Raw genomic sequence first — 1,144,838 nt, 5'->3', positions numbered from 1 at the left:
CACTGCACTTTTGAAGGAGCTGCACGCTGATAAAGGAATCGCCTCCCTGATCAGCTGGCTGTGTCGGGGCCTGCATGTTGCTATAGACGTTCCAAGCACTTGCTGTTCCAATGCCCTTTATCATGCTTCAGCAACAATAAGCAAAAGGATTATCTTTACTGGGAGAAGTAGAAACTTGACTCTGTGTTCTCATGTGGGCTGATAATATGGGAAAAGCCCCGAGGTAATGCAGAGCCTCATGGCCCCCTTCAAGAGGGAAATGCGACGTGCGTGCCCTTGTCAGCGTAAGCCTGGAAGACTAGCTGGGGTCATTTGGTACGGGTCTCTGCTCTTGCAGTATTTTAATTTTTTTTTTTTTTTTCAGGCCTTCATCTGCATGATGTTCTGGCCACAGGCCCCTTTGTGGCATCACCACATAACAGAGAAGCTAAATCTTTGGTCTTTCTGTCAAGTGGTTTTGGTTTGATCTGTGGGGTCTACTCACCTTGACATAAGGGTTCTGTTTTTAGCTGTGATAGCTTCCTTCCACCGCCTAGTACGTCACCCCTGCTGGTGCCTGGTGCACCAGAGCAAGCCGTAGGCATCGCCGACTAAGGCTGGAAAACCTTGGTGAAGTCAAACGAACGACTGTGGAAACCAAGTTGCCAGGTCTTGGTGCTCAGTCCAGCTGCCGAGTTCAAATTGCTCAGGATGGAGATAAAGAAAAAAGCAGGGGAGGTGAGCGTGTGGAAAGGGGCAGCAGGGGACGACTACAGAAAATGGGCAGTTTTAAAAGGATTACCTAAACTTTCCTGGGAGGATCCACATGATAGATTTGCTTTGAGAAACCAGATCTTTGAAGCTGCTGCAGTTCCAGCGAAAGTTGCCTGTTGCCGTTTGCTTTGGGCTGAGCGCTGAACAATTTGGCAACGCTGCCACGAGATGGCAGCAGCATCCCAAATTCACTGGGGGTGTGATGCTGCTGGGTGTGAACAAGGCTTCTGAAAGGCAGGTTGGCTCTCCGGCCCTGTCAGATATCCCGCAGACCAAATGTGAGTTCCCTTTCCCCCAGTGCTAGCGAGTACAGAGCATGGCCTTCCCTCCTGGTGCGAAGATCTCTCCCGTCTCTTGGAGTCCTACGTGGAGCAGCAGGCCAACAGGATGAGCTCCTTATGTCTAGGATCATAGCCCCTGCCTTGCACCTATAAAAGAGATGGGTTGACTTCCTGATAGCCTGAGTGCAATAGGCTGTGGAAAGACTCCCATGGACTTCAAAGGTGTTTGGAAGTGTTCAGGGCATAGCTGCTATCAGTCCTTTCTTTCCTACAAATTCAGTAATTTTGAGTTGCTGATATTTTGACTGTATTGTGGGACTCAAACGCTAAGCCTTTGTGTATCTGGAAAACTAGGTCAAAAGTGGTGGGGTTCATTGCCCCACAGCTCGCATGCAGAGGTCTGGACGTTGGGGTGGTACCAGGGGAATTGCAATTCTGGTGCCCCATGTCCCTGTCCTTTCCTCCGCTCCCTAGCGTTTGCTGAGGAGCTCTGGTCCCATAGAAGAGAAAACCAGGCATGGTGATTACAACTTGATCGTGGGCGTCTACTACAGACCACCTAGCCAGGGAGACGAGCTGGACCGGGAATTCTCAAGTCAGCTCATGGAGGCTGTAAAGTCAAGGGATGTGGTTGCCACGGGTGACCTAAACTACCGTCGGCCTGGTCCAACCGCTCACGTAGGTTCCTGGCCGGGATACAGGATCTCCACCTAACCCAGGAGGTGCATAGTCCCACCAGGAGAAATTACTTGCTGGACTTGGTCCTTGCCACAGGCGACGACCTGGTGAGGGCTCTGCGGGTACTCGACCACCTGGGTGACGGTGATTATCGCCTGCTGGAATTTACTATCCAGCGCAGGGTGGTGAAAGCAAGCAGCAAGGCAGAGGTCCTCGACTTCAGGAGGCCCGACGTCTGTAAGCTAATAAGGTTAGTAGGAGAGGCATTGGGGTCTCGGAGCTTCAGCGAGATGGGAGTCCAAGACAGGTGGTTGTTCCTCAAGGAGACCATCCTCCGAGCTCAAAGGGAGTCGGTCCCAATGCACACAAAAAGGGGCAGGAGGGCTAAGAAGCCCCCATGGCTCAGCAAAGGCATCCAGGGATGCCTGAGGACTAAAAAGGAGGCGTACAAACAGTGGAAGCAAGGGGCTATCACCAAGGAGGTTTACACCTCCATTGCTCGGGACTGCAGGGAGGCTGTTAGGAAGACCAAGGCAGAGATGGAGCTAGGGCTAGCGACCAGAATTAAGGATAATAAAAAGTTCTTTTTCAAATACATAGGAAGTAAGAAGGTGGCACCGGGTAACATGGGCCCCTACAGGATAGGCTTGGCAATCTGGTGAGTGTGGCAAATGAAAAAGCTGACCTCTTTAACGAATTCTTTGCTTCCATATTCCTGAATGGGGACTGGGACGTCTCCCCTGCTAGAATTGCAGATGGACAAAGGGGCGGCACCGCTGTGCCTAGGGTCAGGGACGACCTAGTTGGGGAACTTTTGGAGGGGCTGGACGTGTTTAAATCAGTAGGTCCGGATGCTGTTCACTCGAGGGTGCTGAGGGAATTGGCGGGGGTCATAGCGGGGTCCCTGGCATGGCTCTGGGACTCTGGCCAGGTACCAGAGGATTGGAAAAGGGCCCATGTGGTCCCCATTTACAAGAAGGGGAGAAAGGAGGACCCCAGCAATTATAGGCCTGTCAGTCTTACCTCGGTCCTTTGAGAAATGTATCAAGGAGCACACCTGCAAGGGCCCGGCAGGGGAGGTAATGCTCAGGGGCAACCAACCTGGGTTCATTGAGGGCAGGTCCTGCCTGACTCGCATGGTTTCTTTTTATGATCAGGTCATAAAGTCCCTTGACGAGGGTGTTGGGGGGGAGGTTGTCTTCCTGGACTTTAAGAAGGCCTTCGACATAGTTTCCTACCACGTTCTCTTAAAAAACTAGGTGACTGCGGCATTGATGCCTACGCAGTCAGATGGGTGGCAAACTGGCTAGATGGTCGTACCCAGAGAGTGGTGGTGGACAGGTCATTTTCAACCTGGCGGGATGTGGGCAGTGGAGTCCCCCGGGGCTTGGTCCTGGGGCCTGTATTGTTCAACATCTTTATCAGCGATCTGGATGTGGGTGTGGAAAGCACGCTGTCCAAATTCGCTGACGACACCAAGTTGTGGGGCAAGGTGGGCACGCTGTGGGGAGGGACAGAATCCAGCTAGATCTAGACGGGTTACAGAGGTGGGCAGATGAGAATAGGATGCAATTCAATGCAGACAGGTACAAGGTGCTGCACCTAGGGAGAAGGAACCAGCAACACACCTATAGGCTGGGGAACTCCCTTCTTGTCAACACGGCGGCAGAAAGAAATCTTGGAGTCATTGTTGACTCCAGGATGAACATGAGTTGCCAGTGCGAGGAAGCGGTCGGTAAGGCTAACCGCACCTTGTCGCGCATCTACAGATGCATCATGAGCAGGTCCAAGGAGGTGATCCTTCCCCTCTATGTGACACTGGTCAGGCCGCAGTTGGAGTACTGCGTCCAGTTCTGGGTGCCGCGCTTCAAGAGGCCAGCACTGAGAGGGTCCAGAGGAGGGCCACTCGCAGGGTCAGGGGGCAGCAGGGCCGGCTGTATGAAGAGAGGCTGAAGGGCCCGAACCTATTCGGCATCCACAAGAGAAGGCTGAGAGGGGATCTGGTGGCCATTTACAAACTCACCAGTGGGGACCAGTGGGAATTGGGGGAGGCTCTGTTCCCCCAGACAGCACCTGGGGTTACTAGGGATAACGTCCACAAATCGTTAGAGAGACGGTTCAGGCTGGACATCCGGAGACATTACTTTACAGTTAGGGCTGCCAGGCTCTGGAATGGGCTCCCAAGGGAGGTGGTGCCCTCTCCTACCTTGGGGGTCTTCAAGAGGAGGCTGGACAGATATGTGGCTGGGGTGATATGACCCCGGCACCCATTCCTGCCCAGGACAGGGTGTAGGACCTGATGATCTGTTTAGGTCCCTTCTGACCCTAAGCACTATGATACTGTGATACTCCCTTGAAACATGATGGAAATAGTTTTAAGTCAGAAACATTTTTTTTTTCTTCAGACAGTTGTTCTGTTTTTCAGGTCTTTTTCTGTTATAAACAAATTGTAGCAAAAACAGACACTTCCTGGAAAGCTGCCTTGTTACAAAACTTAGTTCTGATGGAAACCTTTTCATGCTGCCCTAGTTAACACTCCTGTCGTTTCTCACGTGAGCTGTTTTGCAAGCTGCGATGAGCAGAGGTGGGTGGGCAGAGTTTTGTCTGCCATCCAGAAGCTGTGCTAGTGATCCAGTGCTCCTCCCGAGAGAAAGGAGAACCCGTGGTGTAGCCAGCACCACTCTCTGCAGTATTCTGCCTTCGCTCTGCTCAGCTTGTTGGAGCTGGTGGGTCCTTAATGCAAGCGCTCAGGCCTGTTGAAGAGAAAAAATCACATAAAAGAGTGCCCACAAGGGAAGACAGGCTGCCTTGCATGCTGTCTTGTGGGATTTACCCCATCTTGTCTTGACTTAGTTTATGGGGGTAGTGGAACAATGTGGGCTTAAGCCTGAAAGCATAACTGTTTGGAGGGGGCTAGGTATCAACTACTACTACTCTCGTGTCTGGTCCCTTTTTAGCTTTATGGAGAGCTGTTGTTCCATAATGTGCTAGCTGCCACCGGTGGGGACATGAGTTTGGTTTGGAAAGAGTTCCTAACAGGTGAGTCTCTGGATGCCATGTCTGCTGTGAGGCCCTTGCAGTAAAGGGAAACCTGGGTTAGAGTATAGGGCCCTTCTACACGTGCAGGTGAAGGCAAGATGGGATCTCGTGCGTGACCCACACAATCGCACCTCCTGCCGCGCTGCACATGCTATAAAGTTAGACCCATCCCGTCTTATTGCTGGTGCAGGGGGAGTCCAATCTCAGGCTCCCCCTGCACCAGCAACAAGTAAGCTCCTGCAACTGGGAGCCACCTCAGTTGAGGAGCTCCCAGCTGTGGAGGTGCTCCCCACACCTGCACCTAGGGGATCATGGCAGCTATGATCTCACAGGCTTGGGGGTTGCTGCTGCGAACCAGAGCCTACAGCTGCTTGCCTCGGTTGTGGGGCTCCCAACCCCAGCTGGGCATGGTGCACCTCTGCTACATGTGCAAATTAAAGCTCAATAGGAACTAGCTATAAAGTTAGTACACATTTTCCATCTCTAACTTTATAGCTGATTGGAGCTTGTTATGGCGTGATAGCTACTCTGCACATGTAGCTGGTGTTAAGGTAATTGCCCAAGTAACCGGGTAACTATGTGATACCTGTAACATAGAGGGGGACACAGTCTTGGTGTGGCAGAGCTGTTTTATGCTCCAAGAAAACGCCAACCGATCCATGCAGTACAAACCCTTTGCCTAGTCAGAACTGAGCCACGTGCTGTGGGGACCAGTCTTGAGTTTTGCAAAGTGTCCTTGGATAAGGAACGAGGGCGGCTATTTCATGGTTCTTGAGCGTGTGAGGTTATGGTCGTAGAGGGCTCCTTCCAATACCTGAAGTGTTGTCTCTGAACAAGCCTGTGTTCCTCCAGCAGCCAGCTTGAGAACTACTTGATGTGCTGAAGGAGGAGGAGGCTTTGAAACGAGGGCTGCACGCACAAATGGTGTAGATTCGTAGGCTTTGAGGGCAACTCGGGGGTCGGGCGTGTAGTCCAGCCCCTCCAGGGGTACAGAATTAGCTCTTCCTAAAATGTCCTCAGCTCGTGCTCATCCGGTCTGTGACTGAAAAGCTCCGGTGAGGGAGAATCTACAGCCCCCCTGGGCAGCTGGTCCCATTGCTCTTCCAGTTGGGAAGTTACCGACCTACCAGATTTAGTAGGACCATGAATTGTCCTTTAGCGGGCAGTAGGTGATGAGCAGCAGCAGCAGCATTCCTGAGTGTGCTGTGGGCACGGTGGGACCTCTTCCAAATGTCTCCTTCCATGGCTGGATATTGGTCCAGACCACCTCCCCCTCCCCACTGCCCTGTCTATAGCCAGGCACCAGCAGTGCGTTTGGCCAAGACCAGCTCCCCACCCTTCACTAATGATTACCTGCTTTGCTTCATTGCATCTCACAGTGATTCCTCCAGGATCAGCTTTTTTTCTCTGGAGAGTAAAAGTCTGTGTCGTCTTCCTCTGCCCCTACAAAGAGATGATTAAACCAGAGGTCGTGCACTTGGTGGCATTGTTTCTGGGCTCCAGTGGAAAGGGAGAGGAGCAGTCGAGTGTATTAGGTGGCATGAAAGAGAATAGGAGCTCTCATCGGAGTCCCCGTGTAAATGTTTGACCGGGTTTGCTGTCTCCTACCAGGGCTGGAACATGGGAACACCACCTGCACAGTGACCTCTGCCGAGGCTGGAGCTCTCCCGTCACACTTTCCCAGCAGGTCAGGTGGCTTCATCTCCACTCCTGCGCTGGCCCTTCATTCTGCAGATGGCAAAAGGTGCCTCTCTCCTTGGGGAGGTCCCATCATGAGATTCACAATCTGTGTTGTATGCTGGTCAAACTAACAGTTGTGCCTGAACAGGACTTCCCACATTGAAGGCTCTGAGGCACTCTAGAAAAGGTTGGTTGTAACCCTGATGTAAGAGGGGGAAGTGGTGGGGGGGAGGAAATCGCCCACGCAAACACATTCAAAAGGGTTTGTTAATGCTGGTGCGCTTGGCTCTGAAAAGCAAAGGCCTCTGAAGCTGCTGCTTTGCTGTAACACCCCAGGGACTTGGGCCTCCAAAACTGGCTGCTGTAGCAAGCGGGGAGGCACCCCCACCAAACATCTAGTGTGTCCCTCTTCCTCAAGTGCTGTTTCTGAGGCTGCTGCAGGAACATGGAGCAGTTTGAAATGGGCCTTCCTCCTTTCTCAAAGGATGATTTATTATATGCATCCCTTCGTGCATGAGAGGAGCAGGTTCCTATCTGCCCCCAGGCCCCCGTCTTCAGCTGAGATGCTGATCGTTCACATCTTCCCCCATATCTCGGGACCTCACAAGCTGTTTGAAGCACCTCTTGTCTTCTGAGGCCATCAAGGCAGACCATTCACAACCCAGTCTTATACCATAAAAGTGAGCAAGGGTTTGGCTTCTTCCTTTGCTAGTTGGCTAATAATTGCTCTGAGCTCCCAGCTGAATGGGTGCCCTCCCCGGGGCACAGCATGGCTGAGTAGCTCCTGGCCGGGCAAGTGGTATGAGGGCAGAGGAGAGCTGCTTGTGACTTCAGTGACATCCCCAAGGCCTGCAAGGGTCCCTGTCAGCACAGCTGCACAGCCCTCAGCTCTGACCTGCTCAGGCAGGTGGGCCGGGCCAGTCCTGGTCCCAGGAATAGTCCGAAAGGGAAGGCGGCTGCTATGGGACCTGTTATGAGAGGAGCTGCTGAGAAGTCTGGGGTACCAGGCTGAACCAGAGGCTTCCTCTACGGCCAGTCACTCTTGAACCGGCTCACAGCAAAGGCTCAGGTTGCTGCTGTCACGTGCCATGCAGAGCTCTGACTTCAAGATTAGCACCAAAGCTCCTCTTCTACTCAGAAGGGGCTGTGGCTCCTTTCCTTTAGTGGCAGGACAGGCTAGGATGCCCATGAAGGCTCTTCGCACACACCACTTGGCCTGTGGTCACCTAGCATATCTAGTTAGCAATAGCCAAGAATTGCCTCTGCCTTTCTTTCTTCTTTTTTTTTCCCTGGACCGAGGTTGGGGCTGGGAGAAGTAAATGTGCATGAACTGGTGGCAACATCCCTTGTGAAAGACTTTTCACTCTTCCCATTGCAAAACCTCTCAGGTGATTGTAGGGAGGGAATCCTGCATTTCATTCACATTGCAGCTAGCAGATGTCTGTAGGCACACGGTGTCTCCCAGAGACCAGGACTGTCTGCCTCATATCATACCCCCAAGAGCTGATCGTGCCTCCTTACTGACTTTTGGAGAAGTGAGGAGAGAATTCAGGCCTAATGCACCAGTAAGACCTGGCTCTGTAGCATCTTGAACTCTTCCAGATAAATCCTTTTATCAGTTAATGCCAGCTAATAAGGACACATGCAGCTCCTTTGTGGGCGGCTGCTTGGCCCAATGATCTGTGCTGCCGAGGCAGGAGAATAGGGTTGTGAGGCTTGTTTCTTGCTGCTGTTCCTCTGGGTCAGTCCCGTCCATGCAAGTCCCATCCCATCCCGTCCCCCCCACAACTATAGAGCAGTGCTTCTGCAGGTCCCTCGGAGGTTCGTTTCCCAGCCCCGGTCACTTTGTCATAGGGCGTTTCTGTCTGCAGGGAGGTGCTGAAGGGGCTGATCCGTGGCTCAGTGGTTTGTCTGGCTGAGGTTAGAAAGGCAGAGAAGAGTTTCCTACCGACACCGCATCAGCTGCACCCAGCGTTTGGCACTGCAAAAGCAGTTTTGCGGTGAGGGTCCTGCTGTCTCTCCCCCTTTTCCCCCCTCCCTTCTTCGCCCCTCACCCCTCATAACTGGGAGCAAAATGGAGAAGTGTAGCTGCGCTGACAGGCTTCAAAGTCAACAGAAAATCCTGTGTTTCCCTCGATAATCTGTTTTACAAAAGATGCCCATGCTGTGCCTGCCAGGGCATGCTGAAAGGGCTGATTTGCCTTCACACTGACCACGTGGGAGGCTGGCGGGGCTCATGCCAGGCTTTCCCGTGTGAGCTGGCGTCTGCTACCATCTGACTGGAGCTGCTCCTACCGCATCTTCCCATGGGCCCCAGGAGCCAGTTCAGTCAGAAACCCAGAGGTTAAAAGGAGCCGGTGCCTGAGATTAATGCCAGACAAGAGAGAGGAAAGAGCTACTTTTCACATTTCGAGGTTATGACGCTGCTTAATCATTCATCTGAGGCTCTCCAAGGGGTTTACGGGTCTAAATTAGTCCTACAACACACCTTGCGTGTGAAGAAACTGAGGCACACCAAGGTAAAGGAGGCAGGCTGAAGCCTTGTCCCCCCCCCCCCTTTTTTTTAGGAAGCACACGCGCAGCAAGGTCAGAGCCGTGCATGGCTCCTGAGAGGAGCCGGGGACAGGGGTGTTGAGCAGCAGTCTGCAAAGCAGAAGCAGTAGCCTCTGAGCTGAGGAATCGCCTTAATGTCAAAGCTTGCTCTGCCGAATGCCCCCTCCCAGATCCCCAGTCCATAGAGCAAAGTCCAGGTGCCTCCTGACTGGTTTGATATTCTTCACAGCAGGGGAGGAAACTGTTTCTTCTTCTGCTCCTAAAGCCAACGCCTTCCCTGCTGCCATAGGACTGAATTCAAGGGAAGTTCGGTTCCCATCTTTCTTGCCTACCCCCTCCAGGCCCCCTCGGGCAGCAGCCACTGAGCAATGCTGTGCAGCCCCCAGACTTGGGAGCAAGCCTGCAAGGAGCAATTTAAAAGGCACAAGTAGCAATTCAAAATCCATTATCCCCTGATCCTGCTTGCAGCGCCCACAAAGCCTCCCAAGGCCCATTATCCTGTGGGTCACCTAAGGGAAGCTGAGACTAGCTGGTGATCCTAGCACCCTGCTTGAAAGGCCTTGCAGAGAGGCACTGCCACAAGAGCCGTTACCACCTGAAAAGGTGAGTGTGTCTGTTTGTGGCCTGGTGTTTAAGCTGGCCGTGCTGAAGACCAGGAACCTGCCAGAGTAGCCTATGTTTCTCAGGGAATATTTGCAGATCGGGATTCAGGAACGCTGAAGCGCTGAGCAGAGCAGAGCAGGACTGGGACGTATTGGCGGGCCGCAGCTCTGAATGGAAAAGCTGGGGCTGGCTGTCACTTGCTGTCATACACAGTAAGGGCTTATCTACCGGGGGAAACCTACTGGCATGATTGCAGCATCATGCTGCTTGATGCTGGACTAGCTGTCTGTGTGGACGCTCCTCTTCTGGAATAACAGGGCCTCCTTAAAATGACAAGTTAAACCTGTGACAGGTCCCCCGTACTGCAGAACAGGACCGAATGAGTATAGTTATGGCTGTTTCCCCATGTCGACAAGTTCCAAACTCCCCCCTGTTTCTGTGCTGGCTGCAGAGAGGAGAAGGGAGGAAATGGTTAAAAAGAGCCCGTCCCAAGAGCAATCTGTGTATTCACCACCACCCTCCCATCCGCTTATTAACAGCCCAGTGACTCCTTTACACACTCATCCACGGGTGACAAGTTAAAAAAAGAAGCTTGAGAAAGGAAAGCGAGAGAAAGACAGAGACGGAGACTCCCTCTCCTCCAGGAATCCCTTTCCAGGGGTGATGGATTGCCATGGAAACCCCTCCCAGCTCATGGTTTCCCCCCTCATTGCTTTTCGGACAGGGCCGTGACAGTTGCTTTTTGCCCCGCTCGCCCTATTTGGGGACAGTGATGTGTGGATAAAACTGACCCGGCACAGACATGCACAAACTGAACAGCATTCCCCAGGCCCCCCCGGCTGCATTCACTTTGGCTTAGAGGCGCTGCCCTTTCAGGCCCTCGGGTGTGTCTGTGGGATGGGGTGGGTGGGAGAAGGGGGCTGGGGCACTTGGGGCGGGCGTCTCCGGTCAGCTCCTGCGTGTGGGTTGGTGGCTCTCGTCTCGCAGAACAATGGGGGATGTTTCCAGCTGGTCTGAGGTTCAATTCCTTCCCCTGCTCCCCGCTTGCCCAGTGGCAACCAGAGCGAACATCTTCCAGCAGTGGAGGTAAGGTAGACCAGACCCCGGTGGGTGCTGGGATCCCACCAGGTAGGGGAAGGCAGGCATTTGTTTGTTTCTAGGGATTTATTTTTTTTAAGGATATTCTTAAAATTCAAGAGGAAAAATTGTTCTCACCCCAGCATGACAAAAAGAAAGGGGGCATGAAGGAGCTGAAAAAGGAAGTCGGAGAGGTTGGTGGGAATGTGTCCTCTCTCTGCTGCCGTGGAAAAGTGGGCTCTGGTTTTAAATGATAGACGGTCTCTCTGGCGTCTCATGCCAGCAGTGGGAGCAGAATAAAAGGGAGAGGAGCACCTTGCATGCTCTCAGAGGTCCTTTTGCTTCTTTGATGAGCAGCAGCACTGACAGGCTCTGAAAGATGGTCTGTCCATGGGCCCAGGACATGGCAGCTGAGAGTAATGTGGGAGGGATGGGAGGGACCCTTGACAGCCTGGTTGTAGGGGCTTTGAGGAGCCTAGGAAAGGGGTCAAATGTTGCAGTGGCTTCCCCGCCAGGCCTCTTCTCACTGAGCGCAAGACCCGTGCTGTCGTGTCACATGCAACTCCAGTTGCAAGACCCGTCTCAGTTACGGTTCCTGTTGACCCACTCGGTCCTGGCCAAAGACCGTCTGGTCGAATCGTGCCCGCCAGAATCGTGCAGACAAAGTCACAGAGCGCTGGCTACTTATTCCTGCCACGAGGAAATCAGGGGTGTGGGGGAGTGGGACGCTCGGTTTGACCCCCCTCCTGGGTGGGTTGGAGCGTGCAGTTCTGCAGCTGAGGTCGGTAGAGTCGAGCGCCCTCGGAGCATAGCGGTGTCCTGGGGCCTTCAGGTGCTGGGGAAGGTTTTCATAGTCTCGGCTATGCTACGTCTTACTCGCTGCTGTCCTGTGACTATTACCAGTCACCAAACTGGAAGACGCCTTCCAGTCCCCTGCAGAACAGAATTGGAGAAAAAGGGGGTACCGAGAGTCCTGCTTCCTTTGAATGGGGACGTTGACGGACTCCAGTGCCTGCGCTCCCGTTTCCATAGCAGCCTGGACTGCCTGTGAAGCAGCTCGGTGAAGTAGGTCATTATAAAGGGCTCCCTCTTCCCCGGAGCCGGCCCAAGACTTGCACAGCAACACAAGGGCCCCAAAGACTTGCGTGCGTTTCCAACCGCATTTGCTTTCGGTGATTAGGCCTCGTTTGTGCTAGTTTCCCACGCATGTTCCAGCGAGCGCCTCGGCCAGCCAAAACGGCGACGGAAACGGGGTCTTTGAAGAGAATGCCGCGGAGTAGGGATGGGGTGGGATATAAATAAGTATTCATAGACGTTCGTTCCCTCCCCGTTGCCCCTACCGAAGACTATTTGTGTCGCGAGCCCACCTGAGTATCAAAGATGCGAACAACGCACACCGACCGCTCCTCACGGGAAGGGCCGAGTGATGCCCATTGTGCCCGCGTGCAACTTCTTTTTAAAAAAAAGAAATTGGATAAATTCACCCAACTTCTTTCTTTTTTAACAAAGCTCACCTGCTCTACAGTGCGTGTCCGAGGCAAGACCGGCCGTGCTAGATTTCCTCCAACACCACCGATCTCGGTCCTGAACACCGCCTCACCAAGAGGGAGGAAGACCTGTTCCAGGTACAGCGGGACACCGTTTGCTGGGTACAGTGGTGTCCCAATGGCAGGCATTGCTACACGCTTGTGGGGGTGGGGGTCTCTCCCATGCCCCCTAACATTCATGTGCACCACGGGACTGTCCAGAAAAGTACACGTTAGTTATGAAAAAAAATGCTTTCTGTCTGCAGAGCCGGTTTGAGTAAACAGGATGTCCTGCAGTTGAGAGATGGGCCCCGATGAAAGCTGTACAGCCAGCTCCAGGCATGAGTGTCTTAAAGCAGCAGGTTTATGGCTGCGTGTAGACCAAAACTTAGCAACATGTGTAAAACTGAAAACGGTGGAGGTGTGTGTGTGTGTATACACGTGCAAATGAAGCTGCCTTTGTGGTGCAAAGGTGTCTGCATGCGTGTGAGAAGAAGGGTTTTATTTCATCTTTCCCCTGCATTGGTCCTAAGGCCTGGCCCCCTTCCTTCAGGCCAACCATCCTCCGCTGGCTCAGACAGACAGCCACACGCACACCTGAAGTAGGTACATGATGTGCCAGTCCCGGTGTTAGTAGGAGCTGCTGTATCCCAGTCCCTGAAGTCCTCACTGCTCAGCTTGCCACTTGGTACCAAGTTAAACCAAAGGCTTTTGCATGTCTCATCCTCTTTTTTTTTCAGGAGAAGATTGCAGTGTGTGCACCAAACTCTGGAAATCAGCCCACGGGCTGGCATAGCCCCACACTGTCATATGGGATTACTTAGCTCTGGCGTCTAGAGCTACAGTCTCTTCCTTTCCTTGGGCTTCGGCTACAGACTCCTGCACAACTCCACAGCCCCTTTGCCAATGCCGTGGTGCTGCAGGTAACTCGAACCGTGGCCATGACTGCTTGCTCCTTAATAAGGCAGTGGTGTGCTCTCCTTTGGCATCATATGAGCTCAAAGCGCACATCTCAACTTGGAGTCCTTCAGCTGGGCCCACTGATGTGCATATAGAAATCACACTGGCAGGACACAGACTATGTTAGAGCCACCGTTAAATCAGCTAGTTCACACTCCCCTGCATGATTGCTTAGATGTACAGATAGCGCTATGTTGTTGAGCTGGCAGTGGAGGCTTTGCAGTATGTACCACTGTGCTGGTAAGGGAGGAAGCTGAGCTCTTGACTTGCAGTAGCCAGAAGTTTCGCAACTTCTAGCCCACCCTACCCCCATCCTGGCAACCCCCCCGCCTCCCAATTGCTCATCAGCAATGAAATGCATGGGCTTTGTTATCTGGCAGGTGCCCCAACCACCATGTTGAACCAGCAAGGCGCTGCCAACCACAGCACTTCCAGCTGAGGGGGTGGCTTTCAGCAAGCTACCGCATTTCCATTGCCCAACGTTTGCCAAAAGAGGCTAGACAGACACCCTACCTCCCACCCCCCTCTCCAGCCATTGCTCACAGCAGTATGAGCACTCGGGATCTGTGCGGCCCATGGAGCTGACAGCACACTTCCTGCAGCACCTGGGTCCTGCAGACTGCTGAGGGAAGGACTTGGTGCCCCAGTGTTTGTGCGCAATGCCTCTGATTCATGGGTGCGTGGAGGCTGTTTCACTTCACTTGACCTTTTTTGCTCCCTGTGTGGGTAGCATCTTGCCTGAATGCCGTTGCTGCTGGGTAGTGACTCATTGCTCAGCAGGGAGGGTGCCGGGAAGTGCGATAGCAGAGGATCAGGCACAGGAAAGACACCCCCAATTCACACCCAGTACCAGAAGCCACAGTGTGGCATGGCTTTGACACATTCTCACTTCCTGTTGGGCTTTGCTATACTAAAAATACACCCACGGTAGTGGTGACATTCAAGTGAAATGCTCAAGTGTGCTGTTTAGGGGGAAGAGCACATTATGGTGTCAGCAGGAAAGGCTCAGACTTGTGGCACAGGCAACGGTGGGCTTTGAGTTGGAGCAACAGTGGCATAAGGGGAAACGCTTTTGTGTGCCCTCTCTCACGCAGAGACGGATGCTGTCAGCTGGGCTGAGTGTTTCAGTCTGTGTGCAGTGTAAATTTGCTTGTGGGCAATCTCTCTTTTCCTACTCTGACTTGCTGGGGACTTTATTGCAAGCTAAGGCCTGTGGCTTACAAAGCTTCAATGCCAAGCAGGGTCCCATCCAGCTCGCCTACCGGTGAGCCACTCTTCTGCCACTCCCCAACTTTCCCACGCCTGCTGTTGGACAGTAGCTGCCTCAGGCAGCGGCAACACTCCCTCGCTTGGCTGACAGGCTGCAAACCTGCTCTCCCCAGCTTCCTGCTTCCCTTTGCCAGGCAGCAGAAGATGGGATGAGCTGCAGACCAGCTTTGTTCAGTTCCCTGTCCTCTGGCACCTGCCCCAGCCCTCCAGAAGTAAAGCAGATAACAGGGCTTGGCATGTCTATCTGTTTACCCTTCCCTACCCTGAAAGATAAGATACAGACACCCCCCCCCCCCCTTCTTCTCTCACACACACCCCACCCTTGTCCTGCACACACATGCATGCGTGCAACCCCCACCCCCTTGTCCTTCACTGTAGCGAGCGCATGATGCATTGCTTGCAAAACAATACCCCCAGAGATGGCACCGCAGGCCTATGCCCTTCTCAGAGGCACTGAGCACTAGGTCTGTTTTGAGCAAGTTGCAGAAAATACTCATGTAAAAAAAATTTGCACCAAAGCTGTTTGCTGTGGGGATGTGTTGCAAAACCCTTGTGCAGACTTCCTCCAGCCTGTTAGAAGAGAAGCTGGCATGCATACATCTTTGCACAGGTGGCACTCCAGCTACCCAGGATGTCGTTCAAACCAGAGACCACGACCATGTGACAGTGATTAGCAAATAAGCTGCTTTATTGAAAGCACTAGGTGATGGCTGCCCAAGTGGCTCTGTGGCAGCTATCGGGTTTAATTCCCTGAGAACACTTTGTCCTTGTTATTACTTTCTTTTTTATTCCCCAACCTCTATTTAGTTCAACAACTAGTTCATAAGAAGCACAGAGCGAGGTCCCAGATACTGGGACATATAAATTAAAGGTCAGGGACAGTTACAAGACAGGTCCATTTAATTTTTTAAACAGAGCATCAGACGTTTTCATTTTTTTTTTTTTTCCGATCCACAGAAAATGTATAAAAAAAATTTCTCTTTATATCTACATCATTCTCCATGTTCAAGAAGGCGCAGTAACAAAAGTACTGGCACAATACGGTATATACAGACACGCCCAGTATGGGCCAATTTCACTCAGCTTGTTTTGGAACTGTTCAGCTCAGCCTCCGCCCGCTCGTCCGATGAGGACGGTCCAACCTTGGGCACCAGAAGAGGGCTGTTCAGGCAGGTCCATGTCAATGCAGAAGCGGCCAAAAGCTTCCCAGGCCACGAGCAGCTCCCCATGGGAGCAGAAGATGCAGCAAGGTCCGCTGGATGACTGTCAGACCTCCTGGTGAAAGCTCGTCTTCCTTAAGCTTGTTCCTGCCTTGGGCAGGCGAGGCGTAAGAGGATCACCCTCCCTTAGGTGCTGACAGTGCCATCCTAGCGCACAGCTTTTTGAAAGGTTGAATGGCACCCCAGGGACCTGCAGCCAAGCTCCAGTGTCCAACCTAGGAGGACATCCACTACTAGACCAGCCTAGGAGGCACATGGGAGGAAAAGGGTGTTTCTGGACAGCTCCTGCTGCTACTTCCTCCCCACACTCGGTAGTGAATGGGACCAAAGCCAGGGAAGAGACATTTCAGGTCTCAACCATGAAAGCATGGACCACCGCACCACCCCTCTGGGGTCCTTCGTTTATGCTCTGTCAGCCTGGCCGCGCATTCTCTCTCCGTGGGACCTGGAGCATTCGTTGCTACAAGCCTTGCGCACTCCCCATACATTAGCGTAAGCAGATCTGGCTGATAGACGCTTGAACTGGGACATTTTCTCCTCTCAGAAAATGCCCCAACGAAAAGGCAAGTAAGAGGGAAGAGACTTTGCACTGAAGGGAGACGCACCTTCCCCATAGAAATACAGCATGCCTACACACAGCATCCATGCTCCTCTTGGTAGAAAACCCCACCCCTCTATAAAACGTCTTTTAAATTATTCTCTATAAATACTGCATAGCTTTATGTCTACTGAAAATATTTCAGCAAGACCTGGGAACTCCAGTGAACAGAGTTTACATCGATTCTGGGCTTCCGCCCCCACAACCCCTTTTCTCCCGTCTCCCTTCAGCGCGACCGCATTGGAGTTCCAAGAGGCCAGCTCTACACCTGACAACTCATAAAGGTACACAGTCCTCCCGGGTGTTTCCTGGATTCAGCCCAAAGACAGCTGGGCTCTGGAACCAGCAAAACTTCCCTTCTTTCTCCCTGCCCAGGTACAGATGGGGTTGTCAAGAAACAGGGGAAAGCATTTAGAACAAGCAAGCAAATGACTTCTCAAGTGAACCTTCATCTGAAAAAAGGAGCCTGAGCCTTGGGGTTAAGCTAGGGTAAGGGTGGGAAGGCAACACCACAGCCTGGGTTAGCGGGAGAAGGAAGAGAGGGTTAGCGAAAAGAAAGAGAAAGCTCCGAAGCTGCACAAGGTGAATGCTAGCCGCGGCCGCCAAGAGCCACCCCTGCGCACACGGTTATTCCACATGCATCCTGCGAGAATTGCAAACACTGCAAAGCAACACGTAGACCCTCCCAGGCTGCAGACCGGGATAGCCCGTTTAAGTGCTTGGGACCTAGCCTTTCCCACCTGCCCTGTCCTGGCAGCAGCAGAGGCAAGGAGCACCACTGATCCTGCTCGCTCGACCTGAAGGCTGGGGTGGGGGGGAGAAGGGGCCGCACAGCAGCCTATTAAAACACACACACTGTGCATGACAGCAACAATAACCATTCGCCTCACAGCAAGGGAAAAAAAAAAAACAAAAAACGCACACATGCACACACACACAGGTCCCACAAACCCTTTGGATACCAGGGAGATTTGGGACGAGGTTAAAGGGGACACGTGTCTCCTAGTAAACGACATTCACTGGGCACCACGGGGTGTCTGGGTACAGCAAGCAGTGAATGGAGCGGAACCTGCAAGAGAAGGGAGAGAGCAGAGCTCAGCACCCAGGGCTGCCTTCACAGCAGTCCCAGCGCTTTCCAGGAGCAGCACCAGGTTAGGGGCTTAGCAGGAGAAGGAAGGCCCTCCCACCCCCCATGCACCCTAAGGCAGAGGAGAGATGTGCTGCTCACCTCGATGGATCCTCCTCTACAGAGAAAGCACCCTTCATGTGGATGGAATTCCTCTTGTTTTCAAACATGCCGTAGCTCAGTGTCACCTGGGGAGCACAATGTTGAACAGGTTGGCAGGGCAGCAGGCTGGAAATCAGGACAGAGGCCCGAGACCCGGGGCTCAAATACCTGCGCTGCTTGCTTGACCTTGCCATGAGAGCCCAACTGCTCCCTATGACATTGCAATGCCTTGAGATGGAGATGCCTTGCTCCAGGAAGGGGATATGCTAACCAACAGCATTACATGGGACTTGGACACTTGGAGAACCCCCGACAGGTGTGTGACTGAACTCCTGCTCTGCCTCAGAGCTCACGGCTGTCCCTCATCTTAGGATCCAGAGTGCACAGATGGGGGATGGATGCCTGGCTGACAGCAGCACCTGCCCAGGAAGTTAGAGACCTGGATTCTGGGTCCTACTCAAAGAGAGATTTGAACCCACATGTGACACTCTCAGGGCAAAGGTTTTAGCCATCAGGCCACAGAACAGGGCAGTCAAGGGCCTAAGTCACACAGCCAGGAGACCAAGCAGGACCTGGCTGCAGAGTCTACAGGTTGTAGTCCTGTGCTGGGAGACAGGAGCCCTCTCCCCTAGGGTGAGCCCTCCATCTGTCCTGGACTGTGCCCGGCATATATGCCATCAAGATGCCCTGGGCTGCTGCCTCTGAAAGAACAGGTGGGAACACAGTAGCTCCATGTTGCTGTTCTTCTTGCAACCAGCGACTGCTAGGCTCTGCATGCAGGACATCTGTACTGAAGTGGTATTTGCCCCATCTTGGCTCTACTCTAATGGGAAAATCAGGGAATGCATGTCTACCAGGTTTACCTGCTTGTGAATCTCTGTCTTGGGCACCTGGTGGAGGTTCTCCAGATGGGAGTGGAAGAGGTTGCTCCGGATGAGTTTCACGCCTAGCACAGACTCAATGATGTAGCCAATGGTGCAATCATCCGGCAGACGGATCTTCTCTGCTGTGTTCATGAAGTGCCCCCCACTGCAGGTGATAGTACAAGAGAGGTTCAGTACAGCACTTCTGCTAGGAGACCACCTCAGCCCTGCCGTGGAGGCACCCCTGCCTCCCCCACTCCTGCGGAGAAAGGCTGGGCTCGGCTGCTCTGCTTTTAGCCCAGACCTAGTGCACTGTCAACCCTGCCTTAAAGACAGATTGGTTTAAGGCTGGAGGAGTTCAGAGTCCTTCACAGCTAGTTTCTGGGCCACGTCAAAACAGTCAGGTGGACCAAGGTGCACTTCCAGCCACAAGATGCTGGGATGGAGCCCATGAAGTCCACAAAAGAATCAGACCTCCTTGAACAGGCACTCCCCAGAGACCTCTGGTCTACTGCATTCCCCCATCCCAGTCCACAAACAGGGGATCCAGGACCTCGCAGAGCTGTGTGGGTCCCAAGTACCAACCCCTTTACCTGGCCCACGGGCTCATCTTCAAGGCCAGCCCACGGCTGATGCAGAAGCCTGCTCCTCCCGTGGCAAACCAGAAATGAACAGGGTGCTGCAAAGAAGAGAGAAACAAAACCACGCTGTTTCAACCTGTTCCTGCTCCAACCATTATCTCATAGATTTCATAGACATTTGGGCTGGAAGGGACCCCGGAGGTTCAGAGTCCAGCCCCCTGCCCCAGGGGCAGGAAGTCAGCAGGGATCATAAGATCCCAGCAAGATAGCTTGTTACCAACACGGGCCTCACGGAAAAACCCTTCAGCTTGCCTCCCAGCACAGGGAACATTACAGCTCTGTTAAACACCCTCTACATCCTACAAACTAGGGCATTTTCCAGAATAATGCAAGCCTAATGGAAATGGGACTGCTCATACTGCCACAACCGCTTGTCTGAGTTCACCCAGCCATGGACGTCTATCCCCAGCTGGCACTAGCAAGCCCACTGTCCTGTTTGCTTACCATCTTGTTCTCGCTGATCCTCTCTGTGGCTTGAATGGGCCGGTCCAGGCTGGGTTTGCCAATGTAGATGTCCTGCGTGTGGGGATAGCTGGACAGCAGTTTCACCAGCATTTGGACGTTTACGTAGTTGTCATCATCCACGTGGCAAAACCACCTGGAGCCAGGAAGGGAGCCAAAGTTAGCTCCTTCCCATTCCCTCAGTTCCTGCCACATAAGCAGGACCAGGCCTCCCCGCACCCCACACACTGCACTGACCAATAGCCCTGATGTGTTCGGGAATACCCATGAAGGCCGAAAGCCTCACGCCCCCCACAATGCAGCTGGCCTGCAGAAGGTTATAGAGCTCAAGCCCTTGGCTTTCACGCAATGCATATGTCCTGTCATGCACATGAGCATGCAAACATGCCTCTTCCATACATGCTGGAGATGCAGCCTCTCCTCCTCCCACACCTCACAGGGTATTTATTCCCTCCTTACTTTCTTCCCGACTCGATGAACTTGTCATACTCCACAGCCATCTTGCAAGACAATGCCTGGCGGCTGTGGGCAGCTGAGCAGTTGGTGTTAATAACATTTCCTGCAGCAAAAAAAGGGTGGGGAGAGAAGCCATGTTGAGTCTAGGGTGCCCCATCCTCTAGACCCACTTCACGGGAAGGAGCAGGACCCACCCCTTGCTGCCCCAGATGTGCATGCAGAACAGAGGGGTGGGAAGGGCATTCCCATCTGTGCAGGAAATGGGTGTTCTTCCACACCCATGCACAGCTGCCTGTGGCCCAGGGCTGCGCTACTGGGTGCGGTGTTCACTGCAGCAGGGAAAACTCATCTTTTACACATCTAAATGAATGGGAGAGGAGGAGGGAAGACAGACAGCAGCAATCCAGCATCCCTCCAGCAAGACCCAGCCCCACTCCCAGGACGTGATATACCCAGGGCAATGCACATTCCCCAAGCCCAGTGAACAGGTGCTCATGTTCTACAGCACTAGTCCAAGACTGCAGTGCTCGACTATGGGATAACTCAGGGATCAGACTATGGGGCAAAGGGCAGAGTCCCCAGGGACTTTGCATTCAAGAGCGATGTGAGATAAGGTGCATTTAAAGAGTTCCTGTGGCAGGTGCAGCTGAGTCATGGGAGAAGCATGGATTTGCCATATCCCAGTGCTATCGATCTGCGCTAAGCTTCCAGCTAAGGAGTCACCTTGCCCCTGGGTAGCTGTGCTCAGCCTCCCCGAGAGGGGGAGGGGAGCCTGTGAACTGGCTGCTCTGCTGGGGAGTGTTAGCCAGAATCCTGCCCTATTCATGCTGCATTTTCCCAGCACCAGCCACCTGTTATTTGCTGGGCCCTCTCAAAGGGAATTGATTCAGGGCCTGAAAGGGACTCATTTGCATTAGAAGAATAGAGGGGCCTGACCCAGGGCCAGGGGAAGGGGCTGCTGAATAAACACTGCCTGAGTAGGGCCCTCCTTCCCCTCCCCCAGAGAAGAAACTCCTACTCTTGTTCCAGTTAATTACAGCTCGGCAAGGGGAAAAATCCCTGGGAAGGCAGCTTGTTAATCAGCGCCCTGCTGAGCTGCCTTGGAAGGCAGACAGAGATAGCTGCCTGGAGCACTTTACCAACAGCAGGTATTGGGGGGGGGGGGGGGGAATGCAGCTTTCAGTCCATCTCATCTCAACAGGGATCTTAGCTGGGGCTCCTTCCCACAGGTCACTGCTGAAACAAGCTGCCCCTCCTTGCATCAGGGCTCCACCTGCCCCGAAAGCCACCTGAGCGTGCCGCCGCCACGTGCACTTGCTGCCCTCCTCAGAGAGCCACCCCAGCTTGTAGCTTAGGCGGCTGCAAACCAAAGAGCTTGTGTGCGCTCAGTTCCCCTGGGTAAAGCCAGAAGCCATTCAAGGAGTCCTGGAGCACTGCATTAGTGCAATTAGGGGCCTGACTTCCAAGTGTGCTCTGGACCCAGGGCAGAGATGAGTTTTCAGCACAGAGCAGCACCCAGCAGGGCGGGCTGGCTCTTCAGCAAGCCTGGCCACTTGTCTTGCCCTTTTGAACTGCTGATATGGGGTGTGGGTGCTTCTAAACCTAAGGGCCAGATTTGGATCTGTAACTGTTCATGTGCTTTTGCACGATCTGCCCAATGCAAAGAGAGCCAGGAAGAAGCCACCTGCGTGTTGGTGGAGGGTCAGGGTGGCGGATTAGAAGTGTAGTAAAACCCGAGAGGCAAGACCGTGCACCTGGCTGTCGCCTCTGGATTCAGAGGCACTAGAGAGACCTGCACTTCCACCTTGTTCATCTGAGCCGTAAATGAGAGGGGGACAAGACTGGGTAACTCACCTGTTCGCTTCTTCAGTTCCTCATCCTCCCCATCGGTGAAGATGAACGTCTGCAAGTGAAGACAAAACAGTGTTAGAACGGGATGGGAACGAGATCCCACTGTGGGGGGAGGCGCCTGCCTCCTCACTGTTGACAATGGTGTCCCTGCCAAGAAGAAGTCTCAGCATCTCAGCAGGACGGCAGTCAGGACCTGGTGGAATGGGCATTGCTTCATTTGCTCTAGCAGCAAAATCATTTAAATCTCAGGCAGGCAGGCCCAGGTGTCTGGCTGTCCATGCAGTGCTCCTTGTTAGGCCATGGGGGTACCCATACCCTACACTCCTGAACCCAGGGACAGTGTGAATCCAGCACTGAGCTCTGTGGCTTGGGCTTAGCTTTGCTCCTCTTTAAAGAAGGGATTGGGTTAAGTGCAGCATATCAAATCCACTGGTCACAGCCCACACAGAGCTGTGGTGGGGCAGACCTGTTGGGAGCTGGGAAAGCACAAATGAAAGCTGTTTTAGGGAACAGGAGGACATCAAGGATCTCACGGAAATGCTCACCACAAGCTCTGGAGAAGAGGGGCGGCTGCCTCAGGTTTGGCAGTGCCCATCAGGCTGGCAAAGCTAAAGTAGTCGAGCTGAGAATTCACTTCCAGAATGGAGCAAGCAAGAGGAGGACTAGGGTGAGATTTCCACCCTCCCCTTTAGTTCTTCCCTGTGCAAAGAGGAAAAGAGGCTTCATCCCACATCCCCATCTCTTCCCAGAGCTCATAAAAATGAACAGGAAGGGTAAGAGAGGACCAACAGGTTATAGATGCCCTGCCTGCAAGAGGGAGAAGATGGAAACAGCTACTCTTACTAGCTGCTCCTCCTGGCCTCCTCCCTAGCTAGCCCTGTGTCTGCCCTGTTTGAGTTGCAGGAAGAGCGATTAGGATTTCTCTCTGCAGCTGCCAGAGGGTAACACAGGCCTGGACCATAAAACCATGGAGCCAGGGACAGAGTCAAAGGCAGCCTGGGGGGTTGAGGCTTGCAGAGAGGGGAGTCATTTTGTCATCAGCATCAAGGGTTCTGGGCACTGGCTTTAAAAGCTGACGCACGTGCTGTGAATTAGGAACTGGGGCAGGCTCGGGGTGGGGAGGGAAGGTCACTGACCCCAGAGGTATGCATTTTGGGGGCAAAGCTGAGGGATGCATGTCCTATGGCATGAGATGCAGCTGCAGTAACCCAGAGAGCCAGCGTTGCTCTCAGGCTCTGGCCTGCAGGCAGAAGCTACTGCTTCATGCTGCTGAACAGCACCCAGGGCTCACCTAACCACCCCGTGCCTCCACGTCCGTGAGGACCTGAGCAGGTGTGTTTGCACTGCTGGCCGTTAGGATGCCCCGTGTGCGACGAGCATGTCCGGCTGCAGCTGCCCCACACTTATGTCAACAGCGCACAGAGCCAGCGCCCGGTGAGCCGCGTTCCTCGCTGGCACCCAGCGCCAGCACAGCCCTCTCGCCTGCCTCCCTGCCCTTGTGTTTACTTAGCTGGAGGTCAGGCGGCAGCTGCTTATCTCTGGCACGAGCCCGGCCTTGCCCAGCCTGCTGCAGCCAGGAGATCAGCACCGCTCCCTGCACCTGTCGGAGGGCACGTGTGCGTGCCCCAGCCCCGCCAGCTCCCCAGGTAACCGAACCACCTTCAACTGCTGCCTGGCCTGGGGCCCAGCAGCGAATGCCACCCACCCCTGCACCTGAGCCACCTGCCTGGCAACACTCCCTTATTTACACAGCTAATTCCCAGCATATGTCCGCTGGCGCTGGGGGGCGCGTGGGGGGCGGGGAGCTCGTCCTGCTGTTCTCAATGGGTTTGGCTGGGGCAGGGCTGGGTAGCGGAGCAGGAGGGGGAGAATTGGGGGGGTGGGAAAGAAATCTTAATCAATCAGCGCACAGCAAACAAAGCCGGCAAGAGGAGAAACCGCAACCAGCTGCCAAGGACTATAAAAACCAGACGCGCACAAAAGGGCAAAGGGAGAAAGACAAAGGGAATTTAGGGGAGGTGGGGGGGTAGAAAGAGAGTCCTTGAAACAAGGAATTACAAGTGAACTGGAAATTCGTTGCCACCCATCATTCACCCCAGTCCCAGCAGTGAGCTTTTTGTTCTGGGAAGCGTTGGGGCTGGTAACAAAAGCACAGATTCTTCTGGCTGACTTTACTCAGCGCAGGAGAGTTAAGCAAGCAGCAATGTGTTTGCCCGGCCATTAGCATACAGCTGGGCTGGTTAACTGGGAGAGGAGGGCAGCCACGCCAAATTTGTTTGCTTAGGTCCCTGGGGTAAGGAGAGCCGGGAGGGGAGGCAAGCTGGGCTGCAGGAGGCCAGTGGCCTGTGGGGTTGAAGGAAAGGAAAGGTGGGTTCAAGGTACAAGAAGTGGATCCGTCCCCAAGTGCGTCGCACAGGGCCTGTTCCAGCAGGTGCCAGGGAAGGTGTCTGTGCTGGAGACAGCTCCCTCCAAGAAAAAGGCGATCCTGCCAGGGGTCAAATGCTGCAGAGACCGGATCAAAGGGCTGAGTAGCACAGCCACCCCGAAGAAGATTTGGTGAGGCTGGGGAGCTACCTAGGCTTGTGTCTCGTGGGGGTTAGCCGATCAGCTGTGAGGGCCAAGAAAGAGTTTTCTTCCTGACCAACATGCTGGGACTTGGCGTAAGTTTTGGGGTGGGGAAGAGACATCAGTACGAGGTCCCTCTCCAAAGCAGGATGCAGGATGGTATGGGCTAGCTCTCCAGCAGGATAAGGCCAATGTTGCCTTTGGAGGAACAGGGCAGTACGGCTTGCTCTTGCCTTGCTCCAAGGGAGACTGCCCCAATCTGGACGCCGCCCAAGGCTCGGCTTGCTCCTGGGCTCCACCAGGCCCTTCCCTGCCTTTACAAGCTTTAGGGCAGAATGACCCCGACTCCCCTGACCAGGTTCAGACCCTGCCATACCACCGCTGCCCATGCCAGGAGCTGAGGCAGCATCCACCCACCTGGCTTGGGAGAGAAGCAAGAAGAGGAGGGTCAAGAAGAAGTGTGAGGCTCACAAAGCTCAGATGGGGGGCGTTGCTTCTGACTGGGATAGTCCCCAAAGCCCTTTGAGGAGAGGTGAGGCTATGAAAGCAAGCCCAGAAGAACCTGGCTGGTCTCGATGCCTTTGGAAAGCATTGGCAGGGGACAGCAGGCTAGAGAGGAATAGGCTGGAGCAGGATCCCCACTGGGGATGCAATCAAAAGGAAAACGCTTGCTTGATTAGCTCAGCAACGCCGTCCAGCAACTGCGCCTCTGCCCACTCCGAAAATAACCCCGCAACTCATCCTCCAGCGCGGCCGCTATAAATAGACCAAAGGGGACAGTTGTTTATGCCTCGCCTGCATTGAAAGTCTTTGTCCTGAAGATGCCCCCATCCCTTCCCCAGACAATGAAACTATCTCCTGGACTGTGCGAAGCTCTCCATGCCCCTCCCCGCAGGAAGGGACCACGAGACCCCTTGGAAAGAAGCTCCGGAAAGTTGCAGCCTGCCCGCCTGTCTCCCTGGCAGGAAGGGTACAGCCCGGGCAGGAAGGGTACAGCCTGCGCGCAGCCCCCGCGTCACCTCGCGGGGGCTATCGCAGCACCACAGGTTTGCTGCCTCCCCCCCCCTTCCTGCCTCACTGCTCTGGGCGGCAGGAACCCAGCCAGGAAATTCAATTAAGGCCAAAACAATTGCAGCCTCTCTCTCTCTCTTTGCAATTCATTTGTCCGCACAGCTTATAGATGAGATCTCCCCCCTGCCCCGTGCTCCCAGCCCTGGGCTGGCATCCAGGCTCTGCTGCGGATGCCGGGAGCAGAGGGCTCCAAAGGCTGCTCAGCTGGGAGAAGAGAGGGGGGATAAGAAGAACGGGAGGGGCAGGGGTAGGAAATAAGCCAGAAAAGCAGAAAAGGGATGGAAAAAAAACAAAACAAAAAGTCACTGTGGGTGTGTGAGCTATACCACATTACAACGAAGCCCAGCTCATCCTCAAGGCAGGCGGCCTCCCCAGCTGTAACCGAATCCTAATGCTAGGCTCCCTGGATACCCAGTGCACGCAGCTTCCCCCCGTAATACACCCACTCTTCAGTTGCAGCTCCACTCTCCCTTGTGGCACAATTTCCGTTCCCGCCCCCCATCCAGCTTTCTGCCGAGGCCAGCAAGGACAGGGTCAAAGCGATAAGCAGCGATTCTCTTTTGCCTTTGCAAGTACCGGCTGCCTTGCTCTCTGGTTGTGCTTGGGGGGGGAACAAGGGGCGGGGGGCTGGGAAGTGCCCATGCTCAGCTGAATTTCCCTTGCTCAAGCTGCACAAGAGTGCGCAGGCCAGAGACACTCGCTGGCTTTCGCAAGCTTGCAAGAGCGAGGCAGAACCAAGAGGCTCCAAGTCAGGCCAGCGCCTCTATATGTGGGCTTGGCACCTGTCAAAAGTCAACCGTTTGGTTCAGGTCTCGAACAGCTTGCTTGGGTTTCCTAGCAAAGGCCAGGCAGCACGTTGTGTCAAAACCACAATGGCCCAGTAACTGGAGACCTCGCTCGTGCATCTGTTACACAATCATTGCTGATGAGCAGGGGAGGCCACGCAGGCAAAGGTGTGAGGATGAGCAGGCCGGATGGTTAGTGCTGGTTCATGCATACTATGCCTATGGGAGTCTGCAGGCCTGGCTCTCTGCTCGGCTTAAACCGCTGCCATCAATGCAGGAAGCCGGCCTCAAATCATTCCTGATTTCCAAGCCATACCTATGTCAGCTGGTTGCACCCATCTAGATTTCCAGCTCGCCTCCATGCATGTGGGGTCTCCAAGCTGAAAGGCAGTCTCAGGCAAAACCAAGCACTGCACCCCCGTCCCCAAGCTGTCAGCTGGCACACAGTGGCCTGAACTAGGTTTCTTGTGCCTTGGCTTCTCCTCATTTCTCCCCCTTCTCATTCACTCAGATGCCTCCTCTGCACAGTGGTCAGAGCTGCTCATGCTTTAAAGGTTTTGGAGTGATTGGGATTCCTCCCTGAATCAAACTCTCTTAAATTGGTGAAAGAGAAGTCCTTTTCTTTGCTTGCTCTATGGCTGCATTGTCTGACCTGGGACCCCGTCTTGAGACACACAGGAAACCTCATTGTTCTCAACACTGCAATTTAAAGAAACACAGGATGCCAAAGCCTCCTCAAACAATAGTGGCCATGAAAGAATAAGGCCAAGACCATGAAAATTACCTCGCCAGGTTCCTTAAACCACTGTATAATGGGGCCTGGAGAGAGCCTGCTGCAGCAGTGGGGCACACCGTGGTCTGGAGCACAGGGGCTGCTAAAGGCAATTCCAGCAGGCCAAGCCCAACACAGCATGGGCAAGCTGTCCAGTCTGCCACCCTGCACCAATCTGCCACCATGCACCGCACCCAGCCGTCACGTGGAGAGAGGTTTTTCCCTTCATTTCTCCTTTCTTGGGTGACTCACTTCCCCTTCTTTGTCATGAAACCCTGGCTGCTCAGAGCTCCCTTGCTATCTTACTGGGGGACGTGCAATGGCAGGGATATTCTAAAGCTCCCAGTCCACTCACCCAGCAAGGAGACTGGCCTTGACCTTGCCTCGTCTGCCATGCGAGTCCCAATTTGGGGCCCTTTTCCATCAATCCAGAAGTCCCTTCAGGGATGACACAGTATGAGGAGACAAACAGCCCCGCATCCAACCCCAACCCTACGCACTCCTACGCTTCACTGAAAACAGGAACCATCACGGCACGCACTTGTCAGAACCTCCTGTTGCATAAGTCTCATCTTTCCCCTTCCTCTGTGCTAGAGGTCGCCTTCCCTCCTCCCGTTGTGTGCAAGGCCGGGTCTGCACTCATCAGGCTGGGTCTGAGCTCACCGAACCCAAGGAAAGTACCGGGTGCTCACAGATCCTGAGGAGTGGGACCATTGCTTTGCGGCAGGGGCCTGCCCATTCATTGCACACTGCTGCATGGCTCCCTCTCACGGGCAAAAAAGAAAGCAGCATCTAACTTGGGGCAGCCTCTTAGACAATGGCATGGCTGAGGCAGAGCCCAGCACTGGCTCTTCTCCCAAGTTGCGGCCGCACATCATCATTTTGAAGTTCCCGCTGGGACAGCAGCAGCAGCAGGTCGGACTGGCGGGTTCCAGTCCGTATCTGTCCTCCAGCTGGAAAAGTCACCACTCCAGGGAGGAAGGAGGCGAGAGTGAGCAGCTGCAGCAGGTTCCTGCCTGGCTGGTGTCCCCTCCAGCACAGATGTTTACTGCAAACATGCACAGTCCTGACCCTGATGGGCCAAAGAGGGAAAGTCACCATCTCACTTGAATAGGTCTCCTGTGCCCTGGCCTTCCCCGGCTGCTGGGGCTGGAGCAGGATCCTTTTTGCAACAGGCCCAAGTGAGACCTGGGGTTACCAGGGGCTCATACAAGGCCCGGAGTGCTCCCTCCCCCTCCCCTTCTCAGTCCGAGGAAGAATCCTCCACTCTGTAATTTTAAGTGCTATTATTTTTAATAATCCCCTTGCAAACAATGAACTCCTTGTGCAATTAGGGCCTTCAACTCCTCCCACCTCACGCTCTCCACATGCCTCTCAGACTTATATTTCACAAGCTTTTATGGAGGCCTGAACAGAACAGCATCATGGCTTCAAGCCTACAATTAACAGCCTTACACCCCCACAACAGCTCCTGGGGGCTGAGACCAAACCCTGCCACTCACTCACCCCCGAGCAAAGAGCGTCAACCAGGCACTACACCCCTGCCTTGGATTAGCTTGGCCTGATCCTGCAGACTGGGTGGGTAAGCGCCTGCAGCTCTAGTTGCAAGGCCAAAGTCCCTTCCAGGATTGTACTAAGCCAGGCAATATTTGAAAGCTCAGCAATCCAGATATCCAGCCCTCCCTCTCCGGGCTCGGGCTGCAGCAGAGTGGCCAGAACTGGTTTGGTGTGGCTCTAGCAGCCCAGTCCCACCTGTCGGGGTGGACCGAGCCCCCACCCGTGTTTGGAGTGTAAACAGGACCAGAGCTATGTGTGCAGCTCCCTCTGCCCCCTCGGAGCGAGTCAGCACACAGCGCAGGCGGCAGGCCCTTACCCCCAAGGACAGGGACTCTGGCCAAGGTGCTGGGGAAGTTTGGGAGCTGCCGCTGCTTAGGAATGAGCTCTCTGGAAGGCAAATGCATTCCTCCCGAATAAAGCAGCAGGGGAAGGTATGGGGCCTGCGGTTATCCAGCAGGCTTCCGGAAACGAGACTTGCAGCTCCCGACGGGGTTAATCTCAGGGCTCTCCCGTGCCTTGGAGCAGCCAGCCCAGCCTTCCCCTCGTGTCGCTTGGCGAGCATTCGCTCCGTGCCCCACGCCACTGAAACAGGGCAACACTTGTGCAATCCTGTCTCTGCAAATCCTCCGACTCAGCAGGAATGCTGGGGGCTGCCTTAACCGGCAGCAGCGGGATTTTTTTTGTCTTTTTTACTGTGCAAATTCTCCCTCCACTGCTCTTCAGTATCGTAAGCATTTAAGGGCCGGGCAACCGCAGCTGGAACCTCAGCCCTTGCTTGGGCTGCTGCCTGTGAAGTTAAGTTTGGAGGGAAAGGGAGCAAAGGTCTGTCCTTTCTGTTCAGATAAAAGGAGGAAGAGGGGATAGGGGGATTTGTCCCATCACATCATATCATCTCATCTGAGCATCTTGGAAGGCAGGAAGTTGGGACTATTGTCTGCAGAACAAAGGGCATCTCCAAGGGAACACAATAGCTGTTCCCCCACCTCCCACCCCTCCAGGCTGCGGCCACCTGATAGAGCCAACTCCCTCTTGCCCGCACCCTTCACTTTTCCCTTGGAGAGCAGAGAAAGGGTGGAGAGCAACACCTGTGGGTGGACCAGGGGCAGGTGCTGGCCCAGGAGGGGAAAGTGGCAGCACTGGGGAGCTGGAAGGGGAAGAGGGGGGCGCTCCCTTTCTCGGCAGAGATACACGTGTTCATTTGCCCACGGGGACTCTGGGCCAGTCACAGGGGATCTCCCCGGGTGCCCTGCAGCCATAGCGCACAGCAGCACCGATGCAGAAAAGCTGTTGGCAAAACAGAAGTGAGAGAGTAAGAGCAAGAGAGCAGGACGGGACCTGGGGAAAGGAGGCCCTGACTCAGACTGAGAGTCACCGTTTTAGCTCAGGCAACTCCACCGCCTAAAAGCTCCTGTGCGAACCGCATGGTGCACTTGCACGGAGAAACTTTGAGGAACAGCTCTCAGCCTCCTTGCAGAGCTGTACGCCCATGCCTGCAGGGGGCACAGCCCAACCCGCGCAGCTCAGAGACCCCTCAAGTGAAAGCAAAAGGGAAGACCGCAGGGAGTCGCCATCCCCAGGGCCTGCCAAGGGAGATCAGCAGCCCCCTGGGCAGCAGCAATGCAAGCTGTCGGGCCCCTTTGAGCCCAGAGGTCAGACGGCCAGGCTGGCAGGGAAAGGCACTCCCACCGCCTGCTCGCCAGCTCCCGCTCTCTTCAGCCTGATCCGCAGTTTTCAGCGACTTCAACTCCCTCGAACGCTTGTCCCTCAAGTGCCGTACAAGAGCTGTCACTCAGCAGTTGTCAGCCGGGCACCTCTCCCGGCTGCAGCCCCCCTGGCTTCATGGCCCTCATCTCTAGGCAACCTGACCTGGACACCGCTAGCTCCAGCTCCCCGGTTCCCATGGAAAGCACCACACAAGAGGCTGCGGAGCCTTTTCTCTGCGCTGGGAGAAAAGGGGCTTTGTTAGCTTGCCCAGGGGGACCGCGTGAGAGCCGAGGCTCGGGGCTCTGGGAATCCAAACGGACAAACGAAACAGAACAAAACCCCAGAAGAAAGCGGAGCCCTGGAGAAAGAGGGAACAGCCTTTCCCAGGATCATCTGTAGGTGCTCGGGGTATTTATCCACCCCCCCCCCCCAACTCTCCCGCTCCGTGACTGCAACACATAAAAGAGCAGCTAAGAGTTTCTGCTAAATAACCATGGCAGGGAGAACGGCAAAACTGCTGCCAAGCCTGGGAGATCTTCAGAGCAAGTGAAAGGGGCCCGAAGCATCACCCCACCCCTCCTTCCCATGAAGTCCGCAGGGCTCAGGGTTACCTCGCAGTACTGCCAGCACCAGGGAAGAGAACGAGTCAAACTAGTCAGATCCCCCAGCTATTGCCAAGCTCTTCTCTTTGCTACCGAGGTCTTTTAAATATAAATAAATATATAAATAGATATATCTGAGAATGGGAGGAAATGGGTAAAGAGGGAAGGACTGGTGGAGAGGAAAAGCAAGATGTTCTTAGAGCAGGCAGAAACTGCTTGTTTCATGATATCGAGCTTCCTGACCAAGGCACCCGAAGGGGAAGGGGGTGTTTCCAAAGGAAACGGGTATTTGTCTTGTTCTAAAGAGAGGACTAGAACAGGGAGCCAAGGGACTGCTGGAGAGTCTGGGAGCATCAGGGATGATGATGAGGGTTTATGAAGCAAGCTGGAGGGGAGTTTCTCAGCAAAGATGTGCTAAAAGCCATGCCGCAAGGTAGGAGAAATCCCCAAGCATTGCTGCCTTCCCAAATGCCCCCCACCCTTGCTGCCCCGTCAAGATATCCAATACCTCTCTCAACCCCCAGTAACCTGGAGTCCCACGTGCACACTGGCCACCACTGCAGTGTCTGCCCCCAGGACTCTGCCTGGTGCCCTGCGGACATGCCCTCACTGACAGGTGGGCTCAGGCACAGCCTACCCATGATAGAAATATCACTTGAGGCATCAGAACAACATCCGGAGTACAGGGGGATGGGCTTTGTTCCTGCCTCTGCTACTGCAACTCCCTGCCTCAGTTTCCCCACTGAAAGATAAGGCTAGTGCTGACCACGCTGGTGAAGCACTACCTGGAAAGGGGCTTGATTATTGTTCCTTAGCCTCCATCAGGGTCTGGCCAGGCCCTGTCTGAGCCCTCTACCCACTACACAGGCCTTCAGTGGAGGTGGCCCCGAGACATCCTAGACACCCTGGGCTCTAATCACGGCTGCCGGGGGAAGAGAGAAGAGGGCTCGACAGCTGCAGGATCCCTCCCTGTGTGCCCCCCCAACAGCCCTGACAACTGGCTCTCCCCGGCCAGGCTGCAGAGCCCAGCTTCCCCTCCCACAAGCCCAGTCCGGCCACTCCAACTGCGTATCTTGCTCCTTACTCCCCATCTCTCCAGGAGCATAGGGCAGGGGAAGAGCAGGGCATCAACCAGCCCTAAGGGTGACACAGGGGCGCACACAACTGACGGGGGCATAGCGTGGGACGGCCCAGCTGCACGGTGGGTGGGGGCACTTAGTACTGGCGGGGTGGAGGTGGGGAGGAGAGCCAGCACAAGGGAGCACTTAGCGCAGGAGAGCCCAGCTGCAGCAGGGGCGGCACTAGCATAGGACTGCCCGGCTGCAGGGCAAGGGAAGCTGGGAGAGCTGGGCTGGGGGCCACTTAGCACAGGTTAGGCTGCAGTGCAGGGGCCCTTGGCATGGGACAGCCCAAATGGGGACACACCTGGCGGCACAGGGGCACCCTTGGCATGGGACAGCCCAGGGGGGCCACTGGCCTGGGACAGCCGGGCTGCAGACACACCCAGCAGCATGGGGGGGCCCTTGGCACAGGACAGCCCACCTGGGGACACACCCAGCAGCTAGGGAGGCCCCTTGGCATGGGCTAGCCCAGCTGAGGACACACCCGGCAGCAGGAGGGCCTTGGCAGGGATAGCCCAGGGGGCCCCTTGGCACAGGACAGCCCACCTGGGGGCACACCCAGTAGCATGGGGGGGCCCTTGGCACGGGACAGGCCAGCGGAGCACACACCCGGGGCGCGGGCTGGGGAGCGGGCACGCACCATGCCGGGGTGGCGGGAAATCCAGGTGTCGAGCAGCAGCTGCAGCCGCGCGCGGTGGAACTTGCGGGTGGTTTTCACGGCGATGAAGACGTCCCGGGCCGACAGCTCCTCGGCGGGCGGCGGCGTGACCCCGACCCCGGCCCCGGCCTCGGCCCGCGGCCCCGCGCCTCCCGGCGCCTCCCGGCGCGCCCGGCTCAGGCGGCTGAAGTAGGCGCTGAAGCTGCGCACCTCCGCGCCCGCGCCCCGCTCCGCGCCCGGCTCCGCCACCAGCACCAGCAGGCAGGTGAACATGGAGCCCGCCAGCGACAGCACCAGGCGCCGCCCGCAGCCCGGCAGCATCGTCCCGCCCGCCCGGCCCGGCCCGGCACAGCTGTCCCGCTCCGCTCGCCGCCGCGCGGCGCCTTAAGAGCCTCCCCGCCGCACAGGGCGGGCCACGCCCCATGCGGGGGCGGGGCGCGAGGAGGCCACGCCTCCTACCCTCAAAGGGGCGGTGAAGCCACGCCCCTCCCTCAAAGGGGCGGGGCTTCGAGGCCTGCCTGGGGAGGTGTCTCCCTGGGGTGGCAGGTTCGCCCACCTGGCATCACCGGGCAGTGGGGCGGCAGGGATCTCGTGCAGCTCCCGCCTTCCCAATCCGTGGTACGGGCACCGCCAGTCTAGCGTGGTAGATTAACAGGTTTATTATAATTGCTTTATATGACAAAACATAATGGTGGCACTTAAGGTCGAACTTAAAACTGCGCTGGTGGTACGTAAGGCTGTATCGTTTTGAATTGTTGGGGCGCGACCTGTCCGGGTTTGGGAACCGCCGCTCTAAGCCCTGTCCGAGACCACGACGAGCCTGCGGGGCGCAGAGCGGGCGCCCCACCTGCCGCAAGCAAAGCAGGGGAGCCAGGCAGCCGTGCAGATCCTGCCTTCAGGCCTCCCCCTGCCCAGACCTGCGCTCTCAACCATGGGCCGACTGAGGAGTTTGAAAAGGGGGCATAGATGGGCCCAGACACCAGGGTGATCGGGGCTTGCAAAGGGCAGCTGAAGGAGCTGGGGATGTTCAGCTCGTGGAAAAGGTGTTGGACGTGGGGCATGAGAGCCGTCTGCAATCACCTGAAGGGCTGCTGTAGGGAGGAAGGAAAGCAACTTTTCTCTTTTGCGGCAGAGAGGAAGATGCGGACCGTCGGCTTGAAGTTGCAGTAAAGTACATGTAGATTGGATATCCAGAAAAACTCCCTGTTGGAGCAGCGAGGCAGTGGAGCAGACTGCCTAGGGGAGTCGTGCACTCTCCACCACTGGCGGTGTCCAGGAAGAGGCTGGACAGCCACGGCTCGGGGATGACCCAGGCGTGGTGATGCCTACGTTCCACCATGGGGATCGCCCAGGCTTCTGGGTGTTGCTGCTGCCCCCTGCCCACCTTTCTGCTACATATGTCAGGGTGTTTTTAAGCTTCCCTCAGAGGCACTGGGTGTTGGCTACATCCAAGACTGGGGACTTTGACTGAGGTGTGCCGATGCTCCTGCTGGGACCAAAGCTAGAGGTTCCTGGTGAGAGGGTCCTGCCTCTCCACCCAGGGTGAGACCGATGCTGTATTCGGGGTCAGGAAGGAATTTTACCCCCTGGTCATATTGGTGCGGACTGTGCGGGGTTTGCCTTTCTTTGTAACAGCATATATTGACAACATTTCATAGAAGCAGGACGTTGGCTGCTGTGGTTCCCTGGCTTCACCTGTGGCTGGTTGGGGCGCTAGGTCTGCATTATGTCAGGGTTGAGGGCAGTCTCGCATAGAGTTTAGATGTTAGGTTGTATAGGGCGGTTTGGATAAGGATGATCCTGCCTCAGGCAGGGGTTGGACTAGATGATTTCTGGAGGTCCCTTCCAGCCCTGCCTCTTTATGATCCTGTGATGGTGTGATGCATCATCACATATAAAATAACACCCTTTTTCCTCCAGGGAAAAATCAGCTAGAAATTTTGCTAATACTCTAGGGGCCTAGGGCTGTATTATTCAATTTAAGATTGAAACCAAAACAAATGTCACTGATGCTGCTGTCTGTTCGCTGCAATGCAGAGACAGGCATGGGCTAAACCTGCTGGTTTGACTGCCTCAAATTCTGGAGTCATTCAACATGTCAATCCGGAGCCAGAGCTGCATTGTGTAAATAGCTATGCAAATTTGCAATGAGCCAAACTGATCTCCCAAGGCTAGTGCTTTGGAAGGGGAGAGCATCTGCAGGCCTTTGCTTCTCAAGCCCAGCTCTAAGCGTTAGGCATTTGAGGAAAGAAGGTGTGAACGTCGCTGGCAGACCCCGCTGTATGGCCCTGTCTGCTCACTTCAGCCGCGGCTCAGCTGAGAAGCATTGTACAAATGCTGTAAGGGGCACTGCTCTGCCTTCCTAGGGACATTACCCAGTGGAGGCGTGCAGGGAGACACTGCTGATCTGCTTTGCATAAGATACAATACCATCGGTTTCCGAACTGCCTTTCCAATGCCCCCTGTGAGCCTTCCCCACCTTGTCTCAAATACAGGCTGACCTTTCCCAATGGTGCTTTCTTCCTAGCATTGCTTGTGGGGCTGCTGAATAGTGCCTTTCCATCCTGACTTTTCAATCTCAACCCCCAACTCACCACCTAACACCCCTTTCCACTTCACCCTGTCCACCCTGTTCCCAGATTCAGGGAGCAGGAGCCGGGAGCATAGCCTGCTTTGGCATCTGTCCAGCTACTGCTGGATCCAGAGCCTGAGACACTAAATCTGTGTGTTGAGCTGGGACTTTGACATGGCAGCGCAGTGTGACCAAGCCAAACAGCGAACAACCTTATTATAAATTGAATTACTTCATTGGCCTCTATGCCACTCCCCACCCCCCTCACTCCCATCAATTCCAGCCTGATTTATTATGGCAGGCAGAACAGTCAATGCATAGGGACGCTGATTTGCAAAGACCATGGCAGGAGCGGGCACAGCACTGAGCTTTTCTCACAGCAGTATCCAAGAGGTTACCATGAAGCAGACCACCCTCTGCACATACTCACGACAGACGGGAAAGTTTCCCATCGGCCTCTTCTGAGACTGGTAATGCAAATACAAAGTAAAAAAAAAGCCACTAACATTCATATTGCTCAGGCTTCATTCTAGTGGGGAGAGCCAGGAATGGGGATTCGTTCCCATTCCTGTCTATGGGAAAATCAGGGGTTCGCCTCCAGGGTTCTGTCCACTCTGGGCTATTTGCTAAAAATGACTACTTTTCCAGCCTCGCTGCTGGTGGCAATGGTGGGTGAGGTTGTGTAGATGCCTCCCTCTGGCATTTTGATTGTTGTGACCTGTTATCCTACTCTGAGCAAGGTTAGAGGAACTGGTACTTAAAATGGGACCTGCCACCCTGAGGATCTGGCTATCAAGGGTAGCTGCAATAGTGGAAAATGTCAGAGGCATAATCCAGTGCAGACACAAGCTTGCAGTCTCCCCACCCACCCGGTGGGGCTGGTGACCTTTGTAAGTGTGCTGCATTGCTACAAGTGCTCTTTTATCATTTCACTTGGTGGAATAAGGTCGGCTGCTTTGCAGTGAGGCAGAGCGGGTGCTAGTCTGGGGTGTAGGAGACATGAGTACTGTTCTCGGCTTTGATGCTGACCTGCTATTGCACCATGAGGGAAGTTTTGTGCCTCAGTTTCCCCTTCTGCCCTTTGTCAACCTTGACTTATAAAACTGCATGGGTGGGGATTGGCTCTCACTGTATATTTCCACTGTGTCCACTGCAACAAGCCTGATCTTTGTTGGGGGCTGCCGACAGCGCTGTCCCACAGCCCTTCAGGGAAGGGACCTTGTCCAATTTGCATTTTTCCTTCTGTCAGATGCCACATTCATCTCTGGTGCTGTATATACAATGTTAATATAATCCCAGCAGGGGTGAAGGCAGGGGGAATATTTTTCTAAGAAAGCCAGATTGTTTATGCTTTCCCATTTTTACAATACACATTGCCCTGATCCACTCTTTAATCATGGCCCTGGAGTAGGAAGGCATAAAAAAAGCTCTCTCTGCGGGCCTGTTTTGCATGGCGTTGTTAGGGTCTGGGCGGGGAAAGACGGGGGCTTCACAAAGCCCGAAGAAGTCTGAAAAATCAAGCCAAGCAAACAGTAACCCAACCCCAAACTCATGGCTAAACAGTTTCTGCAGCCTGGGGTTTTGATGATTTCTCTTCCTGGTCTCTGAGTTGATTGCACAGAAACTTCCCCTCAAGAGGCGGCTGGAAAGCCATCCAGGCAAGATCCCAATGAAAAGAAGAGCCTCTTTCTATGGGTGCCAACAGAGAGGAAACTCATTTTCCCCTCAGCCAGCTGCTCTCCCGTCTCGAGGTCTTGGAAGCGCCTGGGGATCAGGGCTGCAGACAGATGTTCAGGTCCCAGCCAGCCCAGCTGCTGCACTGCTGCCAGCTTACACCCCCTCCCTATGCCAGCGAGTGCAGCACAATGACAGCAACAATAAGGGGTCTGTCTGCAGCAGGGCTCTCAGCAACGTGTCAGGAGCCTGTGGATCTCAACACCAACAGTGGCAGGACAAGGCTCCCAGTCTTCAGGGCTCCCTGTAAACTGATTACTGAAGCCCCTGGCCCTGTTTGCTGCAGGCCATTGAGTTGCTGGCAGTCTCAGCTGTATGCAGAACGGGACCCGGAGCCCAGGGGTCAACGGGCCGGTGCCAACTGCACTCCATCCAGCTTGGCAGAGGGGATGCCTTTCTTTCTCTTCCATTGTTTCTTTGGAGTACAGCTCCCCAGGGAATATGCTGAACTCCAGCCACATGTCCACAGACTTCCTCTTCAGGCGTCTCTGCTCCTGGCTTCAAGGGAGAGGCTCTGGCACTGTCCTCACCCACAGCAGACAAGCATCCTGCAGGGGACCTGTTTCCATCCCTCAGCTCAGGGAAATCCTGCCAGTCTCTTCCTCCCCCCGCTCTTCCCTCCTTGCTGGCTTTGGTGGGAGGCTCTCCACAGTCTTCCCTGGGGAAACCTCACCCTGATCATTTCTGTGCAGTGCCACAGAGCTTGGCACTCAATGCATAAAAGCTGAACCTGTCTTCCCCCACCCTGTCTTGTGCCTGGGATAGCCAGAGGCAGCCTTGCTAGGACTTGGAGGAGGAAGGAGCACTCCTCACCTTGCCCCACTATCTAAAGCACCCTTTGCTGCTGACCTGCCCCAAAAGAAACATGGCAAAGAGCCCTGGAAATGGATGCCCTCTCAAGAGCCTCAAAACAGGTCGGGTAGCTATAGCCCACTATAATGTCCTGGTCTGGGCCCAAGAGAGACCCCCCTCTCAGCTGAGCAGGGAGTTGGGTCTTCATGCTTTGTGTCACAGTATTTGCATATTTTCCCTTTGAGTCGTTACAGATGTGATGCCACTGATACCCTTGGTCTGCTGTCAAGAAAGGGGAGGGCAGCCTGAATAGCAGAGTCCCGCTCTGCTTGCCGTCTCTGCCTGCATCCTCGTGCTGGAACAGCCCCCAAGCCTCCTGGCTCCTCTTGCCCAATAACTGCAGGGCTAAGACAGCACAGATCAGCTCCGGCTTTATGCTCGAGGTGGCTCTGACCCAAACCCCTGTCTCCAAATCCAGCCCCTTCCTCGGGTTGCATCTGAATCCAGATTTGTGGCCAACCCTTACAATGAGCCAGAGCCGCTGGCTCTGAATCCTCTTCTATTTTGGGGATGGGAAGCCCTGGCTCTAATATTTTGTGGCTCAGGCCAACTTTGCTCTTTTGTTGCCGATGGGCCCAAACGATGACCTGATTCTGTCTCTCACGGGCAGGTACAGGTTGCCTGCCGTCTGTCCCACAAAGCGTGAGAAGCCCTGTCCGACCTGACTGGAGCCTCCCACGTCCTGTCTGCTCGCAAAGGCCGAGCTGCAGCCCTGCAGCAGTATTAAAAATGGCGAGCAAACCCCTTGTAATAAAAGGGAACAGCTCATCAGAGAGAAAAGCTGAGCGTGGCTTATGGTATCAATGCATTTGTATACTTGGAACAATTTAGGTGCTTTACTTGTCATCGCTTAAAAGGCATCTCTCAAGGTCACGGTCCTCTGCATTTCTACTCCTTATTCACTGAAACTAGGTACTAACACAGATGGTCCCTGCCCTGAAGAGTTTAAATCACCTGAGTGTAAGATGGTGCAGTCAACCACCAGATCCGCACGGGTCGACATTGAGATGCAATCTCAGAGGTAGCCCTTTGAGGATCTTGGGATGCTCTGCTAGCACCAGGGACCTTGCAGCACCGAACTGGCAGGACAGCTGCCGCACTGTCAGCAGGCTCCTTTGCTTTCCACCTGCAATTTTAATTAGCTGCTTTGGGGTAGTTAGCTGGCTAATCTGAAGTCAGGCAGAAAGCAAGGTAAAGGTGCCCCGTATAGGGCGAAGAAACAGGGATCAGGACTCCTGGCTTCTACTCCCAGCTCTGCCATTGATATGATGCATGACCTCGGGAAGTCTCACTGGACTCAACCAGGCCTTGCTGCCTCAGTTTCCCCTTCCCTTCTAGCGGGGATGGCAATCCCCACCCCGCCGGGGTGGGACGTACGTAGTTATAGTTGCGATCCCAGGCGGGAAGCTGCTATAGAAATGCAAAGTGTGGTTATGCCATCGGGTTAACAGAAGCAGCCTGAGAAAGGTTGAGTAAGAAAGAGGCAGCAAGAGGAGGAACAGCGGGGGACTGAGCGGCTGAAAGGGAATCGGGGAAAAAAGCGGGAGAAGAGCCTCATTGTGTGTTGGGCAGAGGGGGGTCACGAGCAAGTTAAACTGGTTAATGTATTGGAGCGGCTTCCTCCGCGCCGCTGCAAGAGAGCGGGGCAGCGCGACAATGGGCCGAGGGAGCATTCTTGTGGTGAAAGTGGGCTCTCTTTAAAAGGATTTGATTTCTTTTCTGTCAGTTGAATGGAATTTAGTGGTGACTCCTTCAGGTCTACGAATTTTTTTTCTCTGGTGGTGGTGGTGACGGGCGGGGGCGATTTCCCCCTCCTCTTCCTCCTCCCCACATTCTTCTCTCGGCGGAGACATTTCCAACCCCCTTGCCCCGAGATTATAGCCCTCATTGTTGCGGAGGGAGATTGGCTGCGGCAACACAAATGGCGTTGCAAAAGCGCTGATCCTGAAAGAAAGCGAGGGGCACTGGGCCGTCCCTGCTTGGCCTGGTTTCTCATGCTCGCTATTCAGTCCTGCTTTGGCAGGGGAGGGAAGTTAAATAGGGAGAAAAGGGAAGAAAAGGGGTGTTGGAACATCTCGAGCTGATTTAAGGCCGCTCTCTCTGAGGCGAGGCCAAGCTTGCTTGTCGGGGCCTTTGCCAGCCCCGTTGTGTGAGCGGAAGTTTCCTTCCCTGTTTTTGCAAAACTCATTTTTATTCTTGTTTAAATATGTGATTTAAAGGAAGCTCCTGTTGGGACTCGAGCCACCATCCTTGTACCACCTCGCCACTCCTGGGAGAGAAAAAGTGTCGGGGCCCCCAGGAGCTGTCTCACATCCAGCGTTCGGTCCCCGCCGCAACTCCTGCAGAGAGAGATGGACTGCAGTAGTCATGAGACCGCCGAAGACACCAGTGATTTCATTGCATCTCAGCAATCAGGACTCGTAGTAGAGATGATCTCTTTTAGTAGACCGATGAGATTTTTGCAAGTCTTTAATTGCAAGCTTTCGGGCACAAACACCCTTCCTCAGGCACTGGAGAAAAGCTTGTAAAAGTTCTCCTGGGCAGAAATGACAGTTCATATTTCATAGGATTTCACAGAGGAGTCAATAGATGGAAAACTCCTCCGGGCAGTCAGTTCGTAGCTGGTCTGGAGGCTCTCACCTCTTGTGAGGGTCTGTGATAATGCAAGTTCCCATGGGCAACTGGTGCCTGCGAGTCTGGGGGGGCACCCGATCGCCAATGGGGGGGGTCCCCAGTGGCTGATCGCCAACCGGGTAGGGGGTCCTCCAGCGCCTGATTGCTGAGCCAGTGGCGAAACCTGAAGTACACTTCCAGTTTCATGGTGGTGCTTCCAGGGGGTGCACGGCCAATCTCAAGAGGTGCACGTGCACCCGTGTGCACCCGCTACACGTCACCAGTGCAAATGACCTTGCTTCCATTGTATCTCAGCAGCACGTGCACTGATCGTGGATAAGGGAAGCTAAAGATCCCTTGGGAGTGGAGTGCTCCGGGCCACAGCATCCCGATGACATGCAGTGACAATAAAGGCAGCACAGTTAGATAGAATAACAGAAAAACCGGTCCTTGCACAAAGCTTAATTGGCCTGGGGGAATCAGTGCCACGGGATGTTAGCAAGGCAAAGATCTTTTGCGGATCAGGAGTGGGGGGTTTAGACATCAGAGCTGGGATCTTCAAAGGAGAGTTAGGCACTGACACCCCCTGAAACATCAGAGGGATTTGGACACGTCACATCCAAGAACATCTGTGGTTACATTAGGAAGGAGGAAAAAATGATAAGGGATTGAAAGATGTGTACTAATAAGTAACTGCAGATGGTAAGGAAATAACCATTTCTACCTCAGGCATCTATCTTAGCACGTTCTCATCCACTGCAGGGGTTCCTCTGAACCTTCTGGCATTAGCCAGTGTCCGACAGGACACAGGACTGGCTGGCCCATTGATGTGACCCTTTCTGATTCCCCTGCAGCTGCTGTGGTCCTGGGAGTGCCGGGGATTGCCAGGGGTAGAGCACAGGACTCCAAGGCAGGCATGTCCGGCTCTTCCACCCGCCGTGCGCAGCTCACACCACCAGCCTGTGCCTCGGTTCACTGACCTCCCCGTCACATCCAAACTCCACTCCTCCTGGAGGGGTTATGGGGCTTGAAGGGGTAAGGGAAGCACTATGACTCTGAGTAGACTCCCCTCCTTCCAGAGTTGACCAGCTGTGCCCACACTGCCTGCTGCTCCCTGCTACGTGGAGGCCTCCACCTGCCCATGGCATCCTAAGGATGCCCTGGGCTAACATGGGCTTGTGGCCTTGGTGAGCGACAGCACCCAAACACTCCAGTATCTTCCCAGGAGATGCGGCTGCTGGGCTGGATTGTGCCCTCTGCACCATGCACACAGCTGAGGGCCATGCTGGGCATGCACGGTGCAGGCTCCATCTGCGGGCGCTTGGTCCCTTCCCCGCGTGCAGTTACTGAGCACAGCTACGGGCTGTGGTTATTTAATAGCTCGGTCACTGGAGATGCTTGCTGGGTACAGTCACTGCCGCTTGTGCGATTTATGGGCAGGGCTCCTGCGTGTGGTTTCCAACTGCAGCTCCCAGCGTCTCCCTCCTCCATCACTTTCGCTGGCTCCGGCTCTGGATCCGGTTCAAAATCGCCCAGCTGCTTTCCAGCGCTCTCCCCCAGCCTGCGCGCCTCTCTCTTTCTCTGCCGGCTGTCAGCCTAGAACCCCTGATTCCTTAAATGCCCTCTTGAAACCCCCAAGGGAAAAGATTGGCTTCATTGTGCCCTCACCCTGGATTTCTCCAGTTTGCATTTTGGTTGCTGGTGAGAAATCCTGGTAATAGCCTCTGGTAAATAGCCCTGGGCCAGAGCTATTCATCTTGTGAGGCTGGAGAGCCAGGCTGAAACTGCGGGCTTTTCAATCATAAATCTGTAGACTTAGAATCACAGAATCATTTTTTATGATTTTATGATTCTAAATCCACAGATTTATAATTGAAAAGCCCTGCAGTTTCAGCCTGGCTCTCCAGTCCCCCAAGATGAATAGCTCCAGCCGGGGGAGATATGCACCCAGAAACGCCGAGTCCAGGGGACATTCTGGGGCAGGACAGACGCAGCGGATGGGAGAGAGTTATGGGGAGAGGTGCAACCAGGGGGGATTGGGTAGTCCTCAGGTACCAGACACCAGCTCTGCTAATGCCACTGGTATTCTCTCTGTCTCCTTTGCCATCACTCCGGTGCATCCCCAGGCCCAGAGAGGTGGGGCAGAAGGGACAGCTGCCTTCATCTGTGCCCTGGCAGCTCCCAAGGGAGGGTGACACAGGTTGTGCTACTCCTCAGTTGGTCCCTGTGCCAGGCCTTGTGCTAGTATTTGGCTGAAGGAGTGATGGGCCCCCCCCCACCCTTCCTTCCCCTATACAGCGTGCAGCACTGCCATTCTTCTTGGCACTATCCCCCTGGGCCCTATACCCCAGCCTGATTTTGAGGCATAGTACAAGTGTCTCCTGCTGGAGCCAAGGGAAGCACAGGCTCCCACTGGAAGGGCCTCTCCTCCAGGTGGGCCAAGAGTTTCTTTTTTCCTAGCTTAAAATCCCCACTGTATGCCCTGAGGCCACACCAGGAAGGCAGGGAACACCACCAAAGTGCTAGCTCTGGAGCTGTGAATGCCATTTGAACATGGACTCTTTGGCCAAAGGGGATCTGATTTGTGTCACTAGGTCTTTGCTATCTTCTTGTCCAGGCTACTTCTAAATGCTGGTTTCCATCTGAGGTTTCAAGAGTAGTTGGCTTCTCTCTGCGCCCCCACAAGTTCTTGGCTTATTCCAGACCCCTCAGCCGAGTTGTTTCCAACTTGCATGTCCAAGGGCTGAAAACAGAGTCTCCATGCTAGATGGAGGCCTCAAAGGCCTTCCCGCCTTGACTCTATGGTCCAAGGGAGACCCTTCTCCATAGGGAGTTGTGGAATTCATGTTCCCCTTCCCTGCTATCCCTGAAAGCTTGTAACACTTCATTTTTCATGTGATGTTCGTTTTAAATGGGCATCTAACTGCTCGGACTGTGTATGATTCCCAGGAGGGCTTCCCTAGAGGAGAGCGGTTGATTATGGCTTTGCAAAGTGGGAAGAAAGCAGGGGTTAGAGGTGGGGGGCTGAAGACGGGATTAAAACATCTCATTAGAATTTCTGTTTTTGGAAAGCTCACAAAAATGTTGACATGTAGCATGACTAACACAGTGCAAATGTCAGCCCTGCTCCACGATTAGGGGCCCTCACACTGCTAGGACCATGCCAGCCCCCTTTTAAGGCAAAAATATACAGTGATGAGGGACACAAAGCTGGAATTCCAAAGGGGAATGCTAATCGCTCCTCGTTCACTTCTGTTAATGGCTCAGTTGAAATTATTCAGCACAGAAGGCTGGATCCCGCATGACTTTAAAACTTAACTGGAAAAGAAAAGCGAAGGCCAGAAAATCGAATGAATGAAGGGAACTAGCAACTGAGGATCGGGCGAGGTCACCTAAGCTGTGAGAAACAGAGTGCGCCGGCCTCCTGGGGTGGTCTACAGGAGACTCTGAGGCAGGTGGATGGATGGGAGACAGCTCCCGCTCACATGAGAAGTGTCAGGAGTATGGACACGTCTCACCAGGGTGGGAGAGAGCAGAGGGGCAGGGACTGCCCTTATGCCCTGGAGGACAGACAGAAGAGTCAAGGTTAAAAGGAGGAATTCTCCCTCTAACAAGAAACAGTTGGGGGAGACTGGACGTCTTCTTCCAGCTGTTCTGGTCATCACTGAAGGACTAATGCACACAATGGAAACCTGTTTAACTCTTTACCGTCTTCTATAATTAGCATGTTCTGTCATCGTGCAGACGGCTTGGACAAGGGCTCCATCACCCCTGGAAATGGTAACAATGAAGCTGCAGGAAGTACTGTGCATCTGCTCTCTATTGTGTTTTACCTTCTGGGGGAACGGGAAGTTTAACTGCATTCTTCCTCCGTCAGGTATTTGTGTACAGCAGCCCCATTCTGTTTGAATGCACATGGACGCTCTGAGCTTCCCTTCATTGGTTTGCATTGCATTGTGGTGTGTATGTGTGTTTCTTTATAAATGAGGTCTAGGTGAGAAAGAGGAATTGGAGAGAGTCTCAGGTCCCCAGCATTTCCTCAAAGCACTCCTAGGCCATCTAAATCACCAACTGCTTCCCTGGGAGACTCATGCCTGGGCCTGTGCACACGAGGGCAGTTCCAGTGACTTCAAGGCCAGTTTATATCCATGGAGCATTTGACACGTTAGGCTCCTCGAAGGTCAAGGCTTTTCATTGCCTTCAGTAGGGTCAGAACTTGGACCCCTGAAGCCCCAACCCAGAGGGAGAAGGCAGTTTGCAAGAGCAGAGATCTCAGCTGACCAGGAAGGGATGGAGTTAATAGCATATCTCCACCAAAGGACTGTGGTTTTCCTATAAGGACCACTGGAACTCTGTGGCCTTCAAACCCCTGTGAGATGCCCCTGCCTACATTTGCACTCCTGCTCTCGTAGTCAAAGCATAGGATAGGATCTTCTTGTGAGCTTCAGGGAAAGCTACTCATCTCCTCCATGATGAACAGGTGCAAAAGCAAAGTTTAATATTACTGCCACTCTCTCCTCTCCATCCTCCCTCCAAAACATCTTTGCCTTCCCTTGGTAAGCCTGAACCTAAGCTGTGCAGTGATCTAGCTCAGAAAGATCACCTAGTATATCCCAGTCACCTTGCCTGGCACTAAAGGGCAGCCTCCTCTGGAGTGAAACTCAGTAGCTGTTTCACACCATGTAGAAACACTGTGCACCTGGAAAGAGGATGGCTCCTGTCCTCAAGGATTGCTTCCATGCAGTTCACCCAGTACAACTCCCTAGGTCTGGTGTAAATGGCAAGAAGCTGTCTTTGCTACCTATGCCAGAGAAATGTAATATAACCTGCCACATGTCCACACACTCGGGTTCCCACTCATTTGGATCCAATTTGCCCTGATCTGGATTCACCACTGATGCTCACAATTGCTCTTGTCCTAGAAAGCCTTGATCATTTCATATTCAGGGACTAAGATCAGTCACGACACATCGATCGGACTGTATAAGTCAGGCCACTTAAAGAACCTGCTGTATGTCCAGACACTCGGCCAATTCTGATCTAGGCAATGTGTACAACCTACTGACCACCAAAGTGCAGATTCAAACGAAGACTCTCACAGAGGGCAACTCTACCCGATGGAAAACTTCCTGCTTGCTGAAGTGGTAGGAACTCAGCTAAACATTGCTGTCTTGGCAGCTGATATTGCAGTCAGCAGAGAGACACAAAGGCAGGACATGAGCAGACCCAGATCACACATGTTAGTGATATGAACACCAATGGCTACAGTAGATAAGGGTAACTTCAGCTCCTCTTGGAAATCCAGACTAAATATTATCATTATTTTTTGCTGTTTGCCACTGAAAAATGAAGGTAGAGTCTTTACCCCATTTGCTAATTCAACATGGATGATCAAGTTATAAGGGATGGAAAAATGGAAACTTTTGCCAAGCCCACCCACCTCTTAAGGAGAAATATACTGCAAAATATGCTTTTCTAATTTATAAAGGAATTTATTCAACAGAAAGGCTCTAGGGAGAAAAAGTACAGCTACCTTTTTTTTTTTAATTGCTTCTTCATAAATGCAAATAGAATAGCTTGCATGTCAGCATTTTCTCCTTTGATATTGGCATGCGCCAGAATAGTTTCCTAACATGAATCAGTTTTTAGCATAGCTGCTCATGGATCTTTCTGTTTCAGCCATCCTCAGATCCAATTCTTGGATGCTAAAAATTTAAAAATGTGTTTTTTTAAAGCCTTTGGGGAGTTAAGTCTTTTATGACAAGTCCTTCTAGCTGTTCAAATCCAGCTGAGCTGTGGAATGCCGTCAGGGTAGCTAACCAAGAACAGATGATCCCTTTGGGAAGAGGATATTTTAGCCCCTTCAGTGTAGTATAGGAATCAGAATAAATCCACACAACAATAAAATGAACTTTCAGAAAATTCCTCTTGAGAAAGTCTGCTGTGGCAGAGTAACCCAGTGAGCTTCCTCAACATTGTAATTAAGGGCACAAATCGTTACCTTGAGATCACCCTGAGGTTAGCATGCTATCAATTACTGCAGCCTCCAGAGTGCCCAGCTGAGACCAGGGGCTCCATCGTGAGAGGCACTGCCCTGAACAGTCCCTACCCCAAACACTTTATGCTAACAAGTATAACACAGGAAGCAAACTCATTGGCTAGGGCAGGTAGAAGTAAGACCCCAACATCCCTTCAGGCAGACACTGTGATTCTTGGCTGCCAGGATGGCTGCCACCTCTCTGTGGCCCTGAAAGCAGAAGGGGCAGAGTCCAGTGTTAACCCTGGCACAGCCTGAGCACTTTGAGCTGGCCGAGGGTGAGTGACCTGCTGCATGCGGTCTGTAGTATCCCGATGAGCCTTGTGGTGGGGAAACAACATTTAAATATCTACAGGAAGTTTAAGAACTGTTTATTGTAAAGACGTAACAGTTGGACTGCTGCCCGTGCAAGGGTTGGGAGCCTAGCCCTTGTTGCTGTCCTGCCACCCCAGGGTGTTCCTGCTGCGTCACCCAGACTGCGTCCTGAGTCGCCACACTTCCTGGACACTCTGCGGGTGCCTATACATGTGCTCTGACATGGTCTAATAAGAACACATCAGAGCAGACTTAATTGAGTCTGCTGAATGAAAACACTCCAGCGTGCTGTAGCGTCTCATATATTCAGCATCCCACACCTCATAATGGCAGCAGGGGCACTTTAACTAAAATTCACTGAATGAGCTTTAGTTAAAGCATCCCCATGGACATTTCAAAACACGGGCTGCTGAATACACATGACACGGAGGCATTTGAATTAGAGTGGCTTTCCAGGAGCTGCTCTAATCAAAACGCACGCGTATAGACACTCTGTGTTTTCAGGAGGACTTTATGCCGCACAGTTGGCCATGACCAGAAAAATCTTTTTTAACCCCTACATTCTGCCTCCCAAAAACATGCTGCGTGTTTTATTTATGGGTGTGTGGTATGCGAGAAAAGATAGTACCCTGTGATAACAAGGCAACCGAAGAGTGGGAGAAAGTGGTATCACATAAACAGTAGCAGCAGCATTTCACGGATGAGAGACTGAGCATAGAGATATTAATGTCTTGCTCCATGTCACAAAGGGAGTCTGAAGCAGAGCACAGTCAGTATCTGGGCCTTAACCATAAGGTGTCCCAACCTGGGACAACCCCCAAATCCATGGCCAAAGTTGAAAGCGTTGGCCATAAAATGGGAGAGAGGTTGTCCTTCTATTCCAGACCCATTGATTAGAGCTACATGGGCCCAAAAGGGATGAAGACAATGGATTTAATGGATGGACAGCTCTTGTCTGTTAAATCTTTCCTCTTTATCCACTGAGTCTGCTGTACCTTTTTTGCCCTGGGACATCGGCTGCATTGCCCTTCTCCCCACTGCTGGCTTGAATGCTGCCCCAGAGAGACCTCCCCTCCTCCCCTCCGGGACTACACAGGGAACGTACATGAGTTATTCAAAACTAGTTTGCTGCATGCTCTTACACTGTCCTGAGTCATTGCATAGCAGATTATTCCAGAATAAAGCAATTTTAATTCCAGAGTAGTCTGCCCCCACACAGGAACAATAGCTATCTTGGGAGATTTCCTCAGGCACTCAAGACTTCGGTCCCAGACGTCTCTTCTGACACAACAGGCAGGGTGCTTAGCTCAGGGAGATGACCCAGGCACCTGCCCACTAGATATAGGGCAGAGGCCAGCCAACTCCTTTCATACATGCCACTGAAGAGAAGAACAGCCTTTTTTCCGCTTTTGACCTGGGCTGGATTCAAACCAGCAGCCAAGTGGAAAGAGGAAACCATATTATACCATTATCCTTCACCTTGCTTCCCTTCTATAACAGCACTAGGCCATTTGCAGAGCAGAAAAACACACCAGCACTTCACAACATGCTGCCGGCTCTGATCAGGTCTGGACACGTGCCAGAGAAAGTGGCTATTTACCCCGCGAGACTGACCCCCGGAGAGAGGCCAACAGTTTCCATGAAACACACACTGTAGCACAGACAAAGTGAAAAACTGCAGGGAAAAGCGGGGCCTATCAGTTTTCCCATTCACTCCGTTCCCTAGCTATGCCCCAGAGGAAGTCGAGCTATGGAAGAGGTAGAGAACCACTGGTTTATATCTGTACCATAATGCTGGCCGATCTCCAGCTGGCAGAGTAGACTGGACAAGCAACTCTGGTTGCCTTCTGGGCACCCTGGAGTATCATCTACCCGCTCCCAGAAGAACATATCACATACTCACAAACTAACAACAGGAACAAATAAGAAATGCAAAGGCATGGAGACCGGGAGCCTTGCCAAGGCGGCTGCTGTGGTGCTGTGCTCTTGTGTGGCATGCTCATCCCTTCCCTTTTGGTTACAGATTTTGATGTCTCAGCTCCTTCTGGCCTCAGCAGAATGCATGTCTGTCAGCTCCGGTCAGCCTGATCCACGCATGCGGTTCCTGTGCAATCTCTTAAGGACAACAGAGGGTGTTTCTCTTCTTTTCCCTTGAAGGAAACTCATGAACTGGTTTCACATTTGTTTTTCTTTTAAACTTGAGGCTTTGCAGATATTAAAATATAATCCAGGAAGAATTTGCTTTGTGCGGGAACAGTGTGGGATTATTTTGGGGAAAGAAAGGTCGCTTTGGGGTCTAGTAGAGGTGGGGAGGGGGAGAGCTTTTCATTTCCCCTCTGGGCTCCTTTGGGATCCATGTCAATACTTCCTGAGAAACAAGAGCAGCTGGTATGAGAACAAAGTTGTAGACTTCCAAATATTCGAGGCTTCGCACTGTCTTGCTTAAAGCCAACCATGCCATGTCGGGGGCTCAGAAAGACGACAAAAAGGGACTTCTAAGGAAGATGGGAAGCTGGCAGAAGCAAAACAGGCCCATCTAATCTTCCTTATAAACTGAGTGAATGCTTCTGTTCAACCTACACCCCTGCTTCTATAGCAGTGGTTTTAACCTGTAGTCCACAGATGCCTGGGGGTCTGCAGACTATGTCTAAGGGATTTGATGACTATGATGAATCAAAAGTATGTGAATACCCACACTGACAATTCAGAGGGGTCCATACCGCCATTCAAATTTTTTTAGGGGTCCACAAATGAAAAAAAGGTTGAAAACCATCCAGAGAGAATGGGTATTAAAATGATGCTTCTGATATTGGGTTGTTGATTCTGGTTAAAAAATAAGCTAATAATTTGTATTCTAGGTGAACAGCAGAACTAAGCATTGAGAACAGGAAGTCCAGGGCCCCAGCGCAATCCAGTCGCATTTGGGAGAGAAACAAGAATTCTAGAAATGTAAAGAGAGGCTTAAGGTGATTACTTCATGCATGAGGAAACAGCGGGCAAGAGCCAGATATCAGTGACTGAGGAAGCAGAAAAGGGGCAGAGTGACACAAGCAGTGAGGTCACCCCAGCAAAAATAGCATCTGAAGTCTTCCTGAATGTAGTGAGAAGATGGTGCTAAGCTTACGTGCAGCTCTAGTGAAGGCCATCTGCTTTCTGGGGGATATACAAGTGGTAAAGGTTCTCTTAGCTCAGTATCTACCTCTGAACATGAATGCAGAGACAAATTCATTCTTGGTGTAGCGACTGTGAAAACAAAAGAGTCCTGCTAGGCAGGACCCCTTGTCTTAAAAGCCTATTGGACATCACTATCTATTGGGTGGAAATAGCAAGCCTTTGACTTCATTAATATTAAGATATAGGTATATAGATTAATATAGGTCCTTATATGCTGCCCCTTTGGAAATGGAGACCAGGGCCTCAGACAACTGAAGTCAGCGTAGCTCTGCCAGTGGAGCAATACTGTTTTACATCAGCTGCGGATCTGACCAGAAAGCCTTAGGAATGTGCTGCTGATCCCACTCAAACAGCCGTGTTTTTTAAAGACTATCATCACCGGACAGAGACCACTGTCAGAATGAATTTGAGAAAGTCAAGATGCCCTCTTGGCTCTGGATTTAACCATGACTTACACCGTCATGTATATATGAGAGGTCATATCTTCTGCTGTGCTAACAATCATCGAGGACTGCAAAGCACACTAATAGGATGGTACCCAATCTGCTCAAATGCCAGATAAATGCTGGCAAGATGGTTTGTTTGGGTTCCTGATACTCCAGAAAATTAGTCTTATGATTTATTTTGAGTCCATTTCAGGCTGAAGGTTATGATAGATGCTGCCTTTCCTGGCCACTCAGCACTTGTATGACTCTTGCTGCTACGTGTGGCATCTATACACCTCTGTGCATCACGGCCTCCTGGCCCACGTGAGCCTTCCCCGCTGCTAGCAAGCACAGACATCTCCAGTCGAAGTTCCAGGAGAGGGACAGAGGAGATCTCCTGGTCTTGTGACACAAGTTCAGATTTTCTGTGTGGTTGTTACTGAAATGTTTTGGCAACCACTGAAGTTCCTTTTTAGGTTGTCTTCTCTTTGCAGGAAGTCTTCCCTCAGCTGTAGCAACATAGGAGCCCCAGCTTGGCTCAGAAAGGCTGTTTCATCACTTTGTTCTGCAGTGCCCATTTGATCTTTCTCTGGTTAACCCAAACGGCTTGCTGTTGCTGTCCGCTCCCCCCACAAGAGTCGTCCATCATGTTCACCTTCTGACAACGTGCCATGCAATGCTACCTCCGCTACTCCATGAGCAGCCAGCTTTGCTACCCTATGGAGTGCCACTGGGCAGCTCCCTCCTAAATGCATTTGACCTTCTTTCAGAAGTCCCCATGCCTCTACCAGCTAATGGAAGTGAGAACAGCTATGTTTGCCTGTTCCTTGAAAGTATGTTAGGCCCAGCAACCCTCATGAGCTGGATCCTGGGCCATTTAGCTTGTTTTCCTTTGAAATATGTTCTTTTTCTTAGTTTTAAAAAGAGGTCTAGAGGGGAGGAGACCCCACATTATGACCTCCGATGCTGAGTGCAGCTTGATCAGATTTGTTCCTCTATCTCATTTACCCTTTGCTGCCCCACTTCCTAGCATGCCACGGGAATGCCCACCACTACTTTTTCCCGTGGTTCCTTGAAGTCCTTCTCCAAAGCCAAATAAAACAATGAAAAACTTCTGTTGGCATCAGTGAGTTTTGTATCAGGCTGTATGCTAGTAGGAAATCCTTGATCCTTGCCTCCATTGAGTACAGGCTTGCCTTTCTCTTTCAGACAGCATTTCCCAGGACCATGTTGGATCCATGGCACGGAGCAGCTTTCCTTTGCTACACTCAGACCGCGGGGAAGGCAGTGAGGAGGGAGAGACTTTCTGAGGCTGTCGGAAGAGGATGCACAGCTGACAGTGACTGCACACTTGACAGTGTTTATTTGGATTTCCAGAAAGCCTTTGATAAAGTTCCACATGGCAGACTCCTGACTGAACTGTACAAGCTCCAGGGATCATGGGAACATAGAAAGTGCTGTCTACCCATCTGTGAGAGGACACCAAAGGCTGAGAGAGACTGCAACCAGCCAAAGGTCCAAGTGGCACATGCAGCAAGTGAAAGATTCTCCCCTCCCTGCAGGGAGGGAGGCACAGACCGGGGAGAAGTGCAAGCACGTTCCTGCGAGAAGGATGGAGCCAAAGCAAGACCAAGAAAGGATGATGGTGGAGCTAGAACAGGGAGGAAGGGACTGAACAGTAGGTTCTTCCCTGCCGTTATGAGGAAGCAGATACCATGAATGCCTGTGTGTGTTGGGGCTGGGCTCGCAGGAACCTGGGAGATGGGAGGAGAGTTGATTCTGCCCTTCTGTCCAAGAACTGGCTTCTTGTGTTTTCCTTTGTGACGGATGAGTAAAGAACATTGATCAATCATAGATCCAGACAAGCCTGCTGAGACCATCACCCATAAACTGCTTCTCTAATTTTGTACCAGCACTGGTACCAGGTCCTGCCAGGGCCTCTTCTCTAACTTGTGTACTGTGTATTCCTATTGCCTTTCCATATACTCCCTGCACCATGGCCCCCCATGTGTCTCACTGTGCGCAAACACAGCCAGTCATGCTTGCATCCATGGAGAGTCCGATGGCCAGGCTTCCTTGCATACTTTTAACCTGTGTATCACCCTGTCTTATACACTTCCAGCCTGATGCAGCATTGCACGTGGTATTAGCCCGTTGCATCTGCAAGGAAAATTACTCCCTGTTGAGAAGATCAATGCAGCGCTTAGTTCAGCAACCCCCTTCTTTGTGGGCTGACCTGATTTTAGTGGGAGATGACTCCATGCTCTCCACTAGATACTTTAAAGTTTAGATACTTGCAACCCATTCCCCGTCTCCTACCCTTCACCCCCAGTCCGCTACACGGACACATACATACGCCACACCGAGAAAACCAGCAATAGCAGACTGGGAGCTGCATTGCTGCCTTGGGTGGGTTAACCTTTTGACTGCCTAAGCCTTGCTGTGACATACCAAACGGTATCAGTCCGAGACGCACATGAGAGCTAAGCTGCAGCAGGGAAACCCCGGGAACTGAGGAGAGGGAACGACGTTTTCAGGACCCAACATGGACCTGAATAAGGAGGTTCAAGGCAACCCCCCACTGGGCACTAGCTGTTAGACATAATGCGATGGAGGATGGCTGGAGAGACAAAGGGAAGCAACCACTAGCTTCTTTCCTCTTTCAGCCCTTCAGGATAGCCACAACGGCATATTCCCCCTGCCCGTCCAGGTGGCCTGCAGACAGGGCTGCCTCGTCCAGCCTGCAGCCAGAGACAAGGGGACCGCGTCTCCTCCACATGTCATTCTATAGCCCTGACCCAGTTTCACCAAGGCCCTCGCAGCCACCAGCCTGTCCCTCCCTGAGCTCACTCCCTTGTTGCCCCTCCTCGCCAGCACTTTGCTTTTCCCCTTTCATATTTACTTTCAGGTCTGGAGGGACAGAGCTTGCCATCGCCTTGTGTCCTCCTAACCTTTCCCCGCCACATTGTCCTCTCTTGGCATTTGGAAACAAGTGCAACATTCAGGGAAGCCAAAGCAGACAATGCCTGCCTGAAGGTAATAATGCTGCAGGCAAGTGTATCGGGTGTCGACTAACACAGGGCACCCAATAGCTTTTCACTGTGTCTTTTTTAGGAAGAGCTTTCTCAGTCTTGGTATCTCTCAGATTAGGTTTTATCCCCAGAGAAGCCTGTTGTGTCTCCATTGTATGGCAGCTGTGGGAATCTGGAGGCACTGTTTTTGACTGGGACATTCGAACAATGAAGAACAGCATCAGCATCTTTACCCTGCCGAATGCAGGTCTCTGGGGTTAACCCCGAGGGACTGTCTCTCTCCCCCCCCTGAAAAACAACATCTGCCTCTCTGTGTTCACTTTTCTATACAAGACACAGATCCAAACAGTGGTGTGCACATGCCAGCTGACACGCAAGCAAGCAGGTATCTTCACACAGGTGCGCACAGAAAGGGCCAGAAACACGTGTGAGCATTCACTCACACACACACACACACACACACACACATTATTTGCTTATAAAGAGGGAAAGAGGTATTTTCAAGGCTCGACTATGCCTAGTCCTGTGTGATGGGCAAGGAGGAAAACAACACAAGGAGGACAGCGTAGCACTTTGCACTGCCTAGGCAGCAGGACTGGGGGACTCTGGTGTCCCCAGGAGAACTAGAAGCCCGGGAAGGGGTAGGGAGGGCTGTCAGGGACAACGAGTGAAGTCACAGCCCTACTTCCCCAGTTTAGCACTGGCTGCCAGCTGGTCTGGCCCAGGGAGGGAGCACACAGCTCATCACGAGATGCAGCAGTTACTGCTACAAGCTGCATCGACCAGGGCTCCTGGAGGTGTCCACTGCACCTGCCACATTTGACAGGGTGGAGACTTGCTTTCCTTGGACCTTGGTAACCTCACAGCCTTTGCTGAAGTCTCAGCAGGGGTGAATGCTTCTCTCAGCCACAGCTCCCCAGCACAGCTGGTAGAAGGAGCCGTGTGATCCAAAGCTGAACTAGCATAGGGCTGACAGAGTTGAAGGTGACTCATATCAGGTCACGTATTACATTGCCTTGGTCCTCCCCCAGCACCCAAACTGAATGACCCAAACTACTGCCAATATGTTCTAATCACACCATGACATGGTTATTTCTAGTGACTCTGGTCCTTTGGCACCTCTAAGAAACTTTCATCCCAAGAATTCTTTCATCCCTGGTTCCCTCCTTGCCCTCCAGCTCCACTGCAGCCAATGAAGCTCCTTTCCACCCATTTTGGCTTATTGTCTCCAGCCTTATCCAAGCTAATTAAAAAGACCCATTTCTCCTTTCCTCTTCCCAGAATCCCTTTATGTACATGTCATCTGGGCTCACTTCCCTCTCCTCAGACCTCAAACACATGTTTGAGGTCTGTAGGCTTCACTCCAGCAAAGCCATTAAGCACCTCCTGACCTTGACATCATTGGGATTAAATTCAACCATATGTTCAAGCATCTTGATGGAGCAAGGCCTTCATCGTCCTGCTCTCTCCATAACCCTTGCCATCCTGGCAGCTCTTCTCTGCATCTGCCCCCATGTCTCCCTCCTTCCCCTGGTAGTACAGTGCTGCACAGTGTCAGCATTTCTCCATTTGCAGCTCAATTGATTCCTCATGAAGTGGAAGAATGACCTCCTTCATGTGATAAAACAGTTATATGTCCCAAAGCTGCACTTGCCTGGTTAACCTACAGCATCACACTGAACACCCGCCTCCATTTCTCATCAGCTCTTCCCCCCACGTCTGGTTCTGCGTTACAGCTGTTCACCATTGAGTTTCCCAAGTGAGAGCCTAAGGCCATGGTTCCTATTTCCTAACATACTTACCCTTGTTACATATCTCTCTAGTCTCTTCCTTTATGCAGGCCAAGTTGGCTTGTTGCTGTGTCTCTGAATTGATCTGCTCTTCGCCCAGTTCTCAGCACCTGGGTCCCTACAAGCCACCCCAGAGGAATTTGTGCAAGAAAGCATTTTGAGACCCATACAGGCTTTTTTGGGAAACTGGGAATCTCTTGGCAGGGGCGGGGGGCAGTGAGACAGCTCTTCTGGAACTCTTGCTTTCCAGAATCAATAGCTCTGATTGCTGCTGCAGCCCAGCAGATCAGGAGCTCCACTGCAGGAGCTCATCCCTGGCCTAGGAGATGTGCATAGGTTGCTTTGTAATTATGTCCTATTCCAGGGTGCTGCTGTGGGGAGGGAGGAACTGGCAGCCTACTGCATTTCCGTTCCACACGAATCTGCTCCTCAAGGCTCACAACACCTCCTGCACACAGCTGTCGACTTGCACAGGGAAGCACGCAAGCGTGTGCTTGGGCAGACAGAGATGTTTGGGAGCTGGTCCAGCCTTCTGCAAACTGGGCCTGCTGCCGAACTGATGCATCCCCAGTGCTAGAAAAAGATTTCTGAGCAGGACTGTGTGCAAGTGCCCAATGGGCAGGTCCCTGGACAAAGCAGCTTCCCTCCAACACATCTGGAAAACTGTTCCCATCCTCTAGTAAACAGACTTCCAGAGGAAGGACTGGGATAGTACTGTCCTCCCTTTGGGAGGGAGCGGAGCCAAGGTAGGAAAAAACAGACCGAGAATGAAGGATGTAGCCTCTCCCAGTGTAACCTCTGCTACTGCTAGTCTCACTGGAAGCAAGGAGACCTGGAAAGGAAAGGATTGGAAAGGGCGTCAACAGAACCAGATGCCAACAGATTCCCTTTATACTTGCTAAAGAGATACAACCAAGAAGCTATTTCCAGAGCATAGGGGAACATCAGACCAAGGGAAGTTGGCACAGAAGAACACGAAAGGGAGTTGGTTGGATATTATCAAGAGATGCAGGGCCTGACACCTATGAAGTCAAATGAGAACCAAGCCAGGGCCTGAAAAAGAAAGGAAACGAGCCAGGCAGCTCCCTGTCCCCTTACCCAATGACAAAACATCAGCAGCACATAATGTATTTAAGCTCAAGTTAAGGGAAGGGCATGAAATGAGTGAGACAGACTGGTAAAGACTAATAACGAAGAGAGGAGAGTGGAAATGTTCTACTGACCTTGGGGTTTTTGATGAAAAAGGTCCCTTCTGCATGATGGAAAATGTCTTAACTTATTCATAGATTCATAGATGTTCGGGTCGGAAGGGACCTCAATAGATCATTGAGTCCGACCCCCTGCATAGGCAGGAAAGAGTGCTGGGTCTAGATGATCCCAGCTAGATGCTTATTTAACCTCCTTTTGCAGACCCCCAGGGTAGGGGAGAGCACCACCTCCCTTGGGAGCCCGTTCCAGACCTTGGCCACTCGAACTGTGAAGAAGTTCTTCCTAATGTCCAGTCTAAATCTGCTCTCTGCCAGCTTGTGGCCATTGTTTCTTGTAACCCCCAGGGGCACCTTGGTGAGTAAAGCCTCACCAATTCCCTTCTGTGCCCCCATGATGAACTTTGCCAAACTTTTCTTTTTTTCCCCGTTTGAATTTTCATTTTCTCTTTTCCAGGGGAACCCAAATGATATTTGTTTCCTTTTGACACAGATCCTAACACTGGGCATCGTTGAACAAAACTGAAACGACCCAAAGACATCTGCAGCAAGCTGTGTGAAGCAAGCTTTCCCTTTCTGGCAGCCGCCTGCAGACGGGAGTTCAAGTTTGGGGAAAACCACTACTCCTGAGGACGTGAATGAGGAGCTCCTGTTTCATGCATAGAGGAAGCCCCTTCAGGTCAGGTGTGAAGTACATGGATGGGGAAGTCCATAAGGAAAGCTTGTTTTCCTGATGTCCATGCTACTCTGCTTTCTACGGAGAGGGAGCTGCAGGTCTCGAAGTGAACCTGACACCAGCTTTGGACTCAGCTGTTGTCTGCAAGTTTCTCCATCAACTTCAAAATAGATAGAGAAACAGAAAGGTCAGCGTCATGGCAAGGAGGTCTCATTTGAGTGCAGCGAGCCTAGGAGAGCAAATACAGCAGATGCGCAGAAAGGGGTGTGGACTTTTCATCCCATATCAGACATATGCAGACAACTTCATTTCTGGGACCATTGGTCCAAGGGGCTGTCCCTAATCACAAGAAGAGCTGGTGAGAAAGAGGTTTACTCTTTGTAGAGCACAGTGGGGATCTGCTTAAATCTCTGGTAACAATAATTGCATTGCAGCTGCCCAGGGAGACAGCCTAAAGCTTTTTCTTAGCAACTGGAAGCCTACGTTTGAACACATAAGGAAGCCTGGATCTCTCTCCAGAGTGGCCTAAGCAAGGAGTTTGGTCTGCAGCTTCAGGGGTTATCTAGTCCTTCCTGCTTGACTAGAGGTTAACTCTGGGAAAGCCCGGGTACCTCTTATCTCTAACTCCGGGTACCTCTTATCTCTAACTCCGTGTCAGCCTGGCTTTCTCCCTGGTACCCCACACCAGTTAACGCTGCCATGTTATTACTAATCAGCCAGAAATCTTCTTGCAAATGTACACCGGTCCCTTTGTCTCGGGATCCTTTGGGAGAGCTGCTTGACAAGGCTCAGGAATGCTGCGACAATGGGACCAGCCAGATTTTAATTAGGCTGGACAGAGAAGGGGGCCAGAGCAGAGCACTTGGTGCGTTCACATCCCTCTTTGAGGTGCTGGGGCGAGAGGAATGTCTGCTGGGAAACTGGTGAGCAATCCTGGGGAAAAGAGCCAATGAAGGGGCATGAGGGCGCATACTAATGAGAGGAGACGTGCAGATGGGAACTAGTTTGTTTCCTTTGGATGCGGGGAATGCTCCTGACAGACAAAGGGCCAAGAGCGAGCTGTATCTAGGGGCTGCTCGGGGAGGGGACCGCCACTTGCAAAGGGGAATTCTTTCCACCTTGTTTTCCAAGAGCGGCTGAACTACCTGCTTCCTGGCAAACTGGCCAAGGCAGCGTCCTCACACCACAGCATGCGATTAGCAAGGCTTGAAAGCCAGAGGATCAGACAAAAAGCAAGACAGCTCAAAGCCACAAAGACAGAGATGAACTGGGAGATTTTGCAGGGTTGCATCTGGTTTGGCCTAGAGCTAGTTCATAACACAATAGAGCAAATGTATATGATCAATTCACATTGCATTGAATAGGAACATGATGATGTGCTGCTGTGGGATACTCCTAGCATTAGCTTTGCCCTCTCTTTGCAGCAAGGTGAATCCCTCTATGAAATCCAGGGGCCTCGCTGGCTGGATTGTGCTCTGTTGGGTTTGATTCTGCTCGCGCTGAAGAAGCACCACATCATAAACCTTCCTGCAGAGTCACCTATAAGCCCTTTACCCATGGGCACGACCCAGTGTATGCAGACTCAGCCATTGCTGTGTATCCAGCACATATACAAGGAATTGAGCCTGCCAAGAATGGCTTTCCCTAGGTGAGCTGCATAGAGGGTCAGAGACCCTAGAAGAATATGAGGGTCAAGGGCCCAGTCTCCCAGGTTGAGTCCATGAGTGCCAATGACAGGGTTATGCTCAGCACGTGCTAGCCGTGGCCAGTGTGACAGTCGCTGCTCACCCCTTGCTGCAGTCATCCGTGCCAACAGAGACAAGAGCTCCAAGAGTTTCCAGGTGCCGCAGTCTGCAATTTATGAAGCCGTAAACCACGAGAAAAAGGGCATGTGATAAGCACACGCCTGATGAGACACCGCCAGGAACATTCAGCACAAGCAGCAGCTGCCCATGGGGTGATGCCCCAGGGAGGCCAGAGCTCTCCTTCTGTGGGGCAGCCATGAGCAAGGAGAGCACTCTTTAGCCTCCCCACCCATCCCACTTGGGACCCGGCAGCATCTCCTGTGGCATCTCCTAACGATAAAGGCCTGGGCTCAGCCACAGCTAAAACCCATCACGGGTGCTCTGTCCCTCCCCTCTCCATCCTGCCACATGGAAGGATGACAGGACCATCTGCTGGGGCTCATGCACACGGTTCCCAGGCTCCTGCCGGCTGTACCAGCAGGGTGGGGGAAGGGCTGTTTAATCAGCAATGGATCCTGAAGCCAGATGCTCTGATTTTCTAAGGGGGCTGTAAAAAGCCCTGGACCCATTCATGGGAATGCTCCCCTCCTTGCCTATGCACCTTAACCTCTTCACTGCCACTGCTCCTTGCATGTGTCTCTGCAGCAGTCTACCCTGCCATAACCAGGGAGGCCTTGTGCTTAAGGCACAGGCTTGAGAAGCAAGACCCTTGGGTTTGATAATGGGGTATGCCACAGGCTTGCAGGATAACCCAAGGCAAGTTACTTAACCCCTCTGTGCTTCAGCTTTCTTCCTTTTATAACATGGGAATGGTAACCATTCGCCATGGCAAGGGGTTTGAAGGGTTTCAATGGCAATGAAGGATGCTGTGGGGTCCTCAGATGGATGGAGCTGGAGTCCTGCAGAGCACATCGCTCTTGACTCTTACTGTATTCATGTATTTGGGGGAAGCCCGGAGCCAGGAGCGCACTCTCTCTGGGTCCTGGGGCTGTCATACCCCCCTGCCAACAGATTAGAGCATCTCCAGATGCTCCAGTAGAGCAGGAGCTGAGGAAAGGGGTATCTTAACCCCACGTTTCATTCTGGTGCTGCCCCCTTATGATGCCCTTCCCTGCTCCCCATCCCAGAGCTGGTTTAACTCTGCCAAGGCCTTTCTCAAGGGCTCCTGAGACCCTCTGTGTGCTCTGAGCAGACACAATTGCTTCATAACAACATGCAGTTGAGGGGCCAGGGCCAGAAACATTCATCTCCAGCTCCTACAGTCAGGGCCTGTGCACCTGGGCTACAGGAAGAACAAATACGCTCCTTCTGATTATTATTCCCTTAACTCTAGCATGGAACAGTTGTACCCCACACCAAACCAGGTGATGCCCGGCACCCTTTAATTTCTGAGTTTGGGCCCAGCAGGGGTGTGGGAGAGGCGCACTGCCCTACTGTGACTAAGTCCTGGCTTATCAGGTTGGGTTCTGGATACCTTATTACCAGCCAGGGCCTGAAGACCTGGAAAGGGAGTTATTCCCTTTCCTTGTATATAGCTGCATTGCTTGAGTTCTGTAGTGCATCCGTGCTTATCCAGCCAGGCTTTTGGGCTCTGAAAGGGGAACAGGTGAGTCTAGCTGTTGTGGACTTTCCCTGCTGGCTTGATGTCCAACCCAATCTGTCTCTGCGTGTTATCATCACTTGCTCATTGTGCGGGGTCATCCCCTGTCCCAGAGTGTGCAGCCAGCAGCTCTGCTCCAATTAGTGAGAGCAGGCAAACAACTCAATCTGGCGTGGGGGAGCCAGACCCTGATTTAGCCTCCTTTGCTTTCCCCCAGGGTTGGGGTTTATTACTCTGACCTTTCACCTCGCTTTTCCCTTGGGCAAGCACCTGTCCTGCACAAACACACACTCTGAACTGGCAGCTCCCCCTCCTCCCCCATTGCTGGTGGGAGGAGGGACAGGATCGGGGCCAGAGAAGGCTTGGAAGGAGGACGTGAAAGCACCAGCTCAGTGGAATATCGCCCTTCATCTGGGAGCTGCCTCTGTCCCTTACTCCTTGGGATATCTGCTGTCCTGAGTAACAAGTGACCCGTCGTGCCAGGGATCCCTACTCTATGCAGAGTACTCCCTACTCTATGCAGAGTAGGGATCCCTGGCACACCTGCCAGCTCATTTGGTCTGATTCTCTGCTGCTTTGTCTCTAATGTACTCATTATGCATGCTGGAAAAGCCAGTGTTCAGTCCCCATAGCATTTCCCACCCACTTGGTATAGGTGTAAGGGAGCCAACAAGGTAAAGCCAGGGGAACTCGGATGCAATGCTACTCGCATGAGTAAAGGCTCCTCCTTGCTTGGTTTGTTCTATGAGGAAATGAGTTTCTTGTATCTGAGATTCATGCTGAACAAGATGACGGTTTTACTTTATGCAACCTTGCAACTGCTACTCCCTGCTAAGCAGAGACCCAATACATGACAGCGGGGTGGTTGTTTCACTATATCTAAGGCAGGGAGTAGCTTACTGTTTCACTCCTAAGTCATTCATCCTGGCTAGCAAATAGCTATTAGCAAAGGTGTATGAGGTACGTACTGAACATGCAGCTGCCTTTGTGCTTGTAGGTGGCATGAGAGAGAGCACAGACGTATGGGCTGATGAGGAAACAGAACTCCTGAGTGTTTGTCTTGCCTTTGCCACCAACTGAAGGGTAAATTTGGGCAAATCACTTAAACTCGCTGTGCCCCAGTTTTTCCATCAGCAAAGTGGAGCAATAATAGAAGCTGTCTGGCTTGCTGTGACCTCGTTAAATATTAATGGCAAAATATTTCCCCAAAATAAATAGCCAGTGTGGGAGGCTGACATGTTTAACCATTCTCTCTCTGCCAGTGAGCATCACTGAAAGACAGGGGAGGTAGCTCATGGTGCGTGGGCCATGATCAGGAGTTAACAGCTTCTGACTGATGTTGACCTGGTCTAAATTCAGACCCACAGCCTAGAAGTGAAAGGCCTTTAATCCCATCACACAGCCCATAGGGCATTCCTGTCACTCTCTTCAGTACCCGGTCACTGTCTTTGTCTGTCCCCTGCTTCCTTCTCTTCTACATTCCTTGTCCCCAGACAATGCAGGCCCTCCAAAGGTTAATGCCTCTGAGCATCCTGGTCTCAAGAGAGTCACTCCAGGGAACGGTCCAGGTGGGATGCGGCTGGCAAGGCTCAAGGTCCTGTTTGAAAAGGCCTTGACTATTGAACCCTGAAAAATCTCCCCCATTCTGCCAGCACCTTCCATGCACTGGTTCCCACACAGCTCTTCAGCGGCAATGTACCTCCTGGAGCATCACATGATCTCCCCTGTATCTCGCTTGGTGTGGTGGGAATCCGATTAGCAAACTGCGCTGGCTCTGGGATCGGGCAAAGCCGAGTGAGAGGAGGGCTGCTCCTGGGGAAGAGTTTTCCCACAGTCTGTCCCCCTACTCCAGTGGCTGCAGAGGAAATCACCCATATCTAAATGTGTCCTGATAGCTGCACTAATCTGAGGCTGAATATGCAACTTGTGGTAGGCTTGTTGGCAGTGAACAGGGTATTAGTGGAACACATGGTTCCCATTCAAGATAAAACAATGGGATGTATTCTCTCTGTTTTTCCCCCTCCCCAGCTCCTGCCTGGTCTATTCAAGTTATTGCTTCTAAAGTGGAAATGCTGGGCTGAGTGCTCCACGGAAAAGGGAAGAAGGGAGATGTTGGGAAACAGGAACCCTTGTCCCAGCACTGGCCTTTCAAGTCCGTTTCAAGCTTCTCTTCTCATCCTAGACACATCCACACCCATACTCCTTCCAGGACAGGTGCTGCAGCGCTTCATTCGCAGGTCAGGAAGCCATGACAGAGAAAAAGGAAAGTGTTCACAGCACACTCCCAGAAGCATGGGCTTCCTGCCTGCAGCACTGGGGGCTAAAGATGGCTAAGGGAATACTGGGGGCTTTGGTTCAGTTGCTGAAGCAGAGAAATTGTGGGGGAAATCATTACTGAAAATGAAACCCCAGTACAAAATGCTTTTCTTCATCTTATGGCCTCGGAGCCTTTTAAAAACCCATTTCTCCCCTTTTATTTAGTCAAACCAAAATTCCCATTTCAAGACAAAAAGGCACACCGTTTAGTGTCGACAAGGTCAAGGCAAGGCATTTCAGCAACTTCACTAGGATTTTCCTCGTTTTGGAGGCTGGAACAATTTCATGAATTTGACCCAGGTTTGGGAATTTTTGGTCCTCCTGAAAGCACAGGGGAGCATCTGTTCACCGGGAAAAACGTCACCCGGCACCAAGCCCCTACGGGTGCAGATGAAGTCAGACGGAGCTGGGAGTCCCAGGCAGTCTCAAGCAGGGTACTTGAAAATAAGTAGGGACTTACAGAAGTGTGGGCCAGTTGACTTGTCTGCATAAAGGTCAAATTCTGCTTTCTAAGGCACTTCATAATGCTGCCTCTGAGCTCTCTTCTTCACCTGGCCTCCCTCCTGCTCATCAGATCTCTCCTCGTCTCTCTCTCCGAGCAACTTTTACTTGTCTTGCCAGCATGGGCGACTGGTGCCTCCCGAGTCTGGGGGGGCACCAGATCACCGACGAGGGGAGGAGGGCCGATCGCCAAGCCTGGGACCACTAGCTGCGAAACTGGAAGTGCACTTCCGGTTTTGCGGGTGGCGCTTCCAGGGGGTGCACAGCCAACCTCAGGGGGTGCACGTGCACCCGCATTCATCCCCTACGCATCGCCAATGCTTGCCAGCTAAACTTATCATGCCTGAACACCACCAACATCCTCCTGCCTGACCAACCCTCCACCTTGCTCTGCAAACCCACCCATGCTATTTTAGTAACTACATGCACTTGTCAGTACTCCACCTGGGCAAGTTGGACCCAGCTTCTCTGGCCCAGTCTCTGAGCAGGCCAGGCAGTCTGTGATTGCTTCATTGAATTTAAGAAGTGTGGTGTTCTGCATGTTAGATGTCAAGATGAACCACACAACCAGCTGAACGTCCCCCGAGCGATTTATTCGCGGTGTTGTGTTCAGTTTGTGGGTTTCAGGTGTCCGCGTGCCAGAGGTGACAGCACACCGCTACATCTGATAAGTTTTCGGGTGGGAAGCTCGAGGTGCTGGCAGATGGGCAGGGGGCTGTTGGATTTTCTCACCCCTGGGCAGCCATGGGAGGCAGCTAGGCATGGTGGCATGAACCGGATGTCTCTTCTCTCTGCAGTGAAATAGTGAACAGGGTTGAACTGCTGAGTGACATCTTTAGGTTTCAGGGTTAACATCTCTTGAGATGACTAGGAGAAGTTTATGCATTTCTCAGAGCTGTTGTTTCAGGCTTTTAGTGAACGCTGTGCTTCCCGGGGCCTTTTTGCAGTGTTATCTCAAAAACAGGCATTGTGAAAGACAATTTAAAAAAAAAACACACTTGTATTATTAAGTGCAAACCTATGGGCAAGGGTGGGCCTGTAACAAGCCCCGGGGCTGACTGTGGTGTGGCTTCCTTGCCAACAAGAGACAGCTCTCTGGTCCTTACTAAGGCAAAATCCCTCCTTCCCAGGAAAAGGAGAGACCATGGAGCAGGTATCCGTGCCCTGCATGGGCATGGGGGTCTCAGTGGGGGACCTCAGGACAGACCTGGAGGAGCAAGCGGACCCAAACTATTGAGATAGCACAGACAGAGGCAACACTTGGCTCTCCCCTCTAATCTGCTTTTAATTAGCATTAGCAGGGAGGCACTGCCTCCACCCTGCAAGCGAGCCCTGTTGATACCAATCCCTCAGCCTCCAGCTAAGCAATACCCTCCTTTTCCTCTGCTCCTGGCACCATTCCCTGCCCCACACCCAGCCTTTGCCTCTGCACCAGCAGTGTTCATTCCCTTCTAGCTGCAGGCTACTAGCTCCCTCACACCAAAAGCACAGGGGGTGCATTCCAGGCTTGGCAGGTAGAGAGGGGTGAGATTGAGAATGTCACTGAGTCCATCATGGAAATAAAGTGACTTTCTGCATTGCACAGAGCAGGGGAAGGCAGGAGATGCTGGGCTGGTGAACTCCCTGCCGACCCCCCCTTCCTCCCAGTCCTCATTCTGAGCCCTGCTGGTTTTAACTTGTCTGGGAGCCTCGCTTGGGAAGTGCTGGAAAGCACAAGGCAAATCCAAGCAGCTTTCTCCGCAGGAAAAGCTTTCATCATATAACTGTCTGAGGCTTGCTTGATGCCTGATTTGAAATGCAATCGAATAAAAACATTGAAGGAGCCTGAATACTAATGGGTGTCTGGAATGGCAAGATGCTTTTTCTTGCTTCTCTCACTGCAGAAGAGACCCCAGAAGTGTTGTACGTGAGCGTGTGTGTGTGTGTGTGTGTGTGTGTGTGAGGAACAGGGGGCAGTTTGATTCAGTTAATCTTAAGACTAAGGCTCCCACTGTAAATGAAAGCAAACGCTCGTATCCCAGCCACATTGCCATGGAGAGAGCAGTTTAATTAACTGCAACGCTGATGCCCGGCCTGCCACAAAAGTGTCCAGGAAAATATTACAGAAATCTCCAAGAGCTGCTCCTATCCTGGCATTATTTTCTTGGTTTTCACTTGCTCCTGGAATTTGGTAAGAAGTACTTAAACTGTTACAAGCCAGCGTGGTTTTGCATCGGGGCTGTGCTCCGATAGTGCATGGGAGAGGTCTGTAGGATAACAGCCTAGGTTACTAGAAAAAGGTTCACACGGGGAGACTAACTTCATAGGCCAAATTCCCTGGTGCCATTTCTGCGTCTGGTGATTTCTAGGGAGAGAGGGGAAAACCTGTCCCTGTTAGCTCTCTGGAGGATAATGGAGGAGCAGACTGGGGTCCTTTAATTCAAAAGTAAATGTGAGATAGAGCTGACACAGAAGTGAGATGCTAGAGCCCGAAGGGGTGTGTTTGGCTCCCCAAAGACTACCTCTGGCAGGCCAACCAGTTAGAGAGCTAGAAGTGGAGTGGGTAGTCGTGTCCTCCACGGAAGTTGGCTTAACAACATCCACTGCGCTCCAGCCATTGTTCCCAGGCTGCAGCTCCAGACTTCTGCTCTTCTGCTGGGACAAGAGGAATGCGTCTCCCAGCCCTCGGGATCAGACTCTCAGAAAGCTGCCCGTACCTTGCACAGCTTCCAGGCCGAGATAGCAAGCTGATCTCTAGCTGCACCCCGGATTTCTTTGCCACCAAATCCAAGCTCTTCAGACAGCGACTCCAGCAGCAGCATGGAGAGGTGTGGAGGTGCTGGCAGACCCGAGGTGGGGGACCTGGCACTGACACAGGAAATGCAGCTGTTGCAAAGACTCCGGCACCCACCCATCCCTACCCCGCGGCATCTCTTTCTGAAGAGGAGAGCGTGTGTTTATGCTTCAGACATGCTGATCCCGCTGGCCAGCCTCTACCTGCCAGCATCTGTCAGACACTGCAGTAAAGCATAACCCCAGGGCACAAACAGCCCGCCATAGGGGTCCCACCCACAGAAATGTCTCCGTGATGCAATGTCTTGCTATGCAGCTGCTCTGCCTCCTGCCAGGCCCCACTTCCCTCCCCCAGCTCCACTTTATAATAGGTGCTGGAGTTCTTTTAATATATAGGGGTTTGGCCCATCCCCAAGCATTTGCTCAATCCCAACCTTAAAAGTGGAAACAAACCCTTCAGCTAATTGGCACCAAGGCAAAACCCCGGGGAGGGCGGCCCCTCACCACATGCTGCTGAACAACCTTGCACAGCATGGGACAAGAAAGGCCTGTGGGAAGGATGGTCCTGTGGTTAGAGCACCTGCCTGAAACTGGGACACCTGCTCTGCCACTGCCCCCTGAGAGACCTTCAGCAAATCACTTAGGCTGAGGTATGTAAAGGGACCTAAATATCTTTCAAAATCTGGACCTTTGTGCCTCTGTTCCTCTTCTGTACAGGGGGATAAATGCGCGTCCCTGTCGAAGAGCATGAGCTTGAATATAAATACCCTGAAGACAGGAAGACACTGAGGAGCACAGAGCTCTTTAAAGAAAACCCTGCATGACTCTGCTCTTCCCCAGGATCACAGAGACTTTCTGCAAAGGAGCTGATTGAGAAAGATGCCAAAGGAGCTGACCTGTATAAAGGCTGCAGCCCTGTCCCTCCTGCTGTGTTGGTCCTGGCTCCTTGGGAATGGTCCTAGTTTGAGAGCCATGTGAGATGGGCAGTAACAAAGGGTGCGTGTGCACATCGTCCTACAGCAATGTTGTTACTGTGCCATGCTTTATGACGTCCTTCTGGAAGTACAAAAGTACAGTGCAGTAATTACCTGTACTGAGCCGTGTGCGTGACGGTTAGCTGTCGCCGAAGTAGCTGCCGGTTACATGTAGACTCACTTCGTCGTAGTGATGCACTACAACGGTGTAGCACATCATTACCACGACGTAGGGTGATGCATAGATGCACCCAAAGGCACTTGGGTGCATGGGGCAGAGGGGAAGTAGGTTGAATTCATGGCCCTTTGGGCCAAGGAGCTCACTGTTTGCCACATAACCAAGAGCCATTGGCTTAACACCTGTGGTCTCCATGTTACTTATGGGGAAATTGAGACACGAGCTCGTGTGTGATTTGCCCAATATCATATGGAAACTCAGTAATTGGGATAGGAACAGCATCTAGGTTTCCTGACTGTTAGTCTCACTCTGAGGCCTTTCTTATGGGGCTTTGCCTCCATTCACGTCATTGTGCTTTTTAGCAAAGATGAAACATTGCAGTCCTGCCTAACTGGACCTGGGCCAGAAGCCAAGGAGGTCAACTCATGGAGACTGACCAGAAGGGTGTCAGCGTGTAGAGTTGTGTGCAGCCTCTGCTCCTCACTCATAGGTACCTGACTCTCCCCTGACACTAGGGAAGCCAAGGACTAGCTCTATTGATGCCACTGCTGTGCATGAGAAAAGAAAAAGGCCCAGAAAGCCAAGCTAGATGACTTCTACATGGACTTCAATATGAGCCAGGAGCCGGGGAGTGGGTAGAAAACAGGAGAGTCCTTGCTGCCCGGGTTTGATCTTGCCATCTACAATGTTGTTGCGGAATATGATAGCAAGGAATAGGATACGATGAAACCAGCTGTGTCTTGCCTTGTGCCACCTAATCCCATCATTGTGCAGGGTGACTCATGCCACAAAATAGCCCGGTTTAGTGAGATGATTAGGTTTAATTAGCCGGCCTCCGATATGAGCAGCTGTGGTGTAAATCTGGAGTGACACTGCTGAAGTCAGCACATGGCCATGGAGACAATATTCACCAATGGCATTACTGTACCTGAGAGCAGCCTTTGGCACAAAATCCTGAAGAGAAAACTGAGATATTTGGCTGTGGACATGGGAGATATAAAACAGCATCTCTAAAGGGACAAACTTGAGGCATTGCAGATGTGGAAGGGTCAGCTGGCAGCTCAGCATTTTCAGACTTATCTTGACCTCGTCTGGGGGGGGGCTCACCTCTCCAGCTCATCTGGAGGGTTTACTTGTCCCTTGGGGCTTCCCTGTGGAAAATGTAGACCCTCATTCCCACTCTTGGGCTCCCTTGGGAGCTGAAGATTTCTTCGCTCTCTTTATAACTTGTGCTGCTTCCTCTCTCCCTCCCTCTGTCTTGCTTTTCCAGTCACATGAAGCTGAACTCAATCTGGGAGAGGGGAAGCAGAGAGCCTGCTCAGCCCAGCTCTGTCTTTAAGATTTCCAGAAACACAGATACATCTTTAAAATGCTCTCTGGAGCCTGGCATGGTAGCTTGGCAGGGGCAAAGAATAATTAGTAAAGCTCTTGATTTGATTTGATTTTTTTGTCTAGTGGAGCCTTCCATCCTCTTTGTTCTAGTTCTGACCCAGTTCTTCCCTGCCCAGCCAGGGAGATGCTGGCTTGGTGATCACTACTTTGCTCCGCTGCCTATCTCCAGGTACATTTAGCTTGGGACGTCTCTGTAGGGGAGCTAGTGAGATCATATCATCGGGGATGGTCCTGTTGCCAAACAGACCAAGAGGATGGTGAACCCAGCTGTGAAGCTGATTTCACTGGTGGGTCCTGTAGCTGTCTCAGGACGAACCAGTCCCATAACAGGCCTGTTGTGTGCTTGTGCACGGGTTATGAAACCTTGCTGGAATGGCCTACAGTAGCAGTTGTTTCCCCTGTGCTACGAATGACTGCCATGTCGGTCCATGCCCCTTGGTCCATGCCTCTGTTGTCGATGGAGCTGAGGTGCTCCAGAACTAGAACCAGCAGAAATGGAAGAGCCTGCCTGTTTGGTGAGGGGCTGTAACAACCTTGAATCCTCGGTGGCTCGGGCATGCAATGCTCATCAACGGGCAGGCGGCACTCTCACATGTCTGCATTAATGGTGCGTGTGATGTCTAGCTCAAAGTATGGGTTTCCTTCAAAATGACGTTAGCATGGAGATGAAGTACAATCCATACAGTACCCGAAGTTGCACAAGAGAAGTTTGCAGAGTCAAAAGCTTTCTTCCTTGGTTCATTCAACAGCCCAGGGACTAGGGTGGCCATCACAGAGGACAGCCTGATTGTCGTCTGCCCTCTAATGCTACGAAACCCGACACCTTTATGTCCTCTGTTCTTCTCTTCCCTCGTGCAACTCTTTAAGAGAAAAATAGAGGACATAAAGGCGTCGGGTTTCGTAGCAATAGAGGACAGAGTGGCAGAAAACCAAAATGTCCTTTATGATGGCTGTCTATGATGGCCGCCCTACCAGGGGCAGAGGGTAGGGGCTGGGGGGGACGGGAGGACACAGTCTTGGGAACCGTCCCGTTTGGAGGGCTATAAACCATGGACAACACACAGGAAACAAAGGCCCCCAGTAGGATGTGGCGGAGGGGTAAGTGGGCTGAATTTATGGTACCCTCTGGCTCCTTTAGAGATTGCTGCATTGGAGGTAGAACTAAAAGCAAGTGACTCGCCGGAGGAAGATGAAAGGTTGAGCGAAAAGCAAGGATTATCTCTTTTCTTGCTTTCTTTTTGAAAGCAGCGGAGGAAAAGGAGAAACCATAGCAACTGTGAGGTCCTTTTGGCCTTAACGCTGCACAGAAAGGACCTCCATGTTAACGCTCTGCCCGCTCTCACACTGGACAATTCTCGGTAAATCTTGTTAAGAGGCCCAGTCCTCCCCCCTCCCCAACCTCCACACACCAACCCCTTCTGTTCCCTGATCTGGGCTTAGAAAAATGGTTTCCAGGAGACAGGATCAGTCACAGCCCTGTGCTTCTCCCTGCAAGGGAAGAGGTGGTGGCGAAGGATGGGGCTGGTTGGGGAATGGGGGAGGGCGACCCTGTTAACAAACCTTGGCTAAACAGGCTGCCTCAGGCCCTGTGCACAGAGCCTCTCCCCGCATTGATATTGAAATCAGGTGCAATCCATCAAGAAACAAATAGGCCCCTTTCACCGGGGGCTGAAAAGAGCCACTTTCAAAGGGAGGGGGAAAAACTTGTCGAGGGGAAGGCCGAACTAAAGCGTGGCAGGTGTGTTATGGAGGGGGACGCTGTTAGCATGAGAGGGTGATTCATGGCCCCTTTGCAGGGGAACGGCTTCACGCTGTTGCAGGGAGGGCGCTGGCAGGCCCCGGTAGAGCACTGGCTGTGTCTGCAGACCTGGCGGCAAGGTGCCCCAGCGAGGGCAGGAGGCAACAGGCCCACGTGAAAGGATGGGAAGACTTCTCTTTGTGTGGGCCCAGGGGCAGTCCTGGCATTTGGGAGGAAAACTGCCTTTGCTTGCTCATTATTATGGGACTTGTCTCTTTGGAGTGACTAAGGGAACAAGAATGGGGACTTCCTCAACCCACATGGTGATGGGAAGCAACTCAACAGAGATCAGCAAGCTCCATTCACGTGTAGTTTGAGCATAGGCCTCCAAGAGCCAAAACACAATTGTGTGCATCCACCCAGTGCCCTTCCCTGGCCCTCAGCAGGATCAGACCTCTTGGACTATTGCCGATGAACAAGAGAGGGATTGTACTCAGTCTTTTCTTTCCTTTAGCAAATGACCTGGCTCTAGTTTCCACCCCTGGGCCATTTTGACTTGTTCTTGCAGCTCCCCTGCTGAGCCCAAGTGCCAGCGAGATAGGGTCCATCCCCAGAACAGATTGACTTTTATTTGTAGATGTTAAGAGTCATGAACCAAAAAGATGACAAAGCCAGAAGGGAAATACAGAGCGCCCGAGCAAGGGACCAACACAAGAGGAATGGGGGTGATGCTACAGTCAGTGCTGCCCTGAATGTCTCAGCCAGCCTTTTGCTTGCAACGGGTACAACCAAAGCTGAGGACCCAAACACTCCTGAACCTTGGGATATTCAAAACCCATGACTCAGTTTGGAAGGTCACAGCCCCTCCATTATAAAAAAAATGAGAAAGATTCTCTTTTATCCTGGGATTCAAGCTGATCATGTAGCTTGTCTGAGGGACGGCCCCATCCTCAGAAGGAGCTTCCTGGCCAGGTCTGGTGCGAAGTGACACCAGCGTCGATCTGGAGTGAGTCAACTAGAGCTAGCATAGTTACTCCATGCTCTGCATGTTAATCCAGAGTCACTGCGTGGTTACTGGAGGGTAGCACCAGATTTGTTCCCTCGCCTGTCTCTATTTAATCAGCCCTTGGCCTCAGCGCTAAGCACCTGGACTGCAACCAGTGAGCCATCCTGAGAATGGGAAAGTCCATGGAGATCCAGTTCCATCCCCTTCATCAACAGCTGCTGTTTATTTATCAGGCTGCTTCCTACCTAGGAAAGACAGAGAAAAGGGGACCACGTGCGCCTCGTCTCCCTTGAAGGTGCCGCTCCTGGGGTGATGTGGTGCCTGGGGAGGGCATTGTTCTGAGCCGACAGAACTGGCCGTGACACGGGATACTTCCTCCACCGAGATGTAAACACCAGCCCTGAGCTGCAGCAGGTTTGGCCTTTCCCACAGCAGACAATGCCGGTATGTGGGCTAAGGCTCTGGGGACCCCCACATCTGCCTGCAGAGGAGTGTGGCCAGCTCCGGTGTCCTGTGGAGGAGGGGGAGGACGGAAGGAAGGAAAGCAACGGGGCTGCAGACCTCCATGAGTTCAGGGGAGGGTGGGGGAATTTCATTGCAGGCTTCTTCTTGTTTTATAACAAAAACCACACGTCCCACAGTTAATTAAGTAACAAACTGAGCTATCGAGAGCCTCTGGAGCACAGCTATAAAACCTGGTCAGCTCCGGTGGAAAATTCACTTCCCTTCTTGCAGACTTCATCATGCTGGTGCCATGCTCCAAGTGCAGCCTAGAGCTCTTCTTGCAGATGGCTAGGATCTCAAAATCCCCCTTCTTCAAACGTAGCCCAGGTCTCTTCTTTCTGAGTTGGCAGCTTCTTTAACCAGTGCACAGGAGGTGGGGGAATGATCATCCATGTGCCCAATCCCCAGCTCTGTTGATCTGCAGGTCGCTCAAGCTGGGGCTCTGGCCGGCTGCGTGGAGGTAGGTCGCTGTGCCGGGAGTCAGGAGCCCTGGGCTCTGCCCCTGCTCTGGCGAGGGACCTGGGGCACTCTCCCTCCTCTTGTTTTTGACTGTTTCTCCTCCTGCTTTTTTTCCATCTGATTTAAATTGTGAGCTCTGTGGTGTCTGTACAACAGCCAGGCCTTGGTGTGCAAGATGCGGGGCTGTAAACTTGCCAGCAAGAATGAGCAAGATGAGCAGGATGGAAGAAGACAGTTCTACAGCAGGAGTCTCTGCTTTCCACAGCTTGCAGGGATTAGGGCATTTGTACGAGGGCATGAGATCTGCCATGCTAGACCGGACAGGCATCTTGCGGAGAATCCCAGAATGCCTCTGTGAAATTGTGGTATGTTGTAATGGGGACAACGGGGGCGGGAGGGAAGTGAGGGGGCTGGATACTTCACATTAAACCCTGAACAATGGGATTTGATCTCTTTTTATTTGAATCTGAACAATAAAAAACTATTAGCCATAGCATTTTCCATTGCTTTCTGATAACCCAACCACAGCATCCAATGCTGAACTCCTCCTCACAATCACGTATCATGCAGTGACTTTATGCTCCTGCAAGTCCCTTACTTATCACTCCAGGGTTTTTACAGCATAACTGCAAGGTCTTTATTGCTCTCCACTTGAATATTTGGCAAATGCCTTTTGACTGTCTGCCCATTCACACAGGGGCTGGGGGCAGGGGGTGGGGAAGGGGGAAGAGGGGAAGGCAAGGGAATTTGCTAGGGCTGAGAGGGAATTCAGGGGGAAGGGTTGAGAAAGAGAGATACTGGGAAACCTAAAATGTTCTCTTTGCTCTTGCCTTAGCTGCTGCCACACAGGGCGAGATGTGCTATCTCCCATAGACTAGAGGCCATTGGACTGTACAACCCTCCATCTTCTGTGTCCTCTGCTTTTCCCAATGCATTCCCATACACAGTGGCGTGTGGCCTACTCGAATCCCCGCCGTGTGTGTGTGGCAGGGGTTTGGAGGCAGAGGAGGTCACAGGCAGGGTGTCCCTGGCTACCACAAACCTGCGAAGCCCATTTCCTTGCTGAACCTTGCAGAAAGTTCCCAGGCCGGAGAAAGTCTGGCTGTGGAACAGGCTCCCTGCCCTGGGAATAAAGCTGCATGATCTAGACAGACAAGTATGAACGCCTCTGTACTGAGCCCTGCCAGCAGAGCGGGGCTGGAGAAAATGACCCGATTCTACTGCATTAGACAAATAAACAGAGATCTCTGTGCTCGCTGGGTTTCGAAGGCAGTGACCGATGGCAGTTTAACAGGTCACTGGGCCCCTGCAGCTACCATCTGCTACTGCAACCTGGGCGTCCCCGGAGAGAACAGCAGAGGAATGCGTGCAGGAATGATGTGCATCTGATCCACCCCCTCCAGGGGAGAGGAGTTTGCCCCTCCTGGCCTCAAAGCAAATCAGTGCTGGAGCATCTCAGTGAACCCCTCAGCGCACAGGCAGGACAGATCCAGCCCCAAGGGCTGGGGGCTGCGCAGGGGCTATGAGGGAAGGAGATGGGAAAAGGCAGAAGAGAAAAGTGAAGAGAGGAGAAACAGTAAGGAGTGAGAGAGGGAAACAGAAGAGGAGGGACACCTGCTCCCGGTGTCTGGATACCAGAGCTGGCGCGATGCTTTGAGAGCCAGCATGAGACTGACGTTTGCGGGGAGCAGTCTCTCCCTCCATCCAGCTCTCAACAATTCAGGCCGTCCAGGAGAGGAGGATGCAGAATTCCCTCCAGTGGCTTCTTCTCCCCATCCGCAGCAAGCAGAAACTTCTCCTCCCACCCTGCCAACCTCTACCCAGAGCTGCCCCCTTGCTTCCCTTTGCTCTGGTACCACTAGTCCTGCCCTTCCTCTCTTCACTGTGCCTTCTCCTTTGCTGTCCCCTACGCCTGGACCTCCCTTGGCCCTGGCTTGCCTGGCTCCCCATTCTCTGGGTTTCAAGAGCTCACCTTGGGCCTGATCCAAAGCCCATTAAAGTAATTAAGGACCATATGTTTAAAGGCATTTAGGCACCTAGTTCTCAGTGATTTCGCAGGGAGCTGGGCACCAATATACCTTTAAAACACTGGCCCTGGAATCTTTCCACTGACAACTTGCTTTGGATTGTGGCCTTTTCCCTGGAAGTCCACAGACACCAACCCACCCTCCTAGTATAATCCCCTGAGGCATCTCACCTCTGAAGAAGTGCCTTAAGCCAGGCCTGTCAGTCATTTGTGTTGTCTGGCCTTTACATGGCATGCTTCTAGGGTCAGTGCCTGCATCTCGCTGTGCATCCTTTACAGTCAGTATTTAACAAGTGACATAGAGCAGCAGTGATGGGAAGGAGCGCTGGTGCCCCAGGCCCATCGCGGCTGGGTGCCTCTGACAAAAGTGCGCTATGTCTGGATGCAGTCTCTGCACCTGCGCAAGTCTGAACCTCCGAGCAGAGCCAGGACCTTTGTCCCTGCAGCTTCCTGGGGGTTCATTCGACTCGGGTGTAACCCCCTGAGCCCATTCTCTCAGTCTCAAGCTCATCCCCTGCTCACACTTTAGCTGGAGAATTCATATTTTTCCTGGGAGAACGATGAAGAAAATGCCTAGTGGCTGATTTTTAGCTCTGCTGTTTATATAGGAATCACTAAACTCCACAGTGGCTAGGCTGGCGGTGTGCTGATTGCATTGTCTGTCATGCTGGCGGCTATTGCTTCCTTGTGCTTCCCTCATCTCTGTGCCTCTTGGTTCATACTTAAACTCGAAACTCTTTGGGGCAGAGTGTTTGCACAGCGCCTGGCCCATGATTAGGGCTTCTAGGAGCTATAGCAAGATAAATGGGAAATACATAAAAATTCTACATAAAGGACTTAATAAGCCTAAGGCTGTCTCTCCCACTTGCAGCCAAGTATACATGGTACCTAGTTGGGCTGGGAATACAATGGGATTACTGAGACAGTGCATTACCAGAAGGGTTGCCACAAGTAACTTGAAGTAATTCTTTCAATGGATAAAACAGCTGCACAAATTCAGTCACCCCAAAATATATTTAATTGCACCAGCCAAAACTAAAGACATAATTAAAATGCTTAGCTAAGGGAGAGGAAAGAGGATGGTCTTGATGCTAAGGTGCTGGACTGGGATTTGAGAGATGTGGATTCCACACGTGGCACTAACCGTGTAACCAGGGGCAAGTCACTTTGCTACTCTGTGCATAAGTTCCCCACCTGTAAAATGGGCACAACAATACCACCACTTCACTCCCTCAGAGAGGTGTAGTGCAGAAAAATCCACCATGGCTTGTAAAGGACTCATGACATGGACCACATAAGTAGCTCCAAGGTGGAAGCTGATGCTAGTGAAAACTATGCAGGAATGGGACTATATGGATTCTTGCAAGGCCTGGGGTCATAAGCAGCACACAGCAAAACAGTAACTCTGCCTGTCTGGCCTGTGCAGAGGAACACGTTCTAGATACAATGACATCAACTCACTGTTCCCTTATCTCTGCAAGAAGCTTTGACAAGGCAAATGTCTGTGGACCCATAAATTACCTGTAATAGCCCCAAATCCCATTGTGTAGGAAGTGGCTTACAAAACACAACAGCAATTCACAGCTAACAATGCAAGGAAAGGCACCCCCTACATTTTTTTCTTTTGACACAGAATGCAGCTGCAGGAATACCTCATGCATGATTTTAATAAGAGATGACAGAATTCCCTCAACCCTAGGCACTGGAGAGCAAACCCACAGAGATAAAGGGCCATGTCTCACTGTGATGAACAGATCAAAATAATGAAAATGTCTTTCTTTTAAAAGAAAAGCCAAGATCTTCACTTAAGTGTATAATGCTACATATCACTAATGTTGATGGAGCTGCACCAGTTTACGCTGAGCTGAGGCTTCCACCATAGTGGAAAGGAGCAAGATCCAGATTTTGTGAAGTCAATGCAATCAGAAAGGTCATTCTTTGGATTTATGTGCCAAAGTCTTATTCCTAGTTTCCTCATCCAAAATAAGTTATCCCTAGTATCCCTCATCCAAAATAATTGTGTGGTCATTTCTATGTTTGTATTACTTAGGGATTTGTATTACTTAGGCTCATTTCAAGGCAGATCAGCTGTAGGCATATGCAGAAGGAGAGCCAGATTTCAGAGACAGTGATGTTGGGAAAGAGATGGAGAACTGGCGATGCAGGGTGGTATCGGTATGCCAAGTGTTTCAGAGAGCAGCAGAGGGGAAGGCTTTTGTGTAGATATTGGAAAGGCTGGCACAGAGCAGAGAGAGAAGGGAAGTGAGATTAAAACCTGTGAGATAAGCTGGACCAGGAGGATTTCAAAACTGAGAGCAATGGGATCCCAAAATAAAAGGTAGAAAATGAGTTGGATAAGGATGGGGTAGTTCTGGTTAGCAACAAGTGATATAGTAGGTGGAACTATAACAGAGGGAATGTGCTTAACTATGCGGAGACCAGTGTTAGGAAGCTGAGCAGAAAAGCTGTTGTGGAACAGAGTGTTCTGGAGTAGTTTCCTACGTGGACACTCTTATTGTAGATGTATTGATTTATAAACACTATTTATTTCCATTATTTTGAGGGTAGTAAAGATTAGCACAGCAGCAGCAGCAGCAGCAGCTACAGATCAAGCTAATCTGAATGAAAAATCTTCTTGTTCCAGGCAGTTTCCATGTGCAGACAAGCACCAGATGATGGGATTTTGGAATGGGAGCTGGCCAGCAGCTTCCATTCACACCAGACTCAGTTCCCTCCATCCTTCTCCAGTCCCAGGTGTCACGGCTAAGTATCAATTCAGTCTTTGCAGGCTAGTCTAAACTGCAGAGATTAAACCGAGAAACAACTGGCCAGACATTCACTTTTGATTCAGGAAATGCAGCCACATGCCTGCTGTGTGTTTGCTTCCTCTTCCTGCTGCCCCCAAGGTGTCTGGGATTTGCAGTCCACAATCACAGCAGCAGGATTCTGCAGGGTTGCTCATCATCACTACTTCTTTCTGCTCCCACGTGCCTCTGGGATTTGTAGTCCACAGTCACAACCAGCAGTAAGTTTTTAGCAGGGCAGGGCACCCTCTGTATTCAGGGGAAGGGAAATTTAAACCCCCTCCCTGGCCCCCAGCCCCAGCGGGGGTTAACTGGCAGGGGGGCGGGGGAGAGCAATACCTGCCCCCCCACCAACCCTTCTCTGCTGGAGTAGACAGCACAGCCCAGCCCAGGGCTGGAAAGCATGCTGGGATGCTGAGGGACTGTGATTTAACTTCAACCAGGAAGGGGTCTGGGACAGAAGTTTCATAAGCCAGTTTGACCCAAGTCAGTTAAGTCTGATACTATATTCAGCCAGGTTTATCTTAAGCCAATTTCAGCCATTTTGAAACTGGTTTACGTGCACTGAACTTCTGTTCTGTTACAGGTTTAAACCAGTTTCTGATGACTTAAACCAGTTTATGTATAACTTCTGTCCCTAGCCCATATGATAGGGGAACAGGATTGTGCACTTGTATGAGGAAGAAGAAAGACAGCCCCATTTCAAGATGTGCAGAGCTGCAAAGGCAACTGTTATAGCAACCGGCAGTGACCTTGTGGGCTGGAACAGGAGTTGTAGGGAGAACGACTTGGAGGGTGACACCAATGAGCTTCCTGAAGATCCATATGCTTGGGCAGGGAACAGCTCTGAGCAGAGTGCACACATGGCTGCAAGCCATGCACTTAATAAAGATCTGGTTGGTACCATCCAAATGGAGTCCCTTTATTATTGCACAGAGTTTGGTGCGTGGAACAACCATGAACAGAGCTGCCATCGTGAAGATGAAGAAAGGAAAGCTTTCGGCAGATGTGGACTACAGTAGGTAAAACACACAAGCAGCTGTGGAGGGCCACGGGGAGCAGATGCCCAGGCACAAAAGATGTGTTGGAAGAGGAGGATGCTGAAGTTTTCCCACTGTACTCAGCCTTTGTGAGGCCGCAGCTGGAGTACTGCATCCAGTTCTGGGCTCCACAATTCAAGAAGGATGTGGAGAAGCTTGAGAGAGTCCAGAGGAGAGCCACATGCATGATCAGAGGGCAGGAAAACAGGCCTTATGATGAGAGGCTGAGAGCCATGGGACTCTTCAGCCTGGAAAAGCGCAGGCTCGGGAGACCTGGTGGCTGCCTACAAGTATATAAGGGGTGTGCATCAGGATCTGGGGGAACGCCTGTTCACCAGAGAGCCCCAAGGGATGACAAGGGCAAGCGGTCACAACTCCTCCAAGACTGTTTCAGGCAGGACATAAGAAAGAACTTCTTTAGTGTCCGTGTGTGTCGCACACAAACATGTATGCATGCATGTCTCCTACACTGCTTACATGAACCATTTATTTCCTGCTAAACAGTCTCTTCCACAGCTGGGAAGAGCCATGCGATTTAGCCAGTAAGCCAAACCATCCATCTCAGAGAGGTTTTTGTCTACAGACACTAGGAAAACCATGTCCTGGCAGATGTGAGAAGCCTTTTCCAAAAGTGGCTGGGGGTTGCTGAGGCACAAAGGACATTTTCTTTAGGATCAATTTTGTTCTGAGAACCCTGTAGTCAATGGCCAGTAGCCAAAGCAAATCCCCAGCTCGTGTCTGCACTGATACCATATGGCAGCTGTGCACAATCAGAGAAATACAAAGCATAGGATAAAAAGGGAGATAAGGAAGCTCTTAATTTGGTCTCTGGTCTCTCTTTCCCCTACGTCCAAGGAGGAGAAGAGGAGCAGAACAGCAGCCTTGCTGAAGTGGCCTCAGGACAGGACTGGAAAGCAGGAGGCTGGCAGTCACCTCCTTCCCTCTGTTCCCTGGACACAACACCCCTGTGCTGATGTCCTCCCTTGTCTGCTCATGTGTTGCTGGGAGAGAGGAACCTCTGTTACAACCCCAGCCATACATGTGGACAGGGTATGGGGATGGGCATCAATTTTATCCTCAAAGTCACTGGGTCACTCCCTGTAGGTCATCTAGGATATGTGAACTCTGGTAAAGCACCGGCCTTGCATGGGAAGCTGCTGAAGCAAGTGCTATTCCCTGTCCTCTCCTTATGGCTCCAAGACAAAAGCAGCTGGCAGGAGCAGAGCTGTGGAGTAGTCAATGATTAACTGATTTTGATGGGACATGGGTCTGTGCTGCCTGCCAAGAATCCCTGGGACTGAGCAAGAACCTCCTCTGTTGGATTTGCACAACAACTGCTTTTCTATTCCCCTATCGGCAGCAGATGTTTCAGCCAGAAGAAGCCAAGGCTGGGGTGACTCAGATGGAGAGAAAAGCCAAGAGGCAAAAGCCATCTCCCCTTTGCTTGTTTCCATGTATCCCTTCCAGATTTCCTCACTCGCTCTCTTCTCCTGCCTTTCTTTTCCCTTCCTCCCTGCTGCTTCAGGACTTCGCTGTATCCACAGCTCTCTGCCAACATGAGCTCAACCCTTGGCATCTGAGAAGGTTGGGCTGGAAGACGCACCAAAGGGCAAATATCACGAGGCTCTGCTCAGAGCTTGGTGTGTTGTAAGCAACCTGCAGAGGCCCAGTGTTGTAACCCACCTTCCTCTTCGCAGTACACTGAGTGGCACAGGCAAGCGAGCATGAGGCTGAAGTCTGCTGCTTATCTGTGTGGGCAGAAACAAAGTGACAGGAAGTTTCCAAGACAGATAAAGGGAAAAACCAAGGGAAGGAAGAGATGCAAACAAATATTCTTCCAGATGTTTAGGTAAGACATGAGATGCCAACCACCAGCATGCACCGAGGGAAGTGGAAAATAGATATTAGAACGTAGGGCTATTCGATTTGTCCCCTCCCCGCACTTTTCATTGTGCATCTTTTCCTGTCACGGGGCAATTTGATCTGTCAAGGTGATAGGGAATTAAAGGCTCCATCAGTGCTGAGAGTGCTCAGGATCAGGCCCATAACACAGATCTAACAGCTTAAAACAATGCGCTGTTCTCTCTCTCTTCTACAACTGTTTGTACTACTTTGATTGCCTTACAGCAACTCCAGTGTGTGAGTTGTAGGTGAGCCCATAAAGGGAGATTAGTTCTTATCTCTGGCAGGCCACACAGCAGGCACCTGGGCTCTCATTTGCAGAGCAGAAGATAAGTGACCTGAGGAAGGGCATTCTGGGGGATGGACCTGGAAAAGAGATCAGACCAGAAAAAGGCCTGTGCTGCAAAGCAGCTGCCAGCAGCCTGGTAAAAGAAGGTGGCGGGGAGAGGAAGTGGTGATTAAAGAACGTGCTATGAGAAAGCAGGAAGTGTAATCATAGGAAAATGTCGGCTGGTTTTACCATTCTTGTCAATTAGCTGGAAGGGCATCCCCAGAGGTGGTGCATGACCATGTCCTCCTGGCACTGCCACTGCCACCCCACATGGCCACTCACCCAGCCATACAGCCTCCCTGTATCCTCCTAACACCACAGCTTCTTGCTGCAAACCCAGACTCATAACCCTTTAAGGCTGCAAAAGACCTCTGGGACAGGCTGGGTCCTGCAGGTGGATTTTGGAGTCCTGGGTGGGATGGATCAGGTGGCCATTTCCAATGTCCATGGCTCTGTCCTTCTGTCTGTACAGCTCCATCTGTGTTTGTATTTCATGATGTTGTGGGATGGCATCACTTCAATGTGTGGCTATAGAATAGGGAGTAGAGAGAGGTTATAGGGTTATTGCCTTTGATTAGGATCCTTAATAACACTGGCTAACTTTCAGGAGCTTTACTTGCACAGAGTGGCATCCATCACGCTTTGTTTGGCTTCCAGTCCCAGAAAAAAAGGCAATGACCCCAGAAAGTATCATCACTAAGCCGGGTCAGTACAAGGCTATGTATACTGTTTCTTTAAATCTGTAAAAATAGGTAGGAGGGCACTTCTAAGGCAAAAACTCAAAGCAACCCTCTATTGAACGAAAGCTTTTTTTTTATCCAGTGAGACTAGAAAGCAACCCTGAGATCCTATACAACTGTGGCCCAGCAGTCAGGTCCTGCATGCCATTACTCATGCCAGCAGCCCTGGGCCTATTTGCATACCTAAGGACTTTGGCTTAGGGAGAGAAGATAAAGAAGGACCCCCCCCTCCCCACCCCCGCCCGCTTCCTGCTTATTTCACGACTGATTCACATGAGTTGCAGAAAGAAAACAGGTACTAGGCATGTTCCTGCCTCGACAGGGGCTCCACAGGTGCATCTGAACACAGGGGCAACTTTGGAGCTCAGGCACACCAAGACAAGCTCTCCTTTGCAATCTTGATCAAGTTATCCCAGCACAAGAAAGAGCAGATTCCGGCCCTTGACTTGCTGCAGATCGGAGAAGACATGAAAGAAAGGCAGAAAGAAAGACCCTTCTCTGACAGCCCTAAACCTGCCCCTTTATCTCTCTAATCTGTATTTTCCCCTTAAAGCCCCTTTCTGTACAGAATGAAAGCGGATTTCTCCTCTTTATTTTCATTTTCTGTGCCCTTTAGGAAGGCACTTGCTCGAGACTAATTGAATTTTCTGCCTGTGGATAGAAAGACACGACGCGGAGTGAGTTAAAGTCCAACATCAGGACAGAGCGAAGGAGCCGTGTTAACTGGTGTGGGGACAGCCCCTTGCTTAACAAAAGCATTTAATTCTGTCCCTTCTTGTTAAGAGGGGCTGAAGGAGGGGATATTTATTCTGTTCCTTTCTCAAGGTTTTTCCTTTCGGGTCACAAAGTGCCCCCCACCCTCCCAGCCCCCACTCCCTTCTCTTCTTTTGTGCCAGCAGCAGCTGGTAGGTTGCAAAAGGCCCAGGCTTTGTCTTTTGACACACTTGAACATTTCTTTACATAACCGGCAGCCTCTCCCATCCCTACTTCATTCATGGATGGGGGGAGCGGGGAGCAGGCGAGTTAAGGCAAAGGCAGGCGAGAGGGCGAAATGTCACCAAGGGGCCCAGGATCCAGTGCTCGGATGCTGGGGGAGCGTGCACAGAGCCAACTTCTGGACCATAGGCCTTGGCGAGCAGATGGTGCCGTGAGCTTGGGGGAAGTGGGACATATTGAATTCAGAGGAGGCTTCTGTTGAGTAACCAGCTGAAGGAAGAAAGAAAGGCATGAAAAAGGCCAGAGCCCCATAAAAGGGGAGCTTAGGGGCTGCTCCTTCAAAAGCCCAACAAAGAAACCTCTTCTTTTCGATCATGACCGTTCCAGGAATAGGCCCCCAATTAATCTTCCCGCTGCGACACGTGGAGGATTCGCTTGGTTTGTGCTACAGCCTCGTAAAAAAGCCCTCTTCCCTGCTAAAAGCATCCATGAACCCCTGGAGGAGGCACTGGAAGTCCTCCAGTAACTGCAGAGCCTCTAGCGCTATTCCAGGTGTGCTGGTTGCCTTCCCAGCGGTGAGGAAAACTATGCTACAGTGAGGTCTGAACAAGGTTATGACACTTGAAGGGACCTGACCCAGCACTGTGTCACCGTAGCGTTACACCAGTGCAACTGTTGATTTGGAAGAAGCTGCTAGTAATGCAATAGTGAGTCAGGCCCGTGCATTAGTTTCTGGCAGAATTTACTGCTCTGCTGTTTCAGGAATGGCTGGAGCTCTTCAATGCAGGAGCTAGACCCATTCACACCTATTTGGTTTGCTGAATGGGGCTGTAATCCTGGGCTTGGGTTCAAGGCCTGTCTCTGCCACAGATTCCTGGTGTGACCTTCAGTAAATCACGTAGCCTCCATGCCTCAGTTTCCCCATTTACAAAATGGGATGGTAGTCTTCCTTCTACACAGTGCTGTGAATCGATTCATAAAAGACTGCAAGGTGCTCACAGTGGGAGCGACACGAGCACCACTATAGGAGAACAGCCTGAGAAAGAGGAGAGATTTTTCAGCCGCGACAGTATAAACGTGGTGTAATGCAAGTAGTACTGGGAGATGTAGGCTTCCCTCAGAAGCCTTCTCTTCCCTGGACAAAGAGCGGTATGCTTGTAACCTGAGGCACAATCCTAATGGAAAAAGCAGTTTTCTTATGAGTGAAATGAATAAAGCTGTTGCCTTGCCCTTCCCATTCACCTGGAAATCATACTGCCTCCGCTTCACTGAGTATGTTTGCAACTTCTCTCCCGTCACCACCACACCTTCATTCTGCAGCAGGGAGCACACTTCTCAGTGCAGACACGTTATAGAAGATACTCTGTTTTGAAACATCTTCATCTGACCCGGGGTGGGCAAAATGTGGCCCGGGGGCCGGATGCAGCCTGCCAGGCCATTCTATCCAGCCCGCGGGGCCCCTAAAAAATTTAGAAAATTAATATTAATCTGCCCTGGGCTTCCTGTCATGTGGCTCTTGATGGCTTGCCAAAACTCAGTAAGTGGCCCTCTGCCCAAAATAATTGCCCGCCCCTGATTCCGACCACTCACGCAATGAGGCTTCAGATTTTCACCCAGTCGGCCATTTTTAAAGCCCTGTGCAGCCATGCACTTGTGTTCGGTCATGGCTATAGACAGCTTTCTGTGGCCAGATTGGGCAAAAATTGTCACTTCTGTCTGCAAGCTCTATAGCCCTCATGAGGATGAAAGCCCCATTGTGCTGGTACTGTATGAGCACAGAAATGGTCCCTGCTACGAAGTACCAACCCTAAAGATCCAAACAGAGGAAATGTAGGTGATGAGCATACAGCAAATGAGGCCAGTTAGGACCCATCCCACTCACCCTACAATCAGCAGTAACCGCTGAAATCAGTAAGGCTACACTGATGTTTAAATGAGAGCAGCATTACATCTTGTATTTCAAAGTCTGACTTCTGTCGTGGCCAGGACATTTACAGTGTGTTCTGGGAAGTGTCTGGCTCCTGTAAGAATTGGTGGCATTGCTCCCAGGAGGATTTGTCTATAAGGAAAATAAATAGATATAGTCTTTATCCAAATTGTCTCATTTCTGTCCTGTCTCTTGAGTAAACCCACTTCTGAGGATGTCTGAATTGTTTCATAATATAGCACAGATAAATATCTGGCAAACATCTGCTGCAGAAAACCACATTTCAAAGGGCTTGCAACAGCTGAGGTGTTTTAAACTATTCATGAATGCAGGTGCTTATACCTTCATGGTTAATTAGGCTTCTTACCTTGAGGCTACAAATTACCACCAATTAAGACAGGGTGTGAATCCACAGTGCATTAGGTGCTCTGGGGTGACTGCCTGTGTACATATTCTTTCCAGAGGCAAGAGTGGGTAGCTTGCTCTTCAATAAAAGTGGAACAAGCTACCTTGCATTTAAAAGCACAGTACAAATGTGCAGACAGGCCTGTGGAGTAGTAACTTGTTTGCATCACCACATCTTTAACTCCTTTACCTTTTGCATGGGGAGGACTCAAGGCTACAATATCTTAACCCAGAAGCATCACCCTGCTGTAGCAAAGCAGGTATAAACTTTATATAGTGGTTTTTTTGGTGCCCTTGCAAAGGACTTATATCCTTTGCTCCTATCTCAGCAGATCAGGGTTTCATTCAGGCTCTCTCTCCTTGGACTTGTAATGTGGCACTGCTCACTTTTACATTTCTATTAAAAAATCCACAGGCGTGGCCCATGTTCTCCTGTGTAGCCCCAGTGCTAAAAGCAGCCCACATGTAAATATTTGCCCCAACTATTATTATTAGAGCAGCCACATCCAACCAGACAGCAACGTGTCTATGCCTTGCTTATATAACTGATCCTTCTGCCTAAAGCATGGTGGGAAGCAGCGCTGGGTTTCTTCTATTATTCTCGAAGCACATTGGTGAATAAGGCCGTACGACTCATACCACAAAGGCGAGGACATGCTGATTTGCATGTACAGGATATTTCTTTGACATGTATAACGTTTCACACAGAAGATTTGGAAATAATTCTGGGCAGTAAATAAATAAGCTAGTCCCTCATGCAGGCAGCATGAAGAAAACTTCCATTCTTCTCCTGACCAGGTATGCCCAGGCAAAGGGGAGAGTTATTTTAATGATTAGGAGTTATTTTAATGACTGAGACTGTTTAATTGTGGATGCAAACTGGAGCCACTCCATCAAAACCAATGACCACATACGCCAGCTCCATCAGCAAACGAGAGCAGAAAGTGCGTGTTGTGTAGTGTTTGTGTACACCTCCTTAAGGGCTCAGCGCAGCTCAGCCTCGTGTCAGGAGCAAAGCACAAGGAGGGGCCTTTGATCCCATGCAACGAGCCCTTACAAACGTCAGAGAGACTAGCTCCTGATTTAGCCAGGATCTGTTGTTTTTTACTTACGTTAAGTTCGTGGCATTCTTACTTGTTACCATCAACCAGCCGGGATCTCAGCAGAACAGTCATTAAAGCAGGTATAACGTACAAAAAGGCATTAGTGAGTTTAGGATGTATCCCAGAGGTCTCTATCCAGGTTGCTCTTTGAAGACCCCTTGATCTTATAATTGAACCAGTTTCCAGTGTATGTAATGCTACAGTAATAAAAATAAGAATTCAGGATAGGGCCTACAAGGCCTATTAAGAACTTAGCTCCATTATACTGGGCTCTATGCAAGCATGGGCTAAAAGACAAGCCCTGCTTGCAAGACTTACCATCTAAAGAAATCCAACTTCCCCTTCTCTCCAAACAGGAGGATTTGGGAGGTAAGCTCCCACAAGCCCCTGGCACAGGATCTTTGGTTAGGCTCTCTAGAGGGGTCTATTTTTCCATATTCACTCATGTCTGAGAAGTTAAATATTTACTATAGCAATTAAATATTTATACAAAGCTGCTCCTAAAGCAGCCAGCTGCCCCATTGCGGGCTCCCTTGCGTCTGCAAGCATGTCAGTCACATGTCTGCACTTGTGCCATCTCCGTGTGGCTTCCAAGAGCAAACAGGGAGGGGGTTTCACTGGGCTGTGGCTGGAGAGAATAGCAAAGGAAGGAGGACGGAGGGTGGCTGCGAAAGGAGGAGGGAAGGGTCACAGCCCCAGGAAAGCCATGACATGGCCAGGAGGCCAGTTTTACTGAAGTAGGTGTTCTGAAGGATTTGAAGAAGAGGGGGTGAGGGAGGAAGGAGAATTGCACAGGACATGCTTAAAGAGACCCAAAGGCAACCAGGTTTATGGCTGCTGGAGAAGGACTTTCTTTCCAGCCCCTCACTGCATGCACTGGAGTGCTGCATGCAGTGTTCGTCTGAGCCCCCCGGTGCCCGAGTCGCAGGGAATCAGGCGCAGAGCACGTGTGACCTGCTCAGGGGGGCGCTGGGGAGGGAGCTCCTGTCCGTGCAAGGGAGCTCGACTCCGCCCAGCGTGCCAAAGGCAGGGATGCATCCCACCTTGAGACTTTTTGCCCATTGCCATCCAAATTAGACTCTACCTGCACTTGTATTTTTGCTTCCTACACTGTCCAGCCAAGCTGCACAAAGCATTTCCCCCAAGGGAAATCCCCCTGCATGCTTTTGAAGCAAACAGTGGGATGCCTCCTTCTTGGAGCTGGGGTCAGCTCCAAGGTGCGACATGCAAGAGCCTCTTTCTCGGGCTGCAGGGGATTCGGACTGCGATGCGGGGACTCCAGTGGGGAAGACAAGGTGGCAGGCATGCCAGGCGTTGTTTTCCCTCTGTGTGCCAGCTTGAGAAACATAGCAAAGGTGAAGGCAGGCTACCCAGTACGGCCCCAGCCATCCTACTCAGGGACCCAGCCAGCCCCACCTACGTGACAGGCAGCCTGGGACATGCACCTAAAGGTTGCTTTTCCCCCAGGGACTGTCCAGGCAAGGAACCCAAAGCTGCGGGCAGTGCCAGGCCCTTTCATGCTGATCTACTATGCTCGAGCCGTTCCCAGTGCTCCTGGCCAAGTCAGCCTCCGGCCCCTGGCATCGGTTCCACCCTGCCGTCTGGGCTTGGTGGGGTTAACGTCCCATCCAGCCAGAGTGCAGCTTTCTCTGTGGGCACAAGGCCAAGGGAAAAGGGCCTCCATGCTTTCCCCATTTGCTTGGAAAACAGGCCTGATGTTTTCTCTGACGGGCAGGAGGGATGGCGGCGGAGCGCTGTTTATCTTGGGCCTCATTCAATGCAGCCTCCTTACCCCTGACCCCTCTGCCCCTCACGCCATCCCGCACTGGATCAGACAGGAGGACGAGGGGCCAAACCTTTCCAAAGAGAACATGGTGCAAGGCGTCTCCCTCCTCCTCCTCCCCACACCGAGGTCGACACGCCGAGGGCACCTGCCTTGTGCAAGCCACAGGACCCTGCGCTGCACTGCCCTTCCTGTCCCTGGCCCTTTCCTTTCCTCTCTGTCCCAGCTCCAAGCTCAGGGCTAGGTACACCCTTTCCTGCTTGGCACCACGTTCACCCAGGGGCAGAGAGGATGCCTGCCTGGAGCCCACAGGGTATTCCTGCTCTCTTCCTCCCCCTCGGCCATAGCTTCCACGGCAGCATCCCTGCAGCTCTTCCTTCCAGACCGTGCTGGAATTTGAGGACTCTTAGAAAACGACGGCTTTTATAAATCAGCAACTGCTACCGATCTGCTTCTCCAAGCCCTTCAACGCCTGAGGACAGGAAACGTGTGTGTTTGTGTGTGTGAGAGAGAACACAAGTGTGTGTGAGTGCGTACAAGAAGATAAAGGCCAAGTCTTGCTGTTCTTCCCCATGCAACTATCCCAATGGCTTTCTGATGGAGTGAGGACAGCATGGGTCTGGGCTTCCTCAGTCCATGTTATCAAGCTCTGTGCACACAGGCAGTCTGCAATGGTATGGCTGGGAAGGGAAAGAAAGAAACACAGCAAGCAAGCCCCATGTTTTGGCTCAAGCTGGCTGAAGCGAGGTGGGGGGAGAAAACGCACACATATTTGGCTAACTTTCTAGCCGGCCCTTTTCCCAGCAGAGATAAGGAGAGACAGTGGGAGTGATATCATGAGCATAGATCTTCCCATTTGAGCACAAGTCGTCTTTGGGCCTGGATGAGCTGGAGGGAGTGATGCTCCCTGGGGACATTTTTCCAAACGAGAGTCATTCTGGTGCCTCTCCAGCAGCACGATCCATCAAATGCGATGTCGCAGACAATAGCTGCCACCCCCGCGGCTGAGAGAAGCTGTGAGGAGCCCTGACACAGCTGAGACATGTTTGTGGCTCCTCCAATACCCTCTCCCCTGGGTCTGGTGACAGCATTTAGGATGAACAGGAATGTGCATACCACAGCACAGAGTAGCCCACAGTCCCGAAAGGGAAAACAGGCCAGCTCTCCCACTTCCCTTGAGTTGCAGCAGATGCCCCCTTTGCTCCCTTTCCCCCCCCACCCATCATGGGACCCTTCCTTCAGTCTCCCTGAGCTTGCCCATTTCCCTCCCCTTCATGGTGGTTATTGCTGGCCGAAGCCCTTTGCAGAGGTCACCTGGTCCAGATACCATGGCAGCCTGGCTGGCTGTGTAGCAGCAGAGGCCTGCTAGGACTTGGGACTACGGAAAGGGGAGAAGGGCTATAGTGAGAGCAAAACCCGGTGCTCCCATGTAGAGGGCCATGAGATGGGACTGCAGGCTAGGGGAGGTTTGCACTGCTCTCCCAAATCTCCTTCCACCATAGACTGTAATGACCTTTCCCACCAGTTGGCCCACAAGACCCAGCACCTTGAGAGATCACACTGGTGATGTAGCCTTCTCCACCATCCTCGCCTCACAGCCAGGTGCTGATCCCTCTCGGTGATAGTGTCCCCCAACTTTTCTTTGCAAACACACCAGCACCTGTCCTCTCCCCTTTCTAGGAGGCAGCATGGCTTTGAAGACTGAGTGGGCACCTGACGCTCATGAAAAGCAAGAGGGTGGTGGAAGAACAGAGCAGTGAGACAAAGGGAAACAGGGAGAGATGGGGGGAAATAAATCAATAATGGATCAAAAAAGAATTCATGAAGAGGACAAGGTAGGGGCAGGGGCCGGAATAAAGAAGGAGTGCCCATCCAAAGGAAAGATGTGATGCCCTGTTTCCTCTTCTGTACAGTCATGGTGTTCTTAGCGGGGCTTTGGGAAGGCAAATATGAAAAGGGAAAGAATACGTACAGCCCTGAAAATGGCTCCCAACAGAGGGGGAATGGGGCCTACCCCCATTTTGGGTGCCTCTGTTTTTGAGGATCCAATTTGAGACACCACAGACAAGGTGTTCAGAAGCATTGAGCATCTGTGGCACCTGCTGACTCCTGTTGAAGCTAACAGTGCTCAGCGCCTCTGCAAATTAGGTGTCCGAACTGAAGCACCCCAAATGGAGGTGTCCAGAAGGCCGCCTTTCATGCGCAGGTCACAAGAGGCAAGCTGCTATCGCGTGAGAGTCTTGATGCAATGACAGCAGGGACATCCACGCTCTCTGTCACATGACCAAGCATATATTCTGCAGGGCTCAAGGAAACCCAAGGTGTCGGATGGCTTGGAGCTAAACCAACCCAACGGCTCCGGGACACTTCCTGTTAGGCACAACTGCCTTCTAATAATAATTTAAAAAATCAAGTGGGGATTATGGGATGATGATAATCCTCATTATCCTCCTTTCATCAGTGAAATTAGCCACCCCAATAATCCCCTGATAGCAGCTCCAGCAGGGGGGAGATAAGCAGCAGCAACAAAAGGAAGTCAACCTCTCCACAACAACCTCCAGAGGGATAAGGATTCCTATGCTGCCAGCCAACATACATAGGGATCTGTGTAGCAGTTGCACCAAGGAGAGGCATCTCCTCGCCCGCCCAGCCAGTCACTGTCTGCCTACTCCGTTGTGCCCCCAAACCTCAGCATACACCGGGGCGGGCAATTATTTTGGGCGAAGGGCCACTTACTGAGTTTTGACAAGCCATTGAGGGCTGCACAACAGGCAGCCAGGGGCAGATAAATATTAATTTTCTAAATTTTTTAGGGGCCCCGCGGGCCGAATAGAATGGCTTGGCGGGCCGCATCTGGCCTGCGGGCTGCATTTTGCCCACCCCGGCATACACCAATGTAAGAAAGTAGGGCCGGGATAGCTATGGCGTCTTCACTCACCCCGTCCCTCCAGGCTTCTGTACAGCGGGGAAGCTCACCCATAACCACCGCTTGGGCCATCCATACCTTCCCCATGCCCAGCTTCCCTAGCCCTCCCTGGAATGTCTCCTATTGGGAGACACCAAGTCTAAAATAGCTATGAATTAGTGCCTCCAGCTGGGGCTACTGGGCACTGGGTTAACTACAACTGCCCCACAGCCACAGCCCTGACAATACAGGCAACCCCCACTTAGCGCTCTTATTTGGTTCTTGAAAACATGAGCATTAAGCAAAACTGAAAGTATTTGACAACCCAAAACGGCGACCGCAATTGCTTTTCATGACCCACGATAGCAACCGTGAGCATTACAACAAAACTTGCTGAGCACTAAGTGAAATCAGGTATCAATTTAAAATGAGCGTTATAGAGAAATAGCGTTAAGTGAAATAGTGTTAAGCGGGGGTTGCCTGTACTGTCTCCTGAGCCTCCTGTTGGAGAGGCTGTGGCTGCAGTAAGTGAATATCTACCTTTGCAAACCCAGCCAGTGCTCCTAATACTACTCCATGCACTGGAATGAGTCCTTCACATCCCCGGTTAATGAGAATAGTGGTATAGAAGAGTGAAGTGAAGGGAAAGTACAGTATTACGAGACATGATAAAGGGGGTTGGGGGTAACTTCCCCACACCACCATCAGTGAACTCGGCTGACATTACCAAGTACCTGCATAGCAAGGACATGCCAAAAAGGATGTGCCCTTTCTGGTGTTCAGACAACTCTCACCATCGTCCTCTATCTCTCTCCCTAACCCTCTTCCTGTGCTCCACTCCTCTCCCATTCTTCACGCTTTCAGTGGAAAGGGAAGGTTATATGCAGCTGGAATTAACCCAGAGCACAAATAAGGGGCCAGGACACTCGCGGTTCGGGTGCTCGCTCAGAAAGCCCATCTCCCGACTCAGCCACCTCCCAGTTGTATGAGTTGCCAGAGCTCAGGCCATTGCAACCTCCCCAGAGAGGGGCTCATGAAGAGGTAGGATACACACCCCTTGGGAGGGGTTCCTGTTTTGAGGGAAGACGGAAAGGACACAGATGGGGCCATCGGGGATGTGCTGTTGGCCCTGCTAATAGAAACCCTCTGTATAAACAGGGAGAGGATCCAGCCAAGATCAGAGATGGTTTTTCTTTCAAGAAAATTAAACATTTAAAACATTTGAGAACATACGCCCTCACCCCCTGGACAGTAATTAACTTCTTCCTGTGCAGAGCACAGAGCAGTTTCCAAACACAGAGCTAGATGGATTATTTTTCAAAGGAAATGTTGTTGAAAGAATCTTCTGTTATGCCCGAAAGTGGGAAAACCATCGGTGACCTAGGAAGAGCGCGCTTGATATATGCATCATGCTCTGAATACCTAAGCTGGGGTGGCATTGATAGGAGGTGGAGTTGAATGCAAGGCAAGGGGCAGGGAAGGGAACGTTAGCTCTGGTGAGTTTATTATGTACCCAGTGAATTTGCTTCTGTGCTGCACTGAATAACTGGAAAGTGCCTGTTGAATCACTACAAGGCTGTATAAACTGATGCATGGAAAACCAGTCAGCATAAATCATTACAGGATGAATTTGTTACTTTTCCACTGTATACCAAGATGGGGAAGTTTGCTTGACATAAGAAAGAGAGCCCCGTTCCTGCAGAGAGGTTCAAGTATGAAGAGCTCAAAGGGAGTTGAAGCCTATGTTCCAGTCTGACCCAGTCTCTACCAAGTAGAGGCTCGGAGCAGGGCAATCCCCACACAACAGAGAAGCAGCATACAAGGAAACCACAGCCAGAGCAACGGGCAAGATGCCTGCAGGGGAACTTCACTGCTAGGGAAGCAGTCTGGTGAAAACAAGGGGTTTCCCATTGTGTTCCCAAAGTCTAAAGCAAGAGAGCAGCCAGATGAGGCACACAGCATCGCTTTCACAGCGGAGCTGGCCAGAGGTCAACAGTTGTGCTTTGCCACAACTTTGGAGGGTTTGACACTGGGTTTTATTTCACACTGGAAAGAAAACAAAACTTTTCCAGTGTTTTTGTGGAGCAGGCTCGTGCTGGAGCCGAGGTGTGAGTTGGGTGTTGAGCTCTTTCTCACGTCAGAAACAACCAGTGGAGATCAATTCATTTGCCTTCCCATTAAGAGTTTTGAAATAGATGAAAAACTTCTCAGCTTTGACAAAGCAGCAGATTTGCATGAAAATCCCTCTTGTCCAAATACCTCTTGGCTGAGCAATTCTCGGTTGCAACTGTGGTCTCAACAAACCACCTGTACAGGAATGCCGCGGCTGTCTGTACACACAGACCAACTCATTGCACAGCTCCCTGGTTCTCTACACCCCAGGGAGTAGCCACTCCAGAGATGGCATCATCCACTGTAGGGAACTCCAATATAGTTATTGCTTGGCTTTCTCGGGGGAGCTAGTCACTGAAACCGCCCGTGGAGGCAAGATAGTACCAATGGACCCCATGTGCCAACACCAGGATTTGCGCTGGCAGAAGCTGGCATCTTCTTCCTTCCTTTAATCACACATACACAGTTACGTGCCACTTCGGTCTTTGTTTAACTAAGTGGGATAGATTCAGGTTTAATTACTTTTTCCTCCAATACTCTGATCATATATTCTTGTTCTCCAAACAATCTCCCTGCAGCCAGACAAGATTTCTCTGGTGATTAGGTGCCTGGACTTGAACACAAGCTAAATGCTACCTGCAATACTGCAGATGCTGTGTCCTTGGTTGGGAGAACAGGGAATACATCATAGGAAAGAATAGTTCAAAGAGAGAAAAAAAAAAAGAGCACTGCTTGGGGCTGGGCCTAGGTGCCTTGAGAGGGAGGGCATTGTTTTAAGAGGGGGACAAGAAAGAAAGAAAAGAAAAATAGAAAGAAAGGAAGAAGGGGCCATTCGGATAAGGAACAAGGCTGCTCTGTGCCTGGGAGTCTATACACGGAGCACGGAGGAAGGGACCCTGTATTGTTGACTGTGAAAGTGTTGCAAGCTGATCACCTTTGGCTGCTTGCTCAGTGCTCTCTCACGGGGTATTGTATTCCCAGTGCCTGCAGGCAACTCTCTTCTGTCTCTTTCTTTTCCTCTCTCCACCATCTGCCATTGCAAATTCCATCAAGCTTCTCCCCTGCAGGAATAAAGTTTCAGCCTTTTGTAGAAACAAGTGTGAGAGAAACCCAACCTGCGATCGCTGGGGGGGAAAGGGTCAGACAATGGGCCCTGGGATATTCACTTAAGAGCCGGCATGTCATCTGTTCCTGCGTCACTGAACAGGGCTCCACTGTATTCTGGTACATTTTCACCCAGCGCATGGGAGACGGGTGGCTTTACCCCCTCTTCTTGACTTCAGTCCAGGAGGTGAAAAGCCAGCACCCCCAGCTGTTGGGCAGCAGGCTCTGGGCTCTCCAGGCCTAAGGCTCTGTGTATCGGTCCCTTCATCGAACGCCCTTCTTTTGACGGAAGGATGTGGAATGCCAGCCTGTGCCTGCAGCATGATCCAGTTCCCTTGTATGGCTGGAAGAGTCGACCACGCAGTCCATGCTAATCCCACTGTTTCAAATTACAAAGCCACTGGAATCCCACAGAGCCACCTCCAACGAGAAGACGGCGCTGGAGACCTGCTTTGAAATCTACACAGGAGTGTCTCCAGCAGGCAGCTTTTAAAACAACAGCTGGAAACCTTCCCAGCGGGGCACAGTGCGGGATGCTGGCGTTTGAATGGGAAGGATGAACAATGGACAGTAATTCCCTCTGTGGGCGGGAAAGGGAGTCAGACCAGCAGTGTCGCAGGCTCACCCACAGTTTACCAGGCAATCAGCGCAGGTGACATCTGAAGACAGAGATGGTTCTTTGGGTAAATCTGGTCTCTTTTTATTAGACCGACTCAAATTGTAAGGAAAATTCTTCTTAGCAAGCTTTCTGGCAGAGGAAGCGTCTGCAGATGGTCTGCATGTGCAGATGTTTCTCAGATCATCTACAGACACTTCCCGCTTTCTCCGCCTGATGAAGGACGTTTGTGCCCGAAAGCTTGCTAAGAAGAATTTTTCCAGCTATTTGAGTTGGTCTAAGAAAAGATATCAGATTTACCCAAAGAACCTTGTCTGCCTGTGTCCTTAGACCAACACAGCTACAACCTACACCCCCGTAATATCTGACTCACTTTTCCCTCCTCACTCATCAGCTCTTCCGCTGCTAGCTGCTCAGGGTAAATACCCAAAGGAGTATGGGTTAAGAGCGCTCTGCACCTCCCTTCAGCTCTCCTGTGAAATATGAACTTTCATTTCTACCTAGGAGAACTTTTACAGTCTCTGCTCTCTCCTGTGCCTGATGAAGGGTGAGTGTGCCGGAAAGCTTGCAAATAAATACAATAATTTGTTTGCCAATATCTAGTTGGTCTAATAACAGATACCACCTCTTCCACGAGTTTTGATTCCCTGCACCTCCCTTTGCATACATGAAATGGTCCCTTTGTGTACAGCCTGGTCTATGAGGGGAGATAACATCTCACGTTCCAGCATCAGCTGTAATGCACCCAGTTGTCTTGAGCCAATAGGCAGAACTGTGCTGATAGTGGGCTCCTGTAAATACACAGCAATATCAGGGCCAGCTCTATTTTCCTAGCTATGTGAAAGCTGGGGGGGTTGCGATCCAGATGTTGAGCTTAGCTTAATGTAAAGATACTGCTGACCAAATTCTGGCCCAGGTCTATATTCTGACCTTCCCAGAAGGTCAAGGGTGTGTGTAGCCAAGGGCTCGAGGCAAGCATGTCTCTAATAACAGCAGTGATTATTCACAATTTGGCCAAGCAAGTCAGCTCAGCTTAGAATTGTAGAAAATCAGGGGTGAAAGAGACCCCAGGAGGTCATATCTAGTCCAACCCATGCTCAAAGCAGGACTGTTCTCAACTAGATCATCCCGGCCAAGGCTTTGTCTAGCTGGGTCTTCAAAACCTCCAGGGATGGAGACTCCACCACAGCTCTGGGTAACCTGTTCCAGTGCTTTATTACCCTCCTAGTGAGAAAGTTCTTCTTAATATCCAACCTGAACTTCCCTTATTGCAACTTGAACCCATCGCTCCTTGTTCTGTCATCTGTCACCACCGAGAACAGTCCAGTTCCATCCTCTTTGGAAACACCCTTCAGGGAGTTGAAAGCTGCTATTAAATCCCCTCTCGGTCTTCTCTTCTCCAGACTAAATAAGCCCAGTTCCCTCAGCCTCTCCTCATAAGCCATGGGCCCCAGCCCCCTTCATCATCAACTTAATGTTCCCCCTCCCCCCACCTACCTGTTTCACACCTATTGTCTCCCATTCCCTCCGATCCTCACTGCTACACATTTGCATTTTCACAGACATGCATTTTGCAGATTGGCTTTTTTTCCACCATAAAGAACACATAACACCAGCAGACTCTCCCCTATGCCTGAAGAAGGGCGTTTGAGCCCAAAAGCTTGCGAAGAACAATTTTTCCAACTATGTACTTGGTCTAATAAAAGATATCACATTTACCCAAAGAACCTTGCCAGTCCTCTAAACATTTTCATTGCCCTCCATTGGACTTTCCAATTTGTCCACATCCTTTTTGCAGTGGGGGACCCAAAAGTGGACACAGGACTCCAGGTGTGGCCTCACTGGCATATATATGCCATCTCTGTGTTTAGCAAGGGTATGGCTGGATTCAGCACCTCCACACCTTCTCCAGTAGCCTGGGAACGGCATAGAGCTTGCCTGTTTGCTCCACTTCCCATTAGCATCTCCTAGTCCTTGATGTGTCTGTCCTCCTTTGAGGTCACTCCAGTCGCTAACAATAAGCGTCTCAGGGGACACAAGGGCACTGCCTGCAGGCTGATCCAGTTCTTCATGGGCTGTAACTCTCTAGGTAGAGTCAGTCAGGTCAGTCAGAGGATGACAGAGCAGGACCATCAATGGGACAAAGTTGGTCATGCTCAGCAACATTCCTGCCTTCAAAAGGCCCCTGGGTACAAAGGCCTCAGTGGACCACGGCCCAAAAAGATCACATTACTCCGGGGCCTTTGTACACGTAACAGCCATGACAGAGCAGCAGAAAACTATTATAGTGTGTGCGACTGAGCGGCAGGGTCAGAGGAGAAATGATCTGCCTGTGCTCGGCCCAGAATTAATACCGTGAGTAGATTAACGACGCTCAGTGCTTTGAAGAAAAGAAAAAGGAGCCGGGAGACTAATTGGGAAGTTACGCACAGAAAAGTCTGTGCCTAATCCCCCCCCCCCCTGCCTCCATCAAGGCTCTGGAGAATGATGACTTTCCCTAATAATCTCTGACCCCTTACGCTGGGCCACTAGTCCCCCCCAGGGCTAGATATGCATCTACCCAAGGCCTAGAATTTGAACACTTCACTGCTACTTACTCATCCAACTGCGTTCTCCCTTCTGGGCGGTTCGGATGCCACAAATCCCTCTCGGCTTGCTGACAATGTCACCGAATCTTCGGTTGTGCGAGGGCCAGAATGGAGGGCTAAAGTGTGACTCAGCTTGGAGAATATTACAGATGCAAATCTCTGGAGACACATCACAAGGAGAGAGATCTAAAGTGTCCCTGCCAGAGAGAGAGCCAGCAGGAAACCACATCTCAGTAAGACAGGGATTGGGGTGAGCATCAGCTGGAGCGGGTCCAGAGGGAAGGTCAGATGCCAGAGACATTGTGCAGGGAACAGCGGTATGGTCTGGGCAGAACCTATAGGTGAGAAGCAGGAGAGAGGCAAGACTCAGACGCCTCCTACAATACAAGCCTGGGAGATACAGAGAATAATGGAGTTTGAGCGTATGGATTTAAGATAATTTCTGAGGGAGGATAAGGGACTCCATTTGGATTGTGCTGGGATTAAATTAGCAGCAAGACATCCAGGAAGAGCTATATAGACAGGCTAGGAGGTGGGCCTGCATGGAGCAAGACAGCTCAGTCATGGCAGAGTTGAGAGGTGCTGCTATAGGGATGAGTATTTAGTGATAGGAGAGATTGCTTAGAGAACAGGGCAGGGAGATAGAAAGAGAAGGAAAGGGCCTGTAGAGCATGGTGAAATCACGATGGAAATGGAGAGCAGGAAGGAGGATGAGCCACCAGAAGCAGCAAGGGAAGAATGGCGTGGGAGGCAGAGGATGGCGTGGCACCAGCCGGGGAAGAACAAGCTGCTGGGGAGTGTTCAGCAAAGGAGGCAAAGGAGGATGAAAGTGGAGTCCAGACTCTGACACCCAGCCACTCGAGGCCCTCTTTCAGGGGTGTGAGGAGGGCAGAAGCCAGGATGGAGCAGGGGGGACAGGAACAGAGGACAGCAGTTGTCTCTACCCATTCCCCTTCTGCGCAGGCTGCTCCTTCTGGGGGCACTGGACTGACCACACAGATAGCCTCGTGGCCCAGCCTGCATACCCAGCATGCCACTTGTCATTCCAGCACTTGAGGCCTCTTGATGCCAGGGGCTAAATGGAGAGCTTGAACACCACCCGTAAGCCCTGGCACGCTTGTGCCTTAGAGCCAAGTGTTGCCTGAATAAACCCTGCCTGTTTGCACAGCGGCCAGAGGTGTGTTGGACACAAGCCCAGATCATGTAAGGCCCGACTGTCTGCTCGTCTCTCCTCACGCAGCTCCGAGCTGCTCCCACTTGGTGTTTGTGTCCTGGAGGAAACACGCGGGGACTTGGCAGAGAGCGACAAGGCAGGTAACTCCCCTAGGGCCTGTCTCCACTTGCAGTTTGTTCTGTGCTCCCTCAAGTGGTTTGGCATTGGAGAGAGCTGTGAGCACAAGCAAAAGCACATTCTTTCCTTGTTGCACATCCTCTGATGTTTGCATGCACAAAAGTAACCCCACTTTGGAAGTGGGTTTGCTGAGACCAGAGGCGAGTGTACCCACATCAAAGGAGGAGTGCCTGCGTCCCCAGTCTAGTCTGCCTGCTAGTCTGGTGTCCTCCACTGCCAGCTCTCTGGGTCCACCTGTCCGCTTACCTGGTCACTGCTCCGGGAACATCCTTACTGGTTGTCCCCTCCCTGCTTAAATGCCAGGTGCTGTCTTTTGCAGTTTTAGCCCATGATGAACTGGCGTATTTTGTAATATTCCTAAGTATTCAGCAGTCACACCTCATGATTTGCTGGACTTCATTGCTTTCTGGAGGCCAATCTGACTTGAACATAGGTCTACAAGCAAGGTTTGAGAGACAAGCAGGATAATGGATCCATCCCAGACCCTATCCAGAGCTAGAGTAAGACAAAGCAGCCCCGGCTGGACTAGAAGGAGGCTAAGGACCATAGGAGCTCACCCAGCCTTTAGCAGCCCTGCTGCTCCCCCACTGCATTTTTGGGATACATCGATCACACCATAATGATAAGATCTCATCAATCTGGTGCATCCTGAGGCGCACACAGTCAGTATTCAGCACCCCTCCGTCCTAAATCACAACCAGCACATCGATCCAAAGAGGGAGAAACCCAGACTGAGGAGGGGACTGATTCCACCGGGCACTGAATGCCGTATTGCAGCAAAACCGTTTGTCAGGATCTGAACTGTTTGGTCCCATAAGGATATCACGACCCTCTCTCTGCCTTCCACGTGTTTTTAATAACCCTCTCACACATCTGTTCCTCAGCATGGAGGCTGTGCCACCCATATATAAATTCTCCACCTCTTTGTAAAAGATGCAAATGGCAACTTAAATTTTCTGGGTCTCTCTCCCTTCCTTACACCAATTCATTTATCACTCTGTTCTCCACCCACTTGACCTCCTGCCCCAAAATGGTGGCCCTGTGTGGGCTAGCAAGGGGTCTGAAGGGAAAGCACTTTTACTGTAGCCGCCCATACAGAAAATAAAGACACCGGAATCGTGTTCTTGGCTTATGGTTTCATTAACGTCCTCAGCTTTGAGCCAGCATGGGTGTTTATAAGGTAAATCGCCCAACTCACCCCAGGCAGACATTTGCAAATGAAAGGGATTTCAAGGGGCACTGTAATTAATCTTCCCCCTTCCCCCTGCCCCCAGATATTCATTTTGGAGTAGACTTTATGGTTTTAACACCCATGGGCATTAAAAACGAGGTCAGAAGCCAAAGGCGATGCACTAATTTGGCATGGCAGTTGTCACTCACTTGGCAATACGCACCTATCTGTTGGGTCCTCCCACCGAGTAGAGTTAATCGTTCCCTTTTGGGAGGCTTCCTTCAAAGGAAGAACTTGCAAAGTATAGTGTGCAGAAGTGTGGCAGCCATAACTCACTTCTCCCTCAAACCCACTCTTTTCCTCCACCCACCATCACGCTGGCAACCTGAAGTATGTACATGGTGACCTTCATGCTCTTTAGCTACCACTGTCCTCTTGACACCACCCATTACCTACATTAAATAAACCTGTTGCCTCATGAGTTGCACTGACTGCCTGCTGCAGACCTGTGGGTCCCACACAAATAGGGAAGATCTCAAAAATGTCTCACCACTTCCAAGCGCCTCCAAGACTGGAGAGACTTTATGGGAACAGACTTCCAGAAATCAAGGGAAAAGCCACATTGTACCCCTCTTGGTATGGAGACTACAATTTGGACAGGAACTGCGTGTTTCTTTCGTCTGTTTTTTCCCCATAGCACCAGTCTGATTGAGCGGCGAAAGATAAGGATGGGGAAACGGCCAGTTGATTACAGACACAGCTGGCAGGGATGATGGATAGGCAGACAACCCCCACCGAGCACACGGCCTTTAAATCTTCTCACAGCATTCTGAATGCACAATAAAGTTTTTACTGCTGACACTGGAGCCCCACTAACCTCACTTCACTGTGATTTATTAAAAAAAGCATTGAAAATGTCTCTCCATTGCACACAAAGTATGATAAAATCCCCATCAAAAGTATGACAAAATGCACACATGAATCATGGAAAAGCCTCCTAAGGGAGCCATGCACTAAGCCTGAGGAATGCTTTATACAGAAGCCGGCACGTTATTCACAAGCGACCCCTAAACTTGAAGTCAGGACATAATGCACCCCTGAGCATGTGCCCTGGAAAGGATGATGCTTTATCTATTTATCTGTTGAGCCCACATGCCCACTCTCTGCTTCTATCCCATGCAAGGCTCTCTCCTTTTATCCCACAAAGGTTGTACATAACAAAGCATACAAGTATTGTAAGAGGCAGGTATTTCTCAACAGCCTCCAGCCTTGACTTCAGGCTCCTGTGTTGACCTCCCCATCTTCTTAATGCATAAACCACCATCATTCTGCAATTGCCATTCTTCAGGCATGGTTTCACAGTTGCTATCCAAGTGCCCTCTACAAAGCTTCAGAAGTCAGGGAAGCAGAGGATAGTCAGGTTCTTCCCAAATGGCTGGAGGAATGGCAACGCCATCAGTATCCACAGAGACCTCAGGTGAAAAAAATCTGTTTTCCACTAGAAAAAAGTCCAGCATTTCTAAGGACCCCAGAATTAAAATGAACCTTTATAGATAACCCCACATGAACACTGGCAAACCTTCCAAGGAGACCGACAAGACCTTGCAACACATGGGGAATGATCCCTTTCTGTGGATGAACTTGTAGGACTGGCAAGGGGGGCAAAGGATGGGTGCATGGATCCTATCATTCAGGAACCCCAATTGTGCAAGCCCATTCATAACTTATGCTCAAGACCAGGGGAACAGCACCTTCCAGACAGTGATCCTCACCTCCATCACAACAGTCCCAAAGCCAAGTTAGTTTCTGGCTTGTAGCCATCACGGCAGCAAGCTTCCAGATAGCAATACCATATGCTTCTCTTTGCTGAACAGAGCTCTTGTTCTGGAGATTTGCCACTAGCAGCTCCAGCTTTGCATGGATTTTGAAGCTAGCCATTTCTGACCTTCAGAAGATCTGTAGCCCATCCTGGCCTGCTTTGCTCTCCTGTCCTATGAGACACAGTGTCAGAGAAGTGCTCAGTTCCAGTTTCCTGCCCATCTTCAGTTGCTCTTATCACCCTCGTGCTGATGTGAGAGATACTTACTGTCACCCATGAAGATCGCTGAAGTTTCTTCCTGCTTCATGGAAGGCCTTTGGCATGGGAGCTGGCTCTCAGAAGCCAGACAAATGATGGGATGAGTCTGACCCTAAGCTTCAGAATCCCTTTGACTTCCATTAGGCATCCCACAAGGCACAGTGCCAAGTATCCCATAGCGGCAGAGCAATGCAGCAAGGGACACCTGACTGGAAGGCCAAGCACCCATTTTGAAACATCACGGCACTGCATAACTGCAGAAGGGCCTTGATTACAGGGTCACAACCTGGTGTCTACAAAGCATCGGTGCAACACAGAGTTGCGGATCACTTACATGCAGTTCACCAAACCTGCGATGAGTGTCGAGTGTGAACCTGCCCTCCTGGATTCTGACTTCTGCCCATCCCAGCAACACCACCCAGAGAGGAAGGACCAGCACTTGTAGGGGTCAGAAACTCCATCTTCCCCAGACTTGAGTTGGTCCTGACCAGCCGTCATGTCAGGTACCAAAGGACTGGACTGCAGTCCCTCTCCAGGCATTTCTACAGCTCTCAGTAAAGGGCCAGGTTCTCCAGCTGTAGCAGACAGTCTCTTTGGAGCCAGAGCAGGAGGGAATGATTAATACCAGGGGAACAGGCACATAGTCCAGCGCTGTAATGGAGTTAATGAACTGCTTCTTTCCCACTCTAGCAGTATTTGTTTTCCATTGCCGGCAGAACCTCTAAACCCACTGCTGAACCCATTCATTGCTCCCAAAGAGACACGAGTGCTCTGAAGATCAATTTAGTCCTGTCCTTTACAGCAGGAAAAGTACTTAAGCCTTTGGAGGTGTATCAGGGCCACTGCAAGCAGGAAAGGAAAATAAACAGGCGTAGAGCTCTGGGCAAGCTCTTACTCTTGGAAAAAAAGATCCTAAAGGTCAACTTTTCCCATCCCTGCCTTCAGAGCTTCCACTTACAGAGATGAGCACATCTCTGTAGCAGTCCTCATCCTACTTAACTGTCTGAGCCATCATATAGGGGGGTTATGCAATCTGTATAAAAATAATGACCTTAGATTGCAACAAGGCAGATTTAGGTTGGATACGAGGAAGAATTTTCTAACCATGAGGGTAGTTAAGCACAGGAACAGATTCCCTACAGGGCCTGTGGAAGCTGTCACTGCACACTTTTAAGTGCTGGTTAGACAAACATTTGTGGAGCATGGTTTAAACAGGAATGAGCAAGCCTTGAACAGGATCCCATTCAGCCTTATTTTTCTGTGATCTTGTACCCATTGGCTCGAGGACTACACTTTCTGGTATACTCTGAACAGAGATGAATATGCAGAGTTTGTGCCTAGTACTGAATACAAATAAGCAATAGAGCATTGAACTTTGTATAGACTTTCTGGCTGTTGTTCCTGTTCTTTGTTCTCATATTGGCACGGACACAGCTGAAACCCTAAAAATCTAAGACAAACACATCTGAAAGCCATACACGGTAAGTTTTCATTTTTGCTGCCCCCCTTTCTCCCAAACTCTGACCCCAGAAAGACAAAACAAAACTGTTTCTTGCAATAGCATAAAATGGACTGGCAGCCACTGGACGGCACCCGACCTGAAACTGAACTTGCCACCCTTTGGTGCTGAGCAAACTCCTCTTCCAGGCACGCAGGGCTGGAAGAGACCAGGCCTGGCTCTTTGCTTCGGACCTCCAGCATGCCTGTCTTCCCCAGCCACCTGGCTCTCTTTGCTGGAGTCTCAGAGTCTTTACCTTCCTGGTTTTGCTCCTGACCCTCAGTCAGTTTTTCTCCCAGCAGACAAGTTAAGTCAGTAAGTCAGTCCTAAAGCTGCTGTGACCATTGGGGAGCCTTAGATGCTCTAGCAACCCTCCCAGGTTAGTTGAGTTGCTTTGCATCATTGGTGATTCTTCGGGCAGAGTGACCTGGTGGTACCCATCTCCTCTCCAGGTATGGACAGCCGTTGGCTCGCAGGGAGCTCATCCGCCCTTTGACAGGTCTTGTTTTTAGTCCTGCTGGGTGTCCACACACCTTCCTCACCCAGGCTAGCCCAGGTGGAGGTGCCGGTTTAGTCACTGACAACCCAACCATGGAACAGGCTGTACTGGTTTACATGGTACCAGATAGCAGACCAAGAAAGACCTGGCCTGATACTTCCCAACATACAGTAGACAGAAAAGATGACTCAGTGGATTAGGTGCTAGCTGAGCGAGACCTGAGTTCAATTTCCACAGTCCTCTCTGAATGCCCTGCCTGATCTTTGGACAGTCACTTAGGGACAGATATTTAGCAGTATGAAGGTAGCTTAGAGGTGTCCAGTGGGATTCAAGAAAATGCCTAACCTTTTAGGCATGTTGGAAATACCAGTAAGTGCCTTACTCCACCTGTGGCCACCTACACACCTATGTAAATCAGGTCTTCAGTCCTCTGTGATTTGGTTTCCCACCTGTATAGTGGAGACAGGACTTCTCTTCTTCACACGAGTGCGGGGAGTCAAAAATCCAGTGAAGACTGAGCCCAGAGACACTTCTCATGGCAGCTCGACAACGGCCACATCCTCTATTACAACTGCTCTCCCTTTCTGGGCCATGTCAGCCCTTATCTAACATACACCTTCTCATCTGCATTTAGCCTTGGCCGCACTCTTCTACTCTGGCGGGGAGAGAGTCCTGTCCTACAGATCTAGGACCTGAGTGGCAATGCTGTCAGGCTCATCTATGGCCTTCCAGAGCTTTAATTTAATTTAATTTAATTACTACCCTTTCTTATCTTAATCCCCCTGACTGTGTTTATAAACAACAGCTGACTCCCTGCCTCCCGGCTGCAACCTAAGAGCAGCACCACCCATCTGTAAAACTCATTACATTCCAGGCTCGGGATTTGCCAGATGTTTTCAAGGGAAATGGGACTGGAAAAATCAGCCCTGCGGTTGCCAGACCTGCCATGCTTTGCTAATATGCTGCTGCCTACATTTTTTAAAGTAGCCTTGAAGGTTCATTGTCCAGGGCTTGAACTGAGATCTTGTTAATGTGTTGGGCACCGGGAGAAAACAAATGTTCTGATTGGTGCTCCAGAGATCAACTTTCTCTCTGACAGTGCCTTCCCATTGGTACCCAGCATGATCCAGCCTGTTAAGTAATGTGCTGGTGCCGAAAGAGTAGTTTGATTGGCTGGTTTGGAATACCCTATGAAACCATCTGTATGTGGTGAGGTGAGAGCTTCCTAATGTCCCCAAATAATCAAAAAACAGCCCTAAAATGACTCCGATGAACAATCACATGAGCTCATGGTAAAGCTGTATTCCTTGGCAATTGCACAGTCCATCTTTTGCCAAGGAGTGAGGGTTTTATGACCCTAACTCCCGTGACCGTAAAGCTGTCTCATCAGAACAAAACTGTCCAACTTAATGTGGGAAATGCTGCTTCTCTCTCTGGCTGGTGAAGTCAAGGGCTTGAGAACCTCACTTACTAGCTAGCCAGAGTGAAGACAGACACTCAACACTTTGCACTCTAACCTTGACCTACAGCAGCCCTCCCCACTTGGCCCTCATGATAGAGCAATCGTGGTGATGATGATGACAAGGCTCAGAGTCCCTGCTCCAAGGAATTTGAAGCCCAATTTTTTCAGACATCTGCATCATGCAAAAGCTTTTCCTGGTTTAGTAAAAAATGCTGACTGCTGAGCCTGAGCAGCTTTGAAATTTGGGCCCTTCCAGTCTAAACACTGCTGACCTGTAGCATCCTTGTTTCAATCTTAGACTTTCCTGAGCAGAATTTGGAATCCTTCCAAAGGGTGTTTTTTATGTGCGAGAGGTTGATTTTTGTCCCATGAGAGTCTAAATTAATCCTACGTTGGACAAATATTGCTAACTGAGCCACTGCCCCTACGGCACGGGAAGTGAACGCCCACAACCTGGAGAGAAGCAGCCGAATAACGGACTCTGCATGGGGCAGAAATGGAAACCAGCTTTGGCACGTACTTCAAAGGCTTCAAACCCCCCCGAACATGTATTTGTATTTTGTGCGTGCGCATAGGCACATCTGTGTGTATAGGTGTGTGTGTAAAAAGGCAGGTTTCTATACATGCAAATGGACACTCCTCTCAAATCAGTGGGCTCATTTGTGGAAGGCCCTAACACCCGGGCCAGGGGATGGAAAGTGCATGGGGCAGCACTGGGGTGATAATAGGGTATCTGTGGGAGTAGGGGCTAAGGAGAGTTTAACATCCTGCTTTTATTCCCCACCCCCTTTAAGCTCACTGCAATATCTGCTTGCTGCGTTTGCTATCCTTCCTTTACCCTTCCCAACACTTTACACATCCACACTAGAGGGTCAACAGGGTTGGTTGGTCCCAAAACCATGAAGATGTGTCATGGTCGACAGGAGCTCTTAGGTATAGCCTTGCTGGGTAACCAGGTTAAAAAGGCCTGGAGAGGTCCAGATGAAATAACAAACTGCATCTGGGTTGTCGCTGGGTCGCTTCTCGCAGTGGTGTGTGTAGTGGTGACTGGCTCACTGTTTGCCTGTCCCCAGCTGGGTTTGTTTGCAACCATTGTCCTGAAATGTTTGTGAACAGCTGGCCCCTTTTCATCCAGCAAGGTACAATAACTTGGAATTGTTCTGTTTTCCTGAAATGCTGTCTCGATTGACCTCCCGCTTCTGACCTAGAGATCATTTTACACAATGTGCTGGGTCACAGAGTGTCCTGATCCCTCAGCACCGCAGTCAGGCCGAGACAGTCGCACACCTACAACAACCTGAGGAGCACGTCCAAGGCAGACATCCACAAACCACAGCTGGATGACACACGATGACATCTCTCACAGAGATTAGTCTGCATCACGCCAATGCAAATGAGGCAGTAGCCAAGGGAACAAGATCAGAAGCCCTGGCATCCACAGACTTCGCTGGAAACAGGACTTGTGGCGTCCTGCGGGCGCATCGGGATAAAACTGCCATAAAGATCACATTCCATTTCCAAAGCGCAGAGAGGTTCATCTCTGGATCCTGCAGGGACGAGACCGCCATGGAGTTTCAGAGTTAACGTGGCCCCAGATACTTAAAAGAAAGCAGAAGTTCTCAAAACCAGGACTAGATTAACCACAGATCTCTGAAAGAGAAATGCCAGCCTCCAAAACTGTGGGGAGAAACTTCTCCTCCCTTAAGAGCAGTCACAACCCTGGAGTAGCACCGGTCCGAGCAGAGATTCGGGTCAGCTCTGCCCCACGCGGGCGTTTCTGTGCTGGCCGGGGAGATGATAATGGTGATCTGAGGACACCAGGTTTTGTCAACAGTTTTAGAGGAGGCTGCATCTAAAGCCCCTTCCCATTTGAGGTGATCACTTTTAGGAATGTCTTGGTTTAATTCATGAAATGCAAAACTCTAGCACTCTTGGTTCACAGGTGATTTCTTTTATTAGACCAACTGAGCAGTTGCAAAAAAATGATCTTTTCCTGCAAGCTTCAAAAAGTATCATTTCTGAACCAAGAGTGCTAGAGTTTTGCATTTCTTTTTGTGTCGGACGAAAAAGGCTACCAAATCCATTCCCAAAAATTCATGCTGTTCAGAAAATCCCCTAAAAAGCCAGCCCGCTCGTCCTCAGCCCGAGAGAAGGGAGCAGGGGAAGGCACAAGGCAAAGAAGAATTTACAAGTTCTCCCACCAGTAGCTGACAGGAAGGACGCAGGCTTTTCTTATTACAGCTTTGCCTTGGGACCCATAAAGCCTCTTTAATCACTGTCCATCACACACACACACATGCTCAGAGGCACACACACACACACACACACCCCCCCGCTGAAGAACCAACACCTGGAAAAATCATTACTGGCCACTTTTTCAAATCTGATGTGAAAAGAAGGTGATAGTAAAACTTCATGGGCTGCGATTAAAGTGCACAGGCGCTGCAAACAGACTCCACCCACCTTCTCCAAATAACCCCCCTCCTTTCCATATTGCTGCTGCAAAGTGCTGGGTTTAAAACAATCAGCGCTGCTGTTTCCCCTCACCCCCGAAGAGCCTCACCACCCATTCATTAGGTATGCCTCTGAGATCCCCTATGTGTCAGTATTTGTATCCCCATTTTACAGACAGGGAAACTGAGACGCGGGGAGCATAAGCGTCACGCACTGTGGCTGATTTGGGAGGTCATTTTTAGGCGCCTGCTCTAACAACTAAGGAATACTTCCCTCTCTAGAGAGGTGAGAGAAGACAGATTTATGGCGCTGGGAGACATCCCAGTGCAGAGGGATCTCTCTGGTTGTGCTAGTCTGTTTGCCAGTCAAGCTGCCTGCTTTAACATGGACTGAGTGAAGTCTGCTTCATTCATCTGTGCCCGCAGTACCAGGCAATCTGGCCACTACCCACGAGGACACAATTGCCTCTTACATACGAGACAAGTGCTTCAGAGAGCGTTGCTCTGCGAGCTGGCTGAGGGGATGAGGGGAATGACAGGCTCTTTCATGCTGCCTGTGTGCTTGCAGCGGTTCAATCGCATACCGATGGCCTGAGCAGGACTTGCTCTGGGAAACAGGCGGAAGCAATGGTTGGGTAAAGCCACAAAATGTCGAAGGCAGCAAAACACTTGGTAACTGCCAGCTCGGCTCTGGGGCCAAGTCCAATCTCAGAGCTCCTGGCGGGAGGACGGTGTCAGTGGGGAGGTGAAGGTGACTCACATTTACACTCAGGCCTAAATTACACCCATTTTAATTACCCGACAGGAGTATACCGTGATCTCAGCGTCAGCGAGAATGAGCCCAGCTGTATCCTAAAAGCTACTGCTGGCACAGGTCTGTTAGGGGAGTAGGGAGGTGGCAAGGGTTGTGGGAGCAAAAGAAGACCCCCGTGCAACTATATCTGCACTTTTGTCATTGGCTGGGGCAGGGCTGGGACACGCTGGGACAGAAGAGCCTTCATTTGCTGATATAACTGGTGTCCATGCTGGAATGGCTTTGCCGGTAAAGTGTATGGCTACACCTGCACAGAGCCCTCCCCTGTGTCTACTTGGAGCCTTGGAGATTGAAGCTGGGATTGTCAATGGACCCATCTAATTTATGCACACAGTTTTCCTGGTGTAATATGTAAGCATGCCACTGCAATAAGTTGAGCCAGAATTGAACCCTGCATCCTTGCATGCCCCCAGCTCCCATCCTAGTGCACCAGCTAAGAGAGCAGCCCTGTATATGGGTTTAAATCTGGCTTATATCCATTTTACTTATGTGGGTAAATTGATAGGCACCAGCTAAGTTTGCATTTATGACAAGAGTCTGAACACACAGTTGCCTGGGTTTAATGACATAGGCTTTATGCCAAATCAGTCCCAATTTCTGTGTGCAATCAAGGCTTTGCCTTCATGTATTCTATACAAAGCCCTAGAAACAGTGGCTGTTTGCTGCTCCAGGCTGTTTGTTGTTCCTGGCAGGCTCCTGCCCTACAGGCTGGAGATGAAGGTGCCCAGCCAGGAGGGGAGAAGCAGCAGCAGGGAGGAAGCATTACTGCAGTTGCGATGGTCCAGGAAATGACCCTGGCAGACAATGTTCTTTGGGCAAATCCAGTATTTTTTATTAGACCAACTCAAGTAGCTGGAACAATTCTTCTTTGCAAGCTTTCCGGTACAAATACCCTTCATCAGGCTGAGAAAGCATCTGCAGCTGGTCTGTGCTCAGACCCCAGGGAATGACCTGCATTTTGCATATTGGTTTCTATTCTACCACAGAGGACACACAACACCAGCAGACTCTCCCTATGCCTGAAGAAGGGTGTTTGCGCCTGAAAACTTGCAAAGAACGATTTTTCCAACTATTTAGTTAGCTCAATAAAAGATATCACATTTACCCAAAGAACCTTGTCTGCTTATGTCCTTAGACCAACACAGCTACAACCAGTAACCCTAGAAACAGTGGGAAACTCCATGCATACCACTCTGATAACCCTTACCGTGAACTGGGAAAGCAGCCGCCCACTGCTGCTACTGCTTCCTCCGATGCGGAGCAAGATCCCCTCTGTTAGCCCCTTGGCACAATACAGCATGGAGGAGGTAAACAGCCTTGGTGGGTCACCCCCCCTCCCCAATGAGCAGGGCCATAAAAATGGAAAGCAGGCAGACTCCCCCACTCCCGTCTCCCCACACCATTCCCTCAGGAGATCCATAAGCAGGTCTGAGGGCCATAAAAGCTTATCACCTTGTAAAAGGCACCCCTGGAGAATATATTCCAGGGCAACGCCACGATAAGAGATTCAAATACAGGAAACGGGAGTGAAAGCACAATAGGAAAGGCACTGTAGCCAGGTTCTTACATAAACAATGTCTGGCTGGAGTGCTAATAAAGTCCGAGAAGGAGTAGACAGCACCCATTTTATTAGCGTGTGCGTGTGCATGTGTGTGTGTGTAAGAGAATGCCTGGCTGTGCTGATATGCTTGGCCCTCGGAGTCTAGCGTGATGCGGCTGTATCTATGTTCCCCATCACACCCTTTCACATCCGATCCAACTCAGGGCTGAGCACAATGCCCGCTGGAGCCAAAGGAAGTTCTGCCCACTGATGCCAAGGCTGGGTTTGGCCCTGTATGCTTGTGGCTGAGACAGGAGCTGCGGAAAGGAAGTTAAACAAGGGAGGCTGGAAGGAGCCGTGTTCTGCCTGAGAGCGTCAGGACACGGATCCCAGTAAATGTTATTCAAATATTTGCAGAGTCAATCTGGCGTGGTTAAGTCTGGTGGCAGTCTCCTGGTGTCCTTCCGTCAGCTTGGAAAGCAATCTCGGCGTAAAACATTTCACTGGTGATTTAGTTCAGGCAAGGCTATGGGCCCGGCAGCTGTCAGCTGAAGTCCTTTGACTAGGGGCCCAGCTCACCTTCCAGCACGGGGCAGGTCGGTCTACCAGCCTTCAAGGAACATCCTCAGGTACCTCGTACTCAGCCCATGCGGAGAGAATTCATGAACTCAGCCAAAGAAAGCAGCTTGCTGTACACAAAAATGATTGCAAATTGTTGACATATGGGAGCATATTAACAGTAATGTGGAAATAGCCCTGGCTGCACACACATTGCCAGCTGTTTTTTTCCACCCAAAATGTTGTCCCAAGGCTTAAATTCATGATTGAAAAAGCTCTTAGGAACTATCGTGATCATCAACCCAGACCACAGGGCTTCCCCAAATTAATTCCCATTTGCGCTACAGTGTCTCTCTCACATAAACATCCAGTCTCAACCTAAAAAATTCCCAGCAACAGAGAATCCAACACAACCCTTGGCTAGTTGTTACTGGCATAATTACTTTATTCTACGCTGAGTTTCTCTAGTTTCCACTTCTAGCCATTGGATCTTGTTCTACATTTGCCTGCTGCCTCCCTTACCAAATTTCTGTCTCTTGGTAGTATTCAAAGGCTGTGGTCCAGTCGCCCCACTTTATTAACCTAAACAAACCAAGAGCCTTGAGTCTCCTTAGAAGGGAGGTTTTCCAATCCTTTTCTCTTTCTCATGGCTCTTCTCAAAACCCTCGCCAGCATATCGGCATCTCTCCTTAATGGCAGACGCTGAAATGAATGTGGTGTTCTTGAAACGCAGAAGTAACGCCACCTCCCTTTGCCTCCTTGGGATTCCCCTGCTTATACACTCATGGTTTGCACCATTGCCTTTGACCACTGGGAGCTCAGATTTAGCTGATTGTCCACCCACATCCTTTGCCGAGTTGCTGCTTCCCAGGATACAGTCCCCTGTTGTCCTATCCCAACGGCATTCATTATTTGTTCCAATGTGATTTCACATGCCATTTGCTGGAGCCAAGCTTACCAAGGACTCTGCATTGCTCTGCACCAATGGCTCAACCTCTTAGGGATCTCCCAGGACCCCCCAATCTTTCCGTTGTCTGAAAACTTTATCTATGTTTTCTTCCAGGTTACAGATAAAAAATATTAACTAGAAAAGAGCCCAGAACCAATCCCCACAGGACCCTGCTAGAAACACAAGTGCTTGATAACAACTGCCCATTCACAATTACATTGCAATGGTCCATTTGCCCCTTTGAATCCCTTTCCCACGTGACATGGTCATTTTGTACCACTCTAGGTTCTTCGTCGGCAGGGATCCTGGTTTTCTCTGTTTAAAAATCACAAATTCTCTGATTTAAAAAAAAAATCACAAATTCTCATTAAAATACCCACATTTTATGTTTTTCCACAACTAAAATGAAATACCACTGTATATACAGGTATCAGTAGAACACAATGTTTTATTGATATATTTACAATTTTAAAGCAATGTGGAAGCCTACCAGTGCCTCAATCATTATACTAAAATAAATTCTAAATACCTATACATTTTGGCATTTGGGTTTTTTATCATGGAAAATCAGAGCTCCCCCTGCCCCCTTCGCTCACCAGGATGCAGGTCCAGCTGTGACTGTCCCCCCTCCTGTTTTGTGGTGCTGAGCAGCCCTGATATGCTGGTGCCCTGCTCATGCCATTGCCCCTCACTCCCAAGCCACTGCCCTGATAGTGCCCCTCACTCCTGAGCTACAGCCCCCTGGCCCTGCCAGTGCCCCTGACTCACGACCCCCAGCCCCCCAGCCCTCCAGCTCTGCCAGTACCACTCACTCCCAACCCACAACCCCACAAAAGGCAATTGTTTGATATCACCCTGTGCCAGCAAAACAGAGCCTCTAGTTCTTGTTCTTCTCTCAGTTAAATAGCAGGGCTGGGGCCCAGTTACCAGAACTACAGTGCCAGGGACCCAGGTCTGCAGCCCCCTGCACCCCCCAGCAGCACCCAAGCCCTGGCTGCTGCCCATGGGAGGCAGCAGCTGCTGCAGCAGAGCGCTCCCTGGCCACCCAGCGGCAGAAGCAGGGCACAACACTGCACTACCATCCCCGTTGCTGCCGGGCAGGCAGGGGATGCCTTGCCAAGGCAGTGCAGGGCTCCCAGTGGTGGCACCGAGCCTCCCTGCCCCACTCTGCTGTGGAGGCCCCTGGGGGAAAGGCAGCAGGGGTTTGACCTCAATCAGTTAAATCTGATACTACATTCAACCAAGTTTATCTTAAACCAGTTTCAGCTATTTTGAAACTGGTTTATATGCACTGAACTTCTATTCTGTTACAGGTTTAAGCCAGTTTCTGATCACTTAAACTGGTTTATGGGTAACTTATGCCAGGCTGCAAAGGGAAACCCGCACTTTTTGTCTTAAAATGAGAAAAATCCATGTTTTACTGCATTTTTCCATGGGAAACAGAAAACCCGGCTCACCGTTATTCAACAAAATGTGGAGTCCCACGTCAAATGTCTTGCCAAGGCCTGTTGCATTGATGCGTTTACCTTTATCCATCTTACTTGTCATTGCATCCAAAAATGATAGCAATGTGAGGCATTCCTACTTTCCATAAATGCATGAGGACTGAATTAAGTAGATTATCTTCATTTAATGCTTTACTTACCAAGTCCCGTGTCAGCTGTTCCAATATTTTGTGCAGGATGGATGTTAGTCTGACAGACCTATAATTACCTCTGTTGTCCTGTTTCTCTTTTAGAAATGGTGACATATGTTTATTTACATATTTTAATAAATTAGCCACTTTCTAGTGGGCAGAGAGGAGGTACAAGATGGTGCTCTGCAAACTTTCCGCAGATCTCTGTCAAAGCACCTCAGCATTCACCTGCAGTGCTGCTTGTGGCTCCAGGCCTGACCCAGTTCAGGGCTATGAACTCCAGTCTGATCTTGCAGCCTTTGGGCTATTGCATTCAGGGCCTCTGGAGAGCAGAGACTACCAATCATACAAACTACATGGCAGCTTTGCAACACGGATGCATATTCGCTGGGACTCTAGCCTGGAATCCTCTACTTACTTCCTTTGAGGTAGGTGAGGATTTGAACCCAGGTCTCCAAAAGGGCTGGTCTCATGCATTAACCCAACAGGGTGCTCTCTTTTCCATGACCCCATTTCTACTGTAAGCCACATCTTCCACTCCAGCGTCATGAGTTCTTCCAGATGTTTTGGAAATCCCCCCTTGCTATTCAGTAAAAGCTCCAAAAAGAAAAAGAATGCCTTAAAGCAGCCAGATAAAAAATAGCAGAGGATGTGAAGAGCACAGCCAAAACTCTGGGAACCCCTCCCCAGCCTGAAACATGCCTCAAATATAAAACAGAACTGATGAAAAGGGCAAGCAGCACATGAAAGAAAAAACCAGAATGCATATGGGGAAATCCTGGGCCCGCTGGAAGCAATGGGAGTTTTGACACTGATTCCAGCAGAGCCAAGATCTCACCCACTTCAAAGGACTACCCTAGACACTGCTGAGTTAGGATCCCAACCATCAGACTGGCATGTGGAAGATATTTTGCAGCAGTAATAACATGACAGATTCCCCCCCACCTTGCCCCCCACCACCAGGAGAGTGACAGCCTCACTCAACTTCCATGCAGCCTCCTCCTTTGCTGCAAACCAGCTCTGAGAAGGGCTTTGGGAACAGCGTGCTCCAACCTGAGCCTTTTGTGGGAAAGGCGGTGCATGTATGAAATACATGAATATACGCACGTGTGCTTGGGGGAGGTGGGGTAACGCGCAAAGGGGCTGAGGGAAAGAAGAGTAACAAGAGAGAGAAGAAAAGGGCAATTGTTTGACATCACCCTATGCCTGCAAAATAGGGCCTTTAGTAAGAGATCATTCTTCTCTCTCAGTTAAATAGCCAGCATCAGGTTAGGGGGAGAATTGCACAGTCCAGCTCAGACTTTTCCCTTGAGTGAAAAGAAAATTAAAAAGAAAAAACCCCCACCAGGGATAGAGAGGGACCGAAGTCACAGTTAACTCCAGAGAACTTTGACTCAAGCCCTGCACCCAAGCATGGTGGTTTAAGCCCAAGCGTAAGCATAAAAATCAGCCTGGATATAAATAAGATACCAAAAAAACATGATGAGATCTGTGGGAGAAGAACACTTTCTTCCATCCACATTTGTCCAGCATCCCCCACAATGGGATCCTGGTACAGGACTGGGATTTCTATGAGCTACTGCAGTGTAAACCTCCTCTCTCTTCCTCCTCTCCATCAAGGTTGTGGAGAGTCATATCCAGGGGCCAACAGAGATAAAATGGGAATACCTCTGGAAACTAAAAAGTGTGTTCCAGGTGCTTTTAGAAGTGGGGACGAATGACCAGAGAGGGACAGGTAGTTGCAGCTCAACTCGAGGTCTGAGCTGTCAATTCAAGGCTCCTCTCAATCTGTGCAAACCCAGGGAAAGAGATGGGTGGCCATCCAGTGAGCGAGCCCAGAGTTTCAGGACTAAAATGAATCACCCATGCCTCGGGATGAGAGAAGCTGACTTTTACTCAGTCCAGCTTCTGCCCCTGCATTTGAGTCATTGTGATCACAGCAGGAGACAAATGAATTCAGTTCCCTAAATAGGAGAGATGTGTGTTATCTCTGTCATGTGTCAAGTTTCATTCCTTGTCACTCAACAAAAAAAACAGCCAAACCCCCAAACCTGAAAGCTTTGACCTGGTCACATCCTCCCCCAAAGAGCCAGCACCTCTCCCCAAGAACTACTTGTATCTGTGAAATGGCCTAGGCTAAGAAGGCCAGCTCCAGCTCTGAATCTCCCTCCATGTCCCCAAGGGGCCAGATTTGGTGCCCAGAGGCAAGTTTAACTGGAATAGCTGGTTGTGTAGCACATGACTTCTGGTGCACGCTGGGACGCTGGGCTCGACCTGCTGGTAAAGGAGAATTTGGCCCCTGGTCTTTGATCTTTCTGCAAAGTAGGGGTTGTATCTGGCAGTGAGTTTTTTGCCCTCCCCATGCTACGATTCTGAGCCAGATCTGATCAGTGAGGGGCACAGCCTACCTGGGATGCAGGACTTACAAATGAGAGGCCCCTGTCCGGTCTGTCGTGTTCAAGGTGACATCCCCACAGCCTCATCCAGCCTCCAGTTCACAGACAGCTAGGTGTTGTCTCCTCTAAGCTCTCACTACACACACATTGGCCCCCACCTCTTTGTTTGCAATGCCCTTTGAGCTGGGAAAACTCCCTCGAACCTGCCTGTGAGTCTCTACAGCTTCACCTCATCCCTCATTTCCTACATGCCTTTAGCAGCAGAGCCAAGAGCTAAAATTTACAGGGGCCTGGGTAAAGTGAGGCTTGGAAAATGTATGGTCTGATGTTAGACCATGCATCTTGTTGGTCTAATAAAAGATATCAGCTCTACCACGAGTCCTGACTGGTCTGATGTTAGGCTGTTTCTCTCAGGCCTGATTTGGTGCTGTGCTATTCCAAGACCTCCAGGATTGCTGGAGGCTAGAGCAGTTCCTGGTATAGGTCAGAGCATCTCCCAGAGGCTGGGGTAAATCCAGCCTACAACAGCCTCATCCCACCTGTCTGTGGGCTGCTCCCCTCCAGAATAGGGAAAGCGCAACATGCAGCAGCCACATCCTCTCCCGCGCTGACCTACCCTCCTTCTCACGCCCCATCCGCACACCATGGCTGCAGCAGTCCAGCACGGCCTACGCACACTGGCTCTGGGACACGCTCCTGTGGAAAGATGGCCATTGGAGAAGCAAAAAAGGGGCAGACTCCCCGTGTCTGTCAGCCTGAAGATGGGACCACTAACAGGGAACCAGAGACCAGACTGGTCTGGGTTGGGGGTGCAGGTGGGAGGTCAAACTATGGTCTGGATCCTCACTGCAGCAAACCTTAGGCTGTGGCTGAAAGAGCAGCTGACGCTGCTGCTGTGGCTGACAGCTTCATTCCCAGCCCCTCTATTCCCCGAAGGGACGGAGCTTATCCTCTGCAGAGCTCCGCGTCCCTTCGGGGTCTGGAGGCCCTTTATTCCACAGCTCTCCCCAGGGCAGGGCTCAGACCTCTGTCGGCAGTGCCACTGAGATGCAAAGCCTGATCTGCACCTTGTCGTGCCCTTGGACTATCCACCCCTGCTTTGCCCCCGGGGAAAACCGCACATCCTGGTCTCTGAAGCAAAACCGCACATCCTGTTCTCCCCACAGGAGGCAGGTGCACACGAGCCGGAGCAGGGAGGATTGCTATGGCTGATGCTGACGGTGGGTTTTATGTCATCTCCAGCTGCTTGTTTGCTACGAGCTGGTGACATCACTTGCTGGCCCGACGCACCTTAGGGAACCAATGTCTACCTGCTTGTGCACATGAAAAGGGCTAAGCAGGGTCAGCCTGGGCCACCGAGTGGACCGGGCTGGAGATTTTGTGAAAGGCATGGAAAGGAAGGCCTCACTTCTGCTTAGGTACCTAACTCACTGTTGAGGGAAACTGGAGCCTAAGTGTCTGGCTCAAGGTCGCACAGAAAGCCTGGGGCAGAGCAGACACTGGTTTCCTGCATTGCAGGCGACTGCCCTAACCACGAGCACTCAGTCATTAATGTTCCCTCCTCAGCTCGTTCGACAGGAAGAAACTTGCCTAGCTGCACAATCAGAAAGGAGCTGCCCAGGTCTGGGTTCAGCCCACACAACTACTTAGTTAAAGCAAGGCTTTGCTGGGGAAGGACTGGGAGCGGGAGCTGAATATATGTCAGCAGAGAGCGTCAAGCAGAAGTGCTACAGCGCCGTGCCAGGGAGAGGTGGGTGCACAAGGGACTCCTCAGCCTGGCCCGAGGGTTTGCCCCGTACAAAGAACCCCCCGGGACAACGGGCCGTGGAGTTTCCAGGTACAGACACCACCACCAGTTTGGGGGATATGAAGACGCCCCTTTCCTCGGGGTCAGCACAGGCTCAGGGGAACAGAGGTTTGCAGGAGGGCACTTTGTGAATCGCATCTCACTTGCACACGCTGCCTTTCCCTCTTGCCTTTCTTCTTGCTCTCATTCCCAGCTGCTGAATCACTCCGTGTTGCGTCCCACCTTACCGCCTCAGGAAAACAGCCAGGACCGAAGCCAACTCTGCTCCTTCTCCATTAGCCAGAATTAATAAAGACACGGCTGTCTCCTGGGGGGATTTGGAAGGGATCTCGACAGCGCAGGAAAAATCAGGTCCGCACATAGCAGGGCGGTTAGTTAAGGATGATCAAATGTAAGCTCCTGAAAACCTAACAACATGTGCCAGGCCTAGCGTTTGCATCTATTTGCAGCTCAAGGCTGGCCCAAAAGGGTCTCAGGAGGATTTGTCATGCTGCTGGGGCTCCAGACTGCTTCCCTGCCCGTACCAAAGAACCGCTGAGGATAGGAAGAAAACTCAAACCTGCCCACACGAGACCACAGAAAAAATCCCCTGGCAAGAGGTTCCTCCCTAGACTTGAATGTAGCAGTGGACTCTAACATCCTCTCCCTGTGTCGTTACAAAGCCAAACCACCCAGGTGATGTTCACACTCATGGGCTGGTAGTCGTTATTCATGCTTTCAGTGCTGGAGGTCCCTGGTACAATGCCCAGTGAATCAGCCAAGAGGGTTGGCGGGAATGTGAAATCTTGGCAGGAATGAGACAGAGGGTGATTTTTATCCACATGGGGCTGGAACAACCGGTGGGAACTTCCATAGGAGAGAGAATAGAAGCCCCAGGCCCCAAACCAAACTCTCAGGGTTATATTTACAAATCTGCACCTCCTAGTACAGGAGGAAGTAATGTTTAGTTTCTATTTAAGGGGCAGCTAAAGTAGAAGTAAAATCAAATCTGAAAGACACACTGCTCCTTCAGCCAATGTCTTGAAGAACTACAGACAAGTCAAAGTTAATCAAAGTTTTGACATTGACTTCAGTGGCTTGTAGACCTGGCCTATCAATTAAGGTTTCACCCATGTAAGTGGTGTTATTCCCATTTTACAGATGTGGAAACTATCACACAGAGAGAGATTAGGCAACTTTGCTTACAGCCACAGAGGCAGTTAGAAACACAGCCTAGATCTTCTGACTCCAGATCACTTGTCTTTAGCCATTTATACAAGCTGAATTTCACAGTCGGTGGCTTTGACAAGGCTGCTGCTTGGATGGGTGTTAGGGAAAAAGAGAAAACTCATGGGATTATTGCTTAACTAGGAAAACTGTCAGTTTTTCCACTATTTAAATGGTCATTAGACCACTGCACCATCTAAATGACTGAATAGCCCTCCAATGATGAGGCAATGCTCTGTGGTTTGGCTTCCACTTTGGGACAATGATGAAACCAATCCCTTTAACAGCATGTTGTAAACTCGATCAACGTACTGTATTTCAATATGAAGTTTGACCGAGGCAGTATGTGCCAGGAGGTGTTAAGTCTTGACCGTTTTCATATGATGTCACATGGTTAGGGGGAGATCCTACTGGTCTGCAACCTTCATGATGAGACAGCTCATTCTCAATTGTCTTGTGCTGCAAAACTCCTACAAATCCAATAGCTTGAAAGGAGAGGCTGAGAGAGGGAGAGAAAGCTGCACACCCAGAGATTGTTCCAAGTTGCACAGAAGCCAATAGGATCTTTGTTATCAAACAGAAGGAGAACTGCATTGAGGGTGTTACAGCATTCGCTATATGGGATATTTTTATTACTAACAGCACATATATTAGGGGGTCTACCTGGAGTTCCCAGCTGAGAACTGCAGTCAGCGCCTGTTATGCTAGGCACTATGAAAATGTGACAGAGGTGACATTTTTGAAGCATGGAGAGTTTGAAGACTATGACACTGATCTGACATCTGCTGTTAAGATGGGTTTATCAAGGCAAGAAGTGTGATGGGCATCTCCAAGGCTGCTGCGTTGACTTCTCAGCGTGATACATGTCCGTTTGCAGCTGGGATTATGGGAGATATATGGGATTTCTTCCAAAACGTAGCTCTTTGGAGGGTAATTAATGCAGCTCTCTAGGCAGGTAAACACATCTGGAGAACATCATTTGCTGCTCTGGGGGAGCAAAACCCCTGGTCTCTCCTGGCTGAAGAAGGTTGTGATCAACTGAATTAAGAATGACATAAAGAGATTGGTCTGAGATAAAGCCAGGAAGACTTACCCTGACAAACTGGAGAACAGGATGGGCCAGAGACCCACACAGATGCTGAGTGATGCTGGGTAAGCTTAGCCTGAGCACAGACTACTTATTATTTCATTATATCTTTTCTCTCTGCAATGCTGTTTTCCTAGAATAAGTAGCACTGTGGTTTGCGGGAAGAACGAACAGCTCCCCGTAAAAATGGCTAACAAATACACAAAAATGGCTAACAAATACACAAGTAACAGTGTGGGGCTAACAAATACACAACTAACAGTGTGGGAACCAACTGGTCAAGTGTTTTATGAAGAAGATACTATTTGTGTGTATTTTGTGGATGACAGTACCAAGTTCAGCTCCTTAAGATCCACCTTACTGGGCATCTCAGTAAAAAATTCCTGCCAAAAAAGTGCTATCTTCTCTTTAAGTGTTTTCAGCATTGAGTCAGGAAGCAGCAGTGAGTGAGATCAACTGCATCCCATGAATTATTAATAGCTGCAGCAAAGAGCTCAAGAACCCCTATCCCAAAAAATTCTCTCTCCGCTGTTGAAAAACTAAGATACTTGAAAAAAGCAAGGTTGTAAATGAGTGATTGCTAATCCCCAAAGTGGTACTGTGTATCCTTGTACCAAGGAGATCAGCCTGTTTAGCAGCTATTTATTTATCCCACGCTCCACATAGTTTGCCCTGATGTGATGCACACTCGGTGTCCTTGGAAGCAGTGCAGGAAACTTTAAGACATCAGAAGACACCTGCCTGATATCCTCATGTCTCCATCATCTAAGCTTTTAAACATATTTGCTCTCCTCCTCCCTAACTGCTAAACAAACAGTAGCTAGGACAAATCCTGCATAATTACACAGAAGGGAGAATACAGGTAGGCAAACAAAGGTGCACCTGTAAAACTGGTCTCTGTTTAGGCTTCCTATGGGTGAAGTGAATTGTGTTTGCTTTGTTCGAAGGGGCCAGGTCACAGCACCTTTTCTGTTTAGAGTTGGAGAAGCCTTTTCTGCCTCTGAAATGATAGCACCTGCCAGCGACCAAGTTTCAGAAAGTGATGGCCACTTTAAGGTCAAGCTGGGTACCCAGAATCCCTAGTCCCTTATCAGAGTATTTAGGATGCAGCTCCCTGTAGATGTGTCTACACTGGTACTTTCCACTTCACATTCCCAGCTGTTCCAACTACCAATGAGATTTCCATGTGCAACATGGATGGGAGCACTAGCTTAAGCCATCCTCCTTCCCCCCCATTTTAACTACATTTAACCCTGATCAGAATGAGGATAGATGGGTGAAGGTCTCAGAGGCTCCCAACCACTGTTGGCCTTCTCGTGCTACGTCAAGTGCAACAATAGGAAGTTAAGTGAAAAATGCCAGTGCTGATAAGGCCAGGGTCTGTGGCAGGAGCTCCTGGGTGCTGTGCAACGTTTCAGAACAAAGCAATTGGATCCTTTCTGGACAGGCATTTTGTCTGTTATCTATGCAAGGATTTGTCAAACACTGGACTTTTGAAAATAAAAGTTTGCAACAACCTGGGTTTTGTGTAGCAAAGTGTAGCTCCCCAAGGCTCCTGCCAGCGTAGATGTGACAGGCATGGATATCTCCATGTGTACAAAAACAGAGATAAGTTTCCCTCTTAGATCTTTCCATTATCCTAAAACAGGCCCTGCCAAATTGCTGGAGACCAGTGATCTCATTTGCTTTTTGCCTGTTGGGCTTAACAGGAGAGCTAGGGACTTGAGGGAACGTTGTGCGAGCCCCAGTGGACAATCAGGACACACACCGTGTTGTAACTGGTGTATAATATAGCTCCTTTTCTGGAAACCAAAGGGGAATGGTTGTGAACAGCCCTGTCTTGCCAGCATTTGCTCAGTCAACACAGTGTCGAGAGAACCAGGCCAGCTCACAGGCTTCAAGGAAGGAATGGGGTCTGACTTTGTCTTCCCGGCTGGTATACAGTCTTATGCTGTCCCAAATCTCTCTTGGGTTCCTGCCTCTATTACATTGCCCGATGCTGCCATCTGTAGCACAGAACACATAGCACCGCTTCAATCCTCTTCATTTAGTGCAGTGGTTCTCAATCTTTTTAGACTCAAGGCACCACTCGGAAAATGCCAGCTCTTCGTTTTCACTTGTTTGACTACAGAAAAATAATAGAGCAATTTTTCTGGTGCAAAGAACCCAGGAAGCCCGCAACAGGGCAGAATGGTTTTAACACTATGGATTTGAAATCTCTGGCTTTACTTTGTGAATCACATTTGCACACCTTACACCATTGGTATTAGGCATTCTGTAGCACCCTTCAAAGGATCTCAAGACACCCCAGGGTGCTGCAGCACCCTAGTTAGTTTCCAGCTACCGATGCTGTACTTCTCACTGTTGCCTTGGAACAAGGAGAATGGGGGCTATTGAATAAACCATCTGACTTTTCACATATGCGTATGTATTTTTATGTGGAGATGCTTCTGCTCTGACTTTTAGGCAGCGAAGTAGGTCTGTAAAGCCATCTCATTCTAGGCAGGTAACTCATCGCTAGGATGGAAAGGACTCGCTGCGGCACCTAGTCCCCCACACCGTGCCAAGGTAGAACTGCTCCCTGCAGCACGTTATCCCGTGTTTTTTTCCATTTTAAGTTTACAAGTCCCAGGCTGTAGGATTCCTGCCATCATTTTCCTTAGAGATTATTCTTTAGTCTAGAGAGCTCGCTCCTGGACACCTTCCTGATATTCACCCTAAGCCTTTCCTCTCTTAATTTCCAACTCCTTTAGCTTTGCCCCTTGATAATCCCTCCCATATTCCCTCCCTGTTCTTGCTGTTTACCCCCTGCCACCCCTTGCTCTGCCTTCTGCAGTCCCTTCCAAGCCTAGTTATATGTAATGGAAGTCTTCAACAATACTCAGTAACTTTGCAGAGTCAGGGAAATGGCAAGTGCTGTGGAAAAGCCTGCTCATTATAATGGAGCTATTTTCAAATTTCCCATGTCAGTCTCCCCCATCTCAGGACATCTGTATGACTCTTCCCCCTGCCTCTCACTGCCACATGTTCTGCATGGGGCTGTGCCCTAAAACAACTAGGACACTGAAGCTAATATAAAAAAGGAAAGGGGCCTGCTGGTTAGGTGTCAAGTAACGCTAATGGCCTGGAACCTACATTGGCAGCTGAATAGATTCTCAATTGACTGTAATGGCTTTGCTCTCCTCTCCTGGACACCATTTCTCTTTCCTGCAATGCATTTTGCAATAGGGTTCCTGGGGGGGGAAGCTTGGGCTTCTGGGGAAAAAGACCAATTTGGTAGCAGGGGGCATTCTGCGATGGGCCTGAACGTTGGAATTTCCTCCTGCCTGACTTGGCTTGAAACAGTTTGAATTCACGACCCTGTATGGCCTGTGATACAGTCTCTCTACTAGGGAGACTCAGGATGTAAGGACCTGGAGGTAGTGATAAAAGTTATAGTTTAGAGATGCTCCCTAACAGAAGCCTGAGGAAGTTGGACATTTGGAGATAGTCCCTCAGAGGGAGTACCTAATTAGTCCCAGAGCGAGTCCTGCAGAGGCTCAGTTACTGCTCCACAATAAAACTTGTTAGTTCTTCTCATTCTTCCTGCCTGCATGTGTTGAGTTCAGCGATTACTACCCAGGAGAAGTTTGGATGGGATGGGTGGATTTTTAATTGGGAGAAGCAGAATTTGCAGTAGGTAAAGGCGGCAAATCTCAGTCTTGTGTTTGGCTTCTTTAGCACACAGAGAAGCTGCTGGGTTATGTCTCTCCTGGACTGTGCTTTTAATGATCTGTTCAAGGCATCCGAGCCTGGGATATAAGCTCTCTTTACACTCATCTTCCAGAAGAAAAACAAATGCACGAACCAGCATCAGCACGGAGGCTTACACGCTAGGAGGCCCGAGCCTCAAGCAGTGGGTTTTTGCAGAACCACTCCTGGATTATCCCAGGCTATCAAATGCTCAGGGGTGAAATGTAGCATGTGTTTTTAATACGCTTGCACTGTGAAGGAAGAGAAATGCACAGAAGTCGCTCACCATAACTTGCAGACTGGCTGTGAGCCTCAGTCTTTAAGTGGGTGGCACAAAAGCTTCCTCCGCAAGGATGTGGGGAAGGAGTAAACTGGCATGGGGAATGCCCATGGAAGACCCTCCACCATAGGTGGGAACTTTCCCGCTGGCTTCAAGAAGCCCTGTGGCTGTCATGTTGCAGCTCCAGTTGGCACAGGGGGGTCAGAAGCAGCTAAAACTCCAGGTGGTATAGGAAACCTGTTACCTGCTCTGCCAGTTCCTAATTCAGGATGCCCCTTGGAGAGGGAAGCCCTCCATGATGAAGGGAATCCTAGTCCAGGTAAAACCCTAACATCAACCCCCAACTGGCCTAGGAGGCTGCCACCATCCACCCACCACCCCCAAACACCAACAAGGTGCGTCTGGCACAGGGGGCCCACCTGGTACCGAGGGAAATTGCATTTTGTTTCTCACTGTATTTGGGGTAGGGGCCTGGGCAGCCTAAAATCCTGGGTCATGCTGCTGCTGCTGCTGCTGCTGAAGTTTATTTCCTCATTTTTTACCCAAGAAATAGCAATCACATGACAACCCCCCCTTGTCCTGCCCTCCCCACAGTATGCCAGCAATGTCCCTGGCAAAACTCAGCATTGCCATGTCTCTCATTAGGCTCCAGAGCTAACAGGCATGCTGAAAGGAGCAGCAGCAGCTCTCACTTCCCACAGAGCTATTGCCTCAGACTCAGATGTGACCACCCGGCTGCATTAAAGGCAGAGACCTGCAGATGCATTAGAGACACAGAGAGGGTCCGGTCCCAGCAGCGGTCCTGCCCCTGCACAGCACGGAGGCATCCCCCCACTGCCGAGCCTTCCTCTGGAGCACATCAAGCAGGCAACTCCATTGCAGATTTGCTAGGGGAGAGAGGGTGAAGAGGCAGCAGGCATGGGGGTATCCCCCCAAGCCGATCCATGGCTGTGGGAAACATCCGAAAAGCCCCTGGGGAGACTTATTGTATCGAGCAGAGAGGGGGAGCGATGGAGTGGGTGGAATGTGCTGACGCCGGCGGAGTAAGAGCCTGAGCGCTGCTGACAATTCGGGCTTTGTCAGGAGCTGCCCAGCGGAAGCACGTGGAAGAAAAGCAGCGGGGACAGGGTGGGAATCAGCTGATTCAGAGCCAGGATGCCAGCCAGAGAGGAATTCAGGAAAAACAAATGGGAAAAATTCTTCCCGGTCAGGCAGAAATCATCACCCTCTGGCTGACACAGCGCAGAGCCGGGAGACAGACAGGCAAGGGGTCCGAACTCCCCCCGTGACCTGAAAAGGGGAATATTCGCTTTAACTATCACTCTCCCCCAGGAGCTGTGTCCTCACCGCCAGTGCGATACACCCCGGGTGATTTCTCCCGCTCCCCGCTGTTTTCTGCAGTCCAGTCGTTACCTGTGGAAGAGTCGTCCAGAGGTTTGAGCTTCCCAATTGTCTCCACATCGGGAGGCACAAGGCCTGGTGGACCAAAACCCAGCAAGTAATCTGCTCCCAGGGTTACAATCTGAGCCCTCTACTCTGGCAGCGCTGCCGTGTGATGACTCCATCAGGATGACTACACTGCTGTGCCTATTGTCGGGGAAACACGAGGGCTGGATTAGTGCGGAGTGAATGAACAGTCTGAATCCACGGGGCAGGGCATGGGATTTTCTGCCTCTTCTCCCCCACATAGGGGGAGCGGGCTGACGGGAAAGGAGCACTCGCTCTTGTGTCTCTGCTAATCCCCCCACCCACGTGGCCTCCTGACAGCCAGCCTTTATATCAGGCCTTCGGGGCTGTCCCCCCAGCCCTGTGAACCTGACAGTGGAAGGACAGGCAAGCGGGATGGCACTGCGGGTAAGGGAGAGGGACTAGCCCCTGGTATAACTTGGCCTGATGAGCCGCGGCAGGGATTCGGGTAACTTCAGCAAATACGGCAGCAGCTTTGCAGTGGGGTCAACAGCCAGAAGGAAGCCAGAGACCTAGAGGTACATGTAAGCAGCTGCCCGCCTGTTTGACCATCAGGCAGTCGGTCCATCCTAATCAACTCGGGTGACATTTTAGGGCTTTGAGGGCCAGATTCTTGCCTCGGTTGCACCGCTGCTGGTCCAGAGCACCACCACTGCCTTCACTGCAGTTATTTCAGAATTAGAGCATGAAGCAGAGACCAGGATCTGGCCCAGCGTTTAGCCAATGTCGTTCTTTTGAATGTTAAAAGAACGTCTCCTGGGACAGCCGGTTGCAGAGAGGGAGTTATTACTGCGAGGACTCTGGGGATGGAGGGATGGCAGGGGGGGATGGAGGGTTTCTGTATATGTTGTCGTGATTTTCCGGCTGCGGTCCAACAGGCCGGCAACAGACTTCCAACCACTTTGAACTTTACAATCAGCTTTTCTGACCAGTGTTTTGAAGGAGGTAATGAGTAGCATAAGTCAATGTGTGCATGTGTGTGTGCCTCCTGCTGACTGAAGAGGGTTTAAGCGAGCGACATCTCTAGAAACAGCAAAGCAGGGGGCTGAAGATTAATGGTGAATTGATTTTGAGGTGACTGCATCCTGGAAAGGCACGTGAGCTAGGAGGATCCCAAGGATGCTGCGGAAATGAATCCCAGTGACGGAGCGGAGGGACAGGAGGGTGAGAGCTGTGAATGGAGCAGAGCCCCAGAGCCTGCCAAAGCTGCAGTGACATCCCCCAGTGATAGGGAGAAGGATTCTGGGGAAGGGGAACAGAAACAAGGAGCGTGACAATCAAAGAGTGAGACAAGGCTGGGTGGGAATGGAAATGTCACCATTAGAGAAGGGTATCCAGGTTGTAGCCATATTGGTCTAGAGGAAAAAGCAATCAGGACTCATAGTGGAGATGATATCTAGTATTAAACCAACAAATTTTTTGCAATAATTCTTTTTTTTTTGCAAGAAATTTTTTTTGCAAAAATCTTGTTGGTCTAATACAAGATATCATCTTAGTCCTGATTGCTATTAAAGGAGAGCAGGGATTTGGAGTGTAAGAAAATTGGAGAGAGATTCCAGGCATGTCTTACTAAAAAGGATTATTTACTAAAAACACAAATCGAATATTCAGAGAGGAACTCACTTGCTTTTGGTTTATATGCACTCCAAAGATGATATAACAGGGAGGAAAGCTCACCCCACATCTAGATACCTACACTGCATTCACTTGTGGATACCCCTCAGGTGTCTCTGCCCTTTGAACCATTCTTCAAGCCAGCTCAAAGTTTCATCCTCAAGTCTCTTAAGAGTTTGCATTTCTGGAGCTGAGGACAGAGAAGGATGCCTTAGGTTAGGGCTCTTACCGAATATAAGTTTAGGCAAGAATTGCAAGCAAAAGCTCTGGGGTTTCTCTGTGAATTGTTCCAGAGCAGAGATTTCTTAGCTCTACAATGGATGAAGTAAGATTTGTTGCCTCAAAAGGTGAGGCTGAGGGAGTGGGGCTGGATGGGACAGAAAAGGAAAACCCGAGAGAGCAATGATGATTGAGGCCGAGTCTAAGAACCGACTTTCACAGCATCGCATGAAGCAGGATGCCACCTCTGAGAAAGCGTGTGCCTCTCTGAGCCAGTTAGTCCCAGAGGTGCAACCTTGCTGCCCTGCCATGTACCTGAGGTTTTTTTTCTTAATGATATCTATCATATGGAGTGAGAAAGAGGCAGGGGAAAGAGAAAGAGGGGAGGAGATAAGGGAAAAGACAAAGAGGGGAGGACAAGAGAGAGGAGCTGAGATGTGAACTGGTAATGAGGACGTGGAGGGAGTACAGAGAGAATGGGAAGAGGGCAGAGACTGGACAGGGGAGAGGCACGAGCCTTTATTGCTATTTCACCCCCTTTCTCTTTATTCACAGTTTGAGGCATCTTACCCAGAGGGGATCTGTCCAGGCTGGAGTGTGACAGTGAAAGGTGAAACAACCTCCAGCACCAGCATGTAAGGGCCCATGGCTGTGCTTCTAAGAGCACCATAGCATACCCAGGGACCCAGATGCCTGAGCTGTTTATTTCTCCCATCATTTAGGTTTGAAATTAATTTCCTCTGTGATCCTGGGGACCGTATCGCTTTCCACTTGAATCCCCGCTTTGCCGACTCCAAGATCTTCTGCAACTCCTTCCTAGCCAGCCACTGGGGGAAGGAAGAAGTGACGGATACCTTCCCCCTAGCAGCAAAAGAGCCATTCCAGGTAGTAAGACCAGCCCATGGGTCCACTGCAGACACAATGTGCTAGGCAGACCGTGTGATTGTATTTAAGACTGGTCACTCAGTCCTTTCCCCTCACCCAGCTCTGCTGTCCTTGACACTGATTTAATTTGGAGTAAATCAGCCAACCTCGTTTCCTGAAATTTGGCTGCTTCAGCATGAGGGGCTGTATTTAGCCCAATGCTGTCTGGAATGAAGAGATAAAACTCCCAGGTATGCCTCTGGGCCCCATCATGGCCTAAGCTCCATGTCAGATAAATAAGGAGCGTAAAACAGGTGGTAGCTGCAAAGCGGTGCAACTTGCGCTGATGTGGCACATGAGGACTGCACAAAGCAGGAGTGATGTAGGAGTGAAGGGGTACATCGGGGGGTGCATGAGTAGTAAGAAAGTCACTCAATAGGCAGATGTTAGGCAAAGCTTCCTTCACAGACATACACCTGCAATTACCACTATGGTGCTTGCGGAGCCTTGCGCAAAAGTCGCCTGCATTTACTGCTCAGCTGATTGAAGCCCGAGGCCACTGAAACGATCAGTGCAAGCTGCATGGGTTTTGCACACTCCAAGATCCCAGGTTAATGCAAGCGTATCCCTCATAGATTGCTACTGTCCAGTTTAAATGCACTGTGCAGCTGACGTGGAATTCGGCCCTGGCAGTAGATTCCATTAAACCAGAGCTGAGTGAATGATGCTTTTATATACCTAGCCCAGAAGGCCGTGGGTTCAAATCCTAGGCCTCATCATCAAGGTTACTTGTGTTGATATAGTACTGCAGGGAAGCATTAGACTGCTGCAGAAATTACCTTTTGACCTATTTTGTCGTAGCAAGATCCTTTCCACTCCATTTGCTGACTGTCCAGCTACATATGTTTTTAGAAAAGATGAATAGGAACAGAATACAAAGTTAATGGAGCCTATAGTTGAATTATGGGTACCAGAAATGTCAGGATGTATAAGGAGAGAGGAAATTAATGTTGCTTCTCTTGGCCACATCAGTTTGCCAATAACTGGGGCCTTGTTTCTAGCAGGAAGATAAATTGATAGCAGGATCATGTATTTCTTTGATGCAATCCTGTTTCTCTCAGCACGGTAGAATCAAACAATAGGAAGAATTTCCTTTTTCTCACAGTCCCTAGCCTGCCATTCCAGCTGACCCTCTGCCCAAAAAACCTCTGTCTCAGTTTTCTCCTGGGATCAGACTGCTAGTGTTTCTTGTCTCCTAGCTCATGAACTGCTTCTTGCTTGCTTCTGACACATGGACATAGACAGCTCTACCTATTAACATCCCACCCTTGTATTTGCTTTCAGCCTAGTCCATTTTTTCCATTCTCACTAAACAACAGGTCATCTAACTGTTCCCGCATTTAGCTGGAATGGATAAGAATCAGCATGTCCATCAGTTCTGGAGGGGTTTGTGATAGATCACAGGTTAACTGCTCACTCTCTGGGAGCCACCCAACTTCATCATAACGATAGCATGAAAGAACTGCTAACTCGTATTTGGCAAAGCCACACTCCCATGATGGTAGAAGTCCATACACCTGGTGAAGCTGACTCTCAGTCTCTCTTACATATTGAAGGTAGGGCAGGGTTGTACCTCAGAGATGAACTGGTTCAACAAAGCATGAGCTGATTTCAGACTAACATGGCTAACCACCTCTCTTACAGATTGAAATCTACTCTGACCAAGACTACTTCCACGTTTTCATTGATGAAAACAAGATCCTCCAGTTCAAGCATCGGCAGAAACAGCTCTCATCTATCACCAAGCTGCAGATTCTCAATGACATAACAATTTCTGCAGTGGAAATCACCAAACGAGCCCTTTATTAGAGACCGAAGCTAGGACAGACTCACCTATCTGCTCACCATTAAGTGCCCTGCTCTACTAGATAGCCTCTCCCCTTCCTCTTCCCCCCATCATCTGCCCTCACCAGGAGGATGCACGCTGCTGAAGAATACTTTGGCACAGAATTAGAAGTTAATGCAATCTCATGATGCACTGCATTATAGCAATACAGAGGCAGTTCAGAGCCAGTTAGTTAACTCCAGGCAGTTCAGATTACACAAGTCCTTCTGACGCGATGTGCTCTAGGATGAGAAGCTGGAATTCAACTTATTTCATCTTTGCTTGTCGTAATTAATAGTGGTGCTGTCTGGAATCCCACCTAACAGCCTGGGAGAGAGTTCCCACCCATACAAGTCTGACTGATGGTAAAAACAATTCAAAATTGATCCTGGTGACTATCCCTGCCCTATTGGGACAAGGTATGAATTAGCTCTATTTCTCAGAAGGAATATGTTGATTTTCCTAATAGATGAAGACGATACATGCAGAAATGGCCTGTGAGCTTGGTATGATGTCATCATGATTGCCAATAAAATTAGATGAGTGAGTGCTGGGCAGGTGGCTCTCAACTCTGTCGGCTTCCTGTCTCAAAAGGAGATTATCTTGACAGCTGTAACAGAGTATGCTCCTTGCTCCCACTTCTTACAGTGTGATCCATACCCACATCCCAAGAGAAATGCCATCTCTGCAGCTCCTCCAGTTGGTCAGGTCAAATGAATGATTCTTTCCCATGATTTTCCAGCTGCGGGATGCAAGCAACTTTCCTTGACTTCAGGGGGAGTCACTTGTATTCTGTGCTAGGAAACTAAGGCCTATTGGCTTCAAGGAATGATGTCCCAGGGAGGCCCTGGGTCAAGCCGAAGGAATATAAATCATCATGCAACTACAGAGGAGCGATTTGGTGAATCATAAAGAGGAAGGGGTTTTTAAAAAGCAATAAACCTTGATTAACCCTCCAGAAAACACTGGAGACACTACTGGAGTCTATACCAAAGCATTTTGGTAGCATCACATCCTAGGAATTAAGGAGAAACAAGGCACCACATTTCTGATGTTTGTATCAGGCAATCTCTCTCTCTTTCTCTCCCCGCGCTTCCCAGCTTCTCAAGCCAGTGAAGAAACACACATTCCTTTGTCCCCCATTTTCTTTTTAATGATTGTCTTTCCCCTTCCCCTTTCCTCTTTGAAACAAATCACATATTTCTCCATGCCGAAATACATGCATGGTCCCAGACTGCAGTCCTGGAGGAGGAAAGCTGCTTTCAGAGCTCGCACGCAATGGAACAAGAGCAGCGTTACCCGTGTGAGATACGAACAGGAGCTTGCTCACGAGACAGCTCATCCCCTCCTGTATCGTAGGTACTCCATGGACCGAGTTCCAGATGGCAAGAATGGGGAAAGAGGACAAATTATTTCCATCAAGAAGGATTTACTCTGTATTGAGATACCTCCTGTATCTCCTCCGTCAATGGATGGAGTCACGGGAATTATTACTGATGCCAAAAAAGGCCAGTTTTGCACTCCTTCACCAAGCTTCAAGGTTTGTTAGGCTGAGGTCACTCTCAGCTTTCTCCCCCATTTATAGTCGCACTGACTGATGAGGAAGGGGAGTCTATTTAGCCGATCACAATACAGAAGACTGCAAAGTCTACATTTACAAGTCTATTAAAAGCTTATGGTATTTCCAGACCATAAAGGGCAATAACTAGAAGACATTAGGATCTCATGTGATGAGATCATAAGAGAACTGTGCTGAAAACATAAGATAGCCCAGAATGGATGTGTTCCCATGAGAAGAATAAGAAATATGTTTTGCAAGTGGCCACCGTGCTGGTTATAAGTGCTGGGTGATTTATTTGGGGACAAAAGAACTTAGTTTCCTTGTTCATTCACCACTGAGAAAGGCCCAACCCGAACTGGAGCACCCTCCTTTTCTGATGTGAGATGCTCTTTCACTCCTTGTGTTCATTTGGGTTTGGACTTCCCTCTGCCCTGGAGTAAATCAGTCACTCCCGGGACAAGAATGGCACTTGCTGCCTGATTCTGATATACAGCTTATGCTGGACTAAATAAGGAGCTAACTCCACTGAGTTTGTTACGGAAACAGTCATTACAGCTGTAGAGCAAATGTAAATGTCAGCAGAATCAGGCCCCTTCACATTTCTGCGCCACATCTCTAGTAACACTGAGCTATACTTGGAAGAAACTGCTCTTTTCATTAGTCCCTGTTGGGGATTTCATGGATGCTGATTATCTGCACAGGCAAAAAGCCATGGAGGGTTTTGCAACAATAATATTTTGCACTTATATGGCAGTGAAATCCACCCACAGTGCACCGCTATGTAAATAATCCATGATCCTAGGGTCTCCAGTGCACAGCACAAATGAGCTCAGACCAACGGGACAAACAGGTTTCAAGTACAAATAAAAAAAAAAAGACCTACCACACAATATCAGCCAGCAGCTGGAGATGCTGCTTCGGTGCCTGAACCCATTCCCCTCTGCTTGCCCAAGAGCGAGCAGGCTGCTTTCACTCCTGTGACATCTGCGTAGGGAAGCAGAGCCCAGCTTTTCCTGACACATGAGTGGAGATGCTGTTGCATTAGTGATTTTAACCACTTCATCTTCCACCAACACTTGCTGTCCTGGCAATGAAAGGTGCTTTCAGGTTGCTACCTCTAGCATATCATGCTTGAAGAAAGAAATCCTGATGTGGAGCCGCTAACAGCCACAGCGCATCCTGGACACAGTGCACCACTGCCCATTATACCTTTATCTTTCATGTTTTCACAGGAAATTGAAAGTGCCCTATGGCAAGGATGGAGGGAGAGGCTGATTTTCCTTAAGCTTCCTTGGTAGGGTAAGGTGCAGCTCTGGTTAAAAAGCAGAAGCTGCTGCCTTCACTAACTTACATAAAAGAGGAGCAAACCCAAAAGAGATGCTTAATTCATAAGCTGGAGCAGCGAGAGAGAGAGATTTACAGGCTGGAGGAGACCTGCTTCTCTCTGCGTCTGACAGACTCCATTATTCCCACGCTGAGGGATGCCTCTCCCTGCCTGACAGAGCTGATCCTGTTATTCCAGGCGGATGGAGTCCGCTCCTTCAACACGTATTCTCACATGGAACTGGCCCAGGTAAATCTGGAGTTTCTTGCTGGGGAGTCCAAAGGGAATCTAGATCCCAACCCCTGACTCTCACTCTGCCTCATTAAGGAGGATGGTGAATGACTTGTAGTGGCCAAGACTCCAAGTCTTGTTGCTACCTCTTGCAACAGATAAAGAGAAGCCCTTTTACCCCTTCCTCTTGTCCGTGCTAGATGTACACATCACTGCTCTGACGAGCTCAGGGGAGCACCTTCATTTGCCCTCACATCACTGGGAGGAAGAATGAGTCCTACAGCCCTTTGCCCTTGATCTTTCTAACAAATCCCATGTCTCCTCAGAACAGCTCTGAGAGCAATGATGGAAGAGTGGAGAAGAGTGGGACTCCATCATTCATTATTTAGTGAACAGCACCCCTTCATCCCATTTCATTCCCCTTGCAGGGATGCCAGCGGGTGAGGATGGAGCTGATCGGCTGCAAGTGTCCCATCCCCTTGCTGATCTTTCACCAGCTGTTTATGGTTCTGAAGTGCAGCCTGAACAACCATCCCAATCCTATAACACCTGTGACCCCACCTGGCACCCCACTGTCACAAAACCAGACACCCAGGACAGCAGAGCTGATAAGCAACAGGTTTGTTTCTGAACTCATCCATGAGCCTGGTAGAGTCCAAGCTCATTTTCAGATTTAACTCATGGGGTCCTAATTTCCCCTAAATACACAGGATTTTTGGCTACTTCCAAGTAGAAGAAATATGGAGGTGAAATATATACCTTCCTTCCAAGGAAGACGAGAAAGTGGGGAGCAATGACGGGTAATTCACCATTCCTAATGGGACAAACACAGTTGCCAGGTACTGGCCTGTGGGCATGAAACCTGGCATGACTTGCAACGAGTGAATCAATGGAGACTGACTAGAATGTGGGTATATTCATTTTTTTCTTCTGGATTTTAGTTGGGTTGGAAAAAGACTTGCATGAAAATCTGGAACAAACCTGAAGCATTTGAGTCATTTCAATGTGGAGCTCAGGTCATCTCGGTCTAGTTCCAGCTTGCGTGAGAAGGTGCCCCGCATTGATGCTGCGCGTGCGGAAGAAGAGACCGGGCTCTGAAACCTTTCTGGTCGGGGAAATTAAAAGCAGGTTGGGGAGAGATTATTTTCTGAAACTGGTGGATATAATAGAGAGGGTTGGAGCTGGAAGCTGAGCTTCTCCCCCTACCTGACAGGTGCATTGTTATATATATCATCTCATCCGTGACTAGGGAAATGCCATTTGTTAGGCTAAGAGGGTCCGGCTCTATTACATAGGTCAGGTGTTTGGCTCAAAACCCTCCCACCAGTGTAACTGGATGCAGCACTACATCATGTGCAGCACTGCAATGTAATCGCTTGCTTTACCAGAGCACAAGCCGACTGACCATTAAGATTAGAATGAACTCTCTGCCCAGGAAAAAGCAAAAACACTGGTCACTTCTCACTCGGAGAGTCCAAAAATACCTTTTAGAGGGAGGTCAAAGACAAGGAAACTGAAACACAGGGAGGGGGAAATGACTGGGCCAAAGTCACAGAAAAGGGGAGCACCAGAGCCTGAACTAGAGCTCCCAGTCAGTGCCTGACCCACAAGAACAAACTATCTGTCTGCTGCCTGCACAGAGCCAGGTACCCTACGGGTTTGGGGGTCTCAGCTTCATTCCAGCATCTCAGATAGTGTTTAATAGACTTGGGAAACTGAATACTGAATGGGCTGGGTGATGGTCCTGTTCATACTGCCTCGCACCATTAACAGACCTGGTCTCGCATACCCCATAGCCTCTGGATCTAGAATAAGTGCCTAAGCTTATTAGCAGTGAATCAGTTTAAAGGGTTTTGTCTTCTGCCGCTGTGCACTTTTCTTTCCCTACTCCGAGCTATAAAATGTCATTTCTTCTGGTTTCCTCATTTCAGATTCCAGCCTAATCGGAAACTTAAGTGCCAGGCACGTCCCTGGTTATTTTCTTTTTCTCCTTTAACATGCCATTCTGAGATAAAAACAAAGCAAACCAAAAAGATTCCTACAAGACTTTTTGCAGCAGGTGCTCCTTGGCTGCGAGAAATAAGAATAAAGCCGAGATGCAGTCATTTCTGCTTCTAACCTTGGCCTTTGCTCCAAGTTATAATTGCTGTGGTTTTTCCACTTCTTCCAATAAAGAAAGATTGTTCAGTGTTGCTAGCACATGCTGGCTGAATGCTGAGCTCAAGAGGCGGCTGCCAGTGGTGGATGAGTGATAACTAGCTATTCTTCTGGTAAATTGTCTCTAGTCTTCCTGGACAAAAGACTATATGACTGCAGGTTATATACATCCTTAGCAAGGAGAAAAGGCTATAAATTCATGAACTTTTCTTGTACCACTAAGAACAAAAATATGGATTTTTAACCTCTCACAGTACAGATTTGAGGGGCGAGGGGTGGGTCTGGTGAGGCTGCATGTTCAGACCCATGTCCTCTCCCCAGGTTGTGGCATTCAGATCCCACACCTGTCTCCCTATGACAAGCTACAGAGCAGAAATCCAAAGGATTTCCTGACTTTGTACAAGGCACAACAGGTTTTATTTTTTACCTCCAGCCACTGCTACAAAAACAGCCGTGGTGCAGTGGCTTCAGCCAAGCCAAACTACCCAGCCCACTGCAACTACGTCATCACCAAGTAGATACAATGGGATTGGAATAAACTCTCCCCCAAGAGAGGGACTTATGCCCTCCCTTTGTACTTCAGCTTCTCTTTCCTGCTTGAAACCTTTTGCTGACAAGGAACTATTTGGAGTCCGCTGCATCTCTCCTCTCCGCCCTTCCTTCCTCTCTGTTTCCGTCTACTTCTGTCTGCACATGCAGCTGGGAGCAGACAAGCAACACTGGCCAATTTAAAGCCTTTGTCATTAATGCACCCAGCTGGTGATCAGCTGATCAAACTGAAAGCCCTTTGTCACTGCCTGAGTTAGTAGTCAGCTGATCATGCTTCTTGGTATAAAGAACAGAAAGAAGTTACTAGAGTTTTGCAAGGCTACAGGACCTAAAGATTTTTTATATTCCTTTAGTGCTGGGATGATCCTGAATAGCTCCTTATGACTTCCCAGACTCACATGTGTCAATTAAGGTATTTCTCCTGAGGTCCAGAGCATTATCCCAAGGTGGAAGAGAAGACAATCGCATCACCAGATTTCTGTGAGCAGCTAAGTTCTGTCTATTTGGGCTTCTTCTTTGGACAGGTGCTAAACATCTCTATGTGAGGAAGGAAGCTGAGTTTTCCAGAGCATGAAAATGCTACTCAGAATGAGGAAAAGTGAAAGAAAAGCAAACCAACCCTCGGCAAACCTGAGTCTGCTTTCAATGTAGGAGAGAGGAGGTCCAGGTGCAGATCCATTCTTCTGTATTTCTACTGAAACTGGATGACTGTAGGGACTGATACCAAGGGAGTGGCTAGGACATTTTGCTTAAGGTAGAGAGTTCCTATAATGATCCTGGAAGTTAACAGGCACTGCAAGTTGTAAGCCAGCGGACTTATCGTTGTGCAAAACTGGTGTGGGAGGAAGTTGAGGCAGACTGAGCCAGCATGGGACTTTGTTGGCATTTCAGAAGACTTCAAAGTACTTCCACGTGCATCATATTTGTAAAACACATGCTCGAGCCCTCATGACACATCATCCCTTGAAGCCAACCCCTTTGCTTTTCACATAGGCACCAGGCTCACCTTCCTCTCAAAGATCATAGACACACATATGCATGAATGAACAAAAGGGACACAGGCAGGGGCAGGAAACTACCCTGTTTGCTGCCTGTTTGTCCTTTCCAACGTGACCAAGTCTGCTGTGGTCAGAAATGCACTCCTCTCCCCTGGAAAATCCAGTCACGTTGAAAATAGCACTGGTTTGGTTGGGATGGTTTTAATGAGATATACTACACAGTTCTGGTATCACTGGAAAACCTTTCCTGGATATTTTTGCTACACGGTAGAGACATACCATTGATTTCTATTGAAAACTACTTGCAAGGTTAATACATCTTTGCAGTTTCTATCCACTAAGTCTTCTTTTAATAAGATTGAGTTAAATTCACCCTGGTGTGAATCCATTCATTTCAACAGAATCTCTCCAGGGATGCATTTGGTCCAGTACTTCTCTGACACACCACCAATTGCTTATTCACATTAGTCCCTCCTCAGTCCAACAGTAGAGCATTTCTGAGAATCAATCTTTCAATCACAGTACTGTCAAAATGCTGTGGACTTTTTTGGTTTTAAATCCATGAACTTTAGATTAAAAACTCTTCTGCACCGAGTGACCTTTTTATTCCAGCCGCGGCATTTCTGTCCAGCAGAGTCCATGAGATGCTGAGAAAACAAGGATGGCATGTAAAGAATTTGGTTGGTGTATGTTTATGACAATAGACCTCAACGTGTGTCCAGTCAGAGCCACAGAACATACCTATCCTCCATTTGAAATAATCAAACAATGCTTGAAACACTGTAAATGGTTTATTCTCTGATGCTTGTAATTATTCAAAGGTGAATAATTAGTGAATACTTTGCAGCATTATCTTTCAAGGCTACAGATAGGGTCCATTTCTGATCTCAAGCTAGAGCTGTTATTGATGGCAGTCCATTGACAGCGTGAATTTGTTTCTGATCTATATTGGTGAGGATACGGAGTCAGGCCACAAATATTCTTCCGTCTGTGAGGATGGAAGAGCTCTGGAAATGGTGGGTGTTAGATCAGCCAGCAGAGGGAGCAACAAACCCTTGTTCAGTGAGTTCGAAAATGATGGTGCTTCAGATTTGTTCTTAATTGCTTTGCTTTGCATTAGAGGGTTTTTCTCCGGTAAGGAACTGAGATACCAGAGGATTTTCCCTGTCGATGTAACTTTGGAGAATGACATCATTTAAACCTAAACTATTCACTTTCTCCTGATAAGATACTGAATCTCTCTCACACACACACAGACATGCACGCACACAACTCCGTGTGACTCCTGTGGTGTTTAACAGAAGACATGGGTCACACCATGATGGTAAAAGGAAATGCTAATAATAGTACGTAGCACTTATCTCAACAGCTCCTTCCAGGGGCAGTTCTCAAAGCACTTTGCACTGAAGTCAATGGGAATTTTGTCACTGGTTTTAACAGGATTAGGATTTCATCCACAATCTTTAGATTAATTCCTTACTCGTTTACACTCGATCATTTCTCAACCAAATGAAAACGCATCCCATCAGGGAGCTTGCCCCAATTTTACTAACCCAGTGCAAGTTGGTATGAGACCAGGCGTAATTAACCCACTATGATGCAGGCAAGCAGCATCCTAATAGAGAAACCAATGAACTGTTCAAAATCCCCGGGTAAGCCAGAGGCAAACCTGGGACGAAGAAACAGAAATTCAGCAGCAACACTGTCTGCTCACATGCTTCAAAAGCAACCAGCTGTAGGTGGAACATGTCATGAGTTATACTAAATGTCACAATGTGGAATGAATAAAGCACTAGCAAAAGAGAAATACTTTTTAAATAGATGCCATTGATATGGTATTGGGCAAATTATGCCTGTGTGCATACTGGTAAACTAGCATGGACTGTATAGAGTAATATGGAAATGCCCTAGGGAAGCAGCGATGTGGGAATAGCATGTTCTGAGATCTGAACCCATGATGGGAAGAATTGTCATCCTCCTACACAAAGGAGAAAAGTTGAATTACAGGGGTGTTGTCACCTCCATGGGGTAACGGGGCACAGGACCAAGCCAGTCACTCCATCTTCAGCTCTCCCACACCTGGCTACCAGCACAAATCAGACTAACTTCACAGTTTCTCTAATTTCTCATGGGCTCCAGCGTTGCTGGAGCACGTCACATTCCAGCCCCACAACTATATAATTTAACACGGTGCCCTGGATCATGCCAACACGGTGGTGCCAGGGCAGAGCTGGCACTGGGCAGAGCTGGCAGAGCTGGCACTGAGGAAGCAATACTGATTATGCTGACCCCAAAACTCCCTGGTGCAGCAAGTGCAAAGAAAGCAATGCAGGCTTGAGCATAGGTATTACGAATGCGGTGCACACAGAGCTACTTTGAAGCCTTCTGAAATGCCAAGCAAAGCCCCATGCGGGCTCACCCTCCTCCCACACCAGTTTTACATAATGATAAGTCCACTGGCTTCAGTGTGTTTACTTCTGATGCAGGCAGTTGTGGGATCAGTGTCATGAAGTGCACAGGTGGAGAATGGATTTCTGTATCCTGCAAATCCAGTTTATTACTGGTGCCCATGTAATTAAGAAGCAGCTGCACTGAGGGGAAACTGGTGAGAGACAAGAATCAGGTAGTCACCATCTTATCTTTGCTGGGATACTCTAGCAAACTTCCTCCTGGCTGCAATCCAAACCTGGAGTTATTCAGCGACTTTGCACTTGTTACGACCAGTACCCGTGTTCTGCTTTCATTATTATATATTTCTGTTTACCTGCTCTCTACAGTAGCTTATGGTCCTATGCCATAGTTTAGAGATGACTAGGCATTTCTGTTTTGTGCCAATGGACATAAAAGTAAGGTCACTGCCAGCCCCTTAATTACATCAGAGCACTTGTCTTCATAAACCTCTGGTCTGATATTTAAACTTCAGATTTTTCAGGATTCTTGGCAGTAACCCATGTGGGTTGCAACTGGAAATCCATGGGGGAATATTATAGCTTACATTCATTTGCTTGGGCATTTGCAATGTATGTACATGCATAGAGGCATGTATGTATATTTGTATGCATATATATATATATGTATGCATATTTCATGACCTCAGTATCTCTTGAAGGGCCCTGGCACTCTTTTTGTGTTGTTGTCCACCTGGTGTTTTTAAGACTCCCTAGGACTGCATGCCTAAGTACCACTGCTGTGTTAGCACAGTGTGTACTGACATGCGTTCCTGCGTGCACATACATTTCAGCTAGCTAGCTCTATTGCACCAGTTTGCTACTCATTAGTAGCAGAGTGATTTACCTTTGGAGAAGATGTGCAGACTTCAGGTATCCCTAGGAGCATCCGTGCATCCCACAAGGCAGCGTAATCTGTATCCAGTGCTTTAGGCAACATGCCGGTTACTCTGTCAAACTTGTTTGTGTCTAATATGCTATAAATATATGTATATGACTCTGCAGGGAAACAGATTGTTGCATGTCCACAGCAAATGTACTCACACCATATTTTCCCCATTGATTCGTGGATCCATTTATCATTTTTCATTCAATTCCTGACAGGCCAGGTGGAAATGTTTGCCTTCCCTTTCCCATAAATTCATGAAAATAGCTGAAGCTTCCCCCCCCTCCTCCTGTCCCCCCAGCCTTGCTGACTTCAAGGGCATTAGCATGTCACTGACAAACAGCGGCCAGCAGTGAAAACAGTATCTCAAAATCAGGACAGACTCATAACCTCTCCCGCTGCCCAGGTGAAGACGAGATGAAAACCCCACAAGAGTGATTTTAATTCTTTTCTCCCACCGCACGACCCATTGTCCCCATCCATCCATCCATCCATCCATCCATCCATCCATCCATCCATCCCACAATGTTTCCTTGAACATCCCCTGACATCGCTCCTTTCCAGGAACTTCCCCACTCAGCTTTGCTCCTTCCCCTGCAGGCTCCCGGGCTGGTGAACGTGATCCTCCGAGCTGAGTCCCTTTTTTTGCCTGCACTCCTGTCTTAAGGACGTCTTTCAGAAACGAACCCCCTTAAAAACAGGGGCAGCGCTTCAAAACAAGCGTGCCACCAGGTGCGGTGCCAGCCGGGGTCAAGAAGGGACTGGAGGAAAGGGGCATCGGCGGCTGCTGCGCGCGGGAGCGAGGGGGGCGGCCTCTGAGTCAGGGCTGCCCGGGCCGGCAAGGCTGGAGGCTGCAGGTGGGAGAGGAGCGGCGCGGACCGGACCGACCGGCGCAGGGCAGGGCTCGTGCTCTGCAGGACGGAGCACGGCGGGATCCGGGCAGCGGGCGGCTGCGGCGCTTACCTGGCCGGGCCCGGCGCGCTCCGCACGGGTGAGTGCAGCGAGCCCCGAGCCCCGCGCCCCGGCCCGGGGGAGCTCAGCCCCGACGGGCGCCGGCCGCGGGGCTCGTCCTCCGGAGCCGCGGGCAGACGGTGCTCGGGGACGGGGAGCGACGCCGCGGGGCCCGGGGGCTCGGCGGGGCTGCCGCGGGGTCGGACACGTGCTGCCGGGGGAGCCGCGGGCGCGGGCGCGGGAGCTGTCCGCTCAGCACCGCCGGGGCCCGCCTCGGGCGGCTCGCGGGAGAGGGCACTGCCCGGACCGAGCCCCCGTGCACACTCACACACACACACCCACCCACACACTCTCTCACACACACACACCCGCACCTACTCGCCCACACCCCCCCCACTCACACATGCACCCAGGCACACACACAGTCACACAGACCCATCGATTCTCACACGCACCTACTCACACACACACCCCCACTCACACATGCACCCAGGCACACACACAATCACACAGACCCACCGATTCTCACACGCACCTACTCACACACACATACACACTCACACATACCCACACCCTCACACATCCACATGCACATGCCTGCACCCACACACACAAACACGCGTGCAGCTGGGCTCTCCTTGCTCCTTGGACCGGGCACTTGGGCTCCTGCAGGGACGGGGAGCCCCCCCCAGACCTCCGCAGACAAGCGTCACCCCGTGCGGGCAGCCTGTGGCCTCTGCTCTGCCTCTCCCGGGCACTGCCCAGGCGAGAGCGCAAGCCAGGCTGGGCCCAGGGAGGCAAAAGCCTCCCCTGAGGGGGTCATTCCCATATGTCATTCCTGGACAAGCCAGGACAGGCCCCCGCCCCTTCCTCGGGGGTCTGGACACAGCAGATGGGGGATTCTTCCATCCCTAAGGGTTTCAGGGCAGGGCTAGGCCACTTGCTGGGCACCCGTTTCTGGCCGCATCCGTGGCCGTGTGCGTATTGACTGAACAATTAGCAAAGGGAAATATTTACCCTGGAACGTTCTGACCCTCCTTTCTGAACCCTCTTTCCCAGGCTTGGCTGGTTCCAGCTAAACATGCCAGAGGTGCTCGGGGTAGCGTGGCAGGAAAGCGGCTTCCCGATTTAACCCAGGACTTGCTGTTTCTCCGGCTGCTTCTGTGTGATTTGTAGGGAGCGGCAATGAATTCGAATTCCTCCATCCCTCTCCTGGAAATGCGCCTTAGCTTGATGAAGGTCCCAAGAGAGGAGAACCAGTCCCTGCCGGGAATCTGGAATGGGAGCCAGGAGCTGGACTGGGAGGAGCTGGAGAAGATGCTCTTCCTCTTTGTGAAGGAACCTGTCACCATCAGCCTCACCATCATGTACTTGCTGTCGTTCGTGGTGGGATTCGTTGGGAACGTCATGTCCATCAAGGTGCTCACCAGGAAGCGCAGCAGCAGGATGTCCAGCCTGAGTGCCACCAGGAGCCTGCTGATTAACCTGGCCATCTGTGACCTGATGGTGGTGTGTGTCTGCATGCCCATCACCGTGGGGAACTTGATATATAAGGCCTGGGTGTATGGAGACTTCCTGTGCAGGGCTGTGCCCTTCATCCAGGCGGTGTCCGTCTCAGCCAGCGTGCTCAGCCTCACCGTCATCAGCGTGAACAGGTACTACAGCGTTCACAACCCTCTCAATGCCAGGTCATTCTTCACCCAGAGGAAGATCCTCAGCACCATCCTGGTGGTGTGGGTCCTGTCCTCTGGGATTTGCATGCCTCTCATATTCATGAACAAAAGGGATGAGATTGGGGTGGTGGAGGGACTGCCGCTGGTGGTCCCCATCTGCAGGGAGATATGGCCCCAGGAGAGACTCAAACAAGCCTATAACTTCCTGCTCTTCTGTGCCCTCTATTGCCTGCCTGTGCTGTTCAACATGGTCATCTGTTTTCTGACCGTGCGCCGGCTGTGGAGCCGCACCGGCCAGCTGAAGGAGTGCAATGCCCTGAACCGATCCCTGCCAGCCTCCAGGCTGAAGATCCGCAAGAAGGTTGCCCAGATGGTTGTGGCCTTGGTCCTGCTGTTTGCCATCTCCTGGCTGCCTGTCTACATGATGGACATCTGGATTGATTTCAACATCCCCAAGTCACTTCAGGACGTGACTCCATCTCCCTGGGTCTTGCAGCTCAGACCTTTTGCTCAGTGGCTCGGACTCACCAACTCCAGCCTCAACCCCATATGCTATTGCTTTGTCGGGAATCTCTACAGGTCAGCAAAGGAAATGAAAACCAAATACCACCAAAGGATGGTCTCTCTCTTTAACTTCTCCCTCTCTGAAGGGACCTCACCTTCTTCTGTCCCAGAGTTGCTCTCTTTCCAGAACTCCATGGACTCATCAAGAAAAGAGCCAAGCCACAACCCGGCAATGGGCAAGTGGGGGCAGAGGGGCTCCGGCCCTATAAGCAAGTGTGAAACCCCACTGGAGTCCTGCCAGCCTCCGTCTCTAAATGCTGTCCCTGGTGAGAAGACTTCCCTATAGCCCATTTCAGGAAAAGCACCAATGAATACATTCACCCTTCTTAAGAGGTGTAACAAACACATCTGATGACTCTTCAGGTGCTTTTCTGAATCCGATGTTTTAAAGGTGGGGAAAAAATCAAGTGATCTCATCACCACCAGCACCATCCCAAATACAGAAAGGAAAGAAAAAAGAAGGGAAATACTGAGAAAAAGACATATTTAGCTTCAGATGAACTTGCCAGGAAAAAAAAGACAAATGATCTCTACTAGGGACAACTGGACACAACACGTTGCACAGCCCTCCCCCATGTTAAAAGCTTTCTGGTAACATGCCAGCCAGATAGTCTCCTCCTGCAGCTCCATCTCAGGACGCTGCAGCCAACATGCAGGTCTGGTACATTAGCCATTGTGCAGTATTTTGACCACTTGCAGCTGCTCACCCTGTGCTGATAAAGCCCAAATGGAACAAGCTCTCCTTTCTGCAAACAACATCCATTGTAGCTGCAAGCGCTGAAAGAAGCTGTAGGAACTAAGTAATAAAAATAGCATTGGTGGAGAATCTCGCACGCTCCGCCATTTGAGACTTCACAGCCTGATGGTAACACACTGGTGTCCCATGCAAATAAATTCTCCTAAGATGAACTGTGCCAGAAATGCTAAAGTAATCACTGCAGTTCACACCTGGACATTCGCAAGAGATAATGCAGCTTCAGAATCCCTCTGACAAGTATAATAGGAAAACAGGCTTTGGGCCATGGGGATATTTCCTCTCCTGGAAATTCAAGAATAGATGTAGGATTTTGAAAAAGGGGCTGTGGTGGAGAGCTCACTGGCGTGGGGGATGTGAGTGGTGGTGGAGAGTCACTGTGCAGGGACCATGTCACTGCACCCTCCCTTTCCCCCCCCCGGTTCACTGTTTTACGTTCCTGTTTGTGGTTTGGATGTCACTGGATTTCTGCTCACACGACTACAGTCAAAAAGCCGGATTTCCCTCTGCTGTATCTATATAATGTTGTGTCAATGGCATGTGAAAATAAAAGTAGAAAGTGTTTTATAGCCAATAATGGCAGAATCAAATAGTGTCATGCTCTTTTTATGGGGAGGAGAAATTCAAGTGTTTTATTTTCCTGTAGATGAAAAGCAGTTATTATCACCTTTCAGACGGCCTTTCATAAATAAAAAATGGCTATTACCGTATGCCTCAAGGGCATGCTCAATTTGGGGATCTTGTCATGCTAAGCTGTGTAGAGGTGCATTACAAAGATATTACAAAATAGCCAAGATAGACAAAGGGTGGGAGAAAAGGATGCAGCACACAAGGAGATTGGGATGAAACTTCAGAACCATCTTTTACCATACATTAATACAGTGCTTAGCCAAAGCAGGTCCCAAGCCCGGCTGTCATCTCTTGATGTTACCACAATCTTTGATTCCCTATATACTTGTTCATCGGAGCTTGGCCAAGCTGGGCTGTCATGCCAATGAGCTGCAGAACAGAAGCAGCCCTTGTGCCAAAGGATTTCACTTCTAGTTGAAACCCAGACTTTTGAAGAACGGAAGCATTTTTACTAGTAAGCAGGGCTCCAATGTTCTAGGAAACATATGAACCAGATAATACCCTTCTGCCTCCCAGGGAGCCTTTTGCTCAGAGAGAGCCTGACAGAAATAGCCATTCAACCCAGCATGATTCCCACCTTTCTAACGATCATTAAATAACATTTCATGTTGCTAATGATCTGCCTGGAAAACAGAATTCTTCTCTAAAAGGCAGCAACGTTCGCAATGTTTTCCCCTCTTAGCATTAAACGAGCAAAAAGTCACAATTAACCATTTTTACAGCAGGCAAAAAATGCTTTCTGACTTTGCTATGTAAGAAAAATGCCATTTGTATTTCTGCAGGTTATAACTCATGGGACAAAGAGAGTGCCTGTTGCCTGTGCTATGAAGAGCTTGTTACAGAGAAAAACTTACAATTATTTTATTTTCTCCTTCAAAGTACATTCTACTGCTGGCAAAAGATGCCAGATAGAAGAGCGTTAGGGGCCTGTTCCAAAGACCACTGACTTCAGCAAGCTTTGGAAACAGAAGTCCTTTCTCCAGAGACCAGCACAGCACTATAGGCTTCCTTTATCTTTCCCTGACAAATGTATTCAACCCTGTTCTGAAGGAACTATTTCTAGGGCCTGTGAGGTATATAAGGAATTTAAGGAATCGCCATACTAAGTCAGGTCAATGATCCATCCGGTCCAATATCCTGTCTTTGAAAACAGCAAGTACTACAAAAATAGCCAGTACCATTTGATGCAGACAAAGGCACAAGAAACTCACGGGAGACCATTATGGGGAAGCTCCTTCTTACCACCAATCAATTTTGGAGTGGGTTAATATCTGGAGCAGAAGACTTTATGCCTCTTAGAGAGTCTATGGGATATAACCGGATGTCGTTTTTGCTAAAATAAATGTCTAAGACTTTCTTGAATCATACAAAGCTCTTGGCCTCAAGACACATCGTGGTAGTGAGTTCCATAGTCCAACATGTTGTGTAATGGAACTTCCTGCTATCCCTTTATAAATGGTTGCCTTTTACATTCACTGGATATCCCGTTTTTCTCCATTAAAATTGGTTTGCCCACTTTAATCTCTATGTGCCACTCATTTCTTTGTCTACTTCTAGTATTTCCCTTCTGCTTCATTCACTTTGTAAACTGTGGCTTTGGTCTTCCCATAGAGAAATCACTTATCTCTTCCCATTGTCATTACTTGTCCCTGAATCCCTTTGCTCTTTATACCCATTCGTACCTTCACCTCTCTGCTGAAGCTACTGAGAGGCTCCTCAATTCTAATGGCTTGTTTTGTCTACTGTGTACACCTGTTTGCTACCGAGAACACCAATTTACTTCACGTTGTCTATGCACCAGCTGCCAATTCAGACTGACTTTCGGCACTGGCACCCTATGGGAGATTGGAAGCAGTGGCATCAAAGTGAAAGCCTCTGTGTCCCACCAGCCACCCAATTGCTGGTAACGATTTTATTAACCTCAACAGATCTGTGTAATTCAGCAGTGTCTGCCTGACTCACGCAGGGTCACACTGAGGCACAACCTTAGCATTTGGAAGCATTAGCTTTTATCCCCTCTGATAAAACAGCTATTTATATGAGAACCCCTGATGGCCTCATGGTCTCCTTGTTTCAAATGCTGGGCCAGTTGACAGACACTCGAGTAACCCCAGCAGTTCTGGACCTTTGAGGACTATGGAACAGACGTGCTTTTATGCAAGCACATCTTAAGCAGTGATAATTACTCCCAAGGAGTCCAAGCCAAAAGTCTTGCTCATCGTGTGTGGATTGGGAACTGTATATTTCCATCCAGCCTGGTAAGCAGGTGCTGGACTGACTCAAGAGCTGTGCTTTAAATGCACTGGGATCTTTCCTGAGGGAGGAGGTCCCATGAGACCTAAACTTAGGAAATGTCATAGCTAATAATCACTAAACGTTCCCAGGATTGAATTAGCCCAGGTCAAGCTTTTTAATCTGTAAAAGGAAAGTGAAGATTTAGAGAATAGTCATCACTGATTCACTGCCTGTGTTTCTCATCAGCTTAGCTGTCCTGCTTTGCTGCTTCTGACACCTCTCTACAGGAGCAATAAGAAAAAACCCCGATGACTAAGCAGTGGCCCTACTGGGAAGCTGGCCTGGCCTTCCAGTTCCCTAAGGGCAGTGGACATTATTGAGTCCAAGCACCAGAAGCCTTTTGCCATAGGACATAGGTACAAGCATTATAGGATGTGTTTTGAATTCTTCCCTGAAAGCAAGCTCAAGGTAATCGTGACTAAATGCTCTTCTGGCCCTGCACAGAGGTCACAGAGATGGTGACCTCAAAGTGGATTTTATCAACAAAAAACACACCTACACTCACATGGTTTTGCCACATTAAAGATGAAGCATTCAGACATGCGGCTGGAACTTGGGTTGCTCCCTATCTGATCTGAACTGATTGCTGGCCTCAACTTACTACCGTCCCAGCACATCATATAGCAGCTTCCAAGGACCCTGGAGATACAAAAATGGGTTTTGTGAAAAGAGACCTTTAACTACCTATACAAACAGCATATTAAATGTTTCCACAGGCAACAGGCAGTAAAGCAGCTTCCCAATAATAATAATGCTAATGGATCCCAGCTCTTCTCTTAACACCGTAAGACCTCATCTTTCTTGTAAGCTTTGCCACTTCAATCGATATGAGCAAATATATTGTTAGGAGTAGGAGATCTGGGAAACTAGTTTTGCCTAAATCCCTGTGCTGCTGCAAGGAACTGCATGGAGATGCTCTATAGTAAACGCGCTCCTGAGTTATGTGACTTGCACACACCACTTTGTCTCAAAGCTGGCAGCATCTGGGGACATACTTTCTGCCAATAAATCAAGGGAGAGACACAAAGCATTCACATGAATTTTATTCCAGAGAGATACTGCTTCTCTCTGAGTCCTGTGTTGACAGAAGATGGGGGGAGGGGAGCTGAATTCAGACCTGATATAATTCTATTAAAGGCAAAATGTTATGGGCTGCATGGGACACAGACTGAGCCTCTTTGCTCAGAGCCTGAACTCAGACTGAGGAAAGCTCATTCATTCATTTACAGCACAAGTGCAGGGTCTGCTGGGGAGGTTGCAGGGATACCATCTATTTATCTCTCTTCCTCCCATTTTTCATTGAGTCTCCCCTACACTTTTTAGTTGCTCCCTCTCCTCTCATTCTTCCTCCCCAGTATCTGCCCTTCTATTGCCTTTCACAGCCCTTTCCCTGTCCTCTCTATCACTGCTCATTTCGGTACTGAACACTGCTAATCATGATCTTAGTACATCCTAATAATAGGAGTGTGTGTATGTTGGGTTATTGGTGTGCTCTTTGGATACTGTGAAAGACTTGTTCTGAGTGGGGGGAAGACTAGGGCGATGTGTAACAGCATTAGCAGGAGCATTGCCTTTATCAGTGTCATGCACCCCCCATTGACAGGCAGTGAAGTTGCCATAGCCCTAGTCTGGCCTTGGCCTCTGTCTTTTCCCATGCCCTCTGCCCTGTCAGCAATAAGTCGAACTACACCCAGAGGCTATTTACCTCCTCCCGGGGGACCAAAACCCCCAGAGGCAACAGGTCCCCGAGCCTACCCAGGACTAGGCAGGTGCTTTTGCTCACATTGAGCTTGGCCCCTGCTGCTGCTACGCATACCTGGGTGTGTTGTAGTGCTCTTTCTACTGACTCTTTGTCCTGCGTATGACTTTCAGGTCATCCATGTATAGGAAGACTTTTGTCTCTTCCCCATTCCTCCTGGGGATCCTCACATCACTGATCCCGGGGTCCTGTCTGAGTCGTTGTGCTAGTGGCTCCATTGCACAAATAAACAGGATTGGGTAGAGTGGACAACCCTGTCTGACACCTGATTCTAGCACAATCGGAGCTGTCAGGGCCCCGTTCACCAGAACCCTCTTGCTCACATTGGTGTACAGTGCCTTTATCCAGGGAACAAAGATTGTAGGGATTCCCATCTTTTTCACAGTCTCCAGTAGGAAGTGACGGGACACCCGGTCATAGGCCTTCTCCAAGTCGAGGTTCAGCATGGCAATGTTCTGTGCTGGTGCTGTAGTGCATCCCGCAGCTGCATCAGGGCATCATGGATCTGTCGCCCTAGCACTGTGCACGCCTGGTCCTCCTGGATCACCGCACCTATAACAGACTTAAAACACTCAGCCAAGACTTTGGCCATTAGTTTATGATCCAAGTTCAGGAGTGTAATCAGGTGCCAGTTTCTCAAGTCCCGCTGCTTTCTCTTCTCGTACAGAAAGGTTATGAGGCCTTCCTCCACTCCGCTCCCAGGTGGCCCTCCTACAAGTGCTGCATATAGACCTCCAGCAGGTCTGGGCCCATCTGGTCCCAGAAAGCAACACAGAGCTCTGGGCAAGCTGCCTGTCCCAGGAGTCTTACTGTCCTGGAAGCTGTGGAGCATCGTGTTGAGCTCCTCCAGCATCCACTCCTCCACCAGCCTCTGTCCCTCATCCTCCCCAAGGACCCTCGTGAGCCTTTGCAGGCAGTCCTGCATTGCCCCGGGAACTCCACATGGGAGACAGTGGTGAGGACCAAGCTGTACAAAGTGAAGCAGTACAGAGGCAGAGGAATGCCAGACATCCTTCTCTTCCTCCGGGTCAAATACATGAGCCAGGTGTGCAAGCTGGCAACAGGAGTGGGATCTAAAACAACCAGCTTTGTTAAGTATTTTGCAGGGCAGCTGTTGCAACAGTGGCACGTGCACATAATGACAACAGGAGCCCATGGACCATGGTTTTCCCATGGTTTTATGAGATCCTGATGCGCTTTTGAGAGAAATGCAAGCTGCACAATGCTACCCTAGAGATCCTGGTGAACCACCACAAGATACAGGAGGAGGTAGGGCAAGAGACACCATATTGCCCATAGAGTTACTACCTGGTGACAGCTGCCAGGTCATGCCAGGCCAAATCTTCCACAAGAACCTGCAGAAGGAGCACAGAGACCTGACCTGGCAGGCAGCCACTCCCCATCCGGGCATGGAGAAACAGTGCAGGGCAGAGAGGTCCATCAAACCATCCAAGACAGACCTGCCACTGGCAGGCTGAAATGATCGACCACCTCTTCTGAGATTGCCCCTACACCAGAGAGGGATGGAAGAAAATCCACGCGCTTCTCCTGGTGGTGACAGGTTTCAGAGACCTGAGCAGGGAAGCAGTTCTCTATCAGACAGCAAGGGACCCCGACAGCCCACTTTAACCAGTTTATATCCTGCTTCAGGTCTCCACTGTGGAAAGCCAGGAACCTGCTCATAAACAGACACTCTGACCCCACAGTCGAGGACTGCATTAAAATGGGACTAAGTGGAAGGGACTGGTAACTACAGGAAGACAGAAGAGGACAATGGGAAAGAAATGGCAGACTTCATCTGGTAGAGAGGGGTCTGGCATAGACTTTTTCAGGGGCAGGCCCTCTGAGGAGGGCAGTGGGTTGGGGTACAGGTCTGGAGATGGGTGCTTGGGTACATGGTGCAAACTGTGTAACAGGGTTTTTTTTAATGGTTTAACTGTCCAAATGTGCTTTGATCTGCCAAGTGAACCACAAGGGCCGCTTGTCAGAGTGTTGGAGGTAAAGTTATACACACACACACACAAACACATATATATATATTTCTATATGTATAGAAATAAATATTTTTGCAAAAAAAAGAGTTGGGTTACTGGTGTGCACAGGGACATTACAGCATACCCACTTACCCCAGGATACATTGGCAGTGACTCTAGTGGGACCCAAAGGTACTGAATCAGTGTGAATGAGATCAGAGTGAGGCCCTGCCCCAAGAATGAACAACTGAAGTGGATTTGCCATACTGATTTGCCCTCCTGGGCTCATCTCTACTCTCAGGGCCCAGATTCCTAATTGCCCTTGAGCTCCACAGGGTGCAGATGAAAAGGGGCTGGTATATGGCTGTTATTCTGGTAGGACAAAGTAGCTTTACTAGAGGCCAGGCTCTGACCTTGTGCTGTTTTTGACCATCCTCTACTCATCAAGATACTTGGCCAACCAAAACCACCCCTGAACCGATCTGGAGCAGGGGAAGAAGAGATATGGAGATAAATTAGAGGGTCCGCTTTGGATTTCACATATGACACTGATAAGTTCAGACACCCAACACAGAGAGGCAAATCCCATGAAGGTTAAGTCCAAAGCTAGCACTGTAAAGACCAGCTTTCTATTTCTCCATCAAAGCTCTTTTCTCTCTGCAGTAAGTCCTGTATATAGATATCTGACTTAATGTAATGTTAAATCAATGAAAGCAGTGCTAGCACAGTCTGGCTCCTACCTTTCTTTATGTCCCATTTTGTGGGGACCAAGAGAGTTATCTCTGTATATCTTTTTTTTAGGAACATTATACACACTCCAGTTCCCCAGTTTGATATTAATCTCCCTGACTACATGTAATTAAATCAAAGCAGGCTCTTATAGGGAAACAAATAGGAAACAGAACAATGAACAAGACACAGCACAACCAGAGACAACATTAAGGGCGCATCCCGACGAGTGCGCACGTGCGGTTTGTGGTGCCTCAGAGCAGTTTGAGGTGCTACAAACTGCATGCGGTGCACATGCACCCATTCACTGTGCTGGTAATTTGCAGTGCAGCAGTCTTCTTTTGACACCAGGAGATTCTGGTGTTAAAAAAACCCGCCACTGAAAAAAGGGGCATGGCGCATGCAGCAGCAGCATGTGTCACCACAAAGGGAACCTGGCCAGCCACAGCCATGCTCTGACTGTCAGCCAGGCTCCAAGCAGCCAGCTCAGTGCCACTTATGGCCCAGGAGGCCCTCAGGACCTCAGGTAAAGCTGCTGGGGCCAGCATAGGTGCCCCACCTGGGTAACTTTGCCACACGCCAGAGGGCACCAGCAGGGGCATACCCCTGGGAAATAGCAACATGTGCCACTGCTATTTGTCCCACAGGAAACATGTGCTCCTGCACATGTGCACACATTGGGACATGCCCTAAGAGTATTCGTGGAAACAAGGGAACTGTTGACAGGGAAACTGCTCTGACCGGGCTATCAGGTTAATTGTTCCCAGGCTTGAGTCTAGGACAAAAGGCACACTAAGCCATTAGAGACCAGCCTAGTGAGAAAAAGGGCCAGGAATACACAGCAGGGCCATGTCCAGATGACCAGGGGTGTGCACTTCCAGTGGCACAAATAGGAACGGCACAAATTTGTGCCGCTATTTTGTGCCACAGCGCATGCCCATGTACGTGCGCTTTGTTTAGAGACAAATTGTTCAGCTTCAGGGAAACTGCCCTTTCCCAGCTCCTCCCAGCTCCCCACATGCTGGAGCAGCCAAGGCACAAATGAATAGTAAAGAAGCTCTGAATGTCTCCCTGGAGAACCAAGCCTCTATTTGTTCAAGAGCACGCTATTGTAGCATGCACCGTGCTGCTTTTTTTCCCTAGTTTTGGGTTGTTGTTTTTTTTTGCTACCAAGAAATCTTGGTAACAAATTTTGTCCCTGTGCTGCAAATTTGCAACATGGAGCACATTTTAACATTCACTGTGTGCCATTTGTGGTGCCACAAAGAGGTTTGTGGTTCCAAAACTGCATGCCCCTGCTCATCTGGACATGGCCTAGGAGATTTAGGTGAGTCTCTGACTGGGAGGAGGTTGCACAGGATCTTTGTCTCAAGCCAGAAGCAAGGTGTCTGGCATGCATGGACCTTTCTGAAACTTTCCAGGTAAGACTAGAGATTGGATAAGACCCAGGTGTAGTTTTATAACTTTATTCTACTGGTTCTCTACCTTTGGGTGAATAAGCCATACTCAGTTTATTTGAAAAAAGCTGGTTTTTGAGTTATATGTAAGCAGGGGCTGGCCACCAGTTTCCAGTGGGAAAGGGACCTCAGGTGCCAAACAGTTTTTAGCTGTTGTGCTAATACAGATGGTAACCGGAGGCTGTAGCACAAAAGCCCAGTCTAAGAGATGGGCAGAGGTAGCAAAAGGTGTCACCATGAAGGTGCATTTAAGAAGACCTTCAAGGGTCAAAATCTTAGCTCACTCTCCCAGAGAGATGCATGGTGTGAGGGGAATCTTCAGCTCTAGCACTGGAACCCAATGGCCAAGAAGCCTGACGATACTGCATGAGTGTTTCTACAGCACTGACCAAATGACTAAAGTTCTGCCCCAGCACACACACAGCTCACCAAGAGAGCTGGGATGGAGGATGGAGATTCATCTTTCTCTGCTCCAAAGTCCTGATCAAAAAGGCCAGTTCCATCCCTCCAAGGGACTTTTTGCATAGGGAACATATCTTGTCTCCAAAGCTAAAAAATGGGGGTGTCCCTTATACTTGCATAGCTCTTATACTCCCCTCCACCCCAGGGGAGACCTAACTCTCCTTTTGCTTTTCCTAGCAAGGACAATAGCTCCAGATTGCTATACAGAGCATTCCAGAGTCCAATTTTATGCTTCCTTGGGCTCTCAGCTGCCCTCATTCATACAAAAGGGAAGGGTGACACTTTCCTACCTTGCAGGGGTACTGGGAAAAAAGTATCACAGACTATGCAACAGGTAGGTGCTTTGGTTGCAGGTATCTGCATAGATTCGGCATTTGCAAATAACCTTTTTCCACTCAGGGTATCTTCAGATCAAAGAACTGTTGTTTAGTGTCACTTCCTGATTGCAAGAAGCAGAAGAAATCAATGCTTGGAGTACTACTGTAGAGAGAGGATCTGGCAGGGTGCTGGACTGATTTGCCTGTAATTATTATCGTTGCATGGGGAAGGGGAACTCTCATGGAGATTAAACGTAACCTTTTCTTCTGACTGATGTCAATGCATGGGGCTGTTCCCTTTGTTTAGCATCCGCTTAGCCAAGATGCTGCATTTCAGTGGATTAGTATGTTAAAAAAATAAGAAACCTGTATTTAAAAAAAGAAAAATAACTTTTATGTGAATTGCTACCTGAACTTGCACATTTGAAAAAATGTCCAGGGGACGACAGGATGTACCTAGGGATGATAAGCATTATCCCCCATCCTTTACAGTCTGTACACACAAGAGGCAAATTGATATGTCTGGTGAGTCCCAAAGCACTTCTCTGGAGCTATATGATATCATAAAGCATCAGTCATTGTTCAAGCAGTGATGACTCCTGTTAATTGCCACCCAATCAAGGATTCTTGATTTGCAAAGCTGTTGAGCTCCTCCTGACGTCAGCCAGCTTTGTGAGCATTCAGCACCGAGGATAATCAGGTTCATATTGTTTCCAGGTACCTGTCTGCCCTCTGCTTAGCAGCATCCCAACTGTCTCCTATGGGTGTTTCTTTGGCATGTGTCCAAATGCAACTCTGTCCATGATATAAAAAATATTTGAAATCCATCTCCTAAATGTAGACCAATCTCCAGCCATGTGACATTATTAGCTCATAGCAATGTGAAGGACTCTCCAGCTTGGCACCTACTCACCGTTATAACCAGCTTGGCTTGAGGCCCAGGACTTCAGCACATTTGGCCAGTGCAGGTTGGTGAAGCTGTGGAGCCGTTCATTATTTTGAATAACCTTAGCATGGTTGAACTTACAAGGGGTGGCCCTCCTCATGGGTTTCAACTGCCCAACATCTGCCTCCTACCTCTGCACGAAGAAAGACTAGCCATCAAATGTCTCCTTTTCTGGTGGTGCACAATCTTTGCCTTCATTTTCCACTTGAGCTGTTTTTATTCACTCCCCAGTTTTCTTTCTTCAGTTGTTGAATGCAGCTGCCTTTTCAGGACATGAATTTGAAAAATTGTAGGAATGAACATGTTTCTTGGGCAGATTTGTCCCATTATTCGGTGTTCACGAGCCACAAGCTGTTGGTTTTCAGTGTGATGAAGGGAAGTGTGGCAAAACATAATGGAATTAAATTAAAGGATAACAAAGGAAAGAAAGAAAAAAAGAGAAATTTAGTCAGCGAAATGGAACGGTCTTAAAGCAATTATTGGGAAAGAAATAGAGCTGGCAAGCATATTAAAGCTCACAGACACCTGCTAATACATTATGATAAAGGCTTAGACAGCTAACATTACAAAGCTATTATCTCTCTCTCTCTCTCCTTCACAACCACACACACACACAGGCTGGGGATCTCACAGAGACACACATTTAGAGAAAGATGTTTCCATTTCCAGTGAGATAAGGACACTTCCCAATATTAACATTCATAAGCAGCAGCAGAGAGATGGTATCAAAAGCTCGGATGACGGTGTCATCACAATGGCCCAAGAGTCTGGAGCTCCAATACCTCCCTAATTGTCTAGAGCTCCTCCGCATGTGTCTGCAAGTTGATGCCTGTCAAATTTATTATCAGTGATGGGTCCAGCGTGCCTCCTTGCCTTTCTTCTTCTTTCTCACAACAGCAGCTTTTCTTGTTTCATGACCTTTCCTTCCTGCATCGAAATCTGTTTTGCAGATCAGAACATCATCTAGCTAACAAGCAGAGTAGAGAAACAGTGCCTCTTGCAGGCTACTTACCTCGGATATTCATAGGGCACTACCACAGTAATTTATGAGAACCTCAGAATCACTAATGAGCTTACCTGTATTAATTCATTACTTCATACAAAGAATTTAAGATTTTCCCTCGTTTACAGACAGGAAACTAAGAGATGCAGTGGCTCGTCTAAAGGTCACAGTGGGACTTGCTAGCAGAGCTGGGAATTGAGCTCAGCTTTCCCAAATCCCCGCCCAATGCTTTAATCTTCTACATTCCCTTGGGACACAGTACAGACAAGAAAAAGTGGCAGTTTCTTTAATAGCCCCCAATTCTGCATAGCACGGATCAATATTCAAAGCTGCAGTGACTCATAAAGACTCAGCTAGAATTGGGGAGTTCTGCTGAAAACCTAATGATGCAACATGGTGTCTGGCAGAGGGGTTTCAGAGAGCAGAGATGCTGCCAAGATAGGAAAGGCCCAAATCCTCCTCCTAGATCCATACAACAGAAGGGAGGTTCGAGGTGCTGTGCATGTGCTAGCAACCAGAGTGCAGACTGATGCACGCACTAGTTGACAGCACACACAAAAGCCCATGCCACTCGTATCTTCACTGCTGCCTTTACCCATGCTAGCGGGATTAAACTAGCGCCTTCATTTTGCAGTGTGGACATACCTTCGGATTGTGCTCCATCTGCTTTGCACACCCGTACCACCATATGCCAACGATGGGACTGAGCAGAGCATGTTGCTGATGGTCCGTGCAGAAGAGAACCCCGCTCACCCTCTTCAGGGCTGGCGTCTCTGCAATGCTAACAGGAACCAGGGGTCATGTGTCATAAAGCAAGCAGTTGGCATTCAGTGCGAACGCGCACGGGCTTTGATTCTCCTCTACTCACGTTGCAGAAGGATTAGCCAGCCCATCGACTGTAGTGGAGTGATTCTGATTTATATCAGCAGGAGATTGGAAGAAAACCCACAGGGAACAAAATACAGTCCAGGTGAGGCTGTGGTCAGAGCAGTTGCTGTAATTCCATCGACTTAATGGAATAACTTCAAATTTACTAGTCTGAGCTGGATCAGGCGCCAGAGAGTAAGTGCAGAAGTGCCATTTTTATATAGTTAAATTTATACCTGAAAATAAACACAGATCTCCCCAAGAACTCCTACCATCCACGCTCTCGGCATACTTCCTGTGAAAGGATGGGATTCTCATTAGTGTTTCTGGGTGACCTTCAAGTCTCTATATCTGATGCTTTTCAGCCACTTGTCTGCTCCACATGCCCTGTCTGGAGCTGAGGACGCAACCGTATCTCTAAAGGAATCTTCAGACGATTTGCACATCAGGTATTCAGTTGCCCTCCTGTTGTCTGGTATTTCCTGAGAACAATGCGGCGGTGTGACGAAGCCCGGCCCCTCGCAGAGCTAATTACAAGAATAAAAAAGAAACGGATTTATAGCCGCACGGGCTTCTGTTAGATCTTTCAGGACTACGATCCCAGCTAGTCATGAAACAGCAGAGCAAGTTCAGTGAACGCCATCAGACTGCAGGCTGTGAAAATGAATCGATGGGGTCCAGCAATGATCCAAATGCACTGAGTTAGAGCACGCTTCTTTGGGTAGATGTGATATCTTTTATTAAACCAACCGTGGGTTCTTGGCAAGCTTTCGGGCTCAGTCACCCTTCTTCAGGCATAGAGGGTCTTTGCTCTTCTGAGACTCCAAGGCATGAAAGTAGCTAAAAGTGTGACAGGAGGTGAATGAGTTGGAGCAAAGCTGTTATTCGCCACGCTCTCACGCATCTTATATTCAGAGTCATAGATTCATACATGCTAGGGTCGGAAGGGACCTCAACAGATCATCGAATCCGACCCCCTAAAATAATCAAAAACATCTGTGTGCAACATCTTTCCCTCAATCTGCTTTCTCAAAACCTACTTTTTTTGGAGATTCTCCAAGAAATGCTTCACTAAATTCAAAGGATAGTTTCAAATTACATTTGAGTTTGTCTTATTTTCATTATGCCAATAAAGTGTACCGCATCCAGGTTCTAAATGAGGCTCGCAGCAGACAATGACCAAGAAAAACACAAACCGCCTATCACCACTGCCGATGTATAGACACTACTGTGAAAACAAAACACGCTGGGGGCGAATACAGATGATGATGGGAAGACCTTCTAGCAAACAAGCTTGCATTCTTGGTTTCCCAGCCATTAGCAGGGGGCTGTTGTGGATCATAGCTGTGAGAACCAAGTGCTGCTGAGCAGAACTGCTTAGGCCCTGCTCAGGCCCTCCAGTTGTACATATAACCCAATATAATTATTTCAGGTTTACCTAGGTGGTTTACCAGTACAGCAACTGAGTGCCCTACATAGGCATCAGGTATCCAGGTTGTAGCCGTATTGGTCTAGAGGAAAAGGCAATCAGGACTCATAGTAAAGATGGTATCTTTTATTAGACCAACAAGGTTTTTGCAAAAAAAATTCTTTTTTTGCAAAAGAATTCTACCCAGGAGAACTTTCACAATCTTTTCTCCAATGCCTGATGAAGGGGGTTTGTACCTGAAAGCTTGCATTAAAGAAATTTTTTTTGCAAAAATCTTGTTGGTCTAATAAAAGATATTAAAAGATAATAAAAGATTTTCAGGTTTGTACCTGAAAGCTTGCAATTAAAGAATTTGTTTTGCAAAACTCTTGTTGGTCTAATAAAAGATATCATCTCTACTATGAGTCCTGATTGCCTTCTACATAGGCATTACATTTCCATTAGAGATGTTTCACCGTGGGCATGTATGTTTGCAGAGAGGGAGTGGAGTCAAAAGGAGATTTGCAGAATAAATCGATAGGGTGCCCTGGAGAAGCATGTTCCAGGACAGGTACCAAGCAGATCAATTATTGTTACTCTTCAGCTGGGAGAGTTTTTTATTTCATCAGCCTAAAGAACAGTTAGCCTCCTTGGTTTTATCTGAAAAACTGCCCTCCTCAAGTCCAGACAGGAAAGCTCAAGAGCCAGCAACAAATGTATATGTTTGCTGGAGAGATGGTAGCAACAATTTTATGTTTGTTGGAGAGATAATTGCATATTTCCAGTGCAGGTACAAGGAACAGCAAATGGCTCTTTCCGAAACCTCTGAATCCACAAAGCAATAGCACTAAATTAAGCCTGGAAATATGAGAGATGATGACAGGTGAAACAACCCCAGTAATTCTGGCAGCACTGGAGCCGTTGTGAGCTTCAACTCTCTTCCACACTGAGCAGCGTTAAGCTACATCATTCCCTTCATCGGTGAATCCTTCCAAGGAAGCCTGGAACTGGAGCAGCTGGGAGCTTCCTCTGCGCACAACCATCACCTACTTCAACGATATGCAGAGCATCGCCTGTGCCCATTGACTCACAATGTCCCACATCATGCAGAATTGACTCTCTTCTAGCCAACTAGCTTTTGGCAAAGCTGTAACATCCCTTGCCGGCAGCTGGCAGTGCCAGTTTCAGATCATTCTGCTACAGTCCTGTTGGCCACCAAATGGTCTCAAAAGGAAACTTCTCTCCCTCCTTTCCCTGCCCCCAGGCACTGTGTACAATATCCTATTGAGAATCTCCCAGCTGCCAGCAATGAGGCAACCTGGCTGCCTGAGAAAGTCCACAAGCTAATTTCATCCAGATAAACTAATTATTTGCTGCCCCATCATATACCATGAATACTTGAACAATAAACCATTGACACATGCTGGATTTGTTTCTTGAAACCAGTGGGGAAAAACCCCAGTGACCGGCCAAAATAACCCAAACGCTGAGCACTTCTTGGACTGGTAAACATTCATATCTCGCTCCAACAGAGCTCCAGCAGTGAGGAGGATAGAAAGAGAGTGAGAAAGAGGAAAATTGTGTTTCATTTATAACCCTCCATTTCTTGCACAGACCGGTGAGCCCGAGCATGTTTGGTCAAGAGGCTTTCATCCCCGGGGATAAATTCTGCTAGATTGTTTTTTTGAGTCCTTTCTTTGCTGAGAGGAAAGCAAAGTACTTTCTTTCCAATTTCTTGGCATTCTGTGCCGAGCAAGAGAACTAAATGGGATCGGTTGATGGTGTGGTTTTAGAAACACAGGCTCAGATATGAACTCTTGAGTTTCAAACTGCTTTGATTACAGAAAGAAGAAAGTCAAGTAGCAAGAGAGAACAAGTGTCCAGGAGAGAGCATGTCTTCTGTTGGTAGCTGCAGCTATTCTGAGAGCACGATGGCTGAGCTCTGCAATCCCTGCTCCTTTGGAGTGCCACTGCAAGGCCTATGCATGGGGGGCAGATTTGCCAACACGGTGGGGAGTGCTTTTTTACTTGCCTGGGTGAGCAGTTCAGTGGCACCTCGTGCTGGCTGGGTTTTCACAAGATCCAAAGGGAGTTTTAAAAAAAATGAAACCTGAGAGGCTGCAGATGGGAGCAGAAGTCCACAGAATAGTGAAACACATGATTATTTCTCATGCTTGTGACTCTTTCCCTGCAGCTTTGAGAGGGGTTATTATTATTATTATTGACTATTGTTCATAAGGGAAGCGTTTGCCACGAGAAGCAGCAAAGGGCAGCTGCTGTGGGAGAAGACAAGAAGCAGATCGGGATGCTAATCTGCACCGTGGGTGACGGGACCTCAGTCCGACCTTTCCCCACCTTCCACCTGTGCGGAGGGCAGGATGTAATGGCTCCGCGGCACTTGCAGAGCTACAGGTAGCCAGTGAGAGGGAGGGGGAGACACCTCTACCCCTTTCCTCCCTTGTGCCACCGTGCAAGCTGGGCACTACTTTGGTTCCTGTGAAGTGCAAGACCTTTGCCAAGTGCTTTACAGAGGTGTCAGGCTGAGCTGCCAGCCCGAAGGGGGTAAAATCTAAAAAACATTAAAGCAGGAGCAGATGGATTGGGGCCATAGAGATCCTGGTGCAAGAAGCAGAGAAATGAGTTGTTCACATGCCTCTGACAGCACTGCTATTTCACCTCACCTTTTCTTTTCCCGCAATTACCAGTTCTTTAAATTACACACATTAGCTCTCCTCTGGGCTGCTGGCCCCAGAGTCACTGAACCAAGCATTAAAACGATCCATACGGTACTATACACATATACGTGCGGTAAGCAAAAATAAACGCTTTGAAAACACCCACCATCAGTGCCTGTGGTTAGAGGTAAATGCAAGGGCAAATTAAAGAGGGAAAGCAGGGAGGGAAGAGAAGACAATTAACTCAACTCATGTCAGCTGGAGCTTGATGATTTAGTGCGCTGACAGGAGAATGAAATCCCATTCCAGTACGCTGGCTATTTATTAGCGGCTTGCATTATGCAAAACCACCAAGACAAGTAAAGGAGAGCAAGAGGAAGACGGAAACCAATTAACGGCATACAGGGGGATATGCTCGTCTGCCTCCAGGACTGTCTCCAAGCCCAGTACTGGACACCAAAGGGCCTCTCTAGTCTACGGTAAGAGACTGAACGCCTTCAGCTCTCTTGAACTTCACTAGGGGCTGGGGGCCAGATTTTGGCCTCCACTCCAGCCCCTTTCATCTCTCTGGCCCATTGGTATGTTGGTGGAAAACCAGAGCAGGCTCCCCCAGCTCTATGCCATGCCCCTTGGCCCCACATGGTATGAAAACCAGAGGGGCTAGGAGGGAGCTATGCTCTGGGTAGACCTCGGATGTCTGAATGGCCCCATGGGGGCGGTTACAAGTCGTTGGCTTACATGGCAGCCTTGAGGAGCTCTGGAGCAACCAAGAACCTGGCTGTAAATTATTACCCGAACAGCCAAAAACAGATAACCTCCTTCTATACCTGTGGGTCCTGTGCCCTGCTTTCTCACACCAATTGCACACCAGTGACTTCCTTGCCTTTACTTGGGCCACTGCTGACTCCCCAGTGTCTCTGCTTTTCAACCTGTCTCTCATAAAGAACCAACGTCTTCTTTCTACTTCGGGTATTGTTCTACTTCACCCTGCAAAGTATTAAAGGCAATGACCCTGGGCAGCTCCTCTTTCCATGTCTCTGAGACAATCCTTCTTAATAATGGAAGAGAAATAATTAATGTGTAATAGGTTTCAAATTCAAGGTCGTTTCCTCTGAGTTACTAGATGGCATATAAAGGTTTCTCTCCCTGACTAACGAATTTATTATGCGAGATGCTTATTATGCATGTGAGAAACTTCTCCAGTTTGGACAGGTGGCATTAAAGGCCGATGTAAATCCTCAACGTCTCCCCTCGCACAGCCCCGATACCGTCCTGTACAGAGTTACAACCAGGAGGAAGCCGTCTCCCTCCAGCCAGCTATATATCTGAATTAGCTGTTTATAAACTGCCCGGCTCTCTTGAATCCCAGCACAATGCTTTCTTGTGGAGTAAAATATATTTCTTAAGAAATAGCCCAGGCCAAATCACACGACACCCCAAAGCAAGGAGAAACAAAGTTCTTCCCAAAGTGTCAGATTTTGTGGGTATCACATGTCTTCTCTTCTCTAATCCTTGTAATCTTGGAGCAAGAGTCCCTTTCCAGAGCCACAGATAGAGACCTCGGCTTCACATTTGGCAACTGCAGAAGCAATTGATGGCACAGCGACAGGCATCTGTCTCATTTGTGGGTGCCACCATACAGTTAGGCCCTGTGAACAAATGCATTTAATTAAGTCTGCAAAATCACTTCTGCAATGCTGCACATTTCCAGAAGCTATACCTGAGCCTCAGCTGTAAAAATCAAGCCTTTAATATTAGCGTGACTCATGTTCCTACACTTGCCTTTTTATATGCTGATAGGCCTGCCTGCCTGGTCAGTGTGAGATGTACAGATGTCAAATGTGCCGGGCAAGTACATTATGAATAAGTTACTGTAGCTCCCTCTTGGCTCCTTCAATCAGGAAGCAATCACACTTCTCCTTTCTCCATGACAACCAGGAGGCTAGTAATCACCTCTTCACCAATTCCAAACCGAGGTTAAAATACACATTCTTCAAGAATGAAAGCCCCAGTGCTTCACATAGTTTGCACTTTGCATGTCAGTAGATTTCCTTCTTTGACTGGAGGGTAATAAATATTAGAGACATAGGGATGGAGGAAGGAAATCTATAAGGAAAGGAAAGTGTTTTAAAGAATAACTTGCTGCAAATCTCAGACAACAAAAAGTTCCAGAGGTCAAACTTCCTGATACCCCGAGAAAACCAAACCAACCAATCTGCACCCCAAACTGGAAGCTAGGCATCTGTCTGCTTTACAAATCAAAAGCCACATCTTTCCAACTATGGAGAATGTTTTGTCCCTTCAAAATAATGTCTTTTCTTCTATTGTAAACGCTATAGGACATGAGAGAAAGGCAATCTTAGCCGCGGGACACAGTGCACAATACAATAAAGCCCAATCTTTAAAATCAGCACATGTCAGTAAAGGGAACACAAACTTTAGAAGTGCAGGAATAAAAATACAAGCTCACCCCTAAATTACAGCCTCTAAGAGAAGAGAGAAGGAAAGAAAGAAATGCAGTTCAGAAAGTGAGTAAGGAATATATGATTTCATTTAGGCAATAATGAGACTTTCTGCCGCATGCATTTTTCCAGGTTGTACTGCCAGGCAGGAAACAGCCTGCGTAATCAAAATATTTTTGCTACACAGCAAATATTCTAATTTTGAACTCACATGGCTCAAGGCATCTGTAACCAGCACAGGTTACAAGAAAGGAAATATCGAGCTCTTCAACTTGGCCACATGTATATAAACAAACCAGATTATGTCTCTTGATACTAGCAGCGCTCAAATATACTGAGTGACGGCCTGAAAATAGAAGGCCAGCAAGGCCCTCCTTGGTGCGCTACTCAGCTAAACGTCCATATATTTTCCACAAGTACGTAGATTCTTTAGATGAGAAAACCAAGGGGACTTAGCTGTTGGATGGCCAAATGCCATATCCATTTGCTTGCCAGTGTCTTTTGCTCAAAGTTTAATTAAGGACATTATGTCTTTGCACCCTTGCCAAGTCAAATTCTGAGAGACCCACAGCTTGAAATAAGCAATGACTTTGCAGAGGTCAGGGGAGTTATATCTCATTATATGATTCCTCCAAAAGTGTTATGGATTCAAATGCTGACTGCTCAGTTAATGGCTAATATAAAGACAATGAGCTTCAGGGCAGTGTATTACATGTCAAAAGTGCCTAATTCACTTAGAAACCTGCATCCCGTTCTTCAAAACTGTCTTTAGCACAAGGGGCCAGACTGTACATAGATGCCTACAGACAGATGTGCCTACAGAAGGTCCATAGATGCCTAAAGATGCAGATAGGTGCATAGTGAGATTTTCAGAAGTCCATAACTGGTGTTGTTTCAGAAAACCTCCTTAGGCACCTCTCAAAGTACCTTTGCAAATCTGGGCCTCAGGAATCAGGGAGTCAGTGTCTCACTGGAAGTCAATGGGACTTAGGCACCTGAGGGTAAGATGTTCAAAAACACCCATGCAATTTAGGAGCCTAAATCCTATTGACTTTCAATGAGACTGATGCTAAGAGCCTAAGCCCAACTAAAAATGGGAGTTCGCTTCTTGAAACACTTTGGCTGTTCTATAGTTTTTACCCGCAGTCAGTTTGCAGTATGGGACCTGGGGTGTTCTGAGAACGGTATCCCTGAAGTGGTATTTTGCCAAAGCAAGTCAGAATTCCTCTGCAGAAGTGGTCAGCTGAAATTCCCCAGCAGGTCACTAGATGGCAAGTCATCATAAGGCAGAGGGGATTTAACAGCTGGAACTTCATTTACTATTTGTTGTACTCTCTTCCAGCCTTCCTGAAGTTGTACAGTTGGGTCTGGGTCATTCCCATTTTGCTCGAGTTTTGATTTATTTCTTGTCAGTGCAGCTGGAGACGAGGCCGGGTTTTAGAGTCAATACGTACGCGACCAGACTGACGGGCTTTCTGCTGTATTCCCTTTCCCCCTCATTGCCTCTGCCCGAGGCATTTTGTAGACACACAAGCATTCTCCTTTTGAGCAGTCCTCCTTCTCAGGCTACATTTACACGGTGGCTTCGACAGCAGTAGGTAAAGTGGTTTTGCAACGAAGCATAAGAACCTGTTTTCATACATAACGGATGGTCGAGGTGCTTTGCCAGCAGTGGCTGTACTGGCTCCTTGCAAGGTGCAGGAGAACCGCACCAGAAAGGCAGCCCAGCTGGGCTGGCTTCCCATCCCCAGCGCTAGACTGCAGTAGGGTGGAAGGCAGCCCAGCTGGGTTGCTTTCCAGTGCCCTGCGCTAGATCGTGCCACTAGGTCGCAGCCCGTCCCCAGCACAATCTAGTGTGGGGGATGGGAAGTCAGCCCAGCTGGACTGACTTCCCATCCTCAGCCTATGGTTGAAACGTTTCGACTTTCAAAATGTTTTGACCAGCCTCATTTTGTTTTGAGGCTATTTTGATGGCCTTTGTTTCATTCCTATTTTGCTGTTTTGACCTTGAAATTGGTCGAAACAGTGTCAGAAACCAAAACAGCGGGTGAAATTTCACACAGCCCTACCATTCATTTAAAAATAAAGGCCATACCTCTGCACGTGTCTCCACCTGGCAATGCCTCTGACTTCTTCAGCCACATCCTAGCTCAGTGACCCCTGGCTGCCCTGAGGTGCAGGCATCCTGTCCTCATCAGGGTTAAAAATGGTTATGTTAACAGTACCCAACCCCACGGGGGGACTTGTGTGCTTTCTGTAACAGCTCCTGCACTAGCCATCAAATCAGCTCCGTCAGACAGCAGAGCCCTAGTTTCCACCTGCTTTCACAGGGCTCCGGTTTCCTTGAGTAACGGAGGCCTGTTCAGAGGTCAGTCACTTGCACGGGTGGTAAGTCAGTAGCAGAAGCATGAGGTTATTCCTCCCTAGCAAGCTCTGGCCACCTGCTCCTTGAAAAACAGTGCATGCACTAGTCTGTCCAAGACCACAGAGGAGAAGCTGCTTTCACTTGTTCTCTCCACTACTGAGACTGACATCTTTTCGGTTTCAATTTTACCCGGGCTTTTTTCACCTACCGAGAAGCAAGGGGGAGGGTTAGCTGCCCCAGGCATAAAGAAGAAGGGAACCAACTGGTTTGACTCACGCAGGTGGTCAGCTTCATAGCTGTCCTCCTGCGGCTCTCTGCAACCCGGTGCTAGAGCAGAACCGCCTGTGTGAGCTTTACATTAGCGATATGCCAGTCCAGCAGCTCCATGCAAGATGAGAGTTATTTGCTGAACAAGTATAATGCATGGGTGGCTCCTGGAAGCCTGGCAGGGACAAAGGCATCCTCTTGTTTTGGTAATGCCACCTTGGTTTTTTTTCATGGAGCACTATGGCAGCGGGGGGCAAGGGCATGCCTCATCTATTGGAGATGACTCCCAACTCTCTCTCCTCTCAACCCCAAGGCAAAGTAGGAGACCACAGTCCCTGTGCAAGCAGCCAGTACCTGACTGAGATAGCAGCTGTCCAGGGACTCTCTCACAGTTGTTACATAAATGGGATGGCAGCCTGTGTTCAGACTCTACCTGCTTGCATGTTGTGACAATTCTTGATAGTACACTGTACACATCATCTGTTCACAGGCCTAATAAACAAAAGCACCTAGTGGTTTTCTCTTCCCTTACCATATGAAAGATGTCATTGATAATTTCATCCAAGCCAAAGAGAGTTTTTTTGGAGGGAAATGGCAAAGCCAGTAATAATCTTCATGCTCAGCTCAATAGGCAATGGCCTCTCCAGATCTGGGTAGCCAATGATGGAAATGGTTTGAAAGTGAGCAGCTGGTGGGAGGTAGACCCCCAGATCAAGTATCTGGAGAAGGAGAAGGCCACCAGGCTGGTAGATTGGTTTGTCTTACATGGGGTGGGTCCACGTGCATGGTACGAAAGAAGCAACTCCTGGATCCAAGGTCTGAGACACGTGTTGCATAAACTGGTTTGAGCCAAATCACATAAGTCTGATACTACATTCAACCAGGTTTATCTCAAACCAGATTCAGCCATTTTCAAATTGGTTTATGTGCACTGAAGAGCTGTTCTGTTACAGGTTCAAAACAGTTTCTGACCACTTAAACCAGTTTATGTGTAATGTCTGTCCCTAGCCTAGGTGATACAGAACCTAGAGCTGCTCTTGTTAGATTGGGCAGAGGTTGGATGTGTTGTGCCCCAGCAAGGGGCAGGACCAAGCCTGAAGGGCAATTTGTTAAAGGGTTACCAAAGGGGTCTTGAAGCCCAGCCAGCAGTTGGGTCAGGAGCAGAGTTCCCACCCCCCTTTCCCACAGGAGCACACGACATCCTATAGTCCTATCTCCTACACAATTTACAATCCTCACTGCCATCACTGCCCACACAGGGATTTATGCTTTAAAAACTTGCCCAGATGTCACTTGCTGATGCTGAAGGACTTGGTCAGCCTCTTCTCCTTTCACCATTTGGACCCCAGTGTCTCTCCAGTGACTTTAATGAAGCTACATCAGATTTACAACAACGTGAGTGACAGCAGAATCAGGCCCCCGGGATAGTGGTTACTTAGCTGAGGACGATAGACTGAGCGGGTGGGACCAGGACCCTCACCGTGGGGCTGGGCTGGGCTGTCCTGGAGAAGCAATGCAAAGAGGCAGCTGGCACTGCACGCATCCTGCGAACAATGGGAGGAAACTGCTTTCAAAAACACATCGACCTTCACCTCTCATGAGAACAAAAACAATCCCCTTCTCCCTCCGCAGCCCTGACACTGCCTAACGTTCATTTTCAGTGAACAAAGCCCTGTGATGGTGAGATAAAAGGAGTGGAGGTAGAGAGCTCAGGCCTGGGGGTCAACTGTATTAAAACATATGAATAATTCAGTGAGGAGATGATTACACTCCATGTGACAAAACATCCCAGCCAGCTTGGGAAATACAAAAAACAAAATATCTGCCCTAGCTGCTGCACCACCAGCTATGCACCATCCCGTCTGGAAAATTGTCTCCAGTTTCCTACTCAGTCCTCACAGATCAGCCTTTAACAGTTGCTTTTTTTTCCCAGCGAGATGCATCGATGGGGGTCCATAGATGACCCATTCAGACTTATGCCCCACTCAGACTTCCTCGCCAGCTTGCACAAGCACGCTCATACATGTTGGCATTCGCTCCATCACACGCGATCCCAGAGTTACCAACATGGATGCAGTCTCGAACTCAGCCTGCTCTGCTCAATTTCGGAGCTCTTTTTGTCCAGCTCCTATCCCCATGAGCTGCTGACCCAACACAGGGGCTCCAAAGTACAACAACAGTGCAAGATATGAATAGAATAATAGTACGGAGGCAGCCATAAAGTACTTTGGCACCGTCATTCACATAAGTACTCTGGCAGGATTATCGGTTCTGGTAGCGCTGCAGAGCTGTGATAATGATGATGAGATGTACAAGATGGCTGTTGGAAGGCTGGTAGTCATTTATTATACATGTCTATCTGAGATGGTGCAGTAGTTGGCACAGCATATTTCGGGGTGATGGGAGCAGGCAGGCGTTTTGCTAGCTCTGGGAGTTAAACATAAAGCAGTAATAATAGCACTGTGGTCCGATGAAATTTGTGTGGCTCTGGTGCCCGAGGGCACAGTGACATGATGTTTTAGTGGGGTGGTGATGGTGACTGCAGCAGACTGATGAGATTCATCTAAAAGGTGAGGTTTTAGATCTCCTGAATTAAACCAAAGCAACCTCTTCCCACTAGCGGCACTCTGAATCTGAATTAACCAGGCCAGCAGATAGATGCTCACCTTGTGTAGCTAACACACATAACTCAAGTGACAGGACCAATTTTAAATTGACCTTAGCACATCCACACAAGAGGGTGCATTCATTTTGTGAGCCACCTCTGTGCAAGTGCAATCTAGAAAGGGCAGTGATTCCACTTGCGCTGAGAGTGTATGGATGATTGTGATGGCATTTAGAGACTGCGTTGTGATGCCATTGGCATTTCTTTGAGGCATTTCCGCTAGAGTCCATCTCCCCTCCAGGAGCGCAGTCTCCATCCTGGAGATGAGTCTGGAGCCCTGCTACTCAGTCACTAGTCGTGGCTCAAGAGTGAAGACAGCAAAGCTGTCAAGTGAGAAGGGAAGATGACACAGGGAACCTCATTCATGTTTCCTTCACAGAATAAATCCCTATTCCATATGGTGCAGCTGGCAGGGACATAAAGGGCAGTCCCCTGGCCCTAGCAGGCATTGTCCCAGCTCTGCTCTCCTTAGGAGCAGTGTTAGCCACCGCCGGACTGGGGGCTCTGGGGCTGACATACAACTGGTGTGCAATCAGGAATGACGGACTGCTCCTGCCTGAACTGCTGCAGCTGCTGGGGAGGTAAGAGCAGGTTCCTCTCAAGCAGCTCTATTCCCCCCGCCCGCCCCAGCTCCGTGCCATTGTTAGTCCCTGCCTGCGTTTGCCATTTTCTTATTCCGCAGCAATCAACGGCTCCGTGTGACTGGAGGATCTCGCACTTCCAGCTTTTAATACCTCGTCAATCATTTTGGTCTTCCCTGCCAAAAGCGCTCCCTGCCTTGGCCATAAAGCATCGGTCACAGCGCCGCGCCTTGCAACCCGGCTGGGCAGAGCTGGAACAAGCCAGTGGAAATTTCATCTCAAAGGCTGTTTCCTTTAAGCCTGTGAGCATGCCTTAGTTGGTGCATAAAGTCACGATTCTTTGTGCTTCCCCTGAGACTTTATCAGTGGGGTCTCAGAGCCTGTTACGATGACATAGACCTACTCTCCCTGTTTTACTGATGGAAAAACAGCGGCACAGGAAGGAAGGCAAGTGCTATTTGTCCACAGTCAGGAGAAAAATGGACAAAAGACAGGTCTCCTGACTCCCTGAGCTATCTGCTGTATTTTGGCTGCCGCCACGGAGGTAAATTCTGGGCCATGTGGCTGCCATGTTTCTAGCCGTGATTTCTTCCAGGTGACTGCAGGCCCAGCAGCAGGTGGGGAGCTGGGCTGGGATACTGGTGACTCCGGCTGCCCCTCAAGGACAGGAGACTTGAAATGGAGGGAGAGAGTGGGGAATGTAGGGGCAAGGGCTTTAATCTCTCACCCACCCCTTGAAAAATTTCAGCAGTATGACTTTACCCACTTCTGGGCATTTGTATCTTAATAGCACTGCAGACAGAGCCCTTCTCTGCAGAGGAACTTGCCTCTTCAGACAGGGTCTCCCACCTTCTAATCCATATGATTAATAACATCCATCACAGCAGGGTATCATCTGACTAAGAATCAGCCCCAGGGGAGAACTGTTGGCTCTACGAGATCAATGCAATCTAATAAGCTAGGCCACCAATAGATCAGGACAAGAGGACTGCTGTTTTTTAACAGGCAAGTGTTCAAGAGCATAGAGAACAACTGATGCATATAGCTCAGGGGTTGGCAAAGTGCAGCCCGCCAGGCCATTCTATGTGGCGTGCGAGGCCCATAAAAATTTAGAAAATTCATATTAATCTGCCCCTGGCTGCCTGTCATGCGGCCCTCGATGGCTTGCCAACACTCAGTAAGCGGCCCTCCGCCCGAAATAATTGCCCACCCCTGATATAGCTGGTAATAGGATGTGGGTCTTCCTAGAAGAGAAGGGCTCTGAGATCAAGGAGTCTGCAATGCTGGATTGCTATCTGACCCTGAAAGAAGACCATAAAAAAGGACTGACTCATGTCACACGACTAAATTATTGTGCTTGCTCCTTTAAATTTTGGTGGACTCTTGCAAATATTCACTGATTGCAACAGGAGAGCTGATAGCACTGACGAGAGCCAGGCATTGCTAGACAGCATTACATTCCCCTTCTTTCTGCGGCTCCAGACCTGGGCTCACTCCACATCATGTGAGGGCATTGTACAGGGAGACCAACATCAACTCCTCTCACTTGGAAGCAGAACTGGCAGAATAACACACCAGCCAGTCATTTTTTCAATAGATTTTGCCTCTTTCTCTGAAAAGCTGGCTGCAAATTTCTTACAAGTGCGGCAAATGTGTTTGTTTTTCCAAATTGTGATGGTATGGAACATCCTCTATCAATAATTGCTTGCCTCTAGCTCGTCCATGAGCGCTTCACTAAAAACATCCATTAGCAAAGCTGTACAGTTAGCTTTGCTTGGTCGCCCAGCTCATCCAATTGGTTGCATTCCCTAATTAGATAATGGTAGTTCTTAGAAATTAGTTTCTAATGTAACTGGGTTTACAAATTCAAGCTACACTTTTCCTAAACATTCTCCCACATTAGCTGATAATTAGTCGGTCTCTGTGTGGAAATTCAATGGCTGAAATATTTAGAGGTGCTGGACTGGACACCAAGATGACGACCAGCACTGGGATTTCAAATTGAAGCATGTCCCACTGAACAGGGGAACTGCTCTTCATGGTGCGATGTGACCACTGTATGTCCTTTGTCCACGTACTTGCTAAATATCCATTCAGAGATACACATGATGCTGGCCTGGGCTCTTCTGCAGAGAACAACCTGCGGGTAGGAAAAAGGGACCGGCGCCTTAGCTCAGACTTGGAGCAAACAGTAGGACAAGGTTTGGGAAGACCTCTGGCTTGTTTGGTTTCTAAGGTAATCCTGCCCTCTGCCGGTCCAGACCAGGCACAGGCATGGAGGGCTAAGCCGTGACTGCAGGTCTGCTCTCCGGATATTAGTTTCTTACTCTAACAGGCTCAGGGGGTTGGGTCTTGGTTTGCCAGGAGGAAAAGCCGTGAGAGACGGTGATGCACGGAGTATTCGCTCCCTTTGGAGAGATGTGGCTACCTCCGTGGGCTTGTCCGACAAGTCCGGACCGTAACTCGGGGTTGTGTTGAGGGCAAAGATGAGAGTTTGTACCGTATAATCCTGGAGGATCTTCCTACCACAAAGCAACGTTGAGGCAGTCTGAGCGTTCACATGAGTATGCAATTAGCCACAAAATTAACAGAGATCCAGGAGGGGAAAACTATGGACTGAGAGCTGGCCTGGTGCCCTTGGATTTATAAAATGAAGCTGTTGTTATCCTGGGTTTAAACCTATCCTCCTCCTATTCTAGCTTGTTATGATTAGGGCCCCTGAAAAATTACTAGGTCTTGATTTCTGTGGCATATCTTTTTTCCTTCTTCTTTTTCCACCTCAGTCCCTATCTCCTCCCTTCACCAGCCCCAAACAGAGCTTTAAATTGTGTCAGAGGTAAGGCACTTGTCTTATCCAGTCTTTATGTCCTCAGTGCTGGAGAAGTTGGACTGTTTGGTGTTTGCAAGATGCCTATCAGCTTTGCAGTTCCAGTCACATTGTATTTAAATTCAGATTCCCCCATTTTACAGCTCGGGAAACTGAAGATCTGAAAGTGAAAGGACTTGTTGAATGAGCATTGACTCCTGAGATGATGGCAGATCCAGGAACACAGCTCAGAGTTTTGTAACTCTTAGTCCTACTCCCCAGGAAAGTTTTTTTAATTTCCAAGAAGAGGAAAGGAAACTCCCTGAAGTGTCGGGTTGATTAGTCATAAACTTCCATTTAAACAGTGTAAAGAGGGCATTTTCAAGTGCCCTCTCACTTATTTCTTCACTTAGGTCCTTACAAAACCACTCTTTGCAGACAGGAAGAGGATGAGAAATGTCATTCAGAGGAAGGGAACCCTTAGAAGTCAATAGGCTGCCAATTAACCTGTAAAATGCTGGTGTTTTCCACACTGCCTAACGAGGGAAAAGAACCAAAGAGAGTTTACTTCTGCAGAAATGACAAAGGGTTCAGGCCCGATGTCATCTTTCTGAGTTCAGGTCCCAGTGAGGCTTGGCTGGACGATAATCAGGAAAACGTGCTCCTGTTAGCAAGACTGCTTCATGCTCTCCTGTACAGCAAGTGTAGAGAGGACCAGGCTAGTGACATCTCGGAGGGGAAGGCCACCAAGTTGCCTGGCAAACAAACCTCCACTTCTTGACCCTTAGGCCAGGGCGAAACAAGAGTTCTTGTCTTTTTTACCTTGGTGCCTTTGAACCAAAATAGTCATCATCATCATCACCCCAGTTGGCTTTATAGATCAAAAGTCACAGACACAAAAGCCGTGGAATTTAAAGCTATCGACCCCCTAGCACTGCCACCCAGACCCCTCACATTGAGTTTTCTATTGCTGGCGTGATCAGGTGTAGTTAAGTATAAAAGCTATGTCAAGCCAAGAGTTACATTCACGGAGGGAACCAGAGCTGAGGTGCATATCCGTTCCACCCTGGCTGTCTGCATCAAGAACCAGTTCTTGCATTACAAACATCAGTGCGCGATCAGCCATGGACACTAATGCCCTGCAGACCTGCCCCTGCAAGAGGCTGATTGTGTCCTAGGCCACACCAAAAGCTAGTGGCAGGCCTGGGAGTAAAATCCAGGATACCGAATCTCCTGGCTCTTGTGCAGTAACCACCAACTCCTGCCTCCTGTCAGAGGGCCCTGTTCTGGAAAGCCCCTATGTCCTTTCAGGTCTCACTTCAGTGCTTATTCAGGAACAAAGCAAGGAACTAAACTTTTTAAGCATGAAAAACCACCGTTATCCTCCCTAGGCCTAAAATGTTGGAGGCTTCACATGAAAGAGGAACAGGGGAAAAAATCTGGTCGTACCCAGTTCACCCTCCTTTTCAGCATCCGCTCTCTGCCACTGTGACATAGGACACTGGGCAAGATGGCCCTATGGTCTGCCCCGGTAATGGCAATTCTTATGTTCTTGTCCTATCTGCGCTCTCCTCCCCAAACCCTCGAACTGGGTATTTTCTAGGGACTGGGAGTAGTCCAAGCAGATAAAACAACAACATCAGCCTGCAGGTTAACCTCTTTGGAGAGTGACCTTTTAGAAAGACAATGCCTGCAAGTCCCTCCCAGTACAACACAGCCCAGCACTGGGGCTGTGAGCCAGACAGCACAGCAGCTTCAGAGACACCTCTGCCACCAAACCAGAGATGCTGAGACCTGGCTAAACCCTGTATTTACTTCCCTTTTACTTCTGCTTGTGCACTCGAGTTCAGGCTGAGAGAGGGGATTAAAGCAAGCAAAGTAACTGAATGAGATGTGGGGGATCCATCCACGTTGCCCAAGCTCCAAGACTGTGAAAGAATACAGTGCGCGTGGAGACTGTCTCACCAAGCAGCGTGCCAGCAGCAAAGCATTAGCAGCGGCATAAAGGTGGTCCTCCTATCATTGCCTTCTGGTCTTAACATGTGTCAAAGAGGAGCTCAGACAAGGACCCTGAAAAATCTGCAGCATCCAGCAGTCGGGACTGGAACGTCAGATGGATCCCAGCTCCTGCAAAAGCAACACCACCTGCAAAAATACTTGGAGCCCAGTTTCAACAAATGACATTTTCCATTTGTTTCTTCAGACAAAGAGCAACAAGGTAGAACGATCCAGATGTTTTTATCCAAACTTGTCCAAGAAAGAAATTGCATCTGACACCGACTCTGCACTGAAAAGTCCCTTTCACTCAGCTTAACCCTGCTTTGGAACCAACGCTGGCTACATCTCCAAAGGCATATCTGCCCTAGAAAACCTTTGCTCTTACAGCTGGCCAGTCGTCCATCCTGGAGCTGGAAAATAATTCCTATCCCAGATCTCTCAACAAAATAAGCTCTAAGGCAAAAAGCACTAGTTTGCAGTAAAAACCCCACCTGTGGTAGAGTACTGGCCAGCACAGAAAATGGAGTAAAAAAAAAAAAATCACCCCTTCTACCCCCAAAATGACTTCATTGGTAAAAGGGTCTGGACAATACCTGGGCCTCAGATGGTATCTCAGCTCCAGAGGCAAACTTAGCAACAGGGTGAAAATCTCTTATAAGACAGACTAAAAGCCACAATGATCCTTCATCTAAACACCTGCACACTTTCCAGGTGTTTAGAACTACATCCAAAATAGGGGGCTGCATTTGGGGCTGCAACTGCATCCAAAATGGGGGGCTGCATCCAAAGTGGAGGGCTTTCGCCAAAGTACTCAAATGGTGATAAACATGCACTAAACACTTACTGTGCAATAGCCTAATAGCACTGCGCAGTAGCATACCAGTCAAAAACCGTGCTAATAAGCTACTGAGCAATGTTATTAGGCTACAGTGCATTAAGTGTCACCAAAAAAAATGTGCGCCGGCACTACTGTGCAGTAACTGTAGTTACTGCACATTTATTTAGTACATCATTAAGCAAGTACCAAACTAAATGTGCACTAACTATTGTGCGTTAATAAACATATAGACGTGCCCACTGGGGCAATCTTTAGAAGCTGCCACCAATGCCTGAATGCATATTCATCTTCTGAGGACTGAAGACTGAAGTTCTCATCACGCAAATTCACTCCCTGACTACAGTTATGGTTACCCTGTAGAAACTACCCTGCTATAGGATCCAGCTGTAATGCTCTACAAGTCTGGTGTGAAACAGTGACTCTGCTTCTAACCCAGGCCACAGCCCTGCTAGTGACATGAATCAGGAACACACCTGGATTTAGTCTCATCTCTGCCGCAGGGTGTTCTGCTGTCCTAGCACCTTTAGTTTTTCAAGCTTAGGTAGTAGTGTATCTAAACATGAAGACAATGTAAAATGAATATGAAAAGTAAGCTCTACTTTCTGATGTGGAAGGATCAAAGGAGTTCTACCAGGAACGGTGTGGTCCCAGTATACATTATAGCATAATTTGGGTAGCTACACGTGGCTGAGAATGATCTTGAAACTTAATGCTATTTTGGGAATACACAAAGCGAATATGAGAAGAAAGAGGTCTTGGAGAGTCTGAAGGCCAACTCTTACAGAGCGTGGGCTTCAGCATTTTGAACCAGGCTCTAGCTACAATCCCAGGTCGGTTTTGCTCAATAAAACTAGGACTTGCGCAGGTGCCAAAGTGCCCAAAAGAAAAATCATATTCTGCATGAAGCAGCCATCCATGGTGGTGTTTGGTTCAATGTTTGGCAGCTAGCACTGACTCCATTTCAAAACAGGAAGAGCACAAGCAGGGCTGTAGAGCTGTGGCTGGAGAAGCGTCCACACCCACTGATAAACACAGCCGTGGGCTCTGCCACTCCCAAAGCAATAACAGCTTGCAGCTCATGGTTATAGACTGTGAACACTTCCAGATCATGAGTATTTTTATATTCAGAGGGACTTGTTTATAGAGAACAAGGAAGAATGCAACTCTTTTAATGGGGCGATAGAACCAAAGTCAACGTGCTACAACATGCTATTGTGACCCTCACCTTGCAATGAAGCTGGGAGTAGGGAAGAAATGACTTTTATTCCTGTATGGATTAGGTTAATACGTTCTCTGTGCATCCCATAAGCCCTGCTGTGCAAGAGATGCACAGACCTCAGGTTGGCCCTACTGCCTAGGCAAAAATCTCACCCTACGTGAAATCTCATTGCATACATTTAGGCATTTCTGAAATGCTTTTTACCACCCTTATCCAACATACTGGCTCAGCAAGCCGGTGTATACAGCAACACATGTGGAGATAGTCATTCAGAGCCAAACAAAAGCATTGCACTAGGGACAAAGAGAGAGCTACTTATCCAGGATAAACTGGGCCAGCCACAGCTGTTTATGCAGGAAAGGGAGATAGCTCCAAGGAACACACACCTTCAACTACCATTGTGCACGTGTGATGATAGTGGCTTAGATGTCCTGCTGAGGCCAGGGCCCTATTGCAGTAGTTACTGCCCAAAAACACAGGGTCAGTCCACAAGCTCTGTGTTGATTCATTGCTGGCGAACCTAAAGTCTCGAAAGCCTTTGTAGAAGAGAGGCAGGATGCTCCCAGAGTGTTTGTTCCAGACTAAAAATGCTTGCGGTTTACCAAGGATGGGCCTGTGCCAAAACAACAACAGGCTAAACAGAGAAGCCACGTGCAGGCTGCACAGGGAAACCAAGCGGCTGACACGGAGGTGTCCCACTCGAGGACCTATGGGAGGTTGGCAGCAGACAGCAGAGTAGATTCCAGCTCTCCTGAATCCCTGCCCCAACCGCGCACTGTGCCAACCCCCCTCAAAGAGAATAGCATCCCAGCCCCGCTTCTGTGTTGAAGACTTAGTTGGGGCCATTTTCAATCCTATCTGGTTTAGGCCAAAGGCTCAGTGCTTCAAACGTGCCCACGGGTTGCCCTGGTCATCTGTGGCCCTACACGAGCAGCAGGCCAGTGCTGCAGATGCAGTCAGGCTGCAGATGCTGGGGTCTCAGGGCAGCGCAGGGGTTGGAAGTGCCCTGGACTGCCAGTAATTCCCATCCTGCCTTTTTTACAGCTGTTCTTCCCTCCTAAGTCCCAGCACCGCTAATAAATCACTGGCCATGTCAGACCCTGTCTGCCCTGGTGATCCTCATCAATTCTGGGCAGGATTTTTTGGCAAACTCCAACCCAAGTAATTATTTCACATCCATACTCTGCCCTTATCTGGCCCCTTGGGCTCCTGCTCTTGTTCTCACAAAAGCTCAAGTCTCCATGATTTCCAAGACACCACACACTTTCCCTCTTGTTCATGTAAGGATTTATCCATCTAGCTGTAACCTAGTTTTAATCATTCTCCTGATTTCCCTCCTCTCCTCCTGCCCTGCTTTCATGCTTTAGCAATACAGAGTCTCCAGCCCTGCTCCACTCCCTACTGAATGCTCCGCTGGCTACTGGGGTCCTTCTGACACATTGGCTTTTTTGGCCTTTCTCTGTTCCCAAAAATTCCTCCTATTTTTCCACCCAAAACTGTCCAGGGTCCAAACAAAAAAAAAGAGTGGATTCCAGGATCATTTTTTCCCCATCCATCTGGAAGTCCTGCTGGCACAAGGAAGTAAACACGGCAACTGGGGCGTCTCTGCTACAAACTGCAGCTCTCCGGCTGTGCACGATGCCTTGGCTTGGTGAGAAAAAAAAAAAAGTACTTAAAGCCACTGAACTGCAAGTCCAGGCAACGCGTCTCCAATCTGCTGAGCATTGCAGTGTGATATGGGGTTAGATGCCAACATGCCCTGGCACTAGCTTTGTACAGGTCTGAACACTTTAGAGCCTGCCATGCACTTTGGAAATACAAAAGATAAAAAGCCAAGGCTCCTTTAGATATTTCCACCTAGCTTAGTCCCTCTGCCTCTCCCTGTAGCACTGGGGGGAAAGCCAGTGTTTTTGTTGCTTTCCCTCTGCCCAAGTAGAGAGATAGACCTGTTATAACAGTGGAGCCTTGAACCTGCACATCTGGGCTGCTGGAGTAGTTTCGAAGCATCCCAGGTGTGAAATGCTAAAGCAAACTCTGCCCTTGAGACAGGAGAAGGCCTGGAGGCCTCCGAGGGGCCAGCCCTTTGAAACCAGTTGCATTCAACTCTCCTGCTAACAGCTTCCAAGTCTGCCCTGTGGCAAGACAAGCTGGATGGCTTTGCTGCTCTTTTCACAAGACCAACCACATCACGCCATCCCCTGCCCTGACAAAGAGAGAGGGGGGAAAGAAGGGCAGGTTGCACCCTGAAGCATTATCATCATCATCCCTGCACAGACCTTAAAGCACAAACAGACACTCAGACCCCACCGTCAAGGGCTGTGTTAAAATGGGACTAAGTCAAATGTACTGGTCCTACAGGAAGACAGAAGAGGACAACGGTGGAGAGGGGTCTGGCATAGACTTTTCCAGGGGCAGGCCCTCTGAGGAGGGCAGTGGGCGCAGGTACAGGTATGGAGAAGGGTGCACAGGCACATGGATACGTGATGCAAACTGCGTAATGGTTTTTTAGTGTGCTTTGATCTGCCAAGTAAATCACAGGGGACACTTGGCAGAGTGTTGGAGGTGGAGTTATATATATATTTTTATATATAGAAATAAATATTTTTGCAAAAAAACCCAAAACAACAAAAAATAAAACCCTGAGAATCTGCACACATCCTTCTAATCCTCCATTTCTGCCTCTCGCAGCCAAACCATGGTCCTGTTGGAAAGCTCTGTCCCGTGTGGAGCCCCAAATCCAAACTGAGCTCTAGGAGTGGGGCCAGACACGACACCCACGTGGGGTGCTCAGCACGGCAGTGTGTTACAGGTGTGGTGGCAGCCCCAGAGATGTGTGGTTAGCAAACAGCATGCTCGTGTCAGGGATTTCCAGACTCACGCACACGGGCATTTGCCGTGTCTGCAGAGCACACGACTCCAGTGATCACGCAGGCCCTGGTCATCTTCTCCCTCCAAAATGCAATCTTTCACATCTGCATCTCGCTCTGGAAAGAGGCCAATTGGCAAAAACCCTCATGGAGACCAGAATCATCCAGCTCAGAGATAGAGAGGGAAGCAGCAGAGCTCAGGACTACCCATTCACGCAGCATCCCCCCCTAAGCGGTCTAGTTGAATTTTGTCATGAAGATGCCAGGATGGGGCTACCGAAACGCTCCCATCCATTTCAACAGCGATCTCTTTCCTACAGGCTTTTCTGAACCCTCCGAATTCAGTAGCAGAGAGTTAACTCTCTATTTAATCTGACAGCTGGTTAAAAAAAAATGCCCACAAGATAGTTGTCATTTGCTGTTAAGCACTATTGGATTTCTCCCCAGGGGTTTCCAGAGCCCGGCGCTCTGCTCCTTTCCACTCTCAATTTACTGCTCTTCGTTACAATTGTCATTGACAAAAGAATGAATCATTTCCCCGAGGCAATGGAAAACAGTGTTTATTGTATAGAAATGTACCGCCAGCCGCTCAACACCCCGGCTGCCTCTGCTGGCTGGTGTCCTCCCCTCGCACTGTCTGTCACACGTGCAGGGGACCTGCCGGAGGAGAGCCCGCCTGGCCGCGCTGAAGCACCGGGGGCTAGGAGCGGAGCAGCTCCTTTGAATTGCCAGAAGGTGGGCATTTCGGGGGCAGGTGCTTCAGAGCATGGCAGAGGTTTGAACTACTGAAGTGACTGCGGGAGGAAATGTGAGGCTGTTTTCAGAGCAGAGAGAGACAGGATCTCTCTCCACTGCATGCACAGACAAGCCCCGAGTGGCTTTGCTCACATGCCTTGTGTCTAGGTGCAGGGCACCTGACCTAACATTTCTCTCGTAGCAGGAAGTGCACTGCATGGCCATGGATTTCGCACTTGCAAAATAAGGAAAAGACTGAAGAAAAGCCAGGCAAATTGCACCCCATGCTCACCAAGAGGGACTGAGCAAAGGACTGGCAGTCTCTCTGAGGATGGAGTGGCTCCTTAGAGGGCTTCCAAAGCTAAATCCAGGAATTGAAAAGGAGCTGCAGGGCAGGCAAGACAACAGGCCACTGTAACGAAGGAGACTGTGTCACCCGAGGGTGCCTGATGTTATCCTGATGGAAACTCTGAAAGCTATTTGTCTGATGGGACAGGACAACAGCTCCTACAAAGCCAAAGACAGTGGGGACCCAGTCCTGAGTTTCCCATTCCCATAACGATGGGAGGCACAAAGCGAGGAGTTAAGCACGCTCCATTTGATTCCCACCCTCAAGCCTACTTATACACCAGGCCCTGGGAAATGCAGGATTGCCTAGTAAGGTACACTATGAATGAGCCCGTTATTTTAGGGAAGGGCTAACCCTGCTGTCCCAGCCACAGAGATCCTGTGCACTGAAGGCTGCTATTCCCAAGTCATTTCCCCACACCCTAAGAGTCCTTGAAGCAGGCAAATTGGAATAAAAGGACCACAGATCTAGACTCTGGACTTCTAGTACATTTACTCACCCAGATGCATGCTACAAAACTACCCAGTCTGGGACATGCACGCAAGCTGAGCCTTTTCTAACAGCCCAATTCTCAGGGCACAAATCCCTGACTCAGAAGAGCGGGCTCCTTCCCTCACTCGGGGGCAACACTGCTTGTACAGACCCCCGACACTTCAGTCCTCAGAGCCCAGCTTCATGGTTTAGCATTATCGTTGCAGAGGCTCATCCAGACTCCTGCAGTCCTTTCCTGCCCTCAGCAGCCTGCAGGGTAATGAGTAACAGCTGGTAGCAGCACTCGCCCAAACAGCTCCTGCTGAGCACAGCCACCCTGGGTTTTATTTGGCAGTTTAATGAGGCTCAGGCTTCTCACTTTGGGCACACTCCCCCGTGCTGGCCCAGAGGCACAAATGGAAGTGATCTGAGCCTTGTGCAAGAAGCCCAGCAAAAGGAGTCACAAGAGCTACCCACACTGCTGGTGTCATTCCCCCGTGCCGACCCAGCCGTGCAAGTGGAGGTGATCTGAGCCTTGTGCAAGAAGCCCAGTGAAGTCACAAGAGCTACCCACACTGCCAGTGTCCAGGGACCTTCACCATGGGGACACAGAGGTCCTTTTGGGGGATCCGGACACCTGAGGGGAACAGGACTGAGAGGAGCTTGAGTTCCTGGCACAGGTGTTGCATGGCATGGGGTTTCTTCCACTACGGCCCCCAGCCCCTCCACCCAGAGCTCAGGCCTGGTGGGGAGTCTGCCCAGAGCATTGGAAGCATAGAAGGAGAGCGGACTTCAAAGTCTCCTCCCCAAACCTCAGAGGAATCTCATGGTTGACAGTATCCAACAGCTTCAAACTGCTCCAGGGGCAAATCTTGAGATGCCCAAGTCTGAGCGGCAGCCAGGACTCGCATATCTCGCTCTCCTGGAGAAGTGGGTTGTCGCCCTCCAGTGCCCTCCCCTCTGCTCCCCCACCCACCCACACATCTGCAGTTCTGTTCATTCCTGGTTCCATTTTTGCCCTTGGCTGGAGAGTTTCCTATGGCAAATACTGTGGACAAGCCTTTCCATTGAGCTGCAGGGTTATTTGTCAAGTCCCTGCACACAAACGCTGTCCCTGGCATCGCCCCGTACCACAGCGGCATGAGACGCTGCCAGGGCACCAGCCTCGCCTGCTCACTGTGGTAATGGCTCTGCTTCAAGGAGAAACAAACCCTCTTTTCTTCCCCACCCCATCAATGCTGCCATTCATCTGCCTAGGCTTGCTCTAGACCCTGCCAGCAGGAGTTCAAAGGCTCTGCCATACTGGGGTGTTTCATACCCTCGTGCGTGCTGGCAAAGCTGCCCCAGACGATGGCCACAGGCATTAGGATTCCTGCCTTGCTCCCCATCGCCCACCACGAAAGGGTCAAGCAGCTGCCAGCTGAGATGCAGACACACACAGGCATGCACGCACACACACAGGCCACTTTATGCTTGTGCCAGATCACACCATCACTACGCACACCTCTCTGACCCCTGGGCTGTCTGTACCTTGAATTTCCAGTGATTTCAGTGTGAGCCTTAGGCAAGTACTATAGGTCAGACAGCACATCACCTGGGGCACCACCACACCTACAAAATGACTGCTTGGAAAATGCCACATTCAAGCCATGCAATTTGGTCTCATTTTGGCATTCCCCTTTTTCTTTCATATAGTGTCAGATATGAGCTTCCAAATCTACAAGCCACTGTCTGGTATTATAGCTCAATGTGCAGATTCCCCCAACCGTCTGCACACCTGTAAAGTTTGCAGCTTTCAAATAACCGCTCTACTGTCTGCTGGGCACTGCATTCACAGAGGGCTCTCCAAGACGTTCATCTGATGAAGTGCTGTTTTGAAGCGTCTGTAGCCAGATCTCGGTCTGTTCAGCTTGACCCACACTTTTTTGTCAAGGTCGTGCCCAGTGCAGGACTGGTTTGGTGTTGGTATAAAACTCTGTAGGAATAGAAAAACTCTGTTGCTGTCCACAGGTTTGGTTCAGCATCCCCAGTCTCTTCCAGGAGCTTGTGGGCTTCATGTAAATGGTTTACAACTTTTAAGCCTCAAGCCTCCATCTGTTGGGTCTTCAGTCAAAGCTGATGGAGCTGGCAATTTTCATCATTTCTTGCCTCTATTGTCAGTAATGATGTTAGGATGCCTCCCTATATCACTTGGTCTAATGCCCGAGAGGTACAGAGTATCTGTGTCCTTCTGGACCACACAGGAGCACAGTATTCTTCTGGGGCATATACCAAGTCTGGTGGATCTGAGCACTTGGAAGTAGGCATCCCATGTCATGCTGGCTAACTGTCTTAAGGCAACTACCCATGCAGAGTTTACTGCTGACCTCCTGAATGTGACATTTATGCGATTCCTAGATAGGCTGGGTATGCTCATGAGGAAGGATGGGCATTTCCCAAGCCATGCCTGCTAAGACCCCAGTACATCCATGCACCCGTGCTCATACACTGTACCATTAGAAGCATTGCAGAGCCCTTCATGGCAGGCTGCGGAAAATGGAAACCCCTCATTTGCAGATGGAGCGTAATGGTCAAAGCCAAAATGTATTTAAGTGCTTGAAAGAGCTGCAAGGAGATGCTTCTACCCAGCCCTGACACTGCAGCCATCTCAGCCATCCAGACTTTAGCCCCTCTGTTGCTCGCTGCACCATCACAGACGCTGCAAAAAAACATAGGTGCCTGCCCCTACTAGCGATTCCGCCTGCCTGCCAGGCACGACTTCCTCTGGCTTGCTAACCGAGCTGAAATTAGGATGCCTGGTTTTACTTTCCCCCCTATTTTGCTCCATCAGAACAGCACGAGAACTGCATGGCTTTAATCTACATGCACATTCCTGAACCAGCAGCTCCATCCCAGCGCTGGGAGCACAGCGGTCTCGCCACGAGGCTTTCGGTGCAGCACGTCCAATTTCTGGCCTTTTAACAGCAAATTCTCAGCTGTGGAGGAGTCGAGAGGAACCAGCAGCCATCCAAAGCTATTTTGAACCTGGAGGCGATTCCCTGACTCATGAAAGGTCAGGGGAAGGTCCAGCTTAGAGCTTTACTGCTCTTCCTGTAGGGACCTGAACACAATTTATCTCCCCCTGGCATCAGCAGAGCTCCCCCACACATTGGCAGATGGGGTTTGCAACCGTTCCAACAGCTCCCTGCTGACTGTGTAACCCGCATCCTGTCACCAACGTAATGCTGCACCCACCCCCACCCTTCAACCGATTTGCACTTTGCAGGCAATGAACAACGTCCATCCAGTGATTTCCACATGGACCCATATGAGGAAAGCAGCCAGGGCAGGCTCTGCTCTGGAGAGCAGCACAGAGGCACTGGTTTAGGCATGGGAAGGGGGCTGGGATAGCATGGGTCACTCACTCCTACAGAGTGGCCACCCAGCGTAGGGGTGGGAGAACCAAGACTCGAGCAACAGGGAAGTTTTTTGGCTCCTCTGCCAATGTTGGGTTTGGCACAAAGCCTGTGTCACATTACCAGGCTCTTACTCCCACCACTATTAAAGGACCAATTAAATTCAGAGCAAAAGAATAATTGCAAAGAGCATAGATTAAAACATTTAAATAGATTTTGACATGAACCCTTCCCATCTCACCCTTAAGAAATTAAAAGAAATGAGGACCCAGGGACCCCCCATTACTTCTCATTAAGGGAGGCAAGATTGCCAGCGTCTTTCCATTTTGCAGTAATTTCCTGGTGATTGAAAAAAAAATTAAGCAGCTGGAAAGTTGGACTCTTCAGTTATTAGTTTTCAATGCAGCTAAAAACCCAGAAAAGTAACTTCCCTTTAACCACTTCCTTGCTGCTCTCCCTGCCACACTGGCGCAATGGAGGGCTCCAGAGACCCGATTCTGGCTTCACAAAGGTGTAAATCAAGAAAGCCTCTGTTGAAGCGACACACATGTAAAATAAATGGCACGATCATGCTCAGGATCAGGCAGCAGGCTTTTGGTGTGGCCACAAGCTGTTAACCTTTCACTCACAAGTGAAAGTGAAAGTTGAGTGCAGTGGCTGGCTGCTTTCAAGGAGGGAAACTAGTGGAATAGAGGCATGGGCAGGGAACAGGAGGAAAGGAAGATCCATATGGAGGAATGGAGGGCACCAGAGACAGAAGGGAAGATCCCAGCCTGTTGATGCTCCTAGGAAGAGCACAAGCAAATATGAGAGCACAAGGTGAGACTGGGAGGCCACACTGTAGTTGCAAAGGGAGCTCATCTCTAGGCTATTAACAGTACCAACAGGGCTTGGAAAGAGGTAAGCAGTGGCAGGTGCACATTTTAGGGGCTGCAATCAGGAGTGCAAGATAGCCAGCTCTTCTTTACCAATTCACAAGAAAGGCAGAAATAGCAATTGAGCTGATCAGACCTGAAGCACTCCTGAACGCAGGCACTTCCTATGGGAAAAAGCCCACACACTTCTTGCACAGCAGGCAGCCAGTGCTCCTGCCGCGGCGGCCAGAGCAAAACATCTATTCTGCATCATTCTGGCAGTATAAATAGAAAGGCTCTGACTGAGGACAGTACGTCATGAGCGATGGCTTGGGAAACAGTGTCTCCACTTCACTCGGACGTTCACCTAGCAGAGAGGATTCGCTGCATCCCAGCTACATTCCCTGAACAAGCTCTGGGATGGGAATACATACCCTGGCCAGGAGTTGCCCATATTGAATCAGAAGGCAATGAACAGGGACAAGCAGCCCATACCTAAGTCACCAACCACCCTGTCTCAGAAGGGTCAATGCTCCGATGTCCATGCTCAGGATTTAGCTGCTTTTGTTTTGTTCTGTTATGGTAACAAGTCACTCACGAAACCCGGCTGCTGATTTTGGGAGGATAATTAATTCAGGGATGTGCTCTTCCCATAGAGTAGAGGCATGTGAGGCTGAGAACAACACACCCTGGAGGGAGTAGGACCTTGAGCACCACTAACAAGGACAGGCTACACCCACGCTGTCATCATGGGATCCAGCTCCGGTGGGCACAGCTGGGGCAAGCATATGGTTTGAGTGCACTGCTGCAGCGACTGAGGAACACACGCTCTATGAAGGACCTAGACTTCCATGGGTGCCAGTCTCCCTGAGTGCAGAAAGCCAGCAGGATGCCTCTGTGCCACCTCCAGTGGCAAATGGACCCTCCACCCAGAGAAAATGTCCCCCCAGAACATGCCAGGCCCCTTCCCAAGTGCATCCACACTCTCCTTCCAAGACTGATCTCTTCCTTTGCCGATTAGCCAGTCACCCACATTATGTCCACAACTCATGCTGCTATATAGAAGTGTCATGCATGGTACCTGTTCAACTAGCAACAGGCCCAACTAAGATCTCTGCAGCTCCATGATGATGCATAGGGCAGTGCCTGCTCCCCCTCCAAGTTTGGCCCTAAACACCCTGTAACTTCTACCACTCCCCAGACCAATATCCCCATTGCAGACAGCACTGAGACCACACGCCAGGGCAGGTTCACCATCTTTCTTTTCTTTTACTCCATCCCTTCCTGTGCCACAACACACGCTTCATATTAAATAGTTTAAATATATTAATTTAAAAAAAGTATTAAGAAAAAGTGACCGAGGACACAGGTGAGGGAGTGACTGGGGCTGTCTGAAAACCAAACCACGGTGAGGGGAGGGGTGTCTTCTGTGTGGGCACAGCCGGTGGGAGTGTTCTGGTTTCCTGCAATAATGCACATGTGGAAGGAGAAGCAGTAGAAAAAATATATATACTGAATTGTGAGCCACGAAGTAGGAGACTTTAAACCTTTCATGGGATTTGGGGTATTTGGGGTGTCACTCCCGTGCCCTCCCCCACTTTCAGCCTTTAAGGAGGTTTTCTGGCTTGGGGTAGCCAAAGAGTACAAAATCTGCCTCATACAGCTTGTAGAGCTGCCTCCTCCATGCCAAAGGGATTTTGGCAAACCAGTCCTCCTCCCAGCTGCTGGCAGTCCTGTTTCGGTAGCTGGGAGGAAAGCGGAGTAGCCTGTCCACTTTGAGAAGCTGCAGCAGATGAGCTGCATCTTCATCCAAGGTCTCCAACTTCCCAATAAAGTCATAATCTATCTGGCACGGATGACAGAGGCGGTACACCTGCCTCCAGTGCTCGTTGAAAGGGGCCATCTTCTCTGTCCGGGGGTCCAGTAAGTACTGGATGAAGTCAGAAAAGGAGACTTTGAGGCCTGCCCCAAAGGCCTCGCTAACAGAGGTGGGGAGATTGGTGTGGTTGGAGTAGAGCTTCAGCATAGGGATGGCGAACCGCCGATAGAACTCCTCGTTCTCCAGCTCGAACTTGCTGCGAAAGGCGGAGATGAGGCGCACAAAGGGGTCACGCACAAAGAGGAATTTGGTGTATTTCTTCAGTTTGATCTTCATGAGGTGACGGGAGAACTTCCCATAGCGGCGCCAGAATTTGTTGAATGTCAGGTGAGTGCTGGTGTTGTGGACATGTTCCCGGGGGATGTCCAAGGGGTCCCGGTAAGGGACGCCCTGATCCAGCAGGCTCTCGCTCAGTACGATCATCACCCGTTTCCAGTTAGTGCAGGCCACCTTGGGGACGTAGCAGTAGATGATGCCGTGGCGATCGTCCACGATGAGGTGGTTGAGCTCGTAGTTGGGGATATCATCGAAGGAGCGCTCCTTGGTGGGGAAGGCGAAGCTGGAATTGGCGCAGAACTCCTGCAGCATCCTCCGCCTCTCGGCCTGCAGCTTCTCCTGGTCCAGGCTCACTCTGGCGTCATGGGTGGACCAATCGTAGCCTCTCACGTTCTCCTCCAAGTTACCCAAGACAGGCTGGCTGGATCCCTGTGGGGGAGGCTGCTCCGTCTTCCTGGTGCTGAGGCTGTTCTGCCTCAAGCCAGAACTCAGCAGCTTCTCCAAAAACTCATCCACATCTGACAAGGCTTCCCGGTCTTTGTCTTGAGCGACGGTGGGGAGGGCTCCCAGGGGGTGAAGCCTGGAGAAGGATGTATGCAGATAGAAGTGAGTTGTCCCCACATTGTCCCAGTACACGATGATCAGAAGGATCATGAAGATGGACCCCAACACCACTGAAAGCCGGAAGAGCCGCGCTTTGGTCATCCTGGCAGCTGTGCTGGTAGCCACGGTCTCCTGGGTTCACCTCTGCCTCACACTGTGGTCCCTGGGATGCAGCATTGTGCAGCTGACACGAAGCCTGGAAAAGTACCAAAGAAAAGTTAATTTGGCTCTTGAGCACTCTGATAACTGGGAATCAGACCCTGCAGGACAACTGCCTCCACATGCCTGTTACAAGCTCCTGTTTAGGCTTCATACGGCAGGTGACACTGCCACCTAAAACCACACAGTCCAGTTAAATGCTGGCTTTGCTCTTTGCTGTGGAACCGCACTCTGCAACACCAGTGTGACACCCAGGGAGGCTGCTCCAACACACTGTAATTACGGTGCATTGGAGTAGACTGAATTAATCGAGTCTGCTGGAGCATGCTAATTAGCACGCTCCAGCCAGCCTCTGCATCTCGTGTATCAGAGTCCCTGCACTTAAAAATGGTGGCAGGGATGCTTTAACTAAACCTCGTTCAATGAGGTTTAGTTAAAGCACCCCCGCCACCATTCTGAAGCACAGGGATGCTGGTACATGAAACTCAACAGGTGCTTTAATTAGAGAGACCCTCAGAGCTGCTCTAATGCCAAAATGAACATAGGCCGACAGTGTGGGGACGCGGTCAGGAAGGCCAACCGCACCTTGTCGTGCATCCACAGATGCATCTCAAGCAGGTCCAAGGAGGTGATGCTCCCCCTCTGTGCGACATTGGTCAGGCCGCAGTTGGAGTACAGCGTCCAGTTCTGGGCTCCGCACTTCAGGAGGGATGTGGACAACATGGAGAGGGTCCAGAGGAGGGTCACCCGCATGATCGGGGGCAGCAGGACAGGCTCTATGAGCGGAGGCTACATGACCTGAACCTGTTCAGCCTCCACAAGCAAAGGTCAGGGGGGGAATCTAGTGGCTGTTTACAAACTAGTCAGGGGGGACCAGCAGGCATTGGGGGAGTCCCTGTTCCCCCGAGCACTACCAGGAGTGACAAGAAACAACGGACACAACCTAGCGGAGGGTAGTTTCAGACTAGACATCAGGAGGTGCTACTTCACTGTCAGGGAGGCTAGGACCTGGAACCAACTTCCAAAAGAAGTGCTGCTGGCTCCTACCCTGGGGGGGTTTTAAAAGGAGGCTGGATGAACATCTGGCCGGGGCTGTTTGACCCCAGCACTCTTTCCTACCACGGCAGGGGGTTGGACTAGATGATCTCCCCTTCCGACCTTACCAACTATGAAACTGTGAAACAGCAGCTGAACTTTGTACCACCAGGATAGGGCTAACAGAGCCAGTTTGGGGTGAATCTGTAAACCCTCGTAGAAGCCAAGACAATTTTTATATGGCAGGGGGAGGTTTTAACGAAGATTTCCGCAGCAGGAGGTTAGATTCAAACCCATGATTTAACAATACAGAACTGGCAGAGAAGAGAGAAGTGAAGCTACTCCACCGATTAGTCTCTGAGCCCCGGGGGTACAGGCTCACTGGCTAGGATTGCCTGCTAAGCGCTGGGCGCATGGTGCTCTTAGCATGAGCTTCACAATGACTGTCCTTTGTCCTAGAGACCCAATTTCTGGAGACATGTGAGTGAGAGAATCGCTGTTTTCATTAAGAAAAAAAAAGCAGCAAGACTCCAGCCCTCAGGACTGTAGGGAACAGCTCAAAAAAGTGAAGCTTGAAGTAACACATAGGACCGGGCTGCATGCTTCTTTAACATCTCCTTCACTTTGGCTCACAATTCCCGAGCGCTTGGTGTTGCCAAGCTGCAACATGGCTGGTCCTCCTCCCCACGCTCAAGTGCTGCACTGAAAATAGAGATGCGGTGGCATGAACGGGCACAAAGGTAAAGGTGCCATCACTCAGGACCTCAGAGACCAAAGGCATCTCTCCCTGTGGAATTCAAATCGGCCTGGCATGCTGCCGTCACCTTATCGGATCTTGTTTGAATGCTTCCTATTGACGCTATTGCGTGACCTCTGCTGGCAGCTGCTCCATGGTCCAGTTGCTCTTACCACCAGGAATTTTTTCCTACGTTCAAATCCAAATTTGCCTCCAGTTTAAAGAAAAAAAGGGGAGGGGTAGGGGTGGGAACTAGATGAAAATAAAATATTTAACGTTCCTCCGGCTTTTTTGCACTGGCTGTCTGACCACAGGGGACATACTGCTTCCAAGTGGCTCGACAAGTCTGAATCAATCTAGCCCAAAAAAGCCTCTCCTGCTTCTCAGGACTTCATGTCTGGCTGAAGATATCTTGAACCCCATTTCAATAGCACTTTCCAGCCTCACCATGCAAACTTAGTTTCACAAAAGCCTAGTTATGGATGGGGACAGTCAAGGTAAAGTGGATCAGAGACTTACCCAAATCTATAAGCAAGATTAAGGCAATGAGAGCAGGGGCTCTTCCAATATTTTATAACTCCTCAACCCATCTTGTCACTCCTATGTTGTATTTTTCCACCCTACCCACAAGCATGCTCTCTAATAGAGGTCTGGGGAGGGGAAAAAATAATTGAAGATACACCTTCTCCCAAGCACTGCTGCAACTTGTCTGATCTCAGCAAGGTAATAACGCAGCAAGCAGGGGAATTCGGCAGTCTGGTTTAGCACCAGCATCACCTCTCGGATCCGAGACCGGCACCGGATTCTGCAACACTGAATGCCACGCACCAGAATTGTTTCCCCCCCTGAGATACATTCACGTATTTAAGATTCATTATATTCTCTCTCTCAATTTTATGTTTTGGTCGTCACAAAAGCCTATGTTATAGGAAAATGCTGTTACCACCGATAGTCACCCCGATCAAATCTCAAATATACCTTCTCTAAGCTTTCTTGAAGTACATCGAGCCTACTCAGCCCTTCTCCCTGCTACGCGAAGCACTCAGGATCATCAGACAACGACATTCATGAAGTTCAGTTCAAAACAGTGAGGGGACAGAACGATCCTGCTGAGCTGCAACTGCTTCACTGACATTACTAATTTTGGAAGTATCATTTTTAAACCCAAACCCCAGCAGGTATTGTTTGTGATTCACATCACTGCAGTGGAGTGAGTTGAGGCCCAACCACAAGGCAGGGTACATTCCGGTCAGATAAAGAACAAAAGGCAAATACCTCCCTCAAAAGGTTTTTTGAGCGTCTCTAGGACAAAGCATTTTACACAGTTGTTCCCGCACAACGCATCTGCCGCGCACACCTCTTTGACCTCAGCACCGCAAACAGCCAACGGAGAAGGAAAGGGCAGGCTTGCAGTTCAAGCAGCAGGCTACAAGGCAGGAGGCCTCTGCCTGTCCCCAGCTCCATCACAAGCTTGTGACGGCAGCTCGGGGCTAATCGTTTACAGCCAGATGCTCCAAAGCGGCCACTGAATTTGCAAGCCCAGCAAGAGAAACGCCGAGCCAGTTTCCCCACAGCTGCTGCTGACTTTCTGCTGGAGCTGCCGGCACTTGGCACTAATGACAACCAGCCTCTGAGCTTGCAAAATCCGATACCCCTGGAATAAACAGGCCCTTCTGAAATCATCAGCCTCTCTCTCTAAGCCTGAGGTTACTCATCTATAAAATCAACAGAATAATGCTCGCATACCTGGCGGGGCCCTTCTGGGATTTCGGTCAGCACTTGAAGATTGCTGGCTGGATGGGAAGAGCCACATGAATGCAATGTGGGGTTAGATGGGAGAATCATTTAAGCGTCTCTGACAAGATGCTGCTTCAGGAGGGAGAATTAAAAAGGTGCTACTGCTACCTTCTCCCTCCACCCACCCTCCCTCCCTCCTGGCTTATACAGCATTTTGGCTATAGACATGGGAAACGCATCAATAAAAGCAACCCCCCCCACAACACAACACAACACAACACAACACAACACAACACAGGCCTTTCTACTAACTTCCTGCTCTAGTCAAGGACTGCAAAACAAGCCAGACAAACAGCAAGTTATACAAAACCACTTGCAAACATTACACGGCTCTGAAAGGGCCTTTTCAAACCCCGCGCCAGGTCCCTTTCCTCCCCGAATGCAGCGCCTGTTCACCAGCCAGGTCACATACACCGCCTCTCCGAGTGGCAACAATTCCACGTTGTATAGGGAAGGAAGGAAGAGGCAAGGCGCATGGGCCGAACCCGAGTCCCGATTACCAGCAGCCAACCTGATTAAAAATATACCGGCTTGAAGACGGTGCTGGAGGGAGTTCCGGCGTGTTCAGCTCCCCGCTCAGCAGCTGCGAGACAGGGGTCACTAGGGCAGCATCCGAAATCACCTCCAGCAAATTTGTTCTGCGCAGGGGAGGGCCTCCAAGGGCAGGAAGAGCCCAGCCACGTTGATCATGAGCTGCAAAGAGTTACTGCTGGCTCTGGGTCTGCTGTGCAACTTGGCTTTCCCTTCAGAGGAGCCAGACATGTGATTTCAGGACAGAGGAACTGAGCCAAACCCCTCAGCAGGCTATAAACAGAACAGAAATAGCAGAGAGGGGAAAACTCCACAGCAAGGCTCAGTATTATGACTCCGGGCACGTGTGCCTTGGAGACAAGCCCGCATCCCTCTGCTCCACCTGGAAGTGTTGATTAACGCTCCAGTGCCCACCAACAGATAGCAACAAGGGACTAAGACGCATTGGAGCAGGTTCCCTGCTGTGGGAGAGCAGCTAATCCTCACACTGCTGAGTGACCCTGCTGCAAAAGAACTGGGATACCCACCCCCAAAGGGAATCCCATCCTACACTAACAGACCCAACCCTCAGCCAAAATCCACAGCTCAGATGGCAAACCTCAGGATTGAGGCATGGGACTCGCATCTCCAACCATGTGCAATGGGCCAAACTCGTTTCCAATGCTAGAAAAACATTCAAATGCAAATCTGACCAGAGAAGCGTGTTCCTGCTCTATGCAATCAGGACTCGTGGTAGAGGTGAAATCTTTTATTAGACCAACTCAATTTTTGCAAAAAAGATTCTTAAAATTATTATTTTTTTTTTTTTTTTTGCAAAAATCAAGTTGGTCTAATAAAAGATACCACCTCTACCACGAGTCCCGATTACTTTTGCCTCAGACCAAGACGGCTACAACCTGGATACTTTCCTGCTCTATGCACACTTGGGCAAGAAACACAATTAACCCTTCTGCAGTTGCTCCATGAAAAGTTCTCCAAGCCCTTCAAAACTCTTTGAGGAAAACAAGGAACTGTCTCTACTTTAGAGAAGGGAAAGAGATAGAAAGAAGCAGAGGGTCTGGATTTTCATAGGTGCTGAAGCACCCCCCCCTCTCACTGACATCAGCGGTAGGTCCTCAGCACCTCTAAAGAACAAACACACCACCCTACCCCGGCTCACCTGAGCTGGCACCATCAGGGCTGGGATGAGGACTCTGGAATCCTTTCCCCTGGGCCCTGGATCTAACCAGTAAGACTTGCTAGCAGAAAACAGTGGAAGATTATGGCTGGGAATCAAAGTATTCATTTAATTTCCTCAAAAAAGACCTACAATGCAGAATTTAAGGTTTTTTCCCCCAAATGTATTTTTGCACAAGTGAAACATGAGCATGCCACAGATCAGCGCTGGCTGATAAACGAACTGCACTGCTTTGCACTCCAATACCAGTGTATAAGTCTTGGACTTGCTCTCCTGTTTTGCAGGCCAGCAGGAACTGCAGACACAACACAGTACGCTCCAAGGGACAAGGCAGCAGATATCACTCAGCAAAACCTCTCCAGGTTAGGCCAGCTGAGACAGCACACAGACTGGACTGAAGCAGAGAGCCCGAGAAGAATGGGAAGGGAGGTAAAGCCGCGGTGCATGTGTTTTGATACTTAGGGTCACAGCCTTGGCTTGTTAACAGATGCTTTGGAATGATGCTGCTGCTTAGCAAGTAGCTGTTTGGTTCTTGGTCGACATCAGTGTTTGTCTCGTCTTGCCGGATGCAAGCCCTTGCACAGCAGGGCAGGCTTTTCTATCCTGTTGTGCACGCTGTGCCCTGCACGTCAGCTCCCAACACTGGGCAAGACCTTCAAGTGCTACTGGGATACAATTAAATAATCATCATGCTGGAACACAGGAAAGAGAATAAGCCACTCGCAACTGTACGGCAATGAGTCTCTACAACAGGATGCCTTCACCTGCCAGCTGTTTTGGCACCCTGGGAGGCATGGGTGGCCCTCTCTCTAGCTAGGAAATCATTCACAGTGTTCAGTATTAGCACTGCAAATGCTCCCGCCCCTTTGGATAACTGTAAGATGTTTGTTGACAAGGCTGCACTGCTCATGCAGCTTTCCTCTGCCTGCCCCAAGGGCATGGGCCTGCTTTCCAGCATACAGTACAATTCGATTTTCCAAGACACATAGCAACAGCCAGCACAGGTGGAACAGACATCTTCCCCCGTTAAGCCTGTCACTACCAAGCATACACATGGGATTTCTGTACAAGGACGTACGGGAGACCTAGGTGCCCACTAACCCAGACAAATCAATTAGTCTAGCAATTCTGGTTTGAAATGCTAGTGTGAACTAATGAAAGGTGCCGGGCTGGAGGGGCTGCAGACTGCAGGGCTGTATGCATGCAGAGAGGACAGGCACTGAACAGACAGCAGCAGTCTGCCTTCCCCATAGTCATAAGCCTAAACTATAAACTAACCTACATGCCTGAGCCATAAGCTGAAGGAACCACCTCTAGGTGAGCAACCTCATGGCTCATTACCCCTTGGTCTCAAAGCAGAGCTGCCAACAAAGGTGCCCATCAGCGCCAATTAAGGTGGTTGGGTTTGCAAGTTGGACCTGTGCCAGCTGGGAAGCAGCCAAGTGCCAGAGTTACTGGTACAGGCTCTTTCACAGCCATCAGATGGCCACACCATTCAGACACTAGTGACCTGTCCCAGATTTGAACCAGAGGCTGGCTCTCCTCCAAGGATGGGCCCATCAGAGCCGGACCTCTGCTCTCCTGGACTGCCACGTCATGGAGTCTCACTCATAAATCCGTCCTGCTCCAGACTGGAAGCAATTCAGGCTTCATCTGCCCCCACGGCTCCTGGAAAGGTGGCTCCAGAACCTCTCTGCTTGGATGGTCAAGCACCATCTCATTTCTAGCCTAAATTTATTCATAGCCTGTTTATACCCTTCCAGTTACCACCCCACTCTGTATTCATAGAGAACAATTGTCTCTCTTCTTAGCCTTTTTTTCCCCCCCAACTAAACAAGCCATACTCTTTCTGCTTTCTCTCATAGCAGTACGGTTAGCTGGCTGTCACGGGTAACACAAGTCACAGAGGTAAGAGTAACTAGCTGAGCCAGTGGCTACTAACCTTACATACACAGGGGTGCTTATCAGAGGGGCCAGCGTCTCCGGTGATCACATTACAACGGATCCTGCAACCTCCTGTTGTTTAGCTTCCTACCCACCCAAAACATCTAGAAAATCTGCCTCTTCCAGAGCTGAGGATGCAGATCAAAGACTGACTAAGGAGTTAAGAGCCCTTGCCATGATCCCTTTACTTCCGTTCCTGATGCTTTCCTATTTTGGGAGCTTTATTTTTTTTTGCATTGTAACAGGATGCGGAACGTCATTAAATAAATAGGAAAATCATGACTTGCATCTTCCCCCTCTGACAGACAACTGTGTTCACTGGTAGCCACCCAAGCCTGCCAGCCCCCTTTCCTATAAATCACTCTGCTCAAGGAAGATAAACGTAGTCAAGCACATTTCAGGTTTTTTGTTGTTTGGGGTTTTTTTTTTTACTATCTAGACTAAAACGGTACAGCGAACAGAACAAACACAGCAAAACTAAACCAGACGGTCAGTGCTCTGGGGGGGAACTGAGCACAATTCCAACATTAGGATTGTGCATATTTACCTATCACTAAAACAGAACATCACTTTTTTACCAACATTCAATAAACTGCTTCTCCTCCACTTGGCAAGGTGCTAAATCCTGTCTCGATTAGCAGAATTTGTAACCACATTTCAGTGGTTACACTAGTAAAGTCCACAGCACAGACAAAAGGCTCCCATTAGTGTAATTTATCCAGATTCAGTAAATACACAGAGGGTTAGCAACAGCATACAGCTAGTGTGGGGACGTACACAAGATCTGCTCATTAATAGCAAGATATAATTAAACACACATTATTTCAAGTGTGTTCAGGCTTTTCCCCTGCCAGACAAAGTCCAGCCCATACGAGATTCACAGCACCAGCCTCCTCTTCTCTAATTATTCTGAACTGTTAATTTAATCATCATAAGCATTTCAAGGAGTTCAGTAAACTCCACGTCAAATATTCAGAAGACGTAGCAAGCTGTGTTTATTCATTGCCTTTGCTAAAAGGCCCAAGACTACCCATCGTTTCTGGGCCTCACAAATACTATGTAGACTGAGCAAGTCTCAGTTCCTATCATCCTAGCCAACAAAAATCTGGAGTGTTTGTTATATCAGTCAACATTTGCTCTCTGGACCAGGCACACATCAGAATGCTGCCCCTCATTCAGTCTGTTTGCCTTACCAACCCTTTGCATAACTCTAGTTTCCAGGTGTTTATAATTTAGCTGTAAAACTCTGCTCCAGACTGCTATTTTGCCCATCAGGTCTGAATGGGATCAATAAACTACTTTGTAAGTTGTATTTTGGTAGCCAACACCGGCTCGCAGTAACCCATACATTTCTTAACAATTTTCCAGCAGAGAGAGGTATCTGAAGCAAAGCTTACTGTTGGCTGGACATCGGAGCCCAGGAGAAGTGGCACGGATCTCACAGCATCAAGAAAGCAAACACTTTCACAGATTTTAAGTTACAGGCCTGGGTGTCACAAGAATGAGAACAATTCAAGGAAGGGGAACGCCCTTATCCATCCACCACCCCATGAGCCTCTGAAGTAAGCATAGAGGAAACCGCGTCCACCGGTTTCCAAAGCACAGGGCAGGGAAGGAAACATGACGGAGTTACAACACCCGTCACAAAATGTACCGAGGCAAACAAACATGGCCATCCAGCTGCAGCTGAACACGAGCCATTACTGGGGCTGGGAGTATGGAGGAAGATGACTGCATCATTCAAACATCCTCTAGCTAGGACCTGGCCACAGAACAGCCTTGCAGCTTCAGTCGGATCTATCTGTGCCCCCAGGCGTGGGCACGCTGAGGCTGAGCTGCTCCTGCGGAGATAGGCTCTCTCGTCAGGCAGTGCCTAGAGGCAGGAAAGGAGAACATACAACTTACTACTCACAGCAGCTGATAGGGGTTCTCAGCATTTTGGCTGTAGCAGCATAACTGTGGTTTTCAAGGAAAACAGCTGCGAGTTCTTGTCCCCACAACAAATCCATGCAGTCACGACCTCCGCGTTGCGAACCAGCTGACCCGACTGTAGTCCCCAGCATCCAAGAGCCTCTCCCTCACCGGTTGGACACGGGGCGGTGAAGCAGAGACGGCACCTGGAGAGCTGCGGTACAAATACAAAAGATCAGAGTCTCAAACATCAATTCTGAGCGAGGAACTTCTCTGAAGTCAGCGGCGTCGCTCCCGATTATGGCGGGCAGGAGCCAGGCCCACAGATGCCCACATCAGAGGACTAGGCCTTTCCCATCAAAAGGATGGATAAAACACAACCGCTACAGAGCACTTTCTGTCCCTGCCGGCATCAAGCGCCAGCTACAATTCTGCATGCCCTTTTCTATTTCTAACGCACATCGATTTCCATTCGGATCGGACCAAAAGCAAAGAGAGGAGTACACGTAGGCAGGGGCAACGAAGCAAGCACGAACCGGCAAAGTACGGCAGAACTGAGGAGGGGGGACGGCCTCTCCCACCCCCCGCGGTTGACACTTCCATGTCGCAGCCCCACAGTTTGGCGGCGATCCGCCGAAGAGCCACAGAGAAACCGTCATCGTGGGGCGCCGCACCCAGCCCCGCACAGGCCCCGCGGTGCCGCAGGCAGAGGCACTGACCCCTGCTGCCCCCCCTTCCCTGGGGCAGCCCAGCACCCACGCAGCACCAGTCCCACCAGCGCCCCTCGGCAGGGCACTGGGAGCAGCAGGGAGGGGAGGACCCCGGGCACCCCTTCCCCAGCCCCGCAGGCTCAGGACAAGGAGGGAGGAAGGAGACCAGGGGACACACCTGGGCAGCTGTGCCAGGGATAGGAGGGGAGAGCACATCTGGGCAGCTGTGCCAGAAGGGGGGGGGCATCTCTGGGCAGCTGTGCCAGGGATAGGAGGGGGGAGCACCTCTGGGCAGCTATGCCAGGTGTAGGAGGTGGCACATCTGGGCAGCTGTGCCAGAAGGGGGGGGCATCTCTGGGCAGCTGTGCCAGGGATAGGAGGGGGAGCACCTCTGGGCAGCAGCTCCGGGGAGCGGGGCCGGGCCGGGCCGGGCCGGGCCGGGCAGCGGCGCCGCAGGAGGGTTTCTCGCGCCGCCCCGCGCTCACCTCCGCCCGGCCGCGCGGGCAGCGGCACCTCCGGCGGCGGCGGCGGCGGCGGCGGCTCCTCCCCCTGCTGCTCCGCCGCCGCCTCTCGCGAGAAGCCCGGCCCGGCCCGGCCCGGGGGTCCCGCAGGCGCCGCCCCGGGGCCGCCCCCGCTCTGCCACCGACTCGCGGCGCGTCCCTGGTCGCGTCCCTCGGCCCGGCCCGGCCCGCGTGCGACCCGCACCGGGGGATGAGCGCGGCCCCGGCTCCTCGTTGGTCCCACTTCCTTTTTTATTAAAAAAAAAAAAAAAAAAGGCTGATGCCCAGGCTGAAGGTATGGCAGGATCATAGCAGTAGTTTCCTAGCAGCTAGGGGCAGGAGGGACCTGAACAGATCACCTCGCCTGACCCCCACCACAGGCAGGAATGGATGCTGGGTTCACAAGACCCCAGACAGGTGATCGTCCAACCTCCTCTTGAATCTGCCCAAGGTAGGGGCGAGGACCACTTCCCTGGGAAGCTGGTTCCAGATTTTGGCCACCCGAACTGGAAAATATTGCTTTCTGCTCTCCAACCTAAACCTATTCTCCATCAGCTTATGACCATTGTCCCTCGTCACCCCAGGTGGTGCTGGGGAGAAAAGGGCTCTGCCTATTTGCTGTTGATCTCCCCTGATGAGCTTGTAGGCAGCCACCAGGTCCCCCCTCAGCCTCCTCTTGCTGAGGCTGAACAGGTTCAGGTCCTTCAGTCTCTCCTCGTAGGGCCTGTCCTGCTGCCCTCTCACCAAGCGGGCGGCCTCCTCTGGACCCTCTCCAGGCTGGACACATCCCTTATGAAGTGCGGTGCCCGGTACTGGATGCAGTACTCCAATTGTGGCCTGACCAAAGTCACGCAGAGGGAGAGGATCACCTCTCTGGACCAGCTTGAGATGCTCCTTTGGATGCATGACAAGGTATGGCTGGCTTTGCTGGCTGCGGTCTGGCATTGGCGGCTCATGTTCATCTTGGAGTCGATAATGAGGCGGCTCCTCTTTCAAAATGCATCTTAGACACAGTGCAAGGCTGCGAGCAATGAATCAGGCACACAAGACAGTTAAGAGTGGATTTTCCTCCTAAAAACCGTATGCAGAGCCATAGATCAAGCACATGGGCCTGAACGAGGAGCTGGGGTTATGGGCAAACCCCCCAAACCACATCTCCCCCCCGGCACCCAGCTAGTGTTGGCTCCTTATTCCAAAAAGAAACACGAATGGGGAATAAACTTCAGCCTCACCCTAAATATACAGGAACAGAGAACTGAGAATGGGGAATAAGGACCCAGCTTCAGCCTCACCCAAGAAAACACCACGCAATGTCCGTCCCCTCCTCCGGAAACCGGGTCAGAGCAGGGCTGGATTATCACATAGGCAAACTAGGCACGTGCCTCAGGCCTTAAGTAAAGAAGGGGCACAGTTGTGCTTATTTTATGTATTATAAGCATCAAGCAAAAAATAATATAAAAATGTGATTTTCAGCCTGGGGCCCACTAAGGGCTTTGTTCATCCAGCCCCAAGTCAGAGATGGAAGGATTTAGAGTTGGCAGCAAGATCAGAAAGCAGTTCCCGGGACTGGGGTCTGCTGCCCATGGTGCCAGTGGAAATAAGTACAGTCCTGCAAATGATCTGCTGAGGAGGTGGAAGCCAGTGATTGCTCCTAGTCTAACAGGAAGCAAGGTGTAACCAGATGAAGAGGCTACGGCCCTTGTAAGAAGGCTCCTGGCGCTCTCAGAAGATTTGTGGGTAAGCTGCGACATTGTCAAACTAACTTGCAACCAATTACTCATACTAGGAAAAGCTTTTAGTGGGTCTGTTAACCTCGAAATCATTGCTAAATTGCCTACAGGTTTGTAAAGGAACAGCACCATCAAAGACAGGAAAACCTAATGGTTCAGGAGGGTGATTTTTGTGCAGGGTGGAAATGCAGGGCCATATCCACAGCAACAGCAATTCTGTGCAGCAGAACCAGGCTCTATGAGAGGCCACTGTTTTCATTCATGGTTACAGAAGAAACAAGCCAGCAGAGCAGGGTATCTGAGCCGGGCTGTTTGTCCCGGAGTGGCACATCGGTTACGGAGACCCGTCCTCTCTGCACGTTGGCCTTCCAATGAAGAAATGCAGTTCAAGCTGTCCCGGTCAGTGCAACTTATAGGAGGGGTGACCCAGAAGATGCGAGCATGGTGTCAATGCAACCGTAACCTGAGCAAACTTTGGGTCCCCTTTTGATTCAGCACAGTTAAAAGTCATCACAGTGAAGGCTCAGAACAGTTTAAACCCTTGTCTTTTATGTGGCAGGGAAGAGACAAGAACAGGAGTTTTACTCACTTCAGGTCAAAGGCAAAGTCCTTCATTCGGCTGCTGAACACGAGTCTATTAGTGTTTTCCCTCTTGGGATATAAGTGCCCAATTTGGGGACATATTTTGGAGACTGACAGTTTTTGTGGTTCTCAAAGCAACAAAAGAAAAGCATGCGACCATCTGTGTGGTCGTCATTCTCAAATAACAATTTCCACATTTGTTTTCACTGTGGCTTTTAAATTTAGAGAAATTATTAACAGCTGTTAATAGTACTGCCACGTGATGTGCCGATACACTGCCTGCTCCCTGCACTCTTCTGGGGAACTTATCACCAGGCTTTATTTGTTTGTAACCTCCGTTCAGAGTTATATCCACAAACCAGCAAGGTAGTCTCAGGATTCGGGGTCCTGGTCTCTGCATGAAATAGAGCCTTGCTTCATAATACTGGGAAGTCCCATAGTGATTCAGCCCAAAGTTATTTAGCAGGGATGTATACACTGGGAAAGCCTGCAGGATCCCACTGCCTGGGGTCTTTTGCTCCTCCTTGGAGTCATGTGGTGCCTTGTGAAGAGAGAGCTGGCTCCCGGCCTGCTGGAAAAGGTTGGTTTTCACACTGTCTGCTTATTTTATCTAGGCGTGCTTTTCATTTCTGTGCTCATATGGAAGAGTCATCTTCATTGAAGAAGGTCTCCTGGCCCATCTCGTCTGCAGTGTGCTTCATCGAGCTTCCTCGTGTTCAACAGGGAACATCAGACTGCATTATTACACTGACAGTGAGAATGAAGAATTCATAAGGACTGTTTTGCACTTGTACTGCTTTCCATTTCAGGATTTTAAGGCACTTCCTAAATACTGATGAATTCAGTCTCCCAGCCCCACATGCAGTACTGGATTATTACTACCCTAAAAATCCATTTAATCACCTGCCTGCCATTTAAAAAACACATGTCCCCCAGGGCTCTGTCCTTGGACCCATACTGTTCAACATCTTCATTAATGATGTGGACACTGGAGTCAGAAGCGGACTGGCCAAGTTCGCCGATGACACCAAACTTTGGGGCAAAGCATCCACACCAGAAGACAGGCAGATGATCCAGGCTGACCTGGACAGGCTCAGCAAGTGGGCGGATGAGAATCTGATGGTGTTCAACGCCGATAAATGCAAGGTTCTCCACCTTGGGAAGAAAAACCCGCAGCATCCTTATAGGCTCGGCAGTGCTATGTTGGTTAGCACTATGGAAGAAAGAGACTTGGGGGTCATCATTGACCACAAGATGAACATGAGCCTGCAATGCGATGCTGTGGCTAGTAAAGCGACCAAAACGCTGGCTTGCATCCATAGATGCTTCTCAAGCAAATCCCAAGACGTCATTCTCCCCCTGTACTCGGCCTTAGTGAGGCCGCAGCTGGAGTACTGCGTCCAGTTTTGGGCTCCACAATTCAAAAAGGATGTGGAGAAGCTTGAGAGAGTCCAGAGAAGAGCCACGCGCATGATCAGAGTCAGGGAAGCAGACCCTACGATGACAGGCTGAGAGCCCTGGGGCTCTTTAGCCTGGAAAAGCACAGGCTCAGGGGTGATCTGATGGCCACCTACAAGTTTATCAGGGGTGACCACCAGTATCTAGGGGAACGTTTGTTCACCAGAGCGCCCCAAGGGATGACGAGGATGAATGGTCACAAACTACTACAAGATCGTTTCAGGCTGGACATAAGGAAGAATTTCTTTCCTGTCCGAGCCCCCAAGGTCTGGAACAGCCTGCCACCGGAGGTGGTTCAAGCGCCTTCATTGAACACCTTCAAGATGAAACTGGATGCTTATCTTGCTGGGATCCTATGACCCCAGCTGACGTCCTGCCCTTTGGGCGGGGGGCTGGACTCGATGATCTTCCGAGGTCCCTTCCAGCCCTAATGCCTATGAAACCTATGAAACATGAGCCCACAAATGTGACATGACCTTGCTTGGCTGTGTTTGTAAAATGCCAGGCAGGTGGCAAAACAGGTGTGCTGAGAGAAGCTACTCACCTTTGGGGAAATAAAGAGTACCTTTACTCAGTGAAATGGCCCACGCCACTTTGTCTGTAATGCAAAGAAAACACCAAGAACAAGGAAACAATACTCATCACAATTTATTTATAAAATGCCTGTTCCTTCAAGGGAACACAGGAAAAACTGCTGGAAGGAAAGCATGTTCCCTTAGCTCACCTCCCCCCCGGCTCAAAACACAGCCTGTCTTGATCACTGCACCTCTCCTGGAAGATCTGAACTGTTCAGCACATGGCAAAGTACTTAAAATACTCCTGGCTTGTTCCCAGTGCCAAACATCTGCTCAACCAAGCTTCATGCCAGACATGCATCACCTTTTCCAGCTCCACTGTGATATGCATAAACATCAGGAAAGTAGGGGAGGTATTTTAAAGGAGTTTGTTCTTAATAATTAAATTGCCCTTTGCATGATCTCCACACCTTCGCCCTGGCAATTTAGGGTTCTTCTGTGCTGGAGTGCGGACAACCAGATGACAGAGACTCCCGTCTCCCATCTTCTGGACAGAGAAAAAGCGGAGCTGCCTGTTCCTTTGAACATTAACAGTCAGCAAAGCAACCCCCAGTCTGTCTTAAAGGCAAGTAGCAACTGGAGCTTGGTAAAGCAAAAACTTCTGAAGGGGAAAACACCAGACAATATGCAGCCCTTTCCTTCTCCCCAGCCTCATAGCAAACTGGCTAAAACAACTCTCAAGACACTGGCTCCCTCAAGCACATACTCCTAACACCCCTGTAAGCCCTGGTCATCTGGAGGCAGACAGACCCGCAGTCTCCCACCTTCGCCCATGACTATTTTGACTTTGGCAGGTTCTTCGTGCCTTTGGCTGACTGCTTCTTCTGCTGGCTGCTGGCACCATCTGCAGGCCCTGAGTGTGAAAGAAGACTGGGTTGAGGATCACATTCTCACATTGCAGGAGCAGAGTTTTGCGTCAGTGGCCCAAAATCAATTAAGCACTAAGACTTGGACCCCACTGATAGGTACCAATTAGAGCATAGGTCTTTTCAGGGCCTTGGGGAGAGGTGCTTTTTTTTGTGTTTCAATGTGTCCTGGATTTGCAATTCATTTCCTTGAGAGTCAAAGAAAATCTTAGTGGAAGGCATTAAATAGCCCCATTGTTACACAGCTAGCTCAGATTAGTTGTGCTTCCTATATGGATTATGGTAGGATTGCAAACACATCGTAACTCCCATTTTTGCAACACTGCCAGTTGTCTGTCCGCTGCTACGTGTGGCTTAAAATTGGGCTCCAAAAGACGTTGCCCACTGGATCGCTTTCCCAACTGAGCAGTGAGCTGTTATACTGACAGCTCATTTGGTTGGGACCACTACAGAGCGAGGGCTGGAGGGAAGAATTCACCAGTGGAACACAAGCCAGCTGCATGATATCTTTTCCACTCACCTTTGACTTGCTTTTGTAGGACCTGCCCTCGAGTCGGACCTGCATTGCTTTGCTGGACAGTGCTGGGTGGAGTATTGCTTACCACCAGCACCTGCAGTGCAATTTCTGTTGGACAATGCGGGAGAAACAGAAGCCTTCACTATAAACACTGGGAGAGGAGTATGGCAAGCAAACAATGTTCGATACAAGTAATAAGTGCTAGAGTTGCAAGTGAAATATTAATAACACCAATTTGTTTTAAATGAACAACCAAAGGGGAATTCGGCAATTTAATGATAGGTGTCAGAATGGGGTGGGGGGAGGCTGGGCTGTCACAGCGTCATCACAGGGGTCTGAATGCTGGACTGGTGCAGCCAGTTCACCTGAACAGTTTGATAAACCCCATGCTGCAATCCCCTGGGGTTAGCCGCAGATGCAGCACAGCTGACCCGCTGGCAGTTCCAGCACCATGCATCTCCAGCCAGGCTGGGAGTGACCAGAGGTGGTTATGCAACCTGCTCCTTCAGCCTCCCGTCTGTGCTGGGGCTGACCAAATGAATGGCTGTACTCGTGGACACCTGTGTGTTAGGAACTGGGCTGATACTAGCAATTGGTGCCACACAGAACAGAATGGAAAGGGACACTTGGGCTTCAGGGTGTAGGGACATTTAGGAGGCAGTGACTTAGAAAGTGACCTAAAGACCATGACAGTTTCAATGTCCCATTCAGCCAAGAGCTTACTAGTCTACCTGACACAACTCTGTGCAATTTAAGAAGCTTCTGTCTTCTTAAAGAAGCTCATGTTAGCATAGACTTCTGCTGTGGCCTGTTTCTCCCGTTTCTCAAAGACTGATCTGCAGGCCGCAGCCAAACACACACTTGAAGGTGTCTTGTAAAGTCTTGTCAATTGGTCCTACCTGCCTGGTGGCCAATGGGGAATTTGACCTTGGCAAGAGCTTGCGTGGCAGGGGACAGGGTGCCTCTGCCCTTTGACTCCAAGGACAGCTTAGCTCTAGGCAGCTGGTTCTCAGAGACGTTGTCCATGTTGGGACTTGAAGGGGTCCGATGTTTTGCTTTTGACACCTAGAAGACACCATCAAGACACCCACTGACCTCAACCGCACACTTCTGAAGCTGTGGGTCACATTACCCCTAAGCAGGTTCCTTAGTCCCATGTCTGTCTCTGGCTCGGGCTGCCAGGAGCTAATAGTGTAGTGGATGTGTAAAGGATCTGTGCAAGTCAGAACATTCCCCGTGTGGTGGCTCAGCGCTGCCTCCACCCAGGGCACTATCCTCTGCCATAACAGCATTTGGACCATCTCTCCACCCAACCACGTCCAGCATATTTCCCCCCTTTGGGTCCCTCCTTGCCAATTCCCCCCACTAGAAGAAACATATAGATCATCTACCCTTTGGGAGCTGTGTTCAAGAGAACGAGATCTTTTCTTCCTGGCTTTCCTCTCTGCTGATTTTTCCCGATCTCTTTCCTTTCTCAACTCTCTCCTGGTTTTGGGGTGCAGCCATTTCTCCCTCTGAGGCTCTTCTGGGAGGCTCCCAAAGCTCCCTCTGCCTTTCACACGAGGCTCTGGAGTGGAGCTGGCCTGCAGATATTTTGGCTCCACCATGTCATCCTCAAAAAAGTGGGCTGAGATGGGTTCACTCCCATGGTCTCTGGTCTGGGCCCTGCAACGCCGGTGGGCTGCAATAAGGGAGATGCTTTTGGTGCTAACTGCAATCTCTTTCAAAGCCTCTGGGCTCAGTGGAGAAGTCATGATGTCCACAGCTGACTTCTTCCTGGTTAAGTCCAGGGAGGTGGGAGAATTTAATTTGGGAATCTTCTTTCCAGCAGCAACACCAGTTGATTTCTGGTAGAAATCAAAGCAGTGAGATCATAAGGCAACTCAGTAGTGACTTGTTCCTTAACATTTAGGGCATTTTTCATTTCAAGGTATGTCCCAAACAACAGTCAGTCCTTGTCACTCCCCCTGAGATGCAGGTCGGTGCTGTTTTACGTTGAGGCAGACAGGGTCAGGAAACTACCTGTGGCTACAAAAGGAGCCTGCTTTGGGAGGGACAAGAGTTCCTGCCTCTCCATCCTGCTCTCAGGCACTAGCCAATATCACAGTCCTTTCCAGATTGTCCACAAGTCAACCTCAAAAAGGGGTTGCATGGAATTTGACTCCTAAAATAAATTTTGCATTAATTGAGAGGGCATTGGATGATACCAAACACCATCCAGCTTCAGGTTCTCCAGGACAGCAACAGCCTTCTCTAGTCATGGTCTTACCATTATAACATGGAGGAGAAGGTGAACACCAGGGGAAGTCACTTCATCATCTTGTTTCCCCAAGGTAGGCATATTTTTAATGCCTACCTTGTCATGCATTGGATACAGTGAGTAGATGATAATTTGGTCTCCTTATTAGGTGAATTGGCTATTGGTCTAGAAGTATCTGATAATCTGGGACCATATGATTTCCCTTTCCTATAATGTATGTTGCTATCTAGGTATTAGGACTCCTGTCACCATGTCATCTGTGCATCTTACACACAAATGCTGTCTTTTCCCTTCCACCTCTGAGAGAAGAAAGTATAACTATCCCCAGTAACTGAGCAACTGAGATGAAATAATTTACCCAAATTCACAAAGGAATGTGGGACAGAGATGTAGGTTGAACCTAAGGCTCTAAAGTTGTATCCCTAGTACCTTAAACCAGGAGGCCACCACTCTGGGGAGAATCTGTTGCACACTGATATTTATCTCCCTCCTGCACCCTTCACTGCACCATACAACATGCAACCATGAGGGATTTGTCCACTTCATACACACGGTGCTATTTACTGCAACAGCACTCTGGCAACTCCCCCTGGGACTCTGTTCCTACCATACTGACCTGGTGACCTGGGCTTCTTGGCAAGCAAGCGAAAGTAGGACTGAGAAGGATATCTGGATTCCCCAGTTTCCTGGCAGGTGTAGTTTTAGACGAGCGGTAGCTGTCACTACAAAAAGAAGAGAGAGAGGGATGAATAGATGGAACTACATGCATAAGAGATGGGCACCGGGACCTTCAGAGAGACAGACAGGGAGCTCAGTCTTACTAGGGCAATAGGAGATACCAGTTTGGATTATAGCTTCCAAAATGATAGGGGGAAGATGACCAGGACTTGCATAAAAGCAGAGGTAGGGAGAGAGTGTCTGGGAAGGTAAAAGGAAGGACCCTGACCCTTCAGAGAGCTTCACATCCTTTCACTGTCACTGGTTTCAAATCAGCATCCAAATTGCTCTCTGGGAGAGGGTTCCTATTAAAACACAGAGCTGTACAATGAATAAGACACCAGGGACCTTCTTATTTGTTCCCTGCTCTGGGAGGATTTTAGACCTGGAAACCTAGCCAAGAGCAGACAGGGAAATTTTTGATGAAGCAGACGTTTGCAGTTTACAGAAGCTGACGTTTCCCAGGAACATTTCATTTCCAACAACAAAAAATCCCCACAAATACGGATGTGCCTGGATGGAATTTTTAGCCAAATTCAGAGCAAGATCCTCAGAACTGCCAGTGGTCCAGGGCTCAGGTCACTTAGGTGGGATGTGGAAGACAGATTCAAGTCCCTGCCTCTGCCTCGTTCAGACAAAGTACCCGACTCTTAGTCCCCGCTGTTCCACCTGAGAGCTCCGACTACCAGGCTTAATTCGATATGAATTAACTACTGACTGCACCAAGAGACTGGCTGTGTAATCAGTCAGGGAATTCACTTGGGATGTAGAAAAGTCAGATTCAAGTCCCTAATCTTCCAATTTTCCCACACCCCAAGCAAGCAGCCAACCCTCTGGTTGCAGAGTCACTATCAAAGTCCTGAGCTTTATAATGAAAATCTCAACAACACCCAAGGGTAGCCTCGGTACCCCATAGGGTAGCCTCTGCAGTTATCCGGTATGCTACCAGGCCCTGGAGAATGGAGAGGAAAATGGGAATGTGAGGAGACCCCCAGAAAAAGATAGAAATGCCTCCATGTTACCTGTCTGACTCCAAGATGATGGATGGGAGCTCAAACTTTGCTCCCCAAGGAAGACCCTTCCTGCTGTCAGCAAGCTCTTTCCTGGCCTCCTCCTTACTTAGGTCCAGCTGCTGAGCTATGTCTGGAGTGGAGCCATCCTGGGGCAACAGGAAAAGAGTTGATCAGTAAGACCATCAGCAAGCAGAGCACAGGTATCTTCAGTCCAAAGCCCTCTCTCCACCCTATTGACTTTCCTGGAACCCAGATCCTATTGCAGATCTAAACTGAAACTCTTGCTGCAGGCCAGATTTTACTTCCAGGTTAGGACACCATATTGGTCAGGCACTAAGGAAGCAAAGAGGAAAAACTGGTCATGAGAGGATTTCAAGGGATTTCTGCCACTTCTGTGACCCCCAAGACTACAAAGAGCTGAAAGGGACTTTGCTTAGCTCACCTCCGTTTCAAAAGGCACCCAAATCCCCAGGAGAGTGACTGGCCGAGCTTTTGCACTTTAGTCAGAGCTGTGCCCCTGTGGCAAAGCCAGCCTCCTACTTAGAGGCAGGGACCTCCACTGATGAAGCATCTGTGGTTTCCCCATGCAGGATTCAAATCTGTAACCCAAGCCCCTCCTGAGTATCAACAGGATTGACAGCAAGCCTAAGTCAGCATGAGAACCAACTGTGTCACATGTATTCGAGACAAGCCAGGATACATAAGGGGAGTTGCCATTTGGATGCCCTCCTGCTAATACAAGGTATTAAGAAGTGGCCAGCAGCATGCTACTGCCTGGAGAAATCCTCACAAAAAACTGCAAAAAAACCAGAAATAGACAATGTATTCATATCCCGCTGTCCCCCGGGGATGAGCTCCTGTGCCCCAATGCCAGCAGGCTGCAGAGGTGATGGATGTTTCAGTTATTGGGAAAGGTAAGGTTATCTACTGTTCTTGTTCTTCTAATAACTGTCCCTACAGAGTCCCCCCGCTGGACCTGCATGCCTAGTTTCCAAACCTTTGATCTCAGTTTGCAGCGAGGGGACATGCATTTTGACTCCATTCTAACAAAAACAACAAAGTCAAGTGAAATCCTGGACTCTGTCTAAAAAGGACCAAGCTCACTGGATCCCCCAAACCCAAAATGAGGGTGGCTGATGGTATGAAAGCCTTCCAGTCTTTCCTCATTTCCTTTTCGTCTCCAGGAGCCCTGTGCCTTAAGTTGTAAGTGAAAGGGAAGGAGGGAGGATCAGAGAAGCCCTTTGAGTCACAGCTTTCAGAAAACTAGAGGCTCTCTGGTAAGCAACCCTCTTCCATCTTCACAACATCACTCTGAGAGAGACCTACTCTGGCACATGAGCCATTCCTTCAGAGGGGGACTGGAGTATCATTTGCTGTAAGCCAGCGTGGTACACCGAGGTAGGATGCAGACCTTGGTTCAGAACAGTATCAAGCATGTGCTTCAACAAGTTCATGGGAACTTTAGCAAATACATTATGTGCTTTGCTGAATCAAACACTAAAAGAACAAATTCTTACAGCTATGGACCAAGCCCCAGGTAGCAGCCCGATACCTCTCTGAGAAGGGAACGTTCCCCAAACGTGCCAGCGATGCTGCCTCAGACTACCCTGGATGGTTCCTGAGACACAGCAGGGTCTCTTGTGTGTGCAAATGAATGGCTATTACCCAGAAGCATAGAGCGGTGGATGGGATCCTGTAGCCAAAAGGACAGGTCAGCTCTGCCTTACCCTGAGCGTGGTAGACATCAATGAATGAAGCAGGAGAAGGCGGTTCAGAGTCCCCTCCTCTAACTCATGAAAGTACAGATGATGCAGTTTCCCCAGGGTCCCTGGGACAGGGATGTTATGGTCTGGAGGGAGGAAGAAAGTTAGGGAAACACTAGAAGACAAACAGCTAGCGAGCACCCGGACCATCTAGCAGAGCCAGCGCGGGTCGGTGCAGGATGTGGCTCATGGCACAGGAGTCTCCATTCGGCATCACCAAAGCCCAGCAATGCCAGCAGAGCGAGAGTAGGGCTGGGGTTTTACCTTGAATCAGCGTTTGCTGCTGCTGAATGATTTCCTCACAGAGCAGCCTGTGCTGCTGCAGCCGCTGGATCACAAAGTCCTTCTGGCACAGCAGGTTCTCCTTGTACAAGGCGCTGGCTTGCAGCTCCGTGTTGCCCACCTCCAGCTCGTGAGCCTTACACAGCAGCCTCAGCACCTCCTGCTGGTCCTTGCTGGTGATTTGCCTGGGGAGCAGCTTCTCCATCTGGGAGGCCTTCTTCTTGGCATTGGCTAACCGCTTCTCCAGCTCTGCCTGAATGGGCAAGCAAGAGTTTGCATAAGCCACCAGGAGAGGAGCATGGTAATATTTATTTACTAGAGTGCTTGAGAAACAGCTCAGCTGTCTGATCACCTCCTCTGTGCAGCCAGAGACTGTATTTCCACCTCCCTGGATAGGGGGTCTAGGGGCACAGTGCTTCACAGTAATGAGAATGGAGATTATTATTCATATATCCTGTAAGGCAAACTATGTGACTGTCAAATACACAGCCAGGAACACTCCTCAGCTGGAGAAAACCTACAGACATAAAATGTCATTTAAGACCAAAGATTTCCCAAAGCACTGAGCTACCAGTGACTAACAGATGGCCCTAACTGTACAAAGGGGGGCACCCAGGAAGAAGGGCAATCCCTGCCTCAAGAGTGGGAAAGCAAGGCACAGAGAATTTGTGACTTACCCCAGTACTGAGGAATGAATGGCAGAGCCTGGATTAGCACTGAGGGCTTCCTAGTGCCCCGGCTCAACTCATGAGCCCTCTTGCTCATACTGAAACGTCTGTGAACACCCCTGTCTGACCCCCTCCAATACTGCGGCAGTGATTTCCAACCGCAGCTTTTCTCAGTGAATCACAACAAATGACCATCTGCCTCCACTATTTCTTCTACTACTTCTCTTTAGCCAGACCAAAGCAACATCACCACAAAAGCCCTTTGCCAGATCAGAGACCCCTGTACGCTCTGACATGGCAAAGCACATCCATCACCTCTACACAGCCAAGAGACCAGGCTACCAAAATTCAGCAGGAGAGGACGGTACGACACGTGGCCAAGCAGCAAGGACACTTGGAAATGTGTGTGTGTGTGTGTTGGATTTTGGGTTAATTAGCTCAAACAGTCCTTTAACTATACAGAATTCTTTATTTCCTAGGCTTGCTGCCCTCTTAGGAACCAGCCACAATCCCACTCAGGCCCCACACATTAACATATTCCACACAGGATTCACTCGATCCTTGAAGGGCTAACTCACAGACCCTAACTGACTCTAATTCTCTTCCCTAGAAGACCTTTTAGCTGCTCAGGCACCAGCTAGTCATCTGCCTCAGCTGGCCCCATTCCCTAGGCAGCCTGTAATCAGAATTTGCCACCTGCGGCTGCGCTGTAGTCCTTGCCCACCTGCAGGCTCCTACAGCCGGGAGTATGCAAACTGCTGCAAGCTTCTGTGTGTGCCACTTCTCTTTCCTCTTTCAGGTCCTCTGGGGTCTGAAGCACCAGCTCTGCCTCCATTTGATGCCATACTATATACACGATGTAGTTGCCACCCCCTCACCCTGGGACTCTGGCTGGGGCATGCAGAGGTCACTGACTTATGCTCAATCTCACCTTTAGGGCTGCTGTTTTGCGCTGCTCTGCCAACAGCATGTTGATCTCCTCTCTTGCCACCATGACTTCATGAGGTTCAGGTGAATCTGTGCCCTCCACTTCTCTATCCTCCTCATCCATGGTTTCATCTTCCTTCTCATTCACTGACTTGTCATGGCACCTGCGAGCATGTTGGGTCTTCTCTCGTTCCCAGCTGCCAGCAAAAATATAGCAGTGGAAGACATTAACCGTCTGGGACACAGTGGCATTCACTCAGATGCTACTGAGCAAGTGACCCCAGACCATATCCACCCAGTCTTCAAGTGCTTAACCGATTTTCTCTTGCATGGCAGCAGCAGAACTGAGTAATCCTGGCTGCATATGGTGGAGCAAATCAGATATAGCAGACTGGAATTAACTTCCTAGTGTCTCTGTAGCTAGACAGAGTCCTAACAAGATGTTTTAAATACAAAGGAGCACCGATTCTTTCAGCACTACAAGCTGTTGTCACAGCAGATGTGGGAGATGTGGGTCAGATAGCTGCGGTCCTTAGCTGAAATTACCTGAACTGTACCGGGCTGTAAAAATTGGCAGAGGTGTTGAAAAGAGTGCCAATAGAGCACCCCATTCAGAAATGACCATTATGCATTAGTCCGCCCAGTGGCATGGATGGATTTTACTTTGTTTGCAATGGGAATGGGCACGCGTGCAGCATGAGAGGATGCAAAGAACACAGCAGGTGCCAACACAGAGGTAGCTCAGACTTGAGGATGTGGAAACCAACAATGCAAGACTGAGGTGCTCCCAAGAGTTAACCCAGATCTCAGTTAAAAATGCAAGGCCAGGATAGAGATCAGACACAGGGCTATCTGCCTTATACACTCTTTGTCGTGGCTCTTTAAGATAGAAAAAGCTTCTTTCAGGGCAGTACGGTTACTTTGAATCACTGGTACTTATGATCATGTACAGCCTCGAGGAATTAAAACAATCCTAGTTCCTTGCTTGCATTTCACAGTGGAGGCTGAAAGCCACTGAACTTCCCGCTCTGGTGATTTAGCCACTCTGGAAAGACACCGCCTTCAATTTCTAGGTATTAATGTTGCAACCCCCATTGGTAACTGCATTGTGTTGAAACCTGACCTCAGCCCTATTGGCTCATTCTTATTGCAGCCTCTTTCCTTGGTTAACTCTCTCTTGCAGCAAGACTTAGCCTGACTCCTAGACCAGTTGCAAAACGCATAGTTCTGGGAGCTCTCAGGTACATTATGAGAATACGGTGTAGGGAATCGAGAAACCAGAACTAAAATGTTCCGTCTTTTATGGACACCTTCGGCGGGGACATTAGGGTGTTTCCTCATCAGGAAGTAGCTGGCTATCCTGTGGCTGTACTCACTCTGTAATCGTAAGCAGATGCCTGGAGGTATCAATGTGCAGCTCAATGTTGGTGTTCTCCAGCTCTATGAGGCTGCGGCGCATCTCCAGCTGCTCCTTGAAAGCTCCGATCAGCTGCTCCCGCAACTTGTTCATCTCTCGCCGGCTGTATGCTTCTGGATCTTCATGCATCTCCGCTACAGAAGAAAACAATAGCCCTTCCATTTCCAATGGCCCAATGCTCTACACTCACTCCCTAATGTGGCCCACACAAGACTCCTTTGAGAGCTGGTAGCACATCAAATAGGTTGTTGCCTATGAAAGTCCATGCCTCTCTAAGGCCAGTTAGTCTGTAAGGTGCCACCCTGCCCTATCTTCTTGCCTTCATGGCACAGTTAGTAGCAGAAACAATAACAACATGGGCTGCAAAATAATCATGATGACAAGATGCCGCTAATTTGTACTTCTATAAAGACTGATAGGATTTCAGAGGACCTTTCAGCGGGGCATACCCTTGTTGTACAAGAAAGTGAGGTGCAGAGAGAATCTGCCCATAGTTATATCACAAGCTAGTGATGAAGTTCACAATGGAGTCCAATATTGACCAACAAACAGCCCCTACTCTGACCAGACTTAACTTGCTCCTCTACATCAGGCACTTAAAAGCCTCAGGCATGGCTAACATGAGGGACTGATGAGGAAAGACTCTACTGAGGAGACAGGTGTCTGCCCCAACTCGGACCTGATGCAGGGAGGCTGGAGGACTTTACAGTGATGGAGCTGGACAAAAAATAGTTTGCTGCAAACATGACTGGCAGCTGGAAAAGCAAGAGTCTCTCTAGGAAAGCCTTTGAATGTCATGTGAACAGGATGCGGATGCCTCAAAAAGCGAAAGTCAGGCTCATACACAAGACACACCAAGGCACAAACCTCAAGGACAGAACCTAGCAGAGAAAAGCATCTGTTCCTGGATCTACCTTGAGCATCCCCAATATCAGAGCTGACCATGCTCTTCTCCTTCTCCTGATTTTCAATCTTTGCTTTCAGGCGCTCGATCTCCCGGCGTAGATCTGAGATGATGCTGGTGTACTGAGCAATGTGGTAGGAAACATTCAGCAGGTTGCGTTTCACCTGGTGGGACCAAAACACACTTGGTCATTCATTCTGTAGCTCTCTTGGTAGCTCTGTAGCACCCTGGTTGTGAACCAGAGCATCCCTCCTAGTCAAGAGGTGCCTAGTTACCCTCAGTCTATGGGATAACTCTTTATACATCATTGTCTACCTTCCTTTACCCTACAGGCCTCTCCTTTTGCTGCCTCCTTAGCCTTTCCTTTTTGTTTCCTCACTGGCAGCTCCACACCCACTTGTCATCTACATCCACTGCCATTATGGCACCTACTCACTGCTTCTTGTTATACTGCTTCCCATCTGTTGTACACCGCTCTGTGCCATGCATGCTACCCTCTCTGTCGTGACTAATCCCCAGTCCCTTAATGCATCTTATTCATAGGCCTATTGATGTGGCCAGTACCCATTGCTTTAAGTTCCTTACCTTCTTGTTTTACTGTATCCCTCCCACCATGTTGCTTGACTCCTCTTCCCTCATGCTTCCAACATGAATATTGAGAGTACTGTCTGGCCTCTCTCTTTCCCCATCGTGCATCCCATTCATCTTTCTCAGCCCAAAATCATCCTCATCCTCCTTTCACCCAGCATCTTTCATGCCTTCTTTGCATGCTTATTCTACAAAATCTAGCTGGTGGGCTGCTTGCTTGCTTACCCTTGTCTTGATGTTCTTCGCTCGATACGCATAGATCAGGGTTGTACGAGATTCTTCAAAGTACATACTAGCAGGGCTGATGTGGGCGATCATAACTGTCCTGCTGTTCCCCCCCAGTGAGTCCTAGATGAACACAACATTGCCATCACTTGGTATTAAAAAAGGCACTGGTGGGGCATGCTTGGTCCCCTGAAAGCTACACTGAGCTGCTCATTTAGATTCCAGCAGAGAATCCAAACTAAGAGCAGTAGGTAGAGTAGATCAAAAAATTGTTACTGTAACCTTTGGCTGACAAAAATGTGGCTTTTTGACTATGTAGAATTTTCTGTTCCCAGGAAAATGTCCATTTTTATCAAAATGCAAGCAACTTCTGGGATTTTGACAAAATAAAACAAGTTCCACACAATTTTTAAATCCTGCTTTGGAGCAGAAAATCCATTTTCAATCAGCCCTAGCTGGAAGTTCAGCACCAAGAAATCAACCAAGATTCATGCTAAAAGCTGTGAAGTACATTGAGATCCATGAACAAACATAACAAATGCCCATGATCGCACAGCACAACTCCCAGGTTTCAAGTTATCAACAGAGGTTCACTGGATTTTACAGCTCATCCTGGCTTGGTTCATTTCAGACACAGTCCAGGGGTTCATAGTTTCATAGTTGCTAGGGTCAGGAGGGACCTGAACAGATCATCTAGCCTGGCTCCCTCATAGTAGGTTCATTTGACTCTTGTTTTTCATAGATGTTGGGGTCGGAAGGGACCTCAGTAGGTCATCGAGTGTGACCCCCTGCCATGGGCAGGAAAGAGCACCGGGGTCAGCTTTTGTTAGAACTGAATCAAAATATATTATTGGCTGGGCTTGAACCCCTACTCAAGACCTGAAGTAATTTCCTGTGCTTGGGAAGAAAAGAGGGGATACACAAATGTGGGTCAGCTCTCAAGTATAACCTATTCTGTGCAGTAACACAAGCCTTCAATGTGTTGATTCCCTTCCCAGCCAGCAGTATACAATACCTTCAACAAGCGGGTGAGCTTGCTATCTCGAAAATTGACATATTGGCCTCGACTCCCACCCTTCTCACTCAAGGCATTGATGCAGTTTCCTAGAGCTAGCAGCGACCGATTGATATGGGCTCCTTCCTTCATTCTCTTGCCTCGGTTCTGGGTCTGTTTGTGAAAGGAAGAAGGATGGGGTTACACTTGGGAAATGGCTTTGTTTTTGCAACATTAATGTTAGGATTTGAATCTCTAAAGCATGAGCCTCTCTGACAAATCTAGACAGAGCAAATTCAGCAGGGATACAAATGGGCGCAGCTCCCACTGAAATCTTGCACATGGTGGACTTGAATTCAGTCCAGAGTCTCTGCTAGAGGATTTGCAGTAAATTGAAACCTACCCTTCTGTGACTTGCTTCCTAACTAAGCAAATGGGATTGAAGCACGAAGCAGATCTAACCATTTCACGCAGAAATAGCTTTCCACATATCTATTCCAACTTTTATGCAGTATTCCCCATCACCATCCTTTCAACTGCTCATTGTCTGCACTCTTTTTTCTCTCTCCCTTTTCCTGGTTCTCTCTCCCATTTTTTTTCTGACTTCCATCTATCCAATGTCCTACCCTCCAGCTCCCTGCTTGTCCGTGATGCTTACATCAGTCACACCAATCCCCCACTCCTCTGCCTTTCCAGAGCTCCCTTGTTCTTGTATGAGGCATTGTTGCCAAAGCTTAAAATTCTGCAGGACATCTTGCAGTTGGATAAAACACTTCAGCTCTGATCATCCGCATGTCCTTTCTGCCTTTTCCTCTACTCAGCCTATGAAAAAGCAGTTCTCAGTTGCACTTGTAAAGTGCTGACCTTCGCTAGTGCATAGAGAAACAAAGTTTAAACACAGTTAATTGACTCTTGCTCAATAAAAATGGCATATGGTGCATATATCGCAAGTGTTAAAATGTTGTAGTCCCAATGTTTTACAAGTGCTAAACATGCAGGCAACAATGATTTTTCAAGACAGTATGTGCCCCACACAATGTCAGCTGTTCCTCGGAAAGTTGTAGCAGGACAGACCAAATGGTTAAGTCTTGTTTGGAAATGCCTATTGAGCTCTTAGCTGTACCTGGGCAGCTCTCTCAGACCCTGCCAAGTCAACCATGAAAAGCCTTCCCAGTCGCACTTCTTCGGTAATATCCTTCACCCGACTCATCCGTTTCACTGTCACCTGCAGGACAGCGTGTGAGCGGGAAGATGTCTTGTTGGCAGCAGTGGGTTCCTGAGTGCGTTCCTTGTTTCCTTTTGTCAACAGCTGCATGATCTAAATAAGGCAGAAAAGCACCCAGAGGTAGTAAGATCTACTCTGGTAACTGTAAGCTTCACCTACAATAACAGCGAGATTGATCACCCTGACGTGTAAGCAGAAGTTGGACCAAGTTTTGGCTGTGACTTCACTGGGACTTAGGTTTGATGCACTAGCTACCAAATGGTGTAAATCTTGGGACTTCACTTTTGTTGGCTTGATGACGTGCTGGGTTGCATTCTGCTAGGATTCAGAGTAGCTCAGCATGTTATATCCAAAATGACATAATATTATACAATTGGTGCTCCCAATATTGGTGGTATGAAATCACCTTAGAAAAACTGCACATTAGAAGTAATGTAGATACTCAGTACAATCTGCCTTCAAGTGCATTGCTAAAGCATATTTCAGTTACTTCCTTTCCACTTCCTCTATTAACATTTTAGCTGATAGGATGTGTAATATAGGTCAAGGCAGTCTTCTTTTCAGGAAACCAGCAGATGCTGAACCTACTGACCTATTTAGCTGATTTTTATTGCTTAGGAATGGATTTCAGCCTGGTTCCTATTATCTTCCTGCCTGCCTGATTAGTCCTTTTTGAGTAATTTGGCTGAATTAAATGAGTCTCAATGGCTATTGTTGCATGAGACACTATATCAAGGAAGGTGATGACAGCATGGATATGTGAAACCATCCGAAAACCTTGCTACTACTCTAGAGCAGTGAGCACTCCCACTCCTTCTCCTGTGGACACTTAGTCCATCTTACCTCCTGTGCATTTGTAGTGGAGACTTCAGTTATTCCTGCTATCTGGATACTACCCCTGGAGTCCTCTCTCAGGTCTAAAAATCCAGAGGATGGATTCAGGAGGTCACGGATCACTTCATTATAAATCTGATAGAGGAGGAGAAAGGCAAAGGAAGTCAATAGACTCGCACTACTTTATCCTTGGATCAGTAATATGGAGGACTGTGCTATTTACGATCCATTAGGTATGGCATTGGGCTGGCATTGTTTGTATTTCCCTGGAGAAGAGAAGCAGGACGAAGCTAAGCTAGCTGAGTCCGGCTTCTGTGAATAGGTGATACAGTAGATAACAAAGATAAATGAATGACTGCAATGATAGGTGGAAATGTCACCAATTATGCAAAAAATACGGAAAAAGGTGACAAGAAGTCTAGAACTCAGCCAGAACCACCGAAGAGGAACAAGGCAAGAAGAACGTCATTGGACTCGCAGCTTTGAGTTATACCTTCTCTAAGCAGGAGTCTCACTAAGCTGTCATTGCAAAGCACCTGCTTCACAGAATTTGTACCCCCTTAAAAACCGACCAAAGATGCTTCACCTCTAGGTATGACATCGAGACGGTGTAATCCATGTTGTCACTGGTTGCCTCCAGGGCCCTAAAGAGGTCATTCAGAGTGCGGATGTAGATCCCCGGTTCACAGTCCATCCCTAACATAGTGTAGGTCTTCCCTGCCCCTGTTAAAGCAGAGAAAAGAGCAGTGCAGATCAGATTCCAGGGGAAAATTAACTTCTGATGTCATTTATGGCAGAGTCCATCTGCGGCTGGATCTGCCCTCCTGAGATCGTACAAACTCCAGCTTTGCAAAGAGCAGTCCTTGTCTTTTCCCTCCTCTTTTTTAATAAAAGGAAATATTTCCCTCCAGTGAATTCCTTCCTAATTCAGCCTGTTTTCAAGCATACTACTGCTTTACTGTTGCTTTGACAGTTAAAGTGAGAGGCACAGTTTGCAATACACAGTAGTGCAGGGCTGGGCAAAATGCAGCCCATGGACCAGTTGCGGCCCGCCAGGCCATTCTATCTGGCCCACAGGGCCCCTAAAAAATTTGGAAAATTAATATTTATCTGCCCCTGGCTGCCTGTCATGCAGCCCTCAATGGCTTGCCAACAGTCAGAAAGCGGTCCTCTGCCCAAAATAACTGCCCACCCCTGCAGTAGTGTATTGCATTTCATGATACACAGAGGCGCAGTTTGCAATACACAGAATGATGTTTATACTGCTCCGGCCTTGTCTCTGAACTAATACAATTAGGAAGTTAAACTTGCTGCTTCAGGTCTAGACCTTAAAGTTTCAGTTCTCTCTGCACACTTCATCCCACCCATCTCCTGCTCCAGGCCCTGTACTTATAGTATGTCCGTGTTACCTGTGGGGCCATATGCAAAAACAGTTGCATTGTATCCAGAGATGACTCCTTCTACCAGGCTCTTGGTGGTGGACACATATACTTCCTCCTGGTCACAGTGAAAAACAGCAGAGCTATTAGGTCAGACATAAACATTATTTCCGAGCTGATACACATAACCAGCGATTCTCAGCTGGTTACTTCTCACTAAGCCAGCGATTCTCAACCAGGATGCCGTAGCACCCTGAGGTACGTTCCGATCCTTTCAAGGGTGCCACGCAATGTTGGCACTGGTAGGCATACAAACATGACTCACATGATAAACCAAGACATTTGTAATAGGAATCCACAGTGTTAAAAATGTTCTTCCTTTTTGTGGCCTGAGTTCCTTGGAGCAGAAGAACTGGTCTCTTATTTTTCTGTAGTCCAACAACAAGTGTAAACTAAGAGCTGGCATTTTCCAAGGGCTGCCTCAAGTATATCCAGGGGTGCCTTGAATCTAAAGCGATTGAGAACTGTTGGTTGAAGCTTATCACAGTGAGTATCCCACAGTTCTTGAATTGGGAAGATTTCATGCATATGAGACCTCAGGCAAAGGTCATATTCCCTGCTTAGCTGGAGCCTTCAAGAAACCCTTCTCTGGCAGATTGGGAAGGAAGGAAGGAGCGAGCAGATCCTTGGGACCACCAGATGCAGACCATCCCAGTGTCTGTCTGAAGCTTTGAAAGGGTTTGGAATAATAGAATGAGTCACGGACATGATAAATCGTACCAGTTGTGTCCTCTCCAAATACATGCATGGGTGGATGTACACGCGCACACACCCATGCATTAACCTTCTCAAGGGTGGTTAAATCTGGAACGAGCCACCAGAAGCAGCAGCCAGCACATACCTACACACTAAGTAATGCTGTGACTCCCATCAAATAATCAAAGCCAAATCTAGAATTGTTGTAGCCATGATGATCCAGGGAATACCATGTGAGGAAAAAAGACTTCCTTGATAATATCTCGCGTCTCTCCCAAATTTATACTTAGGAAAGATAGTAGATAAACTCTCAGGCACAAAATGTTCTAATTGCTTGACCTGATATTTAGCTTAGGCTGTAGCTACTGTTTTCCCAGACCTAGGGAAGGGTATTTTGTGCCCGAAGGCTTGTCTAACTGCTCCAATGATAAAGTTGGTCCAAAAAGGTATTAACAAAGAAATTTTACTTTTTGAAGGTAGGAAAGATTAAATAAATATTCTTGGCAGTTCTCTAGGCCATCTGCTATGAAGGTCTATTATGGACAGCATTTTATGGACCTATGCATTGCTTAGATGATATTTTGTTGACAGGCCCATTAATAAATCCTTAGATAAAAACATTTTGGTGCCTTGTTACCACCGTGATAAATGTATTAGTCAGTAGCAGAAAGGCCGAGGAGACTGATCTTGTAAAATAAATGATTTCAGACATTAATCAGGTTTTCAGATCATTTCACTTCATCTCCTGCAGAGCTGCATGCAGCTGTGTGCACCAGCCTTGCCTAACCGGAGGACAGCTTGGGAAGTCACTTAATTTTAGAGAAGCTCAAGCAAAACAGATAAAGAAGAGCCTATGCCATAGAGCTAAACAAGACAACCATGACCTCATTCACTGGCGGCCCCAAGAGTCCTGGCTCTCGGTGCCAGAACTGCTCCATTGTGTGCATACAGATCTGGGTGATCAAGTCCTGGGGGAGAGAGAAATCCAGAGCAGACTGCATCTTACACTGGTTCTCCAATAAGCAAAAGAGAAGCCTTTGCAGTCTGCCTCCCCTCAGCACCTCTGCCATTTCGCTGGACGCAACGTGAATTCATCGGTGTGCAGTGTTACTCCCAGGGGTTAAACCAAACAATTTAAACCAGACTACAACTTTTTTTTTTCTTTTGGTGGGTCAGGGAGGAAAGAGTTTGGGAGGGGAGGAGAGAATGTTACCTGGGTAGCTTTTTGATCAAAAACCATATCAAATATAAAGGTCTTCTCTCGGGATCTATTAGCTCTCAAGATATCATCTGGATCTTCACTTGGGTCCATCAGAACAACCATCTGTTACAAAACATATACAGAGAGAAAACCGTCATGTCCTTCACTGATTCTATGGTTGCAATGAAGTGGGACTTGCGATCAGGATAGGCCAATGGTTCTGCCGGCTATTTACCTTACAATATTCTGTTGCATCAACCAGCCGCACAAGTACTGAAGGACTGTATATGGGAAGGCGTCAGTGCAAACAATATGGGCCACATCTACACATGCGCTTTACTGCAGAGTAGACTAATTAGCCGTGGAGAAAGCATAACCATCTAGACATGCGATGGTATTAGGCCGCAGTAAACTAATTTATGCTACAGCAAGATAGTACTGTTGAGGACAGTACTATTTTAGACCAGGGTAATTTACTGGGATTAAATGCATGTGAGGACCCTGACCGCAGGTGTAAACTGCACCCAGTCAACGGAGGGCCAGATTCCTGCCTGCTGCCTCACCCCACAGCTCCACGCTTTCAGCACCCTCGTGCCCTAGCCAGCCTCTCCACCACCCATCACCACCACCCCAGAGCCCAGGGCTGAGTAGCCCTGGCATAATCTGCTCCACCTTGGCTCCAATTGCTGCAGTTCCAGATGCATATCTAGATGCTGCACCTGGGAGCAGTTTACTCCGGCTCAAACTGCTCCAGAGTTTATTGCTTCAAATTGAATGTGTAGATGACGTACCACCCGCAGAGTCGGAGAAGCTTTTGATTCTGGGGCAGTCACGAAGAAGCCTTGCAGCTGATCTGCTCTCCAGATGATGTCATCTGGAAAATGTGCAATTCTTGCCGAACATTTCAAGGTGCACAGAGGAAATTCAATGAGGCTCCACTGGGCGAGTCATTTGCACTAGCATAGCACTGGCTTCTCCTATATTACACCTGATGAAGCCCAGTATGACTAAAGCAGCAACTGCCCCCCTTCAGTTTTATTTTTAGTGAAATGCTAGGATCTGGAACATTCCCAGCTCCCAGGGGAATTGTTCAGGAAACAAATTAAATGCCCTGGGAGCAAAAACACGTGGGGAAATCCCTTAGAAGCCTTCCCTGTCTAAGGACTAGCAGAAATGCCTGCTTTGCTCAGGGGCAGAAACTGGTTTCTTTTACAGCTTTGATTAGAATAAGGAAGATTAAAATAAAAAATGTGCTTTATGACAGGTTTCATTTCTCTTGGCTCCTCTGGAGGCCATGGTGATCACTCACATAAGTACATAATTATGGTGGAAAGAGGGTAGCATTTCTCCTCCAGTGGAACAGCTCATAAGGAGGTGATCTAGCCTCCAGGGGAATTATGTACCTAAGGGAAGGGGGTGGGGGAGTCAGGCGCCATATACTCCAGGGGAGCTTTTGCTGTCTCACATAAATACATAATTAGGTGAGTGTAGATCATCAGCCACCTGATCTACCAAATAATCACTGCATCAGGATGCTAAGCGGTGATAAAATCACACAGAAGAGGCAGGGAATATGTAGGGGAAAGCAATACCCAGTGGCTGGTGTAGAAATATCATGTTCTTAGGCTGACAAGGTTCTTTGGGTGACTCAGATATCTTTTATTAGACCAATTTAATAGTTGGAAAAAAATGTAAGCAAGCTTTCAGGTTTAAAAACCTTTGTCAAGCTAAGGAAGTTTCTGCAGTTGGTGTGTGCTCTTCCAGGATGGAATGAAAAGTAAAGAAGCCTGTTTCTTATGGACCACCATGCTGTATTTCAAAGTATCCAGTAGATAACACAAACCAACAACTTCACTTAAGTGAACCGAGTCATTGGCGCTGATGAAATGGGAAGGGAATAGTAAATATCTATCTAAGGGCAAAATTTCTAAAGGAGCTTCCTGATTCATGCCCACAGTCCAGATTTGCACGTGCAAATCAGCCTGTCTGCGTGGGCGCACAGAATGCCTGCGGCGTGTTTTCTGTGCCAATTTGTCCCATCACATTTTTCCTGCAACAATGCTGTGATTGATCTCAGGAGTCTATTTGCAAGTAGCCATTGCATCCCTGGGACCTTGGTACCCAACTACCTTGAAAAAATTTAGTTTTAGTTAGATAGTAAAAACAAAAATAATTTTGTTCCTTCCAGATTAACACATTGCCTGATGAGGAAGTGTCACAAAAACATGCAAGAGTACAGATCACTCACTACTGGACTGAACAACTCCAAGTTAACAAGCCTATCAAGCTTAGTCTATTTTATTTTAGAATCAGCAAGTGGGTCAGAAGGACTCTACATAAAGTAAGTTGAGGCTAAGAATAGTAATTAGCACAAGCTGACTAGAAACCACTCAGAAAACTAAGCTTTTCAACTCCCATAAAATGTATATTCACTTTGGTAGTTACCATTGTACATTTTCACTGCTAAAAGAACCTCAATTGTTCTTTAAAAAAATTGCAACTAAAATCTTTAAAATATATTTTTCCTTTCATTTCCATTTGAAGTGTTATTCTGTCCCGAGACTAGCTCAGTAAACTGTCTGCCTCCTTCCTAGACCCTCTCTCTAGGACACGTAGAAGTCCTCAGGAGTTTGCAAATTCTGCAACACCTCTAACAGCCTTTGCCTAGGGTTGCAGGATGTTTTATACCTCAGATCCCATCTCTATTCAAGTGGGTTCACTGGAAACGTCATGTACAAGTTAACTTGAAAGTATGTCATTGTATTTGTTCTTCACCACTATCGATAAAGTAAAATTAAAGCCTCCTGGGTCTCTTTCCAGGAAACTACTGTCTACCAGCTCAGCTGTAAACTCACCCATACTTCCCTGCCCCAGCCTCACCTGGTCCCCCACTCTGTGGGCTATGATAGAGGCACCTTCCTCCAACTCAGCTTCATTGATCGGACGAATACGTAGAGCCACCTGCACACAGACACGGTAGTCAGGAAGGTTATAAATTGCTCTCCTAGGCAGCTCAGACTTACCTGCAAGCATCTAAGATTTCTTAGAACAACTTTGTACTTATTTTTTTTTTTCCTTTCCAGGTTATTTTTAAAACCACCAGAGAAGATTTAAGCATATAATTCTCCAGTCTCTTGACAAATGTGGATTCTTTATTTCTACTGCTGTTTCTAATGCAACAAACCCCATAATAATTCCATTACCCTGTCCACAGACATCATTGCAATAGGAGCAGGAAAATTCAAAGTGTATTACCAGCTGCTGCACAGCTAAATGGGACACTCGCACGCTGTTTCCACTGTATCCCCGAAACATGGATTAAAACTATGCTATTTCTTGGTGACCGAGTAGGAGAATTTATACTCCATGAGGATCCAAGCTGGAACATCATGCTTATATTGAGCTCCAAGTTGACCCCTGACCTGTGCAGAACCATGAGGAAATCAGAGAGCTACTACAAAAGTCTGCTTAACATTTTGTTCATGGGAGAACTGGAGCTAGCTTGAAGAGCCAGATGTATATACGGCCGCATCTGCATAAATGCTTGAATCAACCAGAAACTGGTAAATAATACTTGTATTTTCAAATTTGGCAATATTACAGATACGGAAATTACAAGCAGGTGAAAAATAGCTAATAGGACCCCTTATCCCAATCATAGAGGTGACTCCACGTATGACACCTTTATATTTGATTGCACTAGGAGTATTTCATGTACAAAAAAGTAATAAAAAGAGAAACAAAATGGTATATTGGACCAGGCACAGGGCTAGGACACAAGGGCAGCTGTGATGCAGGTCCAGTTTGGCCACCATGGGGCAAATTCAGGTCACAAAGCCCAAAACTTCCAATTCTCAGTTCCGAAGTTTATGGAAACCCAAACAGAGATGCCCAGGGCCCAATTTCAGAAGAGCTCAGGGCTCTAGCTTGAATTGCAACTACTCAGCATGTCCAAAAATCAGTCTCTGCTCTCTAGGAATCTCGTCAGACACCTGGGCCACTTGAAGAAGTTGGCTTTGGCCTCACAATGTATGTTTTCCCATCCATAAAATAGACTGTCGCCTCCTTAACAGCTGCCGAGTGGAAACGCTGGTTACCATTGGCATAAAGGTGCAGAATGTACCGAGGTATGTGTCAGCTGGAGGGTGCCTAATTATTCCAAGTGTTGCTATAAGGCTCTAATAGTCGCATGCAACTAGTTTCTATAGGAACCAAATCTATTTCCATAATAACAAGACCAACCAAGTGCTGATTTAATGAGGGCTTCCAGAGGCAGCTTTGGGATCCAGGATTACCTGGTGCACACATCATTATTCCTCTTCTAAAAAAGAAAAATCCTCTAGGAATGGAAAGCAAGGCAGACCCTGGGGTCAATGTTACCAGAGGCACAAAGCAACACCTTACCCATGTACACTCTTTAATACTCCTTGAACACCTGCTCTAGCATGTTGCATTATCATCAGACCTAAAAGTCTCTGGGTGAATTTTTTTAAAGTGCCCAAGTGACTTTGGAACTCGCATCCCACAGGACTTGGGGGCTTTGGGGAATGTTACCCAGTATATAGCAGTCCCTCCTCGCATGGGACAGGCAATGGTGTGAGGCTGACAAGCCTGTCTTGGAAATCTGCAGCTGCTGATGTCCCAAAATGGTGAATGAAAGGAGTATTTTGTGACCTCTACCATGCAGATTAAACAAAAAAGCCTGTGGGGGAAAAGACCACACAGTGTTGAGGGTCACAAGAGCTTGATTGGGAAACCCAAAATGCTTTACACGTGATTAGAGCCCTGGAGCACTTCAGAGACGAGACTCCTGTGCTGGGAGCCTGTTGCTCTCTGGTTTAAAACAGAAGCAAATCGACACAGTCCTGTGGTGACACGAGATGCCCGAGGAGCGAGCTATTTTAACCTGCAGCTCCAAGAAACCACTGGGGAATAAACACCAGGTTGCCAGATGGACACGCAGAAATCAATGCCCCAGTCCTGGGACTCATCAAGTTCTGCGGAGGCCTCTGAGTGAATATTACCAACCCCCTGGTCCCTGACCTACGTGGTGCAGCATTAACAGGCAAATCGTAGGCTGGAACACACAGCAGCCTCTGAAAAGCCTCTACCCCCCATATCCAGTCCTGCTTTACCTCCGACCGCTGCTTGGGGACAGGCCACACGGTCAGAGCAGAGCCTCCTCACCAATCCTGCCCCTGCAGCCAGACTCACCGTCAGCTGCTGCTCCTTCATGGCTGTGCCCCTTTGCTCAGGGCTAGGAGATCTGCTGGCAGGGACAGACATCCAGCAGGCTGGGCTGGGAAGCTGCTGCAGGCTGAGCTCGGCTGGCTCTGCAAGCCCTGCGGGAGAGGCGTCACCTGTGCTCCCCAGGCAGGAGGTGACATCAGTGATGGGGAGGAGAGGCAGGAGGAGAAGAGCTGCATCAAAAGCCATGCTTGATTTTAGCACAGCTTTTGATATGGTCTCCCACAACATTTGCACCAGCAAGCTAAGGAGGTACAGGTGGGATGAATGGACTGCAAGGTGGATAGAAAATGGATTGGATCATCAGGCTTAAAGGATAGTAATCAATGGATCAATGCCTAGCTGGCAGCCAGTATCAAGTGGAGTGCCCCAGGGGTCAGTCCTAGGGCCAGTTTTGTTCAATATCTTCATTGACGACCCGGAAGATGGGATGGAGCACACCCTCAGCAAGTTTACAGACGACACCAAGCTGCGGGAAGTAGTAGATACACTGAAGGGTAGGGATAGTATTCAAAAAGACCTCAACAAATTGGAGGCTTAAACTAAAAGCAGTCTCATGTGGTTCAATAAAGAGAAGTGCAAAGTCCTGCACTTAGGATGGAACAATCCCACGCGCCAGTACAGGTTGGGGACTGACTGGCTAAGCATTCAAAAAAGGACCTAGGGGTTACACTGGCCAGTAAGCTGAATATGAACCAACCAGTGTGCCTTGTTGTGAAGAAGGCTACTGGCATCCTGGGTTGTATTGGTAGGGGTGTTGCCAGCAGATCAAGGGAAGTGATTCTTCCCCTCTATTTGGCACTGGTGAGGCCACATCCGGAGAGCTATGTTCAGTTTTGGGTCTCCCGCTAAGTAAAGGATGCGGACAAATTAAAGAGTCTAGTGGAGGGCAACAGAAATCATAGAAAATTAGGGTCAGAAGGAACCTCAGGAGGTCACATCTAGTCCAACCCCCTGCTCAAAGCAGGACCATCCACCCAACCAGATCCTTCTAACCAGGGCTCATTAAAAATCTCCAAGGATGGAGAGTCCACCACCTCCCTATGTAATCTGTTCCAGTGCTTCACCACCCTACTAGTGGCAAAGTTTTTCCTAATATCCAATTCAAACCTCCCTTGCTTAGGTTAAGGGGCTGGAGCACATGACTTCTGAGAAGCTGAGGGAGCTAGGCTTATTTAGTCTGCAGAAGAGAAGACCGAGGGGATTTAAGAGCAGTCTTCAACTCCCCGACGCGGGGTTCCAAAGAGGATGGAGATGGACTGTTCTCAGTGGTGGAAGATGACAGAACAAGGAGCAAGCTGCAGCAAGGGAAGTTTAAGTTAGATATTTAGAAAAATCTCTTTCACTAGGAGGGTAGTAAAGCCCTGGAACAGGCTACCCAAAGAAGGAATCTCCATTCTTGGAGATTTTTAAGACCTGGGTAGACAAAGCCTTGGCTGGGATGACCTAGTTGGGGCTGGTTCCACTTTGAGCAGGGGGTTGGACTAGATGCAACCTCTCAAGGTCCCTTCCAACCCTAATGCTCTGATTCGGAGAGGTGATGCACTGCAGCCTGGGGCTGCTGGGGCAGGCAGAGGAGCAACATGCATCGCTGCTGTGGGATGGCTTGGAGGAAGCCCCTGGCACCCTGTGGCATGCCACATACACCACAGCATACAGGTGGGTGTATGGCTAGAGCACCCGGCTGGAAGGGTCTCAGTCCCCATCTTCTATAGGATTCACTGCTTGTAGATCACATCTTTTGCCCTACCACCAAATTCAGTGGCTTACCACAGGGGTCACACACCCACTCCTCCTAGGAGAAAGGAGGTTCAGCATCTATCTAGGGCTGCTACTTCTGGAGCAATGAAACTGGCTTGCCTGACTCCTTGCACCCTAGGGAAAGCACTCAGGCACTGGTCCATCACAGCCTGTGCTACCCACAGAGCAGCTCATCCTACCCATCCAAGCCTGTCCGATGGGGAAGTGACCCCTGGCAGCAGTGTGGAGGTACAGCTCTGCAGTGGAACAAGCTTTATCCTTGCACCACCATGGAACAGCTCCCCAGTCCCAGGTGCCAGCCCCATCCTGTGGTGTTGGAGAGGAAGCAGCAACTTTTGTTAATCGCCAACCATGTGGATCCTTGCATGGTGAGAGGAATAGTTCTGCCAGGCTGATCTAGTGCCATTAAATTAGCTCCAAATGGGTATATGGATGCATTTTAAAAATCACTGCGGTTTAATTACCAGGGGGAGATCCCAAGAGCGGTTAATAAGGACACACACAAAATTTAACTGGACAAGGCACTGGAGGTTTAGTGCAGAAGTGAGGCCCAACGCAATTCATTCCATCTATTATTTCACAGGATCAGAGGAAAAGAAGGGAGATGCTCATCATACAAGAAACAGGAGTTCAGGAGAAAGCTATTTTATTTCTTTAAAAAAATCATTACAAATTTAAATTAAATGAAAATGGTAATGTAGACAAGAACCAACCAGTCTTTAGTAGTTAACTGCCTCCATCATTAAGATCATTCAGACATCAGGAAACACAAAGGGAGTTGAGATGTACATGCTGAAGGAGAGGACAGCTACTAGGGAGTGGAAGATGCAAAGAGGGCAAACCAAAAACATTACAGAACCAGCCTTCCCCCCAGTACACATCCTACAATGGAGTATTCTTAAGCGGTATGGAGGATGTTTGCCATCTATCAGATACTGAACTCCTGATACTAATCTCAAGTACCTCGCCTTTTCCATTAGGCAGTCAGTAAAAGGTAAGATTCCTGGGAATATGGGTAAGATTTCTTTTTTTGGTTTGTAGAGAAAGAGGCAGTGACACTTTCATAAAAACAGAAGTAGTAGCTCTATGTTCTGTAATAAATGTCTGGAATTTCCCTGAATTCAACTGTTAAGTAATGTTAGGTACACACTGGTACACAGCCATGTCTCAGCATTAGGTAAAGCACTTCCTGTGCTATACTATTTGCAAGACGCATTTTGAGAGGTGTACTACAGAAAGAAAAAGAGCTTTTAACAGCCACACTGAGGAACAGTGCAAGTAGCCCATATTTAAGAATAAAAAAGGCACAATTGTTTGTCATAAGCATTCTGACAGGGCTTTCGAAGTTCCTTTTACAGCATAGGAACATCAGTAATATAGGCCGAGGCAAGGTATTTCAAAAATATTTCTCTCACCAGTGATGTGAAGCGATTGATGGGTGGGGTTAACATTTTTCACCCTGAAGAAGCAAACACACAAGCTACATGAAGCGAGTCCCTGGGTACTGTATCAAGTGTATGATACTGCTCTGCTCCAAAAAGGACAGAGTAAAATATAGTAAAGCCAATTTAAAGCAGAAAATAAATACAACAGGTGGAATTCCTTAGCTTAGGACATCAAATAGAATTTAAGATCAAACATCCATCTTGTGTCTGTTCTGTATGTTAGACACAAGATTCGATTTAACTTTTCAGTTTCCACATGATTAGAAACTAAACACAACAGCAAGAGTTTCGTTATTTTGATCACCTTGCATCCTCAAGTTTTCAAGAATGTTTTCTTTCTTTTTTTAATTAGGTAGGGGGATTTCAGTGTAACAAAGGGCTGAAAACTTCCTCGAATATTTAACTATGTATTGCTCAAGTTTTAGTGATTGGACGTACATGAGCTAGCCTATCAGAAGCCTTAAATAAAGCTTAGAGGGAGGAGTCCAAATACTTGAGGGGGGGAAAAAAAAAAGTGAGAGCTCCTGGAAAGCACCTAATGAAAGCATGTTGCCCTCTGAAGTATCTGTAGTGTATCAACCACTGACTGGATCCTTAGAAATAGAAGTATTTGATAACAGCATCTAGTTCAAAGCACAAAATCTCTAACTCAACAAAAAGAAAGCACTCAGGATCAGGATCATACTTGGGTTATTACAGTTCAACATTTAAATCAGGTTTTGGAATATGGTATTTGTCCAGCCATGTACTGAAGGTCTCCGTCTAGCTGTTTTATTATTCATCTTTGCAAAAAAGTACAAGGAAAGGGTATGAATCATGGAAGAGTCAAGGTATATTGGACAAGAAACTTATCTTACTGGGTGCAAAACAACAATTTAATTGGTGTTGCAATCAGGCCAAAGTATGGGACAGTCTTTCATCAAACAAGTGAAAGAAAACCTGCCACAAGCAACCACTTCACTGAAGTTTCAGTACCAAACATGCTCATTTTGACAAGCTTTTCTGCTGGAAAAAAAAAATTAACCAGCTTCTTGGGAGATTTGCCTTTTTCCTGCTTGAGGGAAGTTTGCCCAAAAAGTATTGCTTCAGAAGCTTTAAGAATTCTGAACTTTCTTCCACATTATATTGGCTCCCTTGTATATCCACTATTTTGATGCCTGGAGCTTTACAGCTCCTTGTGTGAATACAGTGTTCCTTCAAATAGATTTTTCAACCAAAGCTTCCTAGTAAAACCTATTAAAAGCTTCCAAAATCCCTCTGTTGCACCAGTAACAATGCCTTTAAGTAGGTCTCTAAGAAACATTCTTTCATTTTCAAATCATTCCACTATAGTTATTAAAAGTGTATGATTGTTCTGTTAACTGATGAACTGCAAGAAAAGGATCAAAACAGCTGTAATGAAACCAGGATATAAAATAATGAAAAGCAGTGGCCTATTCTAAATGGAGAAACTCCTACCATTCAGAATATATCCAATTTTAGTCAGTTAAAGTTTTCCTACAGACAACACACAAGACGGCCTGTTTTTTTTAGTATAGGTCTGTTTTTATTTTCACGTTCAACCCACTGAGAGATCCTGTCACAATCTGAATGGAGGAGGGTACAGCCCACTGTAGTGCCGCTTCAGCACACTAAAATACATCACGTGAAAAATGGTTTCCCTGCAGATCTTTTCCCATACAAAACAAACACCTGTCCATGCACATGGGACGTAAAAAGTGTCCTCAGCAAAGAGAAGCATTGTGTGTGCGCGCCAGACTCCAGAAGGTGCACTGTTGACACTCACCCGAGGGCAATTAAAAACTGCCAACTGGTAAGCATCACACGAGAGTCAGATAGCAAATACTGGTAGTGGTGGATTTAAAAAGAAAACCCCTAAAAATGAATAAAAATTTAAAAGAAGTGCCTTTGCAAATATCCCTCCTGCAGGCAGCGGGTTTTAAAGGCACTACAATGTGTCAGAATGGAGAGAAGGTGGCGCATTCACCATCCAGAGTGAGAGAAGATGGTCTAAAAATTCCAAAGATGATGTAGGCTTTCTGAAAATGAACAAACCTCTTTTCAGTACAAGATATGGTGGTGCTGCAGAGAAGGGGGAAAAAAAAAGGCAAGTCAGTTACTGGGCCTCAAACAAGTAATTCCAAATTGTCTCATCTGTATAGTGGAAGGGACTCCTACAATGCTGCACTTCAGTACCCTTTGATGAAGCCTATTTAACCAGAGTCAGGCTGCACACCTCCTTTATTTTTCTGTTAGGCAAATACCTTCTACTTGCTTGTAACACAGGAGAACCACAGCTGCTGGATCAAGTCATGTAAAGAATTAGGAGTCAAACTTGTGTACTAGTTGATGGACAAGAGGGTTATGCCAGCAGTATGACCTAGGGTCTGAGGCAGGCTGGTGCTATGATTTGGCCACTGCCCCACCTGCATGCCATGGCATAACCCAGGCAAAGTCCCTACCTACCAAACACTGCTGAAGCCCCCTGGTTCCTAGATAGATCCAATGGCTCTGCACACCAGATCCAGCCTGCAGGCCATAGGCTGTCAATCTTTGGGTTGTATTAGTCATTCTTTACATTGATAGGTGTGCTGGGTTTTCACCTGCAGTTGTAGTCTTAACTCCCATCTACATAACTGAAAATCGAGAAAGGTAGCAATCCATGCTAGAATCTCATCTTAGTTGGCAATCCTTCATCTTTCTAAGCAAGGTAAGAGATTTAAAATTCATGTTTCTCAGATCAAGTGCAAAGTTAAGGCCATCAGCATTGCCAACATCTGTCTGTACAATATGAACAGCAAAGTGGGGGGGCAGGGGGAGGCACAGCAGAAAGGCAGACTGCTGGATTAAATAGGCTTCAAAATCAAGCATTTTCAGCAATACAATATACCTGTAGTGTCTGTTACATTTTGAAATGTGACTGACATTTTTAGGAAGAAATAGCAGACGACAAGTGGACATTTAACTCGAGCAAATGAAGTCAGTTCTGAAGTGTAAAATTATACAACTAATTTGTTGAACACTTAAAACTTTGTTACAGAAAGCATCACAGCGTTTTCCACACCTGCTTAAGATGGCAATTCTTTCATGTTCACTGGCACAGCTATAGAAATTTCTCATGCTTCATAGGCAGTTTCATTATGTACCTGCAATGCACCATGTTTAAGGACCAATTCAAAGGCTTCTCGGTCTTTGAAAGCCAAGTGCTGGCAAGACAGAACAGGAGAGAATGCTCTATAGAACACTGGTGCATTCACAGGCTGATCTAAGCCTTCACTTCCAGAAAAACTCTATAATTGGCTCTTCAGAATCTTTCAACTGAGATAAAAAGTATAGCAGCCAAGTCAGGAGATGGAAACACATTCATTTATACCATGCACACATCTTTATATTTTTCTCCTGGTGGTTCTTCTACAAGTCCTGGAAGTGCTGCAACGGCAGAGAGGAAGGTTTTTCCCCCCACTGAAAGAAACTTGTCTTACCACGGTTTTATTAGACTACTCCGGTTCTGCAACGGTAATAATTTCTTCGTTGATAAAAAATTCAACTGTCTCTTCCTCCCAATCATCTACATTGCTATCCAGCTCATCTGTGTCCACCCCTAAGCAAAGAGAAGAAACATTAGTCCTGCATGCAAATACCCACAATGCAACTGATCAAAAAGTAAAGGGAACAGCAGCGAACCATCTTTAAAAGTATTTTATTTCATCACTCAAATTAGGAACATTAAATAGTTCACTGCTTAACTACTCTGGCCCTCCGCGTGAAGCTTTGTAATCAAGTCAGTCATTTCTCATGTTGGGCAGCAACATCAGTCATCGTTCCATTATCTCTCTCAACCCAACTGATGGAATAAAGCTCAGTCTTAACCCCAAATCAGACAAGAGGTTAGCCAAAGACATTCCCCATACCACCTCTTGGGTGTCAGCAATATTTTTAAACTTCTGCTAATCACGACAAATCAAAACCAGTTGAGACTTTTTCCTTCAACAAAATGGGCCTTGCAATAATGGATGGACGATAACAGAGGAGACTGTCCCTGCTCAAAATTACAGAAGGAAGAGGGACACAACTCCAACACTAATATGAAGATTCCAATAACAACTGAGCTATTACCCAGGACAGTTAGGGCAGCCAGCAATGTTGATTTATTGATTTATTAACCAACAGCCAAACCTTTATAATGTTACTGGTTTCAATGTGTGCCTTACCGCCTCGAAGCTCTAAACGCTCATTTCTCTGTTCCATGTAAAGTTCCTGTGCCATCTTGCGGTATTTCTTGAACTCCTCCATCATTGTGTGTCTCCTTTCCACCAGCTCCTACAGAGACAAGAAAAGGCTATTAGTAAACCCACTGACACAGTGTACCCACACATTTTAAGTGATCCAGGTGCTTTTCACTTATGACTACAGCTTCTGCTAATTTAATTAGAGATCTTTTTCCAAGGTAGCATCCTTGGCTTGTTGTTTCTCTCAAGTTTTACTAGAGGAACTGATGATTAGATGGAGAAAAGTATCATCAGGAACCCACCACAAGTGCCAGCCAAGGATATTCAGTTCCCCAGGCTAAAAAAAGGCTCCTGCCAATTCCTTGTATATAATACACAAATAATACTGGGCCTTGGAATTCCTTGGATTCTTCATTTGGTAGAACTGTCTTGCTACTTTCCTACACTTATGCTGCTGGGGTAAATTAAGTGCAAGTGTCATCCCTGGGTTATTCCTTTCCCACCCCTGGTAGCTGCAGGAGGTAAACCTAAGCCAAAATCCACAAACTTCTATTTTAGGCTAAGGGACCTGCTTCTGGAAGCAGTGACTGATTCAAAACTACACAGCGCAGTTACAGAACTGCAACAGTGACACTAGGTTAGCGCCTCAAATACTTTTCATTGTGTTCCCAAAGCTTTTTACCTTTGAGGCTTTGGATTGGCTCAGACGATCCTTCTGTTCAAAGATCTTGGAGTATCTCTTCAGGTCCTTCTTAATTTGCTGTAAAAAGGAACTTGTGTCAACCAAGACTACAGACTGACAATCACAATACCCTCTCCTCCCCCAAAATAAACCGATTAAGAGGCAATTGCTTTACATGTGAATCCTTTTTAAACAAAGGGAAACTTCTTTACCTCTTCTGCAGTCCACCTTGCTTGGGTATATAAAATAGCTTATGTATTTCTGCAACTATGCAACTGTAAGGTTCTGACTAACCATGTTCCACTGTTTTGCCCTTCTAGTTTCCCTATGAAGCTTCCAAAGGGAAGGGTGTTTTGGGGTTTTTTTTGTTAAACAGAAAGTCATAAACTAAATTGAGAGCACTACTTGGTATCTACAGAACCGTTTCCATATTTGCACAGTGCAGTTAAATTCTGAGCTCTCTTCATGCTAGAAACAGGAAACACCAGAATTCAAACTGGGGAGTAAAAAGCTGTCATGCCCCCAATATGGTATCACCCAAATTCTCTACACCACAGTCTATACAAAAAGACTGTTTAGTGGTGTACAGTACCTTGATCTGATCCTGGCTGAGCAGAGTAGGAGGTCGGGGTCTCCAAAGCAGCTGGCAAAAACGGTCTTTATTGTTCTTCTGGAGAAGACGACCCTGGAAGGTCCATAACCAGTACGCATTGTCCACCTAGAAAGCCACAGTGAGATCTTGGTCAGGTGGATTCATTTTACTACAACACGAGAAAACCTTATCACTACAGTATCTTAGGGTGCTAACAGATGTGGAGACAAAAAGTGCTTTACCGGAAGAAGAATCACATCAGTTTGACCCAGCTCCCCACCATCTGTATAGCTCACACTTCAGCAGAGGTGGGGTGCAGGGTTTGGCGCCTTTATCTAATAGCTGATTCAATCAGCTATTAGATAAGTGCCAAAACACCCTGCTGAAGTGCACGAGCTATATAGATGGTAGGGAGCTGGGTCAAACTGATGCAATTCCTGTTCTGGGCATGTGCTGTGCTTGACACTGGGATGCTCCAAGCTAAAAGTAAAGCACTGTTTTTTGGGGTTTTTCTACGTCTGTAAGCAACCATGGTGCCTCCTGTATCATTGCAATAGTCACTAGTGGAATTCAAGGGGTCTCTGCTCTTTTCAAACAAGCCCCTTCTGGAGTAGGCTTTCTACTCAAAGTCCTTCTTTTAGGAGGAGGGCATGCTCCTCAGAGAAAAGCCACGCTACAGAAAAAAAAAAAAAGTGTCCATGAAATAAACAAAAGCAAAAAATGACTTTTATAGAGCCCCAGGAATCTTGACCCAAACCATTCACTTTATCTGAACCACAATAAATAAAGCTTCTTTACTAATACAGAAAATGCTAAGTACAACTACTGGATCTATTGCAACTGCCCAGAAGTGGTACGCTGGACATGGGAGAGGAAATCTGCTTGGACCAAGAGGAAGTCCATCAGTGAACATGCAATTTGGATTAATGGAATTGGGATTGCCCTTTTAGCGACAGAGTTTAAGCAAAATAGCCAAGCTATCCAGAATAGTTCAGAAGAGGGCTGGAGTTAATGAGCCAGTACACACAATTAGTACTTGAGAAGACTGCACCAGTACCAATGAACCATTGACAAATACAAGCAAATATAAAACTTCTAATTTTACAGCCAACAAAAATCATTTTGCCATGAATACTGAAAAAGGGCAAAAGAAAGTAACTAAAAGACTTCAATACCTTGTGACTCCACCAAGACACAGAAGTAACAAGGTATCGGCCGGTAGGATCCCATTCCACATCTGAGGCTGTATAGTGTTCAGCTATGTTCATCATGGTGCAATCAGATGTATCAACAAACGCTAAGGCACCATTCATGCTGAAAAAGGTACACAAGGATCATGATCTTGGTACACAAACACTTCCCACTTCATAAAAACAGTATTTTTTCAGAGTCTGAAGTAATTTCACAACAAAGCTGACCCCATGCAAATAACAGAGATGCACTCACACCTCCATATAAATCATAGCATTTCTCTGCACTTCCGCAATTGGAAAGCACGATGGGAAAGTGTCAAGCAAACCTCTTGTTAAATAGGGTTAACCCTTGCATCTCTCTAGGCTTATATTTCTTAACTCTCACCTTCTCATCCTAACTCCTGTCTCGCATGTCATGGTGATGCCAGGTTATAAAACACACTTGGATACAACCATAGCTTTTTAAGCACACATGTGAAACATTTTCTGTAGCCAAGACAGGATCAAAAATAACAATATGGAGTTCTAAAATGAGAAGCCGAGCTCCTCTTTTAATGGGTGCAAAGCCACATACCGCTCATAATTACTACAAACCTTTTAAAATTAAGATGCTTAAGAAATGTCCAACTAATGAGTAGAACAACCACTGTCAAGCAGGATAAACACACCAGCAGGGCATTCATTAGAAAACATGAGCATTACCTCAGAGTGTCATAATGAACGCAATCCTGGACATTTAAATCTTTCTAAATTTAAAGACGGACTTTAATATTGAACAGTCACTGTTTTCTTAAAGTACATTAATTCACATCAAGATGTGGATTATGATTACTCTACCCAAGAGCATTCTAGAAGATTTAGCCAAGACAGCATGAGGGACAAGATTAAAATAGCATTATTCCTCATTTGATGCAATGGCAACAGACAGCCAATGTAAGTAAAGGTACTCCGCTAGACTATAAAAAAAAAAAATGGACCCACTGCTTGCTAGTCAGAGCAAGACTAGCTCTTTGCTGTCATCTGCTGCAGCGATTCTCAACCAGGGTGCTATGGCAGCAACTAGCCCATATGAGAGGAAGTATGCATCAACTCCTCCACTCACCAGCATGCAGCACCTGCCCCAGCATCCTGGCACCACTCCCCACTCCTCTCCCAGCAGCTCTGTGAGCATGAGTGGAGCAGATCTAGCTGGGCTAAAAAAGTGCAGTCCCCACTCCCTGGCAGTCCCTGCACTGATAATACCGAGCTCCAAGAAGTGCACTCTACTGTGGGTGGGCAGGCAGACATAAGGCCGCACATTTTCAGCCCAACTTATTCCCTTGCTCCTCCCATGCTCCTGGAGCTGGAGGGAGTGACTGCAGGGAATGGTGGCTCTGGTACTCAAGTCTCCGGAGGAGGAGCAGCTGCAGCAGCAGGGGCTGTGCTCACCCTCTCTGGTAGACACAGGGACAGGGAACAGGAAGACAGCAAAAAGAACAGGGCATGGCACAATTCTGCCCCCACTGCCATTACTTGGTACCAGCCTCTGCATCAGCAGCCACTGTTACCCTCTTCCACTTCCTGCATGGACAGATGCCTTCTTCAGGGGTCAAATGACTCATTCCAGAGCTCACTCCCAGTCTGCCCTGTTAGCAGCCCCTGCCAGCTCTGTGCCCCATCCCCTGTCATGCTCTCAAGAATTTATCTATCAAAGGGGGGGGGGGGGAATCACTTGCATGAATTTTTAAATGACTATTAGTATCTTGCAAGTCTTGGAGAGGCAAAAAAGCTGGAAGAGTCAAAATGAGATTACCAGAGGTTAAAATCAGATCTTCTATACAAAGGTAATCCTCTTAATATAACCAGGTGTGGTATAGAAGTGGTGACATATGGGTAGGATTTTACTTGTATATTAGAGATTATTTTATAGGGCAGCACAGTAAAGATGTTTTATTACAAGACTTCTTTTAACTCAGACATTTCTACTCACTTTACTGATTCAATCAGAGCTCATGGATTAAGATGACAAACACTCACCTTCTGAGGCCAGCCAACACTACAAACTGCCCTTGGGGACTCCAGAATATCGTGTTTGCCTGCTGCTTGTCAAACGTTTCTGAAAGGGAACAGAACTTTTAATCACTAAAACAACCGACCAACCCACCCTACAGAAACCTCAACCCATTGCCATCAGCTTATCAGCAAACACGCTGAGGAGTATTCTATATAGTCCTCAGAAGATGCTTCCAAGCTCTGCAACCGAAATCCCTAAAATAGCATTTTTATTAGAAGAATGAAACCCAATATAAATCTGTTCCTACTGATGACAGAGAAAATGTTAGCTGTTAGGAAGTTCTAAAGGCATTATCTGCCTACAAAATCATACCAGTTTAGAAACCAATGTAATTAAACCATTACAGTTGCCTCGGATTAACACGTATCAGTTTGAAAATATCTTTAGCTGACTCCTTGATAACTTAGGTTAAACTGAAATAAAGACACAATAAACCAAAATAAGAGGAAGGAAATTCCTGAAGTGATGGGAGAACAGGGAAGATTCAGACATGAAAACAGAAGTGTACAGAGGACAGGAAGTTTTGAACATGCACTTGCCCATACCATTTAAAATGCCTGTAATTACTTTTAAACTTTATTTAACTTTTCCAGCCACAGCCAAACAAGATCAGTGTCTTCTAAGTGAACCTGTTATTTCCAGCCCACAGACCAAGGAAGCCTTCTTACTATAGAATGAGTCTGACACTCCTCTTTGGGCTGTTCCACCTGCACAAGATTGCTAGCCTACAACATGCTCCAGATACACTCCTCCTACGCTTTGCACTAGGGTTAAGAAGTGTCTGGTATAAACACTCAATGCTACACAACTGGCTGGATCTCTACAGTACAAACCTGGCAGTAGCTGCATTTAAAAGTGCTTTATCTCTAGTCTCTTCCACCCTCAGCTGTGCACTCAATTACACTTACTGATGAACTCTATCTTCCCATTATTTTTGACATGGTAAAAGGAGACAGAAATTCGAGGAGTCTCTCCATGCAACACAGCAAACTTGCTACCATTTGGTTCCCAGGCAAAGGCTATGATAGGTTCTGTAAGAGAATAAAGAGTTGTCAAAACCCAATGTCTTACAAAACAGCAGCACAATCTTCAAGTTATCATTTTTTACACAACTTCAAGTTACAAGCGATTTCTGTATTCAGGAGTGAAGAAACCCTGGATGCTCAAGTCAGAAGAGCATAAATTATGAAAAACTTATTGCGACTTGCACTGTTGCTTTACTTCTAGTCAGCGAACCAGAAGAACACAGAATAAAGAACGTCTCCCAACCACTGGTGTTACCCCCAACCTTTTGCCACCTTAGAGAATCTTCTCAATTAGGTATTGTAGCAAACAATCAATTCTTTTACTGTTAAAGCTAAGTACAGCAAACGTGTCAAATTCCCTGGATACCAAGGTGCCCTTCCCATGTCAAGAGCCATTAGCAGCAGCATTTTGCACTACAGTTTGCCAGTTTATTTGCCAATTAGAGCGTCTAAATTCCCAGCAAAGCAGCTGACATCTACATCCAGGGGAGGAGGAGACTGGAAAGGGGGGCTTCTTAAAAGTCCCCTACAAGAACACAATCTGAAGAACTAGAGTTCTTCCATGAAAAGTTACTCCTGCAGAACCTTAGTTCTTACACAAAAGTGTTTACCCAAAAGTGTCCGGTCTAGCATTTACAGCGCATCCAGTGTCATGCAAGTAATACAATGGAATTTGTAAGAAAGAATGAGAACCCCGTCTCACTGTCAAGTCAGAGATACCTGAAGAGTTGGAATTACCTTTCATTTCTACCACATCCACTGGGACCTGCTTCTCTCTCATTCGGAAGATTTCAAAATTGGTCACTACACCCTGCAAAAGCCAAGTTTAGTCAAACCTTCAGTAAAGGAATCCGAGAACAAGCCATTCTAATAGGAAATCAGTCTGGCATAGTACCTTGAGATGTGTTCCCAAAGTTGCCATTTCTACACATTGCAACTTGTGGAAAAAAAAAAATCCGATTCCAATAAAGAGACCCGCTTTAAAAAGAGTCTTCTCTTTTAAGAATCTATGCTTCCAACAGACTGTGCTGCAATAAAATTAGATATAACCCAGGATCCTGGTTCTCTCTCCTTAAAACCAGCAAATTCTCCAATTTTAAACCCCCTGCCTGCCACCTCACCCACAAACCACCCCCAAAATCTGCATTTTTTCCACGATTAAAATGAAACACACATGCACACCACACATACTATCATGGAAAAATCAGAGCTCCCCGGGCCCCTTCGCTCACCAGGATGCAGGTCCAGCTACGACGGTTTCTCCCCACCCCACACAACCCACTTTGTGGTGCTGAGCAGCCCCAATATGTTTGCGCCCTGTCCATACCACTGCCCCTCACTTCCCACCCACAGCTCCCTGGGTCCTGCTGGTGCCCCTCACTCTCCAACCACAGCCCCCCAACCTCCAGCTAACAGAGATATGGGGCTAGAGACCCAGGTCCACAGCCTCCCCCCCACAGCATCCAAGCCCTGGCTGTCACCTACAGGAGGCAGCAGCTGCTGTGTCCAAGCGCACCACAGAGCCCAGCTGCCCCTCCACCACAGGAGGCATGGCCGGAGCAGAGCCCAAGGGGGAGGCGATTGTGGACTCAGGCTCCTTGCCCTGCTGCCCTCCCCCGGGGGCCTCTGTGGCCCACTGGCCAGGATCAAATGCACAGGGCATAAAGGGACAGAGTGGGACCAGGTGGAAAAGCTTGTTACTGTTTCTGGGAGCCCTGTGCTGCCCTGGTGAAGTCCCCCCCGCCTGCCCAGCAACAGCAAGGAGCACAACTCTTCGCTGCTGCCTCTGCTGCTGCCAGGTGGCCAGGAGGCACCTCACCAGGGCACCATATGGTTCTCAGTGGCAGCAATGAGCTTCCCTACCCATGCTGCTCATGGGGGAGGGCAGAAGCTGGGCTCTGCATTCTGCTCTGCCACAGCAGCCACCGCCACCTGAGAGCATCAGCCGAGGCTTGGGTGCTGCTGCGGGGAACGAGGGGCTGCCCACCTCCACCCCACGCACAAACCTGGGGGCATAGGCAATGCATAGGAGGGGTATGTGCCCCCCTTGAGATTGGCCACTTCTGAAGCCACAACCGGCTTCTGCAGGCAGTCCCCGCTTGCCGCCAGTCATGGGAGGCACCAGGCATTCATGTCTGGGGACATGTGCCCCCCATGCCCTCCCCAGGAGGGTGTGCAGCAGCAGGGAGCCAGCCAGTCATGCCAGCCCCTGACAACCTGCCCGTGGCCCCATCCCACTCCCTGCCTGAACCCCAAGCCCCATGCACTGCCTCAGGCTGGCCAGCAGCCCCAGCCAACTCCCTCCCACATGAAGGGTACTTCAATTGTCCCCTGCCAGACTTACCTGAGAGAGCTGCTCTCCAAGCTGCCTAGTGGCCACATGCATGTATATGGGGTGCATGTATACGTGTGCATATGCACATGGCATCCCCTGCTGATCACCCTCCTCCTGCTCCCCCCCAGGCCCTTGCAGGCTGGAACTCTGCCAGCCTGCAAGGGGAAACCCACTGTTTTCCATGTTTTTCTCTTTAAAATGAAACAAAAAAAAAGAGTTTTAATACATTTTTCCATGGCGAATGGAAAGCCTGGATTCCTGAATATAACAAAAGCAGGAGGAGGTTCTGTTCTCCATATTCTTTAAAAATAACAGACAGACTCCCACTGCAAACCCATGATGAATACTGTTCTTAAGGTTCTTAAGAAGCAAGTAGCACAGTATCTGTGGCACCTCACAATACTGGCAATATGTGGATATATTGACTGTGACATGATGCAATGATGTACACATTTCTTTTCATCCACTTTGAATGCTAATAAAGCTTCAGAAAGACAGGCAGAGTTCAGTTTATGAACATGCCTGAGACTACATACCTGTGTACCTTTGGGAGTCCTGTCTACCTTCACACACAGGTAATCTCCATTCTTTTGCCAGTGTAGTTTGCAGTCTACCACATTGAACAGGTTCCGCACACGAATTTCCTGTCTGGAGGGGAGCTGCATCAGTGTCACCCTTGCTGGGATGTCTTTGTCTTCAGGCACCCAAAATGCAATTATGTTACCTCCTGGAGACCATGAAAAATCTCTACAGGATGAAAATGAAAATAGCAGGAATGTTATAAGAGTATAGTTTCCTGACCACCACTTAAAGATGCTACAAGCAAGCTGAGAAACAAGTTTCTGCACTGAATCACCAAAACATTTTCAAATTATAGCTAGTTAATAGGTACCTTGACACTAAAACTAGGCTTCAGATAGAAGCACAAAACCCAGATCAAGTGCTACAACAAACTTACCAGAACCAGTTTGGTGACACTCCAGTTAAGCTTCCTGTCTCAGCAGATCAAACATGGGTCTTTTGCATATCTACCACTTGAGAGTGCAGCAAAAGCAGTGCAATTAGATCTAGGAAAAGAGGTGGCATTCCCTCATCTCAAACTACAGAATTTCTGCTGATCTGGGAGATGAGTTAAATAAATGGATTACAAGAAGGCAGCCCATTATACTGTGTTAGAAACACTTCTCTTGCAATTGGGCATGTTTAATTTTCTGAATGCTTTAAAGAAAGAAATCTTCACAGAATCTTTCTTTAATGCTCTCTGAAACATGGGAAAAAGAAAGAGAAAAGGTCACGTTATTTATTTTGGGATAGCAATAGGAATTATGCAAAAAGAAAATGCCAGAAACCAAGTTACTTGTTCTGGCAGGTGCTAGATAACACCCTCTATTTTAAGCCTATAGATCAGTGGTCAGCAACCCCCGGCACGTGTGCCATGCATGGCATGCAAGGCCATTCTGCTCGGCACCACTGCCAGCCTGGACTCTAAGCAGCTGCTGCCAGCCACGGAGCCCAAGCTGCTCCCAGCAGGCAGCTGGGAGGCTGCAAGCCCTGCTGCAAGCAAACTGGCCTCTGTGGGCCGGCTTCAGCCAGGACGCTGCAAACAGCTGCTCTGGACTCCAGCATGTCAGCGCTCTGGCACCTTCCAAGGTAGTCATTGTGGTTTTTTCAGCACTCCGGCCAAAAAACATTGCCTACCCCTGCTATAGATAGACAAATATCTTAAAGAGATCCTTTACTGACATGCAAATGAGTTTAAGTTAACAAATACATTCTGGTTTGACTTTGATACCATAACATACAGCAGATTTGAGTCAAGTCCCAAGACCACAAAACAGATTTCCATTGTCATGACAAGATTTGCAATTATATGTAAAATGGACCAGAGTTACAGAAAAAGGGCAGAAGTGACAAATGTCTCTTATTCCTATACAGGTGGTTTCCTCCACAGCAAAGATCAAGGAAAAAAAACGGAGGAAAAAAAAGCAAGCCAATATCCTGGGATTGTAGAGTATTATTTCTAGCAACATCACAAAGCATAACTGCAAAAAGACAACATATTCCAGTTCAATGACAAACTAACACAGGACCTACAACTATTGCTACTGCTGTAATCATTACAGAAACAAGTTTTCAGGGCAAATATTTTTCTCATAGCTGTACAGATGATTTGTGACCCAAGAAATGGGGATGCTTTACACAACAGTATTCAAAACACTCTATACCCAAGCATTATATATTACCAAAAAAATAAGACAAGCAAGCAAAAAGACCAAAATTACAGGTACCAAAAGTACCTTTGTGGAGAGGAAACAATGAGTAATATAAAAGCCCTTTAAATTGCTAGGGAAATATACAAGAACCAGTGACAGGCTCAAGCCAGACATTAAACATTACAGAGAAAAAGATAGGCCTTATCTTCAGCATCTGAGGAAATTAACCACTAGGAATGTGGATTCTCTCTCTCTCTGTTTCTTAAATCTTAGACTGAAAGGGCCAAGTGTAACCAAATCCAAGTCACCAAGCTCAGTATGAAAGTTACGGAGCAAAATGTATATTGTAGGCCATTATAAGGTCACATTAAAAAGTAAGAGGTGTCTTCTTGTCACCATAGTAATCAAGTGCCTTATACTTTTCAGTGGCCATCTACATATATATATATATATATATATATATATATATATATATATATATATATATATATATATATATATGAAACTAGCATTCCATGCACCTGAATAACACAACCTGGGACAGCAGACCTAAAAGGAATACTCACTTTATCCCAGTGATTTTCAAACTTTTCTTGTCCAGTAGGCCCATAGACTATATGGGAAAAAAAACCCAATGAGTTTACAGGTTACAAATACTTACAGATATGTATTGCCTTGCCCCCTACCCTCATCAATTAAAGCACCTGAAAATGCCAGATTTTTATTACTCTCCCAATTACTATAATCCAATGATAAATGCATGGTAACATGAAAAGACAAAGGGGAGAATAAAGCAGGATGTAGACAATTTAAGGCCTTTCAGCAAGGATCTGCCCTGAAGAGTTGAGAGGTACTGAGCAACTCCAATCCTGTAGGCCAGGGTTGTCAAATGTACAGCCCATGGGCCAGATCCAGCCCATGGAGCCCTATGATCTGGGCCAGAGTGCTGCCTGTGGATCTCTGAGTGGCCCTGCAACCTTGCACATAGTGCACACCCCAAAGCGCACCACCTGTGCAGAATGTGCGCCAGCTGCAGCCCTGCACTGTATGCAGTGCACATTGCTAGCCTGTGGGCCTGATTCAGCCTGTGGACTACTCCATGTCCTTCATCCAACCCATGGAGCCAGATGAGTTTGATATCCCTGTTGTAGGCTCTTTACACAACTTACATTGCTCTTTAGTCTTCTGTGAAATTTAGGAATGGTATAACTGAATGACAAGTGCTGGGGGCCTGAGGAGAGCAAGTCAAGACAAGGGGGATTTCTCACCCTTTAAAAGATATTTACTAAAAGGCAGGTTTTCCTCTTATGACAAATTTTAGCAGTAAACAGCTGAAAATTTTTTAAAAAATAAGTGCCTTGGGTCGAGATGACATTACAAAGCAGTAGGTGTTATGCACTAAGCACTTACAGGTGTTTCATAGATGCTGAGGGTATCTGATGTCATTCGAGCAAAAAATTTACCATCATGACTCCACCTAAACAAATAAGAGGAATGTATGCCATCAGAACTGCTTCCCTTAGTGCATCAGTAACTAGAGGCTTCCTCCTCTACTGTTTTTAGCCAACCTACTTAAAGATGGGCCAATGGGCTGAACTTTCACAATGGAATCCTCGCTTCTTCTGACCAGTTAGGATATCCCAGATGATGATAGCCTGAGGGTCATCCTGAGTGTCCATTAGAGGGCTGAAGGACACCATGTACCTATGAGAAGGAAAGTGATTAGCTTTACTTTTCTCATGAGATCTAACATTTCAACATATACACTTTTTACCAGCTTCAGAGTTGAATCAGCTAAGCAGAGTTAATTTCTTTTACGCAGTCTGTCTCTAGGTATACTGCCAAGTTCACAATCAAATGATTTCAGGGCAGATAAAAGCAGTCATTCCTGGTTTCAGATGCCTTGCTATAATGACGCTAGCTCATTCAATTATGTCAAGTAGGAGAATGAAATTAAATGAGTCTTTTGCCAATTTCACAGCACCTATTTAAAACTTAGGGAGTAGGTAAACATCAGTTTCAGATGATGTAAGAAAAATGTATGCCTCTTCTGCTAGTGAGCTAAGGGACAAGTCAAGGTTTTCTGTTCTATTGCTACCTCTTCAGTCCATTTCTCCAAACACTACTGAGGAAGTTCTGAAGAAAGCTTAAGTATCAGGGATCTGCCTTAATCCCTTTGTAACAGAGGAGATGCTCTCAAGAAAGGGCAATGTAATTATAATCCCTATATATCATTTCACAAATCAAGTGGCTCAAAAAGTTTTAACTGTCTTCTTGTCACCATAGTAACCAAGTGCCTTATCTATTTCACTAGCCAAAAAAAAGTTATGTTACTTGTTTGAACAGTTTATTCTGTCAGAAGGTCTGCCCCCATCCTCCCCGCAACAAGTCAGGTGCATGGAAAGGCTACTGTCCAGTAGCTAGAGGAGTAGTATGGGGCTTCTTTACCATAATATTAGTTACAGGGAGGATAGAAGGCACCCAATATATGTAGAAACCCACCACAATGCATACTGAAAAAGGAAGATCAACCTCAACCAATGAGGTACATAGCAGGTAATTTTGGTTTACAGCTGGACATTTATCAGGTGGTCATTGCAAAGGCTGAGCACAGTATGGTAGACTTTTTTCCCCCCTGCCTGTACTGAAGATATACTTTGGTTGTCAACAAGGAAATCCATTATGTTCATCTTGCGCCAAACCACTCCCATTAAGCATTTATAAACAGAAGACTGACAGAAGCAGAATAGTGACCAAAGGTTTTGTGGAACTATTATGACCAGCCGTTGCTAAGCTAGTTGCTATATCACCAAAAGTGAAGAATTCATGTCAGGGTAACAGCTGATCATTTGAACATTTTGCTGAGACAGACATCCCTGACTGAACTCCAGCATCCCATCCCCTTTGTGGACTTTAGAAAGATGCATGGAACTAGCAAGCTTTCATTAGAGCTAAAGCGTCTTAAATCCAATCATGCAGTGTAGACTAGTCATTCTGAGTTATGTCGCATCAGACAGTTTTGTATACATTCACTTCCCCTCAACACCTCCCCTAGAAAGGACAGCCACCAGAAGGCACCAAACTCCAAAGAGTAACAAAAAAAATGAAGATTGAAGATCCATGGGATTTGAAAAGAGGAGAGAAAAAATAAACATATTTTATACTTGATGTTCTAATACATCCTCTCATCATGGGGCCCCCTGGGATAGACATCTTTTCACGACATACCTTTCACAAGGCGAGAAGTCTATGAGCTGTACACCTTGGTGGCTGAACCTCTGGATCTGTTTGAATTTTTCTCCTCCCCATAAAGCAATTCCTCTTTGATGGAATGTAGCCAGATAGGTACCCTTGGGGGACCAGCGGACATAGGTTTCTGTCCACCGCTATAGGAAAAGTTATACAGATTAATTATATTCAGGCTGCTGGATTTCAAGGAAGACTTGCAATATCTATGATCTACAACAGAGCTGTCAAACTGTGGGCCCACAGGCTACTCATGGCCTGCAAGAGGTTAGTGTGCAGCCTCCAGCCACTGCTCTCCCACCACTCCTGAAGTCTCTGAGCTCCCCTTTCCCTCTTCTAGGCACCACTTTATGCTTTCCCCTCAGAAGGCGGGACAGTGGGGTAGCACAGGGAGCTGAAGGCAGGTCTGTGCTCACATGAAGGCAGGTCTGCGTGTAAGGAGAACTGTGCTCCAGTGCAGGAGATGGGGGCAACATGGTGTAACAGTGGAGGAAGGGGAAATGGAAAGAGGCATCTGCACACTGTGCCTTGTAGCAAGTCCTACTGGTGCAGCCCTCAGGTCAAGGGGCCCCCAGGAACTTAGAAGTTGGACAGTTCTGATCCTACACTGTCACATCTCCTGCAGTACAAACGTCTGAGAAAGATAAAGGTAAAACCAAAGCAACTTAACATGTTTCCTTCTTCCTTAGTTTAAAGGCTTTCAGGAAAATACCACACAAGGAATTTGTTTCAGAAACCTACTAATCAGGTGCAAGTAGAAGCTGACAGTGGTGGGAAGCCTCTGGCAGCACCTAGTGCAAGTGACAAAGAACATTACAGAACTTGTCCTTGGATTAGTAAGAAGATTGCTTTTGAACTTCAGACAGCTCCAGACCCACAGTCAGGGCATCTTCTATGCAAATGGAGCCAAAACTTTTTGGTAGGCATGCCACAAAACCTCTGTATTCTTCCCCAGTGCCACTTCGATCACCACCCAATCTGCTGCTCTGATCCCTGCCCCATCTGCCGCTGTGCTGCCCGTCTCCTCTCCGATCTGCTGTATGCCACAAACAGGCTGCCTGTGCTTTGTGTCATGTGCTGCAGGCTGACCACTCCTGTTGTGCATGTATGAACCTTAGCTAAAAAGTATCTAGTACAGGGGTGGGCAAAATGAGGCCCAGAGGCCAGATGTGGCCCACCAAGCTGTTCTATCTGGCTCACAGGGCCCCTAAAAAATTTTAAAAATTAATAGGCAGCCAGGGACAGGTGAACATCATGCAGCCCTCGATGGCTTGCCAAAACTCAATAAGCAGCCCTCCACCCAAAGTAACTGCCCGCCCCTGACCTGGTAACAGGGAAGGTAGCTCTACAATGCTGCGGAGCAGTACACATTTGACAGTAGTAAATTCTACTCATCAAGCGTTTACACAAGATGCTTAACTGTGCAGCAGCATAGTTTACAGAGAAGTAAACGTGTCTACATGTGCATATGCTTTTTACATGGTAAACCTCCCTAATCATGAGTAAATTTGCTACCTGCAAATGCAAAGTAAATCGAGGCACAGGAGCTTGGAAAGAGCTGGAGGGGTGGGGTAGATCCCAGCCCACTGCCCTGATCCACCAGTGGGGCAGCTAGCTAGCTCCTCCCCTGCAGCTCTTTCCAAGTCCCTGGCCCTGACTGGGGAGCCAGGGCCAGGAGCTCCCTGCAGCCACGGCAGGGGGACACTGTCCCCATCCCAGCAGAAGGCAGGCCCCAGACCACGAGATAGCCATCTCCTGGCACAGTGCTCCCTGCCAGTCCTTGGTCTAGCACCCAGGGGAAGCCTGGAGCTCCCCCTGGTGGCAGTAGGGGCCCACTGCAAGAAGTTTGGTGCCCAGAGCAGCAAATCTGCTGCCTAATCCCTGCATGTGTAGATGTTTGCTGGGGAGCACTTAATCCCCAGAAGTTTACTCACGAGTAAACCGAACCCAGATCAAGTGCATGTGTAGACACACCTACTGTTAAAGTATTTCTTGAACTCTGAATTTTCACTCCTAGGCTTTTGATCTAAACATATCAGCCTGGGTATGACCCCCAATATACAGATAGAGGGGCTAACTGAAGGTCACAATCAAGTAGCAGAACAAGTTTTCTTCAACAATTTTCATTCCTTAGCAGCCAATTGTATTGCTACAGAGTAATGAAATTGCCTCCTTCATTTTTCCTTTTTACCCTTCTGTACCCTGAACAGTAGGAAATACAGCTGTTTTAATTAAATAAAAAAAGAGTAGCAATTGTTTTTTCCTATAACCAAACATCATCCCACTCCAGCTGCACTTTTCTTTCCTATTTTTCAGCATCTCAACCGTACTGCATTTGCAACAGACAGCTGTTTTCAGGGGTACTCACTGCTCTTTCTTCAATTTGGACAGGTTCCTTTGCATCATTCCAGAAGATGGTGGTGCGGTCTCCTGACTCAAAGATCACACTGTACTGATCCCTACAATCTGGGTCTTCCAACCAGTAGCGTAGATTCCCCTAAAAGAGGACAGAAAATGAATAATCAGAAACTGGAAGGGCAAATTCACAAAACTAACGTGTTCATGCTCCTGGGTGAAAGCATTAAAAAAACAAAACAAAACTTGATCACTTCTCTACTTAATGAAAAAAAACACTATAAGCAACAAGCTAAAACAGCTACAACTGGAAGAAACCCAGTTCACTGGTCTGTTTCCCCTCTCATCAAACAACTCGACCTTCAATATGGAGAAGTTATTCTACACTTTATCTAGGACAATGTCTCAAGTAAATTCTGTGTAAAGAATTAAAGATACAGCGCTCAGTTGGGTATATTTAAAAAGTGAACAGAGATGGAGAAGTTTTTCTGCAAAACGTTATGATATCAAACTGGTTTTAAGAACTCTTAAGTCATATACAAACTGAAACACGATCCCCATTCTTCTCTTTGCCAAGGAGCCAGTGCACGTTTTGGATAAGCTGCCACTTTTCATGAGGTGTAAGAGAGAACATTAATACTTAAGCAGCCGTAGCGGTTAGTGTCACTAATGTAGTTTTGTTCTGTATTTAAGCAATAAACTAAATGTTTTCAAACAGCCCACATGACTGCATCAAACAAAAAATTAGATATTAATCCTTCCAAAACTTACCAAGTCTTTAAATGGCTGTTTCTCAGGGATTTCCCATTCATCACTGATAGTCATGTACCTAGAAAAGTGGTTTGATCATTTAGACATATTGCAAATACCTCTTATCAGAAGAAGAGAACAATATTTTCTGTGGGAATAAACATAGGCCAATGTCTCAACTCACTTGTCAAAGTCCGTGAAAAGATTGACTCTGAAAGTATGCTGTTTGTCCAACTTGTATCCATCTGCATTTTTTACAGCATCAACAGCATGAGCTGGGGACATGTACTCCAAGAATATATACCTGCAATAAATCAGTGTAAGAATGGTCATTTAAGTAGCCACATAATAGGTATATGAACTGATAGCTCAGTCCATTTTTCTGGCCCCAAGTTCAAGACTTGGAAAAAACGGTTTTGTTGTAAACAGAAGAGATTGTGAAGACATATCTACACACTAGAGCTGCACTACAAGCTAAGCTCAAATGGACAGATAAGCAGCTTTTCTCAGTTGAATAGCATGCCATGCATAGAAGTGGGTGAGCCCAAGATTCTACTAAAAAAAAGAAAAGAAAAGAAAAAAAAATGTAATAGACTTGGGGTCTTCAAGACAAAACTACTGCTCTCTTCTTAAACCAAAATTATATCCAACAACCCTGTCCCCTCCAATTCAAGTTAAATCTGACACCTAGTAGAGATAGAATTTGTAGTACATGATTTTTTTTTAAAAGGTACAAGACTATTCTGAAAAGCATATCTTGACTGAGAGAAAGTCCGAAGGGTGATATCATTATTACAAACCCATGAAATTGATATTAAAGTTTGATGAATTATTTTATTTTCTCCAATTGGTCCTACTAAGTCTTCTTCTCAACCTGAAAAGGCTATGCCAGCCTTTCACCACCATAAGACACATACACATTTGTTAACTAAGAATGTCTTATTTTTACTTCTCTATCACTCTACCATATAGCAATCAATAAGACCTACTTCCTTTCTCCAAGCCCTATAAAAAGTGTTCACTTTCCATTTGTTCAACTCAGCTACAATTATTACCCTGTGGACAGTACTGCAGGAAGCCAGTTAGCTTTTAGTGCTCCTCAGAGCGTGCGTACATCATTAACACAGCATAAAAGCAACAACACGGCTCTACTGATACCATCCTCTGCTACACCATCAAACGTTCAGACAACAAATATCTATCAGCAATCAAAACCTAAATTCTGAGCAACTTTTTGGTTCCATTTTCAGCAGAAGGTCTCATTACTCACCCTTTTGTCTTCCCATCTGCTTCTGGATAGAATTCATTGATAATTTTCCCAAACTTGGAAAAGATTTTGTGGATGACATTCTTCAACTTCTCAAGTCTGTCTGGTCCAACCTGAGGAACGTTATCCACTACAATTACTGAATCAATTCCATCTGCTTCCTGTGGCCGGTCTTTTAGCACATCACCAAGTAATTCTGCAAAGAGAAAGAAAGCAGAAAAAATGCTCAGACACTAGTCGCTGGAATGGAGAAGAGAAAGAAAAGTCAAAATTTCATAGCTGGTTGCAATCATCCTTCTTGTACTTCAAGCAGTTTGATAGTAACCAAGTGCCTAACTAGAAGAAGAAAACCAGAAATTGTGTACAACAATCAAAGAAAGATTGAATTCACTAAAAAAAATAAAAATTGGTCACATTATTTTGGTCCTGGATCAATACTGTACAGCCATTTATATTTACTGAAAGGCATAATTCCTAAATATCAGTCTTTTGCTTGACAAAGTAGGAAGAGTTTGCATTAGACAATGTTGCTAAAACAAAACAGTGTGCTGAAACTAGTCCTAGAAATCCTCCAAACTTCTCATGAATTACATCTCTACAAGAGTTAGCCATGTTCTTCGTCTCTTATTGCAGTAATATCACCAGACCCAATTTACAGCCTGCGGACATAAGATCATAGGACAGCAGGGCTGGCAGGGACTTCAAAAGGTGTCCAACTCCCTGTTTACGGCAGAATCACCACTGACCAAACTTTGGGGTAAAGCGTCCATACCCGAGGACAGGATGGTGATCCAGGCTGACCTTGACAGGCTCAGAAAATAGGCGGACAAAAACCTGATGGCCTTCAACACCGAAAAATGCAGGTTATTCCAACTTGGAAAGAAAAACCTGCAGCGTGCTTATAGGCTCAACAGTGCTTGCTATCACCATGGCTGAAAGGGACTTGTGGTCGAACATGACCCCCAAGATGAACATAAAGCCATCAATGGGATGTCACAGCCGGCAAAACGAGCAAAACACTCTGGCTTGCATCCATAGATGCTTCTCTAGCAAATCCCAGGATGTCATCCTCCCACCATACTCAGTCTTAGTGAGGCCACAGCTGGAGTACTGCATCCAATTCTGGGCTCCAGAATTTAAAGAGGATGTGGAGAAGCTTGAGAGAGTCCAGAGGAGCGCCACACGCATGATCAGAGGGCAGGAAAATAGGCCTTGTGATGAAAGGCTGAGAGCTACGGGACTCTTCAGTCTGGAAAAGCGCAGGCTCAGAAAGGACCTGGTGGCTGCCTATAAGTATATAAGGGGTATACATCAGGATTCAGGGGAACACCTGTTCACCAAAGCACCCCGAGGAATGACAAGGTCAAATGGTCACAAACTCCTCCAAGACTGTTTCAGGCTGGACATAAGGACAAACTTCTTTACTGTCTGAGCCCCCAAGGCCTGGAACAGACTGCCACCAGAGGTGGCACAAGCACCTACTCTGGACTCCTTTAAGAGTCAATTGGACATTTATCTTGCTGGGATCCTATGATCCCTGCTGACTTCCTGCCCCTGGGGCAGGGGGCTGGACTCGATGATCTTCCGAGGTCCCTTCCAGCCCTAATGTCTATGAAATCTATGAATCAAACCAACCCAGCTAAGCGTCTGTCCAACCTGCTCTTGAAAATTGCCAGGGGTGCAGATTCCACAGTTTCTCTATGTAGCCTGTTCCCAAGTTTGACTCCCCTCATAGTCAGATTCCTCCTAATCTCCAACTTAAATTTCTTCTTCAACATGCCTACCATTTTCCCATGTCAAGTCATCATCATAGGATTCAGGTTGGGAACTTATGCTTATTCAAAACCCGACAGAGGAAAGTTTCCTGACAGAGGAAAGTTTACTTACACCATGTTTAAAAATGTTTTAGCAAAGATATACATACACTTTTTGTTCATCTGCAACCTCTCTTGACAACCTGACATATTATCTTTATTCTATTCATCTTCCTAATCACCCCTAATACACTACCCTTTAAATTACTCAGAGGATTCTATTTGGTAGGATGCCGAGCTACAAGTTTCTCTAACTGAACAAGGATATTAAAAGCAATATAATCTTTAAACCAGTGGTACTCAACGCTCTTTTGAACCAGGACCCATCTGTAAACACTGATGGCCAGTCCCAACCCAGTAAATCAGGGGTGGGCAAAATATGGCCCACGGGCCAGATGCAACCCACCAGGTCATTCTATCTGGCCCACAGGGTCCCTAAAAAATTTAGAAAATAAATATTTGTCTACCCCTTGCTGTTTGTCATGCGGCCCTCCATGGCTTGCCAAAACTCAGTAAGCAGCCCTCCGCCTGAAATAATTGCCCACCCCTGCAGTAAATAGTGCAAGTAAAAGAGTCCTCTAGCCCTGCCAGTGCCCCTTGCTCCTGACCCACTACCTCCCACCCCCAGGCAAGGGGTGTGTGGGGCAGGGGGACACCCAAGCAGCTCCTTGCAGGCTGAAACTCTGACAGCTTGCAAGGAAAAACCCAGTTTCCCATGTTTTTCTCCTTTAAAGGAGAATCCATTTTTTTAATTTGTTTGCAACCCTTCCATATATTCTTGACACACACTTTTGGGTCACGACCCACAGGTTGAGAAATGCTGCTTTAAACCATAATGCTGTGATTGAGACTGTACCTGCCTGGGACCCAGAACAGTCAGACGTACACTTCCTACCGATGCCAGGACTTAACTCTGCAAATGGAACTGCTGTTATTTAACAAGCTATAGTTAAAAGGCATCTCTCAAGTTAAATTATAACCACCCACTTGTGCGCACACCGTTCTATTAAAGGCATAAATGATACATATTCAACGTATCCAAGACACAGTAGACTACAGTTCCCAGAGCAACTGTAACATTACTCTAATGTACTTGTTAGATTTTATACTTTGCTGCACAAAGGTTTCTGGGTATATCCAAGTCGAGAGATGTCTAACAAAAGCCACCTAAACTGAGGAATGGGGAGTTACTGCAAGTTAAATCCCACAGACAGAGCTAACACATGCACTGAAATCCATTAACCAAAATGGCACCTCCCAACTACAGAATCACAGGATTATTCAGTTAAAGGACTGCAGTGACTGACCTAATTCTAGAGCAACCTCTTACACAGAGATGCTAGAAGTACATACACCTTTAGTTAAAAGGTTGGCAACCGACGTGCTCATATTAGAACTGTTTCTGCCTCTGGGTAAAACTGAAGAACAAAAGGGAGATTGCTGGGGAGGTATCTGGCATTGCCTGAAATTCAAAAAGTAAGCATTTATCAATCAGGAAGCTAAGCCATCTGTTATTTTAGCATGAATGGATAGACAATTTATATAGTAAGCCTTCTATACATTGTGCACTTTGCTTCACACAGTTCTGGCTTATGAATAAACAGAAGCAAACATTATCAAGACTACACAGGACACGCTGTCCTGTTTTAGCATACATTTTTTGAGCAACACAGTATCATTAGCAAGGTTGGCTATAAAGGGTAAATGAAAAAAAACCCTGCACGATTAACAAAAAAAAGTGGAACAAATTAACATCTTGCCCCGAAGTCTTTCACTTCTGCATCAAGGTATCAGGTCTGGTCTTAGCTGGAAGAGAACAATGATTTGAAAACTAGTGAAAAGGTGGCATTACAGAAGTCAAGAATTATATTCTTGATTCCTCACTTACGTGGGGAAATTTGCCTTGATTAAAGATAGCAGTACAAAACAGAGAAGGGATGGAATGCATCTATATCCGAGTTATTTGGAAACAGTAAGTAGTGTTTACAAGTAGTGAGTACTACTAACTTTGGATGAAGTAAGTCTTTATTAAAAAAAAAATGAAGACATCTTTGTCCCATCAATGAGTATTAGAGCCCAGAAACAACCTTCAGACCCACAGAGATCTTCCAGTGACACAAGAAAAGACCAGACAATATCCCTAAGTTTAGGAAACACCCTTATGGATTCCTGGCAGGCCCTTTGAATGCATGTACATGCATTCATGTTAGAAGTTAAAAAGGTTAAAAGTAACAACTTGAACCAGTGACAAAGGGTGGAGAGAAATTCTCTTCTATTGAATTTCATTTACATGTGTCAGGTGTGCAAAGTATAGCAGTTTTCCTCAAGCCTTTTTCGTAATTTAGAACAAGGGAAAGAAAAACAGTCAAAACCAAAAGCAACATACAGTTCTAAAAACCAACCTGTCCAGGACAACTCAGAGTTCAGGTGCAATATATTAGAAGTAACTTCAAATTCCCTGGTGAAACAGCTATTCCTTATTAAACAAACATAAGAAGTTGAACTGAGCTAAAACGGTATGTTTACACAGCACTTAACAATGGTATTCATTGACTTATGGGGCTCACAATGCAAAGACTGGCAAATAACAAAAAATATTGAAAATACTGAAAATATTGTAGACAGAAAGCACAGCAGAGACACCAAAGGAAGAGACTGTTTCCAGCCATAGGAGACTGACCAAGAGCACAGAAGTCAAAGATGGGAGAAGTACAGCAAGAAATGAGAGAGAAGAGCAGAGATGCAGATAGTGCAAGGAGGTGATGGCTGGTAAGCTTGGCTTTGAGAATTTCAGCAAAAATGTTTTGAATAGAACGGAAAGAGTAGTGTAAAAAAGTGAATGAGGATGGTGCATAGTAGTCAGAGTTAAAATTTTCAATGCATGGGCTCAGAAGAAAGGACAAATGGTCTGAAAAGAAGCAGCAGTAGGAACTGGCCAGAGACTCGTGAAAGGAGTACACAGAAAAGTTTCAAGATCTTTAAAATTTCTCTTGGTCATCTCCCAATAAGTTAGGGGTTGTCTTGCTTACAGCCAATAGCAAACAGAAGCATGCTAACTTTTCCCTGTACATTGACCTGATCATCACCAATTTGATAAATTTAAGAGAATTTTCACACTAAAAAGATCTTATTAATAACCAGGGCAGTCAACAGATCCCATACACTGCAACTCCTGCCAAGACACCAAGCCATTGTTGATAAATTACTAGTGATGGCAACTGAGACCATCCTCCACTCAACTTCAATCACTTTTTCTGCAATTATACTGGGCAGGGATCCACCTGTTTAAAACTAGGTATTAAAACCTCTTTGCTATTGCCCAAGGGAAAAATTGATGCCAAAAGACAGCTGCCAAACACATTATATTCCCCAACATACAAAGCACTCTCAAGATGCACATTCAGAGCTTTCTAAGCCACTCTCTTTCAAAGAGTTCATATTTTTCTACAGAAAAAATTAAGAGCAAAATGGAAGCATTTCCAAAAGTGGAACAAGAAGGTAAGATACCAAAGAAGAGATGCAAGTCAGTTTAGAGTCAGGTGGAACAATTTCCTCCTGTGAAGTCATTTATTTCTCCTAACCCTTTTCAAAACTAAAGTTCCCAGAAAAAGTTTCCCAGATACCTGGAAAAACTAAGTAATTCATTATGTTGATAGGCTTTCTGTAGGTCTGCTATCTATATCTGCCTGCTCTGTCAATCAGGACTGAATTAAGAGGTTTTACATCCCGTACAATCCTAAAAAAGCAAGTACACAAAAAATAAGCTGGTGTAACCAGTTCCTATACCACCCTCCAGAAACAAGAGGGAGGGGTGTGGTCCAAGATGCTGTGGTCCAGCTAGCCTCACCTAGTGAATACTCCATTGGGGACCATCAACAACAGGTTTCCTTGGGTCTAACTGGTTCACTGTGACCACCCTCTTTCCCAACCTGAACTTGACACAGCAGATGATCCGGTCTACTTAATCCCACTTCTTGCTGGATGAAGGCCAAGTAAGAGGAATTCACTGATGACTCGGGTCACAATCAGCAGTAAAAGAGCAATGAAACGAAGTGGAGTGATCCTCAAATCATTTTCACATAATATAGGAACAGGCACTGAAGATGTTGAAACAACCATGATTCATCACAAATATGGTATTAGCCTTAATTCAGTGAATTGGGATGGAAATATCACTCAATTTCTCCTTCAAAAAGAGTCAACTCAACTACGATTGAGTTGGGAAGTTGGGAGGAACTACTTTCCTTTCAAAGGAAAGTAGTTTTCAAGAAGCAGATGGCCAAGTATAACCACTGACAATGATGCAGGAAAAGACAAACCTGTCCGGGTCTGGAATAGAGGTTAAAAATTTATCAAAAACCCAAACTCAGCATACAGACAAAATAGGTCTCTCCCAAACTCCTAATTAAATAAAAAGCTTCTAACCACATACTCTCCAAGCAGTTTTGCACAATGGTTCTGTTCAGTTGCACAAAGCTGTTTTAACCAATGCATAAGTTTACACAAAGATAGCAACACCAGTGTCAGAACAGTAAATACTGGTTCAGTGCACAGCTGCTTACAGAATCCATGTCTCTGTGCAGTCTCACCTGGGTCATCAAGACCCCTCTATGAAAAAGAAGAGAAAAAAAAAAAAGAGAGAAGTATTCAACTCGTAGGGAGAGGGGAACACCCCCCAGAAGCTGTACTCCTCTCAACTACGCATGGGGGGGGATAGATACGCACAGCCATTCTCTACATAACCTTGATGTGGAACCGCCAGTACTAAACAGAGGAGTCTCTGATATTTCCTTAAGAGGTGAGCTTTGGGCAGATCTTCTCGACAACGCCTGGACCCTTCCCAGCCTCACCATTTCTCACAGTGCTTTATAACTCCAAGGTCTTAGGTCACCTGTGCTCTTCCATCCACACCAACTCCAGACATCCTCAGCCTTCAGAAGGGTATTTATCCCCAAAAGCTTGCAAAGAAGAATTTTCCCAACTACTTGAGTTGGTCTAAATAAAAGAAAATCAGACTGACACAAAGAACCTTGTCTGCTTGTGTCCTTAGACCAACCCGCACCCTCAAGTCACCTGAAGGCTCACCGAGGAGCTGGACAACGTCCCAAATCGAGGGATTGCCAACAACGACGCAGCAAGCTCCGAACAAGCGTCACTGACGTTTGCCCGACGTGCCTTACACGGTCCCTGGGTTAGAACCGTTTCTAACTCCAGTGAACCACGGGGCCGGCAGAGGACGCGATCAAACCCTCCCCGCCACTGTCCTGGAGCGGAGAACGGGGAGATACTTACCTCTCCTTTCTTACTTCCAAGACGCATTTAGCGGCAGATACTTACCTCTGGTATCTTACTCCCGAGATACGTTTAGAGAGACCCGTGCAGAGCACGGACAGGACCAGCCCAGGCTGGAGCGAGTTGGCAACTCTGACCCTATTCCAGGAGGTTTCATCACACGATGGCGGGACATGACGGACTTCACGTCAGGAAGGCAAACGCAGTCACTATCACATTTCAAAACCCCACCGGCCCGCTGCATAAATCCAATTCAACACCGAACGTTTGTTTGAACACAGGCCCCATCGTCGATCTCCTAAGGGGATAGTTTCTCAGCCTGTGGTACGCGCACCCCTGGGGTACACGGGTACCCCAGCGCTCTCTCACCCCTTCCTCCTCTCAAAACCACGGCAAAAAATTCGGCACGCCGCACACGGCACGGCGCTTTGAAATCCCCAGGAATAACCTAGCGTTCGTCCCTCCTAGCTGTGGCCAACATCCCCTCTAGCCCAGGCACGTCGAGTCGCGCACCCCTAGGGTAAGAGGTGGCAGCCTTCGTATCACCCACCGACCCACGCTGCATCGGACACCCGTCGTGTCACGACCGCAGCCCTTCTTCCGACGCGTGGCACACGTCACTCTGCAAAGATACCCCCCCCCGGAAAGCTGAGTGGGGGGTAGGCATTAAAAGGCCACCCACCTTCCTCGCTGATGTCGTCCACGAAGTCCTCGGGGTCGCTGAAGGAGATGTCATCCTCCTCCTCTTCTTCCTCCTCCTCCTCCTGCTCCTTCTTCTCCTCCTGCTGCTCCGGGGACGGCTCGGCCTCGGCCTCAGTGCTGGGCTCCGGCTCCTCCGCCTCGGCCTCCTCCTCGGATTCTACCTTGGGCGTTTCCTCGGCTGCGGTCTTCTCCTCGGCGGGCGCGGGCGGCTGTTCCTCCTCCTCCTCCTCAGGGCTGAGGCGGCCGGGCAGCCCATCGGCGGCGGGCGGGTGCTCCGGGGACCCGGGCGGCGCCTCAGCCTCAGCCTCGACCTCCTCCTCCTCCTCCTGCTGCTGCTCCAGCGGGAGCGGCGCGCCCGGCTGCTCGGGCTCCTCGGCGGGCGCCGGGCTCTCCTCGGCCTCCTGCATGGACGGGTCGCTGCTGGGCCGCGCTGCGGAAAGAAAGGGGGAGGGGCAGCGCTGCGCACGGGCCATGTGCGCGACTCCCGGCGGCCACCGCGACGCGGCACGCACCAACTCCCGCGGGAGGGGAAAGCGGATTGTTAGGGGTTTTTTTATTTTGATTCACTCGAATCTCAACACACCGCCTCCTATGCACGTGGAAGGTAATACTTGATCTCTAGTTACACCTCCATTCTCCTTTTTCTCTTCCCTTCCGTAGCAGCTTTTATTCCTGCCCTGCAGGGGTGTGTCCTCCCCACCCCTATTTCATTCGACATCTTGGTTCATTCCAGCATGGCGGCCTCTTCCCTTCACCCGCCTAAGGTGGGGTCCGACTGAACCATCTTTGAGTGGAAAGGGGGGGTTGGTGGTACCTGCGCATTTCCCCCCTGCGTAGATCCAAAGGGAAGGTTGGGTCCCTCCGTCTATTTAAATGCCAGTGGTGGCGTGAAGGCGGCTGTACAGAGTTTAGGACACGGATTGATGTCCCACCAATTCTGTGCGATGGGTTCGTCCAAAGGCGAGGGGTGGTGGGATTGAGTGTGTGGGCGCTACCACCTTCATCAAAGGGGGGGTGCACAAGGACAATTCGAAGGTGGTAGGGTCCGCCACATCAGCCTAGCCTGCAGTCTCGTGGTCGGAAAGGGGCTGCCTCCCCTCCAGGTGGCCATGACACTAGAGGCAAAGCACAAGCCTGAAGTGCTCAGCAGTAGGGACGTGCTGGGCTGTTTGTGTCCAGGGGCCAGTGATCCAGCCCCATCTGGAAGGGCTTCAGATAATTCATAGGACAGCAGCTCTAATCTAGCCAGACCCTAAAGGGCTTTCGTAGCTCTGCACCCACATGGGGCCCAGCCCCTAGCGCAAAGGGCACAGAGACATGCACGGTTCTTTGGGTAAATCTGATGTCTTTTATTAGACCAACTCAATAGTTGGAAAAACTCTTCTTTGCAAGCTTTTGAAGACAAACGCCCATCTTCAGGTGAAAAAAAGAAGGGTGTTTTCACTCAAAAGCTTGCAAAGAAGAATTTTTCCAACTTTTTTTAAGGTCTTTTTTTTGTGTCCCAAGTCAAGTCAGCCAAATTGATTCCAAATGGGCTTCAGATGCAGGTATCGTACATGCAGGCCCAATCCTGGAGGCTTGGGGTTTGGAGGCCTTCAAGTTTCGCTTGCCCTCAGCCGTATGGCGGCAGGAGCAAGCTAGGGAAGAGCCTCCCATTTCCATAAAGTTGGTGTGTAGCCAAGATCTTCCCATTAGGAGTAAAAGTGCGAGGCTAGCTGCGCTACAAGGTACTACTCCCTGCCATGTTGGTCTAATTAAAGATATCACATTTACCCAAACAAGCTTGTCTGCCTACGTCCTTAGACCAACATGACTACAACCAACACCTCCAAGGGCACAGAGAGGCACTTCAGAAGCAATGGAAATGGGATCCAGCACTTCTTTGCCTGTAGCTCAGCAGTGCATCAGTAGCTGAGATATCTGCTGACCCTCTAACTGGTGCAGTGAGAGATACCAACTCCCTCAAAACTATTTAGGATTTAGAGGGATGTCATCCACTTGATGGGTGGTCACATTCAAAAAAGAGTAAAAGTGCAGCTACACTGACCCTCCGCCAGTTTGTGATTTGACAATAGCATTTCCCTCTCTGTCAGAAATTGTCCATCTTTCCACGTCACTGCCAAGGGAGGCTGACTGGTGATATGAGTATTTAGGAGAAACGGTGAAAGGATTCTGCCACAGTCATAAAAGAACAGGAAAGCAAGAGCAATATGTTCTCAAAACTCTTTAAGCCTTGCATATCATTTTAACATCACTGTGATTTCTATAGTGAGGGTGTCCATTTATTTTCCATGTTGGCTACTGAGGTGACAAATAAGTGACTTTCCTAGAACTTGTGGGTCCCTCACCTGCTTAGTGCCACTACAGGTCTGAGGCCAAAAGAAAAAAATAAACATTTTAAAAGGTCCTGTAGTGACACTGTGTGCCATATGCAAGGTCAGTCCACATGTGTATAATTGCCAAGCCACACGATAGCATCCTCGGTGGCTGTGTGCAGTTCCTGTAGTCCACCACTGAACTTAGTGGGCAATCATCAACAATATGCAACACGGCATGTGTTGTGCCACAGTTATAGTCTGGATTGTTGTGAAGACCCCAGTGGTGGAGGTTGGCTGCACACAGACCTTGCCCAGTCTGCAACCTATTCAGCAAGGCCCACTGACAGCATGGCAGATTGGAGCCAGATGGCAGACTGTAACATCTGGGACAAGGAACTGTCACAGCCTGGGGTAGTGCCAGACTTGATGCTGTCCAAAACTTCACTCAATTCAAGAACTGTGAAGGGTTCTGGAGGGGTTCTGGTCTGCGGCATCTGGTGAAAAGTTCTTCATTGCTTTTGGAGGCAGCTTTTCACTCCTTTTTCCAGCGGCGCTCTTGCTACATGAAGTAGGTGGCTGGCTACTTGGTTAGGTGCCATGAGAGGGTGACCTGGTGTTGATGGCTGATGAGCCACTCCAAAATGACAAAGTAGACTCCAACACTTCCAGATGGAATGGGTGAAGTCCAGCTTCTCAGTCATTTCCTCCTATCAAGCTCGGTGAGCTGCTTCCAATGATTCGATCAAGTGATTGGCGACATCTGGGTTGGCAGCTGACTCATACTGCTTTAGCAGGGTGACACACTTGGGATCAAAGCAGGGAGGATAGACTGGGCAGCAGCCACATGGAATGGCCCACAGGCTGCTTTATAAATGGTGCCACAGGGATGACTATAGGCCTCTTCTACCTGAATGCTCTGGGTCGGTATTGTCACATTGCTTCATTCCAATGACTTGCTATACTTCTCCTAATTAGTCTTACAGAAGTTCCACCCTTCTTAGAGCTTTTGAAGATTGGAAGCTGGAGTCTGATGTGGACCAGAGATGGCCTGTGCAGGAAGTTGTCCAAGACCTGGCAAGATGCTGGCTGATGTGCAAAATAACAAATGTAAAGCAGGATGTGAAAAAAGTCTTTGACTTGGTTGTGGATACTATTTTGATTCTGCAATGGACTTGTCTACACAGAGAAATGGCTCGGAATAGTCATTCTGCAGTCACTCCCCATGAGGATTCTCATGTTCTACATCAGTGGAGGCCAACCTTTTTGGCGGGCATATCACAAATTAGCCCTGTGCCCTCCTCAAGTGCCACTCTGATTACTCCTCCCCCAGCCTGATCTGTTGCTCTGTTTTCTGTTCCCAACTCTATCTGCTGCTGTGCTGCCTGTCCCTTCCCTAATCAGCTGTGTGCTACACAGAGGCTGCCTGTGCCACATGTTGTACGCGTGTTGGATGTTGGCCACCCCTTTTTTACTCTAGCAGTTGGTTTTTGGTCCACTTTGGAAATGGAGTTAGCCACATAGTAAAAAGGTATTCTGCAGATTAAGAAAACCCATACAAAGAGTTAATGCTGATGTCAGACCCTATCTTATTTTGCAATCACTTCTGTATGTGGATAATCCTTTGGGGGAAGAAATCGGAAGAATAAAGCAAGGAAAATCCAGCTTTGTAATTTTGTAAATTAGTCACAAGATGTCACCCTAACTCCATTCAAATCCAATTAACTGCTTATTTACTTGCAGTTGCATGTTTACATGTAAGTTCTTAGAGAAAGGTTAACTTTTTTCTCTGAAGTGGGAGATCAGATACTTCAGTATCTTCCAGCTAAATCATTATGGTAGGTTTGATTAACAAGACTTTGATTTTCTAGTTTGCAGCAATAAGCTAACTGAAAGTACCTGGAACAAAGTTTTGCTCCTTTCAGACTGACCCGTGCTCCTTCAATAACCACTCAAGTTACCATAAATACATGACTCTGCTTTCTTCTCTTTGCCTCTATAGTTTGTTCTTGGAGATCTTTTCATTTATAATAGCTATTCTTACTTTCAATTTCTCTCTTTTTTTTTCCCTTTCTGGTATAAATGTTCCTCACTTATCTGCCTCAAGGATTCACTCTGGTTTTCATTGTGTCTCTTTCCATCCTTAGCAACATTAGGATGGCGTGGGACAGCTCCTTATACCTAGATTTCAAGTGCTATCAGCTGGAGGTGATTCTGTAAGAGCTCTGATTTGAAGTGCTTGTAACAAAATTAGTTACAGGGATGGAAAGGTTTGCAAGAAATGGGCTCTTGGAATCCAGCTGTCAAAATACAAATGTCAAGGAGCTCTAAGCGTTTTAATAAAGTATATATTATCTAAGGCTGTCACAACTGAAACTACTGATTCCTGTTTGTGGCTCTGTTGCAGCAAAAAGATACAGAGAAGTTCACGCTTTTTGAAGCCTATGTGGCATTTCAGTTCTTGGACTCACACCAATGGACTCCTTCAGTGACTGAAGCCTTGATTAACATTGTACCCTTTATATCAGCAGCATTGAGCCCCCATTCTCTCTTTCTCTTCTAGTAATTATTATTACTTATGTTACAGCACAGTTCAGAAGTGTCTTATCCACCAAACGTACTTCCTCTTATTGCTGTGTTTATAGTAAAAGTGGGACTGGGTCAATGGCTTATACTAAATCAAATCTTTTTTACCTTACTAAAAACTATTTCTGCAGTTGGATTAAGTTTTTCCACAATATTTTTCTGTGTGACTGTGTGTGGAATATAAAAAGCAATTCTTAAAGAAGAGGGTATATTTATACAAGAACATAAGAAGGGTTTATTAAACCAAGTACACTTCAGTGGTGTCAAACGTAGTTTTCTGTATTCATTTTGTTTACCAATTGTATGCACATAAAAATATATCCAGAACAGTGAGTAGGGCCTGGTTTGCAGACATACTGGACACCCATAACTCCCTGATCCTTTCCTCTCTACAGGTAAGGGAGCAAAGAGCCTATCCACTCAGATAAACTCCTTCTGTCCCTACCACTCCATGCAGAAAAAAGGGCTGGAGGACAGCTCAGATAATGCCAGGAGGAGGAAAAGGAGAATCCGTGAGTCACTCAGATCTTTGTGGGTGTGGAAGCAGTCTGAAAAATTTCAAGGGAAAGGAGTTCAAATTTACTGTGGCCTAAAGCAGGTCTTACTTTGTAAAGTAACCATCTGTTACTCTGTATGTACAATGCTATCTCTATTGTAGAATATTATCTCATGTTCTACCTTTCAGAAGGTCAGTTAATATAATGAAGATGAATTAATGTACATACAGTACCTAACAATGCTAAGTATTTATTATTATAGGCAGAAGGTAGGTCACGGTGGCACCTTAAAGGCTAAAGGCATTCAGAGACGCATACGTTTTCATAGGTAACAGCCTACTTCATCAGATGCTGTTGCCTACAAAAGCTTATGCCTCTGAATGAGTTAGCACTCTAAGGTGCCACCCTACCCTGCCTTCTACCTGACTTCAGACTAACACAGCTAAGTACTATAACAGGTAGGTAGCCTTGTATTTCATAAAAATGGCCAATGTTATATTCCCTGCTTGTTTGCCTTTGCTTTCAGGAAAACTATTGTGCAAAGTTTGCATCTTACTTATTGTTTTCTAGGATTAGCCATACCATTCCAGAGTAAAAATGGTTCATTGGTAAAACAAGACAGGAGTTTTTCATGTCTGAAATCCTCATTTGGTTTAGCTTTAGAAAATATACTTGTGTGCCAAGTTTTCTCATGTTTTATGGTTTACTATGGTGACAGGATGGTGTTAGCTTCTCTATTTATTTGTCTTTATTCATGCCTCCTTTTTTACTGAATACTATAAATAGTGTTACAATATTTTTTTCCGATATCCTTGGAAAAGTCTGGTGATACCAATTTCAACTTGTTATTTATAGTGGCATTGCATGGAAATTTACATGAATCAGGTTTAAACTTGTTAGAAAGTAAGATTGATTTAAAAGACTGAACTTTAGGGAATTTTTTCACTGTGTGCTTACATAGCAACTAAAGTTAAAAGCCATTAAAAAGTGTAAGCCATACATAAGGAAGCATTCTTGAAAGTTTTCCTAGAATTGCTCTGAAAACAGAGCCCTTGAAGTATGACATGTAGATTTTCCTCCAAAACAATTACCTAGAGTCCGGAGGTGGTCGAACATTTCAAGTTCATTATTTTATACGACCTGTTTGCTTAATTTAGTTTTCATAGCAGGTAAGATGAAGCCTGCCTGGAGGTTTGCATCTCCAGTAGACATTCCTGAATGGCTATTTTGAAGGATTACTTCCAGTTCTCAGCACAACTTTGCTTTGACTGTTAAGGGTGGTACGTACTTGAAGGTGGCTGGTTACTTATGACACATTTTTTCTGCACGTTGTGTTGTTTTAATGGTTGTTAACTGTAATTCAAATTCAGGGATTCTCAACCAAGGCTCTCTGGGGTGGTCCAGTCCTTTGAAGGGTGCCATCAGGTGTGACCAGATAAACTAGAGGTGAGGAGATAAGCAGATATGTTAAGGAGATAACTGTAGTCTCAGGCTTGTTTCTTCCTGAACCATCCCTGACCCCACACCACCCGGCCCCTCTGCAAAGTAGGGTTGCCAACTCTGTTTGAATCTATTTTGGGAGGTTTATCACATGCTGTAATGACATTAATGAGTCATTACCTTAGGAAAGCAAATGCACATTACTAGTACCAGAGCTGTCCCCAGGGGCATATCAGCCTGTGTGGGGCGGGGGGGTGGTGACTGCCTGCAGAAGCCAGCAGCAGTGTTGGCGGTGCCTGGAGGGGGGAACGGGTGACAAGTGGCCAGAGCTGGCAGCGCTGGGCAGCAGCGGAGCTGGCAGCGCTGGGCAGCAGCGGAGCTGGCAGCTCAACAGTGGCAGTGCATGGCGGCCGTGGCAGGGCCTGTACAGCACTGCCTGCAGGGCCGAAGGCGGTCGCCCCAATTTGCCCCCCCAGGGATGGCCCTATTACATTTAAAAAACCCACTGGACTACTGCATAAATCAGATGCAACATTTAATATTTATTTTAATGAATGCCCTATCATTCATCTCCCAGGTGACCACTGGTGACGCATAGGGAGTGCATACAGGTGCATGTGCACCCCCTGAAATTGGCGGTGCACCCCTTGACTTGTGGACAGCTGCTCACCACGTCCCCCCTTGCCACCGACACTGCCCGTGGCACCTGCGGACAGTTGCCGATCCCTGCTGGCTGCCGCCGATGCTGCTGGTGGTCAGTGCTCGCCACCTCCCAGCCCACCGGTGACACCGCCACAGCCGCCTGCAGGAGCTCCCCGCTCGCCACCGTGCTGCTGCTGCCCCCAGCCCGCGGGGGTGACTCTCAGCAGTCTCCTAACTCCTGCAGACTCCAGGGCAGTCCTGGAGGGTTGGCAACCCTGCTACAAGGAGGCAAGCACCATAATACAGGCAGTGCTCAGACTTACCAGGCAATTGGTTCCTGAAACATTGTAACTCAGAACCAATTTTCTCATAAGAATGTTATAAATGGGGGGACTGCAGGCCTGATACTCTATTTTCACCAAAAATACCCCAGAATTTTGTACTCAGTCCATTATAGATGACTAATATAGCGACATTAATGTATTTCTATTGTAAATAGCAATCACATTGATTTGGAAGGACTTCTTTGAGGTGACTTTGCTGGACATTTTGCAGGGCTCTTGGCTGGAGCCTTCTCAGGAGTCCTGGCTGCAGGTGTTTCTGAGGCCCGTCTGCCTCCCTAAAGAAAGCGTCCAAGGCCGTTTGGACAGATGTTCTCCCGGGAGAGGGGTGACGCAGCTACTTGCTGGCTGGCTGGCGTGGCGCCGCACCACGTCAAGCGCTGTGAAAGGGAAACCGACGTCAGAAAGTTGAAACGGGGTCAATTTAGAAACATTGTAAGTGCGAAATGTTGTCACTTGCAACGTTGTAAGTCGTTATAAGCCTGTACAGACATTCACGCTTGAACCCGGGGGCCACTCGAGGGCCTTGAGTCCGAGGAGGAGGACGCTCGGGCTCGGCCCAGACAGGTCCTTGGCAAGGGGTTTAGCGGTGCAAGCCCCTGGCGCCCTGCGGGGGTCGTGGCTTTGGGTGGCCCCCCAGGCTACAGCGGGTGGCAGCTCCTGTCGGCGGGCTGTGCAGCGCCGTGCGCCCCGCCCCGCCCCGCCCCGCCGGGCGGGCGCTGGGGAGGAAGGGGAGGGGAGCGGAGCGGAGGGCTGTGCCGCGCCGCGCCGCGCCGCGGGGTCCCGGCTCACATGACTGCGGGCGCGATGGAGCTGGAGCGGGAGTCGCCGCCGGGCGCTGCTGGTACGCGGGGCGGCGGAGGCGGGAGCCCGGGACCCCCGCGCCTGTCCCGGAGACCCTCCGGCCACAGAAAGTTGCTGTTTTTTAACAAAAAAAAATGGTTCCCTTTTCTAATGTAACGCGACAGCAGGCGTGTGGCGGGCGGAGAAACTTTCCCCCGTGGAAGTGGTGCGGGGGGCTGCTTCCACGAGTGTTCCTTGTTCTGCCTGAGCCGCGTGTGCCCGCGGGCTCCGCATCGTGTGCGCGGGCTGGACGCGCGCCGAGGAGCGGCCCGGCCCGGCCCGGCCCGGCCCGGCCCGGGGAGGGCGACGCGGGCTGAGGAGGGCGGCTGCCAGCGCTGGTTATGAAAGGGGAGACGAGGGGCAGCTTCTGGTTTGACTTATTTGTTTGTTGCCTCTTGTTTTTTCCAAGCAAATGGGTTTTGACTGGCTGCGTTTTCTAGGAGGTGAAGCAAAGCAAGGTCCCCTCCCATAGGTAATTTGTTGGGTATTAATTGGACATCCGACAGAGAAGGATACTTTTGATGAGCGTTGTGTCTTTTGGGGTGTATCTAGCTGCCTTAGAGAAGCGATTCACTGAAGTTGAGGGCTGGAAGGGACCTCGGGAGATCCCCCCCTTGGATACTAATTATTGCTCTGTTGGATGCTGTGTTGTGTTCACTGGAAAGGACAAAGCAGCAGAGGTACTGAAAGTGAGCGTGCTTTATTTATGCAGGAGAGGGAGAAGTTGTTTGGTAGGACTACTGCCAGCATCGGGGAGGCGTGTCCTTCTAGCCTTGCACATGAGGAGTTGCGACGTTTCCCTCATCCTTCCCAGGCATTTAACAAAAAAATAAATACATCTGAAATGATCCTGCCCAAGATAGCTGTAGAAGAGTGGGGGAAGCACCTCTGTGAATTGATGCCCGACCTGCCACACCAGCAGGTGCTCACTGGGCTGTGTCTGTTGAAGAAAAAGTTCAGATTTGGCTGCTTTCAGAAACACAACCATGAAACTGGGGGGTGTCTTTGAGTCGCTGCTTTTAATCCGGCTGATTTCACTCGTGCTGATGCAGCTTCTGTAACGGACTGGCTTTGCTCATCCTCACGTAGCTGGTTGGCTTCCCCAGCTACAAACTGTCTTGTAAATGCAAAATGAGTTGAGCGTTGTGTTTTGGCAATGGAGTGCTCTGTCCTCGAGGGAGGGCAGACTGCGCGAACTTGCAGCGTTATGCCTGGCGTTGTGGTTTGGGTTTGATGGGCCAAGTGCAGTCTCAGATGGTCAAGGTCCCTTTACAGAAACCATTTCATGGTGCATGCTCTAGGAAATGTTAACACCTCTGCCACAGGGAGGTTTTAGACCAGAGCTCCTGATGTTTTCCTGCCAAGGAGCTATAAAGGATCATGCGGACTGCCCTTCTTTGTAGCACAAAAGGCATTTTTTAACAGACTCTAGTTCTGGGAGTTTAAAAGGTAACTTATAACTCATGAAAGCAGTCACGCTTTCAGAAAGAAATAGCTGGCACTAATATGTTTGGGGGGGGGGGGTTGTTGCTTGTGCCTGTGTCACAGCATCTGTGGAGCTCATGAGTATGATGTCTGGTTCTGAAAGCCAAGTGCACTGTTAAATCCAGATGTGTTTTTTCCCCTCCAGTGGTAAATCTTTAACTATGTGTGCAGACCTTGTGCAGCGTGGAGTGAATTGTACAATTGCAGACACCAAAGCTTCTGAGGTGGGGGGTAGGGAGATTCCGTGCAAATTCCACTTGCTTGAGTGTTTGCTTTGCTACGCTGAGTGGATAGAGAAACTTTCTTAATGGCACAAGGAATGGGGGCCAAGAGGGTTTTTTTTGGGGGGGGGGTGGGGTTGTTGTTTTTTTGTGTTTTGGGTTTTTTGTTTGTTTGCTTTTCCTACCTAGTTTTGCGTCTGCAAACGGATCTTTGCCAATGCGCTGCCTTCATTGCAGGGAGAAGACCAATATAGTTTAAATGTATTGCCACAAGGTTTTCTCTTCAATAACTGTTGTGCTCAAGAATGGCAGCTGGGCAAGACAGTAGGTTTTGTTCTAAAAGGGATTTCCTGCTTAAAAGATGGCAGAAACTTGATGGTTTTATAACTTGGATACATCCCCCAAAAGCATTGAAATAGAGGTTTTTTTTGCTAGGGGATTCTAGCAGGGCTGATGTGGCTGCTGACTTCCTGAAAACCTTGTTCAGAAAAGGAAGTCTCTTTAGCAGTGGTTATCAGCTTGATCATCATTATCTGCTTTTGCTTGGTGGGGGCAGTATGACTTCTAGTTTTTGTATTACTATTTTTTTTCTTTTGTAACAGCTAATACGTAGCAGCATCTCATTTCACTGTCCGTTGCAGATTGAGGCCATAACTGGTGAGTTTGTGGCTGGAGCATATTGTGTATACAGTGTAAGAACTCTTTATAATCCCAGACTTGGAGAAAAACTTCCAGAATTCATCATATGAAGAACTATTAGTTTGGTTTAGTGACAGACTTGGCGCTGGGACTCCTGAGTCTTGAGCTGGATTTCCTTTCATAAATCATAGTGTGCCTTTAGGCCTTAGTTTTCCTTGGGGGGTTAATAATCTTTGGCGACTGCTTTGAGGTCTGGAGCAGAAGTGTGGTGTAGAAAAGCTAACTAGTACCATTAATTAAATAAAGCTGACAGTATCACCCAAATATTTTGAATCACACTATTGCATCCTTGTTCCTTCCAAAAGTTTGAAAGTGCAGGGTGTGGCAGTCCTTTAAAGTGCAAAACCACCAAAAATCAGAGTTTGAGATTGGAAAGTCTTTACCAGGAAAGCTGGGATTGGGGGCAGAAGAAAACTAAAATGCAAGATGTTGATGATGCCCACCTCTGGATGCAGTCTATTTGTTGTGGAATTGATTGGGTTGTCCTTCCGTGTCACAGAGAAAGGAGAAGGAAGGGGACAACATTATACACAAGCCCTCGGATGGCATAGCTTACTTCAGTCCTGGACTGATGTATGGCCTGCGCTTTAATGTTGAGCACAGACTTGTATAGTGCAGAAGAGATTTGACTGGATTCTCCTGGGTCTCTCCCTAGCAGACTACAGGAATGTATAGGAAACAAACACAAAAATAAGCTCAGAAATGATGGGTGTCAAAAGTGTGGGAAGCCTGGGATGGGGGAAGGCAGGATTTACTAGTTCCAGCAGTCTTTGATTTACTATCTCTGTTTTTGAGATTGCAGTTTAGGCATGTTTCACATAACATAGGGGAAGGAAAAAGAAATTGTAGTTTTGGTTGGGAGACATGCCAAGCTTTCTATATGGTTGGTGTGGACAATGAAAGGGGGAGTAAAGGGGTGAGGAGGCAGGGAGGCTATTGGCCTAGTAAACAGGCAGTATGCTTCATCTGTCATTCTTGAGGCTTTTTTATGGGAGGGCAGAAGGGGAAGGGAAATGCTGATGGAGGCTACTTCTATTATTGTTTCCACACTCCTGGCTCAGGGGTGGGAGTGAAACATCTGTTTTTTGCCAGAGGGAAATCTGAGTTCTCTGCGTGCATGGATGTACAATTCCAGCTTCCGTCTGTGCTCGGAGCAGGAGTCACCTCTTCTCCATGACCTGGGACCTCTGATAACGATGAGGAAATTTCAGCTTTTTTTCCTGATGGGCTTTGTGTTGCTTCCGAAAGAATTTTTTTTTTCTTGTAAGAAATGTGCTGCTCTAATATAAGAAATATTTCTCTAGTGCCTTTCATTTGAGGTTGTCTAAAACATGAAGCCTTTGAAAAGAGTGTTCATTTGCTCATCTGTAAAATGGAAATAACAAAGTTCAGAGCATTGACTTGACAGGGCTTATTGAGGAGTGGAAAGTCTACTCCTTCTCTGTGTCCTATATTTTGACCACTAGGACAACCTTCTTGGCTGTGTACAGAATGGCAGACAGTTGAGGAAAGACTTGGGCTTGCACAATGTTTACTTAGAGATCTTTTGATTCCAGAATTGGCACCTGCAGAGCATGCAGATGGGGAGTTTTCCTGTCTAGTTCTGTTCAGTTGAGATGTAGAAAGAAAGTGCTTTGTGAATTCAAGGAGGCCTTCAACAATGCACTTCCATTGCTGCAAAAGGAGGCGTGGTATCTGTGACTAGTTAAGTCCTGGGATATGAAAAGGCGTTCATTCTTAGTGGCGGAAATTTCTGAGAAATCTTTCTAGAAGGGGAAGCAGTACAGGTGTTCAGCCAACAGCTCCCCTCTCTTGTGTCCTTGTGTGTGGGGAGCATTACCCTTGCTGCTGGCGCAGTGGGGCAATTCCCCCTGTGCCTTCTCCATCCCAGGGTGTCCCTGGTCTCGGGAAGGCTGGAGGGGCAGTGGTAGCTCAACTCTTCCATGACTGGGAGGAGTTGAACTGTAGGGAAATGTCTCCACCTTCCTCAGCTTGAAGTCCCCCAGTCCAGGGAAGGCTCAGGGGAAGCTGCTGCTTGACACCTAGGCATGGAAGAGGTGAGCAGTGTACATGTGTTGATTCTTGCAGGAGACTGTTTCTCACAGAAGAGATCGTTCAAGGTCAGCCTGGAGGAGCCGTGTTTCCTATGGGAGAAAATGAATGAACACTTGTATGTTCCCAACTTCTACTGGGAGAGCGGCAAATCTCCCAGTAGAAAGGTATGGCCTGTACAGAGCTCAGGTTTGCATGAGTGCTGATACAAGAGTGGAATATCTGTGAAGGGGTATGCTAGCTTCCTTTTGAGTTTTTTTTCTTTTCTTTCTCCCACCCCCGCCAGGTAAAAGGTAACTTCCACAAAGCTTCTAAGTTCCTTCTGTTGTTACGGTCTCTCCCCCGTGCTGCAATCGAGTGCTCCACATTCAACGTCTCTAGCTGCTCGCTGTCAGGTGTCTGGAAACCTGACTATATGGTGGGCTGCTAAAACTGCAGACGTGTTCTTCAAAGGTCTTGCTGCAGGTGGTTTATGATGAGAAGAGTTAAAAATTGTGTTTTTTCTGAAGGGGAGACTTCTAACTTTCTGTATAGGCTGAACTGCCTGCCTTAGCTCATACCAATGAGTTCATACCACTATTGACCAGTTCTGGCCAGGATTCTTGGGCCTGTTCCTGAACTGGCATCTTTGCCAGCAGAGTTAAAATGGGCCGTTGAACAGCAGGGTGGATTTAATTTAAATCACCATTTAAATCCCTGATCAGGAAGCCTCTGGCTGAAGATTGGACAGGCACCTGGCTAGGATCATATGACCCCAGGGTTGGTGACTCTCTTCTTGCCTGCCAGGGGCAGGGGGTCGGACTAGATGGACCACTGAGGTCCCTTCTGATTCTATGAATCTAAAAGCCTCAATTTAATAGCTTTCTATAAAAAGTGCATTTTTTTTGCTTGATATCCTTTATTCATTTAACTTCTTGAAACTTTGCATTTTTAGAGAGAGGTAAGGGCTTGACTCTGTGTACACAAACTTGCAGAGAGACAAGAGGGCTGATGGGCAGGTGATCAGGTCTGTTATCTCTTATCTCCATATATTGCTGTTAACAAGGATGTTATCTCTGGAGACACAAATCCACAGTCTGAGAATAGAAACTAAGCATCACAGAGATGCTTAATGGGACTTCTAGACTGAGCACAGAGTCCCATTGGGTCGAGTGGTTTTCTTGAATCTTTACTAATCTGTAGAGGAGCCTCTGGGAACCCCATGAGATTGGTCTTCTAATATAGTCACGGCCTGTTGTGACCTATTTATAAAACTTTTCTAAAAAGGCTACATGAATATATTATCTCAAAAAGTATAGGATTAGAAGCTATAATCCCTATTCCATGATGATATCTTTGAGATTTAATGAATCTTAAATTAAAGCTATCTTTATATAGGTTTTTTTTTAAAGCATCTTAACAAAAAAAATACGATTACATAAAAAAATCTGATTGAAACAGAAAAAAATCCAACTTTTTAATTTTTTTTTTTAAAGTTGATTTTTATCCACCCCGCTGAACAGCTTTCTGATTGTTCTGCAGGGTTAATATTCTCTAGAAGTCTCCTTTCCAGGACAGATTGACAGCTGTTTCAAAGTCTCTGTGTTGCATTCTTAGCTGTGTCTGACAACAGTCAATGCGAGTTCAACTTGTCTGGTCATCCTGTTGTGAGACACAAGTATAATACACACTTATTTGTTCGACAACATTAGAGTATGTCCTACTTTGAACCACAGAATATTTCAGGAAAGGTTAGGTGTGGGGGCTGTTGATGAGAAGGCATTCCTTAAAGAGTTGGATTTTAGGGACAGGGCTCAGAGAATGAGAGGGCACTTGATAATTAATGGGGATAAGGGAAAGCGGTGCAGGTGGAGGGAGCAGCATGCTATGAATATTACATGGGCAAAACATGGTTAGCAGAGATCTTCAGAGTGGGCTTTCGTTTTGCATTCACCTCCTGTGCTGTGGGCTCTCAGCACCACGGTGAATCCAGGCATCCTTCACAATACGATGTAGGGAATTCTGATTCTGAGCTGGCAGTTGGGATGACGGAGCATGAAGAGGAGGTATCTTATGTCATTACCATCTAATCCTGTTCCCTCGTACTCAGGAAAGGTGTGGGTCATTTCTTAATCCTTTTGGAAGACTTTCCTATGACTTTTTTTTCCCCGTCTGAACACGTGCAGCTTGCATGGCAGCCCAGAGCTATGAAATTCTGTCTCGAACAAAAATAATTTAGTGTCCTGGGCATGTCTTGTTGTATTTTGCTTGGCTAGTTTAGTTTCGATTGTCCCAGCATGTCAAAGCACAACTTTTGGCTCACTTGAGTGCTCTAGAAAGAAATCCAGTCTCCATTTACCAAGAGATAGAGAATCTGCTTAGGTTTTCTCGGCCCTTCCTCTGGAATGCGTCTGAGGCAGGCTATCTGAAAACATGCCCCGTGCTCCAGGCTTCTCTGATCTGTAATTTGGAACAACCTCTAAGCTATTTATGACTCAGATATATGCAGCGCTCCAAAATTGTACTAAATAACCAGGCCCTGCCCCAAGGAGCTGTTAAGATAAAGGCATGAGAAATCCCGAGTAAGCTCTGAATGGTTGGGATGCTTGAATGATTCATTGAATAGCTGGGTATTGACATACCTGGAGGCTGTCCCAAATGAGGCAGCATGGATGAAGACCTGAGGCCAGAAGTGGATGAGGGAGATGAGGAATGGTTGGGAGAGATGCTTCGCTCCTTCACTGAGACCGAGGGTGTGGAAATGGATGCAACAGGTATGGAAAGGAGGAGGAAAAGGTCTGAAGCTGTTCTCAAAGAGTTGTTTCCTGAATGAGAGAATGGTGTAAAATTTGCTGTTTTTGCAGCATTTCTTAGAAGGGCACCAAGTCCCTTTTTAAAACCCAAATGTGTTAGACCAGGAAAGGGGGTGCTCTGGTTTGAGGATGAAATTAATTCTCTGGATTGGTTTATTCTGAGATGTCTTTACTTGATAGTACCCAAGAAATACAAGCATTGAATGTTGTTGCCAAGAGGAAGCAATGCAAATAAGAGGTGTGTCTTTATTTTTAATAAACCCTGCTGCCTCAAGGAAGATGGCATGGAGGAGGATTCTTTTTTTTAATTATTCTTTTTTTTATTCTTGCACCTCACTAGCTCTGCCTTGTATTCACTGTCTTCTTCCTCTCCCTTACCTCCGTCTTTCCTCATCTAAGAGAACCCTTTGCATCTTAAAGCTGGATGGACAGATAGCTGGTGTCACCCACATTGACACTAAATTGGGCTGTATTGATTTCTTCTGAGTTAATTCCAGGTAAATGGAGTCTTTTAGGAAAAATCTCCCCAAAGAAGCCCATTCCATGACCCTGGTGAAGGTGTTCCTTCAACTTCTTTTTAAATAAAATTAAATAGTTGATTTAAATATGGGGTTTATGGTCATTTCTATAAAAAGTTGAGCATCAGGCCCTCTGTCAAGAATGTAACCCCCTATTATAACGTTGTTTCTATGAGAAAATCAGATTTGACTTGCATTAATTTGACTTACAGCGCCTTTTCCAGGAACGTAACCCGCTGTAAGTGCGAGGACTGCCTGTGGTACAAAGGTGGGTTGTGGGGTGATCTGTTATTCTTTAAAAAGTAGACATTTCAAGATGATCATTTCTGAGTTGCGTTCACCTGACTGGACATGTGGGGCACGGTGTATTTAAAAAAAACCAACCCAAATCCAACAAACATAGAAAAGCCGCTCTGAGGAGCACCGAACAACTTGATCCTACGTTCTGAAGTGTGTCTGGAATTGGAGATGAACTAGTTTCTCTCTCTTTATCAGGGTCTGCAGCATGTCAAGGAAAGGTTGTGAAACCTTATCATAAGGACTGGGCTTACAGGAGAGAAAACAAGTTGTTTTTAAAATCCTGTCCTCCCCGAATTCACTTCCTTTTTCAGGCCTTGGTGTTCCCCCATCACCTGCTTTTGAGCTATGGCTCCAGCCCTGTGTAAGTCACTGGGTGACCGGTGATGGATTGGACAGACCTCTCCTGCTTTCAGCTGTTTAACTCTGCATCCTGGCTAACGAAGATACTGAGCTCTTGTGTAGTACTTTGTCATCAGTGGCTCTCCAGGCACTTTACGCAGGAGGTCAGACTCCTGACACCTGAGGCAGAGAGATAAAATGCTGACCAGTGCCATTCGGGCTGGGAGCAGATGTGAGAATCCAACACAAGCATCCTGGATCCTACTTCTGTATACCACCCATCGTGCCACACTACCTCTGACCTCCCGTTGGTGTGGGGGTGAAAAGAGGGAGGGAATACTTTCCTATAACCTGTGAAGGGCGTAGAGCAGTTTAGTCCATAATTATCCACAACAGGCCATTGGTAAGGTCAAGCTACATTGCTGCACTACAAAATGTCACCCAGTAAGGGAGAACCCCAAATCATCAGGGTGCGTGTGTCCAGGGTCTGGAACAAACTCCCCGCAGAGGTGGTGCAAGCACCTACTCTAGACTCCTTTAGAAAGCAGGTGGATATATTTCTGGCTGGGGTCACTTGATCCCAGCTGACTTCCTGCCTATGGCAGAGGGGCTGGACCCGATGATCGCTTGAGGTCCCTTTTAGCCCCTAATGTCTATGAAATTATCACACCTTTTTCGACTTTTTTTTTTTTTTGGTTGCATCCCTGGTCTGCCTCTTGGTTTTAAAGTCACTCTTTGTTCACTGTTTAAGGTGCTGCTTAGTGTCTTTGTTAGGACCTTTCTGTCCCAGGCTTCATAGCTTGGGGGGGCTGACTCAACTAGAAAGTTGTGCAATCTGAATATGGGAAGTTGGAGGCTTTTCCAGGACTTGCTGGGAGTCGAAAAGTGTCTGCCTGGCCGCCCTAATCAGAACCCTTTTGTCTGCAAAGGCAACATGCTAATAAGGTGCTAAAATTAAGGTAGCTAATTAAGTCCTGCACACCCTGGCACCCCCTCACAGAAACTAATAAAACCCAGCTAGCTGAAGTGGCTTCTTCATGCTTTTTTAATAACGTGTGAAGTTAAAGTATGAAATTCCTGCACTGCTGTTAAAATAACACGGTTCCTTCCATTTCACAAGTTGTCCTAGGCAGGATCTAAAAGTGCTGAGCTTAGGGATTCACTTAGTTTGGCAGATTGTGCTGTGGTGGGAGCAGGACAGACAGGAAATACAGGCTTCTTAGCTGATCCACAGAGCAAATTTGGCCTGTTGGCAGAAGAGGCACTAGCTTCTTGACTGGGTATAATTGGTAACGCTCCTGGGAGGTACCGAGCGTGTTAACACGTGGGTGGTAGTATGGGCACAGCCTCTTGCAAGAGGAGTGTCTTGGCTGCTTTTCTGCCTTGTGCTAAGGTAGTGCGCACGTAGCAAAGGGAGCAGAAATCCTTCAAGGCTTTACTGGATATTTTTCTCTCAAAATCTGCAATTTTTGTTCTTCTAGAGTTGACAACGCCTCCAGTCAGCGAGCCAAGGGAACCGGAGCAGCTTCTCATGCAGACACCCCCAGGGAACCCGCTGATGCTCTCCCACACCCTACAAGAGCTGTTGAGTAAAGACATCGTGCAGGTGGAGCTTATACCGGAGAAGAAGGGCCTGTTTCTGAAACATGTGGAGTATGAGGTTTCCAGCAAGGTAATGTGAGCGGTCCCTGGTTTGTGGGAGATTACGTTTTCTAGGGAGCTTCCATGCAATTGTAACCTGTGTTGAAAGGCAGGTGACTAGCGAATTTGGCAGACTAGATGAGCAAAGGGTGAGTCCTGGATCCAGTTGTGCCAGTCTATGTTCAACTGCAGAGACAAAACTGTGCCTTTCCTGTACTGGGCATTGCTCTAATTGGGGCTGAGATGGTGGCTTTGCTAAGTAGGTGGACAAACTGTACATTAGACCATAATGACTGAACTCACCTGAAGTCTGAACTGAGTATCGGTGCAGGTGTTTAGAAGTGGAAGTGTGTAATAAGCAGTAGTCTGCATTAGCTCAGTATTTCAGATGTGTTAAGAGCTCACGGAAGAGACTGAGTTGACAAGACTAGGTATGACGAGGAATAGGTGCAGCACAACTGGCATCTCTGCAGGTTCTCCTCCCCTGTCATTTCCTGGATGAATGCCGTTTAAGTTACTCCAGTCTTGACCTGCAAGGCCCGCTTTGGGCCAAGAGGAGAATTATTAGGATTTTTTGTCTCCTTTGTGGGAGTGTAAAGAAGATTACTCGCCGGTGTCTATTGAGTTCCTGATATACTTCACACAGGATACTACAGATCAGTTGTCAGATACTGTGGGAATGGGTTTTTGTCACTTATGTCCTTAGTCAGAATCGCCTTTTCAGCCTACAGGTGTGAGTGGTTCTCTAGCCCAGTGGTTCTCAATCTTTTTTGTACCAGGACCCATTTGTAAACATTGATGGCCAGTTTTGACCTAGTGCCCCTCACTCCCAACGTGCTGTCCCCCACCCCCAGTCCCACAGAGTGCAGGTGGGGGGGACCCAAGCTGGACTTCTGCCAGCCTGCAAGGGAAAACCCACAGTTTCCCACGTTTTTCTCCTTTTTAAGGAGAATCCATTTTTAAAGTTTGTTCACCACCCTTTCATATATTCTTGCAACCCACTTTTGGGTCAGCACCCATGGGTTGAGAGACACTGCTCTAGCCCAGCAGTTCCCAATCTGTGGTACAGGTACCACCAGTAGTACACAGACTACCTGTCAGTGGTTATGCATTAACAGATTTAATATAAGTAAAATGTATGACAAAAATTTGCTGGTGGTACTTAAGGTTGAACTGAAAATATTTGCTGGTGGTATGTAAGGTTGTATTGTTTTAAATTGCTGGTGTGCAATCTGTCAGAGTTTGGCAGCTCCTGAGCTGTCATTCCTCCATTTTATTTTTTCTGTGTAAAGCTGCTTTTCCGACAAAGGCATGGCTTGGCTTTGGGCCACTGCTGATGCCTGCAAGAGCAAATCTACACTGGCTACAGAGCAGAATATGGGAGCCCCTCAGGGCTGTGTCACTTGTTCTCCAGTTGTTTGCCTCATTGTGCAACTTTGGGAAATTATTAGGGTTGTGCGAAATTTCGCCAAGTTTTTCTTTCGAAGCTGTTTCAAGCTCGAAATGGCAAAATTGACACGAAACAAAAAGCACCGAAACAGCTTTGAAATGAAGTGAGGGCACTCAAAATGTTTCGAGTTTTGAAGCAGCCCAGTGGTGGGAGGCAGGGGAGAGTGCTCCAAGTAGCTTCACAGCCCCGTGTAGCTCTGCCCAGTGGGGAGCGCAGCCCTCCCGCTGCCGGGCTGAACTCCATGGGGCTGGTGCAGCCAATCGAAGCACAGTCCAGTGGCAAGAGGCGGGCAGAGCCAGGGCTACGCTCCACCTCCTCCCTCCTGGCTGAGCTCCATGGACCCTGTTATGGGCGTGGGCTGTGCCCAGCACCGGCCCCAGGCAGCAGCTTCTTGTCATTTGGCACAGATCCTCAGCCCTCCCCGGGGGTGCAAGCTCCCGGATCTGCATGTCGGACGACAGGAGGCTGCCACTGCTGGCAAATTTTGCTTTCAAGACTTCGAGGTGCAGTTTTTGAGAAACCTCTGCACCTATCTCCTAGAAACTTGGCAGAAGGGACATCCCTGCAGTTGGTATCTGAATCGGGCAACAAACGACAATGTTTTTAGCATTTTCATGATCCCCCATTATAGCCTATGGGTGAAACATCAAAACGAGTCGAAACAGCGAAACAGTTTTGACAAAATGAAACAGGACAGTGCTTCAAAACTAAATGAAACACTGTCCCTTTGAAATGGCAAAACAGATGCTGAAACAAAATGATGGTGTTTTGCACAGCCCTAGAAATCACCCAGTACCTCCAATGAGTGCTGGTGATGCTCAAAGCCAACTGAGTCTGGATGAGTAGGGGGACAGCCAGTCCTTTTGACTTGCTGCTGCGTTACTCAGGTGGGGTTTTCTGATTTATGTGCATCCTTTCTCTTATCTGCTGCCTCAGGCATTTTAGACCTGAATGACTCGAACCAGGTATTCTCATTTTTCATTCCTCTAACTTCACATCAGAAATGCAAAAATCTGGGAACTGAAGTAAAGAACTTCAATATTTTTCATAAATCCCACAGCTGCTCCTGCTGGCTCCTTATGCTCTCGCATAACTCACTGGGCTGAGCTCAGTGCTGCTTGTTTTGGCACTGGACCTAGTCCACCAGCAAGATAGGCAGTCAGTTAAGATACATCCCTGCTTGTGACAGAGAGCTGGCTTTTTGATTTCTCCCCATCCCCTGTTTGCTTGCAGTAAGTGGCCTACTAACCCAAGAACTGTACTAGCTGCCCTGGACGTAATCAGGCTTGCATTTAGCGTGGCGAGGTGCAAAGGAATTGCTGAAATGCTGCTGCTGTTCTGAGCGTGTGTATTTTTTCTTCTCTTGTAGCGCTTCAAATGCTCAGTGTACAGGCGATACAATGACTTTGTCGTGTTTCATGAGATGCTGCTTCAGAAATTTCCGTATCGTATGGTTCCGGCACTTCCACCGAAGAGAATGCTGGGAGGTAAATAATGCAATGTCTTGGTGACTCTGTAGGGTATGGTGACACCTGGAAAAGACCACTGTATTTGCCTCTTCTACTCGGGTTGTAAAGCAGTACTTGCACTGCGGTGTAGATGAAGGGGAGCGGAGGGAAGGGTACAGTATTGCACTGTGGAAAATAAGATAAGACCTTAAGAATAATAAGACCTTTTAATATATAACCTGCACTTGGAGAATCGCCATTAAGTCTTAATGGTGATTCTCCAAGTGCAAGTTAAGTATCCTGAGGCCTTTCTAAAAAGGGTTATAGATAGCCCTAGAGAAGAATAGGGTTTTTACCTAGTCAAATCCCATGGTGTTGACAGACCCTGAGTGTGGCTACTGTACCATTGAACTGGTTTAGTGTGTGCTGTAGCACGTTGTTTTCTTATGTGCTCTGAATATGAAAGGAGCTTTAGAAACCCTGTATCTCTCTCCTGTGGCAGGAAAACTGGAAAGTGGAGAGAGATTTATTTTATATTAAAAGGTTTATGCACTCCAGAAGAAATGAGTATACAGACAATTTTTGACATTTTCCCCCTCCATATCACCCCCCAGAGCTCGTCTTATTCCAGTTCTGTATTCAGACTTGTGACCTTCAGCGTAAATAAGTCAAACAAGCGTAGAGTCTTGACGTAGATGGCTTCACTGGGTCACTGAATATTATGGGGTCCTTTCAGGGCCTGGATGTATGACACATTTGTAGCTGGCTATGGGGAAAAAAAAAAGCCCCGTCAGAAACATACTTTTTTTTCCTGCTTTACTGAAATCAGCTATCTTGGGGGTAGTCTCTTTTATCCTTTTGCTCTTCCTTAAAAGCAGCTTGTTGGTCTTCCATTCAAACCAGAAACTACAAAAGATGAGAGATGATGTTTGAACCAGAATATTAGTTTGTTCAAGTACGTAGTAACCATTAGAGTATGAAACCAGTGAAGTATCCCAAGACAGAGTGCACATCAAAGCTGCTTTGGATAACTTTTTTCTGTAATCTGAAATATTGATGCGGTGTTAAATTCTTGTTGTTAAAAATATGAGAAAACAGTGGATTTTTTTTCCCCCAATTGAGTTTTGTTCTTCAGCAGATAAAGCAGAAACAAGCCTTTTGCTGTCTTGTCTTGTATCCATATTGCTAAGCAAAATGCTTCACAATGAATTAGACTCCTTGAGAGAAATCTATATCTTACGTCATGGAAAACAAATGGCGAAGGGTGCAGAAGTAGAGGGTTTTAGTGAATCAGACCTGGCCAGCATGCCTGCTGGAGTGTCTCTGATAGCTTCTCTTCTAATTGGAGAATGCAAGATGCTAGAGGTGTGCGCCCTTTTTTTTTTTTTTAATCTTGCTCTTCAGGTTTCCAAGAGAGCAGTGCTCTCTGCAAGAATTTACAGACAGAGTTGAAAACTATTCTGGTAAGAAAAATGACCTGCTGTGGTTTATTTTGGTGGAGACTTGACTCTGAAACCTAGTAACTCACACTGGTAATGTTAAGTGATGATGCTATTTTATCACTGATTCTTTTTCTTATAGATGTAAGTTTTAACCAGTGAGGTCAGAAGTTGAAGAAGTTAGGGTTGCAAGACCCCAATCTTTTTGTCCGTTCCCATGTTACTACTGTAGATTATCCCTAATTTAAAATGGGACTGTTCTGTAGTTTGAGATCTCCTGGCGGAAGGTTGTTGTTGTTGTTTCTACATCTCCCTTCTCTCAGATTGATCCATGGCTCTGAGTGCCCTTAAGAAAGGAGGCAGGAGCAGCAGCAGGATGAGTGAGCCAGAAATGGCCCGTGTCCTTACCCAGTGACTTTTATAGAGCAGCTGAAGAGTTGGCATTAAATTAAAAATAATAATAGACCCCCCTCTCCCTCCCCCCACCCCAGAAGCACCACCCAGGAAAGTTTGCACAGTGTTTTGTGTTTGCACATCTCCTGTTGCAAATTCCCAGAGCTGCTTTTGCTCGTGTGCTTGCCATCCCCAGCATTGTCTTAGTCACGAGGACTAGTGGAGCATTTCCTTCCTATTGGATATCTCTGCTGCTGCAGAGATATTGTTATATCTTTTGGGGGATGTTGCAATACTGCGGGCAGTGTCTTGGGGGAAAAATAATGCTCTTTCCTGTGGCAGCACACACGAGTTGTTCATGTTTCTAATTGCATTGATAAAATAGCAGATCACAGTGTTTTAGAGGGAAGTGTGGACATGTCTCACTTCTTCCCTAACCCATAGCCTAATGACCCTAGGGCCCAGTCGCAGATTGTACCCTAACCCAGCTGTGTCTTCATCCACTGGCTGGGCAAAGGTGACTTGTCTAGTTAAAAGTGGTGTTCTTTGACCTGATAGAGCAGACCAGTGCTGTCTAGCTCAGTGATTTTCAACTAGGATGCTGTGAAATTCTCTTCAGGGGGATGCAGGTTGTTGTGCAATATTAGCATTGTTAGATGTATGAACACCTACACATGGCTCTCAGGAAATGTCAAAGGGGAATCCTTAGTGTTAACAACATTCTGACCCGTCGTGGTCTCTCTCGGTTCTTTGCAACAGAATAATTGCTCTATGTTCGTTCCATAGTCCAAGGAGTGACATCTAAGAGCTGGTGTTTTCTGAAGGGTTTCTTGAGTCTAACAAGGTTCAGGGCCACTGGTCTAACTAGACAACCCTAAAGAATGGTGTGCTGGGGATCCGGGGATGTTACAGGCTAAAGAGCAAGACAGGCCACAGTGGAAAATGTTTGATCCTCATGCCTGTTGGGTAGCCCTTTAGGGAATTGTCTGGATAGCCAGCAAACTCCCAAGGTAGGGTGAAATACGATGCAAAAGATGGATGCCTTTTACTGCACCTCTGTGATGTAACAGTGTAACCATGGACAGTTCCTGGGCTGCTCTCTAACTTCAGAAATATCAGGTTCACTTTTTCTTGAAAGAATTTGCTGAGATCTCCTGAATTAATTAATCAGTAAGCTAAAATCTCAGCCCCCCCCCATCCTCCCTGAAAGAGGAAGAATCTAACTTCTAGCTGACAAGTAGGACCTATGAGTGGTGTAAGTAAGGGGTTAGCCTGCTGCAGGTTGCTGTCCAGCTCCTCCCAGATGTCTTGCATGAAGGAGAGAGGAAACCAATCTTAAATCCAGAGTGTGGGAGCGGGGTTTCTGGGGTAAAAATGTGTGAAGTTTCCTTTTCACAACATAAAGGAGCAAAGAAGAGCACAAACGCTTATTTTTGCTTTGCATTTGATTCTTCTAAGGTATGGGATGATTCCTTTTGAGTTGATTATACGGTTTGTAATTACTACTTTCTAATCTGTGTTGCATTCATACCCAAGACCCCCAACACATGCCCGGTATCCAGCATAAGCACAAAGGCAGAGAAATTCCCTGTTTCTCTCATAGCTCATACTCTAAAGCCCCAATCCTGTGAATTTAGGCATGGTTAACTTTATTCAGCCAAGTTATCCTGTTTGAAATGTTGTCTTTTGTGGAAGCGTCTGTTGAAATGTCATTACAATGAGGTGTAACACACCATTTAAAGGGTGTGGGCTTTGAGCTATTTTGATAATCAATAGTGGACCCAGAAGATCGTTCACGGATCTTTCCTGGGTGGTGCTACAGCACTGTCTGTGCAAGGGAGCAATTGAACTTGGTTCTGCCTTTCTCTCCTTCTGAGTAGTTGCAATATGTGGTGCATTCACTCTAACCCAGTGTTCCCTCCTGTAGCCGACCGAGAATTCATAGAGTCCAGGCGGAGGGCTCTGAAGCGGTTCATCAACCTGGTGGCTCGGCATCCTCCCTTCTCAGAAGATGTGCTCCTGAAGCTGTTCCTCTCCTTCAGTGGCTCAGTGAGTTCTCAATAGCGGTATTTTGTGTTTGCACATCTCCTGTCGCAGATTCCCAGAGCTGCTTTTGCCTGTACGCTTGTCATCCCCAGCATTGTCTTAGTCACGAGGACTAGGGGAGCATTTCCTTCCTATTGGATATCTCTGCTGCTGCAGAGATGTTATATCTTTTGGGGAATGTTGCAATGCTGTGGGCAGAGTCTTTGAAAAATAATGCTTTTTCCTGTGGCAGCACTACTCGTGGTTTCAGCTAGCTTGACATTGCCTACACATTGCAGTTATTCACACGGAGCATGTCCACAAGCAATTGGGATGTATAACCAGATGTATTTATATTCATTTAATGCTTGTTTGGTTGTGCTTTTTTAGGATGTGCAGAACAAGCTGAGGGAGTTGGTCCAGGGACTTGGAGATGAATTCATGACTTGCAAACTAGCGACCCGGGCTAAGGTATTTTCCTTTATAATGTCTAATTAGTACTTCAATGTCTCCTGCCTGTGTGTGTGCACACGATTTTTGCGTACGTTGGGTAAAAGATTGCGGTGGGGGGGAGAGGGGGACTTCAGCTAGAGAGAGGAAAAAGAGCCATTTAAAGGAAGCTGACTTACTCTTCTCTTTCATGTAAAAAAAATTATAAATATATGATGATTTCCTGACTTGTACTTTCCAGCCTGCTAGAATAGCATACAAGTGGTAAGCAAGAAAGTTTATCCAAGTGCATGTTCTTAAAGTATTAAATTCATGACCTACACTTGATTGGTCTTTCCCCTAGCCCCTCTGTGTTGCCATATTGCTCTTTCTTTCTGAGAAAAATTATGAATCTTGCTTCCTTCTACGTTGGCTGCAAGCAGCTGATTTCTTTATTTTCTGATAGCATTTATCTTCCAAAATGCCTGCTTTTTTCTTTGGTAAAAGTATGCCTGGGATGAAGGAAGAGAGACCAGACAATGACTAAATTGATCACAAGCTGCTTTAAAAAATGCTTTTCTGTCATCTAGCATAGTGGAGTCCTGGTCCAAAACCGGGACTTTTAGTCACTACTGTGTTGGAAGTAATGGGCAAGTTATGTTTCTGCTTTGTCCTTCAGTTTCCCCTTCTGTAACATTGGGATGATATTGTCTTTGCAAAGTGCTTTGAGTCTTACTTACGGGGTGTGCTATATAGGAGTGAGGTATTAGTACATTTTTACTTTTATGTCACTCCCAGGCAGGCCACTCCTGTGGGTTAATGCTAGAGACCATTTTCTATTTGTCCTGCTCTTTGCTGTTTGCTTTGCAAAGTTACTGGAGAATAAGTTGGATCTTACTTGGATTCGTGCAGCACCACTGACATTTCTAAGTCCCGGTTGTCCAAACTCTCACTGATGCATGAGCCAGAAGAAGTCCAGCTGAGCCTTCGGTATCTGGCTGAGTTCTTTTTCAGGGCTGGCAGTTAGCAACTCCTGCTCAGGTCTTCAGGAACAGACCCCAAACCCCATAATGCTGTGTGTTTTTTCTCTCCTTAAAAAAAGCCCCCCCCCAAAAAGCCTCTTTGCTAGGTGTAACAGGATTCAGAGTCTCCCTAATCTGCTCCCTGACTTCTAATCTCTCTTTGTGACTTGCTGTTTATGTTACTGAGTCCATTAGTAATCTCTCCTGTGCTGTCTCAGGACTTCCTCCCAGCTGACATCCAGGCCCAGTTTGCTGCCAGTAGGGAGCTTATCAGAAATATTTACAACAGCTTCTATAAACTGCGGGACCGTGCTGAGCGAATAGCCTCCCGGGCCATTGATAATGCTTCGGATCTTCTCATATTTGGAAAAGAACTAAGGTAGGCTGCAGGGAGAGGACTTGTACAAGACACTTCTGTTTTTTAATGAGTGATAGGCTTACCTGACAGTGTCCATGGGGAACAAACAATTGTTTCTTTACATGGTGCAGGGGAAGAAAACAGAAGGTAGGTTCCTCAGGGCAGGGGAAGTAAAATGCCAGTGTGTTGACATTTCTGGCGTTGATTTATGCTCGAGTGAAATGGTGCAGTCCTTAGCGTGTCCACACCAGCGTGTATGTGCTCAAGACACCCATTCATAGATCCTTCTATGGGATGTGCCTGTTCACACATTCTGCCTAGTCTTTAAGCAGAAAACACTGAAGCTGTTTGCTAGTGCAGTTTGTCTTCCACACACCTGTTGAATGGCTATCACTGCAATCCACTGCTAACTGGACCCTTCCTGGGGACCAGCTACAAACTTCTTGCAGCCTGACTCCAGAGGGACTCTACTTCAGCTGTAGCCTGCTAGTGAGATTTGGGGAGCTAGGGGGTACTCAGTAGCTGCTGAGATGGGTATGCTAACTGGGATATGACTGCTAGTGTTTAACTACCTCGTCTCTCTTCTCAGTGCATTGGGCTCGGATACTACACCACTCCCTTCCTGGGCTGCTCTGAACAACAGCACATGGGGGACTCTGAAACAGGCCTTGAAAGGCCTGTCTGTTGAATTTGCACTGCTGGCTGATAAAGCTGCACAGCAGGTGAGTTCCCCTACCAGTGGCTTCTCCCGTGTCTGGCATCCTGAGACATGCATGCTTGCCTCTTGAATCAAGAGCCTTCTCGGATGGGTACTCAGAAATCACACCCCTGTTCTTGCCTAAACACTTCCCAGTATTCTCACTAGACCAGTCTGAACAAGTACGCTGGCAGTGTGACCAGCAGGAGACCTGGCTGTGGCCTGAGGCCTGTACAGCTTCAAAGTAAAGTTACCAGGGACAGGGAAAATCCTTGACAAAAAGGTGTCAAGAACAAAGTAAATAGTGCTGTGGGCTGATCTGTCTAAGAGTCCTGCACTTTGCTTGCTTAAGATCACCAGCTAGATGGAGTCCAGCTGAATCTGCTTCTTTATCAAGTTTGACCTTTTGTAGCCTGTTTAAATGCCACATGAAACTTATTCAGGCAGAAGCCGTGAGATATTGCTGTTGTAAGGGCACCATGTGCTAACAGCTATCAGAACGTGAGAACTTGATGGTCCGTAGGGGACAGTAATGTCCTATTTTTGCTACAGCCACCACTTTATGGTGCTTAATGTGCTAGGTCCAGACCAGGACCCTACCTCCAGAAGTGACTTTCTGAAGAGCCATACTGATGCAGGGACCAGTAGTAAGTGGTGAAATCCAGCTTGGGTCATGCATACTCTACTTCCTATTTCAAGAACTCTTCTAAGGGGGGTGGAAGGGAGCAGGAGTTTAGGCCTCCTTTGAGAGGGATGTCTTAAGGAGGGAAGACTAAAGCCTAAGGGAGTCTGCCAGAACTGGCATTTTGGGCAGAGTGAGCTCATGATGCTAAACTGCCTGTTGCAGCAATCGGCTAATTGGAATGCTGTTCTCGCTCCAGGCAGATCTTTATTTATGCTCCTTACCAGCTCTAGCATCTCGGCTCCTGCAGTGGGAGTGTAACAACTGCTGTGGCCCCTCTGCAGAGATCTTTAGGACACAGTGTGCAGGTAATGTGGGCTCCTACCAGATTTGTGAAATATTTTTGTCCCTTGTTTTCTAGGGTAAACAGGAAGAGAATGATGTGGTGGAGAAGCTGAACCTTTTCCTGGATTTACTCCAGTCCTATAAAGTGAGTTCTGCTGTTCCTGTGCCAGTGAGAGAGTTGTTTAGAGCAAGCCTGTTCTCTTTAGAGGATGCCATGCCAAGTGAATGGAAAAAAAAAGTATCTGGAAAGGCAGCTTAGCAGCAAACTGGGCATGATGCAGAGGGAGGGGAGTGGCTGTCACCCTTAGTGAGCTCTACAGCATTACTGATCGGCTCTTCTCTCATGGCTGGGTGTTGCCAGACCATGCAAGGAGTTGAAAATACCATCTGCTTTCCTTGCATAACTTGGTTAACTTGCTTCCAAAATTGGCTCTCTTGGGGTCAAGGGAAGAGAAGGAATTGGTTGGCAAGGCCTTTGCATGAGGAGACCCAGTCCAGTTAAAAATGAAATTAAGTTTTGTCCTGCACCACCACCTTCATGAACACCTGTTAAAAATGCACCTAGGTGAAGTTCAGGAAAGGCTGATAGCCATGCTGAGGAGGCGCCTGGTCTGGGACTGAAGCAGCAAGGTCCCTCCACTGATGCTGAAGTTGAATTGGCAACATTCAGCACTAGAAAGAGACATGCAGATAGGAAAACTGGGAAAGATCAAGCACATGGAAGAGATGAGACTCCAGACCACCTGTTGGAGCTTTGTCTTTTGACTTGGAGTGGTCCTGGGTTTTGTCTTCATGAGTGTTGGTGCTTGAGCTTCTCAGTTTTTTTGTTGGAGCAGGGAGGAAATTCTCTGAGTATCTACTATTGAAGCTGTGGGGCTTGCTTCACAGACTTCAGCTGTGTCCCTGTCCTCTGCTGCCTCCTATATATCCATCCACCATAGCTCCCTACCCTACATCTAGAGGTCAGCGAGTACCTGTCTGTTCCCTTTCCCATGAAGGATCTGTGTGAGAGGCATGAGAAGGGAGTCCTGCACAAGCACCAGCGAGCCTTGCACAAGTACAGCATGATGAAGAAGCAGATGATGAGCGCCACCGTGCAGAACAAGGAGCCGGAGTCCGTGGAACAGCTGGAGTCGCGCATTGTAGAGGTGGGGAGGGTGTGGAGCAGGATGGGTGGCACATGGGCAGGATGGAAGCCTCTTTTTGGTGGTGCCATTACATGGCTTGGCGATGCTTTCAGAATGGGTGCTATGCTGAAAAGTTCCCCTGTGGATCTTGGTCCTATTCCTGTTAAAACTGCATTGCAAAGAAAGGGCTTTGCTTGCTACTGAACTGCTAACGTTTGGCTTGGCAGTGAGACTGTTGCTCCCAGGAGGTGCTGAAATGCAGTTTGCACATGACCTCACCAACTGCTGTCAGGCAAAGTGCATGCAGGACTGCAGCTTGGTTTTTTTGCAAGTGCTTATACTGTGGGCCTGAAGAGAACTGGGAGTGCTGCATTATCACCTGCTTTACCTGTCCTAGTTGCATAACTGATTGGCTTGCTCTTCTTTCAGCAAGAAAATGCCATCCTGACCATGGAACTGCGCAATTACTTTTCTTTGTACTGCCTGCACCAGGAGACGCAGCTGATCCATATCTACTTGCCTCTCACCTCTCATATCCTGGGGGCATTTGTCAACTCCCAGATCCAGGGCCATAAAGAGGTGAGTTCTTATCTCGTCCTGTGACAGGCAAGGTTCGTTGGGTAGATGTGAGATCCTTTATTAGACCAACGAAGTAGTTGGAAACTACTTGTCCTGTACCCTTTCCCTGTGTCCTCCCCTCCAAATGCGGATAAGTCTTTGAACTTCCTTTTTTCACTTTAGCCCATGTCCCATCCTCCCTTTTCCTTCACAACTCTTGTATTTGAGGGAGTGCTGACAAACCTGGGGGAAGTAGGTGACTGGCCTGTCTTTGCAGCCCAGGGAGGAATGACACCACCCCCAGAGCTTGGATCAAACTTATTGCCTTAGAGCTCAGTTATTTTATTTAATTTTTTTTCCTTTTATTTCTAAATGTATAACTCACAAAACAAACCTCCTCCCCTGATAAAAGCAAGGTAAAGGCACCCTAAGCTTTTCTCTTTGTCTCTTCAGGAACCTTCCCTTCTCTTCATTGAAAACTCTCAGGCTTCTTACAGGAACCACCCTTCCCCCTTCCTAGCTGGGTCTGATAATGGAACAGAGCTGGTCCCTAGCCCTTAGAGCAGCAGCTCTCAACCTTTTTTGCACCAGGACCCATTTGTAAACATCAATGGCCAGGCTCGACCCAGTGTCCCTGACTCCAGGTCCCAGCCTGGGAGTGTGTGGGACAGGAGGTGGGTCTGTGGGGCAGGGTAAGGGTGTGTATGGGGCATGGGAAGCCCCAAGCAGCCCCTCGCAGGCTGCAAAGGAATGGCCAATTTCCACATTTTTCCCCTTTAAAGGAGAATCCATTTTTAAAGTTTCCTTATGACCCCTTTTATACAGTCTTGCAACCTACTTTTGGGTAACGACCCGTGGGTTGAGAAACACTGCCTTGGAGGAGCATTGTACCTGGTGACCTCAAGACCTCTCCCAGGGCGGCACTCTTTGGGGCTGGCTGAGGCAGGATTATCTGTTGGATACTGGCTGCTCTATAATGGATGGTTTGTGTTTGTAACCTGGATCTTCTGTTGACTGCTTGTTAAAACAAATCATAAGGCAAGAAAGAAAATCTCATAGGTTGCCTTCATTATCTGTTGAAATGCATTGTTTAGCATTTTCCATGTATGAACTTGTATCTATATATTGCTTTCTAAAAGCATTTGCATTGAAAGAGAGCGTCTCATTGAAAGGCTTAGGACATCTTTTTCCTGCCTCAATAAATATGTAAAAAGTAAAGCATGGAGAGTTTGTGTTAATACATTGGTCTGATGGATGAGTGTGGATGAGTGTCCTGGCCCTGCTGTTTTTTTCCTTTGTAATGGCTTTGCAAATGCTTTTGACTTTTGAACAACCTGAAACATAATTTCAGCACCGTGACTAGCAGTTTCTTCAGTGTGCCATGTGATAGTGACCCATGTCCTGTTCTGTTTTTCTTTTCTTTTTTTCCTCTCTAGATGAGTAAAGTTTGGAATGAACTGAAGCCGAAGTTGAGCTGCCTCTTTGTAGGACCCACCAATGTGCCGGCACCCCCATTATCATCCCCAGAGGACAATTTATTTTCTAGCTAATTCTCAGAATTGCATGGAAGAAGGTGAAGTGCAGTCAGTGGTCACCCTGCTCCTCTATCTTCAGATCTTTAAAAGATTCCTCCAAATAGCTATTTTTTTTTTTTTTAAATATTGCTGCTTCAAGCTGCTCTTTGGATTAGATGGACTGGAAACAGGGCAGCATATACAGAGAAAAAGACAGTATCTTAATCTTATGTTCTATTTTTGAAGTGCTTTGGAGCAGGGCTGAAATTCATTTCCCCCAGCATCCCTTTCCCTAAGGATGGGAAATGTCCTGATATACCGAGCGCTGCAGGTCTTCTGTAGTAGTTGTCCTGTGCTTCTCCTACTAACTAGCCTCTTGCAGTACACATCTGCACGTGCTGGTAAACCTTCGGGCTGCCGATTTTTATGCACAGGATGTGTGGAGAATCCGTGTAAAATTCACTCCTCTGAGTAGGGCCCAAGTCTAGTGGCCTTTGGAGGAGAGCTGAAGGCTAGGACCCTGGGCCACTCATAGGCATTTGATTTTCCTTCTTGCTTGATCCAAATGCATGAAAGCTCCTGGATGGTGATCCCAGCCTTGCTCAGTGGTAGGGGTCAGCATGCTGCATTTTAGTTTGGGGTTGTTTGTTGGTTTGGGGGGGGGGGGGGCGCTAAATACTGGATGGAAGTAGGAGGGGGTCTCACAGGAGGGCATTGGGCAGTGCTTCCTCATGTGTGACAGGCTGCTGTTCAGCCAGTCTTTTAGCCAGTTTTCCAAGAGAATTGAACTGCTACGCAGAAGGACAACTGGTTTAAATGCTGACACACTCCTTAGTAGGGGAAAACTCTTTTTGTAGGTTGGATGAGGGGCAGCTGTTTGGTGGATATTACTCTCTTGGGGTGGGCTGGCATCCATTCAGTGGTGCCTCTTACATACTGGCAGCTTTAGAGGATTGCTGTTCCTGGAGCCCAAAAGCTACTAATAATTGGAGGCTGCAGGCTAAGACAGAATGCATAGGTCCCCAGTGACAGTCAGTATTGATCCGAGAGGTGTTGCCACCCACTCTTCTGGTACCTTATAGTATCGATGATGATGGTCATATCTGCATGGAGAAGTGGGAAGATAATAGAAGTGACAGGCCCTTTATTGAGTTGTTTACAAATACACTGCCGTTAACAGGGCGTTTAATAAGGTATCTTCTTAAAGGGGACTGGACCATTCCCCAAGCCTCTCATCCTCCCCCCTTGCTGCTCTCTTCAGGTGGGGATAGGAAAGGAGTCTTGGGCATCTCCTGGGGCTTATGGATAAATAAGTAAACTAGAGACTTGAGACGGACAGGCTGTTTAGTGCCAGGGCTCTAATTTGCCTAGAGGTTTGAGACCTGAACTTTTTCCCTCCCAGACCAAAAGGATAGTCTGTCAGGGAGCTTTGGACTTAGCTTTTGACATTTCTTTTTGCTTCATCCATGTGAAGCAAGCCATTAACTAGGATGAAAGATCTGAGTCAAACATGAATTAGAACTGAATTTCCCCATTCTGGGCATCTTTCCTGTTGATATGGAATATATTTTAGATCCTGCAATCTTCAAAATCTGATTCTTTTTGTGAACCATATCTCTAAGTAGAACTATCCAAATGCAGTACCAATTATGTGTTAAGAACGTGTTTTCTAACCCTTCTCCAAAATATTAGCTTGGTATCAGGGAGGTCGGTCAATCCTTGAGACAGAAATGTCCTCCAAAGAGCCCCGTGACCTGCCTTTGTGAGTAAACAGGCTGACGTTTCAGCTAGCACATCTTTAAACACTAGTATAGACTGTTAACACCTTAAGATATATGTTGGTTGGCCCTGGTCAGTCTCACCTTCCCTTGCTATCAGTCATTTATTTGTTTGGTCAGCTGAAGGGCAGATCAAATTTGAAAAATCATAGGGACAAAAGGGGAGGAAATGTATAATTTGTCTAATGCAGGTAGATGATCAGAGCCATGCAGTAGCTTGAAGGGAAAGAATTTGTTGTATTCACACTTTATAAAAGGATTGAAAACAGAAGGACTATATGTTAAATTACAATCATATTGGATGCTGGAATAATAAATGTTCAGTGAGAGGGTAACAGCACTCTGCTGTTCCCCCTCTAAGTAGCAGCTCTGCAGCCTCTCTGTGAAATGCAGCGTGATAATCAGATTTATGGAGGTTAACCCCAATAACATGCATTAAGAAACTGTTTGTTTGGGATTGCAGTGACTTGAGAATACTCACTCATTCATGCACAGTCTTCTTGTGCTAGTCACTGAGGGATGGCCTGAAGGCTGGGGTGAGCGTACATTGCTTTGCTGAGTTTTGCAGTTGCTGTTCAGTGTAACATTGTGGCATTTATTTGGCTGCTTTCAAGAGAATAAGAGCTTAATGGTGCCATCTGAGAGAACTAATAGGCACTGCAATGTGGTATTTTAGTTACTGGCAGGGTTCTGGCTCTAGGATTTGCTCTCTTGCTGGTTCATACAATGCAGTTCTCAGAAAGATGGCATCTAGTAGCCCTTTCTCTGCTCTAGGAGAGTGCAGCATAGAAAAGTCAAATTGACTTTATTTCCTCTACAGTGAAGAACTGAAAGTGAACTGCTTTTATGCTATCACTAACTAAAACAGACCATGTCTAGCACTCAGAAGTAGTAATAATCTCGCATAATGGTTTCAGTGACCAATTCCCGAAGCTTGTGCTGATGGACAAGTACTTTGCAATAAATGTCAAGCACATGAAAAAAGCAGTTAAAAAAGACTGTGGCTATTTAGTCATAATCCACAACTTCTCTGAGATCTAACACCAAAGAATGAATGTGCCTTTCTGAATAGAAACTTTCTCTGAACATACTGACCTCAGGGGGCCTTCTACCCACTCAACATGTCATTTGTTAAACAAGGCCTCCAACCTTCCAGTCCAAGTGTCTTCACACCAGAGGGCTTGGAGAAGCCAGGTCTGTAGATAAGCACATTAAGAGGGTAAGATTCTCACTTTTCACTGGAGGTGTTGAAGGATAGGGAGTGCCAGGTACTAGCTCCTGCCCAGATTGGCAAGAGATGACACTCTGACCAGACTCAAGGAAGGCTTTACTGATGGTGGAATACTTTTCATCTGGTATTTTGAAAAACACAGCTCCTATATATACTTATTTCCTTTTATCTGCCAATTGCCGATATGATCACTGCATTTGAACAGTGCCTTTTCTCCCTGACTATTGACTCTTAGCTCTCGATGAGGCAGGGAAGTTGCTGCTGGTTCTCTAAAGCTGGCATCACACATTCAGGACTAGAACTTTACTGAAAGATGAAGCAGTTCAACTGGGGACAGAAATTCATTATTCAAAACATGTCTGTCTGTACTTGCAGTAGAGACAAAAATGACTGCTTGCTAGAGAAAGTAGTAGCAAAAGAAGACTGAATAATGGTATACCAGCCCTAGCCTTAGGAGGCAGAATCTAAGATAATTCAGTCTCTGACCAGTTGGTCTGTGGCCTCTGATAAGAATTGGTTCAACTGCAGGTTGAACTTACCCAGACCACAAAATAGCCAGCAGAGTGTAATACCTTAGTCACTACCATCCCAACCTATAGACCACTCACTGTGTAGGCATCTGCAGCTGAAGTGGATGGCTGGAGACTCCGTAAGTGTTTGTAACACAAAATGAATGGCAAGACAGCAAGGCACCAACTCTTATCCTCTGCCTTCTAACCATGGCTGACTAAGCACATAAAGAAGGGCACTTTGAATAGTCTGTACTTATTCAGAGCTGCTGGAGAGAGATAGGAAGAGGCAGGCTTGCTTGGAGGACATGAATCCTGCCTGCCTGGAATATCTTGTATCTTTGCTTTGCTCAAATAGTCTTATGTATGAAGCACTTTATCAAACTGCAGGAATTAAAGAAATTATTACTACAGTTGGTAGACTGGAAATGTTTACAGATTATATATTACATTCCAAGATTCTATCTGAAATGTTAAAATATGTATTTGTAAGATGCAAAAACAAAACTTGTATAAGAAGCAAAGTGTTGTTGATGTGTCATTTCTTGCATGGATTAAACTCTCACTACCCTGCATATTGGGTTAGGGGCTGACCTCATAGGGCAATGGGGGCTAATCTTTTTGGCAGGTGTGCCACAAATGAGGCCCTGCACTCTGATCCTCTTCCCCACCTATCATATGCCACACCAGGAAGCTGCCTGTGACACAGATACCATAGCTTGACCACCCCTTAGGACAGCTTGTTAAGAACCTTGCAGCTGTAGGTGATTAGTGCCTGTTGAGGTATACCTGTTTTAGGGCTGAGCATTTTGTTTTGTCCAGCAAAAAGGACTCTGGAGAAGGAGAGTTAATGACCATTATAGTACAAAAACCTGTGCAGTGAAGGTTCACAGAAGCTCCAAGAGAAGTAAGGCATAGAACAGACATTACATTTGTTCTGGGACAAACTGTGCTCTTTGTCCCAGAATAGAAATGTTCTGGGAGTGGTGTGTAGATGCATCACCCTTCCAATCGCAGTTTAGTGAACAGCCAAATGCAAGGCTGCTTTCCTGCCATTGATTCAATGATTCAATCCCAGGACATTTATTTTGATGTATGTGGTTGCCTCAGGACAACTGTTAGCACTTTTTACTAGGAACCTTTTTAGGATTTGTCACAAGACAATGGACATGGACTTCTGAAAGACTGCACTTTGTTGTGGGAGTCATGTTTCTCTCAGGACGGAGGCAACATCTATTTGTAGCCTAAGAGCCAAAACACAGGGCGCAAGCAATGCTGCGCAGCTACCCTATCCTCTGTCTCATCAACTGCCATAAGCTCCCGTAGCTATTTTAGGCAGAGGGGAAAAAACTAGTGACACACCTCCCTGACCTCCTCAAAGTGCTTTAGTAGCATGGACTATGACTCACTGGGTTTCGTGATGTAACTGTGAATAAGAGGAAGCTACGTGTTTTCTTTATTTGGAAGGAATAAGCCCTGGCCAGGATGCATAGGGAAATAAATAACTAAGGAGTACCAATTCCATTGCCATCACCTGGGAAATAAGTGGTCCAAGCATAGGCTCCAGCACTTGATGTGTGTGAGACTAGGCCTCCTGTTTCTGGCTTAGTTTAAAGGTTCTTCAAGGACAGTCTTATTTCCAGACTCTGTTTTTAAAAAAAATTTAATGTTTAAAAAAAGTCCAACATAAAGGGAAAAAAACTAACAAGTAAACTGTGAAGGAAAAAACTACCTAGTGGAGTCATCAAACAACAATATAATGGACTACAACTAGGGAATGTAAAAGTACAAAAACAACTGTATTTTGTTCTCCCTTTGAGGAAAGCCACTTCACTTCCTCTTGTGTTTCTTGAATTCTCTGGAAGAAACGGCTCCGTTGCTGGGCAGCTGGTGACACCACTGCAAGAAGGCGGCGCAAACCGGGGATGTCCACATTCATTACTCTATCGCTTGTCCAATTTGGGGAATGATGTTGCCCATGTGGGAAGTGTGGAATGTTTGTTTGTTTTCTTCTTGTACCTTGTCTACCTCTTTCAGCGTATATTCCAGGATGGTGTCATGGTCCTGGTACTTAAAATAGCCAAGAAACAATTTCTTGTGGATCACCAGTGGAAACCAGTAGGCATCATCTGGCCACATGTGGCTGACAGGCATCTGATCAAGCTGAAACCATTGAGGACGCATTTCTAACAGGGAGAAAACAGAGAGGTTTGGGTAAAACTGAACTTGCTGCTCCCTTTCCTCCAAGCCCCTTGGGGAGAAGAGGAAACACAACCAACAACATACTCCACTGGGCTGCACAGCCAGCTTCCTCCTCAGAGGGACTTTTGAGGAGTAGCTAAGAGCATTTCCAGAGAAGATAACGTTCTGAGAAGTGGTGCTCAGACAACGTACATCGACTTAGCCACCAGCTCCTGTCTAAAAACCCTGGCAGGAAGCTCCTAGGCTGTGGTAGCATGACAAAGGCTGAAGGGTACTGAGGTCGCAACTAACGGGAATGGGGAAGGCGATAATGACAAATTAGGTATGTACGAGCTGCCTTTATGGGCATAGGATCCCATTTCCCTAAGCAGCAGGAAATGGGAGATGCACACAAGTCCTCTGTGTGTGGCCGCTCCACCCACGCACCTACCTTCGCTTTCTGTTGGCTCGCCGTGAAAACTGTCTGCTCGGAAGATGTGGACTTCCATGAGCTCAGAGTTGCCTACAAACTCGAAGGTGATCTGCCCCATCTTCTGCAAGGTGTCCACAGTCAGCCCACTCTCTTCCAGCAACTCCCTGCAAGACATTTTACACAAGAAGCATTCACTCAACTGCTGAACCCTGCCAGACATGCACCTCATGCTCCTGGGGTGAAAACAGCAAGAGTCTTCCTTTTTCTGCACATGAGGATAAAGAAATGGATGGGGAAGCTAACAGCAGCTGGGATATGGAAAAACTCGGTGTCAGAGAGGCACTTCCTCAGGAATGTGGAGTTTACACCTGCTTAGCATGCAAACAGGGTGGGATGCATGTCAGTGCATGCAGGTCTTAAGGTATAATGTTCCAGCGTGAGTCAAATTGTCAGCCTGCTTACACCGTGGTAGAGGGAGCAGTGCATGCTGGGTCTTGCAGCAGTTTTAGATGAGTGCTAGTACATGTGAGCTGCATTAGCCCTTGATTTAAATAAAATGCAATGCCAAGAACAGACTCTGTAAGATCTTCTGTTCTCTCTGAACATCACTGTTTAGAGGACTTCACCCTACAGAAACTACAAGGGCGGGCTGGCAGAAAATGGCACCTTGTGACTAGTGATTGCAATGGATTCTGGACAAACCAGGCCCACTGTTGCTGTCAAAGGACTGGGCCCAGAAATGTATGGCTCACCTAATCAATGCGGTGCCAATCAGCCCATCCAGCACAGAGCTATTAGTGCACATGCAGTACCACATGCATGTGGTTAAGGGAGGTTACATCTTATTAAGGTGTAGCATGCATGGAGTGGGTGCGCTGCACTCCCTAGCAGACACTTGACTTCCCACTGCAGAAAGCTGGTGTGTAAAGTATAAAGAGACTGTATTAATAAAGGATTTGAGTTATGAGAAAAAGAATGGGCTGGATGGGAGATTCTGGAAAGGAGTTTTAGTAAAGTGGCCTCTCTTACACTTCCTGTTCTCTTCTTCTGGTACTACATCAAGTTTTTAATCTGGCTTGTCTACTCTTCTTATAACAGCTCCCTACTTAACAGTTTTATAGGATTCTCTAGCCAGCAAGCACACACTGACTTGAAACATTTTGGTGAGACACAGAAGTGATATAAGATGCCTCTACTCTTATTCAGCTACTCCTAGGGCTGAATAGAACTACTGCTGAGTTGCACAACATACTGGATGCATCTACATGTGCTATTACTGCACATGGATACACTACAGAGCTTATTGCTCTGCAGTTTAGTGCTCCTGGGTGCACTGTTTGAACATGCACCCCAGAGCAATTAACTCTGGAGCAATAAGCTCTGCAGTTTATTCATGGGCAGCACAAAGAACAGGACTGAAGCAGCCCCAGCTGGCAGGGGGCACCAGGTTAAGCCTGCCAACCTGGGGCTGCACCCCTTGGTTAAACGTGCTGTGGAGGGGCTGACTGGGGCATGAGGGAGCTTTAGTGCAGGGCTAACCAGCAGGCGGACCCCATGCTGAAGCACTCGTGCCCCAGCCAGCCCCTCCAGCATCTACATGTGCACTACTGAAGAGTTTTTACTGGGCAGCAGGATAGTACTTGTATTTACAAGTACTATCCTGCTGCAGAATAAATTGGTTTACTCTAACCCAATAGGGGCACATGTGTAGACGTTGAGACGTTTACTGTGCATCTAATTAGTCTACTGGGCAGTAAACATCTCAGTAGATGTGCCCATTATGTAACAGTTTAAGACAGGAAGTGCTGTATCCCACTCATCTGCAGATTGCAATTACTGAGGCTGAAGCTTGTCCGGAACAGTTGGGTTAGTACCCACATGATGGAAAAGGTCAAGCTGGTTTTAATAAATACAAGCAGTCAGGACGTTAAGTTCATATCACGTCGAAAAATACCGTGAAGCTGATGGCACTGACTCAAAGAAGAGTGTGACTTGGAGTTACTATCTCTGCTTCTGTGGCAACAAGGTTTCCTTTAAGTACTGGCTTACCCTTTGATTCAGACAAAGTGAGATCTTGCCAGTATTTTATTAATAAAAATGGAAGTAAAATTACATATTTAAGGTCAAAGGCCTGCATTCAAAGGAGGAAACTGCTGAACCACATTTTAATGCACACCAGTCAGTCAGTCCTCAATTGCATCACACAGGGCTGGCCTGCTTGAAATGCATTAAATTAATGGCTTTAATTACATAATGTACTCAAAACCTTTTTGTAATCTGGCCCTGGCAAACTGGGCGTGGTGCAAAGCTGTGAGAGTCATTCATAGCTCTTCCAATATACAGAAATTACTAATATTTTGAAAGCTAGCATATATTCAGCTGAGGTGCTTAATTAAAATTAGTCTCAACTTTAAAATGACTAATCTGTAGTTGGAGTTTTTTTTGGCAGCAAGCCTCTTGTTCAGCATAATGGGAACCCTCTGTAGGGCTCCAATTTCTCTTTGGCATGACCCTAATGGATCCCATTTTTCAGAATTACACTCTGATTTAATGTTTTGACTAATTTGAGTTGATCTTCCTGGAATATATAGTGGAGTCTGAAATAGAAGTACTTTCCTCAGCAATGGAGTTAAAAGCTTCATTTCACAGGCTGTGATAATTAGACAGCTGGGTGTGACACTGCTACGGCTTCCTAAGCAATTCGATACATCTGTGTGCAGCTCAATTCCCTACACCGTGGATGGAAACATAATGGGTAATAAATTAAACTGGAAATAATGACCTAGTTAAATGCTCCTTTTATAAGATGTGACACAGCGAACAGCACTGGGAGCTTTAGGAGATGTTGTGTATCCAGCGAACTAGAGAGCCCAGTGAAGCAGGAAACTTCACTTAAAAGACATCTCAGTTGAATGTGTAATCATTCTGTCTGCAAAGTGGCTTGGCGTAGTGCACACTTTTGCTACTGTAATTCCACTTCAGGTGGCGTGAAAGGAGTCCAGATCCCAAAGCCTCAGCTGCTCCTGTAGAGTGATGCTGCTGTAATCTTTAGTGTGCTGCCCCAAGAGGGCTCCAGATTAAACTGCTACAGACAGTCCAAGGAAGGGTATTTTGTTAGCCTGCTATGGTCCATCTCCCTGCCCGAGCCCCACCTGGCTAAAACCTCTAATGTTACAGCCACAGCCTCTAAGTTCAAAATGATGCAAATAGCCAAAGCACACCCAGTAGGTACCACCTGTTGTTCACCAAGTGAACCGCTACAGGCCTGATTCGAGGCTTAATGTATGCCGAGCTTTCCAAAGCACTTGGTATTAAATCCTGCATTAATCAAAGCATCACATCTAGACCATTTGCTGTGGTAACAGATCCCTGATAAACCAATAGCAGATTGCAGGTGTGAGGCCCACTTCCCTCCTGCCTTTCACAGGAAAGGAAATGATCTGAAGGCACATGACGCAGTTAAGGGCAGCTAAAGTAACTGTGTCAGAGGACAGTTCGCTGCAAAGTAACTGCTGCATAGACCTTTCCACAGAGAGACAGCCAGGTGGACATAGCCAGAGATTTACCATAGCAGCACCAAGCTCCCTGCTGCCATCCTGAAGAGATTCAGACATTACTGAAAGGGGCTGAAGAGGCACAATTCAGTGCCAGCAGGAGTCTTAGAACTGATGAAGCTCAGCACTTTTTTTAAAACAAGGCCTTGACCAAGTTGTGATCTGTTCCACCTTCCACCATGACACCCACAGATTTCAGAAGAGAAGTGGGAGCAGGCTGTGAAATGGAAGAAAGCACTGAAGGAAATCAATGTCAAGGGGGGGCAGATGACAGAACAAGGAACAATGGTCTTAAGTCACAGCAAGGGAAGTTGAAGTTAGATATGAGGAAAAACTCCCTTACGAGGAGAGTCATAAAGCCCTGGAACACGCTATCCAGAGGCCGTGGAATCTCCCTGCTCCAAAGTTTTTAAGACCTAGGTAGACAAAGTCTTGGCTGGAAGGATGTAGTTGGGGATGGTCCTGCCTTGAGCAGGGGTTGGACTAGATTAGCATTTCTCAATCCGTGGCTCACAGCCCAAAAGTAGGTTGTAAGAATATATGAAAAGGTTGCGAACAAACTTTAAAAATGGATTCTCCTTTAAAGTAGAAAAATGTGGGCAACTGGGAGTTTTCCTTTGTAGGCTGTCAGAGTTCCAGCCTGCAAGGGGCTGCTTGGGGGCCCCCATGCCCCAGCCAACCACCTCACCCCATACACTGGGGAGCTGGGGCTTGGGAGAGGGGGCAGCAGGTCAGGAGTGAGGGGCGCTGGGTCGGGTCTGGCCATCAATGTTTACAAATGGGTCCTGGAACAAAAAAAGGCTGAGAACCACTGGATTAGATGTCACTTTCTGTGCTCTCTTCCAACCATCATGTTCTACGATTCTGTGATTCTATGTCCGTCCTGCCAGCCGGGCCATGCTCAGACACACGAAGCGCTTCGTGCTGCCTCCAAGACATCACTTGTGCGGACTGGGTGAAGTGGCCCACGCAGCTTGGTCTTCCCTGCAAGCAACACCACTGTCTACCTGCACCCGGCCTTCCCTAGAACCGCTGTGGCTTTCCTGCCCACTCCTCCTCAGACACTCCTCTTGCTGCTGGAGCTGGGCAGGCATGTAAGTCGTGCCTCTGAGTCAGGAAAGCGCCTGGCCCCAGAGCTGCAAGGCTTGGACTGGCGGAGGGCAGGAGCTCTCATTCAACGTTGCCAGGTCCTAAATATAAAATGATTGTATTTGCTGAAAAACTATCATTCACTGAAAAAGTATGCAAATAAGTGTGCAAATAAGCCTTTTTCTTATTTACTTTACATTGCTCCCTCTAAGACACCAGTGAGTGTGTGAGAACTGGGTCAAAGTTGAAGCATTTCTTGATTTCAAGGCAAGCAGTCAGAAGAAAGTGCTGACAGCAAACCCCAAAGTCATTTATCGCTTCTCGGCCTCTTGTAGGCTAAGTTCGAGTGTAGGAATCGCTTCTCAGCCTCTTGAAGGCTCAGATCAAGTATTGGACATCCCAGACTAACGAGTCTGGGATGGAGGATGCTTGCCTGTTTTTGGTGGCATCCAAATTCAAAGACCTCTGGGCTTGGGCCTGTACATAGGATTTGGGAGCGTTTGCCAATGGATTTGGGAGTACCTGAAGCCCCGGGGCGAGACGCTAGGATGGAGGATGCTCGTGGTGTTTAGAACAATTCAATATTTATCTGGCAGGGGAAATACCATGACCACTAAGGTGGTTTTCCAAGTCACAGGGAAAACCACTTTGTTGGCAGGGGGTAGTGGTAGTACCTTGACTGAAGCAAGGCATAGTTAGCCTCCCACATTCAGGTCCGGTGGGAAGCTCTTGGCTACACAGGCAACCCCCGCTTAGTGCTCTTAATTGGTTCCTGAACTACCCAGCGTCAAGTGAAACTGAAAGTATCTGACGACCCAAGATGGCGACTGCAATTGCTCCTAATGACTCAAGATGGCGACCACGAGCACTATAACAAAACTCGCTGAGCGCTAGGTGAAATTGGGTATCACTTTCAAACAAGCCTTATAGTGAAATAGCACCAAGCGAAACGCCGTTAAGCAGGGGTTGTCTGCACACCAACATCATGGAAACAGCAGCCTTCTCCCTAACTCGCTCCAGCGGCCACGTGGCCAGGGCGGCCAGCAGAAAGGACCTGCCAGTTTCCCGCTACTCTGCCCTCTACGGATACGAAACTCAACACCTTTATATCCTCTGTTTTTCTCTTCAAGAGAAATAAATAACTAAGGAGTAACAAAAAATTTTCTTGCAGAGAAAAACAGAGGACAAAGACATCAGGTTCGCATCCGTAGAGGACAGAGTAGCAGAAAACAGGACCGTCCTCTGTAACGGCATACGAAACCCGCTGCCTTTACATCCTCGATTTTTCACTTCGAGAAACAAACCCCGCGCGCAGTCCCGCTGTCCTCTGTCGATACGAAACCCGGCGCCTTTACGTCCTCTGTTTTTCTCTTCGAGAAAAATACTTAGTACTCCTTCCTTATTTATTTCAGGAGAAAAACAGAGGACAGAAAGGTGCCGGGTTTCGTACCAAGGGAGGACCCAGGACAACCCTCTATGCTGAGGGCTGCGACACTCGGGGGCATCCAACCCCCGCCAAAGGATTTGGAAACGCCGGAAGCGCCACGCAGGGCGGGTGGAGGAGGTTTGCCGTTAGGAGGCCCACACACGCTCCTTGCACGCCTCCCAGATTTGGCCGATTTGACTCGGGGGGTCCCGCACCGCCGGGCCGGGCCGGGCCCGCGCTCACCTCCGCGCCGCCGCCTCCACGCTCTCGCCCGCCTGCACTTTGCCGCCGAAGCCGTTCCAGAGCCCGGCGCCGAAGCCGCGCTTCTTCAGGCCCAGCAGGACGCGCGGCGGCTGCACCAGCAGCACCAGCGTGTAGCGCCGCACCGCCATCGCCATCGCCATCGCGCTCCCGCCTGGCCCGCGGCGCCACCTCCACAACAGCCCGGCGGGAAACAGCGCCCCGCGCCCAGCGCGGCCCCCTGCCGGCCGGCCGGAACCCGGGCGCGGCGCGTGCTTCCGGGGGGACGCCGGAGACGGGCGCACCGGCCGGGACCATGAGCCGGTGAGAGGGGGGGTGCGCTCCCTCTCTGCAGGGGGCGCCGTGGTGCGGCCCCAGCTCCAATGCAGCACGGGCGCTGGCGCGGGGGAGCTCGTCTTGCATTCGGGAGCTGCGCCATAAAAGGAGGCCCTGCAGGAAACCCTGCCCACTAGAATGGGCAGGGAGAAGGGTGCACGCATGCACACCCCGCAGCCGAGCTGCTGGGGGGTCTATCCAGCCCCAGCGCTGGAGGGGCGTGCGTGGAAGGGCCCCGTCGCGAGTGGCAGGTTTCTGGAAAGCAGCGGCGCTGGGAAGGGTGGTGTGGGGTTGCTGCGGGAGGTGCCCGGGAGCCCTTGGATGGAAGGGTTGGAGGATGAGATCGAGTGGGCACGGGTTTTCGGGTATACAAATGGCAGATGAGGTTCTTGGGGTGAATCGAGGACATTGAAATGGCGCTCTGCTTGGGACCGGGAGCGTCGTGGTCCGTGCGTGGAACGGCACGGCACGAAAAGGGGTGTCGGGAGCTGGCCTGGCCCCCAAACCCGAGCTTCCTGGAGCGTAACGGCACCGGTACAGGAGCGCGGAGGCTGCCCCGATGCGCTGGGGTTCGAGCACGTCAGAGCAGACTTATAGATTCATAGATGTTAGGGGCTGGAAGGCACCTCGCAGCTCATCGGGTCCAGCCCCCCCGGACCTGATCGAGTCTGCTGGAGTGTGGCAATTGCTGTGCTGCAGCAGCCTCCTGCATCTCATGCATCAGTGTGCCTGCACTTAAAAATGGCACTCGAGCGCTTTATGTAAAGCTTGTTGAACAAGCTTTAGTTCAAGTGCCCCTGCTGCCATTTTGAAGCATGGGGACGCTGATACATGAGACATGGTGATGCTTTAAGTGGAGCGGCTCCACTCTAATTAAAGCACTCCCCCTGGAAGGGGTAAAAGTGTCCTAAGTGCTGAAGGCTGCAAGTGGGAGAGGAACAGTGGAAAAAGCCCTGGTCTCACTCAGTTCCCTCTCCCTTTCAGTGTCCCCTCTCTGCCCCTGTGTGACACAGGAGATTGGGTAAGATGGACCTATGGTCTGACCCTGTAAATGGCAATTCTTGCGTTCTGAATGGGCTCCGTAATGGGGATTCCTGAAGACTCCTCCCTGGCTTGCCCCTGGGGCTTTACAGCTGAGGGCAAGCAAAATTGGAGGGCATCCGAACCCCAAACCTCTGGGCTTGGGCCTGTAAGTAGGATGCCCACCAAAGGTTTGGGAAACATCTGAAGCCCCAGATGGGGGTGGGAGATGTTTGCTGGTAGTAGGGCCACTTATGGTTCTGGACTGACTCCCAGATTTGGGATTTGTTTTGGCTAATTTGGCTTGGACTACAGAAAAGTTAAAAAACCCCCCCAAAACTTTGGTGCTGCCACAGTATAAATAGTGTCTAAATATGAATCAACTGTACAGACCCGAGAGTCTCAAAAATAAAACAGTACATCTTCTTAAAAGACTGTGTTGTAGATGAGTGTAGTGATAAATTGGAAGGACTAAAGTCAAGATGGGAGTTAATTATGTGAAAAGGTGGGGTTCTCAAACTTGCAGGGGCTATGCACTAATTGGTTTCCTTGTCTTTTTTTCGTAGTTATCAGAGGTGGACAAGCCCTTTGCTTCTGTGCCAGAGGTTGCACACTGCAGTGGTATGTCTGAAGAGCAGAACTGGAACAGAGCACCGCTGGCTGGCACGGCATTTGAAGGACCCATTTGTGAAGGCAGTGAAACAGCAGAATTATCGTTGCCGAAGTGCCTTCAAACTGCTGGAGATTGATGATAAACATCGGGTTCTGTGCCCAGGGCTTTCTGTGCTAGACTGTGGAGCTGCTCCTGGGGCGTGGAGTCAGGTTGCTATACAGAGGGTCAATGCTTTGGGCACTGGTAAGTGCACAAGCTTAGCTCCCAAATGTAGGAATTAGGCAGTGAAATGCCATAGGTGATGGGATGTTTCACCAGATACAGACTTGGCAATTTCAGGTATCCGGTAGTTGAGAGAGAGAGGAAAAGACAAAAGGTCAGACAGGCAATCACTTGGAAGAGTGGAAATGCTAATGTCCTCCAAAAGGAGTACAAAGGGCCACAGCTATTTTAATCTAGAAAGAGGAATGGGCCAAATGATGCCAGCCTGCCATAGCAGACATTATGCCTAAGAAATCTAGGGCAGATGGGCAAAGGAATTTTCACTGGTGTGTGGGAAAGGCAAATACATGTGAAGTTTCTAGTTAGGATGCGATGAGAAATCTAGGGACATAAAAGACTGCAAGAGAGGATGTCTTTGCATATGTCAAGTGAAGCTGTGTTGGAACCAGCCAGCATAAGCCTTTACTGATCCTTGGGCATAGCCTTATTGCAGGTACTTGATCAATATTTATGGTAATCTCATGGTGTGGGTGCGATTTTTGCTGAGGATTGTAACACCACTGTCTAACATGCAGTTAATGTTTTGTTAGAGTGTTTGTTTAAAGTCACTGTACAACTACTGTTGGCCTTTGGATTTAATAAAAACATTTTGGCTCAATTGATGACTGGGTCATCTGAGTTCCAACACCAAAGGAAGTAGCAGACAGTGCTGACTTGACCTGGAGTTTGTGGAGATTGTCTTCTTTCAGTAGAATCAGGGATGGTGTAGATAGTTTAGTTGCACTTCAGTGTGTCTTGTACTCAGCTTAGTAATTTAATTATATAAAATTTAAATCAACTACAAACTTTAGATTTTTTGTAGCCATGCTGGGAATAGAAAGGAAATACTTCCTTGGATGAGCACATGACGCCTTCTCTAAGGAGTAAAAACCTGGGAAGAAATGTATTGCAAGGGGGACTAAACTTTTACACTGAGCCACAGTACAAGGGATGGTCATTGAGAGGGTAGAGAATAGGGCTGGGAAAGAGATTTTGTCTCCATCCCTGAGGGCAATTTGTGTCTGTGATCTCAAGCAGGTAATTTAACTTCTCTGCCTCTATTTTTGTTTCTGAAAAATGCCCATGGGTGTTGTGGTTTAATTTGTTAATGTTTGTAAGGTGTAATAGGGCAAGTTTTGTTGTTATTGGCTGAGTGCAGAACTGCCCTGCTGCTGATATATCTGGTATAGATTAAAACTCTGGGATATAGATTTTTTTAAAACAAAAATATTTATTCCAGGTCACTGGGTCTTGGTGGATTAACCAGGTCAGCACATTGGTCATGGATGAGGTAGATTGTACTTTGTCAACACATGATGTAGGTTTATACATAGAGTACTGAGCTACTGGATACATGCATTATTAGCAGCATTTGTAATAACCTTGATCAGTTTGAAAGCAGGGGCCTGTCTTGTGTTTTTCATTCTTTCATTAACATTTTGTTTCCTAGATGCCAATGCCCCTGTTGGCTTTGTCCTTGGAGTTGACCTCCTGCGGATTGCCCCTCTGGAAGGAGCAGTTTTCCTCTCCAATGCTGACGTGACAGATCCAAGCACGCTTAATAAGATCCAGGAGCTGCTTCCTTCAGGGAAAGCAGATGTTATTCTGAGCGACATGGCACCTAATGCCACAGGGATCCAAGAACTAGATCATGAGAAACTGATTAACTTGTGCTTATCTGTTCTGGATATGTCCTCAAGCATCTTGCAGCCAGGGGGGATCATGCTCTGTAAATTCTGGAATGGAAGAGATGCCCAACTTCTCCAAAGCAGGCTGATGGAGCACTTCTGCAACGTAAGAACTATAAAGCCTCAGGCCAGCAGGAAAGAATCTGCAGAATCCTATTACTTGGCAAGAGGGTACAGAAAGACTGTGAAAAACTGATTATGTCTGCCTTTCTCGCATGGGTTGTCAGTCATTGATTGGACGCTGGGACTTGGGGTAGACCTAAAGAATTATCCATTTAAACTCTTACGTTTTGGTTTTTTTGTTAATCCTACTTTGGGAGAATCTGCCATTATTTATATTGTGCCATAGATATCCAAAGCAAGACAAGGTTGCTGCTTCACTGAGCTGCTATTCTAATTATACCAGCAAAAACATCCAGTCTTACTCCGACGTGGGAGGAGGCTGTTGTGAATGGCATGCAGTGGCATGAAAGTCCACAGGGATAGAGTGATGGAAAGAAAAATAAAGCACTGGTTATAGTTTTGTTGATGTGTGTGTTTTAAAATTACTACATTATCTTTTTAGTTATATTTGGAATGGAGCATCGAGTCAGTTGCCATAATGGGAGTGAAAAGGAAGAGGACTGCCAGCCAATTTTATGTGCCCTTCATCTTTTCTGAAGGCTATTGCAATTTATTAGAACATTTAGAAAATACATAATCATTTAATGGATCTCAAAATCTGCACTGTCATGTAAATCTGTAATGGGGCATTCAGAATATATGACTGTGATCACAGAATATTACAAGTTGATGGTTGTGCTGAGTTATTACCAATGCATGTGCCATGGTCACACTATATTTAGAAACTGCTATTTCATCAGATTGCCAGTGTATTACAATAGAACAGGTTCAGTGCCACGGATGAGGTCATTTTCACTCCTATTAATAGGAAGGCCCCTATTAGATCAATGACGCAAGGTGTTATTAATCTCCAGTAAGGAAAATGGTACTGGCAAATTTTTGCCGTCTGGTAGTGGCTGGAATTTTGTTTGTTGGAATAATTTCTGCACCTATTCATTTATTTTTTTTTAATTATTTTTGAAAATAACTATTTTGATCCTCAAGCAATCTGTTCTTTACACTCCCTGTCAGTGGGCCTTCAAGCTGGGGGTGGTAGCACCACTTTTTTTTTTAAGGTTGCCTAATGTTTCTGACTTAAATCCCATTTTATTTTGTTGTTACCAAATTTACGTTGCCCAATTGCATGCATGTGGCCTGAAAGTTTCCATGTTGCAGGGCTGGTTTCTTGCAGTCACAGCAACGAGCTTGTCAGAGTCGCTCGTGGACCAAATGCATGCAATCTGAGCAGCCAAATGACTTGCCCTTGGGCTCATGGGACCTCTGCTGCCAAGCTGGAGGCTTGACTTCCTCTCCTGCATTACGGTGCTTCATTCAATCCAGCCTTCTTCCCTGTAATAAAGGAAGGGTTTTTGAACCCAAAAGCTTGCTTAATAACTATTCTCCAACCATTTGGGTTGGTCTGATAAAATATATCAAATTCACCCAAGGAACCTTGTCTCCCTGTAATAAAAGCGTTTGATCTCCCTTGTATGATGCTGTAGGGACACCCCCCCCCCCCCGCTCCTCCTCCCTCTATAGAGTGATCACTTTGGGAATTAGTCGCGTATACTCTCAGTATTACGGTAGGAGAGCGCTCGGAACATCCTCATCCCAGCTTTACGGTAGAGGGCGCCAAGATCTCGCGGGAGGTGTAGGCGAGTTCTCGCGGGATCTCGGCGCCGGGCCGAGGAGGGAGATCCAAGCCGGAGACGGCGGTGGCGGCGGGTGAGCGAGCGCGCGCGGGGCCGGGCCGGGCCGGGCGGGGCTTCCTGCCATCCCAGCGAGCCAGTGCAGCGCCTTGCCTCAGTGCACTGCACGTCTGTGCCCCCCCTCCCCCTCCCGGTGCCTAGCATGGCCCCCCAGTGACTGCATTGCTGTGCCCCCGCTGCAGCCACACCCATGCAGTGTAGTGTAGTGCACTGCACGCCTGAGCCCAGCCCCCTCCCTCCTCACCCCGCTGTTGGGGGGGCGCCGCTGTGTCCCCCCAGTGGCTGTGATACCCGCCTCCGTCCCAGCTGCGCCCGTGCCTGCTTTTAGCAGCAGTTGCTAAACTTTCTCTGCTGCTTTTTAATTTGGAAACACGAAGGGGCGCTGGTGCTGGGAAGATCCACGCCCCCCGCCGCAGCGCTGCGCTGGGGCAGCCCAGCGGGCTCCTCCGCCGGCGTGTGCCCGGTGTCGCTGGGACCGTGTTGCCCTGTGCGAACGCTATGAGCCGAGTTTATTTGTGAGAAGCGTTGAGGGTATTTTCAAACGAAGTCAACGTGCCCTTTGACATCTTCATCCTATCCTATACTTGTAACGTTTTCAAAGGTACGTAAGTGAGTTAGGAGCCAAAATTTCCGTTATGAAAGTGACTTAGGCACTTGGGGAACTCAGATTAAATGAAAGTCAGCGAATGTTAGGGTTTAAATTCTTTTGTGAAAATGGGCATTAGGGCCCAGTATAATTTAGGTGGCAATATTTACTACTAGTTTGGATGCAGATCAGGTGGTCTCTCCTATCCCAGTCTGTAGTTAAAAAGCACTGAGAGGAAGCATTAGAAATGCTTTCTATTTGCCAATGTTACGTTCCAAGGATATTCTTGTCTCCAGTATTTGCCTTCTGCTCTTCTCTGTGTTATGTAGGATGAATACTGTGGAAATAGATGCTGCTTCCCCAAGCAGCGGAAGTGCCAAGGTACAGATTGTGGCCCCGTAACTCCAGTCTAATTAAATGCAGGGGGAGTTTTGAATGTGTCAGTGTGTGGTGCCTTCTGACCAGTGGGTTAAAATTGTGGGGAAAGATGTGTTGAAATAAATGATACTACTGAGAACCACGTAAGGTAAGGGGTTGTACCGTAGTAGTCTGAGTTGATGTCACAAATCTACAAGCTTTTTCTTGGTGCTTTGTGGATCAGCGGAGGCCCCAGTAATGGCCTGTGAATCTCAGCTGTGGCTGACAATTTTGGCTTTGCACTCTGTAAATGAGAAGGCTCTAGGCTCCATAGGAACCCAGGAAGGGGATGCGTTTTGTAACAGCAGTGAGTAGAGAGTAACTTGCCCTGAATGTTTCACTTGTATGTTTCCAGGGAGCCATGGAAAACCTGGAAGATAATACAACTGTCTTCTCCACTTTGAGGTCTCTCAACAACTTCATCTCACAGCGCATGGAGGGGACATCTGGCTTGGCCACTCCAGGATCATCTCAAAATACCTTGCATATGCAGTACCAGCAGAGGGTACAGGTGAGACACTCCTGGCTCGCTGACAGCAATAAGTGTTTGCAGTGTCAGTGAGAGTTCATGTGATTCTTGGGCTGTCCACTTGTTCATTTAGGTGATTGTGCCTGTTATCTATTTAACTTATTCTCCTAACAGTGTCAATAAAGGAGATATTTTTAAAGGTGCAAATTCCTAAGTCCTTAATTTTTTAATATGTTTGTTAAGGACATGATTCTTTATCTTGGTAAATATTCAAAGAGGTCCTTTGAGTTTCCTTCCTGTAGGTTATCTGCAGGCCAAATTAGGATGGTAAATTGTGAGGTGGTTTCATCCCACTCCATCATAAGCTTAAATGGATAGTTTACAGGCAACCCCCGCTTAATGCTGTTTTGCTTAGTGCTGTTTTGCTATAATGCTCATTTTAAATTGATACCTGATTTTGCTTAGTGCTCAGCGAGTTTCATTATAAAGCTCACGGTCGCTGTTTTGGGGTCATTAAAAACAGTTGCGGTTGCCATTTTGGGTCATCAAATACTTGTGATTTCGCTTAACGCTTAGTTTTTCAGGAACCAATTAAGAGCGCTAAGCAGGGGTTGCCTGTACTTGGGATGAGGGCAACCACTTTTCCCAGGTCATCTGCAGAGAACCCAGTGGGAGTTAAGTAGCTACTTTGTTCCCATCTTTTTCCTTACACAGCTGACCAGTCTTGTTTCTCTGTTGTCCCTTGTCTGTCTGTATCTTTTATCTTATTCTTAAATTGTGAGCTGGCTTTGGGCAGGGGCTTCCCTTTTGTTATGTATTTGTACAGTGTGTAGCAGGCAGGGGCTGCCTCCTTATTATGCATTTGTACAGTATGTAGCAAGGTGACCCAACTTGCCTGGGGAACATTGCTGTTATTCACTCAATTTGCTGAACTCGCTCCATTGAGGACGTTCATATGGACAAGAAACGTAGCCCAAGAAATGTTAATGTTTCATTCGCTAAATTACTCACGGAGAGTATGGTGATAGGCACTGTACAATGCCTAATATATATTAGACCACTGTCACTTAAAAGTTTCTGTGTTCCAGAGTTTGATGTGGTATTCTGTTAAGTCTGAGTGTAAAGTATAGATGCATTGATCTTTATTTAACCCTCCATTGCATTTCAAATTCTAGCTAATTTTCTGATTTCTGGATTCGTCTTTTAGTTGTGCGTTGCTGGTTGCGGAAAATCTGTATCCCAGCTTTTTGATTGAACATATGTTCAGTTTGAAGATTTCCTACAGACAAAATATTCTGTTACTCCCTTGCATACTGTCCTGGTAGTAATTTTGCATGAAGCATGCTTTCATCGAAATAAAACCAAAGATTGTGCCAGGTACCTCCAGGTGCACTCCAACTTGCTACCTTGCTGAGCACTTAGATCTCTGATTCCTTAGCTACGTGGTGTTTCTTCTTTGAGACAGCCAAGAGGATCTGTAGGTAACTTTGTTTTGTTTCAGAATATGATTGCTTGCTGCTGACTGTGTATTTTGTCTTTCCTTGCTTGTTAACCAATCAGCTGGAGGAACAAGCTGGGCAGATCCATTCAAAATCTCAGCTCCTGCAGGTGGAACGGGAGAAGATGCAGATGGAGCTTAGCCACAAACGAGCTCGTATTGAGCTAGAGAAAGCAGCTAACATGAATGCCAGGAACTATGAGGTGGGTAGGGCATAGTCATCTGGTGTCTGATGGGTAGGGCTCTCATGAGAGCATCTTGTGAGCATCGCACGAGCGTTCCTGTGGCTCACAAATGGTTTGATTTTTTTTTAGCACTCAATTGGTTATCAGCTCAGCATGTACAAAGAGAGGTTTGGGGCTGGAATGCTAAACCTCATTTCTCTCAGAAGTATTTGAACTTCTCTTGGCAGAATTGCAAACACTTAGCATGTTTAACTGTAATGAATGGGAATGGCAACAGCACCAACCATGAAACTGTCACAAGAGAGGCTGCACTGATAAGACTGTGAGTCCCACTCAGACTAATAGGTTTCATTGCTCTCTGGTTTTATAACCATGCATCGTGCTTACCTATGTTGCTGAAATAAGCAGCAGAGCTTGTGGGCTTTGTCATCCTACAAAGCTCTTCAATTTTTCTTCAGAAGTTAGCTACTTAAAGAGACATGCAGGAAAATGTTATGAGAAGGCAGATTTACTCTGCTGCTGTGAAGTGGTGGGTCACAGAGAAAATTCCTAGTTCCTCTCAAGTCAGGTGATTTTGGGATTAAGCCAAGAAGAGTTCAAACCAGAATGTAGCTGAGTCAGTCACAGAAACCCTCAAAATACCAATACAAAAAGGGAGCAGCACTAATCCAGCACTCTGGTAATTGCCCTGCTCAAATTTTGTGTTCATGAGTCATGTGGATAAAGGTTTTAGGAACCTAGCCTTGCTTTGCATAATCCTTGCTTAGTATGTAAATCCGGTGCTCGATATGCTTTGATTAGCAGAGCAATTTGCTACACATTTTTCAATAAATGTTAATCAATTTGAGTTATGAAACGGTGTGTGAAATGTTGGCAGAAAGCAAAAAAAAAAAAAAAAAAAAAGAGCAGAAAAGCAGATCTGGTTGAAAAAACCCAAATCTGGCCCTGTACATTGGTGATTTTATGCACTGTTATTTATACAGTTTGCTTATAGTTGGTTTCCGATTAAAATACCTCAGATTTGTAATAATATAGTGCAAAGAGATTGCAACAATTAACTAATTTTGTTAACCCAGGTCTTTGAAGGCCTATGTCTTATTTATAATAGGTCACCTTTTAACTGATATGGCCAAGATTTTTGTGTTTGATCTAAAGTGTGCTTTGCAAAGTGAAGCTGCTTCTATATTCTGATGTCTACATGTCTGTCCAAGAGGTGCCCAAAGTCTGTCATATAATTTTTTGTCTCCGTGAGCCTGTTTTTCATTTCCACCTGGACTTCAGGAAGATTCTTCCTTTGAAAGGGAGTAGGGTTTAAATTTTTGTTTTTGAGAACCATTGCTTAAAGCAGTGTTTCCCAACCAGTGTGCCATGGCACAAAAGTGTGCTGTCATAAATGAACAGGCGTGCTGCGGAATTTTGCCATGGTAGTGTGCTACAATAGGTATGAGGATGGGGAATGCCTTAACAGGTGTGCTGCAGAATATTTTTATTAATGTAAATATACCTTGGGCTGGAAAAGGTTGGGAAACTGGCTTAAAGGTAATGCCTTTTGGACTTCAGTGGGGATAGCAGACAAGGAAAAAAATGGCTTCACCCTTATGCTGCTTTTGTTTTATGATTTTCTTTTGCATTTCCCCTTCTGTAGCATGAGGCTGACCGGAACCAAGAGCTTCTCACACGCATAAAGCAGTATCAAGAGAGGGAAGTGGAGGCTGAGAATAAACTAAAGGAACAAATTGAGATGAATAAATCCTATAAGAAGAGTATGGAAACCATGAGCAAGAAGCTGCAGGAGAAGGAGAGCAAATTAGCTGAAGCTAATGAAGTAGGTGCCTAGTACTTTCTTCTTCTGTCCACAGCTCTGGGTGACTTTGAGGGTCATGTAAATCAGAGCAACTAACTTTTAGTACCAAGGCTGGAACCAGAAACTATGCTGTGATTTAACAAATGTAGATTTGTTAATATATGCGTCTACCCCAAACAGTCTAAACGAATCAAGGCACAGGAAAATAGTTTGAGAAGGTGGACTGATTAGAGGAAATGGCTGGAGGAGAAGTGAGGGCATGCCAGGTACTGGGGAAATTGCGGGAGAGAAGGCATGAAGCAGAGTAGGGAAAGTAAAGGGCAGTAGTGAGGTGAGGGTGTGGATGAGGAAATGAGCAGGAGAATAAGAGATGCTGAGATACAGGTGGGGACAAAGCTATGAGCAGGGGATGTCTTCCAAAACTGTCAACTTCCTTTCCTGGATTTTGATAGTTAAATATTTTTTTGATTGTTAAATAGTCTTAGCTGCTCAGGTCTGATGTGGAAGGTTTCTGGGTTATTATATATCATGCAAGGCAAGGACTTTTTTGGTTGATACCTTCTGTTGGACCAGCTGCTGGGTAGGATGAAGTTAGACAAGCTTTTGAATGCGTCTAATTTAAGTTGGAATTAGTGACCATAACACCATCATAGTCCTCCTGTTGCTTGAGAGGACACTTGAGCCAATATTAGGTCTTCAAACAGTCCCATTCCAGTGCCATTTATCTCATGTCCCTCAACTTTGGGGTAGTTTTTTTGTCTGTCTTTGTCAGTAAAGTATCCAGAACTGGCCTTAGGGAAAATGGCGCCCTGGGTGAACTTGTATTTTGGCTCCCCCCACTCCAGTCACCAGCCCTGGGTGGGTGGGTGGGGTGCTGGATGACTGAGGGTGTGTAAGAGGTTGGGAGGGGTGCGCATGTGTGAGGGGCACACGTGCCCCAGTGGCTATGGGTGGCAGGGACCATGTGTCTGCCCACCCGAGATGCTGGCCTGCTGCCAGGTGGTGGGGCTGGGTGGCAGAGGCTCAGTGTGGGCGGCAGGAAGGGCAGGCAGCAAGAAGGCCAGCCCCAGTAGCAGGGCAGTGCTGCCCTCACCCTCTGCAGTAGTGCCAGTGGCGGGCTGGAGCTCAGTCTCCAGTCCCAACAGCTCATTGATGGTGAAACCCTTGGCATGCAAGCTGAGGCCACCCAGCCACTCCTCCTTCTTGCTGGGCATTGCTGCCTTGCCCTTGGCCTGGCTCTTGGTGGTCTCCTCTAGGCCTGTCATGCTGCTTGGCAGTGCCTACTGCCACTGCTGCCCAGGGGCTTTTTATTGTGCTGCCCTGGCTGGCAGGCTCCAATCGGCTCCAGGCATGGCCAGAGATGGGGCAGGTCCTGCTGTGCAGCCCTCAGGATTAGTTGCCACCAAAGTTCCCTGACAGCTCCTTCCTGGCACAAGCTGTGGGGCAGGACAGGGTGTATGTGTGTGAGGCCACCCTCGGTGGTCACCCATGCTGCCCATCCCTAAGGCCGGCTCTGAAAGTACCTGACATATTTTAGGTATTGTATGTGAAGTCTCAGAATGCTTCTGATGGGGGAGAGGCCTGAGGGCCAGGTTATCCCAGCCTGTGGTTCAATTCTTCAGGTTTGCTTTTGATTCTGCTTTGTTTGCTGTGTTTATAAATTGGGCAATTGGTTTAAGCTTATTTCAGTTTTTATCCCCATGCATGAGTATTTGGATTTGGTTTAGGGGCTTAGGTACTTTGCAGCAAGTAAAAGTATGACAGCAAGCGCTGCTATGAGACCCCCTTTATTTATACCCTAAATGTTCCCTTGACACTGATTTAGGTAAAGGTGAAATGATCATAGTATCTAGATTTGTGTTGGGGGTATAATACCTTCACAGTTACTTGGCTTGTTGAGAATTGGGTCTCTGTTTTGAAACTTCACTGCTAAGGTATGTGGGCATATAATTATGGTGGGATAATTTGCAGCCATAAGTCTGATCTTTGCATGTGGGCATGTTCTGGCTTTGAAGCCTTTCTGTGTGCCAGTCTGAGATTACTCATTTAATGGATAATGGAATTGACAATTTTGTGGCAGATGAAAGAGAGCAAAGATTCTTCTTTGCCTTTGTTCTGAAGTGAGTTTGCAGGTCTGAATGGATTATTTCTAGATTCAGCGCTTTACATTGTTCATTTGCGTTTGATCTCAGCGGTTTGCCTTTTATCATATCTGGCCTGAAGGTCCATTGGTCTATTTATCTGTTGTTCTTTCCCTTCTTCTTTCTGTGAATCCAGACCATCAGCATGCTAGAAGGGAGAATGTCTGAGCTAAAGTGGAGTTTAATGAATCAGGAGATGCAAACAGCAAGCCAGGAGTCTCAGAGAGAGGAGCTGTTGGAACAGCTGGATGTACAACTCAAGTAAGTAGGGAATCAACAACTGCCAGGAGAAAAAAACAAACCTTCAGTCTTCTGCAGCTGCTGTCACTCAGGAAACTTTCAACAGCTTTTGATTTCTGCTCTTCAAAGGGCTTCTTTGATCTGGATATACAGGTTATAAAAGTTGTTGGAAACTAGCTCTGAGGAGCAGTTTAATTTTATCTTGAAAAATAAGTACCCAGGTTTAAAACCTCCTTGCCTGATGTATGACATTTTAAGACACAGAGTTAACAGGAGGTGGGTGTGTGGAGAAGGCTAATCTAAGTGTTAAGATTAATTTATGACCTGATAGTTACTTTCATAATGTTTGTAACTGAGGGTTAATTAAAAGAGCTGATGAAGTGTGTCCCTGCTCACTGAATTTTTATTCAGTTCTGTCCTCCAGTGCCCTGCTAGGACCCAAGTATAAGTGACTCTTTATGTATTGTACATGCAGACTTGCTGTTGCAGGAGTGTAGGTGGTTTGATTGGGGTGCACCTAAGTATAAGTGGAATAATTTTTTTTCCTATGAATGACTGTTCTCATTCCTTTAACTATATTTTCTAAATATTCCTCTTTGTGGATTGCTTCTGTCAAGCGATTCTTGTATATAAATGGATATCTTGTATCTGCATGAAATAGAAAATGGCAGGAAGCCAGCCAGCAAATCCAAACTCTGCAAGCAAGCCAGACCCTGATGGCTGAATACGAGCAGAAGATTAAGGTGAGAAACTTTGTGACCCACTCTCAGCTTTTCCTCTTTCATTTTTACATGGAAAAGCAGGCAGCATGTATAAAAATTATCCTTCCAGAAGTAGAAGGCTAGCCTGTCAGGTGAGTAGCTAAGTGGCTTGCCTGTTGAGTCGGAGAGAGCTGAAGTTACCTCAGTTCAAATTTCAAAGCATGAAAATTAGCTAAGTGGATTATATAGCTTATGATAAGCAGCCTTTACATGGCACTCTTCATCTTTAATATATAGTAAAGTCCAACTGGCTGAAAGCTCTATACATTCCTTCTTTGCAGAAGACTGACTAACATCTTTACATTGCTTGCTCACTTGATTCAAGCTCTTCCTGATTTTATTCACTGTTCTGGCACAGTAGTCCTAGGCAAATGGTAGCAGATGAACACAGTAACTCTGAACTCATCCCTGCTCTCAGGCAGGTCCTTTCAAAGCATGTTTTTATGAACCATAGTAAGCTTGAAGGCTTTTGATTATCTGCTAACTTCAGGGCAGGGTGGGGGGATATTAGAGATGTCTTTTACCAAACTAATGTCTAGGCCAGTTCAGCATGAATCATTCCTATATTAATAGGAGGCATGGTGGGGGTGAGGGAAACAGGTAGAGGAAACTAAGCCTTTGAGCAGTGCTTATTATGGAATTTCTTTTGGTAGGCATTGCAGAGAGCCACACTGAAAGGCAGCAGCATTGCCAGTGCTTCATGGGTACAAAAAGAAAAAACTTCAAAGAAGGGGAAGCATGGTTTAAAGGGCTGGGCTGGGGAAATCAGGCAGTTCACTGTAGTGCTGTTCTGAATAAACCTTTCCTTAGTTTGCTGTAGGAAACAGTGGTTGCTGTTACACTACATGAAAAAGGTGTGGCTACTTGATGCCCTCTATCTCCCTTGCATGTGTGTTCCTTTCATCTGCAACTTTTCAAGTCCATTGGAGCTCATATTTTTTTTACCTTGTAGTGTTTGAGAAAAACAGAGCATTTGGCTCATAACTCCTTGGCTAGTAGGGAATTGAAGTGTGCGGGAGAGGACAGATGGTCTGTAAATGCTAGCGGAGTCTGTTTCTGATGTTGTTGGTGCAAATGCGAGTAGCAAAGAAAAGAGCATTTGGTCAAGTTTAGCAGTCCAGTGGAGAGGTCGCCCTGAGCCCTCCTGAATTAAGCTCACTTGTCTTGTTCCCTTGTCATTTCTTGCCTTCCAGGATCTGGAACAGAAGCTTTCCCTGCAGGAACAAGATGCTGCAATTGTGAAGAACATGAAAGCAGAGCTGGCCCGATTCCCAAAGATGGAGCGAGAGCTGCGCCAGCTCAGGGAGGAAAATGCCTATTTCAGGTGAGAAGGGAAGATCTGCCTCCAGTATGGCAGCATCTGTCAAGAATGACTCCCTGCTGCTCCTGTCTATCCCCCCAGTATTTACTGTCGCACTGAGCAGAGATTGAAAAGCCCTTTCCTGCAGGGCAGCATATTATAAAGGAGACTTCCATTAAGGGATGCTGTGAAAGGAAGTTTCTGTAGAGTTTGTAAATGTATAGGTCTTCTATGAGTACTGTGTATGAGTTGAGACAGGTTTGTGATGCTTCCACAGTTGTGGTTTGGAGGGATCTACTTAATCTCCCCTTTAACAGGTCTGATTTGAGGGCTTCATAAATGGAAGGTTGATCGTTGTGGTTGTGCATGAGAGGTTTACCGTCTCATTTTGGATCAAAAGGGGATTAGAGAGAAATATGAAATTCAGTATGCTGATAATAAACACTTCCTGTGTGGATTTGTGAAAGTTCCTCCCTTCCATCACTGGGCATTTCTGCCATCTTTTATGACTTGTCAAGGATTTCAGTTCCTTGCCTGGTCACCATCAGATCAGTATTTCCACTGCTCTTTTAAAGCCCTCTTGAGCTCACATAATGATGAAGCCTTGCTGCTGAGGTTCATGAACTCTGATGTGGCTGCCTCTGAAACCTGGCTGCAGGCTTCGGAAATGGTAACACTTTTTGAAACTCATGTCTAGAGTAATCTTGTATTGCTTTTATGTGCTATGATCGAGAGCAGCAAGCTGAAGTTTAGAGAGAGCTGAATTTCAATCTTATGTAAACCAAGGAAATCAGATGATCTATCGTCCTTGAGCATCTGGTTTTGCTAGATTTCCTTTACCCAAAGGTTGGGATCAAAGTGGGATCATTTGACTTTTCTCTTGGGGTATGTGTATTGATGCTTACTGTCCAACGTCTTCAAATCTCTAGAAGCTTCTCTGTGTATGTAGGTTGAGAAATTAGGTCCCGTTTTTGATGCAGACTATCTGAGTAATATACCCCGTGGCAGAATGGGGTTGGATTCTTTCTTCTGCTCAGTCCAAGGACCGCTTATGCAGTCCCTTCAGTGGATAGCAGTCCAAGCAGCACTCACTCGTTGTGCACATGAAAGCACTCTGTGTTAGTCTCTCACTCCACTGGGTGGCGTTATGAGTGTCCCCATTAATACCCAGGCCCTGTGAAGGTTGACTAAGCAGGTTTTCCTCCTTGCGGTGTGCAGATTTTGTGGGCCACTTCCTACCTTAGTTCTGCAGCAACAAGAGCCTCTGTCTTTGTCACGTGTCCTTCTCCTCCATCTATAACACCACAGCACTCCACAGTGCAGTATGTGACCAGGAAGCTACTTCTCCTACCAGAAGCTGTCCCACAGGCCTGAAAGCTTCTCCCTGCACTGGCTTTCCTCCATTGGCTTGTAGCTGTTACAGTTCAAGGAGGCATGAGTAGAAATATTTTACATAAGAGACCTACTATCTGGGCCTCACTCATTTAAACTTTTCTTTACCCATTTGCGGTTAATTAGCCCCATTACAACCCCAACACAATCTATATTGAAATAAACATTTCTTCATGTTTAACATCCTTCTGTCTGCACACTTCTAACAGCACAAACCTTTGCCAAGTTTCCAACTCGCTGTTTGTACCTCTCTGGAGCTTAGCTTTGTGGCTGCCTTGTTAACTCAAATACTGTTTTGACCGATCAGCGGATATGAAACTTTAATTTATTTGGACATAACTAGGATGACATTTTAGATCAGAAGAACACAGTCCAGTGAAGGCTCCAGTGTGTGAGATAGTTGCTTTGTAGCTGAGGTTACAGACGGGAGTCAGCTGAGTATCACAGTGTGTGCAGTGCCTTATGCTTTCTTGTAATTGCATGTGTTTTTGGATGTTTGCATAAGAGAATTGAGTTATGTGGCTCTTAATGGCTTTGCTCTTTCTTAGGGAAATGAAAGAAAACAATGGATTGCTCAAGGAGGAGGTGGAAGGTCTGCAGAGGAAACTGGAACGCTATGAGAAAGTTCAGGCCAGCCTAGTGGCTCTTGAATTGGAGAATGAGGTGAGGAGCCAAGAACACTTGCCCTGTATAAATAATCAGATTTACTGATGGTGATCAGGGAGTCCTTTAGGGTGAATCCTTTGAAATTAAGGGTTAAGTGATGGCTGTAATTCATATGTCTAAAGGAATGCTCCAAGGCTTTTACATAGCAGTACAAGTGGGGAGCATTCATTATGAGGGGAAAACACAGAGCTGTATCCATTATTTTTCTTATATTGTTTTTAAGAAAGAGCAGGTCTTCATTATGTCTTTTTCCTTGCCCCTGCTGTGAATATCCTCTTGGACGTTCAGTGCTGTCCCGAGGTGATGTGATATGATAGATGAGTTGGAAACCTACAGTACGCACTTGGATCACCACTGCTGTTGGAGGGATGTGCTATGGCCTTGAATCATTATAATAACCAATTTTTGTTTTGCTATCATTGGTAGCATCACTTTCATCCCACACTCAGTCAGATGTTGATTTTTCACTTTACTTGTTACTTGGGCATGAAGACTCTTGTTGGAGTGAAGCACTATCATGGTGGATTGTTCTGGCTTGGATTAATCTATCCTGTCTTTTGGCAGGCAGGGTTATGAAGAAAATTGGTGCTGGAGCTTGCATAGAACTAGGATGTTGGGACTATAGCTTTCTTTTCTCACAGTTCTGCAGTAATCAGGTGTAGTGGAGTGGATCTGACTCACAAGAAAAGATAATAAAAATGGTGCATGGTTGGAGTGTGCACTGTGCCACGTGACTGTAGACTGGGAGGATTAATGTCCCTGTCACCAATGTGTATGAGGGTCAGAGAATGGGCTCCAGTGCTGCTTCAGCACATGCAAGTGATTAAGTTGACAGAAAACAAGGGGAAAAGGCCAAGTTGAGAGGAATGTAAAATAGAACTGTAGGAGTTGAGGTGTTCAGAGCTTTTGTTCAGGTCTTCTTCATGACTTTTTTTACCTGCTCCCTAGAAACTTCTGGGAAAGTTGAAAAGCTGGGAGAAACTGGACCAGAGCACAGGCCTAAATATCAGGTAGGTGCTATGGGCTGATGGAGTGAAACATTTGCACCACTTGCTTTTACTCTTGGTGACTGATGGATGCAGCTTGTCAGGCTGTTTATGCTTTCTGTTCTTTGTTGAAACTTGTTTGCTCTTCTCTTTCTCAACACTAGAAACTAGATAGGTTATACTGTGCTAAATACCTATGGGCATAAAGTATCTCATAGTGAAATCTTGGGAATGGTGAATAAATCTAATCTCCACTGCAAAGTTTTGCCTGGTTCTGCCAGCAAAACTTCTTGTTTATTTGCACCCAAAGCTCTTCTGCAGAACAGAGCCCTTCTCTCTGCTGACAGAATTACAAGGCTTTTGCTGAGCAGGGTGAAATTGCTTCTGCTGTCTAGCCACTGGCAGAAGGTGCCTCGAGACACTGGTGTGCCTTCTGCCAGCTGCCAGGGTTTCTTTAGCAGCTGGTGTTTTCCTAGGGTACACCCTGTCAGTACAGCTGCTGCAGTGGACCTGGGTAGAGCTGCCACAAAGACATGGCTGTATACATAGGTGACTTGTGGTGGGGGGGGCATTGCTCTTCTCCCCTCAGATTTCTGTGCTAACAATGGGGCATGGGGCTGCAGCCTGGCTAGAACCAGGGCCAGGCATCAACAGAGGCAATACTTATGTGTCGTCTGTGGTCGTGTACATTCTCCTTGGTGGTTGTAGCTGCTGTCTGACAAAGCCTCGGACAACCTGCTCCGTTGTCCTTCCCAAGCAATTAACCTAAAGCAGTTCTTTCCTGTATTTTATATGATACAGAATTATACCTATTTCATAGAAGCAGAAGCAATGCCGTATTACTGGTACAGAGAAAATTTCACTAGTTACACGAGTCAACAGAGGGCTGGTATCTAACACGGCAAGTGAAGAGATTGATTTCTTTAACATTGAGCTGGATCACAACACAGTTAGTTCTTTTAAATTTGTATGTGATGTAGCCAAAGAGGTGGAAGGGTTGTTTCATGGTGGAAGGAAGCCTCTTAATTTAGGGGTATATCAGGAATCACTTCTAAAAGCCCTGTGGCTCTCGCATGATTTCAGTTTTGACTACAGAACAGTTTGTAGTTGCGATTCTGTTTTGGGCACGTTATTACATTACTGTGTAAAAGAGGATTCCCTTCACTGTAGCATGCTTCTTTACTGATCTCATTATTTTCTTTTGTTAATGTCTGTGATGAGCTGCCTGTTCCCACACGCACACAGGTTGTTAGCGCTGCTGAGACTTTTTCTCTCCCACGTTTAGATGTAGTGCAGACTTGCAGCACTTCTTCAATGGCAGGGAACAGACCGAAGTACTTTTGAGTTCTTCCCACCAAACTTGCTCTCTGTCAGACAGTGTCATGGAAGCTTTTACTTACCTCAAGCTGTTAAAGGCTTAATGAGGTAATTTCACACTGGGAGGGAAATGGAGCCAAGTGACTTTTCCAGTAGAAGTCTAATAGCCTCTTCATTTAAAATCAGAATATTCACTGCAAAGTGTTAGGGTTTTGATTGTGCCACATTATTTAGCACCATTAAGGGTGTCTCTTCATACAGAAAAGGGAATTGCTCTCGAGAAAATCACCTTTTGCATGCAATTGTACCAAGTGGAATTGGGGGATTTCTTTCTTTTTTTTTTTTTTTAATCCAGCTTCTTACAGCATGAATTATGTTCATTTTCAGCGAGGGTTATGAGAGGACATGTATAAAGGGAGATCGCTGTCCCAAACAGGTTCCTGAAGCATACCCCGGTGAAAGCTTGAGGAGAGTTAATTGCCAGTCACTGAGTAGAAGAGAATGGGAACAGTTGGATGGTTATCCCAAAGAGCCAGTGCAATGTGCTGTCTGTCTGCTAATAACAAGATAAGCAGGAACAAAGAGAATGCATTATGTCCCTTCATCTCCTCTTATTATTTCCTTCGTTTGTACATAGAATGCCGGAGAACAGCATGCAGCCTGTGGCGTTTTGGGGAGAGGATAGTTTTTTGGTTCCTCCAGCAGCTCCAAAAGGCTTTTGCTTTGTGTCTATTCTCAGCAGCTCCTGTTCACTGACTGCCTGGTCCCAGCAGGCTCTGTCAGACTGGCTTACGATCAGGCCTTTTGGCATGTAATTTTATCTAAAAGATTTGGAAGGGAGGGGGCCACCTTTTTGGAGCGTTCAGGGCAAACATCTCTGCCTGTTTCTTCTGGGTAGCTTGCAGACTGCAGATTGCCTTACATTGCTACATCTTTGGGTGGAATAGATCACAAACTAAATGGCTGGTCTTCCTGCATTTTAGTCCAGGGGCTGGCAACATTTTCTGGCCATGGGGGCTGGAATGATCAAGCTCCAGTTGGAGGAAGCCAGGCATTGAGCCCCAGCTATCACTTTTTCCTGCCACTCAAGCTGTGGTGCAACAAGACCAAAGTCCAACTCTGTGCAGCATGGCATGGACAGAGTTCCCTTCTGCTGAAGTTCCAGGTATCTAGATGACTGTGGTATGATGCACCTGAAGCCATGGCTCCATGGGCAAGATCCAAAGGCTCTGCAGGCTGTAGGTTGCTGGCTCTTGTTTTGGATTCACTTAACATTTCAAACGCCTTGGTTTGCACTTTTTTTCCTAAACTGTAGAAACCGAGACTTGTTAATGTTGTCTTCTGGCCCTGAGTTGTTTTATATCATCTTCCCACTGTTTCTTTGCAGTGTTCTTCCTAGTCCATGGCTTTTGCCCTGTATAATGTAAGCAATAGTGCCAACAGTGTACAGCATGAGATGCACACACAAGTTACTCCCTTCTACTGCAACCAGACCATGCCAGTGCACATCTGTTGTTCATTTTGTATCCAAATTCTGAATCTATTTACAGTCTTCTGTGCACTTGCTCATGTATTCCTCTAGTATTTCTGTCCTAATAGTGTCTGCTCTCCTATTTACTAGACTGTCATAAAGTAACATTGTTGGGTTTGCAGGAATTCCCTTAGTTTCTTGTCTGTCCCATTATAGCTACCTTGCCAGGGACGGCCAAGAACTCTCTTACACATTTAAACCTTCAGTCTTTTTGACCTTGCAATTCTTCTCCAGCAAACCTTATCTGCTGTAGCAGGGAGAAATTATACAGGATCTGAAATCTCTTTGCTTTGTAATTGGGGTTACTCTCCCTTTGAAGGTGACTGCTGGTTGTCTGTTGTAAGGTTTTGATTGCTAAGAACAAGCTGTTGTTCTAGTGTCAGTACAGAATGTTCCCGGTGTTCTTTCTCTTTCCAAGGCATGTTTATTGACCTTACACTTTTATAGACCACGGTGCTTGGGTGGCTGGGGGATTGGTTACCAGTGGTGGGTACCAGTACAAATCTAGAGTGACTTTTGGCTTTACCAGAGAGATGCCATTGCCACAGAGAAGCCTTCTCTATAAATGTTAGACAAGAATTTCTGTTAGCTAAGCAATGATGTTTCTAGGAGAATGTAAGTGCTCCAGGTGTCTAAAAAGAAACGCAGTTCTTGGGACTGCCCGCTAGATGGTAGACTTTCTCTTGTTGGATCAGAGAATTGATTTCACTCCATTCCCTGGGCTCTGACTCCTGGAAAACATCAGCTGGGCACCTTAAAAGGGTTAGGCATTTGTCTAATTAACATTTTTCTCATTTTCTAACATCAAATGCTTTTAAAATCTATTTAACACCACAAGAATGTGATCACTCTGTGCCGCAGGGTTCCCTTTCAGTGCCCTTTACCTGCATGTGCACAGATTGACGCACCTTGCCATTGCCTTAATGCAGGACACGCATCCGGCTCTGTCACCCTTATTTTTTCTCTCCCCCTTTCTTACAAAAAGTTGGTCCTAGTCCGACTCTTTTCCTCACCCTGGAAAGCCCCAGACTCATCCACCAGAGGGCAGAATTGCTCTTAATCTGATTTATCTCCCCATTTTTCCTTGCCTGTTGCCTTTTCTTTATGTAACACCCAAAGTACACTAGGCTCTTGACAAATGCATAGATAAGGTCCCTGCCCTGCAATGCTTCTCATCTAAATCAGCTTACAGCCCATCTGGAGCAGATGGCAGCTCACTCTTGCATCTGCCTTGCCTTGTTTCTGTTCAGCTGCTGTCGCCTTCATCTACCTCTAAAGCACACGCAGTTTAGTTATTCAGTTGACAGCTCCAACCCCAGGTTTTTTGGGTTTTTTTTGCAGTAGCTCTGTGCTGGAGTAAGGGTGCTACACACTTTAGGTGGCTTGTTTTAAAAAAAAAAAAAAAAATGAGGTGCCTTTTAAGTTAGTTTAGCTATTGGTATTGACTGGTAGATTTGGTGTGGATGTGACCACCACGTGTCTGTTCTTGGAGTCTCGAGTTTGCAGGGTTTTTTGGAAAGACTTTTGGAACATTATGCACACTCCTGGAGTCCCGTAACTGAGAAATCTCAGGAAATCTGGGGGTTTTGCTTGCTTCTGAAATCTCTCTTTGAAGAAAGGAAAGGACAGAACCAGGATTTCTGGTTTTTTATTTTTAACTTGACAGCGCTGATTTCTGAACCTGAGTTTAGCAGGTAGGATTATCCGGCAGCGATGTCTGTTGGTACAGTAGAATGAATCCCTGAAAGCTGTGAGGGATTATGACATTCGGAGAGCTGTAATCAGAGTGATGAGGCAGAGACAGCTTATATTCAGACGAGTCTCTCTCTGACTAGTCATCAGAGTTGTGCCTGTGTTAGAAGCAAAGCAGGACACACAGCTAATCGGTGGGTCTTCTTATTCCTGCACTTCATTGTCTGTTGAAATCCATCTTCTTGCCTGATCAGGCCTGGGGGTAGAGGAGGAAGGGTTTTTTGTGTTGCTCTCCAGAATTATTTTCCTTTTTTCCAGCACCACTGGCTGGCTGGTATCCATTCTTCGCTCTAGGAGGAAAGTTCATTGCCTGTTCCTATAGTAAAATAGATGCGAGGTAGAAGCTGTTGGAGGAGAGAGGTGTGTGTAATGATATCAGAAAGGGAGTGGTGTGTTGTTTAAAATGCCAGGCAGGTTCTTTGGGTAGATGTAATATCTTTTATTAGACTAACTAAATAGTTGGAAAAAAGTTCTTTGCAAGCTTTTGGCTACAAACACCCTTCTTCAGGCTACAACCAGCAACCTTGTTTAAAATGTAGTGCTCAGAGCCTCAGTCAGGTCCTGTTCATTTTTACAGGAAGGCAGGTCTTTGGCGCAAAGTCTTGCCAGTGAAAGGCATTGGAGAGGGGGTATAAATTAGCCAAAGAGGTAATTTGTTAAAGATGCTTGTAGCTACATGAGCAGAAATCAAGAGGAAGAGAGGGAAGCCGCCTTAGCCTTGGAGCATAACACCCTCACAGAGGTCTTAGGACTGGTCATCCCCATCACTTCTAATATCTGCATTGTCTTTGGGCTTAATCTCTCCTCTCTGTGTTTTGCCATTAAATCAGCAGTGAGATCCTCTGCAAGAGGCACCTGGGCCTGGCATGGGAATGACTCCACAAGCATCTTTTCTGAGCTTAAGTGAAGGGAAGGCCAGTGAACTTTTTCCCTTGTGTTACAGGGTTCTGTTTTATCTGGATAAACAGGGGGCTTGGGAGAGATCTTGTGCTTGCTTTTCAGTTCCTTGGTCTAAGATTGGCTGGCTTCAGCAGTCATAGTGCATTAAGCTGGTGGAGCTGTTTTGCCTTTTGGCTTCCAAGGCCCATAAAGGGAAGTGCAGATTGAACAGAAATTCAGGCCAGTGCTTAAAGACCATTTTTAATTTCTATGAAGCCTGCCAGCTACCGGCTGCAGACTCTGAGTCTGCTGACCTGTTGCCTCCAGCTAAAATGAATCTGCTAGTGCTGACCTGGTTTTCTTCCTGAAACATCTGTGTGCTGGCTGGCTGGCTGGTAGATCTTGGGGACTAGCTTTCTGCAATGTCTGAGACCAATTAAGGTGAAGAGCTAGTAGGAGAACTCTAATTAAGTGGCAGGCATCTCTATTCAGTATGTTGACTACCACAGCTGTAACTTGTGATAACACAGGTGCTGTGCTCCATATGGGGAGTCCTTCGCCCAGTTTTCTTTTGGAGCTGGAGGGAAAATAGGGAAAACACATTTTTTGATTCTTAGTTTACTTGGGGATTTGTTTGGCAGGGAAGAGACCACTGGAGTGCCTTGCTTTGCTCTTTGAATCTTGGTGACTTTGCATAGCGCTATTACAGCCTCTTCCATCCAAAGCACTGAATGTGCTGGCGGCCAAGAATGAAGGTTTGTAACCTCCTCCTCCCTCACAAGGTAGTAATTTACCTTTCAGTGAATGTCTGTTAAGAATAAGTGACTGTTGGTAACAGTAAATCTCTGTTGACAAAGTGCAAGCGGTGCTGGTTGGAATAATTTGAACTGCTCATATACCTTCCCTGGTTCTTAATTTACTGTGACCAATTAGGGAAGGACTTGGAGGGGGGGAGGTATTGCCCTCTAGAGCTCTAGTGAAAATATTTGCTAAATTATAGGTTGATCGGGCCATAATTACTCACTCCTCTCTCTGACAAAGTGTCAGATGTTAGGTACTATCAGAGAATGGACAGTTGGTCTGATCTTGAATGGTGATTTCTTTTTCCTTTTGGGATCTCTCTGTGGTCCAGGTGATGATGATCATTATTTTAGACCACTAAATGACTGTGTTTAGAGAAGAGGATGGAGGAATATGGGTTTAGACTGGAAATGTCATATAATGCATGGAGTGTTTTTGTAATTCACCATAATTTATGATTTATGAACATATTGAACATAGCTGCTGTTGACAAGGCTCCTCATGCAAAACAAGCTGTCTCATCATCACAGTGAGAGAGTTTTTTTGGGGGGGTGAAGAGCAGGAAAACAAGCACAACACATGGGGGAGTCATTTAAAAACCTAACACTTCAGGTTTTGTTAAAGTTCACACTTGCAAGGGTTCCTCTGACCCTGGTAGATTGAGCAGTTCTTCACCTCCCATGATCACCCACTCTTGGTTAAATGGAAAATATTGCATTTGGCCCTTAAATGTTTTCCCTTTTTAAATAACCTAAATTAATCTTAAAGAAAAGTGAGGGTTTGACAGGAACTTTAGTCTGGGAAGAAGGGGTGTAATATGCTTTGTGGATTGAGCTAGCAAAACATTCACGTGCCTCCTTAAAACTTCACAGAGCTTTCAGGACGTGAATTTACTCTGGCCCCCTGCACAGAGATGAGTTTTGTACATGTTTGTGCTACATCGTTCTTTCAGGGCTGCTCAGTCCTGACTTGCTCCCTCAGTCTTGTGAGACTCCTAACCCAACTGCCAAGCATGACATAAATGTCCCAACTTGATGTTTCTTGCATAAATGTCCCAACTTGCTGGGTTAGCAATAATAGACAGACAATATGGAGTCTGTATATTAGGGTCTCTGCTCTTAAACAGCCTAGAGAAAAGGTTAAATAGTTTGAGCTGAGGTTGGGAAGGTTATAATCTTTGTTTTTGTTTTTTTTGAGCGTGAAATATTTGGACAGGTTGAAGGCAGACCTTTGGACTCTAAATCTGCTATATAGATTTTTTTTCTCCTGAAGCTTGTTGTCCCGTTGTGTTCTTTCTGCTGAGGGCACCACTCCATGTCTTGGGGTCTGGGACAGACATTGCATAAACCGGTTTGACCCGAATCAGTTAAGTCTGATATTTCATTCAGCCAGGTTTATCTCAGACCAGTTTCAGTAATTTTCAAACTGGTTTGTGTGCACTGAACAGCTGTTCTGTTACAGGTTTAAACCAGTTTCTGACCACTTAACCCGGTTTATGTGTAATGTCTGTCCCTAGCCTAGGAGACCTCAGAGGTAGCCATTGCCCACAGTGCGATGGGCTGCATCTGCCGTAATATTGCTTCAAGCCTTTTCCTTCTCAGCCAGCCTGTGATCTCGTGCTAGAATTCTCCTCGTTCTCCACTTTCTTACTAGTAGCCAGGGATACAGCTCTTCTTTCTGGAGAGCCTTTTACCTGTGGAGGGGAAAAGACATTATTTGGGTAGCCCCAAGCTTAAAAATCTTTGTTTTTGTAGTAGTCACAGGGTAGTTTAGGAAAACATAAGGCTAGGATAGTGGTGCTCAACCTTTTTCTGCCCTGCAGGCCAGATGGGTGATGCCCAGTCTGTCTGCAGGCCGGATCCAGCCATTAGGTCTGATCCGGCCATGCGGAGGGGGGTTGACCCGGTGTAGGCTGACCTGGCTGCACAGAGGGGTGTGGGGCATGGCCCAGCCCTGACCTGGCTGCTTGGGGCCTGGGAATTTGGCAGCAGGGGAGGGATGAACATATTAATTGCCACTGCTCCCCTGCCACCAAATTTCCCGACCTGTGGGCTGGATGCCTTGGCTCTGCAGGCTGGATTTGACCCTCAGGCCAGGGGTTGAGCACCTGTGGACTGCAAGAAGCAGCTTCTCAGTGGTCTGTCGCTGTTGTATGCAGCTCAATTGGAGAGTAGCAATAGCGAGGGTGACTCTGGCCCACACTTTTAAAATAGTCTCCACAGCCTGCATCTCAAAAACGTTTGTCTGTCCCAAATGAATGCTTATGGAGCATTGAAATAGCAACAGAGAAATGTGTCTCCAGTATCTGAGGTCAGACAGTTCAGGAGTACAGTGTGCTTCAGTGCTGGGAAAGGTACTGCTAGTCGAGGAGTAGTGTTGAACCAGTCTTCAGGAGCTGCGTGGAGGATGTGATGGAAGCCTGTGATGAAAGAAAACACGGGGGATTCTTAGACCTGCAGCATGGACGTGAGAAATTTGGGAGGGGAGGAGTTTGCCATCCATCTCTTCCACAGACCATGCCATCTCTTCCCCCTGACACTTTTATGCCAGCGGGTGCAATATTGGCTCTTGCTGCTTACAGGCTGCATTTCCATGGACACATGTTTCTGACTGGTTGTTTTCTCCGTGGGACCAGTATTGTATTTGGAGCAATAATGCATGTGCACATGTTGTCTCCTGCATAGCAGGTACTCTGTGAGCAGCCAGGGTCCCCATTTCCTACCCTGGAGGGAACTACTAGTGCCTCAGACACATCCTTTCCCATTGCTGCCTTATTTCTTGCAAGTGGTGTTGAGAGGCTGTAGAGAAGCAGTCGGGTAGAAGTAGATTCTTTTCTGAGCGTGTAGTGACCCTTGTTATATGTAAATAGCTTGAACTTGGGTACTCACTCTGCTGTGAAGGGAAACATTTCCAAAGCGCAGACCCTTTTATAAAGAGCCACTTCAAGGCATACAGGATTGCTTAATGTAACTAAAGTGAAATTATCATTTAAATAGCAGAGGCTAATCAGCAAGGGGATGGTGTGCCGCTGTCAGAAGGCTCAAATGCTCATGCTTGATTTTTATTCAGCTTTTCATTTTGACATTTCCACAAACACAATAACCACTACAGTCCCCAGCTCATTTATAATTTTAACTTTCTATTTCCATTTAAGTGTCTTTCAATATTTCACTTCTCAACTACTCTGCACAGGCTGCCCACATGCTGGTCCCCTCCCTCCTGCTAAAATGCACAGCGAATTAAAAAGTTTTGGTGTGGATTGAATTTTCCATTGCTGAAAGCTGCTTTTAACAAGAGGTGTAAAATAGTTCTCGCAGCTTCTAGTTAGATGGAGTTTTGCTGGAGGGTGTCAAGTGGGACATAACACTTGATGCATTTTAAAATCCATTCTCAGGATAGGGGCAGAAATCTTTTTCTTGAAAACCTCTCATTCAATATTTGATTCTCTTAACAAAAGATGTGTTGCCATTTGACAGAGCCAGTAGATGTGACCCATGCACCAAATACCTGATGGTCTATCTTAGTCCTTAGTCAAGGAGCATCAGGCAACAATTAACAGGGATGGGAATTGGGGTGCAGGGGGAAGGAGGGGAGAGTGGCAAGTGTTATAGGAAAATCTGTTTAAATATGCACTTTTTTTGGCTCAGTTGTTAAGATATTTAAACCCTTAGGGTATAAATAAGTTGGGCTTCAATACAGACACCACTTTATACCAGGATTTATGGTTTTCTGACTTGGAGTTGTGTCAAGGGGAGGGTCATTAGTGGGGGCAAGGGGGAGTCTTTGGTCCTGTTCACGTTGGTAAGGGTTGTGTTTCTGCGTAATCATTAACTGTCTCACTGCCTGGTGTGGACAGGGGTCCTTCTTATGAGAACTTTTTTCTGGGAAATGTGCTGGTTGGTCACAACTGCATGCTGCTGAACTGGTACAGAAAGCAGTTAAGGGCAGAAATAGGTGGTGCAGACTCTCATTCGGTCCTACTTTGGCAAGTTGTGCAGAGCCTGTTTGCAGCTATCATTTTGGGGGGGTTCTGAGAGTGCTTCAGGCCTGGTCAGTAATTCACCTTGTCAACTCTGGTGCAGTGATGCTTGTTGCTGACAGGTCCAAGGACTGATATTATCTTATGCCTTGCCTTTGTTTTCTAATGGGACATCTCACTGTAGCAGCAGCAGAAAGCAGAGGCAGGCCATAGGAACAATATAAATGTTAAAAATATATCTTCAAATTTATAGTTCACAAAGTAGTCCTGGGCCCCCAGACTGTGATAAATGGCCTGGAGATTAAAGGCCTCCTACCCCTCCTAAGGATGATGAATCTGTGATGGGCTATGAGAAATGTTGTGGGTTGACAGTGGTACATTGGTCCAAAAAGTTTGGGAATCACTGATTTAGACTTATTCTGGGGTTTTTTCTAACACACTGTGGATTTGTTCCAAGGGGAAATGCCAGTTAAACTAACTCTGCCACTTTATGACTTCAAGTGCTATATGCTAGTATTTAAGCTCTGTGCTAAATCATTACCTCTCTTGTCTTCTGGGACCCTCCCTTGTCAGTCAGTGAATAGTTTTAATTGTACCTCCTGCATTTACTCAGAACGTTTTCCCTCCCTCCAGTCCATATTATAAAGGTGTGCATGTGCGCTCACCAACTTTTCAGGTAAAAAGAAGTATTTCCTTTAGTAGGGAAGGCATGGCATTTGCAAACACCTTGTATCCTATCTGTGCTGATGCTGGACTAGATGAGATGCTTCAGAAATACACGCAAGAAATTCTGGAGTTGACTATTTGGGAAGCTTATTCCTGATGCTTATCAGGATGGTTTATGCCCCCAGCTGCACAACTCCTCATGAGTTGATCTCACACACAAGGAGGAAAACTGACTATATGCAAGATGCGGGCAGTAAATACAGAGAGTTGTTTTAGCTTTTCTAATCTTTCAGTTATAACTGTCTTTGTTACTGATGGGCAGTAAATAAGTTGCAGACGGAGGAGGGATTCTGAAGTTGCTGGTGTCTTCTTTCTGCAATTTTTCCTTTTGCACCATCACGCAAGCCTGGTCTTCAGCTTTTGATTTTGTCTTTCTATCTGGCTGCTTCTCTGCCCGTTCTTTGGCTGTTTGGTGCTTTATTTGATATGCTGCAAAGTGCAATGTGCAGGCTTGCTGGCTTATGCCTCTGTTCTTCCTGAACTGATGAGGAAGAGTTGCAGAGTAGAAAGATCGCCGGTAGCAAGCTGGCTGAATGCAAGCAGACACTGGAGTGTGTCATCCAGGGAATCCTGTCTATGAAATTTGCAAAGATTTATGTTTTGAAAGCAAAGATAGGAGGTGATGAGGCCCCAGTGCATCTCTGTGTGTTTAGCAAACACCTGAAATCAATTAGTTTCCAACAGTAATTTTGAAAGTGCTGACCTGGACTGTTGAAATAAAGTCTTCAGGGCTCCTATTTTTTAAGTGGGGATTTTGGAGGGATTAGAATGTTAACAGCATGTAGAAAATGGAGCCAAGCCTTCTCAGCAGGAGGCAAATAATACCTGTATGCAACTCTGTTACTCTAGGTGGGGAAGGCAAGAATTACCCCTGCTGTCTCTTGTGCAGCTGGGAATTTGGGGAGCATGCAAAAGAAACTTCTTTTTTGCAAGTGGCAGTGTTTTTTGCTTAATGGCTGCTGATTTGCCAGAATATGTTTTCTTGACAGGGGAATGGTCTTACAATACAATCACATTCTGTGCAGAGCAGCTTTGCTGTCAGGAATTCATAGAATTATAGAAAATTAGGGTTGAAAGGAACCTCAGGAGGTCATTTAGTCCAACCCCCTGCTCAAAGCAGGACCATCCCCAACTAGATCATTCCAGCCAGGGCTGTGTTGAGCCAAGCTTTAAAAGCCTCCAAGGATGGAAGTTCCCAACCTTTTTAGACCATGGACTGACTGACTGCGGACCAACATACTGCAGACTGGAAGTGACCAGCACACGGCGGACTGGCAGGCAACCCCTTTTTATACTACCCAGTATTAAAAAAGGGTTGGCTGCTGGTTCGCCATATGCTGGTCACTTCCAGACCTCTGGTCCAGCAGCCAACCTTTCGTGCCCCAGGGGTTTCATAGATTTCATAGACATTAGGGCTGAAGGGACCTCGGAAGATCATCGAGTCCAGCCCCCTGCCCAAGTCAGCTGGGGTCATAGGATCCCAGCAAGATAAGCATCCAGTTTGCTCTTGAAGGTGTTCAATGTAGGTGCTTGAACCACCTCCGGTGGCAGGCTGTTCCAGACCTTGGGGGCTCGGACAGTAGAGAAATTCTTCCTTATGTCCAGCCTGAAACGGTCTTGAAGTAGTTTATGACCATTCGACCTAGTCGTCATCCCTTGGGGCGCTCTGGTGAACAAACGTTCCCCCAGATACTGGTGGTCACCCCTGATAAACTTACAGGTGGCCATCAGATCACCCTTGAGCCTGTGCTTTTCCAGGCTAAAGAGCCCCAGGGCTCTCAACCTGTCATCGTAGGGTCGGCTCCCCTGACCTCTGATCATGCGCATGGCTCTTCTCTGGACTCTCTCAAGCTTCTCCACATCCTTTTTGAATTGTGGAGCCCAAAACTGGATGCAGTACTCCAGCTGCGGCCTCCCCAAGGCCAAGTACAAGGGGAGAATGACGTCCCGGGATTTGCTTGAGAAGCATCTATGGATGCAAGCCAGCGTTTTGGTCGCTTTACTAGCCGCAGCATCGCATTGCAGGCTCATGTTCATCTTGTGGTCAATGATGACCCCCAAGTCTCTTTCTTCCATAGTGCTAGCCAGCATAGCACTGCCGAGCCTATAAGGATGCTGCGGGTTTTTCTTCCCAAGGTGGAGAACCTTGCATTTATCGGCATTGAATGCCATCAGATTCTTGTCCGCCCACTTGCTGAGCCTGTCCAGGTCAGCCTGGATCACCCGCCTGTCTTCTGGTGTGGATGCTTTGCCCCAAAGTTTGATGTCATCGGCGAACGTGGCCAGTCCGCTTCTGACTCCAGTGTCCACATCATTAATGAAGATGTTGAACAGTATGGGTCCAAGGACAGAGCCTTGGGGGACCACACTGGTTACCGGACACCATGATGAGTGACTTCCATCAATTACTACCCTCTGGGTCTGACCCCGGAGCCAATTTTCCAGCCAGTGGATCGTGGAGGACCCAAGACGACAATTGGCCAGTTTTTCCAAGAGGTGATCATGGGAAACCAGATCGAAGGCTTTTTTGAAGTCAAGATATATGACATCAATCTCTTCTCCCTTGTCCAGGTGATAGGTCACCTGGTCGTAGAACCTCTGGTTGGGAACCTCTGCTCTAGGTAACCCATTCCAGTGCTTCACCACCCTCCTAGTGAAAATTGTTTTCCTAATATCCAACTTAAACTTCCCTTGCTGCAACTGCAGACAATTGCTTCTTGTTCTGCCACTTGCTACCTCTGAGAACAGTGTGGCTCCATCCTTTTTGGAGCCACCCTTTAAGTAGTTGAAGGCTGCTATCAAATCCCCCCTCAGTCTTCTGCAGATTAAATAAGCCCAGTTTCCCTAGCCTCTCTTTGGAAGTCATGGGTCCCAGCCCCATCACCATTTTTGTTGTCTTCTGCTGGACTCTATCCAACTTGTCCACATCCTTTCTGGACACAATACTCTAGATGTGGCATCACCAGTGCATGACAGAGGGGAATGATTACTTCCCCCAGTCTTCTGGCAGTGCTCCTACCAATGCAGCCCAGGATGCTATTAGCTTTCTTGGCAACAAAGGCACACTGCTGATTCATATCCAGCTTACTGGATCCACTGTAACTGCCAGGCCCTCTTTTTCAGAGCTGTTGCCTAGCCAATTGGTCCCAAGTCTGTAGTGGTGCATGGGATTCTTCCATCCTAAGTACAGGACTTTACACTTGTCCTTGTTGAACCTCCATCAGATTTCATTTACCCAATCCTCCAATTTGTCTAGGTCACTCTGAATCCTAGCCCTACCCTCCAGCTTATCTACTACTCCCCCAGCTTGGTGTCATCTGCAGACTTGTTGAGGGTGCACTCGATATCATCTTCCAGATCATTAATGAAGATATTGAACAAAATCGGCCCCAGGACCGACCCCTCGGGCACTCCACGTGATATGGGCTGCCAGCTGATCACTACCCATTGAGCCTGATGATCCATTTAGCTTTCTGTCCACCTTATAGTCCATTCATCCAGCCTATACTTCCTTAGGTTGCTCGCAAGGATGCTGTGGGAGACCATATCAGAAGCCTCACTAAAATCCAAGGTATATGATGTCCACTACTCTTCCCACATCCACAGAGCCAGTCATCTCATCATAAAAGGCAGTCAGGATGGTCAGGCATGACTTGCCCTTGGTGAATCCATGCCAACTGTTCCTGATCACTGTCTTCTCCTCCGAGTGCTTAGAAATGGATTCCTTGAGGATCTGCTTCCTGATTTTTCTGGGGACTGAGGTGAGGCTGACTGGTCTGTAGTTCCCTGGATCCTCCTTCTTCCCTTTCTTAAAGATGGGCACTGTTTGCCCTTTACCAATCACCTGGGACCTCCCTCAATTGCCACAAGTTTTCATAAGTCCTAGAATGGCAAGTTGCAAAGTGCTGAGCATTGAAACATTTCTTAACTTTTATTGCATTGTAGATTGGAAACTCTCTGTTAATAGCCCCTGGGGTTGTCTCTGCTGGTGGTATGTGGGCCATTTGGGCCTTTCTAGAAACATCTTTACACCTCTTGAAACTATCTTCTCTCCTTTCTGATACCTACTATCAGCTCTTAGTTATCCTCTGTCTGAACTCTACCATAAACTCTCCTGTTGTCTGGTTGGTTTAAAATTGCAGTCCCTAATGGCTACTGTAATAACATGTAATATGGTTCTTGTCTGTCTAACTGAAGGAGCTCTGTTGGACTTCAGAGGTGGTTACTTAATTTGAACTCTGGTTACTACTTCAGCTGTCTTCCAGAGAAACCCGTCACATGCTGCTAACCTTTGAGAGGGTATAGGAGAAATCAGCTTCTGGTCTGTTCATTGGTCAGTCTGGGCAATCTTCTGTGATTCTTCACTGCTCTGTTATTGCTTGGGAAGCTGGTTGTTTAATGCGGTTATGAATTTCCTTTTATTTGGTTCCACTAGTACATGTCCAACTGGCCAAATTCCCTATCTGTTCATATGCTGTTTGTATTCCCAGACCAGACTTCCTTCTTTGTGGAACCAGGTGGTTGCAAATTCAGCATCTAGAGTTCATGGCACTTGTTGATGGCGTGAAGCCTGCTGGTGACTAGCCTTTCATTTAGTCTTGATGGTTTCCAGTGGGACTTTGGCAAAGAGATCTCCTGCCTTCTGGATAGCTGGCCCATTTTTCCTGGTTAAAGAGTACCTATCACCTTGCCTGTCTTTGGGAAGCTGGCATAAGGAAATGTAATTATCAGAGGCCTAGTGACTAACCAGGTATCTAGAAGGCTGGTAGCAAATATGATTATCTGGAAAAAGAAATGGCTCTAATTTTCTTACCCTGTTTTACCTGGTGGTGGAGGGGAAGAATTCAGGGAGGTATATGCTCTTGTCCATGTACCTTATAATAGCTAGTAATATATAAGCTTTACAGTGAGGGTTGCCAAAATATGGAGTATGCTTCCAAGGGAGGTGGTGCTGTCCTCTTCCTTGGAGGTATTTAAAAGGACATTGGATAGACACCTGGCTGGGGTCATCTGATCCCAGCACTCATTCCTGCCCAGGGCAGGGGGTCAGACTCGATGATCTAATAGGTCCCTTCTGATCCTAACATCTAGGAAACTATATAAATGTTATTATCAACTAATACAGTGTAGCATTATTCAGTACCTTCAAGGCATAACATCTTTTAATTACTTTGCCATTCTTATACATTTATTCTATTTTCTTTCTGTCCAGTATATTCTTACTGACTTATATCTTAAAACCCCCCCCCAAAAAACCAAAAGGATTCTTTGTTTTAAGGCGTGTGTCTTCATTTTTGTCCATTCTCACACCCTGTACACTTTGTTTTCAGCTGGGGCAATTTTCCTGAAATAGAAGTTGGAGGATGTGCTAATTTACAACATAACTGTGAAGCCAGGGGTCCTGTGTATCATGTTTCCATTGTATTTCTTCATTGTTACGTTTCATCTGAGTGTATGTTATGTAAGTACTTGTCATAAGTATGGCCAGTCTCTGGTGTGCACAGTAGCACACTCTATTGTAAAGTGCTGGTCTTGCGTGTGATTGTATATTGTCACTTATGAGTCACAAGAAAGGGTAAGACAAGTTTCCTGTGCTGAAGAGCTTATACAAGCAAGACTTGAGATAAAAGGAGAAATAATGGGGATTGGAAGAGTTTATTGAAGGGAAAGGTTGAAAGGAAATGATGCAGATAGGAGACGGGAGGAGCAGGATGGTGACTGTTGGAACTGGGTATTGTCCTCCTCCTGGGAGGAGGAGATGTAGGAGCAATGAGGTGAGAGGAGTGGAAAGCATGGGGAGGAGGAGGTAATGAGGTATTGAATGGAAATGTGTTAGCGATTATGTAGCACTTTGCTTTCTGCAGGTAACTTCCCTTCCTCCCTTTTAAACAGTGGTCAGGTGACTATGCTAATACACTCCTCTGCAGCTCCAGGCTGCACAGTACATTTGTACGTGTGCTTTTCTGTTACTGCATGTTTAAAGTTCATGTGGTTGGCTGGGGGGGGGGGGGAATGACAGTCTGCTTTTGATATTAGCTTGGGAGTTAGGTTGCAGAGAGCCATTTACTTTGGGTTTTCATGTGCTATATACTTCGTCCAAGATCTTGCAAAAAAGTATGTTTCTCTCTCTCTCTAAAAAATGTCCCTGTAGTCAGGTCATTTCTGAGCCTATGTTTCTGATGCTTTAGATTCCTCACATGTGTCATCTCTTGTGTTTTCTATCTCCTCCTGCTCTCCCAGGTGTGTTTCAGGGGCTTAACTGGTGTGGGAAGGAAACACCAACACTTGTCTCCTTTCTCTTTTGTAAACTGCTGCATTTGTCAGTGGCGGCTTGAGGGCCCGGGTCGTCCGGATGTTGTAGGAGAGCTGCAGCTCCCTTCTGTCTGAACAATGAGCTTTGTATCTGTTTGTACAGTAATGAACTGCTTTTGTTTCCTTCCAAAACGTGCTTGGCTGTCTGGAGCGTTTCCATTTACAGACTACCCTTGCCAAATTAATTTTATTTAATTATCTCCCAGGGCTAAGCTTGAATACATTTTGTGTTAAATTCGCCATTTCTCCCTCTTCTGAACGAAATGGACTTAATATCCTTGTTAAAATCTGATTAAAACTAAAATTGAGTTTTTTGAAGTCTGATTATCCCATGAAATGGAATTTTTAAACCTAATTACGAATGGATTTGCATACATTTTTAGCACCATTGAAAAGAAAGTTGAAATAAATTTATTAATGAAATCCTTTCCCACCGTTTCCTTGGGGCATGATGCGATTGCAGAGAATGTGGGGTGGGGGTGGGGGGGAAGAAAAACCCTCCCTCTTCTGAAAACTCTCTCTCTTCCCCAAGGAATTAGTTTCAGAACAGCTCTGACCCAGTCTCATTTTTATTCCTCTCTCTGCCACACAACCAATTTAGGTAATTGATGGCTTTTCTGAGGGTGACTACACAGTAGAACTGTGTTCGTGTATTCAAAGCTTTTATGCTGCTTGAAGGGAGGACGGGAGCAGGAGCGGGACCTTGTTTTTAACCATTGTTTTCTCATCCTCATTTCTGAAGCATCCCTGATATGAAATCAATAGGTAGCTTTGGTACCTTCTGTCTGGGAGGCTGTAGACTCAAACAGTTTCTTAAAAGCTGCTATAGCTGGTTGGCTTTCCACAAACTCTTGTTAATATGCACACAGGACTTATGATTGTTTCTTTATGTACAGCCCTGAGTTTGAAAGAAGGAACTTCCCTGAAAGGAATACAATGAAGTCTGACTCATTCATCACTGGGATAACTCATCGCTATGATCCTATAAGTCAGTGCACCAAGTCCTCACCAGACTCCTATTGATTTGTACACAAAATGCCTTGGCTAATTCATCATCTGTTTAGTGGGATTAGTCATTTCCAAATGTGCACACAAACTAAATCACAGTGGAATCTGTTCCTGATAATTAGTTGGCTTAAAAGGTACTGCCCTCTGCTCTCCAGAGCACCTGTCAAGCCAGCTGATGCTCACAAAGTATTGGATACTCTTCAGCTTTTCTTGGCTCAAAAAGATACAGACAATCAGCCATTCGATTTTGCAAAATTATCATCTTTTTTTGGCCATGAGTTGCACGTAACGGTGCAAAGCAGAAATCCTTGACTGAGTTGTAGATGACACAAAACTGGGGAGGATTGCAAACGCATTAGAGGATGTGAGTGCAATTCAGAAGGATCTCAACATATTGGAAAGTTGAGTTAGAGCTAACAGGATGAGGTTCAGTGCAGACAGATGCAAGGTGCTACACCTCAGGAGGAATAATTAAGAACACAAATACAAAATGGGGGACACCTGGCTGGATGGCAGCTCTATGGAAAAGGGCTTGGGAGTCTTGGTAGATGACAGACTCAATATGATCAAGGACTTGGAAGGCAAGTCATAGGAGGAAAGCCTGAAAGAGCTGGATATGTTCAGCTTGCAGAAAAGGCCCCTTAAGAGGGGACATAATAGCCGACTTCAAATACTTGAAGGACTGCCATAAAGAAGAGGGAAAACACCTTCCTTGCTGCAGAAAGCAGGACACAGACCAATGGCTTGAAGTTACAGTAAAGTAAATTTAGATTGGATAGCCAGAAAAACTTTGTCACTGTTAGAACAGTAGAGCAGACTGCCTAGGGAAGTCATGGGCTCTCCATTACTTAGGTATTCAGGAAGAGGTTGGACGGCCACTGGTTGGGGAGGATCTAGGCATAGCTATACCTGTTTTCTGTCATGGGGATTTCCCAGGCTTCTGCACTTTATGGGGCAGGAGCAACCAGCTTTCTGCTGCATATGTCAGGGTGTTTTTAAGCATTCCTCAGAGGCACCGGGTGTTGGCTTCAGCCAAGGCTGGGGACTTGAATGGGATGTTCCAGTGCTTCTGCTGGGACCAGAGCTGGAGGTTCCTGGCTACAGGGTCTTGTTGCTCTGCTTGGAGTCAGACCAATCCCCATATTTGAGATCAGGGAGGAATTTTACCCCACGGTCAGGTTGGTATGAACTTCTGGGGGTTTTGCCTTCTTCTGTAGCAGGTGGCGGAGCCCTCTACCCGGGATCTCTTGAGCATATATTGACAACATTTCATAGATGGACATTGGCTGTTATGGTTTCCCTGCATTTACCTGTGCCAGGTTAGGGTGTTAGATGTGTGTTGTGTCGGAGTTGAGAGTACTTTTATGTAGAGTTTAGATTATGGTTTGCATGGGATGGTTTGGATAGGGATGATCTGGCCTCAGGCAAGGGGTTGGACTAGATGACCTCTGGAGGTCCCTTCCAGCCTGACTTCTCTATGATTCTGTAATTATTTTAGTTCATCATAATCATGTACTTCTTACAAAGTAAGAACAGTGATGTTTTTGTAGGAAGAATTTATACATGGTATATTGTCTTCATCTATTTTTTCTCACAGTTTTCATATAGGAAACCAAAGTACTTAAAGTTTTTACCAATAATTTTTGTAATGTATTTTTTCTTTATAATATCAAAAATCATTCTTTACCGTGTCTCCATATGGCATGCAGAATACATCTCATGATAAATTGAAAAAGGCTAACTACTGTTTGTTAGTCACTCACAAATAATTAATCATCATTAACAGTCCCCCTGGAGTGATGAATTAACCAGTATTTACTGTAATTAAATCTTTGACTATAATGGTCAAACCCTTTCTGGAAGGATTTTGAACCTTGTCCCCATATGAGAATGTCACGATTGTTCACTTCCAGCCTTCATGGGTGGCTGTGGTTGAGAGCTGAATGTACAGGGTCATGTTGTTTTTGCTGGGGAGGTTAATATTGCACGTTCCTCTCATTGCTAGGAAAAAATCATGTCTTTAAATGAGAGGTAGAATCAGATGTCATATTTTTTGGTCAGTTTTCTTTGTTATTTTAGCCAGATCCAGTGCTAGAAATAATACTTGTGATTAAGTTTGTACTGGATTAGCTGTAGCTATAAAAGAGTTCATTGTCTGTCTCTGTTATGCTGCAGACTTTTTCCATCAGAGAGATGATTATAATGAGGCTCATAAGGACAAGCGATTATCAGAGTCCAATAATCCTTGACCTATTACCTATCTCTGCAATGAATAAACGGCCCACATGTAGCCAGTTGTGTTCGTTCTTTATGCAGAGCTACTCTGGAGCAAAGGGTTTCATATGCCCTACAGACTCACTCCCTTGCTACGTGTGCCAAATATCCAAAGTGTAATGAAGCTGCTCTCTTGTTTGGTTGTGGCCAGTGCCACTCAAGCTCTCAGTCTCAAAATGTTTATTAGTGGGCACCACTGCCTTTCTGGCAGTCACATTACCTTTCTTTTTGGCTTTTGATGTACACTGTGGGAGTGAATGAGTGGGGCATGTTTTCACAGTGGTACATGGTTGGAGTCATGTTATAGATATGTCCATGGACGCTGAAAGCAGGAGATGGGGATGGCTGAGCTGAGATTGGATAGTGTTTTTTTCTAGCTAAGAACTGGGTTCAAATTCTAGCACTGTTGAGTGGTTTGAAACTCTCCTTATGATATGACAGCAAAACTTAAGATTGAGAAGAACAGAAGCCAGTTAAAGCATCAGTGCCCCACTGATTCAAATCTGCCTACTGGTTTCATAGCTTCCTTAGTTGTCTGTATGAGCTTACTGCACCTATATCAAATTTATGAAGTGTGTGTATATAACTAACTTTTATACTTGGTGCATCCTCTCTTCATTCATGCCACTGCTGTGTCATGCAGCCATGCTACCAATAGAGCAGGGGCAGGAAGCCTCAAGTCCTGGGGAAGGCTGGGTCTTTGTAAACACACGGACCATTTGTATCCGAGTGGGTTCGCAACCTATTTATTTTGCAGTGGGTTGCTGACTTAAAGATGAGCTGCTCAGCTCTTTGCTGTGGCTTTTACTTCAAAGGGTGCTGCTTCTCTGATCCGCTGAAGCTTGCCAGTGGTTCTGAGCAGCTGATCAGAGAAGCGCTGCCCTTTGAAATAAAAGCTTCAGGAAGCAGCTGAGGTACCTGAGCATTCCCACACAGCTGTTTGCCGTGGCGCTGAATACGCGTTGTAAACCCGTATCTTCACTGGAGGTGAAGAACCCAATCTACGAAGAACCGTATGCCTGCCGTGTAAGTATCCTGGTGTAGTGAACCGCTAGCTGAATCCCTGAATGTGAAACAAAACCTTGCAATTGTTTGAGTTACAGTGGTTGCCTCCAAAGTGGCCTACAGATTCCCCAAAGAAAGAACAACAAGTTGTAGGGATGGCTTTACAGGATGCGGAAATCAAATCCTGTCGCAGACCTTGCACGTGTGAAGGAAAAGCGGAGAAGCAGCCCAAGCTATAAAGCAAAGATAGTGGTTTCTCTGTCTCTTAACTGGAGAGAACTCACTGCTCTTCTCTTTTCTTTACAACATGTTTCAGATTTTTAGAGGCTGTAGATCTTAAGTTTATTAGTGCCTCCCACAGTAGCTTCAGGCACTGAGAGTGACTGAAACTTTATTATAGCAGTAAGCCAAGATGGTGTCAGAGTGCTTGTGACACCAATCCAGTCCTTATCTTAATCCCAGTCACAGAAGCCTGTGGCAAAGACACAAGGAAATCGTAATTACTTTTGGCTGATCTGAACCCTGTGCTTGATGCAGGCAGCTGAGCTGCTGTACTGGTTTGTCGGTGAGCAAGCTGGCAAAAGGAGAACAGTAATTGTCGAATTGCCACTGTTTACATCTTTAATGCGATTATGCTCCAGCGGTTGCACTTTCTATGAGCAAGTTTTTAAGTCTGTTCTATTTCCTTCTGAAATGAATTATTCATTATGTATGGATGGTGGGGCGGGGCGGGGGGTTGACATCCACTGGAGGGTGTATTATATCCACTTAGCACTGAATGCCTTTGGCACACTCCAAGATGCAGTTATTTCCCTGCCACTTGTACATATACTCATCACTCTTTGATGTTCGAACTTTCCACGTTCATTATGTTAACTTTTATTTTTTGGGAACAAGGGGCTGAGATGGGATGTTTGTTGTCTGTGAGAGATTTTATTCCAATTGACACACGTTGCAAGGCTCTATTAGCCTCTTAGGTTAGTGGGTCTGCAGTTGCGTGGTTTCCAATTAGGGCTCTGTACATATACAGCTTGGGAACACTTTGAATGTTGCCATTTGTGCGCTCTGGAAAGGAGGCAGAATTCTGGAACTAGCTGGGTCTTCTGCCATCAGGACTGATGTGCAATGCCTTCTAGTGAGAGGGTTTTGGAGTGACGAGATTTTGTAGTGTGCCCTATTGGATTGGGATGCTGTTGCCCAGAAGGTCTATTGGTGTTTCAACGCCCCTGCTTGGAATTGGGCCACTTCTCCGGCTCTCCTTGCTTATTTCCGTGACTTGAACCAGCTTGGGTAGTACTGGAGCTCTTGCATTTAGGTCTTGCCAGGTGGTCTTAAAAGTCATGGGTGGATCCGTAGTGCTGCTGCATTAATGGGCTTGTATAAAACTTTTGGCCTGAGCTGTTATTTGCCCTTCACTTTTTGAATATGCAGTTTTTTTATAAACTTTCAAAAATGAGAGAGAGAATTACTGCGTTTGTTTAAAGTTCTGCAAGCTTTTTTTAGTCAAACAGTTCAAAGAGTGCATCTCACTAATCAGAGGAATATTCTTGCATCCCTGGGGTGGTCACACTGCTTTAATTGGAACTCAGGCTTCTTTGAAGTCCTTTTAATCCTCCCTGAGCTGGGGGAGAGGGTTTGAAGCAGCAACTGTAAATCTGAAATTTTCTTCATTTTATTTACATGTGTCTGGGGATGCGTGTAATTCATTTTCCTGAATTAAGCCCAGTTGCCAGCTTGTGGACAGCTGAGTGAGAGAGGTACTTTGATTAAGAGGGAGGTCTGAGACAGTTGGTAGGGGGCTGCTGGTTGTGAGTGGTGGACTCTGTGCTTGTAAATTAGTGCCTGACCAATGAGCAGTTAATAGTGAATGAGCTGAGCAGGAAGCAGAGAGGAAACCTTGCAATGGCTGAGCCAAAGGCTAAGACCAAGTAGAAACTTTAAGGGGGTGGAATTAAAGTTCACTCTTACAATAGAGTTTAATAGTCTGATTTGTACCCATAAAGGTAATAATGTATGGTGATGCCTCATTGCTTTTTTATCAATGGGTGCAGCTAAGAGTCTGCAATGGTTTGAACTGCAACTCTTGTGTGCTGTGGCAGTAGTTGATGAAAATAAATGTGCTTCATTGTGGGGAAACGTACCTATCCTAGTGCCTCACTCCCACATTCTGTGTCTTAGACATAAACTTCCGAGACTCAAGTTTAATTACAGGGTCAGACCCAGTATTCTTGGTGATTTGGGGCAGCCACTTAGGGCAAGATTGTCAAAGGGACTTGGGTATGATGACACTTATTCTGCACCTACAAGTTGGACATCTGGCTCCAGGATTAGAAATCAAAGACCCAGTTTGGGATGTCCAGCTACCTTTTACTGGGTGGGGAGCATTAGATGCCTAAAACTAGGATTTGCAGTTCTCAGTACTATAGGTGCCTGAACAATTTGATTGAGCCAAGATGGTGACACCTTTGGGCAAGTGTAGTAGATAAAGTTTGAGTGCCTACGTTGGTTTCTTAGTGTAAAGTTAGGGGTCTTGGGGGTTTGGACACCTAGGGTCTACATTTCACCAGTGTCCAGGCGTGAACTTCACAGAAACTATGTCTGCCCACAAAAGTCCTGGTCTTGTTCACTTACATTTTATACCCCTTTGGTGTTTCTGGGTGACTCGGCACAATTGCACTCGCATCTCAGCTGGGGGTTGTTGGTGCTACCATAGTACAAGTACTAACTTTACAACCAATTTGCTGTTGATCTTGCCAGCATTTCCCTGGCCTGTTTCCCATTTGGTTTTATTTGTTTGCTCCACGATATGCAATTGATAAACAAGCATTGTGCAGGCCATAGATTCCCACATTTCATCAAGGATTCTTAACGTCCATGTTTGCTGAAAACAGCACGTTTCACTTTTTTGCTTTAGCCAGAAGGGAGGCATCTGTTTCTTGAGCTTGAACTAATCTTTGTTCAAGTTGAAACAGCTTTTAATTCATGGGGAAAAATGGCTTTAATCCCATTTCTCTGTTTTAATAATACTTGAATATCACATGCATCTATTTTAAATGCTATACTTTTTTAGGTTACCTAGAATTACGTGAAAGACTAAATTAACTTGTGACTAAGTGGATACTGAATGAGTTTAAAAAAAAATGAAAAAAGGGGTTTTCTTGCTAAAAATAGCTGTAACCTAAATTGCACTTTTAAATGCACTTGAAAGTGGCAGTTCTAGCTGTGAGATTGAAGAGGTGTTTGCTTATAATCAGTTATAAAAAGGAATAATATATGGGATGCCAAATAACTGAATATAGAAATGACTAAAAATATAGCATAGACTCTCGCAAGGATCTACAGACTCTCATTAATAACAGTTCGTCTTGCTCAAGATTGTAGATTTTGTGCTACTGTTTGCTAATATGTAGGTCCGATAGAAATCTAGGAAAACATCGTGATCAATAAAAACATTGAAAAAAAATCAAGAACTTAAGTAAATGAGTTTATTCTACAAGGATTATCTGAGACAAATATCAACAAAACAAAACCATCAATTTTGTGAAATCCATAAAGTAGACAATCAAATCAGTCAAAGCACATCAGTTTTTAGTCTTAGTTACAGTACTTAACTCCCTTTGCTATCACAGAGAAGTTCTTAGAATAATACGTTGATTATCTTTAAAAATGAGGTGTTCTGCTGTAATAACTTCCTGCTGAGGAAAAGTTTTGTGGTAAAAAGGTATGTTTGATAAAGGTGTTTCTTAAAAAGAAGCTTACTTTGTTCTGTCTTTTCTCTGGGTGGGTCTGAAGAGCAAGGGGTTATACAGGTCTCTGGAATTTATCAAAACAGGAGCAAGTGCCCTAATGCAGACTCTCTGTGCCTTATCTAAACGTTTATAGTTCTCTGTGGGCACGTCTACATGAGATTAATGCACAGTAAAGCATCACCGTCTGTATGTGTGCTGTATTTACTGCACATTAAATTAATCTAATGCACTGTTTGCTAGTTCCAACACATACAAGTACTTGATAAACAACTAGCACATATGTAGATGCTGGCCGGTATGTGTAGCGCATGTGTAGATGCTTGGCTAAGCCTGATGCGAGCTTCAGGGGCAGGTGTCTTCTGACCTTATGCACAGTGGGATGGATTCCAATGTGAATGGGACCAGGAGAGCTGTGCCAGCTGTAGGGGCAGCTGTCTTCTGGCCCCATACACATTGGGACAGGTGATGTGCACGGTTCCAGGAGAGCTCCAGGCTCTGGGATGGGCCCCAATTAGCATGGGGCTGGGAGACAGCTGCCCCTGCAGGCAGCACAGTTCTCCTCGCCCTGTGCACATTAGGATCGTCCCTTGTGCCGCCTACCAGCCCATGGGTTAGCACCAGGGGTAGCCTGGAGCCCTCCCTCACTGCTGCAGGGGGGAGAGCAGGGCAGGAGCAGCCCTGGACTGGGCTGCTCCCATTGGGGCAAATCTGCTCCTGACAGGGCATACATGTAGACACGTTCCTGGCCACATCTAACTGTGCCTTATTTTACTGCAGAGTAACCTTACTGTACATTCATTGCACATGTAGATGCACCCACTGATTGGTAATTCACATGTGAACCAATAGGTGTTGAATTCAAACAGTGTCTTGTACCTGAGTTGTTTCTAAGTACCAGTTGGAGTGTCATCACACCCTGGTTGTGAACTCCCACTAATGTCCAGTGCATCAGAGGAAGAAAATTGTCGGGAGGAGAGATACCCAGAAGCCAAATAAAACATTGGTGGGACAACAATTTCATCCTGGCCCCTGTAGGTGAGCAGCAGAGGCCCTGGAGTATGGGATTCCCAGACACCTCCAGCATGCAGATCCAGTTTTCTTTTAGCCCAATTACCAAATATTTGAATCTACATATCACATGCATATGTTTGTTTTCCCCAAGAAGAACTCTGTCCCTTATGTAAATTTGCAACTTGAAGCAATTCAAGTTCCCTTTTCTTACTACTTTGTTTGGAAACCCATTCTAAAACTTTACTTCTCTACCAGAAGCCTTCAGGTTTTCCAGGGTAAATCTAATTTTGGTCATTGTGTAATAGTATGGTCTTGTTCTGAGGAATTGTTAAAGCATCTGGTTCCTTCATTGGAATTGTTTGTCTTGCATTGATTTGACCAAGTAACTACTTAGGTGAGTGAAGGGAATACTGCGTATATAGTGTATCTGGACTTTAGCAAGGCTTTTGACAAGGTCCCACATGACCTTATAAAGAAATTGGAGAAATGTGGGCCGGATAAAAAACTACTACAAGGTAGATAGATAGATAACTGGCTCAACAGCTGTTAAGAGGACCATGTCAGAAAGGCAGGAGGTTTCAAGTAGAGCTGTATGGGCATCTATCCTGGGCATGGTGCTGTTCAATGTGTCTATTAACAATTTGGATGCTGGCATAGAAAGCTTCTTTAGCAAGTTTGTAGGTGACAAGAAACTGGCAAGGCTTGTGAACACATTGGAGGATGGGCACTTCAGAAGGACCTTGACAAATTGGAAAATTGGGCTAGAGCTAACAGGATGAGGTTCAGTGTGGACAAATGCAAGGTGCTGCACCTCAGGAGGAATAATCAAAAACACAAATACAAAATGGGGGACACCTGGCTGGATGGCAGCTCTATGGAAAAGGGCTTGGGGGTCTTGGTAAACTACAAACTCAGTATGAATCTGCAGTGTGATGCAGCCGCACAAAAGGCAAATGTGAATTTGGGCTGTATCAGTAGAAGAATTAGGTGCAAGACACGGGAGGTGATGGCGCGTCTCTGCTTGGGACTGGTTAGGCCTCATCTGGAGTACTGTGTGCAGTTCTGGGTTACACATTTTTAAAGTATGTTGACAAGATAGTGAGGGTTCAGAGGTGGACAACTAAGATGATCAGGGGCTTGGAAGGCAAGTCATAGGAGGAGAGGCTGAAGGAGCTGGGCATGTTCAGCTTGTGGAAAAGGCACTTAAGTGGGATCATGATAGCAGGCTTCAGATACTTGAAGGGCTGCCATAAAGAAGAGGGAATACTCCTTATCTCTCTTGCTGCAGAGAGGAGGATGCACACCCATGGCTTGAAGGTGCAGCAAAGTAAGTTTAGATTGGCTATCTGGATATGTTTCTTCAATGTTAGACTACACAATAGTGCAGCAGTGGAATAGACTGTGTAGGGAAGTTGTGGACTATCTCTATCACTGGATGTGTTTAGGAAGAGGTTGGACAGCTCCTGGTCAGGTATGAACTAGACATAGCTATGGGGATACCCCATGCTTCTGGGCTTTGCTGATTGCTTCTGTGTTTCTCCCCCCTCCCCCCACTATGTGTTGGGGTATTTTTAAGCCCCCCTTAGAGGCATTGGGTGTTAGCTATAGCTAAGGCTGGGGACTTCAACTGGGGTATGCTGAGTCTTTTGCTAGGAGCAAAGCTGGAGGTTCCTGGCTAGAGGGACTTGCCCCTCTGCTTGGGGTCAGACCAATCACCATATCTGGGGTCAGGAAGAAATTTTACCCATGGTCAGATTGATAGGGGCTGTGGGGGTTTTGCCTTCCTCTGTAGTGGGGGGTTGGGCCCTCTACCTGGGACCTCTTGAGTGTATATTGAAATCATTTCACAGAAGCAGGAATTGGCTGCCAGAGTTCCCCTGCTTTACCTATAGCAGGTTAGGGTGTTAGGGCTGAGGGTAGTCTTTATCTGGAGTTTAGCTTACGGTTGTATGGGATGGTTTGGATAGGGATGATCTTGTCTCAGGCAAGGGATTGGACTAGATGACCTCTGGAGGTCTCTTCCAGTCCTTCTTCTCTGACTCTCTGATTTAATGTGGAGGTTGAGGAGGACATAGGTTTCCCAGCAGGGATCCTGCAACAGAAAGTTATAAACCTTAAATGCACAGGAGTCCATAGGGTAGCAGGCAGTTGGTTTTCTATCCACTAGACTGAGGTCTGGTCAGAAAAAATTCTTCTGAAGCCTTGTGATTCAGTGGCATAACCTGATTGATGCTTAATAAGTAAATCTTTCACCCATGTTCTGACTGTCAGGCACTTTTTCTGGCATGTTGTAATCTCAGTGGTTGGCCCCAGATCTGGTGTAGATATGCTACTGACCCTCTGTTTTCTCATCAGCCTCATCAGTATATGCACTTCCAGTGTTTACATCCGTTAGGCAAAGCTTCAGATTTTAGCCTGGGATTTTCAGATGCTAATTTTTCCCTAGTGATTATCTGAATGTCCTGAAAACGTCCTTTCTGAGGGTGTCAGTGTGGGTAGCTATTTTGCTTTAGGCCGGGTCTATTCCTTAGATTAGTCTGATTATGTTCTCTTGTGGAGCTCCAGTCCTGCCTCTCTCTCCCCCCTTCCCCCCTGGGTCTTTAACATTTTCATTTTCCTCTGACTAGTCTGCATTCTCACAAAGATGATTCTTGCTCCATGTTTAAAATTTGGAACTTTAAGAATAATTTTCATAGCGACTCTGCTGTGAAATAAATGACAGTATACTTCAGGCATCTTTTCTCCTTCGCTCGGCTCTTTTACTAAGCTAATAAAATCTCAGATGAGCTAAAAGATTTTAAATGGTTATTTGTTGCTGCTCCAGTACATTTTAAAAAGAAAAAAATATAATTTAATTCAACAATAAGGAGCTGCATTATTAACTGTGTTTACATTTTGTGCTAGAAATCCTGAGGACAATAGGTACAAGCTTCCACAGTGTGAGAATTTCCTTTTAGCATCAACATTAACTTGCAATTTAATCTAGTAAACCTAATTATAAGTTACAAAAAACATTTACTCGTTTTACTGTGAAGATTTTGCTAATACATGTTACTGCATGAGGAGCAGCAACAACCACTTCAGGAAATATTGCTGATGGCTTTCTTGTTTTTATCCCCTCTGCTTCATCACTAATAATTTGCTAAAACTTCCAGATTTTGGACTGAAATTTTCCAGACTTCATTGAACTCATGTTATGGACATTTGGAAAAATAATTGATATTTGGTAAAGGTAATCTTATAGCCTTTATAAAAGAACACAGAATAAAGGTCCTCAGTTTGCAGTTACAAACTGATTAAGGCATAGGCTTGTATCTAGTGCTGAAAAATCCTCTCTGCACTTTTAACATAGATTTTCATAAGGCAAAGTTTGGATACATCTTGGCCATTGATAAATGGAAGACTGGGGTAGCGACTAGTGTCTGCTGGTGCGCTTTGGTTTGAGAAGAGGGCTGCCACGTTGGCTGTGGGAATGCTGTGTGGTTAAAGAAGCCTGCCGAAGGATTTCCCTCAACCTCCAAGTAACAGTTCCTTACACTATTGCTCTTTATACTGAAAGCCTTTCCAAGGTATTAGATCTCCCAGACTAATGAGAACTCCAGATTCATCATTCTTCCCTCGTGGCTTTAAATTCGTCCTCAATCCCAATCATTGCCTAATGGGAGAGGTTTGATTTGTCAATGGGAAAGCATGGCATACAAAGGACCTGATAGATTTGAAAGCATAGTCTTTAATGTTTGATGTGTATATTCATTGATCCATTTTGACTCCATAAAACATGCCATGCATTTAATGGGCCTGATTTCATAACCCCAATCAAATCTTTTTGCCCTGCAGCTTCTTGAGCATGACTCTTCCTATGTGAGGTCCTATGGAAATCCAGAGTGCACCTTCCCCATTTGTGCCTTGAGTATCATTTGGATTTGAGCGTGACATTGTACACTTCCATAAGCTGTCAATTTTTGTGTTTCACAATAATTTACAAAAAAAAGTATAAAAAAGGCAGTGTTGTTTTGCTGCGTAGATGTGAGAGGGGTGACGACCCCTGGAACCTAGAGAAATGAGTTTCTGGCTGCATATCATAAAAACCAGGGAGAAGGAGGGGTGGGGGGACAGACTTAGTGTTGAGCAATAGTTTTTGCCTTATTTATGCAACAAATCATTAGTTTTTGCACTGAAAACCAGAAAGGTATTTGACAGCTAAACGAAACTGAGAGCAGAGCGTGATGGGGCAACATCACCTACTGGCCTGCATTGTGCTGAAACCTCTAGCAACGTGGAACAGTAAAGCAATTAAAGGGCATTCCTGTGGGTAAGCAGTATTACAAATTGAGCTCGTATGTGGATGTGCTTGTTATTAGTAAGGGATGGAATTAGTTTACTCTCCGCTTCCTGGAAACTAATTTATATTGTGATCTAACTGGGATAAAGCCTGCATAATACTTTAATTGGAATAAATCTTAGCTTCCAAACATCTCTGTAGGGTTGGATAAACAACCTTTGGATGCTTTCTTTTCTAAGATAGGGTGTCATTTCTGCATTTAAAGCTTCAGTTTAGTGTCAACTGTTGGTGGCAATGGCTTCTTTTCCTTTCAAGTTATTATTTGTGAAGCCCTTGCTATTAGGTATCTCTTGGGAATTCTTCTTGTGAGGTTCAGGATTCTTCCGGTGGTATATAATGCCAGAACAAATAATCACAACTGACAGGGAAATAAGAGGCAATATCTGGTAAAACACAAGCTGGGACTTCTCACCAGATTCTTGAGAGCCAGGTTGACAGCTTGTTCATACTGACCCCCTACATGTATCACGTTGCCATCTGGACTGGTATGGTACCAGCTATTAAAATATACCATTGCCAGTTTTGGTTGCGATGATTTTGCTGAATGGCACTCCTTTTTGAAGGATGCTGCTATCTGAACAGCAGTGTTTTACTGCCAGATGTTTTCATATGAGTCTTCAGAAATGGCTTTTGTTTCCATAATGGCATCTTGAAACCAGAGTTCGATTCCATGTTATGGAGAGTTTCATGACTTGCATTTTGAAAACAAATATTATCAACTTTGTTAAGAGCAAATAGGTTATTTTCAAAATATCTATACCAGCTGTGTCCTGTGGCAGAATTTCTCAACCCATTGGTCGCAACCCAAGACTGGGTTGGAAGAATATATGAAAGTGTTGTGAACAAACTTTAAAAATGGGTTCTCCTTTAAAGGAGCAAAATGTGGGAAACTGCGGCTTTTCCCTTGCAGGCTGGCAGAGTTCCAGCCTGCAAGGGGCTGCTTGCAGCCCCCCATGCTCCCCACATACCCCCTGGCCCACACACCCACCCCCTGCCCCACACACTGCAAGGCTAAGGGTCTGGGAGCAGCGGTTGGGAGTGAGGGGCACTGGGTTGGGACTGGCCATCAATATTTACAAATGGGTCCTGGTACAAAAAGGGTTGAGAACCACTGTCATATAGTACACAACACCAGGCAGTATTCTCCCTCCTGGGGGAGTCTGGAGACAGTCTTTGCTTGCAAGACGCATTGATACATGCGGTGTGTGCGCCAGCCAAGTATTCTGTGCCTGAGGCAAGGGTTTTTGTGGGGGATAGCTTTTATTAGACCACTCCCTGGCTGGAATAAATTAGGTAAGTTTTCAAATGCAAGGCATTCTTCATGAGGCCACCTGATTAAAAAATGCCTTGAAAAGCTTGTCTAACTTTATTCCAGCCATGAAATTGGTCCAATAAAAGCTATCGCCCACAAAAACTCTTGCCTCTTGCATAATTCCTGGACCATCACAGCTACAACATCATTTCTGCACTATTTCTCTGCTTGATATTTGGACAGAAGGGAATGCACAGCTGCAAAATAGAATGAGAAAAAGCTGCTGGCTCTTTAAGCCTTTTGACTTTTCCAAAATAGATTCACCAGATCCCTTTGAGCTCCTTAACCTATCTTTAAAGCAGTACTTAAGCACAGGAGATCAGTAGCTGGGGTTCCCATACTAGTATGTCACACACGAGGTATGGACAAACTCTGTTTTATGCTAACTTTCCTGATACTGAGTGGGATCTGCTTAACCATGTTTCTTATTCTTACATCTAAATTATGCCTCTTTGGATTCATTGCTGACTGTACATTTGCTCCAGCAGAGTTAGCAGTTAATTGCTCTCTCTATTGTCAAGAGTCCTGCTAGCACACTTGCTTACAAATGAGTTCTTCTTCTGCTCCAAAGGGTTATGGGGAAATTTGCTTTTCTCTTTCACCGGAAGGAATTGCTGATGATATTCATATATATATAAATGGAGAGCATTGTCTAAATGGGAAGAAACCTAGAACATAGGGTACTGGTTGCTCTCCCTTTCCTTCTCAGAGGACTTCAAATCTGTTGACTGCTGTTTCTGCTTGAAATGCTTAAGCATTTACTTTCTTTTTTTTTTTTTTTCCTGAGACTTTGTAGTAGGAGCTGTACTTAGGGTTTTTTTTTTTTTGTGAATTCTTAGCTTCTTAAATTGAATAAGCAACTGTAACACATTTCCTTTATTCAAAATGTAATTAGTCAATTACATTCAATCTAGAAGTTAAATAGGTGTTTAAAATGCATTAAAATAGATGTTAATCACTGTGGAGAATGTGGGAATTTTTGCAATATTTTAATTAACAGTAAAACAAGCTTCAGCGTCCTCACCTTTCCATGCACTGTGAACCACTGGGGGTGAATTGGTCTAACTTTTGTGGGTGAAGAGAAGAGACATGTAGACCAATTAGTTTTGGTGGATGTTTGGATTGGCACAAAATCGTTCTGTAAGAGCTGGATGGTGCGGCCTTCCTGAGGAAGGGTGAGAAGCAGGATTGGTTGGGTAATATCTTTTATTTGCCCAACAGTAGGTCTAGGGAAGCAAGCTGGAGGAAGGGCATTTTGTACCCGAAAGGTTATCTGAGATCCCACCCAATGGTGTAGTCAGTCTAATAAAAGACCATACCAAACAAGTCTTGGTTCTTGCATATTTTCTGCATCATCTCATCACAGCTACAGCAAAAGTATTGCTAAGAAAGGAGAGTTTTCCTACAGTTTGGCCTTGGGGATTATAAGTTTAGATTACAACTATACTTCTTGGGAGTTTTTGCCCATTTTTACTGTGTAGCACTATGGTGGCTGAGCACCCTGGTAGGGATGCCGATGCTCCTCCAAAGAACAGAATCGCTGCTGGCAGAATCCCTGTTCACACCAGAGGGTTTGCCAACAGAGTTATGGCAGCTTCTGCTAACTCTGCTGTAGCGAGTATAAAGTCATCAGTGAATGCACTGCGTGCAATTCTGGGCGCCACACTTCAAGAAGGATGCGGATAACCTGGAGAGGGTCCAGAGAAGGGCCACTCGTGTGGTTAAGGGCCTGTAGACCAAGCCCTACGAGGAGAGACTAGAGAAACTGGACCTTTTCAGCCTCCGCAAGAGAAGGTTGAGAGGCGACCTTGTGGCTGCCTTTAAGTTCATCATGGGGGCACAGAAGGGAATTGGTGAGTATTTATTCACCAAGGCGCCCCCGGGGGTTACAAGAAACAATGGCCACAAGCTAGCAGAGAGCAGATTTAGATTGGACATTAGGAAGAACTTCTTCACAGTTCGAGTGGCCAAGGTCTGGAAGGGGCTCCCAAGGGAGGTGGTGCTCTCTCCTACCCTGGGGGTCTTCAAGAGGAGGTTAGATAAGCATCTAGCTGGGGTCATCTGGACCCAGCACGCTTTCCTGCCTATGCAGGGGGTCGGACTCAATGATCTATTGAGGTCCCTTCTGACCCTAACATCTATGAATCCAAAGAGGCATAATGCAGAAAAGGGCTTAGTCAACAGTGTGGAGCTGCTGTGTGGTACCTTACCCCTGATGTAGGTGCAGCCAGGTTGGCAGAAGCCATCTTCTGTTGACAGAACCTTTTCTACACTGGCAAACTTGCCAGCAGAGCAACGTTGGCTATGGTGTATGATCTTTTTGTGCCCCCAGCCAGCATAACAAAGAGGACTTTTACGCGTTTTCTGACACGTTCCAATTGGAACGCGTTGGAGCAGACTCGATTTAATCGAGTCTCCATGAGTGTTTTAATTAAAACTCTCTGCTGTGCTGCAGCATCTCCTATTCAGTGTCCTTATGGTTCAAAATGGCACTGGAGCTCTTTAACTAAAGCTCATTAAATGAAATTTAGTTACAGTACCCCTGCTGCCATTTTGAAATGGAGGATACTGAATACTCAAGACACTGTGGGCATTTTAATTAGAGCAGCTCCTTAGAGCTGCTTTAATTTTAAATGCCCACCCCTCCCTCTACTCCTCACCCTGGAGCACATGCATAGGTGCCCTATGTTGGCCAAACGTAATAATGTAGACGAGGGCAGAGAGAGGCAGACAGACTATACGGATTCCAAGAAAACATAGTCTGTTGGGCCACAGACTATACTTTTGCTGATATGGATTGAGGTTAGTATGTCCAAGTCTGACTTGAGACAAAAACTCTCTATGCTGGCTTGTTGCATTACTTTCCTGTAAGGTTAAATGGAAGCAGGCCTTAAGCTGCTTTGTACTTGCTGGTGAAACCACAGAAACAAATGCGTAGTAGACCCCAGAGCTGGAAGCTGTAGGAGCTGTGGGTTTCACATTTATAAAGATTTCATATCTGGGATTGTGTTTCACATTTATAAAGACTTCATATCTGGGGCTGGCTTCAAGGAATATTTGAAGAGATTTTATAAAGTCTGCATTGGACTCCTGTGACAACTGTATAAAAACGTACCCATTAAAAATTTCTTTCCAACTCAGTATTCATTTTTATGACTTCACCATTTTATGCTAGTCCTATAAATATCACAGTCTTTTAAGACTGGTGAATTTCCGATATAATTTCCAATATAAAATTGAAGCAAACTTTTTGAGAAGGTTAAAAATCTATTTGTGCTACCTTTGCATTATGGAGAAGCAAAAAAGGGCAGAAACTCAAGGCGTTTGTGCTTTTTGTACATGTTGCTATTAAGGTAAAAAGGCATAAAGAGAGTTTGAGGGCTGGTAAATGAGAAGTAGTTGTGCCTGCTGTTCTACAAAAGTTTGATCTTTGTCAGCAAGACTTCTTTGGAAGGCTTCTACCTCTAGAGTTCTTGGTTAGTTAATTATGCTTCAATCTAAAAAAATATGAGTTAAAAATGTTGCCATATTTAGGTATACTTTGCTATACTTCAACATGACTAAATGTGATGCAGAACCTAGAGAGTCTGTCTTTTCATACTAAGTTTAAATCAATCTAAAGAATCATTGCATAAAGAGACTTTCAGAAACAGGTAATTCTGATCAAATAGCTAGCTTAGGGTACATACAAACCTAGCTACCCTGGTCCCTTTAATACAGTTAATTTTTATTAAAATACCCAACTCCTCAAACTACAGTAGCCAAAATGTGTGGATTTTTTTATATTTTTATTTTTTGGAGCTCAGTCTCATTTTTGCCTTGCACAGCCAAGCTAAAATAACTTCAAAGACTTAGTTAAAAATCAAATCTTTTCCCTTTGCTGTTACACTTTTGAAACATTTCCTAAGAGCAATAAGCAGTTGATGTTGTAATAAATTATAAATAAAAACATTTAATCCAATTTTTACTTTTTTTCTACTGAAAAAAGTTTGCTGAACCTTGGGTAATGCTGTTTAAAACAGCTCTCTCAGCAGGCTTGAGTATCTGAGTTTTTGATGAAACCACTAGCAAGCCCTTAATCTAAGGTAGTACAAGGAGACTTTCAGTCTTTTACAAACCCCAAGGCACGTGCATGAAGGACACCAATAGTACCTTTCCTGCCAGCGTAAAGTTAGCAAACAGAGACTTAGAAGCTGATTGACTAAATCAGTGTGACTTGGATGGGCATCCCATTAAACTAATTTTGTACTTCATTTGATCAGTTTTGGGTTTTTTATCACTATTAACTTTCCTTAGTTCAAATTATCTTTACTTCAAAGGAAGTCTAAGAGCTTTGGTTAGGAGTAATTTTGTCCCTTGACCGTCTTACTCCAGCTGTAAGTGCTGGGCTAATTTGTACCTTAGGGGGAAAAAAAGTTACTTCTAAATTGATATCAAATGCTCCTGACTAGTTACTGCTTCCTAGAAGCTGGAAAGGAGGATTTTGCTCAGAGGTTTTTGCAAAAGATTTTATCTTTGAAGGATGAAAACAGCATCCAACTTTCTTCTCCTTAGGTTTTGCTCAAGAGAGGCAGACAAGAATTGAATGGCTGCAGTTGAGTTTACAAGAAGCAAGGCTTTTTATGGAAACAGCCATATAGTTGTGTGAGATGTTAGGCAAGCTTTTGGGCACAAAATAACACCAAAAACCTTCTTCTTGCATATTTCCTAGACGACTCTTTCACCCTCCCCCCCACCCCTGCTACAAGAACATTTCAGCCTAGCTCCTGAAATTCAGATTCACACTTCATGAATAGTTTTGGAACCTTTAATAAAGGTGTGACAAAGAAACGTTTGCAAGAGGCTGCTTTTATTTCTTGTCCTGCTTGAATGACATAATTTAGTTACATAGGTTAACATGATAGGAGCTAATATTTATTTCCCATAGTGTCCGTTGCATCTAGACCTCAGTTTTTAAAAAAATTAGATGTCAGTAGAGCATATCAACCTCAAATATAGGCAGACCTAAAACTGCCAATTAATAAAACTGAATTTTGGTGGTTAGATTGTTGACTTGAATTGCTTAACAGATACGAGTAGCTTTTCTTTTTATTGGAAAATCTGTCATCATAACTTTTACCGTTTTACCATCAGGTTAATTTCAGCTGCTGCTTTTTCTCAATGTGAATAAGACATTGTGGTTGATGTGGATTTGGGGATACACTGGGATCTATATCAGTTATCTCTAATGCATTCCAGTCTATTAAACACTTTTTTTTTTTTCTATTTATATGGTAACAGTTTTGTATCCTGGCCATTAGACCGGTTGTCCACCTGCTTGATTATCTGCCACTCCACTAAAGCACATATGAGACTTAGTGCTCTGTGTATCAAACTGAACTGATAACGGTCTTATCAGAGGTTCCAGTGTAGATTTAGACTCATGGACTTATTCTAAGCCTGTCCTAGGATAAACAGATTTAGCTTTCATTTTTAATTTTGGGTGGCCACTTAAGCTGTCTCAAATGACTTATCTCACCGAAGTTAACTTTATTTATTTCCAAAACCACAAACCAATCTGTACTAGATCCTTGCTTTGTAAATTTATTGGGCAACCTGTCGTCATCATTTTTGTCCTTCAGCTTTGTGCGATTTGAAGACTTGTATGTCTTTGCAAGATGGTTGCTTTTCCTATGTGATACCTTACTTTTCCTGCAGAGTTCTTTGCAGTGTGTTACAATTTATTAGAAAATTTGGTCTGTGCTATCTTCTCAGCTTGATACTGTTTGCAAGGCTAGGTACGAACATTCAAAACGCCCAAGGCAGAATTGGTCCAAGTTGCACGGTTTTCTGTAAGTGGCATTGTTTAGATCAGTAGTGAGCAGAGCACGCATTCACCTTTTGGTGGGGGTAGGGGGCAAACCTTAGACTGGTTTAAAAATGGCAGAACCCGGTCTGTGTGCGCCAAACTTATATTTTGTTACGGGCATAGACCTCTGTGTGCCAACTTTCTGCTCAGTCACAAGTATAGACTGGTTTCTGATCGCATATACTGGTAAAAGTGTAATGTCTGTATTTGGCCCAAGTGTTAGGCCTGCATTTTTCACTAGATGCGGTTGAACTCCTTCTCTGATGCTTTAATTTAGGAAGCACAGTTTTCACAAGCCTTGGAAATGCCCATTGTTTGTGCAAATTCAAATGATATTTTTCTCAGTAATTTCTCTCAATAACCTTGTTCTTGTTCTGGTTGTCCTTACCCTCGCCCCCTGTGGTTTAATGTTATCCAGGTCCTCTCTTCGCAAGCATTGCTGTCCATGTTCTAAGCAGCCGGGGCAGCCGCCCCACCAGGGCCCTCCTTCCTCCCCCCACCCCCCTTGCACTGTGCCCGTGCAGCCCCAGGCTCACCCTCTGCTCCCCAGGCTGCTCTTGGCTGCCCCAGGGGCTGGGACCGGGGCAGGGGCAGGAAGTAGAAGCTGGAGGAGGGAGGGGCAGGCTGCTGGTGCAGTTGACATGATAGGGGTAAAGGGAGCCAGGTGACCACAACTTAACCCCTTGCAGAGTTATAACTAGGGACTTACTGAAATCACGGTTTCATGGAAATCGTGAAATCCAGCATTGCCTGTAAAATCAGGCAATGCTTGCCAAATTTGTGCGGGAGCAAACAAAAACCCATACTGAAAATAAAAGGATGGCTTCCCAGGGGGGGCAGTAGTCCTCATGGGGCTGTGTCCTGGCCACGCAGCCTACCACGGGGGAAAGGGAGGGCGGTGCCAACAAGACGGGGAGCCCAAAATAGCTGCTACCTTCGCCACTGATTGGCTGAGAGGACTGCCGGTTGTGTGGCTCCACCCATCTCCACCAGTTGGTGGGAAGGGACAGGGACACGTGACGGATAGCCCTCGCAACCAATTGGCAGTAAATCCCAACTGCCTCCTTACATTACATGGATAACTACTCGAAAGTTGAGAGATATCAGTATTATACAGTTAACCTGAATTCAGTTCCTTTTTCAGTATGCATTATGATAGTCCCTGTTTATAAGATTAGATTTTTGTCAACTTTAGCTTTTTTTCCCCACATGCAATGCAACAAATAATTTGGGCTCTAATTAATATGTCTTTTAATATTTTAAATTTGAACCTTAGATCTAATAGAAAGGGTTGGTAGTGATCAAGGATCTCGCCTCCCACCTGCTTTCTTGTAAAGAAAATCTCTTTCCTCTGTAAAATGTTTATGAGATGGCATGTTTTATAGGCTGAAGCTACAGTGGTGATTCATCCTGGGTACAGCTGTTGGTGTCATTGTACCAGCGCATGCATGTTGTAGACAGACAAATCTGCAGGTTTTGCATGAGTAAAGCTTGGAACCAGTGTGCAAATCATGCCTTTAGAGCTTCTTTGCCGGTCCGTTTTTAAGGTGGTTTATACGTGAGACTAGCCACTGATGTCTGAAATCCCCAATGAAGGCAAGGCCTTGGTCTGCCAGTTTATGACTTTTTTTTTACTTTTTTGTTGTGGGTGGAGTGGTGTTAATCTTCAGTGTCTGGATCTGCCTCATGCAAGCCTATGGAGGATTTAACCTCTGACAGCAATACTGTCTTCTCCAAAGAACACTTGCAAGTGCTGGTCTTGCTTTCGCCTTCTCTGCTTCCCTGCCAACCTAATAAATCCAGGTGGCTTAGTTTGTTCTGTGTTTGCCAAACAGCTAATTGGCATCTGATAAGTATGACACGCAGGAGTTTATTGTAATAGACTTTTCTGATCTCAGTCACCCGACATGAACCAAGTTTCTTAAAGGAAAAATAAAGAGAGAGAGAGAGCGAGCCCTGTTGCATTTATTTAGTTATTGGTGTTTATTTGATACGGCTAATAATATGGCTAAAGTGTGCAAGCCTCTGAGGCTGGCTGCTGTCGCAGCATCGTAGCTAAGTAATGGATGAAATCAAGGAACTGGGAATATGATTGCTTTAGTGCAGAAGCAACCATTGTGATATAATTGAAAGGAGCCCTCTGCACATGCCTACTTACACCCACCTTCAGGGTGAGAGAAGCTGCATTTCTTGAGAGCTGAGCCTGGCTTCTGTGGATGGGAAGTTGGGGATCCCAAATACAGATGAGTCCTTCAGACTAGCATCCCTTTAGCTTGTGCTACTTGCTTTGTTTTCTTTCAGGTTGTGAAAGTAAGTGGATCTGTTTGCCCCCCCCCCCCCATTTCTTCACGTCTGTCACTCAGTGACACATGTGCGTAGAGCACTGGAAATAGGAGTCAAATGCTTCGGCCGGGGGGCAGGTGGAGGGAACCTTTGTGATGTGTTACAGCCCATCTCCAGGCCAGGCTCGGCTCTAGTAGTATATCTGATGTCCAGTAGAGGGTCCTATCACACAGTACATGTCAAAACCTCCAAAGTGCGCAAGCTCCAACATTCAGTTTCTGCCTCCTGTAGACAGATGTTGAAAATCAAGGGCTTTCTGAGATTTTAAAAAGCAACTCAAGTAGTTTCCTTTGCCATCTTGGATGCTTGTTCTGGTTACCAATACTGTGCATATTGTAAAGGTGGGGTGGTAATCTCATTCCTGCTGCAGAGACGCTGAGCTATCTGTTCCCTGTGCCCTACTGCATAAAGAGACTCTCTTCATAGCAGGCAAGGTTCTCTGGGTAAATCTGATATCTTTTACTAGACCAACTCAAAAAGTTGGAAAAATTCTTCTTGGCATATTTTTGGGTATAAATACCCTTTGTCAGATTGAGGAAGCACCTGCAGTTGCTCTATGTCCTTAGACCAATCTATACCTATCTTCATAGCACACACTTCGCTAGAGCATGGAAGCACCTTGGCCATCTAAACAGGATCATGTGTTTTGTTTTTAGTGGTCGGTACAGCCACGAGTAAGAAAAGGGCGCTGTTTGGCAAACTCTTATCCCAAGTAGCGAAGCTAGACCTACATCAGCTAGGAAGTGCAGGAACGCATACTACAAGGCTTGGTTTAGAGGGTGGACTGAAGGGCATGATGGTAAGTGGGGCTATGGTCACTGGAGGATGGTTACAGAGCACAGTAGCAGCTTGATATTCTAATAGATGTTGCCAGCTGTTTGTGTGTGTGGATGCGTGTGCGTGTCACAAACATGCAAGTTTAGCTGTTTTAATGGACTGTGAGAGCCTTGGCCTGTAGCAGTAGATTTGCTTGCCTCTCCCTTTGTGTTCCTCTCTATACGTTCTCAGCTAACACATAGTCATTCAACCATTAGCATGTCTTAAATTCATTAATTGCTTCTATTTTTCTTCTAATTTCTTAGGACTCCTGATGATCTCTCAAGGCAGATTGTTGCCCTGCAACAGAGGGAGCTTGCACTAAAAGAGCAGAACACTAACATCACAAACAGGTCAGTGCTGTCAGCAAAGAGTGCAGTGTGACAAAAATCTGTTCCTTGGATGTGTATAAAGAAAATGAAAGAGTTGCGGTCTGAGACTTTTTGAATTTTGCTGCTCTTTAGTTTATCTTTCTGCTTCCAGGGAGCCTACTACAAGACAAGTATTGCTTGTCTTCCATGTGCTCATAGCAAAGTTTCATTTATGATTGCCTGAATCTTTTCAGAAAATAACAAAGCACCAAGGATTGTGAGAGCTCGTAGTGGTGGGAGAGTCAGAAATGTGGGGAGCATTTTATCCATATTTACTTTGTGTTTCATGGGTAAAAGGTGCTTTCCTAATCTTCCACTTGTGCCAAAAGGGTAAGAAAACTAAATATATAGAGCAGTTGCCTAGATGTAGAGCTGAAATTAAGAGTTGTGAGGCTCATGTGACTTAATACATTAGCAGAAAGGGCCACTTTACTCTTACAGTTGGTTTGCTAGATAGTAGGATAAGCCTTAGAGCTTCTGGTTTCAATCAGCAGCATTCTTATTGTCAAATACTTTAAGATGTTGAGGAGTGTTAGCAGCCTTGACCCTGTAGCTGGATTTGGAGGTGGGAGTTATTTGAGATATGACATACCATCATGATGCAGTTGGTTTAAAAAAAAATCCCCATCTGCTAGAAGTACTGGAGAATGTGAGTATTGGGTATTTGCATTGGTTTGTGAGTAAAGGAGGCATGGCTGGTGCTTCCCTTTATGTTGTCTTCCAGGTTAATCACAGATACAGCCCTGATTTGAGTTTTCTTTTAATGACAGTTGTTCAGAAGTGGATACTAGTGTTGGATGTGTAGTGCTCCCTGATAATCCAAATCTGATTTCTGCATACTTGAACTGGCTTGAAAAAAATGTCTGTTCTGTTCCTTGCTTGCAGGGTCTAGCAAGAGCCAAATTACACAAGGGACCAGAGTCTTCTGAGGCTTCTGTAGGAAATGCTTTAAGGATCTGATATTTTGAAATATCATCTCAATTTGACTCTCTAATGTGATAGACATTTAAGTCTTAAGATATAAGATATACGTTTGCCTCTTGGTACCCTAAGACCTAGATGCTCAGGTTTTTCTTTTATATTAACTCATTCTGGAGGGAAAACATTTCTCCTATCTTTGTAATTGTGGAAGGTTGTAATCTGGATCCTGGCATTACATGTAGACGTAACCTTGAGAAATCTGATTTACTCTATAGTCGGTTGGGCTAATGGCTTATCGTTGATCAAACTCTTCCATTGGGGCAATTGTTAGGATAGTGGTAGCACCTGGGAGCCACAGCCCTGGATCTCAGGACTCTATTGTACGATATTGGTAATTCTCAACCAGGGTGCCGCAGCACTGTTAGGTTTGTAAACAGGATTCACAAAATACACCCAGAGATTTCAAATAAGAATTCAATGTTCCAAGTATTCTGCCCTGTTGTGGTCTTTCTGAGTTCTTTCCAACAGAAACATAGTTCTGTTATTTTTCTGCAGTCAAAAAATGAGGGAAAAGTAAGAGCTGGCATTTCCTGAGGGGTGCCTTGAGTCTAACGAGGAGTGTTTTTAGTCTAAGAAGGCTGAGAACTAATGTAGTGTGTCCTGTACACAGAGCAAATAGTTAATTCCTGCCCCAAACATCTGACTATCAAAATTAGAGCTGTTGTAGTTAAGTCCTTTGTTCCTGGGCCCCTGCATCCAGAGACTCAGTGAATTATACTGTTGCTACTGCAGCTGAGTTTGGAATATCTTGCCCTACCTCAGAGCTCCATCAGAGGACTGGCTTGGTCTGCCAGAAGTGGTTTTTGTTTGCTTGTTTTTGTGTGTGTTTTTTTTTTTTTTAACTTTCCAGACACAGATGATTACAAGTGGCTAGGTTTTTAGGCATGGCTATTCCTTGTGAAGAAGAAATGTGAGTCTGTGGCAGGGTGCGCTCTATCACCCTTTGCCCACACACTCTCTCTGCTGCTTCTCAAACCATTTAATTTCCTTGCAATCAAAGCCAGTTGTCTGTTCGTGTTAGAAGCGATACCGCAAGAGCTTTCAAAAAAGACTGTTGGGTTCATGGCTCTATGTGTTGCCAAGGTGTTAGCTGACATGTCCAGCCAACAGCAACGTACAGAATTTCTACTTTAGTGTAAATGTGGTGAGCACAAAGCAGTCAAATCTTCCATAGAACAGCAGTGGCTAAATGCCCTCTGCTAATCTCAGGCCAAACAGCATGTCTCCTGAGGTGCCTTGTAGATTCTGGTTCAAGGGATGATCATGCTGTCTGTCACTGGTGGAGGAAGGCACAAACAGAATTCCAGCTGGGCATTAAAAGCTTGGAGTATTGTTGCTAAGTGCTACTGAAACCGTTTAGCCAGTTGTTAAAATTGTTAGCCAACTGTAAAATCCCCTGGATGAAGCCAGCTAAAATGGTTCATAGGTTTGCTGTCAAGAAGTTTAATGGAAAAAAACCCCCAAAAAGCAAATCCAAAATATGTTTAATATTTTAAAAGCATTGTTTGAATGACCAAATTAAAACTGAAGAACTAGTGACCATGTTTAACAGTCATTGATTTTGCAGGTTGCTTCTCAGAATTTGTCAGAGAAAATGCTTTTGCTGAATTCGTTAACAGCCAGGAGGAGTCTTGTTGGGAAAAAATGGCCCTTTGGCAGTGTCCATTTGTGCTGGACATAATCATTACAATTTAGTTTAAAAATAAAAGTGTGATTTAAGATTACCTCCTGATTTCAAAACTGCCTTCAAGTGACACAGGTGGTCAGAACTCACTCAACTGCAAACTTTGAAGGCATAGTTCTAGCCGTTTAGTTTTTAAAATTGACCAGTTCTCCTTTCTTCTGCCTAATATTTTATTCCATCTTAAAATATAGGCAATAAGGTATATTAGAAAATTTTCCATTATGAATTATTTGAAAGTTCCCAAGAGAGGATCTTGAGCTTTTTGAAAATAAAGTGCTTGTTAAGAGACCAAATCTAATTTTCTCTTTTTCTTGAACCCTATCCAGTGTCAGCTGATGGTCTGTTCTTTTATTTGCTTCCTAGTAGTATCCAAAATGTGTCTATGTAACCCAAAAGTTTAGTGTGTGATTGTAACTCCCTCTAGTGGTTGTTATTGGCAGATATACAACCTTCTACTGTCTCGCAGTTAGAGTCCTCCATTAACTTTAATTGTAATGTATTCAGTCTTCAGAATTGATGATCCTGTTGATGAATGAATGGTTGTGCCTGTAGGTACTGAATACTCTCCAAACATCAAGGCCTGGATTGCTTTCCCAGTGAGCTTAGGTTAATTTTCTCATTGCCTGCTGAAAGAACGATTGTACGAGTTTGGCTTCCTGGCTGCTTAGGAAACGCATGACCAGAAGAGGCTCGCACCTGAATTTCTTTTGAATAGTGAAGGACAAAATCAATAGTGGGTCCTAATTTCCTATTGTCAGAATGGAAAACGTGAAGGTTAGCCAAAGAGGTTTGCAAGTAATCCGCTAGTTTATGGTACAATTAATAGCTCATGGACTTGGTCCTTTCCTGTGTGTTTCATGGTGCCAGTGATTTAAGCTGCGGTGTGATCTGTAAGATCTTTGAGACTACTTTGTAACACAGGCTATGCTTGACCCTTGGTTGTCATCCTACCCCTGGCTGCCTATTCTGTATGCAAAGATATGTTTGGTGAAGGTGGTGGTTATGATAGGTTAGTTTTATATCACGATGTGGGAGGTGCATGGAGTGGGTTGTGTGTGTCTAGGTAACACTACCAACCTTTTCATGATTTTATGCCGCTATCGTTTTTATTGGGTCTCATTTTTATTGGGGAGAACCTCCCTTCCATGCATCATGACTGTTGTAGATGTTTTCCATTCTACTGTTCATCTTGTAGCTTGATATATCACTCCCAATTTCCTTTTGATGGGGTGAAGCTGATTACTAATGTAGCAGGCTATGAGCAGACTGGGCTTCAGAAAACAAACCAGGCATGGAAAAGATAGCACAGGGGAACAATTTGCTACAGAAGATCACATCCTTTCCTGCAAAACTGAAGAGCAGATTTAGCTCTGCATGGTGTCTGTTGCTGTTCAGTTTGCCTTAGGTGATCTACAAAGAGTGCGGAGAAGAGGGGGTGAGACATAGGTAGAAGTGTGTTCAGAACAGCATATTGTTTCTCTGAGGAATAACCAGCCAAACCCGATTTCACTTTGTTTTTCCATTTTTCAACTGCTATCTCTTTATTGCTATAGTGCTTCTGCACTGCCAGTGTTTCCATTATTATAAAAGCAATAAAAGGTCATCACACCATAAAAAGATTACATTATAGTAACCTTACAACTCTGCCTTTGCATTGATTTTTTTTTTTTTCCTTTTTTTTCTTCCTGGCTTTTGGAATTCAAGCGCAATCTGTGTTTGTGTAACCTGTTTATATGTCAGTATTTCAGGGCCCTCTGGAGATCAGGTGATGATATATATTGTGTGCTGTACTGCTTAAGCAGTTTGGGGTGACTTGGATACCAAGAACCAGGGGACTACATTTTCTCACTGTGGGTTTAAGTGAGTTATTTTGTTACTTTAACAGTAGGTGGGGTTTTTTGCTTGTTTACATGTCTGAGCTGTATGGAGTCTCTTGGAGGTTGTTAACATTTGCTAGGTAGGAGAGGAAGTTCCTCCTGTGGTGCCGACATGTTGGGAGGAGGCGGGGAGGAAGGTCATTGCCCGTCTTCCATTGAGCACATTAACAGCAACAAAAAAAACAACCTCAGCATTGCCGAGTAATGTAGCGGAAAGCGCCATTACTAGCGCATGATGGAATCTCACCGCTGGTTTGCAGCGCGTTGCTGAGAGTCGTGTAAATAGAGTAAATTATACTCTAGGCAGCAGCAGCAGGAGGTATTGTGGAGTCGGGTAACTGTAGAGTAAAGATAACAATCCAAAGTTTAGAGGAGCAGAGGATAATGAAGACAGCTTTAGGATTGCATTGATAGTATGAGATGCACCTGAACTGCATCCCGCAAGAAATTGGCCTTTCTTATGAGGAGCACTTGGTAGCTAATGAAAGGAGCAAGTTTAATGATGTGGTCTGTTTAGCTGTTGTGGGTAGTTTTTCCCTTTTACTTGGCTCTTTCTCAGTAAAAAGTGAATGTCCCTGGAACATGTCAGCATGTTCCTGACAAACTCCTCTCATGCAGTTTTTCCGGAGGCAGGGAGAGGGCTTTTTCTAAAATCCAGACATCACTTCCCAGTCTTTTTGGTGCTTGTAACCAGCTGAGTGCAGCCAACCCTTATACCTTTTCCCTAGTCCTCTTCCCCCAACTTTATTTTAATGCACAGAGTTGGTCATACAGACTGTGGTGCTGAGTTTGAAAAAGGAACTATTCATAGTTCTTCTCTTCCCATGCTGTGCAGCAGTCTTCTGCCTTTGCAAGCAGGGCTTTTCATGAAAGCCAGGCACAGAGAACTAGAAAGAATCTCCAAAATAAGTATCTATGTAGGCAGATAGGGGTTGAGTTGCTTTGGAAAACTTTAAAGGTTCGGTCTAAAGATTTGCAGCCTGAATCTCTTTCCTCCTTTAAGTTACAGACTCTGAATATTGTACAACATATTTTCCTCATCTACTTCATTTCCTTTTCCCTAGATCCAGGAGGATCAGGTGCACATAATAGGACTGAGTTAGAGAAACCTTCTGTTGAGGTTTTTTCTTCCTGTTGTTCTGATGTTTTTTTAATAAAGGTTTTTACTTGTTCTCTTCCAAATGGTGTCAAAGACCTAGTGCTTCATCACTGCTGCTCGTGCAGCTCTTTTCTGCAGTAGCCTGAGGCAATGCTCTTTAATCCTGGAGCTGTTGTCAGTGCAGTCTAACTTTGGCTATAAAAAGGCCACCGCTGTGATTGCCGCACCCCCCCCCATTTCTTTTTACCGTGTTTCTTGACTTTACAGCTAATATACATAGCCAATATTAATGTTAGTTTATTCTCCTTGTGTTACATAAATACACAGATAGTGTTAGGTTAATTTTTGTCTTGGGTCTTGACTACCGTACAGAAAGTTTGCTGGTATAGTTATATTGGCAGCTGTCATGTTATGTGGGTTTCCAGGGTGAAATGAGGTATACCAACAAAAGCACTTTTCTCTTTCTTACTGGTGTAACTTTGTCTACACTAAAACAGCATTTGGCAGTGTTTTCTGATGGTGGGCCACAATGACCTAGCCTGGTCTGAGGTGAGCTGGCACTAGGACCTGGTCACTGCTGCATCTTCCTGCCGCCTGGCTCGGGTGTGGCATGGGTAAGGCCCCCTACCTGTAACACTGGGGATGGCCCAGCTTGTGGACTGGGTCCAATAGCGCCTCAGGCCAGATCTGGCCCACAGGTGCCATAGGTTGCCAACCCCCTGTACGAGCATGTCTGCTAGGAGAAATGCTGTGAAAAAAGGTTGCATCCCTGACTCGTATTAATTATACTAGAAAAAGTTTCTGCTATGGACATGGCTTAAGTTGATCTCAAATGAGAAAAATCCAGGCAGGGTCTTGGTTTTTTAGTGCCATGCTCAGGGCTGTGGTTAAGTTTCCTGTGTCAGGGACATGTGATAGTCAAAGCATATAACACGTACAGAACTAGGCAAAGCACTTAAGCATGAATGTCCACTTGGGAAATATGTATGTGCTTCTTTTACTTCAGTTTCTTTGTCACTTTTGAGCCCTTTAGGGTGTCTAGGATTCATTCCCTCCTGCACATGGTTTCTCCTCTGAAATATAAATTTTCTTTTACAGAATCCTAGAGTTGGTATGCTTTTTCTACCTTTTTTTTTTTTTATATTAAAAGGCTATTGAGAAACCCCTTTGTCAGATGATCAGTCTTTTAGCAGGTGATCTGTTGCTTGGCTGTTCTCCTCCCACCATCCCTCACCCCCCATCCCATGGTAATTTAGACTTGAATGCATAGTTTCCCTTTGGTAGCCATCTCTTTGTGTAAGTGTGCTCCATTTGAATGGATGATTATCAATGTTTAACAGCTCTCCGCTGTTAGCCCTGTATCAAATGAAAGAATGTCTTGTCTTGCTCTATACGCTTCAGAACAGTAACACTCAACACATCCAGCCCGCAGGCTGAATGACATGGTGCGTGGGGCCTGTCCATGTTAATTGTTTCAGTTTCTGGACCTGTGGCAGTTAGTGCTGCCACCAGTCCTCTGCCACCAAATTTCCAGACCTATGGGAGGCCCTGTGGGCTGGACGTCGGTTCTGCAGGCCATATCCTGGTCAGCCCTGCCTCAGAGCAATATGGAGGTGAAGGCAGCGGAGGAGCTAAAGACCCTACATTCAAAATAGTTTGCAGTCGGACATTGATATGGAGAGAGAGCACCTTGTATCAAACAATTCACAAGTTGTTAACATCAGCAGATTCCCCAGTTCTTCTTATACTCTTCATATAGAATTAAAAATCCATCTTAGTCTGGAGTTCATCTGAGTTTTGGTATTGAAGACTAATCTTAGCTTCAGAAGAGCAGTGAGCTTACTCTTTCCATATTCATGTCACTGGAAGACACCACGGTTGCTGCTTGCTTCTCCTTCTGATTCCTGTGAGCACTTCCAAGAAAATAATGATGCATCTGACTGGCCTTTGGACAGTCTAGTTTCTGCTGTCCAGGAAGAGGTTTACTAACTCTGCTATCTTAGAGACAGATTTTTTTCAGCTCCATTTTTCTGAGCAGGGACCGGGTCATCCCCCCCCCCACCAGGACCCCCGTAGGCCGCAGGGGATGCGCACACAGGCCTAGGGTCAAAGAGGACCTAGTCAGGGAACTTCTGGAGGGACTGGATGTATTTAAATTAGCTGGTCCTGACAATCTCCACCCCAGAGTGCTGAGGGAATTAGCAGAGGTCATTGTGGGACCCCTGGCACAGCTTTACGAGCGCTCATGGTGCTCTGGCATTGTGATGGAGGACTGGAAAAGGGCCAGTGTGGTTCCCATTTTCAAAAAAGGGAGGAAGGAGGACCCAGGAAACTATAGGCCAGTCAGTCTTACCTCAGTCCTGGGTAAGCTTTTTGAGAGAATTATTCTGGCGCGTGTCCGCGAGGGGCCAGCAGGCAAGATTATACTTAGGGGCAAAAAACATGGGTTCATTAGAGGCAGGTCCTGTCAGACCAACCTGGTGGCCTTCTATGACCAGGTCACAAAATCCTTGGATGCAGGTGTCGTGGTGGACATGGTCTTTCTGGACTTCAGGAAGGCCTTTGGCACTGTCTCTTACCCCATTCTTATTAAAAAACTAGGAGACTGTGGTGTCGACACCTATTCAGTCAGATGGGTCACTAGTTGACTGGAGGGCCGCACACAGAGAGTGGTGGTGGACAGGGCATTTTCGATGTGGAGGGATGTGGGCAGTGGGGTTCCCCAGGGCTCGGTCCTCGGGCCTGCACTGTTCAACATCTTCATCAGTGACTTGGACGAGGGGGTGAAAAGCACCCTGTTCAAATTTGCAGACGACACTAAGATGTGGGGGGAAGTGGTCACGCTAAAAGGGAGGAATAGGCTGCAATCGGACCTGGACAGGTTACAGGGGTGGGTGGATGAGCACAGGATGGGTTTCAACACTGACAAGTGCAAGGTGCTGCACCTGGGGGGGAGAACCAGCAGCATACCTACAGGTTGGGGAACTCCCTTCTCAGCAGTGCAGAGGCAGGAAAGGATCTTGGAGTCATTATTGAAGCCAAAATGAACATGGGCCGACAGTGTGGGGACGCGGTCAGGAAAGCCAACCGCACCTTGTCGTGCATCCAGAGATGCATCTCGAGCAGGTCCAAGGAGGTGATCCTCCCCCACTATGCGGCACTGGTCAGGGTGCAGTTGGCGTACTGCGCCCAGTTCTGGGCGCTGCACTTCAGGAGGGATGTGGATAGCATGGAGAGGGTCCAGAGGAGGGCCACCCGCATGATCAGGGGGCAGCAGGGCAGGCTCTACGAGCAGAGGCTACATGACCTGAACCTGTTCAGCCTCCGCAAACAAAGGTGGGGGGGGGGAATCTAGTGGCTGTTTACAAACTAGTCAGGGGGGACCAGCAGGCATTGGGGGAGTCCCTGTTCCCCCGAGCACTACCAGGAGTGACTAGAAATAACGGTCACAAGCTGGCAGAGGGTAGATTCAGACTAGACATCAGGAGGTGCTATTTCACTGTCAGGGCGGCTAGGATCTGGAACCAACTTCCAAGAGAAGTGGTGCTGGCTTCTACCCTGGGGGTCTTTAAGAGGAGGTTGCATGAACATTTTGCTGGGGTCGTTTGACCCCAGTGCTCTTTCCTGCCATGGCAGAGGGTCGGACTTGATGATCTGCTTAGGTCCCTTCCGACCCTACCAACTATGAAACTAAGATGATAGGACAGAGATGTGATCTCTGTCTAGTCTTTCTAAATTGTGGCGTTCTGTTTTGGATTTGTGGTCTTTGCCCAAGTTGATCAAATCTAATGGATGATGCTACAACAAATTCCAGGCTATAGTCCTATAATCTGAAATGCAGAGGAAAGTCTGCCTTTCTATCTGATGAGTGCCTTGAGACTTGACAGTCAGTCAAGGAGTTGACAGCATGGCACAACCTGTATTTTTGTAATGTGCTCTTTCCCATCATGGATTTTCACTCTGAGTCTTGAAGGCGGCAGGCTATGAGTATAGGCAAACATACATTTTACACATTGGACCTGACATCACCAGGATACACTCCTTCCTCCCAGAACTTTTTGCCACATCTGGAGTCAAACATATGGATCTTGGATTGGCCTCATCAGTCACCTCTGGACTCCCCAATGACTTCCCTGTTTACTGGAAGACTGCCATCATCTTATCGAGGGACTGCTGCTGCAGATGACATTCTAGCCACTGAAAAAGGGCAGAGGGAATTGCTGTTTGGGTGTGTATAGCAGTTGTTACAATCTGACTGCATGAGCCTGTAGCGATCTGAGTTAGATCAGGGATGTTCAGTTGCTGCCCTGTGGACCAGGTATGGTGCATGGAACTCCCCAAGGGTCTGGAAATTTGGCAGTGAGGGAGCGGTGACAATTAACAGTCATCCCTTCCCCACTTCCAAATTTCCATGTCCTGTGGGTCGGATGACCTGGCCTCATGTATGGAACCAGGGCTTAGGTGTCAGGCCTGACCCAGCGTGTGTAGGGCTGGGGCCTGGTGGCTAGGGGTGAGGCAGTGGGCCCATCCCAACACTCGGGACCCAGCCCTGCAGGAACTGGATCGGGCCCGTGCACCAACCTTGTACCACTCATCTGGCCCATGGGGCCATAAGGTTGAGCACTACTTAGTCAGATAAATCACCCTTTGACTGTGAATGAAGCAGGGTTAAAGATGGAACAATTTTTCTATGTTTGCATTGCTGCAGAATCAAGCAGACCTAATAGTTGCATTGTAACAGCTTGTATTGGAATCCCTTGATAACATCAGTCTATTATACTCTGTGAAGCTGAACCTTTTAGGACCTGATCTGTTGAGGTACATGACATGCAACCTCTGATGCAACACTTTGTTCCTTTGTCTTCTGTTCATGTTGTGGGACTTCGAGGGAATGGTGCTATATATTAAAGATAAGGGTCATATTGTGAATAGATTAGAAACCAAACCAGCTTTAATGGGGAAGAGGAAAAGGTCTTTCTTTCAGAGATGTGGACCTCAGAGCTGCTGCTGAATTTCCTGTCTTTGGTGGGAAAAATAAAAAGGTTTATTGCAAGAAATCTGTTTATAAGTATTGGTGCTTTTAGGCGTTATACAGGAAGGGATCTGTTTGGGTTCAGAGATGTAGTTTAGGTTGAGGAAAATGGTTCAGAGAATGTGTTTGATTAACTGGTTTTGTTCTTCAAGTTATCACAAGTCTTTTCTGTTAGTACTGCAGTATCACATCTCTTCTTGCCAGTCACCAGCTCCATTTGTGCAAATCAAATGTATGTGAAACTGATGTACCTTTTCAAAGAACCGGCTGTATGTGTATCTTTAAAAAAAGATCAGTGGAGACCAGGGGAAGAGAGGCTGCAAATTGCATAGAAAGTGCCTCCGAGTTAGGTGGCAGATTTTTTTTAACCATAATGAATGAATGATGATAAGCAGGGAGCTGTCAATCTCCATAAGTGTTGTTAACTCAGATACATGTCATAAATCGACTGCCTGTTTTCCTTCTTCCTTGGACATCCCTGAGAATGTCCGTCACACATATAAATGGAACCTGTCAGACTCTTCTCTAATCTTCTTTAAACTTGGACAGAAGTTTAATTACAATGAAATGTCCTTTATCTAAAGGAGGAAGCAGTGCTGGCTTTTTGATGGTTCCTATAAGTTATTTTGCTATCAGGAGAGGCAGTTAATGTGTAATATGGGCTCTTGGACAAGGACAGTCTTTGTCTTTTTCTGTGTACATATATTGGGCATGTTGTACATGTGCACCCATATGCATAAATCACAGCATGTGTAATCTAGACCTGTATTTGTTTGTGGCATTTATGGACAGTATTAAATAGCAGCCAGCATTTCTGCATTTATTTTTACAATATCTTTAAGAAATATGGCCTTTTAAATTTAGTTTTGATAAACACTCTTTGGATGGAAAGAAACCAAATATGAAATACCTTCTTTGTGCTTGAAAGTAGATGACAAGATTCCTAAAGTGCTGTAGAAATATTGAATTATCAATCACTTCCCACTTCCCCCTGCCCTTTGCATCCCATACTGTTCTGTATCAGAAAGCAAGAAGGCACAAAAAGAAGAGGTTTTAAGCAAGCATGGAAGTGTCAATTTGTCTCCTACTTCAATGGGGCCTCTTTGTCCTGCAGTCAGGGAAGGAGGTCCTGACTGAACCTTGGCTTATCGTTCTCTTCGCTATTTTTCTTCTTTTTTTTTTTTTTCTTTTTACTTCCAAAGACATATGCATCTTTTTAGGTATTTGTAGGGCACGATGGGCCTCTGACTTTTGTTGGCGGAGGGGGCCTGCATGTGCTGGCCCCCTCCGCCAACAAGGGGGTATGTCTGATTCTTCCATTCTTTGGAGTTATTAAAAATCAAAGGGGAAGTAAAGAGAGGAACAGCAAATGATTTATGTGAAGATCTTTCTCTTCATTCTCTCTTCCTACTCACCACATGCTAATTGCAAGGACTGTAAGCTAATTTAATATTAGGATGAGGATTTCTCTAATGAACCTCAGAGAGAAGGTACTATTTCTTTGCACAGAGTTGCACTTCAGTATCATTTCCCTGTATTCCCTTATGTTCTCAGCAGTTTCTGCAGAAATCTTCAAATGTAAAACGAACAGACCCATTACAGTTGGGTGCACAGTTTCTTATCTGATGTTTCTGAGGCAGCAGTTCTCTGCTGTGGTCACTTGTCCTCACTGACAAAGTTGTTAAGGCATCATTTATCTTGTTCTTGGGGAACTTGTCCACACTGCCTCTGCCATGCCTGGGAGAGCTGCTGAGAAGCATGCTCTGCCTACTCGTTGCATGTCGAGTCCCAAAAATGAGGCAGTTAGCTATTCTAGAGTGATCCTGAGGGCATGCCAGGAAGCACTCTGGAGACAGAGCCGAAAAGTGGTGGCATGGCATGTACTCAGGACCGCACTGAGCTGTCTGCACTACTTAATTTCTTGGGGGTGCCTGTAGACGTGCAGGGACGCTGCTCCAACGCGCTGTATTTACAGCACATCAGAGCAGACTCAATTAACTGAGTCCGCTGGAGCGTGCGAACTAGCACACTCCAGCAGCCTCCGCATCTTGTATATTCAGTGTCCATGTGCTTCAAAATGGCAGCAGGGGCGTTTTTAACTAAAACTCATTGAACGAGCTTTAATTAAAGCACCCCTGCCGCCATTTTGAAGCATGGGGACAGTGACTACACGAGATGCTGCGGGTGCTTTAATTAGAGAGGCTCCCAGAACTGCTCTAATTAAAGCACTCCCCCACCCCTGGCACATGCATAAAGACGCCCTGGGATTTGATGCGTGCTGAGTAGGAGTATGTGGGTGGGGTTGTCTTATGTACAGAGCCAGAATAAACCAGGCTTTGTAACTTAATTTTTGTTTCATATCATCTTTAGCTTGGTTATTTGAGAGGAAGCTTACCAAGCATATTCTGCAGCATGACTGACTAGAAGCAGTTTTAGCAAACCTTTGCTTCCCGGAGAACAAAACTCATTTGGGCCTAAGGGCAATGCAGTGCTGAAACTGGTTCAGATTTATGAAAAACGGGAATTCGTATTCAGAATGAAATTCTCTTTTTCTTTCAACTACTCCTCTTTCTTTTCATTTTCCATTTATTATTCCATTTCTGTCATTCCTGCTCCCTTCTCTTTTTGAACAAGCAAGTGCTGTGATCAACCTAATGATTAACTCTGTGTTACTAGGGTAGCCCCAAGTCCAAATAATCTTTGCTATGTGAATACAAAAGAAAAAATATATAATCCCTTCCTACATAGCAGGGAATAGTACCAAAAAAACCTACTCTGAAACTAGTATGCAAATATGTGAAGTCTTGATTCCAGCCTGTCTCCATGCTTTGTGTAAAGCCTTTGAAATTGTAGTGCCTCCGTTTTCAAACCACTTAAGGACTTATCTCTTATTTCTATAGCAAAGTTGCAAACTAAATACTGAAAAGATTTCTGTGTGCTGCAGAAGACAGCATCATAGAATTGCAGTCACAGAAATGAAGGGCTGGAAGAGATCTTGAAAGATCATCAAGTCTAACCCCCCTGCTCTGGGCAGGAATACTGCTGGGATCAAATGATCCCAGCAAGGTCTGTCCAGTCTCCTCTTGTGGCCTTCCAAGGTTGGGCACTGCACCACCTTCTTGGGAAGTCTGTTCCAGATTCTGGTCACCCTTACCGTGAAGAAGTTCTTCCTTACATCCAACCTGAAACCATCCTCTAACTGTTTATGGTCATTGCTCCTTGTCCTCCCCCGGGGTGACTTAGTGAACAGTTTTTCTCTCTGGTCCCAATATTCACCCCTTACATACTTATAGATGGCCAAGTGCCCTCTTAGTCTTCTCTTCCCCAGGCTGAACAGTCGCAGATCCTTTAGTCTTTCCTCATGAGATTTGTCCTCCAGGCCCTTAATCATTCTTGTGGCCCTTCTCTGGACCCTTTCAAGATTCTCCACGTCTTTGTTGAAGTGCGGTTCCCAGTTCCCAGAACTGGACACAGTACTCCAGCTGGCGTCTCACCAGTGCCGAGTAGACAGGAAGTATCGCTTCCTTACCCCTGCTCGTGATGCATCGGCTAATTCATCCCAGTATACTATTAGCTCTGACTACAGCATCGCACTGGCAGCTCAAGTTCATCCTGTGATCAACCGTAACCACAACGTCCCTTTCAGCCATTGTGCTGGCCCAGGGCATCTCCTCCTAACCTGTATTCATGTTGCTGGTTACTTCTCCGCAGATGAAGCACTCTGCATTTATCCTTATTGACCTGCATCCAGTTCTGTGCTGCCCACCTGTCCAGCTTGTCTTGGTCCTTTTGGATCCGCATCCTGTCCCCTAGCGTGACTGCTTTTCCCCATAACTTTGTATCGTCCGCAGACTTGGCTAGCGTGTGTTCCACATCCTCATCCAAATTGTTGATAATGTTGAACAGCACGGGGCCAAGAACCAAACCCTGCAGGACACCACTGCCCACCTCCCGCCCGCCAAGATGATACAGACCCGTCCACTAACATTGTCCAGGTTTGACCCTTTAGCTAGTTCTCAACCCACCTGACTGTGGACTCTGCCAGCCCACAATCCCCCCATTTTTTTAAATAAGAGTGTCATGGGAGACCATGCTTGAAGGCCTTATTAAAATCCTTTCAAGTTTGGCTGTGGCTTGAAAGTTAGTTGTGAGATCAGAAAGATTGTCCTGTGGAGAAGATAGTGGATGGCTTTAGTTTTTGTGTGGCTTTAGTTAAGTTTCTTAATATACACTAGGCTTCAGTTCTCCATATTTCAAAGGCAAGGACTATCTCCATATTTCACATCTTAGTTATGATGAATTAATTAATAGTTGCAAGACACTTATACTGTGGTTCTGTATGAAGGCCATCTATATTAAAACACACAGAAAAATCACTGCTCCCTGCACATTGAATCTATGCTTTCCTTGTTATTTTTTGAAAGCAAGTTAATTGTAGCCATCCTTAGTTTCACTATCCAGGAAGAGGGAGGTGTATGTGTGTGCAGGAATCCAGTGGATTCCTGGCACTTGTCATGTTGTCTAATATATATGACATAAGTAAATTAAGACAAGGGCAGTAGCCATAACTTTAAAATTCTGAAAGACTTTGCAGAAATGCTCTTGAACGGTTGCAGCTAGATTGTGCAACCTTTCTGTCTGTTAATTTGTGCTAGTAGAACTGCATTATAGCTTCCTTGAGCAGCCAAGGGAAGCTGTAGTGGGGCAGTTGATGGAATAGAGAATGTGATTGTTGGCTGCTTATGCTTACATTTACCTGAGTATTGTGCTCCACTTGGTATACTTCTTACTGTACAAAAGACTATGTACTTCCAGGAGCTTTTCAGGGTGATGTGCATTTTAAATGAATGATGATTTCTTAGTGTGTTTGGAAGAATGGAGACGGGGGAGAGTAATGAAGTAACTCCAGAGCATGCTGAGCTATTTTGCAGAGGTAAGTGTGAGTGCTGTAGGTTTTTATAACTGTTGTGTAGCACCCATCCATACCAAGCACTAGCTATAAAATACTATTATGTCTAAAAAGTAGATTGGTTTGACTGGGAGATCTCAAAAGCTTTTAATCGTAATTGTGCGTAAACTTTGTTCTGCTCTGTAGCTAATCAATGGCTTAACAAATTCCCATCCAGACTGTGCTAATGCCAACCACCCAGAATAAGAGTTTCAGCCTGATGTCAGCAGTGTTTAAAATAGTGTATCCCTCTGTATATAATGTGTGTAAGACCGTAGTTCAGTGCATGATGTGGAACAGATACTAGAAAAAAGTTGTTTTGTTAGGGAGTTTTTGGTCAAATATATAGGTTTCCCTCTTACCAGAGTTTACTAGTCTATACAAAAGACTTATTGGTTGAGAAGTTTCATTAAAAAAAGGAAAAGCTGCTGCCTGGTTTTTCGCTGTGCATAGCAAAAAGCAAACTCATAAATTGCCACCCCCCAAAAGCTGCTTTCTTTTGCTGCTCTGAAACTTAAATGACTAAATTAATGTGCATAATTTATTTGAGCATCTGTGCTGAAAACTTGCATATCAAGTTTTCAGTTCAGTGTGATCAACAATGGCTGAAAATTGGGATTTATCATGAAAATGCTGACGGGTCTGAACATGTGTAAGCTGAACCGGTGCTTGACAAACCTTCTTATTGTGCGGCACTGATGGTGAAATGCAAATTTTTTTCTGCTTTAATTGCATTTCCCCCCCCCCCCCTCTGCTTATCTAGTCCTTTTCAAGTCTGGTTGTTTTAGTTGCACTTCAGATTTGGTCGTCTTATTTTTCTTGAGTCTGCATAAAAGTTGAAAGGTGACTAATAAGCATTATGACTGGCCTGGAGATTTCTCCTCCTTTCCCAGGTTGGTGAACAGCCACGGGAATTTTGACTATGCTATTGCAATAACTTACTCTTAACAGAAGATGGTGCCATCAGTCTTTGCAGCTGTTCTTATCCCTTCCCCCACACCCTTTTTTTTTTTTCTTCCCCTTTCTTGGCTAGCACAGCCAGAGCACTGTCACTAGGATTATAAATTCTGGAGCCAATTAGATAAAAAATGTTACAAATGAAAGGAAAGAAACTAAAAGCTGGAGAATATCTTGATGTGAATATTCCTGTCTCGGAGAACTGTTCCCGGGGATTGCTTAGGTACATCCTTTGACTACTGCTTTTAACAGCTTTTATTGAAACACTAGGCATACTGGCATACTTCAGGTATCCGAGTTAACTCAGGAGTTGGCTAAGGGGCATCTGGAGCAAGGCAAAGATGAGCAAGGCTTCCTTAGGAAATGGCACTGTAATGTGGGATGTGTGAAGTGGGCAGTATTTATGAAGTCTTCATTTACATGTTTTGGGGAGGCTGGAGGCTTTTTTTTTTTTTTAATGCCCTTAGGTTATTTCTTTCTTTTCTCATCTGGGTGAATCATATACTTTGGTTCCTCCCCTCACTCCTGGTGCCCCTGCAGATATAAGGTCTGCCCCTCTTCATTCTTCAAAGCCCATCAGATCTTTTCGTTTGTACACATCCCAAGGAGCATTTGTATTCGTTCCTCCCCTACAAGAAACATAATTTGTTCTCAAAGCCAAGGGGGTTCATCTGTTAATTCTTGCCCTTTTGTGAGGGTGTCGTTGCTGTGATGGGACCCCTCTTTTTTTTTTTCACAGCACTCGCCGTTTGGCAGGACTGCAGGAAGCATCCTGTTTTTCCTACAAGGTGGGTTATAGCTGTCGAGGCACATCACTTGCTCGTCTTCCAGGGCACACTCGGGGCTACCGTCCTTTGTCTCCATCATTCAGTCTTTTCTGGACTCCCTCTGGGATTCGCTGCCCTTTTTCTTGGTTTGTCCATGGCAGCACGGGAAATGGCTTTACAAAGAAGTTGTAGGCTTCGTGCATTGAGCAGACTGTGTGTACATCTCTTCGGCTGTCCCCTGAAATGGCTGCCTGACCATCTTGGGAACCTGCCCTGTATTTCTGCCACGCGTATTTTTATCCAGAGTCAGCACTGGCTCAACCACAACCTTATTGGTTGCAGATTAATTGGGGTTTGCTGGCAACTGGTCCAGTTATTTTACTACAAGTGGACTGTAAATTCTTTCTCTTGGCATCTGTCTCGGATGTATAAGATCTGTCTCTTTCTGTACTGTGGTGGGATGTAGCCTTTCAGGGCCTTTTAAGTTTGGATGCCTGGTCAGAGTTTACAGATCTTATACATCATTAGAGCTTGGAATAGCATTCTAGCCAATTGTAATTTCACTCCATTAATATTTTATTTATGTACCTTTTTTTTACATATTTTTATTTTAATATTTAAAACATTATTTACATATTTATAAGTTTTTTCTAAATACGTTTTTATTGTTAAAGGAGGCAGAAGTGGGTAAAAATAAGGAATTTTCCTTTCTTATTCAAGCGACAAAAATCTCACTGAGATGAACTTTGAAGAGGTTTTCTGTTTCTCAGCCAAGTAGTAGCTTTTGAAAGATTTATAAAAATAACCAGAACGTGTCCCTTCCTGGCATTTACTAATAAAGGACTCTCAGACCCAGATGTGGTAGTTGCACTGTATGGACTCCCAGACTTGTTCATAAAGGTAAGAGCATGCATTTTAAGAAGATACCATAGGGATTTTTACAACTATTTTTTTTTTATTCTGCTCAGTTTCAGAGATGTCACACATCCACATGATAAACTTAAGACTTCTTATGCTTATCCCTGTGGCAGTACCAGGAAAGAGAAAGCACCCATTGACTCCTGGAAGTCGGAGTGAACAGACTTGAAAACTCGTGTTCATCTACCCCAAGAGCAAGAGTTTTTGAAGTCTTCCCCTACCTCTTTGTCTGTTAATGGCAGTGTGGCTTGGTTCCACTCCATTTGGAAGAGTACAAAATTGAACTTTTTACTGCTGCTGGCATAATTACGGTACAGATAGTCTGCCTATATCACTCTTTCAAACTAATGTGCCTAGTTCCTTTTCATCGTAGCCTAGCACAAGTGTGTATTGAAGTTCAAGGTATTCCTGGATCCTTCAGAACAGAATAAGCAGGAAGGATCCGGGTGCATGATTGTGACTTTACGGACTACAGTAATACCAATAATTAATAATATGAGATGTCCTCTGTCAAGCAGAGCTGCCTTGAGGCAGGCAGAGCATGTGTCATGTTTGTACTGGGGCCATCTATGAAAAATACATCGATTCACTGACTCAGCACTGATACGGCAGAGCTGTAATTTAAGGGGCCAGGACTTCAATTTTGTATTAAGTAAAAATATTATTTTCTGTATTGTCAATAAAATCATTTTATCATTTATTGTTTGACTTATCTCCTCGGGGCACTCAGCTGCAGCAGCCAGCCTGAACCTGCCATCACAATGACTGTTGAGTGAGTCTCGCTTCATTTGCCTGAATGTGTCGTAGGATAAACATGTTTTCTAAGAGAAACTATTTCTGCTTCTGGTACTTGTGAAAATAGCACTATGGGTCTTCACTGGGAAAGGTCAGCTACAGGTACAGGGCAGTGGGAACTCTTCTCATAGAAACAGTTGTAAATGGAAGTAATCTTTTTAAGTTGAAGCACTCCAAAGCTGTGCATTTTGTATGTTAAAGGTGACACCATGCCTTGAAAATGTTTGCTTCTGCTTGTGAATGGTTTACCTAAAAATGTTGCATATAACACTTAAGATGGTTCTGTTCACAAACCTCTACTGTGCCCGTTTTGATAAAGCTGGCAATTATATCTTTGCCCCTTGATAGTCTATATGTCATTTTCCCCTGTTAATGTGGTTACACCAGACAAGGTCAGAACAGAGAAAAACATTACAAATAGGAAATGTGACTAGGAAATGGGAGTTAGTCTAGTACCTGCAAATACTTTTAACATTTTAAAGCTAATTACCTTTTATATTGATGGTTTCCTTTAAAAAGCCTTGGTTTGCCTTGAATAAGAACGCCTCGAGGAAATACCTGTGTGCAAGAGAGAGAAACGTGTTCGGTAGACACTTGTTTCATCAAGCTGAAGTGCACTTGCCTGTGCTCATTACCTTGTCTATAGACGGCACATCCTGGGGCTCAGTTTGTAAGAACTTTGTGAAGGTATTTATTCTGAGCTGTAGAGGAAGCATTGTGTGGCATGGAAAGATGGGGAGGAGAGGCTACGTCTTGATGTGATTAGGCTGCATCTTGTAATACTTTTGGATGAGTGGGGCCCCTTGATTTACAAACAACAACAAAGGAGCTTTATATAGTACTTGTTAGACAATCAGACACAAATGTACGAAAGCCAGGGTAAACTTGAAACGTTCCCACCTGTGCTGTGGAATTAGCGGCTTGGTGGCACTTATGTTCCACTCCGGGATGCAAAAATACAAAGACTGGTTCAAGTGCACCAATAAGTGTAAGGCACTTAGTGCTTGTAGGATCTTTAACACAGATTTTTTTTCCCTTTGCTTTCTTACCAGATTGTTAAAGAATCTTTCCCCCAAATTAACGATGAAGTAAAATCTGGAATAAATGTAGGGGGAGAGAAGCTGGGTGACATTTCAGGAGTTTCTCCATCCCACCCTCTGAGGCCCTTTTGGATTTGAATAAACTGACCTAAAGATAGAGCTGTGGGAGCAGCTTGTGGATAGTGGAGCTGCCATGGAGACTGACAGGAGTTGTAGTATCGACTTGCTATAAAACTGGCAGCATTGGTCAGACATCATCTTGCTTCTTTGGTTTTGATACTTTAAAAATAAAAGCAAGTGGCTGTGTTTGAATGACACCTTTGTTAACTAGAAAAGTCTTTGTTGAGGAATTCTTCATATTCTTGAAGCATTCCTCAATTCAAGGGGTACAAAACTGAATCTTCTATAGCTTCATTTTCTTTTGAGGGTAGTGCCTGATGAATATTGTTCTTGGAATCAGTGTAGACCCCACCACTTCTGATCTTCAAACAAGTGACTGAACTTGTTTTTCCTTCTCGTTTCTTTGGGGTGCTCCATAGCAGGGCATCCCACAGGCGCCTTACAAAGAACAGGTTCCATCCTTTTCAGGCACTCCCATCAAACGAATCCAACTGGCCCCCTCAACAGGACGGAAATCCTGGTCTCAGAAACGTGTCCTGTTTGGAATGATTTGAATCTTGGAGAGAGAGTTTCATAGTAGTTAGGGGTCAGAAGGGACCTGAATAGATCATCTAGTCTAACCCCCTGCCACTGGTTGGAGCACACGCTGGGAGCACACGACCTCAGACAGGTGTTCATCCAACCTCTTTTTGAATTTACCCAAGATAGGAGCGAGGACCACTTCCCTAGGAAGTTGGTTCCAGATCCTAGCTACCCTGATAGTGAAATAGTGCCTCCTGTTCTCTAACCTAAACTTATTCTCCAGCAGCTTCTGGCTATTGTTCCTTGTCACCCTAGGTGCTGCTGGGAGGAATAGGACCCTTCCTATTTGCTGCTGATCTCCCCTAACGAGTTTGTAGGCAGCCACCAAATCCCCCCTCAGCCTCCACTTGCTGAGGCTGAACAAGTTCAGGTCCCTCGGCCTCTCCTCATAGGGCCTGCCCTGTTGCTCTCCAACCAAGCAGGTGGCCCTCCTCTGAACCCTCTCAAGGCAGGCCACATCCTTCTTAAAGTGCGGTACCCAGACCTGGATGCAGTATTCCAGTTGAGGCCGGACCAATGTTGCGTAGATGGGGAGGATCACCTCTCTGGACCGGCTTGAGATGTGTCTTTGGATGCACGACAAAGTGCGGTTGGCTTTGCTGGCTGCGGTCTGGCATTGGCGGCTCATGTTCATCTTGGAGTCAGTAATGACTCCAAGATCCCTTTCCGCCTATATTGGTTGCTAATATAGATATTTCTATATTAGCAACCAATCCTTCTGAGGCCAGATTAGACCCTCATTATACTGTTACTATAGAGGTGGTAGTAATTCTAGTCTTACTCAATACTCATTCCTATAAGTAGCTTGGAACTGAAACCAAGCAAAGAGATCGTACAAGCACCAAAAAAACCCAAACTCCTTCTACGTACCCACAGCAAACTTTGTACTCAAAATCAAAGAAGAGACAGGAACTTCATGCAGTCCACAAGAGACTTTGCTGTTGCTATTGATTTGTAGGTAGAAAACATTGAGATACTGCAGAGTTAGGGTTTTAAGCCACCAGAGGAGATGGATAACTACATTGAGGAGGTACAGAAAACACCACACTTCATTTGTCCTGGCTGGAGGGCAGACATGCTGACCCAAGCCCTGTATAACCACAGAGAAGGTCATGTCAAATAAAGTAGAGGTTGTACAGTAGATATTGTGGCGTGGTGGGAGGAGTGCTTAATAGGTAAAAGAAGGGCTTCTTTTCTGAAACTTTCAAAAGGGGAACTGGTGACACTTCAGAATAGCATGCATCCACTGTGTGCCCATAGCTAGCCCAGCACTAACCCTCTGGAGCACAGTCACTATTACACAGACCCTTCCCTAGGTGAAAGTGTTTTATAAGCACTGTCAGTCTCATCTGACATACTGCTTATGTAGCTATTGATTGCTTCGTCAAAAGGAACAGGGAAGAGGAAGATGTTTTAGATGAAAACGTAGAAGTTTGCGTCAGATTGGCACACAGAAATATTCAAAGCTCAAGGGACCAGACCCCAGACAATCACAAAGCTCCAGTAGGAGTTTCTGGTTAAACACGTTGGCATGATACAAGCAAGGTTTCTTTTGTCACGTATGGGTTTTCTTTAAACATTTCCAGCATGTCTCAGGGTTAAAATTTTGTGATCAAGTGTTTAGAGCAACTAGTTTTGATTCTCAGTCCCAATTCTGAATTAATATCTGTGCTTCAGTTTTCTTGTCTGGAAAATGTGATGCATATTCAGGGCGGGACACGATAGGCATTTCTAATATGGACTCGTGGTAGACCAGTGGACCGCGGGGAAAGGCCCTCGACCAGATTGCTGTATATTCTGTCCTTTTTTTTGTTGTTGTAACAACAGGGTAGAACGGTTGGGAATAATAGCTTTGTCTGGGCACAGTGACAAAATGAGTTATTACAACTACTGTGGGCTTTGCTTCTGTGTAAACTTGCTGGTTCTTATGTGCTGAAGGTTTTTTGGTATTGTGTATTCATTGAATCTGAGAGCTGATAAATCCGGGTACAAGTAAATGGGGATTGGGAAGAAAGCTGAAGTAATTTTCTCCAGGTCTTCCAGGGGAAGATGGGTGGAAGGTGAACTTGAGAGAAAATGTGCATTTTATTACCGCAAAGCCTTAGAAGTGACAACTAAAATTGTAAAAATTTGAAATCACCAATTCCCAAACACATGCCAGAAAACAAGCATGGAAACAATGCCAGGAGAGAGAGTGCAAGTGTGTGCGCACGCGTGTGTGTTTAATGTCCCCTTGTACCATGGTAGGCAGGAAATGGAGAAATGGTTGTTTGAATATTAAATTGGCTTAAATTCCCTTTGATTTTGTAATCTCTGGTTACTCTGTGTATATTGCCACTGGAAGACAAGCAGAGGATGTTTGACTCCCTCATTTCTATGCTCAGCTAATTTTATTGTCCTCCCATATTTTGTGGCTGTAAATGTTACAGACTTTATTACATTTAAACTGGCTTTAATATAGTTGGCCATAAAAAGATGGGAAAGTAGAGGCACCATCCACTGCAGTGATATGCTGTGTGCAGGGCCAGTGCTCTTTAGTTTCTGAAAGAGTTATATTAAAACCTAAAGCATCAGCATCTTGCTATTGTAGGTGGTTCAGTTTAAAAAAAAAAGTTCCCCTCCTACAGTCAAAATCAAGTTTTGTTTTATGATTTAAAAAATTCCTTTTCCTCCTGCCAGTCATTTATTGTTCTCTGTCACATAAGGTGATGGTGTTTGCACTCCTGTACATAAACCTGTGAAGGGAGGAGTTAGAAGAGATGAGAAGCTCCATTTTCTTTATTTCTAGACAAAAATGCCCAGGAAGGCTGTTATAAATGGAATGAAACTAGGGCCCTTCACAGTTGACTGTTCATTTTTTGACTAAGATCTGTGAATAACTTCCCTTGCTTCTCTTTCCTGATAGAAGAAATAGTGAGTCACAGGAGACAACTGCTTAATGCAAGCACAGTATGGATACTATATCTGTGAACTGCAAATGGATCACGTGGACTTTTTGCTTTGCCATCTGATAAATTGGTTGATGATGTCACTAACTGGCATACATCTGGAAACTGTCACGCATGGCCTCATGCCACCTTACTTGTTATATATTTTGAAGGGGCAAGATAAGCCAAGGGAGAAAACTCTCCTTGTAAAATGCATGGTAGTCAAAGGGGTGGGCACTGAACTGCAAGACGAGAAGACTATACGTTACAGCCCCAGGTTTTCCGCTGCTGTTAAGACGTCTCAGCCCTTCCCAGCATTTAGCTCCAGACTCTTACTGTCAGGGCGGCAACTATTGAGCCATTTTACAGCCAAGATGACTAAATCTGAACTGAGCTTTGCCTTTGTTTCTGAGGTTTTGCATGCTGGCTTCTTATGTTTTTTCTCTAGACATGGTTTATGTTTTTAGAATTTTCTCTTCAAATTATTGTGAGGATGTCAGAATCAATTGAAATTATTTAAAACTGAAAACCATGTTTAGAAATGAGGGTGAACACTGTTCTACACATTGGGTATATAAAAGGCTTGATTGACACTAGACTGAAGTGTGTGTTTGCAGAAGTTTAGAGTAGTGTACAGAAGATTTTTGCCTTTGTGTCCAGACATTGGAAGGCTTTGCCTGCTCGGGCTTCAAAGAGGTCAGGATTCAGAAGGCAAGTTCCCTTGGACTGGGCAGCATTAGCCCTACTTGGGGGTCTGCATGTATCAGGACATTGCTAGTTAGCTTTCACCTGGAACTCACCAGCTTAAGTGCAGTGCATCTAAGTTCAAGCCAAGGTTATATGCTGTTCTCCTAGAATTTGTTTGCTGGATCCCTTTTGAGATGAGTTTGAATGTTGCTTCCAACCCCCATGTCACAAACATGCATCTGTTACCAACCGCTTTATGCTAATCGGTGAACACAGCAAAAACTAAGAACTGCCCAGACCAGGGAAACTGGCTTAGCCTTGTTGGCTTGTGAGATTTCTGTCTTCTCTACCCAGAGCAGAGCAGAGCAGAGGCCTAGTGGAAAATATGACTTGTTTCTGTCTTCTAAATTCATGGAAGACTTAATTCATCAGGGCATCTAAATTGGCACCCTTCCCTGGCAGTAGCATTGGAAAGTGTATTTTTAAAGTGGAAGTTTGATTATAGATGCATTATTTGTAAATATGGAAATGAGCTTATTAAATTGTTTGTATAAAATGTCACATGGAACTGCATACAATTTGGCATCCAAATGAGATGGGGCAAGTAGATAGGAATTCATTATTTCCATATCTTCAGTGATGCGCGGGGATTATAATGATGTGGAGACTGTGGGTGCTGTCCATAGTAAGTGAAAATCACCGATTGTTTGTCTGTCTGTCTTTCTCTGCAGCTGGTTTGACTGTGCTTCAGTTGTGTAAGTGTTAAGGTAAATCATTTCAGCAACTGTGTGAGGGCATCTGCATTGTCTTGCAGATTGCCTTTGGATTGTGTGAAACAGGTGTCTCAGCATTCATCATGCCATGTCTCTGTCTGACCAGGCAGCTCCTGCATTTTGTCCTTGTTTCCTCTACATTTTCTGCTATAAGAGTTGTAGCCCTGCCTGATCCAGTGTTCGCTCTGCATCTTGTTTCAGTTTGAATTTTTTTCCTATTTTAAATTCTTACTGATGAGGAAGAAAACAAATAGTGTCCTCTTTGCTGCTTTATAAAGCCTCAGGCATTTGTTTAAAGCTGTTGCTTCTTTTTTTCTTTTTTTAAGATTGTTTTCCTGGAAAATACCAGGTAGACTCTTTGATTGTAAAACTCATAAAATGATGGCATCACTCAGAGGTTTCTGGGAGGATTTCTTCAGCAAGTGGAAGGAGATAGTTCAGGAGGGTTCTTGCAATGGTTTTTCCTGTGGCGGACAGCAAAGTGATCCCTCTATAGTTTCTGCACTTGGACTTGTCTCCCTTCTTGAAGATTATCACGATCATGGTGTCCCTAAAGTCACCTGCGATTTCTTCATCATTGCAGATCCTTAAGATGAGGGCATGGGGCTGTGATGTGAACTCTTCTCTCCTCTGCTTGAAGATTTCATTGGGTAGTCCATCAGCTCCAGATGCCCTGTCATTCTTCATCTGTTGGATGGCTTTCCTCACCTTCTCAAGGGTTGGAGGGATTCCAAGATGGTCTCTGACTGGACATAGCAGGACAGAGTTGAGAGCACTCTCATTAACAACAGTCTCAATTTGAGAAGGTCTTCAAAATGCTGCTTCCAACAGGCATTGATGATTCCCTTTTCTGTGATCAGGTCTTCTCCATCCCTAGGTCTCAAGTGGGTTGGTCTCCAAGTGCTTGGGCCATAGATGGCTTTGGTGACACTGAAAAAGCCACGCATATTGTGGATGTTGGTGAGGTGTTGATTCTCCTTCACCTTATCTTCCCACCAGCTGTTCTTCATGTCATGGGTCCTTCTTTGGACCTCTGCCTTGGTGATTCGATTTATTTTGCTTGGAGTTGATGGGACAGAGAAGCTTCATGACATATTCAGACTTCTTTTTTGTGCAGTAAAGGGATTTATATTTTGGACAGATCCATTTGCCAGAAGCCTTGATTTGTTACAAGAAACTGTCACCTACAAGCTGAAGTATTTTTACTTGGAGGAAGAGCAGTGAATTTGTCCCTGGCTATAGGATCCTGTTAACATTTGTATCAAATGTTGTTTAGCGTTAATAGTATAGGAATAAAGTTTGATCTGTAGTGAAATGACCTCTCAGAGCCCAGGTGAGAAGATCTTTCAGAATCAGGGACTCCATCATGGCAGCAGGTTAGATGTTTCAGTCTTGGGGGGGGTCTGGTTCCTCTCCCAGATACTACCACAGGTGTCCTGTCATGACTGTGGGCAATTTCTTTCACCTGGCTATGCATCGGTTCTCGAAGCTGTAGAGCTTGGAGCCTTTAAAGGACTATTATGTATGTAGGTGTGTTCCTTCCATATACAGCTCTACTGCTGAATGCCCACATCAGGCCTTTCTGCAGAAAGTTCATGGTGAACAAAAAGCAAGCACATCAATCAGCTGTAATTTCTACTCAGCGGGAGAGAGCATTTATGTGGACAAATTGATGATGATAATATAGTTCCCTTGATCTGGGGATTAGTCTAGCCCTCCTTGTCTTTCCCAGGTATTCTCTGCTGTTTCTTGCATCCTTTCGTACAATATGTGTCCCAGAGGCGTGTTCAGGGGTAAGAAAATCTGGACTTAACCCCTTGTACTTAAGGTAACAGGTGGTGCCTTTCAGAAAGACGAGTTTAGGGATAAACTTAACTATTTTACTAATCAGCTGTGAAATCCAGAGGTTACTTTTATATTGCAGCCTTTAGGTTTTCTAATCTGAACATGTGCTATTAATTTTTATCTTTGCCCTTCTCCCCTACTTTTAGTCTGTACCTTTATTTTTTCAGCACTGGGTATTGGTCCGTTTTTCCTTAAAAACAGCAGAAACTTCCTCTAGAGCCCTTTAGTTTTTAAATTTTATTTTAATCTATTGTCAAGAATAAAATGACTAATTTCATGTAGCCATTGGATGTTGTGTAATGTTAATTTCTTTGCTGCACTGGTGAAATATTTCCCTGACTACAGAGCTCTGGTAAGTGGATTCATCCCCTTCCTCACTCAGCATGCCACGCTATACAAATCTCAATCACTGACTTCCTCCATAGCAGCAGGAACAGAGGTTCATATGATACTGTGGTCATTCAATCAGAGTTAGAAGCACTTTAATCTCTTCTATTCTGTCTGGTAAAAGCTTTCTTCTTTGTTCTGAATTGCAAATTTCTTGTGTTCCCATTGTTACAAGGGCTGTGGAAGAAGAGATGATAGCATCTTATCCAGTTAGGTATTAGTTGTTCAGCAGTGATGCATGCCTGTTATTCCCAACGATTTTGTAGTGGGGAGGTGCACAATCTGGGACACTTGAATGCACCCAAGAAGAAGAGAAAATGAAGTTAGGAGAAGGAAGGTACATGGCTAGCATTGGTTACGAATTGTAGCGTATCCACTAAAACAAGGAGAGCTCATAATCTACAATTACTTATTGTTAAATGCACAGCAGAGATCAGGGCATCAGCTCATGGCTGCAAGCTTCAGCCTTTGACTTTCAGTACAAGAGTGCCCAATTGACTTCTGCATCCACATTCCTACTTGCTCACGCAACAGCAGGTACAATACAGACGAGTAAAGTATGCTTGCTTGATACAAAGAGGCACTAAGTGTGGCCTGAGGGTTGGGGTAGCTCCAGCATTCTGCGAGCTTGACCTGTGCTCTCTCTTTCATAGCAGCCACACACAAATGTAACAGATGAGTATAGACTTAATTGCTTTATTTTGCTTCCTTTTCTGTATTGACACAAGTTAATAGGGCAGAAGCAGAAGAGTCTGGGTACAAAGCAGAAAGATTTTATGACAGAAGGGGTTGTAAGATAAGGAACTGCATCATCAAGGGTGAGTGCACAAGAGTAAAGTTGTGGTCCAACCACACAATGAGTTTACAACAAAAAAGCAAACCTTGGGCCATGGTGGCCCAGGGCTGTAGTAGTGCAGAGCCATAAATTCCCTTTTTGAATGAAATATTTTTCTTTGTTTCCAGCAAATTGGTGCCTGACATGTCATATACCGTTGACCATTAATATAGCTTCAGTCCCATCAGGTTAGCAGTTATGATATTGTGGACTGTGCTTCTTTTTAATACTTATTGTCATAAAGCAATTTTCATACTGCTGGGTTTATGGGTCTTTGTATGATGTGTGGATCATTTTATTGAAGCAGAGAGACTCCATTTTTAACGATCTTAAGGCCAACATGCTCCATTGGTTTGGTCATCACGTTCAGTATATTAAAACTGAAAATGGGGGTTTTAAATGTGATGTAAGTCTGTGGATGATTGGAAGCTGAAGGCAGAACAAATTCTGATTGAGTTAACAGTGCATCGAGATTCACAAGGATTTAAATGAGTGAGCTAGTTTGTAAATGCAGGGCAACATATAAAAACAACTGGCTTGTGAGCAAAAAAGTCCATTTAAGAGCATGCTCTTGCAATGCATCCTGATAAATAAAGGAAATGATTTGGATATTTCAATGTTTAGCGGTTAAAACATATTCCCAGTACACAACTATAGTTTAAAGTACAAATGAAATGCTCACTAGAATCAGCAGATGGTTTAAGCATTTAACAAGAAGTGATAGTATTACTGTACAGGGCATTGTTGGCTCTTCATTTAGAATGTCACTGAATTATAGAAAGGATATTGCCTTGGGCAAGAAGCAGCCTAGGATAACAAATTACGACAGGTTTGAAGAATCCAAGTTATTAGGATAGGCTAAGAAAGTTGGGTGAAAGGAGAGTTACCATATCTTTTTAATTTTGAAGAGGATTGTAAAGCTGATACGGAAGTTATTTAGATGGATCGGGGGTTCGAAAACCAGTGGTTTCTTTAAATGTTAGAAAGCTAAGGGTGAATGGGGTGCTCAAGCAGAACTATTTCATGCAACCAATAGTAAATGTATAGAATGGGTTACAGAGGGAGGAGATTGAAACACAAGGTGTAGTATAAGGCCTATTTATTTGGCCAGGCTTTTGATTAGTTGTGTAATTGGGAATGAACTTTTTGTTAACAAGCAGGAGATTTTGCTATGTTCAGTTGATTGGTAATTGATTGCTTTTATTGATGCAAGTTACCTTGGGGACAAATATACATTTCTAAAGACATAAATATTGAGCCCCTGCCTAGTTGAGCTCTCACTGTTTCTGCACTGGGTATGTTCTGGACTTGGGTATATGGGAGGAATGAGACTTGTCTATTTTAGTAAAATATAGACAGAAATGCTAAAAATGTGCTGCACAGAAGTACTAGTAATATAGCAACCTAAAGCTCCTCATGTAACAGACTTCCCAAGAGATAGCCTTTTCATCTCCGTGACTGTGATCTTTCCAGGAGAACAGAGACATAGCAGCAATAAATTGAGCTTTCTTTTCTATGCCACCTCAAATTTCATTTGTTCAGTGGGTGAAAACCTTTGTAGACAAATGTGCAGTATGTGAGCTCCTGGCTGCATGTTGTAGAGATATGAAGTCCTTAAGGATTATGATGCAATGTCTTATAGATATATGAACCAAAGTGTTGGCAGGTGCATATTTTATATTGAATTTTGTCTGAATTCTTTTTAATCTGGGTAAAGGCTACCTGATAGATATTGAATTATTTTAAATATTGGTTTTTCTTCTCCCTGACACTCCTTCCTCCCTCAACTTGGAAAGAAGCTGTTGCTAAAATAAAATAGCCCTCGGATCTAGAAGAAATGGATGGGTATAATGGATTTTCCCAGGCTTCAAGAATGTTGAGGAAGGTACAAAATATCCACAAAAGAAGCTGCCTCATGTGTGAACTGGTTTTATAACAAGATGTTTCTTTGTACTATGAAATGTTCAAACTAGATGAGCAGACCAGCATGAACACAAAGAAACTGGGAATATACTATTAATTTGCTGGTGTGGCGATTGAAAAACTTACTGCTGAGTATGATGAATATAACTGGTTCCCCTAACATTAAAATGAAAAACTAGATCAAAACTGCAGTATGTTGAATCAGAAAATAAAAACAAGTACCCTGAGTGTTAAGCCTCTCTGCGTACTTTCTTGCCACCAGTCAGTGTAAGGATACTTTCCTCCCTCATCCCTCCAGAAAAGTCTAAATGATTTTCCAAATAGCTTTGAGAAGTGCTCTTCTGGCCCACTTTTGCAAACTCCAGTGGTGAAAATCCCAATGCCAGTGGCTTTATTTATTTATTTGATTTACAGCATGTCTACAAAGTTACTGATTATTCCTTCCAACTTTAGTTTCCCTTTTTCTTAATACAAATGTGCTTGGTATTGGGTAGAGATTATGATGGTCTGAAATTTTGTGTTGGTTTTGCTACAGGAAGCTATGGAATTAATTGCATAGCCCTGTTGATCCTTAATATCTTAATTTTTAAATGCACACGTGATATTCTTCCTAGTGGAATAAGCTGTTCATCCTATTAGTACTCTCTAATTCTAGATCATGATCGGAGATTGTGCAAATAAAAGAGGATATATAATGAGTTGTAATAAGTTAACCACTAATTTTCTTTACTTGGTCTGGCATGAAATGTATATGCATAAGCTCCTTTAATTTTAGAACATCTAAGAAGGGAGAAGAGGTAATAACAGTTTGATCCCAGATTGTATTAGGAAGCACTCTCAGCTGGTGGAAGGGGAACACAACATGTTCTACATGATAGTATTCAGAATTTAACATGAAAATAGCTTGTCACTTTACCACCGCCTGGTTTTGTGCTGAAGGTTATAAGTGTGGTGGGAGAAACCTCCCTAAGGTCCGTTGTCTAGCTGTAATTTGATTGACGGACAACGCGGGTAAAGAAAGACAGCTGTTTATTTGCTCGAGCAAAGACCATAAAGCCAGCAAAAGGCAAAATGGCCCCCCCTCAAGGGTGAGGCGATTTTTTTATACTTCTTACAACAAAGCAAGACTATATGGTTAACAAAAAGCAATACTTGGGGCGGTGCTCTACAAATCTTTGTAACAGCATATTTCTATTAAGCTGAACTAGCACTTTTTAAAAGCTAAAAGTTAAGTAACAGTAACATTATGTTAGCAAAACCTTACACAGTAGAAGATACTTCTCAAGGACACAACCAGTAAGCTCAAACAATGGTTTCTCTGTCTTATCTTACTTCTTGCTGTAGCTGATTTTTTTTTTAGCACACAGACACAGATTCACTTTTTAACTCAGAAAATGCTTGGTGCAGTTAAAATGATTACTTGACACAAGCAAAGGCCTAGCTATCATTCTGCCTTGTGGTCAGCCGCATTGCTAGGCCACAGGTCATGCCTTGTATTCAGCTGTAAAGCTAATACTTCTTAATAATCCAAATTATTGTAAACCTAACAGTATGCTTTCAGAAAACTATTCTATTTCAGGGTAATGACAAACCTGCGCACTACATAAGGAAGGTGCCTAGACAGAATGCAGGAGGTTTCCATATTCATGGAAGGGTAGGTGGTAGTGACAGTAGCTAGGGATTAACAGTAACAACCTATCTGCAGGAATTTGAATTATTAGGAGGTGGCTTTAATGGGAACTGGGGTACCTTTCTGTAAAGCTAGTTCATTATATAGATGTTGTTACTGTCTGTTTGGTCGTGGTGAAGGATTGTAACTGAACAAGAGATCATCGCCATTGCTATGGTGCTTGTTAGCCATAGTATTTTAGGCATTTTACATGCAAGATAAAATTCATTAAGACACTAGACTACACTGAAGATAAAATCACTTCAATGCAAATCATAGCACCATGCTACATGCTTTTCTAAAGTCTTTCAGTCTGCATTAAAATATACACAATATATGTTATTTCTCATTTGCAAAGTAGGGGGGGAGGGGAAGGAAGGGCATGTCCTGGATTGCAAACGGATGGTGCTCAGACAACTACGTGCCACGCACATATTGTCTCCTGTTCCCTCTGAACCTCTCTGCCATGCATGTGCATTTCCACAGACCTGCATTCTGCATATTAACTTCTGTTCTACTCAGGAGAGCTCACAAACACCAACAGATTCTCCCTATGCCTGAAGAAGGGCGCTTGTGCCCAAAAGCTTGCAGGGAACAATTTTTCTGACTATTTAGTTGGTCTAATAAAAGATACCGCATCTACCCAAAGAGCCTTGATAAACGCAGCCTTGCTAAAATCTTTGCATCTAGTTGACAGGGTTTGTATACTTTGAAATTTGATTTAGGCAAACTTGTCTGCTTCTAAAGCTGCTGGGCATGTTTTACAGTAGTAGAACAAAATTGAACAAAATGTAATGTTTTTCTGCCAACTGTTGGCTGCATCAAGAACACTCCTCAGATTTACAGCTCCCCTCTCCCTTAACCAAATGGGCCCACAAATGTAACAACCCAAACAAATGTAGCAACACTAACTGCAGAGACTTTCTCAGCCTGAGGAAGGGTTTTTAAACCGGAAAGTTTGCTTAAAAAATGTTTTTTCCAACTATTTAAGTTGCTCTAATAAAAGAGACCAGATTCATCCAAAGAACCTTGACAACCCAAGCCTATCAGCTGAGCAGCCCAGAAAGCAATGCATCCATATTTGATCATTTGCCTCTGTAACAAACCTTAGTGAACAGATGTGGTTTGCACTGTGGCCCGAAGGATAACAAACTCAAGCTGCTTTTGGACCAATAGAAGACATGAATTTCAGAGTCAAGGATTGGCAATTGAACTGGAATTTCATAGGTTATTACTGCCCAGATGTTTTTCCAGCTTTAGTGACACCGGATTTTTTTCTAGTTTTGCATCTTAACCAAATGTTATATGGCAAGTTACAGACAGGTTAATAATCACAATATTCCAGCGCAGCTGGATAAATTGCATCCAGAATTTATTTTTTAAGAAGTCACCAAAATTACCAAGGCAGACTGCCCTTACTGCTGTGAGAAACTGCATGTTGAAAGTCTTTGTTTAGGCCTCGATGCTAGGAAGAAATTTTTTTGAGTAAGGATCAAGGCAATATGTGTGGGGGGGTAGGCTAGACTCAAGGTACTGGGTGGTTCTGAAAGAAGTGAAAAAAATTAAGAAATAGATCATTCCATCTTGGTAACAGTCCTCTAGATTGCAGGAGAGAGGCCTTCAGCCTCTGTCGGCAATCCTTTGTCACTCTTAGAAGCTAGTTGCTTGCTATTTAAAGATCACTGGCAGGCTATACTCCCACGTGGAAGTTTGCCAGCAAAGCCATCCAAGTCCGGTTGCTCTACTCTGCTTTTCTTTTTCTGTGACATGTTGGAAGACACTAAATCAAGGTATCAGCTGAAAATCCCAGACACTGTAAGATTTAATAATCATGATTAGAAAAAAAAATTGTAAAATTCCTCTGCTTTCTTAGCATCCCCAATGGAAGAGAAGCAAAATAGGAAAGTCTCAATTTTTTTCACCAACTCCTGCAGGGAGTAGGTGATAAATATGTGGAATGGAGCCATCTGGCCATTTTGAAACCCAATATATATCTATATCTATCCCAACCCAAATATTGGCATGAAGAGCATCGTAATTTTTTTCTTTTTAGGGCTGACTAACTCTTGGGCATGACTAAGAGTGTTATGGGAGTCCAGCATGCAGCCACTTCACAGTTTCTGAGCAGTCGTGGTGGGTCAGTTCCAGGGAATCCAATGGCGAGTAGAGCACGCTAGCTAATTGATTGGGATCCCGCTCATCTCGGATACTGAATTATTTTGCAAACAGGAGGTCTTGTACCTAGAGTTTTGTGACCGAGATGAGCTTTGCGAATGCCTTAAGGAATTTCACTCTGACAAGTTGTGATCAATAGATCCAGAGAATCCTGAAGCTTTGCTTTACCATGCGTGTAAAGGCCAGATGCTCAAGCATTTGGTTTTACACATGACCTGCGCTGCGCAGTCATTATTAGGCCACAGTTATGCAAACATTCACTGTATATTTAAATTTGCTCCATCTTTGAAGTGAATTCCATTGCTTACAGGAATAATTTTTCTCAAAAAAGTCAAACGTGCTTTTAACTTTTCAACATACCCACGTAGAAGTCTGAAAATACAATTTTCTCCTCTATTGATGTGGCCTTTTTTGGTCCTGTGTTTCTAATGAGACATACTTTAAAATTGCAGTATATTGTTAACAGGCTGGCTAATTACTCTCTTAAGTAATCTTACTAAAAGTCACTGATTACAGGGTTTGAATATTCATCCATTAGCTGTTGAATTATTTTATGATAATTGGGGTAGATTTCTGAGATGATTATTTTTAAAGTCGGCTTACAGATTTCTCACTGAGTTGCGGTTCAACCATGATATCCCACATCCTGAATTTCATAGCTGTGAGAGGTTGGTTTACTTCAGTGATTCCCAACTGAGGTGCTTTGAGATCCTTTCAAGAAAGACGCGGGGTGCCATGTGATGCTAGTATTGTTAGGTGTGAAAACGTGATTCGCAAGATCAACCCAGCCATTTTCTAGTAGGAATCCATGCTGTTAAAGATATGCTGACCTGTTGCGGTCTTTGAGTCCTTTTCAAGAGAAGAACTCTTCTATTTTTTTTTTTATTTTTTTTTTTTTGAGTCAAAAATGAGTGAAGACTAAGAGCTGGCATTTTCCAAAGGGAGTCTTGGGTCTAAAAAGGCTGGGAATGCTGGTTTACTTAAAGAATTGCAGTGTTTGCTAGTGGTATATTTTTCAGTGCCTTTTTTAAATCCCCCTTTTATAGCTGATAGTAATTTTCATTAGTTGGTTGCTTTGTGTTGATGTACCATGTTATTCTTTCTTTCCCTTGTGAACTGAGCTGAAACCACGGAGTCCTTTCATCTAGGCTAGTGATTCAGGGTAGTAACACTTCTTCTGTTGTTTTTCTGTTGACTGTAAATAGATTTGAACCAAAGATGCAATAGCAATAACTTGTGTATCCCATTGCTAATTCTCCAAGCCTTTCAGTTCTTTCAGAAACCCAATTTAGCATAAATATAGGTGGTGTATATTCTTCCTTATAGCGTGCAGTATCCTGCCAGGCATGTGGAAAAATAAATCTCATCTGGAACGTGACCTGGCCATCTTGTGTTTCTGGAATTAGTCTAGAAGCTCAAGGATGGAGCAAACATCAGGCTAAAATAATAACTGGGTTATGGTTGTTTTCACTGGTCTGTCTGCAGTGTATTTGCCTGTGGATCTGAATTGTAGTATAACGTCTGCATTTCCTTTATAGTAAGGAGGTGGTTACCTGTATATTAAGTTAAGACTTAAAGAAACCTTTTCTGTCTTTATTTATTGTCCAGGACTGTCAATTCATCATCTTTATTTAAAAAAAAAAAACAACCCAAAGAAGAAATACCTGCCTTAAATTGTATGGGTTGCATAAGATAATATCACATGGGCAAGGTGGCCTTTTTCATTTCGGTGGCCTTGCTTTAATAGATTTTAAAAAATGTGATATTTTTCTCCTGCGCTACTTTCTCTTTCTGAACAGGTTAAGATTATAATTGATTTTCTTAAACCTTTTTTTTTCTAATGACTTTGCTATAAAATTGGACTGTGTTGCACCTAAGAAGAGACATTTCAGTTTGAAGAATTTCTGTTTTGTATCTTCCAAGGATGTTTCCATTGATTTTCAAGGCTTAACAGGCTTGTGTTGCACTACTTTTAAAGGGTTTTGTGGTTGAAAATTGTAGGACAGAGAGTCCTAAAGGAGGTGGACTGAATTCATTTAGCTTTAACTTTTATATCCTAAACCTTCACTTTCTTTTTCTTCTCTAAAACTACACATTCAGCTGTGCACCAAAGTATTTGTATGGCTTCTTTTACCACATCTAGCTCTAATGGCTCCTAAGGAAACTATAAGTACCGGTTTTAAAGAGAAAATTTAAGGAATCTGAAGAATGGATTGACACATACAAACAGAAAATAGAAGCAGAATACTCAGTGCTTTGGACAGTAAGAAGAATTGATCTTTCAGATCTGGATATAACATGTTTGGTGTCAAGTGAAAGGCTACCTCATTTTATTGACAAAGATAGCCTGGCAGCGTGCTTCCGAATAGCTCACAAAACTTATGTTTCATACACCTAACACTATAAGCAGAAATGTTCTCTCTGAAATTACTATATACTTTTTTTAAAAAGGGAAAATATCAGTGTATAGAAAACAGCACTAAAATATTTTCAATTCTATTGGAAGATTTCAGAGCAAAAATACCTGAACTTATATTTCTAAATCACTTCTATATAAATCACAATCTACAAACTGCAACAGGCATGTAATTTAGAGCTGTCCAAATTGTCCATAAAACCGTCATTCATGATTCTTGGTGGGAGACCAGAGCAAACAGAAACCTTGGGAATGAAAAAGAGTGAAATGCCATTTGCACAGATTTCCCTTTTGGAATTTATTTGGGGCCTTTGTACATATGGTATACAGCTTGAAGCTGCTTAGGAATTTTCTGGTGAAACAAAAATGCGTGCGTGTGTGTATATGAGAGAGAGAATGTGTGACCATGACTGTGCATACTGTTTTGGATGGGATTTTCATTGGGAAAGTTTTTGCAGTCACCTGGGATATAGACAGTTCATGAAAAAAGATGATCTGTCTGATTCGGACTAGGGACTTTGAACCTCAGTCTCCCATATCCCAATTGCATGCTGTGACCACAACAACTGTGCTATTTTAAATAAAACTTCCCATAGGAAGTAGGTAGGTATAAGAGTGTGGTTGTACTATACTCAGGGTGCTTGCCTAAAGTAATTGAATTGCTGAACGTTTCTACTAAAAATTCCTAGAAGCATAATAGTTAAATGGCACTTAGTTCTGAAAACTAATGAAAATTTAACAGTCCATTGAGAAGAATGTGGTGTTTCTGGCTTGCAGTCTGAGGACTTATTAGGTTGGCAGTGTCTTCAGGCACTTACGGAAAGCTTTATCTGGAACAATAAGAACTGCACACATTTTTAGTGAAAGGTTAGGTCCCACAAAACTAATGGGAGGCCACCAGCAAAAGTCTGGTGGGATATAGGTATATCAACTAGCTAAATCTGTGCCCCAACTTTTCATTTTCACAGCACATCTAATACATATGAATGTGCGAGGGTTTAACACGGCAATCTGGGGGAATCCCTAGGTGAATGGTCGCCTGTGTATGCAGGGGACTGGACCTGATGAGGCCCCCTTGGTCCCGTGTTCCTATGTGAATGAATTCTCAGAAAATCTTTTTGGGGACCAAAGTTAATGTTGGTATTAGTATCACCAGGAGAGCCCATCAGGATTAGGAAGGGCCCCATTGTGCGTCATTCTGAACAATGAGTTGTTGTCTCAATCAGTTTGTAATAGAATTCAATATAAGATGTAATAAGTGGGAGAACTAAGTACATGGAAACAATAAGATTGAGAAAATGAGTGATAGTTATATCAACTGTCTGCACAACTAGTGCACACAAGTTAGATAAGGGTGTTAAACTAACAGGAATTTCTGGTACACTTACCTTCTAAAAATCATCACTTCCAGCAGACAGAGAATTTGAATGTCATGTCTGAGGCTACTAGCACCATCATTAGAACTGGGCTTAGAGCTGTCTCTGTTCTGGTTTTGGACTATGCAATTCTTAATAAAATGTTCAGTAAACATCTTTGATTTGCAAGGGAAACTATTTCAGTTGGGTGGAAAAGGGAACCTGTTAGTACCACTCTAAAAAGGAGGTGCCGCATCTGGCAGCACAGTTTGGGGTGGTAAGCAGCCAACACTGGTGGAAGAAAAGGTTGGGGGCTATTTAGAAAAGCTGGATGTGTTTAAGTTTATGGGGCTGGTTGCGATGCACCCAAGGATGTTGGGGGACTTGGCTGATATGATTACAGAGTTGCTGGCCATTGTCTTCGAAAACATATGGCAATTGGGAGAGGTCCTGGATGATTGAAAAAGGGCAAATATAGTGCCCATCTTTTAAGAAAGGGAAGAAGAAGGATCTGGGGAGCTACAGACCAGTCAGCCTCACCTCAGTCTCTAGAAAAATCATGGAGCAGATCCTCAAATAATCTGTTTCTAAGCACTTGGAGGAGAAGAAGGTGATCAGGAACAGTCGGCATGGATTCACCAAGGGAAAGTCCATGCCTGACCAACTTGATTGCCTTCTGCAATTAGATGACTGGTTCTTTGGATGTGGGGAGAATAGTGGACATGATGCACCTTGACTTTACTAAAGTTTTTTTATATGGTTTCTCACAAAATTCTTGCAAGCAGACTAAGAAGGTACAGGTTGTATGAATGAGCTGTAAGGTGGATAGAAAACTGGGCTCAAAGGGTAGTTAGCAATGACTTGATGTCTATTTGGCAGCTGATGTCAAGTGGAGTGCCCCAGGGGTTGGTCCTGGGACCAGTTTTGTTCAATCTTTTCATCAGCGACTGGGAAGATGGGATGGAGTTCACACCTCAGCAAGTTTGCAGATGGCACCAAGCTGGGGGGAGTAATAGATATGCTGGTGGTAGGGCTAGGATTCAGACAGACTTCAAAAAATTGGAGGATTGGACCAAAATAAATCTCATGAGGTTCAACAAGGACAAGTGCAAAGTCCTGCACTTAGGATGGAACAATTCCTTGCACCAGTAGAGGCCTGGCTATGCATCAGTTCTACAGAAAAAAGACTTGGGGGTGACAGTGGACAATAAGCTGAATATGAGCCAACAGTGTACCCTTGTTGCCAAGAAGGCTAACAGCATGCTGGCCTGCATTAGTAGGAGTGTTGCCAGCAGATCGAGGGAAGTGATTATCCCCCTCTATTCAGTACTGGTGAGTCCACACTTGGAGTACTGTGTCCAGTTTTGGATCCTCCACTATAGAAAGGATGTGGACAAATTGGACAGAGTCCAGCAGAGGGCAGTGGAAATGGTTAGGAGGCTGGGGGGGCATGGCTTATGAGGAGACACTGAGGGAACTGCGCTTTTTTTCAGTCTAGAGAAGAGAAGACCGAGGGTGATTTAAGAGCAGGCTTCAACTCAGTGCAGGGTGTTTCCAAAGAGGCTGGAGCTGGACTGCTCTTAGTGGTGGCAGATGACGGAACAAGGAGCAATGGGCTCAAGTTGCAGCAGGGGAGGTTTAGGTTGGTTATTAGAAAAAAATTCTCTCATGAGGAGGGTGGTGAAGCACTGGAACAGGTTACCCAGAGAGATTGTGGAGCTTCCATCCTTGGAGGTTTTTAAGACCCAGCTGGACAAAGCCTTGGCTGGGGTCATCTAGTTGGGGGTGGTCCTGCTTTGCGCAGGGGTTGGACTAGATGTGACCTCCATCCAGCCCTAATTTTCCACGATTTTCTATGAGGTAGATCCAAATTCAATAGCTCTCTTCTGCAGAAAGTCACTATTTTGCAGTTCTTTGTGGTACACTTTTTCCCACATTGGTACTTGGTTTGGTCTTTCATTTGCTGCACCTTTTGTAATTTTAAGGCTAATTGCCAAAGGGCCATTGGGTTTAACTAATTTTTTTTAGATTGGATCAAGCTATTTTTATTTCTTTTGGTCGGTTCCTCTCACAAGGTCAGAGGGAAATCCAGAGCTGATCATTGGGATTCCTTTGGCAGGGGTTTATAATAGAGGAGCTTAATTCTGTTTGGTGCGTTTTTTGCTTTCCTAAGGCTGAACATGCTTGAATTTCACCAGCTCAGTCAGCAAGAGCTACGTGCTCTCTAAGTCTTGCATCCTGTCTGTGACCTGCTTGAGCCTTATGTGCATGAGGAGTTGGACTGAAATCGCTCTGAACTTAGATGGCTTGTTTGCTGTCCTCCATGGAATGCCAACATGGGAATTTTATGGACTTTTTAGTTAGCACAGGAAGTCTTACTGTGCTCATGGGAATTGTTAGTGACCTTTAACCCCAAGTCATGTATTTTTCCTGATGAGGTCTCAAAAGGCTTCCAATGCCTGAAGCTCTTAAATCAAGTAGTTATGATTATTGTGTATTTCTGCATGTATTGAATGAAATTGGATGCTAAGTCATTTGAGCAAGCTGGAGAGAGAGCTGAAAAGGCACTGAAGAGGACAAAAAAGGCACAAGAAGAAATAAGTAGCTTTTTGAGGGATGTAGATCTCTGTGTGTCTAATATATCACTTGGAACTTCATATTTAATGTGTATATAGCATTGTTCTTTGGTTGGTCTCCAGGTCTTTTGTGAATGTTCAGCTTCTATTTCCCTCTTGAGGTAGACACTGAAAAAGGAACACAAAGATTTTGTCTTTAGTGGGGATTTGCCTTAACTGCAGCCTTTGGCAGTTAACAACTGATTTGGCTGGCAACATGCAGTTCCCTTGCATAGGCAGGCAGAATTGCTATATTTGCACTGCTGCAGCTTATCTTGGTTTCAGATGGACAGAAGTGAAGCCACTAACTAGCGAAGCAGGCTACCTCCACTAGGGTTTGCCCCAATGAAGCTTCACCAATGGCTGGCTGTGGCTGCCAAGATAATATGCTCCTAGTGTAGACAAGATCTAAGGCACGGAGAGATTATATCATGTGAACTAATGACAGGCCTGGGAATATAAATCAAGAGTCTGGTTCTTTGTTCTAACCACTAGATGCGCTTTTTCTTGGCCATATCCCTTGAATCCTTGCCCCATTGGAAGCATCAGAACAAGACTTCCAGTTCATTAACAGGCTGGCAACAACCACCTTACCCTCTCCTTGGTGCTGAAAAGTTCTCTGAATGCTTGGTAAGGCATAGGATGGTCAATACTGTTACTTTTGTGTGTCTTTGAATAGTGTGTGGGTAGTTTGTTGATATCTGATATTTCCCTATTTGTGCTTAGTGCTGGCATATTATTGCTACATGAAGACATTAGACTCCTACATTTTTTTTCTTTTAATGGAGTGCAACTGGCGTGCTTGCTTTTCAGCCCTGTGCTGTTAATAGCTTAGGCTAGGGAAACAAAAGGGGACTGCCTAAATTTGAGTTTTTATTTATTATTTTTTTATTTGTTCCTGAATTGTAAACAGATTTGCTTCCTGTGTGGGAGTAGAGCGAAGCACTTGCTTGATTGATTCGTTACTTGCAGGGACACAGAACCAGAGGGATCTATCGATTCCACGCAGCCAGCTGAACCCCGGCTGTAATGCACTTAATTGCCCTTTAACAGACTTCACTTTATACAACCCTAAGTTTAGAAAGAAAGTTCCCTGAATTTGCTATCTTATTTAAGACACTGCTTTACATATTACAGTAAGCTCTTTAGTCTCTGCTTGAGGAGGGGTGGCTGGTTTTGGCTCTTTTTCCAGGATAGGATGAGTCAGTGCTCTGCAGGTTTGCCATCCTGTCCAGCCAGTTGTTTTGATCTCTTGACATTCCAGTCTTAGATTCCTCCGTCAATACCTTTCCTTTCTGAGCTGCACTCGTTTGTGTAGCTAAATCAGCTGGAGCCTGTGGCTACAAAACTTAAGTCCTTTATGACTAAGCTCTGCTTCTTGATGTGTTTGGGGGTCATCCCTCTTTCCGTGTGTCCCAGGGATTTGGGATGAATCACATAACACTCATGTAGACTTATTGGGCTTCAGAAGCAATTAGGCTCCTACTGAACTTAACTTCCTCTTAATTTCTTCAAAGCTGTGAGTCTGTTTAAAAGTGACCTGGAAAAAAAGCTGTAAAAACAAATGTGTGTCTTTTTGTGCTTCATCATGATGTGCATCTATACAGGGTCTTTATAAAGTCCGTGTGCACTTTTAAACTTTAACTTAGGTTGTAGGTATGATAGAAACAATCTGTAGATGGCATTTAAAAGCAAATTTATTAAAGTTTTAGGACAACTAGAGTACACAATGCTAGACTTCAACATAACCACCATCCATCATGATACAGTGCTCGATCTGATCTTCCAGCTCCTTGAAAATGTTTCCCAGTTGCTCTTGAGTTACTGCACTAATTGCACTGTTGATTCTAGCCCTAAGTTCCACCAAAGAACATGGTTTTGACAAGTAAACTACACTTTTAACATGTCCCCATAAAAAGAAGGCCAGCGGTGACAGGTCAGGTGAACAAGATGGCCAAGCAATTGGTCCACCTCTGCCTATCCACTTCTCTGGGAAAAGGTCATTTAGGAACTGTCGTACATTCAGAGCATAGTGGCACAGAGCTCCAACTTATTTAAGAATAAATTCATTATTACTTATGAAGGCTAGCATTGTGTACTCTAGTTGTCCTAAAACTTTAATAAATTTACTTTTAAATGCTGTTTACAGATTGTTTCTAACATACTTATAACCTAAGTTATTAAAGTTTAAAAGTACGCAAGGACTTCCTGAAGACCCTGTAGAAGGGTGTTCAAAAACAAACAGAAAAGTTATCTTTAGAAACAGTGGGAACGTGAATCCTCGGGGGCAGCCTGGTTTTACTGGAGAACGTCTGTGGAGTCCAATGTGTATTTTGAGCTCTTACTCCTTAATTAGGGTGAAGAAGCAGGTGTCCTTTCTCCCGGTGATCATTGGGTTCTGAAGTTAGTCCTTACCAGACTTAAAGTTCTGCTGCCAGCAGTTTGTAATGGAAGAGTATGTGAGATGATCACATCCTGTACCTGAAATAGCTCTGTCTGGTGCAGACAGTTCTGAGGGCAAAAGAAGGTTTCTGCCAGCAGAGCTCTTGTTGTCCAGGAGCAGCGGTGTAACTGGTCATGGAAAAAGTCCTGTAGGAGAACTGCATCTACACAAGGGGCCTAGCTGCTACAGTGGAGCCACCAGAGTTAAAGCAGAAGCAGCCTTTGTAGTAAAGAGGCAAGTTTAAACATTTTAAATCCAACCCCCTCCAAAAATAAAAATAAAAAAAACCCACAAAAAAAACAAAATCGAGACTTTTTTTTAAAGTCCGACTCAAAACCCATTCCCTTTGTTGCTCAATTTCTGTCTCTTGTCATGCTATCACTAGTTCTTCCCTCCCTGGAGAGACAGGGTAGTAAAGATCTGTGTGTTTAAAGTTGGAAGCAAACAGCCCCACAACTTTGCAAAAACCTTTCAGGCTGCTTTTTTCCACCATAAAGAATTTAAAGGAAAAAAAAATAAAGGCGCACACCCAATCTCATTTTTTCTTTTCAGGTCACCTTTAGAGCAGCACTGAGTAGGCTGTTATGATTGATTGGGATTGCGGGGCTGCCTTTCCTTTCTCCCACCCCCAGGTGCTGCGTGACCTCTCATTCTCGACCGTGTACCTCCTTTGTGTCAGGGCTAGTGCTGCAAAGAATTAAAGTAGTTTGTTAGATAAACTTCCAACTTTTTATCTACTAAACTCAATCCAGCCCTGGGCATTATGGATAGAATGGCTTGGAAAACAGGAAGATGTGGTTTTCTTCAAAGGCTTTTGCTGATGCTGGAAGAAGGACATTTTTTCGAACAATAATCCATTTTGTGGGAGCTGAGTTTTTGTAGTGCTATCTGTATTTGAACAGAGCGGAATAGGTTTGAATGGGCATAACACTAAAATGCATCTTAGAAAGATGCCTTAGTTGGTTTGAAATAGCCTGTGGCTCTTTGAAGTACACAGCATCTGCCGTGAAGACTGGGGTGCAGGCCAATGTACAGCTGCAGTCTCTCGCCCAGCTACTTCCATGCGGGAGCGCGGTGCTTTGGAAGCCTCTGAATTTCTCCGTTTGGAAAACTGACAGTTCGATCAGCGTCCTAACCTGGGACACATGCTTTGACTCCTTCCGCATGCCTATTGCTTGAGTTGTCATCCTCCAGGAGGCAGGAGAGCTTGTCAGAAGTAAATGAATTTGCTAATGAGCTTTCCTCCTGGAACACCGAGGCGATGCCAAGCGACACGTTGGGAAGTGCCAAGCAGGAGGGTAATGGCTCCTCCGCACTGCCTGTCAGCAACGGGATGTGGTTTGTTTACAGTCCCCATTTGATCTCTCTAGTCCTCCTGTCAGTGCTGAGCAGAGATGAGACTCCCACGATGGCCCAGAGGAATGTGAAGTTTCTGAGCCAATATCAAATATCTCGTCAGAGGAGAATGTGGCTTGAGGCTTAGGAGCAAACAAAATTAAGCTGTGTATCTTGGGCTCTTCTATCCCATCCCGGGGTATTTATCATTCTGACTGCACAGTTGCATTGTAGTTGACTGCAGAGCAGAGGGAGTTTATTAAACTGTGGGAATCACTGCTGGGCGGGTAACTAATTTTATGAGATTAGGTGAAAAGCTGTGGCGACGGGGAAAGGGCTTTGAGCAGTGGCAGCACTTTAGATTTCTTCCTCTGAAGCCCGTTACGAGAAACATTTATGTAAGTCGCCAAAAGGAAAAGCTCAACTCTTCTATAGGGAGGGTGTTCAGTATCTTAACGGACCGGCCTGGGTTCAAACCTTGCTTTAGGTACTAGGAGAAATTGGTGTAATCTTCTAATTTGGAGGGTGTACTGTTGGGCCGTCATAAAATCAGTTTGGCAAAGGGATAGTAAGCTCTTTCAGCGCCCAGAGCAGAGCTGCGTGTGTGTGGGGGGCTGTTATCTTAATACTGGGGAGCATGAGGGGGGACAGGGAATGGAGGTGGGCAGGCAGTGGGGCCTTATCTGCCCTAGCTTTTGGCAGCAGCTACTAGCGCTGTGGCTCTTGGTGTAGCAGGATAGGCTCAGGCTGTTGCAGCTGAGGGACATGCTTGCTGCATGCTACCTGCAATAGTCCCCCGCAAATTATGCTGCTGTAGTTTGGTATACATACTAATTGTTGCCCAAGTGTCAGCCAAGATTGGTATTACAAGACTTATTGTTGGACTTGGATGAAGAAAACCAAATGGCTCCTGGCTGTAGTAATTTAATTTCTTCGTGTTTGTGAGTGTTGAAAGGATGTACAATAAAATAACCTACCTGGTGTAACAAGGTGACGTAGTCTCTGGTTGAGCCCAACCTGTTGTTGGATGCAGAAGTTCTACGTGGAAATGTGAAGGTGGTAGGAGTAGTTCTGTGGGTAAAAAGTGGAGGGCCTTGGGCATATAGGGCATTTATGCATGTACCTTTGTCTGCTCTAACGCGCCGGAAACCCAGCACGTCAGAGCAGACTCCATTAATTGAGCCTGTGGAGCACACAAGCTGATGCACCTAGTGTTGCATCGCATGCATGTGTATAAATGGTGAAAAGCATATCAGTGCACAGAAAATGGCGGCGGTGCGCTTTTAAACTAAAACATCTTCAATGTGTTTTACTTCAAAGGCATGCTGCTGCCATTTTCTCAGCACTGATGTGCATTTTCCCATTTATATATATTTATATAGCTCTGGGTGCTTTTAAAAGTGCCCGGCACTGTGGTGCACGCATGTATACAAATACCCCTAGTAACAGTCTAGATAATATACTGAGTTGTAGGTGCTCATATTTTGATTGTCAGTAAACGTACGTCCCCAGGCAGAGTCTGGCCCAGGCTTCTCTGGGCTGCATTAGAATGGGCTATGAATTAAGGTAAACATTTTAGTGTCCAGATCCCATTTTCAAAACTGACTTCAGATACCCAGGTTGCTACATCTCCTAGGAAGTTGTTCCACCTTTAGCAGTTTTCAGAATATTTATCCTTAGTCTGTTCTTGCAGCCTTTTGTTGTACACTTATAAGCAAGGGCTACCATCAGAAGTAAGTGGACCCCAGTATTGTTTCTAGATATTGCACGGATTTCCTAACAGTATTATACATTATGAATATTTCAGTCTTGAATTAAAACACAGGTTGGAGAAAAGATGGAGCCAGTAGCATAAAATCTAGACCTGTCAATTCAGTCATATATTACTTGTGGAGGTTTAATGCATAAATACAGTAAACCTGTGATACTGCTGAATCACATTGGGAACTTTAAATTTGTGCCTTCTTTTTCTGTTTCAGACCTTTCCCACCGTGTTTTACAAACCTTTCCTTAATTTCTTGGCATTGAGCTACCAGCTTCGGATTTAATCACAGGTTGGGGCATCAAAGTTCACAGTGTTTTCCTGGTTTGCAGAGACTACAGGCTCTTCTTCGGCAGACAGATCCTTTCTTTCTGACAGCTTGCTTCTCTTTTTTGCTTCTTTTCAGCAGTGCATTAATAATCCTGAGCGTTCTCTGTGCCTTCTACAAAGCTGAAAACTGAACAGGTCAATTGGGGCAAGGAGTAGAGAGGAAGGAAAAATAGCGAAACCCAGACACATGAAATGCACTTGTTTTGGGTGTGAATTATGTGCTCTGAGCTGAGGCTATTTGCTTGTGCGGCATTTTTCATTTTGAAACCAAGGAACCAACTTTCCTTCAGTATATGAACAAATCATTCATTTAGGGTCCATTTAAGCCCTTTGTGCCTGAAGGCCTTTTAAGGGTTGTGGGTGATTTCAAGAGCTCTTTGGCCTGCTTGGCAAGGAAGGTCCTGGTGTGTCCCGTTCTGAATACAGTCGGACTAGAAGGGGAGTTGTTGTAGGCAAGTGGCTTTTATGAGCTGGGTTCCTCCCTGCCACCCCACCAATTAGAGAAACTATTTGTGAGTGGTTCTTCAGTTGTGTTTTAACCTGTAGGAATTAAAAAAAAAAATACAATTTACATACAGATGGCATGTAAGTGACTGGATTCAGGAGGCAAATTATATGACTTAAGTTTGAACAGGCATGGAGCATTTTTGGGGTTTTTTTAGTGTAATTGGAAAGGAGACACCATAGCTGAGCTTGTAGCAAGCTAAAATTGTTTGATTTCACAAAAAAACAGTCGGTGCTGTACTTAAACCTTAAACCAAGCCAAGGATTGGCAAGTATTTGTGTTTCCTATATTCTGTCTTGCTCCATGCCTCTCCCCCTGCCCTCCCCTCCCCCTTTAGAGGAAAAGTGATAGTTTGGCAAAAGAAATGTCTTAATGAGTGAATTAAACTGTGCGAAAAGAAAACTCTCATCAGTCCAGCCTGGGGCAGATTTCCTTTGTGAAAACTCCACTTCGCCACAAGATATTTAAGTTGTTGGGTTTTTTTTGTTTTGTTTTTTTTTAAACCTAGTACAGGAAATATATGGGTTATTTTATTTGTCAGCTCCTCAGCAATCTGTGGAGAAGTATATGAGCTTGACTATTACTATCACGGTGATGATTATTTGTCCTTGATTATAGGATGTTGATAGCTAAGAGAAGTATCCTGGCTGAGGGGTCTGCGAGTTGTGCTGAGAAATACTGTATTGTCTTGCCCACAAAATTATAAATGGAACAAGAAATGTGGGGGGGCAACACAAATGAGAAAGGAGGGATATATATTCTCCCAGAGGTAAAAGAAACTAGAGTCTGTGCTTGGTATTTGAGAGCTTAGTTTTAACCTATTAAAATCTTCAGTAGTTTCTAGTTACATTAACTTAATTTGTGAGCTTCTATTTTAATGGGAAAGGCATAAGGAGAGCTAGTTTATCAGAGGTTGTCTGGGTATGTATGAGGCTTTATTGTGCTCAGTATGCCCTAGTGCACAGTTCCATAGATTTATTAATAGAACAGTTGTGGAAAATGTGGGCCATGTGTTATTTTTGTGAATATTATATATAACTCTATTTACCTGCCTGCTATTGCTCCATCTGATTGCATGAGGTTAAAGCAGAAGGTAAGAGGAAGCTGGAAGTGAAACAGCGGTCAGGAATAAGATACCTCTGGGTAAACAACTTTGCTGCAGTAAAATTGGGAAGATGGTGCCTCCACGGTTTAAGGATGGAGAGCAAAAGGGTGCCAAAGAAGTAAACTCTTCCAACACTGGTTATTGTTCTTGCAGCCCACCTTAGCCACTTGGAAGTGATTTTGGGGTGCTGAATAAACTTGAAACTGGAAATAGAGTTGCCAAAACCAGAAAAAGTGCAGTATTATTCTTATTGTGGCATGGTGGGTACCCTAGGGACAGCATTTCATGTGGATGTGGTGTTTCCAGTTCAGGAAGTCACCCTCACAAAGTTAGTTCAGGTAAGGTAACCCTGAATGGTACCACATCAAAACCCCTTCTGTAGAGAAAATGGGGAAGCTTGGTCAGAGCTTGATTGCAGAAGACCTGAGGTCCTGGGATGCCTACCTACACCGAGGGTGGGGAATTGGTTACTGCGAATCCTAGTTTTATTCGCAGTGAATTGACTTCCTTCCACATAACACAGTTCTTAGGGCAAATTGACCGGGCAGGTAACCGAAATTTTATGCTTCTGTTTCAAAATGAGTAAGTTCATTATGCCTTAATTTAGAACAGGCTGATTCATGTGGATGCATCTCTACTCTGCAGTAGTTCGGGTGTCCGTCCAGTTCTGCTCTCATAACTGCTTCACATCCCAACAGACCTGATGGGACTGAGTGTCCTCTACTAGTCTGGAGTCTCGATGGCTGAATATTACTTCTGTGTTGGTGCTGGTGCTCAACCAGGATTAGACCATTTTGTGGTTCTGTCTCCTGGAGTCAGCATCCTAGCGCTATGGTGTTCTAGCACTACACTGTGCCTCGTGTATCCACTGGAGCTGTGCAGAGGTTCTGCTTACACTGGTCAGAAAAGAGAGGGTTCAGGAAATCTTTGCAAAGGACCACTGGAAGGAAGATGTAAACAAAGCTGTTGATAAAGGAACGGCCAGGAGGGATCAGAGCCAGGAAAAAAGCCTGCTGGATAAAGGGCAAGGAACTGAAGAAAGCCACTGGGCAGAATCTGGATCTCTGGCAGTACTCGCAACACCTGTTCATATTAGAAAGTGGACAGCATTTTTGTCCAGGAAAGCAACTATTGAGCTACATTTTAATGTATACAGTGTAGAAGGCAATATGAACATTAATTTGACCCAGACTGTGACTGCTGAGGTGGAAATCTTGCCCAGGAGCCAGGATTTCACCCAAGACACAAGCCATAGGGATAGGGCATGAAGACTCCAGCATGGACAGTCACCTGCTGTGAGGGGATCTCAGTATGTCAGTATTTCTTGTCAACTATCAGATTTAATTTTCTTCTAAGCAAGTAGTATGAAATGCAGTGAGAGAGAGCTGGCATTTTGTTTGGTGGACGATAGCCATTTGGGGCAGATATGAGCTCATAGCCTAAGTTTTCCTCTGTCCCCCTGCTCAGCATGGTGACCGTGTTAGTGTTGGGCAGGAGGGAATGCTTCTAAAACAAAGTGGTGTTGTGAAAATGTACAAGTCCCCCAGTGTCAACCCCAGGATTCTCCTTTTTTTTTTCTTTGTATTCCCCGTAGAGATCCCTCCTGGCCATCTGCTGCAGTACTTGTCTCTCTCCTCCTAGTGTGTCCATGATCATGACATTGACCTGGCCTTGTGGATTCATATTATGCAACTTTTATACCATAAATTCATCTGAATACTGTAAAAACTGGGCACCATCCAGACCAGCTGACATCCTGCTTTAATCAGTACTGTCCTTGAGATTTCAGGTTTTATAGAACAGTATGCGGTACGTTGCGTCATAGCATTGTGCACACACATTCTGCAGTATTTAATCGCACCATTCTAGTAGGTACATTTCATGTCATTTTATCAAGGCATTGCATCTGACAGAAAGCATAGCATTTCCGTGTTTGATTCTTTCTGGGGAAGGTTTCATAATATAAACTTGCATATACCCAAAAATAGTACCGAGATAGTAAGGCACCAGTCAGAAAAAGAGAGCGAACATGTGTTAACCCCCAGTGTTCCAAATAACCATTGCACAGCATTGCACAATAGATGTCATACATATTTGCCTAGCATCTGAAAGCAGAGTTGAAATCACTTTGTGCTCTTATAGTTTTAATGTCACAGGGCAGAGTTGTTTCACTGTTTGTTTCAGCACAGGTAGCAATGCTTTTCCAATGCTACAAGACGCAGGTGAAGTCTTTGGGTAGAGGTGATATCTTTTATTTGACAAACTAAACAGGTGCAAAAAGGTTGTTATTTGCAAGCTTTCAGGTGCACATCCTTCCTCAGGCAAGAAAAAGAAATTAAAAATGGTGAGAGATATCAAAGATAGTTAGAAATCCCTCTGTTTTGAGAAAACAAACAAACCAGTCTTTAGAAAATTGTTCTGCAGGAATGGAGATTTAGGAGGGTTTCAAGGAACCAAAGCAGGGTGTTTACCTGTAGGTATCAGATGTCAGCCACGTTGAGGGTGGGTGGGTGGGTGGGGGTATAACATCAATGTTAAATATTAGTCCTGGTTGTTGAAATTGGCTTTTTTCTTCTTCATGTTGTGAAGTTTTCATTTCAGATGGCAAAATGCAATATCTTCCATATTTTGGGGATCAAGACAGTAGCCATGTTGGTCTGAGCACAGTCGTATTGTGTAGTCATGTTGTGCTCAGACCAATCCGGCTACTGTCTTGATCCCTTCCCAATAGTACGGCACCTTGTGGGAGAGAAATCTGGGGAATAGCATCACCGCATCCGGGATCCATGGTGTATCCTCCAACATGAAGACTGCCTTTAGTGGTGCACATGCAAATACTAACCTGCCTTTCTGCAAATCATTCATGCAAATTAACTGCGCATCACCAAATCTTCCCAAATGATGAACTACAAGAAGCTCCATCCACCCTTCGCACATCCTAGAGAACTCAAGGGTTCCTTGCATCAATGCTCCAAGACCACAGGGAAGCAAGCTGGAAAATGTCTCCCAATGCTGGGAAGACGTATTGAGGATAGCCTTTCAAAATTGAGGGGGAATTTTTTTTTTCTTTGACCTGAGAACTGGACAAAAAGCAATAACTGCCTCTTATTTTTATTATATTCCACAGGCCCTACACCTACTAAAGAGATCCTCAAAGACAAAACCCTTAATAGCTTCCCAGTGGCTAGCAAATCCATGGGAGACAAGGGGAGAGGGGTGCACAAAGGAAGGTTTTTTTGGAGAACTCCTAGCAGTCGCTAGATGGAAAGCCAGTCACCTCAGGAACAGAGGCCATTTCTCTGACCGGAGGAGGAGAGCAAGAAGGCTCCTCAACAGATTTCACTCAGGCCTGGGAACTGATTGAGCAGACCTTTGCCATGACTTACAAGGCAGAGGAAGAGAAGGAGAGAGGCAATATCCGGAGAGAATACACAGGCTTTACTTAGAAATGCATTGCAGCAAAGGGCATCCTTTACTGTAGTGCAGATAGCCTCAAGTGACTCCTGTACTAGGCTTTTGGGAGAACTTCATGCATTAGAAGCACAGCAGTTCACACCATAGGCACCAAACGCAGCTGCATCTCCTCTAGGCTGCGGCAGAGAGAAGTACTATTTCTGGGAGCCCGCCCTTGAACTCAAAAAACCAAGCGTGGCCTTCTGTTACAGCATCCTGACTAGAAGTTACCAGGAGGGCGACCAGGAAGAAAGCTCACTTTTAAATGTGATTTTAATCCATTTGTGCTTTTTGAGACCCTCTGTTCTCTTGAATTTACTAAGTCTAGGTTAGAGCACTGGATTTCCAACTTCTGATTGTTTTAGATGCTTGGCTCAAATATTTGCACTTCTGAACAATTAACATTTAGTGCACACAGCTGTGGAAAATACTTGTTTTGTTGAGATGCTATTAATGCAGCTTTTTTGAAAGGTTCTGTAATATAAGTTCCATTCAAGCACACTTCTTGAAGTACAGGTACCGCGCACACAGAGATTTAATAAAATGTTATTAAAATAGCTGTGGAATATTTTATTAAATGCTTCCTCTCAGTCTGATGCTAGATTTGTGAAATGTGTAAAGGCAGTACAAATAACATAAAGGAAATGTTATGACCTCAAGTTTTAATATGATGCATGTTTCAAATCCCAACAGTCTGTTCCTGTCTTCATGGTAGGAGGACCAGGCATCCCTAACCTCTTTCGTAATGATTTTGGAGAGGCCTTCCTTCTGGCTGCTTATAACATTTAGAAGGCTTTTTCTCCTTTTTTCCCAATTCTCTCAGGCACCATGGACAGCGTCATAGGAATTTAGGGCTGGGAAGGACCTCTTCGGGTACCTAATCCAGTCCCATTGCAGTTGCAGGCACCTTTTCATGAACTTACTGAGCTCCTGTATAACAGCAGACAGGTTATTTTGTCCCCACTGCTTTGATAAGGATGACTTCCAGAACTTCACTGCTCTGATAATTAGGAACCTTCTTCTGATTTCCAGGCTAGATTTATTCAGTTTGATCAGTTCATACCCATTTGGTTTTGTTCCAGACTTGTCTTTTATAGTTCTTTTTCCCTCCCTGGTGTTTACCCTTCCCCCAGTGCATTTATAGAGAGCAATTATATTTACTCTCAGTCTTCATTTTACTTTCAGTCTCCTCCCAAACGGTAGAGGCTCTCCATTGCCTTGATCATTCCAGCAGTCAATACGTTTGAACTTAGCCTTGGGTGGACAGAAAGACATAGATCAAAGGATGGTCTCTTTCTCTCTCGCACTCTTTCTTCCTCCCTCCCTGCTGTATACCTTTAAATTATTTTGGGTGGGGAGAAGTTTTTGAGGTGCCGGTTACAAGTTCCCAGAAAGCAGCTTCTTGTAGGGGTTTCTCACGTCAACACATGGGGGTGGCCATTGCAGAATCTGGTCCAAGAGTGGTTGAGCCATGGGGTCCACCTGAAGGGTGCTCATCAAGAGAGGGAGTCCGTGGAGGAAGATCACAGGTACGACTTGATTGTGAGCCCTGCCATCCCGTCAGACGTGTGGTAAGATCAGATGTTTCTGTGAAGATACGTAGGGGAGCTGGAAATTTCAAATGGAATTCAGCCTGTGCAGAGTGTTTCTGGGGAAAGGACTGATATGCATGTGCTGCTTTTTATCTCCTAGAAACAAAGGAAATTCTGTACATTAACTCAGTAATACTCTAACCTTGGAGCTATTCCTAACTGACTCCACAGACATTTCTTACTAGAGGAGACTAATCGTCCAAGCAGTGTGGAGTCCTATCTCTTCCAATTGCTTATAATGAATGTTTCAGAGGAAAGTGGAAAGATGTTGTAATGTATCTGCCCACACACAGTGCTAAAGCCAGGGACAGACTTTTGGGGTAATAATTTCTTCTTGACCCTAGATTTTTTTCTTTTTTTTTTATCACAGATGGTGTACATTTGGATGCTGTTCAGTCATAGAAATGTCTTATCCTGTCCTGATACTCACTAATCTGTTTTTTTTTTTTTCAGTGTCCTCAGCTACCAAGTCATAGTAGCATATCTATTGCTAAAATATTTCCCTTTGTCATTTAAAAATGTATGGGTCACAGTGACCTGAACAGAATGGAAGGGTAATTTTGGAGCTATTCTGGAGTTCTTGGTAAAACCTGCACCCAGTTTGGGGCTGTGATTTAGTGCTTGCCTATTATCTGGCTGTCATTATTTGCTTTCACTGTATCTGACTTCTTTCTGTTGTGTTCGGTGCCCAGTTCCACTTTCCGTTGTCCTTGGGAAGCTGGTCACCGACATGCATAGAATTGCACCTTTTGTTCAGATGAAGACCGAGGGTATTCTACCCACTTAATAAAAATAGGTTTTTATCCTTTTTAAAATTCTCATTTATTAAACAGCATGACTATTCCTTTTGCTCTGGATTTCCATATGTTGTACACTTGCAATTATGCCATTTGTAAGATTTGCTAAGGTTTGCCATTAATCTCTGTGGCTCCGTTGTTTATTCTTTGAACTATGCTTTTTAACTTTTCTGCTCTCTTACCTTCCACTTGTTAAAAGCGCTCTTTCCTGTACTATTATTTACCTCCCTGCTTAGCCACATTGATTTATGGTGCCCTTTCAGCTTGTTCGATTTACAGGGAAGAAGCTTGATTTGTAGCCTCGCCCAACTATACTTTAAATACCTCTTACCCACTCTTGCTTTCCCCTGCATATTGTTATTGAGCGCCAGAGAATGTCCTGTACAGCTTTAGAACTGCTAAGGCAGACTCAGACTTTGTAATATTTTGAAGTCCATCTTTATTTGGCCTTTCCATGTATCCTCATTGACATCATGATTTCTAGGTCATCTTTAGGAGCTGCGCTCCAGGATTTGTGTGGAAGTCTGTGTACAAATCACATTACTGTTGTCTATGCTTTCAATAACTCTCTTATTTTTCTTGTCCGCTTGTCCGTGCTCTAGGCCTGTTTTGAATTTGAACTATTTTTCCTTCAACTTTCTTACCTGTGTTTCTCCATCACTGGGACATACCCCATACCTCCATGCTGTGTACCGAATAGGAATCATATAGTAAGAAATGTTAGGCGGTACGCTTTTTGCTGCTGACAAAATCTTTAGCCCGTGTTTGTAAAGCACCTAGCAGTTCTGGTCCATGGCTGGAAGCCCAAAGCACATTGTAATTTAAATAATAATGGTGCCTTGGATCAGGAAAGTTGGAGTGCTCTATCCTGGGGCATATAATCTCCATTTTCAAGGAATCTTCAGTGTGTTGTACTTGATTCCCTTCATTGTGAGAACTTTGGACACTTTAAAGCACATGTGATTTTGCACAATGGTGGAGAAGGCAAGTTGAGCTGCACAAATGCCAGCCCTGCCTCTGTCTAAGAAGCAAGAGATCTGACAGAGCAGGGAACACTTTTTTGATTGGGATTGAGGTTCACTTGAAAAGCATTACGCGATCCTAGATTTGACTGGCAGTAGTGATGTTGTTTAAGATTTTTCTGAGTATAGCAGGTATTTTTCCCCCCAAGAGACTCATAAGATTTATAATAGTTATATTTTAGTAACATTAAAAAAAATCTTTTAATATTACTTGCATATATTTCTAGAATTATAGTTTGATTGAGTTGAATGTACTATTTTTGATGAAAAAATTATAAGAAAGGAAAAACCAAGTTGTGTCTTGGATCATTCCCATTCTGGGAGATGTTTTATAGCTAAATCAAACTACTTTAATTGTGAAAATATATTTTTAAAAAGCACAATGATATTAGACTTGTCTGTGGCTGTAAGTGCTTGGCTACAGTGTTCAAATAAAAGCACCTGACAGATTCTGTGGTTGTTTCCAAGTCTAGAGGGATCCCATATTGCTGATAAGTTTGAATATTAACTGTAGCAATAGTACCATGTTTCAGCTCCCCCATGAGAGTAGAATTCAAAGCTGACTTTTATTATGGTGAATCAGTGATCACTCTTTGCTCCCCAAATAAATCTGAACAGCTTCTTCCTGAGCAAAATCTGCTGCTTGAAGATTTTCTGTGTGTGTTAAGTAGAGGACTGAGGAAAAGTATTGTTTTATCTGGCACCTGTAGTGGTCACAGCAGTACTTATAGCTGGTGTCCCATTTCTGAATGTAATTAGGGAAGTGTTTAATTCATGCATATGATTATTTTCATAAAACAGAATGGGACTATATCCATACATAAAATTGAGCACATAGTTTAAATATGTGCAGGTTTGGGACCTGAGTTAGTGGTTTTATTATAAGCCCCATTTATATGTTTTTATTACCAAGTATTTGATCAGACCTTTACCGAGCACTTATCAGAGAGAGAGAAAAGACTAGCTTTGCTTCTAAAAGCGCTTACAGTCATTTTATACAATTTGCAGCACAGCTGCAAAAAATTGCCTGGAAACAAATTCTAGATTTTGTGTAATGAAAAGAAATATAGTAAAATTGTACATATTTTTACTATTAGAAGAATGTGAAAAAAGATTTCTATAATTTACTTATTCTGAAATTTAAATAGTCCTGTTATATACAGGGTCTTTGTAAAGTCCTTGTGCACAACCTAAGTTGTTAAAGTTTAAAAGTGAACAAGGACTTTATGAAGACCCTGTATAGGAGGGAGTCTCCATCCTGGGTTTCCAGTTGCCTGTGCTATTTCAATAAAGCCATGTTAAATGTTTTTATTTTAAAAAGTACTTTTAGTGAACATTCAAGAAAACTGCATTATTTAAATACACTTCTAAGAAATGTTGGCATCATGGAAAAATCAGGCTAGAAGGGACCTCAGAAGGTCATTCAGTCCAACCTCTTGCTCAAGGCAGAGTTAACCTTCTCTTAAACCAGGGGTGGATAGTTGTTAGGACCCGTGGGAGTTTTAGTGAGCTGTCTAATGCCAGGCCAACAAACCCTCCCCCTTTCTCTGCAACAGCTCACCAAAGCTCCCTAAGCAGCTCCATCCCATCCACCTGGCTACCTACCCTGCCCATGCAGGTCCCAGCCAGTCTCCTTGGAGACCCTGTGATCACAAGGTGGTAACAGTGCAGGACTGGGGTAGAGCCGTGACCCGCATCCCACATGGGAGCAAGGGCATGTGGGCAGAGGATCATGGCTCTGCTCCACACTTGGCTGGGATGGGGCCCGGGGCGGGCAGGGAGTGGCATCCAAGAGTGGGATGGGTGGGTGGGACCAGGGCTGGGATTGCCCAGGCCCTGCAATCCTGGCCCTGCCCATCCTTTCGTCCCACTCCTGGATGCCTCTTCCCACCTGCCTGGGGCTCATCCCAGTCAAGCATGGAGCAGAGCCACGATCCGCTACCTGCACGCCCCTGCGATGGGTATCAGTTCTGCGGGCAGGGGTGCGTGGTGAGCTGATGGTGGCATTACCTTGGGCCCGGCCCTATGCTGTCACCACCCCGTGATCCTGGGGTCCCCATAGAAATTGTCCGGGACTTGCATGGGCATGGCACACGGCCAGGTGGATGGAGTGAGGCTGTGGGCAGGCAGGGAACTGTCTGGGATCTTGGGGCAGTGATAGCACAGGGCTGGGGCTGAGCTGCGATCTGTTCTCTGTACCTCCCTGCTCACAGAATCTGTGCCCAACACAGGACTCTGTGGGGAGTAGATGATAGCTCTGCCTCAGCCCCGGCCCTGGCCTCATGCTGTCACCATGCCAAGATCCTGCCCTGTGATCCCAGCTTTGCCCACCCATCCCACTCCCGAACCACCCCACTCCACCCCACTTTGCCCGCCCATCCCACTCCACCTCTCCCCACCTGTCTGTGGCCCCCTCTTGTCTGCCTGGCCACATGGATCCTGCCAGTGGGTATGGGGCAGTCTCACTGGGGTGCCTGGGCACCAGAGCAGGGTCTGGCAGTGGTGGCAGCCAGAAGGAGCTGCTGGGACCTCCAGGAAGGGAGTTTGGCTGCTGTGCTACCCCAGCCTCACTGCGTGCCGGGGGCAGTGGGACCAGCTGCATGTACCATGGCCTGGGCTGCTTCCTTTGCCTGGGCTGGGCGGGACCAAGGGACCCACCGCGGCCCAGAAAAAATCCCTTGGTAGGCCAGATCTGGCATGTGGGCCACATTTTACCCACCTTGGTCTTAAACCATCTCTGCCAAGCGGTTGTTTTATTTGCATTTAAATTTCCAGTGATGCTAATTTTATAACTCTCTAGGTAGCCTGTTACAGCTCACCCCCTTCTTGATTAGAAAGTTTTTATAATAGTATCATAATATCCAATCTAAATTTCTAGAGCTTTGTTAATGATCTATTTGATCAAAGTGGATTAGACTTTCATGCTCACTTCAGTCTTCTGTAACGGAATTGGAACCAATATAGCCTGCTTCATCATCATTTCTTACCAAAATCAGTTGTCATTCTAGTATACTGTGAATAACTCATTTACCTGATAATCTAAATCATCTTTTTTTACTGGGTCCCATGTAATTAGAGAATTATGCAATTTATCTAATATTTTCTTTGCATTTTAAAGCCTTTTATTCCTGAAAATATAGTAAGCAATATGAAGGCAAAGATAATTTAAAACCTAAAATTATCTTCATCGCTATTCACGCAGAAAATTGCAGTATGATTCAAGAAAACTTCTCTTTTTTGTACACCTGTTTTGGGAAACGAACATAGTTACAGAACACTGCATTGTAAGAACGCACGTTGACAGATACTGGGCCCTTAATTGATATCAGTGGAGCCTTTTCCTTAATGCACAGTGACATTTGGTTACAGATCCTTTCTTAAATGCACCTTAGCTTTGGCTTTTTTTATGTTTATTTTGGACTGAAATATTAATTAAATCATTTATAGTGTGCTAAAATTTTCCATTAATCGAGTTGCTGTCACTGATACCAGAGAATCTGTCAGTTCACAGAAGAACAAAGATTGTCCTATTTGTTGAAAGTTTAAAGTTATGCCTATTAACTGTCATTTGTTGGGGAAATGGGAAAAATCATTTGAAAATGGTCATTTTGGAAAATCCTCTTGTATTTTTCTTCATTTACCTTGAATACAAAAAGTCTGTGCAATTAGCAAAACATTTGTTGCTTTTGTTGTTTGACATCTGAGAAGTGATGCAATTTTTTTCTTTTAAAAAAGAACCTAGAGCAAAAAAAACCAAACAAACCCTAGATTACTTTGAAAAACAGGCCTTTCCTGGTAATCAAGTGTTTACAGAAAGATGCTTTGTTCAGACCCTTTCTGGGGCTCTGTATGCTTAAACAAAGAGCTTTTAGACTTAAACACAGCTGTTCATTTGAAAATGAAAAATCAAATTAAGCAGAACCAGCTTTTGAAAGTTAATGCCGTATAGCAACTGAAACAAAAGAAGAAAATACTGTGTTGTACGTTTCACTTAAATAACTTTTTTTAAAATAAAGTTTTCAAGTAAAAAGTATGGTTTCAAAGCTGCTCGTCTCCTACTGTATCCCGCAATAGAACATCTGCGCTCATTCTGACGCGGATGAATGACATGAATTAAACTAAAACCGTTGAAGTGCTCTTTTTAACATAATTACACCTTGTTCATTTTAGAGACACAATGCAGGGATGAAATGCCAATTAAGCCTGGTATGTTAATGAGATTGAGACTGAATAGCGGATTAGAGCGGACACAAATCCCACAGGAATTGATTTGATATAATCCCTCACGTTTGTTCTGTTTTAGTAGAAATGTTATCGTACATGTGAAAATCTCCATCCACAATGAAAAAAAAAAATCGATCCATTTATTTGAAAGGGGAGATAGTATAAAGAAGTTGCAAAATGGTGGCCGTGTTGGTTGGAGTCTGGTGGTTTTGTCTTTCTACGTTCCTATTAACACTGGGTTTGGAAAAAGACTTTCCTAAGCAGTTAACTTCTTCCCTTGTCTGTTGGCTCAGGATCCCCTCTCGTGCTTGTTTTTGTAGAAGGAGTAGTCTGAGGGGCCGAAGGTATAATCGTTGTTTTGCAAAGTACCTCTTAGGCTGCTAAGGCCTGAATATATGACTCTAGATGAAGTGATATGTTTCTAGCACAGATAACTTTCTCTAAGTATCAAGTTTCATATCCATAAAAATATTAAGAGTCAAAGTCTTAATTAATTCTTTTTAATCGTTACTTTCATTCTGCACAAAGATGGTGGTGTTCTGTTCCACAGAATACGTGTAATTGCTAGATGGGATAGACATTATCTCATGTCTGTGGTGCCAAACCCCCTCCCTCCCCTCCAAAAAAAACTGCAGCAGAACACTGGCCTCTTTGTACCAGTGATAAATTTGGATCTCGAAAAGACTAGAATGGGTTATGTGGTATGTTTCTGAAGTGGAAAAAATACAGCTATGTCTATATATATTTTTTAGGAGCATAATTATTATAATTGAGTGCGTCTTATAGTTCAAAAATGAGAATTCAAGGCGTGTGTGTGTGTCTGCATGCATATGCGCATATCTGTCTACCCGTGGATCCATCTCCCATGTCCCCCTAGGAAGGCTGAATTGTTATCTGTCAGTGTTGATGGCTCAAATGATATTTAGAGGTTTGCTTTTGGGAATTGGTTTGTAGGTAAAATAGAAGTTGCATTAGAATAATGGTCCAGGGGAATGGCAAGGGTTAATTGGTTTCTAAAAGCCTGTTTGTAGCAAAGTTTCCTTCAAGGCCTATTGTGTCTGGAACCAGCAGACAAACAGGCTGGGAAATTGAAGCCATGTACCACACTGTTTCATATGCCATGTTGGCTAGGTCCCAGTGACCAGCTGCAGAGCTCCTGTGATTTCCAGTTTTGGTGGACAGACCAAATTAGGAGACCGGGGCATGCCCAGATTAAGACACTGGTAAATGACCAAATTAAGATGTGGACATGTGATAGGTTTGGGAAACAAATGGAGATGCTGACAGGACAGAACATGAGCAGTATGATGACCACAGGGAAACCAATCAATGAAACTTGGAGACAAGGCCGTCCCTGGGGGAGTGCGAATTGGGGTTACTGCCTGGGCCCCGTGCTTTGGGAGGCTCCGTGGAGCCGGGCAGAGCAGCAGCTCAGCGTCCAGCCGCTCGTTACCTGTTTCCTCCCCGCCCCGCCCCCTGCTTCCGAGCTTCTTCAGGTCCGGGGCCTATGGGATCGGAGCGGGGGCAAGGCCCTGCATGGCCTGATTTGCTTCAGGCCCTGCACCCTATTCAGGTCGCCTCTGCCTGGAAATGAAGGGTCATCAGACAAAAGAAGGCATTTCAGAGCAGCAAAAGGTCCCGAAGGTGGGAACCCAAGGCCACAATGGACAGAGGGCACACTGCCAGCCAGTCTCACCCACCCAGCTGGAGGGGAAGTGGGCCTTGGCCCTCAACCTTCAGGCAGCTGACATCTAATATTTAAGAAAGAACCACAGGGTCATGCTTGTGTATTGTCCAGGTGTACTTTCCCTCTGTGACAACCCTAGGACTGGTAGATAAAGAATGGGGGTGGGGCAGCGTGCGTATTTTGTTTGTCTTACCTGCATTATTCTTATCTGCTGTCACTGTGTATTGATAACATTTGCCTATTATGAGATGGAAGAAATTGTGGTCAGTCTGAGGGTTTGGGTCCATCTGGAATAAAGTATTTGCGTCATAAATCCACTGCTAACCTTTTTGACATAAGCTTGAGAGAAACCCTCAATGATGGAAGCAAGAAACACCTTCAGCATAGTCTTCAAGAAGGCAAATACCTCAGACTTGGAGTTGAAGTGGATTGGCCTTGCAGAGGTTTGTACGGCTTTAGAGCGCTCTTTAGGGCTAAGTACAGACAGTCAAAAACCCCAAAGCTGAATCAGTTCAGTCTTTGCAGGTTAGTCTAAGCTGCATAGATTGAACTGATAAGCAAGTGAACAGACATTCACTTCTGATTCTGAAAATGTAGCCACATACCTGCAGTGGCCCAGGCCAGAAATTGGGGGTGGGGGCACGTGCACTAGAGCGTGCCTCCCTGCTCTGGTGGAGCAGACATCTTCAGCAAGGCTAGCCCTCCCTCCCTTTAGGGGAACAGGGTGGGGAGTTGCAGGGGAGGTGCAAAGCATCTTGGGATGCTGGGGATCCGTGCAGTAACTTAAATCTGGAGGGAATCTGGGACAGAAGTTCGATAAACTGATATAACTTAAATCAGTTAAGTCTGATACTACATCCATCCAGATTTATCTTAAACCAGTTTCAGTCATTTTGAAAGTGGTTTATGTGCACTGAACTTCTGTTGTGTTACATATTTGAACCGGTTTCTGATCACTTATACCAGTTTGTGTGTAATTTCTGTCCCTAGCCTAGTTGACCTGTCTCAGGTTCTTCTCCCATGTTCCTTACCATAGGCTGCAGTGCTGTTGGGTGGAGTGAATTCCAGTGTTTCCAGGGAAAACTTCTGCTTCTGGTTGAAATGGGCAGTATCTCATCTGGCACATGGCATGTTAAGGATAGATGATCCCAGCCAAGACCCAAACCATGCAGTGGTTTAAAGATCACAAAACACTTCAAAGTACACCTGAAAGTTAAATAAGAAGCTAGCTAAGTTCCTGCACAACTGGCATTCAGACAGTTACCTGTGTTCAGCAGGCATCCAGCCTACAGCCTCCTGCACCTGCTCTGCAGTTTTTAAGTGTAGCTTAGTATAAAGAGTGTTGTACTAATCCCATGTAAAATCTCAAGTTACCTACTTCTTGATAGTTTTCAAATTTAAATGAAATGGTCACAACTCTCTAGATTTAGATAAGGGAAACAATATTTTTGGCAAATTGAACGCCTTAATTTAAAGAAGGCAGACAAGGTTCTTTGGGTAAATGTAATATCTTTTATTAGACCAACTAAATAGTTGGAAAAATTGATCTTTGCAAACTTTTGGGCACAGATAGCCTTCTTCAGGCATGGGGAGAGTCTGCTGGTGTTTTATGTTTGCCATTGTGCGGGCCTGGGGTGAGCCGGGCCTGTCTTTGCGCATGCGGGCTGTGGCCAGCAGCCCGGGCACGCGGGGCTGGAGAAAACCGCGGGGCGGTTAGGTACACGCGAGCTAGAATTAGTTACAGAGGCGTAGTGGTTGATTGAAAGATTATTTACTTACACCGAAGATGGTCGCGGTGCAGGCAGAAAACTTGCTTGAGTTACAGTTGCAGATAGAAAAGAAGAGAGGCGGACTAGAGTTCCTTCCCGTGAACACTCTTCTAGCCCATCCGGTTGGAGGCTGTAAACCGCGAGCCTGTTATCCCAACCGGAGAAAGTACGTACGGTAAAGAGCTCTGAATATACTCACTCGCACGAAGTTTGCTAGGCTCCGTGGATCCTTTTTGCGCGCGGGGAAGAAGGATACGTCGGGATTGCGCTCGGTGACGGGGAGAGGCTAGAGGCTGATCAGACCTCTGTTGCCTGCTTGAAATGCGTTGGGTCCGTGAGGATCCGCAGCGCTTAGAGATCTTCACACAGCGTGAAGTCTCCTCCTCCTGGTGTTCGTGGAGTCCTCCAACTTGGGCGGAAACCACACAAGCTTTTTATACGGCTAGCAAGCCAATCACTAGCCGCCACGTGTGAATAATTTAGAACTAGCCAATGGTGGGGCACAAATTTGAATACGAATGGCGGGAACTCCTTGCAGCGAGCATTTCTGTGCTGCAACAAACAAATTCACCCTGCAAAGAAAGCTACAAAACGGCGGGAACTTCTTTTGCACCCGGGGTTCTCCTTTGCAGCGGAAAACTCCACCGTGCAAAGAAGCTGCAATTTGGCGGGAAATAATTCAGTGGTGCCAAAGCGCGCACAAAACAAAAATCACAACTTTGGGTTGTGACAGCCATGATAGAATAGAAGCCAATAAAGCAAAATGCAAAGTCTGTGAAAATGCAAATGTGTAGCAGTGAGGATGAGAGGTGACGGGACGACAATAGATGTGAGACAGGTAGGTGTGGGGGCAAGCGGGGAATGTTGAACTGGTGATAGAATGCAGCTGGTAAAATTAGAGAAGTTACTTGGGGTTAGCGGATGGCAGGCTGGTTATAAGGTGCCATAAATCCAATGTCTATATTTAGTCCATGATTTTTTGGTATCCAGTTTAAAGAAGGTTCATACCCTTGAAAATTACAACCCATTTATTGAACCTTTTTGACATAAGCTTGAGAGAAGCCCTCAGTGATGGAAGCAAGAAACACCTCCAGCGTAGTCTTCAAGAAGCTTCTTATTGCATGCCATCTTTTCTTCATCTGGGTAAGCTTCAGTTAGCTTGCTCTCAGAGAAGTTGTAACCTCCCTTGTTTATGTATCCGGCTCAACTACTTAGGGGTTCAATATCTATTTGCTTGCATTTAGAGGCCCCAGGAAGAATGAGTCAATAGCCCGGGCGGTGAGCTGACATCTTTTCCCAGTGTGTCTGTGACCCCACATAGACTTGTCTTGGAGCTTCTCTGCAGCCTTGGCTAGGGAAGGTTTTGACCTTTAGTCGCTGGGAAGGGGTCCAACTCCATCTGATTCAGATTTACCTCCTTTACAAAATGGAGAGAAAGTTCCTTGCAGCATAAAGTAGTTTCCATAATCAGTAGGACAGGATCTACCCTTCTGACAGCCACTCGGGGCAGTTTTGTTATGGGGAGATTTCACAAACAAAATGTGTTCTGCGTTTCTTCTTTTGCTCTCAACTTACTTGTGGACCCAAGCTCTCGAGGTGGTTTTGGTTTGTCTTATTCTATTAGGTGTGTATTGAAGTCCAGGCTTCATTGGCCAGTGATTGGTGATACGGTGAGGCGAAGCATTCAAATTGGCTAAGTGAAGGTGACTGTCGTTACCTTATGGCCATATTTTCGAGTTAACTAAGTTATTTTTGCATGTGAATTTGGAATTGTTAAGCACCATAAATATGAATTATTCCAATCCTTGAACCAAGTGGTTACCTGATCCCTACAAATAGGGCAAAATGCAAAGGGCAAAATAACCAGTTAGGTTAATTAAAATATTACCCTTCAATGTTGAACATCGAGTCAAACCTTTCACAGTAGCAACTGCCATATTTTCTTGTATATAACTCGCCCCCCCCCCTGCAATTACCTGGGGAAAATTGGGGTGTAGGGAGAAAGGATCCCCATAGATCTGGAAATTTGGTGGCTGTGCCAGGGTGGGGGAGCCATGGCAGTGTTATTTGCTTGTGGCAGTCATTTAACACTGCCACCACTTCCTTCCTTCCTTGCTCCCCCTGACCTCACCAAATTTCCAGTCCCATGGGAAGCCCCCTTCCTTATCTGTGCATCGGGTCAGGCTGGCACGCAGGGTTGGTCCATGGCTGAAGCTAGAGCACTAAATCTGACCTAGCACACAGCCCCCAGACCTGGCATGCTAGAACTGAAGGCACATGCTGGCTCTGAAGCCACAAACTGGTTTGGACCTGGTACGCTGAGTCTGGGACCCAGCCTGTGGCTCTGGATTCGGTGGATGCTCCCAGACTTGGTGTGCTGTTAGGTTGTGTGGTCACAAACCTGCCGCATGGTCCTGACCTGCTCTATCGGATTGGGCCTGCCAGGCTTGTCAGGCCATGGGCCTCATCAGTCGTGTTTGGCTGGCAGCAGGTTCAGAAGCAGGCTGGGGTCCCTAGCTTCTGCTACTCGGATACTTACCCAAAATAAGATCTTTTTCCTTTCATGGTCCCTTTTAGAAAACAGGGTGTGAAAATATGGTATCTGTCTTGGATTTTGTTTCCTTTTGCTGCTTCCCAGTTTTGTTTATCCCTTATACCAGTGGTGCTCAGTTTTTTTGCTTGATAGGCCAGGCTGGCAGTGCCCAGTCCATTCATGGGCTGGATCCAGCCAGTGGTCTTGATCTGGCACCCAAGACAGGTGCAGTGGGGCCACATCTAGCCATGTGGAGGAGTGAGAGGCAGATCCCGCAAGAGGGGGGTTGGCTTGGCCCAGTGGGGCAGAAGGGGGACATGGCCTGGCCTTGATCCAGCCGTGCAGTGGAAGGGGCCTTGGCTTGGCCCCATGGAGGGGGAAGGAAGCATGGCTCAGCCCTAGTTCAGCTATGCAGGGAGAAGGGGGCATGGCCTGGCTCTGTTCTGGCTGCGAGAAGATGGGGCATGGCCTGACTCCAATCTGCAACATGGGGCTTGGGAGAGGTGGCAGTATTAATTGCCACTGCTCCCCTACTGCCAATTTTCCCAACCCCTCCCTAACCAGTTAGGGAGCTCCTTGCCATGGCTATGCAGGGCCTCAGTTTGAGCACCCCTGGCTTTATACCATACCACAAGATCTGTCATCCAGTTAGCCTGACACAAGGCTGACATCAACTTTGGGATGAATAGTTGATGAAACTGAACTTGAACATAATTACAAGTCATGTGGCTGCCAGAAGAAAATACTTTGAGGAGTCACAGGGCAATCTCCTCTGGTACTAAAGTTGAGTAGGGTAGGTAGGTAGGGTTCCTGGGTTGCTCACTAAGATTTAGTTTTCCCATTGCAGCCTCTGTGAATATTGTCTTCTACTACCAACGTCAGGTGAAGAAATTGTGTCCCACCCTATTAGATGATGATAGCCTTACTAATGCGTACCTTCATCACTTCCTGACTTAAAGGCTTACTGTGCTGATTTCAGGTAAAATTCAGGGCCTTGGCCTGTATCTTCAGAGCTCATAATTAATTGGATTTGGCCTGTCTCCAGAGTGTCGTGTCTAATGACAGTTCAACTCCTTGACTAGATCTGCATCAAAGTAAAGGTTTTGTGCATGTGACAGGGCTTTCCTGGTCCAAGATGGATCCAACAAACATCTCGGCATTGCTGCTTTCTGCTAGCAGCACACTGTATGTTTTTTCAAACTTGCTTTCACTAATAATAATAACAAAAAAAAAGCCCATGAACACCAATTAAACTGGAAAAAATTAAAGACAAATGTTAAATAAAATGGCAATGCATTTTTCTACTGGGGCAAGAGGAAGAGAAGGAAAGAACTGTGTGTGACATGTACTAGTTGTATTGCTTGACGCAATACTGGACAGCACTCGGGCATGGTGAGAATCATGGCATAAGAACTTGAACAGAATAAATATGTTGTACAGGAGAAAAATCATTTCTGCATCCCAGTGGGTTGTGCACCTGTGCAAAGCACACCGGGTACTCTTTCATTGCCTTGGCCTTATTCAGTGCTGGTTTGTCTCTCTCTCTAAAACATGATGGGCTTGACTTTATTCTTCACAGATTTTTTTATTTTTATTTGAAAAGCAAGACATTAAGTGTCCTGCTGCATGACTTCTGCTTATGCCTATGAGTAGGGTAAGGGAGAGGTCCCAGTACTGGGATTCTAATTTTCTGTAATGCTTTTACAGTAGCCGTGTGCTTGGGTAGCTGTGACATCCTAGTATCCATATCACTTAAAAAATAACAGGCTGCCTGACTGCTGACTGCTTCTGGTGGCGATACTGGATCAGCAATGATTTATACAGCTAGCACGAATCAGATCTGCCTGTGTGCAGATAATTAAAATGGGATTTGGAACTGATGTCTTTAATATAAAAAGCATTAGGATTGTCAGAATGAGGCGTGTAAGTATAAAACAGTTATGTTTTCGAGTTAAGAACTTAACTGGGAATAAATTCATTTACCAAGAGAGCTGCCTTAACAGGACTATCTGATTATAAAATGTGTAACTGGAGCTTTTTCCCTGACACTTATCATTCTTTCTCATTTATATTTCAAGCCCCTACAGCCAAGAGAGGTTAAGGCGGGAGTGGTTATGAACTCTGCAATAGCTGGTGTTCCTCAAGTGTCCCCAGAGTAATATGTGCTGGCAGAGGCTGAGGCTGGAGTTCATTGCGAGTTGTGTGCTTTCAGGTATTCTCACCCTGGTTGTTCACCCCAGCTTACATTGGAGATGTCCTTTATTTTTGCACTTCCCCTCTTTTTCCAGGAATGCTTCAAAGCATTATTATTTTAAATAGAAGGCAGGAAAAATGAATGACATTTTATTCATAGATTAAATCTTCCCAGGGCTTGTTTTGTCTTGCATTCAATGGAGATTATAATTTACTCACAGAACTAGAATCTGCCACTGAACAGCTGGGGTTAAATTGTTGTGCTGTCGAGTAGTGCGACTGTTATCTCTCTTGCCTTTGTCCCCACTCACTAAAATGGGGAGATGATTCTTATTTGTTTCCCTGCAGGTTTCTTGTAATCAAACTTCGGTGACTTTAATAACAGATACTGACTGTCATGCAGTTGGGCTGTGAAGCTCTGATCATAAACTTATCTGACTGTAGATGTTTCGCTCCAGGCAGCTGGTTAGATAAATGCCTATCTTTACCTTTCGGTTGTTAGATGCCAGCGCTGTTTTCCTTTTTCCATGATTCCTCTCTTGGGTGTTTCGCTGCGTATGTTCCCCAGCGTGATTCCTTGATCTTGATTGTTATCAGAGGGTAGTTGAATTTCAACAGGGTCTGCTGTTTTGAGTTTTGGGGCCTAGTTTGCCAGGATTTGAGCTTGCCAGAAGTTCAGATTTACCATGCGCGTTACCGAGATATTGTTTTCGATGTTTGTAAAGCATAGGAGCAAACAGGGCTGAGACTGAAATTAGCAGCACCCTTATCCTATAATTATCATCTAGTAGAATTTTCCACTCTAGAAGAGGCATTGTTTAGAAGTCCTCTTCAATGGCATTTTCTATTACCAACAATTTGCCATGTTGTAGGCAATTGCTAAATCAGCCTGCGTGTGTAGGTATGTAATGACTCAGCTGCTGCTTGTAGTTCTACCCAGTTTCACTTATGAACATCTGCCTATCTTTATTTCCAGGTCAGATTTAGGGGTAGAGAAATAACGCCAGCTTTGATTAGGATTTTAATAGTGGCACAGTGGCTCAAGAAAGAGAAAGTGAGGAAGTTCTTTGCGAACACGGCGGCAGCACAAAACTTCCCAGCCATGTGAGTGTGAAGCTTTGGAAGAATCTGATATGTTGAAAGTATTATATTGTCGTGTAGGGCCAGATCTCATCCCGTTTTAATCAGTGGCATGCTTTTAAGCTGGTTTCAGTTGCGACCACGATTTGGCCAGCAAGTTTTCATCAGGGACATCAGTTCAAAGGTAGTTTAATATATGGAACTGTGATGGTGATGCACAACATATATCCAGGCTGATCCTTGAGTGCTTAGCTATGTGATCTTGCAATATCAAAAGTCCAGTTATCATTATTAGAAAGCCATCTGCTATGTAAATATAGGTTTCAAAAGTATTCAACTGGGAAGGAGAAAATACATTCATAACATAATTTTCCATGCTGGGAAGTTTGTCAAATTCCCTCAGAATAGAAATAAAAATATATCTGGCAAAATAGAGGAAAAGTTGCTACCAAACTATTCAAAAAAATAATTTAAAAGACCTTTTTCGAACACTATCCTGATTGCCTGCAAGTTAGTGGAACGAGTCTTTTTACTTTTCTGTTTGTTTGGTTTTTTGGTTTTTTTTTTTAAGCCGCTACTTTTGGTTCAAGTATTAATAATGCATGGTGTGTATCAATTAAAAATTGAGCAGAAAGTCAGACTTATGTTAGAACCCATTGAAAATTAAACATTGTTTCAGTGGTGTCTTTTCCTAATTTGGATGGAAAAAAAGGAACTCAACAATTCAGAGCTGGTGTGTGAGAAATTTCTGTAATTAGAAAATGATTCTTTCAGCTCTCATCTGACAGGGAATGGTAAATCTCCTACACTAAAAAAAGGGTGAAGAGAAAGGAGTGGAGAACAAATTGGTTAGCCCCCCCACTTTTTCATCCGTTGATGGGGAAGCAGTTAATTAGGTGATTTTTCTCTTCCTCTGGCATGTGTAAATGAGAATCCGTTAATAACTGAGCTGTAATGTAAATGATAAAAATTAAAACAAAGAAGTCAAACTTGTCAAGCGTGCTCACAAAGTGAAGGCAGATCATTAGAGAATGCTTGAAGTAGAGTACCCAGATGATGAACCGGCTCAAACTGTTAGGCCAAGCCTAGTACCATCATGTTAGAAATTCTTTCCATAAGTCACTGTAGGTGTGATTATAGTGAGAAGTCTGTCACTGAATACTAGCCAGGCAGGATTCATTAGTTTTAAAAAGTTTGTGCATATATTGCCAAGACAACAATGGGTGAAGTGACTTCTTGGTGGTGACTTATCTTGGGCTCAGTTTGCTAATCAGTGGAAAGCCTGTTACAGTGCTAGCATCATGTCACTACAGAGCCAAAACTGTGCTGACGCTATGGTTAACCGTATTAACGTTGCATTGCAGCAACCATTGCAATAAATGTGAGGAGCTTCTGCCAGCCTCACAGCACCACCTCTTATTGGGCCTGGTATTGAGTTGCAGCAGCAGAAAGCTGTTGAGAAGAGTGGACGGAAGTCACAATGCTTGTTGTGGAGGCCAAAACACTGATTTGGCAAGTCCTCTCCTACTTCTGAGCCCAGTTGTAGGGTTTGAACCCAACTCTTATGTTCCTGTTTAAAGGGAAAGAGGTGTCCTCTCAAACACTTTGCCCATTCAATGTATTTGCAGTAAAGACGCTTCAGCTTCATGTTAATTTTGCTGCTACCTTACAAGTGGGAACCCACGTGTGAATCCTGGGGACCTATGCATAGATGTGGGGTTTGTAGATCCCTGCTTGGCTCTTATTCACCTTTCTATACTCCGGGTCAGGACAGTATCATGGAGTCCAATAAATCCACAGAGCAGCACCACGTTCCCAGGTTCACAATAGAATTTGAATGTCCACCTTCTGATCCCTGCAGGTGAATGCAAATACTGTGCGTGCAGGGTTTACTTGCTGCATAGAATCTTAAGTTTTTGTTGCAGATTTCAAATGGGATTTTTTTTTCTACTTCTTCCTCCAAACTCCCAAATCTCCACAAAAAGGTTTGAGCATCTGGAGGTGGAGATAACACTTCTAATATCAGCTATCTGCACAGCCCACAGAAGAAGATGAAACAGCAATAAATGGATGCTGAATATGAACAAGGAAAAGCAAGCCTCAGCTGTGTCAGGAATGCTTGCACTTGCTCCAGGGATGAGTCGAATCTTTCTGGAGTTCTGTTGAAAGAGAACCGCAGCCTCCCATTAGCTTTGTTTCATATCCAGAGAGGAATGAGTTGGCTGTTTGATTCTTTTTATTGGAGAAACAGAGGCATGCATGTGTAGGCAGATTTACAGCTGTGCGGGGAAGGCTGAGGTATCAGGGGGTTGAATCTCATGTAATGAGAGGCATGTAGGTTAAATTCATTCTCTCCAGATGCTCAACAGCTCTTTTCTAGTGGGGTGGTTGCAAGGCTTCCAGGCATTCAGGTCCTGTTCTCTCATTTTCTCCTGATGGTTTTGGTGACAGTCATCTAGTAGGTAAGATGCAGGACTGCACAGCGTAGAGGATGTGCTTTGTTTTTCAAAAAGGAAGGCAAGAGAGTGGTGGAATGGTTCATCAGCAATAGCTAGCTCCTTGCTTCTCGTGATGAAAAGTTGTCCTCAGTGCGGCTAGTTTGGTCTCGTTTATGATCTTGGCCGGGCAGCGCATTGGTGGCAGTCACCGTGGTTAAGAGGGGCTTACAACTCCATTGAGCCTGCACTCGGCTTGTGTTTTGTTTCAGTGGCAGGGCTTTCGTCCGCTCATTGACCAGTGGGATTTTAATCAGCCCTTTCCTTTTCTCGTTTGCACTCTGCCCTACTTTCCTATTAAACGGGGATCGTGCATTGTTGAAGAAAGCAGTCAAGTGTAAATTTCATTTTTTGCTTCAGCTAATGCCGCTGTTAGAGGTGGATTTACACATCTGCGAATATTCCCTGAAGGAGAGAAGGAGCAGGAGGAAAATCGATTGATACAGTTAAAATGTTTTAAAAAATAAAATAAGGGAGGGGGTGTGATTTAGAGCACACTGCCTGTGTTGATTACAGACCCTTTCCAATTTCACCTGCTAATGGTGGCTTCTGGAAACCATAACCATCACTCCAAGTTTACTTAGAATAAATAACAGTGCTGTACGGTTTCCCTTTGTGTGAATTTATGAATACAAAGGATATTAAAGTGTGGGCATATTGGTAGCAGTGAAGGCTGCTCCTTCTTGAGGCAGGTGTTTAATTCGTTTGTGGAAAGTAAAGAAATAGGCACAACACTTATTTCTGTAATTGGATCCTTTATAGACTTGGTTAAATGAGGGAGAATTGGATTCCCTAGAATCTCTTTGGGTGAAAGCTTGTTAAAGGTGTATGTCTTGCAGATCCACAGGGTCCTAAGCTTTGCTGCTGGGACCTGAACCTGAGATAATGGGCTGTATAAAGAGATGTTTCATCCAGCCTGTCCAACGCACCCAGCACATTTCCAAGTGTAGTTTGTCCAGGTTGGTTGTAGAAGTCTTGGTCCTGGGGCTCTAGTGCTTTCCTAGGGAGACTGCTACCCAGCAGAGTGGATAAGCTGTTGGTTCCCAGATGCTGGATTCAGAAGGACCTGCTGCTTCCTTTCCTGTCCCTGCTGTTTTCTCTCTCCTCTGCCATACAAAGTGGATCAGGAGTTGGGAGGAGGAGAGGGCGCCCTTCTGGCAGTGCAGACAGCACCAGGTAGGGCTGACACCCACTCCCTGAGCCTCCTCTCTTCTCTACAGCTGTACGCACACACCCCTTGGCTCATCGGACAACAGATCCAGATGTATTTGCGCTGCTTCCTGACAGAAGTAGGACTTGCTGGATTTTGAAACCTGAACTCAAGACCATTTTTTCTTGTTTGCCATTTTCCTATGGGGGTGGTTCTGCACATGTCATCCTTGCCTTTCTACTCATCTGCCCCTCCACTGTCCCCCTTCACCAGCTCCCACAATCCCTTCCTTTTTCCCGTTCCAGTCCCATGTACTTGCTACTAACAATTTGGAAAGGAGCTAAAACCACAACTGCAAAAGAAGCCCTCACAAAATCCCCTGTAGCTGCACATGATTACAAATGATGTGTGTGTGTTTGCTTTCCCCTTCCCACCTGCCTCTCTCATTTGCACATTCATTTGTTGACCCATCTTTTAAATGGGTCAGACCAACCTGGTGGCCTTCTATGACCAGGTCACAAAATCCTTAGACACAGGGGTAGCAGTGGACGTAGTCTTTCTGGACTTTCGGAAGGCCTTCAACTCTCTCTCTCACCCCATTCTCATTAAAAAACTAGGAGACTGTGGCGTTGACACCTGCACAGTCAAATGGGTCACTAGTTGGCTGGAGGGCCGCACCCAGAGAGTGGTGGTGAACAGGTCCTATTCGACCTGGAGGAATGTGGGCAGTGGGGTTCCCCAGGGCTCGGTCCGTGGGCCCGCACTGTTCAACATCTTCATCAGTGACTTGGATGAGGGGGTAAAAAGCACCCCGTTCAAATTCGCAGATGACACTAAGATGTGGGGGGATGTGAGCATGGTAGAAGGGAGGAATAGGCTGCAATCAGACCTAGACGGGTTACAGGGGTGGGCGGATGAGAACAGGATGGGTTTCAACACTGACAAGTGCAAGGTGCTGCACCTGGGGGGAAGAACCAGCAGTGTACCTACAGGCTGGGGAACTCCCTTCTCGTCAGTGCAGAGGCAGGAAAGGATCTTGGAGTCATTATTGATTCCAAAATGAACATGGGCCGACAGTGTGGGGACGCGGTCAGGAAGGCCAACTGCACCTTGTCGTGCATTCACAGATGCATCTCGAGCAGGTCCAAGGAGGTGATCCTCCCCCTCTATGCAGCACTGGTCAGGCCGCAGTTAGAGTACTGCGCCTAGTTCTGGGTGCCGCACTTCAGGAGGGATGTGGACAACATGGAGAGGGTCCAGAGGAGGGCCACCTGCATGATCAGGGGTCAGCAGGACAGGCTCTACGAGCGGAGGCTAAGGGACCTGAACCTGTTCAGCTTCCACAAGAGAAGGCTGAGGGGGGATCTAGTGGCAGTCTATAAACTAGTCAGGGAGGACCAGCAGGCATTGGAAGAGTCCCTGTTCCCCTGAGCACTACTGAGAGTGACAAGAAATAACGGTCACAAGCTGGCAGAGGGTAGATTCAGACTAGACATCAGGAGGCGCTACTTCACAGTTAGGGCGGCTAGGATCTGGAACCAACTTCCAAGAGAAGTGGTGCTGGCTCCTACCCTGGGGGTCTTTAAAAGGAGGCTGGATGAACACCTAGCCGGGGTCACTTGACCCCAGCACTCTTTCCTGCCGTGGCAGGGGGTCGGACTTAATGATCTGCTCAGGTCTCTTCTGACCCTAGAAACTATGAAATGGGAGAGATCTTTGGGCTGTCTCTGCCCTATGGTCAGTAAAGCACCTGGTGACCTTTTGGGGGCTGATGGCAGTACCAATCTAAGCAAAATAAATTTTGCTGCTTTGCTGCCCAGTTGCTTCCAGTAAAATCTGCGTGGAAGTAGCCTAACGTCTGGATATGCTCCTTTTGGTGGGAGTCAGGCTGGCTCCTCTGTGTTGGGTCCTATATACATATAATAAGTAGAGTATTCCGCTGCTAACCAGGTGATCTTACCTGTCACCTCGGGCAGGGCATAGTCAACCTTATTGCCTTAACTTTCCTTGCCAACTCTCTTCTGTTTGATAATTTGTACTGTCTTTCCATTTGGAAGTGAACATTTTATGTTATCGTCATTCTGTATGAGTGTCTAATGTAGCATGTGAGCTCTTGGGGCAGAGACTGTGTCTTTGCAAACAAACATTCATTTTAAATCTCCCTGTAAAGTGTTGGCAATATATAAACATTTAATAATAATGATCCAGTCCAGTGTTTAGGGGCCCACCAGAGTGGGAGACGGTTAAATAAATTGTTATATCTTTAGCAATTTTCAAATGAATTCCTGAATGAATACTGTCAGAGCAAATTCATTTTACTTCGGAACCTGCTGGGTTTGAAACCTTCATGCCTCAGTTTGTGCGTTATCCTCCAAGTCACCCAGCAGCTCATAACTCAAGCATAGGTTTAATTCACAAACCATTTAAATGATCTATCGTCCTTCACAAAGGAACCTCCACACTTGCAGCCCTTGTGCATGTTAAACTTTCATGGAACGTCTTCAATTAAAATGAACCTTTTGGAGCTCACACTGTTTATATGCAAAAAATGGTTATCACCATAAAAATCCCAGGAGGGGAGCTGAGAAATGCAATAAAATTTCACACTGTTTAATGCTTATCACCCCTGGGTATCTAGTAGGTTTCCACTAACTAAATGTGAATGTGAATTCTGTTTTCTTTAGTAGCTGAATCTGCTTTATCAGCCACCTTGCTTGTGTTACTGCTGATGGAGAGAGTCTGTTATAAGTATCTTATTTTGAAATGCATGGTATTTGTTCAATTTTCCTCTCTCTCTTCCCCTATGAAACTGCATTTCTTTAAAGTGCTTTACCATATTTTCTCATATTTAACACATCCCGGAATATAACACTCCCTATTTTTGGAAGGTCCCAAGAAGGAAAAAGGAAATCTCATCTTGGACTACGAGTTCTGGGTCCTGAGGTGTGAGGTCGTGTCCGGGGCTGGCGCCAAACAGTGGGTTCAGTCCCAGACTGACCCCGTGCGCTGGCTCAATTTCGTGTCTCCCAGAGCTTCCTGCAACAATGAAGGTTGTCACTGCTGGCCTTGCTGCCAAATTTCTGGATCTCTGGGGAGTCATATTCCTTGCATATAATGCACACCTGTATTTCCCTTGGCTACTTTGGGGGGGAAATTGGTGTGTGTTATGGCAAAAAACGTGGTATTTCTGATAACCAGACTGAACTTTGTCTGCTGGCTTATTTGATCACATCTTGCCTTTTCTCCTCATCTTTGGATAAACGTTGTTTTGTGGAATTTGTGCAAGGGAAATGGAAGTATGGTGCTCTCACTCACTCCCAAGGTTGCTGCCAGTACCAGGGCTGGATTTTCCCAGTTCAGTGGCTTGGATCCAGCTTTTGACTTTCCAGTCTAGCAGCTGATAAAACATGCTAAACCCCACCTAGCTTGGCAGCATGGGAACTATAAAGTGATGAAATTTTGGGCATGCTAATGATTTCTTCATTTTACCACCCTGATCTGCATCCCCTGCTCCCTCCTGAGCTGTGCGCCCAGGGTTCCTACGTCTTCAGTCATTCAGGCTTGCAAACCGCTGGCTGGACAGAAGCAGCAAAATGTTTCTCATCGTGAAGGAATCGCTGTGCTGTCTGCCACCTGATACCACCATCACACCACCTCCTTCCCTTCCTTTCATAAATCATAATTACTCTGTGCTCTCTCAAGCTTGGCTCCTACTGTGACTACTGGGGATACCCAATTTCCCATCTATAACTGTTGTGTACAAGAAGCCAGCTTTGTCTTCCTCATTCCTTTGCTGTTATCTGAAATTAAGGTGATTTTTTTTTTTTTTTTCCCTCGCCAGCTGACTGTCCAGATCCCAGACCTATATCACTCTTATTCACTCTATATCACTCCTGCACTAGGCCTACTGATACCACGAGCCAGGATTGGGGCCTTAGGACCCTGCACTGCCCCCACCGGGCCTTGCACACTGGGATTCGGGGGATCAGGGCCATACGCTGCCCAGCCCAGCCCCACATGCCTGGATCAGACCCTGGGCACCAGATCTAGTGTGCAGAGCCACAGTCCACAGGGCTCCCACAGACCTGCGGGGAAGCGCTGGGGGCTGGATGGCAAGGCACCAGGGTCAGATCTGGCCTGTGGGTTTGAGCACCCCTGTGCCAAGCTAGTAATGGCTTTCCAAAGGAACTTTCTCTCAAGAGGTTTTCCTGTTGAAATGAGTTGTTTTATTGTAAAAATTGAAATGTATTTTTCTAGAACTCCAGCCTTTCATAGGATAATTATGCTGACCTTGGTCCCGTGTTGAGACCTTGTGCAACACCCAACTATATTCTTCACACCGGAAAAGTGGTCTGCAGCATTCTTGGCACTGAGGAGTAAGTTCCACTTGTGTTGGAAAGTGCCAATTTTGTATAAATATACCGATTGGTTTATATGTGTTTATTTCAACCACCATTTTTCTTTTTATAAATACCTATTATGTGTCAAAAATATATTGTTTGAAACTACTGTGTGAAAGATCCTTTCAAGCATACGAATGTGTATCGCCAACAGCTGTCATCCCCAGTGCAAGAGCTCTAGAGAGGGAATTTAACACAGGATATACAGTTATACGGTGCGTATTGTTCTGTTCTTTTCATACTATCCATCTGTCAACGCTCTTCCAACTAGGTGAATTATAATGGGAGCTTTTACCTTGCTACAGTATATTTGGGTAGAGTATAACATTCCTAGCCTTTTTTTCTACTGTGCTGTTCAGTAAAGGTAACTTAAGAGCTGCAGCGGTCTTGAGCTTTGGAGAAGAGCTTTGCCGTTGTTTGTTAAAAATGACTGCTGGCTGCTTGGGTGTTTAAAGACTCTATTTGGGTTTTATTACTCTTGCTGTATAGTGTGTACACAGGAGTAATGTACAGTTTCACCAAAATGGGGGGGGGTGGGGGGGAGAAAAGAAAATGGACTTGTAACTCTCTGTAAGATGAGATTCTTTTGAAAAAATGAGAAGAAAAGCATGAGAGGCTTTAATGTAGGGTTCAGCATAGAATGGCTTTCTCATCTCATTTTCGTGGGGGTGGTTTGCCTGTTCTCTCTCTCTCTCTCTCTCTCTCTCTGACTGCAAGACATTCAAGAGGAGGGTCTTCTTTCAAGCTGTAGCTTTCCCTGTTTTTGTTTCATATTGGATTCTCTCTTCACTTGGAAGACGTAAATGTGGATTGATTTTCTTTTTTGAAAGTGCCTAAGTATTGCATTCGGTCTGTGTCTTATATACTTAACAAAATATGCTTCTTGCCTTCAGTTTTAAGCTCTGCAAAATATTTGATCACAAAAAAAGAAACTAAGGGAGGAGGGAATGTCAGTGTTACGAAGAGGCAAAAACCAGGAAGTTTATAGAGATTTGCCATTTAAGTGACCAGGATTGGAACAGGATTAATTTGTTTTACCTCTGCCTCAATCTCGCAGTCCTAGACATTGTAAACCCCTGCACAATAACTATTGCAACCACAGGCTGCTTTTTTCTCTTTACTACCTCAGTGACCATTTCATAGGTAGTCTGGGGTTGTTTTTTCTTTGTGCGTGTGTTTTTGACTGCTATGCTTTTATACAGCCGTTCTTCTAAACTCGTGTCACACATAGTCTCCCCCTTGCTAGAATGGGGTATCGAACTGGACTGGGTTGGCAGTATTCCTACCAGGTCTGATAAGACCCCTCTGATACTAGTTGCAGAATTTTGTAACACGGACCACAGAGATGTGATCCGAGCCAAAGTCTGATAATTTGTCCATTCGGGAGAGGTCTGCCTCCTTGGAGAGAAAAGTTATTCCAGGCTGGTGGTGAAGCCAGACCATCAGAGGCTTCGTAAGTGTGATAACAGCAGGTAAAATATTAACAAAAAGGATGGAAGGATTCAGAAGTCCAGCAAAAACGTATTTCCTATTTCCTGTTGATTTTTCCATATCTTAGCAATTTCACGCTGATGAGACTCAATGTGCCACCATCTCTCTTTTGTCTATATTTTTAATTGTCACAGTACCGAGTCTGAGCTTTGGAAACGTCTCTCTTCAACGCTCTGTGATGACCATTCTTTCCCATTTTGCTCTTAATATGAATCTCAACAACGCAAAAATTGCCATTTTCTGTGGTTTGTGCATTGAAATGTCCACTGTTAGATGTTATCCACAGGACTCTGTATGTGGGAATAGTGATGTGCAAGTGCTATCACAGGATTGCAAAGAAAATCACATTTAACATCATTTTCCCCTTTCTATAGCTAACAGTTTTCTCCTTGACTTTCTCACCTTAAAATATGACTTTATGTATGCAATAGCAGTGAGCTGCTGCGCTACCACGGCCACTTTGCAAGCTGAAATCCTCCTTTAGCTAGTGCAATTTTAGGTTATATAAACCTACTATCATTACAATCTTAAAAAAGGCATAATGTATAGTAGGTTGCTTCTTGATTATTTTTATTTGGGAATGGTTTTGGCTATAGTGGCAGGTAATTAGACCTCAGAACAAGTTGCAGAATGAGAGCAAGTAGACCTCAGAGAGTAATTAGATCTCAGAACATGGCAGTAGCATGAGCCACCTAGGTATAAAACTAGTAAGGCTACTTTCATAATTTGTCTCCCTTGTTTGGGGAGTGGGTTTCAAATGTTCCGACTCCGCACCTCTCTCTCGCTAGAGTGGGTGGATTTAATTGATTGCACTTGGTGAAAGTTTGGGCATCCGGTAAAAGGGGTGGAACGGAGGGTGGGAAAATGATGATGGTGCCAGTGAAACCCTCTATTCCATTCTTAATGTCATGCTGTAGCCACAATCGGAGCAGCTGGATGTTTCCACTCAAATTATCAGTTATGAAATAATTTACATTTCAGTATAGTTAATTATCATTACTATTCAGAGTTAACATGCTAGATGAATGGGAAATTTTGCATTTGTCTTTGTGCTATGTCTGCAGACATTGTAAGAGAGCCCTGATTATATAGCTGTCAGGTTTCCCTCCCAACCATATGGAGTATAAACTAAGTAGATTTAAAATCCTTGGGAAATGGATGGAGTGCGGGAGAATTTTTGTCACGGTCTGTTCCTGAGTTACCAGCTTGGGTTGAACCCTGAGCAGGAGCTTCATGGAGAAAGGCATGCCATCCAGGAACCTGACTATGTGGAAGGGGAAAGAATAAGGAAGGAGGAACTGGAATGTAAATGCTTGTCTGAAGGTCAGACTGGAAGCTGAGTGATCTTGCCTGTTTTCTGAATGGCAGTTAAAATCTGAGCCAGCGGTGTGCCCTTGTTGCCAAGAAGGCTAACAGCATACTGGGTTGCATTAGCAGGAGCGCTGCCTGCAGATACGACCTCTATTTGGTACTGATGAGGCCACATCTGCAGTCCTGTGTCCAGTGTTGGGCCCCCGCTATAGAAAGGATATGGACAAGTTGGAGAGAGTCCAGACGAGGGCAGTGAAAATGGTTAGGGGGCTGGGGGACATGGCTTATGAGAAGAGGCTGAGGTACCTGGGCTTATTTAGTCCAGAGAAGAGAAGACTGAGGTAGGATATGGTGAGCAGATGAAGCAGCCTTCATCTACCTGAAGGGGGTTGCAAAGAGGATGGAGCTGGACTGTTCTCAGTGGTGGCAGATGACAAACCAAGAAGCAATGGTCTCAAGTTGCAGCAAAGGAAGTTTAAGTTAGATATTAGGAAAAATTTTCTTGCTAGGAGGGGTAGTAAAGCACTGGAAAGGTTTACCCAGAGAGGTGGTGGACTTTCCCTCCTTGGAGGTTTTTAAGACCTGGCTAGACCAAGCCTTGCCTGGGATGATCTAGTTAGGGCTGGTCCTGCTTTGAGCAGGGGGCTGGACTAGATGTGACCCCCCAGGGTCCTTCCCAATGTTTTATGATCCTATAATTTGGATGACGTGAGCCAGGTCTACAGGTGAAATGAACTTGGTAAGCTTCAGAGCAGCATCCTCAAGCATGCTGTGCTGCTCTGCTTCAGATGGACTTATCTAATTAGCACTGCTGACAGTATCAATTAGGCAACTCCAGTGTTAATTAACTTGCCTCTGGGTTTGAAAGGGAAACAGCCCAGAGCAGCTTAGCATACTTCAGGACATCCCTCCAAAGCCTGGTAATATTACTATGAAAACCAGTGATTCTCAGCCTGGGTTCCTCATGATGTCTTGACCGGTTCCTTCAGATGTGAAGTGACAAGGGAGGTGTGGGGAGATAAGCAGATTAGGGCAGGCTCCAACTTGTTCCTGCTGGCTGATTCCCCCACCCCCATTACGAGGAGGTAAGCACTGTAATATATAAATTAGTGTTTGAAATCGGAAGCAACTGGATTGTCAAAAGTTATGGAGGGTTGCCTTGAGTCAAATGAGTTGTTCCTTGAATCCAAAAAGGTTGAGAACCACTGATGTAGACATTGCCATGGTCACAAATTTGGATGAAACTGGTGGAGAGCATAATCTGCTCAGACTTATTTCAGTCTTGGTGGTAATAGGGAGGATTTTGGGTCCCCTAATTGCTGTACACACCTTAAAACAAATGCAGTTAAGTCCAGGCAACTGAATACATTCTTGTACTTGAACTTAGCTACTGTTTTTTTCCTTTAATATTTACACCTACAGACACATTTTTAAGTATAAACTCTAAAACTTTGTACTGTGTTTTTTGGTCCCAAATTTTGACCCTGAATTCTACTCACTGCTTTTATTGAAGTCAATTAGATTTGTAGTTGCTCAACTCTATTGAAGAATCAAGGACAATATATCTTAATGATGAGTTCCCAGAAGTGGATCTAATTTGCCAAATTATTGGAATAAATGGGCAAATTTTATCTGATGTAAATGTTTGTCCTCTAAAGACCTTGACCTTCTATTTTTCTACATTTTATGCTCTTGAATGCACTGCTCCACCATGAATATTTTTGTATACTTAGCCTTTCAAGCTTTTGTACTACCATTTCGAAAACCGGTGAGACTAGAAGTAATCAAGTGAGCTAAAATTGATCTCTGGTTGCAGGATTCAATAGGAAGTAGAATGAAAGCAACTGAATATTGGCAAACTGCTCTAGGAGTTAGTTTGCTTTTCTCTCTGTTCAGGCTCTTCTGCTGGCTGAAAGATTTGTCTTCAGCTGCCCAATGAAAGGACATTGTCAGGCAGTTTTGTTTAAAAAAAAAATAAGTGTAACGACATGTAACGCTACTGCTTGCAGTGTTCATGCAGAAGCTTGAAAATAAATTATATTCATGCTAATTTATTCCATTTCTATGACAAAGATCACCCCTCGCCTCCTGCCCCGATTCTTCTAATGGGAGAAAAATCAACATGACTTTTCTCTTAGACTTCCCTGTTTCTCCAGTGGCTCCCACAATGTTAAGGGGAATCTGTATAGCACTGACAGTAGTATTTGCTACTTAACTTGTAGGGCCTCATGCTGGGCGTATAATTATATTTGTTGTTTTAGATTGAATTGCTGGCACTTTCGGTGATGGAGTGACATATTAAAAAGAAACTTTTAAAGCCAATAAACTTAAGGACATTCCAGACTAAGCAATAGCAGTTATAGACTGAATGAGTGTCCCATATTTTAATGAGGTTGTTGAAGATGCTGCTGAAGTTACGCTTTCCATTTTCACTTTATGGCATAGAAGAAAGAGGACGCGTCTATCTTGAAAGGAAGCTATTGAGGCTTATACTTGGCATTGCAAATCTTTTGGGAGCACAGAAAAAAAAGTTAATTATCAGAAACCAAACAGGAGCTGCAATATTTTAGGTCAGGCTTGGAGAGATGGGAGCTGACAAGGTGAGGTTTAGATGATTGGTGACTCAAGGAAGCTGGCAGAACTTTGTAGCATGGAGTTGCCAATGGGTATTCTTATTTCAGTGGCTATTATTACTTTCAGTTCATGGGGAAGTTTGATGTTAAAAGACCTAAATACAGTCACAGAGTTGTAACTTCTCTGGATGGCAGTTGCTCCAGAACCCTGAGGATCGTTAATCACATTCTAATTTATATTTTGAGGTTAGCTTGGGTGTATTTTTTGCATTTCAGAGGCAGTTTTTTAGTTCAGATTGCACATAATCTGTTTTGCAATATTGCTTTGAAAATATACATAACCAGCAAGCCGCTGTTTGCTCAGTTGGTTAGAGCGCGGTACTAATATCACCAACGTTGCAGGTTCAATCCACAGTTTTCCAGCCTTACTTCTCTGTGGGACAATAGAGACAAAATCTGTTTGCTCCCCTTTTTTTGGCCTCTGAATGATGATGATGAATGTGGTATTAATGATACGTAACTAACCTGGGTAAAAAACGGACGTGCCTCAGGTTAGCAGAATATTACAAGGATATTTCAATTGATATTTAATTGTTCTGCACTTTGAAAACAAGGCACTATGTAAATGATAAGTATTATTATCTGTATGGGAGTCTGCGTTCTCTATCTTCAATGTAATGTTTTCCTTATATCATATATGTCATCCCAGATGAACAAAATTAGCAATTTCACAAATTCAATAAAAGAACTGAAAGACTCATAAAACTATTATTCCATTCTGTAAACACCAAAGGAAACTATCAACTCATATTTGACTCTAAATTAAATTTTTTTTTCAAAATTCAGCACTTCAATAATCTACAGCCAATGGAAATATTTCACTCTTTTCATGAAACAGGAAAGCAGTGTTTCTTCTCAAATTCCCCATCCATATTAGAACCACAAATACTGTAACTCTAAAAGAGCTTCAGGATAAAAATGAAAAGCAACTTAGTCAATTTTCTTTCTCCAAACCGCGGAAGTAGTACCAGTGAATGCAAATAGATTGCATTTTTTTAAATGTAGTTAGCATAATAAAAATATTAACAACAGAGGTATAAGTAATTGCATGCAATTTAAAATGTGATGCTGTCTTTTTAATATTGCACTCACATTTTTAAATAAAAACATGTGATCAGTATCTTCTGAATGTTGCTACGAAATCGGTAGCCTCTAATCAGATTCATGAATTCAGTTGACACACGATTAGCCGTTTTGCCAAACTGGTTGAAACACATCTGGACAGAGTGTATTTTTATCGAATATAATTGTTTCGTGAAACAGACATCTGTGCAATCGGAGGCCTAGGGTGGCTGTCGCACACAGAAGCAGCGACGACTTCTGGTTGCCACCGCCATCACCCACACGACCGAGCTCCAGCAGCGGCTGTATTTTCTGCTCCCCCACCCAGTCAGCATCTGGGGCGGCTGCTCCAGTTGCCTCGCCCTAGTTATGCCAATATGTGAAATTGTGGTTTTTGATGCATCTGACTATCACGGCATGCAGATTTCCATTTCAGTAGAACCTCTCTGTGTAGATTACTTTATATAGCTTTTCACAGCTTTCAGCTTTTGTAATCTTTTTTTCCTTAACTGTTAGGTAACTTTGGTAATGGCTGTAATGCACCAGAGGGAAAACGTCCACTGTTTGGTTGTTTTAGTTGACAGGTTGATAATGATTAGTAAATGGCCTCTTTAAAAATAATTTCGGAACTATAAAAAGCTACGTGCGTATCTTCCGTATGTCAGCTTGCTTGATGGTGGGATTTGTTTTGATTTAACCACGAGTGAGGGCATGCATGCAGAGCTGCTTTTCAAGATGCCCTTTACATAAGAATGCCTTTATGCAAAACACTTACAGAAATATGAAAAAACCAAATCCCCGGCCACTTCTACCTGACGGCTCCTATCCAAGTTCTTGATTGCATAGCTCTCATTTTGGAACATCATTTATTTCTAGGACCTCAGCTGAATTTAAGCCATAACCAAATGGAACTCAAGCCGTGAGCAGCATCTCAGTTGTTCCAGTGTGACGTTGCGTCTGGGTGTCACTGGGGTGAGGACGTTTCTGTAAGGGTATAATTTTCTCGTGAAATTGTTTAATACGCATTTGCAATAAACCAACCATAGTTCAGCTCAGAATGATCTTTATTGTTTTCATATGATGGCTAGTTCTTTTTCCACTAGGTTGATGAACTTGATAAGATGGTTGGTTTAATATATTTGTGCAAGATTCAGAAGAATTTTAACAATTTCAGAAAAAATCAATAACATTCGGCTGTTTCACAAAATCATTAATTCTTGCATTGATTTCATGAAACTAGTAATTCAGCCATCTGGCCTTATACATTTATTAAAGTTTGGAGAAGAGGCACTCATGCTGGCTTGTCTTCAGTAGCAGATATCTGTTTGTAAGGTATGAATCTGGCTACCTGCAGCTTTCAAGAATGGTTATTCCACAAACAGATGGCAATACTTTAAAGGCATTTCCAAGACAGAGTTTGTGCAGATAGATAACTTCTTTATAATTAGTCTACTCTGTCTGCCTGATTTCCTCAGTGATTTTTTTGTTCGTTTGTGATCCAGCAATAATGGTATCATAATTTGCAATAGCTGAGTTAACTGCCCTTGTGATGGATAGAGATGAAATTCCCCAGCTCCTCCAGTGAGAGCCCTGTCGAACCCTGCCTGTATGCTGTCAAATGAAGTAAATATGCTGGTGACAGAGAGATATTACACGCTGTACTTGATCTGGAGCTCTTGAAGTTATTTATCCTTTGCTGAACTTGATTTGTGTCTCAACCGTTATGTAAAAGCCTGGGAAAACACCATCCCCTTGTTGTGAGTAACTTGGACCCTTCTGCTGAAATGTCGGGACTAACTTCAACTTAGCCAGTTGCAGATTTTCCTGCGTTCTGCAAAATGAATGGAGGAGGAGTGTCTGCAGGATGATAAGATCCAGACTACGTCTTCCCACCTTACTTTGGCCTCTTCCTTTTTTCAGAATAAGATGATGATAATAGAAAAACCCTCTATCTTCTCTGCAAAGAGTATCTAGTACACAGAGAAGTGCTTGCATCCTTCTTCGCACATTATGCACAGGAAAATGCATATAAGAAGGTTCATGACCAAATGCAGCAGCATTTTTTTTCCTTTTTAACCACCCTGATCTGTGCTATTTTTACTTTTCCTTTTGTCATCTTTCCAATGAGCTAAGATGCATGTGAATCAATTAAATAGAATCTTTCCCCCCTAAAATGTGTTTCTTCTCATGTCTCAGTTCATTCATGGATGTTCTGATCCTGTATTCATAATATCAGTCATTTCCCAGGGGAGTGTCAAAGCCTAGAGAGCAGAATCCCTGAGAGGACTGAATAGGAGAGACAGCTCACTGAAGGAAAAATGCACTGTGATATTAATCACCTTAATTACCTCCTCCTGGTAAAAAGGAAGAAATCTCTGAATACATCTCATATAAACAAGATGGCAGTTTCCTGCTGCTCTTTGATTTTGAGTTGCATATGCATTAAGAACAGGAAAACACTGCTAAACAATACTTATCTACGTATCATGTCAACAGTAGCGTTTCCTATTGTCAGATCACCATGCGGAGGTGATATGAATGCCTTCTGCATAGTGCTCAGGTTTTCAAACTCATAATGGTGTGACCTTAAAACATAAGTTAGCGGCTGGCCACTTATTAAATTGATCCTTAAGGAAATGGCCACGCTGAGACTTGGAAAATGCAGTTCTTTCTCATGCATGCCAGAAGTGAGCAGCTTTCATATGATCTATAGAGATGGCCTGGCTGGTAGGCCTGTTCAAAGTGGAAAGTATTTGCTTTGGATTTGGATTCGGCAATTCGGAGGGACAGTGATTCAATTCATTGATTCGAATCACTGTCCCGATTCAATTCGGCCGAATCTGAAGATATTTAGCACTGAATCTTATTCGGCCATAGACTGTACAGGCAGGCAGTGTCAGCGGGAGCAGCTGAGGAAGCAGTCGGACGAGCCCTGGCTTGAATCGGGTGTCCCGGGAGAAGCCATGGGGCAAGGCAGAAGGAAGGCAGTGCTGGCAGCCCCGAGAGAAGTCACGGGGGCTAGTGGGAATGATTGGGGATCTGGGAGATAGAACTGGGACCTGGGGAGAAGCCCCTGTTCATTCCCCTTGCCTCCAATCGTTCTCCCCAGCTCCCAGAAGCCTCCAAATCGATTCAGAGAGATTTGGAGATTCAGCTGTAGACTGTACAGGCAGGCACTAGGCAGTACCGGTGGGTGGGGCAGCTGGACGAGCCGCGGCTTCTCCCGGGGATGCTGGCTCAAGCTGGGCTTGTCTGGCTGCTCCCCCAGCGGCTCCCGCCAGTACTGCCTACTGCCTTTCTGTAGTCTATGGCTGAATCTCCAAGTATCTCTGAATCGATTCGGAGGCTTCCAATTCGATTTGGAGAGATTAATGGGTCTCCCAGTTTGATTCAGATTCAGAGATTTGGCTGCCAAAACGGGCCGAAACTCCTCCGAATCAAATCAGTTACCGAAGCTTCGCACAGCTCTACTGGCCAGTAGAAAGCTCAGTCAGCATCATCAAACAAAACAGTAGCACTTGCTGAGAGTGATCTTCACACATGCTGGTTTTGCAGTACTACATGATAGTACAATGACAGCTCTTTCTTTTAAAAATAAAAGGGCATACTGGAAAGCATTGTGTATATGCTCTTAGGAAGGCTTTTATTTTCTAAGAGACTTAGCGAGACTTACTGAGGATGATGTAAACTTTACTGCCAGCAGAGAAAATAGCGGGTTCTGCCTTGGGAACTCCTTAGGAAACGTACACTGTTTCTTCAGCAGGTTGATTTTAGATTGGAAGCGTTTCTTTTTAGCTGATGGCAGAGTGATACTTCATACTGTCCATTGGGGATTTCTGAAGTTCATGGGTCTGTGTGTGCTAGGAGGAGAATGGTCTAAAAGACTGAGTTGAAGTGTAGAAATCAAAAACTCCCCAAGTTTTAATCCCAGCTCTCTTGCTGATGTTGCTGTGACCCTGAGCAGCTTGCATCCCCTCTCTGTGCCTGCATTTCAGCATCAGCAGATCTACAGGCTGAATCCGGCCCACTGGCCATGTGTTTGACACCCCTGGTGTAATATTGTCAACATACCAGCAAAGCAAGTTTATTGTCCATTAATTTATTCTGAACCACCATCCATCAGTGGTCCAGAAATGCTCCTAACAAGTCTCCTGTATCAGAACTCCTATGTGGTCCTTTTACTGCCACCATATCCCTTCACTGCCTTTCATTGGGCATCTGATGGGATGAGCTGTGTGGTTGGGTTTGGACCAGGGGACATTTTACCTAGGTATGTTTCTGGTTATTAGTGCAGCAGAAAGCAATAAAAGATATCGCTCTAGGAAATCCTTGCCTCTTGCATAATTTCTGGACCATCACGACTACACCATCACTCTTACACTATCGTACATGGAAGATATTGAAATCCACCTCTTAGAAAAATCTACACCCAAGGAAAAAAGAAGCCAGGCTACGCAGTGACATCTTGCTAAGCCTATGCCAGATATCCTGTTAGCTAAATAAAACATATTACCCTATGAAATCCTCACATAATTTCTGGACCATCATGGCTACAGCATCATTCTTGCACTACCTTATTATTAAACCTCATAAAATATGATTAGTGTCTTTTTTGCACATGGGCAAATTGAGTCACTGTGATTGTGATGGGGCCAAGGTGATACAAGTCAGTCAGTAATCCCAAAATAGGAGTCCTGATATCTAGTCCTCTTCCTTGCCCTGACCTACTGGCAATAAGCCTATTTGCCTGTTTTCTTTTCTAATCTGCTGGAGTGATTTGGCACCAGATTCTAAGCTATCATCTTTGTGCCCAACTTTCCTACTTGGGGGCCTTCTTTCCCCGAGGGTGTGACTGCAGCATGTGCACACGCCTGATGTATGTTTAACTGGTATACTTCCAACTCAGCTGTGGACATGCGGGAGCCAGAGGAAATGCTTCAAGGACACCCTCAAGGCGAATATTAAGAAGTGTGGCATTGACAACAGAAATTGGGAAAAACTAGTCCAGCACAGGGCTACACGGTGATGTCTTGTGAGAGAAGGTACATCTTAGAGGAAAACCGTCTCACTTCGGAGGCAGAAAAGTGACAAATGGAAGGAAAGGAAACAAAATCAAGAAATCTGTAGTCCGACCCTCCCTTAACCACCAACTGTGGCATTTGCCAGAGGGTCTGGCTCTAGGATCAGCCACCTTCACCATCAATGGACTCATTTACAACCCTTTACTTGACCTGTGGGAGGGATCGTCCTTGACCAGGAGGAATCGCTGCTGCTGAGAAGCCATCCAGCAGAGGTTTTGATGACACTATGGTTTGTCTCCTCTCTAGCCCTATGAGTTAGGTCACCGGGTTTTAAACCCTCCCATCTGGAGAGTCCTGTGACCGGTGAAAGTTGCGTTCTCCTCTATTCCGATAGGAAAGCAGTGTTTACATAGGAGATTTGCTTAGTATCTCTCTGTGCTGTGTAAGCAGAGAATCCTTCTATCAATTCATACAAGAACTAACCCTGCCTTTTTAAAGGTCACTTCTGTCTCAGTCAGTTCTTAAAGTTCAAGAGGAAATAAACTGCTTAAAGTTGGCATTTTTCAAGTCAAGTGTCAACTTTCCAAGCCCCCAAGCCAGGGAACGCGGAGAAAGGAGAGATTAATAAGTGAGCTGCTTGGCCGAGACAGTGATTGTACTGGGACATTCCCCTTTTTCGTGTTTCTTTATGGGAATTCAGAATAAAATGGAAACATTGAAATATCTCACTTTCTCCTTTTCACTTGGCAATGCAAACATATCCAAAGCTTTTTAGAAGCGTGCTTTTTTTTACTAGCCTACAGAGAGCAAGTGGAGGGTTTGTCAGCTGCAGTGAAGTAGGACACAAGGAACATTTTATGACAATGCCAATACCTCAAAGCAGCTTCAGCCACAGTCCTATTATCCAGTGGGAATGAAATGAGGTTTCAGGAGGTAGTTGAATGGTGAGATCTCTAAGCAGGTGCCACCCCTAACTGCATTGACTTCTCTTCCTTATGCAGGGGACAGCGAATCAATAAGGAAATAAACAGGAAGAATGGACTTTATTAATCAGGTACAGTGGAGGCAGCAGGGGAGATTATAATGGAACATAGGTGGCAATCGAAGGGAGCGCTGAGCATAGACTATCTGTTGGCTGCCAAAGTGTGCGAATTGATTGTGGGAGATGGAGGGTACAGCGATTTCAGAGCTGCTAATTGGGATGTTGGGTTGCTCCAAAGCAGGGGGGAACAGAAGAGAGTGAGCATGAGCCATATATTCTTGTTACTTTATTCATTGTATTCAGTCCAGTTTTTAACAACTTTTTTGCCTTGTGTACATGCCTTTTGGCATGTGTATGCTCTCATTCAAGGCACCACTGTTCACTCCCTTATGCTCAGAGTCCGGGACACCCCCACCTTTACACCATTTCGTGATCTGAACAAGAGAAAAGGGACTCCTCTCTTTTGTATTAAGGGTTTCTGCAGAAATGAAGGTGGCAGCAGAATGAAGTTCCTTATCTGCTTTATCTCCAAAAAAAATTGAGCTACTGAAAGATCTATTTTTAAAGATAAGTAATCTTGCTAAATGTCTTAAAATTTTCCAACCCAAGCACTAAATCTGCTCTCTTAACCTTACTATCTAGGTTGATATTGCTTATTGCAATAATGACATAACTGTTACTCTGGGCAAGCTGAATATTCTTACAGTAAAGGCTCCATAGTTAGGGCAGAATTTAAAAACGAGCTTAAAATGGGGCATATAGTCCTGTTCATCTCTCAAAGCTGTCAGCCCATTGCTGTGGAATTTCACCTAGGCTAGAAAAGCCAAAGGGAATATATAACTCTTGTTTGGTTTCTCTTTGATACACTTTTAATAAGTGGTCTCTGATTTTGGGCTTTGTTTGAAATTTTTCTTTTCCAATCCTCTTTGTCATTGTTGACTGAGATATTTTAGAAACAGCCCTATTTGTCTGTACAAAGGTTGGTAGGGAGAGGTGGGTCTTGAGTAGCTCTGGCTCAACATTTTGCCTTAACAAAATAATTTAAAAAGTGTATTCAGGTCCTTAACGGCACCATTCATGTTGTAATGGAGGGTTCCTCTCTTGCACACTCATGCTTGGGAGCTGGCGTGACAAGGAGCACAGTAGTTTTGACTGATTTTGGGGGGGGGGGGGGGCAGAACTGTTAGTCTCTGTCCGCCTCTTGTTGTCAATACTGAACACACAGACCATTCGCTGCTGCTTACCCTCTGGCAGTTAGGGGTTACTGACCTTCTACCACCACATTTCACCTTTCCATCTTCAGGGTCATCCTTACTTATGGCCTACAGAGGGTGGGTACTTTTAAGAGGTCCTGAGATAAGACAGGTGAAACTTGTTGGTGTTGCGCAGAGCAGCAATGTGGTCAAAAGTGACCACTAGCTTGTCTGACATGGGTACTAATAAAATCTGAATGTCAGCACACTCAAACAGATGAGGCAACATTGGTCTCAGCTCAAAGCTATAAAAAAAAAAATAATAAAAAAATCAAGCTTTTATGCCTGGGAGGTGTGTGCGTAGAACAGCAGTGATACTGAAGCCATTAGGTTTAGATTTATCACTGCTAGTCTTCACCAATCTCAGTCTTGGATGTTGTGGGAAGTGGTTTGGAAAATAATAAAGCAATTACTAAAAAAGGCTGCCGAGTCAGAGTCTGATCTGTATTTAGCACTGTTAAATCACGGAGTGACACCCAGGAAGCATGGGTGTGTTCCCTGGTGTCAGCTGAAAATAAGAATATCTGCAGTGTTAGAAAGTGATGTCAGAGTCTCTGGCGTGGACTTGCAGATATACAAAAAGACCGGCAAGGCAAAGCCTGGCATGATCTGCGATCCCAACAGCTGTCACCACGTCATGAAAATGATACTGTTGTTTCCCAACATAGAAATAGTCACAGACAGCTGTGGTTTCACAAAAGGAGCTCTGCAGTTGTATCATCTTGTCACCCCAGTTGGCCATATGTTCTGGAAAAGGTGACGCTTTCTTCAAATGCAAGGAGGAAGGGAGGAAAGGAGGTGGTGATGGTCACAGAATGAGCTGTTCTGTCTATGAAAGTCTGAAGGGCAACACCACCGCAGATTGACATGTCCAAATTTCAGGACATGACAGCTGGAATTAACGACCTTGCTGATTGACATCTGTTGTGTTGATGTCCCAGGGGAGATCTACAGGTTTGTGCAACAGCAAAGAGCACCCCAATTTATGCATCGGGAGCACTAGTAAAAACTGAAACTTAGCAGGCTTGAATAGAGGAGGAGCAAGGCAGTGCCACACAGGGAAACCCTGGGCTACTGTGTGCGTGCATTAAGGGCTCTAGTATTAGCGATTGGATCCAGTTGTGCTATGCAGCAGCTCATGTTAGGCCAGACTGAGATCAGCCAGAATTGAATGACACGGAAGGAATTAGCCCTTGGCTGTGAGTGATTGCTGAATGCACCCTTTCCCAGTGCAACCGGCTCTTACACCATAGCTAATGGAGCTGGAAAAGAAAAATCTGAGATGTGCATGGGGGGGCAAGAAAGAACAGCTTTAACAATGGGGTGTTTGTGGTCTGCGGTGGCTGTGGTAATGTAAGCAGTGTGCCTGTGAGTGGAGCAGCAAAGGGTGGGTACTAGTAAGTGGCTTAACTTTTTCAGTTGCTGCCTTTCACATGTTTTTAGGGTAGACTATGACTACTGATAGTGCTACATCAGAAGTAGTGGGAGGGCCTTTTGTGTATCGGTGAATGTAGGTAGTTGTCGGAGTGGCTGGCAAAATAGAAACATTTGAGCCTGAGGGAGATCTGCATCTGAAATTCTTCTCCTTTATTCCAGCTTTGCTCAAGCCAAGGGCCTGACCTTTCTGCTTTTCCTCTCAAAAAACCTCAGTGTAAAGGTCATTGACTCCTCCACCTGGCCGCTATCTGTTCGAAGTGTTTGTAGGGACATTGCCAGGAATGTAGCATTGTTTCATTAAACATTTAGAAATAGTGATGCAGCAGAATCGAAGTAACTGAACTCTGAATGGAGAAGGGAACGCCCGCCCTCCCTTCTCTACCCATTGTTTTCCTAATTTCCACCTATTTATATTTTCATTGACCTCCTGTCACACTTTTAGCTTCTTTCCCTCCGTGGAGATTTCAGAACAAGGGTGGGCAAAATGCGGCCCGCGGGCCAGATGCAGTCCGCCAAGCCATTCTCTCCGGCCTGCGGGGCCCCTAAAAAAATTAGAAAATGAATATGAATCTGCCCTGGGCTGCCTGTCATGCGGCCCTTGATGGCTTGCTGAAACTCAGTAAGTGGCCCTCCGCCCAAAATAATTGCCCACCCCTGAGTTACGGGGTCTTCCTGTGCCTGAAGAAGGGTGCTGATGCCCAAAAGTTTGCAAAGAACTTTGTTACAAGTACTCAGTTGCTCTAATACAAGAGATCACATCTACCCAAAGAACCTTGCCTGCCAATGTCCTTAGACCAACACGGCAAAAACCCTGCAACGTAAAAGACGCAAGTAAATTTGCCATTGGACTTTGGCTTTGTGGGTCAGATAAAGCATAGCACGGATGTAGAGACCTCTAGGAATAGGATGGCAAGGGTTTCATTCATAGTTCTTCAGTTTAGCATATTAGTGTCTCTATTTCCATAGCTGGAAAAATGAATGCTACAATAAACGCTGGCTTGGCGAAGAGGTTGCCTGTGCTTAGCTGTCTGGGAGGAACTAATGAGCAGAGTGAGAGACTGTAGTTTGTACTTGGCATCTGTGAAGAGCATGTTGTAGAAGTGAAAGTTGTTTCAAAATAAACCACCGACAATCACAGTTTGATACTTATTCAGAAGGTTTTACTTTGGACAGATTCCAGCTTTCTCTAATCAGATTGCTGGGACCAGGCCCTTAGGGCCTGATTCTCTTCTATGCCTTGCAACTCATATATCCATTTATACATGCACAAAGGGGATGTAAACAGTGATTGAAGTAGGCAGGGTTAGTTCTTGCTGCATCAGGCAGGGAACGGTGGGAGCTCTCCCTTCCTCCACCCTCCTTAATTTAACCTGTGTTGTAAAATGCTACCATTTGGATTACCTAGTGTTTTATATTAATTTTGCATAAATGTACCTTGCGGGAGCATTTACAAGGCAGTCTTTAAATTTAACAGTGGCCTTGGAGAGTTTGGGAATGATTTTATTGGGATGGGATGTATGTGAACCAATCCAAGCTTAGCAAAGCATATTAACAGGGAGCATGTGGTGAAGATGGTTTGTTTTGTAATTTTAATAATCTCCCATAATAAGTACATTTATTTTAATAAATTTAATAATGTAGGTGTGGCTGCTAGTGATAGTTCCAGTTGAGGTTGCCCCAGTAGTTTCCATTATAAATCTCTGTGTTTATTTGCTGATCATTTTGCAGGACTTCAGTTGTTTGGGCTTAAATTTTCCATGCTGTGTGTCAGCTTTGGGCTGAACGTTATTGCACAGTGTCAGCCCCTGCTGCACAATATCTTAGCAATTTCCAAGGATGAGATAAGGGAAAATGTCTCCCACACCCCCATGTTAACATAAAATCACGGTGATTTTAGCTAGGGGAGGCAACTAGACCTGGGAATGAATGGGCCAACGGGAAAGATGGAAAGAAGGAGCTTCCCTTCACTTAGGGTTGGATGCTCATTACTTCTGCAGACCACATTTCATGGTCTCAAGCTATGTATGGAAAAAAGAGAAACACACAAGTAGTGTGTTCCTCCGCCAGGCAACATTTTGGTTTAAGTGACTTGCCTGGTATCATGTAGAAACTCCATGGTTGAGGTGGGAAGAGAATCCAGTTCTCCAGGGCTCATAGAGTGGCCTCAGTTCTAAAACCTTCCTTTATCTTCTGTCAGTTCTGTGTCTGATTCATGGCAAACCTTTCAGCTTTTGCAGCAAATGAGGTAGGAGTTCTACAGACAAGTCTCAGTCAGTAGAAAACCGTGAATCACCATTAAGGCAGGGTGGAAAAAATAGCATGTGATTATGTAATCAAAGGCAATCATAATGCATCTTCACGAGGGGGCTGAATTAAGGGTAGCTCAGCAACCTTGATTCTAGCATTTGCTAACTTTCAAGTGCTTGACTTTGCAACCTTAATAATGCTCTTCTAATGTAGATTTTTGCATGTTATTATGTTTAAATAGTGAGCTATCCTGCTGTGCTGCTATACTTAATGGAGTTACTATTATTGTGGACTACTTTCCTCTAAAGTTCAGGAGATAGCTTTGATTGCTATTGTCTAAACAAACCAAAGCTATTTTGGTTTTGTACAGAAGAAAATACATTGGGAGAATAAGTTGGAGGTTGTAAAAATTGACAGATTGAGAGTGTTGCCTGCATGGAAGTTAGCTAGATGTTTCCTAGCTATCTCTGCATCCTGACCATCTATTCTGGGTGGATATTACTAGTACCGCCTAACATCTGTGGTGGGCAAGTTATCTGTTAATAACTCTATGATCAGTATAGTTAGGACACCTGAACTGGATTTGCTGATAAAAGACCCAGTGTTTAGTTTCTGGGTTGCAGCCTAGCATTTTATTCAAAATTATGGTTTGGGTCTGCCATTGAATCATGTTGCATGTACTATGTGAGAGAGACCTATTTCTGTAAGTGCATTTGGTAGTCTAAAAAAAGCATTCAGATCAGAAATGTGAGTGAACAGCGGTATGCGGTGCTCATTTCATGCTGAAGTACAGTAATACGCATTGGAAATGAAGGCTGATTGGAAAAGGTCATGCAGACAGTTCTGCGGAGCCTTCATGGAGCAGTAATGAGTCATGAATCCGTAAGGGCGCCTTCTCATTAGATTTCAATAGAGGGCTTTCATATTTTGTTTTAATTGTTCCACGATACTTTGACCCTCTTTATTTTATGAAGATGAGCTCTTAGCCTAATGGCAAGACTGCGGGGTTCCAGCAGGTGTGTGTAGTGACCGGTCAGTTCATCATGCCCATTTTCCTACTCCCTTTCTTCCATGCGGTATCTTTTGCTCTCCTCTCTGTACTTGTCCTTCTCCTTTCTCCTCAGTTTTCAGTCTGCCCTTTCCAGGCAGGCTTTCCGCTTTTGCTGTAAGTATCAGTTTAATACATAGCAGAACCTTAAAGCATTTCTGGTTGCTGATATGTGAGCCGCCAGCAGTCTGCACTCTGATGCTGTGTATTGCACGGGCATGTAGAAATAGGCCTTTGACTGACGGTTGGAAGGAAAGGTGTGTGTGTGTGTGTGTGTGTGTGTGTGTGTGTGTGTGTGTGTGTGTGTGTATTAGATCTGGAGCAGCACAGGGACGTTTCTTGGAAGACAGCTTATGGGACTGAGCTGAAAACCCCCTTTCTGGGGTACATCCCCCTCAGTTCCCAGATCCTGAACATGCAGGGTTGGTGAAGAGACACAAAGTGGAGCCTTTCTCTGGGAGATGCCACCCTGGGTGAAGACTGGCAAGTCCTACGCACATGGGGAAGTGCACCAGGGCTTGTGACAGCTCCAGGCAAAAAGAGTATAAATCTTTTTGCCTGGCTCTTCATCTCATGCTGAGGCACGAAAGCATGTTCCTCCAGCGCACAAGTGTGTGATTACAGATTGATAACTGATGGGGCAAATTGCATTATTCATTACGGTTGGGATTGAATTGAAATCGTGGAGGGCAATTTTCTCTCTCACACTTCAAGGTCAGATGAGAGTATTTACCGTTCTCTCTCTGTTTATCTGCGAATGCAAATTGAATTTGGTGATTCAAATTGATGAAATGTTAGAAATATAAAACTCATCAGAGGCGACATGGAGAGAAATTACTGGGTAGAGCTGGCCGGTGGCTTCACCAGCTCATGTGCGGGCCTCTCCTTTGATTAGTAATTATTTCAGGCTTTTGGATTTTTTCATTTTCAGTTTTGTTTCAGTTGTTTTGATTTTTGTTTTCAAAGAAAAAAAAGTGTAATGACACTCTGAAGCATTTAGAATCTGAATGAGATGGGGTAAATAAAGCCAGCTGCAGAGAGACGTCTTGCATCACGACTGTGCAAGGCAGAGGTTTTCTCTGAAACGTCTTCCTTGTGTTTCCACCCCCACTTCACACCCCTTTCAATTTCTCGCCTGCAAAATCTTGCTCCTTTCACGCCCAGACTCTGGGACCCTTAGCCCCCAGGGGCTGGAGCAATATCTAATGGAGAAGAAGCATCAATTCTTTTTTTTTTCCTTTTTTTTTTTTTAAAACCACTAACTATGGTATATTCCTCACAGAAGCAATTTCTTTCCTTATTGGTCCATGACCAGTGGGAAGAGGGAGAAGAAAGTCCAGCCTTCACCTCCAGTCAACATTTACCAATGGGATTAAATGCTCAGGGATAACAGCGCTTGAATGCCCAAAGGGACTGAGCCGATCATAGGTGGCTAGCTAAAGCTCAGGGTTGGAAATCAGGAGCTGGGGTCTCTCCCTGGCCCACTGTGTCAACAAGCCACTGAGCCCCTTTTGCCGTGTGCTCCAAATACTTCTTAGCCCAGGCTGATGAGATGAGACATGGTGCTGATGTGCCTCTTGTTTTCTCTGCAGCATTGGTTGCATCACTTAATGGCGCTCTTTCCTTACCATTTCACTCCTGCAAGCAATCTGGAAGCAGTGTGCGTCCTGCAGATCACATAGGGTGGTAAAATTTTATTCAGAAACAAAAATATCCCAAAGTGGAAGCTGTTGTCTTTGAGACTTGGAAAAAAACCCACCCCAGTGCAGTTATCTCTGGAGAGCTCTTGCTCCTTAAAGTTTTGATTTTGCTAGACATTAGCAGTGTGCATATTTCTTCAATCAGCTGTTGTTTCTCTAAAAGAAATCACTGCCAATACATGTCATTCACCTTGTCGGATAAAGACATGCTCATGCTCGATTGCTGGTGGTGCGTGTGCATTAGTCTGACAGTGAGTCTCATATTGACTAGCAGATTAACATTGGGATTGGAGCTGCATTGTTTCAAGGAGCAGATGTGTCAGTTCATTCTGGAAAGTAATCTTTTTCTAGAGATGCATCAGGCCCCTCCTTAAGTAGGGCCTGGTTTACCTTCTGATTGCCACTGTGGCCTTTCAATCCAGTTGCCCTGTGTGGCTGGTTGTTGTAACAGGGTGGCACAAAGATGGTGTGTTGTCTGTTTCCATGGGAATGGTTGTATTGTAGCAACCAGTTTGACCTCCTAGTGTAAGGAGGTGGAAGATGCCTGGTGTAAATTGGCTTCTTTGCGGAAATCCTTATAATTTCTGTCAGTTTGGGGACAGAAGTAAAGGCTGTAGCACCTACTTTCTGTGTTCATTCCTGCTCTGTGACTAAATGCCAAGTTCACCTTGGAGGTGCCGAATCCAAGTTTGATATTTTTGCTGCTGGTTAGATAGCAAAACCAAATATGCACTCCGATGACACCCGTTCACTGCATCAATAAAGCTCCAAACATCAATATGCTCTTTACCCACTTCATCTATCTACACAAGCCAAATAATTCTCTTTACAGGTTTTCAGTTTTCTTTATTTGCCAAACCACTGTGATTCTTTGTGCGTAGGACGGTGCATGGGCACAAGAACCGTTTGGTTTCAGGTGACTGGCTGATGGAAACCTCAGTGGAAGGGCAACTGAAAAGGTCCGGGGTGGGTAAATGAGTTAATATTGTGTGGGCAGGTGGTGTCTCGTGAAGAGGGGGAATAGTGGGTAACAGGCACGCAGTCCCTTCCCTCCTGACTCCTTTGCAGGTTATGCTTAATGTAATATTTAATAAGCTGTGCAGTTAGGATTTTCTCTAGCTATGAAGATGATGCAACTGAACTGCCTGACACCAGCCCACCGTGATTTTTAACTTCAGATACTAGAAATGTTAGCTATCACTACTGCTCCTTACAAAAGAGGGGGAACTGAGTCGTACACAGAATGGGGTTACTGGCCTTACTAGCCGCCATGGGTGCATAGTACAGCAAAAGCGCCTTGGTGAAGAAGAGCAGAAGGGTGTCAGAATGGTAGTGGTTCCTAGGTAAGTGTCTGCAGAAGAAAAAAAGAAGTCATAGAAACAATATTAGAAAAGTAGGGTTAGAAGGGGCCTCAGGAGGGTCATATAGTCCAGCCCCCTGCTCAAGGGAGGATCATCCCCATTTAAACCGTTTTAAAATGCAGAGGAGACCCTGGACTTGTTGAATATCTGGAACCTTACATCTGTCTTAGGAGGGAATCTGAAATGTTTTTAATATCAATACATTCTTCTTCACCTTTTGTGCTGCAGTCTGTCTGCCCTGGGTATGTTGATTCAGGCAGCTTGATTGCTCCTGCAGTATCCTGGCCCTGGCCTGTCTCTTTATTTTTCAAGTAGTACTCAGTGTCTGACCACAATTTGCTTCCTCATAGGAAAGATTTTTTCTGTTTTCCTGATCTCGACTGCTTCTGTTTTCTTCCTCATTACCTCTCTCCTTTCATCCTCCTTCCTGTTTGTCCTGCTCTTTTCCCTTATATTTTTGCCTTGTACCTGTTTGATCATGCTTGTTCCTCTCATGCCACCTTCCTGTTCCAGGTGGTGCGTGTTCCTGCCACGATGATTTAACCAGATGCAGTGACACTTGCAGAAGAGGGGGTCACTGATCTCTCAGATCAAAGACTGAGCTATTTATCATCCTCTCATTAGACAGGACCGAATGGGATGTGGCTTGGCAGTTGGGCTCCAGGGAAGAATATTCTTTTATTATGAAGTAGACCCTGTGACATGAATCACTGGTGGTGCTTTAATATTGGTTTGCAAAACTGGAAAGAAGAGCCAGGAAAGCAGATGCTTCAGTTTTCTCAAGCCCTCTATTTATCAGTTTCCCTTTTGTTTGGGTCTCTCTGGTGTTTATGGGATTTTTCCTGCCATTTATAGATGGGCAGATACTTTGGCAAGGATGTATGTCGTCTGGATGCAGTTGGGGGGAATTGCTTTCCTCCAACATATTAATTGCTGTCGCACATCTGGCTGTCTTCCCTTGTTAATTTGCAGAAAGTGGCCTTAGCCTGTGTAGCAGTTGTGTACAAATTGCATTGCTGGCTCCTCTAGGTTTTCTTTGTGAAATATCTCTGACATCTTTCCCTGTATGTTTGCACAGTTCTCATCACATCCACATTATCTTGTTTGTTGGTGCAGTGGCTTTTGATGCATATGGCCCTGGCATCATGCCCCCTTGCCATCTTCTTTGAAATCGCTGCATGATCCCTGCAGTCCCTATTTTCACTGTTGGCGCACTATGGCTGGCCCTCTGATCTTTTCCAGAGTCTGTTGTACAGAATTATATTTCTAGCTTTCTGTTTGCCCTCTCTGGTAGATTTTGCAGCGTGCAGGGTGGAAGAGGTCACAGGAAAGATAGGCTGGAGGCAAGGGGTGTTAGTTTTATCCATCAGTGGAAGAGAGCTGACAGCTGCTTTTGTCATGTTTTGAGATTATTAAAATTTATCTTATAGCTTCTGTATTCTTTGTCCGTCTTCATTGTTCTCAGCCTTTCAAAGAATATTCTGGAAAATGAAATATCATTTAAGATTACATGAAAGTAGATTGCAGAGCGGAAGAGCAGAGTATGAAGAGAGCTTCTCACCAGCTCGGGACATGAGATACCGGCACTTCGTTCAGCGGGCTGAGGGACGAGGCTCGTTAATTCTGATAAACAGAAGCGACTTTTCCACTTTGAGACCATGAAAGCTTGCTTTGAACTTGCAGAGATTTTTGAAAATGCCAAGGTGCTCGAGGTTCAACTGAACCATGGACCTTTGGGTTTAATATTTTATGAGTTTTTAAAAATTGTTTGGTTTGAGGTGAGTGATTGGCATTAAAAAGCCAGCATTGTCATCGGCATAGAAAATAATGTCTGGGATAATAACATAATGCAACTTGCTGCTTTGAACCTGATTTTGAATCTGCTTTTTGTCACTAAGGAAAGTAACTTTAATATTGGCCAGCTAGTTCATACCGTAATACCTGGAAAAGTTACGTGTCTGGTCTTAATGATGAGGAAAGGACTTCAATCATCTTTGTTTTGCAAATCTAAAAATGTGGTGTGTTGGAAAAATTGTTAGAAGCTTGAATGGAAGATTTCCTACTGGTCAGCAGCCCATTGTAATTTAAAGCTTAATCTTCAGAAGTGGAACTGGGTTACTTACTGCCCGTTGAACAGTCGTTCTGATGACGCTTACATTTTGGCAGCAATAACTGATCCCTGCATTTCATCTGAGGTTGGAAAATGTAAGCGTTATTGAATGCAAGAAGATATAGATAACCCACACACTTGTCCTTTTGCTTTCCTCCCTTTCCTCTTAGTTGTGTCCAGCTCTGCAGTTCAGAAAGAAGGTGCGCCGTCTCTAAGGAATACGCATCACAAAGACTTTTCATGACTCTTGAGTAGATTCTACCAAGTTTCCTTTTTTTCAGTCCGAATATCAGGTCAAATCCGATCAGTCCACTCAGGACTTGTAAAAATAGGTCAAACTTAGAGGGATTAAAAAAAAAATATGCTACCAAAATTTTCTGCAGCAGTCAGATGTGAGATTGGTTCTTTGAATGTTTGATCCTATAGTTTTCCTCTCGTCTGACTTGGCTCAGGGCTGGAGCTCTTTGATAGAGTATAGAACTCAGGTCTGGAAGAGCTGTTTATTAATTAAACTAACCAATAACACGGAGAGAGAGGATTTTTATATCCTAACATCATTTATTGGACGGTGTTTGGTGAAGGTTTGCATTGATATTTAATTTGGGCTGTAACTAATTAACTTGAGCAATCCTTTGATTTTCTTCTTTGAATTTTGCTATGGTCCTGAAATAACATTTGGAGCATTAGCACTTTTGAGACCGGTAGTTTGAAAATTGTGCATACGCACACTTTACCAAGGACCTGATTAATGTTGTACGTCACAGATAGTTTGTTGTGCTTGTTCTTCCTGGGTTTCCCACTGTTTCCTTGTGACATGTTCTTGGGTTGTTCTCAGTTTTTCATACAGGATCCTTGTCCCTTTTTCACTGTGGAATGACTGGTGTCTGTTGGTTGAGTTTTCTGGACATTGGCTGCTATGGAAACACCTTTTTGATATAGTTTCTCTCTGAATGCTTGCAGAGCGCTGTCCTGTAATGGTGGATTTATCCGAAAAATGAGCGCGGTGAAAGCTAGATTCTCTGTCTACTACGACTGGGGAATTGCAGTGTTGCTGACTTGGGCAAACGCTGTTCTATTAAGAGCTTCGGCAACTTAATTTGGGATGTTTAGCCTGAGGTTTTATCTCCACTTACCTGTGGCTGCCGCAGAACTTCTCATGGCAGGCAGCAGTCATCACCTCCCGGCTGGCAGAGCACACGCACGTCCGCAAGTTTCTGGTGGCTCTCTGCGACTCAGCTCAATAGTTGCACTGCCGCAAGGCAAGGAGCATCTGGGGAAGGCTGGAAGGAGCATGGTAGCCAGCAGAAGATGCTGGCCTGTGCATTGGCACCTTGTGCTGGATGGTGGTGGAGCTCTACTTCACTCTGCAGAGGTGGTTTGATCTCTGCCAGCAGAAAAGGGGGCTCCTGTGCCACCGAGGGGCTTTGGCTGTGCACATGCTGGAACAAAACTTAATGGACTAGACAAGGCCTGAGGTTCGGATGGAGAAAGAATTGCTCCGTCAGTGAGAGGCAGATGCTACTTCACATTCCATCACCATAGATACCGCTGCTGGGCACAGGCTTCTTTTTGTGTAACTAATTAATTAAAACAGAATCAGGGAAATAGTGGTGCTCTGGTAATTAAATTATCCATTTTTAAATGCAGATTTAAAGCCCTTTTGATGAACTTTCCCACCTGAATACAACAATGAAGAGTCTATTTCACAGTCCTTGATTATTAAATTGGTCTGTGAATGGTTCCAAATTGAACTGGAACTTTAAATAGTCTTTTAATTCATCTAATGCCTTAAAATGCATATTCGTTTTCAGAGGGAAGGAGTGCAGGTATGGAAACTGCTGCTTGGGGAGTTCTGGTCAATTCCTACATAAATTTTCCAAGTAGCACAAATTGGTGAACCAGCAGTGCAGGATGTACTTAATTTAGACTAAGAGCATCTTTAAAGAAAAGTGCCATTTTCCTGACGCATCTAAGCAGCATGTGAATAATGGCACTATTTCATTTAAGGGTGTTTTATTTACTCTATTTTCTTTTGATTTATGATGATATAAACACCCCTTTGAGGCTCTGGCAGATCTTCTTAGGTTGTTCTGTTTTCCTCTCTGCTGGAGAGGCAGAGCTTTGATGTGTCTGCCTGACAGCGCCATTGGTTTTGATGCATTTAAGTCTGCTTGAAGACTTGTTGGTGCACTCCCAGTCCCCCTTTCAGGGCCTATTAACATGGTAGGTACAAGTGGTTTTGTCCCCTGCGTGTGATACTGTCATCTGCCTCACCTCCTGCAGACGCTATGGAGGTGCTCTGGCGCTGCAGTTTTTTCCATGAATCAGTCGTGTTTGTTGCCTGTACTGCATAACTGTGTACCGGTGCTTCCTGGATAGAGTGGTTTAGCTATCCTGAGTGTCCCAGCAAGTGGCAAGAGTACCCACAGGGCACGCACCCAGAACGACTCCAAGAATATGTAGAGTATTGCACTCAAGAGTTTCTTCGCTGAAAGCTGGGAGGAAATGGGAGAATTGGCTGCTGGGAGCTGGCCATAGTCTTGTCCATGTTGCATCCTGTGTGTTGTTACCCAGCCACAGGAAGATAGCACTATGCTCAGCCTAGGTTGTTGTCAAGTGCAACACATGGGTAGTTATCACAGATACTTACCAAATAGCTGTCTTTAGACGTGAACCATGCACAGTGGCAACTGTGACTCCAAGTGGTTACAAAGGAAAAAGGTAGAGTGAAACCCTGAGACTTGTGTTGTTGCTGGAACTTATGTATGTATTTAACAAGTTTAGTTTAATATGCACCTGAGAGGAGATTTGTTGATTGTAAAGGATTGCTGTTTTTATATCTTGTACGTGCATAGTATATATAAATAAAGAGGTGGTGCTAAGCTCCAAGACTGGTCATTGAGCGTCTCTCTTTTTTTAATAATGTCCTTCCAAGTAATGCTGATGACGGCAATGCAGTTTACAGCTGCACATGGGCATAGGTGGGATGATACCCTAGGTCCCATTACTGTTGCCCCATCCTCCTGGTTTTGCTGAGGCAGTGTTAAACCTCACAAGCCCATTCTTTCTTTCTCTCTCTTTCTTAGTGCCAGGATATTAGAGAAGGCTCGACAGCAGCTACAAGAGGAGGTATTACGAATCCAGAACCAGTTACTGGATGAGAAGAAGAAACGTGAGCAGCATGAAGCTCTGGTCAGACGCTTGCAGAAACGAGTGCTGCTCCTCACCAAGGTACAGCTTCTAGACCTAGCTTATATGCCCTTCTCTTTGACCTACATGCTTTTCCTGGATGCCTTTTGGTTCTTGGTTGCTCTGTTCTCGAGTTGATACCGAAGTACTGCCACGTGTTCTCCATGTTTTAGATACTAGAACAATGCCATGAGTTTTGTCTTCGGGAATAACTGTACTGGCTTCATTACTGGCATGCTGCCAGTTGTTGATGTATAGATGATACGTCACTTAATCTCATTCTTGGCATCTGCAAGTCGCATTATCGTTGGCGTACTTCTGTCACCTGAGCCACTGAATGGAGTTTATCATGATTCTGATGGCGACCGCTCCCACTTTCCCTAATAGAAGAAAATGGCTGCGCTACATGGAGGACAAGGAAGGCACTTTACTCTTATGCTGAACCAGGTCCTTTAGAATATAGTAGAAGGAGTTAAAGCAGTTGAGTTTTACAAAAGTTAGTTTTAGTATGGTGCTTCCTTTGAACCCGCCTACAAAAATCTTTAGCAGCGTGTAATTTTGATTAAATTTGGTAGGATGAGTCAAAAAGCCTATAGAATATTGATAATTTTATATTAAATTCTGTAACTCTCTTCTGTAAGGGAAGATTATTATTTATTACTTCTCTGTTGCCACAGAGGTGTGCACTGCACCTCCCCAAACCACCCATGCATAACATCACTCATCTGAGCAATTCCCTTGAAGCCAGTAGGTTTTCTCACATGAGTTAGCTTATGTCTGTGCTTGTTTGAAGGTTTGTGATTGCTGAGGGAAGCAAGAAAGTAGGGAGAAGAGAGGTGGGTAATAAGATGCTGTTATCTCAGCTGAAGGAGGTCATACCCAGCAAGAAGTCATGAGTGAGTTTTGATCGACAAATGTCCTGTTTAGGCCGAAGGTTGAAATTTCTGACATGGGAGGAATGTGGTCCATCAGAAAGGGAGAAGAAGCATGCTGCTGCTGTTTCAGGCTTTATTTCTGAGTGTTAACTACAGTCTCTTGATTGTGCTTTAATTGTTCTCTGCCCAGTTCTGTAATTCTATGTCACTGCTGAGCCAAAGAGGCTGTGATGTATGGTACGCTGAGCAAGGCTTGCTGGAGTGTGAAGCAGCTGTTTTGCAAGAGGGTATTATTTAAAATCTTTCTGGCCATACTATTTGATGCCATGGAGAGTCCTCTAAGTGGGAAGAAGAAAGAGCTTCTGTCACTTTTCTTGACGTGTCAGGGAAGGCATTGCATTTTGAGTGCCTGGCAAAACCTTTGCACTGCAACTAGGAAAGGAAACCTCTGCTCCCTTGGGTTCACCAGAACTACAAACTGCCAACCAGGGCTTTTCCAGCCCTCCATACGTTTCTGGTTTTGTTGTCAGTCTATCATGATACAGCTGTGGGTGTAGGCCGATCTGGGAAATTCTGGATATTCTGAAGAAGACGACAGCTGGCAGTCTTCTGATATCAATAAATATTCCTGAGGCTTTTTAGAGCATTTCAGACTTGAACAAGCATTTAGAGAGGATTCGAGAGAGACAGATTTTTGTGGGTGATAATCTTTTATTATCCCAACTACTAGTTTGGGATCAACTTGGACAAGTTTTCATATGTACTGCATTCTTCTTCAGGTCTATCCCAACCACGCAGTTGGTCCAGTAAAAGATATCGCTCACAAAAATCCTTGCTTCTCACCTATTTTATGGATTATCATGGCTACATCATTCCAGCACTACCACAATTTAGTTAAAAAGTAATTACCCAATAGGTTCCTAAAATATTTTCTTTGTAACCTATTTCCACTCCTCAGCAGATGCCCAGGATTTATGGTAGAACAGGGTACCAGGTTGGTTTTTAAAATGCTGGACAGAAAGACTGTAGTGTCCTTGCAACTTTATCATGGAGTTGATGATATCCTTATTTCTGTGTTGAAGTGCTGGGACTCTTGGACTTCTTCATCTCTGAGGTGTTTTCTCCCAGAAGAGGAGAATGGCCTACCTGGGTTCCAAGCAAATACACTTGGCTTCTTGCAGGATGAGCTTTCAGTGGGCAGTGTAATTCCTCATCTAATTCCTTTGAAGGAGAAAATGCACATACAGCTCTGAGAAATTAGATTGTCTCGGGATTGCTTGAGTTCCTCGGGAAAGCACCGCTGTATTGTGGTATTTGGGCACTGTATCTTTAGTGCTGTTTCTTCCAGGGGTTGCTCTACCCATTAAGAATTATGAGAGGTAATTTCATTTAAGTTAAAAATCTTCTGATTTTAAAATGAGATTGAGCAAATATATTGCTTGTTAAAAATAATAATTTTGCACTGAAAGCTTATCACCTAGAGTGGTATATAATCATCTAATTAGTGGCATCAGTAATGGACTGTGCGGCTGTCTGTGTCATTGAGAACGGAAAAAAGGCAGAGGACTTAATTTGTCCAGCTCTTTATATTGAACCTTGTGTACCTTGTTAAACAGGATTATGGAAATACCATTTTAGGAGAAGCTGCCTTAGATATGACAGTCTCAGTTGCATCCTGATATATGATTGTATCTGGCCGCCTGATAAGGCAAAGAATCTGTTCTATTCTAAGCAAATAAGGAGTACAATAGACCCAGCCAGTTTAGCAGGACTCAGTGATGGTATCTTCCTCTCTTTGTAGATCTAGGCATATCTGGGAAGTCACAATTTGATTTCTGTTTATCACTTCTATTTAAAAGTCAACCACAAAACAAATGTTTCCCCATCAGAGTGGTTTCTGCTACTTAAGTAATAAAAGCATCCACTCCTCCTTGACACAGTGCTCAGAAGCAAATTGTTTTGCTGTTCTTATCCCTTTTTATACTTCTCATGTGAGTTAGCTTACACATGACCATGTCTGATCGTAGGAGTTGGAGGAAGTGGGAAGTTAAGAAGAGATTGGATAATTTTTCCTTTTTTTTATGGTCCCCCTTCACGCCTGCATGGCTTGGGTCTTTCTCCTTATTTCACCATTTGTTGTCATCCATCATCTCTTAGCCTCATTGGGGTGCTCTGATCTTCCCATCATTGTTTCCAATCTTTCCTACCTCTGTTTTGGTCTCTACGCCTACTTTGTGCTTCCTTGATCTTTCCTGCCTTGCTTTGGTTAATATTCAGCTTTAGCATAGTTTTCAGTACATGCCACTTTCATGAATCAGCCCAAACATCCATCTTCTGTTTGGGTTGCATATGTGAGGCTTGGGAAACAAGTACCTAGGTTTCAATCTTATGCTAGTACTTAGAATTCTCTTATTTATGAAACTATGCCAGGGGAATAGGTTTAAGCATGTGAGCCCTGGCTCCTAATGCTAATACAGTCGTTATTTCTGTGCTGAGTGCTTTGCAAGTTGGGGTAACTGTTTCCAAGACAGGAGTGCAATTAGTTTTTGACATGCATATGTTAAATTAAGTGTCAATGCTAGACTTGGGCACCCTAGAGTTTCTCTGAAATTGATGGTGTGAAGGTGCTTTCTGGAGTGCTGTTCTTCTCACTTTATGCTGGTAGATGAGAAATGTAATGTTTGAAGGGACATATCTGCTCATTTTCCAGCTGCCTGAGTTCTGCTTGGCTGGGCTCTGCTGTGTGTTGTATAAGATCAGAATTTCCTGAAACTTTCACTTTTGCTGTAGTGCTGATGCCTTTCCACAGGTGACAGCAAGGGTGGGAGATTTCCCTGAAGTCCTGAGGGAAAGGCACAGCCTGACTTGATCTCGTCTCTTCCCCTCTTTTTCTGATTTGATGCCAAATTGGCTTTGAATGCCATGTTTACTCACGTAACTTTGCCTTTGACTCTGCTGTCCTTAAGCTTGTTTGCATTTCTTTCTCTTTCTCCTTTTCAGAGAGCTTTGCACAGAGCTCAGGGTACCTGTTTACAGAGCAGGCTGTAAAAGGCAACGCCACTGCTGCTGGATTTGGGTCTTTTAGGTTCTTTTTGGTCTCATGGCGCTCAGGTGAAGTACCTGAAGGCTGGAAGAAGGCCAGTGTGGTACCCGTCTTCAAGAAAGGGTGGAAAGTAGATCCTGGGAATTACAGGCCATTCAGCTTGACCTCAATCCCCAGTAAGATTCTGGAGAAAATTATCAAGGAGACCATTCTGGATAAGCTGGCTAAGGGCAACATCCTAAGGGACAGCCAGCACGGGTTTGTCGCGGGTAGGTCTTGCCTGACTAGTCTCATCTCCTTCCATGACCAGGTGATGTATCACCTGGACAAGGGAGAAGAGATTGACGTCATATATCTGGACTTTATAAAAGCCTTTTATCTGGTGTCCCATGACCTCTTCATGGATAAATTGGCCAACTGTGGCCTCGACTGCACCACAGTCCAATGGCTGGAGAAATTGGCTCCGAGGTCAGACCCAGAGAGTAGTAGTCAATGGTAGCAAATCATTATGGCACTTCGTGACCAGTGGTGTCCCCCAAGGCTCTGTCCTTGGACTGATTCTCTTCAACATCTTTATCAACAATGTGGCCATTGGTGTCAGAAGCGCGCTGGCTAAGTTTGCCGAGGACATAAAACTTTGGGGCATAGTGTCCCCACCTGAGGACAGGCTAGTGCTCCAGGCTGACTTGGATAAACTTAGTAAGTGGGTGGATACAAGCCTGATGACATTCAATACTGATAAATGTAAGGTACTCCACCTTGTAGGGGGGGGGACCCACAGCATACTTAGAGGCTCGGCAGTGCTATGCTCGCTAGCACCATGGCTGAAAGAGACTTGGGGGTCATGACTGACCACAAGATGAACCTGAGCCACCAGTGCCCTGTCGCAGCTGGTAAAGCAAACAAAACGCTGGCTTGCATCCATAGATGCTTCTCAAGTAAATCTCAGGATGTTATCCTCCCACTGTACTCAGCCTTGGTGAGGCCACAGCTGGAGTACTGCATCCAATTCTGGGCTCCACAATTCAAGAAGGATGTGGAGAAGCTTGAGAGAGTCCAGAGGAGAGCCACATGCATGATAAGAGGGCAAGAGAATAGGCCTTATGAAGAGAGGCTGAGAGCCATGGGACTCTTCAGCCTGAAAAAGCGCAGGCTCGGGGGGACCTGGTGGCTGCTTACAAGTACATAAAGGGTGTACATCAGGACCTAGGAGAACGTCTGTTCACCAGAGCACCCCAAGGAAAAACAAGGACCAATGGTTATAAACTCCTCCAAGACCACCTTGGTCTGGACATAAGAAAAAATGTCTTTACTGTCCGAGCCCCCAAGACCTGGAATAGACTCCCTCCAGAAGTGGTGCAGGCACCGACTCTGGACTCATTCAGGAAACGCTTGGATGCTTATCTTGCTGGGATCCTTTGACCCTAGCTGACTTCCTGCCTGTGGGGCAGGGGGCTGGACTTGATGATCTTTGAGGTCCCTTTCAGCCCTAACATCTATGAAATCAAGATTGTTCCTTTTTGAGAACCCTGTTTGAATGCTTCCAGCTGGTTGATTCAGCGTTTGCTAGAATCAAAGCCCTGATCTACCTTGTGGTAGAGGATGGCTTCTGGTGTCAGGGAGCAGGTTTGGGGACATACTGAGTAGAAGCCAGTTTGGGAAGAAAGCAAATGGTGATCCTTTGCCAAGTGTCCCAGTCTGCTTGCTTGGGGGGAATCAGAGTGGAAAGTCAGGACTTTAGGGTATTTTTGCATCACTTTGGCATTGCCCAGGCGCAGGAAAGCAGCTGGGTCCAGCCATCTGAGAATTGTCTGTGGGTTGGGGAGCAGCAGTCCTTTGTGTCCTTTGTCTCGTGCTGAACCTCTGCAGCGTGGATGGGATGCAGCCCCGCGGGGTGCATTGAGTAAATGGCTAGAACACAGTGCATCCTGATGAATTAAAGAAAACAGCAGCTCAAAATAAGAAGCATTAGATAACAATATGTCCCAACCCATGCAAACCCTCAGATGGCAAACTGTGTCTTGAACATGTGTTGCCGTTGTCTTACTCATTGTTCTCTTGCAAGGGACTAATGCAATCAGTGAATTAAGCTAGTTTTCCTGAATGTTGGTCTGTTTGTTCGTATCATTTGCTCCTTGTTTGTGGATCGCCTGCCTTTGGGTACTCTATTCCCAGTGGGAAAAGCTTTACATTTCCATTGTCTTTTCAGTGTTGTTCAACCAGATCATAAGTTCTGAGGGTAAACCTGCTTTTAGTGAGACATCATTTTTATAGTGGTGGTTTGAGTAAGAGATTAAATAAATATTGATTAACCAGCGCAAGCTGATTATTCTTGCTGATGGTCCCTGGAAGGTATCTTTTCGATAGTCAACGCAAACTGTATGAGCCACTCTTAGGGCTGAAGACTGCAGAGATCCATCAGGAATGGAGCTGTGTGATTAAACTGTTCATTAAGCCTGGCAGAGGCAGAATGTATGGTTTGATCTACCACCTGATTTGTTTTGTAACTGGTAAAGATTCAGCATAACACTGTTTAGTGCTCTGCCATGGTGGCTGATCTTAACTCATAGGAAATAGTCTTAATGCTTTAGGAATTCAGGCAAGTGAGTGAATTAAACCATTTAACAGGGATGTAAACAAGTTTAATCCTCAACAGCCCATCCATTATAATAAGAGCAGTAAGACTACCAAAACCAGCCCTGAAGTAGAGCTTCCCCTAGGTATCTCTGTGCACTTTGGGTTGAGACTGTCAGGGCCATGGGATTGAGTTGTGCCTGCTCCCATATGTCCTATTTAGTACCACCCTCCCCTTGGAGGCCTAGGTAACAGTGGTTTCTAGGATGGTTCCTACCTCCAGTTCAGTCTGACATTTCTTGCATTTCTTCTAGTTAGTGTTCAAGAGCGCTGGCTTCTGTTTTCTTGAATCTTAGCGTGGCCTGTGCTGAAACGCTTGCCATTGCCACCACAAGTCTACCGTCTACAGATGCTAGCAGGCTCACAGCTTTTGCCTCTTTTCATATAGAAGAGGTGAGGATTTCTTAGGGTGATGACATTTCAGACCAATTGTGTAGTTGGGATAAAGTTAGATGAGCTTTTGAATGCATGCCATTCTTTATCAGGTCTGATCACAAGAAGCCAGGCACAGTATAGGGGTGGATCCAGGAGGGGTGCAGTGGTGCAGTTGCATCCCCCGTCCCTTGATTCCTGCTCCATCCAAACTTTAAAAGCAACTGCCCGAGAAGTTCAGCGGCATTTTTATCCAGGCAGTGCTGAGCCAGTCAATTGATTTCATGGCTCATTATCATCCCCCTGATTCCTGCTAATCTCTCTGCACTTGACAGTTGTTAATGATCCTCTATCATTTTTAATCATTCTGAGGCTCTACTAGTCAAATGATCCTTTCTTCTGCAAGTTTCCTGTCTGTTACCCCTTCATAGTAATGTCTGTCAACTGTTTCACAGCCCTGCAGACTGTTTTAGCTCTAATTAAAAACCTTAACTCAGGTGTGGCAATACTAATTCAGGTATAGAAATGACTGACAGTGAAGTACTGGAGACACTATCAAGCTGCTCAAGAAGGCTAGGTTTTGTTTTGTGAATCTGAGTAAGAGACATACATTTAACTAGAGGACTAATAATAATACAGTATCCTTTAACTATTTTTGCCTAGTTTGTTGTGATTTTTTAAAACTTTTATATTTAATCTAGCAAATCGGTGCTCATTCCCCAAGTTATTCATTTTTTTTGCTTTGATCTTAACCTGAATAATATAGTGTTAGCCCTCGAGCAAGTTAGTAAAGCCATCTAGTTTTTCTGTAACTGGAGAAAAATGTGTTGTGTTTTATGTGATGCTGTGCCACACCGTCCACACCCCCCTTTTCAAAATCCTAGATCCGCCTGTGAAGATATACACCCATCAAGCACATCTTCAGACAACTCGACGGGCTTCCCTTCTATTTTTGACTGAGTCAGAAACACCAACCCTTAGTTTGAAGTCTCCCTGGACCTGCCCACCACATTTCACAACAGGCCAGGTGTGCCACAGGGGCACGGATCATGAGCTGCAGGTGTGCACCTGTACCCTGTTTGTGTTTGTTGAGACAGTTGTACTCTGATGCCTTTGTGTCAGGGATGGCAGGGAAGGGTAATGGTACCAGCCTCCCCAAGAGGATTTGCCAGGAGAAAAGTGGCTTTAATTTCCAACTGAGGCTTCTCAGTCAATGTACTGGGTATGATTGCCTCCACCTCTTTTTTTTTTTTTTTTTTGACCCTTAAAGCCCTGTATATAGCAGGGTATATCTTATCTCCTACGCAGATGTGGAAATTGAGGCACAGAGGTGAAATGACTTGGTAAAGGTCATACACTGGGGCAGCAGTGCTGTTGAGAACTGAACCCGTCTCCTGACTTGGTTGCACTCTCTATCAGGTCCTGCTCCTGTGGTTCGCTCTGTCCGTTAGAGGGCTGGTATCTGGCTCATAAGTGGGGGATTTGCCCTCCTGCACGACCCTCTCCTAGCGGGCCTTCTGCTCCAAGGTCCCGAGGCAGTCTTGTGTGGTCTGGCCAGGCCCGATCTATCATCTTTCTTTTCCTTTCTTTGTTTCCTTTCCATGTCCAGCACTGGTCTATTTTACCTGTCCCAATGATTTTGCTGTTCTTAATGCAAGAATCTTAATCCTCTGAAGCTTCAGCCGTCTGGAACAGCTTTCCAGCATCTGTCTTGCTGAATCCAAATCTCTCTTCAGATCTCAAATTTTGAGAGATTTTTCTCCTGATTTTCTCCTTTGCTTGTACTTTTTCATTTTTGTCTGCCTCTGTGTTGTATTTAGCTCTGCTTCTGTATAATCTAGCTGTAGTGTAAAACATTTGGGAATCCAGCTGTCGTGACGGATGGCATTGAAAAAATGTCGCGTTCTACCGATTTGCATCAGTATAACCTTCGCAGTTTTTGAATTACATGTGTCACCCTCTTCTGCGACATGCAAATTTGCTTTATTAACCAGCTAAAGAAATGAAGCCTGATTGGCCCACCCCATTTATCATGCAAACAAAATATAACAGTCCCTGGAATCATTTGTCTTGCTTTTCACTGTCTACAATCTCTGCACCAGCCTTCCCATAACACGGTGATCAGGATTACACAATACTCTTAATGTCATCTTAGAATTTTGTTAAAGTGCCGAACTAACTTATGCTGATTTATACTCGTTGCTTTGCTGTATTCATTGCAACATCTTATTTGCATGCTTGACATTTAAATATACTGTGTTTGGAATGTGTGATTTTTATTTTGAGACCTTTATTAAGCATCTCCAGTCTAAGGGTTTAATTGTTACTGATAGCTAAGGGTATAATTACCTCAGTAAAATATCATGACTATATTAAGCTAATGGAAATTGGCTTCTAGAATTGGGTGAACACAAACCATTTTCCTATTTGAAACAGGCTGTTTCAAGAGAGTCACTAATATCATTCGCCAGTGCAATTGCAGAGTCTCTGTATAGAGAACAAACAAGGAGAGCTGAAAGGGATGTGTTTTGCAAGGAAGCTGTTTGCAGTAGTTTTAGGGAAAGTGTAGAAGAATAAGTATCATAGAAGGAAGGAAGTATCTTCGTACTGAAAAAGAAAATATTGTAATTCCTAGCATGGATTGGATGAGCCTTGAATGGGCAGAACAAATTGGTGTTCTCTCATGTGGACTTGCAGATACACACGTGGGGTTTTTTTTATTCCTTCAACCTTACCTTCCTCTGCTTGCTTGGTTCTGTCACGTGCGTGTACAGCTTCTATTGTGGCTCATTCCTCCTCTTTCCCTAGGGCTGAGTAATTCTGTTCGGGTTCTTACTGATTTACCCCAGAATTACTCTTACAGACTTACTGGTTTCCTCACTTGCTAACTGGCTCCATAGATAACAACATGCACACCATGTTACAGATTGAAGCCTGCAGTAGGGCGTGTAGATGAAATGGGGGCCCTAAATTGAAGTGGTGGGTTTTTAAACAGGCCGGCAGGCTCTGGGGGGAAATCAGGCTCGCTGCTTTTCTTGGGCGAAGCCTGCTTTCCTGGGCTGCTGCCAGGCTGCCTGCAGGGCTTCCTACAGAGCCTGGTGCTTCGCTCCATGGCTGTAGGGGCAGCAAACTAAAACTCCTTAGAGGAGTTTTAATTTTCTGCGCCCTAAGCCATTTAAGTCGCATTACGCCACTGAATTTCCTACAGCGGCTGGAATTAATGCACAGCACGCCACCAAGGCACGCAAACACCAACACCATTAAAACTGTGCAAAAGCATTTAGCCCGCTTTAAAGTGTTGTGCACACACGCCCCTCATTTTGTCTACACACGGCGTAGGCCTGGAATGTCTCTTCTTGCTTCCTTTCACTTACCTGTGACCACTAGAGAAGTTTAAAAGTATGGGTTGTCCTTGCATTGCTGCCTTTCTGGCCGCTCTTCTGTACCATGGTAGCATTTAGCATAGTAGGTTCATTTTAATCCCTTAATTTTTAAAAGTAAGGGAATAATTGCTGTCACAATTCTGACCTTGAAGTTTCCCCGTATGGTGGTAGCAAGGTTTTTACTTGCACCATGACGTTTCAGCATATAGGAGAAATATGATGGTGGAGCAGTCGGCTATGCAATGTGGAGCTCCTGTGGACTTTGTGTTGGCAGGTGAATGTAAGCAGGCTGAGAAAGATGAACAGCTGCGTGGTTTTTCCCTGCCTTCCCCTTTTGAGGAGTGATGACTTGAGAAGTTTTTTATAGTAGTGACTAGCCATCTCCCTGGGTCACTTCTATGGAGGGGCTGTAGTGGAGAAAGTATTCTTCTCCCTAGCCATCTCTTCTGCTGCCCAGCACAAGTAGTTTGAGTTTGGCTTTTGCATCAGTTCCCACAGTTGTAGTAGGTACCTAATGCTTTCATTGTAGAAAGGTTAAATGACCTTCCCTGGTTTCAGCTTTCTAAACACAGGGCTGTCCCCTCATTTTTGGTGACAGTGTATCTGGCAGTAATTTAATGAAGAGACTTTTAAATGTATTATACACCAAGATAAGCAGGACAAATGCATGCTGTGTCCCACCTGATGGATCTTGTTCTCACAGATTTTGGAAATATGAACCTTTTCTTTTTCCCCGAACAGTAGCCAGATTTTGCTTTCTCTCAGAAGAGCATTAATATCTAGCTGACTGCTAAGAGGTTAGATTATGGAAATTGGAGATGCATTAATAAAAGAGTTTATCTGACCTTCTGGCTCCACATTTCTTTGGGGAAAAGGTCTTTATGGCCTCAAAAGGTAAAATATTGAATAAAAAGAGACAAGGTTAATCCAGTGTTCTGGCTAAGAAACGAAACGTGTCACATTCAAAGTTATAGTTCCCTCAGCAACTCAACCACCTTCTGCATCTCTTCTGCTTTATTTCTATGTGTGTTTTAACATTTATGCCATACGGCCCACAGCCCTGAATTATGAAGGCTGGTAGAGTGGGGATGGAAAAAGAGGCTGAGAGGTGGGGGGACAGGACCTTGCTCTGGAGCGAGTAGGACAAAAAGGAGAGATGTCTAGTGAGCAAGGAGAAGGCTAAGGATGAACTGGCAAATGTAGTAGCAGAGCAGGGAGGCTAAGGATGAACTGGCAAATGTAGTAGCAGGGGGGAGGACAGAGGGTAGGTAGAGGGGGAAATTTTGCACCTTGGGTGGTGGTCATGCCTGGGAGAGCAGCCGCAGTGGCTGCCAGTCTTGTGCCCCCTCTCAGTCGGTGTCCAGGACTGGCCACCTCGTCTCCCACTCCTGGTTATGCTCGTGGAGTGGGGTTTCCGCAGCGTTTCAGAGTGAACATGGGAAAACTGATGGGTTTGGAGGGCAGACTCTGTAAAGCATATGGAGGATGGCAGGGGTCCTGTCTAGGATGGTGCCAAGGGGTCTCAGTGCATTCCTTGGTTCACGTGGGTCTTACCCCGGGGTGGTGAAAGTATTAATACGCGTGCAGTTTCGAGATTTGTCCTCAGGAAATTGCAACCTTCTCTGACTGCGTGCTAGCCATGTCGACATTCTAGCCATGGAAGCCACTTAAGGAGGTTTACAAGGAGATGAATCTAGCAGTGTATCTTATTTCATTTTTTTTCTAACAGTGTCCAAGTGATTGTATAACAGTGTGAAAGACTAGCTGCTGAATTAAGGGCCTTTTGGCTTGCTTGCCACGTAGGATTGTTCAGTTAGATATCTCTTGTTCAGTGCCTGTTTGCAGCACTTCAAGTGTTTCCTAAATTTGATTAATATTTTAGAAGTCAAACGATTTTTACAAAACACCGGGGAACTGTACTTTGACCCCCAACTTGTCGCATGAAAGAGAAATTAAATGCTCTCTATTTCATGAACATTTGCCAAGCTAATATTTCAGCTGGGGAAGGCAGAGTGATTTTCTACCGATTCCCAGACTGAGCTCTGGCAAGGTTGTGGGGATGGGCTGTGGAGAGCTGGTAGGTCATGTGGTTTTAGCTGCTACTCCTTGTTTTTTGGTTTGTTTTGTTGTGTTTTTTTTTCTTTCTCAGCTGCCGTTCAGACAAAATGCCTAAGAATAGAGTCTATAAATACTCCCTGAATATTACTTTGTGTGACGATTTTGAGAATCTCTCTACAATTTACGGACATTACAAAATTGCTGCATCATGAATGACTTGCTGTATATGGAATCTGCCGTATCCTCTGAGCATCTTGTTGTTTCATATATGTTATGGTTGGAAGGGACCTCAGTAGATCATCGAGTTCGACCCCATGCCCTGGGCAGGAAAGAGAGCTGGAGTCCCACGACCCCAGCCAGGTGCTTGTCCAGCCTCCTCTTGAAGACCCCCAGGGTAGGGGAGAGCACCACCTCCCTTGGGAGCCCGTTCCAGACTGGCAGTCCATACCACAAAGAAGTTCTTCCTGATGTCTAACCTAAATCTGCTCTCTGTCAGTTTGTGGCTGTTGTTTCTGGTTACTTCCAGGGTCCCCTGGTAAACAGAGCATCTCCTATTTTTTGCTGCCTCCCCGATGAATTTGTAAACGGCCAGAAGATCCCCTTTCAGCCTTCTCTTGTGGAGGCTGCAGAGATCCAAGTCCCTCAGTCTCTCCTCGTAGGGCCTTACCTGCAGGCCCCTTACCATATGAGTGGCCTCCTCTGGACCCTCTCAAGGTTATCCACATCCCTCTTGAAGTGCGGCAGCCAAAACTGGATGCAGTACTCCAGCTGTGGCTTGACCAGTGCTGCATAGAGGGGAAGCATCACCTCCCTGGACCTGTTCGTGTTCCATCTGCTAATGCATGATAGTGTGGTTAGCTTTACTGATTACTTTGTCACATTGACGACTCATAGTCATCTTGGAGTCAACTCTGAGATCCCTTTCTGCCACTGTGCTGCTAAGAAGGTCATACCTTAGCCTGTAGGTATGTTGGTGATTCCTTCTCCCTAGATGCAGCACTTTGCACTTGTCTTTGAACTGCATCCTATTCTTTTCTGCCCACGTTTCCAACCTGTCCAGATCCACCTGGATTGATCCCTTCCCAATAGCATGTTTACTTTACTCCATAATTTCTTGTCATCTGCGAACTTGAACAGGGTGCTGTCCATACCCTTATCCAAGTCACTGATGAAGACATTGAATAGCACAGGTCCAAGGACCAAGCGTTGGAGGGCTCCACTGCCCACATCTTTCCAGGTCAATACCAACTCTCTGGGTGGAACTCTTAAGCCAGTTTGCTTAAGGGTTGTTGTATGTCTCCCAAATCAAGAACAGAAGGAGGGTCATTAAATTTGAATGGCTCCCGTCCAAGGGGGAGTAGATAGGTTCAGTTTGGCTGAAACCTAGGGAGGAAAACCAATTACATCCAACTTCTCTTCAAATACCTGTGGTCCATAGCTGTAGAATTACCCGAGTGGCAGATTATAAGAACAGAGGAAGGACCATACCGGGACACACCAATGCTCCATCTAGCCCAGTATTCTGTCTCTGAAACCATAGGATTTTAGGATCCGAAGAGGTCGTGTAGTCGAACCTTCTGCTTCAGGAAGGTTCATCCCTGCCTAAACCATCCCAGACAGATGTTCAGAGCTTCAGCAGCCTCTCTAGGTAAGGCTTATAGTTAGAAGGTTCTTCTGAATATCTCAACTAAATTTCCCTTTTTACAATTTAAGTCTGTTGTTTTGTATTCTGTCCTCAGTGGATGCAGAGAACCATTGGTTGCCATTCTCTTTATATCAGTCCCTTTCATATCTCAAGGTTGTTATCAAATCCTTGCTCGGTCTTCTCTTCTCTAGACTAAATAATCCCAATTCTTCCCACCTTTCCTCAGGTGCTGATAAAGCCTTTTAAGAACACACAGACTGAGAAGTGGCCCCCGATATGGAAGCTAGAAAGAGGAAAAGAGGGGTGTGTTTTTGTAGGTGATGTGGGTCCTGGCTTCCTGGGGAAGTTGGAGAGAGATTCCAAGTTTAAGGTGGGCCCATATGCGAGAGCAGAAAGATTCTGGGTTCCTTTGGGGACTCTGACCTCCGCTTTAGCGGGGTGAGGAGATTGGAGTAATTCCCTGGGGGATGCTGAGCTACGTGGTCCCATTTTTGTGTAGGAGTAATGGCCAGAGGACACGTTCTCTGGAATTATGGTACTGAGCTGCAGCCCAGGAAAAGGGGAGTTTAAGAACGCATGGGTTTGAGTCCAAGCTATCAGCCTGCTGAATGTTCAGCTAGGAGAGGTCTACCAGGGCTGACACTGCAAGCAGTTGAATAGTTGCCACACAAGGCTATAATGCAGGGACGGGCAATTATTTGGTCTGGAGGGCCACTTAGGGAGTTTTGGTGAGCTGTCACTGGCTGTGCCAGGACCCCCGCAACCCACCCACAACAGCTTACCAAAATGCCCTAAGCAGCTTGGCTGGGTGGATGGGATGGGGCCACAGGCAGGCAAGCAGTGGATCTGGGAACGGGATGGCCATGTCTGAGATCACTGTAAGGTGACAGTGCAGGACCAGGCCCCAGGGCAGAGCCGCGATCTGCTCCCTGCATGCCCTTGTGATGTGTGCCTGGACCTGCATGGGCAGGGTGCGCAGCCAGGACGATGGGATGGGGCTGCTGGTGGGCAGGAGTGGTGTCCAGGAGTGGGGCGAGTGGGTGGGTCCAGGGTTGGTGCTGGGATTGGGATCACAGGGTCGTGCATGCGCAGACAGGGCTCTTGAGCAGAGCCACGATCCACACCCCGCACATCCATGCTCGTGGAACTGATGCCTGTTGCAGGGACGTGCAGGCAGTGGGTCGCGGCTCTGCCCCAGCCCCCAGCCCTGTGCTGTTTCTGCCCTGTGATCCTGATCTTGGCACTACCCTCCCATCCTATCCTTGGACACTGCTGCCTGTCCACCCACGGCTCCATCCCATCTGTCCAGCTGCGCACCCTGCCTGCATGGGTCCCAGGCCAGTTTCTGTGGAGACCCTGCTCGCCCACTTCATCCAGCACTCCTGACGGTGGGTATGGGGCAGACAGACCGGGATGCCTGGGCAGTGGAGCTGGGTCCAGTAGTGGAGACTAGCAACAGCAGCTGGAAGGAGACGCTGCTGTGGGGGCTGCTGGGAAGTGAGTCCAGCTGCTGTGCTGCCCCAGTCCCTCTGAGTGCCTGGGGGTGGTGGGACCAGCCACGTGCACCACGGCATGGTCTGCTCTCCATGCCTGCACCAGGCAGGGCCAGGTGAATCACTGTGGGCCAGGTGGGCCAGATCCGGCCTGCAGGCTCTTTTGCCCGCCCCTGCTATAATAGGACAGTGAATTGGGCAGGAGGCAGTTGTGATGATCGGTGATTGGCGAAGGACTGTTTGAAATATCACGTATATGGGCAGATGTTGGAGAACGCTTGGTCTAATGCATTGAGCCTAGGAGTGGGATGCAGGAATGCTTCAAAGCCAATGCAGCGTTGTTTTGGACCCCAGCCGGCCGCGTGGCGCTGGTTGAGGGTCCTTTGCATTCTGCTTCTGTAGTCCTGAAATTTTCCAGGAAAGAGGGCATTTTGCTAAACTCCCATGGTATTTATTCCCTGATTTTGCCGTGGAGCCTCCATTTTGCTGTCCAGCACCTTTGTTCTTTGTATTCCACCAAACTTGTCTGTAGTTTCCTCTTCCCGTTGCATTTGCCACATAGGGGACTGTGTTCCCAAGCTCATGTCTCCTGTTCTGCTGCCTGGGATGAGTCGGAAAGTAGGACAGCCGCTCTTCTGGCTCACTAGGGTTGCCCTTACTTGTCTTGGACTGTGTATGTGCTGGAGGGGGATGTGCAGGCAGGAGATGCAGGTGCTGAGTGCAGAGCTCTGGCCTTCCTGGGCCGCTTAGTGTGGGAGCCTAGATTAAGACCGGCAGAGTTTTTAGATGCAACAGAGTATAGGATCCCAAAACCATCTGTCCCATGTGGCAATAGCAAGGGGCTCGCACACTCTCTCAGCAGGAGGTGAGAAAAATGTCTTCCTCACCCCCAGGCCTAAGGTGAGGCAACTGGGGACTGCTTTCCCAGCTTCTTGGATGGGTGAGTCAGGATGACATTTGGAAAAGTAATTACATGCCCTAAATATGAGGATTAATTTAAAGAACTGCAGGAACAGGCAGCAATATTTATGCCAATATCTACTGTATATGATGTGTTTCTACAGAGCATATGTGGAAACCACTAGCAACCATTTAATTGTGCAGGGACCTAAATAATCTTTATTCTAATTTAGCATGCATCTGTTTGATCTTTTCTGTTTTAAAGTTGCATGTATGTGCTTCTCCTGTGCTTCCATCCAGCTCGCTGGTGGAACAGACAGCAGAAGTTTGCTCACTCCTGCTAATTGAACATTTGCTTTAAGAAAGATTGTGCTTTTACGTTTGCAGATAGGGAACACTCCTTCTGGCTTCAACATTTAATTTTTAGTTGTTAATATATTGCCTTTCCAGGCCACCTTCCTAGGCTGACATTTTTATTATATTTATTTAAAAAACGTAAAGTAAAACCTTATTTTTTTTATTAGGAAATGCCATTTGCAAAGTTATCGAAAACCTGACCTTGTCAGAAATATTATGGCGTTATCCCTCTGTGAGGGCAGCCACAACTGGGCAGCAAGAAAAAAATACAGAAAGAGAAAAGCAATTTCAGGAAGTATAATGAAATCAAAACAAAATGCCGTTTATCCTTCTCCGATGCGAAGATGTTTATTAAGATAGGGTTTGTGGGAACCTGGTGCTTGGAAGAGAACTGCTTGTGAACTGCTGCAGGCGGTAGTTTAAAAATAAAAAGGGTGGGGGAAGTGGTGACCTTTTGCATACAGTAAGCACGACAGCACAAATACGGTTGCTTGCTCTGCTGGCATCTCCCCCCCGCCCTCCTTTAACCCATCCCATGATCCTTTCTTTTCTTTCCTTTTTTTTTTCTTTCTGGCTGAGGTATGAACATGTGCCTGGGAGTGTGAGAATGATCAAAGCCCTGGTTTAAGGGTACATGGCAGCATTTGACAGCATTTGTTGCTCAGAGCAGCCCTCTGGAAGCAGTTCATCCCGCCATCCCTTGAAGTAAAACCCTACTCTGATTTCTCCCATTTGCTCCTAGTACCAAGCAAAGTTGCCCTTTTTCTTCCCTTCACCCCCTGCTCCCACGCACACACTTTGGAGCTACTGTAATTTTCATATTTCCCGTGCTGCTGCTGCTTTTATTCAGGCACTTTCTCAGCAAACAGCAGCAAATCCCACAGCAGCAGTGGTGACTTCCCCATGCTTTGGGGAAGTGTCCCACACACACGCCTAGTCTGGCCAAGGAGCTTGACTGCTACAAGGGAGCTCAGCTGCTTCCACACTCCTTTAAATAACTCTGTATTCCCAAGCAGATGTGTAACGCTTAATGGCCATCTCTCTCCCGAAGGTGTGAGCTATGACAAGAGACAGCGGCTGTCTGATTTTGCCTGTCTTTTGTGCCTTCTCCCTATGGTATAATTGCCACTGCAGCACAGCTCTCAGGCAGCTCAGCGAGAATGGAAAAAAGTGCATAGCGGGGCATGTTCGTCATATTCAGCGGCTACAACTTTAGCCTCCCACAAAAAGAAACCTTTTAGAAAAGTCTTGTTTTTAAAAGAGAGGCTTCGTTTCATGCTAGGAAATGTTCTTGGAGCAGAACATGCTGGTGCATGAATTTACTGCAGGAGATGCTGATCTGAGGTTATTTTTCCGGCTGCGTATTCTCAGTCCTCGTTTTCTCCTCCTATAAATGTCGGGTAGGGGGATGAGGCTGCTGGCACTGTTGAATGTCTCCTGGATGGAGTTCTGTACAATTGTAAATAATAGCTGCCATATATTGTAACATGGATGGGGTTGTCAAACCAAAGACTGTATGTATGCAGAAGGATGACAAGTAAGAATTGCTGTATTTTACTTGACAGAGTTAAAATTATCATATGGAAGAGAGTTAATCGGTATGACCTCATAGACCAGGAACATTAGAGCAGTAAGACTTGGAGAAAAAGCATATTCCAGGGAGACCCTTTTTTAACTGCAGTGACACCAGGAAGGTGAAAAGAGATAGTTTTACTCACAAAGCCTTTGGGCTGCTTCCCTTTGCCTTTTATTCTCTTCTACAGACTCATGTTCAGTTCTGCTTACTAAATTCCTTCTGAAGCTCCATCAGTCTCTGCTTCATTATAAGATTGGCTGGTTCTGTATTTTATTCAGACCCTAATATGTTTACCAGTTTAAGAAATGTAAATCTTGGATTTACTCTGGCGCTGATGAGGAGGCGGTGGTAGTGGTAGAATTTCAAATGCTCATAAATGATACAGTTGTCAGAGGTTCACATGTTTTAAAATCTCAAAACCATTTGAGAGATTATCATAAAATATGATAAAATGCAGTACTAGTTTAATTGGTTTCCGGCAACTCTTCAGCTGCAACTTTAGCTGACTACAGTACCATCTGGGTGGAAACTTGTCAATAGATTCAGCAATTAAGGCTTGTGATGTAATGTTAAGAAAACATCTTGGATTGGTTTTCTTGAGGAACTTAGTGTTGGAAAGGTAGGATTTTCTGGTTCCTTCTCTTAGTCTGTTATTACTACTTGCAAGCTGCCGATTTTGGTGGGTTCCCCTGTGCCCAAGTAGGTCAACACTATTCTGAATGATGCAGAATCATGATCTGATTCAATTTACTTGAGCCAGTTTCTACATAAAACAAAGTTAGTTCGTGAACAAGAGAAGAAAGTAGGATTACTGTGCAGTGAATATGAGGCTCAAATTAAAAATAATCTGCATATCTTCCAAAAAGCTAAGTCAATACTTTGGCTACGTTTTCAATACGGGGGCAATGACCGGATAGCTAAAGGGAATAAGGATATAGAACCAGAGAGGGCTAAATCCGACACGGAAGCAAAACTCACATTAATGCACACTAGTTGGCATGGATTTAGATAATCTTTGTCCCAGAATGGCAAAAGAATTGGCATATGAAGTAGGGGAACTACAGACTCATTAGTCTGCATCAATGGTATGTAAGGCTTTGGACCAATTTTGAAGGAACAAATAACATGGAACATGGAAGTCAGTGTTGCGTGTCTATGGAAAGGGCAAATAAGCTTACAGAATAAATCAGATGATGTGTTTCTGGTAGAGATGTGAAAATATTAATGCTTCTGTAGAAGGAATTGGTAAGAAAAACTGTATACAATTTTGGCTACCCATGTTCGAGAAAGATAAGTTCAAACTGGAAGATATGCAGAGAAGGGCATTTGGAGAGTTAAACTTCAGAGTGGGAAGGGAGGCACCTAACTTACTAGGGAGGCTTTGAGCTTGGGGCTAGCGAGCTGTGGGGTCCCATTTCGGTGATAGCATAGGAGATGGGGAACACGCTCCAAGGAAATGTGCCGACAAGACGCTGCGGCTACCCCTTTAGGATAAGGGAAGCCCTTATGGGCTGAGGGTGGTAGGATGCAGCCTGGCAGCCCTTGTGAACTCATTTGCTTATAACATAGTAAAATAGAAAGCTACCCACAAATTGTGGTAATTCACATTCTTCAGATAAATAGATCTTAAGAAGAGCAGTGATTTCTCATATTCTGTTACATTGTTAAAGCTAGCAAGATTGCTGCCTTCATCATGAAAGCTTTCAGAATTACTAGGCGTATTGATCCAGCATACCCAATTCCCTTTTCACGCAGTGCCTTTTTTGTCTCGGAGAAGTTGTATCTATTTCCAATTGTAGTGAAAAACTCTGGCAAAAAAAAAAAAATGGATTTCTCTTGTTATACATCATCTGTCTTTTCTGTTTTATTTTTTCCAAAATCTTAGTTTGGGACTATTTCTTTCAAATAAAATTATCATAACTGTCCAAATACTCAGACAGCTCCTGCGCTAGTTTTCCATATTGTGTATCTAATGTAGGGAAATTCTATCTAGTTTAAGTACTTATACCGCCCCCGTGCCTCATGATTTTAATGTATTTACCCTCATTTTGCTCCTATGGGATAGAAATGAGGTTTTATTTCCTTTATACAGATGGAGACCGGAGGTGCACCAGGGCTGAATGATTTGTCCATGGTTCCCCACAAAATCTGCGATAATGTCATTAAATGTTTGCCCATAACAAAAGATCAATTTACTACTGCTGATTCTTTCATGGAGCTCCACAATGCTGACATTATTTGCCTTGATTTTTTTTTTTGTGGTCTTCTCTCTCTCTCTCCTGATCCTCTTTTTGGGAAATCCCCCTCTTCCAGGCTTGCTTCTTCTGCTGCATCATTTATGTGCAGGTTCCCATCCCTGGTGCTTCTTGGTGGTCTAGCATTTCATCATATGAATGTTGGCATCTCCTTGATTTCAACACCTTCTACTTTGATTCCTGTCGCATGCTAGGAGAATCCTTGGCCATTTTAGAAACATGCACTGCCATGGGAATCTTCTTTTCTTATGGCAAGTTTAGTTGACCTTGGTTTGTATTTTGAAATACTGGTCTGATTTATGTAAAGATGCTTAAAAAAAAAAAAAAAGCCTGTAGCCATGAAGTGATCAAACACCTGTGTTTTAAGGTGCAGGATTATCCACCAGTTATCCCTACCGGGCTTTGTGTTCTGTACTATAGAGACATATTCGGTGGTGTGCCTGAGAGATTACAGTTGGTTTAGAGGCTGTTTATGTGCACAATGCAAGGAGCTTAAATGCTAGTTTTTCCCAGCTTGCATTAATTTGCTCTTGTCAGTGTTCAATTTTCATATCTGCTTTTGCTCCTTCCTGTCCCATTTATTAATTTTGTCGAGTCCTTCTGGAGTTCCTCTCGATTCTTTCTAGACTCAGTTAACGTTAACATTTTGTGTTGTCATCACACAATCTTGCAGTTCACCTCCCTCTTCCAAGCTGATTAAATAATTTGAATAAAACCACTAGTACTGATCCCTAGCATGTAGCCTGCCATTAATTGCATTCCAAGTCGACAAATAATGCCATTCCTTCCATAACTAGCTTTTACCTGGTGATAGGTATTCAACTGTCATATCCTGATTACTAGTTCAGAGGTGTTGCTAGTTAATTTAGACTCTCAAAACCTTATGTCCACAGGTTCTTTTTGTTAGCTTTTCTGAAGAAGTCTGTCTGGTTAGAGAGGACTAAAGTCTTTTAACAAAAACTCATGCTTATCTGTCTCTTTTTTTTATCCTATACACTCACCTTCAGAAAATGCTTTATAATTCTGAACCTGCTCGACTAATTTTCTTGGTATTCACGTGATACTTGCTGGTCCATACTTATAATTTCCCAGAACAAACTTATCTCCTTTCTAAAAACCAGATAAGATGGTGGCTGCCTTCCTGTTTTTCCAATATAGTAGCTGTTTTTAATGGTAAATTACATTTTTTTTGTTAGCACCTCAGTTGCTTTGGTCTTGGGTCCCTTTACAGTCCTCAGATTATTAGATCTGTTTCTCACTGTAGTTTAATTTCTTGAGGAGTTCTGCTGCCTCTATATCCAATAATGTTTTTCTTTTCACCTGTAGTAAAGTGGTAACTATGGTTGTAGGAATTCAATCCCCTTGTCCTGGTCTTGGTTTTGCAGTATACAAGAAGAAATCATTTAGCTTCCTGCATTCCCCTTATCTTGGAATGAACTATTGCACCTTGGTGGGCTAGCATCCACTTAGTTTGTGCTTCTTTTGCATGTCATACTTGAAAATTTTTTCCTTAGGTATTCATAGTAGTTCTCTAGTGTTGTATGTTTTCCTTCCAGTAAGCCTAGATGCCTTTTAGTTCAGGGTGAAAATCCTTACTTTCATACAGACTTTTCTTTCCCCCCCAAAATTCTCCATTGGCTACTTGTACTTCCTCTCGCCCCCCCCAGTTTTTTTCTTTATTTTATCCAGGCACTAAAACCCTTTAAATCCATCAGCTTTTATGGTCTTCATTGTGAAACTGTAACATTTTAAAAGAATTACTGTAAGACTGGTGGACTTGTCCATCCTTCCAAATTGAGATGTAAGTTCCAGAGTCTCTTGCTATTTCCTGTTATAGGTATCCACTTATGTCATGATTATAGGTTCATTCCCTTCTCCTTCTACATAGCTGTCTAAATGCCTTATGAGACCTGACACTCCTGCGTTGACTAAGCACATTACTGCTCTCCTGGTCGAAGCAAACCCAGCTAGATTGAGATGACTGCCTTATCGCTAATGCCTATCTTTTGTGAACGCTGTCAGAGTCTTTCAGCTGCAACAGTGGGCAGCACTGCTGGAGGACTAGATTAGTGCTCTTCTCTCTGATGAGATCTACGCTGGATATTATCTAGGGGTATTACTGGGTATTTGAATTTGTGCTTGATTTGGAGTAAGATTAGTCTCAGATTGGGGGCACAATAATTCCGAACAGAACTAGTAATGTGCAGAGAAATTAATGTCTGCAACACAAGTTATTTTATTTGAGAGGAAAAGGCTACAGTTCAGAAAGTTTTTCTTAGATACTTAAGACCCCAGTTTGGTCATCGGACAAAAAAACAATTTCCCCTCCCGTCATCAGCCTGTTTGTTCCAGCTCCTTCCTTTATTTCTTTGGCTGTAGTTCACAAGTGTAATTCATTTCGTGATTGACTTCACTGGAAAACATCAGTCCAATTAGAATGTGATTCCTCAATGTTGCAATAACTACTGCAGCATTAAATACGGATTAGTGGTCAGTATAGATGGGGACTGTTGTACTAGGTATGTCAGCTAGTCAAAGGAAATAGTTCTGCCTTACAGAACTGCCCTGCTGGTAGTGATTTTTCTCTGATTTCAGCCACAATTTGTTGTGCTGGGGTTCACCCTTTTAACATTCGCATTTGTAGACTCATTAGGGCACTGATTCCTCTGAGCCATGTTGGTCACAAAATACCCAGTGTTGCCATGCTTGAAATGACCTGTGTCTTCAAGTACAGAAAGGCTGGTGTGCTGGATACACACACATGGCAGCACTTGAAAGAGCAGCATAGAAAAGAAGGGACCTACTCCATAAAATTGATGACTTGGCTTTTATATTTAGAGCTGTTCAACTGACAGATGAATATGGGATGATGTGACTGTGGCGTTTGGTTGATGGGCTTGGTGAAGTAGTGCTGGAGACAGTTATAGACTGATGCTTTATAACAATTTCCTGACTCCGCGCGTTATTCCATCTATCTGACATGTGTTCTCTGTGTCATCTTCCCCTCATTTCCTGTGGCTCTATTCATTCCTCTTTCTTCGGTCCTCTGAGCATAAGCATTATTTAGTGACGGGATCTAGCTTTTTATTGTACATATCTTCTTCATTTTTTCTTAATTGTAATTTTGGACAATATTTCATTAAACAAAGTGACAATCCAGGGGACTGGGAAATCATAGGTAAGGGCTTTCCATTTCTAACAAAATTACTACCTTTGGCAGCTCTTTGTTGGCTTCAGCCCAGAAATTAGTAGGCATTTTAAAAGCTACTAATATCTCTGGGGAAAACTGGTATCTTTTTGGCCTAGGATCAGATGAGCCTTGGGGATTTAAGGATTCATTTGGCCCAAAAGCTGGTCATTTCAGCTCCGAGTTGATGCACGGGCATGAGGAAACCTGGTACTTCCTGTATGCTGCAGGGTATCAGTGTGTGCCCTTCAGAAGAAGTTAATTCACTTTTCTTTAAATGCACAGCCTGCTGTCCCTTCATTTCCCAGCCATGTCAGTGCCTTTTCTTTCTTAACCCTCTTGCTCCTTGCATCTTTACACCAGTAGTTTTTCAGGGCTCATGCCTGTATCAGCACTACCTACTGCTCTTCTTAGGTTTTAGCAGAAGAGAAACCTCCAAATAGTTTCTGTATCCAGCTATGCATGTGGATGCCCCTGTGCTCAAACCTGGGAATCTATTTAGTCTATTCTCTGGACTCCATGTTCAAAATCCTATGAACCTTAATGGACTGGCAGGTTGATCTTTGGATTGCTGGCAAATGCAGGCTCTGGAGCTGCTCCCAGTCTTCCTGCAGTGAATTCATCTGATGGAAAATTCCCCCACTGCTGAAAAAGGCAGCTCTCTGCTCAGCAAGTTTGTCATAAAGTGGACACTCCCAAACCTAGGTGGAACCCAGTGACCTTTATGTGAGATGCCAGTCGACAGGATTTCCCTCCCAGAGGCAGGTACGATCTGCTAAATACACATCTCTTGGGAGCTCAGCAGCGACACGTCCAAAAACCATAGCAATGCATTTCCTTCCATTTCTCATCAGACTTCCTTTTTTTCCAAATTTGCTTGAAATTTTTTATAGTACAGAGTAATATGAATAATGCACTCTACTTACATTTGAGGAGCAATCTCAGCTTATCAGTTTTTAGTTTATTGTCACTGTTACTGTTTTTATGCAAGGCTTGAAGGGCTGTGTGCAGTGTAGCTGTCTCATCCAGTACTATAAAAACCAAAAATACCTCATTTTTCAGCAGCTACGAGCCTCCCTTCCCTACAGGTTAAAAAAGTGGGAGTGTACAGGCCATGGATGTATAATACTGGCGCCATAAAAGCAGAAGCTTCATGGCTGGTGGGCTCATGCATACGTGTACATGTGAATGGGACCTGGCACCGTTGCCCCAGGAGCAGGGGAGGACCGGACGGCTGACTTGAGTGAAGAGAACTGTCATCTTGCTTATGGCTCTTTGTTTTCCATCTGGAGCTGATGTGATGACAGATTTGATAATGCCAGATGGCAGTCACCAGGGCAGCATTAATAGTGGAAAAATGTCCAAATATTGTTTCCAGAGTTGGGTTTGTTCATTCCTTCCCCTCTTTGTGGTCTGCAGGCAGCATTGAGGGACCTCCTAAGAAGGTCCTGTGTAGAAAACTGTCAGAACAGATTGCTGTAAGGATTTGCAGAGGATTAAAGTTAATTAAAGAGCTCTTCCTTGCTTTCATTTCCTCCTATCTGCCAGCTATTTACATGCTAATGTAGGGCCTGCCAGGGAGAATAGGAGAGGTGTCAGCACTGGGCATATTATCATACAAGAAAACAGTAGAAAATAATGAGATGAGCAATTTATATATATGTATAAAGACTCCACAATTGAAAGTCTCTAGCACTGTACTTTTTGCATATTTTCAGGAGTGTGTGATCTGACTGAATATGATTCACTCCATTAAGGTTACATCTTGCACTGCATAATTTAATACATTATACATTGTAATATCTTAACATAAGCAATTTTATAAATAAAGAGAACGAAGTGGGTAAAAAAAAAAAAATAATTCCACAGCGTTTTAAATGAGAAGCTGTTTTCTGCAGCGCTAATAAGTGATTCTAGTAAGGAAGTTCACCTAATTTTCTGGTGGAGATGGGTATCAACTCCTGCATTCTACTGGAATGATAGTGCTGCGTGCCTGGGAAGGAAATTAAGAGAAAGGAAGAGGTAGTTTTCTGCTTCCCTGCATCTTTGTATTTGCCCATCCCATTTTTGGCATCATATCATGGGGATTTCAAACAAGGAGATTTTTTTAGCAAGCTTTTTTAAAATATTGTACCAAAGAGTCAGAAGATTTGCCTGCTGCAGAAGAGACCAAACAATATTGATCTACAGCAGCACTCCATTCTGCTCCAGTAGACAGTGATTTTTTTTAAAACTTAATAATCAGCCCTTCCCCCTACACCACCAACCCAAATTTGCAGGGAGATGGATGCTTGAGGAAAAATATAAACCTTATTGACTTTGTTTTAAAACAGAACAATCAAAAATCCTGTACTGCTGGGCATAGAGGAGGAGAGCCTCCAGTTGCTTAAGGCAATTCAGATAGTTTTGGGTATTGTACGTAATTAAGCTTCTAAGAAGTAAGTCCAGTCAAAGACAGAGTTGTTTCCTGCAGCTTGTTTTCCATTGTACCAGTGAAATATGAAGTGACTTGCTTGGCAGAATAAAGAGATGCTTTTGTGATTTTTCTCAGGCCAGTGTTCCCTTTGTTGCATGTGACCCTGTGATGTGATGTCTCTTTGGATGATGGCTCTTCCTTTGCTTTAGCTCTCAATGCAGTGGAAGGGAGAGAAGATGGTTTTACTGTATCGTGTCAAATGCCTTGTAGGGTGTTCTTCAGCCCTGAAATTCAACATGACGTTTTGTGGAAGAGGTGGAGATGGGAATTAGTACTTTTAGGGAACTTTGTTGGTAGAGCTATAGTCCATCTTGAAGAGTTGCAAGTCATTCCCTGCCATTTAAAAAAAATAAAATAAAAAAGGTCTTAATGTATTTTTTTTTAAACTGGATTCTGAGAGAGGGATGCACTGGGAATTTTGCGTTGAGTTTTCTTGTACTTGATCTGCCAGATCTCCCCCTGAGCCAGTCCAGCGGTACTGCACGAGATGAAATGAGGTGCTACTATACAATAAACCTAAGGCCAGATTCCTCCTGGTGTGATTCCACTAATGTCATCTGACTTACACCAGGGAAAGACTTGGTCCCTGGTGTCTTATATTTGCTTGGAGGCTGGTTAACAAGACAGGTAGGAGTTTGATTAAATGAGAGGGCAACATATTGCAGTAGATTTCTCAGAATAAGGGAAACCGGTGTTGTTCTATCTCTGTTGACTAAATCCTCTTGCTGAGTTCAGGTGGGAGACCTTAGTGGCCAGTGAGAAAGGAAGTGTGTTAGATGTTACTGAGGAAGATGGGGAGGGCAGAGAAGAGAGAGAAAGTCGAAGTGTGGGAGGGGGTGGGGAAGAAACAGCAAACGAGTGAAACCAGATAACCTAAGAATTTCCAAAAGGTTTGAGGCCTATGATGGGAACCATTTTTCCTAGGATGGGAAAGTCCAACACTCCTTTTTCAACCTATAAGTAATGGAAATGGAAGCAGTGATAACAATTAAACATCATTTTAATTTATAAAGCCCATCCTCCCCCAGCCATCACATATGCTGGAGCTCTTGCTAATCTTGATTTTTTTTTTTTTAACAGACAAAGCTGGTTTTAAGTGATGCAAAACTTATGCATAACGCTATCCATACCCCCTTGCAATGGGCAAGCAGCAAATCAGTGGGTAAAACTGGAGTCCTACCCCCTATCTTCCCCCAGCAGTGTTCTCCCTAGTAATTTTGCATTCCCCTCTTGCTCTCACCTCCGATTCTTTCTCTATCACATGGTGTATCTTCATTATCACTTCTCTTCTACCATGCTCCAATGAAACAATTTTTGCCATGTCATTGCACTGCACAGGAAGGTGAGGGCTTTTACACTATCAAATGCATAGTCTCTTTATAAACCCTTGAGGCCATCTTTTACTCCAGTATATTGGAGCTAAATCATACAGCAGATATTAAAACTGAGTCAGGCACTTCTGTGTCATTATTATTAGGAAAGGGGCTGATGATAGTCTGCCAGGTTGGGGGTTGTAGTCACCTAGGGCAGGGGTCAGCAACCTTTAAGGAGTGACAGGCCAAAGTAAGGGCTACCACTACTCTGAGCATCTGCTGCTACCCCTGCCTGCCACCTGAGCCCTCCCTGCTTTGTTGAGGGCTGCTCTCGCGCCACCCCGCAACTGCAGCTGTAGGCACTGCCACCCCTTAGCCCTCACTGCCAATTCCCGTCACCCCTGAGTGCCACCAGCAAAGCATCCTGCTGTGAGAGTAGTGACGGCCGCAGTACCCAGGGCCAAGAGCGAGCAGGGGGGCCTGGGGAGGCAGCAGGTAGCACTGCACAAAAACTGTTCAGGGGCAGAGGAGCACTGCTGCGCTGCTCCTCCCTGCCGCAGGATGGCTGCTGATGTCCTGGCTCCGTGGGCCAGATGTAACTGCTCAGCAGGCTGAATCCGGCCTGTGGGCTGTAGATTGCATACCCTGGACCTACGGAGAACATCCCCATGGAAATGCGAAAGGCCCAACCGTCACTTCACCGAGAAGGATGCTCAGGCGTCCCCTTCAGCAAGGACCAGGGCCCATTTAAGTAGTCAGAACGAGCAGGCAGAGTTGTCCCCTCCAAGACTTCAGAAGTAGTCAGGAGAGTAGTTTTAACCTTTTTCAAGCCACAGGATGGGCCATCCTGGCTCTGGTCCAGTGTGGGGTGGGTGGCTTTGGCAGCATGTTAGTGGGGAGGGGGAAGCTATCCCTGCGCCCTGGTTGAAGCCATGCAGTGGGGAGCTGCACCTGCGCTGCCTCTGCTTCTCCCAGCTGTGGTATGAGTGCACTTTCCAGCTGTGGTGGGGCCAGGGAGCTGGAAGCTGCTTGCAAGCTGCTCCTGCTTCTCTCTGCCCCTGCTCCCTGCCCTGTTCAGCCTGACCCCAGCTCAGCTGCCCTCCAGGTGGAAGCTGTGCTAGCACCTTGGCCTGGGGGAGATGGGGAGAGGAGCCCTGGCAGGGAGAAGCAGCAGGGACACAGCTTCCAGCTCCCTGGTCCTGGCATAGCTTCTCGCTGCTCAGTCCCACCGCGGGCATGGGCACAGGTGAGGCTGTGGGCTGGATCCAGTGGCTCCATGGGCTGGATCCAGCCCGTGGAGTTAGGGTTACTGACCCTTGGGGTTAGGGAAATACTGGTGTATTGGCAAACTTTTTCCCAGAGATGTTTTTGATGCTCAACTTGAGACGTTTGAAGGATCCTATTTTTTTTCAGGAAGTGCTGAACTCCAGTCCTCAGGCCCCTTCAAGGTGTCTCAGATTAAGCACCCAAAATACTCCTACATGTTCCTCCACCAGCCGCTGTCTTGTCAGACCTGGGCAGAGAGAATGTGAAGACCTGTCAGAAGGAAAGTGCCACTGTGTTTAACTGCTTAAAACTGAGAAGGTACATCAACAGGCTTAGATCGATGCTTTCTCTTAATGAGCCTTTAATGCTTACCATCTTTCTGCCCTAAGCACGGTCCATTCTTCAGCCAAGATTTAAGATTCAGCCACTTCTTCTGTGGTTTTATTTTTTTTTTAAGTATGGTTACAACTTTTGACCATCCCTTTTACATTCTCCCATAACTCAGATATGGTTGAAAGGATTTTTATTAAATAAAAAAGCACATTTAAAATGAGAGCCATTCTTTTAGATGAAACGGTGACTGCTCAAGGAGTTAATGGGCATGTGAAAATGTGTATTTTTGGTCCTAACTAGTTAAGAGTGATCACTGCTCTTAGAGCTGATACATATTTTGCTGCTAGTTTCTGCAGCAGACTTTTTTTGCGGGACCCACCCATATTTGCATTTCTGTGGAGTATCAAATCCTGACATCTGTTTTTCCCTGGTATCTGTTTTCCCATTGAAAAGAAAGGAGAGGTTTTGTGGGAGCATCTTGACAGAACTCATTACTCTACAAGCACCAGCCTGTGTTTTGTGGGGTACAGGCTGTTCACTCTCCCTACGCTCCCCCCACTGCCCTGGTGATGATGCTTGTGGGGCAGAGGGCAGCGTGTGGTCTTCGGGATACAGGTTAATGGAACAATTGCAACTCCTGAGAAAAGGAACAGTTTTCATCGGAAGATTCATCTTCTGATGAATTTTTCATTAGGTTGGTTTTTGGAACTTGAGGGCAAGGGGAAATCTGGAGTGGAGAGTGATTATTTGCAAACTTACTGACAGTTCCTCTTCAGCTGTCAAAAATGCTTGCCTGAAGAAGAAGAGCTCTGATTAGACGATATCTACCTAAGACTTTTCAGTCTAGACGTTGCTGTTTGGTGTCTTCTTCCGTTGCCATTTGCTCTTGTAAGAGCTATGGCTGAGGCAATTCAACCATGGGTTAACAATGCATTATGATCTTTCTTTTTATCGTCTTAAAAGGAATTTTCTATAATACTTCTCTTCTTCCACAATTCATGAGTCTAGACTTTAGTTTTTCTTCTAGTTCTTGAGTATACCTAGCGAGGCATTGGATTATTGTTTGTTTTATATCTTATTTATAAGTTAACAGACTGACAGAAACAGGTAGTTGTGCACACGGTTAACCCATAGAAATTAGATCCTTATGGCTGTTTCTTATGTCCCCAAGAAAATTATTAAGTTAAGAAATGGCAGAATTAAGTTTGCCACTGTTACTTTAGTTTGCTACCTTTGCAGGTAGGCATTATGGTACAGTCCTTGATCACATCCTGTTTTTTCAAAAGCAAACTAACCCCTTCCCCACCTTGCAAATTCATCACAAATTATATCAACACTGGCAGGTTCTGCCAGCAGGGTCAGAAACTTTTCAGATCTACCAGGCAGATCTCTGTCTCTTGAGCTAATACAATATGGCATTGGCATCTCTATGCAAACTGGAAAGGAGCGTTATGTTGTGCCAGCTGGTTTCCCAGCTATTTGTTAAAACAGAGGAGAGGTGAGACATGAATCTTGGGTCTCCTGCTGGGCATGAGGGAGAGGGTTTCATAGACGTAGGGGTTGGAAGGGACCTGAGCAGATCATCAAGTCCGACCCCCAAGCCCAGGGTGGCCAGCATGGGCTAGCTGGTGTAGAAATGTTTGCCTATTCCCCTCAAGCTTGATTCCCAGTCTTATCTATGCCATTAATTCCCCATACTCGTTCATTTGTCTCGCCTAGACAGCGGCACTGATTGTCCCTGGAAAAATAAGGTAAAGTTCTAAAACCTGCAGTTGAAAACGCCACTTCAGGAGTATTGTTAAAAATAAATACAGGTAAACTGTGTGTTGGATATACACTAGGGATCTTTCATTTTCCTTGATAGCAGGTTTGCTTGTTTGTGTCAAAGTCGGTGAGATTGCCTCATTGGTCCTTTGATGTAGGTGGCATAGCAAAAGGTACGCTTCCATTTTTCTCGATGAGACGGGGCAACCACAATAGTACGTCTATGGTTTTTAGTCTTCCTTGATGTTGGCGGAGACTGTTTAACCTTAACTACCACGTATAAATGTGTGGCGGGTTATTGGATGCTCTTGATGACAATACTTTCAAGATTTGTCAGACAGTGAGAATTCACTTACTCCAGGCCAATGGAAAGTGATTCTATTATTTTTTTTTTCTTTGGATGATTTTAAGTAATGAAGGTCTTTTTTATTTCCTTACTCCCCATGTAAATTTAATTTTTAATAAACTACCCAAGTAGGATTTAAAGCTTATCTCACCCGACATATTTAGAGCAGTGCTATGGTGAAGTGATTTGGGGAAAAAAAATGTACAGCTGAAAATAGGATGTTTCTGCACGCCTGCTTCAAACTCTAGCAAGAGTTCCCAGAACAGGATGACTTTTCATCAGACTAGTCGCTGCGTGAGACCAGAATTATTAATTAACAGTCAGAACCTGTGCCTCTGGGTCATGCCGCAGACTGATTTTGTTGTGGCTGGGAATTCAGTATTTTGCTTCAGTGATGCAGACAGATTGAGGGCTATGGAAAGGGTGGGAAGAGCAGGCAGATTCTGTTTAAACTCTAGATGAGTTAGGGTAATCTGATGTCAGGAGGTTGTGTTGACTGAACAAGCACCTGCGAGGGCTAGAAGCTGTTTTTGCTGAAAGGGAAGGGAGTTGAGTTGGTGAAAAGTGCAAATGTCCTGGAGGTTGTAAGTTGTTTTTTTTTTTTTTTAGGCTGGCACGGGGGACACAACCTGTCAAATGGGTAGGAAGGAGAAAGAAGAGAGGGCTTTGCTATAGTCTGACTGAAGAAGTTTAAAACCAAGACTTACCATAACTGGGGATAGAGAGAGCTTGTTACAAGTCTGCCAGTCCTCAGCACTTGAGACTTTATAACTAATTCAGAATAATTAAGCTTGACTGTGTGAATGGCAGAAGGAGAATTTAGTATATCTATTTTGAAGCCTCTTGGAAAAGCTCTTATTAACTATAACTTTTCAGGCTCATATTTTATTCTGCCAGGAATTAATTATGGGCAATAAGGTTTCAGACTGTATTTAGTGCTGTTGGAGATCTATGTGCTATATGTGCTGGAGATGGGAGAAGAGCACATTACAGGGACAGGTGGCATGAGCCTCTGAGCTTTATCTACAATACAGTGAAGCAAATGCTTACTTTATGACTTCTCTCTTCTGAGCAGCAGTGTAACCATTCAGGATGCGAGCTGCCAGAAAAACTGTCTTGTTCAAGCAGCTCTTTCTAACAGTCTGTTTTGGTACTTTATTTATTTTTTAAAGGTTTTTTGGACTGATACGACTGCTCATCAAACTTCTTCAGGATTGTTATGCTTCCATCTATGATCATTTTGGTCACTGCTTAGTGGCCAAGATGGGTATTGTAAAAATCTGGAGAGACTTGCTATGGGTGAGGGTTTTGTGTGCATTTTTATGGATTTTCCTCATGTGCTGTCAGTGAATTCAGTCCTTTTGATATAGGAGGATTTGCCTTTTCTGGGTTGGGAAGAATAAAGCCTCCACATACAGCTAATCAGCCATGGACTTGCCAACATTGCTTTATTAAAAACAGTGCCTGTGGTGATGAGACGAGAAATAACCAAGTGACAGGTAATGGTGGTTTAAACACCCTTGCAAATTATAGAGCATTGAAGCCGTGCTGTGTCTAAGCTATTTTGCGGCAGCCACTGTTCCAGGCTGCTCTTTAGGTTGGGTATTTTAATGGGTTCCCCAAAAATTAAAACAAATGAATCGGCCAATTTAATTTCCAAAACAGAGACACTCTCTTTGTTCCACAGATGAGCTTCTGTTTCCTGCGGTTAATGGGCTTGCCAATTGGGCAGGTTAAACTGGAGTTTTGCCCTCCCTGACTCTCCATCACATTGAGCATTTTGATTCCAGTCTGTAAACTATTCCTATAGAACATGTGGCCATGCAGTGAAACACGGTTATAATGGCACCGTTGTAGGCCCTTTTCAGGCAGAAGGCATGTCTTTGCTTCAGGGTTAGGCTCTTCTAGGTGTTGCCCTCATTGGGCCATGCATATGCAACCCTTTCACCAGAGTTCAGTGGTACTTTCAGTCCAGGTCAGCTGGTTGACTCAGCTGGAACACTTCCACTTTCACCACCACAACCTGCTTTGCAGCGTGAGGGTACAGGTTGACCCTTTCAAAACTTGATAGTTCTCCAAAGGTTCCCTTCAGAGTACCAGAAAGGCGGACATATTCTGCACAATTCACTAGAAATGAATCATTGAGCAACTTAGCTTGTAGCACAGATAACCAAGGAGTGTGACCCTTGGACTTGCAGAGTTGTACGTGGAGGAGTGCAGTCCATGAGAATACAGTTCCTTGGGTATAGATTTGTGGTGCGTCTGCTCATACTTGGACTAAGTGAACTCACATGCTGGTTAATGCGGAATTTGCCTGGCTGAAGACATAACCTAGAGAAGAGGGAACTGATCTAAGGCTTGTAAAGAAAGCGTGGGTTGTATAACACACAGGGAGTCTTAGTTTCTGCTTTTTGTTTCTACTAGAGGGGGCAGTAACATGGGACTAGTTACTTTTCTCCATGTCAGCGGGGTGGGTAACAGGGTTGGACACCTTTTGGTGCTGACTGGTCTTTTGGGTTCAAGAGTGGTCAGCATTAGGTTGCTGCTGCATGTGGCGATTAAGTATGTGGCTAATGTCCCAGGTTAAATCGCATAGATTGTAAACAGCTTGAGCTTTGGCAAGGATTGCTGGAAACATTAAAGTTAATAAATGTGGGGTGGGAAGCCTCCATGTGGGGTCCCTGGATGGGGCAGCAAATCCCAAGAAATGCAGGACAGCTGAAACAAGAATGCATCTTCCATGTTCTTCCTTTTCCTGCAGAGCTGCAGGTTGTTGGCAGGTACCTGGCAGTGCTTAATCCATTGTGATTCTCTCAGATGTCTGCCTCTCCCTCATACTCACCTTCCCTTGGGCTACAAGTCACCAGCACGTGTGTCTTTCAGTGTTAATTTGTCCCAGTACGCAGTGATAGCATCATTAGTGGAATAATGCTGCTGCTGTAATTACTGTGGGATTTGTACACACCAGTGTGCTGTTTCATTGTGGTGTACCTACTCTTTAATCTACATGGGCCATCTGCTTTACTTCTTAACTAAAAGTTGTTTTGTTTCTGCTTTGGAAGAGAGAGTCTGTTCCTCCTAATCTCTGCTCTCTAGAAAAACAGTTCAGCTGGAGTAAATAAAATCGTAGGCTATTACTCAAGTGGAAGAGAGAATCCCCCTCTGATAGGTCATGTTCATTTTCTGAGACTCCTTACAGTTCATGCCCCATAGTTTTGCTTTGTGCAGGTGTAGCTGTCCTCTGTTGGCTTCAGTGACATTCAGATCAGAGTGCTATCAGGCCCAGTCGGCACCTTGGAGAGCGGCAGCCGGTTACAGCTGACACATGTAACCATGTTATAAAGCTCTGCAGTTGACTCAGCTGTGACACAGTTGAAGCCCGCCGGCCATATTCATGGGAAGCCTTGCCATCGACCACTGCTGACACGACCATTTGAAGCCTGTGGTAGAGAGAAAGTTTTAGACTTCCAGATGGGGGGGTCTGCATGTGTCTTTAACTCAGTGTTTCCCAGCTTTCCACTATCTGGGGCACAATTTTTTCTAGATTAAAACTGGTGGCACACTTTAGTCCCCAGTCTGTGGTCTGGATCTGGTCCATGCTCCCAATCCATGCATGTGGGACTGGCACAGCCAGAGCCTGATCCAGCTGAACATGTCCAAGGCCCTAACCTGCCCATTTTTCATGGCATACTTCTGCTGTTTCTGTGGCACACCTTTTGGGAACTGCTGATGCAGGTCACAGCCTAGTTTAAGGCCAGGTACAGACATTACTGTTTTACTTGTCTATATCTGTAACAACAGAAGTTCAGCACACATCACGTGGTTTAAAAGTGGTAGAACTCGGTCTAAGATTTGCCACCCGCCAAAGGGGAATGTGTGTTTTTTTTTCCACTACCGATCTAAACCATCCCACTTACAGAAACCCATGCAACTTGGATTGATTCTGCCTTGGGCATTTTGAATGTCTGTACCTAGCCTAGGAGAGTCTTGGATCTGATCCAGTCTGGAAATCCCTGTGTCCCTCGGTCAGGATTTCTGGAATGGCTTGAGCTGTAGGACTTACCCTGATGTACCCTAATCCCACCCAGAGCTCCTTCCCTGTTTAGGATGGGGTTAGGTCAGTCATTCAATAAGAAGCCCAAGGAAATCACTAGGTGCTATGTTAAACTAGTTGCTCCCCTCTGTGCTGCACAAAAGGAGCCTGTATTTAAGGGCAGAACATTGCTAATGCCTGAGTTGTAGTAGGTTTCCCTTTGTTTTCTGAAAGAACCAGTCCTTTTGATAGCGATGTTGAATGGCAATGCTTGAAATGTGAACAGTTGCATATGCTTGAGAGTCATTAAAATACAGTTGCAGAGCAGCTGGTCGAGTGCGAGTGTCGGGGAACTGGAACCATGTGTCGCTTGCTGGCATCCTGCAAGAGGTTCTGTCTGTGTGGTTTTACAGCAAGCTGGATTTGCTCTTGCCATCTAATATGTTTGTTAAAGTGTGTAAACATTTGTCAGAGCTTGAAATTAAGGTACCGTGTCCCCTGTCTCTATATATAGAATGAGAATACAGAATGAAAGAAATACAGTATTATGGGTCTAGGACAAATATTTTTTCCTAACAAGGGGAGTTATTTTTTCCTTGAGTCTAGGTTTCCATGCTGTTAGAAGTAACAGTCAGTACAAGACAGTGGAATTTTGGCATCAAACCACACCGCATGTGTGTATTTTTGTTAAAAAGACATATTTTATTTTTGTGTTCAGATTTGGAGTTTAACGATAATTCAGAAAACAAAAAAGCCTCTTTGTACAGGAGTCTCTTCTGTTTCCCTCTTTAATCTAAGCAGCTGTCTTTCCTCTTCCCTGTGGGAAGTTGTGAAGGGTAAATAGCATGGAGATTCATTTGAAGATGGAGACATTAGAGGTTGGCACGGGCAATTTATTTGTTGCTAGACCGACTTAATTTTATTTGATCCCTTTGCAATTTTGTTGCTATATATAAATGCAGCTGCTGATGAGTTGGTGGGAAAATGGTGTTGTTGATCAGCTTTTTGAAGAAGGCAAACTCTGTGAAAGGGGGTGCAGATATGTCTTCTTCCTTAGCTAAGGGCTAAACAGATATTGCCATCAAGTAATTGGCTTTGCCCAACCTGCAGAGAGAATAAATGTCAGCTATCTTCTCTGGAGGCATGTTACCTAAACCTCCTTTCTTTGCCTGGGTGATTGGACTATTGGTTCCTCAGACATTCGTCTTCATTGTCTATCATTCAAGGCATTCTGCTATTGACTGGTTTAAAAGAGCTTTGCTTGGCTTGATCTGTTGGCAATAACAGGTGACTTCATCTGGAAAAGAAATCGGAAGAGTGTTAAACCTGCCTCGTTATGAGCCTTTCTGGAGCTGAGAGTTGGTGGAACAGGAAGCAGTGAGAAAGGTTTATAATCCTCAGATCTGGTTCCTTTGGCTTATTGACTCTTTTTGACCTTGTCACTCACCAGTAGCCTCCTTAAGAAAGGATTTGAAAGATGGCTGCACTGGCAATCAGCTTTAACAGACCTGACTTCAGGACCGGTGCTAATCTAGATACATGTGATAAGAAGTATCTAATGGATAGAAAGAGCACTGGATTTAGGACTCGGAAGACTTGGGTTTTATTCCTGGCTCTGCCATTGACCTGTCTGCGTAACTTCAGACAAGTCACTCACTTCTCCATTGGATGCATTGCTTGCCCTATCTGTAGCATGGAGGTAACAATACTGGCATACTTTTGCAATCAATGGATGAAAAGGGCAGTAAAAAAGCTAAATATTATTGTTGCATATTATATTGTTTAGTGGGGCAGTTCCTAAGACAAGAATTTGCCAGAAAAGGGTGGTTTTTTGCACATGTTCACTTTTGTCTACTTCCTTATTCCTTGTTTTAATTCTTTTCATCCTGCACTACCCTTGCTGGCCAGTTCTTTTCACACCCGTCTCCTGCTTATGATAGGTCGTTGAACTGAAGTTGAAATGTCTGGAAAATGAAGCCTATGGGAGATAGTCAGTGTACTGATTGTGGTCAACCATGGGGATTTTCAAACAAGAAGTATGTGAGGAGATAACATGTAGGTGCCAAATCAATTATTTATGCTAGGCAGTGAGATCAAGAGGAAACGGTCGGTTTTATGGATGCAGATATACTTGTGAGACATGCTGTAAATATTGCAGTTATATTTACTTTTAGGTTCTGTGTCATAGAGGGAGAAAATACTGTCAGTTCAGCGGGTATAAAAGAGAGAGACACAAACAGAATCCGTAACTTGTAAAGGCCAGAGAAATAGAGAGAGTAAACTTCTTGGTAGTTCCCATTTCCATTTCCAGAACTAGATTGGAAAAACACATCTACAGCAGTGGGGCTCAACTTTTTGGCCCTGAAGGCCAGATGTGGTGTGGGGCCAATCTGCAGGCCATGTTGGAGTCCACATGCCAGGATCAGGCCAGGGGCCCCATGCTGCTCCTGCCTGGCCCCAGCTGCTGAGATTGGGCTCTGTGTGCAAGGTCCAGCCCCTGGGACCCCATGCCTCTACATGCCAGGATTGGGCCCCTGTGCTGTCCCTGCCCAGCCTGTACAGGGGTTGGGCCCTGGGGCCCCACATACCCACTGCAGGCTAGGATCGAACCCTGGCACCCTGTGCTGCCCCAGCCCAGCCCCATGTGGTAGGATTGGGCCCCGTGTACTAGAATCTGGTGATACGGCCCCATGCCACTCCTAGCTGACCCTGCATGCTAGGATCAGGGAATCGGGGCCATGCTTGGCCCCTCATACTGGGATTGGGGGCACCAGGATCAGGCCTGCATGCTGGGATTGGGCCCCAGGGTCCTGAAGTCCTGTGCTGCCCATGTGTACCAAGCCATAGTCTTCAGCCCTCAGGGTTCCCCACAAGTCTGGAAATTTGGCAGCAGGAGAGAGGTACCATTGCTCTTCCAGCACCAAATTTTCCGACCCGTAGGGAGCCCCATAAGCATGTTGCTGGGGTGGGATCTAGCCCATGAGCCAGAGCTTGTGCATCCCTCTTCTACAACGTTTAGTAAATGAGATAGGACAGGGGGGTGCCTTCGCTCTTGCTAGAGAAATTCAAGGTTGGACTCGGCACTCATTTATTTCTCAGAAATCAATTTTGTTGTGACCAGGTGTAGAGGCTCAAGAGGCGAAAATGGAAAATAATGCTGAGAAGCCAGCGGTGCTACATACCAGTAGCAAAACGGGGGGGATTTTGGCATGAAAGCAAGCATTAGCAGGCAGTAACTGTCCTCCCACTTGTCAGGGAATTGGAGGTCCAAAGTATGCAAGATCTTAATGTTTGCGATAACCATCTAGCAAGGACAGGCCATCATTTCGCAGTCATTGGTCTTGTGAGTGTAAATGCGTCATGGTAACAAATGTGATATGTGTTTTTCTTAATGATGAAATGAGCCAGTTTTGTCTGTTTCTTGTATGTCCGCTTCTCTCTCCCTAATACTTTCCGACCTGGCTTTGTGCGCTTAACTCTCATCGCACCTCTTCACCCATGTGCACAAGTACAAATTCTCCATTCTGTAACATACCTGTTATTAAAAATGAATATCAGACCTAAAATGATCACTGCCACAGATAAGCCATGGCTGGAGTTTACAAAAACACAACAGAAAACCTGTTCTACCAGCAATGCCTCTTGGACACGTACCTGTGTAAAACTACCTCCAGCAGTACTTTATAGAAGCTGCACCAGCCACATGCTGATCAATGAAAGACATGCACTTAAACCAGTCAACAGTCTGTGCTCGTGGATGTCTCTTTTCTTCTGCAGATGGTACAAAGGGAAGTAGGTGAAATTGGGAAGGGAGAAGTGTTGGTTGAAGCGTAGATGGAGTGTTGTCTCTCCATGCTCCTTAATTTCACATTGGTGGGATAAGTAGTCTAACAACCTTAAAGGGGTTTTTCAGGGAGATTATATAAACATTAGTGTTTGAAGTATGAGCATATTGAATTTAAAGAAGAATAATCATGTTCAACTCAATGCAGTGGCTGATATTAAAGAGGCAATTACATATGATTTGTGAAATAAAAAGAGCCCAGTCGCCTTAGCGCGTGGTACCTGCAGGGTTTAACAGCACACTCTCTGATCTTGGCTAATAAGAGTGGTATATAACATTAGAGTTCCCCTTGTCAGAAAGCCCATTAGTATTATGGTGTGTGAGCTATGTGTATGCTGCAAAAACGAGAGCAGCTGCTTGCCTCTTGTTGCCACAGGAGGAGGTGAGGAGCAGCTCTTTCAAAAAGGTTGGTTTCCCTGCAGGGGTTTTAGTTACAGTATTAATCTATTAAGAAGTAGCGTGTGTGAGAGTAAATGATTTTTTTTCTTTTTTAAGGAGGAGGGGATATATGTAGTGTCAACATATGTTGTCCAGGCTGCAGTTGGAAAGAGTTTTATTTAACTCTTTCCTTTTCTCGTGTTCCTTTGAAGATTTTTGTTAATAATTAAGCAAAATAGTAGTAATAATTTTTTTAAAGTTCTAACTTTTCTGTTGAAACAGGAAACGGAACAGCCAAGAAATTGAAACTCCATGTTTCTTCATCTTTTACCAGCTACGGATTCTTTTCATGTCTCCCTTGGCTGGATCCACTGAACTGCTATCATTTTTTTGGTCTCTGGTGCTTGGAATTTAAAAACTAAATACAATCTCGGTTTTCATTATGTGTCCCACAAAGGAAGATGTCTGCGCACAATCAACAATCAAAGCTTTGATTGTGAGGGGCCTTCAATTAGGACTCCATTTGTTTGTTTTATATTCAAGCTGTAGTGATCAATATTAAAACCAAACAGATGGGTATAACCAGTGGGATGTGCAGCTTCAGAAACGCTATAAAATTTCGGCCCTAAAACTACTATGTAGAATAATAGAAGCTGACGCTTCTTTCCAAGTTTGCATTTTAGTGTCTCTCTGTATAGCTCCTGCATTTTCTCTTTATGGAAGCTATGGTAGGCTGCTCTGTGGTGTGCTCCGAGTTTTCAATTACTGAGTGATTTTATGTCCTTAATCCCCTTCTCTTTCATTCTTGGCACCTTTTACACTCAGGGTGAGATGACTGTGTATGTGAGATGCTACAGTGGCTGCTCCTAGTTCCTGGAGCCAAGCTAATAAATTGCAGGCCATATAGTGTGGAGCACAAGCTACTCAAGGGTGCAAGTGCATATAGCTGCTGTTTGCTAGTTTGGAAGAGAAGTATACTGTAGCTTTAAAATTAATGGGATGTAATTTGCATGAGAGCAGTATGAAGTACAAGTGGATTGTGAAATCTGTGCATTCCTCCATTTACCCGTGAATGTTACGGATGCTCTAAGGGAGATTGCATGAACATATCCGCCGCAAAATATGTAGCACCTTTGTGTAATCTTCCCAGCCATTTTGAATGTGAGGTTTGGACCATGGCTGGAAGCGTATAACAGTCTAGGTGGCCAGTCCCTTCCTGAAGTGTCAGAGCCAAAGCAGCGAGCAGACATCCTTGTTTGAGGGGAAAAAAAAAAGATCAGCTGTGAATCTAGCAGCAGGGAAATGTTTGAGAATAACATTGTCCTCAGGAAACAGAAGCTAAAACTGAAATAGAAATGCAAAATTCTAGAACTCTTGGTTCAAAGATGATACCTCTTATTAGACCAGCTAAGAAATTGCAAAAAAATTATCCTTTATTTTTATTTATTTATTTATTTTTTGCAATTTCTTAGTTGGTCTGATAATTTTTTTCCGGTTTCTTAGTTGGTCTAATGAAAGGTATCATCTCTGAACTAAGGTCTAGAGTTTTGCATTTCTTTTTGTCTCAGACCAATATGGCTACCAAATACAACCCTGAAGACTGGAATAGAGCACTTTCAACTGGTAGAAGAGGAGGCAGTATGGTGCAGCCTACTGCCTCTAATAGTGGGGAAACAGGCTACTTTGTGAGTTCCTTCTGCAGTTTGGAGGAGGATCTATACTTAAACCTTCTGCTTCCCTGTCCAGATGATAATTACTTTTATGGCTGCAGATGTTTTGCCACAATGAATCAGTGCCCTAATGCAGCCCTTCAGAAAGATGGTCATAGGAAAATGGGCCTAGAAGGGACTTTAAGAGGTCATTTAGTCCAAGCCCTGCTCAAGGCAGGGTCATCTGTCTAAATCATCCCAGACAAATTATTTGTCTGGCCTCAACTAAAACGACCAATGAAGAGATTTCTGCAGCCTTTCTAGGTAATCTGTCCCAGTGCTTAAGTGCCCTTTTGGGCAGAAAGTACTTAGAACACTCTCATTAAAAAAAAAATAGCCATAGCTTTGCACAATAGGGGCTCCAAGCATTTTAGTACCATGACTGTACATTATGGTGATTTGTATCATTACTGTCATCAGCAGCAGCAGCAGCAGTCCGTCACGGTCAAGGATGATTGTCTTCCACGATTGTCTTATCTGTGGGTCTGAAGACAGCTGATGAGGCCGGGATCAACAGACTCTGTTGCAGCTCAGACACGTGTTTCCATGCGGGGTGGGTGGCTCAGGGTTCTTGGTTCAGTCTGTGACATGTTGTTTCTGCCGTTCCTGTTTTTCCATCTCCTATTGTCATTGTAAGGTTTCAAAATACTGAGAATCCTTGCAGCAGACTCTTCCTCCATTTGGAGCAGTCCTAGGCAATAGTCTGCCACGAGTTTGTGTCGATATTGCATTTTTTCAAGTTGTTCTTGAAGTCGTCCTTGAAGTGCTTTCTCTGCCTTGCTCTTGAGTGTACACCATGACCGAGCTGGGAGATTAAAACTTGCTTTGGGAGTCTAGAGTCAGACATCCAGATGGCATGGCTGGCCCAGTGAAGTTGATGTCAGATGATCATTGCTTCGATGCTTGTGATACTTGCTTGCAAGAGGGTGTTAATGTCAATGCGTCTGTCTACCAGCTGGATTCAAAGGATCTTCTGCAGGCAGTGTTCATAATACTTCTCCAGTGACTTGAGGTCTCCTGTCCGTCATCCATGCCTCAGCTCTGTACAGTAAGGTGGAGATCATGACTTCTTGATAAACCATGAGCTTAGTCTTGGATCTGATGTTATGATCTTCAAACACTCATTTCCTCAGGCATCTGAAGGCTGTATTTGCATGTTTGAGGCAATGTTGGATTTCTTAGTTGATGTCAGCCTTTTGCTGAGAGATGGCTTTTGAGGTACAAGAAATACTCAGCATTTTCCAGAGTCTCACCTTGGATCTGAATGACTGGAGCTGGGGACTGCTCATTAAAAGCTTGTTGGTAGGATGACCTTAGACTTTTTAACATGCAAAATTTATAATCCTGCTGTAAACTTATGAGAGAACACTTCAGTTATAATAGGGCATGGTCACCCGCACATGTAGAGCCATTTCAGAAAGCGGGGTGCTGACTGGGAGCACGGAGCAGCTACACATGCAGCACAACTGCTCCAGCATTAAACCTGGATGAAGCAGAGCTAAAATTTGAGCTGTTCTGCTACATTTGTATTGTTCATTTGTATTGTTCAGTTGTCCACACACAACTGCTAGGATGCAACAGCTGCTTTGTGGACCAAGCTTCCCCCTCCTCACCTTTCCCTGAAATGGCTCCAAATGCATGCATATCCATATTCTTAAAAGCGCTGGGTAGACTGTTTTTCAGGTTCTGTGCGTTTCCCTAGCCAGGGTGGTAAGACTAGTTTTAATAATTTCTAAGAGAGGATTCAGCCTACTTCCGGGGGTGGTATTAGATTTCAGGATCTAGTGTTGGTGCCTGCCCAGTGGCATAGTTGCAGGCTTGAGAGGAGCTCTGCCTTAATCAGATATTTTCTCGACTATTTCTCTATAGTTACACGAACTCGTTCTAAGTGCCTGGGTTTGAGTGACGGCAAAGCCCACTGATCAAAGCTGAACCTGCTGTCCCTGAAGTCCTTTGCTTCCCCCACCCTGTATCTTTTTGGATTCCTTCCATCTTTGAACAGGATGGATAATAAATCCAAATGACAGATCCTATGAGCCAGCCTGTCCATACCGAGTCTGAGGTAGGTAGGATCGATACTTCTCTAAATGTAACTGTCAGAGCTTTGAATGTGCGGTCAGTGATGGACCAGCTAGTCTGGTGCCTACCTTTGTGTGCCTCGACTCATTTATATTTGCTCCTGAGCTTGCCTGTACCTTTGCAGAATGTTTCAGAAACCCAGCATATCTACAGATATATAATACCTTGAAATGTGTAGCGATGCTGGGAAAACAGTGACAGAGTTTTTATGTGTTGGGGTAGGAAATAAGGCACCAATTAGCGCCAGAATAAGAAAAATAATGTCGGCTGCTGACATGGGAATAGTTTTTTGAGGCAAAGGAAGTTGACAGGTGTTGATGTGGTCATGAATTCCACCCAGGTGATTGGGCCTGATCTCCCTTTGTCTTCTGATCACCTCTGAACTGAGCATTAACTGGTTTCACATGGATTGTAGAGGCTTTTATGAGCTGTTTGAGGTAGGTGTTAAGTTTGCAACTGCCAGCACCTCTTTTAGTGTTAGTAAGATGAAGCTATTGTAGAGAATGATCCCACCAAGTCACTGAGTAGTGCTGGCTAGGTTTATTCTAAAACACTTAGAGAAGGATGGCATTTTAGTAGGTAACAATGATGGCCTTTTACAAATGGCATAGAGCCAAAAATATCATCAGGCAAGTGACTTCATTTTAAACACGAATCCCCGTTGAGTTGAGGATAGTACTAAAGAAAAATTGGCTTTGAGAGAAGTGCTTGCACACAGCATAGGAATTCTTTGCTCCTGGAGACTTGAACAAAAATCACAGTGTGTGTTTGCTTTGGTATTACTGTATTATTGGGGGCTGTTTTTACCCTTTGTCTTCATGATGGCTCGGGTTTTTGCAAACTGAAAGGTTCTGCAATCTTGACAGCAGTAGGTGCAATGCACTCTGCCCTGTCCTCCTGGTGGATTTGGTGTGGGAAACTCGAGTTCCCCATTATCTCTTCCGTACTGAGGAAGTTCTGTTTCTCCTGTTTGTCTTGTAATATGCAATAGGGCAATTAGTTCTCCTTGGTAATTCAGTCCTGGAATTTACCAGGTATATCTCTTGTTAAATGGGGTCTGGTATAATAAGGATATTTTCCCTTTGCCAGGCTATTCTAGTTTAAAGAAACCTTCCTGTTTCTGCAGTTGTACCTTATCTAACATACTTAATTTTCTGCCTCTGGGTGCAAGTTGAGTCGGTCCCCCTATAGTTCTAGATAGACTACAGGGCAGCTCTGCAACGTGCTAACTTCCGCCCAGCATGAAACAAGGCAGATGTATTTGTGGCAAAATAGCCTTTTAAACATTTTGATTCTGATTTCTAATGCAGTATAGCTTTGCTTGAAAATGCAGTGCAATTAGCAGAAGTGTGTATAATTTTACAGGCACATATTAATTAAAAGGAAATGCAGCTGCTTTGTTTTTACACATTTAATCATTGTTCCCCCTCCAGTGTCTTAAAAACAATACGTTTTTGCAACTAATGTTTTTCTTTCTGTTAAACTGTTTTTTTCCCCCCTTCCCACTTGCTTTTTTAATGAAGCTTGACTTTGGTGCTGTTTTGCTTTCTGTCTGATGGCTTGAGCACAATGTCCTTGATGTCAGGACAGTTCTGAGGAAAGATTTTGTTAGCTTAATGCTGCAGAACCATTGGAGGGAGAACAGAAGAAGAAAAGACTGTTGTTTGGACGAATTAGCTAGTGTTTGCACATTGCTGTGAAAAAAGAAAAGTCCTTGCTAAATGGTGTGTAATATTGTTAGAGTCTATATATGCTCCCTCACTGGAGTTTAATGGTGATGGATTCTTTCTGAAATATTGAAATTGTGGATGACCATGTAATGGCCTGTATAATGAAGGTTAAAGACTGCCTTAATAAGAGGTGGAGAGAGGTCCAATGATCTGTCATAGATGTCCAGTGTTTCCTCTGATTTCCATTTGTTCACCCCCCCGTCTATAGTGCAGAATGAGAAGGGGGTTCAGAGAAGGGTGATGAGAAAAATCAAGGGAGAGTGATCTCCTTCTCGTGTACAGGGAAATTGCGAAGATTGGAATTGTTTATTTGAACAGGAATTGAACAACAAGGGACACGAGTACGTATATGAAATTATGATCCAGAGAATGTAGAGCAAGAGCAGGAAGGCATACAATTAAACTGTCTTCAGCACTGAGAAAAGGAAATCCTGTTTCACCGACCGCGGCGAGGTGGTGGAATTAATCACTACGAGAAATTAGCGAGGTCAGAATATACCAAGATTCTGAAAAGAGCAGATCGTTATGTGGATAACAAGACTATCCCAAATTGTTGTTATTAATGAAGATAAAAAAGTTGGAAGGAATATTAAATCACATTCTTTAGGACGTCAGCTAATTTTTCATTATCAAAGATGAGTATGAGTTGTGGAGGGACACAACAGTCTTCCATTTGTCCACTACTGGCTTTCTGTCATTTCTCTGAAGCATGTGGTCTATCCGCTGTCGGAGGCGACAGGCTGAGCAAGGTGAACCTCAGGTCTGATTCAGTCTGGTATTTTTTATATTCCTTTTTGTTGGCCTGCGATGAAGTTTTATTACTGGAGTAGGTGCCCGTGTCCTGACAGATCTCTACTCTAACAGCTGTAGCCGTCTGCACAGCTGGCATGGCCTGCGCTGATTACATACAGAAGGCCGTTTTAGGTGTGTTGTTTACAGGGTTGGGTGCCTATAGCAGTCAAGCCTCATGCCATTTACTTTGTTTTACGTTTGAAAGCAAACCCTGAGGATCAGAATCAATATGTTTAATGAGATGCATAGTTCTGGTGCCAAGCAAACTGTGCTCTAGGGTGAAATGGTAGAAAACTGCTCTTAAAAGGGGGCTGAGGAAAATATTCAGACTTGCGTGCTACTTGTGCTTTAACCTTTTCGGTGGGTGAGACTGGCTGTTTATTCAAAGGCTGTAGCTAGTTATTCACAGATTCAAAGGGTAAGCGTTAAAACGTGTAGCCCGCAAAGTATTGTGGAATTATGTACATCACACAATATTTTGGGTATGTTTGAATAATGTAAGTTTACGTATGAAACAATAGGTCTGGGTTACCCCAAGTTACTCATTACTTATTGATTCTTATTCCTCATTTGCTTTGCACAAACAGATGTGCTCTTAACGTCAGTTAAAATAGATTCATAGATGTTAGGGTCGGAAGGGACCTCAACAGATCATTGAGTCCGACCCCCTGCATAAGCAGGAAAGACTGCTGGGTCTAGATGACCCCAGCTAGATGCCTATCTAACCTCCTCTTGAAGACCCCCAGGGTAGGGGAGAGCACCACCACCCTTGGGAGCCTGTTCCAGACCTTGGCCACTCTAACGGTGAAGCATTGATGATATATGATGATAGCAGTGATGATATATGGCTTCTTGGGTTTGAATTCAGGCTCGCAGCTGAAATTCATGCTTATAAGGGATGCTGAGCTCAAATTAGAGCGGCAAGTTGTTTGGTCTTCACTGCTATTTTATTTTATTTTGAAGTGAGATTAGCCTGTCTGAACTAAAACCCCACCCTTTGTGCTTAGGCAGTTCTGAATAGGAACGAAGGCCTGTTCCTGGTGCAGAAGTTGCAGTGGGAACCACGTAGGTCTTTGGTGTGAATGTGAGGGGTTAGTAAGATGCTGGTGTTACTCCACATTTCAAGGAGTGTGAGTTTGGACCACTGCTTTAAAGCACAATATGTTTTCCTTTTTCATACAAGGCTTTGCACAGAGGCCCATTAGTTACTTGGAAACATCCTAGGGGAATGTCCAATCCCCCCTCAGCCTTTTCACTGCCTCTCTTCATATGTAGAGAACTTTTACACTGTGGAGGGAGATGCATGTCGTAATTGTTGAAGAAATTAAGCCCTAGGTCAGGGAGCAAATTGTAATTCTCCGGTTGGACTCCTTCAGAGGTAATTTAGATGCTCTGCGTGGGGCGGCCCAAGAGCGACCTGCTCATTTAGAACTTATCAAAATGCAGGTCTTTTATTTAAGCTATTATGACCAAGCATTCATATGCAGAGGAGGAGCGTGGGGTGTCATAGGACAGTGCTTTCCTATAAATATTGCCAGTCGCGTAACGGCAAGTTTCTTCAATAGGAAAGACTTCTTAAAACTCTGCAATTTGAATCTGGGAATAAGGGACTGATCTCAGCTTTTGGACAAGGAACTGGCAGGACTTGTTGAACCATTCTGTTTCTTCATAGGTGGCATGTCCTGCTCACTGGTGATAGTCTGTTTTTATAACTGCCATTGACTCAGGATGGCATCTAGTGACGTAGAGAATTTGCCCAATAAAGACAAGCTTAAACCATTTACATAGGGGTCCGGTAGTTTTTTTTATGATGTCTTTATGGTAGCAGAGGCCAGATCCCTATTGTGCCAAGTGCTGTATAGTCTGATAGCAAAGAAATGGCCCTGCCTTGAAGAGCCCCATGCTGCTCTACCCTCTGCACTAACCTGTGGTGCTTTTACCTTCCATTGTAGCCTTTCAATTGCAGGCACTTACCCCCAACTTCTAGTTTAAAAATTATATGCGACCTTTCCTGCTTCCCTCCTTTAATTCCCAGTGCTGTTCAGCACAATTTGCTCTTTGTATGAGGGTAAAAGTAGGGAATTTGCCCCACCTCCTTACCTTTTGATTGCATTTTTAAGAAGCAAATAAGACTCTTTGAAGCTTGTTGCAAGAATCCAGGGTGCTTTCATTCTCCAGAGGACAAAGTTCTGCCCAGGACAGCGGGGCCTGTGCTCAGGCTTCGTGTTTTGCTAGAGTACTTGGTGCCAGCAATTTTCTAGAAAAAACTGTTGATTTGTTTCATATTTTGACTGGGAAAAAGAAGATCTATAGGTGACTGAAAAAGGGCAGATTGTGTATATTTGAATGTCTGGGGAGCTTAGGAGGATATGATGGTTATGGAAAGAGCTGTGATGGGCACTGTCTGTGTACAGGAGGGACTACAGTCTGCTAAGATAAATCACTATTCTTGAAGTGTTTTAATGTAGCGCGGGCGGTGACGTGACTTCTGAAGCATCAGCTAAAACACTGGGTTTGTTCTTTGCACGAGGCCCCAGCTGCAGCACTTCTAGACCTGGGGAAGGAGTAGGACGCTATTTTAAAAAGCAACTTAACATTCTTCATTGAGCTGAAGGGATAAACTTGTTCGTCTGACTCACCGATCCTCTCAAGCTCTCTGCTCAAAGAACGGGCTGTCTGCATACATGAATAAATGCAGGATGCTCTTCAGTACTTCAGATACAGTTTCTAGCGTGCCGTTTAATGAGAGTCCTTATTCCACTTCTCCTCCCTTCCCCCCTGCCCTTTTATAATGGTAGCAGCGCTCGCTTACTGTAGAGCTGAGTTGATTTTCTTGATCTACAGAAGATTGGTTAATGTCCCTTAACGGTTAAACTCTATGAAACTAGTTGTCACGCAGGAGATTAAGATGTCATTATTTGAGGTACTTGCTAGGCAGGTGGGAGAAACAAAGAGCAGAGGGGTGGATGCATGTGTGTTTACACATTGGTTTGCTATAGGTGCACTTAGAAGACCAGAATCTAATGCAGTCTTACAAAATTTACTGGGCTGAGTGATTTTTCTCTGAATGGATGATCTTTTTTATATTCATAAACAGAGATGAATTGAGATATTTGCCCAGGCAGATATATTTTCCTGGAAACTCTGCATTTCAGCATTGCCAGCAATGAGAATCTGTCTAGCAGATCAGTCCGGGTGAGGTATGGGGTTGTTCAGCTTTCCTTGAAAGTATTAATTTAGTTATGCGAGCTTGTAAGAATGAAGCATAACTCTTTCAGAGTGTACGAGTTTGATTTCTGTGCGAGGTCTGTAAATAGACCTGACTTCTGCCTTTTGCATGCAGTGAGATTTATCATGAAGGACTTGAGTGGAGGGACTAGGAAATGTAGTAGAAAGCTCCTCTTGAGAGGCCAACAGTGCTCTGAGACAGAAACTATGATCTTATATTGCAGAAGAGTTAGGGCTGAGTGGGAGTAGATGGGAATGGATGGACAGAGATGAATGACTAATAGAAGTAGGAGTTAACTTCATTGTAACTTTGTTCCTGCATCTTATAACTGTAGGTGGTGTAGGAAACATAACTAGCCAAATTAAGATGCTTGTGAAGCAAGACAAGCTCGAAAGAGAGAAAAGGACAGAGCTGGCTTAGTCAGGAGATATTTAACTTACTGCAGGATAAATTGTATGACGGTTTGCATGTGGCTTCTAGGTATAGATCAGAGGTTCCCCTACTTAGTGCGTACCCCCTTCCAGAATTACCAGCCGCCTGCGTATCCCCACCATTTTATGTTTTAACCCCTTAAATGCCAAGTATTATTATTATAACGAAAATTAAATCTGCCATTGCACAATTTCTCCCGCATACCCCCCTCCATCCTCCCTCCCCAAGATGTCTTCATACCAGGGGTATGTATACCACAGTTTGACGACTTCTGGTGTAGATGGAAGCAACTTAATGTGTCTCAGAGTTTCTCAAAGTGACAATCTGTGAACAGGTGAGTGAAAGAAAAATGTCTGCAGTGGAATTAGTCACTGGTCAGTTAAGAGGGTATAAAGTCAAGCTGGTCCGAGCATGAGGAAGAGTCAGGATGGTATGGAAGATAGTAGCCTGAACAGGTCTTGGCTTGTATCAAAAGAAAATCCATGCAATGAATAACATTACCTATTGAAGAAGAACATTCAGGCGGCAGGGACTAGCACCCAAATCTAGGAAATGGCAGAATGAATGATGAGTTCACATGCTACCAGTCCCTACCCCTAATCCAGTCTCGTGGCCCAGCCAATCCTAGCTTCCCTCCCTGCCTCTCATTGCATTTTCTCTCTTCCATACAAGCTCCTTTCTTTAGGAGCTTTGCCCCTGAGCCCCTCAGCTCATCTCTCCACCCTCCCTGTTATTGCCCTGGTCCTTTTCGACACATCTGGGGCCAGCAGGGGAAGCATTGAACCTTTGAGAGTCACGTACCCCCTTTTAAATGTGTTCTGCTCCTTTGTGTGCCTATGATTCCATGTTGCAGATACTAATAACTAAAAAAGTAAGTCTTTTTGCTCCTACAACCTCACTGAAGCCACTCCACCAACCTAAGAGACATAGTTAATTGGATTTTTTTCTTTTCTTTCCCTCCATTTATATTTCCCCATTCCTTTCTTCTGCTTTTCTACCCCTTCTCTTGCTTACCCACTAGGTGTTTGCTTCCTACACCTGGGGAGATGCACACTGCAGTCTGAGAAGCCCTGGTACTGGGGAGAGGCTCCTGCAGTGATTGTGGCAGTGGTCAGGAGAGTCCTGCTGTGCGTCTGCAGCCCTAGGCTCAAACGTACTCAGTGCAAGCAAAACTTTGGAGACTTCAGCTGTTAACTGTCCTCAGCATGGAGGGACTGAGATTTTTTTTCAAAGGCTGTTACCTTGGCTGAATGCAGACGTTGTTTCACAAGGGTAGGAAAAGGCACATCGCTAGCACCAAAGCAACTCCCATGGCAAATGTTAAATACATGCGTCAGCACTAGAGCTTCTCATCCAAATCATTGGACTAGTCTTTTTTTCTAATATGGAGAAAAATGTATCATTTCCTAATTTATTCTTTGAGCTGTTGAATCCTTTTACTTTGTCTCAGGCAGAATAATTTAAGCCTGAGACAGACGCCTGGCACAGGGCATTTCGGACCAAACTGTTTAATTTTAGCAAAGTTATAAGAAACTGAAGACAGCATCTTCTAATGGAAAGCACCAGGCCACCTCAAGTAGAAGTGGCTCTGCCATCTCCGTGTCTCAGACATGTTAAGTCCTTTCAAATTTGGTTGATTCCAGGGTATAGGTATAGGGTTTGGGACTCTGACACAACATGAGCTGCTTGTTGTCTGGAAAGCTGGTGTTAGTCCTTAATTCAGCGGTGTGTTCCTGAGCCAGGCTCAATGAAAACTCTTTCATTGTGTGTCATCATCACTCTTTCATTGTGATAACATGGGAGAGAAGGTGAAGTGTCAGAGGGAGGGAAGAACATCTGCTGTAGGTAATGGGATGAAAAGGAATCTTGCTGGTAGACAATAAATGGGGAGAGGCTATAACAAGGCTCCTCAGTTTATGGCTTGCTATGCGAATGACTGCACAACACATCTGCTTGTCTTGTCACGTCTCCCTTGTATCCAGGTTAGAAACAGGTAAGCTTGATGTGGGATGATTTATAAAAGAAAAATATGGGATGGTTAAAAAAAATAAAAAAGCTGGAGTCTTTAATCTTCTAGAAAACTTAGGTTGAAAGAAGCCCAGATTTCAGAGCATCTTCCCCTAAGAACAAGATGCCACCGGTTGAGAATCAATAACACAAGGAGAGGGTGGATGTGCAGAAGGGTGCGTTCGGGGGATACGAATCACTTGGAAAAATGAAGTCTGCTGAGCTCCTTGGTTTCAGTGCAAGGGTAGTAAGAGCTTCTTGATATTTTTATTATTGTGCAGTTAGACTGGAGTCTTTTTAAACACTGTTTTAATTGAGGTCTCAAGCAGAAAGTCAATGATGTGTATATACATATGTGTCTGCAGTTAGTTCTAATTTGCAAAGTAATGTGAAAATAGGTCAGCCACGGAGAGAGCTGTTAAGGGAAGGCTGTGCCTGGGAAGGAAATTATTTTGAGGTTTGCAAATAGCTAACTTTGGCTCAAAATGACCAGCTAAACACATAAAGAGGGGAGGCTGGTGCCTTTGTTACATGAGGAGGCTAGTTTGTGTCTTCTCTGGAAGACGCTAGTGATGGGAGAATTAGTAAAATGAGGACATCAAAGAATGAAGTCTGAGAAGTGAAAGCGTTTTTAGTTGGAGTCGTTGAAACTTTGAGGGTTTTTTTAATACTTACTTCAGGCCAATGTTGTGTGTCTCTAGCCACAGCCATGTCTTCTATGTTCTCTGTCTATTGGTTTTCCTGTCATTTCACATATTTTAGCTTTTTTGTTGTTGGTACAGATGAGGTAATAAATGGTGAAAATTTGCCTTTGGAAAGGGAAGTCTAACTGCAAAGTACGACTTAATGATATAACTACTGCATATTGATGCAATCACCCCTTCAAAGAGAAGTAATGGTATCAAGCAACAGGGCACCAATAGATTGTGTTAATTTTCATATTACCGTCTTCTCTAGAATGAATTCTGTAAAATCAATTTTCTCACTCTTTTTACTGCTTTATTATGTACCTTCTGAAGGAGGAGAAAGCCTTCTCGGTGGTTGGCCCAAGACGGTGGAACTGACTCTTGCAGGGACTTAGGGACCACCAATTATGCCACCTTCTGCTCTGCGAGTGAGATGCATTTCTTTCTCTTTTTCTCTTGACAAATATATGCGTAGCTGTGTGTGTAGTAGTAATAAAAAATCTATCTCGCCATGTGTGCGTATTTTTCCCCCCAGGGTAAGAGAAAATGTACAACAGGTATTAGTCATGTTGCTTAATGCACTACAGCAAGGTGCCTTGATATAACAATGAGACCAGCATGAGAATCTATATAAAACAGTTTCGAAAACGTTTGTCCAAGTAACGAATATAAAAGGTGTTGATTGTTCTGACTTCAGTAATAATAAATAACAATTGACTTCTAGGTCAGTTGTTTTTTGGTAAGTTAATTTTTCTTTCATCTCATTTCCACCTTAAAGCTACGGTAGTTCCTTTACCTAAGATTTTGTCTTCTTGAAGCCTGAATTATTTAGCAATATATTTTATATGCTCTGAGATGAAATTTTGTCATGAATTTGCATCGCATATTTTTGCATGCTAATTTAGATTGCTTTATATTAGGCCTGTGCAAAGCAGCCAGTATTTGATTCGGATTTGGCCAATTTGGGGGACAGTGATTTGATTCGGCGATTCGAATCACTGTCCCAAACCATTTTGGCCAAATCTGATTCAGAGATTCGCCCACCATTGAATTGGTCAAATCAAACAGGCCCCATCCCTGTCAATGGCTGCCCCTTGTGGCCCTGACTCCAGGCTCTTAAAAAAAAAAAAAAAAAAAAAAAGACCTGTACTCACCAGCTGCTGCTAGTTGTTGGTGGTGGTGATCTCCACTGCCCTGCACGCGGGGGTGGGGTTGTGTGTGTGTGCTCTACCACAGGCCCTGACGGCTGCTGCAGCAGACAGTGAGTGGGGGCTTTTTTTTGTTTAGGGAGCTGGGGCCAGGCAGGGCAGCCATGGTGGGGGTCTGGGAGAGCGGGTGGGGTTGGGGAGTGCTCAAGGGGGGCTGGGGGAGCAGGCAGGCGATGGGGCTGGGCAGGAGTCTCCCCCATGGTACTCTTCCCCCCCCCCCCCCCCCCCCCCCCCACACGCACACACTTACCAGCATGGAGTCCAGGTCCAGCTCCCTGTGGCGGCAAGTGGGGACTGCCTGAATCTCTGAAGTTCTCTGAATCTTTCCTGAAGTGATTCAGAGAGCTTTGAATCAATTTGGACCTTTTTATTGGTCTCCCCATTCGATTTGGATTCAGAGACTCGACTGTCAAATCGGGCCAGATCTCCTCTGAATCGAATCAGCACCTGAAGCTTCACACAGCCCTACTTTACATGTATACTAGGGCTCTGCAAAGCTTCAGTCCCTGATTCGATTCGGTGGAGATTCGGCCCGATTCAGTGGCTGAATCTCCAAATTGAATCAGGAGACCCTTTCCGAATCGATTTGGAAAGATTTGGCAATTTGGACATAAGACACAGCTTTAAATGCGTTTTCTATGTACTGCAAGGTACCAGGCGGCTCATGAATACTGTGGTGGTGGGGTCCCACAGCAGTGCAGGGGGTTCCCCGGCGTGCTCAGCTGCAGACCCAGACATAGACCAGAAGCATTTCTGGTCCACTTCTGGTTCTGTCGGGGAGCGTAGCATCGAATCTTCAGATTCAGCTGAATTGAATTGGGGACAGTGATCTGATCAACAAATCGAATCACTGCCCCCGATTCGGGCTGAATCTGAATCCAAATCCGAAGTGAATATAGCCCACTTTGCACACCCCTAATGTATACATGTTTCAGTAAAGAAGTTGCATATTTTACAGTCTGATGCAGTAATGCAGTGTACAGACATCAGTCTGTTGTGAATGGACCCAATTACTTGGTCCTACTTGCTTCCAAGCCCTGTGGATCAGGGCAGAATCTGAGAATTATTTTCAGTTCTGGGACTTCAGGGCACACTCTCAGGCCTAGACCTTCTATGAAACCCTTTTTTAGATGGACCCTTTTTTAGATAGAGCTAGAGATACCTTCATCCAGCTTCTGTAGATCCTGACAACCAGTTTTGGAGTCTTATCCCCCTCCCCTCCTTGGTTGCTTGCATGTATTCTTCCATCTGAGCTGTTAGCACTCTGGACGTTGTTTCTCCCATTGCAGATGAAATGACAGGAAATGCACTTAAAATCTTCTCTTACATTTTTAATTTACTCTTAAAACACGCTCAAATGATACCTCTAAAAATGTCAAGTCTTGAGATACCTTTTCCCCTGTTTTTGTACATTCTTGAGAGTCGTGGGTTATCTTTGTTTCAAGCTGGGCAGAATATGGCTTGTCCTTTCTCCTTCAAGTCTATCTAGCTTGTGGCAGTGATTAGCTTTCCATCTCATCCATACCCCTCAGTAGGATTTCTCCTCTGTGTCCTGTGCCCATTCTGAGATGCTCCAACCACCCTCCCCATGTACACTTTGTCATGTTTGCCTGCCTTTAGATTCCCTTGTAGAAAAGAAATTGTTCCTTGGAGGTGGCTCAGCAGGAATTGTGCTGATGGCCCAAAATTTTAGTCTTGGTGTTTTCTTCAAGGAAGGGTCAGACACCCTTCCTGTTAAGGACAGCTCTTGGAATTCACTACGGCAGGTGCTCTCAGATGAGGTTAGATGTATGCTCAGCACTCTATACAGAACTGAGCACATAACTTAATAAGGGTATAACCTGTTTTGCCATAACACCTACTCTTTATTACTTGATGCTTCTTATTGCTCATTATCATTGTAATATTATCTCTTTGCAATATATTTAAAAGCATCTAACCTAAAGCATTAAGCCAAACCCTGACTGCCAGAAAATTAAGTATGTCCTACATGTACATACTAACTTTTGTAAGTAGTTATGTCCCATTTATTTATTTATTTTATTTATTTATATACATATATAAAATAAAATATTATAGATATATATGGGACATACATACATATGTATATAATGGGACATAAATATTTACGGAGTGTAACGTTCATATTCATGTTGGGGACATACTTATTTTTCTGGCAATGTGTACTATATATAATATGCAATATATGGGAAAGGTCTTTGCTTACTTGATATTACAGTCAGATTTCTAGCATGCTGTCTATTTTCATGGATCATAGAAATGTATGGCTGGGAGAGACTTTGAGTTCATCCCTGACACAAGCGTGGTCTCTAAATCCTCCAGTGACTGAATTCCACAGCCTTCCTAGCTAACCCGCCCAGTGCTGACTATCTGTCTAGTTAGAAAGATTTTCCTAATATCTAATCTAAATCCCCTTTTCTGCAAATTAAGCTGATTACTGCTCATCCTACTCTTGGTGCTCATGGAGAACAGTTGATTACTGTCCTCTTTATATCAAACTTCTATAATTCCCTATCCATTCCCTTTATTTAAAGACAGATATTATGTTTGTCCTTTTCCAGTCTTCTAGGACCTTGCCCCATCCTTTATGAGTTCTCAGAGATCATCATGAATAGTTCAGAGATTGTTTCAGCTAGTTACTTGAGCACTCCAGGGTAAATTTCATCAAGGCCTGCTGAATTAAATGCATCTAATTTATCTAAATATTCTTTAACTTGTTCTTCCCCTATGCTGGCATGTGTTCTTACAATCCTTGTTAATAATTGTTAAATGTCCCGTAACGATTAACCGATTATTGTGCAGATGGAAGCAAAAGAGGTCAGCAAACACTTTAGTCTTCTCTGGACCAGCTCAGGACTATGGCAAGGGGTACTGCTGAGAAGCTTGTTGCACCTACCCTCCCTCGGTTTCCCGCAGGACTGGATGTGATATGGCCACCTTAGTGCAGAGCTGGGCATGCCACTAAGCCTGTAGGATCTTATGATATATATGCCCAGTGCCACGATACATCTTATTTGGGGATAATGCAGGCGGAAGAGACATGGCACGGTTCACTGTGTTCACTCCCTTGATCGATTTGGAGGTGGTTTAGACAGGCACTCTGTGTCATTTGTTGTTTGTTCACCGCCTCCTTGTAATTTTGCTTGGGGCAGAAGTACTTGATTGAATTAAGCCTGATCGTGAATGATGATTTTTTTTTTTAATGTTGCAACTCCATCCTTATTATTTCTCTAGTTTTGAAATTTCTTCTAGTTTGCATTAATTGGACTTAGGAATCTGAGGAGAAGGAGGGAAAAAAAATCTTTGGTTGATTTCCTCATAATGAAAGAGTCTATTAACATTCGCCTTAAATCATCTTTAATTAAGCAAAAGGCAAGTCTAACGCTGGGAATGGGAACGCTTCCATACCATCAAAAAGGCGCCGAGTGGAAAATATCATTACGATTTGTACTTTCCAAAGCGGCTCTTTCAGACTCCAATCCATGCAGAAGTGAGAGAGCAAGTGAGCTGTGTGTTTGTTTTTTGGATTAATAGTCGGAGTTCACTCATGTGGAAATAAAGCGGATTTTACTGTGACTAGAATCTGTCATTAAAAAGCCATTATCAAAACCAACCAGCACAATTCCTGCTCTGTTACTGCTAATGACAAAACAATCTCTTAAAATAAATAAATAAATTTTAGAAAAAGCCCAAATCTTTATATTTTCTTTTAGAGATCGGTGCAGAAGACTTAACAGAATAGGTCCTTGGTAAAGTGAGGCAGCTGAGAGATTTATTGATCAATAAAGCAGACAATTACAGCTTGTTTATAAAAGGGAAAAAAAAAAACCCCATGGCCCTTTGAGCAACATTGAGACTCTTATAATGATAACTCTGGCATCCAGCTTGAAACTATAAAAGTCAATAGGAAGATATAGGATTTCAATAAAATTATGACACTAGATAAACTTTACCCTAGGAACAAATTTTCCCTGGGTATGTGACTGACTCCAGTTAGATTTGTAACTTTAATTTCCCTCTTATTGATTTTTTTTTTTTTTTTTCTTTTTTGACTCAACTAATTAGAAAGCCTGTGGTGGATCCTATATGTGTGCTTGGGGAGGGGTTAACCAGCACCAACAGCGATAGGGGGCAGCACTCAGACGACGAGTTTGTCAAATTGCTTTCTTAAACATATTTTTAGTTGCACATTTTTTCCTCTGGTTGTATCCCCTGTATCCCCAGGATCCCACCTCTCTTGCTCATATGCTTGTGTTATTGAAAGCCAAGGGCTGGGTTTGGAGACACTCAGTAGTACTACTTCGGTGATATGAGACTTTTGTTAACATCCGAGGCAAGAGCTACGTTCATATGTTAGCAGCCAATCTTCCCCTAGCATCTGCCTGTAGGTAGAGGGGGTCACCAGTTATTGTATCTCCTGAAACAGTTGTCTTGTGCTTCTACTCGGGTCCAAAGTAACCTTCCCTTACCTATAGCTGTTCATTCCTGACAGGCAAGTTACAACTTTAAATAAGGAATTAATATCCCAGGAGGAACTGGGGGTAAAAATTGACTTGCCTTTCTTTGAAGATGTGTGTTTATATGTTAACATAGCTGATTTTCGGGAAATTGGATGCAGCTCATGGCTGAGATCGCAACACAGATTTGACTGCAGTTTACTTGGTGTATGGCAGTGACAAGGCAAAAATCCCTTTGACGGGTATGCTATTAGCAGGTTTTGCTCATTCTGCTGCTGGTTTCTGCATCCTTCCTTTTTTCACACCTTATTCTCCTCTTCCTTCCTTAGACTCCATTTCACAGCGATTAGATGTTCTTTAGGTTTCAGGTTTCTTTAGATTAACAAATGCAAATGGGCCAACACATATGGCAGGTTTAGATTGGGCTGTGCTGTATCCCAGGGTGAATTGCAATCATGAACAGGCCCACATGGTGGGGTCAGTGGAGGATTTTCTGGTGGGAGAGAGTAAAAATGTAGGGTTAGGAGCAAGAGAAGTTATTGTGGGGGTGAGCAATTGTGCCAAAGGCACTTGGGTGGTGTGCGAGGAGGTGGTTTCCAAAAAACGAGAGAAACATGATAATAGATACGGTTCAGAAGTTGCATGCTGGGGCCACTTCACAGTGACTCCGTGTCCTCTAAACTTTTGGAAAGGGCAACAACATAAAAGGCAAAGGTGGCATCATTTGAAAGATCCAGTGGGGCAAAGTGGAGAGGTTGGCGTACAGTGACTAAGTGGGATTCCTCAGCAGATACAACTAGATTGGGATTACATTTCAAGGAATATTGTTGGGAGCAGGACACCACTATGAGGATGTCCTTGCCTTGCTAGACTAATACTGTCTTGAGGAGTGAGGGAAGAGTTTTGAGTGGGTTGTTAGTGAGTGGGGATTCAGAAAATGGAGTTGGGGTCCATTTGTTGGGAGTGGAGAACAGATCTCATGATAATATTTTTATTCAGATAATTAAAGACGCTCTGTCTATTTTGACTTACTATTAGCAGAATGATTGAATAACACTTTTACAGTGGTTAGCTGCACTTTCCTCCTTACATTGTTTTGCTCCCTGCTTTACCTGTGGCAGGTTAGGATGTTAGGTCTAGCTGGTGTCAGGGTTGAAGACAATCTTATTTATATCGCTTTAGATTATGGTTGTATGGGATGGTTTGGCTAGGGATGAATCTGCTTCAGGCTGTGGGTTGGACTAGATGACCTCTGGAGGTCATCTACTTCTCTTGTCCATGGCTCCTTTCAGGAAAGATTTATACAGATGTTTTCCTCCTACAGAGATTTCCTGGTCCCAACGTCAGAGTAAAATTTGCCTTTTTTTAGTTAAGCAACGGGGGAAGTTGCTAAAAATATGAATGGAAATGTCTTTTGAAGCATACATCATTTGGCAGTGGATTAGGAGCCAAGATTTGTACTTTATAAGTCACTCTGTACAAGTAATGAATCATCTCTAAATGCAGGTGGCTTTCCTGGTAGATAGCTATCTAGGAGAGGATCCATCCAATTGATGTCTTTGGGGGTTCTTAGTTTGAAGAGGATTGCCAAGGGTCCTGTTTGATTTTTGCAGTTGAAACAGTACTAAGTCTTGTGGGAAAACAAGGACCAGAGGGCTAGAGAGGGAGAGGATGTTGCAACTGTAGCTTGAGTTGCAGCTGTTTTCAAGGATCAAATAAATGCTAAGTACATTTTCTGCTGTGTTCCAGTTCTTTGCTGTGGAATAGTCTGGGGGTGGGGAGAGGCTTTTCTGTCATCTTTTTCTCTTGGGTTGGAGGCAACTTGACTTGAGAAAAGGAAATACATGCAGGTTTAAGTGCAAGAGATATCGAAGGAGCCTGACAGAACTGCATTTATACTTTACACTTAAGAGGTGGTTGGTACCTGTCCTCCTGGGCCAGCATGAAAGTAGCTTTCCTTCAGTATATCCGTCAAGTCCATGCAGTTTTGTTTCCATAGCTTATGACAGGAGCTTCTGGTTTTACAGAAAAATCTCTTTTTTCCCACGCAGGTCTGAGCAAAGACCAGTAATCGGTTCTGACCATCATTTATGGTTAAGTCCTGTTTTCTTTTCATTAATTCAGTTCGTCCACCCAAGGGCCGTACTAGAGGCCCAGGCCCCTTTGTCTGCTGAACCAACCTCAGCCAGCTTGCATGGCTTTTCAGTATGATGCATGTTTTGAAGGAGTTTTGCAGCCATTTCAGCAAGCACCCTAACCTGGCGTCCTCACATCCTGAGTTTGAATAGTCCTTCCCCTTCCCAGTCTTTCCTGTCCCCCCCACTCCCTGCGCACACAATGTATTTTAAAGAATTTGACATTTAAACAGTAAAGCAGAAGACTGTCTTGGCTTAGCAACTTGCTGGGATGAACTGGTAGCATCGCATAGACTATTTCTGAAATATAGCCCTTTTCATTTTGGGAGGAGGGGAAAATCCATTGTCATTCTGCAGTTTAGGTAAAATACACTGATAACTCCTGACTGGCTGCCTCCCCAGGGGGTGGGCTACAGGAAAAACATTTCAGCACTGCTAAGCTTGGCAAACATGGGCAGATTTATCTCAATTATTTATAGGACGTTGGTGCGGGAGTTCACATCACAGAGGTTCCTGTGGTACTTGAGGACACATTGCGAGGAGGCTCCTGCTGCCGGATTCCCAGAGGCATTGGCAGGAGGCACTATCTTAGGGAAGTCCACAGTCCTGATGTCCAAGATGTTGTCACTTGTACAGTATTTCAGAATAAATGTTGAATAAGTAGCCTGGTCTGGAATCGGAACTCCACAACTTTAAATACTAAACTATCTCTTGCTACTGCCTTGGTATTCTTTGGTTTAGGGGAACTTGCAGGTCCAGCTCCATGGATGCACCAAGCCATGTGATATGTTACTATGGCTAAATGCAGAAATTCGGGGATGTTAGAGGGAGGTTAGATCAGGTTCAAAATGGCCACCCAGTCTCACTTGGTTGGCCTTGGGTACAGACCTTACACTTACACCTGGTCTCGGTGATCAGAAATCAGTCTAAACCCTTACAGTACAGCAGTTTTGTGCGCACAGACTGGTCTCGAAATAGGGGAACCCGGTCTGTGATAGACCTGGATCGGTGTAGTTTCAGACGTACTTGATCGAGGTGAGACCAGGCGTGGAACCGGTACAGCTACCTGTGCAGCCCTGGGGCTGGGAAAGCCCAGCTGCTGACCCCGGCCCCGGGCTGCACTGCTCAGCCCCATCCAGCACGCGGCTGTTCTTAACCCTCAGCACCCCTGTCCTCCCCACAGCCAACCAACCCCCCCGTCCCACAAGCTGCTTTGGGTGCTGCCTGATTTTTCAGTATGCTGAGAGCCAAGCAAGTAAATATTGGTGGGGGTGACATGGAGATGTAGGTTCTCCAAGGGGCTAAAAATAACCCCTGATCCCACCAGACCCCCCTGCGAACCCCAGCAACCTCTCCTGGATCCTGCCTGCCCCCCCATGATCACTTCTGCAGATCCTGCTTGACCCCCATTCCCTGCACAGACCCTCAATTCTCCCCCACACCCAGCCTGCTTGCCTCCCCTCATCCCCCCCAGCTATCTCCCCCCCATTCCCCTTACTTTAGATCAGATGGCCATTTTGAATGCAGTCTAAAGTCCCCCTAATCTCCCTGAATGTCTGCACTTAGTCTCTGATAGAGTGAATATGCAAAGGGAGGAGTAGGCCATGCAGAAGATCCTCCTAAGAATGTCTGCTCTTTGATTTTTATTTTTTTTTTAATTCCCCCCACCATGGGTCTTGCTTATTTGTCTTGCTCTGCTCTCTAATCTGAATTCCCCAGCATCTAAGTTCCCTGACATGATTAAAGGTGATCAGATACCTCATCAGCCAGCTAATCTCTATATGCATATCTCAGTGTAAACAGGAATCTCTTGTTAAATGTGCCTGACCTTTTGTATTGCCATTCAGCACGTTGCCCTCACTTCTCTCCATCAATATCTCAGAAGCAGGCAGCATGGCTGTCTGGGGTTGCCGATGTACGGTCAATATTTTAACAGAGAGCTACCAGTGGAAGTTTCCTTTGGTCTGTGATGCAGCTTGCATATCAGGAGAGTGGTTTTTATGTAAATTGGGAAAGAATTAAATAGGGTCCCACTTATACAAGACCCATTTCTTATAACTGCCAGCAAGGAGAGAGAGAGTGGCTGTAGGCAAACACATTTTTACATGCACACCATTCTGGGGGAGAGATTTATGACAAGCACAGAATATGCCAGTGTTCAGCTCTGTTTGTTTAACATAGGTGAAGTGTCAGAGGCCTTGAAGAGCAGATTTGTTTCCAGGAGATTTTGTTTAAAACATTGGCACTTTGGTACAGTCTAATTTATCTGCAGGCCAGGCCTGTCTTGATCTGTTCTGCTATCTGGTACCATGTAAACCAGTACAGCCTATTCCATGGTCAGGTTGTCGGCGACTAAACCGGCACCCCAACCTGGGCTAGCCTGGGTGAGGAGGGTGCATGGACACCCAGCAGGACTAAAAACAAGACCTGTCAAAGGGCGCATATGCTCCCTGTGAGCCAATGGCCATCCATACCTGGAAAGGAGATGGGCGCCATCAGGTCAATTTTGTCTGAAGAATCACCAGTGATGTACAGATCTAAGGTGCCCCAACAGTTGCAGCGGCCTCAGGACTGATTTGACTTGACAGACTAATTCAATCCAAAGCTTAAAAAAAAAAAGTCAGAATATTGCTGTGAGCCCCAGTTTTCTTAAGCAAAGAAAGGGGTGATGCTATCACTTTAGGGAATTGCCCCACCACCTTCCACTTAAAGAACAGGAGCACTTGTCATTAGAAGAGCTTTACAGTCATTTGAACCTCACTGTTCATCGTGTAAAATCCCGATTCGGCTTCGGTATAACTCGCTGCTTCTTCTCAAGGCAGCCATGCTGACACTGAATGGTGTCTCCAAGAAATAACTTCTGCTTGAGAGCTCAGTCTTCACTTGTTGTTGGCAAAAGGCAGGGTTGATAGTGTATGCCTGGTGCCTTCCTTAAGGAATGTATATGTGTATGTACAGCAATACATTTTTTCCACTCTTACAGCAATGTGATTTTATTAGAGCTCTCAGTTTACGTGAGTGTAGGCTCTGTACATACAAGTGAGCAGCAGGAAATACAACTGGGAAATAGACATTTTTAGAGAGAGAGAGGGTGTTTTCCATCACCTAAGTCAGCAGTAGTGAAAGGTTGTGAACTTTGGATGTCCCTGTTCGAAGATGCTACCACCTGTGTCTAGTAGAAGCTCTAACTGGGTTGTTTCTCCCATTTTTTAACAGGAGCGTGATGGAATGAGAGCAATTTTGGAGTCCTATGACAGCGAGCTGACCCCATCAGAACATTCGCCGCAGCTGAGCCGACGAATGCGCGAGGCCGAAGAAATGGTGCAGAAGGTGCACGCGCACAACACTGAGATGGAGGTAGGAAAGAGGTGCTGTGCTCCAACCCCGGCACGTGCTTACTTCAATGACAAACACATTTGTTAATGTAGATTGAAGTTTGTCCTGTGGCATCTTGTGCTCCTCCCTTTTCTTTCCCTCCCCCCCGCAGTATGTTAAGATCAGCACAACTTAAAACTCCAGCCATTAATAGCTACAGTTATTTTTCTTTATTGGTCACTTGATCTTTATTCTGAAAGCTGGCCATAGCCAATGGCAATTATTTGAGATCATTTCAGCTGTATTTTTATATTACGTATGGCTCTGTTGAATGATTGGAGGGATTAGTTGGAATATCGTAACAGGATTGTGATTATGATGCAGGCAGTCTAAAAGGGCCAGATACTAGAGGCAGAGCTTTGTGCACTCCTCTTCCTCAGGTGGTCCAAAAGTAGGTTCAGAGAGGCATGAGCTTTGGCAGGCCACAGCCTTCTTTGTCAGATGCTAAGCAAGTAGGTTTTTGCTTACCAAAGGTCATGCGTGTCTGAACCAGGTAGTCTCTAAGGTGCCACTCTGCCTGACTTCAGACTAACAGAGCTGACCACCTCTGTGATCCTAGGTGGTGTGATCAAAGCAAAGAGGTCCTTCCAGAAAGTCTCAGTTTGATTTTGTGGTGTATAGGTTGTGTCAGTAGTGGGGTGCAGGAGTCATCTTGCAGTGGGCAATGGCAACAGCTAATTGTTATTTCTGTGGAGTGAGCTAAATTTTAGGGGTATGTGAAGTGGGCCCTATTTGATTCGGATTTGGCCCAAATCAGGGACAGTGATTCTATTCGTTGATTCAGATCACACTCCATGCTCCCCTGCATCTCAGCGCTCGCGAGCCCTTGCTACTTAGAGGTATGCAGACAAAACATTTACACCTGTCTCTACGTCTAAATCTCTGAATCTTTCCGAATCGATTCGGAGAGATTAAAGGATCCTCTGAGTCAATTTGGATTTGGAGATTCAGTCACTGAATTGGGCTGAATCTCCACCAAATCAAATCAGGGACCAAAACTTCACAGAGCCCTACTAAATGTTTCTGTAGGACAGCTTTTTTTTCAGTATACTTTTAACAGAAGAATGTAAGTAAGTATGTGTTTCAGGACATTGCTCAAAGAGCACAGAGGTGAAGGTATGTGGCTGTTTGTCTTAACTCTTATTTCCTAGGGTTCAGAAGTTTGAGCTTTGCCAAACTCAACATTTTGCCAGAGGTTTGATGCCAGCGGGCAACTTTAACTCTGTAGTAACCAAGTTGTCACTGAATTTCCTTCCATTTTTCTTTTAAATGAAAGAAGACTTGTAGCAGTCTGATTATTTAGGCAGTTATAATTTTGATGTAGATTTGGAGTTGCAAAACCTGCCATGGCTAGGCAAAGGATGCTGTTTGATCTGTAATTACTTTTCCTTCTTTATGTTTTGTCATATTTTCCTGCCTAAGCAGCGGGTCGGACTCGATGATCTATTGAGGTCCCTTCCAACCCTAACATCTATGAATCTATGAAAGAGGGCTAGGGCTGTCCATGGAAACATTGGGTGTATATAGTTGCTAAGCGACTAGTGACATCACAGACTGGTTCAGCACAAGAGTGGCAGAAAAACCAAAGCCCATCTTAGCTGTGTCCGTACAACAGCTTTTAATGGAGCAAGCACAGGTGCAGCCACATCTATTGGGACTCTCAAATGCAAAAAATCTTGTTGTCCAGGCTTTAAGATATTGTTTTCTTTCTTAGGAGTAACAAGCCAATTATCTGTCTCTCTGAGTAAGACTCCTGTCTAGAGAGCTGCTCCTACCAGTTTTAAACAAAAGGTTAAAGCTGCTAGGATCCTTTGGAAAATCTGTGAAGAATGTGGATCTGTTACAAGTACTGTATGCCTCAGCTTGCTTGCTATAGCTTAGCCTACACCACCAGCTTCTGCCCTGACACTGCTGATTGAAGAAAGGCATCTTGTCCTACCAGCTAAAGCTGCATGTAGATGCTTCTGTGTCTAGACAGTTGCCACGGTCCATTTGGCAGCTGGCTTCTTTTCCAAACACCTGTCACATACTCTAGTGGCTCAGGTTGTTGAGTGGAGCTGTGCAGAACCAGCAGAGGCACGTTTTGGCAGCTTGGGAGCAGCAGGCCACAGCTTCTGGTGGTAGAGAGAGGTCAGGATGGGCTAGCTGATTTGGTGGAGTTCAGTCAAAAGAACCTGTTAAGACAAACGAGCAGGAAATAAAGTGCCGTATTTTCTCACATACAGGGCATCCTAGAATAAGATGTGCACCCCTTTTTTTGAAAGGCAGAACGAAAACAAAAAAAGATCTTTCCCTGTAGTAAGTAACTGAGCAGCAGCAGCAGCAGCGAGGGAGCTGAGCCAGCTCAGCTCATTGTTCTGCTCCCTGTGGATCATGCGCAAAGTTATTTTTGCATTTGCCTGGCAGAAGCTTAAGCAGCAGAAACTGCTGTTACCATATTGCCTCAATTATAAGGTGCACTCCCATTTCCAGCAACTGGTTTTGGAAAAAAAACCCCCATATGTTGTATATGAGAACATATGATAATGCCCAGAGAGAAGTAAGGCACTTCAGGTAAGACAAGAGTGTTGAGATCAGTGGTATGTCATTTATTGGGAAAATGCATCCAGGCATCAGCTAAAATTACCCAGTTTGATCGGCAGAGCTGAGGGCCGAAGCTCAAAAAGACACAAAGCAGCTGAAATACTCTCTTGCCCTTGACTGGGAAGGTTTTCTGTTGTCAAGGGATTGCTTGTAGCAATTGGATGAAGTGAGTCAAGCTCTGTGGGATGAATCTGAGGCAGTTAGGATTGGCAGACTTTGAGGAAAATCGTAAGCTTTAAGTATCTCCCAGATATTTTGTTGTTTTAGCCCTTCTCTGTGATCGTTGTTTGCCTTTCGGAGGAAAAAGGCACTTTATTTTGGAAAGAGCCGCTTTGGTTCGCTTTAACGAGTGGCTGGTCACGGGCTCTTGGAAAGGATTTTCTTGTAGGTGCCAGATTCAGTTGGGCCTGTTGAGTTAACACTGTTGGAAGAGAGAGGCTGCAACGGGGTCCAGTCTGAGCTCCTGGTGAGATATGAAGCCTGTCCCTTCAAGTGTTCGCTCCTAGGGGACCTCCCCTTGCCCTGCCATGACAGAGACTGCATCTAAGCAGGAATTTTGCTTTTGCTTTTTCAGTGTGCCTGATTGTAGTTCTGGCTTCTCTCTCTTGGATCTCTGCTTTGTAACTTGGTGAACTTTTGAAAATCTTCAAGGGTTTTCCAAGTGTTTGCAGCCCTCAGATTCTGAAAGGCTTTAAACCTTTTATAGGGTAAGGGTCAGGAAAAAATGGTGCCTGCCTTCCTTTCTTCTGTTTACATTGAGCTAGTGAACTGTGCTATATGAGGAGTAGTTAAGTGATTAAGGGAAGTAAGGAAAACTCCCAAAGGGAACTCTGTTCTCTTGAGATTTTAGCTGGGTGTGATATCACCATTCAAGGACTTGCCAGAATCAACCATCCAGGACCTGATAGTTCTTTTTGGCTGGAAAAAGTATGGCTTTACTTTCTATTTGATGACATTTGTCTCTGTCCATAATGTGGTAGCATCCAATCCATTCCAAAATTTTAGGGAATGTTCCAGGTGTCTACAAGCAGCAGGTAATTAATCATATTTGATGAAAATACAGAAACTGGGAATGGAGGAAACCGAACTTACTTGCATCAGATTAGCAGAGCCAGCAGCTGCATCCATCTCTGTAGGTCAAAGAACTGGCTGACGGCAGCTATTCATTCCAGCATGACATCACCTCCCATCCATGCTCGGGTGATTGTCTTGGTACAGTTTAATAATGATGGCGCTCTTAAGTCATATCTCCGTGACAGAAATAAAAGAAATGAGAACCAGAGGGCATGAGCTAATAGTATACTGGGAAGCATTAGTCGATGCGTTGCGAGCAGGGCAAAGGAAGTGATGCTTCCTCTCTGCTCGGTGTCGGTGAGATGCCAGCTGGAGTACTGTGTCCAGTTCTGGGAACTGCACTTCAACAAAGACATGGAGAATCTTGAAAGGGTCCAGAGAAGGGCCACAAGGATGATGAAGGGCCTAGAAGACAAACCTTATGAGGAAAGACCAAGGGATCTTGGACCGTTCAGCCCAGGAAAGAGAAAACTGAGGGGGGACTTGGCCATCTATAAGTATGTAAGGGGTGAATATTGAGAGCTGAGAAAGAAACTGTTCACTAGGGCACCACAGGGGAGGACAAGGAGCAAAGGCCAGAAACTATTAGAAAATTGTTTCAGGTTGGATGTAAGGAAGAAGGGTGACCCGAATCTGGAATAGGCTTCCCAAGTAGGTGGTGCACTCCCCAGCCTTGGAAGTCTTCAAGGAGACTGGACTGACACCTTGCTGGGATCATTTGATCTCAGCCGTATTCCTGCCCAGAGCAGGAGGGTTGGACTTGATGATCTCTCGAGGTCCCTTCCAACCCTTGATTTCTTTCTGCGAGTCACTGGAACCCTGTACAGGGACTGATGAGAGATGCTGGGGCTTTCTGTTCGTGCAAGTGCTCGCAGGCAAAGATACAGTCGGCTCCAGGGGGCTGTGGGGAGTCCTTTCTTTGTTCTGGTGAAACCAGTCTTTGGCTTTTGCATCTGCCTCCCTCCTGTGCACTCTGTAGTTTTTTGCTGTTAAAAAGTCATTGGTGGTGGTGGGAATATGACATCAAATGTAAGTCAGAAAAGCATTTCCTTTCCTTCTCTGCTGTCCTTGCCAGCTGGATAGTTATATGAGCAGTAAGTACCAGTTGTTATCCTCCCTTTTCTCTCTTCTCTTTTACTTTGTTTCTGTGCTTAGATTATAAATTCTTTGAGGCAGGAATCTTGTCGTCTTGTGTACGTTGTGCATATGCGTAGTGTATCAGTTCCTCACAGGTGTTTCAGCTCTAGGCACATTAGAAGATTTACATCAAACAATTGCAATAAAATATGCCCTAGCGCCCACTCATCTGTCGCAAAGAAGAAACCTCGCATCTCCTGTATTATTTTCGAACCCACAAAATGTCTTCTAAAACAACATACCTTATCCTCCAAGTAAGTTCTTCTGTTTCCCCAGAAAAATCCTGGGAGGTCAGGTACATCTTGCAAACATATCAGACTGTGCTTGATATGGCAGACCAAAGGTCATGCAAATTTATAGATTCATAGATGTTAGGGTCAGAATTGACCTCAGTAGGTCGTTGAGTCTGACCCCCTGCCCTGAACAGGAAAGAGCGCTGGGGTCAGATGACCCTAGCTAGGTGCTTGTCCAGTACAGGTGCTTGTCTCCTCTTGAAGACCCCCAGGGTAGGGGAGAGCACCACTTCCCTTGGAAGCCCATTCCAGATTCTGGCGACCCTTCCTGTGAAGAAGTTCTTTCTAACGTCCAACATAAATGTGCTCTCCATCAATTTGTGGCCATTGTTCCTAGTTTCTCCAGGGTGTGCCCTAGTAAATAGAGCATCTCCTATTCCCTACTGCCCTCGCCTGATGAATTTACAGGCAGCCGCAAGATCACCTCTCAGCCCTCTCTTGCAAAGGCTGAAGAGATCTAGGTCCCTCAGTCTCTCCTTGCAGGGCCTTGCCTGCAGGCCTCTGACGATACGAGTAGCCTCCTCTGGACCCTCTCAAGATTCTCCGTAGCCCTCTTGAAGTGCGGTGCCCAAAACTGGATGCAGTATGCCAACTGCGTGCCTAGAGGGGAAGCATCACTTCCCTGGACCTGTTCATCATGCATCTGCTAACGCATGATAAAGTGCAGTTAGCCTTACTGATCAGTTCGTCACATTGACGACTCATGTTCATCTTGGAGTCAACTATGTCTCCAGGATCCCTTTCCGCTGCTGAGAAGGTCATCTCCCAGCCTGTAAGTGTGTTGGTGGTTCTTCTTGCCCAGGTGCAGCACTTTACACTTGTCTTTGTTGAACTGCATCCTGTTTCGTTCTGCCTATTTTTCCAACCTGTCCAGATCCGTTCCCTACTCTCTGGTGTGTTAACTTTGCCCCATAATTTCGTATCATCTGCAAACTTGGACAGGGTACTCTCTGTGCCTTTGTCCAAGTCACTGATAAAGACACTGAATAGCACCGGTCCAAGGACCGAGCCTTGCAGGACTCCGCTGCCCACATCTTTCCAGGTCGATACCAACGTGTCCACCACCACTCTCTGTGTGAGACCTGTAAGCCAGTTTGCAAACCCACCTGACCATGTAATCATTCACATCACAGCCTGTCAGTTTATTTACGGGAACAGAATGAGATACCGTATCGAAGGCCTTCTTAAAGTCTAGGTATATGACCTCTACCTTGATTCCTGCGTCTAAGCATTTTGTGACCCGGTCATAAAAAGAAACAAGGTTAGTCAGGCAGGATCTACCTGCAATGAACCCGTGCTGATATTCCTTTCAGCATTATTTCCTCTGCTGGGCTCCTACAAATGTGATCCTCAATGATTTTTTCCAGAGGTTTCCAAAGGATTGAGGTGAGACTAACTGGCCTGTAGTTTTCTGGTTCCTCCCTCCTCCTTTTCTTGAAACTAGGGACCACAGTGGCCCTTTTTCAGTCCTCTGGGACCTGACCGGAGCACCATGAGTGCTCAAACAGCCATGCCAGCAGCTCTTCTATGACACTGGCCAATTCCTTCAGCATGTTTGGATGAAGTTCATCCGGGCCCGCTGATCTGAACACATCCAGCCCCTGCAAGTGCCCCATCACTAAGTCTGTGCGAACAGTGGTGGGCTGGGGTCCCTCCTGTGTCTATCTATGGTGCAGTTGGGAGATTTGTCTTGGTCTGTGTCTACGAATACAGATGCAAATAACTCACTGAAGAGCTCATCTTTCTCCCCCCTCTCTGTCACCAATTGCCCTAGTCTATCCTGTAGGGGTCCTAAGCTACCCTGCACCTTCCTTTTGCTCCCTGTATACGTGAAGGAGGACTTCTTGTTGTCCTTAATGTTTGTCACCCGCCTAAGTGCTAATCCTGCTCTGGCCTTCCTAACTGATTCCCTGCAAGTGTGAGCCAGGGAGGTATACTCCTCCTTGGTAGCTACCCCCTATTTCCACACCCGGTATACCTCTTTCTTGCCTTTGGGCTTTCGTGGACTTCCCTGTTCAGTCAAGACGGCTTCTTGGCTCCTTTACTGCCTTTATGCGTGATGGGATTGTCTCCTTCTGCGCCCATAGGATCGCTCCCTTGAGGAACGACCACCCTTCCTGGACCTCCATTTCGCCAATGCTCTTGAGCTTTAACACCTCACTAAGTAATCTCCTGAGCACACTAAAGTTAGCCTTTCTGAAGTCTAGCACTTCATTCCTGCTGGTTAGTTTACCCACTCTTCACCAGAGAGTGAATTCAATCAATTGATGGTCACAATCCCCTAGGTTACCTTGTACCTGCAGATCCCCCACCAGGGCATCCCCTGTAGCTAACACCAAGTCCAGAAAGGTGTTTCCCCTAGTCAGATTGTGTACCTCTTGTGTTAGGTGGAGGTCTTGTATGCAGGTTAAGAACCTACGTGAGCAGTTAGACTTGGCTGACTGCTCCTCCCAGCAGATGTCTGGGTAGTTTAGGTCACCCATGACAGCCGTATCTCTCGACCATACGGCCTCTGAGAGCTGCCTGGAGAATTCCAGGACTAGCTCATCCTCCTGGTGTGGTGGTCTGTAGTAAACCCCCACTACCAAGTCCTTTTCCCCCCAACCCCTTTGTATCCTGACCCACAGTACCTCGGTTTGACCCTCCTCTGATCCCATCTTGATTATAGAGGATGTATATTCTTAGGTCCAAGAGACTCCTGCTGAGAACACTGTACCCGGAAGACAGCTTGAAATGATCTGAAATGCCGTGATAGCTCATGGAGAGCAAGGTATGTTGCAACCAGAAGCCAAACCAATTAGGGCTTTATACATCAAAACACACCTAATCTCCTCTGGAGTTGACCACCACCCATCCTCTATTCCAGATACAATCAGATCTTAAAAAGTAGACCAATGCTTTCTGTATTACCTCAATTTCCAGGTCCCTTAAAGGTGTACCTTTTGCTAGTATGGAAATGAGCTGATAAATACAGTTTGAGTAGCATCTGTCATCTAAATGGGATCAGGACTCTCATAGTAAACTGTTGCAGACAGTTGAGTATTAATAAATGAGTAGCCGAGTAGAATCTGTGTTTGGACACGTATTGAACAAACACATGCATGAATAGCTTGTTTTATATTTTGCTGCATTCTGGTTGCAAAAGTTCAGGAATGCTCCTCTCCAAGGGATTGAACCTAAAATAGGCATAAGAAAAACGCCCTGAAGAAATGGTGGCTGAAGAAACCAGTGGAGTATGGTTGTCTACCTCAAGCAGTTAATGACACATCCCTTGCTATGTTCTTAAATGTATGTTTTGGCGAGCATTAAGGACCAACAAGGGATGACTGCCTCTACAGAGTGCTAATTGGCATGGTACCTAAATGCCTAAAATAAACAGAATCCAAGCTGTGTTTGTCGCATGTAATGGATTTTCATTTTGACAGGCAACTGTGACATAGCAGTGTTTGTGCCGATCCCTGTCATGATAAATTTTTGCTCCCCCAGCATTCACTAATCCAAATGTTCATGTGAACAGGACAAAGAAAAAGGCTTCCTGATTAGGTCTTCTGCTCGTGCAGTGATTATTGTGACAAAGCCCTGATGTGGGGTTCAGGGCTTGAAAGTTTAACTTCAGCTGCACAAAAGAGAAATCATCATAAATATAACTCCATTAATAGCCATTTTATTACGACACATTTGGCTCCATATGAAACTTTAATGAAGAGAGATTTGCAGGGAAGACTCATGCTGACACCTTCAATAGTCTCCCGCATTTTTTACATTGAGGGATTTATACTGTCGGTGAGCACCATATGTACTCTAATCAGTTAATTATGAGCCTGACAGTATCAGCACATGAAATGCCATATGTTCGGATTCTGTTCACTAGAAACATCGGGGGCTCTGCTAGTGACCTCAAAACTCATTGACCAAATATTATCAGCTTATCTGTACCTAATAGCTATGGCGCATCTGCTGGTCATGGAGTCTGGGCATTGCTGATGCTTGTAATGTTAGTCACAAAACTGATTTTTGCAAAGTGAGTTACTTAGAAGTCACCCTGTGGTTAAAGTGCTTAAAATTTATGTGGAGGGGAAGTAAAACATTTATCTGAACAGTTAACAGCATCCTCTCAGCTCTCATCCAACCTTCTCCATTATTTCTTCATTTTGTCACCTCCTTTTCCTATTTTCATTTTAACCCATCGTTTATTCTCTATACTTATCTTCCATCTCATTCCTCCTAGACTCTTCCAGGCCTCTTTCTATCACTCTTTCCTTTACACTATATTGTTTTTTATTGGGATTTAGGCATTTTTGTGAAGATCGAACCTGACAGAGAAACTTCTTTATTTCTGTGGGAGGAAGAGAAGCTTTTTTTAACTTTCTTTCTTCTCCCTGCCACCCCACCTTTCTGCACCATTTTCTTCTGTGACATCTGCAGCTGGCAGATGAGTACTTTGAGAAGTCTTCTCTGCTCACTCTGGGTGCCCATCAGGAACAAGTCCCAGTCACTGGAGCTTTCCTGCCACTCCAGAGCGTTACCTCCTTCACTCTCCCAGCCCACTGCTGTCACTGAATCATCTTGTCTGTGGCTCAAAAGGGAGAAAACAGATTCCCTCTGGAGGCTATGCTAATGTGCTCCATGCCTCAGCTACCACTGAGCACTGAAGCAGTCACGGAGTTGGCTGTCGTCTTCTGACAGAGCAAATGTCTCGCCTAAATAGCACTCCTATCATGAACACTTTGGCACCTTTGGTAAATTTGAGCCCTTCTACAAGCCAGTGCTTTATGTTCATTTACTCTGCTGAAGGGGAGTGCAGGTTGAATATCTTGTCTTCAGTGTATATGGAATAGATTATTTTGGATTATTTTTCCTCTTCTGCACGCTGCATCTTCTTTTTGATATTAGCAGACTTGTCAGGCCTCTAGTCCATCAGTGTCCTGCTTCTCCCATTTCCTTTCATCTGTCAGTGATGATTGTTTTGAAGTGGTTTGCATAGTTGTGCAGACTTAGGTTCCCATGAGGTCCTCATGGTTAAGCTGGGGAACTGTGGCCTTGCCCCTCTCATGATCTGATGGCTGGAGAACTGGCTCTGGGGTCAGACCCAATGAGTACTAGTCAATGGGAGCAAATCAACGTGGCGCAAGGTGACCAGTGGAGTCCCTCAGGGCTCAGTTCTTGGGTTGGTACTCTTCAGCATCTTCATCTGGATTCAGGCGTCAAATGCAAACTGGTAAAGTTTGCGGATGACACTAAACTGTGGGGGAAGGCGGTCAGACTAGAAGACAGGCTGGGGATACAGACTGACCTGGACACCATTGCAAGGTGGGTGGACCAAAATCTGATGGCATTTAATGTAGAAAAGTGTAGGATGCTCCCTTTGGGAGGAACAACCAGCATCATACGTATAGGCTCGGCAGTGCTACGCTCACTAGCACCATGACCGAAAGAGACTTGGGGTTCTTGATTGGCCACAAGACTAACATGAGCCACCAATGCAATGCCATGGCCGGCAAAGCTAACCAAACTCTGGCATGCATCCATCAATGCATCTCTAGCAAAACCAGGGATGTCATCCTCACACTTTACTTGGCCTTGGTGAGGCTGCAGCTGGAGTACTGCGTCCAGTTTTGGGGCCCCCAGTTCAAGAGGGACGTGGATAAGCTTGAGAGAGTCCAGAGGGCCGCTCATATGATCAAAGGCCAAAAGAGCGAACCTTACCAGGAGAGGCCACTAAATTTTTTGGGCTACAATTATTTTAAAATGCTTTTTTGAGAAACTTGTTCAGTTTGGATCTGCCCAACTGATCAATGACAGATCTAGTGAAAGAGATCATGATCCTGACTAAAGTAAGGGTTTTGATTTTTCTGTGCCCTTTTTTTTAACTGATCCTAGTAGGCGTGTAGACGCATCACAGTTCAGGAATTTTTTTTTATATTCATTTAGCTTCATTTCTTACTGACACAGACAACACTAAATAAGCCTACACCACTTGTAGGTCCTTGACAGACATTACACTTGAGACATGATTAACTGGTTAATTGTGTCTTAAGTAGTGACTTGGCTACACGTTCAATCAGTGAGTGATGTGATAAAATGAGGACCAAGCTGCACAATACGTTTTGTGTAAATAGGTATAATAACTTTGTAGCTGGTTCCTGTTATGCCTTTAGTTGAACATGTGTCAGTGCCACACGTTCAAGACTTCTGTGTGCTCCAGAGGCTGGGAGCACCCTCAGCTGACTGGGACTCCCAGCCAGGGAGCACACCTTGCAGTCCCTTGGCTGGGAGCCGTGGTCAGATGGTTGGCGCTCCCAGCTGGGGAAGCACTGGTAGAGAAGCTTGCTGTTTGCCAGTGCAGGGGAAGCCAGGATTGGGCTGCTTCTGCACTGGCAGTGTGGCACAAGGGGATCTGATGCAGAATCCCACAATCCTGCTGCCTTGTGCATGTGTGGCATGGCAGGAAGTGCAATTGTTGGGATCCTGCATCAGATGCCATCATACCTTTGCTGTAATGTCTGTCATGGGCCTCAGACATTCAGGATTCTGTTTGCGCACAGACTCGGACTGGGCTAACTAAAGCTTTCCAAAGAACATCTCTTGTATTTTTGCATGGATGCAGCCTAGATAAAAGACTTGCTGCATAACTGCTAGCAGTAGAGGGTACCCTCTTAGTCCCATCAGCTGGAGATGAAAGTGGGCTGGCTCTTTGTGTACACAGGACCGAACTGTCTTATCATGTGTCATGCTTTTTTAAGTCTCTTTGAAAGTGGTTTGGTTCTGCTGGTGCAGTCATTAGTTGGAGAGACCTTTTGCTAACAGCTGCATTCCTTTTGTAGCCCAGGACTCCTTGCCTCCTATTTCTTGTTCCTGATGAGTCCACCTGCCCCAGTCCTGCCTATACTAAGAAATGTTTATGGTGGCTAAATTATTCACCTCCATCTGAGTTAGCAATACGGGGAGCATAGGTAGGACTCCTGTAAACTCCACTTTTTAAAGCGCGTTGTGATGTAAACCTCTTTAAAGCAATCTGTATTGTTCTTTAAAAGGTGAAGGCTGCAAAGACCATCTATGTTAGGGCAGCCGTATTGCCGCTAGCCTGTGTCTGATGCATAGAGGACGAGAGTCCATTACAGTTGTCAGCTAGAGAGACTTTGTGGATTGGCTTGCGCAGACTAACTTCTACCTCTGGCAGCAATATTGTCTGGGCATTTATACACATACTTTTTTTGCACTGTGATGCACCGGAGATCCAACATGTCAGAGCAGACTCGATCGAGTCTGCTCCGCATGCGAGCTGACATGCACCACGCCATGTTGCTTGCAGTTGTATAAGCAGCAAAATGTGTGTCGGCATGAAGAAAATGGCAGTGGTGCGCTTTTGAACTAAAACACTCATGGTGCCTTTTAGTTGAAAAGCAGACAACTGCCCTTTTCTATGTGCTGATGCGCATTTCACCGCTTATACAACTGGATGCATCGCAGCACCGGGTGCTTTTACATGCATGTGCAAAAATGCCTATTTCACCAGCTATGACAACAGCAGGAGGTTTTTTCCAAAAAATTTCCCTGGCATCAACAAAGCCTTCCCATAAGTTGGTTCTGCATGAGGTGTGCCCATTTAGTCTAGTGACAGAACTCCTGTTGCATCAAAATCTGCTGCTGACTGAACCCAGCTTTCCATGATTCACCTGGGTTTTTGTCTGCAAAATAGTTAGTTGAACCACATTTTTGCTGTCGAGTCCTAAACTCCATTGGGGATGTCATGAAATGTTAAATATATAGTTTGCCTGGAGTGGTCTTGTGAATTATAACAGTGGATTTGTCAGCATTGTTGAAGTTATGAGCAACCACAGTCAAATGAGCCTCAACCTGGGGAGCCTGGATTGGCCCTTAAGTGTACCTGGCTCTGGAAGACTAGTGAAGCAGATGATGAGCAGGGCCTGGCTTTCTATAGAGGATTTTAAATTGGGTTCTTTATTAGTGAAGATTTGGAAGTAGGAGATAACTAATGTGCATTTACGATTCACAGTTGCCACAATAGGAGCAGAAGAATTTCACGCGGGGCTGCGAGTTTTAATGGGAGCTATGTTGGAGAGAGTTTGCCTGGGCTTGGAGATAGAGCATTTACAATTAGATGCCTTTCCAAAGGAGAGTGTATTTTGCGAGTGAAAATGTTATTCCAGTGCCCACCAGATGGCAGTAGACAAAGGCTTTACAATAAAAGAGCTTTTATGTGACGCGGTCCAGATCTACCCCTTCTTTAAACGGGTAGCTGCAGGAGCCAGGAGGATGCAACTTTGATGTAAATAATGCTGGGATGACAAGGCTCTTCCCTGTTAGCACAGGGTGATAGGAAGATGGCACAGGAGCCAGAACTAGGCACCTTTTGGGGAACAGGGCCAAGAGCTGGAGCCTACCAGCTCGGAACAGGTATGGATGGAAATTACGTGGGAAGGACGGTGTGGGTACATGCGCGTCCCTCCTCTGTGTCTATTCAAAGCCGGCTAGTGCATTTTGACCCAGGTGACAGCCTGGTTGCCAGCTTCCTCCATCCCCTCTCAATACAACAGGTTTAACAGGATTAGGAGGCAGCAGGGCAGGCCCTCCAAGGAGAGGCTATGGGAGCTGAACCTGTTCAGCCTCCATAAAAGAAGGCTGAGGGGATCTGGTGGCCGCTTATAAACTTGCCAAAGGGGACCAGCAGGCAATGGGAGAGTCCCTGTTCCCTCGAGCACTACCGGGGGTAACAAGGAACAACAGCCATAAGTTGACTGAGAGTAGATTCAGGCTAGACATCAGGAGGCACTACTTCACAGTCAGGGCGGCTAGAAGCTGGAACCAACTTCCAAGGCAAGTGGTGCTCACCCCTGCCCCCGGGGGTCTTCAAAAAGAGGCTAGATAATCACCTAGCCGGGGTCGTTTGACCCCAGCATCCTTTCCTGCCCATGTCAGGGGGTCAGACTTGATGATCTGCTTAGGTCCCTTCCGACCCTATCAGCTATGAAACTATGAAACAGTCTCTTCCCATTCAAAGAATTAAGACTTTTCATTCTCTCTCTGTAGTTAGGATTGAGTTGTTCTGAATACCGGGATTTGTCCTTTTTTAAATCTCCCTAGAGTTTGGCCACATGGGGCCGCAATTGCTTTCATGCCCTCCATATAGTACCAGTCTCACTAATGCAGGTTTTTAACTTGCCAAGTCAGTGCTAAGGTTGATTCATCTGAACATTTCTGTTGGGGAACCCAACTAACTGGGTAGTGCATTCTGGGTGGATTGAACTGTACTGGTGACTCTGCCCCTAAATGGTTAAGTATAAAAGCATTAAAGTAGGTGCTACGTGCCTTCCTGTGGTTAAACGCATTACATGGGTGCATTCTCTGAGGGCTTCTTGGTGAGTGTATATGTCTGAGACTTATGATGAACTAGGACATTCCCCAGTTAGGAACTACTTTGAGATGGAGTTACGGGTACAAGTACTCATCGGGATAACTTAAGGGTAAAGAGATGTTGTAATTATTCCTTAGCACTGCCCTGTTAGGTTGCCCTGAAAAGTGGGGAGGTAGCTTTAGAAGTTTTGTTTGGTGGGGGTTTTTTTGGGTGGTTGTTGGGTTTTTTTGTTTTTGTTTTTTAAAGTAATCTTGTTAAATACTAGTTCAGTAACAAATACTAAAATGCTTAGATTGGAAAAGTCTTCTCGCTGTGTTGTGACTGTAGGGCAGAAGTATTGTTTGGATGCTTTAACTGTGCATTTCAAAGCCTGTTGGGATTTGGTTTTTTTTTTTTTTATAATCTTCACACTGAATTTCCTTGATTTATAATGGTGGGTTTTAGTTAATTACAACCTCCCTATGCTGCTTTCTTAATCCATACATTAGGAGCACGCACTTTAAAACTCGGTTCCATTGTAATATAGTTTTGTCCTGGAGCTACAAATAACTCTGTTTCTCGTATAAATCCCAAGGATTCTGAGATACGATATGGAAGTTACAAGGGTAATTAAACATGTTCTGGGCTCCCTGATGTAGAAACAGATGAAAGGAGAGAACCTAGAGAAGAAGAGCTGGTAGAAATGGGAAGCCTCAAAAAGTTGAAGGTAGAGTGACCCAGTTGGCCTTGCCCACTGTGAATTCTTTGCTTCTACAAGTTCTAATCTTACAGGGACACTTGACTTGAAAATCACGTTTGTGCCTGAAATGTAATGTGTTAGATGGATGTAATTAACCTGTTATTAATGCTGTGTATTTGCCAGCAGTTTGTGGCTGAATTGTGCAGTTTCTGAAAAGACCCTTATGAACACAGACAAGAGAACAGGAAAAAAACCACCCCCCAAACTCAAACTAGTACCTGTTAAAGAATTGTTGTTTTTTAGAGAAAAGCAATCTGGGCTTCCTTTTTAGAGTTCATGAGATTTCCCTGCAGAGCCTAGTTGTTCTCTTTAGAAACAAACTTCAGTCACGCTTTTAGATGTAGATTGGCGCTATTTAGACGCATCCAATCAAACTTCAGAGTGACTAAACAAAAATGCGTGTTTTCAGGATGGTGTCAGCCACTCGAACCCAGTGCTCACGTAAATTGGTAGAATCTTTCACCTTGTTAGAGGTTTCAGTAACTCTTTGACCACTATAGTTGTAGGCTCCCAACTTCAGAGTTTTGTGGATGTCTTATGACAAGTCATTTTTTACATGGTGAAGCAAAGCATGGCTGTTAAGAAAAAGAATGAACCCAGGTCTGTTTTTTTTCCTGTGCTAAGCTGCTGGTACATCACTCCTTTACTTCTCACATGCCTTTAGACTGGAATCTACTTGTGCACTTTAATGAGCATTAGCTTATTTTAATGCGTATTGAAGCATCATTAAAAATGCATTGGCTAATATAATTAGTTAATTAGTTATATTACCTAATTAGTTACTAATTAGCTAATAATAGTTATTGTGCATTAGGATAGGCTAATGCATATTTTCCCAGTAACTCACAATAGATGTACTAGATTTAATGAGCATTAACTAAAGCGCATTAATGCACATGTAGACATGCCCACAGAAGAGTAGGGCTGGAAGGGACCTCAGGAGGTTTGGTGCATCCATGTAGGACCATCCTGATCTGAACCATCCTCGACAAGTGCCTGTCCAACCTCTTCTTAAAGACTTTGTGAACAATCCTCTCTCGCAACTCTGTGCCTGAAATACCAAAAACATCCTAACTTGTCACAGACAATGCAAGAGGACTAGCGATGTCCTGGCACTCCAGTGTCCTGCGTGAAGTGCTTTGTTTGTGGGTATCTTTCTTTTTTTTTTTTTTAATAATACTTCATTTTGCTGCAGCATTGGACCAGACAATCTTGCTTCTTTCATTTTATGCTGGGAACTTGTAGTTCTGCTGGTGCTTATTTTTGCTTCTAGCTAAGACTTATCAGGAAGAGTGTCTAAACTAATTAGTTTAGAAGGCCCTGGTTCTTCAGAGTGTGTAAGTATAATTTACATCTGTCAGTAAAACAAAGCACTTAAGTATGTGCTCAGATGTTTTGCTGACTTAGGGCCTAAGAGCAAGGGACTTGTTGCAAGTAGCATGGTTTGGGGAAGATATAATAATTTGCCTGCGTTAAGTACACTTCCGAGGTCGAATGTGCAGTTGCTCCCTTGCTCACATCTCCATCTTTTCTTGCTGGAGTTATATCTGCACTGCAGCTTTTCTGTTTCTCCCCCACTGTTGCCAGGCTCATATTAATGAGGCACTAAGGAGTTTCTGTGCTCCTTCAGCAGGTGCTCATTGTGCCTTTTGCTGGAGGGGCTGCACACCTCTAGCTTGAAAGATCCAGCCCGGTTTCATCTCGACTTTGTGGCTTGGAGTATGGATCTATTGCAACTTTTACCTTAAAGAACAGCACGCAGAGGTCTCTGTGGGTTTCGGGTTTTTTTTGTCTTTTAAACTTGGGTGGGGTTAGCTCACTCTTTTGAAAACCCCAGCTGGGAGCAGAGAAATCATAAAAGCTTAGAATAGTTTGCGCCAAGCCAGGAATAAAAACCAAAGTGCTGATAACATCTACCCTGTTGCAGAAAACCTAGTGGTCTCAGGAAATTGTAAGGAGCCATTCAATTCTTTCAGCAGCTTTGCAGTTTATCCATTTTCTTTAATCAGTGTCAATGCCAAACTTGCTTTGACTGGCATGAGCTTTTCACAAAACAAACTGAAAACACTGACTTTTGGAGAAAGTCAGCAGTGATTCTCTGCTAAGCTGCAAAATTTTTCTCTTAAATTTTATTTATACTGTTTAATAAAACAAGCGGTACTGCTGCACACTACATGTGTCATGAATCCTACTGTGATGACAGTAACATAGATATGCAGTGCATGGCACATTGATTCAGCATAGTGAGCTGATTTATGTTTTCAATTTATTTAAATGAGTGTAATAGTTATAGTGAGCTTAGCTTTGACAGATGTAAATTCAAATTTCAGCTCTGTGCAACCCTGCATTAAAAAAATCTGATTTATATTTTAAAGCATTGATTTTTATCTACTCTGCCTTCTCTTGTCCGTACCCAAAGCTTCCCGGTCACAAAGATTAATTCTTACTAAAACACTACATTTTCTTTTTGAAGAGCGGAGAAAAGAACATATTTTTATTTAGAATGACTGTCTCTCTGGAAAAGTTGCTAAACATCTGTTAATTTTAATTTAAAAAAAGCCAATAAGAAGCTTTCCTTAAAATAGGACATTACATTATAATAATGATTGTATATAGAATACATTTAGTGTACATAGTGACTGCGCATATATACATAGTAATTAGATTTAAATTTGCAGAGGATCCATTAAATACAGTATATATTGGGAAAGGAAGAGAGAAATTTGTGCAGACTGTGAATTTGCAGTGATTGCCCTTGTATATTCATCATGTTCATGAAGAAACCACCTATATCTGCAACCATATCAGTTTGTGAAAGTACTGATGACTTGTTAGATACTAGAGCAGTGGTTCTCAACCTTTTTAGACTCAAGACACCCCTGGATAGATTTGAGGCACCTCTTGGAAAATGCCAGTTCTTAGTTTTATTTTTCTGTAGTCAAAAAAAGAGTGAATAGGGCATTTTTCTGCTGCAAAGATCTCCAAAAGACCACAACTGTGGTCTTTAAAATCTCTGGGATAATCTTGGGAATCAGGTTCACACACATAAGGGTACTAACATTGTGTGTCACCCCACAGCATCCTTGAAAGGATCTTCAGGCGCCCAGAGTGCTGTGATATCCTGGTTGAGTACCACTAGCCCACTAGCCTAGAGGCTAAATAGGTTGGAGAAAACGCAGAGGACCACTTAGAATAGTTGCTTTCTTCCCTTCTCTTTGAGGCAGTACTAAGTGCAATGTTCAGTATAGAGTTTGGGGCAATAGCTTGTTGATGAGACCATGGGTGAAATATAATCCATTGGATTGGTCTTGAATACATTACATCAGGGGTGAGCAACGTAAGGCTTGTGGGTTGGATCTGGCCTGCAGGTGCCCCCACAACACTCCGCCTGGGGCAGGAGGAGGAGGAGATGCTGCTGGAAGTGGGGGAACTGAGCAGTATCCTGGTGGCTACAGCAGCGGTGCTGTGCATGCTGGCTGGGGCTGGGGCCCAGGGCCAGGGTGGTGCTGTGGGCAGGCATGGGGCTGGTGCAGGTAGGAGTATAGTGCAGGATATCCGGGTGGGAGAGTGTGAGGCTCCACAGCAGCAACCGTGGGCTGGATATGGGACTGGTTGGTAGACTGCACCTGCACCACACCACCCAGGTGAGCTCTGCAACATGCATCCACTGCCCCCACTTTCCTTACTCCTCCCCCCCCCACACACACACAACATACGGGAGTAAGACTGTATTTTGAGCTATTATGAAATTGCCTCTATACACATTACTCAAAAACTTACATCAGGACAAAAAATATGTTTTGAAATAAAATTAAAATGTTTGGTTTTTAGTAAATGATTTGGTTTTTTTTATCTATAATTTGTTAAAATGCTATCTTTTGACATATTGTGTGTGGAGCCCTCAGCAGCTCACCATAACTCATTAAGTGGCCAGCCAAAATAATTGCCCACCCCTGCATTAGAACTTTTTTTTGGGGGGGGGGAATCCTATGGCATACAATAAGTTAACTACAATAAGTTAATCCTGGCATTCTGGATTGCATTCTTATTGAACAAAAGCCATACCTACAGAATTGGAATTCTGAAATTGCATTGTGTTTTGGGATCTTTGTGTTTTGGAAGGTTTTCTAGCAATGCAAGCAGTGTTGGGTGTAAGAGAATTGACAAATTGATATTCCTCTTGGTAGATGGACAATCAGTGGTTAAGCAGCAGCATCCTCTTTAGGGTGTGAAAATTGAATGTGCTGTGTACTTTCATTTAGCATATCAGGTTTGTTCTTAGTGTGTGGGGGGAGAGGAAAAGGGAGAAATGAACATCCATGGATCACTTACATCAGAGGTGGGCAAAATGTGGCCCGCGGGCTGGATGCAGCCCACTGGGCCATTCTATCCAGCCCGCAGGGCCCCTAAAAATTTTAGAAAATTAATGTTTATCTGCCCTTGGCTGCCTGTCCGGTGGCCCTCAATGGCTTGCCAAAACTCAGTAAGCAGTCCTCTACCCAAAATAATTGCCCACCCCTGACTTACATGGATTGATATTGCTAGCTTCAAAATTACTGGTGGTAAGTATCCCACTATTCCAGATTTCCAGTGTTACTCATTGCTATTCCTATTCCTGCTTCTGTTCACTAAAGGATTTTTCTGAGTGGACTTCCTTATATGTGCTTTTGCTGTGTTCTTGAAGCATGTCTACGTGACCTAAAACTATGGGTAGGAGGCCTTAGCTGGGGTGTTGTGTTATTGAGTATTAACTTAGTTTCAGTAAAATAATAGTAGGTGTACTGAGATTTCATATTGTGAATATCTATTTAACTTGTGGTCGTGTATCATAGCATATGTTATTTAATACACACCTTATTTACCAACCTTGAATTCAGGGCAAATTTCTAAATAATTAGATTTTATACATGGAAGATTATATATAGAAAAACAATTAGTGGAAGGTCATTTTAAATCCCCCCTACCCCCAACTGCTGTGGCCAGACCCCTTCCCCTTGCTCCCCTGTCCCTTGTCTCCTTGCTGTCTGCCTGTCCATGCCTGTCTGTGCCTCCCACCCCTGCTCCCCACCCCTTGTCTTGTATGCCTGTGCCTCACTCCTGCTGCCTGTCCTGCACCCCCATGCTGCCTTCTCACTCCTCGCCCACCCTCCCCTTATTTTCTGCTCCAGCTCTGGGGGAGTCCACAGCAGTGGTGGCCCTAGCCTAGCCCCAATCCCAGCCCAGGGAGAAATGGCAGCAGTTCCCAGGCAGTCTGGACTTGGGCTAAAGGGACTCGACCCAGAGCAGAAGGTTAAGGGAGTTAGGGGACAGCTGTGGGGAGTGGAGCAGGGAGTGGGAAGGCAGGCACAGGCAAAGGCACAGAGTGGAGGGGACAGGTTGCAGGTTTTCCTCCACCATCTCCTGGCCATGTGCAGTCCAGTGATGGACTCCCCCTGGCCCTGTGCCCCATCCCCTGCCAAAAGAGCCATTTTAGCTGAGCAGGCAGTGACTCAGTTCTGGCCTCAGCCCCAAGCTTGGGGTCAAAGCCAGAGGTGAGCTGCTGCCTTCCCTGGTTGGTACTCAAATCCAAGACTAGGCTTTTTTTCTCCCTATATTGATTGGGAGGGAAAAAATCTTTGCTTGGATTTGAATAAATCCAGTATGGGCCAGTGCATACATGAAACCCATACAGATTCATGCATAATTATATGTATTTGCATATTTGGCCATGTATAGTGTGTAAATAATGATGCGTATATTAGAAGAGTTTAAAACTATTTGGGGCAGAGTAAAGGCTATTTGAAGATGTAAAGTGTTTTTTTCTTTCCTGTCAATCTTGCTTTTAACCAAATGTATGGGTAATATTTATGTAGCTGGTCTATATGTGTGTATGTGTAGGAGTTTGTGTACTTTCGGCATTTATAGACGCCAGTACCTCCTGGAACTGTTTATTTTGTTTTATGCTTTTAAAATAACATCGCATAGTGGAATAATTCTGCAGTCATTTCATTCCTTTATTGTTTACAGCACATTTCTGCAACAAAAAAAAAGGAGAATTTCATCTATACACAGAAATGCCATTTGTCTTCACAGTGCAGGCGTGCTTTTATCGCACATAAGTGCCATAGTCCCATTTTTTGTATAATGAAGACCCTGGGTTGTTTTTTTTTTGTTTGTTTGTTTTTTAGTCAAGCCGAAGTCCAGATTAATAGCATTTGATTTCTATAACCCAGCTTCAGCCTTTTTGCTTTAAATCTTTGTTATGTGGTATTTGCTCCTAAGGTTATTTCCTATTACTGGGGGAGGACAGTCGTAATCCACGCACCATGGAGAGGCTTATAAGTGGAGAAAAGATCCCTCCTGAAGTGGAATCTTATTCACTTGTACTTTCATGGCATCGACTTCCATAAACTGCTTCGTGGCACGCATCCAGCCAGTTGAGCAGTTCTTTTCTATACACTTCCAAGGTTACCCCTTCCACAATTAGGAAGTGTGTCAGGAGCAGTTTTGGCATCTGTCAAACTAACGCTGTTGAGCAAAGTAGTTCCTTCCTGATGTCAGGAGTGTGAGCGAGGCACCCTGCCCCAGGGAGGAAGGTTAACAGTTGTAGTGTTGTAGACACGTTGTTATAGAGAGAGACAGTTTAAGCATGAAACTGAAATTAGAAAACTGATTGAGGATCTAGTCCCTTCTCCCAGTAAATATTACAAAATGAAACTGCCCGTTGCTCACCATGACCCCTTACACAAGAGCTATGGCTTGCGTATATTTTCCTTGCAGCATTAAGTGCCTATTTTGTGGTTAGTTGTATGCACTAGGGTATCTAGCCACCAGTTGTTAGACACTTATGCCTGATATTATTGTCAGTCTCAAAAGCTTCCTATGTGGGAGCAAAAACCATTATGTTGCATCTTCATGGGTGTGACCCCATGGTTAAAATTGCCTTGTTGTGGGACATTGTGACTTTATCTGGCTTTCATGGCTCTGCAGTGTAGTCTTGCAGGACAGTGGGGCATTTACATCAACATTTGGATGCTAGAAGGCACCTAACAAGGTAAATTGGGCAGTAGACCCCTTATTACCTTTATGTGGCCAGTGCAAATCCAGCGCAGGTTGCTGGTGAGTGTATGCTGTTGTCATCTGGTGGCTGTTTGGTTGCTTCTATGAAGTGAGTTCATTTCGCTCAGAAAAGACAAATGTTCCTATTCTGAAAACATCACCCCAGTCTGAAATCTTTGTTGTCAGCCTCAAAGGAGTGGCCCAAGGATTGAATGTCCCATGTCTAAAACTAAATTACACTGTTACCCCCTAGAGGTGATTCTTCCAGATCAAAATTGAGATATGCTGGTGGGGTAGCATGGGGAAACTTGTACTTCTGTTCCTCGTGCTGTATTTATTTGGTGGATAAAGGAAGGACCCCAGGCTCCAAAGCAGTCAGTCCAACACTTTTCCTTAGCACTAAGTTCACTAGCAGCTTTTTACAAAGGAAATTAAACTGTCAGGTGAATTCATAATGGTTTCCAGCCTAGCATGCGAATCGCAAATGGCCGGCAGCTAGTATTGTACGAGGATGGCTTGTTTACCTTCTCTCCGCTCCTGCCACCAAAGATTGTTTGTGCCTTTTGCTTGCACTTCTTAATCTTTTCTTAATTAAGGAGAATAATTAAATGGTAGATTGTAGAGGTCAATACCAGAACTGTCTATTGAACTACTGATGGGTAACTCCATTGTCTTCACCCTTCCTGCTTTCCAAGATGAGGTCATTTTACTTTTAGAGACGATTGCAAATACGTACAATATTAAGGTTGTATAAAATGCTACACAGATGTTTTTCGGGGTGTATGTTGTAGCCGTGTTGATCTAAGGATAAGATTCTTTGTGTAAATCCAATTTGAGTTGGTCTGATAAAAGATATCAGATTTTAAAGCTGTTTTAAAGCTGTACAGCCACACAGCTGTTCTAAAGTCAAGCCTTTTCTACAGTAGTAAGTTAAGTGTATCCATTTTTGGAAATATTTCAACAATTTTGGATTTTTCAGTTGCGTGTTTTTCGGTGAATTGCTTATATATTATTAACTTTGCTATTTAACGATTTGAATATTCACGGTTCTAATAATGTGTGGGGTCACCTAAATTTCATAGTTTTGCTTCTGTGCTTTTTAAAAAATAAATCCCAACCTGCAAAGATTTGTCGAGATGACTTGTGCGAACACTTCTAGCTTGCCACTTGAATGGCTCTGCTAGCAATGCACTGTATCCATATTGCAGAGAACTCACCCTAGGTTACCATAGGGCTGATTCAGGATCTTCACTGTAAATGCTATAGTTTTATTAGAGGATGATCTAAAAATAAGAGTAACACAGGATTCCTGAGAAAGAGAAGGTATGCCTGGATTTGCGTGTCTTCGGCATTCACATTCTCTAGTTGCTATCATATTTTTCCTGTAGGCTTGTAATTTAATTCCCAGTTTCTGTGTGTCCTCTGAAAACAGTTCCATCGTAACACTAGTGCCAAGACTGAGTATTACGGAAGATATGGGATCCGACCTGAATTAACTTTCTTGCTCACAGAGCGCTGTCCCCATGCAACAAGGTATTGCATTATAGCAGATGGGCTGTGGTACAGTTTCTGGACTGGGCAAATCCTTAGTTACCAGGGAGGGTCTGATTCTGGTTCATGTGCCCGCCAGTATAACTGAGTATCTTGGTTCCTGCTTTTTTATGCAGCTGAACTCTACTTTGTTACCAGTCTGCCTGCCAGTCACCTTCCATTGCTTTGCCTTTCCCTTATTTCTTTCCTATTTTTCTGACTGCCTCCTTCCAAACTGTTTAAAAAACCCCTGCTTACTTCTCCCAAGTACTATTTATAGACTAATTCATTTCAGCAGCAGCAGCAGTCAATTAGATAGGTGGTGAATCCTTTCTCCGGAGTTTGCCGAAGAGAATCTTTTACTTTAGTTGTTTGTTCCTGAGATTCTGCTGGAACTTTTACAGTGTTTTGAAAATCCCTTTGGGCTTTGCTTATTTTGACTATGTTCTCAAATGTAAGTGTAAGGGTTTTGCTCTCCTCCTTTCCCTTTGAAGGAGGTTCAGAATAATGGAGCATGGACATGTTCATGATAGGGGTCTGCTTGACTTTACTTAAAGATGATAAAAAGAGGAATTTTGCTTGAGTTTTCTAGTCAGTTGTTCATTTACTGAAAATTGAGGGTGGCCTTACAAAAAGCTGGTGTTAATGGCTTGGTTAATTCCAGTGTTAATTCCATGGTTTTGGCTCTGCCGCCAGATGACACTAAGCTGGGGGGAGTAGTAGATACTCTGGAGGGTGGGGCTAGGATTAAGAGTGACCTAGACAAATTGGAGGATTGGACCAAAAGAAATCTCATGAGGTTCAGTAAGGACAAGTGCAGAGTCCTGCACTTAGGACAGAGCAATCCCTTGCACCGGGACAGGCTGGGGCTGACTGGCTGGGCAGCAACTCTGCAGAAAGGACCTGGGGTGACAGTGGACAATAAGCTGAATATGAGCCAGCAGTGTGTCCTTGTTGCCAAGAAGGCTAACGGCATACTAGGCTGCACTGGTAGGGGTGTTGCGAGCAGATCAAGGGAAGTGATTATTCCCCTCTATTCAGCACTGGGGAGGCCACATCTGGAGAACTGTGTTCAGTTTTGGGCCCCCCCACTACAGAAAGGATGTGGACAAGTTGGAGAGAGTCCAGTGGAGGACAGCAAAAATTCTTTGTGGGCTGAGGGACATGACTTGTGAGAAAAGACTATAAGAGAACTGGGCTTTTTTAGTCTAGAGAAGAGGAGAATGAGAGGAGATTTAAAAGTAGCCTTCAATTACCTGAAGGGGGGTTCGAAAGAAGATGGAGCTGGACTGCTCTCAGTGGTGGCAGATGGCAGGACAAGGAGCAATGGTCTCAAGTTGCAGCAAGGGAAGTTTAGGTTAGATATTAAGAACAATTTTATCACTACGAGGGTAGTAAAACACTGGAACAGGTTATCCAGAGAGGTGGTGGACTTTTCATCCTTGTAGGTTTTTAATCCCCAACTAGACAAAGCCTTGCCTGGGGTGATCTAGTTGAGGCTGGTCCTGCTTTGAGCAGGGTTTGGACTAGATGTGACCTCTTGAGGTCCCTTCCAGCCCTAATTTTCTATGATTCTGCGCATGGTATAGCGCCGGTCTGCAGACTGCATCAAGCCTTGTGTGCCAGTATTGGGCCACCGCCCACCTCGTCCACACATGCTACGATTGGGGTCCATACCACCCTGAGTCCCCAGTATAGCATGCAGCCTGTGGGCAAGTTGGCATAGCACTGGGGATATATCTACGTCATGGGCCAGATATTGAGCACCTCTGGCTTATTGTATTAATAGAATTGAGCTTTGTTTTGTTTCATAGTGTAAAACTGAATAGGATTAGCAGTACAGTTTATCAGACCAGGGTAAGGGACTTGGAGGGAGTTCTGCTCCCAAATTGCGGTCCTGGCTTTCCCTGAAACAGTCTCTTTGTGTCTTAGTTTTCCGTTTTATCGTCTGGGGGTTGTCGATAGTTATCTCCAGTGTCTCACCTGGGTGCTGTGAGGAATTATTAGTTTAATGAGTGATTTGGGAACATAAGTGGTAATATTGTTTTTGTCAGTAAGAAGGGTCTAATCTCTCCTTTGAGGGAGAGTTGTGTCTGGAGAACGTGAGTGGCACAATCATTTTCTCAGATATAGACTTTTCTGGTAAATAGTAAGCTTGTTTAGTGCCTTATTTTTTATTTGGAAAGCAAATACTGTTTTAAATTGCGGTCAGGATTGATGCTGAATTAACCAGGCTCTCTGCTTCATCTACAGAATGGGGTCTAGGGCCAGCAGCAGCGTTTCACTTTCTTTTTGTTAAAACACCTATGTTTGTTTTTATGTTTTATTCGCTTTTTGGCACCTCTCTGGAGACAGTCAACCAGGAGGGGAACAACCAGTTCAATTGTAGGGTTGGATTTTGTGATATTACAAATCCTTGGCCACTAAAAACCAGCCTTAAAACTATTGATTTCCTTCAAGCTGACCAGGGAAGAACCATCAGCTGGTAATGAGTTTTGGTTCAGTGCTTATTTGGGCTGGATTTGACCTAGGGAGTAGGTGCAAAATCCCATAAACGTTTTGCTAAGCCTTCCTGAAAACACAGGTTGTAACCTGAACTAGGAAAGCCTATCTTTCATAACTTTTCTCATCACCACGGTGCAGAGAGAGAAATTGAAAGGGAAGGAACGTGGCAAATGCAGAGATTTCTCTCTTCAATTGTACCCCGACAGCCATCGTTTATTCTTCAGTTCCTAGTACATGACTTTCCCACTTACTTGGCCCCACAGCCCAGATCAAGTCCATGGGGCTTCTTGCAGGCTGGATGATCCACTTCCAGTGATGGGGCAGTGGCTTGTTGGCACTGCCCCATCTGCTGCTTTGGGACCGAGGGCACGAATCCTACCTTTGATGTCAGTTGTGTCAACTGCAGTGACCAAGGACCTCAGATTTGGCAGCAGGCAAGGGGGTGGGGGTAAGCGGCAGAGTCGTGCTAATTCAGGGGCTCTGGTGCCATGCAAATAGGCCACTGCCCTGCTGCTGCAGCACCATGGACCGCAACTGAATGCCTTGGCCAGCGGGCCACCCATTAGATAGCCCCGTTCCTAGTAGAGCACCTCATTTTAGACTAGTCTTCTGAGAAAATCATTTGTACCTAGTCTCACTTTCCTCTTCTCTAGTGGTAAATCCTTTTCAGAACAAGGTGTGATAAGCACACTTCTACTCCTAATAACATCAGTTAAATCCAAGGTAGATTATTTACTTTTTAAAGCAAATTTCAACTACGTGGTCAAGTTGTTGGCTTCCAGTATTTCATCAGTAAGAACGAGTGGTTCTAAAGTAGTACCGTTGCTGTCCTAGAAATAGCAAGGGTAATAGTTGCAAGTATTACCGTGTCAGAACAAACTCCTCCTTGGCCATTCCTATCCGAGGCCACGACACTGTTTCCTAGCAACTTCTGCGAGGGGATTAACTTGTAGATTAGATGCAGCACAGCTACCTTACCAGGTTGAAGCAAGATGTAATTCCACTGGTTTTTGAATGGACAGATGATAAATACAAGGTTGAACATTTTTGCTGGGGACATTGCAAAGAGAGTTCAACAAATAGATTCATTATCTTTCCCTCGGGGCATTTAACCTACCTGAAGCTGGCTGGTACCGAGGGAGAACTTGCATCCAGGGATGGGGGTGGAAGTAATCTGTCCGGGAGGGGGAGGAGCCGCAGAAAATATCACCATATAGCATCATATGGCCGCAAGTTTTAGCCTCTTGAGTTTCATACCTTTTTTCTTCGGCATGCGTAAGAAAATGCCAGTATCTATAAAGATACAGGCTTCAAGCTGGGAATAATCCTGTCACTAATTCAGTTGAAGCAGAATGCAATTTACCTGTGCTAGTATCTGGCCAGGACGTTGCAAGTGTCACCTTGACTATTGCAACAAAGTCCAAGGTATTTTTTTAACCCCAGCCTGTTAGGACATCTGATTTCTGACCATTTTGAAAGATGGCATCCCTAGCAGAATAGTACTTCCTCAGACCAGGCTGGTTTAGTCCAGACTGAAAGAATAATCTGATATTGGATAACCAGAACCACTTTCTGCAGGTTAGGTGATCGCTTGAGGATTCCCGTTTGAATCATGCTCTGGGTCCAGATTTTGAAAGCTTTTGGCACCTCAGTTCCTTTTAGGTTCTGGGCTCTGAGTCTGTCCAGCTCTTGGCTTTACGGGTTCCATCGCAGACCAGTGTAATACGGATATTTCTGGTCAATGCCCTGATCTCTCTCTTTTTTTTTTTTGCTCCTTGAACCTGGTGCTCACCTAGTACTTCTTATTTATTTTTTTTTTAAATCCCATTGCCATGACCAGAGAGGAGTAGTCAGTTTGCCATGCTTGAAGCTTGTGTAAGATTATCCGTTTATTGATGAGCTAAAAATGTTGCTAGAGGAGCAGTAAAAGAGAAGGAAATCCCTCACATTCCTATTGTCTGTTAAGATGGCACATTTAGAAGCTGTTTTGCAATTGGAACATTTCTGAGCCCAGCAAATGTGCATTAATGGCAGGGTTTCTCCTCTATTCCAATGTTCCAATGATGTAAAATGAGTCCGTTGGAGTCCATCAATATTGGGGATTCACTCGGGTGTGACCAAGGGCTGTTGTACTGGCCTCCTTCATAACTCTAGAAGCAATTGGCTTGGCAAACTTTCATCACTCAGGCTGCTTTTCGTTGTTGAGGAAGCAGCTGGAAATTCATATTTTGTTTGGCAGCTTCTTCCTTCCCCCAGGGCTGCAGTGCCATTTGATTAGGCTGGAGAATAGCCGGCCTTCAGCAGAAATGTAGTATTCCCAGTAGAGCTATGCTAATCTTCCAGTCTCTCCCTGCTCCCTCTCAAGCCAAGGTGTTGAAGGAAGACATCAAGGAAAAATAGAAGGAAATGAGGTGCTCTGTTAAGTCTCTGCCTCTCTTCTGAAACTCCACCCCAGTTCAGAGTCTAACATCAATAGCTGCTTCCTCGAATTCTGTGCTCTTCTTGAAAATCAGCTGTGCCTGCTTCTGTCCCAGAGGCCTGAGGAAGGGTACTGTGATACCCGAAAGCTTGCCTATGTCTATATAGACCATACAGTTGTTCCAATACAACATATCACCCACAAGAGTTCTAACTTCCTTGAAAATCAGGCACCTTTTGCTCACACGTTGAGATCTTTGCATGAAAGGAGATAACTAACTAATCATTGTACAGAGTGGGCATGATCTTCATTGTACTGATGGGGAAACCAAGTTTTAGAGAAGCTTAGTCATTTGCCCCAGGCCCCATACCCATCATTTTGACAGTGCTGGGAATAAAAGCTGGATCTCAACTCAGTGACAGAGCCAGGGAAGTTATTTCAGACCAGGGTAAGCCCTTTCCTAGGTAGTTAAAAGAACTTTGGGCACTTCTGTTTTGAAGCCATCACGTTCCACTTTATGATATGAGCACTTGGGTTTTTTAATTGGTTCCTACTGATTGTAGATGATCCTCTGCTCACAGCAGTGGTGCTGAGACCTCCAGATGAGTTAATTGTAGTAAACTTGCAACCTGAAATTCTTGACATTGTCACCAAGTGAATTTGTCACTTAAAACAAAACAGAATAAGACCGAGATTGGTCTGTCCTTGAGAGCAGGGGAAAGATTTGGCTGTTATCTGTCTGTCTAGTAAATCTTGATAGTGACTTCCACAGGAGTCTGTATCTTACAGATATTTTCTCTGTGCTTACAATGATTATAACTGGCCCTTGTGATTTCCCAATTTCAAGTGTCATATTTTGTGTGTTTAACACCCAAATGCCTCTGCTTTACTCCCGTCTCACACCCCCTGAGTTTACAAGCTGCCTTTGCGTCTCTCACTTGGGGGCGGCATTCTCCCACAACACATCAAGTCCAACAGGCAGCTATTTCTCCAATAACTAGCAGCTCTTATCTGGAGGAAAACACACTTTACTAGTCTGTGCAAAGCAGTCGTCTTCAACCCTTGGGTCATTAGGTTGCGACAGAGTGTCTTGGGATTAGTGGTCCTTTTGCAATGGTTGGGACTGATCTCTTCCATGGATGTGACTTTCCTTGGGTTGATGTTACTTCTCAGAGTATTGGGGGTGGGCTGTGAAGCCAAATTACATTAAAACACCCAGAGGCAGTTGCCTGAGAAACCTGCTTTTGCTCCTTTATACAAACTTTCCACATGTAGTGAATCATGACAGTAGGAACATGGCCCTTGTTGTGCCAGTTACGACGATGCTATAACTCAGAGTGAGTTTTGCCTTTATAGCAGCTGTGGATAAACTTGTGAAATGCATTTGATAGGCAGTGGGGAATTTTTTTCCCCATCCGTGTATGATTGTTACAGGGAGACTGATTTTCTCTCCACACCCAGCCATTGTTAGAGTACATTGGGTACGCTTTTGTGCTTGACGCTTTAGGGGCTATAACAATATTTATTTGTAGATGTTATTTCCCACTAGTGTAGTATATGTATGCTTGGTTTAATAACCAGAAGAACTTTCCTGAGAGCAGTAAAAGTAAAGTTTTGAATCTTTAAAGCAGTATGGAAATCTTTCGACAGTCTCTGATAGCAAGCTCTTTCACTGGCAGTACCTCCAATAATGTTTCCTTGTACAAGAATACCAGACACTAAAGCCTCTAAAATAACTTATAATATTGGCAATGAGTGTTAAACCTACTGTACATATGCAGTGCACTTTGGTCTCGTTTAAAGAACACCAGATCTCTGCTAATTGGCAATGGTGCTGGGCTAAAGGGTTGAAGAGAGAAAATGAAGGATACCTGGCTATACACTGGGGTTTGTACCTTTAAAGGACCAAAGAGGCAAAGTGATATTTTAGCTCTTGAAAGCCGTTCCTCATGTCTGCGATGTCAGATTGGCATGATATACTAGTGAAAATCTCTCCTCATTTCAGCTTTCACAATATTTTAATACATCGGCTTGCAGTATGCAAATAAACTGAAGCCTAGCTGTGACTGGCTGAGTTACTTCTGTCACAATCCCTACCACCCACATGGATGAGCTGTTCACAGCTTTGTTGAAATCAAAGTTTTCCTCCTGTTTCCTCTAACACAAGAGAATCTTATAAAAATTCTGCATGTATGAGGGCACCCATGAGTTTCACCGTCTCTTCACGTACAATCTCCTGATGATTCTTCAAACACTGTACTTAAAACGTGACCGTAGTGAAGAGATTTACACCATTAGACTCTCAACACGTTACCGGACAGTTGAACGGACTTTCGTTATTGTGGCGCCCTCGGAATCGGTGGAGTGCCTAGAGGTGCTCTGTTACCCAGCCCTGTTGCTGGTATTTGAACCAGATCCTTGATGCACAGCACCCAGCATCGCCTGGGGGACAGCGGGAGAAGTGGGGCATCACAACACTCCTCTGCACTGTTCCTCCAAGTCAAGGGGTTGCTCAGTGTCACAAGTTAAAGAGGACAACCTACAGCAGCTTTGCACTTAGAAAGGACATATCCTGAGCAAAGGCTCTAGCCGTACATCTTTTTTGTGCACGTGACATGGAAATATGAGCGACTTGAAAGCTATACATGGGATTTGGGGCAACTGCAGAGGGAGATCAGAACACAAGTACTGAATCTGACTGGGGTTGCCCAGATCGCTGTTTGTACATTCAGAATAACAGACGTTGTGGTCTGTAACTGTTCCGTTGTGTATTTGGTTTTTCCTTAAAAAAGAAAATGTCTTCTAGAAGTTGATTAGACTCAGGAGCTTGACTAAGACTTTGTATAGGAGCAGCTTTCCTAATTAAATGGGCCAGTCACCACAACTGACTACTTCAAATGCAACAGCTCATCTTACCTTGGTTACATTGCAAGAAATATTACCTTTTGCAGCTATGCCAGAATGGCTCCCCTCCTTCCTCCCACAGCACTCCCATGCTTGCTAATTCAGGAGGCAGCTGGGCCCACTAGTCCTTTTCCCAGGGAGACACCTCTGAGTTATCATTGGGGTACCCTAGGAAACCCCTCAGCAGAGGCTGTGTAAAAAGGACCCCAAATCATTGTTCCTCCTGACTATGCCTCTTTCTTTTTGAGTATGTGCTGCCTGCCTAGGCACTGCAAAGGACTGCTCGTGTCTTTGAAACCCCCAGGCACTTAAGAGGTGGCCTTTACTCCTTGGGGTCCTGCAGTCTCAATTTATGAGTCTGCAAGTTAACATAACCATGAATATGCATATGTATATCACTCTGATGACATACTGATCTGGCTCTTCCTTTTATTCATTACAATGGGTTTTTCGGCATATTTGCATTCATCAGAAAATATCAACATTTAGATCAGCACGACTGTATCAGGTTTCTTTGTGTTTCTGAATGAAAACCTCAAACTTAGAAATGCCATGCTTCCAACTGAAGGCAGGGTTTGATTTACTCCCTGCATGTTGTACACATAATTTAGTGTTTCCCTTGCTCTTTGTAGTGAGTTTTAATTGCATGTCTCTTTGGCCGCTGATACTGCTGTGGTCTATCTACACGCTACTGAATGTGCGACACCGAGGAGTAAATTACTGTAGGTTCACAAAGGGAACCCTTAGCTTTGCTAATTGCTCACAGGACAGCGGGTTTTGTTGCGAGAGACTGCTCATTAGAAGTTGACTAGCTTAATTTTCCCTACAAGTGACTCTCCTGCTTGAACAGCTTGTCTATCACATAGGGCAGTTGGCTCACATTCAGCCTCCAGAGGAGAGGTTGAGGGTGTTGATGTGGCCAGTTTAACCACCTGCCTCGTAATGAACAGATTGTTTGGGACTTGATTCATTAATTCTCAGAGCTCCACAGCCCTTGCTGACCACAGCTTTCTGATTTCAGGGCTGATATTAATGGCTGTTTGACAGATACAGCAACAGATACAAGGAGAGCAATGGTCTTGACCTCTTTGATTTATTCCTGTACGTCTGGTATTTTTCCCTGTGTTTGTATTTACTCTTGAAGGTTTGAAATATAGCTGATGTAGCTACAACCACTGGGTTTTGGAAAGTGGATGAGACGAGCCATTAACTCAGAAAGCACAGCAAAATAAAGTGAATAATTTAGAAATGTCTCACTGGTATCTGAATTGTCTCCCATTTTTCCAATATCATTTGTATTACAGCTTTAGTGATGGGATAGCATATCCTGAGTAGGGTCAGCGTACAGTTTCTCTCTCTTCTGCTGCCTCACTTCTCCAAGGAAAATGAGAACATGGAATAGGTTAGCCAGTGCTGTTCCATTGGCTAAACGTTTTAAATTGACGGATGATTTTTTTGAAGGTGTGTTAAAATAATTTGTAAAATTTTTAAGCTGGAGTTTTTTCTGATCTAACTTGCTTCACTGATTCTCTTAGGCTGGAAACAGACATTGCCTTTGTGACGCCATTAACATTTTTATGGTGGCACAAAGCCCAAGCCAACGGACATCCATGCCACTTGTTGCGCCACAAATGCCCAAAGTTGTGGTTGTGACAGTAGGTGGTAAACGCTTGTGCCACTTTTTTGTGGCAGGTGTATGCTTTATGGCAGGAGGGTGCAGGCAGCCCGGAGCTGTCCATGGTCTCCAACTGCCCCAGGGCTTCAGGGGCCAGATCCTACACCCTGTGGGAATTCCCCAGGAGCCTCAGGAATCCTCAGACGGGGTTCCCTGGGCACACATCACACTTGCATGCCTCGACTCAGGACAGCGGATGGCATCTGTGTCGCTCAGTGAAGGGGATTATCCTGGCACAGCTGATCCCAGTGCAAGGATGATACCTGTGCATAGCCTCACCTGACTGTGCTGTATTTTCTGCAGGCACACTGGACACCAAATTCATTTGCCTGTCCAGTTCTTTAATCCTATGCATGTTTGCTTTTCAAATTGAGCTCTGGTCTTCAGGAATTTAACGTGTGCATTAGGTAACAAGAATTTCCCAGAAGCTGAAAGGTAGCACCTTGTTGTCTGAAACAGGTATGTCTTTGCTACTGAGAGAGATTCTGCAGATAACGGAGTAATAACGTGAATGGATGGAATAGGCCCTTACCTGCGGACTAGTGGTCTGCATGGGAGAACACTGTTCTGAGGTGCCACCGGCATACCTTGCTCCAGCTTCTGCTATGTGTCTTATTCCCCCGTCCTGAATGGAGCTGCTTGTGGAGCCAGTGAGGTTTTGGGAGACTGGTAAGGTGGAGATTGGTAAACCTGCAAAGAACCTTAAGTGGCTTGAGCCTATCTGGCATTAACTGGTCTTGGGTGCCAGGGAGCGAGAATGACCATTGATGCACCTAAAGGATGAGCTATGGGGAACGACACGATAACATTTCCTTGTATGACTTCTGAGGAGGCATTTTAATCTGGGGGTGCAGCCGGCTGCTCTGTGCCATTCTGGATCTCTGCAGCTGTTTCCTTAAGTCATTTTGGTGGTTGGCAGCATTTCTGAAGCACTCTGATTAAGTGAGATGTTGGGGAAGTTCAGAGCCTAATTTCTTCTTCATAATTAAAAATGTGTGTGTCTGTCATGCTGACGATGATTAGTTTGTATTTTCTCGTGGCCTAGTAGGAATATGGCAGTGAATCACTTTGTAAGCAGCTGTCCTCTAACAGCTGAGCTAGGTTCAATATTTGATTTAGGCTAATCAAAGGGCTGGGGTAGGGCTAATGTTTGCAGACTGATTGTGATAAAGCATACAGATCAACTGCTTCACAGCCTGGCAGCATCATTCACAGGGGACCATGGATTATGTGGTTTATCCAGTACTTGAGTAGCCAGTGGTACAAAAGGCAGAGAGAGAACTGGGAATAATGTTTTTCCGGTATGTCGGTTCTGTATCTTACATGGGTTCGCAAAAACTGTGCTCTGCAGATCTCTTGCTCTTGTCCCGTGGGAGGCTGGCTGGTTACATTGTCCTAGCATTCCCTTATTTCCACCAGCCTGATTTCATTAAAAGACAGCTAAGAATAAATTGTGTTCCTCTTGCTTTTTTTTTTATTAGTTTTAGGCAGATGATACATATTTAACTGTTCTTGACAATCTTTCTTTGTAATAGTTTCCTTCAGCAACCCAATCATCTAGTTGATCTGTCTTAGTCTTTGGCAATTAGATGCTCAGAAATAAATCCAATAAAGCAATCTGCTTTGTGATTAGTACCCCTGTGTTCACAATCCCATGTAACACTGGCCTGCCATAACATGTTGCAAATTCATCTCTGACTTGCAGTCCACTGTTGCCTGTAGGTTTAGCAGCTTGATAGATTTGTTCCTCCTATGTATATACGTGTTTTGAATAATTTTTCCCAAGCTATATTTGCTTATTTTTTGTGTTAAATCTAATGTTATTTTTTGTCCATATGTCTAATTTCTCTTAATCCATTTATGTTGTGTTTCTCTTCCCTAAAGGTCTTTCCAGCCCTCCTCCAATTTAGCATCTATACGAATCACGAACATATTTTGTTGTCTTCATTTCCTAAACACAAAGATCTGTTGTTTAACGCCAGATCTTAATAAACATTCGAGTAGCATCCAGTTAGTCACTTCCTCAAATAGATACATTATCTTGATGGTGTATATATAGTGTATATTGCTAAAACAGGAGATTGAGCCTTCAAGTAAATGGATTTCATTTGACATGGTTTAGCTATGAGAGGCAGCGATGGAGTTGCATACATTCTCCTGCTTAATATTTCCAAGAGCTGAGGAACTGGAACGTGAGGTGTCGAATCTAATCTAATTGTTTGTTGCTTAATATCATGGTTTTACCGGGTCAGGATTAAAGCATCCATGCAGGTGGGGCTAAGAGAAAAAGCTTAACTGAATGTTATCCCTTCCACATCTGTTCTCCAAACAGACTCTTTTGCCTTCTCAGTACAGAACTTTTCACCTGTGCTTTATGCTCATTATAGAAACTTATGCTAAAAAAATCATATTATAATTTAGAGATGGATGCTTTGGAAAACTCAGACCCCCCAGGGTTGAACTCCATTTTTTTTTTCTCCGGAAGCCCTTATTTTGAAATGCTTGAGAGAGAGAAATGAGAAGATATAAGAAGCAACTAGGAGAACTTCTTATATCATGATTTCTTGTCAGTAGAGTAGGGAAGTTTGTTCTTCTATTCAGGCCCGTCTCTCCCCCAGCCTTTTCCTTTCAGTTTTCAAAGCTGTATAAATGTTAATTTTTGGCAGCTGGAACAAATAATCGCCTCGATACAGTATTAGCGTGTTGTGCGTCAAGTTTAAAACTGTGGAAGGGAATAGGAAAAGGAATCCTTACCTGTTGTGGCAGGGGAGAGGTACAAAGGCCAAACCAATATGCTGAGCAGCTGTCACCCCTGGTCCTCAACCTCCAAATGCTACATTAAGTTATAGACAAATTCATTATCTTGGTGAAAAAATATTTTATGAAATAAAACATTAAAGTGAATGACGAGGTTTGCGGTAAACACAATTGACTTTCTTAATGCGCACCTACAGGTACGGGGTAAAGATACGGCTTTAGAATTTGTTGGGTCGGGTGCTTTCAAGATCAAAGCCCTATTTCTTTCACATTAATGTTGGTGAAGTGCCCGCACTCCTCTGTGTTTCACTCTGTTCACGGATTGCTTCTAGTGTCTTTTAGGCTAGGGACAGAAATTACGCACAAATCGATATAAGTGATTGGAAACTGGTTCAAATCTGAAATACAACAGAAGTTCAGCGCGCATAAATTACTTTCAAAATGATGGAAACTGGTTTAAGATAAAGCTGGATGGATGTAGTATGGGACTTGAACCGCCTTAACCTAAATCAGTTATTGACCTTCTGTCCCAGATCCCCTCCAGATTCAAGTTAACTCAGTCCCCCAGCATCCCAGGATGCTTTGCATCCTCCCTGCACCCCCCCCCTTGTAGGGAGAGTGGGCTAGCCTTGGCCCAAGCTGTCTGCTCCAGCCCAGCAAGGAGGAGTGCTCTAGCACCCTCCAGCTTCTGGCCTGGGCCACTGCAGGCATGCGGCTGCATTTCTGGAATCAAAAGTGAATGTCTGTTCACTTGCTTATTGGTCCAATCTACACAGCTTAGACTAACCTGCGAAGATTGAGTCAATTCAGTCTTGGGCTTTTTGACTGTCGGTACTTAGCCTTAGTTCTGGGTTTGTTTGAGTTCTCCTTGGTTAAAGAGATTCTCATACTCTTACAACTGGGTATAACTGTGGCGTGGACTAATATGTAACCCATAATTGCTGCTTGCTTTTGGCTCAGAATGGTCCAGTAGTCCTTATCCAAAGGTTAAAACCTTCTTCATGCAGAGATGGGTCCAATAAAGATGTTGGAAAATTGATTTGTTTTCTGTCCAGTGTATTCGTTCCATCCTAGGGTGTTTTGCAAAGGCTATTCCAGCCTCGGAAAAAATGACTTTGTAAATGCAGTTTCCAAGAAGTCTTTCTAATTCTTCTCCACGTGGCTCTTTTCCTGCTCTGTCCTGCTGGGGTATAATTCCACCTGATTAAATATTTGTGAAAAAAAATCACTCCCAGGTGCCTCTGAATTTACAGTCTCCCGATGTGTCCGCATCAGACCTTGTGGTAATTTCATTCTTGCCTCTCGCTCGCTTGTGTGCGCGCTCTGTGTCTGCACAGGACTGGCATCTCCTGCAGTGTTTAATGAGTGTGTTTCATTTCCCCACACCAGGTCCCAGGTTTATGTTAAAACTACATTCATCTTGTTTGAGTGCCTTTTTCTTTAATAATGTGACATCATTAACAGGCCCTGCACAGCCAGAGCCCATAACTTTCTTGAAGCTTCCACTGAGCTCAAAGGCTGAGCCGGTCGTGGACTGCACCTAATTGTCGTGTTTGTTTGTTTGGGGAATTGAACTGCTCGTTTTATGCTGAACTCTGAGACTGTAATTTTTTTGTTTGCTTGTATTTCAGCGCAATTAGCTTTGGAAACTTAATGTTTTTCATTTCATTGTAGCGAGCGGCTTGCTGTTTGCTTCTGCTTGGGATGCAGCTCTCAAAAAGGCCCGTTTCATATGGTAGCAATGTTGTTAGAGGGACTCCAAAGGGTCGTAATAAATCTCTTTCTGAAAGGAAAGATTTTTAGGTCTCGTTGCGTGTGCTTTGGCTGTTTCAACATGTTTTTGTGTCATCCACCGCGATTATTCTTGGAGCTGATCACAGAATGGCTGATTGGAGACTAGCACGGTGCCATGAAAGAGAAGAGGTCAAAAGTGGCATCGGAGCATTGTATGCCACTTTTGTGAATCAGAGCCCGTAAGCCACCAAGGATCACAAGGCCCTTTAAAGGCTCCTTCTCTGGGATGGGACTCGCCTCTGTCTTTTATTCAGAGGCTGTCACTCAGAGAGAAGGTTTTTCTGGCTTTCACCTAAGGGAGCCCATTTCCTTCATCCCGGTTCTGGCTAGGGTTTTGCTGGAGGTTGTTTGCAGGGAGCATTCACCAGACGTCCACATATTACAACGTGATACTTTCTCCTTATGGAAAGCAAAGCCATTTCCTTTCTCCTTCCACTGTTACTCCAGGAAGGTATTTGCTCCATCCATCTCCCCATCCTCCTTTAGGAGTTTTTGGACAGACTGTTTAGTCTCCAGTTAGGCTGCAGGAAGTGAGGAGCTTTGGGACCTCTCTTCTAGAGGCTCCAAAATATTTGTAAGGATCTTCAGTACCTGCTACCACAAGAGGAGGTAGCATTTGTTTAGTGGTTGGGATACTGCCTTGGGACTTGGAAGAGAGAGCTTCTGTTCTCAGCACTGCCTTTAGCTTATGTAATAACCTTGAATAAGTTGCTTCTCCCCTCCTGTGTATTTGGATGGCAGTTCTTTGGGGCAGGAACTCACATTTATAGTGGAACTGTCATTTGGGTTTAGCCTTTATTCATTACAGTAGTGTTCGCTTGACAATTATAGCTTTTTTGGAAGAGTTATTAGAGAGGTCAAGGCCAAAATGGTCCTGGAAACTGGCCCATCCGTATCCCAAACAGTAATCCTTTTGGGGTGCAGACACATCACCAAGATGGTGGAGTAGCCCAAGTTCAGTTGAGATCAGTACTGTACACATTTTATCTATAACTAGCAACTTTTGTCTTCAAGCCTATGAATCCAGCATCCTTTGCCAGCACTGGGGGAAGGCAAGGAGAGGAAGAAAGATGCATAAGTCTCTTTTCAATCAAATACAAAAGGCAACAGAGAATGAAAGCTTTAAACTTAATATATCATCTGGGCAGAAGCAATCATCCTGGCTCTGCAGTGTTTTAGGTGTTTAGGTGTTACTTAACTGAGTCCACATTTTCCAGGACTGAAGTGCTGGAGACCAAAAGGTGGCAAACTAATAACTAGCAGTATCACTGAACAGAGATCACAGCGGCTTAAATAAGCTTTCTGACTTATTTTCTCTTTTTTGTCTTGAAGGCTCAGCTGTCTCAAGTTGTGGAAGAAGTGGGAAACCAGAAGCAAAGAGCAGATATGGTAAGTGTGATCTTCCTTTTATTCCTTGTTTTGTACTGCAGTAGAAGAGTGGCACATACAATTTTAATGCCTTTAAATAATATTCATCATTCCCAAATTCCAGATGTGAACAGCATATGAGTACTGTAAGGAGGGGAGCGAGAGAGAGCAAGGAAGCCAGCAGGTGTCTGTGCCCCATTAAAAACTGTTGCAGGTCTGGTACCTTTAGGAGTTTCAACACCTACTTGACATGCACTCTTTACTCTGCTGAGGGTTAATGGTACTTCTGACTCTTCCTGGCAGTTTGCCTTCTGTTTGTTAACAGTTCTAGAAAGGAAGCAAAATTATTTCATAATGAATTAGGTCCCTTCCTCAGGCAGCTGTTTATTGAGTCTGAGATGTGACAAGGGACCGTAGGTGAGATGAGACAATAGTCTGCAAAGAAAATTTTATTATTTCTGTTAATTTTTCAGCTGTGTTTGTCTCTTCTATCAACTGTAATCCCCAGAGGAACCAGAAAAACACACAGGCCGCAAAACAAGGAGGTGGGAGGGGTGACATGGTGCGGTTACTTTACTGTATAAGCTCCTTCATATGCAGGAATGAATTAAACATTAGCATTTAACCATTCACCTCCTTGTGGTATGCAAATGAGTAAGTCGCAAGGGCTTCATCTGCAGATTTTTTTTTTCCCATAAGCAAATCTGAATAGTGCAGAACAGAAACAAGTCAGTGTCTGATACTGCATGATATTAAACTGGGTGAATTTTAGCAGTCATGAAAAATGAATGGCAACTGGCACTGCCAATTTGGAGCAGGTGCGGAACAAGCCTCTGGTCTAAACCCCAAGTCATAATGTACATTATGTCTTGGTAGTATCCTGGATTTTCTCACCACTCTGCTAATGTACATAAATCCCCCCTTCAGTGCTCCTGCTATTCTGGTAATGGGTTGCCTCACATCTGTCAATGTTTCTCAGCTTGGCTGTGTTGCTCTTTGCTGTTCTAACATTGAGCTTTTTTATAATAGGAGACTGTCAGTGTTGTTAAACTGTCTGGTTCTTCTGTGATGTGGACAGATACGTTTGAAAGCTTAGGCACTTTCTCTAGTAACATAGGCCAGATCTGAACCGAGATCTCCAGAGAAGATGGTATTAATCCCACGTGCCATCTTATTACATGCTTTCTTGTCATGGTTTTTAATTTTGAGCGCTGAGATTTGGATATACCTGAACAAAAAGCTGTTACATCTTCAAGATTCTGATCTCTGCTTCACCAGAATGTCAGAAGCTTTCCCTTGGGTTACGTGAATGAGGTTTCGGTTCACTATGGATAGGGAATTCCCCAGGGTGCTGCATGCCTCGCTTTCTTCTTTGCAGGCCCCGTCTGGACTGCTGGACTCTAGGTTGGTAGTAATTTAGAAAGGAGGCAGCAGATCGCTAAACTTTATCTAGTCTGGTTGTTCAACAAACTTAAGGAAATTGCTTAATGGATAGTTTTTTCTCCCTCCCTCATCCTCATATCCTCCTTGGGAGGGGCTGACTTAATGTAACGCTTTCTCATTAGCAATGGCTATTGGCTTTGCAGAGGTTTTCCCTCTTTCCACAAATAAAACATTCCTCCTGGAGAAGAATTCGTCACTCCTCCTCTCTTACCGCTTGGCAGGTGACAGAGTAACGTCTCCCTTGGCAGATTGCCTGGAGCCCCTGCCCCAACCTTCTCCTTACTAGTCGACACAAGACTTTTCCTGGCTTGTTTCTCCAGCTTAGTGTGTCACCTGCATGGCCTTATTTTCAGACTCGTTTTTAGGTTGACACTTCAACAATTATTTTCCTGATTTGGGTTCCTTGCATCTCACCTTCGTTCTTGTCCCCCTCCACTCGCTCGCCTGTGATCCGCTCCTCATTATTTGAGGCTAAGCTTCCATGGCTGGGGAGGTGCAGAAAGGCCACTTCTTGCCCTGTGTTCTGACAGGCACGGATATTGCTTTTCAGCGGCAAGCCTGTGGACAAGCATCTAGCTCTAAGTGAAATGGAAGAAACACCTGTCAGGTGCTATCACGCAGGTCAGTGGGTCTTCAGGCTGCTCCTCGGGATAAGCCTCTGCTCAAGAGACGTATCTACAGCCACTGCAAAGAGTGCTAATGGTTCTCTCACCCTCCCCAAAGTGGTGGAGAGGAAGTGATGTGCTCAGCAGTCCAGGCTCTTGCTGGCTTTATCTTAGCAGCACATTTGATGGGGCTTCTGCAGTTATGCTATTGGGAGCACCGGAGGTGCCATGGTAAATAACTCATTCGTTACATCCTGATCATTTCGGTGCAAGCCCATGTAGCAGCAGTCTGTTGGAATGGTGGCTTGGACTACAGAGAGCAGCACACTGTTTCAGGGAGTCGTGTCTGCATAGAAAACCCCAGAAGTGTTGGCACGTGCAGCTGGGTGGCAGTGCAGTGGCTTCGGTCTGTAACTTGCTGCATCAAAGGCATAATAAACCCCCTCTGCTAACTGGAATAGCGTATTCCAGCCCACGATTCAATTATTTCCCTGCTAAAAGTCAGTTTACTACTGGAAAGAAAGAAATTTAAATATCTTCAGCTAATTGCAGTTGACAAGACAAAGGCAGTTTGACTTTCCAGTATTAATTAGCAAACCCATACTAATTAGCTTGTATAAGCACAATTCATGCTTCTTTCCCTAAATGCAATTAATATCGCAACTGAAGACGTCTCTGGGCTGTGCTGCTGTATCATTAACATACTTCACCCTAATTAGACACGGCCAGTAGTGGCTGGAGAAATGAGTTTGTGATTACAACCATAAAAAATCCTCTAATATTTTATATCCTTCAGGGAACTTGAACCTAAAATTTATTTTCTGATTTAAGAGAAATTACCTCTGTCCTCGTGCTGTGTAATTATAACAATGGATCTTTGATTTTGTCTCTCACCCTTCAGTTGTTTATTTTTCCTCATTTAGTTTTTGTAAGTATTCCCGTTGGGAGCATGCCATGTCTGACCGACTTCCTGATGGAGTTTTGTACCATACAGTACAGGAGAGAGTCTCCAGTCAATCTGGCAGGACACGGCCTGAAGCTGGGTCACCAACTGCTTCTGGTTTTGCAATAAAAAGGTTGTCTGCTTTGTTTGTTCTTGTTGAACAAAGGTTTTGCTTTGTTAAGTTAAGCTTGTTTGCCCACTTTTTTTTTTTTTTTTTTTAAGCAATTGTGTGAACACAAGAGTTGTTGGATTGGGTTTTTTTTAAATTGATCTGGAGTCTGATCCTTTCCCCAGAGCTTGCAGTTCTGTCTGGAGGTTGTCCATAGTATTTGCCAGCACTGGTAGATCCCTCGCCTTTGGGTCCCAGGATCTTTGGGCACATGGTGCTTTAGTTTAATACTTCTTTGGCATAGTGGGTTAAGAGTCAGTGGCCTGGTTCTATTGCCATTTGCCCTTGCTGAGAAACCCAGCAAAGTGTCATCTGCAGAGGGTTGTTTTTAATTCCTTTCCATAATTTTATTTTCCTTTCTTTGTATCTCTTATCTCCAGGAGGGAATTCTCTGGCTCATGCTTGCTATACAAATAGTGGTCCAGGGTCCTTGATCTTCAACTTCCTTTCAGTTCTGTTTTATAGTACTAGACATTTCTGTGAAGACTTTAGCCACCACTTAATCTTGGAGGGAAGCAGTGTTGGTGTTTGGGCACTGAACAGGTGTCTGAATTTTCATTGTATTGAAGTCTTCTGGGCATCTCTGGCATTTCTTTCAAAGGAGTTCATATTAAATCCCAAATCTTCAGCCTGCTCATTGGAAAGAAATATGTTTAACCTGCTGAAAGATTTAAGGGGACTAGTCTGAAATGTTGCTTAGCAAGGTGGGAAGGCAAAGAAGTTTCTTTAAGAAGTAGCTCTAACAAAATAAGAAGAATTTCAGGACCTAACAGAAGAAACTAAGAAACAGGAGAGGGACAGAAAGAACACGTGGAAATGGGGAATGCAAAGGGCAGGTGTGGAACAGCCACAGAATCAAGTGATATGATGAGTATGATGAAGGCGGAGGGAAATGCCTTCAAATGGCCGAATTTTGAGCCGCATTTCTAGCTGGAAGGAGACTCAACCGGGCTTAGGAAGGGATACAGAAGGAGCAGTAGCAGTAAACATGGAGAGAGAGCTGTGATTCTTTACTAGATGTAAACTGGAAAGCTGCACAAAGCCCACTGTAGAAGTGGAGTTGAGAAGGATCCTTAATGTGCAAAGTTTAGTGGGAAATGCATGCCTCAGATGTATTTTCTGATTTAAGAGGAATCACCAGTAGCATTGTGCAGTGTAATTATAACAGTGGAATGGTGTCTTCTCTCCCTTTCACCTTCCCCTTATTTATTTATCCTCATTTACTTTATAAGCAGCAGCAGGTTTCAGAGTCGGGCAGTAAAAACCCACGTTGTTTAGAAACATTTTTTTGTAAGTGGAATCTGCAAGCTTTAGCTTGGATTTGATACCCAGCACTCACTAGGATTCAGTCTGTGGGTGTTAGGAAGAGTACACCTCAAAATAGAAAGACCTCAGGTGGGGAGCTGGGCAGTCGTGCTAAGATATAAAACATCCGTCTTATCCCTCCTTAGCAGTGAAAGGTGATCAAACATACAGTGTAGAATATCACCAAGACAACAGGAATGATTAAAGTAGAGACTTGCAGAGAAATGTAATCCTCCAGATTATCTACAAACGGATGACACTTAAATCTATAGGAATTAGAGCGCTGATTTGTTGTAGGTATAGGTAAACTGACACAGTTCATGACCTTGTAGATCACCTAGGTTAGGGAAAGGCTTTAAAAAGAACAGGGCATTGTTCTGCTTCAGGCGGAGGCTACAGAAAAGGGAATGGGCAGGTAAATTCTCCATCCAGAATGACAAGGCTTTAGTTTCCAAATTGTTTTGGATGACAGCTCTATAGCATTTGACACATTTGATCCTAGCATCTCATACAAGTCTAGCACAGACTGATGACTAGCCGGGTATTTATTTTAGCAACAGTGTGATCATCACAATCGTTTAGTAAGTCAGTTTTAGTAAAATATCCAGTGCCAAAATTAGATTGGAAGCATGAAGCTGTTTATAAAGAGCAGAAAAAAATTGAAAAAAATGAAAGAAAGGATGGGAAGGAATCTCCTGGATCATAAAGTCCAGGTCCCTGCTAGCACAGACAACCTTGTTCATAAACTTTTCAAGCTCTATCGTAGAGCTACTTGGGGTTGTTTGCCCCACCATTCCTGCCAGAAGACTGTTTCACACACTCGGTGCTTATGCGGTTATAAAACTTCTTCTAATTTCCAGCCTAAATTTATTCATGCCTGGTATGTAGCTATTTGTTTTTTTGTGCCAACAGTGTTCTTTAGCTTAAATATATTCTCTCCCTTTGTGATGTTTAATTCATGATATAGTTATAGAGAACAATCCTATTGCTTCTCAATCTTTGTCTTGCTCGGTTCAGCAACCCAAATTCTCTGCTTGTACGAGAGGCAGTCCATTCCCCTGAGCATTCTCATTAGCCGTTCTCTGAACCTGGTCCAGTTTGAATTGAATTTTATTGAACATGGGTCAGCAAAATGATGCGTGGTATTCTGGAGGCACCGCCTTTCCTAGAAATATTTTGCTCGATGCTTCCTAGGACTGCATTTGTTTTTCCTGAAGCTACATGGCACTGATGGCTCATAGTCATCTTGGGCATTTTTACACGTGGCTTGGGATGTGGTGCTGGGCGCTTTAATTAGCAAGCAGCGCTAATAAAAAGCACCCGCGCATCACGGGTTTCAGCTCTGCCATGTGTCCCCATGTTGAAAAATGGCAGTGGGGTGCTTTGAACTAAAGCTCATCGAACGTGTTTTATTTCATAGCGCCCCGTTGCTATTTTTTCAGCATGGGGGATGTGTGGCATCGCTGATGCACGCGACGCGGGAAGCTGCCAGCGCAGTCTCCCTGCATGTCTACAGGAGCCCCATATGACTGACTGACCCACCCAGGTGTTCGTGCTCAGTCCTTTCCAACTGATGAGCTTATAGCAGAAATTCTGTTAGTCCTTAAATGCATGGTTAGACTTTGAGGCTGCTTACAGATGTGAAAACAAACAAAAAGCACTTTACTTTCAGCTTGGTGTGCCCCCACACTGAGAGCACTCATGCCCAGAAGAGGCATCGCATTTGTTTGACCCAGCTTGACCAACATCTGTATAGATCACGTGCCTCAGCGGAGCTTTCTGTTGCTTTTACCTAATAACTGATTCAATCATCTATTAGATAAAAGTGCCTAAAAGCCCCACTGAAGCACCCAATCTATACAGCAGCTGGTGAGCTGGGCCAAACTAACACGATGCTTCACATCCGGTAAAGCACTGCTTTTTGGGGGGGGAGGTTTCCCCCACACCTGTCAGCAGCCTATATGCCTATGGTAGGAATATTGTGAGACCGTTTCCCCTTAGCAGAAAAGAAGACACCTCAGTCAGGTGCACTGGGTCCAAAACCAAAAATGCTGATGATGATATCTACCCTGTACCCATCTCAAAATGCTGTACTGATTGAGGCGCTGGAAATTTGTGCCTAGGAAGAAAAACCAAAAGGAGAAATGAAATAAAGTCATATTTCCCCTGTGTGCAGATTCTGTCTCCTTCTCTTTCCTCAATTATTGAGTGTGACTTTTCATCTCTTTTGGAGAACTGTTAATGTAGGAATCTGGATTGATGAGAAGGGGAGAAAACCCGTGTCATATGGTATAGATAAGTGTTTCTCCCCCTTTTCCTCACCTTTTTTGATCTCCTTACCTAAAATGAAGTTCTGGCTCTCGGGGCAAAGTACTGCTTTCTTAGCGTAAGGGAAATAGCTACATTAATATTGGGAATCAGTCTTCCCTAGTACTGTTCCTGGGTGGGAGCTCTGCCTCCATACCTGTTATGATATGTATACAAAATTCAGCCTGTTCTGGTCCTCTTGAAGCAGGCATGCAGCAACCCTCTAGACATGAAGACAGTGCCTCTTGTTTCCCCTGTCTTAGCAGATGAAATGAATGGCCCTGCAGAATTCCCTCTGCTAGCTTTGTTGCATCTGCTGTATGTTCCAACTGCGGAAATTCATGCTCCATAGACAAGGCTGTGGCAAAATCAGAAACATCTGCTGCATATTACTAGCAGCAGAAGAAATAGAGACATGGAAACACTGGGACCTTAAGTAGGTGAATGAACAAATGTCTTCTTACATAGGGAGGTGATCAGCATGGTGCACTTTGACTCACTGGCATCTCAGCGCTACTTTAATTAGGTTACAAACGGAGGCTCTGTGACTCAATTCTTTGTGGCTTATCTCAGTTTTAAAAATCCATCCAGGCACATGGGATTGAACAGTATATTCTCTTCAAATTAAAAAGAAATAAAATGTCTGTTTAAAAGTCCCATTACACAAATGAACCTGCTGTTGGAACCATTAACATTAAAGTTTTATGGAACTCGGCAGCACTGTTTGGTTTCAGCAGGCCAGTTTTCATTTTCTTGTTGAAGGCAATCACAACTGACATGGGGTTAAGGACTTTCACATTGTACTGGAAAGCGCTTACGTAGCTTTTTGATGCAGGGAGTCTTTCTGTTTTTCTTGTGTTGGAAAACCCTTGGAAAAGCCAGGCATTTCAGCATGTGAAAAGGTAACCTAGTCCAAGCACTTTATGGCAGCTCTTCTGCAAATCAGATGCATGGAAGTTCATCTCATTGGAAGCCCAAGACTTTATGGTGTGATTTGGCCTCGGTGCTTCATGTACACTTTCAGCAGTCGACTATAGAGACAGAGGTAACAAGCTGCTTTTCAATCAAAAGGATTGCATTGAAACCTCTACTCTTCAAAATTACGCTTCTGGTCAGAAAGTGGATGACGGTTCATAATGTGCCATGAGTTTTACAATACAAGTTTATGTCTGGAATTGTGTTTTCCAAGAAGAACCAGCTTTTTCTTCTTTGTTGGGACACAGTAGCATGAGTTGAATGCTGATGAGCAAGGGACAAAGCTGATTTGTGAGCTTTTGGATTATGTAGGTTCTGTTTTCTTGCCAATGCTGAAATTGGAGTATGTCAAGACAGTAAAATGGATAGGGCAGAAAGGAAAGTTCCCTTTCTATAATCAGCTAATATTCACTGATTATGAGTTGGCATCTTGAATAGTCCCTACCATAAAAGTCTTGGTGATGTTGCCTCTTCCTTATGGTAGGAAAATGCAGAGATAAATGCTTCTTAAATGTAGTGCTTTTCCATTCTTGATGGCATCTCATTAAATCCACAATCTCAGGATGACTGGAAGTGATTGTATTAGTCAAACTAAACCGTGAGAGGAAGTCATGGTCTTCCAGTCGCACTAGATTCTTGATCAGAGGCAAGCTGGGAATCGGGTGCAAGTTCCTAGATACTTTGGGATTCTGGGATTTTGGTGTTTTTAGTATTCCTTGTCTGCAAGAGAGCAAGCAGGGATTGCTTCATCTGGGTATGATGAGTAAAAATGGTGCTTGTATCCAAATGGGGAAGAGCAGCCCTTGAGTATGCTCTGACCAGCACTCAGGGCTGGGGCATGCAACCCTTAAAGTTCACCCTATATTACAAGAACAGGAGTTGATCAGTCTCCTTTCCATCCACACTACCCTTATCACTACTGGGAAGAGGACATCTTGCAATCTTCAGTGAGGGAAGGAATGGCTAGCAGGACCTTTTTTCTTCTATCCAAATCCCCCAGGAAAGGAAAGAACCCCTGTGTCACAGTGGCACTACCATGTCCGATCTGACTTTGCAGCCAGTGCAGTTTTGTATACCTAGTTGTTTCTGAGCATGAACATGGCACTCAGATATTTGGGTAGCTGATTTTGGAGTGTAAATGAGGGTATCTGTGGTGGGTGTGCCCACAGATGGGTTATCTAGATGTCTTTGCACCTATGGACACCCAATGAGAGTGGACGAGCAGGGAGACTCTGGTCTACTAAGCTGAGATTCAGGAATGCCTATCTTAGCCTTTGAGGCAACAAATGAGAGCAAGATAAGGGACAATTCCCCTGTATTTATGTTGCCTCTTGTCTATGCTTTGTCTCAGTGACCTTAGAATAGATTGCCCCAAGCCTTTGTCATTTTGGCTATTAGAAGCTTGGAAGTAGCTTTGGTTGTAGTCGGGGTCACTCTGAACTATCCCATCAGGACAACAGAGTCCTTCAGCAGAAGCTGCAAAACCCGATTTATCCCCTGAGACTAAAAGGTCCTATAGCAGAACTTTTCCTGTGACCTCTTGATAAATAATGAATGGGTTCCCCATCCCTTTTTTGAATCACTTAATTGAAGCTGACAATTCTTTGTTGGATTACAGGATCTGACTTGTCAGGAGAATTTTTACTTATTTATGAATACTTCATTAACCTCTAAAGACTGGCTGAATAAAATTGGGCTCCTGCCAGGCATTGTCCTGTTGATGCTGTTCTCGGTCCTCGTGTCATCTTACATCCTGCACTTTTTCTTCCCCTTTGTACTAGGGGTAGGACTTTACTGATGGTGGCAGGGGGGACGGTGTGTCCCAAATGCTGGGGGAGCCAGGCTTGCGTTCTGGCAGTCATGCCAAACCAGTGGTATTCAAGGGTGAATCACTGTTTGTTTTGCTTTCTGCAAATTTTTTGACAGTGACAGTAGTGACTGAAAGGGGTCATACACATGCACTATAAAAGGGAAGTCCAACTTAGCAGTGCCTGCTTTATTCTTTGTATTTTGCCATAGAAGGGGAAGGTCTCTCTATCCCCTGCACATTCAGAACTGACCCCTTCCTTTGCTGTAGCAGGAAGGTCTCCTGTTGGCTCATTTAGCTGGAAAACTTGGAGTACTTCTAAATCAACTCTTCTTCAATCTGTTTTGGGGAAGGACTTGGGGAACAAGAGCAATGACTTCAAGCATCTGCCACTGTTTCTTGGAGGCAATTGGAAGCCTCTGCTGAGAGAACTTCTTTTATGTGGCACTAATTGGATTTCCTGCACCATCCCTTTGCTTCCTGTAACTGGGACTTCGGAAAACACACTGAGCAAGAAATCCTGATGTCCCCGGCTCGCTCTCCCTCCTCCAGCTGAGCCAGAAATGAGAAGAGCGCCTCCAGCAGTAGAGAACACCGACACATTCGTGGTTGCAGCATGTATACAAGGTGAAAAAAGGGCTTTTCCTAAAAGCATGTTGAAGTATTTGCCCCTACATGCCTCTCTTCACCCTCTGAGGGTATTTATATTTGGAGAGAGCCATCTCCAAATGAGATTGTTTCAGGCTGCAAGCCCAGCACTCAGCCGAATCAAGCAAGGCCTTACTCCATCATGCCCATGTCCTTAGAGATGGAGGAAGCAGAGATGTCCCAGTTGACAGCCCTGTCCGAGGCCACCGCAGAAGCGCTCACAGCTCAGCCGTCAGATTCCAGCAAATCTGCAAACTCTGCTTGGTACTTTGTCACAAGGACGTAGGAAAGGGGAAAGGCCCTTTTCTGTAGTTTAATCAGAGGAAATGCATTTGTTCCTCACTTACTGTTTTTCTTTAAACACTTGTTATTTGGGGACTGACTGGCAAGGACCCTGAAGAAGAGGAAAAACTGAAGTGAAGTCAGAGGTCACTATCTAAGACTTCGGTTGAATGCATCAGAAATCCCCCTGTAGTTTATTTCCAAGAACCAGGAGCCAAATCTATTATAAGCAGACTTGGCACACAGCTCCGCAGCTTCATTTGTGACATGGGGTCTGCATCGAAAGCTCCTGAGAAGCCCAGCGTTAGCAGCTATACCTGTTTCTTGGAGAGTTTCGCCCTACCCTGGAAAAGGGACCCATCTGCTGCTTTGTCCGAGGGCACAAGTGATGCTCCGTTGGTGTTGCGGGCTGCAGTGATGGCATTCTGGCTTCCTGGCTCCAGGAGCCTTGTCGTGCTCCCTGAAGAGATTGTTATTCAATGTTGTGCTGTTCCTAACCAGGGGTAATGGGTAGGAGGTGTCAAGTATTTAAGTCTAATTACTCGGGAGCATCGTTCCTCTCAGTGGACACCAGCTGGCTTGCTGTCCCTGGTGGGAGGAGCTTTCTGTAGCAATTAAAGGGAACAGTCTTTCTCTCTGCCGGTGGAAGCGGTGAAGCAGGTCTGATGACAGCGGAGAGACTCGGCACCGACGTGGAAGTCGGATGCTTCCTCTTCAGAACGAGCTGCTAGAAGAGGTTAGGACCTTCTGCTGATGCGTGCCCTGCCGTTGGTGCGGGAGGGCACAAGACTAGCAGTAAGGAAATGGGAGCACAGCTGAGCAAAGGGGAAGGGGATCCATGCTTACTACTTTCTGTAGATCTGGGAAGAGGAAAATGGGGAAGAACGTGGTTTTACAACAAGCTCTCAGGCCTCACAGCTCTCCTAATGTCCTCAGTGGCATAAGGCGGCTTGCTGCTTTCCATTTGCCTCTAGTTCTTTTGCTCAGGATGCTGCTTTCTCCCTAATTTAGCCTCTTTTAATTTCTGAAGTCAGCTTCTTTCCCTGGGAAGTATCCATTATGGTTTTCCCCAATCAGTCATGCCTAACACCAATCCCAATGAGACCTTCGATAAAAGAAAGTGCATGTGGGAAAGGCATGAAAACAAAGACAAAATACCAAACCCGTCAGCTGACAAAAACCATAGCTGGACCAGTGCTTCAGTAAGTAAAGCTTACTAGGTTGAAACCTTTCATTGCAGCCTATTGCATAACCTATTTTTGTCCTGAATAAGGTATTTGAACATCTTAGAAGAAACCAAAGGGATTCCTGTACTCACGCAGATCATTTTGTCTAAATTGACACGTTTAGATATAGCCAGATTTAGAAGCATAACTGGGCAGTTCGTACTCTGGACGCTGGCAGCGGCAGTGACTGGACCAGTGGCAACAGCAGTTATTTTTGCATCCGGTTTCTTACTCCCCCTCCTTCCTCGCTTAGCTGGTGTCCAGGGCTGGTGACCCACTCATCCTCCCTTCGGTTCATGAGAATCAGCTGCTTTCTGTGTAACTTCAGACTCTTGATTGTAGTGCCCTGTCGTGTTGTGCTGAGACATTGAGACCTCTAGGTAATTAGTTTTGTGTAACGTGTGTGTCTGCATACCCGTCCGCACCAAATTCTTATCACTGCAGTTGCGTCTCTTTGCACCAGGGTTAAATTTGGCCCTCTCAATTTGTTTGCAACTTCACCAGGAATGTCTGTGACTACAGAGCATGAAATGAGTCATGTAACGAAAAACCATGGACTGCTTTGCATCTCTGGAGCAAAGAAGGGGAGATGGGTGAAAGCTCATTAGGGCTCTCTTGAATTAGATGAATTAGTTAATGACTGTGCCGTGCTTTGAAAATGCAAATGCTGTATCACTGCTAAGTCTGATTATAATAATCAATCTTCCTTTCTGAGAGGGTTCTGGAGACAGGAGGAGCGGGGAATGAGAAGAGCAAGGTTGGGACCAACTTTGTAGATCCCAACTGCATTTCATTGCTCTCAGTTACAAAACCTGATGCTGCCTGATAGTCCAGCAAAGCTGGAACCCGAGGCAAAGTGCGTCGGGAAGGAGTGACGTTTGCTATCAGTAGCGGCTCCCTGGCAGGTCAAAGTAATTTTGTAATTTATTTTTTATGACTGTCCTGGCAGGAGGAGAGGGGTCGCCTCCTGTTCCTGCATGTGAGCAAGTCTTGCTAATGGGGAAGATGGAAAGTGCCTCAGAGGCAGGATCCTCCTGGGGGACAGCAGAGAAGGGAGGGCGGCTGCTGCAGATGTCCGGTGGTGACAGCTCCTTCTCCCATGGCACTTGATTCGTTTGTAGCAAGCGCTCCTAGTAATTACACCTCTTAATTTAGGAGAGCGAGTCAGAGAAAGGAATATAAATTTGTGTATTAACTTTAGAGATTGGAAATAGGGCAAGCGAGCCTTCTCTCCAGGAGATTATATTTGGAAATGAAATAGAGTGACATTCAGTATAAACTTGAAAAATTGCTCTCTTTAACAGCAACAGGAAGAAAAAAAACACAATCCAGACTGTATTGGAAAAGAAGCCCAAGTCAGCATGTCTCCGTTCCTCTGTTGTATCCCTACAATAATATATACACCCGTACAATAATATATACACCTGTAGGCTTTTTATTTTTTTATTTTTATTTTTTATTTTTTTTAGGAACTTATTTGTAGGGAGAGTGTTTCTCCCCTCTCCCTTCTCACCAATAAAAGAACTTTGTTACAGACCAATTAACTCATACAGACTGTGGGATTATGGGTAAGGCTGATCCATTTAGCCACTGTGGCTTTTTAAAAACACTTTCTATGGCTTTTGTTTCATTGGAGTGTGAAATAGGTAGTTCTAAAGCACTGTTATTGGGTATCCAATTTTCTTTTCTCTTCCCTTTTCTCAACAATAGCATCATGGATTAGCTTTCCCTAAGAATAAGCAGTAACTAATCCTGTGCTGCTTAGTCCATTTCTCAACGGCAGGTCGTGTAGCCAGGACTGTTCTGGTTCTGTCGAGCCGTGGGGTCAAAGATAATCAACACGTGACTTGGTCATTGAGAAATCTGGTGCTGCTTGACTCTTCCCCGGGATGTCTTCCTTTGACAGTTCAGGACAGCTCTTGTACTCCACTGTCACATTGACAGGTCATGGCTTAGGCCGGGGGTGGGCAATTATTTTGGGCAGAAGACCACTTACTGAGTTTTGGCAAGCTGTCAAGGGCCGCATAACAGGCAGACAGGGGCAGATAAATATTAATTTTCTAAATTTCAAGGGGCCCGCAGGCCACATTTTGTCCACCTGTGGCTTAGGCAGATGTTCATGTTTTCTTTGCATGGAGTGATTGATCAGAAAGGGACTCTGGAGTTTATTTCTCCACTAGTATTGCCATGTGCCCGGATGAAAAAGTCATTGATGGTGCACCAAGTTATCTGGGACCTTTGGTTGGGCATCAGGAAATATGGGAGATGAGGCCACCAAACACTGCAGCAAGGGAGGTAAATACAATAATACAAAATATTTGCTACTGTCTTCATAGAACAAGAGCAGCCAGCCTGCAGCACTCGTGCCACAGGTAGCCTGTGTGTGTGACGTGGCAGATGAGGGAGGGGACAGAAAGCACAGCAGCAAATATGGCAGAAAACAGAAAGCAGAGCAGGAGATTGGGCAGGGAGCAGAGCGGCAGATCAGATAGGGAAGGGGATTAGAGTGGTACTTGGGGAGGGCACCGGACTAATTTGTGGCATTTTAGTTAAAAAGTTTGCCCCCCACTATTGTAAGAGGGTTCAGCTAATGCTACAAAAAGAATTGGCATCTTGAGTATCTGCTGGAGGATGACATGCTCGGTTTCCAAACTTGGGTGTACAGGTCATATTAAGGGTCCCCTTTTCTTGGTTCTAGTCTTCAGGCATTCATGCTTCTCCCTTCCAAGCCTGCTTGGTTTCCATACGCTTAAATATTTATGAATTTAAATAGCTTCCCGAATGGTGTTGAGACTTGCAGTCGAACGCAACCTCTCAATTCACCTTTCTGTGCTGTCTCCATATGATTCTCTTATTTATTTCTGCCTTTTAAAATCAGGCTCTTTTGGCTGAAGAAGGTCTTTCAAAGGATGTTGCATCAGCCCATTGTTAAGTAAACCTTTGGACTTGTAGAATGGATTCATCACTTCCCCCTTTTTTACAGTTCTCTGCATGCTGAATGACATGCAGACAGGCTTCATCAGTATAAGGCTGCTGGATCAGACCCTCACTGTAATTCATTCATTTGCAGCACGCCGGTGGTTTGAATAGTCACTCCCTTTCTCTAGGATGCGCTCTTGTCTGAATCTGTGTTTACAAAGAGGGCAAGTAAACCTGACCCTTTTTTCCAGCAGGCAAACAAATGCTGATTTTGAGCAGCAAGCTGAAATACTTTTGACATAAAATAACAAATCTGCAGCAGTGCTTTGAAACCTGTGCGCCCAGAACTTGGTACCCAATTCTTGTTTCCGTGTATAAATAAGTGCCCTGACTTTAACAGGTGGCTTAAAAAGCACCTTACATCCAGTTTAATGACTTAGGAGCCCAGGTCCCTTGAGAGTTTTGAAACTGGGATGTGGGCTTCAAAGTCACTTAGGTGTTTTTGAATATTTTAACTGTTTATGAGCAGCCGCCCTTCCAGTGGAGGCAGCCGGAGCTGTTGGGTACCCAGTGTCACTCAGAATCAGGTTGCAAGTCATTACCAAGGCACTATATTGGGAGAGGAGGGTCCTGGGGCTAAAATGGACAAAATGCCACATGTGCATCTTGGAATCCAAGCATCTCAGATGCAGGATCTGCTTTGATTCACTGCCTGGAACTGCATCCATAGTTGTGTGTTTCCCCTGCCCGGTAGGGGTTGTTTTGGTCCTGCATGTAGAACAGGGAAACGGAAATAAATGCATTCCCTAGTTTGCTATAAGTGTTGGTAATGCCATTAACACTTGCAGGGGTACAGCCATCTGGAAATCCTGTCCAGGCAGGTTTTAAAATGGAGGTGGGAGGGAGGAAGCCAGTCTATTTAATTCTAAAATGTATAGTAATTTTAAAGCTTCTCCTCTACTCTGTTAATGATAAAGATTGACTCATGGGGGTTTTATTTATTTATTTATTTTAAAGCATCATTCCAGTTCACTGTTTTGAGGTTGAGCACGCACACACACGCATGCACACACACACACACTGTGGCCCTTTCATCCTTAATGATAACAAGAGATTTAAAAAAAAAAAAATAAGATGTGCACTGGTTACATCTAGTCACTAGCTCTAAAGTTTACTAGAAGTCAAGAAAATGAAAAGGGGCTGGATATAATGGAAGTGTTTTGAGGGAAGGGCTGGAAAGGCGTCACTGTGCCAGTAGTCGGAGTGTTTACACACTGGTTTATTTTTTCTCTCCAGTAACGATCTCTGACATTACTTGTCATTCTGCCTTTTCTAGTGTCAGAAAAACCTTGGCTAACCTAAAAAGAATAGCCCAGCTCCTTTAGAAACCAGTAATATATTCCAGTCAGTGGAGACAAGAGTATTATGAAGGGACTGATCCTGAGGAGTTGGAGCTCGAAGTTCATATAGGAGTCACATTCCTTGAGCATTTCTCAGGATCAGGAGAGGAGATAAAATGCACTGCACATAGTGTTGTGCATCAGTAATAAAGCAAAATGCTGATTTTTGCATTGGACCTCTTTTTGACGGCTAAAATAACCAGAACAACTTCAGTGGGCCTTAACACCCCGAGATCTGTCCAGAACAGAATTTCCTTGGTGCAGGAACTGAATAAGCCTGCCTCAGACCATCTCCTGATAAGCTGGTGTATGGGCTAGGCCTGGGTTAAGGAAGGGATGACGGGAGGGAGTAGACAGCACAGAGAAGGATTCTGGACAGTCCTGTTGCCTACATTTGCTTTAAGTTAAGATGCCCTATTGTGTAGAAGGTGAAGGTGTGAGTTGTCCAAGGCAACAAAGTCTAGCTCAGTCAGTTAAGTCAGTTATGTGAAAGATAGGCAGAAAATCTGAATTAGCCCAAAGACGCCTACTGAAACCACCCAAGGACTGTGTTAAGGTCATGTCTTGTAAACAAGTTGACTGGAAATTAATTGATCAAAATTGATGTGCTGGAAATTAGGCCTAATTGGTGGACAGAATAACATGAGGATGGGCTATTCTATCCATCACTCTTTTGGGATCCATAATTTGATGCTGACAGCCAGAGGACGCAAGGACTGGAACTAGTGACCTTTTCCCAGGCAGGGGTCTGCAATTCACCATGCCCATTAGTCCTTCACCCCAATCGTAGGAGGTATCGAGACAAGGCTGAGCCAGAGAGGTCCTCAAATGAGAGGTACAACATGACCTCCCCAGGGATGCCGGGTCCTGATAGCCACCTGCAACATGAGACTTTCATCTCTGTTGTCATCCCCTCCCACATGTCCTCTTTTCCTTTTTTCTCCCCTTTTCTGACTTAGCAAGCTAGGACCACATCTCTTGCCATGCTTCTTGCAAACCTGTGACTCCAGAGATAGCTAAAAGCATGCCTTAAACAACCTGATGCTTGCAGAAGCTTGCTGGTCTTGGAGTTGCTAGTAGGGCCAAGTGCTGTCTGTGGCTCTCTCTTTTCTCTAGCAGGATGAGATGGCTTGTACCAGTCAGCACCCGGAATATGATTTTCTGTCTTTGCTGTCCTTTTCTCTCTATTTTTGTGAGTGTTTGTCCTGTTTTACCTTCAAGGAAGCAGGATCAGCCTCCAGCAAGAGCAACAGCTCCAGCCCGTTGCAATCAGCTATTTCTTTTTCCTGGGAAAGGACAATTAACACCCTCTAAAAGGTTGTCAAATGCAGGAGAAGGCGGTGTTCCTTAAAGAAGCTCTCTATAGCTAAAGGAGTTGAGGCGTAAGCACTGTTGTTAGAGTGAAAGCCTTGCTGAACACCGTGCTGTTCAAACGATCCACTGTTTGGGTTTTTTTCCTTTCGATAAAAGGTTTAACAGATTTTTATAGTGATGATTTTTGCCTTGAGACTGAATAGATAGAGGTCTATGCACTCAAAACCCTGAATCCTTTTTATCTATTAACATGGCCATGTCTGCATACACCTCTTACTCTGATTTATTGCATGAATATTAATGCAGTCCCCCCTGCCCCCATTCTCAGCAGCCACATTTAGCCTTGGGTTGCCTCAGCCCTGGAGCAGGTTAAAATCGGGAGGGCATAAAGATGATGTCTAAAGCCCCCTTATGCCTCCCTGCCCATGTGCTCCTCCTCACCTCCCCTGACTTGTTTTAACACACGCAGTACAGAATCTCACTCGGTGTCTAACGGAGCCACTCGCGAGGTAATTGCTACGCAGTTATCAGGAATTCCTGAGTCTAACCTGTCATCACCAACATGCCATATAAAGGACCTGCGCTGATGCTTTCCATTGCAGCACACTCGTGTGTGAGCAGGTGCACACCTGTTGCCTTGTTCCATTACACACTCAAACTTTTTGCTTGTCCACACAGTGACCGCACACAACCCCAAGCCACAGCAGCAGATTACTAACCCCCCGTCTTCTTCAGAGGAGCCAGCAGTGATTTATCGGCTCATGTCAGTAAGCAGGTGGCAGTTGGACTCAAGGCTGAGGCCGCTTAGCTTATGATAAATAACACATTTACCAGCCCTTCCATCTTCAAATGCTGTCCACATGCAGCCTGGAAAGCAGTGCAAAACTGTAATAACAAACCTCATCCCAGCCTTGAGCGGAGATGGGAAGCAGGGTGTATAATGAATGTTTTCCTGCTAGAAGTAGGTTGGAATTGAAGTCTGCTGCCAGTGCTGGTACCTTGATTCACATCCCTGGAATTATCTAGAGCACTTGCTTTATCCCAGCCATCTGCGATGGGCTGAGTGGGGAGAGATAAGCTTGGTAATCAGAAAATTGAGGAAAACATTTCTTGCTGTGATAATCTTATCAGCTAGCTAATATACATTAACATTTTTACAGCACGGTGGTACAGGTGAGCTTTTGCGTTTTTTTTCTCCTCTCTTTTCTTGAAAGGGGTTTGGCAGGAAATGGGAGCAAAAACATGCATCACAGTTCCAAAGAAGAAGGTGTATAGAACATCTTGCCCCACTCTTTCTCCCTAAAAATACGGGAAAATCTGACCGCTCCCTGCTGCTGCATCTGCCTGTACCTGGCTCCATGATCTTGATGCATTTCATGGGGCACCCAGGTGGGCAAAAGTATATACATTGAAACGTGATTCCCGGCTAAGTGTTATTACTAGGTGCAGCTCTGCAGTTGTCCATTCGTTCTTGCCTTCTTACTCATGTTCCTTTCTCCGGTTGTAACTTGGTACCAGCTTCCTGCATTCGAGCCCTGTCTGCCAGTGCAGAATTGTGATGCTCTACAGGCCTGATCAGTACAGCTGAAGGAACCTGTGTTAATGCATTAATCTACCTGATGCCGAGTCCTCTGTGTTCATATGGTTTCATCTGTAATGAAGGTTGTGTTGTTTATTGTTTTCCTTATAAGTGAAAACCACAACATCTGGCTATAGATTTATGAGCAGGGTTAGCAGTCAGGACGCACGTGTCAGATGAAGGAAAAACCAGAGAAGTTCACACTGTGAGGTAGTAATACAGCTGTTGCATGCGCTCTGTACAGTCTTTCTCTGCTTACAAGTTTGGAGGCTTTTTGGGGAGTGAGTGCTGCCATTTCCCCTTCCCCTGCCCATGGTGTCTTAGCAGCTGGGTGGAGAATACAGATTCCAGTGGTCAAAGAGACTGAAGAGATTTCTCCGTTCCTTTCCTTATGTCCCCAACTAGAAAATGACAGGGCCTGGATAAAGAAGTATTCACATGTGAGATGGTGGATCTTCTTGGTTGAGAAGCTTGAGGTAAAATGCTTCCTTAATTCTTAATCTACTGGCCCCGTCTCACCTGAACAATTTAAGTTACAAGAGGCCTGTGCATGTGAAGTTGTTGGAAAGCATCTGCTATCCAATGGATATGCCATACAGGAGCTTCCGAGTTGGTCTGGACAAGGCACCGACATCATCTTAGCTGGGGTTCATTTCCTTGGGGAGGAATTGGTGTTAAATGAGGTTTAAATTCCAGCTCTGAACCTCAGGAGCTAAGCCAGTTTTAGGTTCATATAAGGGGTTCTCTGCCTTAGATGATTTGTGGAGAGTCATAAGGAACATGCCTAGAAGAGGAGTAGTGAATGTTGAATAAAATAATCCCTTCGCTGCCTTGGACCAAATGCCAGGGAAGCTAAATGGAGGCATTGGGAGAGAGAAGAGTGTTAGCTGTGGAGCTGGCACTTGACGCATGAAATTGTACTTGCCATGGTACATTGAAACGATTCCAGTTTCCAGTTCTGTCGCCTTCAGGTAGAAGAGCCACAAGACTAAAGATACTTGCACAGCAATAGAGTTGGATATAGGAGCATAGTTTCCATTATAGTGATATAACGATGGGCCATTGAGTCCAGCATCCTGTCTCATAGAGTTACTGCGATCTATGATGTGTCAGAGGAAGGTGAACAAAACCACAATGCACCTGGGCACTGCAGCTGCACAAATATTGCATGTTTTAAAGTCCCCAAAGTTTAAGGAATCAGATGTTTAGATATGGTATAGCACTTAAAACTCTCCTCCCTCCTTTCAGTATTTACAACGGTCCATAATATCTCTGAATTTGTTGTGTGAACTAACGTCCTCTCCTGTTCTGCAGCTGGAGGCAGAGCTGAAGTTCCTGAAGTCTCAAACTTGCACAGCAGATCAAAGCCTCTTCGTCACACAGGAGGAAGTGAACATGCTCAGGTGAGCTATGTGCAGGGAGTTGTTTCCATTTGCTAAACATTTGGGGAGCGAGCGGGGAAGGAACCATCCATGGGCTCGAGACCCTGCTCTACTGAGAGCTATACACAACCATGAAACCTGTCCGTGTGCTGAGGAGCTTGCCATTTAAATGACAACACATTAGCATTTATCATTACACACTTTTCCTTGTAGTGTATTTCCAGAAAATAATCCTTCTTTACCAACCGACTCCAATCTATGAGCATTTCACCTTGCCTGCTCCTCTTCCCTCCTCCCTCAACAAAAAAAAAAGGCCCTTACAAACCTAAGTCCCTGAAGCCACAAAAAATTTTGAGTCCTCTGATCTTCTGTCTGTCTTGCCTCTTTCTAGCCCTTTCCCCCCTTGGGTCCCTCCACGCTGTTTTTGGAATCTGTCCAAGTCTCTTGCACTCTGTTAATTCATACTGCAGTGGCTCCTTCATCACGTATTCCTCCTATTTACTCGCTTCCCTGTGGACCAGCATTGCTGTTTATGTGTTTGGTTTTTGCCGGATCTGGACTTTAGATGCAAGACCTGTTGGCATCCTTGTAGAGGGGCTCAGAATCAGCCTTTTGTGATACTGATGTGCTTCCAGCACTGGAGAAAGAAGAATAGTTCCCTGAGTGTGCTGTTGCAGATGGCAGAGGGATACATGTTGTGATTCGATGAGAGAGAAGTTACAAAACAACATTTCAGCAGAGGATACATAAGCATTTACAAAAGCTACAGTCAAACTAGACAACCTTTCAGCCTATTTATTAAAGCATTTACAGCTCCTGTTCCAAAGCAGGTGACATAATAAATACGGAGCACAGAAAAGTTCATCTATGTCCAGAGTGTTTTAATAAGGTTCCTTTTATTCAAACTGAGCAAAATCAGTTAGATCTTGACAACCTGCCTGTTCATTACTGAGCTGATGCAGAGCTTTGGCTGGATGATTTTCCCTCCTCTTAATTCTTTTATATTTTCCGTTCCATCACCGTTAGAAGTATTGCTGCCTCTCAGGCCTGAGAGCAGGAGGTTGCATCAGGCACGAATTACTGACCTATGTCTTATGAATTTTACTGAACCTTTTTTTTTTTTTTCCCTGCAGCTTGTTTTATAGCTTTGCAAGTGCAGCTCAGTATTTGATTGGAAGGTATTTGAAAACCACAAATGTTCAGCTAAGCTATTCCAATGTAACCTAAAGCCATAAACCTAATCTTGGGGACGGACTCCTTGAGAGGCAGTTTTTGCCAATCTTTACAGCAGAGTGTTGAAGGCCCAGCATCTCCCACATCCCGTTTTGAAGAAGGTGGACCTGGAAGTCATGCAGTTTTCTTTCCTTCTCCCTATGTTCTTATTTGTGTTTAGTGTTGAAGATCTGATTTCATTTCCAACGTCTCTCAGGCAGGCTGGACCATTCTGAGGCAAGATGTCTGTAGTGCTGCAGGGGTGTACAGCATCTCATTGGCAGCAATCAATTTGAGCCTTCCTTCTGGTTGTTAATATGCTTCTCTATCAGTAAAACCAGCATCATGTTTGCTGTCTTCTGAGAGCTGGAGGCTTTCATAAGATTTCTACAGTAACTCCCCAGTCTCCCCCTCTCTCCTGGTTAGTATGGGCTGCAGCACCCTTTCCATTTAGGAGAAGTTCCAGTCTCTTTATTTTCACCTCCAAGACTCATTATTCAGTGTTTATCTTCATTGAGCAGCATTTGCCGTCTATTAGCTGAGAAGCTTCAAGGACGGCAGGAGAAGAAAAACAGCTGGATTTCTACATATTACAGGACGTCATTATATTGGTGGCAGATTCCTGACAGTGGGAATGGATCTCTTCTATCCCAGTGTCCATTTTTATGAGGTCTCAAATCCATAATAGTGATTCTGTTATAGAGCTGCCCAGCGTGTGCTGTACAGAGGTAGCCCCTGAACTTTTCTCCTCTTAGACTACAAATACCTTCAATCTGTTTTCAAATGGCACCTGTGGCTGTTAATCCTACAGCTCTTCTTCTTCCTGGTCACAAAATCCAGCTTTCAGTGTCCTAGAAGTGGTCACTTTTCTGAGCCATTTCTAGTGAGAAGCAATGCACTGAAAGCACAATGGAAGCTGTGGAACAGGGCATGAGCTGTGGCGGTCCCTAGCAGTGCATGCTCCCTGCCTGCTCAAGCCTTAAATCTTCTCCCTGCAGCAAAGATGAAGTTGGTCAAATGTGATAAGTGAAGATAGGAAGGATTATGTGGGGAAGGGATGGGTAGGGGTGAGACATTGGTTGGTTTGCCCTTCCTCCCTCCCTTCTCTCTGGTAGGGCATTAGAGGAACTCTCCTGGGCGTCTGAACTGCCAGTTCACTTGGATGCTCCTTGTAGGTGGTCTCTCTCCACTCAGGGAAGGCACTCTTGCCTACTGCCAGAGGCGTCACAGGAGCAAGGAGCATGCACTCTACATGTATTCCTTCCCTTAAACAAAATGTTGTCACAAATGCACTGTGGCAGAAAAAAAGATGGAAGAATACGAGCTCTCCAAAGTGGAAATCCCACATCTGGTGAGGGGAAGGTTTTTACGGACTGTAACACATCATTAACCTACACCGCGATAGCTTGCTTTTCTGCACTGAGCCCAACCCCTCCAGTTAGCGGCTTTTTTGGTACCTGAGAAATGGAAGGAAAGTAGCAGAAAATGGTGAGAGAAACCTGAAAAGCAGGAAAAGACTGCGCCTCCAGGCGTTTCCATATAAAACTCCCGGTTAAAAGCTAACTTCTGAAAACAAATGCAGGATAGACACAAAGGACAAAGAAATCCACATTAATCCTCTGAATCTGTATTCATGGTCTGTAAGTGAGTGCAGGCTTCTTTTTTTTTAATCTTTTGTCTCATTTTTCTTTAGTATGGAAAGTAAATTTTCAAGTGAGAAGCTTGTGAAAGACTTTATCAGTTTTTCTCCTTCTCCTTTCAAGAACAATGTGCTCTTCCGTCAGACCTTTTATAACTTTAAATGTGAAATTTTTCCCACCGTCATTTCTGAGGAGGCAATTAAATACAATATTAATACTGCCATTCCTCCCATCTCTCCCTCCCCCACATGCTCCTGTAAATTATATTTGCTGTGGTGTGCTGGTCTCCTAATAGAGGTAATGGTCAAACAGTTTGGTTTGCTGACCATGGAGTAGGACAAAGTGGACAGAGTTTAGACAATAGCATGTTTTACTGAGCTGTTAATAAATGTGCAAAGGATGCCATTTTATAACCACAAATAAATAAAAATAATGCATTAAAAAAAACTTCACTAAAGACTTAAGTTGGGAACAGCTGAAGGACCTTTTCAGCTGGAACAAATCTGAACTTTTTCTTTCTGCTGTCAAACAGCAACTCCAGTAAATCCTAAATGTTTTCTATGGATTTAGCAACTGGGTAGAGTTACAGTAATTCAAAAGAAATTCATGTCCTTGCCAATGCCTATTAGTCACAGTTGCTGGAAATCTCTCTGCTCCACTCCTAACACCGTCTCCTTGCCATCTGGATCCTTTAATAGTGGCTTCCCAATACATACATTTTTCTGCTCCATTCGATAGTTTCCTCTTCTGTGATAGCTTCTCCACATGGCAGGGCGCTCTTCACAGATGGGGCGTGCTGTGAGAGATGCCCTAAGCAATGGTACCCACAGTATTTGCCAGTGTTTTAGAAGTGTGAATAAGGACAATGGGGGAGAAGAATAGGGCCACCTTTTAATTCTCCTGGAATGAACTGGACCCAGAGAATTTCTAAAGGGAAGAGTTATCTAGCTGTCCTTCTTAACATTTTCCGTAGATGCTCTGGTGATGATGTTACTGAGTATTTATTGGGCAAATTATATTTGCTTAGAAGGGCAAATGTTTTTCTTGGGCATGTAGGGTTTTTTCCCCTTATTTTGGTCCCTTCTACATTGGGCTTTACACGTGTGCTTTCTCTGGGTGAGCAGCACCTCGATGCTCCCAGCTAGACAGCACTGGAGACCCTTGTGAGGACAGCCTATTGGCAACAGATACACAGGTCAGAGCAGGTGCAAGTCCTCTGGATCTTGGGCTAACCAAATGTCTCCCCGAGGCCTGGGAAGGTGGCTTGAAACAGCGCTGTGATTGTACTGCCTCCTTTTCTAGGTTATTTAATTCTGCTGTATGTGCTGCAGGAAAATCCTTTTAGAGATTTGAAGCAATCTTGTCAAGAGTTTAAATGTTTTCATGTTTTCAAACCTCTCTTCAAAGAGCGAATTGGTAGATTTTCAGGAGTGAATCCCAATGATTTTTCCTGCAACAGTAAAGCTCAGTGTTTTATAGCATCAGTATTTTACAGAGCAACTGATATTTCTTCTTTCTTGCATGGAAAACTGCTTTTAAAGCAGACGCCAGTCTTCATTCTAAGCTAGACATTGAATTGACAGGTGACTGTACTTTGCCCCGGCCCCTCTCTCATTTACTTTCTCTTGTTCATCATATGATTCTGCCTTGAACTGTTCTCTCTACTTTAAAGCACCTATAGGGACTATCCACAAAGGAGGCGTAATTGCTACATAAAACATTGAGAGTTCAGACTTGGGTGTAAAATGGGTACCACTATATCTTATTTTTGGCATCTAGTCAGGTGGGACACAAGGTTGCCTGCAGACTACCATTGTCCTTATGCATATTGGGAAATCTAAATACATCGCCGTCTTGGCCCAGTAACTGAGCTTACAGGAAAAATCCAGTGCCGGCCAAGTACCATCTCATCATTTGCTTGTTGTAACTTAACTACTAACCACAATTGCTTTGCTGTGCTTGTGCATGGATAAGCTCTCCCCTGCCTCTCTCTCTGCCACTGGGAAGTGCTCTCATGGACTGTTTGGGGAAGACCTAGAGAGTTTGTTAATGGGTCTTAACATCCCCACAGCAGAGATCCAGGGCACTTTACTGTGTGAGAAACAGGCCAGGAGAAGAGTGTTCTGTAAATAGCTAAAGCATTAGTGAGTCTCTAGAAATCCCTCTGGCGCAGAGAGCGCAATGATGGCCCCAGCTAGCACTGTGGGGAGAAGCAGTTCCCCAGTTAGGAAGGAGCGGTACCAACCGAGGGTGGGAATGAGGTTGCACTTGGCTCCCCGTTGCACTGGAGCAGGTACTGTTGGGTGCTGCAATACCCAAGAGCACAGCTCTCTCTGCAGAAGGAGGCAGAGTGAAAATTAAATGACTGAAAAATTCAAGTAGCTGAACTTTCATAAGAGAACAGCTAGGAAATCTCACCCGAGGACCAGGGCTGAGAGCAATGCTCGGACTGTGCTGCAAAACGTCACCGGCTGCAACATAGATATTCTGAACACACATTCTCTACCCTGACAAAACAGCACAATTATATCAAGTACCAGCCCTCTCCAGGCAAGAAATTAAGGGTAGGAACAAGTTATTAAATCTTAAAAATACAGAATGAGAACTACATAAACATAATGGCTTAAAACTAATCCAGTTACAGCTTGATCCATTCTGATAGCCTGCTCTTTCCCGAGGTTCCTCCATCGGATGCTAGAAGGCAGCAGAAGGGCTCAGCTGAAAAACACAATGCAGAGGGCAGGGTCCTCTAGGCAGAAACACCACCTGCTTGGAGAGGATGGGTGGTAAAGGTAGATTTCAGAGAAGACTTGAGCCAAAATACACTATGTTGAGCTTGGGGGATGTCTGGGAATCCTGTGCTGCTGATGCTGACCTTTTAGTAGCTGCTGTTTTCTGTTTCCTTATTTTATATTTCCTTAGAAAGAAAGGTCTCTGTTCCCCTGGCATGTTTTGCAAACCATTCGGAACTCACAGTTAAAAGCACAAAATGCATTTCTAGTTTCCAGTTTTCCCACCCTCCTCTTTCTTGTGCTTCCTCAATAGCCCACCTCTGCCTCTTAATATCTGCACTCTTTATATGCGTCTTTCTGAAGTGATCAAATGCTCTCCTTATCTGCTTGGACAATTTCAGTAGCCAGTCGTCCGCAGTTCGTAACTATTCCTACGGCTGAAAACGACTCTCAAGACTGCTATACTTTCTGAGAATGACCAGCAGGGGGCACCCGGACAAATACTTTGAACACCAACTAAAACAACTGAAAACCTATGGTGGTGCAACACACTTATTTGAAGTAAAGATGGTTAAAACCTGCCAGATTCTCTGGAGAAGTTTTGCAGGAATTTTTCCTTTATAGATGTGGCAGAAGGCCTGACTTTAGGGTGACGTGCATATGAAGATTCTGCCATATCACGGCCTTTTGTGGCAGAATTAAGCACTTAAGCTGTTAATGGTTTCTGTGTAGTGGACATGGAAATATCATTCACTCTTTTTCCAGCTGAGAAACATACCTGATAGGTACATTAATAATCAAAATCTAATTTGCACTGATGTGAATAAATATTATTAAATAGAAGAATTAACTATTTTCTGTCTCACTAAAAAAAACAAACAGCTCATACAAAACAAAAATGCCTAGGAAAGCTAGATCCAAAACCTCACACAGGTCCATGTTTGTTGTGTGGTAAGTGCAAGAAATGCAAAGCACAAGGTTGCTGTCTGTTGTGCTGCACGCTGTCCATGTCATAATATCTTTCTAAAAATATAAATGGAAAAGTTGTACAAAAGCAAAGAACAATAGGAGTTTGTACATGTATGTGACATGGCCAAGGTCATTTAGTTGCCATAGGAGCTGTAAGTGTTGAATTTCCCAACTATTTATGTCTTAACATTGCATTGTTAATGGTGCAATAGCATGGCTTTGTGCACTCAATGAGTGTGGTGTTCACAACAGGAAGACTATTTTGTAAATGGTGTATGACTTGGTTCATTGATCCATCCTCATTGTGCTCTTTGTAGTGGCAGGACATAGCACACTGGGGGTTGCAATGTCTTATTATTTTTTCCCCCTCCCTCTTTACAGGTTGAAGATCGAAGAGCTGGAAGCTGAGCGAGGGAGGCTGGAAGAGGAGAATAAATGTTTAGAAATGAAATTGGAGAAGCTAACGCTTCAGGTAAGGGACAGGACCATGTTAAGGGAGACTGGTCAAGCTTAGAGAGCTTGGCATTGTCCGGGCTTGACAGATGTGCTGACAGACTGGCAGATATGCCTGTGACTGGACATATCCTTCCACTGCAAAGATCAAAAGATCTTTGGAAGCCCATGCTGAGCCAGCCCCATGTACTTTATCTGTGTACAAGCTTGCGACATTGCTGTTTGAGCGTCTATCCAGTCACATAAGATCTGAAACTTTTTCCACTATTCCTGGTTAGGAGCCTGCCAACCCTTACCTGTCTAGGCAGACTCCACCCCATAACACCATTGCTGCAGCGGTACTGGCAGCAGAAGCTGCAGTGTTCACAGGGCTTCTGTGTTTGCCAACATTACAGCAGGTTGGTAACAGTGACTGAGCTGTAGTTACACCACAGCTTCCACCCTTGTCACCATTAATGGAAAGCAAAGCTCACAAGTTTGACCTGGTCTGGTAGGTCCAAATCGGGATATGGTGGTTGAGTTGGAAAGCATGGTGGCATCATTCCATATTCAAGGGACAAGGAGGAGGAAGGCATGAAACCAGACACTTTGAATGGTAAAAGAGCTGGAGGCTTGATTGCACCATGGCTCTGCTGGCTGTCCCTGTCATTACCTTATTACTGAGGCAGACACTTCCCTGTCACAAGCAAGAGCTTCAGCTTTTCATTTTGGATGTGGCAGTGAAATCCCACTCTCCCCGATGGAGTGCAGGGGGAGCGCACAGCAGTGGAGGGCACCAATTCCACTGTTCGCTCTCACTTCTCTGACACTCTTGCTCTGCGTAAGAAGGGGGCTGGGGAGCGGAGAGTTGTTAATGGCTTTTTAAGCATTTCCGGCTTGAAAGAAGCTGGAGTGAACAAGAACCTGAGCTGGTCTGTTTTTAATCAAAGCCCATCCTGCTCTGAGCGGTGTTATCTCTCCCTGCTGTTCTCTCAGCATTGTTGCATTGCATTCTTTTAATTTTTCTTTCTCTTTTTCTTTCTTTCCTTTCTTCCCCCCCTCCTTTTTTGTGTAAATTACTTCATGGTAGAAAACCCGCAGTTTTGAAATTACCCAGATTTCAGACAGACCATTGATTTTATCTTGACACCTATTAGAGGGAAATCAAATCTCTTTTTTTATTACCAATTCCTGGAGACGGAGGAAGTGACAGCTTTGATAAAGCAGGGAGCCGAGAGCTGCTGAGCGCCTCTGCTGAGCCACGTTTAGCACGAAACCTGTCACCCGGCTCTCCTTTAATTGGGTTTCAGTCATCAGGAGGAGATGAAAGCATTGGGTTTTGTGTTCGGATGCTCGGGTCTCCAATGTACACAACAGCAGCTTTGGTTCCAGAGCAGGTTACAACTCATTTAAGTCATATTTAATCTGTTGCTGTTGTCTCCAAACGACTGCTGGCTCACTGCACTAGGCCGGCAGAGTCCTGGGCACAGTTAATTCTCCAACTTGTGAAAAAAACCTATGCTGTTTATGACTAGCATCAGCTATAGCCCCTGATGGCTATGAACACCAGACTTTTAAGGTCTTTCTGCAGCAGGAAGGCTCCTAATTGTTCCATTCCTTATGTGATTGTGTGTGTGTGTGTGTGTGTGTGGTCATTTTGGTAGCAGCCTTCTTAGAGTAAATATAATAGAAAATTCGAGACTTGGGAGCAGGATATCAACACAGCAATCGGAGTCCTTATGTTGCTGTATAACCGCTCGTCTCTTGAGTAACCAGGGTTGTGGGAACACAGTGACCGCTCTACTCTTCGCAGGCAAGAGACCTAGGCTCAAATTCAAACAGATAGGTAGAACTTCTCTCAGAAGCTATTGGCCCGTATTGCACTGGCTTGCAGCAGTGGCATTTCTCAGAGCCACAGGACTTGATGAACGGGGTAGTGTGTATTAGGGCTTTCTGAGGGGTCTAAAAAGTAAAAGGAATGATTCAGTGATGGAAAAGGTGTGGGGAAGAAAGGAAAGGGGGGTCCTGGCTGGTCCAGAAAGGAGAAACTAGACTTGCCCCTTGGAGGGGAGCTGGAGGCTAGAATTGTGTTAACCAGAATCTTGTTTCTAGATCAGAAGAGCTGTTGTTTGGCATGATAGAGTTGGCGGGCACTGCACAATAAATGGAAAGAATAGAAAAACTGGGACTCAGAAGTGACCTCAGGTTAAGTATAGATGGAGGTCCCTTTAGGAACTTGCATATTTAGTTGTCCCAGCTCCACCTACCCTAGGATGATAAAGACTGCAAGTCTCAAAGAGGGGAAGAGAAGGCATTCAGAATTGGAAGCCAAAGGAAGTCCCCAAGGCACTTGTTGCAAATGGACAGTTTGTAGTGGAGAAAGAGTTCCTGGAAAGTAAGTGGTCTGAAGAGAAGAGATGTTGGGGGGCAGGGGGTGAGTGCCACAGATGAAACATCTGGGAGAAGGAGGACCCTGAGACCAGATCAAGTCAATAGGCTGTAACTAAGCAGGGCCTTGGGTCGAGAGTCAGAATAATAGGGCAGACCTGAGGCTCCTGGGTGCTAAAGGGAACAAAGGTGTCTCTGAACAGCAGTACAAGAGACGCACTTTGTTCATATCTTAGAAACTTGGATGTCTTGTTCCTCTGTAGCAGAAAGCAGTTAAGAAGAAATGGAAAAAACTCTAAGTTAATTCCTTGGCACTTGAGATTTCCTCTACGGGAGCTGCTTATTTTAGGGGCTCTGCAGCATGAATCCTGAGATGATGTGAATATTTATCCATGCCCACCCAGCTGCGTGGTCGAGTTTTCAGAACTCCTCTGAGAGGAAAATACAGCCATAATAATGGAGATTTTTGCATTTGTCCCTTGACTGCTAAGTTCTTAGCCAAGCCAGCACTTAAATTACATTTCCTATAAACACTTCTATTGACTCCAGGTGCTACTGTAGATTTGGTTCTATACTGATGAACCCCATTTAATATGAGTCGCTTAGCAATTCATCTCTTCAGTCACGTTGTTCTAGGAGAATATGTTGGGAAAAGGTCATTCTGCACTTGAATGGAGTCACTGGAACGTTCCCAGGTTGGTCTATTATGTATTCCAGGGGTGAGGTACTGAGGAAAGGAAGGATTAAAATCACTTTCCTCCTCTTTGAAAGAAGAGAGAGAAAGCAGAGCAAATAGTGAGGTCGCAAATAACTTTTTTAAGAATATATATGTTACTGAGCTGAATGTCCCAGTCGAAATCACGGACTTGACGAAAAGTAAAGATCAAAGCCAATAAAGGAGTGAAAGAGGTAGGGAAACGATGACAGAGTAAGAAGACATAAATCTCTGGCGGATCTTAATCTTCCTTTAAGTATAACGAGCTAAACTGTAGTTGGAGTGAAAGATTGGACTGCAGCACATAAAAGGCATTACGGAGAGGTACAGAGCTCGCCATTATGGCAGCGTAAGGCATGGGGAATGTGTGTGAGACAGGATGTAATTCAGACCAGTTCATAAGCCCTCTGCAGGCAACTCAAACTGTAGGTGACTTCTCCAAATTTCTGAGTTAAGACCCATCAAGGTTTGACTTTGTTGACACAGGGACAACTTCAAATTTTTTTTAAATGGTCAGGGCATATTGTGAACTATGTGACCCTCGCTTTCTGGACAGGTGTGTACTTCAAAAACTGCTTTTGCATTAGTAAGCATGTGATTTTACCCCCTGAGTCTGATATTAGCAAGTAAAGACATGGAGATATTGATGACTATCTGCAGCAGCGTATATAACATCTGACATCTCTTCGTATTCTCAGCTTGCATGGGGACAGCTTGAATTATGGCTGGAGGCTCCATCCACCTCAATACCCCTCCTCTTCCAACACCCCCTTGGCTCTTGACACCTAGCTGCAGGCCGTATTGATTTTCCTTCACACCTATAAAGACTGTAGCACGGATATTGCTCACTGCTCAGATCTTTATGGCTAGTAAAAACCTCAGGTTACAAAAACACACGAGATGTTGGGGATGTAGGGAGATGATAGCCCCTCCATGGCCACGTCCTATTGCCCAAGACCTATCCAACTGACAGCATATGAATGTGGCAGTGGACGTTAGTCCGCCTGTGAAAGCAGCAGGGGCAGTCGGTCACAGACGGGTTTGATGGTTTCCACACCAGCAGTAGCTGTTTTCTTTGTAGTGACTCCTGCCAGCAGGCTTGTTGCCCCAACTGTCCTTTGCTTCTGGTGGGCAGACTGTTGATGGTACCCCAGTGGCTTTCTTGATGAATCGCCTGAAATGCTCCGAGCTATCCTTCCTCCTGGTTCGTCGGGGTGGATGCAGCTCGAAGCCAGGAACAAAAGCAAGTGATCAAATCAGTGCTTTTCGGATAAAGTAGGAGGAAAGACTTCTGAAGAGCGCTCAATTAGCATTTATTACTGTGAGGAGCCTTGTGTTTACAGGCGACCAAGCGGATGTGAAGTGTTCCTTATGCAAATACCACTCTCCTGCCTTTCCTGCTCTCCTCAGCTCTTGGAGTTGAAGGAGAAGAGATTCTTCAAGTTTGGCTGCTTCAAGGAAGATTGATTAAAATCAGCTGCAGTTTGACTTAATTGGATCCATATGCTTGGAGAGGGAGCTTGACTAGTTAGAACTTCTTGTAATTAGTTCACAGCTGGTTGGTGAGAAAAACAAAACTCCAGTTACAGCTCAGAGAAGTGGATCTGTAAAGAGAAAGAACAACATCTCCCTGTCTTTTTTGCTCATAAATTTCCAGGCTCTGAAAATTGTCTAGTCCTGTAACCAGTCTGAAGTTGATTCCTCTGTGTGCATGCATCTGTGTGTAAAGCAAGCTGTACTGGGTGATTTCCGCCCCCCACCCCCCTTTTTGTTTCGGAGTGCGAGTCGTCGAATACAGTTGAAATAGAAACGGAGGCTGACAGTCAAGGAAACCTGAGTGCATTTCTCAGAGAAAACAGAAGAGGATCTCTGGTGTGTAGGCCTGTCTGCAGTACTTCTGATGGTCTCTGACTCTCAGTTTGCCAAGAAGCTGTGAGCAGAATGATTGCAGAGCAGACAGTCATCCTGTCTGACAGTCCCCCAGTAGTAGGGGTAAGAAGTAATTGTATTTATTTAGGTTCCCTACTAATATGTGGCATAATAGAGCCAAATATGCAATGATAACATTGTAATAGCCACTAATAGCTGGTAATGTAATTGAGGATGCTAATTATCCGGGGTTAAGAGAAAGCGGTATTTTGACAACCATCTTTGGGCAGGAGGGGGCTGCCATCTGACGTGCTTCTCAGTAGTGAGGGTGGACAGTCAGAAGGGCTTCAAGGGGGCCACATCACTCAGCGAGTTGGAGCCTCTAAAGCTTCATCTAAAGCAGGATTTGGGTCTTGTCTCCATGGGAGAAACTGCCTGGGATCACTCCTTGCTTGGCTGCTCTCTCCGGGAATGAAAGCCATTTGTTCCAGAGTAAGAGCAGTTTTAATTTTGAAGTGCAGTGCTCGTGCAGAGAACTATGCTGGAATAGCCTATTCTACAATAACTCGTTAGCTTCTCCTGAGCAAAGGGGATTATACTAGGTCATTCTTAGCTGTCGGTAGCACATGCAGTCAGTCATGTTCCTCAGGACACATCTGCACACAGACTCACCATTGCAGGCAGTGGCACGCACACTCACCCATGCCTCATCACTTACTCGGTGGGGAGCTGTGTCCTCACATTCATGCGGCACTGAAGGAGGGTGAATGAGAGTCTTCCTGGAGCACCACATAAACGTGGCTACACTGCTTCCAGCTGGGGAAGAAGTGTGCGCGGGCAGTCCAGTGCATTGCTGTATAAACAATTAAACATGTGCTAAGTTAAAATCCCTGGCTCCTTTCAGGCTTTAAATGGAGCATCTTTGCCTATGAGAAAATAGAAAGTGCCTCATCTGCTTCATGCTTCCAGAGCATGTTAATTAGCATGCGTTAGCTAACACCTTCTAACAACATGCCTTTGCATCCTGGGCTAATCAAAGCCTATCTGCCTAGTGGCGCGTGAGCGCGCTCTCATTAGTTTTGTAACAGAATTTTCTCCCCAGCTTAAATCCTCTGCAGGGACGGTGGGGCTCTCACGCTCTGCAAATAAAATCAGGTGGAGGAGGGGGGCAGGAGAGGACTCTAGTCCACTGTCTTTGGCTTTTCCTCTCCAGAAGACCAGTGCTCACAATCTGAGATCCATTCCCCCCCAGAGTTGTCTTTCTCACATTTCTACCTTTCTGTTCCCCAGCTGCCCTACACTTCTGTGCCTGCCTGGCTTCCCTGTACTTCTGGCAGCTGGAAGGTTGGTACTTGCCACTAAACAAAGCACGGAGTCCCCTGTCCCTTCCCTAGGGGATGCAGGCATCAGGGGAACATTGCTCCTCTTTAAGCATTAATGACTCATATAGTTAGGTCTTCACCCGCCAGGCAGCAACTAGCTTGGAGTTAAGGGCCTGAGGCAAAGTTGAGGTCACTTAACAGTCTAACTGTTCATTATGTGACCAGTGAAGAATGATGAATGAATCATTTACACAGTTATAAAACTCAAAGGGACAGTGGCAACCTTTCAAGGTCTCCTAATTGACCTATTAAATAATCCTGGGTCCCATTTCTTAGCTTTCCCTGATGCCATTCCTTCTTTCTTTCCCCTTCATTCCTTCTTTCTTGCCTCCACTCCTTGTGAGTCTCCATTGCACAATGCGACCTCAGTGGAGGCCTCCATTGGGCCGTGGTTCCAGCCTCCATTTCCCCTCTCAGACCAGGACTTCTTGGATGCAGGTGTGACTGGTGCAGGCTGCAAGGATCTTCCCGTGAGATCCCAAAAAGGATGGCATTTTGGCTAAGGTGTCTCACTGGCACAGCTGCTTATGTGTGTGGTCCATAAGGATTTAATTACAAGGTGGAATAGGGGCAGAGTAAAAATAAAATCAATTAAGCAGAAAAATGCAGGTACAACTCATACTCGAGACTGGTGCTACCAGAATGGTGTATGACCAGTATACTGCCACTGACATCCAGTAAGTTGCATCCAATTACACCCTGTGGAGATGGCCCCTGGTGCTCCAGTCCTGTGTTGCCTCCCAGAACCTTTGCTGGACACGGCAGACTTCTCACTTGCCAAGTACAGACAAAAGTCCCTTTGGAGTGTAACACCCTGCACTAGGTCATGTCCTAATGCAACTGGACTCTCAGTTCCACTGAAACCACAAAATGAATATGAGCCACCAATGTGATGTTGCAGCTGGTAAAGCGAGCAAAACTCTGGCTTGCATCCATAGATGGTCCTTAAGCAAATCCCAGGATGTCATCCTCCAGCTGTACTCAGCCTTGGTGAGGCCGTAGCTGGAGTACTGCATCCAATTCTGGGCCCTACAATTTAAAAAGGATGTGGAGAAGCTTGAGAGAGTGCAGAGGAGAGCCACGCGCATGATCAGAGGGCAGGAGAATCGGCCTTATGAGGAGATGCTGAGACCCATGGGACTCTTCAGCCTGGAAAAGCACAGGTTCAGGGGGGTACCTGGTGGCAGCCTATAAGTACATAAGGGGTGTGCATCAGGACCTGGGGGAATGCCTGATCACCAGAGCACCTCAAGGGATGACAAGGTCAAACGGTCACAAACTCCTCCAAGATCGCTTCAGGCTGGACATAAGAGCTTCTTTACTGTCCGAGCCCCCAAGGCCTGGAACAGCCTGCCTCCAGAGGTGTGGTGCAAGCACCTAGTCCGGACTCCTTTAAGAGACATTTGGACATTTATGTTGCTGGGGTCCTGCCCCTGGGGCAGGGGGCTGGACTCGATGATCTTCTGAGGTCCCTTCCAGCCCTGATGTCTATGAATCTATGAAATTGGTAGTGCCCATTGACACCACCCTTGGTTCAAGCCACACTGTGTCTGGGACTAAATAACATGCTCAAAATGCTAAGTGGCTTATGTGGTTTATCTGTCTGTTTCCTCAGGCATATGCTCTTCGCCATGAAATATTTGATGTAATCAGTTAGTTTTGTCACAGGCATCTGGAGATTTGCATTTTCAATTCACAGCCTCCTTGAAAGTGTATTTTCAGGTGTTTGATGCTACCCTAACCCTGTATAAACAGTCTCCTTGTGGCCTGAGTGCTACTCACAGTCTCTCTAGCAGTATGCTTGTGCTAAGAGGCATGTGAGTTTGTATCACATGCTTTAGGGCAACGGGCTCACTTCTAATTCTGCATTGAGCCTTACTTTTCTTGAAGAACCCACTGATTACAGCTGCATAGCAAGATGACATGGTGCTAGTGGCACGTGCTAGCAGGCCTGTGCTGGCTTAATCTAGCTAGCGTGCGTAACAACAGTATAGAAGATGCCTCAGCACAGGCTTTAACACGTGATTAACCAGAATCGAAGCTCTCCCAGGGCCCTGGGACATGCTATCATCCATCCTGGCTTCTTAACTGTTGTTGTTAGCTTCATGCTAACATGCTTCACTGCTCTGTATACATAAAACACAGCGGTGTGGTGGTCTGCTGAAGACAAGCTGGAGCCCTTCTGAAGTGGTTTCCATGGCCTGAAGGGAGGGAGAGCTGCCAGTGGATCCCCCTTGCAGCCCACAAAGCAAAGAGGCCCTAGACTCATGCACATATATGATAGCATTGGGGGCAGATCTAGAACTTCATCCCCAGGGTGCAAGAGGATGGGGTAGAAGGGTATAATTTATTATACACTGGTGATAGCTCCATGCCTTTGGCTACCTGAGAGATCAGATTATTTGGAGGATCTGGCAAAAATGTCCGCACGTGAGATCTCAGTGCAGCAGGGCTCAGAATTTGAAGGGGAGTGTAAACTTGCTTTGGGATAAGGAAGTATTTGAAGGCCAAAAGACAGTTGGGATGGTGCTGATTTGCTTCCAGATAAGCAGAGGTCAAGTATTAGGGTCAAACTTGCCATTTTGAGGTTGAAAGAGAAGCCTGTAGCCTCATATTGGCCCCTTGGAACATGATGTACTAACCAGATGTCTAATAAATCAAGGACTCCCACTCCAGACTTGCTAATGTTTGTTAACATCAGGGACTAGAAACGCACAGAGATGCACATTTGTGCAGTGAAATTTTAACAACACGCACTGCCTTTTTTTAGAATTATGCACACTGAATATTAAATCCCGGAAGTTCCCCATTGCACTGCCAAAGCCAACACCAACTTGTTTATTTCATGCAGCGCCTTCCTGGAATGTATGCAGACTCTGATTAACATTCACATAATACATTTAACATAACAAAAATACATAATAAATTTATTAACATTCTTCCAGTATCTTGGAGAACATCAGCGGTTGTGCTACATCACACAGCTAATTTAATGAGTGGAAGAGAGAAAGGGGGGGAGCACATTGGGTTTTTCGAGTAGCTCACAGACATGAAAAGGTCACTGCACTTAATGTACCCACCTGAAGAGAGAGCAGTGTCAGAAGGAAGTGACCATCCTGCACTAGTTTGTGTGAAAGGCAGGGGAGGGCAAGAGTAGATCTCTGTGCAAGCACATGTGAATGGGTTGTGCCGGCACAAAGAAAAGGTCCTTGGGCTAGTGCGAGTGAAGAGGCAGCATGGACTGGAAGAGGAAGCCATTGTATGGCATGCCAAGAAGGGTTGCTAGCATCTTTCACATGAACAGAGCCTGCGGGGCATGAAAGCAAGAACACTCCTGGAGGAGTAGCACAGTACGAGGAGGGCTGGTATTTACTTTCTAATCCATGATCACATGGTCAGGTTTAAAATAACTCTTTGCCTTCACACACAGCAAGGATCAGCAATCCACTAAATCCAGCAATTAGTGCATGCACTAGTGCTGTTGGTTCCATCAGAAGCCACAGTTAGGGGGAGGTCGTTTCACTAGAGCGTTTGTACAAGGAGGAGAAAAAGGACACAAGAAGAAATAAACTAAGTATTTTCAATAATTGAAGTATTTGAATAGATTTAGATTCAGAAAATAAATATATGTAGATTTTTAAATGTCCCCCATTACTTATGTGCATTAAATAACAAAATATTAGCAAATATTGCGTACAAAAGGCAGCTCTACTCGTATCCTGTAGTTGTGCTCTCAGGTAAAAGCCAAGTCTTAATAAATGACTTCACTTGTACTGAAGAGAAACTTTACTTTCAAGGATCTCTGATCTCCTGTGCAGCATAATTAAGAAAAAGTAAAGTTTTATAAAATGATGTAAAGATTACAAGAGTGACTGTTCCTTTCTAGTTTTCTGGCATTGCTATCCAGCATCTGAAGTTAAGAATTAGTTTTCAGTTGTTCTTTTTCAATTTTTTATTATTCCTCTGCTGTTTTGAATTTCTGGTGTGATGCCACAAAGACAAAATAATGTCATTTGGAACCTTAGGGAAAATAACATTTAGGGAGGTTTATTTAATTGTATTTTTCCCTTGGTTTCAATGAATAAACACAGTGTCCAGAAGAAGCCACAATCCTCTCTAAATGTAGCATTTAGTTTTCAGTTCCTTTGATATCAGTTCAGCCTTACTTTGATGACCCTATTACTTACGCATTTTTAACCAGATAATTCAAAAGAAATCACCGTTCCTTCCTGTTCTTGTCTTAGCTACTTTTTCTGTTGGTTGTTGGTTTGATCACTTTTTTTTTACTGATGATACAGGAATGATCTTCAATCATTTTATTCCTCTGAAACTGGCTGTCACAAGCCACGTAAGATTAGTTCAATGAGAATTTGATTACCAAGTAGACTTTGCCCTCCACTTCCTGAAACATGTAAGAGCCTCAAGCAATCCCGGAGAGTTGAGCGCTGGGAATAGGCTATATGGATTGTGGGAGAGAAATTGAAGTGGAGCCTGTCCGATGGGGTCCAGTGATTTGGAGAGGAGAAAAATCACCTGGTAACTTCCATTTTCACAGGGAGAGGGGTGGACTTTAGGAAATAGAGATGTGCATTGAGGCATCTTCTGTACTGAAGACAATTGTGGCAAATGGTAACGGTGTTAATACCCAAGGGAAGACTGGCCTCTTACCTGCTGGAATCCCCTCCACAGAGGGGACTACATACAACCGAAAAAGTGCTGGTGTAAAGCATTTCACCTGAAACCCCCAAACTCGCCCTTCTCAAGATGAGCAGTTGCAATCTAAGCGAAAGTCTAGCAGTCGACCTGCCGGATAATGAGCTAAAGCTGCAAAACAGCCGATGTAACTTGGCAGTCATCACTGAGCCAAATGACAGAGTGAGGCTACGTGGAAAATAGAACAAGTTTTCTAATGTGGAAGTGAAAGTAGTCCTATTAAAAGAGAATCCCTGTCCAGTGCAAACTGCCAGTCATATTCCATTTTACCTGTGATTTTGTTTTCTGAAGCTTTACAAGACCACAAGGTTGGGCACAGCCCGTCTCCCCAGCAGGGTTTTTTAAAACGGTTCCTGTTTTGTCATGCTGAAACTCCCCTGATCCTGTTCCTCCGATCTTTGAGCTAAATGGGAATGGTGGTCATAGCCTACAGGCAAGTTATTAGCCTACAGTGAACAGACTTAAATGCTGGATATTTAGATGTATGGCCAGTGTCTGATTATTTTATTTAAAGATAAAGGTTAAGTATCCACACCAACAGAAAGAAGATTGCCCTGCTTTTGATAGGAAATTCTAGCCAAGTCTGCCTATCGGCAAGAGAGACAGGGGCAGCAGAGTGGATATCAGTGCTTGATTTGAATAAAGGGAAATGGCCCGTTTAAAACAGGATGGACACTCAGGACATGAGGGTGGGGGAGGTACCGTATAAAGGAAGCTTTGCTTTTTCCCCCCACTTCTGTATATGCGGTATGACGTGCCAAATGTTGAAAAGAGAGAGGTGTTGTCTTTGTAAACTTTGCTCCTTTAAGCAAAGGAGGGTTTCTTTTTGTAAATGTTGCTCGCTTAAGTAAAGTAACAGAGGGTTTCTCAGTGATCTGTAGCATCTGCAAATTCACCCCAGCACGGGGCTTTTGCATCAAGGACACTGTTTCATACCCCTGATTAATGTTTAAGCCTCAGGTGATGTTAAGTGATATAAAAGCTGTGTGTCTGTTTATTGTGTTTTTGGCAGTGTGGTCACAACAGAACAGATGAAAGCTCCCTAAAAAATATTGTGTGTGTTGGATGCTGAACTAAGATGTTCCATCAAGATGATGACCCTTCAAAGTCAAGTCAGTATATCTCAAGCAGTAGGTTCATCATGCTGCCCACTTTAGTAAGACAAAACAGACTGGAGAAAGCTGGAGCGTTACGGCTCCCTAATGCAGATGATTTCCACAATAATCCCCTCTCATAATTTAGGTAGTCTCACAGTGGATAAAGCGTTTCTTTCTGTGCGATACCATTGACTTTTGCAATCAGTACCAATTCAGATATATACCCCCTGACTTTAATGCAGAAGGTGACATAAAGGGCCGAGGGCAGACCACTCTTCAGAAGGGAAGAGTACTTCTGAAGCTGCTTCCCTTCTGATCCATCACTGCTAAGATTGGCTGGCGTTGGGGTGTCTTTGAGAGTGTGGATGGGGGAGATATGAAAATTATGATTAGAAATACAGTATGCCAGAAGGTAGTGGTTACATGTGATAGCTATTAGTCGCTATTTTGTGATTATAGTGGTGGGTAAGCATAAATATTTAAGTACAACAGCAGTGGATTTAATTATATGTATGTATATTTGCATAATTACTTGAATGTGTATTATTGTATGACATTCATGTAAAAGTTTTCCTGTTTTAATATTGGTGAGGTTTTTCATAGAAAAATTTTTGGTGCGAGATAGAAGCCCGAATAAACAAAATTGGGGCCTGTGAATCAATCAGATGACTTGTCAGGGGGACTCATTTAATTATTGCAGTCTTCCCTTCTCTAAGACCTGTGTTGTTGCTGGTCCAAGCGATTCTCATATACCAAGAGCCCTCGAAGGCATCAAGATAGAATAACGAGGCCTCAGTGTACATCCAACAGGCCATTTTTTTGCTGCGTATCATAATAAAGAGAAGGCTTTTTGCCTCTGCTTCGTTTCCCAAGGAATGTGCTAATTAGGGTTCATTGGAATGGAAATAAAATTTTCTGTGTTCTTTCTCGGGAGAGTAGTTGGGAAATGGAAATACATAAAACAGACTACATATTTGCTTTCCATTGATGTTTAGCAGTTACATTATTATACTATCTACTGGCCACGTTTTGGTTCTGGGTAACTGTCATGGATAAAAATCCTACTTGTTCTCCCAGCCTTTTTTTCATTTCAAAGTAACGTGATGCTGCTGATGCTGAGAGAACTGCCTTACCTTCATATCTGGACCTTGCCAGGTAGAGAACCAATATTTTCCCTTTCAGAAGGGGGACTTCTTGTTCATTGGGCTCTGTGCGGTCTTCTGCTGAGCCCGTCCTTCCACCTCTTCCTCAAGTAGCCTCTTGCCTATGAAAGCTTATGGTTTTTGAGCAAATTAAGTCTTTAAGGTGGCCACCTGCCCTGCCTTCTGCCTATCTTCAGTTGGCTTTGTTGACTTGACAAATTGTTCGTCTGCTTCCACAGCTTGAGAGAGAGCAAGCGAGTGAGCCCTCAGGTACATGCAAGAGGTTGTCACACCCCTCCTGCCTGCTCACAACCATTCAGTGAAAACTTGGGATGACTTGGAAATTAAGTAGTTATTTCCACAGACAAATTAAGCTTAATGGTGAATTTACTGCCTCTGGTTTGGAGCCATTTACCCAAAGTCCCAAATAACCCAGTAGGTTGCCTTCCTCTGCCTTTATAGATGTTCTTTTTATTGTTTTAGTTTATCCATAAATCCCTCTTGTTCTTTACAATGCTAAATGAAGATATGACTTCCCGGTTGGAAAGCCTTCCATGCTGCTTGGAGTCCTCCTTGCGCTGGCAGAAAGAAACAATTGAGCTTTGAGTTTGAACAGAGAGACAGATAAGATCACCATTAGATTTTCGCAGCAAATGCAGAATACATTCTTCACTAATAGGTTTCTAGTGCTATCTGACAAGTAATTGAATTGCTGGGGTGGGGGAGCTGATTTTGTATTGCTCCCAAATTTTGCAGGAGAGTCAGAAGTGAAAGGCTGTTTCTGTGCGTGTGATCCCCAGAGATGGCTGTCAGAGATATGGGGAGCTAATTAAAATGTCACTATATGTACATGAGGGTGACCAGGCGGAAAGGGTTGCTCATCTCCTTGGTTCAAGGGGCTCACCTGTGTCTTTTCTCCCATCTACAGACTGCTTAATCTGCTGCAGCAAGTAATTTGTGCTTTGGGGGTAAGAATGAGGCCACTGGGTAAGCCTGGCCTATTCTTCTCTCCTGGGTATGTCAGAAAATAAATTAAATCTTCTCTTGCTCCACTGTAATTAATAGGGCATTTTTACTCCAGTCAGGCAGGAGCAAGGAGGTATTTTCTTCCTCTCCCTTAGCAGTAAGTACAGTTGCACCATGCCTTGCCTTGGGGGAAGTTAGAGCTGGGTTGGGTGTAGGCTTTCCACAACTTGCACTTGATAATCAGCAAAACGGATATACTCCATTATGTGAAGTGGCCAAAGCAAAGGTGTTTCCTTCTTACCATGTTCTTCCCTCTCCCCTCCTCCTAGGTTTAAAGCATAAGATGTCCTGGCCAAACAATAGGATAACTAAGAGTGATATAATCATTTCTCCCTCAGTAAATTCCTGTAAAAAGACCAGAATATTGGAGGAATTGTTTAATATGGCACCAGAGATGCTGCTAGAAGCGTGGAGTAAAATTGAGAGTAAAAACAGAGTTGATCTTTGGGGGAAAATGTTGTAATTATATTTTATGATTTATTACTACTACTACTACCACTGTTATTACAGTTATTAATGATTAATTAGAATGCAGAATGATTGCAGTTGGACTCAACAGAGTGCTGGTCAGTTGAGTACAGCGAACAATCCTGTATCGCTAGGGATTGGGCAAGAAGATGAGCTAAAATTTTTCCCCCCATATTAATAAAGAAAACTTTCCTGGCATCAGTTTCACGTTTATTGTGGGCTCTTCTTCACTTATGTCTGCGGAAGGGTTGTCAACTTTCCCTTCTCTGGCAGAGGACCTTTGCGTGCAACATCATGATATTCCTCCTGGTTGTAGAGAGAGAGATTCTACTTCATGGTGGGTCCTTTTATTCTCTTTAGTAATAGCTAACTCATTCAAATGCCAGCTCAGGCAATGTCCTGTTTCTTATGGGGGGAAACCAGCTGTTCCTAGAAATACTAGCATTCAACTTGGTCCTGGGAATACTAGCATTCAGTACTGGCATTCAATTTCAATTTGTTCTGAGGACTCTACATTGTCTTCTCAGTGAGAAGATTTTGGCCTGTAGGATAGAGGTTGGCAACCTAAGGCCCACGGAGCCATTGGATCTGGCCCACAGAGTAGGGGCTTCAACAGTGGCAGTGCTTCACCTACACCACTCTCTATCATGCTGCAGCCAGGTCCTTTGCCCATGCCGTGGCTGGGCAGTGGAGGGAAGCTGTGGCAATTGGATCCTAGCACTAGCTCATCTTCCACCTAGGCTGAGTTGTTTCAACCTGCTGCCAGAAAATGTTGCTGATCCCTGCTATAGGAGATCCAGAATTGACACACTTCTAAAATGAAACCAGAAGTGCTGCTTAATATTGGGACACATGGTTTAGTTCCTGGATAGCTAATGTACATAAAGGGGAGACTGGGTGGTCACTTTGCTGGGGTCACGTGCCCCCAGTTGTCTTTCTTGCCTGGTGCAAAGGGCTGGACCTGATGATCCCTTCCAGCCTTACAGTCTATCAATCTGTGAATCTAAGACAGCACTTCCATGTAAATACGTAATAGAAAATCACCCCGGTATTTCTTGTCCAGAGACGCCTCACTCAGTCCTTTATGGTTCTCAAGATCGAGATGATGAAAAAGGTTTGATGTCAAGACGATGGTTCTTCACCAGTGGCCAGCTTCTGGCTGTGGTTAAGAAGCAGATCTTCAGGTTGAAGAGGATCATGGAAGCAATAACCTCTTGGTTCTTCTCTGCTATTTGCAACAGATCAGTAACAGTTTGTTCCTTTTGCCTGCCAGTAATCTCTCTTCCCCCTGGCTAGCTCCATTTGGACCGTAAGCTTCCATGCGTTTTTGTTAATTGCTTCTGGGTAGAGCTGTGACATTCCTCCAAGATCTGCCAGCTGGTAGGCCCTTGCTGTGTGGATGCAGGCACGTGGCTCTTGTCTGACATTTATGAAAGGGAGATCAAGTTAGCACAAGGAGCTTACATTTTCATGGCTCTCGCCCAGCTGCTGCGTGCTGCGGAGATGCAGGCCACCTGATTGGCAGGTCTTGGCTGCAGAGCAGATTAAGCCTGATGATGCTTTATGGCAAAAAGTTCCCTGACCTCAGCAAAGGCTTTCTTTTCTTTTCCTCCCCCACCCCTCCTTTCTAAGTAAATAACCATTTCTTTTTTCTTTATGGAAGGAGGCCAGTCTGCCCAAATTCCCTTTCTTTGTGACATCAGATCCAAATAACTGCACAGGGCATCAGGCCGTGCATTTGCTGGAAGAAAAGGATAAGCCTGTTCTAAAAGATCTGCAGCCACACAACTGTGCAGTGAACACGTAAAGACTTTTTTGTGCATGTTGTATTCCTGGATTATAATTTTCTCTCCCCCTCGCCCTACCTCAGATGAAATCCCTCCACTTCCTTCATCCCCGTGCGTTGGGCAGTCAGCAGATACAATCTAAATGCGTAGGGATCTGCAGGCATACAAAGCAATCATGTGGAAATGAGGAGCTAGGACTAATGGGGAACAATACCAATAACAGAAGAGCAAATGAAATGAAATATGGCAGAATAAAATTCATTGGAGATCAGATTCAATAACTGTAAAATGATGTGAAGTTTATGATCAAAGGCTTACTTCTGGTGTTTTAATGACATAGCAGTTTAATCCCTTTAAAGCAGATAGATAAGGAGTTAACTGAAATCTACAGCAGCCTTCCTCCCTCTGAACTGTTTATGAATTTACTAGAGGATACAGATCGCTTTTGAAGGCGCTGGACAGATATCAGCTATGGTAATTACTGAGCCTTACATAATGGGCTACCAGTCTTCATACGCCGATTAGCATATGAGGTGAACAAAGCTTGATGCAGGGGCTTGCCTGTCATAAGGCTGCCGTTTGTCTTCAAAGCACTGTGCTGGAGATGCTCGGAGGAGCAGAGGTTGTTTCGACTACTACCAGGAGGTTGGCTGGGAGGGAAGTCAGCAGTGCTCTTGTTACCTGGCTGGTTTGTGATTGCCAGTGGTTGCAGCTCTTCCAGTGGTGGCAACAGCGCACACTGCTGCATAGACAGGACTCAACTGGGCTCAGGCATTTTAACCACAGTGTCACCTACTACAGGCCTGTAAAAAGACCCCCAAAAACAACAGCCTAGCAAAGACAAGGCACATGGATCACCCGAGTCTCTTCTATCACATCACACTCTACTTCCCTTCATACCCTTCCCCAACCGAAAAAGAGGGGGGTGTTGTGTGGTCAGCCGAGCCTCTCTCTTTCTCGCTCTCTTCCCTCCCCTTATTTCCCCCCACCCTCCCACCCCCAGCTTTAAACCATTTGGCAACTTGGAGTTAGTTGCTCACAGCTAACATCCGGTTGGGGAACATGAGGGTGGTTGTACCTTTGTGTTTGAAGTATTCATCACCCACACATTCACCCACACCTTGCTCATTATGCTGCCATCAGGCCCCTCCACCCCTCACTTCCTCCTAAAACAACCATTTTCCTCTCATTAAACACTTAGCCAACATACACACATTTTTCACAGCTGTAGAAAAGCAAGCAGAGGGGGCTCTTTCTCTACTCATTGCTTTAGGCTTGTTGAGCCACTGGAAGCCGAAGAGCTGCTGCTGCGGCTGCTGCATTGTTTAAGGCAGTGTTACAGCATTGGCCGGGTATGAATCAGACACTCTGGCGGAGTTAGTATCAAGCTGGGAGGAAGCGGACAGAATTGCCCAGAGGCTGTGGGCCATCTTGTTTTCCGCTTCTCCTGAGCATTGCTGTTCTGCGGTGGTATTGATTGGTTTTCAAATAGGGAGGTGATGAATGGAGATTTCATGTTATTTTGGTAGCTGTCGCTGCGATGGATGGAATGGTTTAAAACTAACCTCTAATATTTCGCTTTATATTTTGCCACATTTATCACCCTGGGAGGGGTCTGTGTCTTTGGGCCCTGCTGCACATTCAGATTAAAAAGCTGGGTAGAAGCCAGCTCTAGAGTTATTACACATTTTCAAGCACTAACTTTATAGCTGGTTGGCTCGCTTTATAGCTGGATAGTCATTTTTGTGATGTGCTCATTACTTGGCACGTGTGGCTGGTCTAAATGTATTGTGCAATTAACCAGTTAATTGTGTAACGTATATAATGTATCGCAGGGGCCTTTATGGCTAGTATGCAGGAACAAATGATCCAAAGGAGCACATTCACTTCTAATCCCCGCCAGCCTCCTTTGGTGCTCTATAGCGGAGGCACCCCTGTGCTGCTTGCTGTTGAGTACTGCCCGTGCCAGCTCTGCCTTCCTCTGTCCTAAGGAGATTCTCGGGGTTGCTTTTCCAATGCTAACAGAATTGAGAGAGGTGATACAAGACGGTGCCACTTCCACAAATTACTGGTCAGTTCTCTCGCTCTCTGCCTTGGATGCAAGGTGAAGAAAGGTGTTTCCTCCTCACTCACCTGAACTAAGTTTGTCTCTTAAAAAAAAAAAAACCCAACAAATTAACACCAAACAATCTGTATTGCAGCTTACTCTGCTTCCCTGTCACACTTGGCCCTCCATTTTTCCTGCTTGTGGCTTTGTTTTGAAGCTCAGTTATTGACCACTTGAGATCTCATTTCTGGTTTTATATCAAAATGTTTAATATAAACACGAAAATAGAAGACAAATTAAAAGCCAAATTTCTCACTGGTTGGGGTGCCTGCTGCCGTCACTTACTGGGCTATTTCAGGAAGCAGAGGATGAGCTGAAACGGCAGGAGCTGCCCAAACTGGGATTGGCAGTACAGCATAGGGACTCTTGCAAGTTAAATTGGTTTTCATTTCCAAACCCATACTATTGAGCCAGGATGACCAAATTAGTAATCAGGCAACTTGAAGCAAAGATTAGCCTGTTGATGGGACTCCAGCTAAGTGCTATAGCACCTTAGAGATGCCCATCAGTGACAGATGCGCATTTCAGCAATTATGTTCTTATGAACAGAGCCCAAAGGCTCATGATGTTTGTGGTCTCTCTTGTTTGCTTTTTATAATGGTTGGTTGAGCAAATTTATTTATAGAAAGTGAAAGCATCACAAGTGCTAGAACAAATAAATGCTTGCAAAAGTCTTTGCACCAGAAAACCTCTGAGGGATTTCCTGGCTGCTCTTAGCAGAGGGAGAATGGGGTTGTCACAGAGGTGTAGTTGGGGAAGACATCTGCTGTAGGAAGGAGAAGTGGTGGGACAAGGTGTGCTAGCAGCAGCAGCACAGGGGTTTCTAGCTTGGCAGCAGTTCAGGGTCAGAGGAACATCTGGTTGTCCAGCCATGCGTGGAGTTTGGTCAGGTAATGAAGGGAGAGCTCCCCTGGAACCTGCTGATAATAACAGCAGGGCCGAACAGGAGATCGGGGGGAAGGAAAGGCAAGGCGGGGCAGGTTGGGGCAGTGGATAGACAGGTGGGGTAGCGTGTGTTCTGCCGTACGAATCTCCTGAAAGAAAGCAAGCTTCCCCATTTTGTCTGTGGACAGACATGTGTAGTTGGTGATGACTGTAGTTTAAGGCCTGTGTATTTCATGGTTGGTTGGCTAGAGAGTCCACTTCCTACCTGGAATTGTTGCAGTATTTCAGCTTCCATTATAAAAATGTTTCTAGCTCTGTGGTTGCAGAGAGAACCGTGCAACCATGAACAGAGTCTGCACAGAGTTTGCAGAGAGCCTGTAACAATAGCTTTGGAAAGTGTGCCACGGGCCATTCATCTCAGTCGGGGGTCTGGTAGCTAAGTGGCAAAATGCAGCATTTTTGCTGTAGAATTTTCTGTTCTGCTGAAGCGAGAGGACCATGATCTGCTGGGATTTGTCTGTAGAAAACATCACAAAGGGGCTGGGGGTCTTAGTGCCAGTGCATGCTTACTCTTCCAAAGCTGCAGTACAGCTTGTAACCAGGGAAGGGAGGAAGTCAGATGTGTAGGGTGGCAAGGTGGTTTGTCACCGGCAGCCATGGTCTGACAAATGAGATGACTCACCGAGGCAGAACACAAGCGCCCCCTCAAAGAGCTACTCAACGCAGCTCACAAAGACACTCTCATGGACCCAGAGGGACAGACTTCCATCTTCAGCTCTCTCTGTGCAAGAATGAAGTTTATTTCCTACCTATGGGGACCATGTACCATCTTGTACCATCTACACTTTTCTCAGAGCCTGACAAAGGGACTTTGATCCCAAAAACTTGCAGAAAAGGACAGTTTGTTTGCCATTTTCCAGTTGGTCTAATAAAAGGTATCGTTTTGGAACCAAGAGTTCTAGTTTTTTGTATGCCCTTTCCTTGATGTGTTTAAGAGAGTTTCTGTGCAAGGCGGCTTGGCCAATATCACAGGATCCAAGAGATGCATGGTGACCACAAGCAAGAACCCCCATCCATAGTATATTTGAGGAGACCCATGCTAAGTTTATGGTCTATACCTGGCCTTAACATGCCAGGCCATGCCAAGCTGCTGAATGGGTTTCTGCTGAATACAGGGTTTTTTTTTCTTTTCTTCTTTTCTCATTTCTTTCATTTTCCTGTTTTCCCCTTTTCCTTTTCTCTTTTCCCTTTCCCTTTTTTCCTTTTCACATTTCCTTTCCTTTCTTCTTTTCCTTTTCCCTTCCCTTCCCTTAATCTACTAGGCTCTAATACTGTCTTTTTCATTGGTCTCTCTGGCACACTTCCTGGACACAGACTCTGCTTGTTACCCGTTTGCAGAAGAGGGACCCCATGGCCCATATGACTACTCCCCAGGACCAATGCAGACCGTCCAAGACATCCCAGGAACTTAAGGGCACTTTTTCTTAGCTCTCCAGTCTTGTGTGACAATGCTCTGTGGTTTACCGTTTCTCTCTTCAATGGACCCTGTGATGTTTTTGCAGAAGCAATTCTCAACCTAACATGTGCTTTTCTTTAAGACGAGAGCACAAGAAAGTTGCAAACCACCGAACGCCTTGCTTCTCACTATGGCACCCACCCTTTGGGGCTTATTTGGGATGCATCCGTGTTCCAGTAGAAAGCTTCTCTCATTAGGCACCCTGAGTGTTAGCAGGTACGGTGTTGAAATGGTGCGAGAGGTTAGAGCCAGTCCTGCCCTTTGAAAAAAATTCCTGTTCTCTCTGCTGTGTGACCCCCTGATCAGCTTCATCGTGTGTCCAAAATCCCCTGTCAAATGATCTTCTTTCGGGCTACCAGCTCGCTTGGCAGAAATAGTTTTCTTGTTTTTGTCTTAATCGTGCTTCTATTTGAAAAGGAGATGAGCCAGATTCAATGACTCTTCTTCATTAAGTTTTTACAAAGTGCAAAGTGCCTTTCTGCTGACACCTTCTATGCTTTGGCTTCATGTGGGGGCTATAGAACCAAAGGAAACGTATGGAATTAGCTTTTACAATTTAAGTCATGCTCCGCATACTAAGTAGAGATTGCAGTTTGATAAAACTACTCTTGGAGTTTATCGTTTCAAACAGTATTCATAAACTATATGTAGATAAGTTGCCCAAACCATCACGGCACCCATAGGTTTTTTTCAACTCTCATATTAATTTAAACAGCTGCAGTGTTCAGTATCACTGCTCTTACAAATTTCTCTGAGGGTGGTTGTACCTCCCATCAGTGTGCCTCTTATTTCTGTGATATTTCTGTATCTGTACTTTCATTTTCCTTTTTACCAATAGGCCGATGGACAGAATGACCTACCTAAAGCCAGCACCGTCTCCACTGACGAGCCTCTTGGCCCTGTTAAAGGGTTTCAATTATGATGCACTGATAGAAAGCCTGGTTGGCAGCATGTTGCTCATACAGCTGGTCCAGCATATATGGCATGTGGAATTCTACCTTCACTTGGTGGTGGGGAAGTTCATGCCTTATTTGAAGATCTTGGAGGAAGTAATGTGCAGCATAAGACAAGATGAAACCCATTCAGATCTTCTGGACACTTGTCCCTTTTTAAACCTCCGTGGAGGAACGCCTTCATCATTAGTTTGCACCTGCACAGGAGGAGGTCTGTGTAGCATGTGGCTGCCATGCTCTGTCTTTCTTACATTTTTGGACAATATTATGGACAAGAGAGGACATTACGCACCATCCACAGGTTTTTCAGTGAATTAGTTGCACTAACGAACCTGTTATCAGTGTTTTAGCTGCCAAATCTATTCACTCAGTTCCTGTTTGAATTTTTAGTTTTGTGTCCAAGAGGTGGCAGACTTTTTTTGAGTGATCATGTTATAGTGTCTGCTAGTTTTCTTTGAATGTATTTGAATTAATAGCACAGGGGATAGATTTCCTGCATGTAGCTTAGTGGCCACAGCTTGCTTTTTGGAGAAGGTACATTCATATGACTGGGTTGGGTTGGCTGTTGGAACCGGCTTTGACAGCGAACCCCTTCATAAGATTCTGCAGGACTCCAAGAAGAAACTAGAGCCAGCAATGGAAAAGCTGTTGGCAAGCATTTCACCCACCGTTGTTTGATAAATGTAGAGTAGTGTGGTGGGGTCATGGTAGGACAGCACTGATATAAGAAAATTCAGTGGCGAAGTTATATTTTGAGTTATCTTGCCTTCAGCGGTTTTCCCAATCTGTTGGCACAAATGACACCTGACCCATTCCACTCCATAGTTCTTCCGTTTCTGGAGTACCGTGGTCTCCTAAATGGCACCAATACAAGAAAAGTAAACTGCAAACTATACCTTTAAGGGACAACTGCAGAAGATGTGTGCATTGGCAACATGCTGTGAGATGGGAACATAATAAATCATTTATTAAAGGTCTGACAGCTGAAAAAGGAGAGAGGATATGTGAGTAGAGTATTTATATTATGAGGAGTGTATCACATGTAGGAATACCAAGTTAAGTGATTTATATATAAAATCAACTGTCCATTAAAAAAAATCCAATTATTTCAGACAGTGATATAACAGAAATGGGTAATGTATATGTATGTGTGGGAGGGTGGGTGGGTGTTCGTATATGTATGAAAGCTTATTCATCGGACTCAAACACTTGGTAATTTTCTTAAACAAATAAGTATGGTCAATAGAGGGCTGCATATAAGACACATTTTCCCTAATGTATTTCTTTGTGTACGTCTGTCTTTTATCAATACTCTCCCAAATGTACTTGCATGCTTGAATTTAATTACCCCTACTCCTCTTCAAAAACCCGACTAAAGATACTCAGACAGTTAGATACAGTGCATCAGTGAATGAATGGTTATGCTTCTTGAATACATTTGTTTTCAGTTCTTGATTGGTGTCTGCAAAGTGAAAACTTTTCCACATGTGTATCAAGATAGTTAGCTAAAGTCATCTGTGGCATCACTCCATTGAGTTCCCTAGAATTAGGCCAAAAATGAATTTGGATCAAGGAAATGTAGGCGAGTGATTTCCTTATGGCAGACTCGGGGAAACCTGTTGATCAGGTGACCAGGAAGGATGGAGTATGAGACTGCACTCGTCCCCTCTTGTGTTTTGGGGTTTTTCCCCCTTCCCTTATCACCAGATGTCTTTTAAACATTGTATTTCTCTTTTGAGCTGGAGGGGATTGTATTTGCCTACGTGCATTTTGGTTGTCACGAGGGCTGTGAAAAAAGTGGCTTAAATTGACTGAACGCACCTAATGATTGTGCTAAGTGCCATTCTCCCCTCCCATTGTCCTGATGTTTGAACTCCTTTCCCACCAGAAGTATTTAAATATAAGCATATATTTGAAAATATTTTGATACAAAAGGACCATTTTTAATTTAATCTTTGCTTTTGCTCCAAAATGATTAAAATGGCATTGATGAGAACATCTCAGTTCTGCTCGTGTCCATTAGGAGTCAACAAGGAAGTTATAGAAGGGTCTAGAGCCAAGAAATGAATATGTGGCGTCTGTGGCGTTAGAGAGAGGGGACAGAACCACTGCGTGGCATACATTTGTTGAATGTTGGAGGAGGAGGAACAAGTCGAATTTTCAGGTTCTGTGGTCAAAAGAGAGCTAGGAAGCACCTTATAAACCAACCAATCGAATATATAGCATAAGCCTTCATGAGCCGCAGGCTTACTTCATTAGATGCTGTGAAAGAACAACACAAAGTAAGCTTATTGCTTATGAGAATTTGTGATATACATCTCTGATTTAGTTAGTTTATAAGGTGCAAATCAACCCTGCCTTCTTTCTGCCTGATGTCAGACTAACATGGCTAACTACCTTTCTCTGCTCTCCTCAAAAGAGAGCTCCCATTTAGCACATCTTGTATGCCAAATACTGACTTGCAGCAATGCAAAATTTATCTTCTTGGTTATCCATCCCTGTTAGAAGTGTGCATCTTATTTCCAGTTTACTGACTTCAGCTTTTAGCCATTAAGTCTTGTTATGCCTTTGCCTGCTAGATTAAAGCCATCCACTAGTTTCAGATATCTCCTCCCTTTGTAGGTAATTATAGACCATGATCAAATTGCCTCTTAACCTTCTCTGTGATAAATTAAATTGAGTTCCTTTAATCTCTCATTGTAAGGCATGGTTTTCAGAACTTGAATCATTCTCGTAGCTCCCTTCTGAACCCCCGCTAATTTTTCAACTTCCTTTTCGAAGTGTGTGCACCAGAACTGGACACATTCTTCCTGCATGTGGTCCCATCAGTGCCATATTTGATGAAAAGATCATTAGCCTCTTTCTGTATGACACTCTTCTAGTGCACATGCAGGTTGACGTTGGCCCTTTTTGCCTAGGGAGATTGCATTAACTTTCTCAGCAAAGTCCTTATCTGAGTCCTTGCTTTCTGGATGTTCTCCACCATGCTGTAGAAAGGCAGACATGCTTTCCATCTGTCTAGATCTGTTGTTCTCAACCTTTATAGATTCAAGGCACCTCACAAGAGGCTCGAGGAACCCCTCAGTAGACTCAAGGCACCCCTTGTAAAATGTCATCTCTTCGTTTTCACTCAGTTTTTGATTCCAAAAAATAGTAGAACAATTCTTCTGTTGCAGAGGATTCAGAAAGACCGCAACAGGTCAGAATATTTTTAACACTGTGGGTTCCTATTTGAAATCTCTAGATTTATCTTGTGAATCGCATTTACACACCTAAGAGTGCTAACATTGCATGCCACCTTTGAAAGGATCACAACACCCTGGTTGAGACAACTGCTCTAGACAATGTCTAACAATGCATTTGTCTATAATGTGCAAATTTACCCTGCCTTCTACTTGACCTCAGACTAACACGGCTAACTACATCTCTCTGGCAATGCATTTGGACATAGTTGACCTCATATTGAGGGATCATGCCCAGCCTGGCTGCTGTATAACGTTGATTTGTTCTTCCCATCAGCCTTGGTATCATCTGCATATTTTATTAGTAATGATTTTATATTTTCTTCCAGATCATTGATAAAAATATTAAATAGTGTCAGCATAAAAAAACAACTGGTTTGTGTCCGTAGTATTTAGTGATTTCCCATCACCAGTCACCTCCTGAAATCTGTCAGTTCATCAGTTTTTAATCCACTTATTAGGTGGCATGTTTTTGTTTGGTTTTATACTAACGTGTGTAAATTGTGCAAAGTGTTACTAAGAAAAAAAATCTAAGTGTGTTATGTTGATGCAGTTATCTTTATCAACCAAATATAAAATTGTGTTCAAGGACAGTATCAGATTTGTATGGCAGGACCTGTTTTCCATTACTCTGTATAGCTTTTTATGTCAAATCTTTTAATTCTTTATTGGTAGAGTCATGCATCAGCCCAGATTTGAGACTTGTCAAGGGGATTCAGTTTGCTACAATGAAGAAACGTCATGGAAAGTGGACAGTAGATCTGATAACTTGCTTCTCTATACACTGGCTAGCCCATCTAATTTTTCAGTCTTCAGAGTATTCATTCACTGGATAGAGGTTTTTCATTTTAATTGTAGTAAATGTGAAATGCACTGATCAATACTGCCAATGCATGATGAATGATTTTGAAACATCAGTAAGTTAATTTATCTGATTCAACATGCCTGAAGTTGGAGGAGGTGTTAGAAAAGAAGAAATTGAGTGTACTGAAGTAATAAAACCAGATAATTTCTTCCAAAGTAAAATGAAAACATTATTGAGATCCATTAAGGAGGAAGAGAATAAAGATTTGTGCTCCTTTCAGAACAGTAAAAAACACCCTGTTTTTTTTAAATTTATTAAGATCAAATATATCCTTCCTCGGGTACATTTTCTGATCAAACAAAATGTCGTCTGTTGAAGAGCAGAACATTGATAAGTTTGATTGGAGAAGGGAGACTTTTTATGTCATTGTTATCACTGGAGCTGCATTCGGATGGTTTAAGTTGCTACATTCCAGGGTGCCCGGCAGCTATTCAACATCGGCTTCATTTACGAGCTGCCTCTCTTCGTTATTAACACCCAAAAAGTGTTAGAGATCAGTTGGTGATTATGTCACTGGAAACAACTGAAAAGGAATGAGTTGAACTTGATTAGAAAGGGATGCAACCTTCTTTTATGCTACCACCTCCGCCTTCTGTGTTGCACGGAATTAGCAATTTAAAGAAATGATTGAAGGACTGTGACCTGGATGTACTATTTCAGAAAGACTTAAAATACCAGTTCCATTTTTAAGCACTGCAACTGAAGAAGCAGAGTTTAAGTTAAAGAACGACAAGACTCAACATTAACTGACCTCCTGCCTGAGGTCCAGCTTCCAGAATGTTTCATGCATACATGCAGGTTTCCAGACAAAAAGACAAATTCCTACTTCCTAGCTTTACAAGTGCACATCTGAAAAAATGCTACAGAGAACTGTGACCTGATATCTCACGGTGCCATCCAAGAACACACAGTTCATATGACAAACATGCCTTTGGATTCAAGAGGGGAAATTAAATGAAAAAGACAAATTATTTAGTTTCAGCGTCTAAATTTCTGACACGTGAGGCTGAACACCAGATGTAACTAGGGAAGATGCAGTACCAGACACAGTCCAAAAGCATGTTGTGGATGTTCAGAAGTTCTTCCCCAGTTACCATCGGCATCATGATGATTTGGTTATATGATGATTAATGTCCTAGTTTCTTAAACATGCCTGGAAGATGGTGTGTCTTTACCTTCTGCACCATAAACTAGACTGAGGGCCTTAATGCCTGAGCTTTATGCAACAGAGAGGCACTCTCTTCTTAACATGATTTTGGTGGCACCTAGCAGGTGATAGGTTGGCACTCAGAGAAAGTCTATAACAGTACATGATATTTTAAAATAGAATTGGAATTTTAGCAGAGCAAAATGGAAGAATGATTCAGACAAGAGCTTTTGGAGCTTTTTCATGTATTGTGTATTTTCGTGTATTGATCCTCACAAAAAAGGAGAGATTTGAAAACATAACTACTTTGCTGAAAAAAATGGCTCCCTTAATCCATTCCTCGAACTTAAAGTAATTGGCTACCGTGTTTCCACACATACAGCACCCCCCCCCCCAATAAAATACACACCCTAAGCTTGCAAAAAAACTTTTTTTCCAACTACTAAGTTAGTCTAATAAAAGATATCACATCTACCCAAAGAACTGTGTCCTTAGACCAACACGGCTGTGACCAAAAACCCAGCACGCCTTAGTTTTGACGGTCAAAATGAAGAAAAAAAGATCTTTGTTTGTCATAAGTAAATGAATAGCAGCAGCTAGGAACCCGAGTCTGCTCACTGTGCAGATTTTACTTTTGCTTTTGTCCTGTAAGCAGCACAATCTTCTCTTATAGTATTGCTTACATATAACGTGCACTACAATTTCCAGCGGCTGTGTTGCGGAAAAAGGCGTGTGTGTTGTACACGAGAAAATACAGTATTCAGATTTGTTCTCTCAAAATGTTTGTGAAGAAGGCTGTGCTGTCTTGTTCACTGCATCAACGGCAGTGGAAGAAACAGAGAAGTAAAATCATGGAGGACAGCACACTTGGCCTTCAGGATTTTGCCAGGGGTTTGTCAGTGTTAAGATCTGCACTCTTGTCCAGACAATTTAGTGTCAATCAAGCATGGTTTTAAGGTTGATTTGATCTGAACTTTGTAAAAGGCTAAGTGCTGAAAAAGCAAATTTGTTGTTAAGCATGAATTGGTATCTAAAGGGCAGATCCAAGAGACTGGTAATTCTGACTAATTAGTAGACAGTCGACTCCACTATTGCATTCTTGTGATAATTTACTTTAAGCTTTTCATGTAGCATGATACGTGCCCCTTTTTATGTCTGAAAAGTAAATGCACCAGAAATCATCTAAAATAGAAAGGCGTGTGGGTGCCACACTTCTTTTTCTCAGAGTTTGTGTCTGGTTTCTGTTGTTTTCTGTGTTTGGTTCTTGTTTGTTTTTCCTGTATTATTGGGTTCAGTAAATACAATCTTTCTATCTAGAGGAGAGGTGGGCTCAGTGGGTTAGGCCTTGCTTACCTAGAAAACTTGTTTCAGTATAACCTAAAATAAATTTAAACCTAGCTACAATAATGTAACTCCCGCATGCGGATAGCCTTGTTCTGGTATAAAAGTGGGGTTCCTGAATATAGTTTCTGTCACCTAGGAGGGAGATGTAAGCTAACCCCAAAAGGCCACACTCCTAATGGAAAAAGTGTCTTCACATGGTGGGGGAAGTGATATAACCTAGGCTGGTATAATTGGTAAAACTATGCAGCCAGGGCTCGGGTGCTTTCCTTGCGCTGTCTGTCTGGCACAAGCCCAAATCTCTTTGCCTTCCAGTCTGTCTTTTTACATCCTGATACCTTACCAGTGCAATCCCCTTTGCATCATCCCTGCAGTTTTCTCATGTACTGAGATTTTCCAACGTCTCATCTGGAAAACAAGTCAAACAAAAGTAAGTTACCAGCTCTTACTTTCTCAGGCTGTATGGAACGGGTATCGATTTACTGTTGATGCTACGTAGTTTATAAATATGCATGAGGATTTGGGGTTATTTAACTGTGCTTTTTAATTCTCCTTGCATTGCTGACTCTTCCAGTCAAGGGTTTCTTTGTATGCGTAGCAAGCTGCTATGTGACAGCCCTGTTCTCACTGGCTGGGCCCTTTCCAGTGTTTGCTAATCCCGAGTCTGCCGAAACTTTAATGTTCAAGGAGTAAAAGGGCAAAGCATCACCCTTTTGTGAGATAAACAGGGGACCAGAGTCTATCTCTTGCTGGAGAGTAGAACAAAAAGCCTGGGACCAAGGGGTACTCGCATCCATCCTGGGCAAAGGAAGAATAATAGAGGTGTCTGGCTGCCTTTCCTCTAGATATGAGAGAGATGTTAATTTAGCTCAGGATTCCCTACAGCTTACTTAAATGAAGGAAGTAACTACTGCCATGAAGAAAGGGGGAGTAGAAGGGAGGGCAAGAATATTGAACAGTGTCTGAAGAAGGTGGAAGTGAAAGAGGTCTGTACATGGGCATGGGAGATCCCAACTCTAGTAGGAAGAGTGGGAAGCAGGGCAGGTTTCTGCATATTCACCACAGCCAATAAGGGAAATTAGAGACAGCATTTCTAATAAATGCTGTCGATAGCAATAGTGATGATTAGGGAGCTTCTGTAAATTAAGTACTATATAGATTGTGTGTGCGAGTGTGGGTGTGCATGTGTACGTACACATGCTCTCGTGAGATGTTGGAAGCTCTGGATGCTTTCCCCAAACAAAATAACTCACTTCAGAGGAGTCTTTTCTGTCCCAAGAAGTGAAGGGTTGGTGGGTAGAGAAGGTTATGTCCTCAAACATGGAGAAGCTGTATCAATACCAGTGCTGCCCCAGCGGGCACTAAAACCATCAAACTAACCGCGACCCTAGGGAGGAATTTGGGATTCCCCTTTCCTTCCTCTGCCATTCCCCACATGACAATAAGACAAGGTTCTTTGGGTAAATCTGATCTCTTTTATTAGACCAACTCAAAGATTCTTCCAACTATTTGAGTTGTTTTAATAAAAGAGATCAGATTTGCCCAAAGAACCTCATCTGCCTATGTGCTTAGACCAACATGGCTACAACCTACACCCCTGCCATATGACAGTAACCAATGTTTTCTTGTCTTGCTCTTCACCTCATCCTGAACAGAGGAGGAATACTTGGGGGCGGGGGTGATAATCCCTTGCTCTGCATCACTTACCAAGTATCTTGTTTGTGATAGTTGCTTCATTACAAGAGGATGGATCCCATTTATTCTGGAGTAGGTGTTTGCTAGAAAACCCACTAGGAAACTGGCTTTCTGTTGATAGCAGGTCTCAGAAACAGGTTCTCCAAGCAACTTCTGGTCTGTTCTGCATGCTGCAGTGATACCCCGAAAGCCGTTTGATTCTTCTGCAGCGGAGGTTAAATAATTTCCGACACTGATTCAGAGAGCACAACCCATGTCAGCAGAAGGTCACTTTCCTAGCGTAGATGGGAGGAAAGGAGTCCACTGAAAAGCACTGAAGCAGTCCTAGGCTTCCACTGTGCTTCACTGGAGGTTATCCATGCAGAGATCGTTCTTAATGGTGTTTTAATAGGTGTTAACTAACATGATTAAAAAGCCCAAGTGTAGATGAACTCTTTGGGGAGTTTAAGTCTCATTGCTAATGGGATGATGGTTAATGCCAGTGACTAACCAAAGGAATAGTGTTTGCTATGTAAATAAATAGCATCATTTACTGCTCTCTCTTTAAACTACGGGCTTCTTTCATGCACGCCTGCTTCCTGTGAGACAAACTGCCATAGGACCCCCAAGATGGTGGCTTCTTTCGTCACTGTTAATTACTCATTTTTCTTGCTTGCAAGACGCCATTTAAATCAAACTTAGAGATTCTGCTCTTTTGCAATATGAGGCATTAACTGGAAAATCTTATTACATTGCAGTTTTACTTTCCTTTAAGAGACATAACAGCTTGAAAGAAGAAGCTCCTGTACCATTGCACACTATAATTTGTCCCTTCATGTTTGAATAATAAGGGTTCCAGGCTAGCTCGGAAGATTTGTGTTTCTTTTCTCCCCTGGGATCTCCCCTTGAAATCCCATCTGAATTCATTTCAGAAACGAGCTTTATGGGGAAATGGAGAATTACTCAGACATGAAAGGAAGACTTATAGTATACCATCAGGAGCTAGATGGCTATGTATCTGGAACGGAGTCAATGCGAAGAAAAACCTCCCCTGGATATTTTCTGGTTTGTTGGTATATATGGACTGTATTGTTTATATAGATTTTGCTTGTCTGATGAGGTAATGTCACACCAATGGGGGATTTAAGGTTGAACCGTGCCTTTTAAGTATAAACACTAATTTTCTAGCACACACTGTTTTCTGTAAGGAAGGTTTTGGTGCAGAAATTTCATAAGATTATTTATAACCTAAAAGCGATTCCATTTGTACAACATTTGGCAAACTTATTTGACAGATAAACATATGAGAGAAACACTTATTAGCGCAATTCTCAGTCTTCAGACAAAAAGCTGGCATTTTTAAACTTCCCTGGACTTTGTCCTCAGTTAAAAAAAAATGACCTTTGACTTTTTGAAGGGACATAGTTGAGAGCTTTTTCAGTTCTAAGCATTAGATAATGACACATGATGTCAGAGCAAAATCTGATTTATTTTCCTCTTTTTTATTTTTTAAAGAAACAATGGAGGAACAGTGATCCAAATTGGACCACTGGGCACTTGAATATATCGGTGCCCTCTCCACCATTCAAGCTGCATTTCCACCCATCCCAATTCTGAACCTTCTCCCTCTGTTGTGTTTACGTGTGTTATTGTTACACATCATTTCACATTTAACTTCCCTTTACTATGGGGCTTGTGGCACTGTACTCTCTAGAGCATATCAAACTTGGCACGATGTACGGAATTTAAAACGGCATGTGAAGGGCTTCAGCACCTTTTGGCAGCTTTTCTTTTATTACTAATAAGAAAGCAATGCCCAGAAAGTGCTATGTGCTATACCAACATCTAGGAAGATGTGATTTGGGGTCAGAGTGATGATAGTCACAGGGTGATTAGGGTTTTTTGTTTGTGATGCATCTAGCTCCAACTGCCTCTGCTTAGTTGCTAATTTGCTGTAGGCGCTGCAGTAAAAGTGGGTCGTAGGGAGGAATTTCAATGAGATGTGTGTATTGTGGCCTTGCAGATCAGCTCAAGGAGGGCAAGGAAGAGACTTTAGAAAAGGTTGTGGAAGAAGCAGGTGAGCAGGGTGTCAAGGGTGGCATGCTTGATGGGGCTAAGGGGAATATCATTTTGAACAAATAAACAGGGCAGAATTATATAGGTCCTTGAATGACAGAACAAGAGTCTTAAACCCTGGAGTGCTGGAGAAGAAGAAAACTATGGAAGGATTTTGTGGGGCGGGCATGAAAATCATAAGTCACATCTACAGTACACAGGGCACATCCACACGTGCAGGCATGTGCGTTTGCAGCAGCTCAAATAGCAGCGGCACAAATTTGTGCCAGAGATTTGTGCCTAAGCAAACGTGCCTCAGCATGCACTTTGGTGTGGGACAAATTGTACTATGTGGGGCAAAGTGACCCTGCCCATCTCCTCCCGGATCTTCAGCCAGGGGAGACTAGAGGCTGGGTGCTGGCTCCAGCAGTATAACAATCTGCCCCAGCAGCTCAGGGCTACCTGCCCTCAGAAGCTTCTAAGGTCTAGCCAGCTGGTATCTGGAGACACTAGCCCCTTGTGGCTGCTGGACTGCTGAAGCAGCCCTAACCTAGAGTGGCACCTGCACCCTCTACCCACTGCAGCAGTCTGGCAGTGGGGGCTGCTGCCTGCCTGTAGCCTGCTGCCACTTGCGACAGCATCCACTCCCTTGGACTTCCAGCCTCGTGGCTGCATCCCTGCCTGGGCTGTGGTATGGGCACTGCAGCAGAGCCATCTGCACCTCTGGGCCAGCTGTCATTGGGCCGTATCTGCACAGCTGGCCTTCATGTGGCACTTCTGCCATATCTTCTGGTGCCCCCGCTCTGCCATCTGGGCAGCTGTCGCCCAGAAGATGTGCTTGCTGCACTGGTCCGCTTTGAACTGTCAAAGTTTGTCCTCCTGGCCCCAAATGGCCAGGAGGTCAGCCACCTCATCTGCCCTTCAGCTGGGTTCCTGGTGCTGGCCCTGGGCAGGCTCCTCTGCCTGGGTCCTGCCACTTGCCTCACTAGCAGGGATCCTGGTGTTCCTTGTTTAAAAATTGCAGATCCTCTGATTAACACCCCTCCCACCCCCAAATTCTCTCATTAAAATACCAAAAATCTGGGTTCTTCCGTGACCTAAAATGAAACACCACTATATAGAGAGAGATCGGTTGGGCAATGTTTTATTTATAAATTTACCATTTTAAAGCAATTTGGAAGCCTACCATTACCTCTGTCATCATAATAAAATGAATTCTAAATATCTATACACTTTGGCAGTTGCTTTTGTTTTGTTTTTTTCCATGGAAAAATCAGAGCTGCCTCTGCCCCCTTCACTCACCAAGATGTGGGGCGCTGAGCAGCGCTGGGATGCCAGTGCCCGGCCCATGCCTTTGCCTCTCACTCCCAACCCACAGCCCTGCCAGTGCCCCTCACCCCTGGCCCGCACTAGCTCCCTCCTGGCCGCAGCTCTGTCCCAGCATCAGGACATGAGTTCAGCTGCAGCTGCACCACCCACTGCTTTGTGGCTCTGAGCAGTGTCAGCCCTTACTGTTCTACTCCCTGCGCCTGTGCCCAGGCCTCAGTGATCCCCCAGCTATTCCTGGGAAGCCCTTGACTGGGGCCCAGGGACAGGGCTGTGCAAGTCCCTTCCCTTCCAGGCTGGCTTCCCCCTGTGCAGGCTGCTCTAGGGAGGCAGGGGGGCTCTAAGCCTAGCTCTGGTGGCCTCTCCTACCCATCCCTGACCCTCATCTCCCTCTCTCGCGCACACACCTGCTGCCACCTCCACCCCTCCCCACAGCCCATCACCCCCCCCCCCCGAGTAGTTCCTGGAACCAAGAGCGCCCCCAGGCTGGGGCTGAATGTCCCAGCACCGATGTGGGCATGGGCCAGGGCTGCAGTGTATCAGTTGCCCCTGCAGCCATGGCTCCTGCCAGCAGGTCCTGTCCCATCTGGCAGCTGGCCACACAAAGTGTGAGATGTGTAGGGGGGTGGGTGTGGGGTTTGTGGGAGGCGGTTTGTGGGTGGGTGTAGGGTTCGTGGGGGTAAGGTTTATGGGGAAAGTGTGGGGTTTGTGCAGGCCTTTGCAGGGTGTGGGGTTTGTGGGTGGGTTGTGAATGGGGGTTTGGTTTGTGGGTGTGGGGGAACTGTGTGGGGGTGGGGAGGACTGTGTAGGAGGGTTGGGTCCCCACATGGTGCACTGCCCACTTCCCCCTACCCTGCAGCAGCAGCGGGCCATGGGGCGCTCATGGCCTGCTGCTGGCAGAGACCCCCAACAGCACACAGCACCACCTGAGACCCAGGAGCTCCATGTGGTGCACGGACCTAGCCTGGCCCGCCGGTGCACAGGGCACGTAGAGGCAGGAGCCGGCCCAGCCTGATGGCTTGCACCTCCTGCCTCTGTGGTGCTGGGAGTCCCAGGTGGCAGCAAGAGCTGGCTTGGTCCTGTCTGAAGGTGCATGCCAGGGGGCTGGGCTGGCTCCATGTCTCACATGGAGCCCTTGGGTCTCAGGTGGCACCACGCGCTGCCGGGGTCTCTGCTTGTAGCAGGCCATGAGTGCCCCAACAGCCCGCTGCTGCTCTAGGGGGGGTCTGTGTGCTATGCAGCGGGCAAGTGGGGGACCCACCCCTCCCACACAGTCCCCCCACAACCCACCCACAAACCCAACACCCCCACACAGTCCCTCCCACCCCTGTGTCCCTGCTTACCTGGGACAAAGCCTGGGTCTGGGCCAGCACTGCAGCCTTGCTCCACTCCTATTCCCTCCAGCAAGCTGAGGCAGCGTGCTGGAGCTGCAGGGGCATGCGGCAAGCATAGAGATGCTCTGGCTCTGTGCTAGAGCATCTCTCTGGAGGGCTCAGCCTCTGGTTGCTTTAGGGCACGCTCCAGGAGCACGCCCTCCTCTGCTTTTTTCTGCCATATTTTTTTCTAATACCAGCATTTCCCAGTATCAGACTTAGAGTCCACACTGCAAATATGCAGCACGGGGAACATTTTTTCTTTCCTAACACGCCTCCTGCAGCATCTCAAGCTGCTTTGAGATGCCACAACAGGCATGTGCTCCCTCATCTGGACGTGACCACAATGATCATTTTTGTATCTTTGGTGTTTAAGGACTAGAAAGGGGCAGTCCAGGTGTTAGGAGGCCTTGGAGGAAGAAGAGGCTGTGGTAAGGAAGGAGAAGCATCGTGTTCCATTGTTCATGTTGTTGCGGAAGATGTAGCAGGATTTGAACCCAGGATGGAGAAGGGGCGAGGCAGGACCGAAAATGACCTCAGTGAAATCTGCCCGCGCTCTGCAGAGGTCACGTATCCGAGAGCCAAATCTGGGGAGGAGAGAGGAGTAGGCACGAAATGTGCCGCGAACAGTGAACCCCTTCACAACATTCCAGCATCCTTTTTTTTCAGCTGCTTCTGATTCTGCGTCTGTGTGTTTCTGGCAGGGCTGCGAGGAGCAGGTGGTGTTTGTTGGTTATTTGTTAGTTTGCTTTGTCTCATCTTTGCAATCCATTTTTTTCTGAATACAGTTCCTGTTCCAAGGGCTTTAAAGATCCATTGGTGTGGTTATCTTCTGTAACAGAGGGAGCCGGGCTTCGGTCAGTGTGTTGCGCTTTTGTACATTGGGTCCGGGGGGAGCTCTTTTGGATGCTGTTTAGTTTGGGTTTTGCTCTAATCACTTTAACAAGCCTGAGCAAAGAAACAAAAAAGAGCAAATCCAAGAAACAGAAATTCCATTAAAATGACATTTTCTAGGGATGACTTATGCTTCGTTTGGTGGCTGCCATGTGTGAATATTTAGTCGGGGATAGATCTTCTCTTTTTCACTCACAACAGAAAATTAAGCACAGACAGTGCTGGGAGTAATCGCAGGCAGACACCAGCCTGCTCCCGCAGAAGGTTAAGGACCGGCTAACTGGATACGATGCAAGCATACCGGATTATCGACTGCAGTGGCAACTGTGACAAGCTGGTGAATACATCTACTCACAGTTAATAGATTCTGCTTGAGATGATGTTTAGAAACCGTGCAAAGCCTGGCTGTACTTGTGCGTCTGTTTGCTCACAATTGCGTAATTTTCTGGATGAGCTGAACGGAAAACCAGAAACCTGAGATTCTGGGGAAAGGTGTTTAAGCTACACCTTCTTTCCAGCAAAGGGGAATGGAGCTTGGGGACAGGTAGGTGGACTCTCAAGTCCAGCTCTGAGAAGGTGCTAGGCACAGGGTCTGCACCCTAGGATGTGTCTGCAGGCCCCAAGGTTGAAGGTGGTGCCTAGCCCCCATTCGAAAGAGCCTGGAGGCTTAAAACTCTCAGGAATTCAGAGGCAGTCTGGGGGCGCTTGGCCATATTATGTCATGTAAAAAGCCACCACCTGGAAGCATAACAGTTCTGCGAAGCAGAAAAGACCCTTGAGCACTTTCCACCTCCCTCTTTCAAGAGACCATCCAACCTCCGCCTTATCCTCCAGATCTCTCCTTGGAGTTTTCTTCCACATCCACCCCACTACGAGAGTTTATGCAGGGTTTTCTGCTGAGGCAGCCTTCCCTTTACAACTGGCAGAATTTGCTAGGTTGCGTTAGATTTGCGTTGTCCTGACTCCTGGTTAGGTACCATTGACAGTGCCTGTCGAGTGCATGACGTAGCCAGTTCCAGAAATCTTGTGGGTTTTTCTATTAAGAAATCAGTGTGTGAACAAACGCCTTCAATTGTGAGGGAGGGGAGCTGGATGCCGTTTGCATTTTGGGAACACTGGTGGTGCGCTAGTGTCCACACAAAGGATGAGATGGTTCCTTCACTGAAGAGCTTATGATTCAGAGCCCCCTCTCAGCTGGGGATACCACCATATGTTTCACTGCAAGCTAACAGAGATTAAACTCCTCTGGCCATATGTTCAACCAAAATCCATTGTATTGCCCAGACAGTCTAATCTCTCTTAGTTTTATTGATATCAATGGTGTAAGAAGCGTGGAGGATACATTTGTGATAAGTGCCTATAAGGCTCATCTGTGGGCGTCAACCTGTTTTTCTTTTCAATGCAAGGGAACATCATTACGGTATATAAAAAGAAGCAAATGGTTTGTTAAAATTCCCTGCCGATGTTTGCCTTTGTTCCTTCAAGCCGTACGAACCTTGCTGGGGCATTTGAGCCTTCTGAATTTTTGTTTCATTAATATTGCTGGACAGACTTATTCACAGTAGTTGAGAGCGTTTCCTTTGCTAGCTCTCCTCTCTTCCCAGGGACTGAGAATATCAACAGCATACATGTAGGATTAAATGCTTGTGTTCGGCATTGAGTGCTTCACTGAAAGCAGGCTGCACAGTTTTAAGTACTTCATTCTCACCTGTTCACCCCTGAAAATAATCTGCGACTAGATATCCTCTGGAGTAAGCTTTTATGACTGTAGGAGAACGGCCTTATGTGAATCAGGATTCTGCAGCTCCTGAACGCGGGCAGAGATGTCAGAACAGGCTTTCGTTGTTCAAAGTGCTGTCTCCGTGACCTCTCCTTCACCTGGGTTCTTCTGTAGAAAGATTGGGGGGGGTTAGAGGTTAAACAGTTCTTGTCCTCGATCACAATTTCGTCATTGGGTGATGCTAACATTTTCCATCGTAAAGGAAAAAAAAAAGAATGTGCGTCTTCACTCTGGGATTTAAATGGGCAGACTTACTGCACGCAGCTGTCAGGAGTGGAGGTCTTTCGAAAATGTCACACGACCTCAGCATAATGGTTTTCTTGGGGTCCAGTTTTCCTCTAGGCTGTTTAATTGGGTAAAGAGTAATGGAGTCTGGTCCGAATTTACAGAACCCAAGTCTCGGACCGTGAACTTGACTCTCCCCAGATCCTTTCCCAGGAAGACTGTTGCAAGTCAGTACCTCACTTGAGCAGCTCACCATTCGTGCAAGTATGTGCTTGTGACATTTCAGGAGGTCGAGCTTTTCACTGTGGTTTTCATGACTGTTACTTCAGGTGTTTACATGGGATCAGGTGAGAAGCTTTTTGGCAATTTGCAGCCTCTCACCGTATAGATTCATAGAAATAGGGTCAGAAGGGACCTTCTAGATCATCAAGTCCAACCCCCTGCCCTGGGCAGGAGAGAAAACTGGGCTGAAATGACCCCAGCCAGGTAGACGTCAAGCCTCCTCTTCAAGACCCCCAGGGTAGGAGCCAGCACCACTTCCCTTGGAAGTTGGTTCCCGATCCTAGCTGCCCTGACTGTGACGTAGTGCCTTTGGATGTCTAGTCTAAACCTACTCTCTAACAATTTGTGGCCGTTATTCCTTGCTGTCCCAGGGGGTGCCAGGGGGAACAGGGTCTCTCCCAAATCCTGCTGGTCCCCCCTGGTGAGTTTATAGACAGCCACCAGGTCCCCCCTCAGCCTTTTCTTGTGAAGGCTGAACAGGTTCAGGTCCCGTAGCCTCTCTTCGTAGGGTCTGCCCTGCTGTCCCCTGCTGTGTAGTAAGAGAACTCTATAGGAGTCGCCATTGCACTAGACTAAATCACATAGACCACATCTGGATCAAAGCAACACACTATTTAATGTCACAGAGCATGGCACCTTGTGACTCAGTCAATCATCTTTATGAAATATCTTGGGCACCATCATGGCTAGCATAGCCAAGCCGTTCCAGTTTGGTGGAAATGAAGAGAAGGTAACGATCCATTTTCAGTAGGGAAATGTTTACAAATCAGAGCCCCCCTATAGGCAGGAAGTCCTTTTGTCCTAGCATGGATCTGGTTTTGCTGCTCTAAGCACCAAATCAACTAGTTAGCGTCTTACTTTCCACAAACGAATAATTCACTGTACTGCTCAAGTGTCAGCCACACCTGGCTGCAATCAATCAAGTCATTCATCACTCCTCCGTACTGAGGTTCTGAGTGTGTTGTTCTGTCACATCCGAGTTACCAGTTCAACATTATTCCTTGGAGGTAGAGCCTGTGTGTGTCTTTACAGTGACTAGTTTCTAAAGTTATTTCCTTTGCTGGGGAATTATCAGCCAGCACATTGTCCCTGACACACAAGTGTATTGTGCTAATTAGAAATCTACAATATAGATCCCCGGTGTGAGAGACTCTGGTTGTGAATTGTTGTTGAAAGGAACCAGACAGTTTGCGAGTGCAATTGCCAGGTGAAGTGGCGAATCCTCTTTCCGTTGTCCTTCCAGCACTCAGCTGGTCTCGGTCTCATGTAGGATCTCTGCCCAAAACCATCTCATGTTTTCACGTACGGGATGCTTGGAATTTGGGAAGGGCCAGTTGCTTCTGCACGTGTAAGGCCCAGGTTGCCATCCCTTAAAAACAGGTGTCTTACAGTTTTGTGAAGGCCACGAAACATGCTTCACATCAAACTGCAGCACTTTCACTGCTGGGGAGGAGATGCCTCTTACTTTACTAAGGTGCAGAATTGAAGTAACATCCTGAGCAGCTGCTTGGGATTCTGGGTTCTTGTTTGAAGAAACATTCATGCAGTCTCGCGATTTGCCATTCACGCAGTCTTAACAAACACATAAGCACATGTTGTTGAATCCCCCTTTTCTGAATCAAAAAAAATAAATCCATGGTTTAGTAACAAGGATGATGTGTTGCCTGAGGGGATTGTGCATACTGTAGATCTGCAACGATCCAGGAGAAGATTGTGTGCCTTCTCACCAGCATGAGGGCTCAGTTTTCCCCTAAGCAGTACTGTACTGTTGATGCTTCCTTGCAGTCCAGCATCACTGGTAATCACGTGGGTCTGTACCTAAAGCCAGCTCAGTTTACTTCTGGCCTTCTGAAGTTTAAAAAAAAATCAAGGTAAAGTCATGGCAGCATTTTTTGCTGGCTAATGCGCACACGCCAGTTTTCCAAAGCTGCGATGCCTTTCCAGATGCATCATCTCCTTTGTACGCTGTGCTCCCCATTTATCTGAAACCCTTGTAATGTTGCATGCCCCCAAGTGGTACTGTATAGGGGGCTTATACATCATTCATTTTCAGAGAGGAAATGTGGTTTGGTGGTTAGACTCAGGAGACCTGCATTCCCTGCCATGAGACTTTGGGCTCATCAGCCTGTGCTTTTGTTTCTCTACCTGTTCTAGTCTGTCTTGTCTATGTAGTTTATAAACTGTTTAGGGAAGAGATTTATCTCCTATGGTATAGCCTCTAGCAGAATGCAGACCCAATCCCACTTTCAGGGTATGACTATAGTGGAAACTACATATTTTTACATGGATTCTGTCAAGGGGTAAAGATACTGTCTTCATATCACAGTGGGTTTCTGAGTTGTTTGCCTGTCTGTAAATGGAGTGTAGCATCAGACTAAGAAATCCCCCAGTGCTCAGGCTTGCTGGTGGGCCCCAAGCCTGGGAGTGTATCCTGGTATTGCCTTGTCTGTGCTCCTTTTCAGAGCTTGCTCTAGCAAGGTGGGGTGGTGGTGTAGAAAGGAAGAATATAATAGGCGGGGAGAGAGATAGGAGTCAGTCCTGCAGTTTTGTGGCAGCGCCCTGTAGAAAAGCTGGAGCGTATTGCCACAAGACATTGGAGTGAACGAGCCAGTGACAAGCAGGTCAAAGTGATCTCAATAGGGAAGGTGTCAGTATTCTCCAGCTTTGTACCATTTTCCTCTAATGCTGAAATTCAGTGCAATATCCAGCATCTGCCCATTATGTACGAGAGCCCAGGTTAAGTTGCTCAGCTTCTGCACTTATCGGGACTGCATAAAATCATAGGCTGTGTCTACGCTATGGACTTCTGGCAGCACAGTTATGTCAGTCAGGGGGTGTGATCCCCGACTGACACAACTGTGCTGGCAAAAGCCCCCAGCATAGACACAGTTATATAAGCAAAATGACATTTCCCCGGTACAGCTTATTCCACTCGGGGAATGGTTTTACTGTATTGGTATGATAAGACTGCACCCACAGCACAAGGGTTTTATCTATATAGTGCGCCAGGATCCCTACGCCCCCAAGCCCTCCTAGCAAGGAGCTAGCCCCAAGAAGCAGAACAAGAACCACACCTCGTCTTGCCTAAGCACAGCCACGGAGTGACAATGTATGGGGCAAAGGAGTACCAGCGACTCGAGCTTTAAGCGCTCATTATCACCAGGCCACCTAAACACGGTTGTTAACTGTGCTTTTGAACCTTCTTCCTGTGAAAAGGAAGCCTAGCGAGCTGAGAGACTAGGAGCATGGGAGAGACAGAGCCCCCGCCCCTGCTTGGTAGCCTGCCTTTGTACCGGGCGAGGGCAGGGAGAGTCCTTTACACAAAGACAGCATACAATCTCAGCTGGGCGGCTGTATGAGGACCAGTCCACGGCTTTAGATACCAGTGTGTGTTGCTCACCAGGAAATGTCTAATGAGCTGGTGCAGCAGCCCTGTTCCAGTTTATTTTGCTGCACACTCCCTAGGCTGTTGTGATGGGTTCCAGCCCACTGGCCTTCTGTGCTGCTAAGCTTCCTGCGGCCTGAAACGGGCTGCTGTGATGTTACTTTTGTTGGCATCTATTGGCTCATTGTCTGCTACTCTTGCACAGGAAGAGGTCTGTGAAGCCCAGTGCTTGATGTTGTCAGAGCTAACACTAACTCCCACCCTGGCTCATCAGTCTTCTCCCAGGACTGCCCACGATGAGACTTGATGGGTTTAAGGTTGAACTCTCAGCCTGTGCGAGTGATGCAGCACACAACACAAACATACTTTGCATAGGATGTAAAACAGCTTACCCTTTACCTAAATAGGACAAGTAGTGCACAGTTCTTGACAAAATAACGATGCTCATGTGTGTTTCTTTTGCCTCGGTTTCCTCGCAACACTGAAGAGTTTGTTGGGTTTATCGGCGTCATCTGTGGCTCCTTGGCTGGTTTTGGAACGTCAGCAGATCCCCAGCCATGAAAGCACAGTCCTCTCTCTCCTGCCCCAAAGCTGCCTGTCCTACTTTGAGTCACATGAGGTTCTTTGGTCCCACCACTATCTTCCCATTCATTGAGCTTTTGTTCCTCTGCCCCAATTCTTCTCCCAAGGTGATAGACTGGGTTATGCTCACTGTACAACAAGAGCATCCTCCTTAGCATTCCTGTTGTTTGGAGGCGCTCGCATAACAACTTTGAGCACAACTCTCTTCTCCCTGGACAGTGCTGTCTGTGTATTCCCCATGCCTCAGTGCATTACACAATGCAACAGTTTCCCAGCAGAAACCAGGCTGTGCAAGTTGTGCACAGGCTGCTTCCCCAGATTGCACAGTTGGCGTTCCGGACTTCCAGCTGGTGGAGGGTCATGTGTGTGTGCATTGTGTAGAGTGTTACAGGCTCTTTCCTCCTCTGAGCAATGTGTGGGGGTTGGGAATAACCTAGCATTGATTAGCGTTCATCCCCAAAGCCTTGCCTGACTTGAAATACTTTTCCCCTTCATTCTCTTCCTCCCCTCCACTCTGAACAGCTTCTTCCCTTGCCAGCTTCCTGGGCAACTTGCTGCATTGGGTGCATCTCATCCTCTTGCAGAGCCAGCTACCGGGGTGGTGTTGTGTCTGGACACTAAAAGGGACGCTGCAGGCTGGTTTCTGGAAGGGGAGGGGAGCTGCCGAACAGAATAGGTGGAGCTGCCGGTCCTTCCCCTTCCGAGGTGGGGAGAGCACCTGCCCCCCGAGCAGCGGTGCCGAACGTGGGCACTTACACATCCCTGGGGAGTTGGTCTTGTTAAAACAAGGACACCGAGTAGCGGTCTGAGCCACTGGAGGGCTCTGAAACAGCCCCAGGATATTACATTTTTACCTTTCTGTTTTTCTCACTGAAATTCGTCTCCCGGAAGAGAATGGGGGAAGGACATTGCCTTTTGCTTGATGGTTTTTCCTAGGGGAGTGGATATGAGATCAAAGATGGAATATAAATAGCAGAGGTGTCAGAGAAGTATCAGGCAGCATGGGGTTGGGTTAAATGGTCCTTTTACCTGCTGTTGTCCTGTAATGGCCTTTTGCCTGTAAATAAAGCATGCACTAGCCACCTCTGTTTCCTGCTAACACAGCATAGGTCAAAAAACCCATAAATAAAGGGATCCATAGTAGGGAATGGGTTTGGTGATTAGATATTTAATTGAGAAGCAGGTCTCCTGGGTTCCCTTTCTAGCTTAATCAAAAACCTGTTGACCCAGCTTCTCTGAGCCTCAGTTTGCCAGTCCGTGAAATGTTAAAAAAATTAACACACATTTAATGCTAAGTAAGAAATGAAATTGGAATAATAATGCTGGTGTTGAGGGTTAATTAACATTTGCAAAATCACTTTAGGTTTCACCTGGCCAAGGTGTAGTGGAAATCAGGATGAGCAGAGATGTTGATTTTTTTTTTTTTTTTTTTTTTTTTAAGGTTTTGAGACTCTCCAGTGCATGTGAAGACTGTGCCTTTGAAACCACAATATCAATATTTTCCTCGTTGAAATCCTTTCCCTGCTGAAAGGATATTAATCTCTTGTTTTAGAGTTTGGCCTACCAGTTAAACTACTATAAATATAATTCACCTGTAAGAGAAGTATAAAATGAAACGTCTCTTCGCTTCCTTGGGACAGGCTGATAAAACTTGATAATGATTCCTGCACTGGACTCCTGTGGACATCGTAGAATTGTACTTGTAATAAATTAGGCTAGTGCTCTGTGTCCTGCTGTAGTGTAAGGCTGCCTTGGCATGTTCATTATAATCTCCTGCTATCAGGGGATTTAAAAATGAACCATAAAACTTCATTCCTGGAGTTAAATTTAACAATAGAGGTGTCACCCAGGGGGCACATCTGTTGCTTTTAGGGAAGAAAAGCAGCCCCTGCTTTGGCTGCTTTTCATTCTCAGAACTGAAACATTACCACTGCTTAAGCATGTAGCTCCCACATGTGTGTTGTTTTTTTATGCTTTCTCCCTCCGTGTAGTGGATGGATGGTGCATGGAGCATTTCATAGGTCCACGCTGTACTTATTTTCTTTGTGTTTTTGCAGGGTGACTACGACCCCAGTAAAACCAAAGTCCTTCACTTCAGTATGAACCCAGCAAGCCTGGCCAAGCAGCAGCGGAAAGAAGAGCAGCAACAACTCCAGGAGGAGTGTGAGAGGCTGAGGGAGCTGGTCAGGGTGCTGGAAGGAGGAGGCTCCATCTCTGATAACCCCGAGGGGGTTGGAAGCTTGCATTCGCCGCAAGAAATTGCAGGTGCATTTCTGGTTTCTCGTCACGAAGAGTCTCTTTCCCCTTTGTCGTCACAGTGTTGCCGTTCAAACTGATAATACCCCCAGCCAAGTTAACTGGGGACCCTGCACATCATTTGGTGTCTGGGGTGGGCAGATACGAATAAGGATTGGAAGGCACCAAAGGAAGTGAGCGTGGGGTAGCAGCACTGTGATGGTTTGATGAAGAGGATGTCTGGTAAGGATAAATAATAATAATACTTGGTACTTGCACATGATGAATGAAGCATGGACAAAGTGACCTTGCCTGGACAGTGCCGACAGTGGGCAGAGAGGAAATATCTCCCTCTTTTCAGGGCTGGGCTGAGCCCTTGAGGTCTTGTGGACAGCAGGAAATAACTCTCCCTGCTGTGGGGAAACAAGTGGTGGAAATCTTTTCAGACCTGGCTTAAAACAAATTAATATTGTTTATCAGTGTATATGGGCCCCATTAATCACAGCTAAATTCAATATGCCGTGAAAATAGAGTACATCTTTCACTAGGTTTAAAAGCAGCTCGCAAAATCAGAGTCTCTCCCACAATACAGAGCCTGTCTTCCATTCACATACATGAATGAGACCTTTTAGTACAATAACCATGAGGTCAGCACCTCCCATACACACTCTAACTCTGTAAATCAAGGTAACAATATCAGTAGCGTGACCTGTCATCTAGAACGACGAGTGGTGGCCAGGCAGAGATTATTCACACTGCAGAACCCAAGAGAGCTTATTGTTGTAACTGAGACCCACACATGCTTGCCCTCAAAGCATCTGTGCTGTAGCTGAACAGACAAATAAAAGAATCTGCACAAAAGGCAGGCAGGGCGGTGAGGAGCTAACCTGTGGTAGTGCTGGTACCTGCAGATGGCGGTGCACTATAAGGTGGGTGGCCAAGATGGTAGCGTTTTTCTCGCAGGCTGTATACACCGGAGATTTGAGACTCAAGCAGTGTCTCAGCCTTGGGTGAAAGAAATCTTGTGATGAGATGCTTTCAGCACGGAAGTATTTTGCAACTAGCTTGCTTGTTTTTCATTATATCAACCAACAGTGTTTATTACCGAAAAGAAAGCATTTGCCTTCACGCATTATAATGGATACTGCTGTTATACAAATGAAAATTACAACAGAAAATCTATATAGCATACTTGAGGTTGTGGAGTGAAACCTCCCTCTTTGGGGAAGGAAGGGATAAGATGCCACTGGACCTTAAAGATGCAGAGAGTCTCTCTCCCTAGAGGCATTTGGTTTTGTTTTTCAGTAGCACCCCAAATTGCTAGATACTTTCCAAACACTTAAGGAAGACAAACGCTGCTCACTGGTGCTTCCAACTTAAGATCCCAGTGGAGCAGTTGGGCTTTTCAAGGATAGCATTTACTGCAATTTGAATCTGAATTTCATAGCTGTTAAGCTACAGTAAACCTGGCTGTTTATTGCCCCATCTCGCATTGTGCTGCTGCATAGTTTAGTGTGTCAAATGTTGCAAGTATATATGTGTGTGTCAGTGCTCCTCAAACCCAGTGGGGAGCATCCTAGACAGTGGCAGAGAAGACGCAGAGGTGAGGCCATCTTTGTGTCTCTGTGACTGCGGTTTAATCTACAGCAGGGAAAGCTAACCTGCAGCACACATGCTACAGCTGGCCAGGGCAGCCTGTGTGCGGCATGCAGCAGATCCAGGAGAGGGAAGACAGCACAGTGGCAGGTAGGGCAGGAAGCCAAAAGCAGAGTAGAAGATCAGACAGGGAGCACAGGGCAGGGAGCTGAAAGCAGAGCAACAGAGCAGGCAGGGGAAGGGGGATTGGGGTGTCACTTGGAGAGGACATGGGCTTGATTTGTGACACACCTGCCAGAAAAGTTGGTCCCCCACTGATCTATAGTAATTGGACCATTGCAACCGAGGTATTATATTTCCCATATATGCCCCCTGGGGTTTTTTACTCATAATTTCCATCCTGATTCTACTCATTTGGTTTGTCCTTTGCTTCCCATCAAGCATTTTCCATGCCAGTGTGTTATTAAGTTTGTCATAGCTTACGTGGGATGCACTTTTAAGCTGTTTTTTTTTTTCCCCTTTTGAGGATTCAGACAGGAAAACAAACAGCTCTCTGGGGTTCAGCATGCTTTCAGCTTGTCAGATGCAGTGTGCTTGTGTCCCTTCTCCCCTTAGCCCTCTGCTACATCATTCTGGCTTTTGTTCACAATCTTGTAAGGAAAGGAGAACATCGGTGGCAGCATCTAGCTGGGGTTGCGTGTGCTTTGGCTGCAATCTCTAGCAATCATTTATCACAGTCACAGAGGGACTTTGGCAGGCTCCAAGTGTCTCTAAGCACATATGAAAATGGCTCGTGTAAACAAAATGGAAAAACAATACCGAGGGGACCTGTGTCTGGACGGTCGCTCTGACCAAGTCGCACTGTTAGTTTGCATGCAGTCAGATAGGAACTTCTTCTTCCACTGCTTCCTGAACTTGAGTGAATCCCTGCCATGCACAGACCCTATTGACAGTATTGCAGCAAACAACTCAACCCCTTCCCTCTGCTGCAGAACCATGGTTGTTTTCAACGATGTAGTCCTGCAGGGAGGGTTATTCAACTGGTTGAATATATGGATGTGCTGAATGCTTGGGACCTATACTGCTAGGATATTAGTGCAAACAGTCCAATTATATTATTTAGCACTGAGGGGGTTAGTTGCACCTTGTCATTGGGTGCGTCTCTGGGACATTCATTATGGCTAGGTACAGACTTTACATACAATCCAGAGTAAGTGATTGGAAATGGAACCAAACCCATAACTGTACAGAAGTTTGGGTCTAGTCAGGTGTAAAAATAGCAGAACCTGGTCTGAGAGAGTCCTAGATCAATGTGCACTCAATCGTATTCGAATTAGGTTAGTTTTGGTGCATTGAACTTCGGTACCAGATCCCTTATCAAATCATGTTAGGTCACTGTCTGCTGGCATCCCAGGTGCCTTTGAGGCCGGGCCCCCCCCCGCTCCACCTTGCAGGTAGGTGTGCTAGCATCGGCCCATGATCAGCTACTCTGGCTGAGTGCCCAGCTGGCCTTGCCCCTGGGCTCTTACAGAGCGGAGTCAGCACAGTGGCTGACAGTGGAGGGAGAGAAGGGGCCCTGCAACTTGGTCAGGCTCCCTGGTCTGCACCCACTTGTGGGGGGCATGGGGGTTCCCAGGTCGGGGTGTGGGAGCCCACCCAGGGACCCATGAGCCTCCACGAGCAGGTACAGTGCCATGGAGCAGACCCAGCTGCAGATGCCTGTGACTGATGCTACAGAGGAGGAGGGCGATGGGGTAGTGGAGCTCCACTATGTCCTGCAGCTTGGTCCGGCTCCCTGGATCTGTGCCCACTTGCAGGGGGCATGGGAGACCCTGGGTGGGGGTGCAGGAGTCCACCCAGGGACCTATGCCCCCATGAGCAGGCATAGCACTATGGAGCAGACCCATCTGCAGGGGATGGACAAGCACAGTAGCCTCCGCTGCCTGCCTGTGGTTTGACAGATGCCAACAGTGGGAAGAGGTGTGCTCACCTGTGACCTGCAGCCAGTCAGGAGTGGTCCACATGCTGGGCTGCTCTTAGCAGCCTCCAGCAGCCCAGGGAGCCTGCAGGGCATGCTGGGAGGTGTGCAGGGCACCTCCAACCTCCTGGCCTTGGGCAGTGCAGGCAGCCTGCCCGCTCTCCCTCCCCTATACTGTGTGTTCACTCCCAAAGTAACCTACAGTGTGTACAGAAACCTGCGTAAGTCTGATCGATTCCACCTCAAGCTTTTTGAACGTCTATGCCTAGCCTATGATTGCAGAGAAGTGTAGACCTACCCATGCTAGTTAAACTGTCTCACTTGAGTATTTCTTGCTGCAGCAGTATAGTATAGACTAATTGTCCAAGTATTAACCATCCTTATTAGGTGGGTTTTCAGGCGTGCAAAAATGTTCCCCCTGGCTACTACTGGTTCCCAAGCTAGCAGGGGATATATCTGCACTATGCTCCAGTCACTCTAGGCATAAAAACTAGGGATGCTTGAAAACATAGATGGATGCACATCACAAAAATAGTAATGTCTCCCCACGTGGGAAATAGGAGATCCAGGTCTAACTCGCCAGCCACGCTGCCTACAGGAGTGGCAGTGCTGCCATGCACCTTCCACGGTAACATTCCTGCAAGGTGGGAACCAGCGGCTTGCTGCAGAAACTCTTCATTAACATCAACTGTAGCTGGTGTGATGAGCAACTTTTGCAGTTCACTTAACCGTGAATTGTAAGGGATCACTTTTCAGTATCTCTCATGGAAATGATTCTGTACAGAACAGCATGGATTAGAAACTCAGCAGCATCTCTTGCTGCTAGTTGCAGTCTCTATAAAGAAAGGGGCAATGCTTTTTGGAGGTGGGAAATCCCTTGCTTGCAGAACTGGATAGGAAAAAGGTGAGAACTAATCCCTCCTCCCAACACAAGAAAAGAGTGACTGTGGGTAGGTAAAGGTGAAGCAAAACAGTGAAAGCCATGTGCAGCTGTGCCTACGTGCAGCAAGTGGGCAAATAAGTGGTTTTATTGTACACTTCTGCAGAAAAGGACCTGGGGGTTATGGTCAACAGTAAGCTGAACATGAGCCAGCAGTGTGCCCTTGTTGCCAAGAAGGCTAATGGCATACCAGGCTGCATTGGTAGGGGTGTTGCCAGCAGGTCAAGGGAAGTGATTATTCCTCTCTATTCAGCACCGGTGAGTCCACATCTGGAGAACTGTGTCCAGTTTTGGACCCCCCACTACAGAAAGGATGTGGACAAAATGGAGAGAGTCCAGCAGAGGGCAACAAAAGTGGTTAGGGGGCTGGGGCACATGATTTATGAGAAGAGGCTGAGGGAACTGGGCTTATTTAGTCTAGAGGAAGAGAAGACTAAGAGGGGATTTAATAGCAGCCTTCAACTCCCTGAAGGAGGGGTTGCAAAGAAGATGGAGCTAGACTGTTCTCAGTGTTGACAGATGCAGAACAAGGAGCAATGGGCTCAAGTTGCAGCAAGGGAAGTTTAGGTTAGATATTAGGGAAAACTTTATCACTTGGAGGGTAGTAAAACACTGGAACAGGTTACCCAGAGAGGTGGTGGAATCTCCATCCTTGGAGGTTTTTTAGATTAGCTAGACAGAGCCTTGGCTGGGATGGTCTGGTTGGGGATGGTCTTGCCTCGAGTAGGGAGTTAGACTAGATGTGACCTCCTGGGGTCCCTTCCAGCCCTCATTTTCTATCATTCTAATCCTTGTGCTGTGATACACGCTGAATGGCTTACTGGCAGAAATGAAAAATTTGGGTTGCCTTTAGCCAGTCATCTTTGTTATGTTCTGCAAGGTTGTGTGATCTGCAGCCATTGCACTCAAGGTTTGAAGGCTTATAATTACAGCAACCAGAAAAGGCATTAAGAACAATGATGTTGATGGTTTTGATAATAATGTATTGGCCATTATTAAATTCTTTCATTGGGCTGGAATGCAGCACGTTTTTCTGATTATGGTTCCAACTCCTGGATAGGCAATAAGGAAACTATTGCTGTGGACGCAAAAGCCCATTAAATGTGACTCTATTAAAAAATCAAGGTTATGCCGGACTTTAAATCTCTTTGAGCGTAACCACCAGAGGCTGCAGCACAACTTGGCAACTTGCCATAGAGTTCACTGGTCCTTTTCTCTCATTTATGCGGTAATAGTCTCTATTAAAATGGGTAATACGGCTATTGCAAGGGAGAGTGTTGGAGAGTGGGAGCTATAACAACTTATTGTCCTTTATTCTGCAGTATAACAATTGCACACACAGGGTCATGGAGTATTAATGGGGCAGAGCCGTGGCAGCCCCATTATCGGAATGGTCTCACTTTCTGGGTGGCTCACTTCCCTCGCAATGCCATCTGGGGTCTGCATTGTAAAACAGGGAGGTGTGGACCAAGGTCAGGATGCCACCTGGGGTACTTTTCCAAATTCTTCTCTCTGAAGCAGCCATACAGATTGTGACAGTTTTGAGAAGTTGGCAAAAGGGAATCAGTGTCCTTGGGGAGCATAGACTCCAATCCTTTTATTCTTTTTCGCAGTCTCTTTTGATTGTCCGCTTCCCTTACCTTTGTCTTGTTTCCTTGGCCCACATTTTTTGCTCTTCCTTTTCTCTTTCATACATATGGTTGGGTAGTGGTTTTCTATCTGGCCACTTCCAGACCAGTCCCTTCAAGATAGGTGGCAGTACCAGCTAACAGGGACAAGTTGGTTGCACCTGTTAATAGGGTAGAAAGTGCTTATGTTGCTGTATGCTCCTGATGCGGATCTCTCACTGAAAAATGCAAGGTTTTCCACCTTGGGAGGAAAAACCTGCAACATCCTTATAGGCTCAGCAGTGCTATGTTGGCTAGCACTACGGAAGAAAGAGACTTGGGGGTCATCATTGACCACAAGATGAACATGAGCCTTCAATGCGATGCTGCAGCTAGTAAGGCGACCAAAACGCTGGCTTGCATCCATAGATGCTTCTCAAGCAAATCCCGGGACGTCATTCTCCCCTTGTACTCGGCCTTGGTGAGGCCACAGCTGGAGTACTGCATCCAGTTTTGGGCTCCACAATTCAAAAAGGATGTGGAGAAGCTTGAGAGAGTCCAGAGGAGAGCCACACGCATGATCAGAGGTCAGGGAAGCAGACCTTACAACAACAGGCTAAGAGCTATGGGGCTCTTTATCCTGGAAAAGCGCAGGCTCAGGGGTGATCTGGTGGCCACCTATAAGTTTATCGGGGTGACCACCGGTGTCTGGGGGAACGTTTGTTCACCAGTGCCCCAAGGGATGACGAGGTCAAACGGTTATAAACTACTGCAAGACCGTTTCAGGCTGGACATAAGGAAGAATTTCTTTACTGTCCGAGCCCCCAAGGTCTGGAATAGCCTGCCATCAGAGGTGGTTCAAGCATCTACTTTGAACACTTCCAAGAGAAAATTGGATGCTTATCTTGCTGGGATCCTGTGACCCCAGCTGACTTCCTGCCCCTGGGGCAGCAGGCTGGACTCGATGATCTTCCGAGGTCCCTTCCAGCCCTAATGTCTATGAAATCTATGAAATCTTCCCCTACTACTGTCCCTATGAAGTGTGGCTCCATATGTGTTTGTCAGTGAATATTATAAGTAAAACACAGGATCTTGCTTCGGTTTTTTAAATTTAGTGTTTCAATACTAATTTTCTAATAGTTGTTTTATCCTCCCCTCCCCTCCCCACCTCATCTTTTAATTCATACTTGATTAGAAATAATGGGAACTCATCTTCTATTTTGGGAAGATAAATCAGAGTAGGAAAGAAGAGCAGTGACTTGGGTTTCTACCTTGGTTAAGTGCCTGTGCCACAAGCTTCTGGAAAAGGAGTATAGTGCCCAGGTTGCATGTTTGGCCATGCACAGAAGCACTTGAAAAACAGATTAAGCTTTTGCCTAACGTGCTCACACTGAAAAGGGAAGTTAAAGTCTTGTTCATAGTTGCAGTGTTCTGCCTGTCACTGATTTTTGAGGAAACCAGGGGCAAGAGGGGGCAAAGAGAATCCTCTGTTTGGAATAGGAGCAATGGATTTAATTAGAATAGGTGCCTGACCTGAGCAGAACCGCAGTGACTGTACAGCAGAGGCTTTCCTCGTCGTCAGTGCCATGTCAGGGCACTGTAATAGAGAATATTAATTGGAATTAAATTGGGTAATAGATTAATATTAAAATAATCTAATCTTGTTGAAGTGACAAGCTGGAGATGTTAAAATTTGTCATTGTCCAGCTTGGCTCCGCTGCTGATGAATATATGTCTGACTGCAAAGGAGGCAAGGCATGGAGCAGACAGCAGAAGAAAAGGTGCAGCTCTCCATGTACTGTTGGCCTCAGTGCTTCCTGACCTGTGTATTGAGGATGTCCACATTATGGATGCTGTGTCTAAACATGAAAGAACAGTGTCCAGTCCATAGTCATGGATTCTGACTGTGTTTTTTTTAGTTTCTTTGTCTGCTAACAGCATCCTACCTCATGCTGTGTTTCCCCACGAATCGTGTTGGCTAAGCAAGGTTGGATGGCATCAGCGTTGGGTAGGAGGCCCTCCATTTTCTTCTCTAAGGGAACACTAGACATTTCTGGAAATGATGGTGATGACACAGTAAGGGTACTCTTCCCTTGAAGACGGTCATGACTCAAACACCATTAGAGTGCTACAGGGCTTTTGGAGATGCTTCTTTTCTAAATGGAAAATCAAAGTCCAGGCCAGTGGTAGTCACTCAAATGTCCTGGTACGTTTTGTTAGTGGGGTGTTAACCATGATATCCTGGCCATGTTGCAGAATAGATAATCACATCCTGCTCATCCCCCTGTAATATTATAAATTATAAAAAGAGCAGTTTCACTTCCTGCCTTACGCTATTTGGGATGTTACGTGTACTGATAAACACAGTAAGAAGCAGCTTCAATTCACTGGCAAGTGAAACAATCCCTCTTCCTTATCTGCCGTGCAGAGATATCGTTGAACCTTAATGTTCAACACACTTTAATAACCTCAGATGAAAAATGCTATAGAAAAGCAGAGCATAATGAATGCTCAGGAGAGGCAGTGGATGCAGCACTGGGGTGGGACTCAGGTGGGTGCTATTCTTGTACAGGTTACCGAAGGGCTGTCTCCTGGGATAAGTTGCTTCGTCCCTCAGTGCTCTTGCATGCCAGTCAGGGATAAGTGTACAGTACCAACCGTTTTGGCTGGTGCTTCAGTATCTACAGAAGACAAGTGTGGTGGAAGAGCTAGGTGATGCCTTGTTACTTGTGGTGCTCGTTTTTCCACTTCAGACCACGTAGACCAATATGGGAACTGAGTAATGCACTGGGGCTGTGAATAAGCTGGTATTGGACTCCGATTTCCTTCCCTGTCATAAGTGTGCCTTCTTCCAATCCAGCACTATATATAGCTAGTTGGCACTGTTAGGTGTACCTTCATTTGTCCGAAAGACTTTAGCCAAAGATGGTGTTTCAATATTGACTGTGTCACAGTTGTCAGTAGGCATTCTCCATAAATCCCCGTCACATTATCCAGTTAGGCAATGAAATCGGATGGCCCAGCCAGAAAGGGAAAATATTTTATGAAGTGGAACCTTAACTCCTCAAGTGCCCGTTTATTTCCTGAACCAGCAGCTCTATGGCCTTTTAATTGCAAGCGCTCTGCAGTTCTTTTTCCTTGCCTTCAAAGTCACCGCAGGGGCTTATTAAAGCCCCATCTCCCAGTGCGCATGGAAACATGGTACCTCATATGGTGTGAAAGCCATAAATGCATATAAAAAATCTTCCAAGGTAAAGAAAATCTTTCAAAATAATGTGCGTTACCCAGATGGATACCTGTGTCCTTTATAGACCACACACGGCTTCAGTCATACACCACCGAAATACATTTACTCACAATTGGAAATAATGCATCTTTTCTGGGGCAATACATCATGGACCAATTAAAGAAGGAAGGAGACAGGCCCCAGATCCCAACTTAGTCAGTGTGCAGTGAAAGACAAAAACCCAGGCAGTCTGATGGTAGCTGCTGACTGAAGAAATCCCGGAGGACACCTCAGCCTTGCGGATCGTTGGAACCATGTGATGTGAGGCTCCAGCAAGACACAGCAGGGACTTTCAAAATCCACCTGCTGTCTGGGGAGCCAGAGGTTTGTAATAAATCCTGTAACTTAGTACTGTTGTATCTACTGAATCTGTAATACTTGGCATCAATCAAATGTTACCCCATGGAGTGCGCTTATCCTTCATGAAGAGCAAAGGAGCTGCAGGTTTTCCTCCTTCACCCTCTCCTCCTCATGACTAGTTTGGACTTCTAAGAAGCCCAGGGTTGCTCTGCACTTCCGGAGGGGGAGCAGGCATTGCTGTGCGAACGTGTCTATAGAGCTCCAGAGAACCCTAAAAGTTCTGTACGACGTGCTTTTATTTGACTTGTTTTATTCGTTTAAAAAGTGGCTGCCATCATCTCTCTGGGCACTGCATAAAAGTGAAAAACAGCCATAAAAGCCAGAGCCACTTGGCCTCTTCGCCCACAGACGGAGAAAGCAAAATAACTCCTCAAGATACACTAGGATGGAAAAGAAAGTATAAAATGGGCAGAGACCAAATGCAACCAGCAAACCTGGAAGGACAAAAGGACTTCAGTGGGCATAATCAAGAAAGTAGTTCCCTAGAGGAGGGTGCAAGAACCCAGGAGGTCCAGCTGCCATCAAGGTGAACCCTCCGAAGGAAGAGCCCAATTGGGGGTCAGTCGTCCTTCGGGAGCATCCTCTTGGAGAGAAATAGACACTTGGGGCGCTTTTACGTGTGCTCCAACATGTTCTGATTAGGACGCGTAGGAGCGGACCCGATTGATCGCGTCTGCCGGAGCATCCTAATGGGAACGCTCCGGCGTGCTGCCGTGTCTCATGTACCCCACGTCCCGTGTTTCAGAACGGTAGCAGGGGCACCCCCGCTGCCATTTGAAACACGGGGTGCTGAATTCATGAGATGCTGTCAGCATTTTAATTAAAGCAGCTCTCAGGAGCCGCTCTAATTAAAATATTCCCCTCTTACCCACACCCCAGAGCATGTGTCCTTGTTGCTTATTTGGCAACAGGTGTCCTTGTTGCCTATTTGAGTATCCTTGTGTCCTTCTTGCCTATTTGGGTATCCTTGCATTTACTGTAGAATTAACGATGTGACATTTGTCTCTTAGAGGTCATGTTTGCCTGAGGCAGGGGGCGAGGTTAGAAGGGACTGTTCTGGGACCATAAAAGTCAGGCAAGCCTGAATGGTTGCTGATGGAAAAGCATTTAGTGGGGTAGGTGTTCGCCAACCACAGCCAGCTTGCTAAGAAGGTTGGTGAAGCAGAAAAACAATGATAGGCGACATATTTATAAGTCTCTGCTCCCTGGGGGCTTATAATAAAGGGCTAGGCTGAGCGACACATGAAGGGGAAGTGAACACAACCCTATACCTAGCTGCAAAGTATACCACTTCAAGCTCCAGAAATCGCCTTGTCCACCATTCTAGCCGGAAGCAATACTGCCAAAGCCCAGGTCCTCTGTGGGTTATGAAGTCAGTGAGAAATGAAGGGATCGTAAAGCTCTCCCTTTCTCATGCGTCACCCCACACCTCCCAAATCCCACACCCGTTGGAATAGCCATGCGGTAGATAATGGCCACGGTCCTTCTACGTGCCCCTTTCTGCTGATGGTTTCCTGCTCAGATAGATGCAAGCTGGCAAGTGGTACTGTTTGCCCCGCAGGTCGCAGTAAACTTAGCTGTCCTGCTTGCTTCTGAGCTTTGCCTCATGTATGTTTGAAACGAGATCCAGATACGTTGATGTACAGCCCCCTTTCCTGTCGGTGGTGTTAAAAGCCTGGGTGTTTACGCTGGATCCCTCTCTGCAGCCCCACAGATCCACTTAAGAAACGGAAATGCGGTATGATCTCCAGCTGCCCTTCGGATCCTGGGAGGTTGTGATATGAGCTGCCTGTTAAAGCAGTTTACATCACAGAGCAGCTTTTGATTAGGAATGATGTTCCATAAGGCCCCTGGACGTACACAATTGAAAATGCTCTTTCATTCATCAGCAGGATTGAGAAGAAAGGCTTGTGCTGATGTCTCAAATTCGGGCCGACACAATTTCCCTGACATTCGAAAAACCAGGCTGCCGGCATGGCAGAATGCTCCAGCAGGGGAGAGCCTTAGATCTTTGCTCTGCATCTTGTCAATGTATTGTTTCTCCTGGAAATCAAAGCTTGATAGCTTTATGAACAGCGCTGAGTTGTGGAAATCTACCGGAGAGAGGCTTTGCTTTGGGTGACCAGGTTACAGAAAAAATGTATTCAGACACATGGTGTCAATGAAGCGGTGGTTACTTGGCTGGGAATATTTAGAGCTTGCTGGAGTAAACGAGGAAAGGCAAGTGGAAAGAGGAGGCATTGGGCGTTCTGGTCTCACCCGCAGTTTCTGTCTTGACAGAATCCAAGATGTTCTTGCTATGAAAGGAGCACATCAGGGGGTAGGGGTGACGTGACTTGCTTCATTCATTTTTTATCTCCAGAACCCTGCTTTTTCATTTCCAGGTAAATATACTTTGCTGGCAGCTGAAATCCACCCACCTTCACAAAGCAAAAAAGGAGTCCTCAAACTTGAACTCCCAGATGAGAGGGAAACATGGCATTTGGAGAGGGAGAGAGAGAATACCTCTTGTTTGCTTCCAGAGCCTTAGAGAGGAGTGGGATAGAAATGATCTGCATAACCCAAGGCAAAACTCTGTCTTCTGGGTTTGCTGCTTGTCTTTTTGTGAAGCCTTTCCTCTTTGGGAAGGATAGCCCTCATTTGTACTCCCACAGTCCTGAAATCATTGCTGTGATTATTCCAGGGTTGTAAATGATGTAAGATCAGGCTGTGTTTCTGTATTCTGGAGCAGTGGCTGTATTTAAGAAGTTTATATTTGACAAGTAAGTTGATGACACTGCATTATGTGAATTTGATGTGCAAACTTGTCACTAAAGTGTAAACATGGTGACAGCAGGACCAGCAATTCCCAGCCTAATCAAGTAAACTGAGTAACACATTCTTTGAGCTATGGAGTAATAGAGACTGATTTCCATATTAAATGAGGGAAGCTACACAAATCCAACAATTAAGTTGATATTTTAATTGCACAAAAGTCAGGATATTCTAAGTTATGGTTCCTGCAGCAGTTGGATTGGCACTTGGATGTGTTTGTTACGTTTTCAGTTACTTTATTTGCTATGTATTTAATGTGCCTTAAAGCATGTTTGGTGTTGGCCGAATCACAGCTCTGATGGGAAATGTAACTGAGTTTACTGAATCTGAACCACTAGAATTGGGGGAATTTGTAGTTCTGTTTGCAACCAAAAATAAATCACAGGCAATGGAGTCCTGGTCGGCATGTTTTCCGCGGGTGAGGCCAGATCCAGAGGCCACACAAGTTAATGAAAATAAAATCATTGATTTTGATTGGCTTTGAATCATATCTTTAATTTCCTTGTTTTCCTTTAAAGGAAAAAAATATATTTAATATCACTTTTTGATGCAGAAATTTGCATTGATGGATGGAATCTGTCCTAGGTGCATACACTGGTTGCAGCACCTATTTTGCATTCAGATATACATGGATATATGCAGTGATGGCTAGCTCAGCATGCTGTTGTGCTGATGTATGGGTGCTTGTTCCCTGTACTTACTGAAAACTATTCCCATGCCAAGTCTGAAAGGTTTGTTTTTTATAATAATCCTTGTTTGAATTAGACTACAAAAAGAATGTGTCTGAGGAGTTTAACTGATGGGTACACTTTTCTTCCTCATGATGAATAGCATTTCGGATGCCTAAAAAATGGTCAAGCTAAGTTTTGGTTTTTTTTAATCAGATTTCCCAAATCAAATCCCTTCTGGGCTGAGAACAAACAGGAGATATTAGCCCCAAAGAGAAATGATTTGGAAAGCAATTAGTGTGTGAATGTAGAAACTCATCATTATTTTTGCAGTCTTAATCATGATGCTAATATTGTTACCATGACTCTGTAGTATTGTGATAGCATTTTGGATTTGGTGCTGACATAAAATTTATTTATGAAGGGAGAGCTCTTTACGCTTAATATCTTCAAACCCTCCCCTACCTGTTTTGTTAATGCCAAGATCTGCTTGGCAGCTGTTGCAGAAAGTTAATGACTGAGGGCCCTGGAGGACTAGTAGAAAGGAAATTAGTTCCCAAGCTACAGACCCTTCTTGGAGAACATCCAGAACGGCGTCCCCTCTCTTTTAAATAGGGTGCATGCCCCGGCTCAGGTGTCTCTGTTGAGAGCAGCCGTGGTCACTTTACATGGCAAAAAGACAGTCTCATGCACAAAAGAGATCCAAGACCCTCTCAACACCTTTTAAGTTAAAGCCAGCACTGTCCTTTCCCTCTGGAAATGCATTGGCAGCCAGTGCAGTGTAGTGAGCACTGCTGTAATGAGCTTTCGACATGTGTTACAGCCTAATAAGTGGACACAGCAGTCTGTGCTAGCCTTGGCTTCCCTGCAGCCTCCGCTTGCAGCTCTGTTGTACTAGTCTGACCTCCTGTTGTGCTTAACGGTACAAGGGTCAGAACAGGGAGGAGAAAGTCGTGCCCGTCTCTGCCCAAGATTAATAAAAGGTGCTTGACCACAACTTTTGCCTGGACATCTAAAGTCAGCCCAGGATATATAAATGCTACGAGGTGTGTGCTCCATCAGGCAGTCAATGATGACGTTGATTTGGCCACATCCTTTAGCTAGCTCCTTTCTGCTCTCTCCAAGGCCTCTCAAGTAAGCAACGGGTCTTTCATTCCACTGTAAAGCCAAGTCTGCCATGGTGGGGGCATAGTGCAGGATGAAATTAGCCTACAAAATACCCAGCACTGATTTTCTTGGTAGCTTTTTATACAGTGTTGAATAGAAAGTCTTGCTTCACATCCCTACGATACCAAGCCTAGCAGGTTCAGCGTAGCCAGTTCTGCGGGCTAGTAACTGCTGAGAACTGCCCAGAGGTGATCAGATACTTCAATATAATATACTTGCTTAAATAAAATAGAAGAGACCTCCATAACGAAAAGACCAGAGGCACTCAAACATCATCATCCACCCTTGCTAAAGCCCGGAAATTTGTGGTCAAAATCTTGTGGCTAGTGGTATCAAAGGCAGCTCACAAATCTAAATGGATCAGCATGGGCACTTTGAGTAGGTTGCTAATGGTGATGATATGTAATTCCCCTTTCGGACTTTGTTGTAATGCTTTTTTGGATGATAATGAAATGAGAGAAAAATTGGATTTTTTTTTTTAAAGCCAACTTCCCTCTGCTAAGGACAGGTTATTAGATCAGCAGTAGGGATTCTCAGCAACTTAATAGGTATATGCCCGTGTAGTTTCATTTGTAGCCACCGTTTTAGCTGACCCCCTGGAGCGGTTACATTTCTTCCCCTCAGAAGTTTACCTGCCTAAAATGTGGCAAGTACATCAAATGCACTGTTAGCTCCTCTGAGTATGAACTTGGGGCCCGGTGGTGCTACCATCGTTGGGCATTCCCGACTCTCTTCATTCTGAATACATTAATCAGGAAAGGACCTGCTTTAGGATTTTACTTAGGATCCTTCCCCTTTCCCAGTCACTCGGCACAATGGGGCACTAGCTTGGTATCTGACACACGGTTTCCATGAACAGCCTCAGAGTTTTCAGTCAGGTAGAAAATGTTTAGCAGAAAGTTTCTCCAGGCTTTGTCCTAGGTTTTGTCCCAGGCCAAATAAAGAGAACCTCTGCAGTAGTTGGAAATGGACTTCCACCTAGTGCAGGAGGTGTTCGATCCCACTAGGGGAAATGCCTCCTGGACTTGGTGTTAGCTGCAGGGGATGCCCTGGTGGGGGATCTGCAGGTACAAGGTAACCTAGGGGATTGTGACCATCGATTGATTGAATTCACTCTGGTGAAGGGTGGGTAAACTAACGAGCAGGGCTGAAGTGCTAGACTTCAGAAAGGCTAACTTCAGCGTGCTCAGGAGATTACTTAGCGAGGCACTGAAGATCAAGAGCATTGGCAAAATGGGGGTCCGGGAAGGGTGGTCGTTCCTCAAAGGAGTGATCCTATGAGCACAGAAGGAGACAATCCCATTGCGCATAAAGGGGCCAAGAAGCTCTCTTGACTGAACAGGGAAGTCCAGGAAAGCTTAAGGGCAAATAAAGAGGTATATAGGATGTGGAAACAGGGGGTAGCTACCAAGGAGGAGTATACCTCCCTGGCTCACACTTGCAGGGAATCAGTTAGGAAGGCCAAAGCAGGATTAGCACTTAGGCGGGTGACAAACAAGGACAACAAAAAGTCCTTCTTCAGGTATACAGGGAGCAAAAGGAAGGTGCAGGGTAGCTTAGGACCCCTACAGGATAGACTAGGGCAATTGGTGACAGAGAGGGGGGAGAAAGCTGAGCTCTTCAGTGAATTCTTTGCATCTGTATTCGTAGACACAGACCAAGACAAATCTCCCAACTGCACCATAGATAGACACAGGAGGGACCCCAGCCCGCCACTGTTAGCGCAGACTTAGTGCAGGGGCTGGATGTGTTCAGATCAGCGGGCCCGGATGAACTTCATCCAAGCATGCTGAAGGAATTGGCCAGTGTCATAGAAGAGCTGCTGGCATGGCTGTTTGAGCACTCATGGTGCTCCTGTCAGGTCCCAGAGGACTGGAAAAGGGCCACTGTGGTCCCTATTTTCAAGAAGAGGAAGAGGGAGGAACCGGGAAACTACAGGCCAGTTAGTCTCACCTCAATCCTTGGGAAACCTCTGGAAAAAATCATTGAGGATCACATTTGTGGGAGCCCAGCAGGGGAAATAATGCTGATAGGAAATCAGCACAGGTTCGTTGCAGGTAGATCCTACCTGACTAACCTCGTTTCTTTTTATGACCGGGTCACAAAATGCTTAGACGCAGGAGTCGAGGTAGAGGTCATATACCTAGACTTTAAGAAGGCCTTCGATACGGTATCTCATTCTGTTCTCGTCAGTAAACTGACAGGTGGTGATGTGAATGATTACACGGTCAGGTGGGTTTGCAAATTGGCTTAGGGGTTGCACCCAGAGAGAGGTGGTGGACGCGTCGGTATCAGCCTGGAAAGATGCGGGCAGTGGAGTCCTGCAAAGCTCAGTCCTTGGACTGGTGCTATTCAGTGTCTTCATCAGTGACTTGGACAAAGGCACAGAGAGCACCCTGTCCAAGTTTGCAGATGATACCAAATTATGGGGCAAAGTTAACACACCAGAGGGTAGGGAACGGATCCAGGTGGATCTGAACAGGTTGGAAAAATGAGCAGAACGAAATAGCATGCAGTTCAACAAAGACGAGTGCAAAGTGCTTCACCTGGGTGAGAACCACAAACGGACTTACAGGATGGGGGATGACCTCAGCAGCAGAAAGGGATCTTGGAGTCATAGTTGACTCCAAGGTGAACATGAGTCGTCAATGTGACGAATTGATCAGCAAGGCTACCTGCACTTTATCATGCATTAGCAGATGCATGATGAACAGGTCCAGGGAGGTGATGCTTTTCCTTTATGTGACACTGGTCAGGCCGTAGGTGGAGTACTGCATCCCGTTTTGGGCGCCGCACTTCAAGAGGGATGTGGGGAATCTTGAGAGGGTCCAGAGGAGGCCACTTGTATGGTCAGAGGCCTGCAGACAAGGCCCTGTGAGGAGAGACTGAGGGACCTGGATCCCTTCAGCCTTTGCAAGAGAAGGCTGAGAAGTGATCTTGTGGCCGCCTATAAATTCATCAGGGGAGGGCAGCAGGGAATAGGAGATGCTCTATTTACTAGGGCACCCCCTGGAGTAACTAGGAACCATGGCCACAAGTTGACGGAGAGCAGATTTATTATGTTGGACGTGAGAAAGAACTTCTTCACAGTAAGGGTTGCCAGAATCTGGAATGGGCTTCCAAGGGAAGTGGTGCTCTCCCCTACTTTGGGGGTCTTCAAGAGGAGACTGGACAAGCACCTGGCTGGGGTTGTCTGACCCCCAGCGCTCTTTCCTGCCCAGGGCAGGGGGTCGGACTTGATGACCTACTAAGATCCCTTCTGACCCTAACATCTATGAATCTGTGACTCAGTAGGGTAGGTGACAGTACCTTAGCTGCAGTTCATATAGATCGCTGGCTACGCGCCCCAGCTCTCTGACCTCATATTTGTTAAAAATGGAGAACCAAACACTTACCAGTCCCTGCAGCATTGTAAACAGTGCAGCACAGCTACCTCTATATTATGGGTGTCATTAGCAAGGGTATTCCTTAATGGTAGTGCAAATGAACAGTTTGCAAAGAGTAGCAGAAAATGCTTAGCATAAAGTTGTGCTGAGAGCTATAAAAAGTCTCTCCCTGCTGTGCGCATGGTTTAGGGTTGGAACGTTTGACACTTAACAAAATCTGGCTAATTCCTTGTTGTTTCTCTTTAATGCTCAGAAGACAGGGGAGGGTCGCCCATGACAAGCTGCAGAAGCGTTGCAACATTAAGTGAGGTTTTTTTCTAATTAGAGAGTCCCTCGGATGATTTACTTTCCAGCGATTTGAGCGCTGACTGGGTTGAATGTGTCAGCAGCACTGACCAGTGCAGCGCAGTCCTGTCAATGCAAGTTCTGTTTTGCTCTTCAGAAATCGAGAGGTGAAACCTGTTCCAACAAGGAGAGACTGTGATGAGAAAAATTATAACTGCAGCCAGCCGTGCTAGAGACTTCACCATCTGCTGTGAAGTCTGTGGCTGGAATTCCAGCACGATGGGTAGCAAGCATAACGATGATAATGCTTTGGACTTCTGTTGTACTTTCCATCCAAGGGTCTTAAAGCACTTTACAGACACTAATTATCACCTCACGACACCTTTGGGCAGTCGGTATTAGGCTCCTCACTCCTCTTTTCTTGTTTGCAGAGTGGAAAGGGATTGTGTGTCACTAATGTTTGACAGCCGTTCCTTCCTTCCTTCCATTACCCGGGCTGGCTCCAGAAAAAAAGTTAAAACCTCTTATATTATGGTTGATGTGGGTGAATTTAAGTCAGGGATGCAGGTTGGAGGAATAACCTGGCCGGAGCTATAACTGTAGGAGGCAGGACTGGGAACGATGTTAACAGTCCTCCTCCTTGTGTGGGCTTACATTGGGATCATTGTAAAATCCCAGGGCTCAAAGACAGGTTCAGGTGTAAGTGCTAGGAACTGCCCTTTCTGGCCGTCGTGTGTTTAAGAATAGCACAGAAGTGCTGCTCCATGCTTGTAAGCCAAAGGAGCTGTTTAATTCAGCAGCCCGCCATCTGTTTTGCAGGGTTTGCAGCCTCTGATGAACAAGCCTCCTATTTCAGTAGTGTAATTTGGGGGAAATATAACTGAAGCTGAGCCAGCCTAACTGCACCGGCTCCTGGAGAACCGAGCGCCTCTTCAGTATGTTGTGCAGCCGCCGGGGTTAGGGACCGCGGATTCCTTCCACTTGGAAATCAGAGGGAAACGACGAACCCCACTGGATGAGGGCGCTGGAAGAAGCCAATGCTATTCAGCATGCCCGAGAGGAGATGCTGCGCTGCGAAAGATGGTGGGGAGTATGTTTGTGGGGATAAAAGACAGTTACTTTCAAAGGCTTCTAAACAATAAGTTGAAAGAGGGGGGAAAATGCTCTGCTTAATTATTGCTGGGTACAAAGTGTGCTTCTCTCTGTTATTTACTTAATCTTAAATGCCAGATACTAAAGGGCGCCCGCATCATTAACTGTTTAATTGGACTTTAAAGAAATCGTGTAATTTGGTGACGTAGTTTACAGACACATACTCGGTTAAAAAAAAACCTGAAAAAACAAAAACCCAAACCTGAAACCCCACCTGGGCTGGGCTGTCTTTTCAGTCATTCTTCTTGATAGATCCTCTCTCCATCCATCATTTGTTTCTACTGTACGCTTGGGTGTGTTTGGAGTACTCTCTCTGCACCGTATTTCTTTCAAACATAAGAAACTCTTCCCAGGTTCCCATAACACGCTGCTTCAGTTGTTCTGTTCTTGCTTGATTTAGCTTCTGCTTTCTTCATTTCCTTCTAAATTCCTTTAATTGAGTTTGGATCAGATGCTCTGTGTTGGCCAAGGCACTCAAATCTGAACGCTGCCCACCTGTGACTAATCACTGAATTTGGCCCTTCCTCTTTCTCTTCCTGGCCCGCACGCTTTTTGATGCATGCCCTGGATGGTTATTCCATTGAGAACGAAATGCCTTCCAAACCTTTCTTCTCCAAGGGGATCATTTTTGTTGCCAAAGCCTTTATTCGATTACCAGGCCTATTGCGCAGCCAGGGAAACCCACCTTACCAATCCCTGTAGCAAAGACAGCCCTGCTGCCTTCAGCACTGGATAATGATGGGAAGCAGCCTGTCTTTATCCTGTCAAGGCTTGTCCTTTTCTCTACGGTATAGAGGAATTCCACAGAAGTAGGAGATGGGTTTTTTATTTCATCGCATTTCAACACTTTGAGCGCTTACCCCCTCTTTCGGGGTGCCCCAAGTAAATAATGGTCACAATGCCTCAGTGTCCAAAGGGCCCATTATCTTTGCAGGCACAACTTCTTTTCTGACCCTCAGTTCTTATCTCCATTTTCACATCGATATCAGCAACATTATGTCATTTAAGTGGTTTGCGGCTTTCCGTGCCTTACACCTCCTATTTTCTTCATCTTTAGGTGCTTAAAGCTGTTGACGTCTTTTTTCGCAGATATCCCAGTAGCTTTCTGGAAGCGAGTACTGTTGGGTTTCTCAGAGCTTTGTTCTTTGCGGCCAGGCCTGTCTCAGCAGTGCCCTTTTCTTTTCCAATGATGATATTTAGCCCTCGCGTGGTGTTTTATATCTTCAAAGAACTGGGTAGGCATTAGCTAATTAAGTATATATAACATGTGGATGGAAAACTGCGGCGGATCATAAAATAGTTTCCAGTTACTTAAGCCAGTGTAAAATCTGATTCAGTTTCTAATTATTTCTTGAAAATGCTGTGCCCCGTGACATGCATCAAGACAGGAGGGTCAGAGGAGCAAGCCAGAAGCCCAGGCAGCTGCAGCCAAATAGAGAGGTTTATGTGGGTACGTTCTGTGTTATTGCTAGACTTGTTTTGAAGGCACACACCAAGGTAATAAAACAAATGCCACTAGCTACAGCTCTCTGATCTTTCCTGTTTTGATACGTATAATCAAGCCTGCATTTCCTGTTGGAATTTTCATTAATATTGCAGCCCCAGTGATTACACGCCTGCCTAAATCTCAGATATTTTTAAATAGCACCGTATAGCATAGCTTCCTTGTTTACAGTGTTATGATTAAGTGAATTTTATCTGAAGTCATCTAAGGCATTAGTGAAAATCTCAGGATCTTTCCTTTTTTAAAGCGTTGTGACATTGAACAGCTGCATGTAATACAAGCCATCGGTTTATTTGTTCGTTATCTTTTTCTTCTTGGTACGGCATGCTTTAAATGTTTGCAGCCAGCTCAAGGAGCAGCATAATTACATGATTTCTTTATGATTTCTGTTAAGCCATTAATCGATTGTTGTTGTTTTGTTTTTGGAACCTTATTCCGAATAAATACAGTGGGGAGAACAGCATGATTAAGGGCGCTAATAAAAGCACACCAGCTTTGTTTTCAGCTCATTGCAAACTTTTGGAGGCAACTGTTGATCATGTACGTCAGTCGAAATGCTTTGATGATAGAACTGACACACTGACACGTACCTAGCAGGGAGATCATAATGCCTGAAGGATGAAAATGCTTTGAGGGAGATCATGCCACCACGGTTGGTCATTGCCAGCTGCGCTGCAGGGATCCTGTTTAAAGTATTTTCAACTCTTCTTTTAGATCTTCGAGTAATGCTCAAGTCTGTATATGTTTGTTTTAGTGACTTGGGCTGTTAACTTTTCTAATATTTCTGATTCCTTTTACTTGCTATTTAAAAACCTGGCAGAAATCTGCTGTGTTTGTTGCAAACACTACAGGAAAATTTCTAAATCAAAACATTGTGGGAGAGAGAGTGGCTGAAGTAGCAGATGGCTTTCCTATCTCTAACTTCTCTGGTTCTTTGAAAGAGCTGACAAAAAATGAACAGGTTTCTATAAATAACTACATTTGGTAAAAAGCTGTTTGTGTGCATGTGTGTAGTTTTGTTCCTAAACTACTTGATAGCATTCCTTTTAGTTGTTAATTGAAAAAATAAGACTAATTTTGGTTCTTTTTTTAATCATATAGTTATGGTGATGTAATGGGTCCCATGGGTAGGACACAATCCTAGAAGGCTGGAGACCCAGGAGCAATGCAAGCTCTGCATTGGCTCCATTTCCAACTTGAACACTCTTCGTCTCAGTTACCCTTTCATAAAAGGGGGATAGCATTTATAAAACCCATCGAGCTCTCCAGGTGAGATTGCTCAGTGGTGACCAGATGTATTTTTAATGTTGCTGTTATTTTATTAGCAATAAAATGTATTTTCATGTGACATCTCCCACTTGCAAATGAGATTACAGTGTTCGATGTAGCACATGGCATGTGGGACCAGGCAGCTTGGCGTTGTTACTCAGATATTGCGCTGCGTGTTCTCGTGTACCTTATAACTTATGCAGTTATGGGAAATGAAATGCTTTGAGCCTACATGAGAGCAAGAATGGATTGGAAGAAGGTGGGAAGGGCTCTGGGCTACAGATGCTTGTTCCGATTCTCTCAGGGATTTGATTGTATGGGTTACGCTTACCTGACCTCAGTGGACAATCCCAACTCAGTGCTTTAGATGAAGAGGGAAAATCTATAAGGTTGGGGAAAGTATTAAAGGTCTTTTGCAGAGATTGCTAATGCATACAAGCAAGCCAGCCTACAAGCATGGCCTTTAGTGGTAATTTTTCTTCAAGCACAGATTGTACTTTACTGAGCTTGGTCATTGATTTAGTTGAGTAACTACTAGCCCTTAGTTATGGATCCCACATACAGGGAACTTGTGTGTGCGTCTCGGTCTCCCTCTCCTCCCTTGCCCCATCAATACAATTTTTTTCTAAAACTCCAGCAGAGCTGTTCCAGCAGTTTGCTCCATTAACAGCGAGTAGCACTTTCTCCGTGACACTCGACTCCACGGACTCCCTGCGGGAAGGATTTAGAAGAGTGCAAATAGAAACCTTTCGAAAAGTATTCCCTCATCAAAATTAATCTCACTCTTGGAAACCGAGGGGCACCTCTGCATGTGCTCTGAAACAGGCTGATTAGAGTGCGCCGAAGCAGACTCGATTAATCGGAGCGCTTCAGTGTGCTGCAGCATCTCGTGTATTCAGCGTCCCTGCGTTTCAAAATGGTGGCAGGGCGCTTTAACTAAAGCTCATTGAACAAGCTTTAGTTAAAACATCCCCGACCACCATTTTGAAACTCAGGACGCTGAATATACGATATGCTCTATGCGTTTTAATCAGAGCGGCTCTACTTAAAACACCTCTCTCGCCCCCAGCCCAGAGCACGTGTAAAAACTCAAGCTTGGTGTATGTGGTTGCACCTCCAATGTGTGATGATTCTTGGGAATCAAAGCTTGGAGAAGGATATGCAGCTCTCATCCAGCTCCAGAAGGAAAATGCCCTTCCCGTCTAACAGTTGAGGATCTGGTAAGGAATGAGCTGGGAGAGAGGAGCAAACAAATGATCATTTAAACCACAGATACCCAGGGAGGAGAGGAAGGCAGAAGGAATATGGGGTACGGATATAGAAAATGCAAATCTTGTTTGAAAAGAATAATGACAGTATTCTGGGGTAGGCTATCCTTAGAGCCCGCTACAGCAGCTGCTCTTGGCAGAGCTTGCTGCGATAAGTATGTCAGTCTCCCAAGGGATTCCCAAAAAGCTCTGTAAACTTCAGAGCTATACAAACTATATAGAGGGATTTCTTCATCCATCACAAAAATGCATCCATGCCTAGCAAGAAGTATAATAACTATTTAATACCACATACCAACCCCACATGTTGTGGGCAGAAAGTGAAGAGAGTGCCTTTTTCTGAGCTGAAACTGCAGGGGGATTTTAAATAGGTGGGATGAAATGAGCTGGATTCGGAATGGGTTCAGGATGCTAGGTTGAAAGGTATAACTCGTACCCGCCTCCAAAAGTTAAAAAGCACCATGCAGGACATATGCTGGGCCGGTGCTGCTTTTTGCATCGGTTCTGTAAAGTGGTGCCTGCAGTAGGACAGTGCACCCCTGCGGGCTGATTGAACCCACCGTTGTGGCTCTGCTTATGGAAGGGCAGGTGTAACCTTTGGTCCCCCACGATAAAAATCCCCAGTCATTAAGTTCATGTGCCTGTGCATCATGGGAGTGTAGGTGCGAGGCTGCGAAGCTTATAGTTTGGTACCTGCACACAGCTTTGTTTTAGGAGAGTGATGCCGAGGGGATTGGCAGAGCTGGGTGGTACTAGGGACAAGCTGGCCCCTGGAGTCGAAACAGTGATTGATTGCTTTAATGATAGCAAGAGCAGAGGGCAACATGGGGATGGCTTGAAAAGAGGAACAAACTTCTCTGCCCTACTGGCACAGCAGAAGCGAGGAGCTGGTCATTTGTTTTGCTGAGAAGTTCGGCATTCCCAGACTCGTGATTTCCCAGCACTTCTCCATCTTTTCATTCACCATCCATATTCTTTATAGCTGTCAACAGCTTTTGAGCTGCGTCTGCAGTCCTTTGAACTCTTATCTTGTCACCTTCTGTCTTTGATTTGAGCAGAAGACTAAAATGTCTCCTGCCGATAAGGAGGGAAGAGCTCTCCCTTCAAGAAGAGCACTGCCTTCGATATCTATTCTGCGTGTTAGGAGATCTGTGATGATAAATTGAATAATTCTGCACCAGCTCTCTGGGGTTTCTCAGCTGTTACCAAGTTCCACTGCTTGTCATTAGCAGAGGTATGTTAAGTTTGTGGTCCACATCTCAGCAATTCTGCATCTGACTCATCATGAGCTAAAAGGTTGCATGTGCTCCATTAAGCTACTATTCTGTATTTGCTTATCTTCAGAGCTTTATTTCTTTAGAACTTCACTATAGATATGATTTCAGAGTTCTCCAATTTCAGGTTGAGGAGTGACTTCTACTGGTAAGCAGAAAGAGAGGTCTTGTGATGTGGTCTGAGCCTACATTTGTGCAGTTCCTGGGCTCTTAACCTACCCCTACAGCTTGACTACTACTGTAATACTAAGCCACGCCAACTTTTCTACATCAACTTATTCATCTGTAAAATGGGTGTATTCCTCTATAACATGGGGGTAATACCTAAGACAGGAGCAGGCAATTATTTCAGGCGGAGGGCCGCTTACTGAGTTTTGGCAAGCCATTGAGGGCCACATGACAGGCAGCCTGGGGCAGATAAGTATTAATTTTCTAAACTTTCAGGTGCCCTGTGGGCCAGATAGAATGGCTTGAGTTGGTGTGAGTGTTGGCACGCCATCGAGGGCCGCATGACAGGCAGCCAGGGGCAGATAAATATTAATTTTCTACATTTTTTAGGGGCCCCACGGGCCAGATAGAATGGCTTGGTGGGCCACATCCGGCCCTCAGGCTGCATTTTGCTCACCCCTGACCCAAGGCTTTTGTGATGTGCAGGGTTTGTCCAGTTCTTCAAAAGTGAGGAGCATAATATAAGCGCTAAATATCTTTTCATTTAAGGGATGTATGCTTTGTACTAAGATGCTTATTTGGGGTCTTAGAACAAGATCACCTGAAAAAGAGACCGCAGTTAGAAGCAACAATCAAAAGAAATTCCATCCATTAGAGACTAAATGTTCTAGGACTTTGGCAATGCAAGTTTTCCATCAGTAGTTTTTGGAATAAGGGGGCTTATTTATGTAGCAGGAACTAATTTCCTTTAGTTATTCATTTTTCACTTAGAGAATTACTTAATCTTATGAGAGACTAGTAGGAATGATTCATTTATTCTTCGTCTTGTTCAGCCCCAGGGCAAGCCTGACGATTCCCTGCCTTCGTTCTCCATTTTTCAACAGATTCCATTAACAGAGCTTCAGGATTTTCTTCTGCTGGATGAAAAGGGTTAACACTCCTCTTTCCCTCCTGCCCTACCCCAAGCCTTTTTCTGGAGAGTTCTTTTTTGGGCATCTCCGGCTGTTTCTATCATCTTCTCCCTTAATCTGCCACTATCTGAAGAATTCATTACATTTCAAATCAGAGGCCTTGCTGCATACATTAGCAGGTTTTAATAGACTTGCCACGACTCAAAAAGGAGGAAAAAAAGAGAGAAGATTTAAAACTCTTGTCTTGCCGAAAGCAGACAGATTGACTCAAAAATGACTCAGTCAATAAAAGATGAGTTTTGAAAAGGCTTCCCTCTGCTCAAAGGGAGCTCGCATTCTAGGGAATTAGGTTTTTCTAAGCCCACTGTCAGAAATTAATAATACATACAGCATGTAAAATGGATTTAGCCCTCCACAGCCTTATACAAACATATCTTTGACTTGCTAAATGTGACACGACTACCAGGATTTTCCAGTCTTTATCCCAGGAGTTTGTCATCTCTCCAGAATGGTGACCTCAGTGGAATTTTTAAGCACATCAAGAAACTTCTAAATAAGGTTTTCATTAAGAATATGTCTCCCTTCCCTCCTACCACTCCCCTTCCCCACCCCCCAAAACACACCTCTGTCAGAATGATTTTTACTTCCACTCAACATTATACCAAAAACTGGAGTAGAAATAGTCAGGGAATAGAGTCCTTTTTAGCTAGTGCCCTTACATCCAAGCAGGAGATATCAAGACTTCTGCAGTATAGCCCAATGCCCCAAGTCTATGCTTGTTGCCTTTCCCCCCCACAGCTACAAAAGGTCTGCAGGCCATTCAGATTTGTATTTCTTATAAAAGACAAGCCTCATAAATCTGCCCACAATCTTTGGCTTTAAGGGTCTTCTTCCCTTGTGGAAGCCTTTCCCACCGCTATTTTGAAAGCACAGGTCTCAATCACTGTCTAACCCATTCTTGCTGTTTACCAAGTCTCAGTTGTTACTAGCTGGAGTCAGTGCCACTTTTAGCATCGTTCATGTTTTAGCTGCTTCAACAGATCATTAACGTTGCTTCGGCATTGGGAATGTCCCGAGTGAACTCTGCGACTCTTTGGCGTGCGCTCCGATACATGGCTTGACAGGGAAGGATGTACGTAGCTTCGGAGACCAGGGGCTCTGGCAGAAGCTTGCTGGTATCGGGATGCAATCAGTTTAGTGAAGGTTGCATCTAGCCGTTGGATGTTGTTGTTTTCTGTCTTCAATCATTTTTCATTCTCCGGGAGTCATCAAACACTCCTTTCTTTCGTTCTCGAGCAGCCTACCTGCTGTCTAAGTCTCTTCTTCCTCCTGTCTATAAACACAGATTTTCCCCCCTGGTCTTCTATCACATATTCTAATTCCCCTTCCCTCTTTGTTTCTCTAAACCTATCCCACGTCCTCTCCTCCTGTCACAGCCTCTCTTTCATCTGTTTGTACTCTGCTAAATATTTGTTTCGTTGCCCTGTGCACACAAAAGGTGCTGTATGAAACGCATCGCAATAACATGACACCTATGTAAAACTCTACGGTTCTTCAAACACTTGAAATACACCCTCCAAATGAAGTGGAGCAACCTTTTTCAATAATTGATGAAGAAACAAGCGTTATGAATGGCTTCTTTTTGAACTGTTATATATTCTGCAGATGCTTCCTCATTTGGAAGTGAGCAAAGCTGAGCATTGTCGTCTTCCACTCTTGGCTGATTCTGCATGAGATCCAACTTGTTAGAAGCATGGACACAGTGCACCAAGAGGTTACAGTAATGGCTCTTTCTCCTGGACCTCCCCATGCGTCAGTGGGCCTCACAGCAGAGAGTCCTGAACATAGATGTTAGGCTGCTGGTTCTGGGTGGGTCTGTCTTGAAGATACAGAATATCACAAGAGAGGTTTTCATGACTAATCCCTTGAAAAGCTGGTTGAGTAAGTGCAAAAGCACTTCAGTCAGCCAGATCTCCTCCTTGAGGTTATTTTTCTTGACGGTTAAGAGTAAATTGCCTCGAATAAGAAAAAGGAAGAAATGATTGCACTTCACTTGGAAACAACCTGGCCTGATAACATTAAATGCAGAAGTCTGTTTTCTTGCCTCTGCTTAAAAATGCGTGGCATTAGTTTCCTGTCATCCTTCTAAGTGCCGACTCAGGACCTGCTCCTTTTCTTGCTCCTTGCCTCTTCTGGGAGTCTTTGGCAGGTAGCGTTTGTTTAAAATTAGGTAGGGCCTCTGCACTTTGCTCCGCTTCGCTGCTGAATGTTATCCCTACGGACTTGGGAAGCCCCATGCATTATTCTTCCTAAAGTATAAATTCTCTCATGTGGGGGCGATGCAGCTGGGATCCCAAGAAGAGGAAACTTGGCTGATTTGCAGCTCTTTGTTCTTTGCTCACAAACTGGTGGCATTGGAGGGACCCAACATTCAATTCAGCTGAGTCCTTGTAGTTCATAGACTCATAGAGTAGAAGGGACCTGTAAGATTTTCAAGTCCGGTCCTCTGCCATGGGCAGGAGGTAAATGGGCTCAAACGAGGACAAGTTAGAATACAAATTTAGGTCATTCCTCAGACTGCTTCTATCATATTACCAGACTGCCTTCCAGGAAAAGAGCCCCTGAAGGTAATGTTAGACATCGTGTCCTGTCTGCCCTAGAGGCACTGCAACTCTGGCATGGTCAGGAAGGGGAGGTTCTCTCCTAAAGACCTATTGCTACTCTTTAAGTATGGAGGTCAGCAAATCCCCAAAGGACAAACGTGGCTGTTTCCTTCGCTCTGTGTTTGTTTGCATTTCAGTTCAGCTTTGGTTTAATTTGTTCCATGTTTTCTTGACTTGGGAAGGGAGTTTTCCCAGTGAATGTTATGTCACTTTAGCCCCCAGCTGCTGTGCCGGGACATAGCCACCCAATAATCTCTTTGGGGGATAATTACTGGTGTCTCTTCAGATCATTTTTGTGAAAGGTGACAAGCTGCTCCTTGGAGTGAGATGTTAATAACACAGAGATACCCCTTGTTTGAAAGCCGGCACAGAAACGAACCAGTGCAGTTGTGTGAAAGTCTGGAGTTGTGATGGTGAGATGGGAAGAAGAGAGCTGCTCATTTGCATATAATTCCAGGGCTTGCGTGTCATCTTTTGTGTAAACCATACAATTTCCGTCGCAGTGGGGAATGTGTGCTCGTAACCGAGACGGGAACATGCTTCAGGGTTAAGGACATGGAAAGCGAGAGCTTCTAGGAAAGAACCGACAGGCGCTGTTAATGAATCCTTCATTTGGAGGCAGGCCGCGCAAAAGGTTGCGGCACCCTTTTGTCCAATTGTCCCGTCAGGAGGAAGAGAAGAACCTACTTCTGTCCCCTCAGAGACCATCGTTGCCTTTCTCTATTGATCTGTTTGATCTCAGTTGTCCGCTTCAAATCCGAACGGGAAGAGCACTCGCCTGAGGCAGACCATGTAATATGCCCCGTGTGGACATGCCCGTTGAGCTGAAGATGCACGTGCCTTTGCAACCTGTTCCAGTTTCTTAAGTTTTGCAAGGGAGAGGGCTTTTGGAAAGTGGGCAGCCCAGTTCTCCGTAGTTATACGGTGATTTGGAGCCTGACTTTTCTAAATAGGTGCGTTGTTTTTTTTCCTCTCTTTAATAAACTTGAAAGCCTCTCTGAGTAGCCAGTCAGTTCCCAATGATAAACTTAACCATTAGAGCCTCAGTGCCTGACTTCCAAAATCTCTAATAAAATTGCATGAATATTTAATAGCCAATTATTAAATATTTAAAAATTTAAAACTGAAATAGTTTGGAAGTTAGCATGCGATGAATAATTCAGAATCTGAAAATGAGACTCAGCTCTTAGGCTGAGCCTGATGCTCTGTTTCTTATCTCCCAGCCCAGCGATGCTTTCAGTCCCACTGCTAGTGTTGGGACAGCCATCGGGGAGGGGAACTGGTGGAGACTTCAGTCCTGCATCTCTAACCCAAGCAGCACGAGCCCAGAACGCAGAGTTATGGAAATAACCCTTTGTATTCGTAGTAACGCTTCAGGACCGTGTGATGGAAATATGACAGGAAAGCATGATTGAAAGCTTGGTTATCCAGAAGATGGCTCTGTTTCCAAGCAGCTTGTCACCCTCTGGGGAAAATACGATTGCTCACCCTTACATCTTTGTCACAAACCTGCAGTTTTGTTGTTGGAAAGTACTTTTTTCCCCTGTTGCTGTTTTTGCTGCTCCGTGCTGAACCGTCGTTTTGCTCAGCCTCAGCAGTATTGTCTTTAAAGAATGGTTTTCATAAAGTGGACTCCAGGAAGTGAAGTTGAACATGAAAAATGTACTAATAAAGATGGGGCAGCACCTGCTCTCCTGTGAGGAGAGGGCCAGGGCACTTTGAAGCGTGCACAAAGGAAATGTCTAGTGCGGTTAGCGAGCAGAATGGGCGCCTTCGGGGCCTGATTACAAGAGTAGGAGGAACAAAGGAGGAACTGGGGGAAGCTTAACTGGTTGGTATCAAGAGCCCATGCTTCCTTGGTGTGAAACCTGATTGAGGTGGTGTCAGTTCTTGTAAATCTCATTGAGGACTTCGACGTGAGTAACGAGGGATCTAATGGAGGTTGCACCTTGTCTCCACAAAGCTCAGCAATAAGTGAGAATCTTCCACTTTAGATAATACAGCAAATGAAAAGCTTTGCTGTGGAGCACTGCCCTTAGAAGTGCTGTTGGATTATTTTTCCTGGTGGTTGGGGAAAATGGAGTGCTTTTTTTTTTTTTCCCCTCGCACTCTTTGAGGAGCCACATGCTTGCCTCCTTGCTGTTCACAGCAGAAGCAGTTCCATTAGCCCGGGGGACAAGTACAAATGAAATGCCGGTCTGACCTTTTGGCAAAGCCAGATTACCTGGGGGGTGAAGGGGCAGTGCTATGCCTAGGAAATGAGTGCTGAAGCTTATAATGGTATATAAAGTCCATCAGGAAGAGAAGCCCTCCAGGGGTCAGAAGGGGCCTTAGTTCAGTGCGTCGGGAAATGCACTTGTGTATGACCGCACACAGAATAACGAGCGAATACACGGGGTGACGGTAGGGTTAAAGGTTTAATCAATCTGTGTGTGCTAGCTGCATGCTAAATGAGATCCACTATAAAACCTGTATTCTCCCTCATCCCATCATGTATTCTGTACGTGCCACATAATTTACAGAACAGCTATTTTAGAAATGAATTAGAGTGCTGTAAATGCTTTATTAGTGCTATTTTTAGATCCCTCTGCCTATAAAGCCAAGATACCTTAGTAGCATCAGTCCAACAATACAGGCTTTGGCGGGGAGGGTTGAAGAGACCAGATATCATTACTAATATGTATTAGAAACCTGGAACAATGAACTCAAATAGCCTTTCCATAAATAGCAAAGTCAGGGTTTTAAAGTCCACTATCTGGGGGACTTTCCATGAGTAAAAGTACTGTGTACCCCCAGGAAGCTAGAAATCGCCTCTTTCCAGTAGCATGCAGCTCCTGTCTCTAATCCTGGCATAAATCATAAGGTAAAAGATCTTAAACCTGTCTGTATTTCATGACTGATTGTTTTTCACCTGGGGACTTGGTGGAGTGTAATCCTGGGGAGAAATTCCTCATTTTCAAGGAGAGAAGAAACAAACATTTCTAGTACAATGGTTTTTATGTTTTTCCCTTTCTTTTTATGGCTGTTGTTTGAAGAGGTTTAAAATATTGGTGGCAGTAGTGTAATAATAGTACTGTCCCAGGGGAGATGAAGTAGTGAGTGGGCAGAGTGCAGGGGAGGTAATCAGTTTGTGATAAACTTCCCTATTAGATGATTCTGCACATGTAACTACAATGGCTCCATCATATATTAAATTAATAGACTTCAGAACTAATTTTCACATTAGGCCGTGCATTGACAACGTATAACCTGTGGAGCCACTAGATCTGGGACCAGGCAGTGGGGAGCTGCAGTTTCAAAACCACTGGTTTTTTCCTTAAAATCAGCATGCTGGAGAAAGGTTTCCCCCTTCTCTGCTGAAAAGTAAAATTTCCCCCTTTTGTTTCCCTTCAGACTGCTCATGTTCCAATATACTCTAATAAAGCACATTTCTATGTTAGGTTAATCTGTTGATTTCATGTCTGTCAGGTTAACAACCGGCTCCCATTATAGATAACGGCATTTTGCTCTACGAAGTGTCATTTATCTGCATGTTGTTAAAGAGCAGTTCGGGGGCTAAAAAGGGTTGTGCTAACACTTCTGTGGAACAACCTGGATAACTCATTTCACCTCTGAGCGTTGTGTGACTATCTTAACTTTTGGCTTATAAAGCTTTTATGCTGTCATATCAACACTCACTCGCTCTCTCTGTTTTTGTAGAGATGAGGCTGATCATTAAGGAAATGTTATCCAGTAGGCTGGAGAAGTGAAAAGCAAACTGTGCTTCCTGCCTCCTGTGCATAGTAAGTCCTCTTAGTCCTTGTCCATGCTGGAGAAGCAGGAGTACAATGGGAGTGTCAAGGCTAAAGGATGGGTATGGGCTCCAGGAAAGCAAGGGAAGGGAATCGGCTAACATGGGAGTGCACCTGCGGACGAGATTCTGTAGGACCGTGAAGATGAGGATAAGGCTGAACTGGATGCATTAAGACACAAAGTCAGAGTGAATCCAAAATGTGTGACAGATAGTAGTTACCACGGAAACTGGAGACTTGTGGGTTTTTATACACTGCAAGGAGAGAACAATCTCTGCAAGGCTCAAGAACTTTCAAGTGACTCTCCCCTTTGCCCTTTGCAAATTGAAAGAGAGAGAAAAGGGCCGTCTTACTGCCCTTGCTGCCTACCTCAGCAGAGCTTAGCAGGAAGATGACTCCTCCTTTCCTCCTTTGTGGAGCCATTGCACTGCAGAGTTAACTTGGGGGCAGAGGTCAAGCCTGAAGCAATTCCCATCTCGAAGGTGTCTACGCCACACTCACTATAATGACTGGAGTTTTCTGTAGCGATACCTGTGAGATCTTTATGCTAGCTACCTTGGGTACTAGTCATAATCTAGGCACAGCAGCATGGAGCTTGGTGTGGTTTAAATTACCCTGCTCCCTGGGTGTGTCTACACATGTATTTATGCCAGTTTAAATTTGCTGCACAGCAAGTGGGAATAGGCCAGCGTCTACACATGCAGGTGTTAAAGCACATTAACACTGTGCATGGACTGACTTGTGACTAAAGTTAGTTCCAAGTCAGTCCACACACATAGTGTTACTGCACAGTGAGGCATCTACATGTGTGTTACTGCACAGTAGCTAATGAGGCGTAAATTTGATACCCAAATGATGCAGGTCTCAAATTGATGCTCAAGTCGGCATAAGCTGCTATATTTACTGTGCAGTGCAGGTGTGCACGTGTAGACGACATGTATGTGTACTGCACAGTAATTTTGGTTACTGTGCAGTAAGTGCACATGTATAGATGCGGGTTTTGTAGCCAATGCTATGCTGTATGCTACTGCAGCTGGGCAGTGGCATAAAGCTGGGAGTGGAGCTGAACTACTGAATTGGGTGGCAAGCTGTTTAATCACAGCTGACTGAAAGCCAAAAGTACAACCACCCCAACCTGAATCACTGAGGTCCAGTACTCTGATGATGCTGTAGTGTGTGCTTACTCAGAAACAGACCTTCAGGCACTTGATGATGTCTTTACCAAGGCATACAAGAAAAATGGATCTGACGCTTAACATTTGGAAGACTGATGTCCTTCATCAACAAGCTCTTAATGAGAAGTCCCTGCTCCAGTAATTCAGATTCACAGTGAGACTGGAGAACGGTGAGTACTTCCTGGACCTCAGAAGCCCTCTGTCACAGAAGGCTGACCTCCATGAAGAAATCCAGTATTTCTTCAAATATGCAAGCGCAGCTTTCGGACACCTGAGGAAACAGGTGCTTGAAGATCACAACATCAGATCTGAAACCAAGCTCATGGTTTATCAAACAGTCATGATCCCCACCCTACTGTACAGAACTGAGATATGACTTTGCTGGAGAAGTACCACTAGTGCTGCTTGCAGAAGATCCTTCAAATCCAGGGTGTAGACAGACACGCCAAAATTAGTGCTCTCTTGCAAGCAAACACTGCAAACAGCGAAGCGATGATCATCCAACATCCACTTCACTATGCTGGCCATGTCATCTGGATGTCTGACTCCTGAACAAATGTTTGTTCTCCCAGCTCGGTCAAGACATGCTCAAGAGGAGGGCAGAGAAAGCACTTCAAGGATGACCTCAAGGCCAACTTGAAAAAATGCAATATTCACATCAACTCATGGCAGACCATCTCCCAGGACCACCCCAAGTGGAAGAAGAGTCTAATGCAAGGATCTTGGTACTTTGAAACTGTACTATGACAACAGGAGATGGAAAAGTGGGGCCAGCAGAAACAGCATGTCGCAGACTGAACCAAGACCCAAAGCCACCCATCCTGCACAGAATCATGTGTCCGAGCTCCAGGAGAGTTTGTCAATCCCGGATAAGCCTCATCAGCCATCTTCGGCCCCACAGATAAGACAGTCTTGGAAGATGATCAATTCATAGGCGACTTGTAGGTAGGACACCGGGGGGGGGGGTGCAGATGGCCCCCTGACAGGGCTGTCCCCGCCGCCTCCACCACTGGCAGCATCTGCAGGTGCTCGCCAGCCCTGTCCTTGCTGCCGATGCCAGCTTCTACGGATGCCCCCCCAGACTCAGGAGGCACCAGTCCCCCCTGACAATCATCCTCAACTGTGAGAGATTGCTGCAGCTGAAGATGATGATGCTACCAGTACGTCAGCTAGCATGCTACCTTTACACCATGCTAGAAATGTACTACAGGAGCTGGATGTTGACCAGAGCAGCCTCACTCTTCTGCACTCACTCCAAGTGCCTGCTAGTTCTCAGCTCTTTGCTTACTATGACATAGCCTGTGACAGGGTGTTTGCCATCCCCAGACTGAGAACCCCGTCAGTAACCATTCAACCAGGTGTGATTCTTGTATCGGATCAGAACCGTGCGTGTGAAGAGTCTTTAAACAAGTGTGATCTCCTGTAAGTGAGGATGGCATTCAAAGTCCTTGTGTATGTTGGTAGGAAAAACCTGCTGTGAAAATCACCAGGCATCTTAGGGTCAGAATTGTGGCAACGTGGGACAGTAGAGACCCTTAAAACACGTACCGTCTGAAAATTCACGTCTAAGCGAGTTGAAGGGCATGGTATGGATGGAGGATGGGGCGGAGGGACAGTACACAAGGGGAGGTGAAGGCTGAACCATATGGTACATGCAGTTTAAAAATAAACAAATGTTGACTGATGAAATAAATACCACTTAGGAGCTAAAGCAAGCAGCCCGTGCAGTCTGTTTTATATTAAACTATTTTTTACCTTTAAGAAAAGTTATAATTCATGGTTGTAATGCCACAAATTGCAAGTTTTCCAAAGCTTAATTCAAATTCACTAGACCATAGGGTTGTACAGAGCTATAAGCATGGTAGGGAACTGCCATGCCATTCAGATTGCACGATCTCCCTCCCACTGCACCACACCCCAGGTATAAAATCGTCCTATAAAATCCAGCAAGTGAGTTTTATCTTTAGAGAACAGCGGTCATAAACTTGTCTAGATCAGAAAACACTTTGCTCCTCTCCTATTAGCCTTTATTTAATACTATGCAATTTATTTTTATATGGTGTCCTTCACACAGTATCACAAACCTCTTCACAGAGAATATCCATCATAAACTAAGCCGAAAAGGAAGATTTCGGCTCAAGGATGGAAGGGGAAGTCTCTACAAGGATCCCAGATGTATAAGGCAGCACAAGAGTTGTGGAGAGTTCAACAGAAAGGACAGAATGGAGGTTAAGAAGCTAGAGGTGTCTGTCAGTCTGATCGGTGAACCACTTTGCAAGCTGGACTCATGGAGCCAAGCTAATTGTGTCACGACTTCTGGTCCTATAGCTTGTTAAACTGAGGTGGTGGTGATGACTTCCACTCATCTGTACCTAGAAGCAGGGAACCAAGCTGTCTGTCTTCGTTTAACTTGGAGCACAGTGCTTCTCACAGCAACATTAGCTAGCACATTTGAATGCAATCTCATGAAGACATGCTCGGATGAGATAGAAGGAGGGTAGTGTTATAACCTGAGAAGCATTTTGTGCTTAGAGAGTCGGGATGAATGACTCCAGACACTCCAAACAGGCAGGCACAGTGCGAGAGAGGACAGCAACTGCTGACACCTGCTCTGGAGCCTTATTTGCTCTTCTCCAGTTCCAGTGCAAGTCCTTTTTATGATGCTGCCTGAAGGCAGCTCTACAGCAAAGCCAAAGGATATGGACGTACTAGCTATTTACAATATCATATGACAGCCACTCTGGTGCCTGTCCAAATGCATGCTTTTCCCCAGCGATAAGCAGATGCTAAGTTCTGGTAGTTTAGTTCTCAGTGAAAGAGAGTAAGAAACTACTACACACAGGCAGTTACTGTGGAGCAGCTAACATACAGTAACACCCACCCTGTTTTCCTCCAGAGTAAATGGTTCAGATGTCCACGCTGTAAGCCAGCTAGCTAAGTCCAATGCTATTTTTATCTTATTCATAGCACCCTTGTTTCATGACTCCTTGTCAGATACAAGAGGGGTGTCAGATTCATCCAGGGCCCTGGGCTGGATTTGGACCACAGGGCTTTTTGTGCGCCCAATCCAGCCCAGGGCATGGGGGTGGCTGCCATGGCCACTGCAGCAAGGGCCTAGGTGCACAGTGATGATCCAGGGGTAATGGTGGCAAGCTAAGTTCACCACTGATGGCCACAGCCAGAAGAGCCAAAGGGCCCGACTTCTATGGCAGGCCACAACCCCACACTCTTTTGGTCCGGCAGACTGAATAAAGAGGCTCCACAGGCCAGTTGTGGGGTAAGACATAGTATAGCTTGGTTTTCTTTACTTATGAGACCAGAGATCTAATTGACTGACCTAACTAAACACTCATTCAGATGCTGAACCCGAGCCAAGATATTTCCAAGTTGAACCTGTGACACTTTTTTTAAACTTAAGGAACATAAAAGCAACGGAATAAAAAGCAGTGACATTTTCCATGCGAGAGACGAAAGATGCCCACTTCATATTTTATTTATTTATCCAAACTAGTGTGAATTATTCATTAAAGTTGATGCAAGTGTTTGAAAATACAAGATGTTTGAAGGCAAGGTATTAACAAGAGGAAGTTAATAAGTTGAAGATATGAATTTCTTAACAAATTGTGATTTTTTTTTTTTTTTTTTTTCACAGAGGATTTTTCCCATGATCCTTTTTGGCACAGTCTGGATTTTGTAGGACTTGCCCAAAGTATAAAGCAGTCCCTGGTAGTATGATGTTAGAATTCATTCTCATGCTTTCTACTCCTCTCGCTCCCTATCCTTTTCTTAAGCAAAAATAAACCACCACATTTATTAACTTTGACTGAAGAAACAAGCAAGGCTCAGACCTAGCAAGTATCCTCCCTTGAGTTTAAAGTTTCTTGTTGTCCCAGTAGGACAACTCTGTGCAGAAAAGCCTGTTGTTCCCTCGCATGGACGTCGGACGCATCTGCAGTATGCACCTCCTGCATCCCAGAGTTCCTGAGATTCAGCCTGCAACTCCTCCTGGCCATCTTGTGCAGGAGCAGGAGTGTCAAACAGCGTGCGCCAAACAGAGATCTGAGTTTTCAAACACTGTCTTTTAAAGATATAATTAAATGTAATTCTTGGGATGTTGTGAAAGAACTAGAGAATCCAGACATTCGCTGTTCTGTAGGTGGCATTTGGAGTGGGTGGCAGAACTAATGGTGTAATGAGAAAAACCTGCTCTGCTAATATACCTCGATCCTCCCCAGATAGGATACTTCTTTGTCAAACCTTCCTCATAGCCATGTCTTGAGCTTTTTCCCCTAATATGTGTTAATTTTGCACCCCCCGCCCCATGCTAATTGCACTTTAAAGTAGGCTGGCCTGCCTACAATAACGTAGGCAAAGCCTGACAATTATATGTGCAACTGCATCTCAGGAACAAAGCATAGGATGGGTTGTCTCCAAGGTTAACACCTTTATTTGGGGCAGAAGATATTAGAAAGGAGATCAGTTAATATCCCTGTAGAGAGATATATTAGGTATTTATATAGCATTCATTACTATAGTGCCTGGATACCTCCAGAATGGTTCATGAATGTAACATATTTATCCTCAAAGCATCCTTGTTAAGTGGGCCCTGCTGTTATCTTCGTTTTGCAGATGGAGAACTGAGGCACAGGGAAATTAAGACTTGTCCACATTTCTCACATTACAGGACTGCAGCAGAAGCCCCTAATAATGGTGCTGCACATGGCAACAGAGGGGGCTTTTGGCTAGCTTTGCCCCACTACCTCTTCTAGTGACAGAAGACATCTCGTATAGGCAGAGCCACATTCAGACTGAGGGTTTGCTATTATAATTGTGACGGCAAGGGGGTGTATTATTTGCACACCTGTAGCTGAGATGGTGAAGTTTTGTAGCACAGACCAAGCTTACACAACTTGCCAAGGTCAGACATGAAATCTGCAGCAGAGTAAAGATTGACTCTGAATCTCCTGAGCTCCAGGATAACACCCACCCAATGGGTCTCCCTGCCAGAAGGGCCTCTTCCACCAGCAGGCCTCCCCTGGAGGGTAGAACAGTTGGAGATGTGGGTTGCAGCCCTCTTTGCAAAGAAATATTTGTGTGATGAGAAATAAAGGCAGAAAAGAAAAACAGGAACTGTAGTTTCCTGCAAATCTCTGAAGAGAAGGGCGAGGTGTTGGGGAGAGAGCGCTTTGGGATGATCTTGGCAAGAAATGGAAGTCCTGCTGTTCGGTATCTGTGGGGGGCACAGCTGAAACGATACCCAAGTGTGATTTTCTACAAGTGGCAAAAAGGCTGAGCTGCACTGTATGACTGGGGTCTAGTCTCACTTTTTGAAATAGCACTGAAGCCATTTTGTCTCTATGTACCCTTGCAGCTAAGTGTTCAGTTGCTGTACCAATTGCTGATACCTGTTGCCTGCAACAGGTCATTTTCCCTGTGTTTACAAAAACCCTTTGACCAAGTGTATCTGGAATGATAATAAGACAAACCCATCAAGGCGACCTGGAATGTATAACAGGAAGAACACAGAGGAAAGGATCCAACAGGCTAGGTCAGAGGAAATGAGTGCTCGCTAGAGCTATAAGCCTCTTGTCCTTCCTGTAAATCTTAAGATGTACCTTCCAGGCCAAGTCCCAGGCGTGGGACCAGATGCATTTTGCCAAGTGCTGCCTTTGTCCTAGCCTAAGAGACAGTGGGTAAGGGTGGGAGCGGGGGAAGCATGACAAGATTCTTGATAAGAAGTTTTTGGACCCAGAAGTCCTTTCCCATAATGTGAGTTGGTTGCAGGACTGCAGCCCAGTGGACACGCTCTATTTGTCGAACGCCTACTGTGTTAGCCAAGTTTAAAGGACAAACAGTGATAGAGGCACTCGCTGTACATTATTACATCAGTGAATAACAAGAATCCCCAGTTATGTACAGAGCTGTTCAACCAGTTCATGAATTAGGACCGCTTCTACCTCCTGAGATTATAAAAGTCAGGAAAGGCAGCTTTTCAGATCAGCTGGAAAAAGGGGCATATTTACTTCTCCAAGGCTAGACTTTGCTTATTAGAAAAAATTTAATTTTATCCCTGTTGGACATCTGAGATATATTAAAGCCAATGCCACCTCTGACAGTGGTGAAATATTACTCACCACTGAAATGTGGTCAGTGAATTTTTACTTTTATGCGTAGGGATTTTCTCTGTAACCGTTCTGTCTTGGGAATGCATAGCTGAATGAAGACGGTGAGCATATTGAGGTCAGAGTGGCCAATTAACCTTCTGATTTCAGAGGATGATTACTCGATTAATCAAGGGGGGCCAGGACCAACCAAAATGATGGGGAAGGGTTGTAGCTGCAAAATAACAATCCCAGGACTGACTCTGGTTGTACAGTGATGAATGTGACTGAAAGTTAAAGCAGGTGCTCAGGACACGCATGGCCTTTGTGAGCCACCAGCAGGTGCAATGCATCAGTCAGCAAGGAGAGCCTCTTGCTCGTGTGGACAGGATTTTGAAGCATGCCTCTTGCCTTGTCTTCCTGCAATGATTGCTAGTTGCTTTTTATAGCAACACTTCAGTGAATGAGTTTGCACAATACATTTCCCGGGGCCCAGCAGATTCCTCTGCTAAATCAGAGTTGGAGTGTGGGGATGGGGGTGATCTAGGATTGATTAAATAGGGAGCCTGCAGGCTTGTCTACACAAGAACAACCTGGAAATTAACTAAAGATGTGGCATCGCAGTGTGTTAAGCTTCTGTCTGCATGCTTTCATTAGCTAAACCCCGAAAGATCTCTGAAGATTTAAGCTAATGCAAACAAAGGCTGCTGGACCTCTGCGGGAGAGTGTTCACACTGGGGTTTAATGCACTTCAACTTCATGCCTTGAGTTAATTTGTCTGGACTCACCTGAGTGTTTCTCCATACATCTGCCTTAAGTAAACCTTCCTTCCACCCACAATGCCCTGGCAAAGCATTGTAGAGTGGCAGGGGAGGCCCAGGCTACTCCTGTGCTTCTTAAGCAGCCCCGGAGGGTCAGGCTGATCAAATTGGACCTGCATTAGCACAGATCACGGGTATGCTATGGCCTTTTGTGACCCAGGTGCTTGTCATTACGTCTCCTCGTGTATGTCTGCACCGAAGCCAGGAGATGGGATGGCAGCAACTTCAGGCAGACCAGGCTGGCTACTTTGGGTGACAAGAGCAGTGAAGAGTCTCTGCTCAGGCTGCACGAGCCAGACTGGTACCCTTGGTATGTATTCAGGCAGTTGCCTGCAGTGAACTCCGTGCTGTCATGGCAGCTCTATTATTGATACCCAAACCAGCCAAATAAAAACTAGCTTGGAGATGCCTGCCTGTGCTGCAGTTACTCCTCCAAGTGCAGTATAGACATCATCTGAAACTGCAGGTGACAAAGAGGAGGCAGGAATTCTCCAATTGAGAGTCTGTGTATTTGCTATTAAAAAGAGCAAGCCTTTTTCTAACCCTGGACTGCAGTGTTGGTGAAACAGGCTGACTGGGGAGGCATCTCAAGTGTCTATTTAAGTAAAGCCAATCTCTGTAATTAATGGGGGGATAAATCGAGGTTTAATTACTTGGAAGGCACCTTGGGTGAAAGATTCATGGTAATTGTTGTGTATCCTCTTGAAGGATTCACAGTGCTGGCAGCTCCCTTTGCAGCAATAAAACACAGGGTGAGTGGCAGGCAGCCCCCGAGGGCCCCTCTTCCAGGGACTAGTCCAGTTAAGGCAGCAAATAGAAAGAGACAGTAGTGCTCTTCAGGCTTTTTGTAACAATAAAAGCCCCTTCCCCACGTCTTGGGGGATTGCTAGACAGTGTGACAATTAGAGACCAAAGCACTTAGAGTCAAATCAAGTGTGCGTTGAAGATTTCCCCTGTTATTGTCTTCTGTCACACATGTTTCCATACAGTAGTATTTGCAACAGCTTTTTTGTTTTCCTGCTCAGAAACTTATCCCTTTTTCTTGGGCTCTCTAGAGGAAATGGAAACTGAAGAGGGAAAGAGCGTAGCTTTGAATGTTGTAGCTTATTTTTAAAAGATGAACCAAGCAAAAGACAAATCCAGCCCTCGTGGAACTTGTCTGTTTCTTCAGATCCCAGTTTAACATCTTTTACTGACCCTAAAATATGCAGCTCAACTGTGGGTTATCCTTGCTTGGCTGGGGAAGAGCCCTCGGTTCATTGGATTTCTTAGACACTGCTTATTTGTTCATTTTCTTATTGGGGTAACCCTTGCATTTCACTTGGCTTAGCTAACTTCATAAATAAGGTGCAAGTCCCACTTGATGGTTATGTAACATAACAAAATGCCTTCTCCCTTCCCTTCCCTCCCCTCCCCTCTCCTCTCCACATCCCTACCTCTCTCCTTAGAGCTTAAGAAACAAGTGGAAAGTGCAGAACTGAAAAACCAGCGGTTGAAAGAGGTTTTCCAAACCAAGATCCAGGAGTTTCGCAAGGTGTGCTACACACTGACTGGGTACCAGATTGACATCACTACGGAGAACCAGTACCGGCTCACCTCCATTTATGCTGAGCACCAAGGGGATTGCCTGCTGTTTAAAGTAAGTCTGGACTCCCCTGCTCCACCTGACTCTGTGTTAATAGCATCTAGCCCAGAAGGACATGCTTTCCTTTTTAATTGCTAAGGAATTCAATGTCAGTAGCCCTATTACACAACACTTTTCCCACGCCTTTGGCCACCTTCCAGATTTGATTATAGTGAGGAGGGAGAGGCTTCCTCATTTTCAAAAAATCTGTGAAAAGATTTTGGGTCTGTCTCATTCTTCTCATTACCTCACACCTGAGTAAATTGGGGAAAAACTTAACTGAAGCCAGTGGAGTTGCACAAGAGTTTAAAAAAAAAACGTAGGTAGGAATCTAGGCTTGGATCTCACCTTTTCCTGCCATCAGTGATATATACTGGAGCAGTTTCTTCTTACCCTCTGTGTGCCAGAGGAATATATGAACACAAGGCTCGTCTTCCTAACCAGGAGAGGTCCTCACCCACGGAGGCAAGGGTCCAGTAATCCCATCTGCTCCTCTGTTTCAGGCTGTTCTTTGTTCAAATTGGGCTTTCTCCTAGAGCTAGCACATGTGGCCTAAAGGAAGTTCTGACAATGTAGACTCATCAAAGCATTAAACACGTTAGAGCTGTACAGCAGAAGATCTCAGTTGCACAGGATGAGAGATAGTTGTTAGTTCAGAAACTGTCATGCTCTTTACATTCATTTACTCCAGATTAATTAGAATGCAAAAAATCCTGCCAAAGTCAGCTACAGATGCAAGTCCTCTGCATTCATCGTTCCTCTTTTGCAATTACCTTTGAACCTCTGGAGCACTCAAACTTTATAGTTAGTTGGAGCGGGGTTTCTGAGTAGCTTTCTGGCATAAAAAATAGTAGCTGAGTACAGGCATAAGAGGTGAAGGCTATTTGTACTCTCCTGGCTAATAAAAGTTGGTTTTTTAATGACTTCCAATGGGGATTGTTTATGATAAGGTCTTCCAATGTATCATAATGTTAATCACACTGTCTTCCCTTTTCTGTTCTAAAACTCCATTCCTTTTAAACAACAGTCTGGGTAAAGTTAAGAAAACGGGAACACGTGAAACCATCAGTCAGGCAAACTCCAGCCTGTGTCTGTCATCACCTCCTGTTCTTGTTTTAACTTCAGTTGTATTCTCTTTGGGACAGGGTCTCATCCTTATTTGTGCTGTGTCACCATACATATGTGCATATGTGCTGTGCATGTTGAAAGCTTGGACAGATAATAACCATCATTTCCTACTCTAGACCAGGTTAAGTGCCGTAGTGGTCTGGCTGAATGGTTCAGGGTGGAGCAGAGATTTGATGGGCACTGCCTTCCTCGTGCGTCTGTTGTCTTTGAGGGTAAAAACAGTTCAATTTGAGTCAGTTCCGATTCACCCCAGTCACAACCTGGGAATGAAATAGCCCTGCACACATTCAGCATGTCCATGAAATGAATAGCAGTTAACTTGAATTAGCTGTGGTTGTCCCAGGAAAAGTGTTCTCAGATCCTTTGCAGGGACAAGGGCTTGTAGCCTGTAGGATCCCAAGGTAAAAGTCTTTGTCCCTGACGACATCTAAGGTCTGTTTCTTCCCCAAGAGAGCTGAGGTGTTATATCAGCCTTATCAAACTATTTAGTTGTATCCTTACATTGGGATTACATTTGATGCTATCTGCTTTATTTCTCTATATAGTAAAATATCTGTCTTCCTGGGTATACACTTCTCCTATCATGAAACTTGGAGGGTTTTTGTTTTATTTTAACTTCTGTTTTTATTATTCTGTTCTAAACTGTAAAGTCACATAATCAGAAGTGAAGAGTTAAAAGCAGACTCCATCTCCCCCAGTGTCTCATTGCTGGCCAGAAGAGCAAACAGATAGCACCTTGGTCTGCTCAGCAAGTGCAAACAGCCCAAGTTTACAGTGCAAGCGGGAGCACTTCCCCTTTCTCAATGGCAGCCATAATTAGCACTTAAAATCATATCTGCTTCCAGCTGATCCCACTAGGGTATGTGTCTCATTTGCAGGAAGGATGAGGATGCCTGAGGAGTTCAGTAGGGGAGGCAGAAGCTGGAAAAGTTTGGCTTCAGCAGACTTAATGCCACATACAGAGTATGGAGTGCTGGGGTCTTATTTCTTTAGGTAATGAGACTGGTACATTCTTGTTACTACACATTAGAGCCGCAAAAGAAAGCTTACCAACAAAAAGGGTTTAAGGGTTAAAGTAAGACAGCAGCTAAGAGGCTTGGCTGAACTAAGATAAGGCCACGTGTAGTAAAATGCTTGTCTTTATGGACTTCTGATTATGTCCTGTTGCCTCCTGCGTTAGCCGGGAAAGAAAAAGAACACGGGGCATGCTCAGCACAGCGGAGAAACTATCCCCAATTCCCCCCCATGTGCATTTTCAGGAAGTGCCTGAATGCAGTAGACAGTGAAGATGGAGCAATGAAGGCAGCTTTCGCACCTCTGGAATCCTGCATTCAAACATGCCTTGTCACAAGGTGAATGAAGTTTGACTCATCCTCGCACTGAGTCATCTTTTGTCTGCATCAGCCCCAATTCTGTCCACTTTAGTCCAACCAGCAGCCCATTCAGTAAGGAAGGCAGGGGTGGTAATAACAGCAGTGTTACAGGCTGATCTGGGCTGAACGCACGAGCCAGCTGCATATGTAAAGATTACACACTGCCCACCTGAATTAAGCCTGGGCGGCGTTGTCGTTCATTTGCCTCCAATAGCACCAAGTTTGACTTCACGCGTTGTCCAAATAAACGGGTCAGCTGCTAGAGCGTGATAACTGAGCACAAGCTCTTATCTTTATCTCTAAATACGGCACCTCCCTCACTTAAGGTTTCCTTCCCAAGAGTTTCCCCAGAACTAAATTCAATGTCACCAAAGTGAGCGGTGGAAGTTTAGAGTTCCTGCTTTTGCAGGAGGTGCCTTCATGGAACCATCTCCATGAGCGGATCGATCATGTTGGAGGATTGCCACACCTGTCTCGTCTCACCTCTCAAAGCCGAGGGATCGGTTGTCTTTATACAAGAAGAGCAGATGTACTGATAGGTGCTCCAACTACAAAATATTATTCTCTTTCCATGTCTTTTAACCAATTGCACCCCCAAAGCCTCTGGTCATGATTAAGAGCAAAGTATGCACAACAGATTCTTCTTTGGCCGAGTCCAGGCTGCTGATGCCTGTGCATACCTGAAGATGCAGATTATGGATTCTCAGTGGGGTTGTATGTTTAGCCTGTAGACTCTTTGAGCCAGAGCTGACTGTGGGGCTTCTGCCTGCTTTTCATTTACCTGAAGAGGTCACAAAGCAGGAAGCGCTGTTTGTGTTCATGCCATTCATGCAATTTATGGAACAGGTTCTATGTAATTAAATCAAACAAGTCCCTTGGCATTTTACAAGCTTCTGCAGCTTGCCCATAAACTTTAGGGTATGTTTCAGTAGCACTGCTGGTGGCATTTAATTTTCTGTAAAACTTCAAGAGTCAGATATGCAAGAGTAGCTACTATGATGCAGCTGAAGGAACCTGAAAAACGTGCTGGTTTTTTCCAAACAATGGATGCCTGTTTCCAAAATGCTTTTTATGCTGTAATTACCAATTGACTCAAATTAAGTGGAGAACGGTGCTGGACCACACAAAGCAGCAGTGAAAGAGTTAAATTGGAATGGTGCGATATGAAAAGTAGAGCCCATCTCCCTAAATGAATACTGAATTCCAATTAATCCTTTATCAATATTTATTGGAGATCCCTCTGGACACAACAGATGAGCTCATCAAGTTGAAGGGTATTACAATGATTTCAGAACCCCTGTGTGTGAGAGAGCGTAGGCAGAAAGGCACATCTCAAACTTCACAGCTCGCATGGTCTCGCTCGCTCTTTCTATTTCTCTGTATTTTTTTTTTAATTAAATGCTGTGGAATGTCAAGTACAGACTCCTCAACAGGATTTTAGTTCAGATGATTTTGCGGATGGTAATACATTACAATTACCGAGTTACTTGGCAGCTTCATATTCTATTACGGTTGCTGGTTCATTAGATACTTTAGTTTGTAATACATATTCTTTGCATTCTGCATAAGTGCCTGGAATATATATCTCAGCAAGGCAGCCCAAAGAGAGATACCTAAGTTGTACTCAATTTATTTAGTTCTTTCATTTTCCACCCCCATGAAAACTTACCAGTTTCTCTATAACAAATATGTTAGAGATGCCTGTTTAAAGTAAAATCAAATATCAAATGACCAAGAGATCACCCATAATTCAGTTTAGTCAACATTGTTTTAAGCTGGAGTGTAGGTGAAGATGGCAATATTTGCGCATGCGTGTAGCATGATATTGAACCCAGTCTTTGGATGGATCCTAATCAAAGAGTAGAGTGCTAGAGGAGAGCAATGAAAATGGTTAGAGGAAGAGAGGTATGAAAGAGGCATACAAAATAAAGAAGTGTAGGGAAATTATGTACCATTTTTAATAGCCCAAGAACATGGGACTGATCCAAGAAGTTGAAAGTCAATACCTTTAACACCAATTAAGGGAAATATTTTGCTACACAATACAAAAGTTAACTTGTGGAAGCAGCTGCTACAAAATACCCTTGGAAGTCAAGAGCTGAGTTGACTGCAGAACAGGATTAGACAAGACCAATGAGTATACTCACATTTACACTAAGTAGGAAAATTGGGAAGTGTAAATCCATTTGTTTCAGGGCAGGAGGCAGTCTCTAACTAAGAAAGCTAGAAAGAAGCTCCCCCTGTAGATAGGCTGTTGCAGAATGATCTGTGACATGGTTTCTTGCGCCTTGCTCTGAAGCCTCTGGTACTGGTTTCTGTGGTTGACAGGCTGCTGGGCTAGACAGGCCAGTGGCCTGAGTCCTCATGAAATGTTCTGTATTCCTGTGTGCAATCTGACTGATTACCTTGCTGGCTCTCAGCGCCTGTGCTTGGTCAATAAAGGAAGGACTGCCTCCTCTAATCATCCTTGGGTCCTATTGTCTTGATAAGCAAATTAAACCCTCTAATTTTTCCATTAGCATTGTGAGGTTATGTTCCTGAGCTGCTAAATACTCATGGCTGAAAGGCTGAATTTAGATAGCCTGTTAGCGGGTTGTTCACTCTTATGTTCTGCATCCTCTGAGTCCAATCCTCCAGGCTGTAATGCTCTCTGCCCGGTTCCGCTACTTAGCCGTGATTTTCTTTCCCAATGCAATTACCCAGCGCAAGCCCTGCTCCCAGAAATGATGCACTGGGAATCATCCCCAGGATGAAGCTCACATGGCTTGAAGGAATCTCCCCAAAATTTTTGACAGCAGATGCAAACAGAAGCCATTGTGCAAAAGAGATGCAGACGGGGCTGGCACAGTTTGCTGCAAAATAAAACCTTTATTGGTGTCCAGTCAGAGTGGGTTGCATGTAGTCATAAAACTAACAGCTTTTTTCCCCCACTTTTTGCAGCCTATTAAATTAACAGCCAGTGTGCACACTGAGTCTTTGATTCACGGTGGTTTAAGGAGCTATGTAAAGGACTGAGTTTGAAGATACATAAAGAGGAACTGTTGTTATAAAACTTCAAGGCAATCTGAAGAGCTAATGCATGCTTCTCATGTGCTTAACTATTGTTTACAGCAGCAGAATGAATGACAGGGAATGAATAAAGACCTCCGCCGTTTAGGGGACCGCTGATGTTACGGGGAAGCACAGAAAGGACAGACATAAGCTGGATGCTAATTATTGGTGGGGAATGTTGAAAGAAAAAAGTATTTATGATCCAACTAACAGCTCTCGGAGGGGAGCAGCTACTGGAATTTAATAGAAACGTCTGTACTGTTGCACCTCTGCCTGTTTCCTCCTCCCACTCCCTTCTCAGAGCGTTTCCCCTCTCTTGCATACTGCTCATTACATTAAAGGATGATCTATATTATTTGCTTAGAGGTTTGACACCTGTATCGCAGGTCAGTAGCTTCTCCAGCATCACAGGCCTAATACCAACTTCTCATCGTTTTTACCTCTCTCAGCATTTATATTAATGCTGGTGCGTGTGCAATAAGGAGATTTCCTCCTTTTTGATGCACATTTGTAGCAGGAGCGTGGACAGGCTTAGATGCTCTAGGTAGTTCACATAAAGTCTTATTGATTGATTGTTTCTGTCATGTTCAAAAAGCTGTATGTTTCTATGCAGATGGATGTAACCCCTTGGCAGGGAGCTTAATAGAATCTCTCATTACAAAGCAACAATATAAACCAAGACAAAATTACTAAGAGTCACAATACACTGCAGGCATGAATCGTAGCAAAAGTGAACTAGACTCCATGTGTACTGAGTGCGGGAGCCCTAAGTGAATTGTGCCTCCTAAAAAGCTGTTACTGAAGTTGTGATGGCATACCAGCAGTTACATATGCCACGTATTACACAAACCCTACCTACCCAAATGTATGAATTATAGATATATATGAGTTATCTATCTATCTATCTATCTATCTATCTATCTATCTATCTATCTATCTATCTATCTATCTATCTATCTATCTATCACTCATACGTTCCTACAACTCCTATATATCTGTACCATTTGTCATCACTCTGTCCTTCATTATCAGAGATCCAAATATATGGGGCTTGGAGAGCAACAGAAAAAAATGCTGCAGATCACCTCATGTAGCTCTTCTTTGCGTAAAACCAGCTTCCTGTCCACCTGCAGTCCATTTGCCTCTTTCTTCCTTCTTCATAGCCTCGAAGTCCTTGTTCACCTCTCCTGTAGCCCCTGCTGGCTCTTATGGTGTCTCTAAAATCAGTATTGGAGGGGGTGTCTGTGCAGGGTGGATCGGAGGATCGCAGGCCTCAGCAGGCAGTAGTAGCTCCCTCCTCCTTCCTTGCAGAAAAAAAATAAGATTGCCCAACTTTGAAGTTCCCAGGGGCCTCACACCACACTGGCTGCACCAGCAGGGGCCACAGGCCACCTGGGCTGTCTGCCCCACCTTCTCCCCATCTCCCCTCCCCTGCACCATGTTATGCTCTGACCCTCACTCCAGCTTCCTAGCCAGAGGCTCCCTAGACTTCAGGAGCCCATGGCCCTCCAAGCTGTGCCACGCCACGCCACGCCACCCCATTCCCTGCAAGTCACAAGTTGGACAGCCCTGCTCGAAAGCTGCCTTTTATCTGTTCTGCTCCCCAGGTGTGCGTGGAGTTTGCAAGACTGTGTGTTTAGCTAAAGAGACCTGAAAAATACTAGCATTCAGGGGTCATTTGGAAAAAATGAAAAGGTATGGGCAGGGGGAAGGGAGGGGAATTATTTTGAAAAGTGTCTTCTGACAAAGATATTTTATTGTTGGCCTAGAAATTATGAAGGGAAGTTCAGTTACTCTGCAAAGAGTTAGTTTAGGGGAAGTGGAATACAACCGTTTAAGTATGCAAGAGGAAATTTTAGTCCTTCGTTAGTGTAGGCCAGGGCGGTCCAACCTCTGAGCGACTTGAGACCCTTGGGCTTCATGCTACAGGTCTCCTGCACTGTGCTGTGCCACACAGGTGACCCTGGGCCCCACGGGCCACGCCACCCTGCCCCGCTCCTGGGAGCAGCAGCAGGAGAGCGATAAGGGGAACAGCTCCCAAACTAGGAGCCTGGGGGGCCTGAATTGGACCCACCCGGTGTAGATCAGTGCTGCTTACTACTGAAGTCTCAACATGAGCAGTATAACAAGTGGATCTGTCCCAGTGTTTGGGCTTCCTTGTCACGTGTGGCTGCAGATGGCACGACTGTCGGGTTACAGAAGCTTTGTATCTGCCCGTACACATCCAGTGTGCTGGTTACTTCTCTGAACTCGCTGGCAAAGTAAAGCATCCTCGAGGAGCATGTTGTAGCTGTTTGTTTCTTTTTGTCTCTCTGTCTCCTCCTCCTCCCCCCTCCCTTTCCTCCTCTTCGCACTCGATGAGTCTTGAGAGTAGAAAGAAATCACCATTTTGATAGAGTGCTGTTCTTCCCGCAGCCGCCTTGCACTCTCGCACACACAATCAAAAGTAACAATGGAGCTCATCGGTGGAGCAGACCAGGCAGCGAGAGATTGATTAGAGAGTGCGGGCCTGCGTTAACTCCTCATTCTTGCTAATTGCCTGTTATTTTATTTTCATATTTTGCTCCTGGTTTCCCTGGACAGGTTTCTGAGCATTTTGTTCCCGCTCAGCTCCGAGATGCACATGCCGGTTTTTTTTGCAGGCGTGATGCCTTCCTGCCAAATGAGCTACATTCGAATTGCTGCAAAGGTCAGCGAGGAACTTTTTTGGTCTCTGTAATCAACAGCTCTAAAAGAGGATCTGTCAGGCAATCTGTTGGTGTTATACAAACGGGTCAGGGATTTAAACCCTGACATCTCATTTTGCTTCAGCCCCCGTCCCTGCCTCTGTTCCATCTTGGCACAGAGCTTTAATTCTTGCTACTGTCTTCATCTTGCTCTGCTCATTTCACGCTTTATCTCATGATGCGGTCTCTGTCTCGCTACATATGCTCCTTCCCTAAATTTTCCTTCCTGCTGGCAGAGTCTTAAGTGTGCAGCTGATTTGTTTTTCTTTTTAGTCCACTTGGAGCTCCTGAAGAACAGCAGGATTCAGAGGAGAACCTAGCAGAAGATACTTCTTTTGGTGCAGAGCTCTTCTAGGAGATGAATAGTCTAGCGATTAAGATGCTAATCCAGGTCATGGGAGACCTGGGTGCAAGTCTTGGCGCTGCCACAGAGAAGTCACTTCAGTCTCCAAGCCTCAGTCCTCATCTGTATAGTGGGGATAAGCACGTTACCCAACTCCCAGGAATGCTGCGAGGATTCATTCGGTGCTTAGAAAGTGCAGTGACGGCAGGTTGTTAACGATAGCAGTGTCTTCCCAAGCCCAGTGATGGAGCTTGTGCCTGATGCAAAGCGAAGGGCATGGACACAGGCTTCTGAAGCATCTGGGGTTTTATTTGCTGGTGCAGTGTAGGGGACTAGGGGCTCGTTAAAGTTTCTCTCGGCCTAAGAATGGCTGCTGTGTTAAAGCGTGGGTAGTTACACAGCCCTTGCTGTGAAACCCATTTGCAGGGGACCATCTGGTCAGTCAGTAGCACGGGATCCCTCCCTGTGCTCTGGCTCTTTAATCTTTTCGTGTTGGCCTCTGTGCTGTATAATCTTTTCTTGTTGGCCACTGAGCTGAGTTCCCAAGGGCCTGTGTCGCAGCTTATGGATGGTGCTGTTGATCTCTGCAGTGCTGTCATGCTCCCGGCATGAGCTCTATGCTTCTCTCCTGCCCTAGGCTGAACTCTTTCTTTTGGCAAAGCAACCATTTAAAAAACTGGGCAGCTTCCAGGTTGTCTATGTACAGTCTGCATTCAGCCACTGAGGCACAGCAGGCAGCACTCGCACTGACCTTCTGCAGTCAAATGGGCACTGCAGATATCAGCTGGCCCTGCTGAAGGACACCTGTCCCCTCCAGCATCTGTTGCCCCCACTTCTACCACAACAATAATTAACCTAATAACTAAGGGTGCGGGTAGACGCTGCCTTTGAAAGCTTCAAAGGTTAAGCCTTTGGAGTGCTCCATCAGTGGCTGAAACACTCTAAAAAAAAGAATTTAAATACCTGTTTGAATGAGGTATGGTTTAGAAGTGCTTTGCTGCTTCTGATGTGTCTATAGGTATTGAGCGTGACGGGATGCCTGTGTCCTCCAGCAGCCCACTCCCCCTCCCTAGGGCCTTCTGGCCATGAGACCCCTGCGCCCTTGCTACTCTACCAGGCCTAGAGTGCATTTATAAGTTGCCTGTGAGAGAGAAGTGGTTGTCTAATGATTGGGGCAGGGGACTGGGAGGAAAGACTCGGTGCCCATCTCTGCTATTTTACAGAGGTGTGACATCGGAGTAGATCACCCTGGCGTTGATGCCCATCTTGCTGGGGTCGTCTGATCTCAGCGGTCTTTCCTACCCAAGTACAGGGGGGCTGGACCCAATGATCTGTAAGGTCCCTTCCAGCCCCTAGCGTCTATGAAACTATGAAACTTAACCTTCCCATTCCCCCCACACATTCAGGATCGTCTCATTCACGTACTTCTGTGAAGGGCTCAGAAGCTTAATCGCATGTATAGCAGTTAAAAAATCTAGGGTGCAACTACACCAAATGCTTTTACTACTGGTGCTTGGGCACAGCACCCCGGTCCTTAGCGCTGCTCTCAACCAACCTGGGGTTGAGGCTCGTTGGTGGATCCGTGTGAAGAGGTCTGCCCATGCGGGAGGGTTTTTGTCCAGTTGCTTGGGGGGTTAATTTGTTTGTTTTTGTTTCTGTTTTGCACCTTCCACCGGCTCTAAATTCACAGCATGCGTTCTTAATCTTCTGTAGTTTAAAAGGGTATTCCGGTTGGAGTTGTATGATTGGCTCACTTGAAGGGAAAGGAGAGGACTCCAAGACAAGGTTTGGGAAATACAAAGGCCTCATTATAGAGCACATGAAATGGTTGTTTTAAAAAGCAGCTTTTGATGCACGCTTGTAGTTTTTCCTAACACTGCTGTGAATTTGCAGAACACACAGAGCTGTGTCACCAAACTGTAACCCTGCTGTTTCACTCGCAGCTCTTTATGTACAAAGCTGCAAATGAAAAGAAGGAGGGAACTTTGATTTGGGAAGCTGAGTTCTCAGATACTTGGTGTCTCGGCAGATTGTCAACTGAGCTCCATATTCCCCGAGTGTTTCTCATTCTCTGAGGGACTCCTTGGGGGAACATGCCAAATTGGAGCAGTGGTTATGACCCTTTGAGTCGTGGATTTGAAGGAAGCGAGTAAGAGTTTGCTGTTAAGACACAGTGGAAAGAGCGAGTCTCTACAGGAGCTTTACATCAGTTGCTTCCTTCTGTTGGTATGTCACAATCTTGATCTCATTATTAGTCAATTGTTACCTTGATTATCCCAGCCTCCCTTAACAGGATGGCTGTGACTGAGCCTAGACAGTTTTCAGAATATTGTATTTTCTTTCTTGAGTATAACCCATCCCTGAATACAATATACACCTTACTATGGGAAAGCCCCAAGAAGGAAAAAAGATCTTACCTTGGAGAGGGTGAGGACCAGCGGTCTGGGGTCTCCAGGTCCGAGGGCTGAGACTGGTTTTCAGGAGCCGGGGCTGGCCCAATCCAACACACCACATGGCAGGACCCAACCCAGCATGCTGGCACTGGGGCTGCGTGGCATGATAGGGCCCAATCCAGCATGCTCACCCATGCCTAGTCTGACCCTGCACGCTGGCTCTGGGGCCACACATGATCCTGAACTTGGACCCTCTCACTGACTCTGGAGCCATGTGCTGAGGTCAGGACTGTCTGGCCATAGACCAACCCTGCACATAGTCCCAATTTGTCACATAGTTGGGGACAGGGTTCCTCACGGATCTGGAAATTTGGTGGCAGGGATGTAGGGGGTAAGGAGGGAGTAGTGGCAGCATTAATTGCCGGACCTGTGGGGAATCCTTTTCCTTGCATATGATGCATATCCCAGATTTCCCCCATTAGTTGTGGGGTGGGAGGGAGGTACAGGTTATATGTGAGAAACTATGGTACTCTTTTTGTGGAACTGCAAGAGTGTTTTGCACGGAGAGGTTCTTATGCAAGTCGGGGTAGAAAGAGTAATTTTGGAGGTGTTGCAGCAACAGAGTTTTGGAGATAAGATGCTGAGACATTGAAGTAGAGTAGACCTTACAAAAGAGCAGGGATTTGCACTTTGTTACGCTGTCGGTCCCTGCCTGAAACAACCACGGGGTCAAATTCTCCCCTGCATTGAGTTGGGTGCAGGCCTTTCTGCTGATGCCCGTCAGCCCACAAGCCAGCTTAGCCAACTGCCGTGGGCAACCCCAAGCAGCGCATCTCCAACACCATCTCCCCTCCCTTTTCATGGCTGACAAAGGGGCATGGCTGGGACCTTTGCAATGCGCAGTTTCTCTGATGGCTCTTGAGGTGATCGTAGTATGCACAAGGTAGAAATGTCTCGACAGGATGGGCTCAGTGCAAGGTGGGTGCAGGTCCAAGTATCAAAAAGGTGGTTCAAAGTAAATTTTTCTGCCACTGTTCTTCCTTTTTGCCTCAAACTGGGATCACAGTTTTGAGGAGGGACCTCAAGGCAAAGCAGTCAACTTCAAGGAACAAGTAAGAACTGAGAGCCAGTGTGTCCCACATGACAGTACTACACCCAGGCCTGGATCTCTGGGACCGACCGGGGCAAGCGCAGCTCCCTGTAGCTGTATCTAGACAAGGTATCCAATGAGAGCGATCCCTTTCCTCCATCTCTCTTCTTTCATAAGTAAACAGGATGTTGTTTAAGTGCAAATATAATTAGGATTTATCTCTTGCATTGGGAGTTATATCTTCTACCTGCATTTGTCTGGGGGCGAAAGATTTTCTAATCTCCAGGAAAGAAAATGAACTGGAGGAGGAGGAGGGAGAACCTGTCAACAGGCACACAAAGCAAGCAAATGTTTCCCTGGGGAACGGGGACTGTGGTTTTTACCCATGTAAATGCCACATCCGCCGGCAGGATCTGGGTTTGTGTGGAGGTCTCTCTCTGATCTTAGAGATGATGGCATAGGCGTGTGGAGCCTGTTGCGCAGAACGCAGTCGTCTCCTCCCCGGTGCTTTTCCAGATAACAGGATTTTTCAGAACAAACGGAGACCGGGTGACAGGATTGCTGGGCAGTTTCCTGAAGGCCCGCCAGCCAGCACAGCAGGCATGAATATGGCAGGGGGTCCTTAGGGAAGAAGTCAGAACCAAGTTTAAATTTGATCACATTCCCAGCACTGTAGGAATGGAGCATTTGTGGCCACCATCTCTCTGTTACTTCGGCGGCCCCTCCTCCTTGGAGACACCGCATCATCGAACAGGACGAGCACAGGGCTGAGAGCCAAGACTCCAGAGTTCGGTTTGACAGTCTGATACTGGTTCAGTGCTTCAAAGCATCGTTGTTCAGATATCTGCCCTTAAAAACTTTGTGTTGTTAACATGGCATAAACTGGCTGTCAGGCCCAAGGGTCTGCCTTCATCACGGAGACCGATTTAAGATAAGAGAGCCCCTGTTTTAAAGCCTATTAGGCAGTGCCCGGTTTGCATAAGCTCCAAGTTCTCCATGTGTCTGGATGTCCCCTGAGACCTTCAGTTGAAGTTGCCCTGTACTTCCTTTCTCTGAACCCAGCCAAGGGAAATCAAAACCCTCAATTGACGCTCTCCTCTGTCGTGCTACTGCACCTTCTGCTTTGCTTCCAGGCATCCCCACTTGATTCCATGCCAGCAATTGCCAGGAGTGGTTGGGAGCACATCAAGCTTTCATTCATGGCAGGCCTCAGGATTCGGCGTCTTTCCTGGCATTGGGGACTTAGGCACAGCAAGCCATGCTATCTCTTCAGATCCATTTATAGTGTGCTGTGTCAGTGTTGTCATATGAAGCTACTAAACCATATGTCTGGCATGACACCACATAGGTGGTACTGCTGCAAAATGCAGATGTGAACCGAAAACCATTCTGAAGTACTTTGTTTCACAGAGTCAGGTTGTCATAATGCCAACATAAGTTGTAGGCTGCAGCACAGGTTGACGGTCTGTGAAATTTCACTCTTAATATATTTTCTTAAAAGGAGCTAAGTAAATAACTCAGAGGAGAAATTAATGTTGTATTAAATTCCAGTACCAGCCAACTTATTACATAGACTTCAGAGTCGGGAAAACCTGTTCCATTTGAGTGTTTTTGCACAAACCGGTCCATGGATCAATAGACAATAAACAAAAAAATCTCCTTCAATAATTTTGTCTGAGTATAAATTGTGGGAGGAAAAGTGACTAGCTACTATTTCCGGACTGTGGACATAGTTCGGCAGAACTCAAGGTCACCATCTCTTGTTGCCAGCTGAGGACATATTTAGGGTGAATGGTTCAGACTGTCTTCCTGCTGAGGGCCATGAGCCTGGGCCCGTGCCCCTCAGTGCCACTCAGGCTCTGACTAAGGCATGGGCAGAGCAAGAGCAAATGCGTGGGGTTTGGGTCTCAGCAGAGGTCCCAGATTTGGACTGGGACACGGTCAAAGATTTAGCATAGACATGTTCAAAGAGTTATTTCTTGTCACAAGAACGATCAGGAACCAAGTCACATACTTTCTTCTCCTCTGTGGAGGAAGCAGGGAAGATGAGAACAGAGGGTCACCTCCAGCTTTGGTAGCTTCCAGGGTGGTACCTTCAGCTCTTGTTTTGGAGGGGATGCATCAATTCATACCAGAAAATGGTTCGATTGAATGACTTTGTTTCCAATCAATATTAAATTGCAGAGGAAGTGAAGCAGTTGAATAGAAAATCTGACGTTAGAAGCAAGCGGTGGTGGGGGGAGGTCTGTTTGAGCTGTTCTGGGGAACTGCCGTAAACTTATCTTCCACCTTCCTTGGTGTAGAGCCCAAGATCATGCTTTGCTCTATAGCTGCCACTTTCCATTGCGGGGAAAGATGCATCTGAATCAGGAGAGGGAATGTGTGCTGGTGTTCGCAGGCAACGGTATCAGCGCGTGCAGAATGGAGGGTCAGTGACCGTTCACTAATGTGATCCGTACCCAACGCTTGGTTATGTTTAATGAGCAGGTCTCCTCACACCTTCTCCGATGCCGCTGTGATGAACCTCCAGCAGCAGTTAACAGCTTGCAGGCCAGCTGAAGGTTTGTTGGCCACTGTTAAAGCACTGGGTGCTTTTGGAGGTCAGGCGTTAAGGTGCCAGTTGACAGCCAGGCTGGGCTCAAGGAGCTTTGGGCATCTGTGTAAACAGATGTCCCTTGTTGTAGTTCACATAAGGTTGTCAGGCATCCTTTTATTGCTTTGACAGGGAGGAATTTTATCGTGTTGCCCTGGGAAGGCATGGGAGATGTCCTTGGTTTTTTGGCAGGAGAGTCACCGAAGCCCAAAGTTGTTTTGCTTTGTGTAATTCCATTAGAGCGATGACAGGTTGGTGTTGGAACAGAAAAAGACCTGATGAAAGGACCAGTATGTAAGTGGGAAAGATGGACAGAATGGAAGCAGTAACTGGCAAGGTAATAGACTGTGATGGATATATAATCTCTGAGGCTGCTGTAAGCAGTAAATTCCTAAATAGTGTCCTTTCAGCCTTAACCTATTTATTTGCAAAGTGCTAAATTTAATTTTCCTTAGTCTGCAGGAAAGCAGCATCCCAGGAATAAACCTTTAGCCCAGCCAAGAAACTGTGCCAAACTGCTTGTTCCAGCATTTCCATTTCCTCTTGCGTCGTTGCAGAGCGTCAGGCCTGTCTCCCTCTTTGGACACCACATCTACAGCGTGCGAGCAAGATGGACCTAGAGCCAGTCCTGCTATGAGATAGGGATTGCCCTGTGGCTCGTTCAGAAAGAAGAATTTAATGGCCACCGATGTTTTCGAGAGGCCTGCTCTGAATAAATTGCCCTGTCCTAGAGGTGTCGGGGTTGACATGCTGAAAGCATGTGGGGAAGGTAGTGTTGCTACTACTGAGGCTGTACCTGTTCTGCAGATATAGGATTACAGTGTTACCGCCTGCCAGCTCTGAGTGCCTTTAATACTGCGTGCCACGTCAAGGTCACCTCCTTGGAAAGTGTAAAAATGCCTGCAACTTCAAGAAGAAAGCTCTGGGCACTCTGGACAGCCAGCGTGTGGCTGTGTAAAAGCATCGCTAGGTGTGAAGTAAAATACAGACAGGGTCTACACCTGCCATGGGCATTGCTCAGTCTTTATGGCACCGCGGCGCACCTTATGTTGACGATGTCACATGCATGGGGCCAGTCAGGAGCAGGCCAGCGCAGGCAAGGTCAGGTTGCTCTCACACAGTTTGGTAGGACTTCTTGAAATATTGCTTCACTAAAGTATATCTGGAGAAAATGCGAATTTGCCACACTCCCATAAGCTGGGTCTCATGTTGGAAAGAACTGGGAAGCTCTAGTGCCAGCGGAACATAGTGGGGTATCAAGCCAATTGCATCCAAACCATGTAGAGGAGACTTTTATATTTTAAGTGGTTTAGATTTTCTCCTACCATCATCTGTGTTCTTCAGATATCCTTCCAGCTCATCTCTTTTTTTTTTTAAAAAGGCAGAAAAACTAAGTTTTCATTGGCCAATAGAAACCATCCTACTTTTGGACCGAGGCTCCATGTTCTTCCCAGTCCTCAGCACAGGCTGGCACTGATGTCTGAATGGAGATAGTCCATATTTCCTTGGGATGTGAATTAGCTGGCAGCTTCTCTGTGCATTGAGCCTTAGTGAGGTTTTAACTCAAACAGGTGTTGCATTTTTGGGTAAGTACTTGGGAAAGGGAATCTGCTTATTGGTGCCACTGTTCTTTCGCCTGTTGGCATGATAGAAAAGAAATGTCAGTCTCTCAAAATCTCTACCTGGCCATTTATTTTAAAATGAAAGTCAACAGCACTTGACTACTGAGGATTCCCATGCAGGGTAACCAAGTCAAATTCCTTAGACTGCTCGTTCATGCCCGGCAAAATAGATAATGAACAGCGTAGCCGATCACAACTCGACCAGCAGCCAGGGGGTCCATCTGGAGCAAAATCTGAATCCCCAGCTAGGGGCTCTGCTTTTTTGGGATAGGGAAAATTGCTGCTATGCCAGACTGTCACAGAAATCACTAGTGCTTTGGCTGTCCTTCTGCCCACTGAGTGGCAGGCCAGCTGATGGGCAGATCACCTTGGCTTGGGAAACTAGAGACTGCTTCCTGCTCATGACGCCACTCGGTGCTTTCATTAATTTTTCAAGCTCATCATAGGAAAATTCACTGGTCCTTTACAAGTCTTTAGATCTGCGCTCAGAGAGCGAGACGGGGGAGGAAATATAAATTGTTTATTAATAATAATTTTCTGCCTGGGATTCCCCCTTGTCCACTGCATTGTGTAAACAGTCACCAGCGCGCACACGCCTGGAAAGACTCGGGGCTGTTTCTGAAAGCAGAAAATCAAGTGTGGATGGGGAAGCACATCTGAGAGTTTCACAGAAGTGAAACCTGATTAATTTTAAAAACGCATTCCCCCTGCCAGATCGTCCCCCATCCAGGGAGGTCTGCAGGAAGATTTTACATGCAGGCAGCACCTGGGCAGCATGCCAGAGCCCCCAAACTGCACAAGGGGCATCTACAGCTTGCCTGAGTGGCTGCCATCACTTAGGGACTGAAATTTTAATCATTGAATTAATTTTTCAGAAACTGGAGTGCAAATCTGTACCCCCAGCTGGCATTAATAATTAAGGCAGGGAGGAGAAGGAAGGGCTGAGAAAATTTGGCTTGGGGAACTTTTTTTTTTTTTTTTCTTTTGCCTTTAAAGAGATAATCTGTGTATTAAAGCACATCATCCCAGGGCTTTTCTGCACGCGTCTCCTGCTTTGTCCAGCAGAGTCGGTTTTGTTTCTGTCCACGGCATCTTTTGATTATTTTTTTCCCCCATTGCTTCCACTGGATTTTTCTTTTTTCCAGAGTAAATAAGTGAGATCTGAGTAGGCTGGAGCGGCTTTTTTGTGTACACACAATCCCAGCCCTAATCTCCGCAGCAATCCCTTGAAGTGTTGCGGGGGCCTCAGCGCATGTGTCATATCTGTGCCGACAAACCGCTCTCAACACTTAGTGAAGAACAGCAGGCTGCAGGCTGCGTGTTCACCTGCTCCGTCAGATTTAAAGAGGACGAGCCCTGAACTACAGCCAAGACTCCAAGTCTTTCTGCTCTGCTGTTGGCGTCTTCCTTCCTCTCGCAAAGAGGGTGTGGATTTTTTTTTTTTAATTAAAAGTATTATATACCAGCAGATTAATTAGAAATGAAAGTGATTTTTCTGCTGCGTTAGTGGAAAAGGCCTCTGCCAGGCAACTGCTGAGGGGAGCTGAGATTTCTCCCTTTAATGGATTGCAGGCAATTTGCCTATGGACAGCGCTCTCATAAATAATCAATGTTCTCACAAATTTTCCCAATCCTCAGCCAGTGCAGGTGGTCTTTATTTTGCCATTCAGAACAAATCTGGGAACAGCAGGGCTTTTCCAGCTACAGCTGACATGTAACTGGGGCAATTCCTCACCCCTTCACTCTCCAGATGGGTAATTAGAAGCACCTGTAGCCATGAATTTGGCTTTTTTTTTTTCAGTTGAATTCTTCAACAGACCTGTCAAAGAAATGCAACCGCTCCCCGCCGCGGTACAGTCCTGCCAGTGAAGCAAATGTAGACATCCACAGATGATCAGGCAATTTTTCACAAGATGCACTGGTATTCTTCATAGGGCATTGGGTCGCCGGTGGTGTAAGCATGGCATGCACCCAGGACTTCACGCTGTCCTGTTAGTAACCTAGTAAGTGGGTGGGTTTTTTTAATAGTGCTCTTCCAAAATAAGGATTTGATCTCTGAAGCAAACCCTATGGTAGAAGGGAAATGTCCCAGAGGAAAGCTCCTCTCATGTTAAAAGCTCACAATTGTACAGGCCCGGCGCTGTCTCTCAGCACAGAGTTGAATCTTGCTCTGGAGGAAGATAGAAATAGCCTCAGATTTGCTCTCCACACGGTGCCTTTTGCTCATTTTACCTTCTTTCCATTGATTGCCAAAAAGTGCAAGATGCATATGGAGCTCCTATGATCATCAACCACTACATCCAGCCAGAAGCTGGGGATTAGTCCAGAAGCCTTTTCCACTGATCTAAATACGACGGTTAATGACACCTTCCACTCAGCAGGAAGAAAACAGAATTACCAGACTTGCAATTTGGCTCAGCAGGGATGGGATTCTGTCCTGTCACTTCCTTGTTGTCATGTATTTCCAAGAGTCTTTTTGTTTTCTGGCAGGTGGAGTCCAAGAGAGGGTTTTTCATGTTAATCCTTAAGAATATACAGGCGGTTCCATGGAAGACGGTCCGAAAAAACAAAGACTGAAGGTTGCAGAGGGAAATGTCCTGGCTTTTTGAGAAATACTCTGTGCCCCGACACCTTGGTAGGGTACTTGCTGTGAGTGATGTGTACCAGTGCCCTGTTCCCTGAGAAGTCATGGTCTTAGTTCAGTGTTGATGGAGATGCATGTATTTCCATACAGCATTAGTCATTTGTTGTTTAGTTTTGTGCTATGCAGACTTCACAGAATATTATTTTAGATGGCTTTGGGGGGAGAAGCAAGAAGGGGACCGAAGGCAAGGTTAGAAATAGCTGAGTGTTTCCACTTGAGCAAGTTTTACGCTTGTGTGCTGTGATAATTGAAGGTCTGTTGTTAAATGGTACAAATAAATGCTGGAAGAGACAACATGGTCTGCCTGGCCCCGACTCTCGACTGCTGCAAAGTCTTTTGCTGCCAGCGTGAGAAGGAGAGTTTCTATTTGACCTTAAGGCAAGAAACGCTGTTTCAGAGGAAATGAGAGGAATATTAATGACAGCTTATCAAGGACCGATTGTTTCCAGGGTAGCCTGTATTTTGTAAGGAAGAGATACTTCTCTCCTGGGAACAGGAAGTGGACAGATCCTGAAGATGCTACATGTTTGCAAATAGTCCCTGGCTTTATTTCTGCAGCAAAGGCTGAAACGAACCTGTTGAGCTCTGTTTGCCTAGATGATTATTGTGCCTATGTCCCAAATTCCCAAACCTACTTTCGAATCTGACTTTGTCCTAAACCTACTAAGTGGATCTGTGGGGAAGAGGGAAACAGACTGCTAAAAAAAAAAGTGCTTATTTCTTCAGCTGGTAACAAGACTGTGATTTTTGCTTAATTTGGTTAATTAAATTTTTTCCATACCCCACAACAGTTATGGCAGTACTTGTATAACTCTGAGGAGCTTTGCATAAAAGCCTGTAGGTTAGTGCTGAATAAATAACCCAAACTGTAGAAACCACAGGTAAGTGAAAGAGGGGATGGGGAAGAGAGCAACAGAGAAGAAGGGGAACGCTGTGGTGACTTGGGACATGGGAATAGCTGGTAGGAGAGAGAGACAAACAGGCTGAAGAGAGGGAGAATGTGGAGAGATGGGAAAGACTAAATGAAAACCTGAAAGGAGAAAAACAAAAGGAACAAGCAATGGATGGTCTGACATGACGGAGGATAATGATATGTATTTTTCTGTGTTACTTTACACATTGGATTTTAGCACGCTGGCAGGCACCTAACAGCTGCGTTAACAAGGAGGAAGCTGGAGGTGATGGCAAGGATGGTGTCACTGATGGGATTCAGATCAACTTATTGATGTTAAATTAACAGTAGAGTATATTGCCCTGTGCCCTGACCTGCCATGGGCTTGCATGGAGTGCCTTGAAAGAAGACTATAAGGCAGTGGTTCCCAACCTTTTTGTGCCGCGGACTGGCATGGGAGTGGCAGAGCTGGCTGCCTCCCTCCCGGGGCTGCTTCGCCCCCCAGCTTTAACCCCACACATTGCTGCCGGCAGAGGAAGCTGCTCATCTCAGCGGACGGACTGGGGACCGAGCGGGGGACGCATGCCATGACCTGGCAGCCAACCTGCCATGGCCTGATGGTTGGGTACCTCTGCTGTAAGGCACATGGATAGTTCTAAGGCAGCATCTATAAAAGGTTTACTGAATTTCTGCCACTGAGATCTGTAAAGTTGCTAATCATTGCTGTCCTCATATTTTTATGCAACAGATCCCTCAACCTGGGGCTGGATCCAGTGTCCATTTGGGAGGGCGGTCCATGCCTTTGTTTGTTGCTGCTAGCTAATTTTTCCAGAGTGAAGATTTGCCGAGACAATTTTCAAAGGAAAAAGAGAGGTCACTCACCATGTACCTGGAGTCTGTATCCTCTGCAGCGCTGCACACTCTTTTCCTACTTGCCCCCTTCTTCGTAGTACTATACAGACAGCGTTCAGGGAATCACACTTCCTTGCCTGCAAGGCAATTTAAGGACTTAAGTTACAGGTGCATCACCTTTCTTTCATGTCAAGAAGAGTCTTCATCCGTGCAGAGTCTGGAAGGTGTTGCTTCATCTCACTGCAGAAATGGACTTGGGAGGGTTTATTCCATTGAGATGAGTGAGCATTGACCTAACCAGAAGCCATTTTTTTCTCTCCGCCTTCAGGGCTGGAGAAGTGCTTACACCAAAACTCACTGCATTTCCTGGCCTCCTCATTCCTTTCCTCTTCCTTTTCCAAGAGTTCATTCTTCAACAGCGAAGCTTGCACCAGTATCCTTGCACTGGTGAAATGCACCCGTAATAGTCTCTGTCACATTTTCACTAGAGCAGGGAGGGGTATTGAGAGCGCCCTCAAAAGCTCCTCGTCTCTGGAGTCCAACTCCGAAGCAAGAAGCTCCGAGCTGTACGTACAGGGAATATTCCTGAAGTAGGAGGAAAGCTCTCTGGCATGATACACAGTGGCTACTGGCAGGAGTTCAAAGGTGGGTGGATTATCCACTGCGCTAGTGAAAAGGTGAACAATAAGGGTTTTAATGTAAGGAATGTTTTCTCTGCCTTCAACATGTCTCTCCAGCTTACGTCCCCGTTGCCTGCTTGCCGTGTAATCGCACTCATTACTCTGTGGCAGCAACCTCTTCTCCCTCTCTTGGAAGCTCGGCAGTGGAGAACCAGCAGCCAATTTGAGAGCTGAATTAAGGTGCTGACCCTCTCAGCTTTCCTTGGTTCCCATTGGCTGCGCGGAGTGGAAGGAAATAGACAGCAGGCTCTGAGCTAATTGTTAGAAAGGAAAAATTTCTGACCCCAAATCGCCTGTGAAGGTATTTTGCTGTTTGCTTTCCTGTGTGTATAGACAGTGTTTCGGCAAGGAGAGAAATGCATCTTGGATCTGTGGGATGCAGCTGCTTTTAATGGGTCCTACCGCATTTTCACGTGTTTTAGGGATCAGGCCAGAGCAACGGATGCATCTCAAGCACAACTAAGGAAGTGATTCTCCCGCTGTACTCGGCATTGGTCAGGCCGCAGCTGGAGCACTGCGTCCAGTTCTGGGCATCACCAGACTCTTCAGCTTGGAAAAGAGAAGACATTGGGGGGGGATTTAGTGACAGCTTATAAATGTATCGGGGCGAGGCGAACAACTATTCACCAAAGCTCCCCAGGGGAAAACTAGGTCGTACGGTCATAAACTCCGAGAAGAAGGTTTCAGACTGGATATAGGGAAAAACTTCTTCACGGTTGGTGTGACCAGACTCTGGACTAGACTCCCAGTGGGGGTGGTGCAGGCACCTACCCTGGAGATCTTCAAAAGGAGACTGGACACGCACCTTGCTGGGGTTATATGACCCCATCAGTCTTTCCTGCCCAGAACAGGGGGCTGGACCCGACGATCTCACGAGGTCCCATCCAGCCCTAAACTTCTGTGAACTGTGCACCCTCTTGTCTGAGGAAGGCAGTGGTTGCTAGCTGTTTCACCTGCCTGGAAAGAAAGCGGTGCTGGGAGGGGAGGACTATGCCCCAAGTTGATATTAGCAGATAAAAATGAATACCTCAAGGGAAGGGCTTATGTTGGAGGATAGGGTTGTAGTTTTCCTCTCAAACTGGGACTGAGATGATTCCCTCCCAGCTGATCAACCTGCAGGTTTGGGACAGCAGTCAACCCAATCCCAACCCCACAAACATCCAGCATAATTTTACTGCCCAGGGATGCCTTTTTTCTAAATGCCACGTTGGACAATCAGTTTAAAGAGGAGCTGCAAAGATTCCCTGATGGCGGTCAGTGATGGCATCGACATGTAGATGGAGCTGATATGCTTGCTCAGGGCTGCCTTGTGGAAGCCAATCCTGATTTTCACCAGGACCTGGAAGTGCAGACAACACAGGTCACACCGCACCCAGAGAGACTCCCCATCTCTACTCATGCTCAAAAGCAACCCCTACCCTAGCCCGCAATCAAATTGTGTTGCCTGGGCCTGAGGAACTTTAGCAGCAGTGCTGGAGCCTTAAAGGTTGAAATATAAAGCATGAATTTTGGAGGTATGCCCAAAGCTTCAGCAAGGACACAGAGGCCACTTCTCATCATCCTGGGAGTAATAAGACTATGTTGTATTTGTAGTGTTCAAAACTGTGGGTAATTATATTTTACAATGAAATAAGTGAACATCTGTTCCTCTTCCATTCACCTGCCAAGTCCTGAATTCAGGATCCTGTGTTGTTTCTGCAACAAATAAGGCAGTTGTCCCCTAAAATAATGGAAGGGAGTGTGGGGTGGAGGGAGCCCCACCTTGTGTGAAAAGTACCTTTCATTGAAAACCATGTAATGCATCAGGAGGAGGCAGGGGGATAAGGGGAAGGGGAGGAGAAATCATGTTTATTGACCTGACTTCAGTGGAAGATGTTGGCAACTCCACCCCTTTGCAAAGCTGTGCATCTGTTTCACTGAGCTGGGCTGTTCTGTTCAGGGCAGGACAAGGAGTTAAAATGAAGGCAAATGCTGAGAGTTTCCTTTGTTGAACTCAGAGCAAGTTTCTTTGCTAATTTACTATAACTGCACAGCGGCCGGCAATGCAGCCCACTCTCCTTGTTTATAGCACGTTGAATGATCATCGCCGCAAGGGGCAGTGTTGCAGCTACCGAATGGAAGCCTGCATGGCGGGGCAGGTAGTGCATAGAAGAACTTGACAAGCCCAGGCCTCCACCTGCCCTGCTTGCTTGGTTGCAGAGACTGGTTAGCGTGTCTCAGAATTGCCTGTCACGAGCGCCCTTGACTGATGAAGGACATTCAGTTGGTCAGCAACTCTCCTAGGGTTGTTTTGGGTGCGCAGGTGTGAGGTTCATGCTTCTGTCACCCCTTCTCGCCTCCCAGCTCCATCCATTCCTGCTTCTCTAGGCTGGAAAATTTAATTTTTAAAAAATCCTGATTTTAGCATAAATGTGAATGTGTGGTGTAGCCCTGAGCTATAAATATTTATCTTCATCGTCTCCTTTTGTTTCCCCATTGGGAAAGCTCTTGGGTGATGGCAGAGATCCCAGAGCAGCTGCAGCTTTCTCTCAGCAGTCACTGAGAAGCTATAATGATGGCTAGCATGTTGCAGATAAGAAGAATGTACTCCATTTAGGCTAGACTTCCACGGAGTAAATTGGAGTGAAAATAGATTAAATCTTTCCATAGTTCAATGGCAAAAAAAATCACCCATCATTTGCCTTCTCCTTCCTAGATGCATTACAATGAGGGAAATGCTCCATTTCAGAAACCCTTCATTTTTAGACAGGCTTGATTCCCTCTTCTCTCCCCACTGATTCTATTCATTCATTTTTAAGGCAGTTTCTGCTGTGATTTTCCCTTCTGCAACCCAGTGCAGGCAGGTGTTGTCTGTAACTTTGGCAAGAAGAATGCAGAAGCCTGAACTCAGGGCCTCATGGTCACTTGCCAGCTTTTCCCTCCACTGTGTTTCAGCTCCACCTTTCGTGGGGGAGCTTCCGCGGGACTTGTAAGAGAGCTCTGAGAGGCACCAACCACAAGTACTAACAGTTTTTCTGTTTTACATCTGCCATAGACTGTAGAATCCTAACCGGCGCAGGGCAGTGGCAGAGGATAGGATATATGAATGCCTTGAAGCAAGGAGATGAACAGCGATGTGGCAGAAGGCCTCTCACTGGTGAAATCCTGACCTCCCTGTGGAGGCTCTCAGCTTGGGCCTTTGGGTTTAAGCAATATTAGAGATGCTTTAATTTGGAAGCCTTGCCCTTGTCCTTCCTCTCCTTCCATTGACAGGCTTCAGGTTTATTGCTCTCACGGGAAGCTCCGAACACTTGATTAACTCATAACTCACTAGTTCTTGACACATTGAGCAGAAAATTCCACTCTAATTAACAGCTTTCATTAACCTGCCTCCCCCTTCCTCCCCCCTGCCTTTTCACTCAGGAGACTTTCTCAAGCCATTACAGGTTTTAAACTTAAATTCAGTTTTAATTTTATTTTTTTTTAATTGCAAATGCAAATGTGTGCAAACGTTGGGCTCTCTGCAGCTCAGTGGGCGGACGTTTATCTAATAAAGCATTTGGAAAATAAGCATGCTCACCTGGAGGAGGAAAAAAGGTGGTGACTCTTGGAGGCAGATAGTGGCTGCTTGCATGGCATGCGTGATGTAGAAAGGAAAGAAATAAAGACCACATGTATCCAAAGTAGTGCAATGCCCCCCAGAGGCAAAGGAGCTGAAATCCACTGTAAATCACTCATTGACTGACAGGAAGAAAGTTCAGCCCCAAAGGGCCTCCTCTGTGGGTGTAGACAGAAGTTACATTTGGTGCGTGATCGGCTCCTTGAAAGCGCTTTACAGCTGTGCCCTTACAGAAGTGCACAGTTGCAGAGAGCTTTAAAAGTGCCTGACCATGCAACAGTCTGAACTCTCATTAGATGAGAGTTCAGATAAAAGCGGTTCAAAGCAGTAGCCCTTCATTAATGTCTGTTAACGTGTGCCAGGAGCAGGGCTGGGTGGGAGCTCCAGTTCACCGTGCCACCCTCCAGCACAGGCTGGGCAAACCCCAGATGGAGCTCTCTCCCCTCCCTTCTCCCCCTCTCCTTCTGAAGATGGCACCAGAGCTGGGGGGGCAGGGGCAGGGGCAGGGCCAGGGGAGAGTGGCTGCAGACACAAAGGCACTGCAAACTAGAGCTTGATACCCCATCCCCCCAGACCCAGCAGCAAACATCTGTTGGGTCAGAGGGCACAGTTCTTGCTAAGTGCCATGAGTTACAGCAGGAAGCTGCACCAGGGTTGCCCTGGAGTCTCTAGGGATTAGCTATAAATCTCCAGGAGACTGCTGGAGTCACCCAGGAGATAAATGATAGGGCATTCATTAAAATAAATATTAAATGTTGAATCCAATTTATACAGTAGCCCAGCGGGTTTTTAAAATGTAATAGTAATGTGCATTTGCCTTCTTGACGTAAAGTCTACGCGCCGTAATCTGTAACTGATGTACGCAAGCGTGCGGGCCTGTTCGTGTTGTGTCGCGGGCATGTTGGCGTTCTGGAAACCCCCCAGAATAGATTCAGACAGAGTTGGCAACCCTAACCCTACGCCTGTCAGTGCCTTGTGTGTCTCCCAGCTTGGAGAGTGGAGTAGGAGGATCCACGTCTTCGTGATACTTGTTGTCAGTTGTGACGCCCACATGAGAAGATATCTGGTCTGTCCCTTAGGGACCTGGGGCCCACCAACCTTAGAGCAGTTATAAATATTGTTTATTCACATGAAAGTGCCTGGCAGAGCGGGGTAGCTGATAGAATAGTTGTGTCGATTGTATTGCACTTATAAAGTTTATACAGCTCAAGGGGCAAGGGAAGGCAGAATGCAACCTTCCTGTTCTTGGTATGTGCTTCTTCTTTCCCTGTTTCTAGTATCAAAGGCTTCTCTTGTCTTCCCAGCTACAACCATGCCACAGTTTGTGCGCGCTCCACGTTTGTGTTGGCTTTTGGACCGGTTTGGTTGAGTGCATTAAACACCTTGTTTGGTGCCTGGACCAGCAGTTTTGTGGGAAACGAGGCAAGATTTCATTCATCAGCAACTCAGTGGCCAGGCAAGCAGATGGGAGCAGGTTGTGACAAGCATGGTAGAAGAGGACTGTTCCGCTTTGAGGCAGTGAGTAGGGTGGGTGGAAGAGGGAGTGAGGACATCCCTTTAAAAAGCTGATATTTGCAGTTTTGGAGTTATCAGTGCTTCACACTGCACAGCAATCAGAGCATACCAATTAGTGAATGAAATGACCTCTGGTATATCTCTCCTTACAGCAGGTAACCAGGTGATTCTGTCTCTGTTTTAAAATACTGGCCTTATTCTTTTGTCATGTGAAAACATATATTCAGAATGTATTTGGCTGGACTTAAGCAGAGGTTTTAGAAGTTCCTAGATATTTGTCCCAGTTCATCTGTTCATTATTTAGCCATTGGGCTAGTCACTTGTCCCATTTGTCTTCATTTTCCTTCCCCATAAGACAGAAATAAGATTTACTTTCCCCATAGATATAGTGTGGAACATAATGTGTGCTAAGAACCTGTAAGCTGCTATCCAAGTATTACAGCTGACAAGATACACTACTCTTTGAAATGCAAATATCAGTGCAACCTTAACTATAGAGCTACTCTTCTGCTTTCATTGTTGTATTTTTCTCAGACACCCTGTGAATCATGATCCTTTTTAAAGTCCTTTTGCACTTTGACTTGAGTGGCATCTTGTAGCAATTAATTCCAAAGGTTAATTATCTGTTTTAAATGCTTGCCTTTTATCTATTTTAAATGTATCACCTTTTGCTTTCCTGGGGTATCCCCTTGTTCTGAAATTGTGAGGGAAGCTACATACCTTTGTTGTACCATTTGCTGTTTCATATGTTCTCTTAGGGCGTTTCTTCTCTGCTAAAAGCGTATGTTTTTACCTTGGAAGCAGCTAATGCATATGAGCCTACCCCCAAAGTAAAAGTACAGCGAAGACAAAGCACTTTAGTTTTACTGCAAGGTAAAGTAGACGAGGTCAGCACGGTGCCCCCAATTGGTAATGTCATATGCAAATCCTGCCATGCCATTGTTCATTCTTTTAACTGTATAGCTGATGAATATATTAAACACACTTGGTCTTTAGGGAATCCCAATACAGTCTTTTCTGTATAGAAAACTGATCATGTATTATACCTACTCATTTTCTTTGACAGCCAGCTTCTAGATTCATGAAAGAACCTTACCTCTCACTTACAGCTACATAGTTTCCTTAATAACCTCCGTCAAGGAATTTGCTCTCAGAGACTTTTGGAAAATCTGAATAATTAAACCTAATCTTTCTCCCCTATCCATGCATCTGCCACATTCAGAGAATTCTAGTAGATTGAAGAGGAATGATTTTTCTTCCTAGTGCATCTTATTACAACCTATTAATTTAGTTTTTCATCCTTCTAATTTTAGTTGTTAAAACTCTAATATCCTTAAATTCTTATTTAATCCATTCTTCCTGTACCTGAAGTCAGTAGTATGGGCCTGTTGTTGTCTGCATCTTTCCCCAGCACCCTTTACAAGAGTACGTTGCCACTTCCACCGTCTTGTCACTGCTATGCCAGATGATTCGGAGATTGAATATTTTTAGCAGCTCGGTCGCTTTAAGTTTCTACCGAACCAGAGCTAGCATCTCATCCACCCTTGGTGACTCATGATCCTCTGAGACTGGAAAGGGGTGATGAAAGGGCTGTCCAACAGTGTAATACAGTGGGTGGAGTTTGCCAGGTTACAGCCATATGACACCTAGGCTGACTCCTTAGATTTAGGAAAAGGACAAAACCCCCATCTCCATTATTAACGGGTCCTGATTCCACTTAACGAGAGGGCTCCAATCATCCCCTCCAATGTATCCACTCTGCTAACCTTTGTAAGGAAAATAATTGCAGGGTTTATTTGTATATCTCTGTTAATTGTGAAGACCCAGCTTCGGTAGGCTCAGAGCACAGCACTTCGTTATGGTCAAATGGAAATGATAGTTAAGTAGGATGGTCATTGCTTTTCTGTTTTAAGCATCCTACCGTGATGTTCTGCCTTGTCTTTTCCTTTGTGCAGACAAAACAAGAGCAAGTACAGTAATACTGCTTTCCTCCTTCACAGTCTGACAAGCCTCTGAATCTCTGCATGGAGGCGAAGGCAAGTCTATAAAGTAGCAGTAACCTTGAGGGGATCCCTCCAGGTGTGAGGTCTTAGGTAGGTGGAGGATCATTAAGGAAGACGCGGTGGTGAGTGGGTGTACTACACAGACACTTTATGAGACATATCCCAAAAAGGTACATCTGAGACTATTGCTGAGCCAGACTCCTTGATCATGCTAAGTTAAGTTAATGTTTGAACAGCTTTAAGGTGATTTTATTAAAACGCCTGTGTTCATCATCTGAGAGAGCTGTCTCTATATCTTCCCTTTCTATTCCCCTGAGTACCTTCAGTCCCTCAATGATAAACGGCCCTTAGGCTGCGATGGCTCCCCCTGTACCTTCCACTCGTATCGCTGGTACTTCAGATAAACACCAGCGTGTAGACTTAACAAACAAAGCTGTAATAGCATATAATGAGTATTTAAAGCTCTGTGACCCCATGTTCCATTTTTTATCTCCCTTTCCAGACTACTCAGAGCTCCCGATTAGATGAGCAGGTGCTGGGATCTTGTTCTGAACTTTTCCTTCCATTCTCTCCCGGCTGGAGAGTAAATGTCTCCTTTTTAGATTCATTGATTCAGAGATTGTAAGGGGCTGGAAGAGACTTTGCAGATCATTGGGTCCAGCCTCCCTGCTCTAAGCAGGAAGACAACTGGGGTTAGGTGACCCCATCGAGGTGACCATCCAGTCTTCTCTTGAACACCTCCAGGGTAGGTGACTGCACCACCTCTGGAGGAGTTTATTCCACCTCTGGAAGGAGTTTATTCCACAGTCTGGACACCCTGACTGTGAAGGAGTTTTTCCTGGTATTGAGCCTGAAGTGGCCTTCCAGGAATTTATATCTATTGGTCCTGGTCTTCCCCAGGAGAACAGTGCCCTAGAGAACAGTTGTTCACCAAGCTCCTGATGCACTCCTCTGATATAGCGGTAAGCCGCTATCAAGTCTCCTCTCAACCTTCTCTTCTTTAGGCTAGAGGCCCAGGTCCCTCAGCCTTTCCTCGTACGGCTTGCCTTGCAAGTCCCTGATCATACAGGTGGCTCTTCTCTGGACCCTCTCAAGCTTTTCCACATCCTTATTTAAGTGCGGCGCCCAGAACTGGATGCAGTACTCCACCTGTGGTCTCGCCAGAGCTGAGTACAGCGGGAGTATCGCTTCCTTAGTTTTACACGAGATGCCAGCATGTTGTTTGCCCTGCTGACCACCGTCTTGAACTGACGGCTCATGTTCACGCGATGGTCAGTCATTACCCCTAGGTCCCTTTTGGCCGTGGTGCAAGGCAAGTGTCACCACCGAGCCTGTATGTATGTTGAGGGCCGTTTGCCCCCAGCTAGAGTACCTGGGTACCTGGGAGTGACTCCTGTCTAAACGTGTTATAAAGGTCTGGAGAATCTTCTTTTGAGTTAAATTGTTTTGCTGCCACACACAGGTGGTGTTTGGGGACCAAAGTGCCGACTTAATGATTTTGTTGCTAAATCTTGGAGTTCTAACGAATTAAAAAGTCTGCCTTGTGACGCCATGCGACTTTCTGAGGTTTGTCTTGTGAATTCCTGCTTTCAGAAGCTGGCAGCTCTGAGGGTAATACTTTCTGTTGGGCGTTCAGACTCGTAACCCTCAACCAGTACATCCCCAGGGTAGTGTGAATCTGGTCTTCTCTGATGGTAAATGAGGAGCCAAGTAGCTTCCTTCTTGGACATTAGAGGCTCCTAATCCCCACCTCAACTTGGGACTGTTTGAAGCCTCCTCAGATAGACACCACTGTATTAGTTAAACTTTGTTTACGGTTTCAGGCCTTTCCATACAACCAGGGGAGACAGAAGTTTTAATAATCTGGAAGATGGGATGGAGCGCACCATCAGTAAATCCGCAGATGACACCACGCTGGGGGGTGTAGTAGATACGCTGGAGGGTAGGGCTAGGATTCAGAGTGACCCTAGACAAATTGGAGGATTGGCCCTGAAGAAATCTCATGAGGTTCAACAAGGACAAGTGCAAAGTCCTGTGCTTAGGATGGAACAATCCCTTGCACCAGTACAGGCTGGGGCTGACTGGCTGGGAAGCAGCTCTGTGGAAAGGACCTGGGGGTGACAGTGAACAATAAGATGGATGTGAGCCAGCAGTGTGCCCTTGTTGCCAAGAAAGCTAACGGCATCTTGGGCTGCATTAGTAGGGGCATTGCCAGCAGGTCAAGGGAAGTGATTATTCCCTTCTATTATGCACTGGTGAGGCCATATCTGGAGTATTGTGTCCTGTTTTGAGCCCTCCAGTATAGAAAGGATATGGACAAATTAGAGAGAGCCCAATGGAGGGCAACAAAACTGGTTTTGGGGCTGGGGGACATGACTTATGAAGAGAAGCTGAGGGAACTGGGTTCATTTAGTTTGAAGAAGAGAAGACCAAGCAGGGATTTGATAGCAGCCTTTAACTCCCTGGAGGGAAGTTGCAAAGATGATGGAGCTGGGCTGTTTTCAGTGGTGACAGATGCAGAACAAGGAGCAATGGGCTCAAGTTGCAGCAAGGGAGGTTTAAGTTGAGTATTAGGAACAACTTTCTCACTAGGAGGGTGGTGAAGCACTGGAACAAGTTACCTAAGGAGGCTGTGGACTTTTCATCCTTGGAGGTTTTTAAGACCTGGCTTGTCAAAGCCTTGGCTGGAATGGTCTAGCTGGGGATAGTCCTGCTCTGACAGGGGTCTGGACTAGATGTGACCTCCTGAGATCCCTGCCAACCCTAACTTTCTATGATTCTAAGTTTAAGCTTTTATTATGTTTCCAACAGCATTGCTTGATTGGGAACCTGGGTGGTAGGCATGTGCATATTGGGTCTATGCCTCTTTCAGCCCTGCTCAGCAGTGTGGCAACATCCCATAGGATAGAGCTTAAGGAGTTAAGGAGCCTGGTAGAGTGTGAGATTGGATTTGCAAGCATCTCTCACTGCTGTTGCCACTGGGGCAGAGCTTGGTCAGTGGGAAGAGCCCAAGAGAGTACCATGAATTTTTTTTCCTGTTCCATGGCTTGCTTTGAAGCACTCGCTACATCCGAAAGGCAATCTAACGGCAGCCCAGTGACCTCATTCCCTCTGATTTGCAGAACTGTGGTGGTTAGCAGCAGAACGGGTATGTTAGGCTACGAAGCCATCTCTCCACCAGTGCTGGATGGTTCCCCAAGGAACAATTTCGAGTATTATCGATAATCTCTTTCTAGCAGACTACAGACCAAAGCAGTTGGGCTTCTACAACTTTATTCCATGCTCTAATACATCCCACTGTGATTAAGTTTTCTTCCCCAAAATTCAGCTGTCTCATTAGCATGCTCTGCTTCGCAGTTTCTCCTTTCCATTGAGCATTTGTGTTTTGGATTATTTTCCCTTGGTTCCACTTGCAGTTTTCCAAATCAAATGTCATCTTGTTATGTTCCTCCCATCTTTTTTATTTCTTCAGATCCCTTTTATTTTTTCCTCTCTCTTTTGTACTGGCTGCAGTTCTTCCCACTTAAGTATCACCCACATAACTCCTTGCAGATCCCTTCAAGAGATGTTAAATAAGATTGGACCTAATATTGATGCCTCTGGTAACCAGTAGACACCTCCCATCAACTCTCGAATTATTTTTTACAATGTTCTTATCCTAGTCGATGTGAATTTAATTTCCAAGTAGGAGTTTGTGAGGCAGTATTAAATGCTTTGATCCATTGTTTAACTTGGGCTAGAAGAGAGACTTATAGGATGATAATTTCCAAGACTACATTATCTCATTCTGTTAAAGTGCCCTGTTGCCTTCTAGCAGTATAGGCAATATCTAATAGTGTGCGATATTTTTTTTTTATATATACAGCTTTAAGTAAGAATAATTAGGCACTGTTGTTCAAACTTAATTAACTGTCCTCCTTACTAACTTCCAACACAGCAAACAGGAAGCGGGCTCAGGGAAGGAGAAATTTCTTCTTCTGTATGAGAGAGAAATAACTAGATTGAAGACAATGAAAATACAACACCTGTAGCAACTTAGGCATCAAGCCACCTTGCCCAGGACATTGCTGGGGAGTGGCGTGACATTAGTTGCTCACTTCCCCAGCTCTTGGAGTTCAGCGCCGTAATTTCTTTGGGCTGGTGGCCTGTGCTACACAGGGAGGGTGGGGGGCTTATTGCCTATAGACATGGTTTCACAGGGCTAATTGTAGTACGCGCTAGCCTACATGTGTCAGCTCAGCTTGGATAGTATAGGTAATGACTGCACTGAGGACTCTGCCTCATGGGCATTAACCTATACTAGCAACCAGATGGAGCCAGGGTCCTGGAGAATTTGTATTCTGGTTCCTAGAACAAGCTAAGCCCTGGGGCACCATATATTCATTGATATTCTTGTCCCTGATGGCTTAATTATGCTAGCACATGCTGTAACCATGCCTTCATTTTATTAGTCAGTATATCACAAAGAGATACGGGGGTCAACCCAAGAGGGAGCCATCTTTCCACCACCCTGAGCTGAAGCCTCATAGTTGTATCCATCCAAAAGGCAGGGGTAGAGCAGCGTTTCTTCGACTGGGAAAGACATGGAATCGTAAACTCCATCTAGGGCTGGGTCTTGTTAAATCAAACCGGATGTTCCCAGAGCTCCTACTTTGATGGCTTAGGGAGAATAGCGTAATCAGGAGATGGATTTGTTATTGGAAGTATGGCAGTCATACATGGTTACTTAAGAATACGTTTTAGGTGAAGTGAAGTTGCCTGGAGAGCTGGGCGTATTAGGGTTAATTTCAAGACTAGACTGTATTTGGTAGTTTCAGTGTTTAGGACTATTGTGTCGGAAACATCTGAGCCCTGCTGTCAGATCCCAAAAGCTTGTGATGTTTTGACATTTAGTGCCTCGTAGTACTGCAATGAAATCTCACTGAAGCGTGGAGGAACAACTTGGGCGAGACCATATAACTCTGGCCCAGCGGGAGCCAGGTTTTCTTTTCCCACGGGGGTTTCCAAAAGACATCTGCTGTGTTTTGAACCTGCTGGTGATGGCTGGGTACATAAAAGAGGCTGATGTAAAATGGGGTTGAATGAGTATCTCATCCGCTTGCAAAAACATAGACATTTGGTGAGTTCATGAAACTGAATCTTGCTAACACCAGAGATGAGGGTGCTTGCTTTTGCCACAAGCCCATTAGATGTTTCTCTGTTTTACCCGTCTTCCTCCAGGCCCTGAAGACACTTCGGCTTCTTTAACCTGGCTCATGGGCCAGGCCAAGAGCTTAATACAGCTCTTTGGAGTAATTTTTCCCTCTATTCCAGCTGACTAGATTAGACCACAGATAGTCTGGGAGTGAGTAAGAGCTTCAGCTCAAAGGGAGATGGAACGTAATTACAGCAGATGAAGGGTACTCTCTGCAGCTTTTCCAAGAGTGCTGAGATTAGACTGTAATCACTGTTTGTAAGCAGACAGGAAGGAGGGGTAATCAGCCAGGCAGCCCTGACACGTTATTCCAGGAATTAATATTAGCTTCCAGAAGTAGCTCAACAACTCATACTTGTGTGAAACTGCAGCTATCACCAAGCCCTGCATGCTTCAAGCTGTTAGCACTGAATAGGCTTAGGGAGAGCAACTAGTGTGTGCCCATCTCAGCCCAACCAAAGCAGTTGGCCTGTACTGAGCAGAGGAAAGATCCCCAGGGAAACCACTCTAGGGACAGTCTCTTGCAGTAGGGGACTTTCTATAAGTTGTTTTATGAACATATCATCTTTAGAGAAATGCATGGCTATTCCCAAACCACCCATGAAAAACTCAGCTCCTGCAGTATTGTCTTTCCCAACAGGAAGCTCTAAAAGTCCTTATACTGGATTTGCAGCCTTCGTCACACCTGACGGTGTCAGATTCTATTCAATGAGAGAACCCTTTTCACTGTGCTGACAAAGGGAGGTAGCGGTTGTTTTCCAAAGCCCTCAAAGACCATAGCCACTACAAAACCAAGGCAGAAAAGAACAACCCACGTTAGTAGGAACTGGGGAAATTTCCTTTTGGTTGGGAGCAAATCTTTGCAAGTGTGCTTGGTGCTGCTTGAAATCCTGTCCCTAATTATAAGCCTGCTGGGTATCGGTGAGCACAGCAAGAACATTCAGTACAGACACAAAGCTAACACCAGGCAGCGAGCGTCTTGATGTTCCTCTGATGTGAAACGGGAAGAAGAGAGGGAATGAAAGAGCTGCAAATCCAGCCAGAAATCATTAGGAGAGTGAGAAAGGGGATTCATAAAAGCACTGCTTGGTGTGAAAAGCTAAAGAGAGAATTGGAGACCCCAGAGAAGACCCCAGGAGGCCTGGCAAATAACAGAGTGGATGATAAAATGCTGGTATAAGTCCCAGGCCTGTGGGGGTCATTCAGGTTTCAGAAAACAGATCTATAGAGGTAACGGCAGCTCGCTATTGCAAACATGGTCCTACCAGGTGCCGTTATGGGAGGAGAGCGGCGACCCACCTCGCTCTGCTGCTTTCAGCAATTCTGAGCGCAGAGCCCGTCACTCGGATCACTATTGAAATAAATCCCCCAGCCAACCTATCGATTGCATTGCTTGCGTTTTACATACATTAGTTATGTGCTTTGGCTGCTTAATTATGCTGCAGCTTTGACAAGTCACTAAATACAGCGTGGCTGTATGGACAGCAATACTAATAACTTCAGCAGTCAAAGGTTAGCCACTGTTATTAATGTTTATATTGCAGTAATGCCTATGGGCTTCATGCAGTGCTGGAGCTCTGTTGTGCCCAGTGTCATACATGTCCAAGGGCAGCCCCTGCACTGGCGTGCTTAGGGTGTAAAAACAAGAGCAAATAAAGGACTGGGGGTGATGCACAATATAGATCGGGTAACTGTGTTTTGCGGTTGTTGGTTCATTTGCTTTGTCAGTTGGCAGTAGAGGTAGGTCAACGGGGAGAGCAGGAATGTGGTAGTTAGTAAGAAGAGGGGCAGACCAAAGTCATCCCCTGCCAGTCTTGATCAGCCCACTAGGTTTTTGTAGGATTCAAAGCGGAGATGAGCCTAAAGGCCTGGACATGCCTTGCATTTATACCGGTGCAGGTTGCATCACGACCCAGAGAGGACACGGAAGCAGGATTCTGGGGAGAGCAACTCACAGGAGGCACTGTTAGATCACCTTGCTACTAGGTGGCAGGGATGCACGTAATAACTTGTTTGCCCATGACAGCTGGTTACCCCCTCCTGGACATACTATACTTAGAGTGGTGGACATTACACTGGTATAGTTTTATCCCTGATTTTCCCAGAGTAGTTCTACACTGGACCCAATAAATTGCACCAAAGCAGGGCTATATGTCGGGTGTCTGCTCCCCTTTTACACTGGCAAGATGTTGTGGTCCTTTGCCCTTTGAAGGGTATGGAAGTAGAAAGGCAGTGGCTGCACAGATTATATCAATGAGCTTTTGCCATGCACAAGGAATAGCATGGGAAAAGTTCAGTGGAGCCTGAGAATAAAGATGACTTTTGAACAGCCAAATTGGAAAGCCTTGGCACAGCAAATGTAGCTGCTGATGTCATGCGAAGTTACTAGAGCAGTAAGGTAGGGCAAGCCTAAATTGTGAGGATCCTGGAAATAGCACATAAGTGAGTATTATGGTACAAAGAGGGAGCCAGGCAAGCAACTCAAAAATAATTGCATTCCTTCCTGCTGTACCTCCCGTGTAGTTTATGGGGTTTATCTTCACATGATCCAACCTGGCTGCTGATTGTCACCACCCAGTACCATTCAACTGTCCCCAGGGATGGGGAATTGAAGGACAGGTTTTCAGGGGAGGTTTTGGGGCAGTGTCAATCAGGCCTTGGCACAGGGACACCTTAGGCAGCACCTGCAGCCATGCCTTTCCTTGTGTGCTTTGAATTCAAATGATGGACAGAAAGGAACCTTGTCCCTTGTGGGTCCTATCCCTTGATATATTGACTTCACGTAATCGCCCCTCCTGAGCCCTGGTAAAGTTCAGGCGTGGGGGACCAGAAGGAAGCAGCTGACGGGGAGCAAGGGTGAGGCTCCTCAGTGGCTATCAGGTTTTAGAAATGAATTGTGCTTTTGCTGCTGCTGCTATTCTGAGGGCCAGGGTTATATATTTCAGTTTCCGAATCTTTCCACATGACTGTCATGTTTCCCTAAAGAAAGGGCAGTCGAGAGAATAAATTCTGAGAACGGAGTGAGATTATATCTTTGGGTGACATTCTATCTAATCTGTCTATGCATTCAGACCGTGCTCGTTGCCTTCGTATCAGAGCACAGAAAATGTTGTACCTCTAGTACCTGGAGATTGGTGTCAGTGTCTCTTCTGATGGATTATTAATACTTCCCCAAGCTCTAGTAGCCTTTCTAATAAAAGTAATAAGTGTCCTGGTGCCTAGCTGGATGACTGGAAGATTTATGGCTACTAGCAGCAAAAGAGCAACTGGGGAAGGAGAGGTGTTGCTCAAAGAAATTTTAATATCTCCGGCCCCAACCTTCCATCTCATCTTTACCAAAGAGGATCAAATTAGAAGGCCTGGTGGGAACTGAGACGAGATGTTATCTGTGCGGCTGGAGTTAAGGTGGTGTCAGCACTTCTCATTAGAAACCTCTTTTTTCAATAGATTTTAACTACTCTGTGAAATCTGCTTCAGGCAGAAACTGAAACGCTCCTTACTTGAGAGTAAAATATATCAATTAGAAATGTAAAAAGAGGTGCACGTAGCCTTGAACCCTACATGAGGTGGAAGGGGCCAGTCAGTGTTCTGGATTAAAAAACAGCTCAAAATGCTGAGATTGGCTTAAAATGAAATTTTAAAAAGTAAATTTGGGATTCATTTGTATTTGTTGTCTGTGTTATGAGCCAGTGTACCCTACTCAGGCATTTTTAAGGTTTTCTTGGCACCCAAAATGTTAAAAAATGGATTTTATTTTTAATTGAAAACTGACATTCCCACTTAATAACTAGACTCCCAGATCTAAATCTTTACGGAAGATGCCATGTGCTGCAAGACCTGTCATAAAACTGAGAGTTGGCAACCGTTTTGAATAGCTGAGGCATCCATTTTAATGCCTTGCAAATTGGCTTTACCCAAGCTTAAGTAATTAATTCAGAAAACATCTACATAAACACAAACTGCTGTTGTACAGTTAGGTACTGACACAGTGCAAAATCCATATGCTGTTTCTCTTCAATAATACAATAGCTAGTGTTTCTCAAACTGGGTATGCTGCAGACTTGTAAAGCAGGGGTTCCCAAACTGTGGTATGCGTATCCCTGGGGGTATGCAAGACATCCCGGGGGGGGTGCATGGAGGAGAAATTGTGTAATGGCAGATTTAATTTTCATTCTAATAATAATTGGCATTCAAGGGGTTAAAATATAAACCATATGCTGGTAGGGATACAGGAGCAGGTGGCAAATCTGGAAGGGAATACACAATAAGAAAAAGGTTGGACACTTCTGTTCTGCAGGGCCCAAGAGAGGAAGGAATGGCAAACAGAGGAGGAGGGAAGGGGGGGAAATACAAATAGTGGACATGGAAGAAAAAGGGAGAAAAAGGACGACTTTGCAATATTTCTTTGGTTGGTGGAGAGACTGCAGCAAGCTTGTAGTGACATAGAGTGTTGTTACCTTTCTGTTATCCATTTCATGGGATTGTAGGGGTATGTAGCAGTGTAACAATCTTAACAAGAGTTATGTGACCCCCAAAGGCTTTGGGTCATTAGAACAGACTATCGTCATTCATTTTTCTGAATGCTTCTAGATGTGTGTAGCTAAAATAACCTGTGTTTGAATCTCTGAAGATTTAATATATAGTTTCCTTGGCTTTTACTGGGAAGAAAAAGGAATACTCCCCCAGCCTGTAATTTCAACTGCCACCAGCCAAGAGAAACTAGCACATATAAATCCAGTTAACCTCAGTTGGCTGCGGCCTATTAGGACTGCAGGCTTTAGCAAGGACCCTCTCTGCCGCAGCTGCAGTGCTGGGCAGGCCTGCTGGAACAGATTCAGTCCAGCTGTCCCAGTTGGGCAGGATATGCGTACCATTCAAAGGGGCACGCACCCCTGCATGCCCTGGATTCTAGTTCACCAACCCCTTCTGCATATGATGTGCAGGTGCCTAGAAGGGAGTCCAACCAAGTGCCACTTTGGTCATCACGTTCCCTCCCTGCCCTCCCAGAACAGGACTGCAGAGTAGCCTTGCTTTTGGGTTTGTGGCTTGGGGTGTGTGTCCTTTCTCCTAGCCTGGGAAGAGAGCCTGGGATTCAGCTTCATTAGTCCGGCTCTGTGCCAGGGTCCGTGATGTTCATACCTATATGCACAGCTAATGCCTACGCAGCAAATGCTTTTGGCTCATTCATCCGCTGTAACAGTCTCTCTGCTGCCTTCTCCCCAGAACTAATCACTTTTGCAGAGCTTCCAGGGTACACCAACTTCATGTGCAGCTAACAAGCTTCGGTGACGAGTCCTGCCAGCATCCTTCTCCAGAGCTAATCAGCTTACCCTTGCTCCAAAGCTAATGTGCCTGTGGGTCATGGCAGTGCAGTTAACTGCTTGCACACACACTCACTCCATCCATCTTTAATTGCACAGCTAACAGTCTAATGGAGTTCTCTCCTTATTTTCAAAGGGTTATATCTTGCTATTTGGAAACCAGTTTTTTTTTCCTCCCAAACATAGCCTTGTATGTACAGCTCAGTAATGGCTATTTGCACGTGAAGGCTGAATTTTCCAGTCGGCTGTTTTCCAGCTAGCCCGCAAAAACTGGCTGATGGTCAGAACTCATTTCCAATGGAAAAATTGTTCTTTGGGTGGCACGGGCTTGTAAATACACTCTTCTTTCACAGCCACTCCATCCCTGCCCCCCAAAATATTTCCTCCACCAGAGAACAGGCATGAGAAATGTCAGGTCTCAAAAGTGTGAGATTCAGTAAGTTTAAGAATATGTGAACATTATGGGGGTGGGAGTGGTTACTGTAATGTGATGCTGTCAAACTGTAATGCTGTATTTACCCACATCTCACTCACACATCCCCCTCAAATGAGCCATCTAGCATTAGGGCATGCATTTTAAATGAAGGAGTGGATTTCCATGCTGGTTTAGAGGCATGAGGAGACTGGAAAGGCTGCCAGGGGCTGTGCTCCCTTCCAAAGGCTGGAGTCTACTCCTTAGTGACACTTGCCCTTTCCTCGCTGCTCAACCATTAAGGGGGCTGGCATGGGTGCTGAGGTCACAAGTTTGAGGCTACAGCAGAAGTGCTCACAGTGCGGCCCGGTCAGATCCCAGCGAATTCTGCTGTATACCTTGTCACACAAGGACATGAAAAAGGAAAGGAAGCCATAAGCTAGAAGTCTAACTTTGTCGCAGCCCCTGCTGAATTGACAGCAGCTTTTGGCTGAGCAGCAAGGGGAGGCTGAGCGACTCTGATGAGTAGACTCTGCCCGTGCCAGGCAGCCAGCATTCAGCCCTGACTCTGGAAAACCCTTTTTCCTCTTCATTCTGCCTTCCCAAAACAAGGTACATGTCTTACTCGCGGGCGTGCAATATGCACAAAAATACAGTGTCGATTCCTTTTGTCGGTTCTGTTCTGTAAAAACAGTGAAAAGTTACTGGCAAAGAAATAGTGATTGTAACTCTCCCCAAAGGGTTGATTCGACTAAGAAAACTACAGGAAAGAGACCCGGTTTTCTTTTCCGATACCTTTAAATTATGCTAATGCTACAGGCTGGGGGCTTGTAAGAACTGTGCCTGGAATTTTATTTTGATCTGCCAGGGTGTTTTTCAGTTTAGCAGTGTCCCTGTATTTATAGCAGCTGCAGTCATTAAGATCAATATAAGCTAAAGGTTTTTATGAAATTAAAAAATAATTGCATTTGTACATTTCCCTGCAATGCTGTAAACTCGAACGCAGCAGTACTATGTTCATTTACCGGAAAGGTAAACTGACTATAAGCAGAGACCCTGATCCTTGATAGACCTGCACTTGATAGAAAAGTAGGAGGGGGGGCTAGTAAAAGCCGGGGCTTTATGGTATCCGTGTGCCTCCCCAATCCTGTGGCTCGTACAGACCCAATCCAATCCCTGGTGAAGACCAGATCAACCTCGCAGCCCCCCCGGTGAATTAAAGTATGTACTCTATTAAACATGTAAAATCACTTTAAATACAAAATGCCTTCAGTTTGAGCGTCTTTATGTTCTTTCTTTGAGAGGTTAGTAGTAGTTCCAGCTGACTCTCTCTATTCACTTCTGTCATATGCTCCTCATACTTTTCTCCTTTACTGATAGACTTTTGATTTCTTAAGATGAAGGCTCTTTCCCCCTATGTTAACTGTTTCCATGGTCCTTTCCTGGAGCTTTCCTACTTCTATGCTTTCATTAAATAAGGGAACTGTAATTCAGATAAGGATATACCATCAATTTATAAAATGGCATTAAAGTATTTTCTGCTTCATTTCTTGCTTTGTACAGCCCAATGCATCTTTGCTTTCTTGGCCACCCCTGCACAGTGAGCAGATGACTTGATAAAGTCATCCAGAGAGGGGGCCTACATCTTTTCCCTAAGAGTTTCTAAGTAGTTCAAAACTCATTAGCATGTCCAGGTAGTTTCAAGTTGCTACTTCCAACATCCATTTTCATCCAGTAGTCAGGGTGAATTGTCTGTGCGCTCATGATATAGCCGTTTACCTCATTTAATGAAGGGACTCTGTAGTTCCACCTAATCCTGCTTAACCTTGATTAGCTCGTGTAATTTAGTATTGGTGGCAGGTTTTGCTGCTGACTCTCTTCATGCAGCCACTTAAAGATACCTGGGATATCTGCAGTCCCAGCGCTGGTCTCTGAACACAGAACTGCCAGCCTCATACCTCGCAGGGGCCCAGCTATTTTTTTCCTGCTCCGTTTTCTATTGCGAAACAGTTTTTAATCCATGACAGGCCTTTACCTCCCTCTCGGTGCTTCCTAAGTTCCCTTAATAGCCTTTTTTGAAGGACTTTATTAAAGAGCCTTTTGAAAGTCTAAATAAAGTGCCTCCAGCAGTCTCCCTTTATCCGCTGTTTTGTTAACTCTTCGACTAAATGCTAACAAATTGCAAAGGCACAATTATCCTTTACCCAAAGCCAGGCTGATTTTTTTCCCACTTGCATTAAACTGCCCTAAAAGCTATACACACTTATTAAATAAGTTTCTCAACTACATTTACTGGCACTGAACAAGGCTCGTTTGTTTGGGGTTTTTTGGCTAAGCTCTTTAGGACCTTATTTTAAAAAGAGGTATGACCTAGAATCATAGAAAATTGGGCTGGAAGGGACCTCAGGAGGTCACATCTAGTCCAACCCCTGCTCAAAGCAGGACTAGCCCCAGCTACATCATCCCAGGCAAAGCTTTGTCTAGCCAGGTCTGAATAATCACTGCCTTTGACCTGCTGGCAATAATCCTACCAATGCAGCTCAGGTTGCCGTTGGCCTTCTTTGCAACAAGGCCACACTGTTGACTCATATTTAGCTCATTGTCCACTGTCACCCCTAGATCCTTTTCTGCAGAGCTGCTGCCCAGCCAGTCACCCCCAGCCTGTACCGGTGCATGGGGTTTTTCTGTCCCGCGTGCAGTAGCACTCTGTCTTCTTCTGCGGTACAAATGGTTTGCTTCAAAGACATATTCCACGCATGTGAAGCCATCTTTTATCATGGCTGTTAAAATTCACCGAAAAAATGCAGCTTCAGACACCCCAAAACTGAATTCTGATCAAATCTGTCCCTCCCCAGATTGAAACGGAGGGACAGGAGGGGTGGTGAGATCCCCATTCTGTGTAGCTCAATTCTTGGTAGCCTCATGTTTAGCGAACGCCCCTGGGAACAGAGATATGTAACAGAGGGAAGAAGTGAGTCAGGTCTCCCATTTTCTGATCTGTTGGGAGCATCACCACTGCTCTCTCTTCTAGATCTTGCTTTTCCATAGGTTTGGGTTTTTTTAAAATATCCCAGCCCTTTATATCACTTGTTTTACTTACAAGTGCCCAGGAATAAGTGTTTAATTTTAGCAAGAAAAATGGGGGGGGGGGGACAGGTCCCGCTTGGATTTGAATCTTTGTCTTTTTTTTTTTAGTTAAGGACCTAAAATGAAAAAGCAATTGTTTGCATAGTCCTTGTCTGAGTACCATGGTGACAGGCACACCAAAGTGCTTGTGTAGCTTCTGACCTGTAAAGCACCACTTTGTTTCTCGTTGGACCTTCTCTTAACAGAAATTCCCCTGTTATGTGGAGTGCTGCCGGCTGATGCAGCAGCTCTGGGCTGTGGATGAGCATATCTCAGAGATTGTAAAACTGCTTTCCTCTTGCTACCAGCAGTAGTGTAATGAGTGATGGGTGACTGAGGTATCAGCCCCAGGCACCCACTTAGTGGGGATGCAACAGTGGTAGCTGCCATAGACACGCTCAGCAGACCCTGGTTGTTCCACCTCTGGCTACTGGAGCAGAAATGCAGCCATGTGCTGCAGAGATGAAAGGTTTGCATACAGGGGCCAGAGAGTTGAAGTTGGCTTACAATATGCAACCTGCTGGTGTAAGTGGTGATCGGAGGGTGTTGGCCAGAAGGGCTTAGCCACCCCAACTGTCCATCTCTCACCAACTGACCTGAGCAGGGCTGGCATAGTCTGTTTTGGGCAGCACCTTGCACTAGCTATGCCCCTTCATTTAAAAAAATCAAGCCCCACTGGTGCCTTTAGGTTATTTCTCATTTCAGAAATGTTGACAAGTTTGTTTTGCTCTTTTGCATACTGTCGGCTGTCTCTGTAACAGAGCAACTCAGGAGTTGACTGGGGACATTTTTCCCCAGTGATAACCACAGAGGTAAATGTAGGCGCTATAGTACAAACTGTTCTCCATCCTCTAGTGACCAGTGGTTTTCAACCTGTGGTCCATAGACCCCTGATGGTCCGCAGACTGTACCTAAGGGATCTGCAAAAGATTACTATGATCAATCAAAAGTATGTGAACACCCACACTTACAATTCAGAGGGGTCCGCACCTCCATTTGAAATGTTTTTAGGGGCCTGCAAATGAAAAAAAAAAGGCTGGAAACCGCTGTTCTAGACCAGTGGTTCATACCCTTTTTGGTATCGAGATGCCCCTCAATACCTTACGTGAACTGAGTGCCACCCAGTTTCAAAAACGAGTGTATATATTGCAGTGCTTAGAGGGGCTGCGCAGTGGGGGTCAGACAAAGACAAGCCTAATCTCGGGTTTATCTCCTCACACCTTATGACACCCTTCAGAGGATCTGTCGGCCCCCCAAGGGTGCCCATCAGCCCAGCTGAGACTCGCTGCTCTAGCCAGTGACTGTTCCTTGTGATCTGTGGTGGTGGTTGCAGCTGCCAGCTATTGGCACAGAGTCAGACATTTGCAGTCACTACTAGAAAGTACTATAAACTCTGGAAGAAGGTAAAATAAAACAGATGACGCGTGTATGAGTCTGTATTTCCCTAGTTATTTCAGCACGGAGCTGTTTGCATACAGTTTGACACCTGCTCCATCAAAAGGTTCTGCTTCCTGGATCTGCTCGTCGGTGGTTGCTTGTGGGTAGTTTAGGTAGCGCTGTTTGCAGAAGCCAGCCTGCGAGGCCTCAGGTGGTGCCGTTCCTCTGTCTATAAAACCAGCAGTAAAAGACTTTGAAGCGGAGGTAGGGGGGCAGGATTGCACGGAGCATGTTTGTAATTAACAGGATCAACTCTGCCAGTTTACCGACTCCCCTCAGCTCATGTGAGGAGCGATGGTGCTAAATGATGATTGTAATTCATTACAAATGCACCCTAATTAAATTACCCATCAGTGGCTGAGAGATTAATGATAATAACCTGGGTTAGAACACGATTAAATTTAGGCTTGTCAAATTTTTCAATTATTATAAAAAAGTTCATTGCGGGGCAAGGAAGGGGAAGAGCATGAAGTGTGATCAGATAAGGCCTTTCCGGAGCACAGGGAGTCCAGCCCCGGAGCGCAGTTCCTTCGTTGTGAAGCAGAGCTCAGACCCTGCGAACAGAAGCATCCGTACAAGGTTTGTGTAACATCCATCACACGTGCATGATCCCGCCATCAAACTGTACGAGTGCCCATGCTCGGGGTCAAACCAACGACCAGCTTTGGGGCAAGGGAGGAACTTTCCCCCCAGGTCAGACTGGCCAGGGCCATGCAGTATTCGCCTTCTTCCAAAGAACGGAAGTGTGTGGTCCGCCTAGGGTTATCTAAGTATACGTTAAATCTAAGAAATTCCCCAGCATTATGGCAGGGCATTGGCAGCTGTCTTGCTGCCCCGGCTCTTTACCTGTGGATTCATAGATTGTCAAGTCAGAAGGGACCACACTGGATCATCGTGCCCGACCCCCTGCCCCTGGCAGGAAAGAGGACCGAGGTCAAATGACCCCAGCCAGGTGACTATCCAGCCTCTTTTTGAAGACCTCCAAGCTAGGTGATAGCACCACCTCTCTTGGAAGCCCATTCCAGATCCTGGCCACCCTTACTGTGAAAAATTTCTTCCTAATATCTAACCTAAATCCCCTCTCAACTAGTTTACACCCGTTATTCCTAGTCACTCCCTGGGGCACCGTAGTAAACAGCGTAGGGTTTCTTTTCCATAGGTTGCATGTGGCTGTTGTGTGTGAGAGGGGTCTGAGCAGACAATCTTGTGAGCCCTTTGGAAAACGATTGCTTGCAAATACAGGGGACTGAGCCTAGTTACCCAAGAGGCCTCTTCTAGTCCCATGTTTATTAAATGGACTTATCCTCACAGCATTGCTGTGATATCAGGGAAATGGCATATCCGCATTTTAAAGATGGGAAACTGAGGCACAGAGAGGCTGTTGCACAGGAAACCTTTGCCAAAGCAGGTCTTCTATGACCCTGGCTAACACATGATCTCCTGGGGCATCCTTGCTCCCCTGACCTTGTTTAAAGGTTCCTCTGGAATCAAGTTAAGTTCTGCATATATAAATGGGGAGGGGGGTGAGATTGGTTCTTTGGTGTATACGAGATGGAGAAAGGACTGGTGTGGAGGGATATAGGCTTGAATTTAAATCCCCCCCTACAGTGTTAAAAGTACAGAAAAAAGTACTGACAACTGGAAAGAGAAAGCTATAAATGGAAATTGAAACTGGCCCATCTGGTTTGCTGCCCAAGCTGAGAGCAGCACAGAAAATAAATAATCAGCGCGCAGCGAAGAGAAAACGAGATGTTTCAGTGTTCTTTCTCTCCTATCTAAGGTGGCAGTAGTAATACAGATAAGTACGTTTTTCTAAATATATGATTTTATCTTGACAATATCTCTTTTCAATAAGTTGTGTGTAATAAAGCAGTATTGCTGTGAATCCTCTCCGAAGGTGAAGCCAATGCCTGCCGCTAAATGCTTATTGATCCCTTGAGAGAGTGAATGTTTTCTGATACAACTCTCCTTTGCTCCTCATATTTCGCATGGATCATTCCTAGATGTTTCTGCAGCACCAGCACACAGCAACGATACCTCCCCATCTACTTCTAATGTGCTAATCAGCCTGATACCGAAGCATCAAATAAACAAATTAAAAGATTCACTTGTTCACATAGGGATTATCTGTTCTTCTCGTCCCTGAAGACATTGTATTCACTGGTGGTCTTCAGAGAGAAGTACTTATGGGACAAAGAAAAATTTACCAACTAATATGTCATTGTCTCTAGCAAGTGGAAGACCTTGGCAAAATAGTGGTTTGAATTTGGCTCCAAGAGGCAGGGCGTTAATTCACCTTAATCTCATACCATTGGAACTGCACAGCATTTACGCCTAAAAGAGGTGCCAGATCCCAAGGGTACTTTTTGATCAATTTAATTTTTGGTAAAAAGGCAGGTGCATGATCACAGTGGGAAGAACCCCTCAGAAGACCAAGCGGCTGCTTGTTTTTCTGATCAGCTCTCTGTATTTCCTAAAAGATATTCTGCTCTGTTTTGTTCTGTTCTGTTGTCTAATAAAAGCTATTTTATGTTTTGAATACTGTGCATCATCCCAGGCACCTTTGGTCGCTGGATTGGTGATGCCAGTCCAGCGACGTGCATCGTTTACCACCTGCAGGAATACTCGGGATATCTTAATACATCTTCTAAGTTCTCACGTTTTTGACCGACTCAGATGCTCCGCGGTGAAATTTGAGTACCATGGAATGGTGCTGTCCATAGCAATGGCATGGACTCATCACTAAAATACTGAACCCGATAGCCCAGTATAAGGACATCGGAAAGAGGTGATATTTCCAAGAAATAAGATGAGGCCGACACAGTGGATATATGTTGGAAGGAGACACCAGACTAGAGAGATCTACCCAGGGTCTGTCTTCAAATTTTGGGGCCTAGTGAATTTTTCCTTGCCAGATGCACTAGCTGATGGGAGTTGTGCCTCTGCAAGTGAGAGGGGTGTGTGGAAGATGCCAATAAAACAAATGATTCAAGAGACGAGGGCTGATATCTCATCAGTTTTATCACTCCAGAGTCACAGATGCTGAGGCCACATTGTGGCAGGCATGGCAGGCAAACAACACTTATTAGCTGTGCAAAATTAATTAGTTCACATTGAAGTTTGCAGAAGACATTTCTCCTGGGAGCCTCTGGTTAGAAGGAGGGTTAAACCCTGCTTGCAGGGGCTGGTGTTAATATTGAATATACCCATCTTAGGGTTTCTCTGTCCTTACTGCTGTTGATAAAAAGATGCATTTTTCCAGGTCCAGCTGATTCCTTTCAACAGCATTGTTGAACATAATATTGAAGTGATATCTCTGGGGGAAAAAAGGCAGGGGGTGACCTCGGAGAGATTTGCCGCATGAACTAGGCAAGTAAAAGCAAGTAAATAGGCCTGCAATAAGCATTCATAACAGCGGACTCAATGGATCGGATGATTGGAATCAGAGCTAGCTGGTTTCCAGATTTGTGGATTCAGTACAAATTAGCGAAAGGATCATCTCCAGTTCAGTAGCCTGATGTTGGCTGTCAAATCAATAGGCTCCTTTTGCACAAAAACAACACAGTCTGTCGACTCCACGCAGCGTAAAGGTAGAGGGGTAGCCTGCAGCATACGGTGTCCTGGTCATATGTCATCTTTCTCCCAGAGAATTTCGGGCTGTTTCCTACACCCCACGGAAATGGAAGTACCTGTGCAAAGAGCCGCTTGCCAGTCGGAGGGAGCCTCGCCCCCAAATTTCAATCACTGCAGGCAGATCCCATCAGCTGGTATTGGAGCCTCATGTGTTCAGCCTGCCGTTTTGCCTGGGGAGAGCTGTGTGACCCTGCTGTGCCAGTGCGAAGCTGCACATCGATCTGGCTTGTTATTGGCTTATGAAACTAAAGAGTTTTCATCACGTGTACATGTTTCTGTGTAGATCGCTCAAACCTTTGGTCTTTGCCTGCCCTTTGATTCCACCCCCCCCCCCCGCCCCCAAATCAATGCTTGCAAAAATATTGGTTTTCTCTGAGGATTAGGTGGGCAATCACTAAGGTTTGCCTGTACAGTGGAGCTCCTGCAAATAGGAAAGTCCCTCTAGCAAATGTACATGATGGCTGCGCTGCCAGTTCTGAAACAAATTAAAAATTTGAACTGTGACTGCCGGCAGGCGGTTGCTGGCTGCAGGAACTGATGAGTCTTTCACCTGCATTGTCCGTGACTAGTTTGAATCCAGTCTGCATAGACAGTGATTAGAAGCCGTTTACCTCCTGACCACCTGTTCAGTGACCCCTCTGAAAAACATTTAGTTGGAGTCCACTGCTCGGTAGAATGAGCCTGTTCACATCACAGAAAGCAATTAGCACAGCTGGCACCTTGACTGGTCCTCCCAGCCCGGGGATTAAGCATTTGAGCAGGCCACGGGCACTGGACTATTCTCTTGCCACAAGAAGTGGTCAGTTCAGGACAGCGCTGTTGGTGACACTTCTGTTACCTGTTCTGCGTGCTTCAGTCTTCAGAGCTCTCAGTCTGGCACCTTTCACATGCACAGAAGTCAGTGCAGAAATCACCAGGGTCTACTGGGGCCATTGCAGGAGGGAAGAGGAAACCAGGTAGCAGCCACAAAAAGGCTGTTTCCAGTCTATGGCCGGTGGAATTTTTCAAACAGGGTCCCTGCTTTTACTTCTGCCTTACTGGTCGCAGGCTACTGAGCCCAGTTATGGGAGATGATTGCAGATAGGTACTGGCTATTTGCTGATAGCAGAGAATTTACCCAGTTGTTGCTTCCCCCTCCTCGTGTTGGATGAGTGGCTCCTTTCCATTCTGCCGCAGCTCCTTCAGAGCCGTTGTGGGTAAGCTCTTCCTCCCCTGCCTTATCTCAGTGGCAGGCATTGAGGAGAAGATACAGTAGACATGGTAAGCTATCCTGGCTCAGTGCTTAGCTTATGCCAAAAACAAGTTGTTTCCACTCCTGTCACCTTGCAGACAGGGTGGTATCTCATACACCCCTTGCTGATCTGCTCCGCAGTAAACAGAAGGGCACCACAGGCTATTTGACATGAAGGTAGCTCCCATTTAAATGACACTGCCCTCTGTGCGTGCAGTGCCTGACGGTCCCCAGACAGCTGGCAAGAGCCTTGTGAGGACTGAGCTTTTCAAACTTTCTATCCAGCGTCAGGAGTCCCGTGTGGTTCAGCCGTGGAATCCTTGTCTGCCATCCAGGAGTCCGGGGTTCGATTCCCAGACACTTATACAACTACAGCCATGGAGGCACCGAACATCTGGACTCAATCTGGTCTTTGCATTTCATCTCAATGGCCTAAAGGGAGGATGGAAGGTCTGGGCAGCCTCCACTCCTCCAGAAACTCCTGCCCTGGCATATGCATCGATGGTCTGGGTGGCCCTCATGCATACACCGTGATCCAGGAGGATTGATGGTTGCCACCATCCAATGTCAAGGTGTTCACTTGGGGACAAATAAATCTTCACTTTGAGTGGGGTGTACTTCAGGCTGATGAGTGGTCTGAAGCCATAACAAATGCATGGCACGTCCTGTTGTATTCCCAACGATGGCACCTCCTCGAGGCAGAGCTGATGATCCTTGGGTGAGAGCCACGTCGGAGAGGCCTAGGACTGAATGAGCATTTGGACTGATTTTCCCTTTCACCTTCTGCGTGCCTGGTCCTGCCAGCTCTTGGTTCAAGTTTTCTGGTTAAACAGTGTGTCATCTGAGTGGTCAGCAGATGGACAGAGCATTCAGCCTGATTAGCCCTCTTCAGTCAGAAAGACTAAGGCAAAGTTGCCGCCCGCCCCATCCCATATGGTAGCTCCTGCTGCTGCTGCTCTTGTGGGAAAAGCTTTGAGCGGCCTTCTGGCCTTGAGTCCAGCCCCGGCTCTTTCCTAGCAGAATGAAAGCGGATACTGGGAACACCCGGTGCATCGCTATCAAGTGCGTGTTGCACACAAGTAGTGACACTTGACATCTGGTTGTGCTGATATGTGTGAACTGCTGCTCCCTTTCCCCTGATGGGCACCCCCTCCTTTGCCTGGCATAAGCTAGCCTCTTGTCACAGTTAACTAGTCCAGTGCCCTCTTGTACTCTCCAGGGGCCAGTTCATGCTTTCGATCCCCAGTCTCAAAGGCAAAAGAGGCTAATGAAAATGAATTCTGAATGGATGCCCGCAGGTTAGTGCGGTCATCAAGGAAGGAGCTGAACAGCTAAACTGAGGCAATTTGGGTAGCTACAGTTTAATCTTCTTATTTTATGTTGAAAGCTGTCACTCAGGATTAATTCTCTGTATTCGTTATACATTCTTAGGCTTCCCTCAGTCACCACAATAAGCTGAGGAAATTGGTCAAATGAGCTTGGTCAGAAATTCCTCTGCGATGTACAGGAGAGGGTAGAAATATTGGTCTAGCACACTGGCATGGAGATCTCACGGGGGGAGAGGATGCTATAAGGGAGGAGGTGCTTGCATTGAAGGAGTGGTGTTCAGTGACGGTCTGCAATCAATGTGGGTAACACCCAAAGTGCTCATGAACCATCATCCTAATATGCACCTTGTATCTGTAGACATCCCTAAAACCGAGCCTGTGATGGCACAGCACTGAGTGCAATCTGTAACACTCACCCCCACCCCACTGTTTTCCACGCAACTACCCTTCCTCTTTTGTCCTCTTCTCCTTTCTTCATTCTTTTGTCAATCCATCCTTGAAGTTTTTTTGCTCTCCCTGTCCAGCCTCATCCCGGTGCAGTGAAGGCGCTGTCCTCATGCCGTTGTCTTGCACGCTACTTTCCATCAATCACCTGTAGCCTCAAGCACTTCTCTTCGTCTGGCCAGGTGGACAGGTGCCTGCAGGCTGGTACCTAACCTGTCATTTGGGGCATGCAACTCCATCAATTCATTATTACTCCTTTAATCTAATGAAATAGCTCCCATGAGCTTCTGGTACGATGGGGAAATGGGTTTAACCCTATTTTTGCCTGCTTGTTTTCACAGCTTTTATCATTCTTTCTTGATGATCACTTGAATGGTTTCTCACTGCATCTCTGATTCCAGCTTGTTTTCCTCCTCTGCTCATTCTAGTTTTGTTAGCAGTGCTACTTATTTATTTGTCCCTTAGTCGTAGGCTGAGGCAGCTTTTTGGAGAATGTGGGAAGATTGCCTTCCCTAAATAAACCTCAGTCTGTTGTGTGGCTGCCTATGGGAAGGACATGATACGCTATTTTGGAAAGTTTATAGGAGCAAGAGAGATTGGAGACAGGAGGTGACTCGGGAGTCCCCAACTCCAGTATCCCATAGCAAGAGGCCACATTTTGGCTTCCAACTTCTTGCTCTTCCTAATTTGACCATTGAAGTGATGTAGAGATGAAGAAGCAAGAGACCTTTGGTGTTCAGCACTACCAGCCTTTCCCAACCAGATGATACAGGAGCTGGCTTCTGAAGAACTTCTGCCTACCTAATTCCTAGTCTTTCCCAGTTAGGAGCCTTCCCAGTGCAATACGCTGTACTGGCTCTGACACGACTTAAGAGCATTCTTCGTCTCCCAGGTGTTAGGGCAGCTACTGGTGTAGGACCATGGACTGAAAAGGAAGTTTACAACTCTTCCTTTCCCTGTAGAAAATGATGCAGGAGCTGTGTGTTTCTTTCCCAGTTGTGAAAGAGATGCTGGCTTCACTGCAAGATGTACAAGGAAGGACTGATGTACTATTTCCTGCTTTTTCTGAGTTCCCCAGAATAACCTTATCGTATCTTCGTTGGCAACACCTGACTTGGCTCCTTGGTCGTGGCTGGTCATGGAAATGTGGAGTTTCTGTTCTCCTTCCACCTGGAAAAACTGGAATGGGGAGACAGTTGCCAGAAGCATACTGCCGGGCTTCCTTCTTGCAGACTGTCTGAGGACAGAGTGGTGAAGAGCGCTCACCCATGGCTCTGTCCGTTGCCCCCAATTTCAGCCGAGGGGATCATCAAGAGCCATGTTTGGTACTGAACTTTGCAGTTCAAGATGACTCTTTAAATAGCGACCTTCCTCAGTCTTGTAGTTGCTGGCTTGACACCCAGGGAAACCAGTGGGTTGGAAATACAAAGCACTGATTTTTTTTTTGTAATGCTTTCAAATTGTATGTTTGTTTAGAAAAAAATTAGCAATATAATTACTAGGTTAAAAACCTTTTCCTGTCCTGTTTACTCTTACTCACGTGGCAAATGTGTCAGCCATGAGTGGTTATCTCCAGTGGACAATTAAAGAGAAGAGACAGGCTCATATAGTTGACAATTTCCTTGTCTATCTTGCTCTTTATCAAAAATAAATAAATTAGAGGCAACTTTATCTGTTCTGTTTCAAATAGTTTCTCTTTGTCTGTGGTCTTCCTTGCTCTCACATGCTTAGTAGGGTCCACCTTGGCTAGTACTGGGATGGGAGACCTTGAAGGAAGGAAGGAAGGACGGACCTTGAAGGAAAATTGAGGGTTGTGTAAGAAGCCATGTTGTATCCAAGAAGCACCTTCTTTCTAAGCCAGTAGTGAGTCCTACTCTGGTATTAGGAGGTGCTGAAGAATCTACCAAAGTAATAAAATTACTGGTTCTTCAAGCTCCGTTGAGCCTTGAGGACCTGCTCATCCCAGCATGGTAGCAAATGTTAATGCAGTTATCTTCTGCTGATCTCATTTTCCCCTGTATATAGAGTTGAATTTGGATGCTGCTGTTCTAAGCTGTTTTAGCACTGATGTATGTTATTAAGCTGTGCAGTAAATATCAACGATTATTCAAAGTGCTTTGCAAACAATAATTTTTTAACCCTTCTTGATGCTCAGATGAAGGGATTTTTTGGTGCCGTTTGTGAATCAGCTGAAGTTTGTAAATCCCTCTGGGTCCGTGCAAGGTGGCGGGTCCCATACGCGCAGTCATTATTGTTATTACAAGGCACAGGGTGCCTGCCTCCGTTCTTGGACTTCGTTGTGTGTGTGATCAGCACAGCTGGTTCCTCTATCCCGTATGTTAAAGGTAGCAGAGAAAGCTAGCACATGTAGTGGAAGAGCCTTCTTGAATCGTGCAAGGAGCTTATCAGGAAGTCACCAAACTACCCATAGCATGGGATTCTTGAACAGCCAGTGTAAGGTCAGTGAGTATCTGTTAAGTTACCTAAAGCAGCTTGAGACATCAGGTCTGGATTTCAGAAAGAGGATTATATGGATGACTCAGTTAACACTTGTGATTCTAACCAGCACAAAAGCTTGCTCCTGGAGAATGTCCTTAAACCAGGGGTGGGCAAAATGCAGCCCGCCAGGCCACTGTATCCGGCCCACAGGGCCCCTAAAAATTTAGAAAATTAATACCTATCTGCCCTTGGCTGCCTGTCATGCAGCCCTTGATGGCTTGCCAAAACTCAGTAAGCGGCCCTCCACCTCAGATAATTGCCCGCCCCTGCCTTAAACCTATGTCCTTAGACCAACACGGCTACAACTTACACCTCTGCTCCTGGAGAAGCATTCACACAGACTGGATACACAGCAGGTGCCATGTTTTACTGCTGTCTTTCACCCCAAGCTTGGTGGGAGTGACCAGTCCGTTCTGTGCTTGAGAGCTGTCAGGGCAGAGTCTCTTCCATCTGCCCCTCTCTATTTTAGCTGAGCGAGTAGGAAGGCACAGCACACCTGATCAGTGTTCTTTGTTCATCATCATGCTTTTGATTACCCCTTGCATTTGCTTAGACCAGTGTTTCTCAGCCTTAGTAGACTCAAGACACACCTTGTTGGACTCAAGCACTCCTCATTGGACTCAAGGCACCCCTCAGAAAACGCCAGCTCTTTGTTTTTACTCTTTTTTTTGACTACAGAAAAATAAAAGGGCAATTCTTCTATTGCAAAGAACTCAGACTGCAACAAGTTAGAAATTTTTTAACACACTGGATTCCTATTTGAAACCCCTGGGCTTGTCTTGTGAATCCTGTTTACACACCTAACAGTGCAAACACTGTGCCACACTCTATGGCACCCTTGAAAGGGTCTCAAGGCACCCAAACATGCTGCAGCACCCTGGTTGAGAATCAGTGCCTTTGTACCTTCATTGATTTCTGTTCCCCCAAGAGCAAAATCAGAGTTTACACCATCTCTAATAGAAAATGAATGGGCCAGTTGTGAGATGGGCAGGGAAGAGGAGCCCACAGGCCACGTGCTTTTATTCACTAAGGTCTGGATCCAAGGAGATTCCCCCAAGCTGTGTTGTGTCATTTCTCCTATTCAGCCCATCCAGACCTGACTGTCTTACCATCTGGGTGAGACCTCTCTCTTGTCCGTTCCCAGCAAGCCTAGGTTTTATCAGATTGTGATAGCAAAAGGATGCCTTCCTTTTGGCCTTTTCATTCCCTTTCAGCTGTCAGCAAAACAAGTAAGAAAGGAAGTTAACATGCTCCTTTATTGTGAGCTCCGTTTAAAAACCTTGCAAGCTCTGCTGTCCGTTACTGCTTCGCCTCCTTTGAGCGGGTTTAACACTCGCTGAGCTGTGGATAAATCCGCTAAGGTAGGTGAAGGCAGCCCGAACAATGCAAAAAGTCAGAGATTGGAAGCAGGCGCCACCAGTTGGGGACTTGGGATTAAGGAGAAGCGGAGGAAGAAGATTAAAAGCCTGGGCGGTGTTGAGAGAACGGAATATAAATCTGGGCAGCGCGGAAGGAAGAGAGTCGGAGTGAAGCAGCATCCAGGCGGCATGTTCTCTCCGGCTCCGAGCCTCCCTAGCAGGGATGGTTTCGCTGAGGCCCACCCGCCATTTGAAAATAAACTCGACTTTTGTTTTTAAACAGCTCAGTGCCCAGGAGAGCATCAAATAGCTTCAGTTTCAAATCAAACTGAGATTGCTGCAGTTGTGTTGTCATCGTACCCGTTCCGCTACTGTGATCTATGTGAGGAGGAGGAGGCGTCTTTGGGGAGCGGGTCCAGCTAGGCACGGTTGCTATGGTAAAGTCTCTGCTGAAGCCTGTTCTCCGTCTGTAATTGCTATTCAGCAGCTGTTTCCAGTGGTCGTCTCGGGGAGCTCGCACAAGTTATGGGCCTGAAATCCCTCACTGTATCTCTGCCTTTGCCAGAGCTCGCCTCTGACAAGCGAGATGCATTAACTTCCAAACTCTCCAGTAATTAAAGTTGGTTTGAGACGCGCTTTTCTGGAAGTTAAAGTGGCAAGGTGGGGGGAAGTGGCAACTTTAAAATCAATATTGCAAATGCGATGCAAAAGAGTGTAATTAGCATGTTTTGCAGGGCCTATTAATTCCTCTGAAATGCTGTTTATTAGGCAGAAGAACTTGGGAGCCCATCAGTGGATTTAACAGGTTCTGTAATGAAATGTAAATGGTGTAATTGGGCTTGTTCGGAAAGTATTTATTCTTCACCTGTGACCCGCTTGATTGCGGTTTGACAACACGAAGGAGTGTGCATCTCCTCGTTAATGACAGCTAATTCCCTAGAGCTAATGGAGTGGGACGCCCAGGCGCCCGGTGCTGGGAATGGCAGGTCGTGCCTGGAGCTCTGCAGTGATTGGCACCAATCCGAGCACAATGTAACTTTAATTACAGTAATTCCGAATCCAAAGCGAGCATTTAGCTGCCAGAGAGAGGTTCTTAATTTGGCAAATAGATGCTTTCTAATGGGCTGACCTTTTATTAGACAAATATTGGGTTGGGTGAGAACGTTGTCCTCCAAGAGGCAGGTAACATGGTTGGTTCTCATTAGCTCCGTGAAAATGACAGGGGTGCTTTCTCCCCGCCAGGTTAAACATATGGATTTGCTCCTAAGTGTAACACCCAGGAGCCAGGAGGGAAACGTAGCGCTGTATAGTTCTTGAACATAATCTTCACCCTGAGGCATGACTTTGCTTCCTGGACTCTTGCTTGGGCACGCTTCTGTTTCTGCAAGCTACCAGATTTTGTTGCCTTCTAGTGAGCTACCTTATCCCAGCTCAGAGATGCTCAGTGCTTCCAGATATCAAAGAAAGGTCCCTGTGCTCTCGACTCTTTCGGAGCAGGGGTTCACACCTGGAGCTAAACATGCTCTGTACTCTGTTTAATTTTGCATTATGGCAGTTTTCCTGTAATTCCCAGCCTTTGTGATCGCTATCTCAGCTCCACTCATTTTATACCATGCGGATATGCACAACCACAGACAAGCACAGACTCCTTTAGCAGCAAGAACATGGCGGAGATCTTCCTTTTGGTGAGCTTGTGTACTGGGAAGCATTGGAGACAGTGAAAAATTCATGAGGTCAAAGGAAAAAGAGTAGATCTCTGAGTTGATAAATCAGTAGGGAGGGCCACTCTCCCAGACCTCCTTCCTTACTTCCTCCAAGCCAGGCAAGCTCCAGCTTTGTCTTCTAAGGCTGCTCTTTATGCCATAACCTCCCCTTAGAGCAGAAATGGAACCAAGCATGGAAGTACTTCGGGGTTATTTGGGTTAGGACTTTGTTTCAGATCTGTCCCTACCTGGGAAGTGCAGTGGTACATACTTTTTAATGTACTCTTGCGTGGAGAATAGAAGCAGGACAGTGCTTTTGGGACACACTTCTCTTCTCTGCTTTTCCTCAGCCCCTTTCTATTAGGAACAGCGATGGGAGTGAAATTGTTAGTTGAGCTGTCTGCATTCAAGACCTCAGACCCATCCTCTCAACAAGCAGGTGCTGAAGGTGGCCTTCCCTCCAGACTGACTGGTATTAATAGAAAATCACACCTCCCCTGGTTGAGGAGCTATGTAAAATCCCCTGCACTAATTCTCAGCAAATCTGCTAATTCTTCTTAGCAAATCCACTGGCACACATCTAGGAGCCTGGGGCTAGTACAGCAGAGCAGCGTGGCTCTGACTGCAGTGTCTGCCGTGGAACAGGATTCCGCCGGGGCAAACGTGACTTAATGGCCTAATGAAGGGTGGAAGATGCCGCTGCCTCGGGGAAGAAGGTGGCTGAGGAACGCAGCTCAGAATTTGTGCACGCGGCAGAATTTGTGCGGAGCGCAGAAAAACCAGCCCCGTGTTCAGCCGGCTGAGAACGGAGGGAGGCAGCACTGCTCAGTGCTTAGACTTGCACGCCATTCCTGGCTTGTCTGGGGACTTGGGCAAGTTGCTTGACATGGCTGTCTCTGCCTCACCGCCCTGTGTAAAACTTAGGCAATGAAAATGCCCTGCTTAACGGAGAGGCTGCTCCTTTGCTCAGCTTTGTAAAGCACTTTGTGATCCTCGAATGAAAGGCAGTATGAAAGCTCAAAGTCTTGTCCTCATGCCTGCAGAGCCCACAATGCGAGTGATCAAAACCCAGGCCCCTTACCTCCTGGGAGTGCTATTCCTTGTTAATAGCAAGAGGGCTGGCTCTCCTGCCCATTTATTTTTATGATAGAGGAAAAGGAGAGATTAGGTAGGCTCCTCTGCAAGCTGCCAGCTTTGTAATGTTGGCTAGTTCAGAGTGAAGTGTGATGGGCTGAGGGAAGCCAAGCCTGGAAAAGAGCTACACTCTGACCCTACCCAGGGAGCCTCAGCTCGCAGTGGTGACATGGGTGAGTTAAGCCTGGATGGGGAAACACCATGTATCTGGGTCCATGAAGGCAGTTTTACTTAAGCGTTCCTGGGGATAACTGTTCTTCTGGCATGGTTTAGTACCTGGTGAGGTGTTGGGGCTTAAAGCCCACTTTATGGAAATGGGAGGCTCCTCCCTAACTTGCTTCTGCAACCATATGGCTGAGGGCAGGCAAAACTTGGGGGCACATCTGAACCCCAAGCCTCCGGGCTTGGGCCTGCACATAGGATACCTGCCAAAAGACGCTGGAAATATCTGAAGCCTCTAGTGGGGGTGGAGGATGTTTGCCGGTTGTAGGGCCACTTATGGTTCTGGACTGACTCACAGATTTGGACTGGATTTGGCTTGGGACATGAAAAATTTTTAAAAAAAAATGACATGAGTCTACTTGCCTCCAGTCAAATGCTTGTAGGCTGAACAAGAAACTCCATAATGCCCTTTATCTTACTTATCTCACTTACCTTCTCCCATGAAATACTCCTATCCCCTTTTGCAAGAAAAGTGGGGAGCAGCTGAGCACTTTCCTTGAGTGTGGCCATGTCTGTATTGAGCTGCCTCTGAAGTCAGAGGTTCTCCCAACGGCCAGCAGCCGTCACCACCCAACTGCCCTTCATGTTGCTCCATGCAGCACACGTCACCAGTGCACCCCAGGGAGGTGCCAATGACTGTATGGCCCGTGGCAGCTGGCTGGCAATGCAGGAGTGTCTACACGCACCTTCAGCCAGATGGCAGCCAAAGTGTTACACCGTTCGGCAGAAGTGAAGTAACTCAGTAAGGGAAGTGAAGGGCAAATGCACTTGGAGTTTGGCCAGCAGAACCGGAGTTTTCCAACAAACTTTGCCACGTAAGCTAAGCTTCAGACCATCCTGCTACCTTCCGCCCCTTGTCTCCTTTCATGAATTGTGTCTATTCTTAGCCCGAGAGCTCTTTAGGGAAAGGACTCTGCTTCCCTTATGTTCTCACATATGCCACTTGCATTTTGGGCACTAAACAAATAATAAATAATGCCGATCACACTGAGTTGTCAGCCGGGTTGAACATCCCTCCCATAAATAAACAAATCTTCTGGCTGGAGAGCATGCATGTTTCTCAGTCTGCCTCCACTCCGGGCGAGCAGCCGTTTCTGATCATTAATATAGACCTTTGATCTCGGAAGTAAGAGATTATTCCCTTGTGCCCCCTTGGCATGAGGAACCAGTGACAGACTGACAGCAGTAAAGCACAGCCATTCGAGAGGCTCCTTCAGCGTTTTACCGACATTAGATCTCCAACAGGAGCAGTTAGAAAACAAGAAGTGATGGAGTGTCAGCTTATGTGACCACTGTGACTCATTAATATAACACAATTTATGTCCAGAGCACTGAGCACCACTGGTGGGAAACCAACTCTTAGGAGTTGATTTCTTTCCTTTCCTGAAGCGGCTATTGCCTCCAGGCCTCCACGGGAAACGCGCCGCATTTTTTTAACAGCCTCCCGGATCCATGCTCACCGCTTTGGCCGTACCGTTGGGTACACAGTTAACATCTTCCTGCTATACCTGAAATGTTGTGCAGACTTTTGTAGCCTTTGTGCATGGCAGTCTCCTGTTGAAGCAGCCAATTAAAAAAGGGGTGGCATGGAAACATGCATTTTACTGCTTCTAATCTCTTTGCTTTTGTTTCCACGCTCCTCTTGTCAGGCTAGCCGGGTAGCAAGGCAAACTCTCAGAGTTGCGACAAAGGAAGTACAAACCCAGAGCCCAAAGTGATGGGAGGAAATGAGCTTTCACAAGCCTTAGCACTGCCAGAAGATCGGTCAATAGAGACCAGAAACTTTCACCTCCGGGGTAATCTGGTCAAATCTGGCCCAAGTCATTAGTGACAGAAAATCATTAGCACCGGACAGCAGCTCGGATGCAAAATGGGCTTTTGCTTTCCATCTCGGTCCTAGTTAGCAAAGTGCACAATGCTGATACTGCTATCACCAGCGGCATCCTTGTTTGCGGGCTGTCGGCAGCCGAGAGCCCGCCATGCTAGCTGTCAGCCTTGCTTTCACAGGAGGTGGGGACTTGGCTGAACTCTCCGTACCCAGAGAACGTGCCTCCGGAGGAAGCTGGAGGCACGTTAGCAGGGGATTGTGGGAAAGCTGACACCACTGCTGCTTTGCTGTGCTCCTTCCACGGATAATTAGAGTTTCGTTTTTACTGTTCGCAAGTGGTTCCTTCCCATCGACACTAAATTCACTTTCAGTTGAACTATCTAAATATGTTAGGAGGAGAGTCGTGCCTATGGTGAGCGTTGGGCTTGATTTTACCACGCGAGGCAGAAATCTGCTAGTAATAACTGGGGAGGAAGCTATAGAAAACAAGTGTTGAATTCTGTCCTTTGAACCGACCAAAATAGTGTTTAAAAACCCCTCATCTCCTCAGTGATGTTGGGTCCTGTTGTGCTAAGTGTTGGTTTAATGTTTACAGAAGAACAAAACAAGACCAGGAAGAGGAAAGAAAGAAACATCAGAATATAGATTATTTTTTAATGTCCATCCTGTTGCATTCACCGAGATTTTTCCTGTCGACTTTGCCCCAAGGTGACCGTCGCCTTCCCTGCCAGGTTTGCCTCCTTCACAGAAAGCAGATTAAAATGATAGGGCAGAGAGAGTCTGCTCCACACCCAGCATCTTCAGCGCTCTTACTGCTTCCCAGTTCCTGCCTTTGCTGCCAAAAAGTTTGATGCTACTTCTCCATCTGAAGCCCATTAATCTGACACTTGATGCTGTTTACATTTCCCAGCACCTCCTGATTTGAATTTCTAGACAAGCATTGCCCGTTGTTTCACTGATTCCACCCCCCTTCCACCATATCTACTCTGGGACCCCCTCCTCCTGTCTCCATGCTGTCATAACTGGCACACAACTGTACAACACTGACACAGACATAATTACCATCATTTCTGATGTCTGGAACCACCATTACCAGTCAATTTAGAGCAAATCAAAATATGCCTGTGACTGCACTCCAGTTCACAGAGAGGAGAGAGATGATTAATGATAAATGAAGCCTGCTAGCATGTAACATGAGCTAAAGGGAACAGCTTCTTTGGAAGACGCAGCTCGGCTACCATGAAGCGGCGTGGGTGTGGGAGGAATCCAAGCACCGGGACCAAAGCACAGCTGTTCCCACCCTTCTTCCTTTCCCCATCAAGCAAATTATAAAAGGATGTCGCTTGGGAATCCCAGAGGTGAAAAGGCAGCTTTACTTAAGGAGCTGGACCTCCATCTGTGCATGTATGCTCCGGCACTTGTCCACAAGCTACGTTCTCATAAAAAGAAATAACAGAGAAAGGCTAGGTATTGCCATATTGATGGTAGATGACCTCAGTGTGAAGAATGGAATTGGGAAAGAAGAGTTTCAACACGAGGTCAGAGAAAGCATGGGTTTGGAGTACCTGAGGGAGGGGGTGTTAATGGTGAGCTAGCAGCAGCAGCAAATACAGAAAATATACCTGGTGCAGCATGGAAATATCAGCGCTTGTTAAGAGAAGCATTGGAGGAGATGAGGTATCCTGTGGATAGAGATCAGCACTGAGAGGAGGGGAACACAGATCGATACCTACGGAGGAGAGGAAGAAGCAACGGGGGAGAAAAGAACATTCTTTGAAGGCAGATTGTCCAAGAGGAGAAGGAGAGGGGAGAATTGGTTGGAGGAGAGGAAGCGCAGACAGTGGAAAGTCTCTGTGCAACAGAACTGGGAGAAGACAAGAAAAGTGGTCCATGAGCTCTGGGAAGAAAGAGGGAGCCCAGGTAGTGTTAGGAGAAACGATCGTCAAGGTAATCAGGAGCATGGACAGATAAAAATAAGCAATATAGCCATAGGAAGAAAATCACAGCTGGCAAAAGGGCCTTGGGAAAAGGAGACAGGTGCTTAGTTAGCAAGCAGCCTCTTCTTGCAAAAGCAGTAAGTTCACGGTTGGATTTTCAGTACTGAGCAGCGTTCTTTGCAAGCAGTAAGAGTTTGCCCCATCCCCTCCTATTCATGGAGCCTGTGAGCCTGAACCCAGACTTAAAATGTGAATCATCTCCTGACGGAGGTGGGAGGGAACACAAAATTAAGGGAGCTGAATTAACATGCAGAAGGCACAGAACAATAGTCTGTATTTTGTCTCATTGCCACGTTAACCAGGTTGGTCCTGAAAACCATGGAACTTCCTGCTGGGTGGTGGGTTTTTCTGGGGCCTCACCTTGAGATCAGAAAGCGGCTCAATCTGTTTAGCTTAATAAAGAGAAGGGTAAGAAGTGATTTGATCATAGTTGAAAAATCTGTGTGGGAGAAGGTTTCTGATTAGTACAGGCCTTTTTAATCTGGCTGGCAAAGGCATAACCAGACAGGACGCCTGGAAGATAAAGCGAGACCTTCAAGTTAGAATTAAAATAATATTTTTCTTTCTTACAGTAATTAACCACCGGTGCAATGTGATTTACCTTGGTATGCGGCAAATTCTTCATCACACTGAAGTTCTTAAATAAAAGAGCAGATGTCTGTTTCTAAAAGCAATTCTGTAGCTCACCCAGGATTTGCAGAATTTACGGGGTTTAATTCCCAGGCCTGTGCCTTGCAGCAGGTCATGCTCGATGGTCCCTTCTGACCTGAAATCCCATGAAGCCATGAAAAAGCAGAAGCATCACCAGTCCCGTGCCTGATGATGAAAACATCAAACTGGGCGTAGGGGAAAGAGAAAGAAGTGTTTGCGCCCTTTTAGATTGAGTAACTAAGCTCAAAGTGGCACGGGACTTTAATGGCAGCTGGATCATTCCCTTGCCATGAAAGTGGCCTTGCTGTGCTGTAACAGCGATCATCAGGCTTCAAATGTGCCTGTATTTGAGGCAGACAGAAACACAGTCACGTTAACAGCTGCATCGCACCTGATACTCACTTTAGCATGAGATTGAAAATGCGTTCCTTTTGTGCGAAAGAGAGCAGCTTTCATCTTCCAAGCTGTTTCCAAGCTTAATTAATCCTCATCCTGAACCTGTGAGGCGGGCGAGTCGTAGTAACCTTATTTTACCAATGAGGGAAGTGAGACACCGGGAAGTGTGGGGGCTATTTAAGGTCACAGGCAGGGGCCTTATCGAAGCTGGACTTCAAACTCAGGAGGCTTGGTCTCCAAGTCCTGTGTTTAGCCCAAAAAAGCAGCGTGTCCCTTATTCATCTGAAGAGTGAAACTAGAAAAACACGTGTTGATGGTGTGAATTTGATTTTTCCTTTAATAATGATAATAAACGCAAGTGGGGATGTGTTTGGAGGAAGCAGAAGTCTGAAGCAGATTCCACTGGGAAGCCTGTTAGCAAGTGCTGTGGAAGCGCCGGCAGTGATTTGTGTTTCCGTCAGCCTGACCCTGCGGTGAGGAAAATCAAGTTGAAAATTAAATCAAATTTCAAATGTTAACGCCAAGCAATTAAAAAAGCAATCACATAGAAGCATGCATTTTTTAAAAGTTTTTTGTTTATTCTGTCATAATTAATTTATTCAGCAAGGAAACTTTTGTTTGTGCAAAATGGATCGTGAGCAGCTGAGGTGATGAGATGCAGTTACGCCCACAGAGGCCTTAGGTGGGAACTATTTTTACTTAAAAAAAAAAAATACCCCAACCATCAGGCTTAAAATCTGAAATCAGACTTGTCTGCACAAAGCTTTTAACCCATCCTGGACATTTAACTTATCCTGAACCAAATGCAGTGCTTAGACTATCTGACTGGGAGTCTGGGCTTCTGGTTTTATTTGGATGTGCTCCCTTGATCAAATAACTGAGTAGCTCTTTGCCTCGGTTTACCTATTTATAAAATATGAATAATAGTGCCTACCACATTCAAGTTAACATCCTGTGCTGAGCTGTTTGGACGACAGTTCCTTTAAAGTGATTGATATTAAGTCCCGGGCATGGTGAAGAGATGATTGCCTGTGGTTGCATGGAGTACAGGTTGTCTGCCTTCTTTTTCTTTCATGGTTTGGGTTTTTGGTTTGGTTTGATTCGTTTTGGTTGGATTTTTTTTGCACAGAGCAGAGTTCACAGACGCGTTTACAGGTAAAGAGAAGAAAAATGGAAGTTTTTCTTGGCATTCCATTTTGGGTTTGCAAAGCATTTTGCCTTTTTTTCAGTGGAGCAGAGGGGTTTCCATGTCCGTCTCTTGTTACGTGTGTATCTCAAGTTGCAACAGCGTAAACCTTATTTTACCAGGGACTTTCTGAAAGTTTCCTGATGAGAGCAGCTTTCTTCCCACTCACCACCTCTAGGCCCTTCCTCTCTCACTTCTGTCTCCTCCTCCCAACCAAAAAAAAAAAAAATTAATTCTAATAAAATCTGAAAATAGCAGCAATCATCTGCTTTGGGGTTTCGCAAAGTAATCACAAAGTGTGACTTCTCCATATCTATTATTGCTAGATTGCATACCAACTTCCTAGCGATACGAGTGGCTTGGGCGAGACTGACACATGGATATTGGTTATTTCGTTACCCTTGATAGCCCTTGAAAGTGAAAATGACAAGTGCAAATTCCTAAAATTAAAGCATGAAGAAGGAAGCGGCTACAGAAGCAGTAGCACAGACTGGTTCATCCAACAGTATATAAGGGCTTGGAAACTGCTTGGATGCCAGTTGGCCAGAGGCTAAGGCCTACCAGCCAGAGGCCAGTAGGAAAGAAAATGCAGAGGAGGGGCATCATCAGTGAGGTTCAGAGAGAACCGATCTACCATTTCGGCTGCTACGTATAATTTTCCCAAGCAGCAAGGATATGAAACTTGATGCCCTTCATGTCTGTTGTTCCCCACCGGGTTCCACATAACTGCAACAAAACTAAACAGAGCAAAACCTTTAGAACTGGCTCTTGAAGATTTAAGGTTCATGCAATAGCTGGATTTGGTCTTAGTAAGGGTTGCTCTCTGAAGCCTGGGTAGAGAAAGCTTGGGTTAACATCTTTAATGAAGAGTATTTCTTTTGCATCCTCCAGGAGGCAGTCAGTCAGGGAAAGTTTAGGGATTTGGGGTTCAGAGACTTGAAGCAGCCCTGACATATCTCCCCATCTCTCCACGTTTGTTCGGTAAAGCGTGGGGGCTGAGAGCAACCATCGTAAATTTGCAGTTGCCTGAACTTTTCTTTATTAATTAATCCTATTTTTATTCACACAGCGCTCTCTTTGCCTCAGACAGTGGGTAATAAACACAGATCAAGCAGGCAGCGATGATAAATTATCTATTTAATAATTAACAAATTAGTCCTAACAGATGGAACCAAAACAAAATCTTCTCTCTGTATACACAGCACCAGGCTTGCCTCTCCTTGTTCCTCAGCTGTGAGATCTCGCCAGGCATTTCCAAATGACTCTGATTGCAGGTCATTCTCCCTTGCTTTCTGTGCTTGGATATCTGGAGTTAATCTCCAGGTCACCTGCAGCTGTCTTAAGATTTGGTGTCCTTGGGGTATCGAGGGTGAAAAGGAATGATGTAGCACTGAGAAATTCAATGGAGGTTTCTCAAGGATGGGAGGACTGATGAAGGGAAGAGGCTATTGTGGACATACATTGTGACAGCAGGATAGACCAGGGAGATCTAGAGTTCACAGGGCAAGATCCCCGGTCTGTTGTGATCATCAGTCACGTTGGAGTGGTAGAAACTCTTTCCTCAGTAGCACTCTCACCATTATCCCACAAACACTAGAAAGCAAATGCACAACCAAGTTACATAAATACGAGGCACTACCGTCCTATGAACTTTGCAGTATCCTATGAGCAAATTGTGCATGCATTATTTATGTCCACTTATTATTCATGACCTTTTCCTAACACTGTCATGGTTCTGTCATTTATAAATTTTAAGGTCATCAATAATGAGTGAAAATTAATAATGAATTTTGCATAAGTCAATGGATACATTTTCAATGTTCATAAAGCATTCAAATCCCTGGTTGAGGGGTAAAAAAAAAAAATTAAAAAAAAATGGTTCTTCTGGGGGCCCTTGCCATGGTAGTTTTGAAAGGTTCCTATTGTAGCTAAGAAACCTTCATGTCTTTGTGGCCATGCCGTGTAAAACCGTGGTTCTTAACCTTTTCAGACTCAACTTGCATCCCTCGGAAAATGCAAGTTCTTAATTTTCTGTCATTTTTTTTTTTATTATAGAAAAATAATAGAGCAACTTTCCCCTTTGCAAAGAACTCAGATAAAACCCACAACAGGCCAACATGCTTTTAATACTATGGATTCTTATTTGAAATCTCTGGGTTTATCTTGTAAATCATGTTGCGCACCTAATGGTGTTAATATTGCATGGCTCCTTGTGGCACCCTCGAAAGGCTCTCAAGACACCCTGGTTGACAGTCACTGGTGTAAGGCATGCCAGGTGCCACCCTAGGGCTTATGAAGGCCTGAGTCAGAGCAGTAAAGAGCATTATACAAAATCAAGAAGCAAATGATTCTCAAATGAAGCGTTAGCAAAAACAATCATGGCATACTAGGGAAAGGTTAAATACCACTTCTGCGTTGGTTGCATTTATTGGATATTAGAAGCCAAGAGATTTCAGTGACAGAGGCAAAGAAAGCTCACAGTTTGTCTTATTTCCTTCCCACCCCCCATGTTTTAATTGTTAATGGTAAATGGGGCAGACATCAATGGGAGGGACCAGTGGCTTGCTGCTGCAGTTTTCTCCTGTAATTGTTACACGATCCTGTCTCCAACTGAAGCAAAGCATCATTGCTTGCTTAATTTTGGTCCAAAAACTTTCATTCTGAGTTCATCAGGAGAGAAATAAACGTCTGTACGCATATTTCAAGCTTTTCCCATTACGCAGGGAAGCGGACAGGTTTTCTGGGGGTTCTTTTTTTGTTCATTTTTTAGTATTATTTTACTGAACGTTGATCCATCAAAGCCACACATCTCCTCCATACAATAGCTGCAAGATCTTCTGTAATAAAGAGCGGCTTTTCTTGAAAGGTCTGTATTCTTGACATTCAGAGCACTTGTATTGATATTTTAAATAAAAATATTGGTTAAAATAAATTCTTACATTTACAATGAGAAAAGAGAGGGAAATTTGCCTCATTTGAACCCATTGGACTCCTGGGCAGTCCTGGAAAAGGGTTTATTTTAAACGAACAAGACTACACAGATATGGTTTGGTTTCCTAATTGGCAGAATAAATACCAAGTCGCTTCCTCCGAGTCCCCGACAATTTTGCAGCTTGCTTCTGGTGGTCAGAAATATTTTGTAACGTCCTTCATTTCTCCTTTTTTCTTAAAAAAAAAAATAAATCTCTTAAAAAAAAAAAAAAGGACAAACCCCCCCTTGCCTTGGTTCCACCCCCTGCAGAGAACCGCTGTGAAATGAAATAGTCATACACTCGGGAAGTTGTTAAGTTGATCATGTATTGTTACCAAGGAAACTAACAATGCAGGTTCTAGAACCTCTCCTGGGAAGAATGAAAAGGCAGTTAAATTTAATCTCTCAGATCTTTTGGGAGAGAAAACAATCTAAGCCGCAGGCTCCTCTGGTGAATGGACCGGAGCGCTGAATACCAAGGGACTCCGTTGCCACTTCTAGATCGTGAAAGGCAGGTCAAGCCGTGTGCTTGACTTCATGGCCTGTTGCAGGTAGTAGACAGAAAGTGAAAATAATACAGCCAAAGGCTTAGGATCATCCCAGTAGGTAGATCATTAAAGGTTATAGCCAGCCCTAAATCAATTTTGCTTTCACTGTATCCTCACTTAAGCATTAGTTCTTTTCCTGTTTTTATTATTCTTGTTTTCTTTCTCCATCATTGTTTCAAGTTGCATTTTCTTAGTTTTATTTTCTGTTCATAGCCCAGTGATAATGTTAGACTCTGTAAATAAAATTTATCTTTTTATCTATTTTCCCGTCCCTGACATAGGCTGTTTTGTTGGGTTGTTTTTTTTTAAATAGCTTTATGAATGCTGAGTGCAATGAAGGTTTCCAAACATCAAAGCAGGCTACTTGATATTCAAAGAGAGGACAGGAAAAATGGAATGGAGTCGTGGGGAATTTTATACACTTAAAACAAGAGTCATTTGGGTGTCAGCAAGAATTTATATTATTTTATTCTCCTAATAATACGGTCTTTACAGGAGCTCAAACTAGATGGTGTGTCTGACTGACTTTGCAGCCATGATAGACATTCAGGGTCCTCTGTGTGGGAAGCAGAGAGAGGGCATTGGTAGTCTAGGTGTTCAAGGAAGACTTTGAAAAGAGGAGAGAGGTTTTTGCTTTGGCTTTAATCAAAATGTCACAAAGAAGAGTAGAGCATGGGAGAGCTGCTGTTGGCCTTCGTCTGTGGGAAGGTACAATACATCACACACTATCTTTTAAAATTGTATTTGAAGGCATGTTCTCCTTCGTCTTCCCGTTCCAAACATCCGTTGTGTCTTGTGCTGTTATTTTGGGGGGTTTCAATTACCAGGCTGAGTTGCATGAAATTCTCTCTTTCTTTCTGCTCGCTTGTTCACTGGTGATTGTTTTCAAAGCCCAAATCAGTTGAGCACTCTGTGCAAGTGCCCTAAGTTAGCTAGGAACCTTTGCTGCCACTTTTTCCATTGGACAACGTTGTCAGAACAAGCCTGCCGGTGACTGATGTGGTCTGGAGTCAGCGAGTGTGTAGAGTGGATAAATGTGCCTGATGCTTTGTGATAGAGCTGGTAATTACATTTCACAATGAGTGATATTAATAGTGAAAGGAGGCTTCGGTGCACCGCATGAGAATTGGTAATATGAGAAGCTGTAGGGAGAAGGAGTTATTTATTAACCTGATGAATTACCGAAAAATGGACTTTCCTTAAAATCTAGAGTGGCTCCCTTGGATAGGATGCCTCCTGAGATGCTGCAGGGGCTCTGATGATGTTCCTGACATTGAAAAATCCTTGTTTATCCCAGCATGTTCTGCCATACCTAGATCATCTCTTTCCCTCTCCTCTTGATCAGTCATTGAGCAAACGTTGCTAGTTGAGAAGAGGTAAGGCTTGACTAGTGACCAGGGCACTCAAGTGATCTGAAGATCTCTTAAAGTTTTAAAGACTTAGACTCTGGAAGAGAGTGGGTGTCACTGAAAGAAGGGAAGTTATGATGTTGGTCAAGCATGGTCTCTTTAGCAGATGATGGGCACATCGGCAGAAGCTAGCACCGCTGGCTATGATTCTGTTTTCATGGGGACTTGGGAACAAGTGTCGTCTCCTGTGGGAGGACAATCTGCAATTCCAGTGGCCTCACTGGGGCCTGAGTTTTGTTGTATGCACATTTGTCGTTGTAGCTTCCATGAGAATAGTTTTTATGGGGGGAAGAATTTCACCCCAAATGTCCTTCTTTGGTGCGTTCTTCCATCCCTCCTCCTCTCCTGTCTGCTGACCTCCCATCCTTCATGCCCCAGCACCATTCCTGAATCCACAAAGGGCTTTGTCAGTATTCACCAGGCAGGCTGTGCATGGGCTGCTTCTCCAACGTGGCAGTTGCAGTGACAGGTGGATGCAGGGGTGCAGTGGTGTGGATGCAACCCCCTTTCAGTCAACCATGTTGCAAGAGAAGCAGCCAGGGAGAGTGAGAACATCCCCCACCCTACCCCTCCATGCTCAGCAGCACATCCTTTTCCCTCCCACCACTGCCAGTGTCTCTGACTGCCACGATGGGTAAGCTCCAGAGCCACTCCTGCACAATCCACCAAGCTGCACGGGGAGCCAGACTCAGTCAGGAGCAGTGGCAGCAGTGGGCAGATCCCTCCTTTCCATCTGGTCTTCCCAGGGTTCCCTTCCAGCCTGGGAGCAGGGAACCTGCCCGTTGCTGCCTCTAGCTTCATGTTCAGCCCAGCTGGGGTGAGACAGGAGTGGCTCTGGAGCCTCCCTCCCTCCCAGCTCAGCTGGGGACAGTGGCAGTGGTGGTAGCAGCAAGGGAAGGGAAGGGGAGAGGGACATGCAGCTGCACATGGAGGGGAGCGAGGGAAGAACATTCTTACCTGCTTGAGGGACGTTTTAAAAAAAACAACCCAAATATCCCCCTGTTACTGCTCCTGTGGTGCTGTCTGGTCTGCCTGCCTTGGCATGGGGTGGGGAAGGCTGGGAGTCAAGGTGCAGCCACCCTTGCAGCACCCCCCTTTTCCAAAATCCCAGTTCCACCCCTGTGTATGGGTGGCAGTCCAGTTCCATGTAGCCCATGATGTCTCAGTACTTCTAGGAAAGGATCCAACATGCCCTAGAGCAAAACCTACTCAATCCACAAAGCCCCTGGGCTGCCTCAGCCTTTGCTGCGTTGTACCATCTCTCTTGGGGTTCGTGAAAGGAGCGGCCTGCTATCCCCAAGTGGGAAGACAACAGAACAATGCAAATGAGCCTGCGCCTGTGAGAATCACAGAGTTTTGACGTTATTAGGAATGCTTCAGAACCGGAATGATTTAACAGTGTGATTACTTCTTAATGCAACACTTCACAAGGCTTTTTATTAGATTTTTTTTCTCCCCTTCTTTTCTTCCAAATGCTGCAGAAACATGCTAGCTGGAAATAAACACCTGGGGCCGTTATATATTATATCACTCAGTTTAATTAACTTTTAAATCATATAATGTCACCCAGATACTTTTTTAAATTCCACATTCTGTGAGCTTAGGAGAAAGCAGTGGCGGCTGCAGCTGTATTCAGGATACCGCCTCTGATAAAATAGCCTTCCATAGACTACACGTTACCCACCCTTGCTTCCTAGCTGTCAGAAGTGAGTGAACTCGTTCAAAGAGAACCGGCTCCAAAGAAACAAACTGTGGTTCTGTGGGCTTGAAAAAGCGGGCTCTGTAGGGTCCGTGTTGGGCAGCGCCAGAGCAACTTATTGGACTTCAACACCGGTTGTATTAAACACATTTCATGGACTCTAATTATGTTGGGTTTTTTTATGCTTTTCAATTATTAAAAGAAAATGCCCAGCAGATGGCAGACGTTTGGGACCAAGCCTGCGAAAGGAATAATGCTACGGTGTTTTCATCGTGGGTAAAGCTACTACGAAGGAAGAATCTTCCTGGCATGTGTTTTTTTTCTCTTAAGTCCAAGCATTTCTAGATCAACATCTTTTTCTTGATCATAAATATTTTTCTGGCACCATTCTCTTACTTACCAAAGTTTTTCCTGTTAGTTGTCATGAGCAAAAACAAAATCTATATTTTTTTGCCACTTCTTGGAGCATTTACCAATGTTTTTCCTATCCGTTTTCATAAGAAAAGACAAAATGCACATTCTCCCACCACTTTTTGGAGCATTTAGAACCAGAAAATATATAAGTAGTATTCATCTCCACTACATTTCCTAGTCATTTGATGAGAATAAAGGAGACAATTCATCTCTCACAGCTAAATCATAAGAACAGTGCTAAGTCCCTGTCCCAGGTCCAGGAATAAGGTGTATCTCATAGAAAAGTTATGAATTAACTGGTGGGGATAATCTTTTAGAATAAGGATTATTCTAAAAGAAGGATAGTAAAGTTGTCAGTGCTGATGGAGAATAGTTGCACAGGATTATGAGGCAAGATGGTGAGAGTAATGGGATTTACAGAGCATTTTATATTTTTCAAAATGCCATGGAAACACTAAGTAGAGTTCAGTTTATAAGAAAATGAATTTTAGATGGCTTTGAGACATCTGAAAAGAGAGGCCACAGAAGTGACAGGAAAGCTTTGGAAGAATTACTTGCATAGAGTTTAGGTCTTAAAGCCATGAGAGCGGATAATGTTGCTGAGGAGGTAAGTATACACAGAAGAGAAAATGCAGCCCTGAGGGGGGCAAACAGATGCCAGGGTGGGTGGCGAGATGGGCAGGAAGCGATCCTTGAGAAGGAAGCAAAGGAGTTGAGATTAGAAGAGGAACAAGAGCTGAAAGAGACCAAAAGACAGGGGAGGTATAGAGACGTGGGAAGGTTACTAAATTGACAATCCTAGAAGTAAATAATAGGATGAGGGGGGAAGGCAGTGGAGTACTGAAGAAGAGGAATGAATGGTGGACTGTGTGGGACTGGAAATGGAGCTTGGAAAGTTCTCACTTCCATTAATTTCTGATTTTGAGGCATTGAACTGAACCCCCCCCCCCCCTGCATAGTTTCAGCTTCATCCTATTTAGCTTTATGTAAGTTCCTTCCTTTGTACGTCTGTTCTTTTTGCTGGTTCAGCACTGTGGGTTGAAGAGAATATAATTTCATGCCAGCTATCCTGGCTCCTGCAGTTCTCTTGGCCTCTCCTTTGATGGTGCATTTCTTCGGGTAATGCAGAATTGATGGTCCTGGATGTCACCCTCAGATCAGTCCAATTCCCAAAGACCCCAAGCACTGTTCTGACTAGTTTTTCTTGTGCTCTGCAAAACCTAAGCTTTCCAGATCTGTCCTGCCTTAGAAGTGGGAAATCCTTACAAGTGCAAGACAAAGCCAAAAAGATTTCCAAGGCCATCAGCGTGTAGCACCATGTCTCTATGACAGTGAGTGGGATCCTTGTCACGAAGCTCTTGGCAGCTCAAGTGATAATGAATTTGTGGGATGTTGTTGAACTCCCAGGCTCTCTCTGTGCTAGTCAATGAGTAAATTAAAAAAAACCCATATCTCAGTAGGGTAAGAGAGGAGGTGGATGTTTGCAAAACAAGTGTTTGGAGTGAACTGCGCTCCAGTGATGGTTGAGCGTGCAGGAGGCTCTAACTGGGCAGGAGCCATTAAGCAAAGGCATTTAATTTTGATCCCTCACCTTCATCGCTTCTGAGCCCAAGTGCTTTTTTCCATCTTTTTCCGTCCATCTGTGAAATGGGAGTGAGCTGAAGCAGCTGTTTCGCATCTCAGCATTGCTGAGAATACCCCAAAGAATACACTGACATTGTCTCTTTATGTTGTTTTTGGGAAGGTCAAAGGCAGCACTGGGAGCATAGCAAGCAGGAGCTCCAAGGGGATGATCAGTAGGGGGACATGGGGGATGAGAGCAGGAGTGTGCGATAACATCTAGACGGGGTTCAGTAAGAAGTGGGAATAGACATGGGGCAGGGGCGAGGAAGCCAAGACCTGGTGAGGCTCTGCATGATAATGAGGCATAGGTGATAACAAAATGCTAAGTCAGCAAAGCTTGGACTATTTGGTAACATCCAGCTTTTCAATTCTGGGCAGGTAGTGCTGCGTTTGCAGCTGTGACTTCACAGGAGCTGGAAGCATGCATCTGTGAATACCAAAACCCGGAGCAAGAGGACAGGGCGAAGGGGAAAAATCTGGAAAAGGCCCTCCAGTTTGCTCCCTGCTGTTTTTGATTTGGGATAAGCACAGGCACAGCAGGACCCCCACCCCAAGCTACATCCAGACTGAATGAGGAATAAGAAGGATCACCTCTGTGCTCTTTTAGCTCCTAAAGGCCCCTAAAATGGCAGCTACCATAGCTGTGCTTAGTGCTGTATTAGGTCAGTGCAGAATTAATTTCAAAACTTTGTGCAATTACCTTTGTTTTCACTGTGCGCTGCCTGGCTATCTTGCCATCATTCTACAGGCTGCTTATGGATAGGACAGTAATGGAACTGTACAGGTTTTACGGAGCCAAAAATTAATAGCCTTCTGACAGAGCGTTACAGAAAGCTGAATCAGTTAAGCACACTTGTGGCAGGCAACAGAAGGGGGAGAGGTTCAGAGATGTCTGTGTATTTTATGTTGCCTCCAAAAGTCTCCTTCAGTGGCTTAAGACAGCAAGGGGCCAGTTAGATTCGGGACTGCCCTGAAAATGTGAACAACACAAAAAAATATTTTTCATGGATCCGTGAAGCCCTAGGCCCCACCCCGTTTTATACAAGGTGAGTCCTATGGTTCTTCAACCCTGATGGCTTCACCATATCTGTTTCTCACCGGGGTTCCTTTGGTGGGTCAAATGAGTTTCAATCCTTTTCAGGGATTTGCCCCGTCAGGGGGTACCAACCAGCAGATGCTTGCAGCCACCCAGGGCAGCCTTTTTGAAACACACCGGCTTTCATTCGGGGCTGGACCTGATGATCTTCCGAGGTCCCTTCCAGGCCTAATGTCTATGCAGTGAGTCCCCTGGAGTACACAGGTTGAGTAGAAGAGCACAGCTAACATGCACGTTTGTTCCCTGACCCTGCCTGCCTCTCTTGGCTAATGGTCCTGGATTTGGTCTCCTGAGCGTACAGCTCAGCGCACTGCCTGCATGTTAGCTTTCTCTTTCAAGCTGGGCTTGCGCTCTTCTAACACATTCTGTATCAGCTGTCATTAAAAGTTAATGTCCATTTGTTGGTTGATGGCTTCAAGGTAGCTCCATTCCCATGTTGGCTGTTCCAGTAGCTCCTTCATGCAAACCTAGACATTGCCAGGAAACCTAGACATGGTTTTCCTTTCTGACCAGGAAAATGAGTAACCCCTTCCATCCCAGTAGGCAACCATACAAGAGGAAGTAGGGAAATCAAGTCACTAATTTTTCATAAATACCACATAGACATTTCCCCACGTTCTTCACTGTATTTTGTCCCTGGTTGGTTAGTGGAACCCACAGTCGGTTCCAGCCCTGGAAGGGCCTAAAATACTTGACTGCAATTTTATGACACATTCACCTGGAGAAACATGGTATTAGGTCATTTTAAAGGTCTGCCCTTTTTTCTGCGTCCTGTGTTTTTGGATTCATAGTAACAAATGAGTTTGGTTTGTCAAGTGGAAGTTGTAAAAAGTAGTTTGAATAAAATTCTGTTAAACTTTGAAACATTCCTAAGCTACGTATTGGGAAATACCATTGTTTCCTGAATTTAATTTTCTTCTTGATACCTTGTAGCATATAGCGTTGAGAGGAAGCACAAACTGTAGGCCGGGATGGGATAAAGTTGATCTGATCCTGATGATTGATGTTCCGGTTTTATGGCTGACTTGACTCAATCTGCCTCTAGGTGCCATTCCTAGTCAGAAGTTCATGGGTGCTCTCTTGGTGTTGAAAGACCGTATTGGTTGGACTTTGTCAAGACAAGAAGCTTTTTAAAGCTGATTATCTGCTTGCTTATTTAAAGAGGAATCCTTGCAACTTTTAGCTCTTCGGGTACATAATTTCCTTCAAGTTTTGTGGGTGCTTACCCAAATCTCTATAGCAAATTTTCTTTTTCCCCACTTGCCTTTGTCTTCTTTAGAGCATTTCTCAAGGCGTTCTGATGCCAGTATTGCTACAATGGGTCTCTTCATCTTCACGTCCTCTTTCTAAAAATAATTACAGGTTCAAGAAATGTTTGCCAGGACTTTGGGATCTGAATCATTGAAACAATTCTGAACATACATGTGAGAAGTAGAGAGGTTTGGTTATACCGCGGTATTTGTTTATGAAACCTTTAGCTGGGTTGCACGACTAGCTGTTACGACTCAGGAAAGAGACCTGTGAGTCATTGTAGATAGTTCTTTAAAAACGTCAGCTCAGTGTGCAGTGGCAGTCAAAAAAGCCAATAAAATGTTGGGCATCATTAAAAGGGAATTGAAAACAAAACAGTGAACGTCCTTGGGCCATTATGCAAGCACCTTGAATGCTGTATGCAGTTCTGGTCCCCACATTTCAAAAAGGATGTAGTCGAATTTAAAAAAGGTACAGAAAAGGCAACCAAAATGATCAGGGGCAGTGGCCATATCAGGAGAGATTAGCAAGGCTAGGACCCTTCAGGTTGAAAAGGAGAAGGCTGTGGGGAAGGTATGATAGAGGTCTATAAAATGATGATGGGTGTGGACAAAGTGAACAGGGAACCGTTGTTCAGCAGTACTAGAGCTAGAGGACACCTGCTGAAATTAGTAGGTGGCAGATTTAAAACTAACAAAAGGAAGTACTTTTTAATGCAAGGCATAGTTCACTTATGAAACTCTTTGCCACAGGAGGTGGTGGAGGCAGATGGCATAACTGGATGAATTCATGGATGATAAATCTATTCATGGCTATTGAACAGAATGGTTGGAGAGGTCTCCTCTGGCATCTCTAACTCAATAAATAGTGGATGCCAGGTAGATTGCTCTGGAGATATTTGGTTCGGTGCTCCCCCTGTATATCACCGATTCCTGCCACTGTTGGAGACAGGCGACTGGGCTGGATGGACCGTTGGTCCGACACAGGATGGGCCTTCCTAAGTTCTTAGTATTAAAGTGTTGCGATAACGAATGCAAGCATCTGCATAAGCTTATGAAGCATATCTCAGAAAGAATTCCCTTGCAAAACCAAGAATGAGAGAAAGCTCTTCTTTTTTTAAAGTGTCTCTTCTGGAGGTTATACTGTAAATAGCTCAACTGAGGGGAGATGCTTAACCAGATCTTGACTATGTTTGAGTTTCATCCAGGGTTGTATCTGCACAGGTGCTTTGCACCACTAAATTCACTCCAGAGCTTACTAAAGAGGTTCTTCTTTTATTTCCAGTGCTGTTCTCTCATACAGTGCTTGTTCTGAGACTTCTCAAGATCTGATTAAGCCATTAACCCTGGAAGGAACTGCCAAGGCCGGTGGATTTTAGACAATGAGCTTCCGGGGGAGAAGTGTCCTGACGCACTGTGGCAACAGGACGCATGTTCTGCATTTTCCATGCAGCACATCATTTCTGACTGGCTCTACATAACAATCGTTCATCTTAGAGCTGGCATAGTAAAAATACGTGTGTATCAGCCATACAGATCTGGTCCAGCATACTACAGATACAAGAAAAATGCATTTGGTTGCCTTTTCCTTTAGTTCTTATGCGTTGTCACTGCCTTCCCCCATTGTGTCCCTGGCTCGTCTCTTCCTCCAATTCCTCCATGACAGTAAAATGCGGTATCCCCTAAAGAAGACCGTCATGCTGTTAAAGTGTGCTGGATTTCAGCTTGGTCCTCCTTTTTCCTTTCTTGCTCAGTCAAGTATTTCTCTTTCTTGCTCAGCCACACTAGGCCCACGCCTTTAATTGCCTTTAATTGCAATGTCACAATTGCATCCCTGATTAGTCATGAAAGGTGGAGGGGCTTTTGAAAATATGGGCTTGGTAGGCTCTTAAACATAAACTTTGGCTCTTCTTTCTGTCCTCTGGAGGTCTTCCACTATGTGCTTTATGTAAAATCCTGCCAGGGCAGACTAATTAGAGATGGAAAAGACACACAAGCCATCCCCACTCCATCCTTCTGCCAATTCAGCATTTGCAAGTCTTTCGTTGAGTTTCATGCGACTTGAGTAACGGAGTATCCCACAGACAGAGACCTTAATGGGAAGACATTTCGGTATTCAGCCCCTTCTTATTTCCTGCTTAATTTAAAATCTCTGGAATTATTTGTACCCCTTCCTTACACCTTTCTCCCCTTCTTTGCCTACCCCCCTCTCCTTGGTACACTTTTTAAATCGTAGTAAGGGATCATTATCCCCTGAGGCAACATGTAGAAATGCCCGTTAGTCACCAGCGTGCTGGCAGTCCCCATTCAACATGCCCGTGTGCTGCTCCGATAGAACAGACCCAGGCTGAGGGGCAGCGCAAAGAAGCCACAAGGATGGGATCGTAGTACTGAAGAAAAAAAAAATTAGACGGGTTCTCATTTTTTTAAACCATGGTGCAAAGCAAAAAAAAAAAAAAAAAGAGAGAGTTGAGACCAATTATGGTTTTCAACCTGAAATTGAACACATTTTTCTTCCAGGTTGAAGAGAAATGCCCTCTCCGTTGCCTGAAAAGTCGGAACAAAACCAGAAAACAAAGCTATTGATGTGGGTCCCACGCAAAATCATTGATGTTTGCCTTTGCTATCCTCTTAAAGTACTTTTTTCCGAGGCGCGCCTCTTGCATAAATAAAGTAAAGCGTGTTCATTCAACCCCTTTTACAAAAACATATACAGGGAAAAAATGTAAAGCTTACTAAGAGGAAAGGGCAAAATCAGCAGGAAAAAGAGATTATTTCCAACAGTGTCCTTTTAATTAGAGCAATAATTAATTCTCCTTCCTTGACATGTACATGCAGATTATTCTTTTAAAATATTCCTAGTTGAAATATAATGACTTCCAGATACATGCAGGAGGAGATGAAGGGAGAGGAATGCAAATCCAGAGCAGGAAATCCAGTGCCGAATAGGATTTGGAAATTTTTTATTTATTTTTTTTAATGAAAACAGTCATGGGAAAGCAGAGTCCTAAGAGATTTTATTGCAACAAGAATAAAATCCCATAATAAAATTCAAGGCTCATGTACAGGTACATGAGGCCAATGAAGTGGAAAATGCAGTTAACTCACTTTGCGCGTGCCCACAGTTTCTATCAATTGTACTAATTTCACAGGGAAGCGGTGCTTCCTGCCCTTGTTTGTAGGGCTTTGTTTTGGGTTTTATTTGAACTTCCTCTGACGTGGAGTGTAGGGCCTCCCCGAATCAAAGATGGAGCTGGCTCAGAAATTTGGCTGGAGGTGGGAAGGAGGCCGGCCTTTACCAACCAAAGGATGAAGGACTCGAGGTTCAGAGGTGCCTCTGCTTAATAGCAGGTCTGAGAAGCTGGAGGTGAAGTGAGAGTACTTTAGTGCTGGCAAAGGGCACTGCTATGGTGGGGAGGAGGCAGAGGCACAGTCCATGCCAGCGATTGGGATTAGCAGCTGGTGGTGAGGGTAGGGTGGCCATCATAGAGGACATTCCAATTTTCTGCTAGTCCTCTATTGATACGAAACCCAACGCCTTTGTCCTACGTAAGGACATAAAGGCGTTGGGTTTCGTATCAATAGAGGACAGAGGACAACCGGACTTTCCTCTATGATGGCCACCCTAGGTGAAGGGGAGCTAGGTTATCCCAGTTTTGGTGGCCTGGGAGTAAAGGCAGGTGCCAAGTTGGGAGGCAGGTGAGAAGCTGGGGCAGTAGAGGGCTGATAGCTGGGCTCAAGGGAATGGAGCAAGGGCAGAGGTGAGGAAGGTCTGTGGGTGGTATGTTTGGGTGAATATGTGAATTGGTGTATGATTGAACCCCGGTAGCTGCTACCCCTGCCATTTTGATTAAGTTCGCAGAGAGTTTCTCTTTAAATCTCTGAGCTACGTATTCAAAACCCCCCATGACATACTCCATGTGCGAGACCTTTGCTTGTAGCAATTAGTTCCATATTTGTTGTCATAATCCTGCACCGGTGCTTCAAGCGCCGACTTTTGTTGCCTTATAAAGCCACTGAAATGGATTCAGAGCTGCAGGGAAGCATCTAACTGAGTCCCTGTAATTACATGTGTGAGGACGCCTCTGTGGGGAAGATGAGCCTGTAAGGCCTGCTCTTAAATGGGAGCTTTTCTAGAGACCTCATACTCCATGCAGGTGAGGAGGGCTCAGCAGGGAGCAACTCAGCTCCGAGAATTGCCTCTCTGAATTCTGTTACCCAAACACGCTTTGATTTCTTGTGGTGCTGATTAAAATTAGTCATTTTGGGACATGAAAGGAGTTGACTGCCTAATTGTTAATACAGACGTTTCCAGGCATAACCTGAAATAAGGCAAGGAAGCCACAAGTACGTAACTCAGCAGCTCTATGCAGAGAGGCCGCAAGTGCCAAGGACGGAGAGAGCTGGACAGAAGCGAAAAAGCAGCTCAAGATTTTGTTTCCTCTAAAAGAAATACGTCTGAGAAATGGCTGTAAAGGCTGAGCCAGGTCCTCGCAAAATAATCTGCCATCTTGAAGGGAAACAAGTCATAAAATGTGAGTCTGAGAGAGCAGATAAAGCATTTGTGTTGTGCTTGAAGCTTTAGGCATCCTCCTGCTCTCCGAGCAGGCACCCACGTCCAGCGAAACGCAGTCGATGCTCCTGCCATGAAAGCTCCCCTGGCCTGATCTCTAGTGGCATTAATTAAGAGAGAAGAGGGGCTTTCTTTTCGTCTCTGACACAGAGATTTCTGTACATGACTTTATTCAGTTATGTTTTCCCTGGAGACTACCAGGCCAGGGAAATTCTGTTTTCCTTTGCTTGGTGCTGTTAATTAAGCTAGACCTGAGAGGCTTGGTGAGCAGCAGGTGCCTTTGAATCTGCAGAAAGCTTTGCGGCTCCGCGATGAAGCGCTGCAGACCTTGCGCAGCATACTTTGCGATGAGCCCGTGGTATTCACGGCTCTCGTGATTAGAGGAGAGAGGAGAAGCCCAGCAGATCCGGGCTCCGTCCAGACATACAAAGGACAAATCTTCCTTGTAGTTCTCCTGCCCACTTGAGTGGCACAAAAATGACTTCTTCTTTCAAGCAAAATCTAGTGAAAATGTTTTTTGAGTCTCTGTTCCCTGTGGGGCACTTTTAGGGTCCCAGAATTGTACTTTTTCTTGACATTTTGGTGCCGGGGTAAGCATAAAATCTTGTAGGAACTCAGAACAGCTACTTTCTCGGGATATTTTGAGACCTAGGACAGGAACTTTCTTTGAAATGTGTCTGCATGTGGAGGAGAGAGAACAGAAATTCTTTATAGTACAAGAAGTTACCTTCTTTCGCTGGTAGAAATGGTGACGAGCTCTCAATGCAGCGGATGCCAGAGAACAGGAAGTAGAGGCTCCACATTGGGGAGATGCATCTGCTTCGATGAGAAATGGGGCTTCGTGTGTTAAGCTAAGTGCACAATGGCTCCCAGTGGGGATCATAGCAATGGGACTGCACCTCCAGACTGCCTCTGCTTAAACCTGCTGTGCATACGTCCTGCCCGCCCTTACCTCCACCGCGCATCATCTCCACTCTTTAATGCATTCCTTCAGCTGTTCACAGGTCATGTTGACAGCTAGCTTAGAGTAGGTAGACCATGCCTGGCTTCAGTCATGTGGAACGGGTTACAACCACCGTTGCATGCATCTGATCTCACTCACCGTGCAGTACTCCACTGTATCTTCAGCTGCTTCAGTTCATGACACCCTTAGCCCACCCCTGCCTGCAGGGTCTCTGTAAGTTCAACCTCTAGACAAAAAGGAGGGTGGTGGTGGGCCTCACTGTAGAGTTTTATGGGTTATAAATAATTTGCCCTCCACACACCTTGACAAATATATCAGCCACGCACACCCACCCACATATCTCCCCCTCCCCGCGCATTGCTATTTGATTTATTTCAACCTTAAATCATAAAACTTCCTTTCCATGTGACATTGGCAGAGACTCATAATGTATAAAAATCTTTCTTCTTTTTTTAACCGCAGTTTGAATTTCGTTAGCATTAATGACTTGTTCTCATTCAGCACCTGGTAGTGAATCAGGCTGGGTTTGACTGTTATAAGATGGTAGCTGTTTCGCCTGGAAAGGCCTTCTCCATGGGGGCAGTATCTACAAATGAAGCCTCAAGGCATACTCTGTCACAGAAATAAATGGTTAAACCTGTCCAGGCATCACCTCAGAACAATTATTTTTTGTTTGGTGGCACTTTCAAGTTTCCAGGACAGCTGAAGGTGATGGAGATGGCAGCTTAATTGAAGAGGGTCAGAGATCTTCTTGTCTTTTTTGCATTAATATTCTGTGCATATTCCTTTGTAAACCCAAAGGCTCTGTCCATTGTTCTTCATTGGCCTTCAGAAAGATTGCTCCCAATAAAGGGCTTAAGGGCATCTATTAAAAGGGGAGCCAGGGAGTGGAATGGGAATTACAAACCAATATGCTTCTGAAAGTGCTTCTGAAAGTGGAAGAGATTTTTTGCATGGGGCTGAGACTGTGAGCGTGGCCATCTGTGAGAGACCCCACTCTGGAAAGTCTCAAGCACAGGCAGAAGCAGGGCTTTTCTCAGTGAATCAGTGAATGTGGGCACAGGAGGCTCAGCTGGAAAGCATAAAGCCAGTTTTCCAGTAGGTGTTGCAATGGTTTGTCTCTTGTTAGGCTTGGGATATCAGTGGAGCAAACAGCTGTAGGGAAATCTTCTACAGCTTGTTCTGCTACCGTCCAGCATTTTGGCAAAGGATGTTGTTTTGCAGAAACAAAGGCACACAACACGGTTTGCACTTAGCTTTCTCCTAGCATTTGGCTAGAGATTCTACCGCATAGACGAACCTGCTTGGGATGTAGCAATTCAGCGACTGTGCGTTGGGGTCTCTGGCATGCCACCAGATTTGGAGAGCCAGGGATATTAAGTGAATTCATCACTTCTGAAAGATTTGGGATTGGAAAGAAAAGAAGTCAGTATCCTCTTCTAGAGTTTAGAGGCTGAAAGGCTAGTTCAGTAACGATGGCTTCTTCCGAGAGTGTCGAACAAAGGAGCCAGTACTCTGATAGCCCTTGAGATGTGGACGCTTTCCCACTAGGAGGTGAACACCCACCACTCACCAGTTCTCAGACACAATGAATTTTCATCGCTATTAGCCTGCCTTGGAGCTGATCCCAGAATTTGGGGATTAAATGGGCTGATTCTCACTGCCGAGCAGTTGACCAACCAATGGCCATAACACACAGTTCTGCCTGCATGTTTTTTTCCCTAAACTCATTGATCTTACGACCGGATACTTCTCAGTTTGGACCTTCTCTGTCTGTGAATGTTCTTTATGTCTGAGTCTTTCATTTGAGTAGTGGGAAGGGCGTGGGCAGAAGAAATATGGTGCCCTGGCAAATCCCTCTGCGTGTTGCACATGAGAAGCAGCTTGCATAGACTTCATTGGAGCCTTGCTAAGAGCATCTGCCTCCAGTTGGGGTAATTGCTAGTCTCAGGCTCTAGGCGTGAGTATCTCGTTGATGGAATATGAAAGTGAGCAAAATGTCAGTTCAGCACTGCATGGAGGCCTCGCTGACACACAGGCTGCGTCTGAAATTGCTGGCATTTTTTTCAGTTAATTGCCTTTTTAATCATAGTGAAATTGCTCCTATTTGCATGAATATTCCAGCAGCGGGATCAGTTTGCTGTTGTCACAGATACTCACTACATATCATATTCATAGGTTTTGTTTAATATGCCTCGTTTTAGCGAATCAAACTTTTTCTCTTGGTCGTTCTGCCTGCCAGAGGAGAAGAAGCTCAAATGCTGTTTTATTTATTATAATAAATATTTTTTTCCTGTGGCACCCGGTGCCTACAGGCACCTCACAAATTGGAAAACAAAATACGTCTTAAAACAAAATCATAGACAACTTGACCTAATAAATAAATAGCAAAGCCAGTGGAGAAACAAGCCACACGCACGCACGCATGCCAGCCCCAGCCATGCAATAAACAACCAAGATAAATCTAAATAGGGCACATAAACCACCCGAGTGTCGCTCCACGAGACATAGTCTGGTATATTGGCTCTCATGCTAGGTGATGGCAGAAAAAATAGCGTGAGCAGGCAACGTGTGGCAGACCCACGGTCATGATGCTGCCAGTTTACACTGGCTCACTCCGTGCGAAGTGGCCCAAAGGTAAGATAGAGCACTATGCACCACGTAGGAATCTCTGCTGTTGTTATAGTATATATTGCTTGTATGACCACTGTATCTAATGGCTCCAGTCATGGACCAGGGATCCCATTGTGGTAATGCTGTCCAAAGACAGTTGCTGTTCCAAAGCATACGGCAAGACAACAAATGGAGACAGGCAGGTAGGTGGTACAGGGAAGCAGTGAGATGTCAGCAGCACATCCACTGTTATGTAGGGACCTGGCTCGGGTGGGGAGGGGGAGGGAAATATATATAACTCCACATCCAGCACTCTACCGAGTGGCCCGTGTGGTTCACTTGGCAGCTCAAAGCACATTACAAACCTGTTACACAGTTTGCACCGCGTAGCTGCGTGCCTGTGCACCCATTCCATGCCCGTACCCCCACCCACTGCCCTCCTCAGAGGGTCTGCTCCTGCAAAAGTCTGTGCCAGACCCCTCTTCACCAGATGAGGTCTGCCATTTCTTTCCCGTTGTCCTCTTCTCTCTTCCTGTAGATACCAGTCCATTCCACTTAGTCCCATTTTAATACAGTCCTCAACTGTGGGGTCTGAGTGTCTGTTTATGAGCAGGTTCCTGGCTTTCCACAGTGCAGACCTGAAGCAGGATATAAACTGGTTGAAGCGGGCTGTCGGGGTCCCTTGCTGTGACCCACAGTGGAGACAGACCTGGTCCCCAGAGCTGCAGAAGAGGTGAAGATGAGCTGCCTCCTGATTTGGCCCCTGTGCCGGGCTTAGTGGGGGCAGAAGGATGAGTATCCCTGGGAGAAGGTGATCAAGGTGTCAGAGACATCCACAGCTCCCTGGGGGGCAGGGAATTCCCACCTGAGTTTAGTGGCTTGACTGAAATTCATTACAGTGAAGACTGCCAGCAGCAAACCGTGCCCTAGTGCAAAATTATCCCATTGCTAGGCCTTGAAGCAACCAGAACTAACAATACAGGGGTCACATTGGGCTGCCACTTCCTCAGCAGAACATATGGCTTTCCATCTGGAGCACTGAATAAAAATTGATGGTCCAATAAAGTGCTAACCTGGAGGTTCAGAACCTATAGACTATTAGATGTAGCATCTTGAAGTAATGTACCTGGGAACCAGGCTGGTGGCATTGGTGACCCACCTAGGTTCTAATTGATCATGCCCGTAACAGCTAGCTTGCAATCATTAGAGCAGTTGCTGCCATGGTACTTTCTTGGCAGTGCATTCAGCATCAGTAAGGATAACATTGCAGGCACCTATACATGTGCCAGATGTCTGCTTTGACACAAGATTTAATTAGCATGCATTGGAGCAGACTCGATTAATTGAGTCTGCTGGAGCATGCTAATTAGCATGCTCCAGCAGCCTCTGTGTCGCATCTATCCAGCGTCCCTGCGCTTCAAAATGACTGTGGGAGCGCTTTAACTAAAGCTCATTGAACAAGCTTTATAAAGTTAAAGCGCCCCTGCCAACATTTTGAAGCACGGGATGCTGAATACAAGAGCCTCTGTAATTAAAGACCACCCCACCACCACCCTACCTTGGAGCATGTGTATATATGTCCTGTATTCCCCAATGTTAATTCTACGTTACCAGAGAGGTGATGATACATAGATTGAGAGAAAAAAATATTAGTTAAATGCAATCACATGACTTCCTCAAAGTGAGTCTTTGAGGTTCAAGCGTCCGAATGAGGAAAGACAATTCTCCAACAAGAAGCAAAAAGTGTTAGTTTAAAGTGAGCTTGCTGCTCAGACCACCAGTAGGCGAGTGGTGAATCCCAATGGATTCTTTGCACCGATGGAGGTATAAATGCATCAGTTGGGTACGTGGATGTAATCTGCTCTATACTCCAAATGCATCAAGTGTAATATGTTACTGGAATTGGGTTGCCTTCGTGCTAGTGACATTGGGGCTGAGCTGTGATGTGGGGCATGAATGGAAAGTCTTTTTCTGAAATGTAAAATTTGCCGCTTCTTACTTAATTACAGTCATGGCAGTTGCTATGTTGAAATGCTGCTTAAAAAGCCTTTGTGAGTAATTAGTGTCAAAAATATAAGATCTACAAAGCCATAAACTCACAGCTTGGTAATATTACCAAGTACTAATTAAAAAAAGAAAAAAGAAAACTCTCTCTTTCATGATCAGATTTCCAACATAGCAAAAGATAAAAACGATGCAATTTGCAGATGATAAGAAAAACTGTGGGGGAGGGCTTTGGGAGTGGGGTGGAAACAGGGCAGTCAGTACAAACAGGTCTGTTGAATTCAGGATGATTTAGCTAGACTAGGAACAGGGGGAAGTGAAGTGCTGCTCTTCAATACCTTAGATGTGTTCTACCCTGCAGAGCACAGATGAGGTGAAGGACATGGCGTTATGGGTGGGTGGGATAAAATCGTTCATGTGTTCAGGATAAAATACTCTAGCGCATGCCTCAGCAGCAGTAGAATATCACATGAATGTTCAAACAGGCACCAACAGAGATCGTTCCCAAATCAGAAGAACGTCTCCTGGCATCTTGTATTGGATGGCTGAGATCTCATTTGGATTTCTCTGGGCCATTCTGGATCCTTGATTATAATACTATAGGAATGGAGACAGTCCAGCAGAGGGCAACCAGAATGCTATGCAGGGACTTGGGGAATTCAGCTCTACTGAGATGAGGTGTTTATCCTCTGGAAAAGAGATTAAGAGGAGACCTCATTAAGGAATAAAGAAGACCCTGCTGGGAGTAAAGGATCAAGGCTATTTGGGTTACTGTCACGTACTGTGTCAAGGGACATAATCCAATCTGAAGAAGGGCCAGAATCCTATGCAGTGTAAGCAAGTTCTTTTTTCACAGCATATAACAACACAATTATAACAATGTTTTGCATGTCTTGCTGCCTTCTGACTTACGATCTGAAAATAGACATGAATGAATTAAGTCTCCCAACACCCTAGCGAGGTAAGACCAGTCTGAGTCTATTTTACAGGCTGAAAACATACAGTAGAGAGTTTATGCATCTAGACAGACTAAGTCAAGGGGAGATTTCACTCTCTTTAGGTTGAACCTCATCCCTGTGGTTGCTGATTAGCTGAGTATCAGGCTGGGGTCAGTGCAGATGGTGTTTCCAGCTTTCACTCTGCACAGCTCTTTATGCCAGATTCCCATGTGCTGCTTTTTCATTATCAATGTGTTTCCAGGCCCTGTGGCCTGAGCAGGTCTGGTGCATCTCTGCCCTTTTTCTCTATCCCAGGGCAGCATATGTTAGTGGCAGCAGGGGAACCTGAGGCAGCAAGGGAGTTTCAGGTCACGGATCCTTCCTGAAAGGGGAGAATGTTGTCCGACTCAAGTTTAACCTCCAAGGGACTTTTGCCTCCAAGTCAGGCTGCTTTCCTTTTTGCCCCAGCCTGACTCCATATGTGTAGCTTGGAGCAAGGGGGAGATTTCATGCCACCCACAGTATCTAAGGCCCATCTCTTGGTTTGCTTTTTAATTCCCAAACTCAGCAACAAATGTAACTGGGGCATCTCTAGACAGGAGGATGCTCACATGGAGAAGGTGCAGCCAAGTTGCGAATGTGCCAATTACCAGGGAATGAAGATACTGCTAGTTTCTCATTCACAGCAGGCTGGGCCCATGCTCTGAATTCAAAGGTGCGTGCTGCTGCTTTCACCTTGGCAGTGGTCTTGCAAGGGGGCCATTAGTATGGGTGGTGAGTCAGTAAGAGGCAGCATTTTCCTGCCAGTTAACAAGGCAGCCCTGCCTGACCTTGACGGCATTGTTTTGTTTCCTCAGCATTGTGAATTAAGTGGTATTTGGACTGAGATGGTTCAGGAGGGCACCTGGACCTTTGTAGACTGGTCAGAGGAGCGCTTGAGTGAGTGGGCTGGTATGTGTCCAGCAGGCTCTTCGGTGCTTCAGACTCTCTGTAGTTCCCATCTAATTCCTTTTTTTTTTTTTAAACCAAGCAAGGCTTATAGGGTTTCTTTCAGACATTACATGCTTTCTCTCTGTTTGCTTCTCTCACTCGCATAGTACCCCATTGCTGGGTTATTAAAATATCCTTGCTTTGACAGGTAAATCCTTTGGCTCTCCTGAAGGATCTCCAGTATCTCTCTGGGAAATAGATTTTGCTATTTTCTGCCAGCACATGGGCAAGTAGGGTCTAGGTGAGGGCGATGTGGGAGGAAGCTGCATACATACACTGAACCTTGTGTGAAGGAGAGTGCGTGCCTTACAGCAGTCAAGTTGGAAGCAAAACCGGGCATAGGAGAGATTGCTGACTTTTCTTAATGAACTCACCCCCCTTAGCCCTCTGGCCTTCCAATGCAAGTCTCCGTAAGGCTGACTTGCAGATGGCGAGGAGCAAATCTTTCATGCAAGGTTGTTGTGGGAGCCCCAGAAAGAGCTAAACCGGTGATTCTTCTTTTCTTTACATTGAGTTTGTCCTTCAACAGCAGGCTGAGGCCATTTCCAAGGACTTCCTCTTCTGAGCAGATGCTGCAGGAACTAATTTGTGGTTTCTTCTGCCTCTTGGAGAGGAGCGACTCCCCCCAGCAGCACTGCTGCCTGGAAATGTCCATTGGAGATGCCACCTTGTTTCTCTTCTATTCTGTGCATGTACCAACAAGTCGCACTTCTGCTTCCTCACTCGCGCTCACTCTGGGTTTTGTTCATTGATAAGTTTTCAAAGGAAACGCTGCGCTTTTCAGGGCTACCCTTGATAGCACAACCATGATTCAGTGTGCAGCTCACCAGCCAAGAAGAGAAGAGAAAGTTGTGGAGTCTCCATCCTTGGAGGTTTTTAAGACCCAGCTAGGCAGAGCCTTGGCTGGGATGATCTAGTTGGGGGTGGTCCTGCTTTGATCAGGGGGTTGGACTAAATGATCTCCTGAGGTCCCTTCGAGCCCTAATTTTCTCTGATTCTCAGAGCAACGTCCCTTTGCATGCATGTTGGGTATACCTGTATAGTGTTCACGTGTACATTTTGTACAGCGTCTGTGCTGTATTTCCTACTGCAAATGGTTAGATAAAGGACAAACCTGAACTCTTGCTTACATTAGTGGGAATCTGCTCTCACATCGTCTTGGTCCAAACTGCTGGCGATGGATGCGACTGTGTGACAACGTGGATATACCTCAATGCTGTTTTGTTCCATAGGATAGATCTTTCTTTCCTGTTTGCCAGAATATCGTGACCCTCTCACATTCCTTCCTTCATGCAGCAGATCTCTGTGGCTGTGTTTGGAATATAAGTGTAGATTTTTTTAAGGTTATTAACAAAAAATAGGAATCCAATCAGTGTTATGTCCAGCTGAAACCAAGCCTCAGAAACAAGGATAGGACTTTCTGCCTTAGAGGAAAGGACCATGGATAGTTAACAAGTAACCGTGCCCAGTACCCTGCTGTGACTATATTAATGGTGCTGGTAGGATGCAGTCAAAGTGTTGGATTGCTCCAGTCCCTCTTATGAAATGTGTTAGCTATTGAACAGTATCATAAAGCTGCAGGAAACAAGGATGGCAAGTTTTCCTAATGCACTCATAACTTTGGCCTAACTATTCCCATCACAGCCATTGGTCAGACTTCTCTTGAACTCAGTGGCAGCACATCTAATGTGATGGAAAGCCCGTACCGTGGAGAGCACTAGTGTGATGTGGTCTTTCCTGTCCCTCTGCACACTGAGCTGATCCAGATGAGGCTTTCATGTGCACTATGACTTCAGCTCCACAGAGTAGGGTCACAAAGAGCATGCTGGCTACAGGGCTGCAGCCTTCTGTCTGCTCTGAAATGGCAAAATGTGCTTCCAGCCACTGATCCTACGTGACTTTCTAGTAACAGCTGTGCATGTGGAAGGAACCGAAACCGCTGTAAACACCTTCAGTAATAGAGAAGGGGCATATTCCTTCAGTGGAAGATGTTGCTGCCAGGTCTTTCCTGCCAGCAACACCTCTTCTCTTTATCCAGGCTGAGCCAGAGCCAGCTGCTTTTCATCCAGGTACTTATCTCACTCAGGCACTGGGACATGTGAGTGATGGCCCTGCTCATGTTTAATGATAGCAGGGAGCACTGCTGGGTGTAAGCACAGCATTGATAGCAAAGCCCTTGGCACCTTACAGGCTCCCCTCACAGCTTGACAGAAATGTTGAATTAGGAAGGAGGCAGAGGGATTAAAAACTCTGCAAGCCACCCAACAAGTGAAGGCTTTTGGGGAGGAGGAATGGCTGCCCATCACAACCTCTTGTTATCTGCCTGAGAGGAACGGGCAGAGCCAGCTTAATGCAGGTCTGATTCCCATTACCAGCTCCTGTGGGCCAGATGCAACTGGACATTACCAAGAGAGATCGTCGTATCAGAACAGATGCAATTCACTCGTTCATGGCTATGATCTTTTTGTGCTACCAGTGTCATGCCCATGTGATATCCCGGCCCCGCGTGTGACTAGGAGAGTCCAGGGTAATAGCAGAGGTCAGCTGAATGTTGCTGATTCCTCAAAAGCATTCGTCATTAAAAAAGAACAGAACGAGGGAGGCGGTTGGCAAGATTGCTTGTGATGAGAGAAAGCTCCTTGAGCACCGACAAGTCTGCATCGTGATATAAATGTCCTTGGAAAGCAGCTTTCTTTGAGGAGTCATTGACCATTTCATTCAGCAGAGATACCGGTTTTCATGGGTTCATGAACTTCCCTGCAAAAGAGTTCATTTAATTTTAGTGGCTCTAGGGCACTTGCTTGCGCAGTCAGGATCAGTGCTATTAAGGTAGGTGCTGTGGTTGCCACCAGCATCTCCATCTCCTTCCTTGGCTCCTGAGACATTGTCCTGGATTGCATTAGTCTTTTTTGCAAAGCAGGCTGAGAGGCTTAGGCAGAAAGAAGCACTTGGATGAAGTAAAATCAATCCTGGTTGACTAGTTGACTCGCTGTTCTGGTGAGCTCCACTCGCTGGGAATTTGCAGACGCCGTGGGAGCAAAAGAGAGGACTGTTCGCGAAGCGGTGCAGGTTAGCAGGAGCTCTGTATGCTGCAGTTGTTAGTATTCAGTGCGAGTCCTGCCAGATCAGAACTCTAATCTCTTGTTTGTGCAATTTAGCTGAGCTAGGTTATCTGTGAACCAAGGTGACCTGGAAGGAGAGGAGTAATGCTAATATTGTGCTAATATTGTGTGGCACTCCGTGGCACCCTTGGAAGGATCTGAAGGTACCCCAGGGTGCCACCTTACCCCGGTTGAGAATCACTGCTCTAGGGAGTAAGGAAGGGAAAATCAACACCTTCATCCCCTCCTCTGTTTGGGAGGAAGGGAAAACTCAGACCTCTCTATGGTGAAGATACTAATGGGACATGAAGAAGAGCCCCATCTCTATTCTCACGAGGCCTCGGGGTGCTGCGGTGCAGCTTATCTTGTCCATTGTGGTCCACCGGGGGGTCCTGCTGGACCTCTTGCATCTTGGTCATGACTAGATGCTCCTCCATGGTATTACATGGTTAGCTCTAGGTTACTGTTGTTAGAGTACCACTCTCACTGTTATGACTATTATAAGGTTTCAGTGAACCTCTCATTTTTTTCCTGGATTTCTCCTCGAAGGGCCTCAGTCCTGTAAAGCTGTTATTTATCCCCAAACAGGGTTAGACTACGCCCTTCCACATAGTTGACAGCACCTGAGAAGGGCATCAAAGTCTGCGGCTCAGTTTGAGTTGTAGGTTTGTCTGATCCTTCTAAGAGTTGGGAATGGCTGTTTTGATGTCACCTCTCTGTGAACATGAAAGGCTACCTTCCCACTAACTGTGCGTAGAGCAGAGCCATGCCTGCCTGTCTCTCTTCATCAAAAATGTAATCAAAGATCTCACTTCTTGTAAAAAAATAAAAAAATTAAAAAAAACGTATTTTTAAAAAAGGAAAGAAAGGATGCAACATTTTTTTCTGTTGGCCTTACTGCTAGTGGCTCCGGTTTTGCTTTTATACTCCTTTCACCTCTGCCTTCCCTAAAAGAGGCCCCACCTTTGCTTCCCCCCCCCCCCCCCCCCCCGGGTCTCTGAGACTTACCAGAGAGGTTTAATTGCAAAGCATAGACCTTTGAAAACAAAAATCATTGCATTTGATTCAAGTGAAATATTGATTGTCCTTGAGCTCCAGCACAGCAGATATTGGCAGCATTTTGTCAGCCCAGGGAGCAAACAGCAAGATCGCAGCAAGGAAATAAATATTCCAACTGGAAAGCAAAGGAGTTTAGCCAGTCTAATAACAATGACCCAACTCTCCGTCTCCCACAGCTGCTTCACAAGAAATGGTATTTTTGACCTGATGTTAATGTGGCCAGTTTATAGTAGGCAGCGTTTCCCTTAAATAAACAACCGATGCAATGAAACCAGGGAGCAGAGAGTGTGGAGTGGATTTGCAAGACTTAGTGAAGTGAGAAAAATCAGAGCTTACCGTATATGGCTGGGATGTAAGAACGTGCCTCAGAGTGTGAATAAAAATGTAATGTATAGACGTATTCTCTCTATTCTTGAATCGCAGTGAATTATGCTGCCTATAATAATAGCATATACAAAATAGAGGCCATGGACCTTGTGAGTTTGATAGGCTTCTACAGAGCGCTGTCATTTGCCGAAGAGAAGGTGAGTCCATTAAAAAGGGTGATTCAAGCATTCCTTCCGCCTGTGCACAGAACAAGTGGTTTGTTTGAATAGAAACGATGCACTTGGCTTTGTTCATCTCCAAGTCCCAGGAGAAGATGAGTTCTTAGCTAGCAGAGATCAGATTTTCATAATAAGTGAAGAAGAAGGAACAAGGAAGGAAAAATCTGTAAAACATTACCACAGGATTGTTGGCAAAAAGGTTTTTTTATTGTTCATCCTGAGAGCTGCTCCCAATTGTCTTCCTTCCTTCAGTTCCTCTCCTGTCCTTCCTGAGGAAGTCACCTCTAAAAGACCAGTGCAGTATCAACAGACACTATCAACATCCAGAGGCTTTGATATTATAATGGATTTACTATCCCAGGCTAGTTTGGCAGGTGTATAAATAGCATGTGAACTACCAAGAATTAATAGTATCAATAATGTTCAGCTGCTTGTGCTGTTTTGTTTCTCAAAGTGCTTTACAAACATTAGCTAATCCCTCCAATGCCACTGCTGGCTGGGTAAGTGTTATCCCCTCTTGGCAAGGGCAGGCTGGGCACCACAGAGAAATGAAGAGACTTCTTCTAGGACACATTGGGTGTCAGAGGAGGGACTAAGGACTCCCAGACCCAAATCTTGTAATTCCACAGACCAGACTGTAAGTCAGTGGGGGGCAACCTTTCTGGCAGGTGTGCCACAAATGAGCCCTGCACCCTCCCCAAATGCCACTCCAGTCCCCTTCTCTTGCGCTGTCGTCTGCTCTGCTTTCTGCTCCCATCCCTGTGCTCCGTGTTTGATGTCCTGCTCTGCTTCTGCTTCTTTCCATGTGCTCCTTGCTTAATTTAGTCCTTTGCTTTCTGCTTCTTGCCCTATCTGCTGCTCCTTTGCCGGTCTACTCCCCAGTCTGCTACAACCCACACACAGAGGCTGCCCAGGCTGCTCGTGGCACCTGTGCCACAGGTTGGCCACCCCTGCTGTAATGTATCCATGCCCAGTCCAGGAACGCCTTTCATAGAGTCATAGACGTAGGGTCGGAGGGGACCTGAGCAGATCATCAAGTCCAACCCCCTGCCCTGGGCAGGAATGAATACTGGGCTTATATGACCCCTAGTAAGTTTAAGCTCATATGACCCCAGCTAGGTAGTTATCAAGCCTCCTTTTAAACACGCGTAAGGTAGGAGCCAGCACCATTTCCCTTGGAAGCTGGCTCCAGATCCTGACTGTAAAGTAGTGCCTCCTGAATCTACTCTCAATTCACGGCTAGTTACCCAGGAGGGAAGAAACTATCCCTGTCCTTTCTGTTCTATGCTCCTGATACATGAGCATCAAAAAATCACACGGCAGCTGCTGGAGTTTCTGCATGCACCTTTATCACCCAGTTACAGCAACTCTCTATAGGAATCCCACAGGTGGGTCTCAATCACAGCCCTGGATCTGGACTGAGCAAAAAGACATCCCCTTCTTTAAGGGTCAAAGAGCCTGGGGCCAACCAGCCCTGTGCAGTTACCAAGTGCCATGTAGAAGCAGTCTTCCCTCTAAGAGGCTGAGATAGTAGCAGGAAAGAGATGGGCTCCTGAGCCCAGGGGCTGAAGAAGTGGGGTCGAAAAGGTAGTGCCTCCAGGGCTAGTAGCCTTGGCTGGGGGAGGAACTGTTTTATGTGATGTTTTGTTTTAATTTTAAGTTGAGGAATAAAACTGTGCCCCAAAAGAAACTTGGGCCTGGCAAATTTCCTTGGCAGGGAGAAAAAGCCCAGCTGCTGTTACTTGCAGGAAGGCAGTGGCCTACCCAGGTGACCCCATTACATAGTAGAGCAGTCTGACATGTAGATCTGTGCTCTGTGGCCCCCAGCCAGCTCAGCCTCGTACAGGTAGACTCTTCCGATTAGCTGCCGTCTCCGAAGAGGCTCTGCCCACACACTCATGTCTCTCCTGCTCAGCATCTACCTCTGCTTTATCACATTTCCTTCTTCTCTGATCCACAGTAAAGGTTCTCCATCTTGATAAAGGGATCAGATATAGCCATCTTTGTAGTCCTTCTGTAAACCAGTTATCCTCCTGCCATCATTTGTGATAAAGTCATTAAAGCTGAACGCAGCATTCAAGGATTGGATGCGCTATCAATTTAGATAATGAAGTGATCCAGGTCTCCTGTCCTTTTTCTTACTATGCAGCCCGCTGACATCTTATTTGTTTTTCAGCGTGCCACTGCTTATTGTACAGTTGTCGTCTTCACACCAGCCAGTGACACGCAGCTCTTTTTCTAGAAGATGTTGCATCATTTCAGAGCTCATCAGCAAGTTGAGAATCCTTGAAGGTGACAGAACAGTGTGCGTGACATTGCACTTGTCTGTATTGAATTTCCTGTGTCATCTTGTTGCGCATTGTCCTTAATTACTTTAGTCCTGTCCAGAGTCTTGACTAACCTATGTAGTTTTGCTGGTTTGCAGTTCTTCCTGTCTTCCAGGTTATTGATAAATGTATTGAAAACCCTCAGTCCTAGTGCTTACATTATTGCTGTCCTCCAAACACCATGGCTTTAAACCCAGCCCAGAGCCTGATCTGCCTCAGGTGCTGATCCAAAACCCCGATACAGAAGAATAAACGGTTCTTGCAAGAAAAGCAGTGCTAAAAGAAGGAATCAAACCCAGACTTGCAACCCAGATCCAAACGTCGCAGGCAGCTCATACCAGTGTCCAGTCAAGCTAGCAGGTGGGTTTCTCATGAGTCCTGCAGAGAAGAACTTTACCTTTCAAACTAAGAGAGCTGCTCTCTGGGGTATCTGATACTGGCTTATTTCCATGCTGAGAATTGGCCGTTTATTTTGAATCTTTGTTTTCTTGTCTCTTTACTGACTTTTAATTCAAGACAAAACTTTACCTCTCACTGTGCAGTTACCAAGTTTCCTTAATAGGCTCTTTTGAGGGCCTTTCCAGAAAGCTTTTTACTGGTCTAAATAAATTGTAGCCCCTATTCTATTAACTCTTTCAGGGAACTCTCTCTGACAGGAGATGCCTGATTCATCCCTTGCGGGAGTTGTTCTGTTCCATCCCCATCTTGTCATGTCCATTTAGGTGCCACCTATGTTGATTTCTGTTCTCTTAGATATTTTTTCCTCTGTGCTGAACTTGAACTATCATGTTAAGGAAGAAGATTTTTCTCTTACAAGAAAACATAGCAACAATAGCATGGCAACAATAGCTGCTTCACAAAAGAGAAATAGGCAAATAGATTTCTGAAACGTGTTCTCTGTTGTTTTTATTGGCTGGTGGGCACGTGGGAGAGTTATCATGGAATAAGTGTGAGGATCGTTTACAAACAATTCATAAGAAAGTGAAAAAGGGAAGGTGCCTTATTGACTTTAATCTCCTGGCTAGCCCTTGTGCTGTGTTAGTCTCCTCGTGCATGAAGGGAAAGGTCACATCCGATCTAGACTCTTGTATATATTCTGTGCTTATCTATAGGCATGTCAGTAGTGCTTCGTAAGAGAAACAGCATTAATGAAGTGCCAGAGCTGAGTAATCAAGCCCCAAAAAGTTAAGCATCATACTGTTATGGCTTAAGACTCAGCATTTTTCCCCACATCCCTTAAAAAAATGTTGTTTCCAAAACTTCTGGATACAGAGTGTCCCAGCAGATAAAACATCAAGAGGTGTAGGTTCAGTTCCTAGCTCTGCTACTGTGCTGCTGTGTGACCTTGGGCAAGTCACTTCACCTCTGTGCCCCCTCACTCCCTCACTCTTTGTTTCTGTGGACTGTAAGCTCTTGAGGCCAACCACCATCTTATTTGTACCATGCCCAGTTCAGTGAGGCTTAAGTCTCAGCTGGGACTGCTAGGCCGTGCTGCCCTACAAGTGCAATAAATAAATAAATAGCTTGGGAGTTACCGATACTCCTCCTGCTGAGATTTAAACCAGTTTTGCAACCCACTGCCCAGGAACTCTGATTCTAGCCACAAACAGGCAAACTTTCATAGCAATCACCTGACCAGAAATTACTAATTCTGAAGTTTTGGAAAGAAAGCTTTAAAAGTTGAACCTCTTTTTTGATCACACTTCGTGGTGCTGAGTGAGCCTGGCTGAAGATGCTCTATGCAAGACTGAACACAGGAGATGCAGAGTCTTAAGTCATTAAGTGGAAGTTGATAGGCAATTATGATGTTCTGTTTTTTCTTACCACGGTCGAAGAGAAGCCCAGCTCCAGGATACATGGACAAAAAATGGGATGAGTGTGTTCCCTTTCTCCTTCAGAGATGACAAGCATCTTCTAGGTTCATGGCTAAACAAAATTAGGTGCAGGGACTACTTATAGGAACAGCTTACCAGCTTGTCTTGTAATGGCTTGGTGGTGCCAGATGAATGCGCTTTAGATGCATGGGGTTGTGCTCAGGCCTTAACAGGCAGTTGTTTACATCCTTTGCTAATTTATGCTGAGCCGCCACTTAGGACCTCCGATTACAGTAACGTGGTGGCCATTTCAGGTTGCATGATGGTAGCTTTAGACGGCCACACCACTACAGCACTTATATTGCATATTTTGCTGTTGTTTTTATTCAAAATCTATAATTTGTTGTGTAATCCAGTAGTGCAGAAACGGGTGGGTGAGCAGGGCACGAGCCCTGGGCACAGCTTGGGGGTGGGCACCACTATGGAGCTGGAGGAGGGAGGCATTTCCCGCCCCCCGGCTCTGGTTCTGACAGTGGGGAGGGCAGAGAAGCACCAGTGGTGCGTGGTGCAGGAATATGCTACCAAGGATTCACTGCTGCTGGAGAGATGCCACTTCCTCCTTTTTTTTGGTGCTGAAAACCAGTGGGTTTTGGCCCCTTGACACATCAGCAGCAAAAAAAGGTAACATCTCCACCCTCAGAGCAGCAAGTCTCCAGCTGCTACTCCTTCACCATGTGCCACCACTAGTCAAGGAGCAGTACTGGACTCTGGCGAAATCATACATGTTACACAGCCCCCTCTGACCCTGCGGCGTTGTTCAGTCAGGAAAATCCTGGTCAAAGGAGTGACTCAGGCAGCTGGAAATCAGGAAGTTTGAATTCTTCCCATGATTTCAACACCCACTTGCTGTGTGGGCATTGGCAAGTCATTACGCTTCCCTTGGCCTCCCTTTCCCTGTTTATAGACAAGGGATAATCCGTGCCATGCAGAGGTGTTAGGGGATATAATTAGCTAACATTTGCAAGGAGTTTTGAGATCTTCGGATTGCAGACACCAGAGAAAGCAAATTAGTTTCTTAATTATCCTTGTTACTATGAATGTATTTACTTTTGCAAGTTTGGTTATATAAAATGTAGTGAGTGAGGCTACTGATGTACTCCAGAGAACATAGAAATGAGGAAACAATAGCTACAGTGTTTTGGTTACCTCTGAGGCTTTCTAAAATGATGTTAAAAGCAAGCAAGTGAAACGTTGGGCATAGAACAACTTCAGTTAGTTTGTAAGACAATTTGTTTTTAAATTGCTTCCTTTTTAACATCTTTGTTTACAAACCTCAGAGAAAACTCAGCCTTTTGTGTTTGTATATATATTTGTGTGGCTAGGGACAGACATTACACACAAACCGGTTTAAGTGATCACAGACTGGGTTAAATCTGTAGCAGAACAGAAGTTCAGTGCACATAACCCAGTTTCAGCCATTTTGAAACTGGTTTAAGATAAACCTGGTTGAATGTAGCATCATACTTAACTGATTTGGTTCAAACTAGTTTATGCAACGTCTGTCCCAGACCTCTTCCTGGTTTAAGTTAAACCAGAGTCCCCTGGTACCCCAGATGCTTTGCAGCTGGGCTGGGCTAGGCTGTGCTCTGCTCCAGAGAACAGGCTGGACCTACCCCTCTCCTCCCTAGCTGGAGCTCTGGGGGAGACTGAAGGCACAGCAGGGTCTGCCTGGCTTCCCTTGCTGCTCGCAGCTCAAGCAGGGATCCCCCCCTCCCTCCCATCTCCCACAGCGTGGACCCCAGCCCCATGTGGTATGCTAGCTAATGCTGAGAGGTGTCTGTGTGCATGTCTCTGATTTCACTGGGACAGGCAGATAGGACAGTGTCCGCTGAAGGCTTTTTGGAGCTAATCAACAGGTAGCCAGTAATGTCCCTCCATTCCTTCCTTGGAAAAAGCTGTTTAAGAAGAGCTTGAACTAATGAGAGAGACTTTTGTTTTGCTGAAGGGCTGATAACAGTGGTTTCCTGATGGCCTGATAACACTGTGGTTTTATCAGCCCCCCTGTTGGTTTACAGCCCTGTCAGGTTTGCAGAGAGGGAGAGGGAGATTGAAAAGCTCAGAATCATCAACAGATGCATGCATTGCACACTTCCCGCCCCCCTTCCCGCCCCTTTTCCGCACAGGCTATCCCAGGGCTGGGGGCTGGTAACACTCCTGTCCCTTGAGCAACCAGTGGGGAAAAGCCTGAGACGGTACAGGAAAGGTGGGGGTTTACACCCTTTCCCTAATCAGAGCATCCTGCCGGAACTGGCCATGGCCCCCCTCAGCTCAGCACTGTTGCAGGGAAGGGAGGGCTGCTCTAGCACCACTAGCTTCTAGCTTGAGCCACTGCAGGCAAGTCCTACATTTCTGGAATGGAAAGGGAATGTCTATCCACCTCCAAATTAGTTCAGGCTTTGCAGGATAGACTAACCTGCAAAGATTGAATCAGTTCAGGCTTAGGCTTTTTGAATGTCTGTCCCTGGCCTGTGTGTGTGAGGGAGAAGGAGAAAGGGAGAGGGGAGAGAGGGAGGGAGGAAGGAGTACATCTCATTTATATTTGTGCATATACAAGCACACCCTACTTGAATTGCAAAATATTTTCTATTCTAAAATGCTGTCACTCTCATAATTGATTGTCCGCTATATTTATTTGCTCTGACCTTCCATACTTTCTCAATACATGTTGGCATTGTGTATACAACATATTTAGAGTAAAAATACCCTCGATTTGAAATGCTTAAACTTATAACAGCATTAGCAGCCTATTTCCTTGCTCTTTTGCTGTGTTTGTTTTTGAGAAAACAAGTATCAACACCATTGTTGGGTGTGTCACGACAGGAACATCTCCAACCACGCTGGAAGCCTGCAAAAGCTTTTGTGATTGCTTTTTTGTTCACGCTGTGTTTGTCCGGTAGTGATAAATACTTTTCTGGGGCCAAAGGTTCCCAGTCTGTGGTATGCGTACCACCAGTGGTGTGAGCCTGTCAGTGGTTATGCATTAACAGATTTATTATAATTACTTTATATGACAAAAATTTGCTGGTGGTACTTAAGGTTATATCATTTTAAATTGGTGGTGCACAATCTGTTAGAGTTTGGGAGCCGCTGGGTTAAAGTATAAAACTACTGCCCCACCAGGTAGACTTTGCTCCTTGGGGGAAAAAATACCAGGGCATCTCTTTGTAACAGCCTTACATGATTATTAGTCAGTAGGGTGACCGATCAGTGGTACAGCAACTAACAGGAAGGGGGAAACTATTTTTTGACTCAACTATTTGATAGTGTTAGGGCATCTGAGACAGTTAGACTTAGCATAGTATTTAACACAGAGAAAAAAGCTGGCGTGTAAGGACCTGGCATAGCCTCAAAGAAATCAGTGATGGAAAAGAGCTCCTAAGATTTTGTAACAGTATGGGTTTTGTTGGCCCCAGTGCCCTTGACCAGAATTTTTCCTCCTCCTCTGGTGGTCTGTATACCGATAAGGTACCGTCTTCTACATAAGAAGCAGCTGCTTGTGAAAGCTGCTAACTGCATGTAGACTGTAAGACCTCACTTGCAGATCTTTGGAAGAAAAACCTCCTGCAAGATGTTTAATTCAGTGCAGTCGTGTCGCTTTCAGAGAGCGATGGAACCATGAATGGTCTAGTTCTTGGGGGCAGTTTTGGATTTCTCCTTCAGACACAGGGAGTCCACAGAGGCATTTCCCTAGCTTTAAACCCTCCATCCCCACTATAGGCCCAATGCTTAAATACTGCAGGCAGAAACCAAATCTGAAGAGCATCCAACCCAGTGAAACAAATGCAAGTTGGGGGCTTTCATAGAGCCTTACCAGGCACTCGCCCTTTTCAACCAGTTCGTGGCCAGAGGACGGTGCTCTGTGTACTTGTATGATGATAGTTTGAAAGGGGTGAGGCTCAGCCAGTACATGCGGATTGGAACATATTCAAAGATAAGGAGCATTTGTAGCAAAGGGATTGCTTCCAGCCTTGGGTTGTTTCTTTTGGGGAGTTTTGCTTTGTTTTTGAATCTGCACCATTGGGGGGAGGCTGGGGGAGGGAGTGGAAGACAGCATCTTGTATTAGTGTTAACCTTTTACCACTCAGAAGTGTTGCTCCGATACCTTGTTGCTGAGGACCATGTAGGTTCCTAGATGGGTGGGTGGAGATGCCATTGTTTTGTCCTTAATTGCAAGAGAATCCTTTAAAATATATTAATACCCCTTATGTACAAGCCAAGCAAACACAGGACAAAGGAAAGCATGCAGGGCTTTAGTCATGGATTTTAAAGTGTTTAGGAAACGTTACATTTTCCTCCTTTCTAAAGCTGATTTGCTGCCAAAAGAAGATCTGTTCTGCAGTTAATTTTAGAAAGGTTAAATCTATTTACCAAAATAAACACAAGCACGGAGGGAGGAAAACCAGGAGGATAGGAAATAATGGGCTCATGATCTGTAGAGGTCATCGCGGGAGCCGATTTGACAGGGAAACGTGCATAATGTATCTGTTTTCCTTAAACAATACTCACATTGCAAGGGGACGTGCTGTGGAAAAGCTGTGAAGCTCAAGTTTTCCTCAGATAACCTTGCCACTTTTACAGTACATGTGCGTGTACATGCACACACATGCACAACCACACACCCAGCCACCCCCTTTCTCTGAGAGGCAATGGATTGTATGTATGTATGTTTGCAGATTTGCTGTTGGGTTTTAGTGAAGGTTGCTGAAAATCTTGGCACAAGGAAAGGGCAAATTTTAAAGAGCTCCAAGAGTAGGACAGAGATTGGTGTTTGAATGGCTTGGCTGCCTCGAGGTCATTGCTAATTAGTTGCGTGTTGCCTGAAGAACCGAACATTGCATTTTGAATTACATATGAAAACCAGTCGTTCTATCTCCCTTTGCATCCACGCCGCTGCCTGCTTTGCTCTGGCATCTGGAATGGAGAATACAGTCGCACCGGGGAGGAGAAGAGAGTGATCTTAAATGGTGTGTGAGAGTACCGAGGTGGCAGTAGAGCTCAGATGAGAGAGGCTGGAGTGTGACAGCTGTTACTGGGTCGTGCGTAAAGCCTGCCAGCAAAGCACATCAATTTGTGTGATATCTGGATGTTTTTCCTTCTGTATTCATAATTGCAGAGATGGTGTCTGCATAAATCTCCTCACTTCAACTCCAGCTAAAGGAGCAACACAGGGTATGCCAGTCTGTTAGTGGCAAGACACCAGCTTGAAGGGAGGGCAGTCAGACATATGCCTGCTTCCAACCAAAGGTGTGGAAGACCAGAGGCAACTCTAACTTCAGTGCATTCATGGAATGGCTACATCTTACCGTCGTCTTTGGGGTGAAGAGGTGTATCCATATGTAATGCACTACACCTGGCAGGACAGTTTGGGGAGGAGGTGAGCAGCCAACAGTGGCAAAAGAACAGGTGAAGGACTGTTTAGAAAAGCTGGATGTGTACAAGTCCATGGGGTTGGATGGGCTGCACGTGAGGATGCTGGCTGAAAGAGTTAGTTGATGTGATTGCAGAGCCGCTGGCCATCATTTCTGAAAACTCATGGCTATTGGGAGATGTCCCAGGTGATTGAGAAAGGGCAAACATAACACCCATATTTAAGAAAGGGAAAAAGGAGGATCCAGGGAACTACAGACCAGTCAGCCTCACCTCAGTCCCTGGAAAAATCATGGAGCAGATCCTCAAGGAATCCATTTGTGAGCACTTGGAGGAGAAGGTGATTAGGAACAGTCAGCATGGATTCACCAAGGGCAAGTCCACGCCTGACCAACCTGGTTGCCTTCTCTGATTGGGTGACCGGCTGTGTGGACACAGGGAAACCAGTACCTTGATTTTAGCAAGGCTTTTGATACGGTCTCCCACAGTGTTCTCACAGGCAAGGTAAGGAAGTACGGGTTGGAAGAATGGACTGTAAGGTGGAAAGAAAAGTGGCTGGAGCATCAGGTTCAGCGCATAGTAATCAATGGCTTGATGTCTAGTTGGCTGCTGCTATCTAGTGGAGCGTGCCAGGGGTCAGTCCTCGGGTCAGTTTTGTTCAATATCTCCATCAGTGACCTGGAAGATGGGATGGAGCAGTGGCACCTCAATAAGTTCACAGATGACACCAAGCTGGGGGGACATAGTAGATACGCTGCAGGGTGGGGCTAGGATTCAGAGTAACCCTAGACAAATTGGAGGATTGGGCCAAAAGAAATCTCATGAGGTTCAACCAGGACAAATACAAAGTCCTGCACTTAGGACGGAACAGTCTCCTGCATCGGGACAGGCTGGGGCTGACCGGCTGGGCAGCAGCTCTGCAGAAAAGGACCTGGGGGTGACAGTGGACAATAAGCTGAACATGAGCCAGCGGTGTACCCTTGTTGCCAAGAAGGCTACCGGCATCCTGGACTGCATTGGTAGGGGTGTTGCCGGCAGGTCAAGGGAAGTGATTATTCCCCTCTATTCAGCACTGGGGAGGCCACATCTGAAGTCTTGTGTCCAGTTTTGGGCCTGCCACTGCAGGATGTGGACACATTGGAGAGAGTCCAGCGGAGGACAGCAAAAATGGTTGGGGGGCTGAGGGACATGACTGGTGAGGAGAGACTCGGGGAGCTGGACTTATTGAGTCTCCAGAAGAGAAGACCGAGGGGGGATTTGATGGCAGCCTGCAGCTCCCTGCAGGGGGTTGCAAAGAGGATGGAGAACTGCGTGCAGTTTTGGGCCTCCCACTACAGAAAAGATGTGGACAAGTTGGAGAGAGTCCAGTGGAGGTCAATGAAAATGGTTCGGGGGCTGGGGGACATGATTTATGAGGAGAGGCTGAGGGAACTGGGTGTATTTAGTCAAGAAAAGAGAGGACTGAGAGAGGATTTAATAGCAATTTTCAGCTGCCTGAAGGGGGGTTGCAAAGAGGAAGGAGCTGGACTGTTCTCAGTAGTGATGGACGACAGGACAAGGAGCAATGATCTCAAGTTGCAAGCAAGGGAGGTTTAGGTTAGATATTGGGAAGAATTTTCTCACTAGGAGGGTGGTAAAACACTGGAACAGGCTACCCAGAGAGGTTGTGAAATCTCCATCTTTGGCAGTTTTTAGGACCTGGCTAGACAAAGCCTTGGCTGGGATGATCTAGTTGGGGATGGTCCTGCTTTGAACAGGGGGTTGGACTAGATGTGACCTCCTGTGTCCCTCCCAACCCTCATTTTCTATGATTCACGAATGCCAGCAGTGCTATCTTCCCAAGTCTTTCATGAGTTGGGGTACTAAGGGCAGCGCAAGCAGCAAGAGAAGCCTCCGTTGGAGAACTTCAATAGACATAATTTGCCTTGTGTGAGCGACGCTTCAAGGGATGAGCTGGGATACAGTCTCCATTCTGATTCAGTAATGGCCTTTCTGTTATTTCTTCACTAATTAACTTAAGCATTTGTCAGGGATGAGATGGGAATTCAACCTCTGTTTATTCAACCATGGGCTTGCTTCCTTTGTAGCTGATCTTAGCTGTCTGCTTGGGCGAGAAGGGAATTCTCTCTCTCGCTCTCTCACCTTGTTTGACACTTCCCATTACAAGCCCTTCATTGAGAAAACACACACTGTATTTGTGGTGGCAATTTGATTGGTCTCTTTGATGTTACAGTCCTAAGTTCCTACTACAGTTGAGGCTGAAAGTCTTTTCATAAGCTGAGTCAGTGGCTTAGCTGACCCCAGGTGTTCAAGGATCATAAATCATGAGATCAGCTAAAATAGCAAGGTTGTTTGGGGGCAGGAAGAGGGCATTTGCCTTCTGACCTTGGAAGCGGGCTTGTGAGGTTTAAGGGTTGAGCTCCAGCCTTGAATACACATGCGGAAATGCATCCTTTCCACCGGCTGCTCAAAGGGGACGCTCCTCCCTCATGCTGACCCCTGCGGATGGATGAACTGATCTGCTGCCCCTCTCTGTGTCCTGCACCTGTTGCTATCTTCTGCATCCCCAACACCACTTCAGTCTTCCTCCTGCTCCTCACATTATGCTGTGCCCCTTGGCTTCATCTTGCCCTCTATAACTCTTGAAACTGCCCCCTAGTCCTTCCTCAGTCTCTGCAAACACCTTGTACCGTGTCTCCACTGCCCTTTGCTGTCTCAGGTTCCTAATCATATCCCATCAGAAGGTAGGGTGGTATCCATTTGGCCCGTGGGCCTGGGTTTAGTCTCGGTGAAGAGAGAGAGAAGAGGCAGCCATTTGTATTAGGCTCGGTCTTGCCTCTAGAGGGAACGGCAACCGTATTGCTAACTCCTGTCTCAGTGGCAGCGAGGGCAGATGGTTGCCTTTCATTATGTTTTCATGAGACAAGTTAAACACAAAAAAAAAAGAAACATCTGAAAATTGCTAGACTAACAATAAAAATTTTAAGAGTCGGCAACTCTTAGTCATTGACATCGCAAGAGTGATTGAAGTCGCTCTAGTGCCAAATAAAAACAGAGCGATAGCAGGCTGCAGTTATACAAGGAAGGATACAACACCACGATTCAGTGCTGTGTAGGGACAGCAGCTGAGTAGCGAAAATCTGATACTTCGCCCCTGGAACCGCAGCAGTGCTTGTCACGTCTTCGCGTGGCTGCCTTTTTCCAGCTCCTTTTACTAGTAGTGAATATGATGACCTGCCCCCAACCGCAGCTAAGTACTCACCAGGCCTTTGCCTTATTTGGGGTTTAAACTTTAGTTTTGAATCAAACTGTGATAGATAATATCACAGCAGGTAACTAATAACCTGGGCATGATTTAGTGCTGTATTCTGCCATAGACCTACATGAGTCCTACACTGCAGGGGTGCATAAGAGCAGGTGTGTTTTTTACACAGCACCCTATCCATGATCAGACTTGTAAGGTTTAGCATTTGATTGTGATTTGGTTCCTCCCAATGGGCCCTCAGGCCCGTATTGGTCACAGGACCTTCTTGCTCACTTCCCTAGCCTTTCATCCTCCCTACTCATGTCCACAAGGAAACCAAAGAGACGAGAAGGATAAATGTATCAATTACACGCTGGCGTCTGCCGTATCGTGGAGTAGCTGATGCTCCAGTGAGACGTGCCTCCCAGGCATCAGATGTAATCTGCTCATTTAACAGTCCCAGCCTCTCTCCCTCCTTGATGTGCACTTGTCCGTTGTCCCCTGCAAAGCAAGAAGCCGGTCTCAAGAAAGAGAGGGTTTGCTTTCCAACTGGAAGCTAGTGAGTGGTGAGGTCTGCATGACCCACTTGCACCGTGAGTCACTTGGATGCACTTCAGCTAACGCTTGCATCTATTTTTCTACTATGGAGGGGTTTTCTAATTGGGGAGAAATTGCCTACTGTCTTGGGGACCAGATGCTTATATTGCCCAAGCAGCGAGGTCACTAGTGAAGTATTCCCATCCAAATTCACCAGTGCCACCTCTGTGTCCTGCACATGCATCGTTGTTCAAACTTTCCTACAGCTATTCTCTTGCTGGTCTTATCATTCAGAACTACAAAACAGAGTTCGGGATCTTCCCATTGCGGGCTGGCTTAGAGATCTGGTCCTCAAAACACATACAAATCATCCTGCTGCACACACTTCTTCCCAGGGCATGGCTTCATTTTCCCTGAATCACATCGTCTCAGGTCTTTGCTCTTTTTTGCTTCTGTTCCCAGTGAGAAAGAGGAGAACTTAAATGAGTCCATCTTTTAGTAGAGCAAGTTTCTCTTCTGAAATCAGGTACTTTCAGACTCACAGTTCTGCTCCTAGTGCTTGTCCTCTGCCTGAGGCTGCTTGCTGGTCTGGGTCTTTGCTGGTTTGCAGTGCTGGCTGGCCGGATTTGCAGCCAGATTTTTCCCATCTGTCCTGCTTCAGAAGTGCACCCTCTGATTTCATCAGCAGCCTTGGAGCATCTCATCTTCAGGCCTCAAAACACCTTTGGACTAGAGATCTCTTGAGGGGAAAGCTCTTGTCTTCTGCACAGAGGGAAAATGTAGCTGTAGATGAACAATCTAGCCCGTAGCATTGGAACAGGGGAGTACAGAGTCATTTCAAAGGAAGTAATGAGAGATTTTTCTGTTCCTAATTTATGCCTGTCCTACATATGGCTTCCATGGAGTTGCTAATGTTACAGACAGATGGGTTGGCATTTTGCTTTACAGAGCACATGGGATAGAGGATGTTCATGTTTTTTAGCTACTCATTCTGCCTTCAGAGCTTGTTAGCCACTCTGCAGCCTGACCAGTCCAATATGGTCACTTCACAGATGGTCAGGAAGCTACAGCCTGAGCATTTCATCAGGCCAGCTCTTCAGTAACTTTAATTTGACACTGGTTATTTTAGCACATATTTGGCCACTTTCTCAGTAGGCGCTTCCACTATAGGCCATATGTACAGTTCCTGGGGCTGAGAAGTATGTACATTTTTCTTGATTCTTGATTCATAGTGGCATTGAGGTTTAAAGGTGTCAAAGTCTGACAAAAGACAAGAAATTTGGTTGCAACTTTATTGTACATTTAGGATTTTGGCTTTGGGGAAATGCTCAGGATATCATGCTTTGTTTTCTTCAGCGCCCTTTTCTTTTTCTTTGTTAGATCTTTGTAAATGCCTAAAAAATTAGCTTCAAGCATCAACTATTTCTACTATCTAGAAGTCTGATTGGGAGCTATAATGCGATCTTTCATGTTTAAATGTACAGATTACTAAAAGCATGCTTGCTTTTTGCTCTGATCGCAGTAAGAGTTGTGTGTCCTCAGTTACTCTTATCAGCTGGATTCTCACCATGTCTTTGCTGCATCTGCTTTTGGGTATCGTCTCCACTGCTCTCAGCAAAGTTGAGTCTGTCTGATACTTGGCTTGGAGACTTCCAAACCCCAAGGGCAAACAAATGAGCCAGTTGAGTCCAGCCTCTTCCTTCCCTGAGTATGCTGAACTAGTGTTGGCAGCATGATAGTTGGAAGCGTTGTTCTTCTGAGGAGCCATCAGACCTTAGACTGAAAACTAAGGTCTGGACACTTGATAATACAGATGTCAAAGGAGTGTTTGCATGTGCATACTTAATAACCCCAATGTCTTGAATACAAGCCAACTTAATGTTTGCAGTTTAAATTGGATCTAGTATTTGTCTTTTCCTCTCCTAAACTGTTGTGTAGTTAAACTCTGTGTAGTTAAATTATTACCATGTTTCATTCCAGAGATGCCCACCTCAGTGGTAGCATGCGGAAAGTAAGGTGTGGGGAGGGGGTTGGTGTTATCCTTTATTGGATCAACTGTGCAGTGAGGAGACAAACTTCTGGGCACAAAGTGGTTCCTGAGTGGTGGTAAAAACTGTGGACAATACTACTGCACAGAGCACATCCTTCAGGAGGAAAAGTACTGTGTGGATATGCAAATGGAAGACGGCAGTACTACCAGTTAAACAGCGAAAATAATGATGCTGTTTTAAATGAAAGCCAAAGCTCTTTGCTCTCTTTTTTAGCATCTGTTTCTGTCCGTCTGTCCTCAACTTCCTCCCCGAGGACTAACATCCACTGGTTTCCTCTTGGAGAAAAAGGATCCAATTTCTGACACCTATCGGCATGTGTGTTTAAATGTTCAAGTTAGTGCTACCCGTGGCCCATGCAGAGGCATGCACATGAGTCAAAGGACATATGGAGGGTGTATAGTACCCCAGTAATCTGTGTCCTTGACACTGAGTTAGTGTGATAGCCAGTGTTTGGTCTACTTTATCACTCCCGTATCTAACACCTGGGTTGTGTTCCTGATTAAAAAGGGAAGCGGGTAAGCTAGAGTCCTGTACTGACACCCTGCAGGTTGTGGGTCATCTTAGTATTGAATAGTAAGGAAGAGAGAAACATTATTTGCCATAAATCTCGGTGTGCCCACAGGCCGGTATCTCCTCTGTCCCACCCCAGTGTTCAGCATCCTTCCTGGCATCACCAAGCCCGCTGTCCTCTTTGCTCAGCACCTGAGAGTAGCTTTTTCATTACATTTCCTGGAAGGCATACTTTATAGACATCCATCCCTTTCTGCCTCATAAATTCACTTTATGCGTTCAGCTTGTGACACGGAGGGTCAGAGGTCTTGGCAAGAAGCACTTATTATAAAGAAGATCTCTTCCTCTTTTAGGTTACAAAGAATATTATAGGAAAGGAAAATTTAGCTGGGGATGAGGAGAGGTCAGTTTGCACACGGCAGCACTCCTTGATTGATGAAAAATCATGCATCCTTATTAGAGCTCCGTTGTTCTGCCGTCCCATAGAGTATGGCAACATGATGTCACGGACTAGCTAAATCTGCCAGTTTCCACCAAATAAATCAGTAAAATAAACTAAACAATAGAAATAAATAGAGCCTTAAATCACTCATCAATATTTCCAGCTGTACTACATATTGTTGGGCAATTAGTTGTTGTTGTTTTTTAATATTTCTATAATTTTAAATGAACAGCCTCTAATTACAGTGATTTACTAGCTACCTGGGGACCTGATATTTGAGCAGAGCTTGATGCTTAGGAGAGATTGATTGGTGAGGCATAATTCAATTGGGGGATTTTGATAATGATATCACCGCCCAGGAGAGACAAGTTTGAGCAATTAGACAGATCCACCAAACCCTCCTGTTTGAATTGTTAAAACTTCAGCAGTCAGTCTCCTCCCCCTGTCTCCCTTTATCCCAGCGCTTCTCCATCCTTCATGTTTTAGAGAGAGAGTCGAGAGTCCTGTTGAAGAGGAAAAGGGGGCATTAGCAAGTATAACAGTCTGTGCAAAATCATGTCGCTGTGGGCACAGCAGCCTCACACAGTAAAACTGGGCATTGAATCCATGGGGGAGTTCACATCCCTGCACCCTGACACTGGCCTGAGTACAAGACATCACCCCTAGCTCTGAAGGGGAGCTTGACTGTGGAGTTGCCGAGTTGCTCAGACTTTGCAGATACATTTTTATATGAGCTCATTGCAGGGGGGGAGGTAGAGAGAGAGAGAGTGTGTATATGTTCAGGGGGAGAAAGCTCTGCACATACCTGCTATGCATATACAGGCACACACACACGTTTGCACACATGCGCACATACACACAGACACACACACCAGCTTTGGTTTCCAGGACACATTTTTTGCTGGGCACTGAAGCCTGAGAAAAGGCTCTGGGCCCTCTCTGAGGCTGCACTTGTTTCTCTCTCCCTGACAGCTGCACGTGGACAGTAGGCCTTTGACATTTAGAAAAATTTCAGAATCTAAAGCAAGAGACAGAAACAAAAAGATTTTCTTGTTTAAAGGTCAGAGCAGGCTGCTTTAAAAAATGTTTTAAAATTGGTTTGCTGGACTGTGACAAGGTTTAAACATACTAATGGGTGATGAGAACATCCGATCCAGACTGAGAAAGAGAAACCCTGCATTGGGCTGGATTTGGGAAACCACAAACACAAGTGGAGTGCATTAAAAAGGTCGAATGACCTTTGCCCAGCTCACACCGAGAGGCGAGGGGTCATGCCCAGCTATGAAGCCGGTCCACGGGTGTATTTTATGGAGCGTACTGCGATTGCAGTGTAGGGCGACACAGTGTTAGGTCACACGAGAGTATTGCAGAGTTCCTGAGAGGTGACCCGGAGGGACCAGAGGAGTTACGTTAGGTGAGAAGGGAGGTACAAATTTCTCCTCGGGGGAAGGTTTCTAAACACCAGGCACCTAGATGGAAGATTGTCATCTCCGCTTTATAGCACACTCAGAAACCATGTTTGTGTCGAGCTGAAGTGACAAGGCTGAGTGATCTTCCTCTGCCATTCACACATCACTGCCCCACCTTTACAAAACCCCATCATGGTCCTGCCAACTGCCAGGAGTGACCTCTTAACCAGGAAACTTTTTACTTCTTGCAGTATCTAATGGCCCAGCACATTGTGAGCATTGCCTGCTTTGGTCCCTTGTGTTAGAGGGGAGGGTAATTCCTGCTGCAGGTAAGGGCTGCTCACGGTTCGCTTTCCTACAATGCTGGCTGTTAGGGAGAATCTCACAGCCCGTCTGCGCATGCACAGACTTGAATAAATACAGGTATCACTCTTTTTCCAGGCACGTAGCAACGCTGATCATCTTAGCAGTCATCAAGAACAGTGGGATGACAGGGGCTACCTACTCCACTCTGTCCATCTCGTGACCCCAAAATAAATCTGCAGCTGGAAAGACAGAAATGGACTGAAATGTTTTGCTGGAGATGGGCCGAGCAGTGCGAGGCAAATAGAAACTTTATCCCATGGCTGAGATGGAGCTAGCAGTTTGCTCGCTGGGCAGCTCACCTTTTGGGCATTTGCTTTCCCTGATTAGTTTTAGATCCCACTCAAGCCTTCCTCTCCTGCACAGACAGATAAATAGAGTGGAACAAATGGAAAGGGCACACAGGTTCCAAGGTACCCAGCTCACTTAAAGGACTGAGTGCTGACACACGGCTTTATCTGTAGTGTAAGTCTGTGCCTTCAAAAAATAAAAAATAAAAAAACTCTAAAGCCTTGAATAATTTACCAATTTCCAGGGTTAAAAGGAAGATTTATGATGTTTTCTTCTGTCTGGAGACAGCTAATCTTGTCTCTTATGGAAAAGCAATTGTACTAAAGGCTCTTCTCTCTGACGAGATTGAAGAGTGACTGCTGGGAGTTCATGTCACCAGATGGTAGACGGACCCCTCTTGTTCGCTCCATACAACATGGGCAGAAAAAACAACTTCTGATTTTGTGATTGCTCCATGGGGTACCAGCAGCCTGAAAGCACACGGCGTGGGGTGTTTTTTGGAATCTGTAACAGGGCTTATGCAGACAAGTGTGACTGCACAGACACAGTCCTGTCTTGCTCCATGTGAGTTGTTTTTCTGATAGGTAGAGATCCTCCATAATCCTAAGAGCAGACTGGCCCGGCATGAGAACCAAAAATCAGTATTTCCGCAAAGTGCTGGTGCTTTGAATAAAGTAGAATACAGATCAGAACCATCCTTGGACTTGGTTTTGGAAACCCCCAAACCACTTTGGATTGCTCAAGGGGCAAAAGTAGGGCCATCATTTAGATGTTATCGTTGACCCATCTCTACAGTCCTTGTTCTAAATAATTGCTGCTTTATCTCACGCAACACGTCAAAAGTGGCAATGTGCAGTGACCATCTCGTCTGAATAAGACATTTGTCTGGTTTTGGCCCCAGAGTAGATTGCAGGGATATATAAAGATAAACTAGATCCCATCCCCGGGTGTCACCACAAAGAGGACCAAACGTGCTCACTCCTGCTCTGAAGGCACTACAAAGACCACAGGTGCCCCAATTTCGAATGTTCAGACCTTAACATGCATGGGGAGGGGGCTTTAAATTTGCCCTAATTAACATTCTTAGATTTGGAATCACTTCATCCTTGTAATATATTTGATTAAAAATTGTTGACATAATTGACATATTCAACATATTTGTATTATATTTTATATTTGTGGGGTGGGGGGCACAGGGAGGGGGAGTTGGTATTTTTTTTTTTACAAGTTGTACATCTGAATCCTAACAAGAATTGCAATGTGAATGTGAAACATGGTATCTCTAATGACCGAGATACAAACTATGTATTATTATTACTATTATTTTAGCTTAATTCCAACTTCAGGCAGAACGTGCAGGTGTACCCTGGCAGGTTTATGTCACTCAAAAGTAGCAGCAGCTCCTTCCCCAACTCTTCCCTTGCTCCTGCTCCGAAGGCACGTACCCTCCTGCACTCTCCCGACATTTCCCAGGAGGCCCACCCTGCTCTCTTCCCGCTGCGCTGCATGTCATAGCTACGGTGCAAAGCCTCACTTTGAAACAGAAATCTGTAGGTTTAATTGTAATTTATTGCCATTATTTTTCATAATTGTGATGATAATTTTGTATGTAAAGTGCTCCCTTCCACAAAACTGCTCAGGGTGGTAAAGAGCAGTCATAAAACAATTTCTCATTAATTAAGGAAAAACAAATATCCCAGCTTCCACCAAATTACCAACAGATGGGAAACAAAACCAGGAAAAAAAATAATAAAACAGTCACAGCGATAGCAATTTTCAAATGCCTCTGGGTGGGGGGGAAAACAAAAGCTTTTAGGTGTTTTTAGAAGTGGTTGAGAAGCAAAATGAGCTGGACTGAAAGTTTAGCTGTCATCAGAGGTCAGTTCAGAAAATTTTCCACTTTAGAGAAGTACGCGGAGAAGTCCCTTCTTCCAAAACGGCTACGCTGCCCTCTTTCATTGTCAGCCGCACCGAGGGCATAAACTGCCCCTTGTTAAGAGGGAGCCTTTAAAAGTGGATGCTGCTCCCAGTAAAAATGATGACAACCTGAGAAGATGATGCCGCCTTATGCTGTCAGGAGGCAGAGAGGAATCCATAGTTCTGTTAAAAACAATGGGAGATGACAGCCATTTCAAAGGAGCACACTTCTGCTCAATTTTATTTTGCATCAAAACAGTATTCTTTAGCCTCTGCTGCAGGAGGAACTTTCAGTTATGAAGAATGATGGAAGGAAATGACCATTAATTCTCGAAGAGGAAGAAATTATTCAAATATAGCCTGCCCATGAGATGTCAGTGGGTTTTAAGTAGATGGGAATTTTTTTGAAGCATTTGTGTCAGTCTTCTAGTGCAGCCGTGCCACACGGGACAAGTAAATGGGTTGAAACTGGGTGCTGAACTTTTTAGAGAACTTGTAATTAATTTAACTCCGAGACCAATTAATGGGTCTACATGTAAGATTAATACCATGCTCGGTTACTAAGTGCTGTGATTATTTGGGAGGATAGACTATATTTTTCATACATAACAAAGAGACTGAATCCCTGCCTGGAGTACCAAAGTCAGTCTTAACTATGGGGGGCACAGCTAGCGGTGCCTTAATATCTGGACCTTCCTCTCCACACCCTGAACTTTAATGTTTCTGATGGAGTAGACCTGCATTCAAACCACCCAGGAGGTTAGGTTTGTGAAACCAAAATCTGGCATCCGTGGCCCATTTCTGGCCCGTGGTGCGAATCGAGTTTGCATGAGAGCTCCATGTTGCGCCTGGTCTTTCCCATAGGTTGCCGATTTATATCCCTCTGACCCAGTTACCTGTCTCCTGGCCAGTTGTTATTTCTCTCCCTTTCCCTGTCAGTCCGTTCAGTTTGTCGCTATCTGACACAGCTGTGCCCTGGATGCAAGTCGGCTGGCTCCACTATCAAAATCTCCACCCTGTGGAGCAGCTCAGAAAGGGAGATGAACCCAGTTTAAACTGAGATGGAGCAGAGGAGATTTAGATAAGCTCTTAATTCATGTTTCCACCACTACAAAATCTTGTTTAAATTTCCTCCTTGGCATTAGCGCACTCTCCATTATCAGAAGTGACACATACATGAGAAGTTCATCACGAAACAACTCCAGACTCCTGAAAACACGACATTGGAAGCAAACACATCCCCGGGGCCCTTTTTGGTCTGCTTCACTGATGTGGTCCTCTTTCTTGGATCTCTTTAATAGCTGCTCCTGTCCTTACAGTGACAGCGTATTGACAGCGCCTTTATCCCCCTGCTTTATCTGTGGCAAGATAGGGTGTTTTTGACATTTTGGGCATTGTGCCTGATTGTTGTACAAGAGGATTGTTTGCAAAGTTTTTTAAGACTAGGTTAGACAAAGGCTTATATCGGATGGTTTAGACGGGCGTGATCCTGCCTTTAGCAGGGGGTTGGACTACAGTACCTCCAGCCCTACTTTTCTATGACTCTGTGATTAATGCTGTCCTTCTCTCTGCATATATAAAGTCCCTCCACATAGCAATCCCCATGGTTCACTCCATGTATGTGCTTTTTGGGAGAGAGCAGTCCCGCTAAGGATCAGGTTTCCCTTCACCCGCGGAGTCCCTATGTGAAGCACCCTATTACTGAGGCAGGCTGGACTCGGCTCCATCATGCTTTGCTGGGCTCAACATCTCGTTCCCCATCGTGGAGCGCTGTTAAAGGGCTGAGGCGAGGTCAGGGTCATTACAAAGGGGAAGCAGCTGACGAGAAAGTTTTCGGTGGTGGCGTTCTTTTCTGTTTTATCAATAAAACAGCAGAAAAACAGGGACAGCAGGCACATATGTAGGAAGCTCCAAGCAGGGTGCATCTCCTTCCGCATTGTGCTGCTCTGCCTTTTTCATAACTACTTACCATGTGATGAGAGGAGGCTTTGAGCATTTGCCCGCGTGTCGGGATTCCACGTTTCCATGCGCGCGTCTCGGGAAGGATTCTTGCATGAGCAGCCGGGCTGGTAAAAGACCTAGAGAACTTAAGGTGCGGCAGGGTGGAGTAAAGACGGATCATCAGCTCTGTTAAAGGTGTCAGGTTCATCGAGACCCTCTCCCTAACTCCTCCCGGAGCGCAGAGACTTAAGGTTAAAATGCTTCCATCTTGAGTGAAATGCCAGCTCTTCATGTTCCCTGCTAGCTGCGCCCAAGCTAGTGATAGATTCCTCTGCCAAAAGATCTCTGCTTCTGCACTTTCTGCTGTGGCTGCATGTGTTAATAGTGCAGCCCCTTTCAAGTTTGTTTTCAAGATGTTCGAAACGTTCTTCCTACTGCCTTATAATTCATTATTCACTGGAGGCTCACACAGGGGGTATTGTTCTGAGGTTTTGGAAATGCAGAACTTAATAATGGTCCAATTAAATTGTGTGTTGAACACCTGCTCTGCAGTAGATAACGTTGCCTTGATTAGAATAAGATACACAGTGAAGAAAACTCCAGAGCAAGGGCACTGGGATTTTCCAGCATTGTGAGGAGTGGAATGAAACTCTGCTGGATTAACAATTTCTTTCCTCTCATTTCTCTTCTCTCTGCCTTTTCCTTCTCCCCCAGGCCTCCAGCTCCTCCGGCGGGAAGATGCAGCTTCTGGAAACTGAATTCTCTCGCACTGTCCGGGAACTCATCGACCTCCACCTGCTGCACCAGGACAGCATCCCAGCCTTCCTCAGCGCTGTAACCCTAGACCTGTTTAGCCGTCAAACCGTGGCGTAAGCCGGTCTGGTCCAGAGCCATTTAGCCTTGTGCCCTACACATGTGGATCACAATCAAATATGACTGGCCTCGCACCGCAGGGATTTGTGAGCTAACCAAACCAAACCAAACCAAACGCTTTCATGTTTCGCCTTCTGTTGCACTGGGCTCTTCTCATTTCTGCTGAAGTCCCCTCCCTCACCCTCCCCAAACACTTATTATGATGGTTTGAGGAAACAACCAAGAGTTATTTTCTGCTTTCTCCTGAGCTGGAGTTCCTCTTTCCATCACCTATAGCCCAAGGTCCAGATGCCCTTTGACAGTACTGGGTCCAACCCCAAAGACTGTTTTTTTATGTTGGCTTTAATAACCCAGTCTGCCTCCTCTAGAGTCTCTGAAAGCTGCCACCTTACCAGAGACATACTGGTAGTCAAAGGCAAGTGTCGCTCCATCCCACGTTTCCCTTTTTCCAGCTGACCCCTCCCCCTTTATGAACAAGCCCTTTATGAATTCGTCAGCCTTTTAGGTCTCAACAGGAGCTGTTACAGGGACACATGGGAGAGTTAGTTTTGGGGAGCTTACAGCTCCTTGAGTCCCAGCTTCTTCTATGGGGGTCCCACTAACTTGGGTCTCAGCTTCATTGAGTATCAGGCACTTAAGAGAGAGAACAGATGAATGTGAGCTTTGGGGGAGCTGACAGCTTCCTGCTCCTCACAATTACAGATTTACTACCCACTGATGGAGGTTCAGGACTGGGGGCACTGGAGCCATGGGTTGCAGAGTCTTCTTAGATACGGCCCAGTCCTGCTGCTCAGTAGGGATTGAGATGAAGAAGACAGCAGAATGTAATGGGATTCAGGACCACAGGCTTCCTTAGCTACAGTCCCTCAGTCATCACAATTCGGCAGGTAAAGTACAAATGTAAATAGGTTTCCTATGAGCCCCATCCCTGTGCAGAGCTCAAGAAATGTACTCCCATGACATTTTTCTTGCTTGGACTCAAGGGTGCCTAGTTATCTCCAAAATGCAGGAAAAGGAGCAGGCAATGGAAGGTCTCTTCAAAATTTACTGCAATGCTATTTAGTCTGCTGGTACCTACTTGTGTTGCTGTGTGCAATCCTTCTTTCCCCAGTATCCTCACATTTGCTCTCCTGACTGCTGTGGATGGATCATTATGAATGTGGATGTTTTGTACTGCAATAGGTATCTGTCACTTGATTTCCTTTTTATGAATAAAGTGTTATCACCCTGCCTGGGTGTGCAGTTCTTTCATTTGCATTGTGCCCAAGGGGCTGGAAAGGACCACTTGGCTCACCAACTTCAGTGCCCTGCTCTTGCCCACAACTCTTCTGCTGCAGCTATGGCGTCACAGGTGTAAGTATGATAGTGACCCGGTGGTGCTTGGGTAGAAAGAGCTGGTTGGGGCGTTCTTTCACCCTCTACTTCCAGTACTCAATAGATGTTACTGTCAGTGCAATGGCTTCCACTTGCAATCGCATTAAAAATTGCTTCACCACCCAGAGGGAGGGCAATAACTCCTTCATTCTCAGCAGAAACAATATAGCAAAAATAGCTTGGAGGAAAACCATGATAACCATGGTCCTGGTCTTTCCAAGCCAGAGGCATCACAAGCGCCAATGTAAGCATAGGACCCAGGAAGGAAAAACTGGTTGCCCCAGCTCCAACTTATCATAAATGGTAGAAGCATTCACCCCTGCAGAGAGGTCTCAGTTCTCCCATCCCTGGTTTCTCCCCATCCCCACACTTGCAGGAAGTTATTGAAGCAGCTTGAGTGAAAGCCATTAGCAAAAGTTTGCCATTTTCTCTGCTGCTCGAAGAAGTCATGGCTGAAGATGGATTGCCTGGCATCCTGTGCCAGGGGAGCGCTGCCTGATTCATATGCGCGACATGGCACTGAGAGTCGCCTTCATCAGTCATGGAGAAAATGAATCATGACGTCAGCCACACTCGACTTCTCCACCAGCACAATAGCGGAGCCTGGCTGCTTCTGGAAATCTTTCCCCCAGCTCCTCGCAGGAGAAATGAAGTAATTAATAAGTTTACAATAAACCCACTATCTTAGCAAAACAGAGGTGATGTGAGAAGCCGTGCTGGAGACTGACAAGGGAAAGAGCTCCTGCCCACTGAAAAGTTGCCTCCCGAGGGTGAACAGCTAATAAGTTGGGTTGGAAGAATTACCAATCTTCAGAGGCTCTTTCAGCGGGGGGAAGAGACATTGAGATGAATTGCTGCTTTGTGCCATGTGTTTCCAATGAAGTTGGTTTGTTCAACAAGGTTTAATAAACTAGCACTCCAATCAATTATACCCTCTGTCCCTCCTCAAACAGACTTGTACATCAACATCCAAGGAGGCACTTGGGTCTATTAGACATTTCTGGTGAAGGGAGCTCCTGGCTAGAGGGCACTTCAGCGGTACAACCGTCTCTCTTGCAGGCGACATGTCTAGTGCTCTTGCATGTTAGTGCTCTTGCAGCAGCCACTCTGCTCAGGCAGGAAAAGAAACCCTGGCTGGGAGGGGAGGCTCTTGAAAGCAAGCGACAGTTAGCTCTGCATGAAACTGTGACCTCTGGGAACCTTAGTTACTCTGATTTTCTTATGAGGCCATAGGAATATTCGACTGCAAGCCAGCCAGTTGCAAACTGGTCCAACCGAAATGGCAGAGAGAGAGGCGTCATCTAGTGAAGGGCTGGGAACAGGAATGAGGAATTTCCCTTCCTGGCTGACAGAGATGTGTTGAGAAGCCTCCGGCAAATCACTTGACCCTGCTGTTTTCGATTCCCTTGCCTGCAAAGCAGGTATGATAGTGCTTACCTAGCACGCTTACCTAGCCTGACAGACATCATCCTCGACTCCGAGGGACTGCCGACGAGCACGTGAAGGGGCTGTGAGGAGCAAGTGTTTCTGCTGGGCCCTGCGATGATTATTTACTACGTGCCGAGCTGCTTGGGGCTACACTCGTCCCCAGCGAAGGCCTGCTTCTGCAATAGCACAGGGGCCACTGCTGCACATACATGCATGCGGGCAAAACAGCCTCTCTGGCAACACATGTGGAGGTGCGGAGTGTCACCTGATGCACCACAGTTTTAACGCTGTCCCGAAGCTCCCTGCACAAGCACCATCTGTCTCTGAGCCGTCACCTGTGAAACCCGGGTCCTGCTGTAAGGAAATTGGTTTCCAGAACCCCAGGCGATCAGGAGAAAATTTGCAGTCGGAAGGGAGAGGAGGCAGTGTTAACAAGTGCATGTGTGCATGTGTGTGTGCACGTCTGCTTGCCGGGCTTATGTGCCATAAGCTGTAAAATATGATTTATTAATACACGGCTGAGGGGACTGGCATGTGTTCAGAGCATTGCCTCGTTGGCAGCATTGCCTTGAGCTCCCCTTCTCTTGAATGGCGTGCAAGCCCCTTCTCCTCTGCTGATCAGCTGCTTCATTCACATACATGTATAAATATTTAACAGGGGAAAGGAGCCTGGCGGTTCAGCTGTAAAGGCCTTGAAAGTCAGGAAACTTTCTGCTGTAGCAGCTGCTCTAAGAAACATTCCCCTTGTAAGAAGCCTCACTGCATATGCGGCACCTCGGCCTGCAAATGCTCCGGGCTTTCTGCCCCTGTTGGCCCTGAAGCCTTAGGTTTGTGTGTGCGTGGGGCTATTGGCTTCGATAGAAGCACGTGCCTGAAGAAAGGGGAATCTAACCCACTGCTGGGTCATTCCCAGGAAAGCCTAATCTGCAGGTTGTGAAACCTCTTTGTGGATCACATCCGTGTGTGTGTGTGTGTGTGTGATGCACGCAGAGACAGAGAGAGAGATGTGAAGGAACAGGAGGGCACAAAGAGTCAGGAGAGAAAGGTATTGGTATGAACCAGAGCGACGGGAAAGGTGAGAGAGAGTGGGTGGGTGGGTAGGTAGGTGGTGAGGAACAGGAATAGGGAAGAAGAGGGGGCCTGGGCATGTGGCAGGCGAGAGAGAAGAAAGGGAGGTGGGGAGGGGGTTGTGGGAGTGACGACAAGGAGGAGTGGCAGAACAGCTGAGACAAGATCCAGGGATTAAGAGAAAAGCAAAATGGATGATTTCTCTCTTCCTATTGACTGACTTAACAGAGCAGAGTCCACGGCTGCTCCTGTCCTGGTCCCTCCTGGCCGCAGTCTGTGGAGGGATGTGGCAGTCATGGCTAACATTGCAGGGAGCGGATCCCTGTCTCCAGCTGCAGGGATCGCGTTTGGGGGATAGATTTTTTCCTGCGTTCTTTCCTGTGCACTGAGCGTCTCTGTTTCCTTATACCCTTAATTATCCCCATTCCCGTCCCCATCTTTCTGTGTTTCCCTGGATGGACTAATCCAGAAAGTGTGGTGGAGAGGGCTGTGTGGCTGTTGCTTCATCTTTGGAGGTCAGGAGAGAAGGGAAAAGCTTCCTGTAGCTGACCGCCCAGGGTGCCAGGGTCAGGGGAGTGCCAAGTGCACACGCACACTTGCACGCACACACACGTGCGAGCAGCTTGCGCTCACAGCGGCGCTCTCCCCCCACCCCACCCCAGCCGATCCCCACTCCAGGCAGGAGGAGCAGTGCCCAGCCCAGCCTGCCCTCCACCTCCAGGCACTGCTCAGGACCCAGGCTGGGCATGTGTGGTGGGAAGGGGGGTGAAGGAGACGCCTCCTCCATTTCCTGCCCGTCTTCTCGTGGATCAGTTAAAGGCTTGGCCCCTTGCAGTAAGAGCTCTGGTCGTGTGCTCAGAGCTGACTTGCCCTAGGAGCCCAGCCCATGGTGCAGTTGGCCAGGCATGTTGCCTTCCATGGGAGCCGGGTGTATTGGCCATGGCTAGAGGAAACGGTTGGCCCTGGTCTCGACCCAGCACGGCGTGTTCCCACATCCATGCCGCCAAGGAAGCAGATTTCTCACCCCTCAATGGAAGCAGGAGGAATGTCTTGATTGACTGAGGAGAGCAGAATCTATTTGGCTTTTCATCCGTGCCTTACATTAACGCTCAAACCACTTCGGTTTTTAACAGGCGATTTGCAGGCTGAAGTCAGGGAAGATGCCTGGGCTGAGGGCTGGCTGAATTGAAGCATGCATTTGCTTTTCCATTTTGTGATGCTGATGAGTTGTCTCTGACACCTTTGATACTGGGGCAGGTTTCCTCGCTGAGCAAAGAGCCAGCCCCACTCTGAAGTCCAGCCCTACTGCTGTTAGGTCGGTCGGGTCCTCTGAGCAAATTTGATTTGGAAATCATCTCCTGAGAACAGGGACGACATGGCGTGCCCAGCTGGCATTTGTTCAGACACATTTTTCTGATTGTAAGTGCACTTTAAATGACAGGTCTGGCCTCGTGTGTGAGCAACAGCAACAACTCTGCAGAGCCCGTAAGCTTAAGTATATTCATATGTCTTTTTTCCATCCCCGTCTCCATCCTACTGAAGGCCCTGGCAGTTTCCCTGTCTTCCTTCTGGCCAAGGCCTCACAAGGCACCGGGGGGCTTTGCCCCACTCTTCACCACCTTGTTCCACGAAGGCTGGTTACTGCTGCAGCAGCCGCTGCAATGTCGGACAGATGAGCCGACAGCTGTAGAGAAGGAAGAGAAATACCCAATGACTCCACATCCTCCTGCAGGACCCTGTGATTCAGGAGCCTCCAAACACACTTGAGGCAGGGTCACTCAGATGGCTGGGGCCATCTCTTCCCTGCCCCGCAGGCATAAAGGGAAAACACTCCCTTTCCAGAGTCTCACCCACCCACCTAAGTATGAAAGGATTGACGGAGCCCACCACATCCCAGTATGTGGGGCTTCCCGTGTGACTTGGGACGAGGCATGTCACCGCTTGAGTCTACGTGAACTGGAAGTACAGCTACATTGTCTCGCAGCCAGCTCAGAAGGCTTAATTAATCAGTACTCGTAATGGACTGAGCTCCTCACCGAGCTGTTTATTAGCATCCTCATTTTGCCACTGGTGGCACTGAGAATGGAGGCAATTTGTGGCTTGATTTCTTCCGTCCCCGGGGGCCGCAGCCCTGCAGTCTCGGAGACAGGTCCTGTTTAAAGCAGATGACAAGCTGACGCAGGCCAACTCGCATACAAGCAGCAGCATTACACCCCTCGAATGCCCCGATGACAACCCAGAAGGGGACTCTGCGTCCCAAGCTGGTGGACAGCTTTACGCTGCGGAGGGCTCTGTTTTTAATGCCTCCCTTTTCTAGCTTCAGCATGTCAAGGAAACGAGGAGAGGAGATGCAGCCAGAGACCTTTGCATTTCACAAACCCAGCGGAGGCCGCGGAGACAGCTGAAAATGGTGTGACTTGGGCTGATGGGAGAACATGCTGAAACGAGCCTTGGGGGGCAGAAACAATGCTTTCCTAGGACATCACCAAGGTAATGCGTTTCAGCCAACGGCATGAGGTGCCATCCATGACGCAATGCAGGCAGATTTGGCTCTGTTATGTCTTTTAGCTATTAAAACACATTAAGAGTGCGATGGCTCTGTCGAGATGCAAGGTGATCGTTGCTAATAGCTGCAAGTTTCCAGTGAAGCCCCATAGTCGATGGAGAGACGAGGGGAAGCGGCTCAGTGTTTGGTGTAAATCACTTTGTGCTGTCTGTCGGGACAGCAGATTTGAATTGGATAATCACGTTGCTAAAAATGACATGACGTGAAAAAGGTACAAAATGCACCCGCTGCGATCAAGGAGGGGCCATTTAAAGGAAAAATTCAGAAATGCTGTTTCACTGAATCCCTCTCAAAACTACAATCCCCTCTTTTCCAAAGGGAAAGCTTTTCCAGGCTAAGAGGAGCCACTAAACAGTGTATGATGATATTGCATTGACACAAGTGTCTAGAAAAATAGGGGAGGAACGTCTGATCTGTTCTGAAAGAGAGCCCTGTCTAATAGGAAATGTGCTGACGCTACACTTAACTTCATGACTCAGGTTTCTTACAAAATTGATGGAAATCCATATTTGAACTCCGTTACATTACGGTTTTTATTGTGTTTTTTTACATTTTCTCAAGGGGATTTTCATTTCCTTTGGGGAATGTCAGGGGACATGGAGTCGCTTTAATTGATTTTGCTCAAAAAATTCCTGCACCCAAGCAGGCTGGAGCAGACTTATCTCCAGAAATAGACTTGCAGTGGAAGCAGTCAGAAAATCCCTCTGCTAACCTGAGCTGTGAGGAGCTTCGGTGATGGAGGGTTGATCCAGTGACTCTTTGCATGAACTAACTGCAGGGAAATGGGAAAGCAATGGAGGCCTCTTCCTTCCCAGGATGAAAGTTCAGCCTTGTTCAGGCAGTTCAGTATTTATGGCTTAGCCCTAGACTTGTCTGGATCCAAGGGTCCCCCAAAAGTTCCGCAGCTCAGGATGGCCTGCAGATCCTCATGGACATCCTTCATGAAGGAAAGTGTTTAGGAAGATGGCTTGATGCACGAGGCACACAGAGACCTGGATCCTTTCCTAGACATAAAGGAGGTCCCTTTACATTTTGGTATCTGGTATTTAGATACTCCAGCAATGGGAAATGCCTGGCATTGTTAGATGAGGTAGGGCTGTGGCCTGGGTTACCACCTCCACTCTCACTCCCAATACCAGGGATGTGCAGGCGTATGGCAGAGGGGCAGTGCTGGAGCTCAGGAAGGAGGAGTTGGGTATGCTCTTCTTAGATGGGAAATGCATCCAAAGACATGAGGGCTTTCCTGAAAGGAAGAGCTGAAGAACTTGGGAGAAGTCTTGTACTTAGATGCCTGGCAAGGGAAACCAACCCCCAAAATAGGGACACGTGGTTAAACTCATTGCTCAGCCCTATTTCCTACCTACAGTATTAGACTTAGTGAAGCATGTCTGCTCAGGGCCCCTTGTCTTCCTTATCCTGTTTCAAGGCCTGGACTTCCATCCATGCTCGTTTTTAGTGTTGCTAATTATATCTGATGCTGCTTCCATCTCTTTGGCATACTGTTTCTAAAGTCTCTGGCTTGTGGATTGATTTCCTTTTACTATTTTTCATTATGTTTCTGAGTCCTGTCTCTGTTTGGTGTGCTTATTGCTGGGAGGGTTGTTTTTTTTAATTCTCCCACCCCTTCCCTTTCTTCTCCTTTGCTGCAGTACCTCTTGGTAGCTCCTGCCCTCCTTTCTCCCTGAGGCTGGACAGAAGCCAGAGACCATCAGGAGGTCATCGAGACACAGACGGTTGCTGGATTTAAATAAGGACTGGATAATTTTATGACCATTAACAGCATTTGCTGCTATGCAAGCTAAAATAATAAGGGCAATCATATCTCATGCTTCAGGGAGCAAGCTGATTGCCTGCAGGGATTGAGATGGCAATTCTCCACCCCTCACTCCCCCCAAATATTACCCAATTGACTAGATGCACTAAATGGGCCTGGGGAAGGAAGGGTGCCAACTTTGAGAAACATCAGGCACTGGGCACCGCCAGAGGCCGGGGACTCTTCTGTGCAAACACTGAATCCCTGTGTCTGGGACCTGTAGATGCAACGGGAGCTTCTCCCCAGCCTTGTGCCCTCCCCATCCCCATCCCCTCTGAGCTTCCTTCTTAAGTTGTAGCAAGCAGGTTTCCCCTTCTCAGTGGTTATGCTCCCTCTTCCACCTTCACCCCTTCCCCGGTGCATTTCTCAGCATCTCTCGCCCATATCCCCCAGGATATGCCTCTCTGTCTTGGGAGTCATGCTCCAGGCTTTTGTGATGTACTGGATCAGCTCTCCCTCTGATCCCGCTGTTACCAACCAGAGCTGGGTGTGATTGGCACGCTCAGAAGTGACAGCTTCTCTTGTTATGATTATTGGAATTTTTTTTTTCCTTGGGGGGAAAAAAAAGAGAGAGAAGGGGAGGCGAAACAAAAAAAAAAACCCCAAACCTGACAGACACATTGAAGTGAGAAGGGTTGATAAAAGGTCCCTAGATAACATCTCTCTCTTGGGTTGATTTAATAAACCTGCGCTTCTAGTTTGTCAAATCCTCTGCATGCCGCCTGCCAGGTGGAACTGAAATAAAATAATATAAAGAGGGGATAGCACGGAGTCTTCTTCGGGCTAACAGTGGCTTCATTTAAATGTCAGATCCACTTGCGCTGAGGGCTGATACCATCAACAAGGATTTCTGGCCTTTCTGGAAGTGTCACAAAATCTTTTGTGTACTTCCCGGCCAAGTGCCTGGCCCTGCTATCCATCTCCCAGCCAGGATACAGGCCTGAATCAGCAGAGCGCTCCATTGTGTGCTGCCACGTGTTAGTTAACAACCCGGAGGTGATGTTGAGGATTATGGCTCCAACAAATCACTCATTAACTACACTAACTCATTAGAATAGGCCAAATACAAAATAGTTCTTAAGCATGCTAATGACTGATTTTAAGGGATTATTGCTGTGGTAAACCATAATTAACAGTTTATAACAGCAGTTCTTATTTAATTATACTCAGGCAGAGCTGCAAGGCTGCATAAGGTTGGTGAGCAAATTAAGGGCCACCAGGCACCAGTGTCATCTCCATGCTCCCCGGCGGTAACCACAGCAGGATGTCCGCAGTGGTGCATCCAGATGCTGCTTTTGCTGTTAGGTTGGTGTAAATCAGGACCAACTCCCCTGAAGGCAGTGGGGTTGCTTTGGTGTGGAAGTGGCCCTGGACGTTGGTTCCAACTCCCACTCTTAAGTACAACAGCATCCGCACACAAAGATCCAGACGACCATCAGCTGGCACTTAAAGTGTGGAGATATGTACATGTGTGGGGGTGACAAATTACAGGGATTGCTTTGTCCACAGCCCAAGGAAGGGTCCTACCTGTGAGACGGCCCAGCCTTGGTACTGCCATCTGCCTTCTCGTGGGGTTTCCATCAAGGCAGAGCAAAGCATTGTCCTGCCCTCAATTGGTGATTGAAAGGCCATAGTCTATCATGGCATCCAGAGCCTCTCCAATGTGTCGGGAGAACCCTGGTTCTCAGCAGGCCACCCACTTTTGGCAGTCGAGGGGGTAGGGTCAGGAGTTATGCTGCTTCTGAGGAATTTTACTGGAGGAAGGCATCCAGGAGTCTCCCAGAAGATCTGCTAGATGGCCCTACTATGCGTGCGTATGAAATATTTCGGGGCTGGAGGGCAGCTTGGCTGCATGTGCCTCTCGGGGTCTGTACCACTGCTGTAGCTCCTGAGAGCACTGTCAAAGCACACCGTGCCTCTCTGCTCCCCACCACGTGCACCACGAAGCCTCACCTCCTTTCTCCTGCCATCGCTTTCAAGCACACCACATATGGTTTCATGAGTGGTAGTGGGAGAGGGAAGCTCACCTCCTTGTTTCCACATTTGGCACGCGCAGAGCAAGGCTGGGATGCGTTCCCAGTGGTACTCATGCACACTTTGGGAGAAATGTCACCCGCTGGGTGCCTGGGTCACATCCTCTAGCCTCCCAGCTGGGCAGGATCCCCAGGCTCCCCCATGCAAACGGCACCCACGCCAGGTTCCCTGACTTCGCCATTGCCTCTGGACTAACACAGCCCTCAGGTCCTGTAACCAGTGTTAAACGTAATGAATGATCTTGTCCTCCTTGTTTGTCTCCTCTTTAGTGTAACACTGTAATTAGCTTAATTACCAACAGATTCATTTTTTGTAACTTAAAATGGAAATTAAATTTTGCACCAGGTTTACAGGCTGTTAACTGGAATCGAATAATCAAGCCTGACTCCGAGTCCTTGAAAATGAGAATTAAAAAAGGTCTGAATTTGCATATTCATGTTTTTAATAGGGTTCAGAAGGTATATTTGCAACTGATGAAAAGGATTAATTAAGCCTGATTTGCATAGGAAGAGTAGTTTAACCCTTTGGATCCCAGCAAGGCTACTTGTTGCTTTGGATCGCACTGCTGTGTGCTGAAAAGGCAACACTGAACCATAGTAGATCCCACAGCAAAACCGGCATCATGCAAACATTTGATGCATCATCTTCATAATATCCCTGAAGAGTTCAGAGCTCCCAGGATTACCAACCCCCAATGGCCGTTCATCTCTGTGTCACTTCCTAGGTAATTTATATGTCGTCACCATGATAAATCATACGGAAGCTGGTTGTCAGAGTCAAGCTGCATGTGAATCTGGAGTTAACTGCTGCTTGGGAGATTTGGTCCAGCAGGTTGTTTATGTCTTCCTAGCCTCTTGTTTCAGCCTCAAACACCAGTCCCGGCCTTAAGTTGCAGGGCAGTCCAGCAACCTCCAAAACAGGGATCCTCACAGCTTGGGGTGGAGAACAAAAACCACACCCCACTTAGGTCTCATTGCAGTCAGGAGATCACCAGGTGCTATCCCTGGTCACCTGCTATCCTATCATGACTCTTATAGTAAACCTCCATAGATATATATTTAATCACACACCCAGACTTCTGTGCCAAGTGAGTGTGTGTCACCTCCTGGGGTGCGTTGTACGTTATAGCTGCATGAGTTTTGGTGACTATATTACTCATCGCTCAGTCTCAGAGCCTTGAGTCAGAGACTGGCTTGCGCTACCAAGGGAAAATAAGGCATGCGTCTCACTGCAGCAGGTGGTATGCTGCATTTGCTTTCTAACACTTTGGTACCGTGTATCTTGCTAATTATTTTTTGGGTGGAATTTGCCGTGCACAGAGCTGGGTTCATTAGACAGATAGAGCTTTGAAGTGAAGTTTGGAATTAATGCTGGCATATGTAAATGTTTCTTTTGCCATGCAGAGGATAGGCATAAATGATGCATGAGGTCCAGGGAGTGAGTTGCATTTTGTTTATACACACCCGTTGGGCTTCATTATGCCAGAAATGTGCTAAGAAAATTTAGTTGCATATTGTCTACTGGGGTATATGCATCACCACGATAATACATGAGCCTTTAGCGGAAGTTAGCGTGATACCATTAACACAACTCGCCCCAAATTCCCATGGCGGCTGGAGTGTTTGTTTGCAGCTCATTGTGGCCACTTTGCTTCCCAGTTCTCAGCGCCTTTCCCCAAGGCTTCTCACACTGGGAAGAGCAGCGCATTGTGTACTATTAAGTATACAGGTCTGCATCCTGGAAGCCTCGCTCAGGCAAAACTCAGAATCATCTGGAGTTTTCCTTGCGGAAAGTGTGTTGCACTTACCCCATGAGACTTGCTTATGGTGCTAAATTCATAGAAGCAGCTGTTATAGGCACTGAAAGTGTGTTCTTAATATAATGAAGTATATCAGGGCACGGTTACAGATTTTAAACCCACACAGCAGCAAGATCAAATTGAAAGTTTTTAAGCGGTGACCTTTGGTCTCTACTCAGTTCTTGGTGTTGGAAGCGGGATTTTTTCTTACATAGCACTGGGTAATGTGACATGCTGCAGCACTGGATAGATACAGTTTAGTGATAAATATGGACTAATATGTAGAATAGTAATAGGCCAGTTATTACAGAAATGAAGCATTCCTCAAGGGGTATTAGAGGTGTATGTGTGGTAATGAAGGAACAAATGCATTTAAATGTGTTTTGTAAAAGCGCATGAATCATTAAGATTCATTGTAAAAAGAATGACATCTTTATCTAAATGAAATCCCAAGCCTCTTCCAATATGTATTTTACATTGCAGCAAACTATCTAGTTTGGATGTGAAGCACTTCCCACTACTGAATGGATTCTGCGTGGCTCAGCTGTGAGTCATGGGCCTTGCAGTGCGGATGGTAGCAGGGTCTCTGGCTGCCTCCACCCTGATAGGGTTGACTTTATGGACACCCACAAGCCTGTATCTACTGACCATCCGCACTGTAAACACCTAACCCCAGCCTGGAAGGTCTGGACTAGGGTCAGTCCTTATTCAACCTCTGCTTCCCTCCTCAACAGCCTGTCCCTTCAGTGTTTGGGACTTGTCTGCAGACCACAAGACTCCAGAAGTCCACCACAGGCAGTCCCATAGCTCTATTTTCCTGACTTCCAGACTTCCTATACTGAACTTCATATTTCTACTGCCCATAATTAGAGCCAAATACAGAAGGAGAGACAAGTCGTGGGTAGTCTGATTCCTAGGTGGGCTTTCTCATACAACAGGAAGTACAGTGCCATCCCAATCCAGAGTGAGGGGTGGAGAATTGCATCTCAATCCAGCTGCCATCCAGCTGTGCTGGAGGCCTAAAGGCCAGACAGATAGGGGGTGGGGGGTGCAGTTCATATTGCTCAGCCTGGTTGAAAGCCTCTGGGGGTTGACCCTAAATTTCAGGAAAGTCTTAGCTTCTGTCTCAAGTGATAGGGCTTGAGGTCACTGAGGCAAGTGAACCAGTTGCAGAGCAGAAATTTGACTTTCCCAATTTATTTGTCCAGGGCACACTGTTTCACTGACTTTCTTTTTATATTACTAATGACATTAGGAAAACAGAATTCACAAGCCTCAGTTTCCAAGTCCCTGGGAACCCACAGCTTCCCCGACTTCTGCTGGAGTTGCAGGAACTCGGCTCTTCTGAAAGTCAGGCTCTGTGGTATTAAGAAGGCTTTACCTCCTGGTGACTGTTCCTTTTCTTTTGAGGGCCATATTCTGTATTTGCAATGTGCCTTTTAAAGCACTGCCCACCCATCTGGGTGGCACTTGGGGGAGGTCCCTGAAGACTGGAAGAGGGCCAATGTTGTGCGCATCTTCAAGAAGGGGAGGAGAGAGGACCCGGGCAGCTATAGGCCAATCAGCCTAACTTCTATTCCAGGGAAAATCCTGGGAAAATTCATTAAGGAGTCTATGTGCAATACTCTTGCAGACGGTAGGATCCTGAACAACAGCCAGCATGGCTTCACTGCAAGCAGGTCTTGTCTTACCAATCTCATCTCCTTCTACGACCAGGTAACTCCCACCTGGGTAAGAGAGAGGAGGTTGACATGGTATACCTAGACTTCCAAAAAGCCTTTGATCTGGTATCCCATAATGTTCTCATGGGAACATTGGAGGATTGCGGGTTTAACTGCTCGACAGTCAGGTGGGTAGGCAGCTGGATGTGGGGTAGGTCCCAGAGAGTCCTAATGAACGGATCTGTGTCGTCCCAGCAAGAAGTGGCTAGTGGTGTCTCATGGAGATCGGTGCTTGGTCCAGTGCTTTTCAACATCTTTATTGACGATTTGGATGTGGGAGTAAAGAGCTTGCCAGCCAAGTTCGCAGAAAACACCAAGTTATGGGGGAGCGTGGTCACGCTTGAAGATAGGCTACAGATACAGGTGGACCTAGACAGGCTGGCAAGTTCGGCGGATCAGAACCAGATGAAGTTCAACATTGAGAAATGTAAAGAGCTCCATCTGGGGATGAACAGTCCCCAACACGCTTACAGGCTCAATGATGCCAGACTTACTGACAGGGGCCTAGGGGTAATAATGACCATAGCATGAACATGAGCCGGCAGTGTGATGCCGTAGCCAGCAGGGCAAACAATACTCTGTCGTGCATCAACCAGTGCATCTCAAGCCAGACCAACGAAGTGATTCTTCTGCTTTACTCAGCATTGGTGAGACCGCAGCTGGAGGACTGCGTCCAGTTCTGGGCACCGCACTTCAACAAGGATGTGGTAAAGCTTGAGAGAGTGCAGAGAAGAGCCATCTGCGTGATCAGAGACTTGCAAGGCAAGCCATACGAGGAAAGGCTGAGGGACTTGGGTCTCTTCAGCCTGAAAAAGAGAAGACTGAGAGGAGACTTGGTAGTAGCTTACTGCTATATCAGGGGAATATATCAAGGGCTTGGCAAACCACTGTACACCAAGGCATCCTTGGGGAAAACCAAGAGTAATGGCTACAAACTCCTGGTAGACTGGTTCAGGCTTAATATTAGGAAAAACTTCTTCACAGTCAGGGTGTCCAGACTGTGAAATAAGCTCCCTCCAGAGGTGGTGCAATCGCCTACCCTGGAAGTCTTCAAGAGGAGACTGGACGGTCCCCTCGCTGTGGTCACTGACCCCAGTTGTCTTTCCTGTTCGGTGCAGGGGCTGGACCCGATGACCTTCCGAGGTCCCTTCCGGCCCCTTACAATCTATAAATCTATGAACCCGGTTAATCCCACATTGCTGTGATTTTAATTTAAAAGATCCAAATTGTATATTTAATTAACATTAAAAATATATGCTATAGCAAAAATACCCACGACCATTTCAGGAAACATCGTGCCCTCTTCCAGTCTTCAGGGACCTCCCCCGAGCGCCACCCAGATGGGTGGGCAGTGCTTTAAAAGGCACATTGCAAATACAGAATATGGCCCTCAAAAGAAAAGGAACAGTAGCAACCATGTTGGAAAGCAGTGGTTCCCAGAAATGAGGACTTTGGATGAAGAAGTACACAAATTTGTTCCTGGTGTTCAGCTATTTCTAGTAGACTGAAGAGAGGCAACACAATGGAGTTAGCTCTTCTATAATGGGCAGGGGGTGGCTGTGGGTAGAGATGCTCAGGGAATAGAGACACGTGGGTGGTAATTTAGCTTCTTGGCTGTCGACCTAAGGGGAGAATATGGGCTAGAAAGTACAGCTGTGCACAATAGTTGGAAGGAATTGCTGGCATCTTGGAGCATATGATGGAAGGATTAATATGGAGGTGTGTTTTGTCATAGACAATAAGATATGAGTGGCTCATTTCATTTTAACAGTCTTTCAAGTGCTTTATTCTTCCATTCATTCAGGTTTAAATGGTTTGGTGCGACGGGCACCTTTTGGTCACCATCGGGACCAGCATGTTGGCTTCTGTGCATTGCCCACCGCTCCTCCCAGAGCCCGAGATAAAGGCAGATGATCTAGGAACTGGCACCCCCGCACCCCTTCAGGCTTGCATTTGTTCCTCTCCTGCTGCCGCTGTGAAAAGAGGCTAGAAATTACCGAGGTGAAACTTTGTAGTCTATTTTCTCCGCAGTGTTTATGAAATTGCTTGCTCATCAAACACAAAGAGCTGTTTACTTTTTAAATAAAACAAACGCAAAATACCTCCGTTTTTATTGCGGTTTGAAAAGCTGCCTGCTCTCTCCAGCTTCAGCGTTTGCCAGGATGGGGAGGAAATAAAGCTGCTTAATCAGTCTATATCACCAGAGGCTGAATCACTTGTTCCATCCATCCGTGGAGATGTGAGTACTCTGGGACCGGTATTCACTGGGCTGCCCCGGACCCCAGCCAGCTGCTCTGCGCAGCTCCCAGCGTTTTGCGGGGCTCCCGAACCTGGCCTTTCCTTATGGACGTGTGACCTAGCACCCTGACCGAGCAGTGCCCTGACACGGTGCAATGCTTTCTCAGAGGTAATCTGTCCTCCTCTGCGCTCTTTCACCTTTGTGCGGTTTTGAAATGCAATAGGGCTGCACCGGGTACGAATTAGTGCAGTTGCACTGGCCGCACCAGCCCAGGTGGAGAGCTGTGCTAATGCACTATACTTCTTCCGGCACTCAAACTGGCTCACTCCGAGCGAGCTGAGGTCTCACTATACCCATCTATACCCGCTGTCCTGTACCGTGGGTAATGTGTATCGGGCACTCCTTCATCGGGCTCCCGTGTCACGTGGTAACGTGGACTGTAGATGGGTCCCTGACCTGGGCACCCTCAATTTTGGGAGCGTGTGAAGTCTAGGTGGAGCTGTCAGAGGAAATAAGGGACTCGCATCCTCAGTAGGCTTCCACATGACTGATTGAGGTAGGACAGCTACTGGGCAGTGGGAGGAAGATGCTGTAATGGAGGGCATGATTAAATGCATCAGGGCTTCTTTTTCTTGTCTTCCTTGTGTTTATTTACCAAACCTATTAGCGAGCAGCCAGCTCTTCCTTATGCTTTATTGAGATGCTCAGCTATGAAATAACTAAATGAAGCATCCCTTTTATTAGCCTTTGGACCTAGCTGTGGAGCAATCAGTTAATGGCTGGCCAGGTTTTGAAGATGTAAAGCCCATTAGAAGTGCTAAATAGTATTATTTTCCCTGCAAACGTTTTCCTGAATATTCATTTGAAATCACCCTTCCAATTACCTTAGCTGATTCTACAAATCCTACCCAGATTAACTGCAGTGCTGTTTACAGTTCAGCCGCACAGCTTGATTTCCTCTCTCTCCAATCTCTGTCCAAGCCTTTGACCTGCAATCGTAGGCTGAAACAGCGCTAGTTCTGGTGCTGTCTCAATCTGTGCCTTTACTGCTTAAAGTCAACCCTGCTACAGCTCTTCCCCATGGGCGCTTTGACCTGAGGCTTCCTTTTGCTCTTGTCTATATATTTTTCTTTTTAACGAGGAAACTCTCATGACCCTTGTATTTCCTTTCAGCTAAATTAGTTCCCTAGGTAAGCCGTATCTTCGCACAGGTGTCTCACTACTGTACCTCGTGCTGTTTTGATTTGCAAAAGGGCAGCGCGTGAGCCACCGTGATGGTAACTGTTCATTCTCCTGTGCCTGCTTCACTACCCTATGGCACCACGCAGTGCCATGCCAGATAGGTTAGTGGCTTTGCTGCTGAGGCCAAGACCACTGGAGCTAAACGCTCCCATGCCGAAGCATTTTGCAGATCCCTGTATGAAAACCTCCAAGCCTGCCTGGGGATCGGTGTCCTCCACCGCCCCAGTCAAACCGAAGCGATTTGTTTTTTCATGGCTCTAATGGAAGAACTGCCCTGTGTACTGGGAGTTGTCCGGTTGCGTGGAGTAGTGAGGGGCTCAGACTAGAGCCCCCGGCTCAGGACGCCCCAAAGCGTGGAGGGAGTCCGGGCGAGGATCTTGCTCCGTGGAGTCCATATCCAAATGCCACAGCCTGGACTCATCTCTGACAGAGAATGACATCTGTTTAATTGGGATCTGGACATTTCCTCCTGTCTGGCAATGAGCATATCCTCCCTGTTCCCAGCACAGAACTGTGGCTTCCCACCTCCAGTCTCTTAGTCCCTGTCTTTGGCACCTGCACTTAAAAGTGAGGATGGCCTTTCAGGAGATGTGAAGCTCCTTAGGGGCTGAACCAGTGTCTATGCAGCAGCTTAGGAGGCTTGTGTTAGCTGGGAGCAGTAGCAGAATCTCATACAAATTTATGAGAAGGGAGGTACTCCATTTTCAAGTCCCAACTCCAAGGATTGAGAAACTTCATGATATAACCAGTGACAGAGGAACAGGGTGAGTTATTTTGCCACCTCTAAAGATGTGGCTGTGAACAAATGCTCTTTCCTTATGATGCAGGGGTTTAGGTTGTAGCCGTGTTGGTCTAAGGCCTTTCCTTATGATAACATACATAAGCATACCTGGTAGGCAAAGATGGGTTTCCCATCATTCGGCCTGACCGTGTATTTATCATTCCTGACACATGAGCAACCTCTAGGCTACCAGAAGCCTAAGAGGAGACAACTGGGACTCAGACCATGATATTGTAAAGAGGGAGGGCAGGGAAGGGGTCTTGTCACGATAAAGAGCTGGAGCTAGCAGATGTGACACCAAATCTTTAAGAGCTCCCAAAGAACAGGTATGAGGCTCTGGAAGGCTCCGCGAAGGTTATGGAGGATGTGATCCCAAGTGGACAACTTTCAGAGGTACGGTAAAGATGGCCACAGGAATATAAAGGGGCAGAAAAAGTACACCAAATATCAAGAAGAAACAATAACTGTGCACCTTTGCGGAGAAGGAGGAGCAGGAGAGAAATATTAATAATGGACAAAGTAGAAAGGAAAGGAGATGAATCATGAGCAAGGCTGAACAAGGGCCCAAATGGAAATCTCATCGTTACAAAGAAAGCAATTAGAGAAGGATAGAGGCGCTGAGCTCCTTAATAGTGAGATGGGTAAAGGTGAGCGACAAATGGCCATTTTCCAGGCAGCTGAGCTGTTTGTGGAAGAACCAAATTTTGAAGAGATTCAAGAGGCAATCAAAGCGCTCGGGAAGAAGAAAGCACCAGGTGTTGATAATGTATCTGCTGAATTATTAAACAGGAGGCGAGAAACCATCTCAAAGATGTTATAAGCAAATGTTGTTCCTCTGGAGATTTGTGAAAAAAAAAAATTCAGAGGAAATGAAAGACATATGCCTGGTTTTGAAAAGAGGAAGACAAAATGGGCCAGAAGAGTTATTGTGATATCTTCTTGCTCATTAAAGTCTTAGGACACCACTTTGATACTTCTATAGACTTGCTCCTTAAACAGGAGGGAATTGATGGGGAGTTCTCAGCTGGGGTTCTGGAAAAACTGATCCACGGCGGATCGTGTATTTTCAGTTCATTGACTGCCCAAGATAAGATGGCAATAGGATCAGCATACACAGCTCTTACAGATTTTAAGAAAAATGGTGAAGGTATATTGCTAGATGGCCTCTGGGCTGCAATGAAAGAATTTGGAATCCCTGATAAAATTATGAGGATGGTACAATTGTGTGTTTGCATTTGAAACAGTAGAGTATGAACTGGCAGTGAAATATCTGCCTCATTTCCCACCAATATGGAACGCAGGCAGGGAGGTGCTCGGGTCCATCAGCGTGGCTCTGGAAAAAATAATACAATCATAGCAAACTTCTCAGGGTGAGTTGAATTTAAATGGCCTGCACCAGCTTTTTGGATATGCTGATGATTTGGCTTTTGTAGGAGAGACAATAGACACGATACAAAGAATGGCTGGAGACGTGAAAGAAATGATATGAAAAAGGGGAAGATAAATGAAGGTAAAACAAAAGACATGGTCATAAGCCAACGAGAAAATCTTGGGCAAGCTTACTTAGCAGATGGCAACCATAGACATCAACAAGTTTAGCAATTGAAATACCAAGGAGCATTAATGACTATTTTATTGCATTAGTACAGTTTTAGTGATTTGAACAATTTGATGGAGAGGAAATTAAAGCACAGATACAGAGGAGGACTACCTGTTGCTTTTCTCTACAGACAAACGTTTAGATCCAAACTGCTACTGAGAGAGACCAAGCATCAAATATACAAGATCACGATGAGGTCTCTTGTTCTGCATACACCTAGGACTTGGGTAACTTAAGAAGGAGCTGGTGGGACCCCGTGGAGTGACCGCTACACCCCCCCCCCACCTATCGAATATGGCTCTGCACTAAAACAGCTGCCACCCTCCCCCAGCAGCATGCCTGCCCCTGTTGTCAGTGCTTGTGCGTGGGGCTAGGGTTGTGCCTCTCTTATGTTACACTGCCTCCTGCTGCCCATCCTATGCTGAATCAGCTCCATGCACACATCAGTGTAACTGTGGGTAAAAGGCATGTCTGTCTTGACTGAAAGTGCATGTTTAGATGCACACACAAAGCAGCGGGTTGGCAGTGCCATCCAGGAGAGAGGAGCATATGGACTATAATTAGCCACATGAGACCTACATGTGCCTCCATCCTAATGCCCCCCTTTGCCCATCTCCCACTTATGCATGGGGCTGCCTCTGTGGCTGGTCCCTGGGCACCAGCAGTGTGATGCTGAGCTCAGAGAGGCTGCATGGGCTCCCGCAGAGGCGTGAGGAGAAGACGGGATTGTTTCCCCGTGTTGTCATTCCTTACTCTGATGAGCACTCAGAAATGTAAATAAATTCTGACTCTGGTTTCCAGACTCCTGCTCTGCCGGCTCTGCTAAAAATAGCCCAGTGCAAGGCCTGCTGCTTTCCAGCCCCCACCCTGATCTGCCTGCTTATGGGTCCAGCCCAGGAACGAACACAGGCTCTGTGCCAGAGCCTGTATTTCCCCTGCCCCGGCCTTGTCTGTGTGGGCCAGAGGCCCGTAGCCCTCTGCTCCTTCTCCGGCTTGAACTTGCTGCTCCTTCCAGAGCAGTGATTTATGGCTAGGCTGCCATGCACTGTAGCCAGGCTGCAGCTACCACCACAGCATGCAGACTTCTCATTTGTGCAGCACCCTGAGATGAGTTTGCAAGCCTCATGGAAAGTAGCTGGCATCAATTAGCAGGCTCTGGTTACATCTCCCCACTTGGTGTGGAGTGAGAGGCAGACGCACAGGAGGGGCGGCTGTCGGGCGACTCTGAGATAGACTAGCAGGTCAGAGGCTTCTGCAGCCGGAGCTGGTTGTGAGACGAAGGAAGGTCCTGTGATTCCTGACTCTGCTACACACATCCTGGCTGCTCTGCATCTCCATTTGAATACCTTATTTTCTCACATACAACACGGCCCAAAATATAATATGCACCTTGTTCTTGAAAGGTAAAATGAGCAAAAAAAAAAAAGATTTTTCTTTGTAGTGAGTGAGTGAGTAGCAACAACTAGGGAGCCAAACCTGCTCACTGGTCTGCCCCCTTTGAATCCATGCAGATTGTACTTTTGGTTTCAGCCGGTAGGCAGCAGAACCTGCTCTTACCGTATTTCTCACATACAATGTGCACCCCAATGTTCAGCATCCAGTTTTTTGGGGAAAAGAAGTGTGTTGTATGCAAGATAATGTGATAATGGGGATGCCTGCATTTTAGTACTGATGAGGGGAGTTGTGAGGCTGAATCCATTGCTATGATGATGGGGGCCATCAGCGTGACTGTGCTAGCTAGTGCAGGGTGCTGTGGCAGAGCCGTGTGAAGCCTCCAGCTACAAACCGCAGAGCTGCCTCAGGTTAAGAGTCTGGTGCATTGGTAGGTCTGCTCTGAGGAAACCTGCTAAGCCCTAGTCCTCCCCATCTTTAACCTCCTGAGTACTTCTAATCATAGGGAATGAAGACAGGGATGGCAAGATGCTGTGGATGGCCCCAGAGCAGGGATCTACATTTCAGAGGCAAGTTCCTTTCCTGGCATGCCCTGTCTTTAGCCCTAGAACTGCCAGGCTATCTGGGGGAGGCCCAATCCAGAAAAGGAAATAGGAATTTACTGTCTCCCACAATGCAAGAACTAGCAGTCACAAAATGAAGCTAGTAGGTTGTACTTTTAAAACTAACCAAAGGAAATTCTTTCTCACACAGGGGGTAGTTAAAGTTTGGAACTTGTGGCCACCGGATGTGGTGAAACCTGACAGTTTAGCCAGAAGGGATTCAAGAAGGGACTAGACACATTCCTGGAGAAAAGGGGCATTGGTTGCTATTGAGCATGGGAGTGAGGGGCACAGGAGCAGTGGAAAAAGTCCTGGTTACACCCAGTTTCCTCTCCCTTTCAGCATCTACTCGCTGCCCCTGTGTGACACAGGAGACTGGAAAAGAGGAACCTATGGTCTGAAGCAATAAAAGATAGTTCTTATAGCTGGGACTGTCGCAAATGGCCTGCCAGAGCTGTGCTCTCAGCTGTGCTGCTAGTCTGTCCTTTACAGAAGACAAAAAGTCTCCAGGACTAAGTATAGACATCCAAAAAGCCCGAGCCTGAATTGATTCAATCTTGCAAGTTAGCTTAACCTGTGTAAATTGAACCAACACGCAAGTGAACAGACATTCACTTTTGATTCCGGAAATGCAGGCACGTGCCTGCAGTGGCCCAGACTAGAAGCTGGGTGGCACTAGAGCGAGCCCTCCCTTCCCTTCAGGCTGCAGGGAAGCTGAACTGGGGGCGTGGGTCAGGCCCTGGCAGGCTGAGTAGGACTGGGGAAGGGTTTGAACCCCCACCCTGGCACGTAGGGTCCCCAGGTGGGATCTACCCAGCTTTCCCCCACTGCTTGAGGCTCAGCAGACCCCCAGAGCCCCCCCCTTCCAGCCAGGGGGAGATCCCACTTCACCTTCCCAGCTGCAGGGGCTGGGGTTTCACTTGGGGCAGCCTGGGAGCAAAGTCCAGATCAGGGGGAGGAAGAGGAGCAAAATGGCCCCAAGCCCAGGTGGGGACATACACAGAGGGATTGCGGCAGCAGTGGCGGCTCCATCCTGAATGTCAGCCCTGCCAAGCAGAGGGACCCAGGCTGGGGCTGGGGAAGGGGCTTGAGTATGTCCACGCTAACCCAGGGCAGAGTTGAGCTGAGCATGCAGCTAGGGAAGCAGCTCCTTCCCGGTGGCCCCTTCAACTCAGTAAAGAGTGGCACCTGGGCTGGTCCTGGCCCCTGCAGCGGTGCACACAGCATGGGCTTACCTCCTCAGCCCCGAGTGCTATTACCTGCGTCTCCTGGGCCACTGGACACTGAGCTGGGCATGTCCTGCTCACTATTCCCCGATCGCAGAGATGGGCAAAATGCTGCCCATGGGCTGGATGCAGCCCACCAAGCCATTCTATCCGGCCCAAAAGACCCCTAAAAAATTTAGAAAATTAATATTAATCTGCCCTGCGCTGTCTGTCATTCAGCCCTTGATGGCTTGCCAAAACTCAGTAAGCAGCCCTCTGCCCAAAATAATTGCCTGCCCCTTTCCTATCCAGTGTTGGTGGTGCAGCATGGCCCCGTGCACCAGTTGCAGGTGCAGCGCACTACCCCTATGGCTTCCCCGCTGTTTGGCAGCATGGGTGGTGCCTATCAGTATGGCCAGGGTGGGCCCCCCTGACAGCGGTGGCGGCAGGGAACCCATAGGGGTAGAGCCACGTGCCTGGCACCTGGTGCAAGGGGCCATGCTGCACCGCTGCTGGGTAGGGGAACAGCAAACAGAGCGCACGCACCACAGTGCCCAGCAGCCCGGGGGATGCAGTAATAGTGTTCAGGGCTGAGGGGGCACGCCCATACCATGCCTGCCACTACAGGGGCCGGGGCTGGCCTGGACACCACTCTCCAGTGGGTGGAAGGGGCCGCTGGGAGGAGTTGCTCCCCTAGCTGCAAGCTCAGCCTGACTCAGCTCTGCCGTGGGCTAGCACAGACACACTTGAGCCCTTTCCCCATCCCCTGCCTGGGTCCCTCTGCTTGGCGGGACTCATGTCCAGGATGGAGACATGCTCTCTGTGCGTGTCTTCACCTAGGCTTGGGGCCGTTTTGCTCCCTTCTCTTCCTCCAATCTGGCCTTGGCACCTGGGCTGCCCCAAGCAAAACCCCAGCTCTGGAAGCTGGGAAGGCGTAGTGGGATCCCCCGCTAGCTGAGAGGGGCTTCTGGGGGTCCCGGGCCTTGCTGAGCTACAAGCAGGGGGGAAAAGCTGGGCAGACCTCATCTGGGGTCCCTGCCAGTGGGAGAGGGGAAGCAGGGGGATTTAATTCCCCTCTGCCTGAGCCCTCCACTCCAGTGGGGAAAAGTCTGGCAAGGGCTGCTCTGCCCCCACCAGGCAGACCGGGCTGCGTCCCCCGCACGCTCACCCCCTCGTCAGCCGGCCGTCACTGCTCCAGCTAGAGAGCAGAGGAGCGGGGCCAACCCTGCTCCGCTCCAGCAGACAGCCCAGCCCAGCCCAGCCCAGCCCAGGCCGACAAAGCATGCTGGGATGCTGGGGGTCTGTGATTTTACTTGAACCAGGAAGGGGTCTGGGACAGAAATTCCATAAACCGGTTTGACCTCAATGAGTTAAGTCTGATACTACATTCAACCAGGTTTATCTTCAACTCGTTTTGGCCATTTTGAAACTGGTTTATGTGCACTGAACTTTTGTTCTGTTTCAGGTTTAAACCAGTTTCTAATCGCTTAAACTGGTTTGCATGTCACTTCTGTCCCTAGTCCAGCTGTTTGAGAAAGCCAGCGGCCCCTGATTTATTGTGCAACAGGTGCATTCGAACTACCCATCGGTGACTCCCCTGTGTTAAGTAGGTGAGAGGGGGTTTGCCGAAGAGACACAAAGTTCGGAGTCATCCTCCCTGGCTTGATTTGATGCACACCAGAAGGACCCAAAGCAGCCCTGCCAGGTTCCTGGGCAGCCGCCGTCCGGGTGGAGCACAACCACTGCCTCCACTGGGGCAAGTGTCCGTAACCACTGCCGCCATCTCAAGTTGCAGGCCCAGCTGAGAGGTCAAGCTCATGCTGAGAGACTCACCTGCTTTCTCCCTCCTAGCAAGGGGACATGGGAGGAAGCTTGCTGATTTTTGTGCTGTGTCATCTCTGACTAATGACTTGTCTTTCCCTCTCCAGGGCAACCAAATTCCCCATGTGAGATGCAGAGATAGAGGCGGCTGTTGTCTCTGTGTCCTTGGGGATGCTGCTTAAGCCTCACGAGTTCCTCCTGTTTGCTCGGCGGTGTCTGAGACGAATTCCCCAGAGGTGCCGACTGGAGACTCAAAAGTCCAAGCCATGTGCTCCTCTCTCCCTACTGACCATCCCAAAGCATTTGCCAGCGAAGCTTACTTCTATCATTTACCCTGGACCAGATTTTGGAAAGGTGCGCACAAATTCCAGCAAACACGCCCTGTGCTTTGCACGTGCCGAGGTGCGCGTGCCAGCCTCCGTCAGAGGCTGCGCACACAGCTAGGCACGTACCCTTTGGAAAACCTGGCCCTAAAATATACCTACCTATATTTAGATCCACTTTGCCACATTTAGATACTGCTCGTACATCACGGGCTCTAGCTTTGAGGCAGAACTTGCTACATGTGAGACTCCGGTTCCTTTTCTGTCTGGCACTGTGAGAATCGGGAGCTGTGGGTAGCAGGGTATGAATTACTTGCAAATGAAAATCTTCCTTTGCTTAGCGTGGGATGCCATGCAGTGAGACTGAGGGATGTTTTTTATTCATTCATTCATCATCCCTTTGAGGAATGCTGCTTTAAGCTAAAAAACATTTGGTGAACATTGAAAAGTTTCACTCGAAGCAGAAACTTTATGTGAAAGGCTCTTGCCAAGCCCTCGCTACTGCTGTCTCCTTTCCTTCTGAAGGGAACAGCACGGTTTCTACAAAAGCAGCAGCAATTCTCTAGGGGGCTTTGGCAGCAGAGGGTGGAATAGATTAGGATTAAATAGTAATTAAATAGTAATTGTGGCTTTCAGGGGTCTGGTGCACAGATAACCCAGCCTAGGCCAAAGAAGGTCTTTGCTTCTCTCCAGCGTTACCTTCCTCCTCCCGTCCCTCATCATCCTCTGAGCGAGCCAGAGAACTGAAAACCTGCATATGCCTTCTCCTCCTTTTCTTCTGATCACCCGCTCTCTTACTTCCTTTCTTCTCCCATCCTCCCAGACTCTGATATCATCCCTGTCACACACGATAGAGCTGCCAGCTGTTCCCTTTACCAGATCCATGGTCATTAGTGGAGGTCCTCAGGAGGACATTTTGCTCCAAAAACAGGTCCCCACCCACTTGGGCTACAAGACAATCCTTCATGCACTATAGAAATATTAAGGATTTGAGATCGCTGCGGCCTTTGGAGCAGAGATCCATCCAGCCCGTTTCTTGCAGTTCATTTTCTGGCGTCTCTAAGAAACAGCCTAGTTTTTTCCCCCCAAAAAGGCCAACCTAGCAATTGCACTAATGACAGCTGAATGCTTCGTTCATGTTTGCCACTGAGCAGAGCGAGTGCTCTGGTTCTGTTAGATGTGGTAAGATTGTCAGTGGGGAGCAGTGTCTGTATAATGGTGCCTGGGTAGAGAGGTTGGCCCCTCGTTCCTGCGGATAGAAGGACAGCAAACGGAAGAGCAAGTGGGCCCAGGAACCAGCAGATAGGAAAGGCAGCAAACACGGACAGCCTGTTGGATTGCAGGGAGCACAGCAATCCCAGCAGCGTCAGCACATCCGACCTCCTGTCGGAAAGGGGCAGTGTCAACGCAAAGGTGCACGAGGGCAGTGCTGCCATCTATGTCCTCTGCTCCCAAGAGGCTGGCTGGTGGTTGCCCATATTGTCATACCCCCCACGCGTGTACACACACACACGCACCCCTTGCCCACTCACCCTGCTGCCAAGACGAGGCAGCTAGGGAGCAATTTACATCTTGGCACAATAATGGAGACCGCTCTTGCATACTAGACATAGCCCCACGGTACAGGGATATCCTCCACTTTGGTTACTGATGAGCTACTGGTATCCGACCCCCTTCTCCTCTGGCCTCTACCTGCTGCCTCCCTAGCTGGCAGCATTGTGCTCTTCGACAACAGACGGAAGCTCCTGATCGAGGCATCGGTGTTTGTAGAGAGCGGGCGAGACTATCTCTCTGTCTCTCCTCCTTGGCCCCCAACTCAACAAATCAGAAAATGTCATAGGGCAGTTCAAGGAAGAGCCAGTGAAGGGTCCCTCTGCTCCTTCTCTCTGTTTCATCGCCTCCGGGAAGCAACTGCTCACTCTTAAGATCTCTCTCTCCGCACTTTCACTCTGCGCCATCTCAGCCTCTCAGGAGACTGCCTCCTGTCCGACAGGCAGGGCACAGCTGTTCTCTCTCGTTCCCTCGTTCTGTCCCTTTGTATCGCTCAGCCTCGCTCGCTATCTCTCATCTCCCCGCGTCTTTTCATCTCTCTCCCTTTCTTTCTCAGAGCCTTTGTTTGCTCGCTTCCCCTGTCCGGTGGCACAGTCAAGGCTGCCGAGCGGGGTGATGACGAGTGGTGTTCAGCAGCATTGTTCGGTGCTCTCCTTAGACAGCGAGGGCACTGTCAGTCTGGAGCATCTCTGTGGACCTATAGATGCTTTGCCTGCCAGCAGGATCCAGTTCTGTTTCGATTCCAGGTCCGCTGCCCCCACGCTCCCCTGCAAGAGAAGCCCAAGCCTGAAGGAGACGGTGGAAGAAACAAGAAAGCCTTCTCCAAGGCAGGTCCCTTTCTCCCAGGCCTGTCAAATCTTCCACACTGAGTAGTTGACACCTGCAGCTGCCTCTGCTTTTCCCCCTCCCTGTAGCCTGGAGTCCTTGTTCAGCTGTATTTTGAACTGTTGCTGCTGCTGGTGAGGGGGAAAAAGGGGCTTCGTGGGTTGGGACCCTGATGCACACTGGTATCTGCAGGGGTAAAAACTTGGGGATCTCCAGCTCTGTCTAAAAGGCTTTTGAATGGGAGTAGCAAGAAGATGCACACTGATCCAGGGGGCATGACAGTCTTCTTATTGCCCTGGGAGACTATCCAAGGAAGTGCTGGGTTTTGTGGTTGCCATTTCCATAGGAGGCCTGTGTCTGCTCCTGCCACTCTCCTGCCTTTGCTGCTTTTCACTTTTTCCTGGAAAGTACTTTCCCTCGTGCATGTTGGTGCTGGTGGAAGGTATTAACCCCTCTGCTCCGGAGTCCTTTATTTGTCCTCAGAATAGATACATCCGAGCAAGAACCCCTGCAAACGTTGCACACAAGCCATTTGCTGCCAGCTCACCTCAACCCAGTTTTGGAAGGACATCCCCTCACAGGGAGAGGGAGAGTTTGGCCTCCGCTCAGCCTTTGGGCAGTGGGCCCATGCTTCACAGAGGAAGGGATGTCCTCACTGCTCTGTCTGGTCCCCATCTCCGTGCACCTGTTGGCATCTCGTTCCATGGGATACGAATCTTTCCAGGTGTGTCCCTGGCCATAGCAAGGGCCTGGCTCAGTAGCAAGGTAGGGAGGGGATCAATGGCAGGTGTTCCACATTGCTCCCAATGTCAGCTGCAGACTGTTTGTAGTAAAGCTGTTTGCTCCTATTTCCATGCCAGCCCTAAGCCAAAGCCTGCTAAAGCCAATGGAAAGCATCCTGACAACTTTAATGGGTGGCAGGGTCTCTGTGTAAACTCACATCTGGGTACTTGGAGCTTTTCTGACCCCATTTTGTCTAATGAGCTTCTCACCCTGATAGGCGTTTTATCTAGCAAGAGCAATGCTGCTGCATCAAAATTTTGGCATTTTTCTCTGCTGGATCCTGACTAGTCAAACACTGGCATGAAAACAGGGCCACACTAATTTCATCTGCTCCTGCTGTTTTATAATACTAATAACTTTGTATTTCTATGGCGGCTTTTATTTGCATAGCTAAAGGGCTTCACAAACAGGCTACTAATTAATCAAGCCTCACCAATCACCTCATCCCGCAGCAGTGAGGAAGGGGGATTGGTGGTTCAGAAATCCAGCATCAGAAGCATAGAGAGAGGAAGTGATTTCCCCTAAGGTGAGAGATGTCCCGTGCTGCCGGCTGACTCGTTACCCTTCTCTGTTTTGTCACTGCATTATGATCTTTTATGACATCTCTTACCTGTTGTTGTGGAGATGATTATGGTGTCATGGGGATTAGGATTTCATTTGGGGAATAAACCTCCAATCTCTTGGATTCAATCTTAGTACAGCAGCCTAGTAAATAGAGGTCCTTGTGCTACACTGGAAACCTCTGGCTAATGAGAGGATCCCACCAGTAGAAGAAGCCACCCACAGTCACTATCCGTTAACATCACTGATGTATCTGAGCTCCCTTTGCTGCCTCCCCTGATCAAATTAATCTTCCCTGTGAGGTGCATGGGTAGTATTATCCCATTTTACAGATAGGGGATGGAGGCATGTGGAGCAGGAGGCAACTGAGTAGCAGGTGAACATCACAGCACTTCTGCAGTTCAAGGCAGTGAGCACACAGCGATCGCTCCACGACAGAGCTATGAATCCCCAGATTTCCCTAGGTGCCAGCCCAGCGCCGTAAGCACCAGATGCCCCTTGCTTCTACACCTTGTCGGCCAGCCCTCACTGCTGCCTTGGTTGGACTGTGGAAGTGCTCTGCCTCTTCTGCGGCTGCTCTGGGGCAGCCTTGCACAACCCTCCGGTGGGAGGCTGGCGAGCGGGATGCTCAATCTGCCCGTTCTCTGTGCACCCCTTGCAGGTCTTGCTCCCTGAAGGCAGAGTGACTCTTCTAGATGACCGACAGGAGGCTTTGCTCACAGCTCCGTAAAACCCGCACAGGCTTTACCTAAAACCTCCACTGCAGCAGGGAGCCCCCGTTGCCATCTCCCTTTGCACATTAGGAGGCAGGTTGCTCAGGAAATGATCCCACTCCAGAAGTTGTCGGAGCAAGATTTGCACCAGAACCTCAAGTCCTGGCCTGGTGATTGCTGCATGTGCCGGGGCGCTCGCTCTAGGCCCTGCTCTTTTACATTCAGGTGCACGTCCCACAACAGAGAAGCTGAGACACTCAAAGGTGGAGAAGAGGGAAACCTTTAGCAGAAATCTTGTTTCCTGCTGGGCCACGCACTCTTTGAGATAACTGGTGCTTTGAGGTGAAAGAAAAGCAAGTGAAATGCATGCCGAGCCTCGGATATGAGAGTGTTGCTGGTAGGACCACAATATTGATCTGTGGCATGAGGAAAACACTGTTGCTGGCTACATTTGATCTGGAGCAGGGGTGCCCCCATCTTTCTACAGACTATGGAGCATGCCCCTCCACTTCTGGCTGGAGATGAGGATATGGCATACACCCCTTCCTTCTCCAGTCCCTAGACCAGTGCATGGCACTCCTATTTTGTGTGTGCTGAGGCTCAGGCACAGCATTTATGATAGAGCCAGGTTATGGGACAGGCCTTGTTGAATTTGCTCCAGGACCAGGATAGCAATATGGTTTCTTTGGATGCAGCAGACCTGCCGTGTGAGGAGTTGGGGGTTCTGTAATGAGGAGCTGTCTTCTTGCCCTCCCGTGGCTGGCACGCAGTGACTAGACTGCAAGGCGTGTTTTTGTGTGTACCAAGGCCTGGTACACATGGCTTGTCCTTGCTAGTGCCAGGGATTAGGATGTCAGAGCAGTCTCAGTGGCACTGGAGCCGGACGCACATACTCCACGTGGACACTGAGTCTTACAGGCAGCCAAGTTTAAGACTTCCCTCCCTGTGGTGCAGCTCACTCGCTGGGGCTCCTAGCACCATCTGTCCCTATGACACGCTCGGTCACTGGGCAATGTCCCAAGCCCAGCGTTTCTCAGGGGAAGCTGTCATGGGGTCAAAGGGACCTCGCCACCCATCACTTGGTGTCTGTCGTGTGTCCTGGTCAATGGATTTGTCTGGACTCCCGGCTCCGCGGGAGTCCCCGGCGTACCTGAAAGGACAGGCAGTTCGGGTGAGGAGCTCACTTTGCTGCCCGTGGTAATTCAAAGGAAGGCAGCCCAGGGCAGGGGGCATTGACTCCCATGGGAGCCAGAGCTGGGATTTGAAGAGAAGGGGTGGCGGGGAGGTATTTCCCAGGCTCTTCCCTCTGACCGGTGAGGGAGATGCAGGGCCAAGAGGCCATGTGTGGGGACAAGCTTGGGGGCACTTAGAGGAGATGCTGAAACCTGCCTTTACTTCTGCTGAGCGACTATTTTCCTGGGGAAATTTTCTGTCTTGTATAATGAAAGCCTGTTAATGGCTTGTTGTCTACACAAATAAGCATGGGGAATGAACTCGTGCACTTCCCAGCCTGCTCCGTGTCTCCCTAGCTCAGCTCCCTTTCTGAACAAACATAACCTTTGCAAGAACGCCTGTCAAAATCACTTTGAAGTATTGAAATGAGAGTACAGGACGCCGCTCCTTCCTGGGCCCTAGTGCTCCTCTGGCGGAGCTAAGCATTTCCCACAAAGGAGACTCACGAGAGGGTCGCTGGAAAACACAGCCAGGCCTGAGGATTTGGTTGGATACAGTGGACAGGTCTTAGAAAACCACAGGGCTGATGAAGCCCAGCCAGCAAATGAGATGGCCGTTGTATACCCAGAGTGAACTCAACCTGCAGCCTCAGTCTTTTCGAAGCGGCTGTATCGATAGGGAACAGTGGCTGTGACCGCCTCGCATCTGGGAAAGGATGGGGGGTGAGGAACGACGGACCTTGCATTTACAGCCCATTTGAAGCGTGGTGCCTTTTTGTGTCACACTCTGTGCACATCTGATCTGGTGCAAAGAGCTGGGACATGGGGTGTGAGCCTCTTTCTATGACCAGGACTGGAACATGCATGGAGCGCCCGTCGACTCTTCTGACCAGGGACCAGAAACCCCGGTCAGCCTTGGGTACGAGCCCAGCCTTCTGCCTTGGGGAGAGGGCACACAGACAATACTAGCCCGGTCGGGCACCGTGGCTATATAGATTCTGCGCTCTGTGCTTGCATCAGCCTGAAAGTCCCTCAGATTATCCCTCACAATCCCGCTCTGAGCAGAACTTGTTTCCTCTCGCCCAGGAGCTAATTCAGGAAAATAATTTTACCATCCAGCTCACCCCTTTCCTACCCACCATTGCTTCTGCTTCAGCCCTGCAGGTGGACCTCATCCTCAGCGGTGGAGCCGGTGCCAGTGATTCCCCAGGTCCAATTTGGAAGTGCTGAGGTATGGCTCTTCCCAGTTTTTCTTTATAATATAATTCATTTCTTGCTTGACATGCTTTTGCGCTGGATCCCGGCCCTGCTGTCAGCGTGCAGAGCAGCCCTCAGGGGCTCATTTGGAAACCTGGGCATCATCACCTGTTTCTCGTTAAAGCAAGGACTGGCTGAGACCCAGGCTACCCCTGTGAAATGCCACTGGCACTTTAATTTCCACCTGGAAGATGTCTTCACAATATTTCAACCTTCCATAAACCTTCCCTCCTCACCTGAGACTCTCAAAGGTCCTTAAAAAAATACCAGTCATGAACTGAACCTTTAACCCTCTGTGAACAGGAAAGGTCGTGTCCTCCTTTTAGGGATGGGGAAGCCGAGGGACAGGGATGTTTGGCCCCAAACTTGCAAACGGGACGGCTGCTCTGGGAGAGACACTACCTGGGAGGCCGGTCAGAGTTCACTCGTTGTCCTGGCGCCTCTTGAAAAGGCAAGCACTTTTCATTCATAGAGATGTGGGGGGGATAGTTGAAAGCACATCTGAGGAGCAGATAGGGAACCCCTTCACTTCTTCATCAACAGTAATGAGTATATTGGACCATAAGGGACAAGACAGGCTCGCCAGTTCAGAATACTCTTTGCTGTTCATGAAGCGTCCAGCGTGCCCCCCAGCAGGGGAAGAGCTGGTAAGAGCCATTCCTGCTGTCTTCTCCTGGTCTGTAGCAGACAGGCAGGGACCAGGCGGGTTTGTTCACCTCTGACAAGCTGCAAAAGGGCTGGTATACTATCTGGGATGGATAAAGGCTCCTATCTGGCAATGTTATAACATACTCTGGTTCAATCAAGCTATCGTCTGCCTGCAGGAATTATTGTGTGCGCTTCTCTGGCAAGGGCTGGACTAGATGATGATAACTGCTCTTTTTTATGGCTGAAAGACCAGTGACTCTGTGCCCTAAACCCCCACCTCCCTCCCAAATGTTCACACTTTCTGCCACCTCCATCGCATGTCTATATAAAGAGAGGAGAGACTAGTGCTTTTTTGGTTAGTGGTTGAACATTGACTCCTGTGTTGCATGCAATGGGCTGAGGAAGGCCTGTATTGCTGGTACCCTTTTCAGCTCCCAGTGCAGACAGGATCCCGTCATCCCCTGAGCAGAATAATGAGAGGGAGTCTGGTTTTTCTATTAGAATGTGCCTTTTTTCTCAGTGCACTTGGAATCCATCAGAACTTGGACACAGACATTCATCGGAGGGGAGAAAAAAAAATCATAGCCAAATGAAACGAAAAAAAGAATTAAAAAAAAGAACCCAAAAGCAAACAGGCTAAAAAACCCCCAACCAACAAAAACCTCCCAACCAAATGCAACCTCTTTCTCTAAAATCCATGATTAAAACCTGGTACAAACAGGTGAATATATATATATATATATATATTTAGTAGATGTAGTATTGTTTTTTTTTTTTCTCTCTTCTCTCTTTCTTGTTATACAGCAAACATTGCAAATATAGAAATTTTCTCTGTACAATAGAACAACTTCGGTTTACAATGCCATGGGTGGTAAAACCTCTCAGTGAATAAACATGTGAACGGGCCTTCGACCGGATGAAAGTCTAAGATGGAAGACTCCGTTTGCAAAAAAGCCCCAAAGGATATTACTCCTTCTGGTCTCTTTTTGGTTTTTTTTTTTTTGTGTTTTTTTTTGTCGTTGCTGTTTTTTGTTATTTTTGTTTGTTTTGGAAGGGAAGGAAGAAGAAGACAAACTGTACACAAAGAATCCACAAAACCACGGAATAGGGACTCATGCGATGCATTTTGGGGTACTCCAGACCTTAGATCTCTGCCCTTTCTCTCTCACGCGCTCTCTCTCGCTCTCTCTCTCTCTCTCTTTTTATATTCATTTTTTCTTTTTTTTTTTTTTAAAAAAAAAGGAAACAAAACAAAACTTTTTTTTTCACTCCACAGTTTTTTTTTTCTTTATAGTGTTTGTGATCAAATTTGGTGCACATCTCACAAACGTGAGACCTTTTTTTAATATCTCTCTCTTTTATATATTATATAGAATAATTATAGATTTTCATAGTTTCTGTTTGAAAGTCTGAATAAAAATAGCTGCTGCAGGTTGCTTTTGGTCCAGTTAGTGTTCAGTCACGAGTTGTGTGAGGACTCAAGACTTTTGCTGGGCTGACACACCCTTCCAGTAGTCTAGGATGTCGTGAAGATCCTCGTCTTTGGCAAACTGGACCTTTTTGCGCAGGGCATGGCCGGCTGCCATATACTCCTCCTCGTCTTTGTGCCGCTTCCGGTTGAGTTTGAAGCGTTCCCAGATGCTGTGTGACGGTTTGCATGTGTACTCTGGGCTGGAGGTGTAGCTCAGGTTGTGGTACTGAGGAGAGAGCTGAGAGTAGGCCAGGTCCCTGGGACGGGGTCTGGTCAGGGGTTCCAGGATGGAGGGCTTGCGGCCCCCCATGCCATCGTGCTGCTCCCCCTGATGCGAGCCAGGGTATGAGTGCCGGTGCTCGCTGTACTGTCGAATCTTCTCCGCCTCTGCCCGCAGGATGGCAGCCGCCGGCGTCACAGTGAGGATGGTGTCTGTGGTTGGGGATGTTTTCTCAATGTATTTGGCTTCTGATTTGTGGCCGGAGCCCTCGGAGCGGAAGGATCGGGGGCTCCGTATGGAGCCGCTGGAGGACGTGCTGGAGCGTTTGGGAGGTGCCTCCATGCTGTGATGTCTCTGCAGCGGGTGGCTGTAGCTTTCCTTGTAGACCGGGGACAGGAAGCCGTGTTTACTGGGGATCTGTTCTGATAAGAGTACCAGCTGAGGCTCTGCCGTAGAAACCGCTCCAGATTTCACCCCCTGGAAGGAGGTGGACTCTGATTTCAAGGCATCGATGCAGTTGTTAATGATCTGGTTCACTTTGTCCACCTCCTTTGCGATAGTAGAGATCTCGGCCACAGAGCTCTGGCTGTCGGGCGGCAGGGACAGTTCACACTCTCGTCTCTCGGGCTGCTCCCCGGTCCGTACTTCCATATAGTTGCCTTTAGTGGCTTTGGGGGTCTCGCTGCTGTCTATCAACTTGTACTGCTCAACTTCCCCTGCAGAGGGGAGGTAAGGGATGCGGGTCACTGTCTCCCCACCCAGCATTTGCCCTTGCGACAGCTGGGTGATGCTGGTTGTCTCCATCTCCGGTCCGTACTTCAGCTCGATGATGGTCTTCTTCATGCTGCCGGTCGCTTTTTTGTGCTTCTCCTCCTGTTGACGCCTCTTACGGAGGCAGTAATACACCACCCCCAGGACAATCACCATGCCGAACAGGCAGCCCAGAATCGTCATGATGTAGTGGGTGGCAGTGGAGGGTGTGGGGACTGGCTCTTCCCTGTTTTTTCTGGTTGGGAAGATGGTGATGCAAGTGTGGTTGTACCTTAAGACCTGGTGGTGGGAGACGATGCAGTAGGTATAGTCTCTTTGTGCTTCCAGATCCTTCACCTCAATTTCCTCCTTCTGCTTTTGGAGCTTTTGGAGATCCGTGGAGAAGCCGTTTTCAAACCGGGCCAGGACGTACATCCTGCTGTAGGGGTACGGGATGTGCACAACCAGCACGGCCGAGTTATGGGTGACATGCGTCGCTTGGAGGTTGGGGCGCACCTCCATCTCCCCGGCAGATGTGTAGAAGGGGATCTGCGGTGTGGTGCCGTCCCCAGAGGAGCAGTCTTCTTCTGAGCATGGGCTTTCTGAGGGGGCTGTGGTCACCTGGTACCTGGGGGGGAGCGGGCGAGGTATTATGGTGTAGGGGCCACCAGTGCAGAGGGAGGAGAGCATGCTCAGGGCATTGCGGTAACCGGTCCGGCCTTGGCCGAGCAGGTAGTAGCCAGAATAATCTGGCGGGGAGTCACACTGCATGCGGTCATACGTGCGTGTCATGTTGGTGAAGGCCTCCAGCCATTGTAGGAAGCCAAGGAGCTCACAGGAGCAATAGAAGGGGTTGCTGTAGAGTTCACAGACAGAGAGCTTGTTCAGGCCCCGGAAGGTGTTGCTGTCGAGTCTCTGGATCCTGTTCATGGACAGGTCAATGTTTACTATGTTGGGGCACTCCCAGAAGGCATTGGGGGTGACTATCTCAATGAGGTTAGCCTGGAGGTACAGGTACTCCAGCTTCCCCAGGCCCCGAAGGATTCCCTCAGTCAGGTTCCTTAGCCGGTTGTAGCCCAGCTGCAGCACCTGGAGGTTGAACTGTCCCGAGAAGGCACCATCCTCAATGTAAGAGATCTCGTTCTTGGTCAGGTTGAGGTATGTCAGGTTTCCGAAGCGGCTGAGCGAGGAGTACTGCACGCTCTTGATCTTGTTGTCGTTCAGTCGCAAATCCACGATCGTGCTATTGATCTGCTGGGGGATGGACTCGTACGGGGGCTGGTTCTGGCTGCAGATAGCCAGCCACACAAAGCCCTTGTCTCCCTCAATCAGCCAGCAGTCTGCCCGCACCCTGCCCGTGTGCAGGATCGAGACAGCCGCCATGCACACACACAGCGCCGACGTCACTGCCCACCTACGACCTGCCATCTGGAAGAGCAATGCAAAGAAGGAGTTTCCCTTGTCTGCTGGAAGGGGGAGAGGTGCTGGATCTGAAGACCAGGGAAGACGTGGGTTTAATAGTCTTTGGGCAGCTTCACTTTTCTCTCCTTTCTCCTCATGGCTTGGAACCTAGTGGGCAGTGTCCAAGGGAAAGGGAGGACCTCTTTGTCCAAGTTGCACAGTGACTCCTTGCAGGGTGTTGCACCACAGGTTCAGCGAGGCTGGACCTGCATTGTTAGCCCTTCTGGCATCTCGTCCAGCTGCAGCTGAAGTCAGGCAGGCCAGGTAGGGACCAGGCAGAGGAGTCTTTCTGACTTAGAGACAAGCTTTTCTCCTGCTTTCTACAGTACCTCTCCTCGTTCTCTTTTTTCCACCCATCTTCAGGTCAGCACTGGGGTCCTTCTCCATCTGCCTGCCCGTCTGTATGTCTGTCTGCCCCTCAGAGCCCTTGTCCAGTTAGCTGCCTCACCTGCAAAGAACCAAAACGAGACACAAAAAGGAGTTAAGATGACATGTTATGGTACATGGTACAATGCAGCACCTTCAGCATGAGTTCTGAGGCCACCTCGCCATGGCCAGCTTTGCTATGAACACTGGGGGCCTGGGTTTGAAATGTGTTTTGATTTTTCTTAAAATTTATTTTACAAAAGCCCTTTATGGTGCCTGCAGACACTTTGGGGCACAGGCTGTGTTCATAGGGTGGGTACAAAAACTTCTGCATCCCAGCATTTGTTACCGCAGTTGTGGCAACCGTGCACCCACAGGACTGGATACAAGTTAAGGCCAATTACTTGACCCTCAAGATAAAACCTAGCCCCAGGAACTGAAGGCAGAGACTCTGGTAGCAACTTCAGGACCTCTTGGGTATAGGAACATCCTAGCACCGCTCTCTTACATCTATCCCTTTCTTGTCTTTGGTGGAGTGACTTGCCACCTCCCTGAAGGACCGCTCCCTGCATGTCCAGTGTCGGAGTGGAGAAGAGTTCAGATGACCATTCCCCAAGAGGCTGGTTTCTGCACAAGGGTTCACCCAGTCTCAGGAGACCGCGAGAGGCAGAGCAGAGGCTGGGGGCATTTCCTTGAAGACACCACTGGTAAGCAAAAGGCCTCAAAGCAGATAGTCAATTGTGAAATTCTCACCTGTGACTTTTTTTACTCTCAGAGTGGTGCAATCTAACAAATCCAGAATCAGGGATCAGTTTGGTTGGCCCCAGGGTTTGAAATGGAGTCAGTACCATGAACATTTCACTGCCTCAAATACCAGTTCTCCCATGGTTGTCCTGACACCCCATCGGCTTCTGAAGCACTCCCAGAAACTGCACTGTGAAAACGCGGTGAAGACCAAATGGGATGAGGGGGCACTGGGAGGGAAGGCAAGTCCAGGAGGAGATTTCTCTCTCTTGCCATGGGCTCTTTGGAACAAGGAGGTCCCTGGACCTGGCAGGAGACAACCGCCCTGTATTGCAGAGGCCCAGCGATTTTACTTGCCCTGACTCTCTCAGGTAGACCCGACCTAGCCTGGTAACCTGGATCTTACCAGGCTAGGGCAGGTCGAGCGAAGACCTCCATTACCAGGCTAGGGCAGGTCTAGCCAAGTCCTCCGGTCCTAAGCTTTAGGCAATGACACAACCCATGTGCAAACAAGGGGCTTGGTTTCATAACTCGCCCACAAAGAACAAACGAGCCGGCTGTCCGGGCTTCGTGGCCCGGCATGTCCCAAAGTGCTGCAAAACCTGGCTGCGTGGGAGAGTGCATGAAATCTGCTTTCTTCCTAGGCTAGGAAATTCCATGCCACTCGGGCCAGTCCTTTCTCAGGTACTGGGGAATAATAGCTTTAAACATGACCCTGGGATTAGTTCAAAGAACAGCCCAGGCAGTGCAGCGATGGCCCAGCATAAGGCGCTTTTCTACCCAAGCCACCCTGTTTCCCCATCTCCCAAACATGCTTGTAGCAGCTCCAGCTAGTACACGCTGGGTGCTTCAAGTCCGTGAGGCTCGTGACACTTGCTGACAGCGGAGCTGTAAGGGCAGGGCCGGGCATCTGCAGGCGGGGGCTGCAGCGATCGTGCAGCCGTGGTGGCAGTCATTCCTTCCCCCACAAAGTCAGTGCCCAGAGCAGCTGCCCTGGTCAGCAGTGAGATGAAGGGCTGGATCTTGTTCCTTTGCTGTACCTTGTTCTGCTAATGGTTCTGTTGAAATCAGGAAAAATCCATTTTCCCACCATGAGATAGCAGAACATGAAAGGGACGGTGCTTCGGAGCAGAGAGCCCTGCTTAACCAGTCACTTTTTATATCCTAGGAAATAAGCCAATAACCATGAGCGGCAGAATAGTTTATTTGTCCTTACTGAGACATGAACAATGAGTAGCCCCCAGTGGAACGGCCTGGGTGATGTTGCTGGAATAATAAAAGGTGCACTCGTTTCAGCTGTGCGGTGACCCAGCCACCCCCTCCACAAGCTCCCTTCAGTAGAGCCAAAAGACCGTTGCCACAGTCTCCCGCGCGGAGGCCGAGGATACGCTGCAATCTCTGGGCACGGGGTGATCGTTTTGACATTGCTGCACACGGCAAAGCCCTTGTCTGTGCTTGCCCAAATGGCCTTTGGCAGGTATATCCTGTACCTGCAGTGGCACGGTGTGCTGCATAGACCTATGGGCATCCTTTTCAATGTAGACTAAGCCTTAGACATTGCAGGGGATGGAAAAGGAATTCTAATCCCCCAAATCTTGCCAGCACCCCCTGCATCTCGCTGCGCACCCTCATACACTGTGCGTGCCCCCTCATCGAATGGAAGAAAGCACAGGCTAATGACTGAAACGCCAGGCCAGCAGTCACATGGGTTCTCCGCACAGATGTGCCACTGAATCCCCTGTGGCCTTGGGCAAGTCAATTAACCTCTCCATGCTTGAGTCTCCTCTTCAGTGAGATGAGGATAATGATACTCCTCCCTTGGTTCACAGAGGTGCTGGGAGGCTGCATGAAAGCACTTTGAACTCCTCTGCCGTCTGATGAGCGACGGCAAGGTCTCGTCTGGAGGGCACGCTGTAAACACGTAGCATTCGGTTCAGTCTAGGGTAAGAAGCTGTTGGGCTTTGGGCTCCTGATTGAGCCCATCTCCTTCCCTGTCTGCCCTGTGCCAGGTGCTTCGCCAGGGAAACACCTGGAAACAAAGCCCCCAGCTTGCCTTCAAAAAGGACCAGCACGGTTGGTTTGAGCTGAACCTGTGGCTGTTTCTGGCTACATGCAGCACCTTTCATTCCTAAGGATGCCGCAGGCTCAGCACCTGATTTGCAGCCTATGGTTAGACTTTGGCTGACCCATGCACAGCTGCGCAAGTCTCCTGTGTTTCCTATATAGCAGCCAGCCTCAGCTACAAGCTCCTGGCTCCCTTCGGGCCAGACACCGCTCCTTGTTGGCAACCCCTGGGGCACAAGCTACTTCCAAAGACTGTCAGACTGCACAGCCCTCTCTCCCCCCACTCTCCAGTCATTAGCTATCCCAGGATGTCCTATGAATGCTGTATTGTCCTAAGGGCTGGGGCAGTGGGTCCTCTCTTCCCTGGGCTGGGAGTGCATGGGTACCCTCCTGGGACTTCCCTCTGGCTTGATGTAGCACAGCACTGCCTTTGCTATGGACTTAGCCATGAATGATGCACATATTTGGCCTCATATACTGTATCAGAAGCCTTTACTGTGTCCAGTGGCTTACCACGCTGCAGCAAGACAACAAAGGAGAGCAGGGGAAGGAGTGAAGACCACGAATGACGTCTTTCCTTCTCTTTGGTGGGCAGGGCTCTGCCTCTTCATGCTCTGGGTTTGGACTGATTCACAACATGCAAAGCCTCCAGCTCTGGGAAGGCTTGTGCTTGGAGCCTGGGTCCAGTAAGTAGACCAGTTACCTGTCTTTAGGGATCTCAGTGCTGGCTCCTCTCTGAGCCACGGGCCCTAGAGCAGCACTTTGGTGCAGGGCAAAATGAAGACAACCCCACAGCAAGGAGAGCAGGATTAATCCCAAGCGGGTATCTCCTCCCCAGCACTCCTCCTCAGTCTGGTGGGAGGTGTCTGGGGCGAGGGGGTCTATCCGTAACTGCCTCCAACAGGTTCAACAGTGCTCATACTGCCTGTTTTCTCTTGCTTTCCCGCGTGCTGCTTGTCAGTTGATTTCTCTCCAATAACAGAAAGCAAAAAAAAAAAAAGGCTTTTTATCAGCCACCGAGTTTAATTTCAGCTCATTAAAGCAAGCAATTTGCTGGTTTATTTGCTTTGCAAAGTGTGAATAAAATGACAGCATTAAGGCTGTAACAGAGAAAAGAGGGGCTAATCTCCCTCTTTATTAGACTGCAGGGACACGACTGTGACAGAGGCCTTGTTGCTTTGCACAGAGGAGATCATTGTTCATAGTGTAGCTCCTGGAAGCGTCCTTTCCAGTACAGCCTGTGGGGTGGAAGGCAAAGGCAGGCTACGAGCCGACAGGCTGCAAAGCTGAGGAAGGAGCTAAGAGACCTGAAAAGGGTTGCTAATTTATGCCCCGGAGACCTGGGACGGTTCCTCCTTTGCTTTTCTGTTCCGCTCTTCATACAAAAATCCTACCCTTTGACTTGCTCCTCCTGTAAAAATACTGGATCAGCATAATCACTGGTGCTCCAGTGACTAACACTGCCTGATGATCGGACCCATTACGACTCCTGTCCTCCACCTGCCCTCGCAGCTGAAGGAATCCTTCAAGGCCAAGAGAGGAGGAAGTGTCCCAGGGTAGGAGCATTCAGTCTTGCTTTGCTCCCTGTTAGTTATCTTGAAGCAGGTACCGAAACTTTAAGGCTCTTCACCAGCCTAATTGCTTCCCCTGGTTTCTCTCCTTTCCCAGGCCATAATTTAGCTAGTTCTCCAATCATCCAAAGGGCCTTCCTGGGAAGCCAGGGTAGAAGCCACTTGCCATTCCAGGGTAAAAACACTCGGAAGAATAAAATCTATCAGGTCTTTATTTACTTCTCAATAAGAAACAAAAATGGCAAGAAAGACATTTCCTCTCTAGCATGCCATAGCAGTATGCTGTGATTTGACATAGTTTAATCTAACCTGGAGATCTTTTAAGCTCTGGCTTAGTGTGGCTTCTTTCTGTCATGTGCACGTTGTGGCTGACACCCTGCCGCCTGTTCGGAGCAATGCAGCATGTGAATACGGTGTCTCGGCTTGCAGAGGGCTTGCACCTTTTCCTAACTAAGCCCTTGTGGCTGGTGGGCACCAGCTCTTCAACTCCCTAGGGAAGAAGGCTGAAGCACCGCTACCTCTGTCCGAGGGGCAGGTGTCTCATTGCCAGGTCTGCTGTGGAACGATGCACTGTTATTGCTGTATTTCCCTTTCCTGCTACTTTTCTGAGGGACAATGGTGCATTTTGCTGCTTGAAAAAAGAAGGGTGGTGTGGGGAGCTAATATCTGGCTCTAAAGGCAGAAAGCATTTGTATTTCCTTTCCATGCAGCCCTGTTGAAGAACCTTGCCCCCGGTTTTCAATATCCCTGCTGAGACCTAAAAGCACACAGCTCTGCGGTGACCCAGCGCCCCTCTTATTTCAAAGCTGAACCGTTTCAGATCTTTGTCAGTAGACCTAGCAAACAGGGATGGCCAGGGTTTTGTAACACAAAGAAACACCCATGAGGGTCTGCAATGAGAGCATCAAGCTTATTTCACTTCTAATCAACTAAAAACCCAGAATGAAGGCCTCCAGAGGTAGAAGCATTATTGCCAAGGCCCCAGAAGCAGACTTCATGGATGTTGGGTTTTGTTTTTGTCTCTTGATGAGCAGCATCACAGTAAATCAGACCAGAACAGCAGCTGCAAGGAGAGCTACCATTGAAATCAAACAAAGCAAGCAGAGTCAGAGGGAGAGGGATCTGGGCAGCCAATATAATAATACGCAGTCTCTGGCACTCAATTCTTAATTTTGTTATTCTACTGAATGAGTTATTTCAAATTGTGGATGAGATTTACTGGTGGAGGGCAAGGAGCCAGGTGACCATGCACACGCATTCGTTGTGTCCTCCTCCTTGGCAGATCCATTCTTCCAGACCCCCCTCTCCCCCATTTGCTCCGCATCCTCCGTCTCCTTCTGGCCATATGTCACCTTCTCTTCGATCCTCTTTCACCATCACCTGGGTCATTTTATCAATAAATGAAGGAGCCGTGCTACAAAGAGAGCAATGGCGGAAAGGCGGTGATACATTACAAATGATAAATGTTTAATCATGCAAAGAGGTGGAGAGGGGAAATTTGGCTAACAGGCACCAAATGTTAAAATGAACCCAGGCTATTCATTATGTGTAAAATAATACGAGGAGACAGCTCTAAGATGGCAGAGAAAACATTTATTAATGATGAAGCTTTTCCTAAATGGTTTCACGTCTGTTCCGTATATGTCAGGTGCGGAAAGAGCGCTCCCAGGCAGGTTTTCTTTTAATTCATATTCCTGGCATCAGTTTACACTCCTCCTGCTTGGTGATATCGGTTAGAATTGCCAAGACAGTACATAATAAATGTGCCCGGACCTATAAAATCCAGCCCATCTTCAATTCAAGCTTCGGATTTGGATTCCACGGTCAAAGCTCCGTACTGCATGGCTCTGGTTTGCATCTCACCGTCCCTATGAGCCTTTTCTCCTTATGCTTTGCAGAGCTAGATAATAGAGATTCATAGTAATTCCTCCCCCCCCGCCCCCAACTTTCCTTGCTATTATTTATTATTTAAAAAGAATAGGCAAGGGAGGAAAGATACGTTTTCCACTGAGGTTTGAAGGGAGATTAAGAGGCAATGAGGCAGAGAGATACAGGGAGCTGATTAAAAGGACCATAACCGTATGAGAGAGAGAGAAGGATTTTCGTGAGGCTGTGGAGAGGTGTGTGGAAGAGGCCAGTTCTGTGGGGTAGGCTGGGATGCTCAGATATGAAGTATATAGCATTCGATTTGTAGACTAATGCAGTCACCGGCCCTCATATGAAGTGAGTGGCGAAAGCATTGTGATACGTCGGCACTTTGCTCACGGGTACAAACGACTGGACTGCATGAGAGCAGTGGGGAATCTACCCAACTCGGTGCCAGTTTGGGGTGCTTGACACAGGCCAGTCTCCCGTGCAGGGGGCTCTGTCAGCAGCAGAGCTGCTTGAGAGGTTCCCATTAACATTGTTTTCCAGCTGAAAAGGCTGTTGAAAATTTTCCATCCCAAGTCAGGTCAGCACTAAGCTCCAAGGTGCTGCAGTGCTGCAGAGGCACCGTCCTTCAAAAAGGTCATGCCCCCTCTCTCTCTCCTTTGGGCCAGGCTCCTGGGCTGGGCAACAAGTCGCATGGGACACAGGACACCGAAGCAGAACATTTCTGTACAGAAACATGAAGACACAATGGCTTGACGTCCCTGCTTAGATGTGTTTCTGGTCCTGTGACAAAAGTTGGTATTTTCAAGACATTCCTTCCCAATTTGAGACAAAACCAAATGTCAGATCTTGGGTGGTCTGGCAGAACGCACAGCGCAATGCCAGCCTCGTTCTAGTCTCCAGCCATCGATGCTACTCTACTGTGCCCCAACCCACCTAGCCTAGCTTTTAAGGAGTAACCGGATCCGAGCCCTATATAATGTGTCTGCAGGTCACTCAGGATAATTATATGTGGAGTTCAAGTGAATGCATCGAAGAGCTTCCTGGGAACCGAGCTTCTAAACCCAGCTGGTTACCTATGCATTAAACCAACCTTCTGAAATATCAGCATGGGCAGATTAAATGTCAGATGCAGCTTGTGGTGGACCAGCGGACTCTCAAAGGAAAAAGCAGCACAACAATTAAAAGAAAAGAATGAGAGGCAGGTGAAGAGGTGAAAGGTTTTAATAGATGAGGAGACGTCAAGAGCTCTAGTCCTGCATAACGGTTACGGCAAGAAATAATAGGTTTCAGTAGGGGGAGAATTCCCCTGGAACAAACTAGGCATTAGAAGTAATGGACTGGCTTCCATTGCACCATTACTCTGGCGTTATGCAGGAGTTGCATATAAGGAGTAATACACTCATGAGCCAGCCCTATTTTTTCCCCCCAAATAAGTAAAATGATATAGTTGGGAATTCACGTAAGGCCTCTACTGCCTCAGTCTGAAGGAACGAGCCAGGAGACGAGCTACTGCTCCTGAATCTGAACTGTGACTTGGCTCTGTCCCGCTGTCTTCTCTCAGCCCTCCGCTGTTACTTGAACCATGCCTTTACTGCTTAAGTTTTAAAATCTGGTTCTGTAACAGGTCTAGATGAGCCATGTGCCCTCCTGAGAGGGAAGCCAGGGTTTTGTTCACAATAGGATTTGGTGATGGATCTCAAGCAGGTAGAGGGTTAGTCAGCTTTAGAAACAAGTGTAAAGTAGCATTGGGTACTACCCCCCTTAGCTGTCCTGCAAGTACTTGTGATTTTTGTAGGCCACCATTTCCTATTTTTAAAAATGAATTCTCTTCCCTGTTTGTGAAAGATCCACGTTGTCGGGGAACTAATAGGTCTCCATCCAGCTGTTGGATGTGTTGGTTTATCTCTGGCCCCTTTGCGGTCTTCTTTAGGCTGCCGTCCGCTGCCAGCGTTCTTGAGAAGATCTCCTACAATCTGATCTCTTCAGACCTGGGCCTCCAAGCTGCAGCTTCAGCAATTCAGTGTGATGGGGCAGCCAGTTTGGCTTTAGTTCAGCATCTGCGGTCTTGCTTGTCTCAGGCCGGCTTTCATACAATAAAAGCTTGTTTGTTCAGAATAACAGCACTGCAGGGAAACCTTTCCAAGCAGTCATCCACCTTCTTCACAGAGCCTTGGTAGGGATCGTCTCATGTTTGTCAGTTCTTGGGTTTGAGTGACCTGCTCCTTAGGATAGGACACTCTCTTCCAAAGGCTGGAGTCTGCCTTGTTATAGCACCAGGGATTAGTATGAATTACCCACCCTGTGGCTTTACATGTCTTATCTGACCTGTTGAATCAGGAAGGCAACTGTGAGAGATGCATACCAGGTGGTACATTGATGCAACGATCTTCAAAGCATCTGACACAGGATCCCTTGTGCAAATCCTTATGCATCAATGGCTCCCATTCCAAGATCGGGGCCAGACTGACTGTGCAGGGGAACCAGAGAACCTGATCAGAAGCAAAACACTATCGAAGGGACAAAGGCAGCAACTAGAAATACATAACATCCTCTAATTGCTCTGGGTTATAGTTCTCTCAAGTGTTGGAAGTTGCAAAGGTAGGTGAAAAGTTTGAGTTAAGTGTTTCTCTAAGTAGATAATGTCCCTTTAATGTTCCACTTGATAACAACATCCCTTTCGTCACAAAGAGATCCTTGAGGAAATGTGATGTGAAAGCTCAGACTCAGGGAGAACTGGGGACATATAGTTCCTTAAAGGGACATGATGTGGATAAAAATAGTATTTTAGGAACAATTCTTACCTGCACAACTAACAGGTCTGAAGCTTATTATAACAGGAGGAATCACAGGCAATTAGTTTGCTGCACTGTGTATTTCAAAGCTTGGGCTGGTCTAATTCTTCAGCGTACAGTTAGCGTTGCATTTGCGTCTTGTGTGAGCAAGTGCCGCACGGTTGGTGTTTCACCGACTATTCAAGGGAGATCGTTTCTAAAAAACTAGCTCTGTTTCCTTTTCAAGTGTCCCACTCTTCTTTCAGTTGAGCAGCCCTGTTGGCCATCACAGTTATTAATTTACAAAAATCTACGTTTGGACACCAACCATTTGTTAGAAGAAGAGAACAAGTGTGGGTGGGAGGGAAAATTCCCTTGTATCATATAGTGACTAGGTACAATTTGACTAAAGTTCCTCCCCTCTTTCCCTGGAAAAGGACCCAGTCATATTCTTTACGCCTGGTCTGCAAATGATGGGCTCAGTCATGAACCACCTCATATGCCCCATGCTGGGAATAACAACGTGCAAGGTATTCCTTGCTTCCCTATATGACTTGCTCTATCCCAGGTCGCCGCACGGAGGTAGGCCTGTGTTCAGGGAGAAGTGGGCAGAGCTTTGCTTCTATCCACCCGCACATTTGTTTCTGAGCACAGAAAGGGAAGTCACTTATTCCCAGCATAGGGCCAGCTCAGCTGACTGCAGGAAAGGGGAGAAGGGATCTAACTGTGCTCTGATGTTGCAGTGTGGACTCTGTCCTGCTCCAAGGACAACACTGCTATGCTTGTGCCTCTTCCCCAGGGCTCATGGTAGCCATATGTTCCAGCCCTTTCTTGGTTTTGCTGCCCATCTCCAGGTGGTGCATGTTTGAAAAGCAGGCCGTTTCTGTGCAAAGGACTGTACGGCTCTCAGGACACTCGTAAGACCCATCTGTATGTCTCTGACCCATCTAATTTGGACACCGCAGTTCAGTACCTCGGTCAGCTGAGACTGGGGCCTGGATGAGAGTGAGCAGGTAGAACCTCAGCTCCAACAAGACTGAGGGGATGATGGTAAATTGGGGAAAGGAGACGGCAGAGGTAATACTGGTCCCTCTGACTGAAGGAGCGTGTCCACCGTTGTGCCGCTGAGCCCCCACTGCTGGCTGGCAAATGTTTCACAGCATGGTCCACGCTCCAGGTGGAGCTTAAGGTGTTATAACCCATAAAGCCTAAATGACCTGGACCCAGCCTACCTGATGGACTGCCTCCCTCTATAGCACGCTGCCGCTGCTGGAGTCGGTAGTGGTGCTCAACCTGGATCCCTTCATGGAAGAGCTGGGTGCCTGCCTGGCAAGGTCATTTCCCATGATGGCTCCCAAGACTTTGGATCCTGTTCCCCCAGCTCTCCAACCCCAAACAGCTTTTGTCCAGGGCTTTCTAGGCACGCTGCAAGAGACAACTACTAGGGTCTCTTGAAAAAGCTAAGGGACATGCTGCTTAGATGCTGAAGGGGGTGGGTGACTGGCAGCCCAGGCAGCCAGGTTTGTATGGAGCTGATTTTAATGTTCAATGTAATTGTATTTTTGCGTGATTAGTTACGGCAGGGCGCCTGGAGCCTGGGGAAGGCATCTTTATTATGTTAAAGCCAAGCAAAAGAATCAATCTATCTATCCTGCTTTCAGCCCTAAACCTCAAGCTCCGCTTTGCTTCCTTACAAGAAAACATCTGTTTAAATTTGACTACGCTATTTCTTTCTGGGCTGAATGTTTGGTCACCTTCTTACTTGGGCCCACTTGGGTAGAAGACCCATCCCAGTGTGTATGTGCATGCGCATGTGTGTAAAGCCCAGTTACCTACACATCTGACTGCCCCGAACTGTGAATGTAGGAGCCGACTCCAGCACATAGCATGGCATCCCATGGGCACAAAGCCAAGGTGGCTTTAAACAGCGAGAGTGGAAGCAGAATGAGGTCATCTGTATGCCAGGTTTCATGCTGGGGAAATCAGTGTGTTCCTATTGGAAAGCTCTGATAAATGGGCACAAGTAGAAAACACTCCTGGTCCCTCAGCCACGGCTGGGCACACCGCTGCATGGACACAGGGTGGGCGAGTGGGCAGAGCTCTGGGCCAGCGATCAGCTGACTTGACCTCCACGTTCACCTCTGCGGTGTGACCCTTCACTTCTCCTGTAGTAGTAAACTGTAGCATAAGATGTAACATCACATCTGGCTATAGACAGAGACTGTAAATCACCCTCCATGTACGTTTAATTCCCTGCCGGGTGACTCTGTGACTGCCAAAGGACATGGAAAGTTGGGAGACAGCTTGGAGAGTCCAAGACGTGTTGGGATGCCCGTCACCTTCGTAAACAATTCATATAGAGGTTACCCAAGCTGCAAACACCAGCGAACCCCAAACACCCACCCTCTGGAGGAATTGAGTTTATCGTTAATAATCTACTGCTAAAAGGGTAACATCTGTTTTGGACAAACTGTAATGAGATTTAAACCCCAGGTGGAGGGAGGACTCCACAGTAATAAATGACTTGCTGTATGTCTAAATAGTTTTAATTTTTTTTCTGGCAGAAATAGCTGCTTTTCACCTCGGGCTTCTTTTTGCCAGCTCTTTTTGTTTAATGATTGCTATTAATTTCCAGGGTGGCAGATGGATTCTAGCCTGGTGGAGTTTGAAATGAGAACAGCAGCTCATGAAGGTGTGCGCGCCTGCTATGGGTACGTGCATGCGAGCCATGTGCTGGCATGCGTGACATCTGTGTGGACGTGGACATGCCACGTGTGTGTGCGCGCATTTGCTTTGTAGGGAGAGCTACGGTTTTCCAGTAGATGTTCCCCAGATTGGGGACTCCTGGATATCAGTCTTTCCCTCTCTCTTTGTAGGGGAAGAGGAACTCGGTTACTTCTGGTTTCGGCTCTGATCACCCACATGGGGTTTCAGGGGGTGTTTATAGTAAATGCATATATTTAAGCGCCTTGTTGAACTGGAACAGTGGGGAGCTGGGGAATGGCCTCACCTGACTAGAGTCCGAATTAGTGAATTTACGCCTGATTTTTCCCAATTTACTAGCGTCAAATTGCCTGGTCTCACCTCCCGGAAGAAAGCAGGTCAATGTGCCACCTGTGTGAGATCTGGAGCGAACTGCTCAAATCTCACTGCCAGTTTCTAACATGCTTATAGCTGCCTTAGCACCAAGCATAGGCCGAAACAAGCTCCCAGGTAGGCACAGGGAACAGCTCTTGACCACAGACAACCTGAGCACGATTTGAACGGGTGACCAAGAGCAAAAAGGTTTTATGTGCCCCAACATTGCTGGGGCTAACAGCAAATCCTGCAGGATGTGGACCCTCAGACTAGACCTGGGAGTGGTATGAACACCAGACGGGTGGTGATTCCTGCTGTGGTCTATCGGGCTTCTCACCCCACGCAAATGCTGGAGTTAAAATGTCCAGGCAAGAGCAACTCCTATAGCCCAAAGGATGGAGACTTTCTCCAGCCCTCTCGGCTGCCGCTAGCACGTTCCTGAGAATTGCTGAAGAGATAATCCTGACTAATACCAAGACATGACAGCTGGGATCCCCCTCACGTCCCATTTCCCCTCTCTGAACACTGTGTCACGTCAGGGCATGGCATAAAGTGCCAGGTGGAGCCTGGATGCTAAAGGGAATAGTTCGTGCTGCGGACAGGGTGACACGGAGCCGAGCCCGGGTGATTGCCCCCTTTGAGTTTGGCGCGTGGCTGTCCTCCGATATCAGTTTGGCTAACAGCAGGTGTGTGCGTGTGCGGGGAGGGGGGGATTGAGCAGCGAGGGGGCTTCTGTCTGCTGGGGCTGGGTGAGGCAGGCTGACGCAAGGGGGGTAGTGATAGAAAGTGCAGCATCTCAGGTGATGCAGATAATCTCCTCTAATCTCCGGCTCAAAATAACCCAAAGTCAAGTAAAGGAGGGATTATATAGCCTAAGCCACTGTTATCGCCAGTGTGTAACAGACTTAGGCTACCTCTGAAGCTTTACCGAGGAGGAAAGGGTGGAGCAGCACTGCCGGGTCTATGAATAGCCTCCGTCAGGATCCACTCCTATTGCTGCCCACCTACCGCCGCCTGGTTTTGGAGAGCTCCTTCCCAGATGGCAGCGTGCGGCAGAGTCAGCCGTCAGGCAGCAGGATCACGGGGCTCTTGGATGAGAGCAGAGCCTGCAGCCCCGGCTCCCTATGCCTGCAGGGAGGCTGTGTTGCAGCCCATTCCCAGCACAGCCTCCTCTGCCCCGCGCTCGCTGGTCAAGCCTAAGGGTAGGGTCACGGTCCAAAATGTGTAGGGAAGAGAGGTATTTGGGAGCCGTGTTGGTCTGAGACAAAAAGAAATGCAAAACTCTGGAACTCCTGGTTCAGAGATGATACCTGTTGTTAGAGCAACTAAGAAACTGCAAAAAAGAAATCTATCTTTGCAAACTTTCGGGCACACGCGCCCTTCTTGAGGCTGAGGGAAAACTGAAGATGGTAAAAGCCCTCATAGCTGGAAATCAACCTTATTTTGCACAGAGGCAGCTGAGGGTGGATGTCTGTTCCTCTGAGTTTCTTTGTGTGAGTTGCTCTTTGATGTGCAGACGGGGCAAGATTCCTTCCCTGGTGGTGTCGGATGGCAGAAAGGCAGGGAGGTGTACAAATCGTTCTTTGTTGTTTAGCAATGAAGTTTATCATTCCAAAAATTGGCTAAAATTCGGCATCTCACACAAAGAAACTCTCATGGACCTGGAGGAACAGATATCCACCTTCAGCTTCCTCTGTGCAAAATGAAGTTTATTTTCTACCTATGGGGACTTTATACCATCGTTAACTTTCCCTCAGCCTGAAGAAGGGTGCGTGTGCCCAAAAGCTTGTAAAGAACGGTAATTTTTTTGCGATTTCTTAGTTGGTCGAATAAAAGGTGTCGTCTCTGAACCAGGATTTCTAGAGTTTTGCATTTCTTTTAGGGGAGAGAGGGGCACCTGGCTCCGGTCTCCATCAGCCAAGGGGAAAAGAGCAACATCTGCCCCTTCCAACTGCCCTTTTCATTTCTGAAGTCCTTAGCACAGAGTGGAGGAGCCCAAAGCACTTGACTTGCGTGAATTATGCCTTGTTCCACCCTCTCGGGAGCGGCGGCAATCATTGCGCCCATTTTACAGATGGGATACCGAGATAACAAGAGGCTCAATGGCACAGTGTGGTAATGCAGAGGCAGGAGCAGAGCCTTATCTCTTTTGTGGCTGGTCCCCAGCTCTACCCACTGCTCTCTGCTTCTCTTTCTCCTCCCTTCTGTCACGACGCCCTCCCTGGACTCTGTCCACCTTGCTCCCTCCCTCCTTGCTCTCTCTCCATAAGAGGAGGTGTAAAAATGCTTGTGCCAAGGCTTCCTCTCTGCATCCTACTCAGGAGCCGGTGAATTCCTGACCCTCCCTGTGCCTCATCCACCCTGGTGCCCACCCCCTCTTCACTTGTGCTGCCTGAGAAAACAAAGCCTCACGGGCCTATTCACCAGCTCCCGGTGCCTCGTCTGCAAGGCAGTGGCAGCAGGGAGCCGGGTTTAGCAGAACTGCGAGGAGAGGAGGGAGGGAGGGGAGAGCGTGTTCATTTTAATGAGCCTGTCTCTGCCTAAGGAGAGAGAGGCCATGCCAGTTTAATAAACTCCGGCATACGGATTTAATCAGATGGATCATCGTGCCTTGGTGCTGGGATGAATATATTAAAAATGATTCAAACTTTCCCCCCTTTGTTTTTCATTTGTATTATGTGCTCTGGTGTGATAAAACATCCTGAGGCCAGCAGGCAAGGCGGTGAGAGAGAGAGAAGGAAGGGGAGGATAATGTGCATGTAGCGCGACACGAGCTTAGCTCCCCAGAGCAGGGCTGCTCGTGGGGGATCAGGCATCACATTACCAAGCCCATCTCCAAGAGGCGGGGGGAGATGGCATCAGGCTGCTTGACTTCTGAGCAGTGGGAAGCTCCCTTCTAGACCTTGAACCCTAGGCCTCCGAGGAAGGGAGAGACTACAGAGATCTGGAAATATGACACTGCGACAGGGATGGGGGTATAACACTGAAAGGTGTCCCAGGACCAGCCCTAGGGCTTGCTGAGCATTGTCAGAGATGACCTAGGCGCAGCTCTCCTTTTTTCTACTCCGGGTATTTCCCATGCTTCTGGGCTTTGCTGGTTGCCACATGGGGCTGGGAAGGATTTTTCCCCTCTCCGGCTGCTACTTGTGTCTGGGATGTGTTTTTTCACCCCTCGCAGAAGCGCCGAGTGTTGGGGGCAGACTGCCCATGCTCCTGCTGGGACTGAAACCCAGAGCTTCCTGCTAAAGGGTCTTGCCTCTCTGCTCAGGGTCAGACCGATCGCCGTATTTGGGGTCAGGAGGGAATGTTACCCCATGGTCCGACCGGTGCCGACCACAGGGGTTTTGCCTTTTTCTGCACTGAGGGGTGCAGCCCTCTTCCTTAGGCCATTTCATGAATAGTTAGGTAGGAGGGGGCCATGTCTCATGCTAAGCTGTGACCTTTCTACTAGCTAGGTGTGGCAACTGTGCTTGGGAGAAGAAGCAGGACGGGGAACATGGCTTCTTTCTGGCCTGGCCCATCTCACCTCTAGGCAGCTTGAATTTCTCTGTATCTTTTCCTGTCCCTTCCTTCCCCTCCTTCATGATCTTACCTGCTGAATTCCCGGCTTCCCATCTGTTCTGATCTCTTTCGCCTGAGCTCTTGCCTGTCACTTTTCCCCTTGCTTGGCTTTTCATTTGCTATTTGTCCTCCACTCCACTGCTCTCCCTCCCTCCCTTTCACCTCGTACGTCTCCTCACTCGACAGCACTCCCTCCCGTCCTCCCCTCCATTAACTCCCCCTGGCTGCCTCCCTCCCCTGCACTCTCCTGTCACCCTTCTTCTTCCCATGCATCTCTCCATTACTCTTAACTTCACCTCTATCACGCACACATGCACACACACCTTCTCCCTCCCTTCCTGCACTGATGGCAGGCCATGACTTTGCGCCGAGCTGGGGCGAGTTAGGACCTGGATCCTGGCTTACTGGGTTCTTGTCCTAATTAAGTGGAAATAAATGCTTGTGCTTGCAGAAACAACCGGTCCAGACATCCAAGTGAACAGTGTGCACGGGTAGGGAAGTCTGCACCAAAGAGACCCTGGCACCTCCAGCACCTCTTATCGGCTGGGCTGGACCCCGCAATATTTCGTCCCTTTTGCCTCTGGAGGTTGCTGGGAGGTAGGGCGATGCTTACTGAGACAGAGGGGAGCTGGGTCTCAGTTTAGAGCAAGAAGAAAAATGAGCAATACTTTGCACCCTCTGTGTTTCATGGATGTGTACGTGTGTGCTTGCGTGTTCGTGTGCCCCTGGATGGTTGTACGCAGGAATGTGCAAAGGGGCACACGTATGCACGTGTCTGCGCATGCACATATGTTTGTGCATTAGCTCATGCATATTCAGCTGACCGTGCATGCCTATTAGTGTATGAATCGGCATGTGTGCATATGTTCAGCTGCAGGCACGCAGGAGAACGAACGTGACTGCATCGGGGTGTGTGCCCGCATGAGCGGGCAGGGCTGCGCGTGTCTTCAGGCACGTGTGTGTGTGCATGCATTTGTGTGGGTGGGAGATGAAGCCTGTTTGGGAAGAACGTTGTGCTGAATCCCAGGCAGACCACCTGTGCCAAACAACAGAGAGCTGCTGGCGCTGTTTCCAAAGAAAGAACGCAGCTCCCCCGCCCTCACTGTCCTTCTCAGGGGCTCCTACATGGAAAAGTCCCCTCCTTCCCATCCAAGGCGTCTTGCCTCCCTGTGCCCTGTCCTCTGGGAGAAGGGGTGGTTCAAAGCTGTCCCCCTGCTCTCTGCTCATTTCTCTTCCCCACCTGAGATAACTCCTGATCAATCTGAGTTTAATTGGATTTAATTCATGTCTTGGCCTGTACCTTTTACTTCCTCAGCTCCTATAAATGTGCTTAGAAGATGGTTACTCCTCCCATCTCTTCCCCACCCGCCTGGAACCTGCCTGCTGCTGCTCTATATGGGCTGTTAGTGCTTATAGCTTTTAATGGAGCTTTTCCTGTGGGTATACATGTCAAAAGCGGTTCCTACATGAAGAAATAACGGATGATTTCTAGCTCAGCTATTTGGCTGCGAGGGTGCGTTCTGCTCGGAGACGAGGGGACTTGTTTTCAATAGGCCAGGACAAGGCGTTGTGACTTTGTCTTAATTTTGAACAATATCCTAAAAGTGAAAGCATCGTCCTTCATGTCAGCTGTTGGTTGCATTCGTGCCTGGTGTGTTTGCTTCCAGAAGGAGCTGGTCGATTGTGTCTCCACCGTATTAAGGACAAGGGGGCTGTTGCACTCCAAAAATTAGTATTTCAGTAGAGTGCTGCCACCCCCGTCTCCATCTCTAAAACACAGTGATGCCCTTTCCATGATTAAAACAAAGGATTTAGGAAGGAAGGTTGCTTTTAGGCTTATGGTATGGCTCTGCAACTGATTTCCTGGTGAGCACAGTCAACTCCCTTGACCTCCTTGAGGCTCAGCCACTTCATCTACGAATCAGGGATGATACTGATAGCAACACTTCCTTAGAAAACAGTACAATATTCACAAGAACTGCTTCCTTTGCTTCAAAAAATGTTTCTAACCCATGTCATAGAAGAGTTGCTATTGCCCCTCGGGTGTTAAATGACCCTCATAAAACTTGGCCTCCTATCCTCACATATGTTACTGCCTCATTCTTTCATTTCTTTGTGTACAAGAATCATTAATTTATCATGTTTGCTATACCTATTATTATTTAACTGAGTATCTAATTGTGTTTTATATGCTGTCTCTATGCGTTTATGTATGATAGCTTCGCCAATATACCTTTATTAATTGTGATGGATTAAGCATGTTAAAACCAATTAAAAGTTTAGGCACTACAAGAGGGAGAGGATCCTTCAATAATACACTTGGATGTTGCTGTTTGACAGCTACTGTGGCACTGTGAATCATTACTGTAGAAAGCTGCAGTAGTAATTGGAAAGGTCTCTGTAAAAATAGATGGAGGTATAAACGGGCATATGTCTCTCTGTACATACAGGCTTTTTTTGGTTGCGTTTATGTATAGCCATGATGTATTGGTGTGTGCTAGGGAGGAAGGATCAGTGTGTTGGTGTTACATTGGTGAGAATTTTGCCTCTGATACAGTATAATGGTATTGGTTTCTGGCCGTATTTCAAGAGGCTGATTTTCCGAAGGGTTGATGGAAGGAAGGCATTAGTATCCTGAGATCTGTTGCTGGTTTTTATACTGACTTGCTATATAGCCCTGTAACCATGTAATATCTCAGGGCCTTGCTTTCTCTGTATGTAAAACTGGAGCTCCCTTGCTGAAGTATTGCAAATCTGACGGTTAGACAAACCTTGAAGAATTTCAGATGAAAATGGCTGCAGAATGGTAAACAATGGCGTTATTATGAAAAGGGTATGCTCGTTATCTTCTCAAATGGATTGGTGGATGCATAGGTGTGTGGATCTCTGGAAGCAATGGTATGTATGGTTGAGGGCATGTGTCCATGTTCGTGGTGTGTACAGGCAAGGGTGTACGTGCGCACGCGTGTGTGTGTGTAGGTAGTGGGTGTAAGGGCACTTAGCATCAGTCAGAGTCGGGAGGATGCTGGGAGGTTGTATCCATGTAATGAATACTGTTGGTCTGGTTCTCTGCCTGATGCGAAGACCCTGGCCATCCCAGCCATCTGTTGGCTTGGGCAGAGATTTCCTGCAGATGAATCTGTTCGAAGACATTTGTCACTCACCCCGGTATCAGCTCCATACTGCATAAAAAGCCTCAATGCCCCCAGTACAGCTGTTGTGAGTGCTCGTTAGGGGAAATCACCAATCTTGTTAAATGATAGGGGCACCATTTGTATAAGCCCTGGAATGGGTTCATTTTGTTGTATTAACTCTCCCGCTTGCATTGATGTTAATGAAATAAAGAAATATGATGGTTCCAGACTTTTAAACATCTTATAGCTTGATTTGCATAATGGCCACTGCCACCCCGAGTAGGAACTGATCTGTCTAGAAATATTGTTTCACTCCTCTATCATTCAGCTTGAAGGGAAGGCGCAGATTGGCCCACAGGGCCTGTTTTTTTGCTGATGAAAGGGAGTTTGCCAAGCGCTGAACATAAAAAGCTAAAATTAGGACTCCTTCCAACCCTGTCAAGAAGAAATTGGTTAAAAGTTATAGATCAATAACTGTTAACGCGACTCCGTTTTCTAGATAGATCATGTTTACTGCTAATAGCCTAGATGTTCTCTTCCTTTGATGCATGCGAGCCGGTCCTTTTTACCTAGCAGCCTTCAGGAGTCAGCCCGTGCCCCTTTGCTCCTGCTACCCTTTGTGAAAGACTCAGAGTAAATAAGAGAAGGAATGCAAAATCAAAGGAGATCTGGCTGGATTGAACGACGACAGTCCAAGGAGTTGCTTTAATCTCCGTGGCCGGGGGTAATGGAAGCCCCCCCCAAAAGGATGAGGAAAGAGGAAGCGGGGCTGGTGACAGAGACACTGAAGTGGGCTTGGTTTCAGTCTCATCTCTGCTGTAAGCTTCCTGTGTTGCCTTTAGCAAATGGATGAGGTTCAGGTTCTTAAAGCTCCCAATGCCCTTTGAAGAGGCTGGGGCTGTGCAATGGAGTCACCGCTCGCACCTTGCTGCTCTTGAACTCTGCCGGCTGCAGGAACGGGAGTCCTCCCGGCAGAGACCTCCTGTAGGCTTATCGGTTCAGAGGCACGTGCTGCTCATCAGTGAGAATTAAGTGTTCAAATCCTTTTGAGGATCTGGGCTTTAATTTACCTGGGCCTTACTCTCCCATCCAGAAATTGGGGTTTTAGGGACTCTTCATTTATCTGTGTATTTAGAACCATGATCTCTTTGGGCTGCCGGCAGTCCCTTGCCACACGCGTGTGTCGTGCTAGCACAGTAGGAGCTTAGTCCTGACCTGGTCCTATACATACTCTTGTCTTGCAGGTAATACCATCATGGTTTCTCCTCTGCTCATGGATGGCTGAACTTTTCAAGCTGCTCTCTACCCTTAGATTCCCTGTTCTTCACTCAGAAGCTTAGCTGTGCCCTGGCTTATAATGTTTCTCCTTTTTCCTGGGCTCTGGGATATGAGCTACAGAACCAGAGTTGGGAAGGAGCGGGGAAAAGGGACACTGCTATGTCTAAAATATCCAGAGTTCTGAAATTAGCAGCCAGTCGATGGACATCTAGATCCTGCCGACCGATTTCAATGGGCCCCATCCCAGGAGTAGGGGGCATCCTCGTGTGCATTACCCAGGGAACCTAGGATGGGGGAATCAGCCCAATTTACATGCCTTTCTGCTTTGCTGCATCAGGACCGATCTGTGTGACAAGCTGGGTAATGTGAAAAATAGCAATGTGGGAACCCTTGTCTGTGTAAACATACAGCTTGAGCGAACTGCTGAGGATCTAGCTATTAGCTACGGAAATGCTAACACATTGACTCAGCTGGATCCGATGCTGGCTTTCCAGGGAATTCTGCCTTGAATCTCAGGATAAGCACGTTGTGTTAGAAGAAGGCTGGGATGCGCTCAACGAAGAGGCTGGGACAACACCATGGAGATGCAAGCCTGGGCTATTGCAGTCTTTATGGCTACTCCACAATACATCTACCTCCATAAGGAGCTGCTTGTTTTTATCCCCTTGATTTGGGTGCTCATGGAGCTCTTGCCCACAGCAGAGAGTCAACTGGCATCATCAAGAAACAGCCCTTTTCACTGTACTTCCATGTCCACTTGACTAGCTGGAGTGGCAGCCCCATCAGATTGCAGTGACCCTTGCGGCACCTCCTCTGACCCCTTCCACCGTGGCAGCAGCCCTCATTTGTCATGCCTCCAATGATAGCGGAGCAGGGCTGCTGGGGAAACACGTTCCACTTCAAAATGGAAAATGTCAATGCTTGTTTTCATTCTGCATCAGAATGAGAGAAGCCTTTCATCATGGAGAGAGGCAGCGTCCAGTCCAGCATCACCGACATCCCAGTGGTCTCCTGGAAAGCGGAAGACCCAGTGACCCCTGCTTCATGGGCTGTAGTATCAATCTCTCTCCAGCTGGAGCTATGCCATCTTGTATAGATTTATAGATTGTAAGGGGCTGGAAGGGACCTTGCAAGATCTTCGGGTCCAGCCCCCCTGCACTAGGCAGGAAAGACAACTAGGGTTAGGTGAGATATTCAGGGGGTGAATATAACTCTATAACCTAGTGATTTGGGCAGCTGTCTGGTATGGGACAGACCCTACCAGCTCAGAGTCCTCACCAGCACTGATGAGGTGCTGTGCCACTGAACACACCTGGGCTGGGCCAGGTCTACGTGCCGTGTTGCTAGCCATGCTTGCATTTGGCAAGATGCAGGCGCCGTGCTGCTGAGTGTGCATGGCTCTGCGAGCAGGCATTAAGGGATTCTGTATTCTCAGGAGAAATTATTATTACTCCTGGATTCCAAAAGCAATTCTTTATTTTAAAACCTGCCTCCTAATTCATTTTATATTTATCCATAAAATCTTGGCTTGAGTTGCCGAGAGCTGCGGTCTTTGGAAAGGCCAAGTTCCAAATGGAGCTGACTCAGCGAACACACGCGAACGAACCTGCGCTGGCGCTAGCTGACACCGCTCCTGGGCAGGGATTACAGAGGGGAAGCTGCAACCGGGCTGCTCACAAGCCTAGCTTTTTAAGGATTTCCCAGACCAGGGCAGCACAGTTCACACCTGGCTGCCCAACCTAAAAGCCTGACTGGGGCAGACAGAAGGATGGAAAAAGAGATGGAGAGAGATGGAATTGGAGACCTCCGGGCCTGTCCTACTTTCTCTCTTTTGTACAAATTGTATTCTGTTGATTTAAAGTTCAGTAAATCTCTGACAAAAATAAAAAATAAACCTTGTAAGCAATTAATTTTCAGCTTGGCTGCTTGGCATCAGACTGCAGGAGGGGGAAGGGAGACAACCAACACTCCTCTTATCATCCTTTCTCCCTCTCTCCAAGAAGCTCTGGGACCAGCAGGCCCAACAGATGATACAGCTCCACCGGAAGGGGGAGGACTTGGACTCATTTTGTCTTAGACCCTGGTGTAAAGTCTGTTTCTTCCTTTTTTTTTCAGGGACCGGCTGCCTTGGCTTGCAGCTGTTGGGAGATGTGAAGTACACCCTGGCTTCTGGGTAGTACAACCTCAGGCCTCGTCTGCTTATATCCATGGGGTAGCTTTGCCTTTGAGTGTCTGTCGTTCGAGAGGTGACTTTCCATTGCTTGTTGTGAATTTAAAGCCTGGTCGAAAGTGCACTATAGTCACTAAAAATCTTTGTACTGACTCCCGTGGGCTTCCGATCACAAGTTTACCATGTGCTCCTCCTTCAGGGACTATTCTGGCCTTTCATTTCCACCCCCAGTTTGGAAGCCTGATCCCGGTGCAGTACAGTACCAATTGCTCGATGTGCCATGCCTCCTGTTTGGCAGGTCTCCGGCCCCTTTCAGGGTCAGGCCCACAATGGGCATCCGTCAGGATTACGCCCTCTGTTCTGTTCTGTCTTTGCTTTAAGCCCACCACCGTGTTAAGCTCAGAGTCTGGGTTCCCTTTTTCACTGTTGGATGCAGCAAGAGTTGCAAAAAAGGTCTGGAATGACACTGTTCATACTAGGCTGAGACATGAGGATCTAGCTGCATCCAAATGAAGCCCCTGCCAAAAAGGAAATCCCTCCTTCTTGGAGAAACCTGGGCTAGGGGTAGAATATGGGCTGCTCAGGTGGCTTGAGGACAGGAAGTTTCCCAGGTCAGTGTGGGATAGCCTACAACTAAAGACATCGGGAGGGTGAATTCCCATTCTGATCAGGAGAGTTTGGCCCTTTCTTCTAGAGCGAAGTTCGTGTCCAAATCGATGGAGGGAAGAGAGGCATGGAAGGAACCTCAAGGACTTTATTACACACCCTCTTGCTCTATGGAGAAAAACTACTCCACATATCACTGTGGCAGGGAGATCTCGTGAACTGCTTCTAGCCTGCAGAACCGTTCCCGATCGCCTGCAGAGAGCCGGCTGGTCACGAGGTGCTGATTCCTCCTTGTTGCACCTGCTCCGATGACATCAGCAAACAGCCCCCCATGAATATTAATGTCTTAATGCCCTAGTACAGGGGGAGGCCGCATTTTTTGGCTGGAATGCAGAAAAAAACCACAATGTCTACCTTGGAAGGTGCCGGCCAGAGCCTGGAGCAGCTGTTTGCAGCCTCCTGGCTGCAGCCGGCCCACGGAGCCCAGTCTGCTTGCAGCAGGGCTTGCAGCCTCCCGGCCGCCTGCTGGGAGCAGCCTGGGCTCCATGGCTGGCAGCAGCTGCTTGGAGTCCAGGCTGGCGGTGGTGTGCCGAGCAAAATGGCCTTGCGTGCCATGCTTGGCATGCGTGCCAGGGGTTGCTGACCCCTTCCCATTGTACTAATCTTCTAGCCCAGCAATGGCTGCAATCGTCACCAGGATTTGATGTGATTTTTGAATCAGGAAAGTGGCCTGTGGTGGGAAGCGTCTGCTTGAAGACCCTCTTTACAGCGAGGGAAGCAGCTGGGAACCCCAGGTGTTGAAATGGCACCAAGTACAATGTACAAGGCCAAGCTCTTTAGAACTGACTAATGCCTGTCTATGTGACCGCTCAGCTGACCGAAACAAAGACCATCCAAGGGTTAATGACAGCAATGTATTCCCTGTACTGCTATTCCTCAACCCATTGCTCATGGTGCAGTCCAGAGCAAGGTTTGCCTTCCTTTCTTTCAAACCAAAGAGGCCTTTCAACCCATAGGCAAGTGCTCGTTTAAAAACCTGGCACCAAAACTCAACTACTCCAGCAGTCATTTGCATTCAGCAAAAAGGTACTGGGCTAATCACTTAAACTGAGGAGGAAAATCACTGTTTAAAGCTTCTTAAGTTTCATGTCTATTTTTGTTATCTGCCGAGGCTTAAACACATATCATTTACCTTCAAAGGAAAATTACTAGATAGTTCTATTTCTGCTTAAGTCTCGGTTCCATTAAAGAGCTGCATACCCCATTTGTTTACTGCTGAATTACTCACTAACTCACTTTGCTCCCTGGTCTGTGTGTGCGCGCTCACACACACCCACAACCGAAAGCAAAGGAAAGGCTGAAACAAAAAGCAGTCGTACGCTCTGTGGCAGGCTAGTTGTTATCTATCAGAGGCAAATCCTTATTTCATTCTCCACGCGTAAGTGTTAAACGGGGGGCACTCGCTGTGTCTTCACGGTATCTTTTCTCAGAAGGGCATCACACTGGGTGCCAAAGCTGCAGCCTAATTTGCTCATTGTCCTGTTCACACGGACGTTAGCATGCAGTGCTCTGGGCAGGGTTGGTGGGTTAGGAGAGATAGCTGTCAATAGACTGAGCCCTTTAAGTCACACAAATGAGATAACACATTATCATTAACAAGCTCAGGGAAAGCAGAAGAGCTAGGACTGCACAAAGGAAAAAGCAGCAGAACAAAATGATCGTGTTTCTTACACAGTCTAGTCTTTGGCGGGGGATACCCAGAGTAGGCAAGACAGGTGGGTGCTTTACAGCTCAGCAGATAGTCACCATGTTGGTGTATTATCTTCCCCAACGGCACTAGGCCAGGAAGCTGTATTCATCTGTACACTAATGTGCCTTTGATTTATGCATATTCGTCTTACAAACATTTTGCCCTTTGCTTTATCCAGACTTGTGCTCCCCACTTCTCTGAGGTCCCCAGGTCTGATAAATTATAATCACCCTTCTAACTTGACAGTGATTAGCATTTACATCACTTGGTTGCTATGGTATTATCTGTGGCTAGTGCTTGTGCCTTGTTAATTCTTAAAATATCTCAAAATATTTATAACTCGGGTTTCTGGTTTCTTGCTTTGTACTTAGTTGACTGACTTAGCTGGCTCAGATCTTACTCCTGTGACCTGAGGTCACTTGCCCATCATTTATTTTCACCAACCCATGCTAAAGCTTTTGGCCTACTCATGCTGAACTGACTTTAGCACGCGTCCCTGGGCCTGCTCGCCACTACTGCAAAAGCTGCACCTTAAGCATTACCTAAAAACCTATGCACAGGCTGCCTGTGCAAAAAAAAGTCTTACGAGCATCCCACCCACTCCTAACTCGAGTATCACATTAGAAGGCAAAGGAATACAAGAGAGAAGCCAATTCATGTCCTGTGGCAGTGACGTGCAATCACAATGGGATCATCTTGAACCTACAGCTGAGACACCAGCCTATGATTCTTCCAGTCAAATGCTGCTTTCCACCTTAACATGCGGATGTGAAAGCTGGAAAACTACCAAAGGGAGAGACAGATTTCTAAATGCCTCAGGAAAATGCTCATTATTAAATGGAATGAATTATAATAAGGGGTGAGATTCATCACAGTATTCAGTATCTCTGTATCGCCGAAGCTTTTTAGGAAAAGAGCTGGGACGTGTTAAGAGAGCCTGAGTGAGGACAGGCTTGCCATCGGGCAGCTAGAGGAATGTGCTGGACTGACCGATGGGATCCTCCACGGAAGCGTGCTTAGAGAACGAAAAATTAGGCAGCTTAATATAAAGCACCCACAAGGAGTAACCACGGGCAGACAGGGACGGCAGAGCTCTGGTTGTGCCCCAGGCAATCTTGGTGCGCAAGACGGATTCAGGGCTGAGCCCCTACTCAATGAAAACCAAGAGCCTTTGAGGCGTTTCAAATCGGGAACCCTAAATCTTGTCCTAAGAACAAGTAACCCATGTCAAGGAGGGGAGCTTTGTGGGCAGTTGTGCTCAGACAGGGAAGGTGAGGCCCCGAGCTGCGCACCCCCCGCACGCTTGCAGACGCACACTCTGAGAGCAGCCACGGCTGGTTTCACGGTGTCGCGGCGCCGTGCGAAGGATGCAAGGCCATTTCCAACACGAGCGCAGCTGCCCCCCCTCGCCCCCCACGCTTGCGGCTCCATATTAAATCACAGCCTGCCCTTTTCCCTGTGTAGGAGCATCGTCTCAGGCCTCCGCCTCGAACAGCACTGGCATAAATCATAAGACAAATTGCTTTCTCTACATCTTTTTATTTGGCATGGGTGGGGGGGAAGGCTCTCTCTGCGGAAACGTGCCATGAGTTCCCAAACATCTATTGTTTGCTTCCTCCTCCGTTAAAGATAACTGTATTGGCTGTGTTTCTCCCTCCTTATTATTCCTATCCTTGTGAGAGAGAGCAAGGCGTTATCTTTGTCTTGCTTATTTTTACCCTGGCTGAGAAAAGCTGTTGCTTTTGGAAGAATTTGTGTGGGGAGGGAACTTCTGTATAGGTTCAGATCCCACCGTCCCTGGAGCTGCTGAGTGCTAGGAGGTGGCCTGTCCTGGCCAGGTCGGCCCCCAGCAGACCACAGCCTCCCTCCAAACCAGCAATGATGCCACTTGGATGCTCGAGGACTTGCGAGAAGCTGGAGAAGGACATACTGGAGCAGCCTCACCAGGACATGTCCAGGCTTGGAGAACACAAGTGAGCATGCAGGGCAGGGGCACGCTGAGTGCTTTGGTGTAGACGTGCCCCAAGTGCCCTGATTCACTTCTCTCGGGCACGTCCCAGTCCGTGGCTAATCCTGCCCTTAAGGGTGCGCCTGTTTTTGTGCATGCTACTGCAGTTGGGTAAAAAGGCTTCACAACCCTACCCCACCTCCCGGGAAGGAGGTGGGGACGTGTGGAGAAAGATTCGGGAGATCCTTCCTCGAGCGAGAACATTCTGCACGCAAACAAGCCAATATTAACCAAGTGGCCCTCCAAGCAGCATGGAAGTATTATTCATGTACCCGGTAATGGAGCTCACTCAATCCATAAAGATTTTAAGTCAGGGGTTTGATGTTAATTACGGACCAAAACATTTAATAGCCTGTTACGCTTCCACCAGGCATTTTTTAAATTAAAAAATGATATATTGTGCGAGGGGGAAAAACAGAGAGAAGTCATTAGAGACTGTTTTATTTATCAGCAATGGGAACAACCTGGGGGCAGAGAAGGCAGTGCGAGACAGCATGCCAGTGAGGGAATGCCACTGCGGCGAGCTTCCTCACAGCAGTGTCCAAGCAAGAAGCGAGCCATGCACAGAAATGGAGCCGCAGGGCTGTGAGCCCTGGTAGGGTGAGTTTTCCCTATCGAATACTAATGAGAACTCTCTCCAGCCCAGCAATTACTCAAGATACAGGCAAGAGGAGACACTATCCCACTTTTCCCACTATTAAACAAGTGCAACAGCTTCAGCAGAAGACACCGAGAGAGCCCACAACAACCTAGATCCTGACAGGTAAAACACTCCCACTTCCCAGAGGTTCAAGTCTCCTTCAGCACTGGTGGGACTGGAACTGGGTCCTCGCATCTCAGGTGAGAGCATCTCCTCCCCACCAGCTACCAGCTTGAACCCTGCCAGGGAGAGAAGTGCAGGAGTCTTGCAGTGGTAAATTCGGAGAGCACCGCCAGGATTTAGGCAGGTTTCTCCCTTCCTTGGGGAACGTAGGTATCTCAAGGCATAGGCAGAAGCTGGCCAGGGGTTTTTTAAAGATCTAAATTTTGTACTCGGCTTTCTCTCTGGTTCACCTCCTTATCTCTATAAGGGGAATTAATAATATTTCCATAGCTCACTGGGGTCTTCGGAGACAATTAGTTACTATGGTAATAGGGACTATAAAAGTACCTAAGATAGCAAAAACAATATACCAGCCACATTGGGGGCCAACTAACTGAGTTTACTGAATACAGGTGACATGCAAAGCAGAGGCACCACACAGCTGTAGCAGCTGTTCCCATGCAGAACACAGTGAGCACCACGAGAAGGCTCACACACGATTTAAGGGGCTACTACCGGCGTCCTGCAAGCTACAGAGCGTAACGGAGAGCAGAATCCGCCCCCAGAGTGATTCTGGATGGCACAATCATACCTCCTCTACACGACAGCAGGCAAAAGGCCCACTGCCAATTCCAGGAATCAGATGTTGCGAACAACAGCATTGTCACACACTCCCCGCAGATGTTTAGCTGATCACATTGTTTGACCAGCTGAACGTGCCAGTGTCCAGAACAGCAAGCTTGCCCAGTGCCTCGCTATTGACGGATTGTTCCTTTGTCTCCACTGAGCACGGAGCGTGTCTCATTATTTTTTTTAATTTATGGGTTTTTAATTGAAGAATGTATAACATCTGTGGCTGCTTAATAACACCTGTGCGCGACAAGGCGGCTTTTCAGAGCTGATTGTTGCAGTTCTCTCATTTGGGTAACGCTGAGCCGGTGCCTTGTGGCCTCTTCTGAATGGCACGGGTGGGCACAGTACTCAGAGGGCACGTAATTAACAGGCAGAACAAAACATGGTTAAAAACCTGGAGACGCCTGTTCTAAAAAGGACAAGACCAGGGACAAACAGGAATTGCTCCATGATGCTCTTTCCAGAGAGAAGTGCCTTCACGAGCCTGACTCTCAACTCTACCCCTTCATCGCTGAGAGCAGAGGTTAGATTATAATCCAGGGGTGGGCAAAATACGGCCCACAGGCCAGATCTGGCTCACTGAGTGACTGGATCTGGCTCGCAGTTGCCCCTGCAATGCTCCACATGAGCTGAGCCCCATCCACTCCCACCCAGGCAGCCCGGGCCTGCACTCCCCCCAGTCCCAGCCCCAGCTAGTGCGCAGCTGCTCATGGGTCTGTTCCCAGTGCGGCTGCAGCTGGCCAGATGTTTCTTTGCTATCCTCACCTCCAGCAGGAGCAGGGCTGAAGCTCCCTCCCTCCCCCTGCCCACAGCAGCACCGCAGGGGCAGGAGTGGGAGAAGGAGCGGCTGCTGGAGGCAAGGGAAGCACAGCATCTCCCGGCTGGCTGCAGCTGCACTGGGACCAACCCCTCCCCCCCCCCCCCCCCCCGAAGCTGCCAAAAAGGATGCCCTTCCCCACCCCCCCACCAGCTTTCCTCCCCACCCCACTAGCACACCCCTTGCTTTGAGGCAGGCTCAGGTATATTGAGAAAATCCGTGTTTAAAGCATCCAGTCCTGGAGCTGCCTTGCTGACAAAACCTTCTGTAGTGCTCATCCACCCTTAACGTTAGGGCTTGTCTTCTAAAAATCTCACCGAAATCATCCCACTGGCTGGGACTGACGGGGCTATTGTGCTCCCTTTGCCTCCATCTGCGGCTCCTGCTCCGCCACACTGCATTGTGCTGTGCCACGCTGCTTCAGGAGGGTGGGCAGGCAGGAAGCTTCAATGGGAGGCTACTGCCCAGCACATGGAAATCCAGCTCCAGGTCCCAGCCACCTTCCACTCACTCTGTCCGCCCGTCTGCAGGGGCTGCTCATTGAGCCAGGCAGGCGGAGCAGGTGGAAGGTGGCCAGAAGCTGGAGCCAGACCTCCATGTGCTGGGTGGGAGCCTCCCACTGAAGCTTCCTGCCTGCTCACCCAGAGCGGCGCGGCTGGGCAGGGGCAGGAGCAGTGGAAGCACCAGCCTGGAGGTGAGGGAAGCAGAATAGCCCCGCTGGCTCGGACCAGCATGCAGCCTGGCCTGGCGCAGTGTGGTTCCAGCTGCAAGGCCAGGGACTGTATGGTACAGCATAGGGCCAGCCCGGCCTTTCTCCTCTGCACTGTGCTGCATGGGTCCTGGCCTTGCAGAGGGAACCATGTGCTGCCGGGATGGGATGGGCTGCTCATGCTTCACTGCGTAGTTCCTGGCTGCAGCGTGTGATTCCCTGCTGCGAGGCCAGGATCCATGCAACGCGGCACGGAGGGGCTGGGCCAGGTTGAGCTGGCTCTGTGCCATACTGCGTGGGACCCAGCCTTGCAGCTGGGAACCATGCACCACAGCTGGGATGGGTTGGGCCGGTTCCAGGCCACGCTGTGAGGTCCCTGGCCCTGCAGCTGGAACCACGTTGTGCCAGATTGGCCTGGACTGGCCCTGTGCTGTACCATATGGGTCCCAGCCTTGCTACTGGGAACTATGCGCTGCAGCTGAGACAGACCAGCTGGGCTGGCTCCCCACCTCCCACCATGCCAACACACACCCACACTCTCCCATAGCCCCCACACACATTCCCACCCCTCACTGTAACCCCACACTGTACCACAGCCCCCACACACAGTCTCACACCTCCCCACCATAACCCCCCCACACACCAACACTCTCCCACCCTCCCACCCCATCATACCCCCAAACACCCCCCCACAGGCCCCACACACAAACTCCCACACTCCCACCACTACTATATTCCCACACACATCCTTCCGCACCACATACTGCTCTGCACCCACCCTCCCCCACACACCCCACTCAACACACCCACACCCTGCATACACCCCTCACACCCACTCCTTTGCCCCCCCCGACTATAGACAAGACTAAGACTGTATTTTGAGCTATTATGCAATTGCCTCTAGATACATTATGCAAACACACATAAATCAGGACAAAAATATATTTTTTAAATAAAATTAAAATAAGTTATAGTGAATGCTTGATTTTTTTAGTATATGATTTGTTTTTTTCCCAATGTCAAGACAGCAACCCACCCCTCCCAAAACAAGTACATCCAGGGCAAGGGGAGGAACTTCTGGTGGCAAAGGCCAGGGTTAGGGGCAGTACTTCCGGTCCCAAGATGGCAACCAGGAGACGGGGCAACTTTAAGGGGGTGGGGCTACCCATGCAACCCTTGACAGCTCACCGAAACTCGTTAAGCAGCCCCCCCAGTCGAAATAATTGCCCACTCCTGGGTCAGTGCTGCCTTTCTCCCTGACTTTTACGGCCTGACCAACAAGAGCAGGCATTTAGGACCCCGGTTTTTGCACCAGGGTTTTGGTGGGGCAAGCGAGGGGGTGTTTACAAATTGCTTTTCTGTCCATTATATGAAATCTCAACGTGAACTTCCTGGGACCTCATTGTATACCATCTCACACACCATTTGCACACGACTGCTGTAGCATTCCCAACAGCTTTCGGGTGTTCCTGTCTTGACAGATGTCAGCAGTGGCCCATAAATGGCCTTGTGGACTCCATCATGACAGCTGTCATGGTTGATGGCAACATGTAAGAGCCCCATGAGCTGTGGACAACTCACACAACGGAGTAATGACATCACAGATGTGCCTGCATGCAACACCGTACCTAGACTCCTGGCAGCCCTGGGCAAACTTTTAGTATTGGGCCTCCCGTTCCCCAGAGATAATGATAATAATAATTTAAAAATTACCATTTTTGGGCCCACTTTCTGACTGGCCCTAGGGTGGCCACCCAGTTCACCCATGCCTGTGTCCAGCCCTGCCTGCATGGTGAATGGCCAGAGCCTTGCAACCCTCTAGCACTTGTATTGAAGGGAAGGCTGCAGAGCTGTTAGCAGCAATCCCAAGGCCCTGATGCCCATCACAAGCATAGCTGCTAGAGGGCACGGCCACTTGCCCACACACCTAGTGAACAAGAGGCTGCTATCCACACCCTTCCTCCCTGTAATGAAAAGCTCGTGTTTGTGCAGCTCAGCTCCCAGTTCAGCACCCTCCCCGCCCCTGGTGTTTAAAGGGGGAGTTTCCAAAAGCACAAAGGGGATGTAGGCAGATGCCAAACTCCTGCTGCCCCGTTGCCCTGCTGCAGGTGCCCCCCGCGCCTGCTCCTCTCAGGACTTGTCCCAGCGGCGTCCGTGGCTGTCTTGCTGAGCCACATGAGGCAGGCTGTCTCTGAGTCTGTGCTTATGGCTTCCTCTATCATTTCTACATGATCAGAATGATGCTGCTTGCGGCAGCTGGGAAGAAACCACACATTTGCATAAGGAACCGCTGGTGGCATGAATGAGAAAGAAGTGCAGCGAGTGATGGCTGCTTTGCTTGGCCCACACCTCACAACACAGGGAAAAACACAAGTGGAACAGCTGGCTGGTCGCTCCCAGTAGCCGCCGTGCATAAGGCTCGGGATGTACTGCACGACTGCTCACTGCTACGATATCCTGCTCGTGTTAGCTTGAGACCCCTGTTCTCCCTGTAACCCAATCCTGGAGTCCCATCCATGGCTCTGACAGCAGCATACTACTGTCCGCTGCAATGACAGCACTGCCTCTGGCTTTGCTAATGCTCCCACATCACCCAGGGCAGTCCTGGGGACGGCTGGCAGTCTGCAGGCATTTGAAAACACCAGAGATGGCAAATCAACAAATGGGGCCTCCAAGGCAAAAACAAAGCCCTTGGCATCATCAGAGGGGCAGCAAGGGTGATAGTCTCTGCCTGTCTCCCAGCTGCTGTGGTGCTGAGATGCACAAGAGACGTCCTTCTCCTCCCCGAGGTCAGTAATACCTAGCAGCCCACCTCAGGCCATCTGCTGCAGCTGGCACCCGAGTCCTCCACCAGCTTTGGCTGCCTATAGCCTGACCGACACACGTGTTTCAGCAGGAGAAACGAAACCTCCTAACGCCATCCTGGAAGCAAGGTTGTATCAGCACAACGCTCCAACGTGCCCCGTTACTGAAGCCGTCCAACTCACGTGCTCTGTAAATATGGTGCATCTGTGCAGCACGGGCCTCAACCAGCTTCCACCACTCCCTGCTCTTGATGGAAAGGGCACGGCCGCATCCCTCTGCCCATCACGCTGCCTCTAGCTCTGCCACACCACAGTCCTGGGAGCTGTCCCCCCGGCCTTCAGTCTATAAATTCCCCTCATCTTTCAGAGTACATAAAAAAATCAATCTAATTATACAGCAAACATTAATTATGGCCAAAGGCCCACTGAAAGGGATTGATTTGGAGGAACGCGCTAGTTCTCGGTTAGTCACAAACATTGACTAACCTGCACGTAGCTGGTGTTGAGGCGATGATGAGGAATGGGGGAAGGGTGGGGGCAGAAGGATGGCACATGCAGTTCCCAAACAGGATGCATTTGAGGGAGCGGATGGTTTTAAGGCTGCTTATGACCCATAGTCTGGCTCAGGCTCCAACTGCTGAAGGCCTCTAGTGGTGTGTCTGCGTGGGTGTGCGGGACTTGGTGCACATGCACTGCTTCAGCATGTGTGCGTGAGAGCAAGCGAGCCCATGTAGGACTGCATCATTTTGTGATGATGTGTGGTTACGTGTGAGAGCAGCTGTCTAGGAAGGCAGCGCTTGAGCTGTGTATGCGTGGGGGGGGGGTGCCCACGTGCACCTGTGGAGGAGGGTGTGGAAGAATGCCTTGCTTCACAGTATGGTTTGTGCATGTGTGGGTGCATGCATGCATATATATACATATATATACATATCTCTATCTCTAGCTATATATATACACATGTGCGTGCGCATACACACACATACACTCATATATATATGAGCCTGAACACATATATCTGTGTATACACATATCTGTATCTGTACCTATACCTATATCTATATATATATATACACACACATGTGCGTGAGCATACACACACATACGCATATATACGTCTCTCTCTCTCTCTCTCTCTCTCTCTATATATATATATATAAAGGAATACATTGCTTTGCTGGGTGTGTGTGTGTGTGAGAGAGAGCTGAAGGTAGATGCACTCAGTAGTAGTGCAGTGTTTTGAAATGGCACCGGTGTCCCTAAGCATTTCCTCTGCTGGAGCTCCTGCTCCCTCATGGATCAGGGCCACTGAAGCTTTACCTCTCCATGGCTTTGCTCACTGGGGACCCCTTATGACAGTCAGCAGCTCTGTGTGTGGACACCAGAAGGACAGTCTCCCAGAGTCTGTCTTTAATCACCCTCCTGAAAGCTTTTCTGGAGACCGCTGCAGCAGGATTTAGGGACAGGGTTTGCTCAGGACCCTTGGTGATGAGCAAACTGACAATAAATTGTTCCCAGACCTCCTAAAGCACTTATCCTACCAATGCTGCACATGCTCAGGGAGCTCAGTGAGAGCTGGTATATAGGATATCACAACTTCAGGCCCCTCTCTTTGCAGTTTTCCCAGGAACAAGACTCCCAGAGTTACTCACACAAGTGGCCTGGATAGCCTCTGCACGTGGCACACAGCTGAGAAGGGAGGGAAGAAGGGAGCAGAAAGCAGAGCAGCAGATTGGACAGGGGAAGGGGCTCAAAATGGCAATTATGGAGGATGCAGGGCTTAACTTGTGCCATGCCTGCCAAAAAGGTTGCTCCTCTCCCCCCAGCTTCCCTCCGCCCATCCCTTGTTTTGAGGCAGGCTCAGGTATATTGAGAACATCCCTGTTCTTTAAAGCATCCAGTCCTGAAGCTGCCTTGCCGACACAACCTTCTGTAGTGCTTGTCCACCCTTAACGTTAGGGCTTGTCTTCTTAAAATCTCACTTAAATCATCTTTGCTGCAATTCAAAACCATTAGCTTTTCCCCTTCTCCCGGTGGGGACAGAGAACAATTCATAGATTTCATAGACACCATCCTCTTGATCACCATCCCCTTCATAACGACATTAAAAAAGCTGCTGCCAGTCCAGCTTGTCTAGATTCCCATTCCTACAGCCTTGCTAAGCCTCTCGCCATCCTTGTTGTTTGCCTCTGGACTCCTGATCTGTCGACATCTTTAAGAACATGTGATGTCCCAAGCTGAACACTGTCTCCCAGCGGGGCCTTCCCAGTGCTGAGCAGAGCAGAATACCTCTCTCTCGTGCCTTACATATCAAGCTCCTGTTAATATGCCCCTGAATGAATTTGCCTTTTTTTTCCCAGCATCATATTGCTGACTCATATTCACATAACTGTGCCGATTCTCACCCACAGATACTTGTTTCCAGTGCTGCTGCCTAGCCAGTTATAGTCTCCATTTTTTATCTATGCATTTGATGGTTTTCTTTCTAAGTGTAGTACTTTGCACTTGTCTTTATTGAATTTTACCGTATTGATTTCAGACCAGTTCTCCAATTTATCAAGATCAGTTTGCACCAAGGCATCATACAGCAAGCTATGCTCTAGACACTGTGCTGACAAAAAGATGTTACCCATCCAGTCGTATTAATCCAGCCCCCTGTCGTAGCCCTCTCAGTAGTCAGACAGCACCAAAAGAGGAACCACAAGGATGCTGAACAGTCGTCTCATAGTCTAAGGCAGGTAGAAATGGGCTTTCACTGGTTGCTTGGCCAGAATATCCAAAGGAGTGAAAAGACCAGGAAGAGAAGGCAGCGTTAGATGGGGAGAAAGCTCGGACAGCATGAGAGCAATGCTATTGGATGACTGTGGGGTTGAAACATGGTTGGGATATGCTAGTAGAGCCTGTGTGGTTTAGGTTTTTAGTGATGAGACTCACGACTGGTGTGAGACTGACATAACACCACCCCTTACTGCTTCACCTGATGGGGCCGATGGAAGGCATCCGGGGCCTCACACACTTAATGCTTTCCCCTTCATTTCCAGTTGGCCCATCCTTGACTGCCGGGCCCCTTATCCTCATCCCCTGCACCTCACTCAGATCCTTGTACAGAGGTTGAACCACGTCAGGTTTGGAGGTTATTCCCAGATAGCATGACCATCTGTCCCTAATTGGGCAGGATTGTCCCAAAATGGGAATATCAAGTCCTGGTGCCAGGCTGCATGACTCCAGGACAGCATTTGTCCTGGACTCCCAGTATCACACAGGGATCTGGGTTTTCTGTTCATCAGGGAAAGCCATGGGAAATGGTGGGTTTCCCCTTGCAGGCTGGCAGAGTCCCGGTTTGCAAGGGGATGCGGGGAGCAGGACGCAGGGGGTGCCACGTGCATGTGTGTGTGTGCACACCTGCATGTGGCCAGGAATACAGCTCCAGGCAGTGGTGGAGAGCAGCTCCCCCAGCTGCCTGCAGTTAAATCTATGGGGTAGGGAGCAGGGGCAGATTGAGGCCCCCATAGTGTGGGGGCAGGGAGTGGGGCAAGGGCTGGGCTTGGGGGCAGGCATGTGTCCTGCTTTTCCATTTTGAAAAGGTGGTCACCCTATTTTCGGAACAGAAGGAAACCTACAGCAGGCCCCCTGTGTCTAAGGGCCCCAACAAAGCCCCCAGCTGAGATCACAGATTAGACGGGTTTCGACAGCCCTGAGCAGGGGTGATGGCGTGGGCATCTCCTTACTCCCACCTGCCCATTGGATGACTTGCACTATCGTGGCGTAGGTGGCCTCTTCCCATGGCCTGGTCCTCCTGGACAATTGCCTTGGTTGCTCACCCTGGAAACCAGCTGGGAGAGCCCAGCCAGGCATCCTCACCAGGGAGGGAAGGAAGAAAGGACAGGTTTTGGGTCTCTGTTATCACTGCAGCATCTCAGTGCGGATGTCAGAGCTCTCCATTATTTAAAGAGCTCAAAGTTGAGCAAGGTGCCTAGACCACAATGCCTGCCCCAGCCATTCTCTGGCACTGAAATCAGCCCTAGCAAGTCCACTTGGATGCACTCGCCTCCTGGAACATGGAGCTCCCCCTGCCTCACTTGCTTCCCTCTCCTCCTACCAGGTGAACTACCTTAGAAACTTTCCAAAAGCAGGTCCAGCAGAGCATGTGCTCACATGTTTTTGCTCTTCTACGTGGGGGCGGTGAGACAAACCCAGACTCCCTGGGAAAGAGGCAATGCAAAGATGGTGTTTCAGCTTGAACAGCTGATGAGAGTAGGTAACAGCAAGAAATAATTCCCCCAGAAAAGGCTGAGGAGACTCAGGCCAAAGAGTGTCTAAAGGGGCCAGCGTGGAATGGGGGATGGCGGTGAAGAGGACTAGCTCTCTTTAAGCTGCAGAAACCCCGGGGGAAGACAGCAGAGGCGAGCAAGAAGATTAAGGCAAACCTCAGCAGGCCATACAAGTTCATCCTGGCCCTTGATAGTCGAATGATGCAGAGACAGACATACGATAAGCCCTGCTCTGCATACACTTTAAAATCTAAGTAGCTTATGAATAAATAATAATCCCTTATTCCCAGTGCCATAATCTATATTTAATTAAGAAAATAACTAAACAGTGGGAATAAGGGGGAGGGGGGAGGGGAAGAGAGAAACATGGAGACAGAAAATACAATAAGGACCAGAACAAAAGACCTACTCAGCAGGGCAGTGCCCACAATAGCCAAGAGGCCTCAGGGATCTTCGGTGAACTCAAGACAACCAGGGAACCTCCAGTGAGCTCAAGGCAGCCATGCCTGCAGCAAAATCTTCATCAAGGTCTGCAGCCTTAAAGAATAGATGAACCGGTGATTGGATCTGGGTTGGCTGTGTGCTACTGCACGTACCTGGGACCCCACTTTACCTATCAGTCAAGTTCCCGGGCTGGTTTACAACTTGAGGCCTATAAAGATATTGGCCTGGGCTGGCAACAGGAGATCATGAGAGTTTCATGCCAGCGTGCCAAAGCATTTCAGGCCCATGCACCAGAGCATTGAAGCTGGAGCGCTCTATGACAGTGTCCCAACGCAGTCTCTCCCACCACAGGCTGTTCTGTGCCACCACATTGCAGTATTCAGTGCCACTGCAGCAGAGCATGCCATGCCATGACACCAAGCCATTGCCATACTACCAAACCATTCCATGCCAGTAAACCAGAAGGCTCTACCAGCAAGCCAAAGCACACCAGCCCATCACCCCATACCTTCTGCACTAGCAGCTCAGTGCACGGGCTATCTAGTAACCAGGCTTCTGTGCCAGGATGGCAGCAGGACCCATACCATCACATCATCAGTGCCCAGTGTCCCGTGCCAATGCCCAGTGAAGCACATGTTAGCACATGGCCAACAAGCCTATGCCAGGCCAACAGTGTTCTGTGCCACCTCCCTGCAGCATGTCCGTTTAACCATTACCTGAGCATCCTGTGCACTAGATTATCCTGCTGAGGCGTCTGCCGACCCAGAGGCCGAAGGGTAAAATTCTGCATCGCCAGACAGAGACGTGGATTCGATTCTCATGCTCCTCTCAGGCTGGAGGATGCTGAGGATGGAGCATGCTTCACTTCTGGCCAGAAGGGTGAGTCTCCCTTCATTCGCCAACCACCACACTTGACAAGTGAGGAAGGGGTGGGAAGCAGGAGGACCATAAAAAGACTCCATGTGTTGTGCATCCACAGCCCAGAGTCCTTCCCATCTGGACTCTTCTCGCCTATGCACAGTGGTGCTCATCTACATTCACAGCACTTCCCAACTACCCACCCCCCAACCTGGCTCATCTAGGTCCAAAAAACCTCTATTTTTGTCAATGCTCCAGAGTCTTCCCTAAGACTATCCCAAAGCAGTCTCACCTCTGACCCCACAGCAATGTCACATTCAGGTTGGATGTAGCTTAAACACTTTTTGGCTGCTTGGTTTTTTTTGTTGAAAAAAAACACAGGGGAAAACAGACACCAGGCTTTGCCTCTGCCTCCCCAGTTTGTCAGGAATGAAATGTAGAGTGTGTCTTAAATGCTTGGTTAAAGAAAAAGAAACCCAGCTCAATCTGTATGCTATACATTATAAATAGGGCTCCTAGTTTTAAATTGAAAAACAGCAATAATCACCCCTAAGAGCCTGCTGAACAAAAGCAGCCTGAATGCCGCTGGGACATATTCATTTGTACCTAAAGGAAACCCAAATATTTTTCAAACTGCGCCTGGACTCTGCAAGTTGCCAACACCCTGCTGCGTGGAGCTGATTTCATAACAGGGAGCTGTCAGAGGCTGACAACTGTGGCTGAAGGTACTGGGATTTCTGGGAGTTGGGAGGTGGGGGGTTTAGCACAGTTAACAACAGGAGGGAGAGTTTCTACCATATCAGCCAAGGAAGAAGGGGATATAATGGAGTGCAGGGTTGCTACTAGGAAGAGACAGGGAAGGGAGCTCCTCTCATATTTTAGCCATTCTTCTCTCCATTCCCCTTCATTTGAACCCCTGCTTATGCCGTGGCAGGAGCAGTTATGTGGGTACTAGAAGACGAATGGAGTTGGCACGTGAATACAGCCGTGGAGCTAGGGCTTGGCTTAGCCCATGCAGGGAAAGGCTGGACATCAGGGCTGAGCAGTTGTGTGAACAAGGACGCAACGATGCAGGGGCACTCTGAATGACTTCGGCTTAGATGAGGGCAGCGAACAAATCAGAACATGATCAAAGTGACATTTTCATGAGAGAGAGCACAGTGTGCACATCTCCCCTTGAACGTGCTCACAAAATGGCAGCTGTGACGCCAAACAGGCTGGTATAGCATTATAGGTAAAGTGCAGAGAAAAGAGACTTACAGCAGCTATAAAAACAGGAGGGATTTGGTTCATTCTGGGAACAACTGGATGAAATTCTCTGACCTGTGTAATGCCAGAGGGCAGACTAGATGAGCTAAGGGTCTCTTGCGGTTTTAAAATAAGTGGATCTATGAATAGCTACATCCAAGGTATGACAGGGAGAGAGGTTTCAGAGATTGAGACCGCGAATGATCAGGAGCCTGGAAAGCCTTCCTCATGAGCAGGGTTGAAAAGACCCAGGGGCATCTGACTGGGACAAGACAAGTAAGAGGGGACACAACAGAGCCTCGGAAGTCAAGCAGTACTAGCAAGAGGTGAATCGCCTTGGGAGTGGAAGCAGGCAGCACACGAGAGGGATCCACTGTGCTGTGGCAGGGCGGGTGACCAAGAGGCTGGCCAGTGTAGGCACGGCCCTTTGCATTCAGCATCCATGGAGTGGGCACGGTGTCCAAAGACCTAGCCACACCACTCATGGAGGGTGATCCCAGCACTGACAATGACCAGCTACCATGTTCAAACATGTCTTGTCCCACTGTGTGCCAACTCAGGCTAGCTAAGAACGCCTCTGCTAACACATTTCCCCCTTTCCAGAACTGCCTACTTAGGGTGAGCACCTGCAGCCAGGCTCACCAGGAACCAGCAGGACCTGAAAACTTTTCCCGCCCCTGCAGCCGCTGGGAAATTCCTCTCCTCCCCTGCTGTTCCCACCGCCTAAATGGTTGTCATTAGTGAATGATGCCTACATGGCCCGCTCCATTTCTCCCATGTATCTCTAGACATGAGTACTTGTGTAGCAGAAAGGAGGGACTGTGCATGAGGTTGCTTACATGGAGGCCTGAGCCCCCAGCCCTCCAAGCCCCCTCCTCCACTACAGGACACATCCTGCTGGTGTTTGGGCAGGCAGAGACCACAGAGGCACTGCAGGTAGGTACCCATTCCAGCTTCCCCTGGGAAAAGCTCATGGCCCAAAGCCTGGCTTGGTGTATAGGACCCTGGTTCTTAATTAAACTTGACTCAGGCTTTTTGATGCTGGGCTGGCACTATCAAAGCACCATAATATGAGGCAGAAACAGCCCCTGAGCTCCCTGCTGAGCAGAGGGCTTCTCTGTCTGGCCTGGGGACTAGTGTCAGGGCTCTGCTCCTGACATATGGGCTGCAGCAGGTTAGGCAGACATTGGCTGGGATGGTTTTGTCAGGGATGATCCTGCCTTGAGCAGTGGGCTGGCCTAGATGGTCTTGATCTCTGTTCTAGCCCTACTTTCCTATGATCCTGTGTCAAGGACCTATCCAGGGCTACTACCTGCTTCCCAGGGGCTGGTGGGGAAATTAGTGCACCCTCAAAGAGCCAGGCAGGGCTTGCTCAGCCCTAGGATAGTGAGAGTGCAAAGGTGGTGATGTGGCAGCTTGCCCTTCCCTCACCGCTCTAAGCACAGCAGTGGTGTAAGTGAGAGCCGGGCCCCGAGGAGGGTGCCAGTCGCTCTCACACCCCCGAGAGCACAGGCTGCGTGTGCCTCACCAGGACGGCAGGAAGACGCAGGCGCCTTGGCTTCTGTCAGGGAGTCGCACACACAGGTGGGAGCCTGGCGGGATGATGCCTCACTTCACACAAGTGTCAAGATTAGCAAAAAGGAAGAGTACATTTTGCAATGGTTCCTTTTTTTTTTTTTTTTTTAAAGCAAGATGATACATCTCAGAGCCTGGAGAGGCCATCTCGAATGCCTGCCAGGCGCGGCATGGTGCTCTCCGTAGGCTCCAGGAGCCCACGTGCTGGCTGCTAGGACTAATTTGTCATGTGGTTCAGGAACAGCGGGGCACCCTGGAACTGAGCGAGGCGCCATGCCCATGGCTGATCACTGCAGCCAAGCAAGTGACATGAGCACATGGGATGCCAGAGCCCATGGAGCTGGTAGTATTTTATGACACCCCGAAGCTGGGAGCTCCACCCCATGCCCCACAATGGTCCAGGTACTCGCCACTATGGAGCAGGAGCCAGCATGAGAATCACTGCAGAAGCAGCTCATTGCTCGATGCTCATGTGCTCATTCCTCGATTGCTCCCTGGGTGCTGTTTTGGATGCTGTTGCCAGCCGGCTCAGGCTCTTGGCCTGCTTGTGTATTATAATCCAAGCAGGTTTTCATGGAGGGGGGTTGCTGAAAAACATCCCATGACCTTGTCCACACTAGTAGCTATGCCCTTGCTAGCCATGTGTTCCTGATTCTTGATTGACACTGGTTGGCCCTGCTGTAAGGAGCTTCCCATTGCTGGGGTCTTGGCACAGCCCTCTAGGGAGGAAGGCCAAGATAGCAAAGCTTTACCTAGAACAGGGCATTCATTTCACCCATTGAGGGGCACTGGTTCCTAATGTGTTGGAGAAAGGAGGGATTTGTTGGGGGAGGGAAAGGAAAAGATAAGGAACAAAAGCAGTTTAATAATGAATATACTATTTTGACCTGATGCGTTTCGTGCTGCTGGCATGGATTAATATCCATAAATCAAAAAAGGGAGGGATGGTTTTTAATGCTAGAGATGGAGGCTGGTCCTCAGAAAATTGCCAAGGGGGAATTAATAAGGAGAGACATCTGGGAACAGCTCCTGGTGTGCTGGTTGCAGGTCCGGTGTCAGCTAAAATGTGTCCTTGTGTGTGGAAGTGTTCATGACCTGTAAGAACTAGATCCCAGGCTCCAAAGAGAACTCAATCAGGCTCAGCCAGGCCTCCTGAGGAACTGGAAGTGAATTGCTGGGTTCTTTGCTGCTTCATGGGGAAGCTTTTAGCCTTCTTGTCTCTGGGCAGTTGCTCTCGAGCTGGTGGGTCATCACAAGCAAGGGAAAGCTGGCACGACCTGGTGACTTTTCCCAGGGCCTCCATATAGGGAAGCACGGTAGGTGAGTGGCAAGACAGTCTAATCCCCCCACTTTGAAGGGTGCAGAGTGCAGTTTTGGTCCATCCTCTCCCCCTATCCTCCAAAGTCTGCAGTGAAAAAGGAATCTGAAAGCACAGCTCTCGTCAGGCCTCCTAACCTAACCTTAGCAAGTCATTGCACCGACACCTGGGAAACAGAAATCCAATGTTCTTCCCACTTGAATACTTGACATCTTGTCTGGGCGCTGAGCACAGACCACAATTGAATGTTGCTGCCACAAGGAGAGAAGAAATGCATCCTGTCCCACCATGTGAGAACAAGGGATCACTCCATGGAACTGACAGGCAATACACGGAAACAGAAAACACTTCTTTACGCAGCACAGAGTCGACCAGTTGATTTCACTGCTGCAGGTGCTGAGACAAACTATGTGGCTGGCATTTTTCCTTAAGGGCTGGATAAATTTATGGATGTTGTTAGCATTTGCAGCTATTTCTAATGACAGGGATATCAAACTGCGTGCTTCAGGGAGTGAGCTGGTTGTCTGTGGGAGCAAGGAAGGAATATATACCACCCTTGAATTATATCCCTTAACCACTAACACAGGGCTCTCTCATTCACCATCCTCTAGTCCAGCTCTCCCCTTCGCACTAACCTTGGTCCTCCTTTTTCCCTAATCATGCCTAATCAAGCAATCATTTCGCTTCCCATCAGACAATGCAACCACAGTTTACATCTTTCAGGCTATTTCACATATCATCCAGTGTGGTTCAGCAGTGGAGGACAGGAAGGAGAAGCTAATACCAACTTGCCTTCCTTACTTGCACGAAGTGAGATCAGCCCAGCCATATTCTGGATTTCTATAAGGATTAAAATTAGAAGTACCCAGTGGATCCAAGAACTGAAGCCAACTTCTCATCTCATTTGCACCAGTGTGAACCTGGAGTGGGATTCGGGGAGTCAGTGGAAGGACCCTGCATTTCCATGAGAGCAGAGCCTGTCCCTCTAACTTATGACCAGGCACCCCAAACATCAAAAGAGCAAGGATGGTATCCAAACAAGCAGCAGGATGCCTCCTCCCCAGTGAACCTTTGGATCCACTTCCCTGGCCTTATGTCCCATCTGCCAAATCTGCAAGTCGGCTTCCAAAGAGGAAGCCCCTGGAGTGTCTCTAAGGACAGTGAGCAGAGTGGCTCTCTGCCCCGCTGCCTAACAATGAACCCCCCCAGCCAGACTCGCCATGCCAATGGCCCTTAAGTGCAAAGGAAGCAGCTCTGGAGGCAAAAGGAAGGGCCTAGAGAATGAACCATAGGAAGTTAGGGTTCAAAGGGACCTCAGGAGGTCACATCTAGTCCAAACCCCTGCTCAAAGCAGAACCAGCCCCAACTACAGCATCTCAGCCAAGGCTTTGTCTAGCTGGGTTTTGAAAACCCCCAAGGATGGAGCTTCCACCACCTCTCTGGATAACCTGTTCCAGTGTTTTACTACCCTCCTTGGGAGAAAATTCTTCCTAATATCTAACCTAAATTTCCCTTGCTGCAACTTGAGACCATCGCTCCTTGTTCTGTCATCTGCCACCACTGAGAACAGTCCAGCTCCAGCCTCTTTCAAACCCTCCTGCAGGGAGTTGAAGGCTGCTATTAAGTCCCCTCTCAGTCTTCTCTTCTCTAGACTAAATAAGCCCAGTTCCTTCAGTCTTTCCTCATAAGTCATGTCTCCCAGCCCCCAAACCATTTTTGTCACCTTCTGCTGGACTCTCTCCAATTTGTCAACATCTTTTCTGGAGTGTGGGGCTCAAAACTGAACACAGTTATCCAGATGCGGCCTCACCAGTGCTGAATAGAGGGGAATAATCACTTCCCTTGACCTCATGAGATTTCTTTTGGTCCAATCCTCCAATTTGTCTAGCTCACCCTGAATCCCAGCCCTACCCTCCAGCTTATCTACTACTCCCGCCAGCTTGGTTTCATCTGCAAACTTGCTGAGGGTGCGCTCTATGCCATCTTCCAGGTTGCTGATGAAGACACTGAACAACACCTGCCCCAGGACCAACCCCTGGGGTGCTCCACTTGATACCGGCTGCCAACTAGGACATCGAGCCATTGATTCCTACTCTCTGAGCTTGATGCTCCAGCCAGTTTTCTATCCACCTTACAGTCCATTCATCCAGCTCATATTTCCTTAGCTTGGCTGTGAGACCATATCAAAAGCCTTGCTAAAATCAAGGTACACCACATCCACCCATCTCCCCACATCCACAGAGCCAGTCATCTCATCATAGAGGTCAGTCAGGTTGGTCAGGCATGACATGCCCCTGGTGAATCCATGTTGACTGTTCCTGATCACGCTTTTCTCCTCCAAGTGCTTAGAAATGGATTCCTTGAGGATCTGCTCCATGATTTTTCCAGGGACTGAGGTGGGGCTGACTGGTCTGTAGTTCCCTGGATCCTCCTTTTTCCCTTTCTTGAATATGGACGCTATGTTTGCCCTTTTCCAACCATCCAGGACTTCTTTTGATCATCATGAGTTTTCAAAGATGATGACATGTGATGCAGTCACATCAACCAACTCCCTCATCACCCTCAGGTGCATCCCACCTGGCCCCGTGGACTTGTACACGTCCAGCTTTTCTAAGTAGTCCCTACCTGTTCTTTCACCACTGAGGGCTGCTCACCCCCTCTCCAAACTCTGCTGCCTGGTGCAGTAGTCTGGGAGATGACCTTGCTTGTGAAGACTGAGGCAAAAAAGGCATTGAGCTCTTCAGCCTTTTCTGCCACAGGGTTGCCTCCCCCACTCAGTAAGGGACCCATACTTTCCCTGATGCTCCTCTTGCTACCGACATACTTGTAGAAACCCTTCTGGTTACCCTTCACATCCTTTGCTAGCTGCAACTCCAACTGTGCTTTGGCCTTCCTGACTTCATCCCTGCATGCCTGAGCAATGCTCTTATATTGTTCCCTAGTTATCTGTCCAAGTTTCCATTTCTTGTAAGCTCCTTTTCTGTGATTTAGTTTACTGAAAAGTTCCCTGCTAAGCCAAGCTGGTCTTCTGCCACGCTTGCTAGTCTTCCTGCGCATCGGGATGGTTTGTTCCTGGACTCTCTGTAAGGCTTCTTTAAAGTCCAGCCAGATCTCCCAGACACCTCTCCCCTTCAGTCTGGCTTCCCAGGGGATCCTGCCTGGTATCAGGTAATGGACTCCGGGGGGTAATAGCCTGAAGGGAGAGCGCCGTAGGTGAGAGAAGGGAAAGGATCCATATAGCACCATATGTGCAGAAAGGAGATAGAGGTAGACAGGGGAGTTAATAGGAGTTTCTAAACATCTGAGGGCTTACTTGAACAGAGCCAGCAAACCGCCTGAGATTTGCCCCTCGCTAGATGGAAAGAACGGCACTTCAGTCTGCTTTTCTGAAGCCCAGGGTCCTTACTCTGCTGCTCTCTATCCTTCCCTTCCTCAGGATCCTGAGCTCAGTCGTCTCCTGGTCACTGCTGCCCAAGTTGCCATCCGCTACTACACTCCCCGCCAATCCTTCCCTGTTGTGAGCAGCAGGTCAAGAGAAGCATGGCCCCGAGTTGGCTGCTCCAGCCCTTGCACCAGGAAGTTGTCCCCAACACTCTCCAAAACCTTCCTGGATTGCCTGTGTACCGCTGCGTTGCCCTCCCAGCAGATGTCGGGGTGACTGAAGTCCCCCATGAGAACCAGGGCTTGTGATTGGAAAACTTCTGCTAGCAGTTTGAAGAAAGCCTCATCTACCACTTCCTCCTGGTCTGGTGGTCTATAGCAGACCCCACCACAACATCGCCCTGGTTGCTTTCCCCTTGGGCCCTAACCCAGAGACTCTCAACGGGCCTATCTCCGGTTTCATACCAGAGCTGTGAGCAATCGTACACAGTCGGGCTCCTCTTCCCTCCCCAGTGACACAGATGTTAGCGATTCGGAGAGCATGGGCAGAATTCAAAGAGAGATACTCCTCAGTGGGGAGCTGAGGGCACCAGGGTAGCAGCCTGGAGATGACCCTTTCTCAGAGTAGGACAACTAAGGATACAAAGAGTGGCGACACTCATTGGCGGTGTGGCCGGATGGTGGCCTGGCTTGGAGACAGGTGTCCTGCGGTATGGGACCAAGTGTCTGAGCATTAACACCCGGCTCTGCCCTCTTCAGAAGGTTTTCTCTTTCCATGATACACAGGCAACTATGGGGATTTCCCAGTGACATGAAGCTCCATTAAGATGACACTGCAGCCCTTGGAGTGCTCTCTACATCGGGCTGGGGTGAGGAAGAAGGTCAAATTAGTTCTCCCTGGTTTTGCTAAGAAGAGGCCACTGAGCTCTGGGATTTTACTAATCACATTTAATGCTGTATTTAAGAAAAACAAAACCAAACCAAAACCCCTTGAAATCTGTGCTTTCAAAAGTCTTCATCTCACTCCCCTTCTCCCTTCCGTCCCCTCCACTCACCCTGTAATCTGCCATTCATCGTCTCTCGCATTTGCTTCCTGTCTCTATTCCCTAGGCCACCTCCCTCCATACTCACTGACCCACTTTAACTGTCAGATTTACAGTCGAGCAGTTCACTGGAGGGGAGAGGATGGATTTGCAGAATAAATTTGCAGAGCCGGGGAGCCAGGCAGAGAGGAGTGAGCTGAAACACTGTCAGGGAGAGAGAGACAGAGGGAGGGAGAAGAGAGGAGACTGCCATGAAGGGAAACGCAGAAAACTGTGGGAGAGAGAGAGAAGTGCAAAGAAGAGCATGTTAGCTTCAACAAGATGAATACAGAAGGGGGTACAGGAAAAAGGAGGAGAAGGCCAGGGGAGGAGAAGGGGAAGATGGAGGAGAAAGAGAGAAAGGCTGGGGCCAGCAGTGAGAGGACAGCCACGTAGGGAACAAAAGCCCCAAAGGCAATGTTGCTATTTTGGGAGCCACCGGTGAGGAGACGGTGCTCGTTCTTGCACTGGGATCTCCTGGACGTGGAAGGGAAGGTGAATCCACACCCAACCAGGCACATGTCTACTCCTCGCAGGCCCGATCAGGTCACAGCGTGCACCTCTGCCTACGCCTGCAGCTTCCCTCTCCTTCTTCCCAGGGGGCACACGTGGTGCTTGGCTAGTCACCTGAGGTAGCTGGAGAGCACGGCGGAGTCCAGATGTCCTTACCACCGCACTGCCCGCTCCCTGAGCTTTCCCCGCCGGGCCCTCCTGACACCGCCTCATGTTCCCAGCCGTCTGTGCTCTGCCAGCTCCACTCTGCAAATCAGTCTGTAAGTGCCAGGGTGTGAGACAAGGGGATGCGGTGCATCCCGGGGCATCTCTGGTCATAGGGGAGGCCTTGGAAAACACAAAGGTTGGAGAAGAGCATCTGTCCCGTCCCCATCAGAGAGCAGGAAACCTGGCAGCCCCTGACAGGAGAGCCAAGGCAGGGGGTAGGGGGGAGGATGGATGGGGAAGAGTCAGATGGTTGGAACAAAGCACTGGGAACAAGGGGTATCAGGTAATGGACTCCGGGGGGTAACAGCCTGAAGGGAGAGCACTGTAGGTGAGAGAAGGGAAAGGATCCATACGGCACCATATGTGCAGAAAGGAGATAGAGGTAGACAGGGGAGTTAACAGGAGTTTCTAAACATCTGAGGGCTTATTTGAACAGAGCCAGCAAACCGCCTGAGATTTGCCCCTCGCTAGATGGAAAGAACGGCACACGTTCAGACAGCAGCGCTGCAGGAAAGGCAACTCCGGTCCCCAAGGAGCGAGAGAAATCCAATAAAGAGATCCAGAAGGTTCGTAATGGCAAACCTGAGTGAGGACGTGAGCAAGCTGTGCTTCGGCTGCGCTCCCAGGCAGAGGCAGGCTGAGCCCTCGGAGAGCGGGGAATTGTTGCCTGTCTGTGTCTCTTTCTGTTTTGCCTGGTTTTATTGTGCTTTGTTTAATTAAATCACAAAAATGTGGTGCAAATTCTGTAAGGAAACGAGAAGGCAAATTAACATTCCAGAGGAGGCGACGCCAGCCGAGCACACGATGCTGAAACAGCAGAGGGAGCGGCGAGGAATGAGAGATGGAGGTGGGGCAGAGGGATGGGGGGAGAAGAGAAGTGAGGGGCGAAAGTGGAAAGAGGGCAGGAGGAAGGGAGAGGAAAAAGATAGGACTCCTGCCGAGAGGAGAGAGGAAGAGAGGGATCAGGAAAAGGCAGAGGAAGAGAGAGGACAGGCAAAAGGAGGAGCAAGGATGAGAGAGGAAAGAGGAAGCAAAGAGGGAAGAGAGGAGACAAGACTAAGAGAAGTGAAAGTCAGACCAGAGGGAAAGCACCAAGATTATCACAAGTGCTGTTTATGCACTCGCTGAGCTCAGACCGTGCAGGGCCCTTTCCAAACTGATACGCAGCCACCGTCCCTGCCCGGGAGAGCCTGTAGCTGCGTGCAGGCAGGGAGAGCCACGGCAGGGGAAGCACGCGTGTGCACGGGGAAGGAAACGCAACGACACAGCTCCTTCACTGTGACCTGGCCACCTGGGCACGCCGTGCTCCCAAATAGGTACAGCCCCCCGCCCCGTTCCCATCCTCTCACCTCCCAGCAGACAACGCACACAGCACCCACCCTGCTCTCCCTCTTCACACAGAAACCCTCTGCACCCGTTCAGACAGGCCCTGGCCCTTCTGCTTGGGTGCTGGTGGAAGAGGGTCTCTGTCACTGTCCCTACACCCCAGGCCAGCCAGAGCCCCACACTCGGGTTTTTTAAGCAGCACCTGCTTGCAGGAGTTACAAGGAGGGGGCTCCTGCTTTACGGACCTGAGATGGGTGAGCAGCAGCAGCAAAGGAGAAAAGGAAACACAGATGAGAGAGGAGCAACAAATACTTACTCCCCGAGCCCCCACCCTGTGCCGTGTCAGGGGGTCATTAAATATTTTTCAGGAACAAAGGGCAATGTGCCCATGTCCTGTACTGTCCCAAGAAGTCTGTCTAGGCCAAAGCTGTGCCGCTCAGCCCTGTCCATGGCTGGGCTGGGGTGGGCAGGACCCCTCTCCCCTGTGCCACACCGCAGCTGTAGCAGTGGCTGATGCTGCTTCTGGTTCTTTGTCCCTCACTTGAAGGCAATCTAGAGGTCTCCTGGAAAATGTGTTTTTTTCCACAATCACAGTTTCCCCTCCTGTAGATGCAGCCAAGCAAAACAAAACCTGGAACTGGGGAGAAATGATAATGAACGAGACGAATATTCACTCCTGGTTTAATTGAGTTCACTTGGCCCCGTCCCCAGCCGTGCATGTCCACTCCACCAACATTTAAGCGATGGGTTTCACTGCCACTGGTGCTCGTGAAACCCCAGGTTTAAGTGTGCACATGTGAGAGCGTACGCTGGAAGAGCCTAGAGACTCGCCCTGACAGAGAGCAGGAACAATGCCAAGCAGCTGATCCCATCAGCCACAAACAGCACTTCTGGAGCCTGGAGCATTGCTTATCCAGGGCTCCTTACAAGCTTTTTGCCATCAATCCAGGGGCTGATTGCAGACTTCAGGGGAAAGAAAAAGCCTCTGGTAAATCTGAATGATGACAACTTTGGCTAGGTGCTTGGGGATGCTCCAGAAAGGTGCCGGGCACTATCATCTCTTGCTTAAGCTACTGGGTTACCTTCAAAGACTCTTATTCTGCTCCTCCTCCAGAAAACTCCCAGGCCTCAGCACTTCCCAGGATAAGACCCAAGGTGACCAGTCCCTGCTTAATGACGGATGCTCAGTCACTGGCCTGGCCTTGAAGGTCCAAAATGCAGACTGAAATTTTGCAAACCAACTTTGCTAGGACATCAGGGATAAAGGAGAGCTTGGGAATAGCTTGTATACAAGGTGCACCATGGCATGGGCACTTTTCAAAGAGGAAGGCCTGGACCAATGCAAAATAATGTACCTGATGCTTCTTCTCCTGACTTCATGCCCACCCCAACCTCGTCATAGCCCTGAGGAGCTTCACTGAGAGCCACTTAGAAGGCAATATCTCCTGATTTCCTTTCTGCTGCCTGAGACATGACAGGATCTGCTCAAGGGACTAAACAAGCAAGCCAGATCAGTCTGGGAGCCAAGCAACAGCAAATGTGATCAGCACTGCTGAGAGATTAAATGCTCTTTAATGTTGGCAAGTGAGAGGTTAAAGGATGTTAGCGTCCAGCACCGACTTGCTTTGACAGGGCTTACATATGCTTAGTCACATCTAGCTATGAAGCCACTCTGGTAACCAAGACATTTATTCAAAGGAGCATAAGAATCGCACACATATCTGGCTGTGTGAAGGAGAACTTCAAAAGGGCTGACAGTCACAGAGCCCGGCAGTAACCTTTGGCTAATTAGCTGTCTTGATTTTCTTGCAGTTTATTTTTATACTTCTCGGGCTCTGAAATGCATTTACTGTAATGTCAGAAAGGTCCCGGTAAATAAAAAGCTTCCTAGCAATCACTACCATCAATCCTGCAAGGCTTTCAAGACCAATGTGGCCGGGCTGAGCTCAGGACAGGCAGGCTGACAACACCGTGGTGAAGTCTTTGTTTTGCGCAGGTCTTGCTGAGACTGCGGCGGCGGTGACAAGGATGGCTAATGATGAAGAATGAATATTCCTACGAAGCCGCCGAGGTACAAAGTGGAAGAGAAGTTCTTTTAGCCAGCATGAAGCCACAAGGAGATAGGAAAGGTTGCGGAGAAAGGAAGAGGTGACGGGTGTGAAGTCAGACACAATCGAGAGCAGAGGCTAGGTCTGGGAAAGAAAGACAGGACTAGAGAAAGTAAAGAAACAAGGGAGTGAGATAGTCGGGAAGGGGAAAGAAAAAGATAAATCCTGGGGGGAAAGGTGTGGGGCAGGGAGCTGGAGGGAGAAAACCCGGTCCGTGCAAACACTCAAGGAAGGGTGTGAGTGGAAGACAGTCTGTAGGAAAGGAAGATCATGCAGGGAAGCTGGATTTTGTGGACCCAGGGAGTGTGGAAGGAGGTATATTGATGACAGGGGGCAGAGGATGGAGGTAGGGGTGTCTTGCGGGGCAGGTCCTTGCACTAGATCAAGGAAGAGGTCCTGGTAGGTACCTAGTGATGGTAGCCTTAGAAGCACGGAGAAGAGGCTGAACCTGTGTGCGGGAGGGGAGGGGAGCCCGGGTGGTGGGTGCATGCACAAAGACGTATTTCTTGTGTGATCTGGATGTCAGTACTGGGCCTGGCCACCACGTCACTGTGCTGCTCCCACTAACCCACACAGTCCAGTTCATGTCCTCTTTTATGTAGGTCTTCTGTCTTACTAAACACACTTGAAAAGGTCCTGGACCATGGCCCTCAGGTCTCTCATCTTTATACATGCAACCTGGTATAGGACACAGTCAGTTCCAGGGCCCCTTGTGGGGCCTTCTGTTGCCAGCGCATGCTTCATGCCAGCATTTGTCTCTGGAAATGCTTCAGTGAGATGTGAAAAGCTCATATCATTGCCACCTGGATGACTTCTCATAGCCCCTCCCTTGCTCGCTTTGCTTATGGGAGGTGGTGGGGAGCATAGAGGCTCACTCCATCAAAACCTCGCTTTCTTTTTGGGACACCGTTCCCCCTTTCCTGACAGGCCTGTTGGCTGTACGTGTCGCTGCTGTGCCGGGATCTGCGCTGTGCTCTGCTCAGGACAGCCTCCCTTCCCTGAGATGCACAGACTCAGCCAAAACCCAGAACAGGGAGAAGAGACAAAAGAAAACAGAGGAGTAAAAGGCAGGGGAAAGCAGGACCAAGAGTGTACCCACCCAGGAGCCTACTGTATTTCCTCACATATAACATGCACCTCTCCCCAAAAATCAGCTGATGGAAACTGGGGTGTGTGTTGTAAGTGAGAAAATACAGTAATATAAATTTCTGCAGCACACGCCTCTGCTGGGGGAAAAGGAAAAGGAAGGCTGCATGTGCTTCGTAGGAAGCAGCACAATGACCACCCTGGGCTCCCGAGCTGCTGCTACTTTGCTATTGCTATTTGTCAGTATTTTCAGGGAAAGATCTGTCATCTTCATTCTGCCTTCCAAAAAACAGGTGCGTATCCTGTTTGGGGGAGAGGCACACTGTATGGGAGAAAATACAGAAAATATTCTCTGCTCCCAGGCTCTGTTCCTGGGCTGCCCTTTGAGATGCTTGGCCCAACTGGAGGCCACAAGCTTAAAGACAATGGGCCTGGCTTTGACCTCATTTATGTTCATTTGATACCAGTGGAGCTCCACTGATTTCAGTTCAGTCCCCTTAGTTTACACCGGGGTGAATGACAGTCGTGCGAGGCCCTCCGTTGTGGAGAAGCCTAATGGGCTGGTGAGGTTCATTCCTCATGGTCAGGGGCTGCTGCCTCTGAAGCTGGGCTTGGCAAGTGGGGTGTTGCACGGGGAGGGCGGTGGCGGGATGAGAAAGACCTCCAAGTCAAAAGCCGTGTGCGTGGAAATATGCACGCACTTTTGAGACAGGTCGTTAAATTGCCAAGAGTCTTCATTCAGCGAGCAGTACTTCTTCCAGAACAATGGTGAAGAAGGAAGCTGATGATATGAATGATTTCTAAGATGTTATTTGAAATCCTGGCAGTACCTAGGTTCCCATCCGGGCAGAAGGCAGCTGTGGGAACAAAGTGGGTTTCCTTCACATTTCTCCCCCTCCAGCCCCTGCATCATTAAGCAGGGAGGAAGGGTTTGAAATCTTCTGCTTGCGTCCACATCTAACTGTGCAATTCTGCTGGCTGCCACCTTGGCTGATGCACTGGGGATGGAGCGGGAGACTTCCAGAGATAGATGCCTGAGCGGCTGCCATGTGAGCAAGAGAGCCTGGCATTTCATCAGGGCAGTGCCAGGTGCCAGACTCATCCTCCGAGGGCTGGGCAGAGAGAGGAAGACACCACGCACGCTAGCCTCAGAATTACGTGGCACTCCCCGGAGCGCTCTCATGTCCCTGACTCCAGTCCAACAGTACGACACATCTACAATTTAAATCTGCTCTGGCCTAGTGGGCAGCTGGGGAAAGGAAGGAGGTGTGAAGATGGGATGTACTGTTATCAGTCGAAAACGCAAAGGGGAAGAAAACAACTTTTATTATTACCATGCTGTGCTCTCAAGCACAAACTACTCGATATTTGGTCCTACTGGAGCACAGGTAACAAGAAGGCAGAGCAGAAAGGAGAGCTGTGCTTGTTGCCTCAACCATCAGAAACCGAGCACTACTTGGCTGCCCCCCAGGATCACTGTACTGAGGATGCCTCTGAAGACCCGAAGATGGGTGGCAAGCACCCAACGGGCACACTGCAAACCCTTCAACAGCACCTCCTCCCTTGTCTCCTGCTCTCTAGGCCTGTCTTCCTTGGTATCCGTGTTAAGCACTGCCCCGGGTACTTGTCAGAAAATTCAGCGCCTGTTACAATCCAAGCTGCTGTTTCCTTTGAACGGCAGCAAAACAAAGCCCCTCGAAGATGACCTTTGACTTTTTGTCAAAACAAGTGTCAGGAATTGAAAAGACAGAAGAGCTTTCAGTGCAATTTCAGCAGAAAAGCTTTTGGCTATGTCACGGCACTGCTTTACTTCCACTGGCAGAGGCTGGGTCCTTGAGTCCTACATGCCAGCTGTTTAGCTCTGGACCCTTAGAACGAAGGGTCAAATCACGATAACCTTATGGAGGGAAGTTAATAGGAGCTTTGCCTGTGTAGGAGCCGAGTAAAAAAAATAAGAGAATTCCCACTTGATTCGACAGCGGTAAACCCTCTAATATTAAGCTCCAAATACCCTTGGCTACAAGGCTAGATTCTGATATTTTAGTTCACAATCCCATTCTTATAATTAAAGGTTACTGTGCCTTGGATTCTGGATCCAACACTCTTAGATTTTATTTGATCATGAAGTATATGTCTCAGGGGACTGGTAATGAGATACAGGCCTGCTTTGCAGCCTGACCTTTACTAGACCTCATATTTTACTCTCACAATGTTGCCAGAGCACATTAGGTCACTTAGGGATGGTTTCTATGAAGCAGGTGGGAATTATACACCTGTATGCCAGCACCTGCAAATAACTACAGGTGTATTTGGTAGCATGTATCAAACTGATGGCAACCTCACTGCGCCATCCCTTCAGACTGACATTTGTGCATTAGAAAATGCAGCCGCTTGTGCCCACCAACCTGTATCGGTATTAATTTGCGGGTGCCAAAAATATAGCTGCAATATAAATTAAGAATTTTGTGCAATTCAGGGTCTTACAGGTATAATAAGATCTGTCAGCACAATCAGGCACTTGGACCTCTAAAGGTCTTAAAACTGCATGTACAAACAAGCACAAGCAGAATTATTCGCACTAGCAGGTTTTAGGTGCTTCACCCCTTTTCAAATAATGTGGGGAAGTGAACTTCAGGTACACCCAGCTGGCCTAGTTTTTCAAACAAATCTAATCCCCTTATTGTGTAAGTGCTTCCCAGTCTGTATCCAGACTGCACAGCAGGGATCGGAAGCTGTTGCCAGTCGATGGATCCTTGATGGCTTATTGCAAGGTGAACCGAGTGCCCTCTCATTAAGCATCCCCAGCACAAAAATCCCCATCCCTGCTCTCCTCGCTGGCACTCCAAATCAGACGAAACAAATTCAATCCTCAATGGCATGCCAAGAGATAGGCTCGAAGAAATCCAGACGTTACGGGCTTAATGTATGAATCACGAGCTGGAATTCTGTGGGCTGGTGCCATTCAGGCAGAGTGAGTTCAGAGAGCCAAGGTTATGCACACAGCACGACTACGCGCAAGCCAGCTGCTGCATCTATCTGCACAATTTCTCCACCAACACCTGTATCTGAGTCACTGCTATGTAAAGTGCTCTGATAGACCTGGAGACTGACAGGCTTTATAAAATCCCAAGCATGATTCTAGTTTGTCAGGGGGGAGTGGTTATCAGAAGACAAGTTGTTTCCTCCAAATTGCAGAGATGGGGAAACAAAACCAGGATTTATTACAGTGCTGCTTTCTTGGGGTGCAAGAAACACACACATGCATACGTGCACACGCACACACACACGCGGGGTCTGTGTGGCAGAACTACACCAGCTGGATTAGCTGCAGGAGAGGCTGTTGAACATGAATGCAATGAGTTACATTTCACTTGCCGTTCCTGATGACCAGCCCAGTCCGGTCCAGTCCAGGCAGGTATATTGTAGGCAGTTCCCTTTCTGCCTGCATAGGAATGGGAGAGCTCAGCAGAGAGCTGGTGGGTGGACATGAGTGGGATTTTCTGTCTGCACTGAGAGCTGTGACAATTCTTCACACATGCCTGACTGCATAACTCACTCTTAATTTGGCTGACATTCAAATAAAAGCTTCATGTGAGACATTTAGAGGATGTTGCATCTAAATGATGTGAAATTGCCCCCCATGTATCCACAGGGGCTGGCTGGACTGAATCTGACACCGTGATACAGTGCTGCAGAAAGCAGAGAAGGGTCATTGGGAAAGTGTCAGCGCCGTGTTCCTACACCACGCTTCCCCTTCCCTGACAGGTTTCCTTCTCTCATTACTGCCTCTGTTATTCTGTGCAGGACTGACTTTCAGCCACTCAGAGACTGCTGCCGCATTGGCTTCCAAAGAGACGTGAATGATACAGGAACACCCTGATAGATACAATGCAACAACCATTACTGACAGTGGAGGATTAATGAGGCATGAGCACCCGGCCTGCTGCTCGGACTCCATTCCCTCTCTCCGAGTGCACCCCCTCTCTGTTCTCGTTGCCGTACAGGAAAAGAGCAAAGACCCTGGCTGGAGAACAGATCCTAACCTTTATGGTGCTGTCTTGATGAGTTTTCTACACTGGACGGGTGTTCCCCCAGGTGGCAAAATAATGACCTCGCTTTCGACATCTCATATGGAAGGAGACCGTGTGCATCGGGAGCGTGCGGAGTGCCCCGAGGACCTGGAGGTCTGCACGCTCGGCAGCCTCCGTGGCACACCACCTGCTGGCTGACATGCAAGATGGCACTGGCAGAAATGAGAGAGAGAGGGCTCCTGCCTCACCTGTTTCTACCTTCAGTCCAGGGTAGGAATCTCAATTTGCAAATGCTTCCGATCAGTAGAGAACCAGGCAGCAGCACCAGGAGTGCCAGCCCCCCGCCCTTAGCATCCAGTGGTCCAAACTCGAAGTAATCAATGTACCCTTAGATCCCCCACCACACACACAAACCATCATCGCTCAGCTTATCCATGCGGCACTACTTGCATTTGCACACCTGAGCTCTGAGTACTGAGAATGCAGGGGCTTTCATCTCCGTTTGTGGACAGACAGAAATCCACTTTCATTGGGGTGACATGAATCTGCTCCATACCCAACCCATGCGTATGGTGGGGGGGGGACGGGACACACCAAATGGGAGGAATGCTATTCAGCATTACAGTTACCAGTGCAGAACACGGGACCTTGACTTGAAAGCAAAGACTGGAGAAGACGCTTGCCCCATCCCACCCGCCTCTCCTCCATACGGAGGCTGCAAAGCCTTGGGCTTCTTGCCCTCCTCATCTCTTACAGCTTGAGTTAATACCAGGAGGTGATTTCCTGTGAGGAAGGGAACATCGAACCACAAATTAAAAAAGAAAATAATCACTCCTTAGCTTCATATAATCCCCGTATCCCAAAGGATCCCACAGTAGTTTGCTTTACTTCATATACGTGGGCAGAGCTAATTAGCATTACCACTGTATTACAGGTATTCTTGGACTTAGTGAAGGGAATCAGCTGTAATACTGTGGTAATGCTAATTACCACCACCTGGATAGTTTTTGAAAACCCTTGTGTGCCTGGCGCTTGACAGACAGACCCAGCCAACCTCAATGTCCACCCAGTGAGTAGGTGGAGCACTTCAAAGCCACTGCATAAAGGACATGTCACAAAAATGAATCAGAATTGGGTATCAAAATGCACACCGTGGTTCTGCAAAGCTTGCCATAAACATCAGCCTTGTACTAGTCTTCACTCCAGAGGCTGAACAAGCACCCCCTGGTCACGGAAACGTGGCCACCTCCAAGTGGGACTGAGCCGCTGTTGAATGGTGCACGGCCACACGGCCTGGCATAAGACAGAAAGCAAGGAAGACTACTATGTCCAATTAAAAAGGGCAAAAAAAGATGAGAAGAGAAGCAATTACTAATTACTCAAGTTGCAATGTGGCCAACCCTGAGGTTAATACTGCTATTCTTGCACATATTGTCAGTTATTGTAACAGCTACAATTGATACGGATCTCCTAGATCTTCTGTGTCATCCAAAAGAGCACTTACGGCAGCGCATCGCTCCATAAGCCAATGCTGGAACATTAGTTCAGTCCTGACTCAGAGGAGAAGAGCTGCTCCCACTACTCCCGCTTCCTGTACTGCCTGAGTTTCTCTTGGCATCCTCCCACCCAAATGTTGACCAGGCCTTGCTTTTCTGAGAAGATGGGTGGATTTTTAAAGCTCTTCTGGGAATGAAACTCCCAGGAGCAACTTTGAAAATCTCTCCGACTGTAAGGAAGGAGGACAGAAAGGGAAGAAAGGAGGCAGGTGGAAATAATGAAGCAATGAGATATGAAGGGTATAAGAGGAGGAACTGTGATGAAGACTGACTTCTTTATTAAGGTTTATTAGCTTCACCCAAAGAGGGAAGAGAGTGTGGGGAAAACGATGCCATTTAAAAGCAAACTGCCAATAATACTAATAATAATCATCATTATAATCATAATCTCAATCTGTTAGTATTTTATGTACAAATGAGCTTAACGGAAGATGTTTTCCATGAATCAAGCTATTTTGCATGTGCTTAGTGTAAATGTGCCTCGTAAATGCTACTTCATCATTAGCGCACATTTTGTCTCCTACTTGAGCTGTAATTTTCAACAGCGTGTCATGAGTTTGGGCCCCCGCTTTTTGGGTGCCCAACCTGAGGCACCTTTGGGTGGGAGGGGTCTTGATTTTCAGAGACAGCATTTTAGGTGTCTCGGTTGGTTATTTAACCCGCTAGATGCTCATGAAAATATAAGACAAAATATGGAATGCAATGACAGCTGGAAATCATCGTTGCCTTGCCCCTAACAGTGCTTAGACATGGGGGGCTGGATCTGCTGGTCTGGCCAAGTAGCCGCTAGTGCAAGCAAGTGACTGTACAAGTGACCTACAGCTGGGGGCTGGCTCAGATCTGAGGACAACCTGGAGCAGCCTCAAGTGCTCAGAAATGAACACTCGCTCTTTCGATGCAGTGCTTGTAACAAAGAGTAAATCTGTGGCACTCCTTCTCAGAGTGGTGGGAAGAGGGCAGTGTCTGAAACGCTTGAGGATGAAGGAGCTGAAATGCAAGTGCATCCTTCAAAACAAGAATCCTTGTTCCCTCAAAACCCAGGCTTCAAGGTGGAGTCCAGGACGGCTGCCAGATGTCTGATCTGGCAACCTAGGCCCATCCGCATCAATAAACCAAGTCAACGCCCCCTAGGATGGCTAATAGGACCGGGCCCTCGGCTAGGGACCTGTTCAGTCCTTCCATGCAGGCGCAGTCTCAGAAGGGGTTTCATCATCTTCAGTCCCTGAGCTGCACTATGGTTCAGGTGCAGCGTGGGGCTGTAAATACATCAATAATTCTCCTCTCTTGCCTGGGGACACTTTTGAATTTTCCTGTTACATTTTATATACTATCCTCGTGTCACAGCTGGGTTACAGAATATCTAATTTTAATACTGGATACACGGAGCTGTATTAAACCAGGGCCTTCATTTGATAGGAACCATCAAACACAAATATACAGCGAGCTCTCTCCCGCTTCTAAGGCTCCAGGCCAGATCTGCTCACTGGTAGAGGAGCGCAAGCTCTGTCCCTCTGGACCAGCACAGTCCCTGCGCCACAGGGAAAAATATCCTCCCCTCTAGGTTGCTGCAGCGTATGCAGGCTCATAAGCAGCCCCAGCTGGCAGAGATTAGCTGAATCAATCCAGCCTTGTCTCCCAGCCAATGCCCCCACTTTGTGGACCTCGCTGGCGCCGTATGGACCCTTTGGTGGAAGGATGGTTGCAGCAACTCTGTGCCATGGCAGCCCCTCTCCAACAGGCTCCCTGCCACCAGGGGCCCTGTGCCAGGATCTACACTGGCAGAAACCATTTCAGTCCCTCAAGTGAGCCTGGCCTGAGTCACCATTGGCCCTGTGTCCACAATCTGGATGTTAAACTCAGTGAGGCAGCACTCAACAGTGGGTCTAACGGGGTTTTAGGGTAGTTTCCCTGCTACCTTGACCAGCCAGCCAGGCTGAAGGAGACACGTTAACAGGCAGGTTTCTATGAGGTTCATTTTCATCCCGCATCTCCCACTGGTTTGTTAATGTAGGCCTGCATGGGGTTATTAAAATCCATTCAAAGCTGATGCCAGCGTTTCAGTGTTAATGTCAATGGCCGAGAAACACAGAGGACGGGGATGAAGGAGACAAGGGAAGGTGAGCTGGTGGCTAATTTCCATCATGAAGAACTAATGAGCTGAAGACTTGGGCTGTGAGGATGAGCCGCGGCAGGGCTGGCTCCTTTCTGCATCTCTGTGGTATGTACTCACCATCTCGCTGAGGGGTTTGGAGTGGGCATGAGCTCTTCTGCATCTCACACCATGGCCAGGTAGGTGTTGCAGCGTAATCCCATCAGCCAAATGCTTCACTCTGAGTTTTACTTGACAGCATTTAGTCCTTGCCCTTTGTTTCAGAGGCACTTTAGCTGCCAGGATCTCAGCAGCTGAGCCTTCTCGAGTGGTTAGCTTTAGTGTGATCATTATATAGCAGAAACAGAGAGGACAGAGCTGCTCCACCAAACTCGTTTGCAGGATCAGCGTGTCAGGATGGACTGTGGGTACTGCATTCAAAGGCTCCCCATCCTGCACATTCTTCGCTTCAAATATCTGCTCCCTAAACACACAGTCTGAGCAACTTGGGAACAGGACTGGGCTCTGGAGGCCCAGTCTCTGGACTCTGGAGACACCATTGCAGTCATACTACCACTGGCAGCCTGTGGCCTTTGCTTGCATGGCAGGTCAGGCAAGTCCAGTCCAGCACCTAGATTTTGCAAAGGGAGAGGTGACTTTAAGGCCTACCTGCAGTTGCTGTTATGCAGACAAAGACAGGAGTACTCAGAGCTTCAAGCTATAAGCTGGCTCACTAAGGGCATCCAGAAGGAGTTTCCCTCCACTGCCATATGCAACATTTGCATACTTGCTTGTATGCATCATGGGAGGTTTCAGCTTCTCGCATGACATCAAGTAATGGCTCAGTCGCAGATCATGAACCTTTCAAGATAGCTCTGGCTCAGCACTCCCCAAGAAGCAGTCCCTCTCCTGAAGAACCCCTTGAAACCAGCCCTGGCGTGGCTTACATAGAGGCAAGCCTTTGGCTTTAAGACCCTGGCTCTCCTTGGCCCTGGCTTCCCTAGCAATCTGTAGCAACCCACCTTGGAGAGCTCCTTCCTTTTGGTCGGCTCTCAGAAAGGGGGTGTTTTTCTCAAGGATGGGTTCAGAGTGCCAACATCTCAAACAGCACAGCAGACCTGCTCACCTCCAAACAAACCATCTTTATTGTGCCAGCGCAGCTCCCTCTGTCCTTCCTTGGACTCCACTCTGTTCTGGGACTAGTCTATATTTAGTCTGGAGAAGAGAAGACTGAGGGGGGATTTAATAGCAGCCTTCAACTACCTGAAGGGGGTTGCAAAGAGGATGGAGCTGGACTGTTCTCAGTGGTGCCATATAACAGAACAAGAAGCAATGGTCTCCAGTTGCACCAAGGGAAGTTTAGGTTTGATATTAGGAGGAATTTTTCTCACTAGGAGGGTAGTAAAACACTGGAACAGGTTACCCAGAGAGGTGGTAGAAGCTCCATCCTTGGAGGTTTTCAAGACCTGGCTAGACAAAGCTTTGGCCAGGATGATCTAGTTGGAGCTGGGATGACCTAGTCGGGGCTTTGAGCAGGGGTTGGACAAGATGTGACCTCCTGAGGTCCCTTCCAACCCTCATTTTCCACGATTCTATTCCTTTCTCTCCCTCCAGCTCTCAGAGCCCATTGGAAGTCAATAAAACAGAGTGCAAGTGCCATAAAAAACAGGTGGGAGGTTATTGGAAGGAAGATCTGGCTTTGCAGCATTTCCTTCTCAGGCAATTGTCCTCAGGCAGAGTCAGCCACCCTTGAAACCCCACTGTTACAACACTTCAGTATTAACCCACAGATAGCACTCACTTGCCCAAGTAAAGCCGGTATCACGGGGAAGCAATCGGGCAGCAGTCTCTGCAGGCCCAGACTGCTATCTCCCCTTCAGGTAAAAAGAGCACAGAATAATAGAAAATGAGGGTTAAGGGACCTCAGGAGGTCACATCTAGTCCAACCCCCTGCTCAAAGCAGGACCAGCCCAAACCCCAACCATCTTTATGTCCTACTTGTGAAACTATTTACACCAACTAGTTACAACAGCACATGCTCACACTCAGCCCCCCCGCAATGTGCTCCCCTCAAGAACTCAGCCCGCCTCGCCTCTCTGGCCACAGGCTCTTAGCTAGAGGCTGGGGTGCCCAGATCTGAGTTAGACAGGACAGGGTACCTGACAGCAGATTATGGTGTGTGTGTGCGGGCTGGAGGCTCAAACCATGCTGCTCTATAATGGTGAGGGCTCTTCTGGCCAAAGCCACCACTATGGTAGAAAAATGTCCTTGTGCCTGCAAGTCTAATCACAGAAGCTACAGAAAAGAAAACCTAGCTAAAAAGAACCAACCAGGTACAAAGTTAGTGCTTGAAAATCTGTAACAACTTTATGGCTGGTTTCTATCCAGCTTCAATTTGAAGGTGTGGCAGGGCCCTAGCACAGGACAGAATATACAGCTGTAGCAGAATGAATATGGGCCACCAGCAAGGCCAGATGTGCTCCAGCACAGTGACCCTAACTGATGCTGCCTCTGGAATTACTGCTATTTGCTTTATGTGTAGCTCAGTTTCCTTATCTCTACATTCAACTTTACCACTCTTGGGAAGAGATTTGAGATTTGTGGGTGAAAGGTGCTATACAAGAACAAAGCATGAATGAATGAATGAATGAAATGTGGAGTTTTCTTCACTGGAAGGTTTTCAAGAAGAAGCTGGCTAGGACTCTCTTGGCAATGGTTTGGAAATGGTAAATCCTGCCTCTGTTCAAGGGCTAGACTAGAAGACCCATAATGTCCCTTCAAACCCTGTGATTCAGACAACAGACAGACTAGATCAGGGGTATCAAAGATATGACCCATGGGCCAGGTCCAGGCTGTGGGCAGTGCACATGCCATGTCAGCCCAAGAGCTGTATGCCCAGCAAGTGCATGGGTTGGACCCAGAACTAGACATAGTACAGGGGGTCCAGGGCACAGGCTGCATGTGGCATCCCAGACCAACCCCTTATGCTGCCTGCAGTTCTGGATCCAACCCGCATGCCGTGGGGAATGTGGTGCCCGTGCTGGCCCTGAGGTCTGGTGTGTGCTGCCTGTGGCATGTGGGCTGGATCCGGTGCCACATAGGATGTCAGTCCCAGTCTAGCCTGCAACCCAGCTCAGGGACACTCATCTAGCCCATGGAGCCAGATGAATTTGCCATCTCTGGACTAGAGAATGAAATAGTATAACTCTGAACTGAGGAAGTGCCAGGTCTACAGCCCTGGAGATGGGGGCTACAGAAAAAGTGCAACATAGGAGGAGGGTATGTGGAACCATAGCTTATCTCACAATGTGCTTCTTTACCAAAGAGAGCACTGCAAGAGGGGAGGAAGATCTTTAGTATCCCTGGCCTCCCTGCTGAGGCAACAAGGAGCTCAGCTGTGGAGGTGGTAGCAGTCGACACCGAGAAGGAGACCACCATCGTTTCACACCACAGGTTACTGAGCAGCTGGTAGAGGGCAACAGCTTTTAGCCAAGTTTAAATTTAGCTAATGAAAATAAAAATAATAAGGCCACCCAAAATAATGGGTGGTCTAAAACCACTGTCAGCCATTCACAATCCCCCTCTCTTCCAACCCTTCATATAAAGAGGTTACAACTCAAGGGCACCACTATAACTCTTGTGATAATCTTTCTCTCACTTAGCAGATGGAGTCATTTACAGATCCTTAGGTTTAAATGAATGGCTTGCACTGAAAAGGCCAGAGTCTAGGCGACTGGCAGGTTTTGCAGTGTTGATAGCCTGGAAAATGCTTAGCAGGGGAAGAAGTTGGCAGTGAGAGTTCATGGACGTGGTGCCTGTGCCCTCTGCCAGGGAAATAACAAGGCTGAAATCCTGGAGCTAGAGAGGGCCAAACTGTTCACAGCAAACAATTTAATTGATGAATGTTCTGAATTGCCCAGAGAAGGCTTAGACTTTGACTCATCTGTTAGGTGGTTTCAAATCAACTGGCAAAATGTTCATACAAACATATGTCAGTCTTGGGGTTACCCCCTCCTGACACCTGCCAAAATTGCCGTCTTAGACTATGCAGAATTCACCTGTCTATGCCATGCAACTGGTTAGCAGGGTCATGTGCTATTGTTTTGGGTCCTTGCCCCATTAAGTCCTTTGAGGTGGCTGCACTAATGCTAACCAGTATACCAATACTTATTTATACAAATATGTGCAGTCCTTTCCCTTTCTGCCAACAATCTTGTGACTGCAAACTCACTTGTGCATTTGCCCATTGGAAGTCAATAAAACAGCGTGCAAGTACCATAAAAAACAGGTGGGAGGTTATTGGAAGGAAGATCTGGATTTGCAGCATTTGACCCGGCCTTGCATATAGCCAACACTGAAGAGGCTGGAGAAGGGGAAAGTGGAAGACAGTGAGACAAGATGGCTATCAATCATAATTAGACACTCTGCAGTGAGCAAAAGCCCTCTAGCTTGCTGTGTCCAAAGAGCCTGATCTGAAACTACTGAGCATCACCACTATCCAGACAAACGTATATTCTCTTGTTTTGGGGCAGCCCCAAGTTCTCATCCTTTGCTGGCTGCAGGTCCCAGTTTGCACCCTGGATAACCCAACATTTGATGTAAAGCCTTAATGGGGAATCTCTGATATATGGGTAAGCATTCTCAAGACGCAGGGCTTACGGCCCCAGATAAGAGACCTGCTGTTTGTCCTTCTGGTCCCAAGGCTGTTGCATTAACACTGATGTTTGTAAATCATTGCCGGGCTCTGGGTCTGTCTCCAGCAAGCCCCAAACTGCACCTGCCAGTCAATCCTGCCTCACGCTTTGTTTGTGACTTGGGGTAGCACTTGTGTTGCTTGCACACACAACCTCCTCTGGCTCAGTGATGGTTTTGATCCTAGGGGAGATCCTAGGCATTTTCAAAGCCCAGAAGCACTGCTATGAAGCACGCGCAGTCATCTTGCCCCTGATCAGCACACACTAAATCCCAGAGGTAAAGCAATGTGAGAGTGGTGTGGACCCCATAAGCACCCTCGAGACAGAGACAATAGGTGCACGCTCAGGGTGCTCTAAAGTGGCTACAGTGCTTCAATCTGGGGTGCATAGGGCAGGCACGGGGGGAGGAAAGGGGTTTCCCAGCTGCATGCTAGGCAGAGAGGCAGCAAAGCCCCTTTATAACTCGGATGCTTCTGCAAATTTTACCCCGGTGCAGGGTTTTGCCCATCTCTCCCTGTCTGCCTTGCATCTGGCCTCCACACCTGCTTGCGCGCTTCGAGACTGCTATTTGTCAGTCTCCTCCTGGCCTGTGGACTGCCGTCTGTATTGCCTGTCTCAAAGGCTGATAAATAAATACCTCTCACCAGCACTAAATCTCTTTTAAAAAAAAGAGAGAGGGAAAAAGTGGAGGCATGATAGTCAGGGAAATAAAGTAGTTGCCATAAACCTGATTGCACTGGAAATGGGGGCTCTGAGCAAAGTTTATCCCCGATGTTGTTATTCTTTTCAGTCTCAGCACCATGCTGAAAGGAAGTTTAAGCTCACTTTTTAAGACCCATTTTACTCAAATCCACCTGTCTTCCCCAGAAATAACAGAAATAATCTTTTTTATCCAGCTGGGCTTTTTCCTACAGAAATTTGTTTCCATTAACCTGTTCCCTTTTGTCCTCTTAAAAAGCATATTTTGAATAATAACAGGGCAAAAAAAACAACAAGTTACATGGTACCAAAAAAAAAAGTGCTTGACTGCACCTCTTTATACAAAAATTATCTCTCTCAATGGATAGGAGAAAACTCTTCTAATGGGATTGAGGTGAAGATGAGAGAGAAAAATTCCTGGAGCTCTACGTAGCTAGTCATTTCATGGCAAACTCTAGTCTTAGAAAACTAAATTACACTGGCGATGTGAACCTAATGTTCTCTTTCTGCTTTGTAAAACACAATTTTGTGCAAGCCGGGATGAAAGTAGATGCTCTATTTCAGCTCTGGGAGAAATAAAAGGAAGAAAGCCTCTCTGCATTTCTTAACATTCAATAGGAGAATGCAAATTCATTGTAGACAAGAAACCCACCCAGCTCTCTTCCAAAGCTGTGTTTTAGAGGGAAGGGTCATCATTCAGGAGTCAAGAGATGCCCATGATTACTTCATAGCCAAGCGGGTCGTATATTGTGTTGAGGGAGGGAGGAGACATGAATTTTTCAAGAATTCAGCTTGATTCAACCATTTTCAAGCTTCTCCCTGTTCAGCAAATAAGGATACTTGGCTACTAATTCACATGCATATTGTAGGGTAGACGCAGCTACCTAACTGCAAATCTGAGCAAGTATTTTGGAAGGCTGGATACCTTAATATATAATCCGAACGCTGCCAGTTTTTCACTTGTGATTTTTCTTTACATGTAACAAAACACCAAAGAGGTTTAGAAATAACAAAGGCAACATTTGCCAAATGTTGTATTTGTTTTCTTCTGTTCAACGAGCTGCTCCTCACAGCAGGGTCTGCAAAGCGCTGCTCCCTCTCTGAATTCAGTATAGACAATAAAACTTTGCAGCTAGGGTTTTTTCTCCCAGCTCGCTTAAAGATGTGATCCATTTGCAAAGTACAGATCTGGTTCTGAGTTGGGGTTCTGAATACAGTTTGAATTTTCAGGATGTCTGGATTGAGCAGTGCGGGCCCACCTCTAATGATTTATGGACACGATTCTCGAGGTAAAGAGATGCAGCCAGCGTGACGACGGGGTGGTGTGGCCCAGGGCACGCTGCTGGGACTGCCTTGTGTAACACTCCTTACAACTGAAGACTAGGTTGGCTACAAAATGCTCCCCTTGCTGTACAAGTTCTCAAGACACGTGGCCAAGTACGCTGACTGCCACGTAGGAGATTTTCGTGATGGTATATTCTACTCCCAGTGCAGTCCAACAAGAGGGCAGAGCCAACCGTTTCATCCATGCATTGCTTCTTCATGGACGAGCGACATGGTTAGACTGCACACTGAACAGGGGCCTTTTCAGAATGATATCAGGCTGTGCGAGTTTTTAGAAAGCAATGGGAGAGACCCTTTTCTGGATCACTACCTTTATCCATGCCATGGTATTCACTGGCCCAGAACTTTTTTTGGAATCCAAAGCTGTGAGATCACCCTCGCGCACTGTTTCCATGTACCCAGACTCTACCAAGGACGGGTGTGACCCACCTGTGCAGTCCTCCCCCACGGCCTGGTCTTCCCCAGCCCTTCCACCCCTGCCTGTGCACTACAGGTCTGATTGAAAAGGTCACCTCTTACCTTCCTGCCTGTGCTTTGCTGCTGGTTCCTGACATCAGAAAGCTGCAGTCCAAAGGATTTTTCTTCAACTAAAGTCATGAAGGTTGTCTACTCATAGTCTTTTTTTTTTGCTGACAGGCACAGTGGGTGCAACATTAGGGATCCTTGAGGAGCGGTCACCAAGCCCAGTATTTGAACTGCAAGGAAAAATATAAAGAGGGAAATACATCAGAGGTCGTAAAAAAAAAAAAAAAAGAAAGAAAAAGAAGTTGGTGAAAACAATGGATCAATCATCAGAGAGAGCGAATATAATGGATCAGAGACAATGGCAAAGACATCAGACGTGAACCAAAATAGGACAGAAGGGACTCATATCAGCTATAAGATCAGCTGTTGGAGGTGGTAAATCAACAGGAAAAACAAACCAGGCATTGTAGAGGAGGAAGTACAAAGGAGATATCAGAAATGAGGGAGGAGAGGGGGGACGTGGAACAGAGGTAAAAACAATGGGAGAAATGCAGGATAGCGCCTGAAGGAGACAAGCACAGTGCATCTAGGGCTCACAGAGATCATCAGTGACCTGACGAAGGACTAGTCGTCAATGGACTAATAGTAACTGTTAAATTAGATATAGGGGCCCAGGTCCATGTACACTGGTGCAGTGGGTCCTCAGTATGTCTGAAAACCGGTGTTGTGCAGATTTTAAACAGAGTCTTAAAATACATACACTGGCCTCTTGTGCCAACCCTGCAGGCCCAGAAACTGGCACAAGAAGCAAGGGGGGGCTCCCACTTTTATACAGAAAATCATAGGGGCTAGGGCCACAAGCCAACAGTGGACCCTCACTGGCTCTGGCAGGTTTTGGGTATCCCCTGTTGTACCCAACCTTGATCTTATCCCAGATGCTCATTCATCCTCGTTATCATTTCCATAAGCCTGCGGATCCCACCCTATGTTTCTTGGTCCAGAAGCATCCTTTGGCAGCACTCTGTTGGGGGCTGTATTTGTAAAGGTTCTGTTGTGAGACCTCTGCCAACATTTTGGCTGCTGACGAGCATGTCTCCCTAACGCCTTTGTCAGGCCAGGGTCTCTGTCCTGTGAACACACATAGGATTTCATCTGATCATCGTGTACTACAGAGGTTTGTCCACCAGGCCTGTTTGCCAGCTCATGTGATGCCTCGGGGCACCTATACACATGACAGAGCTCTGCTCCGACACGTGCTAATTGCGTCCGAGCAAGTTCAATTAATCAAGTCTGCTGCAGTGTGCTAATTAGCACACTCCAGCAGCCTCCACATCACCTGTATTCAGCATCCCCGCATTTCAAAATGGTGGCAGGGCGCTTTAACTAAAGCTTGTTGAACACGCTTTAGTTAAAGTGCTCCTGCCACCATTTTGAAGAGCAGGACACTGAATACACATGACGCTGTGGGCGCTGCAATTACAGCAGCTCTCGGAGTTGGTCTAATTAAAGTGCCCCGCGCCTCCACCCCACAGCATATGTATAGACACTCTCAGGCAATTTCCTAATGACTGTATAAGGGCCACTGAACTCCTTACATAGCTTTTGGCACTGCCCCTGCCCTCCTGGTTTGGTTCTGTACCCACACCAACTCTCCCATTTCATACACCAGTGACCCTGAGGTCATAGTAAGGTTTTTTTTGCCTTTGTGTGGCTCGAGCCTGATGTCTCTTAACAACTTGGCTAACTGAACTAGGTATCCTGCCATCTTTGTAACATATTCAGATGGATTGTTAAATTCTTCTGATATATTTACTCCAGAAACAACATCAACAGGTAGGCAAATCTCCCATCAAACCCCCCCTGTATATGCTGCATATCCTGTAGATGACTGCACGCTGCTCCAGTAGGCCATCATGACATAAGGGAGTATCTCATTCCACTCCATCTGATTGTCTTTCATCAGGGAGGACAGCAAGTCAACCAGAGTATGCTTGAATCTTTCCACTAATCCATCAAATTGGGGGTGATACCGTGTGGCGCAGTTTTGTTGATTTCCAGAAGATCACTACATACATTGAAATAGCTGAGATTTAAAATTTCTCCCCTGGTCAGCGTGTAGGGATCATTGTACATGATGGTAACACACAAATCTCTCAACAAACACCTTTGCCACAGTCTGAGCATCCTGATCAGGGCGGGGGTATGCCTCTGCCCACTTGGAAAAATAGCCAGCCACTACTAAAACATACTTTTTTCTATGTGGTGTAATGGGTAGGGGACCCAGGATATCCATTGCTATCCCTTCCAGGGGTTGGCCAGCCTGCATGAAGACCACGGGGGCCCTGGGACTTCTCTTCAGTCTTTTTGGGTACCACACACCTCACATGACCTGCACCAGTCCTTAATAGATTTTATCCAACCCAACCAGAAATACCAAGACCGGACCTTATGAGAGATCTTCTCCATGCCCAAATGATCCCCCCATACTGGAATATATAGAGCTTGCAGAATTGTTGGTACTTCCCTCCCTAGTACCACTATTCAAATAAGCTTGGCTCTTTGGACAGATTATGGACATTTTCACACCAATGTTCCTTACCTAATGCTTAGCGCAGGCCATACTACCCAGTACCTCTTCAGGCACAGATGACATTGCCCTTCTTCAGGGAACTCCTCACTATCGATTTTCTTCTACCTTATTAGTTTTGCAATGTCAGCATCTTCCTGCTGTCTTGTATACCAATCTGCCAACTTTCTGGCTTCCTCTGTATTCAGGGTTGGTTCACCCCTGGCTGTCTCTATTGCTGACAGTGGCTGTATGCCCACTGCTTCAGCTTTAAGTTCAATTTCCACTATGCGAGGCCTATGGGACAAGGCATCAGCACTCTGGCACTGTCTCCCAGGGCGACGCACTATTTGGTAGTCAAACTCAGCCATCTGTTCTAGCCATCTAGCCAGCTGTCCTTCAGGTTGTTGGAAATTGTGTAGCTACCAGAGAGAACTGTGGTCTGTTTTTAACATGAAGCATCTCCCAAGAAGAAAGTATCAAAAATGCTCGGTAAAGGTCACCACAGCAAGCAATTCCTTTCTTGTAGTTGCACACGGGTGCTCAGCTTTGTTTAAGGCTCAGGTTTCATAGGCTAGTACTTTCTCCTGGCCTCTTTCAACTTGCGACAAAACAGCTCCGATGCCAACATCAGTTGCATCAGCGTCCAACAAGAAGAGTAACTTAGGGTTTGGATATGCTAAGATAGGGGATGACATTAAACTACCGCTTTAGCGCTATAAAGGCATCTTGACATACCCTGGTCCAAATGAACTTTGCCGTACTGGAGAACTTACATAAGCGGCTTGCAGTGGTACCAAATCTGCCACAAATCTTCTATAACAGGAAGCTAGACCCAAGAAGCTGCACAGTTTTCTTACATTTCAAGGTACTGGCTAGTTCTGAACAGCCTCCACCTTCTCTGGATCTGGGCCTATCCCCTCCATGCAGATCACATGTCCCAAAAAGTTCACTTCCCTGCAGAAAAGCTGACATTTGGCAAGTACAATTGGCTTCCTTCAGCCTCTTAAATACTACTTTCAGTTTCTGCAAGTGCTCCTGAAAGGTTTGGCTTATCACAACGATATCATCCAGGTACACCAGGCAGGATATCCCTTGCAAATCTGCTAACATGATATCCATCAGTCTCTGAAATGTACTAGGAGCGTTACATACACCAAGGCATAACAGTCAACTCAAAAAGTCCCTTCTTAGTGCAGAAAGCTGTCTTAGCTCTGTCCTCTGGGTGCACTTCCACCTGCCAGCACCCACGAGCCAGATCAAAGGCAGAGAACCATTAAGCTTTGGCCAGGAAGTCTAGCATGTCTTCACTTTAAGGTAAGGGGTAGGCATCCTTAATATTAACATCATTCAGTCTATGATAATCCACGTAGACCCGCACGCCTCCCCCTTTATTCTGCACCAAACCAAAGGGGCAGCCTATGGGCTGACAGAGGGCCTGATGATGCCTCTTTCTTCCATCTCTTGCAGCTGATGATCAAACACCTGCTGGAAATGGATGGTGTAACAGGGAGCTAGATGCCCCTGTTACTGGAAAGGGAGGCATACAGCCAAGCCTGCTGCATAAGCAGACAAGCAGCTGAGACAAGGGGTGAGGACCCCAGACTTAAGTAGCAGCAGATGAGGAGTAGGCAGCTCACTAGCCCTAGGGGCACACACTTGTGGGAGCCTGCAAGTCACCTGATGCTGATAAGGCAACACCCTGGAGATAGGTAAGGGTGGCAGACCAGGAGACAGGGGCCTGGCTGAAGGAGCTGAGATCTCCGAAGGGAGAACGCGCTGGGGTACATGGACCAGAATGAACTCACTGGGCAGTGCGATGAGGACTCCAGAGTGGGAAGGCTCTGGTGTTTACCCAAGGAAGGGAATGACTTTCATGCCAGTGATAGCTTGTCTTTCCTTTATGTTCATTTATCCAGGCCAGAGATGTTTGAGTTACGGTGATAACTCTCCTTCTCTTTATGTTAGTTTACTCAGGGTGCTTGTCCAGTTATAGTGGGGAGGTTTTGGTTAGGTAGACGGCTTATCTTTATGTTATAACTAAACTGGTGGACTGAATGTGACTATCAGGAGAAGAAGAAGGTCACAGTATGCCAGAGAGGCACATCAGGAAGTCCTTCCAGGAGCAGGGGAATGAGTTCCAGAGGAGCCACGTTGCACAAGATTGGGAGCAAAGGCAGAAGGGAGGAGTTGAGGCCATGAGGGTCAGAGCCCATAATCTGGGGAGGGCAGACTGCAGTAGGTTACAGGCCATGTGGGCCGATCCTTTACTAGAGAGAGAGAGAAGAGCGAGATCTTATGAGGGAGGATAGGGCAAGATGCTGCATTTATTGATTAAGTGCTTAACACACACCCCCCCCCCCCCCCCCCCACATCATACCCCAATTTCTCTTCTGCACTGGTATATGGTACCAGTCTTATCAGTGCACGGATCAACTTAGTGGCCAGCCAAGTTGATCACAAGTAGAAGCTGGGTTCCTGCCAGTCCATCTCGTCAGATGAACCAATGCTCCAGGATGACATGCAGAACAAGACACAGGATGACAAGTGGTGAAGGCCAACAGGGGTTTGGCTCAGAAGCCAAGACCACCTGACAGTGGGGCTAAGGTGCCTGGACCCCAGATAGATAAAAGGAAGCAAAGCTGGGAAGGCTGAGGTTCCTACGAGGACTCTGAGGCCTGAAGGGCCAAACGATCAGTGATGGTAACTGGTAACACCTGCAAGGCTGTAGTGGAGGTCAGAGGCTATAAACACAGCCCCTAAGGCACTTGGCATCCCCAGACACCAGCAGAGAGTGACTGGACTAGGTTCCTTCTAGGCCTTGGGCAGCCTCCCATACTCTTCTCTTCAAACAGCATCAGGCCGGTGAGAGGGAAGGGCCCAAGTGAAGTGGCAGGAGTTGGGCAGTCACCAGAGGGTGTCACAGCACTGCTTGACCCCAGCCCTGCCACAAATGGGTACTCTTCGAGGCCCCTGTTTGATAGCTGTGGCATTGCCAGTATCCATCTGGTGCTTTGTTAAGCCTGTATGCCCTAGGCCATGGTCTCCATGGTACATCTGCATATTCCAATAGGACTTTTGGCACTGCTCTCAGTTACTCAGGCTCCAGGCCATGATGACTTGACTTGAACTCATGTTCCAATTTTCCTGCATTCCACTGAAGGTTACCAACTGGCGCTCTATGGTTTGGGCTCTTGTCTGACCTCACTAATCTTACAGCAACGAACCTCTCTGATCCAGGGTTCTTCTGCAGGACAGCCACACCTGTCTAAAATGCCCCAATTATGGGGGTGCCCTGATATGTGACCTGTGGTTCTGTTGATGCATTAGCAACACACACAGGAATTTCACCCCTGTGGCTCTTACCCACTGCAGTTCCCACTAGCAATCTCAATTCATCAGGGATTTCTGGGAGTTGCAGTCCAAATGAACAGTCAACACAGCTCTGCAGATTGCTCCCGGTTCCTCCTGCTGTTACACATATTACATTCACATTACACTCTTAAATGACTACAGGATCCTACTGTCTTTGCCCTCACTCTGTCTGCCCAGTTCCTCCCCTGTGTCGTCCTCCCCTTCTGGTTGTTCTTGTCTTAACTTGAGTTATAAGCATTTCTGGGCAGGGTCTCCAGGTCTCCATATTTACGTACATTGTGAAGCGACGTTCCCCTCTGGGGTGCCAGAGAATGAATAAGGAAGTACAGAATAACAGTGGCCACGATGCAGGCATGACCTAGGCTATATTTCAGAGAGAAAACACACTGCGTAAGATTTAGGAAAACAGGGCACTTAATTAAATGTCAGAGTGATGGACAGAGCTGGGACAAGCCTCGAACAAATATCAGAAAGATGGACAACCTCAGACAGGCACAGAGAGATGGATGGATCTGGGACAAGCACTAGGCCTCACCCCCAGCAATGTCAGAAGCAGTCTAGCTAGGAGCCTGTTTAAATACAGCTGTTCCTCACATAATTTTGGCACTGTCTCTCTGACCAATATGAACAAGGAATTTTTCCAGAGCGTTCTGCCTGCCAAATGCACCATTGATTAAGGGATACATAGTCTGATTTTACTATGCTTGGTCACAAAATTCACATCCCTATTTCTCAGGGAAACTGGACTACAGCTCTGCATTTTAAACTCAGATTTAATTAGCATCTCTCTGATCAAACTGTGGACAGCACTCACAGAAGACCCCCACCCAACCCTTCCAACGCAGACATCAAAGACAGGCAGAAAAAAGAAAGACAACTGAGGGATGGAAGCAGAACAGAAATACAGAAGAAATGCTACCGAATTGTGAGAAACGAAGACCTAATATTACAGAGCAAATGCAAGGGGCATCTACTTGGCAATCTGTAAGTCATCAGAAGAATGGAAAACATAATTGAATAATCAATCAGAAAGACAAGGTTGAGAAGTGTCACAGCAAAACAATTGATACTTGGAGGTCAGTCATGAAGCCTAAGATCTAAACTAGAAAGAGGAGGACAACAGTGAAAGAACAATGTGTTTTTAAGGTGCCGCCATTACAAGAGGTGTTCTCATGCAGGTATTTGAATGTTGGTTCAGTGTTTAGACTCCTGTAAATGGCAGAAGAAAAAATCATGGAAGGGACTCTGGAAGAATGAATCTGCTATCCACAGCTAGTGTTGAGTGAAAGGCTGAAAAGGAGAGATTTTAAGGACTCCATTTTGGAGAACGATCATAAAAGTGATACGGCGGAGCTCCATATTGACTCCTCTCCAAGATTTCATAACAGACATAAGTTAGAGGCAAAGTTTTTGGCTCCCCCTCCACCCACGTCAAAGGGGAAGTCCTGCAAACTCTACCTGAGATCTGCAAGTAAGCTTCGGTTCTTTCCAGGTCAGATGCCATCACTAGCCCGTCTGACTTGGCAGACGTCTCATCTGGGTGAGGTTTAGAGGCAGTTGAGATGTACGTGCTACACAACCCGTGATCTCAATTTTGCAAAGAGAATTTACTTAATAATTCTGTTACGGAAGCACAAGTCAAAATAGAGTACAGCTCATTCTCCAACAGCTGTCTGAGTGCCCTAGTGACAACAGCTGAAAGTACCATATTTTCTTACATACAACATGCACTCCCCACAAAGAAACCACTCAAAAGCAGCTGCTGGGAATTTCTGTGCATGTTATATGTGATAACTATGGTAAGAACAGTTTCTGCCAGTTATGGTCAAGGGAAGCAGAACAACGAGCAGGCTCTGCTCTAGCTCTTGCTACTCAGTTATTTGCCACAAGGAAAGATCTTTTTTCCCTCGTTCTTCTTTTCAAAACCAAGGTATGCATTATATTTTGGGCATGAGTATGCCAAAAATATGTGAATATGATTTGTTTTGAGGAGGGAAAGTCCCAAAACTAGACTAAAAATTCTTTCTGCACTCAGAGAACAGACTAACTTAACACCGAGCCATTTGTACCATCACTTCTCTGAACTTCACCTTACAAAGACATCACAGTCTATCTAGCAGTAGTTCAAACTTAGCAATTAGAGCTGAATGAATGATGCATAATGAATAATCTGCTTGTCAGATTTCACCTCGTTTTATGTCCACGAAATGTTCACACAGATTGCAAAGTTCTCACATTTATTTGTTAATAGAAATAATATGCAATTTTTTCCCCAGTACAAATATCAACCTAACAGTTTATTGAAAATATTCCATATTCAAAATTCATGCCATGCTGATGAGAGACATAAGCTACTTAGCAGAAGACCACTTGGTTCTGCTTCTGCTCCCTGATTGGAGGATTTATGAAACAAAAGTCACACCGCACTATGAATTTCCAACCTGACTATCAAATACACACGCTGGAATTCGTTTTTAATGAGAAGTCAGCCTTTGGGCTGCATTATTACTTCTCTGGAGATCTGGTGCTGGTCACCAGTTGAGCATTCACCCATTCCCAGAGGGTAAAGAGGAGAAGGCCACAAATGCTGCTGAACTAAAACTTGCTGGCAAGTCTGAATATCCATGGACCATCCTCCTCCCATATGCTGTGCTTAGCTCTCTTGCCAGTGGAGCAAGCCTGAGTAGTGAAACAGCAGACTAAAGTCTGAAGACTGGCATCTAGTAGTGGGATTAATGTTGGTGCCAATATTGAGGACAAAGTGTTTCCCAATGTCTACTAGGCTGCTGTGCTGTCTCAGAAGTCACTCCAGCTGCCCTTCTTAAGAGAAGCCCCCAGGGTACAAAGTCTCCAAAGGGTGTTAATTTATATCCCACTGCATCATCTTTGAGGAATCAGCCCTATTCATGGATGGATCCATACTGTACTAAAGCTGGGTGCAGTGCAATACATAGCTGCTCAGAGCATGGAGCCCCTGGGGTGATGGGGGGATACCAGGGAGCTGGGCAGAAAGCAGGCGCATGAAGGGAGGATCCTGCTTCTTGCTGAAACCACTGCTGCAGTCCACAGCTGGCCTGAAGGCAAGGTGGGGGCCAGGGCCACTGCTGCCCTGCTATGGCTGGGGACTGTGGAGAGCAGCTGCACGGGGACCTGAGTGCCAGTGGCTGCAGCGAGCAGGTTCCTCCTTCCAGTGCTTGCTCCTTGCTCACCTCCCCCACCATATTCCCTGATGGCCAGGAGAAGGACCAACCTGCTCACCACCACTGCTCTCCATGGCTGAGCCAGGTTCTCCACACAGCTGAGCTGCTCCCTGAAGCATGAGGACAGCAGCAGTGGCAGGGGCAGGAGTGCTCACACCAATGCACCCCCCTGGCTCCAGTCTCTAGCAGTGCCAGATCAGACCTAGGATGTCTCTCCTCTGGCAGTGCCCTGTGCACTGAAAGGTGTAATGCCCCCTGCTTATAATGCACCTGCCCGGCAGCTGATTTATCCTGGAGCAATGGCATAGGAGGAGACACAGAAAGAGGTAAGAAGTCAGAGGGCAGGAGGAACCTTAGGACCATCACTCAAGCATCTGGAGCAGAGCATAGAGATGATCACCGGGGCAGAGATTAAAATGAGGGGAGCAAGCACCAAAGACAGCAGCAGTTTGACACCACCCTCCACCTGTAGGCTGGCAAGGAATGGCTGGGGGGGTTTCCATGTACGAACATCTCATTGTTTTTAAATGAATCATGAAGCTCCTGGAATCAGGGTGGCCTTAGCTGTCTAGTTGTGAAAGGCAAAGCTGGAGCTGAAGGCAGCCTCCTGGCAGGATTTTATAAAGGCCTCTCAAGCTCCCAGTGATCTGCAGCTGCGGAAAACAAACACAGCCTGATACAAATGCAGAGCGCGCCCATCACACAGGTACACTCAATTACCGATTCATCAGCCCAAGTGAACTTGAAGGGCTTTTCAAACTCTACAGGAATTGAAATTAAAAAGAAAAAATCTTCTAGGGGGATAATACTCCGTGACACAGAGAGAAGCAGGCTCATTTTGCGATCTGCTTCAGCCTGGGGTGGGTAGAAGCTGTAGTCCTTAGTAAGCTAGTAAGGGAAGGAGGGTCTGAGAGGATGAGACTGAACTGTTCTTGTTCTTCCAAAGGTGACCTAAGACTGGGGATGGAGATAATATTGGGGATGATGTGCATCTTCTATTCCTTTCTGTTGTCAAAAGAAAAAAAAAGCCTGAAAAGGTCTTCCCTGCTCACATACACCCCGCTCCCTTTACTTTTTTTTAACATTAAACATTCAGCTTTAGTCAAGCTTGGAAGATTTTGTGGTAGAACAGTGCAAATAATTGATTTTTTGGTTCACTGCTCAAACTGAAAAGTTGGGGGAAAAAATCCTTTCATTGACCCAAACTAAGAATTTTTCATTTTTCTCAGGGGGAAAAAAAAATCATTTCAGGTCACCTGAATTGTTTCATTTGACTTGAAACCAAACATTTTGTATCAAGTTTTTAACCCCTTTCAAATGGTTTTGTATTACATTTTGGCAGTTTCTGAGACAGACATCATTTCCAAACAAAGCATGCATTATTCCCTTTAAAAAAAAAAAAAAGAGGAGCCAAAACAAAACTTTTCCAACTCTTTAAAAAATGTTTTTGTTCATTTTGGCTGAAACTGTTTGGCTTCAGTGCCATTTTGGGGCTGAATCAAGCGTTCACACACCGCCCAAAACTAATAGCTAACCCAAAGGAGACCCTCCCCACATACACAACCCACAATTTCCCAGCTCTGTAGCGTTCTACATGCTACGCTCGCCGTGGCCTCCCTGCCCTACAGCTCTACCGGTGATCCATCACCGCACAGCTAAACATGAGCAGAAACAAGGCACGTGGCAGCTGCAGGACTAGTGAAGTGATGCTGTCTGGAGAACGGAGGGAGAGCTCAGTTACAGGGACTCCTGACACCTCTTTCTTAATTTTTTCTGTTAAGATCACTTTAATTTGGGGGGACTAGTTAATGCTTGGGAGAAACGATGTCTTTGTTAAAGACCGAACCTAAGCAAAATCATTAATCAATAATTGAGAGCTCCCAAAACACATGCTCTGAGGAAGCTCATCCATGACACTCATTGCAGAAGTAGAAACCTACCTGCCAGGTTTCATCACATTCCCCTGCCCCCCGATACACACACACACACACACACACAGAGTCAAACCCTCTTTACCCACTAGGAAGAAGACAAAGAAAGAACAAACAATCCTTTTTTTAAAAAAAACAAACACCTCTCTCCCTAAAAGGTGGATCCTAGCTCCATTTCTCCTTGTCTGCCTCAGTTATTCCCAGCAGGCACTGGGACAGTGAAGAGGAATAGATGTGTAAGAGTCACGCTGGAATACTTCTGTTCAGCAGCAAGACACGCCGCTTCAGCCACCAGCTTCCCCTCGGCGTGCATGGAGAATATATGTCCCCCGAGGATGAGCAGATCATCACTGTCTCTTGTCTTCTTACCCTACTGCAGGGGTCAGCAACCCCTGGCATGCGTGCTGAGCATGGCACGCAAGGCCATTTTGCTCGGCACACCACCGCCAGCCCGGGCTCTAAGCAGCTGCTGCCAGCCATGGAGCCCAGGCTGCTCCCAGCAGGCAGCCAGGAGGCTGCAAGCCCTGCTGCAAGCAGACCGGGCTCCATGGGCCGGCTGCAGCCAGGAGGCTGCAAACAGCTGCTCCGGGCTCTGGCATGTCAGCACTCTTCAAGGTAGACATTGTGGTTTTTTCAGCACTCCAGCCAAAAAACATTGCCTAGCCCTGCCCTACTGCATGGACACGGGACCTTTAGCTCCCTACCCAATACCTTTTCCTGCCCAGCTGCTTCCTTAAGTCTTCCTCCAAAGAAGACAGGAACTGCTTACTTTCTAGCTGCCTCTCACACACACAAATAATAAGCCACAAGGTTCTTCAAACTATTTAAAAGCACAGTGGGTGTTTTAATTATGCGCATGAAGCAGGTCCTGATTATTATAACCTGCATGGAGCTGCAGGAACTGGCATGGGGGTGATAAGAGCCCCCTGATGTAGCCCTTCTTGGGCTGGACTGCAGATGGTGGAAGCTTTGTGGTCAGGTGAGTAAGACCATGGCCTGAGGAACTGGAAAATTAAAACTAATCATTGGTGCTTAGGAGATGAAGGGCAAAATCAGCACTTAAATTCCCTGATGATGGAAGGGAATTTAAAGACAACCAATTAGATAGCAGATAATCACCCTTTTGTCTGTACAGAAACCACCCTGCGAAAACTACACTGGGTGCCCGTGAGACCATTTCTATTATCCCAGCCTCCTCATACCCTTTCAGGCCTGAAGTATCTGCCTAATGTTTTTGTAGTGCTGAGCAGCTTTGGTACCCCATGCCGTTAGATTAGCTATCATTACATCTTTAAGGGCACTGGAATTACCAAGTTGCGAAGTAATAGATTGGTACTTACAAGGCACAGCTGGGCAGCTTCAGATTAAGGAAAAAAAAGCTGGGATTTTTGTTTCCTTGCTGCTTTGAACTGCTCTGCACTTTACATACAAACAGTACATAGTGGAACGGGGCCCGACCTCTGAAGCAGAAGAACTAGCTTTACTTCCATCACCCTCCTCCACTACAACAAATGTTTCCACCACCTAAATACTCATCCAGCGGTGAGTCTCAATCTTTTTAGACTAAAAGCACCCTCCTTAGACTTGAGGTATGCCCCCACTTCAGACCTGAGGCACCCTTTGGCAATGCCAGCCCTCTGCTTTCTCTTGTTTCTTGACTACAGAAACATAACAGAGCAGTGGTGCTCAAACTCCCAGCCCCAGGGGCCAGATCCAGTACACAGGGTCACAACTATCTAACACACAGGTTCACATAGTCTGGCCAGCAGGACTCCCCACAAGTTTGGCATCAGGGGAGCAGCAATAAACACTGCCACCACATTCTCACTGCCAAATTTCCAGACCCCTGGAGGCTGAGCAGGACTATAATAGAGTAATTTTAGAGCAGGAACAGACCCTTCCCTAATCAGAGCATCCTGAGGGGCCCGACCATGCCCCCCTCAGCTCAGCACTATGAAAGGGAAGGGAGGACTGCTCTAGCACCCCCTGGCTTCTAACCTGAGCCACTGCAGGCATGTGCCTGCATTTCTGGAATGTCTGTACACTTACAAACTGATTTAGCCTAGCCAGGTTAGACTAACCTGCAAAGATTGAATCAATTCAGGCTCAGGCTTCTTGAATGTCTGTCCCTAGCCTTAAAAGCCAAACATACTCCTAAGGTGTAAATTCATCCCTGCTGACTGACACCCAGCATGGGTCTGGTTCAAAATAACTAGCTCGGGTTTTGAGGGGAGAGAGAACTGTAGGAAGAGGAAATGCAACCCCCAGAAACATTTGGAAGGAAAAAAGCTTTTATTTAATTGAGCCTCACTTATGGCAGGCTGAAAGAGCCAGGCCCACTGCTGCTTCTGTCATTCAGCCAGCCAGCGCAATTGTGAGTCAGAGTAGAATATTCCACGTGGCCGAAAGATCAATGGGCTTCGGCTCTTTCACCTTGACATAAGCAAGGCTCAATTAAATCCTAGCTTTCTTTCTGGAAACATTGCAGTGGTTTTGATTTTCTTTCTGAGGTGGTTCTTTTCCTTGGAAGCTTCGTCTGGGTTATTTTTCTTATTTTTGACACTCATTAAATGACGGCCCTGCTTTTCTGTCAGACAGTAGCTCTGTTCTCAGCTCCCCCGATATACATCTGTGGTGTTTCGAACTTAACCAATGGCAACGTTAACAAGGAAGCTAAGAACTGGATCTGTCCCATGGGCTTGACAACTATTAAGGGCCAAATTTTACTCCTGGCAAAGCCAGTAGTAGTGCTGCCATCCATCTCAGCAAGACCAAGGTTTGGGGTGTATGTCGCCAACTGGCAAGTACAGCCAGATGGGTGGTGCCCACCCAGAACCATCACTGGCATTTTCCCATGGGCACAAATTGCACCACCTGATCCTGTGAGGGTAGGGAACATGGAGGGTGCTGTGCGCCAACCCTGTCGTTAGAGAATTGTATATTTTCTGATTTCCACTGCGTGGCTTGACTTAAAACAGTACTAATGAGCCACTTGCTTTCTTCCTCTCCTTCTGATCTCATATTCATGAGTCAGGGTTTCCTGGCACTAGACTCAGTTGCTAAACGGAAATTGCTGCACAGTGACATATCTGTGTAGTTTCACTGTCCATTTATTTGCCTTTTCAAAGAGCTGCTGTGTTAAGCGAACATCTCTGCCTGGATCCTAGCTAGAGGAGTTTGCCTGGTACAGCTCAGTGCCTGTTGGGGTGGAAGAGAGTGACAGAGCATGCATACGATGGTGCAGGAAGGGGTACTCACAGCTCTGGACCTGGGTGAATATCCCAGGTTGTGTTCTCATGACAGCTTCTACCCTAGCTGATACTTCAGGGATGAACCCAGGAACTTTTGGAGCTAGAAGTATGAGCTAAAGAACCACAACTAATGCTGAAACACACACCTGTCTTTGAAGGCTGAGCAGGTATGAACCTCCTATGCCCAAAACTAAACAAATAAATTTTTTGGCAAAAAATTTCACCCAGAAAGTGTAATTTTGGAGGCTAATTCATAGTTTTGACTGAAAAGAGGGGGGAAGGAGACCTGAAAACATTGAAATCTTTTGTCTTGGCATTTTTTAATGGAACACTTGGTCTTTCTGGTTGAAAATGAAGCTTTTCATTTTGAACTTGACTTTTTTTAATCAAAGGGCAGGGCGGTAAAATACACTGCCTGAAAATAAAACAAAATGTTTTATTTCTAGTCAAATCAAATATTTCAAGTAGAGCCAAGCTTTTATTTTCCGCTATTCAGCCACTGAACCAGAAAAAAAAATTCTTTGTACTACTCTACTAGTAACCTATTCTTTGCCTACATTCATTGTTATTTTGCTTTTCTGCAAACACCTCAGCAAATGAGCTGGCTGGAAGGAATCTTCAAGGAAATGTGAAATTTTAAGTGAAAATAATTTCAGATCCTGAAATCTGACCTGCAAACATCCGTGTTTGTACTTGGTGAATCTGTTGAGTTCATGTTAGGGAATATATTCTATGACCTGCGTTTGATCAGAAATTAGCCGACGGGACTCGGTTTAGATTATTACCAGTAGCAGACTGGTTTGGAGCAGCTGCAAGGCAAGATTCAATGGTAGAAATTATTCAGTAAATAAAAGATAAATATGACTTGAGACCATCATCAACTCCTTGTGGTCAGTCTCAAAGTGAGAAAGAGATTGAAACATTATTCACTATAAATTATTCACCTGGAATAAAATTCTCCAATTCTGATTGATTTCTGTGGCCGTACTGTGCCATACCCGTTTCCATCCCTCCCCTGGTATGTCAGCGAATCTTGACCAGCTTCTTCAGCACCTGAGAATGACTTGGCACATGAGAAGCAGGAGGGAATTTAAAGCCTTGAGCAGTCAAGAGGAACTCTTTCTCTCTTACCCTCTCTCTCACACGCACACGCACACATAGACAGAGTTGTGGTTTGAGTGTCCGACAGAGCCAGGCACTCCTAGCCCCTGATTATCTCATTTCATAGCAACCTCATCTGACATGAAAGGTGCAGGCTGCATCCAGTCTTCTTCAAAAGAATATTAATTATTCCCTAAGCCAGGCTGTCCAACTTGCATGCAGACTGCAAAGGGTTAACATGTGGCCCATGGGCTCCCATCCAGCCACCATTCCTCCCGTTGCTCCTGCTCCTACAGCAACTGGGGGCTCTCTCTTCCTGCTTCTGCTTCCTGTTACTGTCACTGGGGACAGGTGGATCAAAGAACCATCAAAGCTGCTGAGCTGCTATGGCTAAGGCAATGGCCCACAAGTGAGTGATGTAGCCAATAAAACATGCATCCACTTTTGACTCCCCAGGGGAACCAACCAGTATCCTATTGGCAGCTGGCTAATAGGGGCCAGCCTTCAGCATGAGTCCAGCAAGAGGCTTGAATGTGCACTCTAAGGTTAGGGACAGAAGTTCCATATAAACCAGTTTAAGTGATCAGAAACTGGTTTAAATCTGTAACAGAACAGAAGCTCAGTGCACATAAACCAGTTTCAAAATGGCTGAAGCTGGTTTAAGATAAACTGGGTGAATGTAGTATCAGACTTAACTGATTTGGGCATGGGTGTCTGGTGCCTCTCGAGTCAGGGGGGGCATGTGCCCGTCCTCACAAGTCAGTGACTGGGGGGAAAGGGCGGGGGTCCCCCAGCGACCAATCCCACTGATGGCACTGGTGCTCCCGCCTGCCCCCCTGCCCACCAACTAAACAGGGAGTGCAGCCTGGCAGGGGGTGCACTGGCACTCTCAGGGGGTGTACCCCCATGCACCTCCTATGTGTCACAACTGGTTTTGGGTCAAACTGGTTTATGACTGTCCCAGCTCCCTTCCTGGTTCAAGTTAAATCATAGTCCCCCAGCATGCTCTGAAGCCTGGGCTGGGCTGTCTGCTCCAGACAGCGGGGTTGGTCCTGCCCCTCTACTCTTTAGCTGGAGCAGTGAGGGCTGATTGACAAAGTTGGGGGAGGGGGGGAGGCAAACCCAGCTGGAGATGCAGCCCAGTTTACAAGGGGGAAAGGGTCCCCCACAGGCAATCTCCAGGCCAGGGAGGGGAGTTAAACACCCCATTCCCCACTCAAACTGACTGTTGGCTGCAACTGTGGACTACAAATCCCAGAGATACTTGGAAGCAGGAAAAGGAAGTGATGAGCAACCCTGCGGATTCCTGCTGCTGTAAAGCTGGACTGCAAATCCCAGAGAGCTCAGGGGCAGTGGAAAGAGGAAGTGAACACAGTCAGACAGCTGTGCTCTAGTGTCCCCCAGCTCCTGGCCTGGGCCACTGCAAGGATGTGGCTGCATTTCCTGAATCAAAGGTAAATGTCTGTTCAATTCTGTTTCAATTTAATCTGTGCAGTTTAGACTAACCTGCAAAGACTGAATTGATTCAGCCTTGGGCTTTTTGACTGTCTGTATCCAGCCTTTGAATTTTGGTGGTGTTAAGTAATGGCTTAACACACGGGTTGTCAACTGGGGCTACGTGTACCCCTGGGGGTAGTTTGAAAGGTCCCATGGGGTATGCGGGGGTGGGCGCGGATGGAGTGCCACCACCCCTTGTTGCTGCCTCACAGGAGCAGGGCTGGGGCAAGGCGAGAGCAGGGCTACACAGACGTACTGCTGCCACTCACCACACTCCTGCTTGGTGCCTGGCCACTTCCCCCCCCCCCCCCCCCCCCCCCCCCGGGGTACACTTACTAAAGAGGGGGCTGCCAGGGGTACACTTATTTTAAAAGGTTAAAAACCCCTGCCTTAGTGGCTATAGCACTGGTCTTGGCTCTCCATGCTCAGGTTTCCTGTGTGACTTTAGACAAATTTATTCTCAGATCCCTCGCTGTAAAATACGATAAAAAGTTGCTAAAAGAAAGTTCTAAAGAGTCAGTATTGGACATAGGAAGAGAACTGCCTTCTGAAGAAGATGATGTAATTTAACTGAATAGCCACATAGTCATCTTTCATAAAAGGGCTCACATATGCCCATGGAAAATATCAATAGAAAAGTGTAAAAACCTTATTGTCACAGTGCATCTTGTGTGTAGGCAACTACACACAGCAGAAAGGAGGAAAAGTGAGGACTGCACAGCTCCTAATAAACAGCACAGGGCTAGTGTCACAGATTATAACGATGTTCTGGAATATGTAAAATTAAATGATTCGGGGTTCGTAGCACTACTTTTCCGCAGGAAGCATGGAAGGCTGTTATTTCAGAGACATTTTTCTAGAATTGCTAGCAATTTAAAGGAAAAATATAGCTATAAAGGACTGCCTTCCCTGTTAAAGAAATACAGGGAGTGTAGGCTCCACACGTTATAACTGGAAACCCAAAGCAAGATAGACCACTAACAAGTAAAACTTCATATATTGCCAAGTGAAAAGGCAAAATCACAACTAAAACCAGTCAAAAGAGCTTTATATGAAAAGGGCATTAAGATAAGAGAGTTTGGCTTTACTTCTTAGAAGGGAATTTACTTATATCCCAATATGTAAATTCCTCTAAACAGATAGAACATTATTTAGAGAAAGAGCTGCAAGTAGGTCAGAGAAACTTCTATAGAAAATCAACATTGAAAATGCTGCTAGTAACCACCAACTAGGTAAATATCTGGGATTAGCAGGGCTCATTGCTATGCAATACTGGTTGAAAACTTTTTAAAGGCATGTTGTTCAATCAGAAAATGTGATTTCATCCAAACTGAAGATTCCTGCCAGAATGTATCAATTGAGACAATATTTCACTGAGAGCAAAATGAATTAAAAAAATTAAAGTGTCTTGATAAAGTCAAATGTTTATCAAGCTTTTTCTGGAAAAGTCTGTCTATTTTACATTGGCATTTCTGAACAACTTTTCATTTCTACACCTTTTTATATTACAAGATAAAAATACATATTTTAAAGGTTGAAAGCTGAATGAAACATTTTAGTTTATATGAAATTTTAGATATTTGATTTTGTTAAACTCAAAATAAAAATAAATTTTGATATCATGCAATTTCCTTCAAAATGTAAATTCTGGTTGCCACAGAGTTCTATGGCAAGGTGAAAAAAAAGTATTAATTTTTTTATAGAAATACAAGGAAAGGACAGATTCCAGGAAATTGTGAAACATGCTCTGCTTATTCTGATCCATATCATAAATAAGAAATTTGTAAGTGTTTATAGGTTCTTTTGGACATTAAAATTAGACCAAACTGTCAGCAGTAAACTTAGAGATTGCAAAAACAACCCCCCAAAACCCAAAAAACCCAAACAGAGCATATTTCTAGAAGAGTTTTGAGATGCACAATTTATTTCATCCATTCAGCTTGAATTAAGAGAGACAGGAACTTGTCTGTGGACCAGATACTAGACCACTTACTAGGTCTCCAAGTGGTATTTGGGTATCTAAGCACAATCCTATTCTACCCTACTTGAGTCCCTGAAAACCTGTTAAAACAAGAGCTGGGTAGACTGTCCGTCTTGCTAAAATGAAGGCACATTGCAAATGTAGATAAAATCATGGGATTTTAGGGACTTGAGCAGGGTGCAGTAGGCTTATACTTAGCCACCTAATAAGTAGAATAAGATCTGGCCGCATCTGTGAAGATACAGAGAAAGCATTTGACTGTGTTGAGTGTCTTGTCATAATAAGCTCTCTTAGTTTGTATGGACATGGTCTCAAACTTAGTATCTAAATGAGAATCATAAACTTAATCAAAAGTGCTTGTGCTTTGGTTGATGGTAAATGAATTCTCACCACGGGGGCAATAAGACAAGGTTATTGGCACTCACTACTTCTGTTCATCCTTGTAATGCAGCTACTGGCACAGAAAATTATTCATAATGAGAATATTACAGGACTCATATTTTGAACCAGAGAACAGAAAGCAGCCTTTTATAAACAGATGATATACTTCTGTACCTCACACTTCCCTTGGCCTCCGTCCTGTAGTTTTACAGAGATTAAACACTGTTAGACAGATTTATGGCTGCCAAGCGAAAATTCAAAAGACAAAATTATTGCCTATGTTTATTATATAGAATAGATCGTAACCACAGATGCATTCTCTTGGGCAGCTACAAAAATAAATATTTAGGGCTTTATTTTAGTCACGCAGCAGATTCATTCCATAAGGATCTCTTACAGAAGCTTCAGGATGAAGTCATAACGTAGAAAAAAAATGTATAAAACCTGGGTGACGTGCCAGTATAACTTGTATGAACAGGCTTCTGCCTGTTTTCCACTACTTTGTTACTTTGGACAATACTCAAGATGCAGTTCGACAAGCTAGAAAGAAAATGCAAATGGATTTTTACCGGTCTTGTTAATAAAAACCTTTGATTAAAAAGGAATTGTTGCAATATCCTTTAAAGCAGGCTTGTACTGGGCTTCCCAAGTTTAAATAATATTTTGGAGCAGCAAAATCAAGAACAAATAGGTATGCTGAATAAAGATTAGGAAAGATTCACATTAGCTCCACATAAAAGAATCTTTAAGTCTCCTCAGGCCTTACCATGACAGAGCATAAAGAAATAACTGAGATGGATCCTTATATATGGCAGCATTAGAAATCTGAGATCTAAATCTCTGCTTAAAGCATCTGGTAGAGTTATTTACGCCATTGCAAAGTAGGTGGAAAATACCGCCATAAGATGCACGGCAACGAGCACTTAAGATCCCTAACATCTGAGAGCTACCACTAATATACAAGATAATGCTGGTTACCACACTTAATGATCCTCTGATATTTACCCCAGAAGACCCCAATACCTGAGAAAGCAACCTTGCAAAAAAAAAAAATTATATAATATTCATTATTATTTATTATTTGTACTGCTGCGGTAGTAAAAAGTAGCAGTCATGGACCAGGATCCCATGGTGCTACACACTTTAAAAACATAATGATGGTCCCTGTCCCAAAACATTTATAATGCATGTATAATATTGCAAGATACAACTGAAGGCTACAGACAGGGGGGAGAGCACAAGAAAACAATGAGACTACACTCGTCAGCATTCTAGACAGTGGGCTCAGCACACCAGGTGCCTAATGGTTGTCAAGATTTTTGTTAACGCCACAAAAATATTGAAAAGTAAAAAAAGATTAAATAAAATGAAAGGGGTCTACGTAATTCCCATTTGCACCTATATTCCTAGCTGCGCAGTTTTGCAACAGAGAGAGAGCTATAAAATACAAATCACTTAAAACATAGCTGATAAGGCCAATTTTATTCCAGGATTCTCGGTGGGAAGGCATGCTAGGTAGAATGTATATGTGCTTGCAAAGTTTGAACTGAATTAACAAAATAAGCCATCAAGATAAATGGAAAAAAGCAATTGACTTCCAAATGGAAGAGGAAGAATGGACTGAGATAATAACATGTGCAAGTAGCAGTGCGATTGCATGTAATTTGATGGCAACGCAGTGCAAGCCTTAATATAGCTTCTATTATGCTTCTTCCCGATTATGGGCCTTGATGTTACTGATTCATAAGCAGTGCTGGAAAAACTGCAATGGAGAAGGAAGCTTAGAACATGTAATTTGGTTTTGTTCTAAAATGCAGGGATCTGGGCAGAAAATAGTAACCATTGCCAAAATTATCAGTGGAATGAGCAAGCGTTGAGTTCTTTCCACTGGAAAAAGTCTGAGGAACAGATGATACCCAGACAGAAAAATCTAAACTTCAAACTCTTATAAAGACTTCCCTGGCAGGAGAACTTACCCTGTTTCAGCAACCTAGTTAAGCTTTGGCTTAAATTCAAGCAAGTGCTCATATCCCAGTGAAGTCAATGGAACTAAAACCTGTCTGCGTGCTGAAATGCTGAATCAGATCCACGAGAACGTCAAGGAAGTCTTTGTTCTTCCTGTGGTGAATTATTAGACGATGCATAGCCCATTGTGAACCTGAAGTGCCGGACTTAAGTCGTTAAAATCAGAATGAACAATGCTAAAACTCTAAAATCCCCTTTCTTAAGCTAAGTGACAACATAGTCTCCCATCCAATGGACAAATATTGCAAAACTAACTCAAAGCCTACCAGCACTTGGCTTCAGGCACCTTTTGGTGCCTTTTGCACTAGTGATATAAGACAGTCAGTAACATCTGTATGGGTGAAAGCCTCTGCCCAAGCAAGAACCCTAAACAGTCACATTGTAGATGGGTAGAACAAGGGGATTTCCAGCCTACCGACAGCTTCAGGCCCCCTCTGCAGCTTCATGGAGTATTATAGCACCACAAAATCTATGGGATGCCCTAATGATCCATGTGGGGCGTCATGCTTGAAGACCATTTCTGCAGCCACTCAGCACCCCCTCTGTCCTGTCCCCAAGCAGGGAGCCTTGCTTCTGCCGTGAAAGGAGAATGGTCCCCCTGCAGTGAATCCCGGACATTAATATAGATGTAAATATTCAACAGCCTATCTCCTTGTCACTGTTTATTGTCTGATCTTTTTCTCTTTACTACTCCTTTAGTGCTGTCCTCCACCTACTGAGTAGATGTGTTAAAAATAAAATAACAACTGAGGGCGGGATTTTCCAAAGTACTCAGTGTTGCCTGACTCTGTTCTCTTTGAAGTCAGCAGGGGCTTTATTATTGACTTCAACAGAAGCAGTTAGGTCAACACTGAACACGGTAAATATGCATATTCATGAAGCTAACAGTGTTTGTTAACAGTATGTATACGGGATATATTGATAAGACTGCAGGAAAAGAGTTGCGTTAAAAAAACAGAAGCAAACCCAAAGTCAAGTGTAGAGACAGAGAGAAAGAAGCAGGTTTTAAACCAGTTAGCCTGCCAGACATCATGAGGCCAGCTACATTTTCCTGAAGAATCGCAGCATATATAAAAAAGGGGACAGCTACATAGGGGTGGAAAGAGGATGCCGCGCACCAGATCTAGTAGGCTTCTTTATTATTCATTCCATCCAGGAAGAGCGCACACCAACTGCAGAGACTTCCTCAGCCTGATGAAGGGTTTTTAAACCCAAAAGCTTGCTAAAGAATTTTTTCCAACTATTTAAGCTGGTCTAATAAAAGATATCAGATTCACCCAACGAACCTTGTCTGCATATGTCTTTAGACCAGGGGAGGGCAATTATTTTGGGTAGAGGGCCGCTTACTGAGTTTTGGCAAGCCATCGAGGGCCACATGACAGGCAGCCCAGGGCAGATAAATATTAATTTTCTAAATGTTTTAGGGGCCCTGCGGGTCGGGTAGAATGGCCTGGGGGGGGGGGCGCATCTGGCCCCTGGGCCGCATTTTGTCCACCCCTGCCTTAGACCAACATGGCTACAGCCTACAGCCGAGATCTAGTAACTTGAGAGAAAGGAGAAATTGTCAAAACTGACTACCGATTTCGGATGCCTCCATTTTTGCCCCACTTGGCTCATTGTCAAAGGAACCAATTCCAATGCTCACTACAATCAGGCCCTTGGAAAGGGGCTGATTTTAGAGGTATAAAGTGAAGCAGGGTATGCAAATATACCAGCCATTGTGTCAGTCTTACCCTTCCAGTGCCATAGCTGCAGACACACCGCAATGGCAGGCAATGCTAAGTAGGATGCAATTCCCAAACACCTCCTTGTGAATGCTGGGGCCCAGAGATGAAAGGCTGGTATACTGCTAACTCATCCCTCCTCCCTGTAGTCCCTGATGCAGCCAGTGCCTCTGCTGTGTGCTTAAACACAAAGGTACCATCCTTGGCATGAGAGACAGCCAGGGAACAGGATCATTTCTCTTCTCCATGCCAGTTTCTGCATTCCTGACAACCCAGAAAACAATTTCGGAAGGAATTCAAAGGGGCTGTAGAAATTTACAACAGGGAAATCTGAGTGAGCGAGCGTATGTAAATAGAAAGAACGAGTGGCACATAATTACATCAAATTGTTACTTAGCAAGGGATGTAAATAACCAAAAATATGTAGAGAGCAAAAAATGGCGATGAATTAGAACTAATTACTTAAAGCTAATTAAAATAAGAATGCCTTGAATTGAAATATGTTAATAGCACTGAACCTGCCACCTACGAGGAAATTTAAATACAAATGCTAATGTAGCATCAACCTTCACCAGATGGGGGTGGAAAGTTAGGATTTAGAGCTCATTGTTATCTTGTGGGTATTGACTGTAACAATGCATTATTTATGATTACACTTGGAGATGGAATTTTCTAGCAGGCTCAGGTCTCCTGGTCACAGGAAGAAATAGATTATCAGGGATATGGGATATGAAGTGGAGAAAATAATGAAACAAAACAAAATCCCTCAAAGATAGATGGGACCTGACATGCTTCTTCACATGGGAAGCACCTGAGTTGGGGATGTGCTGGGGTCAGAGAGTAGGGAACACAGGAGTTGGGAGGGCACAAAAAAGAAAATGGAAATATGGAGAACAGGGAGAGAGACAGCAGGGGAAGATGCAGGGGAAGGAGAGGAAATTCAGTGCTAAGAGGGAGCTCCCATCAATCTTCTCTGGTCCCATTGCAGGAGCCGGTGGGGGTATGAAATGGGAGGAAGGACACTGGATTCCTCTTTGCGTCATGCAGATCACTAGTTCCTCCACACCGCACCCCCACCCCAGGCTGATCTTCCAGCACACATGTACCAGCAGCAATGCTAGCCCTTCAAACTCTTCAAATCTAATGCCTGAACCCAGAGTGAAGCCTTAACTATCATGTCCACACAGTGGTGAGGGATCACCCACGCACAACCCTCTTACTGATTCCCAGTGTCTAAGCACCTCCCTGCTAGTCGTAATTGCCAGCATCCAGTCTCCAAGGTCTTCAGAGCCCCACAGTCTCCCATTCCCAAGTGTTAGGAACCAAGTCCCCATCTTTCCAACATAGAACAACCAATAAGCTTCTCTGCTTATTGGTTGTCCTATGCAGTTTGGTGAAACTGTTATAACTATTTGCACCCCAGCTGTGGAACCACTGCCTTTGCATACAACAGGCTGCAGGCCCTGGAGTGGTGGGCGTCTGGCAGCTGGAAAAATCAGGTTCTGTTGGGCACATGCAAACTGAGGCACAGAAAGGGGTTGGCCAACATCTGCAAAAGGTTGGCCAAAGACCTGGGCTAGGGACAGAAATTACACAGAAATCAGTATAAGTGATCAGAAACCAACTGAAACCTGTAACACAACAGGGCTAGGGACAGGAGTTACACATAAACTGGTTTCAGTTATCAGAAACAGAACAGAACAGAAGTTTAATACACATAAACCAGTTTTAAAATGGCTGAAACTGGTTTAAGATAAACCTGGTTGAATCAGACTTAACTGAATTAGGTCAAAATGGTTCATGAAACTTCTGACCCAGACCCCTTCCTTGTTCAAGTGAAATCAGAGTCCCCCAGCATGCTCTGCAGCCTTGGGCTGGGCTGTGCTGTCTGCCCCCACCCCTCTGCTCCCTAGCTGGAGCACTGACGGCTGGCTCACTGGTCCCCCCCACACAAACCCTGACTGGGATCCAGGGCCAGGAAGGTTAAAATCACCTTCCCCTGAGTACAGCGCTGCCCTGCCCTGCTGACTTACTTAGTGCTGGCCGTGACTTGGCTTACAAATCCCAGAGGCACCTGGAAGCAGGAAGAGAAAGTGATGAGCAACCCTGTAGAGTCCTGCTGATGTGACTGTGGACTGCAAATCCCAGAGATCTCGGGGGCAGCAGGAAGAGGAAGTGAACATGCAGCCCATGATGGCTATATGCCAGAGAGCTGTGCTCTAGTGCCCCCTGGCTTCTGGCTTAAACCACTGCAGGCATGTGGCTACATTTTCTGAACAAAAAGTGATTGTCTACTCCTTTGTTCATTGGTTCAATCTTTACAGCTTAGACTTACCTGCAAAGACTGAATCAATTCAGCCTCCCGCTTTTTGACTGTCTGTACTTAGCCCAGAAGTTCAGTGCACATAAACTGCTTTCAAAATGGCCCAAACCAGTTTAAGATAAACCTGGATGGATGTAGTATCAGACTTAACTAATTTAGGTAAGATTGGCTTATTGAACTTCTGTCCCAGATCCCCTCCAGTTTCAAGTTAACTCACAGTCCACCAGCATCTCAGAATGGTTTGCACTTCTCCCACAAGCCCCTCCCCCCCCTCAGGGTAGGCAGGCTAGCCTTGGCCCAAGCGGCCTGCTCTAGCGCACCCCAGCTTCTGGTCTGGACCACTGCAGGCATGTGGCTGCATTTCTGGAATCAAAAGTGAATGTCTGTTCAGTTGCTTATTGGTTCAATCTATGCATCTTAGATTAACCCGTGAAGATTGAATCGATTCAGCCTCAGGCTTTTTGACTGCCCTGGTCTACACATGTACCACCTTCAGGTTGCATGTACCACCTTCAGGTTGGGTAGGGGTGGTGCTGACATGGCTATAGCATGGATGCAGATATAGCAGGGTAGATTATTCTCCTTCCCGAATATGAACAAGCTGCTCTGGTAAAAACACGTCTGTATTATCTGGGTGTGGGGGGTACTACTGTTTTAAGCACCCTGGCATAGCCAAAGCAGTGCAGCATGCACGTATAGACAATGCCTAAGTATCTCCAGGCTGCAAGCAGTGACATGACTTGCTGTTACACCACGTATTTCTCAAGGCTTCTGCTGAGTAGGGCACAAATGCATCCACTCTCCTGGGGGGAGAGAACCAGTTAGCTGTGTTTATTGCCTCTTTCTGCCCAGTCCCTTGGTTCACACCCTTGTTGCTAACACCCCTTCCCCCAGTACTGATTTTAAAAGCATGATATCCCAACCCTGGAAAAATATATTAAGGAGAGATAATTCCCTAAAGTGACATGGTAGGACATAGCAGTCTGGAAGCCTGAATATCACAGCCTTCACCTTTCACTACGAGTGCATTTTAATCATTTGATTAATGCCAGAGCTACATAGCAGAGAACTAGTGACAGGTTCCTGGCATCATACCTTCAGCTCATGAACTCTTACTGGGCTACAGTTCCTGAAGGCAATATAAACCAGGACCCTCGTGTCCCTCCAAAGTCAGACTCTGAGCTTTCCCAGATGTGCAGGTGTGTTCACACTAGGCTAGCGCATTGCAGCTGTCCCCCAGCTCACACCCCAGTACAGACAATGCTCCCAGGGCCAGTGGTTTTTTAACTGCTGTATTGTCTAAGCCTGCTTTTTGTGCTGCTCTCTGTAGCCACACTCCCAGTATTGCTGCCACAGCGGCAGCTGAACTGGTGGTAGCTATTGTGGGAAACTCTAGGCAAAACTCTCTACTGCAAAGAAGGCTTGAGAACATCCTTCAGAAGAGAGGCTAAACTCCCCAAGTCCTGTCCCATAGCACCCTGGGCTCAGAAGACAGGATGGGATAGATGCCCTGAGATGCAGATTTTTCTCTGCTGATGACAAACAGACCAAATAATACCTTTGATTGTGCTGAATCACAGGTGGGGGCTGCGGTATAGCTATTCCCACACCAGACCACTGCTGTGGGGTTTCACACCCTCATTAGAAGCAATGTAGCTATAACATGATTCTGAGACTTAACCCTCCAGCAGAGAAACAGTCACCTAGTGAAGGAGTGCTTGATTTCAAACTCCCTGCCTTTCCCATACACATTGCAGTTTTAAGTGACAGAAAACGGGTCCCTGTGAACCCATTTCACGAGTCCCATCAGTGCCTGTTGTGCCCTGCCTGACCCCATGACTCCTAATGAGGGGATGCCCAGAGCACTGCAGTGAAGGAGATTCCCTCTACAGACATAAAGCACTCAAGTGAAAGACATTTCCTCTTTGTTTTTCTGCTTTGAGGTAATGAATCCTTCCTCCCACACAGATCTGCTAAGTAAGAGAAGTGGCTGTGAGTAATCCCATTCCAGCATCTTTTGCTGTAATCTCAGAGAAATCACATTTTCTTTTTTTTTTTTCTGGGACGAGGAAGAAACTCATCGAATTGCAAAACTGTAGGGGGAGAAAAAAATATACCCAAACCCAAACCAGCACCAACACACACAACAAAAAGCCCCAACTTGACATTTGCATCTCAAACACTTATATCTGCTAAACAAATAACAGTAATTATGCTATTTGCATATTTTGTTAAATAATTGTTTGTTAGGTAAGGCCTGAGAGAGAGGCAGCATGCCTATGTGCATGGGTGCGCGTGTGTGCGAGGAAAGAGCTGATGCAAGCAGGCTGGGGAAGCAGAGCAGCTGTTTCTTCGCTCCCCAGGTTCTGCGCTTGTTTTACAAAATGGTGATGAGATGGGGGACAAAATAGTCCTCCCTGCCTAGTGAGTGCCATGAAACACGGCAGAGTTGGCTGGGACCTGGGCCACATAAAATACACCGCATTGAGAGGTGGGGAGAGAAAGCTTTGCATCCTCGGCTGGTCACTCGGTTTGCCCGTGGCTATTGAAAGCAGTGAGCTGGCACCTCAGAATAGGCAGGAGACTCGGTGCCCGGCCACTTTCCCCCCTGGAATGAGTGTGGTTCCTTTTCTCCTCCATCTCTGGAGGACAAGGGCCTGCTTTTGTACTCCTCCACCCCAGTTACAATCCCACTGCCCATCAACAGAGTGGCTCTCGGGTATCAGGAGAGCACTCACAGCTCCTTGCTGTCCATCACAGGGCCATGAGACCTTGCTCAGGAAAGCTCTGGGCTCCGATTTACTGCTTCAGAATATGGCCCGTGGTGGGGGAATGGGAATCAGAAGGTGGAAGAGGACGAGCAAGGTACCACGCCTAAGAGGAAAGCCCTTTGTCCCCTGGAAGGTCACATACAACTTAACAAGGAAGTCCAATGGGTTTGTGCTTCTAGCCAAGCCAGCTCCTTCCTGACCATCGGGCAAGGTGACTGGAACTGCAGCCCATGCATCTCTTTGACACCAGTTATTTTCCCGCCTCGGATCCCCTGGCATTGTGCAAAGCCCTCTGAGTTTTCAACCACGCTCCTGCTCAATTCCTCAGGGTCTAATTGAAGGGCTTTTCTCCCATTCCTAGTACAGTAATGCCCTGTAAATGCTTTTTTAATCTGTGCAGCTCTCTTCCCAACAGGTTCCCTCTTCTATCCTCTCTCCGCTGATCTCCTTTTTTTCCATAGATGGACTTGAATTAAGTGAAGTGGTGGAGACGAGAGGAGCCTTCTGCCTCCCCGCACAGGGTTTAAGAAGGTGGAACTGAGCCAGAGCCAGCGAATCTTTTCACACCTGGCTGGAACCAGGTCAGGCAGCTAATGTGTTTCTCAAGCTCAGCGGCTACTCGTTGGAGACACACAAACACTGCTCAGCTATTTCAGCGCTGCGGGCATGGAGAAGAAACTCCAACAAGAGATATATGTGTAAGAAGGGAGAAAGGGATCTGATGCAAGGAAAACGACAAGCTGTGTCAGTATGGGAAAGCTCAGTCCAAAAAGGGCAATAAAAAGTGGTTTCAAAGGAATGGGAGAGCTTTAGAGAGTCTCGCTGATGTCCAAACTGTCCTTCACAGGCCCAGCCAGAGCACTTAGTTTTATTAACTTTGGAGTTAGCCAAGAAATTCCAAATCTAGAAACTAAAACTAGCCACCGATATTGGGTCTATTGGGAGCAAACCCACAAATAATCCACTCTAATTCCATTTCTCTTCTCAGCACCTTTAACTTGCACAAAGCAAAACTGACTTTGTGTCCAGAGCACAGTGTGTCTCAGTGATCCTAGAAAAAAAACCTACCAAATTTTCTGTGGTCAAGATTTGTTTCAAGACACGGATTTCTATCGCAAGCACAAGGTTGATGATGGATCCCCTACTTGAAAATAAATAGAACTACTCCAAAATAGCAATTCTTTCCTGGGAAAACGTTCACAGGAAATTACATAATTTCCACTTCACTCAGAACTTTTCATGGATTGCTTTTTAAATTGCAATGATTTTTTTTTAGTGCAGTTCTAGTCTAATAACAACTTAGGGTTTAGTCTGGGTATTTTGTTTTCCTCTCCCTCTCTTGGTGCCCCGTCCTCTTTTTGTTGGAAAAGAGGGGAAAGGGGGCAAAATGGGAGAGAAAATGGGGGAGGGGAGTATTAACAATTTGTATTTTATTTCGAGTCAAATAAAATTGAAAGAGCATTTTTCATTTTCCTGAAAAATTCTGAACAACGCACAGACTTTCTGTAAACCATGGGTGACTGGTGCCTCTGGAGTCAGCGATCGGTTCCCCCAGTGGCCAATCTTACTGACGGGGATGGGGGTCCCCTCGCGGCCGATCTCACTCACCAAAAAGCAGCTGCGCCACTTCTGGAGGTGGCTGCAGGACTTCTTTTGCTGGCGGACCCGCTCCACAGCCGGCGCTCACAGGGGGGGCACCAGTGCTCCCGCCTGCCCAACGCCCATCCCCTAAACAGGAAGTGCAGCCTGAAAGGGGGTGCACCAGTGCTCTCAGGGGGTTCACATGCACCCCTGTGCACCCGGTACACATTGCCACTGTTGTAAACATTTCTGTGTAGTTCAGAAAACCTTTTTATGTGGGTGGGGGTCAGGGGCAACTCTGTTGACAACCATTAGACTAGATATAAAACAAGACATGTTTGCCTAATGGTGTCATTCTCCACGAGTGTCACCCTTTGTAACACTGACCCAGGGCAGAAGACTGGAGTCCGAAGATGAAACTCAGTATTTCACCAGCCATCCTGGCCATTACTCATTTCCTTACAGATGCTAGGGTCAGAAATTACACATAAACCAGTTTAAGTGATCAGAAACTGGCTTAAACCTATAACAGAACAAAAGCTCAGTGCACATAAATGAGTTTCAAAATGGCTGGAATTGGTTTAAAATACACCTGGTTGAATGTAGTACCAGACTTAACTGATTTGGGTCAAACCAGTTTATGGCACTTCTGTCCCAAACCCCTTCCTGGTTTAAGTTAAATCAGAGTCCCCCGGCATTCCCACATGCTTTCCAGCCTTGGGCTGGGCTGTTGGCTCCAGAGATCAAGGCTGGACCCACCCCACTGCTCCCTAGATGGATAAGTGAGGGTTGGCTGACAAAAGGGTGGTAGGATGTGGGTGGCAAGCCTGGATGAGGATACAGCCCAGTCTACAGGGGGGCTGCCCCCCCTCCCCCTGGCAAACCCCAGCTGGGGTCTGGAGCCAGGGAGGAGGGTTAAACACCCTTACCTCACTCAAATGTACTGCTGGCTGTACCTGTGGACTACAAATCCCAGAGGCACCTGGAGGTAGGAAAAGGAAGTAATGGGCAACCCTGCAGAGTCCTGCTGCTGTAATTCTGGACTGTAAATCCCAGAGACCTTGGGGGCAGCAGGAAAAGGAAGTGAACACGCAGTCAGAGAGCCAGCTCTATCACCCCAGGTTTCTGGCTGCATTTACTGAATCAAAGGTAAATGTCTGTTCACTTCTGTTTCAATTTAATCTGTGCAGTTTAGACCAGCCTGCAAAGACTGAATAGATTCAGCCTTGAGCTTTTTGACTGTCTGTACTTAGCCAGGCAATCAGGACCTTTGTTTTGACAATGGGGAGGTTTTGGAGTCACTATACTGCAATGGCTGTGACTTAGCTAGTGAAATCCTGAGGGTTTCATAAATAAAAGTGAGGGGAAGCTAAACTTTGCCCTGGATTGTTGAGCTCTGAAAGCAGTAAAATGGAGTGAAGAGCGTCCGGGTGAATGCAGTAGTGGTTGAGATATGCAATGGCGTCAGTCAAGGAGAGTGAATGCAACTGCCAAGCCTGTGTGCGGTGACTGAAGAGCGTGCACAGAAAACAGCTGATGGCCCAGTGTCCTCATTGAGAGCCGGAGCAGCCTTCCTGTGGGGATGTGGTGAGACAGTACTGCCAACCCCCCACATCCAAAAATCATAAGGTAGCCCCCCAAAAACCATGAGCCCACTACAAAAATCATGATGTGGTAAAAACAAAAACACACTGGGGACTTTATATTTGCTTTCTCATTGTAGAATCCATGTTTCAATCCTTTGGGTACTTCAGTGTTTCCAGGCCTTGTCATTTTATCATCTCCTTATATTGCATGTTCCTAAAGCCCCCAGATATACTATTTTAAAAATGGAATTGGTTTAAAGCTGATTTCCTAATCTTTTTGGCCTGATTCAGGATGTTTTACTGAGACTTGCTTTTTTACATGAAAGCTGAAGTCTTGTATAATCACAAGACTCCAGGAGCTGGAGTTTTAAGACAAATCATTGAATAGTGTGAGACTCCTGCTGTACAATCCTGAACCGGCAAGTGGGCCACGACCATAGGCAGATCTAGGATTTTGAAGAAGTGGGCGCAGATGTTGTGGCACGTCATTACGTAAAACAACACATTTTTCTTGAGCTAAAGAGAAACTAGAAGCTTTACCAATATGCTGTAGGGCTTGCACTATGCTATTCAGTTTAAGAGCAAAGCAAAAACAGAAAATTATTGGAATGTGTACTAATTTGCTAGATTATATATAAAGTTTCAAAAAACCCAACACACTAGGAAAAAAATAGTCAATACAGTCAGAAGATAGTGTGATTAGTCCTGTAGTCATTATAGTTATATGTACCTGTCTTGTCTTATTCAGATTTGTTAAAGAAAATCTAGCCTTCTTGAGTGTTTTGACAGCGCATCCAGCATTTCACTGTCAGTCATTTCTAAACCTGAGTTAATATTACCACACCTGAGTTAAAGTTTTAGCTACAGCTAAAAAACAGTTTGCAGGGCTGTGAAACAGAAACATTACCAGGAATGGCTAACAGACAGCAAAACTGCAGAAGAAAGGAGAGTTTGAATAGTGGAACATCGAGAACGTTAAAAAGGACAAAGGACCATTAACACTGTGGTGTGAAGAGATTAGCAGGAACTGGGGAGATGATGAGCCCTGAAGTTGATTGACTCTCACAAGGCTCCCTGGATAGAAATGTGGCTGCCCCTCCAAGGCATGGTTTTAAAGTTTGGATAAAGCAGAAATCAAAGGGGGAGTGCAACTGCACCCCGCGCCCCCCAGATCCACCCTAGGCATGTCGAAGGGCAAAGGGGAGCAGTGTGAAGAGCCGTATAGAGTCAACACAAACACGCAGAAAGCATGTAGTCAGGAAATGATGAAGCAGCCGCGATGTGAAATTATTTAATGTAGCCCTGAGTGTAAACTAAATTATTACAAGTAAAGGGGCAGGGTGAGCATTTCTGATAAGTGCAAAGTGTGTCTAGCTGCACTGGGCTAGGGTACGTGTGAAGGCTGAGGGTACAAGGACTGGCTGCGGTAAATGCAGGACACACAGCTCTTGCAAATACTATACCCAGAGCCTGTAATGCAGTGAGTGCAGAAGTTCAAGGTGTGTATAACGAGCAGCTCTGCTGGGTACAGCGAGTGCACAGCAACTGGCCATGGTGACTACAGAGCATGTACAACTCCAGCAAGCAAGTGACAACCGCGTAGCTGTCCTGACTGATAAGCTGCTTCCATTAGCGACTGCAGAGAGAGAGGAGTGCTCCCTGACAAGGAGCAGGAATAGGAGAGCAGAGCTGGTTGGACAAACTCTCCTCTCATTTACAATGGTGAAAATTAAGAGCAACTCCACTGAGGTCTACGGGCCAGCATAAATGAGGCAAGAGCTCGGAGTCATGCCCAATGGCTAGCGCAAGGAGAGTCAATGTAATGTTGAGGTGAGAACCCCACAACCATGCACCACACGATCCCAACCAGCTCCACTCACACATGGTGGGGCCAGTGCACAGGATCAGTTAGCTGTGTGGCCAGACCTAGCATGCAGGGTCATGCCACCATGCAGCCAGAGCCTGGGAGGAGGGGAAGCACCTTGAAGAGCAGGGAAATGCTTTGCTTCCCTTAAGCAGATGTCATCACTAAGGCCTCCCTTCCCCTGCCCAGGTCCTCAGCAGATGGAAAAAGAAATAGTTGCACTGACTAAATGGAAGGATCTCAGTTTACACCAGCTGTGGAGCTGCCCAATATACCCACTTGTGAAACGTCTGCTGCCCCACTGCTATAGGCCAAAACAATACGAAGTCCTTGGGGATGTCTTGAAGTGACGTTCCACCTGGCTCACAAGGTCAGTCCATGGGTGTGATCCAGTATGCCAGCCAAACGCCATGTGTGTCTGGACCCTGCACGCTGCATCTGGCTGTGTGATGGCATGACCCTGCATGCTAGATCTGGCCACACATCTAACTGATCCTGCGCACCGGCCCCACCATATGCGAGTAGAACTGGTTGGGATTTTCTGGCTCATGATAAATTTGGAGATTACAAAAAAAAAAGCAGCCATTGTCCTCATTTGAGATAAAACGCCCACATGTGAAAAATGATTGGTGAAATAAAAATTTCAACCCTTCCCCCCTCCTATATTCCAGCTCAGTCCTAAATATTTGCTCTGAATAAATCTGAAATAATTTGTTTCAATTTCAACTCATTCTAATTTTTCCATGGAAAATAAAGGAAACTGCTAAACAAAAAGTCTTTTAGAAAGGAAAAATTCAAACTCTGCATTCTAATAAAAAAAAGCCAAAACAGGGCACTTTGACACTTTCTATAGTTTGTTTTTTTTCCCCCCTGACAAAATTCAATCCAAAAGTATCTGGTTTCACACACAGAAAAAAAATCCAAATGACATTTTCTGATGGACAGGTTTTTCAACAAGCATGCTCTTAGCATCTAGTTGCAAGTGTACACCGTGTAGCGCACAATAAAGGCACATCAGCTTCAAGGACATTGGTCTCTTGAGGTTCGTAATAAACCCAGTCGTTTTCTGGGTCAAGAAGAACATAGCTATCTGGAGGTTATGCTAACATAGCCATGTTTTAGGGGCTGTATAGAGGGAAGATATATCCGAGGGATTCCTGCTGCCTTGAATAGAAACAATGACATTGTTACAATGAAAGGAATATTCCCAGGTGCCGGGGGCTGTCATTTCCATGGAAGACAAACAATTTGAGAAAATCTAATATCTTTAGAAATAATTCAGGAAGTCAGATTTCATCCAGCACCCCCCGTGAATAATGAATGAGATGGAGATCTGACTCTCAGACACTGACCTCAACAAAATGATGTGAACAGTAAGAGAGGAAGGAAACGGAGCAGGTGAATGGATGTCCCCCTGTTTTCTAACTGGATGGGCAGGTGGCAGTGAGAGGAGGACTGTGCTCAGGGCAGGTGAGGGCTGTATGGATGAATGGGCGGCCAAGGGTATCCAACACAGCAATGGCTCCATCAGCCTCAGCACTGGAGGAACACTGAGGCAAGCTGGCGTGGGAACTGTGCCCACGTGAGCTGTCTTTCCAGTGAACAGCTAGTCTGATAGCACTGCACCGGTTCCTTGGGGAAGGAGAGGAAAGAAGGAAAGAAAGCCAGAGAGACAGGGAAGGTGCATCTACAGTGCACACTTAACTCAGACTTCCTAGGTGTTAGCTAGGTCCATAACCTGTATGAAACGTCAAACTAATCAAGATCCCTTTCTCAGCCATAACGATGAGTCCCTCTTTCATGAACATCAAGAGACACGCGTATGAATAGAAGGCATTTGTACTTTCATACGTAGTTCCTGTTCTTTCACAGACTCCAACCTTTCTCCCTTCCTGCTCCCCCAGCAGTTTCCTGGCTAGAACTACATTTATTCAGTTCAGCCCATCAAGCTCTTTTCAAAGAACCATTGTAGCCTGTGGTGGGATTAGCTCCGACAGATACCCAGGAAAACATCATTGCATCGCCCTGCATCTAGACAGAAGAAGGCTTGCCTGGACATTTAGGATTAGCAGATTGAATGAAGTGGAGATATACTGGAGAAAGCATGTGCACGATGTTCTTCTTCTGGGTTAGGACCTAACCCAACAGGGTTGAGAGGTTCGTGTACCCAGGATTTGTGTGTGTGCAGCTATGAGCACCCATACAATTGCACATGCAATTGTTCAAGATAAGTGTGTGCATAAGCACGAGTGTGCATGCACATGTGTGAATTCACAATTTTGAATGCACAGGTGTACCCTTCGGAGGGAGCCTGTTTGCCCATGTGCATGTTTAAGCAGGCATGTTAACGTGCATGAGCATCTACATGTTTTCTGTGTATGTTTTTATGTTTGGCAAATGCTACTTGATCTCCTAACACAGTGGGAGGGCAATAGAGGATGAAACACTTGCCTCAACCTTGCCCTTTTGCTCTGACCCTTTATGCTTTCGCAGGCCCTCATCGGGAACCCTACCCATCTTTCTTTCTTCCATAATTCCCCTTGCACAACCATTTCTCTCTTTCCTCTTTTTAATTCGTAATAAGTTCTAAGTGGCTGAATCAGTCTAGCTGAGAACGAGAAGGTAAGGAAGGGTTATGAGTGACGAAGTGGAAAGCATCGAGCTGGAAAAGCCAGCTGATAAAGGACTGATAGTACTACAGGCAAAGCTACATCTCTCCTGCTCCGGAGAGTCTGATGAAGCTTAACACTGAAAACAGTCTTTGGAAAGGTTATTCAGTGGGAGAAGGAGTCCTTGTCAGCTAGAATGGCTCACAACCACGGGGAAGGCCAGAGGTCGGGAGAAGACATGTCTGAGCTCGTGGATTCCATAGGGCATTGTAGGGAGGAACCGGACAAATACAATTCAAGGGCAAACGCAGACTTTGCAGAGCGCAGTCTGGAGCGTGATGCAGAGGTGACACTTGGCCTGCATGCTTTTCCTTTGCTGCCTGCTGCGCAGTCGCCCCTCTGCTGACATCCCACAGCAAACTCAGAGTCAGGGAGAACGAAGGTGGGGAAAGTGATGAGGCACAGAAAACCCTCGATTGGGGTTGAGGGTCCTGGCTCTCCCAGACCAGAATCTCAGGGGACCCAATCCTGCAGTCCTTCCTGGGTGAAAGCCTTATTAGATCTGAACAAAGATTAAAGGATGGATTGGGGACTGTTTTGCATTTGAAAGTGCTGCATTGAGCCAGCTTTACCCTGGGGCCATAGCAATGGAGCAATGGTTATTTATAATCACCTGGTATGTGCCCAAATGTATTTAAAGGATCCATTCCACAGCGGTCAGCTGTGAAGAAAGACTTGGCTGGTCAGTAGAAGGGGAGGAGGAGATGTTGCTTTCTCTTCTGTGGGTCTGCTTTATGCCACATAGAGAGAGTGCTAACTAAGCTAGCTCGGGTACCAGAAGCAGTCTAGCTCTGGCTGGACCGTCTATTGTGCTCCTCAGCTAGCAAATGCTGGGCACAGTAGACATACCTCAGGTTGTTCCCTGTTTGCTATTTCTTTCCCATCATGCAAGGCCACATTAACCCTTTGGTGGACACTAAGCAAACAGACTCCTGGGCCTCCAGCTGAAGATGTAATGTTTATATTACTTTTTTCCATTCACTATTTATAATGTGTAAAATAAGCACAACTTGGCCCCTTCTTCACTTAGGGTCATGGGCATGTGCCTAGTTTGCCTATGTGTTAATCCGGCCCTGCCATCATGCACAAGTTTAAAAAGGTCCAGTTTTCCAATCGAGGCTCAGAAACAATACTGCACAATCTACATTCCCGACCACATGCATTGCAAATTATGCCCAGAGACATACTGCAGTGAACCAATAGACTGCAGATTGCTCCAGCAATTCTGCAGACACTGGGGAAGAAGACTGGACTAAGTGACAACCATCGCTGACCACAACATGCTTAACCTCACTGGCAGCTGAGAGCCAGGCCGTGCCTAGCTGACACCCCCAAAAGCTTTCCCAGCACCTTCTATGGAGGCAGGATCAGGCTCCACATGGATACAAATTGCAGGACTGGGGACCAATACCTATGTTGGAGGGCAAAGGAAAGAGATAGAGAAATGCAGAAGAGAAGGAAAACCAAGACAACATAGGAATGAATATAATATTAACACTCTCCTAAAACATTCTGTGGCAAAGTCTTCCTACGCTGCATTGTGCTTTCAAGCAAATGAGGCTAATTAACTAATTGCTTAAAATTATTAGGGCTATTTTTACCCACATATGAGGGGTTAGCATTGTTGCTAGTTTCTTAACACCCAGCAACGAAATCTCGCTTATCAGAAAATTAGTGAATCAAGCCTACTGAAGTGGGAAAATGGGGAAGCTGTGGTTGAAGAAGGGCTCCAGGAGGTTGTCCTTGCTACAACACCGGTGCCTAAATGAGCAGTGCATGGCTTTGCCACTGACCAAAGAGGTTTGGTGCTACCTGCAGATGCCTCGGAGCTGCCATCCCTCTGTACCTGACACTGCCAAGAGGTTAAAACTAGAATAGCCCTAGAGGGGGACATCAGGGACGACTTGGATGTCCTCCTAGATCACCATTATCAGGAATATTAGCAGTGTCCCTCTCTGTGTACAACACAGGACAACAGGCACCTCAGAAGGCTGCCCTAAGCAGGGGCTAGTCCCGGATTCCTAGGGTCACCTACAACAACGGGTGTGTAGACTCCAGGCAGTTTCTTCTCTACCTCTTGGCTCGGGAGAGAAGTTACGCATGTAACCAGAAACCAGAACAGAAACTCAGTGCCCATAAAGCAGTTTCAAAATGGCCAAAACTGGTTTAAGATAAACCTGGTTGAATGTAGCATTAGAAGACTTAACTGATTTGGACCAAACCAGTTTATGGAACTTCTATCCCAGATCCCTTCCTGGTTCAAGTTAAAGCATAATCCCCCTGCATGCTTTCCAGCCCTGGGCTGGGCTGGGCTGGGCTGGCTGCTCCAGAGAACAGGGCTGGCCCACCCCTTTTCTCCCTAGCTAGAGCAGTGAGGGAGGCTGACAAGAGACAGGGGTAAGGAGGCAAGCCCAGGTGAGGATGCAGCCCAGTCTACAAGGGGCAGCTGTCCCCACCCCCCAAGGCAAACCCAGGCTGGGGGCTGGGGTCTGGGGTCAGGGAGCGGGGTTAAATGCCTCTCCCCCTGCTCAAACTCACTGCTGACTGTGGACTACAAATCCCAGAGGCACCTGGAAGGAGGAAGAGGAAGTGATGATCAGCCCTGCAGAGTCCTGCTGTGGTGATTGTGGACTACAACTCCCAGAGACCTCGGAGGCAGCAGAAAGAGGAAGAGAATTACAGCCAGAGAGCCTGCTCTAGCACCTCCTGGCTTCTGCCCTGAGCCCTGCAGGCAAGTGGCTGCATTTCTTGAAACAAAGGTAACTGTCTGTTCACTTCTGCTTCAATTTAATCTGTGCAGCTTAAACTAACCTGCAAAGAGTGAATCAATTCAGCCTTGGGCTTTTTGACTGTCTGTACTTAACCCGTGTGACTCCTCCTTTATGTATCCTGCGCCTTATGACCTCTTGCCTGGGCGGAAGTTACACCTTGAATCCTGAGCAGCAGATGCCTGGCATAGACAGAGAGAAGCAGATTTGGACTAAAGGATTAAATTGAGGCAGGAAATTACTATAGTCAAAGGATAAGAGTCTCTCTACACTGCCCTTATTGGCAAACCTGAGCTAACACTGAATTCACTGCCTGGGGTGCTCCTAGCTGGGTAGCCGTGGTAGCACGGAGCTCACCGTGGGTTGCAAAGCCCCTGTAATCACTTTGGTCTTACGTCCAGCGCCCCAGCTGGCTAGTTGAAAAGCTGACTCAGGTTCTCTCCCCACAAGACGTGCCTAAAGTGTGCACTCCAAGCTACGTTCTCTTGAAGCAACTATCAACAAAGCCCTTCCCAATGCGATGCGGGAACCCTCTGTTTCCCATTCAGAAGCAGCTGTGTCCTGCAATCCTACACACGTAGAGCAAGAGGCGGTATGGTCTGCATCAGACCATGAAAACAACCCATTTTCAAGCCTTGTTTCCCTGCCGTTGCCTTGGGGAGTAAAATAACTGCAAGCTCAATCCTGTGTGTGCTGCTTCCAGAACTAATTGGGCTTTGCTGTGCTATGAGCACTCAGTCTCTCAGAGCTTGGGAACCTGAACCAGAACCTAACTAACCAAAGCATGATAGCCCTTCTCACTGCACTAGCGAGTTAAATGCAGCCCACGCTCCAACAGGGAAAATACCGAAGACCCAGACATCGACCTGGTGGGGGCTGTGTTCACCAACACGCACCCATCACTGGCGATCGGGGTACGTGCGCAATATATACACAAACAACAACATCCAGCACGTCAGCCCCAGTAATCTCCCTTGAACAATGGCCTCCATTTGGCCTTAAAAGTAAGAGCAAATAGATGAGACTTTCAGTGGCCCTCAAGGCCAATACGATTGGTTTGTTTTGCTAGACCAACAGGGAAAATGAATTTCACAGCAAATTGCTCTCCATCAAGACTACACTGAGCGCTCAGTCCCCCAAAGTGAAAATCTATGGCCTGTTAGCAAAAGGCTCCCTGGTCAGAATAGTATAGAAGAGAGGGGGGTGGTTGTAGTCAGCTCCTATAAGACTATATAAAAGCCAGCACCTTGACTGCATGTTGAAAGCCAGGGGTCACATAGCCCATGCACCCAGTCATGTTCAACCTGCAACACACACATGCACGTGCCCCCCTTCCCCCCACCCCCAAAAGCATGCTCTCCCCTTCTCAAGTCACTCAAAAAAATGCCAATTGGTTTGGCTAAGGTGGACAACATATACCACCCCTGCATGCACAGGCAGCCTCAGGTGCTTGAGATGCAGGAGCTGGAGCTCTGTTGAATTCTTTCCTTCTACTCTGAAATCTCTTTTTATCACCTGAAAGCTCCCTCCCCTTGCCCAATAACCGCCGACATCCCAGCTCCCCGGTGGAAATTCCAGGAGACTCCACTGAGCTCCCCCAAGCAAGCGGTTTCTGTTAATTGAGACTGAAGGACTAGTTCCTGCAGGAATAACTGAATCCACAGGTTTCTTTTCTGTTCCAAATCTCAGCTATTGGCTGCAACCCGCTGGAGACATTTCAGCTGGAATTCCACATAGGGCTCCCTCCTCAGCCAACAAGCATGGCATGTGTGCCCACAGCCTGCTTCTGGGTCTCGTGGAAAGTAAACACAGGTGTAAGGAACATGCCCCTCTACTTCTGGAAGCAAAGCTGTGCTGGCTCTTGTGAGTACAAAAATGGGGCAGGAAGGATTAAATCATGTAAACTGCAGTGTCACTTGGATGGGCAGGAAGGAGATCGATGGCATCCAGCAACTCTCACTTACAAGTAGGGGGGTGATTCAGTAGTGACTTTACACCACTCCAAGATACTGTAAGGAACCACGGCCCAGATCCTCAGCGAACAGAAACAGAAATAGTTGCATTGACCCTAATGGAATGATCTTAGTTTACACCAGCTGCGGAGCTGGCCAATATACCCACTTGTGAAACGTCTGCTGCCCCACGGCTATAGGCCAAAATGATACAAAGTCCTTGGGGAGGCCGTGAAGTGATGTTCCACCTGGCACACAAGGTCAGTCCATGGGTATGATCCAGTATGCCAACCAAATGCCACGTGTGTCCGGTCCCCGCACGCTGCATCTGGCTGTGTGATGGCATGACCCTGCATGCTAGGTCTGGCCACACATCTAACTGATCTTGCGCACCAGCCCCACCATGTGCCAGCATGCCTAGCATGCAGGGCCACACCATCCAGCCCCTGGGGCTCTCCACAGGGCCAGAAATTTGGCAGCTGCAGTTAACACTGCCACTGCTCCCTCACTGCCAAATTTGTAGACCTGGGGGGAGACCTACAGGCTGGATGACATGGCCTCATGGGCCAAATCTGGCCCATGGGCCACACTTTGGGCACCCCTGTTTTAGCCTCAACAGTCTTACCTGCAGATTTTCTGAAACTGTTTAAACAGAGGACGGGGCAAAGCAGGCCAGCTGGTGACTGCTGCTGTATTCTGTGTCCCACAGAGGACAGGATCCAGCATGGTGAGCAGGGGGGCACTGCCTCATCACAAAGCACCAGATCATTCAACCTAGTAGGTGTCTAAGTGGACTTAGGCATTGAAGGGCGATTTTATTTCACCCTGTTCAAGTCCTGAAAATCCATGAATACATCTACTTTTGTAATATGTTGTCAGCACACCCCTAAGAGTGAGTCACAAAAAAGCAAGGACATGAGAACACAGGAGGAGGAGGACCCACCCACCCTTTGCATATTGTTTATCAGGGACATGAGCAGGAACATACTTAAGCACCTAAATCCACTTACACCTCTAAAAGGTGGAATAGCTTCTGACCCATAATCTCGCAGTTTCTTAGTCCTCCATCTGTAAAATGAAGATAATGGCCCTTCCTTTCTCCCACCCTCTCATGGTATCAAGGCTGCATCCCAAGCACAGCTAGTCTGGAATTTTTCAGCAAAACACATTTTTTTTGCGGCCAGATGGATTTCAGAAATGGGAGACCATGCAAAGAAGTTCTGCGTGCCAGACCTGTTAACACTGCCCAGAGAGTAAGTAGGCAAAAAGCCCTGCAGTGAAGGCCTGAATTGTACTGTCAAACATAGACCCTGTTAGCTGGTGGAGTGACGATTTCAACTGCTAGAAATGGGGCTGCATGCTGCCACTGCTTTCAAGGAGACTTGTGCAGGACTGCCCTCTGACTACAGCAAACAACTCACATATTGCAGCCTCCGTTACCTACCCTGCCTGCACTGGGTGATCCAGGAGAGACCTCAGGACTGTGATAGTACTGCTGTGTAGGCAGTAATGGCTGGACATATTCTAATGTGAAGGAGCAAAGATGGAGGCCTCCTTTAGGCTACGTACAGACATTCAAAAAGCGCAAGCCTGAATTGATTCAGTCTTTGAAGGTTAGTCTAACCTGCATAGACTGAACTGACAAACAAGTGCATAGGCATTCACTTTTGATTCCAGAAATGCAGGCACATGCTTAGGCTAGAAGCCAGGAAGGGGGAGCAGGTGGGGGAAGGGGTGGGGGGCTAGAGCGAGCCCTCGCTTCTCTTCCACAGTGGCCGGAGGCTGGAGGGAAGCTGAGCTGAGGAGGGTTGCGGCCAGGTCCCGGCAGCCCTGAGTATAATTTTGGAGCGGGTTAAACCTCTACCCTGGCCTGCGGGGTCCGCCTGGCTTTTCCCCGACCCACTCACTGCTCGAGCAGCTGAGGTGGGGGAGACTTACATCAGGGCTGATGGTCATCTTATGTAGAGTTTAGAGTGTGGATGTATACAGGATGGTCTGGACAGGGCTGCTCCTGCCTCAGGCAGGAGCTGGGCTAGATGTGACCCCTGCAGATCCCTCCCAGCCCCGCTCCCTAGGATTCCCTGATCTGATCCAGAGAGGAAGTCCCTGCGCTGCTCCTGCAAGAACAGGGTGTTTCAGGACCCGTTCTACTGCAGAAAGAAGAGGGGGAAAGGCCCAGGGTCTCTGTGCTGGGACATGCACGAGGGGCGGTATAAAACCGAGGGTCACCTCCCCCTGAAGTGGAGCAGGGCCTGGTGCTGCACAGCCCCTGCTCTCTGCCTCCCCTTCCCCATGGGCTTCCCACAGCCATGAGCAGGGTTGGGGCCCTTCCCCCACACCCCCTTGTATTTTAAGGGGCTGGAGGCAGCAAGAGGGGCCTGACCCACACCCTGGATGTGCAGGGAGGAGGCAGGGATTCCTTGCCATCGAACCACTGTCTCTTTGAGGGTGCCTGGTGCAGGGGCAGCAGGTGCCTGATCTGTGGCCTGGGGAGAATGCAGGGCATTCGAAAGCGGGCACTAGACCCGGGGGCACCTGTCAAGTGGCTTCTCCTCTCGCTGGGCTCATGCCCAGGGCCCGGGCCTGGTGCAGGGCGGGTGTCCCCAAGGGAAGGAAAGGTGGTGGCACCAATCAGGAGACAACAGGGATCCCCCTCCCCTAGACCCCGCTGCCGACTCCACCTGAGTCACTCTCACTCACCTCTAGGGAGTCGCCGCTGGGGAATCCCGCTGGGGAAGTTGCTGGCACTTGCCCACAGAGTTACCAGGAGCTGCAGCATCCTAATTGCAGCCTCCTCTTTCAGACCACCTGTCTCAGGTGACCCAGCAGCCAGGCCACCTGCTGCAAGCAGCAGTGGGGCTCGACACAGCGGGGAGCAGCAGCAGATGCAGGTCCCCTGGGACTAGCCAGCTGGCCCCCGCAGCACCTGCGCCAGCCTGCACCTGGCCACCAGCAGCTCTGCTGCCACTGTGGGGCTGCCCCAGCTGAGCAGCATGCCTGGGTACAGCACCTGGAGCAGCCTTGTGGGGCCAGGGGCAGCAACCAGGGCACTGCAAGCAGGGAAGTGGCTCAGACCAGGTGGTCTGAAAGAGGAGGCAGCTGTAGCACCTGGTAACTCTGTGCGAGTACCGGCAACTTCCCCAGTGGCGGCCGCGGCTCCTCAGAGGTGGGTGAGAGTGACTCAGGCAGAATCAGCAGCAGGGGCTAGGGGAGGGGGATCCCTGCTTGTCTCCTGATCAGTGCCACCCCCTTCCCCTCTCCTGGGGACACCCACCCTGCCCTGGGCCTGGGCCTGGGCATGGCCCCAGCGGAAGGAGAAGCTGCTTGGGGTCCAGCGCCCACTTTTGAATGCCCTGCATTCTCCCCATTGTTGCGTCACAGAGGGAGGCAGCACCAGGATCCCTCCAGGGGCATCTCTCCCCCTACTCGCCTCCCCTCTGCTTCTGCCCATGACAGCACCGGCCCAGTCCCTCCCTACCCCCTTCACCTCAGGCCTGGGGCCGGCATCTGGCTATGCCCCCCACTTCTGCCACTCGTCCCACCCCCGCTCCCTTCTCAGCCAGCCAGAGCAGTGACAGTGCTCCGGCTAGGGAGGAGAGGGGTGTGGGCAAACCTGCTCCCCCAGCCCAGCCCAGCCCAGCCGAGGGCTGAAAAGCATCCTGGGATGCTGGCGGACTGTGAGTTAAGTTAAACCAGGAAGGGGTCTGGGTCAGAATTCCATAAACCAGTTGGACTTAAATCAGTACGGTCTGATACTACATTCAACCAGGTTTATCTTAAACCAGTTTCAGCCATTTTGAAAGCAGTTTATGTGCACTGAATTTCTGCTCCATTACAGGTTTAAACTGGTTTCTGATCACTTAAACCAGTTTATGTGTAACTTCTGTCCCTAGCCTTAGGGGATTACACTTTACATTTCCATAGTGCTGCCCTGGTATAGATGCACAGCCACAGGCCCACCTTGCCTACCTCTGACACGGCCCAAAACAGCAACATCCCTGTGACTCCAGCTGCCCCTGCACAGGCCTCCAAGAGGACTTCCATCAGGGAACCAATATCTGTCCCACCATCAGTCTGACCTTCACAGCCACAGAGCCTGTGGGGTTGTGGGTCATCCCACCAGGGAGATCTGCCCTGTCTCACTTTGCTGCTCTCTGGGACAGGAGCTCTGCCCTGTCCTCCCCCTGCAGCAGGGTACCAGTCATGGCTACTCAGTTAGGAAGTTCATTCCTTTACTTCTATGTGCTTTCATGCCGTGACCCCGTTGCAGGTGTCGCTGCGAGGGGACAGGGAGGGGAGGGGAGCAGGCTCGGATTCAATTTGCAGAGTGCCACTCTCCGGCGCAGTTGCAAGTCAGATTCAATTTCCTGGAGTTGCCCTTTGCATATTTTATCCTGAGGCAGATTTACATATATTTAAATACAATACAAAGCTGCACCGTCGCCTGTCTGAGGAGGCTGCGGGCACATTCCTTTTTCTTAGCAAATTCAATGTTTACATGAAAGAGTGCAGAAGAGAAGCGTGGTATACTTAGCTGCAAGGCAGATACAGCCCGGGCAGGGGGCCCGCAGGCACTCCCACACTGCCCCAGAAGTGTGCTCAAACTTTGACCTGGGATTGTGCTGCATGCAGGCATCGTATATCTGTGAGAGGGAGTAAGGAGGGGGTGCCACTGCCCCAGTCTTGACAAGGGTGGAGCATATATACCTGACACGCATAGAGGCAGCTCCACGAGGCAGCACAGAGGGGGGATTCTGGTCCTACTTGCTCTGGTGAAAGCAGCACCATGGTAGGTTGAGAGCCATTCTTACCTTCCCTATCCTTGGGTGCCTGTCTCCTGCCCTTGTTTCTCTACAGAGCACTAGCCCCAGTACAGAGACCCTATAAGCTCTTGGTGGCAAGGACTTCCTATTCTCCAAAGCACTATGCACACCCATGGTCGGGGTGGATCCAGAAGAGGTATGGCAGTGCAGTTGCACGTCCCTCTTTGCCTGTGCTGCATGTGAGCTCTTGGTGTGGGATCTGCCTGGAGCCCCTTCTTTCACAGGATCACGGGAAAGTAGCATGGGAAGGGACTCCACAAGGTCTAGTCCAGCCCCTGGCTCAAGACAGGATCATCCCTAGAATAACCATCTCACACAGCTCCATAGCTCAAGGGGTGAGTATTGCCCTTTCTGCTTACACCAGGTCACACATACACGGGGGATGCTGGTTCCCCCATCCCAAAGGAAGAATGACACCAGCACTCACCCCCTGGGGTCTGGAGCCATGTAAAATCAGGAGCTGTGGCCAGACCTTTTTGGCTGGAAAGCTCAGAGCTCACTCCTCACGTGGAGCCCTATAAGGAGCCCATGCTGACCGAGACATGAGTACAGTGAACATTTTGGGGGGCAGGCTGCATCCTCCTTGCCCCGTTCCTGGATCCACTACTGCCCACGGTGTGGTGGGAATAATGTTAACTCAACAGCAGTCTTGTGAAGCCAGAGAAACCAGAACTTCAACCTCATGCCAAGCACAGGGGATCTCTCCCGAGAGGGGAAATCCCTTAGAGACTGCAGAGGTTTCATGGGAACCCACCCCAGATAAAAAGGAGGACACCCCAGGAGAGATCTTTGGGCGGATACAGGAGAGCAACGCAACCCTTTCAAGCATGCACTTGCCAAAGAGAAGCACTGCATTAGATGAGCAAATCCCCCCCATGGACCTGTGGGAAGTGGGAGATAGATCCTGCTCATCAGAGCTGCAAAGCACATGCACCTGTTGAAGGAATTAATCCTTTTTGCACTAACAGAGAGTGGCAGAGCTGTGCACCAGGAAATCCAGCCTGAAATGAATCCCTGATAAAGAGAAAACTGAGTTAAAAGGGGAGTTTTAACTGCCTGCTAAAGCTTTAGGTTTCTAAAAAGGTCTCCAGTGGAATTACTGTATTAGCAGGCTATTGTGGGCAAGGATTTCAGAGAAAGCGCCACGCACAGCAGCCGTTGCAATCGGCAGTGTGAGATGGAGATGAACTGTGTGTTGACAATGAGGAGAGGATCAAGGAGGGAAGAGAAAGAGGGCAGGGAAAGCGGAAAAGGAGAACGGGAGACAGAGAGAGACACCACAAGAGTTATGAGAGGGAGGTGAAGTAGGAAGAGAGATGAGGAAAGGCAGGGGACAGGGTGTGGGAGAAAGAGTTGAAGATGAGAAGGAGAGAGGAGAGGGAGAGGAGAGGAAGGCCAGGAGACGAGAAGGGAGAGACCATCGAGCTGGGTTGGAATCCCATCCCAGAGAGGGGGGAAGAAAATCAACAGGGGCAGCATTTCCAGCCAAGCACAGTGACTGGAGATGAAAGGCAGTCATTACTGACTCCACCATCTGCCCTAAAACCCAGCACCTTCTAACGTGCACCCAGAGAGCGTGCAACACAGGACACACGACATGTGATGCAACACACAACATGCGACACCATGGGCCCACAAGGCACAGCAGAGAACAGGGTTCCAGATACGTAGGGGCAGCTCGGCTACTGAAAGGCAGCAATGAGAGGTCAAAACCTGCAAGGAGGGTGGCAATAAAACCTGGGAGGAAGGGAAGCACCTTGAAGAGCAGGGAAATGCTTTGCTTCCCTTAAGCAGATGTCATCACTAAGGCCTCCCTTCCCCCAAAGTTGATTCTTCCACCCCCAGCCTGTCCTCCTGATTTCACTTCCTATTGATTTTCAAGCCTTGAATGCCTTTTTCTTTTTCTTTTTTTTTTTTTGCTTGCTTGATTCACTCATTCATTGAATAAAGGCATCATCATCATCATTATTATTATTATTATTATCATCCTCGTCATCGTCCTCCTCATCACACATTATATTATTTGCATTGCAGAGCTGGAAGATTTCAGGTTGAGACAGGAAATTTGTGCAAGTTGTTATTACCGCAATCAGATGAAGTGCGAATTGGATCGGCGAAGGGCTGCCAGCACGGAGTTCTCCCAGCGGGATGTGGCAGCGCCGGCCAATCATGGGAGGCCGTGGCAATGTTATGCGGGGCCTAGCATCAAATTCAGGCATGTTCTCGGCATCCTCCCTCCCTCCCACTAGCTCCTAGCAGAGAACGGAGAGTGTGTAAATACGAAGGGGGGAAGATTCAGAAAAGGCTTGGTGAGATTGCACATTTTCTGCCTTGCTGATGGTATTTATTAGGCAACAGAAAATAGCTATTTTGCCATCTGCCTTGTAAAAAAAAAAAAATCCTCATTAAATTAATGGAATGTGCAGCTGCTGAACACAGTGTTCTTCCTGCCATTGCCTCCTGAGACACCCGCCTCGCAAGGGACCAGGGGATGGAGCTACTGGAAGGAGCTGAAGCGACGAGGTTGGAGTGGCGGGTGGGAGATGCACACCCGGGCGCACGCACACCTGGGAACCTGAATCTACAACCCATCTCCTCCCACCCCCAAGCCACATGTCTCAGTGCCCACGAGCAAAGGAGCCCTCGGGAGTGGAAGGCCATTTACCTTCTTGCTGAGTCCAGCCACTAGATGGCAACAACACTCAGTCGCATCCAGGGCATGGACATAAAAAGTTACTGCAAGGAAAAAAAAAACGGGTGGCGCTTTGCGTGTGCCAGCTGTTCTGTGCCTACGCTCTTAGCTGCTTTCATGGAAGCAACTTAGCTCTCTTACCACAGGGTGCGTGCACATGCATGGGCAGATACTGCAGCTACTAAGCTGATGGACAGCCATCAGTTATCAGTACCTTTGCACCGGCTCGTATGCCCATTCCCACAGATACAAAAGGGCCAGCATCATCTGACTTTCACACCATGGTAGCAACCCCGTGCAGGTGCAAAGTGAAGCAAAGTGGTTATTGATTCACTTCTACTAGCCCCATGATCTGCATTTTTCAGTCCCGTTTCACCACCAGAGCAGGATAAAGCAATCAGAGCAAGGCATTACTTAGAGACAATAAGCTCCTTGCAGCAGGAAATCTCTTTTGTGTTTGTTCGGCTCCTAGCACAGGGGGGTCCTGGTCTGTGGGCAGCTCCAGGCACTTCAGAAGACTAATAACAATTCTGCACGCTAAACACCCTCCAGCTTCCTCCAACACAAGTGTTCCCACCTGGGCCTGCTCATATTTATAGCAGACTAAAAAGCTATTTTTTAGAATGAGTTATTGAGCCTCATTTAAGTGTTTTCTTTTAGGTACAACTCCGCCATAAGCCAACAGGAGCTGGGGGTGCACATCAGTTCCCAGCCATCAGTCTTGTCTGACTTCATCCACTCTCAGAAGTGACTGTGTGTACACTTTGTGTAGTCAGGGTTAATGTGCATGGCATAACTTAGTGACATAGGCATAACCACTTGGGTATATAGATATGAACAGGCAAACAGAGAGACTGGCTTAAAAAGGAGTCCAAAATGTTCTCCATAAACGGGCCTTCATTCTGCCTGTTGTGTCTGGGCCAGTCACTGTTCATCCAAAGGACTTCAGACCTATTCTCATTTGCCCCACAACCCCAGAAAGATAGGATCAATGTACACCAACACCCATGGCGAGTTCCTAACAGCACTGAGCATTACCCCCACTGCTGCAACCAGTTTGACCATCAGCTATATCAGCCCAGTCCTACCTGGCTCCATCCACCAGCTTTAGCACTGACAGCTATAGAGCTGGCCTCTTCTTTTGACGGCCTGTGGAGCTTGAGAGAGAAAAACTTTGACGATGAAGAGCAGCCTCAGAAGTCCCAAACGTCAGAGGGCTTTGGGGGACAGGTCCAGATGTCTCTGCGTCTCCAAGGTGATGTCAGAGAGTCCTCTCCGCACAAAAGAGCTTGATGTACTGAGAGCCTCAGCACCTTGCCACAAGCTGCGCACCTGGATAGTAATGCTTCCTGATGCTCTTCTGGTTTCAGCTATTCATTCAGCCTGAAGGGCAGCAGCCAATTGGTTATTCTTTGCTTGAGCAAATAAGCCTAGCTTAATGTGATGCCTCAGTACTGACACGATATACTCCTCACATACATCTCCTGGAGCTATATATTCTCTTGCTTCCTCTCCACCTCCTTGCGGATCTTCTTATGCTTGGGCTGCCCTCTCGAAGTTAAGATCAATCCCCTCGGTCTTCTTACCCTCCTATGTAAGGTTCTCTTGCACCCTTGAAGGACTTCCAGATAGGCTGTTAACCAACGTGATCCATCATGCTTTGGCTTGGCCTCTTGGAGAGCTGTTACCTCTACACAGCCACAGCAGAACTTGTGGGGAAATGGCTTCTTAAATGTCAGTGCAAGCAAATAAAGTTATAGGCCTATGATGTGGTCCAAGCGCTTTGTGTCTAAATAAATCCTGACATAATAAGCCTTAATACCGCCAAAGAAACTATTACCATCTGTCACAAAAATAATTCACATTGAAAATCGGTGATAAATACCTCTCCCCAGTGGAATAACATGGCTCTGGAGGATCAGTTCCAGTCAAAGACCATAACTTCATGTTTACCCAGCAGATGAGAGCAGCTTCAGAAGGCAATGCTGTATTTCCAGTTGCCTTTGTGTGTGTTTGGGTTTACAACTACATCTTTGAGGCTTGGGCATGTGCCTGTGCTCATGTGTACATGCTCACGTGTCTAGGTGTATAATTGCATATACATGTGTTACATCAGTGTCTTCCTGTCCATACATTTCTAGTAGAGCTGGTTGATATTTTTTGGGTGAATAGTAATTTGGACAAAAATATTTTTTGATGAAAAACAGAAACCAAAAACATTCAATTTTGGTAAAAAGTTTTTGGTTTCTTAAAAACCACCCATTTTCTATTTTCTTTCCATTAAAAATCCAAACCATTTGCATGGATAATTTTGGCAAAAATAATTGATTCCCCCCCACCCACCCCAAGTTTCCTGTTAAAGAGAATAGGTATCTTTCAACCAGCTCCCTGAGCAGGTGTTATCTGGACGCAGAGCCATTCAGCATCTACTTCCCAACGCACAGCCCCATGCCTCCCTCGGCATTCCTTCTAGGACATACATCCATTGCAAATCTATATGTAAGTATGTGTGTGCATGAGTACATGCACAAAGGCCCATGGATCTTGGGGTGGTAACATGTGTGAAAGGACATGATTCAGACAGGTACATGTCAGCAACCATGCAACTGTTTTGCATGCCTGTATTGGCATGTGTTTGAGTGTGCTTGCATAAGATGAGCATGCATAGTTAAGTGAATCCACGCACATCTATAATGTGAATGTTCCCGTTTTAGAGCTAGCTTTATTGCTGTGTGTGTGTGTACATGCATTCTGTGCATCTATGAGTATTTACATCATGCATGAATATGTGTGTGCATGTGTGTGTTGTATGGACACCTGGCCAAGGCTCTGTGTATGAGGGGGACTCATGGAGAGCATGGATATAAAGATGCGTGACTGGGCAAGCATTGGCAGCATGTTCTCGCTATGTTTGCTCACATGGTGGCTGGCTGAGGAAGTGAGAGGCAAAGCGCCTCTGAAAGATTTCAGGTGACTTGCTAGTTCCAGGAGGCTTTGTGGAGTAGAGGGTTTATGTAGTAGCTGGGCTCCTGTCTGACACCGTCTCCATAATCAGGTCAGAGCTGCTGGGCTCTGCTCAGAAGAACTCTTTTACTCAGCAAGGCAGTCACTGAGAGATGGTACCAGCGACTTTGCCAGCTTCCAGACCTTAAACTCTCTGGCTGCAAGACCCGAGTCAGGGGGGAGCAGCGGCTCCCTCACCTTCTGTGGGCTCCATCCCACCGGGCCCAGCCTGTCCCTCGCCCCCCTCCCCACCAATTCATCTGGAACAGGTACATAAAAAGAAAGTCAGCTGAAGGTCTCATCCTTCATGCCCACCTGCCTAGAGGAGCGATGGACTGCAGAGGGAACAGCACTGCCTGCCCGGCCCCTGGTGCGATGCTGCCTGTAAATAACAGGCTGGTAAGGGAAGGAGCTTGTTTTATCATCAGGGGTCTGATTTAGCTTCGCTCCCATTGTGCTTGTGAATGTGGGTAGGGAAATTGCACAATTCTCCACAGACTCTGCAGTGCTAACAACCTGGAGAGCCTGCCGATGATTAAAGGGAACTCTCCCTTTTAAACTGCTTTGATTGGGGCGGATGGCTCTGTGAAGTCCGACACTGGGCTCTAATGATATGTGAACATCTCCCTGCTGTGACCCTTCCCTTCCCGGCTGCAGTTACAAATAGTGCATGGTGCACAGAGGGTCCCAGATCAGAGAGAGGAGGATGCCATGTACACTGACTGCTCCATGAAGGCTCAGTGTGTGTGTGTGTGTGTGCGTGTGCGCGCGCGCGCACATGCAACTAAAGAAGGAATTACAAGCCCTTGGTTTGTAATACTAATGGTGGGAGGGAAGGAAGGAGGGAGGGAGATCTTTTCCTGCTGGCTTTTTTCACCATGCTGGAGGATGCAAGGAAGGGGGCTTGCCTCCATCAGCTGCTCAGCTTGGCTATTGAGAGGATCAAGGGGGCTGAAAGATGCCAGACCTGTCTGTCTCCAAGCAGGGAGTCACAGCTGACTTCACTCATGGCATCCTCTTCTCCTCCAGACATGTCCCGCTTGAGGGTCCTGGCATGTCCCCTGCTAGCCCACCCTTCTCAAGCACAGGGCTTGCTTGCATGATTCATCCCTGCAGTGCCACAGATGTGTCTTGGCACTTGACAACACAAATAGTACATACATTACGGCAGCTCCCAGAAGCTTCAATCAGACTTGTGACTTCGCTGAATGAGGCACCGAGTAAACATCTAGGAAGACACAGTCCCTGCCCTGGGGAGCTTCCTGTTGGGGCTGAGATGGAAACTTCGGTCTACCACTGAGATCAGCAGGAGCAGAGCGAGTTCAGCACTGAGTGCTTAGGAAAACCAACTGGGCTCGGAGGGCTGGTTTGGAGCCCATTCATTCACTCACACGGATAGAGAAACGGCAAGACGCATATTGAAACTATCAATCCGAACCACCCAGCCACATGGACCCAATGCTTCCCCCAAGCTGCTTCCCATAAAGCATCCACAGAGCCACCATGCTCTCCTTCAAATCCCTTCCTTAAATGCACCTTGGCTGTGGTCCTCAAACAGGCGGGTGACAGCTGGGCAGCTGATGCGCTATGGGCCCTGTTTATCACACCCGTCACAAGTACTTCATTGTGGCCATATACTCGACTGCTTTGTTGTAACCATCTGCTCTTCCCAGCCTCACCCTGCAGGCTCCTGGGGGCAGGGACCGCTTTCTAAGCCTAAGGCAGTGAGGCCCAGGTGTTTAAATGCAACTGCAATGCAGACAGACAACAAGAGTTGGCTTCCTCCTCTCCCCCAGAATAGGCTTTGTACACCCTCCAAGTCACATGCTGTTATTGATACACACTTCTTTACATTTGTTTCCATCACTTTGGCTGATAGTCTGTTCTTACTGGCAAGGCTACAGCAACACCCACCTCGTGTTAGCCTTCTGGTATGAATGAGACTTGAACTGCAACAGCTCCATTCACTGACTTCCTTATTCCCCACCTTCTCCCTATCATTAAGTGGCTAATGAGGCCTGAATCCAGAGCATGTCTGAAATATGCCCACGCCTTTCAACCTGTTTTCCCCTCCCCATCTCTCCCCCACCCTGGCATCCCCTGTCAGATAACCTTTTCAGGGCTTTTCTATCCAAGGGCTAAGATTTGACTTCTCAGTGGTGGAGAGAAAAGACCATTGCTCCAAGATGGATTGGCACTGGCTGGGATACAGAGTACGGTTCTTCTTGCCCGTGTGGGGCTAAATCAAGATGACTATGCAGCATGGGGTACAGCCAAGGAGAGGGAAGCTCTGGATGGAGGGCCCGAAATGTCCTGCGAAGAATGACCCTCACTGTGACATTGTTGGCTCTTAATTCTTAAGCCTGCTTTGGAAGGATTTCACCCGATCCTGTTTAAGCACTGAAGTCCCTTCATCTCCTCTGCCTCTGCTGCATGTAATGTTAATAGTTTTCCTCTGCTCTCCTACCGGTTGGTGTGGGGCCTTCAGGCTCTCTCTAAGAATGGGACATGCCCGGGGCCCTGTTCTTCCATAGTCCTCGGTAAGCACTAAAACACACTTGTGTCTTCCCTCTGGTTCCCACCACAGCAGTCCTGTCGCAGAGCAAGCATGAGAGCAGCATGAGTACAGAGAGAGCAAAGCCCCTCGGTGAAACAGGAGCAATGGGCTGCAGGAACACGCTGGCAGTGTCGCACGCAATGCCCCGAGTGCTTGTTTACCAACGCCGAGCTCCAATATCATTTGCTTAATTTTTGCCCTGCATACACACGAGGACTCATTTCTCGTTAATAAAGGGCATCGCTTCCTGCAGGTGTGATCTCCCAACCATTGGGCTTCACTGTGCATAACATTAAATATTTAAGTGCTTGTCAAAATGTTGTAATGATTTTTTTGTCTTGTTTCATTAGCTCCGTTTCCAAAGGCCACCACTGGAACTATTGAACATTTATTTCTATTGAATCCAGCTCAGAAGTTATGATCTGAGGAGCCAGAAGACAGGACAGTATGTTCTGCGGAGCAGGTTTTTCCCCGCTACCGCTCGGATGAGACACGGCTGGCTTTGAAACATTGCTTTTATTCCTCCCTTAGAAAAATAAAAAAAGATTGATTCTGCTGTCTGCTTGGTTTTCCCTTGCCTGCTAAGGACTTTACATAAATATCGGTTAGTCGGCTTCCTGGTATAAGTTTGGAGTTTGTCATTTTAGATGTGTCGCTTAATTTGTGTTACACTGTTGCTAGATCTTGGTTTTTTCTCCTGATTTGGCCTGAAGTGTGAAAATGAAGTAGTGTCCTGAAGTTTTTTGTCATGCCATCTGGGAACGTGGGTACAGCTTCATGTGATTTTTAATGCTATAACCACAAAAGACAACACATACAAACAAAACTAAGGTATGAATATATCTATCCATTCATGTTGGGAGCTGGGACAAAGCGTAGTTGGATTGGGGAAAGTCTGGGCCTCCTCGGTTTTTATGCTTGTTATTAGTATGATTTACTATTACTAGTTATTAGTAATAATGATAATAATGTGGGTATGCAGGGCAAAATGATAATAATGATAATAATGTGTGTATGCAGGGCAAAATGATAATAATCATAATAATGATTTACTATTACTAGTTATTAGTATTACTTACTAAGATATTACCAATATTAGGGTGCATACAGGCTTCAGCCAAGATCTTGGCCTGGTAGTGTAAGGGGCTGGACACAGGGTGAGAAACGACTTTTGCCCAGTGAACAGTACAAATAGACAAGACAGACGCCGAGTGCAAAGACAGCAAGTGGTCTATCCAGCATCAAACAGCAGGGCAGCAGCAGGGCAGAAACATGGTCTCCCAAGTGCCAGTCCTGTACCCTACCCACTGGACACGCTCCCTCTCTACACCACGCTCTGTCACCGACTCACAACGTGACTTCACGATAGCAAGACCCATGAAGGGGACCTTCCTACTGGCAGAGTAGCAGTAGGAAGTTTAACTCTTTGCTACATACCCTAAATCCATCAATATGCCATACCTGGATAATATACTGATTGGATACCCAGAAACACCAAAGACAGGTTGACAAATAGGCCAGAAACAGGCAATGCCCCAGTTTACTTCACCTGCAAAGCAGAGACAATAATACCTTTCCACCCTGCTGAGACAGAATTTACAGATGTTTTAAAAAATGTTCGGCTGAAACAGGTGTAGACGGGGCCCTGGAGTCCAGGAGGCTTTGTCAGTCAACACTCAGGCAGCTAGGTCTAGCCCTCGAGTGACAAGAGATGGATTCCTACAGCAGGTGATGTTAGTGGCTGCTCCGAGTGTAAGATAAAATCCTTCCCTAACACAAACCCTTTTATGAGCTGAACAGAGGAAAAGAGTACGTTAAAAAAGCACTTTCTTTACCTAGGAACTTCCAGTTTCCATCTCTCTCTCTTGCTCTGTATTTAAAGACATCCATGTGAGAATGAGTTTCAGCCTCACTACCCCTTGCCTGATCCTCCCGCAAAGTTGTAATCCCCTGCCTGTGACATCACAGTCAGTTGCCATGGGAATGTCACAGACCCAGCATTATGACTTCACTGCTGGATTATCTAGGAGAGGATGGAGTGTACAGAAGACGGCACTTGTTTAAACACAAATATCTCTAGTAATTAGCAAAACCGGCAAAGAAAATGATGGTAAAACACAAGATAGGAACATAAATCCCCTTTTATAAGTGTGAACTCTTTCAAAGTGTTCCCCAAAGAGAAAGTAGCTCTTTAATGGATCCTACAATCTTAAGTAAGCTGAAAAAGTCAGGGAATAAAGTCAAAATGAAAGCAATTTGTTTTATTGGGCATTTCATAGGGTAATTAAGAGGACCATTATAAACTGGAACATTAAAAGGCATTCGACTGCTCAGTTCTGGTTTTCATCTTAATGAACCCACTTCTGGGTTGTGCCCGATTTGCATATATAAGCATAGGGTTTACAAGGGCAAGACAGATGTGCACGTAATATTTGCAGATGGGAAGAATCACATACCATAACAAGTGTGCAAACACACTCACTCCTGTCAGGCTGATCTGTCCTGTTTGAGGGGATATAGCTAGCAAAAGTGATCTTTCACGTTCTGTCTCATAAATGTAACAAATGGGAAGTGAGAACTGTCACTGGGGAAGTGAAACCTGACACGGAGACATTTCATTGCATGAAGGGCATCATGCTACCTGTTGTCACTGACAGTTCATCGTGTACATTTATTTGAGAGAGGTTTTGTGGGTGGCTTAGAGATATTTAAAACCAGCTCTCTGGGTGTTTAAGATTATGCAGGGAAGCAGTGCTGTCAGGAGCACATATCACGGATAAAACATCTGTCCATGGAACAGCACTGTGCTGATGACATAGACCCACAGCCTCCCTACGTGGTTCCCTATGGAGAGCGGAGGAAGAGGAGTAGATGTAAGCCCCAAGCAATGGACACAGCTATCCTGTCGGAGGAAGCAATGCAATTATTTCTCTCTGTCTCTGCTGGGATTCTGCACTCGCAGTCACACACACAAGAAGTAACTTCTACAGAGCCAGTGGCCCAACACAACATGAAAAAAACCCTTATTTTAAACCTAATCTTATAGAACAAGCAAAAACCATACAGCGGACTTCTACCTGGGGTATATCCTTAATCCTTGAACTTCCATTGGCTCTTTTAGACAAGTTTTATCTTGGTTTCCCTTTTGATCGCCTTCTGCTCACCTTATGCTCAACACCAACTTCATATGAACTAGGGCTTTAAGGATTGGATTTCAAACCCGAGGTCCAAACTCAAAGTTTCAGACCTATGTGGCTTCAGTCAAACATACATTGGTTAGTCTTAAACACAAGGACAGCTTCCTTTGAGGACTCCCCTAAATGCCGTGCGTCCTTCAGAGAGAGCGCTCTGTGCACTGCACCTCTGACTGCTGCTGCCAACTCCCCTCTGCAAACTACCCTGTTCCCTCATGTGCTCCCTTTTCTGCTCTCCTTGACCTGGGCTAGCTCAGCCCCCTCACTGGGACACAGATGGGGGTGAGGTCACAGCCAGTGTCTCCTCCTGCAAACACTCAGCAAACAGCACTCACCAAATGCACAGTCCAAGCACACGGTCCAAACAACAACCAGGCAAGCACTCTCTCTGTGCACGGAGTCACCACCACCATCCAAGCATGCAGACCAAACACACCAAGCTCACTCGCCTACCAAGAGCCAGGAATCAGAGCCAGGAACCAGGCCCTGCTCCTTTCCTCTTGCGTTCCTCTTCCCCTCAACCTGTGAGGTCCCTCGCAAACTCCCCTACTTGTGTCCCCTGTTTGCTGGGATCAGAAGATCTCGCTCAGGGGTAGGGAGTGCCATGACCAACCCTCACATGTAGGTTTTGCCCATCTCCTCGAGAGCCCAAATCATTACACACCCAGGAATGTGTCCCAGTGCTTGCCAAGGTGCATTCAGCATCCACAGCTGGATGCCTGGATGTCAAACGCCCAAGAGTTTTCCCAAACTAATGTAGTGATTTGGCTCACAACCTTCTGCGGCCCCTTGCATGTCCAGCGTTCCTGCTAAGCTGTGTGGCATGTGCAGCTGCATAGGCACACTTCATGCCGTGCTGCCAGGCGCACCTGTGTGGCCACACATGCCGCATAGTTTAGAGGGAACACTGTGCATGTCCCCAGCCGCGTTCACCCATGCTTAAAAACAGACATCCTCATCAGCCGCTAAAACCCCATGTTTGGATGCTCAGCTCAGTGCTCCAGGAAGCGTATGTTGCATGTCTGGCCAAGACTTGAACATCCATATGTGGGACTTGGATGTCTTACAAAGGTGCCTCTATCTGAAAACTGGACCCAGGGATGGAATCCACTTGGAGCAGACTCTGGCACTCTGCTGGGCAGACTTCTCAGTGTAGACTCGGCCAAAGTGAACTGCTTTAGAGAAAGGCCAAGAACCTGTCTGTGCATTGAGCAGGTCACAATGGCAGGGAGAACGAGCCATAGCTGAAAGTGATAACGTTTTGTGATAATACAGGAGTTCCCTACAATCCATGAGAACCCCACTGCAAATGCATTCAGATGTGGAAACATAGAACAAAAGAAAAGAAAGACTAAAGTATTTCCTATTACCCATAAACCACTCATTCAGGAAATAAAACCAAACATACAAGCAGCTCTTAGTTTGTCCAAGAGAAGCCCCACGCTCTTGACATCCCCCTTGGCTGACCTGACCGCCTTCTGGGAACACTTCAGTGGGTTTGGGGAAGGCCCCCAGACTAGGCTAGGACAGAGATGGGAAATGTCAAGAGGCCAACGGCATGTTAAAAAACAAAATACTGTGTGGTTTTCAGCAGGTCCATGTGACACTAGGATGGGGCTTGAGAAAAAACAATCTCTGCTTATGATGCTTGCTGAGCTGCCCACTGGTTTTACAATATCCTGCCTCTGGCTGACGACAGGGGTTAGAGGTGTCCTCCAAATGCCAGGGGGAAGGGTGTTGTAGGAGTTAGTCTCCCAAGAAACCCAGAAGGAAACACAGTTAAGCATCTAAATCAGGGGTGGGCAATTATTTTGGGTGGAGGGCCGCGCACTGAGTTTTGGCAAGCCATTGAGGGCCACATGATAGGCAGCCGGTGCAGATAAATATTAATTTTCTTAATTTTTTAGGGGCCCTGCAGGCCGGATAGAGTGGCCTGGTGGGCTGCATCTGGTCCCCGGGCTGCATTTTGCCCACCCCTGATCTAAATCCATATCCTGGGGCTGGAATGAGAGGTGATGGAAGCCCCCACGCACTGCAGCTAAGCCCTGCTGTGAAACAGTTTCCTTTGAACCTCAGCTGGGATTCCCTAAGGGCTTCAGGATGATTTTCCATGCCCCTACATCTGCTTGGGAATGCCTACCTTTGGGCTCCTATACTGAAAATTGTTGTTCCAGAAAAGCAGCACGTGCAGCTTTGCCCTCTCAAGCTTTAAGGGAAGCTGGAAGTGGGGGCCAGGACTCCATATGCAGTGGCCCAACCTGACCTCAGCATAGGCTTGGTTTTATAAGGAGGTTGTAGGGGGGAAAAAAAGCAAAGTAGCATTGTGAGTAGATTTAGACAGTTTTCCAAAGTGCTTGGCATTGGCCTACTAATGGGAGTCTTATGATAAACTTCAGTCTGGGTCCATGCAGAGCACTTTTGAAAGCTCCCCCATTAATCGCCATTGTCTGTTCAGAAAGGGCAAGCAGGATAGGAAGAGCACCTCTGCAATCATCAGAGTAGTTCTTGTTCTGTTTGGAAACATGCCAAGACATTTTGCAAGGACCCATTGTATTCCCCACAGAGTAACCGCATTTGCTTGTGTGTGGTCGGAGCTGGTTTTAGCAATTCTCCTCTGAAGCTCCTCCTGCCGAGAATGCCTATTCCCCTCCCCCATCTCTACAACAAACAGACTCAGTTCAATGGATATGGAAAAAAAAAACATAGGGTAGTCCAATATGCAATGCTTCGTACCTGAAGCTGCAGCCTTCCTTTTGCACCAAGCACTCGGGAGTAGATTGCTGTCTCTTGGGAAGCTTCTGACATCCTGGGCTGCAGACAGATTTATGCACTGATCATGTTTGGAGCTGCTGACCAAAAGAGAAGAGAAAAGCTGGGTTTCAGTGTCAGCTTTGGGACTGGTTTTATTCTTGTTTGGATTTTTTTCATTTTCCCTTTTTAATTCTGCTTCCATGCCTGCATAAGATTTGGGTCAGATCTGGAAAGTTTGGCTCTTTCCCCCCGGAGATGCCGTATTGAATAAAAGCAAAGTCATCTGTCTCCAATAGGTGTCATCGGGGTTCCTGAATTTTGCAAAGCCCAGTTTGCCGTGTGTCAGCAGACTACACCTAAGTAAATTTCCAAATAAATGTCCTCACTATTTTTATCTAAAAATAAATAGACTCAGCTGCAACTGCTGCTCATGCTTTCCCAACTGAGGAATAGAAATAAAGTTTGCTGTTAAAAATATGTATCTGAGGTAGATCAGATTTCTCCTCCCACAGGAGTTTTTCTCCTCCTCCATGAAGCAAGATCGCAGGACGTGTATTGAGACACTGCCATGGAAGTATCTGGGATGCCCAGACCCCCTATGCTTTGAACCACATTTTGGAAGGCAATCACTTTGTGTATACACCTCTGGCCGCACTTTTGCCATCTCACTGCTAGAAGGGTGAAATAATGCCTTTTCCTCCTGGAGCATCATGAACTCCTTTGCCAATAAAGAGGAAGGTGAAAGTCTGCAGCGCTGCATCTTTGCAGTGAATTGCCTATTGATGATTTTGTGGCTAATGTATACAACAAGAAACAGAGGAGCGAGTATAATGCAATTTTCCATGTTTAGTGCATTATTACAGTGGCTGCCTCTGCTGATTAGTTCCTATTTTTCTTGCCATCCCTTCCTGTGTAGCCCTTTTATTTTGCCCTGTTTATCTGCATACTGAGCTGTCTCTCTGTATGCCTGGTATAGCAGCAAGTCAGGCCAGAACTGTAATTTCTCTTCCCTTGTGAACTTAATCTTGCAGACCTGGTATTACTATTATTTTCTGGCCATACATATCTGATTTAACAGGAACCAGCCATTATTATTTTCCTAAAAAAATAAAAAGGGAGGGGAGGGGGGAAGGAGGAGACTCATCGGACTGAAAGATAATGATGGCTCGTGCACTAATGGTTCTCATCATATCTTCTTCTAATGAATCCAGTGTTAAAACAGGGACCTTTTGTTTACCTGACTCTCCACATAATTGCACAACTCTGACCCTTCAGGCGCGTACGGCTCCCCGCCAGTAAACAATATTGTACTGATCTCCCTCGGGATTCATTTCACTGCCAAATAGCTCAGCAGGCTTCCTCATTGTCTTAAGTTATTACCCAAATAGCAAATAAACAGGCGGAATGGAGTCGGTCGCTCTCCAAAAACAGGACTTTAAGTGATTCTGTATGAGGGTCCCCCTAACAAATCAGGCGTGCATTCCCCCATTCATCATGATTATTAATTTAACTGCTTCTTGCAAAGACAAACAAATACATGAAGCCTCCCAAACAAGGAAATGCAACAGGAAATGCACCAACCCATTCTGCTAAGGTCATAGCAAGGCATTTGCCATCTCTAACTCCCACAATTTCATAGACTCAGAGAGTCATCGAGAAATGGGGTTGGATGGGACCTCCAGAGATCATCTAGTCTAACCCCCTGCTTGCGTCCAAACCATCCTATAAAAGTCCATAATCTAAACTCTTCATAAAAACTACCGTCAACCTTGACACAACACACGATACAACACTCTAGCCTGGCAGTGGCAGAGTAGAGGGACCATGCCAGCCAATGTCCTGCTTCTATAAAAAGTATTAATATATGCTCAAGAGATGCCAGGTAGAGGGCCATGCCCCCCGCTACAGGGGAAGGCAACCCCCACAGTCCATAACAATCTGACCATGGGGTAAAACTCCTTCCTCTTTAATGGAAAATTCCTTTCCATGTTAACACCCAGTTTCTGGCCTGTGAGCCGGGGATTTTCTCCACTGCATACCAGCCACTCCATCACCAGGTGAAGCATTAGGGATGCATGCTGAACAGCAGGGCCTTAATTGTGAGGAAATCCCTTCCCCTCTACACTCTCTTTTCCCTGGCTCTCAATATATAACCTTTTCCTAAGCAAAGGAATATATTTCCCCTTCCTCTGCTCTCTGTTTCCGTGGCTTGCATTAGCATCATTTGTTTAACATATCCTGACGTGCTATTTACCTCACTCTGCAGCTCAGAGCTCTTCGCCCGCCTAATGCTCCCCGTCTAGGAATTTCATAAATAAATTGCTGGGCCCCATCCTGTTCTCCCCGCTGCGACCGTAAAGTCTGACCAACTGCACCGAAGTCTGAGAAGCTGCCTCAAGTGAACAGCGTCATAGCTAGGAACAGAATCTGGCCCGCTCCTTTTAATGGGCACTGACATCAAGGAGACTTAGAGAAAGCTAAAGACTATGCTCCCAAGGACACAGAGAGTCTGCTGCTCCAGGATTAGCAAAGGCAAGAGTTGTGGCTTTGGTAAATGGGGTTTGGCAGGGTCTGCAGAACCGCCGGGATCACAAAATCTTCTGCCTCCATCTGTGCACAGGAGCCCTTTGATGTGCAGGAGCTCCTTTCCTCCTTAAAGAAAGGAGTCTCAGCACAGGAGGGGGAGATGCTCTTAGGGGTGGTGACTGCCAATGGCCCTGTTTATACAGTGACCAGCATGATGAGGCCCCAATTCTAGTTGACTCCTAAGCACAACCACAGTCAGGATGATTAATTACTAATGCGTTTTCTCTAGCTACTAATAAATCAAGCACTAACTCATTCCACTGAGCTGGGGTGTGGCAGCCCGGAAACAGCGCCTGAATCGGACAACCTAAAATCTCTGGGTCTGGTGGGAGTCAGAACCTACCACTGCAGTTCATGTCCATAGGCATATCCTTTATCAGAGAAGACCCCCTATTCCACCTTCCTCTTATGTGTATGGCAGAAGGTAGACAAGGAAGGGACAGAATAAAAATGACCCTCTGCCCCGAGTCGTCTTGGAGCAAGGGGGCAGCTCTGTCTTTTACTCTGCATATCCTTACATGCAATGCAATGGCCCTTTTTAACTCCTTGCAGGGGTCAGCCTGCCATTGCACCAGCAGCTAGAAGCAACAGCCCAAAAATGCTCACTGGTTTGGGGTGCTCCCGATCAGGGACCCCAAACACTGAAGCATCCCAAGCCACCAGCCATTCTTTAAAATGAAGGCCATCAAAATATATGGCATCAATCGATGAATGAGAGTCCGTGTCTGCAGAAGCCCATTTAAATTAGAAAAGGGAGCATGTATTCACTTTAGTGGTTGCTGTCAAGGTAAAAACAACACTAATTAGGAGCAGTATTCCAGTAACACCAGCGGCAACCATAGGCTCACAGCCGTCATGCTCACAGTGAGAAACCATCCCTGCTTTGAGCGCTCTAAACAGACAAGCAAGCATTACCCCCATTTTTCAGGTGAGGCATAAAGGGATTAAGTCACTTGCCCAAGTTCAGACAGAGAACGTGATCCAGGAGTTAAATCAAGACCTCCTGAGTCCACATCCAGAGCCTTAAGCCAATCCATCCTCTCTCATAACAACACTTCTATTAATAATGCAAAAGACCCATATACACAGGGTAAAATTGAGTACTGTGAAGTCAAAGCACCACAGCAAAGCAAGAGGCTGACAAGCAGCATTGCGTTTATTCACACATATTTTTTTCCCCAAACACCCAAAGATCTGACCTTCCATGTAAGTGCTAGTTCTCATCCTCTTTTGACCCAGTGCTCAGCAAGAGAAAAGGGAGCCACAGTGAACTGGTATTTCATTTGCGCTGCTTTCAGCACACCTGGAGCACGTTCAAGAGATTGGAAGCGTGTGAGCCAAAGGAATGATGTGCTACGGTTCAGCTGGATGTGCTTTGAAATGGTTAAAAACCCTTAAGCCTGAAACTTAAGTGATAAGAACGCGCCGTAAAAAACATACGCAGTCAAACGGCAGAGTAACAAAAAGAATAATTAAAAACCAGGACCAGTGCCCACTGGCAGCTGCTTTTCGAATGTCAATATAGCTTCATTCTTGCAGCATTTGGGTTTTCATTCAAACGGGAAAAATTCCTACTGAAAGTCAACATGAACACACGTGCACATACACAGACACGCACAGTCTCTTAAGCAGAGATCCAACCCGCCTCGAACCCATATAAATAACCGCGGTGCCAACCTTTGAGTCAAACCTTATGGCGCCTCATGGGACACAGCTTGCCCGCACTGCTCCATCATGGAATAGAGTGGAATGCCTAAAGTTGCTACCGACACCATGACCGTGATTGTGATCCTAAAAAACTTTTGTGTGTGTTTAGTGTTCAGGGCTGGCTCATTCCCATCCAAGCGGTTTACAACCAACCCTGAGAACTCAAAGTTTGAATGGAAATCGGAGAAGTGAGAGATGGAAAATACCCACTCCGCCATGCTGTCCTCTTACTAGCACAGGACTACAAGGATGTGTATGTCTTCTAGTATGAGGTCCAACCTCAATGTAAAAGTCCCAAGCCCTGGGACTTCCTCCATTTCCTCTGGGACATCTGCCAGCCAAGAAAGCTCGCTGGCAGGAATTTCTATAGAGACTTGATGTTCCCTTTCTGAATTCTGTCCCACTCCACCCAGTTCTGCTCCCCTACAACTTGCGTTCTGGCATCTAAACCCTTCAAAATATTTCTCTGATTTTATCTTATCCTCCTTTGTAACCATCTCTTTGTCAGACAACAGCCATTTAGCCCTTGCGGTCTTCCTTCAGTAATCAAGGTCTCTAGTATCTCAGCCTTTCCTCTCTCAATGACCTCTTGTTCCATTTGTGTGGCTCCCAGAACTAAATGCAACAACCAAGCTCATCCCTGGTGTAGCTCCACTGATTTCAATAGAGTTACAACAGAGACAACTGAGCATCAAATGTGCATCAGTGGCAAAACTTCCACTGACCTCAGCTCCTTAGAGCTCAGAGAGAGAAGCTATTGCTCCATCACATGACACCTTTAGGGAATGAGGCTGCAAATTACACTGGCCTTTTTTCCTTCCATGTCAACCTGCAAGCTCCAGCCCAGCAGGCTGCCTCCTTCTGAGAACTGATGCTGCCCACACAGCTCCTTGTTACTACCTCCTTTTCACTAAGCAAACATGTTTTATATCATTGTAGACCAGGTGCCCTACACCTGGGGTTTTAAGTGGACACCCACTGCATTACTTTCTGCTCTCAGAAAGGCCACAGTCCCTTGGCATTACTTTGCTGACCCAACCCATGTTTGCCGCCCGTCTCAGGGTTGTATCATCTGCAAATTCCTTTCAATACCCTAGCTGGTGTTTCTCATCCCTAATTGGGACACTACCTCAGAGCCACCTACACCAAGCTCACCCTGGTCTTCTTGCCCTGGTCTAACTCAGAGCTCGCTTCCTTGCTATGTGTCATTAGTCTTCATTTAGGGTTATTTAGCCAGCTGCCAATCCACATGGCAGTGCACCTATCCAAGCCAATTTGGACTGATTTCTCGTGTAAGATGTCATAAGCCACAATATCAAACAGCTTACTAAAAATCCATATATAGACTGACAAATGCTCACTACGGCAGTGCCACAAAATGTTAATGGGATGACGGTTTAAGGGTGCTTGTTTCTGCTCCTCTGGGCTGAAACAACAGGGTGTGACAAGGCCGAGACAGACAGCAGCTCTCTGTCACTGAGGTCTGGACATCGAGGCGGTCACTGTGAAGTACCTGCTATCAGAGAAGGGCTTAGAAGTGAAAGTTCACTTCTGGGAAGAGTTTTAGTTGGGGAGATTCAGTTAGGCCCTATTTAAAATGCCTGGTAGGAAAGCCTAGCAGGTAGTTTCCCTGCATAGTTCTCTCTGTTCATGTCTCTGCAAAGAAGTCAGTCTTTGTCTCTGGAGAAGGCTGCGTCTTATCCACCTTCATGCTCTGACTTTGCCCTGCTGATGTTGATCTCTACGTATTGCAGCACCAAGTGAATGCAAAATGGAACTGGCCTTGAAGCCCGTTCAATTTAGGGATATGGATTTGAGGTTCCCAGTTCTGTATCACCCTGCTTTTCCCCTTCCTCTTCTGGCTACGATTAGCTTTGACTTCTGCACTGTTCCTGGCATAATATTCCTCTAAACCAGTGATTCTCAACTAGGGTGTTGTGGCACGTTGGGGTGCTGCGAGATCCTTTTGAGGGTGTGGCAAAGTACAACAAAATACTAGCACGGCTGGGGGTGCAATCATCTACACACAAGTCACAAGATAAACCAAGGGATCTCAAATATGAATCCTTAGCATCAAAAACAATCTGACCTGTTCTGATCTGAGTTCTTTGCAACAGAAGAGCTGCTCTGTTACTTTTCTACAGTCAAGAAATGAGTGAAAGCTAGGAGCTGGCTTTTCCTTGAGTCCAACAGGGGTGTGTGGAGTCTACAAAGGTTGAGAACCATTCCCCTAAACTTTTGACACATCAAAAAAAAACTCCCCTAGAAAACTGGAGGCCTTTAATGCTTCCTCTCCAGGTAATGAATCCAGCAGCCAAATTAGGCCCGCCTTACAAACCCAAGAAACAGCCATTGAGTTTATAGAGTAAAACCACCAACCCCTTTGCTTGTCCTCCTCCTCGCAACAGGCAATAGCTTTAGAGCCGTCAATAATTTCTGAAGTTGCAGAATGTTTATGAAAAGGGGCAGAGAGAGGAGAGAGATAGGCAGCGAGACCGAGGGCGAGATGGCCCAGCCAGAGCTTGCAGAGATAAAATGGAGTGATAAGCAAGTGTTTTATTGCAAGAGTCAAGGAGCAGCACTTCCACTGATAAGACTGTCACAAGAGGGGAGAAAAAAAAAGGTGGTGGTGGTGGGGGGCGGTATTTATTTTGCTTATTTATTTAGGTTTAAAATAATAAAAGGGTGTCTATCCACAGCTCTAGGCAGCCAAACACATCGTTAATGATCCTATAAAATCCCAGCAGCCTTAAAGTAATTATTTCAACCCAGCCAGACACTTCCAGAAACTCCTCTCCACCCCTCCGTGATTATGGGAAGCATATGTTGCACCGGCTCTCCCGCCCCTGGGAACAGATTGGTTTGACAGCCTGCCCACCAGAAAGCTAGGGTGGGCGCTTTTGTGGCAAAGGGGATAGCAGAGGCTCAGTATGCCCTTCAGCTCTATAAAGAAGGGCAATGCCACTTGCTTCTTCCCGATAACTGCCGCTGGGCTAGACACCGACTATTCACTGCATGGCTCCCAGAAGGACCTGTCTGAGGAACAGGTATTTTTACAGCATTGAATGGACGATGCCATCAATGTGATGAGTTAAGTCAGAGCCCACAGAGCCAGGAGGCCACTGACACATGGCCTGGCTTTTGTCTCCTGGGAGTCCATGTCACATGCACCTCCTCTCTCCCCGCAGTGGAGTCCAGCAGAGTATCTAACCTCAACCACAGTAAAACAGGGCACCCTGGACCAAAAAGAAAGCTGACAGGTTTAGAAAGCCACTGGTACCTAAGGGAGCGATGATGGATGATGGCTCAGCAAAGAACACGCTAGCCTAGACTCAGGCACCCCAAGTTCAGTTGCTTGCTTGGACCTAGATATCCTATGGGCATTGGAAAGTCGCCTTGTCTCTCTGTGCCTCAGTTTCCCCAGATAAATAGAGATAATAGCTCCTCTCAGAGTTGTTGCAAGGGTAACTGCATTGTATAATGTAATGGGGACCACCTTAACACCACAGGTAGTCGTTGAGGCATCTGACTCCCACAGATTGGGGGCACCTTACTCTCCACGGCTTCTTTGAAATCCTCAGCCTTTAAAGGACTGTGGTTTTTAGAAACATCCTTCTGCACAATGCTAAGAGGAGCTAATGGAAGCTGGGGAAATGACACTGCTGGCTCTGCAGAGGAAGCTAGAAGACGCGCAGAAATGATGGTGAAACACGAAAGCGTTCTCCTCTTCCTTTCATCTTAAGTGCCAAATTCTCAAGTTATGAAGCTCTTTGTAGAAGCAGGCGCTACTGTAAAATGTACCTAGTGCAACAGGGGGGAAAAAAAATGAACAGGAGGTAAAAATAAATAGGTTCCTCAGGTGTGTATAGGCAGAAGCTGTCTTATCCATCGAAACTTCATTGCTTTATGGCATATAGGGAAAGTATTGGCATTTCATCACCCCAGACAGCTCCATAATTCTTGGAGCAGCACATTACGTCAGCAGAAAAAAAGGCTAAGAAGATTCTGGGAAAAAAAAAGAAAGGCCATTTCTTCCCCCTTTTGATTTACGCATATCTCTGCTTGTGCTGTCTACTGTATATTTTTCCTGGTAACATGCTGCGGAGCACGATGATATATAAACACCAATAGCCTCTCAGAAGGCTGTCAGGAGCTACGTTCTTTACGGTGGAGCCCCAGTGGAATTATTTTGCAGTATAGTGCTTATTTATTATTCATTTTGTGGTAGTAGCTAGGAGCCTTATTTGTGGATCAGGACCCCCAGTGTGCTACGTGCTGCATGAACAGAGTGAAAAGACAGACCCTGACCCAAAGAATGTGCCATCTAATAACTTTTAAGCAGCAAGTCTACATTCCTGATGCTCCTGGAGTGGATTTCAGCATAAAGCCTCTAGTGCACCGATAGGCTCAGAGGAGTTTTAATTATGTCCCATAGATTGTGGCACAGATCTTAGCATGTTTGTATATCTTCTAAAACCTAAAACAGGACTGTGCTAAATGCTTATAGCCTAAGTACAGCCTTGTTCCAAAAACATGATATAGTCACTGATTCCAAGGGCATCTGATCTAACCCAGAGCACTGAAATAGCTTGATGAATATATTAAATGTCTAGGCCCAGCCCTTCAGGCCTCATTAATTGCCCTCTGTATTATTGCCCGACATAACGGGACCTTAAATATGCTGTTAGCATCCAAGTGACGATTCTCCATATACAGGTCCAGGTGGCTGTGTCCAAGCGGATGTGGGTCAAGGCAAGAATACACAGCACTCTCCATTATCTTCAGCCAGCAGGAGGTTTCTAAGACACTGCTGTCTGTAATCAGTGCAACTTGAAGGGGCCGACGACCTTCTCTAAGTTTTGCGTGGACGTTATCTTGGTCTTTGGTCAGGCCAGAGATCAGGGAAGACAGAAATGTGCTACAGAGAACAAGTACGAGCTTCGGCAAAAGTGAGACCCATGTTGTCAAGTGAGACTTGATGCATGCAGGTACTGAGCACACATTATCCCCTTGAATTCAAGGGGACAATTGATGTTCCTATGTATCTAGCTGAAATCACAGCCCTGGATTTTGTGACAAAGGACAAAAAAAACTAGGATTTTTAGGGAGTTTTCATAACAACTCATCATCTCTAAAACCTACAAAGCAGGACTCCTCTGGGAATTTTTATTAGCTTCATTTAGCTTTCTGTGTACATTCTCTGTAGCTGGAGCATGAGCGGGTGACCTAGATATTTCAACAGTGTAAAACTGTTAATTATTAGAAAATATTTAAAAAAAATTTATTGCCAAAAGAAGATTTGGCTCCAAATCATATGATTCCCCTAGCTACTAGTGTTTTTCCCCCTCTGTGACAAACAGCCAGCCATTGTCTTCATGTCATATTGGACATACTATGGGAGACAGCTAATGCAATTGAATGTAAATCATGTCCTTTTCAATCCCTATTATATGGCAAGAACAGCTTTATTATGATGCATGTGTTATTATACACCACTATCTTTCCATTATCCTGCAATTTCATATCCATGAAGTTTGTAATTTGTGGCATAATGGTCATTTTTAAAGAAACATTGGTAATCAATAGCATTCAGCATCTTTGTTGGGATCGCTTGCAAAACAAATAACAACACTGATCTCGGGCAACTTTACAGAATGGATATTTAATCCCAGGAGACAGCATTATATGATATATAAACGAGGAATCCGAGACTAGATATCATGTGCTTTGCTAGGATTAAATAGCACTTCAATCAATGTTGCTATTCATTGTACAACGTATTAGATGGTTTTACTTAGTAATGATGAAGTAGTGTCTTAATCATTAGCTATGTACGGAGCACCTGCATTTCAGAGCAATTCTGCAGTGGCAGGATGCTTTACCTGCTGATACACACAGTAAAGCAGCATTGTCTGCAGTGGTGATAACATCCATGCAACCAACAACCAGGCAGAGACTTCGAAAGACCTTGAATGCTCACTGTACACAAAAGGAGTATAACATTACACAAGGATGGACCAGAAAGGGCAGTAAACTACAGGCATTCCTGAGATGCTGTCATAATGAGATGAAGGAACTCATTATCAAAGTTCTAGAGAGTTATAAAAGGTGCTCTACAGGTAAGTAGGAAGAAAAGATGGCTGCTGGAAGAGTTTACAAACCAGGCTAGGTAGATGCATGCTTTATTTTACAGACAGCTGAAGTCAAGATGGGCTTTGTTATTGAGCAGAGGGGGCAGGATCTCATCCCAAGTGCTCGAACCCAAAAGGTGAGAGTTGACATATTGTCCTCAAACCCAGGCAGTGTTTTCTTTATTAGCTGCTGGGAGAAGGCAAGATTTGAGCTGGGGACCAATGGGAGCCTCAAGATGCATGAAGGATGCTCAGCGATTGTGGGTGCAGCACCACACTCTGTGGGTGGGCTATTGGCAGGTTACAGTAAGGAGCAACAGCACTCTCAGGCCTAGGTGCACCTCAGAGGGTGCACATTATGGAAGAGCATGGATTTATACCAGCTAGCCTCTATGTTCAGTCTATTTTACACCTGTCTACATTAGGAAGGGCTATGCCTCCCTCCTTGGCTGGAGGGCAGGAGGAGGGGTTTCAGAGGGAGGCCTAGGAAACAGGATTGAACCCTGCCTCTCCGAGCTAGGAGAAGCAGGTGTTGCTAGTTAGGGCTCCAGCTTCATTAAAATTACACACTGGAGTTTTATTTTACTTTCGGATCCCCCAGCTATTAGAGCATATGTTAGTAAGACATGGCACTGGTCCCAATCCACTACATTTCAAGAGTATGGCTGCAAAACGGGATGGACGGGCGTGTACACATACATGCAGGTGCCCCATGTTGTGGAGGGAGGCAGGGGGATCAAGTGAACAGCAGGCAACCCAAAAAATCCTGTGTCCTCGTTCTATCCATGACACACCCTTGCTGTGCAGCCCTGGGGGTCTGTCTACACAAACATGTGCAAAAAAATCCTTAGTGTCAGACTAAGTACTCAGTTCGGAGACTAAATGAAAGATTTTCCATGCAAATCTGCATAACTCAACTGAGCAAAATGGAATTGCTCTGTCTAACAGCACCTGTGGGTATGAGACTGCCTTGCTTTGAAATCACAGCACACACCAGGAAGAAGTTTGTTCAGTGAAGATGCTATTCCCATTCTGGCTCCCACTCCATTTTCTAATTGGCAGATCACCTCCAAGTTCACTGACACTGCCAGGATTGACTTGTGCAGCTTTTCCACTATAGTAGATGTTGTGGGCACGTTCATTTAAATACAGGCCTTGCATAAAGTCACCTCTTGCTTGTCTGAGGATAGGACTGCACCTGGAATGCCTCAGTCTACACAGGCAGGATCCTGAGGCATGAAATTCGCATTTAGATTTTGTCCACAGGTTTCTGACTTCTTATAGCTCTTGGTAAGGCACATATCTCAGTATGTGCAGCTGGACACCTTTAACTAAATCTTCAGCTCTTACCGATCTGGAAAAGTTCATGCATTTCTACTCTCATGTAAGTATAGACCTGGTATTCACAGTGCTTCCTTCTGAAATGCAATACAGCATGTGATAAGCCCCAAATCACACATCACTAGAAACCCTACACTTCAGTCAGAACGGACAGAATTAGGATAAAAAATACTCTTAGACCTTAACTAAACACTTTAGCTCCTGGAGATTACAGAATCCTATTTCAGTGATATCAGAGTGTATTTCCCAGAGCTCAAATGGGAAGCATCTATTTAAATTTGGCTCCTGGAAGCCAGTAAAACTAAGTATCTGAGGAGCAAGAAGAAATCCTTTCAGTTGCTATGTCCATTTTGCTTTTAAAAGCAAGCATGTTTTATAAGGCAGGCTTTGATATTCAATATGTACCGACATATCCACTTCAAAAGTTACTAGCTCATCCCACTTACACTACTGTGGCCTTATTAATTCCCACTGGGTTGAACTGGGGTAGCAGGGAAGTGGTCAGTTTGATATACCTGAGCTGTTAGCAGTGCTTTCCAAACCAACAGGTTGCTCTGGGGAAAAAAGAAAAATGTGCGCGCCTTCAAGTGAGCATCTCATTAGCCTTGCTTCCAAACTTCTCTCCCAAAACAAATCCAGCCTGTGAGATATTTCAACACATTTGTTGAAGGTGGACATGAAAAAAATCAAAGCTTAATTTTCGCTTGTTGAATCTCCTGATGGCAACTAATTCATCGTTTTACTATGTTCAAAATATATTCAGTGCTGGCCAGCCTAGCAGCACTCTTACCCACACCTATGGCTCAAGTCATTTTTATTCCAGTTGCCCGTGGACAAATGCATCACAGACCGTCCAGATCATCACGGGACGATGGCAGGTTCAGTAACGTACAAGCCACAGCGGGCATAGCATCTGCTTCAAGGAAATTATGGGCAAAGGACTGAATCCCATGAAGTGCTGGAGACCTCCAACAAGGTGGCGGCAACATCAGCTCCAATTGCCTTTGTGGGGTTCAGCACCTGTCAGGATTGGCACAAAGGGCTTTGTCATTTAGGAGCATGTCTGAGTATCTGCAGTCCCCAGTAAAATCAATGAACCTGAGATGGATCATTGTCTCCTGAGTGGTGCCAAACACCGGTGACCCCCACAGCCCTTTGTGGGTGCTGGGGGCACTCTGAATTTCTCAGCAGGGCACCGTTGTCAGGGCTCAGCATCGGGCCCATCAGTCAGACAAAACAGTTTGGACACATAACGGCCCAGGGGAAATGGTGACCTCATGGAGCACAACAAGTTGCTTTGTTTCATCTATTAGGTCTGTCAAAGCCTGTTTCCTGAAGCAGGCTGGCACTGATGGGTTTTGCCCAAGACAAGAATTTTAAGGAGCGGGGTTGTGAATGAAAAGAGCCTTGTAGGTCAGAGACGGGCTGGAGCCCCACACATAAAGGTCACAAAGGGAGGGAACAGGGTAACAAGGGGCAGCAAGAGAGCAGAGATACAGATGGGGCAGAGAACCAAAGGCCAGGGAGAAGACCCAGCTGATGTTTGCGCAGTAGAAGCGCTGACCGCAAAAGAAACAACTCCAGAGGAGCCTTACTGACTTAAGTACAGTTATGGCTGTGGTTTCAGTGATGCATTTATGGGCATGAGGCCAACTGTATCTAACCTTCAGTGCAGAAAACTCTCTCTTCTGAATAGGATCAGCTTTCACAGGGTTGGAAGACCTCCCAGTCCGCTACAATGGCAGGCTACTTGTAGTCCAATGCAGTCCACAAGAACAAGAACGGATAGCCCAGCCCTACTGTATAAAGCAAGTCACAAAGCTCCTCCAAACACCCCATAACAAACCAAGATCTTCAGTGCAAAAACCCAAAAGACCTCAAAAACTTTCACAGAAAGACCAGGGGGACTTGTGGTTTAGGCAAAGCAACTCTCCCAAGGTCAGTTGGCAGAAAGGGAGCTCTTTTCTATAGCAAACTTCTTAAGTTAGAAATCCTAAGGGAGACTTCATTACATTTTTTACTTCACGGCTTCACTTTAAGCCACCACCTCTACCGATTCCCAGATCTGCCTCTCTGCTCCAGACCTATCTCCATCTGTCCAAACAAAAATCTCAGTCTCTGCCTCGGACATCTCTTGGATGTCCAGCCATTAACTGAAACTCAATGGAAGCTCTTGACCTTCTCTTTGAAGCACTCCCTGCTACCTGCTTTCTCAGTCACAGTGGACCCCATCACGCACTAGTCACATTAAGGCCCATAAACCTAGCTCAAGCCTCTCTCTGGGCAGCGTCTAAATCTTGGAGACCCTTCTGCATAACATCTCTAAGACACACCCTTTCCTATCCATGCAGCTAAGCCTCTTCATCATCTTGATTACAACAACCTCAGTATTGCCTGTGCAATTCAGAACACTGCTGAAAAAAACACCGTCCTACCCTGTCGCCTTGGCCATGCCACCCCTCTCTTCACCTCTCTCCACTGCTTCCCCCTTTCTCTATTGCCTCAAACATTACCCGCTTGCCTTTGCTCCCAAGGCTCCTCATGACCTACCCCCACCTTATCCTTCGTGTCTCATTCATCTCAAGATGTCCATTCCCAAACGATCAGCCCAGATTCAGCCTCCATCACCAACTCATTAAATTTACAAACAAGCCCCTTGTGGTTTCTCTTGGGAAAAGTTCCCCATCAACATCCACAGAGCCATTCTATTATTGGTCTAATCCAGCGGTGGGCAATTATTTTGGGCAGATGGCCACTTACTGAGTTTTGGCAAGCCATCAAGGGCCACATAGCAGGCAGCTCAGGGCAGATAAATATTAATTTTCTAAATTTTTTAGGGGCCCCACAGGCTGGATAGAATGGCCAGGCGGGCCGCATCCGGCCTCCGGGCTGCATTTTGCCCACCCCTGATCTAATCTCTCCTTAAAAACTCACTGCTGTTGTGATCACTGCAAACTTAAACTTCCATCTATGACACCAACTAATATTGGTTCATAGCATCTGATCTGATGCTACTCCATCTAAGTATTCGCTATGTCTGGTCTTATACCTCAGACATATGTTCATTGGAACTGAGACCCCCTTTTGTTCCATGTGTGTACAGCCCCTTGCACAGCAGGGTGCTGTTCCAGGATTAGGAGCCATGGTCCTACAAATACATAATATACCGTTTTGCGAATGAGTCTCACATCAACTGATGAGTGCAGGCGTGCGAACCTACGTCCTTCATTTGAGTCATTCAGAAGTGACTCGGGCAAAACACTGGAGAACATGCTGGAGGAAATCAACACACATTGGCAAGGGAATGAACCAGATGAATAAATTCTCTCACGTAAGGGCCTGCACTACCAGAAGGTTAAAAGCCCCCACAGCAGGGCACACGGCCATGCCGGTATATAAGCTCCAAATCAGCATGTGCTTAAGTCAACAGGATTTAAGGGCCTATTTAAAGTTAAGCACACGCAGAATGAAGGAAGCATATCTGGGGGTCAAACAGCAGACGATTCAGCAGGGATCCAGATGCCAACTTGAGCTCCATCACAGGTTTGCTGAGGAACGCTGAACATGTCCCTTCTCCTCTCACTTTCCCGTCCACGTTAGGGAACAGGACTGCCCCCAACCCAGGAGTGCTCCAGGGCTTCACAGAAATCCTTAAAGAGCTGAGCACAATTAATGGCTACCTCCCTGTAGCAGGCTATATGTGCACCACCTCCAGTGAATAAGCAGGCCACCCACAAAAGCAGGGGTGTCACATTCACCCTATTCCCCTGCCTGAATCCAGGCCACAGAGCTCCTTGCAGGCTGGATCTGAACCTGGCAGAGGCAGCAGCGATGGGACGAGCGATGGAAGCAGCAGGGCAAGGAGCCGTGGGGTGAACGACGGCAGGCCAAGCAGAGGTGTGTTGGCACAGCCATCACTCACCCACCCCTTCTCCAACAGCCATGTCCAAGTGGGCCCTATAGCCCTGATTTCTATAGCAAACCCTATCTCCATTCGCCCACTCCCAAATTCCCTGGCCCCCCAGGAGCCCTGCAGGCCGGAGGAAACAACTCCATGGGCCATGTTTAATGCCTCTGTGCTAAAAGAACCACTACCCCACAGGCAGCATTCGGCTGCAATTGAGTACCCGCCCTTATTTCAGTGGGGATTTACTACAGCATTTAGGATTTTTCTTACTGAAAATAGAAGCACCAACATTTGAAAGTAACAGGGGAGGGGAGCGAGACCACAGAGAAATGTACTTAGTTCCAACTTATCCTGAACTAATTAAAATGAAAAGTGTATTACTCCACTCACCATTGCAAATTAGATTTACAGGGTACCAGAGGGTGTGTTCTCAGAGGGACTAGGGGGTTAGAAACATTTTTCTATTCTTACGGCATTTTTCCTGTTATTAAGATAATAGCTAAGGGAAGAAAAAAAAAATCTGTACACACTACAATGCAACCAGCAAATCTTCACATAAACATTAATCTCCACAAAGTTTTTCTTTTTTTTTTTTTCTTAAAGCAGTAGGGGGATTTAAATGAGCTACAAATGATGTTTGCATTGAAAAAGGAGAAGTGAGGTTACTGTGGGTGACCTCCCCCCCAAAAATTAGCACAATTCAGGTTCCATAAATCAATCCAAACAGCAAACAATGCACAACACACCTACAGTGCTGGGTCCCCACGGTGCCACTTGGTGTTTTTTTGTAGTGGTAAGAACCACATCCTGCTCCGATTATTTTTCACCGTGCATCAGTTATGCAAACTCCATGTTACTCTGTGGATTGGGACGGCTGAAGATGCGTGATGATTGACTGAAGTTTTGTTCCTTCCTGGCTTAATGCCAGCTTCAGGACATTTTTCCCTCTGCCTCCAGAGATGTCCATCCCTGGGCCTGATTATATGGCAGCTATAAACAGAGCCACTGAAGGACACTGCCCCTATCCAGTGACAATGATACTAACTTGTGGAAACTTCACTGTGGCATGTGACTATGGCTAAGCACAAAGTGCCAGGTTCAGCCCTTTATCTGTGCACCCGAGTCTCTAACAGCCCCCACTTACATCAGGTGAGAAACCAGAGCTCCTGGACGTCAGATACAGAACAGGACACAGGTCAGGCCAAGAATGGGGAGCAGCAACCAGATGAATGCTTCCTGTAGCATCCTCTCAAGCCTGCTAAGAGCCCAAGGGGAAGGCTGATGCTAAAGCTGTATTTTCTTTATTGGATTTAAGCCAAACCTGCAATGCTACATCTCAGGCCTGAGAGAGCATTCCCACCTCTTTGACTTCACACTGGACTTGGTATCTGCACAGCTTTCCCTGAGAGGAGGTATAGTACATAGAGGCAATGTCCCAACAGCTTACTCCCTGGCCCCCACTCCAGTTAATCAGTTCAGCAACAGCGATATTGGTAGCTCTATTCCTCTGACCTTTGCTGGGTGCCCTACCAGTGTGCCATACCAGAGCTAGCTGTGACTTTCATACATAATGCTCTGCCTTGACTTTGGGGTAGGAAGGAGACGGAGGGAATAAGCACATCGTTTTTAAGCAGCGTCATCAGGCTTTCGATGCAGCTGTAATAGGTGCCTTCCTAACCCAGATTATTATTAGGGGGCTGGACTCGATGATCCTCCGGGATCCCTTCCAGCCCAAATGTCTATGAAAAAATCTGTTCAGAAATGCCAGGAAGCAGCAAACCGAGTTGTTCTCTTTAATGTCAGCGTCTTTCTCCACATGCTCAGACCTACGTGGATTAGGTTTACCTGACTTCAGGGACTGCTTTTTTTTTGTTCTCCAAAAAGAAAGAATCCTGTTTCCTTAGGGGCCGATTTCAAATCTCTCCTCTGAAGTTCACCATGCTGTTGACACCCTAAACCAGTGCAGCGCACAGACTTCTCTACGCTGTTGCTGGCAACATGAAACGAACTGCAACTACTCTCAAAATATGCAAAGCCGGTACCTGTGGACGTGCACCAGAAAAGGGCTGGAACATTTGGAATCAGACTTGCTGCCTGCCTAGCTAGGAGACAGAACAGTTAAGCAGTAATGTCAATGGAGTGGAATATGGGTCAGAGGATTACAGTCGCCTGCTACACATCATGGTGAACTAGCAGCATTTAATGGGAACCAACACCGCAGTGAAGCAGAGACATTTATCCTGTGACAATGTTCTATTGCAGTGACTTTATTTTGATGATACCAGTTGATTAATGAATATAGCTGCTGTCATTGGGTTTGATAGATTTTGGTGCTGTGGAGTGACATTTGCTCAATGTACCATTCTTAAAAAGCCATATTCTCATTAGCATACAGAGAATTGCTCTGAGCTTTGGCCAATCAGAAACCGACTTAGCTGTAAAATGTATAGATAATCAAGAGTGTGTCTAGACTCCTAAGAAATGCAGGGGGAGGAACCAGTTCCAGTTCCCAGACGTCAAGACGTAGTCTTTAACCACTGTTGCAAGGATTGCCTCTTTGCTGGTGAAAAAAAAATGAAGTGTTGGTTTTACCACGTAGGTCAGGAGACCCAGGTTTTCTTCCTAACTCTGCTGTGGATTTGTGAAAGCCCTTGGCTACCTCAGCATTTGAATGCTCCGTTGGTAGCACCGTAGGACTAATTTTCCAGACATCCTGAGCATTCATAACTCCTGTGGAAATCAGCACATCCAAAAAGGAGCCTAAACCCTACACAGGTGTCTTCATTTGGGCAGCCACTAATAGCAGCAGCTTGAACACAATGGCCTTGAATCTCTGGGTGTCTAAGTGGGGATAGCAATTATGTAGCTCACGGGGGTGTTGTAAGGCTTTCTTAATCAATCAGCTCATTAATGAATGTAAAGTGGTGTGAAATTGTCAGATAGAAGGCTTTATTGGCTGGCAGCAGTGGCATCCTGAAAAAAAAACCTCAGTAATTCTCCCCTAGCTGCCCCATCAGGGAGCACCACCACTCTACTGATGGTAATCTCTCTCTTCCTCCCCTACATCTGCAGAAATATGTCCAAAACTATATCAAGGTGACTGACCCTTCTTTGGGAGGGACAGAGTCACCAGACCCTACAAATCTAGCATGGTTCCAAATGGGATTTCCTACCTGCTGCCAGTCGGATCCATAGCTCCACAACTCTTATAATAGATTTGATTTTCATCTCTCCATATTTAAAAGCTGTCTCATGAGTTTAATGATTTTAAATTCACTCACCACTGCAGTCAGTCAATTGAGTCACTGCTGCTGCTAGTTTCTACCAGTAGCATGCTGTGATGAATTGGCCCTTCGGAGATGGCCTTTCTTTCCTGACTGAGAATTGGACGCGTGCAAGAGGCGGGGGAGAAAGAAAACCAGAGACAGGAAGAGAGGAGGTGATGGGGGGGGAATACACAAGGTTATTTGGAACTAAGCAACAATCTTCTCAGAGCTGAGCTGAGCATTTATACTCAAGCAGGGCAAATATTTATTTGGTTATATTGTACATGTGTCAGTTTTCTAGCTCTCTCAAGGTATTTTTCCCCTCTCAGAAGGGATATAAAGAGCAAATACATGATAGCAGGTCTCTGGAGGACATTTTTCTTCAGGACTGAGTGAGTAAAGAATAATTCTGGAGTGGCGGAGACGGTCGCAAGTTATCCCCTCTCTCCTCCTAAGTGGAGATAAATCTTGCAGCAGAAATAAGCCACTGTATATTGCATACATACAGTGCACTGTGTTCTTTTTATTTTAACTCCTTCTTTTTCTTAAGACTTGAAAATGGCTTTTGGTGACAGGAACGGAGAGGGAAACATTTCTGGATGTGGTAAGAAAAGGTTCTGCTAAGCTGAAAACGAAGCAAACGTCTCCAAGAGGCTGCAGCAGGTAGGTGAGTGCCCATGTTGGAAAGCAAGCCAGAGTTAGAGACGTTATGCTGGGCGTTTCTTTTCAGGAATCAACATCAGTCATCTCGATGTTCAGCTGATTCCACCCCTGCAAGTCACAGACACTCCGTCTGCACATGTAAAAAATGTGGCGGCGCCACCACGGCATCCGCAGCCACAGCCAAAAGTTTGGCCCAAGGTACTCACTCACAAAGTGGTCGTCAGCAGCAGGGGCACGTGGAAGCAGGGGGTGAAAAAACAGCACAGGAAAATATCTCCAGCAGAGGATCTGACCCACAATGTTTCATCTCTGTGTGACTCACTCTTAAACTCAATCCCGCAAGGTGCCACATGTCTTCAGGGAGCAGCTGGGCACCCTCTACCTCTCCCTGATCTCAGTGGGAGTAGAGGGGGAATCAGCCCCTTAAAAGGCAATGCCATGAGTTTTGGAGGTCTGGGCTTTCTCTAATTACTGGAGTTGATCCATGCTGTACAGCCTGCTCGCCTAAAAAATATTCATAATACATAACTCAGATATTATCAAAGAGCCTGCCATTCTTGTTTTGAACATCACAGCTGTGTATTTTGAGTCCCGCTAAGCAGGGAGAAAAACTGGAGATGAAACCCACAAAATAAACATGCAAAGTAAAAAATCAGAGGCAGTAAAATAAATAAATAAATAAATGGACGATATAGCTCTAATTTGAACAAGCATTAATTAAGAATGTGCAATTGGATTAATGCAATATTAAGGGGAAAAAAGCAAATTCTGAACGTGGATATAAAGGGTTCCTTTGACATCACATCACTCTCATGCTTCACTACTCACAATTTATTTTAATGTCACCAGAATCCCAAGATATATTTATGTCCTTGTCACTCACGAGTGTTTTTTATTTATCCTGTATATCTATATCCTTTCTCCTCAATTACACACGCCCACGCACGCCATATGTGGAAGCCATGTCCATGCAATAAATTACCAAGCTGTGTAATAAATTAATTTAGTGCACCTATGACGGCTAGCCTGTACTATGCCAGCTAACTCAGCTCCACGGGCCCTATTTCAACAATCCAGCTCTCAGAACAGCATCAAATGCCTCATTAAAAAAAATTAATCAAGCTACTCTAAATGGCTTCCCTAGCTTTCACATCACAATTGTGAATTCCCTCCATAATACTCTGGCCCAGCATGGGCACTGTGGGGGCCTAGCTCAGAAGAGTTTAAGGTCTGGTATCTCCTGATTCTACGATCCGAGAAACTCAGGAGCTGGATGCCAGTGGAGTGGGAGAGCTACAGCTACCCAGGGAGCCACAGCAGATGCTTCTACCTATGGAAGGCCAAGCGACAGTTGTCCTTACATTTGAGACGTATTACTTCAAAATCACCTTGCATTATTTATGGTGGGGGGGAAGTGTAACACATACTAGTCCTCCCTCTCCGAGATTTGTGCAGTTCAGCTCATGGTGATAAGTACACCTAGTTTTCCAGAAGGAGAGATACCAAATAAAAATTAATGGCTAGTTAAATTTGTTTAAGGAGAACCGTGTAAAACTCCTTAAGATGCTCACAAGCTACTGCGACAGCAACCTATTAAAGAAAGGGCATGTTCATTCATACAAGCACCCACACACAGAAGGTAGATGAAAGAATGAAGGCATGGCCTACAGTTATGCTATGGATGGCATATGCTACACCAAAATATATATAGTATATAAAGCATATTGAAAACCGTTTCCATAGAAGATGCCACATAAAGTGTAAAATTTCATTATCACTGCCTGCCCGTTTTACAAAGATATATACAGAAACCAGTTGCCAAATGTGCCTGTGGTTTGACTCCATTAAATTCAATGAATGCATGAATTTGGCGCAAGAAAGCTATGCACTTACTGTAATAAAGCTAAAAGCTGCTAGCAGCTGATACAGTAAAGCAGTAAAACACATACATTTCCATATACTTATTACTACCAACTTAAAAAAAAAAAAAAGAAAAGACACAGCTACAGAAGAATACACTTGTCCAACTCCTAGCTAAATGCCATTAAGACGACTCACACTATGAGAATATCTTTTTCAGCTCTGTTGTGTCAGATCAGCTCCCCAGCAGGTGTAAATTAGCATAACGGCATTGAATTCAGTGGAGCTGTGCTGATTTATGCTTGCTGAGGGTTTGTCTGTTAGGAATGCTAGACAAATTTGAGTGCCTGTGCTCACAATGCATTCTGGATCATAGATCCTGACCCTCTTTTTGATGTCACATCCCCATTGATCTCTGTAGGATCATGCATGATATTCATTGATGGCTCTATGTATGGGGAAAGATATGGCCTGTTATATGGAAATACAGACATATTCTGCAGAGGATAAACCTGATCTATGCCAGAACTGCTACTTCTCCAACTCCTGCAACCAGTACTGCAGACCATTGATCTCTCTTTACACCTCTGTTCTCCACCCAAGCTAGAGATATCATTCATGGAAGGAAGACAAGGAGCTACTCTGCCAAATGTGGCTCACCATAATTTCATTCCCACAAAGGGCTTTCATAATAATATTTTTAGGCTGCTGTATCATCTTGAACGATACATTTAACTCCCATGTTGGGGATCGTGCCAGGCTGTACAGAGGCCAAATGGCAGATTGAAAACTTCCTGCTGATGGATAGATTTTTTTATGCATGTGGATTTTTCTTAGTCTCGTATCGTAATTACACAAAGTCCCGTCTCTGCCTTCCATCCCCTCCTCCTCCGTTTCCCCTTCCTTTGCCAACTCCCTGTCACGGATGGATTCCTCCGTGCTACCTCCGCTGGCCCCATCTTCCCCTGATCTCACTGCCCGATCCCCATTCCTCCATTTCCTGCTGACCCTCTCACTCTTTACTTGCTCCTTCCCTGGTATGACGCAAACTTGAGATTTCCCACCAAAGGTCAACAAGGTAAAAAAGTTAATCTTTGACCCCCACCTACATCTCCAGGTGCTACAGCTCTGCATTTGTATTATGGTGGTGCTTAAGGAAGCAGAGAGACCCCGCTGTCCTGAGGGCTGTGCATGTATTCACCCGTTGATTCATAGACCAAGCCATCACCTGCCACACTGAGTCCCTTGCACTCTGCTCCAGCCTTACCCCATCAAGCTGGCTCACACGTTCCCTCCTCCCCTGCAACTGCTTCTACCAAGATCTGGCACAAGCTCTTTGAGACTCAGTCTCAGGCTCTGTGCACCAGCCACTTTCTCCTTGATTTCTCAGCTCCTCTGACCACTGCTGGGGAGGCTCAAAAGCTTGCCCTTCATTAGCTGTCCCAACCTTTCCACATTGTGAGGTGGGCTGCCTGCCTCCTACTTTCCAAAGCAGTCCCGCTAGGCTGTGATCTCAGCCCTCTGCTCCTCCAGTACGCTTCTCTGGGTGATCTGATCTGCTTACCCAGCTCCAGCCCCTTCAGTCTCTGGCTGACATCACCTCCTGGATGTTTCACCATCAGCTTGAACATGACACAGAGAATCTGGAACCCCAGTGCTTCCCACTCTCTGCCGTAACTATTAAACACACCCTGTCACAGGTTTCTAACCAAGGGGTCTGCTCTGACCCCACCCAGCACATTGCTCCTCATCTCTGGGTGGTGTCCAAATCCTGCTGCTTTCGTCACCAAACCCGAGCAGATACAACCCTTCTTCTTCCTCTCCTGGATTGATCACAGCTGTTTCCTCTCTCTGGCCCTCTCCCAGGCTGTCCATGGGATGGTCCACCCCTGCCAGCCCCCTCCCTGGCTTCTCCTGCCCTGCAGCAAGTTCAGGTCCTTGCCCTCACAGCCCAACCTCACCCTTGATCACCTAACCCATCCTGCATCCTATATCCTTCCCCTCCAGCCACCCAGGAAACTCTCACTGATCTGCTTTGCTCTGGGGTTTCTCCCATTCCACTCCACTTCCTGAGCATCATCTTCATTGAAATCCCTCCCCAGGACCCACTCCTGCCAGGAAACCTACCAGACCCGGTCTGTTCAGACCTTCACATACAGCATCCCTTGCTCTGCCGTGCTGCGCGATAGCCTCTGCTGAATAACCGTATAATCTTCAGCTTCAGCTCCCCTCAGGATTAGCCTCAATTCAGCACTTGGTGGCCAGCAACCAGGTTGGCTACTGGGCAGGTTACAAAAGCAGGGGGAAAGGAGCAGCTGGGGCTTCCCTCCTCTTTGCCCCACGGTGAAATCCCAGCTCTCTTGAAATCAGTGGCAACACTCCTTCCGAGTGCGATGGATTTCACCCTGGGAGCCTGCACTGATGCAGCTGTCCTGGTCGCTGGCCACCAGTCTCTGAGTCCCACGGCAAGACAAGGCTCTATTGATGTCCCCGGGGGCTGTTCTCACACAGGCACACTGCAAGGCTACATCTGGAAAGCGAAGCTAAGCCCTTTGGACCAGCCTCCTGGTCTAGCAGGCCGAGACCAGGAGAGAGCTGGGTGAACAGTACAGTACCTGCCCCTTATCCTTGCACTCTGCACACCTGGAAAGGAGCCCCATGCCCGAGCTTTCCCCACTCATCCTTCCTGGTGGGAGCTAGATCTTGTTTCCTGCCGTTCAGACAGGGAAGCCTTAGCCAGACAGGCAGGCGGCTCTTATCTGGACCTCATTTCCTTCCCCTCCAGGGGACCCTGTAGGATATTTCAGTTCTCTCTGTAGGAGTCCCTTCTCCCCCCTCCCCCCCCACCACCGGTGGCTTGAAATCAGCCAGATCCACAATCTAATCTGCCTGGGATTGGAAGGTGGAAGAAATCAGGGACTGAAGCCAATCAGAAAAGCATCATCCATCCCTTCTCATTCAGAAAGCAAGGAGGGAGGTGCAGGCAACCGCAGTGCTCCTCACCGCCACTAGCATCCCGCTCGGCCCGGGACGAGGCTAGTGGAGCCCAGCGCTGCGGGGACAGGCGGCCTGATCCTGGAGAGCTGTGTGCGGGCAACAAGGGGGCGGCAGCAGCAGCGGGGGCAGACCCGGGTGGGGGGGCACCGGCTCCAGGGGCCGTGGGGTCCCAGGCCTGCAGAGTTTGTCTCTGGCTGAATCAAAATAGCTTCTCCACTAGTCCAGCCTCTTCCTTATGGAGGCGATGGAGCTGGACCGGGAGAGGGGACAACCGGCAGCCGAGCCGATCCCCCCGCGGCTCCAGGCGGCAGGTGCCCAGGCGGAGGGCGGCGATCGCCTTCCCCGCCCGGCTCCTCGCTCCGCCCGAGCAGCGTCGCGCGGGGAAACTTCCCGGGAAGTTGCACGGGGCCCGATCCCCTTCCCCGGCCGGGCGGGGGGCGGGCTGTGCTGTGCTCCTTACCTGCAGCTCCGGGCTCCTCCTGGAGGCTGCTTCATGCCCACCTTCCCCGCCCGGGCGCTGCTCCGGGGAGCGGGACGGGTCACTCGCCGCCTTGCTGCCTCCGGAGCCCGCTCCCCTCCCGCTCCGCACCCCCGGACGAAGGAGCCACCGCGGGCAGGGGCCAAGCGACCCGGCGTGAAGCCGTGGGACAGCGCGGCGGCCCCGGCCGCTGCTGCCGGCGGGCAGGGGAGCAGGAGCAGGAGCAGCCGCCAGAAAGTTTCGTGCGAGGAGCCGGCGGGACGGCTCCCGGGTGCCCTCGGGCCGGCACAGCAGCGCCCCTGACCTTGACGCCCGCTCGGCGGCTCCCCCCGGCCGCGCCCGGCGCGGGGCAGCGGCGCACAGCCAGCCCCGCGCGCGGCAAACCCGCCCGTGCCGCACGCACCGCGCTGCCCGCCTGCACCCGGGCGCGGCGGCAGCGGGGGTCGCCTTGTGCCGGGGAAGGGCCAGATCCTGAGCGGGGGCTGCCCCCGCCCCGTCCAAGGGCAGCCGCCGCAGGAGCCGGGCAGGGGCAGGGGCTGGACCCGGGCGGGCAGGAGCGCCGTCGGCCGGGCGCCGCGGGGCCAGGGCGGCTGGACGGCGCCGGCACGGGGCTGCCGCGCGGCGCGGGCTCGGCTCGGGCAGCTCCGGGACAGCGCGGGTGCGGGCGCGGGCGGGGATGCACTCGACCCCGGGGGCTCCAGGGGCTGGCGCAGGGCTGCGGTGCCGCCCCGGCGGAGCTCGCCGCCTCCTCCCGCCCCGCGAGCTGCCCCCGACCCCGCAACAGTTGCCCCCGGGGCCGCGGGCGCTGCCCGTCCCTGCCGGCGCGTCCTACCTGGCTCGTGCGGGCGCGGCGGGGCTGGGCCGGGCCGGGCCGGGCCGGGGAAGCTCGTTGCTCCAGCGGCGGAGCCCGGCCGCGCGGCTGCAGCTCCTCACTGCGGCAGGCGAGCCGGGCGGGCGGCGATCCGGGCCGGCCGAGCCGCCGCGGGGCTGGGGCTGGGGCTGGCGCCGGGGCTGGCGCGGGGGCCGGGGCCGGGGCCGGGGCGGGCCGGCCTGGGCGCGGCGGCGGCGGCAGCGGCGGGCGGGCGGCGGCACATCGCTGCCGAGCGTGATCAAAGGTTTAATGTAGGAGCTGGAGCGGGGGAGGGACCGGCGGGCCGGGCCGGGCGGGGGGAAGGGGGTGTAACTTCAGCGCCGGGCGCGGCTTGATCCAATGGGCCAAGTTGCTCCTCCCCGCCCCCGGCCGCCGAGCCGGCCCGCAACTTCCCCGCGTGCCCCCGGAGCCGCCCCGGCAAGGCGCTCCGGACGGGGCGCGCTGCGCTCCGGGGGCGGCTGCACGGGCGGGGGGAGCCGCGGTGCCGGCAGCCCGGGGCCAGGCAGCGCCCGGGGGACCCTCCGGCCGCGCCCCACTGCGTCCCCGCTCTCCGGGGAACAGCCCCCCGCCAGCCCATCGCCGCCTCCGGGGAGCTGCCCCTGGCCTGGCCTTTCTCGCCGAGCCCAGCGAACTGCCCGCTTGTGTGGCCCCGCGACTAGCGGGCTCTTTGCTGAGCCCAGGCAGGAATAAAGCGGGGATTAGTGGCTGCTCATGCACGTCCTCAGCCAGGCAGGGAGCAAAACAAACCCCAGGAATAACAGCTTCAAACTCGCAGAGATCCTATTGACCCCAGCTAGGAATCAAAGGGCTTTTCTTTCCTCTCCATTAGTCTTATCATTTGAGGAAATTAATGAACTGCAGACCCCCCATCTATTTCAGAGAGGCCTCCGCAGGCATCACAAACAGCTCCAGCTTTGGCCGCAGGCCTTTCAGTCAGACGCTCTGCGATGCTGCCCCTGGGGACGTGTGGGAGTGGGCGAGAGGCAGGGAAGAGCTGGGGCTTTTTTTCCCACCCCCCCTCCGCCCCTCAGGCATCATAATCCTAATGCCAAGAAATGAAGCAAGATGTAATAAAGCGGGGAGACAGCCTGGGAAGGAGCGAGATGGTGGCACTTCTCCACATGACAGCTGGCAACCTGGCTTCGTACTCGGTTATGTCAGAAACGCGGGCCTCCGAAAGGAAGCATCCAAACAGCCCAAGAAAATTCAGTCGAGCTCGGAGGCTGGGTCTGGGCACAGATACGCGCTCTGGCTGCTGCTGGGCTTTGGAGAGGGCTGGAGGGCCCTGGCTTGACCCTTCTGAGCCAGCCAGAAGGCTCCTCGCAGCAGCATTTCTTCACAGGTCATCATCATTCCTAGAAGAAGAAAGTGCTGTTGCACGGAGGCAGCCTCTGCAAGCCCAGGGCCCCGTTCTGTCAGGCAGTGCACACGGTGTCCTATCATCTCCTAGCACCTTCCCTGAAGACAGGGCACGAAGCACCAGGCAGGTTAAGGATTCAAACTGCAAAGGGACCTTAGCAGCAGCATGGCTGAGATTCTCATGCTGCTCCACCCAGCTCTGGAGACACTTAAGTCCCCAAATTCTGCCAGTGACATCCCGTGGGCATCTCCTTCTCTACCACTGGGCATAGATAAAACCAGTTGCCAAACAGGTCAGTGCTGAGCTCACACCTGGATGGCAGTGGGATCTCTCCCGCAGCGCCCAGTCAGGGAGGTGGCAGGCAGGAGGAGGACGTAACCTCTGCCCCTGGCCAGAGCACAGGAGCACCCTGAGTGAAGACAGCTGCCTCCCTCCAGCCTGAAGCTAAACCTGGAGAGACCAGGCTGACTCCCTATCCTCTCTTCTCTGCACGTTTTACTGGCCAGCTTCCATGGCTCCTTGCTGGGTTTGCTGGCTTCTATGAATCCAATCTTCTTCCCGGTGCAATCAATAGGGGAAAAAAAAAATCCAATTAACTTCAATGGGAGACGGCTCTATCCCCTCAGCGACTTGCCCATAAACTTGCTTCCACATAATGGATAGTTAAGCTATTTTTGGCCTTTTGCTTGGATCCACAGATCTTTGAGGCATTTGATGAATGCGTTGGTCAGGGACTAGGGGGAGGTTAAGTGAAGCAGAGTGAAGCCTGTTAATAATTGTTACCATCGGGATCCCATCTGGCTTCACTGGCCTAGCAGACAGCAGCCCGATCTCCTGTTAAGTAAATCGCCTTTCTGAGGCGAGTGCAATGCTCAGCCGTCCAGGGTTTCCCGGGTTTGTCTGCAAGCTGCAGGTGCATGGAGGGCATAGGAGCCAGGTTTTAAGCCTGGTGGATAAATAGGCTTAGGTGCCCTGCCACCTAGTGGAATCCACATCTCGAGCCAGGCACCGAGGTTCCCTGCACAGTGCATGGCAAGAGTTAGGGTTGGAAACACAAAAGTCAGCCTGCTGAGCCGGCCGGAGCCTAAACCAGCCAATGGGAAACACCAGGGGAGGTCTGATGCTGCCCTCCCGCTCTGCGATTTAAGCCCCTGGCTCAGGGCTTCAGAGAGAGACTCGTGGGATGGAGAGCTGCTGTGCTGGGCCCTTCCCCAAGTTCAGTGCTGGAGGAGGCAAACGCTGTCTCTACTTCCATTCCCCATCCAAATCCTTCTGCTGCCTGGCGGGGGGAGCAAAGGGGGGTGTTTAACCTGCCGTTCCCTGGCCATACATTTGCAGGCAGGGACCGTTCAAGCTGTCTTCCACTTTGCATGTCACAAGTAAATATTTAGATAAAGGGGATCTGTGCATGACTCCAGGGATCAGGGATCGTCTCTGAGAAGAGGCAGGCATGGGTCCCAGCTTCTGCTCCATACAGCATTCATGTAAAACATCCACCAGGGACAGGGCTGGACTCCAGGTGAGCTCCCTGGATGTTACGATCTTGTGTTGGGTCTGGCCCAGTGAATATGTGATTATGCTGCGCAGAGTGGAAGGGCTTTGGTGTGAAAGGCTGCGACCAGCTCACCCCAGAGGCCTGGGGGTTAGAGTATTCACGACAGAGGGGAGGACCCCAGGTTCACCGCCCACCAGCAGAGCTCAGAATTGAACTCTACCCTTCCACCTCCTGGATGAGAGCTGTAAGTACAGTACTGTTGCCACCAGCTCTTTGAATGTGGGCCCTGATTCAGTAGGTAGGGCCCTGAGAATGTTTCCCAAACCATCCCCTGCAGGTAAAATAGGCAGATGAGTGTCTCAGCTGTAGCTCCTGAAGTAGGTGAGCAGTGCTAGGGCCCAAGCTGCTCAGCACTGTCAATACTAAGGCACTTTGGGGCACATCCAGAACAGGCCCTTAGTATGAAGAAGCAGCAAAACCATATGAGAAGGGTGACTGGAAGCTGCCACTGGGAGTTGATATAAGCACTGGTATCCTTGATTGCCACACTGCCCTGGGGCCCATCTTTTTCCCCAGTCCTTTGAAAAATAGGCTGCATGGGAAAGCTGGGGAGTTTCATCTGGGCTGAGTGCTTCTCCCTGCTCTTCGTGCCTGGACATGATCAGTCTGCACGGGTGGGGATTTCCAAAAGGCTGACCAAAAGCCCAATGCCCAATGGCTTTCAATGCCTCCCTTCCTTGGGCATTTTCCTCTGAACAAATGAGACATTTTTTGTACAAGTGAATCGTCTATGAGGGCTGCCACAGCAGCAGGCATGTGGCACAGAACCTATTGGTCAAACACCCTCCCAAGTAATGATAAATGAATCAAACAAACCAGCACTTGTAAAGAAGCTGCTCCAAAAGCATTCATCTGAGAGGACCCGACTTTGATGCAGCCTCGAGCCCTATATTTAGTCAAATCTAAACCAGCCACTGATAATATCATTAAAGACAGGAAGAAGTGAAAGAAGACATGGGCTTGTTCAGATGACTGGTATATTTTTACCAGACTAGGGGAGCAAAGAGATGGCACAATAAAGATGTCCAGGGTCAGGAGCGGCTGGATTGATGGTCCACCCTTACCGGCAGGTTAGACAACTGACACAGCAGGTTCTGAAAGTCCTAACCCATTATAACAAGCAATAACAGCTAGAAAGTGGTTAATAAAACATTTGCTGTTTCACCCGATGCTGTGGAGGTGGAGTGGGACTGATAGCTGCTTGTCACAGCGCTCAGGCTGCCTTCAGTAACATTAGTGGTGCAGGCAAGACTGGCCAAAGTAATTGGCAAGAAATGTACTTGATAGACCACTGGCTAGTCAGTGGCCCATTTAACTGTACAGAAGGGGCAGGATATTAAACAAGATGGGATAATAAATTAAATTGAAATGTCGTGTGTCCTTGGGCAAGTCACTAAACCTCCCTGTGCTTGTTTCTTTTCCCATCCTTTCTCTGTCTACTCTGTTTAGATTGTGAGCTGTATAAGGCAGGGAACATTTCTTCCTATGTATTTATGCAGCACCTAGCATGACAGAACTCCCATCTAGATTGGTTGAGATTTTGAGGTCCTACCATAAAAATGAACAAGGCCCCTCCCGTTTTCAAAGCAATTAAACCCAGAAAGGAGATTGTTTTGCTTTCATTACATTTGGTCGGTTTGGAGCATGATGTGTTCAATCCCATATGACCCCAAGCTGGAGCTAATGAGGCCCACTCAGTCTCATTGCCTATGTAAGTCAGTGGAATAGCTTTGCAGGGTCCCAGAACTTCACACACTGTTATAATAGGGGTTTCCCTCAAAAACAAATTCTTTAAACTACTTAAAAATAATACGTTAGAAGCCAGCCATGGTGAAACCCCTCCCAACAAGCCACACTCATTCCATTCAGTAGATGAATGTCAGGCTGGCCTTGGCAAAGATTTTAGTTTCAAGAGGTTAATGTGTAAAGCTACTATATTCTCTTTTTATGTACACACACACAGAGTTTCTTGATAGGCCTTCAGCAGAAAAATGGAAGCAGCTGATGACATAACAGCGTGTAACAACTTGGCTTGAAACAGAACAAGCCAGGCCACCGTCCCAGTTCTTGCAAATCAACATAGCTCCATCAGTGGAGCTCTGTTGACCAGTGATCCTCAACCAGGGGTTGCAGCACCTTGGTGTGCTTTGAAATCCTTTCAAGGGTACCATGGAGTGTCAAATAGTGTTAATACTGTTAGGTGTGCAAACATGAGTCACAAGATAAACCCAGAGATTTCAACAGGAATCCATATTGCTAAAACCATTCTGACTTGCTGTGTGTTTTCTGAGATCTTTACAACAGGAAAAAAAGGTTCCACTATTTTTTCTGTAGTCAAAAAAAACTAAGTGAAAACAGCTGGAATTTTTTCAAGGGGTCTCTTGAGTTTAACAAGGGATGCCTCGAGTCTAGAAAGGTCTGTTTGTCCCAGTGGAGAATTCACCTTGAACCTTCAACGGTACCTTCCTTCTAGGAAAAACTGGGAATGAAGTGCTCTTTCCTTCAGGTAGAGTTAATGAGCCCTGTTCCCAGGTCAGTACTGCTTTACCAAGAGGAGGCGCTGTTACTTCATGAACCGTTCCGAAGGCAGCAGTTTGGCAAGGCATCGTGGAGGGCAGAAGTTATTCGACATCCAGAAAAAGTGCTCTCAGTTCTGGGTGCTATACTTTTTTTTGTTAAGCTGTATCCTAAAACCATCAGCCTAATTAGAAAACAAACAATGACATTTTACAGGCCGTTAGTCTTGCGAGTGGACGAGGGCCTTATGGTATTTAGAAATGTTTGGAAAACAGCCACGGTATTTACATTGAGGGCGAGTGCTACCCAGCTTGCGTGCACGCCACATCTCAGAACGCTTGGATTTTAACACCCTCGGTCTCCACGCTGAAAAATGTGACTGCACGTCATTACCCCAATTTTCCCGGGTGCTAATATCTCATCCATTGCAAATCGTTTCTCCTGGAGACTTGGCAGCAGGGGTGCATTTTGATAGATTTTAATTTGTGTCGATTTCCTTTCCTGTTGTGTCTTTAAAACTTGCTCAAAGTCAGTCAGGTGCAAGGGAGATGCTGGCTGTGCACCCTGAGGCCTGCTCGATGCTACACGGTTCTGCTGATGAAACCACGAGTGCAGCCACATTCGCAGCTCTTCAGCTCTTCTGTTCTGTGTGCAACAGAAGGCATCTGCACCACAAGGAGGATGCCACAAGGCAGATGCCTGTGATGTCTGCTAGCTGCCAGCCAGGGCCTTTAACAGTTGGTGCCTCCCAGAGTGAGTTGCCATGTGGAGCTGCTACAAGCCATGCTGCTATGTGTGTGTACCACTCTAGTGGCTTCCTTGTAGTGGCTGCTATCTGCCAGCAGAAAGCTTGCAATATAGAAGCCAGGCAATGGCAGGACATACTTCAGCATACAGTCTGAACTATCTGACCCTCCCTTGACAGGATAGTTTAGTGCCTAGGTAAATTCTCCCAGTCTATTTGTTGGGCTCACCAGGCAATGCCAGGCAGTGCCAAATGTAGCAGTGGTTTTGGTATGGGGATACCTGTTCACTAGGAACCGGACTGAAACCACTCAATCTCTTGTACCACAGCCAAAGAACAACCATCTGATCTTAAAGACTGTCCATCACTGCCAACCCAAACTGGGTTTGCCTCTGTAGATGGAAGTATCCTACCGCTAAGCTTGAGCTAGCCAAGCTCTCCTCTTCTCATTCCATGTCACAAACCCTTCAAAGCTTGGAAATGAAGCATCATTGGGCTTGATTTGGTCTTGTTCCAGCTGCCCAGTGTTGATTGCCATCTCCTTGCCATGCCCATCATCTTCTAGAGCACGGGGCAGCCTGGTTCTGCTGCCTTTCTTCAGACTGTATGCAAAAGGAATGGCAGTTATGCCCACCATAATATCACTATGGCTGTAGGAGACTTATCCTGCCCAAACAGAAGTCAAGACAAAGGCTTCTATTGGCCCTAATGAACTTCCCATGAGGTCCTAGGATGGGGGTCTATTAGATAATAAACCCACTACTGGCTTAGTAGCTCTCAATAACAAAGAACAGTCAGCACTTGCAACAGAAACCAGCGCTTGGAATTTTGTTTTCCTGAAGTGTCTGGGGAACCGGATGCTGAATGACAAAAGTAAAAGAAATTCTGACTCTAGGACACAGAGTCAGCTAATGTATTACATTGTGAGCCTAAACAATATGCTAATGTTGCACAGATTGTATAGCGCCTTCCATCTGAGGACCTCCAAGCAAGCAGCTGAGTGAATAATTCACAATGAATAATTTATTCAATGAATTTGGTCTTTTTTCCCCCTCTTTGCAAATTGCCTGTGAAAAGAATGCAAAATTCTTGAATGTATCTCTTCAGAATTACTCACAAATTTCTTCAGTCAGTAATTCTTTGCTTGCTAGAGCTTTTGAGCTGTGAATATTACAATCAAATATACGATACCCAATTTGTGTCGTAACCCAACAGAGCACACATTTCAAATTGGGTATTTGGTTGCAATGTTTGCAGTTTACTTGGTGTTGATTAGTAATGCACTATATGTCAGCCAAGGGGGAACAGAACGATTCGTGTTTCCCTTTGGTCAACTAGAGAAACTGAGGCCTGGTGACATTAATATCCATGGTTTCAAAAGCAACTGTGATTTGGGGCACCCATTTTGATCCACCAAGGACAAACACGTGGCCAAATGCTTCTGGTTAGCCTTTGGTGGGACTAGGGACATCCACGACGTGTGAGAATCAGGGATCTAAAACCTGATCCGCAGACATTGTGTACTTTTTGACTGCATAGCCTAAATGATCTGTGCCCAGGTTTAAGCACCTGAGCTAGCCTGGTGTGGGTATTAACATCCCCAGAGGATGCTCTGTTACTGTGTCCTCAGTGCTTCTGCCCTCACCTGCTTGCATCTGGATGCATATCTGGGGTGCATCCTTTCAACTACAGAGCTCTAGGACTCTCTCAGTCAACTGAGAAACACGGACCCTGTTCTTCAGGGGTAATGGTAAGAAGAGACGAGAGGACTAGCAGAACTGAAGTGGTTTTGTCTCCATCTCATTGCAAAGTAGGTAGATTCCAGACCAAGCAGTGTTTGGACTATCGCTAACACCCTTTTGCAAGTCAGCTAACCCAGACTAGAGGCACTCCCAAAGCCCACTCTCAGACCTAGTCTGCAGTAACCCTCCCTGGTGAGAGTTGGGGTGAATCCTGCAGCGAAGACTGAGCCCCCTGGAATTAGCAGCTGCTTAGGAAGGTTCAAAGCTAGGCAAGCTGACCAAGGTCCTGCAGCAAGTTAGCAGCTGCAAAGGAGCCCCCACTCCTGTGGCACGGCACTGTCTTCTCAAATAATGCCTCTCTGCTATCCGCTGTCACCCAGCAAAGGCCGAACCCTGGGAGGAAAACTGCCAGGCAAGAGCTGCATTTTCTTTGTAGACAGACTGACATAAAGGGATTATTTCTTATTATTTACAGAGCATCAAATCCAACATTTTGAAGGCACTTGGATTCATCCCTCCCCAGAACTCAGAACAAACACTCTAGGAACCGGCAAAAGGGTGCGTGCAGGCTTTTCTTCTTCTCCTCTGTGCTTTGAAAGAGAGCGGGGAAAGCCATTACCCTCACTTTGCATAGTAAAAATGATATGCATAACACTGCATAGAACAAGCCTGCAATGCTCACAGGAAACAAATGGCTCCTTTACACCATGAATTTCAATGGGACTTTGGGCACTCAGGATAATAGCCAGGAAGACAGTGAAATATTACGGAGGGAGATACTGAGTAGTAAAACAGTGATGCTCACTAATGCAGTGCAATATTGTGCAATGCTGGTGAGGAAGAGATTGCACAGCAATCATGCAGTGGCAGCTGGAGGAGTATGCAAGATAGGGCTCTCTCCATGGAACTGGCTGGGGCACACTGTAGTAAAAACCAAGGTATTTTGTTTTGTTTCGTTTTTTAAATAGGAGGAATTACCCTATAAATTCACATTAAACTGCCCTCAGTGGCAGAAGCATCAGTTTATCTGGGGAAACCTGGCCAAGAGGAAGCACCTGTTTTTTCAGGAGTCTCTCCCCACTTTTTCAGCTGTGTTTGCTGGAGTACAAAGAGGCCACCTGTCTTGCCTGAGGCTGAGCTGTGAGTAAAGTGGCTCTTCTGGGATTAAAACCCAAGGCCCAGAGTGAAAACTATAGCCACCATTCTTGTTATTCCTAATAGTTGCCTTCAGATTGCATCCCTGGCTACAAACCCAGGGCAAAAAGACAAAAGAAAACAATCCTGCTTCAGCTTCTCATTGAAGAACAACCACAAACTAAGGACAAATGCACCCGATTATGTCACTGCCTGGCCCAAGACAAGGTCTGAGGAACATGTTGGCATCCCCCTCACCTGCACACGCTCTCATCCCAGGCCCACGTACAGCCCTTCATGTCTTCTTTCACCCAGCTCTAAATAAACCCAGATCTGCACCTGTTCTCTTCCCTACCTCATAGTCGCTTGCAGCTGGCTTCATGAAGGCCACAGGACACTTCACACAACACCTCCTGCCCTGAAGCTCTTAATTCCAGCCAGCCTCATAATGAGGGATAAATGTTCACAGCTCAGAGACAGTCCCAAAGGAGCCCAGTGACAAAACAGCATCCTCCCTCCAAACACCCACCTTTCCTCTCCATAGTCATACCTCAGATACCCACTCCCCTGACAGTCCCAGCTCTCTTGAAGCACTCATCCTTCTCCCTACCACCCACACAAATGCTCTTACTCATAGGCAGGAAAGGGTCTTGGCTCCTGGCAGTTGTTCTAATGAAGACAGTCTGGATGTGGCACTTAGACGATACGTGATTGGCACAATAGCACAAAGTAGGATAGATCGAAACAACATGGAAATTGCAACTTCTCCGTTGTGTGCGTTTTGCAATGCAAATTCCAGCTCTGCTCAGTTGCTTCACTCTCCTGTCTTGACTTCTCTATGTATTTTCAAAAAAAACTCAAAAGTGAAATGGAAAGATTATTTGTGAACCAGTCAACACTGGCCTTAAATGTCTCCTCCAAGGATATGGCTGGAGGACAAGTGTCATTCTGACAGTGAGGGATGGGATCCTTGCCTCCCTAGTGTTGTGTTGTCTGTCATGTTATCTGGTAGCGGCGTTGGTAGAATGGAAGCTCAGAGGGCCCCAGAGGGAAGTGTGTACGCTCAGGGCTTGTCTACATTTAAAAGGTCGGCTGGTGAACTTATACCAGCAAACTCGCTAGTGAAGATGCAGTTTATAGCTACAAAAAGAGCTTTTTTTGCCAGGATAGCTAAAACTGATTCCTTGCTATAGCCAATTTAATTGTGAGCACCAGGGGTTGTGGGCTGAGTGGGGCAGTGATGTGATTTTTTTTTCACATTTCCACACCTGCATCAGTGTAAAGCACATCAGTGTCCCAAGCCGGCTGGGGTTTTCTACATGGTGGCTGCTTGGGGAAGGTCTGCATTACTGAAACATCACAAAAGAAGAGAGAGGGAGACAAAGTGATCCATGTTTCTGCCCATTTTCTGAGCAGCTCTGTTCATGAAGCCTCATACTGGCTCTAACCAGCCCCTAGTTTGCACATGGTGTCTTAGAAGGTCATTTTCTCTCATCCCTGAGGTTCAGTGACCTGAATTCAAGTGTTCCCTCCTTTGGTAACTATCCTAGCCTGAACGCTGATGGCCACTACTGGGCTTATTCTCCAGAGAAGAGCGGTCTGTGCAAGGCTGGTGGGGAGCAATACTTGTGCACTCAAGGCACAGAGATCCCACGTTTGTGTGCTGCAGTGGACGCTGGCACAAAAACAACTCATTTACCCAGGAACATGCCAGGGGAGGTGTTGGAGAACTGGACTCCCCCACAGACAGGTCTCAGCTTCTCTGCCTCCACCCCTTGCATTTGCTAGCTAGCAATCCCATGGCTTTGCTCCCTGATGATACCCCAACCTCACCCCTAGCCTGCAGCTAGGTGAACAGTGTCAATACGTGAGACTGGAGAAGAAGGTGGGCAGACAGTAGACATCTTCAAAGAGAACTGAGACCAAATGAGTATTCAAATGCCAAAAGGAAGCTCCCAGAGGGACACACTGACCAAGAGCAACTCACATGCAAATGCTCTGGCCTCATTTATCTTCCCTGCCTTGCTGCTACCTAGCTTTCTTTAGGGAGCTCTACACAACCTAAAAATCCTTGAATTCCAACCTGTGGCGACGTCAGTATAATCACTGTCACGGAGAGGAATGCCTGTTGGCAAGGTTAAAGAGGAATCGTCTCACCCTCCCCACACTAGACAGACTTTCTAAGCTTCAGAAATGCCACACAGCACTGGAGGTGCATCCTCACAGGTTAATTAAAGGGAAGAATCAAATCAGTTAATTTGCTAATGCTTCCTGGATTGGGAAGGGGTGGAGGGAGCTCTGACGCTGGCAATTAGTGCATGCTGCCAGAGGCATATAGTGAGAGACTGGCTTCCATCACAACAGTGTAAGCCACTCATGAGAGGTGGGTGCAAAGAGCAGCTAGGTCCCAGGAGAGAGGGGAGAAGAGCTGTGCTAAGCTGCAAGGTGGGTGCAGCGGTGCACAGGCTGGTGGTGTTCAGGCTTGGGGAGGGGAGTGTGGAAGGTGCCAGACAGCAGCCAGGTGGGCAGTGCTGCCATTGGATCCAGAGGGTGGCAGCATCAGGGATGTTTTGGAAGGCCCTGCAGGGTGTTAGGGCGATACTTGCTGTGCCAAGAGCCTCATTTACCCCTACGTGCTGAAACACCTTCTCTGCCCTGTCCCTTCCTCCTCCTCATGTTGTTGTGCTAATAATGATGACGGTCTCTGCTCTTTGGGGCTCAGAGCCACATCAGTGACACCTCTGTGTTGTGCTAGCTGATACTAGCTGTGCTGATACTGTGTTGTGCTTTCTGAACTTTCTGTGCTTTCTGTATTACTGAAACATCACAAAAGAAGAGAGAGGGATCCAAAGCAATCCATGTTTCTGCCCATTTTCTGAGCAGCTCTGTTCATGAGGCCTCATACTGGCTCTAACCAGCCCTTAGTTTGCACATGATGTCTTAGAGGCTTCTTTTGAACCCTCCTCCCCACCACCCCTTCTCTGCCCAAGAGCTCCAACCCATGTCAGCAGCTGTCTGTGGGGCCCTCCTTTCCCAGCCCCCAAGACTTTCATTGCTTTCAGGTGGTGACAACAGTTGCCCACCCTTTGTCTTGCTAAGCAATCTGTGAAATATCCCCTTGAAACACTGACCCTACCCCACACCGGAACAACTCAGGCTCTAGTCCCACCTACAAGCCACCCGCTAAAGCCTGCCACAGACGTGGGCTGGTACGACTGGCACCATTTGGTAGAGCTTGTCTACCTCCACCTTCTTCTTCTGCAAAGTCATCCACTACAGGCACGGAAAAATGAACACTTAGCACAGTATAATTTGCAACACCTTTTTCTTTCCTGCTGTAAATTATGCCAGGATCAGGAAGGGGCAGCTGTCTGGCTACACAATATGTGGCTATTACCACTGGTATTAGTAATCAACAGCCTCTAGCAAACAGCTACCCCATGAGGGATGTGGACAGACAGACCCTAAACAGGTGTAACTTAAGCCAGAAGAAGTTTGCCCCTCCATTGTGCTGGGCTTAATTATGCCAGTTTAGGGGTTTACATCATCTCTGCTCCTTTTTTTTTACATGGCTGTAATTCTGGTTTCACCCCTGCAAGCGTCCCATCTATCCAGACCCTCCCTCTCTGCATGACGGATTTGCCCCATCATACACATCCCAGTTCTTTCTCCATGGTAGTGTTAACAGCCCCAAGCGCAGGGGCCTCCTTCCTTTTCTGGTCTTAGGAAGGATGAACCGATGGCACTCGGGTTCCTCACTCGGGCCTCCCGGGTTTCATCCTTAGCTACCATCGCTTGCTTCACTGAATGACTGCTCCAGCTGCAGCTTGCCATGCTTCTATTTTCTCCTCTGCAGTATGCTATAATGACAGTACGTGCCCATTTCGGGGCTCGTTAAATGCTTAGCGATCCTTGGGAAAAAAGGTGCTATGTAAACACAATGTGTAATAGAAATAAATTGCACTTCCATAGCACCTTCCCACTTCAAAGGGCTTTAATATATATTAGCTAAGAGCAGGGCATTCCCCTCCTCCTCCTCATCCCCTCTGCACAGATGGGGAAAAGGGGGCAGTAAAGCATGTAACCAACTCTTGCAGGGCCGCATGGGGACTCTGAGTACGAGGTGGACTTAGGGCCAAGGAATTCTTGCTTCCTAACTGTAGATGGAAACACCTCTCCAGGAACGATCCTTATCGACAGATAAATTAGTTGCTTGTTAATCATTGTGGTGAGGAAAGAAGAGAAGGTAAAGCCACCCACCCCAAAAATTATACCTTTAAGACAAGGGAACAAAACCAATGCATACCAGCAATAAGAACAATGATGCTCCTACATATGCAAACACTTCAGACCTAGCAATTCCCATAGGTACACTGAACATTTATAGATTGCTGATTATAAAAGCAGTAAATGAAAGGACACCTTTGAGTGAGCATTCCTGAATTAAACTGTCTCCAAGTTTATCCCCGTGCAAGATAAAGTAGAACATCACCATTAAAAGATATGGAACTGTATAACTAAGCAATGATGCACTAAAACCTGGAGAGGAAGTCCTTGATATGGCCTTTGGACTTGATTTTCAAAGAGTTTGAAAAATACTGGCCAGGTAGAAATATACAGCCACAACAAGAGGCCTGCTTTTGTGATGGCCACAAGTGTGCAAGCAGGTTAATACTTATGTGTGAAAGTGGACAGTTGGGAGTCTAATGCCCATTTGCACATACAGTTGTGGAAATTTTGTGCCATGTGCAACATGGCTGTGCAGTCATGGGCAGATTTTTGCCCATCGTCACAGCTTAGTGACGACCTGATAAAGAAAAATCCTTTTGGGTCTACAAAGCAGGAGATTGCTACAGTGGGAAGCAATGTGCACCACTTAGAGATCTTAAGTGAAGAGGAGCAGAACTCATGTGGGAATTCAGATTTCCAATACCATAAACTTTGGAATAATTTGTTTGTTTCTCCAGTCAGTCTTAAAATAAGAAATGGAGCCAAACCAATCTAAACACTTGTATGTCCAGGAAGGTTAGTAGGAAATCTATATTAAACTCGATCCATGCAACAGGCCGTTTATTCCCAAACTTCTTCCCAACCTCCCCCAAGCACTGCAGTTCAGAGACCTCCAAAACTTTAATCTTTTTCATCTTACTTAAACCAATTTGACTGCAGCTTTTAAATAAGAGTATGGGGAGTAACTCTCCTTCATCGACATAAAAACAAAGCACTGAGCCTCCAAGTGCATTGCTTTGGTAATTTTCTTTTTATTGACGCAGCGTTCAAAACAGTGCGGTGCAGTATGGTACAAAGCGCGGCTGTCTCCAATAAACACATCCCACTCCTTCCAATAAAAGAAAGTGGATGCTAGCTCATCTGGTGTTGTTGAGAACGCCGGGGACCAAATTCATATAATGCCATGCACCCCGAGCAAACCGGCGCCGACAACAAATCCTGAGAGCAGTGCGTCAGCCTCCCCGCTGAGGCCTGTAAATGGGGAGGGAGTCACCAGGGCTCCCAGAGGTAGCGCTGGAGGAGCGTTCCTCCGGCAGTACAATCATGCCTTTGAAGACCGCTGCTCAGATCATAGGGCTTGGGATGATTTGCGTAACTTTGCTTCCAACACCTGATTTACTTGCCCAGAGTCGAATGGGTGTGGGGCAAAAGAGAAACAACGTGGGAGAAATAAACCACTTGGAACGCATTGCTCCTGGTAACTGAGATGCAGGATTGTCCCTGGGGATTGCTGAATCCATCCCACCCATCTTTCCCTGCTGGAAGTTGTGACAAGAGTCATCATCAACATACCAATGTCATATCCATGCAAGACTGAGCAATTTGGGACCCTGGATCAGCCCAAATATTCATAGTGATGGTGACAGTCTCACCAAGGGGTAAGCTCTGGATAGGCCAGAAGTGTCAATGTCATGAATCATGATACATTGGAAAACTCCTTATTTATACAGCCTAATCCATCTCAGGTGTTTATAGGCTAGTGTAAGTGCTCTGTATAGTTTACGAGATGCGGTTAAGGAAAGATCCCACATCCCATTAAAATTTATCTGTTAAGCCGTGGTGGCTATAGATACGTAGCTGGAGCCAGTGATGAGTCCCACCCCCCTCCCCACCAAACCTGCACAATCGATCTCCAAGCTCAGAAAAGGCTCTTGTTAATTCACAGTCAGTGCCCAATCCATCCTGTCTCCCCCAGACAAAGCCAGGGCAGCTGTTATATTTATTAGCCTCCCGGGTATCCAAATCCCTCCTTGAGTGCCACAATTTATTCATTACAGCACATTCCCAAATCGCTGGGGGCAACCACCTCTAAAGACATGCCAGTGTCCTGCCTGGAAGCATCTCTGCCCATGGGCTGGGAGCCATGAAAAGAGGAATGCCCAGGAGCCTTGCAGTCTGGCAGATGAGGATAAATGGTTTGTGTCGGAGGCTGCCAGAGAAGGACGCCCATCTCACGGGATCGTGCAGGCCCTCTTTCTTTGGGAGCACATTTCTTCTGGCTGAAGGAGGGAGGAAGGACTGCACTTCAGGCACATCCAGAGATAAATACAGTACCCCTCTCTTTGGGACAGGAACAGTTCCAAGTCCCATAATTCCTAGGATGAAGGCCTTGCAATAACATACCCAGGTGACAAAAGAAATCCTATTTGGGTTATGAAGCTCAGTTTAATTATCTAGCAGAGAAGCCAGGGACTGACATGCAAAAGAGAAAAAAGAGTTGCTTTCATCCTTAACGGTGGCCCCTACAGGTGAAGTTCGAGGCTAGCTGGCAGGGCACTTTTGTAGGGACGCCCACACCTACTTTGTGGATAAAATAAGAGAACTTCAGTTCCCACGGTTGCTAGAGCAGCCACTTGCAATAACACTGGAATTCCCTTACAGAGCCGTGACCCAGATCCTCCACTCTCAGTAGGGTCGAGCAGTAACACCACTGAAGCCAACAGAGGTATCCTGGATGGAAGAGAATCATGCCCCTTGAGCCCATACCAGCAGATGGACAGCATGGCATTGCCCACTGCTGAGGAAAAGGGGAAGAGGGAGAGAACTAAACTGATTTTTATCCATAGGCAAAGAGACCTACAAAGGGATCCAACCTCAGCCTGGCTGCCAGGTGAGGATCTATTGCACTGATCACTTTGGAAACTCTCTTTGGGATAAAATTAAATGTCCTTAATTGAATTCTCTCAGAGGAAGAAAAAGAACATTTTACAATCAGCTGTCAAACGGTCTGCAGCTAAGATATCAACAATGTACGACAGAAGCATGGCATAAAAAGCCTCTGAGGTTTCCTTTTATTGACTGGAAATTCTGTGTTTCATGTCCTATTATCTTTCAAACTAACCAGCTACATGCTATACAATAAGGGAATTGAATATGATCATTGGCAAAGAGCATCCGCTTGCTAAATAAAAGATAGTGATGGATACCTGAAAAGACCTATGGCCCCCCCCCCCCCAAAGGTGGGGGGAAGGATGGGATTTAACCAGGCAGAATAGCTGATGTCAGATCTCATAACCCACTTGGCTAGAGGTGAGTGAGATCCAAACGCGGTGCATTGCTAAATGAATTATCTTGCTATAATCTAATGCTGGGGTCACATGAAGTCAGACTTCTGATTTAGAATCACATACTTGAGGATCACAGGCTACAAAAATTATAGCTGCGCCGGCAGGAATAAATTATGCAAAGCAACGAGTTATCTGGAAGCTCGCACTGCGCACACACCTCGGTGATCTATCGCTCTCAGTGCAGATGTTCCACCGCAAAGACAGTTTAATTAATACATTGAAAATACATTTCCTGCCTTGTCTGAGATGGAGATGAGAAGGGAAATGACACTGAGTTTAAAAAAAAAGCCTCCCCCTCCCAAAATCTAGGGAAAAGTGGTGGCATCCAGCTAGTCTAAATCCAGTGGTATCTCAATGGGAGGAACAGCACTTGCATTGTACTATGTGCAGTGGTTAGAACTAGCAGGGGCTGGTGAGGGAAGGTGGCTCAGCTCTCCCACTGATAGGACAAAACCCATACATCTAGGAAGGGTTTATCTCATTTCCTCTAGCCACAACCTGCAAGATGCCATGGCCCTCAGCCCTGGAGGCAGGCACATGTAAATGGAAGAAAGAAGAGCTTAAAAATTTCCTTAGGGTCAAGATGCTCTCAAAGTGCAGGGTGTTTGGATCCAGAGGTTTCATCTCGGCCCACTTCACTTTTGGGGGAACAGCTTGATCTCTGGGCCATACTGTCAGCAAAGCTATGAAAATCTGCACTAGTGGAACAAGTTTCCTATGTCCTAACACTCTGCTTCTTGCAGAGATGCTGGGAACAGTTTTGGGCTCCATGAATTGCCATTTACAGCAGAAACCCAAACCTGAATCACACAGATTTATTTGGGGAAGGATCTTCTGGAAGTTCTGATTCAATGGGAAGCCCAGTACATGCCATCTTCTTGGCCATCTGGAAAAAAAAAATTATTTTCTTCCAAGAGAGTTAATTTGTGAAAACAATCATCCAGCTTCAAAGCAAATGCGAAGGAATGGGACATTCGACTTAATTAAGAGAAGGTTTTCTTTCGTTCCGTCTTTCTTTTCTTTTTTTTTTTTTTTAACAGAATAGCTAAATCTTCTGCTTACATGTGAGAGCCTCCCATATGGACCAATCAAAGACTGTAGAGGCAGTAATTAATAAAAATGGGTAATGATCGACCATCTGTCCGCAGTGTTTGTTCTCTAGAGCAGGACCATGTCTGAGTCCTCATTAGGTATGCATCCTCCAAGCCTCTACAGATGTTAGAGGTGGTGCAGCCCATTGGGTCAGGAAGAGAAAGATGAAATTACCCCAGCAGAAGGTGGTTTAATAGCCCGACGGAGGGGGGGAAGGAGATGGCAAGAGGGGTCATAGACCAAAATACTGGTGTTAATTAGAGTTTACAGTAATAATGCTCAGGTCAGCTTAATCAGTTATTTGGAAAGGGAAGAACAGCGGGAGGAGGGAGATGGAAGACAGGAGTGATAAAGAGACAGCAGACAGACTCCCACAGGATTACAGAGAGCTGCTGATGACAAACTCCAGCCAGACTCTTCTCTTGCTCACTGCCAATCTAAATGGCAGCAGCCCCCCTGCAGTCAAAGTAGTCACCTTGGTGTGAGCACGTGGAAAATCATCTGGAGACTCCCTTCTCCTCACTAAGCTGCTCCATGCCTCTTCGAAGGAATCTGTCTCTTCTCACCTCCTCTAGAGGAGGCAGAAAAAGGTCCTGCTTTCCAGCCAGCAATGCAGATCCCTTTTGTTCTTGATCTCAAAGCCCAGCAGAAACGCTTTGTGCAGGTGAAGGATTCTGGGTTTGGCGGGGGCCTTTTAAAGCTAAGCTTCCCTTGACCAGAGGAAAGGGCAGAAGGCTGATTGAACGCAATAGCTCTTCAGCTAGAGAAAACAAAAGGCAAGTCAGTTTGTGGCCTGTCTGTCTCAGGCACGTCTATCTCTGCAGCATCCGGGCACCTAGTTCAAAACTGAGACTCCTCTCCTGTTGTGTCCCTGCAAGGCTCAGTTCCTCACCACTTCTCCCTCCGTGGCATCAGTGAGGTGAGTTTGACAGGCCTTTCTCAGTTCAATCCAAAAAGGACAATTGTTGCAACAGAAAACAACCAAGTATTTGGTCCGATTTTGCATGACCGGGAATTTGGACAGAGAGAGACATGCCCAGGCCATCATGTGGAAGTAGGACTCACTGATGAAACTGAGGGGGACATTCTGGTGAGTCAAATAGCACAGGATACGGTAGGTTGGAGCTGCATGGACCACAGCAAGAAGTGCTGCTGCTGGCTAGGGGTGAACTGCAACCTCGGAGCTGTGTGATGAGAGGTAATATGGAAAGGAAGAAACACCAGCAGAGTTTGACCCTCCTTGTCTTCCCTGGGGAGGCATTCGCTTCCAGGCACCGACTCTCTGCCTACAGCCAGAAGGCCTGTGAATAGCTCGCTGGCACCAAACTGTGAAGGGAAGCCTATCTGATTTGATAGCAAGAGAGCAGGCTCCCTCTGCTGATGTGCTCTGGACAGCATCAGGCGGTGGAGCTAGGGGATGTTGGGTTTCAGACAGCGAAACAACGAGCGGACAAGAAAAGTCACTCTCCGCCGACCCCCTCTCTGCCATCAGGAATCCCCAGTGACCAAGAAGCAGTGCTGAAATCAGGGGAGCCCCTTGTCTCCATCTCTCATTTCTACTTCAGGGCAGGAAGCAAAAAAATTTGTAAAAAATGAAGTGCTTTGAGAACCTGTTTGGCTCAGTAGTCCAAAAAACCTTGATGGGTTTCCCTTTGTGAGAGCCCAAGCCCAATTTAGCAGCCTCCTGATGTGATCATAACCCAGTGAGGAACATTGTGAAAAATCAGTAGTTACGCACTTACCAGCCTTCTGCTGTGAATTCCCCAGACAGCTCCCACCTCCCACCCTACAGAAGCCCCCCTCCAATTACATGGGCTGAGCAACCTTGGCACCGCTACGTATGGAGAACGATTTCACACGGTTGCACTTGATGATGTCAGTGACTAACCCAAGATGAATTTCAAGAGTCCAGATTGGAGTGAGCTGGCAAGCGTATGGACAGAGTCCAATTAACGCGGGAACAAGACAGCAAGAAAATGTCATGTGGTGCTCCCAACCCTGGGGCTGATGTTCAAGAAGCAGTCAGCGGGGGATTTGGATGGCGTCCATCCTGATTAAGGAAATGATGACTCATGCAACATCTTCCACAAAGCACTTACCAGAGTACTTGAATTGCACGATCCAACAGCACTGTCCCAGGCCAATGGCTGCCTGCTTGATGGGGCTGGCTGGGAATGGCCGTGAAGGAAGGAATTCCCTAACATTTCTTTTTTCATTAGGAATTTGTTTTAGGGAATGCACATTCCAGTTTAATAAGGACAAGATTTCCAATCACAACAAGCAAGCAGCACTCCCTGGGGATAGCCTATAGCCTAGTCATTAGGGCACTCACCTAGGAGGTGGCCAACCAAGGATCAAATCCATGCTCCGCTTGATTTAGAGCAAGGCATCGAATCACTCTTCTGTATCCCAAGTGATAGCCTGGGCCACAAGCCTATTGCCTGGGTTGGGTTAGGCCTCTCTCAGCCCTTCTCACTGGAGCAGGTCCACTTTCTATCACTGAACAAACTCACGTGGGACATGAGACATCTCAGTTCAAGCCCTGGAATGAAACAAGAAGAAGAAAATCTTGAGTCTCATTTTCCAACGTCCCAAATAAGTGGCATTAACCCCTGGGCTATTGGCTTGTCTAGAGTGGGCAAGTCCATTCCACCCCCCACCCCTTAATAATTTTTTAATGTAAATGTCTTTGTCTCGTCCTCCTATGGAACAGGATTTGGGTTTTTTTAAAGAAATAAGCTTTCCCTACCTGCTCTAGCTGTGATCTCCCTGGGAGCTAGCTGAGGTTGGGGACAGCCATGACCTGATTCAGCACCAGTTGGCACCCGCCAGGCTGTGACAGACGTTGATGTCCTTTTGGCTCCAGGAGACACTTGCATGGTCAGTGTGGTGTGGGTGAGAGCAGGAGTGATTTGGAAGACAGTATTCAGAGCATAAGAGGCCACCACTAGTCTGTTGAAGTCCATTACTGAGCTGAGTGGGTCCTAATCTGTCCCCAGACGGAGTCATGCTGGAATACTGCTGTTACCTGCAACTTCTTTGGAGGAAAAGAAGAGAATAATGAGTTACGGGGCCTAGTTAGTGCTTCAAGTCCAGACTCTCTCTCTACAGGAAGGGAAACCCGTAATGTTGGAGGCTGAGATGCCACAACCTGCAGTTAAATGGTTAATATTCAGCAGGGGTTCATCTACAGACCCTTCACTGCTGATAGCTGGTTACCACAGAGGTTCCTTTCCTCAAATCTTACCATGTGACATTTGGCTATGAAAAACTAGTTCCTATATCAAGCCCAGGCTTGGACTTCCACTTGTGAATACACACCTCTGTCTATTTAATACAGGGGATGAAGACATCTCTGCAAAGGAAAGTCATGTTCCAAGAGAAGCATAATACGATGAAATGAGACAAGCTGCCACCTTGTCTTAAAGTCCTGAACAAGATGATATATACTCAGGTATCCATGAGGAATGCAGGACAACTCGCCTCTCTTATCACAAAATGCTGTACTGAAGTATAATGCACACCAGCAAATGAACCAAACCATCTAGATCTCCACCTCCAAACAGGAGCCCTGCTGCATGGCCCTGGGGGAAGCATAACTCGAATCCATGTAACCTGCCAAGATATCGCTTCCAAATTATACTAGAAGAGCTTGAGAGCAAGTTGCATTCTCCGCTGTCCTCGCAATTAGCATGTTCATCATCCTACCACCTTTAATAATGGAGCATAATGTTATTGTCTATATGGCGCCTTTCTTCTCAAAGGATTCCAGCGATGATTTACAACCGTGTACTGACAGAGCCATTGTCACGGAGCCATCTCTGGGAGCATGGCTGTGAATCAGCAAACAGCACAGACTTCACCACCGGCAGGGGTGTGTGGAGGGGAGGAAACTGGATAGACGAAACACTGTTCTAGCATTTATCTTCACACAAAGCACAGAGGACTTTGGGTGTGTTTAGTCTTCTGTAAAAGACTTGCACATGGCTGACTAAGCTCCATTCGGTTGCTGCTAACCATGGGGAATTTAGAAAGATTCAGGGGTTAACTGACCTGAGTAGGGTCTGAATCTTGGGCTCCAGAGAATATGGGCCTTTCTGGCTTGAAGCAGAAATCCTGAAGTTCCTTAGAAAGCACAACCTAAATTCACCTCCAGGCCCAGTGGGTATCACCTTTGCCCCCACAATGACACCTGAAGATGCATTTTTCCAGCCCAGCAACCTGAGCCTGGCAGAAAGTAGCTCGTGTTATGCAGCTCTGGGGTTTTTCCTCTACTCTCTGTTCAAAAACCTGCCTTACCTTTCAACGTTAGCTCCTGTGTGTCGGAAAAGCTATGGTAGAGGGAGAGAGAGACGATAAAAAATAGAGATACAGCTGGGAGGGAGGAGAGGATGAGTGGGGAGGGCTGAAACAGGCAGCAGTAAAGATTTACCCTTGGAGAATAAAGGACAGGGAAGATAGTGAAAGGCCAGAAATTCATTTCACCCGTGGCTGTCCCCAGCTACAAGCACATTGGACTAGGCCAAGGCTGGTGCGTGTGGCTGTACGAGCGTGAGCAAGATGTATATCTCTCCTGGGATCTTTTTCATCGCAAAAGCTGCAGTCTAGATCCTGGCTGCTGATAGCGGTGGCAGCAGGATGAAATGAAATGAAAGCCCCTCGCCGGTTGGGGAAACGTCTGTGATTCTCGCTGAAATTGACTCCACGAGGCTCAGGTGTTTGCATCCGTTCTCCGGCTCCCGGCTCAAAAAGAAGATTAATCAGAGTAAAGATCTCTGCATTTTCAGTGATGAAAAGCAGAGTCTCATTATAGTGTTTAGACACAAGATTGATCAGCCTTTTCCTGGAATAATTGACGGCACAATAGTCAGGGGACTGGGAGGCTGGGGGAGGGAAGGGATTTGCAGCCTGTAGAAAAGGGAATTCATTCCACCATCACCACCACCCCGGAAAGAGCAGAGAAAAATGAATCGGGAGGCCTTGGAGTGATCTTCAGACTTGTCCTGGTGTTACAGATGCCAGGGAGGCTCGCGAGAATACAACAGAAGAAGAGAAAGCCACCGTTTCAATTCGGGTTTCCACCCAAAGGTCTTGGGTCTCAGCCCCACAGACACTTAGGGTCTGTCTTCACGGCAGACTTTGCATTAGTTCAGACTCAGGGTTTGTCTGTAACACCTCCACTGCGCCCATACACAAAGCCTGCCATCTTGCCTACTGGTCTGTCGGACCCAGGCCTGCCTGGGATTCAGGGTTCGACCTCAGGTTCTGCGTCGTTCACTCAGGCTTGTCACGTCGCAGCACAGCAGTGGGGATACACAGGCTAAATTACACAAGAGCTTAGTCCTCTGATGCCTTCCCACAATTCCCTCCTGATGTCCAGGACAGCAGAAAAGTTCTCCAACACTGGGAAAGAGCAATGGAGGGTCTCAGCTTATTGCAGCACAAAGGACCATGCCACAGAGCCCCAGAGGTGTGAGATGCTCACGGCAGGGTGGGGAAACACAGCACCAAGGTATGACTTTGGTGCTGCTAACCAAAGTTCAGAAAAGCCAAGCGTTCGGGCCCAGGTGCCAGTCCTCTGAGCTAACCTTCCAGGGAAAGCCCACCCTCAAGCACATGCATTACTTGCTGTACTCGTACAGCTAGGTTCATGGAAACCGGCGGTGTCTACCTGGACGAGTAATGCTTCTTCAGAGCCAACGGGGTGGGGGGAAGATTGTTGTAGCAAGGTAAAAACAGGGCAAGCCAAGTCACTCTGAAAGGCTCACCCCAAGTCACCGAAAGCAGGGGGCAGGGACAGCGAGCCAGGAGATCACGCACAAGCTTGCTTCTGCACAGAGCAACTGCATGGGCTGTAGCTGAACACACAAGCCACTTCAGGCCAAAGATCAGTGATGCACTCCTCCGGCTGCCTGGAGGCAGCCATGTACTCCTCTGGTGATGTATGAGGACCAGCATTTGTGTGTGCATTTGGCCATGAGATATGATTAATTCCCTTCTCCCTGCCTCTTATCTCGCTCTCTCAAATTACTTTTGGTAAAGCCCGTTCCCACCTATCCAGCAGTATGGGAGATAACTATTATTTTAATGCTGGTTCGGAGAGTCCACTTTCTTTTGAATCACTGGCTTCGCAGAGCGATTGCCTTCTGTAAGAAAAAACCTTGCAGGTGCTTTGCACAATGATTCTTTCTGGGGCTGCTTTGTAATCAGATCCGCTGGGAGCACGCACACGCAGACCTTACAGAACGCGGCACCACGAAGGGAGCTGGGCGCTTCGTGCTGGGAACATCACTGGAAGAGCAGAGAGATCTTATTTGCAGCTACCTCATCTGCTGATTGATGCTCCATAATAAAGAGATTTGCCACATAATTACCGTGCAGTTGGGACGCGCTTCCATTACTACTTTAACCCAGTGACAGCTTTAAACAGCAGTGAAAAGAAGTGTTTATACGACTGTCATTCATTATTTGCATGAATGGAACTGAACAGGCTTTTCCATGATGCAGCACCAGTCCAAACAGCAGCTCCGGTGTCCTCTGGAGTGACCTCCGCCTGCACTTTTACTAGGAGGGATGTCAGTATATTGGCAGGGGGCAAGGGCCGAGTGTCTAATTGTACATGAGGCACATAAGCCTATTGGCTTCATTGGGGATGATGATGGAAAGAAGAGATGCAAGTCGAGGCCCTACTAACTTAAAGGTTAGATGCTTCATCGTGTGCTACGAAAGAGGGATGGAGTCCATCTGAGAATTGCAAGCTGGAGGATGCGGGGGCCCCAGGTAGGTGACAAACTGTGTACTTGTGCACAGTTTTTAGGACTGTAAAGGCAAGGGGCAAATGCAGTTTCTGGCAGCGTAGCTCAGTTTCCACATGAATCGCTCGTGATGCTCCTGCCGGCAGCCTCCCACGGGGCTCTACTAAAGCATCAGGGTCCTGACTGACAGCATCCCCCGTGTCTGGTGTGAGAAGCAACTCGAAGCCGTCTTCTGGGAACCAGGACAGCAATGCCTCATGGCTCACTTGTAGAGTCACTGTCACCAAGGAGCTTGCTATGGGTGGGAGAAAGGGGTGAATAGCCCAAATGTTTGAAAGCACTGGAGAGTTTAGACTTGCAGTCTAATCTAAACACAGCTGATTTTACAGCAGCCATATTCCCTACTAACACGCACTGCAGAGCCAAGCCACCTTGTCCCATCTGACCATGGTGGAGACCCTACTGCCTCACCCTGAAACCCTCCTTCTCTACTTGCATTGCTGCCCTTCTCTTCCAGCTCCTGGCTCCCCAGGTCTGTTGGAGGAGGTCACCAGAACAGTCACAGGTTTCTGGGGTGGGGGCAGCTGAGACAAGACAACCCGACAGGGAGTGGCTGAGTTGTGGGCTTGTGAATAGACAGAGGTGGATAGAAGCCAATGGAGGCTGAAAGGAGAATTGAAAAAGGCCGTTCAGGACTGAAGGCCAAGCTAGTTGCGTCAAAATTAGGTGTCGAACAGGGCCATCAAGAGCACGAGTAACACAGGGGCAGGAACAATCCAATCATGCCAGAGATGGACTAAGAGACCTAATAAATATTTTCCATTTCTAAGCTGCTGCCGTGCGAGCACGGAGCTGGGAACTGTCACCTATTGCACTGCTGCGGTCCGCGCAGAGGGCTGCTTGTAAGCAGGGGTCTCACCTCAGAGAGCACAAACACAATTACAATAACAGCCAACCCTGGAATATATCCTCCTGCATATTCAAATCCCATTCCTAGCCAATGCCAGGAAAGGCATTAAACTAGGTTTATAAGAAATTAGACAAGGAGCCTGACATTTAGTGGCAAAGAAAAATAATCATAAATGATGTTTTTTATTAAAAAAAAATTACTTGGAAAGTTTATATTTATTCCAAAAGGCCCCCAAAAATGCAATAAGGGGGGGGCGGGGAAGACACAGATATGAAAATTAAAATAATGAAAAAGGCCAAATAAAAATATAAATATGTGCCTTAAGTCAATAACAGCCAGATTTCATGCTCAGCTTTGGGTTTTATTATAATGAAAGAACGTACACATTTTGTAAACCAATATGTATTATTCTGGAATCAAAATGAAAACTGGAAAGAGAGACGAGGTGAAATATTATCAGTCAAGAATGGCAAAGTGGGCTGTTCCATCAATGTCAGAGGAAGCTCCCTGAGGCCTCCTTGTGGGACCCCTTGCCCAGATATGGGTTTTTTCCTAGACCCAAAATAGGACAAAAGCATTGCATGGGGAGCTGGGCCCCACTAGCTTTGGGGGGCTAGCTTTGAACCATTTTTGAGACCCATCTCTGGTGAAAGGCAATCACTGTCCAAACGGTCGGGTGAAATCGTGTCCTCAAAACGAGCACATACCACACCCATGGACTCCCACCATTTCTGGGGGCAGAATGTGGCCCATGGTTTGGCTGATCTGTAGGGACAGGGCCAAACTCCCTACAAACTTTAACAACCATGTTGAAGGTGAGGTAAGCTGGACTCAAACAGCAGAACGAACAGGAGTTCCTACCCTGACTACCACATCTGGATTTGAATGAGTTGGACCCATGTTTTATTTGAATGCAAATCCTCCTCCGCCCACCCAACACCAAAGCATGGCCCAAGGCCCACTTTGCCATTCTTGACTGATACTGTTTCACCTCATCTCTCTTTCCTATGTTCATTTTGATTCCAGAATAATATCTATTGACTTACAAGGCCCAATGTAGACATAGCTAAAGCCACCCTAATCCTAACCTGTACTAGGCACCTGCCACAGTGCACCTGAACACAACAGGAGCCCTTGTTAGACAGTGAGTGAAAAACCAGTCAGCCTACTCATGCCATCCTCCATCCCCGTCCACCAAAATCCACCTGCTCTGATCTTCTCCGAGTCATCCAAGATTAATGTGCTGACAGAGGCAAGGGGAGGAGACCAGAATCCGGTCTCCTTCTTCACTGCCAGGCTGGACCCTTGATGTCTGCCTGCTCCAGCCTGCCTTTTTCCTAATGTGATTCCCCACTGGAATGGATCCCTCCAGCATCATCTCTCCAGCTGCATGCAGTGTCCAAGATCTCCAGCCTGCTGTGGAGTCTACGGAGGGAGAGTCCACTGACCTTCAACGGGAGGTGACACCAGGTCATGATAGAAATCCCTGCAGAAGTTTGGGCTCCTGGGTGAGGATCCCATTACTGCAAAGACAGAGCGATGAGAGATGGTCTTTGAGGGGAAACTGGGAGTTTGTTTTGTCGGACTGTCTCCGAGAGATGCGCAGCAAGGGAAGCAGAACAGACGGCGGGGCCATTTCCTTCTGCAGAGGAAGCAGGGAAAGAATCAAATAAATAAATATGCCTTAAAGAGCCAGAGAAACAAAGGGATGGATTTAGCTGGCTTCTGCAGGCTCCGCTCCAGGCAGGAGAAAGAGAGAAGGGGATTACTGCATGACAGCGCACAGCTTCAGCCTGCCTGACAAGCAGCACACGGCCCCAGGATAGGCAGAGGAGGAGACCGGGCTGCAGTTCACATCGAGTTTTGACAGTGGCAGCCAAAAGTGCCCCCAAATGCTTAGGGGTCAAGGCCGGCCTGGGTTCCAATAGCAGCGCGGCAGCCCCTAGTCCCCCAGCTTCCCAGTGCAAGGATGGAGTAAATTGGAAGATAAAGCAAGGTCACAGAAAGAATCAGCCGTGCTCCCTTCCCACCGAGGAGCCCCAGGCTTCCCTGGCTTGCAACTGTATCAGATGGAGATCCTCTCTGGATGGGAAAAGAAAGCATCCTCAGTAAAGCCACAAGAGCCTCTCCTGAGCTACCTCAGGGTAGATCTATAGCATCTGAGCCACGAGGACGTCTGAGAGATCTCTTCTAGCTATGGAGAAGTCAGCTCCTTCACAGCCCCACAATATAGAGAGAGAGAGAGAGAGAGAGAGTGTGTGTGTGTGTGTGTGTGTGTGTGCATGTGCGTGTGTGCGCGCAGTCGCCTGATAGGTGTTGGCACAATGACATGAGGATGGGCGGTGACCGGCATCCTTGTTCAACTGCCTTCCAGGACTGTGTTCTTCAGCAGCAGAAGCCCAAGCTGCAAGAGCCAGGTTTTCCTTTCTGATGACATTGCCATCCTGCTCACATGGAGAACTCGCAGCTCTGCCCAGGACCAGGACACTGATTTGCTAGTCGTGATACAGAGGAGAGCCTGGTGCACGCCCCAAATTCTTACACTCAAGAACAGAAGAAGACAGCAAGAAAGATCTTGCTATTGTTTTCCGTGATGACCAATACAAAAAAATATACCAGGCCATGCCTTTCCCTTCGGCTTATTTCCAAAGAGACTGCAATTTCTCTGCCACTGCACTGCACCACAGATAACTTAATCTTGGCTTGTCTTCATCACACAGCTCATCATTTGCATGGATCCTTCATCAACACACAACCTCCATGCTTCCTGTCTTTACCTGCCGGCTTCCTAACACACACCCTGGTAAACAGCTCATTTGCAAGGGCTTCAAACCTCTGACAACAGCCCTCTTGCTTGGGGTTAACCCTCCACATACCACGTGGAGCTGAACAGTCAGGTAATGAGTTTAATGGTATGATCAGCTGCAGCTTTGTAGAAGTAAGCAGCAGGCGTCTCCCTGCTCAGACTAGGTGAGAGCACAATGAATTCTGCTTCTAAGTGAAGCATTTTAAAGATGCCATTAAGTGTTCTTTTTTCAATCACGCTCCCCTGGAAATCCAGCCAGCAGGCTGCACTCAGGACTGTGATCCTTCCCCTGAATCACTCCTCACTCCAGATGAGCGTGAAGGAATCAGAAAGTGCTTCTAAAAGCTTATCCACACATGAAAAGCTACTTTAATTGTGCCGGTATAACTAGCACAGCACAACACCCCCTCATTTACACACAGCTTTCTTTATCAGTAGAAAGATGCGTTAACCCCATAGAAATAGTTCTATTTCCATATAAGAAGGGAGTAGGCTATGTCAATATAAAGGACTTGACCCACACTGGGGCTGTTACCAATATGGCAATTTCAATTAAACCCCCCCCCAAAAAACCCCATTTACTCAACATATGGTCCTGAGTATGACCATAAACTGCACCTGACTGGAGGGCCCAAAAGGCAACATGGTGGGGCTACTTGTGGCAGGGTAGCTCCTATAAAATACCACCAGAGGTGCCATGTTGCAACCTCCAGAGTAAGAGGAGTATAGGGCAACTCAAAATGCTAGCTCCCAATGCCTTGTGGGTACTCCTTGGTTGGAGAAAGGCTAAGGATCAGGTAAGCAGACAGCAGTAGTTCTTCTCTGTTGCTGTCTGCCAGGAGCTACAACCATCGAGGCACTCAACATCTGATTTGGTCTGGCCTTTGGAGTCTGCCTCAATGGGTCTAAAGGGGGGATGGCAGGTCTTGGACAGCCTCTACTCCTCCATACTCTTGCCTAGGCGTTATGCATCAAAGGTCTTGGTGTGATGGTCACAGGACTCCATACAAGCGGATTCATCAAGCACCTGACTAGACCTCATACACGTACACCATGATCCAGGTTGCCTATTCCTCAACATGGGTGCACCCACACAAACAGTGCAACATCCAAGCCTAAGAAACAGAGCTCCCAAAAAGGGGGCTACTAATATGAGCTAGTGGATAAATGTCTTGCCCGTGGCTGAGAAGTACCCAGTGATACAGAAGAATCTGTTTACCAGAGTATGTGCCAGGAGACTTCATCTGGAAAGTGGGGGTCTCCTTCAAGGTATCTTCAGCCAGAGCTCAACCACCATTCTGGCATCACGAGGTGAGATTCTTGGGTCTGTATTATGCAGGAGGTCATATTTCCTACTGGCCTGAAACCCCATGACCCTATGGAGGCATGGCTGTTAGCAACACAGAGACATCTCCATGCCTTGCTGCGCTGTGCTGTGTGTCTATGTTCCTTGATCCTGCAGATACTTCCTCTCATGACACAGAGAACAGCCCTTCCCTGAGCCCAGCGGGACTGCTTGCAGTGGGGGGATCTACCTGGATGGACACTGGGTATTCCACTCCCACTCCACACAGTACTGTGACCCTCTGCATATCTGTCTCTCTCCTGCAATTAATGCACTCCTTAATGTGTTGCCTTTCACTGTAGTTCTTCCTATATTGTCCTTTTGAGTAGGTTTCAGAGACAACATCAGTGGCAGACCAACCTTTTTGGCCGGCATGCCGCAATTTAAGGCCTACCCCCTCCCCAAGGGTGACTCTGATCCCCTTGCCCTGTCCAATCTGCTGATCTACTTTCAGCTCCCTGCCAAAGGTGCAGCTCTGCTTTCAGCTCCCTGTCCTATCTACTGTTGGGCTGCTTCGCCCCTCTTTAGTCTGCTGCATGCATGGAGGCTTCCCATGCATGTCTGGCACACGTATCACAGGCTGGCTACCCCTGGATTAGAGCCAGAGATGCTAATGCAGTTTTTTCTTGCATGGCATAAGAGCTAGTAACCAAGTGTTGCCCAGGGCAATTCAGCACATAGTTTTCCATAGGTGTGCTCTGCTCCGATGTTTCCTTCTTCCCCTACTGCTGTCGGAGAGCTATTCTTTTCTCAATCAGCTGGAACCATGTAGCCAGGGCACTCTGAGTCCCTTGGGCAACTTCCCATCCCAGGCTGGCAGCCTTTCCTTTAGCCTCCAGCCTGAGGAGCCTGGCTCTCCCCAAGCTCTCAGGCTTTTTGCATCTTTGCCAGACTTCTGCCAGTGCACAACAGACTCCCCTTTTTGAGGATAAAAACAAAACAAAGCAAAAAAAAAAACAACAAAAACCCAAATGAAAAAACTAAAAGGAACATTTAATGAATTTGCATGTCATCCTTGCAGAGGGGCTGTGCTAATCTTCTCTGTATGGCTCCAATTTTAGTATGTGTGCTGCTATTGAAGAGCAGATGAGCAACCTACTTTGAATTGCCAGCTTAAATTTATTCATGGCCAGTTTATACCCATTTGTTCTCATGTCAACATTGTCCTTTAGCTTAAATAGCTTTTCTTCCTCCCTGGTGTTTTTCCTCCCGATGTATTTTATAGACAGCAGTCAGATTCCCTCCCCACCTTTCTGATAGTCTGAACAAGCCAAATTCTTCTATCTCCTCTCATGAAACAGGCTCTCCACTCCACTGATCAGCCTACAAACCTTTTTCTGCATCTGTTCCAAGTTGAACTCATTTTTCATGAAGACAGGGGATCAAAACTATGCACACTGTTTCCAGAAGAGGCATCTCCAGTGCCCTATATCATGGCCCTAACAGCTCCCTCTCTACTGGAAGTGCCTCACTGGGTGTGTCCTGTGATTGTACTTGCTTATTTCAGGGCTTTATCACGCCAGTGGCTTCAAGTCATCCTGCGATCCCCCAGGTCCTCCCCCTGCCTGCTATCAACTGAGAGTTTCGCAGTCAGGAATTCTCATGAATCCCCAAGACTGCATTACATTGCACTTTATACTACTATACACCATGACATTTCTATTATTTTAGTTGTCAACATCATCCAGTTCTTCCTGAAAGATATTCTGGTCCTCCTTGGGGTTGACCATGCCTCCCAACAACCTGTCATCAGCAATTTTTGCACATTCTATGTTTGGTGCCAGAGGCTTTAAACAAAAATATTAAATAAGAATTTCTCACATAGTTTCTTGAACTCGTAGCTTCTCCTAACCTCCCTTTTCACCGCCGTCCACCACATTCTAGTCTATTAAGTACCATCTTCTCCAACTTAAGTAGGCAGGTGCAGACACCTGGCTTGGAAGCCTTGAAGATAGTGCTCAGAGCTCAAATGTGCTAAGGAAATAGTGCAAAACTCTCCTCTTTGTGGGGGGGCTTTAATTATAAGAGTGACCCTCAACATTGACACCTCCTTTAACCTCTAAGCCCCTGCCCCAAACCCACTCAGTGTTGGCTTTTCAGGTTCAAGCTCTACAACATTCAGTCCACTAGGAACATATTGGGCTTACTAATGAGTTTACATGAAGGTATTCAGACAGTGATGGGCAGACTTACAATACCCAAAAACAGACAGTTAGATAAAGACAACAAAGAGTAATACATGGAGAAGAACTAGCCCTGCCATACAGAAGAAGTAGCTGCTGAAAGGTGAAAAAACAGTGGATGGACAACGTGTTCCTCTACTAGGCTGATCATGCCAGTCTTCACTTAAGTTAGGGGATGTTCCTGCCATGCGAGATGTTGCTCTAGTCACTGCCGTTTCTTTAGCATTTCTTTGTGTGACCCCATCTAAAACTTTCAGCATCAGATAAACAACTCCCAAGGGTCAATTAACATGTCTTGAGATGATTAGAGCATGACACTGATGAAACCCAGCGGTAATTAGCAAATTAAAAAAAAAAAACTTTTGATTAGTACTCAGCATAATTCCCTCCAATTATTCAAAGTTCATGACTACGGGGGGTGGAATATCTCCAGGAATATATATTTATATCCCTATTTTTTTCCAATCAACTTTGTGAATCTAGTTAATCATCAAGGCTTGAACTTGTTAACTTGGAGAGGTCTGCAGAGCTGTCACTCCATCTGATTACTGGAGGCAGCTTGGTGAAGAGTTTGGGGAGCGAAGAGAATCCAAATGTGGGTCCCGATATGCCAGAACGTAAAAACAAAAGCAGCCGCCCAATTGTTTTCTCAACCTTGGTTCATAGCTTTGATTCAAAATGTGCAGGCTTCCAACTGTCAGACTGCGCTTTGCAAAGATGCCAGCATGTAGCATCTACTGCAACAGAGATGAAATCACTCATTTCAGAAAAGATGCTTGTGTCTAAGAAGTCCAATTATCTGGGCAGAAACAATGCAACCAGGTAATGAGAATCCAGCTGAAAAAAATATAGGCTCCAAAATCATGCAACCAAAGGATGTCATCAGACAAACAAGCCCTGTCATTGGCTCTGGAGCAATGAGCCAGTCCTCCAGGCTGGCACAACCCTCTTTAAACAATTTGCAACCTCCGTGGACTGCAAGCCATGGTAACTCAAGAAGCCCCAAGCACAGATCCCAAATGAGGGGTTGTGGCACTTATGGTGCGGGGTCATTCAGTTATTGCAAGTGGGTTTGGACCAGAAGCCCACCAGAAGTGGGGTGAACAGATTCGAGCCGACCAGGAGTTGGTCATGAGCCAGAAGGTTGGGGAAGTATCCCAAAGAAGCTCGGCTGCTCTAGAAGAGATTGCTGCAAGTGTGTCAGCATCACAAATGGGTTTCACTCCAGTTCTCCAGAGTTGGACAACTCTGCTCCCCTCAATCACTCAGGACCGTGTAGCATGAGGATTGTGTAACTTCTGCCTTCACCAGAACATCATTCAGCCACAACAGCCAGCAAGCTCACACATGCTTAAGAAGCAACTGTGAGCGAGTTACTTCAACCCTGCCCAAATCCAGAGGTGCTCCGTGCAGCTGCCCGTAATAATCTGTACTAGCTGTTTCTGTCAAACACCCCCTGAGCACCAAGCTTGCTGGACTGTGTCCACTTATATTGTCCTGCAAGGCAGCTGGGTTTGGGTCTTATTCATTACTGGCTTTCATCAAGCTGCACCAAGTCCAACTGACTTCGAACAGCCTCAGTCACGTACAGGAGGAAGCAATGAAGTGCCATCAGCAGGAGGGGGTGGTGTTCAGCCCCTCAGAAGGTAAGACCCTCCCTGCAGGACTTGCTGTGGGCAAAACTGACTCTGAAGTCAATGCAAATGCTTCCTGAGTGGAGACAGATGGACCCATCTCACCATTTGGCCCTATAGTGTTAATCATTAGTCACCAGTAACTTCTTGTGGAAGACCGCACTGTGCTATCATCTCCATAAACAGGCTCTTTGAAGGGCCTGCTCTAATATTTTGTCCACCAGAAGAGGCATTGCTAGATGTCCCTTCTGTTTGGTAATCCTTTCCCATGTGATTAAGGAAAAATGAAGAGGTTTTCCCTAGGTTAGGAGCTGCAAGTTCAGGGATGGAAACTCCGCCTTTCATTTCATTAAAACATTGTACCAGCCTCCTGAGCAAACCCTGGGGGGGGCAGGGAAATCTCATTCCAGTTCACAAGATACATGTTTAAACCTTTCAAAGCCATTTTTCATTGGACTTTTCTATATTCATCACTGCAGACTAACTAAGATTTCCCTTCTAGTTTAGATGATTTTTTTTTAATTTAATCCTACCCAGCTAGAGCCCTCTAGGGAGCTCCTAACCCTGCTTTAATAACATGCTCATTAGTGAGGTTATTCAGGGAGTGGTTTCTATTTGACACTCCAGCATCTTTCCAATTAATGTTGCTTTAAAACAAGCAAACCTTAAAAAAAAATAAAAAAAGGAGAGAGAATACCAAACAGCTCAGAGTCAGCACTGCGGGAAGCCAGCAATTTCCCCTGGATTTTCATCTGCCTTCACTCCAAAATGTGGTTCTTTGTTGTTCAGCCATATGCTAAATTGATAGGATGCAGGGCTTTGGTGTCCTGGTCATTTAGGGACCCCAAACCATCATTCAGAGCACCCTGGTGCTGACTGGACATGTTGGTGAATCTACTTTTAAATCAAGCAGTAACTCATCTCTGCTTCTCAGCCACTTAAATCAGGATCCAGGAAAGGAGAGACATCACCAGCATTCACAGGGGATAGTGACACACCAGACCTCTTTGTTGGATCCTCCAAAACAGGATCTTTCACCCAACATTGCCCGTTGGTTTTTCCAAGGAGCTCTGGGACAAACAGTACCATTCTAGGTTGCAGCCCAGGAGAAGATCTGTGGGCTGAGGAAAAAACTCTGGGAGGGCTGATGTCTACAACTATGCTAGGCCTGCTGCCTGGATAATCGGGGGTAATCTAGCTCCCCCCCATGGACTCGATCGACTGCAAAACATTAACTCGACCCATCAGACAAAGTTGCTGCACCCCTTTTCTCAATGGCCTATTAGAAGGCAGGCTGCCATATGATCCTTTGTGCTACTTTCAGGAAGAAGATATTGCTTTAAAGCCTTGTAGGTTCCCTTAATGAGCCACATCCATTGAAGGTGTTAGCTTAATTGTTTTCATTCAATAGCCTGGCTCCGGGAGGCAATTAGTCTAAATATTTTAAATTCAAACTGACCTTATTTACCTCTCTATATCCATGGTCTCCCTCCCTCCTCATTATTCAAATGGAGTTTGGTAATGGATATCATTTAGGATTTTAATAATAAGCTACTCTTCCTTCAGGTGGCATTGGCAGCATTGACCGCCAAGTTAAAGCTGCTTAATAGTTTCCCTTGACAAATAAGTAAACCTACATCTCTGGGCTCCCAGGTACCTTCTCTGTGTGGGACCAAAAAGGGGAGTCTGTGTACAAAAGAAGGGAAACAGATGACAGTACGAACCTGGGGAATCAGACTCTTCCATCTATAGGAATGATAAGGAAATGACTCCCTCGTGCTAATGTCCTTTACTGTGGTCCTTCCCCTGTACTTCATCCAATACTTGGCACAGCATGTCGGGGTCTTGCTGTGCTAGACTCCTCAGGCAGGCCTGCCTCCAATCCCTTGGGAAGTGTCGCCTCATCCAGATTCCCCACCTAACCCAGTGACAGTGGTTTCAGCTGGCTACGACAGGCTTCAGCAGAGTTCATCCAGGTCTGTTCCTATCCTCTCGGGCTCTGACAAAGAGGTCTCTATTTGCACCAAACCCATCAAGCAGCGCACTCCCTGTCATCTCTATCAAAGGCTATGTCTACATTGCTAGTAAGGATTGACATTATGGCCCTCCTCAAGCTCAGGTTGCTTGCACAAAAAAAACCAAACCCTTTGCTCAAACTGCAGCAGCTCAGTCCTGGAAGCTGTGTTGACCTTCAGGGTCCAGGTTGGCTACTAGCCTGATCCTGACTGTAGTGTTTGGTACTCACCCAGAACCACAGGCTGCAAGTACCCAGAGAGTCTACCAACAGCAATCCCCAAACTCCCAGGTCCTGACTTCCAGCCCTTGTCCCCCTCACTTCTTGTCTCTCCTGGCCAAGCACATGGGGGAAGGACAAGATGCATCCTGAGAATGGTTCCAGACAAGGAACAGGAAACACAGTATATCTGGATGCTGGTGGCAAGACAGAGGGGAAGGGTCAGCTCACATGGCTTGGGCTGGGGGATGGTAATGCTCAGGGCTGATTCCAGCTATTCAGCTAGACATACTCCAAAAACCTCCTCCGCATCATCTCCTTCCACCAAGCACCCTGCAATCACGGTCACAGGGAAGTCCTCCGTGAGAGTTATCTCCTACCAAGAAGTCCTGTTCCTCTCCACAGCACAGGACTAAGGGGAAAAGCAGCAGGAGTGCACAGGACTCTAGAGCACAGACCTTACTACAGGGGGGTACACTTTGCACCTCCACTTTATTGTTTCTTTCATGGGCTAGCGCAAGGCCTGAAGAACTCAGAGAGTTGGGTCTGCTCCCACCGCCAGCACAGGCTTCTGGTGTGTCTGCAGGCAAGTTATGTCCCTGGGATGTGCCTTGGTTTTCATCTGCCAAACTGGGATATAGATGTCACCATCACAGGGAGGTTCTGAGATTTCATCCATCCCTGTCTGTGAAGCCCTGTAGGATGCTTGGACTGAAGCCTCTCCAAAGCACAAGCTTTAGTGCACCAGGAAACTAGCTCCTGAAAAGTCTCAAAACAAACACGGCCAATGTCCCAGCCCAGGCAGGACCACAGTGCTGCTTCCTACTTCCCTGCTGCAGAAAGGGTGCCCTGCTAGCTTCATTCACGATTTGGAGCAATGAAAAATCAGAGTTGAAAGCAATGAATGAGGTGGTGCTTGGCCTTCTCAGTCCAAATGAGAAGAAATGTCATTGCTGGCAAGTGGGCAGCAGCAGAGGGAGGGCTGATGGGCCCAATTCGCCACGCCTGCTAGAAGCTGGTGCTCCTCAGTCTGAACAGATGGAGCTTCAGCCCTTTTCACCAGATCTGAGCTTGGTCCTGCAGGTTGTGTCTGAGCCGTAATTAAATCAAAGATGATAACAGAGCATGAAAAGTATAAGAAGCAGGGAATCTCCAACCCTGGTAACAGTAGAGGCAGGTTGCTTTGGGCTGCGCTCTGCAGGCAGGCTCCTCACCTTCGTGCCCACGGTTTGCACAGAACCAAGTGACCACTTGTGCCGTCAGTCACTGGCCCCGTCTAACTGACAAACTCAGCCCGTCTTAGCCTAGCTCAGGTGAGCGAATGAGTGATGGGGCCAACGACCCTGCTCTAACGACCTGAGCTAACTAGCTCAGACATGGCTGCCCAGCTGCCAGCTTTGGAGGCAGTCTGTGCAGCGTGGCTTGCTGCTGCCTAGCACAGTCTGCCTGCTGCGTAGAAATGGCTACGGCTATGTAATGTGTGGCACAGCCTGTGACGTTGAAAACAACGTCTGCGTAATGGCTCGTGTGATTAGCTAAACACTGAATAACTCTTTAGCTGTAGTCATCGTTTTATTACAACGATGAGCTTCCCCTGGGCTTTTTCCTTTTCCTTCTGTCTTATGCAGAATTTTGGCTCCTTCCTTGTTAATTAAATGACAACTGTCTGCAGCCAGAGCTTGAATTACCCAATAATACCTGCCTAAAGCGATCAACATTGATTGGAAGAGCCGCATCATTTCAAATGCAAAGATTTCCATCCAAGGCAAATCAGGCAGGGAGCAGAGGCATATTCTAAGCGTGATGACCAGCCCTGGGGTGGCATGTTCCCTGTCCTGACATGTACACCACCTCCGCCCACAGCTCCCTGATGCAAGGGCTTGACAACAAGGCTGGAGTGGAATGAGCTCTTTCCTAAGCCCTTATTTTTCAGTGTTGCAAAATGAAATCAGTTTGCAATGTGTGCAGAGGGAGACCCTGGCACTGGCCCTGGCATATTTGTGGGACCCCAGGTGGTACTGGGAAATGAGACATGGCCTCCACCCAAACCCAGCTCAGCCATTCAATGATTATATCTTTACTTTAGGCTCTCAGTGCCAGGCATTTTGGTCCCCCTCCCACCCCCACCTTATCTGATGGCTATATTGGAACAATAAAAGGAACAAGACAAAAACAGTGTCATTTGCAGGCAAGCACATAGAGTAGTGAGCGTGCAACACACCAAAAAGCTTTACTGAAGCAATGGTCTGGCTGAAGTTTCTTGCGCATCCTGAACAGCAGTGCTAAATGAGTTCTCTCAGCAAGCAGCCCTTGAGGATCAAGGCTCACGTGACTGAGGCAAGATGAGAGAAGGTTAGGAGAGGCTTTGTGTAAATCGCCACACCTTGATTTAGTGCACAGAAGAAGGGCAAACAAGGTTGCAGAAATGGATAGTGGAAGATTAGTGAGCATGAGGGTGGACAGCTAGGGGAGGCAAAGTGTTAACACATACAAGAGCAGCAAGGTAACAATAGTGTTGTGCCTGATCTCCCGAGGGAGAAGTGAGTGTGTTCAAGAAGAACAAATCTGAGATGTTTGCACACAAATGCAAGGAGCCTGGACAAGAAAAGCAGAGGAACTCAGAGGGCCAGGCAGGACATGACACTAGATACTGTAGGAATATCAGAAATGTGATAGAAGAGCAAGCAGAACTGGGACAATGGCTGTTTGGGAAAGAGGGATAGATGGTAGGAAAGCAGAGACTGGAGTAGTGAGAAAGCAGAGCATGGATAAAACCAAATCTGCTTGACTTGGTCATTTTGGGGACAGAAAGAGAGGTCCTGCTGGGATATGCTGGAAGCTGCTCTAGACCCCTCTCCCTCTCCCCTTCAATGATCAGATTTAGGTTTGCACAGAGATTTCTGTCATGTTGTTACAGAGATAAATACTACCAGGAATGGATTTGACTTCCCAAATATAGACTGGATAACAAATGCTACAAGGGCCCAGATATTCCTGGATGTGACAGACATTTCTTCAAACTGTTGCTGAACCAAGAAGAGGAGATGCTTTTTTTAATTTTTAAACTGGCTTTTATAAGTAGCTAGGACACTAGAACAACATACAAAACAACCTTGGAGTGAGCAATCACAAGTAGATCGGGTTTAAGATTAAAAGGAGAAAAAGTAGGCCCTCTGACTAAGGTCCTCCATTTTAAACAGGGGCAAATATTAATGAGCTAGCTCACTGAGGGGGCCAACCTTTTGGGCAGGTGTGCCACAAGTCAGCCCTTCTCCCTCCCCTCGTGCCACTCACCTCTGATCCCTTTCCCCTGATGCCTCTGCTGCTCTGCTTTCTGCTCCCTGGATGCCAATGCTACTGTAGCTCCCATGCTTCAGGTTGGCCTCCCTGAACTAGCTAACAAAGTCAGCTAGACTGAAGAGCACAGGGAGGGGTCCTGGATTTAAACTCAAAGATGCTAAAACAAAGAAGGACAAGAGAGAGAACAAACCTTCCTAGAAGGGGCTCAAGACCTAACTGGATAAATAGTCAGCTCAGGAAGAATAGGAGGGATAAGCAGGAAGCCCACAAGAAATGGGAGAGAGGGTTGATCAGCGAAGAAAGCTGTATCTTAGAGGCCAGGAAGAGTATGGAGAAAGAAGAGACCTGCCAAAGCCAAGCCAAGTTAGACCTCTCAGAATGAGTCAAGACAAATAGTCTAAGGCTCTTTAGCTATAGATAAGAGAACAAACAAAGCAGTTGCAGGGCTGCTATCTAGTGAAAATCCAGTAGAAATGAAGGATCATCAAGATAGGGCCCAAATCCTTTACTTAAGTTTTCAGTAAGAAAGATGATGCTGAGCATGGGGGCAAAGGCAGGACTGATAATGGGAGCAGGAGTATGGAAATGAAGCTTGCCATATCCGAGATAAAAAGCAAAAAGCCAAGGAGCTTCTAGCACTCGTGTCAAAGGAATCAGATAATCTCCAGTTCGGGATTCCAGAAGAATTGGCACATTATAATACAAAGTCCAGTAGCAAATATTTTGAATGAATTTATCAAGTCGGGGGGGATGCCACAAGTAAAGAGCACTAAACATACCTATATTTAAGGGGAATTGGTTCCTGGATACGACAGACAACATTTCTTTCAACTGTTGCTAAACAAATAAAGCCGGATGCAATTTTTTAAAGCTCCCTTTTATAAGCCGAAAGGACACCAGAACAACATTAGAAAACAACTTTGGAGTGAGCAACCACAAATAGATTTGGTTTAAAATTAACTGGCTGTAGGCCTGACTTCAATCGTATGAAAGGCTTTTGAATAGGTCTTGAAGGAAAGGAAAGTAAATTTAAATAGTAGGAAATTTACTGTGGGGGAGAGGGAATTGGAGAAACAAAAGCTACTTGTGAAATTGGGGAAATTCAACAAAGTTTTGCCAAATAAACACACACACGAGAGAAAATAAATACAAGCAGGCACATTTTTTTTTAAAAAAAGCATCAAACCATTTCATTTTGGCATTTTCTAAATGCAGTGTTTTTGAAAAATGCTGGAGTCTTTATTTTGACCTTTTCAAAAGGAAACATTTTCAACTTGGTTTTCAAAACAGCATTTTTCTATTAAAAGCCAACCTGAATTAGAAAAAGGATTAAAAATCAAGCCCCTGCCTCCTCCTCCCCCACCCAAAAAAAATAAAATGACATGCTTCACTTTTGGCCAAATGATTACATTTCAGATTGACTCCAGATGTTTTGTTGAAAAATTTAGGAGGAAACATTCTTTGGTTTGCTAGGCGACTGGAAACATTCAATATTCACCCAGTTCCACTCTTCAGTTCGGGAATATGCACGCAGCTCAGCTTTGGTGTTAGGCTCCCTTCAACTGCAGGAGTGTCAGGATGCTATATTTACTGTAACCCTTTCTGTTGCCACAGAAACAGCTGTGATGTCATCCATGACAGATTAGGGTTTATCTGCAGGATCTAATGGGAAGAATTGGCAGGTCATAAGGAAGCAAGTTCTTCTTCCAAAACCAGATCCTCTCTCTTGGGAGGGGGGAAGAAAAAAAAAAAAAAAAGAAATCAGATAGAGGTGCAAAGAAAGGACCTAAGAACCTGACGGACTGATCTGGTCTCCTAATGAGATGCACAGGAAGCTTCCTCCAGTGAACACAGAAAAGTTACATTTTTGATGTCAGAAACACTCTGGGCTGCCTTTGTTTGGAGCAACAATGACATCCAGTGGCTGGTTCCTTTACTCCTCAGGGTGAATTCTGCATGCACATCCCTGGGGATTTGATGGCCGGTCCCATTTAAGGGTGAAGAAGATGGATAGGTTGGCTATTCCAAGCCTTATCCCTTGTTTTGGAACTGAGGAGCCCCTGGTCAGGATTAGCCCAGACCATCTCCCTACGGCTGAGATGCATAGAGGATGTGTTTCTGATGAACATCCGCTGGGAAGGCACTCTCTTAAAGGGCTTACCCCTGTTCCTACTGAAATCACTGACTGTGGCATGGGAGCAGGATCAGACCTGGAGGCTGCATTTCCTCCGGCTGCCCAAGGGTGCATCTGGCAACGGTCTCTGAGGAACACACACGATTACTGCATTCCCATAGAGAAATGAGTCACGCCAATTTTTCACACATAACAAATTGTTCTCAGGTTAAGTGTGTGGCATAAATGGGCAAGAGCCAAGCAGCTCAGAGCCTGGACTCATGCTCTGTCCTCAGCTCACTCGTTGGATGCATTTGGAAACCAGGCATGTACATCAGGGGGCCAAGGAAAGCAATAATGGTGCTAATCAGAAACAGGTAGGACTAAAGTGAGGCCTCAGTAAGTCTTGAGAAGAGCAAGATGATTTTGTGGGCTTTCCAGCCCTAAGGGGTTTTGACTTTTGCCTCACAGTGAAACCAAGCAAAGGGGAAGGAATTGAAAAGCCCGGCGAGGGGACACTTGTTGGGGCTGACACGCTATCCAGCCTAACCAGCCAAGAATTTGCTCTATGCCACCCACAGGACCCGAAATGAAGCAACTGCAGTGTAGACATGCCCCGTGGTAGTTCTACCTACTTCCAACCTGTGTTTTCAGGCCTGACTTTCAGATTCTCCAGACACAAAATTATTGTCATCACCCATGGGTGCTCCTCAGTCAACAACTATTGTTGAAGTCAAAGCAGTCATAAGGAGGGAGAGCTGGGGCATGGAAAGTACTCCGTGCGATCAACCCAGGAAGCTAAGATCCTAATTTGTTCTGCAAATGAAGCAGGTCAGCATCGGCTCGTATTATCTAGCACTCTGAAGACACATCAGCAGCTCAGCCCATGGCAAGCCCACAAACCAAAGGGAAAGGAAGCCTTTTGGCAGTGGCATCTCTACAGCCTTGTACTACACGGTCCCTTCTCAGGGTTGGCAGCACCTGGGTGCATTCAAGGAGACTTCCCTTTGCTGTCTTCTTGCACTGCAGTGACAACAATGGCCCCGAGTGTTACAAAAGGGGGTACCCGAGGACCAGATCTACTAGCTTGGACAGGATAAAAGCATTCAGGAAAGTGGGTCCCATATATAAACAGCTGGGGTTGTCTGCATATTCATGAAGCAAGCTGGGCTGGCTGGGACAGCATCTGTGTGACAGGCAAATTGCCTGTTTCCTAAATAAAACGTAGATGAGTCCTGGTGAAGAATGTCCTTGTTGGGCCCAAACCTGTGGCCTCTTTAAATGCACAGGAGCTGGGAACATGGATTGGCTACAGGGCTTGGTGCATAGGGCTGGTGGCCTGGTCTTCTGTGGCATTTCCCTATTGCAGAGATGTCCCCTTACAAGAGCCCTTAGGTGCACACTAGGGAAGGAAGGCTATGGCTACAGCCCTCCTATAGCACAGCTCTTGCTAGCTGCCAAAGCAGCCTTGAGGGCTGCAAGGCTGAGCAGCAACCAGGCTCCTCTGCTCTGTGTTTGAGGCTGCATTTGCATTGGCAGCTTCAGTACAGACACGGTGCAGAACTGCTGGCCCGTACTCTGTGCCTTCCTCCAAGATTTGTATCAGGCTCCACTTAGGTGTGGGACTGACTTCGCCTCGTAATGTCGAAACCACCTTCCTGCCTCCTCCACATGCTCCAGACAGACTGTGTGGCCTGTGCAGAGCCAGACACAGGGCTGCCGTCTGCCTCCCTTCCTTCTGCCATGGCATCAGATGCATTAAGCAGACGCTCACCCACGCAGGGCCAGCCGTAGCACAGGGACGTTGGCAATACACGTGGGCCAGATTCTGACCCCATTTACACTGGCGTAGAGCTGGGCTGCATCTGCTGAGGCCACTGGTCCTCAGCAACATTTACACCAGTGTAACCATGGCGAGGTGCCGCCCTTTGCTTCCAAAAAGCTCCTGGCATCAGGAAACATTTATTTCCAGCAGGTTGTGGGGCACATCCCATTACCACAATTTGTAGGCAGCTGCGAATGATGCTGAAGCCTTGGTATTTGGGAACCAACCAATGCAAAACCAGCGCCTTGGGCACATCCTAGATTAAAACCGACAGAGTACGCACAATTCATTTAAAAGCAGTGACCAGAGCAGTTGGCCCAGTCTTTTTTTAAGGGCTCTGGACCCCCTCCCCCTTCAGCGTGCAATGGATCTCAGAGACTGTCATGAGCGGATGCTTTGGCTCACCCCTGCCAACAGGGACTGGGGCAGGAGGAGGTTTTGCTGTGGAACGGAAGGATTTACATGCATGGATGTCCCTGCTTCCCCTAAGGGCCCTATTCCAAATGAGGCTCAGCTCAAATGGGTTTGTTAGCTACAGGGTCGGGGGGGAAGGGGAAACAAAGAGAATGCCAGACCCTGTGCAGGGCACTGAGATGTGAAGAACACGATTATGCCACAGGAGCAGTGGGTATTGGCACTTCTGCCCTGGCAGCTCATGTGACAAGCTGGCCTGCTAAGGGAATAAGGAGTGCCCTGGCTGCTAGAGCATGCGCTTGAGTAGTAGGAAGTCTTCCAGACAGAGGATGGATCCAATTTGGGGGTGCCAAACATAGTGAAAAAGGGCATAACCCCAAGACATGCCTAAACCTGTGACTGCTAGGAACTAATTGGGAGAGGATGGCAGGGAAAGGATTGCTCTACATATACCCTGTGTTTTTATAGCGTTCCTCTAAAGCAGAGGGGTCAGAGATGTAGCCCAGGGAGCCCTATCACATGGCCTGCAGTGCTGCCATGGGTTTCAACACAAGATGTGCTGGAACTGCCAGCATGCAGAGCCAGCCCGGCAGGCACACAATGCTCATGCTGGATGGGCTTCTGCAGGGTTTCACACTGCTGCTCTAAAGCAGCCACTACTCACTAAGACAGGCTACTGGGCCAGGCGGATCCTTGGTCTGACACCTCACAGCAGCTAGAGAGCCTCCTCTCATTAGTTGCCTCTGTAGACTACTGTAGCAACAATCTCAAGGTAGTAATCCAATTTCTCCTCAGATGGCATCTGACCAAGTAGACTGCTGCCTACAAGAACTCATGCCTTTGAGCCAGTTAGTCACCGAGGCCACTGTGCTCCACCTCTCCAAACTGCTGCACTGGTATCAATATACTCAGGACTAATGCTGTAGTTTAAGAGGACATGACAGCAAAGGAGTAACAAGCTCCTCCATTCCTGGAGCATCCTGACCTCTCTCCGATGGACACATGAGACTCCCAGTTGAAGGCAGGCACACTCCAGCTCCAGGAGAGAAAAACCAGGAACAGACAAAGTGTAGATCAAGAAGTTCCTGCTTCAATGAAAACAGTAGAATGGACCTTCAAGAGGAAGGGGTTTTTTTATTCTCCTGGCAAACTGCTACCACAGGCCTCCTCAAGGTCCTAAAAAGGGACCTTATTTTCCAGCACCTGGCAGCTTCTCTGCTGTTCTGCAGTCCCCACCCCCACAAGAACAAGCATGCACAGCAGCTCTGTCCTCACCACTAGATCAGATGTGCCCAGGACCTGTTCTGAACCAGAGATGACACAGGAACAAATTAAAACCAGCAATGGTAATTGCAGAGGGCCAAAATGCACCTCTTGTGGCCCCAGAAGGTATGCAAGGGACCTCAACTGGGATGGTCCCTTTGGATGAAGAGGGAGTTTAAGGAACTGGTTATTCAAACAGCTGCTCTGTAAACATCCTCATGCACTTAGTCTAAAACGAAGGTCAACTGCCTTATCACTCCATCTCTGTTCTCTGTGTTGGCTTACACTCCCTGTAGGGCTGATTTTAAAGGTTTCTATTTCAGTTCACAAGGCTTTGAGCAGTCATACACCTTCATATTTCACCAAGCTGATTACCCCCCTGATGCCCTTGCTCACGCTCCTCATTCTTCAGAGGCCAGATTGCTGCAGGTGCCAAGGATCCAATTATGATTGTGTGGAGAAAGCGCAGTCTGCCATTATGCTGGCGGATGAAGTCCATGGTTTAGCAATCGTATCAGACCTAGAATCTGTTTTGATTTCCCTGGCTTGCCTGGGAAAGTCACAGTCTGTCGATACGGCAGCTTTTGCGTGTACGTTTCATCTGGGTTGATTAATGGGCTTGTTGGATTTTTTTTTTTTTGGTTAAATTAATATAAAGTGCTCAGAGATGCATCTGCACAAAGGATGCCCTGTAGACCTAAATGAGTCTTGCTCTTGCTGCATTTAACAAGTCTTCAATATTTTAGCGCCCCAGAGCTTGCAAAAGCCAATTATTTTCACCTTGAAGCACTGTAAACAGGAGAGGGGTGGGAAAACCCCTGGTGAAATAAGGGCAATTTAGGTATTCTCTGCCATCTCTGCCCAGGAGCTTGGTCCATCCTTCTGGTGGGAGTTTTGAGAGATGACCCATACATTGAATCATTCTGTTGACTTGACCCACGTATCACAATCCAGCTGAAGGACACTCTCCTTTTCAGACTTTTCCCTAGAGAAACACGGGCTCTGTAGAGCTGACATTTTCAGCCCATTTTTCTTTGGTTGCCACCAGGGACTAGAGGGCGAGTTGTGGTGTTTTGGGGCCAGAAGATTGAGGCTATTTATTGCCTTGTAGGAACATTTCTTGGAAAACTCTGTAGAAATTGAGCAGTTTTAGGGGAAAGTATGAACAACAACGGGGGAGAACACACTCCCCATGCAGCCTAGTGGACGCTGCACTAAGCGAGCACTCAGGAGCTGAAGTCAGTCACAACTCTGCTAAATAGTTGTATGCCCCTCTGTGCCTCCCTCTCCCAGACTTGCCTTCTTAAAGGTTTGGGGGTAGCACACTTCTGCACCTGCTTCTGCCCTGCCAGCCATGCTGCCTTGCGGATGAGAAATGATCAGTAGTCCTATCTGCAACCAAGGTCCTCGTGGTAATTCTTCCCTCTCCTTAGTTGGCAAGAACCCCAGGTCCCCAGATCGACTTGCAAATATCCTGCCTACTTACATTCCTCCACTTGCTTGCTTGAATTGGTTACTAGCTTTCATTTTGCTTCCTGAGGTGTGGTGGTGCTGCCAACTGCTATTAAAAAGCTGCCACTTCCCACCTTGGAGAAACCTCAGTTCTGCCACTGAAGTGAAACCCCACGTACAGCTTGCAAAGTGCCCTGGGAGGATCTACAAAACACAACAGAAGCACTGGTCAATAATCATCAGCATCCTCTTTTGATGGTCTCCAATGTGCCGAACAAGCCACGAGTGGTTTATTTCTAGCGATTCCAACTCTGCTGCCCATTTCCAAAGCTAGTTCCAGTCCCTGGCCAATCCTTCCATTAACATGCTTTTGTGTTATTTAACTGGAGTTTTTCCGCTTCTGTGCTAAGCCCATTAGCAACCGATGAAGCTAGGGATAATTAACAAGAATCATTTCTTCCTTTTTTCATTGCGTTATCCCTTTTTATGCTTGCATCCGAGGACTGCACTTCTCCCAGGCTCCCCCTCCTCCTGCCCCCAGGCTACACATGCAATGTCACTAATCTCTCTCTCCACCCTCTTCAGGTTTTCTTGCTGTGTGTGCATCAATGCACTACACTACCCAACAGTTCAGCTGTGATCTACCAGGTGCTGGGTAAGAGAGGAAAAAATACCTCCTCAGGCTTGGAGGCAATAGCTTTATTTGTATATCCCAGGACCAAATCTGCTTTTTACTAACATGATTGCATTGGACGCTTGAGCTCTACTTGCATTCATTATTTCTTCTCTCGAGTGTCTTCTTGGTCTTCATACAGGGAGTTGAATTCTTCTAACACATCCAGATCAAGTTACATCACGGAAGGGGTGGAAGGGAGGGGAATTGTCTTTGCGGTTAAGACAAATGTGCTCAGGAGATATGGGTTTAAAATTCATGGTGCTGCTCCATCTAGTTTATACAGAAAGATGATTAGGTACCATGGCAATAAGTGCCAGAGAAAATCCCTTAGACTTATTTATAGACTTGTACAACTGAGGCATCCTGGAGGTTAGGAACACGCACAGTTCCTAATGCCCACAGATGCTGGAACGAACAACCCTGCCTCCCCCAGAGGAAAAAGCCACAGGAGCTAGGAGAAATGTTCCCCAGTGCTGGCATTGCCACGCTTCTACCCTATACACTCATCCTAATTACTGCCTTCCATGGCTACAGCTGGGGATTTTAATGGGCTTTCAATATTACACAAGTATTTTTATCCAAAGCACTGGGAAAGGCGAACAGAGGGAAGTCAATATTTTATTATTTAAGCTGGATGATGTGGCAGCTTAAAGACACATCAGCTTATACATGGGTATACGTGATAAAGAAATTGGCTAGTAGGAAGAATATTTGTAAAGAGAGTCCTTCCCCAGCCTTGGAATTAAAGAAACTAATCCTGCTAAATTAAACAAAAGTGGTACTAATATAAGAAACTACTACTTATACATAGGAGCTCTCTGTTACCAAAAATATAGAACATGATGTTTCCCACACATGCATTATACATTGTTAATGTAAACAGCAGGAGGCATAATTCCAGCATATTATGTGTTCTTGTAAAAAAAAAAAAAGAGTTGTTCTGGAAGAGAACGGCAAAAAAAGCCCAAGCAATACTATGCACCGAATGAAAAACTTTCACTAAATCCCAAGCCCTGTCTGCAGGGCATTACAACATCAATACCATTATCGCCACACACCACGGGCAGCTTACTGCTATTAATTATGTTAGCAAAATAAAGGATCCTTTCTGGCTGGCCGGGATGGACCACGTTAAGCCATGCTGGTAAAGCTGGATAAACCTCATTAGAGGGAATTTGGCAATGGGACAGATAACAGCACAGTGCTGTCACGATTCAGACCATTTAGAAGGAACTATGGTCCAAAACCACTGATTTTTCAGAGATCAAGAGATGACATTGTATCTTCCTCCTACTGAGGCCAGTTGATAGTAGATGAGGTGAATGCACAGACCCAGATAAATCTGTTTGCGTCCTTATTAGTCACGCTCAGCACTAGCTGCTGTGCTAGGACTTTAATGCTTCAAGCCAACCTTGTGACCGAGACCCTCGAGATATTCCCCTGGCTGCAAGTCATTGGCCTGTGACCTTTGCCCTCTGTCCGGACCAGCAAAGATGAGAGCTGTAGCTCCAGCCAAATGGCAGGCCTCGTACTGCCCCTATTGAAGGAAAGGGAAAGACACCAGTGGAAGCAGAAGTGGGTCCAGTTGAAGGGTCCTTGGTAGGAGTGCAGGCTTCTTGGTGACAAACGGCATGATCCCTACAGTGTGGCAGCCCTGTGTAGCTGTTCCAAGAGTGCAGTCAGGGAAAGGCATGTAGGAGGCTGGATGTTAACAGAACCCAACTAACATTAGCGTTCAAGACCAAGCAACACAAGACGTTCAGAAAGTTAAATCAGAAAAGAGCGTGAGGTCTTAAACCACTGCAAGACTATCTAGCAAAGGAAGTCCAGGGAGTTTCAGATGCACTGTTCTCCCCTGTAAGTGGGCAGGTTGCAGACCTTACATCTGCAGACCCTGTAAGGCAGCAACAGGCTACATCCAGCGAACCGGCAGTTTCCCAGTCCTAGTTCTCAGTCTCTTGGATGCCTTTCCACAAGTACCCTCAAGGCAATGCTGGCTTCCTGTCTCACTGTAACGAATGCTGCTCTGAATACTGGACAGAGATGTAAGTAATGTTATTTTTGAATACAATATCCAACATAAATAGAAGTGGCAAAGTTCCAGCCTGAAAATATAACAGTTTCCAATAGAGCAGGGAGAAGCGTTCAAAGAATCTTTTGAACAATCCATTAAGGCTCCTATCAAGACAAAGGGCTTTTTACGACGACACGGACACAGCAGCCTCTTTAAACTCATTCATAGAAACAGACGAGGCAAGCATTTTCCTCCTCATTTCCTTCGCTTAGATTCAGCCCCTCCAGAAAAAGAAAAAAGGAAGACAAAAATGAAACTATTACAGTTTCCACAGCCTGTGGGAGCCTCAAAAGAGTGCCGCAATTTTTAAAGTTTTAACAAATCCCTCACTGAAGACTCCCAAATCTGCTGCACGTGCTCTTCAGTCAGTTCACAGCTCAGAAGCGACACGGCTGCTGCTGTTATACACACGCAGTACTCAAGCTAAGAGCAACCAGCTCCCTGACCCTCGTTCAGGCATGCTAGAGTCTGAACGTCAACGAGCCTTTTCGGTGGTTAAAAGTCTGTGCTTTTGCCTCTCTGCTCATCAGTCTTTAAACACCTCTAGGCCTTTGTAACGGCAGCGTCCGCTTCAGATCTTTAATTGCAATTTCTGCATAAGTTACAGCTTCCCTAGTACACTTTTCCTTTCCACTCTGCCTTACAGATATGATTTTGTAGCATCCCACAGCAGAGACTAAGACACCTCAGGCAACAGATTTGTGTCCAGGAGGAAAAAAGGAAAAAGAAAAAAAAGGGGCAGAAAGAAATGAGTTGGGTCCTGTAATGAGATTGTGTGCTGGTTAATCTGCACTTTACATTCAAGGGCTCCTTACAGAACTACTGATTTGATCTCTTAACAATCTGAAATACGAATGGGCCAAGTTCCTGACTCAGCCTTCAGCACAACAGAAAAGACGTATTCAAGCCAAGAACAGCGGCAGCCAGCTGAAGAGGGAGAAGGAAAGCATTTCAGATGCATCTGAAGTGTCTCCAGACACCAGCAGAGGATGATAGGAGGAGGAAGGAAAATCAAGGCTGTGGAAGTAGTACACATCCCCCACAACTAGGAACTCAGCATGCCAGGTACAGGCACGTCGAAAGAGTCCCCTAATATAAGTTTTCTTTATCTTAAATCTGGCAACTTCTCCAAAGCCTGGAGGATTCTTACTTCATACACTAGTCACAGTCACCGCTTCTAGAGTGCCTTTATCTGAGGATTCCCACACATTTACACACTTCTATTAAGTCTCTCTATGACGCTGGAGAGGGGATTTTTATCCCATCTTACTGAGAGACTGAATGAATGCACAAGTCAAGTCTCAGTTTCCATGAAAACGAGTCTGACACACAAAAATAAGCCCCTAGAATTTCAGAAAGGCTTCCTCTGTTGGGTGATGATGAGCACGTCTGAGTATCTGGCCTGAAGGGTCACTACAGGGGCTCCTGGCCAAAGAGCTCTCTTGGAGATACAAAGGGTGTTCAAGGCCTGCAGGAAGCCAAGTCCCTTGGAGAACTTGATCCCATAAGTGAGTGCCAAGAACTAGAAGGTCTGGCTCCCTGTGTCACTTAAGCTCACACAAGCAGGGTGGCATTGGCACCAGAGCCGTGGCTGGCAGTGTTACCATCCTGTACTTAGGGCAGTTTGTGCACAGGACAAACTAGTGACTTGCAGGCTCTTCTATGTGTATTGCATCAGTGCAATCAGATCTGTCAAATGGGAACAGGAATTCAGTTGTCATCGTCAGCTCCCCAAGGAGGGCTGGGCTGACTCAATTAGAAGAGGTACAAGAGTATTGATTAATGCCAAATCTAAATTGTCTCTCAACTACATAGTGCGCTGATGGGTTTTCACCCCCTCTGGGTTAGTCTTAATTTCAAACATGATCCTTGTTGTTCCAAATGCACAATACAAATTGACTATATATTAGAGCTTGTATTATCTCAGTCCCCACTGGCCACTGATGAGCTAGTAATTCTGAAGTCTGACTTGTTCACTTTATTTTCTTACCACTCACAGCTTTCCCAATCCTCCCCAAAAATGCAGTGTTATTTTTAGTTGCACCCCTCTTCCTACACTGTGCACCTTTGGGCTATATTGCCAAAATGGCTGGCTCAGCTCCAGTGATCCCCCCCCACACACTCTTCAGGAAAGCTGTGTGTATTTATATTATTTGCAAGCCTATGTGCACTGTTTAGGCACCAGCCTCTGCTTTGGCCTGCAGAGAGAGATACAGCATCCCTGGAGAGCTCTTGGAAGGATAATGCTGAAGGCAAACCTGCTGCTCTCTGGTGGAAAGGGAAGGGCTGTCATATGCTGCATTCTTCAGGTGGTGCTACCTGGACATCTCCCCAGGCCACTGGTGGAGAGCAGGATGGGATGTGGCCCCCAATCCATTTGTTCATCCACCCACACTTTGGGCAGCTTTATACCCTGGGAGAGCAATCTGCTATTGCTTCATAGCAGTCAATCCCCTTGACTGGAGTTTTGGGTGTCCATCCTCCTTGGAAGTCAGGCTGATTATTTAGGTACCTCATTCCAGACTTGAGCATACGTCTAGATCAGTGGTTTTCAACCTGTGGCCTGCAGACCCCCGAGGGTCCACAGACTATGTCTAAGGGATCCATGAAAGATGACCACGATGAATCAAAACTATGTGAATACCCACACTGACAATTCAAAGGGGTCCACATCTCCATTTAAAGTTTCCAAAGGAGTCTACAAATGAAACAAGGTTGAAAGCTACTGGTCTACACAGCTGTGACAGATCTACCCGATTGAGCTCCAACATGCCCAGGGGCTCAGGAATCCTCAATTCCAATGGGTGGAGCCAATCCACCAATCAGGAACAAGCTGGGGAAAGCAGGCACCACCCCTTTCCCGAAGGATTGTGGAACGCAGTATGGCAGGTCTGCCATAAAAGAAGAGCATGCTCGGCACATTATACAGCAGATGTGGCGAGGGATGGAAGGAGAGAGAAGCTCCAGACAAGATGGTCATCGAGACCCCACGTGAGCCTCGACGGTGCATGGATCAGCGTACAGCGCTCAGGTGCTGGGAGCTGCTTGAGCCTACAAACCTGGCAAGCGGCTGGGTGGGGTGGTACGTGGATCGGCGCACAAAGAGCTGGCCCTGGGAGCAGCTTGAGGCTGCTCGGGCCCTACATGGTGCGCAGGTCAGTGCACAGGAAGTCAGCCTTGAGAGCAGCTCAAGGCTGCTCAAGTTAGCCCCAGCTCTAGGCCAGGTAACCGGAGCCCCGCAGTGTGTCTCAGCATTAAACTAAGAGCCCCGGTGCCCAGAGCAGGGTCCAGGAAAGGGAAAGACCCCCAGTGGGAGGCCGGGAGGGCCCAGAGCAGGGCACCAGGCCATCGAGAGGAGCAAGAGGCACTGCCGGAGAGAGCCCCTTGCGGAACTGGCCACCAGGGGATGAGCCTTGTTTGCTTCAGAGTGGGAATGCGAGTTGCTAGGGAAGCGGGTCCCATTGGGGAGCTGGGCTCGGGAGAGGAGGGTCTGTAGCAGCCACCCTCCTCCCTTTTGGAGGGGGGGGGGGGTCCATGTCCAGGGTCCTAATGGAGAGAGGGACTCCAGGGAACACCCCGTGGGGGTGCTGAGCGCACCTAATATTTTGTGATTGATGTTTGCTTTGTATTGTTGATATTAATATAGTTCTGGGTACTTCTTAAGGGGGTTTATATTAGTTTACCTGTTTTCATTACCTATACATGTTTACTCCCATTATCAGAACTTACCTGTATTGTTGCCTGTGCCCGTCTTTTGCATTGCCACCTCAACTTACCTGGGTTTATCTGAGTGGATGCTTATGTGTTTACTGTGTTGATGCCTTAATTTACCTGTTCCAGGGTGTTAATGTTCATCTGTGTGGGGGGTTGTTAATTATTGCCAGCACTGTAGATCACCTGTACTGAGTTCCCAGTTACCTGTTCTGTTCTGCAGTCCCCCAAAGTGGTACAATGCGTTGGTTGCTGGTTACTGAATATAGTGTCACATACCAATTCTACTATAAATATTTAATGCCTCTTATTCATATTTATGTTTGTATAGCAATACATTTGGATATAGTTAAGTGCTTTGTTCCGGCCTGGCTCTATAGAGAAAAGGAGGAACTGCTCCCCAGTGGCATGCTGCTCTCACAGCACTTTTGCTTGACCCTCACCATCCCTTCCACTTACGGGCAGGGCACACCCCTGCGTGTACCTGGGCTACACAGCTAAAGGCTTGAAGTGCTAACCTAGCCACATGGAGACTGCCTTGCAGAAGCAGGACAAGCAGCGCTCACCAGCTGGACAGGGACAATACTGGACTCTCTGCAGCTTCCACTCACATATTGCCCCCTCCGACTGTCCATTCACACAAGTTTCCCCCTCCCCACCTCTGCAATAGCTTCTACGAATCTTGAAATGCTTGAATACTCCCCGATTGTGCAGAATAAGATTTGGGACTTGGAAGCTGCACAAAATGCCTAAAGATATTAAAATCCTCCATCTTCCCCTTGGCCGAGAGAGGAGGAAGGTCGAACTGTTTGTGCGCAACAGCTAGATATTAAATCATTTCAGCTCTAAAGCCTCCATTGACCTCTTTTTGAAAAGCAGGGTCTAAGTTTGTCCCAGGTCATGCTGTGCAACTCCATGGGGGCTGTGCTAGTTCATAGGTCAGAAGCAAGTTCTTCACCATTTAGGATGTCAGCTGCTGCTATTGGAAAGAGATTGCGCATCCTTCCCTTGGGAGGATCCTGCTGAACTTTACAGTTCAGCTGAACTCTCTTCCCAATCTACAGTTAGCATTTTTCATGAAGACAACTCTGTTAGGAACATTATTATAGAGATGTTTGCAGCAAGATTGTAAAAAATGGAGCGGGGGGGGGTGCTAAATATTTCCCCATCTCAACAACTGACCCACCCTGAACGCACTAGGAGAAGAACAGCCTTCCAGCACTTTTCCAGTTGCTGAGTGCCCCTGGACTCTGCCTGGGCAAAGCCTGCTCTGTAGGACAGCTCAGAGCACCTCCCTGGGCTCAGTGACTGATGGATGGTTCATCCCTTATAGATGCATTCCTGAGACCACCTCAGCCTGCTGTCTGAAAAACAAGATTCAAAACCCAGCCCTAGGAGCTGAATCTTACTCTAGCTGCTGCTTATAACCTCGGCAGGAAGCTGTATGTATATCTGTTTCCATTCAAACTCACCCCCACTCCCGCCCCTCAACCCAGATGTCACCTGTCCCTTTACCCAGCCAGCTCTTTCCAATGCCGATGGCTTTCAGTCATTTGAGAGCTGCCTGCCTGTTGTGCTTATTTCCCTTGCTGGAAGGACTATCATCCAGAAGTGCTGGCCTCCTTTCCCCTTGGGAAGCACTTTAAAGGTCGTTCCTAGAAGGCAGCCTCTGGGAAAGGAGTGTGTTAATACTAAATGGGCATTTAAGACTAGGCAGAGAAAAGCATGAAGCAACTTGTGCAATGGTCTCCTGTGGACACAAAGTCAGGTAAGTACCCAGGGAGTCCCACAGAAATGGAGCTTTGTGTGCAGGGAGTGGGATAAAGGGGGCTTATTATCTGGCAGAAGGGGCAAGGCAACTGGCTCTCACTTCCCTTTCTCTGAAGGCAAATTGCAGAGAGCTTGCTTTCCACAAAGGCCATCTGCCAAAAAAGTTTCCCCTGCAGGCTACCTGCCAAGATACGTTTCTTCATCCCTTGAAGCCACCTGTCAAGGACACCTGCCTGCCTTCCCCAAGGGCTAGTTGCAAAGGGTGCTAGATCCACCTATGGCTACGTGCCAAGGTGTTTTGCTTCTCTAAGGCACCTCTGCCAAGGATTATGTCTTATATTTCTGAGCGTACAAAGCTTCCAGACGCTTCTCCCTGGGACTACCTGCAAGGACTTTGGCACACCTTTCCCTAGGGGACTGGGTGTCTCATGGATATTGGAAAATGTGAGTGGGTAGCTGGACATCTGAGCACAGCCTGGCAGGATAAGACACCCGTTTCTGTTCCGAGGAAAAGATGCTGAGCCAGCTCCTAAGGTGTGGGGCCTGCAATTTGCATTGCCCTGCCAGGGCTGATGGCAAAGTGAATTCTCTAGCCAGTAAAAAAAACTGGGATTAAAGGGGTTCATCTCAAGTCAGGAGTTAAAATAAATCCCCAAGAACCTTTTGGGTCAAGTCTCAACCCCTTTATAAAAAACTGTTTCAAAATGGGAGGGGGGGGGAAGTGTTACAAGTATATGCAACACGCCAGGGGCTAGGAAAAGTGGCAATGTGTGCTTTTCCTACAGCCCTTGGACCACATCTTCTCCTATGAAAGGAATTTGACCCATTGCAGCAAATGCAAGGAGGGGAGGAGCTGTGTAGCAAATAATATGCCCAGCCCTCTCTGCAAGTCCATCTCTTTCCATCTACAGAGAAGCGATCATTCCCATGTGTGTTGTCTTTTAGAAATCCAGCATTATTAAAATAACTCTCAAATCAGAAAAGAAGTAAAAATATTTCAATTTTCAAGCATGGATGGTCAAAGTAAAAGTCAAGGGAGGCTTTAAGAATCCCAGGTGTTGCTTAACCTGTAAGTGAAAAGAAAATGTATAACGTAGTGCAGGGAAGAGGAATACTAAATGAGGGAAATTCTTAGGGGAATCAAAATTTGGCTCATCCGCAAGTCAAAGCTGCTGCAGTAGAGGAATGGGAGGCTGGGCTCAAGAAGATGGGAGAATTGGTGGCTTGCACAGCAAGAGGAAAATCTGAGAAGTCTCTGGGTCCAAACTGGAGGGAGAATAGTTCCATTTACTAAACAGCCTTGGCTACATTTGCCTCTAATACAGGAGCAGTGACGTCAATGGGGTTTTGACAGGGATAGATTTCTCTTTCTGTATCTCCGAGATGGGCAATAAAATAAGCTTCATCCACAGGCTCCCTAGTGGAATTTTACAGATTCACGGAGGAGCAGTGTGCCCTGCCTACGAGCTCCTTTTGCATAAATACTCAATGCCACCTTCATTAGCCCAGGCTTCTTTCCTACTCTCCCCTTCATCTTGCTGAGAAAAAAAAAGCAGCTGGATCATGGAAGCTTAAGGCAAGGTGCTGAGCTTGGGGGTGCAACAGACTCACTGCACAGCCCTTTCCCCCACCAGAGACCTGGCTTCAGAGCAGGAGCTGGTGGCAGCCTCAGTTTAGTTTGTACTGGTCACAGCAGAACCCAGTCACCTCACACACTGATGTGATTAACAGGGAATAAGGCATCCTGACCCTGCTACTATGGAAGACAAGGGCAGTTCTCATAAGAGAAGCATTTGGACCTAAGCTGGGCAGTGACCTATTACTAGAACAGCAGGCAACGGCACCATCGGGGCTGAGATGTGTTACCAGAACAGAGCAGCAAACGCATATATGCAGGGGGTCTCTGGGTACAGGAGGTGGACAATTTGGGACCAATAATGGGAAACAACTTTGCACCTTTTGAGCACCGCATCAAGTCCAGCACACCAGCAACTAAAAGTCATTTCTCTCCAAGGACCTCAACCAAATGGATGGAAGACTCACTCCAACAGCAGCTCACAAACAAGTGTCTCCATCTCGCAAGCCTGCCTCCCCGATTTGGGCGCAGGCTGGGTGTAACCTTATCAGAAAAGCAGCACTGAAAATGGAGACTGGAACATGGACTTACCATCCAGGCTGCAGGTCCATCCGCTGCCTCCACATCCCCTTGCTTCTAGCTTTGCTGCCAAGCTCACCATCCTCCAGCAGGGCTCGAACTGGAGCTTCAGCTCCCAAGTTTCTTCCCAGGAGCTCTGGAGTCACCATCAGCCGTCTTAGCCAGTCTCAAGTCCTTTGACCAATGAAGCTTTGACCAATGAAGAGGCCACACACAGACTACCTGCTATTGCTCTGGTAAGCCTGGTTCTGAATCACCCACTCCCACCCCAGGATCCCTGGCCTCATTCCTTTCACCTGGGAACAAGGCCAAGTCTGGCACAGGTGCAATTTACTTCCCAGCTGCTTAAAGGACCAGTTCACCCTGTGACAAAGATAAGACACTTACTGTGCCATCTCAAGGACGCTGGCACTGCAGAGACCTAAGCTCTGTGTTTGGTGGATAAGCAGAAGCTCTAATTTGGCTTCCAGATCATTAAGGGTATGGCCGTGGTGCCCCCAAACTGCACTAGGGAGCATTGCTGGAATACAAAGCATGCCAACTCCCTGCACATTACACTGTGAGGCAGATGTAATGTCCTGTCTTCTAGCACTGCTGGACATGTGCCTAGAAGTATGCCTAAGACAGCAAGCTTCTTGGCATGCTCCCAGTGCCACCTGCAAGTGGCTACACCTCGACCATTCTGGGGTGTCATGTACGCAGGTGGGCAGCACTGTGGATCATTGCAGTGTCCCTCAGCACAGCCCAGAGACACTTTGTAAAAGGACGCTGAGCTGTAATGCGGGTCCCGGCTGCTTTCTGAAGCATTGTTCTGTTTGAAACCATATTTCACGGTGTGTAACCATGACAGTGTTTTCCGAAGAAGGCCAAACATGTGGGAACATTTCTCACTCCTTGAAAGTTAATGGCTGCTCCTCTGCACAGGTTTATGATTTAATTGAAGAATGGAGAGCAAGAGAAGATATGATGATTAATAGTGCCATTAATCCTCAGGACACAGCACTGTAGTACTGCCCAGGGCCTGCACTAATGCTTGATGGTGTCATCCAAGCCAGCCAATGACACAGGGAGTTGAGGGCTGGGGGTCAAATGAAACAGTTAAAAAGGAGGGTGGGAAGCCAGACTGTGTTCTTGTTTGGATGAGGGCAAATCTGGAATAACTGTCCTGCCAGCATCAGCATTACTGCACGTTTACCCTACTGTATAAAACAAGGAATTTTGTCCAGGGCCTTCTCTATAACGAACATTTTCTCCACCATCTGACATTTTCTGTAAACTACAGGAAAGCTAATTTATAGGCATTTACTTTGCCATGTTTGCATGGATAGGAGACATAAATACACTATTTTTTTAAATGGACGTCATTCTGCAGTACTGACCGATTCTTTGATGTTCCCTGTAGCAGGACAAGAAGCTTCGTTAACTGTTCTCCCTTGGTTCATGGATCTCACTCTTACCACAATGGAAAAATTCACTGAGACAGCTCTGAACCAATGTTCCAGTGCAGTGTACAGGCAAAGAAGTCTTCTTTTCAATAAAATGTTACCCAAGGTTGTATGAGCACTTGTAGCCAAGTAGCACTTTTTACAAGAGGTAATCCTAGTGTCTTGGCTCTGGTCCAGTTTGATTAGCAAAATTCTGCCAACTTGAGTTCCTCCAGCTTGCATACTACGTTCTTCCTTGGTTTTGCTTATTGTTATGTACTGTTCAAGAGCTACCATGTTCCATCCCTGAGCTGGCTGCATTTCACTGATGTGTAAAGTGATTTTGAAAGTGCCACAGGACTCTCTGAGATGAAAAGCACTATATAAGCCCAAGTTATTAATATAAATGCCTTTTAAAAAGATATTTGCATTTTTACTTCACTATTTAAAATATAGGGCTAGGAAGCTACTGAGGGTCCTCAAACAGATTACTGGCTAGACCTTCCCAGCCAATCAGAATGCAGGGAAGTATGTTTTTCTGCTATAATCAATACACAATAACCAACAGCATCCACTTATGATACAAATGAAAGGGGAAGGCTATAAAGATTCCTTCTGCTGGAGAAAACCCTGGTATCCAGCCACTGGAGCGAGGGGAGGAAGTGATCCCGACCAGCTCTCTGTCACACTAATGAAGCTGTCTCATAACCGTAATGGAGACCTCATGTATCTGCTGTGACACTTAGCAAATCCGGGCATGAATAAATAACTGAAGTCCAATTGAATTAACCTCCAGCTGATCAGCACAACTAAACAAATTATCCCAAACTCTGAACAAGATTAGAAAGACTGGAGCAGGCTAGATTCATGTGGTAGGAGGGTTAATTCAGTTTAACAAGTTTAGACCTAGCCCCACTGCGTTCTTTTCTTGATGTTTCAGGGCAAACTTCTCCCAGACCACTCTTGGAGAACCTGGAGAAAGGATTACATCATATGAAGGATGACAGTGGCAGTCCAGCCCGGAGTCACCTGAAGAAATAAAACAAGTTTTGTAAGGAGAGAGCAGGTGGGAAAAAAAATGTTTCACAGCCACCAGAAGAGAAAATAGAAAAATGGCATTGATTTCCGTGTGAGAAATTCCAGCTTGGTGTCTAAGAGGTTTAAAGAGATTGTATCCCCTCAACCTTCCTTTTCCCATTAAGCACAGAGACCACCTTCAATATACAGGTGGATGCAAGAGGCTGGACCCAAAGGGATTTCCTATTGGCTAGCCCTAGGCAGGTGCCTGATCAGCGCACAAGTCGTCTAGAATCCTATACTTAGGAGCTTTATTCTTCCCATGCATTGTACAGATCACATAGTCCCCCAACACAGGACTCCGGAGACCACTCCAAGAGCCAAGACACACATTGCAATACTCAGTGCTGAAGTCCCACAGTTATGGTTAGAGCAAGACCCCCGCATACCTTGATATTCCTAGGCTGGAGTCCTGGAAGGCAGTGCAAAGTTGGCATTAGAGCATTACAAACGATGCAGTTGCATGGGGCACTGATTTTGGTCAGAGCCGCTTGTGGCATAGTTACATTTTTGGTACGGTTGTCTAGAAGAGAGCACTGGCCCCAAGCTAAGCCTTTGCATGGACCCCACAAGGTAAACCCTATCACTGAGACAGAAGGAGTTTGGTCTCAGATTCCCCCAGCACCAGTTAAATCCTGACCACACCACCAAATCAAATCAGTGCTGGCGCCCATCTCCCCACAATGTTCAGGGTGCCTGTGGTGTTGATTGTGCCACTAGGCCAGGGCATTTGAGACAAAAATTCTGTGCAGGAGTGGTCTCGTGACTACAATCCTCGTGACCACACTGGGACACCAAGTCTCACACCCAACCCACTAGCATCCATCCCATGATACCATCTGACTTTTAGAGCAGTGGGTCCTGGGAGACAATTTGAATGCTACCTGTTCTGCCCATTTGCTTCCAACCTCTCCTTCTGGTCCCTGTAAACCATGAGGCCTCAGGATGCAAGGGGCAAGATCCTATTTCACATATTAGGTATCTGATGGGACTGGGTGTCTTAAATATAGTCCCCTTCAAGTCCTTGAAAAACCCTGAATGCAAAAGGTAGTTGGAACCTCCCCACTTTTAGTGACTTAGTCTTGAGATAAAGGTGCACTAGAAAACTAGATACATTAATGTTTATTGGGGACTTGAGCAAAGTGGGATATGGTCACACTTAGAGATCAAAGTGCTACTTAGATGTCTAATAGATAGAACAGGTCTGATCCAAGGGATCTACTTCTCTCCACTGTCCCTATGAAGGAGCTCTCACTGGCTCCATGGGATGGCCACCATCTGTACATGTTTGTGTGGGGTGCTCCATTGTCCCAAGGGGACATGAACAGTTGCACTAAGGCATGACGGGACCGTGTTACCCAATGTCCTGTGGCAGAAGCCCTGCAGACCACAACTCGCTCCCTCTCTGTCAGGGAAGGGAGTAGTATTCGGCGTATCCTGCAGGGTGCTGCCTGCAGAAATGTTTGCCTTGGGCCAATTCTGTTTGGCTGTTACAGCTCTGCAGCCCTCCAGCACTAGAGCCAGGTCAAATGCATGGAAGCCCATGGCATGTCTGCTCATTCAGCACTGGAGACAGCCACAACCTGCATGTCAGAGGGGGAACGAAGTACCCTGGCTTTGTGTGTGCTCTCAGAGTGGGAAAGCGCAGTCGGAGCCACGACACGCACTAATGCTGGAGAATGAACTGCTTGGATGAAGGAATAGGAGAGCTCTGGTTGCTTTGCTGTGCTCACCAGCCCAGGATAGTTGGAAAGCTTCCCTAAAGGAGCAGCTGGGGGTCCCCTGGCAAAAGGGAAGCCCTTGGTGACATGAAGCTAAGGTTGCCAGTTCTACACCACCTGCTCTTCCCCCTTCCCTCACAGGGAATAGTTTGGGGACGGAAGGGCGCAGGGCACTCTGGCACACACTGTCCAGCAGAGTGGCCCTTAGGGGATTGTTCCACTCTAACCTGTTTATGGCAGAAGCTAAAATGACTTCTGGGCAGCTTCAGCATCAGGGAGGCAAAATAATTTCTCCCCTCGCCTCGGCTGTACAGAAGAGAGAGCAGCAGCACCTGAGGTTCCAGCCCACAGTACGTACCCAGAAGCATAAAAATACAAGAGAGAAATCCAAAGCAGAGAAGCAATAACCTGTAAACTAATAAACCAACCAAATGCTTTGATAGCAAGGTTCTCCCAAGAGCAGTGATTATTAATGGATGTCCTGAAACATCACGTGTATAGTTTTCTAGTGAAGAAGGAAATGTTTCCAAGGCGCTGTGGGTCTCAGGCTTCAGCTTCATAAAATCTTCATATCATTTTATATAAATCTAGCACTTCCAAAGCTCCCTGCTTCCAAACCACAAGTGCATGCACACATATACAGTCATTTAAAAAGAACTCTGCTAAGAAATCATCCAAATAAATGTCAAAGAGATAAAACTACAATATTGTGCAAAGTTCCCCCATGGGAATAAGGGGATGTAGTGTTACCAATTCTCTATAGTGACACACCATAGAATATGTTTCCTTGTTACTGAGGGCAAGTTACTGAAAGGAAGGACTCTTGGGATCTATTCCAGCCTCTGTCAGTGACTTCCAGGATCCTTTGTGAATTGCTAAATGCTTCCGTGCTTTGATTTCCCCAACAGGAAAATGGGGATATTAATAATTTCCTAAGTCAGGATGGTGTTTGTGTAGTTTAATTCCCTAATATTTGCAAAGAGGCTTGAGATCTCTGTAAAAAAAACCCCTACTATATATGTGTAAATTATTATCTGCAGGGGTACATGTCCTTATCAGCCATCCAAGTACAAGAAAGAGAGTCAGACAAACAGCTCGTAACTTCCTTCTGACAGTGCCCTGGTGCACGCCATCACGCGTCCCTGTGGTCGCTGGATCACGTGGAATATAAAAACCTGCTACTTGCTGACATTTACTCCTTTTGGTCATATAAGAAAGGCTCATCTTTTTAGTGCTGGATCAAGATCCAGGGTTCAAAAACCCTCAAGAGTCTGTCTATGCGTGGTCACCATTTGTTACATTCCCTATCAGACTTTTCACAGGCTGGTGACAAGGTGGCATTTACAACTGATGCAAAGGGTAAAAGCATCCTTTCTGTTCCCAAGTCAAGCTCCTCGCTGAGATATAGATGGGATCATGAGAGTGCTGTTTCTCCTCTATAGGAGCTCAAGTGGATTCCCTCCAGCCCTGTATGAAGGAGTGTGAAGGTCAGCAGGGGCAGAGGCATCCCAGGAAGGATCAAGCCCTCTATTTTCTTAAAAGGAAAATTCCTCTCCAGAGAAGGGTGAGTGGAGCTAAACTTTATTTTTGTGGCAGGTTTTACTGACAGGAGCTGCCATTATCTCAGTCAAACAGGCAAGCCCTCGAATGACTGTGGTAAGCAGGAGAGAGAAATGTTGGTTCTTTGCCGTGCTAGAAAACAGAGGATTTGCCAGATTGCAAAGAGTAATGATAAGGTATCAAGTCACTCCATTCTCATTAACCCAAGGAATCAACTCCAAGCCTCTCAGAGACTTTCCATGGACCTCTGCTACCCTCTAGCGGCACTTTAAAACACTCAACTAAAAGTTTCTCTGCTTGATTTTTGTAGTTAACTTCATGCAAAGTTTCATTTACACTTTTCATGCCAACGTAATCCAAAACATGAGATCAGCAAAAATATTTTGCCAGCTAATTCGAAATTCAAAGTCTTGTTAGCAGAGCCAAAACGGCAGGGGATGTACATGGATGGGAAAAAAAGGAGAAATAACTGAAAATAACGCCTCTTGGTATATTAAAGTATTATGCACCAGCGTTGAAGGTTGCATTGGCCATTCTTTAGGACGTACTGGTTTTCAGGGCTTTGTATCTATCCCAAAGCATTACTTTGGGGTAAATAAGTATCTGCATGGGAAAAGTGAAAAAATGCTCACAACACAACTCTAAATCGCAGACACACAAATAAGTTAATATATTATGCATAGTACATTTTAATAGATATTTTTGCTCTCTATATAAAGGAGGTCTTTCTTTCCCGTTGCAAAAAATATGTGCTGTCGGCTGCCAACTAAACAAGCTAAATTAAATTAAAACTTGATTTGCTCAGGAAATGTCATTAGGCACATATGGAAGGAGTTTTAATTACTAAACATGACCTGAATGTTTCCATTCAGAGAGCTACGATCCATAAATGCCAGGCCATGCCGGCCCGCTTAACGAGAGATCGGGACAATCAAAAGGCAAGATGTCCCAAATCTGTATCTGACCCCTTGACTCCACGAGCACCAAACCGAGCGTTACCTACCCCGCTAAAAAACACGGCCACAGAAATAAATGGCCATGGGGCATTAGTGGTTAATGAACTTAACGCCTCATTCGTATCTACAGAAAAGTGCCGTTTCAATCTGTAGGCCAAGCCCATGAGGAAAAAACCCATCGGCTAGCATGTGACATTTTGGGGGGTTAAATTCCCTTTCTTGAATCTGGCTAAAGCGACAGCTCCTTCCACATCTGGCGGCAACAAACTCCACCCGTTTGGACCCGAGGGGCCGCTGGACGGACACGAGCCCCTCGGACGACGCCAGCTCTACGTTTCCTTGCTGTTTTGGCCGAGAGGCCGGCAGGGCAGATCTTCCGTCGCAAACCTCTCGGACCGACCACGACTCTGGGTTTCCAGATGAAATCTTGGGACTTATCTCGTGAACCGCGTCTGCGTGTGTCACCGTGCGCGTGTCCGTGAGAGGATGGCGAGGTGCCCGGGGGGGGCACGGTCCCCGGCCGCGCCCTGCCGCGGGGTTACACGCTCGGAGCAGACACACGTGCAGCTCGGCACCGCGCCCTGCATTTGCACCGGCCACGCGTGCAGCGTCATGACCCGACAGGAAATGTAAGTGTCCAACTCTAAAAAAACCCAAAAGCCAACCGGCTGCGAAGTTGGGGCTGGGAGACGTGTGACACGTCCGGCCGCCTTCGGCCCCGCTCGAGCCGGGGCCGGAGGGAGGGGAGGGTGTTTCTTCCCCACACCACACGGCCCGGCCCGGCCGACACAGGGCCGTGCTCGTGCCCTTGTACGGGGAGCGCGCGGTCCGGCACAGCTCGGGGCCGCCACGTGCTCCCCGCTCGGGCGCGGGGACACCCCGCACGGCGGCCGCCACCAGCGAGCACCGGCTCCTCCCCCGGCCCGGCCCCTACAGCCACCGCGCCGGGCGGGACCAGCGTGGGGCGGGGCCGGGCCGGGCCTTCCTCCTCCCCCTCCCCCTCCCCCTCCCCCTCCCCGCGCGGCCCGCGTCCGCCCGAACCGCGTAGCGCCCGCCCGCCCGCCGGGGCCTACCCAGCGCCGCGGCCGCGTCAGGCGCAGGCAGGCGGCGGCGATAGGCCTGGGGGCGGCTGTGCCCTTAGTGATGGGTCCGGGGCGGCTGTGCCCTTAGTGATGGGTCTAGGGGCTGCAGTGATGGGGCTGGGGGCGGCTGTGCCTCTAGTGATGGGCCTGGGGGCAGCGGTGATGCGTCTTGGGGTGGCTGTGTCCCTAGTGATGGGTCTTGGGGTGGCTGTGTCCCTAGTGATGGGGCTGGGGGCAGTGGTGATGGGTTTGGGGGCAGCTGTGCCTCTAGTGATAGGTCTAAGGGCCACAGTGATGGGTCTGGGGTGGCTGTGCCCCTAGTGATGGGGCTGGGGGCGGCAGTGATGGGGCTGGGGGTGGCTGTGCCCCTTGTGATGGGGCTGGGGGTGGCTGTGCCCCTAGTGATGGGGCTGAGGGTGGCTGTGCCCCTAGTGATGGGGCTGGGGGCAGCGATGATGGGGCTGGGGGTGGCTGTGCCTCTAGTGATGGGGCTGGGGGCGGCAGTGATGGGGCTGGGGGTGGCTGTGCCCCTAGTGATGGGGCTGGGGGCAGCGATGATGGGGCTGGGGGTGGCTGTGCCCCTAGTGATGGGGCTGAGGGTGGCTGTGCCTCTAGTGATGGGGCTGGGGGTGGCTGTGCCCCTAGTGATGGGGCTGGGGGTGGCGGTGATGGGGCTGGGGGTGGCTGTGCCTCTAGTGATGGGGCTGGGGGTGGCTGTGCCCCTAGTGATGGGGCTGGGGGTGGCGGTGATGGGGCTGGGGGTGGCTGTGCCCCTAGTGATGGGGCTGGGGGTGGCAGTGATGGGGCTGGGGGTGGCTGTGCCCCTAGTGATGGGGCTGGGGGTGGCAGTGATGGGGCTGGGGGTGGCTGTGCCCCTAGTGATGGGGCTGGGGGCAGCGATGATGGGGCTGGGGGTGGCTGTGCCCCTAGTGATGGGGCTGGGGGCGGCAGTGATGGGGCTGGGGGTGGCTGTGCCTCTAGTGATGGGGCTGGGGGCAGCGGTGATGGGGGTGGGGGTGGCTGTGCCCCTAGTGATGGGGGTGGGGGTGGCTGTGCCCCTAGTGATGGGGCTGGGGGTGGCTGTGCCCCTAGTGATGGGGCTGGGGGCGGCGGTGATGGGGTTGGCGGTGGCTGTGCCTCTAGTGATGGGGCTGGGGGTGGCAGTGATGGGGCTGGGGGTGGCTGTGCCCCTAGTGATGGGGCTGGGGGCAGCGATGATGGGGCTGGGGGTGGCAGTGATGGGGCTGGGGGCGGCAGTGATGGGGCTGGGGGTGGCTGTGCCTCTAGTGATGGGCCTAGGGGCGGCAGGTGCTGGCAGTGACACCCATGGGGACATGCCTGTGGCTCTGCCGCTAGGCCTGTTGGCGGGCGCCCCCGGGAAGCTGTTTGGCAGGGTTGGGGGTGCACTGTGCTGCGCCGCGTTGTGCACGGCTGTACAGCTGAACGCTGGTGTTTTTTTCTCCCTCGCAGCCATGGAAGCCAAACCCATTGTGACATCAAGGCAGAGGACGGTGGCGGTGCAGGGAGTACCAACAGAGGTGGTGTGCATGGCCTTCTCCAACTCCATCCTGGTGGTGGTCACGCAGTACGGGAAGATGGGGACACTGGTCTACGTGGACCCCAACGTCGTAAGCAATGACGTCGGCCGACCTGTGCTCACCACAAAAGTGCTGCTGGGGCAGGACGAGGTAAAAGCAGAGCACATCATGCTGAAGAGCGAGGGGGGACTTACGCTAGCTTGAAATCCTGCTCAGGCTGCCAAGAGGTTGATGAATCAGCTGCGTGAAGACAGGCTGACATTTGCGTGTAGCGGCAGGATGGAAGAATCTGGTGTTGAGGGAGGAGGGGGTCACCAGTCAATCCTGTGCTTTCACCAAGTGTTCAATATTACAAAAGTCCTATTAACTCTAAACTGAAGGCGTCTTTGGATCTGTTTGCTTCTCGCCCTGCTGGCTATATAATGCCTCCTGGGTTCACAGTGGGGTTGATCCAGCTCCTGTTGTCTGCAACGATGAAAGATCAAACCTAGTGGCCTAGATTAGCCTTTCTTTTGGCTCTTGCTGTAGTCAGTTTTGCCTTCCTACCACTCTTTTTTTTTCTCCCAACCTTTGTCTTTTCCAGAATTGACTTCCGTTTCCCTCTCAAATGTCCCTGCCAGCAGCTGCCTTTGCTAAGTTGAATTCAATTTGGCTTAAACAAAATGGGTTTTTAATTGACCATTATACAGAAATCAAGAAAACAACGTATTTCAGAAAGCATCCGCTAGACCAGTACTAAACATAAAGTTACATGATGCTGCAAGATCACGTGGGTCTGCGGTATTATTAGAACTGCCTAGTATTGTTTGCTAACCCTAACTAAAAAAAGCCAGTAATGTGACTAATTCCTAATTTTCCCAGCAACCTCTCTTTATGCAATCCATGACTTTACTAACTGGCCTCCTTCCCTTCAAATGGGACTTGTTTGCTTTTATTTGAAATGGCTACCTCTGTGGTGCAAAGTCCACTTAAATTGGAGCAAAAAAGCAATTCGGTGTCTGTTACCATATGTTAAACTATGACTTTTCCTGTCGCCAGTAGGCATATTTATACTCTGAAATAATTTCAGCAAGTTTTTATGTACATGGTCATTACCTGCTCCTTTGCTTTTAATTAATTAATCTAAACTTTTAAGGAAAAATTTGATTTGCTCAACAACCAAGCACTTCCTGTCTGGCATTTTGGGATAATGAACATCCCAGCCCCAACGTAAGGATAGAAAGAAAAGCAAACTTCTTAAAAACATGCATAGTAAAATGGATATAATTAAAACCTGAACAAGGTAGGTATACTTATTAGAGACTGCCTAATTAAAAAGGTTTGATTATATCACCTTTCGCTAGTACTCAGGCTGATCATTTGTTTTTGGTTTATAGACTTTGGCCGTCACCAGCAGGTGTTCAAATGATACCGTTTCAGGCTGAAGTATTGCAAAAATAGGCCTGCATTCCTACCAGAGTCAAATGCATCCTAGTCTATAGCAGGTTATTAAAGAACATAAGAGTTAATGATGTCTTAAAAAACTTGGCTGTGATAGGGATGTTCATCAGGGTGCACTGGATTTTTACATTAGTTGGTATTTGGTGATGTGGGAAATCCTGGTGTTACATCTCGGGTAATAGCCCTGTCATGAGTGACTTTCCACACTGGGCTTCAGAGTTCTCTCTGAACTACTACAACATTTGGTTAAAATGCAGCTCCAGTTACAATATTAAGCCTGGTTTGTTTGGCTACAATTTATGGGTCCAACCTGCTCCCTTCTACAATGTAGCCGAATGGCACTTCAGCCTCAGATCATGTCTAAACCCTTCAGCAAACAGTTTGAGCCCTATACTGACCGATCCTAAATATGCTCAGTAAATAGCTATTTCAGAAGGATTATATTATTAGCTAATGGACCACTTTGGGAAGATTCTCTCAAGTGAAGGAATGTGGGTGTTTTTATTTGCTTTTCAGCCCCTCATCCATGTGTGTGCCAAAAACCTGGTATCGTTTGTGTCTGAGGAAGCTGGGAACAAACCTGTTCTTCTGGCTATCGCCTTAAAGGACAAGACCATGGAAGGCATAAAAGCTCTGCGGGAAGTGATCCAAAGTTGCCAAGTGTGGTGAGGCCGCACCATGCAATTGAATGGAAGAGATCTTGAGTCAGGATACCATTTACTTTAAAGGACAGAATATTGGAAATGATGGGATGTCTTTATCACAGCTTTGGACCATGTTAAAGAATTTTGTGAAATGTTGTATACCATGTAGAATGCTTTGAGGTTGTGATGGTGGCAGTGGTGGTAGTGACATGGATTTGGAGCCCATTCAGTGAGTAATGAATTTGGAATGGTATTCTCAACACTCAAGGAATTTTTATTTTTCTCACACTGAGGGGAGGGCTGCATTTTTTTGGAGAACTGCATGTGGCTTTGTAGCCTCATCTTGAGAAGTAAAGCCCCGTGACAACGAAACACTGTGCCGTAATGTAAAGTCTGATGCAGAATGAATAAAGAAACATCAATGAAAGCATCATTTACCTGCTTCTCCCCCATGACAACCAGATGATTTGAAACATTTTGGACCAGAATCAAGTTAATAGGACCTGCAGACAGTACAAAATAGGGGAAAAAGTTGACTCTTGACTTCAGGGTCCAGTGGAAACCATAGCAAATCTTTATTGTGCATAGTTGCGCACATCAGGCACTCCAGCTTCTGTCTTTAGGAGAAACCATTAACTTGAAAGTTACAAATATCTGTGCAAGCTGTAGTTACAAGTAGCATCTAATATTGTTGTCATCGAGAGGAATGATTAAATAAAAATATTTTTCTCTATTTTTGCAGCGTGCTTAATTAGCACATAGCGAACCTCACTGGAACGTCCAAGTCCCGATCTTGCTGTTTAATTCTCATCAGTGGACTCAGGTGCTTGTTGGAAGCCCCATTACGTTCAGTAGGGCCTCTGCACGGACACAAGGACTCGCCTCCACAGCTGCAGTTGCAGGATAGGGGCTTTATTCTGTTTCTTCCTTGCTAACAGGACCTTGTAGATATCAGTGGAGGAGCAGAACAATCCATGCATCTTTTAAAAGAATTAAATTATCAGGACATACTGTTTAAAAGACTGCATGTCAAAAAGTGCAGTTTTAAAAAAACTCAGATTCAAACTGCCTGGCTTACAGTGTCCCTTTAAAGAAATATGGCTTAACTGCATTATTTAGAAATCTGTGTCTCCAAGCCACTGTGCCTGCGGTTGTCAGAATCCTGACGTTCCCCTTATTTTATACCCGTCACCCTTGCTACAATTCTGGACAAGGAGGGCTCCAGGGTATGTTGAAGTCTCTAAACACTATTTCACAAATAACCTTTCAAAGCATTTTCTAAGTCCTGGTATTGAATGTGCAATTTCTACTGCTCACAGCCCCTACCATCTCAGGGAATATGACTTAATACTATAAATTGAATCCTGAACGCTCCCTCCACGATAGCAATAGCAAATATTCCAACTATGTCCTGAAGAGAAACACGAACAGGTGCTTAAAAACAAGCAAAGGATAACTACCCGGTGTAATAGCATTATGAGAGATTGCTTGTCTTGCATCTGTGGGTGACTGGCAAAGGAGGAAGTTGGAATCCTTTTTCAGCTGGCTGTTAGTTAAAGCTGCAGGTAGTTAGGCTGGTATTTTACTGCTTCCTGTAAGATATAAATTAGATACGTGAGTGGTGTGAAAAAATCTTTAGGTCCCTAAGCTGCCAACACTGCTCTTTGCACTGCTGTAATTCACAGAAATATGTGGCCCAATGAACAGATTTATAGACCTAGCTGCTTCTACCAGACAAGCTGTCTGCTTTTTAGGAATCCTTCCGCCCAGTGTACAGGCTAAGTATTGTGCTTATACAAAACCCTAATTGCACCTTTTTAAAGCTATCTTGCCATGTGTAAGTCACACACCAAGTGTTTATTCATTGTTCCCTACACAAGTGGCCGTTTCAGCAAGGTTATTTAAGTTGTGGCCCAGTCCAGTGGTGAGTACACTGATGCGTAGGAGCCCCAAATGTTACAAAATACCGTAGGACACAGGAACAACAACAGGCTGGACTTGCTGGGTGTAGTAGATATGTGGGGCAAGGATTATTATTTCCTAAGCCTACCCAGGTGTTTATTTTCTGGGTGTGGGAGCCCTGAGCAAGGAGCCAGAAGCGCAGCAAACTGGAAATGTATGTTTTGCAACTTTTTAGCCGTGGAACTGGAAAATAAACAGTGACAGGCCTATTTGGTATGCATGGCGAGGGGCAGTGGGGCTGGGCCCCAAAGAAATTGTTGCCTCCTCTGTTATTAAAAGGGGCTATTAAGTGTGTAACATTGGGATACTTTGTGAACTAAAGTGAAAATGGATGGGAGTGTGGGTCAAAGCTTACTAACAAGTGCTTAGAGGATGGGGTACCAAGCAAAGCTAGTGCCCACTGACCCTCGAACAAGACCAAGGAGCCAGCGGACATTTCCCAGGGAAACTCTTCCCCAGAGATGTGAATGGATGAGGGGCAGGAAGCTGGGCTGGAGCCTGCTTTTCTGTCAGCTAGATGCCCACCTGAGCTAGGGCCAGGAAGAGATTGAGAGGTCCTGGGATTTGCTGTGGCCACAATGGGGAAAGCATAGACACAAATACAGGGAGCTATACATCCACACCCTCTGCAGAGGTTCCTGAGGAGGCGAGGAAGGGGCTCAACCTGGTGCACTCCAGAGAGCAAAGGGAGACCTGGCACATGCCTGGCAGCAGGGGCAGGTGTTAGGGGTGCCCGTAGATCCATGTGGGAGCCGCCAGTGGAGATCCCAGGGGGCTTGCAGGATACGGAGGGGGACCCTTGCCAAGCATTGGTGTCTGGAGGGAGGCAAGGACATAAACTGTGCCAGGAAGAAGAGCCTAACTGAGAAGAGGTGAGGGAGGGGGGAGGCACTTTGCAGCAGCCAAACAGGCTTTGGGGCACTTCTGCTGCAGGGCAAATGTGCCTGGTGTGGGGTCAGCCAGGGTGGAGGGGGCTGCTCCTGAAAATCTGGGGAACAAGAGAGGACAAAGGCACCGGGAGCAGAGAACAGTCCCAGGCAGGAGGGAGGGAGGAGCCTGGGCGGAGGCAGGTGGAGGTGCGGGCAGGAGTGGGGCCAGCCAGCAGGAAGCAGCAGCAGGGACTAGGTGCAGCTTGCACGGTGAGTGCTGGATCCCTCCTACCCGGGAGAAGGGCCCAGCGCTGGGCTCACCCCCCTGCCCCTGGGAGCTCAGGGCTGGGCCCCACCAGCTGCAGAGCAGCACTGGGGAAGCGGGGGCCTGGCAGCTGCAAGGCGCAGGGAGGGAGCACGGGGGTAAATCCCTGCTTGACCTGCACCCCCCTGCCCCGCAGCCCAGCTGCTGTACGGGAGCTTTGGCCTCTGCCCAAGGATCAAAGGCGCTATTAAGGTACGAGCTGCAGTGAGGAGGACAAGGAGGAGTTGTCCTGAAGCCCATAGTTTCTGTGGGGCGGCTGCCGGTTGTCCCCGACACTTGCAGAACCTCCAGCTTTTAAAATCTTGCCTTCCAGGGCTGGGGCAGGTGGACCCATGTGGCTGTAGCTGCGCTCCAAGAGAGTTGGGTACAGAACCTGGGCATCCTGTCTTGCAACCGCAGGGGAGACCGTCCCCTTGGGATGAAGAAGCAGCCCTGTCTGTGAGAGTGGTGTGAACAAAGGTGGGCATAGGGCAGCTCCACCTGTGCCACATTAGCTAGAGCGGAATAGAAATGGCAGGTGGCAACGTAATACTCTGCTGTCTCTTGAAGGTGTCTTTTTTTTTTTTAAACTGAAAACATTTGGGGCTCAGATCCCCATTGCCTTAGCATGTTTGAGCCCTGATCTCTATGGGATGTGGGTTCTCACAGAGTTCAGTCAGGAGGGTGAGTGTCTTAGTCATCACATTCTTTTTCCTTTCTCCACTCTTCCACCTTCTGTTTTGGAAGCAAATGGGTCTCTAGCAGCTTGGAAATGACCAGTTACCCAGCACAGCTGGCATCTAATTACATTCCAGAGCTGGGAAATCCAGCTCAGCACTATTTAGAGGCTGTTGTTTTTAATGAATGTTGTTATAAGCTATTAACAGAGTCTTACAACAGCAGCTATCTTGTCAGCATTGGCTGGTGGAGTAGTCCTACTATTGCTGAATGTAGCTCCTAATTTTCTTCAGCCTTGATCAGGACAGGTAAGGGAGCCTGTTAATAACACACCATCACCTGGTCAAGACTAAAACCAGAGAGTGACTGATGTGCCACTGTGCAACTGCTGGAAATGTAGAGTGGCCCAAGCAAAGTTGAAATCACCTGCAAACCATCTATTTGGGCTGTCATCTGTGTTGTACAAGTGTTGGGAATCAGGAACTACAACCTAACTGTTAAGTCAAGCAAGCCAGAGGGGCTCAGCTCAACACAGAGTGAACTAGAGAAGGGGTCCAGAATAGGTGTATTCTCTGTGGAGTAGCAGAGGAGGCACGCACACGTGAACACCATACATCACGTGAGCATTTTGACCTGTTGTAAGTGGCTGGGGGGGGTCTCTAATCATTTAGGGCTGTCTGCATTGCCTTGCAGCCTAGGAAGGAAGAGCTGCAAGCTGGTGAATGGTGAAAAGGATCTGCTGTGATTGGATATGGGCTATGAGTAACAGTGGTATTGCGGTTAGCTGTTTAGGGATGGTCGCTATAGACCTGCCTGTATCGGAGATCTACCCTGCTTCCAGCAATAGATAGCAAGTCACTGATAAAGCTGTATCTCTCCAGGTTGTATTTGTCACCAAAGAAAGCTGCCATTTGCATTGACTGTTTTAGATCTGAGGAGCAGAGGCTGGTCATTCTATGAAATCGGCTTTGCAGTTGTGATAAGTCTGGGATCAAGCAAATGTTACTTGTCATCTTTGAACTAGGTTGTTCCGGCTGAAAAATGCTTTTACTGCCATGCTTTATAGTTAAACATTTTGTTAATGGGAGGTCTAGAGTAAGTACAGTGTCCTCTAGATATGCCTCAACTCTGATTTAAAAAAAAAAAAATTAAAAAAAATTCTGCTCTTAGTCCTGTGAACCCAGAATCTAACATCCAGACTATGATCTCCTTCTAGTGTGTTGTGGCTGGTTATGAAGATAATATAAACTCAGTTTTGTTCTCTTCCTCCTTCACAACCCCATGCCTATGCAGCTGTAATGAAGGCTGAAGATAATGGAGGGTGCAAAGGTGTAAGCGAGGACAGAATTTGATCTATAAAATCTTTGTGAAAGGAGAGCGTGCGTGAGAAGCAATAGCCCAGCTGGATGGTTGTGTCCTCAGGTGACCGTGTGGTTCTGGCAGTTAAAGCATCTCTTCCTGCTGAGTGATCAGATCTGATTGAGATGCAACCATCATGGAGCCTTACCACACTTTTGGAAACTGTCAGACACCAGGCCAGCTTAGAGCCAATTAGCACACTTTGATCTCTGCTGTTTTTTAAGTGCATATATGAACTGAGCTCCTATTCAGAGATTTGTCTCCCATATGTTGCTGGATAATTTTTGGGAGCAGGGGGCACAGCGTTCTGCCTGGGGTCCTAGCAACAATACTTTTCTCTTCTGGCTATTTTCTTAGCATCTCTTGTTGCTTTTCATCTCAGGCCACACATGGTGCTCATTTATCCTCGCTTGTTGGGGAGATGTTATTTGGATGAATCAGGTTGTTAGAGAGGGGCATCTCTGCCTTTAACAAAAAGAGCAAAAAGCATCCTTTGAATCTTGCTGGGGGATTTGGGGGTGGGGGGTATGATGAGCAGCCCATGTGCTCTGTTTTAGGGTCATCTTCAGACTGGATTACAGAATTCTCTTTTTTCTGCTGACCCAAAATGGGTATTGCTATAACCTAATGGAAAGGAGAGGGTTACCCCATAAGACCTTTGGGCTCTCAACTGAAAGGCTCACTCTGACCTCAGCGGGCTTTGGATCAATAAAGTGCAGATTCTAGGAAATGAAACATTTTGGAGATCAGGCATGAAAATGAAATGGTGAAAGCCAGCTGGCCTCAAAGAGTCTTGTTGTTTAATTGTTGTGATATGGTCAGTTCTTTCCCTCCTGTCTCGCACCTTAGCTTTTTGATGGGTGAGTGCTTAAATGCCACAGACCATAAAACCGGGCATGGTTTTAAAAATAGAGCAAATAAGTGGAGGCTAAGAACACTACCTGCCTTTGGGGGAGCAGGAACTCTGTGCCTAACAACTGCTTTTAGTGCCTGTAAGTGCCTGGAAAAGCTTTGCCATGCTTGGGGGAATGGAGACTGTCCATATAATTTACATCAGGCTGTGCTTTGGGGAATGCTGATCAGTGTTATTGCATGTGGCTTTCCTACTTCAGGCATAGGTGGGAGGAAGGGGGGGAAACTCTTCCTGAGCAGCGGCAGGGAGAGAGCAAATGCTCTGTCCTTCCCTAGACTTATCTTGGGTTAGGATAACTACAGCGCGTTCCCTCTTCCCCCAACACGCTGCCAGCAGATCTAGGCAGTAACCGGCTTCCTTCTGTCATTCGAACCTATTGGATATGCCGGTTCCTTACAGCCCGAGCCCCCACCTGTTGTGGAGTATCCTTTGTGCTTGTACAGACTCAGACGCAGCATTCCTCCTTCCCAGAGGAAGTAGGTGGGGCTGGCCCTGGACTGACTGCTGCCCACTGTCCAATTGCTAGGACACGGCACCCGTACCAGACTGTTCCAGGGCTGGTTGCAAAGCAAACAGGGAAGAGGATAGCTACTAAAAAGAAAGCACAATTTTCCTCTGGGCTCCCTCCATTTCCAGGGCTCCCTCGCTATCTCTGCCATCCTGTTAGTGTTTACATGGCAGGTGTTCATGGCGCGTCCATCTGTCCAAAGGACAGATCCCTTCAAACAGATGCAGCTCTCCCTTGAATCCTGTTTCCCCGTGGCTGGAGAAGTGCTGTGAATCCGACCAGGTATTTGTTACGCAGAGAAGCCTGGCAGTCAGGTGACTTTTAAGTAATTCTACCCTCTTCTTCACTCCACTTATCTCGCTCTCTTTTTCTTTTCCGCCTTCCAGGTACGGGTATTCTGGGGGTGAACTCTGAGCTCTTGCCAACGTGCACAGCCAAACAACCTGCAGTTAGGACATCTCGACTTACATGTGAATTCTCCTCCGCCAGCTCGTCTCCCACCCATGGGGGGAAGCGATATTTTTAGCCCCTGGTACGTGTTTCTGTTGACTTGACACCATCTGAATTTCCCCTCCTGCAAGGTAAGAATCAAGAGGAGAGGATGGATGAGGAAGTTCTGGGAAGAATTTGTGCTTTGTTTTAAAGTTATTTAAATATTTGATTAATAACAGCTCAAACTCCAACAAGGATCTTTGCTCACGCCTGCCTGTGGGACTTGGGTAGACAACACTGCTAGTGGGTCTTCAGGGAAATGGAATTAATCAGTGGCTAAAATGGAGGAATTAGATTGTACTGGTTAACATAAATATATGCATACCTTCCTTTAAGGCTGGATTTAAAAAAAAATAATAATAATTGTTATAAAAATCTCATTGCAGAGAGTTAATGCAGGCTGAAGAAATGAAAGGCCAAACATGGAAACTTAGGTGTCTAGAGGCCTTTAGGTATGATGCCACCCTATAAATAAAAATGTATTTTTAGGTCAGTTCTCTCTGTACCTAGACACAGGGTACATGGTGCCTGGAATATGTTGATGATCCTTTCCTGTTATGAGATCTAGCATGGGGAGGAGGAAGCCTGCTGGTGACTGCAGACAGCATTGCAATGGTTGCCAGGTGCTTGTAGAATTAGTTTTGTGTGTTGTGTGGAGTTTTTTTTTTTTAAAGTCCCTGAGGGATGTTCAGACCCAACTGGGCTGCAGGCCTCTCCTGTCTCTGGAGGGAGCTCTCTCTATTCTAGCCCAGCAAAATAGCATCTCTGCATAGATCTTGGTGTTTCACAGTGTACAGAGAGAAACGCAGCCATCTCTGGGCTAGATGTCACCCATGCCTGGTACCTTGGCTGTGCAGGTGGGTACAACAGCTGTTTTAAGCTGGTAGACCTGGATTCCCATTCTGCCTCCAGGGGTGGGGTGCAGCACTGGTATTTTGAGGGGCCAGTCAAGGTGTTAAACCCTAGTAAATGGTAAAGGGAATCTCCTTTCCCTTGGGTTTATATGTGGGCCCTATGGCCCTGATATTTCGGTATTGAAACCATCTCAGATGGGGAGAGATTGGGCAAAATGACCTTATGGTGGCTTCCTGATCCTGTGCCTCCAGTATCCTGGAGGCATGGCGGGCAGGCTTCTCAAAGATCTGCCCTCCCTTTCTACCAGGAAGCGGTTGCAGTTTGCTTTCTTGCTTGGCAGGCCAGATGGGACCCTGTACAGCAGGTTAGGTGTAAATTCCCCAGAGCAAGGGGACCTGTTTCCTTCACCAGTGTATAGGAAGTACAGAACAGCAGAAAGGATGGAAATCCAGGCTAGAAGGTATGTGTGTGCAAAACCAATGGAGGAGACTGAGCTGAGGGGTCTCCCTTAGGGGAAGGAGGGTATCTCCATGCCCGGAGATGGATCTTTTCAAGTTCTGAGAGTCTACCTCCACAGGAGAAGAGGAAAAGCAAATAATGCCATGGTGGTTTAGTTTTTAAGAGCCTCTTAAATGACGATTGGTGTCTCTGCAAACGGGTGGCTGATCAGAAACCCAGAAGGTATTTCTCTGAGTTGTATGTGGCTGTAAAATGGGCCTAGATATCAGTAAGAGCCCAGCACAGCCCCTAAGAGGCCAGGTATGGGCAGCGTGCTGACTCCTCTAGCCCTTCTAGTAGGTTGCTGAGGAAAGACATTAATGCCTTACCGGGGCTCTTGGCAAACACCTCTGGAGCTCAAAAAAGGCTCTCAGGAGATGGTTCCAGGGGAAGGGCTGTGAGCATAGCCAGGAGACATACCGAGGCCCTTACTTGGCTCCTTGCTTCATCTCCTTCGGGCAAACTCAGCTGTTCATTTATCTGCCTGCTGAGGTGTCCTCTTGGATTTCCCCAGTCGTTTCCTGCAGTCCAGGAGATGACTTCCTCTCCACTGGTGTTTGCTCCCTACAGATTTGAGCTGTATTAACTGGAGTGTCACTTGCAAATCAAGGGAAGGGAATCCTTCACTCTGTTCAGGACCGGTGAGGCCTCGCACAGAGAACCATGTCCAGTTTTGGGCCCCACACTTCAAGAAAGATATGGACAGTTTGGAAAGAGTTCAGCACAGGACAACATAACTGATTAAGGGCCTGGGAGGCAAGACTTGCAAGGAAAGGCTGAAAGAACTAGGGCTGGAGAAGAGCCTTGCGTGGAGATTTGATGACAGACTTCAAACACCTGAAGGGTGATTACAGGGAGGATGAAGGTGGGCTTTTCTCTGTGTTTGTAGGGGACAGGATTAGGAGCAATGACTTCAAGCTGTAATGGGAAATTTAGGCTGGAGATTAGGAGGAACTTTGAGTGAGAGTGGTCAGACATTGGAACAGGCTACCTTGAAGTTGTGGGTTCTCCATGCTTGGAAACTTTTTCAAAAGCAGGATCAACAGGCACTTGACTGGAGTGGTTTAGTTGGGGATGTTCCTGCCTTGAGCAAGGGGCTGGACTAGACAACCGCGTGAGCTTCCAGCCCTGTGCGATTTCCCTCCCTCCTCTCCCTGTTCTTCCCCACTGCGAGCTCCCTTGCTCACCTCTGTGCTTTGTACATCCTGACTCCTCGTGTTCCTCTTCCTTGTGGCTCCACCTTTGTTCACAGGCTCCTCTCTGCTTTGTTCTGTGCCTGCCTTCCCTGCTGTATTTACCTTTGCTCTCTCCTCTCTGCCAGATGAGTAATACCACACACACCAACGGGGCGTCTCCCACCGAGGGTGGTGTGGAGGCGACAAGCATGGCTGCGACCATGCTGCCAGCAGGGCTGTTCACGACGGTGGATCCCAGCCATTTCACTGTTGGAGACGGCTCCCAGCTTAAGGCCATGCAGAACTACACTCAAGACGGCCAGCAGATTTTCCTGACCACAACAGCAGCACAAGTGATCTCTGGGCTGTTTGTGTGGTCGGCACTGATTCTCACCTTCCACCAGGTAAGGCACAGGCTGTCCCCCTGGCTCTGTAGGTGCATTGTGACCTCTGGAGAGGGGTGGGAGGGCTAGAGGGGCCACTGAACCTTGTGAGAAGCCTCGGATAAAGTATACCAAGCTAGCCTGAAGAGCATTCACTAATCCTATCTCTTTCTGCTTTCCCTACCCCTCTGGACAAGCATTTCAGTGCTCTGACTCTGGCCTCCTGGGGTGGCGGAGACTGTTGACAGTAGTAAGGCAGGTGTCTCAGCCAAATTCATAGCAGTGAAATGTGGAAGGGGATATCTCCAGCCATTGAGAACCTGGCACTAACCGCTCGGGAGAGTGGACTTTGTCCTTCTGTCCCCCTGGTAGGGTGCCTGTGTGTCCTTTCTTGCTGCCATTATTTACCTGGGAGTCAGTATTCCTGAGGCTAAAGGAGTGACTTCCCTGTTCTGGGGAGCCCAAATCCCCTGCTTAATGTCCCCACTCCCCCCAAACAGCACTTGTCTGCAGTCATGGGGCACAAGTCCCATCCAAGTCCCCTTGAACTACTTGTACCAGGAATCAAATTCAAGGTGTAAATCTGGAGGAACTCCTTTGAAATCGGTAAAATTACTCCAGACTGACACTCATGTGGCTGAAAGCAGGGTCTGACTGATGGCTCAGCTTCACGGGTGGGGGGGTAGTTCTTGGGATGAGTGGTGTGGTGGGGTTGAGGCTCTTTGTCCCTGCAGGCATGTATTGGGTCACAAGGAAGACGAACTGTTCTGTTTCAGGCTTGGTTTCTTGCTCAAGAGGATCTCGGGCTGAACCAATGTGACAGGTCTCTACTAGTGTGCACAAGTAGGGTAGAGGACCAGCGTGGAACTGCCAGGGGGTTGGTGGGGCAGGGATGAATAGGAAGTTTCTGGCTCTAGGTGAAATCTCCCACATTAGTGTTGGTGCCGTGTAGAGCTGCTGCAGCCTCCAATTCTCTCTCTACTCAGTCCTGGCTGTGCCTCCTGGGGGTCCGGGTGAAATCGTGATGGCATTTGGAGGATTCGAGTGTCAGGGAACTGGATCTGCTGTGAGATGCTGGCAGGAGGCAGATAAATAACCTTACCTGAGGATATCTCCTGGCACACCCTTTCCTTCCCCCAGCCCACCCCACCCTGATGGCCAAGTGGGAATGGTGTCTTACCATGTCTGCTTCTAGGGTTTTCATCAGCTGGCATTTGCTACAGTCCTAACGTCACTGGACTCTCCCTCTTCCCCAGATCTACTCACATCTGCGGAATTACACCATGCCCAATGAGCAGCGCTACATCATCCGCATCCTCTTCATTGTGCCCATCTATGCCTTCGACTCCTGGCTCAGCCTCCTGCTCATTGGAAGTCACCAGTATTACGTATACTTTGACTCGGTGCGTGACTGTTATGAAGGTAAGCAGTACAGAGATGGAGGAGAGGAATCCAGTGGCTCTGGGGTGAAGGGTAGGGCAGGAGGAAGGTGAATGCTGTGGTGGACAGTGGCGGGTTTGGCTCTGGCTCTGGAGGAAGCTCTGGCACGTCGTGGGTATTGACGGGGGTGAATACTCTGTGTTGTCTCTATGAAACTACACCACTAAAATGAACGAGGTAGGGTTGAGGTGACATCTAGCCTCTCAAGCCAAACCCGAGTGATTTAGCAGCACCTTGCCATAGATGACTAATAGCAAAACAGGATGAAATAGTGACAATCCCCATTATCCTTGCTGAAAAGCAGAGTACTTCTCTGGATCAGACTAGGATGAAAGTATTTCTTTTCATTCGGTTGCTTCCCTCCTCCCTGGGAGACCTTCACTCCTTCCTGCACTTGTGGTTGCAGAAGGCAAGGACTCTGCAATGTGATCAATATGCTGCATATTTCAGGAGCAAAATCTAAGTGTTTCCAGCAAAGTGAGACGCTTAACAATGTGTGCTGTTGGGACTGTCTCCCTCATCCATGGTCACTCTCCACTAGAGTATACAGCACAGTCCCACGCTAGCTGACAGCCCTGATAGATGAGTTATCAGATCTTTCCCTTCTCCAACTTCTTAGCCACCAAACCACGCTGAATATGCTGATTAGCTCCTGCTTTTACTAGGGAAAAGGTTTAATTTTCTTTCTTTTTTTAAGGTGTCTGGCTCACTTTAGGTCAGGTATGTTAAATTTCACCTCTTCACTTAAGACTTTGCATGTGAGTGTAGGTGTTGAGAAGTTTTTGGTGATGCCTTAGCTTAAATATAAGGGCATATCTATTCTGTGAAGATGCATCCCTTTCTTAGCTTTCATAGGATATAAAAAATAAAATAAATCTCAAATGGAAAGATGCTATAGAAACTAGGATGGGAGAAAGGAAAGCTCAGGAGTGGGACCATTCCCCTCAGTCAGAGCTACCGCTTGTCTACAGACCTTGGGAGACCACACTGCATCTCGTCATGCTTTGTGGGATGGGCTTTAAATGCAATCGGTAGCGATCATTTAAAATGCAGCCCCTTTTCGAGTGAAAGATCAGATTGTTTAGAATGGAGAAGGAGGGTTGGTTTGAGCTGCTGGCTCTCTGGAGGTCAGGCTGGTGTTATTCTCCCCACCTTCTCTATGTGCATGGGGGTTTTTTTGTTAATGTATACTGGGTTTGAAGTAGGAAAAGGGGGAACATGACCAATGGTGTCTGTTACCAAACCTCAGTGATCAAGCTGGAGAGGAAGTGAGTTAATGATAGGTGAGATCAGTTCCCGAGCACTCCACCCCACAGCTCTTGCATCACCTAGAGCAAACTCTTATCGATTCCTACCCAGAAGACAGGCTATGGCTGCCAGCCAGGAGCCAAGTACTAATGCTTAGCACCGAGAGCCCTTTCCTGAGCACTGGCCTTCAGGGTTGCATCAATCCGCTGTTCACGTGTCCATCTCTGTCTCGCCAGCGTTTGTCATCTACAGTTTCCTGAGCCTCTGCTTCGAGTACCTGGGAGGGGAGAGCACCATCATGGCTGAGATCCGGGGGAAGCCTGTTGTGTAAGTGCCATAGTCCTGTTGAGTTCTTTCAGATCCCATCAGATGTGACGCCAACTGATCTCTTTGTGTTCTGGCTCTAGATCCAGTTGCCTTTATGGGACTTGCTGCCTGCGAGGAATGTCCTATTCCATCGGGTTCCTTAGGTTCTGCAAGCAGGTTGGTATCTGCCCCAGGGCTTGTTCCTTGGCTTGTTACACAGATCAATGAGAGCCAGGCCATCAAAACTTGAGGTCCTTTCTAGGCAGGCCTCTCTCTCCTGCTGCCTCATGGAGGGGTTCTGCTTTCCTCTCTCCTAAGCCCTTGGTCCTCCTCCAACTACGGCAGCACGTCCAGTCCCTCAGGCACCCGGCCAGCAGCAGTCAGCTGTGCTTGCTATCATGTGCTGCAGCTCTGCATCTGACTCATTGCTGAGTCAGGAGCTAGGCTCAGCAATGGGAGGAGACCCTGCCTTAATCTTTCTGGTCTTATTTGGTCATGGGTCCTAATTGCCAAGAGGCTCTACTGCCACTCAAAGTCTAGTTCATGCTGGTCTGGGTCCTGTCTTGGGCTGAAGCTAGGGTGACTGTGGTTACTTCTAAATGGGTTCACTGCCTTTTATGATAACTCCATAGGGCTACAGTGCGCTTCCTCGCTGTGTTGTGGGTAACTGAGTCCAGGGAGAAGTTCCTCTGGTGCATCTAACCTCAGGGCCAGGAGCTCTGTTAAAAGCAGGGCATCAGGCAAGCTTCCTAAACCAGCCCAGCACACAGACGATTGGCGTTGGGGGGGGGTGGGAAGCAGGACAGGGTTTGGCTGAGGTTTGTCCTCTTGACACAAGAGAATGGCATAGAGATGATGGGATGGGTTAGGTTAGACTGATGCACTTCTTCCTTGAGGTGCTGGGGATGAGATGATGCACATGGGACCAGTTTGCTGATAGGAAGCTCCTGTGGAGTTGCTGTCCAGGGCTGGTCACCTTTGCAAATGGCATTGGTGCCTGCTTAGAGGCTGAAAGATAAAGGAATACCACTTCTCAGCTCTCTGCCCTCCCTTGGGGGTGGAAGAGTCTGACTTGTTCTCTCCCTTTCTCTTGAGATTAGGTGGAGTAGGAATGTCTTTTGTAACTTGTGTACAACAGTTTCTGCAGCCTTTTAGAGCCCAGGGAAGAGCTTTGGCAGGAGTGTACTGGGATCTCTTGCTCCTAGTAGTTAGATTAATGCAGTGATTCTTCCTATTTCATTGCAGGCAACGCTGCAGTTCTGCATCGTGAAGCCCCTCATGGCCATCGTCACCATTATCCTACAGGCATTCGGGAAGTACCACGATGGCGACTTTAAGTGAGAATGGCGAAGTCGGGGCAGGGAGGGGGAGAGCCGACTTTCCCGGAGTGTGGTGGTAGCATCAGAAAAGTCAAGGGCATTCACAGGGTGTTTCAGTGGGCCAGGGCTGCTGCTGCTTCCCCAAAGTTGATTACTTTAGTAGATGGGTGTTTTGGGGGTAAGGAGTGGAGCAAACACTGCCTTTAAATAAGGGGGCAAAATTTCCTTACAGATCCTCAATAAGGGAGGAGGCCCCACAGTCAGTTAAGTGTTGAGCTGGACTGTTGTTGGTGTTCCCACCCTTATGCTTGTTCTAGTTTGGCCCTGTTTAATTTTTGGACAAAGAACTTTCCCCACTTCAACTCTCTCTCCTAACTGCAAGACTGGACCGAGCCATGTGAGCTGTTGTGGTGTAAATCTTCTCCACAATACTTGTCACATGGCCAAATGCAGCCTCTTGGAGGTCTACAGCGTGACTGCAGTTGTTGTCATTGTTCATACAGAGAGATGCTGCCGCTGGGCATTACAGGACAGCCAATGTGCAACATCCCCTTTCAATCTGAGCAGCAGAGTCTTTGCACCTTCTGTCCTGCATCCCTCTTTATAAACCTGTTCGTTTTAGTTCCTGACGAGTTGCTAATGTGACTTCCAGGGATGGTTTCAGCAGCTGGGCTGACTCATTCTGTCTCCCTCCAGTATTCACAGTGGATACCTCTATATCACCATCATCTACAACTTCTCCGTCAGCCTGGCACTCTACGCGCTCTTCCTCTTCTACTTTGCCACCATGGAGCTCCTGCGCCCATTTGAACCAGTCCTCAAGTTCCTCACTATCAAGGCAGTTGTCTTCCTGTCCTTCTGGCAAGGTGGGTCCTAGGGATCAAGGTTTCTAGGACTATGACACCTCTTCTCTCAGTAAACAGGTGTATCCCCCTACAAACTGTGTGGGTCAGGGAGCTGGACCATGATATCAGTGTGACCAACAGAGGTCATGGAGTCAGAACTGACAGCCCACCACCCCCTTTCTGCTTCTTTGCACAGGGATGCTGCTGGCCATCCTGGAGAAATGTGGGGTGATCCCTGAAGTTCAGATCATCGATGGAAAGGAGGTGGGAGCTGGGACAGTTTCTGCTGGCTACCAGAATTTCATCATCTGCATTGAGATGCTTTTTGCCTCCATTGCTTTGCGCTATGCCTTTACCTGCCAGGTATACAGAGAGAAGAAGGAAAACTCAACAGGTAAATTCTCCTTTGAAGCCATGTTTTGTATATCTCTGTGTCTCCTGGCATAGATGGGAAGATGGAAACCTATTCAGCACTTATCAAGGAGATGGCAGAAGTCCTTAGAAGCCAGTTCCCAATTTCCTGTTCTTCCCCTTTAACTTCCTTTTCCTCTTCATGATATCTCTAGGCAGCTGCAAGCTGCAAATGCCCGGGGAGAGAGACCTTGGGAGGGACGGCTGTGATGGGGAGTTCCCAACTTGGCAGCTCTCTCCAACAGGAGATGGCTTGAGAGAGAACTGTTTGAAATGTCTCAGAACCGTTGTGTGTGCGTGTGAGAGACCGACTCATTACAGTGTGGTGTCGGGGTTAATCTCCTCCTTGTTCTCCTGTTGCTTGTGATCCCGGCTGCTTCGTTGGGTTGCCAGCTCTCGTGTTCGGAAGACGTGGTTCTTGCTGACAGTGGAGCCCGGATCTGAATTCCAGCCCGTGGGTGCTGCCATAGCAACAATAGTTGGTCTCTGTAATAGCATCCCTCTTACACCAGGGATTTTGTCTAACCTAGTGATGTCCTACCAGAAACTAACTCCCACAGTTCAAAGCTACTGTTCGGCCCCTTTTCCTAGAGCAGGGATTGTTGCAGTTCCCAAGAGGAAGGAAACAGGGAAACCTTGTGTAGCACCAGTAAGGACTAGGGTCACTTGAGGTTGGGGTCACAATTCTTCTGTGGACTTGTCTGTCTGTTGCCACTAGAGTAGTGGGGCAATCATGGGCTGAGCAGTGGGAGCCAGGAGTTGAACTTCCCCCTAGGAGGAAGAGTTTCTGGTTGGCTCTGTGGGTTTTGATCTGTTGAAAACGCCAGCGTCCAGAAGTGCAAGGGACTAAAACAGAGGAAGCAGAAGAGGGGAATTCTGCCTCTTGTTCCTGTGACCCTGGAGTGGCAGCTAAATCAGGAAACTATTTAACCCCAGCTATTCTGGTGATGTGGGGCTTGCGTTCTGACCAGAGAGCTCCCATTTGCCTAGGGAAACATGGGGAAAAGGGAAGCAGAGGTATGGAACAGAGTAAAACTAACCTGCTGTTGACCTGCTTGCAATCTCTGGGCTCCCAAGACTTGGAGCAGTTGGCTTGGGTTAGACATCCGTCTGTTGGGAAACACTTTGCACCATTCCTGAGTGAAGCATCGTGTCCCTCTGCGCTGCCCAGACGGGCTGTGCTTGCCAGTCCATCACAGAGCAGCCCAAGTTCATTCTCTGCCCTATTGCCCCCTCTCCCCACACACACACGTCAGACCAGAGGATGGAGCAGTGGTGGGATAGCCATGTCTCTCCTTGTCCCTTTAGCTGTGTTTTATAAGAATTCCTGTTAGCAAAATGTTCTCATGTTCCTATAAAATGAGACACATTTTTTTTCTTTCTCCTGGGGATAGATGGATTTAACTTTCTAGTGCTCCAGCATGAAACTCTTAGCAATTCCCACTTCTCAAACCCGACTGCTTCCAAGAGTGGAAAGGAACCCTCTCCCTCCCAAAAGCCTGTAGTGAGAATCCTGTGGCCATGTACCATGGCCGGACCCTCCCACCCCCAACCTAGCTAACGGCAGGCCCATAGCCACAGCTCAGATGCTGTGATTGCTGCATGTTGCTACTTGCTGTTGGTCTAAAGATTTAATATGTTGGACCTTCCAGGACTCTAATCTGTCCTATATAGACAGGAACTGGTTTTCTAAATTGCAAAAGATGATCCAACCACCCGGTGTGGAGTCCATCTGACTGCCAGCTTTGGGGCCAAGAAGGAATTCCCCCAAATTAGATCGACAAGCATCACTGGCCGAGGGAAAGAGGCATTTATTTTCCTCTGTAGCACGGGGTGCGGTTCTGTTCTTGAATTATTTGAGCACACTTGGACCTACCTGATCCCCTGCCACTGCCCCGTGAGCCCTCTTCTTTACCTGGCACGTGACATAGGGGTTTCTATAGGATGTTTTGTGGCTATGATGCACGAGAGGGACCAGAGCAAAGGTTCTTGTTGGCCCTTTTGGACAACTGGTTGCCTGTGAAGGCAGGGAGCCGAATTTGGCCTAGGAACCTCTTTTCAGCTCTGTTCCTACAAAATCTTTTTTTTTTTTTTTTTTTTCCAGCAAACCTTGCCCCCATGCAGAGCATCTCCAGTGGGCTGAAGGAGACTATGAGCCCTCAGGATATCGTCCAGGATGCCATCCACAACTTCTCCCCTGCATACCAGCAGTACACCCAGCAGTCCATGCAAGAAATGGAAATGAAAGGCCCTGGGCAGAATGGACATGTGTCCTCCAAAGCTGAGGGGAACAAGGGCAAAAGAAGCAAAAACATTGAGAAGAGGGTGCTGATCATCTCGGATGATGAACCGTAGGAGATGCCCAAGGGGGGACAGTGACCTGGGAGATGCTGGAACTCCTTTCTCTCTTAATGGCTTCTTCAGTTTGGAAATGTTCTCACAACTGGGACTGCCTGGCGTGACAGGAGCACAATGAGAATGACAGATGGGCCAGAGAAACTGAGGCGTCTGCCCAAAAGCAGCCATCACCTTTGAGAAGGAAAGAAGCAAGAACCTGATGGGTGGGATGCTGAGCAGGGCTGGCATCTCCTGATCTTTTTCTCCTGTTACTGGGGACCTGTCCTGCTCTGTGTTCCTACTGCCATGGCTCAAGTACTGAAGCTTTGTCATTCGGTGGTGCCTGTTTACCCATCCCATCAGTATTTTGAGGCATGTCTCTAGCTGCCATCTTAGCACTCTGGGAAGAAACTGAGGACGGGTGGCCTGGGATTTTGAGTGTGCCTCCCAGTGCTAAAAGATGGACTAGTTGAAGTCAATCCCTTCTTGCCATGAACAGGCTGAGCAGCAGCGCTCTCAGCATTGAGTCTTGCTCTAGTTTCTCTTGGCCTAAGTAAAGAGAGGAGCATCTCTAAAGATCCTGTGGAGAAGACCTGACTTACAAGGGCAACCCACCTGGTAACTCTTTAAAAAAAAACAAAACCAAAAAAAAACAAAACCAAAAAAACACACAACCCCCCCCCAAACAAAACAAAAAAAAACTTGCTATTTTTTCATTTAAAAGTTAAAAAAAAAAATCTCAGGAATTTTGTAGGAACTTGTGTCGGGGAGGAAGAATTAACCCTATTTTCTCCTTGGAGAGGAATACAACAGCCTAAAAATGTAATACTTCTTCCTCCTCCACCAGCCCCACAAGCAATGGTGGGAGAACTCTTTCTGGGCTGCAATGGGGCTAAACTGCTGCTGCTTCTCGAGTTTCTATTGGAGGAACCTCTTGTTTTTTATGCCTCAAAATGACTCTTCCCTCTCCAAGTGGACCAATTGTTGAAATGGATGCTAATTTGCCTATCAAATTGCTCTTTAGGGATCTGAATTGTGAGGATTGTGATTGGCAGCAGTAGTAATTTATTTACTGGGAACTGTTTGTTCCTCCGGAAATGCTTTCTATTAAAGCTTCCCACACTTAAAATATAAAAATAAAAAAAGTTATTGTAAAAAAGCCTCTAGCTTCATGGAGACTGGACAGTGCCAGAGGACAGTAATTTAGTGGTAAAAGAATAACTGTCAGACCCTTCCCAGAGCTGGGGTTACCCAGATACAAGACTAGCATAGCTGGATGCTATGTGCCTGTTCAAAAAAAAAAAAAAAAAAAAAAAAAAAGCCCATGTCCTCTGTTTGAAACTGAAATGGGAGAATAGCTTTGGTACAAGATAGGCCAATAAAATATGAGTAAAGCCATCTCTTCTTGGTGACCTGCTCAGTACCACTTATGGGATACAATTGCTGTAAAAAAGTAGATTGGATGGGTTATTTGACAGCAGGGGGAAAACGCACTTAATTCCACCAACCTTCCCGTCCCATCCCTCCAGAACTACAATGTAGAGAACCCTTGTCTATCCCTGCTAGACCCTAGTCTTTTCCCTTACTAGACTGCCTTCTGGAAACTTTTGAGTGTTGGCTATGCTTTGTCTCCATCCCTTGGGGTTTTTCAGCTGAGTGTTGGAAGGACAGTGAGAGCTGTGCTTTAAAGTCTCAGAGCAGCTGTGTAGCTAGACACCATCTCAAGCTGTCCTTTTTCTAGCATTAGGATTCCTCAAGTCTGAGAAGTGTAAATCGAAACCAACAGTCTTGCATTTTATTTATAAGAATGTGTTTTTCAAATAAATGGAGATTTCTATTATGGTTTGAGTGAGCATTTCATTTTGGCAACTGCTTGTTCCCTGTTTCTCTCCGTGAGGGCGGATTGTGTGGTGTAGCTTGGCTCTGCAGGGCAACACTGAGCAAAGCATCACTTCTTGGTCCCTAAATCCTGAGGTATCACCTATGGCCTATACATTGGTTCCCACATATGGGAGCTCTTGTGTCTTGCTGCCTTTTGCACCTACTGCCTTCTGCACTAGAAACAGGCTGTCCTACTCCTCTCTGCACGTGTTCCAGCCACTGTGTAGCTGTCAAGCAGCTGTATGCATTTGGGAGCTACCCTCTGCCTGTTTTGCAGCAGCAACTGAACAGCAGGTTTGATCAGAGGAATATTGCCCAGCTGAATGGCTAGAAGTAGTCTGCAGCCAAGCCAACCCTGCAAATCCCTCTGAGCTCATCTGCAGCACTGCTCCTACCTGCTCAGTTGGTGAGACTGCTTCCTCTAGGCTGGCAGCCTTCCTGTTGTGAGCTGTGACTAGATCCACAGAGAGGACTTGTGCACAGCAAATCCAGTCTCTATAGATGGGATCCTGTCTGGTTTTATTTCGGAGCCTAGGGAGCAGCTGCTAGCCATGACAGCAGCACCCTGCAGACCCTGCCAGGGCTACTCAGCTTTATAACACAGCCATCAAGGGCACTATATGAGCAAAGTAAACGCCTTGGATTATCTTATGCCAGCTGCCTTGAGAGAAACCCTACCACCAAGGAGAGAAGAGGCCCCTTCATCCAACAGATGGCAAAGGTGACCAGAGCTCAGCTGTTGGGCTCTTGGGTTCTGGGAACACGTGCACAAGAAAAAGGATAATTCACTATTGCACAACTGACGCACACAGGCTAAAGTCAGTGGTGCTCATCTATAGGGCCAGGCCCAGGATTGTCAAACCAAATCTGTTACCCAGATGAGGGATGTGACATTCACCTTCAGCCTTGCAAAGGTGACTGAACACCAGGTAGTTACTGTCCTTTGAAACAGCAGACCTGCTTGCAATGATGGGCTTGAGTTTGGACTCTTTGACAGGGGCAAGCACCGTTTATAATGAGCAGCCTGGTGTTACTGCACTCGTGCTGCTAAATTATTAAAAGGCATCCACAGAGAACAAAGACAGTAAATGTCTAAAGCAGAGCGAGACCTTCACTAGCAGATGGGAGTTGCAGACTCTAATGGTAATGAGCCCTCCTGCACGGTAACAAATAAGCCTTCCCCATCTATTACTAAAGAGCACAGAGGTGGGCCACATGCTTGGCCTAGGTTTAAGTCTCTGGAGCCTGCCTCTAGCAATACTTCAGGCACAACAGCACTCTCCAATGCAAGTGAACTACAACTCATGATCAGCACCTCAGTTTGTTTCCCAAGTTTCCAGCTTTCTCCGAGCGCTTTCCTTACAGGAGACTAGCTTCACCTACTAGCACTTCAAAGGCTAAGGCTTTAGTTTCAACAGCCAGATTTGGCCAGTGACATTGCACCTAATGTTAGGCTTTCCATTTGACCATGGCATAGAGGGCATTTCCCATTGCTCTATATATCAAGACTCTAGATACAGCAGACTCAGTGTTTTAACAGAGATCGGGGGGGAGGGGGATAGGTTTCCACCCTAGATATTGTTCTTTGTGCTGCTCCCTATTCCCCAACTGCCCTTGTTTTAAACTGCTTAATTCTCTTGGACAGAAACCATCTCATTTATCCACTGTAGCACACTGGAGCTGACCTGTATCATGGACAGGCTTCTAACCACATAGGGGTGGCTGTTTGGATTGGACTGTTAGGCTTGCTCCTACTGATGTGCCCAGGGCATGAGCTACATGTTCGAGAAGTGCCGATGCAGCCTTCAGAGACTCGTGCTACTTTTTTTTCCAAACCTGCTCTACCAAGCCATCTTGCACACAGACTGCAACATTTGTCCTGAAATGCTTATGGGAACAACACAGTCCATCTCTAGAAGATGAACTTTTGAACAGCCTCCGGAGGTAGAACACTGCTTTCCACCTTCATTTTCCTCTCTCGAACTCTCCGCTGCTGCTAGTCTCTCAGGCTGGCAGTCTTGACAGCTCTTTTCTCGGCAGTCTCTGAACCTGTTACTACTTTGCCCACCACACACAGCACAAGAAAATGTCAATCCTCTAAATCCCTCCTTACCTCACTCAGTGCAACTACCACCTGGCTTCTCCAGGTCTCCTGATTCATAGCATCTACAGCTAATCCTTACAAGCTTAGCTCATGTCACATCCTTCATAATTACCTAATAAAGTGCTTTTCTGTCTGCTATTAAAACTTCTGGGCCTCTTACTGGTGCCTTTATTTGAATGTCCCTGAATTCCCTTAACTTGCCATCCTGTTTCCTTCTACTTTCCACCTTAACTATCTCATAGGCATAGGGTGTAGATTGAATGGAGAGGTAATCTCCTAATCAGACCTTCCAGTATCAGGCTTTCTGTTTAAAGCTAAGGAACAAATGAACAAAGGAAAAATAGGGATCAGAAGTCAAACAGGCTTAGTGACAAGTTTAAGGCATCCATCAGTATCCACATGGGGAAAATGAAGGGGCTTTACAATGACACAGGAGGTAGGACTCTATATATTTGAAAGAATCTGCAGTGCAAGTTGAGCTGGTTGCATCTCATACAGCAGCAGTCTCAGCACTTAATTAAGATCTCTTGACTGTGATAGAAAGTACCACCTCTTGTTAGTTGCTGGGAAGTCTCCCACCAAGCTATAGCCCATATGTCTTGTTATGCATTAGTTCTGCTGTCTCACAAACCACTCCACATCTCTTTTTCAGTTCCAAACTACATCTTTTTTGCATATAGATGCACATCATTTCAAGTGAGTCATGCAGCAGAAACAAGTGCACGGGGAAGAGATCTACTGAAAAGCAGGTGACACTTGGTGATGGCCAGGTCACCAGGTCAGTGAGAACAGCGATAGCACCAGGATGGAGTATGCTCTTGCTCACTGCACCATAGAAGTATTTAAATCTATGAGATGGGATGCAGTAGCACATATTTAACCAGCAAAATGATTACATCATGTTACTCCACTGTCATATGTGCCCCAAGTTCATTCTCGCCGACAGTCCGTGTGAGTCACAGCTGAACGTACCCAGACTGACTTCTAAAGAACCGCCTTTCATTAACAGAATGAAAGAGCAGGCCCCAGTGGGCTACATGCTGTACAGGCTAAAAGAGATTAAGACAAGAGAAATACTCCAGTGAAGAACAACTCAGGCTCCGAAATGCTGACAATACACCAGAGCAAATCTGAAACCAGAAAATGCTTTATTGGAAAGGTACAAAAACCAGTCACTGCAGCTAAATTTACAGCAATAAATTACGGTGTGGCTGTCAAGAGAAAGTAATGGACACATACACAGGGCTATACGCCTTACAAACAGGAATCCACATTACTTGGTATATCAATAATTTATTTTATAATAAAAAAGCAGCACAAAAATAAATATTGAAATGAAATTACTGAGTAACCACAGAGGATAGAAGGAGCTGGTGATAAAAAACAAAACAAAAAACAGAAGACCTCTATCATTTAAAAAACAAAATGAAAGCAAAGGATCCACCATCTATGGAAACACCCCAGCAGACTGAAGTACAGACGACAAGGGAAAACAAACCCACATTACAAAAGTTTGTCTTTTTTTTTTCCTTTTTAAATAAAAACAATCATGACAACAAAGTTTAAATGATCTGAGAGGGAGAATGCTGCCAACCTCCTTCCCGGGCTCTGAGTTGTATAGCATGAATGCCCCCTGCTATTCAAGCAATGTGATTCTTCCAGACACCCCTTATCCCCGCTCACTATCCACCTCCATTTCTTCCCCCCCCGCTCCCCCAAAACCCTGTCCCAGGAGGCTGTGATGTTGCACAGCAGCTAACCTGTTGCTCCCTGCATCTGTTTTCCTCAGGCAGAAGATACGACTGGGCAAGGGCAGAGACACTGACTTGCTTAAAAGGTCCAGAAGCTGCCTTTAAAGGGATGCAGTGCCTGTTCCCAAAGGAGAGCACAATGCATGTGAAACAGAAGAGCTGCCTCCTGTTACTGCCCAATGCAAACACCCCAGGATGCCCCAACTGTGGATCAGGGGGGCATCCCGCAGGCTGCTCCTAGCCTTCTCCCCACCCAGACTGGGGCTCCCATGTTGTGCACAGGATGGTAGCGGAGGGAAATGTTAGGCTTGGGGTTCAGCAGCGGATTCAAATGCCACTGCAGTGCTAAGGCTGATGTGACAAGCAGAAAGGGGCAGAGAAAAGCACCTCTGGAGTCAGAAAGGGAGCCCTTCGTGGTACAAACCAGCAAGAGATACTGCTGTGTGGAAGGAGCAATGGAAGAGGCGTACACTTTCCTTGGCAAGGCTCCCCCCTTAGTGCTTCCACAGGCAGCGGCCAAATTCCCCCGGCACACGGCTCTCGCCCTGGGTGTCAGACTTGCAAGCGTAGGACGGAGAAAAGGGAAAAGCAAAACAGAACAAAACCCAAACACAACTGAACCCCAAACCCCGGAGGAATGCAAACGGGACCACCTCAAGCTGGAGCACCCTCGAGCGAGGAGGGAGGGGAGCTGGGTCCTTAACACGGGCAGCAGCTTTCAGGTCATTCCTCCCTCCACGTTATCTTGCAATTCCGATCCGTCTGAGGAAGCTAGCCAGGGTGCCTTGTTCCCCCCCTCCCTCCCCGCGCGCGCACACACACGTCGCCACCCAAGGAGCCCTGGACTGGAAATTTCCTTTAATAAAGATTTACAGTATCAAACTTGGAAAAAAAAAAACAAAACTTTTTTTCGTCTTTTTTTTTTTACGAAAAATCTGTACGATAAAATGTATATAATTATATATTTATATATATATTTCTCTCTCTTTAAATATTTCCACGTGGTCCTTTTTGATATCCAATATGGATTACCTACCATGGCTATGGTATCAACAGCTTTAATAACACCCAGGCCTCTTGTCCTTAATAGAGTGACCAGAGATTACGTGCCGGCAGCAGCACGAAACTAGCAATCACACGGACGAGCCTTTGGCACCCTTCCAAGAAATGGAAAATACTTGGCCACGAGGGAAGTGCCACTAAAGAATTCAGATATGTTTCTCTTCTCATTCCAGCAGCAAGAAGACCCCACAGAACTACACTTAATTACCCATCGCCCTCTTTGTTTCATGGATTTCGTTTCCCCGGTGTAGTCAGGGATGCCCAGATGGGTGTTCCTATCTATTCAGGAACAACACGGAGCTCTGGAGACATTCAAGAAACTGGAAGCATTTGGGCATTCCCAAGTCTACTGGCCATTCGTTTTAAATGTTATATTTAATTTAAAGCCCCAACAGTGCTAGGAATCTAAATTCTGCCTGTTTTAAGAGGCACCTAACTATTCTTGAGCTGTAGAACATGAAAAGGGACCAGGGAACAACAGTAACATCTTTCTCTTCCTCAGCTTCTGCTGGGGGAGTCAATAATGGGTACTGATACACAGGACATCGATCTGCCTTCTAGAAGATAAGGAGGGAGGGAAAAGAAATGAGGTAATGCTATGTGTCACCCACACTATATTTGCTGAAAAGTCACTTTTAGAAAACTTCCTCCTCCCCTCCAGTAGAAACTTAATCTGGTGGGGTCCCAAGCCTTTGGGAAGCATTACACTTCAGCCTCTATGGCTCAGTAAAGTCACGAACGCAGGTGTTTAGGACTGAATGGGCGCATCTCCATGAGATGCTAGAACTGCAGTAAACTCATTCTACTGTGCGTTAGCGCATCACAGTGAAAGCCGTGCTAATGCGCTGGTGAGCAGTAATTAGCCTGCTGCGCATTAGCGTCACCTAAAAGGCATGTGCTGGCGCTACTACACAGTAGCACTGATTACAGGCACATTAAGTTAGTACCCATTCTTACAGGTACTAAACAATGCACCGCAATTACAGCACATTGATGCACATGTAGACGTGCCCAATAAGAATCAAGTGCAAGGTTCCTCCTCCTCTATCTATTTTACTAAGGGACTCTCTCGGAAAACCCAGACTCCAGTGAGAAGATATGAACTACCTACTACTTCTGTAGACAAGGAGGGCTTTACTAAAATTCTGCATTCTTATTGTTCAAGACAGGAGAGGACTTCTTGACTGACATCTTACATGGGTCTAGCGGGCTACTTTTCTACCCTGGTCAATGCCAGGAGCATCCTCCTGCTAACATACTACATCCATCACTTTTTTCCTTTGGAACCCTAACCTACTTCACACTTCTTCTCTTGAGCACTAGCCATTTTTTCTCCTCATCTCCAACTTCAGCAATCTCACCCTCTTCTAACCTGCATTGGAACAGGCATCCTACACCCCATAAGTCTTTGACCCCCACAGAATGCCAAACGCTCCCCCTCTTCTTGCCTGTGTCGAACCAAACACCAACGTAGCTATTTTTATGCTGACCTGGAAGCGCAGTCATCCTCTCAGTCCCATTAAAGAACAGCAGAATCTTCTCCCTTTGGCTTCCCGCTTCCTGCCCACTGCTGAGCCATAATTCCCTCTTCTCAATCATTCCTCAGAACCATAAGTGCTACTTATCTACCCCCATTTTAGTCCTGCCCTTCGCGTATCTCTTGGGATAATTCATAGACACCACTGCCCAAAGAAAAAGTGTCAAGTTTCAAGGGTCATCTTCACACAGGTAGCCTTAACCCTCTCAATACAAACCACTAAAGGTCTTTTACTCTTTGGCACCCTGCCTTAGTGACAGACCAAGCTGTTGAAGGACCCCTCCTCCTCTTCCCTACCCAGCATCCTATAGCCCATCGCTGGCTGGCAGAGACCAGTGAACATGGCCTATGAGGTTGAAGTGTTCACTTCAGGCAGAGGCGGTTCGGCCACCATTGCCTTTGTCAAGTAGAGGAGTCTCCACCAGCTTCTTGCCCGTAGGTGACTGCCCCTCTGGTTCAGTGCTTTAAAAACATCTCCGTATCATGCTCTATAGAAACCTCTTTTCACAGTGCTGATTCCCAGCAGAACAGCTCCTATCCTGCAATCAATTCTGCTTCAGTCCAGTAATACCTCCAAAATTACTGCCCTTACCCCACCTCTCTCCACATTTCCTGCGATTCCTTGTCTTAAGCTTCAGGAAACCCTGAAAAAGCCACTGTTACAAGATTGTGGATTATCTGGAAGAAATACGTGGCATAAATATACCCAATTTACAGGCACATCTTAGGGAAAGAGCTATTGAAGACTTGGCTTTGTATAAGAGAGGCTACAATTTAGTTCTTGTAAGTCACACAGGTTAGGGGTGGGGTGGGGTGAAGGAAGTATTGAATCATGTAAACTCGTAATCAGTGTGGGATGAAGACAAAGTTTTTCCTAACTGGTGTGGTCTCACCCAGACCTACTGCCCTCTGTACGATGCCGCCCACCCATCCACACCCACGCACGGCAGGACAAAATCTGCTCCAGAGCTTATTTCTCTGCCACTGCTATTACAGATGGAAGTGGTGGTGGTGGAAGGTGAAGTAACTTCTCACAGGGTAGCTGGATGCCACTAAAGGAAATTCTTCTCCACATTCCTCACATGATGATTCCTACAGTCCATCTATTTCCTGGCTTTTGAGCATCATTCGTGAAAGCTCCAGAGGCTCGTCAGCTATCTTCTCCCAGCTGGAAAGCTGCCCACAGCCTGCAGGGGTTTGGGGAAGAGCAGGGAGGACAAAGCGAGCCTTGAAACTTGTACTACATACAGAGCTCAAATCCCGGCCACGAGAGGTTCACAGAGCCGCTGAGTTCACAGAGGAGCAGCCAGTTAAGTTCCCTTTGTAGACATTTCTTTCTTCTTTTTTTTTTTCTTTTTCTTTTTTTTCTTTTTTTTTTTTTTTTTGCACTTTTGGAAGAGAGACTTGTTACCAATGCCAATTCTTGAAGTGACCAAGGACTCCGGGACGATGCATAAGAGCCCTTTCCCCCTCCCCTCTGAAAGGCTGCTAGGTTCCCCTGCTGAGGGCACTAGGACGCTGCCGAAAATGGCACAGAACTGGATGAGATTTCGGCTGACTTCACAATGGTGATGACACTGGTGGTGGCCACTTTGGTCGGGGTGATGGGCCCTCGCGCCACAGTACGAGCGAAGGTCTGCAGCGCCTCGTACTTCGAACGCAGGGCGTCCAGCTCCAGCTTCATGCTGCTGTTTTCTCTGGCCAGCTTCTCCACCTCCTGCTGCAGCTCGACCCGCTGCCTCTCCAGCTCCTCCTTCTGCGTCACGCGCTTGATGCGGCAGCTGGCGGCGTAGCCCCTGTTCTTGAGCGTGCGCCTCCGCTGTTTCAGGCGGATGACCTCCTCTTTGGTGAGACCCCTCAGGTGCTGGTTCAGCTCCCGTACGGACATTGACACGAGTTCATCGTCACTCAGCACTGGGGCATTCTCTCCCGACTCCTCCTTTACCTGCAAATACCAATTGCACAGCAATACAGTGGATGAAAAAGCTACTTAACAGCCCTCCTGACAAAAACAAGAGGACACCTCTGCTACTCGTAATGAATGCAGACCTGATTATTTGGCGCCTCCAAGCATGTCACAGACTAGGCATCCCACTGAAATGCAGCCACCATAGCAGATATTTCAGCATCATATTCTCAGGGTTTAGACACCACTGCAAAGTGTTCTGGGTCAACTTTACACCTATGGTGAGGCAGTGACAGTGATGGTTACCTTATTTGAGCTACAAGGCTTGAACTGAAATGTGCCACGGGATTTACCCTGGTCCTGCCCCTTCATGAACACTGTGCCTTCCAGCCTTAGGCTGGAATCAGGACACACTCAGGGAGGAAGTGAATGACCATCAATGCTACTTTCTGCATCTTGTAGCTTTTCTTTGGAGGTCTCCCATCCAAGTGTGGACCAAAAGTTACCCCCCCGTTTGGCTTGTTTAAATGCCATCTGAAGTGGTTTTACTGGACTTCTGCACAGGGGAGTAATACAAGATCCACAGCAGAACTACCTCCCCCTCAAGCTTTAAAAAACTTTTAGTTTAGTATAATCATTTGTAGAATGCCTCAGGTGTTGCTTTTACCCCTCTGGAGCTACCTGATGGAGACTCCAGGACGCTGGAAGCATCTTTCACTTTACTCTTGCACACACAAGAGTAAAGTGTGCAAGAAAGCTGTGAAGTGAGTCTGCCTATAAAGCATTTCCTGCCTGAACACATGTGTAGGCAAGACCTTTCCGAGCGTTCATCCTTCTCATGGTAGCAGCATCCCACTGCTGGGCCCAGGAACATCTGTTCCAGTATGCTGTTAACATGTTTCCAATGCAGTCTGGTTAGAAATCTCTCCCAGAGACTTCAGTCTTCCCCCATTATACAGTCAACTCCCCTCTACTCTTCTTTCTTGAGCTCACCCTGCTAGTACCCAAGAGATATGCCGGCACCAACGTACCAGTCTCTCAGAACACGGGGTGGGCACCATTGACAGCAATGTACACATCTAGAGCAAGACCCCTTCAACCATCCCATTTACCCTGTGTAATCCCCACCACTCTCCCACCATACCTTTAATGCCTTATTTGGTTTGGGATTAGTCGTCATAACCTGGGCACAGTCGCCTGGACAAAACTGCTCAGAAATTGCAACTGGAAAAAAAAATTAAAAAACAAAAAACACAATTCAGGTTACAATAAGAGTAGAGAATGAAACATCACCAACACGTGTACACACATTTCAAGCTAGCAGAACCGTATCTCTGGAGCACCAGGCAAAGAGAGGGGGCCACACAAGCGTTCATCATCCTCTGGGATGGGAGGCGAGATTCAGAGGGCTGCACGCTGTCCGCTCATGTACGAAAAGGGCTCCCATGCATGGCCAACAGGTGCCCTGTGAACACAGCTTTCTGAAAAGCCCCAAAGGTTTCCAAATTCTTGGTGACATTTGTGCCAGGTAGAGGAGGAGGGAGCCCATTGCCCGTCTGTGTATAGCTATTATGCTGGCAAGGCAGTGTATGGTACCCAGCAGGCCACCTTGCCTTCCCTTGTCCAGAAATTCAGTCTCTGGGACCCAATCTGACCTTCGGCTCCCTATGGAGGCTTTGGGGGGATCCAGGTCCATCCACCTGGAACTGGACTGGGACCAGCGGCCTGCTTCCCAAGACACCAAAAAGATCTAGAGGATGGCAGCTGCTCTTTGCATTCACCTAGCCTACATTTGAAATGGCAGCCCAGAGAGGAAAAACCTCTCTCACTACCTGCCCTCCAAGCCACCCTGCACCCCAAAAATCATGGCTAAAAAACCCCCAAGAGTGGTGCAAAAATCAATTGGTAAAACAAGGGATGAGTTTGGCATCTCCCCAGGGATCGAGACTGTTGCTCCAGGATGCTCTCCCACCTCAGCTAGGAGGGGACCTGCCGAGGCCAGGCACATCCCCTCCGCCCTGATGAGACGCTGCCCTTCAAGCTCACCTCGGCGGGTTGCTACACCCCTTCAGGCCGCGGCGCTGGCCCTCGCTCCCGAACCTTCACGCCCACCGAGCCGGAGCGACGACACTGCCGGAGCAAGCGCTCATTCTGCACCTACCACGGCCGAAGGCCCTGCACTGTGACATCACGGCATCGCCCTACACTTTCCCCAGCATCTTGGCTGCAGAAGCCGGGGCGGGCGCGAGGGCTTCGGCTTTGACACCGAGTCCGTCCCTCCCGAGGAGCGGCTGGAGCGGATTTGGAAGGCTGCGGCGGCGCTGGGCGCACAGCGCACACAGACTGTCTGGCGGGAGTTCGCCCCCCCCCTCCTACCCCAACCCTCCCCAATTCCACGTCTGCGTCGTGTCACACATTCTAATCATTCATGAAAAATCCAGCCAAAGCATCCCAAGCATGATTCCCTTCTGATAGTTGCCATGGTGACCTTGGGAAAGTAGCCAACCCTGAGACAGTCGCCATGGAAACAGAGAAGCCCAAAAGCAATAATGACTTCAGGTCATGTCTGTGCAAAGACATCACGAGGTCGTCAAAGAGTAAACAAACTCATTCATGTCTGCAAACACCCCGGGGTGGGCAGCAGCGAGGGGTGGCGAAGGTGGGGTGGAGGGTGACAGGAGCCGGGTGGCGGAGGGATGCTGGCTCAGCTTGTACTTGAACTGTACCAGTCAAGACATTTCATCATCATGTCTCTCACACACACACACAAAAATCAAGATAACAAGGAGTGAGAACAAGTGCAGAGTAGAGGAATTTCCCTGGATTTGAGCGCCTTTTTATTAAAGCACTTCATCTGGCTTCCAGCACAGTGCTCCATCTCCCGGCTGGTCTCTCCCCCACCCGTCTCGACTGCCTCCCATCACGCAGCATGCGAGCCAGACCAGCGACAGACACTTCGTGATGAATGGGCCACTTAAAGCAACTGGTGTGCGGTGCCTTTAGCACAGCATCGCACCGGGCCCAGGCTCGTGCCTAGTATTAACCACCCGCCCCGGACACCATCTCCAGCAACCGTCCCTCTCCTCCTCTGCAGCAGACTCGGGTCAGAGCAGCTAAGACTGCCTGGGACAAATGGTAACCGGTTCTCACAGTCTGCATGGTGCAACCCCAGCAGGGGCACTTGTCACCTGCTGCAGAGAGGAAAGAAAAGGGGGAAGCCAAATGCTGACCTTCATGCCCTGTTAAGTTCTGGTTTTTTTGCATAGACAGCAAAGGAAGGGGCAAACGTCCCCCCCACACAGATGCCTTCCCCTTCTCCCCCTTTGGACCACCTCTCCCTCATTTCCCCCGTCACGCTTGGTATTCAGCACGCACCCCTGCCGCTGTCCTACTCGAGCCACAGGCACGAATACATTAGCACGCAAAGGAGGAAGGAAAGGCTCCTGGTCTTGGCCAAATGATCCCAATGAGTAACGGGGAAAGCAGCGTGCAGGCAGTGCAGAAAGGAAACAGGCTGTAGCCCCCTCCCTGCACACACACACAGCCTCGGGCCTTGCAGTCAGTCGGTGCCATAGCTATGAAGTGAGTCACCAGCTGTTTACAGAGTTGGAGAGCTCGCATTCCCACAGAACCAGAAACCCGCTGGATCCCCCCCTCGGCCCTAGAAGGGAAGGGGCACACTGGAGTCCCACTGGCGGCACTTGGCAAAGCAAAAAACCGGAAAAGGAAAGTCAAAAAGGAGGGGGAGGCGGGGGACGCCTCGGTCACACCCACCGATTACACAAAAAGCCTTTTGATCCTCACCCGGCGTGTCTTCAAAGCGCTTTCTGCACCAGCCGATGGAAAAACTGAACACGCTGCTGGCTGTGCGGAGATGGAAAGACATGTAAAACACGGTGGAAAACAAGCGTGGAGGGCTGAGACTCCCTCCCGGGGGTTGCAATGCGGGTGAGCCTGCCACCCAAAGTAACACAGCTGCAATAGGAAGCGGCTCTGATTCCATGTGACAAACCCCCCTTCTGGTCACCTGTTGCTTTGTGTCTCTGATGGCTGCTGAAGCAATGCCTATTTACACTGCAAGTTCCTCAAGGGAGGCCCTGGAGTCCTCTGCGTTTCACACGCCGCCAACCACGCTGTCGGCACCTGACGAGCCGACAAGGGTCCAGGAAATTCAAAAACAGCAACAGAAATTAGAAACAGAAGAACGTTATCCTGGCCCTGCGTCTCTGGGGGTCACTGGTACTGAACACCTCCCTTACCTCCTTTGTTCTTTATTCAAGGGCCATTTTGCTGACACGCTGCTGTACTTGAGGTATTGCACTGTCTGAAATGGCTTAGAACCAGCTCGCATTAGAGAGGCCCAGCAATACAGCAGAGTCGCTGCTGGGACAGAGATGAAGGAGGGACTCAGGTACCCCCGCGTTCCCAATTGGCACCTGTGCAAAATGGGACCATTGGGTCAGCAGCAGACTGTGCGCAAGATTGGCATCTAGACCAGTGGGTCTCGACCTTTTTTGTACCAGGGCCCATTTGGAAACATCAATGGCCAGTCTTAATGCGCTGCCCCTCACTCCCGACCTACTGGCCCCAGGCCCTGACTCCCCAGTGGATGGGACATGGGGGGGTCCCAAGCAGCCCCTCGCAGGCTGCAGCTCTGCCAGCCTGCAAGGGAAAAGTCGCAGTTTCCCATGTTTTTCTCTTTTAAAGGAGAATCCATTTTTTTTAAGTTTGTTCCTGACCCTTTCATATATTCTTGAGACCCACTTTCCAACCCTCGGGTTGAGAAACGCCAATCCAGACAAGCCGCCTCTCCTGTGAAGAGCGGCTATTCAGGAACAGTATGTCCCAGAGGCTGGGTCATGCCCCTTTGACACTTGCAAAACACATCACTAACCCTACCCCTAACCCGCCAGAGTTTAACACGGCGCTATGGAGAGCATCCAAATAAGATCTATCAAAATCACAAACTCGGTGACCATTCATCCAAGACTCATCATCTTATAAAGTAAATCAGCCTGCAGGCAGGGTCCAAACACAGGACCTGGAACAAGCACTCAGAGTTATAATCCTGACCAATAATTACGTCCGCTGTGGCCTTGGGTTGGTTTCTTAAAATATGACGCAATCTCCCCATCTGTAAAGCGAGGATAAAAATACTTACAATCTGTACTGATTAAAACTGTCCATTTATCGCCCACAAGCAGTTAAATATATTACAGTGTGTGGCATTTCCTATCTTTAGAATCCAAAGACGAACCCTTCTAGTAAAAAGGTAAACAGATGCAACTATTCCACACTGAGGGATGTCCACTGCACAGCTTGCAGAGGTGTTTTGAAGCTCCCTTTTCTTTCTCTGCCCTATTCCTGCCCTTCTTTTCTTAATTGCAATTGCTTCATCATATCTAAAGTTAGCATGGAAGCTTTTTAGAGCACGGGCCACATTACATCTTTATTTTGCAAGCAGCCTGGCACACTTCTGAGTATCATACAAGAACAGCAGACAGTTCTGTGCCCCCGATGAGGGGATAAGGGCTTACAGATTGGCATCTTTAGTATTAAGAAGTGCTTTTGTTGTAGTGATGTCATGTTTTTAGACGAAAATGATCCCCTGGCACTCTTCCCAATACCTTTGTTCACCTCCCCTTATCACTGTCAACATTGTCAGGAGAATCCGGGACAGAATTCCAAGCTGCGTGGTTTTGGTTTGGCACCACTGATAACCCCTACTAATTTTCTTAGAGGCAGCTCAAGACAGGGGAGATAGACAGCCCTAACTAGTGGATAGAGGCAGGAGTGCACTGCGATGTGAGATGACTTGCAAGGAAGAAGAGCACAGTAGACTACATCAGTTTTTAAATAGCACTCCTCACATGCTGGGGCTCCCAAAGCACTTTACAAAGCAATGCATTAGTGACAGTCATAGCTGCTACCTCACAGCAGGCATGGATGCACTTGTGAGTAATTTGTACACAGCCTTGAACATTAAAACCCATTTATCCCAAAATGGAACAGTGGCCAGGACAAAATTATCCAGCAGAAAGCCCCATCAGCGTTTAGCTTCCATTCAGACACACGCGAGACGGCAAGGACAGCAATGTGAAGATGCACAATCCTCAGCCCAAAAGGGCCAATGACCGCTTTTCTCCTCCCTAGGAGCACTGCCATGCCAGGATGGTTGCATGGTAGAGGTCTCTCCGTCTTGTACAACTCATCACATCAAGAATCTCCATTCTGCCCAGAGGCTTAAATCAGCAGTACTGCCTCCAGCCAGTCCAAAACACAGTGAGACGATTTGTAAGGCAGCTGGTCAGCAACCTATCCACACTTCCAGTTTACCCACAAGCTACTTGGCCCTCTTTCCCTTTCTTAAGGGACATAAAGGCAAAAAGTTTCAAAAGACTGGTGACCCTCCACATTCAAGCTCCAAGCAGCCATCAATGAGCGGTCAGATTATTGGAGGTTAGGCAGCAAGTCCTGGTTCCCGCTGCTGCCAGAAGCCTGAACCTCCCACCCTCCTCCTGGTCCACACAGAGCATTTCAACCCCGAAAGCAGCACACACTTACCCAGATCTTACAATCGCACCGCCACACACCAGAGGAGACACCCGCGAGATGGTCACATCAGCCGACCATTTCTCCAAAGCTGGCCGCGTGAATGTGGCCACCAAGGAGGACATCAGGTCTTATAGGTGAAGGGAACTGCAGATGCTTAAGCCCCAAGCTCTGTGCCTCTGCCCCTTGGAGACCTGACATGGATTTCCAACACGCTGCAGTGTGAAATGCAGACAGCACCATCCCTCCCATCATCCCCGGGTCCTCCCCCTGCTTCAGCAGTCCTCATGCATTCTGCAAGACAAACTGACACTTGTCGTTCATCTGGATGAAGGGAGGGTGCGGGGGGATGCTGATGATGTGAATCAAGGAGACAGCAAACACATGCAAAGCAGTCAATTCTCCATGAGCCCAGAGAAGAGACCAGGGAGGGGTGAGTCACTGTTTACTTTCTACACACTAAACTCGCCCAGCTGGCCAGCTTTCCATTTCCCTTATGGATCAGAACCAGCATCCACCAGCAAAGAACAGATTCAGGAACCTTCAGACAGAATTTGAGAGCTGCCGGGACACGACTCGGAGGCTCTCTCGGGGGAAGCCTGGACAGGGATCAGACAGTCTTCAATGCTTTGGTAAACAACCTAGTCAGATGCTGCAGAGAGCCTATGGTTACAGAGCGGCCGATTCAGGCTATCATGAGAGTGTGCCTGTGTGTCACATTACAGAGACCTTGGACTTACAGGGGGGGAAGAGGGAGGGGGAACGGCAGCTACTGAAGAGGTCGGATACACTGCTCACAGCTTCAGACACAGCAGACACAGGGCAGCGCTCCTCCCCACAGTGCGTTTTATGGAAGTGATCAAACGAAAATACACTGCAAAAATGAGTTAAGTCCCACATCACCATAGCACAGAAAAAGTACTTTTGTGACCTGGGGAAATCAAGGTAGTACGTGGTCAGCGATTTCTATGGGGCCAAGAGGCAGAACTGAGATGAGGGCTTGTGAATTCTCCTGAGCCCCGTGGACTAAGTCCAACCTCCACCTCCATGTGAATGTGAATGATGACAGACATGAGGATGGTTATTCAGGCACCCAGACTGCGAGACAGCGAAGCGTGCTGCAGGATGCGCCCAGTTTTAGAGCTGAGCAGCAGGATAATTGCTTTCATTTACTTAAAAAAAAGTTTTTTTGGCATCCCAGGCCCACAGTGAGACAGCCTTCCAAACAAGAGAGAAGCAGCAAAAAGCGATGCAGCAATATCTGCCCGAGTTTGCAGATAGCCTGAAACAACAGCCCAGAAAGGAGCATAAACCGCCTGCGCCTCTTGATGGGGGGCTGAGCCTGAAATTCCCTGATAATTGCAAGCGTCAGCACTGCTGGAGAGTTTCGCAGCTGCATATTTACTCAAACGAGCTGCAAGCGCACTTATCCCACCCGCCCTGACTGCCTGCCATACCGCCTGGGGGGCCAAGAGCTCCAGCTGTCCCTGCTTCCCCTCCCAAACATCCGACTGTTACAAAGTTTCAGTGCAAAACCAGGGGGCTTCAGAAAGCCATTATAAACACTCGGCTGCTTAGGCTTTATTTCATTCACCATTAAACTCTGTTAGTTATTTCAAGCCAGACACAGGTTTAAACCACTACCGCTGCAACAGGTTGGGGAAAGAACATAGGTGAAACTTCCCCAATATGAAGGACCTCTTGTAGCCTTACTTAAAAATACTTCTTGAGGTTGCATATGAATTACCCCAAGATCATTTAACACAGCTAGCCCGAAGTGCAGGAATAAAGCCCCAAAGTCTAAAGTATGTGGAGCATCTTGCTAACCAAAACCCACAAGCCCTCTCCCTGCTGTAACCATCTCCTCCCTGAAAAAAACATCCTCCATATTGTCACCAGGATAGGTACAAACAGGGTTAATCCTCCCTCCCCTCGGTGCTGCCAATGCTAGGCACGGCCATTGGATAACCGGAGCATCCATCATGTTTAGGAAGTGACTGCGGGAGGAAGGTTACTCTGCATTACAGTGTATACACGGAAGAGACAGAGAGCAGGGAGCAAGCACCGGCTCCATCAGTGAGCAAGCAGCAAGGTAAATTCCCTCCATACTAAGCCACTGCAGGACCGCGGCACAGCATGTTGGCTGGGCTGGCGTGGGAGCAGGGGTGCCCCTGCCTGCACATGCCAAGCGCCCAGGGACCGAACCTCCAATAATAAGACGTGCAGCTTTGGATCTGGTGGCACAGGGGCATTTTGGCTTCTCACCTCTTTGCCTTCTCCCCGGCCCCCAGAGCTGAGCTAGGAAGGGGGCAGGAGGGCAGAGAAGGAATGGCAGCTTTTCCATTTCCTGCACTGCCACTTTCCCCAAAGGGCGCTTGCTCCTAAGTGGAGCTGTCCCGGCCTGCTTTCCTCCAGGAGCTGGAGAACGAGTCCCCTCTCCTCCACCCCGCACAGCCCAGGGAAGCAGAGTCCCAGCACCCCTTGGCCACAGGAGGAGGAGGAGGAGGAGGAGGAGGAAGGAGCTCTCTCTCCAACTGACCATGGCATGTTTCTAGAGTTCAGACATGTCTCACTTCCCCTCCCTCGCGGCCTGGACATTTCTCTCACTAGTGCCACTCCTTTGTCGGGGGGGAAGGGAGCAGAAGCCAGGCTTCTCCACCCCCACGGAGCTAACATCCCACCCCACCACCCGCTCAGGGGGAGAAAAGCGGTTCTCAGGAAGCCCCACCCGCCCTCTGCGGAGGGCGCGGTCTCGAAACCCCACCGGTCTACTTGGCAGGTGTCCCCTCCAGCAAGCCACCTCGTCCCCGGCTGGCCTGCGTCCCCACCGGCCAGCCAGGGACCCCTCCAGCACGGCCCCTCCTCGGTCTGCCGGGCCGTCGCTCCCATCCCTGCCACCAAGAAGTCACTTGCTCCATCGCTCTCCCGCAGCAACGCGCCCTCTGCTACTATCCGCCCGACGCAGGGCGACCCGGGCGCGTCTCCGAGCACGGCGCGCAGGGCACAACCGGGGACCCGCTGGCTCGTTTCCAGCGCCCCCAAGGTCCACCCAAGCACAGCCGGGGTCTCGCCGGCCTCTCGAGACCCAGGCGGACCCCGGCCAGGCAGCATCCCGCCCCTTCCCAAACCGCCCAACTTTTGTGCAACAGGCGAGGGCTTCTTCAGGCCACGGGGGCCAAGCCCTGGGGACCCTCCTCCGGAGGGGGCTTCTCCCTGGTACTGAGCCCCCAGCCCGGCTCCGTGCTCCCCCTCCAGCCCGGGCCCCGCGGCCACGTGGGAGCAGAGCCCCGGGTGGGGCCGGGCGCCCCGTGCTGAGTCACGCGGCGGGGCCGACCCCGCATCCAGCGGGCCCAGGCCACGTGCGCCCCGCGCTGACTCAGCGGCTCGGCTCGGCCCGGCCGGGCCCGACCCCCGCCCCGCTCCGCGCCCCGCGCCCCCCTCACCCGCGCGGCGGGGCCGGGCTCCGCAGCCGCCCTCCCTGCGAGCCAGTCCCGGGAACAACAACAAGCGCGGCCCCCTCCCCCCCCGCCCCGCACCGGCCCCGCCCCCCGCGCCCGCCCGCCCGGCCAACCAGCGCCCGCCCCGCTTCCGGGAACCACGCGTCACGGCTCGCGTCGCGCGGCCACGCCCCTGCCGGCGCCGCCGCGTCACGAGGCCACGCCCACGCGGTTCATTCATGTGGAAGGTAGGGAGAAAGCGTGAGGGCTCTCGTGATTGGCGGAGCGCGCGCGCGGTCGGGCGCCGTGCTCATTGGCGAAGCGCGCGGGGCTCCCGGCGGAGGGTCGTCGGAGCCTCTGCTACACTATTCCCTGGCTCGTGGCGGGGAGGAACCCCCACCTCACCTCCCTTCCCCCGGCCTGTTCCTCCCTGCCTGTTTCGGTTTCAGTTTCTTTTGCTTTGCAAGCACTTCCTCCTGGAGCCGCCCCCGGGGGCTTTTGCGCAACCCGCAAGGCCGCAGAAAAAGGCACGTGTCCAGTTGCCACATCTGGGCGAGGGCAAGCGAGGTCCCTGGGAAGGTTCCTGGGAAGAAAGAAGCAACCTCCAGGCTAGGGCAGGCGAGGAAAGCCGCAGAATTGGCGCTGGGACTTGCTGGTCCCGTCTTCGTCTTGTCGCCCACCTCCCGCGTGCAGAAGTTGTGACCCCAGTCACGAAAATCACCTCCTTCCTAACCTAAAGGCTTTGGGGTTTTTGGCGGATGGTTGGTGTTTTCAAATCCTTGGTGAAGGAAGGAAACATCTGTCCTTAAAAGCAAAAGTTTCCCGGTGTCTGCTTTCAGGAGCCGGGGATTTAACCGTTCGTTGGATATTGCGACTGGCCAACGAAATCCCGAGTTGTGGCGGCGCTTCCTCGTCGCTGAGCGTCGCGTCGACCGTGCGAGCAACATTTTAGACCCCCGAGAGCACTACGTCTTCCCAATTTTAGACCAGGGTGAACTAGCCTAGACTTTTAATGAAAAAAGATGCAGAGTTTTGTATATCGACACCAGGCTTTTAGTCTCTCTGTGATTAGGCTTGTGACTATATTTGAACTGAAAAACTACCTGCCAATCTAGGCCAGTGGTGCTCAGCTTGAGGGCCAAAGATGTCATGTCAAAGATGTCAAACATCATCAATATGTTGAGCCAGAATCTCTGTCTCGCGCCACCCCCTTTTGCACAGCTCGGGTAGTGAAGGGAGCAGAAAATCCTGCTGGGATTTTCCCAGTAACAAGGGGAGGTGTCAAGCCAGCATATCTGGCTCCTTCATGTTCCTTTGAACAGCCCAAGGCACAGGGGAGGGTGAGAACAGCAGGGAGGAAATGTGGCTGGACCCTTAAGTGCTCCAAGTACCCTCAACTGGTAGGATGGTTCCTGTAAAGACATAGAAATAGCATAATTTAGAGCACCCTCCAGGCTACTCTAACATTTGCTGAGGCAGCAGATCAAGGAGTCAGAACTGGCTATTTATTGGCTTTCATTTCCTGCTCCTTTTTCCCTTTTTCCAAGCAGAGCTGGACGCAGGCATGAGCGAACCGGGTGGCTGCCCAGGGTCCAGACAAAGAGGGAGCCCAAAAATGGGGAAAAAAATCACAATTGCAAAAAAAAAGTTTTAATATTGTGCATATATGGGACTGGCAATGTTGTCAGTTGAGAATGAACTATTTAAATACATCAGTACCACAAATGTGATAAAGACTTTTGCAACAACAAAAAAAATCATTATCTTTGGCGAAGGGGGCCCAATACTCAGAGCCGTCCCTAGGGTACAGTGGATCGGGGCGACCGTCCCAGGCCCTGCACTTTGCAGGGGCCCTGCGGAGCCGGGCGGAGTGCCTGCAGCCCCTCCCATGGGGCCTGCCTGGAGCTGGCGGCTCAGCCCTGTGCCGTGGAAGAAGCACGGAGAGCCACCCCTTGCAGGGGTACCATGACCCCATGCAGTGTTAAGGGGGCCCCGCACAGGCTGATTTGCCTTGTGTCCTGCACCACCCTAGGGTTGGCTCAGGCAATACTAAAAGTTTGGCCAGGACCACCAGGCGTCTAGGTACAGCACTGCTCCCAAGCAGAAGTCGTGTCCATTTGGAACGGAGAGAACCAGGCTGGCTAAAGTTTCCAAAGCTCTAAGGCCCAGGTGCCAATGCCATTGGTCTTCATGTGTCCCAAGGTTATGCACCCTGTTAAAACCCTGCGGTGGACTTTCCCGCTGTGGACTGCAGTCCCAGGCGTGGGTGTACCTGATGTGGACGCACACACCTAGGGCTCAGAGTTCAAGGGCAGCTTGTAGCTTCTTTGTGCCCACTCACAGTATGGGGCCAGTAATGCTGGGTTTATTCCTTGTGGCTGCTTGAAGTTAGCATGGAGCAGAGAGACAGAGCTCCCACATCCAGAGTGAATATCAGATCCCAGAGTACCTTGGCATGGGGGATTTTTAATACCAGGTTGTCACAGGATAGGGGAAGGCAGCCTGCAGTATGGTTCTGGTGTAGTCACAGCTGGGTTAGAAAACCGTTGTCTGGTGTTGGGTGAGAGCCATGCCTGATCACATTAATAAAGGGCTCAGTTAAAGGGGCAGGGCTGGGTCCCTGAGCTTGGTAAAGTTGCTCTGCTTCTCTGGAGAAGCCCACTTTAGCCGGCAGCCTGCTCAGGTGGCTGGGAGAGGCTTTTCCATGTTGTGGCCAGTCTGCACTTGTAAGCAACAGGGTTTTTTCAGTGTGAAATTACACAGCTAGTGGTGGTGACCCATTCACAATAGCTACTTCTTTCTGGCTTCTGTTTAGTGCACGTGGAAAGGGCTGTTACATTTTTCTGGTGAACTACCTCCTGTTGGCTTTCATTAATAAGCAGAAAAAAGCTCTCCTTTCTCTGTTCCCCAGTGAATGTAACATAGGGTGGGACCATTTGACAAAATGGTTGGTGGGATGTAAGATGCAAAAGGTTGAGAACCGCTGGCCTAGGGGGCCTTGAACAAGCCCCTGACCCAGTATCATCTGGGAAGCAGGGATCATAAGACTTATCCAGGTTTGTAATGAGCTTTAAAATCCTCTTTACAAATTCCCACTGTGTTTGGACAATGAAGAGGACCCGGTAACCATCGATACCATATTGTTGATTATGGAGTTTATTAAAACTCTGGCTATAAACAGAAAAGGTTTGGGTAGAAATAACTTGAACTTCAAGCCGCATGCAATACGGTAGGATTGATGAGCTGCTACTAGGCAGAAGCGGTAGAGACTCCGAAGGGGCTTCTCTCAGGAGTTTTACGGTATAGCAGGCAGAAGTGCTGCAAGCTGGGAGACCTCCCTGTCTTCCCGCAACCACAATGTCAAGAGGAGACACGTGTATGTAAGCTGCTTAGGACCCAAAGGATCAGGCCCCGGGGGCAGCAAAATAGCGGTGCAGAGAGGAAAGGCTCGGTGATTTGGGCTGAATACCAGAGCTCAGCATGCCTGGGCAGGGGGGTATTTTTAATGCCACCGCAGGGATCCGCGTCAGTCACAAATGTGGGGCGAGCGGTTTGCCAGCCTCCGTTAAGATGGCAGCACCATGCACGCACAAGCCTGCTTGCATCTGTGCACCCCGGCATTTCCACACGCCTGGGGCGCTCGTACCTCCGTGCATCAGGCGACTTTGGCTCCCTCGTACAGCCAGCTGCAGAGCAAACAGATGTGATGGGGTCGGCGCATGAGGTGGTCCTGAGTGCCTGGGGTTGGAGGCGCTGCATGTAGCTGCTTAGGCGCGGGGAAAGGGAATGTCATGTGTCATATGTCTGTGCTGCTCCTGGCACCTTCAGGGCCAAGCTGCACGGGCTATTTTAGTGCAAGTGCGACATGCATGTGCCGAATAAACAGCACGTTTGATGTGCCCTCAAGGAAAGGAAGGTCTCGGGGTGCTTTGGCTTGAGTAAGTGTCTCTGCCTGTGGAGAGCGAGGTGGTGACTGCAGTTGGAGGTGTGACAAGCACAGGAACAGCATGCAGAGCAGAGGGGCGAGGAGGCTTTTCTCCTTGTGAGAGGGCCCTTGCGGAGATGCCTGCGCGAGAGATGTTCCCCAAGAAGGATGTTTTTGCAGAGGAAGAGTCAGGCATGTTCTCCACCCCCAAAGGCCTCACAATTCATGGGTCTGGGCCTCTCCAGAGCTGGGCACCCCCAACTCCCCTTGATTTCAATGAGAGCTGAGGATGCTCAGCCCCTCAAAAGGCTCTTGAAGCCCCAGCTCTGGCAGGGTGGGTGGAGGAGGGATTTAGCCTCACTGGCAGGCCCTGGAACCAAGACAGCCCATAAATCTGGATGCAGCTCGCAAACCTCTGGGAGCCCTGGGGAGGCCCCCATGGCAGAGGCAAGGCAGCCCCTTCTGAGAGGCTGTAGCATGTGTTTCTCTCGCTAGTGTGGCATGGGTCTGATACCAGGAGGACTCTGTCTCCCTTATCATGCTATTAGAGGACAGAGCCTTGTGCAACACGTGTGGTACAGCACTTGGCACAAACTCTGATTTGCCACCTTCGACCCCATCTCCAGAGCCAAGAGTTTTGCTCTTTACCTGCAGCACAGGGTAGGCTGTTATTGCAGGGTGCTTTGTGGCTGTGGTGTGTGCACAAGAGGGGGAGAGCAGAAATTCTTGTGGACCCTTTTGGACCATTGGCTTCCTGCAGATGCAGGGGGCTGGACTCTGTGGCCCTTTCTAGGCCTCTATGTCGTACGGTCCCACAGCACAACTATTAGAGTGACGGGACCGGTGAGAGGAGTCGCAGCAGTTGTGTGGTGCACGGACAGTATTGTGAAAAACTATGAGCAGGCACAAAGACAAAATGGGGAAATTCCCCCCTGGGGCTATGGCACGGGCTGATATGGCTTATTCTTCAAAATGATGAGCAGACTCTCCCAATAGGAAGGGTGGGGTTATCTGTCTTCCAGTTCGTTCATGTGCTGCTTTATTCCTTTCCTCATTCTAGCACAAGGAAGATGAAGTCCTATCAGAAGCTGACAACAGATGTCCCCCAGCCGGCTGCATCCCGCGTGGAAGAGGAGGGCGCGGATGGGAAGCCCTCCTGCTTTCAGAAGCTGTCCACGTGGTGGCTGGGTGGGTGTCTGCTGGCAGTGGCCATCCTCCTGAGCGCTGGCACCGTCTGGGTGCTCAGACAGGCCTCCAAGGGCCGGCACGCTCAGACGCCACCAGAGAAATGCAGCTCGGTCACTGAGCCGCTGCGCTTTGACTGCTACCCCGAGAGGAATGTGGTGGTGACTCAGGAGCTCTGTGAGGCCAGGGGCTGCTGCTTCATTGAGAGGGACCAGGCCTCAGGCAGCAGACAAGGAGTGCCATGGTGTTTTTACCCCCCCGACTTCCCCAGCTACGTCTTGGAAAGCCTGAATCAGACGGAGCTGGGAATGGTGGGCTTGCTGAGGAGGAAGGTAAAGGCCTATTACCCCAGAGACATTGAGACGCTGCAGCTGAGCGTGGAGTTTGAGACAGACACTCGGTTACACATAAAGGTGAGCTCTCTGATTCCAGGGAAGTCTCCGTGAGGTTTCTCACGCTGGGTAAATAAAACCCTTGGTCTCTGCTGGCTGATTCTGAATGCTTGTTTTGTGCCTCTGGCCTCAGATCCCATCACATCAGACCGGGCAGCTGTCTGTTGTGGCACCAGCTGGCTCTATGATGCTTCTGAGTTTCGTTGGCTGCCAGCTCACTCCGGGAGTCCATGAAATGCCACCCCACCCTGCCTCTTGCTTAGCAGTTTGAAAAGCTGGCTTTCTCCCTTTTGTAGATCACCGATTCCAGCAGCCCTCGGTATGAAGTCCCCCTGCAGGTCCCTCGGGCCACGAAGAGAGCGGAGAACCCTGCCTACAGCCTGGATTTCTCCAGGGAGCCGTTTGGGCTGGTGCTGAAGCGCAGAGCATCAGGGGCTGTGCTGTAAGACCCCACACTCCTCTCTTCTTTCTAGCATCTCAGAGGTGGGGAGGGGCAGGAGCTAAGAGGGAGGAGGAAACTCTTCTCAGGATGCCATCTCCTGCTCCCCTGAGCTCAGCTCGGGTGGGAAGGTTAGGAGGCTCACCAGGTCTAGGCTGGAGGGGAGAGCTATTCCTCTTCATCCCCCTTCCCCAGGGCCCCAGTGTTCAGTGCGGGCCATTGCACAAGATCCTTGTGCTTCCTGGCAGCGTTGATGCCAGACACTTTGCCACCGTGATCTCAAGGAGGTTGGGGATGGGCTGCATTGGACTGTCTCATCCTCTCTGTGTGCACTGTGGTTGTTTGCATAACATTAATCACTTAATGAGTGTACATTGCCTTCCAAACAAAGCCTTGCGTAACGAGCATTGTTACTACTCTGCCTACTGGGTTGATACCCGGTTGGTCACAGATCTGGGCAGGGGGTCCCTTACCAAGGGGAAAGGCTCTGTCTGAAAGTTGCATGTTTTGCTCCTCTAACATGCACTCTAGGTTGCTTGCTCGCGGGGCTCCCTCCATCTTTCCTACCAGCCAGTTGGTCTGCCCAAGTGTTTCAAGCTGCAAAGGGCCTGTGGAAATACCACTGCAGGCACTGAGTGCCAGGACTTCTTTGGGTCAGGGGAAAGTACCAAATTCAGCTGTGGTGTAAACCTACACAGCTTCTGGGTTGTGCCCAGGCATTTCAGCCTGTGGCCAGTTCCACCAGGATGCCATATGCTCCTGAACAGCTTTTTCTGCCTCGCATGCTCCAGCCCTTCCTCACCTTTCTGCTTGTTTTAATTCTCTCTTCATTCGTCAACCCCATCGCTGTCTGTCTGTTTCCCTTGGGGGTGATTTGCCACTAGTTAGAAGATCAGAAGACCTCCCTGCTCTGGTGCGTCTGTCACTTAGGTGGTTGAAAATGCTTTGGTGTGGAGGCTTTCCCTGGCACAGGAAGCGCTTGAAACTTATACACCCGCTCAGCCGGAGTCAAGCCAGCCCTGGCGTCAGGCTGTGCCCTGGCTCTGTGGTATGAGAGTTCACTCCAGTTGCTGAGCAAGGAGATTTGTGTCTGAATGTAGGTGACTGAACCCCAGGGCTGAGGGATAGAGTTCATGCAACACATGGAGGGTGCCCTGGTTATCATGGCTCTTGGCGGAGTAGCACTCTGACATTGGTCTAATGCCCTCACTTTCTCTCCTCCCTCGTTCCCCTCCTTCCTTGTTCCTTCTCTTTTTCCCCCCTCTGGTCCACTTGCCTCTCTGCTCTTCACTCTCTCCTGCCTGCCTTCCAGGCTGAACACAACTGTGGCTCCCTTGATCTTCGCTGACCAGTTTCTTCAGATTTCCACCACCCTCCCTTCCACATTTCTCTACGGACTTGGGGAACACCGTAGCACCTTCCTGCACAGCCTGGACTGGAACACCCTGACTCTCTGGGCTCGGGACGTCCCTCCCACGGTACAGTGCAGGGCCTGGATCTTGCTATGTCCTTGTCCATTAGCGATTTCCCCTTGATTTAGCAAGCCCAGCCTGAGCTGTCATCTCCACAAACATGCATGAACTGCTCCTGTCTCCTGTAGTTGTGACCAGTGCACAGCTGGACAGTTTCTAAGCAGACACATAAACACCTCCAAGCTTCCTGCCCTCTTGGCTGGTGAGACTTGCCTTGCGCTGGTTCATCAACCCAGCTTCTCTCCTCTGGTGCCTGGAAGCTGAATGCTGGAAGGGGTCTGGGTCCTGGCAGAGTTCTCACTGAAGCTGGATGGGTGTCTAAGAAAGCACTGCTGTGATGAGTTTGTTCGAGCCCAAGTGATAGACATGTGAGATAGAGAAAAATATGTAGGGTATGTGCACAGTAATTGGCCCTAAGTGTGGGTTGCCTGCTGCCTCAACCTTTGGTTAACACAAAAGATTACAGTAAGGCCATGTTGGGATGGAACATCTCACAAGGTTCAACAGCAGCCTCCTCACTCCTCTAGTCCCTGGAGGCTATTTAAACCCATCCCCGGTTCAGTCAGGGTCTCAAGTAACAGAGGTTTCAGAGCCAGGCATGGTTCTTTATGGTGGGGATTGCGGGTGAAGGAGGGCAGAGACCCAGCCAACTTGTATCACCTAGGAAGGAAAAACCATTTCTCTTGTTTGGTGTCTCCCTCCCCAGTCCCCTTCCCTCTCTGCATAAAGACAACTCTCAGTCTCTTAGATGCTGTTTACTCTGTCACCAGCGGTCCGTGTGGCAGCCAGGTGCATGCTTGCTGCTTTGAGAGCTACACAGCAGTTGTGCCCAGCTGCCCCACTGAGCACTAATTCCCTTGCCTCTAGTCTAGCTCCTTGCATCTGCTTCCCCTTGGTAGCTTGCCGTATCCCACTTGGCTTCTGCTGCATATGCAGGAGTTTTCCTCTTTGCTAAGAGGAAGCCAAGCCCCTTTCAGTTTTCAGGGCCAAACACTGAAGTGATCTTAGCCTCCTGTAGCTTCTCTCTATCCAGATTGTTCATGACCATCCTCTGGACTGGCGAAGATGACCAACAGAGGTCTTACTCAAGCCTAGGTCATGTTGGGCTTATAAAGGGGCAAGAGGGTGCTGAATGGCATCTCTCAGAACTGTTCTCTTAAGTGCATAACACTCCTTCCATGGACTGCTTCCCTGTAACTTGCTTTGGGATGCTGATGTATCAAAGACAGGGCTCTCATCAGACACCTTTGGCTTTCAGGAGTCGTACAACCTGTATGGATCTCACCCGTTCTACCTGCTGCTGGAGGAAGGGGGAGCAGCACATGGTGTCTTCCTCCTAAATAGCAACGCAATGGGTAGGTGCTTCCTTGTAAGGGATTGGGCTGGCACAGGGGTCCTGGGTCCAAGGAGGGGAGCCTCTACTTCCCCTGCCTGTGGGTTCTGCTGTTGGATGCTCAGAGCCTGATGGGCCCTCTCTAATCATTAGAGGAAGGCCCTGCCTGCCATTCTGGGACCTGGGCTGGGCTGGGCTGGGCTGACCTGAGCTGGCTGTTCAGGAACTTGAGGCAAGAAAAAGCTGTGAAAGGGAAAGATGTGGTTTCATAGCCCCTTTACTGAGCTCTGACATCTGTTTCCTGGCCAAAGTTAGGCTCTTTAGCAACCGTCGAGCAGTTTAACCACACACACAGCTGCTGAGTTGCGGTCTGAAAAGCCAGCTTGCCTCGTTCCCGTGTCCACCCTTGTTCCCCAACCTCTGTCAGTTGACTGGCACTTCAGCTCTGTGGAGAGCTCCAGGTCTGGTGCAGACAGGGATATAAATCTGCTCGCTGCTTTTCTCACAGCTGTGCCCTGCTGATGCCAGCTGTGGCTTCTAGAGCGAGTCGCTATAAAACAGCAGCCCGTCAGTGCCAGCTGGGTCTCCAGAAGTGCATGCATCCTTTCACTAATGGCCTATCGGCACCAGCCAGGACTCCAGCAGAGTGAGCGTCTTGATGGCAGTGTCTCAACAATGTCAGCAAGGACACAGGCTCTGTAAAGCTCCTCACAGCAGCAACCTCTCCGTGCCATCTGGGACTCTGAAGTTATGAGTCCTCTCACACCAGTGCCATGTTAGCTCCAGCTGCGCACACTTTACTGCAAGAATTCCCTCCAGGGTATATTTGCAGGGGAGAGCTGTGAAAATCCAGTGGCTGCATCTGAAGTTTGAGAATTCATATACACACTCTGTTCATCCCAGGGAAGCCCTTGGCCCATCCCTGCTGGCTTTCATGTTTAACTCTTCAGTTCTAGGATGCTTTGTTTCCCTGAGGGGCAAAATGATGATGTTCCTAGTGTTTGTGTAGAAAAACCTCTACACTTCCTTGGTCTGTCAAACTGATTTTGTAGCAGTGAACCTTTGTGGTTCTGTAAATCCAAGCCTCTCAGTGTACACTGCCAGCATTACTGAATGAAACCTCCCAACCCCTTTGCACCATAGCACAGTGTTGGTACCTCCACTCTCAGATGCAAACTGTAGCATGGAGTATTTTCCCCAGGCCAGACTGTCAGTAGAAGGATCAGGATTCAAACCCAGGTCTCCTGACTCACTGTTCCATGCTCCAGCCATTGGCTTCTCTGTTTCATTGCCCCTGTTTTGTCATTTTTCAGAGGTGGCCCTGCAGCCGGCCCCCAGCCTGACCTGGAGAACCATCGGGGGCATCTTGGATTTCTACATCTTCCTGGGTCCGGATCCCAACATGGTCATCCAGCAGTACCAACAGGTGATAGGTAAATGTCCTGAGCACAGCCATTCTCCTCACAGCAACACCATGAGCAACCACCCATTGTTGTTGCCATCCCGTGCATTCATGAACTCCAGTCTCGCCGCATTCAGATGTCTACACCCTGACTTCCCCCCACTTTTTCCACCAACACTGAATAGGCAGTGGTTCCCCTTTCCCTCATCTTCAGTAAGGCCTTCTCCCACTGGGAGCACCAAGCTCACTGTTGAGAGACTGAATAGGCTAGGACATTCTAGCTGGGAAAAGAGACACCTGAGGGGGGATGCGATCAAGGTTTACAGAATGGTAAATGGTGCAGACAAAGTAAATAGAGATATATTATTTACCATCTCTCACAATGCAAGAAGTAGGGGGCATAAAACTTAGAAGTAGGCTTAAAAGCAATAAACATTGGGTTTTTTTCAGACAGTGTATAATTAACTTGGGGAACTCATTGCCACCAGAAGTTGTGGAAGCTGGTTCTAAAAGGGAATGGACCAATCCTTGGGAGAGAGGTCTATGGGGAGATATCAAACATGGTAGATCTGGGGGCAGCCTCTCAAACAGAGCTTCCTAAACCTCTGAATACTGGAAGCTGCAATGGGAGAGGAGCAGGGAATGGAAAATTCTGGATGTGCCCTGTTCACCCTCCCTTTCAGCACCCATTCTCTGCCACTCTGTGAGCTAGACTTGATGGACCAAAGATCTGACTCAGCAAATGGCAGTTCTGAGGTAGAGCATCATAATCATTATGGCCTCCAGCAGGGACTCTTAAATTCTCCATCGTCTCCTTTCCAATGGTGTTGTTCCAGGTCTCCCTGCCATGCCACCTCTCTGGGGGCTCGGGTTCCATCTGTGCCGCTGGGGCTATGGGACAAGCAATGAGACCTGGCAGACCGTGAAAGCCATGAGGAACTACCAGATACCACAGGTAATGTAATGGTTTGCAACCCAAGAGAGGCCTCCTCAGAGGCACTTCTGTGCCCTGCTATTCTGCATCTCCTTTTTGCAGGATGCTCAGTGGAATGACATCGATTACATGGAAGGGAACCGAGACTTCACCTTCGATCCTCAGGCATTCAACACACTCCCCCAATTGGTGGAAGACCTCCATAAGCATGGCCAGCACTACGTCATGATCCTGGTACTGAGACCAGCCTTGTGCTAATCTTGTAGGGATTAAGGCATTTTTAACACTCCCGGTCAATCCAGCCAAATAGCATGTGAGAGGGAAACTAATACTGGAAAAAACCCCAAGAACAGGATGCTGCTTGCTTCTCTGTTTGATGTCAGACCCATCACAGTACAAATTGCTTCTGGTCCAGACTTTCAGCAGATGTAACCTGGCAGAGTCCATGGTGAAGTTATGCCCATTTACTCTGGCTGAAAATCTTTGCATTTGTGTTTTTTTATAATGCACAGTGCCATCCCAACAAACACAATCCTTGACTTCAGGTACTGGTTTGAGGCCCTTTTTTGATGTTATTTTGGGAGGGGGTCTTAAGGATTTTCCCGTTTTCTTCTCTGCTCTGGCCTCACGCAGGCGGTAATGCCCATCTGCTTGGGATGGATTCCCCAAGCACTGTCTTTGGAAATTCACTCTTCTTTATAAGGGAGCATATGAGACAGACACAGTATTACCCTGTTACTTTCCTGGCTTGTTTAAGAGTAAAAGAATCCCATTTCCAAGGAGAAACCCATCAGTTAGTTACTTGTCATTCATTCATACTCTCCAGCCCCCATCCTGGAGGTGATGGGACCAGGCCATGACTTCCAAGCACTTCTCACATTGGGAAATGGTTTTCATTTAGACCTTGGGTTGATGGAAGGATGACCAGCGGGGAGGGGTGGGATCCTGGGATATGAAAGTTGAGAACCTTTTGTCTAAAGGAATTATTCCAGTGGTGACTGCTCCTTTTGGGTGTCTCCTAGAACAAGGAGCATCATCCCACAGCAATACCCAGAAGTGTGTAGTTTCTTAGACTTCTCTCCCTCCTCAACATCTCTCACATGCTTGACACTTGAAGTGACGTTTTAGAAAGCCTTGTGCCTTGAACTGTGAAACGTTGGAGGAAGTTTCGCTTCCTCTTGGTCAAAGTGGCAGTCACATGTGAACTTTGGTCCACCCTAACTTGGAAACCCAGGTCATGTGTTCTCTGAATTATGCTAGTGCTCACTGATGAGGTTGCATGGATTTTGGTGTCATCTCGTGATCCATGTGCTTCCAGGACCCTGGGATCAGCAGCACTAATCCTCGCGGATCTTACTGGCCGTTCGACGAAGGTTTGAGGCGTGGAATATTTATAAATACCACCGAGGGGCAACCGCTGATTGGACAGGTAGGAGGGCAAGTTCCAGCTAGCAGCAGTCCAGGCAAGATCCTGACCCTGTGAGGCTTTTGGCTTTGACTTCTAAGGGGCCAGGATTTTTCCCATCACATTATGGGAAAGAAATTAAGGTATAATGGCTGAGTGACCTTCCTGGCTGAGGTGCAAGAACCTGGCTGTGCCCAGCACCTGGCTTCCCTCTTAATATCAGTGGAAGTTTCATTTATGTGATTGGATTCTATAGGGCCAGTCCTGAGGGCAGGGCCTGATCCCAGACCCGTGAGTATGGGGTGCCTCCCTGGATGTCAAGGGAGTTGCATAAGTCCCTGTGTAAGCAGAGCCAGTGGTGCAGCCACCTGAATTTCTTCCTGTTTCATGGACTGATGTGCAGTTCTCTGTGGTGAGCCAAGCCCTCGGAGTTCTGCACTTCATTATCTGCAGTCTCCCCTGACTTCTACCTGGCTGCTCCCAGGTGTATGCAGTCTGGGCTTCTGCTCTCACAGCTGCTCATCACTCCCTCAGGGTGTTTAAGAAAATCTGAAAAATATTAAAGAAAAAAAGAAAGCTGGTCATTAAGCTAAAAACCCTGGGCCTAATCTGCTTCCACATGTGTGAGATGCAATGAAACAGGAGCACTTCCCACAGTGCAGTGCCCCTGGTCACTGTCTCATGTGAAGTCAGGGGCCCCCCATTTAAAAAAGACTCGCTGCCTTTCTGGCTGATGATTTGAATGGATTAAAAATAAATCAGACCGGCTTTTCAGTGGCTACGAGGCCTCTTTCCTACTTTTATTCAGACTGAGAAACAGGGAGGAACAAGGGGCCGGTGGCTAGGGCTTGAGCGTAGCACTTGGGAGATGTGAGTTGTTCCCTGGTCCACCACAGACTGCCTGCGTGTCCTTGGGCAAGTTGCATTTCTTCTCCCTGTGTCTCAGTTCCCCACTGGTAAAACTGGGGGTTCTGAGGATTGGTCTGTGACATTTGCTGAGGTGCCCAGATGTGGAGAGGATGGGCACGATTCCAGTACCTAATTTTGGTAGGAATTAGAACAGCTGTAGCACAGTTGGACTCTCTCTTATTTTTACTGCCTCTTTCATGTGCTGGTTCTCTGGCACCGGCTCCCAGCAAGTAGGTTTGGCGAGGTTGCCCAGGAGAGCTCAGATCCCCACCGACTGTGTCTTTGGCACATTGGAGAAAGAATCACAGCAGCCTTTCTATGAACATTTGGTCACACTAACACCTTGTCTGCCCAGAACCGACATGGCATGCCCTGTTGTTGTTTATATTACCACGGTGCCTAGCAGCTCTAGACGCAGACCTGGAGTCCACTGTGTAGGGGAGATTAGGCAGGCCAGTTGTTCATTAACAGGTGGAGGGGAACTGGGCTGGTGTTGGTGCAGGAGGACAGCTTTCCTCAGATGTGCTCAGCTCCTTGGTGCCAATAGCTGGTGAGGCCTCTGACTGCATTACTCTTTGTCCTTCCCGTAGGTGTGGCCCGGCCTCACTGCCTTCCCAGACTTCTCCAACCAGGACACACACCAGTGGTGGCTGGAGAACCTGAAGCGCTTCCATGCTTATGTCCCCTTTGATGGGCTTTGGATTGTAAGTGCCTCCTTCCTCCTGCTGGGCATGAGCTACAGGCCAGGGGACTCTCCATGTCACCTTGCATTGCACCCAGTAGAGCTTGCAGCCAGCATGGACCTCACCTCTGCACCTCTCTTGGCACCTCTTGTCCAGCTGCCTTGCAGATGACCAGCACATGAATCCCTGAAGGGCGTGTAGATACCAGCTGCACACTGGAAGCTTGCAGTATCCTGTGTACAAGGCAGCTGGGCTGCTCGTGCCATGAAATGAGCCTTAAGCTCAACAGCCCATGTCCAAGGGTGGTGTGGGTTTCTCACGTCCTGAGACGCACCTGGGACTGGCTCGGGAGCCAAGGCAGCCTGAAGCAGTCCCACTGGGGGTTTCTGTGACCTGGACCAGATGGTTGGCTTTTGGTGGGCTCGGCTTTTTGCCTGGCTGTGCTGGATGTTGGGTCTGGGAGGAGTTTGCTCCCAGGTTGACCACCACAAACCCTACACAGGGAATTTCCATTGGTTCTGTTTCTATAGGACATGAATGAGCCGTCTGACTTCATGGATGGGTCGGTGGATGGCTGTCCTGCAGGGGACCTTGACAGGCCGCCATACGTGCCTGGTAAGGAGGGAGAGACAGCGAGGAGCGCGAGTGTAAGCAGTATGACTGGAATCCGGGAGCCAGGCCTCCTTACACCACAGCTGGACTGGACCCACTGTGATTAAGAGCCACAGCCTCTGTATTTTATGCTGCCCCCATGTTTTCTGACCCTCCCTTTGCATAGCTTTTCCAGCAGTTTGTATCATGCCCATGGGCTTCCAAACACAGGGGCCTTCTGTATTCAGACACCTGGGTACCCAGATTCAGCACTAGGGTCCTACAGCAGGACTACCTCAGCAGGCCAGGATTGGGGGCTGACTCTTCTTAGCCAGCAGGAATTTCTCCTTCTGCTTGCTGCTTGCAACTGAAATCCTGTCTTTCTGGGCCATATGAGGAGACTGGAGATCAAGCTGTTAGGTGGGCATCTGAGAGCAGGTGTTTGCTCATCTCTTCTGTGCTGTGTAGCTATTTTCTTTACAATCTTTCTCCCTTCAGCTGTGCTAGGAGGGTCCCTCTCTGCAAAGACTCTCTGTGCTTCAGCAAAGCAGAACGCTTCTGTGCACTACAACGTCCACAACCTCTATGGGCTGATGGAAGCCAAAGCCACAGCCAGGTAAGGGCCAAGACTTCATCACAGCCATGTCAGGCTGAGATTTGGGTGTGAAGGCTTGCATGCAGGGAGGTGATATCAAGTTGGGGCTGGAAAATGGCTGGGGCGTGAGTGCCTGGCTTAGAGGGACATGTTCCAGCTGCCCTAGGCAAGAGCCCACTTTGCACTCACAGCCGTGAGGGTGGAGTTGGTTTGAGTCACCAATGCACAAGGGCCTGGTAAAGAGGAGGGTGAGGGAGTTAGTGGCTGATGGAGCCAGGCATGTGGAATATGGGTGCTGTCTCATGTCAGGGTCCTCCTCCTTCAGTCAGGCTATGTCAAGGCTTCCCTTGAGTTGATGCCATCAACAGGCAGGGCTGCAGGGTCATGTCTCTGGGCTGTGCTGCCAGGGGCCCGGCCCGGGTTGTTCCCAGTCACGGTGCTGCCTCAGGCTCTGGTTCTGGTGAGCTCAGGGCAAGGGTCTTGGTTCTGAGTCGCTGCCTGCCATGCCAAGTGTGCCACTCTCCTTCTTGTCTTCCAGTGCCTTGATCCAAATCCGAGGGAAACGCCCTTTCGTGATCTCCCGCTCCACCTTCCCCAGTCAGGGCAGGTACTCAGGGCACTGGCTCGGTGACAACAGGAGTGAGTGGAAGGACATGTCGTGGTCAATCCCAGGTGGGTGCCTCTGGGGACCTCATAAGTATCCTCTTACACCTGGTGCAGATAGAGACACCCTCAGACACTCACCTGCATCTCCTCTGGTCCCATCTGCTGCACAACAGCTCCTACTAGACACCTCCAAACCACATGTCTCTTCACTGTATAGCAGTTTTCCTGTCCCCCTCTGGGCAGTGCCTAACAGGAGCTCTCTCCCTGTTGTTTCCAGTCCAGGCCTGTGCTGTGGGGGAAGCCAGATGCCAGCTCACAAGCATTGTAGTGGGTCTTTGGTCTTGTGGGTGACTGTAGCTGCCCAAGCATGTTCTGCACCATGTTGGTGTTGTGGTCTGTGCAAGGGAAGGGGCAGGGGCCTTGATCCAAGTCAGGGAGACTTTCCCTTCCAGGCAGCCCCCAGCAGCCTGCCGTGCTCAGTTTCTGTCTGTTCTCAGGCCTGCTGAGCTTCAGCCTTTTTGGGATCCCGCTGGTCGGGGCAGACATCTGTGGCTTCTCAGGCACCTCCTCAGAGGAGCTCTGCGCTCGCTGGATGCAGCTTGGCGCCTTCTACCCCTTTGCCCGAAACCACAACACCCAGAATGAGAAGGTAAGAGGGGGACAAGGGGACATGCCTTCCCCGGGGGTCTCCAGAGCTGAGGCTCCCATTCTGGGATGGGCACGGGGCTGTGGGGGACACTTCAGTGCTGGGAGGATTATGATGGAGGTTATGAGAGGCACTCCCTTCTCTGAAGGCTCCAAGACAGGACATTGCTTGTCCTGCCTATTGACTAATTTTCTGGACTCTCCCCAGGCCCAAGACCCCACAGCGTTCAACTCGGAAGTACGGACAGCCATGAAGGAGGTGCTGCTGACACGCTATGCCCTGCTGCCCTTCCTCTACACACTCTTCCACCGGGCGCACCTCCTGGGTGACACAGTCATGCGGCCCTTGTTTTTTGAGTAAGAAACTAACCTCGTTGGAACAAGGATTCCCCTTGCACTGCCCACGGCCAGCACAGCTCCCCTCCCCAGGACCCCACACCCTCACCGAGCCAGGAGGTTTGGCCCCCCCTCCACCAGCCTACAGCTGGGCATGTCCCAAACCCCACTGAGCAGGCACAACCTTTGAAAGCTGATGGCACAAGTCTGCACTCTGGCCCCCCAGCCACGGTTTCTTAACGTTGCTTGTCCACAAACAAGTGCTCCTGACATGCAGACACCCAATGGAGTGCAAGATGCTCTATCGTGGCTCGGAGGCTAGTGTGAGGGGCCCCGGGCCAGATCAGGTCTGTTGCATTCCCTCCCTGCTGTAGGTTCCCGCAGGACACGGTCACGTACTCCATTGATAAACAGTTCCTGTGGGGGGAGAGCCTGCTGGTGACACCAGTGCTGGAGCCTGGAGCAGACTCGGTGATTGGCTACTTCCCCCGAGGGCTGTGGTACGACTACTATACGGTGAGGAGCGGAGCATACTGGGAGGTTGGTCCAAGCAGGGCCGCGTGGCTCTGCATCCTGTTGGGCACCGTACTTGATGCAGCCCCAGGAGCGTCCGGGAATTGGTGCACCAGCTGGGTCTGAAGGCTGAGCAGGGCTGGGGTGGGGCGAGGGAGCAAAGTGGAGAGGGCCAGCGCGGAAGCTGAGAGGAGCCTCCTCTGCTCTGCATCCTCTTGGCTGCAAATAGGCACCAAAAGGTCCGAGGAAGACCCAGCCAGGCACCTCCACACACGGCGTCACGCATCACCCTTGAGCAGCACCACAGCCACCCTCAGGGGCATCAGGGAAGGGCAGTGGCCACCTTCTCATTTCTGAGCACACCCCTGACTGCCCCTTTCTGCCTCTGCAGGGCTCGTCTGTGAACAGCAGCGGGGAGATGCTGAAGATGGCAGCTCCGCTGGACCACATCAACCTGCACATCCGGGAGGGTGCCGTTCTCCCCACCCAGGTGGGTGGCCCAGGGCTGTGGAGCGGGGGTCTGCCATAGAGCATGGAGCTGCTTCAGGGGCTGCCAGCCGGCATGTCCCAACACCTGCCAGCTTAGGGAATGCAGTAACCTTCTGCTCTGGGCTGGGGAGGGGGCTCTGGCCCCTCTCAAAGGCCCCGTGTCTTTAACCCCCACTTCAGCTAGTAAACGCTTCTTTGGGGGACCATCAGCACCACTCTTTGTGTCCATTGCAGGGCTCACCAGAGCCTCAGTACCACCATCAGGGTCCAAGCGTGGGGTGGTCTTGGGCAGGCAGAAACGGGGCCCCTTGGCCCTTCCAGGGAGGCATGGGACTGTCCTGCAGCATCATGAAGCAGCTCTGGCAGGTCCCAACTCAGTGCAGCAGCAGCAGACATGATGTTGGCTTTGGGTCAGGGGCTCTAGGGGCCATTTTCCTAGGTCTCTGGCATTATCCATGTTCCATGCACCCCCATGCCCCTTGCTGCACCCCAGAGAGCTGGAGGCTTCATGCATCTAGACTGCAGTAAAGCACCCAGCCATGCACGGTTTCCTTCCCCACAGAAACCCGAGACCACCAGCGGGGCAAGCCGGGGGAACCCACTGCGCCTGGTTGCAGCTTTATCCCCGAACGCTGTCGCCTGGGGGGACCTCTTCTGGGACGACGGTGAGAGCCTGGACACCTTCGAGAAGGACAACTACTCCTACCTGGTGTTCAACGTCACACAGGTAGGAGGCCCCTGCGCCTGGGAGGAGGCCTTTGATTGAGTTGCAGTGACACATTCCTGCCTCTTCTGGGACTGCCCAGTGCTGACAGGGGAGTCTGTCCTCCAGCCAGACCTTTTGAGCATTATGAGCTTCCCTGTAGCTGCTGGGCTGGGGAAGCTGGGAGGCACCAGTCTACAGGTCTGTGCTGGAGCATGGTAAACCATGGCATGTCAGGCCCTGGAAGAGGGGCTGTGGGGCAGAGGGGCCTTTCTGGTGGTTTGAGCATGTGGGTGCAGGGGGTCAGGGATGATGACATTGTCCAGCTGGGAAGGGAAGAGAAAGGCCTGTCTGGATGGAAGGGGTTTTGCCCTGCACCCTTGGGCATTGGTCATGGGGCCCCACACAGCTCAGCTCAGCTCAGCTGCCCACGCTCACCCTCTGCATCCTGCCTAGAACGTCTTCACCTCCACTGTCCTGCACGCCAACGTGGAAGCCACCTACGTCACTGTGGACACGCTGACGGTCTATGGGGTCCGGGGTCCGCCCACGAGAGTCACCGTCAATGGTGAAGAGCATCCCTTCTCCTACCTGGACAACCAGGTAAGCCCAGCCTTGTGCGTTCTGCATCCCCAGCCCCACCCCTGCTCTCCACGAGCACCCCCGGCTGTCCCTTACGTGCTGCACTCCAGGCCTGCTGTGATGTGCCAAAGGGCAAACGCTGCATCCCTTTTGGCCACGGCCCTTGCCCTGTGCACGGGGTCTTAGCCAGGGCACTTCACCTGCCTCAGGGGACAGGCTGGAGCTCCCAGTGTGGGAGCCGGGAAGGAGGAGGGGTGCTCTGTGGCCTGAGCAGGGCGCTGGGAGGCAGGACGCCTGGTTTCCATCCCAGCTCTGCCTCCTGGGAACACGGGGAGACCAGTTCATTGTCTGGGGCCTGCTCTGCTGCCTGGGACCTCCTGCCCAGTCCTACTGAAGCAGTGAGAGTCTTTTGATGCCTTTCTGCCTCGCAGCCCCTCCACAGCCATCCAGCACCTCAGCAACGTGGCACCTGCTGAGCTAGAGCCCCAGGCCCTGGGAGAGGGGCTTTGGGCCAGAGTCCTGTTTGATGGGGTGCTGAGTCCCCTGCCTGCACTTGCACAGGCCAGGCAGAGAGAAGCACTCCTTCATCTTCTTTCCTTTCTGCCTCACAGGTGCTCACGGTGAGCGACCTTCACCTCAGCCTGAGCCAGGGCTTCTCCATCAGGTGGATGTGAGAGCTGGGGCCTCCTGGCATGGCCAGGCTGCATCTGGGCACCGGAGGCTTATCCGTCCATCCGTCCGTCCATGTATCCGTGGGGCGCGGGCCTGTGCTTGCATGTCTCAGGTGGACACAGACTGGATTCCCAGCTGCTTCCTGCCCAAGCTCCCAGCACTGCCAGCCGGTCTCTACCCCTGCTCCCGCCTTCACCCTGCCGCTGCAGGGGCAGCACGAGTCCACGGGCCTCAGCGTTCAGCAGCTCCCCGGTACCAGGGGACACCGCTCTTTGCTTCAGCCCGCGGGGCAGGACACAGACACTCCAGGCGCCGGGGGGCTGTTGCTTCAGGGACAGACGAGGGGCCGGATCAGTTGAGCCTCGTCGTCTGGCTGCACCGTGCTGGCGTCTCCCACGCCCCTGGCTTCACCGCCCCCCTGCATGGCTAATCTCCAAGGGCCCCACTCGTGTGTGTGGTGTGGGGAGGGGGTGTTGCAGGAGGCCTGGGGCTCTCCGCACCAAGTACAGCATCCTCCCCTTGCTAACGCAGGGGCTGTGCGGGGAGCCCTAGTGTAGACAGGCCTCCGCGGGGCTGCCGGCGTTTCCCCCTGCTGGTCCGCTCTGCCCGCAGCGGGTCCTGCTGGGCGGGCGTGGGTGGAGACGAGCTGTCCGTGCCCCCGCGATGCTCTGTGCCAATCCAATAAAGGCGAGCGGAGACCTGCTGTGGAGCTGTGTTTGTGTGCACGCGTCCGCAAGCGGGGAGCAAGACGGGCTGGTGGGGGGGATCCCAGTGCCCCAGGATCACACACACACACACCTGCCCCCCATGTGCCCCAGGCTCTGCCAGAGCCAAGGAGCCCTCCCTCCTGCACAGCCTGCAGCTCCCACCGCCGCCCACCAGGTGTCGCTGCAGGGAGGGAGAGGGGAGTGCACGTGTCCCTCCTCCCGCCAGACGGCGCAGCCAATGGGCCCTCCCGGCGGCAGGGGGCGGTGTGGCAGGTTGGACCCGGAAGTTCCGCTTGTGTTTTGCTTCCGGGTGAAGGAAAGAGGGGGTTCACTTCCGGCGGGATGCAGTCTCCGCTTCCGGCGCCGCCATGAACCGGGCGAAGGCGGCGGGGGCGCGGCGCCCCAGCGCGGCGGCCAAGCCGTCGGGGCACCCCCCGCCCGGCGACTTCATCGCGCTGGGGGCCAAGGGCGCGGGCGGCGAGACCAAGGCGGCGCTGCTGAAGCCGGCGGCCGGGGGCGGCCTCCCCCTGCCCCTGCCGCTGCCCCCCGAGCGCAAGCGCGAGCCGCCCGCCGCCGCCCTGCCCGGCCTGGCCAAGCGGCCCAAGCTGCCGCCCGCGCCGCCGCTCAGCGCGCTGGGCCGCCTGGCCGAGGCCGCCGTGGCCGAGAAGCGCGCCATCTCGCCCTCCATCAAGGAGCCGTCCGTCATCCCCATCGAAGGTGCCGGCCCCGCAGCCGGGAGGCGGCGGGAGAGTGGGGCGGGGGGGGGGGGCAGCTGCCGGTGTCCCGCCCGGGGGTTGCGGGGAGGGGGCGGGTGGAAGCGCTCGCGTCCCCCTCGCCGCGTCCTGACCCCGCGCGTTCGCCGCCGCAGTCGTCCCCACGGTGCTGCTGGACGAGATCGAGGCGGCGGAGGCGGAGGGCAACGACGACCGCATCGAGGGGGTGCTGTGCGGGGCCGTGAAGCAGCTGAAGATGAACAGGGCCAAGCCCGACACCACCCTGTACCTGAGCCTCATGTACCTGGCCAAGATCAAGCCCAACATATTTGCCACCGAGGGCGTCATCGAGGTGAGGAGCTGCGAGCCTGCGAGAGGGGGCCCCCACGTGGGCGCGGGATTGGCGCTGCCAGCCCACGCGAGCGGTGGGATTTGCTCGGGTGCCTTCGTGGCTCGAGCTGCGCGGGCTTCCTCCTCTCGCCCCTTTCCCAGCCGTCGTCTTGTCTCCCCGGAGGCTGCAACTCTTTAACGCATCCTGTCTCTCAGGCGCTGTGCAGCCTTCTCCGGAGAGACGCCTCCATCAACTTCAAAGCGAAAGGGAACAGCCTGGTGTCGGTGTTGGCTTGTAACCTTCTCATGGCGGCTTACGAGGAAGATGAGAACTGGCCGGAGATCTTTGTCAAGGCACGTGGGAGTCGGGTGGGCCGAGGGCCGTCCTGCTGGTTGTCGCCCCGCGCGTGGGGCTTCCTTGCTGCTCCCGGCGTGGGCAGCGCGGTGCCTGGCGTGGGCTGTAGCTGGTGGAGGGAGAGCGGGCCGCTGCCGCAGGGAGATGGGGAGGCGGCTGTACGAAGAAGGGACAGGTGTGCATCGAGGCCTCTGGCTGAGTTCGGAGGTAGGGGGACACGATGTCTGTTTCTCAGAGGAACGTTTGCCACCCTGGAGCGTTAAGAGCTGAAACGCTGCTGCCTCCTGCTGTCCTTTTACCCTCACTCATCTTCACCCCCATTTCTCCTCTATTGTGTGGTTTTGAGTAAAATGTTCCTGGATTGGCTGTCATCGGCAATGGGATTACAATCAAGAGCTTGCATTGCTCGAGCCTAAGGATCCAGTCCCCTGGGTTGGGGGCTGTAGATGCCTTAAACCTTTTGATATGGCTTCCTTCAGAGAGCGGAGACTCTGGTCAGTCCGCTGGCCAGACACTAGTCCAACGAGTTCAGGTTCTGCTTTGCCGCAGCCTTTCAGTGACTTGCTGACGGTTGTCTGTCTCTGTGCAGTGGGGACAACCCTTTCCTGCCCCATGGCACGTCTGTGAGGGTGAATGTGTCCTGGGGTGTAAAATACTCTGGTTGTGCTGCGGTCGGGCCCTGCCCAGTCCTCAGACTGATCTCGGCGCGCTCACGTTCTGGGCTTCTCACCCTCTGGCAGGTGTACATTGAGGACTCATTGGGGGAGCGCATCTGGGTGGACAGCCCTCACTGCAAGACCTTCGTGGAGAATATCCAGACAGCGTTCAACACCAAGATGCCCCCAAAAAGCATGCTGCTGCATGGGGAGGTGGGGCGCAGCGGAGGTGACCTCAGCGCTGGTGAGGGGGCACCTGGGCAGCACGATTGAAGGAACTTGGTGGAGGGGATGGACCCTGAGAGGTCTAGGGACAAGCTGGAGGGGATCTGGGCAAGGCCTTATCCAGACTGGGGGCCTGCTGGCCTGTCCTGTTTGGTGTACCTTTTCCCTGAGAGACGACAGAACCAGAGGGGTTGGCAGAAGGCAGGTAAAGGAGGGGATTGGTGGTTCCTCCAGATAGTGTAAAGCACTGGAGGAATGTGGAGAAAGAAACCAAGTGATGGGTGAGCCCTGGAGGAATGTCTCTTGGTGCTGGTCAGAGGACTCTTGGGGAAGGCAGAGGCAGTGGAGTTGGGGTGGGGTGGGGTGGGGCATCCCCACCACTGGATCTGTGGAAGCAGTGTGAGCCTAGGAGCTGCTCTTCCAAGTAGTGACAGCATGTGTTGGCCCATCTGCAGGGAGTAGCCCCCACCCCTCCATGCCAGAGGAGGAGGACAGCCAGAGTGAGCTACTGATTGCAGAGGAGAAGATGAGCCCAGAGCAGGAGGGACAGCTTATGCCCAGGTACAGTGCTTGCTTCTTCCCCATCACAGCAGTGATGCTGTGCTAGTCTGCCCACAGCACTGCTCAGTAACTTCAGCATGGCCTGGACTGACTCCTGTAGAGCCAGACATCCATGCTGCTTACAGTAAGAGCCCCTGTCTGCAGGGTTTGGTGAGGCATGACAGGTGCATTGGCAGAGGGTTGGGACGTGGGAGTCAGCAAATCTGGTCTGTCCTGGCTCAGGTACGAGGATTTGGCAGAGAGCGTGGAAGAGTATGTCTTAGACATGCTGCGAGACCAGCTCAACCGGCGCCAGCCCATGGATAATGTGTCCAGGAACCTCCTTCGCCTGCTAACTGCAACCTGTGGATACAAGGAGGTGCGGCTCATGGCTGTCCAGAGGCTGGAGATGTGGCTGCAGAACCCAAAGGTGAGTGTAACGAGAGTCCAGCCCTACAGGGCCACAAACATCCAGCTCTGGCATCTGTGACAGTGGCTGGCTGGTGACAATTCCTGCTGTTCTCCCGTAGCTGACCAGACCAGCCCAGGACTTGCTTATGTCAGTTTGTATGAACTGCAATACTCATGGCTCCGAGGACATGGAGGTCATCTCCAACCTGATCAAAATCCGCCTCAAGCCCAAAGTTCTTCTCAACCACTACATGCTGTGTGTTAGGTAAGCAGGCAGTGGGGCATGTCAGCAGATTGCAGTTGAGGGTGCCAAGGGGCTTACAGAACTGTTTGGAAGGGGGGGATATATAACCTCGCAGAAGCTCATTTTGGGGCATGTAAAGTAATGAGTATTGGTAGAGGTTGGTGCTCTGGAAATTGGCCAGCAGGTCCTAGACATACTTGGTGCTTTTCTGTTCTGCTTGCGGTGCATTTTCTGTGAACTGAGAGACAGGGCCCGTGTGCCCAGCAGTGAGGATTCCCCAGGCTGGGGTTGCTCTGACAATTCTGGCCTTCCCTCTGCAGGGAGCTGTTGAATGCGCACCGAGACAACCTGGGCACCATGATCAAGTTTGTGATTTTCAACGAACTTTCCAACGCAAGAAACCCCAACAACATGCAGATCCTGTACACAGTGCTGCAGCACAGCTCAGAGCAAGCGCCAAAGGTAGGGGCGGCTGCCTGGCTGGACTCCTGGACTCTGTCTTTCTCTGTCCAAGGGATAGAGGGACTCAGCCGGACCTTTACTGCAGGGAGAGGCTGTAAGATTCCTCTTTTGGAACTCTGAGTCCCAAACGTGTCTGGAGCTGGTGTCCATTGGTGCTTTCCTGCTCCCACATGCTCCAGGTGTCTGGCTTTGCTATCAGCGTGGCCATCATGTTGGTGAGAAATGTTTTGGAGAGCAGCTTTTCTCTTGGAGCCCTTCAGTAAATTCATTCTAGCATTACTGTGGGCTGAGCAGGTGGCACTGATGCCAGCAGGGCTTCAGCATGTCTTGTCCATTTGCCCATGGATGCTGACAGTTGATGCTGGGCGCTAACGAGTTTCTCCCTGTGTCCCCTTCTGTGTGCCTCAGTACCTGGCGATGGTGTTTCAGGATCTCCTGACTAACAAGGATGATTACTTGCGGGCCTCACGGGCGCTGCTGCGAGAGATCATCAAACAAACGAAGCATGAAATCAATTTCCAGGCTTTCTGCCTGGGTCTCATGCAGGAGCGGAAGGAGCCCCAGTACCTCGACATGGAATTCAAGGTACACCTTGTCTCTTTCTCACACAGCGGCTGATTCTCCTGGTAGTGTCCAGAGGAGACTCACTGAGGCTTTCTCCCTTTGGCGGCTTGACTCCCAGCCAGGTCTCCTGACCTTCATTCCATGGCTCATGCACCTCCTTGCCTGTACCCCTGTGACTGTGCCCAAGAAGCCACATCCTGGCTGCCCAGCTTGTTTACTGGTACTTACAGTTCAATGACTGTCCCTTCAACCCTCTCCTAAGGAAGGAATAAGCTAGCTTAGTCACCTTTCTTTGTCTGTCATGTCTTGATGCCTCCTGATTGATACTTGCCATCATTGCTTCTTCATCCAGCTTGATCTTCCAGGCAGCTCTAGCAGCCCTTTCAGTTGGGTCTTTGCCTCAGGGATGCATCTGAAATACTGCTGACTCCATTGTTCTTCCCTTAGGAGCGATTTGTCATCCATGTAACAGACCTGTTGGCTGTCTCCATGATGCTCGGCATAACGGCCCAAGTGAAGGAGGCTGGGATCGCATGGGATAAAGGAGAGAAAAAGAGTAAGCCTGGGAATCTGGGGTCCTTCCCTCAACAAGGGGTATGTGCACTATGTGTCCTGCTGGCACTGGGGAAATAATGTGGCATCTGGGCATGGAAAGGGACTCCTAGATCTTGCAGGGTGGAGCCACGTGGACCTGCTGTTGTGCTGGGGAGCACTGGAGGGGCAGTAAATCCAGCAGCTGGTGAATGACCCGGAGCCGTGCTGCTGGTAACAGGGGAAGGGAACTACCAGGCCTGCTTGCTTGTGGCAGTGGATGCTGGTGGGTGTGTGGGGTAGCCTCACAGGACTCAGTGCAGCTGCTGACCCACTGGGACCACATGCTTGCAAAATGGCTGTTCCTGACAGCCAGCTTGGTCTCCCCCATTCTTCCAAGGGGCTGTGAAAAAAATGGAGCTGTAACACACCGGGTGTTTATTTCAGATCTGGAGGTGCTGCGCTCCTTCCAGAACCAGATCGCCGCAATCCAGCGAGATGCTGTTTGGTGGCTCCACACTGTTGTTCCGTCTATCAGCAAACTGGCACCCAAGGACTACGTGCACTGGTAGGAGGGTCAGCAAAGCAGAGGCATTACCTAGTAAAGCTGCTCTTCTCATTCTTGTCCTGCATCATTGCAGAGCTTACAGCACATGTTCCATGGTGTATATGCTCAGGGGGGGATCAGAGTTCTTCCCCCATATCACTGAAGCAGCAGAAGCACTGCCCTCACCCCAAGAGAGGGCCTCAGATACAGCCCCTTTGCCAACAGCAAACATCAGTTCAAACCTTTTCTAACTGTCTTCTCTGTTCAGCCAGCTCTCAGAGCCAACTGGAGAACATCCACAGTAGTAATAATCCAGTAATGCTGTCAGAGAAAGTCTTCTGGACATTGTGGGGCTTTTGATCTGAAGCCTGGTTCTTCAGCTGGAAAGCCCTGTACGTGGCAGTGACTAGATAGTATGCTCTTGTTTCAGAGTGCACCCTTTGAAGAGGGATTAGATAGTTCACAACATTGGTAACAGATCAGAGGGTTCAAGCTCGGATCGAGCTGGAGCCAGTAGTAGCTGAAACCTGATTCTGTCTGACAGCTGTCAATGGTTCCCATGGAGGTATCGCAGACGGAAGTGTCACACCACAATTGCCACTGCTGTTGGTACCAACTGCCCCTAGGTAGCTGTAGTGGAACACCCCTCACCAAAGCAGTAGGTCAGATGCCCACCAGCAACCCCAGCTGTGGGGTGTCCTTCTGCTGGCCATGTAACACATGTTCTGAGGCAGCTCCTCTAAGTTCCCAAAGTGGCTATGTGCAATGGGCTGCAGAAACAGTTACTGTCCTTCTTGTTACTGCCTCTCTGCAGCCTCCACAAGGTGCTGTTCACAGAGCAACCAGAGACATACTATAAATGGGACAACTGGCCCCCTGAGAGTGACCGCAAGTAAGTGTGTGCCCAGCTGGGGTGCCCTTGGCAGAGGTTTGGCAGCAGGGAGTGGGGAAAAGATGAGATGCTTTGGGTGCTTAGGCTGTTGTATGTGTCTTGGAGACATCTGCTCTGATTTGATTTTCACAGCTCATTGCAGTGCCCTTAGGCAAGGGATTCTCCAACCTCTAGCTTTCTCTCTCTTCCTTCACCCATCCCCAGAGCCAGGCAGCTCTCAGTGCTGCTGCAATTACAGGGAGAGTGATGATGCATCCTGCTCTGGGCAGCTGAAATCTGCCCCAGGCAGCAGAGTGCAGCTGCAGGTGGTCCAACCAAACTGAATGCTAAAGGCAGTTTGTTTCAGGGTGGGATTAAAATGTAGGGGGGGAGTCAAGCAACTCCCTGGCCATTGAGCAGAGCTGTGGTAGATTCTCGTCTGCTCATGCTGGTTCCCTGTCTGAGCAGCGCTATCAGGTGAGGTCCCTTCTGTCTGGCAGCAGTACCCACTGACTTCCTCCTCTCTCCTCAGTTTCTTTCTTCGCCTCTGCTCTGAGGTGCCCATCCTGGAAGATACACTCATGCGAATCCTGGTGATTGGTTTGTCACGGGACCTTCCCCTTGGCCCTGCTGATGCTATGGAGCTTGCTGACCACCTGGTGAAACGGGCTGCAGCTGTTCAGGCAGACGGTAGGATTGGGGTGTATATGAATGGTACGGTTGCATTCACCTACACCTTGTACAATGGTGTACTTGTTTATCTTCCCACTCCTTATCTGTGCCTCAATAACAAACTTAATTTTGACCTCCAGGATGACTTACAGATTTTGTCATCTGTGTCAAACCTGATATCTACTTTCCTCAGGAGAATGCCTTTGTATCATTCAGGCTGATTGGGTCACAGTTAGGAGCATTGTCAAAGTGTCTGTCATAGCACACAGCAACCTTTGGCCACTGGTGAATAGAAAAGTCTAATCCAAGTCCTCCTAATGTACGTGGGAAAAGCTGAGCAATAATACTAAACATCCCAGTGAGGCCGTGCCCAAACCTAGAGCAACAGCTGCTTCCGTTTCAAGTATTGAAACAGTCTGTTATAAGTAAAAGGAACGTGTGGAGTCAGGCATCAAATCTAAAATGCATTTGAACTTTTCTGTATTCGAGGGGCAGAACAGACGTAACTAATTTTCTAGGTAATTAAATCTGTTCACTGAAAGCAAATAACTGGTGTTACATAACACGATACTTTTCCCTAAACAAGAATTTAAACCAAGCCTTAGCTGAAAAAGTCAATATAGCCTTAATTATAGAGCTGCTATTGAATTCTCCCTCCACCTCACTGTGATGTTTTTGTTCCTAAAATCATGTGATGCCATAAAAACCTGTGATCCAAGACTTTGTTAGTGTCTACTGCGAGATCTATTACCTTGAACCTTAAATGACTTTCAGTCCAGTTCCCCCATTTACACCTCTCTTTACCCTTTTCTATTTAGATGTAGAGGTCCTGAGAGTGGAGAGAATCCAGCTGATTGATGCAGTCCTGAACTTGTGCACTTACCACCACCCAGAGAACATCCAGCTGCCAGCAGGGTAAGGTCATATATATAAGCCTGTATATGATATTCTAGCCCCTTTTCATGCTGTTGCTGGCAAGATGGGCCCCCAGATGTAAGACACTTGTTTTTGCAGTGTTACAATACAGACAAGAGTAATGGTACCTTCCTCAAGGTCTCACTCTGTTGGGAAGTCCTTCAGAGCACAGGGAGGATCAATAGCAGTGGAGAAGCTCTGGGTCCTGTCTGCAGTTGGTATTTGAGCCTGCCTCTTCCAGTTCTCTGTCTGCGCTCACCTGAGAAGAGTACTGAACTGGTGTGTCTGCAAGGCAATGATGCCACATGTAAACGGTCCAAGGCTGAGCAACAGCTCTGCATGCAAACAATAAACCTTCTGGAAATGGCTTTTTCCAGGTATCAGCCTCCAAATCTAGCTATCTCTACTCTCTACTGGAAAGCTTGGCCTCTTCTCCTCGTCGTGGCTGCGTTCAACCCTGAAAACATTGGTAAGTTGGAATGCCATAGGGCTGAGGGAAGCTGTTACAGGGTGCTTTGTGCTAGTCTTGCTGTCTATGCTAAGGTTGCATGTGGGGAAGGCTGAAGTTTACTCTGATTGTATAGTGGTTGTGCGTTGAGTTATAAGAAGTGGGTGGGAAGGGGTGGAGTTGTCTAGAGGGGAAGCACAAGCTAGAAACCATGTTAGCAGCTGTCTAGAATGTTGGTGGAATGTGTTGCGGTGGGAGTAGACAGCGGGGGTCCAGTCCCCTGACTGTTGTTTCCTCTTGTGTTGCAGGTTTTGCTGCCTGGGAGGAGTACCCCTCGCTGAAGATGCTCATGGAGATGGTTATGACCAAGTTAGTTATGTCTTTCAGTTTATTTTCACTCTTAGACCTCAGCTTTTTGAACCAAAGCTACAGTGGACCAGTTCCTTTCCTTCTCTCCCACTTGGGAGGGAAGATGGGATTGTGGGACAAAGCTTGCCAAAGTGAATTCTGTTGAATGGCAGCTGTGGTCAAGCCTAGAGAGAGAGAGACCTCCACGAGCAGTGGAGCCAGGCTTTGCACATGCCGGGGTGGCAGTGGGAAGTGCTTTCTTGGCAAGTGTTCATGCCCCTGCCCATTTGGAAGACCTACTGGCATTTTCACTGGCTGTTGGAAGTAGAAACATTGCAGCATTTTGACTCTTTGACCTTCCTTGAAGTTCTGGGCTGAGCAAGTAACTCTGACTCTTCTTCCTAGTAATTACTCCTACCCTCCCTGCACCCTGACGGATGAGGAGACCCGCACAGAGATGATTAATCGCGAGCTTCAAATCTCTCAGCGGGAGAAGCAGGAGATTCTGGCATTTGAGGGTCACTTGGCTGCTGCGTCCACAAAGCAAACTATTACAGAGAGCAGCAGCCTCTTGCTGTCTCAGCTGACCAGCTTGGACCCACAGTAAGTAGTCTTCATACTGCAATCAGTCTCGCCCCAGTGTCAGGACTCACAGGGAGGAACAAGGCTGAAGATCTCGTGGGGCTGAGGAAAAAGCCCAGTGTATGAGCTTTTGGAAAGAGTTGGGGGAGAAACAGGACAGTATTGGCCAGAGTGAGTGAGGAGCTGTAGGGCAAAAGAACCAGGGCCCTTCCACATAGAGTACCCCTGCCTTTCCCTCTTCCCTGGCATGTGCACATCTTTTTGCAAACTCTGCATCTTAGTGAAGGGGCAATTGGCCATGTGCTTGTCCTGCTTGTGTGTCTCTGGCAGGGGCCCCCCACGCAGACCTCCACCACATGTCCTGGAGCAGGTGAAAAGTCTCAATCAGTCCCTGCGCTTAGGTCACCTCCTCTGTCGCAGCCGCCACCCAGACTTCCTACTCAACATCATCCAGAGGCAGGTGGGTTTCCTGAGGGCCTGGGAGAGTGGCTGTGTGGCTGGGAGGAAGCATGGGAGCAGCTAGAGGGGTCTGAAAACGGTTCATTTCTCTTGGGTCGCATCTTGCTACAATCTGTGACAGCCTCTTGCCAATTGGGCATGCGAAACATGTGGGATCCTGGTTCCACCAGCTTATCGTTGTCACTGTCTTCATCCCAAGGCCTCCTCCCAGTCCATGCCATGGCTGGCAGACCTAGTGCAATCCAGCGAGGGCTCCCTGGATGTCCTTCCAGTCCAGTGCCTTTGCGAGTTCCTGTTGCATGATGCTGCTGATGAGTCTGCCTCCGGTGAGGAAGAGGAGGAGGGAGAAAGCAAAGAGCAACGTGCCAAGAAGCGCCAGGTGAGAGGCCCCTGCTCAGTTCCAGGTCAGGTGTTTGTTAAGGGCCTGTTTCCAACTTGATCTCACTGGATGGGTATGTGTCTCTCCACAGAGGCAGCAGAAGCAAAGGCAGCTCTTGGGGCGTCTGCAGGACTTGCTCTTGGGCCCCAAAGCTGATGAGCAGACAACATGTGAAGTGCTTGACTACTTTCTACGGCGCCTCAGTTCATCCCAGGTGGCCTCACGTGTTCTGGCCATGAAGGTGAGGAGAACAGGGTGCGGCTGGTTTGGGTTTTCCAGAAGCAGTGGGCAGAGCCACTCTGGGGCTTGGTAGATCTTTTTAATGGGGCTCCCATCAGTAACTACGTTGCCTTTTGAGCTAAGATCCAATGCCTTTCTCTACCCCCATGTTTGTCTGTGCAAACTCTTCCCTCCTGTTCCCTGGAGCTTTCATGTTGGCTGTACCAAAAAGAGCTAACTTCTCTGCTCCAAGCATACCTTTCTGATTATGGATACAGGACTTGGCTATCCCATGTGTGAAGTGTATGGTTTCTTTGGTTGCCACTTAGATGTAAATAGCTGATTTCTGATTATTGCAGTGGGATGGTGTTGGGGACTTTCCATTTGGGGGGTGGTCTTAGTTTATGGTTCAGTTCTGGAACCATTTCCCAGTTGTGTCTTTATGTATATGGGCTTTACCTTTTGGGTGTCTGCCTGCAGGGACTGTCTTTGGTGCTGTCAGAAGGGGGATTGCGCGACGGAGAGGAGAAAGATCATCCTATGGAAGAAGACTCCGGTGACTCTGAACTCCTACAGGGGTATCAGTGGCTGCTTAGGGATTTACCACGCCTGCCGTTGTTTGACAGTGTTAGGGTGACTACATCTCTTGCCTTGCAACAAGTAAGTACAAGTAGGAGCAGTCAGAGTATGTGTACTTGTGGAGAAGAGTGGACTGCTCAGAGGGTCTAGTCTTCTGTCCTCTTGGAGCTAAACTGAACCAGAACAAGTGCAAGCGGGTGTAACTTAATAGTGCTCCTCCTTGTCATTCCAGGCTATCCACATGGAGACTGAACCTCAGACTATCAGTGCTTATTTGGTATACCTTTCCCAGCATGCACCAGTGGAGGACCAGGGACAGCACAATGACCTTGCTCTGGTGAGAGCCTGGCAGGGGGCCTCAGAGGGTAGCACCTTGATCCCAGCAGCTTTCTGCTCTGTAACTCCTTGCTGCTAATGAGCTATACAAGCTACCCACCTTGTGGTGGGGATATACAGAGGCCTTTCTGATTTGCATGTCACAGAAGTTAGATGGCATGTGCCTGTCAGATCTGGGACGTAGGTGGCAAATGTCAGAGCATGGGTATAATGCAGCTGCTGAGGTGACCAGCCCTGGGTATGTCTTGGTAAATGACGGGCAGTTGGGATTGTGCTAGGATAACAAACATTTCAACACTACGCTTTCCGTAGTAACCAAAACAGGGCACCTGAATTGTTTTTCTGTTTTGAGTCATTGTTGGCCTCTCTGGTACCTGGCTATTTGTGGTAGTTATCCCCGTCTATAGATTTTTAGAGGCTGCTTTGCTGCCATTTTCTCTTCTTTTCCCTTGTGCTTTTGTTCAGTTGGGATATGAGTACTCTAAAGAATCCCCTGAACTGCCTCTTGGTGTCTGACATCCTCCTGGGAAGCTGTGCAGGGTGGTTTAATTGTCTTCTCTGTCTGGGTCCGGTGCCGTGTCTATTGTTGAAAGAGTGAATACCATGAAATCCAAGTCTCCCAACCTTCATGACAAACCTTAAGCCTGATAGAGCTCCCCTTTGCCATTGTAGAGCATGGGAATGGGGATGTGCTGGAGCTTTATAAGGAAGAAAAGAAATTTGGGCCATGTCTTGTACTGTGGTGAACATTTCCTCTGAGTACAGTTGTGTGCATAACCCTGTGCCCCCGTGTGTAAAATGGATTTGAGGGTTAATCTGGGGCAGGCTCAGTTGGATTAAGATTTTTTCCAGCAACTGAAACTAGAGAGAGGAGATGACTGCATGGGGCAGGTGCCCGTGGCACCATGCAGAGGCTTTTATGAGTGTCCTGTCTCTGCAGGATGTGGCCAGGCTCATCGTGGAGCGCTCCACCATCATGTCCCACCTCTTTTCTAAGCTCTCCTACTGTGCCGAGTCGGACGCAGTGCTGGTTGCTCTGCTCTGTGTCTTCTCTCACTACATCAGACGCATGCGCCAGAGCAAGGAAGGCGAGGAAGTGTACAGCTGGGTAGGTCCTTCTTCCCTGGACCCCTTCTTTCCCTCTAGCTGTCAACATGTCTCATTTCTCCACTTCCCTTCCTGATCTTTCTTTTCCGGCAGTCTGAGTCCCAGGATCAGGTGTTCCTGCGCTGGACCAGTGGGGAAACTGCCACGATGCACATCCTTGTGGTCCATGCCATGGTCATCCTGCTGACCCTGGGACCTCCTCAAGGTTGGTGATGTGTTGCTTGAATGATTCATGGGAGTTGCTGCTCTGGGGCATGGATCTAGGGGTGCAGCCTCCCCTGCCCCATGTGTACAGTCAGGGAGCTGTCTTTCTACCTGCAGTCTCCTGGGGAATCCTGGTTAGGGTTTTAGACTAAGCAGTGTTCCAGCTTCTGACTGTCTGCATGAGGTCTCTTCATACCTCTTCCTGGCTTCTCCACATATCAGTGCATGGTCTGTGGGAGGAGGGTACTCGCACTCTTCCTGTCGTTACTACTTAGTCTTGGCCACTTCTCTGTGTGACCCGGGGAACATGAACTTGGGAGCCAACCATGCCTCTTTCCCACCCCCACCCTTGTGGTGTTGGATGATTTCCCCTCTGTTCTGTCAGCCATAATAACCTGTTCATTATCCCTTCCCATGCCTGCCTTGGTGCCCTTCATCACCCCACAGACTCTGCACAGTGGAGGCAACTTTCAAAGACAAACAGATGGCTTCTGTTCCTCTTTCCAACTCCCACGTGCCTTTATGCCTTTTGAAAGGCTCTTCCCAAAGGCCCTCATCTGTGGTCACATGCCTGCATGTTCAACCCCTCTTGCATTGCTGGCTATTTAAAATGTGAGCGCTAGCAGTTAGACACCTGGCCAACAAGCCCCCTCCTTCCCCAGCAAGGGTTCCTGTTCCTAACTCCTGATTAGATGCAGCAGTTAAGAACAATTGGAAGGGGGGAATGTAGGGGAGGGTGCATGGGGCTCACATAGGCCATTTTTACTTGTGCATGTTGTCTGCCTTCTAAAATTGCCTAGGGAGCTCCATGTTACTTCTCTGTCTGGTTGATTTAAAATATATTTTATGCATAACAAGTAACAGACAAAACAAATTTTATGGGCTTTTGGGGTCCATTGGAATATCGTAAATCCACCTTGCAGTTCAGTAGGTATGTTTGAACTGGTGACACCAAATCTTGCATGGTGCTAATTAGGAGCTCTCTCCTTGATCAGGTGAATGGGCCCATGACTCTCCTTTCTTCTTGGTGTTTAGTTTGTTTCCTCGCTAGAGTAGAAGGGTCATGCAAGGAAATGGCCTGATGTCCACTGAGAAGGGCAGGGAATATAATATGTACTCAGTAGCCATGTAGAGCAACTTCTGTGCCTACCTTTAAGTAGGGGACAGTGACTTTTACACCTTGCTGGATATCTGGTTCCCGGAAAAGAAGCCACTCCCCACAGCCTTTCTTGTGGACACCTCAGAGGAGGCTCTGCTGCTTCCTGACTGGCTCAAGCTGCGCATGATCCGCTCCGAGGTTCCTCGCCTAGTGGATGCAGGTGAGCCAAGCCCAAGGGACCTCCTGTGGGAATCCCTGAAGCTGAGGAAATGGGAAGGTTGTATCAGCCAGGCCTAGTGACTGGGAGCTGTAGTGCGTCTTTGGTCCTTCTTGAGCCCATGTGTGATCTAGATCTGAATGATGAGGATGCGGGTCACTGTTGGCCCCAGAGGGAACTTGAGTTTAGAGGGGACTGTCTGTCGGCTACTTCTCATTTCTTCCTTTACAGTGGACAGTCACTCAGCCTCCAGGCACAAGGCCCTGCTGCACTGGCCCAGTTGCCAAAGGTTATCCATCACACAGAGACTTAAGGAGTTGGGCCAGCTCATGAGGGGAGGCAAATAGGGCCTCTCCACCTACCCTTTAGTGCTGGTTTGTGTTGCCCACATACAATTTCTTTCTCTGCTAAAAGCATGTATTTTGTATGTGGGGGTCAGCAAACAGCATTTAAGGCTGGGGGGTGGAAAGAGGGAGGTAGGTCCTCACATCCCAGAAAGCTAATACTGGTGGGAAGTGAATAAACAGTAGCATTTAGCAGAGAACTGGGACTCGAAGGGAGACAAGAGCTCTCTTCCTTCAGGCCCCACTGGGAACAGTGCAGCTCTGTTCTGAGCTGTGTTCATGCCTAGCTGACCCTGACTCCAGCTCTGGTAAGGAAACACTTTGGTTGTTGAAGTCTTGAAGTCAGTACTGCCTGGCCAAAGACAGCCTTTCCATTTATTTAAAGGAAGTGAGGGACTGCAGAAACTCAATGCAAGGCCTTCCTTTTACCTATACTGAGGTGGCCAGTCTGGCAGATACTACAGCAACCACTGTATGTGATGCAGCAGATCAGGGAGCAAGCAACATGGTGGCAAATAAGGCAAGGAGCAGAAAGCAGCATAGTAGATCAGGCAAGGAGCACAGGGCAGGAAGCAGAGGAGCATCCTGGGCAGGGACCAGAAGGCAGAATAGCAGATTGGGTAAGAGAAAGGGATCAGAGTAGCACTCGGGGAGGGTGTGGGGTTAATTTATGGCATGCCTGTGGGGAAAAAAATGGTTGACACCCACTGATGTATACCAAGTCCATTTCTATGTCGTGGTTTGAATTAATTGGCTCATATATATTCTCCAGTGTTGTATATGTTCCAGCTTGCCTAACCCTGGCAGTGTCTGACTTTAACCCAGCTTCTGGTTACGGTCACTTTTCTTATCATGTGGCTCTTCACTGCTCTCGTTATTCTTTGCATTCGGGCTTTTGTCCCTTCCTTGTTAATTAAATGACAGCTCTCCATAACCGGTGATTGAATTATTCAATAATTCCCGCCTGCAGTCATCAACGGATTGGGTGGAAGTTATTTTTAATACAAATGATCTGGTTCTTTATCAAATTAAAGGGAAGATCAAATTAACCAGTGAGTGAATTAACTAGAAGATGTAATAAGAAGAGAAATATGTGCAGATCAAAGGAAAGATGGCAAGCAGCTGTCAGTTTGGCTCGAGGCCTGCTACAGCTCTGTTAGGAAATATGTCACTACTGGTGCATCTCAGCCCAAAAGAATCAGCTAAGAGACATGTCCTTTGAATGAGGGATGCAGGTTTCTGATGGGCCTCTTGTATATTTTCAGCACTGCAGGACCTGGAACCCCAGCAGCTGCTTCTCTTTGTTCAATCCTTTGGTATCCCAGTCTCCAGCATGAGCAAACTCCTTCAGTACCTGGATCAGGCAGTATCTCACGACCCCCAGACACTGGAGCAGAACATCATGGACAAGAGTAAGAGCCAGGGGTCAGGCTGTTTGGGACACATCTCCTTCTAGAGCAGCTGTTTGTTTTCAACCTGCTTTGTTAGTATGAAGTATTTTGCAGCTTTCTTTTGAGGACCCAAGCTAGCTTGGTGATTCCTCTGTCAGGCTCACTTGGTTCTTTCGATGGAGCCGCATTTGGGGAGGCCTTAGACATGTTTCCCCAAGGTGGGGGAAGGGGTTTCTAGCTGGAGAGTTTGGGAATCATTTGAGTGGCAGCTGCTGGCTTTAAGGAAGTTGGGGTTTGTTTATGTCAGTGTTTCTCTGTTTGCTTACCAAGTAGGAGCTGCATGGCCGGCTACCTCTTTGGTTCTGACTGGGAGATGAAGGGAGGCCATGGTCATGTCTTGTTCTTTTTTCAGATTACATGGCTCATCTTGTAGAAGTTCAGCATGAGAGAGGAGCTACTGGGGGCCAGACCTTCCACTCCCTGCTCACCGCCTCCCTGCCAACACGCCGAGGTATTGCACAACCTACCCTCATCTCTTAGATCAGAGCCTGCTCACAGACCTTTCACCTTAGCCTTTGTCAAAACCAGGCACAGTCTGCCTTGTCTGTACCTAGTTGTATTTCAGCTTGTTTCAGAGCTGGGAGGGGGGGTGGGTCTTCCTAAATGCTGATTTACTTATGTACACCAGCTCTAGGGAGGTCTCTGCTCTCCCCTCCTGGGCTAGAGGAGAAAGTCTCATGCATCTAAAGTACTTGACTACGGTGGAATCTGCCTTAGGCTTCCTTTGTTACTCGGCTTCTCTTGTTTGGCTTTTATGGAAATAAAGCTGTTATTTGCATGACACCAACTACAAGATTGTAGTGCTGGGGGAAAATCTCTTCCTTGGGCCCCAGTTGAAGACTCTTGCCTGTGTTTAATCTCTCTGCAGACAGCACGGAGACACCAAGGCCAAAAATTAGTCCCGAGACTCCACAAGGACAAGGCAGGATTCGGGCCCTAACACAGATCCGGGTCCTGGGCCCAGAGGATGACCTGGCAGGCATGTTTCTTCAGGTACTGCCTCTGTCTTGGATTTACAAAGCAGTATTTTCTGCAGCCACTTCCCTGGAGTGTCTTTTCTAGGCTCCCAACTTTGGCACTGCACTGTTTGGCTTCATTAACTCCTCTGACCTCCTGCACTTATGTGGGGGTGGGTGGCAAGAGGTGGGGGTGGGATGCATGGCCAGACACAGAGCGGCGGCAGCGCAGAATGGTGGGAAGTGGCGGCAGCCGCAGTGCGTGAGCTTCTCTCTCCTGCGTCCGGCCCACTAGGCGGTGCCTGTGCAGCCTGCAGAGGGGCACCGCTGCCCTCACCCCACCCCAGCCCTGCTCCTGGCAGGCAGAGGCTCGGGGTGGTGGGTGGCTGCGCTCTGTCCCCGCTTGCTCGCGCATACCCCCTAAGGTCCTCCCAAGTACCCCTGGGGGTATGCATACCCCCAGGTTGACAGCCCTTGCTCTAAGGTATTTGGCTTTAAGGTAATGGCAAGATCTTGCAGTTAAACCATGGAGTTGCTAGTGTTGGTTTCACTTCTCAACTCTGCCATGAGTAGCAGTTCTCTGGGGAAGTCTCTTAGCCTGGCTGTCTTGAATTTCCATCCTCCATAGCATGCTGCCCCTTGGCAGTGTGGCAGGGATGAATCTGAATGTTCAGGATGTGCTTGCAGGTCCTTGGATAAAAAAAGTTATATATGTATAAAAAAAAAAAAAAAAGGATTGGGCTTAATGGTCTCACTGGGGCCACATGCCTAGGACTTGCACTGTGTTCTTCCGTTGGACACAAGCTGGGACTGTGGTGCCCATCTCATCTAGTGACTGCTGCCAGGCGAAAGGGTGACGTCACCCTGTCAGGAAAGAGCCTGTGTTGCAGTCCCTTCTTGACTGTCGGCTGTTCCACCAGTGGTCCTTTTTGTTCTCTCACAAACTGCTGCTCTTCTCTGTCCTCTCAGCTCTTTCCCCTGAACCCCGATCCCCGGTGGCAGAGCTCAAACCTGCGCCCCATCTCCCTGGCATTGCAACAGGCCCTGGGGCAGGAGCTGGCTCGCATCCGCCAGGGGAATGTGCAGACAGCGGGGATTGCAGCCCGTCTCCTGCAGGCAGTGGCTGCATTGATGAACTCCTCACACAGTGGGACCCTGGTCATGGCGATGCACCACAACCACTTCATCTCCTGTCCACTGATGCGGCAACTCTACCAGTACCAGGTGGGGTGTGGGCCCAGGCTTCTTTCTAGCATGCAGTGGTTTGGTGGTGGGAGGGGAGCCCTTTGAAAACTAAGAAGGGGGAGGTACTGGCCGCATGGAGTCTCAGGGAGCAGTAACTGCAGTATAGCACTGGCCTTCAGAACAGGCTGAGGTTACCTCATGCTGCATTGGTAGAGGAAAGCAAGGAGTCTCAGGTGACTAGCTGTATCAGGATGTTTTGCAGTGAGTCCTTCCACATGTTTACTTGGCTGCTACAGGTCACTGCATGGCTGTTCCAGGTGGGAGGCTGGCAGCACCTGGTCTGACCACCTGGCTGTGCCTCCCCTAACCCTGTGTTCATGCGCTTCTCCTATCATTCTTGGTGTTCTCTCCCCAGCGCTGCATGCCCCAGGACACGGCCTTCTCTTCGCTCTTCTTTAAAGTCCTTATGCAGATGCTGCAGTGGCTGGAGAACCCTGCTGTGGAAGATGGGCCTCTGAATGCCCAGCTCAAGTCATTTGCTGTGCAGTACTCAGCGCGGCACAGGATCAATGACGGTGCGAAGCATTGCATAGATGGCGGGGCAGAGCAGGGAAGGGTGCAACCCAAAACCTCATCTAGAGTGCAGTGCTGTCTACCCTCTCCCTGGGTAGGATGTAGGGGTGGGTCATGCCTCTGCATGTTGTGAGCCCCCCAAAATTGCTTGTGCTAGCCCAGGAGTGGCTTTACTTGAGCTCATGTCCACCTGTTACCATGGAGGCATTATTCAGTCCAAATGATTCAGTGTGGGGAGGATTTTAAAGGAAGGCCCATCCATGGATGGTTTTGTAGAGCAGGCCAGAGGGGTTGGAGATCTCAGCACTGCTGCTCAGACATGATAATGTGCTGATGGTAATTGTCGTGCAAGGCCATTCAAGTGACTTCAAGGCACAGCAAATTACACTATCTTTAATATTACAGTTTGCCCTTTGGGGAAGGGAGTTCTGGAGAATGCAGCCCAGAGCTCAGGCTTGAGAACTGGACTTGATAGCCCTTGTGTTTACTTGTATTTTCTAGGGTTGTAACCCTGGTTTTTCTCTTAGCTGTGTGTGCCTGGTCCTGGTAACACCACTATCAGCTGGGGGTTACTTATGGGAGGGAAACGGAGCCAGTACATGCTGGTTTCACATGTGGCGCTCTTAACAGAGCAGGGCTGATGGTGCAGTTCACATGAGAGGCCACAGCTGGTTGCCACAGCTGAGGACCCTGGTGTGGTTCTAGTGGTGCCAATCCTGTGATCTCCCTACAGTCCGCAGTGGCTTCCTACACCTGGCTGAAGCACTGGCATTCCGTCAGGATCCCGACTTGGTTAGCTCCACGCTGCGCGCTGTCATCACAACTGTGAAATCAGGAGAGAAGTGTAACGTGGAACCAGAGCTTGTCAGCAAAGGTACGTCTGTCCTGTCCTCCCTCTTCAAGCCACAGAGGAGGGAGACACAGGAGGGAGTGAACATGTCCTTGCAGAACTATAGAGGCAGCCTTTGTTCTCTTGACCAAATAAGCTTGCTCCTGTCTTGTTATAGCTCTTTTTATTGTACTATTATGTTAAAGCTGCTTGGGGCATGGCTCTCCTATTAAGAACCAGGCTTGTTGCTGGCAGTTTGAGTGCAGGGGTCTGCCTTTTTCCCCAACACTGTAAAGCTGTATGAAGGGTCCTCATGAAGTCATCAGGCTCTGCACTGCTTTTTACAGTTTCTGAAACTTTGTGTCTCTGCTAGTCCTCCAAGGTCTGATTGAGACACGCTCTCCTTATGTGGAGGAGCTTCTGACCACCCTCTTCTCTGCTGCTGTTGAGACCACAGCCCGATTTCCTGCCATGAGACCAATTGCTGTAGTGAGCTCTCTGCTGCTCCAGGAGAAAGAGGAGACGCCTGTGAAGGAGATGGAAAGCTGCAGGTGAATCCCAAGGCTAGTGGGTATCCTTTGCTTTGTCTGGTTTTGTGGCAACTTCACTGACATCTCTCCTCTTCTCTTTTCAGTGGTGAGGTTGCTTGGCTAGGGCCATCCTCAGGCCTTTTCATCGACTGGCTGGAGATGTTGGATCCAGAAGTCATCAGCAGCTGCCCAGACCTCCAGCAAAGGCTGCTTTTCTCCTGGAACAAGGTGAGGGTTGCATAGCTAAGGATGCATCTAAACTAAGTCAGTTTTCTTGGGCCTCACCCTTAAAGACTGACTTTTAGACTGTTCCACTGGTCAGTAGGGTGGGAAAGGGTCTTGGACCCCCCTCTATGTCATTACGCCAATCCCAGAGGAGAACCAACGGTCTCTGAGGACCCTGTGTGGATCTTTTTTGCACTGTCTCTCACTGCCATAGCTGAACATTTGTATTTCTGAAGCTCAAAGCACTTTTAAGGACATAGTTCCCCAACAGCCCTATCAACTAGGTTTTCCCATTAGATGGTGACACAGAAGGTACATAGCTATCCAAGTACTGGGCCAGGGACAAGGTTGGAAGTCAGCATCTTGGCTCCCAGTCCCATGCCCTGACTGCAAGGCAATACAGCTGTTCTAAACTCAGGTCCCCATTTCTGCTGTTCTACCTGTGTCTACATCTTCCCATAGTATCCTGGTGTCCTGTCCTCTCCAGTTCAGTGACCCGCATGGATTCATATTTTTCTTTCCTTGGTTCTTTCAGGCCAAGGATCAGTCTGGATCCCAGATACCCTCTTTTCGTCCATACCTGTTGGCTCTCCTCACTCACCAGTCAAGCTGGACCACACTGCACCAGTGCATCAGGCTTCTGCTTTGCAAAAACCGGGAGCAGAGGTGAGTCTTCCCCATTGGTCTGGTTGAGGAGTTTTATGTAGGCTAATCCAAGAAGGTGTACCAAGAAGGATGAGAAACCAGATAGCAAAGAATGTGGCTTCTCTTGCTGATCTTCCCCCTCCAATCAGCTCTGTTGCTTGGTGGGAAGGTGCCTAGTTCCAGTTTCTGTTTAGTTTGCTTGATATGGACATTATCCAATAGAAGTTACACAGGGGATTCAGACTCGTGTTGTAGCCTGTGAACGCAGGAAGCATCTACTGTGTTATCCATCCGATGTTACCCTCTCTCCTGCCTTTTTGAATCCTGTGTGTTAAGCATCACTTGAATTGGTGACCAGCTCCTGGCTGTATTTGGCTTCCACAAGACTCCTTCATCCCTGGCTGAGTGCTTTCTCAAGGTGTCCCACCCTTGTGCTGTCCTTATAGTGAATCCTCAGATAGCCTCTGGGAGCAGGATCAAATCTCCTTTCTGGACTGGCTCTGAATCCCATGGATATATTGATCCAAGGTGCTAGGGATCTATAGACATGCCTGCCCCATGGGTGACTATTGCTGAAGGGCTGCATAGGCTCCATTCCCACACTTGCCTTTGAATCCCTTCTTATTCTCTTACATCCTGGCAGGTTTGACCCGACTGCATCCTTGGATTTCTTGTGGGCCTGCATTCACATTCCACGGATCTGGCAGGGCAGGGACCAGAGAACTCCCCAGGTAGGGGTTAAATCATCTGCAGGATTGATAGAGCATCCTTTTCATGCTGCCTGACTCCTCATGGCCAGAGGCAGGAACGTCATATTGGGCTCCCTGCTCAGGTGCACATTAGTGTTGGGCTTGTAGTTTTGATAATTGTCAATGAAAATTCACACCCAGCTGTCAAGCTTTCACTGCAGCAAAACCAGCCTGGCTGTATGTTTTCCCTGGGGAGTTCCCTGGTGCTGTGCTGAACTTGCAGCTGGGTTGCTCACTCATTGCAGAACTAGTTTCACTAGAGGCACTCAAGACTGAAGCACAATCATAATTCTCTCTTTAGACAGGTAATGCAACCCCCTTTTGCAGTGGAAAGCTGTTTGCAATGAAGGCTGAGCTTCATTAGCAAAGTTCTTAGCTAAGCAAGTGCAGTAAGATGGAAGCAGTTGCATTGTGGGAAATTGGTGGAAGTGAAGTTAAAACCCTTGCTGTTTGGGGTGGGGGTGCTTAGTTTCCCAGCTGTGGCTGCTGGGCAGTTTTGAGAGTGAGCCCAGAGGGAGTTTGCCTTCCTGATTTATTTGAGGGAGCAAATGACAGAGGCGCAGTGATGGGCAAGGCCCTGCCTCCACCCTCCCCTCACAAGCATCCCTGCTGTTGCAGAAACGTCGGGAGGAGTTCGTGCTGCAGCTGAAGGCACCGGAGTTGATCAGCATGGTGGAGCTGGTCCTGGCTGAGGCAGAAACCCGGAGCCAGAGCACAGAAGAGGCCTCTTGCACACTCATCCAGTCACGGCTGCCCCTGTTGCTCAGCTGTTGCCATGGAGATGTGGAGAGCATTAAAAAAGTAACGGAGTATCTGACTGGCTGCATCCAGCAGTGGGGGAACAGGTGAGGCTGTGGAAATGGGTGGGAGCTGTGCAGGCACTAAATGGTTATTCAAGCAGTGTTTGGGCAGCGAGGTGGCCAGAATAAGACTTGCCCAGGCAGCTTTGTGACGTTCACCATGTTCCAGAGAGCATCTGAAAGCTCATCGGTAAGATGCCTTGGAAGAACTCACAGGGGACTGTGACGATCAGGGCAGGGACTTGGTTCTCTCTCCAGTGACACGGGATCCAGGTCACTCCATTTCAGAAGTCAGGGCATGTTGTTCCTAGCTGCCAGCCCAGCAGGCCCTGCCCACTGTCACCTCGGGGACCTGGAAATATGTTCATCTCCTCTGCTGCTTAAATTGTTACTGGGAATCCATTGTGCAGCTGAAACAAAGCTGACCGTTTTTGCCATGCCGGAGGCAGATTGGAGTCTTGCCTGCCCGCTCAGAGTGTCCCTGGCTCTGCAGGGCTGACATGCTCATGTCTGTAAAACAAGCCAATGTCAATCATGGACCAGCGGAGTGGGAGCAGACTGGCTGAGGCTCTGTAAGCATTGTCCCTTGCAGTGCAGGGGATGACTGCCACATGGAGAGCAGGTGCACTAAATGTGGGTGGGCCATGTCCTGCAGGCGCATTCCTGCCTGCAGTCCTGTCTGAGATGAGGGATTACCTCTTTGTAGTGCTGGCATTGTGCACGGGAGCTTCACTGTGGGAGGATGAGTAGGGCTGGCTTGCCACATGCTCCAAGGCAGTTTGGAAATGACAGAGCTTCCTGCTGGAGAATCAGGCAGCCCCACTGGGAAGGCCCATAAGAACTGCTCTTAGGCCACAGGCAACTCAAAAGGGGCTGTCTAAGAGTGGAGAGTTCTTCAAATTGGGGGTGAAGCCATTTGCTGTTCACTGCCCAGCCTGGGACTGCCCCCCCAGAAATGTAACAGTGCTGGGTCGTCTACATTCTCTTTTCAGCTCAGTGGGGAAATGCTGCCAGGACCTTCTCCTGCAGATCTACCTGCAGCTCCCAGAGCTCCTCATGCCCATGCCTGAGATGCTGCTGACCAGCGAGGGCACCACAGACGGCAGCACCTGCAAGGTAGATGGGAGAGCAAGCAGCAGTCCCCATTTCTCACCTCTCAGATTGCTGTGACCAGAATGGGCAGTTGCCCCAGGAGAGCGAGCAAGTGCTGACTGAGATGACTCCAGTCTCCTCCCTAACCCGTTACTTCCAAGCATCCTTGCTGGATCCCTGGCACTATGAACTCTGCAGGGTTCTGTGTGATGAAGGCTTAACTCAAGCTCCTGCATCCTCCCACACTGCTAGGCCCCTCAGAGTTGTGTGGAGCAGAAACGAGTAGCCTTCAGGTCCCACTTTGCTGTTGGGGACATTGGGTCTTGGATCCTGAGGCAGTTGGAAGGCTGCTGGCTTATCCCAAGTTCTACCCAAAACAACGATTTGACCTTCTTCCTAACCAAATCATGTGGAGGACTTGAAAACCTCAGTGATAAAGCCAGGGAGCCAAGCCTTTTATTAGCTTAACTTTCCTCTCATTGCAATTCTTCCAGCTTGATGCCCTGGTTCACAGATTCATCACCCTTCTGGCAGACACCAGTGATTCCAAGTCATCTGAAAGCCGCGTGTGGGATGCCAACATGGCATGCAGGAAGCTGGCTGTGGCTCACCCCATCCTTCTGCTTAGGTACTGCCCCTGTCTTCATCCAGAGCTATTCAGCTGGACGTTTCTGTCCACGTTAGCCCCCTACTCCCGAAGATATTTCCAGTGCAAACCTGATCATGCTTCCTTCCATGTGTGAAAGCAGTGATGCAGCTAGCAACACTTCTGACTGGCTGTCCTTCTAAGGGGATGTGTCCTTTTATTTACTGTCAGTTGAGGAAGTTTTGAAAATGAGGGTCAGAGAATTGGTCCTCCTGTCCTTGCTTGTTTAATGGACATGGATCTGTGCACCAACACAGTGAAAATGATGAGCAACTTCCTCCTTGGAGTGAGTTGGGCCACCTCACAGCTGGTTCTGCTGCAGTATAAGTCGCTTAAAACACTACAGGTTACTGGGGCAGCTGTTTAAATTAGGCAAATGGTGTTAGCCACTCGACAAGTCCCATGGATTTCAATACTGAAGCTGGCTCTTAAACTGACTTAGTAGGAGTAGCATGCACTGGATTGTTTATACCTCATTTAGGCCCATTCCTTTGTTACCCAGCACAGTCAGTGCCTCCAGTAGTAGCCTGGAAGTTGGTTAAGACCTGGTCTGTGGGCTAGAAGCGTTAACCTGCAGTGCCTGGCAGATGATTGTCTGATTGCCAGATATGCTCACTGCATGCGTCTCAGCCTGTCTTCGGTGGGTGTCATTGGAGATGAATGTTCTGCTCCTTGGTTTCAGGCACTTGCCAATGATTGCAGCTCTGCTCCACGGGCGTGTTCACCTCAACTTCCAGGAGTTCAGACAGCAGAACCACCTGACTTTCTTCATCCATGTCCTGGGCATCCTGGAGCTTCTGCAGCCACAGGTGTTCCAGAACGAACACCAGGTGGCACTGTGGGACTGTCTGCTTTCCTTCATTCGCCTGTTGCTGGTACGAGCCATCACTGCATGGGCAGCCAGCCCCCCAGGGGGGGTTGGTACCTGGCTGTGTGGGTCCTGTGTAGAATACTTTTGTGCATGCACCCAATTGCACAGTGCTGTGTGAATGGGGGATGGGCCCCCACACTTGATTGGTCTTTGTGAAGCAGCTTTTCTCCCTCTTTCAGAACTACAGGAAGTCCTCCCGTCACCTGGCTGCCTTCATCACCAAGTTCGTCCAGTTTATTCACAAGTACATCACATGCAACCCCCAGGCTGCTGTGTCCTTCCTGCAGAAACACGCTGACCCACTCCAGTAAGTCCCAACCTCACTCCATTTCCCCTGCCATTTCCTCTCACTCACCCCAACTGCACTGGCTTATACTTGGTCCCACGGGGAGCAGCAGAGGGTCTAACATATGGGCCTTGCACTGACTGCTGTTTAGTCCTGGTTGCAAGAGATAAGGATCCTGGAGCTGCTTCACCAGTTCTGCTTGCCTTCTGGCCTGCTGTTTCATAGAATCATAGAAGTCAGGTCGGAAGGGACCTTGTAAATCTTCAAGTCCAACCCCCTGCCTGGGCAGGAGGGAAACTGGGCTCAAATGACCCCAGCCAGGTAGGCATCAAGCCGCCTCTTAAAGACCCCCAGGGTAGGAGCCAGCACCACCTCCCTTGGAAGTTGGTTCCAGATCCTAGCCGCCCTAACTGTGAAGTAGTTCCTACGGATGTCTAATCTGAACCTACTCTCCAACAACTTGTGGCTGTTATTCCTTGTTATCCCGGGGGGCGCTGGGGGAAACAAGGTCTCCCCCAAACCCTTCTGGTCTCCCCTAGTGAGTTTATAGACAGTCACCATGTCCCCCCTCAGCCTTCTCTTGTGAAGGCTGAACAGGTTCAGGTCCCGTAGCCTCTCATTGTAGGGTCTGCCCTGATGTCCCCGGATCGTGCAGGTGGCCCTTCTCTGGACCCTCTCAATGTTGTCCACATCCCTCTTGAAGTGCGGTGCCCAGAACTGGACACAGTACTCCAGCTGCGGCCTGACCAGTGTCACGTAGAGGGGGAGGATCACCTCCTTGGCCCTACTTGAGATGCACCTGTGGATGCACGATAAGGTCCAGTTAGCCCTGCCAACCGTGACCTCGCATTGTCGGCCCATGTTCATCTTGGAGTCAGTAATGACTCCAAGATCCCTTTCTGCCTCCATGCTCTCAAGAAGGGAGTTTCCCATCTTATAAGTGTGCTGCTGGTTACTACTGCCCAAGTGCAGCACCCTGCACTTGTCAGTATTGAAACGCATCCTGTTTTTGTTAGCCCACCCCTGCAACCTATCCAGGTCTTTCTGCAGTCTTTCCCTCCCTGCTAACGTGCCCACCTCACCCCAAATTTTTGTATCATCAGCAAATTTGAACAGGTTGCTTTTCACCCCATCATCCAAATCGCTGATAATAATAATCGCTGATTCCATTCATGTGTCTCCCTTTTGGTTCTTCTTTGTGGCTCTCTTCTCCTGCAGTCACTGAAACCAGGCTTTGCTCCCTTCTGTATTCATTTGTTTTCAGACACATGTCCCTCAGCTGTTCCTTTTCCTTACACACGTGTGCTAAGCTGTTGCTGTTTAATGGAAAAAATGCCTCCTTTCTCCTTGTAGTGACCTCTCATCAGATAACAGTGACCTAGCAATGCTGAAGTCTCTCCTGGCTGGGCTGAGCCTGCCCAGTAAGAGTGGCATCTTGGACAGAGGCTCTGAAGAGGAAAAGGATGGTGAGTCCACATGGGTGGAGCAAGGATGGAGGTTTACTTCTGTCTCTTGCTGGGTTAGGCTGGTTCTCTGTACTCCCCAGTGGTGTGTTTTGGGGCACTCATGCTTCTGTGTGGACTCCATGCTGAGCTCTGCAATCCCAGCCTTCCTAGGACAGTGAAGGACAACTTTTGAGTAGAGCACAATGAGAACAAGCCCTCCTGTGTCAGCAGGATTGAAACAAGTGCCTGGGAAGCATTAGGTGCTAATTTTGCAGTCTCTGAGCTATTGGAGCCAGAGCCTCATAGTGCTGTGGAACAAGAAGCTGATGTTACGGATTCTGCTGCCCACCATGTTTCTTCTAATGAACCAGCTTGGATCTTGTAAAGACACATCTGCTCCTGCCTCATTCTTAGTTGTCACCTTGGTTCCTCATAAGCTTAGGAAAATGGGTGTTAAAGATGCATGAGATAGTCACTTCTTGCTTCATCCTTTGGTGAGAAGTGGAAGCTACGTAAGGACATTGGGGGACAGCGGTCAATGGGCTGCATTGGCCGAGAGTGCTGGACTTGTCTTTGTTTTCAATGTAAAGAGAATGCCTTGGAACTGACCTGCTTTACTCTGTCCCAGATGAAGCAGCAGCGGGCTCCCTCCCACTGGTCAGCATGTCTCTCTTCACCCCCCTCACCCCAGTGGAAATGGCACCATACATGAAGAGGCTTTCCAGGGGCCAGACTGTCGAGGGTAAGCAAGTGCAGCCTTTGGTAGCACCATTCCTAAAGTGCCTCACAGGCCTCAAAAATCTACCCTTTGCTGTGTGGTAGCTTTTCAGTAGCTCAGTGTGACAGCACTCATGACCACAGACCCAGAACTAGACAAAAATACAGACGAATAGATATGGGTATTTAATTGGGAGAGAGAACCTGGAAGCCTGTAGTAGTCAGACAGGCTCGTCCAAATCAAAATCACAGCATAGGTCTCTTTGAGGTGTTTGTATCAGAAACTGCAAGTGCCCTGAAGCCTTGCAACAGTGAGCTGTAATTTTTTTTGTCCCAGTTTATGGGCTGAATAGGGTTGAATCTGGTCCATGCTGTGTTTGGAAGCCTCCCAGAACAGTTCAGGTGCTCTGTGATTGATTGACTGATTGTGTGCCACGCTTTGTTTGGAGTTGGTATTGGACCAATGCCTGGGTACTGTGCTGACTGAAGAGCCGTCTGAACATTGAAACGATGTCCCACTCCTGTCCAGGCAGAGTTAGCAGACATCCCCTGGTGGCTTTCACAAAAGATTTAGATGTTAGTGTGGTATCCCAAGGAACTGCCCTCTGCTTCTTTGTTCACTTGCATCCAGTATTCCCGAACAGCAGCATTGCAGTGTAGTGTTATGAGCAAGCCCTGTGTGGGGAAACTTCTACAGTAAAAGTTGCTGCAGAGCGGAAATGTCTGCTGTGACTGGTGCTAGCAGTGAAAGCAGCCTCTGTTGGGGCAGTTCTGGGTCTGTTGTATGGGGAACCCTGGTTTGATCTTCTTTGAAGCATCATCTAATTTCTTTGGGTTACTGAAGTGAAGCCACCCTCCTGTGGTCTGTGTCTTTCCCCCAGACATCCTGGAGGTGCTGACTGACATCGATGAGATGTCCAGACGGAGACCAGAGATCCTGGCCTTCTTTGCTGTGAGTATGACTGGCTTGGAAGCTTGCTCTATCTTCTGCTTCATGGGCCATTCCTTACAGCACAGCCTGTCATGCACAGCTAACTTGAGTCTAAGCTTCTCCTCTGCTTCTTGGGTCGTTGTTGGGGTGTTTCTGAATAGACCGGTTCTGAGTTTAGACCTTGCATTGCCACACGTGTGTGCCCTACCTCCTGCCCCTTCTCTGTCACACAGTCCCTGTGATTTAGTGTCTGACTTCTTGTAGATCAACGCCTCTCAGGTCAAGCTTGCCACAGGGCTAAACAGATACTCTGTATGATAAAGTCCTTGGAGATAAGTGAACAGCTCTGCAATAGGCACTTGTGTGGGAAGATCAAACAACCCAGGGATGAGCAAGAGGATTGGGGTGGGCAATTCAAGGTGCTTAAAGCATTGAGAGCTGGCCAGTCTCTGTAGAGAGACACCTGCGTTTGATCTTCCTGGCCCTGACCCATGAGGGGCAGGGTCACGTGAAGCTCAGGGGGGTTGTGTTCAGTGTCTCGCCACGTGATCTCACTGACCAGGAGGTTGGTCCATCTGTCTCCGTCTCTCAGACTAATCTACAGAAGCTGATGAGCTCTTCAGAGGAGTCCTGCCGGAACTTGGCCTTCAGCCTTGCGCTGCGTTCCATTCAGAACAACCCCAGGTGAGATCCGTGGGGACCCAGCAGTGCAATGCTTTTTTTGTTTTGAGTCAGTTGCTTCTCTCTCGGTCAAATGGCCTCGCGCATGCGATGGTGATAGCAAGGGTGGGGATCGTGCTGATGGTACTGTGTTTCATTCCCAGAGTTGCTGCAGACTTCCTCCCCACATTCATGTACTGCCTTGGCAGCCGAGACTTTGAAGTGGTACAGACAGCATTGAGAAACCTTCCGGAATACACCCTTCTTTGTCAAGGTAGGGCAGGCCCCTGGCCTTACACTGCATGTTTGGCCCCAAGAAAGAGGAGTTCTCTTGTCCAGAACCAGTAACCCTGGTTACTGGCTGTCCAGTGCCCAGATTAGCTTTGCTCTCAGCCCCATGCAGGGAGTACTGCAGGAGCCTGGGTGCCCAGCATAGACTCCTTTGCTGATATGGGGTCTCCCTCTGAGCTGTAGTGCTTTGTATCCATCTGTTGAGTGCCTGGAGTGCTAGATATGTGTAGAGGGAGGGCTGGCAGTGACCGTACTATGGTGGGAAGCCCCCTCTCCTTCCCATTGGAAAGGCGTTTGAATTCTGCTGCACTGAGAGATGGGGAGCCCTTCCTCTGTGTGGCTGTCACTGGTAAATCTGAGCTGTTAGACCTGTTCCTTTTACTTACCCATTTCCCCTTCACAGAGCATGCGGCAGTGTTACTGCACAGGGCCTTCCTGGTTGGGATGTACGGACAGATTGACACCAGCTCCCAGATTTCAGAGGCCCTGAAGGTTCTCCACATGGAAGCCATGATCTGAATGTCACCATCCCAGGAGCTCGTCTTTTGGAGGAGTTGAATACTTCGGACTTGTCCATTTGGGTTGAATCCTGGGAGGAAGCATTTGTGTTTCAGCCTCCATGTACTGGAGTGGACAAGAGACACCAGGGAAGGCAGCCTAACTGTGAGAGGAGAGGGCTCGCACCTGGGCTTTCACCAGTAGCAGGTCCTGCTCAGGACATCACTTCTTGGGATCAGAACAGCCCTGGGCACTACGCATTAACAGGGACCATTCCTTCGCAGGCACCTTGGACAGCATTTACCCAGTTCCACTGGGCAGCAGCTGTACTCTCCACCTTGGACCCACGGTGCTGTTGACTGTGAATTGGGGAAGGGAACTGGCCACAGGGTTCTCGAGGCTTGTGTTCCCTTCTGCAAGCAAGGGAGAGAACACTGAAATCCCTGCAGTGAGAGACTTGTCATTATTTTGTGATTCTTTTTTAAATTAAATATCTCCTGGTTTCCATCCTGCTCCCTGATGGCCTGACAGCCTCCTTGCCCCCAGCCACAGGACTCCTCTCTGGTCTCTCTCAGGTTTTTCCCTCTCCTCCTTGGAGAGAGCTTCTGTGATGAACCTTCTTGCCAACCCCTTGCTGCTGCCAGCCCTCCACAGCCACACCTGATTGGAGCTTCACAGGGGCTTCTTGTCCCCTGGTTTCTGATCCTCCAGAAACATGGCTGTTTAGTTTCCTGCTGTGTAATTTGTCCCTTGACTCCTACACCTGTCGGAGTCTCATGGGCACAAATTTAGCAGATAGGTAGTAGCAAGATGTGAAGTCCTTCAGCTGATTCCAGTGTGGCCTGTTTGATGGGGGCAGTCATTAGGTCGTAGCAAGCCTGTATGAAAAGCACAGGGTATGGTGCTGACGGCTGTGCGCCACCAGAGCATTCTCTGTAGAGGCCAAAGCACGTGTGGATATGCAAACCAAGGGGCTGGGTTTTAGGCTTGGGAACCTCAATCTGCCATTTAGGTACAGCTGACCTTTTCCTGAACTCCTCATCAGCTGTTGTCAAATAACCTTGGAGGCTCCCAGGGTCATTGTCTCAGCCAGTGTCTGCTGCTGCCCTCTGTTATTGCTTCAAAGTTGCCTTGTGTGGGTCTTGTCTCCATCCTGGCTGGCTTAGGTGGCCAGCTTCTGCCACCTAAACCACAGGTATTGAGCCGTGCCTCTGCTTTTAACTTCACTAGGTAGAGGCTGAGCTTTGTACTGCTGAGCAGATCTGCGCTGAAATCCCTTCAGTCTGGCTGTAAATTTTCCTCTGCTTCAGGGCTACAGTGGCAGAAGGGAAGCTTTTAGTCTTATTGCCTCTGCTCAGCTGCTCTGGGGGTTTGTAGAAGGCCTCCTTCTCTGGCTGCTGTTGAATCGGGCATCTTGACAGTGTCCTTTCTCCAGTGCTTGGAGACCACAGGGGAAGAGAATTGGTTAGAAGACTGAAGCTGAGATAATTAAAAGGCCAAACAACTGCAGTGCAAAACCCATCATTCTCTTAGGTAGCCTTTAAAAGAAGAGATTAGAACAATCGCTTAATGATGCAACCTGCTCCTGTCTTCCTGAACATCTCCATAGCAATTAGTTTGCTATAAATTAAGTGAAGAAGCAGCTGAAGAAGATCAGGTCAATGGAATCGTTTTCCTCAGGGGCTTGGTGACAATGTGGATTAATGCCTTGGGTTCCTACCTGAAAGGTTACAAATGAGATCTATCGGATGCTCTGCACTTAGTCCCTATTTCGGCCATCATTTGAATTGCTACACAGTCCATCACGGTAGAGAGGTGTCTCCCTCAGTTGTGTGTCAGCCTGGAATAGCTGGGAGGCTACGTGGTAGGATTTGAGGTGCTTTCATGGAACTGTTAGCGGGTGGGATGGGAATATCTTGGAGATGACAGCAAGTGGGGCAGGAGGAAAGGACAGGGCCCTTCTGGGGAAGCTTACATTCCCCCAGTTGGGGCAGATGGGAAAGCTCAGGGGGAGTGTCACAGCTGGAAGCTCTCATTCAAGTAGTTTAAGGATGGAAGTGGCTGAAACCAAACCGCGCTGGTGACTCCAATTCCCAGTGGTGTTCAAGGACTAAGACTAAGTGGGTCTTGCACATGTGTGTTCCAGCCACCCCAATCGGCATGTCAGAAGATACAGAGTGATCTGGTAAAGAGTGAGTGCGTGGACTTTGTGCTGTGAGCGATGCCTCCTGGCTTGCTGTTGTTCATTTTGCCAGCAGGTCTTACAGGATAGAGGAGAGGTGGGAAGGCCCCTGAGGGACCCAACCGGTCTAACAGGTTGGAGCAGCCCCTTGTTCTTTGTGGGACTGTACGCTTTGATATCGCCCACTGATGGGCATGGTAGAAATACTTCCATCGGGCTCAGATGCTTGTGCTGCTGTCCATGGGGAAGCCTGGGGACACTGCCTAGCAGGATCCTTGTGAGCTGGTGTTGTTTCAGGTTGAATTCACCATGCTGTTAATTTGGGGCCTTTGCGCATGGGGTTGGGAAGCGAGGTGCCTGCGAGCTCGGGGAGAGCCGTGGGTAGGTGCGGCTGGTGCTGGAGGGGGAGGTGGGGCTGATGGGGCAGAAGCCCAGCCCCTCTCACCTGAGAAGTGACAGCTCTAAAACGGCTGGTGACAGCATTACTGATGCACTGACACTGGCCCGCCTCGGTAGTTTCTAGCTGTCTCCTCCAGCCGGCAGGGCTCCTCCCGCACGTCTGGGCTAAGCTGACAGGACTGTCTGCTGCAGGCAGTGCCCACCTCCTCCCTTCCCCTGGGAAAGGACAGGGGATTCTTCCTTGGAGGGAATTAGTTCAAATTCCCCTGGAGAAATGGAGGGAGGTGCTGCTTAGGCTACAAGGTGGTCCCTGGCAGAGCCCAGAGGTGACCCCCTGAGGTAGCCACTAAAGCTGCCTTGGGATGAAGATTTCCCCAAGCCAAATTGCACGAGAACAAACCAAGTGTCCTAGACCCTCTGCTATTGCTTTGAGCCTCTGGTGTAGAGATGCTCCAAAAAGGCTAGGTTGTCTCCCTCAACATCCATTAGGGCAGCTCCTCGTGGCTGTTCTGGCATAGAGACACTCGCCCCAAGGCCTGGCTCTGGCCTCCCAAGCACTTGTGGCCATCTAACAAGTGTCTGAGCTCCAGGAGGAAGCTCTTTTCACATAGCTGCCACCAGTGACGCTGAGACTTCACTGGGCCCAACTGCTTACAAGGAGAGTCTCTGCATGGGGGAGAGGTCCCTGGGCTTGGGGGGGTTATGTGAGCCAGCTTCATGCTCTGCTTTGCCCTTCCTTCCCAGGCAGGAGCATCTCTCGACAAGCCCTGGAGAGCAGGAGCTGTCTGTACAGGCTGCAGTTTCTTGTTTTGAGGTCTGGAGTGAGTGAACTGGGCTCCCCCCTCCCTCCTTCTCAGGTCTGCCTTTTTTCTGTGGTTTCTGCATGAAGGGCCATCTCATTTATCACGATTGCTCTCTGCAAATGATCCAGCACGTAGCACAGTCAAACTGGCGGGGAAGGATCCAATTACAGAGAGCCTGAGACCCAAGCGCTGAGCACCCGACTGCCTGTTACCCGGGGACTTGCCAAAAGGAGCCTGGTGCTGGACCTGATGTGGGAGGGGATGAGACTAGAGCTGGAGTGAGCAAACCTCTGGGTTTCCATCCTTGCCAAGGTCCGGGGTTGAACGTGGAAGAATGGCAAGAGCCTAGTGGGGTTGGTCTCCCCTTAGTCTCTGCACTGCCAAGGTCCTAAAGGGAGACCCGGGGCTGGGAGAGCTGGAGCTGGCCCTAGCAAGGGTGGAGATGCAGGGTCAGGCCTGGAAGAGCTTGGGGAGCCTCCAGGCTGGGTCCGAGGTGGGGGGGCCTGCATAGAAAGCCATAGTCTGACACCTCACGCTCCTTCCTAACTCCTGCCCAGCCCACAGCAGCCTGCTTCCTCGTGTGCTGCCTCAAGAGCAGGCCTACGATCCAGCTGAAAACACACCA

At 47.0% G+C, this 1,144,838-nt stretch overlaps 16 protein-coding genes, 4 long non-coding RNA genes and 1 other non-coding gene across 52 annotated transcripts; 12 read left to right on the top strand and 9 right to left on the bottom strand.

Moving 5' to 3' along the window:
- Window positions 1-6,109: 6,109 nt before the first annotated feature.
- Window positions 6,110-14,524, top strand: LOC109284928 (uncharacterized). Of its 2 annotated transcripts, none has more exons than XR_009456377.1 (3): window positions 6,110-6,618; window positions 12,174-12,289; window positions 12,931-14,524. It is a non-coding gene; the product is annotated as an uncharacterized LOC109284928 (long non-coding RNA). The 2 variants fall into 2 exon arrangements; XR_009456378.1 differs by lacking the exon at window positions 6,110-6,618 and adding an exon at window positions 9,240-9,587.
- A 565-nt stretch (window positions 14,525-15,089) lies between these two features.
- LFNG (LFNG O-fucosylpeptide 3-beta-N-acetylglucosaminyltransferase) lies at window positions 15,090-32,918 on the bottom strand. Its single transcript, XM_019494744.2, has 8 exons — window positions 32,556-32,918; window positions 21,742-21,790; window positions 19,891-19,990; window positions 19,414-19,567; window positions 18,922-19,007; window positions 18,329-18,494; window positions 17,466-17,551; window positions 15,090-17,306 (listed from the first exon to the last, which is right to left on the bottom strand). Exons 1-8 carry the CDS (start codon window positions 32,892-32,894, stop codon window positions 17,240-17,242), a joined length of 1,047 nt encoding a protein of 348 aa, XP_019350289.2. The 5' UTR covers window positions 32,895-32,918; the 3' UTR covers window positions 15,090-17,239.
- On the top strand, window positions 31,121-52,268 carry LOC132244669 (uncharacterized). Its single transcript, XR_009456379.1, has 3 exons — window positions 31,121-31,227; window positions 48,720-49,662; window positions 51,505-52,268. It is a non-coding gene; the product is annotated as an uncharacterized LOC132244669 (long non-coding RNA).
- Window positions 52,269-63,732: 11,464 nt separating this feature from the next.
- Window positions 63,733-102,375, bottom strand: LOC109284927 (uncharacterized). Of its 2 annotated transcripts, XR_002092551.2 has the most exons (3): window positions 101,439-102,375; window positions 65,857-66,007; window positions 63,733-63,951 (listed from the first exon to the last, which is right to left on the bottom strand). It is a non-coding gene; the product is annotated as an uncharacterized LOC109284927 (long non-coding RNA). The 2 variants fall into 2 exon arrangements; XR_009456227.1 differs by lacking the exon at window positions 65,857-66,007.
- Window positions 102,376-124,863: 22,488 nt separating this feature from the next.
- Window positions 124,864-129,741, top strand: GRIFIN (galectin-related inter-fiber protein). Its single transcript, XM_059716774.1, has 4 exons — window positions 124,864-124,875; window positions 126,793-126,956; window positions 127,044-127,206; window positions 128,890-129,741. The coding sequence occupies exons 1-4, from the start codon at window positions 124,864-124,866 to the stop codon at window positions 129,052-129,054; spliced, it is 504 nt and encodes a 167-aa protein (XP_059572757.1). The 3' UTR covers window positions 129,055-129,741.
- An 11,618-nt stretch (window positions 129,742-141,359) lies between these two features.
- LOC102566652 (galanin receptor type 1) lies at window positions 141,360-143,669 on the top strand. Its single transcript, XM_006276746.3, has one exon. The coding sequence runs from the start codon at window positions 141,360-141,362 to the stop codon at window positions 142,695-142,697; it is 1,338 nt and encodes a 445-aa protein (XP_006276808.2). The 3' UTR covers window positions 142,698-143,669.
- Window positions 143,670-184,802: 41,133 nt separating this feature from the next.
- CHST12 (carbohydrate sulfotransferase 12) lies at window positions 184,803-196,887 on the bottom strand. Of its 5 annotated transcripts, none has more exons than XM_059716205.1 (3): window positions 196,802-196,887; window positions 195,608-195,820; window positions 184,803-186,512 (listed from the first exon to the last, which is right to left on the bottom strand). In XM_059716205.1, exon 3 carries the CDS (start codon window positions 186,416-186,418, stop codon window positions 185,159-185,161), a length of 1,260 nt encoding a protein of 419 aa, XP_059572188.1. In that variant the 5' UTR covers window positions 186,419-186,512; window positions 195,608-195,820; window positions 196,802-196,887; the 3' UTR covers window positions 184,803-185,158. The 5 variants fall into 5 exon arrangements, with proteins under 5 accessions (XP_059572188.1, XP_059572189.1, XP_019350368.1 ...); XM_059716206.1 differs by lacking the exon at window positions 196,802-196,887 and adding an exon at window positions 196,706-196,795 and having other exon boundaries at window positions 195,601-195,820; XM_019494823.2 differs by lacking the exon at window positions 196,802-196,887 and adding an exon at window positions 196,706-196,795.
- A 4,337-nt stretch (window positions 196,888-201,224) lies between these two features.
- Window positions 201,225-226,010, bottom strand: LOC102566418 (kinesin-like protein KIF19). The gene is made up of 19 exons (XM_059716204.1): window positions 222,578-226,010; window positions 219,710-219,820; window positions 217,771-217,858; window positions 216,948-217,084; window positions 216,371-216,496; window positions 215,426-215,620; window positions 214,324-214,476; window positions 213,309-213,431; window positions 212,506-212,659; window positions 211,551-211,725; window positions 210,179-210,371; window positions 208,562-208,832; window positions 208,262-208,383; window positions 206,544-206,680; window positions 205,421-205,526; window positions 203,936-204,391; window positions 203,444-203,609; window positions 202,548-202,652; window positions 201,225-202,014 (listed from the first exon to the last, which is right to left on the bottom strand). Exons 1-19 carry the CDS (start codon window positions 222,728-222,730, stop codon window positions 201,938-201,940), a joined length of 3,048 nt encoding a protein of 1,015 aa, XP_059572187.1. The 5' UTR covers window positions 222,731-226,010; the 3' UTR covers window positions 201,225-201,937.
- Window positions 226,011-227,334: 1,324 nt separating this feature from the next.
- EIF3B (eukaryotic translation initiation factor 3 subunit B) lies at window positions 227,335-258,333 on the bottom strand. The gene is made up of 19 exons (XM_019494706.2): window positions 257,879-258,333; window positions 250,094-250,286; window positions 249,008-249,127; window positions 248,845-248,902; window positions 248,087-248,215; window positions 245,701-245,858; window positions 244,045-244,176; window positions 243,883-243,949; window positions 243,039-243,085; window positions 240,796-241,006; window positions 238,663-238,735; window positions 237,808-237,930; window positions 236,863-236,941; window positions 234,829-234,967; window positions 233,654-233,779; window positions 233,062-233,139; window positions 232,362-232,470; window positions 231,633-231,751; window positions 227,335-230,232 (listed from the first exon to the last, which is right to left on the bottom strand). Exons 1-18 carry the CDS (start codon window positions 258,303-258,305, stop codon window positions 231,648-231,650), a joined length of 2,373 nt encoding a protein of 790 aa, XP_019350251.2. The 5' UTR covers window positions 258,306-258,333; the 3' UTR covers window positions 227,335-230,232; window positions 231,633-231,647.
- A 4,897-nt stretch (window positions 258,334-263,230) lies between these two features.
- SNX8 (sorting nexin 8) lies at window positions 263,231-294,078 on the top strand. The gene is made up of 11 exons (XM_059716322.1): window positions 263,231-263,311; window positions 276,450-276,640; window positions 279,429-279,546; window positions 283,267-283,388; window positions 283,755-283,835; window positions 285,034-285,194; window positions 285,763-285,895; window positions 286,914-286,982; window positions 287,836-287,985; window positions 288,394-288,543; window positions 289,959-294,078. The coding sequence occupies exons 1-11, from the start codon at window positions 263,251-263,253 to the stop codon at window positions 290,070-290,072; spliced, it is 1,350 nt and encodes a 449-aa protein (XP_059572305.1). The 5' UTR covers window positions 263,231-263,250; the 3' UTR covers window positions 290,073-294,078.
- On the top strand, window positions 264,656-265,896 carry LOC132244605 (uncharacterized). Its single transcript, XR_009456208.1, has 2 exons — window positions 264,656-264,742; window positions 265,314-265,896. It is a non-coding gene; the product is annotated as an uncharacterized LOC132244605 (long non-coding RNA).
- A 1,121-nt stretch (window positions 294,079-295,199) lies between the features above and the next one.
- On the bottom strand, window positions 295,200-302,669 carry NUDT1 (nudix hydrolase 1). Its single transcript, XM_006276268.4, has 3 exons — window positions 302,481-302,669; window positions 296,187-296,332; window positions 295,200-295,740 (listed from the first exon to the last, which is right to left on the bottom strand). The coding sequence occupies exons 1-3, from the start codon at window positions 302,639-302,641 to the stop codon at window positions 295,493-295,495; spliced, it is 555 nt and encodes a 184-aa protein (XP_006276330.2). The 5' UTR covers window positions 302,642-302,669; the 3' UTR covers window positions 295,200-295,492.
- Window positions 302,670-302,720: 51 nt separating this feature from the next.
- On the top strand, window positions 302,721-306,919 carry MRM2 (mitochondrial rRNA methyltransferase 2). 2 transcript variants are annotated; one of them, XM_014610729.3, is made up of 3 exons: window positions 302,721-302,801; window positions 304,400-304,689; window positions 306,158-306,919. In XM_014610729.3, the coding sequence occupies exons 1-3, from the start codon at window positions 302,794-302,796 to the stop codon at window positions 306,589-306,591; spliced, it is 732 nt and encodes a 243-aa protein (XP_014466215.1). In that variant the 5' UTR covers window positions 302,721-302,793; the 3' UTR covers window positions 306,592-306,919. The 2 variants fall into 2 exon arrangements, with proteins under 2 accessions (XP_014466215.1, XP_006276333.3); XM_006276271.4 differs by lacking the exon at window positions 302,721-302,801 and adding an exon at window positions 302,809-303,064.
- A 1,217-nt stretch (window positions 306,920-308,136) lies between these two features.
- On the top strand, window positions 308,137-797,064 carry MAD1L1 (mitotic arrest deficient 1 like 1). Of its 4 annotated transcripts, none has more exons than XM_014610725.3 (18): window positions 308,137-308,222; window positions 309,565-309,720; window positions 311,239-311,379; window positions 313,007-313,186; window positions 315,443-315,567; window positions 316,208-316,289; window positions 317,501-317,631; window positions 319,548-319,662; window positions 320,614-320,675; window positions 361,923-362,009; window positions 465,052-465,196; window positions 528,387-528,527; window positions 567,702-567,758; window positions 587,974-588,062; window positions 594,976-595,066; window positions 639,303-639,510; window positions 681,113-681,303; window positions 795,676-797,064. In XM_014610725.3, the coding sequence occupies exons 2-18, from the start codon at window positions 309,571-309,573 to the stop codon at window positions 795,832-795,834; spliced, it is 2,154 nt and encodes a 717-aa protein (XP_014466211.1). In that variant the 5' UTR covers window positions 308,137-308,222; window positions 309,565-309,570; the 3' UTR covers window positions 795,835-797,064. The 4 variants fall into 4 exon arrangements, with proteins under 4 accessions (XP_014466211.1, XP_059572913.1, XP_059572914.1 ...); XM_019494775.2 differs by lacking the exon at window positions 308,137-308,222 and adding an exon at window positions 308,261-308,807; XM_059716930.1 differs by lacking the exon at window positions 361,923-362,009.
- Window positions 797,065-829,334: 32,270 nt separating this feature from the next.
- Window positions 829,335-984,873, bottom strand: ELFN1 (extracellular leucine rich repeat and fibronectin type III domain containing 1). 3 transcript variants are annotated; one of them, XM_059716207.1, is made up of 4 exons: window positions 984,621-984,873; window positions 958,835-958,950; window positions 899,341-899,516; window positions 829,335-832,701 (listed from the first exon to the last, which is right to left on the bottom strand). In XM_059716207.1, exon 4 carries the CDS (start codon window positions 832,218-832,220, stop codon window positions 829,830-829,832), a length of 2,391 nt encoding a protein of 796 aa, XP_059572190.1. In that variant the 5' UTR covers window positions 832,221-832,701; window positions 899,341-899,516; window positions 958,835-958,950; window positions 984,621-984,873; the 3' UTR covers window positions 829,335-829,829. The 3 variants fall into 3 exon arrangements, with proteins under 3 accessions (XP_059572190.1, XP_059572191.1, XP_059572192.1); XM_059716208.1 differs by having other exon boundaries at window positions 958,835-958,947; XM_059716209.1 differs by lacking the exon at window positions 958,835-958,950.
- A 30,302-nt stretch (window positions 984,874-1,015,175) lies between these two features.
- Window positions 1,015,176-1,015,283, bottom strand: LOC132244702 (U6 spliceosomal RNA). Its single transcript, XR_009456439.1, has one exon. It is a non-coding gene; the product is annotated as a U6 spliceosomal RNA (small nuclear RNA).
- Window positions 1,015,284-1,048,729: 33,446 nt separating this feature from the next.
- PSMG3 (proteasome assembly chaperone 3) lies at window positions 1,048,730-1,053,175 on the top strand. Of its 2 annotated transcripts, XM_059716393.1 has the most exons (3): window positions 1,048,730-1,048,838; window positions 1,050,291-1,050,508; window positions 1,052,315-1,053,175. In XM_059716393.1, the coding sequence occupies exons 2-3, from the start codon at window positions 1,050,293-1,050,295 to the stop codon at window positions 1,052,465-1,052,467; spliced, it is 369 nt and encodes a 122-aa protein (XP_059572376.1). In that variant the 5' UTR covers window positions 1,048,730-1,048,838; window positions 1,050,291-1,050,292; the 3' UTR covers window positions 1,052,468-1,053,175. The 2 variants fall into 2 exon arrangements, with proteins under 2 accessions (XP_059572376.1, XP_006274829.3); XM_006274767.4 differs by lacking the exon at window positions 1,048,730-1,048,838 and having other exon boundaries at window positions 1,050,114-1,050,508.
- A 2,261-nt stretch (window positions 1,053,176-1,055,436) lies between these two features.
- On the top strand, window positions 1,055,437-1,072,184 carry TMEM184A (transmembrane protein 184A). 12 transcript variants are annotated; one of them, XM_059716383.1, is made up of 12 exons: window positions 1,055,437-1,055,543; window positions 1,055,735-1,055,790; window positions 1,055,912-1,056,057; window positions 1,059,422-1,059,616; window positions 1,062,202-1,062,459; window positions 1,063,695-1,063,860; window positions 1,065,363-1,065,453; window positions 1,065,534-1,065,609; window positions 1,066,678-1,066,769; window positions 1,067,448-1,067,617; window positions 1,067,793-1,067,990; window positions 1,070,112-1,072,184. In XM_059716383.1, the coding sequence occupies exons 5-12, from the start codon at window positions 1,062,202-1,062,204 to the stop codon at window positions 1,070,360-1,070,362; spliced, it is 1,302 nt and encodes a 433-aa protein (XP_059572366.1). In that variant the 5' UTR covers window positions 1,055,437-1,055,543; window positions 1,055,735-1,055,790; window positions 1,055,912-1,056,057; window positions 1,059,422-1,059,616; the 3' UTR covers window positions 1,070,363-1,072,184. The 12 variants fall into 12 exon arrangements, with proteins under 12 accessions (XP_059572366.1, XP_014466186.1, XP_019350323.1 ...); XM_059716390.1 differs by lacking the exon at window positions 1,055,437-1,055,543 and adding an exon at window positions 1,059,914-1,059,979 and having other exon boundaries at window positions 1,055,581-1,055,790; window positions 1,059,422-1,059,567; XM_059716388.1 differs by lacking the exon at window positions 1,055,437-1,055,543 and adding an exon at window positions 1,059,914-1,059,979 and having other exon boundaries at window positions 1,055,581-1,055,790.
- A 3,276-nt stretch (window positions 1,072,185-1,075,460) lies between these two features.
- MAFK (MAF bZIP transcription factor K) lies at window positions 1,075,461-1,090,660 on the bottom strand. 5 transcript variants are annotated; one of them, XM_059716391.1, is made up of 3 exons: window positions 1,090,581-1,090,660; window positions 1,081,730-1,081,809; window positions 1,075,461-1,080,624 (listed from the first exon to the last, which is right to left on the bottom strand). In XM_059716391.1, exons 2-3 carry the CDS (start codon window positions 1,081,763-1,081,765, stop codon window positions 1,080,190-1,080,192), a joined length of 471 nt encoding a protein of 156 aa, XP_059572374.1. In that variant the 5' UTR covers window positions 1,081,766-1,081,809; window positions 1,090,581-1,090,660; the 3' UTR covers window positions 1,075,461-1,080,189. The 5 variants fall into 5 exon arrangements, with proteins under 5 accessions (XP_059572374.1, XP_006274826.1, XP_019350258.2 ...); XM_006274764.4 differs by lacking the exon at window positions 1,090,581-1,090,660 and adding an exon at window positions 1,082,632-1,089,133; XM_019494713.2 differs by lacking the exon at window positions 1,090,581-1,090,660 and adding an exon at window positions 1,084,360-1,089,133.
- LOC102572123 (lysosomal alpha-glucosidase-like) lies at window positions 1,089,149-1,111,088 on the top strand. Of its 3 annotated transcripts, none has more exons than XM_006274763.4 (20): window positions 1,089,149-1,089,229; window positions 1,095,560-1,096,097; window positions 1,096,373-1,096,518; window positions 1,097,828-1,097,993; window positions 1,099,246-1,099,342; window positions 1,100,634-1,100,753; window positions 1,101,559-1,101,677; window positions 1,101,759-1,101,890; window positions 1,102,975-1,103,085; window positions 1,104,561-1,104,674; window positions 1,105,184-1,105,268; window positions 1,105,743-1,105,860; window positions 1,106,378-1,106,511; window positions 1,106,943-1,107,094; window positions 1,107,299-1,107,447; window positions 1,107,801-1,107,942; window positions 1,108,331-1,108,429; window positions 1,108,991-1,109,155; window positions 1,109,588-1,109,734; window positions 1,110,325-1,111,088. In XM_006274763.4, the coding sequence occupies exons 2-20, from the start codon at window positions 1,095,570-1,095,572 to the stop codon at window positions 1,110,385-1,110,387; spliced, it is 2,787 nt and encodes a 928-aa protein (XP_006274825.2). In that variant the 5' UTR covers window positions 1,089,149-1,089,229; window positions 1,095,560-1,095,569; the 3' UTR covers window positions 1,110,388-1,111,088. The 3 variants fall into 3 exon arrangements, with proteins under 3 accessions (XP_006274825.2, XP_059572364.1, XP_014466182.1); XM_059716381.1 differs by lacking the exon at window positions 1,089,149-1,089,229 and adding an exon at window positions 1,090,805-1,090,822; XM_014610696.3 differs by lacking the exon at window positions 1,089,149-1,089,229 and adding an exon at window positions 1,093,882-1,093,950.
- A 352-nt stretch (window positions 1,111,089-1,111,440) lies between these two features.
- INTS1 (integrator complex subunit 1) lies at window positions 1,111,441-1,141,341 on the top strand. Of its 2 annotated transcripts, none has more exons than XM_059716773.1 (46): window positions 1,111,441-1,111,809; window positions 1,111,961-1,112,157; window positions 1,112,352-1,112,489; window positions 1,113,231-1,113,390; window positions 1,113,827-1,113,932; window positions 1,114,155-1,114,341; window positions 1,114,442-1,114,587; window positions 1,114,887-1,115,028; window positions 1,115,437-1,115,613; window positions 1,116,040-1,116,148; window positions 1,116,571-1,116,691; window positions 1,117,485-1,117,562; window positions 1,118,074-1,118,231; window positions 1,119,032-1,119,128; window positions 1,119,506-1,119,597; window positions 1,119,885-1,119,945; window positions 1,120,330-1,120,527; window positions 1,120,837-1,120,966; window positions 1,121,165-1,121,344; window positions 1,121,436-1,121,585; window positions 1,122,044-1,122,223; window positions 1,122,375-1,122,479; window positions 1,123,419-1,123,586; window positions 1,123,679-1,123,790; window positions 1,124,950-1,125,108; window positions 1,126,715-1,126,861; window positions 1,127,253-1,127,351; window positions 1,127,769-1,127,893; window positions 1,128,826-1,129,080; window positions 1,129,457-1,129,616; window positions 1,130,348-1,130,488; window positions 1,130,817-1,130,994; window positions 1,131,078-1,131,201; window positions 1,131,734-1,131,864; window positions 1,132,487-1,132,574; window positions 1,133,211-1,133,437; window positions 1,134,385-1,134,508; window positions 1,134,979-1,135,112; window positions 1,135,813-1,136,005; window positions 1,136,181-1,136,308; window positions 1,137,641-1,137,753; window positions 1,138,361-1,138,474; window positions 1,139,331-1,139,401; window positions 1,139,973-1,140,064; window positions 1,140,205-1,140,314; window positions 1,140,735-1,141,341. In XM_059716773.1, exons 1-46 carry the CDS (start codon window positions 1,111,461-1,111,463, stop codon window positions 1,140,848-1,140,850), a joined length of 6,570 nt encoding a protein of 2,189 aa, XP_059572756.1. In that variant the 5' UTR covers window positions 1,111,441-1,111,460; the 3' UTR covers window positions 1,140,851-1,141,341. The 2 variants fall into 2 exon arrangements, with proteins under 2 accessions (XP_059572756.1, XP_059572755.1); XM_059716772.1 differs by having other exon boundaries at window positions 1,124,947-1,125,108.
- Window positions 1,141,342-1,144,838: the final 3,497 nt, after the last annotated feature.

This window comes from Alligator mississippiensis, chromosome 13 (assembly GCF_030867095.1).
Source record: "Alligator mississippiensis isolate rAllMis1 chromosome 13, rAllMis1, whole genome shotgun sequence".
NCBI classification, from domain to species: domain Eukaryota; kingdom Metazoa; phylum Chordata; order Crocodylia; family Alligatoridae; genus Alligator; species Alligator mississippiensis.
The sequence above is the reverse complement of the archived record's forward strand: the minus strand, read 5'-3'. Positions and strand labels throughout refer to the sequence as shown.

Coding starts and splice junctions, on each gene's coding strand:
- MAD1L1 (XM_014610725.3), top strand. CDS start 309,571: ATGGAAAACCTGGAAGATAATACAACTGTCTTCTCCACTTTGAGGTCT. Junction 309,721..311,238: donor AGTACCAGCAGAGGGTACAG/GTGAGACACTCC, acceptor TTAACCAATCAG/CTGGAGGAACAAGCTGGGCA. Junction 588,063..594,975: donor GAGGAAGTGAACATGCTCAG/GTGAGCTATGTG, acceptor CCCTCTTTACAG/GTTGAAGATCGAAGAGCTGG.
- LOC102566418 (XM_059716204.1), bottom strand. CDS start 222,730: ATGCTTGCAGGTAAGTCTGAGCTGCCTAGGAGAGCAATTTATAACCTT. Junction 211,726..212,505: donor TGATATTGGGGATGCTCAAG/GTAGATCCAGGA, acceptor TTTCTTCTGTAG/CGGAGATGCATGAAGATCCA. Junction 203,610..203,935: donor TTGAACACAGCTCCCAAAGG/GTAGATGATCTA, acceptor GGTGTCTTCTAG/GTGTCAAAAGCAAAACATCG.
- PSMG3 (XM_006274767.4), top strand. CDS start 1,050,155: ATGCCTGTGGCTCTGCCGCTAGGCCTGTTGGCGGGCGCCCCCGGGAAG. Junction 1,050,509..1,052,314: donor TGCTGCTGGGGCAGGACGAG/GTAAAAGCAGAG, acceptor TTTGCTTTTCAG/CCCCTCATCCATGTGTGTGC.
- ELFN1 (XM_059716207.1), bottom strand. CDS start 832,220: ATGGCAGGTCGTAGGTGGGCAGTGACGTCGGCGCTGTGTGTGTGCATG.
- LOC102566652 (XM_006276746.3), top strand. CDS start 141,360: ATGAATTCGAATTCCTCCATCCCTCTCCTGGAAATGCGCCTTAGCTTG.
- MRM2 (XM_006276271.4), top strand. CDS start 302,952: ATGGGCAGGGAGAAGGGTGCACGCATGCACACCCCGCAGCCGAGCTGC. Junction 303,065..304,399: donor GGCCCCGTCGCGAGTGGCAG/GTTTCTGGAAAG, acceptor TTTTTTTCGTAG/TTATCAGAGGTGGACAAGCC. Junction 304,690..306,157: donor GGTCAATGCTTTGGGCACTG/GTAAGTGCACAA, acceptor TTTGTTTCCTAG/ATGCCAATGCCCCTGTTGGC.
- MAFK (XM_019494713.2), bottom strand. CDS start 1,084,588: ATGGAATCAGAGCCGCTTCCTATTGCAGCTGTGTTACTTTGGGTGGCA. Junction 1,081,810..1,084,359: donor AAAGGCTTTTTGTGTAATCG/GTGGGTGTGACC, acceptor TTTTTTTTCCAG/TTGCAATTTCTGAGCAGTTT. Junction 1,080,625..1,081,729: donor AACCAAATAAGGCATTAAAG/GTATGGTGGGAG, acceptor TGGTATTTGCAG/GTAAAGGAGGAGTCGGGAGA.
- LFNG (XM_019494744.2), bottom strand. CDS start 32,894: ATGCTGCCGGGCTGCGGGCGGCGCCTGGTGCTGTCGCTGGCGGGCTCC. Junction 17,552..18,328: donor AGACAGAGATTCACAAGCAG/GTAAACCTGGTA, acceptor TGTGCTCCCCAG/GTGACACTGAGCTACGGCAT. Junction 17,307..17,465: donor GTAGAGGAGGATCCATCGAG/GTGAGCAGCACA, acceptor CTTCTCTTGCAG/GTTCCGCTCCATTCACTGCT.
- TMEM184A (XM_019494778.2), top strand. CDS start 1,062,202: ATGAGTAATACCACACACACCAACGGGGCGTCTCCCACCGAGGGTGGT. Junction 1,063,861..1,065,362: donor GGTGCGTGACTGTTATGAAG/GTAAGCAGTACA, acceptor CTGTCTCGCCAG/CGTTTGTCATCTACAGTTTC. Junction 1,066,770..1,067,447: donor TACCACGATGGCGACTTTAA/GTGAGAATGGCG, acceptor GTCTCCCTCCAG/TATTCACAGTGGATACCTCT.
- NUDT1 (XM_006276268.4), bottom strand. CDS start 302,641: ATGGCGATGGCGATGGCGGTGCGGCGCTACACGCTGGTGCTGCTGGTG. Junction 296,333..302,480: donor GTGGAGGCGGCGGCGCGGAG/GTGAGCGCGGGC, acceptor AATGTCTTGCAG/GGAGTTGCTGGAAGAGAGTG. Junction 295,741..296,186: donor CGAGCCAACAGAAAGCGAAG/GTAGGTGCGTGG, acceptor TCTCCCTGTTAG/AAATGCGTCCTCAATGGTTT.
- LOC102572123 (XM_006274763.4), top strand. CDS start 1,095,570: ATGAAGTCCTATCAGAAGCTGACAACAGATGTCCCCCAGCCGGCTGCA. Junction 1,106,512..1,106,942: donor CATGTCGTGGTCAATCCCAG/GTGGGTGCCTCT, acceptor GTCTGTTCTCAG/GCCTGCTGAGCTTCAGCCTT. Junction 1,109,735..1,110,324: donor TCTCCTACCTGGACAACCAG/GTAAGCCCAGCC, acceptor TCTGCCTCACAG/GTGCTCACGGTGAGCGACCT.
- SNX8 (XM_059716322.1), top strand. CDS start 263,251: ATGCAGAAAAAAGGGCTGGAGGACAGCTCAGATAATGCCAGGAGGAGG. Junction 283,389..283,754: donor TCCTCTCCTTCAGTGGCTCA/GTGAGTTCTCAA, acceptor GTGCTTTTTTAG/GATGTGCAGAACAAGCTGAG. Junction 285,195..285,762: donor ATATTTGGAAAAGAACTAAG/GTAGGCTGCAGG, acceptor CTCTCTTCTCAG/TGCATTGGGCTCGGATACTA.
- CHST12 (XM_059716205.1), bottom strand. CDS start 186,418: ATGACCAAAGCGCGGCTCTTCCGGCTTTCAGTGGTGTTGGGGTCCATC.
- EIF3B (XM_019494706.2), bottom strand. CDS start 258,305: ATGCAGGAGGCCGAGGAGAGCCCGGCGCCCGCCGAGGAGCCCGAGCAG. Junction 236,942..237,807: donor TGGGAAGATAGAGTTCATCA/GTAAGTGTAATT, acceptor GTTCCCTTTCAG/AAACGTTTGACAAGCAGCAG. Junction 232,471..233,061: donor GCCAATCCAAAGCCTCAAAG/GTAAAAAGCTTT, acceptor TTGTCTCTGTAG/GAGCTGGTGGAAAGGAGACA.
- GRIFIN (XM_059716774.1), top strand. Junction 126,957..127,043: donor ACAACCTCCAGCACCAGCAT/GTAAGGGCCCAT, acceptor CCCATCATTTAG/GTTTGAAATTAATTTCCTCT. Junction 127,207..128,889: donor CAGCAAAAGAGCCATTCCAG/GTAGTAAGACCA, acceptor CCTCTCTTACAG/ATTGAAATCTACTCTGACCA.
- INTS1 (XM_059716772.1), top strand. CDS start 1,111,461: ATGAACCGGGCGAAGGCGGCGGGGGCGCGGCGCCCCAGCGCGGCGGCC. Junction 1,125,109..1,126,714: donor TCCTCGCCTAGTGGATGCAG/GTGAGCCAAGCC, acceptor GTATATTTTCAG/CACTGCAGGACCTGGAACCC. Junction 1,139,402..1,139,972: donor AGATCCTGGCCTTCTTTGCT/GTGAGTATGACT, acceptor TCCGTCTCTCAG/ACTAATCTACAGAAGCTGAT.